The sequence below is a fragment of the Rhinatrema bivittatum genome, chromosome 1, assembly GCF_901001135.1.
Source record: "Rhinatrema bivittatum chromosome 1, aRhiBiv1.1, whole genome shotgun sequence".
Classification (NCBI taxonomy): Eukaryota; Metazoa; Chordata; class Amphibia; order Gymnophiona; family Rhinatrematidae; genus Rhinatrema; species Rhinatrema bivittatum.
Window position 1 is genome coordinate 132389085 of NC_042615.1, and position 1153433 is coordinate 133542517.

Below are 1153433 nucleotides of genomic sequence, written 5' to 3' on the forward strand. Positions count from 1 at the left end.
CTATCAGCTTTCTGCCACTCTGCCTTGCTGCCATACACCAGACGACTCACTTAACTCCTTGTGGTGTTCTTGCTACTATCATGGTTCCTCAGTATGTTGGTGCTAGTCTTTCTGCTTGCTATGTTCCCCCTTCATTGTGCTGTAGGATGTCAATGCCACTTGTATTGCCGCTTTGCTTGTCGTGCTGCCTTTGAGTGTTCATGTATCTGTTATCGGTGCTCTCTTTTGAAGCTGTGGTGTGTTTTTGACACTCTCGCTGCTGCTTTGTGCCTCTGTTAAAGCACTCTTGCCACTTCTGGTACCCCTTTGCACCTTTACAGTACCTTAGGCTATTCATGCCACTTTGCCACAGTCTAAGTACCTTGGAGCTCTTTTGTTGTTCTGATGATTGCTCCCCAGAAGTTTCATCAAAATTGATAATAAAACCCCAATTCTGCAGCCAAAACTAGGCTGGAAATCCTTCCCCCATTGACTTTAATGGGAACCGGAAAACAAATTCACGTATTAATGTATCGGGGCGCCATATGTCCGAATGCAACAGAAATGACCCCCGACGAAAACGTATCACGAATGCAATGAAAATTTTCTGGCTGCACATCCCTAGTAAAGTCTAATGTATCAGTTCAAATATAAAAGATCACCTTGTATGTACTCTAGGGAAATGCATTCCTTTTTAACAAATGTATAAAGTGAAAAAGAAATGAGGCCATGTTTGCTTTGTTCTAAATGGAACAAATGGAAATTAGTCTCCTACAAAAACACATAAAAATATTTTAATGTTTTCATATTTGTTGCATTTTTCTAATAACTTCAGGCATCTTTTGGGACTTGGTCCTATTGCAGAGACCTAGGCTTAGGCCTGTCTTCAGTGCCAGGCAGAGGCCAGTCCCATCACTGAGACTTAGGCCTAAGATTGAACCCAGAGCCCAGTCCAGAGGCATGGCCCCATCACCGCAGCCTAGGCTTGATGCCAGTTCCTAGCCTGGGGGCCTGGTCCTGATGCTGAAGACTAGGGCTAGGTCTGATGGTGGGGCCTGACCTGAAGGCCTGGACCCCTCACTAAGGACTAAGCTTATGCCTGATGCCAGGGCCCAGACAAGATGCCTTGTTATGTTGTAAAGTCCTAGCCGAGACCCAACATGGATTCTGGCCCTGGGACCTGGTTCTGTTGTGAGGCAATGGGCTAGGCCTAATGCTGGGGCCTACTCTGGAGGGCTGATCTTGTCACCGAGACCTAGGCCTTACACCAGAGCATAGCTCTAAGGCATGATTCCATCACCAAGGCCTAAGCCTCAGCCTAGAGCTTACTCTGGGACCCAGCTCAAAGACCTGGTCCTATTGATGAGGCCTAAGCCAACACTAAGGCCCAGTCCAAAGGCCTGGCCCAATCATCTAGATCTAAGTCTGACATCAGAGCACTGCCTAGAGGCCTAGGTCCAGGCCTCTGGATACTTTCTCCTGTCCATGTTCTTCACAAAATCATGTCATCCTCTTGGAAGATATGAGTGATATCATTTTTGCACTTTCTTCCGGAATGGACAGTGCCACGTTGATTGCCGACCATGCATTTAAATGGGTGTACATCAAAGTAGTACCATCTACTCTGGAGCTAGCCATCATCCTGGTTCAGTCTTCAAGGAGACCTCATAATTTTAGGAAGACCTCAAACAGAAGATGATGTTAGGATATCTGCTTCTAGGCCTCAAGGCTGAGCCCTAATGTTTGGCCTACGTCTAGGCCTAGAACTTAGCAATAGATCAGTGGTTCAAGCCTTAGTGCTGAGCTATATTGATTACTGTAATGGCTTATTTGTGGGTCTACCTGAGAAGGTCTCTCGAGTTTTGCAAATGTTGAAAAACGCTGCTGCTAATGTAATGTTGGACAATAGATGTGAGCACAGGACTTCAGTGCTTATGGAAGTACACTGGCTCCCCATAAACCAATGGGCCAAATGTAAAATGATAGTACTAGTGCATAGATTCTACATTCAGAAAATAAGTGCAAAGTTGCTAATAAGTTATAGCAGTATGAGCCAAGGAGATCTTTGTGATCACAAGGCACAGGACTGTTGGCATTACCTGATAATCAGGGATATCATCTACAGATTACTAGGAAAAGGGATTTTCCCTTTTCAGCGCCAATGATGTGGAACGAAGTACCAGAGATATTATGGAGAAAGTGAGATGTAAAGGTTTTTAGAAAAGCAGCTGAAAATGTTACATCAGCATGGTTTTAATGATTGATCTGACTGTAATATTTTATATGTATGTTGTACATTATAACCCACCCTGGACTACTGTATAGGAAGTGGCAGGATATAAAATGTAAATAAATAAATATGCATGTTCAGATCTGTCCCCATTATGCTTTACAATGAAAACAACTAGATGTGGTCTCCAGAACTGTACATGGTAGTTATTTATTTATTTATTTAGTGATTTTTTTATATACCGCGGCACGTTAAAAAACATCACCTCGGTTTACAAAGAACAATAAATCAGCAACAGGCTTTACAATCAAATGAAATTAAAATGAAACATTACTTATATCAAATAAAACCAGAAGACAAATGATAATCATATCATACAATTGAGACATGCCTAACAAGGGAAGGGAAAATCAGTGAAAATTATATGTAACTTAGCAATAAGCGATTCACTGGTTTAGTATAGATCCATGGATCAGAAAACAGTCTTTACAAGGAGTGAGTGTAGAGCAAACATTTAGAAACATGAGAGGAGATGGAGTTATTGAATAATATCTATTTGAAGAATGATAATGTATTGTATGTGTAACATATGTTCAGCATTTCTGTAAAGGAGATGATCATTGAGTATAAGCTTGTTTGAAGTGAGTATTCCAAGTGAGGTTCACCAGCGACTTATATAAGGATAATATCATCTTTCTTCTGCTGAGCATTCTCTCTCTATATACCCAAGCATCTTTATGGCTTTTGCCATCACCTTTTTCACCACTATGAGAATATCAGATACAATCACTCCCAAATTCGACTATTGTTTCATGCATTGAAGCATTTTGGCCCTAGACTATTTCACTCTCTTGTGTTTTTGCAACTAAAAATGCATGATTGCATTTTATAGCATTAATTCTTAGCTGCCAGACCCTAGGCCACTCATCAGACTTTACTAAATCCCTCCACATATTTTCCACATCTTCCTAGATGTCTACCCTGTTCCAAATTTTGGTGTCATCTGCAAAAAGACAAACTTTTCCTCATAGTCCTTCCACAATATTGCTTACAAAAATGTAGAAAAGAGACAATTCAAAGACTAATTCCTGCAGTTCACCACCAGTAATGCCTTTCTCCTTGGAGTAAACTCCATTTACCACTCTATTTTGCTGTCTCCCAGTCTACCAGTTTTTAACCCATTCAATCTCTTTAGCGCCCATCCCAAGGGTGCTCAATTTATTTATGTCAAAGGCTTTACTGAAATTCAAGTACACTACATCTAACATTGTCCCCTGATCCAACTCTTATTACCCAGTCAAAGAAATTTATTAGATTCAACTGACAAGACCTAACTCTGGTAAAACTATGCTGCCTCAGATCTTGTAATCTATTGGATTCCAGAAACTTCACTATCCTCTGTTTCTGCAGTGATTCCATTAATGCACTCACGAGAAGACTTCATATTTTTTTAGTCATTCAGTTTTTCAACAACACTGTTCAGAGTAACTCCTAGTACAGAGAAATCTGGGCCTTGGATCCAGAGAAGATGCCATCAGCATAGCTGAACTTCTGTGATGGGGTTTGTGGCAAGTCCATCAGTCTATCTTTCCAATATACTTGCCTTCTCATTCAGGTGCACCCTAAAACATCTGTTGCACAGGGACAGTTTTACATCCATCATCCACCCAGGCCAGCAGGATTTTTATCTTTACAAGCAGTCTGGAATTTCAAATAATGTTGTACATGGCTATGAGTTTAAGGAAAACAGTGCCTGTCAGAAGGAGGTCAATTTTCAAAGCCATTTACCTGAATAAATAGAAAGTTATATGACTCAAACAGCATGCCCATTGGAGTGAAAACCATTGCATGACATCTGTGTGATTAGTGGAGATAGCACAGGGATTTATTGAGAAGTTTGCAGAATTTGATGTGCAAAGGGGGATCATTAGTTTCCCTGGTGTTGACCAGGTACTGACGGTTGTTGTGATATGAATGTTGATCTATTGCCAATTGAGAAGAAAGGCATCAGCAGAAAGAGAAAACAGGGGATGTAAGGTGGCACTGCAAGCCAGTAAGGTCTGTTGAAAAGACTAACTTTATAAAATATGGACACTCCATTGTATGCATTAAAGACATTGTTTAATCTTTTTTTTTTTTTATAAATATATATTGTAAGTTCTTTAGAAATGGATCTTATAAACTGCAGGGTATAATTACATGTGTTAGCAGCAATCCTCTTAAAGCATCTGTATTTATATTATAACATTGCTACCACATATCCAAAAGAACCATCATACTTTGATCTCTATATGCATTTTTAATTACCATAGCACAGTTTTTTCCTCTCCCACAGGGATACAAAACTATATTTTAATTTTGACAATAGTGACCATACAATTAAACCCAGACATCAAAATGAAGCAGAATATAGCAAACAAGTAATGGACATTTAAATACAGAGAAGAGTTTTAGGTATTTACAATGTAGGAAACATCAAATGGGCTTCTGTAGCATTACTTACAACTTTTCCACAGCTATGTCTTTCTACAATATTTACAGCAGTTAACATAGGGCTAGATTCATCAAACTATCACATGTGATAGGAAGAGAGGTGAGTTTTATGGCAATAGCCTATTTATTGCAATGTGTATTATCTTAGCACTTCACAGAGGTATTACTGCAAAGTGCATTAACACCACAATTATTGCATTTCCTACCTGCAACTACTGGAGGGAGGGAGGGAGGGAGGGAGAGAGAGAGAGAGAGAGAGAGAGAGAGAGAGAGAGAATGAATCTACAAGGCCCTTTATCTATTTATGCTACTGTAGGAGGCCCACTTAGTAACTCGAGGTGAGGATTAGGTAGTAGTGTAGGGTTTAGGGACCACTTTCACATGCAGAGTAAGACGTATGAACAGAACAGTACACTCTTGTGAAGATTTGATGTCCTTCAGAGTGCGGAAAACTCACACAATGATGAGATTTGTACAATGTTCTCTCAACCTAGCTTGATGGATCAACCTAGCTTGATGGATCAGGCATTTTTTGCATGCGAAAACACCTTAACGCATGCAAAAACACCATAACGTGAGTTGGAAAATAACCCCATAGTTTGTTTAATAGATGCCATACAATGCAGATATACTACTGTAATCAATTATCTGGTAATTTGGTCCTCTGAAATACCTGAATTACTCTACATATATGGGTAAATAATGAAAACTGGGTGCCTAGGTATAAACTCTGTGGGTACATTTTACTCATGAACTTTGCATCAGTTTTCAATGCAAAAGTATGGTGCCATTGTCCTTCACATGCATTTGTATATACCTGAACTTGGAAAAAGACTAATTTGCATATCTTAGTTACTCTATAAACTAGACCTGTTTGTAGCCGTCAAGAATATCTGTTCTGTACTATGACTGTTATTTAACAGTCATTCAGATAGATTTGGAAACTTTTCCATGTGAGCTTTAAAAGCAGGTATGACAATAAATTTCAAAACTGATTTAGAGTACATTTCAAAGTGATTTGAGGAAAAATACAATAGAGGAGCAGGACCAGATCTAAGTATATGACATAGTTGGGCTGTCAGTACAAATGCTTGGCCTGTTGATCATCAGCAAAGAAAGGGCCACTTTACTCTGCAAATATCTTAAGTTACTGTTTCTTCAGGTTCTTCAGTGTATCTGGTGCCAAGGAAAGGAGGAAACTTACTGGGCTCCAATGTAAATTAACATAAAAACATAATAGCAGAAAAATGCTAGACTACCTATCTAGTGTGTTCATCCATCGTAACTATGCATCATTACAGTCCCTACCACTCCCTCAGAGATCCTTTGTGTTTATTCCATGCTTCCTTGAATCCAAATACTGCCCTGGTTTCCATCACCTCCATGGGAAGGCTGTTCTATGCTTCCACTACCCCTTCTGCAAAAAAATATTTCCTTAATTACTCCTGAGGGTAACCTCTTTCACTCGCATCCCATGACCCATCATTCTACAGCCTCCTTTCATTTGAAAGAGGTCTGCTTCATGTGCATGGAAACCTTGGAGGTACTTAAATGTGTCTATCATATCTCCCTTTTCCCGTCTTTCCTCTAGGGTATACATGTTTAGATATTTAAGTCCATCCCTAGATGCTTTAGAAAGAAGACCAACCATTCCTCTCTTTATACAACCAAGCATCCTTATGGCTTTTGTCTTTCCCTTATCTACCTGCTTTGCATTAGGATAATCAGATATGATCATCCCCAGATCCTAATCTTTTGTGCTTAGAATAATTTCACCCCCTATATTGTACCTCTCCCTTGGATTTTGCATCCTAAATGCATAACTCTGTAATTTTTAGCATTCAGCGCCAGACCCTAAACTGACCCTTGAGCTTTAACAGATCCCTCAATGTGTTTTCCACACCTTCCTGGCTGTCTTCCCTGTTGCTGATTTTGGTATCATCAGCAAAAGACAAACATTTCCTTTTGCAATATCGCTCATAAAAATGTTGAAAAATACCAGTCCAAGGACGGATTTCTATGGCACCCCATTAATAGCATACTTCTCCTCACCCTATACTCCATTTATCACTACTCTTCACTGCTGGTAGAATCCAGCCACCTTCAGGGACTCCTTGGTGGTGGATGTTCCCTGTGTGACAGGGAGCCGCCATTGGCGCTCTGACAATTGTGATACTAGGACCCAGTGAAGAGATGCTTAGGGCATGTGTGTGCATTGGTGTACACAATTCGGTGCACATTGGTGGGAGAGTTGGGGATCTGCCCCGATGATGATGTCACACACTCATGAATACTTAGCCTTCCTGGACTTGTTTTTTTTGCCTCAGCAAGAAGGTCTCCTGGTTCCTGCTCCTCCTGTTCTGTCTTGCTCAAGCCCTCCAGCCTGATTCTGTTTACTCAGCCTTCAGCTTTGCTTCAGTATTTGCCTGTGCCTCTGCTGCAATCTTCTGCTCTGCTTCAGCCTCAGCTTTGTCTTGCCTTGCTTTAGCTGTAGCCTGGTCTATGTCTAGACTTTTGTACTCAGACATAGTTTGGCCCGTACCAAGACTTGCTTACCAGCTACTGGTGTGGGTCTCACGACTTTACCTACAAGGCTGTATCATGGCAAGAGGAGCTCACACATAAGCAGTTGCTTACAGTTAGCTGAGACCATGAGCTCAGTGAATTTGTCCTTGTAACAGGCCATCACTGCCTTGATCACCCAGATGCAGGAGCAAAAAACAAAATTGATTGGTCTCCTGCACCAGGGTATGCAACAGGTCCAGCAGCAACTCGATCAAGTAAAAGAGTCATTATGGACCTTATCACAGCATTTAGATGTAATATAGATCCAACATCCAGCTTCAGTCTCAGTTCCAGTTCTGAAAAACCTCGCACCGGCAGCTATATGGACTGGTGAGTACTTGATTCAACTACTGCCGCCTTCAAGGTATAGGGGTGATCCTAAAGCATGCAGAGGATTCCTTAACATGTGCAAGATGCAATTTGAATTAAAATCAAAATCACGTATATACTCTCCTTGTTGGATATTCCAGCTGTCGTTTGGACCTCTCCCTTTTGGAAACAAGATGATTTGCTTCTGAGGAATTTGGACAATTTCATTCAGCAATTCTTTCTGATCTTTGATCAACATGGGAATGTCATGTCTGCTGCCACAGAGTTCCTTTGTATTCATCAGGGCAATCGTTCAGTTGGTGAATATGCAGTAGAATCCTGTACCTTAGCTTCTGAAAACAGTTGGGCAAAGATAGCCAAACTGCCATTTTTTGGCATGGTTTATCTGAGAAGAACTTACAGGCTGGGACCTTCCTCCTCAAAGCACTCATTGCCTTGGCTATTCATATTGACCTGAGATTCCAGGAACAGGCTTGTGAAAAGAAGAACTCTCAGTGGTCCTCTCTCATGGTTCCCAGACCTCGAAATCTTTTGCAGCCATTCCTGTAACCACCAAAGATGGCTGCCTTTGAAGAACCCAGCAATTGAGTAATACTCAACTTTTGCTTGTTGAGAAACAAAGGCAAAGATCGCAAAATCGTTGTCTCTACTGTGCCGCACAAGATCATTTTGTCCATTAGTGCCCTCTGAGACCAGAAAACTCTACAAAAAGAAGTCTCATTGGGAAGATAGACTTATAGACAATTAAGTCTAAGAAGGATAGTTTCCTCATGTCAGACTGAAAAGTAAATTGAAAATTGGAGTCCCTTGAGTTTAATCATACTGTAAATTCATCAAACATAGTCTGGGACCCCATCTAAATAAAAAAAATATCAGCAATAACGTATGCCCACATTTTTATATATTTCCAAAAAGGAGAAGGGTGCACATGTGATTCTTCAAATGCTGACACATACAAGCATGCAACTGAGGGGGACATATTCTGAAAGGTGAAAAACAATTTGTCAAAGCGCAATGTGCGAATTCACAGATGAATTCTTGATTTCAAAAAACCTACAGATTTTAAAACTTTATTGATGAACCCCAGTGCTGACTCCTGAGGGACATTAGTATATGATTAGTTAATATCAGCTATAACCAGTAAGCATCCCTCAACACACTATGGAAGTGAAGTCTGTAAAACGTGAAGAAAGTGGGTCAAATATCTGACATATAATCTTGTCTGAGAAACTAAGGGACTGATATAAAAATCTATATATTTGGATAATGGTTCTAAGAAAAACCCTATACCTGCTACTTTTGTTCTACCTGTATTTTTGGCACAAGGTAAAACTTTGGCATTACAGGATGTTTTTCCAACAATTCATATTCTTTAGATCTGTGGTTCCCAACCCTGTCCTGGGGACCCCCCAGCCAGTCGGGTTTTCAGGATATCCACAATGAATATGCATGAGAAAAAGTTTCCATGTTATGGAGGCAGAGCATGCACATTTTCTGTCACGCATATTCATTGTGGATATCCTGAAAACCTTACAGGCTGGGGAGATCCCCAAGTCAGGGTTGTGAACCACTGCTTTAGATGATATGAGACCCTGTGCTTTACCTCTGTCAAGGGTTTCTCTGATCTCCCACGATAATTCTGTTGAGGAGTCAAAAGTTTGTAAATTGAACCTCACCAAGATTATGAAGGGCTTTGCTACCATATTTAGTCTTATCTAAAATCACCACCCTACCCCCTTTATCAGCAGGGCGAATTATAATCATAGAATCTCTTCTTAAAGAATCACATGCCGAGGAGGTCACGTGATGTGATGAGCTGAGAAGACGTGTCTTCCTGAGCTCTGGGCATCAGCCACCTTTAATCTGCCTGAATCACAGCCATCCGGGACAATACTACTTGGATTTTCTAAAATAAATACTTTGCATGTGCCATAGACAAATATATGCCCAAATCACCACCTGTAATAGCTCTTAAAAGAGGAAAGAAAGGCAAAGAAAAATTGAGGCCTGCTCCAGAGAGGCCTGTTGTGGAGGATGGAGAACCAGGTGAAGCATCCCCCTCAACAGCTACACTGGAAGCTGTCACAGAAAAAGTTACAGTGGCGGTAGTGGCTGCTCTGGATACTAAACTGGATAATATCTCGTCCCAGATATCAGGGTTACAAAACTCGATGGAAGAATTTGCACCGAGAATAGATGCCATAGAGGGCCGAGTCTCTGTCCTAGAAGATGACTCAAACACGGTTGTGAGGCAAATAGCAATGCTGGAAACACAAGTTAAATCATACTGCGACATAATTGATGATCTAGAAAACAGATTCTGGCAGACCAGATTTACTGGTCTGCCAGAATCTATTGCTGAAACGAACCTAATTGAAGTGCTGGAAAAATGGCTACCTGAAGCTCTGGAAATAGAGCCGCATGGCACACCTATACAAATAGAGAGCGAGCACACCGGCTGGGCACTAAAAGGCTAGAAGATCCTTGACCCTGAGTTGTTATAGCCCGATTCTTAAATGGAGCCCATAAACAAGATATTTTAAAATCCTATCATCAGCGGCGTGAGCTCAAATACCAAGGCAATCAGGTGAGGCTTTTTCAAGTTTATTCAACCTCGGTCTCTCAGAGTCGTAAACTATTTTCTCCCATCTGCTCTGCCTTGGTGGTAAAACAGGTCAGATTTGCGCTTCAATTTCCAGCGAAATTAAAGGTATGGCACACTAATTCCATTCATTTTTTTGAGGACCCTGCACAAGCAAAACATTTTTGGAAGGCCTGGCCTGACGACCATGGGACTTGGATGGGATATTGGCAAGCTACAACAGGTTTAAAAATTAAGTTGTATTAAAGTTGTTTGGTCTTTTATATTGCACAGCAGTAATAAATAAAGTTTTTTGCACCCTCCACTGACATCAACATCGCCACGGATATGTGCACTGCAGATGCTATCATAAACCCGGAAATGAGACATGGGAATTTCACTTGCTTACCTAAGTATCATCGGAGCCGGGAACTCTTCAAAAGGTCTCCATCTCAACTGGTTTAAAAGAGGTCGTGGGCTCTACTAAGTATCAACATGCCTCACCATATATCGCTTCAGGTTAAGAGGATCCTGATCTCTGAACACCCACAGCACGGCGCAAAAGCACTGCCCAAAAAAAAAAGATCCACGAAGTCCGGATGCCTAGGGAAATCGTGGCGATGGTTTGCAGGAAAGGACACTCTCCTCTAAGGTGATGGCAGTAAACTATACTAATTGCCGCAATGCAGCATCACTTCATTAATAGACCATCAGGGATATTTGGCTGTTCGACGGTGTCATAACCCCACGTGATCGATGGCAGACTGCATGCCCAGACGAGAAGCATAGACCTTGAAATTCACATACCCCTAAGACGCTGGGTAGGGTCGTGATCGACAGTGAGACTGGGTCCATTTTGGGGACTGTTTCTATTTGGCCATGTTGCACTAATTTCAAAGCAAAAAAAAAAAACTGACATCAGGCAATGAAATTATGGAGTAAGGTTTAATTTCATAGGTGGGTTGGTGCCCACACATCGAAAATGAGCCTCCCCCTTCTATGGGTAATTTACAGCCCATAGAGAAGTGGTTCAAACGGGCGAGGAGGGGAATGGGGAGAGGGGGAGGAGGGAGGAGGGGGTAGTGGAGCAGGGGGGAGGGAGGGAGGGTGGGCAAAGCTCCAGACAACTGGCGTTTTCACTATGGTTCAGAAAAAGATACTCCTATACAGTTTGGTTACATCTTGTTATTCAATATTACTTCTCATGATCTTTCTTCCTTCAACTATGGGTTCTATATACCCCTGAGTTCAGGGTGGGAAACTCAGGGTTGGGAATGTCTAAGCTATATAAGCAGTCCATCGACCTTGACAATTGAAACTGGGTAACTACCTACAAATGGTATCCCTGAATGTTAATGGCCTAGGAACCCCAATTAAAAGAGCAAAAATCTTCTAGTTTCTGAAGAGACAAAAAGCACAATTGGTTTGCCTTCAGGAAACTCACCTCTCAGAAGTGGAACACAGGAAACTAAAAAGGGATTGAGTGGGTTATTGTTACTTTTCGTATGCACAGGTTAAAAAGGCAGGAGTGTCCATCCTTATCCATAAATCCCTCTCATTTACATTGTCCAAAGAAGTCAAGGACCCGATGGGCCATTTTATTATTCTGGTGGGAACCATTAATGGTCAAAGGATTACTGTGTGTAATGTATAGAGTCCGAACAACTATCAACATGATTTTTTTGAAAACCTAGCTCAAACAATTTTATCTCACCAGCAGGGATTGCTATTCTTAGCAGGAGATTTTAACTATGTTGCAGATCCATCAATGGACAGGCTACCAGCACAGAATATCCCACACTCAGCCAGTCCTCTTAGAGGCTTAGGTATTCTATGTGAACAACTCCAGGTACTCGATTATTGGAGGAGTCTCCACCCCACATCTAAGGACTTCACACATACATCCAGGGCTCACAACACATTGTCTAGAATTGACTACATACTCGGATCAAGAAATTTATTTTCCCAAGTGGTTAAAGCGGAGATAGGCCCGAGGGCCATTTCAAACCACTCTCTTATATGGGTTGATCTCCTTTTCTCAGACAACACCAAAATGTTTAGAATCTGGAGATTCCCAGCCTCATTATAAGCTGATAAAGTTTTTAAACAGTTTCTGACAGATAAATGGGAAGCTTATGTCCACCATAATAATATACATGCATCTAACCCCTCATTATTTTGGGTTGCCAGTAAAGTAGTTCTAAGAGGGGAAGTTATTGCCTATGTGAAAGCTAGGAATAAAAAAATTCTACAAAGCCATCCTAGTCTGGAATTGGAACTGAGAGAAGACAAACTCAAAATGATCAGAGTATTAAATCCAGATACCAAGCTGGCTTACTTTAATACTCTTACCTCTTTAAATACCTACCTTCACCAAAGAACGCAGCTTAATTTAAGACACTATGAGCACCGGTTTTTCAGAAACAAGGCTGGCAAACCTTTAGAAAATGCTGTCAGGATCGTCAAGGGGAAGTCATATATTGAGAAGCTAAAAACACTGCAAGGAAGCTGGTTCACACAGCCCAAAGATATCTGCAACTCTTTCAAGGATTTTTACACTACTCTATATAGGGAGGACAGGCTAGGTTCCGCAGCAGAGGAGGATGCTTTCTTTTATAATCTATTCCTTCTGCATATCTCTTCACAGCAATCTGAATTTCTAAACAGACCCATCCAAACACATGAAATCTTATGTGCGATGAAAGATAGCAATTCAGGGAAAGCACCGGGCCCAGATGGATTCTCCTTTGATTATTATAAAATCTTAAAAGAAAAAAAAGAAAAATCTTAAAAGAAAAACTTACAAGCCTTCTACCAGCAGACTCTCTAAAATGGGAGTTTCCCTGAAAACTTTACCGATGCCTACATTACCATCCTACCAAAACCTGGGAAGGACACCACTCTACCTGCTTCATATCGCCCAATTTCTTTATTAAACTGCGACCTTAAAATCTTTGCCAAAGTATTAGCCAATTGTTTAAATCTCATGCTCCCTCTATCATTTCACACCACCAGGTAGGCTTTGTCAAAGGTCGATCAGCTAGGTCCCATATCATTAAACTTATCAGAGCCATATAATACTCTATAAAAAATAGGCATCCTGGCCTTGGTGGTTAGTTTCGACTTGGAGAAAGCCTTTGATAGAGTTTCATGGTCTTATATGTTCTCAGTTCTTGGCAGGTTTGGCCTTTCGGGAGACTTCGTTAACAGCATTGCTCTTTTATATAATTCCCCCAAATCATATATTCTAGCTAATGGAGGTAGATTAGATCCATTCCCGGTGGGTCACGGGGTTAGACAAGGATGCCCATTGTCCCTTCTTTTTTATATTCTTTCCTTTAATCCGCTTCTTCGGAAGATAGCAGAAGATGTTTCCATTCATGGACTGGAATTACAGGCCACATCCTTTAAGGTCACTGCTTTTGCCAGTGACATCCTCGTATAGTTTACGAATCCCACCTGCTCCCTAAAATAAATCTTAAACCATCAATCATTCTTTGGAAGTATTGCAGGTCTTAAAATCAACCAGGAAAAGTCAGAAGCGTTAGATGTTACAGGGCAACTTTTTCAAACCTGGTCGGGCCTCTTTCCTCTAAAATGGGTTTCTTCAACAATGAAATACTTAGGTATTCACATCCCCACGCACCCTGCCCAATTTTATAAAGCAAATGTAGAACCGCTATACAAAGCCCTACAAAATAACATTCAAAAATAAATGAACCTACCACTCTCTCTAATAGGCAGAATCCATCTATTAAAAATGGTCAAACTCCCTAAATGGCTCTACCTACTCCAAATGGCTCCTATATGGCTCTTTGGAAAGATATTCAGGCTATTGAGAGGGAATTCTCGAGATTCTTATGGAGAGAGAAGAAAGCCAGACTCCCAATCCATGTACTCCAAGCCTTTTGGTCTAAAGTAGGTCTAAGATGCCTGGACTTGCGCCACTTTAATCTTGTTTGCATGTTGTGTATTATTCATGACTGGCTTTTTAAATTGTCCACTTTCTCCCCACATGACCACATCAGAGCCTGGTTAGGAGGTTTCTCCCTTTTGGCTTTACTCCAATGCTCAGACAAATCTATATCTTCTCTCTCTTTAACCTTCATCATCCTACATGCCTGCCGAAAGGCATGGGCAGCATTATGCACAAAACTAGGTCTCAATACAAAAAATACTAACCTCATGGAAATATGTGAAAATCCTGATTTTCCTACCAGGTGCTCCCAGGGAGTTTTCTTATGATGGAAGCGCTTAGGCCTGGCCCATTTGCATCAACTCTTTGGGCCTAATCCCAATGCCATGTTTAGCTTCGAAGAGTTGCAAAATCTGTACCAAATCCCCCATTCTGATTTCTTTGCATACTTGCAGTTACGCCATTATATTACCAACTTACTAGCAGAAAACCCGAATTTGGGAGAAAATGGGGCTCTTTCTTCCTTTTTCCATTTCATTAATGTCCAAAAGTCCTCCTGTGCTTCTCTTGCTAGAAGGCTATCAGAGATTTCCCACCCTCGTACATGTCATTGGTTATTGCACGTTGGTCCAGGTGGACCAATTCAGAATTATCGCCCTCTGAGATTCAAAAGTTGTTTTTACAAATTCCAAAAGAATCCAAGAATATCCTACTATGGGAACTACAATATAAATTTATTTGGCAACTTTACAAATCGCAGGCCATAGCGTCCAAATGGAATAAAAGCATATCTCCAATATGTGATAAGTGCACCCTATCTACTAATGATTACCTACACAGTTTCTGGGCTTGTCCACAAATACAGAACTTTTGGCAATCCATGTATCAGAAACTTACTACTATCATTTTGACTACAATTCCCCTAGATGTACACTTCTGGCTATTTGGAAGGGCCTGGGTAGATGCCCCAGATTGGCCCGTGGTTTCAAAACTGCTAGTAGCCAAAGCTAGACTAGCAGCAAAACAATCTATTCTTGCGTGTTGGATAGGCTCAACTCCTCCTTCATATGCAGCATGGGAAAAGAAAATGATTAAGCAATTAACCATGGAATATATGTCAGCTACTATATCTTCTGTTAAACAGAAAGAGAAAATATATTTAACCTGGCTCCCCTTTCAAACTGCTCTACCGGATGAACTTATAAAAGGCCTTCCTCAACTTTGAGTTTGACAGGTAGCTTGCACTTAATTATAATTATATCTTATGTTTGATGTAATCCCAAACAACCTGGGGGATGACATTAACCGGGATTAAAACTCATGTTATTAGGGTAAGATGCAGAAGGGATTAATCCTCATTTGAGCAACAGCTTCTTAGCACTCACACCAATGGGTTGCACCACAACTGCCCACTGAGTTGATAAGTGGGAGTGCAAGTAGAGGTCTTTTTACAGTAAATTTACAAATAGCAGGGAATCTAGAGGCTAGTTGGGAAGGTTTCACATATGGTTTAAGGGCTGCCACCACCAGTGTAACCTCCTTCTTACTTAATCAGGTACACACTAAATTCTTAACACTTTTCATGCCTGGATTAGCACAAACTCAACACCCTTCCACCATTTACATTATTCACTAAAAATTAAGTCTCAAAATCAAGCATGCTAATGTTATCGATACACAGTATGGATATAATTTTGTAAGTCTATACAAAGGACAAATCAACAAAGCAACAAATCAACAAATTAACACACCCCCCTGCACCTTCTCCTCCCTTCCCCTATCTAACCCACCCCCCAGCCCTAACTAAACCTCCCCTGACCTTTATTGAAGAAGTTACGCCTGCCTCTGGGCAGTCATAACTTGCGCACGCCGGCTCTCCATCCCCTGGCCCGGTAGCTGTTCCGGAGGCCTCGGTCCCGCCCCCGGAATGCCCCCGGGCTGGCGCCCCACCCACGGCCCGCCCCCAGAACACCCATTTTTTCAAGCCCCGGGACTTATGCGCTTCCCAGGACTTGTGCGCGCCACCGAGCCTATGCAAGATAAGCTTGGCATGTGCAGGGGGAGACAGGGGTAGGTTTTGCATGCGTATCTTAAGTGTGTAATCCTTTGAAAATCTACTCCATTGTGTTCTCTTTTTTAAAGAAAGGAAGCAAACCAAGAACTGACTTTGCCTTCAATACCATTTCCCTTAAGTGGGCTTGCAAAGTCTCATGATTTATGGTGTTGAAGGCAGCCAAGAGATCTAATGAGATTGATTACACTACACAATCTTGCCCTATATCAAGGCTTCTAGTGTTGTTATTTATTAAGTCCAATAAAGCTGTCTTTGTACTATAATCGGAATGAAAACTAGTTTGCCCTGGTGCTAGAACATCAAAATTCTACGGATGATCAAAAAGCTGCAAACATACTGTCTTTTCATAAATAGACAATGCAATTATAGGCTACTATACAGAAACAGACATGGGCTCCCATTGTATTTGTTGCATCATTTTAGCAATTAGCCCTTATATTTCATTTACTTAATTCACTTCTTTTATCAAAGGGCTCCAGGGGCGATCCGGGAAACTACAGACCGGTTAGCCTGACTTCAGTGCCAGGAAAAATAGTGGAAAGTGTTCTAAACATAAAAATCACAGAACATATAGAAAGACATGGTTTAATGGAACAAAGTCAGCATGGCTTTACCCAGGGCAAGTCTTGCCTCACAAATCTGCTTCACTTTTTTGAAGGAGTTAATAAACATGTGGATAAAGGTGAACCGGTAGATATAGTATACTTGGATTTTCAGAAGGCGTTTGACAAAGTTCCTCATGAGAGGCTTCTAGGAAAAGGAAAAAGTCATGGGATAGGTGGCGATGTCCTTTCGTGGATTGCAAACTGGCTAAAGGACAGGAAACAGAGAGTAGGATTGAATGGGCAATTTTCTCAGTGGAGGGGAGTGGACAGTGGAGTGCCTCAGGGATCTGTATTGGGACCCTTACTGTTCAATATATTTATAAATGATCTGGAAAGAAATACGACGAGTGAGATAATCAAATTTGCAGATGACACAAAATTGTTCAGAGTAGTTAAATCACAAGCAGATTGTGATGAATTGCAGGAGGACCTTGTGAGACTGGAAAATTGGGCATCCAAATGGCAGATGAAATTTAATGTGGATAAGTGCAAGGTGATGCATATAGGGAAAAATAACCCATGCTATAATTACACGATGTTGGGTTCCATATTAGGTGCTACAACCCAAGAAAGAGATCTAGGTGTCATAGTGGATAACACATTGAAATTGTCGGTTCAGTGTGCTGCGGCAGTCAAAAAAGCAAACAGAATGTTGGGAATTATTAGAAAAGGAATGATGAATAAAACGGAGAATGTCATAATGCCTCTGTATCGCTCCATGGTGAGACCGCACCTTGAATACTGTGTACAATTCTGGTCGCCGCATCTCAAAAAAGATATAATTGCGATGGAGAAGGTACAGAGAAGGGCTACCAAAATGATAAGGGGAATGGAACAGCTCCCCTATGAGGAAATACTAAAGAGGTTAGGACTTTTCAGCTTGGAGAAGAGACGACTGAGGGGGGATATGATAGAGGTGTTTAAAATCATGAGAGGTCTAGAATGGGTAGATGTGAATCGGTTATTTACTCTTTCGAATAGTAGAAAGACTAGGGGACACTCCATGAAGTTAGCATGGGGCACATTTAAAACTAATCAGAGAAAATTCTTTTTTACTCAACGCACAATTAAACTCTGGAATTTGTTGCCAGAGAATGTGGTTTGTGCAGTTAGTATAGCTGTGTTTAAAAAAGGATTGGATAAGTTCTTGGAGGAGAAGTCCATTACCTGCTATTAAGTTCACTTAGAGAATAGCCACTGCCATTTGCAATGGTTACATGGAATAGACTTAGTTTTTGGGTACTTGCCAGGTTCTTATGGCCTGGATTGGCCACTGTTGGAAACAGGATGCTGGACTTGATGGACCCTTGGTCTGACCCAGTATGGCATTTTCTTATGTTCTTATGTTCTTAGAGAAGCAGCCAAAATAATGTTGATCTGTGGGCATTTTTTGGGGCTCGCCTAAGGGCATTTCCTGGATCCATGGGAGAATGCCTTGAACTTCCCATGAAAGGAAGTACTCTGCAGTAGATGGAGAGATGTGGAATGAGAAGGGACCCACTAATGTCAGTGCTGGTTCTTTGCAAGAGATTGTATGTACTGCCCCATATGACCATCCTTCATCTTAACATGAGAACATAAAAAATGGCATACTGGATCAGACCAGAGGTCCATCAAGGCCAGTATCTTGTCTCTAACAGTAGCCAATCTAGGTCACAAGTATCCAGCAGGATCCAAAAGAATAGATCCAATCCTTTTTACTTATAAACAGAGATAAGCTGAGGCTTTCCCAAGTCTACATAGCTAACTATGCTTTATGAACCTTTCCTCCAGAAACTTGTCTTAATCTTTTTAACTTTTTTTAAACCCAGCTATGCTAACTGCTTTTAATGCATGTTCCAGAAACAAATTCCACTGTTTAATTGTGTGCTGGGTATAGAAATACTTTGTCTAATTTGTTTTAATGTGCTACCTATTTACTTCATGAGTGCCCCATAGTCCTAGTACTATTTGAAAGGGTAAAAAATGTCCTTTTTACTCATTCTACCTGTTATGGATCTGAAGCTATGAGTTGTTAGAGTTTGCAGTTTGTTCTAGATCTGATGCCTGATGGGCGGAGCAATCAGATAGGAGTAGCAATCTGTTAGGAATCTGATGTTATTTAGACTGCAGGCTCCTGAAAAGGGAGGAGTTAGCAATCTTGTTAGGAAAGCTCTGTGTAGAGCTGAGAGTAGCAATCTGTAATTCTGATATAGTAGTGGGTGGATCCCTGGGCCGCTGGCAGATGACCACACCCCCGGGAGGATATCCCGAGAGGGACCACCGGCTAGGCTTGAGTATGGAGTCAAACACACATTAGTTCTTTTATTAAACGGGTTTTTGAAACCACCAGTGGTGGCAGTAGTGAGCTGATATGCCTGGCAGGGCTGTAGTCCCTCAGGTACTGGAACAGTGATCCAGGATGGCTGAGCTGTTGAGAAACTGTAGAAAGTGAGTAGGCAGAGTAGGCAGAGTTCATGAACAGCACTAGATGACAAACCTCACGTAAGGTCTCAAGGAAGCTCAGGAGCTGGAAAGGTTTGTGAGCATGGGCTCTTATCTGTTATCTGAAAGTAAAGAAAAGAGCGAGGCCCCTGAGGAGCGGGTACCTCTGGTAAGTCCGAGGAGGCAGAGTAGCTTGGATAGCCAAAGAGAGTCCTTAGTGAATCCTTGCTAACTCAGTTAGTTAGCGATAACAGAGACCTTTAAATATTGGAAGCGGATGATGTCATCTCAGGGGGACGCCTGAGATGACAGTACCAGCAAGAGCGCCTTGCTGGTACTTCAATCAGAGCACGCGCTCGCGCGCGTCCTAAGTCTTCAGGCATCATGGCGGATCTGCAACGTTGAGCCTGTCCGGGGACCCCGGAGGGAGACGGCACGGAGACGCCGCGGCAGCCAGCCGTCCATCAGACCCAGAGGGAGTCGCCACAGAGGTAAAGAGGGTAGAGTGAGGGCGTTGAGCAGCGACATTCACAATAGTACCCCCCTTAAAAGGGCAATTTCCTCTTCGGGTACCAGGCTTAGGTTTGGAAGGATGCACGAGGTGGAACTGATGAAGCATCTCTTTGTCCAAGATATTGGTCTGAGGCCCCCAAGAGATTAAATTGGGGCCAAAGTCTTCCCAAATCAGAAGGTATTCAAAAGTCTTGCCTCTGTTACGAACATCCAGAATCTCTTTGATCTTAATTTCTAATTCGTCTTCTGTATCGATGACAGGTGGATCTTGAGATTTGGAAGAATCTTGCAGAGTGTTATTGATGATATCAGCAGCAATGGATTGAGCTGCTGTGGACATCACTGAAGGTTTCAGTGGAAGTGATGATGTTAGTTTACGTCCAAGATCCACTTCTAAAGATGACTCTCCAGTAGAAGTTGCTGGATGAGAGATGAAATAGAATTCAGCAGTAATAAGTAGCTGCTATGGACATCACTGAGACTTCAGCGGAAGTGGTGATGTTAGGTTACGTCCAAAATCCACTTCTATAGAAGGTGGCATTACCAGCGGAAACAGACTAGCTGGTTGCCAGAGATATCTTCTTCGGAACTATATGCTGTGGCTCATCAGACACATCCTCCAAATGGCTGGAACGTGACAGATATCTCTAAGTTGTTAATCCATGAATGCAGATAGATGTTGAACACCTTTGAGCCAAGGTGAACTTAGAAGGCGCTATGAATATCAGCAGCCATGAGCTGAACTGCCGTGGACGTCACTGAAATCTTCAGGAGAAGAGGCGATGTTGGGGTACATCCAAAATCCACTTCTAATTGTGATGTAATAATGGATCTTCTAATTTGACAAAGGTACTCCTCAGGTCTTCCACTAGACGTCTGAGAATAAGGTTGCCTCCTGCCCCTGAGTCCATCACTGGAAGAGACTGGAAGAGAGAGCGGAGGAGAAAATGCAGTATGGCCCAAGAACAGTCCTCTCACGGGACTTAGGCCCGTCCGTTTCCCGGATGAATGGGGCATGTAGGGACATCATGGCCGGGCTGACCACAGTACATGCACAGGCCGCGTTTCTTCCAAAATCTTCTCTCCTTGGAGGTCAAGTGTCCATGACCAAGTTGCATTGGTTCATCTTTATCATCAGCAGAAGTTACTGAGACCATCCGAGGTGCAGTGGTAGTACTAGCCTGTTTCAACCCAGGTAACCCCTTAGGCCGGAATTCCTTAACCTTGTCTCGGAGCCGGTGATCAATCCAAGTGGCCAAGGCTTTTAATTAGTCCAGCAAGTCAGGTGTCTGGTGAGCGGCCAGCTCATTCTTTAAGTGGTATCCAGGCCTCTGCAGAAGAGAGTCTTAAGACAATTGGGGTCCCAGCGAAGTTCTGCTCCAAGGGTCTTGAATTCTATGGCGAATTCAGCCAGCGATCTGTTGCCTTGCTTCAAGTCCACCAAAGCAAAACCAGAAACAGAAATAGGAACAGGGTGATCAAAGATCGATTTAAACAAATCCATAAATCCTTCTACGTCCTGCAAAATAGGGTCCTTGCATTCCCACAAGGTAGATGACCACGACAAAGCTCTCCCATCCAAGTATGACAGGATGTAGGTGGTCTTCGAAGGAGCTGTGGGAAATAAAGTTGACTGCAAGGTAAAGTGCATGCAGCACTGGTTCAGAAAGCATCAGATCTTCTGGATTTCTCCGGAAAAGCATATAGATGCCGCCAGTGGTGCAGCAGTCTTTAAAGTTACCTCCTGTAACTGACCTTCTTGGTTAGAAGCTGTGCCTTGTATCTTAAGTGTGTGTAGCTGATGAAATGCTGCAGTAAGTTTCTCCAAAGTTTCTTGCTTCTCTGATATGCGTTGAGCCAGGCCTGGTATAGCCTGCAAGGCAGAGAGATGTGCTGGATCCATGGGGTTAACAACATCCCAAAGTTGAAGCCAGATCCACTGGAGTTAACAACATCCCATAATTAAGCCGGATCCACTGGATCTGAAGCTACAAGTTGCTAGAGTTAGCAGTCTGTTGTAGATCTGATGCTTGATGGGCAGAGCAATCAGATAGGAATAGTAATCTGTTAGGAATCTGATGTTAGTTAGACTGCGGACTCCTGAAGAGGGAGGAGTTCGCAATCTTGTTAGGAAAGCTCTGTGTAGAGCTGAGAGTAGCAATCTGTAATTCTGATATAGTAGTGGGTGGATCCCTGGGCCGGTGGCAGATGACCACGCCCCCAGGAAGATATCCCGAGAGGGACCACCGGCTAGGCTTAAGTATGGAGACACGCATTAGTTCTTTTATTAAACAGGTTTTTGAAACCACCAGAGGTGGCAGTAGTGAGCTGATATGCCCGGCAGGGCTGTAGTCCCTCAGGTACTGGAACAGCGATCCAGGATGGCTGAGCTGTTGAAAAACTGTAGAAAGTGAGTAGGCAGAGTAGGCAGAGTTCATGAACAGCACTAGATGACAAAACTCATGTAAGGTCTCAAGGAAGCTCAGGATCTGGAAAGGTTTGTGAGCATGGGCTCTTATCTGTAATCTGAAAGTAAAGAAAAGAGCGAGGCCCCTGAGGAGCGAGTACCTCTGGTAAGTCCGAGGAGGCAGAGTAGCTTGGATAGCCAAAGCAAGTCCTTAGTGTATCCTTGCTAACTCAGTTAGTTAGCGATAACAGAGACCTTTAAATATTGGAAGCGGATGACGTCATCTCAGGGGGACGCCCCTGAGGTTCGCGCTCTTGCTGGTACTTCAATCAGAGCATGCAAGCGTGCGCGTCCTAAGTCTTCAGGCAACATGGCAGATCTGCAATGTCGAGCCTGTCTGGGGACACCAGAGGGAGACAGCACGGAGACGCCACGGCAGCCAGCCGTCCATCAGACCCAGAGGGAGTCGCCACAGGGGTAAAGAAGGTGGAATGAGGGCATTGAGCAGCGACAATCGCAACACCACCCCATTATGATTTTATAGACCTCTTTCATATCTCATCTTAGTCATCTCCAGACTGAAGAGTCCTAGCCAGTTGCCTCATTAACCTTTCCTCATAAGGGAGCTGTTCCATTCTCTTTACCATTTTGACACCCTTCTCTGTAATTTTTCTATTTCATCTATATCTTTTCTGAGAAAGGATGTCCAGAACTGCATGCAATACTCAAAAATTGATTACACCATGGATCAATACAGAAGCATTATGATATTCTTATCTTTATTTTCCAAACCTTTCCTAATAATAATACTTAACATTCATTTTTAACCTCTGCCTCGCCCTGGCCAAGAATTTCAAAGTATTGCCTATAATGATTCCAAGATTCTTTTCCAGGGTGGTAGTGCCCAATATGGAAACCAACATTATGTACCTATAATTTGGATTATTCTTCCCTATATGCATCACTTTGCACTTGTGCACGTTAAATTTTATCTGCTATTCAGACGCCCAATCCCACAGTCTCCCAAGGTCCTCTTGCAATTCCACACAGATGGCTAGTGATCTAACAATGCATAATAATTGTGTGTCATCTGCAAATTTGAACACTTCACTCAGCACTCCCTTTTCCAAATCATTAATAAATATATTATAAAGTTCTGGTCCCAATACACATCCCTGAAGCACTCAACTATTAATCTGACTCCATTAAGAGAAATAACCATTCAGTCCTACTCTGTTTCCTGTTTTTTAACCAGTTACCAATCCACAGTAGGATACTGCCTCACATTCCATGAATTTTTAATTTCCTGATGAGCCTCTCATTAGGGACTCTTTCAAATGCCGAAAATCCAGATAAACTATATCAATTGGATCAACCTTGTCCACATGTTTGTTGCTTCCTTTCAAAAAAAATCAATTCTGTAAGGCAAGACTTCTCTTTGCTAAATCTATGTTAGCTCAGTCACATTAGTTTTGTCTGTCCAGAAGGCCAGTGATTTTGTTTTTTAGAATAGCTTCTAAAGTTTTCTAGGGGCGTACAGGTCAAATAATAACATTTTGTGTTATTTTGTTTCAGTGGGGGTTTGTCATCAGAATTTCATTTTGTTGAGTGTTTTTTTCCTGTTTTTTCTTTTTAAAATTTCAGAAAATGTACCTATTTTGAAATCATGTGCATATTTGCAAATAGTAAAGTGAATTTTAAAAGCCCGTCATACGCCAATACTGGGAGATATGTGCACTTTGGACTGGTGAATGCCGAGAGGATTTAAAAAACTGCTTGGATATGGGTGTACTTGCTGCTACGTGCACAAAAGTTCCAAAAAAGGAAGGGGTATGGATATAGTCTAGAAGAGGCATGGGAGTCCTGGATTTCACTATGAAATCTGAGTATAAATACTTATGCATACAGGCATGCGATTGCGTACCCTGATGCATAATTTTAATTCTGCTATGGATGACGTGCAAGTAATAAAATAAAGACAAATAGATCAGCGGGGAGGAAAAGGGAGGCTATTAAACTAAGGGGGTTTGGAAGTCCAATTCTTACCTGGGTGAATGGGGAACAAACTGGTAATGAGTTGGTAATGAGTTGGTAATGAGCTGATAATGAGTTGGCATACTTGTATTTTAAAATTCCCCCACTTACTTGGTAGAAGCGGCATTTGCGTGCATATGTGGATAATACTTTAAAATCGTCAGCTCAGTGTGCTGCAGCAGTCAAAAAAGCAAATAGAATGTTAGGAATTATTAGAAAGGGAATGGTTAATAGAATGGAAAATGTCATAATGCCTCTATATCGCTCCATGGTGAGACCGCACCTTGAATACTGTGTACAATTCTGGTCGCCGCATCTCAAAAAATGTATAGTTGCGATGGAGAAGGTACAGAGAAGGGCAACCAAAATGATAAAGGGGATGGAACAGCTTCCCTACGAGGAAAGGCTGAAGAGATTAGGGCTGTTCAGCTTGGAGAAGAGACGGCTGAGGGGGGATATGATAGAGGTCTTTGAGATCATGAGAGGTCTTGAACGAGTAGATGTGACTCGGTTATTTTCACTTTCAAATAATAGAAGGACTAGGGGGCATTCCATGAAGTTAGCAAGTAGCACATTTAAGACTAATCGGAGAAAATTCTTTTTCACTCAACGCACAATAAAGCTCTGAAATTTGTTGCCAGAAGATGTGGTTAGTGCAGTTAGTGTAGCTGGGTTCAAAAAAGGTTTGGATAAGTTCTTGGAGGAGAAGTCCATTAATGGCTATTAATCAATTTTACTTAGGGAATAGCCACTGCTATTAATTGCATCAGTAGCATGGGATCTTCTTAGTGTTTGGGTAATTGCCAGGTTCTTGTGGCCTGGTTTTGGCCTCTGTTGGAAACAGGTTACTGGGCTTGATGGATCCATGCTCTGACCCATCATGGCAATTTCTTATGTTCTTATGTGTGCATACACTTATAATTGCACACAGATGTACACTTGGTCAGGCTATTTTATAACATGCATGCAAGTACACATGTATGTTATATAAAGACCTTGCTCCTGGGAGCGGGCCAAAGAATGCATGCACATGTGTGCCCACACGCTTGTTGCAAATACTGCACACTACTGCAAATATGGTGCACTATTTGAAAATAATGTGTACTATTCCTAAAAAGCATGCAAAATTTGTAAATAGTGGACACTATTTAGAAATAATGCACACTGTAAATAACAGAAAATAAAAAAAAACCTAAATTCTGTGTTTTTTTTTCTATAGTTTCTTTTTAAAAACAATATGAAGTTATGTAGATAATACTGTTGACATTTTTGTGGTTTCAAACAAAAACACATTCCTACCATTTTCCGGGCTTGGTGGAAAATAACCAGTACTTTTCTTCCAACCTTTCAGAAAAGCCAAAATAGCCAGGAAAATCAACCATCCCTTTGCATACTACCCTGTAGAATAGCCAGAATAGCCTCCACCTTGGAGAAAAATAATCTTGTTTATACCCACACTGTGAGTTTGTACAAAAGATGGAAAAGAATTGTATATCACTTTCAACATGTTTCTGCTCAGAATTAGGGGTAGATTTTTTAAAAAAGCGCAATCGCGTACTTTTGTTTGCGCAGCAGGCGCAAACAAAAGTACGCTGGATTTTATAAGATACGCGCATAGCCGCGCGTATCCTCTAAAATCCTGGATCAGCGTGCGCAAGGCTGCCGATTTTGGGCAGCCGGCACGCGCCGAGCCGCGCAGCCTGCCTCCGTTCCCTCCGAGGCCGCTCCGAAATCGGAGCGGCCTCGGAGGGAACTCTCTTTCACCCTCCCCTCACCATCCCCTCCCTTTCCCTACCTAACCCACCCCCCCCCCCGGCCCTATCTAAACCTCCCCCCTACCTTTATCCACGGATTTACGCGTCCCGGAGGGAGACGTAAATCCACGCGCGCCAGCAGGCTGCTGGCGCGCCAAGACCCGACCCGGGGGCGGTTCCGGAGGGCGCGGCCACGCCCCGGAACGCCCCGGCCCGAAACCACGCCCCCGGGCCCACCCCCGAAATGCCGTGTCCCGCCCCCAAAATGTCATGTCGTTCGGCCCTGCCCCTGACACGCCCCCGACACGCCCCCTTCGAAAAACCCCAGGACCTACGCGCGTCCCGGGGCTCTGTGCGTGCCGGCGGCCTATGGAAAATAGGCGCGCCGGTGCGCAAGGCCCTGCTCGCATAAATCCGGGCGGATTTACGTGAGCAGGGCTTTTAAAATCCGCCCCTTATTGTCTGATCCCATGTCATTCCTAGGTAAATATGATGGGTGGCAGCATTCAATTGTACGGTAGACAGAGTAAGAAAAAAGAAACATCAATAGATGTATACATTTATATGCAATATAGGTTAACTGCTCTGGACTATACAGGCCTGACAGTGTTTATCTATTTAAAATTGAGATGGATATTTTTAATAGAAGACTATTGGGGGACCTGATGTATAGGCATGGCCATATCAATGTGTTAAATGTCTCTAGTAAATGAGGATTCAATGTCAGAGCACTTAAAGAGCACAAGGCACAACTTACACACTGGGCAGCAGTTATGTCACTTCCTGTTTCCATTCCCCTTTTTCTGGTGGAAAATTAGTAAATGTTAAGGGAAGTGGGAGGGTAGATAGAGTATCTAGCCATATTTTAGCTTCTATGGCAAGGATGATTCCTGCTATGAATAAGTATATAATGATGAGATATGACCACTCCCGATTTTCAGTGGGTGGAGTGGGACTTCCACCAACTTACATTATAATTCGCCAACTGAGAGGGCAAGCACAGTGGTGTCAACAGTGGAAGAGTAACTTTATCTTTAAAGCAACTCATTGGAGGATTGGCTTTTAAGACTCCCCCTGCAACGGAACAGAGACAAAGTTCATTGGTGACAATAATTTGCCAACAGGTTTCAAAGGTGTTGCTATGTTCACTTGAAGTCTGCTCTTAATGCTGAGTTTGTTGAGTTATTACTATGTGTCTTGTTAGGACATGCTAAATGTTAATTGCACATTTTGGCAACTATGTACAACATAAATGCTTCTCTTTCCAAGATTGCATTGAACATGCTTTTTGGTACTGTGGAATGGGGCAGTAGAGTGGAAAAGGGTGGGGATTGCTGAAATTTGGGTGGCAGACCACATGAATATTTATATTATTGCATGTTGACATCTATATGATTATGCTGATGTATTAAAGGATAGGGGTGTGCATTCGGATTGACCGCATTAGTAAAACGCAACTCATATTTTTTTTTTACTTAAAAAATTGATTCGACATAAACGATCGGATTTCCCACATATCGAACATAGATATGTTCGATATGTGGGAAATCGCGATTGTTGAGCCAAAATAAAAATATAAACCCCCTCACCCTCCTTAATCCCCCCCCCCCCCGACTTACCACAACTCCCTGGTGATGGAGCGAGGAGTGAGGACGCCATTTCTGCAATCCTTGGCGAGAAGCATGTGACGTCGGCGGCACGTCGAGTGACGCGGCGCCACGTGATTCCCGGCGAGTTCGCGCCGGACGGCTCGTTCGGCCCAAAAAGAACTTTTGGCCAGCTTGGGGGGGTCAGGAGGCCCCCCCAAGCTGGCCAAAAGTTCTTTTTGGGCCGAACGAGCCGTCCGGCGCGAACGAGCCGGGAATCACGTGACGCCGCGTCACTCGACGTGCCACCGACGTCACATGCTTCTCGCCAAGGATTGCAGAAATGACGTCCTCACTCCTCGCTCGATCACCAGGGAGTTGTGGTAAGTCTGGGGGGGGGATTAAGGAGGGTGAGGGGGTTTAAATTTTTTTTTTGCACATATGTACATATACCCAACTCATTGGATTTTTTTTATGTCCATATTGGCCGCAAGTGGGACCCCCTTTCGGACATAAAAAATATGAACATAAAATTTTGCTCTGCACATCCCTATTAAAGGATATTTTATGATGATGTATTTATTAACATTATTGTTTAGAGGTAATTGTATTATGCTCATTTTTTTATTCATCACTGTGAACACCTCTTATGATGAGGCAAGTTATAAATTGCTAAATAAATAGTGTTTCCCCTTGTAGCTGATTACAAGTTATCTTTTTTTTTTCTAGATGACACGAGAACAATACATATTAGCAACACAGCAGAACAATCTTCCAAGGACAGAACATTCTCAATTTTATCCAGTAGGAATTTATGGATGGCGAAAGAGGTGCTTATACTTCTTTGTCCTTCTGCTGTTGGTTACCATGATTGTTAACTTAGCAATGACAATATGGATTTTGAAGGTTATGAATTTTACAGTGGTAAGTACCACGGTGGCTTTCTCTCTCTTGCTGTTTATATAATGAGCTTTCTGCTGTATATTTTCACTTTGCAAAGTTTGTAAATAATGTATAGCAGTTTAGGTATCCCAATATTTGAAGTTTTATATGCTTAACTTGACCCATGTTATTGACCTTTTTAAACATTTCATGTAATAGATTTACTTTGAATGACTAAGATATTTTTATTCAGAAGCGCCGCATGTATTATATCATTCCCTTCAACTTTTAGCAATTAATTTCAGTTCACATATCAGAGATACATATTGATACTTGTCTAGCTTTGTTTTCTATTGATATCTATATCCAGTTTTATGGTTCATAGGACGAATATGATATTTCTTTGTAATTGATCCTTCAATTTGCCTCTTCTCTATTGTATATTTTAGTGGCTTATTTATTATGTTTGTCTATGTACTTGGAAGATTTTTTTTTAAATATGTGGTGTTTTCAATTTTATGTAGATGATTCTGAATACTGTGCATACACTGTACAGGCAACCCAGGCTAAAAGGAAAGCATGTTGGAATTATGATCAAGATACATATCTGTTAGTTGAAAGATATTTTGAAAATCTTGAGAGGTCTTTAGTATTCATGTCTTTATGATACATTACACCATGCTAAGATTAGGTCAAAGGGGCTATCTATATGAAATAATTGAAACAGCAACCTTTGCACAAGAAATGCAATTGGACCTGAGAATTTCCATCAACCAAGGAGTTTCCTGACAGTAAATTAGTTGAAATTCATAGGTCAAACTACAATATAAACTGTGACTTCTAGTTGAGGGAAAAATGACATTTTAAAAATAGACTTATTTGCCAGTTCAGAAAATGTTGCTCAGCAAGTCAACCGTGATGAAATATAAAATCAAATCTCAAATGTAGTGAGTAAAGCAAATATATCTGTTTCACTGAATCTGCTTACCTTCTAGTGGATTGAAGTCCTTGCTTCAGTAGCTTGAGATGCATGCATTTGGCTGAAGTAATTATAGAACTTCAAGCTTAATGATTTCACAAAGATAACATTTGAAGTGTAATGCATTTTATACGTAAATTCATTCTTTCATGTCTTGACTGCTTATAGCAATTCAGAAATCACTTAGCTTTTGTGGATTTTTAGCAGACTTTCAACATTAGGAATCCATTTAGATTATTCATTTAACAAGTGAGAATGAATTTTTAATCTTCTTTCAGAGCTCAAATTTTTTTTGCAACATGTTTTTAATTGTAGCGAAACATCTGTGTAAACAAATGAGAGAAAAAAAACAAGCATTAAAAAGAATAAATCACCATATCGTGGTATTAAAGAACAGATAGCAATATGTATTTTGCTCAAGGAGCACTATTGATCAAGTAGAATATTTCATTATTAATCCCATAAGTATAAACTCCTAGCTGTTAACTTTCCTACTCAACCAAGACTTATGGGCATCAAAATGTTCTGAAGGACTGACAAAATCATTTCATTTAATGGTTACAATAGCAGATGATTTTGATTAGAATGAGAAATAGAACTTTGAAACTGACACCATATTACTAACTTTTCTTCCTAGTATTGTGAAATTGAAAAGGTCTAATTCACTTTCCTCCATTGTTTACGAGAATACAGTTGTGAATTCAGGCCAAAATGGGTTTAATCAATCAAATATATTATGGAGATTGTCACTTTCTCATACCAAATATTCTCAGATTGTTGTATAGAATGAGGTGCACTTTCTAGTAGGGGTGTGCATTCGTTTTGAACTTAAATGGAAAACGCAACTTATTTATTTTTTTTAACTTAAAAAAAAGATGAGGCTTAAACGATCGGATTTCCAACTTATTCAACATAGCTATGTTGAATACGTTGGAAATCGCGATTGTTGATCTAAATAAAAATTTAAACCCCTCACCCTCCTTAATCCCCCCCCCCCAAGACTTACCAAAGCTGGCCAAAAGTTCCGTGAGGGTCCGGGAGCGGACGCGTGGGGAATCACGTGACGTCCGCGTCACGTGATTCCCCTCGGGTTCGCTCCCGGACCCCTTGTTGGGCCCAAAAGGCACTTTGGCCAGCTTGGGGGGGTCAGGAGGCCCCCCCAAGCTGGCCAAAAGTTCCTTTTGGGCCCAACGAGGGGTCCGGGAGCGAACCCGAGGGGAATCACGTGACGCCGCGTCACTCCGACGTGGCGCCGACGTCACGTGCTCCTTGCAAAGGAGTTCAGGAATGGCGTCCTGACCCCGCTGGACCACCAGGGAGTTTTGGTAAGTCTTGGGGGGGGGGATTAAGGCGGGTGAGGGGTTTAAATTTTTATTTGCACATATGGACATAGACTCAACTTATGGAATTCTCCATATGTTCATATTGACCGCAAATGGGACCCCCTTTCGACTTATGGACTTATGAACTTAAACTTTTGGTCTGCACATCCCTACTTTCTAGTGAATATTTTAAAGTGAAGAACAGTAGATTTCTAAATGTGATGCAGCATTTTATGATCATAAATTACCAATGTTCTGAATTATAATATTTATCAGGTATGTTCAGTATCACAAATTACAAGTTGTTGAGTTTTTTTAAATACTGTACGGACCATTAAAATATAAAGGATTCTTTGAAAATTGTGAGAAGATTTTTTGGGAAATGTGAGCATTTTGTAGGAAGATCCATGTATTAAAACAATGGCACATCCTATATATACCTGATTTTTACCTAACTAGATTGCCCTGATTAAAAATTGTCACTTTCAGAGTAGCCGAAACCTATGCATCAGTTTTCACAATGAATATACTTCTAGTGCTTTGAAAATATTTGTTCTTGGGGAGGGGGCAAAGAGTGGGGGATGGTGACTAGGTCAGAGGTCTAACCAATGTCTATAGATTTGAATATTCAAATGTAAGTGCCACTCAAAGAAATAGGAAGTGCAAAGTGTGCATGCACTTTTATCCTCAAATACACTATAGGCAATTTTCAAAGGGAAACTACCCTTGTTGTATCTATAAGGTACTGTATATGAATGTAAACATACCTGTGTCCTTTTACCCAAGAGCTCTGTGTTATCAGACACAAGTAAGATGAGATCCACCCTTTTACATGGATCATATCCCTTTTTATCTTCCTTTTTCATTGAAGTCTTGTGTTTACTGTTAGAGAAAATCAGAACAAGTTTAAGAATTCAGTGGCATGTGATCTTGAGCCATCTATTATTGTCTACCAACAAATTTCTCAAGATATACAGGAGTTCAGAAAGGATGAATGGATTATCTTATTTCTTTTTCATTTCTGGTATAAATATCTGTTGTTTATTTGGGCATACACTGAAAGAATACAAATCCATAGAAACATAGACATGATGGCAGATAAGGACCAATGGTCCATCCAGTCCGCCCAGTAAACCTCCCTTGGCAGTATCTACTGCACTGTGCATGTTACCCCCATGTATCTGTCAGTTTTGCTTAACATGCTTTGTTTATGGTTTTGGCTGTAGAAGCAAGAAGTAAGAAAGTCATGGCTTTTTGGTTAAGGATAGTAATCCCATGCCTTCTGTTAAAGGTAGTAACTGCTGCCCTGTACTAGTCATCCCCCATGCTTATAAATTCTGCAGATTGTAAAAGTTGGGGCCTTCATTGGTTACTGTCTAAATCAAATTTCTCCTTTCCCCTTCTATTGAAGCAGAGAGCAGAGTTGGAGTTGAATCAAAATTGTAAAGGCTTATTGGTTAAGACTAGTAACATAGGGAAGCAAGACATGCGGCTCGCTTCAGCTTCCCCTCCTTCAATACAAAAGACAGTACACCTTTATGGCTTATAAAATAAGGCCACAGTTTATTGCATAACAGAACCCGAACCCACAAATATTAATATACAATCAATGCAAAACACCCCCTCCCCCCACCTCCCTATTCAAAGTCACTTACCACCACATCCTAGTGGAAAGGATAAGCCATCTCTCCCCTATCGCTTACCCTGCCATGTCCCAGCGAGGGTAAGTGCACAGCCTGAGCATCAATCCCCCCTGCTCATTGGCCATCTCATGTAGCAGCCCCAAACTACATAAGATTGTCCCCCTCCTCCTCCAATATCATGTTACAATACAATACTAACACTTAACAAATTTGGGCTTGAGTTTCCACCACAAACAAGGGTAACCTTGGTTTCCTTTGATCCCCCACTGCGGCCTCCTAAGGTCCATTAACCAATTCTTCTAATCCTTCCTGCAAGGCATTGTTAAACAAATCTATGCCTACATCAGAAAGGTGCACACATCCGCACGGAATAAACCTTCCAAAGCATGCCAGGACCAATCATGTCTCACCCAAAAACCACCTTGCTTGAGCATCCACTTACCTTACTGCCGATTAATTTTTTTGACACCCTGTTTCCACAAAGGTTTGTTCATATGCTGAATTTAAACACTTATGTCCGACCATCCCACTCTTGTATTTGGCATCCCATTCATGATGCAGGCAAAGTCTTTCCTCACTTACGCCACCAATTCCCAACAAGAAAAACTCCAAAATGAATAATAAGAATCCGTGGGATGCCCCAACTTTTAACAAGCTCCTGTAGGAATGATAACAACTCCTCCCATTTCATTCCTCTCCTGCTAAACCATTGAATTGTCCAGTTCTTGGTGTTCAATGTCAAATGCTCTCCGTATGGTTACTTCACTGCCCGTCACTGAGCCCAGTGAATGAAGGAATGGCCCATGACCCAGGCACATTCCCGAATGCTAGGAACCCCCCACATTTCTGCAAAAGAAAAGTAGGCCATTAAACTCTTGCAACAATCTCCTCTGCCCTCCCCCCCCTTTTGATCCTCATTTCCTAACGTATGAATTGAATGCATTTGATCTCCATCGCCTTATGGATTGAATCATCTGTACCGGTATCCATAATTATGTGGCTGTAGTAGCAGTTCCTATACGGAAAGAGTGAGATACATAACATTCTGCTTCCCAACCTAATCCTGCTACCACCAACTTCAAAATCTTAGAAAACTGAAAACGGGTCAAAGGCGTGCCATGAGCATTCACTAAGAATGAGCCAGAAACTTCAGGCCTCATCTGAACGAATGTTTGCATAGCCCGTACTGGGCAAACCAACGCATCGCGTGCTGGCACTAGGGTAATCCAACGACCTCTACTCCATTGATCCACCTTTGATTTATGAATGCACAATAAAAACATGCCCTCATACACCCACACATGTTTGGCTAGCAGTACTGCCCCAGATACATTCACCTTGGAGCTTGCCACGAGTTTGCTAATTTTCATTGCTCCAAAGAATGCAAGTGCAAAATCCGCTCTAAACAACAATACCTCATACCGTGACCAACAAACCATTGCCACCTGTTCTGCAGTCAGCAATAAATCTGCATATTGAATGGGTTGCCTTTTGTCCAGCACTCTACCCTGATATTGCCCTCATCCCCTTAACACCCTTTTGACAATAAAGCTGATGGCAGGGTTTCCCCAGTCACTCAGTTTTTGAAAAAATGAAAAATCTGCCAAATGGGAGCATACCAACGATAAGAAATAGCTGGTGTGCCTGGCCCACATGATGAATTGAACAATGTCATATTCTACACCCAACTGCCTGCATGAAGCGCGCCACTGCTCCTCTGCCCACCAAATACAACGTCCATGTGGCCAGTGCCAAGGATGTCTGGATTAATCGCCATGTTTCCGACTGCCGAGATGCCACAGATGCTCCGGGAATGGCTCTCCCATCAAATTTGCTTGCGGCGCCAATGCCATGAAGACATTCCATTTGAAACGAGAAAGAGCATCAGCAATCAAATTCTGATTTCCTGGCATATGCTTAGCCATAACAGTAATATTCCAATGCAAACAAAGGAATACTAACTCCCACAGCAAAGCTGACACCTGCAAACATTTGGCAGACTGCCTATTAATCACTTGAACCACTCCCAGGTTATCGCACCAAAATACCACTCTTTTGTTTCGGAGCTTATTCCCCCAGATAACCAATGCCACTATTATAGGAAACAACTCTAAAAAAGTGATATTCTTGGTGGGACCCTCCTCCCCCCATGCCTCTGGTGCACCAATGCCCTTGAAAATAAACCCCAAAATCAAAAGCCCCTGCTGCATCCGATAAGTTCATGATTCGACATCTCCCCATCTTGCATTATACACACACCATTGAAAGACTCTAAAAAATCTTCCCATACCCCCAGCTCTTCTTTCACTGTGCATCACTCGGATAAAATGATGGCTTGCCCTCACTCCGACGGTTCACACCGAATGAAAGCCCAACCCATTGGAATCACACGACATGCGAAATTAAGAGAACCAATTAATGACTGCATTTGCCTTAACGTTACCTTGGTCGCCCGATGAACAAACTGCACTAACTCCCTTAACTTTATCACTTTCTCTAAAGGCAAATGCAACACCATACTGACCACACCTAACTCTATACCTAAGAAGGTAAGCGTAGTAGTCGGCCCTTCAGTTTTGTCCTGCGCAATAGGAATCCCTAAGGAGCAAACTACCTTTTAGAAAACCATCTAACAGAGCCTGACATACTCCTGACTGTCTAGATAGTGCAATATGCTTTCACACCCTGTATATTGTTTATTTATTTATTTATTTTGAACTTTTATATACGACATTCATGTAGAAAATATATATCACATTGGTTTACAATGAAACGGTTGTTGCATAAAAGCATTACATAGAACAGGGGTTACAAAGAACTGGGAACTAGGAAGATAAATACCTGAGGTTAAGTAGAAACTGTTAATATATAATTCAAATAAAGTATAAACATTAAATTAAAAATAAAGAACAAATAAATAATTAAAATTGAAAGAGCATACATTAAATGGAGCCGAAATCGAACTGAAATGATAACAACTTATGAGATAAGCTCAGAGTTATTTCAGATCTAGTGAGGATCTTGTGTGAGCTGAAGTGTGGGGGAATTATTATTGCCGAGTAACCCACTGTATAAAAGTATTGAAAGCTTCGAAGAATGCTTATGAAACCTGAAGTGTGGGGGAATTATTATTGCCGAGTAACCCACTGTATAAAAGTATTGAAAGCTTCGAAGAATGCTTATGGAACCGTGCAACCCATGGGCAAACAGTGATCCACGAAATAATGCCCTTCGAAAAAGAAACCCAACAAAAGAAAACTCTCGGAGTGAATGGGTAACAACTGAAAAGCTGATTCTATGTCAGCTTTGCCCACACCAAGCACTAATGCAACTGCTGCATCGAATGAAGCATACCACACCAAACAAACCCACCTAGGAATAAAATCATTCACTGACGCCCCCGGCGAATAAGTTAAATTTAGAATCAGCCAAAACTTGCCTGGGGACTTTTATGGTATAACCGCAAGCGGGGACAAATGCATCCTTTCAAACAGTGGCGCAACGAACGGACCTGCAACCCGCCCCAATTTGATTTCTGAAAGCAATTTCTCCCTTGCAATGTCCGCTAACTGTGACGCCGACCTAGCAATCTTTGCTCCACCCCCAAAATCTGGACTTTTATAAGGGATACTAAAACCTACCCTAAAACCAACATACAGGAAAGTAGCTAATTTCACATCCGGATAACACCACAACCATTCCCTTAACTCAGATAAAACAATCAGTGAATCCATCTTTTGCCTTAGCACCTCAGAGTCCCCCCCCCCCCCCCCCACATGGGAGGCAGTACCGTGACCCTGGGTACACTTCATTGCCGGGTGCGCTCCTCCACATGTGGCACATGCATGCCGGAACTTGCACTCTGGGAAAAAACAGGTGAGCTTATTGAACCTCCAACAGACATCTGACCTTCCCACTGCTGGCTTGCTCCCCACCTCGGACTTCCTAAAATTCCCGGGCACTTGGAAGGAACCCCCTTTCCCACTGCCTGTCCCAGGATTAACTACACTGCCATTGCCACCTCCCCCTGCCCCTATGCTTTTGGCTGTAGGAACACCCTTATTGGTCATTGGCATTAACCATAGGTGAATATCCTGAGAACCCCAAGACATGAAACTGTTGCCTGCCATTTTATCATGAAACTTCTCATCATAGTTGAGCCAAGCCAAGCCCAACCTTCATAATCCTTAAAAGCTCCCAAAATGCTGTCCGCATAAGACAACAAAGTACCATACTGCGTCGGAGCGAAATGCCCTACCGTACTTGCTAATCGCAGGAAACCTCTAACCCCATTAACTATGTTTTTGGAAATCTTGGGCACCAAGCTGCTCCATTTACCCTTCTTCTTGGCTGTTTTCTTGTCCTTCCTGCTCCCCCCCCCCCCCTTCTTCCCTCTAACAATTTGAAAATATTAACATATTTATGTTTGCGAATGCACCTGGCGAGGCGCTTGGGAACTTCCTCCCACAACTCAGTCAAGGATACCAAAGCCAGATGTCCCATGTCCTGCCTAGGACCCTCAGCTAAAATGGTACGCTGTACTGGCCCCCAAGCCCCTAGATATGGACGATGACAGATCTAGTTCTCTTTTTCCTTTTCCCGAGGGCCTGACCTCCCTGCTGTGATTCGCTTCTTTTTTTTACCTGCATCCGGACATATTGCGCCGCTGCCCAAGGCCTCTGATGCATGAACTGCCACGATGTCCTTCTCGGCAATTGCCCATCCTCGTTGGGTGTAAACGCCTTGTCTTGCCAAGCCTCTTGCTGCGACATCCCCGGGAACACCGCATCTGCTGGATCTGGAAGAGAAAAGACACCGCTGCTTGAACCACTCCCCACCTTGACACCCTTCCTTCCTCTAGCCGTGCATTGTCCTCCTTTTGTCGCCAGTGTAGTTGGAGGGGCACTTGCCCCCCCTCCCCATCTTTCCTGAGCCACCAAACTGAATACCAAAACCCTGGCAGAAAGGTACCTTCTGCTGCCTCTTCCCCATACCAAGAAGGCAGCTCCTGAAACCCCCCCATCCCCAAGGACCTTTACCCACAGCTGGCAAAGAGGCCGCCTGCCCAGTGCAGGTGCCCTCAAAGTAATCTAACATATCTGCAAAGTGGTTCACCATGGGAATGCCCCCTACCCCGTATTACCCCATAACGGTTGTAACCTGACCTGTGCCTACTTGTAAAATGAACACCACTGCTGCTCAACTGCCTAGCCACAGAGCCCTGCCCCAGGAGGGAGTTTTCCTTTTCAAACTCGTTTGGCTGACCTTTGTGCCCCCTAGCTGTGAGTGGGGGCTGGGAGCACTGGAATGATAGGGCAGCACAGCTGAACCTGACACAGGACCTGCACACTGGGATTTAGCCTGTCATCTAGGCAACGGGGCTTTCCCTTTGAGTCCACAGCTGGACACAGCTTTCCCACCTCGCACCACAGACCCCCCCCCCCCCCCCGGCTAGAAGGAGGTAGGCTGCCTGGGCCATGGGTAAGGTCAGGGAGACCCTTCCTAGCTGGGGCAGTGGATGGTGGATGGTCGTGGGAGGAGCAGGGCCTTCACCCAGAATGTGAAAGGACACAAACGCTCCTCCTGAAGCATTTAAAGACATTTCCTCCACAGACCCAGAGGTATCCTCACTGGGAAGGAAAGGGATGGGGAGGGGACATTGGGAGCAAAAACCTGCACCTCCGCTGATTCTGGGCCGCTCCCCCCCGAGTCGGAAACCCAAGGTGAAGGAGGAGCATAGGCAGGAGAGCCCTGCTGGGAGGTAGGAGGGGTCGGTAGAGGCTGTCCCTGCAAAAAAGCCAGCATTTGGGAAAGAACACTCGCTGCACTCACCAATGGGGGCCGAGATGATGTCGCAGCACGTCTCCATGAAGCCTGCCTGCCTGCTGCCTGAGGTACCCAGGATGCAGCGGCAGGAAGGGGTGGAACACTACAGTCCTTAGCGCGCCTCATGCTCCTAACCCAACAGGAAAAAGAGGGGTCAACTACCGCAACAAACCCAGCGAAATGCCTCGAAAAATCCCAGAGAAAAAAGCCGCTTGTGCCTCGCTCCCACTGCTAACGTGCCGACTGAAGGACACAGTCATGCCGCTCCTGTCGCTCCCGCCACAGTAAGCTAACCAATAGCAAAGCAGCAATTCAAAATTGTTGCCATCACTGTTGGTTAGCTCTCTGCTCCCCGCACTTTCCCCTTGTTACAGGCGGCGGCGCGGGACAAGCCTGCACTGCCTTAATTAATCACTGCACCAGCAAGTTACCCCCAAGCATGCTTTCATCGTTTCCTTTAGGACTTGGCCGCAGAAGCAGAACTATGCTTTTTCCCTTATGTTCGTATAACAGTATTCCAGACATTGGAAGTCGGGGTCCTCGGTTGTTGTCTGAATCCAATTACTCTTATCCCCCTGCCGTCTAAGCGAGGAGCAATGTTGCAGTTGCATTACATTGAAAATGAGAGACCAATCAAAAGGAAAATCAAGATGATCCAGTGTGCACAAATAATGTTTAAATAATGGTGATTACTGTGCTTAAGATCCAAGGATAAAAATAAAATGAACCATATCTTATGAAATAAACAGTGTCTGAAAACAGATAAGAACATAAGAACATAAGAAAATGCCATACTGGGTCAGACCAAGGGTCCATCAAGCCCAGCATCCTGTTTCCAACAGTGGCCAATCCAGGCCATAAGAACCTGGCAAGTACCCAAAAACTAAGTCTATTCCATGTAACCATTGCTAATGGCAGTGGCTATTCTCTAAGTGAACTTAATAGCAGGTAATGGACTTCTCCTCCAAGAACTTATCCAATCCTTTTTTAAACACAGCTATACTAACTGCACGAACCACATTCTCTGGCAACAAATTCCAGAGTTTAATTGTGCGTTGAGTAAAAAAGAACTTTCTCCGATTAGTTTTAAATGTGCCCCATGCTAACTTCATGGAGTGTCCCCTAGTCCTTCTACTATCCGAAAGAGTAAATAACCGATTCACATCTACCCGTTCTAGACCTCTCATGATTTTAAACACCTCTATCATATCCCCCCTCAGTCGTCTCTTCTCCAAGCTGAAAAGTCCTAACCTCTTTAGTCTTTCCTCATAGGGGAGTTGTTCCATTCCCCTTACCAATTTAAATGTCTCTTTACGTAAGGAGAATAAATCTTCAGATGCCAACCCTTGGGCAAATTGCCTTGTGGGTTGGTGACAGTGGCAAAATCATTAGAAAACCCCCATAATCACTGTATTTTCTGCAATATGTTTCAATATCTTAAAAATTTGATTATTTTTTTGTTTTTTAATTTTTTGATGAACGAGATTTCAACTAATAATGCTGTATACCATCTTTATATTCATTGTATTGCAAGCATAATCAAATAAGATGCACTTAGCTCAATGTATGCAATTGCGGTCCTCAGAGGTCTGACTTTATGGTCCTCTAAGGACTAACTTTCTGAGGTTGAGCATTTCAACCAAGTGGGCTGCCTCAGGGGATGGTCCTCACAGAGAATAATTTATCAAAATATAGCCAGTGTCATCTGGCAATGAAATAAAAAATAGCATATGAATTGCAGCTTGAATGTATCACAAAGAACATACAAAGAATCGTGACAATGCAAACTTTGAAGCGTGACTGGTCCAGTCTAACAGCTTGTGCTTCAAAAATGGCTGACGTCCACAAGCCTCTTCAGTTTCAAACTTAAATGCTAAAAAAGCACCAATTACAATTTGCCATGTGGATGGCCATAATTGATCATGCTATATGATCTATCCTCTCAGGATAAACATCTATCTCCTTTTTCTTACTCGATATTCCTCTCTCTATGCAGCCCAGCATTCTTCTGACTTTAGCTATTGCCTTTTCACATTGCTTCATTATCTTCAGATCCCTAGACACTATCAACACAAGATCCCTTTCTTGGTCTGTGCACATCACTTTCAACCTCCTCTCTCCTTACCCCGATGACCTTTAAGGTAAGGAGACAGAGCAACAGATACCTAGTGTTAATAGATGTAAATAGTCCCTAATGTTTATTTATTCCAAAACATGGAAAATCTACTGAAGACCACAATTTCCAGAAATGTATTGACCAAGTCATCTAACATACTAGGATGGAAACTTATGCTGTAGTTGATAGCTTTTTATATTCTTCTGAAGAAATTTGTTAAATTACAATTTCAATTAATGCAATTTGTTAACTGTCCTTTCTCTGAAGTCCCTCACTTGCCCACCTTTGTCTTTTATTAATGATTTTATCCTTTTAGTCTTTCTTATATTTAATTTACTAGAAAATGCATGTTACTCATTGTGCTATGCTCTTGTGTAAATATTGACTTTGTTATCAGTAATCTGCATTTTGTGTCTCAAAATGTAAACCCTTCAGCCTGGATCTTATGGCATCTTTTTCATCAGTTATGCAAAGTGTGTTTGTTCATCAGCTCATCTCAGACTTCTCTAGATATAAATTGGGCTCCACTTGGCACATTTCTCTTAGGGATATATAAATTTACTGATGGAGGTTCTTGTGCAGTAGCAAATTTTAGCACAAAACATATACACCAATCCTAGCCCATCATATCACATTTTTGTCATAGAATCAGTGAGGTCTCTAAAGTGAATAATTCATAAACCATCAGATATTTTCTGTCATCCCTTCTCTTTCACTTCCTGTGTGAGTATATAGTGTATGCATATATAATGTATATTATTGAACTACTCATCAGATGCTAGTCTGTGTCCCAAACAATACAGAGCCTGCCAGTCCTGGGCTAGTTTTGTCTTTTTTTCTGCCATTAATTACAATTTTACCATCTCACACTTCTCAGTTTACACACAGTCTGTCTTTCTTTTAAAAGGCATTTATACTTACCGCTGCTGCCTACAAGCTTTCTCACACATATTGTTACCTAGAATCTGTTTCTAATAACTTAAGAGACAAAAAAGCCTGAAATAAAACCAGCAGTCAAAATTCTACTAAACTTCCTACAGTTTTATAAAAAAAAGGATGGGTGGATTTCAATCAATTCTTTAACTATTATTCTTCCCTAACTCCAACAGTATCACTTAAATAATTATTATGACTAATATACTAAGGGGGTCATTTTCCAAGTGGATCGCACGTGATAAGGGACGTTTCACACGCGAAAAGTCTCTTATCGTGTGCGATACCAAGATCGGGGCGGAGTCGGGTTGGCGTCAGCCCCAGAAGAAGAGGAGTCGGGGTGGCACTGGGGTTGACGCCGCAAAGACTTTGCCGACAGTGAAAGGTACGCTGCATTTTCGCTACCAGTTTCACGACAAATAACTACACCTTTAATGGTGTAGTTATTTGGCGTGACACCGGCAGCAACGTTGGTAAATCTAGGCTTAAGTGTCATTGAGAATGTTTTTCACATATAGTAATCTCCTCATATTTAATCATAGGTCATTTCTTCATTTTTTGATTGAATTTTTTGTGCAAATCAAATGTCTCAATCAAGCTTGTGGTAGTCAACATTGCATCTTCATCCAATTTAATACCGAAATTTTTACTCAACACAGCACCCTCTAAGTCTGACACGGGTCCATATTTCAGACTCATAAATCCTTCATCAGATTTTGTTGGTCACAATATTGGTGACACCATTTCCAGTATAAACTCACATCTAAAATGAAAACGCCGATAAAAATATTCTGACGTGGCTCTTCATAAGTGACTTATAAATAAACTGAGCTCATTATTATGGGCCCTGAAGTGATTGAGGGACTGGTTGAGTGGGAGTTGAAAAAGGGTAATGGTAATGGTAAATGGAATTCACTTTGAAGAGAGGGGCATTACTAGTGATGTCCTGCAGAGATCGGTCCTTGGGCCATTGGACTAGTTTTTTCAATATTTTAGTAAGCAATATTGTGGAAGGACTATGAAAGGTTTGGTTATTTTGTGGATGATACCAAAATCTTCAACAAGTAGACACTCAGAAAGATGTGGAAAACATGATGAGAGATCTATTAAAGCTTGAGGAGTGGACTAGAGTCCAGGAACTAAGATTTAATGCTAAAATAATGCATAGTCAAGTATTTTTGGCTGAAAATATTCAAGGGATTGGTAGTGATGAGTGAATGAAATTCTTATATGCATGAATCAAGTGTGAAATCTGGGGCCAATCATATATAGAAATGAACATCGGGTGCCCGATCATTTCCGCTTTCGGGTTCATGTGGCTGCGGGAAAATCTTGTATTCCCGTGGATTGGCATTTTTTTTCATGAAAAATCGTTTTTAGACATAGAGAGCACTAACACCTGTTAACGCGCACTAACAACTAACAAAAAGTGTGCCAAAAAATGATTTTTAACGAAAATTTGGTGAAAGTGCAATCATTTTATTGTTTTCCCGATCCATGATGATTTAGGAAATATCATTCGAATTTCCTAATTGTCAAAAAATGATTGCACATCCCTAATCATATCTGATAATTTTAAGATAGTGTTACAAGTGTGAAATGCTATTGCTTGCTTGAGGGAGATGAAGCCCTTGAACCATGTTACAACCCCAGGGCAAGGCTCCAAGGTACGTACCGTGGGAAACAAGCATATTGAATCATGGGCTGGACTTGACACATGGTTTGGACTTGGAATGAAGCTCACTCAGGCCTCTTTGGAACCTGATTGCACCAAGAATGAGACCCAACAATGCCATGCAGGTCTCTGGGGTGGCTCTCTAGATACTCAAAATCCCTTTCAGACCTGCCGCTTGATAATGGTGAATGCATCAGTACAGACAGAGTTCAAGGATGGAAGAGGATTCTGAAGATAAGAACTAGGTGAAGGTATGAGGACTTGGCACAGAAGGCTTGGAACGTAGATGAAGACTCAGGTACAGGTTCAGGTTCAGGCTCGGACTCAGGTTCAGGTTAAGGTACAGACTCAGGTTCATGTTCAGGTTCAGGATTCAAACTCAGTTAGAGCCCTTCAGTGCAGCATACCCTATATAGTCCGTAGGATAGTCGCAGACCACACTGAATGCAAAACAAACTCCAGGCTTGGAACATAATGAAATCTTGGCACTGGAAACATGATGAAGACTTGGGGAGAGTCCTGGGCCATTGCATGCCATACATAACCCAAAGGCTGGCCACGGACCACATCAAATGTGATGCACACTCTGGACATGAGACTTGGACAAGGATGGAAACTGGAACTCCAGACCAGGAACAGGATTCAGGGACTCAGGGACTCATGAACTCAGAACCAGGGACAGAACCCAGGTGTTTAAAACAAGGGACTTCCAGAGACTTAACTGGCAAAGAAGGCAGGCCTTGTGTAATGAAGCGACCTACACAACCCACCATGGGCTGGTCATAGACCATAATGCTGGCATGCCTAGAGGAGAGAAGAGAGAACACCTGGACAGTAGGAAAAGGCGAAGTTGGACATCAGGCTTGACTAGGGGCTTTGAAAGATGAGACACAGGAACTGAAGAGAGACCAGGAATGAGGAACATGGAACAGAAGACCTTGAAGAAGTGAGACATGAACTCCAAAGACTCCTGGGTCGCAAGCTGAAACAGGACTCTAGCAGCAGGACAACTCCTTGCAAAGGCGACTGAAGAGCCCTTTTATAGGGCAAGAAGGCTGATGTCATTAGGAAGGGCCACAGGGCTTTTCCCGCCATGGGCCCTTTAAATCTGCAGAAGAGATAGGTGTGTGCGCCTAGGAAGGTCCCATGCAGGAGATGGGTGTCAGTGACATTGGAGCAGAGTCAGTAACCCGGGCTGCAAAGAACAAAGAGGTGGCATCATGGCTGGCAGCTTGGAGCGGTGGCTTGAGTCTGCAAAGGGAGGTAAGGGAGCCGCCTACGGGTCTGACCCCCAGTGGTATTCATAACAGGTAGCTGAACAGGTGGAAAAGGTGATGGCAAAAGTCAGAAAGATGCTTAGGTGCATAGGAAGAGGAATAGTAAGCAGAAAAAAGGAAGTGAAATTGCCTCTATATAAGTCCCTGGTGAGATCTTATTTGGAGTATTGTGTTCAATACTGGAACTGCATCTTCAAAAAAGATAAACTAGATGGAGTCATTCTAAAAGGTGACTAAGATGGTCAGTGGGCTACATTACAAAGCATATGAAGACAGATATAAAGATCTAAACATGTATACCCTAGAGGAAAAGTGGAATAGTGGAGATATGATGGAAACATTTAATTATCTCCAACATGTCAATGCACAAGAGGCAGGCCTCTTTCAACAGAAAGGAGACTTTGGAGTGAGGGATCATGGGATGTGGATGAAAGAGAGTAAACCAATAAGTAATCTGAGGCAATATTTATTTACAGAAAGGGTGTGAACAGATGGAACCCCCTTCCATTGGAAGTGGTGGAAACAAGGACTGTATCTGAATTCAGTAATGCATGGGACTAACACATGGGCTTTCTAAAGGAATGCTAGGGATTGTAGAGCTGATCAGTAGGGGTGAGTGTGCAGACAAGGTAGGCCATCTAGGTTTTTTTTTCCTGCCATCATGTTTCTCTATCTCTTTGTTTCTATTATTTTCTAGGGAAACAATAAATATTTTTAAACAAATAATTAAATATAATCTCCAAATAGGCATGTTCCTTTTATTTTGGTTTTCTTGCAGCTAAGTCTTAATTCCTTGCAGCAGAATGGATTCTATTGACCACTATTCATTTGAGTCCTATTGATTAATTAATATTTCATTAATTGTATAGGTTTTTCAATTCCCAGAGAGAATTGCTTATGCTTATTCACCAGTTACCTTTATGGAAGAGTATCAAAGGCCTGATTGAAATCCAAATAGGCCACTCCTACTTCACCCCTTTGATCTATCAGCTTTGCCACTTCAAAGAATTCAATCAAATGTGTTTGGCAAGATTTCTTTCTTGTGAAAGCATGTTGCCTAGGATCCTGTAACCCACTGGCTTCCAGGTATTGCAGTGTTCTATTATTCAGTAGTGTTTCTATTACGGATGTAAACCCCAAAATTTTCAGTTTGATATTTTTTTTATCTGGTTTATTTCATATTTTCTTGGGTTTTTTTTTCCTCAATTTGATATTTTCATATTTTTCATGGGTTTTTTCCCTTAATTTGATAGTCTCTAAACCAAAAAAAGAGAGAAACATAAAACAAGAAAACAAAAGAAAACAAAAAAAACCCTGAACTGATATTATAAAATGGGCCTCCAATGGTTCTGGATGGGTCTTTCCAGACCAAAAATATGCCTGGGCCCAGCATCAAGGCCTAGGCTCAGACTGAGCCTGGCTCTGAGGCCTGGGTCATACCAGGTACTGAGGTCTAAGCCTGGGCCAGGAATGGTTCCAAGGCCTTGGCGAAGACGGGAGGTCAGGGCCCTCCATCCTTTTAAGATTGCTGTGCCTGAGAAGCTCTCACCTTGACCTCCACTTATCTCCTTCCCAAGTCTATATGTAAATGGGCAGGAGTAAGGCCCATTCATTCCTGCCCTTGTCCCAATGCTTTAAAAATGGCATGTCTGACCATAGGAAGGTGGCAAATTGATGCCTGCCGCACCAGGGAATGCTGCCAAAGTGACCCCTAAGGTTTCTCAAGTCAAGCCAGAATAGCTTCTTGCTTTCTTTGTTCTTTAATTTTTTTGTGTGTGTTTCTAACACTAACACTCTTCTAACACTTTTACTAACACTTTTCTAACATTTGTACCTTCACTGTCTTTTCTGAAAAGAATATATCCTACTATGATCAAGTCCCAACACTTAGAGCTGATAATCATCACTGAACCATAATCAGCTGTAACCTCATCAAGATCTTCTTCAACCAGGTTGACTTTTAAATCAATGATTTTTCAGACTATGAGGTAAATTTTAAAAGGAACGCACAGGCGCCCATAAACGCACATATATCAATGCAAGCAAAAATATGCCTCATTTTATAAAGCACGCATGCACTTCCTTGGCCTTTACACGTATATCTTAAAGGGAGGGAGAGGGAGAGGGGAAGGCTGACATTCTCTATATATGTACCACTCTAGAGGGGTACTTTGAATCAGAGTGGGTTTTTTGGGAGAAGGGTCGGGGTTGGAGGGGTGTTGTTACAGACACATTTAGAAGAGTTGATTTGCACACCGCAGTGCTAGCTGCATTGAACACATCTACTCCTTTTCATCACTTATAAGGACTATACTGAATGTCACTTTTACTATGAATACCTCTGAATGGGTCTGTAATACACATACAGAGTTTCTCTCTCTCTCTATACCCTCTCTTTCTCTCTCTCTCAGCAAAGTTGTGCAGGCAACATACCCATATTGCCTGTGTAATATTTGTGGTTACATGCATCAGTCTTGGACCCGCTGCATGCATGCCCTTCCTGGCTTCTTAAAAGTTGCATGAAAGTGGATGTTTTTGGATCGAACAATGCTTTTACAATCTACCTCTATATGTATTTTCAAATATGACTTAACAATTTGTTTTACTTTCTCCTTTTCTTGTATTTCCCATATGCTCCTTTCTTTTCATTCTATAAACTGATCACTATAACTCTTACCTTTCACTCCATTTTATTCCCTTAAGATGGAATATGCTGCCATATGTCTCTGTCCTGCAGGTGAAATTGATCCATTCCCTTCACCACTACATGGCTGATCTATTTGCTTTCCCCAATCCATAATATTTCAACATTTATCTAGTATTTTAAAAGATCACACATTCATTATTACTTCTGTGTACTGACCTGAAAATAAAGGACTCTATATCTCCAGATAACTGTGAATTATATATCTCTTGCTTATCTGTGGGTTTTTGTTTAAAGTCCTCTTCACTAACAGGTCGATACAGTAAAGTGTGCTCCGTCGGAGCGCACTGTCAGCCTGCTCTGGACCTCCGACTTAATATCATAGCGATATTAAGTCGGAGGTCCCCAAAAGTAAAAAAAAGTAAAAAAAAAAAAAAAAATTGAATTCGGCCCGCGGCTGTCGGGCCGAAAACCGGACGCTCAATTTTGCCGGCATCCGGTTTCCGAGCCCGTGGCTGTCAGTGGGCTCGAGAACCGACGCCGGCAAAATTGAGCGTCGGCTGTCAAACCCGCTGACAGCCGCCGCTCCAGGCCAAAAGGAGGCGCTAGGGACGTGCTAGTGTCCCTAGCGCCTCCTTTCCCTCGTTTGCACCGCGTCGCCTAATTTGCATGCTGGAGCATACTGGATAGCTCGCACCGGCGAAGGGCTGGTGCGTGCGCCGGGAGAGCGGGCGTTCGTCCGCTCTCCCGCAGTTTTACAGTATCGGGCTGTTAGTCGGCAAGTCTATAAGAAAATATACTCGTATCATTCATTGTAAGGTATATTCCATGTGTACTTTTTCTTGGAATACTACACCTATGATTTTTTCCTTAGAATGTGTATATATATAATACAGGTGCTCTCCCATTTTCATAATGACCTTGGATATGCACTATCATTGAAATGATTAATTTTCCCCATGTTTATCTGAAGATCCAGAATCTTGTCCTGTACTCACTGAGATTCATATTTATTTACTGGCCAAATTGTAAAGTTAACCAGATAAACATATCTGACTAACTATGGAGGTATATTCAGTGGAATCTGGCTAACTGAATATTAGAGTTAACTAAATAACTCACAAAGAAACATAGAAATGAAGGTAGAAAAGGAGCAAATGATCCACCTAATCGACCTAGCAAGCTTATGCCAGTATCTGCTGCACTGTACAGGTTACCCCCATTCTTATCAGTTTACCAGACTGTAAAAGTCAGAGCCCTCAGATGCTGTTTGAATCCAATTTCCATTAACTGTTGCCATGAAAACAAAGAGCATTGTTGCAGTTGCATCAAAAGTATCAGGCTTTGTGATTTTGGGGTCTATTTTAAAAGGAGCGCGCTCACAGTTCCTGGCACGTGCACATGGACACAATCATTTCATTTTATAACATGCGCATGTCGGAGCATGCATGTTATAAAATATGATATCCACACACACGTGTGCCCTATTTAAACGTCCATGTGTACATGCGTGGGCGGCCTGCGACTTGCTCATGCAGGGGGCAATTTTCTACAGTCCATGCAGCTACGAGATCGGGTCTTTGCCCAGTTCCATCCCAGTCCTCTTCAATTAAGGAGTGGACTGGGAGGGAACTTTCTTTTACCCCTACCTACCGTTCCTCCCTTTTCCCCTCTCTTCTCCGACCCCAAAAATAATCCTAACTAACCCCTTTTTTAAATTTCAATACTTACTTCTCCTCTGGAGCAGAAGTATCTTCCACGCACCGACCGGCTGCCGGTGTGCACTTCCCCAGGCAGCGTCTAATGGCACTGTCCAGGTCCACCTTGCCCTGCTCCTTTCCACCCAGACCACACCCCAGGCTGCCCCTTTCAGACAGGCTGGCACTTCAGTGCTTATCAGAGGATATGCGTGTAGCTGGGCCAGTTCTAAAATGCACACAGTGGGGCAGATTTTAAAAGGGTTATGAGCATATATTATGCTTGTAACCGCAAATCCCCACTCCTGCGCGGGCTGAGCCTATTTTGCATAGCCCGGCGACGCGCACAAGCCCCGGGACATGCATATGTCCCGGGGCTTGAAAAAAGGGCTGAGGCGGGGGCAGGGCCGGAGCCTCCAGGCACTGCGGCCATTTACCGCTGTGCCTGGGATCGTGGGCCGGCCATTGGCTGGCACGCACAACCTATGCCTGCCCGGAGGTGGGCACAAGATAAGATAAAGGTAAGAGGGGGGGATTTATTTATTTTATGTATTTATTTAAGGTTTTTATATACCGGCAATCATGAGCACATATCTTGCTGGTTTACATGAAACGGGAGTGCATTAAATACATCAACTAGAACTGTGGTGATCGAAGGAGCAGTTACAAATAACAAGGGTAGCAGTTACAATAACAAGGGTAGCAGAACTACCCTTTAGGTAGGGCTGGGGGGTGGGTTAGGTAGGGGAAGGTGGGGAAGCGGAAGGAAAGTTCCCTCTGAGGCCGCTTCAATTTCAGAGCGGCCTCGGAGGAATGGAGGAAGGCTGCGCGGCTTGGTAGATGTAAGTTGCACAATTGTGCACCCCCTTGTGCGTGCCGACCCTGGATTTTATAATATGCGCGCATGTTATAAAATCAGGCATACAATTGTGCACGCCAGGTTGCGCGCACAAATGTACGCCCACGCGTACCTCTTAAAATCTGGCCCAGTGCGCGCAAGGCCCAGCCATGCATGTAACCCTCGAAATTTACGCTTGAGGCCCTTTTAAAATTTGGATGTTTGAGAAGTAAGCTCTGCATCAACTAGTTACCCCCATGTTTATTTGTTCCCCAAACCATAAAAGCTGGGGCCCTATTGGTTGCTGTCTGAATCCAATTCCTCTTTGCTCACTGCTGTTGAAGCAGAGAACAGTGATAGAGTTGCATTAACATTTATCCAGTGGTAAATATTTCTGCTCCGGAGGAGAAGAAAGAATTAAAATTAAAAAAAAGGGTTTAATAGGATTAGTTTAGGGGTCTGGGTGGAGAGGGGAAAAGGGGAAAAGGGAGGGAAGGGAGGGAAAGGTAGGTAGGGGTAAAGGAAAGTTACCTCTGAGTCTGCTTCTTAATTGTAGCAGACTCAGAGGGAACTGGGCAAATGCTTAATTGTTAAGGGTAGCAACTGCCACACCAGTAAGTTACCCCCATGCACTCTTTTCTTTATTTCCAATCTCTAGTCTTTAGGGATCCACAGTGTTTATCCCATGCCCTTTGAATTCCTTGACTGTTTTGATCTTCACCACCTCTACCAGAAGGGCATTCAAGGCATTTACCACCCTCTCCGTGAAGAAATATTTCCTGACATTGTTTCTGAGCTGTCCTCCCTGGAGTATCATTTCATTTCATTTTTGTTCTATTGATTTCTTTCAATGGAAAAGATTTGATGATTATGCATCCTTAAATCCTTTCAGATATCTGAAGGTCTGTATCATATCTCCCCTGTACTTCCTTTCTTCCAGGGTGTACATATTCAGATCTTTCAGCCTCTCTTCATAAGTCTTCTAAATCTGACCCCTCAGCATTTTGGTTGCTCTTCTTTGGACCGTCTATCCTGACTTTATCCTTTTTGAGATACGGGCACCAGTGAGGCCTCACCAAGGACCTGTACAAGGGCTTTATCACCTCTTTATTCTTACTGGTTATTCCTTTCTCTATACAACCAACATTCTTCTGGCTTTAGCTATCGCCTTGTCACCTTGCTTCGCCATCTTCTGATCATCAGACACTTATTATACCAAGGTCCCTCTTCCAGTCCATGCACATTAGTCTTTCACTGCCTATCACATAAAGCTCTTTTGGATTGCCGCATCCCAGATGCATGACTCTGCACTTCTTGGCATTGAATCTCAGCTGCCAAATCTTTGACCACTCTCCAAGTTCTCTTAAATCACTTTTCATTCTCTCTACTCCTTCAGATGTGTCCACTCTGTTACAGATCTTCGTATCATCCACAAATAGACAAACTTTACCTGGCTTCTATCCCTTCCACCAGGTCGCTAACAAAGATATTGAACAGAATCGGACCCAAAACTAGTCCCTGGGGCACTCCACCAAACACCATTCTTTCTTCAGAGTAAATTCCATTTACCATTACGCGCTGTCTCCTGTCAGTCAACCAGTTTGCAATCCACACTACTACTTTGGCACCTACTCCCAAAACCTTTACTAAAATCCAAGTAAATCACATTGTACGCTCCTTACTGATCCAATTTTCTAGTTACCTATTCAAAAAAATCAGATTTGACTGACAGGATCCTCCCTTGGTGATTCCATGCTGCCTCAAGCTGAGCAACCCACCAGATTGTAGATAGTTCACTACCCTTTCCTTCAGCAGGTTCTCCAATAATTTTCTCACCACTGAGGTAAGACTAACCAGCCTGTAGTATCCTCTCTACTCCCACTCTTGTGAAGCAGGACCACCACTGCACCTCCAATCTTGTGGCATCACTCCTATTTCCAGGGATCTTTTAAGCAGCTCCTTCAGCAGACCTATCAGAACATCTCTGAGTTCCCTCCGTATCCTGGGATGTATCTCATCCGACCCCATGGCCTTGTCTACTTTCAGTTTTCCTAACTCTTCTCATATATTCTCTTCTGTAAACGGAGATTCAACTACTTCACCCCAATCCATAGTCTTGTTAACTAGCGACTGTCCTTCTCCAGGGTCTTTTTAGTGAACACTGAACTGAAGAATGTGTTTAATATTTTTGCCATTTCTTTGTCTTTCTCCACACATTGATCTTTGACACCTTTCAGTTTCACTATACCTCTTTGGACCTTTCTCCTTTCTCTGATGTATTTGAAAAATGTTTTGTCACCTCACTTTACCTCTTTGCAAGTCTTTCTTCTGCTTGACTTTTTGCTTTCTTGATTGCTTTCTTCATCTCCCTCAGTTTCACCAGATATTCTTCCCTGTGTACCTTTTGGAGATCCTTTATATTTCTTGAACATATTCTTTTTGCTTTTATTTTATCAGCCATCTCCTTTGAGAACCAGATAGGTTTCTTATTTCTCTTACTTTTGTTTACTTTTCTAACATGTAGATTTGTTGCCTTTGTTATTGCTCCTTTTAAGTTGGCCCACTTTTGTTCCACCTCTCTCATTTTCTCCCAGTTTCTAGATCTACTTCCAGGTATGTCCCCATTTCAAAATAGTCCATATATTTTAAATTTAAAACTCAGGTCTTCGTGTGACTTCTCTGTATCATGTTTGTGATATCAAATCATTGTATTTGATGATCACTGGTACTGAGGTGGGCACCCACCCAATTCTTAGAGACTTTTTCCCCATTAGTGAGCATTAGGGATGTGCATTCGGATTGACCGCATATGGAAAACGCAACTCAAATTTTTTTTTTTACTTAAAAAAAAGATGGGGCGTATACGAGCAGATTTCCGACATAAATGAACATAGATATGTCGGATACGGCGAATCGCCATGCGTGCGCTTTCTCGCCGCCATTACCTGCGACTCGAGCTCGGAGCCCCGGATTACCTGAAAATGGCGGCGCCCCTGCGGTAACCATGCCAACCTGTCTGACCCTGTCCTGTGAGTCTCAGTGACTCACAGGAAAGGGTGGGACAGGTCGGCATGGATACCGGAACGCAGCGAATCTGCGTTCACCTTTTCAGAGAAGCACTGAATGCAGCGAATCGCGCTGTCATTCCGTGCTTCTCTGAGGATTTCCTGACGAGCCAGCAGCACTATAAAAGCAGCAGCAGCATGAGGACTGACGGACATTTTCAGCGATTCAGTGGGGAGGTGGGATCGGGATCGTGCAGGGTGGGCTTAGGCAGGCTGAGGCAGAGAAGATAGCAGAACCCGATTTGATAGACAACACAGAACAGAACCAGATTTGATAGACAACACAGAACAGATTCTTTGTTAGGGAAAAAAAAAAAAGAACATTCTTATTGAGTGAGTCTGTACATTTTATCCTGGGCAGTGCCAGGCAGGGCTGGCAGTACTCTGCCTCATATTTGCTATTTTTAAACAGACTTAAAATCATTCTCCTTGAGTGGTTCAGTGCTGGCTGGGCAGCAGTTCCAGGGCTGGGAGTACTCTGCCTCATATCTACTTTAGTTCTATGTGCACTGCAGTGCACACAGACAGACACATTCCGTGCATTGCCAGGCAGACAGTGAGGCAGTGGGCATTGTAAACAGAGTGAACATTGCCCTTCAGCAAGTCTGTTACATTTGCTATTTTTAAACAGACTTAAAAGCATTCTCCTTGAGTGGTTCAGTGCTGGGTGGGCACTGGGCAGCAGTTCCAAGGCTGGGAATACCCTGCCTCATATATACTTTAGTTCTATGTGCACTGCAGTGCACACAGACAGACACATTCCGTGCATTGCCAGGCAGACAGTGAGGCAGTGGGCATTGTAAACAGAGTGAACATTGCCCTTCAGCGAGTCTGTTACATTTGCTATTTTTAAACAGACTTAAAAGCATTCTCCTTGAGTGGTTCAGTGCTGGGTGGGCACTGGGCAGCAGTTCCAGGGCTGGGAATACCCTGCCTCATATATACTTTAGTTCTATGTGCACTGCAGTGCACACAGACAGACACATTCCGTGCATTGCCAGGCAGGCAGTGAGGCAGTGGGCATTGTAAACAGAGTGAACATTGCCCTTCAGCGAGTCTGTTACATTTGCTATTTTTAAACAGACTTAAAAGCATTCTCCTTGAGTGGTTCAGTGCTGGCTGGGCAGCAGTTCCAGGGCTGGGAGTACTCTGCCTCATATCTACTGAAAAGGAAGCTTGTTCTCTGTGCACTCACTGCACACACACAGACACATTCCGTGCATTGCCAGGCAGGCAGTGAGGCAGTGGGCATTGTAAACAGAGTGAACACATTCTCCTTCAGTGGTTCAGTGCTGGGTGGGCAGCAGTTCCAGTGCTGGGAGTACCCTGCCTCATATCTACTTTAGTTCTATGTGCACTGCAGTGCACACAGACAGACACATTCCGTGCATTGCCAGGCAGGCAGTGAGGCAGTGGGCATTGTAAACAGAGTGAACATTGCCCTTCAGCGAGTCTGTTACATTTGCTATTTTTAAACAGACTTAAAAGCATTCTCCTTGAGTGGTTCAGTGCTGGGTGGGCAGTGCCAGGGCTGGCACTGGCAGTACTCTGCCTCATATCTACTGAAAAGGAAGCTTGTTCTCTGTGCACTCACTGCACACACACAGACACATTCCGTGCATTGCCAGGCAGGCAGTGAGGCAGTGGGCATTGTAAACAGAGTGAACATTGCCCTTCAGCGAGTCTGTTACATTTGCTATTTTTAAACAGACTTAAAAGCATTCTCCTTGAGTGGTTCAGTGCTGGGTGGGCAGCAGTTCCAGGGCTGGGAGTACCCTGCCTCATATCTACTGAAAAGGAAGCTTGTTCTCTGTGCACTCACTGCACACACACAGACAGACACATTCCGTGCATTGCCAGGCAGGCAGTGAGGCAGTGGGCATTGTAAACAGAGTGAACATTGCCCTTCAGCGAGTCTGTTACATTTGCTATTTTTAAACAGACTTAAAAGCATTCTCCTTGAGTGGTTCAGTGCTGGGTGGGCAGCAGTTCCAGGGCTGGGAGTACCCTGCCTCATATCTACTGAAAAGGAAGCTTGTTCTCTGTGCACTCACTGCACACACACAGACAGACACATTCCGTGCATTGCCAGGCAGGCAGTGAGGCAGTGGGCATTGTAAACAGAGTGAACATTGCCCTTCAGCGAGTCTGTTACATTTGCTATTTTTAAACAGACTTAAAAGCATTCTCCTTGAGTGGTTCAGTGCTGGGTGGGCAGCAGTTCCAGGGCTGGGAGTACCCTGCCTCATATCTACTGAAAAGGAAGCTTGTTCTCTGTGCACTCACTGCACACACACAGACAGACACATTCCGTGCATTGCCAGGCAGGCAGTGAGGCAGTGGGCATTGTAAACAGAGTGAACATTGCCCTTCAGCGAGTCTGTTACATTTGCTATTTTTAAACAGACTTAAAAGCATTCTCCTTGAGTGGTTCAGTGCTGGGTGGGCAGCAGTTCCAGGGCTGGGAGTACCCTGCCTCATATCTACTGAAAAGGAAGCTTGTTCTCTGTGCACTCACTGCACACACACAGACAGACACATTCCGTGCATTGCCAGGCAGGCAGTGAGGCAGTGGGCATTGTAAACAGAGTGAACATTGCCCTTCAGCGAGTCTGTTACATTTGCTATTTTTAAACAGACTTAAAAGCATTCTCCTTGAGTGGTTCAGTGCTGGGTGGGCAGCAGTTCCAGGGCTGGGAGTACCCTGCCTCATATCTACTGAAAAGGAAGCTTGTTCTCTGTGCACTCACTGCACACACACAGACAGACACATTCCGTGCATTGCCAGGCAGGCAGTGGGCATAAACAGAGTGAACATTGCCCTTCAGCGAGTCTGTTACATTTGCTATTTTTAAACAGACTTAACCGCATTGTCCTTGAGTGGTTCAGTGCTGGGTGGGCAGCAGTTCCAGGGCTGGGAGTACCCTGCCTCATATCTACTGAAAAGGAAGCTTGTTCTCTGTGCACTCACTGCACACACACAGACAGACACATTCCGTGCATTGCCAGGCAGGCAGTGAGGCAGTGGGCATTGTAAACAGAGTGAAGATTGGCCTTCAGCGAGTCTGTTCAATCTGCTATTTTTAAACAGACTTAACCGCATTGTCCTTGAGTGGTTCAGTGCTGGGTGGGCAGCAGTTCCAGGGCTGGGAGTACCCTGCCTCATATCTACTGAAAAGGAAGCTTGTTCTCTGTGCACTCACTGCACACACACAGACAGACACATTCCGTGCATTGCCAGGCAGGCAGTGAGGCAGTGGGCATTGTAAACAGAGTGAAGATTGGCCTTCAGCGAGTCTGTTCAATCTGCTATTTTTAAACAGACTTAACCGCATTGTCCTTGACTTGGTCCGTTCATTTTGTTATTTTAAACAGACTGAGCATTCTTCTTGAGTGGGTCTGTTAATTTAGTTATTTTAAACTGACCGAACATTATTATTGTGGGACAGTGGGCAGTGTTACCACTAGTACTCATTGACATTAAATCCATAATGTCAGGGAAAGGGAGATGCAAGCGACTTAGTGGGAATGGCAGCGGAGGCACCGCAAAAGACACCAGCGCAACACCACCAGTACAGGTAAAAAGGCAACTGTCGCAATCAAACGTCTTTGTAGGGGATGGCAGTTCCATGGCAAAAAAAAAGAAATCAGACCATGAAACTTTGCAATCGCCAGCACCTGTTTCTGGCACTGTAGTTTTGGAGGAGAGTGAAGAGGAGGCAGAGTCTAGCCAGACAAAAGTTACACACCCAAGAGCAGCCAGGGGACAGAAGTGTCCTGCAAAACTTTGCGGTGACAAGGTAGCGCTGGCACTGTTAGCTTCTGATTCAGAAGAAGAATCTTCTTGGATGGGATTCTCATCAGAAACGGAAGATGTTATACCTGAGCAATCTTCGGTAGAATTGTCAGTTAGTCCTGTTTTAGCCTCCACCTCCAGAAATCTGCGGCAGGGGAGACATTCCACTGATATCGAGGAGGAGGAAGAGCTGTCAGAAGGGAGACAGAGGGTGACTGTTGCCCCCGCTGGCATTGCTTCGCCGGGTGCAGTGGGTGCACCACCCACACCCAGTAGTACCTCAACTCCAGTGCCACCATCCACCCCCAGGGCGGGAAAGAGAGGAGGATCACAAAAGAAATCTGCGATCTGGGCACATTTTAAAGTGACAGAAGACCCGCGTTATGCTCGGTGTAATTACTGTGCCAGGGATATTAGCAGAGGCAATCAACTGGGACATCTGTCAAATTTTGGCATGGAGTATCATGTTAAGAGGCAACACCCAACAAGATTACTGCCATCTGGGGATGGTAGCATTTTCCGTCAGGGGACCCCTTCCCCTTCCAACCAGGGTGCAGTGGTAGGAAAGCAGCAGAGTCAGCCCACGCCCTCATACCCTTCTAGCAGTCAGGCGGCAGGCCAGAAACCCACTGACATGTGGGAGAAGCGACAATGCACCATGGAGGAAATGGGGTGGAGTGCGGTAACGCTATCCCGGGGTAGGAGGCAGGCAGCCGCAAAAGTAGTAACCAGGAGCATTGGGGAAATGATTGCCCTTGATGACCAGCCCCTGCAGTTAGTTGAGAATGTGGGTTTCAAACGTTTCTTGAAGGTCGTACTTCCAAATTACAAAGTCCCCTCCAGAACCACATTTAGTAGAAAGGTCATCCCCAGCCTGTACAAGCACTGTGTCAGTCGCGTGCAAGCACTGCTAGGTAAGGCAGACGGAAGAGTGCATTTCACCTGCGATATCTGGACCGCCATGAATGCTGCACACTCTTACCTCTCTCTGACAGCACACTGGTGGGACATGGCAGAGGCAGGGGCAGCCAGCAGCTCTATTACTGAACAAGCATCAGGGTGGAGGTGGGCTTTACTGAACACCCACCTGACGGACCATGCTCATACCGCTGCCAATATTCTAGCATGCATCAGAAAGATGCTGGCGAGCTGGAAAGTACACCAGCGAGACAGTAAAACGCGGGCAGGCTTTTTTGTCACAGACAACGGTGCAAACATGGTTAAGGCAATAAGCGATGGGCGGTTTAAGAACATCCGATGTTTTGCACACACTCTGCATCTGGTAGTGAAGTCAGGTTTGGGCTTGGAGTCCAAGGACAAGGAGACTGAATACCTGCGTAGGTTAATACAGAAGTGCAGGAACATAGCAGCACACTTCCACAGAAGTGTCAGGGCGGGGCAGGTTCTCCGAGAAAATCAGACTGCTTTGGATATGCCCGAGAAGCGTCTCATTCAAGACGTTCCCACCCGGTGGAATTCCACCTTTATGATGCTGGAGAGGTTATTGGAGCTGCAGACACCCCTTCATGAACTTTCTGGTACAATAGACATAGGTGTACAGAATCCCCTAGGGCATCACGATTGGTTAGTCATGAGTCAGCTGGTAAAAATCCTGCAGCCCTTCAAGGACGTCACGGAGGAGCTGAGTTCCAGAAGTTCCACCTTGGCTGACATCATCCCTATAGTGAAATTCCTGGATGACCATTTGGAAGGCATTAAACAGCAAGAGGGAATGACTGCTGAGGTGCTGCAGTGTGTGGACGTTTTGCAGCAGCAGGTGAAAGACAGATTAAGGCCTTTAACAGAGGACAGCACATACATGCTCGCCTCTGTCTGTGATCCCCGTGTGAAAGGTAAAATCGCCCTACAGACCAATTGTCTGTCATTTGTGAAGGAGCTGTTGTTAGCACAGGTCCGTGAACAGGAGCACCATAGGCGGAGACAGATTAGGCTTGAAGCACAGGTGGAAACAGCAGGCACGTCACAGAGTTGTGCTGCTGCTATCCCTGGCAGGAGAAGGACTGTGTCAGTGACAGATACTATTACTAGTGCCTCCACCTCAACGTCAGAACGCCCAAGGCATGTTGGCCATAAAGATACATCAGTAGTGCAACAGGCGAGAGAGAAAGTAACTGGATTGAGTGACTCTCAGCCCTCCCAAGCACAGGAGGAGACAGCAGCAGAGCTGTCAGTGAAACGGTATCTCTCAGAGCCGATAGAGAATACGCAGACAGATCCGCTGGCATATTGGGCACACAAGTCCACTGTCTGGCCACACCTAGCCAAAGTGGCTGAAGGATATCTGTCATGTCCACCAACAAGTGTGCCCAGTGAACGTGTTTTTTCAATGACAGGGGATATCATGAGCCCTCACCGCTCAAGGCTTTCACCGGTCTTGATGGAAATGCTAGTGTTTTTGAAAGTAAACCTGCCAGTGCTTGGCTTTCCCGATTTTCCTTGTGAATGGCAAGATGAATAAAAGCTATTGAAAGGAGCCTTGCAGCAGTTCCAATTGCCTCCTATGCTCAAGATAATGTAAGCAGTAAGCACTGCAGCACATGTTCTTGACATGAATCGCTGTGTCTGACCGGCATCTACTGTGCAGCCCTAGTGTTCCCACAAGTGTTTTAACTCCGTTGCTGTTCCTGCCTGTACCTCCAGGCCTTGTGTCCCTAGCTGGGCAGTTCCATTTTGTTATTTTAAACAGACTGAGCATTGTCCTTCAGAGTGGGTCTGTTGATATTGCTATTTTAAACAGACTGAGCATTGACCTTCAGAGTGGGTCCGTTAATTTTCTTATTTTAAACAGACTGAGCTTTCTTCTTCAAGGCCGAAGTGGAGAAGGGTTCCATGTGAACAGCAGTTCAACATGGGTCAGCCGGACCTAACAGATAGGCGAGCGCCGTTCGGAAGGGACGGGCGATGGCCTCCGTCGTCCTCGGCCGATCGAAAGGGAGTCGGGTTCAGATCCACGAACCCGGAGTGGTGGAGAATCGGCGCTGGGCTCTTCCCTCTTCACTCGCCGTTACTGAGGGAATCCTGGTCAGTTTCTTTTCCTATGCGACTTGTGTCCCTAGCTGGGATTGACCTCTGTCCTCCAATGATGTGCCTGTTCCTCCAGGCCTTGTGTTCCCACAAGTGTTTTAACTCCGTTGCTGTTCCTGCCTGTACCTCCAGCCATTGTGTTTCTACTGGTGTTTTAACTCCATTGCTGTGCCTGCCTGTCCCTCCAGGCCTTGTGTCCCTAGCCGGGATTGACCTCTGTCCACCAATGATGTGCCTGTTCCTCCAGGCCTTGTGTTCCCACAAGTGTTTTAACTCCGTTGCTGTTCCTGCCTGTACCTCCAGCCATTGTGTTTCTACTGGTGTTTTAACTCCATTGCTGTGCCTGCCTGTCCCTCCAGGCCTTGTGTCCCTAGCCGGGATTGACCTCTGTCCACCAATGATGTGCCTGTTCCTCCAGGCCTTGTGTTCCCACAAGTGTTTTAACTCCGTTGCTGTTCCTGCCTGTACCTCCAGCCATTGTGTTTCTACTGGTGTTTTAACTCCATTGCTGTGCCTGCCTGTCCCTCCAGGCCTTGTGTCCCTAGCCGGGATTGACCTCTGTCCACCAATGATGTGCCTGTTCCTCCAGGCCTTGTGTTCCCACAAGTGTTTTAACTCCGTTGCTGTTCCTGCCTGTACCTCCAGCCATTGTGTTTCTACTGGTGTTTTAACTCCATTGCTGTGCCTGCCTGTCCCTCCAGGCCTTGTGTCCCTAGCCGGGATTGACCTCTGTCCACCAATGATGTGCCTGTTCCTCCAGGCCTTGTGTCCCTAGCTGGGCAGTTCCATTTTGTTATTTTAAACAGACTGAGCATTGTCCTTCAGAGTGGGTCTGTTGATATTGCTATTTTAAACAGACTGAGCATTGACCTTCAGAGTGGGTCCGTTAATTGTGTTCTTTTAAACAGACTGAGCATAGTCCTTGAGTGGGTCCGTTAATTTTGTTCTTTTAAACAGACTGAGCATTGACCTTCAGAGTGGGTCCGTTAATTTTCTTATTTTAAACAGACTGAGCATATTCCTTGAGTGGGTCCGTTAATTTTGTTCTTTTAAACAGACTGAGCATTCTTCTTCAAGGCCGAAGTGGAGAAGGGTTCCATGTGAACAGCAGTTCAACATGGGTCAGCCGGTCCTAACAGATAGGCGAGCGCCGTTCGGAAGGGACGGGCGATGGCCTCCGTCGTCCTCGGCCGATCGAAAGGGAGTCGGGTTCAGATCCCCGAACCCGGAGTGGCGGAGATTCGGCGCTGGGCTCTTCCCTCTTCACTCGCCGTTACTGAGGGAATCCTGGTTAGTTTCTTTTCCTACGCTGCTTGTGTCCCTAGCTGGGATTGACATCTGTCCTCAAATGATGTGCCTGTTCATCCAGACCTTGTGTTCCCACGCGTATTCTTATTTCTGAGAGATTTTCCGATTCCTTTGTCATCAGCTAAAGTGCATAAGATGCGTTGATGAATAGTTTTGAAGATGACACATATGGCTTTATAGATGATACGGAAGTGGACGGGTAGCCAATGTAACTCTTTCAGAATGGGAGATATGTGGTCTCTCTTTCTTGCGCCTGTTAGTAATCGGGCTGCTGAATTTTGAACCATCTGTAGTGGTTTGGAATAGGATGAGGGCAGACCTAGCAATAGGGAACTGCAGTAGTCTAATTTCGCAAAAATGACTGCTTGGATGATCGTTCTGAAGTCTTGAGCATGGAAAAGAGGTCTTATCCTCTTCCGAACCTGGAGTTTATAGAAGCAGTCTTTGGTTGTTTTGTTGATATGTGCCTTGAAGTTTAGCCAGTTGTCTATTATCACTCCTAAGTCTGTAACTTGTGTGGTAGGTAGGTTGGTGGGAAGAGTAGTGTTGGAGATATTGTTTTCAGGAGAGATGAGTAGGATTTCTGTCTTGGATGAGTTTAAGATGAGGTGTAGGTTGTTTACTACTTGTTTGATTTTCTGGTGGCATGTTTCCCAGTAGTCAAGAGTTTTAGAGTATGTGTCTTTGATATGGATGATGATTTCAATATCATCTGCGTAAAGGAAGTACTTTAGATTGAGGTCGGTAAGAAGTTGGCAGAGAGGAAGAAGATAGATATTAAATAGGGTCGGAGATAATCAAGAACCTTGAGGGACTCCTATGACAGAGTCAAATCTTGAGGATTCCTTGTTTTGGAGTTTAACTTTGTAACCTCTGTTATCGAGAAACGTTTTGAACCAGGATCGGACGGTGCCGCTGATTCCTATGGACGAAAGCTGGTTTAGGAGGATGGCGTGGTTGACCGTGTCGAACGCTGCAGAAAGGTCTAACAAGATCAATAGGAAAGAGTTTCCTTTGTCGAGGCCCATTAAGATATAATATTATATCTTACAGTTGTGGTTTGGATCATATTCTTTAGGTCAAGACGGTTGTCTATAATTACTCCCAGGTCTCTCACATGGTTGTGGGTGAGAAGGTGTTTGTGATGGATCTGAGATGGGAGGTTTTCTTGCTTGTAGGAAATGAAGAGGAGTTTAGTTTTAGAGGCATTGAGGACCAGGTTTAGACTGTTGAGGAGATTAGTGGTGGCTTCGGCTTGTAAGCTGTTGTTCCAAAGTGCGATGGCTTTCTTAATAGATTCTGTTATGGGAATAAGAATCTGAACATCGTCTGCATAGATGTAGTGAATGAGATTAAGACTACTTAACAGTTGGCAAAGGGGAAGGAGGAAACGGCGGGGGTAACGGCAAAGCTGCTGCCAGGGGGGGCTATAACACGCGCCGCCGGAGCGGCGGCCCACCTGCCCCCCCTGGGCCTTCCCAGCCGACACGGAGCCGGTTGCGGCGCTCCGCCGCGGAGGAAATGCGCCCTGCGGCCGTCCGGGAGGCGTTCCCCGCCCCCCCCCGCGAAAGGGGTGGGGGATGCGCCGAAAGCCCCCCCGGTCCCACCGAACCCGCCGCCGGGTTGAATCCTCCAGGCGGACTGCACGCACCCCACCCGTTTACCTCTTAACGGTTTCCCGCCCTTTTGAACTCGCTCTTGAAAGTTGTTTTCAACTTTCCCTTACGTACTTATTGATTTTACTGCTTTACTTTATTTTTTTTATTCCTGGACGGGGCCGGGGCCGTCCGGGAGGCGTTCCCCGCCCCCCCCGCGAAAGGGGTGGGGGATGCGCCGAAACCACCCCCGGTCCCACCGAACCCGCCGGGTTCAATCCTCCAGGTGGACTGCACGCACCTCACCCGTTTACCTCTTAACGGTTTCCCGCCCTTTTGAACTCGCTCTTGAAAGTTGTTTTCAACTCCCTTACGTACTTATTGATTTTATATATTTACTTTATTTTTTTATTCCTGGACGGGGCCGGGGCCGCGGACTGCACGCACCTCACCCGTTTAACTCTTAACGGTTTCCCGCCCTTTTGAACTCGCTCTTGAAAGTTGTTTTCAACTTTCCCTTACGTACTTATTGATTTTACTGCTTTACTTTATTTTTTTTATTCCTGGACGGGGCCGGGGCCGTCCGGGAGGCGTTCCCCGCCCCCCCGCGAAAGGGGTGGGGGATGTGCCGAAACCACCCCCGGTCCCACCGAACCCGCCGCCGGGTTGAATCCTCCAGGCGGACTGCACGCACCCCACCCGTTTACCTCTTAACGGTTTCCCGCCCTTTTGAACTCGCTCTTGAAAGTTGTTTTCAACTTTCCCTTACGTACTTATTGATTTTACTGCTTTACTTTTTTTTTTTATTCCTGGACGGGGCCGGGCCGTCCGGGAGGCGTTCCCCGCCCCCCCGCGAAAGGGGTGGGGGATGCGCCGAAACCACCCCCCGGTCCCACCGAACCCGCCGGGTTGAATCCTCCAGGCGGACTGCACGCACCCCACCCGTTTACCTCTTAACGGTTTCCCGCCCTTTTGAACTCGCTCTTGAAAGTTGTTTTCAACTTTCCCTTACGTACTTATTGATTTTATATCTTTACTTTATTTTTTTATTCCTGGACGGGGCCGGGGCCGCGGACTGCACGCACCTCACCCGTTTAACTCTTAACGGTTTCCCGCCCTTTTGAACTCGCTCTTGAAAGTTGTTTTCAACTTTCCCTTACGTACTTATTGATTTTATATATTTACTTTATTTTTTTATTCCTGGACGGGGCCGGGGCCGCGGACTGCACGCACCTCACCCGTTTAACTCTTAACGGTTTCCCGCCCTTTTGAACTCGCTCTTGAAAGTTGTTTTCAACTTTCCCTTACGTACTTATTGATTTTACTGCTTTACTTTATTTTTTTTATTCCTGGACGGGGCCGGGGCCGTCTGGGAGGCGTTCCCCGCCCCCCCGCGAAAGGGGTGGGGGATGCGCCGAAACCACCCCCGGTCCCACCGAACCCGCCGCCGGGTTCAATCCTCCAGGCGGACTGCACGCACCTCACCCGTTTAACTCTTAACGGTTTCCCGCCCTTTTGAACTCGCTCTTGAAAGTTGTTTTCAACTTTCCCTTACGTACTTATTGATTTTATATATTTACTTTATTTTTTTATTCCTGGACGGGGCCGGGGCCGTCCGGGAGGCGTTCCCCGCCCCCCCGCGAAAGGGGTGGGGGATGCGCCTAAACCACCCCCGGTCCCACCGAACCCGCCGGGTTCAATCCTCCAGGTGGACTGCACGCACCTCACCCGTTTAACTCTTAACGGTTTCCCGCCCTTTTGAACTCGCTCTTGAAAGTTGTTTTCAACTTTCCCTTACGTACTTATTGATTTATTGATTTACTTTATTTATTTATACCGGCATTGCATCCGCTGTAGGCTTCCCTGGTCGGTCTTGTGCATTTGAATAAACGGAGAGGAATTTGTAGGTCGATAATGGTGTGTTGGTGAATGATTTTTTATATCAAGGTGATGGATTTGTAAATGACTCTGAACTGAATTGGTAACCAGTGGAGGTCTTTTAGGACTGGGGAAATGTGGCCTCCTTTCCTAGTGTTTGTTAGTAGACGGGCTGCTGCGTTTTCAACCATTTGGAGTGGTTTCGTGTATGAGGAAGGGAGTCCAAGTAATGTAGAGTTGCAGTAGTAGAAAATGAGGGCTTGGAGGATGGTTCTGAAGTGTTTGGCGTGGAAGAGTGGTCTTATCCTTTTTTAAACTTGCAGTTTATAGAAGCAGTCTTTGGTGGTTTTATTGGGGGGCCACTACCGGCCTAACACCGTCCGCCGGCTGATCCTCCATCAGAAGGACTTGGGCCCCCGAGCGGCGCTGGGGAGCCGGTCTTCCGTATGCCACATTTCCCGCGCCCGCCGGACAGGCGGGGATTCGGCGCTGGGCTCTTCCCTCTTCACTCGCCGTTACTGAGGGAATCCTGGTTAGTTTCTTTTCCTCCACAGCTTGTGTCCCTAGGTGGACCCTGCGGGTCGGTACGGCAAGAGCGGTATTCAAACAGCAAGCAATGGGGTATGAAAATACAGACCCCTGTGTACTTACTTGGTATAGGTTTTGCTAGGAGTAAGAATTTGTTGAGGATAATGTCAGTTTCTTAATAAGATCTCATGCTTTGACTGTTGAGGAGATTAGTGATGGCTTGTAAGCTGTTGTTCCAAAGTGCGATGGCTTTGTTAATAGATTCTGTTATGGGAATAAGAATCTGAACATCGTCTGCATAGATGTAGTGAATGAGGTTGACTACTTAACAGTTGGCAAAGGGGAAGGAGGAAACGGCGGGGGGAAACGGCGAAGCTGCTGCCGGGGGGGGGGGGGGGGGCAATAACACGCGCCGGAAATGGTATTTAACCTTAGATGGAGTTTACCACCCACTTTGGCCTGCATTCCCAAACAAACAGACTACGAGAAAACCCGGTCCCGGAGCGCCTGGGGCCGCTACCGGCCTAACACCGTCCGCGGGCTGAGGCTTGATGAGAAGGACTTGGGGCCCCGAGCGGCGCCAGAGAGGCGATCTTCCGTACGCCACATTTCCCGCGCCCGCCGGACGAGCAAGGATTCGGCGCTGGGCTCTTCCCTCTTCACTCGCCGTTACGGAGGGAATCCTGGTTAGTTTCTTTTCCTCCGCGGCTTGTGTCCATAGGTGGGATTGACCTCTGTCCTAGAATGATGTGCCTCTTCATCCAGGCCTAGTGTTCCTACTGGTGTTTTAAGTCCATTGCTGTGCCTGCCTGTTCATCCAGACCTTGTGTTCCCACACGTATTATTATTTCTGAGAGATCTTCCAATTCCTTTGTCATTTTCTGAAGTGCATAAGTAGGGTAGCTAAATGAGGAGAATATTGGAGGGGCGAAGTTCCATATTGAAAGCTGAGTAGCTTTACTTATCTAGTGAAAGTTTGAAGGATCAGGGAAGGCTTGTAAGAATAGCCAAGTTTGTTAATAGATTCTGTTATGGGAATAAGAATCTGAACATCGTCTGCATAGATGTAGTGAATGAGGTTAAGACAAGTTAACAGTTGCCAAAGGGGAAGGAGGGAAACGCCGGGAGGGGGGGCTATAACACGCGCCGCTGGAGCAGCGGGCCACCTGCCCCCCCTGGGCCTTCCCAGCCGAACCGTAGCCGGTCGCGGCACACCGCCGCAGAGGAAATGCGCCCTGCGGGGGCCGGGGCCTTCCGGGAGGCGTTCCCCGCCCCTCCCCCACCCCCCGCGAAAGGGGTGGGGGTGGGGGATCCGCCGAAACCCCGGTCCGACCGAACCCGCCGGGTTGAATCCTGCGGGCGGACTGCACGGACCCCACCCATTTACCTCTTTACAATTTCACGCCCTCTTGAACTCCCTCTTCAAAGTTGTTTTCAACTTTCCCTTGCGGTACTTACTTATTTATTTTATTTATTTAAGGTTTTTTTATACCGGCATTCATGAAATCGTTCACATGATGTCGCTTTACAGAAAACAGGGGTGCAAAGAAAACAACCTATAACATAAATACACGTGGTGAAGAGATGCAGTTACAATTAACTGGGGCTATGAACTGGGAGTGTAAGAAATAAAGAGGGATAGAGGAGGTTAATTATATACATGTGTAGAATATAAAAATATACAAGAGTACATTACAAATATGGCGTCCAATATATACAGCTTCTGAGCTGAGAATTTATTGATGGTGTGTGTTAGGTGCAGTTCGGGAAGGCTTGCCTGAAAAGCCATGTCTTGAGTCTTTTCCGAAAGGTTAGGAGGCAAGGTTCATTTCTGAGATCTGGGGGGATGGAGTTCCATAACGGTGGACCTGCTGTGGAAAGGGCTCAATCTCTAAAGGTGCTGTGATAAGTGGTTTTGGAGGGTGGAACAAGGAGGCATCCTCTGTAGGCTTCCCTGGTCGGTCTTGTGCATTTGTATAAACGGAGAGGAATTTGTAGGTCGATTATGGTGTGTTGGTGAAAGATTTTGTATATCAAGGTGATGGATTTGTAAATGACTCTGAACTGAATTGGTAACCAGTGGAGGTCTTTTAGGACTGGGGAAATGTGGTCTCTTTTCCTAGTGTTTGTTAGTAGACGGGCTGCTGCGTTTTGAACCATTTGGAGTGGTTTTGTGTATGAGGAAGGGAGTCCAAGAAATGTAGAGTTGCAGTAGTCTAATTTGGAGAAAATGAGGGCTTGGAGGATCCTGGTTAGTGTCTTTTCCTCCGCGGCTTGTGTCCCTAGCTGTGATTGATCTCTGTCCTCGAATGATGTGCCTCTTCATCCAGGCCTTGTGTCCCTAGCTGGGATCGACCTCTGTGCTCGACTGCTGCGCCTCTTCATCCCGGCCTTGTGTTCCCACAGGTGTTTTAACTCAGTTGCTGTACCCATTCTTCCGGGCCTTGTGTTCCCACAGGTGTTTTAACTCAGTGGCGGTGCCTGTTCATCCAGGCCTTGTGTTCCCACAGGTGTTTTAACTCAGTGGCTGTGCCTGTTCATCCAGGCCTTGTGTTCCCACAAGTGTTTTAACCTGGTTGCTGTGCCTGTTCATGCAGGCCTTGTGTCCCTAGCTGGAATTGACCTCTGTCCTCGAATGATGTACCTGTTCATCCAGGCCTTGTGTTCCCACACGTATTCTTATTTGTGAGAGATCCTAGGCTCCAATTCGTTTGTCATCAGCTGAAGTGCGTAAGTACAGTCTGAATTCACTAGACGCCAATGGAATTCACTAGACGCCAACGATATTCACTGGACGCCAATGTAAACACCGGGTACACACAACTCTAGGGGTGGACCCGTTCCAGGGAGTCCTTCCCTGAACAAGCATGAGGGTGGAGGTGGGCTTTACTGCACACCCACCTGACGGACCATGCCCATACCGCTGCCAATATTCTAGCATGCATCAGAAAGATGCTGGCGAGCTACCAGTGTTTTAACCTAGTTCCTGTGCCTGTTCATGCAGGCCTTGTGTCCCTAGCTGGGATTGACCTCTGTCCTCGAATGAAGTGCCTGTTCATCCAGGCCTTGTGTTCCTACTGCTGTTTTAACTCCATTGCTGTGCCTGCCTGTTCATCCAGACCTTGTATTCCCACACGTATTCTTATTTCTGAGAGATCCTCCAATTCCTTTGTCATCTGCTGAAGTGCGTAAGTACCGTCTGAATTCACTAGACGCCAACGGAATTCACTAGACGCCAACGATATTCACTGGACGCCAATGTAACACCGGGTACACACAACTCTAGGGGTGGACCCTTTCCAGGGAGTACTTCCCTGCACAAAGGAAAGGGAACTCTCTCCTGGGCCAATTGATAAGAAAACCACAATTCTGCAGCCAAAAATAGGCTGGAAATCCTTCCCCCATTGACTTTAATGGGCGACATATGTACATATACCCAACTCATTAGATTTTTTTTATGTCCATATTGGCCGCAAGTGGGACCCACTTTCGGACATAAGAAATATGAACATAAAATTTTGCTCTGCACATCCCTAGTGAGCATTAGGTTGAGTATAACTCCCTCCCTCATAGATTCCATTACCATTTATTTGAACAGAGCCCCTTCTAGGGCATCTACTGTCTCTCTACTTCTGGTAGTTACTGCAGAAGGGATTCTCCAGTAGAGGTGTGCATTCATTTTCGACGTATGTCACATAGTGAGGGAAAAGGTAGCACTGGTGCCTTTTTGAATATTGGCAATATGGCCTGAGTGCAGGAGGTCACTCCCGGACCCCCGCTGGACTTTTGGCAAGTCTTGTGGGGGTCAGGAGGCCCCCCAAGCTGGCCAAAAGTCCCTGGGGGTCCAGCAGGGGTCTGGGAGCGATCTCCTGCACTCGTGCCGTCGGGTGCCAGGAACCAAAATGGCGCTGATAGCCTTGCCCTTACTATATCACAGGGGCTACCGGTGCCATTGGTCATCCCCTGTCACATGGTAGGAGCACAAGATGGTGCCGGCCAATCAGTGCTCCTACCATGTGACAGGATCCGGCCAATGGCACGGATACCCTGTCACAAGGTAAGGGCAAAGGACGGCCTGGTAGCCGGAGGAGGGCCCGGAGCAGGAGATCGCTCCCGGGACCCCCTCTGGACTACCAGGTACATGTAAAAAGGTTTCAGGAGGGGGGGAAGCTAAGGGGTTACTTTTAAAGAGTCGGTGTGGGTTTTTTGTTTATCGGCTGGGCAGCCGATAAACAAAATGCGATTGGGCCCGATGGGAAAAACCCCACATGTGAATCTGAACCGGAATCCGAACCAATTCCGGTTCCGATTCACATCTCTATTATGGAATTGCCAGAGAACTCCATCTTATTCAAGACATCAAATTATTTTGAAAGCAGGTGAAGGCCTTTTATTTTAACAATGTTTTTTTTAATGATGTTATTATTTGCCAGAATGTAATTTTTAATGTGCTGAGATCATTAAATTGTTTTTGCGTTATTTATGGATGTTTTACTTGTATTGCATGTCGATCACAAGATAGATAATAAATTACAAAACAGCCATATGTCTAAGGAAATAATTGGTTGCCAACTGTAAGACCTCATATAATTTAGGGCAATACAAATCACTTATATGACTTTTTTCATGACAAAGTGAATATCACTGCAAGTGAAGTAATTACCCGTAATATTTTCTAATCATTGGTCTTTTTACAAAATGATTTTTCTTTTTTCTTTTTTGTAACTTTGCTTTTCTTATTTTTATATATTAATATTTTGAAAAGACAATAAATACATTTATCTTAATTTTCATAAGAACACCATATTATCATACTCAATGAGACACCCGTTTAAGGATGTCTTGCCTTCACCCATGGAGCACCCATTTGAAAATGTCCTGCCTTCACCCTCGCCTGACATGGCTCGTTTTTCGAAGAGGATCTTCTTCCTCAGAGGAGCATTATCAGCATTATCACTAGAATATAGTACTTTAAATCAAAAAACATACCCATATTAAAGACATAGACATTCAGTATTAAGCCTTCTAACATACGTGTCTTAAATAAAAAAGCCTTTTCCTTGTCACATTGAGGAAAGGGAATAGCTTCAGTGTTTTTCCTATATGATCCACCATTTTATTATGCCAATTTAAAGCCTAAGGGCTGGATTTTCTTTCTTCGCAGGGCTTTCTGAATTTGGCGGTAATGGGGGGCGGGGAGGGGGTGGGCCTGCAAAAGCCAGCAGTGATCGCACCACCACGGTGTTATCACTGCCGACTTTCGCACCCAATAGCACCATCTTAAAAGGTGGTGCTATTGGGCGTGCTACTGGCGGCGATAAGGGGCCTTACCTTTTCGCCATCAACAAAGTTTCCGTGGCGTCCACCCCAACGCCGCGCTGACTCCTCCTCTTCCAGTGTTGACGCTGCCTCGACTGTGCCCGATCTAGGTATCATACGCAAAAAGACCCACGCCCCCGACACGCCCCCTGAAAATCATGCCGCCCACCCGGCATGCCCCAGACACGCCCCCCCCCCCTTGTGAAGCCCCGGGACTTACGCGTGTCCCGGGGCTTGCGCGCGCTGCCGACCCTATGCAAAATAGGCTCGGCACGCACAGGGGAGGTTTTAAAAGGGTTTCACGCATAACTTATGCGCTTAACCCTTTTGAAATCCGGCCGTTAATGTCAAGTTCCATGTCTTCCGAGTCTTCTGAGTCTTCATCTGAGTTCCCTGTCATGCCATGCCTGTCCTCGGCCTTTGTCTTCCTGACGCATAAGCTGTTCCCAAGTGGCAGGTCTGAAAGGGCTATTGAGTGGCCGGAAGGCTATCCCTGAGACCAGCATTGAGTTGTTGGGTCTCACTTTGTGCATTCAGGGTCAGTAGAGGTCCAAAGAGATTCATTCCAAGATCCAAGTTATGTTCCAAGACTCAGCTATGTTCCAAGACCTAAGCTATGTTCCAAGTTTCAAGTCCAGCCCATGTCCAAACCTCTCACCTCCCACAGTGCCTTCCTTGGAGTCTCACTTGGGTTCTTGCCGTGTTTCTAGGGCTCACTCTCCTCAAGCAAGCAACTGTATCCCATTCAATTATTACACACATAGTACAAGGAAAACAGGAGAAGAAACATAAATTCAATAATCTCTCTTTACAATTTTCCAACACATGCAAAAAAACATTAATCATAGCAATTAATAAGGATCTCACCTCTGCATGGCACACACTTGTAGGTGAATTTTAAAAGCCTGGCACGCAAGTCGGGCTCCTGCATGTCCATTGAATTTAAAAGCTGCCCAGATGCATGAGTATCTTCTGCAAGGTTCACAACTCAAAAGTTTCCCAAAAGGGGCATGGGTGTGGGTGTGGTCTGGGTGGAACATTAGGGCTTTGGGGCTGAAAGATGTCTGTGTAAATACATTTGCACCTGGGCACGTGCCCAAATCCTCTGCAGTTTGCTTCTGCTAAGGATAAGGTGTAAGATAAAAAAAATAAAAATAAAGAGCCATTTCTCAGAGGTTTAAAAGGTCTGGGGGGAATGCAGACTATCAAATTGGGGGGGGGGGGGGGGGTTGGAGGATCTATCACTTAACTGGACAAGTTGATGGTTCAACTGGTAAAACTGGCGTGGACATGTTCCCATTTTAAAATTCCCCAATTAATATGGTAGAGGCGGGATTTATGCATTTAGGCACGCACCCACTTATGATTGGGCATACCTATGTGTGTAGTCAAGCTATTTTATAACATTTACATATATACACGCACAAGTAATAAAATGGTCATGTCCCTGGGCATGGGCTGACATATGCACACCAATGTGCACCCGCGCGCTGGTTTTTCATGATAAAAGAAAAAAATTAAACATGACAAAAGAAGTAATAGCCAATATCAAAACTACAATGTAAAAACAATTTAAAAAAACACTTGATACATACTATCTGACGCTGTGCCTCCACCAAACTGAAAGGAAGAGTAATGATTGTGTGAATCTCTTTAATGTTCACACACAAACTACAAAATAAAAGAAATTACTCAAAATGTACTTAATCCATCAAAAACTAAAATCACCCAAAAAGTTAAAAAATCAAAATAAAATAAGTATTAAACAATATTAAGAATACATAAATAAATTAATTAATTATAGATAACCAGGGAAAGAAAGGGGAAAAGGAGGAGGGGAAAGGAAAAGGAAAGAAAAAAAGAAAAGGGAAAAGATAAGGGATAAGAGGAAGCAGGGGGAGAGGAGAAACTAAAACAGTGATAAAAATGGGGCATGAAGGAAACTGGTGGTAAGGGGGAAAGAAAAATGAAGGGAAGAAAGAATAACAAAAAAAGAGGTTAATGGGGATAAAATGTGGAAAAGGGTATAATAGAAAAATGAAAAAAGAGGGGAAGGGGGAAGTGGAAGGAAGAGGGGCAACAAATAACTATTTTTCCTTTTTCCCTTTTTCTGTTCTTTTTATTCCCCTCTTTTTCCTTTCCTCCCTTTCCCCAGTTTCCTTCTTTTCACTTTTTATCCATTTTTTCCTTTCTCTTTTCACTATTCTTCCTCTGATTGGAAGGACATCAGCGCCACTTGCTCAAGATGCCAGGTATAGCTTAGTGAAGAAAATGCTTCACCTTGATTGGTCCTCCATCTTATCTACTTGCCTATTTTTTTTTCCTCAGCTCCATTCAGATTACTATTTCACAAGCATTTCTTGGTTGCTTTAGTTACTTATCTTACTGCAACGCTTTTTCATGGGCCATAGATATGAATGGGAAACATAAATGAATGAAACCATTTTTTAATATATTCCTGGGTACCATCCATTCAATTTGTAGGGTCACAAATAAAATGAAAATGTCTCATTTATTATATTTCACTCATTTGTTTCAACAGTCTACACATCCTTAATAATAACCTGTATTGAGAGGAATATGACTGAGACCCATTATTTCAGGGATCAGCATTTGGAAGCAGATTCATCAGATCATATGATGAAATGTGAGATGTTTTCCCAGGTCACTGTATGTCTATCAGAATAGACAAGATGATGGATTTGATATGAAGAAAGAATGAATACTAAAGGAACAATACATGTATAAAGAGAGATCTAATAGGTGGATTTACTAAGCCACGGTAAGGCAATATCGCAAGTTAAACAGCATGTAACGCGATTTAAATGCTGTTTATTGCGTGATATCATCATATTTGTTAATATTGTGCAATAGTACCCAAGATTTCCTACCCCTATGCAAATAAGGGGGTCCATTTCAGCAGCTGTGTGATTTGGATAGTTAGCCAGATAAACACATCCGACTAACAAGCAGGATATATTCTGCAGTATGGTAGTATCTCTGAATATAGCCGGCTATCTTAAAGTTAGCTGGTTTTGTCTAACCAGATAACTTTAGAACAGCCCTATGGCTCGACCATAGTTAGCCACTTAACTTATGCGGCTAACTCTGCTCCTCCTATGCCTCTTGCCCACCCGTGGAACGTCCTCTTCTTATCTGGCTAAATTCTAGCCGGGTAGCTACCCAGCTAGAGTTTATCCAGATATGGGGCAATTATAGCGGGTAACACTGTTTAATAGATAGCTATTATGTTATCCATCTAAATGGCTTTTGAATATGGACCTCAAGATGTTTTGCATACATTTGCATGCATAAAATTGCCTAATGCATTCAAAGCAGCTTAGACATAGACAATCCTTTGATAATAAAATAATGCAGCTGACTTAGAAAAATGTCAGCCCCATTATTTTAGCATGTAGGAGGGAGGTATAGTTATTTTCCTGAGGGAGCATAGGGGTGCTATCTCGGGTCCCTGATAGTCCAATGAGAAAATTAAACGGTCAATGTGTCCAAAACACGCTCCTCAAGCCAGAAAAAAATTAACCCCAGAGGTCATTATAGACCCCTGATAATCCCTCCCGCTGTCTTCCAAGACAACTCTGGACATCCTGAAATAAATAAAAAATAATGAGGTTATCACTGATGATGGCCCCCTCCCTTCCCCTTATGAATGAAAAAGGCCCCTTAGTGTCAAGATTCCCCTCCCCCCTAAATAAAATACAATCCATGGTGTCTGATGAACTCCCAACCTAAAAAAATAACCCTGGTGGTCTGGGGAGGAGGAATGTTGACCCCAATCCCCAATCCCCACCCCCAGACACCCATACCTCTATAATAGATGTTCAATAGTCAGGAGGGGGCAAGGAGTGCCCCCTAGCACTGATGATGACATTTTTCAAAATGGTGCTTACCTGACTTTGCCCCTATCATGTGATCTATTTTAAATATTGGGGGGTGGGGTTGAGATCTGCCTGTCCCCCCTAGACCATCAGGCTCACTTTTGGGAGCTAGAGGTTGTGGTATCCTACACACAAAGGACTGTATTTTAGTTGGAGTGGGGGAGAGGGATGGGCTGAGGTGGGGGGGAATATTGACACTAAGACTTTTTTTCACTAATAAGGAGAGGAGATTTATTTTATTTATTTATTTTGAAGCTTTTATATACCGGTATTAGTGTGAAACATCATATCGGTTTTCATCAAAAATGAAGATTGAAAATTACATAGAACAGGGTAGGGGAATAACAGTTAAACAGAGATGGGGAAGGGCCATCGCCGCATGATTTTCTATATTATTTTTTATGTATTTTGGATGGGACCACAGCTGCCTCAGCATGTGGCAGGGAGGGAGGCAGGCAGGGATGTACAATGTCCCTCAGGGTGACTTTGGTCTTTGGGGAAGTGTGCTTTATTGGGCCTCTGGCTCATTAAGCAAAGGTGGCCTTCGCTGAGGTGGGACACCATTGAGCGGGAAGGCCCCATACCGTACTGTGATTTTTTTGTCATGCATTTGTGCTGCAATAATAAATTTGTACTGCTGAATTCCTTGATAGTTTATCAGGGAGGGGCACACTGTCGCAGGAATACTCTCCCTCCACTCCCCCCTCCTTGATATTTGGCTTTTCCCATGATAAGCTACCATGGCTTAATAAATCTCCCTATAAGTTTAAGGTTGAAACAGAACTTGCAAATGTTTTTATTATTATTATTATTTTTATATGATGTCTCCCCTTTGTAATCACATCTGTTCTTTGGGAAGTACCATATGTTACACTATGGGCTGGATTTTAAGAATTAAGCGTGGGCGTAGATTTGTGCGCGCAAACCGGCGCGCACAAATCTACACCCGATTTTATAACATACGCGTGCAGCCGCGTGCATGATATAAAATCCAGGATCGGCGCGCGCAAGGTGCACACTTGTGCACCTTGCGCGTGCCGAGCCCTAGGGGAGCCTCGATGGCTTTCCCTGTTCCCTCTGAGGCCACTCCGAAATCGGAGCGGCCTCGGAGGGAACTTTCCTTCCGCCCCCCCACACCTTCCCCTCCCTTCCCCTATCTAACCCACCCCCCAGTCCTACATAAATACCCCTCCTACCTTTATTTTTTTATTTACGTCTGCCTTTGGGTAGGCGTAGGTTGCGTGCACCGGCCAAGTGCCGGTGCGCGATCCCCCGGCATGGTCACTGTGTCGTAGGCTTCGGTCCCGCCCCACCCCCGGGCCGCCCTGCCCCACCCCTTTTTTCAAGCCCCGGGACATACGTGCATCCCGGGGCTTGCGTGCATCGCCGAGCCTATGCAAAATAGGCTTGGCGCACAGGAACAGGTTTTAAAGGGTTATGCGCGTATATTATGCGTGTAACCCTTTTAAAATCTGCCCCATGTGTAAGATCTAGGGACAATGGTGTTTTAAGGATTGACATTATGAAGCACTTTTGGCCAAGGTGGAAATTTTGAAGATTATTGGGCACTTTTTAGGAGCTGTCCACTTTCAAGTGACTATATTTAGCCATTCTTCAGGGGAAAACTTCAAGCCCCAGTGACTGAACTGCTAACTCTATAATTAACCAGCTAAATCCTGCTGAAAACCTGTCCCAATTTGCTAGCTAGGGTTTATGCATGTGCCAAAGACTCCTGCCATCATAGAGTCTCTCTCTACTGGCTTGCACACAATTTGTGCTACAGCACAACCCTGATTGGAAAATCTTGTCATTCTGAACCCGAGAAGGACTCTATGCACATTTTACAATTCCTATATGCAAAGCCACACTTAAAAAAATCTACGAAAATATATCAGCTATAACTTATGTGTTAGACTTGATTTCTATGCATGATTTTCAAAGCCTAATGTGCAAAATATGCTGTATATGGTACATTATTCTTACGTAACCCAAATCATATAGTTTATAAAAGTTTCCTTTATTTCTAGAAATGAATATTTAAACTGCAAAACAGACTATTAATTTCCATATTAAAAAAAAATAACTGTACTGAATAAACACCAGGATGATTGTAAATTGCATAGCCTCAAAGTTGCAAAGCAGACATGAATTATTTATTTTTATATCTTCATCTTTGTTTACTTATTTTTTTTTAAATGTATTGCCAGAAAAATATTTGTTGTGCATCAGTAGTGTGATGGATACATCAGAGCAATCCAGGGCAATTGTGTCATACTGCAACAGCCTGTTTTCCATTCTCAATTTGAATAGTGGCTAGAAATGCATTTTCTAATTAGTAGCACCTGTAGCTTATTGGAGACCTCAAATTTTCAATATTCAGCTAGAAAAGAGCTCCTAATTGAATCTATCTAGCAACCGTCATAAATAGCCTCAAAGAATGTGTGGCTTATGAATAAAGCCTGTAATACTTAAGGCTTGGTATAATCATAGGTTGCAGATAGATTTGTTTATGCACCTACCGGTGTGATAAGGCTGGAGCACAATCACTGTATGCTTAAAGTCACTAGTTAGTGCACTTATCTTAAAAATGCCACGTAGAGAGAGTTGGCTTGCACTGTCCTGAAGTTGCCTCCGACACTAAAGTGTTTCGGAGTGTTGTACTCCTTCCTCAGGGATCTCCAGGTAAGAACGAGCCATCTACATGGATTCCATGATGCCTGGTCAGTACTTAGCTTAAGAGCGGCAAATGCTTATGCGGTGCTTATTGGAGACCAGCATTAAATCATGGGTGGATGGCAAAAAGAGCAGTTGAGCAGGGAGCTATTCCCAGAAATCTGTGGAAGAGGGCTACAAGAAGGTTGGTAATGTTAGGGTCTCTCTGTTGCTGGTAGTAGGTTACTGCAGTGGCTGTATATCATGTTGAGTCTGTACTATGGAGCAAGACAGAAGCAAGGCTTGGACATAAAAGTAAGGCTGGAGCAAGGCTTAGACAGGATGGTAAGGCTGGAGCAAGGCTTGGATGGACTGGTAAGGCTGGAGTAAGGTTTGGGCAGGCTGGTAAGGCTGGAGCAAGGCTTGAACAGGCTGGAAAGGCTGGAGATAGGTACTGGCAGGAGGCTTACACATGGAGTGCAGGCAAGGCTTGGACACAGAGTGTAGGCGAGGCTTGGATACTGAATGCAGGCAAGGCAAGATAGTGGGCAGGACCTGGGACTAGACAAAGACACTGACTAAGGCAAGGCAAGGCAATGACAGGACACAAGTACAGGCAAGGGCTAGACAAGGCAAGAATACAAGGGCTTGTCTGGGCAGGGCATGACAAATCTGGACAAGAACAAGACAGACCTGGATAGGACCAGACAAGGACTAGACCAGACAACACTGAACAAATAATATAGAAGCCCAAAGGCAATAGTATAGTAGGCCCATAGGCTACTAAGCAAGGGACACAGATGCCGCTATACAAGATATGAGATGGATAGGCCGTAAGGAAAGGCTCAAGGTACAAGAAGGCTCAGAAACCTTAAGATAAGGGAAGGCCTGTGTAGGACACAAGGCAAGGCACACATAGCAAGAAGGCCCAGAGGCTACAAGACAAGGCATGGCCTAGGCTGAAAGACACCAAGGTGCAGGGAGCAAGAAGGCCTGGAGGCCACAAGGCAAGAATCAATGTAGGAATGGCCAATTCAGAGAGCCAAGAAGAGACATGGAGCAATAGGCAGGGCTGGGTTACATAGGACTGATGGTTGGATGTGGCAAGAGCAACAAGGAACAGTTTGGCAAGGTTGGAAACAGAGTTAACTGAGGACTCCTGGTGGAGCAGAGGCTGCAATACAGGCTCAGCCAGATGGTCATTGATGAGCTGGCTCCAGTGGCTGGAAGCAGACTCACTAGAGGCCTCTGCTGGTGGGGAGGCATCATTGCAGGAGGTAGCAGATTAGGATGAGGCTGTATAGCAGGTGAAATCCTAACAGGTAAATCCTGAATAGTTTTGAGAGAGGAAACAAGGAAGTTTACCTGCCTTACCTCTTAGTCCAAAAGGGAACATGTTTATATATAGTTCAGTACCCAGTGAAGGTTATATTTTTGTTCTATATCATCATTGTTAAAAGGGCAAGAAGCATACTATGTTTCCATAGTGGAATAATACATTTTGCAAAATATCTCAGCCTAACATATATTGTTTGGACATTTGAGACCTACAAAGCAGTATACAGGAAGACCCTTGTAGAAAACTGAGGAGATAGAAAGAGAAAGATTTTAAATACTTTGTACTACTTTTAAATTGTCACATAAAAAAAGGGGAGCAAGCAGGAGATAGTAAACTGCAAATCCATTAGTCTAAGTTCAACAATAGATAACAAAATTAAAAATATTACAGGAATTTAGCCAATATGGAAGATCCCATCAGACAAATTTGATTGGATTCTTTAATGAGATGTCAAAAGTAGTGGATCAGAGAGATAATGCAAATCTAGATTTTAGAAACCTTTTGATACTGAAGGTTAGTAAACAAGCTGCACATCATGGAGCAGAATATAAATTTGTAAATTGGTTGAAGAACTGATTAAGAAACAGACTACCCAATGGCTTGGAGAAAAACTGTGGTATCTCACCAAGCAGGGACCTTTATTACTAAATACTGGGTGACCAACATGAGAAAGGGAGTGAAACAATTCCCTGTGAAGAAAGACTAAAGGGGTTAGGAGTCTTCAGCTTGGAGAAAAGACGGCTGAGGGGAGATATGATAGAGGTCTATAAAATAATGAGTGGAATGGAATGAGTAAATGTTAATCAGTTGTACAAAGATCAGGAGACACATAATGAAATTATTAGGTAATACATTTAAAATTAATAAGAGAAAATATTTTTTTATTCAATGCATAATTAGCTCTGGAATTTATTGCCAGAGGATGTGGTGATCGCTATTAGTGTAGCTGCATTTAAAAAAGGTTTGGACAAGTTCCTAGAGGAAAAGTCCATTAACCAATATAAGGTAGAATTGCACTATTCCTTCTTAGGATAAGCAACTTGGAATCTATCTACCCCTTGGGATCCTGCCAGGTACTTATGACCTGGCTTAGTCACTGTTGGAAACAGGATGTTGGGCTTGATGGACCTTTGGTCTGACCGAATAAGGCAAATCTTATGTTCTTATAATATCAAAGGCAAGTAATAATGAGGTCAATATTCAAAAGCCATTTATTTTTTTTAATTTTTTAATTTTTTTTAATTTTTTATTTCTTGGATTTTATTTCAAATTACAATTGAAACATTTTACATAAAGAAAAAAGGAAAACAATAAGAAAACAAAAAATTTTGGAAATTATTCCACATTTCTTTCTAGGTTATTACTAGACATTAATTGTTTTCCAAGTTATAAGCAAAAGAGGAGATCCTAGGGATTAAAGTGGTATAATAGGAAATTTAAACACATCTAATAAGATATAAACACAAGGTTATTTGCAGATATTTCCTTTTAAATGCCTACCCTTCTTTACCTATCCAGAGTGAGAGTCCAGGTATGTGCGTAGTTGATCTAACTCAGTAAATATATACCTGTTATTATTGTATACCAAAATACATCGACATGGGTATTTCAGATTAAACTTAGCCCCTCTAGATACAACTTCACTTCTCAAATTCAGGAAAGCTTTTCTTTTCTCTTGAGTTCTTCTTGTAATGTCCGGGAATACTCTTACTTGAAAACCATAAAATAATGCTGTTTAATTCTTAAAGGATCTTCTCAGTACTTCATCTCTATCCAATATTTGTTGAAAAGACAGAAAAACAGTTGCACACTCCTCTATCTTAGCCTCAAACGATTTCTCAATAAAGTCAGTCAAATTATCAGGAGAGTTATCTTTATCATTTAACTCTTGTTCCCGAAGCTCTCTATCTTCACCTTTCTTTCCTGGAGTATAGTAAAACCTCGTCACAGAAGGCAGATTTTCTTCTGAGTATGCCAAAATATTCATAAAGTAACTCTTGATTAAATCTTTTAAAGGCATCCATTTTGTTTTCGGGAAGTTAAGAATTCTCAGATTACTTCTTCGCATCTGATTTTCTAGAAAGTCCAATTTACCGTTCACATATGAATCCGACTTTATGAGATTAACCTGCACTTCTTTAATATTATTAATATCTTTATCCAAATCCTCAATTTTGGTTTCCATTATCTGAACTCTTTTATCCAAACCATTAAATTTCTCTAAGCTCGATTTCACAGCATTTGTTAAGTCCACTATTGCTTTATTCATTACTGTTAACGCTTTCCAAATTTCTTCAGAGGTTACCTTATCTGGAGCACTCAGTGGATGTTTTAACACTACTCAAATCCCTTCTTCTTCACCTCTTTTGTTCAGAAGGCCTTCCTCATCTCGTTCCACACGCTCCACTCCAGACTCGCTTTCCCTGGAGCCTGTACTTCCCAGGCTCACCGAAGCTGGCGTAGAATCTATGCCGCTTCTCTGAGGATATTCCGTTGTTCCTGTGAGTTGGTTTGGAGCGATTGCCTGCTGTTGACCCAAATCCCCTAATATCGAGGGTTTGCAGGAGAGAGAGGGAGTTGTAGGCAGGCTGGGACTGAGAAATCTCATCGGCCAAGGCTTGTGGCATCCTCCCAAAGCCATCAGAGCCAGCGGCTCCCCTCACCGGCTCAAACTGCAAACCAGGAAACGCTTCATTGATCCATATTTGACGAAGTAATGGTTCAGGAGTCGAGGCCAAATCCTCTCTTATCCTTGCCTTACGTTTGGTGTGAGGCATTGCCAGAAGAATTGTTCTTGAGGAAATATTTGCAAGGTAAGAAAAATCAAAAACGCGGAGCTAGCTCGTTTCGATGTTCACCTTGTGGTGGCCATCTTGGATCTCCTCATTCAAAAGCCATTTAGATTGATAACTCAAAGTTAAATAGTATCTTAGCAATATTCCGCCACTTATCCAGCTATATTTTAGCCAGATATGTACTTATCCATCTATCATTTAGTCAGATAAAAAATAGGCATTCCAGGGGATTACCAGGGAGAGGTTTACTTATCTGACTAACTTAGCCAAATTTCAGATATATCTGCCTACATTAGCTGGAGACATTTAGATTTGCTTCAGAGCAGGTTGAAAATTATCCTGCCTTGTGCAGCCCAATAACCAGCTATTTATCTGGATAGCCTCAAAAGATATCTGGATAAATAGCACTATCAAAAAAAAAAAAGAAGAAGAAGAAAAGGTAAAGGGCCTGTGGCCTTGTGGGCAAGGTATAAATCAGGCTGCAGGCCCTTTAATTTTTCTTCTTCTTTTTTTTTTTTGACAGCACCTCTTATCCAGTAAGAAGCCAGTTATTCGGCCACATAACACCAGATAACTAAAACATCTAAACGATTATATTCAAACATAGCCAGTTTGATTTCTTACTTAGCTTCTGTCAAGTATATTCAGCAAGAAGTTTATCCTGCTGAATATATGGGACAAGTTATCTGGCTATCTTTAGCCATATAATTTGTACATTACCTGCCCTACTCAGTCTGACCCCCATTGTGTTCTAATGAAAGGCACACATGCTATAGGATGAACAATTGTTTTAGGGTAAACAGTGGTTCAGCTGCAATAATCTACACTCCCATTCAAGCAGACCCTATTTCAAATCCCAACAATCTTGAAGTCCTAGCTGGTCTGTCTAGCAGGCTATGCATAGTACCTAGGACACATTTTAGCAATGACAGTTATTTAGATCAGGATGTGATTATAGCGTCAAACTAGCTGTTGAGTGTTGTTGCTGGCATCATGTAATCTAATAACTGGAAGACCTAATGGAAATGCAGGCACTCACGTAGCTAGTAGGGATGTGAATCGTGTCCTCGATCGTCTTAACGATCGATTTCGGCTGGGAGGGGGAGGGAATCGTATTGTTGCCGTTTGGGGGGTAAAATATCGTGAAAAATCGTGAAAAATCGTGAAAAATCTAAAAATCTAAAAATCGCAAAACCGGCACATTAAAACCCCCTAAAACCCACCCCCGACCCTTTAAATTAAATCCCCCACCCTCCCGAACCCCCCCCCAAATGACTTAAATAACCTGCGGGTCCAGCGGCGGTCCGGAACGGCAGCGGTCCGGAACGGGCTCCTGCTCCTGAATCTTGTTGTCTTCAGCCGGCGCCATTTTCCAAAATGGCGCCGAAAAATGGCGGCGGCCATAGACGAACACGATTGGACGGCAGGAGGTCCTTCCGGACCCCCGCTGGACTTTTGGCAAGTCTCGTGGGGGTCAGGAGGCCCCCCACAAGCTGGCCAAAAGTTCCTGGAGGTCCAGCGGGGGTCAGGGAGCGATTTCCCGCCGCGAATCGTTTCCGTACGGAAAATGGCGCCGGCAGGAGATCGACTGCAGGAGGTCGTTCAGCGAGGGTTCCGGCGCCTCGCTGAACAACCTCCTGCAGTCGATCTCCTGCCGGCGCCATTTTCCGTACGAAAACGATTCGCGGCGGGAAAATCGCTCCCTGACCCCCGCTGGACCTCCAGGAACTTTTGGCCAGCTTGTGGGGGGCCTCCTGACCCCCACGAGACTTGCCAAAAGTCCAGCGGGGGTCCGGAAGGACCTCCTGCCGTCCAATCGTGTTCGTCTATGGCCGCCGCCATTTTTCGGCGCCATTTTGGAAATGGCGCCGGCTGAAGACAACAAGATTCAGGAGCAGGAGCCGTTCCGGACCGCTGCCGTTCCGGACCGCCGCTGGACCCGCAGGTTATTTAAGTCATTTGGGGGGGGTTCGGGAGGGTGGGGGATTTAATTTAAAGGGTCGAGGGTGGGTTTTAGGGGGTTTTAGTGTGCCGGCTCACGATTCTAACGATTTATAACGATAAATCGTTAGAATCTCTATTGTATTGTGTTCCATAACGGTTTAAGACGATATTAAAATTATCGGACGATAATTTTAATCGTCCTAAAACGATTCACATCCCTAGTAGCTAGGTTTGTCTGAAAGACTATACGTGGGACCATGTTTGGGTAACAACTATGCTAGTATTGCTCGCTATTTACATTATTACAGAGCTTTGTACTTAGACATAGAATGGTGGAGCTAAGAGTGGCTCTTGTATGCTTATCTACTAAAGATGGAGGAGAAAGACAAAAAAATATTCTCCAAGATAAAGAGAAATATTTTGCAAGTGGTCACACTCTGCGACTGACAGCTGAGATGTATCCTAGCAGTATAGACAGAATAACTGGGGGATCATATAGTCTTTTCTGCTGTAATCTACTGTGTTGTTTTTGTACTACAATGAAATGCCCTCAATTATTTCAATACAGAAAACAAAATCAAGACATGCACCTTTATTGTGGAAAATTGAGAATTTTTGTTCTTGAAGATCTTCAGTCACAGCACATAAAAGGAGGACATTTTATTAATGAAAAAGTAACTGAGAAATATGAAAGCAGGTTTTGGATTGTTCTATCCAAAAAGGATCAAAGTCACTATGAATAATAAGACTAAATCATTTGGGGATCTTGAAGAACTACAAGGTGTTATTGATTTTCTTTCAGAAAACAAAATGGAGACTCAGTGATTCATATTGCAGAAGGAGACAAACAGAGAATGCCAGGGTGAGACAGTAAGTTTAATGTCCTATACTTCTGGCTAAGAAACTATGTGCTGAATTTTTATTTTCACTCTTACTATAGATTTTTCATTATAACTAGCCTAACTGTCAAAAATCTGTGAGTATATGAGAGACAGAGAAAGAATTCTGTGAGTTGGTTCATATGGAGCTTTTGTAGTTTGAAGATTTCAGGTCTGCAGGCACGTTTGTTACTGTGAAGTCTGGCTGTGAGAAACAATTTACTGTAAAAACAAAACAGAATCTTATAGCGCCTTATGCAAGGTGAAAATATTCCATTGTTATCCAGAGAAATGTAATGGGCATGCAGGTAGTAATTCAGGCCTGCACGGAAATCATACAGATATTTACTGATACAGCTTAAAATGTGACAAATGAGTTTGCAAAAAAACTAAGAAGTGAATTTTTTAAGAAATTGCACATGTAAAATTATTAAAAGTTGCATATACATGTGTAAGTAGATTATAGTCATGTACATTCTATTATCTAAACATCTAAAAGATGCGCTTATTTTCAGTTTCATGCACACATTTACCTATGCAAAAATGGAGCGGTCCAGGGACCTTCCAGGTCAGGGCAAAGAGGAAAGGGCTTTTTCTAAGAGTATTAGGTGCCATTAGACACTCTCCTGGGGAAGCGTGCATCGGCAGCCAGCTGGCACGCGGAGTTTACTTCTGTTCCAGAGGAGCAGTAAGTATTAACATTAAAAATTTGGGGATAGCTAGGGTAGGTTTAGGGGTCCGGAAGGAGAGGGGAAAAGGTAGGAAGGGTAGGGTTGGGTTAGGGAACTTCCCTCCCAGTCTACTCCTTAATTGGAACGGTCTAGGAGAGAACTGGTTTAGGCCCGATCACGTCGCCACGCGTATCATTCTAAAATGTTCCCCCCTGCACGCGAAGCAGGCCACCCACCTGCAAATGTGTGCCCAGACATTAAAATCTGGTGCATATGTGCAAGTGGAAAATGTATTTTACAAGATGTGCGTGCCGATGCACTTTTTAAAATCGACTCCTATGTGTATGTTATGATGATATGATTTGTGCATTTGTTACTATTGGTGAATATATGATATATATGTTAATCTAACTATGAAAACAAGAAAAAGACCCATTTGATTTATTTGTACATGTAAATACTTCCAGAGATTTCTTGAGAAATGCAGCAAACATATGGAGCAAAACTATTTTGTGCAATTCTTGGTTAGCATATCTCTTGACTTTAAATGTGACTCAAAGAGCTTTTTTTTTATTCGACAACTTTGGAATTTTGGAAGAGAAGGCTTAAAAATGCATTATCTAATAGGATAGTATATGAATATGGGAGTCTCTTCTGTGTTTTAAAGATTGTAAAAATGCATGCTTGGATGTTAAAAGATAAAATGAGCATGCATGAGTGGGAAGATGGAGCTTAGCATTGTGGAGTCTGCAAGCTCATTTTGGAAATTTTTGATGGCACATAAGGAAAATCCTTATTACATCGGCTCCAAAGAATTCTACATCTTCTCAAATTAACTTTATAAAGCTTAGAAACAAAAATATTATTTAGTAGTATTCCTAATAATGGATCTTCTATGTTTTCTGGGGTCCATATTCAGCAGCATTTAGCCAGAAAATTGTGAGTTATCTGTCTAAATATGACTTTTGAATATTTTTACTACTTATCAGTCTAATGTTAACATAATAATTCTTTATCCAGCTAAAATTTTTGCCAGATTACTCCATGGAGTGTTTTTGGGCAGAGTTAAATTAGCCAGATAAGCTAAAATTTATTGCTGGATAATTTATCCATCTGACGTTCATATTCAGAGTTTTTCATGCTGTAAAGTACTCATAAAGTTAGTCAGTTAGTCTGATCTTTGTGGTGAACAAATTAATAGAGATGTGAATCGGAACCGGAATCGGTTCGGTTCCGGTTCCGATTCAAATCTTATAATTTTTATCGTCCAGCTCGATTGGTTTTTTGTTTATCGGCTGCACCCAATCCGATAAACAAAAAAACACCCTGACCCTTTAAAACTGACCACTTAGCCTCCCCCAACCTCCCGACCCCCCCCAAAGCGTTTTAAAATTACCTGGTGGTCCAGTGGGGGCGCGAGGAGCAATCTCCCGCTCTCGGGCCGTCGGCTGAGCTAATAAAAATGGAGCTGATGGCCCTTTTTCCTTTCCATGTGACAGTGTATCCGTGCCATTGGTTGGCCCCTGTCACATGGTAGGACATGTGATGGCCGGCGCCATCTTTAAAAATAGCACGGGCATGGCCGGCACCATCTTTAAAGATGGTGCCGGCCATCCAGTGCACCTACCATGTGACAGGGGCCGGCCAATGGCACGGATACCCTGTCACATGGTAAGGGCAAAGGGCCATCGGCGCCATTTTTATTAGTGGCAGCCGACGGCCCGAGAGCAGGAGATCGCTCCCTGCACCCCCACTGGACCACCAGGTAATTTTAAAACATTTTGGGGGGGGGGGTCGGGAGGGTGGGGGAGGCTAAACGGTCAGTTTTAAAGGGTCGGGGTGGTTTTTTTTTTATCGGGCCATCGGCGCCATTTTTATTCGTGGCAGCCGACGGTCCGAGAGCGGGCGATCGGTCCCGGGGCTTCCACTGGACCACCAGGTGATTTTAAAACATTTTGGGAGGATTTGGGAGGGTGGGGGAAGGTAAGGGATTAGTTTTAAATGGTCGGGGTGGGTTTAGGGGTTGTTTTGGTGTGCCAGTTTTCCCGCCCTCCCCCCAAATAATTCCCGTTAGTGGACACAAACCCGATTAACAATTTTTCACGATAAATCGGGGGAATTTCTATTGTATCACACTCTTTAATGATTTTTGATGATTTAAAAAATATCAGACGATATTTTAAATCGTCAAAAAACCATTCACATCCCTACAAATTAATAAAATTGCTGCTAAATCTGAGGATAGTGCACTTTCTAGAATCCAGTGGATTAGAAGATGTGAGACAGCATGGTTTTACCAGTGGTAGGTTCTTGTCAGATTAATCTGATCAATTTATTTGAGTGAACAGAGAGTTGGAGCTGGTGAGAGCACTTGATATAATATATGTTGATTTCCCTATAACTAGGGATGTGCACTGATTTGTTTTCATGTTGTTTTAACTTTGGGTTGTTATTTGTTTGATTTAGTTTTTAAAATGGTTCGGGGTGTTTATTTTGGGTTTTCCTAATTTTGGAATTAGCGCTCGCTAATAGGATTTAGTGAATGCTAATTGAAAATGTTAGCACTAAGTTAGAAAGTGTCAGTTGGGAAGCAGTTCGTTAGCTAGAGGTATGTTTCTATATTCACATTGGCTATCTCCTTAGTTACTGGTTTGTGCTGCCAAGATTGCAAGGTGGTGTTTGTGGGGGGACTTGCATATGCAATGCATACAAATCTTTCTCATGCATAATTCATTGAAGATATCCTGAAAATCTGGCCAGTTTGTGGCACTCGAAGACTGAAATTCATCATCCATGGTCCAGGGTCTGCCAGCTAAGATTTAATGCTAAAAAATGCACAGTTATGCATTGAAAGGCTAATTTTAAAATGAGTGCATGTGACCCATGTAGGTGCATATCAGTGCCTAAGTGGAGATTCGTAGAATTTTAAATCATGAACGCACATACATTCATATGATTTTAAAATATACCTACCATGTGAAAGCATGCTCCTTATTTTAAGAGGTTACTGAAACAAACTAAATAGGGTCATTTATCAAAATGATGCATGATAACGTATGGTGCAATGCAAATCTGAAAAAGAGGAGGAGTTAGGGGCTGGGTTTACCATTTTGTGAAATTCTATTGCATGGCTTTAATGCTGATTTTAGTGACACCTTTTTCAGTAGTGTTAAGGTTTCATTGCATTTAGTTCTCAAAGGCTGGTTTTACTAGATTTGAATCTTCCAGAGCACCAGCCTAGTGAGAGAGAGAGAAAGAGAGAGAACCTAGCCATGATGCCCTCCCTCAGATAGGTATTTATATCTCTATGGGAGGCCCACCTAGTAACTCGAGGTGAGGTTTAGTTATTAGTGTAGGGGGTTATGGGCCACTTTTACATTCAATGTGAGCCGTACGAACAGAACAGTGCTCTCTTGTGAACATTTGATGACCCTCTGAGTGAGGAAACACACCCAAAGACGAGATTTGTGCAATGTTCTCTCAACCTAGCTTGATGGACTCTCTACTGGGTAATATCAAGCTAGGTTGAGAGAACATTGCACAAATCTCATCTTTGGGTGAGTTTCTTCACGCTGAGGGTCATCAAATGTTCACAAGAGAGCACTGTTCTGTTCGTACGTCTCACATTGGATGTCAAAGTGGCCCATAACCCCCTACACTAATAACTAAACCTCACCTCAAGTTACTATATTGTAAACATGGTCCCCCCAGTGGTTGTATATAGGAAATACCACATTCTGGCACTTCTCGCAGGTAATATTATGGGGCGGATTTTAAAACAATACGCGCGCCGGTACTTTTGTTCGCGCCGGTGGCGCGAACAAAAGTACACCAGATTTTATAAGATACGCGCGTAGCCGCGCGTATCTTATAAAATCCAGGGTCAGTGCGTGCAAGGGGGTGCACATTTGTGCAACCTGCGCACGCCGAGCCCAGCGTGGCCTGCCTGTTCCCTCCGAGGCCGCTCCAATTTCGGAGCGGCCTCGGAGGGAACTTTTCTTCGCCCTCCCCCCACCTTCCCCTCCCTTCCCCTACCTAAGCCATCCCCCCAGCCCTATCTAAAACCCCCCCTTACCTTTGTCGGCAAAGCAGGCGTAACTTTGCGCGCGTCGCCGGCAGCCCCGCTCCGTCCTCTGGTCCCGGGGGCGTGGTCCAGAGGCCTTGACCACGCCCCCGGGCCGGCGCCATGCCCCGGGCCCACCCCCGAAACGCCACGTCGTTTCGGAAACGCCCCCAGACACGCCCCCTCCCTCCCCGTTTCGAAAGCCCCGGGACTTACGCGCATCCCGGGGCTTTACGCGTCCCGGCGGCCTATGCAAAATAGGTGTGCCGGGGCGCGAGGGCCCCGCGCGCGTAAATTCTGCTGGATTTACGCGAGCAGGGGTTTAAAATCCGCCCCTTAGTGTACTTTGATAAATCCAGGCCTTAATTCACATATCTTCCATAGGACTTTGCTGGCTTTAACATGCATATGTAAGTGGATTTTAAAATATGCTCACTCAAGAGGCAGTCCCAGTTTTTTCAATTAGTCCACCAGTTATCCCAGTCAATCTTGAGGTCATGAAGACCCCTCTGTTTCTTCATCCTGCTCAGCCCCCAGTTGACCTGCACATGTCACCCTTTCATGTATGCCCTATAACACAATTTATGCAGACTTACTCTTCATCAGTAGCAGCAGTAAATATACAGTAAGCAATTAACAAGCTGCCATGTGATGCAGCCTCCTGTTTTAAAATATGGAGTTATGCATAATATTTGTCTGTGCCCTGGAATGCCCATGCCTTGTCAATACTCACTCCTTCTTTGCCTCCCTTATTTTCTTCTCATGCACACTTATATGGGCATGTTTGCATGAGCATCGCTTTTAAAATTGATCCCTTATGCTATAAAAATCCCAGAGAAAGGTACAGTATAGGGATTGAAATTCTTAACATGAAAGAAAAGCGGGATTCGGGGGATGATCATATTTGATGAGTTAAAGGTGACAGCAAAAGCTAGAAAGATGCTTGGCTGCATAGAGAGGAATAGACAGTGCCTGCCTTGGAGGTTTATCTACCACCTCTTCTGCTTTGTTCCCCCTTCATGTTGACTTAGGATGCTAATGCCACTTTCATTGCCAGTTTGCCACTAAAAATGACATCAAGGGTTCATGGCACTGTTACGGGTAATTGGCAACCTCTTTTAGAAACTTGGAGTGTTCCTTCCACACTTGATCTCTTCTTGGTGAGCTATACTGTGATGTTTTGTCCTCAGCACAAACGTTTGAAAAAAGTCAATAAAAGGCAGACACAGGTCTCACTACTGGATATGAAAGCATCTGTTCATTTGATAGGTCTTTCTTTCCTCAAAATTCTCAGCTGGTTCTCCTACCCTGTTGTATGTTTGATTAAACTGGTGTAGTTTATCCAACAAAACCCTCAAAGGAAGAACTGCTGAAACAAGACAAAATATGATCTAGAGAAACCATTTACCGAACTGAATACCATAAAGGGTTAAAGTAGAAAAGGAAGAGAACACATGCAAAACCAACAAACGAGGAAGTGCCTATTTGACAGCATTCAGTGCAGGATATGGGAAGATTATTTTTGACTAAAAAAAAGCCTTCATTCTGAAGGAGAAAAAAACTGGCACATGAAAAAAGATGCTTATGCTTAACCATTTCACTGTGCTGAATGTTATAACACTTAGGGCCGAATTTTAAAAAGCCTACATGCGTAAATCTATTTGATTTATGTGCGTAGGTGGGGTAACGCTCACCAGGCCTATTTTAGAAAGGCCCAGTGACGCGCGTAAAGCCTCGGGATGCGCGTATCTCCTGGGGCTTCGAAAAAGGGGCGGGGAGCGGGCGGTGTGGTGGTCCGGGGGCGGGGAGAGGCCAGAGGCCTCCAGCACAGCAGCCATTTGCCGCTGTGTTGGAGGATTGCGTGCCGGCAGGCTGCGGGTGTGCGCAAATTGAGCCTGCCCTGAGGCAGGTGCAACAGGTAAAATAAAGGTCGGGGAGGGGGGTTAGGATAGGGCTAGGGGGCGGGAGGGTTAGGAGAAGGGGAAGGGAGGTAAGGTTAGGGGGTTGGAAAGTTCCCTCCGAAGCCGCTCTGAAATCTGAGTGGCCTGGGAGGGAATGGGGGAAGGCCGCGGGCGTCAGCGGGTGCAAATTGCACAATTGTGCACCCCATTGCACGTGCCGACCCTTGGTTTTATAAAATGCGCACACCTGTGCACGCATATTATAAAATCAGGCGTCTATGTGCACACACCGGGTAGCGCATGCACATGGACATGCACGCGCAACCTTTTCAGATCTACCCCTTAGACTAGTGCCAGTGATTTCATACAAAACTAGAAAATCATGACATGGGGTCAGGCTGAGGGCAGCTCAGTGATGTGGGAAATGGTCTCTAAATAAAGAAGATCTCACTACTTTCATGGAAAAACACCCCACACTGATTGGAGAAAACACTGTGATGTATTAATTGGATAAGAATCTTTACATTTGGCAAACCCATTCTACAAGAAAATCTAAATGACACACTGCATCTTGTAGGTCTTTGTGCCACTCAGCCTTGCTTCAATGTCCAGATCTTACACCTTGGAGTTTCCTTTGCCTCCGTGCCTTGCTGTCATACCCCAGAACTAACACCTTGCATTGCACCCCTCACAGTGCATTTGGAGCCTTGTGCTGCTTCAAGGCTCTTCAGTGCCTGCCTTGGAGGTTTTGGCGCCACCTTTTATTCTTTGTTCTCCTTCAGGCTGCCTTAGGATGCTAATGTTACTTCCAGTGCCAGTTTGCCTTGTGAGATGCCATCAAGTGTTCTGTTCATGGCACTGTTGTTGCTGCCCACTTTTGGAAATTTGCAGTGTCTTTCCCACTTTTTCTGCTTCTGTGCTCCTCTTACAGGGCCTGATGAAATCCAGCCAATGCGATACCCCGTTGCCCCTCTTTGAAGTTTGACTATCGGTCTTGTGCCTGTATTTAGCCTTAGATGGAGTTTACCACCCACTTTGGGCTGCATTCCCAAACAACCCGACTCCGAGAAGACCCGGTCCTGGCGCGCCGGGGGCCGCTACCGGCCTAACACCGTCAAGTTGTAGGCTATTCAAGTCTCCTATGTTTTTCTAGGTTTAAGACAATTGATTGTAAAACCTTATTCTGGAGCCCAATATAGGCTGAAAATTACCTGTAATGCTTCCCCCATTGATTTTAATGACAAACAAAAGTGAACCAAACTAAAAAAACAATTGTTTTTTTGTTTTGAAACTAAAGAAACAAATTAGCTTTACACAAAATGAATTTTAAAGCAAATTATTTTTTTTCCTGCTGTACATGCCTAACAGACTTAAAGATTTAAACATGTATATTTCAGAGGAAAGGGAAATAGGAGAGATATGATAGAGATATTTAAATACCTCCAAGGTTTCCATGCACAGGAGGCAGGCTTCTTTCAGTAGAAAGTAGGCTCTAGAACAAGATGTCATGGAATGAGGGTGAAAGGGAGTAGATTCAGAGTAATTGAAGGAAATATTTTCTTTACAGAGACATTAGTGGATACGTGGAACAACTTCCCTGTGGTGGTGGTGGAGACAAGAACATTACCTCAATTCAAGAAATCATGGGATACGCTGAGAGAGTGATAAGGATTGTAAAGCTGAATACTTCTTGTTGATACTCAGACTAGACAGGCCGTATGGTATTTTTCTGCCATCACGTTTCTAAGAAAATATAGTTTTCACATTGGAGTCCCATATGCTTATCCAGAACTGTTTGTCATAGCAATAATTTAAGTTGTTGATTAGCTGATGAATAATGAAGTGTTTATTTTCGGAAATAACAAGATGTTCTCCAAATATTAATTGCTCGAACATGCAGTCCGTTTGATTGGAAACATACAGAGATCCTTCCATGAAATTGTTTATTAATGAACTGATAGAATACTGCATTAGAAAAGGAGCTTTTAGAACAAACTTGAATTACAAATAGTACTTGAAAATGATTATGAGCATTTAAGAAAGCCAGCCTGGCTCTCCTCTCACTATGGAACGTGAAACAACTTAAGTAAACAGATTTAGAATCCTCCTGCAGCGCAATTTCCCTTTCTTGCACGTGATGAAAGTAGATTTGTCTGAATTTATTTATATTCAGGTAAATAGCAATTTTATATCCCAATCTTTTCAAATGTGTTTTTTCACATTTTTTTTCTGTCAGTTTCTTAGTTTAGCCTTGAGAACTGTTAGATATTTTTATCCTAGTTGTAAGTAGGTATTTATATTAAAATGTGCATCTGTTCTGTTCTGCTCTGTAACTTCCAGGTTATACATACTAGGGATGTGAATCGTTTTAGGACGATTAAAATTATCGTCCGATAATTTTAATATCCTCTTAAACCGTTATGGAACACAATACAATAGAGATTCTAACGATTTATCGTTATAAATCGTTAGAATCGTGAGCCAGCACACTAAAACCCCCTAAAACCCACCCCCGACCCTTTAAATTAAATCCCCCACCCTCCCGAACCCCCCCCCAAATGAGTTAAATAACCTGCGGGTCCAGTGGCGGTCCGGAACGGCAGCGGTCCGGAACGGGCTCCTGCTCCTGAATCTTGTTGTCTTCAGCCGGCGCCATTTTCCAAAATGGAGCCGAAAAATGGCGGCGGCCATAGACGAACACGATTGGACGGCAGGAGGTCCTTCCGGACCCCCGCTGGACTTTTGGCAAGTCTCGTGGGGGTCAGGAGGCCCCCCCACAAGCTGGCCAAAAGTTCCTGGAGGTCCAGCGGGGGTCAGGGAGTGATTTCCCGCCGCAAATCGTTTTCGTACGGAAAATGGCGCTGGCAGGAGATCGACTGCAGGAGGTTGTTCAGCGAGGCGCCGGAACCCTCGCTGAACGACCTCCTGCAGTCGATCTCCTGCCGGCGCCATTTTCCGTACGAAAACGATTCGCGGCGGGGAAATCGCTCCCTGACCCCCGCTGGACCTCCAGGAACTTTTGGCCAGCTTGTGGGGGGCCTCCTGACCCCCACGAGACTTGCCAAAAGTCCAGCGGGGGTCCGGAAGGACCTCCTGCCGTCCAATCGTGTTCGTCTATGGCCGCCGCCATTTTTCGGCGCCATTTTGGAAATGGCGCCGGCTGAAGACAACAAGATTCAGGAGCAGGAGCCCGTTCCGGACCGCTGCCGTTCCGGACCGCCGCTGGACCCGCAGGTTATTTAACTCATTTGGGGGGGGGGTTCGGGAGGGTGGGGGATTTAATTTAAAGGGTCGGGGGTGGGTTTTAGGGGGTTTTAATGTGCCGGTTTTGCGATTTTTAGATTTTTAGATTTTTCACGATTTTTCACGATATTTTACCCCCCCAAACGGCAACAATACGATTCCCTCCCCCTCCCAGCCGAAATCGATCGTTAAGACGATCGAGGACACGATTCACATCCCTAAGACATACTTGTTTCACTAAATGCAATGCAGGGATGTATAGGTAAAAAAAAAATGTTGTTTTGGAGGGTTTTGTTTTATTTGAGGGGGAAGTTCTTGTCCAAATTCTGTTTTGTTGGGAGGTTTTGTTTTTTTTTGGAGGGGAGTTTTTGTTTGTTTCAGTGAATAGTGCACACAATTCAGAAATAATGCACTTTACTTGAAAATAGTGAGCACTATTCAGAAAAAGTGTACACTCAAAACAAAAGAAGAAAAAAAATGTTATTGTTGTGCTCGGAGTTAGACCCTTGTTCTGGGGCAGTGGAGGAACACCTCCTGATAGGGATCAGGAGGGAACTGCCCCCAGGGGATGGAGCACTGGAGGAGACTGAGGCTAGGATGAGCTTCACCACTGGAAGCCCGAGGTCTTCCCGGTAGGAGCCCATAGGGACCCGGGCCGCTTGGACTTAGGTGGGCCTCGTAGGGTCACCTGAGAGAGTAAAAGTCAGGCGTGCCCACAGATAGAAGGGGAGCGTGGTCAGGTTCGAGACTGGAGTTCAGATGGAACAAGGAGGACCAGAATAGCATAGATGATGACAAGGCTAGGAACAGAGCCAGAATCTAGGGACGAGATCAGGCGAGCAAATGTCAGAGTCCACAGGTCAGTCCGTGGGATGGTCAACAAGGCAGAGGTCAGGTACCGGAGATCAGATGAGGTCATAGGCAGGCTGAAGTCAGGAGGCAGGCAGCAGGCAGATGGGCAGGTCAAGGAACAAGCTAAGGTCTTGAGGCAGGCAGGCAGGTCAAGGAACAAGCTGAGGTCTTGAGGCAGGCAGCAGGCAGGTAGGCAGGTCAAGGAACAACCCGAGGTCAGTACTGGATAGACAATTCAGAGGTACTACCTGAGGAGATGTACAGATGAACACAGGAACAAGACAAGCAGGAACTAGGATGCAGGAACAAGGCAGGAACAGAACTGGAACAGAAGGATCCTGGAAAGAGACTAAGAACAAGACAAGCGCAGGAACAACGCAGAGGCAATCTCACATACAAGCCAACCCAATTGCCAAGGCAAGGAAGCACTATCAGGGACTTCTTTCTATCGGGGGATCAATCAGGGTGCGTCACGGAGCTGAGGCCCGCCCCTGACCCTACAATAGGCCGGGTGGTCCGCGCGTGCATGTAGGGGCGTGGCTTTCATTGGTGAGGTTGCCGAATCTCGTCGTGAGGCCTGGCATGCAGTGGAAGGCCTGGCGACCGCCGCCGCAGGATGCCGGGGCCTAGAGGAGCTAGCAACCACAACTAAGGAAGCTGACCCGGGATATGCCATGGGACCATGAAGGTGAACAGGCCCGTGTGTGGGATGGTGCAGACGGGGCGCGTAACAGTTATGATTTTACTGTGTTTAAAAAATGTCTATATGACATGAAACAATGCAAACTAGGCCATTGACATTATCTAAGTCAGTTAAATGAAAGCATATCCTTAATACTTAGTCACTGCCTATCAAAAAACGTATATGGTTCATACATGGAGCAGGTCTTGGAGCTGTGCAGATAAGGGGGTTTAATGACTGGTCCCTATTGAACGACTGGACTTATGTAAGAAACCCTTTATTTTGTGTTATTTTGTTAAATATAACTGCAAACTGACACAATTAATAACTGTTAGAAAGTGTCTTCAGTTCACCCTAGTGGACAAAGGAACCTGTTAGAATCATCTATAGATAGAACATGTATTAGAGATTTGCATTCATTTTTCAAGAATTAGACAATGTCAATGATATTGACTAATTCGTCATGGGTCGGTAGCACCAATATATGAAGCAAATTTTGCATACATTTCGGCAAAATTCGTATTTCGTGTTAGTGCGCACTAACAGAGTTACTGCACACTATATATCTCATAGTGAGTAGTAATACTGATTAGTGCACACTGTTTCATAAGTGCATAGTACTCAGTAATGTCTATTTGTGCGCACTGATCTGGATATTACTGCGCACTAATGGGAATTAGTGCGCAGTATGCTTATGAAATATACTGCGCACTAACTCTGTGGTAGTGCACAATAATAGCTGCTAGTGCGTAGTAACACTGATTAGTGCTCATTTTTTCATAAGTGCATTATGCGCAGTGATGTCCTTTAGTGCGCACTGATTCAGCCATTACTGTGCACTAACGGAAATTAACGCACAGTATACATAGGAAATATACTGCGCTCTAACTCTGTGCTAGTGCGCACTAACTCTATGGCAGTGCGCACAACAGGTGTTAGTGTGCAGTAAGAGAAAATGATACTAAATTGACACTTTTTAGTCAGTTTAGGAATGAATATGTATTCCTGTTGGCTGTCTTCTTGTTATTTATTCATAAGAACATAAGAACATAAGAAAATGCCATACTGGGGTCAGACCAAGGGTCCATAAAGCCCAGCATCCTGTTTCCAACAGTGGCCAATCCAGGCCATAAGAACCTGGCAAGTACCCAAAAACTAAGTCTATTCCATGTAACCATTGCTAATGGTGGTGGCTATTCTCTAAGTGAACTTAATAGCAGGTAATGGACTTCTCCTCCAAGAACTTATCCAATCCTTTTCTAAACACAGCTATATTAACTGCACTAACCACATCCTCTGGCAAACAAATTCCAGAGTTTAATTGTGCGTTGAGTAAAAAAGAACTTTCTCCGATTAGTTTTAAATGTGGCCCCATGCTAACTTCATGGAGTGCCCCCTAGTCTTTCTACTATCCGAAAGAGTAAATAACCGATTCACATCTACCCGTTCTAGACCTTTCATGATTTTAAAACACCTCTATCATATCCCCCCTCAGTCGTCTCTTCTCCAAGCTGAAAAGTCCTAACCTCTTTAGTCTTTCCTCATAGGGGAGTTGTTCCATTCCCCTTATCATTTTGGTAGCCCTTCTCTGTACCTTCTCCATTGCAATTATATCTTTTTTGAGATGCGGCGACCAGAATTGTACACAGTATTCAAGGTGCGGTCTCACCATGGAGCGATACAGAGGCATTATGACATTTTCCGTTTTATTCACCATTCCCTTTCTAATAATTCCCAACATTCTGTTGTTTCAGCACACTGAACCGACGATTTCAATGTGTTATCCACTATGACACCTAGATCTCTTTCTTGGGTTGTAGCACCTCATTCAGGTTACCAAGGTGTTTTATATGGGGAGATGGGGATTGAGAATGGGGGGATAGCTTGACAAAAAGTTCTAGTCCTACTGCAAACCTTGAGAGTAGTGTGGGCAATTGAGGGGGGGGGGGGGAAGTTTCAGGAGACCTCCCAGGGTGAATATCTAAATTTTGAGGGGTCTGGCCCACTTATGGCAACCCCATGAGAAGTAGCCACCATTGCACATTTCTTAATACTCTGCCATATAATTTTTTCTCTCAGAATTTTTCTGTGAGATAAAATAATTGGAGGATACTGCAGGAAGAATGCAATATAACAATGATGTCCCCTCATGATATTTGACCTCTCTCAATACAAAATATCACAGCTCAATAATTCTCCCTATAAAGTTGCAAAAAATGAGTCTGTATCTAATTTGGCAGGCATTGAGCCTGGATCTGGCATATAATCAGGATCTGGCTTGGCTGGCTTGAAGTCTGAATCTGGCCTGGAGTCAGTATCAGGATTCAGCCTGGTGTCAGGATTAGGAGCAAACTGGCAAGGCATGGAGTCATGATCACTGTCCAGCTCAGCAAGCATAGGCTTTAAGACATCTGCATTATGCCTCATGAGCATAGGTTCTAGTACAGCTTTAGTTATAATTTAGCTTTAGTTTTAGCTTTAGCTTTAGTATAATTTTTGACTCTGTAAACTTCATGTTCTTAAAGTTATAATGTTACAAATATATCTGCCTCTTCCCTCCTACTCCCTGTTATAATTCCATATGTTGTTCATCATATGTTCTCCCCAGTTATCCTCCTATGTAATGTATTTTCCGCCTGTTTCTTGAAAACCGATGTGATGTCCTTCTAACATCAGAATAGAAAAAGCCACAAATAAATAAACAAATAAATACCTCCTTCCCCCTCATGCATAGGTCAAATGCTGAGGTTAATTCCTCTGGAGCATAACTGTTAGGGCATAAATAGAATCAGGTTCCCTCATTGCAGAGACTGGAGCAGAGACTGCTTCTTGCTTCATCTCTAAGGGGGAAGCAGTGTTTCAACTGCATCACCAGAAGATCTAGCAATTCATCAATAGTTTGTTTTTTTCACTCTATGGAGAACAGTTCAGCACATACCTTCTCAAAGTGTTGCGCTTGGGGGTGGACCCCTGTCCTCTGGCAGTATGGAAACTGGCCACAGGGAGTGGAGCATGGAAAGAGACAGAGGCAGTGTAGGTCTTCACCACTGGAAGCCCGAGGTCTCCCTGGGAGGAGCCCTTAGGGACCCAGGCTACTGGGACATAGGTGGGCCTCACAGGGTCTCCTGGGAGAGTCAGAGTCCAGCGTGCCCACAAACACTGGAAGAGCGCTATCAGGTTCAAAGCTGGAGAAAGGTTGGAAGAGAGAGAACCAGAATAGAGTTGGTGAAGACAAGGCTAGGGACAGAGCCAGAATCAAACAAGGTCAGGCGAGCAAGGTCAAAGTCCAAGAATCAGTCCGAGGAGTGGTCATCAAAGCAAGGGTCAAGATCCAGAGGTCAGGCAAGGTCGAAGAGCAGGCTGATGTCTTTGGCAGGTGGCAGGCAGGACAGGAACAAGCTGAGGTATTTGGCAGGTGGCAGGCAGACAGGTCAGGAACAAGCTGATGTCTTTGGCAAGTGGCAGGCAGGCAGGCAGGTCAGAAACAAGCTGAGGTCTTTACCAGAAAGTCAGTCAGAGGTGAGACCAGGGAGACGAACAATTAAGACAGGAACAAGCAGGCAAGAAGCAGGTACGAGCAGGAACAGAACTGGAACAGAAGGATCCTGGAATGAGACTAGGAACAAGCAAGCAGGGACACGAATAAGGGCAATCTTAGGAACAAACCGGCCCGATTGCCAAGGCAGGAAGTGAGGCCAGGAACTTCCTTTTAACAAGAGTTCAATCAGGGTGCGCCGCGGAACTAGGCCCCTTCCTGGAACCTACATCATGCGGGCATAGGGGCATGGCTAGCTGCTGAGACGCTGAGGCCTGGCGTGAGGCTCGGCGCGCAACTTAAGGCCCGGCGACCACTGTCGCGGGATGCTGTGGCCTAGCTGGACTTGCAAGGGCCGCGAGGGAGACAGGACCAGGACCAGCTGTTTGACCCTGAAGGTGAGTGGTCCCATGCGTGGGACAACCATGGATGTGGCGCGTAACACAAGGCAAATAGAAATAGGTTACAAGGCAACAGAATGCCCAGGTTTCCATATTTGCACACTGAGGAAAGAGGTGATATTGAACCTAGTACTTAAGAGAAAGTATTAATATTGCATAAGTAGAATCCCTTTTCATTGAAAAGAAATTTCTAGAACAAGATGGCAGGTACTAATTTGGCCATAGGCACCTGGCAGACCAGGGATCTCAAAAAGTATGTAATCATACCCGATTTTACCAAAGGCAGAACATCAGTGAGTTTCAGAATAAGATCCAGGCAGAGGTTGAAAGCCAGAAGATTATTCCAAGGAACAGTCAATCAGGAAAGCTGGAACAACACAGGAACAGAGCTAGAATTCAGAAAACCAGGAGCAAGTTGAAAGAGAGTTAAGGAAATAGGTTCATTGAGTTTTTTGTATCAACAGAGTGCTAGGACTGCAGAAAGGTTTTAATAGGGCATCCAGTCGGGACTGTCCCCCTTTCTGGGCCAAGATGGGCTAACAGGAATAACATTCTGCAACAGGCAGAAAGGGTAAGCATCAATCCCAGCATCCTGTTTCCAACAGTGGCCAATCCAGGCTACGAGTATCCGGCAAGTACCCAATAATTAAATATAGCCCATGCTACTGATGCTGGTAATAGCAATCGATATTTTCTAGGTCAACTTGATTAATAGCAGTTAATGGACTTCTCCTCCAAGAACTTAGCAAAAATCGATTCGCGGCAGCAGATTGCTCCCGGACCCCCAGGGACTTTTGGGCAGCTTAGGGAAGGGCTCCTGACCCCCACAAGACTTGCAAAAAGTCCAGCGGGGGGTCCGGAATGACCTCCTGCAGTCGATCTCCTGCCGGCGCCATTTTCCGTACGGAAAAACGATTCGCGGCAGGAGATCACTCCTGGACCCCCGCTGGACCCCCAGGGACTTTTGGCCAGCTTGGGGGGCCTCCTGACCCCCACAAGACTTGCCAAAAGTCCAGCTGGGGTCCGGAACGACCTCCTGCAGTCGAATCGTGTTGGTCTATGGCCGGCGCCATTTTGCGCCGCCATTTTGCAAAATGTTGATTTAGAAATTAGCCATTGGTATTACTAGCAATGGTAACATGGAATAGACTTAGTTTTTGGGCACTTGCCAGGTTCTTATGGCCTGGATTGGCCATTGTTGGAAACAGGATGCTGGGCTTGATGGACCCTTGGTCTGACCCAGTATGGCATGTTCTTATGTTCTTCTTATTTGTATAAATGATAGGATAGGATCATAAAAAACAAACAAACAAACAAAAAACACACACATTGCAGTCAAATCTTAGAAAAGTTTGCAGTCAAAAGATATTTATTGTATCTATTTAACTAGGTTTGCTTTCACTAGGTAGCAAGATTTAGCTGTTCAGTGTAGTAACATTTTTCTCAAGGCATATAATCTCAGTTCTCTGTAATGCTGGACTTGTAGAGGCCCTTTCACCATCCTTAGCTTCCTCCTCAGTTTCTCTTCCTGAACAGTTTCCTTCCCTTGCTGGGCAAGATTCTAATGGACATAAATTTTGTGTTACATATATAGGTGAATTTTAAAAGTATTGATAATGTAGAGAGGCCCATATACATGAGTATACAGGCTGAATGTGCATAACTCTTATTTTAAATGCGGCAAATTATGTGCATATATGAGTGTATGTGAGCAACAGAATGCATAGAAAAAAGGGTGGGATTTGGGGCAGGGTGGGAAGTCCTGGGGTAGGGCCAACATTTTCACACATAAATCCCAATTTTAAACCGGTGAATGGAGTATGCATAGAGCTGCTACCTGCACATATTTACTTCTGCTTTTTATCAGGTGTAAGTATGAATAAAACTCCTTATAGCCAAAAATTGATTGGTTGAGAGGTCTTGATAAATTGGGGAAGAGCGCATGCTGAAGAACCAGATGGTCTTGATGACCTCGTTAGACTGGGCAAAATGGTAGACTACTTGGTCAAACTGGTAATTTCCTTCACACAAACATATTTTAATATGTGCTCTCTTGCACATATAGAAGCCAAGTCCTATGTAATATAATGTTTCCCTCGTGTAACTGCTTAAAAATAGGAGCACACATACGTGCACTAGGTGTATTTTATATTATATGTGCTCACTTACATGGGTGCACGCACAATCATTTAAAAGTTATTGTCAGTATGAGCACTTGACAGACTTTTACATTGTTAGGACTACTTCATTATGCTTAACCAACTGAAAATGGCGTTATGTTCCCTTTAAGTGTGAGTACCCTATTTTCCAGGAGCATTTCACACAATCATGTTCTCATTTTGGTCAGATTAGTAGTAATTTTCTGGGGCTGAGAGTGTGTGGCATTAACACACGAGGCTAAGATAGATAGGAAGCTGCTGAAAGTAAAAATGAATTTAAAAAGTATGCACTATTTATCTTGCTATATAATCAAGTATGGACAAATCAGTTTTGCTTTTCCAGTTTTCTTTTTTACAATCTTATACATCAGTGGCGTAGCCACGGGTGGGCCTGGGTGGGCAGGTGCCCACCCAACTTAGACCCAGGCCCACCCAACTGGCACCGGAACTGCAAGGCTGTCGCAGGATCCCATCCCCGCGACAGCGAACAAGAGAACCCACGCCTCGCGCGCCATCACGGCACACATGGGGAAGCGCTGCTGCGGCCGTTTGGCCAACCGGTCTTCCTGTTCGGGGGGGGGGAGCGGAAGCACCGCGCGCAGCTTCCGCTTCCTCCCCCCAATGCAGGAAGATTAGCTGCCTCTCCTGCTGCCACCCGTTCTCCTGCTATCTTTGGACCAAACGGCCCGCCGAACTTCCTGTTTGGGGGAGCGGAAGCGCTGCGCACAGCTTCCGCTTTCTCCCCCAAAGCAGGAAGATCAGCTGCCTCTCCTGCTGCCACCCGTTCTCCTGCTATCTTCGGGTCAAACGGCCCGCCGAACTTCCTGTTTGGGGGAGCGGAAGCGCCGCGCACAGCTTCCGCTTTCTCCCCCAGAGCAGGAAGATCAGCTGCCTCTCCTGCTGCCACCGGCCTCCTGCTACCTTCGGGCGTCGGGCCGTATGCACCGCCGAACTTCCTGTCGGGGGGGGGGGGGGGAAGATCAGCTGCCTCTCCTGCTGCCACCGGCCTCCTGCTATCTTCGGGCGTCGGGCCGTATGCCCCGCCGATCTTCCTGCTCGGGGTGGGAGGGAGGAAGCGGACGTTGTGCGCTGCGCTTCCGCTCCCCCCCCCCGACAGGAAGTTCGGCGGGGCATACGGCCTGACGCCCGAAGATAGCAGGAGGCCGGTGGCAGCAGGAGAGGCAGCTGATCTTCCTGCTCTGGGGGAGAAAGCGGAAGCTGTGCACGTGCTTGAATGTGTATGTGTGGATGAGAATGGGAGTGTGTGTGGGTGAGACTGGGAGCATGGGTTTGTATGTGGGTGAGAATGGAAGCTTGAATATGTGGGTGAATGGGAGCTCGAATGTGTGTATGTGTGGTTGAGAATGGGAGCCTGGGTTTGTGGGTGGGTGAGAATGGGAGCTTGAATGTGTGTATATATGGGTGAGAATGAGAGCCTGGGTTTGTGTGGGTGGGTGAGAATGGAAACTTGAATATGTGGATAAGAATGGGTGCTTGAATGTGTGTATGTGTGGGTGAGAATAGTACCTTAAATGTGTATATGTATGGATGAGAATGGGAGCTTGAATATGTGTGGGTGAGACTGGGAGCATGGGTTTGTGGGTGAGAATGGGAGTCTGGGTTTATGTGTGTGGGTGAGAATGGGTGCCTGGATGTGCGTCTGTGTGTGCATAAGAATATAAGCCTGGGGAGGGGTGAGAAAGTGAGAACTTGAATGTGAGCTTGTGGGGGGGGGGGGGGGAGAGCATATGAGAGTGACAGCTTGAGTGTGTGAGAGGGAGTCTGTGAGAGAAAGCGTGTACGTGTGTGTGTGTGTGTGTGGAAGGGAAGAAGACAGTAATAGAAGAAAGACACTGAAAAGGAATTAGGAAATGAGCTATAAGGGAAAAAATGGGGAAAAAGAGACCAGGACCAACTGATTAGAAAAATACAAAGATCAGACAACAAAGGTAAAAATATATATCTATATTTTGAGATGTTAGCAATTTAAATATAAGCAACACAACCGCTCTCTCAAAATTTATGGACAGGTAGGAGCCGTGTATAAAATCGTAATAATAAGAAGGCTAAAGTACCACAAATCACCGTGAATTATGTTTGTATCATTAAGTAAACCTCATACTTAGGTGTAGATGTGAATGCTATGCTGCATAATTTGGCATTATTTATCAGTAAAAAAACATCTAGTAGACCTGCATGCCTACAGCCCACCCATGTTAACCTTGTGCCCACCCAAAAAATCAATTCTGGCTACGCCACTGTTATACATCAATGACAAAGTGAACATCATATAACATGTGTAAGCATTGTGAGTTATGATTAGGGGCATGATCTTTTACCTAGATGCTAAAATATTTGTTTTGTTCTCAAAAGTCAATTTAGGAAATATATTTGCTTTGATAACATCCTCTCACCTTCATTTAACACAGTATAGGAGCTTGCATTAGATTTTTTTCGTCTGTTGTGAAATAAAGTAGCTATAAAAAGGAACTTGGAACATTTCTCTAGGGTTGGTAGGACAAAACTGAACTTCCTATGCAATGCTGATACAAAGGAAATACTAACCTTTAAATACACAGAATAAATGACAAAAATAATAATAATAAAAATAATATTTCATTTATTTATTTATTTATTTATTTATTTATTTGCTTTTATATATCGGTGTTCGATTTACACATCACATCGGTCTAGTTAATGAATCCCTTATCAAAGTATTTTATGACTATATAAAGGATTAAATCAACATTTCCTAACATTTCTCTGTAGAATATTTCAATAGATAATCTGTAAAAAATATGTAAAGTACTGAAAATACAACTGTTCGAAGAGTCAGCAAATAACTTGTTAAATATATTCTGATACATTTATTATATATTTTTATTCATTTCATATTTGCAGTAAATGAGCAAATTTTATTGTGATTTAAACAATAATTAAAGATTGTGCAACTCTAAGGTAAAAAGATTACTCATTAATACAGTAATAGGTATTGAATTTGAGACACTTGGGCAAGAACACCCTTTTTACTTACTGTATGGAACTATTATAGGTAGCCAGTTACAAAGACTTAATGATGTCTAATAATATTAGTGAAATTTGAAAAAATGCTACAATGAAATAATTTTATAGCATTTGTTGTTTCATTGTCTATTTTATATTTTTATTTTTTATTTTTTAATTTTTTATTTTTAACTTATATTATGAACTTTTACTGTTTTTGTAATCTGAGGACAATAAAACTGCTTAAATATTATTGTGAAAGTGAACTGCATTAGCAAGCCAGTCGGCGTCGGACCAAGAATTTTTATGGTGAGCGCCCGGTCTTCTCAATCATTTGCAGTCACTTGTATAGCTACATTTCATCATTGTGTTTAAGCAAATAAAGTTTCAAACTGATGCAAACACTTCTGAAAGACGACGGTGAATATCAATGAATGTCTATGAGAACGGCTCAACTGCGGCCGAAGTTTCGCTGTAAGAACAGCTTCATCAGGAGCCAAATTTAAACACAATTTTTCACAGGTTCCGTCTCTGAAAGAACAGCTGATGTTGCGTCTTCATGAAAAAGTGTTTAAATGTAAGGACTGCAAGGTCTCTTTACTGCACTTCTGTATCCATAACTTCAATATTATCACTAAATGAAAAGACAAAAGAATATAAGACTAAAGAGTTTCTCTTATACTTATCTTAACACGGAGCAGGTAATCGTATCCTTACTCTGGATGCACTGGTCTCACCCTTGATTTCAAAATGGACAGAACGCTATCACTGATTTCTTCACCACTGTTATAGGGCCACTTAGCCCTTACATTACCAATGAAAACTCAATGATGTCATTACGTGCTGAATCGAAATTCACAGAGAGTCTGACGTCATTGTGGACTGAATTTAAAGAAACACCTGTAAGTCTGAACTTGCGTTTAACCCTTTGGGCTGTAAAGTGTCCAAACGGTGTATCCAGCGTTGTTCTGACTGGAGGAGATGGCGATCATAATCACCTCCTCGCCAAGACGGGCTTATTGATTCCAAAACACAACCCGTAGTTGATCAAACGTATGTGTAAAATCAAGACAATGACTCACCATTGGTGCAGTTATTCGAGCATGTGTTAAACAGGAGCGATGCTCTATTAGACGTGTTTTTAAACGTTGTTTTGTCTTGCCCACGTAGACCTTTTCACAAGGGCATTGGACCATATATATGACTCCCGAAGAATTACAGGTAGTAATGGATCTAAGAGTCAACGTAAAATGAATTGAAGCAAGGTGTAGAACAGTGACATTCATCATAATATGGCATACCGAGCATTGTCCACATGCGCGATGCGAACCCTCCTCAGTAATTGACAACCGCGGGGAAGAGTCTGTATAAACCAATTGATCCTTTAAATTGGCTCCGCGAGTGTAGGTGCATAAAGGCATCTGTGTAAATACTTCATGACAACGTAAAATATGCCAATTTATGGTTTTAACTGTGGAAGACATTGAAGAGAAGGGAATCACACAGGTCAAAGTGTCCGACTTCGTTATACTGTCTGATCGGGGTAAAAACAGCCATTCACGATGTGTATATTTTGCACGGGTGTAAGCTCGCCTTATGCATCTTGTCGGATATCCACGATCCGAAAAACGTTGTGTGAGTACTTTAGATTGATTTTTAAAATCTTCCATAGTTGTACACAGGCGACGTGCTCTAAAAAATTGGCTGGTAGGCAAATTTTCTTTTAGATGTCTCGGGTGGGCGCTGGTAAAATGCAGCAAGGTGTTACTACTTACCGGTTTCCTGTATAACTGTGTAGTGAAACCATTAGCCTTTTTTGTTATAAGTATGTCAAGAAACACAATCTGTTGCTCCTGAAAATTTGCTGTAAATTTGAGATGAGGATTCAACGAGTTAAGCCAATTAAAGAAAGACTCAAAATTAATTTTAGTACCTTGCCACAAGATGAACACGTCATCTATATAACGGTGCCAGGATCTTATATACTGTAAAAATGGATTGTTGTTATTGATCCATGTCTTTTCGAACTGACCCATGTAAAGGTTAGCCAGATCAGGTGCCATGGTAGCCCCCATGGCGGTACCCCGTATTTGTTGAAAAAATTTTCCTTCAACAGCAAAATAGTTTTTCTGTAAGGCCATTTGTACCAAAGACAAAAGAAAAGTAGAAGGTATCCGGTGTGGACGAGGTCGCAATTCAAAACAATCAAAAGCAATGTCTATAGCCTCTGTCTGGGGTATGCTCGTGTAAAGGGATTCCACGTCTAATGTAACCAAAAAATTTTTTGTCATATCACAATGAATGTGTTCCAGTAGCGAAATCATTTGCTGGGAGTCCCGAACGTAAGAAGGTAATTTAGGGACAAACGGGGCAAGAAAAAAATCAATAAACTGAGAAAGTGGTTCAAGAGCTGAATCTCTTCCTGAAACAATTGGTCTGCCCGGTGGGTTGTGCAGATCTTTGTGTATTTTTGGCAGCACGTAGAATAGAGGTACTTTCGGATGTGGGCGCATCAAAAATGCCGCTTCTTTATTAGTCAAAAAACCGAGTTGACTTCCACTGAACCGTGACCAAAAAGATTACACTACGGGCTACGTATACCCCTGGATGTGTGAGGAGAAAGTTAAAACATATAACCGCAAAGTAACTTTTGACACAAATAGTGACAAATCTTCCGGCGATGAACTAACTAAAAAATCAGGCACCGCCTCAGCTACACAATCTACTTCAGGAGAGAATCGTTTTTTAGAGAATCGTGGCCGCGGGGGTCGGAGACCACGCAGAACCAGAGGGGGCAACAAATCTTGGTCCGACCGTCCATACAACACTCGACAGAATCGTCCATAAAACAACAGGGATCCCTGATTCTAAATCTTTCAAGTTTTACATTAACGACTTGTCAGGTCAAGTTTTAGAAAAGGTCTGTCCTTTATACCAACCCCGAAAGCGAATTTATTTGATTTGGAGGTTGCCATCTTCAAATTTGTTAGAAAACTGTATTTGAAACAATTTTCAAAGATTCCATTAATATGGACATGTCAATATTAAAAAATTGATCCACGTGGTGCCCTCCGGGTATACCGGACCCTGTCATTTATACGTTCCATCAGGTTATATTAAATCAAATACGTAATAATTTTTCCACACATCACAACTATTCAAATATGACAAAAGATGAATACACTGCCATTCAACAATTACGGAACAACACAGACTTAATCATAAAGTCCGCAGATAAGGGAGGCAAAATTGTACTAATGGACCGTTCACAATACACACGAGAGGTTCAACGTCAGCTACAAGATTCTCGTTTTTACCTTCCCTTGACTCAAGACCCAACAGAACAGATTATGCAAGAAATTGAAGCTATAGTTACATGTGGAAGTCAACTCGGTTTTTTGACTAATAAAGAAGCGGCATTTTTGATGCGCCCACATCCGAAAGTACCTCTATTCTACGTGCTGCCAAAAATACACAAAGACCTGCACAACCCACCGGGCAGACCAATTGTTTCAGGAAGAGATTCAGCTCTTGAACCACTTTCTCAGTTTATTGATTTTTTTCTTGCCCCGTTTGTCCCTAAATTACCTTCTTACATTCGGGACTCCCAGCAAATGATTTCGCTACTGGAACACATTCATTGTGATATGACAAAAATTTTTTTGGTTACATTAGACGTGGAATCCCTTTACACGAGCATACCCCAGACAGAGGCTATAGACATTGCTTTTGATTATTTTGAATTGCGACCTCGTCCACACCGGATACCTTCTACTTTTCTTTTGTCTTTGGTACAAATGGCCTTACAGAAAAACTATTTTGCTGTTGAAGGAAAATTTTTTCAACAAATACGGGGTACCGCCATGGGGGCTACCATGGCACCTGATCTGGCTAACCTTTACATGGGTCAGTTCGAAAAGACATGGATCAAGAACAATAATCCATTTTTACAGTATATAAGATCCTGGCACCGTTATATAGATGACGTGTTCATCTTGTGGCAAGGTACTAAAATTAATTTTGAGTCTTTCTTTAATTGGCTTAACTCGTTGAATCCTCATCTCAAATTTACAGCAAATTTTCAGGAGCAACAGATTGTGTTTCTTGACATACTTATAACAAAAAGGCTAATGGTTTCACTACACAGTTATACAGGAAAACCGGTAAGTAGTAACACCTTGCTGCATTTTACCAGCGCCCACCCGAGACATCTAAAAGAAAATTTGCCTACCAGCCAATTTTTTAGAGCACGTCGCCTGTGTACAACTATGGAAGATTTTAAAAATCAATCTAAAGTACTCACACAACGTTTTTCGGATCGTGGATATCCGACAAGATGCATAAGGCGAGCTTACACCCGTGCAAAATATACACATCGTGAATGGCTGTTTTTACCCCGATCAGACAGTATAACGAAGTCGGACACTTTGACCTGTGTGATTCCCTTCTCTTCAATGTCTTCCACAGTTAAAACCATAATTTTGGAAAATTGGCATATTTTACGTTGTCATGAAGTATTTACACAGATGCCTTTATGCACCTACACTCGCGGAGCCAATTTAAAGGATCAATTGGTTTATACAGACTCTTCCCCGCGGTTGTCAATTACTGAGGAGGGTTCGCATTGCGCATGTGGACAATGCTCGGTATGCCATATTATGATGAATGTCACTGTTCTACACCTTGCTTCAATTCATTTTACATTGACTCTTAGATCCATTACTACCTGTAATTCTTCGGGAGTCATATATATGGTCCAATGCCCTTGTGAAAAGGTCTACGTGGGCAAGACAAAACAACCTTTAAAAACACGTCTAATAGAGCATCGCTCCTGTTTAACACATGCTCGAATAACTGCACCAATGGTGAGTCATTGTCTTGATTTTACACATACGTTTGATCAACTACGGGTTTGTGTTTTGGAATCAATAAGCCCGTCTTGGCGAGGAGGTGATTATGATCGCCATCTCCTCCAGTCAGAACAACGCTGGATACACCGTTTGGACACTTTACAGCCCAAAGGGTTAAATGCAAGTTCAGACTTACAGGTGTTTCTTTAAATTCAGTCCACAATGACGTCAGACTCTCTGTGAATTTCGATTCAGCACGTAATGACATCATTGAGTTTTCATTGGTAACGTAAGGGCTAAGTGGCCCTATAACAGTGGTGAAGAAATCAGTGATAGCGTTCTGTCCATTTTGAAATCAAGGGTGAGACCAGTGCATCCAGAGTAAGGATACGATTACCTGCTCCGTGTTAAGATAAGTATAAGAGAAAACTCTTTAGTCTTATATTCTTTTGTCTTTTCATTTAGTGATAATATTGAAGTTATGGATACAGAAGTGGAATAAAGAGACCTTGCGGTCCTTACATTTAAACACTTTTTCATGAAGACGCAACATCAGCTGTTCTTTCAGAGACGGAACCTGTGAAAAATTGTGTTTAAATTTGGCTCCTGATGAAGCTGTTCTTACAGCAAAACTTCAGCCGCAGTTGAGCCGTTCTCAAAGACATTCATTGATATTCACCGTCGTCTTTCAGAAGTGTTTGCATCAGTTTGAAACTTTATTTGCTTAAACACAATGATGAAATGTAGCTATACAAGTGACTGCAAATGATTGAGAAGACCGGGCGCTCACCATAAAAATTCTTGGTCCGACGCCGACTGGCTTGCTGATGCAGTTCACTTTCACAATAATATTTCAGCAGTTTTATTGTCCTCAGATTACAAAAACAGTAAAAGTTCATAATATAAGTTAAAAATAAAAAAATAAAAAAATAAAAAATAAAAATATAAAATAGACAATGAAACAACAAATGCTATAAAATTATTTCATTGGAGCATTTTTTCAAATTACAATAATATTTCGATCTTTTTCTACGACTAGCGTATTTTTTGACGGAATTCTTGAGCTCTTTTTTATGAGTTTTAATAATATTAGTGCACATGATGATCATTATACCAGAGACAAATGTGTTTTACTATAACATGATTAAATAGAAATCTTTTGAAAGCTATGAATTATATGTAATAAGAGATGAATTATTGTTTTATTAATATTAATGACTCACTATAACCCCCCCCCTTTTTTTTTTACCCTATTTATCCTAGGTACTCTCACTTTTACTCCTTCCCTACCCCCCTACCCCATATTTATTTATTTATTTATTTATTTAACACTTTCTTATACCGACCTTCTTAGTAATAATCATATCGGATCGGTTTACATAGAACAAGGGTATAACTGAAGCGATAACTAAAGTAATTAACAATAGAGGTGAATAAGGCAAAGTTACATTTAACAAGGAGTAAAAAAACTTGGAAGCTTAAATAGCTGGAAAGGAGGTAAAGGCCGGAAGTAATTGTAACATAATACAATAGAGAATATGGTTTAAAGCTTAAAGTGCTTTAACCTGGAAGTGCCAGAGTCCATCATTCGAGAGGATAAACGACCATTCGTCCAGGTGAGAATAATGGCGACTAGTGATTGTCTGGAGGATCAGAAAAGGCTTGGTGAAAGAGCCACGTCTTGAGTTTTTTTCTGAACGTTAAGAGGCAGGGTTCCAATCTGAGGCTTGAGGGGATGTTATTCCAAATAGATGGTCCTGCTATTGAAAACGCTCGGTCTTTGGTCGAGGAAAGGTGTGTGGCTTTAGTTGGGGGGAAATTTAGAGTACCTTTGTGAATATCTCTAATTGGTCTGTTGGAGGAGTGTAGTTTGAAGGGGATTTCGAGGTCGAGTTGGAGTTGATGATGGATGGATTTGTGTATTAGGGTGATTGCTTTGTAAAGGATTCTAAAATTCACTGGTAACCAATGTAGGTTACTGAGGATGGGTGAAATGTGTTCTCCACGGCTGGTGTTGGTCAGTAATCTCGCTGTGACATTTTGTATCATCTGCAGTGGTTTGGTGGTAGATTTGGGGAGGCCTAGGAAGAGGGCACTGCAGTAGTCTATCTTGGCAAATAGCAACGCTTGGAGGACTGTCCTGAAGTCTTGGAAAAATAGTAGTGGTTTGAGTCATTTTAGGACCTGGAGTCTGTAGAAGCAGTCTTTGGATGTGGAGTTGACCATTTTCTTTAGGTTTAGTCCATATGACTCTATGTGTCCTAATGATCCTCTTGTATAACCCAGGTATGTCCAGTCTGTCCTCAGTAGATCCCAGTCTGTCCCTGGTACACTTCTTTCTATCCTCTAGCCTGTTCCTTTGTCCATTCAACCAGACAAGCCAACCCGCAAAACTCTAAGTCAAAAATCCAAAGGAAAGTTTGCACTTGTGTGCATAAATGATCAGTAGTAAATGGGCACATATAAGTTAGATAAAGTTTGCATATATATCACTCTTAAAATATCTCATTACGTACGTACATGAAAATCCCGCACCACAACACCCCTAATGTATCCCTTTTTTGTGCATGTACTTTTGCTTATGCATATATATTTATGTGTATATGTCCACTTTTAAAAATATGCATTACACATTAGGGATGTGAATCGTTTTTCAATGATTAAAATTATCATCCGATAATTTTAAAATCGTCTTAAATCGTTAAAGAACATGATACAATAGGAATTCTAACGATTTATCATTAAAAAAATGTTAATCGGGTTAGTGCACACTAACGAGAGTTAGTGCGCACTAACCAGGAGTTAGTGCGCACTAACAGAAAATGATACAAATTGACACTTTTCAGGTCAGTTAGGAATGAATATGTATTCCTATTGGCTGGCTGCCCTCTTATTTATTGATGTTACCAAGGTTCCCACTGAGGTGATGGTTGGGGGGATAGGAAATGGAAACGGTTGGTAGCTTGACAAAAAAAGTAATGTGATCAGTCAATGTGACTAGAACTTGTGCCTATCCCTGATACTGGGAGTGTTGTGATCTTCCTGCACACAGTTCCCTAACCCTGATACCGGGAGTGTTGTGATCTTCCTGCACGCAGTGCCCTAACCCTGATAACGGAAGTGTTGTGATCTTCCTGCATGCAGTGCCCTATCCCTGATACCGGGGGTGTTGTGATCTTCCTGCACTGAGCAGGGATACGGCACTGCATGCAGGAAGATCACAACACTCCCAGTATCAGAGTTAGGGCACTGTGTGCGGGAAGATAACAACACCCCCGGTATCAGGGATAGGGCACTGCATGCAGGAAGATCACAACACTCCCGGTATCAGGGTTAGGGCACTAGTGTGTGTAGGAAGATCACATCACTCCCAGTATCAGGGATATGGCACTGAGTGCAGGAAGATCACAACACCCCTGATATCAGGGATAGGGCACTGTGTGCAGGAAGATCACAACACTCCTGGTATCAGGGTTAGGGCACTACTGTGTGTGCAGGAAGATCACAACACTCCCAGTATCTGGGATATGGCACTGAGTGCAGGAAGATCACAACACCCCTGGTATCAGGGATAGGGCACTGCGTGCAGGAAGATCACAACACTCCCGGTATCAGGGTTAGGGCACTGCATGCAGGAAGATCACAACACCCCTGGTATCAGGGATAGGGCACTGTGTGCAGGAAGATCACAACACTCCCAGTATCAGGGATACGGTACTGCATGCAGGAAGATCACAACACTCCCGGTGTCAGGGATAGGGCAAAAGTTCTAGTCACATTGACTGATCACATTACATTTTTTGTCAAGCTACCAGATGTTTCCATTTCCCATCCCCCATATATTGTCAGTGGGAACCTTGGTAACATGAATAAATAAGAGGGCAGCCAATAGGAATACATATTCATTCCTAAACTGACCTTAACTGACCTGAAAAGTGTCAAATTGTATCATTTTCTGTTAGTGCACGCTAACTTCCTGTTAGCACGCACTAACTCCCGTTAGTGCGCACTAATCAGAAAAAACAATTTTTTAACTAAAAAATCATGCCAAACACGATTTTCTTCTCCTGCCAGATGATTTTGATCATTAAGACGATCGGGCACACGATTCACATCCCTATTACACATGATCAGGTTTCATATATGCATATATGGCCTTTTTTACATGAGTATGCCTTTGAAAATTTATATGGGCAATGTCTTATCTGGATACAATTACTTATCTGAATACTCAATGCTTATTTGAATATAAGAGTTAAAAATTTTCCACTATCCTGAAACCAATAGCAAAAGAAACTGATAGAAACTAAAGTCCAAATTTGCTCGATAACTTTATCCAGCTAACTGTAGGACTGCTGTCCAGTTCTAGCATTGGTTAAATTCACTGACATCATGTTTAAAATCCTCTTATCACGAGTCTGAGATTGTTTTTTTAGATCTCCTAATTATTAAACAAGCCAATTTTCTCAAGACAAGCATATACTGTAAACCTACGGAGCACAACAACTTACTCCGCTTTGACAGCGCTCATCCTACATCTTTAAAACGCAACCTTCCAATAGGTCAATTTCTTCGCCTATGATGAATCTGTTTAGATAGAGATGACTTTAAGATTCGAGCTAAAGATATGGCCATTCGATTTTTGGAAAAGGGCTACCCCTCTTCCTGTATTCGATTAGCTTATCAGAGAGCATTGTACAACCACTGCGAAAATGTGCTCCTGAAGTCGATACCCTCTGGGGATTCAACCATCAGACTTTGGTTCTGCGACATTCACCACTGGCTGCATTTATCAGCCAAGCCATCAGGAAACACTGGCAGACTCTACAAAGTGTTCATCCCATATTTTCTTCTCATTTACACATAGCCTATTCTCAAGGTCATAACATCAGAGACCAAGTAGTGTGATCTAGTTACTTTGATCCAAATGTGATCTCTGTTGAAAATTATGACTGCATTTGTAACATATGTCAATTGAAACTCTCAGATGTGGATCACTACATCTTTCATGGCTATAATCTATTGTCATCTAAGGAATTTTCATGTAAATCAACATTTGTGGTTTACTGCATTGTAAGCCCATGTAATCTGATGTATGTGGGGAAGAAACAACCATCATTTAAAATCAGGATGACAGAACAAGTCGCAATTGAGGAAAAAAGGAGGAAGCTCCTCTTGTGGAACTCTTTCTCAAAAACAATCATAGTTTTTTGGATTGCAGATGGACAATTTTGGAAAAAGTGGAGGCTCATTGGAGAGGCAGTGATAGAGCTCTATCCAACAAGAACAAAAATGGATTTATAGACTACATAATGTAATCCCGTTGGATCTTAATAAGGAAATAGAGTGGGCAGTCTTCAAGTAAACAAACAAATTACACTTGTGTAAGTACGCAATGTACATGGGTCTGCGTATCATCACATGAATGGTTTAAAAGTCTAATTACTTTACAGTTCATTTGGTTCAGCATCTTTGAATTCAGTGTGATGACGTAGAATCTCTCCAAGTTCTCTACTCCTGATTTAATTTGGTTAAAATGGCATTATCAGACTTTAATGTGTGTTGTTATTTTTCTAGAAAATTATTGCGGGACCAAATAATTCAACGTAGAAAATCTGCTGTTTAGCCCCTGATGCAGCTCCTGCGAAACATAAAATCATGTTGGGTTTGAAAAGATTACAAATCTATGCAACAAAAAAAGGGGACGTAATTGATTTTTTCACTTTCCAACTATTTGGGGTTTAATAATTTAGAAATGCATTTTTATATATAAACAAAAAAAGTATGGACCAATGATTAAATATAACCCTGTCAATCTATTGATGGAACATAGTTCATGTTCTAAGAGACGAAAAAGGGTAATATGATGGTCCCAGATTTTTAAAACATTGGTTTATGAAAAAATTCTTTATTTTTTGGGCAATACGTGCTTTGTTACAGTAGACTTTTTTGTTGTTGCTGTGTATTGAGCTTTTTTGTGTGATTGCAGTTCTAGCATTAGCCAGAAAACTTCACTTTATTTCGCTAACAGTCTGCTCTTTAGTCTTAGATTTAGCCAGTTAACTTTAAATGGAAAGCTTGACTCCACCCTGAGATACTTTCAGAATGCCTCCAAGTTATCTGGCTAACTTGGAGGAGATCAGAGCATGGGTATTTTGAAAATCCCTGTGTCAGTCTAATGCCTGGATTCTAGGGATGTGAATCGTTTTTTGAAGATTTAAAATATCGTCCGATATATTTTAAATCGTCAAAAATCATTAGGGCCACGATACAATACCAATTCCCCCGATTTATCGTCAAAAAATCGTAAATCGGGGGAAGGGGGAGGGCAGGAAAACCGGCACACTAAAACCCCCTAAAACCCACCCCCGACCCTTTAAATTAAATCCCCCACCCTCCCGAACCCCCCCCCCAAATGCCTTAAATTACCTGGGGGTCCAGCGGCACACTAAAACCCACTAAAACCCACCCCCGGCACACTAAAACCCCCTAAAACCCACCCCGACCCTTTAAATTAAATCCCCCACCCCAAATGCCTTAAATTACCTGGGGGTCCGTAGCGGCGGTCCGTAGCTTAAATTACCCCCGGGTCCATAGCTAAATCGGGGGAAGGGGAAGAGCAGAAAATCCGGCACACCAAATCGTGGTGTCTTCAGCCGGTGCCATTTTGCAAAATGGCCGCCGCAAAATGGCGGCGGCCATAGACCAATACGATTCGACGCAGGAGGTCGTTCTGGACCCCCGCTGGACTTTTGGCAAGTCTTGGGGGGGTCAGGAGGCCCCCCCAAGCTGGCCAAAAGTTCCTGGGGGTCCAGCGGGGGCCCTGGAGCGATCTCCTGCCGCGAATCGTTTCTGTACGGAAAATGGCGCCGGCAGGAGATCGACTGCAGGAGGTCGTTCAGCGGGGGTCCGGAACCCTCGCTGAACGACCTCCTGCAGTCGATCTCCTGCCGGCGCCATTTTCCGTACGGAAACGATTTGCGGCAGGAGATCGCTCCAGGGCCCCCGCTGGACCCCCAGGAACTTTTGGCCAGCTTGGGGGGGCCTCCTGACCCCCACAAGACTTGCCAAAAGTCCAGCGGGGGTCCAGAACGACCTCCTGCGTCGAATCGTATTGGTCTATGGCCGCCGCCATTTTGCGGTGGCCATTTTGCAAAATGGCGCCGGCTGAAGACACCACGATTTGGTGTGCCAGATTTCCTGCTCTCCCCCTTCCCCCGATTTAGCTACGGACCCGGGGGTAATTTAAGCTACGGACCGCCGCTACGGACCCCCAGGTAATTTAAGGCATTTGGGGTGGGGGATTTAATTTAAAGGGTCGGGCTGGGTTTTAGTGTGCCGGGGGTGGGTTTTAGGGGGTTTTAGTGTGCCGCTGGACCCCCAGGTAATTTAAGGCATTTGGGGAGGGTGGGGGATTTAATTTAAAGGGTCCGGGGTGGGTTTCAGGGGGTTTTAGTGTGCCGGTTCACGATTTTAACGATTTTAACGATACTCTAAACACCCAAACGGCGATGATACGATTCCCTCCCCCTCCCAGCCGAAATCGATCGTTAAGACGATCGAGGACACGATTCACATCTCTACTGGATTCACTAATGCTGCAAGGTTTAGTGAATCCCGGCGATAATGGTGGGTGGGGGGCGTTCCAGAGCTAGCCGGCAGTGATCGCACCTCTGCGGTGTGATTGCTGCCGGCGTCGTGCCAAATAACTACACTATAAAAGGTGCAGTTATTCGGCGCGAAATAGGCAGCGAAAAGGATCCTTACCTTTTCGCTGTCTGCACCGTCTTCGCGGAGTCGGGCCCGGTGATGCCCCGACTCCTCCTCTTCCTGGGTCGACTCCACCTCGATGTCCCCTTCGCAGGCGTGTGCTACAATTTCTAGCTATGGCACGCTTGCGCTGGTAGCGCAAGCATGCGATAGCCTTAGACAATAAGGCCCTAAGTCCCGAATTTAGCTGGACAGACCATTTGAATGTTGACCTCCTTTATTTCTTGTTTATCATAGCACAATGTAGAAACTTACTCCGAATAAAGTTTTTGAAATGGAAAGCAGTTTTATTTGTTACATGTTTTTCTTACAGCACGCTTGCTAATTCTAAGTTCCATCCACTCTACTTTAGTGTAAATCCTTAGCCCACTGTATATACTTGTGTTATTTCTGTATTTATACTTGTTATTCCTGTGTTTATAAGCAGAATTACTTGGTATACCCTCCAACTATATAATCCTGCTCAAGCATTGTTACACATATCTGCTATAGTTTGCAAACTGCAATCTTCTGATAAGCAGGTAACCCTGATCCTTATCATTGAACCATAATTGGATTTAACACACTTTAAACTCTCAAGTTGGAGATGAAGATGATTATGATGTTGATGATAAATGCCTGCAGGAAAAAATATTACTTTTTATGAATTCACAAATGTCATGATGTTCTGAAGCAAAAAGCATTTGTCTTTTATTTTTGTTCTCTCTATTCCTCTTTTATTTGTTGGTCACCTCTGTTTTTCATGGGGTTTTTTTTTTTTGCTTTTTGTTTCTGTTTTCAATCTGTAATGCAGAAATTTACTAGTGCGTAATTCCTTTCATAGTGCCATCTTTTGAATATAAATATTTACTTCAACTTCTTTCATTTTAAAAACAAAAAGTAGTCACTGGTATCTAAATTCACTTCCAAATAAAACCAGGAACGAAACAGCAAATTCACATGTTAATGAAACTGCATGAACTTACTTTAGGTTCCAGTTTCAAGATCAGATCTGGTGAAAAGACAATCATTTCAACGAGTGTTGTTGTGGAGGCTACTTCCTCTCTTTCATCTTAGCTGTTTGGCTCTCTGCTCTTCCTTTCATTAGCCACTCAGGGAAATAGTGTTATCTAAATACATTTTTGGCAAAAGCTTAAATAAAGTAGAAATACAGAGAAATACTTCAGAAACCCTATGCAGATCAAAATCTAACACAGGAATGGCTAAGGAAAGGTGAGCTTAAATTTAAAAATAAGAGAGTGATAACTGCAGCACAGAACTGTAAACTATGGATAAGATGGTTCACAAACAGCATAAAAAAATGCCGAAACAGATAAATGCAGATTCTACAAAAGAGAGCTAGAAATAGTTACACATCTCATCGCTGAGTGTGACATTCTGATGTTGTTGGGAAAACCCATTTTGGAATATTTCTTCCTCTCCTGGGCTACTTCCTAAGTACAAACCTGTAGAGATGTGAATCAGAACCGGAATCGGTTCGGATTCCGGTTCCGATTCACATGTGGGTTTTTTTTCATTGGACCTGATCGTGGTTTTGTTTATCGGCTGCGCTTGCCCCGATAAACAAAAAACCCACCCCGACCCTTTAAAACTAATCCCTTTGCTTCCCCCACCCTCTCGACCCCCCCAAAAACATTTTACAGGTACCTGGTTGTACAGTGGAGGTCCCAGGAGCGATCTCCCGCTCCTGGGCCGTCGGCTGCCACTAATCAAAATGGCGCCGAAGGCCCTTTGCCCTTACCATGTGACAGGGTATCCGTGCCATTGGCTGGCTCCTGCCACATGGTAGGAGAACTGGATGGCCCGTGCCATTTTTAAAGATGGTGCGGGCCATCCAGTGCTCCCTCCATTTGACAGGGGCCGGCCCCTGCGCCGGCGCAGCCGATAAACAAAACCGCGATCGGGTCCAATGAAAAAAAACCCACATGTGAATCGGAACCGGAATCCGAACCGATTCCGGTTCTGATTCACATCTCTACAGGTTTGTACTTAGGAAGTAGCCCAGGAGAGGAAGAACTATTCCAAAATGGCAAAGGCCATCGGCACCATTTTGATTAGTGGCAGCCGACGGCCCAGGAGCAGGAGATCGCTCCCGGGACCTCCACTGGACCACCAGGTACCTGTAAAATGTTTTTTGGGGGGTCGGGAGGGTGGGGGAAGCAAAGGGATTAGTTTTAAACGGTCGGGGTGGGTTTATGGGTTATTTTTGTGTGCCATTTTTCCCGCCCTCCCCCAAAACGATAAGAGAACCCCCACGATCAATATCGTGGGGTTTTCCTATCGTTTCGGGGGAGCCCCCGATTTCTGACGATTTTGAAAATATTGACGATATTTTCAATTTTCCGAAGCCTGATTCACATCCCTACAAACCTGTCTAGGGCACAAGATAGGAATTCACCCAAAATGTATTAACAAAACTTATCACCTTCATTTCTTTCCTCTGAAGCTGGTTAGGTATCACTCAACAGAAATATCTGATGCCTATCTAGGATTTATACCACCTAACATTAATCTGTTTTAAAAATCATGACCCAACTGAGTTCTTTATCGGGAACATCTCTGTGATGTCTTCTGTTCTCAACACTTCCTGTTTCCTTTTACAATCTCCTGCTGGACTTGCAATGCTCATAGCTTTATCTTTCAAAATTAAGGTTATTCACTCATGACATGTTGGAAAATGCCTGAAGCATGAGTGACTGATGTCAGGTTACTGAGCTTCTCCCATTGGTTAGCAAGTTCAAAGATATCTGATTGTATATGACTGAGTTGCTGTCATAATTTGATTGAAATCTTACCTTGCTTATGTCAGAGCTCATTTTCAGGCCCTATTTGAACAGAATCCATCATGACCCGATTAGAAGAGGGTCAATGGCAGTTTCTTTAGTTCTATATCTGTAGTTAGTGGTTCAGATGTCTTTCTGTGATGTATTGAGTTCTATCTGGAGATCGGTGTATAAGAAAGACCTTCCTTATATACCAGTCTCCACTTTGTTTACTGCTACACAGCAGTCTTGGATTGGCTTCTGATTTGTTTTTTGAGTTCTATCTGGTACAGATCCAGTGTTTCTTGATCACCTCCTGTTGGTAACTCATGTTTCTTTGTAACAGCCTGCTTTAATACAGTCCTTAATTCTGCATCTGTGGTTAGTGGTTCAGATGTCTTCCTGTGATGTGCTGAGTTCTGTATGCTTTTCGCATTTATCTCATGATGATGACTCATGTCTCATTGTGATAGCCTGCTGTGAATCAGCAACCTGCATTGCTGATTCAACTGGACATATCTATGGATTTTGATTACTATCTCATGAATTAATGATTTCATAATTGAGGTTCATCAGTATGAAGGATAACATATTTACATGATTCACACTGTTTTTAGATAACAGAATGCAGCAAGTAAAAATAGGTAAAATGTCTGATTGGAAGTTATTAAAAACAGGGGTCCCTCAAGGCTTGGCATTTTATATGTGCTTTAGAATCTATATATCCAAACGCTTGGAAGGATTTTTTTTATCCTTGGAGCTTGCATATTAGTTATGTGCATTTGTGTAAAATGCAACAAATGAGGCCATTTGCTGTTTGCTCTGAATGGAACAAGCAGATAATAGTCTCCTACAAAAATAACTAAAAAATTGGAGTATTTTCATATTCATGCATGAAAAAAATAGATCTCTGGCAGGGCCAGAACTAAGCAGGTCCCATTGCCAAGGCCTAGACCCAGTTCTGAGGCCTGACTCAAGACCTGTTGTATTGCCTAGGCCTGGTGCCAGGGCCCAGCCCAAGCCTGATCCCATTGCAAAGGCCTAGACCCAGTTCTGGGACCTGAACTGTTGCATTTCCAAGGTGTAATCCTGGTGCAAGGGCCCCACCCAAGGCCTGATTCTGTTGCTGAGGACTAGGCCCAAAACCAGGCTCCAGGCCAAGACATGATCCCATTTCTGAGACCTAGGCCTTCTGCAGTCTTCCACTTGAAGGATGCACCACAGTAATGGTGCATCTTCCTCTGGAGAGGACAGTTACATATATCAAAATGGTGCAGTCTGCTTTGGAGGAAGGTGCTGCGGTGACATTACTGTGGCATTTCCTTCAAGCAGGCAGTGTCATTTCTGGAAAGTCCTGAAAGGATGAATATATTAGGAGGTAGTCCTAGGCCTTTAGCCCAGGTCTTGACCTTAGGCTAGGCCCCAGCACTAGGTCTAGACCTTGGCAATGGGACCAGGCCTAGGGCTGGATCCCAGTACCAGGTTTAGGCCTTGGCATGGGACCAGGCATTAAACTTTGCCTCAGCACCAGGCCTGGACCTTGGTAATGCTATCAGGCTTTGGTCTGGGCCTCAGTGCTAAGCCTAAACTTAGATGCTGGGACCAGGTCTCATGCTAGGGATCAGGACTTGGCCAGGCATTAATGCTAAGCCTGAGCCTCAGCAATGGGACCACGCCTTGGGTCAGGTCCCGTGCTATGAACAGGCCTCAGATTGAGCCTTGCTGATGGATCTAGGCCTCGAGTCAGTCCCCGATGTTGAGTCATGATCCTGCCAGCGGCCCATTTTTTTACATTTTTTGTGGTTTGTTTTACTTGTTTTGGGGTTTTTTCCTTAATTTTTATTTGGGAGGGGTTTTGCCGAACTAACCAAACCAATAAAAATTAAATGTACCAAATCTTAATGAAAAAAATACCCCTAATGAAAAAATGAACCAAACTAAAAATGTTCATGCTGCACATCTCTATTGTGTATTTTATTTAAATTGATGATGTACAATTCATTTTATCATGTGACCTCATTGAAGGACTTTTGAAGCAACATTTTAAAATACATCTAGATATGATGAGTTCTTGGATGTGTAAAAATAGATTGGCTCTGAATTTGCAAAAATCTGTGATTTGTAGGTAAGGAAAATGGTGCCTAGGAATTTGCCAGTGTTAAATGTAAATTATATAACTTTTCCAATAGTGCATCTTCTGCTGCCATTGTAAGAGGTGAATTTTAGAAGCCTGGCGCGTTCCAAAATCAGGAGATATGCGTACAAGTTGGGCTCGCATGCACTCACCAAGTTTTAAAAGCTCTCCAGATGTATGCATATCTTCTGCTGTATGTACTGTACACATCTCTAAAGTTTTAGAAAGGGGCAGGATGTGGGCATTGTCTGGGTGAGGCATGGATGTTTTGGGGCATGGCCAAGAAATGTGCAATTAAATATTTATGGGCCTGGGCATGTGCCCAGATCCCCTGCTATGTTAAGTTTACTTCTGTTAGACAAAGAGTAAGCTTAAAAAAAATAAAACTGAAGTGACTTAAGGGTCTGGAATAACTGGGGGGAGTAAAGGCTATTAAACTATGGAGTTTAGAGGTGGTGGATGAGCTAGTTAAAATGGCAAGGGTGTGGGTACGTGCCCCTTTAAAATTCACACGACTTACTCGGTAGATGTGGGATTTACGTGTATAGGCACACGCCCACTTAAAACGGGGCTCACATAAAAGTGCGGTCAGTCTATTTTATCACATGCACGCATAGATACATGCAAATTATAAAAAGGCTGTGCATCTGAGCACGTGCTGACGCATATGTACCAAAGAGTACCTGCACATCTGTTTGAAAGTTAACGTGTACATGTATATATGTTTCCTTATTATGATGCATCCTGATCTTATTTGGTGATATTGCACATCTTAGATTTTCTGCATGATTTGAAGCTTTCTTTTTTATTATTTTATATTATTTGAATGTTGTTGAACTCTGAATCTGTCATGTTGCTCTCTCTCTCTTTCTTTTTTTTTTTTTTATTTAATTTGTATTGAGTTATAACATTTAAACACAAATGTAATAATCCAAGAATTTCCAGAAAACAATTACCAATTTCAGACTTCAATACATAATACATTTATACTCTAGCCCACATCTAGGAGGAAAAGAGAGTTCCTTTCTACTGGGTGTCTTCTTATTTATGCAACCCTTTCACCTAAACAACACCACTATTTCTGAGATTTGTCCTTTAAGAATCGCTCCAAGTGTATAGGGTCTGTGAAAATAAAATTATTATTCTGAAACATTATATGACATTTGCAGGGAAATTTTAAGAAGAAGCTAGCTCCTATATCAAGAGCCTGTTTCTTAAAGGAAAGAAATTGTTTCCTGCGCACTTGTGTTGGGCGGGAAACATCTGGAAATACTTAAAAAATTTTCCCACAAAATATAAAATCCTTATTTTGAAAATACTTTGAGAAAAATAAGTCTTTATCCTTTTTCAAAGAAGGAGACCAATAATGTAGCTCTAGTTTGAATTTTGTCCATAGAGTCCTCCAAGAAAGTGGAGACTCCAGGACTATTCAGACTATCTATACCACCCTCTTGAGCTTGGAGCAATTTTTTTGTAGGTAAATAATATAACTTTGATAAAACAGGAATTTTTTCAATCTCAAAGGACAATATCTCCACAACATATTTATTAAATAATTCAATAGCAGACATTAATCTAGATTTAGGAAAATTCAATAATCTTAAATTGAACGACCTTAATTCTTTCTCAAGTGTTTCAATTTGATTATATAACATCAGATTATCTTTAATAAATGTGGTATTAGTGGCATACATAGCGTTAACGTGGGGATTTAACACTGCAACTGCTTGCTCAAGTTTTACAGTTCTACTTTCTAGGTCTTCAAATTTAGCTCTTACTTGCACAGAGAAATCGTGCACTTGTAGTACAGACCTAGATAGTTTTTTATCAGTTTTAGCAGATACCCTCCATACATCTAATAGAGTTACATTTTCTGGTTCAACATCATTTCCTTCCCCCTATTTGTTAACTCAGCAACTATCATAGGGCATGGTACCATTTTATTATTAGCAGATGCATTATCCCCTTGCAATACATTTAAATGTCTATTCCCTTCTGTAGTAAGCTCATTTCCTGCTTGGGACTGAGTCACTAACAGAGGGTTTTCAACACTATTAACTACACTAATACTCTCCCTAAATAGTTGTAAGGGGGGGGTTGCGTGGACCTGGGGCTTAAGGAAACCCCCAGCTGGGAATTTCCTTCTATATCTTCCCCCACCACGGACTCAGCCATATGTTTTATATGGTTGTCCATGGGTCCATGTATCCTCGACAAAGGGGTGGTTGGTGAGGAAGTCCATGTCTTAGATTTACGTTTCCTTCCCATAGTAAATAAAAAGAAAAAATTTACCAGGGGCACGCCCCTTTGGTGCGCGGCTTCGACTGCGCGCCGGCGGCTGCACGCCACAGAGCCCTCTCTTTATGCTGTCCTGGGGCACCTGTTGATGACATCACTAGGGGCCATCCTCCCGGTCTGGACTTTCCTTCTCCCTCGACCAAGTACTAAGCAGGTCTTTTTGCTCTCTCTCACAACGCTTCAAGCGTCTGGTCTCGGGGCTCCCAGCAGGAAAGCCGTTCTCTCCTTCTCCTCAGCTTCCTTGCCGCAGGGCCTTCTCTTTTATGCTGTCCCGGGGCACCTGTTGATGATGTCACAAGGGGCCGTCCTCCCGGCCCGGCCTTCCCTTCTCCCTCAACCAGGTACTAAGCAGGTCTTTTTGCTCTCTCTCACAACGCCTCAAGTGTCTGGTCTCGGGGATCCCAGCAGGCAAGCCGTTCTCGCCTTCTCCTCCGCTCTCTCTCTCTTTCTATCAGTGTTCTCTCACCTCTTCCTTTTGGTCCGTTGACTCAAAGCAATCTGGGATTGTCTAACTTCCTGCTAGGTTTCAGTTAGATGCAGACCCTTGCAATCTACAGCTCTCCTGCTTCTTTTTCAAGCTCCTAGAAAGCCATCATCCAATCACCTCTCTCTAAATATCTATTTCCCAACCACAGCTAGTTTACCCTATTTACTAGTAGCCATAACTTCTACTTCAGCTACAGTTGCCTTTATCAGAGACTCAAAACACCTAACCAGGCTGTCTGTACAGTGATTCTTCTCACCTTGCAAGTCAATATGGGGCAAATCTTTAATTGCACGCGCTGGCTCTCCATCCCCCGGCATGGCGGCAGTGCCAGAGGCCTCGGTCCCGCCCATGGCCCCACCCCCGTAACACCCCTTTTTGCAAGCCCCGGGATTTATGCATGTCCCAGGGCTTGTGCGTGCTGCCAAGCCTATGCAATGTAGGCTCGGCATGCGCAGGGGAGGCAGGGGTAGGTTTTTGGGGGTTGCGCGCGTAAGATACGCGCGCAACCCTTTGAAAATCTACCCCATGTGTATTGAACTGTTTCTTCTTTGTAATAAACACTGGCATTTAAGAACTGAATTCTCTGATATTTGGAAGTTGGGAAAAATAAGGTTTAGCTGACTGTCTAGGAATTTAAACTGGAGCGAAAACTCCAAAGGCAGGAAAGTTCAAGATACAAATTATTTATAGTATTTAGACTCTAGATGGACAATGAAATCCTATATTATGATAGTTGCAAAATCTTTTTATAAATTGTATCTGTCAAGGCAATTAAGAAATTTAATTTAAAGGAGGATTATAGAACTGTATTGCAGGCAATGGTCCTCAGCAGATTTGATCGTTGCAACTCACTATTCATGGGCCTTCTTTATAGATTATTAAGGGTACTGCAACTAGAGAAAAATGAAGAGATAAGAGTAATTGCAGAACATAGGAATAGGGTATCATTATAGACTTACTACTCAGTTTAAAGAGTTGCATAGGCGTCTAATTAGATTATGAAAACAAATTAAGGTTTTAAATATTATGCATAGAATTATATACTCTGAAGAGGTTTATTGTCTATTCCAGTTAGCAACTGCTTATTTGCCAAGGTGTTTGCTTATTTATTTATTTATTTACTTATGTATTTATTTATTTTTGCATATCTTGCTTTTTGGCACTTCAAAGAGGATGTCGACTGATTAGAATTTGTTTTCAAGTTCCTCATTCTGCAAATTTCAACCTCAAGAAACAAAAACAATGGCCTTTTCCATTGTGGGCCCTGTACTGTGAAACATCTTACTTAGGCCTAGATTCATCATTATGCTGTAAAATTGTGAAAAATAGCACCCGTGATAAAAGGGGCATCATTAGGGTAATTGAACATTGCTTAGCTGAGAGAGAGAGAGAGAGAAAGAGAGAGAAAGAGACTCATTATAAGGCTCTCATAGTAGTCAACTATTTATTCTACTATAAGAGAGGCCATTAGTAACTCGGGGTGAGGTTTTGGTGGTGACCTAGGCTTTCGGGGACAGGTTTGCATGCACAGTCAGAGGTGCAAACAGCACAGTATACATCAGTGAAAATTTTATGTGATTTGGTGTGATGAAAGGTACACAAAGATGAAATTTGTACTCTTGACCTAGCTTGATAGCTGCTAAATTGAGAGTGCCTGAAGCTAGGTCAAGAGTACAATGTACAAATCTCATCTTTTTATACTTTTCATCACTCTAAATCATATAAAATCTTCACCGATATCTACTGTGCTGTTCATACTTCTGACTGTGCATGTAAAACTGCCCCCCCCCTCCCAAAACCTAGGCCACTACCAAAACCTCACCCGGAGTTCAGAATGGCCCCTCTTACAGTGGTATAAAAAGTTGCCTATTATATATGTCTCCCCAGAGGCTCTCTCTCCCCCTCTCTCTTTCCCTCTCCCTCCCTCCCCCCTCCCTCCCCAAAACAGGATTTGCAATATTCATCATAAATCCCATTTCAGGCATAACACACACAGCATAAAACCAGAAAACAAAGGTGTAGTTATTTCCAGTATTAAATCCCACAATAGCTTGCATTACACTAGCACACACAACATTAAGCACCCCTCATTTTCATAAATTCCACCCAAACTCCTCCCATTTGACTAAATTTTTAAAATTTGAATACATATCTCATGATGCGTTATTTATTACATGTGTTACGATATTATCATGGGTGTTAGGTCCCTAACACCTGCGATAAGACTCTAACACAATTTGATGAATGACTCATTTAATGACTTACAAGAAAGTGCTGATTACATGCATTTTAGAAAGAAATTTAAAGCATTTTATTTTAAGCAAGTTTATGGCTAAATATGACTGAATACTTGTTTTCAAGTTTTTATTAAGAATATTTTATTTTGGTTGTTATTTAAAGTATAGAGTGGTTATGCTTTATATTGTGTTAGATTTTGTGACTGTATTTCTGTAAGCCACAAAGATCAATTTGAATTTGATTTGTTCGATAAAAAACCATGCAAATAAATAAAATAAATAAACACAAAACTAACCCTTTTCTATTCATTTAATCCCCATTCCATCAGGATTTCTTGACCTAACTTTGATTTCTGTGCAAGGATCAAGGACAGGAAATGCCCATTTCTATTAGAAACAAACAAAAAAAAAGGTTTTGTGTTTTCAGTTCTCTATAAATTTGACTAAGTTCTGCATATATAAAATATTTAAGACTGACTACTACTGAACACTAGCCAATTAGAAGGCTTGTATACAGAAAGCAGGATAACTTTAAACAAGAAAACTATGCTAAAATAAGGAAATTAGAACAACAAAAATGATTAATTGAAAAGGTTAGAAGATTGCATGAGGTATGATGCTGTTTAAAAACACCATTTTGAATAGGGATGTGAATCGTTTTAGGACGATTAAAATTATCGTCCGATAATTTTAATATCGTCTTAAACCGTTATGGAACACAATACAATAGAGATTCTAACGATTTATCGTTATAAATCGTTAGAATCGTGAGCCGGCACACTAAAACCCCCTAAAACCCACCCCCGACCCTTTAAATTAAATCCCCCACCCTCCCGAACCCCCCCCCAAATGACTTAAATACCTGCGGGTCCAGCGGCGGTCCGGAACGGCAGCGGTCCGGAACGGGCTCCTGCTACTGAATCTTGTTGTCTTCGGCCGGCGCCATTTTCCAAAATGGCGCCGAAAAATGGCGGCGGCCATAGACGAACACGATTGGACGGCAGGAGGTCCTTCCGACCCCCGCTGGACTTTTGGCAAGTCTTGTGGGGGTCAGGAGGCCCCCCCCAAGCTGGCCAAAAGTTCCTGGAGGTCCAGCGGGGGTCAGGGAGCGATTTCCCGCCGCGAATCGTTTTCGTACAGAAAATGGCGCCGGCAGGAGATCGACTGCAGGAGGTCGTTCAGCGAGGGTTCCGGCGCCTCGCTGAACGACCTCCTGCAGTCGATCTCCTGCCGGCGCCATTTTCCGTACGGAAAATGGCGCCAGCCATACGCGTATGGCCGGCGCCATTTTCCGTACGAAAATGATTTGCGGCGGGAAATCGCTCCCTGACCCCCGCTGGACCTCCAGGAACTTTTGGCCAGCTTGGGGGGGGCCTCCTGACCCCCACAAGACTTGCCAAAAGTCCAGCGGGGGTCCGGAAGGACCTCCTGCCGTCCAATCGTGTTCGTCTATGGCCGCTGCCATTTTTCGGCGCCATTTTGGAAAATGGCGCCAGCCGAAGACAACAAGATTCAGTAGCAGGAGCCCGTTCCGGACCGCTGCCGTTCCGGACCGCCGCTGGACCCGCAGGTTATTTAAGTCATTTGGGGGGGGTTCGGGAGGGTGGGTGATTTAATTTAAAGGGTCGGGGGTGGGTTTTAGGGGGTTTTAATGTGCCGGTTTTGCGATTTTACGTTTTTTCGATTTTTTACGATTTTTCACGATATTTTACCCCCCCAAACGGCAACAATACGATTCCCTCCCCCTCCCAGCCGAAATCGATTGTTAAGACGATCGAGGACACGATTCACATCTCTAATTTTGAATGGCCCAGGAAGATGTACTCCATGTATTACAAAAGATAGAAAGGTGACCAAATGACTTCCAGCATGGTTAAATGGTGAGGTGAAAGAGAATAGTAAAGACAAAAAGACATCTTTGAAAAACTGGAAAGTGGAGAAAAATAAAGAAAACGTATAAGAGCAAAAGCACTGGCAAGATAGAGGCAAAGCTTAAAAAGGCAAGCCAAAAGAGAATGTGATAAGGTTGCTAGAAAAGAAAAAAACCCCCAAATACAAACTTTTTTCAAATATATTTATAGCAAGAAACATGTGAAGGAGTCAGATAAACTGCTAGATGACCAAGGGAAAAAAGGGAGATTCAGGGAAGACAGGACCATAGTAGATAGACTAAATTAATTATTTTCTTCAGTCTTTACTGAGAAGGGCATGGAAGAAATATCTATACTAGACACATTCTTTGAGGAGGAGAATTTAGAAGAACTGAAACAAATCACGGTGAACTGCAAAGATATAACAGAGAAAACTGACAAACTAAAGAGTGGTAAATCTCCAGAACTGGATGGTATCATTCCAGAGTTCTAAAAGAATGGTCTTTTTCTCAATGGATAAAGGTAAAAAGTGGCATGTCCCAGGGATCTGTACAGAGTCTGGTGTTCTTTAACAAGAAATTGATCTACTTTTTGCGGATACTAAAAAGAGTCAGGCATGTTGACAAGTATGACCATCAAAAAGAGGAGATATATGTAGAGAGTTGACTAATGATATCAGAGATGTGATTCGGCCGTACCTTTCGGTTCAGCCTTCGTTATTGGCCAGCCACGGGAAATTTTGTTTTCCCGCAGTTTGGGCCGATTTTTTTTGGCTGCCCCAAAACGAAAAACCCAAACCCACCCCAACCCTTCAAATTTAATTTACAACCTTCCCTCCACCATCTCGACCCCCAAAAAACTTTCCGAAAGTCCCTGGTGGTCCAGCAGGGGTCCTGTGAATGATCTTCCACTCTCGGGCCGCCAGCTGCCAGTAATCAAAATGGCACCAATGGCCCTATGCCCTTACCATGTGACAGGGGCTATTGGTGCTATTGGCCGGCCTCTGTGACATGGTAGGAGCAATGGACAGCTGGCGCCATCTTAAAAAATGGCACGGGCCATCCATTGCTCCTACCATGTGATAGGGGCTGACCAATGGCACCGGTAGCCCCTGTCACATGGTAAGGGTAAAGAGCCACCGGCACCATTTAGATTAGTGGCAGCCGACGGCCCGAGAGGTGGAGATCGCTCCCGGGACCCCCGCTGGATCATCAGGGACTTTTGGCAAGTTTTAGGGGGGTTGTAATTCATTAAATTTGAAGGGTTGGGGTGGCTTTGGGGTTTTTTTTTTAATGTGCCTTCTCCCCCCCAAAAAAAAATAATGATAAGAAAACCATACAAAAGTTTGTGGATTTCCCTATTGTTTTGTCAGCCCCCCTGAAACGCAACAAAATAGGAAATATCGTCTTTATTTTCTATTTCATTGCAAATGTATGCACATCCCTAAATGATATTATTTATTCCTTTTGCCACATTTTGGAAGAGGCCAGTAACCATATAAAGCAGAGGAATCATCACTTTTACTTCAACATACAAGCTGTGAGTATGACCTTTATAGAAGGTCAAATACCCGTCCAACTTCTCACAGAAATGGGGCATGAGTGCTCTGGTCAGCCTGAATCTGCATAGGCATACTTTGCTTCTTTCTCTCTCTTTTCTATGGAAAAATGATTTATCTTAATTACACCTAATTTATATTTTCTAACTAACAAAACTGACAGCAAAGTCGGTGAAGAAAAATGCAGAGATCAAAGAGCAGCACACCAGGAGATCTTATCACTCAGACAAAATGATTCTGAGTACAATGCTTTATGCAGTAAAACCATTATTTTGAATTGAACCAGTAGTGTACCAAGTTGCAGGGCAATGCCCCTAGATGCAGGGCCTTAGTGGAGTGCTGATGGATGAAACAGGAAGTCCCGTATGACCATCCCCCTGATAGCTGAAAAACAGGAAGAGGCTACTGATGAACCTCATCCTACCATTGGCCAATAAACAAGGTGAGAGGCCATGTGGCCACCAGTGGACCTTATCTTACTGGTGACTGAGCAGAAATGTGCATCCTTCCTATCATCTGGGCCAGCCCGCAGTATAAAAAACTTGTGAAGGCAGCACTTTTTCTATGCTGATCTCATGATGCACATGAACAGCATGGATACAGTGCTAGCCCTGCAAAAGTTTTAATACCATGGGGCTTGCGTAGAGGAAGCAGGGTTCAATAGCAGTGATTGTCTCAGCTCTTCCCCAACATGCACATAGCAGCAGTGACAGAGGCAGCAAAGAACTGAGAGATGCTCTGAGGCTGCTGGGAAAAGAAAGAGATGGAGACCTGCCTTCTGTGTGTGTATATGTGTGAATGAATGGATGCCTGCCTAGGGGTCTTTCTTTGTGTGTGTGTGTGTGTGTGTGTGTGTGAGAATAAATGGAAGCCTTCCTGGGGGTGGAGAAGCAGTGTCAGAAATAATGGGAACCTGCCTGGGGTCTGAGTTTCAGTGTATGTGTGTATGTGTGCGTGTGCGTGTGTGTGTGAATGATTGGGAACCTGCCTTGGATCTCTGTATGTGTAATAAAGAATGGGAGCTTGCCTGTGTGTGTGTGTGTGTGTGTGTGTGTGTGTGTGTGTGTGAGAATGAATGGGTGCCAGCCTGGGGCTTTGTATTTGTGTGTGTGTGTGTGTGTGAATGAATTGAAGCCTGCCTGGGGATGGGGGGTGGGGAAACAGTGTGAGAATGAATAGGAGCCTGCTTGGGATCTCTGTGTGTGTGAGAATGAATGTGAGCCCCTGCCTGGGAGTCTATGTATGTGAGACTGAATAGGAGCTTGTCTGAATATGTGTATGTGTGTGTGAAGGAGCTAGTGAGAGTGAGTACATGTTTGTGTGTTTGAGGGAGCCAATGAAAGAGTGCATTTTTGTTTATGTGTATATGTGAAGGAGCCAGTGAGAGTGAATGAATGAATGAGTGAGTGTGTGTGTGTGAGGGAGCCAGTGAGAGTGAATGCATCTGTATGTATGTGAGGGAATGCATCTGCATGAACATGAGGGAGCCAGGGAAAATGAGTATGTGTGTGTATGTGAGGGAGCCAGTGAGAGTCAATGCATGTGTGTGTGTGTGTGTGTTTGTGTTTGTGTGTGTGTGTGAGTGAGGGAGCCAGTGAGTGAGAACCTGTTTGTATATGAGGAAATTTGTGGGAATAAGAGCTTGTATGAACATGGTGAAGGGTTGGGAGAAACAGAGGATTGAAAGTCTGTGTATGAGAGTGTATGTGTGTCTAAGAGAGAGAGAGGTTATACATGTGTGTGAGAGCATTAGAGTATGTAGCAGTGTGTGTATGAGAGAGAATGAACATGCGAGTAAGAGCGATAGAAAAAGGATAAACTTTGCGTGTCACCCTTGCCCCCTAATCCTTGACAATCTCAGGGTGACTGGAAATCAAGAGGTCCCAGGTATTAGTTTTAATTTTTGAGTGTTATTTGATGTGTTGTTGTTTTGAAATATTTTATTGGTGCTTGGGAAATTTTTAAAAAATGGATAAGACTTTAAGTAATAGATATTATTCTATTCATCCGTAGTTTTGAAATAATTATTCTTTTATTAGTATGGTTTTACTATTATAATTAATGTTGTATGTTTATTGATTTTAATGTTCATTTTATCAGGAATGGTGATTCTGTTTTTGCATTGTTACACTGTAGATATCCCTGGCTTCTTGGGGTTTTCCATTTCAGTTTTCATCTGCATGTTGCTTGTTCTAATATTTGATCTATTATTCTGTATTTGGTGAGTGTCTGCCTCTGTTCTGTACATGTGACCAAAGTGAGAGATTCTGTTAGTATGTAGTATCTGTATAGGGATCTATAGCAAACTGGTTTGTTTTGCTTCCCCAGTATGTAGTGAATTGGTATTTTAGTGTAACATTTATAGTGATACTTTTTCTCAAAACAAAAGCGACAGACTTTAGAGAGGGAAATAGTATTTCAACTATTACCACAAAGAAATTTAGAATAGACTAGAGACAATATCATCAGCGTGTGCTCGAGGAAAGATTTAATCTGCTGTCTCTCGCCCTCAATGGGCCTCAGGCAGTAGTCAGCCTTATGAGCAAAGATTATTTAATCATTTATTGTCTCATGTCTTTCTAAGTTGTATTTATCAAGTAACTATTGTAATTATAGATTTATTAAATTCAAACCAATTTTAATATAAAGCATCTATTAGAAAATTCTGAACCGGCTTATTACCAAAATTTAAATAATAGAGAATACTTAGCCAATTGGAGGTCATTCAATACCCAACCCGACATAGGCCATGTTTCGACTCTAAAAAGTCTTTTTCAAGGGGAACAGATGTATAGATTCTCTTTACTATTGGCAAAATATTCAAAACTCCCGGATGAAAATTCAAGTATCTCCAGCTCCAAACTCCTCCCATTTGACTAAGAGAGCTGGAGATACTTGAATTTTCATCCGGGAGTTTTGAATATTTTGCCAGTAGTAAAGAGAATCTATACATCTGTTCCCCTTGAAAAAGACTTTTTAGAGTCGAAACATGGCCTATGTCGGGTTGGGTATTGAATGACCTCCAATTGGCTAAGTATTCTCTATTATTTAAATTTTGGTAATAAGCCGGTTCAGAATTTTCTAATAGATGCTTTATATTAAAATTGGTTTGAATTTAATAAATCTATAATTACAATAGTTACTTGATAAATACAACTTAGAAAGACATGAGACAATAAATGATTAAATAATCTTTGCTCATAAGGCTGACTACTGCCTGAGGCCCATTGAGGGCGAGAGACAGCAGATTAAATCTTTCCTCGAGCACACGCTGATGATATTGTCTCTAGTCTATTCTAAATTTCTTTGTGGTAATAGTTGAAATACTATTTCCCTCTCTAAAGTCTGTCGCTTTTGTTTTGAGTGATTAACTGAGAGGTGTTTGCTTCTGTTTAGTGATACTTTTATACAGGTAGGGTTGTTGTTGTTTGAGCCCTTGGCATTACTACTATTATGTTTTGATAGATTTGATTTTGTTTTCAGTTTGTTTTCAGGAGCCTTTTCCCTACAAATTTTGATTCATTTAATGTTTGATTTGATTATTTTGTCAAAAAAAAGTGAATCTACTTCCAGAAATATTGCTTAGTGTAGCAAAACAAAGACAGCATGGTAATAGTCAATATTTAGGATCCTGCTGCATCAGCATTCCTATTCTTAAATAAGTCACATTAACTGCACATTGCTTATTGGGGAAGTTGGAACCATGAGATGATTGCAATATCTGCACTAGTATATCCTCCAAAGATATTAGAAAGCAGTTTAGTTTGCAAAAATATATTTAAAAAAAATAGGTTGGGTATATTGTGTTAGTAGCAAACTCTATGAAATTATACTTCAGGTAGAAAATGTTAAGGACATCATCATCCCCTTTGTATTGGGCAGGTCAGCTTGTTCTTTATTTCCTTGTCAATAAAATTAAAGGTTATCTCTGAAGCTATTTTTCCCTGGATCTTTTCAGTAATCCTCAAACATGCTGGAGGCAGAATAGCCCTTGACAGTCGCTTTGTCTTTTTCAGTATCCTGTAAGCCTGCTCAAACAGTGACTTCGAAATCAAAATGTGATATTTTCTTTTCATGGCCAAAGGTGCCATCTTGAAGCTCAGTTTAAGTTATGGGCTAGACAGAAAGAAGCAGCATTAGTTGTTCCATTTCTGCAGACATTTGTGAAAAAGAAAGGTATACCTCTAGTGAAAAAAGTCATGGGGACTTATTCAATACAGGTGTTTCCCATAAGGTAAAGCCTTTTTCTTGGATAATGTCCATTGTATAAAAATGAGACAATCAGATTTCATTTTCATTAAGAACTGCTAGTTACAGAGAAGAAAATCAGTCTCCATGAGTTGCTGCAAAGCCCGAAAAAAATTTAACCTGCAGGTTTTGCAAAGATAAACAATGAAAACCATGCAAGTAGTTTTGCTTTCCTTATTACCTAAGGAAAAATTACTTTCAGGGATTTGCACCTGCTTTCTCTGCAGTAATTCTTCCATCAGAAATGATGAGTGTAGTGTAGTTTTGAATAATCAAATCTACACTGTTCCAATCTCCATTCTATCTCTGCCTCTGTGACCATCTCTTCAGCTGAGATGTTTTTGGGTAAAATACCTTTTTCTTTTTTTTGGAAAGTGCTGTAAATATTAGCCCCATAGTTACTAAGGGCCTGATTCAGTAAGGGGTGTACCAGTCTCTGTCTGCTAAGGATGCACAGACCACATTATTTTGTTTCAGTTTGTTATTTCATTTTGTTAGTTTTTCATTTGTGTTGCTTTTTTTTTAATGTTTATTTTGGTTTGGTTTGAATCCAGAACTAAAATAAACATTAAAAAAAACCCCCAAGAAATAATGCAAAACTAAACAAATCTGGGCCTCTCTGAAATATTCCACCCCTCAAAAGAAAACCAAAAGACCTGGGCTTACCACCTCAAATAATTTTCCGGGGCTGGGGTCCTCCCGGTGCCTATTTACCCTTTCCATGAGGATCCCCCTAGATGAATGGGACAGGAATAATGCCCATTTGACCTATCCCAAATTGTGATCCTTTGAAAATGGCACTGGTGGCCTTTAGGATGAGGAACTTGGAATTTAGGTGGAAATGGATGGGAAGAATAGGAGTTAGATGGTCATAATGATACTAAAGGAAGATAAGATATGTAGTCAAATGCTGAATAGATTGAAGTGGAGAAAAATAGTTCAGTTGAAGGCCCACAAAGAACAAGTTGCAGTAGTCTAAAGGAGAGATGATAAGAGAGTGGATAAGTCTTGTTTGCAGGTTCAGAATGGAAGGGATATATATTAGTGATGTTAAAGAGGAAGAAATGGCATGCTTTAGCAGTAGGAATGTTTATTTGTTTGATTTATTTTCATGTTTTATTCCCCAAGAATAAAGGAAAGGGAAGATAGTTTCAGGAAGAAGGAAATCCAGAAATCAAAATTAGCAAGGGAGAAGAAAAGGGACTAGTCAGAGGGTTGATAAAGGATAGCCACCCCCAGAGTGAAAGTGGCATGAAAACAAGGAGTGCACTTGAATTGGATGAAGGTACTGCAGGAGGAGGAGAAAAGCAGTCAAATACCAACACCATTGTTTACTGAGCATGCTGAATGGAAGAAACGATAAATTCCATCAGCATCAGCTGAAGCAGAGTCCTCAAGGAAATGTCAAGTCTCAGTAATGCAAGAAGATGGAGGGATTGAGAAAGAGAATATGAAGGTAGGCAAACTTACTGGAATACGGGAGTATGCCACAGAAAACATGAGAAAGGGAAAGAAACGACAGGAAGGAGAGAGATAGGTATAAGGTTGGAGTGGTGACAGATTCAAGCATTCAGATATGTTGACAGTTTCCTTGGAAAGCGAAGATGGGAACTGATGGCTCTGGTTGAAAGGAGAAGGATAAGAGTGTGGAGAGAAGCAGAGGTGTAGTGACAGCAAGGAGCATAAGGTTTTATCAGGGAGAGAGTTGAAGGTTGGATTAGTTAGAATATTTTTAAACTCAACGGCATTAGACATGGCAAAAGGCAGAGTATCTGAGGAGGTAGAAAATGTAGACAGTAGACTTTAGGTTTCTAATGGTTTTTAATGGGGAATAGGATTAAGGAGGTAAACATTTGGAAGAGAAAGAATATTGAAACCAAACAGGGTAATTTTAAAAAAGAACGCGGAATGCGCATGTGCCCAAAAACGCAATACACTGCAATTTTAAATCATGTGTTAAAATACCCTTCCCACACGTTTGTGTGTGCATAATCTTAAGAGGTTGCTCAAGTAAATGTCATCAGGTATTTCCACTAGGGCTTTAGCAGCTTTTACGTGCGTACGCTGGTGGATTTGAAATCATTCTCGTATGAGGGGAAAAACAGTTTTTTCAAGTAGTCTACTAGTTTGCCCAGTTCATATCAAGATCTTCAAAATACCTCTGGGTCTTCATCCTGTAAGCCCCCTATTTGAATCTGAATGCTCGCTCTGTGATAAAAGCCCTAAAACTCAAGATCTCCAGACTTACTTCTCATCAGGACCAGCAATAAAGTTTCTAGAAGAACAAGCTGATGCGCGCTATAGTCCACCTTTTTAAAATACAACCTTATACTCTTGGCCCCTCCCCAGAGCATCTATTCCCCACCCCTTTTCCCCACCCTTATTCTTGACATGTGCACAGGTATGTACTTTGTGGCTTCTTAAAATCCACATTGCTCGAATGTGGCTCACATATATGCATATGTGGGCAGTTTTGCATGAGCAACACTTGTAAAATCTACCTGATAGGAAGAAGGGAGAAGGAAAAAATATGATGCTGACCTGAGGTAGTCCTATGGCATGTGTTGAGAGGTACTGGCTGTTATGGTCTACTTGTTGAAGGAGTGTGGGGTGCAGATGCCAAACCTTAGGAGATTATGGTATCCTATAGGCTTAAAAATTGTTTTGCTGTATGTTAAATTATTATACTTGTGTTTGGGCAAATATAATAAATAGGAAATAAAATAGTAAAGGAGGTTTGTAGGCCTACAGTAAGCAAGTCTATTAAAGAATAATAGAAACCTGGGATGGCTGGGTGAGGAATGCAAGAACATAAGAAAATAAGAAATTGCCATACTGGGTCAGACTGAGGGTCCACCAAGTCCAGCATCCTGTTTCCAACAGTGGCCAATCCAGGTTATAAGTACCTGACAAGTACCCAAATATTAAATAGATCCCATGCTACTACTAAATAAGCAGTGGCTATTTACTATGTCAACTTGATTAATAGCAGTTTATGGAACTCTCCTCTAGGAGTTTGGCCAAACCTTTTTTAACCAGCTAACCCCCTCATTTATCAAAATGCATTAAGGTGTTTTTGTATGTGTTAAGGGCTTATCGCATGCAAAAAGCCCTGTTAACGCATGCGATAAACCCTTAACGCATGCAAAAATACGTTTAATGCATGCGATAGCACCATTTTGTATGGGGTGATGCAAATCTGAAAAAGAGGAGGAGTGGGCTTACTGTTTGCAAAGTCCTATTGCATGGCTTTAACACTGATTCTAGCTACAAGGTTTTCTGTGATAGCTTGTGTTATGGCTGTATCACCCATTGTGATGTTTTTTGAAGATGCTGGTTTTGGTAGTTTGAAGCTCCCAGATCATCCACCAAGTTATGAGAGAGAGAGAGAGAGAGAGAGAGAGAGTGAGAAAGAGTGCCTAGTCATGATGTGCTGACCCTAGATAGGTATTTATACCTCTATGGGAGACCCACCTAGTAGCTCGAGGTGAGGTTTAGGTATTAGTGTAGGGGTTAGGGGCCACTTTGACATTCAATGTGAGATGTACGAACAGCACAGTGCTCTCATGTGAACATTTCATGACCCTCGGATTGAGGAAATGCACATCAAATGTTCAAGTCTCACAATGAATGTCAAAATGGCCCCTAACCCCTACACTAATACCTAAACCTCACCTCGAGTTACTAGGTGGTCCTAAATACCTATCTAGGGTCAGCACATCATGGCTAGTCTCTCTCTCTCTCTCTCTCTCTTTCTCTCTTTCTCTCTTTCTCTCTTTCTCTCTCTCACACACACACTCAACATGGTCCCCCCAGTGGTTGTATGTAGCAAATACCACATTCTGGCACTTTGAGATAAGTGCAAAAAATGATCACAATTTACAGTAACTTAGCTCTTCACATAGGTATTAGCACAAATTACAATAAACTCCCTATTACCATAAAACACTCCCCTTTTCCCATCGCATGCAATATTTACCACATTTTGACAAATCCAGGCCTAAGCAAACTGCTTTTAGTACATCCTCTGGCAATGAATTCCAGAGCTTAATTTTCCATTGAGTGAAATAGAATTTTCTCTGATTAAATGTGCTACTTGCTAACTTCATGGTGTTCCCCCTAATCCTTGTATTATCTGAAAGAGTAAATAACTGAGTCACATTTACCTGTTCTAGTCCTCTCAAGATTTTATAGACCTCTATCATATCACCCCTTAGCAGTCTCTTTTCCAAGCTGAACAGCCCTAACCTCTTCAGGCTTTCCTCAAAGGGGGAACTGTTCCATCCCCTTTATCATTTTGCTTGCCAACTGCAAATGGCTTAGCACAGTCCTTGGCTTTTTGCACTTGCTATTCCCCTCTCCAATAAAGTACAGTAATGGAAGGTGAAGTGATTTGCCAAAGGTCACAAGGAGTATCAGCAGGATTTAAACCCTGGTGAGCCTGGATTTCAGCCTGCTGCTGCAACTACTTGACTAATCATTCCCTCCTCATGGCCTGCAATGTTTTGATATAATGCTTTGCTTTATCCAAAGAGAAATTTACTAGCACTCATTTCAAATATGTATAAATCAAAATCCCTTTGGCATGTATTCATTTCAAGAAAACTGGGTCTCATTTTTGAACAGCTGATGAAAAAACAGGTTTTTCTTAATATCTTCTGTTGTAAAAAAAAAAGAAAAAAAAAAGATATTCAATCTCTATTTAGTGTGATTTCAAACTTCCAAAATATATTATGCTACCTAAAGAAAAAGATATTATGGATATGCAGAGGCAACATTTTCATTTTGGTTTCTTTATTTGTTTTATATGTCACCTCTATTTGTTTTATTCATTTCAAATAAAAAAAAATGTTTCTTCATTTCCTTTCTTTTTCTGTTTCCCATTAAAATCAAAATGTTTTTTTTTAAACAACTGTAATAAAACTTTTGGGTAGAATATAACATAAGGGGGGAGAGAACCCCAAGGCACCAAGACTGTGACAAAGTATCACCAAAAGTGGAATGAGTACCCTAAGGCATCATAAAAGGGCAAAAGGGTAACAGCAGTGGCAGGAGGTCTCAAAGACATCATCAGAGGAGCAAATGAGAATGAAGAGTGTCAAGAACAAATCAGGCTTTCAAAAGAGGATACTCATATCAGTGGCATAAAACCTTAATGACAGCACAGGAGGGGTAAAGTGGCATCAATAATGACATCAGTCTTCTAAAGCAATTTAAAAGGGGAATAAATCAGCAAAGTTGGCAGGAAAAAAGCCAGGCACTAATAGAGGGACAAAGTATCACTAAGAGTGGCAAAAATACTCCAAGACACCATAAGAGGTGCAAAGCAGTTACCCACAGTGGCACCAGACTGGAACAATGAGGGCTCACAATGTCTCCTGCAATTGAGAAAACATGTTTGCTGGCCACACTGATTGGTGGGCAGAAAAGATAATACTGAGACACCTTGGCTAAATGTGGTCAGATTGTGGATTTGTATGCCTAATATGCCAGTGCATTTGTGTCCATAACCTTGATGTGCTCTGTGAGATATCATGTCATATAGATTTCTACTGCAGTTTCCCTTGCTGGGTTATGACAAGTGTATAAACTTGCCAGCTGGTTTAGCTTTGGCCTGAGTCAGGAGAGATGGTTCTGTATAGGGATGTGCAAACATTTTTCCCGAATTAGGCAATTTCAACGAAATTGCCTAACTCTTAATGGTTCCGGAGAACCGAAAAACGATTGAATTTTTTCCGAAATTTAGAAAAAATTCATTTTCGGGTTAGTGCGCACTGACCCAAAAATCAGGGCCCTCCCCCCCCAAAAAAAACCCCCGAACCACGGTAAAAATTAAATTCCGGGGGGGGCCCTCTGAAATGAAGCCCGACATGAAATTGAAACCCGAAACATATCTCTAGTTCTGTATAGGCAACATGACTTTGGAGTATTTAAGTGGGGGAAAGAAAAGTAGCTGATAGGGTACTACACTACTCTCGGGTATGGCCACACTTTCCTGTGATATATCCCCACAGTTCCTCTGCCACTGGCTCTCCTGTTGATACACCATATGTTGCGTGTCCTATCTGCGCTCAGCCCGCGCACGGGCCTGCTCACCTTCCCAGCACCTCGGCAGGTCCCAGGTCGGCCTCTCCCGCAGCTGCAGCTAGCTCCTCTAGGCCTCAGCATCCTTCAGCCGCGGTCACTGGGCCTTCCTCAACATACCAGGCCTCACGACAGAGCTCAGCATCCTCCGTGGCATCGGTCCCACCACTAGGTGCATGCGTGTGGACCGCCTGGCCTCTTAAAGGGCCATGGGCAGGACCAGGCTCCGTGGCGCGCCCTGATTGAGCACAGCATATAAGGAAGTTCCTGCCTGCATGTCCTTGCTTTGACAATCAGGTCGACACCGTGTGTGTACTAGTTTGCCTCAGTGTCTCATTATAGGTGGCCTAATATGGTACAAGAATCCCACAACTACATAGACTCACCTGTGCCCAACAAAAACCCCCTTCAGAGCGACCATGGAGTCTCCTCCAACCGCTTCCAGCTCCTTCAGAACCTTGTTCAAGCATATTGATGGATTTCATCATGGACTTACCATCATCACAGAATAATACAGTGATCTGGTTCATCATTGACCGGTTTTCCAAGATGTGTCACTTTATTCCCCTACCTGGCCTTCCTTTGCTCCAGAATTGACCAAACTGTTCCTCTACATCTTTCGTCTACATGGCCTCCCTAAGGAGATCATATCAGACCGAGGACCACAATTCTCCACAAGATACTGGCGGTCCTTATGTAAGAAATTTAATATAACCTTGAACTTCACGTCGGCCGATCACCCTCAGGCCAATGGCCAAGCAAACTAATCGGACCCTGAAAGCCTTCCTTTGCTCGTATGTGAACAATCAGCAGGACAACTGGTCAGACCTACTACCCTGGGCCAAACTCTTACATAATACCCACGCTGCCACTGCCACCAATGTATCACCGTTCTCCATGGTATTTGGTTGACAACCATGTTTACCAATACCAGTACCTCTCTCCGTTCCATCACCAGTCACCCAGGTTATGGATCACACCATTCTTCAGGTGTGGAATCAAGTCAAAGAACACCTTGACCAAACTGCTGAACGCTCCAAACATACATCCGATGCTCACTGACGCCCCGCTCCCCTCTTCCATCCTGGCCAAAATGTGTGACTAAGCACTCAACACATAAGATTACAACTTCCCTCACATCGCTTAGCACCAAAGTATATTGGTCCATTTCCTGTCCTCAGAAGAGTGGGAGTTGTCTCATACCAGCTACAGTTACCTCGTGCGATGGGTATCCATAACACGTTCCACGTCTCCTTGTTTAAACTACTCATGCTCTCTTGGCCTTCCCACAGAGATCCTCCAACTCCTCAGGTCTCCACTGAAATTGACTCCAATCTTCAGGTAAGAGAGGTCCTCGACATCTGTCAGCATCGAGGCCGCTGGGACTCCTTGCCTGGGAAGGATATGGGACTGAAGAAAATTCCCTGGAACCCTCGCACAACATCTTAGATAAGGAGCTCCTCAGAGCCTTCCACAGGGCTCATCCTGAGAAACCTCGCCCGCATAGGGGGAGGCCTAGAAGGGGGGGTACTGTTAATCGTCCCATCCGCGCTTGGCCCACGCACGGCCTGCTCACCTTCCCAACTCCTCAGCAGGTCCCCGGTCGGCCTCTCCCATGGCTACAGCTAGCTCCTCTAGGCCTCGGCGTCTCGCGGCGGCGCTCGCCGGGTCTTCTTCAACATTCCAAGCCTCATGACGGAGATCTGTGTCCTCCGTGGCATCGTCCCCGCTGCTAGGTGCACGCGCGCGAACCGCCCGGCCTCTTAAAGGGCTGGGGCGGGACCAGGCTGCATGGCATGCCCTGATTGAGCACAGTATATCAGGAAGTTCCTGCCTGCACTTCCTTACCTTGGCAAACAAGTCAACACCGTGTGTGTACTAGATTGCCTCAGTGTCTCATCACTTGTTCCAGTCCTGTTCCAGTCTTGTTCCAGTCTTGTTCCAACATCCTTCTGTTCCAGCGTCTGTCTGTTCCTGCATCCCCTCAGGTAGTACCTCTTGGACTGACTCTCTGGTACTGACCTCTGCCTGTTCCTTGACTATGCTGACTGCTGCCCAGATACTGACCTCTGCCTGCTCCTTGACCATGTCTAACCTGTGGAACCTGAACTCTGCATTGGCTGACTTCTCTCAGATTGACCTTTGGAACTTGTTCTCTGCTTTGGCTAACTACTCTCGGAATGACCTTTGGAACCTGTCCCTCGCTATCACTGACCATGCTTCCTTGAGCCTGGCCCTGCTCCTAGCCTTGTCATCGCAGACACTGTTCTGGCCTTCCATGATTCCCCAAGCCTCCAGTCTCAACATCGACCATGGACCCTTGATCTTGGTGGGCACACCTCTCCACTTCCTTTCCGGGAGACCCTGTGAGGCCCACCTAAGTCCAAGGGCTCCACCTGGGGGGACCTCGGGCTTCCAGTGGTGAAGCTCCAGCTAGCCTCTGTCTCCTCATGTGCTCCACCACCTGGTGGCAGGTGCTTCCTGGGTCCATCCAGGAAGCTGCTCCTCACTGCCTCAGGACAAGGGTCCACCTCCAGGTGCAACACCATACCTGGCAATATCTCCTTCTGTATGTGAAATGCTGGGACTGGTGGGTGAGATTCCTTTTCACTCTTGGATCACAAAGGGTGTTAAACTTATTTGTATTGTTCTTTGTCATAGGTTTCAGTCTCACTTGCACCTGCTGCTGCAAGGAGTCCACAAACTGCAACACCTCTGCTCTATTCTCTCTTGCTCATAGAAATCCTCTAACTTTCCTCCAGAATATTTAATATAGGGATGACCCCATATAGGGTAGCACTTCTGGAGCTCAGATCCTCTACGGCATCCTTGAAGAACTTCAGGATTTCTATCAGCTTTCTAATCACTTCCCATTGTGATGCCCAGGGATTGATTATGAAGAGGAGTCTGTTGCTTCACTAACCTCTGCATCAGATAAGTGGAATTCCAGTGTATGCTAACATCTTAAATCAGATGTTTACAAAGCACCTCAAATTCCTTCTGTTCTCATTGAGAAGCTGAACTCCACTTCATGCTTCAATGGAAATATCCACCATTTTCCTGAACCTCTCTATCAGGTTCTTCAATAATATATTTCTGTGATCCTCAGACCCAGGCATCTCTTACAGCTAGGTGCAGCAACTGTGCAAATCAACGGATCCACCAAAAGCCCACATCTTCCATTGCCTTTATAATATTTGCACTACTGATTGTTACAAAGAAACCTGCCATTGTTTTCTAGTTACCAACCCTCCAGCATCTTTCTAATGGCCAATAGAATATTGCATAAAGTATGATGGCTATCCATCACCTGGGGGTGCAGCACAGCCCACATAACCCTGATGCTTGGTCCCCAGTATAGTATGTGTGCTCGTCCAGTTATCAATTGTGAAATGCATGCCATTCCCCTTTGCCTTAACCAGCTGTGCTTGTATGTGACATCGGCACTGGCTGTTAGGGATGTGAATCGTTTTAGGACGATTAAAATTATCGTCCGATAATTTTAATATCGTCTTAAACCGTTATGGAACACAATACAATACAGATTCTAACGATTTATCGTTATAAATCGTTAGAATCGTGAGCCGGCACACTAAAACCCCCTAAAACCCACCCCCGACCCTTTAAATTAAATCCCCCACCCTCCCGAACCCCCCCCAAATAACTTAAATAACCTGCGGGTCCAGCGGCGGTCCGGAACGGCAGCGGTCTGGAACGGGCTCCTGCTCCTGCATCTTGTCGTCTTCGGCCGGCGCCATTTTCCAAAATGGCGCCGAAAAATGGCGGCGGCCATAGACGAAAAAGATTGGACGGCAGGAGGTCCTTCCGGACCCCCGCTGGACTTTTGGCAAGTCTCGTGGGGGTCAGGAGGCCCCCCACAAGCTGGCCAAAAGTTCCTGGAGGTCCAGCGGGGGTCAGGGAGCGATTTCCCGCCGCGAATCGTTTTCGTACGGAAAATGGCGCCGGCAGGAGATCGACTGCAGGAGGTCGTTCAGCGAGGGTTCCGGCGCCTCGCTGAATGACCTCCTGCAGTCGATCTCCTGCCGGCGCCATTTTCCGTACGAAAACGATTCGCGGCGGGAAATCGCTCCCTGACCCCCGCTGGACCTCCAGGAACTTTTGGCCAGCTTGTGGGGGGCCTCCTGACCCCCACGAGACTTGCCAAAAGTCCAGCGGGGGTCCGGAAGGACCTCCTGCCGTCCAATCTTTTTCGTCTATGGCCGCCGCCATTTTTCGGCGCCATTTTGGAAAATGGCGCCGGCCGAAGACGACAAGATGCAGGAGCAGGAGCCCGTTCCGGACCGCTGCCGTTCCGGACCGCCGCTGGACCCGCAGGTTATTTAAGTTATTTGGGGGGGGGTTCGGGAGGGTGGGGGATTTAATTTAAAGGGTCGGGGGTGGGTTTTAGGGGGTTTTAATGTGCCGGTTTTTCGATTTTTCGATTTTTTAACGATTTTTAACGATTTTTCACGATATTTTACCCCCCCAAACGGCAACAATACGATTCCCTCCCCCTCCCAGCCGAAATCGATCGTTAAGACGATCGAGGACACGATTCACATCCCTACTGGCTGTATAGGGAGAGAATGACCTTCCTATTAAATGTAGCCCTGGAGGGGGTCTTTGCAATTTGAGGCTTACAAATTCAGCAGATCCTTAAAGCCCATGTTCTCTACTATCTGTAGGGACTGTTCATCCAGAGCAATCATTCCCCCCAATGGACCTCATTACTACTTTTGATTCTGCCTGTTTTTTGCCTTAGGGCAGTGATATGGAACATCCACCTTATTTCCTCTATGATGAGTTTCCACTGCAAACACATGGCAGGGAGCTGCTGGACTTCCCCCTGACTTTCAGAAGGGGCTATGTTGGGATTTTACTTAGAGTGGCAGAAGGGAACCCCCAGGCTACTGCTGCCACTGTCCGTCCCCTGATGTCAATGCTAGCAGATTGTGCTTCTGCAGGTGATTTTGTGTAACATAATTTTTCAGTTGCCCTACTTGATTCTCTTGACTAATGTCCTTACTTCAGTGAATACAGGACCAGAAAAATGCAGGTCCTCTCTCACTTTAAAGTACCTCCAAACCAAAGATGTCTTATGTGATGTCTTCTCTGCATCTTTGGTGGTTGATACTGGTGCTGGAGTTGAAGTTGATAGTGCTCCCTGAGGAAAAGCTCTGGGGCATTGCTCACTCTCTCTTCCTGTATTGTCTGCTCTTCCTGGTGGTGATCTCAACAATGTCAGGATCATCAGTCTCTCCATTATCTCACTGGAGGCTAAGATGCTATTGATTAAACCTTCCAAATTTTCTTCAGCTGCTAGCTATTCAATTTATGATTCATGGAATTCCAGAAAAGACTCTTCCTCAGAATTAGTTGTTTTAAGTATTGCCTCCAGTTCATAAGAAGCTGTAAACATTGAGGTTGAAATATGTGCTGCTGTTGGTTGTACTTCTGTTGCCCATGTCCATGACCCTGTTCTGCTAAAGACAGTATTGAATGGCTCTCCCATCTTTTTCTTCTGCTCAAAAACAAGAAGTAAAGGAACAAGGGGTGTTGGCAAATGCTCTCTAATTTTCAATTTATTCTGCCTTATGCTGGCTTCCAGTCCTGCCATTCTGCAACTAAAATGTCTCTTTTCAGTTTAGGGCCAGGTCTGCCTTTTTTCTCACTGTTGCTTTTAATAGGCTGGATTGTCTCTGCTGTAAATCATTTCTCAATGTCATTCCCTGCTCTGCTTTTTTCCCTCTGTGGCATAATGGATTTTGAAATGACTATTGGGGAGTTTGATATCATAATGGAATTTAATTTATTTATACTGTACTGCCTCTCAGTTCCATGCAAATGTGTGCAAAAATTGCAGTCATATACACCCCCCCCACTCAAACAGATTCAGTGTGTGTGTGTGTGTGTGTGTGTGTGTGTGTGTGTGACTGCACTGCTGACTCCACTCACAAAAAGTTGCAAAGAGAACCAAGAAGGCTGGCAGCCTCACAAGACTCTTCTTCATATCAATGTCTCTGCTAACCTCACTGCACTGCACTGTATTTGTCATGGTTTTGAGGTGTTTGAGTGGATTCTTGGGTACTGTGGAGATGACCACACCGATGGGAAGGAGCCCCGTGAGGAACCACAGTACTAGGTTAGACTCGAGACATGCAAACACGGAGATTTGTCTTTTATTATACAGCTGAGATATACCACCAGAGGTGGCAATAGTGAGGTGATCCAGAGATAGCAGTCCAGGGACCCTCGGCAGAGGAGACCCTTCTCACTGAGATAGTATAGGGAGATCCGGATGCAGGTTCCCAGTGCAGCAGAGCTGTAGATGAGACAGACTGACAATGTTAGATTACTCACTAAGGAGGTCATTTATCAAAATGCGCTAAGGCGTTTTCATATGTGTTAAGGGCTTATCGCATGTGAAAGCAGTAGCACCATATCATATGGTGCGATGCAAATTTGAAAAAGAGGAGGAGTTAGGGGCAGGCTGCAAAGTGCTATTGCATAGGCTTAACATTGATTGTAATTACACCTTTTTCAGTAGGGTTAAGCCATGTGATAGCTTGCATTATAGGGTGGTAAAGTTTTATTGCATTTTGTAATGTCTCCTGAAAGGCCTGTTTTAGTAGATTTGAAGCTCCTGGTGCACCAACCTAGCCATCTGGGGAAGGGAAGGGAAGGGAGAGAGAGAGAGAGAGAGAGAGAGAGAGAGAGAGAGAGAGAGAGAGAGAGAGAGAGAGAGAGAGAGAGAGAGAGACTAGCTGTAATGTTCTCTCCCTAGATAGGTATTTGTATCCCTATGGAAGGCCCACCAAGTAGCTCAAGGTGAGGTTTAGGTATTAGTGTAGGGGGTTAGGGGCCACTTTGACATTCAACTTGAGACGTACAAACAGAACAGTGCTCTCTTGTGAAGATTTGATGACTATGGAGAGAGGAAACTCACCCAAAGATGAGAGTTGGGCAATGTTCTCTCCACCTAGCTTGATGTTACCCAGGTAGAGAGTCCATCAAGCTAGGTTGAGAGAACCTTGCCCAAATATCATCTTGGAGTGAGTTTCCTCACTCGTAGGTCATCAAATCTTCACAAGAGACCACTGCTCTGTTCGTACGTCTCACATTGAATGTCAAAGCGGCCCCTAACCCCCCTACACTAATACCTAAACCTCACCTCGAGTTACTAGGTGGGCCTACCATAGGGATACAAATACCTATCTAGAGAGAGGATGCTATGGCTAGTCTCTTTCTTTCTCTTTCTCTCTCTCTCTTTCTTCCCCCCCCCCCCTTCCCCAGTGGTTGAATGCAGGAAATACAACAGGTATGACACTTATCACAAAGTCTGAAAATGTTATAACAATTTGTGCTAACTTAGCTCTTTGCATAGGTAATTAGCACAAATTGTGATAAACTGTATATTAGCATAAAACACACCCCTTTTACTATCACATGTGATACTTATCGCTTTTTGATAAATCCAGGCCTAAGTTGGTAGCTGTATACGTGGAGATCCCAGCAGGCAGAAGTAGTTATATACAGGCATCGAGCCAGGGAGAGCAGGCCCTCGAGGAGTGAGTACCTTATCCCAGTTAGGCACCTGAAAGAAAGTAAAGGGCCCCTGAGGAGTGGGTACCCAAGTTAGAGAAATACCCCAAAGGGCAGAGAGAACTTCCAGTGGCAGCAAGGAAGTGGCAGAGTAGCTCAGACCAGAGGCTTTCCATCCAGTCTCGATCCTTGCTAACTCAATTAGCTAGCAAACAAAGGGCAGGCTAAATACCCAGATGGTGCGACGTCACTCGAGGGGGATGCCCCCGAGGTTCCCGCTATGATGCGTATAAAGATGTGGGTGGAGTGCGCACGCGCGCACCCTAGGAGGCCCTCAGGAGAAACATTGTAGAGGTTTTGCCATTGTCATTCCAGGGACGCCGGAGAGAGTGGCATGCAGACGCGGTGGTAGCCATCTTCCCGAGGCTAGCGGGGAGAGCAGAGAGAAAGGTGAGGCACAAAGGTCGAAGCCATCTGAAACCGACGGACGCAACAGTACTATGTCAGAAAAAAAAATCAATCTCTGCTCTACTCTTACCCTCCCCCAGTGAACAGAGAAAGCAAGCAGTGCCACTGTCTCTCTCTTTCTGTCAATGTGAGTGAGACTTATAAAGCAGAGAAGATCAGGAATAGCCCTTTATCAGTTCATAAGGCAATTTTTTCAAAGCATTTTTTCAACTCTGAGAGAGCTTCTTAAAAACAGATTCTTCTCTACCAACTGCTAGAGAGGAAATAAAGAGTTTCTTGCACATTCTCAGGCCTTTCTTTGGGAGGATGTCAGCATCACTTGATCGTGAAGGCAACTACAGGCTTGTTAAAAAGATGCTTCACTGTGATTTGTCCTCTGTCTGGTCTTCTTGCCAGCTTGCCTTGCTTCAGCACCCAGGATTCTGTCATGTCACACAATCAAGGTTGGTTGCTATAATTACTACTTGTTTATTTCTTCAGCAGTGCACAGCCATAGATTTGAATGTGCCTTGAATCTGAATTGAAAACATAAATTAATGAGACAAAAATAATTTGTTCATATTCATTGGAACCCTCCATCTGTTTTTGGGGTCCACATATCAAAAACTGACTCATTTGTTGCATTTTATCCTTTTGTTTTAAACAAATGCATATCCCTATTGAATTCAGATGATACTGAAAACATGAAAGAGATGTTCTACACCAGTTTAGGGTTATTAGCATTAGTTCAAGAAGCTCTTAACTTATAATTTGATATTTTGTTGGATAGACATCAGGCAACAAAACACAGCTGCCTCCTTATTTCATAGTGTACATGGAATTAGTATAATACAAGTACAATCTGTTTCCGAACATATTGCGATGCAGCTGCAGATATCTAAATAATTAGGTGCTTGATGGGGTGTTACATTTCTTTCCTTCAGAATTACATTGATTTATTTAAGCAAAGAAAAGTAATAATGCATTGTGCTTTGAACTTTTGACTATGATCAAAATGGCCTTCAGAACAGTTAATTAGTGAGTTAATCAACAAATGTAATTATTTCAAGGTTAAGATTTTTGTGTAGTCCTTAAATTAATGATGCTTGAATAGGCTTTTAAAAAAGATTTGATAAAGTATGCAGTGTGTTCTGCTTTACTAATTTGTCTTAGTTACTGCATGGGAGTCCCATGGTTGCTTTAGATTGTCCAAAACAGATGCTATAGTAATGGATTTTGATTAAGTCTGATAGTGGAACTTACGGGAAGGATAAGCTAATAAATTCTATAAAAATATACCTACAATTTTATTTGTATTTATTTATTTATTTACTTATTTATTTATGTGATTTGTATCCTGCTGATCCGCAAATCTCATCTGATTCAAAGGTACTCAAGTGTAAGTAAACCTAAGTTTATTAAAAATATAAAAACAGAAATTGTTCTCAATACAAAATAAAAATAAACTGAATGCATAAAGCCCAAAATATTTTTGACATTTTAGAATAGGATCATTGATATATCCTAATTATTCACTTGTATCACCTAAGTAGTATTTTTCAAGCAGGACTCCCTAGCCAGTCTGGTTCTCAGACTATCCATTATAATCATGAATGAAACATTTGTTTTCAATGAAGGCAATGCATATAAACATCTTTTATGCATATTCATTCTGGATATCCTGATAACCAAAATGACTAGCATATTCCATGCCCTACATGAGAAACATTGATCTAGAAAAAAATAATTGCATGATATAAAGCCATTTGTCCTTGATACCTGTTGAACTAATCTTGGAATTCCTCCTTGTTTATTGAATATTCTGAAGTAGAACAGGCAACCATTAATTCTAATGAAGTTTTGACTGTAAAAAGTGAAACCTACAGATGCATAATAACGATGTACTAATATAATAACTAACAAGTGAATTCTTAATTATAGATCTTAGGCTAGTGACTTTGAATGAACACAAAAGGTCTTTGGTCATAAATCAACTCAAGAGGTAGCCCTTATTAAAAAGTCTTCTATATACAGAATATGCTTTTAGGTAACTTAAAAGTGCTGATGTACACATTAAAATCTTATTGAGTAGATAATCTTTAACATCATGAAGAAAGCTCACATATGTATGGATGTATGCAATATTTTATTGTGCATAGATCAAAAATCTCTAGGGGCGGATTTTCAAAGGGTTACGCGCGTAACCTCGAAAACCTGCTCCTGCGCGCGCCGAGCCTGTTTTGCATAGGCTCAGCGACGCGCGCAAGCCCCGGGATGTGCGTATGTCCCAGGGTTTGAAAAAGGGACGGGGTCAGGGTCAGAGCCTCCAGGCATAGCGGCCATTTGCCGCCGTGCCCGGGATTGCAGGCCGGCCGTTGGCCGGCGCACAATATACGCCTGCCCAGAGGCAGGTGCACCTTATAGGAGAAAGGTAAGGGGGGGGGGGGGGGGGGGGGGGTAGGTAGGGTTGGGGGGTGGGGAAGTGAGGGGAAGGTGGGGGGGCCGGAAGAAAAGTTCCCAATTTCAGAGCAGCCTCGGAGGCAACGGAGGAAGGCTGCGCAGCTCGGCGCACGTAAGTTGTACAATTGTGCACCCCCTTGCGCGTGCAGACCCTGGATTTTATAACTTGTGCGCGGCTGCGCATGCATGTTATAAAATTGGGCATAGATTTATGCACGCCAGGTTGCGCGCACAAATCTACGCCTGCGCATAGTTTTTAAAATCTGGCCCTTTGTGTTTAAAAGAATACATTAATGTAACAGATATGTACTGTATATTTCCAATCTGTTTTTCTTATCAAAATAGCTATGAGATGCTGATTGTTTCATGAGGATTTTGTACCATGAAAATGTCGCTTTAGTTGTTACATTATTTTTTCCTTTTTGAGGGAAGGCAGGTAGTGACATAATCCAGATAGTCCAATGCAGAGTTTCTCAAATGTAGTCCTTGCGACTCTTCAACCATGTCTTGTTTTTAGGATATTCACAATAATTATGCATGGTTAATTTGCATATCTTGGTTATCTAAAGATCTTGCTTGGGTCAGAGAACCAAGGGCAAATCTTGTGTAATCTCAAACAGATACATCTTTTTCACAAAATGTTAAGGATTTTTAGCATCTTCTGAAAGGGGAAAAAATTCCACAGAAAAAAATTGTGGAAGTAAATCTTAGGATCTTTTTCCCTAAAGGAAAATCAACCTAAAGGTGATTTTTTGAATAAGGTTCTGCATGCAGCGTTTGAGGTTGACATTTAAATGCCATATCACAGCTAAAGACCTGGTTATCTTTATCTGGATATTCAGATATTCTGGCTAAATCCTCCAGAACACATTTTAGATTTAGAGCAGCTATTTGTGTGAATAGGCTCAGGGCTGGTGCTTCCATTAGGCAAACTAGGAGGTCACCTAGAGTGCCAAAATCTCAGCATCCTGAGGCTTAGAAGTAGAAACCCAATACTGCTACACAAGAGAGTGCTGTGTTGGAGCTGCCGCCAATAGATAAATTGGGGTAGGGGTGCATGACCAAAGGTTTGCCTAAGGTGCCAAATACTTTTGCACTGGCCCTGTGTAATCCTGTTTTGGAGGATTGTAGCTCCTAGGGCATAAAACTAACTTATCTCTTCTGGAGCTGATCCAGATAACCCTTCCATCCCTCTCTGACTCTTAATTCCTGGGGGGGGGGGGGGGGGGGGACTGTTTATGGAGGGAAGCTCTCACTTATGGTCCAGATGATGAGAAAGGGTCATCAGTGTGTATGCAGTCATTTTGTACTTCCCAAGGGGTGAGAGGCTGTAAAAATTCAGGCAGGACCAGGTTTGGGTATTAAAATACTGATTATTACTCATAAATTAAAGTCTATAATCCAGAAGTGTGAATTTACATCTGACAGATAGTGCAGGTATAATTCTGGGTAGGTAGGATTCCTTTTACCAGACCTCTGGGAAGAGCCCATGGTGATTTTAATTGTACAAACTCTCCCAGTAGCTATGCAGGAAGCCCAGTGAAGGTGTCTCCAACTTCACTCCAAAAATTCTACCTTTGAGCATCTTTTTCTCAGACACCCAACTCATCCTGGTCCTTCAGTTGTGGAGATCTGGATGGGGCCTCCCGCTCTTATTCTTTCTTCTTTAAAGATTCTTTCATCCTTATACTCTGATATTTCTCTTGGAGAAAAGTTAGTGGGATCGGACAAGTTCTCCACTCTGAAATCATAGTAGGGAAGGGGGATCCAAAACCTCCCCACTCTTCTTAAGTCCAACAAATACTTTAAAGATTAAACTGGATATCTCTTCTGCCTTCACTGTCTCATGCAGCAGGATCCATCACTGGTGCTTGCCCACCCAGGGTTTAGAGAAGACTAACAGGTCTTTGGTCCCCTGGTGAGAGCCCTTTTGCCCCTAAAGTGTATCAGGCTTAAAGGTCTATCTCTCTGTAAATTAATAGAAGGACCCTCAGGCAGGGAGTGCACTGGCAGGTGTCACTTCTAAAATAAACTCCTTTGGGTGAAGCTGGGAGGCCCCATCAGAGTGTGGAAAAAACACATCTTTGCTCCTTGACTGCTTCCTCAAACCTAGCCCCAAGGTGTATTAACATGGCTGGGCTAAATAATCTTCAGGCATCCAATCCAGAACCTCCAGATGGGAAGGACTGAGGGGTATGGATGGCTTTTTACACCGTGTGTTCTAATGACTGGGGCAGTGATATCTCGTGGCTAGATCAGGAGGGTCTGTCACAACTGGATGGTCTAATGGAGTTATTCATACAAATTTAGCAGTGTAGCACAGAATATTGCATTACCCAGAAAAAAAAAAAATAAAACTTCCTTACCTGACAATATTTTAAAAGGCTTATCCAGAAATTATCTGACCCAGCCACTTCATAGGACTGGTGCTTCCATTAACTAAACAAGGCGATTGCCTAGAGCACCACACCATGGATGGTGTCAAAATGATGGGAAGAGGAAGTGGAACTCATCCATCCAGGAGCTGCCACCAGTGGTTGGAAGACTGATTATTTACCGATGGTTGTCCAGGCACCTAATACCCTTGCACCAGCCCTGTCTTTTCATACCCAGCTAAATGGTCGTGTCCTTGGTCATAGGCTGAAGAAAGTAGAGATGTGGTTCGTTTTTCGCCCGAATTAGGAAATTGCACGAAATTTCCTAATTCGTTGTTGATTCGGAGTCCCCGAAACCCGAAATGAATTTTCCCCGAATTTCAGGGAAATTTCGTTTTTCGGGTTTGCCTGGGGAGAGGGGCACAAATTTTTTTTTTTAATTAAAAAACCACCCCAAACCATCCCAAACATTTAAATTAACTATAATACACCACCCCCCCCCCCCTGATCCCGATCCCTCCCTAAGACTTACGAAGATCCCTGGTGGTCCAGCGGGGTCCCGGGTTCCATTTGCCCTCCGTGCCCGGTGTGCTACTGCAAGCCGTGCCCCTCAAAATGGTGCCGAATAGCCTGAACTACCATGTCACAGGGGCTTTCGGCGCCATTGGTCAGCCCCTGTCACATGGCCATTGGCGCCATCTTGTGCTCCTATCATGTGACAGGAGCTGACCAATGGCGCCGAAAGCCTCTGTGACATAGTATGGGCAAAGGCTATCGGCGCCATTTTGGTTACTGGCAGCCGACAACGAAATCGCTCCCGGACCCCTGCTGGACCCCCAGGGATTATTGGCAAGCCTTGGGGGGGTCAGGAGCCGGTATTCAAAATTGCGCCGGCGCTACCTTTGCCCTCACTATGTCACAGGGGCCAACCATCGGCCGACCGTTGGCCCCTATGACATAGTGAGGGCAAAAAGTTAGGGGCCACTTTGACATTCAACGTGAGACGTACGAACAGAACAGTGATCTCTTGTGAAGATTTGATGACCCTCGGAGTGAGGAAACTCACTCCAAGATGAGATTTGTGCAATGTTCTCTCAACCTAGCTTGATGGACTCTCTACCTGGGTAACAACAAGCTAGGTTGAGAGAACATTGCACAAATCTCATCTTGGAGTGAGTTTCCTCACTCCGTAGGTCATCAAATCTTCACAAGAGACCACTGTTCTGTTCGTATGTCTCACACTGAATGTCAAAGTGGCCCCAACCCCCTACACTAATACTTAAACCTAACCTCGAGTTACTAGGTGGGCCTCCCATAGGGATACAAATACCTGTCTAGGGAGGAAGCACTATGGCAAGTCTCTCTCTCTTTCCCTTTCCCCCCCCCCCCCCCCCCATGGCAGGCTGTTAACAAAGGTTTAGCCAAATGACATCTCTATTATATGGGTGCAAGCACAAGTCTATTAAAAGTGTTGCTCATGTTAAAAGGCCCATATACATGAGCATATGGGCTGCATGTGAAGAACTTATATTTCAAAAACTGCAGATAATGTGCATGCATGAGTAAACAAACAAGGGGTGAAGTTGGGATTGGTCTGGGGCATTCTGGACAGGCCCAACATTTATGAGTATAAATCTAAATTTTAAATCCAGCGTTTGTAGTGTGCAGAAGGCTTTTAGCTGTGCATATTTACTTTTGCACTTCAAGAGGTGTAATTCAGCATAAATTTCTGTTTAGGTCTAAAACAAATGTGTGAGGGGTCTGGGTCAACTGGGGGGAGTACAGGTGAAAAACCAGAGGAGTCTAGATGACCTTGAGATCGATTGGGCAAACTGCTAGACTAATTTTTAAAACTGCTAATGTCCTTCATGCGAGCATGTTTTAAAATCTGCTTATTTGTGCACATTAAAGCTAACAAAGTCCCAAGAAAGATAACTCAAAATACGTTTTGGGTAACCGCTTAAAAGTAGGAGCACACATACATGTGGTAGGCATACTTTATATCATATGCGCATAACTGCATGCACGATTTAAAATTCCAGTGTATGGATGCCCGCGTGTCCATTTTAAAGCTACTGTCCAAGCAAGTGAATGAGCTTAAGAAAATTGAAATGATATATGCTACTTTTAAGTGTGTAAATCATTTAAAAATTACCCATTTCTTCATTATGTTTCCTCAGTCTTTCAATCTAGACTTGATACAAAATTCATTTAATTATATTTATGCTTAAAACAGCCATCCTGATAAAAAAAAATCCATACTGCAAAAAAAACCCCAATTATTTAGGCACTAAGATGAGAGACAGTAGAAAGACCTTATCTAGTATAACTATTGATGTCATTCTGTGAAAGAGTTGTAATAAGTCCTAATGAATTTTTATTGTGCTGTAATTGAACATGTAAAACAAATGTGTTCAATTCTTTCAACTGAATAGATCTGACTAATAAATCACAGAATAGACTCAAGTAAGCAACGTAAAGGTCTCAGTTTTATCAACCTGCTTTTATCATCAAAGAACTATTGTACAGGTTTTGCCTCAAAAAAGGTTTTGCTGTGAAAATTGCTATCTTCCATGTCATAGACTTTTAAAATGCTTACATTTGCACTTCGTACCCAAAATTATATTAAAATTCCATCAAACTGAGCACAAATCTATGTACAATCTACACAAGTAAAATGTGATCTGTTTTCATTGATGCATCCTGAGGCCATAATTATATAAAATGTGTTGCTGCTGTATAAAATGTAAAATAAACCCAAGAAACTAATTTCCTAAAGGAAAGAGGAAAAAGTCTTCTCATTATCCACTACAGTAAATTAAGAAGGCAAACGAGGAGTAAGAAGTAATAGGACTGCAATAAAAATGTTTGGTATTTTGCCCTAATTTTCAAATTACATGTATTATTAATTTATATATTAAATTTATATATAATCTCCCATGTGAAAGAGCTAAATAGCTAAAATCAATTCAAATTATCTCTTTATTAAAAATTATTTCACAATTACAGAAAAGGCATTACAGATTAAAATTTGAGCCTTATTTATTAAGGCTTCTCTCAAATTCTATGGGAAAAAAATTACAGGTAGATTTTAAAAGTGTTTTTTCTGGAAAAATGCCCTCATATACACATGTGTGGGCTGCGAATGAGCAGTGTGGATTTTAAAAAGCCGTGAAATATGTGTGTATGTACCCATGCAATTGTTAGGAATAAGGGGGGGGGGGAGGGGCAGGGCATGGGCTTTCTGGGGTGCGGCCAAGACTTGCATGCATATCTCTGTATTTTAAAACTGAAAACTGCAGCATGCCTACGTTAGATATCTGCAAAACTCTACTGCTGCTCCTGATAAGGACAAAGTCTGTAGATCTTGAGTTCTAGAACTTATAGAACAGGGTGAGGGGGTCCAGGTCAACTGGGCAGAGCTCAGGATGAAGAACCAGAGGAGTCTGAAATACCTCAATATTAACTGGACAAACTGGTGGACTAATTAGAAAACTGTGAATGTGCCTCTCACAAGCATGTTTTAAAATTTTCTGACATACACACGTAAAAGCCGGCTAAGTCCTGTGGAAGATACACACACGCTACTGTGCTTGAGTAGCCTCTTAAACAGAGTAGCATACTTATGTGCAGTTGGTGTATTTTACAACATATGCACAAAAATACAAATTCCAGTGTATCTTTGCTTGCGCACCAATACATGTATGTATGGGTGTATGCGCGCATTTTAAAATTACCATCTTATTGAATCAGGGCCTAAGAAAGAAGATATAGAGAATCATAAATTAATGGCAAAATTGCAAAAATAAAATGTACATTGTTGTCAATCAGAGAGAGGTCATCAAAGTCTAGAATCTATCAAACATTATTGTAATTTATTAACATGAGTGAATCGCATACAACAGAACAATACAAATGAAACATACTTAGTAGATTCTCTCCTTTAACAACATGTATACACACGTCAATAAAGTTTTCTGAATTTCTTTAAAGCATAAATACCTCTACAATTTAAAAGACCATAGAAAGATAAGATAGGAAAATTAAAATAATAGAAAATGTCAAGGAGTGAGTTAAAAGAGCTTAAAATTAAATTCAAAATTTTATTCAATATAGCACTATCCCAGTTTTCTAAAGCAGAATTTTTCAAAACTTTTCAGCCTTTATCTGGCTAATTTGTATAATTTTGCTTAAAGTTTTACATCTCTCATGCTGCAAAAGAAGTCAGTTTTTATTGAAAACGATTCATATTGAATTTAAACAATATTTAAACAATATAAGGTGAATTTTAAAAGTCAGGCGTGTTCCAAAATTGGGAGATGCACTCACAAGTCAGGCTCATGCCTGTCCACCAAATTTGAAAAGCTGCCCAGATGTCTGCATATCTCTTGCTATGCACAAGTCTCAAAAGTTTTTTAAAAGGTCGCGGGGGTGTGGGCATGGTCTGGGTGGGGTATGGGTGCTTCAGGGTGTGGCCAAGAGATGTGCGTATAAATACTTACAAGCCTGGACACGCGCCCAGATCCCTTGCCACATAAGTTTCCTTCTGCTAGGGACGAGGTGTAAGTTAAAAGATTAAAAGCAAGAGGTTTCAAGGGTCTGAGGTAACTGGGGAGAGTGCAGACTATAAAACCAATGGAGGTTTTTAGGATCTAGCTGCTAACTCAGCGAACTGGTGGGTGAACTGGTGAAACTGTCAATGGTGTGGATGTGCGCCCCTTTTAAAATTCCCTGACTTACATGGTAGAAACAGAACTTACCCGCATAGGTGTGTGCCAACTTTAAAGTGGGCACACTTATGCACACAGTCAGGCTATTTTATAACATTCACACATATATGTGCGCATGTAAATAAAATGACTGAATCTGGACGTGCTCCGATGCCAAAGAGCGCCTGCCTGCTGGTTTGAAAGTTAACATCTAAATGAATGCAAAATTAGCAATGTGAAAAATTTTATATTTATGACATGTAGATTTATGTTACAATATTTTAACTGGGAAATATTACTTTTGTTTTGAACTGAATATTGTAAATCTTGGCAAGAGTGTTTATGTCCTTGCCACTCAGCATCTATTCTGCTGTTGCTGTGCTGTCCTACCTCTCCCCAGCTTCCTACTGCTTCTCATGCTGCAGGCACTTTTTCAGTGGAAAGACATGGTTATTGGTTAGTTGTACTAATGAGTACCTGAACAATATTTTGAAAGGAGAATTTTTGTTTGAGAATGATTTTTATTACATCTGATTTTACAAATTGGACTGAAAGAGGTCAGTTAATTCAAAGATCAATTAGAATGGAATTACATTTGGATAATCCAACCTGGGGGTGCATTCATAGCCCCTGTTGGGAGAGGGGGAGGAATCCTAGTCATTGCATAAAGGTGTCACCTAGTTGCCAGAGTTAGCTAGTAATGATAATCAGTCAGCTGTTGGTGACAAAATATGCCAGATGTAGCCCCTGGGTGGGAAAACCCTGATACTGTCCCCAACAGGTCACATCTCAGGTTTAGACCCTATCTTGCATAGGCTTGGCAGTGCGCACAAGCCCCGGGACGCGCGTATGTCCCGGGGCTTGCAAAAAGGGGTGGGGCATGGGCGGCCCGGGGTCTGGCCTGAGCCTCCAGGCACAGCGGCCATTTGCCGCTGTGCCCGGGATTGCGGGCCGGCCATCGGCCAGCGCGTGTAACTTCTTCAACAAAGGTAAGGGGGGGTTCTAGGTAGGGCTGGGGGGCGGGTTAGGTAGGGGAAGGGAGGGGAAGGTGCGGGGGGGGCAGAAGGAAAGTTCCCTCCGATTTCAGAGCGGCCTCAGAGGGAACGGAGGCAGGCTGCGTGGCTCGGCATGCGCAAGTTGCACAATTGTGCACCCCCTTGCGCGCCGACCCTGGATTTTATAACATGTGCGCAAACAAAAGTGCACCGGATTTTATAAGATATGCGCATAGCCACGCGTATCTTATAAAATCCGGGATTGGCGCGCGCAGAGCCGCGCAGCCTGCCTCCGTTCCCTCCGAGTCCCCCCACCTTCCCCTCCCTTCCCCTATCTAACCCACCCCCCAGCCCTAATTAAATCCCCCCTACCTTTGTTGTGCAAGTTACGCCTGCCGCCTCGCCATCCCCCGGCACAGGCCACAGTGCCGGGGGACTCGGGACCGCCCTCCTGGCCCACCCCCGAACCATTGCCACGCCCCCTGACCCACCTCAGAGCACCCCCTGACCCCAGACATGCCCCCGGACACACCCCAGTTCTTCGACATGCCCCCTCCCCCCCCTTTTACGAAGCCCCGGGACTTACGCGCGTCCTGGTGCTTTGCGCGCGCAGGCATCCTATGCAAAATACGTGCACCGGTGCGCGAGTGCCCTGCGCACGTAAATCCGGCAGGATTTACACGCGCAGGGCTTTTAAAATCTACCCCACTACATCTTTCTTTGGATGTAGATGCAGAAATCTGCATTCTCAAGTTAAAGACAACTGTTCTTTAATTTTCATTTCATTAAATTCCTTCATGGAATGATACCAGGTTTCTGTTTTGGTTCAGTCCTTCTGGTAAGGAAACCAGGAATGGTAATAGCCTGGCTGCATGCACCAAATTTTAAGTGAGTGCACTAATCTTGCTTCTACCACGTAAATCGGGGGATTTTAGAAGGGGCGCATGCCGACGCTATTCTTAGTTTTACCAATTCATCCCCAGTTCATCCAGTTAAGGGATAGGTACTCCAAACCCTCCCAGTTTAATAGCCTTTACTTCCCCCAGTTAGCCCTGACCCTTAAAACCCTGCCAGGTTGCGTAAGTATTTCCATGCACATCTCAGCTTCACACCCCAAATGTCTAGGCCCTGCCCCTTTTTCTGGGAGATACACGTGTATCTGGGTGGGTTTTTAAAATCCACTTGGTGCGCACAAACCCCACTTATTCACGCATTCCCTAATTAATGCATGTGCTGGGCTTTTAAAAGTCAACTTAAACGTTCTTTACATGGGATAAGAAGTTATCCTGCAGCGAATGATTTAATTCCTTGCCGTACCTTTCACATCATAATTTCCAGGGTTTTACTAATATATTGTTCTTTTAACATATTAGCACACTAGAGTACAACATCCGCAAATTATAGCCAGGTACAGGAAACAGTTTGTCTATGGATGAAAAACTTCCTTGAATTCTGCAGACAGAAATTTCAGTGAATCCTATCAGAGCTTCACAACCTCACCTCACATTTTGTGATACAATTTAAGGTTAGAGTTTTGATTTTTTATTCTTGCAAGTCATTGTCACAAACACCCCAGGATAATTTAATCCCTAAAATTAGACATTCGTACTGGAGAGATATCTCACTATGGATGAAACACTGCTTGTTTTACAGTTGAAAATTTAGCATAACTCTATATGGGAATTTCTTATCGTTCTCACACATTTCATGCCATAACTCCAATGTAGGAATGAGCATCTGGAAAATATTAGTTTTTATTTTCATTTCATTTTATTTTCATTGTTTGTATTGTTTCTATTTTTGTTTCTTTTTTGTTTTTTTGCACACTAAATAGAATTAATGCTCATATCTATATGAACTAATTTGATATAAAGGTGAATTTACAAAACCTTTTGCACATACTAAATAAATAGTATATGCAAGTATGTAGCTTCTATTCATGAATTCTGTACTTTATATAAGCAGAAAATATGGGCCTGATTTTTAAAAGCATATAAATGCTTAAAACTGGGTTTTACATGTGTAAATGCACTATATGAGTATAAGTAGGCTTTTGAAAATTCTTGCAATATATGCCATAAGTTTATTCAAGCATGTATAGGTCTTACATGAATAAATACACTTATACGAGTAAATGGCTTTTGAAAATTGCTATGACAGTATGCTATATTTAAATGCATCTCTCCTTTGAAAATTAATCTGCATGCACATATGTTTATTTTCGTGTGTTCATATATGCATGTAAAAAAGAGGCAATCTAGGGGCATTCTGAGGCGGGGTTAACAGTTAAGCACCTAAGTTGCTATTTTAAAAGAATACATTTTTTCAACGTACTTGCAAATGTTTACACCTGATAATTATCTGGTGTAACTAATATTAAATGTGCTTATTGTGTAGTACTGACAGGTTGGGAGATCTGGGTGGATGGGGAAGAGTTCAGCCCAATGAACCAGGAAGGGTCTCAATTGCCTGGAGAAGGACTGGCCAAATCGGTGGACCATTTGGTAAACTGGTTAATTTCCTTGACATGCACATGTTTTAAAATTGTCTAACTTACACATGTAAATCATAACTTAAGCAATTAAGTGCTAGTTTACTTTGATGTTTAACATATGCACATATACATATTTAAAATAGGTGGGTAAAGAATGCATGTTCAATCCATTGATATATGTAGATTATATGCAATTCAGGTATTCACGCGTAACCTTATGTACATGTATATGTTGCCTGGTGGAATTATAGTTTTTTTTATGAAATGTGCACTTATCATATGCCCGTATTATATAATACTATAGAAAATATGTGTGTAGCCACTAAGAATGGGCATTCAGGAGAAATGAAATAGGAAATGAGAAGAAATTTCCTATTTTGTTTGGATAATTTTAAAAAAGGAACAAGTTAAATTCCAACAAAATTTTATTGGAACCTGATTTTGTTTTGAAAACCTATTTAAAAAAAATTCACCAGTCGGGCCTAAGCCTGAGGCCAGGATCTCACTTAAGAAGTAGGCTGAGACTCACAGCAGGGATCCCAGCCAAAGCCTTAAAGTGATTCTTGTGCCTCGGTCTATGCCTAGGTCTGAAGGCTGGGCCTCTCCTAGGCATAGGCCAAGATCCTATGAAGGGACTACAGCCTACCCCCAAGCACGATGCGGTAGCCCAGCCCAGAGGCCAGGGTCCTGATGCTGGGCTGAGGCCCAGACCCAGACCTGATGCCAGGTCTTGATGCCTGGGCCTAGGCTAGGTCCTCACAAGGACTTGGCCCAGCTCCAAGGCCTTGGATATCCTATTTGACATGGTCTTTCTTCATCTTTTCTTTACCAACTAACAGATAACTCAACTGCATTATATAAAAAAGGTGCTTTCCACTGGGGATGATACACCGGAGTTCATCAACTCTCCTGCAACTATTTCAGTGAACAGTGTTTGTTGGTAAAGGAAAGCAAAAGAGAGAAGGCACCAGATTGGAGCTCAGGACCTTGCCCTGGCATCAAGCCTAGGTGCCGACTGAGGTCCAGCCATTGGACCTGGGTCTGGGCATTGGCCCTGGCATCAGAACCCGGCTTCTTGGCTGGGCAATGGTGTTTGGCCTGGGTTCTGTCCCTAAACTAGTTCGAGACTCAGGTGTCAGGACCCAGCTTTCGGGCTGGGCGTCAGCATTGGGTCTGGGTCTGGGCCGAGGTCCCAGCATTGGAACCTGGCCTCTGGGCCTGGGTTCAGGTCAAGGCCTCGGAATTGAAATCGGGATCCTGCCTCCAGGCTTAGCCATGGCCCAGGTACTGGCCTAGGCCCAGGCTAAAGCCTTGGGTCCAGGCCTGCAAATCTGAGCTATACGTAGAACAAAGGCTGAGATTGCAGTGATCTTAATCTAGACTCCAGTGGGAACACTGAGAGGAGAGGATCACCTTGCTGGTGGCTGAAAGGAATCAGTAAGTTTTTGCTTCGGACATTGTCTTTTTTAAAAGTATTGGGGCAAAGTTAACTATTTGGGAATATTATTTAGTGTGTTTGTGTGTTTGTGCCTTTAATAGTCAGAAAGGCAGTGAATAAACAAGTTAGACTGTTTATATTTTTAAATAGTCAGTCAATAAGGTAGCTAGTAAGCAGTAGGTAGTGTGTTTATTTTTAAAAGCCTGCAGAACTGAGTGTTCTGCAGACTTTTAAAGAACTGAGTGTTTGTATTTAATACAAACTGAGTGTTTGTATTGAAAAAAAAAACCACACAAAAAAAAAAAAGTAGCCAGAAGATAGAAATAAGCTAGGAGCAGTGTATACCTAAGTAAAAAAGTTGAATAGCTCAGCTCAGTTACTCACCTTGGAAAGGTGTTGAGGTAGTGTGATTGGGTTTGAAGAGGGACCAACATTTGTTAATCAAGAGAGCAGTGAGTCACTCTGGCTGACTAACTGAAGTTAGACTGTTTGTATTTCCCAACCCTCCCACCCCTTGCCCACCCACCCCTAGCTCATCCCTTAATTTATAGGCAGGTGCCACTTTCACAAAAAAAAAAAAAAAAAAATCAACAAAAACTTTACTGAGAATTCGATCAGACCCCGGTAGGCTAATACCAGACACATAGTGAATTCACTAATACATTTAAAGGATGTTAGACATATTCCTGCTCCCATAGCAACCTAAAACTTAACTAGGAACTGATCAAAATTGAGATGAAGGCAGCAGTCCAGCAGCAAGAGGGGGACATCCCAGTCTTTTCATAGTGTCACATGTATGATTTTTTTACCCACCGGTGGGAAGTTGTACATGTGTATGCGATGCAAAGAGCTCCTGGCTCTCAGAGAATGAGTCCGATCTCTGGAGGCTAGAGTGGTAGACCTGGAGGAGCTGAGGCAGACAGAGAGGTATATAGATGAGACCTTCAGGGACATAGTAGTCAAGTCCCAGCTTCAGACTGGCAGCCCTGGTGCTGCCTTAGAGGAAGAAGGTCTCATGATGGGAGAGCACTAACCAGGTGCAGAAGGAAAGGATCCTTTAGCAAGGACCTGCTCTCTAGGCGATGCATTGTCCTTTCGCACTGAGGATATCTCCCCAAGGCCTACTGCCCAGGAGGGAAGGGTTAGGTTGGCCATCATAGTTGGTGATTCGATTATTAGGAATGTAGATAGCTGGGTGGCTGGTGGGCGTGAGGATCTCCTGGTAACATGCCTACCTGGTGCGAAGGTGGCGGACCTCACGCATCACCTAGATAGGATTTTAGACAGTGCTGGGGAGGAGCTGGCTGTCATGGTACATGTGGGCACCAACGACATAGGAAAATGTGGGAGGGAGGTTCTGGAAGCCAAATTTAGGCTCTTAGGTAGAAAGCTTAAATCCAGAACCTCCAGGGTAGCATTCTTTGAAATGCTCCCTGTTCCACGCGCAGGTCCCCAGAGGCAGGCAGAGCTCCGGAGTCTCAATGCGTGGATGAGACGATGGTGCAAGGAAGAGTGATTCAGTTTTGTTAGGAACTGGGGAACCTTTTGGGGAAGGGGGAGTCTCTTCCGAAGGGATGGGCTCCACCTTAACCAGGGTGGAACCAGACTGCTGGCGCTAAGCTTTAAAAAGGAGATAGAGCAGCTTTTAAACTAGAACAAAGGGGAAAGCCGACAGTCGCTCAGCAGCGCATGGTTCGGAGAGAGGTATCTTCAAAGGATACTAATGATGCATTAGAATTAGGGCATCCCAACAGTGAGGTTCCAATAATTAGAAAAATAGTCCAAATGCCTGTAACTAAAAACTAACCTGAGCTAAAAAATTCTAACTTATCCCTATCAATTAAAAAGCAGAATGAAAATACAAACAAAAAACAAACTTTGAAATGTTTGTATGCTAATGCCAGAAGTCTAAGAAGTAAGATGGGAGAATTAGAATGTATAGCAGTGAATGATGACATAGACTTAATTGGCATCTCAGAGACATGGTGGAAAGAGGATAACCAATTGGACAGTGCTATACCGGGGTACAAATCATATCGCAATGACAGAGAGGAGCACCCGGGAGGAGGTGTGGCGCTTTATGTCCAGGATGGCATAGAGTCCAACAGCATAAACATCCTGCATGAGACTAAATACAAAATTGAATCTTTATGGGTAGAAATCCCTTGTGTGTCGGGGAAGACTATAGTGATAGGGGTATACTACCATCCACCTGGTTAAGATGGTGAGACGGACAGTGAAATGCTAAGAGAAATTAGGGAAGCTAACCAAATTGGTAGTGCGGTAAAAATGGGAGACTTCAATTACCCCAATATTGACTGGGTAAATGTATCATTGGGACACGCTAGAGTAGAGAGATAACGTTCCTGGATGGAATAAATGATAGCTTTATGGAGCAATTGGTTCAGGAACCGACGAGAGAGGGAGCAATTTTAGATCTAATTCTCAGTGGAGCACAGGACTTGGTGAGAGAGGTAACGGTGGTGGAGCCGCTTGGCAATAGTGATCATAATATGATCAAATTTGATTTAATGACTGGAAGAGGAACATTGTGCAAATCCAAGGCTCTCGTGCTAAACTTTCACAAGGGAAATTTTGATAAAATGAGAAAAATTGTTAGAAAAAAACTGAAAGGAGCAAGTACAAAATTAAAAAATGTCCAAGAGGCGTGGTCATTGTTAAAAAATACCATTCTAGAAGCACAGTCAAGATGTATTCCACACATTAAGAAAGGTGGAAAGAAGGCAAAATGATTACCGGCATGGTTAAAAGGGGAGGTGAAAGAAGCTATTTTAGCCAAAAGATCTTAATTCAAAAATTGGAAGAAGGATCCAATAGAAGAAAATAGGATGAAGCATAAATGTTGGCAAGTTAAATGTAAGACATTGATAAGACAGGCTTAGAGAGAATTTGAAAAGAAGTTGGCTGTAGAGGCAAACACTCACAGTAAAAACTTTTTTAAATATATCCGAAGCAGAAAGCCTGTGAGGGAGTCAGTTGGACCATTAGATGATCAAGGGGTTAAAGGGGCACTTAGAGAAGATAAGGCCATCGCAGAAAGTTTAAATGATTTCTTTGCTTCGGGGTTTACTGAAGAGGATGTTGGGGAGGTACCCGTAATGGAGAAGGTTTTCATGGGTAATGATTCAGATGGAATGAAACAAATCACGGTGAACCTAGAAGATGTGGTAGGCCTGATTGACAAACTGAAGAGTAGTAAATCATCTGGACCGGATGGTACACCCTAGTGTTCTGAAGGAACTAAAAAATGAAATTTCAGACCTATTTGTAAAATCATCCATTGTACCTGAAGACTGGAGGATAGCAAATGTAACCCCAATATTTAAAAAGGGCACCAGGGGTGATCCGGGAAACTACAGACCGGTTAGCCAGACTTCACTGCCAGGAAAAATAGTGGAAAGTGTTCTAAACATCAAAATCACAGCACATATAGAAAGACATGGTTTAATGGAACAAAGTCAGCATGGCTTTACCCAGGGCAAGTCTAGCCTCACAAATCTGCTTCACTTTTTTGAAGGAGTTAATAAACATGTAGATAAAGGTGAACCGGTAGATGTAGTATACTTGGATTTTCAGAAGGCGTTGGACAAAGTTCCTCATGAGAGGCTTCTAGGAAAAGTAAAAAGTTATGAGATAGGTGGTGATGTCCTTTTGTGGATTACAAACTGGCTAAAAGACAGGAAACAGAGAGTAGGATTAAATGGACAATTTTCTCAGTGGAAGGGAGTGGACAGTGGAGTGCCTCAGGGATCTGTATTGGGACCCTTACTTTTTAATATATTTATAAATGATCTGGAAAGAAATACGACGAGTGAGATAATCAAATTTGCAGATGACACAAAATTGTTCAGAGTAGTTAAATCACAAGCAGATTGTGATAAATTGCAGGAAGACCTTGTGAGACTGGAAATTTGGGCATCCAAATGGCAGATGAAATTTAATGTGGATAAGTGCAAGGTGATGCATATAGGGAAAAATAACCCATGCTATAATTACACAATGTTGGGTTCTATATTAGGTGCTACAACCCAAGAAAGAGATCTAGGCGTCATAGTGGATAACATATTGAAATCGTTGGTTCAGTGTGCTGCGGCAGTCAAAAAAGCAAACAGAATGTTGGGAATTATTAGAAAGGGAATCGTGAATAAAACGTAAAATGTCATAATGCCTCTGTATCGCTCCATGGTGAGACCGCACCTTGAATACTGTGTACAATTCTGGTCGCCGCATCTCAAAAAAGATATAATTGCGAAGGAGAAGGTACAGAGAAGGGCTACCAAAATGATAATGGGAATGGAACAGCTCCCCTATGAGGAAAGACTAAAGAGGTTAGGACTTTTCAGCTTGGAGAAGAGACGGCTGAGGGGGGATATGATAGAGATGGAAAAATGGAACAAACTCAGCTCAAATTTATCCCACTTACTATCTCAATTATCACTATGCCTCAACCAAGCCAAAACAGAAATCCTTCACATCCACGATGACCGTCCCTCTTCTCCCCTCAAGTGCACCCCCGCTAACTACCCAGGAAGCTCAATCAACCCGGGAGTGCCACAAATCTCTCAAATCTCTCTCACGCCATCCACAAGAAACCTAGGCGTAACAATCGACAGCCAACTCAACTTTAAACGACACATCTCCAATACAATTAAGGATGGATTCTTCAAACTTCAAACACTGAAAAAACTCAAACCCCTTCTCCAAGCGCACGATTTCCGAACAGTCCTTCAATCAATTATCCTATCAAAACTCGACTACTGCAACGCCCTTCTCATCGGCCTACCAGAAATCCACATCAAACCCCTCCAAGTTCTACAAAATGCCGCCGCCAGAATCATCACTAACAACAAAAAATCCTCCCACATCACACCAACTCTCAAAGAACTCCACTGGCTACCCATCACACAAAGAATCCAGTAGAAAACCCTCACCCTCATGCACAAAAAAATAAACAACAACAAAATGAACTGGCTAAACAACGCAATACATCCATATCCCACACAAAGAACTCTCAGATCCACCAACACTGGCCTTCTAGCCGTCCACGATCTCAAATCTGCACACCTCAACGCAACCCGCAAACGAGTCATAACAATAGCGGGCCCTACCCTATGGAACTCCCTCCCCACCTGTCTCAGAAATGAACCTTCATTGCAAGTCTTCAAAAAACATCTCAAAATATGGCTGTTTTTAAAAGCCTTCCCACCTTACCCTTAACCTGCCCGAACGCAACACACCACACCCCCTACACAGACATCTCGCCCCCATGCATCCCTCCCTGACACTACCTTCCTCCAACCAAACCCTCCCCTCCTCCCTCCCCTCACCCTCCCTCTACCCTTAATCCTAAATTATTTTTATCAACAAGTCATTTATGTACATATGTTATATACTATAACCTTTTGTTCCATGTATTTCTGTTATAATCTGTTATAATTGTTACATTTGTTACCATGTTATACTGTAAAATAGGGCTGATATCGCCCTATTCTTTTAGTTATCTGGAAACTGATGTGATATCTCGATTGAATGTCGGTATATAAAAGAAATAAATAATAATAATAATAATGTTTAAAATTATGAGAGGTCTAGAACGGGTAGATGGAATTGGTTATTTACTCTTTCGGATAGTAGAAAGACTTGGGGGCACTCAATGAAGTTAGCATGGGGCACATTTAAAACTAATCGGAGAAAGTTCTTTTTTACTCAATGCACAATTAAACTCTTGAAATTGTTGCCAGAGGATGTGGTTAGTGCAGTTAGTATAGCTGTGTTTAAAAAAGGATTGGATAAGTTCTTGGAGGAGAAGTCCATTACCTGCTATTAAGATCACTGTGGGGCGGATTTTCAGAGCCCTGCTCGCGTAAATCCTCCCAAAACCGGGCGGATTTACGCGAGCAGGGCCCTGCGCGCCGGGAAGCCTATTTTACATAGGCCTCCCGGCGCGCGCAGAGCCCCGGGACTCGCGTAAGTCCCGGGGTTCTCGGAGGGGGGCATGTCGGGGGGCGGGCCCGGTCGTCGCGGCGTTTCGGGGGCGTGTCGGCAGCGTTTTGGGGGCGGGTACGGGGGCGTGGCTACGGCCCGGGGGCGTGGTCGCGCCCTCCGTACCCGCCCCCAGGTCGCGGCCCGGCGCGCAGGAGGCCCGCTGGCGCGCGGGGATTTACGCCTCCCTCTGGGAGGCGTAAATCCCCCGACAAAGGTAAGGAGGGGGTTTAGAAAGGGCCGGGCGGGTGGGTTAGGTAGGGGAAGGGAGGGTAAGGTGAGGGGAGGGCAAAGGAAAGTTCCCTCCGAGGCCGCTCCGATTTCAGAGCGGCCTTGGAGGGAACGGGGGGAGGCAGCGCGGCTCGGCGCGCGCAGGCTATACAAAATCGATAGCCTTGCGCGCGCCGATCCAGGATTTTAGTGGATACGCGCGGCTCCGCGCGTATCTACTAAAATCCAGCGTACTTTTGCTTGAGTCTGATGCGCAAGCAAAAGTAGGCTGATCGCGCTTCTTTTAAAATCTACCCCTTAGAGAATAGCCACTGCCATTAGCAATGGTAACATGGAAGGACTTAGTTTTTGGGTACTTGCCAGGTTCTTATGGCCTGGATTGGCCACTGTTGGAAACAGGATGCTGGGCTTGATGGACTCTTGGTCTGACCCAGTATGGCATTTTCTTATGTTTTTTCTTATGTTAGACTCCATGCAAGACCTTATCTGTGGACACCCTCAGACCAGATAAGTGAGGGCTGGGGAAGATCCTGACCCCGGCATTTTTCTAGATGGTTTAGATATGTAAGGGACACTATTTTTATTCAATGATTTTTTTTTTACTTTTTTTAAGATAAAGAAACAAAATAAACATTATACAAAATGAAATTCATGTGGAAAATGCCTCCCAAAAATGAAACAAAAAACAAAACATAATCTTCTCCTTTCCCACCCCTAGCGACCATATACATGTGTATATGCAATTACCAGAGTTGTTTGAAAGTTATCCTCCCTGGGGTACATTTTAAAAAGCAGCGCGCACGCGCACTTTTGTTTGCACACCAGGCGCAAACAAAAGTATGCTGGATTTTATAAGATACGCGCATAGCTGCGCGTATCTTATAAAATCTGGGGTTGGCGCACGCAAGGGGGTGCATATTTGTGCACTTTGCGCGCACTGAGCCCTGCGCACGCTGCCCATTCCTTCCACCCCCCCACACCTTCCCCTCCCTTCCCTCCCTACCCCCCCCCGGCCCTATCTAAACCCCCTTACTGTTGTTGTAAAAGTTACGCCTGCCTATGGCCTATGGCAGGCGTAACTCGCGCACGCCAGTGGGCTGCTGGCGCGCCACCTTCCGACCCAGGGGCTGTTCCGAAGGCCTCGACGAGTGAGATAATCAAATTTGCAGATGACACAAAATTGTTCAGAGTAGTTAAATCACAAGCAGATTGTGATAAATTGCAGGAAGACCTTGTGAGACTGGAAATTTGGGCATCCAAATGGCAGATGAAATTTAATGTGGATAAGTGCAAGGTGATGCATATAGGGAAAAATAACCCATGCTATAATTACACAATGTTGGGTTCTATATTAGGTGCTACAACCCAAGAAAGAGATCTAGGCGTCATAGTGGATAACATATTGAAATTGTTGGTTCAGTGTGCTGCGGCAGTCAAAAAAAGCAAACAGAATGTTGGGAATTATTAGAAAGGGAATCGTGAATAAAACGTAAAATGTCATAATGCCTCTGTATCGCTCCATGGTGAGACCGCACCTTGAATACTGTGTACAATTCTGGTCGCCGCATCTCAAAAAAGATATAATTGCGAAGGAGAAGGTACAGAGAAGGGCTACCAAAATGATAAGGGGAATGGAACAGCTCCCCTATGAGGAAAGACTAAAGAGGTTAGGACTTTTCAGCTTGGAGAAGAGACGGCTGAGGGGGGATATGATAGAGATGGAAAAATGGAACAAACTCAGCTCAAATTTATCCCACTTACTATCTCAATTATCACTATGCCTCAACCAAGCCAAAACAGAAATCCTTCACATCCACGATGACCGTCCCTCTTCTCCCCTCAAGTGCACCCCCGCTAACTACCCAGGAAGCTCAATCAACCCGGGAGTGCCACAAATCTCTCAAATCTCTCTCACGCCATCCACAAGAAACCTAGGCGTAACAATCGACAGCCAACTCAACTTTAAACGACACATCTCCAATACAATTAAGGATGGATTCTTCAAACTTCAAACACTGAAAAAACTCAAACCCCTTCTCCAAGCGCACGATGAAGGAGCTTAAAGTATCATTCAACTTAAAAAATTGAACATCTCTATGTACAATTCTTCAAAATTCCCAGATTGAACATTCTCCTTATTTACCAACCTTCCCCAGTTACTAGCACTCAATTGTATGACCTAATCATGTTCATTAATGAATCTTCACTAAGTAGTTCATAGCTGCTGCTTCTTGGTAATTTTAATTTGCATGCCAATGAGCCCAATAAATCACTTGAATCAAGGCTTTTACAGCCATGACTGATTTGTCTCTTACCCAATGGATCCATCAGCCTACTTATAAAGAGGGTCACACAGTTGTTTTAATTTTCACATCAGATAAAGTAGTGCTTCCCAGCTGTGCTATCAATTTTTTCCAGCAAATCTGGATGGATCATGTTCTCATTATTTTCTCTTTGTATTATCAATTAACCACTGCTAAACCTCCCAGAACAATAATATTACTGAGAAAATCTAAGGATACTGATCTTGATGAGCTTCCCTCTAAGCTGAATTTACCACTAGATTTTCCAGACCTACCACTAAGTGATAAGATATTAGTCTGGAATCAAAGACTTTCATAAGTGTATGACCATATAGCACCTCTCCATGATAAAACACTCAGTCAAACTAATATTTTTCCATGGCATCACTCTGGCCTTAAAATTCTAAAGCAGCAAACTCGGCACCTAGAAAGAATTATTAAGGAAATCTTAAATCTCCAGGGATGAAATTTTGCTTAAGAAGACACTATAGGCATTTTTTGGAGGTAAAGTCAGCTAAAAATATTTTTGCAAATCAGTGCCGATTACCGCAGTTAACAGCTCTGTGCTACATTTTAAACTTATTCAACACTCTTCTGGAGGCAATTTAAATATGGATATTCCCTCAGCAAAGCTATATCCAGAGGATTTTGCCATGAGCTTTGAATTCATGGTAAAAAACCATTAAGTGAAATTCATGAGAGATCCCACCTATGACACCACTATTCCTATTTCATTACTCTAATCCCCAGAGTCATTTCATATGGCCACAAGTACATTTTCAGCATTTAATATTTTCATCCCCATTAGTCTAGAATTGCTGTTTAAACAGATGAGAATGTCATTTTCTATTCTTCAACCTCTCCTTTTTTGTTACTACATAATCCATACTTAGATTTTTTTTCCACCATTAGCTGACATTATTAATGGCAGCCTCATATCTACTTCCCTTCCTGATAGACAGCATTCAGCCAATGTTAAAAGAGATCCCATCTTATCTCTAACAGACTAGAAAGTTAAAACTCATCTCCAACTTGCCTATCTTGGCCAAACTTAAGGGATCTTTTATCAAAGGCTTATCACACGCGAAAAGACCCTTTTCGTGTACGATAGCATGGAAATTAGGGAGAGGGGAGGAGTCAGGGCGGGGAGGGGGCAGAATCGACGGTGTCTTAACTGCCAGCGATAACGTTACCAACTTTATCATCGGCAGTAGCGTGCCGAATAGCACCACCTTTTACAGTGGCGGTATTCAGTGCGAAAGCTGGCAGCTTGAATGATGAATCCAGGCCTTATTGAGAAGGTCATACATGGACAGCTCTCATCCTTTCTGGACAAAAAACTGGCCTTGCATCCAAAACAATCCAGATATTGGAAAGGTGACAGCATAGAAACAGCTCTCCTATCATTATTACAGACATCAATCTCAGTCTGGATAAGGGTAAAGTCTTTTAGACATGAGTGTCACAATTGGCATTATTGATCATTAGTTGTTGCTCAATTGACTTTTTGACATAGGGGATTGTGACATACTTCTTCTCCGATTTAAATTTTTTTAGAAAATAGATCCTATCAAGAACACCTGAACTCTTCTGTATCTAAATCTCATCAATTAGTTCGAGGTATTCTGCAAAGTTCTGACCTTTATCTCACCCTCTTTTATCTATAGTTTTCTTCCTCAGCAACACTTATATAGTCTCTTATTTTTTGCAGTTATTTTTATGAAGATGATATACAGGTGGTCACAAGTCTTGATTTTACTGCCAATGATCCCCTATGCAGTTTCAATAAATGTCTTACAGAGATTGTCAATTGGCTAAACATGTCCAAATTGAAATTAAACCCAGATAAATATGAGGCAATGTAGGATTCTCAAGATCTTTCATTACCTGTCATGGTTGGTTCTCCCTTGCGGCTCCAAAGTGCCATCACCACCTTAGGAATTCGGCTTGACCTGCAGCTCAGTTTTTCATAACACATTCCTAACTTAGGTCTAGATTTATCAAAATGCTATAAATATTGTGGAAATAGCACCTGTGATAAAAAGGGGCGTGGTTAGGCTAATTACTCTGCTCCTTCATCACATAGGCAATTTCCACAAAGTGCAATAAATTTTCACTTCGCATGCTGATTAATACACCAGAGAGTGAGAGATAATTCCTATGTTGCTGTATTGCATTGAGTACTACCGACCCTCGTTTCCATTAATTCTGACCAAACTCCTCCCACTGGAATACTCAGTGTTGAATTTGCATACACATTTGCATTGCATTATTTATCACATGCGTTAGGGCATTATCATGAGTGTTAAGGCATTATCACACGTGTTAAGGCCCTAACACAAATTGATAAATGACCCAGTTAATTTGTTCCTCCTACTACTTTATGCATTTTATATAATGACTGAAACCATTCCTGGGTACTGATGTTTTTAAAACCTTAAATCATTCACTTGTTCTAAGTCAGCTTGATTATTGCAATGCCCTCTACAATAGTCTTTTTTGTAACCTTATTTGATTACTACAGACAGAGCAGAATACAGCTGCCAAGCTAATATTTGGCAATAAATGATCCTTCCATGTTACTCCATTGCACTGGTTACCTATATCACGGTTTAAGATTGGCTGTCTTACTTTAAAGCTTTCTGGTAGGGCATCCCTCAGTATCTTTCTCACTTTTTAGTTTCTTATCAGACCTCTGCTCCTCTCAACAGGAGCTATTAACCCTACCTTCTCCGAAGGCAATAAGATTGGAACATACCGAGAGATTGCCATTTCCTATTTTGCCCCAAACATTTGGAACTCTTAGGACTGTGGCTAGAAAAAGATTATGCAAAATTTACAATAAACAGAGAAATACGCTGGATAAGCGCTTGACAGGAAACGTGACTAAAACAATAGCAAACATCAATATTAAAATGAAATACCAAATAGGCTTCAAACATGAACAACAATGAAATGCAAAACAAAATAGGCTATATATATATACAATTTACCAAATGACTAGAGTTAAGTTACCTGTTAGTTACATGACTAAGGCTAAGTTACATGGAATAGGTTACAGTTAATGAGTTAGAGGGGTAGCAGTGAAGGGAAGGTGGGGGTGCTTAAGGGGAGGAGGATATTGTACAAATGGAGGGAGGGGAGATATTGGGTAATTGGAGGGAGGATAGATATGATGGGTGTATACAGAGGGGGAGGCTAAGTGGTTGGGAGGCTATAGCGCGGACGAGGGAGCTTAGGTGTAAGCCTGAGTGATCAGCCACGTTTTAAATTTTTGCTTGAAGATCTTTGGGCAAGGTTCCAGACGTAGATTTACAGGCATTGAGTTCCATAGGACTGGGCCGGCAATGGAGAGCGCACGTGCTTTAGATGTTACAAGATTGGTGAGTTTGGGGGAGGGTGTACGTATAGTGGCAAGGTATTGGTTTCTGGTCGGCCTAGGGGGGAATGGAAAAGCAGAGAGTCATTGAACTATCTCATATTGGTGTTGTGAAGTGCCTTATGTATGATAAAGAGGGTTTTGTACTGATACGGGAGGTGATAGGGAGCCAGTGTAAATCCTTTAAGATAGGGGAAATGTGTTCATTTCTGCATGTGTTGGTAAGGATCCAGGTGGCAGTATTTTGCAGAATTTCAAGTGGGTGGATGGAGTTTCTGGGTAAACCTAGGAGGAGAGAGTTTCAGTGATCAATTTTAGAAAGAATGGTGGTTTGTAGGACTGTGCGAAAGTCAGAGAGATGGAGCAAGGGTTTTAGTTTTTTTAGGGTGTGTATCTTGAAGAAGCCCTCTTTCAATGTTGAATTAATGAATTTTTTAAAGTTAATTTGATGGTCTAGGGTAACCCCTAAATCTCGTACTTGTTGGGAGAAAGAAATATGGGATGATAGTGAGTAGTGAAGATGTGGGGTGTTAGAGTGACTAGTTGGTGAGATGAGCATTAGTTCAGTTTTTGTGGTGTTAAAGGCAAGATGGATGTTAGGAGTTTGTTGATTGCAAGCAGAGTGGACTCCCATATATTAATGGCTTTAGAGAGGGTGTCTGTAATAGGGATAAGAATTTGCACATCATCTGCGTAAATATAGTGTGGGAGGTTGAGATCAGCTAAGAGGTGACAGGGCAGTAGGAGGTAAATGTTGAATAGGGTGGATGATAGAGAGGAGCCTTGCAGTACACCTTGGTCGAGGGGAATAGCTTTAAACTCATGGTTTCCAATTTTGACTTTGAAATTTCTATTGCTGAGATAGGATTTAAACCAACTGTGGGCAAAGCCAGTTATTCCAATTTCCTTGAGGCACTGAAGGAGGATGTCGTGACTAATGGTGTCGAAGGCTGCAGAGATGTCTAAGATAGCTAGAATATACGCTTGATCTTTGTCAAGGCCTTTAATGAGATGGTCTGTCAGTGTTAGGAGGAGGGTCTCTGTACTATGATGTTTGCGAAAGCCGTATTGAAAGGAAGAGAGGAGTTGATGGTCATCGAGGTAATCTGAAAGTTGCCTATTGATCACTTTTCAAGGATCTTTGAGATGAATGGAAGGTTTGAAATCGGGCGGTAATTGGCCAGTTCAGTGGGGTCAAGCTTGGTTCTTTTTTAGTATAGGCTTGACTATTGCTTGTTTGAGGGGGTTGGGTACTAAGCCTAGGGTGATGGAGGCATTTATAATGTTGGCAATGGGTTGGACTATTATGTTGGGGATGGAAAGGAGCAGTTTCGTGGGAATTGTGTCTGAGGGGTGGGGGTATGGTCTAGCTTTCTTCAGTATTGATTCGATTTCTAGAGCAGTGGTGGTTTCAAAGGAGTTTAAGCCTGAGTGGGGGGTCTATGGGGCAGGCGAGATGGGGTTTTTGCATGCTGAGAGTGGGCATGGATGAAGATGGGAAACATGTTAGTAGTTTATTGATTTTGTCTTGAAAGAATGAAGCGAGTTCCTCACATTTGATTTTAGCTTCTTCTTCAGGTATAGCAGGAGGAGTAGATTTAGTTAAAGTGGCAACGTATTCAAAGAGGGCTCGTGGGTTAAATTGAAATTGGTGTATTTTGGTGGCATAGAAGTCCTTTTTTACCTTGTTTAGCATTTCTCTGTAGGAGTGTAATGAGGATCTGTATCTGGAAAGGAGGGTGGGGGTTGGGTTCTTGCGCCAATCCCTTTCAGTTTTTCTAAGGTGGTGTTTCATATCTTTTAGCTCCTTTGTATACCAAGGTTTTTTTGTATTATCATGGGATATTATTTGTCTTGATTGCAGGGGGAAGACGTTATTTGCCACAGTATTTGTGAGGTTATGCCATAATGAGAGCGTGGCATCTGTATTAGATAGATCTAAGTTGTCGAGCGTGTTAGAGAGGGCCAACATAAGGTCATCCCTTTTGCAGATTTTTCTGAAGTGTATGGTACTAATTGGGTTTGCGTGGGATGGGGGCTTCCTTATGGAACAAGAGGTTCTTATTAGGTAGTGGTATGACCAAGGGATGGGCGTGCATGTAGGAGGGTCTGCTTGTATAAGGGAGTTAGTGAAGATTAGGTCGAGTGAGTGACCAGCTTTATGTGTTGGATGGCTAATGATCTGTTGAAAGCCTAAGGCCTTCATTGCTTCGAGGGTGGTAATGCAAGAGGCGGTACATTGTGTACTGTCAACATGAAGGTTGAGATCCCCTAGGATGATGGCTGGAGTATCTGTCTTTGGCTATGTATTCAATAAAGGGGGAGGGGTTATTTTCCAAAATTCCTGGTGGGGAGTATATTAGGCAAATTTGCAAGGAAGGGGATTTGAAGTAGCCAATTTTGATTTTGGGTGGCGAGGTGATGGGTTGGTATATTATATTAAGTTCCTTTTTTACTGCTAGTAGAATTCCTCCGCCTTTTTTGGGGGGCCTCGGGAGGGAGAAAATATTGTAGCAGTTGGTAGGGAGCTGATTAAGAAGTACTGAGTCGGTGTCCTTAAGCCAAGTTTCTGTTATGGCACAGATGTCTGGGTTCTCAAGGAGGATGTCATTAAGGACAGGCATTTTCTTAGTTAATGACTGAGCATTAACAAGGATGAGAGAAAGTGCAGTGATGCCGAGTATTTGGGTGAGGGGAGGTGCAATCATGGTTGGCAGGAATGTTTTAAGATGTGAGAAGAGTTGGGGAGAGTAGGGGATGGTGAGTCGCTGTTTGCTGTGTCGGAGAATGGGAATGTTGTAGTTTAGCATATCGGTGATATGGCTACTTTAGGGAAGTATGGTGTGTGTGCGGCTAAAGAGAGTGGATGCAAATATTTGCAGAGTATTGAGGTGGAGGGATTGCTTTTGAGTATTGAATCCCGTCTTGGATGTGGGGTGCATGTGAAGAGGACAGAGACAGGGTTATTGCAGGAGTTGGGGGGTTGAAGGATGGAGGGGTTCATGGAGGAGAATGTAAGTATGTAGGAGAATTGAGGAGGAATGTCACAGAAGGTTAGAGGGTCAAAAAATTGAGGGAGGTTAGCTGGAGGTGATAAAGAGAGTGTTGAAGGCAGCACAAAGGGGCACACTAAGGGGCGTGCTCCTTAGATGCGTTTCTTTGGTGCACGAGACGCCTGGCGTGAGACGCCAGGGGAATCCTCGTTAAGGAGCCGCAGGGGCGGATGTAAGGGTATGTGGGACCGGAAGTGAGGTCGCGGTCACGTCGGTAGGCTTCACCTCTCATTCGTGGTCAGGCTTGGACCCCGATAGGTCACCCGCGCCGGTTGCGCCGAGCTGTGGGTGGTGCGAGGGAAGTGAATCACTGGGTCTTGGTCGCAGGAATGCAGGGTTGGATCGACGGGCTGTCGTGGTTGCAGGTCGGGTCGGCCGGATGGCAGCATGCGAAGAGAATGGCAAGAGGCTTGGCTCAGCCCTTTAAACGGCCCGCAGGGACCAGAAGTGAGGTCACAGTCGCGTCGGGAGGTCTCACCTCTCGTTCGTGGTCGGACTCGGACCATGATGGGTCGCCTGCGCCGGTCGCACCAAGCTGTGGGTGGTGTGAGGGAGGTGAATCACTGGGCCTTGGTGGCAGGAACGCAGGGTCGGATCGATGGGCCACCGCAGTTGCAGGTTGGGTCGGCCAGACAGCAGCGTGTGGACGGCAAGAGGCTTGGCTCAGCCCTTTAAAGGGCCCGCGGGACCAAATAAAAGGTCGCGGTCGCGTCGGTAGGTCTCACCTCTCGTTCGTGGTCAGACTCGGACCACGATGGGTCGCCCGCGCTGGTTGCGCCGAGCTGTGGGTGGTGCAAGGGAGGTGAATCGCTGGGCCTTGGTTGCAGGAACACAGGGTCAGATCGATGGGCCGCCGCGGTTGCAGGTCGGGTCGGCCGGACGGCAGCCAATTGATTTCAATGAAATGGAAGGCTTTTAGTTTGGAAGAAAGTATTGTGTTGAAAAATAATACTTAAGGACTTGGAATTTCCAAGTTTTAACATAAAGTCAGAACATTTTCTAAATTCTGTGAATTATGGCATCAAAAAGGGTAAGCAGCAAAATGGAGGTAGAGACGCTAGAGAATTAACCCACAATAATCATCCAAAGGAGGAGGAAAAAACAATACAGTCCCAAAATTATTATGAGAAACAAGTGAATATGTTTTAATAATGTTAAATGGCATAGTAAGCAAGTGCTTAAAATGCAGAGAATAAAACATGAATCCTGACACAAACCATTGGGGTCATTGACATTTACTAAGCTTTTTTCCATAGACACAAAATGGGAGAAAACCTTTAGCAAATGGCCTCCCATGTTTGCAAAGAGCTGTATCGAGAGATAACAAACATCTGAAACAAACAGGAAAATCATAAATAAGTGATGGATAAAAATGGGAACAAAAAAGGCACAACAACCAAATATATAAAGGGAACTTATACTGAGGCATTCAGCGACATAAATGCAGTCTTTAATGGTCACAAACTAAACACAAAAGCAGATTTAAAGCATTAAAGAGCACCAAAAATAGAACCCATGATTAGAGCAGCCAATGAAAATTCACAATTCAAGGAGCAAATAGAAAAGCAGTGCACCAGTTATTATTATGAAGTTACTTTTATACTGCACATAGTAGAAATTTTATAGTTGCTATATCTTTAGTGGGCTGACATTGGGACTCCCACATTTTTTGAATATTATTTGGGACTTTGACTCTCTGATACATTTTTTACAGTTTTGGGTTTGTGAGATGTTATATGTTTATAGTGACACTTTTGCATGAAATATTTGTTTTTAAAGATTATTTTGTAATATAGAATTTTAATGTTTTATTGGAAAAGTGATTATATGAACATCATTTATGTATTTTGTATATTTGTATAGTTTATGTCTTTTGTAAATTTTTATTTTAGATTGAATGCTAGTGCATCATGTTAAATTTGATTACTTTTTGAATTAGTGATTGTGCAATTTCTTAGCTGATTAATTTAACCCTTTTACAAAGGACATTTTGTATATTGTAGTAAGATGGTAAACCCATTTGATAAAGCACCCCATAGGAGGTTGCCACAATGGATCATTCCTGCAGGATAAGGATACCCCTAGATTGTTCTAGAAGCAGGGAGCAGTGAAGAGCTGAAGTTAGGCTGCAAAGAAGAGGGAACATTTTTTTTCTTCTCTAATCTACAGAGATCTGCATGAGAGACAAAGATGGTATTTCATCTGTGGGGTCTCCTGAAAGTGGCTAAAAGATCATAGGAAAGGGCTTGTGAGATATCTCTCTTTTACTTTTTGGAGGCAAAAGCTGTAGGGAAGAAGTTGCTGAAATTGTCTGTCCCTGGGCTGCATGTCTAATACATAAGATCTGGGACTAGTGAAGGTGTAAGAATGATGAATAATGACAAAGTGGACTCTTTTCCCCAAAAGGTTCTGTCTCAATAAATCTATCATATGTATAAGATGACATCTGCCTCTGTTGTTCTTGCTATTGCAGACTAACTTGATTAACCCTCTGGAAATTATATATAGGCTTGAACTTAATAACAAATAGGATTTCCCATTAACATTGGAACTAAAGGGGAGAACTAAGATGGTGTTGCCTATATAGATGCATGTGTCTCCTTTGACATTTCCCAGTCTTCGGTTCTTCTTACCTTAAAGCATTGTTTCTTCTTGTTATGGGGAAAAGAAAAGGAGTTGTTAGAAATGGGAAGCAGGATACAATACGTGCTATTTTCTGCCAAACCACTTTTCCGGAGTGCATGCTTACCGCTGTTCCAACAGCGATGCCTGACTTGGGAGACCTTGGGGCAATCAGCCCGCCAGTGGCTGAGCTGTCACTCAGCCCCGACTGTCGCTCCATGCTGTGGTTTCCAGGCAGTGCTGCCTCCTTTGCCGAGAAACACCGGAGTTCATGGAGAGGTCTGTTGTCCCCTCAGAATCATCGGGCCATGCCTCCCTTCTTCATCCAGTAGAGAATGTTCAGCTGAGTGTGTTGGGAAAGGTCCATCGTTCCAGGTAACTGCAGGAGAAAACTGAGGCAGTTTGAGAACAGCTAATTTCATCAGCTGGAAGATCCAAAGTAAGTACCAGCACTCCCTCATGGTACCCCAGCAATGTTATCTCTGGTCTCATGAGAAACCTGCTCAGATAACTTTGGAGAGTTTTTGGACTGTTATGATGGCTATTGAGATATTGGTTTCTTCTCTTGTAACTCTGATTGTTGATTTACATTCTAAATTTCAATTTAAAGAACAGCGTCTTTCATTTTGAGAAAAAAAGGCTTTCTGATGTGGAAACATCTGTTACTCAAATCAGAAAGTTCAGGTTAACATGATCAAAAATTTATCTTTGTCTTCTCAGAGGATTGAGAATAAGGAAAACTCTATTTAATCTTTGAATTTAGGTATATTAAACTTTCCTTATGTGCCTAATTTATTCTTCTGAGCTTTGTAAGTATTATATAAAGGAGGTCTTGCAAATTCCTGAAGCTTCATTAGCTCCTTTTGGGAACATTTTCTATTTAACTATTCCTAAGGAAGCTATTGGAGGTCTTTCAACAGAAATGTCAATGGATTTATCAAACCACTTGGAAAACTCCAGTGATGAAACTGTGGCTAGAGCTACATTGCTTGTGATATTTGTTTTCTTACAATATTTTTTATTTCACTTTTCACCACAAGGATATTCTAATTAAAGGACAAAAAAATCTGGATTTTTCCTGACCTTGCTAAAACAACACAAGCATATAGAAAGAGGTTATCGGCCATGAGACTAGAGGTTCCGTCCTTCGGAGCATCATGCTTTGTTAGACATCCTTGTAAATGTGTAATAATTCTTGATGCTATTCAATTTATTTTTTATGATCCTTTGCAGTTGAGTAAATTTATTGATGTTAGACATAATGCTGCTTCTTGATATGGCCTTGTCTCAGTATGATTTAGAGAATTGAGGGTATAGTTTTGTATAGGCATATTCCTTCCTATTTTTGGATTAATTAACCTGTATTGGCCTTGTCTCATGGCTTTTTCTGTTCCCCCCTCTTGATATTGGGGTCTAATGTGATACATACAAAGTTCATGTATTATTATGATATCTTTTTTTCTTTTAATATGATTGCTATGATATATGTTTCCTATTTGTCTTTCAAATATGTTTATATTTGATTGTTTGAAATATTACAAATACAAAGTAAAAAAAATAATTGGGACTGCAAAGGTAAAATTGGATAACATAAAATCAATCTGGCTGTGGCTGGAACTGCCTGATGTAAGATAATACTGCCTTAGCCTCCAAATGCTTCTTTACCTTTAAATCTCCATGTGAATGTAGGTGGGGATTATGAATGCACATCATAGAACCATGTCCCCATGCAGTTTGAGTCACGTGGAAGGTGAATGTTTCCTTCTGATAGGTTGTTAATCCTGTGGGAAGCTGGGAAAAATGTAATCCTTCAGTGAGAATAAAGAGGAGGAACATTAAGAAGTCCCTATTCAGAGTCTGGATAGCAAAAGTAGCCAGATAAACTTATCCTGCTAACTTGGAGGTGTATTCAGTAGTACAGCCAGCTAACTTTAGGACAGCTCTTTCACCCAGTCAGACTTAATTGACTAAATCATCCAGCTAACTTTGAATATCGGAGTTTGCCAGTTAACTTAGGCCTGGATTTTCTAAAATCAGCGATGTCTTCGCCGCGTCCGCCCCGGTTCCGCCCCGACTCCTCCCCTTCCGGTGATGACTCCACCCCGATCTAGCTATTGCATGCGAAAGCTATAGAAAATGACCCCCTAAGCTGGCTATCTCAATTCCTCCCAGTTACTCCCCCAGAATGCCCCTAACTTATCTGACTAAATTCTAGCCTCCTAATGTATTATCTAGGTAGAATTTAGCCGGATATGTTCCAAAATATTCATTTAGTTGGCTAACTTCTGAATTAATGTATAAATCAACACCACAAAATCAGTGATCTAATAATTAAATGAACATCTAAAGAACAGTGTTTGCTGTTCTATCACTGTAAATTGTAAAAGCTGTTTTTAACCGAGCTTGTTACCCTAATATTTTGTGCATTTCACCTTTGTTCTCAATGCCTACACAATTAATGGAAATATTTTTTTTCAATTTTTTATCCCATCTAAAACCACAAATTATTTTGGAGTAGGTAGAAGGTTTCATACAAGTGTGTAGGCGTCCCTGCACTGTTAATGTAATATAATCATTAACCTCCTACCACCTCCGTGAGAAATTTTATGCTCTATTTTTTGAAAATTTAAAGTCCCAAAACTTTCACGACATCCATGGCATTATTGGCTGGATGTTACCTTCGTTGATGTTTGAACTTGTAACATGATGATTTTCCCAGCGAATGCCTTCCAACCTCCTGTGTGCTGTCTGACTTGAAGTTGAACCTCAATCCCGACACGCTCGTGTTTCAGACTTTGCGTCTTTCTTCCACGGCATCATGTTGGACAGTATGGAGAGAAGAAATTATTTTCAATATTGGCAGCTTGAATAAAAATGCAGTGAGGCAATAATCCTGCCTGTTGGAGCTTCACTTTACAGAGAGATTCCCCAGAAGAAAGATGCAAAGTCTAAAACACGAGCGTGTCGGGATTGAGGTTCAACTTCAAGTCAGACAGCACACAGGAGGTTGGAAGGCATTCACTTGGAAAATCATCAAGTTGCAAGGTCATCGAGACCTTTGTACATAAAGGGGCAGATTTTAAAAGCCCTACGCACATAAATCCAGCTGAATTTACGCGCGTAGGAGGGTTACGCATGCCAAGACTATTTTGCATAGACCCGGCGACGAGCGCAAGTCCCGGGATGCGTGTATGTCCCGGGGCTTTGTGAAAGGGGTGGGGTAGGGGTGGGGCGGGGCAGGAGTGGGACAGCAGTCGTACCGGGGGATCGCGTGCCAGCACTTAGCCGGCAGGTGCAACTTTTTAAACAAAGGTGAGGGGGTTTAGGTAGGGCTATGGGGCGGGTTAGGTAGGGGAAGAGAGGGGAAGGTGGGGGGGGGGGGGGGCAGAAGGAAAGTTCCCTCTGAGGCCGCTCTGAAATCAGAGCGGCCTCGGAGGGAACAGGGAAAGCCATCGGGGCTCCCCCAGGGCGGGCAGGAGTACCAACCTACGACCTTTAAACTTCCTAGTATGGACTGACGGATGTGGGGAGGGGGGAGGACGGGAGGGAGACGGGTAGGGTTGGGGGTATTAACAGTTCAATGTTACAGACTGTTCAGAATTGAGTGTTTGTATTATAACGCAAAAACTTCAATAAAGAAATTATACAAAAAAAAAAAAGACTTCACGCAAATATTTTAGTCATTTTTAGTCATGAGTAATTGCTCTGAACTGGAGAAAAATGTAACTTTGATTGTAGTTCTAGAAAACTTTAAACATTTAATTTGTGTTCCTTTTTGGCATCAACATGGACAGAGGTAGACAATTCCCATGTGCGAGATCTCCTGGGTGCCTAAAATGGGACCAATTTCTAAACTGACATTTGCATCAATATAAAAGCTATTTAAGTGGGAAATAAATCAATAAATAAATAAATAAATAAATAAATGATGTACAAAGACAAATAAGAAATACTTGTAAACAACTAAAATGGTCACATTTTAGGGGTGAAACCTAAATAATCTTATTATAACTGAGAAGTGCAAAACAAATACAAAGAGGTTGATATTCAGACACTTGATAGCCAGATAAGTAGGACTTATCTGGTTAGCTTGTGGCTGCTGAATATCCGGTTATATTCAGTGGCTGCTAGATTTCCAGATGTCACATTTCCAGCTATCTAGTTAGCCAGATAAGTTTGGGCGGGCAATGGACAGATCAAGGCAGCATTACTTAGCTAGATAAGTTAAGATAAGTTATTCAGCTAATTAGCTATATTCAGCCTTAGACAAATAACTTATCCTGTTAAAGCCTAGATTCATCAAATTGCTATAAATATAGTATTAATACCACCCATGATAGAAAAATGGGTGTGGTTAGGCTAATTTCTCTTCTACCACATCATGAAGGCAAATTTTGTGTCACGTGATATGTTACCATGTCGCACATAACAAAAGTAGATTGCACAACATTTTATGCAGCGCAGGTAGATTTATGTGTGGCACATTATTTTTCTAGTTTATATATACCAGTTTCCTGCAGCTGCCTCTTTGAGGGTGTGTCAAGTGTTTGGAGAGAGGAGAAGAGAGTAGGTGAGTGGTCTAGTGGTTTAGTGGGAGTAGCTTTTTTCTGATTACATGAATGAGTAGGGATGTGAATCGTTTTTCAACGATTAAAATTATCGTCCGATAATGTTTATATCGTCTTAAATCGTTATAGAACACGATACAATAGAAATTCTAACGATTTATCGTTAAAAATCGTTAAATCGTGTTAGTGCGCACTAACTCGAGTTAGTGCGCACTAACTCCCCGTTAGTGCGCACTAACTCGATTTAGTGCGCACTAACTGAAAATGATACAAATAAACACTTTCCAGGTCACTGAAGGTCAGTTAGGAATGAATATGTGTTCCTATTGGCTGGCTGCCCTCTTATCTATTGATGTTACCAAGGTTACCACTGAGGTGATGGTTGGGGGGATGGGAAATGGAACTGGAAACTAACGAACACCAACAGAAAATGAAACAAAGTGTTCACACTTCCCAGGTCAGTAAAGGTCACTTAGGAATGAATATGTATGTATGTATTCCTATTGGCTGGCTGTGCTCTTATCTATTGATGTTACCAATATGGTTGGGGGGATGTGAAATGGAAACAGTTGGAAGCTTGACAAAAAAAGTAATGTAATGATCAGCACTCACCTGACTAGAACTTGTTTGTTTATTATTTTTGTTAGCAGGCACCTGAAATGCTAGTGCATGTTGAATTTGCCAATCACTGTGCATTTTAGAAAGGTGGTCCTGGCTGGAACTGTACACAGTTCAAATATATGTAATTGATTGTTGGTAAGTGTATTTTTTAAGTAGCCACACTGGCACCAGTATGTTTACTTTTCCTCCTACTTAACTCACTAGCTCAGCTTTGTAAGAAGGGCTTCTCTGCTTGTGTGTTGTTTTTGTTTGGTGTGAGGAGAGCAGAAACATCAGATCTTTATTCAATCTACTACAGTCATCTCTTACAGTGCCCTATCCCTATTAATACCAGGAGTGTTGTGATCTTCCTGCACACAGTGCCCTAACCCTGATACCAGTCTGAGACAGCTCCCTCCCTGCATTACTAGTGAGAGGCTGGCTTCACAGACAGGGGGGAGCTGCCTGACCCTCACTCCTGACTTCCCCCATGTCCCAGCTAGTGAATGGTGTGTGGGTGAGGGGGGGGGGGGGAGGATGGTGAAGTCTGAGACAGCTCCCTCCCTGCATTACTAGTGAGAGGCTGGCTTCACAGACAGGGGGGAGCTGCCTGACCCTCACTCCTGACTTCCCCCATGTCCCAGCTAGTGAATGGTGTGTGGGTGAGGGGGGGGGGGGGGGAGGATGGTGAAGTCTGAGACAGCTCCCTCCCTGCATTACTAGTGAGAGGCTGGCTTCACAGACAGGGGGGAGCTGCCTGACCCTCACTCCTGACTTCCCCCATGTCCCAGCTAGTGAATGGTGTGTGGGTGAGGGGGGGGGAGGATGGTGAAGTCTGAGACAGCTCCCTCCCTGCATTACTAGTGAGAGGCTGGCTTCACAGACAGGGGGGAGCTGCCTGACCCTCACTCCTGACTTCCCCCATGTCCCAGCTAGTGAATGGTGTGTGGGTGAGGGGGGGGGAGGATGGTGAAGTCTGAGACAGCTCCCTCCCTGCATTACTAGTGAGAGGCTGGCTTCACAGACAGGGGGGAGCTGCCTGACCCTCACTCCTGACTTCCCCCATGTCCCAGCTAGTGAATGGTGTGTGGGTGAGGGGGGGGGGGAGGATGGTGAAGTCTGAGACAGCTCCCTCCCTGCATTACTAGTGAGAGGCTGGCTTCACAGACAGGGGGGAGCTGCCTGACCCTCACTCCTCCGGGGTATTGTGATCTTCCTGCACACAGTGCCCTATCCCTGATACCAGGGGTGTTGTGATCTTCCTGCATGCAGTGCCCTATCCCTATTAATACCAGGAGTGTTGTGATCTTCCTGCATGCAGTGCCCTATCCCTAATAATACCAGGAGTGTTGTGATCTTCCTGCATGCAGTGCCCTATCCCTGATACCGGGATGTGTGCAAGAAGATCACAACACCCCCGGTATCAGGAATAGGGCACTGTGTGCAGGAAGATCACAACACCCCCAGTATCAGGAATAGGGCACTGTGTGCAGGAAGATCACAACACCCCTGGTATTAGGGATAGGGCACTGTGTGCAGGAAGATCACAATACCCCTGGTATCAGGGTTAGGGCACAAGTTCTAGTCACATTGACTGATCACATTACTTGTTTTGTCAAGCTACCAACTGTTTCCATTTCCCATCCCCCATATACTGTCAGTAGGAAACTTGGTAACATGAATAAATAAGAGGGCAGCCAATAGGAATACATATTCATTCCTAAACTGACCTTAACTGACCTGAAAAGTGTCAAATTGTATCATTTTCAGTTAGTGCGCACTAACTCCCAGTTAGTGCGCACTAACTCCCGTTAGTGCGCACTAATCGGAAAAAACGATTTTTAACGATTTTTTAAATAAAAAATCGTGCCTAAGACGATTTTCTTGCCCTGCCACACGATTTCTATCGTTAAGACGATATGGAAAACGATTCACATCCCTATGAATGAGTTGTCTGGTCTTCTGTTGTTCTCTATTTTACTTTTCCTTGGTCTTTTGTCTTTATTGGAGAGAAAGCTTTTGTTAGTTTGCAGCTTTTTGTCCATCTGTCTTGGTGTTTGTGTTTTGAGAAATCATGGTGGTGAGGTGGAGGAAGAGTGGTAAGGCATGGTGGTGTTGAGGAGTGGAGGAGATGGAGCGTGAAAAGCATGGAGAGAGAGAAGAGGTTTCAGAAGAGGAGAGGGAGGAGAGAGGAAAGATAGAGGGTGAACTAGGGCAGAAATGCTAGGTGGAGGATGTTGCGAGAGGGCATGAGGCCTGATATCCAGGGAGAGCATGAGCCCTTGGACCATGGCACAACCCCAGGGTGAGGCTCCAAGGTATGTGCCACAAAAGAAAAAACATATTTGAGCATGAGCTGGACAGAAGCTCGGAAGCACTTGGAGACTAGGAACACTTGGAGACTTCGCTGAACCTGCACGCACAGGAGAGATATGCAACAAAGCAATGCTGGTCTCTAGGGTAGCCCTCTAGCTACTTGATAGTCTTTTCAGACCTACTTCTTGGGAACGGCGTCAAGACAGATGAAGTGACTCAGAAATCACTGACATGACTTGGAACTTAGACAAAGGCACTGAAGACTTGAAAATCACTTGGATTGAGGAGCATCACTTGGAACATCACTTGAAAAAGGAACATCACTTGGAATGAGGAACAAGGAGATCTGCAGAATAGACAAACTCCATGAGACCAGAACTAGGAACAAGGCTAGGAACTGGGAATTCGTAACTTTAAAACAAGGATGGGCTCTGAGGACTTGTCTCAGAGAAGACAGACTTGAATGCAGGCCTTGTGCTCTGAGGCACCCTACACAACCCGCCGTGGGTTTGTCATGGCCCACAACATTAACACACTTGCAGGAACTTGGATTCAGAATTTGTGCTGTGACACACCCTACACAGTCACCATGTCTGGTCATGGACCATACTCTGGCACACGAGGAAACTCAGGGACTTGACTAGATGAAGATGTGGGATACCTGGCCCCAGAACAAGGGCAGCAATGCAACCTATACATCCTGCCATGGGCTGGACATGGTCCCAGCCTGCAGTATTTATTTATTTATTTATTTATTTATTTATTTATTTAAAATCTTTTCTATACCGTCGCTAAGTTATATACCATCGCAACGGTTTACATGTAGGCACATATTTAATGTAGGTAAAAGTGTACTATAGTACATTCTAACAGGTGCCGTCAAAGGTTCGGTTACAATATATCATTAGACAAAATAATTTTTAGAGAAGTGGGTCATGACCGCGTGTACTGAAAGTACTTTTACGGGTAAGTTTATCATACATAGTGTTATCAATATGCTAGTTGGGTTGTGGGGTTCATAGACTACTCTACTGTATCGTCCTAAGTACTGTGTGTCGGTGCTTATCTGCTTATTCCTGAATAATTTCTATTCTCCCGTCTCCTTGTAAAATGCCTGTTTAAAAAGCCATGTTTTTAAACTTTTCTTAAATGCCTTGAGATCACTTTGTAATCTGATCTCTGGAGGCATTGTGTTCCAAATTGTGGGTCCTGCTAATGATAAGACCTTTTCCTTCACTTGGGTTAGTCTTGCTGTTTTAACTGAAGGGATGGTTAGGAGTGCTTTATTTGCTAATCGCAGATTTCTGTGAGGGACGTGTACCCGTAATGCTGTGTTTAGCCAGTCTGATTTCTCATCATGAATTAGTTTATGGATGGTACATAGGGTTTTGTATTTAATTCTGTGTTCAATCGGTAACCAATGTAGTTCCTCTAGGGTTTCGGTTATGTGGTCCCTCCTCCTTTTTCCGGTTAGTATTCTAGCTGCTGTGTTCTGAAGTATTTGAAGTGGTCTTAACGTAGTATTTGGTAGTCCTAGCAGCAGGGCATTACAGTAATCTGTGCTGGAGAAAATTAGTGCCTGTAGAAATGTTCGGAAATCATTTTGAGTTAGTAGTGGTTTTAGTTTTCTGAGTACCATGAGTTTTGCGTATCCTTCCTTTACTTTTAGTGATATGTGCTGTTTTAGATTGATTTCAGTGTCCATTATTATTCCAAGGTTACGTACTTTTCCAGCTAGTTCAATTTTCTGGTTGTCTTTGAGGATTATTGAGGTTTGGCTGATTTCAGTATTTTTCCTTTCTAGGTGTAGGAATTCTGTTTTATCAATATTAATAACAAGTTCCATTTGTGTCAGTAGTTGTTTTATAATGCTTAGGTACATGTTAGCTAGATTTAATGTTTTCTCTATTGTGTCATCTATCGGTAGAATTAGTTGGATATTGTCAGCATAAGTGTAATGTATAATTCCTAGTCCTGCCAGTAAGTGGCATAATGGCAGCATGTATATGTTAAAAAGGGTCGCAGACAGGGCTGATCCCTGCGGAACCCCTGTTTTGAGGTTGATTTTTTCTGATAATGTGTTATTGATCTGAACTTGGAAAAACCTGTTTTTTAGATATGAGCTGAACCAGTTTCATGTTTTTCCTTGTAGTCCGATTTCTTCTAGTCTATTTAGTAGTATTTTGTGGTTAACTGTGTAGGAGCCAATTGAGCCAGCTCATCCTCTCTTGAGCATACACATCACCAGCTTGAGGCAGCAGGTGCTCAGCAGTGGCAGCTCACTAGCCCCCTCATTCCACTATTGGAGGCCCAAACATCACCTTGTACCATGACCAGCGCAGTAGCAGCACCAGCACCAGCACCAGCTCTGGCACTAGCACTGGTACTAGCACCAGAACTATCATTGATACCAGCACCAAAAGAGATCTTAATGCATGAGCAGCTGGACCAGCTGGAAAGGAGGTATTGGGGTACACCTCCACCACATACAGCAGGGCTAGTGCACCTAAGGAGTACTGTCAACAATCAAACCCAAGCACCTGCAGGATCATATGGCAGCACACTCACAAGCTCTAACAATGATGACAACATCAGTCACCAACATGACCAGCATGTTAATTCAGATCTTGCCTGAGCCTCTGCCTGTGCCTTTCCCAGCATCCCAGGACTCCACACCTTGCAGCAGACCCAGACCCAAGAGACAACCCAGGAATAGGCCCCCCAAAGACATTCCATCCCCAAGTGGCAAGCCACATTATGATAAAGGACCATGAAGCAGAAGAACTGCTGGAATTTTATGCCAACTAATAAGACTTGTCCAAGGAAGCCTAGCTGGGCTTCTGTACAGACTCCTTTTCTGGCTAGATGGAAGAAGTCTGCTGGGCCCACCCTGACAACAGAGTTCCTGTGCTGGCTTGCTGATGGTATTAGTATACTGTCTGCCAGTGTTGTCCTGCTGTCTACTTCTAAAGCCCTCCTCAATGCTCTGACTGTACTCCAGCCTTTTTTATATGGTTTCCAGTCATGATACAGCTGCAGTCTCTTCTCATCATGTCTGAGCTCCTGGTCCTGATGTTGATAACTTAGGCTATCCCTTTGAGTGCACCCTTTCAACATGGACTGTCTGGGGCCTTCCTCTTGAACTCTGCTGCCTTGGCTCTTAGCTGTCCCCTTGAGTGTACTCTTTCAACATGGACTTGTTCACAAAGGAGAAACATAAAGGATCCCAAAAAGAGGAACACAGGGAAGAATATATGGTTAAACTGAGAGAGATGAAGAAAGTAATCAGGAAAGCAAAAAGTCTAGCAGAAGAAAGGATTGCCAAAGAGGTAAAGAGAGGTGACAAAACGTTTTTCAGATACATCATAGAAAGGAGAAAGGTCTAAAGTGGTATAGTGAAACTGAAAGGTGAAAAGGATCAATGTGTGGAAGAAGACAAAGAAAAGGCAGAACTATTAAACAAATACTTTAGTTCAGTGTTCACTAAGGAAGACCTTGGAGAAGGACTGTCGCTAGTTAACAAGGCTGTGGATGGGGGTGGATTTTACGAAACCCCATTTACGAAGATAATGTATGGAAAGAGCTAGGAAAACTGAAAGTGGACAAAGCCATGGGCCTGATAAGATTCATCCAAGAATACTAAGGGAGCTCAGAGATGTGCTGGGGGTTCTGCTGAGTGACCTGTTCAATAGATCCCTGGAAACTGGAGTGGTGCTGAGTGACTGGAGAAGAGCGGTAGTGATCCCGTTTCACAAGAGTGTGAGTAGAGAGAAGGCTGGAAATTACAGACCAATTAGCCTCACCTCGGTGGTGGGAAAATTAAAAGAGACTCTGCTGAAAGAAAGGATAGTGAATTACCTATAAGCTGGTGGCTTGCTTGATCCATAACAGCACCGATTCACCAGGGGAAAGTTCTGTCAGATGAATCTGATTGATTTCTTTGATTGGGTGACTAGAGAATTGGGTCAGGGAAGAAAGCTCGACGTGATTTACTTGGATTTTATTAAAGCCTTTGATATGGACCCACATAGAAGACTCGTGAACAAAATGAGAAGCTTGGAAGTGAGCGCCAAGGTTTTGGCATGGATTACACACTGGTTGATAGATGGAAGACATTGAGTGATGGCAAATGGAACTTACTCTGAAGAGAGAACAGTGTTAAGTGGAGTGCCACAGGGATTAGTGTTGGGATCGGTTCTGATCAACATCTTTATGAGTGACAATGCGGAAGGAATAGAAAGTCAAGTTTGTCCATTTGCAGATGATACTATGATCTGCAACAGAGTGGACATACTGGAAGGAGTGGAGAAAATGAGATGTGATTTAAGGAAAATTGAAGAATGGTCGAAGATATGGCATCTGGGATTTAATGCAAAGAAATGTAGAGTCATTCATCTAGGATGTGGTAATCCGAAGGAACTGTATGTGATGGGGGGTGAAGCGCTGCTGTGCACGGAACAGGAGAGAGACCTTCAGATGATAGTGGCTAGTGATCTAAAGATGGTGAAGCATTGTGATAAGGTGATAGCTAAAGCTAGTAGAATGCTGGGCTGCATAGAGAGAATGAATATCTAGTAAGAAAAAGGAAGTGATAATTCCCTTTTACACATCCTTGGTGAGGCCTCACCTGGAATACTGTGTTCAGTTCTGGAGATCGTATCTCAAAAGGGACAGAGACAGGTTGGAGGTGGTCCAGAGAAGGGTGACCAAAATGGTGGGAGGTCTCCATCTAATGACTTATGAGGAGAGGTTGAAAGACCTAAATATGTATACCCTGGAGGAGAGGAAGAGGAGAGGAGATACGATACAGACCTTCAGATACTTGAAAGGTTTTAATGATGCACGATCAACAACAAACCTTTTCTGCTGGAAAGAATCAAATAGAACTAGGGTCACAAATTGAAACTCTGGGGAAGATGACTCAGAATCAACGTCAGGAAATATGTTTTCATGGCAAGGGATGTGGATGCCTGGAATTCTCTGCTGGAGAAGGTGGTGAAGACAAAAATGGTGCAAGATTTAAAAAGGGCATGGGATAAACACTGTGGATCCCTAAAGGCAAGAGGGAGGGGAATGATATAAGAGGCATGGGGATAACTTGCTTCTGTGGAGGATACTAGCCTTAGCCTTCATACCATGATGCAACTCCATCATCACTCACTGATTCAACAGCAGGGGGAAAAGAGGTAAGAGGAATCAGATTCAGACAACAACCAACAAGGACATTGAACTATACAGTCTGGGAGAACAAATAAGCATGGGGGTAACTTGCTTGATACTACACTAAACAAAAAAGCCAGATACTAAACTTCTGATGCAACTACAATATTGCTCTCTGCTTCAACTGCAGGGGGGGGGGGGGGTAAGGAAATTGAACTCAAACAGTAACCACAAGAACATGGGGGTAACTTGCTTGATGTGGCAGTTACTATCCTTAACCAAAAAGCCTGATACTACACTTCTGATGCAACTCCAACATTGCTCACTGCTTCAATGGTGGGGGAAGGGAAATTGGACTCAAACAGTATCCAACAAGAGCCCTGACCTTGGTGGTCTGAGAAACTGATAAGTATGGGAAATAATAACTATGGGAACTTTCTGCATAGACCGGATGGGCCATAAGGTCCTTATCTGCCATCACTTCTGTATTTATATATGTTTCTATGACTGTCTGGGACCATCTTGTTAACATCACGTAGTTATGCTGCTATCAGCTCTAACACTAAAGCTGTACTGTAGCTATTGGAGTGCAACTTCCACTTTCTATGTTCTTAGCTGTAATCATGATTATGAAAAAGGATAAGATGGTAAGATTGTATATGTAATGTTCCTTTTTGGAACAATGTATGTACAGGTCTACACTCAATGTGCCTTTCATTTCAGTTACAATGCATGTTCAATTTCAGATCTTGTCCTTGCAGAATGTGATTACCAAAGATGTTGACTTGCCTTCAATCTGTTGGTAACATTTACTATGTAATAAAGTGATCACAGGTTAGAAAAAAAACATTTTCTGGTTGTCTGTTTTCATTGTGTGCTTTTTGTCTTAAGGATTGACTAGATCAAAGGTTTGGGTTCCTCATAACCTGCATGCTAGACTGCCATTTTCCATTCCAACTAAAACATTTTCTGGCAGGCAAGGCCATATGGCCTAGGGCCTACAACCAAAATCTAATTTTATGCTCCTAAGGAAGGCAGCAAGAGCTTAACATGAAGTTCCTTACTGTGGAGCTTCACTATTGGCTCCAGTTGCCTTCTGCAGTCACTGAGTCAGCATACTCTTAGCTAACTCTTGGAAACATGGCCATGTTTGTAAGATGGGCACTAATTAGCTAGTGTTCACCTCTACACACAGTCCAGTAGGTATAGAAATGTTTGACTAGAAGTGCAGTAGTTATGTCTTCACTCTGTTAGGGATCAATAAGTTGTATAGCAATGGGAGGGTCATAGTGCAGCTATAACAAACCATTGGCCTCTTCCATTGTAAAGATATATTGCTTCTGTCTGACCAAATAATGGACCTTCTCTCTGGCTCTGGCACCAAATGTTATCATGATATAAGTCTTTAATCAGAGAGCTACTTGACAATTACATAAAGCCCTAGGTATGTTTCATCTCTAGGAAGCATAAATGTACAACTTCAGGTTCCGTGACCAGAGAGTACATAGTGTAGAAGTAAAGCTTGTGTGGTGTTAAGGGGAAGTTACACTAATCACCCCACAAGACTTAACCTTGGGTCCCACTTGTGTCCTCACCCCACTTAAAAGGCAATCGGAGAAAAACATTTTTAGGTTTCACACTAAAATAAATGTCTTTTACTTGCAGGCTGCTCTAACTCTGTGTCAGCAGCTGTCTGACAACTGAGGAGTGAGGGATTTATGTAGGTTAGAGAATCGCCACAGCAGATAGCTATGTGGCTTGCTGTTGCTTTGGACCAGGCAGACCACTGCAGACTAGCTGCCATCCTTGTACTGGCCTGGCTTGTGTACCTGGATAATAACTGATTGCTAAGTATAAACATTAGCAAATACGTATTAACCAGATCCACATGACAGGCTAGTGTGTGGAGGTCTGCCTGATCCCAAGCAACAGTAGGTCTCATAACTATTTGCTCTTGGGATGTGGGGATTCTCTAACCTACACAACTCCCTCACTCCTCCTCAACTGTCACACAGCTGCTGATATGGTGTTAGAGCAGCCTGCAAGTATACAGAGGTGCCTAATGCAAAGGTTGTATAGTGGACAAGTAATGTGGCGATAGTTTGCAGCTAAACCTGGCCCCCAAAATCAACAGCAGAAATGTGCCACCACTTCTATGTATATATAAAACATAGCGAGCTACATATGGAAGAATATTTGGAGGCCTAACCTGCCAGCTTAGATATATGGCAGTGTAAGTCTCAAATTATGCAGCCTCTATGTCGTGTATGCAGCATATGTTCTACCGAGAGGAGGGTAAGTAGGCCATTGTCTCGAAAAAGGGAACCTCTAAAAGGAGTGCTGGCAGGCCTCAGCCCTCCCCCCCCCAACACACACACAAAATAGCTAACCCTTCCTGGCAGCCACAGCTCTTGGAACCATGTACACCCCTAAATAACAGGACAATTAGGCCCACTCCAGGTATTAAGTGTAAGAGCCTCAGGGTCCATGGGGGGGGGGGGGGGGGATAGAAGGTGTACACTTCAGGCAAATTTGTACTCATCCAGAAATGTGACATACCATATCTGAGGTCTGATGCTGCCAACTTTCACAACCCCCTCCCCCCCTCTTGATGCAAAGAATGAACTGTGTGAGCCCTAGGTGGAAGGTTATTTGACTGTCAAGCTATTTTCTCTCCATCCAATGGAATCATATTTCTGAAGTACCCTTTTTAAAGAATGGAAGCACAGGATCTCTGATGTCCAAAGGCAGTATGTGCAAAATGGAAGTGCGCACATTGCATGATCTGGGGTATGCATAAATATGGTAATGAGGGAACAACGAGGCCAACATCACACCCAGACACAGATCTAGACAGAGGCTGACACAGCAAGTGACTCACCCAGATATACACACTGACACATATCTGTTGGCCCATAGTTGAGTACAGACTACTTCCTGCATTTTGGGCACATACACATGACCAATGTGTATTTTCCTGCTCTGTTCCTAATCAACCATTATTGATGTCTGTGGGTACCTGGTCCATAACTAGTAATAAGGGATTCAGAGTCCTAACTACACACAGAAGATTATAGATACCTGCCAGCATAACATAAATCTATGAGAAGCATATATGATAAGCACTTTGTCAGAGGAACTGACATAGGCCTCTGAAGCTTTCAGGGTCTTGCAAGAGACCAACATAGAAATTCAATAAGCCATCATGCCAACCACATGAGACCTCTGGAAGCAGTTATCCTATACATTCAGCACAGTGGCATGCTTCAGAATGAGACAGGATATAGACTCCTGAGGTCATCAGCTGACATCACCTTCCATAGCCTTTATATTGTGTACTAGGGATGTGAATCGTTTTTTGACGATTTTAAAAAATCGTCAGATATTTTTTAAATTGTCAAGAGTCGCGATACAATAGAAATTCCCCCCGATTTATCGTGAAAAATCGTAAATCGGGGGACGGGGGGAGGGCGGGGAAAACCGGCACACCAAAACAACCCCTAAACCCACCCCGACCCTATAAAACTAATTCCTTACCTTCTCCCACCCTCCCGAACCCCCCCCAAAAAACTTTTTACTAGTACCTGGTGGTCCAGTGGGGGCGCGGGGACCGATCTCCCTCTCTCGGTCCATCGTCGCCATTTTGGCTGCCACTCAAAAATGGCACCGATAGCCCGATAAAAAAAACCCCCACCCGACCCTTTAAAAATGACCCCTTAACTTCCCCCACCCTCCCAATCCCCCCAAAACATTTTAAAATTACCTGGTGTTCTAGTGGTGGTCCTGGAGTGATCTCCCATTCTCAGGCCGTCGGCTGCCACTCATAAAGATGGCGCCGATGGCCCTTTGCCCTTACCATATGACAGGGTATCCGTGCCATTGGCCGGCCCCTGTCACATGGTAGGAGCACTGGCTGGCCGGCGCCATCTTTAAAAATGGCCACCGCCGTCATAAAGATGGCCGCCACCATCTTTAAAGATGGCGCCAGCCATCCAGTGCTCCTACCATGTGACAGGAGCTGGCCAATGGCACGGATACCCTGTCACATGGTAAGGGCAAAGGGCCATCGGCGCCATCTTTATGAGTGGCAGCCGACGGCCCGAGAATGGGAGATCGCTCCTGGGACCATCACTAAAACACCAGGTAATTTTAAAATGTTTTGGGGGGCTCGGGAGGGTGGGGGAAGCTAAGGGGTCGTTTTTAAAGGGTCGGGTGGTTTTTTTTTTATTGGGCCATCGGCGCCATTTTTGAGTGGCAGCCAAAATGGCGCCGATGGCCTGAGAGCGGGAGATCGGTCCCCGCGCCCCCACTGGACCACCAGGTAATCGTAAAAAGTTTTGGGGGGGTTCGGGAGGGTGGGGGAAGGTAAGGGGTCAATTTTAAAGGGTCGGGCCTCACTAAAAAAAAAATAACGATGTGAATCGGAACTGATTCCGATTCACATCACCACCTATCAGTTTTTTTCCCCCTCTAGCCGAACCCAATTGTTAAGACGATCGGGCACACGATTCACATCCCTATTGTGTACAGAGCTGATTGAGAGTCTCTCAGCACATGTGCCTTGCTGACTACAAACTGTAAAATTGACAAATACCACATGAGACACAGCCTATAAGGATAACAACTCTTCCATGTTGGCCACAAATCATGTCAGTCATATGGTACAGCAAGGACCTCCAATCATAAAACACTGGAAAGGTAGTGCCTTACCTTGGAAACTATTCTGCAAGCTGTTCTCCCCAGGAATCCTCAGCCTATGCTTTAAGGGTGGCCACATATAGCATAAGGAGTGTAATTGATATTAGCTATTACTTTGCATATTTTCTAGGTACATACATTCAGCAGCATCACATCATTAGCCCTGAGCTGCACTGGCAAAGGTCCTTGCAGCATCATGACATCTCCATATTTGAGAAAGGCTACCTGTGATGATGATTTAGACAAGTCAAATAGGTACTAACACAGGCTCAATGAGGTGAACCTTTTCTTAGGAGAGATGTGGGAGCTATTAGAGTCATTAAAAAGTAGATTCAGACCTTCACATTTCAGAAGTGACTTTCAAATACAAGTGAAGGCATGACATAGTCTGATTCCTAATCCTGCCTTCTCACATTCTGACCAGCATCCTGCCTACCAGAGAAGCTAACATAACAAACATGACATCCCAATGGCCAAGGCCCTCACCATCTGTACATGATAGCTGACATTTTGCCTAGGTAGGTGTAGCAGGGTTCATCTGTGTGTGGGTGCATGCAAACACAAACAGGTATTCTAGCTTGCAATGATCTGTGATCATTGCAGGAGTTCCACAATCTTTGACAGAACTTTATTATATCTTGTAACTGAAGGCCTGCTAGGTGAGCACTCTGATGTCAGCACTGGCTCTGGAACAGCTGAGGTCATGCTGTCAGCAATGTTTTTTGCAGGCCCATATGACACAAAGCATCCCAAGAACAGACACATTATTTCAGATACACATGGAAGTCAGCTATGAGATGAGGCTGTAAAACAGAAGCTCTGTGACTGATGCTTTTAACTGTCAACTGTAGATTTAGGCTGTGCCTTTAAGCTTCAGAGTTACTTGTGATTTATAGGATCTCTAGAGCAGTTGGTCTCCATGTTCAAGGCCCTGCTGCAGTTCCATCAGACTTATGACACTATCTCATTCACAAGTGAGGACTAGGACAGGGTCCAAGGGGTAGGCCCACTAAGCAAAATGCTGCTCGCTAGGCCAAGCTATGTATACTGTGTTGGCAGTTCTACATGAACTCTTGTGACAGATGCCTCTTTTAGACTCACTGTCAGAAAACATTAGGCCAGCCACATGTACTTGGTGTTATCTTTATTTTGACTACACTTTTTCAACTACAGTCTAGTGTTCCATTGTCAAGATGAAGCCTAACTAGGCATAGGTGATTGTTGTTACACACTGACCCAGACAGAGGACCAGTGACTAAAAGAAAGATGATAGAGAGGTGATCAGCTGGAAATACTCTACTGGGCACCCTTCCATGGAAGGAGAAGGGATATTTGAATCCTAACAGGCAAAGTAGCATTCTATGAGGCTTTGCCGAAGCTGGCTACCACTCAGCATGGTGTCCTCAGCTTCTGTGGGTGCACATGGGAGATCCTGTGGTAGGTCAGGAAACATCTCTATTGGTAGCCCATGGCATACAGCAAGATTATTAGAGATGTGAATCGTTTTCCATATCGTCTTAACGATAGAAATCGTGTGGCAGGAGAAGAAAATCGTGTTTGGCACAATTATTTCGTTGAAAAATTGTTAAAAATCGTTTTTTCCGATTAGTGCGCACTAACTCGAGTTAGTGCGCACTAACTCCCCATTAGTGCGCACTAACTCGAGTTAGTGCGCACTAACTGAAAATGATACAAATAGACACTTTCCAGGTCACTGAAGGTCAGTTAGGAATGAATATGTGTTCCTATTGGCTGGCAGCCCTCTTATCTATTGATGTTACCAAGGTTACCACTGAGGTGATGGTTGGGGGGGATGGGAAATGGAACTGGAAACTCACGAACACCAACAGAAAATGAAACAAAGTGTTCACACTTCCCAGGTCAGTAAAGGTCACTTAGGAATGAATATGTATTCCTATTGGCTGGCTGTGCTTTTATCTATTGATGTTACCAAGGTTACCACTGAGGTAATGGTTGGGGGGATGTGAAATGGAAACAGTTGGAAGCTTGACATGTGATGATCAGCACTCACGTGACTAGAACTTCTTTGTTTATTATTTTTGTTAGCAGACACGTGCATGTTGAATTTGCCAATCACTGTGCATTTTACAAAGGTGGTCCTGGCTGGAACTGTACACAGTTCCAATATATGTAATTGATTGTTGGTAAGTGTATTTTTTAAGTAGCCACACTGGCACCAGTATGTTTACTTTTCCTCCTACTTAACTCACTAGCTCAGCTTTGTAAGAAGGGCTTCTCTGCTTGTGTATTCCTTTTGTTTGGTGTGAGGAGAGCAGAAACATCAGATCTTTATTCAATCTACTACAGTCATCTCTTATATTAACCTACTCAATTTTTTTTAAATGATTCGTTATATCACTGAATTAATAATTCATTATTATTAGGTGGTGGTGAATGTCTGACTAAGCTACTTGCCTAGTGTAACTGGTGAGGCTAGTGGCAGTTTAGCAGAATTATAATTTATTTGTATTAGTACTGCAGCATTAATATATTCAAGCCTAGGTAGGCAGCCAGTGCACTACTCCTGCAGTCACCTCATTGCTTCCTGTGCATTGCATTATAATATGCGCACACACTGACTCCAGCTTGGGTGGGGACAAGGCAGGTCTCCTTTACTGCACACACTGACTCCAGTTTGGTGATAAGGCAGGTCTCTAGAGATGGGGGAAGTCAGGAGTGAGGGTCAGGCAGCTCCCCCCTGTCTGTGAAACCAGCCTCTCACTAGTAATGCAGGGAGGGAGCTGTCTCAGACTTCACCATCCTCCCCCCCCCCTCACCCACACACCATTCACTAGCTGGGACATGGGGGAAGTCAGGAGTGAGGGTCAGGCAGCTCCCCCCTGTCTGTGAAGCCAGCCTCTCACTAGTAATGCAGGGAGGGAGCTGTCTCAGACTTCACCATCCTCCCCCCCCCCCTCCCCCCACACACCATTCACTAGCTGGGACATGGGGGAAGTCAGGAGTGAGGGTCAAGCAGCTCCCCCCTGTCTGTGAAGCCAGCCTCTCACTAGTAATGCAGGGAGGGAGCTGTCTCAGACTTCACCATCCTCCCCCCCCCCCCCTCACCCACACACAATTCACTAGCTGGGACATGGGGGAAGTCAGGAGTGAGGGTCAGGCAGCTCCCCCCTGTCTGTGAAGCCAGCCTCTCACTAGTAATGCAGGGAGGGAGCTGTCTCAGACTTCACCATCCTCCTCCCCCCCCCCCCCTCACCCACACACCATTCACTAGCTGGGACATGGGGGAAGTCAGGAGTGAGGGTCAGGCAGCTCCCCCCTGTCTGTGAAGCCAGCCTCTCACTAGTAATGCAGGGAGGGAGCTGCCTCAGACTTCACCATCCTCCTCCCCCCCCCCCCTCACCCACACACCATTCACTAGCTGGGACATGGGGGAAGTCAGGAGTGAGGGTCAGGCAGCTCCCCCCTGTCTGTGAAGCCAGCCTCTCACTAGTAATGCAGGGAGGGAGCTGTCTCAGACTTCACCATCCCCCCCCCCTCACCCACACACCATTCACTAGCTGGGACATGGGGGAAGTCAGGAGTGAGGGTCAGGCAGCTCCCCCCTGACTGTGAAGCCAGCCTCTCACTAGTAATGCAGGGAGGGAGCTGTCTCAGACTGGTATCAGGGTTAGGGCACTGTGTGCAGGAAGATCACAACACCCCTGGTGCCAGAGTTAGGGCACTGTGTGTGCAGGAAGATCACAACACTCCTGGTATTAATAGGGATAGGGCACTGTGTGCAGGAAGATCACAACACCCCTGGTGCCAGGGTTAGGGCACGGTGTGCAGGAAAATCACAACACCCCTGGTGCCAGGGTTAGGGCACTGTGTGTGCAGGAAGATCACAACACCCCTGGTGCCAGGGTTAGGGCACTGTGTGTGCAGGAAGATCACAACACCCCTGGTGCCAGGGTTAGGGCACTGTGTGCAGGAAGATCACAACAGTCCTGGTATTAATAGGGTTAGGGCACTGTGTGCAGGAAGATCACAACACCCCTGGTGCCAGGGTTAGGGCACTGTGTGCAGGAAAATCACAACACCCCTGGTGCCAGGGTTAGGGCACTGTGTGTGCAGGAAGATCACAACACCCCTGGTGCCAGGGTTAGGGCACTGTGTGCAGGAAGATCACAACAGTCCTGGTATTAATAGGGTTAGGGCACTGTGTGCAGGAAGATCACAACACCCCTGGTGCCAGGGTTAGGGCACTGTGTGTGCAGGAAGATCACAACACTCCTGGTATTAATAGGGATAGGGCACTGTGTGCAGGAAGATCACACCACCCCTGGTGCCAGGGTTAGGGCACTGTGTGCAGGAAAATCACAACACCCCTGGTGCCAGGGTTAGGGCACTGTGTGTGCAGGAAGATCACAATACCCCTGGTGCCAGGGTTAGGGCACTGTGTGCAGGAAAATCACAACACCCCTGGTGCCAGGGTTAGGGCACTGTGTGTGCAGGAAGATCACAACACTCCTGGTATTAATAGGGATAGGGCACTGTAAGAGATGACTGTAGTAGATTGAATAAAGATCTGATGTTTCTGCTCTCCTCACACCAAACAAAAGCAACACACAAGCAGAGAAGCCCTTCTTACAAAGCTGAGCTAGTGAGTTAAGTAGGAGGAAAAGTAAACATACTGGTGCCAGTGTGGCTACTTAAAAAATAAACTTACCAACAATCAATTACATATATTTGAACTGTGTACAGTTCCAGCCAGGACCACCTTTCTAAAATGCACAGTGATTGGCAAATTCAACATGCACTAGCATTTCAGGTGCCTGCTAACAAAAATAATAAACAAACAAGTTCTAGTCACGTGAGTGCTGATCATTACATTACTTTTTTTGTCAAGCTTCCAACTGTTTCCATTTCACATCCCCCCAACCATTACCTCAGTGTTAGCCTTGGTAACATCAATAGATAAGAGCACAGCCAGCCAATAGGAATACATACATATTCATTCCTAAGTGACATTTACTGACCTGGGAAGTGTGAACACTTTGTTTCATTTTCTGTTGGTGTTCGTTAGTTTCCAGTTCCATTTCCCATCCCCCCAACCATCACCTCAGTGGTAACCTTGGTAACATCAATAGATAAGAGGGCAGCCAGCCAATAGGAACACATATTCATTCCTAACTGACCTTCAGTGACCTGGAAAGTGTTTATTTGTATCATTTTCAGTTAGTGCGCACTAAATCGAGTTAGTGCGCACTAACACGATTTAACGATTTTTAACGATAAATCGTTAGAATTTCTATTGTATCGTGTTCTATAACGATTTAAGACGATATTAACATTATCGGACGATAATTTTAATCGTTGAAAAACGATTCACATCCCTAAAGATTATAGAATACACAGCAGAGCAGCACTATGTCTGCTACTCTGAGTGGGGCATACATTAAAGCTCCCCCCATTTTATCCAAACTGTGAAATCTATTTTTGAGAACTCCAGAGTTGCATTCTATGACACAGTGGGTAAAACATAAGGCCTCATTGTATCTCATCTCTGTCGGCATATTAAGAATAGCAACAGAGGTATGAAGCCAGGTTCTGCAACAAAGATAGAATTGGTGCATCATTCACACCACCATGACTTTGAGATATAACTGGCAACTTCCAGCATACTTTAAGAGAGTAGAAGCTTAGAGAGGCCTGTGGGAAACAATGAAGGTTGTAGAGTGAAATGTAAGCTGCACTGGTTCAAGACGCCCTGAGTCTTTTGGAGTTCTCCAGAGAATCGAATAGGCGCAGCCAGTGGAACAGCTGATTTCAAAGTTACCTCTGGTTACAGTCCTTCTTGTATAGAAGCTGTGCCTTGAGCCTTCTATGTGTGAAGTTTGTGGAAAGCTGCAGTAAGTTTCTCCAAGGTTTCTTGCTGTTCTGAGAGGCATTGAGCCAGGCCCGGAATAGCCTGCAAGGCAGAAAGGTGAGCTGGGTCCATGGGCTACAGACATCAAATACCTTTAGCTGAATCCCAGGAGTACTGCTTCTCCAAATACATTTCTTGAAAGCTGAATTCACTGTAGTTAGTGTTCTTCAATTCTTTAGCCAGATTCACTGGAGTTACTGTTTCTCCAATTCTTCTCCAATACTTTTAGCCAGATTCACAGAGTTAGCAATTTGTTGTAGATCTGCTCCTCCAGAGGGGAGGAGTTGGCTATCTGTTATAATTTTGCTGCTCGGAGTTAGCAATCTGTTATCAAACTCCTCCTGTAGGGGGAGGAGTTAGCAGTCTGTTATGGATCTCCTCCTGGAGAGGGAGGAGTTAACAATCTGTTATCAATCCCTGCTGCTAGGAGTGACAATCTGCTATAAGTCCGCCAGAGGGTTAGCAATCTGTTATGGATCACCCTGCCAAGGGGAAGAGCTAACAATTGTAATACTCCGTAGGCAGAGTTAATGATCTGTGGTGGATTGACTTCCCACAGAGTGGCAGTCGTATAATACCGCTCTAGTAGTGTAAGGGATGACACTTGAGGTAAATAGTGAATTCCTGGGCCGATGGCAGATGACAGCGCCCCCAGGAGGATATCCTGAGAGGGACCACCGGCTAGGCTGGAGTATGGAGACAAATACAGATAGTTCTTTATTAGACAGGAAGTAGAACCACCAGAGGTGGCAGTAGTGAGTTGATGTGCCCGGCAGGGCTGAAGTCCCTTCGATATTGGAATTGCGGTCTCTGGGTTATTGAGCCTAGTAGAGAGAGATTACAGGTAGTGAGTAGACAGGGTATGCTGGACACATAACCAGTAGTAGATGATACACTCACAATTGTAGATATCTGTAATGGCTTCTATGCAGTATATTCAGGAGCAGGAGCTGTAGGTGAGTGCTGGTTCCTATATGCAGTCTGGAATGAGAACTCACAATATCTGTTAGGGGTGTGCATTCGTTTTGAACGCATATGTAAAACGCAACTTATATTTTTAAAAGAGAAAAAAAAGGTTTGATGCACAACGCATCGCGACTTCCAACTTATTCAACATAGCTATGTTGAATACGTTGAACCTAAATAAACACTTAAACCCCCCCACCCTCCTGACCCCCCCAAGACTTACCAAAACTCCCTGGTGGTCCAGCGGGGAGTCAGGAAGCCATCACTGCACTCCTTTGCGATTTCCTCACGGCGCCGATAGCCTGTGTCACAGGGGCTGCCGGTGTCATTGGTCAGCCCCGGTCACATGGTCACCGGCGCCATCTTGTGCTCCTACCACGTGACAGGTAGGTCATGTGGCAGGAGGTCACTCCGGGACCCCCGTTGGACCCAACCGGAACTTTTGGCCAGCTGGGGGGGCCTCCTGACCCCCCCAAGCTGGCCAAAAGTTCCGGTTGGGTCCAACGGGGGTCCCGGAGCGGAGGCGCGGAGGAGCACGTGACGCTGGCCAAAAGTTCCGGTTCGGTCCAACGGGGGTCCGGGAGCGGAGGAGCATGTGACGCCGGAGCGGAGTAGCACGTGACGCCGGAGTGGAGTGACGCCAGCGTCACGTGCTCCTCCGCGCCTCCGCTCCGGGACCCCCGTTGGACCCAACCGAAACTTTTGGCCAGCTTGGGGGGGTCAGGAGGCCCCCCCAGCTGGCCAAAAGTTCCGGTTGGGTCCAACGGGGGTCCCTGAGTGACCTCCTGCCACATGACCTACCTGTCACTTGGTAGGAGCACAAGATGGCTCCAGTGACCATGTGACCGGGGCTGACCAATGACACCGGCAGGCCCTGTGACACAGGCTATCGGCGCCGTGAGGAAATTGCAAAGGATTGCAGGGATGGCTTTCTGACTCCCCGCTGGACCACCAGGGAGTTTTAGTAAGTCTTGGGGGGGGATTAAGGAGGGTGGGGGGTTTAAATTTTTATTTAGGGAACCAGGAAAAGTATGAACAGATCCTCAACTTATGGAATTCTCCATAAGTCAATATTGAACGAAATCGACACCCCACGAAAACTTATCAATGATTCAACGAAAACTTTTTGTCTGCACATCCCTAATATCTGTGTATGAGATGGCTTATAGAATAGAAGAGAGTCTTTGGAGAGTTTTAGGAACATAGGCCCTCATGGAGCGAGTACCGGTTCCTAGGGATGTGCAGAGCAAAATTTTATGTTCATATTTTTTATGTCCGAAAGGGGGTCCCACTTGCGGCCAATATGGACATAAAAAAAATCCAATGAGTTGGGTATATGTACATATGTGCAAAAAAAAAATTTAAACCCCCTCACCCTCCTTAATCCCCCCCCCAGACTTACCACAACTCCCTGGTGATCGAGCGAGGAGTGAGGACGTCATTTCTGCAATCCTTGGCGAGAAGCATGTGACGTCGGCGGCACGTCGAGTGACGCGGCGTCACGTGATTCCCGGCTCGTTCGCGCCGGACGGCTCGTTCGGCCCAAAAAGAACTTTTGGCCAGCTTGGGGGGGCCTCCTGACCCCCCCAAGCTGGCCAAAAGTTCTTTTTGGGCCGAACGAGCCGTCCGGCGCGAACTCGCCGGGAATCACGTGGCGCCGCGTCACTCAGACGCGACGTCACGTGATTCCCGGCAAGTTCGCGCCGGACGGCTCGTTCGGCCCAAAAAGAACTTTTGGCCAGCTTGAGGGGGTCAGGAGGCCCCCCCAAGCTGGCCAAAAGTTCTTTTTGGGCCGAACGAGCCGTCCGGCGCGAACTCGCCGGGAATCACGTGGCGCCGCGTCACTGAGACGCGGCGTCACGTGATTCCCGGCAAGTTCGCGCCGGACGGCTCGTTCGGCCCAAAAAGAACTTTTGGCCAGCTTGGGGGGGTCAGGAGGCCCCCCCAAGCTGGCCAAAAGTTCTTTTTGGGCCGAACGAGCCGTCCGGCGCGAACGAGCCGGGAATCACGTGACGCCGGCGTCACTCGACGTGCCGCCGACGTCACATGCTTCTCGCCAAGGATTGCAGAAATGGCGTCCTCACTCCTCACTCCATCACCAGGGAGTTGTGGTAAGTCGGGGGGGGGATTAAGGAGGGTGAGGGGGTTTATATTTTTATTTTGGCTCAACAATCACGATTTCCCACATATCGAACATATCTATGTTCGATATGTGGGAAATCTGATCGTTTATGTTGAATCAATTTTTTAAGTAAAAAAAAAAATATGAGTTGCGTTTTACTAATGCGGTCAATCCGAATGCACACCCCTACCGGTTCCTATCTGCAATCTATAATAGTAATGTACCAGATAAAGGAATATAATAACCTGATATAGAAGAGAGTTGAGAAGGGATTTAGGAACATGGGCCCTCATGGAGTGAGTACCGGTTCCTATCTGCAATCTACAATAATGACTCACGATCTCCATACCTGCGATAACGTCCTAGACAGAAGGGAGTCTTCGGAGATTAGGAACATAGGCTGGTTCCTATCTGTAATAGAACTCACTGTGTTCACGTCTGCGATCGCTTCCAGGTAGTAAGGAATCTTCTGAGCATTCAAGGACATAGGCCCTCGTGGAGCGAGTACCGTATCCCGTCTTAGCAATCTGAAATCAAGAAGAGAGGGCGGGGCCCCCGAGGAATGGGTACCCCTGGGTAAGGTGGTGGAAGCAGAGCAGCGGAGAAAGAATTCCCTGAGTGCAATTAGTCTTGAACAGCTGAAGCTAGTCCAGCAGAGTCCTTGCTAACTCGATTTGTAGTAGCAAGCAAAGACCTTTTAAGGTGGAAGCGGATGATGTCACTACGGGGGGATGCCCCCGAGGTTCGCGTCCTTGCCAGTACAAACTCTGGAGCGCGCACGCGCTCCCTTACGTCATCAGGAACATGGCGGATCTGCAGCATCAGGCTAGCCTGGGGATTCCAGGAAGGAGGAGAAGCCGCGGCAGCATCTGTCCGTCAGACCCGAAGGGAGTCGCCACTAAGGTAGAGAGGGTGGAGCGAGGGCGAGAACAGGTACGAACGCAACACACACATATATTTTATAACACATCCGCAAATGTCTGTATATGTTATAAAATAGCCGCGACCCTAGGTGCGCACTGACAGACACATGTCAATGTACATCCATTCGTCCCTTTGAAAGTTACCGTTTCTTGTTCTGTATGCACTTAAATTTACTCAAACTGAACAGAGGCATTCCTGGGAGTGGAACTGTGGAGGGACATATGTGCAGATGCTGGACAAGTGTACGCCATGCAGATTTGAAAAGGCACCTGTGTATATGCGTATCTCTTGGTATGCACACAATATTTTTATGAAAAATGGGCAGGCATGAGCGTGGTCTAGATGGGGCAATGGCATTCCAGGATTTAAGAATGAAACCAGTATGTAAATACTTACACAAGAGAATGTTAGTGTCCCCTAATGTGTAACTTTACTTCTGCCATGGATGGCGTCTAAGTCCTAAAACAAAAAAATCTAGGCTAGTCAGCACAGTTTTAAGGGTAAGAGCTGACAGGGTAAAAGGGAGGCTAATTAACTAGGGAGTTAGGAAGTCCTTTCCTTTACCTGGGAGAACTGGGATCGACCTGGGGAAACTGGTAATTGCATCAGCACGCGTGTCTACTAAAATCCCCCCATTTATGCGGTAGAGGTGGCGTTGCGCTCACATGCGTGCGTCCATATAAAATTTGCACACATGTAAATATGTACAGCCTATTTTATACCAAGCATGCATATATAAGTGTATGTTATAAAATGGCTACGTCCTTTGGCGCCAGCTGGCATACGCACGTACATGTGCGCCTGTGCACTGGTATCAAAATTACTGTTCTTATTCATTGTTTAATTACAGATTTTGTAGGATTATTTTCAGAAAGAATTTGCATACATAATTTTGAAAACTGCTGCATGATTTTGCCATCTAATTTATACTAACTGTTATGGATGTATAGAAATAACTTTGCAAGATCACCTTCAGGGATCTTTTAACTTTCTAACCAGGTAGACTTTAGCCTGGTTTGTGTTCCACAAAATTAATGAAACTTTTTGAGTTCCACTGCAGAAAAATAGGGTGTAATAGGGGTGTGCATTCGTATTGAACATAAATGTAAAACGCTACTTATTTTTTTTTTTTAACTTAAAAAAGTGATAAGACATAAACGATCGGATTTCCAACTTATTCAACATAGCTATGTTGAATAAGTTGGAAATCGCGATTGTTGATCCAAAATAAAAATTTAAACCCCTCACCTTCCTTAATCCCCCCCCAAAGACTTACCACAACTCCCTGGTGATCCAGCGAGGAGTGAGGACGCCATTTCTGAAAGCCTTTCCAAGGAGCAAGTGACGTCGGCGCCACGTCGGAGTGACGCGGCGTCACATGATTCCCCGCGGGTTCACGCCGGAACGCTCGTTCGGCCCAAAAGGAACTTTTGGCCAGCTTGGGGGGGTCCCCCAAGCTGGCCAAAAGTTCCTTTTGGGCTGAACGAGGGTGCCGGAGGGAACTCGTGGGGAATCACGTGACGCCGCGTCACGCCGACGTCACGTGATTCCCCACGGGGTCGCTTCCGGGATCCTCGTTCGGCCCAAAAGGAACTTTTGGCCAGCTTGGGGGGGCCTCCTGACACCCCCAAGCTGGCCAAAAGTTCCTTTTGGGCCGAACGAGGATCCCGGAAGCGACCCCGCGGGGAATCACGTGATGTCGGCGCCACGTCGCAGTGACGCGGCGTCACATGATTCCCCGCGAGTTCCCTCCGGCACCCTCGTTCGGCCCAAAAGGAACTTTTGGCCAGCTTGGGGGTGTCAGGAGGCCCCCCCAAGCTGGCCAAAAGTTCCTTTTGGGCCGAACGAGCGTTCTGGCGCGAACCCGCGGGGAATCACGTGACGCCGCGTCACTCCGACGTGACGCCGACGTCACGTGCTCCTTGCAAAGTTGGTCAGAAATGGCGTCCTGACCCCGCTGGACCACCAGGGAGTTGTGGTAAGTCTTGGGGGGGGGGGGGGATTAAGGAGGGTGAGGGGTTTAAATTTTTATTTGCACATATGGACATATACTCAACTCATTGAATTCTGTTTATGTCCATATTGACCGCAAATGGGACCCCCTTTGGACATATGGACATATGAACTTAAACTTTTGCTCTGCACATTCCTAGGGTGTAATCAAACTATGGAAATCCAGGTTGGATTTGCATTGATCTGCATCAGATTTCTACTCAATCTTTATGGATTTCACTAGCAATAGGTTTTGCACCTTAAAAGAGATACAGTGAAATCAATATGAATAAGGACAGTATTTTTCCAACAGATGCATCGAGCTAGTTTGGAAAATTCTTTTAAAGAAGTTAACAAAATGTATCACCTTGCTCGATGCCAATTTATGTTATTTATAAATGTATGTATTCTAGGGATGTGAATCGTTTTTTGACGATTTAAAATATCGTCCGATATATTTTAAATCGTCAAAAATCGTTAGAGGCGATATTTAATAGGAATTCCCCCGATTTATCCTCAAAAATCGTAAATCGGGGGAAGGGGGAGGGGAAGGGGGAGGGCGGGAAAACCGGCACATTAAAACATCCCTAAAACCCACCCTGACCCTTTAACATAAATCCCCCACCCTCCCGAACCCCCCCAAAATGTCTTAAATTACCTGGGGTCCAGTGGGAGGGTCCCGTTGTGATCTTCCACTCTCGGGCGTCGGGCGCGTTGATAGAAAATGGCGCCGGCGCTACCTTTGCCCTGTCATATGACAGGGCAAAGGTAGCGCCGGCACCATTTTGGTTCGTGTTCCCCGACGTCACGAGCGTAGAAGATCGCTCCCGGACCCCCGCTGGACCCCCAGGGACTTTTGGCCAGCTTGGGGGGGCCTCCTGACCCCCACAAGACTTGCCAAAAGTCCAGCGGGGGTCCGGGAATGACCTCCTGCTCTCGAATCGTTTTGCCGTACGGCCGGCGCCATTTTGCTGTACGGCAAAGCAAAATGGCGCCGGCCGTACGGCAACACGAGCTGAGCGCAGGAGGTCGTTCCCGGACCCCCGCTGGACTTTTGGCAAGTCTTGTGGGGGTCAGGAGGCCCCCCCAAGCTGGCCAAAAGTGCCTGGGGGTCCAGCGGGGGTCCGGGAGCGATCTTCTACGCTCGTGACGTCGGGGAACACGAACCAAAATGGCGCCGGCATTACCTTTGCCCTGTCATATGACAGGGCAAAGGTAGCGCTGGCGCCATTTTCTATCAACGCACCCGACGCCCGAGAGTGGAAGATCACAACGGGACCCCCCCACTGGACCCCAGGTAATTTAAGACATTTTGGGGGGGGTTCTGGAGGGTGGGGGATTTATTTTAAAGGGTCGGGGTGGGTTTCAGGGATGTTTTAATGTGCCGGTTTTCCTGCCCTCCCCCGATTCACGATTTACACGATATTTAGAAAAACAAAACCGCGACGATCAGATTCCCTCCCCCCCCAGCCGAAATCGATCTTTAAGACGATCGATCACACGATACACATCTCTAATGTGTTCCATTATATGTTAATAAAATATAACAATGAGATCCATATTCAGACACAGTCTGAATTGCAAAGTTAGGCCTGGATTCTCTAAGGTCTGCGACCTCAGGGAATCCAGCGGTAAAAGGGGGCTGGGGGCCGAAGTGGTGGGGCGGTCCTGCGATAGCCGACAGCGATCGCACCTCCACGGTGTGATCGCTGCCGGCTTTCGCACCGAATAACTACACCATAATTAGCCGGATACGTTTATCTGGCTTGGGGTGTCATTCTCTAACGCTAACACAACATAAAAGGTGTAGTTATTTGGCGCGAAACTGGCGGCGATAAGGATTCTTACCTTTCGCCAACAGCGATGTGCCTGCAGCGTCGGTCCTGGTGCCTCCCCGAATCCTCCTCTTCCGGGGACGACTCCGCCCTGAGCTAGCTATCGCACGCGAAAAGGGACTTTTCACGTGGGATAGCATTAGAGACTGACACCCCAAGTCAGATAAACGTATCCGGCTAACCTTTGAGGTATATATTGAAATTAGCTAGTTAATTATAGTTGGCTAACTTTAGAACAGGTCTTTGGCCCGACTAGACTTAGAAGGCTAAGTCATGCAGATAACTCTGAATATCAGAATTAGCTGGTTAGCTTACAAGTCATTCTTTAAAATGGGATGGGACATTATCGCATGCGTTAGGGCATTATCGCACACGATAATGCCATAATGCACACAATAATAGGCTCATTGAAGTGTTAAAATTTAAATTAGGGAAGGGGTGGAGTTAGGGAGGAGTATGGGCAGGGATAAAGCTAATGAGGTGGCAGCACCACTGCAGATGATAATGTTTGGAAAATAGTTCCACCTTTTGCCATGGCGCTATGGGGGCTATAGTGTGTGGTACAGCCGCACATGTTACAGCGCATGGTACAGCTCGCACATGTTATAAAATCGGGTGTACATTTGTGCATGCCGGGTAGTGCGCACAAATGTATCCCACGCGCACTCCTTTACAAATCTGAACCTAAGGGGTAGATTTTCAAACATACTTGCGCGCACATGGACGCGCCGATTTTATAACATGTGCGCGCATCCGTTGGCCGTGCGCACATGCGCGCCGGATTTTATAATCCACACACGCTTGTACAAGCTGTGCACACAAGGGGGGGAGTGAATTTTTGCAAAGTCTGCACGGCGACGCAATCAGGCCTTCCCCAGTTCCCTCCCAGTTCACTCCAATTAAGAAGCGGACAGGGAGGAAACTTCCTTTCCCCTTCCCCTCTCCTCCCCACCCCCTAAAGCTAACCTACCTTGCCTGAATTTTTTTATTTTATTACGTGCAGCTCCTCGGGAGCAGAAGTTATTTACGTGTGCCGTCCGGTTACCAGTGTGCACTTCCCCGGGAGTGCATCTAATGGCCACTGTTCTAGCCGGCCTCCGTTCCGCCCCATCTCACTCCTCCCCACCCAGAGCACGCCTCCCAGCCCACCCCTTTCTCAGGGCCTGGCACTTGTGCATCTATCACCACTTATGCGCATCGCCGGGCTCTTTTGAAAATGTGCACTACACACCCAGGACCCAGCCACACGCTTAAGTGGTGATTTTTACTTGTATGGCCGATTTAAAATTCAGCCGTTAGTTGACTAACTTCTGAGTTAGATGGCTAAATGCTTTTAAACATTTTTAAGGAGAATATCTAAAATAATTTTTTTTTTAACAAAATGAAAAGAAGAAAATGAAATTTCTGTTACAATGCATGTCTAGAATGTTTGAAATTGTGCTGTTACATGCACTTTGAGGTCACCATTTGGAAGTTTTCTTTAAAAACAAAATTGGATATTCTTTCAAGTGTACACACTGGAGAAGAACACAAAATCAATATATTATGGAAGGATAAAAATAGATCTGCTTGCACAGTAAAATTAAATGCACTTATAATTCTTTTCTTCTAACGGACAGACTGCAAGAAGATTCTCTTGTGGTCCAATCATGTCTGCACAGTCACTTCAACTAATTGCAGCTTTCTATGGATGAGGCTTTGTTTATTATCATGTGTTGCTAGGATATCACAACAAATGTTCCATAACCTTTTGTTACAAGCTGCATATATCTGCAGCATGTAATATGCCTCATGAAAAGAAAAGAAATGTCATGTTTCTAAGTAATTTTAGTTTTGTTCCATGATTTTCTTCTGTCATCTAGAGAACAAAGAATGATGTTGCTCTGATAAAGAGAATGTTTGCTATACTGAGGGGTTTTTTTTTATTACAAGTAACTCTGCCTTTGAAAAAGCAAAAGCATTCAAATATTTTTTTATAAGATATTCTTTGAGAAAATTGTATATAGTTACTTAATTACCTTATTATTCTTGCTCCTTTCAGTTTAATATCAGTATGATTCCCATGTTGCTGGAGCCCCATGGACCTCACAAAAGCACTACAAAAAAAAAAAAAAAAGCACTTAGAAAATTCACTGCACTTTCAAACCACACATTTGAATCTGTACTGCTGTTCACTGAAATAAAAAAACAAAATGATTTCAACAGCCTCATGGAGTTACTTGAAATAAAGTAAAGAACAAAATATCCAATGCTCCTAGGTCACGATTAGGTTACTGAACAGGAGACATTCACTACACCCAGAATGAAAGAGATGCCGCCATCACTCAAGTGCGCATCACCACTGGGTTCTATAGTGGTTCTTAACCCATAATTGCCTTTGTGATGAATGGTTTAGGAAGCAGTGGGGGTTAGAAATGGGTGAAGTCTCATGACTTGATTGTCCCAAGATTTATTTAGAAAACGTGGGTGAAGTCAAAACTTTTAGGAGAAAGGGTAAAAAATTACTTTTCCATATCACCTTTTGTTTTTGTCTCATTCTTTTCTTTTGTCTATTTTTTTCGATGTTTATTCAACCTTTTCGCTCTAATTTTTAGAATTTTTTTCAGCTTTGCTTGTTGTTATGTGTATTTTTAGCTTTTACTTTTTTGTTTGTCCTTCAAAATTTTTCTTTCATTTTTTTCTAATATTTTTTATTATTTTTCTGGCTTATTTTAATTTTTGCCTTTCCCCCTCCATGCAGCCTCTATTCTCAATAGCAGGTCTAACTTAACCCTAGATTCATCAAGCCACAGTAAATATAGCAGAAATATAGCATGTTAGAATCCCGCAATAAAAAGATGGGCGTGGTTAGGTAAATTAACAAAATACCGTATGTAGTATCTTGTCACACAATGCACTAATATGTCACACGCAGGGACAGATTTAGGTTTTTGTCACTCCTTGCATTGTTGGTGGTATCACCCTACCCCTGCCCCCACCTAGGTAGGACATTACCAATGAAATTAACACTGACCAACTCAAGACAGAAATAAAGTAATAAATATAAATAACTTTAAGAAAATCTACAATTTACTGCTACAAATTATATAAACAATTTATTTATCCTACTGGTAGCCCATGTCTAAAATTTCTTGTGTCGTGCTTTCTGCTCAGCGAAGCAGTTAATGATACAATCATATGGTAAAGAATATGAAAATACAACACCAGAAATATTACACCACGTCCTAAAATACCTCTTATACGGAAAATAAACAGGCCAAGCTGCTATAGACCCCTATACAGAATCTAAACACTAACAGAATACTTCACCATGTTCACACTTGCAGAATACAGACATGCTTTTATCAGATACAGAATAAAGACCCATTAAGTATAAATAGAAATATGCAGGCAAAAACTGAACTTGAAACTACAAGAAGCTAGATCCTGTATACAGTACTACAATGGAAAAACATTACCATTCCTCATAGAACAATATTAAAATCAAGAAATATAAATATCAATCATAAAAAAATAACTATGGTAATAAGCTGACAAATTGAATAATAATCAAAAACTCATAAAAATATTTAAAAATTTCACAAACATAAATAACATTTCAAAACAGCAAACATATCAAGTAATACCCAATAATTAAAATGAATAAGGATTAAAAAATCCCCCACTCTCCTTGCCTGGATTTTAGATTCCAGTCATGCTGAGATTATCGTGATTTGATTATTTAGGGCTTGATGGTGTGCATAGACTTTATCCTCTGACTCTCTCATATACTTACATGCTCTCTAACATACACATATTCATTCTAACTCATATGCTCACTAACTCTCTCATACACATGCTCACTCAAGGCTTGCCAGGCAAAAATTCAGGGTGCCCTTCTACCTGTAGATACACTCAAACCTCACCATTTCCTGCAGACTGCACAGGTCACTTCCCTTAACCCCATACCCACATCTGATGTGCATGTGAGCTGAATACATGGGACACCACAAGAAGAGGATGGTTCACTGATTCACACGTACTTACTCACTCACACACACACACACACACACACACACACATACTGACTTGCACACATGTTCACTTTCATACACACACATGCTGACTCACACAGAAGCTCACTCTCACACAAACATATGCTAACTCAATCACGCATGTGTGCATGCTCACAATGAGATTCTCACTGTTACCCTTTAAAAAATTGGTAGGCAGACTTTGGTCTTTTTCTACCAATATTCACTATGGTCCTTACACACACACACACACACACACACACACACACACACACACACACACACTAACATAAATGCATACTCATGCTGACTCTCACACATGCTCACTGACATAAATATGGTCAAACTCATACTTACTGAGTCATATACACACATTCTCATGCCTGGTAACACACATGCACACTCACTAACTCACATAAGTGAAAAAAGATTTTAACTTACTATGGTGGTTAGGGAATGGATCCAGGCAATGTTATGGTTTTGAGGTATTGGAGTGGATTCTTGGATACTGTGGTGATGATCATTCCCACGGGGAGGAGCCCCGTGAGGAACCGCAGTACTAGGCTAGACTCAATACATGCAAACACAGAAGATTTGTCTTTATTATACAGCTGAATGATACCACCAGAGTGAGGTGATCCAGTAGTAGCAGTCCAGGGGCCCTCGGCAAAGGAGACCCATCCCACCAAGTTAGATGTTAGAAGGACACGGTAGTATAGGGAGTTCCAGATGTAGGTTCCCAGTGCTGTAGATGAGAGAGACTGACAGAAGTTAGATTACTCACTAACAGGTCGATCCAGTAAAGTTCAGTTGAAGATTTCTCGTCTGTAACGAGCTTGCTGCGCACAATTCGGACGCGTAAGGCAAACCAGCGATACAGTCTCCAGTTTTGCGCATCCGTAGTGCTTCTTAAAACAGACGCGTAACCCTTCCCGCACCCGGCATGTAAATGAACAAATTAGCTGTATAATGAAGGAATTAGCTATTCCCCTCCGATACCGTAACGCGCGCTCAGGTTCTCTCATTAGTAACGCACTGTTTTGCCGCGGCCGTAACGTGTTAGTTTACCGCCTCCCCCTAGTAGGAGTTAGGACTGAGTCTAGTAACAAATCCATCGACACCGCTTAAGATACTCAAAAACAATAAAACACAATTTAAAAAAAAAGCGATACAGAGATGATCGAGAAAATGTAATGATGTGGGACACATAAAACCTGTCAGAAGAAAAAATAAAAATTTTTAAATACCTGTCGGAGGGCCGCGTGGGTCCAGGCGGCCGGCGGCGGTGGGAGCCGGGTGGTCGCGTGTTAAATCTAGGCCGCGGGCGGGTGGGCGCCTGTTCCGGGCGGCGGCGGCGGCAGGGGGACACGCGTTAGTTCGAGACGGCCGGCGGGCGGCGGGTGGTCGCGTGTTAAATCTAGGCCGGGTCCGCACAGGCGCGCATTCACTGCCGGTGGGGGCTGCCTCTCCCGGCAGCCCCCACCGGCAGTGAATGAATTCATTCATCCAGGCGGAGGAGCCGGCTGCTTTCGCCACCGGCTCCTCCGCCTGGATGAATGAATGAATGCGCGCCTGTGCGACCCCTGCGATTCGGCGCTCAAGGCAGTCACATGCCGTGACGTCACGCCTTGAGCGCCGAATTGCAGGGGTCGCACAGGCGCGCATTCATTCATCCAGGCGGAGGAGCCGGTGGCGAAAGCAGCCGGCTCCTCCGCCTGGATGAATGAATTCATTCACTGCCGGTGGGGGCTGCCTCTCCGGCAGCCCCCACCGGCAGTGAATGAATGAATGTGCGCCTGTGCGACCCCTGCGATTCGGCGCTCAAGGCAGTCACATGCCGTGACGTCACGCCTTGAGCGCCGAATCGCAGGGGTCGCACAGGCGCGCATTCATTCACTGCCGGTGGGGGACCCCACCGGCAGTGAATGAATGCGCGCCTGTGCGGACCCGGCCTAGATTTAACACGCGACCACCCGCCGCCCGCCGGCCGTCTCGAACTAACGTGTGTCCCCCCGCCGCCGCTGCCGCCGCCGCCCGGAACAGGCACCCACCCACCCGCGGCCTAGATTTAACACGCGACCACCCGGCCCCCGCCGCCGCCGGCCGCCTGGACCCACGCGGCCGTCTGAAACTAACGCGCGTCCACCCCCCGCCGCCCGGAACAGGCCCCCACCCGCCCGCGGCCTAGATTTAAACACGCGACCACCGGCCCCCCGGATCCCGCCGGCCGCCTGGACCCACGCGGCCCTCCGACAGGTATTTAAAAATTTTGATTTTTACACTTCCTGGTACCTGTCATTTCAAATGTCATTTGAAATGACAGGTACCAGCGCACCCTGGTTACTGTATAGGCGCTGTATTAAGCGCCTATACAGTAAAATGGGTTACGCGGCCATAACCCTCCCCTACCGCTTTAAAGCCGCGGCATGCATTTGCATGCGATTAGAGGAGAGTATCGGGGAGTTAGTGAAGAGAACTGTGTGTGCGGGGAGGAAGGGTGCGCCTGACACTACCGCACTGTTTCTACCGCGGCCTTACTGGATCGACCTGTTAGTTGGTAGCTGTATAGATGGAGATCCCGACAGGCAGAAGTAGTTGGATTACAGGCACCAAGTGTTAGGAGTTAGTAATCTGTTAGGAGCTGCTATCTGTTGGGACTTGCAATCAGATAGGAGTTAGCAATCTGTTGTTATTTAGGAGAGTTATGGGTGGATCCTTTGGCTGGTGGCAGATGACCACGCCCCGGGGGAAGATCCCGAGAGGGACCACCGGTCAGGCTCAGAGTTAGGAGACAGACACACACTAGTTCTTTTATTAGACAGTATACTGAACCACCAGAGGTCGCAGTAGTGAGCTGGAATGCCCGATTGGGCTGTAGTCCCTCAGATATTGGAACAGCTATCTCTGGAGGCTGAGCTGTAGAGAAACTGAAATATAGTGAGTAGGCAGGGTATGCAGAGTTCATGTACTGAACCTGATGGTAAAACTCACACAATGTCTCATAGAATCCCAGGAGCTGGAATGTATAGGCCCTCGAGGAGCGAGTACCTGGTTCCAGGGAAAGCTCTGCGAGAGCGATGGTAACTCACTGATGTAGTTGGCAGTGATGACTTCCAGGCAGAAGAGAATAAGGAGAAAGTCTGGGAACGAGGGCCCTCGAGGAGCGAGTACCGGTTCCAGACTGTCACCTGAAAAACAAAGGAGAGAGTGAGGCCACCGAGGAGCGGGTACCCCTGGTAAGTCCGAAGAGGCAGAGTAGCTTATGTAGTGTAACCCCTTGCTGACTCGATCTGTTAGAAAATTCTAAGACCTTATATATCCGTCGCGGGTGATGTCATCTCAGGGGGACACCTCTGAGGTTCGCGCCATTGCCGGTACTTCAATCGGGGCTGCGCTGCGCATACGCCCCTAGGCCTCCAGGAAACATGGCGGGTTGCAGCGTCTAGCCAGTCCGGGGACACCGGAGGACTTCGGCAGAAGGACACTGCGGCAGCCAATCTTCCTGCGGGCGAAGAGGGAGGAGCCAAAGAGGTAAGGAGGGCGGAGAGAGGGCATCGGGTACCGATGGACACAACACCAAGGCAGGGAGAGCAGGCCCTCGAGGAGTGAGTACCCGGTATCCCAGATAGGAACCTGAAAGAAAGCAAAGGGCCCCCGAGGAGCGGGTACCTAGGTTAGATGATTAACCCTGAAGGGCAGAGAGAGCTTCCAGCGGCAGCACGGAAGCGGCAGAGTAGCTTAGACCGGAGGCATTCTAATCCTTGCTAACGTGAGTTTTTAGCAAATGAAGGGCAGGCTAAATACCCGTATGGCGTGATGTCGCTTGAAGGTGATGTCCCCGAGGTTCCCGCCATGATGTGGATAAAGATGTGGATGGCATGTGCGCGCACCCTAGGAGGCCCTCAGGAGAAACATGGCGGATAGCCTTGCCATTGCCGTTCCGGGGATGCCGGAGAGGGCAGCATGAAGACACAGCAGTAGCCATTTTCCCAAGGCTAGAGGAGAGAGCAGGAAGAAAGGTGATGATGAAGCCATCTGAGAACGACGGACGCAACAGGCAAGGGCTAGGGCCTCAGGAGAATAGGGTCTGGGTGGTGGGGCCTTTGATGATCTGGAAGAGTTAGATGATATTTTCCTTGGTCTGGGGAAACAGGCAGGTTGCAAGGCCCAACTGCTGTTCATTTTTTTGTCACAGTTCAACCTTGCGGGGGCCAAAGGCCAATCAGTAGCACAGGAAAGCCTCACAGCAGTGGCAGGAAAAGCAGCAAAGCCAGTGAATGGAGGTGAGCCATGTGTTTTCCTCTGCCAATGAAGGTGGGGGCAGGAAATGAGCATGATTATGGCACCTCAGATGAATTTCTGCTTGTTCTGAAAGGGAGGACAGCCACTGCTCCTAAAAATGTGGGCTTGTCTTTGTGAGAGGAACCACTGATGGTAGAAATTGTGTCAGAGGAGTGGCTGCCACTGAAACAGGCTGGTGTGAGAGAATTTACTGCTGCTGTGGAAAACAATCTGCAAGTATGAAGAATTGCTATAGGGCCTGACATATTAAAGGGGTGGCAGAGGCTTTTTTACTACTGGAGGAAGGAATTTTTTATATCTGCCACCCTAGGCACAGGCCTACTGTGCCTAGTGACAAATTCAGGCCTGGTTCTGTGTCATTTTACGTGTTATGTGTCATTTTACATATGGTGCTTTGTTGTCTTTATTTATATATGCCAGTTTTCAGAAGCTGCCTCTTTGAGGGTGTATCAGGAGTTGGAGAAAGAAGAGAGCTTGCTGTAGTTTACTTGGTGGTTAATTGGAGGTTTGGAGGAAATTTCTATTGATTACCTGAGTGAGTTGTCCTATTTATTGTTTCTCATATCTTTACCTTTACTTTTATATTTTGTGTTTACCTGTGTCTGAAAGAAGAGTGTTAATTTTGAGCATTTGTCTTACACAGAAACTTAGAAATGACGGCAGAAGAAGACATAAAGGCCCATCCAGTCTGCCCAGCAAGCTTTCACACTTATTTTTTCTCATACTTATCTGTTACTCTTGGCTCTTATTAGTAACTTTTTGGTTCTAGTTTCCTTCCACCCCCACCACTGATGTAGAGAGCAGTGCTGGAGCTGCATCTAAGTGAAGTATCAAGCTTAATTGGTTAGGGGTAGTAACCGCTACAATAAGCAAGCTACACCCACACTTATTTGTTTACCCAGACTATGCAATTCAGTCCTTGTTGGGTGTTGTCTGAATGTAAGTCTTCTTATCTTCATTCCCCCCTGCTGTTGAAGCAGAGAGCTATGTTATATATGTAGGCGTTAATTTCGTCTGGGCCGGGGAAGTGTACAGAAAAGCTGAAAAAAATGCTTTTCTGTACACCCTCCGACTTAATATATAGCGATATTAAGTCAGAAGCCCCCCCCAAAAAATTTTAAATAAAAAAAAAATGTTTAAATCTGCCCATGGCCTGCGGGTTGGAAAATGGACGCTCAATTATGCCGGCGTCCGTTTTCAGAATCCATGGCTGTCAGCGGGTTCGAGAACCGACGCCGGTAAAATTGAGCGTTGGCTGTCAAACTCGCTGATAGCCACCACTTCTGTCAAAAAGGAGGCGCTAGGGACGCGCTAGTGTCCCTAGCGCCTCCTTTTACCACGGGCCCTCATTTGCATTTTTTGCTTTTCTGAATCGCGCGTAAGTCTGCTGTGTGAAACTTAGAAGTCATAGAGTTATGAAAGATTGAGGGTCCTCACTACCTGAGAGCAGAAAGTGATGAGACCTGCTGTTACTTGTGACCAGGTGGACCAGACCCTCAGAAACCAGGGAGTTGTCACAAAGCCCACAGGCAGACAGGCAAAGTGAGTAGCACATACCATACAAACAGGCCAGTGCAGAGTAGGGATGTGCAGGGAAAAAAACTTTTATTTTTGTTTCATTTCATTTTGGGGAAGTTTTTTTCCCACAAATTTTGGTTCATGGATTGTTTGATTCATTTCATTTGTAAGAAAAAAAAACAAATCAAACAATATAAAAACCAATGGCCAATAAACAAAAATTAGGCCTCTCAGGGCCTTCAGCCTGCCTGCTGGAATAATGCCGGGGCCAGGATCCCCCCGGCCCCCACTTACCGGGTCCAGTATGGATACTCTGGCAAAGCATAGACCTAAGCCAAGCCTAGTCTGAGGGAGCCATATCTTGCAGCGACCTCGGCCTACACAAGACCGATGCCTCGGCCAGACCCAGACCCAAAGCTTGTGCCTTGGCCGAAGCACAGACCCAGATCTGATGACACAACCTGGTCTGGAGGCCAGGTACCAATGCTGGGGCTTCAGCCTAGCCTGATGCAATGACCCAGCCCAGAGGCTGGGTGCTGATACCTGTCTTCGCATGACATCTGAGACTATGAATCCGATATAAATGTGGATATATTCAGACACACATAGGTGTCTTCTAACAAATCTGGTTGTAACATATATTTATTATTTATTTATTTATTTAAAATCTACATATGTGGATTATATTCAGATACATATAGATGTCATCTAGAGAATCTGGTTGTAACATATATTTATTATTTATTTATTTAAAATCATTTGTATACCATTTAAGGCTGACTATTCATTTAAAATATGTAACATAAGCAGAAAATTTAGTTGATGCATGATGTATTGAACGCAATGGACCATAAATATGTTGTTAGGTTTTTTTTAGTTTTTTTCTAAATTCTTTGGGGTTCGTCAATTCCAGAGAGATGGTCCTGCTATTGAAAATGCTTGTTTCCTTGTTAGGTAAAGCCTGGCTATTTTAACTGTTGGAATCTCAAGGAGATTTTATCAGCTGACTGTAGTTTGTGCAGAAGTTGGTATAAGTGTAAGGAGGTGCATAATCAGATGGCAGGAGGGTTATGGATTAAGTTGAAAATTAATGTTAATATTTTATGTGGATATGTTGTCAGATTGTGAGCCAATGGAGATCAAGTAGAACTAAGGTAATGTATTCTCTGGTTTTGAAATTTGTTAGAAGATGGGCTGCAGCATTTTGAATTAGTTGTAGCAGGTGAATTGATGTATATGGAAGGCCTATGTATAACAAGTTGCAGTAGTCTAGTCCCGAAAGTATAAGGGCTTGTAAAACAGTTCTAAAATCAACAGGGTATAGTATAGGTTTTAATCTTTTGAGAAGACTGAGCTTATAGAAGGATGTTTTGACAACTTTGGCTATATTGATGGACATGGACAAGTTGGAGTCAAGAATGACTCCTAAGTTGCAGGCATGATTAGTAATGGGCATGATATGACTGACAAACCTGAGTCATGGCAGTGGAAGGCAAGAGGAGTAGGATTGCTGGTTTAGCAGCATTCAGTTTTAAATGATTTTGTGTTAGCCAGGTTTTAATGGTCTCTAAATATAGTGTAATTAAAGAGAATGTGTGAGCCCAAGATGTGATGTAGGGTATGTATGTCATCTGCATATGTTTTAAAGTAATTGATTGATCATTGTAGCTGTCAACTTGTAGCTTCAGGCAAGGCCTTCAATCAGCTGAGCTACTTATAATTTATTGTACAAATAGAGCATTTGGATTCATGTCCTAGGCCCTGCTGGACTTCCATCAGACATATGCAACTATCTTACCAACATGTGAGGGCTAGGACAGGGTCAAAGGCTAAGCTGAGGCTAGCAAGCAGGCACTAGCTATGCCATGCAAATCACAGTGATTTGGCATTCCTACACAAATGCAATGGCGAGAAGTGACTCTTTCTTTCTGACATTCTATATGAATATATAAGGACAGTCACTTCTGTTTGTTGTTAGGTTTATTTTGTGTCAACTTTGTATACGATTGTCAATTGTAGATAATGATCTATTTTCATGATGGTTGCCTAACTATGCCTAAGTGGTTTCTGTTACACACTGATCCAGACAGAGGATCAATGAGTAAAAGAAAGATACAGATGTGAGAAGCCAGAAGCACTCTGCTGGGTTGTCTTCTATGTAATGGGAAGGTCTAAATGATGACTAACAGGCAAAGTAGCATTGTATAACACTTTGCTGAAGCTTTCTGCCAATCTGTATGGTTTCCCTTGTGCAGGAGGAAATAGGGAAACCGCAGGTAGATCTGGTCAATAGGAATGCCAGAACGTAGAGAAAGATTATGAAATACATAGCAAAACTGAGTGTCCGTTTTCCTAACCTAGTGACAGCCACCTCTCCTGGGTGCCTGATGCTGAAGAGGATAAAGGGGTGCAAAATTTTCCCTAGCTCATCCTTTTTACCTCGGCAGTCAATTTAAATATTAAATTGGGCACCTGGAAGAAGTGGATCAGCAGGCTTTTTCCATTTTCAGTTTGCCTAGCTCTTCTCATACATTCTGTTCCATAAATGGAGTTTTGTCTGCCCCATCTACAATCTTGTCTATGAACAATGGTCCTTCTCCAGGGTCGTCTTTAGTGTACACCAAACTGAAGTATTTGTTTAATATTGCTGCCATTTCTTTGTCTGTCTCCACACATTGGGGCGGATTTTCAGAGCCCTGCTCGCGTAAATCCGCCCAAAACCGGGCGGATTTACGCGAGCAGGGCCCTGCGCGCCGGGAAGCCTATTTTACATAGGCCTCCCGGCGCGCGCAGAGCCCCGGGACTCGCGTAAGTCCCGGGGTTCTCGGAGGGGGGCGTGTCGGGGGGCGGGCCCGGTCGTCGCGGCGTTCCGGGGGCGTGCCGGCAGCGTTTTGGGGGCAGGTACGGGGGCGTGGCTACGGCCCGGGGGCGTGGCCACGCCCTCCGTACCCGCCCCCAGGTCGCAGCCCGGCGCGCAGCAGGCCCGCTGGCGCGCGGGGATTTACGTCTCCCTCCGGGAGGCGTAAATCCCCCGACAAAGGTAAGGGGGGGGTGTAGACAGGGCCGGGTGGGTGGGTTAGGTAGGGGAAGGGAGGGTAAGGTGAGGGGAGGGCAAAGGAAAGTTCCCTCCGAGGCCGCTCCGATTTTGGAGCGGCCTTGGAGGGAACGGGGGGAGGCAGCGCGGCTCGGCGCGCGCAGGCTATACAAAATCGATAGCCTTGCGCGCGCCGATCCAGGATTTTAGTGGATACGCGCGGCTCCGCGCGTATCTACTAAAATCCAGCGTACTTTTGCTTGAGTCTGATGCGCAAGCAAAAGTAGGCTGATCGCGCTTCTTTTAAAATCTACCCCATTGTTCCTTGTCATTTTGTGTAATGTACAGCTGAACCCAATTTAAACCTATGGAAATATCCTTTTCAGTGCTTCTATTTAGTTCCACAAGTAATGAATGATAATTTGAACCAATTCTGGGTTTGTTGTTTCTCCATTTTCTCTGTATTCTGGGACTTCACTTGATTTTGACAGTTCTCTTGAAACAGAACTGTCTTATATCATCAGTCACAATTTATAATTAGCAGTTCTACCTTTCTTTCTATATTTTTGTAGGCAGAGAGAGAACTATGACCATAAATCTTAATGTAAAGATGGGATTCTGATTCCTAAGGCTCCTTATAAACATCCCCATATAAATATGTACTGTTGCTTGACCCTTTAGCTCATGCTTTCCTGCCTTTCTACATTCACCAACTCCATTCCAGAAAATTGTTTTATATAAGTGAGAGGCTGTCAAGCCCAGTATTGGCAGCCATAATTAATATAGTGCAGAGCCTGGCCTGTACCCTTCTCCATGATTTTGAGATGGGGTAAAAAGTGATGAGGGAAAGAAGGAGAGGATATAGACTGGTTATGGTCTGGGAGAGGTGGGCATAATTGGTTTGCAGGGAGTCCCAGAGAAGTGGGGGTTAAGGTTAAAATTTCCTCTAAAAGAGTTAGGCACTTCCTCTTTACTTGGTTCATCAGGCATAAGGCAAGTGCCCTTACCTGGCAGCATGGTGGGCCTTCAGCAAGGGGAATGGATCACAAAGGCCTGATGCTTAGTTGAAGAGCAGTATCTGGCTCTCTTTTGTTTTGGATGGTGCCTGGGATCATTTCAGTGCCCGAAGGTTTTGGGATTGGGATTCCAGGTGTGCTGAGGCAGTCTAGGAACCACCTTTTCTCATAGTTGTTTAGAGGTATAGAAAGGTCTTGAGTCTGATCATTTGGGCAGAGCTGAGTGGTTGTCTCAAGTGGGGTGGCCAGTGTAGAAGAGAGAATGAGGAAGGCATGGAAGCATATGTTGCCATTCCCTGAGGCAATCCGGCATTGGGGATGTCAGGCTGGTCCATGGAGAGAGCAGTGGAAGTGCTGGGAGGGAGAAATGCAGCAGTGGGACAGAGATTTATGGAGGTGCCTGGGCAGAGGAGCACAGCGTTGAGGTGATGGATTTGTCATATGGCGGTGCAGAAAGATAACTGAGGGACTCATGGGGGAGTCGTTGTGTGGATAGGGCATTAGGGACAAAGAATAAAGGAGTGGGCCAGATGAGCAGGTGCATTGTTTGAACTCAGGGGAAGCAGGGCCAGCCCTTACATAGCTTTGGGCACTTGGGCTTCTGCACATGCCATGTGCAGCTAAAAGGTAAACAGTGTGCAACAGGCATGGACACTGTATAAAAATACCATCTTAGAAGTGCAGTCAAGATGTATTCCACACATTAAGAAAGGTGGATGGAAGGCCAAACGATTACCAACATAGTTAAAACGTGAGGTAAATGAGGCTATTTTAGCCACAAGACCCTTGGTCTGACCTATAATAACATAAGACATAAAAAAACAGAAAATATGCCATACTGGGTCAGACCAAGGGTCCATCAAGTCCAGCATCCTGTGTCCAACAGTGGCCAACCACCTGGCAAGTACCCAAACATTAAATGAATAGATCCCAAGCTTCTAATCCTCATTGATTAATAGCAGTTTATGGACTTCTGCTCTAGGAACTTATCCAAACCTTTTTTAAACCCAGCTACACTAACTGCCATAACCATATCCCCTGTCAATAAATTCCAGAGCTTAATTGTGCATTGAGTGAAAATGAATTTTCTCTGATTTATTTCACATGAGCTGCTTGGAAAATTCATGGAGTTCCCCCTAGTCCTTGTATTGTCTGAAAAAGTAAATAACTGATTCACATTTAACCATTCATGATATTGTAGACCTCTATCTTATCCCCCCCCCCCCCCTTAGCTGTCTCTGCTCCAAGCTAAACAGGCCTAACCTCTTTAGCCTTTCCTCATAGGGGCCCTGTTCCATCCCCTTTATCATATTGGTTACCCTTCTCTGTACTTTCTCCAGTGCAGCTATATCTTTTTTGAGATGTGGCAACCAGAAAATTATTTTTCACTCAAGGTTTGGATAAGTTCTTGGAGGAGAAGTCTATTAATGGCTATTAATTTTACTTAGGGAATAGCCACTGCTATTAATTGCATCAGTAGCATGGGATCTTCTTAGTGTTTGGGTAATTGCCAGGTTCATGTGGCCTGGTTTGGCCTCTGTTGGAAACAGGATGCTGGGCTTGATGGACCCTTGGTCTGACCCAGCATGACAATTTCTTATGTTCTTATATTCTAATGTTATAAGTGACTATTTTATGATATTACTAACAACTGTATTCTAGAAGAAGGAAACACATACACAGGTGAGGATGTTTTCTTATTATCCAATGAGCATCAACCAAGAGAAAGGAAGGGAAATAAAAAACAACACAGAAGGGCAAGAAAATGAACCAAACATGGACTCCTTACTGAAATTGCCAGGTTCTTGTGGCCTGGTTTTTGCCTCTGTTGGAAACAGGATGCTGGGCTTGATGGACCCTTGGTCTGACCCAGCATGGCAAGTTCTTATGTTCTTATGATCCTGCATAAACGGTAATAACTACTGCCACACGGCAGTAGTTATTACCGTTTAACTGTGAACCGGAGTGATATGTATTGTATACAGGAACTCCCGGTATATAAATCCATAAATAAATAAATAAATAAATAAATAAATGCCCAAAAATTCTAGCTAATTTGCAGCTGAAGTTTGAATATTTGTAATAGATATGCAAACAGACAATGCACACATTTTTACCAGAAGATGCCAAGTTGGTATATTGTAAGGGAGGTGGACCCTTGAGCCAAGACAAGGTTGTTGCCATCACCAAGTAGAGGCCCTTAGTGGTCTTCATTGTCAGGAGGCAGTTCAGAGGGAGAGAGTCCAAACAGGACCTTCACCTATACCAGCCCATGTTCCCCGCGGGTTCAGCCTTTGGGTGTCGGGGTCGGCAGGACTTAGGTGCAGGCCTCTCAGATGGCAGGCAGAGGACAGTTCAGGCGTGCCAAGGGTCAAGACTGGCAGCAGGCTACAGGTGATGGAAGCCAGGCTGAGGTCTGGGCAGGCAGTGGATAAGCAGGAATGGCGAGCCAGACTGAAGATCAGGGCAGGCAGCAGACAAGTGGGAATCAGTGAGACAAGCATGCTCAGAGACAGTAGATCAATCTGAGGGAGCAGGAACAATGAGGAGCTGGAGTAGGACTAGGGCAGGAGCAGGAGCAGGATCCGGAGCAGGAGTCAGAAGTATCACAGGAACGCGGGGTCAGGATGCAGATAACGCACACTCACCAGGAGCTGGACCTGTTCCGAGTCAGAGAGGAAGTGGCAAGGCAGGGTATTTATACCTGCCTTGCCTGACATCATCACCCCGGGCCACGGGGAACTTTCCCGTCTTTGGCCCTTTAAATTGAGTTCATGGACATATGCGTGCCTAGGGAGTCCAGGGATGCAATGACATTGGGGCACCGCGAGCAGGCCACAATGGCAGAGAAACGTGCCAGGACACCGGCAGAGGGGTGCTGGAGCGGGCTTCCTGCCCGCACAGGTGAGGAGACCCGGCCCGACTCCCCGAAGGCCAGGGTGCCTAACATATATAAGTACTATCAACAAGTAGGTTTATAAAACTACCTTCCAAAACTGATAAAACTAGTAAAAGTATGTAGCACAAACTGTAAATGTTTTCTTTCTCTCCCCAGGGTAGTAAAACACCAGATGGTTGTCCCCAGTGATATTTGCTTTCCTTTGCTCATGGTTAGCAGATCTTTAGGATGATTATAGTTCTTACACACTCTCTTTCTTTACTTTCTCTGGATCCCTGATGGGAAGGATCACATTGTATCAAACAGCTCTCTTGCTTTTGACAGAAAGGAAGGGCAGCCAAAACTTCCTCCTGGATCTTCTAACAAAATGCTTTCTTTTCTCCAAAATGATATTAACACTGGAGTCCCTCCTCACAGTGGGTCACCACTACTTCAGGGGCAGGTCTTCCCTATCCCTGGGCATCCCAGTCACAGTGCTCCCTAATTCCTGTGCTCAACAAATGCCCAGGTGTCCAGTGAGGCTCCTACCATGAAAAACCTCAAATGCCTGAAAATAACCCAGAGCGTTATTCCAACCACCTAATGAATAGACTAGAAGGGAAACCTTCCTGACCATGATTTAATCTTAGGCTGGGTTAGGTTGCTTCCACTGACTGGGTCTTAAAAAAATAACAAAGGCAAAAGCTCCTCTACACCTCCTAACTCTCAGCAAACTTAAAGGGACTGCCTCCTGAGCTCTCTGTGGAGAGCTGCTAGATAGACTCTCAAGGGGTCTGCCATGTCAGACTCCTTAAAGGGAGGGGCTGCATTTGAATGGTACCTCCCCCTTACACTAACCTGCACTGTTACAGACTAAACTAAAGGGTCACCCAAGTCATACTGGTGACATGACCGTAGTGTCCGCCACAATTAGAAAACAGCATAAATGAAGTTTAACAGGTTAACTATGGTTTCCTTATAGTGATAACAACTGAGCACCTGATTTGGAGCATTTTTTATCTTTTGTATAGTGGTTTCTTCAGATAAATGTTTCCTGCTGCATTTTGAGGTTTGGGGTCAGATACTAGCAACCACAAAATGATTTATTTGAAAGAAATTGGATTGTATTTATTTATTTAAAAGATTTAATTGCTCTACCTACCACAAGAGTGCCCTGGGCAAGATATATTAAAAACAATTTGTCAAAAAACACAAGCAGTCATAAATTACATAGACTTCAACAATAAGCAGCAAAATAACCAATATAAAGGAAATTTACAGCAATATATTAACTCAAAGTAATTTAAATAAAGTATTTGCAGTAATATTCAATCTTCTCTCACTAGAATAACATTATCAGGATCTAAGCTAACTAAAATAAGAATAAAAAGAGGAGTGTACTGTGCAAGGCAGTAAAAGACTACCTCGTCCCACCTTCTGGGACACAGAAATGTTTTCCAAACATACAAATGAATTTTCAAAAGCTTACACTCGCAAAAAAGCACTAATATGGGCATATATGTTGCATCCACGTGTAAGCTATACTTTATAAACATGTACCATACACGTGTAAAGCCATATATAAGCCTTTGTGAAAAACAGTATGGGGCGGATTTTAAAAGGAGCGTGAATAGGCCTACTTTTGTTTGCGCTCAGGCGCAAACAAAAGTACACTGGATTTTAGTAGATACGCGCGGAGCCGCGCATATCTACTAAAAAACCTGGATCGGCGCGCGCAAGGCTATGGATTTTGTATAGCCGGCGCGCGCCGAGCCGCGCAGCCTACCCCCGTTCCCACCGAGGCCGCTCCGAAATCGGAGCGGCCTCGGAGGGAATCCTCTAACACCCTCCCCTCCCCTTCCCCTCCCTTCCTCTACCTAACCCACCCGCCCGGCCCTGTCTATACCCCCCCCTTACCTTTGTTGGGGGATTTACGCCTCCCAGAGGGAGGCGTAAATCCCCGCGCGCCAGCGGGCCTCCTGCGTACCGGGCCGCGACCTGGGGGCGGGTACGGAGGGCGCGGCCACGCACCCGGGCTGCCCCGGGCCGTAGCCACGCCCCCGTACCCGCCCCCAAAACACTGCCGACACGCCCCGAAAACGCCGTGACGACCGGGACCACCCCCGACACGCCCCCTCCGAAAACCCCGGGACTTACGCGTGTCCCGGGGCTCTGCGCGCGCCGGTAGGCCTATGTAAAATAGGCTTACCGGCGCGCAGGGCCCTGCTCGCGTAAATCCGCCCGGTTTTGGGCGGATTTACGCGAGCAGGGCTCTGAAAATCCGCCCCTATGTGTGTAAAAAGGGGGAATGCTGGGGCATGGTTAACACTTATTTGCATAATGAACTATTTTTGTTAAGGTGACATGCATGAATGTCATCAAATCTACACAAGTATATTTACTACTGCTCATTTACACACATTTGCCATTTGCTGGTTGGCTTTTTCAGGAGAATGAACATGGCAGCAGACTAGGTGATGACAGCAGTGGCGTAGTCACGGGTGGGCCTGGGTGGGCAGCTGCCCACCCAACTTAGACCCAGGCCCACCCAATTGGCACCGGAACTGCAAAGCTGTCGCGGGATCCCATTCCCACGACAGCGAACAAGAGAACCCACGCCTCGCGCGCCATCTCTGCACACATGATGAAGCGCTGCTGCGGCCGTATGGCCAACCGATCTTCCTGTTTGGGGGGGGACAGAAGCACCATGTACAGCTTCCGCTTCCTCCCCCCAAAGCAGGAAGATCAGCTGGCCTCGCCTGCTGCCACCGTCCTACTGCTATCTTTGGGCCATACGGCCCACCAAACTTCCTATTGGGGGGGGGAGCGGAAGCACAGCACACAACTTCCGCTTTCTCTCCCTCCCCCCTCAAGCAGCAAGATCGGGAGGCCGTACGGCCTGACGCCCGAAGGTAGCAGGAGGCCGGGGGCAGCAGGAGAGGCCAGCTGATCTTCCTGCTTTGGGGGAAGGAAGCAGAAGCTGTGCACGTGCTTGAATGTGTATGTGTGGATGAGAATGGGAGTCTGAGTGTGTGTGTGGGGGTGAAAATGGGAGCCTGGGTTTGTGTGTGGGTGAGAATGGGAGTCTGGGTTTGTGTGGGTGGGTGAGAATGGAAGCTTGAATATGTGGGTAAGAATGGGTGCTTGAATGTGTGTATGTATGGGTGAGAATGGGACCTTAAATGTGTGTATGTATGGGTGAGAATGAGAGTTTGAATATGTGTATGTGTGGGTGAGAATGGGAGCTTGAATATGTGTATGTGTGGGTGAGACTGGGAGCATGGGTTTGTGGGTGAGAATGGGAGTCTGGGTTTATGTTTGTGGGTGAGAATGGGAGCCTGGATGTGCGTCTGTGTGTGCAAAAGAATATAAACCTGGGGAGGGGTGAGAAAGTGAGAGCTTGTATGTGTGTCTGCAGAGAATGTGAGCTTGTGTGTGTGGGGGGGAGAGCATATGAGCGTGAGTGTGTGAGGGGGAGTCTGTGAGAGAAAACGTGTATGTGTGTGTGTGTCGAAGGGAAGAAGACAGTATTAGAAGAAAGACACTGAAAAGGAATTAGGAAATGAGTGACAAGGGAAAAAAATGGGAAAAAGAGACCAGGACCAACTGATTAGAAAAATACAAAGATCAGACAACAAAGGTAAAAAAAAAAATTATTTTGAGATGTTAGCAATTTAAATATAAGCAACACAACTGCTCTCTCAAAATTTATAGACAGGTAGTAGCCGTGTATAAAATCGTAATAATAAGAAGGCTAAAGTACCACAAATCACCGTGAATTATGTTTGTATCATTAAGTAGACCTCATACTTAGGCGTAGATGTGAATGCTATTCTGCATAACGTTTTACACCAGTAGTATAATCATGGGTCAGAAAAGAATGTTATATGCTTAGTGAGTCCATTGTTGCAGAATTTCTTAACTCATCATAGTATTGACAACATTCAATTTCTTAAGATAATGTAGCTACTTAGCTTTTTTTGCATGTGAAGAAATGCCTGAGAGTTAAAGATGTTACAAGGCTCGAGGTGTATAAACCCTGTTTCGGCGTCTGCCTTCATCAAGGAGCCAAATGTATATGAGATGATTTTCGTGGCATTTTCACCAACATGGAAGTAATGTGTTTCTTCACATTCCTACATTATCTTAAGAAATTGAATGTTGTCATTACTATGATGCGTTAAGTAATTCTGCAACATTGAATACAATGAGAAATGTCATGCTACATCAACTTTGAATTCTTTTCACTTTGGACTCACTAAGCATATAAAATTCATTTCTGACCCATGATTATACTACTGGTGTAAAACGTTATGCTGAATAGCATTCACATCTATGCCTATGTATGAGGTCTACTTAATAATACAAAAAAATGTAATTCACTGTGATTTGTTTTGTTGATAATCTGTTGTACTTTAGCCTTATTATTATGAGCAATTTAAATATGTCATCTTTGGGAATGTATATTTCTTATATTTTTGTATTTTGCTCTTTCTTAAATATTTCACTGTTCAGAAATTTTAGTTTCTCAGGCTTTCTATTTTGGTTTTATCTGCATGTTTCTTTTTCTAATTTATAGTCTCTTATTTCTATATTAGATAAGGGTCAGTCTCAGTTTTGCCTGTGTGTGACAGAAATGCAGTATTTCTGCTAGTGTGTAGTTTCTCTGTAGTAGTAGTCCAGCTTGTTCTGTTATTCCCTTAAGTGATGTATTAATGTTCTAGGGCCTGGTGTAGTATTTGCATTGCTGCTTTTTCATAAGGTTGCTGTTATTTGAATCCTGAGAGTCAGTGCTGTGACTGTATGGCAAGGTTGCAAGAGTTTGTGTTACTTCACAAAATAGCAGTGGAGGGTTATTTTTTGCTGAGGTGACACCAGAATTTGAATTTTTTTTTCATGTTAGTTGTAATGTGAATTGCCCTAGCTATGTGCTGCACCTGTTCTGATTATTAATTATTATTTTATTGTATTTATGAAGATTTCTGGTTTTCTGCAAAGATGGTTCATGAAAGAATACATTAATTTCTGTTTTATTACATGATTGGATCTGATTGTTTTCTATACTTGTGCATTTATAAACTGCAATAAATATAAAATATAAAATGCCTTTTCCCCTCCCGCACCCCCATCCCCCTCCCATTCCCCCTACCCCTACCCTCCCTCCCTCCCCTTGACCCGCCCCACCCACCCTCCCCATCCCCCCTCCTTCCCCTCTTCTATTATTCCTCTTTTGTTATTGCTCCTTTTTTGGTTCTTTTTGTACTCTGAATTTTGATTCTGTTATTAATGTTATATTGTTATATTGTTATATTGTTTTATTGTATTTTCCGCCTGAGTTCTTTGTAAACCGGTATGATGTGTTTCACGAATGTCGGTAAATAAAAGTTAATAAATAAATAAATAAATAAATAAATAAATAAATAAAATAAATTCTGATTTATGCTGGTAAGTGCTAGAAATAATTGAAGTAAATTATTTTAAAGTTTCATACATGATGCATAATGGCTGTTGCAAATTACTTAGAAAGTCATTCTAGGGTGCAGTATATGGCATTATTTATCAGTAAAAAAACAACTAGTAGACCTGCATGCCTACAGCCCACCCATGTTAACCTTGTGCCCACCCAAAAACTCAATTCTGGCTATGCCACTGGATGACAGTGAGTGTACCTGAGACAGAAAAGGCTATAAGGGGTTAACTGAGACAGACTAGGTTAAACTGGGGGGTGGCAGTCAGTGTTAGAGAGTCTGTATTCAAAATGATTCTAATGGGCTTATGGATACTAATGTTATAAGGGATGAGAAGGGAGAGACCTCAGAGGAGAAAAAGGAGGAGGAAGAAAAGGAGGAAGTACACTTACAGAGAATATACAGGTTAGGACACAGTATTTGGATCTTTCAGAGGAGTAAGTGTTGCACAGGTTCAGATTTAACAAGGAAACCATACAGGCCTCTGCATCTTTCCTTCCTCAGAAGCCATGCCTTACCAGTACACATCAAGGTCACTACCTCCCTGGCATTTTTGGCTAATGGCACCTTCTAGACACCTCTAGGGGTCACAGCTGGAATATGTATAGAGCTTATGTATAGAACAGTTTCTCAGGAAAACTCACCAATATATATATTTTCTTGGAGGAGACAGCAACAATAACAAATAACTGATTTCTATAACATAGCACACTTCCCTCTTCCAGACTATCAATTGCACTCACATCCATATAATGTCACCAGGGTGAGACAAGTCACCTATTACAACTGCAAGGGCTTCCATTCCCACAATATGCAGATGGTCTGCAATGCCAAAGGCATCATCTTGGACATCATGCCCAGGTATCCAGGATCCAGTCATGATACTTATATCCTCTCGCAGTCAGAAATTCATGACTCCTTCCAAATAGGCCACATCACTGGGAGCTGGCTTTTAGGTAGGAGTGTACTTACCATGACCACCACTCTGCAACTATCCTCTTTATTTGGTCTCCCACATATCTAGGTGGACTTACAATACTGGCCTGAAGAACCGCCTCCACCTCAACCTGGGAACTAAAACTCTGTCCAACATTAAAAGATATCTAACTCTAATCTTCTCTATGATATCCCCTAAAAGTGATAGAGGATATCCATTCAAAACCTGGCTTATGATCCTGCTATCTAATCCACAGACCACTGCAGAGGTTAACTATAACATGGCCCACTGGCAGACCAGAGCAGTCATTGTGAGAACCTTCGGCCTATTCAAAATTCATTTCTGATGCCTGGACAGATATGGGGGAATCCATCACTACAAACTCCTAAGAACTGTGAAATATTTCTAGCCTGTTGTATGATTCATAAAGTGGCCATAGCAGAGGCCTGCCTCCTCCAGAGGAATTACATGATCATCTAAATTAAGAGAAGGAGTATGAGGAGGCCCATGATCTGAGTCAGGAGAAATTGCAGGAGATTCATTGCCAAACTCAAAGGCAGACAATACAAGAAACATTCCCATATAAAGACATTATAGATAGTGAAGGTGCATTTATTTACATGGAGTACTCAATGCAATGCTGAATAAATTCAAAGATTTCTGGGCTTTCTTGGTTGGCCACTTTTTTGGAGTCAGGGATGCTCTGTTACCTTGGTCTGTCCAGGTTTTGTGCTCCTCTGCAGCAGGGTTCTATTGCAGCTTATGCTGCCCTTGGAGGGCCCGGGATCTGGGAGCAGCGACTCATCAAGATAGCTGCTGGAGGGGCTTGGAGGGCTCTGAGGCAGCAATGAGGATGGGCTCACAGCAGTAGTGGTCCTATCCTCCTCTGCCACCTGTGGCCTCAAAGAGGGGGAATCATCTCTCTCTGGTGGTGGTGGTTGAGGTTGTGGTATTGGTGATGCTTCTGGCTTTGTCTCTGCAGCTGTGGTGGCAGAAGTGGAGATTCAACCTCTAAGTGCAGCGGAGGATGAATAAATGGAGCAGCCCAGAGGGCAATAGGAACTCCAGCCTGGGGAGGCACCATCCAGGGTGGTTGTGCTGCCATGGCTGGTGGGGGTTGCATCCATGGAGGCAGTATGTAGTATACAGCTGATAGGGTCTGCAGCTGACAGGGGGCATCCTCTGAAACATATCCTTCCACATCTCTGCTGGGCCTTCATCTGTTTGTGAATGCCCCTTAGCTCCTGCCGCATACCCAGAATCTCCTGCCTCATACCCTGCATCTCTTCTTTAACCACATCCCACAGGCCCTGCAGATCATGCCTGAAACCACCAATCTCCTGCACCACTCAAGCAGTCAGGTCAATTTCATGCTTCTCTGCTGGAATAGCCTGCATCTTATCTTTCCTCTGAGAGCCGAGGTGCTTCTCAGCTGAGTTTCCCTCCTCCAGCCCAGCTCCATGCCACCAGAGCTCTGGCATGTGTGACAGAGTGAGGATATGTTGGTTCTCCTCCTACTCTTCCTCCATGTGTCCATGCAATGTCACTTGTTGCTCCTCTGCTGCTCCCTCTCTCTTCCTCCTGTTGTCCAGGCTGTGTTGTTGGGTGTTCCCTTGCAGCTCACTTGTCTTCCTTAGTGTCCTATTCTGGGTTAGGAGGCAGGAGCTGAGAGCTCCATCTTGTCCTTTGGAGGCCATTGTGTTTCAAAGCATCAGTGTCATCATCTGGCTAGTCTCCTGAAAAAAGGAAGAGTGTACAGAATGTGATTATATATGTTAGGTGGCTTATTTTCTTCACTCTCACCAGACCTTTCTTTCTTCCATACTGAACATCTCCATGGGCCTTACACTATCACCACCAGGAACAGCACTAACTAAATAGAAAGTATTCCAATGGTTCCAATAACTACCCTAGATACATTTGTGCAGCACCAGTAGCTGAGGACAGAGAGATGACTCAAGATTTGATGTGTCTCTTCATTACAATTGATAACTGGCACAAGATTTTCAGGACAGCTGATTCAACCCTTCGTTTATTCAATTGCATTCTGGGACATATAGTTCTGACTTCCCTATTGTTGTCTTAAAAAAACAAACTATAATACATGTTAGTGCATACTGCCCAGATTTTATAGATCCACCTGGTTAAACTTCTTTTCGGTATTCTCCAAGTCTGACTTGTGCACCATTTCATATTTCTAAGCAGTAATATATCTATATGTAAAATGGGGGGAGGGGGACATTTGTGACCCTTTAAATGTGTCCCATCCCTTTATTTTTATCTGGTATGTACCATAGGCTGATCAGAGTGCCCCCAGTATGATAGAGAATGATATCACTACACCTATCCTATCTTATGTCAGCTTTGTGTCAGATATATTGGTGATGCATCATTCCCGCAATAGATGGGGTCTCTTCACTAAGTGCCAGGATAGAGGCCATGTCTTCACACCGAAGGCTCAGAGGAGATTTCAGGAGATGATTTCAAGGAAAGAACTTCATGGAAATTTAGAAAATACAAAAAAGAAAGAGTTTGCCACTAGCTGAGGACTAATATACAGAGAGGTGCTACAGGTAGGGCATGCTGCCAAGGAATGGTCAACACCAATCCAAAAATCCATGGATGGGGGTAACTAAACCAAGTAACATCAAACAACCCACATCAAATGTTTTCCTATGTTTTTTCTTTCTTCATGTCCTTTAAACCATTGAAAAAATTCCCAAAAACTGGGTAATCAATGTTTTAATTCTTCATTGAAAACAAGAATCCCTTTTCACCAAAACTTTCTTTTCACCACAAATTTAATTAAGAGGAAAGTGATTGTTTCATAAATTTTTCAAGGAACCATCAGGTTATCCTCATCATTGTTTTTAATCATGAACAAACCACCGTCCCCCTATATTTAATTTATTATTTATCACAAAAAAAAATTTTTGTTATATTATTTTTTATATAAAAATGTTTGTGAAAAGTAAATCCTTGTCAAACATGTGAGAACAGTTCGCCAACAAAATATACTTCTTATGTTTTCATTGTCTTAATAGACCGGCAAAAAGTACTTAGCTTAATGTAGACGCTGAGACCTCAATCCGCAGATGCGTTTTTACCCAACGAGGCCAAGTTTCAAATAAATTCTTCATCAGGGGAAATCGCTTTCCCGCCGCACATCTCAGCTCTCCAAAGTTGTGTCTCTATAATTATATACTCGCATTTCAAGATTTCAAAGTGTTTGCAGTGCACTGCCTATATCTTCCATGCAAAATGGTGAACCTAAGTTCCCATTCTCAGCGTCCTCATTTAAAGGGACCCCATCATGTGACATGTTGCTGACATCAATGAAAAGCAGCCTGTCCTTTAAACCAGTCTTCAGAAATGAAACCAGTCTTCAAATTAGAGCAGATTAGGACCCCGGCTAATTGCAAACATAAGCAACTCTTTAAACACACTGAATAACTCTAACACATGCCATTGTTATCCTAATATTTGGGATAAGGTTGTCCAGGCAAAACTGGTTAACAAAGCCAATAGTCTGAAGTAGTTGGGGGACATCACAAATATGGTTCCTGTTCGGTGTGTGAAAACACTATTGAAGGAGAGTGTTGGGTGGATTGCCATTAAGGATATGTAGTGAGATGCAAGTGCTGGGCAGACTGAACTATGAGTAATGTAGTTTTTGCAATTGTGTGTGGCTGTCCTAAAGTTTATGTGGGATGAACAAGAGCCATTAAGTTGCATTTGATGGAGCATAGGTCTAGAATAAACAATAGAGTATTATCGGCACCACTGGTGGGACACTGTATTGACCAGGGACGTGCTTTTGTTGACCTTGAGTGGACCATGATTGATAAAGTGGAGAGCAGTGCACCATTTGGAGATCTAGTATCTTTGTTGAACTATACGGAGCAATTTTGGATCTATAAATTAAAATCTGAAGCCCCTGCAGGATTAAATGACCAGGTTGACTGGTTTTCATTGCTCTAATCTGAAGACAGCTTTTCGTTTCTGAAGACTGGTTTAAAGGACAGGCTGCTTTTTATTGACGTCACCAATGTGTCACATGATGGGGTTCCTTTAAATGAGGATGCCAAGAATGGGAACTTAGGTTTGCCATTTTGCATGGAAGATGTAGGCAGCATGCTGCGAGCACTTTGAAATCTTGAAATGCGAGTATATAATTATAGAGACACGACTTTGGAGAGTTGAGATGTGCAGCGGGGAAGCAATTTCCCCTGATGAAGAATGTATTCGAAACTTGGCCTCGTTGGGTAAAAACACATCTGTGGATTGAGGTCTCAGCGTCTACATTAAGCTAAGTACTTTTTGTCGGTCTATTAAGACAATGAAAACATAAGAAGTATATTTTGTTGGTGAACTGTTCTCACATGTTTGACAAGGATTTACTTGTCACAAACATTTTTATAAAAAAATTTAATTATTTATTTATTTATTTATTTATTTATTTATTTAAAACTTTTCTATACCGTCGTTTAGTAGTACACCATCACAACGGTTTACAGTTAGGCACAAATATGTGGTTTCTCAATTATCCATAGGGTGCCATTATTATACGGTTACATGGTTCAATAATATACTCTAAATGGGGAATGGGTGTGGTTACCATTTATGATTAACTGTCTTTCTAATTTAATACTTAATTGTGAGAAAATAATAAAAAATAAGCAACTTTGCTTTTCCTTGGTGACTTCCTGCTTTGTGTATGTGTTGTTATTCCGCTACCTCACTGTGAAATGCTTTTTTGAAGAGCCATATTTTTAAGCCTTTTTTAAAGAGTTTTAAGTACTTCATTAGTCTTAATTCCAGTGGTAATGTGTTCAATAATAATGGTCCTGCCAAAGATAGTGCTCTCTCTCTAACTTGGGTTAACTTTGCTGTTTTGACTGAGGGTATGGTTAGCAGAGCTTTATTGACTGATCTGAGATTTCTTTGAGGGACATGTAATCGTAATGCGATGTTTAGCCAGTCAGAATTTTCATCATTAATTAGCTTATGAACTGTGCATAGTGTTTTAAATTGAACTCTCTGTTCTATTGGGAGCCAGTGTAGATCTGCAAGTGTTTGGGTGATATGATCTCTTCTGCCTTTACCAGTAAGTATTCTGGCAGCCGAGTTCTGTAGTATTTGCAGTGGTCTGATAGTGGTGTAGGAAAAGTGTGTTACAGTAGTCCGTGCTGGCAAATATTAATGCTTGTAGTACTGTACGAAAGTGTTCCTGATTTAATAGCGGTTAATATAACAAAAATGTTTTTGTGATAAATAATAAATTATATATAGGGGGGACGGTGGTTTGTTCATGATTAAAAACAATAACGAGGATAACCTGGATGGTTCCTTGAAAAATTTATGAAACAACCACTTTCCTCAATTAAATTTTTGGTGGAAAGAAAGTTTTGGTGAAAAGGGATTCTTGTTTTCAATGAAGAATTTAAACATTGGTTACCCAGTTTTGGGGAATATTTTCAATGGTTTAAAGGACATGAAGAAAGAAAAAACATAGGAAAACATTTGATGTGGGTTGTTTGATGTTACAAGGAATGGTCAACAGCATTTGAGTCAGATTCTGCTACAAGCAGCCCTAGACAATAATGACAGACAACATAACTTAGGTGTTAAAGATTTCAGATATCGTTCATCTACTGGGGGAGGGGTGCAGGGTGGAAGTGGTACCTGTTCCAAAGTCATGTCCAGTACAGTTGGTCTCGAAGTGAAAAGAAACTGCGTTCTAACAGTTTCAGTGTGAATACAGATATTGTGGAAATAGTATACAGATAAGTGTACTGATGGCACTTTAAATTCCCAAGATGAAAGAAAAAAACCCAATCAATGAAAAAAGGTTAAAGCACCAAAATGAAATGTCACCCAAAGAAGCAAGGCAAAGCAAATATTCAAATATTTGCTAAAAAGGACCTCATACAATAGGGCACTTAAACTGCAACATTAACTGTGGTGTGTATGAATGAAATGAGTGCCTGTATATTTATAATCTTTGGCCCAGGATAGATTCAATTTCCAAATATCCTGAGAAAATATGTTTTTTTTTTTATTTTAAATATTGCAAATAAAATGTCCTTGACTGCAAATCAATATGATAGTCAAACCTGCATCTTATCTTGAGAGCTCAAGAAGACAAATTTAATCTGAGCTAATGAACAGTACTCTGGATCCACAGGAACTGATCACGTATTTGAGCACTGTCTTGTAAGTCACCCGATGCAGCAGCCTTTCAAATTCCTCTTCGTCATGGGTCAGAATTAGCAAATGGAGGAGGACCTGAGTGAAAGCTCTGATTGTGACTGTTTAAAGTCCATAATAATTTTCATAAGAGCAGCGCTCGTTCTCATGGCGTTTTCATTGAACAAATATTGGGGCGGATTTTCAGAGCCCTGCTCGCCGGTGAGCCTATTTTACATAGGCCTACCGGCGTGCGCAGAGCCCCGGGACTCGCGTAAGTCCCGGGGTTCTCTGAGGGGGGCGTGTTGGGGGCGTGTCGGGGGCGGGCCCGGTCGTTGCGGCGTTTCGGGGGCGTGTCGGCAGCGTTTTGGGGGCGGGTACGGGGGCGTGGCTACGGCCCAGGGCGGTCCGGGGGCACCTGGAGCGCAAACAAAAGTAGGCCTATTCGCGGAGTCTGAAAATCCGCCCCATTGCATTTTATTTGCATATTTAAAATTTAAAAGAAATACATAAGACACCTCAGTTAATGGTGCAGTTTAAGTACCCTATTATATGAGGTCCTTTTTAGCAAATCTTTGAATATTTACTTTGCCTTGCAACTTTGGGTGAAATTTCATTTTGGTACTTTAAATTCCAGGCATCATTCTGTAAAGCATCACATTTTCTAGCATAGCACAAATGTACAGAATATGTTAATGGACAAGCTTCAGTGATTGCTACTGTATTATGGTTAATACATTTCTCTGGATTTCCCTCTATGCAGGAAGCCTGGCAGGTCATGAAGTCTTGAATGGTGCAATGGCCCTCCTTGTGTAGTCATATCCCCAGGACCTTCACTGGAATGGGACCACTTATATAACTGTATGGTTCAATACATTATAATAATTACATATAAACAAGCATTTGTGAGATGTCCAAGATTCTCACACCTCCAACAGCTGCCTCTGAAATGATGCTAAGCAGCATCCATTCTGCTGCGGTGAAAGATATTTGTCTGGCTGGCCCCTCAGGTCTAATCTAGGCCTGCTTCTGTTTGACAAGATGTGGATGGTCCTCTCACTTGTGGCTCAGATCTTTCATACTCTGGTTGTTGTGAAAGACCATTTTGAACCCATGGTGGATCTTCTCTCATGTCCTCTCCTTTCTGTATAAGCCCATTCTCCTGGACTCGGGGCCATACAAGACATGCTGGACCTTCATCACTTCATGGTAAAGAAAGTTCACCTCCCTTGGTAGAAAATTAGGCTTCCTCAGTAGCACTACACTCCTTCCAGACATGGTGCAAGTAGGAAGACAAACACTGCAAACATCCCTTTATACCCCCATATGCACATACATTACAAATATTTGCATGTATAACAGGTGGGATTTACATATTTAAAATTACATTCATATATTATTAAAATACTACTGTAGTGTGACTTAAGATGCACAGCAGTATACAAACATACAAAAAATAGTCTCTTCTCAATAGAGTTTACAATCCAATACTATAAATATACAAGAGAAGACACTTGCATATATATGTGTAACTTACATTCACATCTTCTTTTTCATATTTTCACTTATAAGTGAATAATTGTTCTATATAAGGGATAACAGCTGGAGCCATCTCAGAGACTTTCAGATCTGTCTCTCTATAGTTTCCAATGTGGGTAAGACCTGGACCAGATCTGCCTGTCCCTGATGCTATAGATGCTGCTACTATTTTGCCTCCCTAAGATACATCAAGGATGTGGATGTATGGATGAATAATTTATACATTGGGCTTGGTCTTTTTGCCTGTGAAAACAGTATTTTTCTCCATATGGAACAGAATCTTATTTTTGCCACTATATATCTCATAGTTATTTATAGTATATGTGTCCTGTGTCTTACTATATATCAGGCCAATAATTTCTAATGGGTCTCTGTTGCTTCATCAAGCCTACTAAGCATATGTCCTGTAATTAAATTCTGGATGGGAAACAGTTGATGAAAATAACAGGTATGAACTAGCTTCAAGTGATAGTCAAGCTCTGATGATTGGCTAACAGGGTCATTTATCATTTTGTGTTAGGACCTTACCTAGCTTGACACATGCTCTACCTAGCTGCAATCAAGCTAAGTAGAGAGTACAATGTACAAATCAACTCTTCTTTTACCTTACATCACTCAAAATGACAGAAAATCTTCACTGATGTCAACTGTGCTGTTCATACCTCTGACAGTGCATGTCAAACTGTCCCCCAAAACCTACCCCATCCCCCATGCCTTGCCCCATGTTAATACTGCCCCCTCTTACAGTGGTAGACATAGTAAACTTATTTGTGAGCCTCAATAGAGGCTCTCTTTCTCTCTCTCAACCGTGATAAAAACCTTTTCAGTCGGTAAATGCGCACTGCAGGGAATTACTCAGTGTGCAATGTGGGTGCAATAAATGTATCGTGTGTTGTGGAAAATACCAATGTGATGCAGTAGCAGGGAAATCAGCCTAACCACACCCACTTTTTATCGTGGGTGCTATTTCTGCAATATTTATAGCATTTTGATGAATCTAGGTCTAAAATAAGTATATTCTGAGGGTGCTTAGGGGTTATTGGTGATGGAGATGATTGAGGGGGTGAGGCCAAAGGAATACCAAAATGTCCCAATTCATAACTGGGACCTTTTGATTAAGAATCCTCAAATAGCACATGATCCTACATGATAAGTCAATGCAGTTTTCTTGTTGACAGATCTGCTTTTAAAGGTAGGTTTTTGAGATATTGAAGTGTGGTTAACTCAATGAAGAAATTGGCAGATGGGCCCAGGGAGTCTTCTGGGAAAAAGCAGGTTCCTAGCTGCAAGGATAGCCAGTATGAGCAATGGAGAAGGGTAGGTTTGGTGTTGTACATATATCAGACAATGGTATGAATGCAAGTTGGCTTTCGTAGTGTAAGAAACATTACAGTTCTTTCCTGTGACATTTGAAGTTTATGGGACATCAAGGTGATTTAGTAGACCTTGCAGCAGTAGCCAGCTTTTGGTAAATTTAGCTCTTCCCTGGACATCTATATGATAAGAACATAAGAACATAAGAAATTGCCATGCTGGATCAGACCAAAGGTCCATCAAGCCCAGCATCCTGTTTCCAACAGAGGCCAAACCAGGCCTCAAGAACCTGGCAAATATATAAAATAAATAAATAAATAAATAAATAAAACAAACAATGAGTTATGGTTATTTACTATGAAGGTCAGTATATATAAAACTGTTAAATAAATAAATATCTGACTAAAGTTTAGGTGAATACATGCCCAAAATATTCAGAAGTCAGCATTTAGCTGGATACTTATGAATTATTCTGCTAAATGACTCTGAATATATTTAAATAAACCTATCTATTGTTTGATTGTAAAGGCTGTTAAAGATATATTTAAATTTTCTAGGTGTCTTATCAACTCCTTTACGGCTTGCGCTGTTTTTCATTTTATGTTTTAAATGTTTTACATAGTGTGCTTTCTTTTTATAATAATCATATTTCTTGAATACATTTCTAATTATTGTTGGAGAGGAGTAGTGTGCTATTGTCAATTTCTAATCAGTCTGTCATAATTTTGATTCCGCATCATATATTTCAGACCTCTGTGAGGGTTTATGAATATATGTAAAATATTTTTGCTCCTCGTAAGAACCCCCTTATCTCCCCCTGGACTCTTCATTATCATGGTGATTATGGTTAGTATCCACCGACGTTCATTAAGTTTGTGGATTTGTACTCTAGCTCATTATTATACAAAGACTGTTTCTATAACTATAATTTGGATTCAGTTATGATTCATAACTTTTTATATCATTTTTGGAAACTTAGATAATTTTATAATAATTGAGGAAAGGTTGCAGTCAGTGCAGTCAGAAAGCAGTAGCATTATATAACAATCTGATTACAAGTGTTTCTGTAAATTCATTTAGTGCTACTTTTTTCTTTACCCATGCAGGAATCTGTGCTTTTTTATGCCATGTATTTGATCATTTTTCTCTGAGTGTTGCACCTCGCTTCCTTGGCTGCTTATGCACTTTAACTCTGTTTGCAGTAGTATTCCCAGAGCCTCACTTCTCTCTGAATAACGATACCAAAGGTCCTTCCTTTGCTGCTCTACAAAAAGGAGTGAGCTATGGAAGCTAAGACCAGCAACAGCAGCATACTATGAATATGTGCTGGGAATGGTTTTTTTTATTTAGAAAGCGACATTAATTAATGTCCAACTGCTCCATCAGATCAGTCAATTCAGAAACAGAAATCACAAAACCATGGCAGATAAAAGCAAAGCAACAAAACCGAGTAACAGTAAAAGCTACATTACAGGCACATTGTTATTTTGAAGTATCTACTTGGAACTGTAGCTCTAGTGGATTGTAGATAAATAACCTGCAGCCTACTCATACTTCCCTCCTCCTCTTTCCACATGGAGTTCCCCATTTTCCATACATGCATAGATTAGTGGTTATAGTACCTCTTCTTTTTAGATAAATGTGTTGGATCAGAAAAGGCCACTTCATGTGTGCTTCTTGTCTTCCTCTACAGTGCTTTTTGTTAAAGGAAGTACTTAAAATAATTTTCCCTGTATACAATAAATCCCTGTTTGTGGGTTGGCTTCATTCAGATCTGTAGCTCTTAGGGGAAGGAAGTGGTAAATGTAGACTTATACCTCTCTCTTATAAATTGGTCTTTCAGGGATACAGGATATAGACTGATGAATGAAAAAAAAAACCAAACAAACATAGTTTTAAGGGAAGAGAAGAGGAGGACAACAAATAGTGGACTAACCTGCGTTGCAAGCAACATGCAGCATAGCTATGAGTCAGTCAGAGTTTTGGTAGTAGGATGTCCTTAGAGAAACTTTATTGTTGTAGGAAATAAATCCTAGTGTGCACTGCAGCACATAACAGAGACACACATCAAAACTGAATTATAAAAACAACTTTTATAAAATAATTAAAACTTTTTAAAATATTAGCAAACTATAACAAATGTATAACAAAATATAGGACAGTTTGGAACAAACTAGGGAAAAAATATTTACAGAACCACAAATTTGCCCTGGGATCTGGGGAGGCCAAGTTATGAAGGCCTAGGCAGCTACTAGTGGTGGTGGTGGCCTCATACCCATCAGTTCAAGAGCATCTGTGCAGCTCTCTTGAGCCTTGGCTAGTTGCTCCACTACGGTCAGCCTCTTGAGATTAGCTCTGACCCCTTGCAACTTCTTTACCATTATTCACATTCCAGATATAAAAGACTCCTTCAAGCCTGGACCATGTCATAGAGCAGGTGTTCCAGTCACTGAGAAAGACTCTGCATCTCTTGACAGCTCAACAGATGATAGTGGAAGGGTCTGGGATGGGGGGGGGGTGTCATTACTTCCTTTGGCTAGAAAGGACTGGTCATCCTGAGAACCTCCATGCTTAAGTCTTGGGGCATTATGGGAAAAAAATCTACTGGGATGGGTAGAGGGACATCAGCAATGGGTAGAGGGACATCAGCAATTGTATGTTATTTTGTGTTATTTTGTGTTCTCATATGCTCCAGAGTATGATGTGCAGGATCATCCATGCAGATAGAGGGCATTCCTTTTTTTGGGAGGAGTGTAGGCAAAGGGAAGTGATCCTAGCTTTAGGACACCTATAGGTGTGGCAAGGTGATATATTAGTTTCTTGAGCTACTGAAGCTTCGGTGAAACACTATTTTACTACATGGTGCCAAGCTAGTGATACCGGCTCTGAGGTAGATTCTGTGTCAGGGTAATTACAGTTGGGGTGTAGGCTACATAGAAAGGCATCAAGGGCCATGAAGCAGCACCTAGTGAATGGGTGTTTCTAGGATAGGGATCATATATTTCACCTGTTAATAATTTTAGGAGTGGGTTGTAACATCTTCAAGAGTTTCATACTAGGCCTGAGGGCATATTACAAGTCATGCTTCATGACCATGCTGCCTGTGACCCAAAGAAATGCCAACTTCAACATTTTTTGGCATGAGATTTTATTGAAGCTTATGGCAGAGACAGGGTCTTGCAGAGTGGCAGGCAATTAGTGGGGTAAGTGAAGGAAGCAGTACATAGACAGGCCATGTTCTAAGCTACCTCTGATGTTTTCTGTGCAGCTATTGGACCTTCTTCTTCAGATTCTCAATCTATAGAGAAAAATAGAAATACTGGGCCAATATTCAGATGCTGGATAGCAGGATAAATAGGACTTATCCGGCTATCTAGTAGCCACTGAATATCCAGTTATGTTCATTGGCCATTAGATAGCCAAAGAAGTCACTTATCCTGCTATCCGGCTATTCAACTAACTTGGAGCAAGCAGTAAGAGGATCAGGATGGAACTACTTACCCAGATCATTTTTTAGATTAAGTAGCAATATTAAAACTTAGCTGGATAAGTTTTCTGTCTAAGTTAGACCTCCTCAATAGCAGGTCTAAACTTAGATGTATAAGACATATTCATATAAGTAGTAGAGATATGAATTTGTTTATCACGAATTAGGCCAAAAGTCCTAGGCGAGCCTTCTCCAAGGGAGAAGGCTCGCCTAGGGCACCTTATTCCCTTGCACCGGCCCTGCATACTGGTATGTTTCTATGTTTTCATCAAAATCTGGAGTTAGTTGCATGACTTTTTGCACTCCCTTAATTCACCTAGAAGTTGTGTCCTGCCGCCAGGCTCAAAAGAACACCAGAACATTTCATGAAGGAACTAGCTGGCCAGTCCAGCCAGTTTGAATATCCTTTTCAGATAAATAATAATGTATAAGCAGGGCAGGTGCAAGGGTATATTAGGTGCCCTAGGTGAACCTTGCGCCTCTCGCTGCCCCCCATGTCTCAGCACCAACTCCTACCTCATTCATGCCTGCCAAGTGTGTGCTTCTCTGGGCCATGAGTAGTTTAGGTGCCACTAGCGGCCTGCTAAATCTCTATTCCTCTTTGCCATGAGTGGGATAGGCTATGCTTGCAGCCCCACCTGACTGCTCTTCGATGCCCCCTAATAGTTGGTACCCTAGGCGACCACCTAGTTTGCTTAATGAGATGCACTGGCCCTTTTTATAAGGAATAACTCTGGAACTACAGAAGGCACACAGCTTTAAGGAGTAATTGAAACTGTATCACAGGGCCACATATCTCCCTTCTGGAAGAAAGACAATGGCTTACTCAGCTCTAAGGGCAACCATTAAATCTATGTTCCAGAGGAAGTTGTATTTCATAATTGGATCTTTACTATAGTTGTGTCTACTAGTTAAAGTAATCCCTTGTTATCCTTAACAGCTATGTTACGCTTGTATTATATAAATTTTGAAACACATTGATCATGCCATTAATGGAATCTACATCTATTACATTATCCATACATACCTATTTCCTCTTGCCCTACCTGTAAGTCACATTGGGCCCCCCAGTGAACAACCCTGAACGATGTTTACAGATCTCACCCCCATCTCTACACCTCTAATGCCCCCCCTGACACCCCCTGCACACTGTTTGCAGTCCTCATCCCATCCCAACATCCATAGTACCTTCTATTGACCCTTACACACTCTTTACAGTCCCTACCCCCATTCTCATCCCCATAGTGTCCCTACACACCCTTTGCAGAATCCACCCCATCCCCTCACCTCTAGTGACCACCTCAAATGACCCTATTGCATACCCCAATCAATCCATACTCCTATTACCTCCAATTTACTTACCCCATATGAATAAGATGTTCCGTAATTAAAATCACTTTACAGGCCTTTCCAGTCTGCCTTATGGTCCAGAGGTTTCTTCATTGTCCACTTATGGGGAAGAGCAGATACTCATTTATCACCACCAGAGACACCAGTCAGGACCCTTCCCTGGTGGTGAAATTGGGCTGGCACGCTAGTGGAGGCATTGATGAAGAAACCTAGCCCAGAAGAACTAGAAGCTATGCATTGTGGAAAAATGTGTGCATATACGTTAGTTTCATGTGCAAATGTATGTACAACATACTTGCATAAATTATACATTCAACTTATGTGTATTTTTTATTTTACATGCATTAAATTCCTACACATGTGTGTGCAAGCCCATAGGTGTGCACCTATGAGCTTGTGGACTATGCTTTGAAAGTTATCATCATTGTCTCTAGAGGTTCAATAAAACAACTCAGGTCTCCAAATCCATACAGGACTAGCTTGATAAGTGGACATATACCTTAAACATGTATTGGCATCTATGTAAAGAAGATTCACTTTGTAATCTGCATAGCATGAGTTTGATATATGCAGAATAAATACCTGGCTAAAATCCAGGTTTCTGATAACTTGCAAATAGGTAGTAGTTCCTTTATGAGCCTAAGCTTCTTCAGATGATAGTTCTAAAGGATGGGTGCAAAACAACGCAGAACATTGTGTTGTAGGTCATGATGAATTTGACCTTTTGGCATGATGAAATGACTGACTACTAGCAATTTATCATCTTGTAATCTCAAGAACTGGGCTGGGATGTACCAATGGAGCTGGTCCCTGAAATAACTGGGACTTAGTCCATTCAGGGTCTTAAAAATTAAACACAATGCTTGGCTAGCTGTAGCTGCTCCAGAGAAGGGGAAATATGTTCTCTCAGTCTACGTAAAATCAGCATGAAGGACCACATTCTGGACTAACTTCAATTGCCTCAACGTCTTAGTGGACAACATCACAAATTAGGTATTGCAGTAGGCCAGACACAACATTACACAGGTACAGGCTGAGCAGCCAACTTTGACGTTTTGAAATAAGGCTTCAGCTTTTCAATCAACCTGAGCTGCCAGAATGCAATTCTCAAAACTCTGGCATTGCGTGATATTTTATTTTGAAAGTCAGAATTTCATATTGTTAGCTGGGGAGAGGAGATCGGTAGTAGGCTCTTAGGTAGCTGCCTGTTCTTTTGCATATATCACTGCACAAAGGAAGTTTCAGAAAGTCAGATAAGGGTGAATATTCCCCATGCATCTTTGCTGTAGTTAGTATGAATTATCTTTCCGGTATGAACATTACTATACCCCTTTCTAGGCTGTAGTCAACCCTATTTGCCTATATTACAGAGTTGATAAAGAAAACTTACAGAGGCACATCTTAAGTACTATAACTGATGAACTGTAGTATCTGCCAGACTGCTGGATGCTTTCCCATTTGCTCCTCTTTGAACTACTGCACAAATCTGAGCCATCTATTAGCAATCTGACATCAGATTGAAAGTTAATACCTTTTAACATCACTGATCTGTCACTTTACATTATTAAAACCAGTTGTTGGATTACAAATTGCCATAGTATGATGCACTAGAATGCCATGTATCAGATATTTCTTGAAACAGCCTTTATAACTGGTTATTGAGTATAACATTTACAATGTTTTCACATGAGTGACACCCTGGGTGGATTTCTATATATATTAGAAATCAGTTTATGTTGCACTTCACTGTCTTCACATTCCATATAAGTCTTACCCATTCTTGAAACTATAAATGGTAAATTTTCAATAGTATATCTAATGACAAAAGTATGTACATACTTTTCAAACCATATATATGCAACATCTCTAAATACCCCGGCACGACCAATCCTCTCTTCCTACCCCCCCTCCCCCCCTCTTTCCCTCTACTTTAAGTTTTTGCCGTTTAAATTACTTAGCTATTCTCACTGTTAGTTATTTATGTATTAGTTCATAATTATTAACTTGTTATATGTACAACGTTACTTCTTCCCTTATTTATATACTATAAGAACATAAGAAAATGCCATACTGGGTCAGACCAAGGGTCCATCAAGCCCAGCATCCTGTTTCCAACAGTGGCCAATCCAGGCCATAAGAACCTGGCAAGTACCCAAAAACTAAGTCTATTCCATGTAACCATTGCTAATGGCAGTGGCTATTCTCTAAGTGAACTTAATAGCAGGTAATGGACTTCTCCTCCAAGAACTTATCCAATCCTTTTTTAAACACAGCTATATTAACTGCACTAACCACATCCTCCGGCAACAAATTCCAGAGTCTAATTGTGCGTTGAGTAAAAAAGAACTTTCTCAGATTAGTTTTATGTAGTTTTATGTAGTTCATAATTATTACTACCTTGTTCTATGTACAACACTGACGTTTTGTTTTGTTTTCCTGTAAACCGACGCGATATCCTAGGATGAACGGCGGTATATAAAAACCAATAAATAAAATAAAAAATAAATATAAACTCAGCTGATTTTCGAACCCAAGGTACCAAGTAGATTGTGGTATAATCTAGGCTTCTTTTGAGATTAAAAGTATATGTGTATTTATACGGTGTTGAATGATGATAAAAAGCACACTTAGTGGCATTAAGTGTGTACATTTTTATATTTAAATGTACCTACAGTTTCTAACTATGCTACCAAATGCCCCAGAATACCTCTTTCTAAAGCAGTTAAAAATACACAAATGGGAACTTATTCAAAAAAACTGCTGATGAAAAAATGTTTAGTGTCTAGGTGCTAAAAAAAAAGTTAATATGCATCTTCACATGTCATGTATTTTTGCTTTCATTATTGCTATAAATCCAATGGGTTTTGAAGGACCACAATCAGATTGATAATATTGCTGCCTCTGTGGTTGATATTTAATGCATTAGATGAACAGGGACATGATTAGATGTCTTCCCTGTCAGGCCCTTAGAACAGCTCAGGATACAGGTCTGGTACCACCTTCTTTTAGGGAAGTGAAGTTACTCTCACCCAGAAAACACACTTTATTATGCGTGACTCCAGGTATGTGGAACACGATGCCCAAATGTCCTAAACTGCAGAATGACCCTATTGTTTTTTGCTGTGATTTAAAGACATTCACTCAAGTGTTTACTTCATCATAGCTTGAGATATTGTGTAAGCAAGTTTAGGGGTGCAGGGATGTGTCTGCTACAAGACACTGCCAGCTGCTTTCCCACCTTACTTGTGATCTTAAGTCAGGAAAAGACAAAGTATATTCTCCTCAGAAATAGACTTTTATTTATCAGATTTGGCAGGACACAGCATTTAGAAAATAACAACAATTCCTGTCTCTAACGTCCTGGCCACTAAGCATCAGTTTTCCCTAAAGAAAGTTCTATATTATGGTTGGGGACAGACATGCCATAAACCATAGTCTGCTTAATATTTTAACACTTATGGCTAACTTACCCCTGATTCCAACTTCAGGTGGTATTTCTGTTCACCTCTGAAGCAGGCTCCGGCTGGAGAGCTGGAGAGTGTGAGCAGGGGAGAGGCTTGCTTCTTGAGATTGGTACTGGCAGAGCAGGCAGGCGGTTCAGGAAGGAGACTTGCTTCTGGCTCTGGTACTTGCCAGTTGTCTGGGCTTGCTCTCTCACCCCTCACCATCTATGGCTCTGTGCCACTCTCTGCACCTGAGCAGGGGTCTCCTCTCTCCGATCACTTGGCTACACCTAGTCTTCCCCCTTCTCAATAGCAAGGAGTGCTGGTCTGCTTCTGGCTCTCCTCTCACTTTTTCAGGAATCACTCTCTGGGTTTTCTACCAGGGTTTGTGCTCTCTTTCTCCCTTCCTTTTTCAGGGGGTCCTTGCTTCAGCCTTTCTCTTCCTTTTTGTTTCAGGGTCACTCTCCCTTTTTCCTTGTTTGCTACCCATCTTATACTTTCCAGCTGATGAATATGCATAATCTTATGCACAACCTCGTGGTGGGTGGAGGGTCTTTTTCCGTATTGCAGGTCTTCCACCTCCCCATTTCTTTGGGGGGAGAATTGCCATGTCTCTGTATGCCAAGCTTTCTGTCAGTATCAGCATTTTTCTCTGTCTCCGATTGCCCCTCCCCGCGGGGGTATTTCTGGCCTAGGGATTCATCCTGACTCATCCCTGACACTTGCTTAGGAGCTTAAGTCATTTTTTCTCTGTCTGATTTGCTCCTATTGCACAGAACATGCAAACAGGCAGCTCTGATAAGGTATCCTTCAGTGTACCAAGACAAAAGTCTTTGCTTTTCCACTGAGACAGTGCTATTTTAGAGTTCACATGGGTAAAATTCTTTCTCTTTCTTGCTATGACAGCATCTTGGGCCTGTCACTACACTGACCTGTAAGTTTCTTGGCTATTATGATTCATAATTGGTGAATCAGTGGTAAAACATGAGATATCTTCCTACAATATAATATTCACTTTCAGGTGAATTCTAAAGGAGCTACACATTTAAATGCAACATACTATTGTAGCAATTATCAAAAGTCATTTACCCAAATAAGTACACTTAACGTGAGTAAAACCTATAGACAATTCAATGGTATATATTGTACCACTTTTCAAAACCCTGCTTACATGGGTAAAGTACATTTACACATGTAAACCCCAATTTTAAGCATTTAAATGCTTATTAAGTTCAGGCACTTTATGTTTGGTTTTATTTTGATATACTAGAGAGGTAGGAAGGTATGCAAATGTAGAGGATATAATTGAGATGGAGATGGTAGAGTGAGGAGATTCTTTACTTTTGGTTTTAAGAAAGAGGGGAGGATTTGGGTGATGTTTTGGATTATGTGTTTGTATAATTATTTTGTTGTATAGGGTTTATGTTTTTGAGTCTTGTTATTCTATATTTTAAGGTAAACTTACCATATGTATTTTGTTGTAACAGATTTAGAGGTCAATTTTAAAATGAGCATGTGTGCACCCATAAATGTGTGTTATCGGTGCACAAATGTGGATATGCTAGAATTTTTAATCGTGCATGCATATATTTAAAAATTCAACAACACTATATATTTAAAAATGCAACAACCATGTGTAAGTATGCTCCTAATTTTAAGAAGTTACTTGAGCATAGCTAGCATGTGTGTATCTTCAATAGGACCATGTTGGCTTTTACACACATATTTTAACTAATTTTAAAACATGCTTGTATCAAGCACATTCCCAGTTTTCCATTTAATCCACCAGTTTGTCCAGTTAATAGTGAGGTCTTTCAGACCCCTCTGGTTCTTTATTCTAATTGCCACCTAGATGACCCAGGCCCCTCAGTCTGTCCTCTAAGCCCTAAAACTCGAGATCTACAGATGTGTTCCTCATGAGGAACAGCAGTAAAGTTACATGTATATCTCCTCTATGCGTGCTCTGGGCTTCATTTTTAAAATTCTGAGTTAATCACTTATACAGTAAATTTCAAACCAGTGCATGGGCACACATGTACTCTCATGCATCAGCCTGCACCCAGGGATAGTGCTATTTTATAACTTGCACACGTATATGCATTTATGTTATAAAATAGCCTGGCCATGTGCACGTGTGCACCGAATTTTAACTGGGTGCTCACATGTGTGCACAAATCCCACTTCTACCATGTAAATCTTTGAATTTTAAGAGGCATATGGTGACACCATATCCAGTTTTACCAGTTCATTGCCAGTTTGCCCAGTTAAGATATAGGTCCAACAACCTCCCCTGGTTTGATAGCCTTCATTCCCCCCCCCTGTTAGCCCCAACCCTTAAAACCCTGCTGATCTGCCTAGTTTTCTTTAATTTGTAACTTTCACAGCATTCATTGCAGAAGTAAAATTACGTAGCAGGGGGCTTCAGTGCGCACCAGGTCACACAAGTATTTATGTGCACATCTCAGATTCATGCTCTGAAATGCCCATGCTCTGCCAGACCATGCCCATGCCCCACCCCTTTCAGAAAACTTTGTGGCCGTGGAAAAATCTCATTTTCCCACGGATCGGCATTTTTTTTTTTTTTTTAGTAAAAAGTAACAAAAAATAACAAAAATAAACAGTTTTTAGTTAGTGCGTGCTAACGGAAGTTAACACTCACTTCACGTTTTAACCGATATATAACAAATTAAGAAATTTTGTACGATAATATTGTAAGCAGGGATGGTAACTTTCAAAGGGACACGGGAAGTACACATTGCCACATATTCATTGGCGTGTGCCCAAGAATGCAACAATTTTATAACATACATGCACATAGGGGTAGATTTTAAAAGGTGTGCAGGGCAAAATAGGTTTTTCTGGCTAAGCTGAGCTGCACAGCAGCTCAATATGTACCTCCATATGTCTCTTACAGTGCTGCATACATTTGGTATGCACTATACAAATGATGATGGAAATAATAGGAAATATTGTATTTTTTAATTATTTGTATTAAATAATGGGGGTGGGCATTCATTTGCAATGAAATAGGAAATACCAACGATGTTTCCTCTTTTGTTTCATTTCGGGAATTGCCATTGGGCAGCCCTTGTCACATGGTAGAGGCAAAGCTGGTGCCATTTTGACTAATGGCAGCTGCTGGCCCATGATCAGGAGGTCACTCCCATTCCTCTCACTAGACCCCCATGGATTTTTGGTGATTCCTACAGGGGTCAGGAGGATGGGCTAGGATGGACAGTGGGCTCAATGTGTGGTGGGGCTCTGTATTTTAATAAATAGAAAGAATAGGGATGGGTTTTGTAATTTTTTTAAAAATGAAAATGGCTAAACAACAACAACAAAAAAAAAAGATCAGTGGGTGGACCCAAATTAGCCCATCCCCGGTCCGAAAATGAAACCCCCAACATTTTTTTTTTTAAAGATTCCACCCCTATTAAATAATACTAGCTATGTGAGAAAGAAAATGTTTGTTTTGAAGATGTGATGAATTATCAAATCCAGTTCTGTTAAAGTATCTTAAAGAGAGAGCAAGAGAGAGAGCGATGCCTATTTCTAGGTATTTTAGATATTTCCTATTATAAATAAAATATAATGTACCATAATGTAATAAATAAAATATAAATCTACCACAACGTAACATAATTCCAAACTGAATATACTTCTCCAACTTACTGTATTCAGAGCCATCTGATAGAAGCAGTTTTGAAAGTAATGATACATTCTAGTCTTCTTTCTTTCTTTCTTTATTTACTTACAAAATCTTAATATTCCTCACTCTTACCCAACAAGTTGTTTAGGGTGGATTACAATATCAAAACTGTACAATATAAATTAAAACAATAATAAAAACATCTTCTTACATCAAAAGCACAACAATACACATTAGAAAAGCATATCTAAAATAATACAATTCAACCCTTAAAAGCTTCCTTAAACAGATAGGGCTGGATTTTCAAAAGGTTACGCACGTAAATCCAGGGCTGAAGTAAGTTTAACAACAACAACAAAAAAGAAAAAGGTAGGGGGGAAAGGGCGGGGAAGGTAGGGGAAGGGAAGGTGGGCGGTAGGGAACAGGGAAAGGCAGCACAACTCGGCACGGGCTCGGTGCGCACAAGGTGTACAGTTGTGCACCCCCTTGGGCGTGCCGACCCCCGATTTTATAACATGTGCGTGCATGTTATAAAATTGGGTGTACATGTGTGCGCGCCGGGTAGCGCTCGCACATGTATGCCTGCATGTACCTCTTAAAATCTACCCCATAAGTTTTTAGCACTTCCCTAAAACTTTTATAATCACTTAACAAATGCATTTCTAAAGGGATATTAATCTATAGTGTTGGTGCTATGCAAGAAAACCTCATTTCAAAGTTTGCAGCAGACATACCTCATTAACACTTGGAGTCATCAACATTGCAGAGACATTTGAGGGTGATATATGCTTTCAATAAACAGAATCTTACCATAAATCAAGTGATGAAGTAAAGTTAAATCTTACATGTATCCGAAACTCAACTGGAAGCCAGTGTAAATCTTGCAAAATTGGCGAAATATGGGCAGAAAGAGGACATCCCAAAACCACTTGAACTGCAACATTTATTAATATTTGCAATGCCTCCACATAGCATTTAGGCAACCCTATATACATGATATTGCAATAACCTAAACAAGTTAAAATGAATGCACCACTGCCGGCGATAATGTTTTGAACATTATCGTCGGCAGTAGAGTGGGGAATAGCACCTCCTTTTATGGTGGCACTATGCCCGTGATAGCCTGCGGCCGGCTGCAGGCTATCCTGGCCTATGTCTGTAATTTCTATGTAGTATATAGCTGACATTTTTGAGAGGGATATGTTGCATTGAGGATATTGGTTGGTAGGAAGGCATGGTTTAAACTAAAGGAAGCAGTAAATATGTGGCAGGAAGGTGAAATACCTGACCACAATATTCATTAAAAATTTGTTCATCATAAGGTTTGAAGTGGTTCACTATATACACGCTGGCGTTCAGTTTGGCTTGTTGTAGTTTCATTTGTATTCTGTTAGATATTGACACAGGGGATTCCATGTCAATAGATCAATTGTCTAGCTCCTAATCTGTTACACAATATATAATTATTTATTTATGTATGATTTTTATATACTGATGTTCAATAAGAGATATCACATCGGTTTACAATAAGGTACATTAGATATTTCCCTATCCCCTAAAGGGCTTACAATCTAAGTTTTTGTACCTGAGGCTATGGAGGATAAAGTGACTACAAAATAAAAACCATCATAATAATCATAAAATTATGCATTTCCTTTGTCAAATACATTAAACATTTATAATATGTTAGCAGGGGATAAAAAGGAAGGGGAATGGTTAACACTACAGGACGCACGAAGGGGTGCACAAAGGGGAGTGCATATATATATATTGTTACGCATCGACCACGAACATGTAAGTCTCACCAAGGTACAGGAATGCTCCTTCTGAAGAATTATAGTCTTCGGTGTTTCTCCTGCCTCGTTTTCTCAATTGTTTCCCCCTGAGGAAACTGGCATCAGTGAATCAAAAACCTTGTCGGGGATTTTTCATCACTGCTAAGAGACACAGGGGCAGATTTTATAAATCTGCGCACACGCGTACTTTTGTTTGCGTACCAGGTGCGAACAAGAGTACGCGGGATTTCAATAGATACGCGTATATCCATTAAAATTCGGGGTCAGCACGCGCAAGGCTGCCCAAAATTGGCAGCCTGCATGTGCCGAGCCGCGCAGCCTGCCTCCAAAATTGGAGCGGCCTTGGAGGGAACTTTCCTTCGCCCTCTCCCCACCTTCCCCTCCCTTCCTCTACCTAACCCCCCCCCCCCCCCCGGCCCTATCTAAACACCCCCTACCTCTATCACGAAAGTTACGCCTGCTTGAAGCAGCCATAACTGCGCGTGCTGGGCCAGCTGCCCCCCTCCATGTTCCGGTCTGGGGGCTGGTCCGGAGGCGCGGCCACGTTCCTGGAATGCCCCCGGGCTGAAACCACACCCGCGGCGCTGCCCCCAGATGACGTGCTGACCGCATCACGCCCCCTCAGCATGCCCCCCGATGACGCGCAGATCGCAGCACGCCCCCCCGACACCCCCCCCCCCGAAAAGCCCCGAGACTTACGCGCATCCCGGGGCTTTGTGCGCGCCAGAAGCCTATGCAACATAGGCTCGGCACGCGCAGGGGGTGTTTGGGCCAGGTTTTCGGGGGGTACGTGCGTATCTTACGCACGTACCTCCCGAAAACCTGGCCCACAGTGCACAACTTTGTTTTGTAAGAATCGAGTACTTAAAGAGACACAACATACCCTCTCAAAAATATCAGCTACATACTAAATTGAAATTACAGACTAACCCCTAATCAATTTGGATTTATATAGTTCCATACTGTAAACATGTCTTCAAAATTCTTTACAATTTAATTGATCATAGAATTGTCATAATTTACTAATTATCATTGGTAATTAATTATCAATGAGACAAATATATATATATATATATATATATATATATATATATATATATATATATAAAGGCAATTTTAAAAGCAATTTCTGTAACTAAAACAATGCATTACCCACTGAAACTACGTGATATGAAATTATCCAGCCGATATGCAGATGAAACTTTTTCACTTACATGTAGATTTTAAAAGCTTGGTGTGCACCAAAATTGGGGTATGTGTGCGAATATAGGACATACACACACCAAGCAGATTTTAAAAGCCACCTACGTGCATGTGCAATGCATGTGCATCTACCATGGCATGCATATCTCACTCCAGTTCAAACCACTCCAGTTCAAACTTCCCAAACCACTCCCATGATATGGGTGTGCTTTGGGAAGGGGATGGGATTTCCGGGAAGGGGCCAAGAGATGTGCATGCAAATAGTTACATGCCTTTGCATGCACCCAGGTCCAGTGCCATGTAACTTTACATCTGCTATGGAGGAGGTGTAACTTAAAAAATATATACCCTGCCATTTCTGAAGGATTTAAAGGGTCTGGAGTAACTGGGAGGGCTGCACGCTATTAATGGAAGCACTACTAAAGCAAACACATCATAGAGTATCTTGAATCCAGTCAATTCAAGATCAAAGCAGCATAATTTTACCAAAGGAAAATCACATCAAACTAATTTGATTGCTTTCCTGATTTGAGATAGATTAGGAGAAATGGTATATTTGGATTTTAGTACAGTTTGCTTCCTATGTTCAATATAGGAAACTACACACACAAAAAAAACCTGAGCAGTGCTTCAGTTAGAAACTGGTTGACTAGGTTGAAAAAAAATGATGTTAGTAAGTAGCCCATCCAACGGCGAACCCACCGCGAGGGACCACTGCGAAGGCACCCAGCACCCATAAAAGAGAAAAAAAGGGAAAAGTAAGAAAAAGAGAAGGGCAGGAGCCCCAACGGGAGACCCGGAGGCCTACTGCCCGACGTCATCAGCACAGGCCCTGACCCAATAGAGAGACCCGACCAGCAGGAGGCGCCCGTCCAATGGCGAATCCACCACGAGGGACCACAGCAGAAGGTGCCCAGTGCCCACAAAAGAGAAAAAAAGGGAAAAGTAAGAAAAATAGAAGGGCAGGAGCCCCAACAAGCTCTTCCATAAAACACCATTCTCCAAACAGAAACCTCAGATCAGCAAATAAAGGACTACTAAAGATTCCTCCTGCTCGTTCTAAACAACACACCTCAACTCAAAAGAGAGCAATCTCATTAGGAAGCCCTAAACTCTGGAACACCCTCCCAACTGAACTACGAACACAAGAAAATTTAAAAACTTTCAAAAAAGATCTAAAAACCTGGATGTTTACCAAAGCCTACCAACTCACCCAATGACTCTAAATCTCCACCCCCCTCCCATTGACACTATGCAATAAAAAATATATATATTTGAACCAATGTAAGAAAAATAACATAACAATTAACCGAAACATGTATAATCTATCCTACAAATTAAGGGCCTTATTTTCTAAACGTATCGCACACGGTAAGGGACTTTTCCACGCGAAATGTCCCTTTTCTCGTGCGATACCAAAATGGGGGTGGAGTTGGCCCCATAAGAGGAGGAGTCGGGGCATCACCGGGGCCAACTCCACGAAGACGCCGCGGACAACGAAAAGGTAAGGCCCTTTTCGCGTCCGAGTTCGCTCCTAATAGCTACACCTCCTATGGTGGCGCTATTGGGAGGGAAACTGGCAGTGATCGCACCAAGATGGTGCGATCACTGCCGGCTAGCGCAGGCCCGCCCCCCCCATTTCGGCCCCCCGCCCTCATTCCCTAAAGTATCGCAGGCCTGCGATACTTTAGAAAATGAGGCCCTAAGTTCATAAAACATTAACAACTCTGTAAAACTATAATTCTATGTTAACCATTTAAATGAACCTTTTTTGAAAAACTCTGTTAAACTTTGAAACTTTGTAAATCGTTGTGATGACGAAACCAAACGACGGTATATAAAACTCGACAAATAAAATAAATAATAAATAATAGAATTCACCCCAAGGAAGAATAAGTTGCCAGTGGGGTCGATTTGGTTCAATGTTTTCATAAGTAATATTACAGAGGTGTTAGTAGAAAAGATTTGTTTTTATGCAGATGATCTGCAACAAGGTGGATACTTCTGAGGGAGTAGAGAAAATGATGTACAATTTTAAAAAGTTTGAGTGGTCAATACTTGCCAGCTAAGATTAAATGCAAAAATAAAATGTGTCATGCATTTGGGGGCACAAAAATTCAAAGGAACAGTACACAATGGGGAGTAAGAAAATGATGTGAACCAAACAAGTATGAGAATTTGGGGTTATAATATCTCATGATTTCAAGGTTACAGAATGGAGTGATGGAGAGATAGACCACTAGACAGCGGAGGCAGTAATACCTCTGTGCACATCATTAGTGAAACTGTATCAGGATTATTATGTACAGTTCTGGAGATCATTATTCTAAAAGCATATAGAACGACGAGTAAAGGCAGCTCAGAGAATGGCTATCAACTTGGTGCAAATTTGAACCAAAGAGTCTATAAAACAAGAGTTATGAATATGCATATCCCAGAGGAGAAGAGAGAGAATGGGATGATATGATAAAGATATTTAATATTGAAAGTATAAATAATACATAAGAAGCAACTATTTTTCAGTGGAAAAGTAGTTTTGTAACAATTGGTCATGGTATGAGGTTAAAAAGGGATAGAGTCAAGAAAGAAATGACAGAATATTTCTTCATTCAAAAGGTGATGGATTCACAAAATAGAATCCCAGTGGCAGTGATGCAGATAGAAATAATAATAGGAGTATGTCAGGCCAGGCTAGGGTGGCAGCTGTTCAGTAACTGCTGTCATTAGCAGCTAAAACATTTTTTTTACTGGTCTAGTTCAGTGGCTTCTCTTTATCTTTTCTGATGGCAAAGAAGAAAATCAAAACCCCAGCCTGCAAGATTCTCCCTGCTGGACATCCCTGTGGATCAATTGTTCTTCACATAGCATGACCACAGCTCAAAAATTCCCAGGTATGCTCCTCCCAGGTACTTACTAGGATGCGCGCGCGCAACCCACGTCTTTGTACCACTCTTGGCGCGAACCTTGAGGGCGTTTCCTCTTGCTGACGTCATGCCATCTGGGTATATTACCTTCGCTAGTTTGCTAGCTCATGGAGTTAGCAAGGACTCAAATTTGTTCTTGTCTTCGCTACTCAGCCGCTTCCATTCTGCCACTGGAAGCTCTCTCTCTCTGCCCTTTGGGGTAACTGCTAACCTGGGTACCCATTCCTCGGGGGCACTCTGCTTTATTTCAGGTGCCTTACAGGGAATATGGCCTGCTCTCCCTACCTCGGTGCCTGTACCTTCTTCAACATACCTGGTGGAATTGCATACCAACAGCTAACACCTAGTGAGTACTCTAATTCTCAGTCTATCTCATCCACAGTATCTCCTAGCTGGGGAACCTGCTGTGGAACCTCCTATCATCATCAAGGAGAGAAGGGCTCCCTCTGCCAAGGTCCCTGAGACTGCAACTACCAGACTGCCTCACTACTGCCACCTCTGGTGGCTCTCTTCAAGCTGTTTAATAAAATAACTTACTGTGTTTTGTGCATTAGGAGTTTAGCCCAGTGCTGTGGCTCCTCACGGATCTCCTCTCCATGGGCATGGTCAACTCCCACAGCACCCAAGGATCCACCAAAACACACTAACCATAACATTTCCCCTACACCCATCTTAGTGAACCCTGCTCATCAGTCAAGTCACTCCTATCTGTGCCCTTCTCCTCTACTGCCAACTTCCAATTCCATGCTTTCCACCTGGTTGTACCATATTCTTGGAACAGACTTCCTGAACTGGTGCATCATACTCCCTCTCTTGACTTATCCACATCTGATCTAAAAACCAAACTTTTTGGGGCTGCATTTAAATCTTAACCCTGATTAATCCACTTACAACCTTATTGATTTTAACCATTTTCATGTTGATCCTGATTAGATTATAAGCTCTACAAAGCAAGGGCTGTCTCTTATATGTTTTTGTTCAATGCTCTGTATGATGAGCAGTGCTATAGAAGTAATAAGTAATAGTAATAGTAGAAGGTGTCTAATTTACAGGAAAGTAATTTGTCTATAATGAAAGATAATGTGGGTTTGTATTTGTATAGTAAAACTGAAAGTCTCAAAAATGCTGTGAAGAAACAGAACTTATGGTTTATAAACTTCAAGGAGGTTTATGAATCATGTCTTCTGCTGTAGCTCCTTGTGACCTTGGGCAAGTCGCTTTACCCTCGATTGCCTCAGGTAGAAACTTATAGGGTCATTTATCAAAATGCTATAAGACATGTTCGCTTGCGTTAAGGACATCGCATGCGAAAAGTGTCGTTAATGCATGCGATAAGCCCTTAACGCATGCGATAGCATATGGTGCGATGCAAATCTGAAAAAGAGGAGGAGTTGGGGCAGGAGTGGGCTGGGTTTACCAAAGCCCTATCGCACGGCTTTAACTACACCTTTTTCAGTAGCGTTAAGCCATGCGATAGCTTGCGTTAAGACTTTATCGCAATTTGCGACGTGTTCTCAAATGCTTGTTTTAGTCGTTTGGAGGCATTTGAGAACGCATCGCAACATGTGATAAAGCCTTAATGAAAGCTATTGCATGGCTTAACGCTACTGAAAAAGGTGTAGTTAAAGCCGTGCGATAGGGCTTCATAAAATGGTAAACCCAGCCCACTCCTGACTCTAACTCCTCCTCTTTTTCGGATTTGCATCGCACCATATGATATGGTGCTATCGCATGGGTTAAGGGCTTATCGCATGCAAAAACTCTTTATAGCATTTTGATAAATGATCCTATACATTTCCTATCTGGTCTCTGTCTGAATATAGACCTCTTGATGTTTATGTCAATTCAATAAATTGAATGAACAGAAATAAACATTAAACAAACTAAAATACAAATTTAAAAAAGCAACCCCAAAGAAAAAACAATACTAAACTAAAACATTTTACCACACACCCCAGAGGAAAGGTCTCAGGATGCTCAGTTATTTTGTAATAACCTTGATATTTCCATTTTATTGCAAAAAATTGGACAGCAAAATAGTCTTGTGTTTAATAGTGGTATTACATTTATAAAGGAGCCAGATCATAACTGTATCCTCAAGATTTTGTGTTAAAACTGTACTAAAATCAAAGTATATAATGCAATTCCTTGGTTATTCAATCAATGAAAGCAATCAGATATGTCTAACATGATCTTCCTGTGGGTAAAGAATGCTGCCTTGAATCCAGAATCCCCTGGATTTAAGAAACTCCACTTTCATCAATTTATGCCCCACTAAGTTCAGCGTAACTGACCTGTACTCCTCAACCTACTCTTTATTTACCCTTTTATGAACAGGGATTGCATCTGCCCTTCTCCAGTCCTCTGGAACTTCTGTCTCTAAAAAGTGATTAAACCAAACTGTCAAGTGAGACTGCAAATCCTCTCTGAGCTCCCTTAATATCATAGGATGTATCTCATCTGACCCAATTGCCTTGTCCTCTTTCTGAGGCAGCAAATTAATGTATTTCCTGAGCTGGGAAAGTGCACACAAAAATGAAAGAAAATCTTTCTTACGAGCAGTGTAAAGGTGGAATGAATAGAGATACCCAATCTTTTTTTTATACTCTGTACCTAAGCAAATGTTTAATTTGGTTTCACGGCGTTCACTATGCTTTCCATGATGTAAACCCTTTTTGAGGGATAAAGCACCCACATGTATTATGTCCTGTATCATCTGGCTAGCTGTGCTTTGCATTACTAACACATCTTATTATTACCTTGAATGTGTCTGGGTTGTGAAAGTTGCTAACAGGCCCTTTTTATTTCTAGATAATTATTTTGCCCTTTTAAAATGTTTTATTTATTTTCTTTCCCTGCATATTAGCTCCCCCTGAACATCTTTTCAGGTGTTTTCTGCTCCTTTTTATGTAATTTCTCTGTTTAAATGATATATTTCACATACAAGAGTTTTACTGAACTTTGTAATATTGAAGTTTCTATTAAATATAAAATTTGAAAAAAAAACAAACCCAAGAATAGCAGAATTCAGGAAAATATGACATAAGCATAAAAATCATTCATTCTATGACATTGTAACAGCAAGGAAATTGGGCAGACTAAATAGGCCTATAGTCTTCATCAATCATCACATTCTATGTGTTCCTCGATTTTGTACATAAAGTTGTAAACTTTCTACTTTTTCCACAGAAATAAACTTTATTATAGATCTGGCTTATTTATGTAAAGAAGAAAAGGAAAGGAACATTTAATTGGCTGTCAAGCATTATTTCAAAGGACTAGATTCACAGTATGGATCACACCTGCTGATACCAAGCAAATTCAATGAGTGAGATTCTTCAACTGGGCTACAAAGGAAGATGTTCATGTCATTAGCTTTTTCTAAAACCTTGTGCATAGAACTGTGACAAATATAGGCACTCAAAAGATTGTTTCCCTCAGTTGGTTGGACCTATTACATATTTCAAAATAATGTTATTTCAGATTGGGAAGGAAATACACATTGTATATGAAGGTTTGGAGATAGACACTGACTGCCTGATATTCAGCCAGCAGATAGCCAGATAAGTAGGTCTTATCCTGCTAATATAGTGGCCGCTGAATATCCCGTTATATGTTATCCGGCTAAGTAGCGATCTTCAGCCTTAGACGGATAACTTTTCGGCCTAAGTTAAACCTGCTCAATAGCAGGTCTAAACTTAGATGGATGATACTTTTTCAAGTAGTGATTTGTTGGAGGATATTCAGAAGCACAGCTGTGCTGCTGAATATCCCATCTAAGTTAGCCGAATGTCTATCTACTTAACTTAGATAAACAGACTAGTTTTTGCATATTGACCCCCTGAAAGAATGGGGGCTATTAATTGTAAGAGATATATATGCTCATACAAAAAGGTGTGACAACATTGAAAATGTGAATATCTTTCTTCACTGTGCTGATTTTTCTGTTGTATACTGCATCCAGATCTTTTGTATCAACTGGAGATAAAGGGAGAAGAAAGATTCCATAGTCACTGCATGCTGACTCTTGCTGTCTGCATGAAACCTTTGCATGCTGCCATGAAAAGTACAAGAAAAGCATGCTGTTCTATAAGTGACAGATTAACAGAGATTTCTGCTAATAGCAAAAGGAGGGTAGAAGTAAATGGAATTTACTCTGAAGAGAGAAATGTGATAAGTGCTAGGGATGTGCAGAGTCAAAATGTTCGTTTTGCTAAATGTATTATTTAATTTTATTATTTATTTTGTAAGCCACCTCCATTCATTTGGGTCATTTCAAATGAAAAAAAAAACAAAAAAACAGTTCATTTATTTGTACCAATCATTTTTTCATTTTCCATTAAAGTCAAAAGGGGAAGCAATGCAGACAATTTTGAGCTCCAAAATTGGGGTTTTCTAATGAATTCTAATGAAACTTGGGGTTGACATTATCAGAAATGGGAAGAGCCACCAATACTGTGGCAAAGTGGCACCAAAAGTAGAATGAACAGGGGAGCATGGCCCTATTGGATCTTCGGGCATGAGTCAGAGGGCCGGTCACATTGACCACATGGCCTCTCTTTGAAGTGTCCCCAGCCCTCTGGTGAGCATTGAAAGAAGGATCTAGAGGAGTCAGAGGTAGCTAAAGAAAGAGGAGAGGCTGCAGGCCACAAGCAGCCCCCAAAAAAGAAGAGAGACCATGGACCACTGCTGGAGCAGTGTGTGTGTGTGTGTGTGTGTGTGTGGGAGGAAGCCAGTTTGTGAATATGTGTAAGGCAATCAGCTTATATGTGTATATTTGTATGTGTGTGTGTGTATGTGGTAGTCAGCTTGTGTCTGTGTGTGATAGTGAGAAGCAGCCAGCTTGTGTGTGTGTGGTGGTCAGTTTATGTTTGTGTGTGATAATGAGAGGCAGCCAGCTTGTATGTATATGAGAGAGAGCCTGCTTGTTTGTGTGTGTGTGTTTATGTGAGAGAAAGAGATATCCAGCTTGTGTATGTGTGTGTAAGAAAGATAGGCAGGCTACGTGTATGTGTGAGAGAGGCAGCCAGAGTTGTGTGTATGTTTGTATGTGAGAGAGAGATAGGGAGGCAATCTGATTTTGTGTGTGTGTGTGTATGTGTGTGTGTGTGAATGAGAGAGAGGAAAGACTAAAGAGGTTAGGACTTTTCAGCTTGGAGAAGAGACGACTGAGGAGGGATATGATAGAGATGTTTAAAATCATGAGAAGTCTAGAACGGGTAGATGTGAATCGGTTATTTACTCTTTAGGAAAGTAGAAAAACTAGGGGCACTCCATGAAGTAAGCATTGGGCACATTTAAAACTAATCGGAGAAAGTTCTTTTTTACTCAACGCACAATTAAACTCTGGAATTTCTTGCCAGAGGATGTGGTTAGTGCAGTTAGTATAGCTGTGTTTAAAAAAGGATTGGATAAGTTCTTGGAGGAGAAGTCCATTACCTGCTATTAAGTTCACTTAGGGGCGGATTTTAAAAGGCGCGCGAATAGCCTACTTTTGTTTGCGCTCCAGGCGCAAACAAAAGTACGCTGGATTTTAGTAGATACGCGCGCAAGGCATTTTCAGTAGATCGGCGCGTGCAAGGCTATCGATTTTGTATAGCCGGCGCGCGCCGAGCCGCGCAGCCTACCCCCGTTCCCTCCAAGGCCGCTCCGAAATCGGAGTGGCCTTGGAGGGAATCCTCTAACGCCCTCCCCTCACCTTCCCCTCCCTTCCTCTACCTAACCCACCCCCCCCGGCCCTGTCTACACCCCCCCTTACCTTTCTCCGGAGATTTACGCCTCCCGGAGGGAGAAGTAAATCCCCGCGCGCGAGCGGGCCTCCTGCGCGCCGGGCCGCAACCTAGGGGCGGGTACGGAGGGCGTGGCCATGCCCCCGGACCGCCCCGGGCCATAGCCACGCCCCCATACCCGCCCCCAAAACGCTGCCGACACGCCCCCGAAACGCCTCGACGACCGGGCCCGCCCCCCGACACGCCCCCGACACGCCCCCCATGGAGAACCCCGGGACTTACGCGAGTCCCGGGGCTCTGCGCGTGCCGGGAGGCCTATGTAAAATAGGCTTCCCGGCGCGCAGGGCCCTGCTCGCGTAAATCCGCCCGGTTTTGGGCGGATTTACGCGAGCAGGGCTCTGAAAATCCGCCCCTTAGAGAATAGCCACTGCCATTAGCAATGGTAACATGGAATAGACTTAGTTTTTGGGTACTTGCAAGGTTCTTATGGCCTGGATTGGCCACTGTTGGAAACAGGATACTGGGCTTGATGGACCCTTGGTCTGACCCAGTATGGCATTTTCTCATGTTCTCATGTTCTCAGAAAGAGAGAGAAAGCTTGTGTGTGTGTCTGTGAGAAAGGCAGCCAGCTTGTGTGTTTGTGTATGTGTGAGAGAGAGGTGGGCTGATTGTTTGTGTGAGAGAGGCAGCCAGCTTGTATGTGTGTGTGTGTGATAAAGAGACAGCCTGCTCTTATGTGTGTGTATGTGTGTGTGTGTGTGTGTGTCTGTATAGAGAGAGACCAAGGTGAGGTATTCTGTTAGCGTATAGTTTCTGAGTAGGAATATATAGCAGTCTGGCTTGTTGTACTTTCCTAATAAGAGGTGTATTGATGTTTTAGGGCTTGGTGTATTTGTAGCAACTTGAGCAATAGCAGCTTGGAAAACAACCAGAAGTAATAAGGAGGCAGAATCTGGCTGTTTCCTGTATGTGCAATTTATTTACAGTGAAAAGCAATATCAAACAATGAATACCACTCAACTTAAGTTTAGGTAGCACACAGACATCAAATTTAGAAGGTCTTTGAATAGAGTAGAGATGTGAATCGGAACCGGAATCTGATCGGTTCCGGTTCCGATCCAAATCTTTAAATTTTTATCGCCCAGCCCGATTTGAGTTTTGATTATCAGCTGCGCCCAATCCGATAATCAAAAAACCCTCCTCCACCCTCCTGAACCCCCAAAAAAGGTTTTAAAATTACCTGGTGGTCCAGCGGGAGCGCGGGGAGCGATCTCCCACTCTCAGGCCATCGGCTGCGTTAATAAAAATGGCGCCGATGGCCCTTTGCCCTTACATGTGACAGGGCAAAGGTAGCGCCGGCGCCATTTTGAATACTGGCAATACGGCCTGAGTGCAGGAGATCGCTCCAGGACCCCCGCTGGACCCCCAGGGACTTTTGGCCAGCTTGGGGGGGGGGCCTCCTGACCCCCATAAGACTTGCCAAAAGTCCAGCGGGGGTCCGGGAGCGACCTCTTGCACTCAGGCCGTATTGCCAGTATTCAAAATGGCGCCGGCACTACCTTTGCCCTCACTATGTCATAGGAGCCGACGGTCGGCCCCTGTGACATAGTGAGGGCAAAGGCTAGCGCCGGCACCATTTTCAGTACTGGCAGCCGCTAGCCTTTGCCCTCACCATGTCACAGGGGCCGGCCATCGGCCCCTGTGACATAGTGAGTGCAAAGGTAGCGTGGGCACCATTTTGAATACTGGCAATATGGCCCGAGTGCAGGAGGTCGCTCCTGGACCCCCGCTGGAATTTTGGCAAGTCTTGTGGGGGTCAGGAGGCCCCCCCCCAAGCTGGCCAAAAGTCCCTGGGGGTCCAGCGCCGGCCATCCAGTGCTCCTACCATGTGACAGGGGCCAGCCAATGGCATGGATACCCTGTCACATGGTAAGGGCAAAGGGCCATTGGCGCCATTTTTATTAGTGGCAGCCAAAATGGCGCCGATGGCCCAAGAGCGGGAGATCGCGCTGGGACCCCCCCACTGGACCACCAGGTAATTTAAAACATTTTGGGGGGACTCGGGAGGGTGGGGGATTTGTTTTAAAGGGTTGGGGTGGGTTTAGGGGTTGTTTTGGTGTGCCGGTTTTCCCGCCCTTCCCCCTCCCCCGATTTACGATTTTTCACGATAAATCGACGGAATTTCTATTATATCGCGATTCTAACGATTTTTGATGATTTAAAAAACATCTGACGATTTTTTTAAATCATCAAAAAACGATTCACATCCCTAGTATAGAGTATAGAGTGGGTTCCTGCCTGCTCCCTGTGGCCTCTCTAACTCTTCTAGGCCCTGAGTTCTTATACTCTGGTGAGGGTTTCCTCCATTCACCCAGGATTCTTTGTGGGTCTAGATCTTAAGGAGCACCTGTACAACAGCTGTGCTCGGTCCCTTAAGGTAGTCTGAGAGAGTTTCCAATAGACTCCCTCACAGTAACGTTTGCATTGTTGCATTTTCATGAGTAGGGTTGTTACTGTATGAATGCTGGCAGTTAGTGCTGTTTTAATATGGGAGGTTTACTTGTAATTTAGTTTAGTCATGGCCAAGCCCACACCTGTGCATATTGTAATTACCCTAATACCAAATAAGTTCCAATCTTTTTTTATTTTTTGCAGGGTTTTCTGGTTGATACCATAGCAATGCCTATAAAAAGAGTATACATGTCATGATATATTTACTTAATAAGATAATGCTTTGAACATCCTTTTTTTCATGCAAAATCTTATTACAAATGCATAATTTTTAATTGTATAGGAGATTTGGGAAGATGCAAGACTGTAAGGTTTGCCTAGGGTGCCTAATACCCTTGTACCAGCCCTGGCTGCATTGGTTACATATGAGAAAGCAGAAGTCCATCTGGAGTTGTACTGCTATGGGCTAGGCTCTCTCTAGTCCCAGCAGAAGTAGTGATGCATATACTTTTGGCCATGGTTTAACTTTCTTTTTCTTAAATCCTGGAGGAAGCAGGCAGTAGGGATCACTTCTGGTCCTCTCTCCCTAGGAGTAGGTAGGCAGAGGAGAGTCTAGGGAACTATAAAATAACAGACTGTGTAGAAGTAGGAGGAAACCCTAAGAAGGTGGAGGCAAGCTATTGTCATAGAATGGGAAGGGATGAGTCAAAGGAGGTCCCTCTGCAGCATTAATGAGGCTTCTGCCTGAGGTAGCTGGGCTGAGCTTTGAGAAGGGCAGCTAGCTGGAGAGTGAGGGCACCAAGAAGTGCTGGTAATAGAAAAGGGAGGGGCTGCTGCAGGTTGAGGAAGTGCTGGGATCAGGGGAACACTCACTGAATATGCACAAAAGAAGCAGCACAACACCAAATGTCTGTGTGTGTTTGAGCCACTGGCTGGCAGTGTGGTAGTCTTATTACTTGGCAACTGGTTCAGGAGCTGATTTGTTGGCAAGGAACTAACACCAGAATAGGAATCCAGAATATAAGAGAGATGTAACCAGGTTTTTTTGGTGTCCAACCAATTTTCTGGATGGAAGGGGAACTGCAGCTTAGTTTGCTCACCTCTGGTTTAGTATGTGCTCTACTTGATTTGTTGGTAAAAATGTGAACTTTATATTAGAGATTTTTGTCTCAATTCTGCTAGGCTCCAGGTCACATGATGTACCTTTCAATGATTAGCTTAGTATGCTTTGGGGAACTGTTAAAGTAAGTGCCACACAGAGTGCACAAGTGAGTCACACGTACCCCCATTGGACAGTTTTGGAAAAAGTCCTCAGGGCTGATATTTCCTAAAATCTGCTGTTGGGCATGAATAGCCTAAAGCACCATAAAGGGTCAAAAGGGCACCAGCAGTGGCAGGAATTCTCCAAGACACTGTCAAAGGAGCAAAACAGTAACAAGAGTCGCTAGACTATCCCAAGGCTTCAAAAAAGAGCACCAATAACAGTGGCATGAATCCCCAAAGGCAGCACAAGAGAGGCAAAGAGACACCAAGAGTGGTGTGAGCAACTTAAGGCATTATAAAGGAAGAAAAAAGCAGTAAAGGTGGTAGGAAAAACTCCAAAGAGACAAAGCAGCACAAAGAGTGGCATGAAGACCCCCAAAGCACAATGAGAGCTGCAAAGCAGCTACTCATAGTGGCAAGAACATCTCAAGCTGTAGTCTTGGGTATGGAAGCAAGGTAAAATGGCATAAAGACCCAAAGGTATAATGTCTGGAGTATGGTAGCAAGACTCCCAAGAAGGTACATCAGGAAAATGTCAACAAGGTAGCCATTTTTAAAGATGGTGCCCACCGTCCATTACTCCTACCATGTGACAGGGGCCGGCCAATGGCATGGATAACCTATCACATGCTAAGGCAAAGGGCCGTTGGCGTTATTTTGTTTACTGGCAGATGACGGCCCGAGAGTGGGAGATCGCTCCCGGGACCCCCACTGGAGCACCAGGTACTTTTTAAAAGTTTTTGGGGGGTTGGAAAGGTGGGGGAAGCTAAAGGATGTGTTTTAAAGGGTCAGAGTAGGTTTAGGGGTTGTTTTTGTGTGCCATTTTTCCCGCTGTCCCCCAAAACGATAAGAGAACCCCACGATCAATTTTGTGGGGTTTTCCTATTGGTTTCGGGGAGCCCCCGATTTCTGACGAGTTTGAAAATATTGTACGGTATTTTCAATCGTCAGAAAAACAATTCACATCCCTACTAGCTACTACCTCACTCAGGAGTTTCCTGATCACTATACTTACGAATCTCACTGCAGCACTTTTCAATGAATTTCAATGAAATTAAAATGTTTGTTTCATGCATGGGCCTCCTCCATTTGTTTCAGTGGTCCATGACTGAAATGAAAATTATATCATAAGCTGCATTTTACCCATTTATTTCAAACAAATGCACATCCCCAATAAGTACAATGTTTCAGGATTTGTACAAGAGTCACTTCTTAATTTTGAGAGTACAGTTGTGCAGGAGTTAAAAAGAAAAGTTTGCCTTTTGGCAGTAATACTAATATCTTCCACAGAGTGGATACTCATGAGGTAGCAGACAGAATGAGTAGCAATCTAATAAGTGCTTGGTTCATCAAGGCATTTTCTCATAGACACAGAATGAGAGAAATGCCTTAGTGAATCAGGCTCTAAGACACCTCAAAAAATAATTGAGTGTTTGGCAGTTAATATTTAGTGCAAAAAAGTATAGAGTCAAGCATCTGGGGTGAAGAAATAGTCAATTTGAAACTGAAGTACGCTGTTCACGAGACAGGCCTCAGAGTGATTGCATCTGATGAACTCATAGTAGAAAAACAGTGTGAGTAGTCAATGGCCAGAGTTTGATGGATGCTAGAGGATACAGGGATAGGCTTAACTCATAGAGAACATACAGTTTTAATGATGATGAACATATGTAAATATGACAAGATCAAACCCATCTTAAAGATTCTCCACTAGCTCTCAATGATCTACTGTGCCAAATTCAAAATCCTGATTCTAGCATTCAAGACCCAAAGGCAATGTATCACACTACCTTAACAGCTATTTTGCTTCTTATGAGCCTTCCCACCCTCTATGCTTGCTGTCACAAGTTGTGCCAGCCCTTAAAGAACTTTGTCTCATAAGCACTACAAAGAGGACCTTCCAAGGTTCAATCCCAATCCTATACTTTAAGTGGTAGTGAGTGACCCACTACCACAGGTGGAAAACCCTCGCCAAGGATAGTCAGGAACTTCACCCGTAAACAACCATCTTCCCTTGAGTGCTGATGGCTGGCAGGGCTTAGACTGGTCCCTGGGGTAGAAGCAGGTCTGGTAAGCAGGCGAATGGTCAGGCAGGTGGCAGAAAGCAAGTCCAGTAAACAGGCAAACAGTCAAAGCAGGTGGCAAACAGAAGATCCAATAGGGAGGCAAGAGGTCCAGGCAGGCGACAGGCATCAGATCCAAGGAAGACAAGTTTGGAACCAAAACTGAAGGCAGAAGCAAGAACAAGGACTCCAGGAACACATGGCACAAGGGAGAACCACATGGCATGGAAAGTGAGTAAACAGAAGACAGTAGCAGCAAGGTAGGGACTACAGCACTGAAACTACAAGAGCAGCAGAGAAGAGCCGACTTTCAAGAAGCCCATTGCCAAGGTAAAAAGCAGCAGGAGGAACCTCCCTTTAAGAGCCGCTGATGTCATTCTTCAGGACTTCCAGTAACAGCGCATAAGGTGTGAGTCAGCAGCGTGAATGAGTTGGCGTGCAGATAGGGAGGAAGCTGCTGCTACTATCAGTGGTGGCATTGGAGCAGTGAGGGAGCATCAGGGCCGGGTAAGTCCCATGTCAGGAATGTGATCTAACATTACCTCCCTGCAAGGTCCCCTTTCCTGTCTCCTGGGTCTGGGTTTTTATGGAAAACATGGGTGAAATGTGTGGATAAGTTGAGGGGGTTGAATATTGCTGGCAGGCTCCCAAGAATTATCCTCAGGGTTATAACCTTTCCAGGAAATGATATATTAAAATTTTTTCCTTACTCTCTTGGCATCTAGGATCTCAGCCACCTCATACTGTGTGTCATCTATGAAAATCATGGGTTGAGGTCATGGTGGCTGTCTAGATGGCCAAGATAAAATAGCAGTTTTGAGGAGAGATTCATGGAATATGTCATGGTTTTGTCGTCCAAAAACTAGGTAGAAAGGCGAGGCCCCCGTAGCTTGGTTAAAGTGATTATTGTGGCATGTCTCAGCCCAAGAAAGCAAGGAGGACCAGTTGACCTGACGGTTCATGTAGCATCGCAGAAAGCTTTCGAGTAACTGGTTAATGCATTCTGCTAGTCCATTTGATTGGGAGTGGTATGCCGAGGAGAAATCAAGGTGGATTCCAAACTTCTTATATAAGCCCTTCCAGTAACGGGCGATAAACTGAACCCCATGGTCAGACAGAATGTGGCGAGGAAGACCGTGTAAACAGAACACATGTTGGACAAACAATTGTGCTAACTCTGGGGTGGAAGCTAGTCCAAATAGAGCAATGAAATGGGCCATTTTTGAAAACTGGTCTACAATACCCTAATAATATTGTTCCTTTAGAATGAGGAAGGTCCATAATAAAATTGGTGGCCATGTGGGTCCAGGGTTCCTTAGGGGCTGGTAAGTGTTGAAGTAGACCCCAGGGTAGAGCCCAAGAGCTCTTATTAGCCACACAGTTAGAGCAAGATTCCACATATCTTTTGGTGTCTTTTTCCCACTGAGGCCACCAATAGTGACAGAGAAGGAGCTCCTTGGTATGTTGGAGCCCTGAGTGAACAGCAATACATGAGTTGTAAGCCCATTGGAGGACCCATTCTCGCAAACACTTGGGAAATATCATCTTCCACACAGGGACTGTCAAAGTGGTGGCAATTATGATTCTGGCTGGATAGATGATCTGATGTTGTAGGTCGGGAGATTCGTTTTAATCAAAACTTCTGGATAGAGCATCAGCCCGCCGATTTTTCTCTGCCAGGTGAAAATGCAGATTGAAGTAAAAGTGACTAAAAATTAAGGTACATCAGGGTTGTCATGGATTCAGCTGTTGAGCAAGTGATAGGTTTGCCAAACTGTTATGATCAGAATAAATAGTTATTGTGTGTCTGGCTCCCTCTAGAAGATGGCACCATTCTTCCAGTGCTAATTTGATTGTGAGAAGTTCTCGGTCTCCTATGGAGTAATTATTTTCTGGAGATGAAAACTTCTTAGAGAAATATGCACAGGTAACCAACGTCTCATTGGTGTCTGATTGCAGGAGGACTGCTCCTAGTTGCAGAGGTGGACCCTTGGCCTGAGGTGGTGTTAGCATCACCCGTGGGGGAAGCCCCCACAGGTCCCCACTGTCAGGAGGTGAGGCCAAATGGAAAGCGGAGGTCAACTGGAGTTTTGCCAATACCAGCCCTCATTCGCCACAGGTTGAGCTCTTGGGTACCAGGGCCGGCTGGACTTAGATGGTCCTCCGCGTGGTTGATCCCAGGGTGAGTGCCCAAGGTGGGGTGCCAGGAAGCAGCGGAGAGGCAGGATTCAAAGGCTGAACTGACTGGAGCAGAGGCAAGTCCGGACTGCAAGTCAGGCAGAGCTGAAGACTAGGCCGGGTTCCAAAGTCCAGACAGACTGAAGCAGGAAGCACAATTAGGAACAAGGTTAAGTCTGGACTGTAAGTTAGGCAGAAGCCTAAGACAGGGCCAAGTCCAAGCAAGGATAAGGACAGGCAGCTGAAGACAAGGTCAGGTTCAAGCAGAAGTCAGGTCAGGTGGCTAGAGACAAGGTCATGTTGAAGCAGAAGTCAGGGCAGGCAGCTGGAGACAAGGTCATGTCCAAGAAAGGGTCAAAGCCAGGGAGATCCATCTGTAGGGTAGAAGGAGCAGGAAGCTGGAAGCTGGAACAGGTACTGGAGCAAGGAACAAGTACTGAAATGCTGGAACAGGTACTGGAACAAGAAACAGGTACTAGAACGCTGGAACAGGTACTGGAATGCTGGAACAGGGACTGGAACAAACAGCAATCAAGCACACGACAGGAAGCATGGAGATCTGTTGCCAAGGCAAAGTCTAAGTGGCAGGGACCACCTTATATACGGAGGCTGAGTGGCGTCATCATCATCCGGGGCCACAGAAGGCTTTCCCGCCACGATCTCTTTAAAGCCAGGGAAGGTGCACCTAAGATGGACAGGCTGGAACTAAGAGGCGGCAGCATCTCCCTGTGATGCATGTGGGGAGACCCGGCCGGGACCGGAGGAGACCGCAGCAACACCAGAGGGGACAGGGAGCACAGGCGGAGCACGAGTGCATAGGTGGCTGCCTACCGCTGCCAGGGAAGATGGGCCAGGTCCAGGACCTGGGCATTGGGGGTGAGTGAAGCCGGCTGCGGGTCTGCCATGACCAGGAAACGCAACACTCCTACTCCTAAGGAAGAGGCATCTACCTCGATGATGAATGGTCAGGTGGGATCCGGGTGCCGCAAGCAAGGATCATTGATGAATTCTTCCTTTAACTGTTGAAGAGCCCAAACTACTTCTTGGGTCCAGTTGAGGGCATCCACACCCTTTCGGGTTAAAGCTGTGAGAGGGGCCGCCAGTGAGGAGTATCAGTGCATGAACTTGTGGTTATAGCTAGAGAATCCCAAAAACCATTGTAATGCCTTGAGGCTCACCGGCTGCGGCCATTCCAAGATGGCCCTGAGTTTTTTCAGATCCATACTTAGACCTGCTCAAGAGATTATATAATGAAGAAAGGGCAATTCCTCTTGGTGGAAAGGCATTTCTCAAGTTTGGCATAAAGTTGGTGCTCATGTAAACGTAGCAGGACCTGTCGCATGTGAACCTGATGGTGGTCCAGTGTCTTAGAAAAAATGAGAATATCATCCAAGTACACCACAACATGTGAAGATAAAGGGCACTGAAATATTTTGTTCACTATAGCTTGAAACACTGCTGGAGCATTACATAACCGAATGGCATAACTAAATACTCATAGGGGCGGATTTTAAGAGCCCTGCTCGCCTAAATCCGCCCAAATCCGGGCGGATTTAGGCGAGCAGGGCCCTGCGCGCCGGTGAGCCTATTTTACATAGGCCTACCGGCGCGCGCAGAGCCCCGGGACTCGCGTAAGTCCCGGGGTTCTCTGAGGGGGGTGTGTCGGGGGTGGGCCCAGTCATCGCGGCGTTTAGGGGGCGTGTCGGCAGCGTTTTGGGGGCGGGTACGGGGGCATGGTTACGGCCCGGGGCGGTCCGGGGGCGTGGCCGCACCCTCCACACCCGCCCCCAGGTCGCGTCCTGGCGCGCTAGCGGCCCGCTGGCGCGCGGGGATTTACTTCTCCCTCCGGGAGGCGTAAATCCCCCGACAAAGGTAAGGATGGGGTTTAGACAAGGCCGGATGGGTGGGTTAGGTAGAGGAAGGGAGGGAAAGGTGAGGGGAGGGCGTTAGAGGATTCCCTCCGAGGCCGCTCCGATTTCGGAGCGGCCTCGGAGGGAACGGGGGTAGGCTGCGCGGCTCAGCGTGCGCCGGCTATACAGAATTGATAGCCTTGCGTGCGCCGATCCCGGATTTTAGCGGATACGCGCGGCTACGCGCGTATCTACTAAAATCCCTCGTACTTTTGCTTGCGCCTGATGCGCCAGCAAAAGTACGCCTATTCGCGCTGTTTGTAAATCTACCCCATAATGGCCGTCTCATATATTGAAGGCTGTTTTCCACTTGTCGAATCAAAATGAAGGTCTCCCATATATCCAACTTTGCAGAAATCCGAGCTCCCTTGAACTGATCAAAGAGCTCTGTGATAAGTGGCAGAGGATATCAATTCTTTTTTGTAATGGTGTTAAGCCCTCAATAGTCAATGCAGGGCCATAGAGATCCACCCTTTTTTTTTCCCATGAAGAAGAACTCGGCTCCCGCATGGGAAGAAGATGGTCTGATAAAGCCTCAGGCCAGGTTGTCTTCGATATAATGGGTCGTAGTTTCTGTTTCCTAGGCTGACAGTGGGTACATCCTTTCACGAGGAGACATCTTTTCAGGAATCAGCTCAATGGGACTTGTTTGTTGTTCACTTTTACTGGGGCTACCATAGAACAACATTGAACACAGACTGGGAAAGCTTATTTTCCTTTTCTACCTTTTTACTTATCTCTAATTACTTTCAGAGTTCTTCAGGACATGGGACTTGGTATTTTGCACAGTGATACAATATCTGTACGCACAGCATCATTAATGTTTTCTGTTTTTATGGATGTAGTAGTTAGGGGTTGCCTAACATTTATCCATGTTTCAGTAAAGAATGTTCTGAATTATTCAAACTCAGTATTTATTTTTGCTGAGTACCTTATCTATATCGTGAGTTGCTTTGTACAGAGGTGGCAAAAATTATCCAGGAGTGCTCTTACTCCCCAAAAGAGAAATAAAACTGCACTCCTTTTACCCATTTTTGGGGTACCAGAGGCAGTTATTATTTTGTTTAATTCCACCCCCTCCATTGGCACAATGACTATAGAAATGACATAGAAACATAGAAACATAGAAATGACGGCAGAAAAAGACCAATCAGCCCATCTAGTCTACCCAGCAAGCTCCCACACTTATTTTCCCATACTTATCTGTTTCATTATTTTCCCATACTTATCTGTTTCATCAACCACCAAGTTCAGGGCCCTTGTTGGTAACTGATTCAAATTTCCTGCCACCCCTGTCACTGATGCAGAGAGTAATGTTGGAGTTGCATCAAAGGTGAGCATAAGGCTTAATGGTTAAGGGTAGTAACCGCCGCATCAAGCAAGTTACCCCGATGCTTGGTTACCCAGACTGCACAGATGAATGCCTTGTTGGATGTTGTCTGAATGTAAATCCTGTTTTCTACATTTCCCCCTACCGTTGAAGCAAAGAGCAGTGCTGAATCTGATTTTAAAGTGATGTATCAGGCTTAATTGATTTAGGGTAGTAACCACCGTAATAAGCAAGCTACCCTGTCCCCCACACATTTGTTTACCCAGATTGTGAAGTTCAGTCCTTATTGGTTGTTGTCTGAATGCAATTTCTGTTTTCCACATTTCCCCCTGCCATAGAAGCAGAGAGCAAATCTGTTTATGCATTCAAAGTGATGTATCAGGCTTAATTGGTTTAGGGTAGTAACTGCAGTAATAAGCAAGCTACCCCCATGCTTATTTGTTTACCCAGATTGTGAAGTTCAGTCCTTGTTGGTTGTTATCTGAATGCAAATCCTCTTTTCCACATTTCCCCTTGCCGTTGAAGCAGAGAATAATGTTGGAGTTGCATTAAACGTGTTAAGGCTTATTGAGTAAGGATAGTAATCATCAGATAGTAGCCCCCATGGCTCTTCTCTTCATTCCCATCCTCTAGCCTTTATGGATCCACAGTGTTTATCCAATGCCCCTTTGAAATCCTTCACAGTTTTCATCTTCACCACTTCTTCCGGAAGGGCATTCCAGGCATCCACCACCCTCTCTGTGAAGAAATACTTCCTGACATTGGTTCTGAGTCTTCCTCCATGGAGCTTCAAATCGTGACCCCTTGTTCTACTGATTTTTTTCCAACGTGAAAGGTTTGTTGTTGACCATGGATCATTAAAACCTTTCAAGTATCTGAAAGTCAGTATCATATCACCCCTGCTCCTCTCCTCCAGGGGGTACATATTTAGGTTCTTCAATCTCTCCTCATATGTCATTTTATGAAGACCATCCATCTTTTTGGTCGCCAATTTTGGACTATCTACCTGTGTATGTGTGCATGTGTGGGGAGGGAGAGAATTAGACTTGTACAAACCCAGTTTGAAAAATTTAACGTCCATCCATCCAGAAGGTAGAAGTGCACAGACTGTGAACAGTGCAAGTACATAAAAAGATGTGAAGATGGGCAGCAGGAGCGAGGCCAGAGAAGGAAGATTATGCACATGGCTCTCTATTTGAAAGTCACATATGTACTTGTGATGGACATATTTGCACCCACGTCAAAACAGGTATAAATGTGCATGCCAAACATGGAACCTCTTTTCTGAGGCTGGTGCATTTTCAAAGAGAAATCCCTTCCCCAAGGGACTACAAGCTTCATGCAGAGATTCAAATTCACCACCTTGGTATTCTTTTTTTCACTGGATTATTATTTATTACTATCAGGGGTGGTTCTATATTAAAGCAGGGTGAGGCGGCTGCTTTAGGCAGTAGAATTTTGAGGCGGCAAAAAATGCCCCTTTCAGAATGGCACTGTGGTGTCTGTCTCACACTGCCTGCCCCTACTGCGGCTGCCAAACCAAGCTGGTGGTGGCTGAAGAGAGGAGTGACACTGTGGGCTGCCTCCAGAAGACAGGAGTGACACTGCAAGCCGTCGCCAGAAGCAAAGAGAAGAGTGATGCTGAGGGTCACTGCAGGAGGCCAGGCCAGCGGCAGCTGAAGAGAGGAAGGATACTGCTGTGGGCTGCTGCTGGAGGCCAGGCCAGCAGCAGCTTAAGAACATAAGAACATGCCATACTGGGTCAGACCAAGGGTCCATCAAGCCCAGCATCCTGTTTCCAACAGTGGCCAATCCAGGCCATAAGAACCTGGCAAGTACCCAAAAACTAAGTCTATTCCATGTTACAGTTGCTAGTAATAGCGGTGGTTATTATCTAAGTCAACTTAATTAATAGCAGGTAATGGACTTCTCCTCCAAGAACGTATCCAATCCTTTTTTAAACACAGCTATACTAACTGCACTAACCATAACTTCTGGCAACAAATTCCAGAGTTTAATTGTGCGTTGAGTGAAAAAGAACTTTCTCCGATTAGTTTTAAATGTACCACATGCTAACTTCATGGAGTGCCCCCTAGTCTTTCTATTATCCGAAAGAGTAAATAACCGATTCACATCTACCCATTCTAGACCTCTAATGATTATAAACACCTCTATCATATCCCCCTTCACCGTCTCTTCTCCAACCTGAAAAAGTCCTAACCTCTTTAGTCTTTCCTCATAGGGGAGCTGTTCCATTCCCCTTATAATTTTGGTCACCCTTCTCTGTACCTTCTCCATCGCAATTATATCTTTTCTTTTTTTTTTTTTAATTTTTTATTTCTGAATTTTCAATAAAGAACATACATTAATAATATGTTAAGGGGCAGATCTTCAAAGGCCCGCGCGCGCTAGCGCGCCTATTTTGCATAGGCCGCCGGCGCGCGTAAAGCCCCGGGACGCGCGTAAGTCCCAGGGCTTTTGTAAGGGGGCATTTCGGGGGCATGTCGGGGGCGGGGCCTACTGACGTGGCGTTTCGGGGGCGGGCCGTGGCGGTTCGGGGGCGGGCCCGGGGGCGTGGCGCCGGCCCGGGGGCATGGTCGAAGCCTCCGGGCCAGCCCCCGGGACCGGAGGACGGAGCGGGGCTGCTGCGCGAACAAAAGTACACGCTCACGCAACTTTTTAAAATCTGCCCCATAGTGCATACAGATCATGATATTCCATAAAGTTGTTATTATAAATATTACTGAGGTAATAATATTTCTCATTCACTGTTTTTCCTCAAGGCATTTCCAGGGAAAAGGAATTTTACATGAGCGATACTAAGAAATCACAACATTATAGAGAAATGTTTACACTTTTCACATCACATTGAGAGATTAACAACTTAAACCTTAGTTAATGCCCTATTAACCATTTCCCATATTTGGGGGGTGGGCTTCCAGGAAAGATTGCAATTGAGATATCTCATGAAACACATATTTCTGTTCCAGATATTTTAGCTCACATCTGCAAGGATATTTCAATATAAATGTAGCCCCCCTTAATATAATTTCTGATTTTAACTTTAGAAATTATTTCCTTTTTAACTGAGTGACCCTTGAAAGATCAGGGTAGATCCAAACTTGTTGTCCGTGAAACCTCTCAAGACGATGCCTGAGAAATAACCGGAGAACAGTATCTCTCTCTGTTGAAAACAAGAAGGATACAATAAGTGTACACCTGGTGGATATGTCAGTATCAATAGAAGTTTCTATCACCTCAGTTAAATTTATTGGCTCCTCTAATTGTAAATTGCCCCCTGATCTTTTCTATTTCTTAAGGGTATATAATAAGCCTCTGCCCCTGGGAGATGTCACGCTCAGTCCCAGGGCTCCAACTACCCCCCCCCCCCCCCCACCCGGAGACGCCGTCAACGTTGCCTACCCAGGCCCTAGACGAGGACGGATGGCGTCCTCAGAATTGAGCCCTGTCGGAGAGGGAGCAACAGGAGGGACGGCGATAATAGAAGACCAGGAGGTTTTCTTTCTTACCTCCTCTCCCCGGGTAGAGGAAAATGGCGGTGAAAGTTGGGCAGGGACCGGTGAAAAAGAAGCTGGACCAGCCAAGGAAATGGCCACGACCCCGAGGAAACAAGAAAATCAAGGTATTCTTATGCCTCAAGTTTTAAATCTGTCTCCTCTTCTATCATTGGAAAAACCTAAAGTTGTCACCAATGAATCTATATGGCAGGCAATAATGACTGCAAAAAGTTATGCTAAATCTATCCTCAAATATAAAAGATATGCAAACTTCCCTGTATAATTTAACTCCAGAAATTAACCAACACTCTACTAATATGACCAAAGTAGAGGAAGAAATAAGCCAGATTAAGAAGGTGCAACTAGCAATAATAAAAGGAGAAAACTTGCTTGAAAAGAAAGTGGAAAGCATTGAAAACTCGTTGAGATATAACAATTTACGAATAATAAACTTTCCCAAATATAAAATGACTTCTCCAAAGGAGCAATTGAAAAACTACTTCCAAGAGATACTTTCAATAACTGCAGAAAAAACACCCTTAATCCAAAAAGCTTATTTTCTTTTGAGAAAAGGAGAGAAACTTCCACAAGGAAATATACCATCAGAAGGAGCTTCATTGAACGTGACGGAGTTAATAGAAGCCTCGTACAGCTCTCAACTAGAGATGCGTGGGACTTTATTAGTTAAATTTAAATATTTGGAAGATAGAGATAATGTCCTTAAAATATTCTTAACTAAAAGATCTATGTTGTAGGGATGTGAATCGTTTTTTGACGATTTAAAATATCGTCCGATATATTTTAAATCGTCAAAAATCGTTAGGGCCACGATACAATACCAATTCCCCCGATTTATCGTTAAAAAATCGTAAATCGGGGGAAGGGGGAGGGCAGGAAAACCGGCACACTAAAACCCCCTAAAACCCACCCCCGACCCTTTAAATTAAATCCCCCACCCTCCCGAACCCCCCCAAATGCTTTAAATTACCTGGGGATCCAGCGGTGGTCCAGAACGGCGGCGGTCCGGAACGGCCCCCTCAATTGAATCCTTTTGTCTTCAGCCGGTGCCATTTTTCAAAATGGCCGCCGCAAAATGGCGGCCATAGACAAAAACGATTCGACGCAGGAGGTCATTCCGGACCCCTGCTGGACTTTTGGCAAGTCTTGTGGGGGTCAGGAGGCCCCCCCAAGCTGGCCAAAAGTTTCTGGGAGTCCAGCGGGGTTCAGGAAGCGATTTCTTGCCGCGAATCGTTTTCCGTATGGAAAATGGCGCCGGCAGGAGATCGACTGCAGGAGGTCATTCAGCGGCGGTCCAGAACCCCCGCATATATTCCTTAAACATTTCAACAGCTGATGTTAAATTTCGATAAGGAAAATTCAATACCCTAAGATTAGAATATCTCAGTGAGTTTTCAATAAATTCTAATTTTTTTTCGTTAACCAGTTCAGATTTCACTATTGTGTTTTGTATCTTTTCCATTTTCCCCACCCTATCTATGCCGCCACTGCTAAGAACGCAAGGAGGAGAGGCCTGCACGTTCGGCGACCACACCAGTTGGGGCGCTCCCACCTCCCATCTCCTTCTCAAATGTACCGCAGAGCATACCCAAAGTTGAATATCATTGAAAGGAAGTCCTAATAATTTGTTGCGGGAGGGAACCGAAGGCCAAATTAATAAAGAATTCACTGAGGAGAGAAACGGAAAAACTCATCACGCTGCATCCAGCACTCGTCTCCCGATTCAATACAGCAACATAGCTTCTACTTTATCTAGCTCTTCTCTTCTAGACTTCATCCAGACCTCATTCAACCTCAATCAACATCTAGCACTCCTCTACCTGACATCAGTCATCCATAATTAACATCCAGCACTCCTCTACCTGACATCAGTCATCCTCAATCATCAACCAGCACTCCTCTACCTGACATCAGTCATCCTCAGTCAACATCCAGCACTCCTCTACCTGACATCAGTCATCCTCAGTCAACATCCAGCACTCCTCTACCTGACATCAGTCATCCTCAATCAACATCCAGCACTCCTCTACCTGACATCAGTCATCCTCAATTAACATCCAGCACCTCTCGACCTGACATCAGTCATCCTCTGTCAACATCCAGCACTCCTCTACCTGACATCAGTCATCCTCAATCAACATCCAGCACTCCTCTACCTGACATCAGTTATCCTCAATCATCATCCAGCATTCAACACCGATCTCGCGCAACATCTAACACAAGCACTCATAAGATGGAGAAACCATCTAACCTTCAACACCACAACTGTCACAAGCACCTAATTAACATCCCACTTGTGAAAAACAACAAGAACTTACTCTGCCTCACCTTTCTTCTCATTAATGCACAATCATTAACCAAAAAATTCATGCTAATATCTGACATACTACAAGAAAAAAACCCTGACTTCATCGCCATAACTGAATCCTGGTTCAAAAACACCGATCAAGTCATTTTGAACCAACTTGACAACAATGCCTATGACACTTTCTCAATCCCTCGCAATTACCGAAGAGGAGGTGGCCTTCTCCTACATATCAAAAAACATTTCTCAATGAAAATGATCCCACATAACCTCCCAAAACAATTCGAAGTTGCACTCTTCGACTCACCAAATCTACAAATCTGCCTTGTCTATTGCCCACCCAAGCTTCTCGAAAGTAACATCTCTCCGCTGCTCGAGTTCCTTATTACCTACATTAGTTTGAAAAAACCTACAATCATTCTTGGTGACTTCAACCTTCATATAGATGTCATCCCAAGATCTCTAAATTGTCAAACCCTCATTGACATGCTTTCAAGCTTAAACTGCCTCCTTCAAGTACATGACCCCACTCACAAAGCAGGTCATACTTTAGACCTAATCTTCACTAATAACTACTTCTCCAATACCACAATTCTCCATAGTCCAGTTCCATGGTCTGACCACCATCTTCTACTATGCAAGACTCAAATAAACTTCAACAATCCAACCTACACTAAGGATACACAAAATTTCTTCAAATATCGACCACCATTTCAATCTGATCTTCTCCTACAAGAACTGGGGCACTAGCTTTCTAATCTCGACCTTTCTAACATAAATAACGCCATCCAATCCTGGTTTCATATTACTGATGAAACTGCTAACAACATTAACCCAGAGAAAATCAAACGTCTAAGGAACAAAAAAGAACACAAAAACCCCTGGTATAACACTACTCTTAAAAATATGAAAATGGCTCTCAGGAAAATCAAAAAAGAGTGGCAAAAAAAACAAAACTGCCATTATTACAGCAGAAATACCGCACTCATCTAGCTGCCTACAAAAAAACCATCCAGAACACAAAACGTGATTACTACAGTAAAAAAATAAATAACGCTACCAACAAAGCTAAATCACTGTTCAACATAGTAAACAACCTCATCGTCGAAAACAACAATCCCTCTACCACTGAAACAATAAATTTGAGCCAAGAATTAGCCATCTTCTTTAAGAACAAAATTTCAAAAATCACGGATGCCTTCAACTCCCCATCAATCATAGAAAAACAACCTTTATCAAACATAAGTCCCTGGCTTGAATTTGATCCTATCTCCAACTTGTAAACAGAGAAAATGTTGAAAAAAATAAACCCTGCGCGCCATGACATGGACACCATCCCAACCCGAGCTTTAAAGGAATCGCTCATCCCTTAGCCCCAACAATAGCAGCAATCATCAACAAATCTCTTACTGAGGGTGAGCTTCCTACCAAATTAAAAATCGCTACAATCACACCACTACTGAAGAAAAAAAACCTCAACCCAAAAGATTTAAACTACCGCCCAATATCAAACCTTCCCCTTTTTGCTAAATTGACAGAAAAGGCGGTTCTGAAACAACTAAACGAACACCTGGACGACCACAAAATTCTATTTCCCACACAACACGGTTTTAGAAAAAACCTTAGTACAGAAACCCTACTACTCAATCTTTCTGACACCTTATTAAGAGGCTTCGATAACAAACTAGATCACCTTCTGATCCTCCTCGATTTGTCAGCAGCCTTTGACACTGTGGACCACAAAAGGCTTATTTTTAGCCTGGAATCCATCTGGCTCGCTGGAAAAACCCTCAACTGGTTTTCCTCTTTCCTTAAAAACAGATTTTTCAAAGTTTTCTACAACAACTTTTCATCTGAGGCCATCCCTATGGATACTGGAGTTCCTCAAGGGTCGGCTTTATCACCGATTCTCTTTAATATCTACCTTCTTCCTTTATGCCATCTTTTAACAAGCCTTAACATCAATTTCTACATGTATGCTGATGACATACAACTTCTCATTCCCATTACTTCGTCTTTAGAAGAAACAATGTCAAAAGCAGCCTCACACCTGAAAGCAATACAAAATTTGCTGAACAATCTAAAATTATGCTTAAATATGAGCAAAACAGAATGTATATTAATTACAAGAAAAAACTTTGGTATAACTTCCACTCCACCCTTCCAATTTGACAACATTCAAATTCAACTCAAAGACAACATTAAAGACCTGGGTTTCTGGCTAGATAATGAGCTAAATTTTAAAAAGCACATCACAACAAAAACAAGAGAAGGCTTTTACAAAATTCAAATACTCAAACACCTAAAACCGCTGCTTCATCCCCATGACTTCAGAACCGTTCTTCAAGCCCTCATCTTCTCCAGTTTGGACTACTGCAACTCCCTTCTGATAGGCCTCCCTAATTCAACATTAAGACCTCTGCAGTTACTCCAAAACACAGCTGCCAGAGTCCTGTCTGGTAAAAGAAAATCCGACCATATATCCCCAGTACTTTACAACTTACAATGGCTACCAGTTAAAAAAAGAATAGAGTACAAAGTACTCACAATCCTACACAAATCAATTCACAAAGCTGACTTCTCTGCCCTGGACAATATTATACATCTACACAAATCTTCACGTACAACAAGATCTACATATAAAGTTCAGCTGGATGTCCCTTCTTTACCTCAAGCCAAATTATCCTCCACTAGAAATAGAGCCATTTCTATCATCGGCCCAAAACTATGGAACGCACTACCTCAACACCTCAATTCGCAAGAAAACTTTAAATCTTTTAAAAAAGATCTTAAAGATTGGCTACTCTCACAATCGTACAATGGCTGCTCACCCAATGACAACTGAACATAATCTTTTTCACATCCACCTTCACATTCCTTTTTTATGCCAGTAATCCCCTCCTTCTGTCTTTCGTCCTGTCTTGCAGAAACCTCTCTTCTCTCTAACGGTTTCAACCGGCTACTTCAAGTGTTGCTTACACTCATAACTTTTGTTCTATGAATGGTTCAATGTATTTATTGACTTTAAGTTAATGTTCTGATTCATTCTCTGTCACACTGTTATGAAGTTAAATGTAACTGGTTTGTTATAATGTAAACTGGAGTGAAGGCTATGTCAGCTGTACCTCGGTATATAAACAAATGCTAAATAAATAAATAAATAAATAAAATCTTCAAATATGGCTACTTTATTATTACAGATGGTAACAGAATTCTCAATATTTAATACTCTCTGTTGGAAATTATTAATATACACAGTTAATTTTACTATAGCCTGTTCCAAAGCCTTAATTGCATCCCATAAAGTGTCCATGGTAACCTCTGAAGATTTTTGATGTAAAATAATCTCCATCTCTTTCCTGGTTTCTTCCTTCCCCCCTATGGGAAGGTCTCCACTCCTCAGAAGCTTTTCCATATTTTTACTTGTATCTACAGCACTCTCATCCAACTTGAGAGGGCCAGTAAGATTTTCTATATTAATACCAGGTGGGGAGGGAGTCATAGGTGCGCCGGGACTTAAAGAGATGGCTTCTGCCTGTAGGCTTGCTTCTCGCTCTGAAGCTCCGTCTATTGCAGCTCCTTCCACCGGCATATCAGTTGTTGCCATGAAAAAGGAGGAAATTTGAGGCTGAGATGGAATGGTTGAGGGAGCTGACGTTTGATTCTCCCTTAACCGTGCCTTTCTTTTTGTGTGAGGCATAACTTAACAATAGCTAATTAGTCCAAATTCTCCTTTTTCATGTCTCTCTATATGATTTCCAAATCCCTGAATTAGTGGGGGCTTGAGGAGAGAGTGATATAGATAAATTTTACTTACACAACCTTCGCTAATCGGGGAGATCTTCCAGTCCCAAAATCGGCAAAAGTTCAAATAAAGCTGCGCGCCCCTTTGGCGCACGCGGCTCCAGTGCGCGCTGCAGGAGGGGCCTCTTTTATAGGTCTTTTGGGGCCTTAAGATGACATCACCCGCACGGCTCCAATTCGCTGCCTCGGAGTTGGGGCAGCGCTGTCTCTCCAAATATCAAAGGTAAAAAGGATTCAGGCAATTACCATTCCAGCAGCTGCGCAAACTACCTCTCTCCTCTCCCCGAGGATTAATCACAGGAGAGGCCTCTTTTATAGGTCTTCCAGGGCCTTAAGATGACGTCAACTGCATGGCTCCAATTCACCGCCTCGGAGTCGGGGCAGCACTGTCTCTCCAAATATCAAAGGTAAAAAGGATTCAGGCAATTACCATTCCAGCAGCTGCATGAACTACCTCTCTTCTCTCCCCGCAATTATATCTTTTTTGAGATGCGGCGACCAGAATTGTACACAGTATTCAAGGTGCGGTCTCACCATGGAGGGATACAGAGGCATTATGACATTTTCTGTTTTATTCACCATTCCCTTTTTAATAATTCCCAATATTCTGTTTGCTTTTTTGACTGCCGCCGCACACTGAACCGAGGATTTCAATGTGTTATCCACTATGACGCCTAGATCTCTTTCTTGGGTGGTAGGATCTAATATGGAACCTAGCATTGTTTAACTATAGCATGGGTTATTTTTCCCTATATGCATCACCTTGCACTTATCCACATTAAATTTCATCTGCCATTTCAATGCCCAATTTTCCAGTCTCACAAGGTCTTCCTGCAATTTATCACAATCTGCTTATGATTTAACTACTCTGAACAATTTTGTATCATCTGCAAATTTGATTACTTCACTCGTTGTATTTCTTTCCAGATCATTTATAAATATATAGAAAAGTAAGGGTCCCAATACAGATCCCTGAGGCACTCCATTGCCCACACCCTTCCACTGAGAAAATTTTCCATTTAATCCTACTCTCTGTTTCCTGTCTTTTAGCCAGTTTGTAATCCACGAAAGGACATCGCCACATATCCAATGACTTTTTACTTTGTCAAACACCTTCTGAAAATCCAAGTACACTACATCTACAGGTTCACCTTTATCCACCTGTTTATTAACTCCTTCAAAAAAGTGAAGATTTGTGAGGCAAGACTTGCCTTGGGTAAAGCCATGACTTTGTTCCATTAAACCATGTCTTTCTATATGTTCTGTGATTTTGATGTTTAGAACCCTTTCCACTATTTTTCCTGGCACTGAAGCCTGTAGTTTCCCGAATCGCCCCTGGAGCCCTTTTTAAATATTGGGGTTATATTAGCTATCCTCCAGTCTTCAGATACAATAGATGATTTTCATGATAGGTTACAAATTTTTACTAATAGGTCTGAAATTTCATTTTTTAGTTCCTTTAGAACTCTGGGGTGTATACCATCCGGTACAGGTGATTTACTACTCTTCAGTTTGTCAATCAGGCCTACCACATCTTCTAGGTTCACCGTTATTTGGTTCAGTCCATCTGAATCATTACCCATGAAAACCTTCTCCAGTACGGGTATCTCCTCAATATCCTCTTCAGTAAACACCGAAGCAAAGAAATCATTTAATCTTTCCATGATGGCCTTATCTTCTCTAAGTGCCCCTTTAACCCCTCGATCATCTAACGGTCCAACTGACTCCCTAACAGGCTTTCTGCTTTGGATATATTTAAAAAAGTTTTTACTGTGAGTTTTTACCTCTACGGCCAACTTCTTTTCAAATTCTTTCTTAGCCTGTCTTATCAATGTCTTACATTTATCTTGCCAACGCTTATGCATTATCCTATTTTCTTCTGTTGGATTCTTCTAATTTTTGAATGAAGATCTTTGAAGATCTTTGAAGAGAGGAGGGACTCTGTGGAGTTACTGGAACAAAGAATGTGCAGAGGCTCCACATGAAAGAGGAAACTTGTATGTGTGTGTGGCAGCTAGCTTTGGGTGCAGGGATGCACCTTGTGAGTGTGTATGAGAGGGTGCATGTATGCATATGAGAGGGTGTGTGTGTGTGTGTGTGTGTGTGTGTGTATCATGTATGTATGGAAGAGGAAGAGAAGTGAATGAGTGTATATGTGTGTATGCATGTATGGCTGTGTGTGGAAAGGGAGAGGGGTAGGGTGAGAGGGGGCAGGGGTGGGATTAGAGTGGGGCAGGGGGATGGGGGACACCATCTCATCCCTCGCTTCAGGCAGCAGATTGCCTTGAGCTGCCCCTGATTATAATTTATTTCACCAGATTATTTATGTGGACAATTTGTTTGTTTGGTCCTGCATGGTCACCAGATTGCCAAAATCTGTTTGGAATTTTCATTAAATTATCTCATCAGCTAAGTATCTCTATAGCAGAAGAAAAAAAATGAAAAACCCAGAGCTGAGTTAGTCTTGCTGGATATTAATCTTGATTCAGAGAAAATGGTCTCCAGGTTGCCTCATGAAAAATACAAACATCTGTGAGGGAATCCAGTAAGATCTGAGTGTGAAGAAAGTAACAGCATTGACTGATCAACACTTCCAGAGTTATCACTATGGGACATGTTTTATAAGGAAGGCTGGCTTTAATGATGATTGGGCAATTTTCAAAAGCTATATAACTGTGCAAGTACCAATTTATGGATTAAAAAGTCTTCTTAAAATTGCCCACCTTTAACTTGGCTAGAAGTACACTCAGTTTTTCACATCCTCTACACTTGAAGCCGCATTATAAGGAGGCATTCCCCGATGCATGTTTAGATGGGGGTAAGAATGCATATGGATCTATGTGATTTATTTTCCATTGGAAAAGATACCTACAGAAAAAGCAGCGACATGTCTTCCTGTACTTTGCGCCTCTGGCAAATTTCAAAGAGAAAGGGGTCGATGCAATACAGTGTGCTCAGCCGAGCACACTGTATACCCCACAGTTGGACGTGGGTTGTAGAGGTGCTAACTAATCCCCTTATACAATAAGGGGATCAGCGCCTCTACAACATGCGTCCAATGCGGAGTGAATGAGGCTATTAGGTATTAACTCCAATGAAAAAATAAAACAAAATGAACATCTAGGTTGCATATTTAGCGATCAGATATTTACGCCTGCCTAGAGGTTGTTGTCAGCTGGGCAGGCATGCAGTCTGCTAGCAAACACATTTGCAATTAGACTGTATGGACATTAGATCATTGCATTAGTTAAACCTGGTAAGGTAATCTTTGTTGTGATGCATATTTTGGATTATTTGAATGAGCTTACTATAGCTATGGATATTTTGTTTCCAGTATACCTGCTTCCAGTCTGCTAATTGTGTGTAGGTTAGGGATGTGAATCGTGTCCTCGATCGTCTTAACGATCGATTTCGGCTGGGAGGGGGAGGGAATCGTATTGTTGCCGTTTGGGGGGGTAAAATATCGTGAAAAATCGTGAAAAATCGTGAAAAATCAAAAAAACGTAAAATCGCAAAACCGGCACATTAAAACCCCCTAAAACCCACCCCCAACCCTTTAAATTAAATCCCCCACCCTCCCGAACCCCCCCCCAAATGACTTAAATAACCTGCGGGTCCAGCGGCGGTCCAGAACGGCAGCGGTCCGGAACGGGCTCCTGCTACTGAATCTTGTTGTCTTCAAGCCGGCGCCATTTTCCAAAATGGCGCCGAAAAATGGCGGCGGCCATAGACGAACACGATTGGACGGCAGGAGGTCCTTCCGGACCCCCGCTGGACTTTTGGCAAGTCTTGTGGGGGTCAGGAGGCCCCCCCAAGCTGGCCAAAAGTTCCTGGAGGTCCAGCGGGGGTCAGGGAGCGATTTCCCGCCGCGAATCATTTTCGTACGGAAAATGGCGCCGGCAGGAGATCAACTGCAGGAGGTCGTTCAGCGAGGCGCCGGAACCCTCGCTGAACGACCTCCTGCAGTCGATCTCCTGCCGGCGCCATTTTCCGTACGAAAACGATTCGCGGCGGGAAATCGCTCCCTGACCCCCGCTGGACCTCCAGGAACTTTTGGCCAGCTTGGGGGGGGCCTCCTGACCCCCACAAGACTTGCCAAAAGTCCAGCGGGGGTCCAGAAGGACCTCCTGCCGTCCAATCGTGTTCGTCTATGGCTGCCGCCATTTTTCGGCGCCATTTTGGAAAATGGCGCCGGCTGAAGACAACAAGATTCAGTAGCAGGAGCCCGTTCCGGACCGCTGCCGTTCCGGACCGCCGCTGGACCCGCAGGTTATTTAAGTCATTGGGGGGGGGTTCGGGAGGGTGGGGGATTTAATTTAAAGGGTCGGGGGTGGGTTTTAGGGGGTTTTAGTGTGCCGGCTCACGATTCTAACGATTTATAACGATAAATCGTTAGAATCTCTATTGTATTGTGTTCCATAACGGTTTAAGACGATATTAAAATTATCGGACGATAATTTTAATCGTCCTAAAACGATTCACATCCCTAGTGTAGGTGCTACGAGTAGGAGGTAGCAGAGGAGAAGGATGATCATGTGAATTGGATAAGGCTAGCCAGCAGTATCTCTGTTATGCAATATTTAAACAGAAGAATACCAGCAATGGGTGCAGTTCAATTGATTCCTATTGAGAATACCAAGGAGACTCAATCTAACTATCATTTTCCAGTATCTGAAATTATATTTGTATCTTTAGAAGTGCTATGCAATATACTTGTACTTTACAGATCTTGGATTTAAAAAAAAATCTAATTGGTTGATCAATCTAGCATGTATTGATAACCTTATTTTGTGAAAATGTGAACATATTAAAAACATACAAGTAGATTTTTAAAACCCTACACGCAGCCAAACCAGGAGATACGTGCATGCTATGAAGCACACGAGTTGTGTGGATTCTAAAAGGCCCGCGGCCCCGCGTGTATCTCCCGGTATGCACATTACAAAGGTCTTGAGCAAAAGGGATGAAATGTGAGTGGGGTATGGGTGGGGCATGAGCAGACAAGGACAGTGCCATGAAGTCAGTGTCATGCACAAGCACGTGCCAGGATCCCACAACTGTGTAACTTGCTTCTGCGACGGACTGCATGTAAGTACAGAAATAAAAAAAAGTAAGATAGTCAGTGGGGTTTTAGGGGTCGGAGATAGTAGGGTAAAAGGGAGGCGGGTTAGGTAGGGGGGTTAGGAACTCCGTTATGGGGCAAACTGGGAGGGAGTAGGGAAATAGGCCCTAATGCAGTGCTGCGCGCATCGACTAAAATCATCCGACTTACGCGAGATGGCATTGACACTCACATACACGCATCGATATAAAATTGTGCGCGCATGTACTCATGGATAGCTGATTTTATAATATGCACGCATAAACATGTGCATGTTATAAAACCGGTGCCCATGTGCGTGTGCCGGCAAACGAGCACACATGTGCACATGCACAAGGGTATTAAAATTCACCTCATAATTTCTAAATTTGCATGTCCTATTTTCAAAAGTACAAAACATAAAAATGTTCTTGAGCAATTAGCCAAATTAGAAACTTCTTTTGGACATATGAGTGTAGCGCCCCCCTCAGGTTTCTTTCTGCTGCCAAGGGAGAGGGGCTGCACAAGAAGAATCCCTCCAAATGCACCAGTGTGTAAGAGGGTCAGAGTGGGGGGTTTGCGGGTTACGTTAGCACCTTTGGGATAATTGATCCAAATGCCGCAATCCTCTCTTCTATGGGTTTCTGTGGTTCCCACCCCACCCCTGGGAACAGTGTACAACGCAGAAATCACCACTCCACTGTAAACATTCAGTTCTTTTTCGATTAACAGGTACGTAAAACACAACAGAAAGTTTAAAGCAAACGGAGGGAAAATAAATATTAATAGCATGCATCCAAAAGCATAGAAATCACAAATTGGCCAAATACTTGTCTAGTAAATTAAGCAACCTGCCCAGTCAACCAGGACTATGAACAACTTGAATTATCAGTAGCAGTCTGGATTCTCCTGCTCAGACTGCCCTCTGGCAAACTTTATGGTTACCCAAGACCTTAAGGGTAGATGTCCTACCAGTGCACAACAAAAAGGTTCTACAGTTACTTTTATTAGTCCCCAGTCCAAGGAGTGTATACATCCAAAAAAAAAGGAAAATATCCCAAAAACATTGGGTATGAGAAGAAGTAAGAAAAATGGTTGTTAAATCATCTCAATGCAGGCTGTAAAGTTTAAAAGAAATGGCTCTCTCTCTGGGGAGATTCCAGGCTTATCGAAGGCTCCAAACAGGGGAAACAAGCTGGTTCCCTGCCCTGATGCAGGGATTTAGAGATTCGGGGTAGGCCTCTACGTGGTTAGTAGCAAACAGCAGGGGTTTATCTTGCAGCTCACTGATGCAACAGTCTGAGCCCTGGAAAGACAATAGGAATTGCTGTATGGCTGCTGAGCAAAGTAGGATTTATTTAGCTTAACAAATTCCTGCAGGAGGAGGACATAAACTTTCAGCTCCTGGACCCTCCTTCTGCTGTGCTCTGTCTCCTGGACGCCATGGGTGAAGGGCAAGGAGGGATCCTAGCCCAAGCAAAGCTCTCTGCTTTCCCTCCTCTACTCTCTCCCCGCTGGTCTCCCATCCAGCATGCAGTCCTCATGCCTTTTCTAGCTTGCTTCTCACTGATTGGTCTGACGTTCTCTCCTCTCTCTGGGTAGTAAGCTGGCTCCCCATTGGCTCATTTTAGTAACTGAACCCCCTGTGCCTCTTGTAATCTGACACGCTGCTTTTTTGCAACAGGACAAGTCTCATGCTGTATTTAAACTCAAACAGTTGTATTATGACATCTCTGTGCCAGGTAAGATCTGGGGGGCAGGGACCCAAATTAGGCAGTCCGGCCACATGAGCATTTGTTTTTGATTCATAAGTAGTATCTAAGTTGAAACCCCTATCAGTACTGCCCTGTGATAATTTATTAGATTTCAGAAGCAAGGCCAGGCTTGGATAATATCTGATGGCAGATCACCAAGGAAGACCAGGTGTTAATCATACTACATTGCAGTATCGTGCATGAAGTGTCACAGTCACTGTGTTGTGTCCATGGTTGCCCAAATCAGTAACAGACAAAATACTTACCACCTCCACCACCTAAATTCAAAAAGACACATGAATTAATAAAATTGCATATTTAGTGTGAATGGCTGAGCTAAATGCAAGATTTGACCAACTGATTAAGCATTTGTTTTGTTATCTCTTGGTAATAGAGCCCATAATGTGCTTATTTCTGGCTTCAACCATGAAGTTTAATCAGGCTCTCCCTGTCAGATATAGTCTACTGGAACTATAGCTGATTAGTGGGTGAGAAGATTACATTTTTTGAAATGTCAGTTAAAATATATCTAAAATAATACTTTGTGATTGCTAGGATCACTCCTATGCATAGATTTTTCACACTTCTGAATTTTTCAGATTACTGGCATCAAATCATAGACACTCATTTTGCATATTTTTTTCAGAATCCTTAGAAAGCAGGAATGCATTCATCATTTGCCTAAATTCAATCTTTCTCCACCAACTCTTATTGCAAGCAAATGTTTTAAAATTTCTTTTAAAGATTTAACACTTTCAGTTTCAAAGTGATTTCAGCATTCGTCCTTGCAGTGATTTTACGGAGAGTTTTTAGATAAAATGTTTAAACCACACTAATGCATTCTTTCTGTCTTTCTTCCTGTGTACCTAGCTATACCAAGATCTTTTTCCAAGAAAACAATAACTTTCCATTGAAATTCATTTTTTAAAACTAGCCATATTTACCTATATTCCCACTTCAATTGTATATATGTGGAACTACAGTAATTTCCAGTAATGCTCCAGTTCAAAATGATTATGAGTAATAAATTATACAGTTCAATTCTGTTCCAGAAGCGATGGGTAAACAAATCACTGTGTCAAACAGACATCATATTTTTCTGCATTCAGTTGTAATGGTTGAACCTGGATAGTAGTTCCATAGACCTTATCTCAAATCACAGTTTTAAACAGTTCATTTGCTGATGGTTGAAGATATTATTGTAGGATTCTCTGAGTGGGGGGAAATATCTCTTTCAAGGCCCTTTGCAGTGCAACTCTTAATTCCTAATTCAAAGTTTTTGTATGCCATAGTGATGATCACAACATAAATAAATGCTAATGTCATTAACCAAGGAAACATTCTGGATGCTTTAATGGTTTTCAACAATACTTTTACTGATAGTTTGTAAGCTGACGAATAAAGTTCTTTACAGCTGATTGATTCACTTTACATGTACAATGCTTCTAAATAATTTGTGACTTTTCACGGTCTTGTTTAAAGTTTAAGATGATAAAGCAGATTGATTTAGACTTTCAGTTGATGATTTCTTCCCTCTCATTGGTATAAGGCAAATGGATTGCTTCCTTTGCAATGCAGGGGAAGTATCAAAGATGGACTTCATATTACACAGTCATTTATCTCCTCCCTTCTCCATGCTGTCTTTTCATACTTTAAAATCCCTTCACAGTACTTGAATGGCATAAGCCTTTATCCTCCTTTCTCTTTCAGTAAGAAGATGATACATATAGATACTCTTCTCCAAATCTCCAGTAGATGTTCCTGTAGGTCCATAAACTCCTTTGCTCCCTTCTCTCCTTCTCACCAGGATGGCTGAAAGTCATTTGTATCTTGATGATCTCAGATTCCTCTTACATGAAGAAAACCTTTCCTATTGATGTTAGAGCAGAAATTAAAATAAATACATTGAGTATCTATTTAACGAGTATTCCAAACTTAAATAAATCAATTTAAGGATACACAATGGATAGGGAGGATGGAAAGAAACTCCCATCCAAATAAAACTCGCCATGGAAGCATCAACTCAATAGAAAAGATCAGCCAAAGCATGCTACCACTACAAAATAAAACAGGGAATCCACACAGTAAGATGGTGTCAATGCTCTAAGTACCAGAGGAGCTTACCATTTGCCAGCTTCCACATGGGGGAGCTATACACCCACAAGACTACTATTATGTCTCCTCCCCACACTAAGGGGTAGATTTTCAAAGGGTTACACGCATAGGTTACATGTGTAACCCCCGAAAACCTACCCCAAAACCCCCATGCATGCACCGAGCCTATCTTGCATAGGCTGCCGGCACGCGCAAAGCCTCGGGACGCACGTAAGTCCTGGGGCTTTCGTCATGGCTGGAGCATCATCGAGGGCGTGTCGGGGGCGTGTCACGGCATCGCTTCATCGGGGGTGTTCCGGGGACGTGGCCGCAGCCTCCGGACCAGCCCCCGCACCAGACCATGGCGCACCGGCAGCCGGCCCAGCGTGCACAAGTTACGCCTGCCTCAGGCAGGCGTAACTTGTGCAACAAAGGTAGGGGGGGTTTAGATAGGGCCAGGGGGTGGGTTAGGTAGGGGAAGGGAGGGGAAGGTGCAGGGGGTGGAGGGATCGGAGGAGGGCCGCGTGGCTCGGCGTGCGCAGGTGACGATTTTGGGCAGCCTTGCGCCCGCCGACCCCGGATTTTAACAGATATGCGCGGCTACTCACATATCTATTGAAATCCGGCGTACTTTTGTTTGCGCCTGGTGCGCGAACAAAAGTACGCGCGCACGTAGTTTTATAAAATCTGCCCCTAATGGTATATCCTGACTGATTCCTAGTAAGGGACTAACAGGATTTCTCCATTAGTTTAATTTCTGAAAATTTAACTTAGAGTATAATTTGTATTTGCAAAGAAAAAAATTAAAAATATAACGTAAATGAAATAAACATGAACAAATAAGTATAGCAGCTTGCTAAACCATCACTTAAATCAAAGCTGATTTTAGTATAGATAGGAAAAAGAGGGCTGGGTCCAAGATTATGCTGGAAAAATCTTAGACCCTATTCCCTGATTTCCCTGTGAGAATAAGGCATTATTCTCATAGTGAGGGCAAAGGTAGCGCCGGCGCCATTTTGAATATTGGCAATACGGCCCGAGTGCAGGAGGTCACTCCCGGACCCCCGCTGGACTTTTGGCAAGTCTTGTGGGGGTCAGGAGGCCCCCCCAAGCTGGCCAAAAGTTCCTGGGGGTCCAGCAGGGGTCCGGGAGCGATCTCCTGCACTCGTAACATCAGGTGACAGGAACCAAAATGGCGCCGGCGCTACCTTTGCCCTGTCATATGGTAAGGGCAAAGGGCCACCGGCGCCATTTCTATTAACGCAGCCATGGCCCGAGAGCGGGAGATCACGCCGGGACCCCCCCCCCCCCACTGGACCCCAGGTAATTTAAAACATTTTGGGGGGGTTCGGCAGGGTGGGGGATTTGTTTTAAAGGGTCGGGTGGGTTTTAGGGTTGTTTTGGTGTGCCGGTTTTCCCGCTGATTTCCAATTTGACGATTTTTTAACAAAAAAAAAATGACGATCAGATTTCCCTCCCCCCCATCCAAAATCGATCGTTAAGACGATCGATCTCACGATTCACATCCCTAATAAATATGCATAAATCAACTGAACATGTATGCGGCATGTTTTTTAAACATAGCTACATACATTTTGACTTATCTGCTAAGGCCTGGATTTATCAAAATGCACTAAATATTGCATGCAATAAGAAAAGGGGTGTGCTTTATGGTAATAGGCACTTTTACCTATTTGAAGTGCAAATTGTGATAACCTTTTTACAGTAAGTTCCAGAATTAATGTATTTCCTACATACAACCACTGGGAGGGAGGGAGAGAGAGAGAACATAAGAACATGCCATACTGGGTCAGACCAAGGGTCCATCAAGCCCAGCATCCTGTTTCCAACAGTGGCCAATCCAGGCCGTAAGAACCTGGCAAGTACCCAAAAACTAAGTCTATTCCATGTTACCGTTGCTAGTAATAGCGGTGGTTATTATCTACGGTAAGTCAATTTAATTAATAGGAGGTAATGGACTTCTCCAAGAACTTATCCAATCCTTTTTTAAACACAGCTATACTAACTGCACTAACCACATCTTCTAGCAACAAATTCCAGAGTTTAATTGTGCGTTGAGTGAAAAAGAATTTTATCCGATTAGTTTTAAATGTGCCATATGCTAACTTCATGGAGTGCCCCCTAGTCTTTCTATTATCTGAAAGAGTAAAAAACGGAATCACATCTACCCGTTCTAGACCTCTCATGATTTTAAACACCTCTATCATATCGCCCCTCAGCCGTCTCTTCTCCAAGCTGAAAAGTCCTAACCTCTTTAGTCTTCCCTCATAGGGGAGCTGTTCCATTCCCCTTACCATTTTGGTAGCCCTTCTCTGTAAATTCTTCATCGCAATTATATCTTTTTTGAGATGCAGCGACCATAATTGTACACAGTATTCAAGGTGCGGTCTCACCATGGAGCGATACAGAGGCATTATGACATTTTCCGTTTTATTCAACATTTCCTTTCTAATAATTCCCAACATTCTGTTTGCTTTTTTGACTGCTGCAGCACACTGAACCAACGATTTCAATGTGTTATCCACTATGACGCCTAGATCTCTTTCTTCGGTAGTAGCACCTAATATGGAACCTAACATTGTGTAACTATAGCATGGGTTACTTTTCCCTATATGCATCACTTTGCACTTATCCACATTACATTTCATCTGACATTTTGATGCCCAATTTTCCAGCCTCACAAGGTCTTCCTGCAATTTATCAGAATCTGCTTGTGATTTAACTACTCTGAACAGTTTTATATCATCCGTAAATTTGAATACCTCACTTGTCATATTTCTTTCCAGACCATTTATAAATATACTGAAAAGTAAGGATCCCAGTACAGATCCCTGAGGCACTCCACTGTCCACTCCCTTCCACTGAGAAAATTGTCCATTTAATCCTACTCTCTGTTTCCTGTCAGTTAGCCAGTTTATAATCCACGAAAGGACATCGCCACCTATCCCATGACTTTTTATTTTTCCTAGAAACCTCTCATGAGGAACTTTTTCAAATGCCTTCTTAAAATCCAAGTACACTACATCTGCCAGTTCACCATTATCCACATGTTTATTAACTCCTTCAGAAAAGTGAAGCAGATTTGTGAGGCAAGACTTGGCTTGGGTAAAGCCATGCTGACTTTGTTCCATTAAACCATGTCTTTCTATATGTTCTGTGATTTTGATGTTTAGAACCCTTTCCACTATTTTTCCTGGCACTGAAGTCAGGCTAACTGGTCTGTAGTTTCCCGGATCGCCCCTGGAGCCCTTTTTAAATATGGGGGTTACATTAGCTATCCTCTAGTCTTCAGGTACAATGGATGATTTTAATGATAGGATACAAATTTTTACTAATAGGTCTGAAATTTCATTTTTTAGTTCCTTCAGAACTCTGGGGTGTATACCATCCAGTCCAGGTGATTTACTATTCTTGTCAGTTAGGTCTACCACATCTTCTAGGTTCACTGTGATTTGGTTCAGTCCATCTGAATCATTACCCATGAAAACCTTCTCCAGTATGGGTACCTCCCCAACATCCTCTTCAGTAAACACCAAAGCAAAGAAATCATTTAATCTTTCCACGATGGCCTTATCTTCTCTAAGTGCCCCTTTAACCCCTTGATCATCTAACGGTCCAACTGACTCCCTCACAGGCTTTCTGCTTCGGATATATTTTAAAAAGTTTTTACTGTGAGTTTTTGCCTCTACGGCCACCTTCTTTTCAAATTCTCTCTTAGCCTGTCTTATCAATGTCTTACATTTAACTTGCCAACGTTTTTGTTCTTGTATGTTTGTGGTATATAAAATAGCAGTTACACAAATATGTGCTATTTGTGCATGCATCTTCATTTTCACGCATGCAACCTTTTTAAAATTCATCTTAAAATCATTTAAATATTGACTTCTTAGATTACTTTGTCGTAAGGCTTTAGGGTAACTGCATGGAGTGGCAGTTACTAATTTAAAAAAAAAACATGGTGCTATCCTGCATAGAGTGGCAGATAATACCATAAGAAGTTTGCTGGCCAGACTGGATGGACCATCTGCTCCTTTTCTGCCATCATTACTATGTAAAGCCTTGTGATTAGACATTGGAAGGACAGGACGCTGGATGCAAAGGGAATCTTGCATGTTTATTTGCTACTTCACAAACAAATCAAGTTACTGCAACAGATGCATCGTTTCAAGGATGGGGAGCTCATTTAGAAAATATCTGTTCTTATGTGACATGGGAAACCTGAGAGTCTGCCTCATATATTAACCTATAGGAACTGAGGGCAATTTTCAAATCCCTTCAACTATTCAAAGCATGAATAAAGAATACAGAGATACAAATTCAAACCAACAATCAAGTAGCTAAGCTTTGCATAAACAAGGAGAAATAAGAGTATCTGCAGAGAAACTGAGATTATGGGACTGGGCAGTCTTAGGAAACATATCTTTAATGGCAATATACCTATCAGGCAAGGACAATGTAATAATGGATACGCTTAGGCAATGGCTGCAAACACACAAATGATCCCTTGTAACTGCTTTTATTATATCATGAAAGGCAGTATATTAAACCAAATAAACTAAACTAATGCATATCCTTCTCCTGCTGACTTATGCAGGTACTTTTTGAGATTGGGGGTGAAATCGGGGTGGGGGGAGGGCAGGGAGTTGCTTGTCACTTCTATAATGAACATCAGAAGATCGAGAGAGAGGAGGCCCTCCCCTAAACCATTTTTTTCTTCTGGGAGTGGAGAGAGGGGAAATGGATCAGGGACTCCTGGGTACGATTGTTTTGTGGTAGTTGTGGTTATTTAAAGCCAAGGGCTGTTACTTGTCAATTTTAGCCAAGTATATTCAGTGAGAGATTTGTCCCACTGAATATTGGCTAAAGTTATTTGGGTAACTTTACTGGGAAAACTTTCCTGCTGGCAAGCTTACCGAAAATTAACCTCTTAGTCAATAAAGCCATTTCTATTAACGCAGCCGTGCCCGAGAGCGGGAGATCGCGCCGGGACCCCCCCCCCCTCCCCCACTGGACCCCAGGTAATTTAAAACGGGGGGGGTTCGGGAGGGTGGGGGATTTGTTTTAAAGGGTCAGGGTGGGTTTTAGGGTTGTTTTGGTGTGCCGATTTTCCCGCCCTCCCCCTCCCCCGATTTACGATTTTTTGACGATAAATTGGGGGAATTGCTATTGTATCGCGGCTCTAACGATTTTTGACGATTTAAAATATATCTGACGATTGTTTTAAATCGTCAAAAAACGATTCACATCCCTAATATTTATATAGTGTGTGTGCATGATATAAAATATGTACCATGCGCATGCATCCATATAACTGCGTATATGGGTACACTTACAAATTTTTTTAAAGTTATCCTCCCTGGTATGGAACTGGAGTTAGGCATACAAAAAAGGAGTTGCAAATATTTCACCCAGCCAAACACATATATTTTGTGTGCACCTATGTTCTGTGCATAAACTTTTATGAATCTTGAGTGTAGGTTATTTAAGCCCCAAATAATCTGATTAAAAGTTTTATTTAAGCATACCAAATTTTGATGACATTGTTGAGAAGAGATAATTTGGGCTCTAATTTGAGGTCCAATGGAGTTTTCATTATATCTATATCTATACAAAATGGGTCAGCTTCTATTCTTCTGTAGCAAGTATCATAATAAGTCAATCTTTTTCATCCAGAATGTTTATATTTTGCTATGGCAATCAACCATTTGCCATGTACATACTATACCAAGTTAGCAGGACCTAGCACGTCCTTGGTAAGTGGTGTATCTTTTTATATATTGAAACTCTTTTTTTTTCTTTCAGCTGAATGCCTAAATGTTTTCAGAAAAACACATTGCATTGTCTTTCAGAGGAAAGTTTTCTCCAAAAGAATTCCTCCAAAGAAATTGTCACATAAAGTTCATTTTATTTTTCCAATGTCTTTATTCTGTCAATTTGTGCTGGAAAATAAATTGTGCATTCCTATGCCATCTCATTTATTGTGCCCGAGTTTCAGGGCCAATACAAGTGATCAGTCACAAGATGTACTTGGCAGTTAGATCATACAGATGGTAAACCCAGAAATATATTCTTGAAAAGCAGCATCATCTACTTCTGCGGATGTTTTCCTTATTGTACCTTTGTGTACCTTTCCTCACTCCAAATCACGTCAAATCTTCACTGATGTGTACTGTGCTGTACGTACCTCTGACTATTCAAGTAAAACTACCCCACAAAGCCTAGACAACAACCAGAACCTCACCTCAAGTTACTAGTTGCACCTTCTATGGTGGTATAAAAGCTGACTAATATGTGTGCCTCTCGAGTCTCTTTCATTCTCTCTCTCTCTCTCTCTCTCGTCTGAAATGGGATTTGTGATTTTTAGGGCAAATCCCATTTCGGGCATATGGCACAGTGCATCACCATGAAAAAAAGTTATAGGGCCCACGATAAGGCCCTAGCGCAATTTGATAAATGACTCTGTCAGTTTGATCCTTTAATGTCTATGTAGCAAGCAAAATTATGCTTTCTCTCTAATGGCCTGATTTACAAAAGCATTTATGCACGAAAAAATGGATTTTACCCATGTAAATGCACTTTACCTGTGTAAGTGAACTTTTGAAATTTGCTATAATATATGCCATTGAATTGTCCAAAGGATTTACTCACATAAGAGCTCTTTATAAGCGTGGGAGTAGCTTGCTTGTTGTGGCGGTTACTACCCCGAACCAATTAAGCCTGTTACTTCACTTGGAAAGCATATCCAGCACAGCTCACTGCTTCAATGGCAGGGGAATGAAGAAAAGAGGATTTATATTCAGACAACAACCAACAAGGACTGAATTGCACAGTCAGGGTAAATAAATAAGCATGGGTGTAGCTTGCTTATTGCGGCAGTTACTACCCCTAATAAATTAAGCCTAATACTTCACTTTGAATACATATCCAGCACAGCTCACCTCTTCAACAGCAGGGAGAAATGAAGAAATAGGATTTACATCCAGACAACATCTAACAAGGCATTGATCTGAGCAGTATGAGTATACAAACATCAGGGTAACTTGCTTGATATGATGGTTACTACCCTCAAATATTAAGCCTTATACTTCATTTTGATGCAGTTCCAACACTGCTCTCTGCATCAATGGCTGGGTTGGAAGGCAATTAGAATCAAAAAAGTTACCAATAAGGGCCCTGAACTCAGCGATCAGAGTAACAGATAAGTTTGAGAAAATAAGTGTGAAAGATTTCTGGGCAGACTGGATGGGACTATTGGACTTCTTCTGCAATCATTTCTATGTTTCTATAAATAGCTTTTGAAAATAGCTACAATAGTAGATACATTTAAACTTATAAATCCTTTTGAAAATTACCCCCAAAGGCCTGAATTTGAAAATCATTTGAACATGAAATAGTGGGTTTTACACGTATAAATGCATGTTACTCTTGTGAGATTTTCAAAATAGCTACAATATATGCCATTGAATTGTCCATATGATTTACCTATGTTAGTGCCATTTAAATGTGTAAACGGCTTTTGAAAATTGCTACAATAGTATGCTACATTTAAGTGGGTTACTCCTATGAATATTCACCTGTATGCTTTTAAGTAAGGAGATTCAGAACCTCCGTCTTGTCTCTCTGATATCTAACTGAGGAATGACTTTACAAAATGGTCACTAATATTAGCCTTTCCTGAGCATTGATATGCTTTCTTTGTGCCTTCACAAATACTTTTTTCTCAGATTCTAAAAGTCAGAGTGTGCTAGGAGGACAATGTTGAGGAAAATGGGTAATGCGTAAAATATTCAGTTGATTAAGTTCAATTATGGGATTAATGATCAAAGGATGTTTACCTCCTTGTTTAATTTTCTTGTTGCATTTTCTTAAGGTGCTCCTCACCATTTCTTTGAATCCCCTTCATTATTGTGGAATAAAGAAGGTAATGGGGGTTTATATATTTCTTTGAAAATTATTAGTGTTGGTTCAATATTTTTGTTTAATCCCCATTTAGCCATTTATTCTGGTCACGATTATGTTGGTGTATGTTATTTTTGAAATGTAGTTAAAAAATATGGTCAATGCACAAAGTGCTCTTAGTTTCACCTTCACCTTAAAAAGAATATTGAAGACATGACATGCAGCTGCCAGTGGTAAAAGAATGATTGATAAAGCACTATGCATGATTAATCCTTCCTTGTCCCAACTCCAACTTACTCTGCTCTGTCTTGCTTCAAGTACACCAAAGGAAATTATTAGAAAACAGAAGACATCCAAAAGATGGGAAAGAAGGGAGACATGTTGCTTATTGGAGACATTAATCTGCTGGTTGGTAATTAGAATATCCCCTCTGCAGAATTTACAAGGAGAGAGATAGTGGATGTCCTTCAAGGGGCTCTGCTCAGACAAATGGTAATAGAGCTCATGAGGGAGGGTGTGACACTTGACCTAGTGCTCACAAAGGGGGAAAATGTCTCTAATGTCTGGGCAGATGCCCTTCGGAGCAACAGTGATCATCAGACATAGTTTGGTATTGCAAATAAGATACAGAGAATTCACACGAAGACCAGAGTTTTGAAGAATTTTAAAAATACAAACTTTGTCAAAATGGGGATGTTGGTGGAGGAAGAACTAAAAAAACTGGGAGATAGTTGAGGTAGAAGAACAGTGGCACAAATTAAGAGGAACTACTATAAAGAAAACAAATATATATGTTAAAAAAGTAAACAAAGGAAAATGAAAAAGAAACTGATCTGATTCTCAAAGGAGGTGGCTGAAAACATAAAGGAAAAAAGAACAGCTTTCAATAAATATAAAGGATCCCAAAAATGAAAAACACAGGGAAGAAGACCTGAAATAGGCAAAGAAAGAAATCAGGAAAGCAAAAGATCAAATGGAAGAAAAGATTGCCAAAGAGGTAAAGTGAGGTGACAAAACATTTTTCAGATATACCAGAGAAAGAAGGAGGCCCAAATTGGTATTGCAAAATTGAAAGGTGACAAGGAGCAATGTGTAGAGAGAGATGAAGAAAAGGAGAAATAGTAAACATATACTTCAATTTGGTATTTACTAAAGACGACCCTGGAGAAGGACTGTTGTTGGTTGACAAGACTGTAGATGGGAATGGAATAGATGAAACTCCATTTACAGATGAAAATGTATGGGAAGAGCTAGGAAAACTGAAAGTGGACTAGCCATGGATGTCAGATTAGAATCATCCCAGGATACTAAGGGAGCTCAGAGATATTCTAGCAGGTCCAATGAATGATTCTCTGGAATCTGGATGGTAAGATGTAACTGGAGTACAGCAGTGGTGGTCCCACTTCACAAGAGTGGTAGCAGAGAAGAGGCTGGAAACTACAGGCTGGTTAGCCTCACTTTGATGGTGGAAAATCAATGGAGACTCTGCTGAAGGATAGGATAGTAAACTATCTACAATCTGGTGGGTTGCTGGATTTGAGGCAGCATGGATTCACCAGGAGAAGGTCCTAACAAACACATTTGATTGATTTTTTTGATTGGGTGATTAGAGAATGAGATCAAGGAAGAGTACTCAATGTGATTTACTTGGAATTCAGCAATGCTTTAGATATAGTCCCATATAGGAGGCTCGTGAATAAAATGAGAAGCTTGGGAGACAGCACCAAGATGGTGGCGTGGTTTACCATCTGGTTGACTGAGAGGAGATAGCGAGTAATGGTAAATAGAACTTACTGAACTTACTGAAGATCACTGAAGATTTTCTGCTGTTTATATCAATGAAAGATACAAGAGGAGTTGATTTGTACAATGTATTCTCTACCTAACTTGTTTGAAGCTAGGTAGAGAATATATTCTCTTGTACCTTTCATCAATTGAAATGATGATAATCTTCAGTGATGTGTACTTTCCTGTTCATACCTCCTACTGTGTATGTAAAACCGCCCCCTCAAACCTACCCCGCCCCCATCCAAACCCCACACCAAGTTGAAAGTGCCCCTCTTACAGTGGTATAAATAGTAAAGTGACATATTGGACATTTTTCTCTCTCTTTCACATAAATTATCCTAACCATGCCCCTTTTTTATTGCAGGTGCTATTTCTGCTATAAATGTAGCACTTTGAGAAATCTGGGGTTAATGAGACAAGAGCAAAGTGAAGCATGTAGGGAACAACAACCCAAATTATTATAGCTACACAATGCATGGTTCCACATTAGGAGTCATCACCCTGGAAAAGGATCTAGGCATCATAGTGCATAATATATTAATCCTTTGCTCAGTGTGTGGTAGTAGCCAAGAAAGCAGAAAGCTAGGAATTAAGAAAAGAGTGGAGAATAAAACAGAGAATATTATAATGCCTCTGAATCGCTCTTTGGTGCCACCACAACTTGAGTATTGTTTGCAGTTTTGTTCACCTCATCCCAAAAAATATATAGCAGAATTAGAAAAGGTACAGAAAAGAGTGATCAAAATGAAAAAGGGAATGGAATGAGTCCTTTATGAAGAAGGATAAAGAGGTTAGGGCTCTTAAGCTTGAGGGGAGATATGATAGAGATGTATAAAATAATGAGTGAACTGGAAAGGATATATGCAAATATGTTGTTTACTCTTTCAAAGAGTACAAAGACTAGGGGACATTCAATGAAGTTACTAGGTGATATATTTATGACAAACAGGAGAAAATATTTTTTTTACTCAATGCATAATTTAACTCTGAAATTCATTGCCAGAGGATGTGGTGAAAGCTGTTATTGTAGCTCAGTTTAAAAGTGGTTTGGACAAGTTCCTGGAGGAAAAGTCCATAAACCATTATTAAGGTGGACTTTAAAATAAATCACCCCACCCTCCCGAACCCCCCCCAAAATGTCTTAAATTACCTGGGGTCCAGTGGGAGGGCGGGAAAAACCGGCACACTAAAACATCCCTAAAACCCACCCCGACCCTTTAAAATAAATCCCCCACCCTCCCGAACCCCCCCAAAATGTCTTAAATTACCTGGGGTCCAGTGGGGGGGTCCCGTTGTGATCTTCCACTCTCGGGCCACGGGTGCGTTGATAGAAATGGCGCCGGCGCTACCTTTGCCCTGTCATATGACAGGGCAAAGGTAGCGCCGGCGCCATTTTGGTTCCTGTCCCCCGACGTCACGAGCGTAGGAGATCGCTCCCAGACCCCCGCTGGACCCCCAGGGACTTTTGGCCAGCTTGGGGGGGCCTCCTGACCCCCACAAGAATTGCCAAAAGTCCAGCGGGGGTCCGGGAACGACCTCCTGCACTCGAATCGTGTTGCCATAATGAAAAATGGCGCTGGCCGTACGGGTCAGGAGGCCCCCCCATGCTGGCCAAAAGTTCTGGTTCGGTTTAGCGGGGGTCCCGGAGCGACCTCCTGCCACATGACCTACCTGTCACGTGGTAGAAGCATAAGATGGCGCCGTGACCATGTGACAAGGGCTGACCAATGGCACGGGCAGCCCCTGTGACACAGGCTATCGGTGCCGTGAGGAAATCGCAAAGGAATGCAGGGATGGCTTCCTGACTCCCCGCTGGACCACCAGGGAGTTTTGGTAAGTCTTGGGGGGGTCAGGAGGATAGGGGGTTTAAGTGTTTATTTAGGTTCAACGTATTCAACATAGCTATGTTGAATAAGTTGGAAGTCGCGATGCGTTGCGCATCAAACCTTTTTTTTCTCTTTTAAAAATATAAGTTGCGTTTTACATATGCGTTCAAAACGAATGCACACCCCTACTGAACATAATACATTTAAAATGTCAGATTATTCTGTGTAAATTGTATACTTGTGTGTTGAAACTTGTCAAGGATACTGTGGGGGAATACAATCTACAGAATTTCTGAAATGCTTACATCTCAGAATTTACAACCCACATCATCAGATAACTGGACCTTTCCAAATTTATCTTGGTTCATTAGAGTTTTATTGTGGCAGGAAATAGCTTACAACAGTTACATATTACATTAATCATTGCTTTAAGTTTGTTGTTTGACATATAAAAGCAGTTCTCTGTCCAAGAGTCATAAAATACCATATGTCAACTTAAATCACAACTTGGACTTTTTAGATATATTGCTATCTGAATACCCAGCAAAAAAAATATTATGTTAGCCCAGTTTTACTTGTAAAAATCTGAGCAGTCTCTCCTTGATGTTTTCTGATCCAAGTTCTGCTTTTGAGACCATTAACATGAAAGTAGTCCAGCAGCACCAGTGTCTGGCAAGAGACAGATGCCCAGTATCCATGTGGTCCAGAGATATCTTGTAACACGGACAGCATGCAAAAAGATGCTGCACACAGGCTCGGAGAGATTTTTGCTGGCAGGCTCCCATTCCTTTTTCCCGGGTCCCTTCTTAAGACTTCCATGCACCTCATTGTCTTCTCCTCCTTGCAAATGCTTAGGATCCAAAAGTTAGCGAATGTGATTGGATATACCATGCTCCATTGGTATAGGTTTGGTGAATAGAAGTTGCTTTCTTCTGTATAGGCAGATATGGCAAGGAATAGCTGCTGGCAGAGAAAACTTGTTAGGAATGGGGGAAATAATGTGTTTCTAGTTAGGAGGCCACAGAAGCACATAAGTAGCTTACTGTTGTGTTTTTATGTTGTATGTTTTAACACTGTGAATGTTTAGGATACACTCGGCATTGAACTAATAGAAACTGTGGAATAGAAATGGAATGAATAAATAAATAAGTTTGTGTCTAACTGTATCAGCTAGTTTCAGCTGTACAATACAATGTCCCTCCTATTATGTAATAACAGTTTTAGTCTCAGTATATCTTGGCAGTATCCACCTTGCTGGGCTCTAACTCCAGGTAGCATTTAGCGCCTTTAATGATGACTTGAGTTAGCTTCCACAATACAAAGTATCCTCAGACATGTGTATCTGATTTTTCTGCAGGAACTTTTTCATGGAAAATAATGTATGTAGAGTTGAAAAATGCAATCTACATGAGTTATTTCCCTCCCCTAACTTAAAAATACACACACCTGGGAGAGCATCCTCTCAATGTGGCTTAACTTTATGTGAAACTTTTAGCTACATTCAAAGAGGACAATTTTCAGATAGCTGATTAATGTGGAGAAAATGTTCTCTACCTTCTTAAAACACTGAAAATTGTCCTCTGTCGGGGCAGTCTTCAAACTGACTGCAGTGATGCAAAATTCATAGCTTCTTTTTACCCCTATATATTAAAGGGGTAAAAATATTAAAGGGAAAGTATGCTCATACCTTCCCTTTGAAAATCAGTGCAGGTACAAAGTATCTGCAAACTTATGCATCTACTTTTTTGAGTAGGTGAAATATTCATGGACAAGTATGCACATAGATTTAAAACTATCATCTACAGTATATTCATACTTTTTCTCCCACAGCATAACCATGCCCCCAGGAACACCACCACTCAGGGAGGGTAAAAGTATTTATATTGTAGAACAGCATGCATATTATTACCTGAATTGAAGGGGCAATCTTCAGTCAGCCGTTTTACCAAGGCAAATTAGTACTTTTGAAAAGCTCCCTCCCCATGTATGAGCTAGCCTTCACTTTAAATGTGTTGGGGTTCTCATCTATTCAGTAGATTGTACTGATTAAACTATTTCATAAATCATCACAATGCAAATGAATGAAAACAAGATAATATTTGTATGAGCTGTATGCAGATCATTACAGATTCTTTAAAATTATTGTGCACTAATAATGGTGGTCTATTTAAATTGACAGTGGAACAATATTAAGTGTCTTATGGTCCTCTGAAACATAGAGAGAAATTATAGCCATTTAAAAGTATATAGATCCCTTAAGATTTGTGCAATACTATAGTTTATGGTTAGTGCTGTTTTTAAAGCACCCACTTGAACCATAGAAGAAGCATATTCTGTACAATAGATGTTCTATATCTTATTAATGTTTGAAATCAATAAACTATAGGGCACTATTATCATTAAAATATGCTACTTTTTAATGGACACCAACAGTGTGAGATATTATCATTTCCAGATGCTATTGTTGGTTTCTTTATAAAGATAAATCTAATCAGCAAAAAAAGAACCCCAAAAACAAAACAAATGTAAACCCTGAAAAAGGATGTATTTTGAAATCTTTTCACATTAATAGGAATAAAAATATTTATATTTTCCTTATATACACCTCGCTTACAGTAATCAAGGAGAGAGGAGGCTCTCCCAGGGGTGTGTGTGTGTTTAGTTTTTATTAATCCTGTTTCAGTGTATGTTAATGGTTGACTTAACCAGTGAAAGAGGATTGTGGTAAGAAAATGGAAAACTATAAGGTAAAGTTACCTTTGAAAAAATGTTTACATGTAAGTTCAGAGCAAGAGAATGAACCCTAACCTCATTTGCTGCTCTAATAAATTATAAGGATTTTGCCAAACTTTCTGTATTGGGTCAAGGACCACAAATACATTTTAGCCACAGCCTTTGTGCCACTTCTCAAAGTAAAAATCCCCATGTGCTTTGTTCTTTGAAAATTGCAGCCGGTGGAAAGTATACATGGTCTCTTATACCTGCTTTTTTTGCTGCTAGCATTTTGCGTGAAAAGTACAAGCATGCATTTGAAAATACAACCTGCACCTGTACTTTTCCTCCGCTCACCTTAACTACCCCTCCCAGAAATGCAACCTCTCAATGCTGAGCCTCATTAAAGGCAAGCAATTTTCATAAATTCAATATATGGGGGAAAACACTTTGGGGCGGATTTTAAAAAGGTTACGCGCATAATATATGCATGTAACACTTTTAAACCCCTCCTGGGCTGCAGATTTCTTTTGATTAACTGGAGGCGAATTTACTTCTCTCACCTGATTTCTCTGCGAGGCCTGGACATTGGGGGCGGAGCTGAACGAGACGCCTACAAAAGCGGCATCCTACAACTCCCAACTCGCTGCAGATTTCCTTTGATTGCCTGGTGGTGAATTTACTTCTCTCACCTGATTTCTCTGCGAGGCCTGGACATCGGGGGTGGAGCTGAACGAGACACCTACAAAGGCAGCGTCCTACAACTCCCAACTCGCTGCAGATTTCCTTTGATTGCCTGGCGGCGAATTTACTTCTCTCACCTGATTTCTCTGCGAGGCCTGGACATCGGGGGTGGAGCTGAATGAGATGCTTACAAAAGCGACATCCTACCAGTGCCCCGCAGCCGCCGGCGTGCCACCAAACCGCGCGCACCTAAGGGGCGCGCGGCTTTGCTTGGCTTAGCTTGGCGTGATTGGCTTTACTAGAAAATCTTGATTAAATAGATCTGCAGCCACGAGTCTATGGAGAGGTAATAAGTAGGGATGTGAATCGTGTCCTCGATCGTCTTAACGATCGATTTCGGCTGGGAGGGAGAGGGAATCGTATTGTTGCCGTTTGGGGGGGTAAAATATCGTGAAAAATCGTGAAAAATCGTGAAAATCTAAAAATCTAAAAATCGCAAAACCGGCACATTAAAACCCCCTAAAACCCACCCCCGACCCTTTAAATTAAATCCCCCCCCCTCCCGAACCCCCCCCCAAATGACTTAAATAACCTGCGGGTCCAGCGGCGGTCCGGAACGGCAGCGGTCCGGAACGGGCTCCTGCTCCTGAATCTTGTTGTCTTCAGCCGGAGCCATTTTCCAAAATGGCGCCGAAAAATGGTGGCGGCCATAGACGAACACGATTGGACAGCAGGAGGTCGACTGCAGGAGGTCGTTCAGCGAGGGTTCCGGCGCCTCGCTGAACAACCTCCTGCAGTCGATCTCCTGCCGGCGCCATTTTCCGTACGAAAACGATTCGCGGCGGGAAATCGCTCCCTGACCCCCGCTGGACCTCCAGGAACTTTTGGCCAGCTTGTGGGGGGCCTCCTGACCCCCACGAGACTTGCCAAAAGTCCAGCGGGGGTCCGGAAGGACCTCCTGCCGTCCAATCGTGTTCGTCTATGGCCGCCGCCATTTTTCGGCGCCATTTTGGAAAATGGCGCCGGCTGAAGACAACAAGATTCAGGAGCCGGAGCCCGTTCCGGACCGCTGCCGTTCCGGACCGCCGCTGGACCCGCAGGTTATTTAAGTCATTTGGGGGGGGTTCGGGAGGGTGGGGGATTTAATTTAAAGGGTCGGGGGTGGGTTTTAGGGGGTTTTAGTGTGCCGGCTCACGATTCTAACGATTTATAACGTTAAATCGTTAGAATCTCTATTGTATTGTGTTCCATAACGGTTTAAGACGATATTAAAATTATCGGACGATAATTTTAATCGTCCTAAAACGATTCACATCCCTAGTAATAAGGCCTTTATATATTGTCAACGGCAAAGGATCCTAGGTAAGACTTTCTTCTGTTGTTTTTCTTTTCAATTTTGATTTATAATATTGGGTTCGGCTAAGCTTCCTCTTTGTAATGCTGCACACAAAGAGGAAGGCAAAGCTGAGAGAATTGTCTTCTACACCTGTGACTGCTAATCAACCCAAAATAGAGGATTGCTTTGCAAGGACTCCCATAGATATACCAGGAGGAGGAGTTGCAGGAGGATCAAACCGAGAGCAGGGGATGATTCTCCAGACTCAAGAGACATCTTTAACCCCTGGTGCACCAGCGACACCAGAGCCGCCATCTGGGAATAGAGAAGGGATCTTTTTCTTGGAAGATTCAAAACTTAAATTGGATTTTATGCCATTGCGAGACTAGAGAGAAGCAGATAGTTTAATCTGCTCCTCAGAGAGTCCAGAGTTGTACTTCAGGGAACAAAATGGTATTTCTTCTTTGCAGCCTGTACCCAGGCAGGCTCCAATAGAGGGAGGAAGTGGAGGTATCCATGGTGGGTCTTTAACTGGAATATCTATAATTACTCCAAGGAATTTTACCCTTGAAGAAATTGGGACCATAGTCACAATACAATAATCCATAAACAACATTTTTAATACATTACAGGAAGTTTTGAATAAGAATTTGGTTCTACAGACTAAGATTGATAAAGTAGAAGGTTTTGTGAATTCTTTGGAGGTAAAAGTGAAGGATAAAGTTCAAATAAACCTAATTAGGTCTGAGAAAATGCATTTTGATAAATTGGAAGTTATAGAAAATCAAATTAGGAAGAATAATTTAAGGATACTGAATTTTCCTAAAATTCATTTAATATCTGCATTAGACCTGTTTAGAAGTTATTTGGTTAATGTGTTAAAGTATACTAATGATGCAATACCAGCAATTGCAAGAATTTATTATATACCTAAAAATCAGGAAATAGAAAATCAAAAACAAGATAACCAAGTTGATTTGAATGTATCCGACTTATTGAAAAAGTCTTTTGAGATTAATATAAGTACTAGAGCTACCCTCATTGTGCAACTTTCCTTTCTATCTGAAAGAGATTCATTACTGAGATTATATTTCAGAAATCAGAATGTTAAGTTTTATGGTCAGAATATAAGGATTTTTCCGGATATCTCACGTGAGACACAAACCAGAAGAAAGGAATTTCTATTAATGAGGGGGGAAGCCCAACAAAAAGGGGCCAAATTCATATTGAGATTCCCATGTAGCTGTATTATTACATATCAGGGGAAGAAGTATGTTTTTAATCAACCTAACCAGTTAAGATCATACTTGGATTCCCAAACCTAAGAACCTCTATTGTGCTGGTAAATAGAGTAAAATGGTGAGCGTTGACATAATTTACATTTAGAGATTTAGAGATTTTCTTTATTAAAGCTTCTTGAGTCTTAGGTGCCTCTCTATATTCTCAATTGTCCTTATGATTGTTATTGCTAAGATAATATTCACAGATATAGAATAAGATGTTTGGTTTGAAGTTTTCCATGTATTGTTATTGCTTTTTGCTGTGAAATGTATCTTAAATATTAAAAAACTCAATAAATAAAAAATTAAAAAACCCTCTTGCACGTGCTGATCCTATTTTGCATAGTCCCGGCAACGCGCGCAAGCCCTGGGACACGCATATGTCCCGGGGCTTGAAAAAGGGGTGAGGAGTAGGCGGGGCGGTCCGGGGACAGGGTGGGGGTGGGACCGAGGCCTCTGGCACAGCGGCTGTGCTGGGGGATCGCGCGCCAGCCTTGGCCGGTGCACGCAACCTATGCCTGCCCAGAGGCAGGCGTAAATAAAAAAATAAAGGTGGGGGGGATTTTGGTAAGGCTGGGGGGCGGGTTAGATAGGGGAAGGGAGGGGAAAGTGGGGGGATGGAAGGAAATTTCCCTCCGAGGCCGCTCCGATTTCGGAGCGGCTTCGGAGGGAACAGGGAAAGCCATCGGGGCTACCCTAGTGCTCGGCATGTGCAATGTGCACAAGTGTGCACCCTTGCGTGAGCCGTCCTAGATTTTATAACATGCACGCAGCTGCGCGCACATGTTATAAAATCGGGAGTAGATTTGTGCATGCAAGGTTGTGCGCACAAATCTATGCCCGCTCGTAGATATGAAAATCTGGCCCTATATGTATATATCGTAAAGGCTGTGCTGAGCCTGGTTCCCTGGAGGCAATGAGAAGGAATGCACTGCTTCATAGGAGGGACAGCCAGGGCATTACATCTTCCTCTTAGTGGAGAAGGATGAAGGGGCAGTGTATGGAAATGAGTCCAGTTTCTGCCCAGTATACTGGGAGAAACTCCTGCTGACTGTGTAGCTGGGCCTTGCCGCTCTAGTGGCTGCCATGAGCCTCAGACCAGGCTGGCAACCTTAACGTGGAATGAATCCCTAGTATGCTCTGACTGATAGTCTCGACTTCATACTTAGACCTGGATTTATCAAAATGAACTCAATATTGCATGTGATAGGATAGGGTGTGTTGTATGGTAATAGGCAGTTTATGCAAAGTGTGATAACTTTTTCACACTATGTGATAAGTGCCAGAATTGTTGTATTTCCTACATACAGCTGGAGAGAGAGAGAGAGAGAGAGAATAACCATAATGTAGTCATCCTAGGTAGTATTTATATCTCTGTAGGAAGCCCACCTAGTAACTCGAGGTGAGGTTTAGGTATTAGTATAGGGGGTTAGGTGCCACTTTGACATTCAAAATGAGACGTACGAACAGAACGGTGCTCCCTTGTGAAAATTTGATGACCTGCAGAGTGAGGAAACTCACCCAAAGATGAGATTTATGGAATGTTCTCTCAGCCTAACTTGATGTTACCCAGGTAGAGAGTCCATCAAGCTTTATATTATATATAAAAAGACAAACTTTTCCTATTAATCCCTCTTCAATATTAATTATAAAATTATTGAACGGAACTGGTTCCAGATTGATTTTTGAGGCATTCCACTTATGTGCCTTTCCTTGGAGTGAATTCCATTTACCACTGCCTTATGTTGCCTATTAAGCCTGTATTGCATTTCCAAAGATTTTCTGATGTAACCTCCCTTTTCTCTGGGGGTCATCTTCGGTAACTACAGGAGTTGAGATCTACTTGTCTGCAGCCCCAGGAACAGTCCAAGTCACCCAGAGATCGCCAAAGTGGACCACAATATCTCTGGGAGACCCAAGGGAATATTTACCAATAGCCACAAAGTCCACTGCCCACACCAGAATTTGGTTACAAAATCAAATGTTTATTTGTAATTCAAAATAACAGTAACTTATTTTCAGCAAAAATCAACTATCAGAGAACTGGATTCAGTCCAAAATGAACAAAAATCAGAAATCTCCAGTCTTCCAATCAGCAACTTAACACTTAGCCCCAAGGCAGTGTGTTGTTAAAGAAAATAATCCTTTTTTTTTTCCTGGAGATTCCACAGATGAGGAAAAAGCACCCCTTTTCCTACAATGTCTTAGCCCTCTGGATGGCAAACAGGAATCTTATTCAGAATCCTTGTTGCAAACATTTCTTAAGCCTCAGAAATCTGTTCAACCTTAGACTCCCAAGACTGTCCAGTCTCTACCCCTAGGTGCTCGTGGAAATAAATAACTCTAACTCATCCTCTTTGGGGTAGTAAACCACCTACCAATATAAACTTATCTCAGCACATCACTGAAGCTTAGATGACACTCACCAAATCCTCCCTTTCACTCATCTTTACAGGACAAATGCATGCAAACTGCAAGAGCTCTGCACTAACACAGAGCTAACTGACCTCTCATTGACCCTAGAGATCAGGAACACTCCAGAAGCCTTCTAGAAACTCATTAGTGACCCTAGGTAGGGTTACACTGAAATCCACCACCAACAAGTTTAATGCTGTTCTGAACCATCATCTAAACTCGTGAAATGTTTATGAAGTGGCTATATTTCATGAATCCTCTTCAGATACAAGAAGGCACATGAAGCAATAGTTCTACAATGTATATGTTTCATATGTTGTATCATTTTACTTTGTGCTGCAATTTTTTTTATTCTGCATTATTTTACACATGTCAAATGTTGATACATCTCAGTATAGATACCTTATAATTTAGACATAAAAATGTAATTTCAAAATAGTATATATACAGTAAATTAATACCATTTCCAGTCGGAATACCCTACGTGCACTTTGCTATCCTTTTTTGTTGTTAACCCCTACACATTTATTTTTGCACATACCCTTCCATCCATACTCACTCAACCTCATCCAAAACCCTACATCCTAATTCAACTTCTACACCACACATACATCCAGCATTTATATTCCAATCCTTACAGCCTCATAGATGTATCAGAAACCTTACCCTTCCAAACTATAGAGGAAGACCCAACAGATAAACCCATCACCATTCAATTTCATATTCCTGTTCAGTCATAGATTTTACCATCTCTGCAGGCAAATGGTCAAAGAACATCTTTCATACAATCGCATATTCTTCTGTTACCCTTTGCTTAGTGTGTTGCACATCTAACCATTCCAATATCATATAATCAATCATTCTGCACATCAGAGATCTAAAGTGGGTGGGATCTTCTCTGTCCACTTTAGTAGCACACATTTATATGCATTCATCAGAGTAAGAGAAAAAAAAGGGTCCACATCCTTCTTCATGCTTTGAATTGTTGCCACATCTCCTAGCACCAAAATGTTTCTCTGCTTCAGAAGTAGCACCCCAGCACAGACATGAATCACATTTAAAACCTGTCCCTAAAAAGAGACCACCTTACAACATTTAAAAGCACTTGATACATAATGGGGTATCTACTAGAGATGTGCATTCGTTTTTTCCGAATTGGAAAATTTCAATGAAATTGTCCAATTCGGCATGTTTCGGGGACCCCGAAAAATGATTCGGATTTTCCTGTTTTTTCACAAAAATTTGATTTTTGGATTAGTGCGCACTAACAAAAACTAACAAAAAGCAACAAAAAATAACAAAATAAAGGTTTTTGTTAGTGCGCACTAACTGGGAGTTAGCGCACATTAACTAAAAAAGTGATTTTTCGTGAAAAAAAAGCCCAAAATGCAAAAAAACGACATTTTCAGTGGCAGCCGAAAAATGAAGAATGACACGAACACAAAAACGATTCACATCTCTAGTATCTACTAACTTCATATGATAATGCGTGACATCATCATTGTAAGCATGGTGTAATGTTTTAACCATTTCTCCCTCTGGGACATGTCAGTAAAGGCTTTCTGCATATATTGACAATAGTCTTGTATTATCTTTGGGAACACAGACACATCAAATTCTTTGTTAGAGTTTCCACTTAATATTTTTGGATCATCCTTGGATATCTGTTGTTTAAAAATCACAAGCTGGGAGGTTTGCTGATGTCACCAATCTTAATGACTGCCTGAGACAGAGCTCCCATTTCTAGAATGCCTTTTTGAAGCATTATTGCAGCACTCCATGGAGTTTTTGCCCCATCTCCAGAAGGAAGCTAAAAAAGTAGGCATGACTGCCAAGAAGAAAGCTGTGGATTTAAAACAGTTTTCCTTTTTGAAGGCTGGGGAAGATTTTTGCGGTGATGATGGCGTCTCGGGGCCTATGAGCAAGTCTGACTTAACTGCAGAGGAAAATTTCACTGTTGTATCTCCTTCGCATGCAGCTTCAGACCTACCTTCTCAAGCCAAATTTCACAAATGGTTTTGCAATATCTGCAAAGACATTATAACAAATAAATCCATGATGATTGCCCTGATGTCAGAGCTGAGGGAATTGCTCCTGGAAATTGGTTGCCACACTGACAAGCATGGCTCAACTTTGGATACAATGCTCTTCAGATCGAAGAATTACAAAATCAGTATGCCACATTGAGGACCAAAAACAACATTCTCGCTCACAAACTGGAGGATATGGAGAATCGATCCTGGCATTGCAACCTTCACTTTCGGAACATTGTGAAAGACGCGGAAAATTCTGATTGCAGAGCTCTGATCCTGCAATTTTGTGCCTTTCTACAAGACTCTGAGGAGACTTTGACCTACCTTTAGCTCTCTGATGTTGCCATAGAAAAGGCCCACTGTGCCTTGGGCCAGCATGATGGTGAACGCCCCGGGATATAATTGTATGCTTCCACTCTTTTGCGGCAAAGGATCAGATCTTTAACATAGGGCGGAGAAAGAAAGTTTGTGCCTGGAGCTGACATCGTGTCCGTTTTTGTGGACCTATTCTCTGTCACCATGTGCAAGCAATTTGAGATGTGGTCTGTAATCTTGCTGTTGCACAAAGAAAATTGCTGGTATCCGTGTCTTTATCCCTTTGGTTTGGTGTTCACAATGCAAGGAACTAACCACAAAGTTAAATCTTTGGGGGATGCAGAGGCCATTTTGGCAAAACTGGGTTTTACATGTCCCTGCACGCTCAGTGATGACCTGGTGTGCTGGGAAGTTCAACCTCACTGGCAGCATGTGGAGAAAGGAGGTCAACAACTTCAACGGCAGTGAGGTGGACTTAATTCTAAATAGGACTTGATATCTTGACTATGTTCTTGCTATTGGTATTAGCTCAGTTTGTCTCTGCTTTTCTGCAGACTAGCGATCTTAGTTATCATGTTGTGCTGTTTATTTGAGTTCTGCATTTTTCATTTGTATGACAGTTTCTATTAAGCTTAGTCTTCTGGGGGGGTCTTGGGGCCCTATGATTATCCCCCATAGATATCTCCTGCTCAGAGTATAAGCAGTCTCTTATTAAAGGGAGGGGGCAGGGGGAGGGGTGTTTGAGTACAGGGTTTCTTTGCTGAAAGCACTTTCAGGGTGTACTGGAGAGGCAGAATACTAGTGGGCCATGAGTCAGGGCGTCAGGAGTGTAGTGGTGGGGCAGTCTCTATTTATGTTCCTATGCTTATGCCGGGATTGGAAGGGAACTTGTTGGGAGACCACACTGCTATCATATTAGGACCATCATAATGGCTTTGATAAAAATATTCTCCTTGAATGGGAAGAGTCTTAATAACTATAAGAAGAGGAAACTATTATATGTGGCCTTGGTAGACAAGAGAGTTGCTATAGCCTTCATCCAAGAGATGCATTTAAAGAGGAGGCATGAGTATCTAATGGCCTCATCCTCCTATCCACAGAGATTCTTTGCGGCAGCTTCCCGAGGACACAAATATGTAGGAGTGGGCATTCTTTTTTCCGCCCAGTTTGTGTGTCAAATAAAAAAGAACTATGGTGATCTCCTGGGAATACGCATTCTTCTTGTCATTGATTTGGGGGGTGAATGCTTAACTCTGGTCAATGTGTATGCACCCAACAATGACAAACCCTTTTTTTGAGAACTTAACTGAGTCACTTGATAAATGGGTTGAGGGGGAATTGATTATAGTAGCAATTTTAATCTGTCTATAGCCACAGTTAGATAACTCTTCTGAGGTAGATCAAATGCCAAGGGGACCTAGATGTCATTTTAAATGGATAATGAATACATGGTCCATGGTGGATATTTGGAGACAATGTAAGTGAACAAAAGGCACCTCTTTTTTATGTAATAATAGTGTGGTTCGAAACCAATATCTAAAAAAATGCTGTTGTATACGAACTCATAAAGAAGCACTTTTTCTTTTATGGATACCGCATCAGCAAGCCTGTCAACGTGTTTAATCTAATGGAATTGAACCGTTCGGTCTACACATCATCTGCAGCTCGGTGGCTATGTATCACCAGTGTTAGAGATGAATTTGTAAGCCTTAAATTCATATCCTCTCAGGTAGTTGTTACAGATATTGGGGTCATAACATGGTCCGATCATGCCTCAGTTTGGATGGTTTTATTTCTCACAAAATTGGATGAGGGGCGCTAGTTTTGGAGACTCAGTGATTCCCTACTAGCTGATGAACTGTTTTGTACCACATTACAAGGGGTGATCAAGAAATATATTTTCTTTAATAATGTGGAAGGTATGTCCCCTATTGTTCTCTGGGAGTGTCTTAAAATTGTCCTGTGGGGATGTTTCATTTCACAGGGGTCTTTTCAGAAGAAGGAGAAAGCTCACTTAAGGAATGTGCTGCTTTCTAAACTTTCTAAACTTGAACAGCTACACAAATAGTATCCTAAGAATTCAATTTATGCCCAGATCCAATCTCTTAGCATTTGCAGGCACTGGATGTTGATCTTATTGCACATCAGTTAAATTTGACCAACCAGACACACTTTGAATAAATATTGGGAGCATATATATTACATAATACTACCTTCTGTCCATACAACTGTCCCTATAGCAGTGCAAATCTGCCCTCCTCATCTGTAAACTGGTGATCTAATGCAAATGAGATGTGTATATTTATTTATTTATGTTTTTTTATTTATTTATTTAAGTATTTTTTATTACAACATTCATGAAAACATATCATATCGGTTTATGTAACAAGATAGCCACCCCTCTTTGTCGCTGTGAATAGGATGAAAAATAACATTGCCTGACCCATTCCTTTTTTAATTTGAGATGTTCTGCATCAGATAAATATGTTTCTAGTATCATTACTACATGGTCTTTTATATGGAAAACATTGTCATGAATTTTTCCGTTAGATTGGGGAGCATATACCATCCACATTTAAAGTGCAAACATTCACTCTAACCATTATCCCATTTGAAAAATGAGAAGACCACACAGTCTACCTTAGCAGGCTGGTCAGGTTCCACAAAGCCGCCCTTGATGCCGCTCAGCCTCAGCATCCAGGCATTGAGAATAGCAAAGAGACAGAACATATACCAAAAACAAGTTATAGGTGATCATAAAGGCAACTGCAGCCTCAGGATATCTCCTCTTAAGGTTGGACATTCACTCTTCCATACATACCAACACACATACCCAACATCCATACAAATACCTCTGTCATTCACACCAAAATCTTCCCTCCTCTGCCCCACAAAAAGACCACAAACCCCATTTTGGCTATCACACATTCTGGGATGTGTCCATATTAGTTTGCCATAGATCCGATAGTATAAACTGCACAATAATATGCACACACATAACACATCTCTGTGCATTTATTCACCAGACAAAGATCAAAGCCACAAGAATATGTGGGTAAGAAAAACACAGTGTTAAAAAGTAATATATAGCCAAAAGCAATGTGATTAGATAAACCTTAATTCAGTGATGTTATAAGCTGCACATCCAATAGCTTTCACTTTGAAGCCAAAAAATGTCCGATCTTGTACCCAGCACTATGTTGACATAGTGAGGGCAAAGGTAGCGCCGGCGCCATTTTGAATATTGGCAATACGGCCCGAGTGCAGAAGGTCGCTACCGGACCCCCGCTGGACTTTTGGCAAGTCTTGTGGGGGTCAGGAAGCCCCCCCAAGCTGGCCAATAGTCCCTGGGGGTCCAGCGGGGGTCCGGGAGCGATCTCCTGCACTCGTGATGTCGGGTCACAGGAACCAAAATGGTGCCGGCGCCGGCGCTACCTTTGCCCTGTCATATGGTAAGGGCAAAGGGCCACCGGCGCCATTTCTCTTAATGCAGCCGTGGCCCGAGAGTGTGAGATCACACCGGGACCCCCCCACTGGAACCCAGGTAATTTAAAACATTTTGGGGGGGTTCGGGAGGGTGGGGGATTTCTTTTAAAGGGTCGGGGTGGGTTTTAGGGTTGTTTTGGTGTGCCGGATTTCCCACCCTCCCCCCCTCCCCCGATTTATGATTTTTGACGAAAAATCGGGGGAATTGTTATTGTATCGTGGCTCTAACGATTTTTGACGATTTAAAATATATCTGACGATTGTTTTAAATCGTCAAAAAACGATTCACATCAAGAAATGGCATCTGTGGATACCATTTTACATAGGAAAGGTCTTAAGTTTGCCCTGTTATATCCTGCTAAGTTGAAGATATTTCATAATGGCAGTATGAGAGTCTTCATGGATGAGAAGGAGGCTGCGGCATTTGATGATAGCTTGAATGGAACAGAGGGGTGAATTGGGTACAAGATCAGACATTTTTTGGCTTCAAAGTGAAAGCTATTGGATGTGCAGCTTATAACATCACTGAATTAAGGTTTATCTAATCACATTGCTTTTGGCTACCCTCACTATGTCGACATAGTGAGGGCAAAGGTAGCGCCGGCGCCATTTTGAATATTGGCAATAAGGCCCGAGTGCAGAAGGTCGCTCCGGGACCCCCGCTGGACTTTTGGCAAGTCTTGTGGGGGTCAGGAGGCCCCCCCAAGCTGGCCAATAGTCCCTGGGAGTCCAGTGGGGGTCCGGGAGCGATCTCCTGCTCTCGTGACATCTGGTCACAGGAACCAAAATGGCGCCGGCGCTACCTTTGCCCTGTCATATGATAAGGGCAAAGGGCCACCGGTGCCATTTCTCTTAATGCAGCCGTGGCCAGAGAGCGGGACATCGCGCTGGGACCCCCCCACTGGACCCCAGGTAATTTAAAACATTTTGGGGGGGTTCAGGAGGATGGAGGATTTATTTTAAAGGGTCGGGGTGGGTTTTAGGGTTGTTTTGGTGTGCTGGTTTTCCTGTCCTCCCCCCTCCCCCGATAAAATGATTTTTTAACCTAAAAAACTAAGACGATCAGATTCCCCCCCCTCCCTCAGCCAAAATCGATCGTTAAGACGATCGATCACACAATTCACATCCCTAATACCATGTGCATAGAAAAATCATTGAATAGGAGAAGCTTATGTCTGTTGTAATTCACACATTCTTTTTTCCAGGAAGCCTGGAGAAATTTCATTTTGTGAGCCCAATTAAGGATTTTCGCTATGACAGGTTGTGTCTTTCCTGTCTTCTCTTGGCAAAAGCCAACACTATGGACCCTCTCACACACCAGAAAAAACTCCTCCTCAGCACGGCCTAATGCATGAGGAAGCCATTTTTCCACAAGGACCAGCAGCTCTGCATCAGTCACAGATTCATGCAAGCCTATGATCTGCAAGTTATTTTGAGGAAGGAAGGAAGTGGTGAAGACTAAAACTGTAAAGGATTTCAAAGGGGCATGGGATAAACACTGTGGATCCCAAAAAGGCTTGAGGATGTGAATAAATAAAAAAGCTTAACCGGCACAGAGTGGCAGTTACTACCCTTAAGAGAAACATGGGGGGTAACCTGCATGGAGCGGCAGTTATTACCTTGGGAAGCTTGCTGGGCAGACTAGATGGGCCATTTTGGTCTTTTTCTGCCATTACTATGTTACTATGACTATTGCGGTTCTCCTGGTCATCGACCTGCTCTGCCAGATGCTTATTTTTAACTTGCAATAGGACAATTTTTTGCTCAGCCTGAACCAAACAATCCTCTTGCCCTGATATTCATTGCTCCGTGGCCTCCATTCTCCTTGCATACATGTCCAGACTTTCTTTTATGTTTTTCATAGTGGTTTGTAACTTGGTTAAATGCTCATCCAAAGTAGTCAAGACTCCTTTAGTAATCTGCTGTAGCTTATCTTCCGTCATTGCAGACAATTTTTTTTTCCCCCGATATCTACTACAGCCTGCTGCAGCTCGCTGGCCTTTGATGTTTCTCTGAAGCCTCGTTGTGATTTCATGCTTATACCTTTATTTTTCTGGGAGGTAAGTCATCAAACTTCTTCCCAAAAATATCAACGGCCAAATTTTAGAAGTCATGTTTGCTTTTTAAAAAAGACTCTATGGAGAACCCATTGGGAGGTTCGTCCCCCTGTGTATGTTCAGCTCTCAGCCATAACCATAAATCTGTGATGCAATGCTTTGCTGTTTTCAAACATTTTAAATTGTCTTATCTTTTTTCACAGCCCATTTAAAAACATTTGTGCTAATCTTTAAAGCTTTAGCATTCAAATTTCTTAGGGGGTTATTTATTAACCTGTGTTAGGGCTCTATCTTGCATATAGATCATGCACAGTTTTTCAAATATCAAGTGTTCTTCCATGACCTCAAAAAAAATGGTGCAATGAAGTATCAAAATGAGCTGATCCGCATATAGGCCCCTGCAATCAGCTCATCACGAGTAGATCCTATGCAAATCAAAAAATGTGGCTTGCCTCAAAATTCACTAGCCATATTATTTGATTAAGAGTTAGCAATGCACATGAGGTGTAGCCAATATTTCCCCAGGAGCATCGGGACAACAAAAGTCCTAATGTCCTTGGGTCTCATCTTAAAAGTCCCAAGCATCCTGCATAAAGCTCCACCTCCTCAGGCTAGAGCAAAATCCCCTGGGGAGTCTGTTGATAAACCCCCATCCCACCGCACCCCCTCAACCCGCCATCACCCCTTGAGGAAGCCAAAGAGAACATGCAAAAGAAAAAAAGGTTCAAGTTTCCAGGCCAGCATAGATCCCTCCCATGATCAAATCCTGCCCCCTCTTAGTAGAAAGCCTCCTACCATCCCTATGGCCCAACTGACCCCCTCCTTGGTACTTATACTTAGTTCTCAGTGATCTAGTAGAGCCTAGAGTGCCCCCTAGATCTCCAGGCCCTGGATCAAAATTTTAAAATCTGGTATCAGACTGCTGCATACATACATATGTCCTTATCACATGATGGGGCAAAACTGGGTACACCACCATCTGGCACCATTTTTAAAATGGTGACACTGGGCCCAGAGCCCTAAGAGGTGTGTTGGGCTCCATTGGACCACTGGGGACAAATAGTTACTAAGAGAAGGCTAGGGGGCTACAGAGGTGTGGGGGTTGACTTTTTGCATTTAAAGGGGGTAAAGTTTGGACATGGGGGGCCCAGGCTAGGCCAAAAACTAGAAAGTTAAACTTTTTAAATCTTTTTTTTATCTTTGGCCCTCAAGAGATGTGGCAGGGTGGTAAGATGTCTTAATAGAACCTAGTGGTTTTTACTTTACTGGGGGAGGACAGTATGAAGGGAACTTGGGTCCTTTTTAATAGATGGTGGTCTCAGGGACTGCCATCATGTGGGGCACTTTGTTGCAGTATTTTACCATCAGAAAAATACCACACGATTGATAAAGTTGCGGGACAAATATCACAGTTTTGTCAATCCCCTGGTATTTTTCCATCCCTTAGAGCATTTTCCTATTTACATTTTATACTTATGTAGGTTTGTCTCATTTAAAACATCTTTATAATAAATTTGCAAGATTTAAATAACTGTTGTGCACCCAGAAAAAATTAAGCAAACTGGAATGCCTCTGTGGTTTTCTTGCTTTTTCTCCATTCACTACTGTCATTTTAGAACAGGCAAGATGCAATTTCTGAAGGACATTCCCTACATTAAAGCTGAGGAGATTGGATTATAATTTAGAAGTGCTGTGAATTTTGGAAATCCAGGTCTTGACAGCTGGATTTTTGAGATTTAGATTTAAAGTCTGATTCACTGGCAAGGTTTAGGCTGGCCCATGCATGAGCTTATAATAAGCCAGACTGTACTGAAATTATGTGTGGTATAACTCTTAAGAAAGAACAGGCTTCTGATTTTATAACAAAGGGAATTCTCATCAAAGACTTGTAGTCACTGATTGCCAATTACCTGTAACAGCAGGCATGCCAGTAAAGCATCTCTTTAATTAAGGCGATATAAAAGAAAATGCCCTTGGGAATCAGAAAAAGCACAAATGTAACTGAAAAGTTTTGCTTTATGTAGCCTTCATTACAAAAAGGATCTGAGTTAGTTCATGATCAGCCAAAAATCAGCAACTGCTTTTAATAGAAAACATCATAATAAACCCCATGCAAATAATCTGATAGTCATTAGAAAAGAACTATAAAATGTTTAATTATTAGCTAACCATACAGTTTGCATGAATACTACAGAGGGTAATTTTGTAAAATCACAGGTAATTTATGCAGTAGCTACACATAAAAGTAATACCAATTTCCAAAGCAAACTTAGGCCTGGATTCTCTAATGCCACCGGGCTCTTTGAATCGCGTAGTACAGGGGGGCGGGGGATGGTGGGGAGGCGAAGCGGAGGGCGGGCCTGCAAAAGCCGGCAGCGATCGCACCTCTGCGGTGCTATCGCTGCCGGCCTTCTCACCCAATAGTGCCATCATAAAAGGTGGTGCTATTGGGCGCAAAATTGGCAGCGAAAAGGGTTCTTACCCCGACTTCTCCTGTTCCGGTCTTGACGCCGCCCTGACTCCGCCCCCATTTAGTCCCTTTTTGCGTTTGATTGCTTTGAAAAATGACTCCCTTAGGCACTTAAATTCACTTTGAAAATTATGCAAAAGAACAAGCAGAAACTCACCCATATAAAATGACACCTGCTCTTTGCAAAATGTATCTTAAGCGTGTGAATTTAAATATATAGTTTTTAAAATAAAAAGTGTGTATGTGGTTGTTTGGGTGTAAATCTTATCTGCACCTCAACGCCACACCCCAGAATGTTTCTTTTTCTTCAGCATAAAGTATGCACAAAATCTGCACAAACCCTTGGCAATTTTATAAAAAGCCATTTACATGCATAATCCTTTGTTTTATATATATGTGTGTGCATTTGAAAATTCACTCCATTATGTTATTGGTTAAGCTAAATGAGTCTCAGAGGACAGTTTGGTTGAGATTTATAAAGTAGGCATTTCTTCAAGATTTTATACTCCTAGGACTCTTAATTCTTGCTAGGTTAACTTTAAAAAACTTTTCAGACTAATTATAAATTATAAGGAGTCTAAGATCCGAAGTCCTTAAAAATTAGATAGGGAGACTAATTCTATGATCAATAAACTAGTGCTGTACATGCCATGATTTATTGAACTGTACCAGGATAAAACAGTAATGAAAGTAGATTGGCAGCAGACTATATGGGTTCTGAAGTACTCTCCATTAGCTCTCTGTATCAGATTATACTGACATCAGACTGGAATCTTCCACAACTCAGTATTGAAGGCCACATCATTACACCTTTAATGTTTGTGATGACCATTCTGTACTGTAAGATAGGGATGACATTTGTTTGAAATTAATGGGTAAAATGAAGTGAATGAGTCCATTTTCTTTTCATTCATGGATTCAAAAAACAAATGGAGGCTGTCACAGATTTAAACAAAAATTTTGGTCTCTTTCATTAATGTTTCCCATTCAAGTCTATGGGAATGGTGAATAAAACGGAAAATGTCATAATGCCTCTGTATCGCTCCGTGGTGAGACCGCACCTTGAATACTGTGTACAATTCTGGTTGCCGCATCTCAAAAAAGATATTATTGCGATGGAGAAGGTACAGAGAAGGGCAACCAAAATGATAAAGGGAATGGAACAGCTCCCCTATGAGGAAAGACTAAAGAGGTTAGGACTTTTCAGCTTGGAGAAGAAACAGTTGAAGGGGGATATGATAGAGGTGTTTAAAAACATGAGAGGTCTAGAATGGGTAGATGTGAATCGGTTTTTTACTCTTTCGGATAATAGAAAGACTAGGGGTACTCCATGAAGTTAGCATGTGTACATTTAAAACTAATCGGAGAAAGTTCTTTTTCACTCAACGCACAATTAAACTCTGGAATTTGTTGCCAGAAGATATGGTTAGTGCAGTTAGTATAGCTGTGTTTAAAAAAGGATTGGATAAGTTCTTGGATGAGAAGTCCATTACCTGCTATTAATTAAGTTGACTTAGATAATAACCACCGCTATTACTAGCAACGGTAACATGGAATAGACTTAGTTTTTGGGTACTTGCCAGGTTCTTATGGCCTGGATTGGCCACTGTTGGAAACAGGATGCTGGGCTTGATGGACCCTTGGTCTGACCCAGTATGGCATGTTCTTATGTTCTTAAAGGCCAAGAACAGGACTCAGGCTCAGATTCAGACACGGACTCAGGCTTAACTCAGGATGGTCATCTGGAGGAGAAATTCAGGCAGAAGAGACAAGGCTGGGATTCCCTGAACCAGCAACTAGAGGATCATGGACCAACTGGATACAGGAACAAAAGAGACTGGGACAACTGGGAACAGGAACTGAAGATGATTGGAACACCCGAAGACAGGAACATCTGAAGATGGGAACATCTGAAGACAGGAACATCAGGACATGGGACAGAAGAGGATGCAGGAGACCAGGAACAATGGATGAAATAAGGGAGCTCCTATGATGAACAGAGGACCTTGAAGAAGCAACACTGGACCTCGGAAGCTTTCTGGAATGAAGATCTGGAAACCAGGAATCCAGGAGTAGACAGGCTCCTTGTGAAAGTGACAAGGATATGCTGAAGAGCCCTTTTTTAGGGCTGAAGAGGAGATGCCAAGTGACATCATCAAACAGGGCCGAGGTGCTTTTCCCACCATGGGCCCTTAAATACTGTTAAGAGGTGCGGTCGCACAGCTATGGAGACCTGGGGCCAAAAAGCAGCAGCGACGGCATCCTTGCTTTGAGGCAAGCAGGGTTATCAGCGACCTTCAGGCCATGAAGGGAAAGCAGCACGACAGTGGCTCCATGCCGGGGAAGAGACTGGGTCATGGTGGCTCCGCCCTTTGTGGATAGAAGACAGTGGCAGCGCTCCCATCACATGAAGGACAGTGGCAATTGTGGTGGTATTCGGGTCGCGGGAAGCAGCAGTGTCAGGCTGCAGGACCGGAAAGAAGTGAGAGGCTGCTAGAAGTTGGGGCCTGCGAGCAGCATCGTAACAGCACCCCCTCCTCAAAGACCCCTCCTCAAGCCTCCTTTCTTCAGCTTGGAAGGGTCAAAAGTATAATGTCTATACCATCAGGGGGAGATCGAGGTTCCAGGAACTGGAGCTGAAATTCCTTGGTGAGGGACTGGAGCAATAGAAATATTCAAGGCTGAAGACGTGGAACAAATGTAGTCAAAGGTACAGATGAAAACATCCACAGAACATCACTGAAGGCGCAGATCACAGATCACAATGGATTTCAGAGAAGCTGGACTGCATCTGGGAATTCTTACTAGAATATCTCTTCACTCCAAATATCTACTACCACAAATGTAAGAGATTTGGGAGTAACTATAGACAATCTGCTGAATTTAAAAAAATTCGTCAACAACACAACAAAAGAATGCTTCCATAAATTACGCATTCTAAAAAATCTGAAACCTCTCCTTCACATGCAGGACTTCCGAACAGTTCTCCAAGCCATCTTATTCTCAAAAATAGATTACTGCAATGCCCTTCTAATTGGCCTCCCAGCTATCACCACCAAACCATTGCAAATGCTACAAAATTCTGCAGCAAGAATATTAACCAACACCAGTAGAGGAGATCACATCACTCCCGTCCTTATCTATTTACATTGGCTCCCTATCAAATACAGAATTCAGTATAAAGTGCTAACCATAATCCACGAAACTATTCACTCTCTAACCTCCCTCGAACTATCCTTCCCTCTGCAACATCACTCAACCTCCAGACCAATGAGAACAACATACCTAGGTACCCTCTATGTTCCCCCCGCCAAGTCAGCTCTCAAAAAACGAGCATTCTCTATTGCTGGACCATTACAATGGAACAATCTGCCCTCGGAACTCTGAACAGAACCCTGCCTGCGGACGTTCAAAAAAAAACTGAAGACCTGGCTCTTCTCAAGAGCATTTACTTAAAGTTCCTTACCTGACCCTACTTTATAGAACTTAGGTTCAAACGTGTCTAACTGATCGAAATGTCCCCGTAACCTTTATAATGTACTCCCTGTGCTGACTATCATGTTTTTCCTTTTTTGATTTTCCCCATATTCCACTCGTTATGCTTGTTCAACTATAACTCTATTCGTGTACAATTTTGTTAATTATGTTCATATAGTTTGCTGAACAATTTTTTGTTAAATTAAGTTCATATTGTTTGATGTAATTTCCAAATGTTGGTTCACTGTAAACCGAACCGATATGTACTTGTACATGATCTTTGGTATAGAAAAGTATTTAAATAAATAAATAAATAAATAAATCAAGATCGTAGGAAGAGTATTGTCCATATACTGTCTTGGAAATGGCAGAGTGATTAGTTTTCAAAGAATCATTTCTTGTATCTTCCAAGACTGAAGTGGTTTTTGAAAAGATAAGGAATTGATCCACAGGGTTAAAAGCTAAGTTGAAGGATCCCAGGAAAGGATAGCACTCCAAAGATTCCACTGCGGAAGTAACTGTGGACAAGGAGTCTAGATGACAAACTAGGGCGTATCAAAAATAGCCTTGGCATTTCTAGAAGGCTGGAAACATTCCAATGGTTGTCTGAGTCTGGGTTGAGCATGGAGTGGCTGTAAAGCATTTGAAACTAGTCAGTGGTTCAAGAACAAGGCTTAGAGATTCCAATGGCCGGGTGACCAGGTAGTCTTTTAAAAGATATGTGTTAGGGCAAGCATGAATTCCTTTGCTTGTGGTATTCCAATGATAATAAGCTGAATAAGGTAGCTATTTCCAGGTGGTCAAAAAGCAGACTTTACTCCCGGCAGCAGACTTAACATGAAAGTCCTCTTTGCTGGAATTTGATCTTCATTCAGCACTAACAAAGTGTTAGTTGACTCACTCTCGTCGAAGGTACAATTCCATGAGGATGAAGTGTTTACTTAGAAGTAGAACAGGAACTGTTGTGGGTGCAGCCTTCCTTGCAGTTTGCCTTGAAGGCCAAACCCTTAGGTGAAGCTAGGACTCAAGGTTTTCTTGGTTTTAAAGTCAATACTGACTTTTGTTTAGTCCTTAACTGACAGTAGAATTTGCCAGGTGCCATTTAGCAGGCCAGGACTTGGCAGAAGGAGGACCATCTGATTAAAGCTGATTGAATAATAGGTAGCGTGATATCTCCTGGATACTTGAAAACAATGCCAGGGATAGTTGTGCTAGGAGATACATGTAGACATATGAACATACTAGGCTGATGAGGCAAGCTCGAAGCTCTTTTGAGACTGGACAGCAATCAACTGTTATGGCAGCCAGCTGCGGCTGCCAGCTCAACTCACTTCATGTCATGCTTGGTTCACTACCTCCAGTACACTCGAGGCAGTGGCCAGCCACTGCTGCCGCTTTCCTCCTGGCTTCCTGTGCTCCACGTGGTGGCTGGGATGGCGCTGACCAGCGTTCTGACCCTGGCAGCTTTGTAACAAGAATATATGTATTCAGTTTAGAACTAGAATAGTCCATGCATTGTTTTTTGCCAGAGCAGGAGCATTGTACCTATGATCCATACTGAGTCATAAAGTCATTCAAAAACACATTTTGAAATAGAAAGGACAGTGTGCATGAATGATGAGTGAATGTGTATTCTAATTTATAAGTTCCAATCATGGTAAGGCATACAGTAGTGCAGAGTATAGTGACATGCAGATGTACCACGGACATTATAAACAGCTTTTATAAAAGAGTAGAAGTGAATGTGAATGAAGACTGAATTGGGAAAAGAAGGTATTAGGGCCGATGCAATACACCGAGAGCACAGTTTAACCCGCAGTTGGATGCGGGTTGTGTAGATGTTACCTAATCCCCTTATGCAATAAGGGAATTAGCGCCTTCACAATGAGCATCTAACACATGCAAATGCCTGTTGATGAAGCTATTAGGGAATCACCTGCAATGCAAAAAAAGTAAAAAGTGCATCTAAAACACACATTTTTAAGCTAAAAAATTAACACCTGCCTAGAGCAGGTGAGATATTAAGTAGGAGGAACAAAAACTTTAAAAAGTTTAAAAAAAAGTTTTAAAAAGTGCCAGCAGTCAGGTTTGGGGAATGGAAGCTCAGTTAACAAGCGTCTGTTTCCCCTACCCCTGGCTGGGCACCCGATTAGGAAAACAGATGTCGATAAATTTGGCATCCATTTTCTAAACTGGTGGACAGCTCACGTGCTCCTACTATCAAGGAGGTGCTAGGGGCATTCAAGCACCCTAGTGCCTCCTTGACAAAGCAACCCCTGATTTAAATACTGTATGGCACCCCTAATGTGCCTCGGGGTGCATTAGGAAAGTGGCGCTGAACCCTTAGCACTCACTTTCAGTGCATTTGAATTGCATCGGCCCCATTGAGTTTTGATAAGAAACTGATTTCCATAGCACACTCTCAAAAGCTTCTCCACTTTGAAGAAATGTTACTGAAAGTATCAGAGAGAAAAAGTTAATTCTCTTGGGTAATTATAAATATTTTATTTTTTTATTTATTTGTTTTTATATACCGACGTTCATGTGGTATATCACATCGGTTCACAATAAATAAAAACCAATAACATAGGATCACAATCTAAGAAAACATCAAATAATAAAAATACCATTAAATATCGTAAACTACCATTAAATATTATGACACAATAAAATTTGAGTTATAAGAATAGAAATAAAATATCCTAAAATACAATTAAGTGCTGTATATATTTCTAGTTGTTCTAGTAAAAAATAAATAAATAGCTGTGTTATGAATAAAATGAGTAAAAGGTTATATGTTTCCAGTGTTATGAGAAGGCTTGTTGGAAGAGCCAGGTTTTAATGGCCTTTTTAAACATTCTGCTGTTAGGTTCCAGTCTTATTTCTTAAGGCAATGAGTTCCATAGCTGAGGGCCTGCAATTGATATGGCTCTTTGCCTTAAGGCATTTAAGTGCTGTTTTGGGAGAAGGACCGGGTAATTTCCCATTATCCGCGGAACGAGTAATTCTCTGAGGGATGTGAAAATATAGTGCTGCAGTGAGCCATTCCATTTTATCATGGTATAGTGTTTTGTGGATTAATGAAAGTGTTTTATACTGAGAGCAATATGTAATTGGGAGTCAATGTAAGTCTTTTAGAATTTGGGTTATATGTTTGGAACTTTTTGAGTTTGTTAGAATTCTGGCGGCCAAGTTTTGCAGCAGTTGAAGGGGTCTAGTGGTGGATGCAGGAAGTCCCAGAAGTAAAGCGTTGCAATAATCTAGCTTTGAAGAAAGGAGAGCTTGAAGAACTGTTCTAAAATCCTGGTTATGGAGAAGCATTTTTAATTTTTTAAAAACATGTAATTTAAAATAGCCGTCTTTAATTATGTTCTTTATCCAGGTTTTACAGGTTAGTTCACTCTCAAGAAAGACTCCAAGGTATTTAGCTTCATAGGAGATTGGGCAGTTATTGACTGCTATTGTTACATTAGATACAATTGAATTATGGAGTTTGGGGCAGAGTATGAGAAGCTCTGCTTTGGCTGGGTTGAGAGATAAGCTCATTTGAGTTAAAAGTCGTTTGATGGAGGTAAGGTAAATTTTCCAATAATTTTAGAACCGCATTGATAGTATCTGTGACTGGAATTAAAATCTGGACATTGTCCGCATAAATATAGTGAGTCAATCCAAGGCCTGATAAAAACTTACAAAGGGGAAGCATATAAAGGTTAAAGAGAGTTGATGACAATAAGGATCCTTGTGGAACGCCATGAATAATCTTTACTTGCTCGGATTCATGAGTGTTTATTTTAACTCTATATGATCTGTTGCTTAGATATGATTCAAACCATTTATAAGTGGTATCTGTTAGACCTATTTCTTTTAGTCTGTTTAGTAGGATTTTGTGGCTAACAGTGTCAAAAGCTGCGGATATGTCTAACATTATGAGGAGATATGGACCGTGTCCATGAGAGAAACTAGTAGAGTCTCAGTACTAAACAATTTTCAGAAACCGAATTGAGAAAGGTAGAGGATGCTATGATTCTTGAGATGTTCTGAGAGTTTTTGATTAACTACTTTTTTAGCAATTTTTGATAAAAAGAGCAGGTTGGAAATAGGTCTAAAATTAGCTGACAATTTTACATGAGCAGTGAATATACAGTATGTCTGCCTAGTTCACAGAGCGCAGTTGGCTCAGGAAAAACTTAAGAGAGTTATATTGTGCTAGTACAGAAATGTTTAGCTCAGTTAAAGTCCAGGTCAGTGGAATTTGAGCAAAATTATAGAAAATTGTCAATTTTGTTCATATCTAGTGAATTATAAATTCCTCTAAAGAGTTGGGGGTAGATTTTCATACAGGGCGCCCTCGCGTACTTTTGTAGGCGCATCAGGCGCAAACAAAAGTACGCTGGATTTTAGTAGAAAACCCCGGGACTTACGCGAGTCCCGGGGCTCTGCGCGCGCCGGTAGGCCTATGTAAAATAGGCTCACCGGCGCGCAGGGCCCTGCTCGCCTAAATCCGCCCAGATTTGGGCGGATTTAGGTGAGCAGGGCTCTTAAAATCCGCCCCAAAATTTAGAGGATCATATCTACACCACTTTTACACCAATCTTTATTTAGAGAGTTGAGAGAAAAAAAGGGTCTGCAAAGACAATGTCAGACATTGTTTAGTTAAGTTCTTCACATGTTCAACATTTGCAAAGAACACTAGGAGACAAAGAAAACTAATAAAAACCAGCATGTTTACTTCTGAGAAACAACCTTAAAGGAGAGAGTGAGGAGTATCTGTCATAAATATTAACCATCATTGTCCTTCATTCTAAAGTAAGGACTTTCTCTTATTCTTTTCTTTCAAATAACTAGCTTTCTCAGTCCATCGAGCCATCAAAAACACATACCTAGGCAACACAGTAGATGCATAAACAATCTCAGTGAAAGGGAACTAATTTCTTCCTTTGAATGGTTTAAAGAGAAGGTTGATAGCAAAAATAACAGTGGAAGGATCCTCATGGACAATAATTCCAAACACTGATCACCAGGTACGACCCTGAGCAATGTTCACTAGCAACTGAGATAGCAAACTCAATTGAGAAAAAGTGACCAATGCATATAAGCTCTGGTTTCAAGCCATGCACATGAGTAATGTCATCTTTTAGAATCATCTAGTTAAGTGTGTGCACAGCAACACAAAGAGAGAAAGGCCTAATGAGACAGAAACAGAGAGTGACATACAAATAAAAAGAGAGAAAGACAAAGGAAAGGAAAGAAAGAAAATGAGTAAACAAAAGACAGAGGAAAATAAAACTTAGAAAGAAATATTAGACTTACATATACTTATCTATGAAGAAATTTCTGGTACATCCATGCTCCAGAGAATACACAAAAAATCAATTCCAGAGGTTAACAATGCAATTACCGAAACATTCAGTAAGAAGTAGCTATATTTAAGGTTATTTTTATCTGAAACCTGTCTGATAAACTCTAAGTTATTCAGGGGACCAGGTCCATAATTCTAGAATCCTAAAGAAAGCAAGAAAATTGAATTGTATGGTATTAATGCACATTTATATGAAAAATGCATTGCTTTTAACAGAAAGTAATTATTAACAAAATTGTTGTCCTAAATAATATCATCTTAATTAGTTATACTCAAAAGGAGAGTTTAATCCTGTACTTTTATCCCTGCTTCTCCTCCAAACCTGTAGGAAACATTGTTGGGGGGGTTCTAGACTCCTTTCCTTTATGGGAGACCCAGTTGAGGAGAGGGCATCATCCTGCACACCTTGTGAGACAAAACCTGAAGATCTTGTAACATCAAAGCCACATCTAACATCTTACTTAAAGGAAAATGAAACCAAACACAAACAAAATTTTGTTTATTTTTCTTTCATTTCATTTTCCAAACAGAGTAAAACAAAACAGGATTTTTTTTTTTAGCAAATTTCCATTTCATTTCAAAGGAAATCACTTCCTTGACTCTCCCGATACTCACCCACCCACATCCATCCACACTGCAACACACATCCTCACATCCTCCTTACACACCACAGCACTCCTATTTGCTCCCTCACATGCTCTAAACCCATATGCTCCCACACACCCTCACATACTACCACTCTCCACACACATTTAAATGGTCTCCATATTCACACACCTTGCCAGGCACACCTTCATATGCATCTACCAAATACACACATACGCACCCGCACTCACACATATACTCATATGCTTCCCATAAACATGCACACCCATATATAGCCACATATCTGTTTCTGCTCCCAGCACACCCACATCTATGTATCCCACAGAGACATACAAAATAAATGATACAGTTTCATAATTCACCACACACACACACACCTATGTACTAGGTTTGCCACCTGGTTCTTTGTCATGTGGAACAGGCTATTCCAGTACCATTGATTTACCTGGGCAATCAGAGCTACAAGTTCCTAAATGTAATAGGGTAAGTCCAGGACTGGATTAGCCTCTTCCTTGTGACATAGAGCCAGGTGACAATCCTACCTTGTACACATATACACATACCCCACTTTCACATTTGTTCTAACTAGATCTTCAAACCCTTGAAACCACACACCCTTACCTACACACACATCCATACTCCCAAAAAATCCTGCAGTCCACAACTCCTCTTGCACATACAGCCCTCCACACATTACCCCTCCACAGAAGCTCTGCACCAAAAACACACCCAACCCTCAATACCTATATATATCCTCTTACACCTTCCCCCCACACATAAACATACACACCTATACCCTCAGACACCTCCTTGTACACAGATTCTCCATACACAATCAACTACACACAATACCCACCCTTCTCACAATCATATCCATTACCTATAAATACACAGGTATATGCCCCAAAATACTCTACAGGCCCATGCCACAACCTATCCCCAAACCCTTCTACCCACACATTCCCTACTCACCCCAAAATACACAAACCCAACATATCCATCCTCCAAGTTTTTCCACCATACACATGCCCACATCTATATAGCCCTATGCCCACCACCTACCCATACCCACATCCCCATACATATTTATACCACCTGTACCCAACTACCTACCCACCCAATTCACACACACACACACTCACACACTCACACACACACACACACAAACATATATACCACCTATCCCCCATAGACACCCACACACTCACACAGCCAAACCCAAAACTCACACGAACCCTTTCTAAAAATCTATGAGGAAAAACATTCCAAAGTCATGTATCTGGATGATTTCCTATTTATTGTTCTTTACCCAATTTTTTCCTGATACCTCTTGGGCTATTAGCTCAATCAAAACCAGCTCCTCTTCATTCAAAACTATGCAGGAAATTTTCCCCATTTTATAACACCCCTTCCTGTTATCTGCTTCCTTAAGCAGGGTCATGGACTGAAGCTCCTTCCTGAACCTGGGAAGAACATAAGAACATAAGAAATTGCCATGCTGGGTCAGACCAAGGGTCCATCAAGCCCAGCATCCTGTTTCCAACAGAGGCCAAACCAAGCCACAAGAACCTGGCAATTACCCAAACACTAAGAAGATCCCATGCTACTGATGCTATTAATAGCAGTGGCTATTCCCTAAGTAAACTTGATTAATAGCCATTAATGGACTTCTCCTCCAAGAACTTATCCAACCTTTTTTGAACCTAGCTACACTAACTGCACCAACCAAATGGCAACAAATTCCAGAGCTTTATTGTACGCTGAGCGGAAAAGAATTTTCTCCGATTAGTCTTAAATGTGTTACTTGCTAACTTCATGGAATGCCCCCTATTCCTTCTATTATTCGAAAGTGTAAATAACTGATTCACATCTACTCGTTCAAGACCTCTCATGATCTTAAAGACGTCTATCATATCCCCCCCCTCAGCCGTCTCTTCTCCAAGCTGAACAGCCCTAACCTCTTCAGCCTTTCCTCATAGGGGAGCTGTTCCATCCCCTTTATCATTTTGGTTGCCCTTCTCTGTCCATTCTCCATCACAACTATATCTTTTTTGAGATGCGGCGACCAGAATTGTACACAGTATTCAAGGTGCAGTCTCACTATGGAGCAATATAGAGGCATTATGACATTTTCCATTTTATTAACCATTCCCTTCCTAATAATTCCTAACATTCTGTTTGCTTTTTTGACTGCTGCAGCACACTGAGCTGACAATTTTAAAGTATTATCCACTATGATGCTTAGATCTTTTTCCTGGGTGGTAGTTCCTAAGATAGAACCTAACATCGTGTAACTACACCAACACCTTGCACTTGTCCACATTAAATTTCATCTGCCATTTCGATGCCCAATCTTCCAGTCTTGCAAGGTCCTCCTGTAATGTATCACAATCTGCTTGTGATTTAACTACTCTGAATAATTTTGTATCATCCACAAATTTGATAACCTCACTTGTCGTATTCCTTTCCAGATCATTTATATATATATTGAAAAGCTCTGGTCCAAGTACAGATCCCTGAGGCACTCCACTGTTTACCATTTTCCACTGAAAAATTTACTATTTAATCCTACTCTCTGTTTCCTTTATTTTAACAAGTTGTAATCCATGAAAGGACATCACCTCCAATCCCATGACTTTTTAGTTTTCTTAGAATTCTGTATCTTGTTCAAAAAGTGAATGCTGCTTCTGCAAAGTATCTAGCCCCAGATAGTTCAAGGAGATAAAGCTGGAATTGGGAATTGAAGTCACGTCTGCCACTGAGTCAGTGGACTGGATCCACCCCACTTTCTTTGAAGACCAATATCATCTATGCATGTGCTTTTGTTTTGTGTTCTTGTGTTTCTATGTGCACATACATTTTTGACATGCATACATTTTTATTTACCTGCATAAAAATTATTTTTTGCAAGTAAACACAACTTTACAAAGTAAAGTAATAAAATGAAAAATACAATTTAAAAAAACCAGAAAAATGAAATGAACCAAATAAAATTGTTATCATGTACACTCCTAGAAAACAGATAATGAGATTCATGCATAATGTAATGATGAGGTGATACTTCTGTATAAGTTACTGGTAAGATCTGACCTGGAGTATTATGTCCAGTTCTGGAAAGATGGTCCAGAGTATGGCTATCAAATTATTCTTTTTCTTTCAAATGGCATAATAAAAGCAACTGAAATGTCCAAGTCCAAAGTTCTCAACTAGGAAATATCTTTTAATTTGGCCAAGTTCAATAACCTTAGGCCTGGATTTATCAAAATGCAGTAAATATCACATGCAATGGGAAAAGGGGGTGTGTTTTATGGTAATAGGGAGTTATTTGCACTAATACCTATGCAAAGAGCTGAGTTACCAAAAATTGCAATAATTTTTTCACACTTTGAGATAAGCACCAGAATGTGGTATTTCCTACATACAACTACTTGGGGGGACCATGTTTACTGAGAGAGAGAGAGAGAGAGAGAGAGAGAGAGAGAGAGAGAGAGAGAGAGAGAGAGAGAGAGAGAGAGCACCCAGCACCAAACCATGATGCCTGACCCTAGATAGGTTATTATATCTCTATGGGAGGCTCACCTAGTAACTCGAGGTGAGGTTTAGGTATTAGTGTAGGGGTTAGGGGCCACTTTGACATTCAATGTGAGATGTACGAACAGAAGAGTGCTCTCTTGTGAACATTGCCCTCTCTCACTCTCTCTCTCTCACTCTCTCTCTCTCCTCTGATAGCTAGGTGGACACTCTGAGAGCTTCAAACTACCAAAAAAAGCATCACAACAAGCCCACACCTCCTCTTTTTCAGATTTGCATCGCACCATACAATATGGTGCTATCGCATGCGTTTTCGCATGCGATAAGCCCTTAACGCATGCAAAAATGCCTTAACACATTTTGATAAATGAGGGGGTCAGTTTGTTTTTAAATTCATGTATTGGTCAATGGCCAGTGCTTTGATCTTTATGATCTTTGCCACAAGCAAAGCTGTCTTTAAGCTTCCATTTAGGAAGACTGTTGACCATCCTGTCCTGGATAATGATTTTCTCTTCAAGTTGTTTATGCAAGTTTTATTGCAAAGACCCCAGTATGTAAATCTTTACAAAACAATACATATTGTTAGCATTACTTTAAAATTACTAAATATATATTAAATTTCAATGTTTTATGAGATCAATGTTCTCGAGCTTTGGAACAGATGAAAGGTAACTATTACTGCAGGTACAATGCTGCTAAACAAGCAACAATGTTGAAGGATTCTATTTGGAAGATTTAACATTTAGCCATAGACGAGCAAGGAAACTTGTCCTAGGTAATGAGGAAAGGGGAAGCAGCCTTGAAAAACTTTTGGAGTGGGAAACCAACATAATAATTAAGGTGGTCATTTATCAAAGGCTTATTGCACGCAATATGGCCGTATCACATGCGATAAGCCTTTATTGCATGCGAAAAGGGCCTTTTTGCATGTGATAGAATGCAAATTAGGGGAAGGGAGGAGTCGGGGAGGGGAGGAGTTGGGGCAGGGAGGGGGCAGAGTCAGCGGTGTCTTCGCAGCTGGCGATAATGTTACTAACATTATTGTTGGCAGTAGCGTGACGAATAGCACCACCTTTCACAGTGGCGCTATTCGGTGCGAAATCCAGCAGCTGGTGCACCGCCGTGGTGCGAAGGCTGCTGGCATACCGCCATGGTGCGCAGGCCTGCCCCCCCTTCTCCCCCCTGCTCCCCATTTTCGCAGGATTCATCATTCTGTGAGGAATGTTGAATCCTGGCCTAAGTATGGCATTCAAATCTTTTGTGTATAACAATCATATCTTGGTTTTTCAAAACATTTTATATCTTTTTATTATTTATAGTCTGATCTCATATAATGAAATATTGAATGTCTATGATAGTCTACATTTATAATTGTGCAGATGATTATATAAACTTTAACAGGGCATCTAGCCTAATGTATTGGCAAAGCTGGTTTTCATTATTCAAAGTCCATGGCTTAGAATGTCAAATACCTAACAAAACTGAGCCATTTTAATTAAAATCATGTTCTTGTATTCTATACAGAGAATTCTGATGTTCTGTCACCTTTGTTCAAACAGGATTTTCATCATCAGGACAGATGCAAATGTAATGCTTTAAACTCTGCAAATGATTTCCCCATAGCTTGTCATAATTTTGGATTAAATAAATATCATGGGAAATGGAGTAGACCACTGTAGACATCTAAATTTAATGCAGAACACATGCTTTAAAGTAATAATCAGATTATTTGTAATGCTGTAAAAAAAGGCATCAAGAACAGTTTTTACCATGGTAAAGTTATTTATTATGAACTTTTTTAACTTTGAAAGATACTTGAGATCTTCATAGCAGTAACTGTATATTTCCTTTATTTGTTTAAATATTTAATTGGCTTGCTCAGAACACATGTACAGAGTAGAATTTGCAAAATACAAAATCTGTGGTACTCTGAACAGCACATGTCCTTGCAGATTTAAGTGCTATGCTGGAGTAATTTAATTTCTGAAACAGGAACTAATAACACATAGCAGGTTTTGCAAATATATAATACTGACATGCATGTACTTGTGTACTTGAGATGAACACGCCACATTCAGGAATCACATATTGGAAATGGAAGCTTTACTCCCTACAATCTACCTAGTTCAATAGTGATCATAGATGCCGAATTCTGCATTTATTTGGATTAAAGCACAGTTGACATTGACAAACCCTTTATTATACTTTTCAATGGAAGGAAAAGTACAGATTTTCTCCCCAGAATATAATGGGAGCTGAATTCCAAAAGGGAGGCTTAAAACATGTACGCTTGTGCTAAGTAAGAGTGATAAATAAAGAAAACTTGTATAAGCATTCAGGTATATAATTCTTTTTGGCGCAATTCATGATGGAGGTCCTTAATGGAGCATCTACGGTGGCTCCTAAATATTTTTGTCAGTCCCATTATTTCAACTAAAAGGGTATTTTTTGACAGTTGATACTGTATTTGGGAAAACCCAAATAGCTGCTACTTGTCAACCAAGGGATGAGAAGAACTACATAGATGAATCAGCTTCAAAATCTGTACTTCAAACTTTCAAAAGGTACCTAAAATGCCCCATTTGAAAAACAAATCCAAGATATTATCCTATGGCTTAATAATATTAACATGGGGTTATAAATCACAAAACACAAACATGTTTTTTCAGAAATGTCATCTCATGTCATTGCCCCCAAATTATCTGTTATCAAGATATTTGTTTATTAATATGCAAACAATATAGGGGGTAATTTTCAAAAGGAGTTACGCGCATAAATGTAACTACTATTGTAGCAATTTTCAAACGCTATTTACTCACGTAAAGTGCATTTATGTGAGTAAATCCTATGGACAATTCAATGGCATATATTGTAGCAATTTTCAAAAACCCACTTACTCGAGTAAAGTGCATTTACTCGAATAAAGCCCAGTTTTACTCAAGTAAATGCTTTTAAAAATCAGGCCCATAATATAGAGTTGATACATTAAAAGTCTAGCATTACTTGTTTAAACTTAAGAAACAGCAAAACAGTTCATAACTTTTGTCTCATTATTTCACTTTGGTTTTAAATCAGAATACAAGCTAGTTTTTACATACCATCTTTCCTTCTTATATATGCTGAGATTTAAATCAATCAAATACAGCAGTGTCTCTTCAGTGCAATCTCTTGAGTAATAGTATGGATCCAGGGTGGTTATAATGTCATTATCCCATGATCCAGATAGGGATAATGAGCAACAGAAGCTTATCCAGGCTGTAAAATGGAAAAACCTTATACATCAATTAACTTAGCAGCTTAATATTGTTCCTTTAACTAGCTTGTCAGAATTATATTGACTTGCTTTTAGAAGTTGTCTAATTGAGATCATTCTAGAGCTTGCACTTAATGCCTATACTCTTTCCTGTTCTGCAATTCTTTCATATTCTGTCAGTTATTTCACATTTATCTTTTTTGCCTCTCATTGATTTGTCTGTTTATTTTGTTCTATATTTGCTTTTGTTCAAAAACTTTTATTTTCTCAAAATAGACTATTGTCTCTTCAGTTCAGCCATAAAATATCATTAGAGAAGTTTTCTACAGTTTACTGATGCTAATGAATTTTTATGTAACCATTGTTTTTGTAGTCATGGAACATTATACAGTAAAAAATCTGTTCAAGACTAATGGTCCATCTAAATGCTAAATAGAAAATTTCAATCTTAACTGGCTATTTTTTCATATATAAAGAGTACTCTATGATTTCAGAAAGATTAACTATAGATTTCACAAATTAATCTTAAATGTTGCTAAATATAAATATTACTCTTGACGACATCTATTTATTAAACTGTGTTAAAACTGGGTATAAAGTCTCATTTTTAATGAAAGATAATTCCCACAGTATCCCTAACCTACAGCAATTATGTAACATAGTTTAGTGAAAACGATGATAGTAGTACAGAGGATATAGCCAGTGGCAGTCTCAGCTTCTTCTTGCTGGTAATGGTTAAAGAAGCATGAAGCCCCAACTTTCATTCACCTCTGGCACAGAATCCCATCCCCTCATATCAAATTGCTCTCTCCAAAATAATTCCCCCACCCCATGAACTCCTGTCCCCACATGAGGAAAAAAGTGCAGCCTTAGGTCAGCTAGATTAGCCTGCAGATTCTTGCGGAGCTAGTTAAGTACACCACTTGAAGTTTAGCTATCTACCACAGCTTAATGTGGACAGTGACATTTATTGCAATCTACATTATGCCATTTGTGTTTCTTTGCATGCAATGGAGCTAATTAATTTTGGCATGCATTGGATCTGACTTTTCTCTGCATTATCAGTAACTCAGAAATACATGTTTCAGATTACACACATTAATATGCTTTTCATGCACATTGAGCTCCATTTTCAACATTTAACATGTATTAATGCATTATTGCAGCTTAGTAAATAAACTCCAGTATTATCTAAATAAACTGTATCTTGCTAAAAGTAAGGATGCTACAGATCCCAAAAAATTATAACCTGGTAAAAACAAAAACAATCGAGATGGCAGAAAAGAACCACTTGTTCAACCCAGTCTGCCCAGTTGTATCTTCCTACTGTACTGTCACAGGTCTTACTTGATCTGTGGTCTTCTTCTTCCATTCCTTTGTGTCTATACCTTGCATGCTTAAATTATGCCATTTTTGGCTCCTATAACCTACTGCTGAAAGTCTATTCCTCCCCCCACCAACACCTTCAACTTCATATGATGACCCCCTTGCCCTTTAACTTTTTATTCTATCTCAAATAGTTCCTTTTGGTACTTTGTTGATTTCTGCTCAATATTTGAGAGTGTGAATTATTTCTCTGTTTTCCCTTCTTTTTTCTGTTTTTATTGTTTATAGTGCAGTCCATGACTTTATTAGTGGGTCTCCTTTTAAATTGTCTCTATCTTGTCAATGTGATTTGTGGATATGGTTTTCAAAAATGAACAAAGATCTCAAGGTAGGGTTTCACTATACAGAAAAGTGTACTTCCCCCTTTCTAATAGTGATATCTTGCTTTCTGCATCCAATTAATATTACCTTTTCTAATTGTTTTGCCACATTGACTGGCTACTAGAGATATGTATTCATTTGTAACAACTGCCAAAAAGCAACAAGTGAGGCCATTCTCAGTTTGTTCTGAATGGAATGAACTAAAAAGCCTCCAAGGCAACCCCAACACCCCAAAGTGTAAAACAAAATGCTTGAAGTCCTTGTGCCCCACCCTATTTTCCAACAACAGACAGGCTGTGACCAGCCCCGGCCTCAATAGAACCCCCAAATCCTTGAGTTTATAGTGCCCTCTTCCCTCCCTCCCCCCAAGCTCCCAAATGTATTAAAAAATACATTGCTAATTCTATGGGACACCCCCCCCCACCTGGCAAACCTTCTCCCATACCCCATACCCCAAACCCCAAAAACCTATCCAAGATACTGTGATGGGGCCTAGAGTGGCCTCTTGTCCCAGACCTGGTCAGCGCCATTTTGATTGGGACAAGGTCTAGTGATTGGACTTTAGCCACGTGGCCTAAGTTTGATCACCATACCTTTCCCCTGTCATGTGACTGGGGCAAGATCAGGTCAGTGCGATTTTGAAAAATGGGACTAACCAGGCCTGGATGCCCCAGGCCCCATCCCAGAATCCAGAGACATTTTTGGGATTTGAGGGAATAGGAAGAGGTTGGAGGGGGGGGGGTCCCACAGGACCACCAATGTTGGAAAGGGGCACTGTACCCCAATGATTTGGGGGTTCTATTGGGATGGGACAGTCACAGACCATATGGTTTTGGAAAGGGGGGTGGGGGGTCTGGGAAGGCTGTATACTTCCAAGATTTATTACCTAAGTAATGCTGGAAGTGACCAGGATCGCTGAGCACAGCAATCCCGGCTGGACAATGGGACCCTGTTTAAAGGGAGGGTTTCATTCTGGGGTAGAGGTGGGAGGTTGGCTGTAAGGGTGGGGAGGATGCTAGAAGGCCCACAACCTTTTTTGGAAGGAATGCTACTCACGAGGCTGGATAATTTTAAGTCTAACTGGCCATATTCAACCAGTGGCTAGTTAGATTTAAAGTTATCCGGCTATGTGTACCCAGAGAACTTTATCCTGATGAATATGTTGGATAAGTTATCTGGATATACCTCTTTCCCTTTCCTTCCTGACCCCTAACCCTGATGTAGCTAGCCAACATCTATTTGTTTTTTAAACTTGCTGCTCCTTTTGAGCAGAAGTAACTTCCGCGGCTCCAGCAGCTGTCCCAGCCGGCTCCTGCCCTGCCTCTTCCTGCCCAGACCCCACCCCCTGGCCTTCCCCTTTTGGATGGCCTGGCACTTCTGCATGTACCAGAAGATATACATGTGGCTGGGCCATTTCTAAAATGCACTCAGCGCGCACACAGCCCAGCCACATGCATTTAAAATTAGGGCTTTAATTCTTAAATCTTCCTACTGAAGGTGGCTAGAATGTATACAGTGCCAATATTTAATCAGAATGTAGTCCCAGATTTAATTTTTTCCAAGAAATCCAGAAGGGTATTTTACTTTCTTTCTTGATTCTTTTAACTCCTTAGGCAGTGCGTGGTAGGCACTTCTCTGGTCTTATGTAAAACTTCCCTCAATAGATGCAAAGTTTTGTTACCTTTATGTTGCCTCTTCTTTCTTTCTCCTGGTAGTGCACTTTACTGGGATCCCTTGCTTTAGATGGAATTTGTAAGTCCTCTGTATCTTTCTGAATGAAAGACTTCCCTCTTCCAAAGTTTTGGTATATTGACTCCCAGGTCATGGGTTATCAGCTCTAAGGGTCTGATTTTAAAAAGCATTTACATGCGTAAATCTGGGTTTTACGCATGTAAATGAACTTTACTCGAGCAAGTGGGCTTTTGAAAATTGCTACAATATATGCCATTGAATCATCCATAGGATTTATTCGCATAAGTGCACTTTACGTGAGTAAATGGCTTTTGAAAATTGCTACAATAGTAGTTACATTTATGCGCGTAACTCCTTTGAAAATTACCCACTAAGTGTGCAAAAATATTAGCTGAATGAAAAAAGGGGGCAAATTAAGCAAGAAGCAGGAAAGGAGGAATAAAACCTCCCTGCCTCCAAATGGAAGAGATAGTTCAAAAGACAGTTAATGCAAAAATATTCATCCTTTGTACCAGGTAACTGTCAGTCTATATCCTAAAGGAGATAAAGTTCCTGAATGGAATAAATGATAGCTTTATGGAGCAATTGGTTCAGGAACCGACGAGAGAGGGATACATTTTAGATCTAATTCTCAGAGGAGCACAAGATTTGGTGAGAGAGGTAACGGTGATGGGGCCACTTGGCAATAGTGGTCATAATATGATCAAATTTGAATTAATGACTGGAAGGGGGACAGTCAGCAAATCCACGGCTCTCGTGCTAAACTTTCAAAAGGGAAACTTTGATAAAATGAGAAAAATAGTTAGAAAAAAACTAAAAGGAGCAGCTACAAAAGTAAAAAGTGTGCAAAAGGTGTGGTCATAGTTAAAAAATACCATCCTAGAAGCACAATCCAGATGTATTCCACACATTAAGAAAGGTGGAAAGCAGGCAAAACGATTACCGGCATGGTTAAAAGGGGAGGTGAAAGAAGCTATTTTAGCCAAAAGATCTTCATTCAAAAATTGGAAGAAGGATCCAACAGAGGAAAATAGGAAAATGCATAAAAGTTGGCAAGTTAAATGTAAGACATTGATAAGACAAGCTAAGAGAGAATTTGAAAAGAAGTTGGCCATAGAGGCAAAAACTCACAGTAAAAACTTTTTAAAATATATCTGAAGCAGAAAGCTTGTGAGGGAGTCAGTTGGACCCTTAGATGATCGAGGGGTTAAAGGGGCACTTGGAGAAGTTAAGGCCATCGCGGAAAGATTAAATGAGTTCTTTTCTTCGATATCTACTGAAGAGAATGTTGAGGAGGTACCTGTACTGGAGAAGGTTTTCATGGGTAATGATTCAGATGGAACAAAATCACGGTGAACCTAGAAGATGTGGTAGACCTGATTGATAAACTGAAGAGTAGTAAATCACCTGGACCGGATGGTATACACCCCAAAGTTCTGAAGGAACTAAAAAATGAAATTTCAGACCTATTAGTAAAAATTTGTAACTTATCATTAAAATCAAACATTGTACCTGAAGACTGGAGAATAGCTAATGTAACCCCCATATTTAAAAAGGGCTCCAGGGGAGATCCAGGAAATTACAGACCAGTTAGCCTGACTTCAGTGCCAGAAAAAATAGAGGAAAGTGTTCTAAACATCAATATCACAGAACATATAGAAAGACATGGTTTAATGGAACAAAGTCAGCATGGCTTTACCCAAGGCAAGTCTTGCCTCACAAATCTGCTTCACTTTTTTGAAGGAGTTAATAGACATGTGGATAATGGTGTAGTGTACTTCGATTTTTAGAAGGCATTTGACAAAGTTCCTCATGAGAGGCTTCTAGGAAAAGTAAAAAATCATGGGACAGGTGGCGATGTCCTTTCATGGATTAAACTGGCTAAAAGATAGGAAACAGAGTAGGATTAAATGGACAATTTTCTCAGTGGAAGGGAGTGGGCAGAGGAGTGCCTCATGGATCTGTACTGGGACCCTTACTTTTCAATATATTTATAAGTGATCTGGAAAGAAATACGATGAGTGAGGTAATCAAATTTGCAGATGATACAAAATTGTTCAGAGTAGTTAAATCACAAGCAGATTGTGATAAATTGCAGGAAGACCTTGTGAAGCTGGAAAATTGGGCATCTAAATGGCAGATGAAATTTAATGTGGACAAGTGCAAGGTGATGCATATTAGAGATGTGAATCGTTTTCCATATCGTCTTAACGATAGAAATTGTGTGGCAGGGCAAGAAAATCGTGTTAGGCACGATTTTTTAGTTAAAAAATCGTTAAAAATCGTTTTTTCCGATTAGTGCGCACTAACTGGGAGTTAGTGCGCACTAACTGAAAATGATACAATTTGACACTTTTCAGGTCAGTTAAGGTCAGTTTAGGAATGAATATGTATTCCTATTGGCTGCCCTCTTATTTATTCATGTTACCAAGCTTCCCACTGACAGTATATGGGGGTTGGGAAATGGAAACAGTTGGTAGCTTGACAAAACAAGTAATGTGATCAGTCAATGTGACTAGAACTTGTGCCCTAACCCTGATACCAGGGGTATTGTGATCTTCCTGCACAGAGTGCCCTATCCCTATTAATACCAGGAGTGTTGTGATCTTCCTGCACACAGTGCCCTAACCCTGGCACCAGGGGTGTTGTGATCTTCCTGCACACAGTGCCCTATCCCTATTAATACCAGGAGTGTTGTGATCTTCCTGCACACAGTGCCCTATCCCTATTAATACCAGGAGTGTTGTGATCTTCCTGCACACAGTGCCCTATCCCTATTAATACCAGCAGTGTTGTGATCTTCCTGCACACAGTGCCCTAACTCTGGCACCAGGGGTGTTGTGATCTTCCTGCACACAGTGCCCTATCCCTATTAATACCAGGAGTGTTGTGATCTTCCTGCACACAGTGCCCTAACCCTGGCACCAGGGGTGTTGTGATCTTCCTGCACACAGTGCCCTATCCCTATTAATACCAGGAGTGTTGTGATCTTCCTGCACACAGTGCCCTAACCCTGGCACCAGGGGTGTTGTGATCTTCCTGCACACAGTGCCCTATCCCTATTAATACCAGGAGTGTTGTGATCTTCCTGCACACGGTGCCCTAACCCTGGCACCAGGGGTGTTGTGATCTTCCTGCACACAGTGCCCTATCCCTATTAATACCAGGAGTGTTGTGATCTTCCTGCACACAGTGCCCATCCCTATTAATACCAGGAGTGTTGTGATCTTCCTGCACACAGTGCCCTATCCCTATTAATACCAGGAGTGTTGTGATCTTCCTGCACACAGTGCCCTAACCCTGGCACCAGGGGTGTTGTGATCTTCCTGCACACAGTGCCCTATCCCTATTAATACCAGGAGTGTTGTGATCTTCCTGCACACAGTGCCCTAACCCTGGCACCAGGGGTGTTGTGATCTTCCTGCACACAGTGCCCTATCCCTATTAATACCAGGAGTGTTCTGATCTTCCTGCACACAGTGCCCTAACCCTGGCACCAGGGTTGTTGTGATCTTCCTGCACACAGTGCCCTATCCCTATTAATACCAGGAGTGTTGTGATCTTCCTGCACACAGTGCCCTAACCCTGGCACCAGGGGTGTTGTGATCTTCCTGCACACAGTGCCCTATCGCTATTAATACCAGGAGTGTTGTGATCTTCCTGCACACAGTGCCCTAACCCTGGCACAAGGGGTGTTGTGATCTTCCTGCACACAGTGCCCTATCCCTATTAATACCAGGAGTGTTGTGATCTTCCTGCACACAGTGCCCTATCCCTAATACCAGGGGTGTTGTGATCTTCCTGCACACAGTGCCCTATTCCTGATACCGGGGGTGTTGGGATCTTCTTGCACACATCCTGGTATCAGGGATAGGGCACTGCATGCAGGAAGATCACAACACTCCTGGTATCAGGAATAGGGCACTGTGTGCAGGAAGATCACAACACCCCTGGTATTAGGGATAGGGCACTGCGTGCAGGAAGATCACAACACTCCTGTAATTAATAGGGATAGGGTACTGCATGCAGGAAGATCACAACACCCCTGGTATCAGGGATAGGGCACTGTGTGCAGGAAGATCACAATACCCCGGAGGAGTGAGGGTCAGGCAGCTCCCCCCTGTCTGTGAAGCCAGCCTCTCACTAGTAATGCAGGGAGGGAGCTGTCTCAGACTTCACCATCCTCCCACCCCTCACCCACACACCATTCACTAGCTGGGACATGGGGGAAGTCAGGAGTGAGGGTCAGGCAGCTCCCCCCTGTCTGTGAAGCCAGCCTCTCACTAGTAATGCAGGGAGGGAGCTGTCTCAGACTTCACCATCCTCCCCCCCCCCCCCCTCACCCACACACCATTCACTAGCTGGGACATGGGGGAAGTCAGGAGTGAGGGTCAGGCAGCTCCCCCCTGTCTGTGAAGCCAGCCTCTCACTAGTAATGCAGGGAGGGAGCTGTCTCAGACTTCACCATCCTCCCCCCCCCCCCCTCACCCACACACCATTCACTAGCTGGGACATGGGGGAAGTCAGGAGTGAGGGTCAGGCAGCTCCCCCCTGTCTGTGAAGCCAGCCTCTCACTAGTAATGCAGGGAGGGAGCTGTCTCAGACTTCACCATCCTCCCCCCCCTCACCCACACACCATTCACTAGCTGGGACATGGGGGAAGTCAGGAGTGAGGGTCAGGCAGCTCCCCCCTGTCTGTGAAGCCAGCCTCTCACTAGTAATGCAGGGAGGGAGCTGTCTCAGACTGGTATCAGGGATAGGGCACTGAGTGCAGGAAGATCACAACACCCCTGGTTTCAGGAATAGGGCACAGGTTCTAGTCATATTGACTGATCACATTACTTTTTTTGTCAACTACCAACAATTTTCATTTTCCATCCCCCCAACCATCACCTCAGTTGGAACCTTGGTAACATCAATAGATAAGAGGGCAGCCAGCCAATAGGAATACATATTCATTCCTAACTGACCTTTACTGACCTGGATAGTGTCAATAATTTGTATCATTTTCTGTTAGTGTTCCTGAGTTTCCATTTGCATTTCCCATCCCCCCAACCATCACCTCAGTGGGAACCTGGTTAACATCAATAGATAAGAGGGCAGCCAGCCAATAGGAACACATATTCATTCCTAACTGACCTTTACTGACCTGGAAAGTGTCAATTTGTATCATTTTCAGTTAGTGCGCACTAACTCGGAGTTAGTGCGCACTAACGGGAGTTAGTGCGCACTAACACGATTTAACGATTTTTAACGATAAATCGTTAGAATTTCTATTGTATCGTGTTCTATAACAATTTAAGACGATATTAAAATTATCGGACGATAATTTTAATCGTTAAAAAACGATTCACATCCCTAAGCATATAGGGAAAAATAACCCATGCTATAGTTACACAATGTTAGGTTCCATATTAGGTGCTACTACCCAAGAAAGAGATCTAGTCGTCATGGTGGATAACACATTAAAATAATCGGTTCAGTGTGCTGTGGCAGTCAAAAAAGCAAACAGAATGTTGGGAATTATTAGAAAGGGAATGGTGAATAAAACGGAAAATATCATAATGCCTCTGTATCGCTCCATGGTGAGACCACACCTTGAATATTGTGTACAATTTTGGTCACTGCAGCTCAAAAAAGATATAATTGCAATAGAGAATGTACAGAGAAGGGCTACCAAAATGATAAAGGGAATGGAACAGCTCCCCTATGAGGAAAGCTAAAGAGGTTAGGACTTTTCAGCTTGGAGAAGAGACAGCTGAGGAGGAATATGATAGAGGTGTTTAAAATCATGAGAGGTCTAGAACGGGTAGATGTGAATCGTTTTTTTACTCTTTCGGATAATAGAAAGACTAGGGGGCACTCCATGAAGTTAGCATGTGGCACATTTAAAACTAATCGAAGAAAGTTCTTTTTCTCTCAATGCACAATTAAACTCTGGAATTTGTTGCCAGAGGATGTGGTTAGTGCAGTTAGTATAGCTGTGTTTAAAAAAGGATTGGATAAGTTCTTGGACGAGAAGTCCATTACCTACTATTAATTAAGTTGACTTAGATAATAACCACCGCTATTACTAGCAACGGTAACATGGAATAGACTTAGTTTTTGGGTACTTGCCAGGTTCTAATGGCCTGGATCGGCCACTATTGGAAACAGGATGCTGGGCTTGATGGACCCTTGGTCTGACCCAGTATGGCATGTTCTTATGTTCTTAGTATACTGAAGGTCTTCCTTACCCCCAAATCCAACCTTGAATACAGGGATGCCCCAATCCTCTGCAATAAGGGAGATTGGCTCTTACAGGGAATTCTCAATAATTGGCTTAAAAAAGTTCAAAACATAGTCAAGTCAACTGGTGGCTGGCTCTTATATAGGGACTCTTCCAGACTCCTGTCCCATAACTTAGAAAACAATATTCAGCAGGAGACAACAAGCACTTTACTGCTTTAAAGTCTAAATGAAAATCCACAAGGAAAGACTGTGCTGTGGGATGATAAACAGCTAGGACATACCAACTTCATGTTCCCTCAAGGAGGAGGAAAACCCAAACCTCTCTCACTTATTTTCTCATTGAACTTCTCCAGCTTAATGGTACACTCCTTTAGTAAGGGGAAACCAAAGGTCTCTTATACATAATTACCTCCTAGATTCATCAAAATGCTATAATATCACATACATAATGCCTGTAGTAAGAGAAGGGGCATGTTTAGAATTACTGCACCACAGCACTTTGCATAGGTAGTATTGTGTGGTGAACGTTTTTAACAGGGGTACCATCAAGCTAGGGTGAGAGAACATAGAAATCTCAACTTTTGAGACTTTCCTTACTCCAAATTAGGGATGTGAATTGCTTATCTGATGGATGAAAATATCGTACAATATTTTCTTATCCGTCATATATCAGGGAGTCCCTGAAAGCGATAGGAAAACCCCACAAACTTTTCGTGCAGTTTTCTTATTGTTTTTGGGGAGGGGGTGGGAAGAAAGGGCACACAGACAAACAACCCCCAAACCAACCCCGACCCTTTAAATCGAATTATTTAAAATCCCCCACCCTCCCGACCCCCCCCCCCAAATTTTTTTTTCTAAATTACCTGGTGGTCCAGCAGGGGTCCTGGGAGCGATCTCCCGCTCTCGGGCCATCAGCTGCCACTAATCAAAATGGTGCCTTTGGCCCTTTGCCCTTACCATGTGACAGGGGCTATTGGTGACATTGGCTGGTCCCTGTCACATGGTAGGAGCAATGGATGGCCCACACCATTTTTTAAGATGATGGGGGATTCTAAATAATTAAATTTAAAGGGTCGGGTGGGTTTTTTTTTCCTTCAGCTCGGGACAGCCAAACAAAAGTGCTCAGAACCACAGACATTGAAGGTTTCCCACAGTGGTTCTACAAACAAGATACCGGAAATGAGTCCGGTACCAATTCACATCCCTGCTCCAAATGATGTCAAATCTTCAACAAGGTGTAATGTGCTGTTCGTACGTCTAAATCTGCATGTAAAACTGGCCCCTAAACCCTAAACCACCACAACACCTCACCACAAGCTACTTATCTGGCTCTCCTACAGGCATATAAATAGTTGAATATAGTGAAGGTTTCTTTCTCTCTCACACACACTAATGCGGTCATTCATCAACATGCCTTATGGCGTTATTGCATGTGTTAGCATCATAACGCATGCATTATGAACAATAACACATGGCACGAATGCACATTTTTTGGAAAGGTGGGATCAGGGAGGAGTTTGGGTGAGATTTAGTTAAATGATGGCAATATCACACTGTGCGATTGCATAACACATGCTATTGCACGCTTTTAATGCTGGAAATAACTACATCTTTTTTCCTGGTGTTAGACTGTGTGATAATTTGTAATTTGTGATAATTTGTGATAATTTTTTTGAATTGTATTTTGGCTATTTCTGGGCTTGAAAAGAAAAGAAGTAGAAAGAAGAAAAGTGAGGGGAGTAGGGTAGAGTAGAGGGAGAAAGAGATCTTCTGGGGAAGTTCTCACTAGGGATGTGAATCGTTTTTTGACGATTTAAAATATCGTCCGATATATTTTAAATCGTCAAAAACAGTAAGGGCCACGATACAATACCAATTCTCCCGATTTATCGTCAAAAAATCGTAAATCGGGGGAAGGGGGAGGGCAGGAAAACCGGCACATTAAAACCCCCTAAAACCCACCCCCGACCCTTTAAATTAAATCCCCCACCCTCCCAAACCCCCCCCCCCCAAATGCCTTAAATTACCCTGGGGTCCAGCGGCGGTCCGTAGCTAAATCGGGGGAAGGGGGAGGGCAGGAAAACCGGCACACTAAAACCCCCTAAAACCCACCCCCGACCCTTTAAATTAAATCCCCCACCCTCCCGAACCCCCCCAAATGCCTTAAATTACCCTGGGGTAGAGCGGCGGTCTGAAACGGCCTCCTGCTATTGAATCGCGTCATCTTCAGCCGGCGCCATTTTGCAAAATGGCCACCGCAAAATGGCGGCGGCCATAGACCAACACGATTCGACTGCTGGAGGTCGTTCTGGACCCCCGCTGGACTTTTGGCAAGTCTTGTGGGGGTCAGGAGGCCCCCCCAAGCTGGCCAAAAGTTCCTGGGGGTCCAGCGGGGGTCCGTGAGCGATTTCCTGCCGCGAATCGTTTTCCGTATGGATAATGGCGCCGGCAGGAGATCGACTGCAGGAGGTCGTTCAGCGAGGGTTCCTGACCCCCGCTGAACGACCTCCTGCAGTCGATCTTCTGCCGGCGCCATTTTCCGTATAGAAAATGGCGCCGGCCATACGCGTATGGCCGGCGCCATTATCCGTACGGAAAATGATTTGCGGCAGGAAATCGCTCATGGACCCCCGCTGGACCCCCAGGAACTTTTGGCCAGCTTGGGGGGGCCTCCTGACCCCCACAAGACTTGCCAAAAGTCCAGCGGGGGTCCGGAACGACCTCCAGCAGTCGAATCGTGTTGGTCTATGGCTGCCGCCATTTTGCGGCGGCCATTTTGCAAAATGGCGCCGGCTGAAGACGACGCGATTCAATAGCAAGAGGCCGTTTCGGACCGCCGCTCTACCCCAGGGTAATTTAAGGCATTTGGGGGGGGGATTTCCTATATTTAATCAGTTACAAATTAGTTGGCTACAAATGGGGCATTCAGGAGGACTGCATTAACTTAACTGGCTAGGACTGAAAATCAGTGCTAGCTCACTAAATCCTCCACTAAGCCAGCAACCCTTTCTGACACTAGAATATTCATAAAGCTTTGGGACAGTGGGATTCTGTCTCTCTCCCATGTATATTAATAAGAGAGCACCCAGGCTCTCCCTCTCTTCATTGTTCATTATTTTATAAAGCCTTCCAGCAGCAGAACTCCCCATTGCTCAGTAGTTTATATATTTAAAAAATAGCCTTCCAGCGGCAGACGTCCCCCTGGCACCCTCTCTCCCTCCCTTCCATTTACATAAAGCATTTTTTAAAAGCCTCTCAGTTGCTATAGTCCACCAACCCCCCTCCCTCACCTTTCCACTGTAATTCTAAAAACAAAAGTACAGCCAATGAATTTTGAGAGCCTCCACCAGGTACCATTTAAGAACATCTGTAGCAGACTCCAGCAGAACTTTTGGCAAATTCAAAAATCATAGTTTCTCTTTGCAAATAAGTTCCCAAAGTTTCTAATTTGGTAAAGACCACTTGATTGCTGGTAACATGTAATTTTACATCTATTTGAATTTTATCAGATGCTCTCCCTCTGACACCTAATATATATTACTTGCCTTCTGTTAAGAAGAGGGAAAATGGGGGTTATGGGAAGATCCAGGTCGATTAAGTCTTATCAGACACCATAAACTTATCAAGGATATAAGAAGAACCTGATAAGTGATTTGCCATCTAGAGCTACTTTGACAGTCAATTTTATTTTAGAGCTAGATAGAGAATAGTTGTTAAAAATGCATTTTTGCCACATGAATGGTTTCTGAATATGTCATTTCATTTATTCCCTGATGGCTCATGAGTGACACAAAGTAAAAGAAAACATTTTTTTGAGGATTTGAAGCCCAGTCTTAGAGCTAGGGAGGCTTTTTTAGTTTTTATAGATTCCCTTAAAAGTGCCTCATGCTATACCAGAGTAACAATCGTGATTTGTTTGGTTTTTTTCACTAGAACAATGAGAAGCATTTTTTTCCAGGACAAGCCTATATTGAGAATGTTTTTTTTTTCTTTTTCCTTCTCTCCTTCAGGAGTTTAGTAATGCAAAATAAATGTATTTGGCTGTATTCCTTCCTTCACAGTTTTGCTTGTGTTAGGTACTATTAAGTTTTCCTTTAGTCTGTGGTGCTCCCTCCCCCCGGGTTTCTTATTGTGGAACTTACTTTATACAGAATTCAAGTTTGCTCTAAAAGATATTTTGGATAATGTATTGCAATTTTTTTTCATTCAATTTATTCTAAATCAAGCTGGAAGTGAAATACTGTACATACTTTAGTTCATCCACCTTTCATTTTTCAGCTGACAACTAGTATTATAGAGCATACTGATACTGACAACATTCATTCGGTTATATTATTACCTGTTTGGTTAGAAATAAAGATAGACAAATTAATAATATAATAAATCAGTATGTAATAGATTTCATATTCATTACCGAATCTTGGCATCATGACTGTGATCAATTCTTATTAAAACAACTCTGTCCAATGGCCTACAGCTAATGTCGAACAAGCTCAACCTGTAAGGAAAGGTGCTGATAATTTATTAATAGGCACTCCATTTGAGGAAGGAGGAAGTCCATAAAATCTCTCAGTGTGAAATTGTAGCAATCACAGTGTCCAGTTGGACAGAAAGGGCTAGATTTTTAAACCTGTTCGAAAATTGGCACGTAAATCCCGGTACATGAGTAAATGCCGGGTTTTTAAAATCCACCCGAAAGTGTGCTTTATTGCCTTCCTGGAATAGAAACAGCCATCTTTAGGCAAATTCTAGATCACATAGATGATCTTCCAGTATGATTCTCCAAATTGATTGGATTGAGAGATTTCAATATTAGGCCTGGATTTATCAAAATGCAGTAAGTACCGCATGCGATAGCAAAAGGGGTGTGTTTTATGCTACTATAGCATTTATCACAATTTGCACTAATTACCTGTGTGAAGAGCTAAGTTAGTGCAAATTGCAATACCATTTTCAGATTCTGTTATAAGTGCCAGATCTGTTGTATTTCCTACATTCAACCACTGTTAATAGTCCCAGACATATGAAAGAGAGAGAAAGAGAGAGAGAGAGAGAGAGAGAGAGAGAGAGAGAGAGAGAGAGAGACTGACCATAATATCATGGCTCATAGGTAGGTTATTTGTATCCCTATGGTAGGCCCACCTAGTAACTTGAGGTGGGGTTTAGGTAAGAGTGTAGGGGGTTAGGGGCCACTTTGACATTCTACGTGACACCTACGAACAGAACAGTGGTCTCATGAAGATTTGATGACCTTTGGAGTGAGGAAACTCACTTCAAGATGAGATTTGGGCATGGTTCTCTCAACCTAGTTTGATGGACTCTCTACCTGGTTAACATCAAGGGCTCAACCTGTGGAGAATGAGGCTGTTAAAGCAACATTTCAGTTAGTCTCTGCATTGTTGTTTGCCAGTTGGTTTGGACCAACTGGACTTCCCAGTAGGTAGTGTCAACCTCACTCCAACACAAGGGTCCAGAACCCTAACAAAATCACCACTGGTTCACAAAGAAGTATTATCAGTTTGATCAGTTATGTTGTTGCATAATTGGTTGTCTTTGCTCAATCCCAAGTTGGTAATCAAAATAGGCAGCTGATCCAACAAAAGCAACGCTAGATTCACCGACTGGTTTCTCTGCAACCGAATGGTTTAAACCTTTCAGTAGAATGGGTACATTTTTTACAGTAGCTGAGTTTTTATATTGATTAATTGACTATGTGGAACTTGACATTTCACAGTTACAGCAGTATGAATGACTGTTAACATTAAAGGGTGTCCATTTGAATAGAGTTGCTTCCAGGAGATTGTTGAGTGAATAGGAACTGTGAGAGATAATTGATTTGTCAAAATGCAATCATCTGATTTTTGTTTCCCTTGCATGATTGGCTGATGGCTGGCTCTGTAAAAATTATTGAAAAGTCTGATGCTCTTTTACTTTATAGATAAAAATTGGCTACTGCAAGGCAATGAATGACTATGCTCAAGTGCATTTTTCAACATTGTTCTCAATACACACCCTGAAGCAGCCTGAAGGAAAATGAAACATATCCACGTCGGTGTAGTTGATATAAATACAATAATTTGTCAAACACAGTAAAGTATAATGCGAGCATAGAACTGAAGTGGACTGCAAGGTTAGGGGTAAAACAATAAGGGGTAGATTTTAAAAGGAGCACGTAGGCATACATGTGCGCGCGCTACCCGGCGCACACACATGAATGCCTGATTTTATAACTTGCGCACGCAGACGCACAAGTTATAAAATCAGGGGTCGGCGCACGCAAGGGGGTGCACAATTGTGCACCTTGCGCATGCTGAGCTGTGCTGCCTTCCCCCATTCCCTCCCTGGCAGCTCTGAAATTGGAACGGCCTGTGAGGGAAATTCGCTTCCCCCTAGCCTAACCTTCCCACCCCTTCTCCTAACCTTTCCACCCCTAGCCCTACTCTAACACCCCCCTGACTTTTATTTTACCTTTTGCGCCTGCCGGCACACAATTCTCTATCACAGCGGCAATGGCCGCTGGGTCGGAGGCCTCTGGCCCCACCCCTGTCCCGCTCCTGGACCACCCCTTTTTTCAAGCACCAGGACGTACACGTGTCCCAGGGCTTTACACGCGTTGCCGGGCCTTTTTAAAATAGGCCCAGCGCGCGTAACCCCGCCTACATACATAATTCCTCTGGATTTACGCACATAGGGCTTTTAAAATCTAGCCCTATATGATCATATTTCTCGCTTTGAAAGTTTCACTGTTATCGGAAGAATTAAATGAAAAAAAATTGGTAGAAAGAAAAATTAAAAGCTAGAAAGGTTAAGTTTAACCTCCATTTTGAAAAACTAGACTGAAAGGGTTTTTAGCAGTAGAATAGAGACAGGTTAAGTGCCAGAAGAAAAACAAAAAATATCTTGGACCTGTGCTGTCTGAGGTTCTCCCTTTCTGTAATAACAACAGTCGAAGCAGTTATAGTCCAAACATTTTTTTTCTGGTGTACAGAAATAATTTTGGGTAAAACAATTGCGCAATTTAAAAAAAAAATGAAATTACAATAATTAAGACTACTGGTAAGAATTTTTCACATATGTGGTTTTGAGATTTTTGTGTTGAACACTGGAAAAATTGTTGGTATTTTGTAGGCTGATTTTTCAGAAGATAACCAACATAAGGATATATGATGTTGTTTGGTCTGATCACAATCTTATTATTTGTAAGGTTGCCTGAACCACTGAAAAGTGTTTAAACCTCCTTTCAAAAAGTAGGATTCAATCTCCAGTTGAAATTGCATGCAGTATTTGAAGAAGATTGTAAAACTAGAATAGCTAATTTTATATGGAACATTAGTTCCACAGAGGAGGCAGCAAATAATTGGAATGTCTGTTTGAAAGCTACCTATGATGAGATAGCAACATCAGGAGAAAAATGTATAAGAAGTAATCCTAATTGTCAGTTGGACCACAAGATGATCAAGGGGTTAAAGGAGCACTTAGAGAAGATAAGACCATCGTGGAAAGATTACATGATTTCTTAGCTTCAGTGTTTACTGAAGATGATGTTGGGGAGATACCTGTTCCAGAGAAGGTTTTCATGGGTAATGATTCAGATGGACTGAACTAAATCACAGTGAACCTAGAAGATGTGGTAGGCCTGATTGACAAACTGAAGAGTATTAAATCACCTGGACCTGATGGTATATACCCCAGGGTTCTGAAAGAACTAAAAAATGAAATTTCAGATTTATTAGTAAACATTTGTAACATATCATTAAAATCATCCATTGTACCTGAAGATTGGAGGGTGGCTAATGTAACCCCAATATTTAAAATGGGCTCCAGGGGTGATTCGGGAAACTACAGATGAGTTAGCCTGACGTCTGTGCAAAGAAAATTAGAGAAAAGTGTTCTAAAGATCAAAATCAGAGAACATAAAGAAAGGAATGGTTTAATGGAACAAAGTCAGCATGGCTTTACCCAAGGCAAGTCTTGCCTCACAACTCTTCTTCACTTTTTTGAAGAGGTTAATAAACATGTGGATAAAGGTGAACCAGTAGATGTAGTGTATTTGGATTTTCAGAAGGCTTTTGACAAAGTTCCTCATGAGAGGCTTCTAGGAAAAGTAAAAAGTCATGGGATAGGTGCTGATGTCCTTTCGTGGATTACAAACTGGTTAAAAGACAGGAAACAGAGTAGGATTATTTTCTGTTACCCGCTCCGTCTGCTCCCGTCCCGCGCACGGGCCTGCTAACTGTCATGGATCCACGGCAGGTCCCGGGTCGGCCTCCCTAGCGGCAGCTGCCAGTACTTCCAGGTCCCACAGCGGCGGTCACCAGGCCTTCTACTGCAAACCAGGCCTCACACCGGAGCTCGGAGTCTTCGGCGCTGTTGCCACACCCCTATGCACGCATGTGCAGACCGCACAGCTTCTTGTAGGGCCAAGGGTGGATCTTAGCTCCGCAGTGTGCCCTGATTGATTCTCCATTATAAGGAAGTCCCTGCCAGCACTTCCTTGCCTTGACAATCGGGTCGGTTGCTTGATTGTCTCCGCGCTTGTACCTGTTCCTATCTTGTTCCAAGTCTCGTTCCAGGATCCTTCTGTTCCAGTTCTGTTCCTGCCTTGTTCCTGCTTTCTAGTTCCAGCGTCCTCCTGTTCCTGTTCATTTTTTCGTCTCCCCAGGTAGTACCTCCGGACTGTCTCTCTGGTACTGACCTTGGTTTGCTACTTGACCTGTCTGCTTGTCTGCCTTCCTTCTGAACCCGGTCTGTTCCTTGACCTGCCTGCCTACTGCCTGCCTTCTGACTCCAGTTTGTCCCTCGACCTGTCCGTCTGCCTCCTGCCTCCTGACTCCAGCCTATTACTCAATTCATCTTCCTGCTGCCTGCCTCTTGACCTCAGCCTGCTTATGACCTCATCTGACCTCCGGTACCTGACCTCAGCTTTGTTTACCATTCCTCAGACTGACTCCTGGACACTTACCGCTGCCTGCTTGACCACGCCTCCAGATTCTGGCTTTGTTCCCAGCCTTGTCATCTCCTATGCTGTTCTGGTCCTCCTTGCTCCATCTGACCTCCAGTCTAGAACCTGACCGTGCTCTCCTTCTGTCTGTGGGCACGCCAGACTTCCACTCTCTCAGGAGACCCTTTGAGGCCTACCTAAGTCCAAGTGGCCCAGGTCTCTACGGGCTCCTCCCGGGGGGACCTTGGGCTTCCAGTGGTGAAGCTCTCTCTAGCCTCTGTCTCCTCCTGTGCTCCGCCCCCAAGGGGCAGTTGCCTTCTGGTTCCTACCAGGAGGTGCCTCTCCACTGCCACAGGACAAGAGTCCATCCCTGAGTGCAACATTTTTTCAGTGAAGGGGAGTGAGCAGTGGAGTGCCTCAGGGATCTGTACTGGGACCCGTGATTTTCAATATATTTATAAATGATCTGGAAAAGAATACAACAAATGAGGTAATCAAATTTGCAGATGATAAAAAATGATTCAGAGTTTGGGGCAGGTTTTCCGGGGGTATGCGTGTATCTTACACGCGTACCCCTTTAAAAATCTGCCCCTCTGTATTTATTTATTTATTTATTTTATTTGAAAGTTTTCATTTACTGCAGTTCTCCAAAAGTTCAGGGTGGGGTATGTACAAATACATACATAATAAAATCTAGCGAATTGTGAAAAATTGCAGGAGGACCTTGTAAGACTTGAAAATTGGGTATCCAAATGGCAGATGAAATTTAATGTGGATAAGTGCAAGGTGATGCATATAGGGAAAAATAACCCATGCTATAGTTACACAATGTTGGGTTCCATATTAGGATCTATCACCCAGGAAAGAGATCTAGTCATCGTAGTGGATATTACATTGAAATAATCAGCTCAGAGTGCTGCAGCAGTCAAAAAAGCAAACAGAATATTGGGAATTATTAGAAAGGGAATATTTAACAAAACAGAAAATGTCATAATGCCTCTGTATCATTCCATGGTGAGGACCCACAAAACAGTACGGTAAGCGGTCTAGAAAAGCCACAGATGTGAAAAAACAAAGCAAGACTGAGCCTCGGAAAGAGCCCAACTCTGGCCAAAGTTTTGCATTTTATGGCTGCATGAGGGGCTCTTGATTAAAGTAAAATACAGAGTATATGTCTGGGCATGGTGAGACTGCACCTTGGATACTGTGTACAATTCTGGTCGCCGCATCTCAAAAAAGATATAATTGCGATGGAGAAGGTACAGAGAAGGGCTATCAAAATGATAAGGGGAATGGAACAGCTCCCCTATGAGGAAAGACTAAAGAGGTTAGGACTTTTCAGCTTGGAGGAGAGACGGCTGAGGGGGGATATGATAGAGGTGTTTAAAATCATGAGAGGTCTAGATTGGGTAAATGTGAATTTGTTATTTATGTTTTCAGATAGTAGAAGGACTAGGGGGCACTCCATGATATTATCATGTAGCATATTTAAAATAAATCAGAGAAAGTTATTTTTTACTCAACACACAATTAAACTCTGGAATTTGTTGCCAAAGGATGCAGTTAGTGTAGCTGTGTTTAAAGAAGTTTTGGATAAGTTCTTGGAGGAGAAGTCCATTACCTACTATTAATCAAGTTGACTTAAAAATATCCTCTGCTATTACTAGCATCAGTAACATGGGATAGACTAGTTTTTTTGTACTTGCCAGGTACTTATAGCCTGGATGGGTCAGTGTTGGAAACACGATGCTGCGCTTAATGGACTTGGTCTGACACTGTATTGCATTTTCTTATGTTCTTATCTCCCTATATGCACATTGGAAGGACTACCTGATTAAGGGATGGGCCATAGGCAGGGTCTGGGTGGAGTCTGGGCAGGACGTGAGCCAGCTGGAACAGCACCATTAGACACTGTTCTGCTGAAGTGCACGTCAGGATCCCACGAGCTCATGCAATCTGCTACTGCTCTGGAGAGCAGGGAAGTTGTAAAACAAAAAAAAGAAGGGTAGTTAGCGATGTTGTGGGGGTTGGGGCTAGTCGGGGAAAAGGGAGGCAGGTTAGGTAGGCGGTTAGGATGTTTCCTCCTTTACTGGAGCAGACTGGGAGGGAACAAGGAATAGGGCCTATCATGTCACCACGTGAATCTACTGAAATCCCCCTCACTCATGCGATTGGGCACTCGTGCGCATGTGCGACTGGCCCCACCCTGCCCCCTCCCTGGGGCTTTATGCGCATCACCGGGCCTTTTTAAAATAGGCCCGGCACGTGTAAGTCCTCAGGATTTACGCGCATACGGGCGGATTTTAAAAGCCCTGCTCACGTAAATCCGCCCGGATTTACACGAGCAGGGCCTTGCGCGCCGGCACGCCTATTTTCCATAGGCCGCCGGCGCGCGTAGAACCCCGGGACACGTGTAGGTCCCAGGGTTTTTGGACGGGGGCGTGCCGGGGGCGTGACAGGGCGGGGCCGAACGACAAGGCATTTTGGGGGCGGGATGCGGCATTTCGGGGGGCGGGCCCGGGGGCGTGGTTTCGGGCTGGGGCATTCCGGGGGCGTGGCCGCGCCCTCCGGAACCGCCCCCGGGTTGGGTCTAGGCGCGCCAGCAGGCCGCTGGCGCACGTGGATTTACGTCTCCCTCCGGGAGGCGTAAATCCATGGATAAAGGTAGGGGGGGGGTTTAGATAGGGCCGGGGGGGTGGGTTAGGTAGAGGAAGGGAGGGGAAGGTGAGGGGAGGGCGAAAGAGAGTTCCCTCCGAGGAGGGAACGGAGGCAGGCTGTGCGGCTCGGCGCGCTGGCTGCCCAAAATTGGCAGCCTTGCGCGTGCCGATCCAGGATTTTAGAGGATACGCACGGCTATGCGCGTATCTTATAAAATCCAGCGTACTTTTGTTTGCGCCTGCTGCGCAAACAAAAGTACGCGATCGCGCAGTTTTTAAAAATCTACCCCATAAAGTTTTGAAAATCTGGCCCATAGTTTTTTAAGGCTAATATTTGTTACTGTGTGTTGTTTTTTTTAGAGATAATAGACTTTGGATTTATTGTGTGAGCTGGTAAAATTTAATACTTGTTTGAAAATCTGAAAAAGATTTTAATGGTGGAAATTCTGAGCAACTAAAACAAATGTAATAGATCAGATTGACAAGATAATGAGAAACACATCAAGGGGACTTGACATCCACCCCAGATTTCTAAAAGAACTATAACATGAAATTGCTAACCTCTTACTAGTAATCTGTAATCTATCAATTAAAACAGCCATGATTCCTGAAGACTGGAAGGTGGCTGATGTGACACTAATTTTTAAAAAGGGCTCCAGGAGTGATTTGGAAAACTATAGACTGGTGAGCCTGATGTTGGTGCCAAGTAAAATGGTAAAAGCCATTCTTAAAAACAAAATCACTGGCTGTTTAGATTGACATGGCTTAATGGGGAAGAGTCAACATGGTTTCAGCAAAGGGAAGTCTTGTCTTATCGATCTTTTAGAATTTTTTGTAGGTATAAATAAAGATGTAGATAAAGATGTGCCAGTTGATATAATGTATTTGGACTTTCAGAAGACATTTGATAAAGTTCCCCATGAAGGACTCCTCATGGGATAGGAAGCAGTGTTTTGTTGTGAGTTGGTAACTAGTTAAAAGGCTGGAAACAGAGGGTAAGACTAAATGGCCAGTTTTTCAACTAGAGAAAGGTTATTATAGGAGTACCATAGATATTGATAATAGAACCTGGGCTACTGAACATATTCATAAATGATTTAGAAAAAGGGATAAAATTTGCATATGATGTAAAATTATTCAAAATTTGTTAAAACATCTGTGAACTGCAAGGAACTGCAGAAGGATACTGTGAGAGATGTAGACAGAGCAACTGAATGGCTGATGAAATGTAATGTGGAAAAGTGTAAAGTGATGCACATAAGAAAAAATAATCCCAGCTACAGGTGCACAATTCTGGGTTTTGTATGGGGAGTCACTAGCCAAGAAAAACACTTTGGAGTCCTTGTGGAAAATACGTTGAAATCCTCAGCTCATTGTATGGTGGTGGTTAAAAAAGCAAATAAAATGTTATGAATGATCCAAAAACAATAGAGAATAAGACAGAAAATATCATATTGTCTCTTTATTGAGCCATGGTACAACTGTACCTTGAGTACTGTGTGCAGTTCTGGTAGTCCCATCTCCAGAAAGACATAATGGAACTAGAAAAGGTGCAGAGGAGGTGACAAAAATGATAAAGGGGATGGAACATCTCTCCTATGATGAGAGACCGTGCAGGCCTGGAGTTTTCAGCTTGGAAAAGAGATGGCTGAGAAAGGACATGATAGACGTTTTCAAAAGTCATGAGCGACTTGGAACAGATAAATAAAGAATGGATATTTACCCTTTCAAATAATATTAAAGCAAAGGGACACTCCATGAAACTAACAACCAGCAGATTAAAAACAAATTATAAAAGTTAGTTTTTCCCTCGGTGCAGGGCTGTCTACCTGGGTTACATCATGCTAGTTTGAGAGAACATTGTACAAATCTCATCTTTGTGTGAGTTTCCTAACTTCGAAGGACATCAAATCTTCACAAGAGTGCACTGTTATGTTTGTACATCTCATTCTGCATGTAAAAGTAGTCCCTAGGCCCGACACTACTATCTAAACCTCACCTCGAGTTACTAGCTGGGCCTCCTATAGTAGCATAAATAGCTGCTTACTATGGTGCCCCCCCCAGAGGCTCTCTCTCCCTCTCCCTCTGTCCCCTCACATATATATATCTCAGACCCATCCCCAGCCTAAAAATGCCCAAAACAGAATTTGCAAAAAAAACCACAAATTGCATTAGGGGCATGATATTGCAAAGCTTAACACAATTGAAAAAGTGTAGTTGTTTTTGGCATTAAAACTGTGCAATATCGTGCGTTATTTATTTATTTATTTGTACAGTTTTTCTATACCATTGTACAGAAATGAGTTTCTATCACTACGGTGTACATATTAACTAAGAAATAAAAACCTAAAAATATAATAATTAGAATAAAATTACATAAACAATCTTAATAAAAATAAATAAGACTAAAAGATAACTGCGTTCATTACTAAAAGAATCCTAAGAAAAGCAAAATTACAAGTCTATGCAGGTAATGGCGCACATGTACACCCGATTTTATAACTTGCACGCCATAACACATGCGATAATAATGCTATTGCATGGCGCAAATGCTAATTTCAGGAAGGGGTGGGATTAGGGAGGAGTTTGGGTGGGAATTATTAAAATGAGGGGCACTATTGCACAATGTGATAGCATAATATCACACAGTTTACACCTTTTTTTCCTGGCATTAAGCTATGCGATGTGCTCGAAACAGCTGTAACACAATTTGGGGTAGATTTTAAAAGGTTGTGCGTGGGCGTACATGTGCGTGTGCTACCCTGTGCACACATGTACACCCAATTTTATAATTGTGTGCAGAGGTGCGCGCAAGTTATAAAATCAGGGGTCGGCACACACAAGGGGATGAACAATTGTGCACCTTGTGCGTGATGAGCCGTGCTGCCTTCCCCCTTTCCCTCCCCCCTAACCTGACCTTCCCACGCCTTCCCATAACCTGTCCCCCCAGCCCTACTCTAACTCCCCCTATAATTTGGCAGGCGCAAGTTGCGCACGCCGGCCGACTGCTGGCATGTGATCCTCGACACAGCAGCAAATGGCCACTGGGCCAGGAGCCGCTGACCCCGCCCCCACCCCGCCCCAGACTGCCCATGCCCCGCCCCCTCCCCACCCATTTTTGCAAGCCCCAGGACTTATGCACCTCCCGGGGCTTTACGCGCAACGCCAGGCCTTTCCAAAATAGGCCCGGCACGCGTAACCCTTTTAAAATCCGGCCCTTTGTGTTAAATAAATTTTTAGAATTGCATATGAGAGAGAGCGAGAGAGAGAGAGAGACTGGGCAAAGGCCTGACCGTGTTGCCAATTGTAGATTACAAATTCTCCCCCTGCACATGTGAGTCACAGCCCGCCGCACATGCATGCGCAGATGTTAAAATCTGGCACGCATGTTCGCTCGGATATCATATTTTATAACATGCGCGCATGGGTCTTTAAGTCAACCCTTATGTTTCCAGTGTTAAGAAAATACAAGATATAATACTTGGTGGTGGGTGATGAGGATGGGCACAAATGCACTAAAGCTTTGTGTGAATGCTCAGGCCATTTAGCATACAGAAAACGTAGCATGCAATGTGTGCTAAACTGGTCTTCGGACAGATTTAGTAACAACATTCAAAAGTAACACTTTTAATCTTAAAATAATTTTTTTAATTGCATAGTGCTGTCTTTAAATTAGTTAAACATGTGTATTGAATGAAAGCCAAAAATCATGTGAGCTGAACAACGTATAGTATTTGCTCATCAAAATTGCCTTAGAAGTTCAAATTTCAATTAGTAGTATTCATATTAGATGCTAATGAAAATGTGCAATTTCCATATAGAATAATCTTGAAAATGAACTTCAAATGTCAAAGTCAAATCCACACATAAAAAATTTCTCATCATCCTTCACAGAATTTAATTTAATGGATGTCAAAGGAATCTGTTATCATCTTCTTCATCTACCCCATAACTAATCATATTTAGAAGTGATTTTCAATGGGTTTCTTTTACAGGTATAAGGTTATTTGCAGAGATTAGAATGCTCCTTTGAAAATTGCCCCTTCTCCCTGCCAGCAAAAGAATGTATGCTTTCCCTCATAGGTACCAGAGGTGAGATTAGACTTGCCCTAACCCCACTTCTGGTACAATTGAGGAAACATGAAATCCCTGCACATTGTTTACCCTTCATTCTTTGCACTTTCAAGGTATTGAAAAAATCCCCAGCACAAGGCCTGCCACGGGATTTTCAAAGGGAAACACTGTAAGGAGACAGAAAATTGACCTATTAAAACTCTTCTTCTCATGCTTTCCAGCTTTGACGACACATTGATGGAAATATAAACAAAGCTGGCAACATCAGATACTGACTGCAAAACTAATAAATAAACAAAATCATATTCCGATGCCAATAAAATAATCAATTCAGTAAAATTAAGGCAAACTATGTTAATGTTTGTATTAAGGGCATGCAAGTGAAACTTGTTTTCATTTTGCTTTTGATTTATTTTTGCACTTTTTAATTGTGTTTCGTTTTGTTATTTTCACATGTAAAATATGTTATTACACAACTATTTTTATGCATGTATATAAAATCAGTTTCATGCATCCAAATATGATTTTATGCACAAAAAAATGTATGTACATGTGGAAATAAACCAAAACAAAACAAATGCACCTCCCTAGTTTTATCATGAGTTGTGGGACAGGAGGCGGTAGGGGAATTGTTCAGTTTCATGCTATTGTTTGTAATTTTAATGAAGTTTATAAATGTTTATAATTACCTCTGTAGTGCAATAAAAATATATGTATAACTATGTTTCAAGGAAACTTCTATATAAAAATTGATAGTTAAAGCAATATACCAACATTTTACAAACGTTAACTCAACTTTTTTATTTTAAAAGCTATTTTTACTGTATTCTATAATTATGAAAAAATGTAAGTTGGGGTAATTATGTAACTGTCTGCATAAAGTGTAAATCAAATAAATGCATATGTTACACCAATTTTCAAAAGGAAAATATGAGCATATAGGGGTAGATTTTAAAACCTCTGCGTGCGTAAATCCTCCCAGATTTACGCACGCAGGGCACTGGCGCACCTATTTTGCATAGGCCACCGGCGCGTGCAAAGCCCCTGGACGACCGTAAGTCCCGGGGCTTCCTAAAAGGGGCAGGAGGGGGTGTGTCCAGGGGCAGGGGGCGGTCTGGGGTGGGTCCGGGGGCATGGTGATGGTTCGGGGGCAGGCCAGGAGGGCGGTCCCGAGTCCCCTGGCACTGCGGCCTGTGCCGGGGATGCCGGGGCAGCGCCCGCAAGTTACACCTGCTTCAAGCAGGTGTAACTTGCCCAACAAAGGTAGGGGGGGATTTAGGTAGGGCTGGGGGGTGGGGTAGATAGGGGAAGGGAGGGGAAGGTGGGGGGACGTGGAAGGAAAGTTCCCTCCGAGGCCGCTCCGATTTCGGAGCGGCCTCGGAGGGAACGGAGGCAGGCTGTGTGGCTCGGCACGCGCAGGCTGCTGATTTTGCACAGCCTTTCGCGCCCCGACCCCATTTGAAACCCTGGAGTGTTAGCTACAGTCCACAGTCACTGCAGTTAAACAGCGCCTCCTTCTCAGAAAAGTTCAACAAAAAGAAATAACAATAAGCCCACTATGAGTCTGTAAAGCTTTAGTCTATCTCCATCTTCCATTAATCTGATAATTCTGCTGCTCTTCTAGCTCATTTTTAAATAGTAAAGCACCTGAATATATCAGCACTATTCTTAAAATATACAGGTCTGTGAGAAATTTAAGATCATTAGGAAGGTAACATAGAAACATAGAAATGACAGCAGAAAAAGACCAATCGGGCCATCCAGTCTGCCCAGCAAGCTCCCACACTTATTTTCCCATATTTATCTGTTTCACCGACCACCAGGTTCAGGGCCCTTGTTGGTAACTGTTTGATTCAAATTTCCTGCCACCCCCTGCCACTGATGCAGAGAGTAATGTTGGAGTTGCATCAAAGGCGAGCATAAGGCTTAATGGTTAAGAGTAGTAACTGCAACATCAAGCAAGTTACCCCGATGCTTGTTTACCCAGACTGCACAGATCAATGCCTTGTTGGATGTTGTCTGAATGTAAATCCCCATTTCCCCATTTCCCCCTGCCGTTGAAGCAGAGAGCAACACTGTATATGCATTCAAGATGATGTATCAGGCTTAATTGGTTTAGGGTAGTAACTGCCACAATAAGCAAGCTACTCCCACGATTATTTGTTTACCCAGACTGTGTAGTTCAGTCCTTGTTGGTTGTTGTTTGAATGCAAATACTCTTTTCCACATTTCCCATTGCCATTGAAGCAGAGAGCAATGTTGGAGTTGCACTATCCGTGTGAAGGCTTATTGAGTAAGGATAGTAATCATCAGGTAGTAGCCTCCATTCCAGCAAACCACCCCCATGGATCTTCTCTTCATTCCCATCCTCTAGCTTTTATGGATCCACAGGGGCGTATTTTCAAAGGGTTACGCACGCCGAGCCTGTTTTGCATAGGCTTGGTGACACTTGCAAGCCCCGGGACATGCATATGTCCTGGGCCTTGATAAAAGGGGCGGGACCAGAGGCTTCCGAAGGACTTCTAGACCAGGGAATTGTGCGCCGGCTCTCGGCCAGCACGCGCAACCTACGCCTGCCCAGAGGCAGGCACAACTTAAATAATAATGATAAGAGGGGGATTTAGGTAGGGCTGTGGTGCGGATTAGATAGGAGAAGGGAGGGGAAGGTGCAGGGGGGGGGGAAAGAAAAGTTCCCTCCAAGGCCGCTCCGATTTCGGAGTAGTCTCGGAGGAAACGGGGAAAGCCATCGAGGCTCCCCTAGGGCTCGGCGCGCGCAAGGTGCACAAGTGTGCACCCCTTTGCATGCGCCGACCCCGGATTTTATAATATGCACGTGGCTACATGTGCATGTTATAAAATCAGGTGTAGATTTGTGTGCGCCAGGTTGCGCGAACAAATCTACGCCCACGCATAGGTTAAAAAATCTGGCCCACAGTTTTTATTCCATGCCCCTTTGAAATCCTTCATAGTTTTCATCGGCACATGTAATGAGATTAGCAGAGATATTTCACGAAAAGCTTTGTTTCAAGAAGTTCATATTGGCTCTATAAAATCATTTGTTTTAAGCAGCATTTAAAGGAATATTGTAATGTCCCATTTCAGGTCGAGAAAGTCTGAGTTTATGAATTTAGATCATTTCAAGGAACCTGTTTGTTTTATGTGTAATTGTTTTTAATGCATTTGTTACTCATTTTGGGCAGATTTTAAAAGCCCTAGGTGCGTAAATCCAGGAGGATTTACGCACGCTGGGCCTATTTTCAAAAGGCCCGGTGGTGCGCAGGACGCGTGTAAGTACCGGGGTTTGAAAAAATGGGCGGTCTAGGGGTAGGGCAGGGGCATGGCCAGAGTCCTCTGCAAGGCCGCAGGGTCGGGGGATCGCACGCTGGCAGTCGACTGGCATGTGCAAGTTATGCCTGCCTCTGGCAGGCGTAAAATAAAGGTACGAGGGGTTTTTTTTCGGGCTGGGGGTGGGACAAGTAGGGGAAGGGAGGGGAAGGTGGGGGGGGAAGGAAAGTTCCCTCTGAGGCTGCCTAGGAGGGAATGGGGAAAGCCAGCTGGTCTCCCTGAGGGCTCGGCGCGCGCAAGGTGCACTAATGTGCACCCCCTTGCGCGCCAGCCCCTGATTTTATAACATGTGTGCGTGCATGTTATAAAATCGGGCGTATATTTGTGCGTGCCGGGTAGCGCGCGCAAATGTACGCCGCGCGCAAACATTTTAAAATCTGCCCCAAACCTTTTTCAGTTCTCATAAATTTGTGATTTGAGTTGTACTGTCCTGGGACAGCCAGCACAATGTGCCCTTTTTCCTTCAGCAAGTGAGGTGGATACTAGGATAATGTAGTCTAGTGCGATCAATGCAGTTCTGTTTGGCCTGGTCAGATTATTTTGTATTTTGTAGTTCTTTTTTGATCAGATCACTAGTCAACTGCTCTCCTAGCTGAATATGGAATAGGTGTTGTATTTTTTTAGGTAATCTGCAGTTGCATGCCATAAGATTTGTAATCCAAATAAAAAAGCTAGCAACTACATAGCTTTGTAATTGGCAACCTGTTTATTGTGCATTTGCAAATAATCATAGGTACTAAATGATCCAGGTTGTCTACCATACCTTTGGTTTTCTTATACTCCATAGTAAGTGATTTTATTTCCTTTCTACTATTGTCATGCCATAGTGCATTGTTGATATCATCATTACTGCTTTAGAATTTGTGCCACCTATGAAACTGAAGTGAGACACCCCCCCCCCCCCCATCAAAAGTAAGGGCGTATAAGAAGTTCTCATTGGGATCATGTCATTTGGAATATCAGTCTTGTTTCTCCTGATGGTGCCCAGGAAGGCACGTTTTCACTTAGCAATGTTTTTGCTAGGTTTCTGCAGATAAAAAAGTTATCACCCACAACATTCCTTTCTTGTTTGTACCAGCACTGAATGGTTTTGTAATTTGTACAACGTCTACCTGTGCTAATACTCTTCAGATTGTTTGCCCAAGTAGATATCCCCATCCCAGTGCTACAATATTGCTGCATCAGAGCACCCCTTAATCATGATGCCATATTTTCAGTTTTTGCTGAGTATATACTGTCAAAAGGCAGAGTGACCCTTGAAAACTACCTGCTGCTTGTACTCAGTTAAGTCTGTCCTTGGCACATCCCATTTTTTAAGTTTCTTCACAGTGTCCACACATTATGGAAGGCAGCATATGTGTCCACAGTTTCTCTCTTCCTGAATATCTTTATTATCAAAATGCATGTGCACTGCTATTAGTTTGAATTTTTCCAAGGACATCCTGTGTATGGAGACCATTCAAAATTAGGAGGCCTATGCATGCCTTCAGGTCAATGTCATCAAACTGTATTCATGTTTTAATGTTATCAGGATGACTTTGTTCCAGCCCTTGAACTTATGATTTGCCTTCCTGTTTGATTCTCTCACAATTATTGACAAAATATTGTAGAAATAAAAATGGCAAATGTTTCTGAGATAATGTTCCTCTGGCTTGCTCATGTTGACCCATCTCAATCATGTATAATGTCTTTGGCTGCCATTTTTCTATAATCTTGCTATAGAGCTTTCTGCTACAGTCTGCCATTTCTGCCTCTCATTGTGGCAGCATACAGGATGTGCTTGGGGGTGGTGACTGTGGTTCCCTAGACTGTGAAGCCCTGGGTCTACCTCTACCATGCCGAACATGCAATACTCCTCTTCCCTGTACCACTGGAGGGCTTGACATCTTGGCTGCTGGCACTGACTCTTCCCCATTCCTGCTGGGTAAATTTTCAGGGGAAATGTAATCTTCAAATTCAGAGCTGTCATGAGCCATGAAGAAAGTCTGGATCACTACCACTTCAATATCCCCCAAATGATGAATCACTGCTATCATCATTGAAAAATTTGATAATTTTTTTTCAGACATGCAGCTCTACTTCCTCGATTCTCTGGACAGTGGACTGTAGAAAAAATAACATAATAATGTAACCAAGTGCCAGGGAAGTACTAGTTAGTGGATGAGGGGAGAACTCTGGTTGAGGGAAAGACTATTAAGTTAGACATCCAGGAGGAAGATTGTTGGCTGCCCCCTTCCTACCTGCAGTGGAACAGGGTAAGAGGACCTGAATCCAGGGATCCCTCTCAGGGATCCAGAGGAGTGTCAGAGACTGAATTAAATCTAAAGAAATGGAGGAACTTGCTAGTCATAACAGAACTGTAAAGATTCTAGAGGAATCTCATCAGGAGTCTTTAGCCCCTGGGGAGTGAGACATGTCTACTCTCTGTGCGAGGGCAGGATTTTTGGCCATCCGTGAAAGGGATTTTCCTGACCAGATAAAAGGTTACTCTGCCCATTGGGACCTCCATTTCACCTAATCCAGGTGGGTGGTAGGCTCCCTTGCCTATTGAAAGATTTGTGCACTGTTAGAGATGAATACTGTAAACAAAGGAAGAAAGACTGTGGTGCTGGAAGTATATTTATTGTGCCATCCACAACTATCTTATTCAGTACATTTAAGTTTGGACACTAACCCAGTGCTTCAGCATCTTTATTGGGGCAAGCAGCACCCATGAAACAGAGATATTACCCCTCTCCAAGGAATACCTAAAAGGATGTTAGCCACTTCTTCATTGAGGCTTGAAAAGAACCCTTGCACCCTAATCCGAAAGATGCACACCCCGGGGAAAGGGGCACAGAAAAGAGCTAGGCAGGGTTCTCGCCTCCAAGAACCTACAAACACTTTTATGGCCCCACCAGTGCAGGGCACACACACTAGGTTGAATACAATGAAATGTAAGAAATCTGGTACCATTGTCCTCCCCCCCTTCTCTGCCCCCCTCACCGGCCCCCTGAAAAATACCAGGATGGCATAGATTTGTCAAGCCAGACATAGGACACATTCCCTGGAAAGTCTAGGCAGAAAAAAATGTCAACATTATCCATTTTATCCCATGGCAAAGAAGTATATGTTAAGTTACCATATAGAAGATATGTCTTGCTTAGGGCAGGTGTAACTTTGTACATGGACAATTCTGCGTGTTGCTTGTCAGTTAAGGAAAGATTTTCAAACTGAACTTTTGTGCATTGGTTCACTTTGAAAATCCTGGGTAAAGCCTGCATATGTATTGCACAAGCAGACTTTACCACTATGCTGGGAAATATAAAATTGCCTTTCTTAAGCAGAAGAGAAGTCTTTAGACACAAGAGCTTATAACGCATCTAAACGTGTGCCGCCAGTGATTAAAGCTATAGCAGAAGGACACAAAGCTCAAGACTGTTCCCTCAGGATATCACAGCCTAATGATACCAGTTCTTGAAGGAATCATTCTTAGCTTTATAATCATTTTAATGTACATTCGCAAATGGGACCAAATGCGTAAAAATGTATTTTAAATCTTTAACACTGGGCAGATATGGCATGAAGTAATATAAAAGTCATGCATAAATTAACTAAAATTCTAATTTTCACAAATAGGCTTATAACCAGAGGGTCCATTTCAAAGGTTTAAATCAACGGATCTAATGAAATACAAATATAACAGTAGATTTTTTTTCTAATTACATCCTCCTCTTTTTTTTTCCATTTATGTTGATTTTATCAAAATAATTAGCTTTTCCTTTTTCCTAAAGCATGTTTCAACACTTGCAGTAGTACGTAATTTGATTCTTCTACCTTTTCATAACCGACAAGCTAGTTATGATTTAAAGTAGACTAGTTATAATAGCACTAGCATAGTTACTTAATACTTCCCATTGTGGCACCATTTGGTGATATGCAGAATTTTTCATGAAGACAGATCAAATGAGAGTTTTCCTGATTATGTGGAATGAGAGAAACAGGCGTGTGAAATCTCAGAATACTTTGAGAATCCTCTTGCATACAAGTACCCCATATTCAGAATGGGGCAGATTTTCAAAGACCTACACGCGTAAATCGAGGAGGATTTACGTGCATAGGGGGGTTACGTGCGCCGGGCCTATTTTCAAAAGGTCTGGCGGCGCGCATAAAGCCCTGAGACGCGTGTAAGTCCCAGGGCTTGCAAAAAGGGGCGGGGTGTAGGTGGGGCATGGGCGTGGGTGGGGCGAGGTGGTCCAGGGACAGGGCGTGGCCAGAGGCCTCCACACGGCCTCTGTGCCGGGGGATCACACGCCGGCAATCAGCCGACGCGCGCAAGTTACGCCTGCCACTGGCAGGCATAACTTGTGAGATTAAAGATAAGTTTTGGGTTTTTTTTTTGGGCTGGGGGGCAGGACAGGTAGGGGAAGGGAGGGGAAGGTGGAGGGGGAAAGGAAAGTTCCCTCCGCGGCCGCTACGATTTCAGAGCGGCATCGGAGGGAATGGGGAAAGCCAGCCCTTGCGTGCGCCAACCCCTGATTTTATAACATGCGTGTGGCTGCGCTCGCATGTTATAAAATCGGGCATACATTTGTGCGAGCCGGGTAGCACGCACAAATGTACGCCGCGCGCGTACTTTTAAAATCTGCCCCAATGGTTTCTTTCCTTTGATTAATTAATTAATTAATTAATTAATTAATTAATTAATATTTTTGCTTATGGCATGAAGTGCTCATAAACTATGCCTGATTATAGTAAGGTAACATTGTAAATGACAATAGAAATAGACACAAGTGGTCCATGCAATCTTTTTTTTTTTTTTTTTTAAGTAATAACTGCTGCTCCATTGAGGTTACCCCAGTTAACACATGTTGCCTCTTTGCTTCATTTCCTTCCTTCAGCCAGTAGGGAAACCTCTATGTTTATCCAATGCCCTTCTGATTTCCACTACTGTTTGTGTCTTCACAACCTTCTAGGAGAATATTCTATGCATTCATCCCTCTTTCTATGAAAAAAAACTATTTCCTGATGTTGTTCCTCAGTCTGCCCCTTTGGAATTTCATATCAAAATCCCTAGTTCTACAAACTTCTTTCCATTGGAAAAGGTTTTATTCTTGTGTATCGTTAATACCTTTCAAGTATTTAAAAGTCTGTATCAATTCTCCCGTCTCTTCTCTCCTCTAGGGTATATATATTCAGACACTTTCATTTCATCTCATATGGCTTTTGATATAGACCCCACACCATTTTGCTTGCCTTTCTCTGGACCACTTCCGTCCTGTCTCTATCCCTTTTACGATATGGTCTCCAGAACTGAAAACATTACTTCATGTGAGGCCTCACTAATGGCCCACACAAGGGCATTACCTCCTCCTTTTTCCTGCTGGTTATTTCTCTCTCTATGCAGCCTAGGGATGTGCAGACCAAAAGTTTAAGTTCATAAGTCCATAAGTTGAAAGGGGGTCCCATTTGCGGTCAATATGGACATATGGAGAATTCCATAAGTTGAGTCTATGTCCATATGTGCAAATAAAAATTTAAACCCCTCACCCGCCTTAATCCCGCCCCCCCCCAAGACTTACCAAAACTCCCTGGTGGTCCAGCGGGGTCAGGATGCCATTCCTGAACTCCTTTGCAAGGAGCACGTGACGTCGGCGTCACGTCGGAGTGACGCGGCGTCACGTGATTCCCCTCGGGTTCGCTCCCGGACCCCTCGTTGGGCCCAAAAGGCACTTTTGGCCAGCTTGGAGGGGCCCAAAAGGCACTTTTGGCCAGCTTGGGGGGGTCAGGAGGCCCCTCCAAGCTGGCCAAAAGTGCCATTTGGGTCCAACGAGGGGTCCGGGAGCGAACCCGAGGGGAATCACGTGACGCCGCGTCACTCCGACGTGACGCCGACGTCACGTGCTCCTTGCAAAGGAGTTCAGGACCACGTGACGTCGGCGTCACGTCGGAGTGACGCGGACGTCACGTGATTCCCCACGCGTCCGCTCCCGGACCCTCACGGAACTTTTGGCCAGCTTGGGGAGTTTTGGTAAGTCTTGGGGGGGGGGATTAAGGAGGGTGAGGGGTTTAAATTTTTATTTAGATCAACAATCGCGATTTCCAACGTATTCAACATAGCTATGTTGAATAAGTTGGAAATCCGATCGTTTACGCCTCATCATTTTTTTAAGTTAAAAAAAAAAAAAAGTTGCGTTTTCCATTTAAGTTCAAAACGAATGCACACCCCTAATGCAGCCCAGAATTCCTCTGGCCTTAGCCTCTGCCTTGTCACATTGCTTTCATCATACACTGTTCGCCCAGCTTCTTTCCTGATCCTTTTGCCCATCATATACAACTGCTTTTGATTTCTGCACCCCAGATGCATGACTCTGCACTTCTTGGCATTGAATCCCACCTGCCAAACTTTTGACCACTCCTCGAGCTTCCTTAGATTGCTTCTCATTCTCTCTACTCCTCGTGTTGCAAATATTTGTGTTATCTGCAAAAAGACTAACTTTTCTTCTTCTAACCCTTCTGCAAGATGTATGTTTTATTTTTCTGTGTATAATAATCCTCAGCACTAATGTGTAAGTACTATTTTAAGCTGCTGTGAGGGTGAACTGTTTTTAATTTGTATGCACATGGGGTTAGGAAAGCAGCTTCAAGATTAAATCAAGCTTTGTTCCAAGAGCTCTCAGATACATTTTATTTTAATTACAATTTCTGCTAATTGAATTCTGGATTGCTTGTCTTACTGTTTCAGATGTTTCTATCTGATTAGAATAGATTATTTATTCTTTCTGTATTTTTCCATTCATTTCTTTTATCTAAGACTTTTTTCATATTTCAATTCTGAAATGTAAAGATAGACTATGACAACAGATAAAGTCTAACAGGTTCCAGGTAGTGTATCCATTTTTTTCTGTCTACTCTCAGACCTCAGATCCTACTTGATCACAGGCTTGAACCTTACTGTTTCTGTTTCTTTCCCATAGATTTTTTAAATATATTTTATTGGTATCTCACACAGGTATACCCTGGAAAACTACATTAAAGATTACAATTGTTGGAGTAATATTTTTCTAAATATAAATTTAGCGATGAAACATCACTAAAAATAAAGAAGACATTCATATATAGCTGACCCATTTAGAGCAATTTGTAGAGCTCTTACATTGTAATGGTCACAGATTTATTATAATCCTAGCCTTTATTCTCCTCCTCTTGCCACCAACCCTCCCCAATAGCTACCCAAAAAGACTCCCCATGTATATAGGGTTACTAGTTGGCTCCAGATTTTCAGGTCAGATTGATCCATTCCTGGTTTTACCCATTGCATGTTGGGACTTATTCTGATTTCCCTATTGCATCCCCTAAGAAAATGAAGACTATAAGGGGAGTAAAACCAGGACTGGATCACTTGTCCTGAAAATCTGGAACCAGTTGGCAACCCTACATGTACAGCATGTAACCACCTCCTGCTTTCTAAGCATTTCACTATATATCTTCAATTTACCCACCATTGTTCTCTCTTTTCACAAAGAAGGATGGAGATGTAGAGGAGGAAGAAGAAGAAGAGGACAAGATAGAACTACCACTCCTCCCTGCAGCTTCAGCCATGCCAGCTGCATATATCACCCCCCTCATCAATTCCCACCACACAAGGCAGCCCTGGGCCAGGCCTGGTGCCACACTTGCCTCCATTCTTCAGATGGTCCCTGCCAGGAGAGGAGGTTTCCCTCTTCATTTCCTCCACCTCTGCTGTAGGAGCACACTCCTGTGCTCCCCTGGGACCAGAGGATGCAGGTTCTTCTGGAGTCTCCTCTTTGCAGGGGGAGAAAAGTCAGTCCACAACCACCTGTGACAGACACCCCATAGCTCCTGTGGCTCCTTACATGCCTAAAGTAGAGCAGGCCCAGGAAACAGGAGGAAGTGACCTTGGCCAGCCTGCTATAGGCCCTGGGTATTATTTTGCTCTGTAAATAGTTGGATCCCTTGATTTTGCTTCCCACTCCCATTTATAATGTTTTACTTTAAATTTATATTGTGCTAAATTAAATTTAAAAAAAAGTTTTAAAACACTTGTTAATTCTGCTGTGCATTGCATTTTCATTGCATGCATGCTACAAATTCACCCCTCAATCTTGCCCCTTTCAGGGCCCAATGCCACCCACAAACTGAGAAATAAAAATTCTTGCTTCCATATGGTAGAACTTCATTCCTCATACTTTTATTACAACATTCCTTTTCCCCATTGGGATAAGGTGGAAGGAGGCTAGTCTACATGGCAGGTGGAGTAGGTCTTGGGGCTGATCTCAAGTTCCCAGATAATCCTGGTTTATTGTCTCTTGCAGGTGTCTCCCAGGCCCTTGGCCTAGTTGATCCCTAAAAGGGAGATCCCATAGTGGCAGGAGAGGAACTTCTATCAGTTGCCTCCTTGCTTCTCTTCTCCTCTATATCTCCCTTTTCTCTCTACTTGTGGTAAAAGCATCAAAGTTAGGGAGAAGAGTGCCTCTACAGCCACTGGGCAGGCTACTTCCCGGAGCAGATGAGTGCTAATCTGCCACCAGGTTGGGGCAGCTTAGCACTCATCTTGGTGCAGAAGTCCTTTTTATGGGGCTAAGAAACTAAGATGTGAGGTTGTGAGGACATCAGAGGTGGGAAAACGCCTCACAATGAGGTTTGGTGGGGCCATTCCAAAGTAGTTCTAGTGGGTGGTCTCCCTCAGCAGTTCTACAGAAATTGAACTCACATCACATCAAACCAGTGGATCCTAGACATTACTGAGGTTTCTTTCATTCCTATACCTGGCAGAAGCCTATTTTCATATTCCCATTTGAAAATAGCATCAGAGTTTTCTTCAGTTTTGCTTACTGGGGCAACACTTTCAGTGCAAGGCTCTAACTTTTGGACTTGCTATGGCTCCAAAGACCTTTCCGAAGATCACAGTTGTAGTCACAACCTCTCTCCATAGGGTAGTCATTATGGTGCATTCATAACTGGATGACTGGCTCATCAAGGCTAAATCATTGCAGGAGAATTAAATTATATCAGCTGAAGTTGACAATGACCTAGAATGGTTGGATTAAGTGATAAAGTACTTAAAGAATAGACTGAATCCTTACCGGTTCTTGGTGTTTCTAGTTACCCATTTTGACACCAAAATCAAACATGGATTTATAACCCAGAAAAAGGTAGACCAACTAGTGTTACAGGTATGAGAGTACTCCAGTTAGAAGACTATCTGTAACTCCTACAGTTTATGATAGCTACCTTGACCCTTCTCATTGGCTAAAGCTCACATGTTAACTCTACAGTTGTCTTTGTGTTTTGTGGCCCTCAAAGTCTCAGAACTATGAAATTCAGCTATCTCTGCCATCTCAGATAAAGGGCAGCTTTGTTTGTGGGTGACACCATCAAATATATTAAAGAGAATATAATTTTCCATCTGGATAATAGTAACCTCAGACATGAGTATAATGGTTTGGGCTGTTCATTGTTGCAATCAGGTGGCTCATGTCCTTTGGACTAAGGTATAAGTGCTATGATCCATAAACAGACAAGAAACCAGAGGTATCTGGCTAGCCCTGGCACAGTCCTTTCTGTTAGTGAGAGAAGGTTAGTCTTGGTGCTAACAAACACCACACCAGTGGCATATGTGAACAAGCAAGGGGATGGCATAGGAGACAAGTGGGAAGAGCAGAATTTGCTTTACCTGACTGTGACCCATATCATGGCAGTCAAGAATTTGAAGGTTGACTGTCTCAGCAGGAACAGTTTATACCCCAGGAAGTATAAGCACAGCCGGGAGGGTTTCCAGTTAATAATAGATCAGTAAGGAGTCCTGTTCGTGGATCTGATAGCAACCCTCAGGAATTTCAAGGCATGACATGTTCTTCAATCATCAGAAGGAATGGGGCTCCAGAGGAAAAGCTGCCTTGATCCTGCCCTGGTCAAGGACACACTTCTTTGCTTTTTCTTGCCCTGGCCCCTCATAGACAGGATACTGAAAATGTTTAACTACAACTTCTCCATGGTGATCATGGTGGCTCCAAATTGCCAAGAAAACTCTGGTATGCAGACTTGGTCAGATTACTGATGCAGGCTTGGACAGATTATTGACCAGACCCCCTCTTCATTTACCCAAGTGATGCAGGCTATTACGGCAAGGCCCAGTGACAATGGAAGATCCCGTTCCATTTTTTCTTTCAGCCTGTACCTTCAGAGGACTCGTTTACATAAGAATAAAAACTCAACCTCCTTGGCGTATGTTTGAGTGTGCTGCTTGCTTGTTGAGATTCTCTGTGAAGAGCTTTCAATATGCTGCTGGGAGGCTGACATAGTTCCTATTTTGGCCTTTCTTCAGAGAGACTTGGACAGGGATCTGGTACTTAATTCTCTAAAGGTTCAGATTGCAGATATTTCTTGCATCAGGGGTCAGGTTAGAGGAATCTAGGTAGCAGCACATTGATAAGTAACTCGCTTCATCCTAGGCATTAGGCATTTTTCCCCTTTTTCTGGACCTTAATTTAGTCCTTAAGAATCATGGATACTGGGAAAAATAGAAGTCCCTGGTCATTGTTTTACAACCTATTCCTGTAGTAAAGTACTTAACAAATCCCAATAGTATCTTGAAGGATATTTTTGTTAATTAAAATTAGCATTGCATCATCAGTTTTTAAACATATAGAGCAATATTAACTAAAATGATTCTTCACTATTTATTGTTATTTACAATTTGATAAATAGTCCATTATTGCATGAACAGTCTCAGGTTCAGTCTCTTACCTGTCACTTATGACACTATTTGTGTGTACGGCAATAATGACAAGGCTCATTTAAGAACTCCACTATTTGTTTGTTCAGCAATAAAATATAGCTTATATTAGATCCATTAAGACTAAAAGTATAGATATAAGGTCTTTCAGTCCAATAAAAGATGCTGCCAATGTTTCACTACTGCTAGAAAGACATAAATTGTATCATATCATGACATAATTATGGCAAAACATCTGTGTCTAGATTATAAACCAACAAACTCTACATGCATTTTGCTGATCAATAAATACGCCATAAATGTTGGTAAAGCTGACAACATAAATTACACACAATGATAATATATTTGGGCTCAAGGACAGCATTAGGACAAACACTCTTCCTTGCAACACTGAAAGGACTAGGAACTGCAAATTGATTTAGAAGAAATGTACTCATAAAAGCTTTTAAAATTCTCCTTTATTGACAAGATTGGCATTATGTCTGATATGTTTACTGCTGAGAAACTCATTTCAGAAAACAAATCCAAACTTGTCCATCCTAGATGCATTTGTCTGGAAAAAATTATTATTAAAGTCTTTTATTTGAAAAGTTGCACCATAAGCATAAATGGATGAAACCAATAGGAAAACAAATTTTACATTACTTAGTTTAATGCAATACTGAGGGCAATTTTCAAACATCCTGCATTTTGACAAAGTAGGTTAGTGCACTAGTAACAGCTCACATGCTGCAAAGAAAGTCTGCTGACTTCTTCTATCACCTTTAATGGTGACAAAAAATGACTTTGTATTCACTGGTCCAAGGTAAACTAGAAGGGCAGGACCATAGTAATTTGCATGGCAACTGCCTCTAGTTGCCATTTCTGGTTCACCAGGATTTTTCCCCATACATTGGTTCCAATTCAGCACAGTGGTTAGGTGGTCCCTAGAAGTGAAGGACTGCAGATGAATTGAACAATAAACATTCAGAACTGAAAACTTCAAGCACTATAGCATCTGACCTACTGGTTGATATTATATAGCTTATGGGAAAAGGACACACACAAGCCTTTGGACCAGATCTTAAAATCTACGCACGGGCATAAATTTGTTTGCATAACCCGGCGCGAACAAATCTACGCCCGATTTTTTAACATGTTATAAAATCCAGACTTGGCGCGCACAAGGGGGTGCACACATGTGCACCTTGCGCGTGCCGAGCCCGAGGAGAGCCCCGATGGCTTTCCCTGTTCCCTCCAAGGCCGCTCCGAAATCAGAGCAGCCTCGGAGGGAACTTTTTTCGGCCACCCCCCACCTTCCTCTCCCTTCCCCTATCTAACCCACCCCCCAGCCCTAACTAAATTGTCCCCCAGACCTGTATTTCAAAAGTTAAGCCTGCCTGAGGTAGGCGTAACTTGTGCGCACCTGCTCGCCATCCCCCAGCACAGGCCGCTGTGCCGAGGGATTCGTCCCCGCCCTCGGACCAGCCCCGAACCGCCGCCATGCCCCCGGACCTGCCCCTTCCCACCCCTTTTTCGAAGCCCCGGGACATACGCGCGTACCGGGGCTCGCATGCGCCGCCGAGCCTATGCAAAATAGGCTCGGTGCGCGCAGAGGCAGATTTTCTCAGGTTACGCGCGTATGTTACACATGTAGCCTTTGAAAATCTGCCCCTATGTGTCCTATCTTAGAAGCATAGACATTACCTCCAGTAGAGTATTTAACTTATTCCCCCTTCTCTTGTTGTGTCCAGACTCTTAGAAAAGATAATGGATTTTAGGGGAGGGAAGAAGTACACATTTTGTTTTGGTTTTCATTTTGGTTTTCGGGGGAGAAGGGAGGTTCCCCTACAAATTGTATTTCAGAAACCGCGGTCCCGGAGGACACCCAAGACACCAAACCCTGTCAAATGGCAATGATTGCCGTGACTTCTCACCAGGGATGAGGCCAGACAATGGTTCATGGATCTCAGAGAGGACCATAAACAGCATAAAATGGACATAATGGCGTCCGTCGCTGACCTCAAAGAAGACATGGCTGCACTGGGAAATTGCGTGGATGAAGAGGGGAACCGTGTCAACAGCCAAGGTGATGCTATAAATCAGCTAAATACTCAGTACTTAACTTCGAGCCCCGAAATCCAGGCCTTACAAGAAAAGGTTGAGGACTTGGAAAATAGGAGCAGATGGAGCAATCTGCGCCTCAGAGGCATTCCGGGCACACCGGAGTTCGCTGACGCATCGGCAGCAGCCCTACAAATATGCAACTACATTCTCACCCTGGAAAGTAGGACCACAGCAGACACCAAGGCAACTACAACTGAGGTTCATTTTGAACAGATGCACCGGGCCTTGGGCCCCAGAAGAGATCAGAGGCCTAGAAACATAGTGCTTTGTTTTCATAGCTATGTTCTGAAAGAACACATTTATGCAATCTCTAGGAAGACAAAGGGCATTAAATGGCACAATCACATTATTTCAGTGTTCCAGGACCTCGCTCCTACTATGTTAAAGAAAAGATATGAACTGCGCAAAGTCACAGCAAACTTAAGGGCTCATGATTTAAAATACCGCTGGACATATCCATTTGGTCTATCATTTCAGGTTCAGGGAGTGACATACCATATCAAAACCCTCGCTGAGGCTTATGAGGTGTTTACTAAAGCTCAACCCTCAACCTCCTTTTAAGCTCCTAAGATGGCGCCTGTGACATCAAAACTAGATTCAGCTCCACGCTGGCACAGAGCAGACAAAGGAGGGAAGAGACTACGGTGACAACCCAAAAATCTTCGCCCTCAGATGACTGACCAAGGGTGAAGTGCCAGGAACAGTGACACACTTGCTAGAGTGGTATACAGTCGGGAACTGCCAAAGTTTGTTATTTACTAAGAGGACGGTCAGCCTAATAACATGACATTCTCTTGTTGTCTTCATAATCTAACAATTCTTTTGCTTGCTATTCTCTTCATTTTCTCTGGCTTTATTGGAATGTTATGCCTATATTTGTCTTTCCCAGGTTGGGGTTATGGCATACACATATACTCCAATAGTTTCTTATATGGGGCTTGGGGGGAAAGGAGGTGGGGGGAGGATGTTCTTGCAGCATGGGGTGGCAGTGACCCCCTTATGCACAGTATCCCACCAGGGGTCAGTGGGATGCTTTAGGACCTATAGGGGTTGCAACAGGATACATAGTTCTTATTCTATGAACCAGGATGAGAAAGGGTATCATAGGCGGAGAGGGTTGAGTAAAGGCCGGCTGGTAGGGAAGGTCTTATGCCGGGTAACCATTTGGGCAAGGGTTCGCTACCATTAGCCACTCAGTCTTAGAACTTACAGTTGATCATTATGGCAATTGGTAATCCGCAACATATAGGGCCATATTCGTTGTATTCGTTGGGAAACGAAATGTATCGCGATTCCCCACGAATAGAACAAATCTTCACCGAATTATTCACTGGTCCAAGGTAAACCAGAAGGGCAGGACCATAGTAATCTGCTTGGCAACTGCCTCTAGTTGCCATTTCTGGTTCACCGGGATTTTCCCCATACATTGGTTCCAATTCAGCACAGTGGTTAGGTGGTCCCTGGAAGTGAAGGACTGCAGAAGAATTGAACAATAAACATTCAGAACTGAATACTTCAAGCACTATAGCATCTGACTTACTGGTTGATATTATATAGCTTATGGGAAAAGGACACACACAAGTCTATGGGCCAGATCTTAAAATCTACGTGCGGACGTAGATTTGTTCGCGTAACCCGGCGTGAACAAATGTATGCCTGATTTTATAACATGTTATAAAATCCGGGCTCGGCACGCACCAGCCATCCATTGCTCCTACCATGTGACAGGAGCAGACCAATGGCACCGGTAGCCCCTGTGACATAGTAAGGTCAAAGGCAATCAGCGCCATTTTGAATACCGGCAACCGAGGGTGTGAGTGCAGGAGATGGCTCCCAGACCCACCGCTGGACCACCAGGGAGTTTTGGTAAGTCTTGGGGGGGTCATGAGGGTGGGGGGTTGTAGTTAATTCAATTTTAGCTGGGAAATGAATAAGAATTAACGCATGAACGTATCGGGGGCCCCCCTTGCCGAATGCAACGTATCTGCCCCCGACGAATACAAATCCAGAATGCAATGTATGGCATCCCTCTGCACATCCCTAGTGACTAAGATAATCTCACTTAATGTCAAAGGTTTAAACACCCCTAGAAAATGTTTGCTTCTTAAACGGGAAATGCAAAGGCAAAGTGCGGGGATTGTGTTTATACAAGAGACACATGTCCGTAGACATCATGAATGACTTCTGTGTCTCCCTCAATATCTGGTACAGTACTGGGCGGCTAGTACTAAACAAAATTGCTATGCCGGGATGGGCATATTGTTTTCACCTAATTTTGTATGTGAGGAACTATTTAATGTCCAAGATCCACATGGCAGGTACATACTCCTACAAGTTAGAGTGGGTTAGTGTGTTCTAACACTCTTAAATGTGTATTTCCCCAACACTCACCAAAACGCATTTCTCCACACATAGAAACATAGATAGAAACATAGAAATGATGGCAGAAGAAGACCATACGGCCCATCCAGTCTGCCCAGCAAGCTTCGCACTTTTTTTTTCTCATACTTATCTGTTACTCTTGGCTCTTAGTAATCCTTTGGTTCTATTTCCCTTCCACCCCACCATTAATGCAAAGAGCAGTGTTGGAGCTGCATCTAAGTGAAATATCTAGCTTAGTTAGGGGTAGTAACCGCCGCAATAAGCAAGCTACACCCATGCTTATTTGTTTACCCAGACTATGTGATTCAGTCCTTGTTGGTTGTTGCCTGTATATAGATCCACTTTTCTTCATCCCCCCTGCCATTGAAGCAGAGAGCTATGCTGGATATGCACGAAGTATCAGACTTTCTCCCCTGCCGTTGAAGCAGAGAGCTATGCTGGTTATGCATTGAAAGTGAAGTATCAGGCTTATTTTGGTTTGGGGTAGTAACCGCCGTAACAAGCAAGCTACTCCCCGTTTTTTGGGAATGCAAATCTTTTTCCATATTTCCTCTTGCCGTTGAAGCTTGGAGCAATGTTGGAGTCGCATTAACCATGTGTATGTTTATTGAATAAGGGTATTATCTCCAGGCAGTAACTGTCATTCCCGCGAGCCACCCACTCTTCATTCACGTCCTCTAGACTTTATGGATCCATAGTGTTTATCCCACGCCCCTTTGAAGTCCTTCACAGTTCTGGTCTTCACCACTTCCTCTGGAAAGGCATTCCAGGCATTCACCACCCTCTCCGTGAAGAAATACTTCCTGACATTAGTTCTGATTCTTCCTCCCTGGAGCTTCAAATCGTGTCCCCTGGTTCTGCTGATTTTTTTCCGACGGAAAAGGTTTGTCGTTGTCTTTAGATCGTTAAAACCTTTCAAGTATCTGAAAGTCTGTATCATATCACCTCTGCTCCTCCTTTCCTCCAGGGTGTACATATTTAGATTCTTCAATCTCTCCTCATAAGTCATTCGATGAAGACCCTCCACCCTTTTGGTCGCCCTTCTCTGGACTGCCTACTAGTGCCTACTTTTTGACTTCCTTCCTACTGCATGAAAGCAGGAGTCGAACCTGCAGCTTCCTAACACAGAGATCACTGCTATTTTCCCTGAGCCACCACAGGGCTGCTTCAGCCCTGTGGTGGCTCTGTGACCAGTTACTTCAGCAACATCTTGAGGGAGACCTTATCCTAGGGGGTGACGTCAATGCCATATTGGATCCACACATTGACTAATAGAGGTGTGAATCGTGTAATCGATCATCTTAACAATCGATTTTGGCTGGGGGGGGGAGTGAAATCTGATCGTCGAGTTTTTTTTTTTCTAAAAATCGTTAAAAATCGTAAATCGGGGGAGGGCGGGAAAACCGGCACACCAAAAAAACCCTAAAACCCACCCGAACCTTTAAAACAAATCCCCCACCCTCCCGAACCCCCCCCAAAAATGTTTTAAATTACCTGGGGTCCAGTGGGGGGGTCCCGACGCGATCTCCTCCCATTCTCTGGCCACCGCTGCGTTGAGAAATGGCGCCAGTGGCCCTTTGCCCTTATCATGTGACAGGGCAAAGGTAGCGCCAGCGCCATTTTGAAGATTGGCAATACGGCCCGCGTGCAGGAGGTCGTCCCGGACCCCCGCTGGACTTTTGGCAAGTCTTGTGGGGGTCAGGAGGCCCCCCCCAAGCTGGCCAAAAGTCCCTGGGAGTCCAGCAGGGGTCCGGGGGCGATCTCCCGCATGCGTGATGTCGGGAGCCAGGAAACAAAATGGCGCCGGCGCTACCTTTGCCCTGTCACATGATAAGGGCAAAGGGCCACCGGCACCATTTCTCAACGCAGCGGTGGCCAGAGAGCAGGAGGAGATCGCGTCGGGACCCCCCCACTGGACCCCAGGTAATTTAAAACATTTTGGGGGGGGGGGGGTTCAGGAGGGTGGAGGATTTGTTTTAAAGGTTCGGGTGGGTTTTAGGGTTTTTTTGGTGTGCCGGTTTTCCCGCGCCCTATTTAACGATACAATACAAATGCCCCTGACGATAAATCGGGGGCATTTGTATTGTATCGCGTATCTAACGATTTTGGACGATTTTAAAATTATCTGATGATAATTTTAATCATTTAAAAACGATTCACATCCCTATTGACTAATTCTCGCAAGGTAGCGCCCTCAGGTTTTAGACAGCCATGGCGTACCTTTCTGGAAAAGTGGAGTGTTATTGATATATGGAAGCAAAGGTACCTTCATTCTCGCTCATATACTTTTTACTCCAACCCCCATGGTACCTATACTAGAATAGATTATTTCTTTTTATCTGCACTACTTCAACTTCAGGTTCAAAGAGTAGGAATCGATAATATCACCTGGTCTGATCACGCCCTGATTTGGGTGGCCTTTAACCTCAGAGACTCAGACATAGGTTACCACCCGTGGCGCCTTAACGACAGCCTCTTAAAAGATACTGATTTCACTACCCAGTTGGAGACCCAAATGTCACATTATTTTAGGGAGAATCAAATAGAAGGTATGTCCCCCTTAACTATTTGGGACTGTTCAAATGAGGATTATGCATTGCCCAGGCTACACATTGCAATAAAGAAAGAGAGAAACAGCATAATTCTCTGCTACAGGAGTTAGCATCCTTAACACAGCAGCACAGCATCTCCCACTCAGGTACCATATACCAAAAATTGTTGCAGATTAAAGATCAAATCCGATCACTGGAGGACACTGCCATTAGCCATCATCTTACCATGTTAAAACAATCCTTCTTTGAAGGGGGCAATAAAGCTGGGAGTTTTTTAGCCCAGAGATTGCGTGCCACTCGGGCACAAACAGTAGTGGCCAAAATTCGCAACACTAAAGGACCATTAACAACCACTTCTGCAGGTATACGTGAATCCTTTACTGACTTTTAATCCCAGCTATAATCCCAGGACACCTCAGTAACAAATGAGGCTATTGATGACTACCTGAGATCTGTCACACTACCCACTCTCACCAATTCACAAAGGGAATTCTTGGACAAGCCTATTGAGCACACAGAAGTGATCACTTATATAAAAAATCTTAAGCCCGGGAAAGCACTAGGAATGGATGGGTTCATTGGCACTTACTATAGACAGTTTGTTAAGACTGTGGTGGGCCCCTTAACTGATATGTTTAATCCTTTATTAAATGGTGCCGCTCTTTCCCTAGATTCTAACATGGCTGGTATTACAGTCTTGGCTAAACCAGTCAGGGATCCAACCAACTGTGGCTCATACAGGCCAATCTCACTAATTAATATTGATTTAAAGATCTTGGCCAAGGTCTTGGCCGCAAGACTCAATGGGGTGTTATCAGGTCTAGTATATAATGATCAGGTTGGCTTTGTTCCAGGTCAGATGGCAGCGAATAATGTTAGGAGGATAGTTGACATTATTGACGTGGTCCATATGTTGCGATCCCCCCTGTTGCTGCGCTACAGGAGGTATCTTACATTCCTCCAGATGCCGCTTTGAAGCCAGGGCCTCGCCTGTGTTCCATCCGGGACTTGCTCCAGGGCCTGAGAGGCCTAGCTGTTCCTGTGGCGTCGTGCCTGTGTTTGGACTTCCTGCTTCCAGCCATGCCCGTTTCTCTAGGGGCTGGCCCACAGCTCTCTTCCCCAGTTATAGGGCCAGCAAGGGGCGGTCCTGTCTAACTCCTCCCAGGGAGTTGCCTACAACCTCCAGTATATAAGGACTTGCTTGTTAGTTCCTGTTTGCCTTCGGATTGGGTTACACAGTTGTCTGTGGCCTCTCCTGATCCAGGTCCTCCGTGGTCTGCCGTGTCTAGATGGTACCTTGTCTCGATGTCTGTTTCTGACCGTGCCTAGATGTCTGTTCCTGTTCCTGCCAGCCGTAAGGGCTTCGGATGTCAGTATCCCAGCATCGGAGTTCCTGTTCGCCTGGAGTTTCCCTGCACCCTCCTTTCCTCAGCGTGGTCCGCGACCAGCCTTCCTGGGCTGGGCTGTGTAGGGCGCGTCTGGCCAAAAGTTTCTGGGAGTCCAGCGGGGTTCAGGAAGCGATTTCTTGCCGCGAATCGTTTTCCGTACGGAAAATGGCGCCGGCAGGAGATCGACTGCAGGAGGTCGTTCAGTGGCGGTCCGGAACCCCCGCTGGACTCCCAGAAACTTTTGGCCAGCTTGGGGGGGCCTTCTGACCCCCACAAGACTTGCCAAAAGTCCAGCGGGGGTCCGGAACGACCTCCTGCGTCGAATCGTTTTTGTCTATGGCCGCCGCCATTTTGCGGCGGCCATTTTGCAAAATGGCGCCAGCTGAAGTCAACAGGATTCAATTGAGGGGGCCGTTCCGGACCGCCGCCGTTCTGGACCACTGCTGGATCCCCAGGTAATTTAAAGCATTTGGGGGGGGTTCGGGAGGGTGGGGGATTTAATTTAAAGGGTCGGGGGTGGGTTTTAGGGGGTTTTAGTGTGCCGGTTTTCCTGCCCTCCCCCTTCCCCCGATTTACGATTTTTTAACGATAAATCGGGGGAATTGGTATTGTATCGTGGCCCTAACGATTTTTGACGATTTAAAATATATCAGACGATATTTTAAATCGTCAAAAAATGATTCACATCCCTAGTGGTCCGTTACCAGTCTAGCTGTGCTGGCTGAGTAGGGCGCCCTGTTGGACAGTGCCATGTTTCCGTCCAGCCTTGTCTGCAATGTCTGCACCTGCCTTGTCTACGATTGTCTTGCTTCAGCCCTTGCCCTGATGTCTTCGTGTCTCTGCCTTGACCTACGTCCTCGTCTGGTTCCTGAGCCTTCTGTCCTGTTGGGCCCTGGAGTGGCCAAAAGGAGGGATCCGTCCCACGGGCTCTTGAGCTTCTGCCAGCCGTAGGGCTTCGGATGTCAGTATCCCAGCATCGGAGTTCCTGCTCGCCTGGATCTTTCCTATGTCTCGCTTCAGCCCTTGCCCTGATGTCTCAAACGTTTTGCTTCAGCCTCTCTTGGATGTCTGCTTCAGCCCTCGTCTCTCGTCCTCAGTGAAAGGACTCTGTCTGTCCTCGCCTCTGTCCGGCCTGCTGCCCATTGCCGTTCCCAGCGGCAGGTCCGAAAGGGCCGGGAACAGTCGGAGGACCGTTCATTAGTCAACTTCCCGGTGTTGGCTACCATGGGCATGCAGGTCCGGCTGAGGGTCGGACTCCCTGCTTCTGTTCCTGCCTGCCTGGCTCACCATGCCTGCTCAGCTCACCTCCCACGGTGTGGCTTGGGGCTCCTCCTTGAGTCCTGCCGTGGCCCAAGGGCTCACCACCCGCTTACGACGACCGCGCCCGCGCGCGCTCGTAACACCATAGTGACAATACCCCTGCTGTTCTTTTGTCACTTGATGCTGAAAAAGCATTTGACCTGGTGCATTGGCCCTTCCTATTTAAGACCTTGAAAAATATGTCCTTTTGAGTCCCTTTCTTGACCTGGCTTGGAAAGCTATATGATCAACCCTTGGCTAGGGTCAAGGCGAATGGTAGTTATGGTGAACCATTTGCTATTAAATGAGGAACACGACAGGGATGTCCTTTATCCCCTTTGTTATTTGCCCTTTTTCTCGAACCTTTTACCATAAGGGTCCGGGAAGCACCATATATTCAGGGGATAAGAAGGGGGAATCACCATTTTAAAATCTCACTTTTCACAGATGACGTCATGCTTACACTTACAGACCCAGACCTTTACTTACAGGGGGTTATGCGGGAATTGATTGGGTTGACTTCGGTTTCTGGTATGAAGGTCAATTATGATAAGTCGGAGTTACTCAACTTGATGCTGCCTCCGCTTACTGTCCAAGCACTGAGTCATAAATTTCCATTCAAATGGGTGAAATCATCTCTGAAATACTTGGGGGTACATTTGGGTTCTCATAATAAGCAGCTATTTATGTTAAATTATACTCCACTTCTCAATTCTATCCAGGCGGACTTAACCAAATGGCATCAACAACATCATTCTTGGCTGGGGAGGATGGCTATAATCAAAATAAACATATTGCCCCGCTTTCTTTACTTGTTTACTACCATCCCTATTTGTAACCTACCCCTATGCTCAAAAAGTGGCAACAAATAATATACAGTTTTATTTGGCATAAACGGCCACCATGGGTCGTTCGGACCATGCTGTATCAATCTAAGGACAGAGGTGGATTGCAACTTCCTAATTTGCATTGGTACCTCTGTGCTGCACAACTCAGAGCACTAGTGGTACTACATTGGACAGTTGACATACCGCAATGGGTGCTGCTAGAGCAGTCATTATTTGGGACCTTCCCATTAGAGGCCTTACCCTGGCAACCCACCAAGACTTGGGCACACACACAATATTTTCCCTTTGCTTTCCAGACCACTATCAACATGTGGCACCAGTGGAAATCTGTCTTGGTGGGGGTGGAACCTTACTCCCATCTGACCAATCTGTTCTATAACACTGTGTTTCCCACTTCTGCTCTATCCAAGACCTTGAGGCAATGGATTGAGGCTGGTATTACTAGACTGGAACATGTGCTTTCCCAGGGCACTCTCGTGTCTAGTGCTCAAATATGTGACAAGTATCCCCTGGCGGATATGGATTTTTTGTATTATGCTACACTTTATCACTTTGTACAAAGAGGACTTAGACAGAAAACCATTAAAATGACTGGAACACTCTTTGGAAATTTTTGCAAAAATGCGGCAACACTTAAGAGTGTGATATCTAAAATATATAATCTTTTCAATTTAAATCAACCCTCTCGGATCATTGCTGGAGGGGATGTGGCCAACTTGGTACTTATTATCACATATGGTAGAAGTGCCCTAAAATAGCACAATATTGGCAAATTCTCCTAGAGTGGCTATCACAAGTGCTACAGGTGCAGGTGGACGTCAAGCCTTTGCACATACTGTTGGGCCTTCCTTTACAGGGGCATAAAAAAGAAGTACAACAATTCTTGCTTCAAGTTTTTATTGTAGCCAGATCAGAAGTTGCATTACATTGGAAATCCTCAGTCATTCCAAGCCTAGCAAAAATACAAAATAGATTATATACTTACTACCAATTAGGCAGACTTACTGCTGACCACCATGACAGACTTAGATGGTTTCTCAATACATGATGTTTATATATTAAATGGCTGGACGCACAACTTTTTAGAGATATCTCAACTTATTTTTCCTTTCCTATTTGATCCGGTTGCATAGGCCGGCCTGGATTATTATTATTTACCCTCAGCCTCAGTTCATGGATGGTTTGACGTCTAAACCCATTTCCTTCGTCTTTGGTTAATATACACACTTATAGACATGCCACCAGTGAATAACTTGGTGTATTCCACTAACTAACACTCCCAGTTATCCTTTTCCTAGATCAACTTCAGGATCGGATTAAGGAGATGTGCACATTACAAATTCCTTAATGGTGCACATTTTACAAATATTGATTACCACAACTTGATAAGACAAAAAAGTGACCGATGATTAAACTGGTTATTGTGCTTTAAGGCTTCATTTATAAGCCATGAGCACCAATAGTTACCAGGTTGTTGAGCTAGAAAGACTATACTAAATGAGTCTTGCAGCATCATACACTGTGGGCCGGATTTTAAAAGGGTTACGCGCATAAGGTATGCTCGTAACCCTTTTAAATCCCCCCTGTGTGCGCCGAGCCTATTTTGCATAGGCTCGGCGGCGCGTGCAAGCCCCGGGATGCGCGCAAGTCCCGGGGCTTGCAAAAAGGGGCGGTCGGGGGCGTGGCCAGAGGGAGCGGTTTAGGATTGGAGCGTGTTCAGGGGCATGTGGGTGGTCCGGGGCATGGCCGACTGCCCCGACACAACGGCCTTTGTCGGGGCCTGGCGCGCGCAGGTTACTACTGCCCGGAGGCAGTAGTAACTTTTAAGATAAAGGTAGGGAGGGGGTTTAGATAGGGCCAGGGGGGTGGGTTAGGTAGGGGAAGGGATGGGAAGGTGCGGAGGGGTGAATGGAAAGTTCCCTCCGAGGCCGCTCCGATTTCGGAGCGGCCTCGGAGGGAACGGGCAGCGCGCGCCGACCCGGGATTTTATAAGATACGCGCGGCCACATGCGTATCTTATAAAATCCCGCGTACTTTTGTTCATGCCTGGTGCGCGAACAAAAGTACACGCGCACGTAGATTTGTAAAATCTACACCTATATGATGGTCACTTTTAATTTCTATTAAGAGATACAACTAGAGCCTTCTTTACAGCAGAATATTTATTTTTTTTTGTATCAGAATTTTGTGCCAGAGGCAGTTGGCTACATTGCCTATACCTATTTTATCTGGGTAACTGAGGAGTTATCTGGGCAAATTACTTTGAAAATTGAACTCAGAATGACCAGTTTTAATTACAATATAAAGGAGCTCTCATAGCAGTGCAAATTATTTTAATTTGACATTTTCAAAGCCATATACCTGCAGAAATCACTTGTTATAAAATTGCCTCTCTGACATAATAGTACACTTATGTGTATAAGACTTGTATGTGTGTAATTTTACCTGAGCTGAGTGGACACATTCCCAGAGGTGGTACTGGAGATGGCTTTTAACGTATGTGCATTATTTAGGATTTTCAAATGTATGTGCATACATTTTTTGGAAACATTTCTGAAGGAACTTGCCAGAGGTAAATGTATGCAAGTGGCTTTGGTGGGATAATTTTCGAAGTGAGCATGCATGCATAAATTAGCTTTAAAAATGAGTGTAGCTTATGTGTATATTTGCTGATTTCTTTATGCAGTCTGTTACAAAATTGCCCCCAAATAAGAAATAAATATTGATTAGTTAAGTATATTAAGCACTGTCTCAACCTTTCTACAGCTTCAGTAAGAACACTAGATTTGCTCAATTTTTTGAACAAAAGCTTTTCTAGTTTATGTGGTCCTGGAGTCATACAAAGCTGTGATACCCTTTTAAAAGACCAATAAAAAAGATACACTAGTGCATGAGCTTTTGAGTACCCGCAGGCCTCTTTGTCACATGATGGCTGATATAAATGTATGTAATTATGTTTATTAGTTTATATTTATTGAAATGAAATTGGGATGGAGTGTTGTTTTATATTGGGTGTTGTGCCCTATCCCTTCCCTACTGACGATGACGGCTGGGTAGGGCTACATTTGGAACTATGTTGTACTGATGTATTTTATCTCATATGATGAAAACTGCTTTCAGTCCCCTGGTGGGGGAATGAGGTGGTTTATAAACCTAAGAATAGAATAGAATTTGTCACATTATTTGATAATATGGGCAGCCCGGACATATGACTACTCCTCACACATGCTCTCTTAACAAACAATGTCACCACCAATCCCATCAGAACCAAGGCCACAGCTTTTATTAGAGGAACATAATCAACATGTCACCAAGCATAACAAATCCAACCTAGCAGCCACTACACTTCCTCGATGGGCCTCTGCCACTCCCCAGCAGAACGCGCCGCCCCAGGCCACCCAGCCCGTAGGCATGCAGCAATGCCCGCTGCCTCCCTATGAGACCCCTACCACATTGCAGAAGATGTAACTACCATGCACACTATACCCACAGGGTTCCTTGAAGCCAATTGAAAGTGGCCCCCCTCCCCAACCCCCCACCCCAGCCAGGCACCCAGCCCATAACATGCTTGGATATTCCACTCCTACCACCAAGCTGCTACAAACTAAAACAACTTGAGGGCAGGTTGGAGGGAAGCAGCTCACAAGCAAACAAAAGGCAGGAGATCTCAAATTGTCCTACCCTTTGTATGCCTTGCCTCTCTTCAGTGTCCCAACGGAGGCATGAGGCCCCATATTATCCTGGGCATCCAGTGACCTGGCCCCAAAATGGCTCTAGATGGCATATATAGACATTAAAAATGTCATGATTATAAATAAAAATAAACAGAATAATAATGAACCATATGCTTATAGGGGTAGATTTTAAAAAGCATTTACTCGAGCAAAACTGGTTTTTGCTCGAGTAAATACACTTTACTCAAGTAAGTGGGCTTTTCAAAATTGCTACAATATATGCCATTGAATTGTTCAAAGGATTTACTCAAGTAAGTGCACTTTACTCGAGTAAATAGCTTTTGAAAATTGCTACGATAGTATGTCACTTTTACATGCGTAACTCCTTTGAAAATGACCCTCTTAGTGTCAATTTTCAAAGTACCACTGAGCCAATAATATCATGTTAGCTGGTCAACTTTAGGAACATTTTCAGCAAAACATAACAGGTTAGATTTTCAGTTGAAAATTTTTCTGTATATAGCTAGTCAGTCATCTATTTGCGAGGCTGACATTGTACATCTAAACTTATCTGATTAGCACTGGATAAATCATAACCTCATCTCAGGGATACCCCTGGGGTGGTCCCTTTTTGGTCCAGCTAAATTTTGCCACCTTGCTAATTTTGGTGATTAAGTTTAGCTGTTCACTGAAGAAATGTTTTTAAACATGATGATTTAAATGACTAACTACTGAAATTACTGGTTAAACCTTTCAAAAAGTGATCCTTATCTAGTATCTAGTGCACTTTCATAGCAGTAGACCATGTTCTGGGAGTCTTTTTTTAATGGATATTTTATTTACATAGTAACATAGTAAAGACGGCAGATAATTTATTTATTTATTTATTTATTTAACACTTTTTTATACCGACCTTCATAGTAATAACCATATCGGATTGGTTTACATTTAACAAGGGTATAACTGGCGCATAACTAAAGTAAGTTAAACAATAGAGGTGAATAAGGCAAAGTTACATTCAACAAGGAGAAAGAACTTGGAAGCTTATGCAGCTGGAAGGAAGTAGAAAGTGGTGATAATCAAAAATACAATAGAGGATACGGGTTAAAGCTTAAGGTGCTTTAACCTAGAAGTGCCATAATCCATTGTTCATGAATATCAAATGCCATCGTCCCGGTAAGAGAAGGGCAACTAGTGATTGTCTGGGGGATCCCCGAAGGCTTGGTGAAAGAGCCACGTCTTGAGTTTTTTTCTGAAAGTTAAAAGGCAGGGTTCCAGCCTGAGGTCTGAAGGGATATTATTCCAGATAGATGGTCCTGCGACCGAAAACGCTCGGTCTTTGGTCGAGGAGAGGCGTGTGGCTTTAGTCGGGGGAAATTTCAGAGTTCCTTTGTGAATATCTCTAATTGGTCTGTTGGAGGAGTGTAGGTTGAAGGGGAATTCGAGATTGAGTTGAAGTTGATGGTGGATGAATTTGTGTATTAGGGTGATTGATTTGTATAATATTCTAAAATTCACTGGTAACCAATGTAGGTTTCTGAGAATGGGAGAGATGTGTTCCCCACGGCTGGTGTTGGTCAGCAATCTCGCTGCGGCATTTTGTATCATCTGCAGTGGTTTGGTGGTAGATTTGGGGAGGCCTAAGAGGAGGGCACTGCAGTAGTCGATCTTAGCGAATAGCAGTGCTTGGAGGACTGTCCTGAAGTCATAGAAAAATAGGAGTGGTTTGAGGCGTTTTAGAACCTGTAGTCTGTAGAAGCAGTCTTTGGATGTGGTGTTGACCATTTTCTTTAGGTTTAGTCGATTATCTAGAATTACCCCAAGGTCTCTGACATGTGTATGGGTGATGTGGGAATTGTGTGCGGATGAAGGGGGGAAGTTTTCTTCATTTGATGAGATGAGGAGGAGCTCTGTTTTTCAGGCATTGAGGACCAAGTTTAGACTGTTGAGAAGACTGGTAATAGATAGGAGGCAGTTATTCCAATGGGAGAGAGCTTTTGAGATAGAGTCTGTTATTGGGATTAAAATCTGTACGTCGTCTGCGTACAGATAATGAATTCGATTGAGATCTGTTAGTAATTGGCAAAGGGGGAGGAGGTAGATGTTAAAGAAGGTTGGGGATAAGGAGGATCCTTGTGGTACACCAAGAGTGGACTTTGTTAAAGGTGACTCTTTATTATTGATTTTGACTTTAAAGGTTCTATTGCAGAGGAAGGACTTGAACCAACTGTGGGCTGATCCAGAGATACCGATATCTGTTAGGCGATCCAGAAGGATGGAATGGTTGACGGTGTCAAATGCCGCCGAGATGTCTAGCAGGACTAATAAAAAGGAGTAGCCTTTGTCTAAACCCATTATAATATGGTCTGTAAGAGAAATGAGAAGGGTTTCCGTGTTGCGTGATTTGCGGAAACCATATTGCGAAGGGTATAGGATGTTGTGATCTTCTAGATACTCTGAAAGCTGAGTGTTTACCAGTTTCTCCATTAGTTTGGCTAAGAATGGGAGATTAGAGATGGGTCTGAAATTGGCTGGATCATTAGGGTCTAGATTGTGTTTCTTAAGGAGGGGTTTGAGTGAGGCGGTTTTTAGTTTGTCTGGGTATATCCCTAGAGTTAGAAAGCAGTTTATGATACTTGTCAGAGGTCTTGCGATCGTGTCTGGGATGAGCAGCAAGAGTTTCGACAGGATATTATCTGCTGGGTGGCTGGATGGTTTCTGTCTTTTTAGGAGGGATTCAATCTCTTTGGTGGAGATTGAGTCAAAATTGTCAAACTTGGCTCTCGAGGAAGAATGAGGATTCTCGCCTGATGTGAGAGGTGTTGTAGTTGGAGGTAGGAGGGCAAGCGTATTTGAGATCTTCTGTTGAAAAAATGTAGCAAGCTCATTGGCCTTGGATAGTGCTTGTTTGTCTGGAATAGACGGAGGGGTTGATTTAGTGATTTGTGTTACGTATGAGAATAGTGCTTGGGCATTATATTGGAGATGGTGTATTTTGTTGGAGTAGAATTCCCTTTTTGTTAATAGAATAGAAGTCCTGTAGTGATGTAGAAATCCTTTGTAAGCTGAAAGGGTAGATGTGTTAGGGGTTTTGCGCCATCTGTTTTCCTTGTGACGTAGGTCTTGTTTCATTTGTTTTAGTTCAGGGGTGAACCAAGGTTGATTTCCTATTTTGGTGGGATTGATTGTTTTGGAGGCAATTGGGCACAATTTGTTTGCAACTGTTTCCGTAATCTTATGCCAGGAGGAAAGGGCTGAATCAGGATTGGATAGGTCTAGGTTAGTGAGTTCCTTGGAGAGTTGATCACTAAGTATGTCGGATGGGCATGATTTCCTGAACTGAATGGTAGAAAGGTGAGGTGAGGTGTGTGTCTGTTTGTATGTGGAGAAGGAGGATTCTATCAGAAAATGATCTGACCAGGGGATTGGGGTACAAGAGGGTTCTATTGTTGGAGAGAAAGTGGAATTGATGAATATTAGATCCAGAGTGTGTCCAGCTTTATGAGTAGGGCTGTTGATGGTCTGGGTGAATCCCATTGCACTGAGAGTGATGAGGAGGGCTTCACAATTCGAGGAGCGAGGAACAACGTCAGTATGGAGGTTAAAGTCACCCATGATCATAGTTGGGAGGTCTGAATTGATATGTTTCACGATGGATTCTATGAGGGGTGAAGGGTCCGTTTCAAGAACTCCGGGCGGAGCGTAAACTAACAATAGTTGTAGTTGTTTTGATTTGACTAGACCCAGTTCTAATTTGGACTCAGTCTTGATTGTATGTGCAGTTAGCCTGAGTTCTTTCTTGGTAGCTAGAAGAAGACCACCTCCTCTTTTTTTGTGTCTGTGAAAGGTGAAGATGTCATATATATGAGTAGGTAGTTGGTTGATTAGAGCAATGTCCGAATTTTTTAACCAGGTTTCTGTGATTGCACAGATGTCTGGGTTGGTATCTAGGAGGTAGTCATTGAGGATGTGTGTCTTTTTAGTTAGGGATTGCGCATTGATAAGGGTTACTGAGAGTAGCGTGAGGCCTAGTAGTTGGTTCAATGGTGAAGTCATGATTGGAATAATTCTTTTTTGTATGACGTTGGAGAAGTTATTTATGGAGTTTCTCCTTTGTTTGTGAATGATTGGGATATTGTAAGTAAGCATGAGAATAGGTGTTCTGGAAGAAGTGTAGTCTGAAAGACGATCAGTGGGGTCTGTGTGTAGGCGGGTGTGGGTCTGCGGGAATGCTAGAGATGTCTGAGAGGGTGATGGCGTTGTCTGTCCGAAACAGGAGAGGTCTGGATGGTTGCTATATGATTGATCGCTGGATGATTGATTGCTGGATGGGCGCTGGGTGAAGATGAGTGCTGGATGAGCGCTGGGTGAGTGTTAGTTGAGTGAGCGCTGGAGGAGCGCTTGATGATTGATTGCTGGATGGGTGCTGGGTGAAGAATTGCTGGATGAGCGCTGGATGATGATGAGCGCTGGATGAGAGTTAGTTGAGTGAGCACTGGAGGAGCGCTTGATGATTGATTGCTGGCTGGGAGCTGGATGAGTGTTAGTTGAGTGAGCGCTGGAGGAGCGCTTGATGATTGCTTGCTGGATTGGTGCTGGATGATGATGAGCGCTGGATGAGTGTTAGTTGAGTGAGCGCTGGAGGAGCGCTTGATGATTGCTTGCTGGATGGGCGCTGGATAGATCGTCTCTGGATGAGTGTTAGTTGAGTGAGCGCTGGAGGAGCGCTTGATGATTGCTTGCTGGATGGGCACTGGATGAGTGTTAGTTGAGTGAGCGCTGGAGGCGCGCTTGATGATTGCTTGCTAGATGGGCGCTGGATGATGATGAGCGCTGGATGAGTGTTAGTTGAGTGAGCGCTGGAGGAGCGCTTGATGATTGCTTGCTGGATGGGCGCTGGATGAGTGTTAGTTGAGTGAGCGCTGGAGGAGCGCTTGATGATTGCTTGCTGGATGGGCGCTGGATGAGTGTTAGTTGAGTGAGCGCTGGAGGCGCGCTTGATGATTGCTTGCTAGATGGGCGCTGGATGATGATGAGCGCTGGATGAGTGTTAGTTGAGTGAGCGCTGGAGGAGCGCTTGATGATTGCTTGCTGGATGGGCGCTGGATGATGATGAGTGCTAGGTGACCGCTGGATGAGTGCGGGTGTGTTAGATTTAGATGGTGTGAGCTTCTGCGGTGGCAAGTCTGAGTTGTGGAGGGAGGAGATTTTGTTGGATCCTCGCACTAATCTCACAATGCGGCTTACAAAGGGGCGCACTAAGGGGCAAGCCCCTTAGGTCGCGCTCCTTTGGGCGCGTGACGCCCGGTGCGCGACACCGCCGGGAGTGTCTTTAATTTAAAGTCTAGGATGGCGCCCTCTGATAGGTCGGGTGCCTGTCGGGGGCGCGGCAAACACTCACCGCGGGAGGAGTTGTGGGTCGCTTTCTTCTTAGATTTTTCTTCTTTTTTTTATTTTTTGAATTTATTTGGCTTCCGCCTCCTCTGCACGGCTCGCTGAACAGATGGTCCATCTAGTCTGTTCAGCAATTTGCTTATGGTAGTAACTGCCACTCCATGCAGGTTACCCCCATGCATTCTGTTAAAGGTAGTAACTGTCTCTCCATGCAGGTTACTCTTATGTGTTCTCTAAAGGGTAGTAGCTGCTGCTCCATGCAGGTTACCTTTACTGTTAAGGGTAGTAACTGCCGCTCCATGCAATTTACCCCATGCAGAAAAGTTATACCATCCATTTCTTCAGGTCTTTAGGGATCCGCAGTGTTTGTTCCATTCCTTTTGGAATTCATTAACTGTTCTTGCCACTACCTCTTCTGGGAGTGCATTCCAGACATCCACCACCCTCTTCATGAAGAAATATTTCCTGATATTGGTTTTGAGTGTCGTTCCCCCCCCCCCCCCCCCCCCGGGGGCTTTCATATCATGACCCCTAGTTCTACTGTTTCCTTTTATTTATACAGTTCTGAACTTCTCTAATATATGTCTGAGTTGGTTCATAATTCAGGTAGGTAGAAGACTTTATCCAAAAACTGCAATAGCCCTATTTTTTAATAAATGTATGAGAGCTATAATTTCACTTCTTGCAGTTTACTGTATTGTTCTTCTTTCTATTGAATGTAAACTGAGATGATTTTTATGTCTTTTTTTACCATCTGGAAATTCATTGTTGCTATATGGATGCAGTCTTGAATATCTGTAAGTAGAGTTAAGGCAAATTTTCCTTCGTTATTACTAATATACTTTTACTTTGTGTAAATTATCATACATTGTCCTGATACTATGATAAAAGGAAAACTGCCCAGTGATTACCTCATATTCATTTTTTTTCTCTAGCAAGGCAGAAAGGAAGTCTAACAGTCTCTTAAAAGTACAGAAATGTCTGCAGGTGGTAAATCTGGATTAATAGATGATATTGTCTCTCAGTGTATTATTACCTGAGATTACTTCTTCAGTGCAATAGTATTATTCTCTATTTGAACTGTTGAGGTGGAGATGGTGCAGACAATTCACTTCAAGTTTGTTATGGGTGTGTGGGGAGGGAGGGGAATTGCTTTCACAAATAGTCTTATTTGTTCCCTCTTAAGTACCTTCATGAAGGCTTAAATGTTTTCTTCTTTCTCTAGTTTATATGGAGTGAATTTTATAGAACTTAGCTTAGCTTTTGGTTGGCAAATTAACTTCATTTGCAATGATACAGCTACAAATCTATTGAAAACAGGCTAGAGGATAAGGAAAAATAATAGAACCAGGATAAGTGAGGAAAAATGCTAAAACATATGAAAATAGTTTTTAAAGTTAGATATTAGAGGTGTGAATCGTGTGATCGATCGTCTTAACGATCAATTTTGGCTGGGGGGGGGAGGGAAATCTTATTGTCGTGTTTTTTTTTTGTTTTTTTTTTAATTGTTAAAAATCGTAAATCGGGGGAGGGCAGGAAAACCGGCACACCAAAAAAACCCTAAAACCCACCCCGAACCTTTAAAACAAATCCCCCACCCTTCCGAAACCCCCAAAATGTTTTAAATTACCTGGGGTCCAGTGGGGGGGTCCCGACGCGATCTCCCTCTCTCTCTGACCACGGCAGCGTTGAGAAATGGTGCCGGTGGCCCTTTGCCCTTATCATGTGACAGGGCAAAGGTAGCGCCGGCGCCATTTTAGTTCCTGGCTCCCGACGTCACGCGTGCAGGAGATCGCCCCCGGACCCCCGCTGGACACCCAGGGACTTTTGAACAGCTTGGGGGGGGGCCTCCTGACCCCCACAAGACTTGCCAAAAGTCCAGCGGGGGTCCGGGAGCAACCTCCTGCACGTGGGCCAATTTGCCAATTTTCAAAATGGCGCCGGCGCTACCTTTGCCCTCACTATGTCATACGGGTGACCGTGGCCAGAGAGAGAGGGAGATCACGTCGGGACTCCCCCACTGGACCCCAGGTAATTTAAAACATTTTGGGGGGGTTAGGGAGGGTGGGGGATTTGTTTTAAAGGTTCGGGGTGGGTTTTGGGTTTTTTTTGGTGTGCCGGTTTTCTTGCGCCCTATTTAACGATACAATACAAGTGCCCCTGACGATAAATCGGGGGCATTTGTATTTTATCATGCACTCTAACGATTTTTGACGATTTTAAAATTATCTGACGATAATTTTAATCGTTCAAAAACGATTCACATCCCTATTAGATATACAAGTTGTATTACTCTGATCTGTTTGGTGCTATGTATGTAAGTGATACAATAACCAAGTAATTCAAGCTGCCTTGGCCATATGAACACAAAGGTAAACAATCTGTAACATGGATATCTGTGACTACCTGGCCTCCCTTCACCCTTGACACACAAGATAACTAAATACCAAGGCACAAACAATGAGTGAAAAATGAAAAGCTGCGGTTTTATTTAGTAGCTTAACAGTGGAATCTAAGCTAGGTACCCAAGCCCTTCCTAAATATACCACATTCCTCTTCCCCATCCCCCCCCCCACACACACACACACACACACAGACACACACAACCTAGATTGGTAGAAGCCAAACTAATAGTACAGTGGAGTAGGAAAGGGCAAGCCTTTTTGAATCAAACATGACCAGTCTTCTCAGGGAATCTGTCTATTGCTGGACATCACTAAACATCCTGACGTGCTCAAAACATGGCTGCAAACCAACATCTACAGACTACAACAGTAATGGGGACCAGCCAAGACCTGGTGATAGCTGCAGCCCAGTCATGCCAGAGGAATCATTAGTCAGGGGCCTCAGAGTGATTAGAGCTCTGCTTCTAATGCCGCTCAGGATTCCTTGTCTAACAGCCCCTCAGACCAGTCAAATGTGACAATAATGAGAGGTAATTATTCAAATCAAATTATTGTAACCAAACAAGCCTTAGTGATTCAATAAATATAAAATAGCATGATAATAATCTATTACAGTCAATCACTAGTAATTCAATTAACAATATGATTTAAATTAACAAACAACAGTCAATCAATCAGAGGTAAATTAGTTAACACAATAAAAACCAAATTGATTACAAGCTATGTATGACCAAAATATGTTAAATTAGTTAACAGTGTTAAATTAGTTAACAGTGTAAATAATGAAATTACAGAGTTTCCCCCTCCCCTATTTAGGGAATGTAGATGGGACTTTCTGTGGCACCACAGAATGCAGGGGCTAGGGCATTGGACAAGCTGTCTTCTTTTAAACCCATACCCATAGCCATACCTCCAGACACCTACCATCTGCATATGAATCAACATGACTGTCAACAGGACAGACATGTACAGGCTACCAAGAGTGTAAATACATGCTGGTAGGTTGTGCATTTAGAAGAAGCACTGCCATGTGCTAATTGGACATATCAGCTAGGGCCAAGTCTGTAAAATAGGAAGACCACTAGGACAACTCAACATGCAAAACAGATAAAGCATACATGTTTTTATCTTCAGTCCTGTGCTGCACAATTTTTATTGTATATTCAACATAGACTTTATGAGTAGGATAAGTCTTACCCCTGGCTGAAAATGATGGTGGCACCAAAGGATCATTTTATAATCACCAGGACACATCCAAATTATCTGTTTTCTGTCTGAAGAACTCATCATAGTTCAACTAAGCAAAGCCTTCATAATCTCTATAAACGCCTAGGATAGTGGCCATGTAGGATGACATGGTGATACACTGTGAGGGATTCACCCTTCCAACAGTAATGGTCAATCTATAGAATTTCCCAACCCAGTTAACATCTTGCTGTACTCTTTTCTCAGTGCCAGGCATCATCCTGCTTTTTTTTACTTTTCCCTTGCTTCCTAATTTCTCTGCTCCATCATCATCTAACTAGGCACTCCATTTTGATGACCATCTAATTTTATGATGTATTTTATAAATGCTTTATTATTGATTAAAAATCTGCCGTGATTATGTGTGCAAAAGAGTATGCATCTTAATTGGTAGGGGGCTACATAAGCTTTTCTGGAGATGTGTGAGGCTGAATTTTGGGGACTACAAAGGCCAAAACTAAGCCATGTATGCAGCAGGTGATGCTAAACAATGCAGGGATTACTAACACCCTTTAGTAGATAGACCTCAAATGTATTAATACAAGTACATAGTCAAATGATGGGCTGTTCAGTAAAATAGCAAAAAAAATAATGGATTTAGACATTTGGATAAGTATCCTGTACTAGTTTGAACATTAATGCTAATATCCATTGTATGAGCATTCACCATGGAAGGTGAATGTGTTAGGTAGCCCTTACTAGAGATGTGAATCGGAACTGATATCGGATCCGATTCTGGTTCCGATTCACATCTATAGAGATGTGAATCGGAACTGATATCGGATCCGATTCTGGTTCCGATTCACATCTCTAGCCCTTACTGCTCTGATAGGAATAACTGAAGATCCTCAGATTGCCTTTGGTCACTGAGTTGACCTAGACCAGGTTATCAAAAGCTAGGGCTTATGTTGAATTTATGTGGCTAAGAAATGTAGGCAAATAAATAAATAAATAGCAACGCAATGGACTTTCATGCTTCTTAGGTCAATATTAGTATTGATTTTGATGCCCTTAGCGATATAGCATTGCTATAAATGTTGAAAGCAAAAATTACTGCTTGTGTCTGCAGGGATGTTGTATTGTTGCCAGGATCCATATTGATGTAGATTATGGTTGGCCACAATGAAAAAAAAAAGAATCAAAGTCTCCTGTTTGCAATCCTACAAAACAATCTAGAAGAGAGAGAACAAAGAGAAAACAATCTACAAATCACTTTGTTGTATTAGATTGTTATGTGACAAATATGTGAAAATGTGTGAGTAAGAGAGGAATGCCTGTGATTGCATATATATATCTATGCTTACCCCTTTCAATACAATGAGGTAACTAAGAATTAGGCGATAATTGTAGCAATCTATTATAAATAGAACTGTAATATATAATAATAACACAACTGCAAAACATTTAAAAAGTTATAAATGTGAAAATATGAAAAGCAAGTCTGTGAGTTGAAGATTTCTGAACTATTTATTAGCTAGGCAGTGCCAAGAAGTCTTACTACCATTTCAGGTTGAATGCTTAAATTATTTGCATTCATGTATCTCATTGCCCATTGATGTCTTTTTTCTGAAATCCAGCACAATGACAGGGATTAGGATTGACAATACTTTTCTAATTGTGAAAAAAAAGAGGCTTTTCTCAGAGAAATCATGAGTGTTTGAAAACTGTGATTTAATACAAAAGAGATGTTCCAACAATAAGCCATGTGGTACTAATAAACCCAACAAGAACCTTATTTTAAAAAGCAATTTGCTGAGGAAACTAAATGTGACAAATCCTTTAAACAATAAGGCTCTACATTTTTAGCTGTTGGTACCAGTCTAAATTGAAGTAGCAGTATACAGCCACCTTGGGAATTAATGCTCATTTTAGTTCTTTTGCCATTTCAGAATCTTCTTTAATTATATGTGTGACTTAAAAAGAATTACCCAATTGATGAAATAATAAATTGTTGATGTTAAAAATCATAAAGTAGCTGTTTAAGATGTCAACAAAATTAAAATTTGCCAAATTTAGGGGGTCATTTTGTAAGCGCATCGCATGCGAAAAGGGACATTTCGCCCGCGAAATGTCCCTTTTCGCGTGCAATAGCTAAACAGGGGTGGAGCTGGGGTGGTGTAGGCACCGGAAGAGGAGGAGCCGGGGCGTCATCGGAGTGGACGCTGTGGAAACTTTGCTGGCAGCGATAAGGTAAGCCACGTTATCGCCGCCAGTAGTGCGCCCAATAGCGCCACCTTTCATGGTGGCACTATTGGGTGCGAAAGCCGGCAGCGATAACACCGCGGTGGTGCGATCGCTGCTGGCTTTTGCAGGCCTGCCTCCCGCTTCACCTCCTGCCCCCCATTGCTGTGAAATTCCGAGAGCTCTGCGTCTTTGGAAAATCCAGCCCTTCATTTTGTATATCAATATTTAAGTCAAGGGTGTTCTCATACAGAAGATGGTAGAGGTTCAGTTGTGCCTTTTGAAATATTTGGCATCAAACTATGACCTTAACTTCAGATGCGAGGATGTAGTGCCTGCCTTTACAGAAACTGGTACCAGAATATAGCTTTTTGAATCCATTTTGCATTCTTGCCAAAATGTCGCTTCTCCTGATTAGCAAAATCTGAGCATGGTCTGGAGAACGATATGATTGCTTTTTGTATTGCATTATTCTATGTTGTCTCAGGTTCTGCATTCAGTTATTATATTAAAACATATATTAGGAATAAAAGTCAGCAAACAAAACTGTAGGCATTACCTTTTACTGGACAAACAATGAATTTATCACTAGCACTGACCTGATTAAAAGCATAGGTCTTAAATTCTAGTCACAAAGGAGGCAATTTTCAAAAACTATGCAGATTATTGCAAAGTCTGCAGCTACTTTTTCCTGTGAACTTTCATCTAATTTTCAAAGAACAGTACATAAAAAATTTCCTTAGAAGCTTACATAGGGAAAAGTATCCACAGAAATGTGTACCTTCTTTGTTGCAGATAATTTTCCCTCTAAAACAATGCATTAAAGACGTAATTTTCAGGTTTATCAAAACTGTTTTTATGCATATTTATGCTACCCGGCGCGCACAAATATACACCCAATTTTATAACATGCGCACCCTGCTGCGCGCATGTTATAAAATCCAGGGTCGGCGCAAACAAGGAGTTGCACACTTGTGCACCTTGCACGCGCCGAGCCCTAGGGGAGCCCCAATGGCTTTCCCTGTTCCCTCCAAGGCCGCTCCAAAATCGGAGCGGCCTCGGAGGGAACTTTTCTTCCGCTCCCCCCACCTTCTCCTCCCTTATCTAACCCATCCCCCAGCCCTACCTAAATTCTCCCTACTTTATTTTAAGTATTTGGGCCTGCATCTGGCAGGCGTATCTTGCGTGCACCGGCCGGCTGCTGGCGCGCCATCCCCCGGCACAGCCGCTGTGCCGGAGGCCTCAATCCCACCTCCAGACCGCCCCCGGATTGGCACCACACCCACAACCCCATCCCCTTCCCGCCCCTTTTTCAAAGCCCCGGGACATACGCGCGTCCCAGGGCTTGCTCAAGCCGCCGAGCCTATGAAAAATAGGCTTGGCGCGTACAGAAGCAGGTTTTCGTGGTTATGTGTGTAAGTTACGCGCATAACACTTTGAAAATCTACCCTTAACTCCTTTGAAATTTCAATAAATTTCCAAAAAGTGCTATGTGTTGAAATGGACTTTATGGGGCGGATTTTAAAAGCCCTGCTCGCGTAAATCCGCCCGGATTTACGCGAGCAGGGCCTTGCGCGCCGGCGCGCCTATTTTCCATAGGCCTGCCGGCGCGCACAGAGCCCCGGGAATCGCGTAAGTCCCGGGGTTTTTTGTCGGGGGCGTGTCGGGGGCGGGGCCGATCGACGTGGCATTTTGGGGGCAGGACGCGGCATTTCGGGGGCGGGCCCGGGGGCGTGGTTTTGGCCCGGGGCGGTCCGGGGGCATGGCCTCGCCCTCCGGAACCGCCCCCGGGTCGCATCTCGGCGCGCCAGCGGCCCGCTGGCACGCGTGGATTTACGCCTCCCTTTGGGAGGCGTAACTCCATGGACAAAGGTAGGGGGGGGTTTAGATAGGGCCAGGGGGGTGGGTTAGGTAGAGGAAGGGAGAGGAAGGTGAGGGGAGGGCGAAAGAGAGTTCCCTCTGAGGCTGCTCCGATTTCGGAGCGGCCTCGGAGGGAACGGAGGCAGGCTGCGCGACTCGGCGCGCGCCAGCTGCCCAAAATCGGCAGCCTTGCGCGCCGATCCTGGATTTTAGCAGATACGTACGGCTACGTGCGTATCTACTAAAATCCAGCGTACTTTTGTTTGCGACTGGTGCGCCAACAAAAGTACGCGAACGCGCATTTTTTAAAAATCTACCCCTATGCACATAAATGTGATTTTTAAAATTGTTATGATGTATGCTACTTTTATTTGTGAAAATCCTTTTCAAAATTACCTCCATAGTTTTGAAAATCCATAACTATTTGCTTTGTTGCCTCCCCAGATTTTGGTCTGCCTCTGATCTTATTTACTTTTCCCCCACATGTAAAGTAGGTACATTTGTTGATTGTCACAAATATAGGGGTAGATTTTAAAAGAAGCGCGCGTGTCCTACATTTGCGGGTGCTACCCCGCATGCGCACATCTATGTCCAATTTTATAACGTGCGCGCACGCACGTTATAAAATCCTGGGTCGGCGCGTGCAAGGGGGTACACAATTGTGCACCTTGTGCATGCCGAGCCGTGCTGCCTTCCTCCGTTTCCTCCCAGACCGCTCCAAAATCGAAGTGGCCTGGAAGGGAACTTCCCTTCCCCCTAACCTAACCTTCCCAACCCTTCCCCTAACCTTTCCCCTCCTAGCCCTACTCTAAACCCCCCCTGACTCTTGCCTTACCTTTCGCGTGCGCCGGCAGCCTGCCAGCACGCGATCCTCCAACACAGCAGCAATGGCCGCTATGTCAGAGGCTTCTGGCCACACCCCCGCTCCACCCCTGGAACGCCCCATCCCACCCATGCCCCACCCCGGACCGCCCCTTTTGTAAAGCCCTGGGACTTACACGTGTCCCGGGGTTTTACACGCGTCGACGGGCCTTTTTAAAATAGGCCCAGCGCGTGTAAGGCCAGTTATGCACATAAATCCTCCGAATTTACGTGCGTAACCCTTTTAAAATCCAGCCCATATTTACCAATATATGGTGAAGGCAATTTCCAGACATTTGAGTGGGAAAATAGCTTTTGAAATTTGCCTTCAAATGTATTGTTACTCTTTTTAAAGATATCACCTTCAACTTGTTTGTTGACCTTTCTTTCTAATATCCAAATGAACTATCATGGCACCCATACTACTTTAATCAAGATGAGTCCTTTGCGACACTGCAAGCAATCTAGTCATGGGATTATATATCAAATCTGAACTCAGATAATGAAAGTCAGCGTGGCAGGTGTAGGAACATATGATACATGGAGATAATCTGAATGATGCACTATTTTCACACTAGATTAAGGCCCTAATTTGTTAAGAGTTTTCTGTTATTCTGTGTCTTTAGCAGGAGAAGGTAACTCTAGTCCTTGAATGCTACAAACAGATCTGATTTTCAGGATATCCACAATGAATATGCATGAAATAGATTTGCATTCAGTGGAGGCAGTGCATACAAATCTCTCTCATGCATATTCATTGTGCATATCCTGAAAAACCCAACCTGTTTGCAGCATTCAAGGACCAGAATTGTCCACACCTGAGCTACATACCCTAGTCTTAGGATGAAAAGCTTAGGGGTCATTTTTAAATAAGCTGTTGAATGTAAAAAATAACCAGTTGATTGTACTTGGGTGAATTAACCTGATTTTTTAGAAATAACCAGTTAATTTTACATGACTATATTTATCTGAAATTTTAGCTAAACCTAACAAGTTAACAGGGAAATTTATTAAGATGTGATAGTTTTTCATGGGAGGGGCCAACAATTGCGGGGGAGCATCCCTGTGACATTTGGCCCCAACCCAAAAAATTAGCCCAGCTGTACCACGGCGTGATTTTTATCGTGACAAAAAATGTGCAACAATGTGCAAAAAAAACACACACCACAGTACTTTTCCTTCCTATGCAGTGATGACTTTCCCTTATAATTGCAAAGTGCCCCTATATGCTCCCTACCCCCCCCCCCACTTCCACCCCACTCATCAGATCCCCACTTCTAAATTTAAAAAAATCCTGCTATTTAGTGGCCTCTCCTATTCCCCCCACCCCTACCCCTAAAAGTAGGAGGATGGTAGTCTGGGAGGGACTGGTACACTCTACCCTTCTTCCTAAGTCCACTATTTTGGCAAATGATCATCAATAGCTCGCTGGGGGTCCTAAGGTGTCACCTAGCCCTGGGCCTACTCAGTGCCATTTTTCAAAATGGCACCAACCCGACCTTGCCCCATCACATGGTAGGGGCAAAGTCGGGTCAGAATTTTTTAAACAATGGCGACGACCAAGCCCGTGGCTATTGGTTGCCCCATGCCCCCAGTGAGCTATTGATCACCATTTGCCAAGGTAATGTGCTTAGAGGGAGGAGTGGGAAGCCCCCTCAGACTACCAGGGTCCAACTTTAGGAATAGGAAAGGGGGAAATAGGGGGGGGGGACGGGCACTAGACACCAGGGTTTTCTTAAATTTGGAAGTGGGGTTCTGATGTGGTGGGGGTGGGGATCTTATCCTGGCACTTTACAATTCAAAGGGGAAGGAGAGGAAACTAAATTCCATTGCCACACAGGAAGGGCTATTTTTATTTATATGGGGAGGCAGTGACAGGGGGTGGGGGTGCTGAAGGGGTTGAAATCGAACCCCAGGCTCATTCTTGATGCCTTTGGGGTGGTGTATTGGGCAACTTGACCCTTTAATTTTCCAAGGAAGCATCAGAGACCTGTGTTAGCAGTCCGATGCTCTTCAGAGAAATTTATCTACACCTTCCTCCATAGCGACAAAATAACAGGGCCAATTTATTTCTAAATCAGTTGAATTATTTTATTTGCATTGGATTGCCTATGCATAAGCTGCTTTGCATGCATTAGGAAATTTAATGCATGCTAATTTAAGCAAAGCAGATTATTTCCAAAAGAAGAGGAAATCTGTGTTTATAGTGCCACAATATGGAAATATTGCATGATAAATGGCATTTAACTCGCGTCAAATGCCATTTACCTCGTCATACAGCATCTTATTGCAGATTAGTAAATAAGTTTGTGGCTAAAAACTTACCTGGACAGATTTAAGTCATCTATTTGTGTGACTGGAATTGTTCAACTAATTATGGCTGGCTAACACTGAAAATCCTTTATATAGGAATATATGAAGTTGCCATACTGAGTCAGACAAAGGGTCCATCGGAGACCAATCCAAGTCACAAGCACCTGGCAAGTACGCAGTTGAAAATCAACTCAATTGAAAATCAGCCCAGCAAATGCTTCTAGTCACCCTTTTTATGACTGGCTGAAAGGGTATTCCCTATTAATTTGGGAACAAATTTAGATGTCCAACAAGGAAATATTTTTAAAGTCTGATTTACCTGGCTACTTGACGGTAGCCTGAGAAACTGTTTCAAAACTGACCCATTAGTAAATCAGCCCCTAAGTTTGTAATAAAGTTATCTTAGTGTAGTACATGAAATATATGCTTTACCATTTGTAGGATGGAATGGGAAATCTACGAGTTACCAAAAATGGGATCCGACTTGAAGGTATATCTGAGTTTCTCCTACCATTGTATGTGAAAGAAATTCATTCACGAAAGGTAAGTTTTGATGGTTTACCATCAATTATACTTCCTGTACTTATTGTTTTAACATCTTCTTGTCAGTCTCAGACTGGAAAATTTCCAGGAACCATTTACTGTAAGGGATTTAAGTTACTGCATGGTGGGCAATTAATTCCAGTCCTTGAGAGCCATCAACCAGTCAGGATTTCTGGATATCCCTAATGAATATGCATGATAGATATGCATGCACACAGCTTCAATTGTAAGTAAATATATAATATCTCAGGCATACTCATTAGAGATATTCTGAAAACCTGACTTGCGGCCCTCAAGGACTGGAATTGCCCACTCCTGAGATACTGTCTAAATCTTGACAACCACCTTCAGATTGCTTTTGCTGTTACATGAGACTATGCATTTGCTTTGGTGCAGAAAGGGTCATTCTTTGCACTTAAGAGGAAAAATAATAAAATACATTTTAGTGGATGGTTAAATGTTTTTTTTACAGTTGCTATGAACTCAGCACTGATGTTCTAGTCCTTCCAGCAGAAGTCACTAGCTTAATAAATGCAAAATGATAGTTGTTCAGCTCATCTATAGACACTTTCCTGTTGTTTTAGAGCATTTTGTTACAATAGAAATAACCTGCTATTCTACAACATCCAAAGTACACTTGCTGCTTGAATGTAATTTAGCCCCTTATATAGCAGCAGGTATTTCTGTGAACTCAGCTAAACTGATTTTATAATGATCACAGTACTCCAAATGAAAACAATATTTAAAACAAAAATGTCTGCTCTTCCGTATCATGTCTTCATCTGAAAATTCTAAATATGTCTGACAATCCTGGGTTTAGCTATGCTCTCTTTAATTTTCATCATTGTTCTGGTTTACTTGGGAAGTTTTATGGCTGTGATTGAAGCTTATGATTGGGGAGAGGTTAGAATTTTTAGTTTTGGGGTAGGTTTGCATTATAATTTGTAAGTTTTACATTTGTACATTTAATTCTGTTTTGTTTAGGACTGTGTATACATGTTAATCTAATGGTCAGCTATTTCATCTTCTGTTTGTTTTCACTCTGTTAATTTATATTTTAACTGCTGTTGTAACTTGTCTTTTGCACATATATAAGTGCACATGCTAAACAAATATCTGTGCGTATGTATGTTAAATGATATGTTAAAATACTGGATGCAGAATTTGATGAAAGTACCCTACAAACTATAGACAATATATCAAAAACATAAACTTTCAGGCAGCATCAAGGATGTAGCTGTCTCAGCATACTAACATGTAGCCAGGATACAGATATGCCCAAAATATTGAAATTGTTATAGCTATTTATACCAATTTCTACTTGTATACTGGAACGTATTGCAATAATAACTTCATGTTACATATATCCATTTTTTCATGCATAATATTGCCAAACATTTATGAATCACCAAAACACAGAGTCAAAAACATGAGCACAAAACTGTGAAGACAAAGCCAAGGAATGTAGAAGCAAAAATGTACATTTATATATCTATATATATATATATCCAGTGTTCAAAATTTCAAGTGTATTAGCTGATATACAATATTCAAGACACAGTCCTTCAACCCAGCACCATTCTGCTGTCAAGCAAAGGGAAGTAATTTTCCAATTTTTTTATTTGCAAAGTAAAAATCTAAAAAAAGTGAACTTTTTGGATCAATGGTTAGACATGACACATTGACAATTAAGTCCAATTAAGGAGTTGACTGGGAGGGAACTTCCCTAACCCCCTACCTAACCTTCCTTCCCCTTCCCCTCTCCTCCCCACCCCCTAAAGCTAACCTACCTTGGCTCCATTTTTTTATTTTATTACTTCCTGCTCCTTGGGAGCAGATGAAATGTACACGCGCCAGCCAGCTGCCAGTGCGCGCTTCCCCGGGACCCTGGCTAATGGCTGCTGCCCTGGCCGGCCTCCATCCCACCCCTTGGCCTGCCCCTTTGAAGAGAGCTGGCACTTGTGCATGTACTGGGGTTTATGCGTGTGGATGAGTCCCTTTGAAAATTTGCCTGGCGCGTGCAAGACCCAGCCATGTGTGTCAACCCCGGGATTTACGTGCACTGGCCTTTTAAAATCCAGGAGTAAGAGCACTATTTTTACAATTCATTATTGTTGAATGGTTGGACTGGTAGCTCTGTCCTACCTCAGAGATGAGGGAGGTTGAACTGGGCCCTAGCAATTAATACTTATTATATTTCATTGCTACTGATTTTCAAGTTGAATTTTTATGATATATTAGATATTGTATGATGTATTTTTATGATGGACTCTTGTATAATGTACTATTTAAAAATTTTGCAGAGCATTTTGGATTGGATTGTTATCCAACGATTGTGGAATAGAAACTGTAACATAACATAAAATCTTTTCCTTTGAAAACTGAGTCAGTAAAAATGTGTGCAAAGACTTGTTCCTGCTGTTTCAGTGTTTCCAGTGAAATTACATGAATACACAGACATGTATATGTGTAACTGTGTGTGTGTACCTATGTAATTGCTATTCCCTCCCTGACTCTGACCCCAGGAACTGTTCCTCCCTTGGAGGAAAAAAGACCTTATGCACTGGCACTATACATGTAATTTTATGCATAGAGAGAGGACAGTTAATTTTCAAAGCTATTTTCCACATGTAAAGCACTGTTATACTCATAGAAATGCCTTTGAAAATTACTCTCTATATTCAGAAATGAATACATGAAAATAGCCTCAATCTTAGTAAATATCATAGCATTATTTTTTCTTAATATTTCAACATCTCTGTATAATTGCAAACTCTCTAAGGCATTAATGATATAAAATGCATGACCTGTAGACATTTTCTCATATTTGTAAATAGATATTTGGTAGAACATTTTTGTTAAGCTATAAAACAGATATGCAAAGTAGACTTCCTCATTCAAATCTTCATTACTGTTTCATGAAGCTTTAATCTTTTGCATAATTTTTTGCATATCTTTCAGTATCACATAATAGTTTTAATGGATAAACTGTAGCAAAATATTGTATGCATGCTGGATTTGTTTGTACTTATTGAAAGGTTTAGTGTACTTAAAAATACATTTTTGAAAGTTGCACACATAAATATGAATTTTATAACCCCAACACACGCTGAAAATAGGGGATGACAAATATGTCAGGCTCGCACACACCAAGTGGATTTTTAAAGCTGCCTGGATACATGCGTAAATGCTGCTGTACATATCGGAACTTCTCAAATGGGGTGGGTTGTGGGTGTGGTATGGGCGGGGCATGGGTGATACATGGGCGATTTGGGACTTTCACCAGAAATTTGCAATTAAATACTTATGTGGCCCCCTGCCACATAACTTTACTTCTGCTATGGATGACATGTAAGTAAAAAAAAAAATAGAGGCATTTTAGAGGGGTTTAAAGAGTCTGGGGTAACTGGGGGGTGTACAGGCTATCAAACTAGAAAGACCTATCTGTTAACTGGGTGAACTGGGATCAAACTGGTAAAACTGGTAAATGTGTCAGTGCACGTCCTTTTTAAAATTCCCCCATTTACTCGGTAGAAGCAGGATTTGCATGCACAGGTGCGCACCCACTTAAAATTCAACGTGCATGTGGCCAGACTATTTCTATCCATAAGGATTCCACAGGTTTACCATTTTGCATAATATGTGAACATTTTTAAATATATAAATTTGGAAACCCAGATAAAATGTATTCCATGCATTAAAAAAGATCAAAGGAAGAGCAATGACTACTAGCAAGATTTAATGGTGACATAAAGGAGGCAATAAAGCTAAAAGGGCATAATTTAAAAAGTAGAAAGCAGTCCCAAATGATGAAAATAGACCTTCAAAATAATTCCTTCAGGCCCCTTCAATTGTTGCAAAATACCGCTGCCCATGTGCTAAACGGAGGAACACAATTTGATCATATCACTCCGGTATTGATGGATTTGTATTGGTTACCCATCAAGTTTAGAATAGATTATAAAGTGTTTGCCTTATTTATAAGTCAATATATAATCAATCAGTTGAATGGCTAAATTCAGCATTGCAAATTCATACGCCCCAATGAAATTTGAGATTGGCTAATAAATATTTGTTATCTATTTCATCGGTTAAATTGGCACACTTATCCAAAGTAAGAGATAGAGCATTACTGATAGCTGGACCCAAATTATGGAAGTCAATTCCAATAGAACTAAGGATGCAGGAAAATTATCAGATATTTAAAAAGGACTTGAAAACTTGGTTATTTCAGCAGGCGTTTGGAGATGCAGCACAATAATTAACACCATGACATAATGTTGATTACAATGTGTTGATCTTAATTTTTTAGTAATGTGAGTCTAATGTTATTTTATTGATTGTATTTAGATTGAATTTATTTATTTATTTGTTTAATTATGTATGTTTTATTCTGTTTGTATTTTATTATTTTTATAATCAAAGCCAGGATTTCGTTCAAAGTACTCATGATGATACATAAAGACATTCATAACATCGCCCCTCTCAAACTGAGCCATCAATTCCGGGCTCATACCTCTGAAAGACCAATCAGAAGAACTTACAAAGGCTCTCTGCATGCCCCCCCCCCCCCCCCACTAAATCTTCTCTAAGCAAAAGAGCGTTATCTACATCTGGGCCGACTCTTTGGAACACTCTCCCTCCTGACCTCCGTCAAGAACATTGTCTCCTAACCTTCAAGAAAGACTTAAAAACTTGGCTGTTCAATCAAACTTTCCCTGAAAACCCAAGTTCTCTTTGATGCAGGTCCTAGAACATGACTCCAAGACCTATGCTAACAGTTATTGGACTTACTGAACTATCTTTTCACAGTCCCTCTAGGATCCATCCTAGTTTTAAATAAAGTATTTTATTTATTTTATTTTATTTATTTATTTATTATTATTTTATTTTATTTATCCACAATTTTATTTTATTTTTTGGTTTTTGTTCTCGGTTTATGGTTTGTCATGGTTCCCTGTTTCCAAATGTTTTTATGAATGTTTTTCTGAATGTTCCAATTGCTAAGTTCATTGTTTAATGTATCGCCTCCCAGCGAAAGTTCTGTTCCATTGTAAACCGGTGTGATCTATATTCTTTATAGGAATATCGGTATATAAAAATTCTAAATAAATAAATAAATAAATAAATAAATAAATAAATAATTTTGTTTTATTGTAAACCAGTATTAAATGTTTTAAATAAATAAGAGTATCAGCACTGGTAATTTTGATTTACACAGAAGTAAGATAGGCCAAGAGATAACTTGAAAAAAAGTTTGCCAGAAAGGCAAAAACTAATAATACAATTTTTTTTCAATTACATTCAAAGCAAAAAAAAGCCAGTGAGGAAATAAGTTGGGCTGCTTTATGTCTGAGGGGCAAAAGAATTTTGCAAGCAGAATAAGGAATTAAGCAGAAAAACTGAATTAATTCTTTGCCTCAGACCTTACTGAGAAGGATGTTGGGAACATATCCACATCTGAAACATTCTTTAATGATGGAGTTTCTAAGCAACTAATACACATTTCTGTGATAATAGAGGAAATAATAGATCAGAATGACAAACTAAAGAGTAGCAAATCATGACAGGTGGTATCTACCCCAGAGTTCTAAAAGAATTCAAACAGGAAATTGCAAACCTCTTACTTGTAATCTGTAACCAATCGTTTAAAATAGCCACAATACCTAAAGACTGGAGATGGTCAAGGTTACACAGATTTTTAAAAAGGGCTCCTGGAAATTAAATGCAAGTGAGCCTGACGTTCATGCTGGGCAAAGTAGTAGAAGCAATTCGTAAAAACAAAATCAAAGACCAAGGCTTAATTGGGAAGAGTCAACATGTTTTAAGCAAAGGGAAGTCTTGCCTTACCAATCCATTAGATTATTTGAAAGTGTAAATAAACATACAGGTGAGCTGGTTGATATAGTGTATTTTAGGGATGTGCATCGTTTTTTTGACGAATTAAAATATCGTACAATATTTCCTAATTCGTCATGTCTCGGCACAACTGATAAACAATCACATTTTCCATGAATTTTCGGGGAAAATCGTTTTTTGGTTTAGTGCATGCTAACAGGTTTATGATAGTGTGCGCTAAACCGAAAACGATTCGATACGAAAAAAAAATGCCCATCAGTGGGAATACAAACTTTTCCCGTGGCTACATGAAAATGAAAGCGGAAACGATCGGGCATCCAATGCACATCTCTTGTGTATTTGGTATTTCAGAAGGCATTTGACAAAGTACCCCATGAGAGACTCATCAGGAATCAGTGTCTTGCTGTGGTTTAGTTAAACCATAGGAAACAGAGGGTAGGACTTAATGGTCAGTTTTTCAAATGGAGAAATGTCATTAGAGTAGTACCACAAGGTTCAGTAATTTAACCTGTGCTGTTTAACATATTTATAAATGATCTAGTAAAGGAAATACTGAGTGAAGTGATCAAATTTGCTGATGACACAAAATTATTCAAAGTTGTTAAAACATGGTGAAGAACTGAAGAAGGACCTTGGGAGACTAGGAGAATGGGCATCTGAATGGCAGATGAAATGTAATGTAGAAAAGTGCAAAGTGATGCACATAGTGAAAATTAATCCCAATTACAGATACACAATGCTGGGATCATTATTGGGTCACCATGCTGGAAAAAGACCTTGGATTTCTTGTGGACAATATATTGAAAATGTTGGGAATCCCGGCCTCAGACGGGTCCCCACTTACTGTTGGGCTTGCCTCCTGCTCCGCGGCCTGCTCCGTCCCAGCTCGGGTCGTGTCGGAGCGTTCTCATGGCGTTCTCCCCACGAGGGAGATGCCGCCGGTATCTTCGGGCGGCTCTGCCTCTTAGGCACGTGCTCGTGTGTCTGGCCGGGATTTAAAGGGGCCGCGGCAGGAAACTTCGGCCCGGCCCCAAATCCCACGTCATCACCTGAGGCCTATAAACAGGTTGCCCCAGACCTCCTTGCCTTGCCTTGGCAACAGTTCATCTCCTGAAGAATCTAGTTGCTTGTTCCTGACTCCGTTCCAGTATCCTGCTTGTTTCTGACTCTGTTCCAGTATCCTGCATGTTCCTGACTCCGTTCCTGCCTTCCTGCCTGCTCTAGCTCCTCTCCTGCTCCTGAGTTCCAGTTTCCACTTGCTTGCTTCTTCGGTTTGACTTCGGCTTGGTACCTGGTTTCATTTACCTGATGCCCATTCTGACCCTTGGCTTGCTCTCTGGCTTTGTCTGTCTTCAGCCGGCACTGACCACTGGTCTGCCTTCTTGCCTTGCACCTCTGCTGCCTGCCTTGACAGCCTGGACCGTCTCCGTATTCCCACGTCTTCAGCCTGCTTCGACTCATACTATTCTCTGAACTCCTCTTTGCCAGGAGACCTTCTCCTAAATCCTGCTGGCCCCAGCACCCAAGGACTCAACATGTGGGGAATGAGGGCTGGTATAGGTAAAGTTCCTGTATGGTTTCCTGGTCCTGATCTGCCTCCCGGCTATGAGTACCACTGCAGGCCTTACTTCAGTGTGTCCACCATACACTCTAGCCAGCCCAAGGGTCCACGTTCATAACTGCTTGCCAAGGCCATGGACCCGGCGGACCTTTCTGGCCTCTAGGCTATTCCAGGCCTGGCTCAATGACTGCTGCAGCAGTAGCACTGCTTGGACGTCTTGGCAGCTACCGTCGCGGGATTGGCCAACCGCCTGGATTCAGCAGCTCCGGTGGCAGTACCGCCTCCAGTTCCTGCTCTGGCTCCTGGATTGGCCATGTCTCTGCACCTATCAGCACCACCCCGCGATGCTGGGGACCCTAAGCATTTTTGTGGGTTCCTCAACCACTGCTTTATGCGGTTCACCCTCCAACCAACACAGTTCCCATCCAACCATCAGTAGCATTGGTTCTTCTTAGTGATTGGGTAATTGCCAGGTTCTTGTGGCATGGTTTTGGCCTCTGTTGGAAACAGGATGCTGGGCTTGATGGACCCTTGGTCTGACCCAGCATGGCAATTTCTTATGTTTCTAATGTAAACCACCTACATGCTATCCCTATTGGATGGCAAAGCACTGGTGTGGGCCTCTCCATTGTGGGAACAGAGCGATTTGCTGCTCGAAGATCTCCAACAATTCATGCACACCTTCAGGTAGGTATTTGATGAGCCTGCCCGGCGTCTACCATTGCTACTGAACTCCTGCATCTGCGCCAAGGCTCTCAGACGTTGGTCGACTACACTTTCAAATTCCGCACCTTGGCATCGGAGTTGGGTTGGCGGGAAGACAGCCTATGCAGTGTCTACCTGGAGGGCCTATCCACTTGCATTAAGGACGAACTCGCAGCTAGGGACCTCCCAGATGATCTCAAAGCCCTGATCGATCTCTCAGGAAGGATAGATCATAGACTTCAGCAATGGGCCCGAGAGGTTAAGTCCGCCCGGAGACCAGTCCCACTGGCCCCATCCTTCTCCCATCCAATAGCTCTACTTCCTGAACACCAGCCTAATTGAGGTGATGAACCATGCAACTCAGTCGCAGCCCTCTTACTCCGGAGGAGAGGAAGCACCGCCATTCCTTAGGCTTGTGCCTTTACTGCGGTGGCAAGGGTCACATACTGGCACAGTGCAGGGAATGGCTGGAAAACTCCCAAGCCTAGGCGTTACTGGGGAGCTAACCCTAGGCTATGTGAACCCTACTCTCCAATGCATGGTTAGAATACCCCGGTGGGTCTTTTTCTAAATTGGCCTTTATAGACTCCAGGGCTGGAGGAAACTTCATCCTAGCAGACCTGGTCCAACAGCTGAAACTTCCCAGGCTCTCCCGTATGCCGCCGTTATGAATATCTTTTATTCGTGGCACACCTCTGCCAAGCTACATCTCTGCCACAATGGCTCCAGTGACCCTCCGTACCGGGATTCTCCATGAGGAGGAGATCTCCTTCTATATTCTGGACAAATCTATCCATCCCATAGTTGTGGGACTAACCTGGCTTCAGAAGCACTCTCCACTCATTAGTTGGGATTCCCTGCAAATTGCGGCCTGTAGTCCGAAGTGCTTTACAACTTGCCTGCCTCGGCCTAGTATTCCTTTGTCTGCTACCTCTCTGTCACTACCGTCACAGTACGTGGAATATGCTGATATCTTCTCCAAGGAAAAGGCTGAGCTCCTGTCCTTTGACTGTGCCATTGACTTACTACCTGGTGCGATACCCCCCCAGGGGCATGTTTACCCTTTGTCCCTACAGAAGACTCAAGCAATGTCCCAGTACATCCAAGAAAATCTGGACAAGGGGTTTATCCGACCCTCAACTTCTCCAGCAGGGGCCGGGTTATTTTTTGTCACCAAGAAAGACGGTTCCCTCAGACCCTGTATAGATTATCGGGACCTCAATGCTATTACACGCCGGAATATATATCCTCTCCTGCTCATCCAAGAATTCTTGGACTGTCTTCATGGAGCTAGAGTCTTTACCAAGCTTGACCTCCGAGGTGCACACAATCTTGTATGGATCAAACCAGGCGATGAGTGGAAAACTGCATTCAACACTTGTGATGGGCAGAGATGTGAATTGTTTTTTGTGTTCATGTCATTCTTCGTTTTTCGGCCGCTGCAGGAAATGTTGTTTTTTTGCGGTTTGGGTCTTTTTTTTCACAAAAAATCATTTTTTGAGTTAGTGCGCGCTAACTCCCCATTAGTGCACGCTAACTCCCATTAGTGCACGCTAACTCCCCGTTAATATGCGCTAACTCCCCGTTAGTGCACACTAACAAAAACCGTTAAATTTTGTTACTTCTTTTTAGTTTGTGTTAGTGTGCACTAACGGGAGTTATCGTGCACTAACAGAGAGTTAGCATGCACTAACTCCTGTTAGTGCGCACTAATCCGAAAAACAAATTTTCGCGAAAAAATGGGAAAATCCCGATCATTTTTCGGGCTCCCCGAAACATGTCGAATTGGACAATTTCATTGAAATTTTCCAATTTGGCAAAAACAAATGCACATCTCTAATTATGAGTACTTAGTCATGTTTTTTGGGTTGTGTAATGCCCCAGCGGTTTTTCAAAACCTCATGAATGACGTCTTCCAGGACATACTCCACTCTTCAGTGGTTGTATTCCTCAATGATGTGCTTGTATACTCTGAAGACATCACCACTCACCGACAATAAGTACGTCAAGTGCTGCAGTGACTTCATGAGTTGGGACCTGGCTTCTGGGCTAGAACCCAGCATCAGAACCCAGCCTCTGGGTTGTGCTCCAGCATCAGACATAAGCCTGTGTTTTGGCCTAGGCTGAGGTCCAGGCATCAGGACCCAGTCTCTGTGCTGGGATGCAGCATCATGTCTGGTCCTGGGTCTAGGCATCTGTGCTTGGCAATAGAGTCAGACTCCTGACAGACACAGTAGGTGGGATCCAGGATTTTCCTGACCTTGGCAAATTTGTTTGGGCCTGGGTCTTTGCTCAAATCTCTGCCAAGGCCCTGACATCAAGCCCGGGCCTAGGCTGGGACCCCGGCATCATGCCTGGTTGTAGACTGCAGTCCCTGTGTCAGAACATATCTAATCCCTAGGTGAGTCTCCAGCCTCAGGCCAGGGCATAGGCCTGATGGGTGACTTTTTTTTTTCAAAATGAAATGTGAAAACCAATGAAATTTCATCGTATTTTCAATCATTTCAATTTGAAAATGAAATGAAATAGGAAATATCGTTGTCATTTCCTATTTCATTCTAACAAATGCACATCCTTAAAATATATTGCCTTTCTATCCTTGCAAGGTGCGACTCTACCTTGAGTAGTGCATCTCAAAAAAGACATAGCAAAACCTGTACAGAACAGACTGCCAAAAATGATATAGAAAATGAAATGTTTCTCTATCATGAGAGATTATGCAGGTTAAGTCCCTTCAGCTTGGAAAAGAGACAGATGAGATGAGACATGCGAGAAGTTCATAAAATCATGAGTGGGGTGGAAAATAAAGGATGGTTATTTAACTTTTCAAATAATACTAAAACAAAGGGACACTCCATGCAACTAACAGCCAGCATATTTAAAACATTTTGTAGAAAGTACTTTTTTACTTGTTTGCCAGAGGACATAGTCATTAGCATCTAGCATAAAAAGGTTTAAAAGAGGTTTTGACAAGTTCCTGGAGGAAAAGTCCATAAAACATTAATAGCCAGATAGATTAAAGAAAGCTACTGCTATTCCAGGGAATGAGTAACAGGAAATAGCTCTACTTCATGGGTTCTTCTGGGTACTTGTAACCCAGACTGGTTACTGTCAGAGACAGGATAATGGGCTCAGTGGATCTTGGTATGAGCCAGCATGGTATTTCTTATGCTAGCAGTAAATAAATAAAAATAATGTACAGCATTGTATAGAGGAGACTAGCATACAGACTTCATGAGTAAATTATGAAATGTGTATTCTTTACTGTTCACTCACTTAACACAATTGCTTGACTCCAGGAACCATTGTTCTTAATTGTGTTATTGTGGCAAATAAAGCACAAAAGCAAGTAGAGCTCCTTTCATCTTTTCTAAAACTAACTATAGTTTATGGAGAGATAAAATAGAAATTCAAATGTATAAGTCAATATATAATTGGGGAAAGAAAGCTGGTAGGTCCAGCAGACAGCATGTCCAAGTTTTATAGCCTTCCACCTCTTCAACCTGCTATCCTAAATAACTATCAAAGAAAAGAAAAAAACACATTACACACTGGAGGCACCCAACAATAGAAATAATCTAGACCTTAATGATTTTTTCTGTCACCTCTGCTTACTGAATCAGTTGCTGAGGAAGTGGTTTTTGTATTGGAGGAAGTGTCAGCTGCCACAGAACTCATTAAATTATTAGTAACAAATATAAAGTTGAACCTCTTATTCCCATGACAAGCTATCTACAGGCAGTTACTGCCTGACAGCAGAAACCAGACACTACCTACCCATAAGTATTCTGATGCAATAACCAGCCTTATGAAAAGGTGATACATCTGTAACAGCAAGCGCTTTAAAAAAGAAGATAACATGAATAACTTGGAAAAAAACCATATAAGAATAAATGTTATAGATACTGCATAAGGTATCCCAGAAAAATCACACCAAGATGACATACTAAGTTTCACTCAGATACTATTTGCAGTTATTCTGCTTTTAAAGGCAACTCAGATGCTCAAAATTGACAGTGTGTATATGATGCTTTGGCCTCCACCTTCTTCTGGTTCTCAAGCAATAGACACTGATGCACAAATCCACCATTTTACAGATACAAATGACCTTGAGGGGCACAAAGTTGACCTTGGCAATGGTCTATTTATGCACATGCTCTTGAAAAAGTGTAAAGCAAAACAAAGAATCCCAGTTCGAAAAAGAAAATCATACACTACCAAAAGGAGTACCCTTTGTGCTTCATTTATTCTATTAGATGACAAGGAGTTCAGGTCAGTACAGCTCCAGAAGGTTGGATAATTTTGTTTCTATCCCAGAGGATAATAGAAAATAGATCACAAAACTCAAAAGAGACCCCAAGGTTGCAGAAAGTTGCCTTGTGAAGAAAATAGCTGGAAAGACAACAACTAAGCTTTATCTCTGTATCCAAAGAGGTAAAATAAATGCAAGACTGATAGAAACAGATATGAACATAAATCTACTGGAATAAACATATTATTCCTTGATACTTTGAAAGTAAATGTTTTTATTTTTTGTGACAAATATTTCACAGAGAAGCATTATATTTTTCCTGAACTGCCTAGTCCATTCTTTGTCAATGTTAGTCACCATTTTGAACAGTTACATGCCTATTTATTTTAATTACATTTTAAGTTGAGTGTCATGTTGTCAGGACTCTGAAAAAGCATAGATCACCATCTTTGGTTAAGGTTTATTTTTATTTTTATGCATTCTGAATGCTGCTATGCCTAGCAAGTAGAGTTACTTCAACAAATAGGCTTCTTCTTTCCTTTAATCTTTTTCTTTGAAAAGTTTTGCAGCATACATTTGCTTTTATTGTAAAATAATCAAACACATAAAAGTATAATGTAAAACAAAGGCAAAAGCCTCTAGTCATACATTGAAGGCATTTATCCCCTCTGGGCTGGATTTTCAAAGGGTTACACGTGTAAATGGACATAAGCGCGCCGGGCCTATTTTCAAAAGGCCCGGCGATGAGCTTAAAGCCCCGGAATGCGTGTAAGTCCCGGGGCTTGCAAAAATGGGCGGTCCAGGGGTGGGGAGGGGGTGGGGTGGGGCGGTCCAGAGGCCTCCACATGACCACTGTGCCGGGGATCACGTGCCGGCAGTTGGCCCCAGTGCTGGTTGGCCCCAGGGCTGAAGTAAACAAAGGAAAAGGTAGGGGGGGAAAGGGCAGGGGAGGTAGGGAAAGGGAAGGTGGGGTGGGTGGGTGGGTGGGTAGGGAATGGAGGAAGGCAGTGTGGCTCGGTGCAGGCTCGGCACGCACAACGTGCACAATTGTGCACCCCGTTTTATGCGCCGACCCCAGATTTTATAACATGCGCTGCGCCTGCGCACGCATGTTATAAAATTGGGCATGCATGTGTGCGCCCCGATAGTGCACGCATATGTACACCTGCGCGCAGGTTTGAAAATCTACCCCTATAGATCTCTCCCCAGCCCTTTCCCTTCACTGTCGTTGCAATGCACTTTGTGATTCACTTGCATTTTCTGGAAGCAGCCACTTTTTCCTCATGCTGTTTGGACCTGAGCTGGGGAGTGCTAGCTCCCAAATCGTAGTCAAGAAATATTATTCAATTGTTCCAAGGAAAAGATGCCATCTTATATTATTTTTTGGTTTGTTAAACTTTAATTCCATGCTTCCAAGTGGATTAGCACGATAACCACATTACTTTATTTGCATGTAAGAGAAACATACCCAAGCTCCTGTATCTTCCTTATACAAAGCCTCAGTAACTGCCTCCATCAGCCAGATTTCCAAACTTCCATTTTATTTTTCCATTGAAGCAGAGGGCATAATTGTCGTGGTGACAGATTTCGATTTTTGACACCCCTAGGCACTGCTAATCCTGTTACACCTCCCCCTGCTTCTCTTCCACCCCACCCCACCCTTGGTAATGTTGGACAACGGGGAGCAGAAGATCTAAGGCACAGCTCCACAGCTTCCTGCACCAATCCAACCTAAATTATATGGGAAAAGTTCAAAAATTCTGATGGACATTGGTAAACATTTCCATCTTTTACATTATATTATAAAAAATAGTTTCCCAATATTATTGAGTCTGCATAAGTTATTTTTGTTTTTATTAGGTGAGGAAAAGAGATCTCAAGTTTCAGTAGAGAAAGGAGTTCTTAGGGATAGGAAAAGGAGAAAAAGAAGGTGAGAAGACCAGGGATGGGCAAAGGAGGAGGAGAACCAAGAATGGGATGAGAAGGTGAGGGGACTGATGATGAGAAAAGGAGAATGAGAGAAAGAGAGAAAGAGAGAAAGAGAGAGAGGATTAGGGATAAGAAGTTGGAATATGGGGAAGGGGGATACTGTAATATGGAGATGATCTGGAATTTGGAACAGGGGTAGAGGAGAGATTCTAAGATTCAGGAAGGGGAGGAGAGAGTAGGAAGGAGATCAGAGGCAGGATCTTAGATCAAGAGTTTTGTATGTGTGTATTTTTTTTTTTGGGGGGGGAGGTTCTGTCTTTCCATGATCTATGGAGAAAGGAGAGATAGAAAGGAAGGGAGATTCCATAATAAATGTGAGAAAGGGAAAATCTGAATTACAGGGGGTAGTGGGATTGGTCCTATAGTGCTCCAGTCCAGCTTCCCCTTGTATCCCTATCACCTCTCTAACCTTCTACCCAAGCTGACACACACACATACACACACACACACACACACACACACTCACACTCACACTCACATACACCTCTCACACACACCTCTCACATACATAAACACTGCCTCTCCCCATTCTCCTCTTTCTCATACACAGATTCTCTACATGCCCCTGACCAATCCCCTCTCATCACCTCCCAATGATCTTGCTCTCAGCCCATTCTAGCCTTTTCAAAATAATCTGCCTTTGCTCTGCCTCCTCCAGGCTCACCCCTGCCGTCTCTGAATAACAAGAGGGAAGGGGCTGGATTAGGGAGCTGAGTGGCTTTTCTTTGCTGTTCTAAGTCTATTCCATTCTTTTCCCTTCCCTTTACTTCCCTGCAGGCTGCCTGGGAGGGGAGGAGTTGGAGCAGGAAGCAATTGGCTGTTCTCTAATTGAGAGAGATTCAGAGCAGCTGAAGGGCAGCGCATTTTTAGCAATCCTGCTGCCACTTAGATTGTTTCCTTTCTAGACACAGGCCTAGTGAACCCATTGGCAAATGCTGGCCTGGATTGTAGCTCACATTTCCTTAATATAGGGCTGCAAGCTCCCCGATTTGCAGGAAGGAGACTTTTGGCCAGTCTTGGTTTTAGAACGAAAGCATTGTAGCATTATTGTTGTCCCTGCTTCTATCATTCAAAATCAGTGCTGTAGGTGCCATAATGCCTCAGGATGGGGTTGATAGAAATCCAGGATTGGCTTGAAATCTCCCTCCTGAAACTGGGTAACCTGGCAGCTCTGCTAACAAAAGCTTGGATCAATCTGCATGCAGACAATGGGATACAATATTGCATTATCCGATTGGAAACTACAGACTGGTTAGCCTGACTTCAGTGCCAGGAAAAATAGTGGAAACTGTTCTAAACATCAAAATCACAGAACATATAGAAAGACATGGTTTAATGGAACAAAGTCAGCATGGCTTTACCCAGGGCAAGTCTTGCCTCACAAATCTGCTTCACTTTTTTGAAGGAGTTAATAAACATGTGGATAAAGGTGAACCGGTAGATATAGTATACTTGGATTTTCAGAAGGTGTTTGACAAAGTTCCTCATGAGAGGCTTCTAGGAAAAGTAAAAAGTCATGGGATAGGTGGCGATGTCCTTTCATGGATTGCAAACTGGCTAAAAGACAGGAAACAGAGAGTAGGATTAAATGGACAATTTTCTCAGTGGAAGGGAGTGGACAGTGGAGTGCCTCAGGGATCTGTATTGGGACACTTTTCAATATATTTATAAATGATCTGGAAAGAAATACGACGAGTGAGATAATCAAATTTGCAGATGACACAAAATTGTTGAGTAGTTAAATCACAAGCAGATTGTGATAAATTGCAGGAAGACCTTGTGAGACTGGAAAATTGGGCATCCAAATGGCAGATGAAATTTAATGTGGATAAGTGCAAGGTGATGCACATAGGGAAAAATAACCCATGCTATAGTTACACAATGTTAGGTTCCATATTAGGTGCTACCACCCAAGAAAGAGATCTAGGTGTCATAGTGGCTAACACATTGAAATCGTCGGTTCAGTGTGCTGCGGCAGTCAAAAAAGCAAACAGAATGTTGGGAATTATTAGAAAGGAAATGGTGAATAAAATGGAAAATGTCATAATGCCTCTGTATCGCTCCATGTTGAGACCGCACCTTGAATACTGTGCACAATTCTGGTCGCCGCATCTCAAAAAAGATATAATTGCGATGGAGAAGGTACAGAGAAGGGCTACCAAAATGATAAGGGGAATGGAACAACTCCCCTATGAGGAAAGACTAAAGAGGTTAGGACTTTTCAGCTTGGAGAAGAGATTACTGAGGGGGGATATGATAGAGGTGTTTAAAATCATGAGAGGTCTAGAACGGGTAGATGTGAATCGGTTATTTACTCTTTCGGATAGTAGAAAGACTAGGGGGTACTCCATGAAGTTAGCATGGGCACATTTAAAACTAATCGGAGAAAGTTCTTTTTAACTCAACGCACAATTAAAGTCTGGAATTTATTGCCAGAGGATGTGGTTAGTGCAGTTAGTATAGCTGTGTTTAAAAAAGGATTGGATAAGTTCTTGGAGGAGAAGTCCATTACCTGCTATTAAGTTCACTTAGAGAATAGCCACTGCCATTAGCAATGATAACATGGAATAGACAGGTTTTGGGTACTTGCCAAGTTCTTATGGCCTGGATTGGCCACTGTTGGAAACAGGATGCTGGGCTTGATGGACCCTTGGTCTGACCCAGTATGGCATTTTCTTATGTTCTTATGATTGCTGTCTCAATGGCTATCACCCAGATTCATCGATCCATTTCCCATCCTTCGACGCATAGGAGCAGTCATCTACCAGCTACAACTCCCAGCCTCCATGGGAATTCACAACACTTTTCACGTGACCCTACTTAAGCCTTTAGTTTTGTCTTGGCCTTCCCGAAAGCCTACTCCATCTACTCAACATTAGAGATGTGGTTCGTTTTTTTCTGCCGGGTTGTTTTTTGACTCGGATACCTCGTGGTAATTTTCGGGCCAAAAAACGAAACGGCAAAGGAAGCTTAAAAAAAACCCACCCCAAGCATTTAAAATCAGTTTTCTACATAAATACAAACTACCCCCCCATCCCGATCCCTCCCCAAGACTTACGAAGTACATCCCTGGTGGTCCTGTCCAGCGGGGTCCCGGGTTCCATTTGCCGCCAGTGCTACTGCAAGCAAGCCGTGCTCTTGCTTGCAGTAGCACTGCAAGCAAGAGCACGGCTACTGCAAGCAAGCCGTGCTCTTGCTTGCAGTAGCAATGGTGCTGAATAGCCTCTGAACTACCATGTCACAGGGGCTACCGGCGCCTGTGACATGGTAGTTCACATGGCCATCGGCGCCATCTTGTGCTCCTGTCATGTGACTGGAGCTGACCAATGGCGCCGAAAGCCTCTGTGACATAGTATGGGCAAAGGCTATCGGCGCCATTTTGATTACTGGCAGCCGACAACGAAATCGCTTTCGGACCCCCGCTGGACCCCCAGGGATTATTGGCAAGCCTTGGGGGGGTCAGGAGGGGGCTCTATCATATCCCCCCTCAGCCGTATCTTCTCCAAGCTGAACAGCCCTAACCTCTTCAGCCTTTCCTCATAGGGGAGCTGTTCCATTCCTTTATCATTTTGGTTGCCCTTCTCTGTACCTTCTCCATCGCAACTATATCTTTTTTGAGATGTGGTGACCAGAACTGTACACAGTATTCAAGGTGTGGTCTCACCATGGAGCGATACAGAGGCATTATGTCATTTTCCATTTTATTAATCATTCCCTTCCTAATAATTCCTAACATTCTGTTTGCCTTTTTGACTGCTGCAGCACTCTGAGCCGACAATTTTAAAGTATTATCCACTATGATGCCTGGGTGGTAGCTCCTAATATGAAACCTAACATCGTGTAACTACAGCAAGGGCTATTTTTCCCTATATGCAACACCTTGCACTTGTACACATTAAATTTCATCTGCCATTTGGATGCCCAATCTTCCAGTCTTGCAAAGTCCTCCTGTAATGTATCACAATCCGCTTGTGATTTAACTACTCTGAATAATTTTGTATCATCTGCAAATTTGATAACCTCATTTGTCGTGTTCCTTTCCAGATCATTTTTATATATATTGAAAAGCACCGGTCCTAGTACAGATCCCTGAGGCACTGCACTGTTTACCCATTTCCACTGAGAAAATTGACCATTTAATCCTACTCTCTGTTTCCTTCTTTTAACAAGTTTGTAATCCACGAAAGGACATTGCCTCCTATCCCATGACTTTTTAGTTTTCTTAGAAGCCTCTTATGAGGGACTTTGTAAAACGCCTTCTGAAAATCCAAATACACTACATCTACCGGTTCACCTTTATCCACATGTTTATTAACCCCTTCAAAAAAATGAAGCAGATTTGTTAGGCAAGACTTCCCTTGAATAAATCCATGTTGACTGTGTTCCATTAAACCATGTCTTTCTATGTGCTCTACGATTTTGATCTTTAGAATAGTTTCCACTATTTTTCCCAGCATTGAAGTCAGGCTCACTGGTCTATAGTTACCCTGTTCACCCCTGGAGCCCTTTTTAAATATTGGGGCTACATTGGGCCCCCTCCAGTCTTCAGGTATAATGGATAATTTTAATGATAGGTTACAAAGTTTAACTAATAGATCAGAAATTTCATTTGTTAGTTCCTTCAGTACCCTAGGATGCATACCATCTGGTCCAGGTGATTTACTATTCTTTAGTTTGTCAATCTGGCCTACTACATCTTCCCATTTCACAGTGATTTGGTTTAGTTCATCTGACTCATCACCCTTGAAAACCATCTCCGGGACTGGTATCTCCCCAGCATCCTCATTTGTAAACACGGAAGCAAAGAATTAATTTAGTCTTTCTGCAATGGCCTTTTCTTCCCTAAGAGCCCCTTTAACTCCTCCCCTGTGAGGGAGTCGGTTTGACCATCTAATGGTCAAACCGACTCCCTCACAGGTTTCTTGATTCGGATATATTTAAAAAAGTTTTTCTTATAAGTTTTTTCCTCTATGGCCAACTTCATTTCAAATTCTCTCTTCGCCTGTCTTATCAATGTTTTACACTTAACTTGACAATGCTTATGTTTTATCATTTTTCTTCAGATGGATCCTTCTTCCAATTTTTGAAGGATATTTTTTTTGGCTAAAATAGCCTTTTTCACCTCACCTTTTAACCATGATGGTAATCGTTTTGCCTTCCTTCCACCTATCTTAATGCGTGGAATATATCTGGACTGTGCCTCTAGGATTGTATTTGTAAACAATGTCCATGCCTGTTGAACACTTTTAACCTTTTCAGCTGCACCTTTCAGTTTTTTGCTATTTTCCTCATTTTATCAAAGTTTGCCTTTTGAAAGTTTAGTGTTAGAGCTGTAGATTTACTTATTGTCCCCCTTCCATTTATTAGTTTAAATTTGATCATGTTGTGATCACTATTGCCAAGAGGCCCCACCACCATTACCTCTCTCACCAAATCATGTGTTCCACTAAGAATTAAATCTAAAATATCTCCCTTTCTTGTTGGTTCCTGAACCAATTGCTCCATGAAGCAGTCATTTTTTACATCCAGGAACTTTATGTCTCTAGCAAGTCCTGATGTTACATTTACCCATTTACAATTACCCAGTCAATATTGGGGTAATTGAAATCTCCCATTATTATTGCACTGCCAAATTGGTTAGCTTCCCTGATTTCTCTTAGCATTTCATCATTTGTCTGACCATTGTGTCCAGGCAGATGATAGTATACTCCTATCACTATACCCTTACCCAACACACATGGGATTTCTAGCCATATAGATTCTACTGAGCATTTAGTCTCTTGTATGATCTTTATCCTGTTGGACTCTATACCCTCTATACGCTCCCGGACATAAAGTGCCACATCCCCACCAAGTTGATCCTCCCTATCATTGCGATATAATTTGTACCCTGATATAGCACTGTCCCATTGGTTATCCTCCTTCCACCAAGTCTCTTTGATGCCAATTATGTCAATCTCATCATTTACTGCTATACACTCTAACTCTCCCATCTTACTTCTTAGTCTTCTGGCATTGGCCGTATGACATAGTGAGGGCAAAGGTAGCGCCGGCGCCATTTTGAATATTGGCAATACGGCCCGCATACAGGAGGTCGCTCCCGGACCCCCGCTGGACTTTTGGCAAGTCTTGTGGAGGTCAGGAGCCCCCCCCCAAGCTGGCCAAAAGTCCCTGGGGGTCCAGCGGGGGTCTGGGAGCGATCTGCACTCGTGACGTCGGGAGCCAGGAACCAAAATGGCACCGGCGCTACCTTTGCCCTGTCATATGATAAGGGCAAAGGGCCACTGGCGCCATTTCTATTAACACAGCCGTGGCCAGAGAGCGGGAGATCGTGCCGGGACCCCCCCACTGGACCCCAGGTAATTTAAAACATTTTTGGGGGGTTCGGGAGGGTGGAGGATTTATTTTAAAGGGTCGGGTGGGTTTTAGGGTTGTTTTGGTGTGCCGGTTTTCCCGCCCTCCTCCCTCCCCCGATAAAACGATTTTTTAACCAAAAAAACTGATGATCAGATTATCCCCCCTCACAGCCAAATTTGATCGTTAAGACGATCGATCACACAATTCACATCCCTACTAATTACCTGTGCGAAGAGCTAAGTTAGCACAAATTGCGATACCATTTTTAGATTCTGCGATAAGTGCCTGACCTGTTGTATTTCCTGCATTCAGCCATTGGGGGACCATTGTTAATGGTGAGAGAGAGAGAGAGAGAGTGAGAGAGAGAGAGAGAGCGTGAGCCTGACCATAGTATCATGGCCCATAGGTAGGTATTTGTATCCGTATGGTAGGCCCACCTATCGAGGTGGGTTTTAGGTAAGAGTATAGGGGGTTAGGGGCCACTTTGACATTCTACGTGACACCTACGAACAGAACAGTGGTCTCTTGTGAAGATTTGATGGCCTTTGGAGTGAGGAAACTCACTCCAAGATGAGATTTGGGCAAGGTTCTCTCAACCTAGCTTGATGTTACCCAGGTAGAGACTCCATCAAGCTAGGTTGAGAGAACCTTGCCCAAATCTCATCTTGGAGTGAGTTTCCTCACTCCAAAGGCCATCAAATCTTCACAAGAGACCACTGTTCTGTTCGCTGGTGTCACGTAGAATGTCAAAGTGGCCCCTAACCCCCTACACTCTTACCTAAACCCCACCTCGAGTTACTAGGTGGGCCTACCATAGGGATACAAATACCTACCTATGGGCCATGATATTATGGTCAGTCTCTCTCTCTCTCTCTCTCTCTCTCTCTCTCTCTCTCTCTCTCTCTCTCTCTCTCTCTCTCCCCCCCAAGGCTCTGGACCTGTCAATTCACCTGAAATAGGCCTTACAGGAGACATCACAAAGGGAAAGGAAACCTTACCGCACAGGCTAACCCAGCCCACTCTCTGCACCTAACTCCTCCTATCTTTGGAATTTGCATCGCACCATATGATATGGTGCTATCGCATTTTGATAAATAACCCCCGAAGTTTGTAATGCTGTTTTCTTTGTTTTTTTTCGTATAAAGTTCTCTATAGCATTTGTAAATTCTGGAGATATCCCTATTCATAATTGCACTACATGCAACACTGGAGTCATTTTCCTCAAACAGGGATACCATGGATTCCAAATGATGAAAAGTCTCTGCCAGCACCTGAGTTGTCAATAATTTAAGAGTCATATTTTCTTCAACAGTATGTCCTGTATAGTCTGCTACTTTTGCTTTTCCAATTTAATGAGGTCCTCGTTAGTTAATTCTTCTGAATGTGATGCTCATGAACATCCTCTGATTTTAACATCTATGTTGAGTTCTTTGCTCCCCTTCCCTCCCCTCTCAGTTATTATCCCCTTTCCTCCCTTCTCAGTCAGTCACTCACTCTCCTACTCAAATGGTAAATTAAATGTCTCCCTAAACAAATGAACTTTCAGGTTCTTGCTGAAAGTCTTACAACAGTATTTGCTTCCACTATGTTGGACACATAACAGAGAATATTTTTTTTTCTAGATTTTGCTAGTTTTATCACAAGATGGGTTGGTATGTCTAATAAATATTGACTAGCAGATCTTATAATTCATATGGGCTGATAAATCTTAAGAAAGGATTTAATGCATGTGGGTGCCTCAATGCTCATAGCTTTATGGACCTCTGTGAGAATTTTAAATTGGACTTTTTTCTTTTTCCTGAATTAAGCCTAGACTTACGGGAACACAGAGAAACAACAGTTTCTCATTCTGTGTAATAGGGTGTTTGCATTTTTAACCCTTCACATATTCTTGAATCCGTAGCTTGCTTTTTAAGATGGTCACTACCATCATTCTGGGGATTTCCAATGCTCTGCAGATTTTAGTTGCTGGCTTACCTGATTCAGAATATTTGGTGATTTCCAGTTTGAATTCTAACTTGTTTTGTTTTACTTTTCTTATAAGAAGAGTTAACTTCATTTTTCCTGGAGCTTCATATTTCAGGAAATATTTCACAGGAGAGACACAACTTTTACAAAAGAATTTTCACAGGAGGCAGTCTGGAAGGGCTTAAAGAGAGACACAGGCTTGAGAGAATTTTAATAGGAGACAGACTAGCTAGAGCACCATGTTTCATTCAGCCCACCTATCTCTTTAAAATGTACATTATATGCAGCCTGCACTGTGCATCAGGTATATAGGCCAGAGCACACACTGGTGGGTAGAGGACCTATCCTGCACTGCAGCACTGTGGAGTGATATGCCGATGGGGTTCCCACCCCCTACCAGCAAGAAAAGGCCCTGCACAGTGGTGAACCTGGAAAAAGACAATGATGATGCTGGCAGGAAGGATACGTCCCATGGGGGAAGGGAAGGAAAGGAGATATGAATAAAGGAAAGAAAGGAGGCAGGGTGGAAATTACTGAGTCGGGAGAAACAAGAAGGGAGTGAAAGGGGGAGGAAGAGAGAAGGGAACATAATGAATAGGAGTAGGGAGAAGGGGTGTGAGACTGAGAGGGCTAGTTTCTCATAATATAAAGAACATATAATACAACTTTATATAGAGCCAAAAAACCAAAGACCTCAAAGAGAGGAGAGGGCTCAATGTAAACATATGTATTCCTAAATATATTAATTACAGATTTGGTAGAATATCTTAAGGAAAAAATACCCCCAAGCCATGTAACAGCATCTCTAAGTTAGAGAAAAACCTTTCTTTACCCTTATGTCTGCTTACAGACATCTGGAAAGACCCAAAATCTTATGTCCCATTAAGAGATTATTCCTATTAGAGAAAAACAATCACAAAATTATATTTTTCCCTGATTCAGATGAAATGTAACAAGTAAGATAACACAGTCATCAATAACTTCAGTTGACTATTCCAGTAAGTTTGTCAGTTTAAACCATCAGATGCTACTGGGCCATCAGACTCTCCACTCACACCATTTTTCTTAAAGGGCAAATAGTAAGCTTTAAGAATAGAAGGAAGGGACTCCACCATAATAGAGAGCCCCAAAGGAGATATGAGTAGGGATCTTGGAAAATTAAGAAGATGAAGATTTAATATTCTAGATCTATATATCAAAAATCTCAAGTCTTCTATGAATAGACAAACTGTCTTTGATTGAAGCAACCTTAAATTCTTGAAATGCAATATTTTGAGATTCTACAATTTCAATTCTCTGATTGTGATTGATTGAAGTGAACTGAACAATGTCCAGTTGTCCTCTTGTAGCTTCAAGTAAAGAGGACAAATCTGTAAGTTGCTTACTCACAGTATTCTTGAGACCAACTATGGCTTTCCAGATGTCTTCCAAAGTTATAGAAGCAGATTTACTCAGGGTGGGCTTCCAAGAATCATGAGAAGAAAAATCTGAAAATGGTAATCCTAAGATATCTGTACCATCATTAGTAGCCTGAAGTCCAATATCTCCAAACCAAAGAACCAAAAGAGGTGGAAGGCAATAGTCAGGGGTCTATGATGTTTTTAACTCTGGTAAATAAACTGCTGTCTCTCTAGTAGAATCTATAAGGGTACTGGCCCTGACGAACATTCCTCTATCGCTCCAAAAACACTAGGAATAGTTGGTTGAGAAGAAGAAGAGGGAAGAGAATGATGCATCAAACCTTTCTTCTTAACCATGCCAAAAAAGAAAGGAGCCAGGAGAGAGAGTTTCTTGAACAAACAATGCAGCAAACCTGCTACGGAGTATTTCCTCACCTAGGGATGTGCCCCTTTGTGTGTGGCTTAGGTGTTTCAGTGGCAGTGTGGCACAGGGCACCTCCTTTAACCAGCAGCTTCAGACTTTCCCACTGACATCAGATGCAGCGGCCAGGCAGATGATCCGGGGTATCAGAGCGGGAACAGATAGTGACTCCCCTCTCCTCCACACACAGCCACAGGGCACCTCCTTTTACTGGCAGCTCCGTCCTATCTATTGACATCAGACATAGCAGCCAGGGGAACCTCAAACCAGGAAGGTGATCTGGGGCAATGGAGCAGGAACAGATGGTGACTACCCCCTCCTCCAACATTGGTCTTTTTCCCATTCAAATGTAATTTATTAGAACATAACCAGGATCAAATCATAGTCTAAAAACTATTTAATTCCCATATTGTTCCAACATCATTAACTTTCAGTGAAATATTCAGCTGAATTTTGTCATCATAAAATTGATAACAAAAACATGAAACTTCTGAATTTCAGCAGCTAATGGGGCTAAGTAAATATTTAAAAGTATCAGGGACAATATAACCCTTTGTGACATCACAAACCCTAAATACTAGGAAGTGAACAGTTGAGTACCAACATCACAACATGTGATCTGTGCCTTAAATATGATTGTTTCCAATGTAAAACCTAATCTCCAATACCCAGATTACCTATCCACCTCAACAGGTTATTGTGATTTACAGTTGAAAACAAAGAACAAGTGAGATGGGGGTGGTAGTATATGATCAAGTAGAGCAGATATATTGATGGTTTCTTCAATAAACAACTGAAAACATAACTAATATCAGTACATTCACCCATTAAGTATGCATATTCTTTCAGTTAATTTAGGTCACTTGGCTGTCTCTTCTCCAATTGTCAGGCACAATCCCAGAAGAACATCACAACAGAGGAGCATATGCTGCAGTTGTGTTTGTATGGAACCATTGACTTCTGCAGGATCTGGAGGGGACAGGCTAGAATAGGGACAGGGGGACAACAGTACTGAGGTGTGGTCATGTATTTAATTTTCCATTGTTGCACTGTCTTCTTGGGGTTTCCATTTCAGCCTTTTCTGCACATTTTTATTTATAATTAATAATCCATTATTATGTATTTACTGTGGTCTGTTTATTTTACCTGTATGTGACCAAAGTGAGATTTTCTGCTAAACCATAGTTTCTGAGTAAGGATATATAGCCCTCTGGATCTCTCCCTGCCCTTTGCTCTACCAAGGGCATCAAATAAGGTATGAGAGAGGACAGCTGATAATAGACCATTACCACTTGTCAGATTCAGAGGGGTTCCACACCCCACTGTTCAGGGCTTAAATTCCTTGTAGTAGACAGATTAAAATGGCAGATGGCTAAAAATCTCCTGGCTATTATTTATTTAGGAATATTTATTAATCACCTTACAGATCATAATAAATCTCTCAAAGTACTGTACATCATAAAGAATGCTAGACATTGAATAAGTAGAACAACTGAACAAAAAGAAAACAGTAGGAACAAGGACAATAAACAGAATACTTAATGTAGTTATGTAGTACAGACCAATTTCAGTTGGCACTATGAAGACTGGTGGTCACCTGAATTCTGAAGCCTTTATTCATATTCAATAGGTCAGAATCCTCAAATCCAGGGCAGGGCATCAGGCTGACTACTTTGTATTCTGTTGATGCTTATTAATATCCTAATATCCTTATTTTATCTACTTTTCAAAACATTTACTATGGCCTTTGCATGATTGATTGTAAACTTTTGCTTGTTGTTTGTACTTGATTGATGTGAGTAAGTGTTTTGCATTTTGTTCAGGTTCCTTTTATATATCACGTATTGCCTCTTGGAAGAGGCAATCAATAAATTTGAAATAGTAATAAATCATAAAATTAAACCTTCCTCTCCCATCTACAATTCATCTAGTTTAGTTCCCTCCGACTAAACCTCCTCAGTTGTCTTGGCCTTGCTCAGTTTACTCAAAGCCTCTTATTAGTTTTTGTTGTATATCTTGTCTGTCTTAAATAAATAGTCCCTAATCCTTTGATCTTGAAATCTTTATGTATTTCTCTACAATGCTAAGTGCATCTACTATGTGTGATCCACATGGTTAATAAAAATAATGTTATGATATGAGTCGCTTGCATATGAAAGAAAGTAATGGGGAAATATAAAGGCATGAAAAGCAGATTTTGTTTAATAACAGAATCACTGCCAGGGTGAGGAATAACATTATGGTAAGCACTTGGCTTCTGGCTCTATGGAACAGCTGAGATTAATTGAAGATATTTACAGGATTACTGTGAAAGGGGAGGTACTGCTGCTAGGAGATTTTAATCTTACAGATGTTGAGTGTGACAACCCAACTGGAATATCCGCTAGAAATAAGGAGATCCTGGATTCTCTGTAAGAACTGCTCTGTCAACTAATGACAGAACCCACATGGGAGGGGGTGATAGTGGACCTGGTGCTTACTAATGGGGACAGTATTTTTGATGTTGCAGTGGATGATTACCTGGGTACCAATGACCACCAAATGGTGGTGTTCACTATTAAGATGCAAGAAATAAAGGTTCATTCTAAGGAAAAGGTACTATTAGACTTCAGGAAAATTTTCTCAAAATAGGGAAGTACCCCAAGGAATCATTAACTGGATGGGAAAATCTAGGGGAAGTAGAAAGGCAGTGGGCAAAATTAAAAGGAGATATAACGGCAACTAATCTTTTTGTTAGGAACGTAAATAAATGGAAGAGGAAAAAGAGAACATAATCTTTTTCTAAAGAAGTAGCTGAAAATGTATGGGAGAAACATTTAGCATTCATAAACTACAAGAAATTGCAGAAAGAAGAAAACAGGCAACAATATCTAGAAAAATTAAGAGAAGCTGGGAAAGTAGTCAGGGATGTGAAACTTCCAATAGAAGAAATGGCAATTACAGTAAAATGGGGGACAAGTCTTTTTTTTTAATGTTAGTGAGAGAAGGCATTTCAAACGTGGCTTTGTGAGACTCACAAATGAAGGGAAAGAATATGTAGAGAATGATGAGGAAAAAGGAAAATTGTTTAACAAATATTTCTGTTTGGTGTGGAAGGGTATGGAGAAGGACCACATAAAATAAACACAAATATGATTGCAAGCGAGGTAAACCTCAGTTGATTTTCAAAACAGTGCATTCATGAGGAGCTAACTAACCTTAAAATAGATAAGGAGATGGAGCCAGATGGGATACATCAGAGTGTTCTAAGGGAACTTAAAGATGTCCTGGCAGCTTTGCTGCCTGACCTTTTCAATTCTTCTTTAGAGTCAGAAGTAGTTCCGGAGGACTGGAAAAAGGTGGAAGTAATTCCTATCCATTAAAGTGGAAGTAAGGAGGAGCTGAGAACTAAAGCCAGTTAGTCTGACCTCTGTTTTGAGCAAACTAATGGAATTGCTGCTAAAACAGAGGATAGTGCAAGTTTTTTAATCCAATGGATTTAAATATCTGAGCCAGCATGGTTTTACCAGAGATACATTTTGTCAGACAAATCTAATCAATTTATTTGATTGGGTAATCAGAGAGTTAGATAAAAGGAGAGCGCTAGACATATTGCATTTGGATTTCAGTAAGGCCTTTGACAGTTCAGCACAGAAGATTTATAAATAAATTATGTGCCATATGGATGCTAGAGTAACTGGGTTAGAAACTGGCTGAGCCAGAGGCAACAAAGGGTAATTGTAAATGGAGTGTTCACTGAGGTAGGGGTTGTTACTTGCTGTGTGGCTCCGGGATCAGTCCTTGGACCTGTTCTTTTCAATATTTTTATGAGCGATTTAATGGAAGGGTTGCTGGGAAATGCTTGTCTTTCTGCCAACGATATGCAAATCTGTAACAGGGTGGACAGCCAGGGAGGAGTGCAAAACATGAGAAGTGATCTAGCAAAACTCATGCCATGGTCTAAGGTATCAAACCCCCAACAAAAAAAACCACCAATGCAGGTGATACCTGAAACAAACAAAACCACAACCCACATATACCAAAAAATGTTATTTTTCTTTTTTTTGTTTTATCATGTGAAATGTAATCACATTCAATAAGTACTACAGATTAAACACAGAAAAAAATGTTTAAGATGGTGGTCGTTTCATAAATGAGCACAGGTCCCATCCAGGTTAACCCAACTCTTATTTTTAATCATGAATGGCCCACTGTCCACCCACTTATTTATATCTCTTTAATCAAAACCTTCGAAAATTCTGAAAAACTTCAAAAAATCATCCTTTAAAAATATTACATAATAAGGACAGCTCGCCGCCACTCAATTTCAAACACACAGTTCTGTTACAAGTGGAAAAATGTTTTTTTTTTTCATCTTCAACACGACGTGAAAGGAAACACTTAATTGTATCAGTTGAGCACAAGCTATCATAGCTATAGAGAATGGACTAAGATATAGCAGTTAAGATTTAATGCTAAAAAATGCAGAGTAATGCATTTAGGAAAAACTCAAGTGAAAGGTACAATATTGGAGGTGAATTTATTCTTAGCATAAAAAAAGAGATGAATTTGGTGTAATTGTATCTGATGATCTTAAGGTGGCTAAACAGGTGGATAAAGTGATGGTGAAAGCCAGAAAGATGCTTGGCTGCATAGGGAGAGGAATGGTCAGCAGAAAATGGGAGGTGATATTGTCCCTGTATAGGTCCTTGGTAAGACCTCACTTGGAATACTGTGTACAATTCTGGAGACCGCACCTTCAAAAGGATATAAACAGGATGGAGTCAGACCAGAGGGTGGCTACTAAAATGGTCAGTGGTCTTTGTTCTAAAGCATATGTGGATATACTTAAAAATCTAGACATGTACAGAGAAAATGTGAGATAGGGGATATATGATAGACATTGAAATATTTCCGTTTTCCATGCACAGGAGGTGAGCCTTTTTCAATGGAAAAGAAGCTCTAGAATGAGGGTCATGAGATGAGGTTGAAAGGGGGAAGTCAAAGGATTAATCTTAGGAAATATTTATTTGCAGAGATGGTGGTGGATGTGTAGAACAACCTCCCAGTGGAAGTGGTGAAGACAAAACAATATCTTAATTCTAGAAAGCATGGGTTAAATACAGGGGATGTCTAAGGAAGTGATGAGAATTATAATGCTAAATTAGCTGGACAGATGAGCAGACAGGATGGACCATATGGTCTTTTTCTGCTGTCATGTTTCCATATCTATGTCTATGTCTAGCCAGTACAGGGACTCATCAGCCAGAAAAGGTCTGGCTTAATGAGCACTTCAGCACTCGCTGTAGTGAAGGCCTTTACATGGTGCATCTTCAAGAGCTTTTGTCATACATTGCTTTTTGCTGAGTGGTGGAATTTTCTCACAACTACAGCTCCTGGCCTGTCCTGAGAAATATGGACTGCTTTGGGGAGTTATGGATGTCTGGGCAGAAGATGAAGGACTCGGGGCTGGCTGTTACAAAGATGGACTTATCTGGACCAGCATGGCATTTAGATTATTAAGGTCTGCTGACATTAAGCTAAAGTCTTGAAAGTCAGGAAGGTTCAACTGCTGTGTGACCTGTGTCTGCTTCCTCTGGGACCTCCTCAAGCATATTAGCTCTCCCTGTATATTCCTTTTGAGGACATTATTTCTTCTTTCATTTTGTTCCACCAGTCCTTGTTTTCCACTTAGGCCACTGCCTGCTGTGCTCTTGCATGTAGAGCTGGAGGGGGAAAAATTGGCCTCTGCACTCCATGCACTGCTGGCATGCGGCTTTTCTGTTGGCGGAGAGACATTCTGAAGTAGCATAATGGGAGTGCTGGACCCATTTGCTGGCTCATGTGTCTCTACAACTACCCAAGTGATGACACTATCATCAATAAAGATGGACAGGGTTAAGATGGTATCTAGGAGAAGGGGGTTCTCCAGCACCTCCTCCTCCTCCTCCTCTTCCTCCTGCTGCTACTGCTGTTGAGTTAAAGGCCCCTCCTCCTCCATGTACTGTGTCTGGGCATTAGACACATGGTGCTCTCCCTCCTTAGATGGTGAACTTGCTGTAACATCCTTTTGGTGTGGCTGTGATCTGGGCCTGACTACTGGGACTTATGGAAACAAAGAACAGAACATAAGTATCAAGGATAAAAGTACTAAGTTAACAGTTTAGCATATGATGTTCACAAATATTCAACTGAATGTGACCATTCTAGGCAAAAGGTCTTAGCACCTGTAGCATACATTTGGATATTTATTTGTCTTGATTACTTGCATTTGCTCTGCTAGTGTCCAGGGCCTCTTCCTTCCATGCCCTCAAAGATATCAGGTCCCATCTGTTCTATCAAGCGCTGCTCCATTGCTTTCAACATTATAGGGTGCAGAGCTCCTCTTCAGTCTCCCTCATGTACCTCCCTCTGCTTGCCACCTTGTTCTTGAGTAGAGCCTCTAGGTCTGTGGTACTTGCTCACTGCTCCTCATTTGCTCACTGCTCTTCTTTATTCCACTATGTCTTGAGATCCCCTGCACTATTGTCTTCCAAATCACTCCCTTTGCTGCCTTGGAGGTCTTAGCTGCCTGGATCCCAAACAACATGGAGTAATTTTCTAGACTGCCCTGCATCAGCAGCTCATTCTATTCTGTGCTAAATTTGAAAGCTCTAAGCCACTACCTACTCAGTGCCTGGATTGTCACTTCCGGAGAAGTAGTATCACTCCCTTTCTCACTCTAACTTTCACTTTCAGCTCTCTGCTTTTCCTCCTCCCCTACCTGCTCCTCTTCTGGCCACTGCTACACCCTCTGTGCTCTCTTTCTAGATCTTCCCTGCTGAGCTCCTCCCTCTAGAGATTCCTGCCTATGCCCCACTACCTCCCTCCTTCTCCTATCTCTTCCCTCCTCCCTCTCTATTACCAATCTCCCCTCTAGCAGTCCTGCTATCCTGCTAGCACTTGACCCCGCCCCCGGACTGTCACCACACCTCCGGCCCCGCCCATGGACCACCGCCATGCCCCCGGCCCATCACCATGCCCCTGGCCACTCCCCCGGTCAGCCCCTTATTCGAAGCCCTGGGACATACGCGCGTCCCAGGGCTTGCGCGAGCTGCCGAGCCTATGCAAGATAGGCTCGGCGCGTACAGGGGGAGCGCGTATCCCTTTGAAAATCGGCCCCTAAGTCATACCTCAATTTGACATTATCCTAGGTGCTGCCTATGTTTTGTAGACTTTGAACCTCCATTGTGCATCATCTCATAGGGGCCATAGTTGTTTTGAATTATCCCTATAAATATATGATTAAATATCATGGTTTAAAGTATATGTTTTTCTATCCCCCCTCAGCTCACTGCCTTCATATCTTCAAAGATGAGTTCTGATGTGGACCTTTTGAGGCCTTCTTCCCCTAAAGAATATGTTGATTTGATGGTATCTTTGCAATGTTTAGACAGGCTGTTCTCTCATTTGTCTTCCTTTTTCTTAATTTGTTTTCTTGATCATTATGGTTGTTAGATATTCCCTCTTTTGTGGACTGTTATTGGACAGCAAGTTTTCCTTTTCCTTCTTTATCTGTTTTCTAATTTTTGTATTTCTTAATTGATGTCCATTGTATATCAAGATTTTCTTGACTTGTGTGCTTTATAAAACTATAAATAAATGGTAAAAAAAAAAAAATGCCTTACAGTGTATCTGTGGTTTATTTTTACAGAAGTAGTTAAATGGTGCTTTTCTAATATTTTCTTTTACAAATTAAGGGGCCAATGTACTAAGACATATTCAAATCATCCATTAATGGATGTTAAATATGGGCATTATCTTCCAAAAAATACTATGTTACATACCCAATATAGTATCGGGTGTTAAATTTGGTGTTTTATGGCAGATAACACATGGTGGTAAACGTGTACGTAAGATTGGCTAGTACCCTTTTAATGTCAGAACCAATGTGACAACAGTGAGTGCTGCAAAAGTGTGGATGATGTAGGCAAGGCATTTCACATGTGGGGGAAGTAAGGGGGCCATGGGTGGCATTCAGGCAGCCTGGAAGGATACATTTTGGCATTCCAAGTGGATACAATGATATAATGGCCCACCTCTAGCAATGCAAAAACTTAATTATATCTTGAGGAGGCATAGTTAAAATGTTTTGCAACCGAATGGTTAACACAAATCTCGTTGCTTAATGTATATTTGTTTTAACCCAGTTTTAATATTAATGATATTATGTGCATGGATTTGCATGTGATGCATCTAATTAATATTTTAATTTTATTAGACCACATTAACCTGGATTAACATACAAATGTGTTAGGACTAAAGTAGCATTAACAAGCATTAAACATATATTAATACACATTAATTCATGTTTAACATCTATTAACTCTGTAATAGCCTAAATTAAGTTTAGTGCACTGACCTCTAAAATAGTTTAAGCAACTCAATTGAAATGTATGTAGTTTTTAAATGTTAACTAAGAGAACTTACATTACAGAATAGGTTAGTTTAAGTGAAACAATTGACATAAAATACCTACAGCCTAATGCTTGCAATGACACAGGCTTACTCTACTTGAATATACATATATGTTGTATCACTTTTCTTAATTGTCTATTTAAGTTATATTCAGGTTTATTAACACAAAAATAATTATGCTGATTTTACATATGATGCTGCACATTTACTTTATTTCTTTAAAATATTTCCTCATGCACCCTCCAAAGTTCTGGAAGGGAGATACAGTAACATACACAACAATAAAACATAGAGGGGTAGATTTTCAGACCGCGCGAATAGGCGTACTTTTGCTGGCGCATCAGGCGCAAGCAAAAGTACGCGGGATTTTAGTAGATACGCGCGTAGCCGCTAAAATCCTGGATCAGCGCGCGCAAGGCTATCGATTCTGTATAGCCGGCGCGCGCCGAGCCGCACAGCCTACCCCCGTTCCCTCCGAGGCCGCTCCGAAATCGGAGCGGCCTCGGAGGAAATCCTCTAACGCCCTCCCCTCACCTTCCCCTCCCTTCCTCTACCTAACCCACCCGCCCGGCCCTGTCTAAACCCCCTCCTTACCTTTGTCGGTGGATTTACGCCTCCCAGAGGGAGGCGTAAATCCCCTTGCGCCAGCGGGCCGCTAGCGCGCCGGGACGCGACCTGGGGGCGGGTCCGGAGGGCGCGGCCATGCCCCCGGACCGCCCCGGGCCGTAACCACGCCCCTGGGCCCGCCCCCAAAACGCTGCCGGCACGCCCCCAAAATGCCGCGTGGCTCAGGCCCGCCCCCCGACACGCCCCCTCGGAAAACCCCGGGACTTACGCGAGTCCCGGGGTCTGCGCGCTGGTGCGCCTATTGAACATAGGCGCACCAGCGCGCAGGGCCCTGCTCGCCTAAATCCGCCCGGATTTAGGCGGATTTAGGCGAGCAGGGCTCTGAAAATCCGCCCCAGAATGTACAATTTTACAAAGCAGATCTCATAGTAGTCATTGAACAAAACATAAGACAAAGCATAAAACAGTGCTGCAGAGGAATCGTTATAGCTCCTCACTCTCAAACAGACATCTAGATCACAAGTTTTCTTTAACAGGAGGGTTTTCAATAATTTCTTAAAAGTTTTAGTCTCTTGAATATTGGAAACAGAAACAGGGGGAGAGTTCCAAAGTATAAGTCCAACAAAGGAGAAATCCCTTTTGCATGTTTCAGTCAAATGTACTGTTTCTCTGATCTAGGATAAAATAGGAGAGAAGAGATGGGACGATTTTTGTGAAAATCCTTTGCGTTAACAGATGCTTTCTATAGCATCTGTTACTAGGAAAGGTAACAATGCAGGAGTAAACAATGCCAGGTTGACAATTTTGGCAGTAATTTTCAAAGTGTCCTCCCGAATGAGCTTTGACAGCACAGTAAAGCATGGGGTAAGAGGCCACCGGGAGTTATTTAATCTTTTTATGATTTCTAGCATTTCTGACGGGGAAACTGAAGTAAATTCATCCCATTTTGTCTCTACCATGTTATTGACCCCCAGAGTCCAGGAAACTCACCTGGGGAGCGGCATGCTATGGCAAGGCAGAACTTGGAGCAACAAAAGGGCCAGCCAGCCCTCTCCCCCTCATGTTGAGCCCTTGAGTTCTGGGGACCTGTAGGTCTCTGTGGCAACAGTAGATCATAGTGGTGAGTCCACACAGGCAAGACTTAGACAAGACAGGCTAAAGGCAAGCAGTACAAGGCAAGCTGGAGACGGGGTTTGGATGAGGCAGGCTGGAGATAAGAAGGACAAGGAAAACTGGAGACAAGGCTTGGACAAGGCAGGCTGGAGATTGTGACTGAAAACAAGGCAGGGCTGGCTTGGCAAGTGGGCACAAAGCAGGCAGGCTGGCAAACAGGACAAGGCAGGTGCTGACTATAAGCAGGACCTGGACCTAGACAAGGTACAGTTAAGGCAAGGCAAGGACAAGACTCTGGTGCAGGCAAGACTGGACAGGACACTGGAACAGAAAGGACAAGACTAACAAGGCAGACTAGGGCAGGAGTCAGACAAGGCAGACAAAGGAAACACCAAATGAAGAACACATAAACCCCTAGGGAGCAAGGCAACAAACAGAGTAGGCCCGAAGGCCTCAAGGCAAGGCACAAGGCAGAAGGCCCATAGGCCACAAGCCAAGGTTAGAACAAGGCAGAAGGCCCATAGTCAACAACACAAGGCTAGAAAAAGAGTCAGGTCCTGAATCCAGAAGTAACACCATGGGAAGACAGGGAGCTTCTGACAAGGCAGGTTTAGTTAGGCTGAGACTTGAGTATGGCAAGGGCAGTGAGGCTGAGCCTGGCAAGGCTAGTAGAGAGGCTTTCTGAGGTCCTCTGCTGATGGGGAGGTAGGAAGGTAGGATACGGCTGTGAAACAAGCAAAATCCTAACATTCCATCATGGGAGCAGCAGCGGATAGATTTATATTGTCAGGAATTATGGCATACTTTAGAAAAGAATGTCACAAAGGTGTCACAAACTTAGGTTATTGCTTGCAATAGGAAATACAATAAAACTTTTGGGACTCATGAGCCACTGTAAAAGCAAACAGCTCAGATATAAGAATTGTTTTGCTATATTTGTGGCCAGCCTATATTGATTTAATTAACTTTATAGGCGTTGAGAGAATCCTGAGTTGAATTCTTTCACCAGTGTGTTTCTAGCCTAAGTAAAATGTGTTTTGGGGTTTGGAGTTCATGTGTTTAAACCAAGAAGCAATCTTTTTTCATTTTGGTACTGTCGCATCAGTGAGGCTCGCTCATCAGCCACAGTCTCAAGTGAGCTATGCCAAGAATCAACCAGTCCAGAAAGTCTAGTATCAGAAATATTGGCAATTAATTGGGCTAGTTTTTGCTTGAATTCCTCACTATAAATATGGCCTCATCTGATTTGAGGCTGCGGAGCCAGTGATGCTGATACGGTCCCATTAGGTTTTCCAGTTGTAATGGTATTTGGATTTTTTGGATTTTGATATTCCACTTTATGGTACTTCAAAATAAATTACATTCAGGTACTATAGGTAAGCAAAAAATAATCAGACTGGTGTACTTTTAATGCCACAAACTAAATGCCCAGAAAATACTTATTCCAGTGACTTAAGAATTGTAAACCACATATCAAACAAAAAAAGCACACTGGTATATACTTATCAAAAAATTTTAACCTGTTGAACCACAAACGACAGACAAGTCCTTCTTGAACAATCATATATTTGTAGGACCTCTGAACCATATGAGAATGTTGTGTCATACAAACTCACTTTAAGTGTTACAGGTCCAAATTTGATTTAATGGCGGTCGGAGATGCCGATCGCTGGACAAAGGATAAAGATTGAATTGAACCTGTAAATTGTTGGGAGACCCTGGATTTCATTTGGATTGACCATTGCCCCTGAGGGACATTGAGGACTTTCTAAAAGATGAATATACCTGTGGGACTTGTGATTGCTGGAAACTTGTAAAATACGATCCAAAGGATAATCAATTAGTTTCCTTTTTGAAAGATTTATCCAATATTCAATGGTGATACTCTGAATTAATTTGAAGAGATAGGGTCTTGTTATGTTTTTAAATTTATTAAAAAACATACAAAAAATTGTTTTCTATTAATAAATCAAATTTGGACCTGTAACACTTAAAGTGAGTTTGTATGACCCAACATTCTCATATGGTTCAGAGGTCCTACAAATATATGATTGTTCAAGAAGGACTTGTCTGTCGTTTGTGGTTCAACAGGTTAAACATTTTTGATAAGTATATACCAGTGTGCTTTTTTTGTTTGATATGTACTTTTAATGCCTACATATTTTTTAAATTAAAAGTGGAGAGGGGTTTATAAAAAAATAAAAGGTCCAGGTTATGACCTGCCATGTGGGTATGACAATTAATGATTTTGTCCCATTCAAGGCAGACATTGCACCAAGAAAGTTTTCACATACAGTTGAGAGAGGCTTCTGGTCAATGTATTTTATAAAATCCCCTAGCATGGTTTTCACGAAACCAACATTAGCATTTACAATGGTAAGAAATTGTAGGAAAGAAACCCAGGGGATAATATTCAAGGGAAAAATCTATTTTTGTGTGAGACCAAAAGTAGCATTTCATATGAGCAAGGAGAAGACAATGTAGACTTGACTAGGTTTAATTATTCTTTAAATATGACAAGTAAGCCTCTGCCTGTGCACATATAGCTATAGGTTGGGAGATAAAAGTATAACTTGGTGGACAGCATTGATTTAGAGGCTTCAAGCACTACTGAGTTAGCCAAGTTGAGTGAAGGCGCAGCAGTCTGGTCTTTGATGATGCAAAAAATAGTGCCCCTCTCTGGATCACAGAGAAATTTGCTGCCAAAATAGAGGGGGCTAGGACAGAAGAACCTCATCAGGCACTGTAGGCAAAGGAGAAACCAGAGGGAGGTTATGAGTCAAGTCCTGTGCCCAGCCAAATCCACTGTTCCCCGTTCACCCCTTCTTCCAGGAGCAGGGTACCAGACGAAAACACTCAACTAAAGGTTTTATGATTTACTGATATCTTTCTGACTCTTTTGGAAACAAATAACTGGATAGGAACAATTATATTAAAGCAGTAAAGAAAAGGCAAAGGTGTTAGTAGCAAACAATAACAAAAAACATCCAGTATTAGCAAAGTTAAGGAACAGTCAAGTAGTGATTTCTCTGGAACTAAAATGTTTAGTCAGCAGTGACTACAAACAATTGATATAATACAGGCTATCTAGAAGAGCCTGCTAAGAGAAAACTATACACTTAACCCAAGTCCTTATGGGTCATTTCCACACTAGAAACCCCAAAAATGAGTTCCCCTTTTTCCCAATAATCCCCAGTCCAACAGGTGTGTACAGACATAAATAAATAAATATATATATATATATATATATATATATAGATATATAAAGCTGAGGCCTGACTGGAGGTAGAAGATGGTTGCAATATACAAAACAAATGGTGCAGCTGTAAATTGTTTAGTGTTGAACTCCCAGGGAAATTACACTTTTTGCTATTCATAAACTCTGCTGGTACACATGTAGAGTTGCAATACAGCTGGCTAGTATTAGCAAAATCCCATGGTTTCTCTAATCAAATTATTGTTTGTAACATTGGGAAACAGGCTGCGATGCTGCTGTTGGCTGTGACACAGCTAGGTGTCTAGAAGGTTTACACAGGACGTGTAGAGGGTGGTGGGTTTTTTTTAGTTATATAAACAGTTTATTCTCTTTCACGCTATTTTCTGAACACAGGATTTTACTTATCTGTTCTGTCTCCTCAGAGGTTTCCTCAAAAGTGATTGGGTAGTGTTTCCTGGAGTGAACCTACAATAGGGCAAGCTGGCTTTCCTCTCTGGCTGGCTGATTCCTCCTGTTTTTTCCACATCTAGAAGGAAAGTGTTTTTCTCTTGCTGACCTCTCCTCACATGAGACTCCCAGCTCCCAGCCCAGCAACTTCTGTCTCCATCAATCAGTTCTCTCAGGATCACTCTCAGACACTCTCTGTTCCAACCAGCCGGGGGGAGAGAGAAAAAGTGCCTCTACTTCCTTATATGGAGAAGCTCACAAAAGTCACTGTGCTTCCTGCTCTGTGTTGGTTCAGCCACGTTATCATGGGAGGAGGGGGGGGCGCGTTATTTCTTTCTCCTGGTGGTTAATCCGATAGCTGATATTTTCTGCAGCAGCACAAGTCCTCAGATTGATTTTAATTTTAATAGCTTTTTTTTTTTTTAACATATCTCTGCACACAGAGAGGAAGTAAACATTGTCCAGCAGTTCCCCTGCTGCAACTTGGAGTGAAGTTGTTATCAGTCCAGCTTTTATTCATTGTCCTGGGATTAACTATATAGTCCCAGCATAAGGTAATTTCATGAGGCAGGGATCCAAATTAGGGAACCTGGCCACAGTATCATAAATTATTGCTATTTTTTAGCCATAGATTGAGTATAAATTCATAGAATAATGAAAGCAGAGGATACAGTTAGCAGCCTTACAGGTTGGATAAGTATGTTAACAAAAGTTGACCTTGTTGAAGCAGGCTTCCAATGATGATGGAAGGAGAGCATGAGCCATAGTTGACAAAATCGCACTCTAATATTTATGGTGCTATATGCGAAGTAGGCATGCATGAAGGGGCGCACAAAGGAGCAAGCTCCAGTGCACAGTGTCTTTGGTGTCCTTAGGCCGTTTAAAACTCGACACCCCTTGATGATGTCAGTAAGGGATGGACTTACTGGCGATCAAGGGCAGGCTTAGAAAAATCTGTCTGGGCCGTGGTTGTCATGAGTAACCAGGGCAAGTTTCCATGTGATGGCCACAAAGTCTCCATGACAGAGACTTCCTCCTTACAAAGACTATCAATTCATTTCATGAGACACTCATCAACCCCCAAGGGCTTTAGTCTAATTTCTATATTTAACATCTTTTATCCTTCCTCTACTGAGGCCTGCATTGCTCTATTTATACGTATTTCTGTTCTAACCTTACTTTTTAACACTTCAAACAATCAAATCCACCAGACATGCTGTGCCACAAGACAAGAGATCACAAATACTCTACCTCTTTTCTGCTTCTTCCAAATGCACTTATGCTTATGAATTCTGTGATTATTGTAAAGTAAGAACTATTTGCAATTGTATTAACTTTGTATTCTGCCTTGCATTCTGCCTTGTGAATTTTGGTAAAAAATCAGAATATCAAATATCTATAAATAAAATAAAAAATAAAGAGGTCCATATTCAGACACAGTCCAGATAGCAAAGTTAATTTTAGAGGCATATTCAATAGTACAGCCACTTATTAGTGCTGCTGTACCCCTCTCACAGGGCCTTGGGTTGATGATGCCTCAGTTTGGACTACTTAGCCCCATTATGATGCCAATTTGATACATCTTGGTGTCTTGGAGCACTCTTCCCTCTTCTGATTATGTCTATCCGCACTATAGAATATAGCCGGCTATCTTGAAGTTAGCCAACTAGCTTTAAGATAGCCAGCAGAATGTGAGGAAAAGGGTAAAACACAAACAATCCTTTTTTTCTTGAGGCATAACTGTTTTCTATAAAATAAGATCCCTGTTGGCCCATCTCACTCTTTTGTAGGCTTTGCTGATGATGTGGGATGGGTATCCACGTCGAAGGAAACATATTTCCATGTCTCTAGCACGTATCTGGAATTCTATAAGAGAGGAACATAGTCTGCACAGCGCAGAAATTGTCCTACTGGTAGATTGTCTCTAAGATGTTTTGGGTGAAAACTGGATTAATGTAGCAATGTATTCCGATCTGAAAGCTTTTGAAAGATGGTAGATTCACAACCTGTTATGATGAGTGTAATGGTGATATCTAAAACAGACACACTTTCTCTACTGGAACTAAACATAAATGTTAAGTGAGGGTTGCAAGAGTTAAGCCTACTAGTAAAACTTGAGAGCTGTTGTTCTGTGCCATGCCATATCATGAAGATATCATCAATATAACATTTCCACAAAAAAATATGGGCCTTGAATGGACAGGTGGGGAGACATTGTTGTTCAAAAGCTGCAACGTATAGATTAGCCAAAACAGGTGCCATCATGGTACCCATGGCTATTCCCTTGATTTGTTGAAAAAACTGCCCATGAAACATGAAAATTTTTTTTGTTAATGCTATAGTCGCCAATTGGACTATGAAGTATGCAGGAACCCTACTTTGATGTGTAGAAAGTGCCTGATCGATTACATCAAGTGCTTCTTGTTGAGGAATGTTGGTATATAAGGCTGCTATGTCGATGGTAACCAATAAGACCTCACCTCCTGGGTTCTGATAATCTTGGAGAATTGTAATCATGTGCTAGAATCTCAAATGTAAGAAGAAATTCCAGGAATGTGATGTCTTAAAAATGTGGCCACAAATTGAAATAAAGGTTCCAGAAGAGAACCTTGTGTAGAAACTATAGGACATCCTGGGGGGGGGGGGGGGGGGGGGCGTCAAGGATTTATGTACCTTTGGAACCAAATAAAATACTGGACAAATTGGGTGGGGTGATAAAGCAAGAGGGAAGGCTGTCTAAAAAAGCCATTTAGGCAATAATGTGGATTAGACGCCAAATATAGTCCAAGTCTAAGCTTTATTTGGATGGAGACAAAAGTTCAACATCATCACTACAGCCCAGGAAAAAGAGTTTCTTACTGTACCCCACCCAATTTGTAAGCTTTATTTGGATGGAGACAAAAGTTCAACATTTGCCCGACTCTGGCTGAGTTTAACTTTCGCCCCACCTGGGGCTGCCTCAGGGGCTGTTAAAATTGAGTCGCTCTGTATATATCAAACAAATATCTTGTAATATATACACTAATTACATAAGTGTTCTAGTGGTTTTGATGTCAATACGAACCGTATTGACATCAAAACCAGGTGGGGCGAAACTCGGCCAGAGTCGGGCAAATGTTGAACTTTTGTCTCCATCCAAATAAAGATTACAAATTGGATGGGGGACAGTAAGAAACTCTTTTTCCTGGGCTGTAGTGATGATATCGTCGCTAGTTGCTTTCAACTGAGGGGTTGGGTCTTCTGTAAGTCGCTGATAAAAGGTGTTGTCATTAAGTTGCCTAGATGCTTCTGTGATGTAATTATCTAAACTTTGAATAACGACTGAGCCCCCTTTGTCTGCCAGTTTGATGATCCATGAATGATCTGCACTCAGCTCTCAAAGAGCTTGTCCTTCTTCTCTGGATATATTGTAGTGAATTTTAGATTTAGAAGCTTGTAAATTATGCCAATCCTTCTTAACCAATTTGGCAAAAGTATAGATAACAGCATCAATGTGGCCTGGAGGGACCCATTTAGATGACTGGGATACTCTAGATATATCTACCAAAGCACTAGGTTGTAGGGAAAAAAATAATCTAAGACACAGTTGTCTATTAAACCTTTGGAGAGCCTTCTCACATTCAAAAGAAGAAAGGATACAGGTAGGTGCAAAAGATAAACCTTTGTTTAATAATGATTCCTGTGCAAATGTGAGAGGAGATGAAGATAGGTTAATGACCGCTGATTCAATTTCTTTATCACGATGTGTCAACAATTCCGTGATCTTGTTTTTTGGAAAGGTCTACTTCTTGTTTCTGGTGTTGCGCGTAACTAAAAAAGGATGAATTGGATGTGTTTTGTCATCTTCCTCTTTTAAATTATCTTGAGTGAATCTCACAGAGCCTTCCCCTGAGGAGTCATCTGAGGAGCCAGCAAAAGTGTTGAGCTTCCCGGCTGTGCTGGTGCTGCGACCAGGCCTGCTCACCTGGCGCGACCGTCTACCATCTCCTCCCTCAATCCCAGCTCTGCTCGACCGCGGCATCCACGAGCGACCCCAGGCCCATCGGGGCCTTCCTCCTCACAGCGCTCCTCGTGCTGGGGCTTGGCATCCTCCTCGGCATTGGCCCCGCCCCCTAGCACGCGTGCATGGAACTCTAGCGAACTTAAAGGGCCAAGTGCAGGAAACCCTCGGGTGGCACCCGATTCTGACGTCACCTGAGCCCTGTATAAATGCAGGGCTCAGACTCTAGCACAGTGCTTTGACAATTGGGCTGTTCCATGGCTGTCTGTTCAGTGGTTTGTTGGGACCCACTCCCAGTTGACCACATCCTGGGACGACCGTTCCGTCCAGAATCCGTTTCCGCGGTGGCCGGGGCCTAGGTCTGATGAGCACCTAATTCGGGTTGTACACTCCGGTGTTCTCTAGTTTGCCTGTTCCAGTGACTCCTGATCCAGTGTCTCCTGTTCCAGTGTCTTCTGTGTCTCCTGTTCCAGCGTCTCCTGTTCCTTCGTCTCTCCATTCCTGGTATTACCCTTCAGACTGATCTCATGGTACTGACCTTTGCTTGCTCTTGACCTCGTCTGACTGCTGCCTGGATCCGACCTCTGCCTGTTCACTGACTACTCCTGATTGCTGCATGGAACCGACCTCTGCCTGTTCACTGACTACTCCTGATCGCTGCCTGAAACATGACCTCTACCTGACCTGACTTCTCCCGGATTGACTACAGTTACTGACCCCTGCTTTGGCTGACTTTACTAGACTGGCCTTGATCCTCACTATCTACTTGGACACTCTCTTCTGGCCTCCTGCAACCTCTGGACATTCTTGCTTGGACATCGACCACGCACCCTTGTTCGTGGTGGGCACTCCCCTGTGCTTCCTTTCTTGGAGACCCTGTGAGGCCCACCTAAGACCAGGCAGCCCAGGTAACCAAGGGTTCAACCTGACAGAACCCAGGGTTGCTATTGGCGAAGCTCCAGCTAGCCTCTGTCTCCTCCTGTGCTCTGCCTCCAGGTGGCAGGCGCTCTCCGGGTCCGACCGGAGGGCCGTACCAATCCTGCACCAGGCCAAGGGTCCACCTCCACCGCAACAGGTTACCAAGGCCATGGATTTGGTGGAGTCTCCCGCCTTGCAGGCCATCCCTGGCCTAGCTGCTCATGTCTGAGAACAACAGCGAACCATGGAAGCATTGGCTTCATCTGTGGAGATACTATGGTCTCAACTTGAGGATTCTGTTATGGCCAACTCAGGGAGTTTTGCTCAAACCCTGCCCCCACGGGCATCATTGGCCCTCCCGGCTCCACCCCATTTCAATGGGGATCCTTACCTCTGCCGAGGCTTCATCAACCAATGTTTTATGCAATTTGCACTACAGCCTGTGCTATTTCGAAGTGAAACCACCAAGATGACCTTCATCCTCTCATGCCTTGAGTGGAAAGCACTGGCATGGGCTTCCCCACATTGGGAGCATTCTGATGACATCCTCTGTCACCTCTCCCACTTTATCTCTGTGTTCAAGTGGATCTTCGAAGATCCCGGCCGACAGTCAATTGCGGGTCATCATCTTCTCCACCTCCGTCAAGGCTCGCATTCGCTCATCGAATTCACGGTGGAATTTAGAACATTAGCCACAGAACTGGGATGGCAAGAAGACTGCCTGTGGGCAATCTATCTAGAGGGCCTGTCTCTGGCTCTCAAGGGTGAGCTGGCTGCTTGAGAGATTCCCACATCTCTCAAAGACCTGATTTCCCTGGTTGGCAAGATTGATCATCGCCTACGACAGCAACACCAGGAGGTAAAACTTCCTACGGCCTTCTGCCTCATGCCCAGCTCGTGCTGCAAACCCCCAGTTGAAGGCCTTACCAGCACCTCCTCCATAACCAGAGGAACTGATGCAAATTAACCGCGGATGCCTGTCTCCTGAAGAATGTCTCCAACATAAGAAACTAGGCCTTTGCCTTTATTGTGGTGGTTCCGGACACCTCCTGCAGTCTTGCCCCATATATCCAAGAAACTGCAAAGCCTGAGCCCGGCAGGAATCCCGAGCTTGGGCGCTACTGTTACTGTCCCCCAATTATTACTCCCTGTGTCCCTCTTCAGGGAATCATGCTCCTTTGCCACTACCATACTCATGGTCACAGGGGCGAGTGGCAGTTTTATTCTGGACGACATCGACACGCTACTTCAGATACAACTTCAATCTCTGGAAGTACCTATCTGCATTGCATCAATCCAGGGAGAGCACCTCCCTGGATGCATTTCTGATCGCACCGTGGCCTTCCACCTTACCGTGGGAATCCTTCATGAAGAGGAAATATCACTGTACGTCCTGAAATGTTCCATGCATCTGGTAATCCTAGGACTTCCCTGGCTCCAAGTACATGGACCCCATTTCGACTGGCAATCCTTGCAGTTAATTCAGTAGGAACCCCAGTGCCAGAACTGCTGTCTGCGACAGGTGTCTTCAGCAGTTACCGTTCTGAACTCTACAACCCTTACCGGGTTACCTGCACCATATTCTGACTTCAAAGATGTGTTCTCCAAACAAAAGTCTGACATCCTGCCTCCACTCTGAGAATTCAGTTGTCCCATCGAGCTCCTACCAGGGACTATGCCTCCCAAGGGCAGTACCTACCCTCTCTCGCTACCGGAAACTCAAGCAATGTCTGAGTACATTAAAGAAAATCTGGAAAAAGGATTCATAAGACCCTCCAATTCCCTGGCAGGAGCTGGATTCTTCTTCATGAAGAAAAAAGATGGCAGTTTACATCCTTGCATTGACTACCCTGGGCTAAACACTGTAACTCACAAGGATTGTTACCCTCTGCCACTCATTAGCAAACTATTTGATCGCCTACAAGTTAGATCTCCGAGGTGCATACAACCTTGTATGAATCCAGCCAGAGGATATCTGGAAGACCACTTTCAATACAAGGGATGACCACTATAAGTACGTAGTAATGCCTTTCGGACTTTGTAACGCCCCTATGGTCTTTCAGTGTTTGATGAATGATATCTTCCGGGACCTACTATACTCATTTCTCGTGGTATATCTGGACAATATACTGATCTTTTCTAAAGATCTGAAGTCCCACCGCTCACATGTTCAAACAGTCCTCCAACGCCTCAGAGTCAATCGTCTCTATGCAAAATTAGAGAAGTGTATCTTCGAATAGACTCATCTTCCATTTCTGGGCTACGTTATCTCCAATCGTGGTTTTACCATGGACCCTGAGAAACTCCAAGGAATCCGAGATTGACCCCAGCCCGTAGGCCTCCGTGCCTTACAAAGATTCCTTGGATTTACAAATTATTACAGGAATTTCATCACAAACTACTCCACGCTAGCTGCTCCACTTACGGCCATGACTAGGAAAGGTAGTAACCTTCAAGTTTGGAGCCCCAATGCTCAATCTGCTTTTCACTCCTTGAAAGAGGCCTTCTGCACCGGACCCTGTCTACGTCATCCAGATCCTAACTGCCCCTTCGTCATTGAAGTAGACGCCTCCGCCATTGGAGCAGGGGCTGTCCTGAGCCAATATTCCTCCAAGGGGGTCTTAGTAGCCTACTCCTTCTACTCACACAAATTTTCTCCCACAGAGCAAAACTACACGATTGGGGAACGTGAACTCTTAGCTGTAAAATTGGCTCTTTAGGAATGGTGCCCCTGGTTAGAAGGAGCACAGCATAAGTTCACAATCTTTACAGACCGCAAGAACCTCAAACACTTAAAGGAAGCACAGCTATTGAATCCCAGACAGGCCCGCTGGGTGCCGTTCTTTGAAAGTTTTAACTTTGAACTCCATTACCGTCTAGCTGCAAAGAACACCTGAGTGGATGCTCTCTTTCGCTCTCTTTCGCTTGAAGATACGTCCGAAACTCCTAGACACATCATCGACCCAGCTTGCATAAAGTGTGAGCTGAGAAGACAGTGGTCCCACGCCATCTCCGAGAACCCATCCTATGCTGGGCCAATGAAGTTGGCTAGCCATCCTAGCCAGGCTCGGACCCTTGAGATGTTAAGAAGATATTACTGGTGGCCTAGAATGGTTAAAGACTCCTGCAGTTATGTGGAATCCTGCCCCATCTATGCACAGCAAAAACCTCCAACTGGCCATCCTTTGGAACTCCTCCAACCTCTTCCAGCTCCCACTGAACCCTGGTCAAGCAACTCTACTGACTTCATCGTCGATCTGCCCCCATCAAAGGGCAACACGGTCATTTGGGTTATCATCGACCGCTTTTCAAAAATGGCCCACTTCGTTCCACTACAGAACCTCCCTCTGGCTCCTGAATTGGCAAAACTCTTCCTTAACAATGTATTCTGCTTTCATGGATTACCCAAAGAGATTGTTTCTGATTGAGGGCCACAATTCACTGCCAAGTACTAGAAGTCCTTGTGTAAAATGTTTGATATTACCCTGAATCTGACTTCGGCCTACCACCCTCAAGCGAATGGCCAGGCCAAGAGGACAAACTGCTCCCTGAAGACATTCCTAAGATCCTACGTCAATGACCAGGAGGATAACTGGTCCGACCTCTTGCTGTGGGCCGAGTTATCCCACAATACCCACGTTGCCTCTGCCACTGATGTCTCTCCCTTCTCTGTAGTATTCGGTTGCCAGCCACGCCTGCCTCTACCATTGCCACTTTCCGTACCCTCGCCTGCAGCCCAGTCTACGGCACAGACGATCCGCTGTCTCTAGAACCAGGTCAAGGAAAGACTGGGTCAGGCTGCTGAGAGAACCAAACGCTTCACGGACGCTCATCATCGCACTGCACCCCTGTTCCGGCCCGGCCAGAAGGTCTGGCTGAGTACTAAACACATCAAACTATGTCTTCCTTCACAATGTCTGGCTCCCAGATTCATAGGACCATTTCTGATCACCCGACGCATAGGTGTGTCTTTAATAAAGCCATTCATCTTATCCTGGCCCTCTCGAAGACTTCCTGAGCCTACACAACTTGCTGCTGAACCTGAAGACATCCTCCAAGTAAAAGAGGTCCTGGATGTCCAGTGCCATAGAGGCCATTGGGAATATCTCCTGTCGTGGGAGGGCTTTGGGCCGGAGGAAAACTCCTGGGAGCCCTCCCACCACATCTTCGACAAGGATCTCCTCGCTGAATTCCACCGGACCCATCCTGAGAAGCCCAGGCCGGTAAGGGGGAGGCCTAGAAGGGGGATACAGTTGCGCTTCCCAGCCGCACTAGTGCCGCGACTGGGCCTGCTCACCTGGCGTGACCGTCTACCAGCTCCTTCCTCAATCCCAGCTCTGCTCGACCGCGGCATCCACAAGCATCCCCAGGCCCATCAGGGCCTTCCTCCTGGCAGCGCTCCTCACACCGGGGCTTAGTGCCCTCCTCGGCATCACCCCTGCCACCTAGCATGCACGCGCGTGGAACTCTAGCAAACTTAAAGGGCCAAGTGTGGGAATCCCTCGGGTGGCACCCGATTCTGACATTACCTGAGCCCTGTATAAATGCAGGGCTCAGACTCTAGCTCAGTGCCTTGACAATCGGGCCATTCCATGGCTGCCTATTCAGTGGCTCATCGGGACCCACTCCCAGTTGATGGCATCCTGGGACCACTGTTCCGTCCGGCGTCTGTTTTCACGGTGGCCGAGGCCCAGGTCCAACGAGCACCTCGTTTGGGTCATACACTCCGGTGTTCTCTAGTTTGCCTATTCTAGCATCTCCTGTTCCAGCATCTCCTGTGTCTCCTGTTCCAGCGCCTCCTGTTCTTTCATCTCTCCATTCCTGTTAGTACCCTTCAGACTGATCTCACGGTACCGACCTTTGCTTGCTCTTGACCTTATCTGACTGCTGCCTGGAACCGACCTCTGCCTGTCCACTGACTACTCCTGATCGCTGCCTGGAACTTGACCTCTGCCTGACCTGACTACTCCCAGATTGACTACAGGTACTGACCCCTGCTTTGGCTGACCTTTCTGGACTGATACTCTGGCCTTGATCCTCGCTATACACTCAGACACTCTCTTCTGGCTTCCTGCGACCTCTGGACATTCTTGCTTGGACATCGACCGCGCACCCTTGTTCATGGTGGGCACTCCCCTGTGCGTCCTCTAGGAGACCCTGCGAGGCCCACCTAAGACCAGGTGGCCCAAGTAACCAAGGGCTCAATCTGAGGGAACCCCAGGTTGCTATTGGCGAAGCTCCAGCTAGCCTCTGTCTCCTCCTGTGCTCTGCCTCCAGGTGGCAGGCACTCTCTGGTCCGTCCAGTGGGCCATACCAATCCTGCACCAGGCCAAGGGTTCACCTCCAGTGCAACAAAAAGTAACATGGTTCCTTTTTGATGTTGAGATACTGTCCATGTATAAATGTTACTTCGTTTGTAATCTAGCTCATAGAGTAAAAATTTCTGTAATTTGAACTGCCTAATGTTTTCTCTGAATTTATGCATTTGTTCTTCTAAAACTGCAAGAGATTTTTGGTATTGATTTGCTGTTTCATGATCTTGGATAGTTTTCAAAGCTCCTTCTACTTTTCATTTAACTGGACTGCTACTGTTTGTGCTTTCTCTATTATCAAGATCATTAGATCCAATGAACATTTATTAAGAATTTTGTTCCAATTCTGGATGAATTCAGAGTCTTCCCCATATAGCCGTGGTTCCTTCTGTAATCTGAGACCCCGGGGTGTTCTCTGGAAGTGGCAATATTCAATGAGTCTGCCAGCAGAAAGGTCTGTGCGAATTAACTTTTTATGAGTCGCAACTTCTGATCTTGTTTGCTGCCATCTTTATTTTCAAAAATGGAAGGTCTATTTAAGAGTGCTTGTAATCTGGCCTCCAAAAAGGAGAGAATATGGACCCAGGTGAACAAGTCTGTCATCTTGATGAGGTAAATTACAGTATTAACCAAAAAATACACATCTCAAAATATAATTCCCCTCTTTTTCAACAAAAAAACAAACAAAATACGGGGAAAATGCAAATCTTTATGGGTAGACTTTTATTGTCCAGTAACTTTAAGGGTAACACCCGACGGAGTACCTCAATGTAGTATGTACCGTTTTTGCTTTAAATTTTATGAGTGAACTTTAATGCTCATGTTTGTGCTTCATTGTATGTTATATATTTTGTCTTATTTAAAGAATTAGAAGTCTTCTAGGGAAAGTTATTACACAAAATATGAGTGAAGCTACCCATTCTGGGACAGCTAATATCATCAGCTTGACTGCTTTTCACCGTGTTGATAATAAAAACCTTGAACGTTTGAAACCAATTTCTCTTGGCACTGTGAAGCCGCCCGACACTGGCAGTGTTTTGGCAAAGAAAGCCTGCTTCAGGGGCTGGAGAGGATACTGTTAATAAGAAAAAAATAAATCTCAATAATGACATCAAGTCTCTAGCCCATATAGTAGTTTAAACTTACTGTGAGTTCATGCCGGCAGGTGTGAGTTAGCCAGCAAAATACTTCTGTATATGGACCTCAAAATACTTATTGCTCATCTAATTGAAAAATAAATAGTTGAACAAGCAAGATGACATGAATGCCATAGAAATCAAGCATGGGCAATATAGAGAACAAAAAACAAACAAAAATAAACCTGAGCAAAATTTTTTCACGATGATCATGACAATCCCCAAAACTTTGCAGGAGCCAAGACTACTGGAATTGTTCATCAAAAGAAAGGTAAAAAAAAAAAGTCATCCCCCCCTCATCAATCTTCCCCCACTCTCTCACCACAACACCAGCACTCTTTTCACCCCACTATTGATGCCATGAGGACTGCACACCTCAATTTTCAGGTTGCCTTTGAGTGTTTTAGCCATTCTGAGGGTTGCTTTCCCCCTCTCTTGGTACCTTAGGCTATTCATGCCATTCTTGGTACTTCTTCTACATTCAGACAACAACTAACAAGGACTGAACTTCACAATCTGGGTTAACAAATAAGCATGGGGGTAGCTTGCTTATTATGGCGGTTACTACTCTAAACCAATTAAGCCTGAAACATCACTTTGAATGCATATACAGCGTTGCTCTCTGCTAAAACGGCAAGGATGAATATGGAAAAGAGGATGTACGTTAAGACAACATCCAAAAAGGCATTGATCTGTGCAGTCTGAGTAAACAAGCATCGGGGTAACTTGCTTGATGCGGCAGTTACTACCCTTAACCATTAAACCTTATGTTCACCTTTGATGCAACTCCAACATTACTCTCTGAATCAATGGCAGGGGATGGCAGGAAATTTGAATCAAACAGTTACCAACAAGGGCCCTGAAATTGGTGGTTGGTGAAACAGATAAGTTTGGGAAAATAAATGTGGGAGCTTGCTGGGCAGACTGAATGGGCCGATTGGTCTTTTTCTGCCATCATTTTTATATTTCTATGTTTCTTTGCTCCTCCTTTTGTGCATGGGGCTTTCATGTTATTGTTGTTGATGCCCTTTGCCCATCTTTAGGAGTCTTTTCTTGTTGTTTCCTCTTATTGGTGCTGCTGTGCTTCTCTCACAGGACCTTGTGGTGATGATGCCTCAGTTTGGACCACTTAGCCCCATTATGATGCTCTATGTATTTTATGCCACATTTGTGCCAATTTGACACATCTTGGTATCTTGAAGCCCGCTTCCGTCTTCTGATTATGTCTATCTGCAAGTTTCAGTAGAATAGAAACCCCAGTTTTGGAACCCAAAATAGGATACATTGCTTCCTTCATTAACTTTAATGTGAAACAAATTGCACCATTTTTTTAAACAAACAAAAATAATTATGGAGGCATATATAATGAATTAAACAAAACAAAAAAAATGTTTCCCATGCACAACCCAATTGACCATATTAAATGTTTTATTCTCTGCAAAACAAGTAGTACAAGAAGTGCTATTAGTGACTTTAGATTTTGATCGAGTTTTGCTAAATGTTAAATATCTTTCTTTAAATTCAAAGATTGCCTTTACTCTTTTTATTTTGCTGAAGTCAATTAATTTCCAGTCTTCAGAGAAAAGGGAGTCTCTAATACTTATGTCATCACCTTTAATAAACTGTGAAAGTTCTAGAAAGCCAATTAGATTTTCTGATTACCTGAACTAGAAAACTGACAGAACCAGTTAATCTGCAGAATGCAGCTGTTATGCCTTCATAGCTATAAGACTGGTTCATGAATAGTACTATTAGTGTGCATGCTACTGTGTTTATAATTTGCAAGGTAATATAGTGGACTTGTTACTCATGGGCATATTTTCAATAAGGCATCTAATAAACAAAGCATTCATGTCCATTTCGACCTGCACAAACAAAGCTGATCTTCAAAAACACACAGGGGAAGAATTTAAAAGGGTGCGCGTGCGCATGCGTCCATGTGCACATGCTACCCGGCACACGCACATGGACACGCAATTTTATAACATGCATGCGCATGTTATAAAATTGGGGGTTAGCGCTCGAAAGGGGGTGTACAATTGTTCACCTTACCCACGCTGAGCCGCACTGCCTTCCCCCTTTCCCTTCCCCCTAGCCTGACCGTCCTACCCCTTCCCCTAACTTTTCCCCCCCTAGCCCTATTCTAATCCCCCCTGACTTTTATTTTACCTTTTGCGTGCCGGCAGCCTGCCGGCATGTGATCCTCTGACACAGCGGTAATGGCCTCTGTGTCGGAGTCCTCTGGCCCCACCCCCGGACTGCCCCTTTAGTAAAGTCCCAGGACTTACACCTGTCCTGCGGCTTTACGCGTGTTACCAGGCCTTTTTAAAATAGGCCCAGTGCACTTAAGGCCTGTTATGCGCGTAAATCCTCTGGATTTACACGCGTAACATTTTGAAAATTCGGCCCCTTATTTGTTTGAAGATCAAGCTTCTAGGTGGATAAAAAGAACACAAGTATTTAAATTGTCTTAAATGAGGATAGAAAGTATGCACATTGAAAATGTATGTACCTTCTTGAAACATTAAAGAACATGTGTTTTCTTCCTTAAACAAGTTATGCTTCCAGGATGCCTCTTTTTTACTACAGCTAGAAGAATGCATGTTATAAAAATACATGCACAAACACAAATGGAGCAATCGACTGCATCAGGAAATCAGCACATCAAACGCAACAGATGCAGCTCAAAGTAAATCCTTGCACTTTAGTGTTCCATATAATTCTTTAATGAAAACTGCAACTCCACTGTGGTAACAAGGTTTAACTTAGTAAGCGAGTCTCCAGACACGCTCCTGTATTTCACAAAAAGGCTGCATCGGGAGGGACGAGAGAACAAAACTTTATAATCTAAAATAAAGAAAAACATTTTTAAGAACCAAGGATAGAAAACAGGGTAAAAGTCACTTCAAAATATACAATAAACTTACCTTACATGTTGTTCTAAGCAATGTACAGGGAGGGCAAGCAGTACAAACAAAGATCAACATTTAAAGCCGCTTCAAGGTGCGAAAAAAGAGGAGCCAATCGACTGACGGCACCTCAGAGGAGTGAACATATAAGAAATGTCTAAATATTTTCAGTATAACAAAGAAACATCTTTAGGTGAAATAACTCCATTCTATTTCATTGTTTAAACCCTGAGGTGATAAGCTGTTCAAGAAATAAATCCACCTCTGTTCTTTATGAATAAGCATTTCAGAGACATTCCTGCCTGGTGAATGATTATGAAATTGTGATTAAACCTCCCAGTTTGTTGATCATTTTTACAGCCTTTTGTTCCAAGGAACCATTCTTCTGTGCGAGATTCTGGACATCTCCTCACCATTCTGTGAGATTTACCCATGCCAACACAATCATTTTTCCTAGTCTCTCTGGATATTATCTCTCTATATACTAATATTCCCCAGGACGAGGCTCTTGATTTGGTGGAACAGATCCTTGATCGTCAGAGGGATGTGAATCGGGCTTCGGACGATTGAAAATATCGTACGATATTTTCAAAATCGTCAGAAATTGGGGGCGCCCCCAAAACGATAGTAAAACTCTACGAAATTGTTCATGGGGGTTCTCTTATCGTTTTGGGGGAGGGCGGGAAAAATGGCACACAAAAATAACCCCTAAACCCACCCCGACCCTTTAAAACTAATCCCTTAGCTTCCCCCACCCTCCCGACCCCCTCAAAAACTTTTTACAGGTACTTGGTGGTCCAGTGGGGGTTCCGGGAGCGATCTCCCGCTCCCGGGATGTCGGCTGCCACTAATCAAAATGGCGCCGATGGCCCTTTGCCCTTACCATGTGACAGGGTATCCATGCCATTGGCTGGCCCCTGTCACATGGAGGGAGCACTGGATGGCTGGCGCCATCTTTAAAAATGGCAAAGGGCCATTGGCGCCATTTTGATTAGTGGCAGCCGATGGCCTGGGAGCGGGAGATCGCTCCCGGGACTCCCACTGGACCACCAGGTACCTGTAAAAAGTTTTTGGGGGTGTCGGGAGGGTGGGGGAAGCTAAGGGATTAGTTTTAAAGGGTCAGGGTGGTTTTTTTTTTTATCGGCTCGGGCGCAGCCGATAAACAAAACCGTGATCGGGCCGGACGAAAAAAAAACCCCACAATGTGAATCGGAACCAGAATCAGACGAATAATCATCAGACGAATAATCTCCGGGTTCCCACTTCTTTTTTACTTGAGCTCACTAGGCTTGCACTTACAAAAAATATGTTTAAATTTGATTCTACTTTTTACCAACAAGTGAAAGACACTTCCATGGGTGCCACTATGGCACCCAGCTTGGTCTTTTTATTTATTTATTTATTTAAAGGCTTTTATATACCGATGTTCATGTAATAGTACATATCGCGTCGGTTTATAGAGAACTAAAGTTAGAAATTACATCGAACATGTGTAATACAAATAACAAGGCGAGCATAATAAGAATTATAGATATTATTGATAAACCAAAAACTTAGAATTACATCAAATGTATTAAACATGTGTGATACATATAACAGGGCGTACGTAGTAAGAATTATAGATAAACCAAAAACTTAGTATTACATCAAACGTAATAAACACAGTTGTATGAACAATGTGAGCACATAAGCATATACCTGAAGAACAGATGAACAAAAGGGTATTTGCCCCAGAGATTTTTCTAACCCAGGACCATGGTCTGGGAGAAGACTAGCCCAGGATAAGGTGAAGAATGAGGAAAAAGAACGGCCAGTCTAAGCTGAGGTGTAGGGAAGGATTATTGAAGCCTTTAAGTGAAGGCTTTAGTGAAAAGCCAAGTCTTAAGCTTTTTCTTAAACGTTTGCTTGCAAGGTTCTAGTCAAAGGTCCGTGGGGAGGGTGTTCCAATGTGTGGGCCCAGTGGTCGAGAATGCACGTTTCTTGAGCAATGACTTGGCTGGATGTGCATAGAGTGTGCCTAAATAATTGGTTCTGATCGGTCTAGATGATGAGTGATGACGAAGAGGGCAGATTAGTTCTAGCGAAGTTTGGGAGTGAATGGTCTTGAGGGTTATGGTTAGGACTTTATACAAAATTCTGGATTTAATGGGGAGCCAATGTAGGTCCTTAAGGATAGGCGAGATGTGTTCTCCTCTACTGGAATTGGTTAAGATTCTGGCCACTGAGTTCTGTAACATTTGTAGTGGTTTGGTGGTGATAGCTGGAAGGCCGATTAGCAGGGAGTTGCAGTAATCTATTTTTGAGAATAATATTGCTTGGAGAACTGTTCGAAAGTCCTGAAAATGGAGGAGAGGTTTCAGCTTTTTTAGTATGTGAAGTTTATAAAAACATTCTTTTGTTGTCTTTGATCACCCTTTGCATTTTACATTTCATCATGGCAAGAATTTGAGAGACTCTTTGGTTCACTCCAAGTTAACGTTTCTTCCTTCGGCTCCATTAACAACTGTTGGTCATCATCCCTGCGGGCATTGCTCGGTTTGCTCCCTTTCTTTATCCTTATCAACGTTTGAACATCCCATTTCACATAAACAATACTATTTAAATTTTTCAACTACATGTCAGACAGCTGGAGTTGTGTATGTGATATTGTGCCCCTGCCAAAAAATTAATGTTGGAAAAACCACATGTCCAGTTAAAACTCATATCATCAAACATCAGTCCAGTATTAGTAACCATTGAGACAGCGCTCCTCTGGTTCCCCATTGAACTCTGCTGTCTCATTCCCTGGATGATCTTAGATTGTGATTGATGCAGTACCTCCCCCTTCTAGAGGTGGGAATGTCTCTGAAATGCTTATCCATAAAGAACAGAGGTGATTTATTTCTTGAACAGCTTATCCCCTCAGGGTTTAAACAACGAAATAGAATGGAGTTATTTCACCTAAAGATGTTTCATTGTTATACTGATAATGTTTGGACATTTCTTATTGGTTTAGTCCTCTGAGGTGCCATCATTCAATTGGCTCCTCTTTTTTCGCACCTTGACAGCGGCTTTAAATGTCGATCTTTGTTTGTACTGCTTGCCTTCCCTGTACATTGCTTAGAACAATGTGTAATGTATGTTTATTGTATATTTCGAAGTGACTTTTTCCCTGTTTTTTATTATTGGTTCTTAAAAATGTTTTTCTTTATTTTAGATTATAAAGTTTTGTTCTCTCGTCCCTCCTGACGTAGCCTTTGGGTGAAACATGGATCTGTGTTGGGGGACTTGCTTACTAAGCTAAATCTTGTTACCACATTGGAGTTGCCATTTTCATTAAAGAATTATGGAACACTGAAGTGCAAAGATTTACTTTGAGCTGCATCTGTTGTGTTTGATATGCTAAAAATGCATGCATACATTTAGCCAGATGAAAATCAACTTAGATGGTTTAAGCCATTCTACCCACATAAATCCATCCTAAACCTTTAAAAATTTAACCCATAGGCTTAGCATACACAAAGTATCATGCTGTATCATACACATGCTAAAATGTAGTATCTATGTGCATGCTAATAGGAAAAATGGTATGCAAATGAGGTATAATGAGCTGTCTTAGAGTTATCATTGTAATGACTAAGTGGATAATTTTGAAAAACATTTCTGAATCTATTGTTGTAAGATAGTGAATAAAAGTGACTGTTCAGTTTAGAAAACATATCTAAAATGATTATTTGTTTATTTTTTTATATTCAAAGGATAATTTTTAAGGGCACTTATGAAGGTAAAACAGTGGTTTATCCAGGGAAATCACTTGTTATAAAACTATTTTCCTGATATGTGGGTAAACAAGGAATGTTGCTAAGAATTTCAAAGGTTTGGGGCATAGGCCTATAGATTGTCTCCTTCTATCCTCTCCCCCCCCCCCCCCCAAAGTTGCCAAATTTTCCAGAGACCAAGACTGGACACTTGATGACTAGGGGGAGGGGAGAGACATCTTGCCTTTCCCTCACATGCATAAATTTGCATAAATATGCCACTATTGTCCCTGAATATGCCTTCCCTCTATTCTTTCTATTCTAGCATCCCCAGGACAGTGGCAATGGACAATCTACCAATGGATTAAAAGAACCAACAGGGCTATCAGTTATGAGTGATACACCGACACTCATGAATCTATTTGAAACATCATAAGAATAATGGAGTACAAACAACATAGATGCATGTATTCCATTAATTGTGTACACACATCTTTATTATGATGCTTAGCTCATTTTTCTCAATGTTACAAAATATTAAGAGTGCATCAATTATCCACACCCTTTACTCATCTCTTCTTAAGATATACACCATGCTGGCTAAGGGACTTAAACACAGCATAGTACTCAGCCACTTACATGCAGGCTTTGAGTTACAGTATTGTAGAAATTTAAAAATTGTGCTATTTTTAATTTGATGTTGAAAATAAATTGATAATGAATCCTATGACAAAAGTGAATTACAATTACAATATAATAAACCTTCCATACCAAAACAACACTAAATGCCTGCACTCAAATAGTAACAGCCCTATCTATGAAAAGGCACCACTACATATATTATACCAGTCCCTAAAACACCAGTACACCTTCTATCAGGAAAATAGAGCAAGCCAAGTTGCCAAGATAGAAACTATGGAAACTACACACTAGCAAAATACTTTGTCTTGGTCACACAGGCAGAACACAGACAAACCCTCATCAAACATGGATTAAAGAGACTATAAAATATAAATAGAAACTTGCAGACAAACTGAGGGGGTTATTTTCTAAGGACTTGTCGCGTGCGTTAGGGCCTTTTCATGGCGGTAACATTAAAATTAGGGGTCGGGGCAGAGTTAGGGAGGAGTTGGCGGGGGCACCGCTGCCGGTAATAATATTTCAAACCTTATCGCCAGCAGTAGCACGGGGAATAGTGCCAACTTTTACAGTGGCATAAGCCCGTGATAGCCTGCAGCTGGCTGCATCACGGCAGACAAAATCGCACTGCCGTGGTGCGATCAGCTGTGGGCTACCGCCTGTCCACCCCCTCCTTCGCCCCCCCCCCACCCCCCCACCCCTGTAGCACAGGCTTCATCATTCTGCATGGAATGATGACTCCTGGCCTGAATTTGAAATTACAACAAGCCAGACACAGTGCAACAATGAAAAAACAAAAATCATGATTCCACATATCAAACAATAAAATCAAGAAAAATAAAATATCATTATAGTAAATCCATACTCATACAAATAATAAATATTTCAAAACAGCTGACAAAAAGAAATTCCAATAATTAAAACTCATATAAAAATTTTATAAAATGTCCCGGTATGGCCTGCAAGACCTTGAGCTGTGCCAGATCCATGGAGTTAGCAATCTGTGATAGTTTTGGGTGGATCCTTGGGCCGGTGGCAGATGACAACGCCCCCGGGGGAAGATCCCGAGAGGGACCACTGGTCAGGCTCAGAGTTGGGAGACAGACACACACTAGTTCTTTTATTAAACTGTTTTAGTGAACCACCAGAGGTGGCAGTAGTGAGCTGGAAGAGCCCGGCTGGGCTGTGGTCCCTCAGTCCCTCAGTCTCTCAGGCACTGGAACAGCGATCCCAAGATGGCTGAGCTGTAGAGAAACTGAATAGAGTGAGTAGGCAGAGTATGCAGAGTTCAGAAACAAAACCTTGATGGTAACACTCACACAATAATCTCTTGAAGCAGCCCAGAGGCTAGAATGAAGTAGGCCCTCGAGGAGCGAGTACCTGGTTCCAGGGAAAGCTCTGAGAGAGAGATAGTAACTCACTGGTGTTGTAGGCAGTAGTGACTTCCTGGCAGAAGTTGTATTCTGTGGCAGGTCTGGGAAAGTAGGCCCTCGAGGAGTGAGTACAAGTTCCAGACTGCGACCTGAAAAACAAGAGAGAGTGCGAAGCCCCCGAGTAGTGGGTACCCCTGGTAAGTCTGAGGAGGCAGAGTAGCAAGGTATGCAGAGAGCAAATCCCATCCGCAACGATACCTGGAGGAAGCCCTTGCTAACTCGAATAGCAAGCAAAAACGAAGACCTTAAGTATCCGGTGAGGATGACGTCATCTCAGGGGGACACCCCTGAGGTTCGCGCCACAGCTGGTACTTGAGTCAGGGTTGCGCTGCGCTCGCGCCTTTAAGCCTCAGGAGAACATGGCAGAAGGCAGCTTCTAGCTGGTCCGGGGACGCCGGAGGAGGTCGGCAAGATGATGCCACGGCAGCCAAACTTCCATCAACCAAAGAGGGAGTTGCCAACAAGGTAAGGTGGGCAGAGTGGAGACATTGGGCAGCAACGGTCACAACAGTGTGCTGTGGCAGTCAAAAAAGCAAACAGAATATTAGGAATTATTAAGAAGGGAATGGTGAATAAAACGGAAAGTCTCATAATGCCTCTTTATTGCGTCATGGTGAAACAGCAACTTGAGTATTGCATACAATTCTGGTCACTGCATCTCAAAAAAGATATAATTGCTCTTGACAAGTTACAGTGAATGGTGATCAAAATGATAAAGGGAATGGAACAGCTCCCTTATGAAGAAAGGCTAAAGATGTTAGGCTTAGTGAAGCAGATTTGTTAGGCAAGACTTGCCTTGGATAAATCATGTCTTTCTATATGTTCTGTTATTTTGACTTTTTGAACACTTTCCAATACTTTCCCTGTCACTGAAGACAGGCTAACTGGACTGTAGTTTCCTGTATCGCCCTTGGAGCTCTTTTTAAATATTGTGGATAGATTAGCCACCCTCCAATCTTCAGGTACAATGGATGATTTTAATGATAGGTTACACATTTTTACTAATAGATCTTAAATTTCATTTTTTAGTTCCTTCAGAACCCTGGGGTGTATACCAACAGGTCCAAGAGATTTACTACTCTTCAGTTAGTCAATCAGGACCTCCACATCTTTTAGTTTCACCATGATTTGTTTCAGTTCATCTGACTCATCACCCTTGAAAACCATCTCCAGAATGGGTATCTCCCCAACATCCTCTTCAGTAAACACCGAAGCAAAGAAATAATTTAATCTTTTTGCGATGGCCTTATCTTCTCTAAGTGGTCCTTTAACCCCTCGATCATCTAACGGTCCAACTGACTCCCTCACAGGCTTTCTGCTTCAAATATATTTTTTAAAGTTTTTACTGTGAGTTTTTGCCTCTTTGGCCAACTTCTTTTCAAATTCTCTCTTAACTTGTCATATTAATGACTTACATTTAACTTGCCACTGCTTATGCTTCATCCTATTTTCTTCTGTTGGTTCCTTCTTCCAATTTTTTAATGAAGATCATTTGACTAAAATAGCCTCTTTCACCTCACTTTTTAACCATGCCAGTAATCATTTTGCTTCCTTCCACTTTTCTTAATGAGTGGAATACATCTGGACTGTGCTTCTAGGATGGTATTTTATAATAATGTCCATGCCTCTTGCACACTGTTTACCTTTGTAGCTGCTCCTTTCACTGTTTTTCTAACTATTTTTCTCATTTTATCAAAGTTTCCCTTTTGAAAGTTTAGCACTAAAGCCGTGGATTTACCTACTGTCCCCCTTCCAGTCATTAATTCAAATTTGATCATATTATGATCACTATTGCAAAGCAGCCCCACCACTGTTACCTCTTTCACCAAATCCTGTGCTCCACTGAGAATTAGATCTAAAATTGCTCCCTCTCTCATCAGTTCCTGAACCATTGCTCAAGAAAACTGTCATTTATGCCATCCAGGAACTTTATCTCTCTAGCATGTCCTGATGTTAGATTTACCTAGTTAATATTGGGGTAATTGAAATCTCCCATTATTACTGCACTACCAACTTGGTTAGCTTCCCTAATTTCTCTTAGCATTTCATTGTCTGTCTTACCACCTTGGCCAGGTGGATGGTAGTATACTCCTATCACTATACTCTTCCCCAACACACAAGATTTCTATCCATAAAGATTTGATTGTGCATTTAGTCTCATGCAGGATCTTTATCCTGAAGGATGCTATGCCATCCCGGACATAAAGTGCCATCCTGCCTCCCAGATGATCCTCTCTGTCACCATGATATAATTTGTACCCCGGTATAGCACTGTCCCATTGGGAATATCCTCCTTCTACCATGTCTCTAAGATTCCAATTAGGTCTATGTCATCATTCACTGCTATACATTCTAATTCTCCCATCTTACTTCTTAGACTTCTGGCATTAGATAAACATTTCAAAGTGTGTTTTTTGTTTGTATTTTCATTCTGCTTTTTAATTGATAGGGATACATTGAAATCTTTTTGCTCAGGTGAGTTTTTGATTACAGGCATTTGGACCACTTTTCTTATTATTGGAACATTACTGTTGGGATGCCCTAATTCTAATGCATTAGTATCATTTGAGGATACCTCCCTCCGAACCATGCACTGCTGAACAACTGTTGCCTTTCCCCTTTGTTCTAGTTTAAAATCTGCTCTATCTCCTTTTTAAAGGATAGCATCAGCAGCCTGGTTCCACCCTGTTTAAGGTGGTGTCCATACCATCAGAAAAGACTCCCTCTTCCCAAAAATGTTCCCCAGTTTCTTACAAAACTGAAACCCTCTTCTTTGCACCATCATCTCATCCATGCATTGAGATTCCAGAGTTCTGCCTGCCTCTGGGGACATGTGCGTGGAACAGGGAACATCTCAGAGAATGCTACCCTGGAGGTTCTGGATTTAAGCTTTCTAACTAAGAGCCTAAATTTGGCTTCCAGAGCCTCCCTCCCACATTTTCCTATGTCATTGATGCTCACATGTACCATGACAGTTGTCTCCTCCCCAGCACTGTCTAAAATCCTATCTATGTAATGTGTGAGGTCCACCACCTTCGCACTAGACTGGCATGTTACCAGGTGATCCTACACTCACCAGCCAGCCAGCTGTCTACATTCCTAATAAATGAATCACCAACTATGTCGGCTGACCTAACCCTTCCCTCCTGGCCAGTAGCCCTGGGAGACACATCTCAGTGTGAGAGGACAATACAGCACCTGGTAAGCAGATCTTTGCTACAGGATCCTTTCCTGCATACCAGGTTGATGCTCTATGATCATGCGAACTTCTTCCTCCAAGGCACCAGGGTTGCCAGTCTGAAGTTGGGACTTGGCTACTATGTCCCTGAAGGTCTCATCTATATACCTCTCTGTCTGCCTCAGTTCCTCCAGGTCTGCTACTCTAGCCTCCAGAAATTGGATTCATTCTCTGAGAGACAGGAGCTCTTTGCATTGGATACAACTTCTCACTAGTGGGTAAAAAACACTTCATGTGACACTCGATGCAAAAGACTGGGAGACCCCCACTGCTCCCCTCATCTCAAATGTGCTCAGTGCCTAGTTAAGTTTTAAGTTGTTATGGGAGTAGGAATGTGTCAAATTAGGGCCCTTTATATGTATTTGTGTATTCACTATATAAGTGATAGTGGCCTACAAGGAAATGATGAAACTCTCAATAGGGTGTGGGGAATTTTTGAAGTGAAGTTAAAAGGCTTAATTTTTTTTTTAGTGTGAAAGTGGCACTTGCCTATAAATTAAAGGATGAGTTAGGGATGGGTGGGAGGGTTGGGAAATACAAACATGCTAACTTCTGTTTATTAGGTACCTTAGTGACTATTTAAAACACAAGTACACTAACTTCTGTTTATTAGCTGACTTACTGACTATTTAAAACTCAAACACATTGTTATGTTTATTAACTGCCTTACTGACTATTTAAAACAAAAAATACACTAACTTCTATTTATTGGCTGCCTTTCTGAATACCTAAAACACAAACACATTAAATAATATATCCCAATAGTTTAATTCTCCCCAATACTTTAAAAGATTTCCCAAGCAGAACTTACTGATTCCATTCAGCCACCAGCAAGGTGATCCTCTCCTCTCAGTGCTCTCACTGGATTGTAGGTTACTGAGTTCTTCCCTTGTAATACATCTTGTGCTTCTAAGGTAAACTAGTACAAAGCAATCCCTTTGGAGATTTACACTACAGCAGTGAGTCTCCTGAGAGATTCACTGTTGTTCTTATTAACAAAGTATGGTACCTAATCAAATCAATCAGACAACCTTAACAATTGTGCTTCTAAGGTAAATTAGTACAAAATAATCCCTTTGGAGATTTGCACTTCAGTTAGTCATCCTGAGTGACTCACTGCTGTCCTGATTAAGAAATGTTAGAACCAAAACAAACTGAATCACACTACCTTAACTCCTTTCCAAGGTGAGTAACTAAACTTTTCAGCCTTTTTACTTAGGTGTACACTGCTCCTATTTATTTCTAGCTTCTGGCTACCTTTTTATTTTTATAATACAAACACACTAACCTCTGCTTATTATCTGCCTTACTGACTATTTAAAACATAAATACACTAACCTGATTATTGATTGCCTTACTATTTAAAACAGAAACACACAAACATACTAAATAATGTACCCAATAGTTTACTTCTTCCCAATACTTTTAAAAACATTTCCCAAGCAGAACTTACTGATTCCGTTCAGCCTCCAGCAAGGTGATCCTCTCCTTTCATTGCCAAATGGGCAAACTAATACCAGCAATGGAAGGAGTTCTCTAAGGCACCATCAGAGGACCAAACAGCAGTAAGACTGGTCCAGTCACCCAAAAGGCTGCGAAAGTGGGGCAAAGGGTCAAAAAAAGGGGCATGAACACACCAAGGCTGTAAGATAGAAACAAAGAGACACCGAATGTGACATGACTAGCTTAACACATCATTAAAAGGGGAGAAAAGCACAATACGAGACAGAAAGTCCCCCATGGCAATGACAGAGGTGACCCTAGAACATCATGAAAGGTACAAAGCAGCCACCCAGAGTTTCAAGAACACCCCAAGGCTCCAAATGAGGGGAAAATGACACCAACCAAAGTGATAGAAAGCCATGGGCAGATATTAGCCAAAAGAAATCCCTGAAATAGATTTATGTCATGTCTTAAGGAGCTAGCTTTTTGAGCTTGGAGTTGGTCTTCCCTGGAAGCATAGTCCTACTAACTAGAGGCACCAAATTCTATTTTGCCACTAACTGTTTCATATCCTGTGATTCAGGGAATCCAGGACATAATTCTTCTTCTAAATCAGTTTTTGTAAATACTGATTCTACTACCTCAGAAGCAGTAATCATGGTGTAGCACAGTTCTGATTCTGGATGCTGCACTTTTTTAGACATTTCCCTTTGATGTTATATAATCAATCAAAGGTTAAATAATGGATGAGACCAATAATTGCAAGAAATGTAAGGGAACAGAGTTTGAAGAAAGTGTCTAATAGAGCATGAAACCATTAAAGATAACTGGGTGCATAAAGCCTGTATAAAGCATCAGACACCAAATGGCAAGAGCAATAGTTTCTAATTGCTGTAGAGGACGGGGAATTACATAGCACCAAGAAGACAGCCAGAGCAGCAGAGGAAGCACCATATGGTACAAAAACTGGATTGGAGTGGTAGCAGCAGCAGTAGTGCTGAAAATTTTACAAAACTGAAAAGACAGGAGCAAAGCAATATAGTGAAAAAAGTAGCCATAAAACCACCAAGGTGTATCTCAAGGGATGAGGTGAGGAAGGAATGGTATCAAAAGCCTGAGTAGTAATGCAGCAGCCATGCAAAGCAATGGATGGCCAGGGCAAGAGAAAGAATCAGCAAGTACCATAGGGGATATGTCAGGAAGCTCATAGACAGATGGAGAAATTATGAAAACATCCTAAGATACCTAGACTGGCTTGGAGCAGCAGCAGTAGCAATGGTGCTGGTGATTATTAACAACTGAAATGACAAAAGGAGAGCAACACACTGAGAAGAATAGCCATAAAACATCCAAAGTGTATGTTGAGGGCTGAGGCAGAGAAACAATAGTATCAAAATCCTGATGAGTGATGCAGCTGGCATACAAGGAAATGGATGACCAGGTGAAGACAATGAGTTGGCAAGTACTGATAGGGAAGAGAATTTGGATGGAAGCTCATAGGCAGCCAGTGCATGGAATGCATATTTCAGTAGGAAGAATGTGTTTGATTCTACCAGTGGATTAGCATATGCTTTTGTCAAACTGTAAAGATTAAGCTATGGACAAACTATGTATATGTAGCCAGTACAGTGAAATTGTAAATGGCTCATTATATCAGTTATGGTTCCATATTTTACTTGCATAATTGGTAATTATAGAGTGAATACATGTCAATGAGTGCTGACACTAAAGACATAGTGTGGGGGATTGAATACAGTATAAAGGCATCAAAGACCCAAAGTGTACAGTATGGGAAGTTCTAATCAGCACAATGGTGTCAAGGCCCATGATGCGTACAGTACTAGGGATGTGAATCGTGTCCTCGATCGTCTTAACGATCGATTTCGGCTGGGAGGGGGAGGGAATCGTATTGTTGCCGTTTGGGGGGGTAAAATATTGTGAAAAATCGTGAAAAATCGTGAAAAATCTAAAAATCTAAAAATCGCAAAACCGGCACATTAAAACCCCCTAAAACCCACCCCCGACCCTTTAAATTAAATCCCCCACCCTCCCGAACCCCCCCCAAATGAGTTAAATAACCTGCGGGTCCAGCGGCGGTCCGGAACGGCAGCGGTCCGGAACGGGCTCCTGCTCCTGAATCTTGTTGTCTTCAGCCGGCGCCATTTTCCAAAATGGCGCCGAAAAATGGCGGCGGCCATAGACGAACACGATTGGACGGCAGGAGGTCCTTCCGGACCCCCGCTGGACTTTTGGCAAGTCTCGTGGGGGTCAGGAGGCCCCCCACAAGCTGGCCAAAAGTTCCTGGAGGTCCAGCGGGGGTCAGGGAGCGATTTCCCGCCGCGAATCGTTTTCGTACGGAAAATGGCGCCGGCAGGAGATCGACTGCAGGAGGTCATTCAGCGAGGGTTCCGGCGCCTCGCTGAACAACCTCCTGCAGTCGATCTCCTGCCGGCGCCATTTTCCGTACGAAAACGATTCGCGGCGGGAAATCGCTCCCTGACCCCCGCTGGACCTCCAGGAACTTTTGGCCAGCTTGTAGGGGGCCTCCTGACCCCCACGAGACTTGCCAAAAGTCCAGCGGGGGTCCGGAAGGACCTCCTGCCATCCAATCGTGTTCGTCTATGGCCGCCGCCATTTTTCGGCGCCATTTTGGAAAATGGCGCCGGCTGAAGACAACAAGATTCAGGAGCAGGAGCCCGTTCCGGACCGCTGCCGTTCCGGACCGCCGCTGGACCCGCAGGTTATTTAACTCATTTGGGGGGGGTTCGGGAGGGTGGGGGATTTAATTTAAAGGGTCGGGGGTGGGTTTTAGGGGGTTTTAGTGTGCCGGCTCACGATTCTAATGATTTATAACGATAAATCGTTAGAATCTCTATTGTATTGTGTTCCATAACGGTTTAAGACGATATTAAAATTATCGGACGATAATTTTAATCGTCCTAAAACGATTCACATCCCTATACAGTACAAGGAATATCAAACAGCAAAAAGTCATCAACATTCCTAACAGAGAAGGTGCCCTCTTCATGCTTTGATGGAAATGCACTAATTTCTGCACCTCTCTATCAGGTCCTTCAGTCCCTGTACCAAGGTCCCTCACTACCAGCTACAGCAAGTATGAAAAGGAACATATACTCCAACAACCTTTGATAACATGGAAACTTTATTGTTCTTGAATTGAGACACCATCCATCATGACTTTGACAGTGCAACTTACTATATGCTAGTGCTGTTAGATCTCACTGCAGTATTTGATACCATTGAACATCCTGTCTTAATCCATCAGCTAAATGAGATTGGAATGTCTTGCTTGGTACTTTTCTAGTTCATTTCTTACTTGCAGAACATGCTCATCAAGTTAAGACTGACACATTTTCTTCATCTTGGCACCTGTTAACATCAGGAGTACTAGAGGGCTCAGTGCTATCCATTGTCTTGTTAAATATATAACGTATTCCCTTATTTCACTTACTTGCTTAGCTAGGGGTATATACAGATGATATCCAGTTTGTTTTTCTCACTTAAATCAACATGGTACTCACTTCACAATTTCTCTTTCTCTGTCAGTTCCATAAGAAGTTGGTTATATTCTAATAACCTCACACTTAAATAAACAAGACTGAAATTATTATATTAGGTGAACCCTGTCCATATATCATTCCAATATCCATTATTTGTGTTGGTAATGCAATTCCTATATATATTTATATATTTATTTAATTATGTATTTATTTATCGAGTTTTATATACCATCATTCGTTTTCGCCATCACAACGGTTTACAAGTTTCGATGGATAAGATGTTAAGAGATTAGGATGGGGATTAACATCGTATGCATATTGATTAACACGTTTTTTATGGATAAAGTGTTAGAAGGTTAGTAGATGCATTGACGTACATAGAGCGTTCATTTATACATACAGCGTTCATTTATACATATAGGGGCAGATTTTAAAAGCCCTGCGTGCGTAAATCCAGCCAGATTTACGCACGCAGGGGACTTGTGTACTGGCGCGCCTATGTTACATAGGCCTCCGACGCGCACAAAGCCCCGGGATGCGCGTAAGTCCCGGGGCTTTGTTTGGGGGACGTGTCGGGGGGGGGGATGTCGGAAGCAGCGCCGCATTTGGGGGCATTCCGGTGGCAGGGAGTGGGCAAGGTGCCACCCCAGGGGATTCCAGGGGCGTGGCTGAGGCCTCCAAACCAGCCCTCTGGCCAGGGAATGGCGCGCTGGCAGCTGGCCGGCACATGCAAGTTACGCCTGCCTCGGGCAGGCGTAACTTTCTGAGCAAAGGTAGGGGGGGATTTAGTTAGGCTGGCGGGTGGGTTAGGGAGGGGAAGGAAGGGGCAGGTTGCACAATTGTGCATCTCCCTGCGCGCACCGGCCCTGGATTTTATAACATGCGCACGGCAGAAAAGATGGACCATTTGGTCTTTTTCTGCCATCAATATAATGTTACTATGTAATATAAGAATGCTATGATTATACATAATTTGCTTCACAACATTTTTTCCCACTGGATAGAGTCTACTTTATAAATCCACAATCTGGTACACCCTTTATGCTCAGAAAGCCAATTTCTCTTAGATGTCCCTTCTCCAAAAATGGCCCATCTGTCAATTACCTGTGAACAGTTCTTCTCAATGTATAGCCCTATTATATGGAATTCCCTTTCCAGTTATATCTGACTTACAGGGTCATCTATCAAATCGCATTACGGTGTTCTCGCATGTGAAAGCACCATAACGTATGGTGCGATGCAAATCAGAAAAACAGAAGGAGTTAGAATTCACTGTTTTGTGAAGCCCTAATGCATGGCTTTAATGATGATTTTAACTACACTTTTTTTTCAGTAGTGTTTATTGTGATGTTTTTTAGTTGTTTTGAAGGACAGAGAGCGAGAGAGAGGCCATAATGCCCCAACACTAGATAGGTATTTATATCTCTATGGGAAATCCACCTAGTAACTCGAGGTAAGGTTTAGGTATTAGTGTAGGGATTAGGGGGCCACTTTGACATTCAAAGTGAGATGTAAGAACAGCACAGTTCTTTCTTGTGAAGACTTGAGGACCTTTGGAGTGAGGAAATTCACCCAAGAATGAGATTTGTGCAATGTTCACTCAACCTAGCTTGATGTTACCCAGGTAGAGAGTCCATCAAGCTAGGTTGAGAGAACATTGCACAAACCTCATATTTGGGTGAGTTTCCTCACTCCGAAGGTCCTCAAATCTTCACAAGAGAGCACAGTGAAGATCCAACCTTAGAAGCACAAACCAATTAAATAATATGCGGGAGGAACTTTCCTCTGAACAGGGGAAGCACCAGGTTCCCCTACTCCTATCTGCTGGAGTCAGAGATATACTGAGCACTTGCAGAGGGTGCACTGGTTAATATGACAGCACCCTCCAAAGCCTTGTCTGACTCCATCTGCTGGACGGGGACATAACCCACCATCTGGACTGATCCTGGTATGTACAGGGAATTTAAGAAACTCCTGAAAACATATGCTTACCCTTGCTTTTGCTGATATCACTTAAGAATGTACTAGTTTCCTGGTGGCTCCTCCTTCCCTTTGTGGATTGATCTGATTGATTTCTTTGCAATCTTGTTTTTATTTAATTTGTCTATTTTATTTTAACAAATTCTGGTTTCCTGTGGAGCAGAGGTTTAAATTTAAGATTCTAACCCTAGTGTTCAAATCAGTGCAAGATAATACCCTGTTTTCTTTATCCAATCTTTTTAAGACCTATGTCCCGAAGAAAAGTTACATTCGGTCAATAGAAAGTATCTTGAGATGCTACCAGTAAAAGCTGTACATTTCCAAGATACTGCTTACTGTCTATTGGAGGAACCATGCTTTAGAACAGCTAAACAGATTAGATTCAAGGACTATCCAATTACAAATTGTTTCAGAAGGCAAAAAAAACCTTTTATTCAATGAAGATTTCAGCAAATGAAGTCTGTTTAATAATATTAATGTTCATTTGTTTGTGATTTGTTTCATGTACCTTATTGTTTTTCTATTTGCTTTGTAATCTGCTTAGCAGGACCTAGTCAATATAGGCAGAGTATAAATATTTTATTAAATAAATAAATATACAGGTAAATTTTTTTAAGTAAATAAACAATCCTCTATCTTTTTTACCATATTTCCACTATTTTATGACACAAAAAATTCCTGCCTGAAGACTCCTGCTTCTCCAGTTTAGCTGCCAACCCTCCAGCATTTTTCACATGGCTAATAGCATTTTACATGAGATATAGGGCGGATTTTAAAACCCCTGCGCGCGTAAATCCTCCCGGATTTATGTGCGCAGGGCCCTCACCCACCGGCGCGCCTATTTTGCATAGGCCGCCGGCATGCGCAGAGCCCCGGGATGCGCGTAAGTCCCGGGGCTTCCTTCGGGGGCGTGTCGGGGGTGTGCCGTAATGCCGCAGCGTTTCGGGGGCGGCGACGTGGGGGTGGTTTCGGCCCGGGGGCATTCTGGGGGCATGGCCGCGGCCTCCGGAACAGCCCCCGGGACCGGAACATGGAGCGGGGCAGCCAGCCGGCGCACGCAAAGTTAAGGGGGGGTTTAGATAGGGCCGGGGGGGGGGGGGTGGGTTAGGTAGGGGAAGGGAGGGCGAAGGAAAGTTCCCTCCGAGGCCGCTCCGAAATCTGAGCGGCCTCGGAGGGAACGGAGGCAGGCTGCGCGGCTCGGCGTGCGCAGGCTGCCGATTTTGGGCAGCCTTGCGCATGCCGACCCCGGATTTTATATGATATGCGCGGCTACATGCGTATCTTATAAAATCTGGTGTACTTTTGTTCGCGCCACCGGCGCGAATAAAAGTACGCGATCGCGTAAGTTTTGAAGATCTACCTCAGCGGATGTATCCATCAATTGGGTACGCAGCAAAGTCCACCTGCATCTCTATGATCCTTGCAACTTAAGAACATAAGAATTTGCCATACTGGATTAGACTGAGGGTCCCTGAAACCCAGCATCTTGGGGCCAATATTTAAATATAGCTGGATATGTAAATTAGCCAGACAAAACTTATCCAACTAACTTAGATACATAGGATATTCAGTGGCATGACAATGCCATTGCATATTGCAGTACAAGTATTAATGTTAGCTGTATAAGTGCTGGATAAGCAGCACCACCCAGTTATGCCTACTGCACAACCATTGAGTATCCAGAAAACTATTTAGCTGGATATAATTTCTGAGATGCACTAACCAGAACTGCACACAATACTCAAGGTGCGGCCTCACCATGGAGCAATACAGAGGCATTATGACATTCATCATTTTATTCTCCAATCCTTTCCTAATAATTCCTAACATTCTGTTTGCTTTTTTGAACACCATTGCACACTGTACCAAGTATTTCAAAGCACTGTCCTCTATGGTGTCATGTCTTTTTCCTGGTTGGTAACTCCTGATAAGGAATTTAACATCATGTATCTACAGTGTCAGTTATGTTTCCCCATGTGCATCAATTGCACTTGACCACATGAAATTTCATCTGCCATTTAAATACCCAGTCTCACAAGATCCTCCTGCAATTTTTCACAATCCACTTGTCATTTGCAGAACACAAATTCTTGTAAATAAATAAATAAAAATAAATAAATAAATGGACCAATCAGTATTCAGGGATAAGGCAAGACCACCAATCGATAGAAGGGGGGGGGGGGTTATATCAATGAAAACCAATCAATGCTTTCATTCAGCCCCCTTGGTGAGACAGTATCCAATCAAAAGATTAATTGATGCTCTTTAATGTTGAATAGTGAGGCCATGTCCCCACCTTATCATGATGTGGGCACCAGCAAAGATCTTCAAGGCATCCTCTTTCTGTGTATTCATTGCTCCTGAATGGGATTCTTAATGGGATAGCACATTCTCCCCATATAAAGTAAGGGCAATCACATTGAATAAAGTAAATGACATTTCTGAGTTACAATTCGTGAAGGTATTTCTTTTTAACTGAACGTGGGTATTAGGGTGTTCCCAGATAATTCCTGAAAACGTAGTATCACATAGTTTGCATTCATTACATGGGCAATGGCCAATTGTCATAGAGTTCAATGTTACTGTTGGTTGATTTTCATTGGTTTCATTGGTTGGTTGGTTGATTTTCATTGATCTAGCCCTCCCCTCTTTTTGATTGGTAGTCTTGCTTCATCCCTGCATTCTGCTTGGTTCATTTATTTGTTTATTTTTATGTATTTATTTATTTACAAGCATTTGTATTCTGCAATTCATTACCATTAAAATGTTTGAAGTGGATCACAACAATAATAAAACTACAATCATAAAACAATCTTCATACAGTTATTGTGAATAACATTGCATACAATTATCATAAAACAAACATCATTTAAAAGCAGTTTTAAACAAAAAGGCTTTCAATTTATTTCTAAAACATTGATAATCAGTAATTAATAGTATATCTATTAAAACAGAATTCCAAAGTACCAGCACTATCTGAGAAAAAGCATGACAAGAGGTTTGCTACAAGTGCACCTCTTTAGCACCAGAAATCATTAATAACTGTTGACTGACAGAACATAAACTTTAATGTGGACAATATCTTTGTACTAAGGCTTTCAAATAGCTAAGTCACTCACCATATAATATCCAATGTGCTAATGTTAAAATTTTAAAATGAATATGTGACTCAATAGGAAGACAATGTAGCTCTTTTAAAATTGGAGAAATGTGAGCAGACATTGGACAATCAACAATTAACCGAGTAGTAGCATTCATTATCTGCAATGCCTGTAAAGACTGCACTTTGGAAGTCCTGTATAAATGTCTTTGCAGTAGTCTAAACAAGATAACACAAAAGCTTGCATCACTGGCCTGAAATAATTCCTATCAAGCACATATTTTAATTACTAGAGTTTTCTTAATTTAAAGAAACCCAGATTTTAGCAATACTCCTAAATCCTGAACTGATTCCACTACTTCAAGTTAAAGTTCCTTCAACTTGAAGAGTATGAAAACTCATTTTTGCAATATGTGTGAATGGTATCCATTCTGTTTATAACCAATAAACCATTCTTTTTTTTTTTTTAAATTTATACTTTATTCAGTTTTTCAATAATGACAAAGCATACACTTTGTAAGGAAACATGGTATCATGTAAACATCATTTAAACATTTTTTAACATTGGCAATTCTATTTTCAAAGCTTACCCATTAGGCCACCATATTGGGGGGAGTGGAAAAAGAAAAAAGAGGAGAAAATAAATACATTTAAAGACTTACCAGATACCTGCCTATTCTATATTCAATGAACTCTAAATGCTCTGAAGCTGTAACAAAGCTCTCTTAGATTGTACAAAATCTTTTAATTGCTCTGGCTGGAAAAAAAATATAGCTGTCCCTATTATATTTAACAGCACATTCGCATGGAAACCTTAACCAAGAAACCATTCTGATTCATCCTTTGCTTATCAATATTTATAATGCTGATAATCTTTTGAAGCCTATCTTTTAAACTACCAGTAACAGTGAATAGCAACTGTAAATCATCTGCATCAAGATGAAATTTATTTTTTTTTTGTAATAAAACACATAAGGGAAAAAGATAAATGTTGAACAATGTTGATGACAAACAAAACCCTTGTGGAACACCCCATTGTAATGGCAACCAATCTGATACATCCTGATACACAATTACTTGATAAGATCAATCCTTCAAGAAAGATGCATACCTCTCATCCAAAGCAAGAAACCTGAGAGGGAGTCGGTTGGACCATTAGATGACAGAGGGGTTAAAGGGGCTCTTAGGGAAGATAAGGCCATTGCAGAAAGACTAAATTAATTCTTTGCCTCCATGTTTACAAATGAGGATGTTGGGGAGATACCAGTTCCGGAGATGGTTTTCAGGGGTGATGAGTCAGACGAACTGAACGAAATCACTGTGAACCTGGAAGATGTAGTAGGCCAGATTGACAAACTAAAGAGTAGCAAATCACCTGGACCAGATGGTATGCATCCTAGGGTTCTGAAGGAACTAAAAAATGACATTTCTGATCTATTAGTTAAAATTTTTAACCTATCATTAAAATTATCCATTGTACCTGAAGACTGGAGGGTGGCCAATGTAACCCCAATATTTAAAAAAGTCTCCAGGGGCGATCCAGGTAACTATAGACCAGTGAGCCTGACTTCAGTGCCGGGAAAAATAGTGGAAACTATTCTCAAGAACAAAATTGTAAAGCATATGGAAAGACATGATTTAATGGAACATAGTCAACATGGATTTACCCAAGGGAAGTCTTGCCTAACAAATCTGCTTCATTTTTTTGAAGGGGTTAATAAACATGTGGATAAAGGGGAACCGGTAGATGTAGTGTATTTGGATTTTCAGAAGGCGTTTGACAAAGTCCCTCATGAGAGGCTTCTACGAAAACTAAAAAGTCATGGGCTAGGAGGCAATGTCCTTTCGTGGATTACAAGCTGGTTAAAAGACAGGAAACAGAAAGTAGGATTAAATGGTCAATTTTCTCAGTGGAAAAGGGTAAACAGTGGAGTGCCTCAGGGATCTGTACTTGGACCAGTGCTTTTCAATATATATATAAATGATCTGGAAAGGAATACGACGAGTGAGGTTATCAAATTTGCAGATGATACAAAATTATTCAGAGTAGTTAAATCACAAGAAGACTGTGATACATTGCAGGAGGACCTTGCAAGACTTGAAGATTGGGCATCCAAATGGCAGATGAAATTTAATGTGGACAAGTGCAAGGTGTTGCATATAGGGAAAAATAACCATTGCTATAGTTACACGATGTTAGGTTTCATATTAGGAGCTACCACCCAGAAAAAAGATCTAGGCATCATAGTGGATAATACTTTATAATCGTCAGCTCAGTGTGCTGCAGCAGTCAAAAAAGCAAATAGAATGTTAGGAATTATTAGGAAGGGAATGGTTAATAGAACGGAAAATGTCATAATGACTCTATATCGCTCCATGGTGAGACCACACCTTGAATACTGTGTACAATTCTGGTCGCCGCATCTCAAAAAAGATATAGTTGCGATGGAGAAGGTACAGAGAAGGGCAACCAAAATGATAAAGGGGATGGAACAGCTTCCCTATGAGGAAAGGCTGAAGAGATTAGGGCTGTTCAGCTTGGAGAAGAGACGGCTGAGGGGGGATATGATAGAGGTCTTTAAGATCATGAGAGGTCTTGAACAAGTAGATGTGACTCGGTTATTTTCACTTTCGAATAATAGAAGGACTAGGGGGCATTCCATGAAGTTAGCAAGTAGCACATTTAAGACTAATCGGAGAAAATTATTTTTCACTCAACGCACAATAAAGCTCTGGAATTTGTTGCCAGAGGATGTGGTTAGTGCAGTTAGTGTAGCTGGGTTCAAAAAAGGTTTGGATAAGTTCTTGGAGGAGAAGTCCATTAATGGCTATTAATCAAATTTACTTAGGGAATAGCCACTGCTATCAATTGCATCAATAGCATGGGATCTTCTTAGTGTTTGGGTAATTGCCAGGTTCTTGTGGCCTGGTTTTGGCCTCTGTTGGAATCAGGATGCTGGGCTTGATGGACCCTTGGTCTGACCCAGCATGGCAATTTCTTATGTTCTTATGTCTCTCTCCCATTTAATCTTCAATCCCAATTTCCATACAGCTCATCAATAATATATAATGTGAGAATGACCCAAATGCAGCCAATAATTCCAAGAAAACTGCCAGCACCTGATGATTCTTGTCTAACTCCCCGAGTGCAAAGTCTGCAATAGAATTTAACACAGTCCCCGTTCTGTGGCCTCACAGAAACCCACAGTGACATAGGTATAAAATGTTTTTGTCTTCTATAAAGGATTTAAACTGATTCAAAGCTATCTTGTCAATGATCTTTTTTATTGATGGAAGAACAGAGATAGAACAATAATTTACTGGATCACATTGATCCAACCCATTACTTTTCCCTTTCAGCAATCTGGAAAATAGCTCTCACCCAACGAGAGTTTTACTAATTTAGACAATGGAGCTAAAAATGAATCTCTCAGAGAATACAGTATCCATAAAGGACACAGATCTAGGGGGCAACTAGATACTTTCAATTCCATCACTGCAACTTCAATCTCAGTAGAAGCTACTAATTCAAAGGAAGACCATTTAATATATTAAAGAGCACCAAAATTGGGGCTAGTAGCATCCAGAATTCCTGTTGTGGTAGCGGATACAATCTTTTATACTTTCTCTTCCTATAATTGAGCTACTTTAGTGCAATTGATCTTCTCCCATAGTATTCTCTGGGATGCTAGTCAATCAATTCATGATAGTGAACAACTCACAAGGGCGATTTAAAGAAACTTGTAGCTTTACAGTATAGTATGTTTTCTTTTCCCTCATAAATTCCACCCTATTAAAACAGTCCTACAGGTCTTAAATACCTCAATAGTGTCTAAGGTACAATTGTTTCTACAAACTCGTTCTGTCCTCCTCATCTGTCTTTTATAATTGAACTAAATTAGTAGAAAACTAAGGTACTCAATGTCTTACTGCAAAACATCTAACAATCTTCATTGGTGCCACTTCAACAATTACTTCAGTTATTAACTCCTGTAAAGAGCTTGCCATAATATCTGAGGAAATGTTTCTTAAGCCTGGATTTATCAAAATGCATTAAATACCGCATGCAATAGAAAAAGGGGCATGTTTTATGGTAATAGGCAGTTTATCACAATTTGCACTAATACCTATGCAAGGAGCTGCGTTATGGCAAATTGTGACAACTTTTTCACACTTTGAGATAATTGTGGTATTTCCTACATACAACCACTGGGGGGACCATGGAGGGGAGGGGAGGGGAGAGGGAGAAAGAGAAAAAGAAAGAGAGAGAGAGAGAGAAAAGCAATAATATCCCAACACTAGATAGATATGTATATCTCTATGGGAGGCCCACCTAGTAACTCGAGGTGAGGTTTAGGTATTAGTATAGGGTTAGGGGCCACTTTGACATTCAAAGTGAGACATATGAACAGAACAGTGCTCTCTTGTGAAGATTTGATGACCCTCGGAGTGAGGAAACTCACTCAAAGATGAGATTTGTGCAATGTTCTCTCAACCTAGCTTAATGTTGATGAGATTTGTGCAATGTTCTCTCAACCTAGCTTGATGTTACCCAGGTAGAGAGTCCATCAAGCTAGGTTGAGACAACATTGCACAAATATCATCTTTGAGTGAGTTTCCTCACTCCGATGGTCATCACATCTTCACAAGAGAGAACTATTCTGTTCGTACGTCTCACTTTGAATGTCAAAGTGGCCCCTAATCCCTACACTAATACCTAAACCTCACCTCGAATTACTAGGTGGGCCTCCCTTAGAGATATACATACCTATCTAGTGTTGGGATATTATTGCTATTCTGTTTCTCTCTCTCTCTCTCACACTCACTCACTCTCTCACTCTCACTCTCACACACACACATTACTGAAAAAGATGTAGTTAGAATTTTTCAAAATGTTAAACCCACTTCTCCTCTTTTTCTGATTTGCATCGCACCATATGTTATGGTGCTATCACATACATTTTCGCAATAAGCTCTTAACGCATGCAAAAATGCCTTATAGCATTTTCATAAATGACCCTATTAGTTTCTTGCCATCTACAAGCAAACTTGAGTACATCAATTTCCCCTCAAGACTGTCATATAAAATCAGAATTCCCTCTTCTACAGAGGGTAACATAGGTCTAAAACAGAAAGACATTAAAAAATGATCAGACTGGGCAACCTCTGTTAAACATAGACATGCAATCACATTCTCCTCTATTAAAACAGTAGGTAGGAGAACTAGATTTAAAATGTGCCAAGCTCAATGGGTTGGGTCTTTAACTACCTCCAACAGCCCAAGTGCTGAAAACAGTGTTAAAATATTTTGTGAAAAGTTATCTGCACTGTCAATCTGGATGTTAAAATCTCCAATTAGCAACAGTAATTGATAACATGTAGTCAACGATGAACAAAAATCTAACAACTTATCTAATGATTCCCTATGTTTACCCGCTGGGCAATATATTACCCCAATAGCCCAGTGCCCATATGCGACTAACAAACTATCATTCCTCTCACCTATGATGGGTAAGTAAAATAGGCAAGTATAATCTATAAATAATCACCTCCACACCACCTCTCCAACCACCCCTTGCATGCTGTCAGATTAAATAGCCAGAGGGACATAACTGGCTTACAATAGTAAAGCATCAGCATCAGAATGCCATGATTTAGTAATAAAGAAATCCACCTGATGTTGTAAAATTAATGTAAAAATCAAATCAAATGTTTTGCCAATGGAACAGGTATTACTATAAATAGGGATGTGAATCATTTTTTGACGATTTAAAATATCGTCCGATATATTTTAAATCATCAAAAATCGTTAGAGGCGATATTTATTTATTTATTTATTTATTTATTTATTTATGGTTTTTATATACCGGAGCTCCTGTATACAATACATATCGCTCCGGTTCACAGAGAACAGTAATAATTGCTGCCGGGTGGCAGTTTACATGGAACAGTTTACAAGGAACAGTTTACAAGGAACAGTTAACATGGCCATTTACATGGAACAAATCAATCTAAGTAATAAGAAGACAGAAACTAATTAGTCTCAACTTTAAACATATAAATAAGGCAATTTATAATCTTGGATAAATAAGGCAGTACATTAGAACCAAAGGGCAGGGGTTGTTATATCTTCTAGTTCTTAGCTCTCTGGGAATGCTTGCAGGAAGAGCCAAGTCTTTAGTTTCGCCTTAAAAGTAGTGTGGCACGGCTCAAGGCGGAGGTCTGGTGGTAGGGAATTCCAGAGGGACGGGCCCGCAGTTGATAGAGCGCGTTTTCTTAGGGAGGAATTTAATAGGAATTCCCCCGATTTATTGTCAAAAATCGTAAATCGGGGGAAGGGGCAGGGCAAAGGTAGCGCCGGAGCCATTTTGGTTCCTGTCCCCGACGTCACGAGCATAGAAGATCGCTCCCGGACCCCCGCTGGACCCCCAGGGACTTTTGGCCAGCTTGGGGGGGCCTCCTGACCCCCAAAAGACTTGCCAAAAGTCCAGCGGGGGTCCGGGAACGACCTCCTGCACTCGAATCGTGTTGCCGTACGGCCGGCGCCATTTTGCAAAATGGCGCCGGCCATATGGCCATATTGCAAAATGGCGCCGGCCATATGGCCATATTGCCGTACAGCCTTTTTCTTGACAACTAGCCATGAATGCAGTTATGTGATGGTCTTTCCCTTTAAATTGGGGATGCTAACAAGGAATGAATGGGTTCGCCATCTTTTTGGAGATGGAAACGGAGGGAGCAGCGCTTGGGCGAGCTCGCCAATGAATTTAAAAAGGCTAAAACATTATACCATTTTGGACATTATTTGAGTGGCTTCTCCTGAAGAAGATTTTTCAAAACTTGGCCTGGTTGGGGCAAGTGCCGCTGTTAAGACGGATTCCAAGGACTTTGATTGTAACAGCACCATAAGCTAAGTAACGTTTGCTCTTTAATGAATGGCGACCTCACTTCCTTGTTGCACATCGAGTGTTTCAAATACATGCTTTTGCCTACCTTTTCTGATGAAACATTAAGATCTATTAGGTCAACATCAAGACACAATATGAAAATAGGTTAGGCGAAACTCTTTTTTAAAATAATCACAAAATGAGGAGTTTTCTAATAAATTATTTATAAAAAACAAAAAAAAGATTTAAGTGGTGGAGGGTGGTGCTCATGATTATATCACAAAATTGAGTCAGACACCACAGTTGGGTGTTCTGTCCATTATATGAAGCATCACCTAACACTTACATAATATTTAAAATAAAATAATAAGAATATATTTATGAACTTTTTAGGTTTGGGACACGTAGGTGTGTTTTAACAAAATTTACTAAAACAAAAACTTTTTTCAAAATAATTTAAAGGGATTCCTTAAATTAAAATAACAATTTTGTAGTTGTGTGGGTTATTAGATTAATGTTATATGGGTTACCCCCACAGTTTGTGGATAGATAGTGATAGGCTGTCATATGACAGGGCAAAGGTAGCGCCGGCGCCATTTTCTATCAACGCACTCATGGCCCGAGAGTGGAAGATCACAACAGGACCCCCCCACTGGACCCCAGGTAATTTAAGACATTTTGGGGGGGTTCGGGAGGGTGGGGGATTTATTTTAAAGGGTCGGGGTGGGTTTTAGGGATGTTTTAGTGTGCCGGTTTTCCCGCCCTCCCCCAATTTACGATTTACACGATATTTTAAAAAACAAAACTGCGATGATCCGATTCCCTCCCCTCCCCAGCCGAAATCGATCGTTAAGACGATCGATCACAAGATACACATCTCTACTATATAACACTGATAAAGAAACTAAATATTTTACCGACGATGACTGTCTGACAGATGCTAAATTATTCAGGTCTATATTACCACACAGTTTCTTCCCCACTCCTTGCATCCCAAAATGACTGGTCAAACATAATTATAAAACACAAGATGAAATAAGAATAATCCCAGGCTAACCAATTTGCAGAAGTCCAAAAGCATAGCGAAGTCATCAGCAAAGGGACCAGCAAAGGGGCAGGCCCTTTGCCAGCAGCCCTTTGTTGGTAGCTCACTGCGGTGAGTCTGCCGGCAGACTGGCCCTTTTCATAGACTACATATTACTCTCTAGGATGTTACCATTGTGTGGAGTAGGCTTAGCAAGCCTCAGGAGCAGTATTTGAAACTTCAATGTTTGAGAATGATGGTGTATGGCATCATGTTCAGAATGTTAGTGAGCTGCAGAACATTTTGACGAGTGGTTTTCATGGATCATGTGAAAGTACTGTAAGTGTGAGAGTTTATTTTAAATTACAGTATAATGCAGAAGCTTCATGATACTTTCATCTTTTGTAGAAAGTTGAGGGTTTCCATCTCACATTAACATTGCCACCCCTGAAGAAGAAATGAAACACTCTGTATGTTGGGCATTGGATTTCAGTGTTTCTTTGATTAAGGAAACTACTTTCACCATTTCATTCAGATAACATCTATAAACAGCTGAAGTAAGATAAGTGCTGTGTGCTCTTGTTCCATGTAATATTTTAAATGCAGTGTATTTTAAAAAACAGCTTAAAAATTGGCTAAGGGACTTAATACTGTATGAGACCAATGATTAAACTGTATGAGCAATTTCTAATACTTTGTGTTCCAGTTCAGAAATGAAAATGTTTTTGAAACAATGTTAAGTGAACATATATAGCTCAAATATATGAAGGTCTCACTTATATCTTCTTGTCATCTGTGCTAATTCCGTGGTTTAAGATTGTTTTGGGTTTATATTCACCATTGGGACATTTTTTGTTTGATTTGTGTGATTGTTACATTTACCCAGTCAATATTACAGTATTTGAAATCTCCATTATTACTATGCTGCCAAATTTGTTAGCTTCCCTAATCTCTGTTAACATTTCATCATCTGTCTATTCATTTTGGCCAGGTAAATGGCAGATACCCCCACTGCTATACTATTTTACATCACATATGGAATTTCCACCCATAAAGATTCTACTGTGCATTTAGTCTCCTGCATGATCATTAATCTATTGGACTCTATGCTAGAACTGCTTCCTGCCTCTTCCTCACCATTGTCCCAACAGTAGGGATGTGAATCGGGCTTCGGTCTTCAAAAGAAAATATCGGACGATATTTTAAAAATCGTCAGAAATCGGGGGCTCCCCCAAAACGATAGGAAAACCCCACGATATTGATCGTGGGGATTCTCTTAACATTTTGGGGGAGGGCGGGGAAAACGGCACACAAAAATAACCCCTAAACCCACCTCAACCCTTTAAAACTAATCCCTTAGCTTCCCCCACCCTCCCGACCCCCCAAAAACTTTTTACAAGTCCTGGTGGTCCAGGGTATCTGTGCCATTGGCAGGACCCTGTTATATGGTAGGAGCACTGGATGGCCGGCGCCATCATGTGCTCCTACCATGTGACACGGGCTGACCAATGACACCGGTAGCCCCTGTGACATAGTAAGGGCAAAGGCTATCGGCGCCATTTTGAATACTGGCAGCCGACGGTCCGAGTGCAGGAGGTTGCTCCCAGACCCCCGCTGGACTTTTGGAAAGACTTGTGGGGGACAGGAGGGTCCCCCAAGACTTGCCAAAAGCCCCTGGTGGTCCAGCGGGGGTCCGGGAGCGATCTCCCGTACTCGGGCCATCAGCTGCCAGTAATCAAAATGGTGCCGATAGCCTTTGCCCTTACTATGTCATAAGGGCTACCGGTGCCATTGGTCAGCCCCTGTCACATGGTAGGAGCACAAGATGGCATGGGCCACCCAGTGCTCCTACCATGTGACAGGGTCCAGCCAATGGCACGGATACCCTGTCACATGGTAAGGGCAAAGGGCCATCGGCACCATTTTGATTAGTGGCAGCCGATAGCCCAGGAGAGGGAGATTGTTCCAGGGACCCCCACTGGACCACCAGGTACCTGTAAAAAGTTTTTTGGGGGGTCAGGAGGGTGGGGGAAGCTAAGGGATTAGTTTTAAAGGGTCAGGGTGGGTTTTTTGTTTTTCGGCTTGGGCGCAGCTGATAAACAAAACCGCGATCGGGCCCGATGAAAAAAAACCTACATGTGAATCGGAACCGGAATCCAAACCGATTCCGGTTCCGTTTCACATCTCTACCCAACAGTGTATCATCAAGGAATGATAAGCATGCTTAGACTGTAACTTTTAAACTGGTGAGGAATTACATGTATGCCTGTTTGTTGCCCTGTGCCCAGGGATTTGGCCATTTTATAACATGCGTGTATTTATGTGCACATCTTATAAAATAGTCTGACTGTGCACACATGTGCATGCCATTTTAAGTGGACGTGTGATTGTGTGCACAAATACCACTTCTACAATGTAAATGGGGGAATTTTTAAAGAAAATGCATGCTGATGGCTTTGGCCATTTTCCCAGTTCATCCCCAGTTCACCCAGTTAAGGGATATGATTTCCAAACACCCCTAGTTTAAAGAGCCTCCTTTCCCCTCTGTTAGCCCCCTACCTTTAAAAACCCTCTGATCTGCCTATATTTTTTTTTGTTTTACAACTTACATGCCATCTATAGCAGAAGGAAAGTTGCATGGCAGGGTACCCTGGTGCGTGCCAGTGCAAGGAGGTATTTATGTGCAAATTTAAAGTTTAAATCCTGGCACACCCATGCCCCATCCTGTCCAGACCACTCCCACACCCGCCCCTTTTGGAAACTTTTAATTTGAGCACACAGTGGCATTTACGCACGTATTCTGGCAGTTCTTACAATCCACTTGGCACATGCAAGCCCGATATATTCGTGCATCTCCTAATTTCAACATGTGTTGGGCTTTAAAAATTCACCTTATATAGTTCATGCTGGTCCACATATCAATTCTAAAATGCATTCTACTCTCCTCTTTCTTAGCCAGCTGCTTCAGTATGCTACTTTGACACTAGTTGTACAGGTTGTGGATAACATTCATACTAAGTGTAGTCCTGGTGGGGAGTTTGTAGTTGGGGGCTTACACATTTATTTATTTATTAACTTACTTGTTTATTTATTTATTTATTTATTTATTTATTTGTTTTTTTTCTGTATTCGATCCTGGCAGTTCACAACATAATTAAAAGACTCAAAAAAAATAAATATACTAATTAACAACATATATAATACAAGTTATGTTAGTTCATGTTATCTTAGACCCTTCTGTTCCTCAGCCTATCAATACAGAAGAAAACAAATCTTCTATCTATCAAAAATTACTGCTACCATATGCCAGTTTGAAGAGCCAGGTCTTAATTTCTTTTTTAAACAACTTCAAATCTTTCAGCAATACTCTGGCTTTCAGCATTTTACCCCAGTGCGCTGCTTCAGGGATTAAAACTCACTGCACAATCTTTACTAAAAAAAATTACAAATCAAATAACAGCATTAGAGAAACAATAGCTAAAATTACTAGCATGCAAACTCAAGAGAATAATTTTACCAATGAGACACAAATGTCTATCCAGCTTCAATAAAAGATGGCTGTTAACTGCCAGCAGTTTTATGTTGGTTCTTAATTAAATGATTCATGTAATGAGATTTCAATACGTAATAATGTTTCATAGGATTAGAAAAATACGTGATGATGATAGATCCTTATATAAATGATCATATTGCATACTATCTATAATACACTAATGCCAATAATGGACAGGTTGATCTCACAGCAAAATATTACAAAAAATTGCAAAAAGAAAAACAGAAAAAGCCTGAAGAAACTGGAAAAAATCAGAAAAATCCTCCTTTATCAAGGATCTTGCATCATTAGTATTAAGAGAGAATCATTTCATCTTTCAAGGAGATTTGTATGTTCAAGTGTGCGGATCAGCTATGGGAGCTACGTTCCTTCTCTTACTAACCTATTCATGTATGAGTATGAGAAAGAATGGATTGATAATTCCCCCTATTGCACGAACATTGTTATGTGGTAAAGTTATATAGATAATGTTTTCCTAGTACAAAGAGGGATGCCACAGGAACTTTTAAATTTGTATGTTTGCTGAACACATGGAATGAGCACATACTATTTTCTATGCAATATGATGCAATGTCCTTCACCTTCCTGGATGTCATAGTGCAGTTGGATGAAACTAAAAAACTAAACACAAAGGTATATAGAAAGCCAATGGATCATAACAAATAACGTTATTACACCATCCAGTAAGTTTGTGGGACAATCTACCAATCTCTCAGATCCTATGAATTAAGAAAATTTGTTCAACTATGGCATCTTTCAAAGAAAAATCAAAGATGATGGCTAAGGATTTTTTCAATAGAGAATATCCCTATATTGTGATATGCAAAGCTTACAAGAGAATGCTTTATTATCCACATGAAGAACTAGTGTTGAGCCACCAGTGGGACCAAAAACAAGAGGATGCTTTCCCAATTGTATTACCTTATACAAGTTCTTTTCCACAGGTCTATAATTTCAGCAAGAAACATTGGGACATTTTATAACTTAATCCAACCATTAGAAATAAAAGATTACAGTTTGCCTTCTCAAGAGGCATAAATCTAAAGGAAAGAATTAGGCTAGTTTTTTTGGACACAGACCATCTGGTTATTAAAAGGAAACTGGGCCATTACAATTGTGGCACCTGTCATTCATGTGCTGTCAGTTTATCCCTTCGAGAATTTGTTCATCCCACAAACGGTTAAGTTTATCCACTACAATACTACTCAGATTGCCCATCTACATTTGTTGTTTATGTAGCCCTATGCCATGCAATATAATATATGTTGAGAAAACAAAAAGGACTTTGAAAACAAGAATATTGGAACATAGGAGTTGCTTTAAACATCGTAGAATTAAAGCACCTCTTGTGGGACATTGTTTAGGTTTGAATCATCAGTTTTATCAAATGAGATTTTTTGTCATAGACTTGGTTACTAAACATCCTATGGATAAAAATGTGTTTAAAAAAAGTACAACGATGAATTTATAGACTGGGAAGCATAGAACTGGCCAGAATGAACGCCGTTATTGAATGGGGCATTTTTTCTGATTTCTTCAGAATTTTTATGTTTTTCTTTTGACTCTTTTTTGCCATTTTTTGTGATGTTTTGTTATAAGATCAACCTGTCCGTTTTTTGGTATCAATGTATTATAGATAATATGCAATATGATCATTGCATAAGTATCTGTCATCATCACGTGTTTTTCTAATTCTATGAGATATTATGACGTATTGAGATCCTATTGCACAAATCATTTATTTAAGAACCAATGTAACACTGCTGGCAGTTAGTGGCCATCTTTTATTGAAGCTGGATAGACATTTGTGTCTCATTGGTAAAATTGTTCTCTTGAGTTTGCATGCTGGTAATTTTAGCTATTGCCTCTCTAATGCTGTTATTTGATTTGTATTTTTTCTAGTAATGATTGTGCAGCAAGATTTACTCCCTGAAGCAGCCTGTTGGGGTGAAACACTGAGCATCAGAGTATTATTCAGAGCAGCAGCTCCCTTTCAAGTCTGCACCTTTGGAGTATCACCCAGAGCAGTTGCTCCTTTCAAGTTCTCACCTTAGAGCATATGAATCTTTCAGAGGCCTATTTATGAAGCTAAGTTAAAAATTTCAAACATTTATCATATATTTTTTGAATGCTTATATGGTGAACAATTTTTCAAATTAATTCTTGGATTTTTTTGAAAGGTATTTGAGGGATTTCTCAGGAATATTTACATATTATAAAGTATACATGTTTTTGAGAAGCACCACTAATAGTTTAGATTTCCCTCTTTTAATATGAAAGTTTTTTATGATGAATGATTTTGCCCTTTGAACCAGTTTACAAGGTGTTCTGCCTGAGAAGTGGCATCTGAAATCTTTTTCCTCCCTATTAAAATTTAAATTAAAGCTCCTCAAACTGTGTCTTAACAACTCAAAAACCAAGATTTAAAGTTTAACTGTTCACACTGAATATATTTTTCTAAAGCATTGTGCATTTCAAAATCTTTACAAAAACATTCATATAAAAAAATGTTCAACTGGGTATCCCCTGTTGTTTTGTTTTCTATAGTCTTACCTGGCAACCTCCCCCTTTTTTGCAATAATTATGTTAGATAAAATAAAAGAATAGCAATGAAAGCAGGAATGAAGATGGGGAGGCTACAGTGAGTATGCAGGAGTATGCAGGCCGGCATTGAGCTGCCGGCCTGCAGTACCAGCTACGAGCATGCTTGAGGAATGAGAAGAGGAATATACTACCTTATCCCTTTGCACAGGGAAAGCTTTTCTTCACCATGAAGTGTGGCTCTGCTGCTCAGCCTCATGCCGAGGCTTAATTCTTAAGGTCTTAAACCCACTTAGTGTTAGCTCTCTAGCCTTGGACTTCATCAACTTTGACATTTTTCTTCCTTTTTATACCAAGAAATTAAAATATCTGTGGTAGAGGCTGCCAAGGCAGCAGTGAAAAATGGTAGCAATGAGGCAGAGAAAAAAAACAAGGAGGTGCTAGGCCTCAACAGATAGAAAAACTTTTGAGAGAGAATGGGACATGCCTGGGTGGTAGCTGAGAGAAAGAAAGACTGAGGTGCTCAGAAGGCAGCAGGTGCATGCAGGAATTCTCAAGCATGTTCAGTAAAAATTTACTGTGCTTTGAGAGATGGGTCCATTTCATTGCCGTTGGATATCATCACCCCATATATAATGGCTAATACATGCCTGCTTGTCAACGGAAAATCCAAGTAACCCGTAGCACCAGTGGAGCTGTTATCCAAACATCCAGCCTCCTGGGTCCATGAAGCATTTCCAGACAGCCATTAGAGATGTTCCATTAATGCTTTCTGATATATACATTGTCCAGACCTCAAAGGTTAATTCATCACATATATATATACACCAAGCATATTTTTCACATCATGAACCTCTCAAACCAGAAACTAATTATTCATTTCTGGAGCTCTGCTGGAGTAATATAACTCCAATTACAGTCAAAGATGATGCTTTTGTAACTTTTTAATTTTTTTTCTGTCCTGGCAAATATAGAAAACCTGCTTGAAAGAAGTCCTGTTGCTTTGATCTATTGCAAGCCATCAGAAGTAAATATTAGATAACCTTCAGCTATTTAAAAAGCACTTGCTTTACTGTCTAATGGCCAAAACTATTTTTAAAATGACAATACTGTTTTCTCTTTAAACAATCGTGGAACTAGCCTTTTGAAAATTGCTTGGTTAGGTCTTACGTTCTATATAACAAGCTTTACAAAGTTACCTGCATACTATTATACTGGTGTGGAAGCACTAATATTTGCTAGCACCGACTACTGTAATGCCCTTCTCCTAGGATTACCATACACAACAATAAGACCACTCCAAAAACTGCAAAACTCTGCCACAAGAATACTTACTGGCAAACGAAATACTTACCGGCAAACGAAAAAATGATCACATTACGGAAAATCTAGCAGAACTACACTGGCTACCCATCGAATACAGAGTTCAATACAAAACACTTTGCACAATACATAAATTAATACACGATGAAAAAGCAGAATGGCTGAACACAGCACTACGTGTTCATGTCCCACATAGAAACCTCAGATCTGCCAACAAAGCACTCCTAACCATCCCTTCGGTTAAAACAGCAAGACTGACCAAAGTTAGAGAACGGGCTCTATCCTTAGCCAGGCCAATACTGTGGAATACCATGCCCTTAGAAATTAGACTACAGAGAGATTTTAAACTATTCAAAAAGAATGTAAAAACCTGGCTTTTCAAGCAAGCATTTTACAAAGAGAGCGTGGATAGTGGAATATGAAATCTGGCAGCAGAACATCAGAACGCAGCACCTTTTTGCTCAATAAGAGTGTTTTATTAATACAAATCATACATTCTGACAGAGTTATGTATGCAATTAAAACTGTGAAACGTAGAAAAAGGACAAGATCTTTAACTTTTGCAAATAGTCTTTATTATGAAACTATGTTACCGGACCTCAATGGCACTTCCTATAGATAGTATTAACTTATACATTTTCCAAAGATGTATATATGTGCCTCACTGTTAACCTCACTGTTAACCATTAATTAATTAATAAATAGATAGACTCCAAGATATTGACATAATTGTCAGGATCATTGCTATCTTTCCTTAGTTTAGTCTGTCCAGTGAATGCAGCTGTCATTTAAATGTCTAGTCATAGTAGTCTTTATTGTGGGGGGCCCAGCCTGGCTCATCAAAGTCAAGAAGCCTCCTTCTGGGGAAAAATGGGGCTTACTCTCATGGACGTGTGACTATCCAGTGGGCCTTCCCAGTTATTTCTCTAAACATATACATAGAAATATTTTACAGAACACCAGGGAGAGGTGGGAGAGGGAGAGAATGACAGAGGAATTGCACGAGGTGACAGAAGGACACACTGACACTCAGTTGAATACTTTGGAAGTAATTTTTAAATGAGTTACATGCATAAATATAACATACTTCATAGCATTTTTCAAAAGGCATTTACTCACATAAAGTGAACTTTCATGAGTAAATCCTATAAACAATTCAATGGCATATATTGTAGCTATTTTTAAAAGCCTACTTACATGATTAAAGTGTATTTACTCAAGTAAAGCTCAATTTTATGTGTGTAAATGTTTTTTTTAAAGTCAGGTCTTATAAATCCACTTATTTACACAAGGTAAATGTATTTTCAAACAATAGATTAAAGTCAAAGTCTTTGATGTCAATGGCACTGTTAGTGCAACCAAAGACCATCGTAGACATTCAGATGCTTGAGGATGAATAGCAGCCTGAGTCTCAAAACCTCTCTCTAGCTGACCATTTGTTTTCATTTGAGTACAGAACTCATTTCTGTGAAATATAAGGCAATTAAATTAGACCGTTAGATAATAAATTGATATTCAGAATCTTCAGGGTTGCTGAAATGCTCTCCATTCCATAAGCAGGACACCAGAGGCAAGTTGAGCTGCAGAATCTCAAAGAGTAGATGAGACAATGGAGCAGGGAAGAAGGGCTTTAGATTTCTTCAGAAATGGGAAAAATTCTATTCTGATGGGATGAGTTCCACCTTAACTACAATGGAACCAGGCTCCTCATTTTTTGAAGCAAGGACGTTTTTCCCACCTTTCCTGTCTCTTGTTTATTTTCCCTATTTTGAAGCAAAAAACTACTTTTTTTTTTTTTCACCAGAAACTTGACAGCTAGTTTGAGAGAACACTGCACAAATCTCATCTTTGGGTGGGTGTCCTCACTCCGAGGGTCATCAAATCTTCACTAGAGAGCACTGTTCTGTTCGTACGTCTCACTTTGAATGTCAACGTGGCCCCAAACCCCTATACCAATTAGAGATGTGAATCGGAACCGGAATCGGTTCGGTTCCGGTTCCGATTCAAATTGTGCATTTTTTTTAGTAAGGCCCGATCGTTTTTTTTTTTTATATCCGCTGCACCCGATCCGATAAACAAAAAACCCACCCCGACCCTTTAAAACTGCTCCCTTAGCCTCCACCGCCCTCCCAAACCCCCCCCAAAAAAAGTTTTAAAATTACCTGGTGGTCCAGCGGGGGTCCCGGGAGTGTTCTCTCGAGCTCGGGCTGTCGGCTGATAAACAAAAAACCCACCACGACCCTTTAAAACCTCTCCCTTAGCCTCCACCACCCTCCCGACCCCCCAAAAAACGTTTTAAAATTACCTGGTGGTCCAGTGGGCCCTGGGAGCGATCTCCCGCTCTCGGGCCATCGGCTGCCACTAATAAAAATGGCGCCGATGGCCCTTTGCCCTTACCATGTGACAGGGTAACCGTGCCATTGGCCGGCCCCTGTCACATGATAGGAGCACTGGATGGCCGGTGCCATCTTTAAAGATGGCGTCAGCCAGCCAGTGCTCCTACCATGTGACAGGGGCCGGCCAATGGCACGGATACCCTGTCACATCTTTACGATGGTGGTGGCCATCTTTAAAGATGGCGCCAGCCAGCCAGTGCTCCTACCATGTGACAGGGGCCGGCCAATGGCACGGATACCCTGTCACATGGTAAGGGCAAAGGGCCATCGGCGCCATATTTATGATTGGCAGCCAATGGCCCGAGAACGGGAGATCACTCCCGGGACCATCACTAGACCACCAAGTAATTTAAAAATGTTTTGGGGGGATCGGGAGGGTGGGAGAAGCTAAGGGGTCATCCTTAAAGGGTCGGGTGGGGTTTTTTTTAATCGGGCCATTGGCGCAAGTTTTGAGTGGCAGTCAAAATGGCGCCGATGGCCCGAGAGCGGGAGATCGGTCCCCGCGTGTCCACTGGACCACCAGGTACTTGTAAAAAGTTTTGGAGGGGTTCGGGGGGTGGGGGAAGGTAAGGGGTCAATTTTAAAGTTCAGGCCTCACTAAAAAAAAATTAAAGATGTGAATCGGAACCGATTCCGATTCACATCTCCAGCAATCAGATTTTTTTCTCCCTCCAGCCGAACCCGATCGTTAAGACGATCGGTCACATGATTCAAATCTCTATTTCCTACTAATGATCTGCATTGTTTGGCATCTTTTGAAGAATTTGGAGTTTAACTGTGATAGAAAATGCCAAGGGCCCCAGAAGAGAAATCTTCTTCCCTGTCTGTATCTGAACCCAGACCTGTAGCACTCCTAGTCTGGACTAAAGCACTAAAACGGGGGAACGCTAAATTTGGAAGGGGGCAAGAAGGGCCAGGGGATGTGATATGAGAGAGGAGCAGATTTTTTGTAGTTTTAGCAGAGGGGAGTGGGGAAGGCAGCAGGTAGTCACTACACATGTGGAATTTTGTTTTTAATTCAGGGGGCCAGTGCCACCTTGATAGGTGGCGGGGGGGGGGGGGGGGCAGCAGGGCTTGCTAGTGATCTCTAGGGTGATTTGGGGTAGGTCCATTTTTCTGATTGCTAGCCCTTTAAGCAATGGCAGCCTCAGCCATGGTGGGCCATCATCACACTGTGCCATGGCCCTTGCCACCTTGTTTTGTTTTATGGTCTTTTACTGCCGCAATATTTTGTCATATAAAGGACAAATATAGCCGGGATGCCCCCTCCCAAAGATATTTGCCCCCTTTCATGATAAACTATCACAGCTTAATGAATCTTCCTCTTAGTTGGATAAGTCTAGTCATGGTGGAGAGCATGTCTAAGGTTATGCAAGTAAACCTACCCAGATACCGTTAAACCTAATTAGGTAAATCCAGTTGAATTTGTTTCCCACTGAATATTTTGGCTAGTTACTTGAGGAAGCTTACCCCATCAATGAATATGGAGATCTATATCTCTTTTTTCTATAGATCAAATGAGAGAAAACCTTTAGTACCTAGAACCCAATATGCTAGCATAAAATGTTATCATTTCAAAGACGTTAAGACCCTCCAGTACACATTCCCAAGATTTTACCATGTTTGGAGGATATTTTATTTTATTTATTTTTTATGATTTAGCTTATGCCTTTTCATTAGTAGTTTAAAGTGAGTTACATTTAGATACAGTAGGTTTTTTGGATATCTGTGAAATAGACTGGTGCATAGACTGTCAAAAGCAACAGTAGCAATATATTGATAAACAACGAAAAGGGTTACTGTAAGGAGATTTCCCTGATCCTTTGAAATGAAAAAATCTAAATCACGATAGACTTCATCTTCTAGTGCTACCATTGCCACAACAGATGGGATGGTTACATCTTTAATACAAATGATGGGAAATGAAGTTTTAAGACCTGGGGCAATGAGGAAATGTAATTTCAGATGCTATCAGGTGGAATTTGCTCAGACTCAATAGCTTGTTTACAAAGAAGAGATACAGAGTATAAACTGAGGTTGATAACACAGACCTATAGGGCAGACCAGAACATGGAAACTCGGTCAGTTATTAACTATATCTTTTACAACTGATATTATCACTACAACTATATCCATGAGCTACCTGGTCAAGGGTTTGCATCTGCTAACATTAGTAAAGCACTTTCCAGAACGGAGTTAATAATGCCTGTTCTAAATGAAATCTCAGTCACTGTGTCCTAGTTTTTATTCTTTCCAAGGCATAACCTGCACTTTCTCACATAAAATCATCTTTTCCCTCTAACAATTCATTGGCAACTTATCTGAACATCAGAAAATTAATGGTCACATTACCTTGTAAAATTAATCTTGTGCATAGCAAGCATACTGATCAAGTCCAATTGACAAAAAATGTCTCCTGTATGTCACTAAGAAATATTGCTCCAAGCCACCATATTAATTAACATTAACACAAATCTAAAACAAAAATGATCCGAGATGGCACTGCAAGCTCACTTTACATCCTTTCATCAGCAGTGCCAGTGTTTTCATTATGCCAGAAATTAAAAGTTCCTAAAATAAACCAAAGATTTGAAAAGAACATGATATAGATGCAAAATAAGTATGGCAATGTTCCAGGAGGCATATATGTCTTCAGAAATAAGTATGCCTCAACAAATAACTATGGGAAAACAAGTTTGCTTGCACTGTAGCAAACCTGAGAATTGGAATAAAAATGCCCTAGGGCTACACAAGCCAGTCCTTTACTGAATTGGAAATTTTTGTGCAGTCATTAGTTTTCATATGAATGATTAAGGAATCTGTTTTTACCTCTGGCAGATAATTAGTTTTTTATGGCTCTGAATCCTTATGGGAATCCATATCCCTATTATTCTAGTCTGGAATCCCACTGCATACGTGTGGAAAGACTAAAAGCTTTTGACGAGTAAACACACGTTGTGCACTAAAATGCTCACAAAAAAGTGTTTGAAGCATGCATTTTATAGATTTTAGCGATCATGCTAAAACACCATTTAACATGCAATGTACTAAATTTATGTGCCAATGCAATCTGCTCAGTTATTCTGTCCACATTGCTAAGGATAAATCCCAGCTGCCAAAAATGGTACAACCATCACCAACATTTTGCCTTATCCAGAACAGCCTTTTTTTGTTTTCCTCCTTTGTTTTCCAAGTGAGGTTTCACCAGGGATCTATACAGGGACAATATCACTTCCCTTTTTCTGCAAACCATTCCTCTCCCTATGTAGCCAAACATCTTTCTGGCTTTTACTGTTGCTTTACCCACCTGCTTGGCCACCTTAATATGTATACCTTGGAAGAGAGGAGGTGCAGGGGAGATATGATACAGACCTTCAAATATTTGAAAGGGTTTAATGATGTACAAACTTTGAACTTTTTCTGATGGAAAGTAAACAGTAGAACTAGGAGTCACAAAAAAAAACAAAACTCCAGAGGGGACAACTCAGAAGCAACGTCAGGAAATATTTCTTTACAGAGAGGGTGATGGATGCTTGGAATGCCCTTCTGGGGCATTCCAAGGGGCATGAAATAAACACTAGGGATGTGCAGCAGGGACGGATTCGTCCCATTCGGTATTCATATTCGTCGGGACCCAAATCCATTGTATCCATTCTCGGGGGACCCCCAATCCGTTCATTAGTTACATATGTATTTGTTTCCCCCCAAAAAACCATCCCAACCCTTTACATTTAATTTACTACAACCCCCCACCCTCCTGACCCCCCAAGACTTGCCAAAAGTCCCTGGTGGTCCAGCAGGGGTACTGGAGCATTTTCCTGCAATCGGGCCATCGGCTGCTGGTATTCAAAATAGCGCCGATAGCCTTTGTCCTTACTATGTCACAGGGGCTACCGGTGCCATTGGTCGGCCCCTGTCACATGGTAGGAGAAATGGACAGCTGGTGCCATCTTGTGCTCTTACCATGTGACAGGGGCTGACCAATGGCACCGGTAGCCCCTGTGACATAGTAAGGGTAAAGGCAATCGGCACCATTTTGAATACTGGCAGCTGACGGCCCGAGTGAAGGAGATCGCTCCAGGACCACCGCTGGACCACCAGGGACTTTTGGCAAGTCTTGGGAAGGTCAGGAGTCCCCCCCCCCTCCAAGACTTGCCAAAAGTCCCTGGTGGTCTAGCAGGGGTCCTGGCATGATTGCCAGGTCTTTGGGGGGGGGGGGCATGATTGGCAAGTCTTGGGGGGGGGTCAGGAGGGTGGGGGTTTATTCGTTAGTGATACATTGCATTCATTGCATTCGTGGGCGTTCCCCATATGTTTTGTGACCCCCACGAATACAATGGATAAAGGCATATACGTTGTGGATTGCCAATACATTGCAAACAAATGCACACCCCTAATAAACACTGTGAATCCCTAAAGACTAAAGAAAAGGGTGCAAGAGGTAACTTGCTGATACAGCGGTTACTACCCTTAAGCCATAGTTCTTGATGCTTTTGATGCAACTGCAACATTGTTCTCTGCTTCAATGGCAGGGAGAAAAAGGTAATTGGATTTAGACAACAACCAGCGAGGGCCCCAACTTTTATGTTCCAGGGAACTGATAAGCATGGGGTAACCTGCAGGGAGCAGCAGTTATCACTCTTACAGAAGCCATGGAATTACCACTCTTTACCAATATGCCTTGATGCTTTTCACACAACTGCAACACTGCTCTCAGCTTTGATGGTGGGGAGAGAAGAGGAATTGGATTCAGCCGACAACCAATATGGGCCCTGTCTTTTATGGTCTGGGGTACTGATCCACACGTACGCAGTTATAAGGGAAAAAGCACCGAACTGCTCCTACAGCCAAGTTCATAAGAAAAGCATGTTAAGCAGCACTGTCTGAATATTCAAGAAGGCTCATCACCCAGTAGAAATGTTGCTAGTAGTAAATTGTTTATGGATTATTATAAGGCTTCAGGATAACTTCACAGAGTGGCAGTTGCTACCCTTAAGAGATCCATGAGGGTAACCTGCACAGAATGGTAGATACTACCATAAGCTTGCTGGGGGGACTGAATGAACCATTTGGTCCTTTTCTGCCATCATTACTATCGGGCCAATACAGTAAAAATCGCGGGAGAGCGCCCGCTTTCCTGTGCGCACAATACAGTAATTTAATTTATTTAAATGAGGGCCAGCGGTAAAAAGAGGCACTAGGGACACTAGCGCATCCCTAGCACCTCTTTTGGACAGGAGCGGTGGCTGTCAGCGGGTTTGACAGCCGACGCTCAATTTTGCCAGCATCGGTTCTCGAGCCCGCTGATAGCCACGGGTTTGGAAACTGGACGCCGGCAAAATTGAGCGTCTGGTTTTTAACCCATGAGCCGTGGGCCTATGTCAAATTTTTTTTTCTTTTTTTTCTTTTTACTTTTTTTAACTTTTGGGACCTCTGACTTAATATCGCCATGATATTAAGTCGGAGGGTGCACAGAAAAGCAGTTTTTACTGCTTTTCTGTGCACTTCCCCGGTGCTGAGAGAAATTAACGCCTACCTTTGGGTAGGTGCTAATTTCTTAAAGTAAAATGTGTGGCTTGGCTGCACATTTTACTTACTGAATCGCGCAGGAATACCTAATATGGCCATCAACATGCATTTGCATGTTGCGGGCGCTATTAGGTTCAGGGGGTTTGGACACGCGTTTTCGACGTGCTATTACCCCTTACTGAATAACCTCATCCTATGGGCAGCATGATTATTCCTATTTGCTTTAGAGAATGTGGAAGATTAATGTCTAAGAGAATATTTTTCCCCCATGAGGAATTCTGGAAAAAGTTGGAGTTATTGGATTGTATAGAAAGGGGTACATTTTATAAAAAAGCACTAGCGCATTCTTTTGTTCGCGCACCAGGCGCAAACAAAAGTACGCCACGCCCCCTCCCCACCCATTTTGTAAATCCCCAGGACTTACACACGTCCCGGGGCTTTACGTGGGGTGGGGGGTAGGGAAGTTCTGTCCGAGGCCGCTCCGATGGAGCGCACTGTTAATCCGTGGTTGGATGCGTGTTTTCAATGTGCTATTACCCCTTACTGAATAAGGGGTAAAGCTAGCGTGTTGAAAACATGCGTCCAATCGCGGGTTAACAGTGCGCTCCGCCGGAGCGGCCTCGGACAGAACTTCCCTAGAAGGTCTTCAAACTGAAAATGAGTGATCCGATTCCTACCTGGCAGATCCTCTTGGGAGGATGGTTCAGATCCCCGCTACTAAAGCAGGACTAGGCAAAGTGAAAGGAAGAGATCCTGTTTTCCACTGAAAACACCCAGACCATCTCCATTCCACATGCACCATGAAACTGTACTGCCCCTTATTGTTTTATGCCCCCAGAGAACAACACAAACAATGCATGCCCTGGGAAGATGCATGGATACAAAGTCCCCTTCACTTATAATCAAAATCTTGCCCCATTTGGGTGGGAGCACCTAGTTTTCAGCTAGCAATTGAAGAATGCATTCTTCTCTGTCCTATGACCATCACCCCACCTGCCATCTCTAAGTGCCTCTCGTGTGTAGCCCCAGGGCATGGTTTTGCCAGTCTCCTCTTCCTCATGCTGTTCTATTTTCTTTTTTAATTGTATCCCATATCCACCTGCTAGCCAGTTTTGTTATGTATTCATTATTGAGAAGGAGGATGTTGCTCCCTTTAAGAGAAGTCCACACCCACAGATAGCATTGGTGCAGTTCTTAGGTGCTCTGGGAGAAAGATTGCATCAAGTGACAGAGATGGAAAATAGGGAGGCCAGACCAGAGGCATCTGTGGGAGCACCAACCCAAGAATGGTCTGGGGCATGAACAATGAGGCAGCGTAAACTGCATCAGGTGGTCATGATCATCAGATGTAGTGCCGGGGGGGAGGAAAGAGCCTGAATGTTCATGGGTTTGAAGTTGACCTGCTTCTCATGAAGCACTAACAGTTCCACTTTACCCTGTACAAATTACTTTCTACATTACCACTGATTATAGCCTTTTCCCTGACATCCTGCTCTTTGATGTTGCCCACCATCATCTACAGAGCTTTCCTATCTTGTGGATCCTCTGACCAGTCCCTTCCTGTGCAAATTAGCTGGCCAATGTCACTTTAAACTGTGAGCAGCAACTCAAGTGCCAGCTGATGATATAATTGGCAAAGTTTTGTAGCTTGAATCCACTATTACAGCAGCACACCAGAGGTTGGCGACAATTATCTGAGTGAGTGGGATGCCTGGCAATGAAGGCTGTAGGTTGGCTTCAGTGGGCAGAGGGTCCTTGCAGCATGATGGAAGGCATACAGCATCAGCAATAAAAGAGGTCTTGGACAATGACAAACTAGAATGCAGCTAAGAAACCACCATTGATCCATCAGTTGGTAATACATTAAGACATAATTGTGGAAGACACGACAGTAAGGGTCAAATGAGTTCAGGACAAGGACTTCATCTGCAGCAGAGGTACGATGGAACTAGAATCCTGCAATGGACTGAGTGAGTCAGGTCATGAGGGCTGTCTGATGAGAGGCAGAATAGCAGGAAAGGAGGTTGATCTGCATTGCCCAAATATGGCTGCGGGCCACAGTGATGCTTAAATTGTCCTAATTTATTCTGCCTTGAATTTTCAGCATTCTCTCTGACCCTGCAAGCCTCATCAGTCAAGCTGTTATGATTCTTAATTGTATATTTTATTCTTTGATTTTTTTTTGTTTTATTGTTGCAGAAACTTTTCCATTCTCACTGTTTTTCAGGGGTTTTAGCAATGTTTTTGAAGGAATGTTATATTTTTAATGGAATGTTTTATTTATTGTAGTCTTTTAACTGTTAATTTTTATTCTTTGAAGATTTAACTACTAATTTTTTTAAATACTTTTGTTCTCACTTTTGTTTGAGGTAGAAACCACAAACTTGTGGTTTGTAGCCCATCTAGAGCACTCTTTTGTGATAAGGTGGGTAATAAATGGCAAATAAATAGGTTATTCTGACGGAGACTTGATTTACAGCCTGAGGCAGAGGAGAGGAAAGAATGCAATGAAGATGAGAGAAGGAAGAGGAAATGCCAAAAGTACATTGTCATATTATGGTATGGCTCTGTGCACTTAGGCAGCGGTCTTTTGCTTATCTAGAAAGTACTATAAAATTATGTTCAACAATCTGTTGCTTTTTTAGGAACAACAGACATATTCGGCAATGGCGTCAATCCTTATGTGCCTTAATAAAACATTAGAACTCTCAGTTCCAATATCAAAAGAAATGGAATCAGATTTTGCAGATACCCCTGTCTTTTCTCAATACAGTATACCATAAGAAAGCTATTAAGATTATGATCCAGATAAAGAAAGAATACAATTGACCAGATTTCTGTTGACAAGTAATTATCTTGACTGTTTTACTGATAACAGGATGGAAAGCCTATATATAATTCACAGAAGAATCATATTAATCTTTTTGAACTATAAAATGTAACTGAAAAATATAGTTTCTCCAAATGACTTAACTTTAACTGGATCCCTCAATCCAAGGTTTGAAACAATCTCATTGTTCTATAAGGAGAACAGTGAAATATTCATAACTACTAAGATACCATCAACTAAAACAAGAAGTGCCCAGTCTTATTTGTCCTTTTTATCTACTTTTATTCCAGTCCCAGGCCATATGAATTTTTAATACCTAACTCAGAAGGGGGAGAGATGCCATTTTTTTTTTCAGACTTGATGCAGAACAGCGGGGGAGTTCTACTTCAAATGCTTTCCTCCAGGCAGCCTGCAGGGAAGAGGAGAAGACAGGAAGAACCTGGAGCAAATAGAGCAAACAACAGCCACTCTGTTCCCTTATCCAGTCCCTCCTGTCCTGTTGTGCTGAAAGGAGATCTGGCTTGCCTCCTCAGGCCTTTTGACCTGATATGTTTTTAAAACATTTTGGGGAGTTTGGGAGAGTGGGTGGGGAGCGTGGACCCAGAGGCCCAAAGCTGAAATTAACTTGGGGGGGGGGCATGGCTACCAGGCCTGACCTCGGGGGGGGGGGGGGATTATTAGTTTGTCTGCCCATAACTGTTCGCACATTTTCCAGCTTAATGCCATTAAATATTGCTCTCTATATACAAAATATGTGACCAAAGTCTAACAATGCCCATGGTCAAAACACTTTTGTCATAGACACAAAAATTCAGGTAACTTCATCTGTTGCCTTGACCTGCTCATTTTTTTTTGTCCCTTATAAAGGAAATAAATATCTTGTCTATCTCATGGGAACTGTATTAAGTTAGTCAAAAGAAAATGTATCACCTTATCTATTATATATAAAGAGGTGGTCTTGTCAAAGAGTATGAATCACAAACAACATCCTGAAGAATTGGCACTGTGACATAATGCATTTTTTTTATGTATCAAATTTTCATGAGTCATCAATATAGCATAATCGCTTCCCCCGAACAAGCCATTTTGGTGAAACAAATGCCTTTGTCGGGGAACGGGGTGGTCCTTCCTGTTTAAATTAATGTCTTTTTGATCAGACCTTGATACCCATCATATCCTCTACATTGTGAATTTGTTAGGATATTATGAAGAAGCTCTTCATCATTTTTGTTTGGACGTATAAGATTAAACATGTACATCATATGGTAATATGGACTCTTGTGATACATGAATCCTCCCTTTTCATATATGAACTTTCCAAATGTTATCTCCGTAAACAGTTGAAAGTGGTTCTTATCAGGTACCGATCTTCACTAGCTAATGTGAATTAACTAGTATGTGCATACAATTTTATTACAGTATTAATGCAGGTTTAAATACATTGTTTTTTTAATAAGGTGTTTGGTAATATATATAGATATATATAGATATAGATCTATCTATCTATCTATCTTATTAAGTATTGATTTTGTTAGGTTGTATTTTCTTTATATATGAACTGGAATAGTAACTTCAACCTAACAAAATCAATACTTATCAGTTTTATATTGAAAGAATCCTGTTGCCACATATTTTTGGCACGTTTATAATGTTTTAGCTATCCTAATAAATTTCTATTACTATATGTGCCTTTATGTAAACTGTTATGATGGTTAATTTACTGAAAAGTTTTTTAATAAATAAATAATTAGATCGTACCAAATTACTGTCCTTTATTTCTGCACATAATAGGAGAAAATCATTTAAAGCTAGGGCCATAAAATGTAAAATACTCATTAATTCAGGGCTCAATTTATTCAAATTATTTCTGTATTTAGAGCATCAATAATGGAAAGTCTCTGAACAGCAGCTGTCATAGAAACAGTAATTTCAGAAAGATTTCTCAAAAAGAAAAAAATAAATTGTCACAACCTAAAATATATATTTTGAACTTTCAAGAAGGAATCACTACAGGCACTTGATTAAACTCACCCACTCTGATATGCCCAGAAATAACCATTCACCTAAATACAAAGCAACCTTGTATTTATTTACCTTTGCTAGTCCTCAGACTTCAATGTATTTATTTCTGTATGAAATAGATATAAACCTGGGTTGGAGCACTGCAGTGCAGATCCCATTACTTTTTATGATTTCACACTTGTAAGATTTTTACACAGGGAAAAATAAGAAGTCTACCTTGAACAAAACCTCTTTTTTCCCCTATCAGATAACAAATACACACAATTTTAACAACCATATCCATTTTTCTCTAACTTTCTTTACTGAAACATTTTATTAAAAAAAAAATACAGAAATAAGAACAGAGGGTAAAGTGACAAGCATGAACATCATATCAAAGAGAAACTTATTAAAACCAAGAAATGAAAAATCAAACAAAATAATCCCAAAAGTCAACATGCTATCAGTCACACAGAGGTCAATATTTAAAAGGGTTTGTCTTGCTATACCTGGGATTTAGCCAGACAAACTGGGTTTTAAATATGTGTCCCCCCACCTCTGCTGACTGTACAAGTGTTACCTGAGTTCCCAGTGGCTTCCTACATTGCTCTGACAGCCAACGCAAGTAATGTATTTAACCAATGCTGATGTCAGAATCTTATCTGACAGCAATATTAGCTGCATTCATTGCTAGCATTGTTGTCAAGCAACATAGGATGCTGCTGGGAGAACGATTATGCTCTACTGCGCTCCTGGAGCATCCTTTAGCATTGGGGGCAGGGCCAAATGAGCCTCAAGGGTGGGGATAGGGACTGGCAGTGTTTGGGGATAGTGGGGAGGATGCAGTGGCAGGTAAGGAGGAATTTGGAGGCAGCCTATTTTCTTCAAATATTGTGGGGGGCAGAGGTCTTTGTGTCACTATGGCCACAATTTTTTTTTATTTATTTAATTTTTTATTTTGGGAGGTTGTTGGGGGGCATTTGTTGCTAGGCTCTACCATATTTTTTTAAAGATTTATTTGGGGGGCTGGGGGCTAGAGGGCTGGATTTGTTATCCTGGAGTGTGCTTATATGTTTGTTTTTTCAAATCTAAATTGGCTATATTCAGCATACAACCGATTATGTTTAAAATGATATGAATAAATGTTCCTAGATAAATTTAGCAATTTATCCAACGAACTTATAACTTTGACCAAATATATTCAGTGAGGTACCTGTCCTGCTGAAAACCAGTCATAAGTTACATGGCTAACTTTAACTGCATAACTTGTCCATTAACCAGGGCCAATGCAAGGGTATTAGGTAGGGAAGTGCATTCATTTAAAACAAACAGGTAAAATGCAAGCAAGCAATGAGACCATTTGTGTTTCATTTGTGGAATTTAAACAAAAATTTTCCTTCATTTTTCCTTCATTTTTCCCATTCAAGTCTATCGCCCATTGAAAAATGCTTCAGTGAGATTAGTAACTATGACATGAGGTAGCAGAAAGGCTCAAGTCGATCAGGGAGAAGTAAGTAAGTAGACAGTAAAGAGAGCCAATGAAGTTGAGGCATTTTTTTTTAACTGGACTATACCTGGCATCTGGATCAAGTTGCAAGGACAACCTCCCATTGAAAGGTCTGAGCATGTGCAACAATACTCCATTCTCTGTTGGCTTTCATAGGTAAAGCTTGTCTTTTCAGAAGCTCTTTTGTAGTCAAAGAAAAGCTTTAAGAAGAAGGAGAATAATGTTGGCATTGGTAGATGCCTTTTTCTTATCTTCGTTGCTGCAGTCACAGGGGCTCACTATGGCAGTAGTAGCTGTAGCAAAAGGATTGTAAAGGAGAAGACTTTTCTCCAAGCTGCCCCACTACTCATTGGCCTCATCCACAGTGAGATGGAAGGCCAGCATACCCCTGAATGCTGGCCTTCTGCTGCTGCAGATGCAGATGCAGATGCAGCAGGTATGCTGCAGATGCAGCATACCTGCTGCATCTGCAGCAGCAAACAACCATAGAGGAAACGGAATAATGTACAATATCACTATCCCAAGGCAAGAAGCAGAAAGCAACCAATGTAGTGACAGGTGCATTGGGGAAGTGACCAGCCCCAGCAGAGAGCGGAGAACCTGAGCTTTAATTACCTGTTGCACCTCTTAGTTTCCAATTTAAAAAAATACCCTCCAGGGCTACATTCAGTAAGGCAGGTTATCCCCATCCTGAACCATGAGTACTGTAGTTGTATGCAGGCACAGATGGTACAGAGGGAAGCAGCATGCACTTCACCAGCGACATCTAAACCAGCCAGCACAAAATTGCATTCCTACCTCTACCTAGCACACTGATGGAAACTGGCTGAGGCAGAGGCAGGAAATAGCAGGCGCAGGTGGACTGTGCTACGCATCCAGGTTATGGATACCACCCATAGCTTGTACAATATCCTAACAGCTTTAAGAAAGTTGCTGGAGGGCTTCAGCTAGAATGATGAGGTAGGAGTGTTCATGCTGGTTTTGGTTTTTTTTTGTGACAGACAGTGGTGCACATACGATAACACACTGCAAGATGGGGGCTATCAGAGGATCCATTGTTTTGCACATTTGTTGTACCTGGCAATGAAGGATGTCCTGGGGCTGGGGCCAAGGAGCATAGGATTCCAGTCCAAAAGGACCTGATAAAGAAGTGCAGCAAAATAACAGGGCATTTTCATTGTTGTGTGAATGGGCAGCTTCTCCTTGAGAAGCAGGAGGAATTTCAGGATGCCTCATACGCAGTTGATTCAAGATATTTTTACACACTGAAATTCCACCTATCTGATGCTGCAGAGGTACGTGGAGCAGCAGACACCCCTTCATGGCCTGCCTTTGGGAACAGAGATAGGTATGGATCACCCTCTGAGATATCAAGATTGCATAGTCATGAGGCAACTCATACAAGTCCTGAAGCTCTTCAAAGATGCCATGGAGAATCTGAGTTCTAGAAGCACCACCCTGGCAAGGTCATTACCATAGTAAATATTATGGAGGAAAAGATGGAGGGCTTCTGTGAGCAAGGATTAAGGAAAGCAAAGATGTTGAGGTTTGTGCACTCTTAGCAGCAGTAGGTGCAAGTGAGGCTGAAACCTTTGATAGAACACAATACTTACATGTTTGTCATTATTTGTGATTCACAGGTGAAAGGGAGTCTTGCCTTACAGTCTCTGCATCTTACTTACATGAAGGAGAAAATGGTGGCTAAAATGTGTGAACAGTAGTGTCAGAGGCAGAGGTATAGTGGGGATATAGCACAGGAAAGAGTGATCATCCCAGGGGCATAGTGGGGATATAGCACAGGAAAGAGTGATCACCCCAGAAAGTAGTATAAGCATGAGCAGCACCCTATCAGCTACCACTTCCTCATCCACTTCAATATGCCACAGCCATATTTTCCAACACAATTTCTCCTGACACCAGCTGTAACTAAAGCAGCTGCAACAGAGACCTTCAACTCACCCCAGTAAAGGAGATACCAGCAGAAACCTTTGTGATATGCTATTTGACAAAGTCTATCATGGACATGGCCACAGATCCACACTGGCATATTGGACTCTCAAGTCCATGATCTGGCCAGAACTGGCCAAGGTGGCTCACCATAATCAGATACCTCCTAGAGAAGCAGCATGTAAGAACAGCTAAGAAGATTGCAGATCCACTCTGACAGTGATCACTTCATCAGGCAGGTGAGGTCACCACACAAAGCTCCTTCTGCTCCCAACTTAGCATCCTCCATTCCCCTCCCAAGTTCAACCCTAAACATCAAGACACATTCTGTGCCAGTCAATCCACCTCCAAGTCAAATCTTTAAGCTGGTGAAAACTAAGAGAGTAACAAAATTCAAGAACGCCTGAGGTTAACATAGAGATGTGAGAATGTGGGGCTAAAACCTCACATAAGCAGCGAGTATTCTTAGATATAGGGAGTGAGGGAAAAATGTGTAAACAAGCAGGCTCAAGAGTTTCTGTCCCTTCTTCTTACCGCCCACATCCCCTCAAGAAATGTTTCATCCTCCCAAAGATCCCTTCTCTCCTCTCACTTTAAGAAATGTGAAACTTGCCTGCACTAGACTGCACACTTTCAGCTGCTATTCATCCAAAGTCTGGAATGAACTACCATTACACCATCATCTAGCGTCATCCTATCTAACTTTCCAGAAAAAAGCAAAGGCATGGCTGTTCAACCAGAGCTTTCTCCAACCTGCTACAGTTACTATGTCTAGACTGCATTCAACCCGTTAATGTATGTTATTCCAACTTTACCTATTAGCTACTATAATTCAATTGTAATCTGCCTTGAGGCCAATTTTGAAAAAGGCAGAATATGAAATGTGTATCCCCTGGAAGGGGTAGAGCACTGATCCTATCCCCAAAGACACATAGAAATAAAATAGACCATATCTGTAATAGGGATGTGAATCAAGCTTCGGACGATTGAAAATATAGTCGATATTTTCAAAATTGTCAGAAATCGAGGGCTCCCCAGAAATGATAGGAAAATCCCATGATATTGATCATGGGGGTTCTCTTATCGTTTTGGGGGAGGGCAGGAAAAACGGCACACAAAAATAACCCTTAAACCCACCCCGACCCTTTAAAACTAATCCCTTTGCTTCCCCCACCCTCCCAACTCCCCAAAAAACATTTTACAGGTACCTGGTGGTCCAGTGTGGGGTCCAGGAGCCATCTCCTGCACTCACACCGTTGGCTGCCGATATTCAAAATTGCGCCGATAGCCTTTGCCCTCACTATGTCACAGGGGCCGACCAATGGCACCGGTAGCCCCTGTGACATAGTAAGGTCAAAGGCTATCGGTGCCATTTTGATTACTGGCAGCTGACGGCCCGAGTGCAGGAGATCACTCCCAGACCCCCGCTGGACCACCAGGAACTTTTGGCAAGTCTTGGGGGACCCTCCTGATCCAGTGTAGGAACACAAGATGGTGCCGGCCATCAATGGTAGCCTCTCTCACCACACCTTTCAATCATGCCGGAAATCATTTAGCCTTCTTTCCACCTTTTCCAATGTGTGGAATACTTCAGTTCTTGGCTTTCAAGATGGTTTTTGAAAGTTAAATGCTGTCATAGTAGATTTGTTTTTGCATTCCCTTCAGTTATTAAGTCAAATTTGATAATGTTGTGATTACTATTGACAAATGTCTCCAACACATAAGAACATAAGAATTTGCAATACTGATGATAAAGATATACCATCTATTCAAAAATATATTATTTTACATCATGATCCAATAAGAAATCAGAATTTATTGAGGAAAATACCATTGGCATCTCAACCTTTTTTTAGAGGAGTCAATGGATATTATATATAGTAGGACAACACTTTTTGTATCATTCAATTTAGAGAGAGAAAAACAGTTATTAGAAAAGTTCTTTAGGAATAGAGATCTGCAATTTTGTGGCCAAAAGGTGTTTATTTTCCCAGATGTCTCAAGATCTACACAGGTCCGAAGGAGACAGTTTCTGGCATTAAGAAATAAGACCCAGGAAATTGGTGTGACATTTTATTTGAAGTTTCCGTCAAAATGTCATGTTAATTTTCAGGGTAAAAAGTTTATTTTTAATGAGCCACATCATTTAGATAATTTCCTAAAGGATAAAATGAGTCTAAGAAATCACCAGGATATATCATTAGTAGTGGCCCGAGAAAATGAGAAAGATAGTGTCCCTTATCAAGGAGATTGATTAATATGAAATATTGAGTTAATAAGGTCCCGCCACATTATAAATTCTTAGAAATATTTGAATGATGTTATTGGAAAATAATTTAGAATGAGATATTATGCATTTTCTAAGATTACTTATGTTATGTATTGGATAACGATTTATGGTTTATAATATTGAAAAGATTAATAAAGAGATAATTGAAAAAAAAAAAGAATTTGCAATACTGGGTCAGACCAAGAGTCCATCAAGTGCAGCATCCTGTTTCTAACAGTGGTCAATCCAGTCTACAAGTACCTGGCAAGTTCCAAAACACTAAGTAAATCCCATGCTACTGTTTCCAGTAATAGCAGTGTCTGTTCTCTAAGACAACTTGATTAATAGCAGATAATGGACTTCTCCTACAAGAACTTATCCAATCCTTTTTTAAACCCAGCTACACTAATTGCACTAACCACATCCTCTGGCAACAAATTCCAGAGCTTAATTGTACGCTGAGTGAAAAAGAATTTTCTCCAATTAGTTTTAAATGTGCTACTTGCTAACTTCATGGAGTGCCCCCTAGTCCATCTTGCACCAAATACCATGTTCCTTTAAAGCAAGGCCTAAAATAGTTTCCACCCTTGTTGGTTCTTGTGTCACCTACTCCATGAAGCAGTCATTTATTTCATCTAGGAACTTTACTTCTCTAGAATGTCCTGATGTAGCACTCACCCAGTCAATACAGGAGTAATTGAAATCACCCATTATTACTATACTGCTCATTTTGTTAGCTTCCCTAATTTCTTTTAGCATTTTATTGTCGGTTAATTCATTCTGGCCAGGTGGACGGTAATACACCCCCATTATTTTATTCCCTTTTTCACCTGGAATTTCTATCCATAAAGATTCCACATTGCATTTTGTTTTATCATGTTTGACGCAGTGCTCTCTAACTTATAGTGTCACTCCTCCACCAATTTGATCCATCCTATCATTTCAATATAATTTGTACCCTTGTATCACAGTGTCCCATTGGTTATCTTCTTCCACCAGGTCTCTGAGATGCCAATTATATCTACTTCTTCATCCAGTGCTATTCACACTCTCATCTTACTTTTTTGACTTCTAGCATTTGTATATATTCATTTCAAAGTATGTTTCTTGTTTGTATTAACAATTGCTCATCAGTTGACAGGGGTAATTTGGAATCCTTCTGCACTTTACTTAAAGGCACTTGGCTGCCAGTAGGACCTCCATGCCATAGGAACTTGAAGGACTGAGATTGCATGGAACATAACCCACTGAGGGCCCCTGCTGGTGGAAGGACAGCATTTGCACTTGGCTGCCAGCAGGACCTCCATGCCATAGGAAGGAACTTGAAGGACTGAGACAGCATGGAACATAACCCACTGAGGGCCCCTGCTGGTGGAAGGACAGCATTGCAGATGGACATTGGTAATGTTTCTAAATGGGTTTGTTTTGTGCATACTATTGTAAACTACTAGGGAAGAAACCCTGGTGAATTGTCCTAAATTCAGCCCCCCAAATTTATGAAACCCAAGGATTTTTATCACTTTCCAGTATAATCTCTAGAAGGAGATTTCTCTGATTATCTAATTTCACTATGACAAGCTGAACCTCACTTGTAAGCCAAGGAATGATGGATATGATCTCAATCTTTAAACTTTTTTGCTAATTGTCATCTTCATACTTAAATTGTGCTGAAAAGAACTTACAGGGTGTAATATGTACAGACAATACACTTAGAAGCTATTTTCACTCAGGCCAGTGGTGCCCACTAAAATTAGCACTATTTCTGTATCATTCTGATACATTTTCCTGGTCCATAATATCATGTATTTATTTATTTGCAATCATTTATTTACTGCACATAATTGCATCAAGCTTTTCATCTATTCAAATGGGAAAGTCCCATTTGATTACAACTTTTTCTGCCCTAGTGGGCATTATTATGTCGACACACTTTTTAGCAAGGTAAAGGATTATTCTTGGGAACTGGAATAGTAAACAACCACCACCAGTGAATGAATAGTATGCAGGAGTGGGCGTTTTGGTGTCTCAGAAAAGGCTAAATACCTATGGGAACTGGTAACACCATATCTGGCAAAGTGGGATTAGGTACACTAGAACTTGCAAAAGGAGTAGGGTAGAATTCACCTTGGGAGCTTGTGGGAGTAGGGTAGAGATGTGGAGCATGGGAGTTAGATAGGGAGCAGGGCTTCACAAACTTTGGGTCAGGACCCCAAATGGGGTCACAAAACCTTCAGCTGGGGTCACAGGTTCCTCAAACGGCAATGCTCTTCAAGTACCAGTAACATTAATAGTGGAAGTTAACATGAGGCCTGTGAGCCAGCACACACTAACAGGCCCTTTAGTGATTCCCACCCTCCCATGAGTTTCCATGGTAACAGGAAAGGCCTGCTCGAGGAGGGATCAGAGCCTGTAAATTTGCACTGGCTCAGGTCTTGTGCTGATTTTCATTACTAAAGCTGCTGCCACCTGCAGATCACTAGGGATGTGAATCGTGTGCCCTATCGTCTTAATGATTGAAATCGTCTGGCAGGAGAAGAAAATCGTGTTTGGCACGATTTTTTAGTTAAAAAATTGTTTTTTCCGATTAGTGTGCACTAACTCCCGTTAGTGCGCACTAACAGAAAATGATACAATTTGACACTGTTCAGGTCAGTTAAGGTCAGTTTAGGAATGAATATGTATTCCTATTGGCTGCCCTCTTATTTATTCATGTTACCAAGGTTCCCACTGACAATATATGGAGGATGGGAAATGGAAACAGTTGGTAGCTTGACAAAAAAAGTAATGTGATCAGTCAATGTAACTAGAACTTGTGCCCTAACCCTGATACAAGGGGTGTTGTGATCTTCCTGCACACAGTGCCCTAACCCTGACACCAGGGGTGTTGTGATCTTCCTGCACACAGTGCCCTATCCCTATTAATACCAGGAGTGTTGTGATCTTCCTGCACACAGTGCCCTAACCCTGACACCAGGGGTGTTGTTATCTTCCTGCACACAGTGCCCTAACCCTGATACCAGGGGTGTTGTGATCTTCCTGCACACAGTGCCCTAACCCTGACACCAGGGGTGTTGTGATCTTCCTGCACACAGTGCCCTATCCCTATTAATACCAGGAGTGTTGTGATCTTCCTGCACACAGTGCCCTATCCCTATTAATACCAGGAGTGTTGTGATCTTCCTGCACACAGTGCCCTAACCCTGACACCAGGGGTGTTGTGATCTTCCTGCACACAGTGCCCTATCCCTCTTAATACAGGAGTGTTGTGATCTTCCTGCACACAGTGCCCTAACCCTGATACCAGGGGTGTTGTGATCTTCCTGCACACAGTGCCCTAACCCTGACACCAGGGGTGTTGTGATCTTCCTGCACACAGTGCCCTATCCCTATTAATACCAGGAGTGTTGTGATCTTCCTGCACACAGTGCCCTAACCCTGACACCAGGGCTGTTGTGATCTTCCTGCATTCAGTGCCCTATCCTGCCTGCATTACCAGTGAGAGGCTGGCTTCACAGACAGGAGGGAGCTGCCTGACCCTCACTCCTCCCTTCCCCCATGTCCCAGCCAGTGAATGGTGTGTGGGTGAGGGGGGGGGGGGGGGGAAGGATGGTGAAGGCTGAGACAGCTCCCTCCCTGCATTACTAGTGAGAGGCTGGCTTCACAGACAGGGGGGAGCTGCCTGACCCTCACTCCTCCCTTCCCCCAAGTCCCAGCAAGTGAATGGTGTGTGGGTGAGGGGTGGGGAGGATGGTGAAGGGTGAGACAGCTCCCTCCCTGCATTACTAGTGAGAGGCTGGCTTCACAGACAGGGGGGAGCTTCCTGACCCTCACTCCTCCCCTCCCCCATGTCCCAGCCAGTGAATGGTGTGTGGGTGAGTGGGGGGTGGGAGGATGGTGAAGGCGGAGACAGCTCCCTCCCTGCATTATTAGTGAGAGGCTGGCTTCACAGACAGGTGGGAGCTGCCTGTCCCTCACTCCTCCCTTCCCCCTAGTCCCAGCAAGGGAATGGTGTGTGGGTGAGGGGGGGGAGGAGGATGGTGAAGGGTGAGACAGCTCCCTCCCTGCATTACTAGTGAGAGGCTGGCTTCACAGACAGGAGGGAGCTGCCTGACCCTCACTCCTCCCCTCCCCATGTCCAAGCCAGTGAATGGTGTGTGGGTGAGGGGGGAGGGGAGGATGGTGAAGGCTGAGACAGCTCCCTCCCTGCATTACTAGTGAGAGGCTGGCTTCACAGACAGGGGGGAGCTGCCTGACCCTCACTCCTCCGGACTGTTGTGATCTGCCTGCACACAGTGCCCTATCCCTGATACCAGGAGTGTTGTGATCTTCCTGCATGCAGTGTCCTAGTCCTGATACCAGGAGTGTTGTGATCTTCCTGCATGCAGTGCCCTATCCCTGATACCAGGGGTGATGTGATCTTCCTGCACACAGTGCCCTATTCCTGATACCAGGAGTGTTGTGATCTTCCTGCATGCAGTGCCCTATCCCGGTTACCAGGGGTGTCACATCCCGGTATCAGGGTTAGGGCACTGTGTGCAGGAAGATCACAACACTCCTGGTATTAATAGGGATAGGGCACTGCATGCAGGAAGATCACAACACCCCTGGTATCAGGGATAGGGCACTGTGTGCAGGAATATCACAACACCCCGGAGGAGTGAGGGTCAGGCAGCTCCCCCCTGTCTGTGAAGCCAGCCTCTCACTAGTAATGCAGGGAGGGAGCTGTCTCACCCTTCACTATCCTCCTCCCCCCTCTCACCCACACACCATTCATTTGCTGGGACATGGGGGAGGGGAGGAGCGAGGGTCAGGCAGCTCCCCCCCTGTCTGTGAAGCCAGCCTCTCACTAGTAATGCAGGGAAGGAGCTGTCTCAGACTTCACCATCCTCCCCCCCCCCCCCTCACCCACACACCATTCACTGGCTGGGACATGGGGGAGGGGAGGAGTGAGGGTCAGGAAGCTCCCCCCTGTCTGTGAAGCCAGCCTCTCACTAGTAATGCAGGGAGGGAGCTGTCTCAGACTTCACCATCCTCCCCCCCCCCCCTCACCCACACACCATTCACAGGCTGGGACATGGGGGAAGTCAGAAGTGAGGGTCAGGCAGCTCCCTCCTGTCTGTGAAGCCAGCCTCTCTCTAGGAATGCAGGGAGGGAGCTGTCTCAGACTTCACCATCCTCCCCCCCCCCTCACCCACACACCATTCACTGGCTGGGACATGGGGGAAGTCAGGGGTGAGGATCAGGCAGCTCCCCCCTGTCTGTGAAGCCAGCCTCTCACTAGTAATGCAGGCGGGATAGGGCACAGCATGCAGGAAGATCACAACACTCCTGGTATCAGGGTTAGGGCACTGTGTGCAGGAAGATCACAACACCCCTGGTATCAGGGTTAGGGCACTGTGTGCAGGAAGATCACAACACTCCTGGTATTAAGAGGGATAGGGCACTGTGTGCAGGAAGATCACAACACTCCTGGTATTAATAGGGATAGGGCACTGTGTGCAGGAAGATCACAGCACCCCTGGTGTCAGGGTTAGGGCACTGTGTGCAGGAAGATCACAACACTCCTGGTATTAATAGGGATAGGGCACTGTGTGCAGGAAGATCACAACACCCCTGGTGTCAGGGTTAGGGCACTGTATGCAGGAAGATCACAATACCCCTGGTATCAGGGATAGGGCACTGAGTGCAGGAAGATCACAACACCCCTGGTATCAGGAATAGGGCACAAGTTCTAGTCATATTGACTGATCACATTACTTTTTTTTGTCAACTACCAACAGTTTCCATTTCCCATCCCCCCAACCATCACCCTCAGTTGGAACCTTGGTAACATCAATAGATAAGAGGGCAGCCAGCCAATAGGAATACATATTCATTCCTAACTGACCTTTACTGACCTGGAAAAGGTCAATTTGTATCATTTTCTGTTAGTGCGCACTAACACGATTTAACGATTTTTAACGATAAATCGTTAGAATTTCTATTGTATTGTGTTCTATTACAATTTAAGATGATGTTAAAATTATCGGACGATAATTTTAATCGTTGAAAAACGATTCACATCCCTACAGATCACCATTGGGCTTTGGAGCAGCCATGAGGCAGGACTGAGTGTACAACTAACATAGGCCAGTGGAGACTGCCACTGCTCCTCTTTTTCTGCATAGCACAACAACTGAACTTACTCAATAGAAAAATGTTGCCCCTTTCTACTGCCTGCCCTTGTTTCCCATCAGTTGTTATCCAACTGTGGCCCAGGGCCAAAGGAAAATGTTGCTGCTGATCCTGGCAGGGAGGCTGTTTGGAGAAGGGGCTGCTTGAAGGGATGAATCAGATGTAGGAGAGTTTTGAGGGTTCAATCAGCTAGAGAGGAATTAGTAATGGAGGATGAGAGAAGAGGAATATCAGAAGATCAACCGAGAAAGAGGAGTTGGGGATGAGAGAAGGACTGGAAATGAGGCTGGGAGATGAGACTGAGGAGGGAATGGGAGATAGGGCAAGAGAGAGGGGATGACAGAGGATCAGAAGGAGGTTAAAAAGGACTTGGGGATGAGAGGGAAGCACCTAGAGGGATATGAAAATGGCTGGAGAGGGTGAGAGATGGGCTGGGGAGGTGAAAGAAGCTAGGAGATGTAAGAGTCACTGAGGTTGAAAAAGGGGTTCTGCTGGAGGGGAGGAGGTTAAAGCCCTCTGGAAGGGGTGGGGATTAAGAGAATGGATCAATTGGTGAGGGTGGAGGTTGAGAGGCAGAATCAGCTGGAGTGCAGGGAAGGTGGAATGACCATTGGAGGGGGACTGTATTCTTACTCATTTGTTTTGGTCATTTTCAGGGGTCATATGAATTTTCAAGTGGGGTCATATTGGCTAAAGGTTTGGGAAATCCTGGCATAGGGAGTTTGGATGGTAAGGTATTTGTTGGGTGTGGTGATATCAAGTAACTTGCAGTGGCTTGTTGAGGTTGTGCTTCTGAAGCAGTGTGAATGTAGACCACAAAATGTAATTATGTTGGACTATCAACTGGAAGCTAGCTTTTCTTTAAAGTGCTTGAAAAGGAAAGCAGTGACTGTGTTTATGTGCATTTCGGAATGATAAAATGATACAGTAATGTGCAAATAATTGACATTCTCATAATATGTGTTGACTTATTGTTTCTGACCAAAAAAAAATAGAGCTTTCAGCTTGATGTTGAAAACATTCTCCTGCAGCTAGTATTATGACAGTCCCCTTTTACATTGTAAAGTGATTTGTATTTGAAAAGTTCTACAATTGGTAGAAATTATATGATATTTTGATTGCTCTATTGACATTGGTTTTCATTCTGCATTCTTGGTTTGACTCCTTTAATTGAGGTGATTCAGTTATATTACAAATAGACCATAGCAATAATCCCAAATTAATCCTAACAAAAACATTAAAACCATCAGTCCATTGACATCATATACCCACAAAATCATTTTAACACATCATGGTTATTAATTCTTAAAGTATTTTTCCACAACCACCTTACTAAATATCCAACCTAATCATTTACAGTAGTATAAATATAATAAACTCCAGCCCCCTCTCCACCAATAAGTCTATATTAAGCAGTACAGCAAGCAGGAAGTAACCTGGGGAAAATTGCCTAAGTAACTTTAGCTGGGATATTGAGCAGAGCTTACTTGGGAAGTCTGCCACTGAATATACCTAGGTAACGTTAGGACTGTGATTTACCTAACCAAACTCATCCGCCTAAACTTATCCAGATAGCCCTGCATCCTGCCCCTCTTTATCCGGCTAAATTGTACCCATGAAAAACGTTACTTGGGTAAATTTTGCCAGCTGGAAGGGAGGAAAAATGAAACCTTGGGATTTGTCTTGGTGACTTTTACCAGCACAAACCCTTTTCAATGTCAACCTCCTTCAGTTTGTTCAGAATCAAACTGTAAAAAAAAAAAAAAAAAAAAAGAGAAAGAAAGAAAAGTTGCAATGCCAGTCCCTCAGAGGCAATTCTATTTTCTACAAATGTCTTAATATCTTGTCAGGACCTCAGGTTCTCTGCAGTGTTATACTCAGAACATTATTGATTTATCTTAAATATTAATGGTATTGAGTTGACCCAGGTTTAAGGTGAATGCGTGCATGTTATCCTTCTTTTCCTCAGGTGTAAACATTCACTAGTACAAGAACTCTTGTTGCAAACCTCTCTTCAAAAATATAGGTATCCAACCCAAATGCCTGGACTCTGCTGATACTATTACTAGTTCTGTATTATCATGTGCTCTTGCTATATCAAAACTTCAGTCAAAATAAAAGTTGAACATATGGTGTTCCCTGTATTGCAAGGTATACTGGTGAATGAAAATAAAATATAATGATAAACTTATGTATGAGGAAGACATTTAAATCAGCCTACATGCTAGGTTAAAAACTGTTTAAAATAATGCAGGAAAAAATACATTCAATAAGGTCCTTTTGTTACCTGACAGAAGGGGAGCATGATTTATTCAGCCTTGTACGCTATCACCCATATACATACATATGGCATAATAAAAATACATATTCTGATACAGCACCATTTTAAGGGAATCAGAAAAATAAGTCCCCTGAGCAAACAATATTTTTTATTATCCTCAATTGTTTATTGATTTTAACAAATATTCTTTAGAGTGATATAATAAATCTCAAAGGTAACATTAAGGTAGGAGAGATCAAAATTGTTTTCTTAAATTAATGTTCTATCATTTGTTTTTTGAGAAAAAAGCAAATGCTATTATATGGGAAATAGGTAACTGTTTTTAAACTTTTCTTGATGACTCAGATATTGATGATTAAATTTATGGTAGCTATATACCCTAAGCTCTGTGTCTTCAAGAAAGCTGACAGCTGGCCTTGTAATAAAGGCTGACTTTGCATTATGAAAGAATGCTTGAAAGTGATTTATTGGCCAAAGTAATTTTCTACTAGATTATGGCAATTAGAATAAATATGAATTGTCAGAATGCCAGCCAATTTTTCTTGACCTTTTGATAGCCATGTGCAAATAGGCATATAGAACATTTGGAGCAAAGGCAGCTCAGGGACAAAGATACTATAGGTAACATGATTCATATCGTCTCACTTTTTCAAGCTAAACTGAAATTTAGTAATACAAAATTAGTTGTGTAGGCATCAGCACTTCAGATATATGACAATTTATGAATGCCATCCACATTCAGGCAGACCTGAATGCAGATTCTGCAAAACTGTCAACAGTTCATATAAAAACAGATGCCTCATTTAGATTCCGTAGGGAAACAAATATTATAAGATTCAACTATGATTCACTCATGGTTAAACACAGGAAAACTGGACAGAAGAGTTCAATACCCCAGACAAAGATGTCGATCAGTGAATTAAAACTAATATTTACACTGAATATGTTACCATAATAAAATAGACAATATTTCATACTGACAGAAACATGGGACTGAGGAGATAAGTAGAGCAGTTTGTCACATATCAAATGTAGTTTTAAACCAGAAATATACCTGATTAATCCAAAATTTCTGTCTGAATAAATGTCATTAAGATGTAAGTTTAAAGAGTCAGTTGACAAATTTGCATCATTGCCACAATGTGTGTTAATTCAAGTTAGCAAATATATTAACGGTCACACTAATCACTGATGACTTACCATAGATAGTTGGATTTAGATAGTTGGATTTAGATCAGGTCTTAGATATAGAGCTGTTGCGCTCGGGGGTGGACCCTTGTCCTGGGGTAAGGATGGAATGGCTCCTGAAAGGGAACAGGAGGTAACAGGCCCCAGGGGGTGGAGCACTGGAGGAGACAGAGGCTAGGTAGAGCTTCACCACTGGAAGCCCGAGGTCCCCCCCCGGGAGGAGCCCATAGAGACCCGGGCTGCTTGGACTTAGGTGGGCCTCGCAGGATCTCCTGGAAGTCTGACTTGCCCACAGACACAGAAGGAGTGCGGTTGGGTTCGAGCTGGAGCAGGGAGAACCAGAACAGAGTTGGTGATGACAAGGCGAGAAACAGAGCAAGAATCTGGAGACGAGGTCAGGCAGGCAAAAGGTCAGTGTCCATAGGTCAGTCCAAGGAGTGGTCAATGAGGCAAGGGTCAGATACCAGAGACAAGCAGAGGTCTAGAGGCAGGTGGTGGATAGGTGAGCAGGTGTGGAACAGGCTGAGATCCTTGAAGCAGGCGGCAGACAGGTGAACAGGTCTGGAAGAGGCTGAGGTCTTTGAGGCAGGCGGCAGACAGGCAGATACGTCAGGAACTAGCTGAGGTCATAGACAGGCGGCAGACAGGCAGATGAGTCAGGAACTAGCTGGGGACATAGACAGGCAGCAAACAGGAAGGCAGGTCAGGAACAAGCCGAGGTCAGAACCAGAAGTCAGTCTGAGGGTACTACCTGGGAAGGCAGATAGACAAACACAGGAACAGGCAGGACTCAGAAACGAGGATGCAGGAACAAGTCAGGAACGGAACTGGAACAGAAGGATCCTGGAAAGAGACTAGGAACAAGCAGGATTAAGCGCGGAGACAATCTAGCATACAAGCCGACCCAATTGCCAAGGCAAGGAAGTGAAGTCAGGAACTTCCTTATATTGCAGATCAATCAGGGCGCGCTGCAGATCCCAGGCTCGCCCTCGGCCCTACAAGTATCAGGGCAGGCCGCACATGCATGCGTATGGGTGTGGCTAGCATGGAGAAAGACGCCGAACCTCAGCGTGAGGCCTGGCGTGCAGTGGAAGGTTCGGCGACCGCCACCGCAGGATGCCGGGGCCTAGCTGGGCTAGCAACTACCGCGAGGGAGGTTGTCCCGGGACCCGCTGAGAAACTATGCAGGTGTGCGTTCCTGTGCGCGGGACGGCCTCGGGCAGGGCGCGTAACATAGAGCTGCAGCTGTGCTATCCAGAAAAGGATGAGGCCCTGTATGTGCAAGGCCACCACCTAGGATTTTTATTTGGGCTATCTGTGTTAGGGATGTGAATCGTTTTAGGACGATTAAAATTATCGTCCGATAATTTTAATATCGTCTTAAACCGTTATGGAACACAATACAATAGAGATTCTAACGATTTATCGTTATAAATCGTTAGAATCGTGAGCCGGCACACTAAAACCCCCTAAAACCCACCCCCGACCCTTTAAATTAAATCCCCCACCCTCCCGAACCCCCCCCCAAATGAGTTAAATAACCTGCGGGTCCAGCGGCGGTCCGGAACGGCAGCGGTCCGGAACGGGCTCCTGCTCCTGAATCTTGTTGTCTTCAGCCGGCGCCATTTTCCAAAATGGCGCCGAAAAATGGCGGCGGCCATAGACGAACACGATTGGACGGCAGGAGGTCCTTCCGGACCCCCGCTGGACTTTTGGCAATTCTCGTGGGGGTCAGGAGGCCCCCCACAAGCTGGCCAAAAGTTCCTGGAGGTCCAGCGGGGGTCAGGGAGCGATTTCCCGCCGCGAATCTTTTTCGTACGGAAAATGGCGCCGGCAGGAGATCGACTGCAGGAGGTTGTTCAGCGAGGCGCCGGAACCCTCGCTGAACGACCTCCTGCAGTCGATCTCCTGCCGGCGCCATTTTCCGTACGAAAACGATTCGCGGCGGGAAATCGCTCCCTGACCCCCGCTGGACCTCCAGGAACTTTTGGCCAGCTTGTGGGGGGCCTCCTGACCCCCACGAGACTTGCCAAAAGTCCAGCGGGGGTCCGGAAGGACCTCCTGCCGTCCAATCGTGTTCGTCTATGGCCGCCGCCATTTTTCGGCGCCATTTTGGAAAATGGCGCCGGCTGAAGACAACAAGATTCAGGAGCAGGAGCCCGTTCCGGACCGCTGCCGTTCCGGACCGCCGCTGGACCCGCAGGTTATTTAACTCATTTGGGGGGGGTTCGGGAGGGTGGGGGATTTAATTTAAAGGGTCGGGGGTGGGTTTTAGGGGGTTTTAATGTGCCGGTTTTGCGATTTTTAGATTTTTCACGATTTTTCACGATTTTTCACGATTTTTCACGATATTTTACCCCCCCAAACGGCAACAATACGATTCCCTCCCCCTCCCAGCCGAAATCGATCGTTAAGACGATCGAGGACACGATTCACATCCCTAATCTGTGTAGACACAGATAAAGGTAAAATGAGTGATATACAGAATACAGATGTGGTCTGCATATCATTAACATGGTAAATTGGATACATTTAAATGCAGATATTAAGGTCTAGATTCATCATTATGCTATAAATATAGCAGACTGATGAACCGTGCTAAAAAAAAAAGGGATGGGGAGCAAAATTGTGCAGCCAGCTTCATCGCAGTGGTATGTTTTCACCCGCTGCGGTTGCAGCCAGGCCACACAATTTCGCTCCCATAGCACCATGGGAAAAGGTGTAGTTATTTCATGTGGTGTTGCCAGCAATAATGTGTAAAACATTATCGCCCACAGCGCTGCCGGGATATAACTCCTCCCAAACCCTGCCCACACTCCTTCCCTTCCCCTAATTTGAATTGTAACACTGCAATGCATCTGGTATAGCATGTGGTAGGGCATTATCATACGAGATAAAGCCCTAATGCACCTGATAAGGCCACATCATGGTTTGATGAATAATACTGTAAGTTTATTGCTCATTGTAACAACTATTACACATTCTCAATAGCCGGCCCTTTTCATTGGAACAATATACCATCAGACCTTCGCCTAGAACCATGCCTGTGGACATTCAAGAAAAAATTGAAGACCTGGCTCTTCACGGAGCCTTCACTTAACGTGAAAGAAAAGTCCTATATTACCTTAACTGTATAATACACATATTTAATGTTCTACATGCATAATACTTCCAATGTAATCCATGTTCAATGTATACCCTGTTTATCGCTTGTTCACTGTTTATTGTATTGTTTTTATTGATGGTTTTTTGTTCCATGTACACCATGTCTATGGTAATTCCAATGCTGGTTATCTGTAAACCAAAGCGATATGTACTAGTACATGATCTTCGGTATATAAAAGCCTTTAAATAAATAAATAAATAATGGGGATCATTTTCAAAAAAATGTGTGAAAATTCCACATTGTGTGCATAAATCTCCTTTTCATAATTATCCTAGGAAATATACATGGAACACAATGTTAAATATACTTTACTATAGGGGTGTGCATTCGTTTCCAATGTATTGGTAATCTGCAACGTATATGGCCATATTCGTTGTATTTGTGGGGAAGCGAAACGTATCGCAATTCCCCACGAATACAACAAATCTTTGCCAAATTATTCGGCCGTCTAAAGGAGCGAATTTAAAAAAAAACCCCACCCTCTTTAACCCCCAAGACTTACCAAAACTCCCTGGTGGTCCAGCGGGGGGTTCGGGAGCCATCTCCTGTACTCACACCCTCGGTTGCCGGTATTCAAAATGGTGCCGATAGCCTTTGACCTTACTATGTCACAGGGGCTACCGGTGCCATTGGTCGGCCCCTGTCAGATGGTAGGAGCAATGGATGGCCGGCGCCATCTTGTGCTCCTACCATGTGACAGGGGCTGACCAATGGCACCGGTAGCCCCTGTGACATAGTAAGGGCAAAGTCTATCAGCGCCATTTTGGTTACTGGCAGCCGATGGCCCAAGTGCAGGAGATGGCTCCTGGACCCCCCGCTGGACCACCAGGGACTTTTGGCAAGTCTTGGGGGACCCTCCTGACCCCCGAAATTGGAGCGGCATCGGAGGGAAGTTTCCTTCTGCCCTCCCCACCTTCCCCTCCCTTCCCCTACCTAACCTGCCCTCCCTCCAGCCCTACCTAAACCCCCCCCCTTACCTTTGTTGTATAAGTTTCACCTGCCTCTGGGCAGGCGTAGATTGCGCACGCCGGCCAATGGCCGGCCCGTGATCCCGGGCACAGCAGCAAATGACCTCTGTGCCTGGAGGCTCCGTCCCTTCCCCTGCCCCGCCCCCGGACTGCCCCTTTTTCAAAGTCCCGGGACATATGCGCGTCCCAGGGCTTGCGCGCGTCACCGAGCCTATGCAAAATAGGCTTGGCACGCACAGGAGCAGGTTTTCAGGGTTTTGCACGTAATGTACGCACGGAACCCTTTGAAAATCCACCCCATGGGTACTTTGTACTCACATTCGATTGCCTATCATGATCTGTTGAAAATGACTCTATTATTTATTAATCACTTGGCCTCTCAACTTATAATTTAGTTATTATAAGGGACCCAATTTCAAATTGAACAAAAACTAGACAATAGAATTGTCTCTAGACTATTTGCAGCCTGTAAGCTTCAAGAATGTTCAATATGTAACAGTAACTTAGTAAATGCATTAAAAATATAGGAAGACATGGATAAAGGCACTGTTGCTGAGTGTAGTAACTGGTTCCCCTTTTAGTCTTGACATATGGTGTGGCCTTGGTATTGTGATAAAAATATATCAAAATCAAAAATAGCATGTGGACATCCAAAAATAGTTAATACTGAGAACTTACTAAGGGCCTTATTTTCTAAATGTATTGCACGCGGTAAGGGACGTTTCGCAAGCGAAATGTCCCATTTCGCGTGCGATATCAAAATGGGGGCGGAGTCGGCCCCGGAAGAGGAGGAGTCGGGGCGTCACCGGGGCCTACTCAGCGAAGCTGCCGCGGACGACGAAAAGGTAAGGCCATTTTCGCATCCTATTTCGCTCCCAATAGCTACACCTCCTATGGTGGCGCTATTGGGTGCGAAACCGGCAGCGCAGGCCCACCCCCCATTTTAGTCCCCCACCCCTCATTTCCTAAAGTATCGCAGGTCTGCAATACTTTAGAAAATGAGGCCCATAGTGACTTGAATCACAACCCTAAATATTGTCATTTGGCCGAATCAAATCTCTATTATTTATTCTTTGGGATAATAGAAGGTCAAGCGAGCACTTCATGAAGTTAGAAAGTAGCACATTTAAAACTAATCTGAGAAAAATCTTTTTTCACTCAACATACAATTAAGCTCTGGAATTTGTTGTCAGAGGATGTGGTTAGTGAAGTTAGTGTAGCTGAGTTTAAAAAAGGTTTGGATAAGTTCTTGGAGGAGATGTCCATCAATTGCTATTAATCAAGTTGACTTAAGTATTGGCCACTGCTATTACAGGCATCAGTAACATGGGATCTACTTAGTGTTTGGGTACTTGCCAGGTACTTGTAGCCTGGATTGGCCACTGTGGAAACAAGTTGCTGGACTACTTGATGGACCCTTGCTCTGACCCAGTATGTCAGTTTCTTATGTTCTTATGTTCAATGACTGGTGGAGATACGAAAGCAGGATGGACATTTAATATGTCCATGTCTGGGAAAGGTCCTCTGAATCTGTGCTGTGGACTTTTTATGTTCCTTTTCCAAACTCTAGTACAGTCTATCAACAAGCACTGCCACTCCTCAAATAAGCAAATGTCTAGACTTGGATCTGGCTGTACAAGCAAAAGAACATTTACTGAAACTGATCCATCTTCAGTTCATAAAAATAAAAGATAGAAAAAGAAGGAAGAAAATTACATTTCACATCAAGAGTTGTCAGGCAGGATATTTCTTTGGAAATTCCTTCACACTTTCTCTCTTTCTAGATTGCCTGCTTCTGGTGTTGGAAGAAGCCTCAGACTCCTTTGCTCTCGGGGGGGGGAGACGACACTGCTCTCCCATTCAAGTGCCAGCTTTTTAGCCAGCCTATCTCACATACCTCTTCTAGTTCACTGGTTCACTGAATCTGTGGTGAAGAAGACTCCCGACAGCACATTCTCTACATATTTCAGACCAGGTGCTCCCTGCCTTGGCTGCAGTCCTAGCATTCCCAGTTACTGGTGGCAGGGAAAAGGACCCCCATTCCACCCATTACACACTACACAGGGTTTTCTATTCTGACAATAATGACATCTCCCACTGTTGTGCTATCACTGAACCTTCACAGCACCACACTGCTTCATTTTCCTGACAGAGACCTTTAGAAACAGAGACCTGGAATGCCCCTGCACATACAGGGGCAGATTTTTAAAGGGTTACGCATGTAGGTTACGTGAGTAACCCCCGAAAACCTACCCCAAACCTCCCCTGCGCGCACCGAGCCTATCTTGCATAGGCTCGGCAGCGCGCAAGCCCCGCGACGTGTGTAAGTCCCGGGGCTTTCCTGGGGGCGTGTCGCGGCGGTGCATCATCCGGGGGCATTCCGGGGGCGGGGCCGTGGGTGTGGTTCCGGCCCGGGGCATTCCGGGGGGTGTGGCTGCGGCCTCCGGACCAGCCCCTGGACCGGAACATGGTGCGCCGGCAGCCGGCCTGCGCACGCAAGTTACGCCTGCCTCGAGCAGGCGTAACTTCTTGAATAAAGGTAGGGGGGTAGATAAGACTGGGAGGGTGGGTTAGGTACGGGAAGGTGGAGGGAGGCAGAAAGAAAGTTCCCTCCGAGGCCGCTCCGATTTCGGAGCGGCCTCGGAGGGAACGGAGGTCGGCTGCGTGACTCGGCACGAGCAGGCTGCCGATTTTGCTCAGCCTTGCGTGCGCCGATCCCAGATTTTAACAGATATGCGTGGCTACGCGCGTATCTATTAAAATCCTGCATACTCTTGTTTGCGCCTGGTGTGCTAACAAAAGTACGCTGTGCGTAATTTTGTAAAATCTTCCCCACAGTGTTCAGTTCTGGAGACCCTATCAGAAAAAGTAAAGACACAAGATGGGAGCAGTCCGGGGAAAGGCAAGCAAAATGGCAAGAGGTCTGCACAGGAAGCTTTATGTGGTGAGCCTGAAGGACCTAAATATGTACACCTTGGATGTCAGGAGAGACAGGGGAGATATGCAGACCTTTAAATTCCTGAAAGGTGTTAATGATGAACAAGAATCAAATCCTTTCCAATGGAAAGAAAGCTGTAGAACTAGGGGTCATAATATGAAACTCCATGGGGGCAGGAACAACATCAGGAAATATTTTTTCACAGAAAGGGTGGTGGATACAAGAATGGTAATGTGGGATAAAAACAGAGGATCTCTAGTGGCTAAAGGACAGAAATGAGGAAAAGAGGTGACCTGTGGTAACCTGCACAGAGCAGCATAAGGCATGTAGAGTAGTCTGTACAGAGTGGCAGTTACTACCCTAAAAGAAGAAGTAAAAAAAATCTTGCTGGGCAGACTGGATGGACCGCTGAACTCTTTTTCTGTCGTCCTCTGTAACCGCTCTAGTGAATGGGGAAATTTTGTTAGCCCCTTACATGGACATTGAAGGGGACCTCGGTGTTGGATTTAAAGCTGATTTTGTGATTATCATAGAGGAATATGACAAGGTGTGCCATGGTAAAGGCAGGTGCTTGAACACATTCTGGGCACGCTTGGGACTCATAAGGAGGGCAGTGGTGGGAAAGGGACTGAAAATTCTGGTAAAAGACATAAGGGGTGGCTTCAGTATGGGAATTTATATGCTCATCTATACAAAGTACAAGTGTAGCAACTTGGATGGCCCAACTTGTGTTTTTTTCTTATGCCATCATTTACTATGTTATTATGTATGGTAGCACCTAATCCCAAATATTTAACATGAGAAAGCCACTAAGATTTGATTTGATTGACAGAATGTTAAAAAAAAAAAAAATTCTATGACAGAAATACAGATGGAGATCACTGAAATGGGAACTGAGATTGCCACTGTTAATTGACAAACTGAAATAAATAAAGCAGTGATTGTAACTCTGATTAAGGAAAATAACGTATTGCAATGAAACAATGAGACATTGATTAACACAACCAGAGCCAGAAATCTGTGCTTTATTAGTTTACCAGCAAACACAGAAATTGAAATTTCAGGATCTACTAGATTAAAAAAATCACTACCTTTCTGGCCCAAATTTTGTTTCTCATATTTGAAAGCCTCCTGAAGATACTGTGCATTGTTACTGAATTGTTGTTTTCATAATCTATGGAAGACAGGATTATTGTATAGACGCAGCATTTAAATTTAGGATTTATTAAATATATATTACTCTGCATAATTTTATAGAGATCTATTGTTTTAAAGACCGTCTTTATCTCTTCTGTCTCAAGAAAGCAACATTTGAAGAACGTGAAATCACAGCCCCTGCTGCTCCCAAACAAATTAACTATTGAGAGAGACTTTCATATTGCAATTAGAAAAAAGTTTATTTAATTAAATATTTTCAGAATGGACGTTTTGGGAGCAATTTTGAGACTGCCCATGGGGCCTGGAGGACAATGTGGACAATGTCTCCCAAGCCTGCAAGCCTATTTTCAAAGTGAAACCCATGAAAATCAGGCTGGCCACATTTACATCTGATTTGAAGCAGATGGCAACATATGCAGCCAAAATATGAGCGAAGAGAGCTTTCAAAATGAAAGTCCTGCACATACCTTTCCTCTCCTGACCTCCCGCTGCACTTCTCTGCCCTGTTTTGCGGATGGATAAAAGTAAGTATGCAGTGAACAGCACAAATAATTTTACTTGCAGAGAGAGAGGGGCAATTTTCAATGGGGCTTTTTTTTTTTCACTTAGGCCTGGATTTTCTAAAATTGCAGGCCTTAGTGAATTGCGTGGTACCGGGGGGCAGGGGGGGGAGCGAAGCAGGGGGTGGGCTTGCAAAAGCCGGCAGCGATTGCACCACTGCGGTGTGATTGCTGCCGGCTTTCACAAACCAATAGCGCCACCGTGAAAGGTGGTGCTATTGGGTGCGTTACTGGCGGCGATAAGGGGCCTTACCTTTTCGCCGTCAGCGATGTCTTCGCTGCGTCCACCCCGACTCCTCCCCTTCCGGTGCCGACTCCTCCCCGACTCCGCCCCGATCTAGCTATCGCATGCAAAAGCTATAGAAAATGACCCCCTTAGTTAAAAAGCTGTTTCCCTGGGTAAAATACTTTCAAATTACCCTCTTTATCTTGTTTCTTGCAGAATACTGGAATCATCCGTTGCTAAACAGATATTAAATATTTTAGCTAGACAATGCAAACAGGAAATAAACAACTCATAGAGATTGATAAGACTGATTTTGAAAAAGATGGCCTCAGTTCTAGGCTCAAGGGAAGGAACATGAAGGTTTTTAACCAAACCTTAGCTCAGTTACTTCTGTTTCTTCTTATCCTTTAGGAAGTTACAGAGAATGCAAAATAAGAAGGTTGGGAATGATCACATGCCAAACAATAAAGAATCTTTTCTTGTATATGCAGTTTATACTGCTTGGTTATGAATCATTGGTTTCTCCAGCCAGTTGGCTGTCTGGTATTCCCTAATTGTCCTGCATCCAGTTAATTATCAGGTCTGACCCTGCTTAGCCACGTACTCACAAGAATCATGCCATGAATGCTAATCCAAATGATCCCCAGAAAGGACCTCATTCACACTACATAATTTACATTACTCTCTATCACAGCAGCAGTACAGTACATAAAGGAGGGTCATTACCTCCGTAAATTACTAAATCTCTGCTTTCTACTTTCCATGGCTTCATTCACTACTACAAACCACCTAGGACAGCAGTAGTACAATTGGAATAGTTTCCATCTGGATAGAATACTATAGTCTGCCATTTTTAGGCATACATCTCACTAAGGAAATGATCAATCACACAGAAACACAATACCACTTCTTTATTATGTAAATATAGCCATAGCCCCTGCATCAGGATTTGCTGTTTGTGATGGACGCATGGGAAACTAGGGGATTGGCTGCAAGATGAAGAAAAAGGAAGCTGAGTTTGGGGTGTACATGCATGTAGAGTTTCTTCCTCTTCCACACACATGGGTACTCACTGTGCCCCTACCATGTTGGTCCTACCCTTCCTCCCTCTCACTAGCATTAGGAAGCAAGCACTAGCACTTCAAGTCAGATCTGCCTGCATCTCTCACCCAGCTCAGTCTTTAGGTTTGAACCCTGGGACACTGCACATTTTATATATATGAATCTATATAGAATGTACAATTCAAACCATGAGTCTGTGCCAGGAGGCAGATGTGACTAGAAGCACCATGACTCTCCTCTTCCTCCCAGTGAGAGAAAGTGAGGATAAGACTAGAATAAGGGTGTGGGAGGTTGATTTAAGAGATTAAAAAAAGGAAAGGGGAAAGAGAATGGGAGGAGAGGACTGGATTGGAGAGAGAGAGAGATGGAGAGAGAATCAGAGTTGGGAAACAATGGAAGAGGAAGAGAAGTCTGGAGATGATAGATAAGACCCCTGGGAGGATTTAAAAGTTTTGTGGGGTCTTACTTTTTGCTTCATTTCACTGTAACTACCAAAGAAAAGAAAGAAATATAAACATTTCATTTTTTGAGTTTTGTGTTAATGTGCACTAACTTAGCGTGTTTTGTGTTAATGTGCACTAACCATGAAAATTAGGGAAATACAAAAACCCCCAAATTTTAGAAACTAAAGCAAATGAAAAATTACACGAAACAAAACCATACAACCCTCCAAAAAAAAAAAAAATACTGCACACCCCTAATACCTAGTGACTAGATTTAAGGTCCATGATTGTAGTGTTCCAGAGAAAGCCCTGGAGAGTAACCCCTAGTTGAAGATCATCACTGTAAAGAGTAGACTAAAGTAAGCTGGAATGGTGTATAAACCAGGGGGAATAAGTCACCAGGTAGTTGGAAAAAAAGACACCTTGCAGCGGATCTCAGCCATGATTCCTATTTGCTGAGCTGGAAGCACAAAAGAGCAGAAGGAAACTGCTAGGTCAAAAGAGAAAATTCCCATAACCCAATGTCTTTTATCAGTTAGGAGATAAAGTACCAAATGGTTAATTGCAATCCTTGTATTATTGTTCCAAATGTATGCCAAATGTTTTCAGTCTGCAAAATACAGCAGATTCAGCAGGATTTGTTGAAGTCCTTAATGCTAGGCTGTACAAAATGTACTTCAATTCAGAAAATAACTCAGACTCTGAGATCTAGAAACAAGCTCATTCTTGTAAAGTCATTTAAAATGTATTCAGCATGAAGCTTACTAGTAATAATGTGAAGAAGGAGTGTGGATTTCCATCGGTGCTGCAGTTTAGATATTGAGATTTGTGCTTGACAGTTGGGTTGCTTTGTGCATCTTTGTAGTTAGGCGTACTACTCAACTCAAGAGCTAGACTAATAAACTATTTTAACCAAATAACTAATCAAAGTAATTAGAAGGCATCAATAAGCTAAGAATATGATGTAATAATAAAAGAATGGTGAATAAACTGGTATAGTACATCACATTTTGTATCATTTTATGTGAAAAGTTTTACTTCTTGTAAAGGGAGAAACTGTTCATTCATCATTTACCATTTAAAACAACACTTGGTGGTCACTATATATAATGTACAGGGTTCGTTAATAGGGATATGTTCCTTCCAAAGGACCGCATATTGAGATTAGAAGAATAGTGAGTGAATTGAACCATTTCTGTTGCAGCCTTCCCATAGGAGTGGGCTAGATGGTACAATCTAGTACTTCATACAGTGACTCTAGGGAACTGAACATTGGAGTAGAAAAGGAAGAAACCTATCTCCTGTCAAAGAGCAGTGGATAGCAGATAACCGCATTAGATGTCTCCCTCTGGAGCTACACCTGGCAGCCTATGCAGACGGAAGTCATTTTTTGTGGTGTAATATAAAAAGATGAAGAAGAAGAGAACGAGCCCAACTAATACACCAAAGGTACCAATTTGGCGCCAAGCATTAGAAAGGAGTAGAGAGAGAGAGAACGTGCCACCTATCTGATGCTTATCTAAGGAAAAAGGAGAGTGCAACTAGGAGCACACATTGGAACTAAAGTTGCAACAGGATGTACTAAGGAGAGAGAACCCACCACCAGTCCAAAGGAAACCTAATTTCCAACATTAAAAGGAGGGAGAACAAGGAGAGTGGTGAAATTAGTGAAATTCACTATGGGGTAGATTTTAAAAATTTGCGCGATCGCGTACTTTTGTTCGCACACCAGGCGCGAACAAAAGTACGCTGGATTTTATAAGATACACGCGTAGCCGCGCGTATCTTATAAAATCCGGGGTCGGCGCGCGCAAGGGGGTGCACATTGGTGCAACCTGCGCGCGCCGAGCCCAGCGCGCGCTGCCTGTTCCCTCCGAGGCCGCTCCAATTTCGGAGCGGCCTCAGAGGGAACTTTCCTTCGCCCTTCCCCCCACCTTCCCCTCCCTTCCCCTACCTAACCCACCCCCCCAGCCCTATCTAAACCCCCCTTACCTTTGTTGGCAGATTTACGCCTGCTAAAAGCAGGCGTAAATCTGCGTGCACCAGCGGGCTGCTGGCGCGCCATCACCCGACCCGGGGGCTGGTCCGGAGGCCTCGACCACGCCCCCGGGCAGGCACCACGCCCCCTGGGCCCGCCCCCGAAACGCCACGTCACGCCCCCGAAACGCCGCGTCATTTCGGGAAAACCCCCAACACGCACCCTCCCCGCCCCTTTTATGAAGCCCCGGGACGTACGCGCGTCCCGGGGCTCTGCGCGCGCCGGCGGCCTATGCAAAATAGGCGCGCCGGCGAGCGAGAGCCCTGCGCATGTAAATCCGGCCGGCTTTACGCACGCAGGGCATTTAAAATCCACCCCTATATTCTTGATGCAACAAGGTGACAATATACCATGTACCAGATTACTTGTATTGAAGAAGTCGTACAATAGTTGAAGAAGTTATTGCAGTAAAATGTTTTATTTTGGAACAGTATAAACCATGTGGAGACTCTTCACTGGATTTTTGAAGCTCAGAGATGAATTTTAAAAACATTGCTTGCATTAAAAGGCCCATATACATGAGTATTTGGGCCGCATGTGAGCAACTTGCTATTCTGATATTCCATCCCTCAACTGTCCCTTGAATTATATCCATAAATGAAACTCTAACAAAATTTATACAGATCTTAGAAGAATATTGTGGTGGTTTTATTGTTACAATTTCCAAAACATGCAAAAGCAGAATATGTACAGCAAGTTCCCTGTCTGAGGCAAAATGAGCCTTGATACTTGCCATAGTTTATTTTGAGAGGACTTATCCACCACCACCCTGGTCCTCTATCTGGATTGCCTCCTAGAATCTAGGTTAGTCTTTCCATTTCACAGAATTCCTGGATGCCCAAAATATCTGTTTCGTTTCCCCATAAAACTAGAGGCTTCTCTGGTACAAGACACAAAGCTTGTTCTTTCACATTTTCTAGGATTTTCAGTTTCTTAGCAAATCGCAGATGACTTTACCCTACTTTATCCTTCAAAACAAGCCGTTAAGCCCGTTAAAACGGGCTACATCCCTCTGTCTCTCACCTCCCCCTCATTCTCTCTCTCCCCTCACTCTTCACCACCCCCCTACCTCCCTCCCTCCCTCCCTCACCCACTCCTCCCCACCCTCCCTCTCCTCTCACTCAGTCCCTCCCTCCCACTCAGTCTCACTCACTCCCTCCCCCCTCTCTCCCTCCCTCACACTCACTCAGTCCCACTCACTCTCACTCAGTCCCACTCCCTCTGTCCTCTCCCTCAGTCCCACTCCCTCCCTCCCTCTCTCTCCCTCAGTCCCACTCACTCCCTCTCACTCAGTCCCCCCTCCCTCTCACTCAGTCCCTCCCCCCAGTCCCTCCCCCTCACTCCCTCTCCCTCACTCAATCCCTCCCTCCCACTCAGTCCCTCCCTCTCACTCAGTCACTCCCTCCCCCCTCTCTCCCTCCCTCTCACTCACTCAGTCCCACTCACTCTCCCTCAGTCCCACTCCCTCCCTCTCTCTCCCAGTCCCACTCCCTCCCTCAGTCCCACTCCCTCTCACTCAGTCCCCCCTCTCCCTCTCACTCAGTCCCACTCTCTCCCTCTCACTCAGTCCCTCCCTCCCACTCAGTCCCTCCCTCTCACTCAGTCACTCCCTCCCACTCTCTCTCTCCGTCCCTCCCTCCCACTCAGTCCGTCCCTCCCTCTCTCTCTCTTCTCCTCCCTCGCTACTGGCCGCTACCGCCACCCGCTACCGCCGTCGCCGCCTGCTGCTGCCACTGGACGCCGCCCGCTACCGCCGCCGCCGCCCGCTACCGCCGTCGCCGCCGCTCGCTACCGCCCGCTGCCGGTACCGCCGCCGCTCGCTACCGCCGTCGCCACCCGCTGCTGCCACTGGACGCCGCCATTTTTTTTCTTTCTGACGCTGGCTCAGACCGACGTGCTCGCCCGCACATGCGCGGTAGAGCTGGTCTCTACTGCGCATTTGCGGCACGTCGGTCAAGCTTCGTTTATCTAGTAAGATGGGAAAGCTGTTCTTGTTTACCCTCTAAGCCAGTGTCTTGAAAGCGGGGAAAATAAGGTCATGGATTCTGAAGACAGCTAATACTGGGCCCCAACTTTTAGAGTCCGGTGTACGGATACACTGACATTGGGGATAAAGCTTCTACAGTCAAGTCCAAAAGCAAAGAACATAAAAGCAGCATTGTCTGAAATATGGGTTTGACAGTTGCTTGGTCTTGCTTGTATCTATACTATTCATAATATAAGGCATGCGGTAACCTGCACTGAGCAGCAGTTACTGCCCTTAACAGACACATGGGGTAACTTGCACAGAGCAGCAGTTACTGCCCTTTAGGGATGTGAATCGTTTTAGGACGATTAAAATTATCGTCAGATAATTTTAATATCGTCTTAAACCGTTATGGAACACAATACAATACAGATTCTAACGATTTATCGTTATAAATCGTTAGAATCGTGAGCCGGCACATTAAAACCCCCTAAAACCCACCCCCGACCCTTTAAATTAAATCCCCCACCCTCCCGAACCCCCCCCCAAATAACTTAAATAACCTGCGGGTCCAGCGGCGGTCCGGAACGGCAGCGGTCCGGAACGGGCTCCTGCTCCTGCATCTTGTCGTCTTCAGCCGGCGCCATTTTCCAAAATGGCGCCGAAAAATGGCGGCGGCCATAGACGAAAAAGATTGGACGGCAGGAGGTCCTTCCGGACCCCCGCTGGACTTTTGGCAAGTCTCGTGGGGGTCAGGAGGCCCCCCACAAGCTGGCCAAAAGTTCCTGGAGGTCCAGCGGGGGTCAGGGAGCGATTTCCCGCCGCGAATCGTTTTCGTACGGAAAATGGCGCCGGCAGGAGATCGACTGCAGGAGGTCGTTCAGCGAGGCGCCGGAACCCTCACTGAACGACCTCCTGCAGTCGATCTCCTGCCGGCGCCATTTTCCGTACGAAAACGATTCGCGGCGGGAAATCGCTCCCTGACCCCCGCTGGACCTCCAGGAACTTTTGGCCAGCTTGTGGGGGGCCTCCTGACCCCCACGAGACTTGCCAAAAGTCCAGCAGGGGTCCGGAAGGACCTCCTGCCGTCCAATCTTTTTCGTCTATGGCCGCCGCCATTTTCGGCGCCATTTTGGAAAATGGCGCCGGCTGAAGACGACAAGATGCAGGAGCAGGAGCCCGTTCCGGACCGCTGCCGTTCCGGACCGCCGCTGGACCCGCAGGTTATTTAAGTTATTTGGGGGGGGGTTCGGGAGGGTGGGGGATTTAATTTAAAGGGTCGGGGGTGGGTTTTAGGGGGTTTTAGTGTGCCGGTTTTTCGATTTTTCGATTTTTAACGATTTTTCACGATTTTTCACGATATTTTACCCCCCCAAACGGCAACAATACGATTCCCTCCCCCTCCCAGCCGAAATCGATCGTTAAGACGATCGAGGACACGATTCACATCCCTACTGCCCTTAACAGACACATGGGGTAACCTGCACAGAGCAGCAGTTACTGCCCTTAACAGACACATGGGGTAACTTGCACAGAGCAGCAGTTACTGCCCTTAACAGACACATGAGATAACCTGCACAGAGCGGCAGTTGTTCTCTTGGAAAACTTACTGGGCAGACTAGGTAGACCATTTGATCTTTTTCTGCTAATACTATGTTACTATGTTTTTTTAAAACTAGAGATTGAGTCAGCAATTGCATTCTGCATGTCAAGAACATGTGGTATCCTCACTGTCATGCTCTTAAATGAAGGCTTGATATGACCACTTCTTTATTTAAATCATTAAGAGATGTTTTTCCAACTGCTTCTTAATGGCTTGCACAACATCCATACTGACAGACAGGAACACAACTTCCTAACTCTTTACTAACTCAGAATGCCCATATTACCACAGCTAAATACAAAAAAATACTTTACTAAATTTGTTACCAAAGTAACACATAGAAAGATAAATTTACATCTCTAATATGTTTTTATTGAAAAAAGGGGTAGAAACCCCTCACTTTAACACCAAATAAAATAAAAATATATGAAAACTGCAGACCATTCAAAACCAAACTTCCAAATTCACATGTTGCAGTCTTTCAAAACATCAAAAGTCCTTATCTTCACATAAAAATAGTCTCTTCAGAAGTTATAATCTTCGTATTTATGCTGTCCTTTCCAAACAAAAGACGCACTTAACTTTGTATAAACTGAAGTGCTGAAACTGCAGTCAATTTGGTGACCAGAAGTCTTCCGTAAGGCAAGTTCCAATATCCTTTCGTTTCGGGCTTCGTTTTTGTCCCACCACGGTTTGGGCCTTTGAAATTTGGGGGGACCCAAAAACAAATTTTTCCCGAAATTTCGGTAAAAATCTGTTTGGGTTTTGGGGTCACCGAACCAGGATGAATTAGGCAATTTCATTGAATTTGCCGAATTCGTCCTGAACGAATGCACATCCCTAATAATTACCATAGGTAGAAAATCTGAGTGATGTGTATGTTAAGATGTTATCATTTAAATGTCAATGAATAAGCTTTTGTTTGGCTTCAGAAAACACCTGTTTCTGTGTGACCAGTTATTTGGAAAGGACAGCATAAATATGAAGATTATAACTGCTACAGAGCCTTTTTTTATGTGAAAATACAGATTATTACATTATTGGTTTGAAGGATTATGACATGTACTTGGAAGTTTGGATTTTGAATGGACTGCAATTTCCATATATTTCTAAAATTGACTTGATGTTAAAGTGTTAGCTTTCTCCTTCTTTCTTTCTTGTTTTGTTTTTTTTTAAAAATAAAAAAACACATTAAAGTTATAAAATTATCTTCCTCTGTGGGGCTTTGGTTAAAAAATTAGCAAAGTATTTGTTGATTTATTTCCTTCACTTACATATTTTTTGTTTGGTTGACATTACTGTTGCCACCAAAATGGGTAACAGTTCAAGAGATGTTAAACTGCTTGTGATCCCCCTTAAAAACCAGACTGCCAGCCATAGCTCAGCATAGCATTTCCTCTGGAAATAAAGGTTAAAGCCTTTCTCTACAGAAATATTAAACAACAAATCTATGTGTTTGAAGCCACATTAAAGTCTGCATTAATTCTAAGCTGCATTAAAATCAGCTGTGAACATGGGTTAATGAGCCAATTTTAACTTGGATGTTAACACTAGGCTTAATGCCCAATTAGCTAAACTTTATTATGCAAAGAAAGGTTTTGGATCTGTAATGTGCACACATTATGGGCTTAATGTGAGTATTGTGTGTTATAAGGCCCCAACAAAGTTTTGTGCATTAACAATTCCCCTAGTCAAATGCATGTGGCTTCCTTGGTCTAATATTCCTCAGTGAAACACATGAGGCCCTATTCTTTCATTCTGCTAGGGTGAAACATGTCACTTCTGAGGCCTAATCCTGTTAAACATGCTAAGCAATTCATTTACCTGTTTTCCACATTAGGCCACATTATTTGCATGTTATCACTAATATAGACCAATGCAGATTAACATAAAGATTCATATTAAATAATGCAGGCACTGAATGTATGTTAATGTCTGCATTAGGCCTAACAAAGTTTAGTAAATAGACTTCCTAGGGCCCAATTAGAAAGTGCTGATTGCAAGCTTGCAACCCCATTAAAATCAGTTAGAAAGTTGAACCAAACATGCAAGTCTTCTTTCCTTGGCCTATTGATCTTGATTTAATGATGCTTGTATTTGATACCTTGCATTGGGATGATTTTACAAGCAAAATTGTACACAGTGCCTTTTTACTGGGATAAATTTAAAAGGAAAATTAAAGTAATGTATCAAGGACTGTGTTGGCTTAGGATTACTGTCTTTGGCTGGCACGTGCTGGTTACTTTCTCTCTTAGGCTGGCTTCTTTTTCTCCAGGAAATCTGGGCACCATTACAACAGAGTCCAGATTGATTCTCTGGAATGATATTAATTGCTAAGAACCCAGTGACTTTCCTGGTGCCAAAGCAATTCCAAAATTCCTTGATATCTACTTGAATGACTGAAGTAACATGGCACCGTCATGTATGCACTGGACCCAAAAACAGAAAGTCATTCACATAGGTACAGCATTCATGGTTCCTGAAACCTGCTTTTTTACCCAGTGCACAAATCTAGTAAGCATTTCTATGTGGACAAATATGTAACATCCTATGGGCATGCACCTATCAAAATAGTATTTCCTTAGAAATTTAATGGGATGAACTGGGAGAAGGCAAATGGCAGACTCAGTATCAGCTTTTGCCATGATTGTTCTTGACCCATAATACTTTAACAGGACATAAACTGATTATAGGAGGTATAGCACACTGCACAAAACTCAGGTGGTAGAAATTCATTTACAGCCAGGTCCATGGAATTGGCTAAGTTATGGATCAAACTAAATTTCATAGCCACCTACTTCAGTACAATTCCCAGAGTAAAATTATACTGATATATTTTCAATTAAATTAACCGGAACTTATATGCATAAAATAAAGAATTTAAGGAGGCCAATAATTACATTTCCTGCACTGGTGCAAACTTGACTGATAGTTTTAACCCACAGGTTTGCACCAATATTCAAACTATGCAAATAGTTGTTTTGATTATTTTCATGGGTAAAAGTGCCCATAGAGATGTGTGCCTGCTCTTCCTGTGGGCACTTTTTCTAGGTAAAACAAAGTGGGTATCTTTGAAAATCCAAAACATGAATTATTGCCTCTCCTACCCTAATCCCACCTGCAGGAATGCTTCTGGGGGGTTCACATAAAAATGTGTGCATTGTTGAATAACGTGCATATTTGCCCCTGACAAAGGATGGACAATTTTTAAAAAAAACCCATTTCCATAGGTAAAACACTGTTTTAACCTCATAAATGGCTGCAGTATTTGCTTTCCCCATGTCTACATGAGCTGAATGCATTTAAGTGAATTTTTAGACCCCTACTGGAGGGCAATTTTTTGAAACATTTCCACAGGCACAACAGAGTTTTTACCCACAAAAAATGGGCTTTTTGAAAATTGCCAGTTGTTCCGCTACTTGTGGGAACCAATGGAATAGGAAGGTGCAGGAGTAAATTTAGGGAATAAATTTAGGCTTTAAGAAACTGAAACCCAGCACCAGGGTCTTAATGCATGGACCCTTGGTGCAAGGAAGAGAGCTTTAGATTTGAAAGTAGTTGGGGAATATTCTGGGGATTAGAAAGCTTATTCTGACAGGAAGGGCTCTAGTTTACGCAGGAGAGAATCAGGCTCCTGGTGCTGTCATTAAAAAGAAGATAGTGCAGCTTTAAAATGAGACCATGGGGAAAAGTCAAGAGTCAATCACAAGCACATGGTTCAGAGCGAGGTAGCCTCAAATGATACTGGCAAACTAGAGAAGTTATAATATCCCGATATTGAACTTGTATTAAAGGTTGAAGTAACCCAGATGGATTTAAATGAAGATTGCACAGATATGAATGACTCCAAACTGTATCATCTGCAAATAAGCCCCTGTCATGTGATGGGGCAAAGGAGTGCATGACGCTGGCCAGCACCACATCCACAATAGTGCCAGTGTACCCAAATGCCTAGGAGGCACTCCAAAAACTCCTGATGGCCCACTAGGGCCAAGAAGTAATGGGGCAGAGGGAGAGGGGGCAGTGGGTAATTTGATCATTTTTATTACCAAGATGAGGGGGTTTTAGGACTGGGGATGTGCTAATGAAACACTTTTTTAAAACTTTTGAAAGTCTGACAAGGTATGGGTACGTGTGTGTGTGTGGGGGGGGGGGGGGTATCTCAGACACCCCCCCCCCCCCACACACACACACAGGGAGTACTGTGAGCCACATAACCCTTTTAAGGCCTGAGCCCAGTAGCATCGAGACATGAATTAGCAATTAGCATCTCGATGCTACCAGGGAAAATTAACTACACTTCTTGAGGTGTAGCTTTCTTTCAATCAAACATACGAATGTAAGAATGCCATACTAGGTCAAACCATGGGTCCATCAAGCCCAGTTTCTTATATCCAATAGTGGTCAATCCAGGTCACAAGCAATTCGCAAGATTCCAAACAGTATATAGATCTCATTCTGCTAATGCCCAGGAATAAGAAGTAGCTTTTCCCAAGTCTATCTAGTTAATAACAAGAACTTGTCCAAACCTTTTTTTAAACCCATCTATGCTAGCTGCCTTTACCACATTATCTGGATATAAATGGCAGAGCTTAATTGTGCACTGAGTGAAAAATAATTTTCACCAATTTGTTTTAAATGTGCTACTTGCTAACTTCATTGAGTATCCCCTAATTTTTGTAATATTTGAAAGATTAAATAACCAATTCACATTTACCCATTCTATTCTACTTGTGATTTTATAGATCTCTACTATACCCCCCTCAGCTATCTCTTCTCCAACTAAACAACCCTAACCTCTTTAGTCTTTCCATCCTCTTTATCATAAGAATATAAGAACTTGCCATACTGGGTCAGACCAAGGGTCCATTAAGCCCAGCATCCTGTTTCCAACAGTGGCCAATCCAGCCCATAAGAACCTGGCAGGCACCCAAAAACTATGTCTATTCCATGCTACTGTTGCTAGTAATAGCAGTGGCTATTTTCTAAGTCAACTTAATTAATAGCAGGTAATGGACTTATCCTCCAAGAACATATCCAATCCTTTTTTAAACACAGCTATACTAACTGCACTAACCACATACTCTGGCAACAAATTCCAGAGTTTAATTGTGCATTGAGTGAAAAAGAACTTTCTCTGATTAGTTTTAAATGTGCCACATGCTAACTTCATGGAGTACCCTGTAGTCTTTCTATTATCCGAAAGAGTAAATAACTGATTCACATTAACCTGCTCTAGACCTCTCATGATTTTAAACACCTCTATCATATCCCCCCTCAGCCGTCTCTTCTCCAAGCTGAAGTCCTAACCTCTTTAGTCTTTCCTCATAGGGGAGTTGTTCCATTCCCTTTATCATTTTGCTCACCCTTCTCTATACTTTTTCCAGTTCAGCTCTAACTTTTTTGAGATGTGGCAACAAGAACTGCCCACAGTACACTAGATGTGGTCTCAGCATTGAATGATACAGAGACATTATGACATTTTCCATTTTATATTCCATGCCTTTCCTAATAATTCCTAACCATCTGTTTGTTTTCTTGACCACTAAAGTCATATTGCCCTTATAAAACACATTTTTTATTATTTGAAGATAGGATTCACAGTCCATCCAATCCAGATCAGGTTACACAAATCAAAACACCATCTCCATCTGGTTCTGGATCCCCCTTCTTAGGCAAAGCATACTTGTTCTATTATTACAATCATGTGCAGAAAAACAAACAAGAAAACCAGAGAAAGGTCTCAGTCCAAAAACAAGAGCTGAACTCAAAATGTAGTTCTTGGCAGCATACAAGCAAACATAATTTTCCCTGATTTGGTTCCATCTTATCTCTTTACAGAACAGATCTTTGCTATAGGAAAAAAATCTCACAGCCTATAACCCTTTCATTCTGTAAAGAGAAGGAGCAGTGCTGAAACCTATGCTCTGACAGCTATCCCTCCTTATTTTGAGTGGTCACTCCTCTCATCAAAGTAAGACCTTTCTCACTTCTTTGCCAAAACAAACATAAAAAAAAAATCCCCACTCATAGCTTTAACTGCCTTGAAACAACCTAAAGTGGTTAAAGCAAGAGATTGGTAGTTAGGAAGTCCTCTGGAACTCCATGGGCGAGTTAATGGTTTCATAACAAGGAGTAGCTAACTTGGCTTATTCTTATTCTTTTCCAAATTAAAAGAACCCTTAACAGGAAACTACAATCCTTTACCTTTCTTTCTGTGCAGGGACTAAGCAAACATCTAGTAACTATCACGAGTTGCTTCTTTTGTTTGGCTGTATTTCTCAATAAAAGTATTTTATATTAAATATTTGTTTCCCTTTGGGAGAGAGGGGGAGTAGTGCTCACTGGGGTAGACTGGGAGACAGGAACTAATGCACTGGGTAGGGGGGAGGCAAACAGGGACTTATCTAATGTTTGCATCAAGTGCTGGGAGGGAAAAAGGAAGAGGTGTGATTGGCATTTGAGGACTTTTTTTTAAAGCAAGCTTAGGGAGGGTAGCAGGCTGGAAGGCTCATTACTGTTTGCCTTCCTTTTGTCTTATGTATGCATACTGAAGTGCTAGAGTGTGCAAATGTATCTGTTGGTTTTTCCATTTCATTAATATTTTTTCTTAGGAGTGCTAGACTTAAATGGGGTACATATTCAGCCGCTATGTGGCTAGTTAAGTTAGCAGGATACTCATACCCGGCTAACTTAACCAGGATATTCAACAACGCAGCCGCACCAGTGAATATACACAGATAAGTTACAGTTAGCCGGATATGTGGTATCCAGCTAACTTTAGACTTGTTTTATGGCACATCTAGAGTTAGCCGGTTAAGTTAACTGGCTAACTCAGCTTCTCCCCGCATCACTTTTGAATATGTACCCCCAAATGTGTGGTGTGAGGATGGAACATAGAAGAGTTTAATCATCTGAGCATAAGAATGTGCATGAAAGGTATATGAGTGGGGAAGTGGCAGAGAACAGGAGAGGAGAGAAGGAGAGAGAAGAGTAGACAAGGAGAGATTGTGGTGGAAGGAGGAAATGATATGAAGGGAGAAATATTGTTCAGCGTCCTAAGCCATTGAATGTGGATGTGGTATCACATGCAGTGAGTGGATTCAGGAAACCCCAATCCAAACCCAGGATTCATAACATAATTTGGTATAGAATGAATGACTCTCTTCTTAACATGAAGTACTAATTAGTAACTACTATTACTAATCTTTGGGAAGAGACCAACAAAAGGTCCATGATAGCAAATGACAAGTTATAGAAGAAAATTGCCTAGGCTATAAGCAATTTAGAGGTGCCTGAATATAGCATACTGCAGAAAGAAGTACTGGGATAACAAGAGAGTATTCCATGAGAGAACGTGATAAGGGAGCCAAGCACTATCTTCCTTGAGTACCATATTCAGAATATTCATGCATGCATCCAAACCACTTGCAAATTCAGGAAAAGAATGTGTTTCCAATTTTGATAGGCAGCTTTCCCTTCACAAGAATAATGAGCAAATTAGGCATTTTGCAGGTATTTACTAAAGCACAAAGAGAATGCCTAATCCATTCCTCATTTTTTCTTTGCATGGCCATTACCATATTTGGCTTGCCTAGATAACCATGATAAATGTTAGCAGTACTGCAAGGTGGATATCAAGTGGTAACCACTTAGCATGTTTTAGTGTCTCTATCTCCATTATTATATACAATAAATGGTTAGTACCTAGGACAAGGTGTTTATTATGCAGTAACATCTTTTTGCATGTTACTCAGGTACCCTCATATGTCAAACCACAGTGGTAGACTTCACATTCTTAACTTTGTCACTTCCTTAAAGGTTCCCAATTGACCAGTTGAAACCTTACAAAAAGTCCTCTGGAAGGATGGCGGCCTACCATCTTGCTGTAAAAATCTTGCCACTTTTTTAATTTTCTTAACTTGAATAGGGGAGTTGGCCTTGTCAGAAAAACAAACATTGCTAAAACATTTTGCACAGGTGAGGGTCTTATTGTTACTCTCTTAGAAACCTAGTGGCCAGATGAGTAGGCCCGTATCAGGTGAACACTGCTTGGTCTTACATACTTAACACAATATACATATGCATAGCAGGCTGCAGTGGCTGTAATGGCTCCTTTAGTGTGGTGCTCGAATACCTTACCTCAGCCACATGTGGTTGATGTAGCCATGTCAGATGTGGCTGGGAAGCCGTACTGTCACCAGCACTTCGAAAGGGCATAACTCAGCCCACATATTTGGGATTCAGTCTTTAGTGGCAAGGTCTAGCTCAGTAGCTTGTTTGGAAAAATATTATTTCAAGGCTGCATATATATAACATTCACCCATAATTGAGCTGGCCCATCTGGTAAATGTAGGTGTTGCATAATAGAGCTGCCATTTATAGCCATTACTGTAGGAAAAATGAGTGAAGTGAATACCCAAAACTGGGAGCCTACTAGAAAACGAGAAACTGCTGAGAGGCACCTCTGTCTGTCCTTAACTTTGCAACCCCATCTCTCCAAACCATAATCTTTGGAAGAAATGGTTCATATAGGAAGCATTCAAAAATAGAGGTGCAAATCAATGCTTGTTCATAGACATTGCAACCAATAAGTGGTGATAAAGTCAATCCCGAAAATTAAAACCGGTAGAATCGTGACTGGGATAACTATCATCCTATATCAAATTTGTTTTTTCTCTCAAAAGTACTTGAAAAAGTTGTGTTATCCCAACTAGTTAATCATCTGGAAGACCAAGGCATTCTTTTTTCAAATCAATGTGGACTTAGGAAATATCATTCAACTGAGATTCTACTCCTCTCTTTAATGGACTCTGTTTTACGAGGATTTGATTCTGGTGATACTGTGGATCATACACTATTATGTCAGCAGTTGATCAACATTGCCCCATTAGTGTGCACAAAAATTGTGCCCTTCCCCCCCCAAAAAAAAAAAACAACCCAAACCACGGGAAATACAAAATTTCCTGCAGGGGGCCCCAAAACGAAGCTCGAGACGATAGGGCTTAACGAAGCACATCTCTAATCCCAATGGCCAAGGCCTTTACCATCTGTACATGAAAGTTGAAATTTTGCCTAGGTAGATGTAGCAGAGTGCATCTATGTATGGGTGCATGCAATCACAAAGGGTATGTTAGCTTGGAATGACCTGTAAGTATTGTGGGAATGCCACAATGTTGCACAGGCTTTTTACTGAAGGCTAGAACTAAAGGCCTGCTAGATGAGCACTCCCATGACTGCACTGGCTCTGAAACAGCTGAGGCAATGCTATCAGCAGTGTCTTTGCAAGCCCATATGACACAAAGCATTTAAGTACAGGTGCACATGGTTGTCAGCTATGGGATGAGGCTGTAAAATGGCAACACTGTGATTGATACCTTAAACTGTCTACATGTAGCTTTAGGCTATGCATTTAAGCTTCAGAGCTATTTGTGATTTATGGAATTTGTAGAACTGTTGCTCTCCATGTTCAAGGCCCAGCTGGAGTTCCATCACAATTATAACACTATGTCACCCACATGTGAGGGCTAGGACAGGGTCCTAGTGGTAGGCCCGCCAAGCAAAACACCACAAGCAAGGCCAAGCTCTGTACACTGTGCTGGTAGTCCTACACAAACTCTCTTGTGACACTTGCCTCTTTTAGATTCACTATCAGTAAGAAAACATTGGGCCAGCCACATGTTTTTGTTGTTATCTTTACTTTGACTACAATTTTTCAAGTACAGTCTACTGCTCCATTGTCAAGATGAAACCTAAGTAGACATATGTGGTTTCTTTTTACACTGACCCAGAGGAGCAGTGAAAGAAAGTTGATAAAGATAAGAGCAGCTGCAAACACTCTACTGGCCTCCCTTCCATGGAAGGGGAAATTGTAGTTGAGGCCTATCAGGCAATGTAGTGTTCTAAGAGGTTTGTAGAAGCTGGCTGCAACTCAGCATGGTGTCTTCGGCTTATGCAGGTGCACATGGGGGATCCAGAAGTAAATATGGAAGTATCTCCATTAGTATCCCTTGGTGTAGAGTGAGGTTATGGAATACACACAGAGCAGGACTATATCTCCTACTTTGGGTGGGGCATACATCAAAGCTCCAGCCATTTTGTCCAAACAGCGAAATGTACTTTAGAGAACTCCAATAGTGTGCTCTATGACATAGTGAGTAGAACATAAGGCCCCATTGAACCTCTTCTCTGCTGGCATGTTGGGAATAGCAATGGGGTGAGAAACCAGGTCCTGCAACCGTATCCTGAATCTCCTGTGGCAAAGACAGAATGGGGAAATCATTCACACCACAGTCACTTTGAGATCTGGCTGCCAAACCACAGCATGCTATGGGACAGTAGAAGCTAACTTCTAGCTTAGCATGAGCCTTAGAGCCAATTTTATTACCCTAAGTGCATGTCACCTTTTTCTGTGACACTATATGACCAGTATAGCAGTAGCTGAATCCAGGTCAGGTCTTCCAGACTAGTAAACTGCATCTGGGGATTCCACCAAATTGTGTGGCAGCCCCTCACAACCAAACTAAGGCTACTTGTTCGTAGCAGTCATCAAATTCTGAAGCAGTACATCAGAGCTGCCATACTTGTTAAAGAAGAAAAACCTCTACCTCATGGTCTGAATGTGCAAGTCCCTGGCTGTTCTCAGTATGTCCTCAGGAGATACAAATTTGTCAACCCTGACACAGGAAATATGCTAGGCCCAAAAATGCAGAGGCCACTGCTTCTGGTTTACCTGTGCCTGACATACTGCTGACCCATCAGTAACAGGGCACACCTGATCTGCGAGTACCAGCAGTGTGGAATTTTAGGTGTGGTTAACCAGTGAGATTTCAACTGCTCCAAATGGGAAGAATGGAAAAGGCTACTGTTTAAAGTGAATCCATAGAAAATGTATAGTGTCTGCTCATGTACCAAGCTTTATGGTGAGATTGCGATGGAGAAGGTTCAGAGAAGGGCAACCAAAATGATAAAGGGGATGGAACAGTTCCCCTATGAGGAAAGGCTGAAGAGGTTAGGGCTGTTCAGCTTTGAGAAGAGACAGCTGAGGGGGGATATGATAGAGGTCTTTAAGATCATGAGAGGTCTTGAACGAGTAGATGTGAACTGGTTATTTACACTTTCAAATAATAGAAGGACTAGGGGGCATTTCATGAAGTTAGCAAGTAGCACATTTAAGACTAATCGGAGAAAATTCTTTTTCACTCAAGACACAATAATGCTCTGGAATTTGTTGCCAGAGGATAAGGTTAGTGCAGTTAGTGTAGCTGGGTTCAAAAAAGGTTTGGATAAGTTCTTGGAGGAGAAGTCCATTAACTGCTATTAATCAAGTTTACTTAGGGGCGGATTTTCAGAGCCCTGCTCGCCTAAATCCGCCTAAATCCGGGCGGATTTAGGCGAGCAGGGCCCTGCGCGCCGGTGCGCCTATGTTCAATAGGCCTACTGGCGTGCGCAGAGCCCGGGACTCGCATAAGTCCTGGGGTTTTCCGAGGGGGGCGTGTTGGGGGCGTGTCGGGGGCAGGCCCGATCCGCGCTGCGTTTTGGGGGCGTGTCGGCAGCGTTTTGGGGGCGGGCCCGGGGGCATGGTTATGGCCCGGGGCGGTCCAGGGGCATGGCCGCGCCCTCCGTATCCGCCCCCGGGTTGTGACTAGGTGCGCCAGTGGCCCGCTGGCGCGCGGGGATTTACTTCTCCCTCTGGGAGGCGTAAATTCCCCAACAAAGGTAGGGGGGGGTTTAGACAGGGCCGGGGGGGTGGGTTAGGTAGAGGAAGGGAGGGGAAGGTGAGGGGAGGGCGTTAGAGGATTCCCTCCGAGGCCGCTCCGATTTCGGAGCGGCCTCGGAGGGAACGGGGGTAGGCTGCGCGGCTCAGCGCACGCCGGCTATACGGAATCGATAGCCTTGCGCGCGCCGATCCAGGATTTTAGCGGCTTTTAGCATACTTTTGCTGGCGCCTGATGCGCCAGCAAAAGTACGCCAAATCGCGCGGTTTGAAAATCTACCCCTTAGGGAATAGCCACTGCTATTAATTGCATCAGTAGCATGGGATCTTCTTAGTGTTTGGGTAATTGCCAGGTTCTTGTGGCCTGGTTTGGTCTCTGTTAGAAACAGGATGCTGGGCTTGATGGACCCTTGGTCTGACCCAGCATGGCAATTTCTTATGTTCTTATGGCATATGCATTGTTTGGCAGGCCTCACAAGATTGGCAGGCCTCTTGAGCTTGTGGAGAGAAATCTAGGCCCTGGTGCAATGGCATGCAGACCTAACTTGTACAAGCCATTTGTCATGTCAGTGATGCTGTTACATCCTCCACAGCCCCTCCCCCCCACCCCACCCATATCCTTGCCATTTGCTGCTAACACATAGCCAGAGATGGAAAGAAGCATCTCTCTTACCTATGAGTAACTGTCACCGTAGAGGCATTCTCAAAATTGTGATACGGGCCCGATTGCCTAAGTATAAAGGAATCATGCATGGCTCCCAGGAACCTGGTCCCAGGTTGAGGATGCGTATTCAGGCATCACTAACCACTTGTACTTTGAGGGAGTGGATGAGCTTTCTGTTGCAGAAGATCTCGTTTCTGTCACTGGGCTGGATGATGACTATGTGAGTGCAGTCTATAGCTCCCAGAACATTGGGAAAGTTAGTAATGGTATAAAAGCCTCTCTTCAATTCCATCGAGTCCTGCCTGTCCCAAAGAAATGCTATGTAGCGATTCATGCAGTCAGATACAGCTGTTATAACCTGGTCCAGACAGCGGGGAAAAAGTGGTTTGAGACATTCCCTACTACTGTCATTTGGAAGGAGCTGGTTGCCATAAAATGCAGGGTGGCCAATAGTTTGGTGAGGCCAGGTACAGTGTGGGACCTTTCCATGACCAGATTCAGATCCCTTTGGATTTCTTTATATAATTCCAGGATAGCCTGAGAGCTGAGGTGATACCTGCTAACCACATAATCCTCTGGCATGCCAAACAATGAGACTCGTGGAGGAAGGATGTGCTCCCTGTAGCTCCTCTGCCATGCCCACCTTCTTGTCAAGCAGTGTCATGGGCCCCAACCCTCTTCTTGCAGGGCCTGTAGCTTGACCTCCAGTACAGAAGGGGTTAGAACCTCTCTTACCTGTTCTTGTGGTTGTTGTCTGCAGCGAGCCTCCTGAAGCATCCAGTATACCCCAACAAGTAAACTTGCCACAAACAGTAGGGGGTGGATTTTAAAAGCCCTGCTCGCGTAAATCCGCCTGAGTTTACGCGAGCAGGGCCTTGCGCGCCGGCGCGCCTATTTTCCATAGGCCTGCCGGCGCGCGCAGAGCCCCGGGACTCGCGTAAGTCATGGGGTTTTTTGTCCGGGGCGTTTCGGGGGGCGGGGCCGATCGACGCAGCATTTTGGGGCGGGCCCAGGAGCGTGGTTTCGGCCCAGGGCGGTCCGGGGGCGTGGCTGCACCCTTCGGAACCGCCCCCGGGTTGCATCTAGGCGCGCCTGGAGCGCAAACAAAAGTACGCGAACGCGCCGTTTTTAAAAATCTACCCCTAGGGGTTTAGGAAGACAGGCCAGGTAAGGCAAGAGTCTTTATTATCCCAGGCGGGCCTGATAGGTGAGTCTGATAGAATTCCTCTTTTTTTATCACACACGATAGCAGACGTGATCCACAATAACAGCCGCGGAGACGTGATAAAAGCTTTTTTCCCCTGTACTGTAAAAAAAAAAAAAAAAGGTGTAATTATTTCTGATATTAAATCCTGCAGTTGTGTGCATTAAGCTATCGTGGAATGTGGTAGGGTACCTTAATTTGTATTAACTCCTCCCACATGCGTACTAAATTTAAAATTTACCTGCTAGCTTACATTGCACTATTTATTATGCATACAATGCACTTTAGACCACATTTAACACACATTCAGTCCCTAATATACTATGATGAATGACCCTATAAGCTTGTACCTGAGGCAATAGAAGAATATGTGATTTGCCCAACATCACCATGAGCAGCAGCAGGATTTGAACCATGGTTTCCCTGGTTTGCAACCCACTGCTCTAACTACTAGGTTATTCCCCTACTCATTTTATGCTCTGTATGTGAAGTTTTGTCTCATACTCCCACACACAGGGACAGGCAGGTAAAGACACTCACACATAGACAAGCACAAGCTAATACAAATGCATACATATGCACAGTCAGAGACAGACAGACATATACAGGCACAGGCCACGCCCCCCCCTTACACACACACACACACACAGGCACTGTGCCTCCCCCTCCCCGACACACACACACATAGGTACAGGTGCACACACACACATATAGGTATAAGCACAGACAGGCAGAGGTCCGCACACATATAGGCACATACTCCAACTCCTATAGGCACAGATGCACATTTACCCATACAGGCTGTTACAGAGCACACTGCCCAAGCAATATCGAGCACTTTTCACTAGTCTTTATTAATAATACTTACACACTGGCAGTAAAAGAAGTTTTCTGAGCTTCAGCTTTATAGTCAAGGAAATCTACCATAGGATGTTTTTCTTCATTGGAAAAAAGAGACAATAATCATAGGCTGTAACACATTTTCCTTGGTTATTTCACAAATCATTAACTTAGATTATTCTTATATTTTCAGGTGTTCTGGTATAATAAGCAGATATTGATTTCTGTTATACACAATAGCAAGTTTTATTGACCTGTATAGTTTTGATAAAACAGCAGTGTTTTGTATATTTTCTACAGTGCAATACTATCCAATACTTGTTTTTTTTTCCAGTGCTTTTTTGAAATGCTCTTTTATTAGTAATGTGACGAAAAGAGAATAATGTCATCAGTTATAATAAAATACTGCTCCCAGCATCCCCCGGGAGAGGAGTCCAGAGGTCACCGCAAGCGATCCAGGGATTGACTTCAACAGCCCCAGCTTCCAGAGGCCCCGCACGGTTTGCAGTAGAGGAGGACCGGAAGGCTCATCTGCATACTGCTCCCAGCATCCCCCGGGAGAGGAGTCCAGAGGTCACCGCAAGCGATCCAGGGATTGACTTCCACAGCCCCAGCTTCCAGAGGCCCCGCACGGTTTGCAGTAGAAGAGGACCGGAAGGCTCATCTGCATACTGCTCCCAGCATCCCCCGGGAGAGGAGTCCAGAGGTCACTGCAAGTGATCCAGGGATTGACTTCCACAGCCCCAGCTTCCAGAGGCCCCACACGATTTGCAGTAGAGGAGGACCGGAAGGCTTATCTGCATACTGCTCCCAGCATCCCCCGGGAGAGGAGTCCAGCGGTCACTGCAAGCGATCCAGGGATTGACTTCCACAGCCCCAGCTTCCAGAGGCCCCGCATGGTTTGCAGTAGAGGAGGACCGGAAGGCTCATCTGCATACTGCTCCCAGCATCACCCGGGAGAGGAGTCCAGAAGTCACCGCAAGCGAGCCAGGGATTGACTTCCAGAGCCTCAGCTTCCAGAGGCCCCGCATGGTTTGCAGTAGAGGAGGACCAGAAGGCTCATCTGCATATTGCTCCCAGCATCCCCCGGGCGAGGAGTCCAGAGGTCCCCACAAGCGATCCATGGATTGACTTCCACAGCCCCAGCTTCTAGAGGCCCCGCACGGTTTGCAGTAGAGGAGGACCGGAAGCGCATGCCTAACGGCGCACGAATCTCAAATCCTTCCATTGACTGAGTGAAGATTAATTTAACCGAGGTTTAAGAGGATTGGTAAGTATAGTTTTCAGAAATTTTTGGGCTTATAAAAGTTTGGTGAAAGGTGAAATTAAGGGATATATTCTTTAGAGTTTGTGTGTGTCTGAGGTAATAAGCAAGCCAGAGATAGTTAATTCAAGTGTCTGTTTTTCCCACCCACTCAACCTCTGATTTTTAGGCACAAGACACTTTCTCATTAAAAATCAATCAGGGTCTTATCTAAAATATTATATTGTACCAGCCCTTATTGAAAGTTTAATCATCCCCTTGTAGTACACTAGCTGATTAATTACTAAATTCACCTGTAAATTTAAAGTACTCTCATTCCAACTCCCTTAGTATCCTAAACTTAACTAGGAACTCAATAAAACTAAGATGACGGCAGCAGTCCAGCAGCAAGAGGGGGACTTTCCAGTCTTTTTCATTGAGTGTCACATGTATGATTTTTTACCCGCTGGTGAGAGATTGTATGTGTGCACTCGGTGCAAAGAGCTCCTGGCTCTCAGGGAACAAGTCCGATCTCTGGAGGCTAGAATAGCAGACTTGGAGGAGCTGAGGGAGACAGAGAGGTACATTGATGAGACCTTCAGGGACATAGTAGCCAAGTCCCAAATCCATTCTGGCAGTCCCAGTGCTGCCTTGGATCAGAAAGGTCTCCCAGTAGGAGAACATCACCCTGGTGTAGCAGGAAGTGATCCTGTAGCAAGGACCTGCTCTCCAGGTGATGTATTGTCCTCTCACACGGAGGACAAATCTCCCAGGGCTACTGCCCAGGAGGGAAGGGTTAGGCCGGCCATCATAGTTGGTGATTTGATTATTAGAAATGTAGATAGCAGGGTGGCTGGTGGACATGAGGACCGCCTGGTAACTTGCCTGCCTGGTGCGAAGGTGGCAGACCTCACGCGTCACCTAGATAGGATTATAGACAGTGCTGGGGAAGAGCCAGCTGTCATGGTACATGTGGGCACCAACGACATAGGAAAATGTGGGAGAGAGGTTCTGGAAGCCAAATTTAGGATTTTAGGTAGGAAGCTGAAATCCAGAACCTCCAGTGTGGCATTCTCTGAAATGCTTCCTGTTCCACGTGCAGGACCCCAGAGGCAGGCAGAGTTTCAATGCGTGGATGAGACGATGGTGCAAGGAAGAGGGATTCAGCTTTGTAAGGAACTGGGGAAACATTTGGGGAAAGGGGAGACTTTTCCAAAAGGATGGGCTCCACATTAACCAGAGTGGAACCAAGCTGCTGTCACTAACATTCAAAAAGGAGATAGAACAGCTTTTAAACTAGAACAAGGGGGAAAGCCGACAGTCACTCAGCAGTGCATGGTTCGTAGAAATGTATCCTTGAAGGATACTAATGAAACAGGAGAGTTAGGGCATCCCAACAGAGAGGTTCCATTAAAAGCAAACATAATTCATATGCCTATATGTAAAAAATCACCAAAGCTAATGAGTTCCGAATTATCCCAAACAACTGAAAAGCAGGTTGTTAAAACAAGCAAAACCCACACTTTGAAATGTCTGTATGCCAATGCCAGAAGTCTAAGAAGTAAGATGGGAGAGTTAGAGTGTATAGCAGCAAATGATGAGATTGGCATAATTGGCATCACAGAGACTTGGTGGAAGGAGGATAACCAATGGGACAGTGCTATATCAGGGTTCACATTATATCGCAAAGATAGGGAGGATCAACTTGGTGGGGGTGTGGCACTTTATGTCTGGGAGGGTATAGAGTCCAACAGGATAAAGATCATACAAGAGAGTAAATGCTCAGTAGAATCTATATGGGTAGAAATCCCATGTGTGTTGGGTAAGAGTATAGTGATAGGAGCATACTACTGTCCACCTGGACAAAAAGGTCAGACAGATAATGAAATGCTAAGAGAAATCAGGGAAGCAAACCAATTTGGCAGTGCAATAATAATGGGAGATTTCAATTACCCCAATATTAACTGGGTAAATGTAACATCAGAACTTGCTAGAAACATAAAGTTCCTGGATGTAATAAATGATTGCTTCATGGAGCAATTGGTTCAGGAGCCAACAAGAGAGGGAGCTATTTTAGATTTAATTCTTAGTGGAACGCAAGATTTGGTGAGAGAAGTAACGGTGGTGGGGCCACTTGGCAACAGTGATCATATCATGATCACATTTAAACTAATAACTGGAAGGGGGACAATAAGTAAATCTGCAGCTCTAACACTAAATTTTAAAAAGGGAAACTTTGATAAAATGAGGAAAATAGAAAAAAACTAAAAGGTGTAGCTGCAAAGGTTAAAAGTGTTCAACAGGCTTGGACATTGTTTAAAAATACTATCCTAGAGGCGCAGTCCATATATATCCCGCGCATTAAGAAAGGTGGAAGGAAGGCAAAACAATTACAGTCATGGTTAAAAGGTGAGGTAAAAGAGGCTATTTTAGCCAAAAAAACATTCTTCAAAAATTGGAAGAAAGATCCATCTGAAGAAAATAGGATAAAACATAAGCATTGTCAAGGTAAGTGTAAAACATTGATAAGACAGGCAAAGAGAGAATTTCAAATGAAGTTGGCCATAGAGGCAAAAACTCATAATAAAAACCTTTTTAAATATATCCAAAGCAAAAACCTGTGAGGGAGTCGGTTGGACCATTAGATGACAGAGGGGTTAAAGGGGGTCTTAGGGAAGATAAGGCCATTGCAGAAAGACTAAATGAATTCTTTGCCTCCGTGTTTACTAATGAGGATGTTGGGGAGATACCAGTTCCAGAGATGGTTTTCAGGGGTGATGAGTCAGACAAACTGAACGAAATCACTGTGAACCTGGAAGATGTAGTAGGCCAGATTGACAAACTAAAGAGTAGCAAATCATCTGGACCGGATGGTATGCATCCTAGGGTTCTGAAGGATCTAAAAAATGAAATTTCTGATCTATTAGTTAAAATTTGTAACCTATCATTAAAATCATCTATTGTACCTGAAGACTGGAGGGTGGCAAATGTAAAAAAGGCTCCAGGGGCGATCCGGGTAACTACAGACCAGTCAGGCTGACTTCAGTGCCGGGAAAAATAGTGGAAACTATTCACAAGATCAAAATCATAGAGTATATAGAAAGACATGATTTAATGGGACACAGTCAACATAGATTTACCCAAGGGAAGTCTTGCCTAACAAATCTGCTTCATTTTTTGGAAGGGGTTAATAAACATGTGGATAAATGTGAACAGGTAGATGTAGTGTATTTGGATTTTCAGAAGGCGTTTGACAAAGTCCCTCATGAGAGGCTTCTATGAAAACTAAAAAGTCATGGGATAGGAGGCGATTTCCTTTCATGGATTACAAACTGGTTAAAAGACAGGAAACAGAGAGTAGGATTAAATGGTCAATTTTCTCAGTGTAAAAGGGTAAACAGTGGAGTGCCACAGGGATCTGTACTTGGACCGGTGCTTTTGAATATATATATAAATGATCTGGAAAGGAATACGACGAGTGAGGTTATCAAATTTGTGGATGATACAAAATTATTGAGAGTAGTTAAATCACAAGCAGACTGTGATACATTACAGGATGACCTTGCAAGACTGGAAGATTGGGCATCCAAATGGTAGATGAAATTTAATGTGGACAAGTGCAAGGTGTTGCATATAGGGAAAAATAACCCTCGCTGTAGTTAAACAATGGTAGGTTCCATATTAGGAACTACCACCCAGGAAAAAGATCTAGGCATCATAGTGGATAATACTTTAAAATCATAGGCTCAGTGTGCTGCAGCAGTCAAAAAAGCAAATAAAATGTTAGGAATTATTAGGAAGGGAATGTTTAATAGAATGGAAAATGTCATAATGCCTCTGTATCGCTCCATGGTGAGACCGCACCTTGATACTGTGTACAATTCTGGTTGCTACATCTCAAGTGTGGCATTGGAGATCAGGAGCTCTTGGCCATCAAACTGGCTCTTGAAGAATGGTGTCATCTTCATGAAGGGGCTCCATGTCATAATTTACAGGGACCACAAAAACCTTGAAAACCTACATCAAGCTCAGCAATTTAATGCTCGACAGACCCGTTGGTCTTTGTTCTTTGCTCACTTTGATTTTGAATTACAATATCGTCCAGCACTCAAGAATCAATGAGCAGATGCTCTCTCTTGCTCTTTTCAGACTGAAGATGTTCCCAAACCTCCAAGACACATCATCGACCCCACTAAGATACTCCTGGCCATTATAGTACCCGACCCTCTAGAGAAGATGGTCATAACTTCCAGATTGCATGAGAAGGTGTTAAAATGGGCACATGATTTGGGCGGGCATGAACCCTTGAGTTGCATCAATGGCATTATTGATCCCCCAAGACATCAAGGCCTATGTCAATGCATGTGCCACTTGCATACAGGAAAAAGCGCTTCATGGTTGACCCTGGGGGCTGTTACATCCACACTACCACAAGGGAAATCTGGACCCACTTGTCCATGGACTTTATCATGGACCCCCCTATCTCTAACGGCACCACCATAATATGAGTGGTGATTGATTGTTTCTCCAAGATGGTATACTTATTGGGCCTTCCTTCTGCTCCAGAACAGGCAAGTATCTTCACTCTCCATGTATTTTGCCTATATGGACTACTGAAACATATATTCTTGAATAGAAGAGTGCAGTTCTATTTTCCAGGTTTATCCTTAAACCAATCACTTTACAGGTCAAACTTGAGAGGGATGTGGGAGAATAGAAATTAAGGGAGAATTTTACTTTTAATACTACTAAACAGTAAGGGCAATACAAGACTGGATATGCGTATTATTTCATTTACTTATGTTATGACAATGGGGATTTTAGTTACAACTTCTATTATATTGATTTAGTTTTCTTAAACCAATATTTTGGCATATGTTTTTCTTGTTTAAATTGAATTACATGATGTTAATTTTAAAAAATGATAAATAAACTATTACAAAAAGAAGAGTGCAGTTCACCATGCAGTACTGGTGTTCTCTTTGCAAAAAGTTTGGCATCACCTTGACTATACAATGGCCTATCACCCACAAGGCAACGGGAAAGCAGAACAAACCAACTGTACTCTAAAAGCCTTCCTTTGCTCATATATCAATGAATGCCAGGGCAACTGGACCAACCTTCTACCTCAAACTGAATTTCCCATAATAACCATGTCTACGTAGCCACCAGCTCCTACTCCTACCAGTTTGTTTATGGTATACAGCCATTGCCTGTGACAATTCCATCACAATAGCTCAGTTCTCCTCCCAGGATTTGCATTAACTATAGGATTAGACCAATCAGCTGATTGAGAAAGCTGCCGCTTGAGCCAAGAGAATGGCAGTTACCCATAGGTGGCCAGCTCCCCAGTCAAAGATAGGAGAGATGGTCTGGCTCAGTACTCACCACTTATGTCTACAACTTCCATCAATGCGCTTGGCACCATGTTTTATTGGGCCTTTTAAGGAGTGAATTTTCTAATGGGTTTTGCATATAAACAGGAAGACTGTAAAAGTGTTGCTTGTGCAAAAACAGCCCCATACACGCATATGTGGGCTGCGCATGAGCAACACAAATTTTAAGAAGCCGGGAATTACGTGCATGCATACCTGTGCACGTGTCAAGGGGAAGGGGCCAAAATTTATGCACATAACCCCCAAACTTTTCCTGAAGAAGTACAAGTCTGGAGGTTTTGAGCCAGAGGGATCCTGAACACCAGGGGGGGGGGGGGGGGGGAAGAAAGAAAGAAAGAGAGGAAGAAAGAGAGAATCTGACACTCTCTATATAACTCCCACTGTAAGAGGTGCACTATTAAATTCAAGGTTGGTTTTGGGGGGATGGTGTTACACTGGGCACACCGCTCCCCCCCCACCCCCACTCTCATGTGCGTTTATGGGCATGCGCTCCTTTTAAAAGTTACTTGAAAGGAAGCATATATGCACTAAAGTAGCATGTATGCGCATATATACTATTTTATAAAACTTGACAGTATGCGTGTACTTGCAGCCTGGCACATACATTTTATTAGGGGCCTGATGTAATAAGACCTGTGGCAAAACAGGCTCTCGTTATGTGCACGGGTTTTCATCACCACACACAGCTGAAGCTGCCGCTTCCGCGGGATGTAAAAAAAATAAATTATGCAAATGATTTGTGCGCAGAAATCTGCACACGTACGGAAAAATGCACATACCTAAGCGTGGTACAGGGCCTATGTAATAAGCGGCCACATCCGCGCTCAAAACCCCCGCTCATAATCCGCACATAAAAGCAAGTGAGCGAGAGAGCGGGTCTCCCTATTAAGTGAAAGTATGACCCTGGAAAGTATTTTTTATATTTCCAATAACTGTGCTGCACAACAATCTTGCCACTCTTCTGGCCATGTATCTGTCCATCCAGGGAAGCACCTACCTCAGATGCTGTGAAAAGCACTTTGCTAAGCTGGCCACTCTGAAGTCGAGATAGACGTTCAGCCAGGCGCTTATCAGGCTGCTTGTACTCTTCTCTTCGTAGCAGAAACATCTGCGTGATCGGGCGCCCATAAAGGTGCCTAGCTTACCTTTCTGTTTGGACGCTGAGCTAGGCGCTTAGTTGTTCGCAAATCTGCATGATCTGGTGCTCAGAAAAGCACCTAGCTAATCTTGCCATTTGGTTGCTGAGCTAGGCGCTTATCAGGCCACTCGTGCTCTGTTCGTGGCAGAAAAATCTATATGATCAGACGCCCAGAAAGGCGTCTAGCTAATCTTGCTGCTCAGGCGCTCTTCTGGCTATGTATCTGGCCGCTCAGGCACTGACCTAGGTGCTCAGCTCAGCTTAGCGCTTAGGGAAGCACCTAGCTAAGCTTGCCACAAAGACACTGAGATAGGCGCTCAGCAAGGTGGTTTTCAGGACGCTTGGACACCGACATAGGGCTCCCCAGTTGGCGCTGACACTTAACTCGTGCCCTGACCTTGGCGGTAAAACACCCACATTAAAAAACCCACACTAGCATTAGTGTGGTTCCCTGCATTGTCTATGATTAGCTAATTGCCTCCTTTGCATGCCATTAGCAAGTATTCATGCAGGAAAAACCGCAGGTCTGCAAGCACGTTCGTACGCGCTTTTTTTCCCGAGCACAAAACCCTTATTACATCCCCATATAGGGCTTTGTGCGGGAGAATGCGCGTACAAACATGTGTACATCCGCGCACAAACCCACGGCAGCTGCAGCACTCCTTATTACATTGGTCCCTAGGGAAAAAAAGGAGCGATCTAGGGATGTTCCAGAGCAAGCTTCAGAAGTACATGTGCAAGTTGCTATTTTGTTAGAGATATGTGTTATAAATTGCTGAACTTGCCCAAACATTTTTCTACTGCCTAACAGACTTGCATAATTGAAATTGGACTTGTCTTTTGTCTGCAGTTTTGAGTAAGGTATGGATAATTTGTTGGGGTTCAGGGTGATGGTGGCATTTGAGGATCTATGTGAACTAGAGAAGGATTGTGTGACTTGGTGGAGGTATCACCAAACTGGGCAGTCCTAGTACATGCGCAAGTAAGTATTTTCAGAACAGTTTTGTGTGCCTAATACTTTATAAAATGCCAGTGTCCGTATTTAAATCATGGACCTTAGGCAGACATGCTACATATTTTTATAAACCTAAAATATCAGCATGTGCCTTTATAAAATGGATATAGAATGTATGCATTTTCTGGCATTGAAAATAAATACATTTATTACAACATATGAGCAGGGCAGAAATATGTTGTGTTTTGTTAACCATGAAGCTCCCACCACAGTTTATAAAATTTCTGTATGACCACTTACATGTACAAATTGAGTACCATGGGCAGTTTTGAAAGTTGGGCTCTCTATGTATGAACACAATTCTCAGATCTTAGTTCATCTTAAAGAGAATTCCATAAAGTTGGACCTGCTACTGCAAAAGTTCTTGCTTGCATTTCAGATAAGTGAAGTAATCATGGAGATGGGATATCAGCAAATTGCTATCAGTTGATCTTAGTGCATGGGTGACCTAAAGATCTTTCATACTTCATTAATACAAATTGCAACATCACCATTCAAGAATTTTTGAAAAAGAAAATGTTAATCTTAATTCGCCATTGAATTGACAGTCAGTGAAGGGACTGTAAAATAAGTGGATAACTGGATATATAATCTGTACATTGAGCTCCAGTTAGTACTCGAGTGGCGGTATTCTGTACAACCTGTAGCACTTCAGTGTGTTGACAGTTAATCATTACTTCCAATATTACTACCTTTGCCTTGCGATGCAGCACACATCAGTGTCCACAAGAAATTTTCTCCTTGAGGATTCATAATGCCAGTTTCATCATTATATTTTTTTCATTCTCAGACTATTAAGATTATTAAATTACCAATACATCTGGGTCTCCTATATGTAAATCTACAAACTGCAGTAAAAAGTCACCAAAGTCCTGTTTTATCATATTTCAGTGGTATAATTGGTATAAGATGTGACTCAATCTTTCACCAATTTGTTTTATTTTAGAATAAGAAATAATTTTAGATGTGTAACTAATGTTGAGATTACTACCTGATAATCTCCTTTTCCTTAGTGTAGACAGATGGACTCAGAACGAATGGGATAGTATCCGCGTGCTAGCAGTTGGAGATGGATCTGACGTCAGCACGGGGTTATATATATCCCCACAGGAAGCGTAGCAACTCAGTAATCTTCCTTGCAAAAGCTGTTATGGAAATGTGTACTGACACTCAGTGAAAAGTGAAAACAGGATTCCCCTGACCGATTGATAGTAGCTGGAGACCGCCAGCATTCACAACCGGAAGGCGTTAACACCTGGTGGAGTGTACGCTCTTATGGAACAGAAGACATGGCTTACCTTGAATCGGTGAAACCCATGTACACAGGCAGCTGGGCGGGATGCTGAGTCCATCTGTCTACACTAAGGAAAAGGAGATTATCAGGTAGTAATCTCAACATTTCCTGGCGTGTAGCCAGATGGACTCAGAACGAATGGGATGTACAAAAACTTTACTCCCAGCCTGGGCGGGAGGCTGCCTGAGGCCCATGTAGTACCGCCCTCGCAAATGCTGAGTCCTCCCTGGCCTGGACATCCAGACGGTAGAACCTGGAGAAGGTATGGAGGGAGGACCACGTCGCTACTTTACAGATTTCTGCAGGCGACAGCATCCTGGATTCAGCCCAGGATGTCGCTTGTGCTCTGGTAGAATGAGCCTTGACTTGTAGAGGCGGAGACTTCCCGGCTTCTACGTAAGCTGCTCTGATAACTTCCTTAATCCAGCGGGCGATGGTGGGCCGCGAGGCCGCTTCACCTTGCTTCTTTCCGCTGTGCAGGACGAACAGATGGTCCGTCTTTCGTAGGTGTTGTGTCACTTCCAAATATCTGGGCAGCAATCTGCCAATGTCGAGATGGCGTAATAAACGCCCTTCTTCAGATTTCTTCAGACCCGCCGTGGTCGGCAGGGATATGGTTTGGTTAAGATGGAACTGTGAAACCACTTTCGGTAGAAAGGAGGGGACCGTCCGAAGATGGATAGCCTCCGGAGTGAGTCTGAGAAATGGATCACGGCAGGACAGTGCTTGTAGCTCTGAGATGCGGCGGGCTGAACATACAGCCAGCAAGAACACCATCTTCAAGGTTAGAGAACGGAGAGATAGGCCCCGAAGGGGTCTGAAGGCAGACCCCGCGAGGAAATCCAAAACAAGGTTGAGGTTCCACAAAGGCACAGGCCACTTCAGTGGCGGACGAATATGCTTGACTAGTTGCAGGAAGCGAGAAACATCTGGGTGCTTGGCGATGGTCTTGCCATCCCTCCTGGGACCATAGCAAGACAGCACAGCCACCTGAACCTTGATGGAGCTGAGGGAGAGACCCTTCTGAAGTCCATCCTGCAGGAAATCCAACACAATAGGGATTGTGGTCGCATGGGGATTGGTGCCATGAGTGTCGCACCATGCTTCGAATACTCTCCAGATGCGAATGTAGGTAAGGGATGTGGAAAACTTGCGAGCTCGGAGGAGTGTATCAATCACAGGTTCCGAGTAACCTCGTTTCTTCAGTCTAGCCCTCTCAAGGGCCAGACCGTAAGAGAGAATTGAGCCGGATCCTCGTGGAGGATGGGACCCTGATGTAGAAGGTCCCGGAGAGGAGGCAGGGGGAGAGGCTCCCATTGCCAGAAGTCTTCGCATGTCCGCGTACCAGGGTCTTCTTGGCCAGTCTGGTGCCACTAGAAGAACTAGGCCCTGGTGTGTCTGAATCTTGTGGATGATGGCACCTAGCAGAGGCCACGGAGGAAAGGCGTATAGCAGAGTCCCCGGAGGCCACGGCTGAACCAGGGCATCGATTCCGTGTGAGAACAGGTCGCGCTTGCGGCTGAAGTATCTGGGTACTTGAGCATTGGACTTGTCCGCCAGTAAATCCATGTCCGGAATCCCCCAGTGATCCACAATCGTCTGGAAGGCTGTGGGTGACAGCTGCCACTCTCCCGGATTTAGGCTTTCTCTGCTGAGGAAGTCTGCTGTGGTATTGTCCTTCCCGGCAATGTGGACGGCGGAGATGTCCTGCAGATTCGCCTCTGCCCAAGCCATCAGTGGGACGATCTCCAGAGATACTTGTCTGCTTCTGGTTCCACCCTGACGGTTGATGTATGCCACTGTGGTGGCATTGTCGGACATCACTCTGACTGCTCTGTTCTTCAGTCTGTGAGCAAATGGAAGGAATGCCAATCGAACTGCCCGGGCCTCTAGACGGTTGATGTTCCACGCTGACTCTTCTCTGTTCCACCGCCCTTGTTCGGTGAGTTCTTTGCAGTGTGCTCCCCAGCCGATCAGGCTGGCATCTGTGGTGAGCAAAGTCCACATGGGTGAAGACATCTTCGACCCCCTGCTCATGTGGTTGGACTGCAACCACCACCGCAACTGGGTCCGCACTCTGGCTGGCAGATGCAGGTGCGTGGAATAGTTCCGTAGACGGGGGCTCCAGCGAGAGAGCAGGGAGTGTTGTAGAGGCCTCATATGGGCCCTCGCCCAAGGCACCACTTCCAGGGTGGATGCCATGAGACCAAGAACCTGCAGATAATCCCAGGCTATGGGCCGACTGGCTCCCATCAAATACTGGATACGCTGCTGAAGTTTCAACTTTCTCTTGGCAGTGAGACTGACTGTGTCTGCTCGGGTGTCGAACTGTACTCCCAGGTATTCCAAAGACTGGGAAGGCTGTAGGCAGCTCTTGCTGAGGTTGATTACCCAGCCCAAGCTTTCCAGAAGGGCGATTACTCTGTCGGTCGTCCGAAGGCTCTCCTCTCGTGATTTCGCCCGGATCAGCCAGTCGTCTAGGTAGGGATGGACCAGGATTCCTTCCCTCCTGAGTGCCGCTGCTACCACTACGACGACCTTGGTGAATGTCCGTGGTGACGTGGCCAACCCGAATGGCAGAGCCCGGAATTGGAAGTGGCGTCCCAGAACCTTGAAGCGTAGGTAGCGCTGATGATCTGGATGGATCGGGATATGCAGGTATGCCTCTGACAGGTCTAATGCCGTGAGGAATTCCCCTGGCTGTACTGCAGCCTTGATGGAGTGCAGAGTCTCCATGTGAAACCTCGGTACCCGCAAGTATCGATTGACTGACTTGAGGTCCAGCACAGGCCGAAAGGTGCCCCCTTTCTTGGGTACCATGAAATAAATGGAATAGTGTCCAGAATTCACTTCCCAGGCAGGTACTGGGATGATGGCTTTCAAGGACAGGAGCCTCACCAGGGTAGCTTCCAATGCTGCCTTCTTGTGTGTGGGACAGGAAGATTCCACAAACTTGTCCGGAGGGAGATGATGAAAGTCCAGATAATATCCCTCCCGGATAATGGCGAGGACCCACTGGTCCGACATAATCTCGACCCATCTGGGGTAGAAGAGGGTTAACCTGCCCCCTATGGCTCCGTCCCCCAGATGAATCGGCGGACTCTCATTGGGAGGCGCGGCCGGGACCCGAGCCTGGGCCCGCTCCCCTCTTGTGCTGCTTGGTCCGAAAAGACTGATTCCTGGCCTGAGGGCGCGGTGCCTGATAGCGACCCCTGTAAGGAGCAAAGTGCTGGGAACTCCTGCCCCTGGAGGGCCTTGGAAAGGCGCATTGGCCCCTTCTGAACAAATCTTCTGGTAGTCTGGGCACTGGAGAGGCACCCCATGTACTGGCCAGTTTATCAAGGTCGCTGCCAAATAGGAAAGAGCCCTTAAAGGGCAATCTGGTGAGGCGTGTCTTGGAAGGCGCATCAGCTGACCATTTCCGGATCCAGAGCTGCCTCCTGGCAGCTACGGAGGATGAAATCCCCTTGGCTGTTGTCCGGACCAGGTCAGATGCAGCATCCGTGAGGAACGAAAGAGCTGACTCCATGTCTGCCGCTGGACCGTTGTTTCTAACTTGTGACAAACAGGCACGCGTCAACACTGTGCAGCAAGTTGCGATCCGCAAACATAGAGCTGCCACCTCAAAGGTCTGTTTCAGAATGGCGACCAGTCGCCGGTCATGAGGATCCCTGAGGGCCATCCCCCCTTCAACTGGAATTGTAGTGTGCTTGATCACGGCGCTAATCAAGGCGTCCACCTGAGGGCACGCCAGCAGGTCCTGGATAGCCGGTGCCAATGGGTACATGCTCGTCAGAGCCCGGCCCACTTTGAAGGAAGCCGCTGGTGCCGCCCATTCTAAATCTATCAGTTGTTGTGCCGCTTTTTTGACTGTCACTATACACTGAACCAAAGATTTCAAGTGTTGTCCACAAGGGTTCTGAGCTTCTTTTTCTGCTTGGTGATTCCTAACATGGAACCCAGCATTCTGTACCTGTAGTTGGGATAATTTTCCCCTATGTGCAACACTTTGCACTTATCCACATTAAATTGTATCTGCCATTTAGAAACCCAGATGAGGTCTCACCAGAAACCTGTACAATGGCATGATTAGCTCTTTTTTTTTTTCTACCACTTAAGTCCCTCTTTATTCAACTTAGCCTTTCTCTTGCTCTGGCCTTGCCACATTATTTTTCTACCTTGAAATCATTAGATCTCTTTTCAGCTTCATGGATTAGGGATGTGAATCATTTTTTGACGATTTAAAACAATCATCAGATATATTTTAAATCGTCAAAAATCGTTAGAGCCGTGATACAATAGCAATTCCCCCGATTTATCATCAAAAAATTGTAAATCGGGGGAGGGGGGAGGGCAGGAAAACCAGCACACCAAAACAACCCTAAAACCCACCCCGACCCTTTAAAACAAATCCCCCACCCTCCCGAACCCCCCCAAAATGTTTTAAATTACCTGGGGTCCAGTGGGGGGTCCCGGCGCGATCTCCCGCTCTCGGGCCATGGCTGCGTTAATAGAAATGGCACCGGTGGCCCTTTGCCCTTACCATGTGACAGGGCAAAGGTAGCGCCAGCGCCATTTTGGTTCCTGGCACCCGACGTCACGAGTGCAGGAGATCACTCCTGGACCCCCGCTGGACCCCCAGGGACTTTTGGCCAGCTTGGGGGCCTCCTGACCCCCACAAGACTTGCCAAAAGTCCAGCGGGGGTCCAGGAGCGACCTCCTGCATGCGGGCCGTATTGCCAATATTCAAAATGGCGCCGGCGCTACCTTTGCCCTCACTATGTCATACGGGCGAGAGCGGGAGATCGCGCTGGGACCCCCCCACTGGACCCCAGGTAATTTAAAACATTTTGGGGGGGTTCAGGAGGGTGGGGGATTTGTTTTAAAGGGTCGGGGTGGGTTTTAGGGTTGTTTTGGTGTGCCGGTTTTCCCACCCTTCCCCCTCCCCCGATAAAATGATTTTTGTAACCAAAAAAACCATGACGATCAGATTTCCCCCCCCCCCCCCTCGGCCAAAATCGATCGTTAAGACGATTGATCACACGATTCACATCCTTATCATGGTTGTCAATGTCTCAGCCTGTATCATGTACTACTGCCTTGGATTTCTGAATCCAAAAATGAATAACTTTTTCTTTTCCCATATTGAAGCTTAGCTGCCCAACTATTGACCACTCTTCAAACTTTCTTAAACCCTCCTCATTGCATTTTCTCCTTCAGGCCTGTCCACTACATTGTGATTTTTGCATCATCTGGGGATAGAGAAATACCTACAATACCTGAATGTAAACCGGTGTGATATCTTGATTGAGATCGAATGTTGGTATATAAAAATAATAAATAAAATAAAAATAAAATCTTCAAAAAGACAAAATTTGCCTCCTTATATGTCTGCAATATTGTTCTTAAAGATATTGAATAGGTTTGGTCCTAGGACTGATCCATGAGACACACCACTAATCTACTATCTTTTTCAGAGGGAATTCCATTTACCATTACCCTCTATTGTGTCTATCACTAGCCACTTTCTAATGCAGACACAATAAAAGAGAGAGAGAGAGAGAGATTCGCTAGCTTCATGCCCTCTCAGGGCTGTGCAGAGTTTTGTTTCCTCACAGCCTTGATGTCTCATGTTACAAAATATGACTTTTGGTAAGATTTCTTATGATTTATAGACATGTTTCCCAGAAGAAACCATTAGAGGGTTTCAAACAACAAAGGTCATACCCCTCCCCCCACAAAAATTAAGAACGTATCCAAAGTTTCCGCATGTAAAAGTGTCTGAATGGTAATTTTTCCTATCCTATCCAAAGTTGTATCTATTGAAACTACAGAAAGTAAAAATGTCAGTTTTGGGAACACTTGCTTCCTCTCAGATCTTTTTGTTTTGCTCATCATTTCTTGTGAAATGGAACACTATTGTCTCACTTTCCACATTTCCATGAATGTGATTCAATTATAGATAACAAAGTTTTGCAGGGACACAATATTTCAACTATTCTCAGATCATCATTTTATCTGTTTTCAGGAAATGTACCTTGGATCCTAGACAGGTACAGTTTGTTGCAGACTATTCTAAAGTGTTTTTTTAGTGATTAAAGAAGCTGAAAAAATAAACCTGTCAGGTACTTGCTGCATGAAGCTTCTCCGATGTTCTAGGTCACACTGTGCCAGCAGTTTAAAAATGTTCACATCTGCTTGGCCTCACAGGTTACTCCATTAACTTCAATAGAGCTGCAGTATATCCACAAGTCATTTTTAAACAAGTAGAAATGTGTGTGATCTGTGGGCTTCATCAATCACTTTCTTCTGTGTTCTGTTATTAAGTAGTAACAAATTATCATGACTTTGGACTGTTTGATGAGTCTCTTAACATTATTAGACATTAATGACAGCTGTTATCCTGAAACTTGAATTCCTTAACAGTTATTTATTTCACATACTGGCTGCTATAAAACAGTTTACGTAAGATCTATCCCTTCTTTCCCCTGTGGAAACAATATATTTATTTATTTTTATTTATATATATATATATATATATATATATATATATATATATATATATATGTACTAAATAATAGGTCATTGCTTTCTTTGTGCAAGGCAGTCTTTTATCACCTGAGATTTACCATTTGAGCTCACACACTTACATTTATAATTTTATTTAAAGGTTGCATATGTAAAGCAACAAAATGCCATCATATACATATGTATAAACACTCCACAGGCATTGAACAATGTGAATAAAACTAAATCTGAAATAAATTCAACTAAACTATTAGGGGTAGATTTTTAAAGAAGCACGCGCGGGGTACATTTGTGCACGCTACCCAGCGCACAGAAATGTACACCTGATTTTATAACACGCAAGCGCTGCCACATGCATGTTATAAAATCCGGGTTTGGCGTGCGCAAGGGGGTGCACACTTGTACACCTTGCACGCACCGAGCCCTAGGGGAGCCCCAATGGCTTTCCCCGTTCCCTCCAAGGCCGCTCCGAAAATCAGAGCGGCCTTGGAGGGAATGAAATCGGAGAGGCCTTGAAGGGAACTTTTCTTCCGCTCCCCCCCCCACCTTCCCCTCCCTTCCCCTACTTGTATGGGAATACTGTAAAAATGATTGTATTGAAGATATGTGAGCAGCAGAAAAAAAAATTTATGCTCTCCTGAAGAAGCCTGTGGAAAGGCGAAACATGTTGGGAAGGATTAAGAAAATATAGAAAGCTCGGGAGGATGAGAGTATAAAAATACCATAAGTGTCTACAGAAGAAAGAGGATGTGATTGTTGGCAGTAATGAAAATTTACAGCATAAAAAGAATTTTTCTGCTTCTGAAAAACTGGTGTGGATAAGAAAAAATATCTGAAAAAATATCTGTATAACTTCAATATATAGGAAAAGATTTGGGAAATGTTTTTAGTGAATAGATGTGTGAAAGGAAGTATGAATGGTTTGTAAGTATGGGTCGGGATTTTTAGGTTGGAATTCCTTACTGGGGGGTTGTGTTTGAAATAAGAAATTTTAAAAGAAGGGTGTTCTTTAGAATATTGTTGGAAAAACAAATAAAGATTATAATATATTATATGTCACTATATGATTTTTTTGTTTGTTAATTTTTGTGATATATTATTGATTTGCCAGTGTATTTGTATCATTCTGATAAAGCATGTGAAGTGTGCTGCAGAGTGTGCATTGGCTCCTGTTTAAATATTAGGTGGAGTTTATTTATTTATTTATTTATTTATTTATTTATTTAAAAACTTTTATATACCGATCTTCTTGCATGGGATACAAATCAAACCGGTTTACAGTGAAACAATAACCTCGCATGAGAGCGTTACATAGAACATGAAACACCGAATAAACTTTGAAATAAAATGAAATAACATTAAACAGTTGGGGCTTGATTGAGCCAAAGGATGAACAGTTAATAAACGAGATACATAAAGACTTAATAAATGAGATACAACGACATGGGGCAAGACCTGAAGAGATATGCAACATTAATCAAGAGGGTTAATGAATGGTAACATGAGGAGTTTTTGAAGTTTTGAAACAATTTTGTGCACTGTGTTGTGAGACGGTTACACTGTTTCTTGTTTTGTAGCGATTGTCTTAAAACAGCTTTAACAGTTTAAGTTTAAGTTTAAGGTCCTTTTATTTGCATTTAAGATATTGCATGGTTTATCACCTATATTTCTTTTGTCTGTATTAGCACCTTATCATAGGAAATAGTCGCTGTGATCTGCATTGCAATTATTATTGAAAATTCCTGTTCTTTAAATAATTCACATCAAAGGAATCACGAGTACATCATCTTGGTCGCTATTCATAATGAGAGGATTATCTCCTTATTTCTTTCCTGGAACAAATAATTTCTCTCTCTTTCTCAGGAATATCTCCTGCTCTCACCTCTTTATTTTATTAATGTATTTCAAAGTCCTTTTACACTACCCATACAAAGCTTTAAGTAGTTTACAAAATGAAAACATTCATAATCATAACATAAACATAATAATAAGTAATAACATGAACAAAATGCAAATAGAAACCAGCCAACCTGGGACTCAGCATTCAACTATTCAGTATAATATCAAGTATTAAAAGCCAACTCAGACAAGTATTTTTTTAATAACTTAATAATGCTCCAGAGTAATTGTCTGGATAGCAAAGTTAGGGGGTCATTTATTAAATGTGCTAAGGAATTTTCACATGTGTTAAGGGCTTATCGCATGCGAAAAGCCCCGTTAATGCATGCAATAAGCCCTTAACGCATGCGAAAACGCCTTTAACACATGCCATAGCTCCATATCGTATGGTGCGATGCAAAACCAAAAAAGAGGAGGAGTTAGGGGTTGGAATGGGCTGGGTTTGCCAGTTTGCGAAGTCCTATCGCACAGACTTATCGCATTTTGATAAATCCAGGTCTTAGCCAGATAAACTTATCCAGCTATCATTGGAGGTACATTCAATAGTGCAGCTGCACTATTGAATATAGTAAGCTATCTTAAAGATAGCCGGCTAACTTTAGGACAGATTTTGGGTCTAATCAGACTTAGGTAGCTGGCTAACTTTGAATATTGGAGTTAGAGAGATAATTTAGCTAGCAAACTGAGTCCTCCCAGTTATTTCCCTTCGGAATGCCCTAACATAGCTGGCTAACTTATCTGACTGGAATTTAGCTGAATAAATTGCCAGATCTTCATTTAGTTGAATAAATATTTTTGAATATGGACCTCTCCAAGTCCTTGGTACAAGAGGAAAACCTTAACAATATAGACAAAGGGTTTCAAATTTTCAGGCCTACCATGGAAAAAGTGTTCTCCCAAACCTTAGCCAGTATTTCGCAACTTATTGTTATGCCTTGCCGTTGAGCAATGTTTGAGTTGCATCAAAGTATCAGTCTTATTGCTTAAGGGTAGTAACTGCTGCATCAGCAAGTTACCCTCATATTTGTTTCCCTAGACCATATAAGTTGCTCTTGGTTGCCTAATTCCCCTTATTCCCCATTGTTGAAGCAGAGAGCAATGATGGAGTTGCGTCAACAGTATCAAAGCTTATTGGTTAAGGGTAATAATTGCCACACCATCAAGTTTCTCCATTCTTGAGCCTTTAGGGTTACACTGTATTTATCCCATGCCCTTTTGAATTCTTTCACTCCTCATAAGGGCATTTCAGGCATCCACCAACTCTCTGTGAAGAAATATTTTCTGATGTTGGTTCTGAGGCATCCTCCTTGAAGTTTCATTTTGTGACCCCTAGTTCTACTGATTTATTTCCAACAGAAAAGTTTTGATGTTTGCACATCATTAAAACCTTTTAGGTATCTGAAGGTCTGTATCATATCACCCCTGAACCTCCTCTCTTCCAGGGTATACATATTCATTCCCTTCAGCCTCTCCTCATAGGTTTTCTGATATTGACCCCACACCATTTTGGTAGCCCTTCACTGGACTGCCTCCATCCTGTCTCTATCCCTTTTGAGATAAGGACTCCAGAACTGAACAAAATACTTCATGTAAGGCCTCACCAATGATCTGTACAAGGACATCACCACCTCCATTTTCTTACTAGTTTTTCCTCTCTCTAGGCATCCCAGCATTCTTCTGGCTTTAGCTATTACATTGTCACATTGCATTGACATCTTCAAATCACCAGAAAATATCACCTCAGGTCCCGCGTTTGGTTTATGCACATCAGCCTCCTCCCCCCCCCCCCCCCCCCCCCCCCATTTTCATACTGCTCTTTTTTTATTATCGTATCCCAGATGCATGACTCTGCACTTCTTGGCACTGAATTCCAGCTGCCAAATCTTCAACCACTCTTCAAGCCTTCATAAATCTCTTTTCATTCTCTCCACCCCTTCAGGCATGCCCACTCTGATTAAGATCTTAGTATCATCCACAAATAGACAAACTTTACTTCTATCCATTCCCCAATGTCGCTCACAAAGATATTGAACAGAACCAGTCCCAATACCAATCCCTGTGACACTCCACTTAACATGGCTGTCTCTTCAGAGTAGGTTCCATTTTACATTTTACACTGTCTCCTGTCAGTCAACCATTTTGTAATCTACTCCATCACCTTGACGCTCACTCTGAAGCTTCTCATTTTGTTCACAAGTCTCCTATATGGAACGGTATCAGAAGCTTTGCTGAAATCCAAATAGATGATATTGAGTGCTTTTCCTCAGTCCAAATCTCTAGGCACCCAATCAAAAAAAATCAATCAGATTTGTCTGACAGGACCTTTCTTTGGTGAATCCATGCTGCATCAGGTCCAGCAACTTACTGGATTGTAGATAATTTAGTATCCTTTCTTTCAGCAGTGTCTCCATTAATTGTCCCACCACTGATGTGAAGCTAACTGGACTGTAGTTTCCAGCCTCCTCTCTGCTACCACTCTTATGAAGTAGGACCACAATCGCTTTTCTCCAATCTTGCAGCACCACTCCTGTTTCCTGGGATCTATTGAACAGGTCACTTAGCGGACCTGCCAGAACATCTCTGATTTCTCGTAGTATCCTGGGATGTAACTCATCCAGCCCCATGGACTTGTCCACATTCAGTTTTCCTAGCTCTTGCCATACATACTCTTCTATAAAAGGAGTTGTGTCTAGCACAGTCCCTTCTAAGATCTTGTAAACCAGTAACAGTCCTTCTCCAAGGTCTTCTTAAGTGAACACAGAACTGAAGAATTTGTTTAATATTTCTGCCATTTCCTTATCTGTCTCGGCACATGGTGCCTCATCACCTTTCAATTTCACTATACCACTTCGGGCTTTTCTCATATATCTGAAAAATGTTTTGTTACCTCTTTTTATCTCTTGGCCAATCCTTTCTTCCACTTGACTTTTTGCTTTTCTGATTTCTTTCTTCATCTCCCTCATTTTTACCAGGTATTGATCCCTGTGTTGCCTTTTTTTGGTATTCTTAAACTTCCTGAATGCTGATCATTTTGTCTTTATTTTTGCAGCCACTTCCTTTGAGAACCAAATTGGTTTCTTTTTTCTTGAACTATTGTTTACTTTTCTAACATAAGGGCCGATACAGTACAGTGCGCTCCGCCATTGGACGCGCATTTTCGACACGCCAGCGTTACCCCTTATTCAATAAGGGGCCAAAAACGCGCGTCCAATCTCCCGAACCTAATAGTGCCCGCAACATGCAAATGCATGTTGTTGGCCCTATTAGGTATTCCCGCGCGATTCAGAAAACAAAATGTGCAGCCAAGCCGAACATTTTGCTTTCAGAAATTAGCGCCTACCCAAAGGTAGGCGCTAATTTCTTCGGGCACTGGGAAAGTGCACAGAAAAGCAGTAAAAACTGCTTTTCTGTGCACCCTCCGACTTAATATCATGGCGATATTAAGTTGGAGGTCCCGAAGGGTAAAAAAAGTAAAAAAAAAAAAAATTTTGAAGTCGGCCCGCGGCTGTCGGGTCAAAAACCAGACACTCAATTTTGCCGGCGTCTGGTTTGCCGGCGTCTGGTTTCCGAGCCCGTGGCTATCAGCGGGCTCGAGAACCGATGCTGGCAAAATTGAGCATCGGCTGTCAAACCCGCTGACAGCCACCACTCCGGTCCAAAAAGGGGTGCTAGGGACACGCTACAGGATTTTAATGGGCTGGTCTAGTGAGGCGTATTTGACTGAACATAATTGTGGGTCAATACTGTCATTTATCGAGCCTCCAGCTGGGAATGAAAGGTTGTGTATTAACCTGAATTTACCTGGTTCTTTTTTTGGTATCAGGCCCATTGGGGAAATAAATACGTTATGAAAAGGGGGGTCTTCAAATGGGCCCCCTATCCTACCTAATGCTAGTTCTAGTTTTATTTTCTCCCATGCTACCGCCTCGTGCTGTTTTATCGATACGGCACTGGCGTGGTGATATGGTCTGTCGGTGGGTCCTCCCTACAGGGAATTGGATACCTTCAGTAAATCCTTGCATTATTTTGACTGCTTGGGTGCTGTGAGGATAACGCTCCAATCAAGGGGTCATTGCTTTAATGTTGACTGGGGATGAGGCCAGCTCCATCCCTATTGCGTTGGTATGGTGGCGGTTGTCGTCTGTCTTTTGTCGCTTTACAGTGTGCTGCAAGGTGTGCCCCTCTGCAACTAGCACATGCGTGTCTAAACTTACAGTTGAGGTCAGTGGGCCAAATGCCAGTGACCACAGCCCAGAGAACAGAGGCCAAGCCACAAGAAGAAGGACAAACAGAAGCCTTGAATATTAAAATCTCATATTAAGGGCAAAGCAGACAGTGAGACTTTGTCAGATTAATGACAAAATTCCACAGCAGTTAGTTTAAGACCTCACTGCTACTAATCTCTGCTGCACTAATGTTGTACCTTGCAGGCTTAGTACCTCCCAAGAATGACACAAACTAAATCATATCAATCACCAATTATTAATACAATGACGATTAATTTGCAATCTCAATAAATGAATTAAATCCTATCTCTCTCAAAAGAACAAAGAGTGATGCTGTCTCCTCAATTCACTCAAAGCAAAGCAGCAGACAAGCAGAGTACCTCTTTATATATCTGTACTTGTCAAATTAGCTAAAAAATAAAAATAAAACCAAATACTGGTAGAATCAACATATACTTTTATCAATTACCATATAACAAATGAAGTAGGATTGGATGATTCAAAGTATGCATAATCCAAAATGCTAGTCTCTTTCCCACAATGAACATGGATTGGCAAATTCAAAGAACACACTTGTATGCTTATGCTGACCAGAATTTAATGCTATTATTACTTGTTTGTTTATACTCATAACCAGCCAGGTGGCATCTTACCCCATTCACAACCTTGCAACTTTGGCAACACAAGCAAGTAACTAAAGAAATAACCAATTGGAATGCAGAACCATCGCTGTAGCTAATGAACTGCTCCCCCATTTGACACTTTTAAGCAAATCTGTAACATGTAGCCATGTTAGTCTTGGGTAGCAAAAAAGACAGACTAACTAATGTAATAATAAAGCATGAGCTTTCAAGGACAGATTCCACTTCATCAGATGCATGAAGTGATATATACAAGAGATGGGTAAAATATATAAAGAACAGAGAGAAGGCATTGGATTAGGTGTGGAGAGAGTGCTAATAACATTATAGCATAGCCTACTGATTACTGAAATAAGTGTGAACAGACAGAATGATCGGGTAATAGTTAAGTTCATAAATAGTTGCAGTAAGTCACGAAGCCATTGTCTCTGTTCACACCTTGGGTGATGTTGTTAATTTTATTAATGAGTTCCAATTTAGCAGTTTCATGCTGGAGTGTTCCTTTGAAGTTTTTCTGTGGGAGTATGGTAAACTGGAAGGGTTAATCTTATAGATTAACCTATAAGTCCTATGTAGACAACAGAAGGACAATGCTGGCAGGTGATGGCATATATTACATTGGAAGAAGAGCAAGTGAATGAGCCCTGGATGTTATAGTTGATATTGTTGAGTACAGGGATGGTGTTGTCTGGGTTAATATGTGGTCAGAGTTGGCATCTGGGTTTCTGGCAGAGTCGGTTCCTGAGTTGGTGTCATTGCTGTACAATTTGTGGTTTCTGGTGAGTATCCGCTTGAGGTTGGCAGGCTGCCGGTAAGCCAGGATAGGCTTGCCACCCATGGCCTGTGAGAAAGTGGTATCATTGTCCAGGATAGGGGTGTGCATTTGTTTCCAACGTATTGGGAATCCGCAACGTATAGGGCCATATTTGTTGTATTCATGGGGAAGCGAAACGTATCGCGATTCCCCATGAATACAACAAATCTTCACTGAATTATTTGGCCGTCTAAAGGAGCGAATTTAAACAAACCCCCCACCCTCCTGACCCCCGCAAGACTTACCAAAACTCCATGGTGGTCCAGCAGGGGGTCCGGGAGCCATCTCCTGCACTCGGGCCGTTGGCTGCCAGTAATAAAAATGGAGCCGATAGCCTTTGCCCTCACTATGTCACAGGGGCCAACCAATGGCACCGGTAGCCCCTGTGACATAGTAAGGTCAAAGGCTATCGGCGCCATTTTGAATACCGGCAGCCAATGGTGTGATTGCAGGAAATGGCTCCCGGGACCCCCCCCCCCCGCTGGACCACCAGGGAGTTTTGGTAAGTCTTGGGGGGGGGGTCAGGAGGGTGGGGTGTTGTAGTTAATTCAATTTTAGCCGACAAATGAATAAGAATGAACGCATGAACATATTGGTGGCCCCACTTGCCGAATGCAACGTATCTGCCCCCCCCCCCCCAATAAATACGAATTACGAATGCAACGCATGCCGTCACTCTGCACATCCCTAGTCCAGGATGGTTTGCAGATCCTTGATAATATGTTTCGATGGTTTCAACTATGAGCTATAGGTAACAAGCAGAGGTGTTCTGTTATTTTCTTTTAGGGGTTGATCTTGTAGCAGAGTATGCCTGGGTATTTGTCTGGCTTTGTTGATTTACTTCCTCACCTCATTGGTTGGGTACGCATGTGATCCGGCATTCAGTGAGGCCTCCTGCAGCGGAATTTTAGTTCTGCTATGGATTCTGTGTAAGTTATAAAATAAAGATAAGTAGGCAGATCATCAGGGTTTTAAGGCTTGGGGATAACTTGGGGGGGGGGGGGGGATGTGTGATGGCTTTTAACCTAGGGGGGTCTGGAGAACCTATCTCTTAAGTGTTGAACTGGGGATGAACTGGTAAAACTGGAAATGGCATTGGTGTGTGCCCCTTTAAAAATCCTCTGATTTACGTGGTAAAAGCAGCATTTGCATGCCCTTCAGCATGCCTACTTAAAATTTGGTGCACATGTGTGTTGCAGCCAGGCAACTTTATAACATGTGCAAGTTATAAAATAGCCTGGGCCAACGAACTTGCGCACCAGATTGAAAGTTACCATCATAGTGCCATTAACACAAAACTAAAAAAAATGACATTTTATCATTTTTTCTTTTGCCTTGCAGTATCAACAAAATCAAATAAACTAGACTATGTCATTGGCATTGTGTATTTATTTAAAAAAAAAATGCATATCCATATTTAAGAAAATAGCATTTTAGATAATTTCAAGGTTAAACATAAAAGACCAATTTTAAAAAGCTGCTGAGCAGCAAAAACAAAAAATTAATTTCCAAAATGTAGCCACTCTGAATTTAGCCAGGCTAAATTTAGACCTGATATTTTTTAACTGGGTTGAATGACTAAATATAGGATGTTATTGCTAAAAATAAATGAAAACTGGCTAAGTCATAAGCCTGCCCCAGGAATACCTCTGGTGCCACCCTTTTTGCCAGCATATTCTTTGTACTTTGTGAAATAAGATGGTTAAATTTAGCTGGTCAGTGGGAGAAAACTTTTAAAAGCAGAGTTTTAACTAGATAAATCCCAAAATTAACCTCTTAAACAGTTTTCTAATTTCATTATTTGAACAATACACTTTGTACTTTTACCCATAGTTAGTTCTGAAGGAACTAAAAAATGAAATTTCTGATCTATTAGTTAAAATTTGTAACCTATCATTAAAATCATCCATTGTACATGAAGACTGGAGGGTGGCCAATGTAACCCCAATATTTAAGAAAGGCTCCAGGGGCGATCCGGGTAACTATAGACCAGTGAGCCTGACTTCAGTGCCGGGAAAAATAGTGGAAACTATTCTCAAGATCAAAATCGTAGAGCATATAGAAAGACATGATTTAATGGGACACAGTCAACATGGATTTACCCAAGGGAAGTCTTGCCTAACAAATCTGCTTCATTTTTTTGAAGGGGTTAATAAACATGTGGATAAAGGTGAACCGGTAGATGTAGTGTATTTGGATTTTCAGAAGGCATTTGACAAAGTCCCTCATGAGAGGCTTCTACGAAAACTAAAATGTCATGGGATAGGAGGCGATGTCCTTTCGTGGATTACAAACTGGTTAAAAGACAGGAAACAGAGAGTAGGATTAAATGGTCAATTTTCTCAGTGGAAAAGGGTAAACAGTGGAGTGCCTCAGGGATCTGTACTTGGACCGGTGCTTTTCAATATATATATAAATGATTGATTTGATATATATATATATATATATATATATATATATATATATATATATATATCAAGAAAGGCGGTATATAAAAACCCTAAATAAATAAATAAATAAATAAATGATCTGGACAGGAATACGATGAGTGAGGTTATCAAATTTGCGGATGATACAAAATTATTCAGAGTAGTTAAATCACAAGCAGACTGTGATACATTACAGGAGGACCTTGCAAGACTGGGCATCCAAATGGTAGATGAAATGTAATGTGGACAAGTGCAAGGTGTTGCATATAGGGAAAAATAACCCTTGCTGTAGTTACACGATGTTAGGTTCGATATTAGGAGCTACCACCCAGGAAAAAGATCTAGGCATCTTGGTGGATAATACTTTAAAATTGTCAGCTCAGTGTGCTGCAGCAGTCAAAAAAGCAAACAGAATGTTAGGAATTATTAGGAAGGGAATGGTTAATAGAACGGAAAATGTCATAATGCCTCTGTATCGCTCCATGGTGAGACCGCACCTTGAATACTGTGTACAATTCTGGTCGCTGCATCTCAAAAAAGATATAGTTGTGATGGAGAAAGTACAGAGAAGGGCAACCAAAATTATAAAGGGGATGGAACAGCAACCCTATGAGGAAAGGCAGAAGAGATTAGGGCTGTTCAGCTTGGAGAAGAGACGGCTGAGGGGGGATATGATAGAGGTCTTTAAGATCATGAGAGGTCTTGAATGAGTAGATGTGACTCAGTTATTTACACTTTCAAATAATAGAAGGACTAGGGGCATTCCATGAAGTTAGAAAGTAGCACATTTAAGACTAATCGGAGAAAATTCTTTTTCACTCAATGCACAACAAAGCTCTGGAATTTCTTGCCAGAGGATGTGGTTAGTGCAGTTAGTTTAGCTGGGTTCAAAAAAGGTTTGGATAAGTTCTTGGAGAAGTCCATTAATGGCTATTAATCAATTATACTTAGGGAATAGCCACTGCTATTAATTGCATCAGTAGCATGGGTTCTTCTTAGTGATTGGGTAATTGTCAGGTTCTTGTGGCCTGGTTTTGGCCTCTGTTGGAAACAGGATGCTGGGCTTGATGATGGACCTTTGGTCTGACCCAGCATGGCAATTTCTTATGTTCTTATGTTATCTTTTATATGGAGATTTTTAATGAGCTATTCTTTATAATATAAGAGGTCAATTTTGAAACAAGTGCGCATGCACACACATGCATGCTTATGTGAGCACATGCAAGAAAGCAACTAAAATTTTTAGTGGTGCACCAAAGTGCGTGCATATTTTACAAAATGTGTACAGCACATAAATGTATGCGTAACTTGCACTCATAGACGTGAGCACAACATATGTTGCACGCACATTTGTGAGTGCAGATGGTACGCTTACTTGAGCACCACAACCCTTCCGAATCTGCAGGGGTGTACATTTAAATATCCCTCGCCCTGCCCACCAGACCAATTTTTTCACCAGGGATATGCAGTGTCTAACGTCCCTGGTGGTGGCTGATGAGGCCAACTTGTTTTTTGTGCCAGGAGTGCATCGGACATCTTGTGTAAGAAAACTGTAATGATTCAAGTAGGGCCAGTCCAAGGGTATTAGGCACTCTAGGTACCTTCTGCCTTGTGGCCCTCCCTCCCCCCCCCCCGTTCATGCCACACCCCACCCCAATCACGCCCTCACCCCTATTGGGGGCTCAAGCATGTGGGGCTGCGAGCGACGGCGCTGTGGTGGCAAAGTGGAGTGGAGATTGCTGAATCTCCACTTTTCTTTGGTGCTGCTGCTCATGGACCCACATGGCTCGCACCCCCTAATGGTTGGTGCCCTAGGCGCAGGCCTAGTTTGCCTAGTGGTCCCACCGGTCCTGGATGCAGGTCTGCACCACTTTTAATCATGGTGCCTCCTACCCACATGGTGTAAGTTGAATGGGGCTAATGGTATGGAGAGAATCATGCCATGCATGAGGGGGCTAGTAGGGGTATCCAAAAGGGGTATCCAAAATGGGCTGTAGGCATGGGTGGTGAAGGCCAGACCATGCATGGGAAGAATGGCATTGAGTGTGATATAGCTACTCACATCTGAAGGCTAACAATCAGTACTAACAGCAACCATGCACTAATAATATGCCTCATATTTTGTTATCCTATAGAATGTGGACTTGAAGAAGTCCCGGAAGCTGTACCTGAAGTGAAAGCAGGATGGGGCTGGAGGTAAGATATTCCTCAAGCCAGCTTGGTTTGGTTAAGCAGCTCCATCTATGTCCTCTTTGAGTCAAGTACCACATTAATTGCCCCCTTCTCTGCCACACTTAGTCTCACCCTTCATCTTAAACTAATCCTCCTTCATATATCTCTGTGTCACAGGTTCCATTCTCCTGAAAATGTTTAGGAAAGACACCCTATAGTCTAGCTGGCATGCTTTCAGGGACATTACTCCCACTCTAAAATGGATTTCCCTGTAACCAGTATGGCTCCGGTCCAATATAACAATGTGTATCATCACAACTCGACATATCTTGCTACACACACCTCTTCCAGTGATTTGAACACCTGTTACACATTTATATCCCTCAACCCCTAGCACATAGTAGCCTCCAACTATATACATCATGTTTCCATCAATGAGCAGGATGTACAATCACCTACCAAAATGGAAGGCAGCACCTATATGACTGGGTAGTTCCATACCTAGCAACGCTTCCCATTACCTTTACCTTTCCTCCAAAGTCAAATCCTGTAGGTGCTTCAGTCCTCCTTTGCATCATACTCTGCAGCATGTGAGCACACAACATGAGACACACTTGCTTTTGTCTTCACAGATACCAATGGCTTGTCATTGTCGTCCTCCTCCTTGGATGAAAAGGAAGACGATGGAGAAGACATAGGTGACAAGGCCTGAACCGCACACCCTGCGGAAGCAGCAGCAATCACCACTTGTTGGTGGGAGGATACTTCTCCTCCATCCAGTCCACTATGAAGGAAACCAGTTCTGGTGTTCCACTGCACCTGCCTCCAGAGGACAAATCCCGGCCTTGAACAGCCGTTTGGCCCAGGGAGGTAGGGATGCTGCAACACAGACTGGCCAGCCTTTGCTGGCGAGGGAGGCCTGCATCCGAATCTGCTGCCTCTGTTATCATCCACATCCCTTAGGCCAGAAAGAGGCTCTTCAACTAGAGCACCCGGTCCCAACAAAGAGTCTCTTTCTAAGCAACAATTTGAAGCCTTGGTGCAGGTGATGGCAGAGCAGCAGAGGAGAATGCAGGCATCCCTTTTGGAGTCTGCTCAGGATGGTGCACCACCATGGTCATGCCCTGTGGAAGCTGGGCGTGGCCCTATGACTTCTGGGCAACCAACAGCCATCCTGAACAGTTGCCTAAATCTGTATTTGTGGTTGTTCCTAAGTCTCTGGCGATGTTTGTTTGTGTAATACTTTCCTTCCTAGTTAGCCCTTCCCTATCCCATTTTATTTTTCTAGGTTTTTTATTACATATTCAGAAAATCTTGTTTATAAACAATTAATAAATATTTTTTACATGAGAAAAACCTTTGTTTGAGTTAACTTGTACTGATAGTTTCCATAAGATAAATAATGCAAAGTAAACATTTGCATTGATATCTTGTGACTTATCCCTCTAAATGGCTTTGAATACTGACGTCTATGACTTTTTTTGCTGTGAGAATAGTCATGATGGCAATTCACACACTTTAATTTCATGCATAAAAGGTAGAGTCTTTCAGCACTTCCTTCAAGTTCCCCCTTCTCACAATTTCTTATACTGCGTAATTGGGCCAAGAAGAGGAAAGTGGTTAGGAATGTTTCAAATGACAAAGGATAGATGATAGACATCAAGAAATAACTTTCACCTTACTCTGCAACTTTGGAGGAAGTTACTACACCTAAAGCTTCCTCCACCTTCCTCCACCTACACCTGAAGTTACTACACACCTCAGCTTCAGCTAATCCTGGATGTGTGGCCTGTTTTTGAAGCTAGCATACCAGACCATGTTCCCAATGTTGCTGGTGACCATGAGGTTGAGAGTGAAAAAATAAGGATAATACATCTGGGGAAGGGGGTGGGGAAAACAGATAAGGCATCACAGGGAAATGTGAAGAAGAACACCAGGTAGGGTTATTTCTATGCTTTAGGTCATGGGAGTGATTAGAAGGAACCAGACTGAGTGTAGTGGTGAAGTGTGAAGTAGACAGATTAGGTAAAGAAGGAAAAGCATGGCCCTGCAGTCCAGGAATATCGGACCACACTTAGGAGCTGTAGATCAACAACAGAAAAGGTGGAAATATGAGGCAGGGCCAGTTATACATGATGAGGGCTGGATAATCAGATGCATGCTCAAGAGGTATTAGAGTAGGACAAGTGGTAGAATACATACAACTTTCTCATTATTGGCTGTCTCTCCATGAACTAACACATTCAGCATTCCGATGCACCCACAGTCTTACAGTATTGTCTGTGTCAGAATCTTAATAATGTTATATACAGTTCAGTCAGTGTCCCATGAGTGACACATTTGACAAGCAATCCATGCAATTATTTAATTTCCAATCATTAGCTAGGCCTATTGGCCATAAAGAAACATTATGCATATACCTCTCTCCTGTCTCACAAGGGCTTGCCTTTCAGCAAAGGCATAACTCTAGAGCAGACAAATAACAACAAGACATCCCTTACAAGAGCAACTCTAACCAAAGAAGCAAAAAAACTACCATTCCAGGTCCACCTGTACCATACTGGAAGAGCAGGCTATGCGGCCTTCAGAACTTGTGCCATCTTGTTTCATCTTGTGATCTGAACTAGGGATGTGTATTCGTTTTGGACGAATTAGACAATTTCAATGAAATTGTCTAATTCATCCTGGTTCGGAGGACCTGAAAAATGACAGTAATTTTTCTGAAATTTCAGAAAAATTTGTTTTTCTGGTTAGCGTGCACTAACGGGAGCACTAACCCAAAAATCGGGGTCCCCCGAAAAAAATAGCCTGAACTGCGGGAAAAATTTAATTTCCCGCAGCGGGCGAAAACAAATGCCGAACCGAATGTACTTACCACTGCACATCTCTGGTTTGCACACCTGAAGCTCTTCCATATATGGGTGAATGCAAGGAGGGGCTAAGTTTCATGATTACACCCAATCCTGACAGAAGCCATTACACCTGCAGGTTATTGTGATGTGTAATTGGCAGCATCTCTTTGAAATCCTTATGACCCAGAGAGAAATAGGGAGGAGGGAGGTTGAACAGAGAGGACTTCTTAAATTCCATCACTACATAGGCAGACTGGTAATACAGGTAAGAATGTGCAATAACATGAGCAACCATATACATGCGTTACTATGCTTTCTATTTTAATTAGTTATCTGCCTAACCTTTACCCACAAATTTCCCGACCACTCATATATACACACTAATTACGCTCCTGTGCATGTAGGAATATGTCATGCTATGCTCATGTGTGGAGTAATAAGCATACTATGTGTCTTTGCGGAGATAAAAGCAGGAGCAGGTTGTTTTTTCTTGCCACCATGACTCAGGAGCATGCAGCCCACGTGCACAAACCCAAATTTCTTCCTAGGGAAGTTGATATGCTAATGAAGAAGGTGATGAGAGTGCAACATGTTCTCTATGGGGCAGCAGCAAAAAGAATGGGTTCATATAAGAAAGAGCAGATATGGGAATGCATTCATGGTAAGATCAACACTGTGTTCAAAAACAGTAGAAGTGTGGGAGAATTGTGCCACAAGTGGCATGACTTGCAGCGTGTCGTGAAAAGGAAGTAAGCCAGGTTGTGAGCTAAGGGGTCAGACAGCCAAGTAACCTTCACAGTGGTGGAGCGCCTGATGTTGTCCACTATAGCAGAGTCCACTGTGAATGAGGAAGTGGAGCTGGAAACTTCCCAGCAAGAGCAGCAGCATGGTAAAACTGTCTATAAAATATGTGGTCTTGTCTATGCATAGCATATAGTTTTTCTGCCTACAGCAGGTTCTTCTAGACTCATGATGGAGGGCACATGTGCCCACAGAGAAGAGGTCAATTTATCTCTTGGCTACAGAGCACCAGGTCTGTAGTAGGGGTGTGCATTTGTTTCCTAGTATTGGTAATCTGCAACTTATACGGCCATATTCATTGTATTCGTGGGGAAGCAAAACGTATTGCGATTCCCCACGAATACAACGAATCTTCGCCAAATTATTCGGCCATCTAAAGGAGCAAATTTAAAGAAACTCCTCACCCTCCTGACCCCCCCCTTCCCCCAAGATTTACCAAAATACCCTGGTGGTCCAGCCACTACCGCACCATTAAGTGAGGAACCCTCATTGGTGTACCCCGCGCTGCGGACCACTACAGTGTCATCTCTTCTGAGGAACCCTCACTGGTGTGCCCTGCTCCATGGATCATCTACCATATCATCTCTACTAGGAGCCTCATCGGTGTACCCCGCTCCACGGACCATTGCCGTATCTTCACTACAGAGGTGTTCCCCTTGCGTATACCCCACTGCACAGACTCTGTGTCTTTCTCCTGCACTCCCCGCTTCCAGGGCAGTGCCTCTCTATCTCTCTAATAAAGACTCTATTCCACAACTGTGTCTGACGTCTGCTGAGATTTGCCTCCCGACGGTGAGGCTCACAGGGCTCCTCCCTGTGGGTGGTACCATCTCTCACCTATGCCCAGGGCCCAGATACCTACAAATCCTAACAAATTGCCAAGTCCATGGACCCGGCACATATTTTGGCGATTCAGGCCATCCCTGGCCTGGCCCAGTGAATTACAGAGCAGCAAAAGGTATTAGAGACTTTGACTAACACTATAAATCAACTGAGTACTCATCTGGATTCTGTCCCAATCCCTGTCAAGCCATGCCTTGATTCATATGCATCACCATTTCAGCCTCCAGTGCCCCTGCAGGCACCTCCTCATTTTGCAGGTGACCCCTTGTTGTGCAGGGGATTCTTGAATAAGTGCCGCATGCACTTTTCCTTACAACCTGCATATTTCCCCAATGTAGTTTCCAAAACTATGTATATCTTGTCCCTCCTGGACGGAAAAGCCTTGGCCAGGGCGTCACCTCTTTGGGAGCTAACGGATCCGATCCTCAACGACTTGCCAGGTTTCCTCTCCCTATTTCACTCCATATTTGATGACCCTGGCTGCAAGACCATCGCCGGATCTATGCTCCTGCATCTGCAACAAGGTGCCAGGTCATTGACCAATTATGTCATTGAGTTTAGGACTCTCTCCTCGGAATTATACTGGGATCTGGGCTGCCTGCGTGCCATATTCCAAGAAAGTCTAAGCTCACGCATCAAGGACGAATTAACAGCATGAGAATTCCCTGAGGCATTGGATTCTCTCATTGACCTCGTCAGTCGCATTGATCGCTGTCTGCATGAGCGATCGCACGAGGCTAGGGGATCCAAGGAGATGTCTTCAGGTGTCCCACGCATGCGCCCAACAACTTTCATCCAGACCACTTCTACATCAAGCACCGAGGAGGAGGAACCGATGCAAATGGGTCACAGCTATCTATCCACAAAGGAGAAGCGTCATCGGCAAAGATCAGGTCTTTGCATGTATTGTGGCCAACCAGGTCATGTGGTACCCTCCTGTCCACTCTGTCCAGGAAACTCCCAGGCCTAGGATCTGCCAGAGGACTCCTCTTAGGTCTGACCACACCCTCACCTCCGCTGACACTGCCTGTCTCAATTAATTTGGATGCTCTGGAATTTCACACCCTGGCATTGGTGTACTCCGGGGCCGGTGGAAATTTTATACTCAGACAACTCGTGGAACACCTTCTGATCCCCACTGTCTGGACACCTATGCCACTGCTACTTTCTTCTATTCATGGTGAGCCATTACCAGGCGAAGTTACCTTCTCCACGGTCCCATTCAACTTCGCACCAGGTCACTGCACACGGAGACCATTTCTTTCTTGAAACTGGACAAGGCTATACACCCTGTGGTTCTTGTTCTGCCATGGTTACAACTGCACACACCACAATTCGACTGGAGCACCATACAATTGTCCCACTGGGGCAACTCCTGCTATGGAAAGTACTTGGAGGCCGTGTCCCTGATTCCTTGCCTAGCTAAAACAACATCCATTCTGGGTCTTTCGCAGCAGTACTCCTTTAAAGATGTGTTCTCCAAGAAAGCCGTGGACACTTTACCACCTCACCGCTCATTTGATTGTGCTATAAACTTGTTATCCAACACTGAGCCTCCCCGAGGAAGGGTCTACCCACTTTCTCTAACTGAGACAAAGGCCAAATCTGAATATATACAAGAGAATTTGGCGAAAGGCTTCATTCGGTCTTCTAACTCGCCCACTGGAGCCAGGTTCTTTTTTGTGGAAAAAAGGACAGCTCCCTCCGGTGGTGCATAGATTACCGTGGCTTAAGTGAGATTACCCAGAAGGATTGCTACCCCTTGCCATTAATCTCTGAACTTTTTGACAGGCTCCAAGGAACCAAGATATTTACCAAATTGGAACTCAGAGAAGCATATAACTTGGTCAGGATATGCTGGGGCGACAAATGGAAAACCGCATTTAACACCCGCGACGGCCAATTTGAATATTTGGTAATGCCATTTGGCCTCTGCAAAGCCCCGGTGGTATTTCAGAATATGATGAACAAAATCTTCAGAGACATGCTCTACAGTTGTGTCTTGGTTTATCTGGATGACATCCTAGTATTTTCACAAGACCTTCAGAGCCACCACTTGGATGTCGCCAACATTCTACAACACTTAAGGGATAACCAGTTATATGCTAAACTGGAGAAATGCTCCTTTCACCAGGAATCTGTCCCTTTTCTGGGCTATGTGGTCTCGAGCCAGGGGTTCTAGATGGATCAACAAAAGACTAAGAGTATTCGGGATTGGCACAACTGTAGAGCATGTCTCTGAAGATCTTTGCTTCGAAGATTCCTGAGTTTTACTAACTTTTACAGGTTGTTCATCACCATTATTCAACACTGACTGCCCCACTCACAGCTATGACTCGAAAGGGAGCCAATACCTCCCAGTGGTCATCCACAGCCGTGACCACCTTCCAAGAACTCAAGGAGGTGTTCCTACGAGAACCATGCTTATGTCACCCAGATCCCCAACGATTCCCCGCTTCCCGGGCAGTGCCTCTCTATCTCTCTAATAAAGACTGTATTCCACAGCTGTGTCTGACATCCCCTGAGACCTCGCCTCCCACGGTGAGGCTCACAGGGCTCCTCCCTGTGGGCGGTACCATCTCTCACCTCGGCCGAGGGCCCACATATATACAAATCCTAACAGATATGTATCCTGTAACTAGCATGCTACTATATTTGGCCCTCTGTTGTTTACATATCTGTATGGATACATGACCTAGTGATGTCTACTTTCCTCTCTACTCCTGCCCCAAGTAATTGGACTGTTCCTAACCATATGACTAGAATGTGAGAGATAAGCTTGCAAGGTGCTACATCTAGAAGCAAGAAGCCACCCTTGTAAATAGTGTATTCAGATAGTTGCCTTCCTCAGCAGCTAGGATGGATCAATAACTGGGGGGGAAGATATATTTGGAGGAGATACATGTTAGATATTTTCACTCTAGAATCTGAGAGGCTGAAAGAGGCCTTAAGGACCTATTCTGATTGTTCACATGGAAATCCCTGAGATACATATGTACCAACTAAAACAGGTACCATTTTCCCTGTTGCAGTTGGTCACCAGGAAGAAAAGCCACGGCCAAGCTGGCTGCAACAGTCTCGCGCCTCATATGCCAGCTCCCTGACACAGCATCTTCCTCTAAGGAGGTACAGATGAAGGACAGACCAGGCCAGCTGAGTGCCTCCTGATTAACATTAATGCCCGTAACCTGGAGGAGGTGGTGGCCTTGCAGCCAGAGCTCCATGGCTTGCAGGTGGTAATGCATGAGAAGGGAGAGGTTCTCAGGCAGGAAATGGATGGCATTAGAGAGGAACTTCATGAGCAGGCAGCCATCTGGAAGGAGCTGCTCTGAAGATTTCCACCTTGCCAACTACAGTCACCTCTAGCTGCACCTTCTCAACTTGATAGACCCTCCTGCAGCCAGCTCCACAGGAGCCTGGTCCAGCGCTCTCTGAGGGATCTGAACTGAGGAACAGTTTGAGAGAAGGGCCGCCAAAAGCCCCTATAGGCTCAGAAAAACCAAAAAGGAAGAAAGAAGCATTAAGCTTATACTTTCTGTACTCAGGTACACACATATAAATAAAAGCACTGTCATCACCAATGAAAATATCTTTGTATCAGAGTGTTCCTTTCCTCTATAGCCTGTCTTTGACTGTGGAAATGTATAATTTGCAATTCCTCCTGACTGAGCTCTTGTTCCTCCTCCTCTTCATCTGTTTTCTCAGGCAGTGCCTCTGGAAGAGGCATGCATCTGATTTTGGCCAAGTTATGTAGCATAGAGCAGGCTAGGAAGATCTGACAGACTTTAGGTGGGTTGTAGAGGAGACATCCCCCAGATCTTTCCAGATAATGGAAGAATGTTTTGAGTAGGTTGTCTTGATGACTGCTTTGGTCATCCATTGGGCCCTGTTATATCACACCTCCACTGCACTCTGTGGGGTGGCCTCAGGGATCATGAGCAAGGTTTTGAGGCGATAGTCTTTATTACCTGTAAGGGAGAAACCAGAGCAGAACAGTTATATAGGCTTTTGAGGTTGGACTGGTGGACATTAGGAGATAAGGCTGGGTCAGAGCTCTCCTCTGGGCAGGCAGGCCATCTAGAGATGTGGGACACCCACAGAGGAGGCTGGTTGTTATATGCTGTAATCAATGGGTTGTTTCCTACCTAGTAGCCAGCTCCCTGTGATGTGTCCTTCCTGGAAATGGTCATGAATACCTGACTGTGAAAGGTTGTAGGCACCATGAGTGGATCCAAGAAACTTCAGTACAACATCCAGGATGAGGCCCTTAGCATCACAGACCACCTGCATATTGAGAGAATGGAAGCCCTTGCATTTGCGATATGTGGCCTCATTTTCCCCTGGTGCCCTTGTAGCAATTGAACACCTCCAGGTCAGAGGGGAAAGTGTGCCACCGAATAAAATCTTGCATGATTTGTTTTTGCTGCCATCTGCTCTGAGGGAAGGATATATACTGGCGTATTCTTCTTAGCAATTGGCCAGCACCTGATCAATTCACGTGGATGTGGTGGACTGGCTTATGCCGGCCATGACCCCAACAGGAATTTGTAAGGTGCCAATAGCAAAAAATGCTAGGGCAGTGGTGATCTTAAGATGTGTGGGCAAGGCATGCCCCTCTGGCTGTTGAGTTGTAGGTCTTCCTCTAACTGCTGTGATGTGTCCTTCTTTCCAGGAAGGACACATCATAGGGGGCTGGCTCCTAGGTAGGAAGCAATCCATTGATAACAGCATTTAACAAACAGCCTCCACTCTGGGTGTCCCACATCTCTAGGTGGCCTGCCTGCCCCTGAGGAGAGCTTTGATCCAACCTTATCTCCTAATGTCCAGTCCAACCTGAAAGCTTAAATAATTGTTCTGCTCTGGTTTATCCCTTACAGGTAACAGAGGCTATCCCTTCAAAACCTGGCTCATGATACTGTATGGTTTGCTTATCAAACCTGAACGAACACATGACTTCCTCCTGTGACAGATCTAAAAACTGTGCCCTTGTTTTGTAGACCCTGTATGCAGGGTTTCTTCAACTCCTCCTTTCTTCTCTCTTTCTTCTGCACCTTAAAGCCATGAATACCCATACAGTGATTCCAGTCATTTTGCTAGGAAAGTGTGTCTCCGTCTCTCAAACCCCTCACTATGTGACTGCTACTCCCCCTCAAACCTCCCCCCCCCCCCCAATGGCCCACAAGTCCCCTGTTTGATGTTGTTTGGTCCTGTAAGGTACAGTCAATTTCTAGAAGCTGCAAGTATCTATCTGAGTGGCCCATGCATCCCTGATACCCTGAGGGTATTCCCATGGGAAGCTGCCTGTCCCTGTTCCCACAATGAAGGGCAAAACTTTCCCCCAGTGGGTCCCAGTAGACAGTGGAGAACATACCTCCCCTCCACTGGCAGTTCCTGCTTCCACTTGTCAACAGAAGGTGGCCTGGCAAATGGCAAGAGGCTAATCGAAAGTCTCTCTGACACTGTGCACGTAAACCCCTTTGTAGCAAGTTTGTGTAAGTGCGCACATGTCAGTCAGCACGTAAGTCGGTTTTAACACAGGTCATTACATGCATGCGTATAGTCACGCCCAGACCGTGCCCCTAATATACCCCTTTTCTATGCACAGACTGTTATATGAGAATGGGTATATAAGTACATTCATTGTGGCTTTTAAAATGTGCACTCCTCCCGCATGGCCCACATAAATGCATATGTGACCGTTTTTGTGTGAGCAATGCTTTTAAAATTGACTTGTAAGAGTTTTGATAAGTGAATTAATATATCCAAGATAGATTTTTAAAACATATTTCAGACAAGGCTGGAAAAGACTCTCTCTTGAATGGCTAGAAACAGTAAATGTTTTTGTATAATTTATTTTGTTACTATTGTTTTATTTTCTAATAAAACAATACAAAAAAAAAAAACCAAAACAAAACTGTGCAGTACTCTGTATGTAATGCCTATCATTTTCAAGCTATGAACTGAAAAATAATTGCAATCTGAAGAAAAAAAACAAAGTATAAGTTAAAATGATCATCTTTTATTTTATGTTCTTAATTCATCATTTAAAATTGTTATACAGCTTTTACACTTTAATGTTGTTACTCCTGTTTAGTTTAATGTTTTTACTCCTATTCTTTTCTCCTTTTTATTTTCTTGTTTGAAACATGTCGCAGGAAAGCCCACTGGTCTTACAGTCTGACAGGAATGTAACCGTGAATGCAAGGAATCACAAGGGGCAGTTAACTGGACAACTGACAGTAGGTGAGTGTTGTGCTGTGATAATTTATTGAATTCTGTCCTCTTCACTTTACAATTATTTCATAACCCACCATTTTGTAAAGCCACTACTTATAAACAGATAGTAAGTAATAAAACGGATTTTTTGTAAAAGTACTTTCTGTCCTTTAATATTTATATGCTCCTTTGGTCCATTCAGTGCCAGCATATGATCCATGTAATAAACTTCAAAATCCAAGAAAAAAAATGAACCTCTTTCCACAACAGTGGCAACAAATGTTCATTATATGACCAATTTAATGCTATTATTGGTGAACTTAAAATGTTGGTACAGTGAAGTTAGGTTATATATATTTTGTGTAAAACAGAAATAGTAATAATATGCATCTATAATTCATTGTGTCAAACTGAAAAGTATGATATGTCAATAGCTTTTTATATGGTTTTAGTAATTTATACATTTATTTATTTATTAGCTTTTATATACCGACATTCGTGGGTACATCATGCCGGTTTACAATATAACTGAAGGAGGAAAATACAAAAAAAACCAGGGTGGGGGAGGGGAGCAGTTAGGAAGAAAGAAGGGGCGAAAGAAGAGGGGGGAAAAGAGGAAGAAGAGAATAGGAACAGTACCTGATGGAAGAACAACCAAAGAACATAATATGTAACATTGCAAATTATACACTCAAAAAGAGACTGTGTATATCCTTATACACTGTGGATAACCTTATACACTATGGGGCAGATTTTAAAAGCCCTGCTCGTGTAAATCCGCCCGGATTTACGCGAGCAGGGCCTTGCGCGCCGGCGCGCCTATTTTCCATAGGCCTGCCGGCGCGCGCGGAGCCCCGGGACTCGCGTAAATCCCGGGGGTTTTTGTCGGGGGCGTGTTGGGGGCATGTCGGGGACGGGGCCAATCGACACAGCATTTTGGGGGCGGGACGCGGCGTTTCGGGGGCGGGCCCGGGGGTGTGGTTTCGGCCCGGGGCGGTCCGGGGGCGTGGCCGCACCCTCCGGAACCGCCCCCGGGTTGCGTCTCGGCACGCTAGCGGCCCACTGGCGTGCGGGGATTTACTTCTCCCTCCGGGAGGCGTAAATCCCCGGACAAAGGTAGGGGGGGGTTTAGATAGGGCCGGGGGGGTGGGTTAGATAGAGGAAGGGAGGGGAAGGTGAGGGGAGGGCGAAAGCGAGTTCCCTCCGAGGCCGCTCCGATTTCGGAGCGGCCTTGGAGGGAACGGAGGCAGGCTGCGCGGCTCGGCGCGCGCTGGCTGCCCAAAATTGGCAGCCTTGCGCGCGCCGATCCTGGATTTTAGCAGATACGTGCGGCTACGCGCGTATCTACTAAAATCCAGCGTACTTTTGTTTGCGACTGGTGCGCCAACAAAAGTACGCGAACACGCATTTTTTGAAAATCTACCCCTATATATAAATTATACACTCCAAAAAGCATGTTTAATTAAATAAAAATCTTGATTGAGAAAAATAAACCAATGGTAAAATATGTTAGTTTGTTATCCCTGGAGACTGTTCAAAAGTGCACAGAATTTCACAAAGACTACTTCACACTCTGAACGGGCAAATAATGCATGTTAAATGGAATAACATGCATTTTTTGCCTATTTAGCATATATAACTTAACTTTACAAACTTTCATGCAATTCTTAGCTAATAAGGAACTGCAATGCAAATGTAGCCCCTCTTCTAGATCTAGCTGAGAAGGAAGGGATCACACTCCATCCTGGGACTAAGTCCTTACACAGTCCTACAACCCTGGGGGATGGATTCTCCAGTAGAGGGAGGATAACTTCCAGGGTCCAAGGTGTGGGGGTGGGAAATCCCCACTGAGTGTTCTCAGTCTCTTTGGAATTCTCCTATTCCAGTGCCAAATATTGAAGCTGGACACGGGGACAGAGTATTTTAAAATACAAATTGACTATGACACTTCTTCAGTGACATCAAACACACTAACTCTTAGTTTTCTATGATTAATCCAAAATCTCATCTCTGCTTGTCTGTATAAGTGCTCCTCAATATATTCAAATCCTAGAAAATATTTCCTTTTAGGGTAAGAGAAGTAAGTTTCCCAGGGTGGAATGGGGTGGAATGTAAATATGTAAATATGTAAATGTAAATATGTAAATGTAAATATGTAAATATGTAAATGTGTAAACCGCTTAGACAGACACGTAAGTGATCCCATGTGCGGTATATAAAAAACTTTTAAATAAATAAATAAATAAATACCTTAACCAAACTTGGCTCTCCCTTCCACAAAACAGAAAAAATACCTGAACTCCACAGACTCAAATTATCTACTCCTAGCAGAAAATGACCATCTTCCTCCCGATTCTGCCCAAAACTAAAAAGACAAAGCACTCACAAATCTCCAAAAGCTTCACCAAAAAAGGCAAACTTAGAATCTTCCAACCACAAACATAGGTTTTCTCTCTTTCTAGCTTTTCCCAGATCAAGGGACTTCCTTCCCTGAGCAGGATAGAGAATCTAGGAAACAAATCACAAGAATAATTGTCCAAAACTCTTAAACAATTAGAAAACACTGAGACACACTGACTAGGGATGTGCATTCGTTCAGGACGAATTAGGCAGTTTCAATGAAATTTCAATGAAATTGCCTAATTCGTCCTGTTTTGGGAACAACAAATCCCGAATTAATTTTTCCCTAAATTTTGGGAAAAATTACTTATCAGGTTAGAGCGCACTAATGGGAGTTAGTGTGCACTAACTCACTGTTCGGGCTTTGAACATCACTAACACTATCTAGCCAGGATGTGGACTTGAAAAGTGCAATCTTACTTCCTATTCTGTATAGCCTGAAGTGTAAGGCTCAATCACATTGGAACAGGAACAAAGCATAAGATCTTTCTCCTTCAAAAAACAAACTAAAATGCTGCATTGATTTCTAGCCACACCTGCTCCTGAGGAGATCACCAATGCAGCAGTCTCACAGGGGATGCTATAGAAAATGATATTCTCTACTAGAGATGTGAATCGTGTCCTCGATCGTCTTAACGATCGATTTTGGCTGGGAGGGGGAGGGAATCGTACTGTTGCCGTTTGGGTGTTTGAAGTATCGTGAAAATCGTGAAAATCGTGAGCCGGCACACTAAAACCCCCTAAAACCCACCCCCGACCCTTTAAATTAAATCCCCCACCCTCCCAAACCCCCCCAAATGCCTTAAATTACCTGGGGGTCCAGCGGCGGTCCGGAACGGCAGCGGTCCGGAACGGCCTCCTGCAATTGAATTGTGTTGTCTTCAGCCGGCGCCATTTTTCAAAATGGCGGCGCAAAATGGCGGCGGCCATAGACCAACACGATTCGACTGCAGGAGGTCGTTTTGGACCCCCGCTGGACTTTTGGCAAGTCTTGTGGGGGTCAGGCAGCGGGGGTCCGGAAAACGATCTCCTGCCGCGAATCGTTTTCCGTACGGAAAATGGCGCCGGCAGGAGATCGACTGCAGGAGGTCGTTCAGCGGCGGTCCGGAATCCCCGCTGAACGACCTCCTGCAGTCGATCTCCTGCCGGCGCCATTTTCCGTACGGAAAACGATTTGCGGCAGGAGATCGTTTTCCGGACCCCCGCTGGACCCCCAGGGACTTTTGGCCAGCTTGGGGGGGGCCTCCTGACCCCCACAAGACTTGCCAAAAGTCCAGCGGGGGTCCGGAACGACCTCCTGCAGTCGAATCGTGTTGGTCTATGGCCGCCGCCATTTTGCGCCGCCATTTTAAAAAATGGCGCCGGCTGAAGACAACACAATTCAATTGCAGGAGGCCGTTCCGGACCGCTGCCGTTCCGGACCGCCGCTGGACTCCCAGGTAATTTAAGGCATTTGGGGGGGGGGGGTTCGGGAGGGTGGGGGATTTAATTTAAAGGGTCGGGGGTGGGTTTTAGGTGGTTTTAGTGTGCCGGTTTTCCTGCCCTCCCCCTTCCCCCGATTTACGATTTTTTGACGATAAATCGGGGGAATTGGTATTGTATCGTGGCCCTAAAGATTTTTGACGATTTAAAATATATCGGACGATATTTTAAATCGTCAAAAAACGATTCACATCCCTATTCTCTACTCCAATTTTCCCATAGATCCTATACTAGGGTCCAGTCCTAGTTGAGATACCAGTCCTAATAGAGATCCCCAAAATATGCAAAGTGCTACATTAGCTATGAACATACAGTTAAATTGTGAGCTATAAAAAACATTTGCAAACACAAGGACAGTAACTTTCAAATGGGCACATGGGTGTACATATACATGTGAATATGAACATATAGCCAGATATGTGGCAATATTATATCCTACGTGCACATATGCACCCATGCTATAAAATAGCCCTGGCGCATGTATGTGTGCCCCTAATTTTAAGCTTATGCGTACACAGCAGTGTAAGTTGGCCTTGGAAATCCCAAGTGAGGGATTTTTATAACAGATGCGTGTCCAATCCATGAACGGTTTCACCAGTTCATCTACCAGTTTCCCAAGTCTAGAGTTGGGTCATCCAAACCCCTCTGGTTCTTTAGTCTGCATTCCCCTCAGTTAACCCAGGCTACCTTAAACACTTGAGGAATCCATGAAAACAGTTTTATAAAGCTTATACCATGCTCTTCTGGTGATGCAACAGGCAGGACCAGATGCAGGGGGATGAGGCTCCTGCAGCGCTTCACCTAAACTAACTTTCCTGAAAAAGTTCCTGACAATATCAGGAAGAAAATAAAGAGCCCTGCATGCGATGACCACTAAAACTCTGAGAGCAACACGAGACAAAACAAAGTCTGTGGAGCACAAAATGGTGGTGAATGGGTATGGTGGCAAGCTGGGGGCTATATTATTTGATGACATACTGCAACAAATTTCAGAAACGGTAACTTTCAAAGTGGTGCGTGTACATATTTGTACACATATGTCGGCCTATACCCAGGTACGTGGCCATTTTATAACATACGCACACATATGCGTACATGTTTTAAAATGCCATGGCCGCCGGCATATGTGCAACAAATTTTAAGTGGGCGCATGCATGTAAGCACAAATCCTGCTTCTACCGCGTGCATCAGAGGATTGTAAAAGAGGCGCATGCTGATGCCATTCCCAGTTTTACCAGTTCATTACCAGTTTGTTCAATTAAGAATTAAGTTTTGAAAAATTTTGAGATGTATGCACTATGGAAGATATGCTTGTAACTGGGTGGCTTTTAAAATCTGCTTGGTGTGCACAAGCCTGACTTCTTTGCGCATCCCCTAATTAATGCATGCGTCGGGCTTTTAAAATTCACCTCTAAGAGCATGTCGGCAGCACTAGATTACCTGCTGAAAAAATTGCAGTCAGCTATGGAAGAGCTCAAAGAAAGCCTTGATAACCATACATGGAGATTAGATGAAGTGGAACAATGTGTTGTGCAAGAGAATGAGATGGAGCAGGCAAATCGACAGCTCGCCATACTGCAGCAGATGGCTTCATGCCTGGCTGAGAAAGTCAACAATCTGGAAAACAGGAGCAGGAGAAACAAACATCCGAATCTTGGGGATCCCCGAATTGAAGAAGGATGAAGGCATTCATGGAGATATGGCTCCCTGAAAAACTGTGCCTCCAACCATGTGGCGATCTGCTCTACTGCAAGATGGTACACAGAGTGGGTACTCGGAGAAAGGAAAAAGACAAGCCAAGGTCAGACATTGCCAAAATTCTGAGCTGGGCACATAAAATTGATCTCCTAGGGCATACTGGAAAATACAAATGCTGGAGTACAAGGGGATAAGATTTCAATCTTTAATGATTTCTAGGGGTGTGCATTCGTTTGCAATGTATTGGCAATCCGCAATGTATATGCCATATTCGTTGTATTCGTGGGGGTCACAAAACGTATAGTGAACCCCCACGAATACAACGTATCCCTAATGAATAAACCCCCACCCTCCTGACCCCCCCAAGACTTGCCAAATGTCCATGGTGGTCCAGCAGGGTTCCTGGAGCGATCTCGTGCACTCGGGCTGTCGGCTGCCGGTATTCAAAATTGCGCCGATAGCCTTTGCACTTACTATGTCACAGGGGCTACCGGTGCCATTGGTCGGCCCCTGTCACATGGTAGGAGCAATGAACAGCCGGTGCCATCTTGTGCTCCTACCATGTGACAGGGGCCGACCAATGGCACCGATAGCCCCTGTGGCATTGTAAGGGAAAAGGCTACCGGCACCATTTTGAATACCGGCAGCCAACAGCCCGAGTGCAGGAGATCGCTCCAGGACTCCCGCTGGACCACCAAGGACTTTTGGCAAATCTTGGGGGGTGGGGGGTTGTAAATTAAATTTAAAGGGTTGGGATGGGGTTTTTTTGGGAAATGAATACATATGTAACTAATGAACGGATCGGGGTCCCCCGAGAATGGATGCAACGGATTTGGGTCCCGACAAATACGAATACTGAATGGGACAAATCCGTCCCTGCTGCACATCCCTAATGATTACTCCCTGGGAGTTGTGACCCAAAGAAAAACAATGGTCCTACGTGTATGGAGGAGCCATTGTATTGCAGGAGAATGAAATTAATTACCGGTGAAACTGAAAGTCTTCCACCAAGGACGGAATTTGTTTTTCTCCTTGCAGATGGAGATTAAAACTTTTCTGGAAAAGAACAAGGTGATAAATGTAGAATAAGCTGCTGGAGAATAGAGCTGAGCTAGCATATTGCTGAGATGGTCTTTTCCAGGTCCTGCGAAACAAGGACTGCAGTTTTCTTCTCTTCTTATGATTGTTTGCAGCTGCATAGGTCTCTGAGATGATACTCACTGCAAGAAACAAAATGACCTTAGAGGTGCAGTTGTGCATTTTTGTCATTGCAGAAGAGCTGTTTGATCTTGCTATGTTGGTCTTGTCTCTTGGTTGGAAACAGAGATAACTGTTCTTTTTAAAGCAATGCAGGTCTTCATATAAACTTTGCTCAGTCTGGAAATGAGGAACTGGCTGGATTGTCAGCAATATAGGTCTCCCCATAACCTGAGGAAAATCAGCAAGGGGAAGCAGGACAGTCCTCTTCTTCTATGATATTGTTACTTAGAGGGAGTCCTGTTCTTATTTCTTTTTTGTGGTTTCTTTTTTTGCTGTTTTTTTGTCTTTCCTTTTTTCTTCAGATATAGACATAATAGACGTATTTGCTGCCAGGTTTAACAGAAATAGCCTATGCATGTTACTGTTGGTTATAAAATTATTCACAATGTTAATTGGTTTTCTTTCCGGAAAGCAAATGCTTTGATTCAGGCACAGTGGAAGGTGAGCTGCTGCCTGGGCACTTCACAGCTAAATGTGGAGTAGATGCTCGGGTATGTGGTCCCTTGGGGCAAACCATGGGATGATGAATGGGGAGGGAATGAGTATGTGTGTGGTGTATTAGTTGTATGATTGTGAGGATGAATGTGAGGTGGTTCAACGGGGAATTCACAGTTTGGATAGGTAATTTGGGCAAGAAATGTCTTATTATCTGTTCTATATGATGAATAAGGATGGAGCGTTGGCCACTTGGGGATAGGGGTGGCTGGCATCACATGGACAAAGGTGTTTAATTGCAAGAGGTACTGATTCAGGATTTTGCTATGGGTAAGATGATGGTGGTCACTTTGAATGTAGATGGATTAAACTCCCCAATCAAACACAAAAAACTTTAAGGCAGATTTTAAGAGCTGCACACGGGTGCACATGTGTGCGCATTTGCCGGTACATGCACATGGATGTGCCAATTTTATAACATGAATTTATATATGTGGCACATTATAAAATATGTTACTTATGCGCACATGCATGCATGATTTTATATCGATGCACGCATGTGCTGGGAAAAAGACTTTACTTTTTATTCCCACTTGCATAAATCTTATTCTCAATTGGACTTTTTTTTATGCCAGAGATATTGTTTTACCTCAGTCACAGATACAAAAATTGGAGTAATCTCAGTATCAGTCATGCACCACTTAGTGTTGTGTTAGAACTGGCATATATATTTTCAAGGGATTGGAGTTGAAGAATAAATCCAGATTTGTTGAACAATTTAATGTTTCGAGAATCAAAGAGTCATGTTCTTTTACTACGGGGCTTAGAGATGGGACTAGGAAAATTTGTAACTATATCAAAACCATTTACCCACTTTTTCAAATAGCTGTACAAACACAAAGAAGATTACACACAAATAAAAAACTCCTTGCTTTCTGGACTCCAGATATGCAATTAGAAATGTTAAGTGCAAATATTTCTGAATTAGAGTTTTAGTCCAAAGACTAAACAATGGAAAAGCACCTGGTCTAGATGACCTAGGATCTGAATACTACACGTTTCTGAAATTTTCACTTCTCCCTACTTTAAATAATTTTTATGGTCACATTGCAGAAAGGTTTGCTATCTGCCAAGATGAATCAGTCTCTGATAATTGTTTTACATAAAAAGGGGCATGATTTAAATAAGTAATTTCACATTTACAAGGAAATTTCAAAAGCATTCTCCCCCCCTTAGCAATGGCATAGCGAGGGGTGGGCGGGGTGGGCAGCCGCCCCGGGCGCCGGGTCTAAGGGTGCGCCAAAACGCGTGAGGGATATGCTCTAGGAATCACAAAGCTCCTGTTATGCTCTCCGACCAACTTTTTCCATTCCCACGCGCACCGCCTCGTGGCAGCAGTTTACCATAGCTCGTCGTGCACAACTGGAAGGAACCCCAATCGTTCCTGTCGCCGGCACGCGCAGACTGTAGCCGAGAAAAACTGGCCGCGAAGCCTCCCCAACCTCGCTCGCACGTGTCCCCTATTGGCGGCAGTCTCTCATCTGTCTTCGCTGCTGCTGCCCTCTGATTGGCGGAGCCGGCCGGCAGTCAGAGGTGTTTCCCGGGAGACGGCGAGTGGACTTGCTTGGAGTAGACCGTGGCGGGCGGAAGCTCATTCGAGCTTGGTTTCTGTTTTGACTGAGGTGGTGGTGGCGCCGCCTTTCTTTTGGGAGCTTTCCCTGTTAGTCAAACGAGAGGAGTCCAGCAGCGTTGTTGCAGAACTGCACTCCTCTTTGTAGCGGCCAAAAGGAAAGGGGGGTGGTACAGGAAGAAGGCATGTGGCCATGGAGGGCCCCTGCAGCACCGCGTACTGAGTGCAGGTCAGACACTGAATGTTGTGTGTTAGCCGCCGGCAGCGGGGAAAATCAGTATATCTGTGAACTGAGCTGGACTGGGATCTTGGAGACTTCCACGGTGATCACATGCGCCACTATCGTGTTTCTCTTATCTTTCAGAAGGTCTAATGGGGGTGGGGTGATGCTGCTATCTGACAGGTCAATGTAATAAGACTGCTGATTTTTCTGCGTGGATTTGTTTTGTGCGCATCCTGCAAAAACTTGTGGAAGTACGGGATGTAATAACAGCCATATATGCTAATTAGACACTGTATAAACTCCATGCACACTGAGCATATGTGCCACAGTGGCGTAGCGAGGGGTGGGCGCGGGGTGGGCGCCTGGCTCTGCAGAAAAATAGCACCGATTTCAATGCAAATCTTTGATGGAGGGAGGGGGCGCCGAAGAAGTCTCTTGCTCCGGGCGCCAAATTGTCTAGCTAAGCCACTGCCCCTTAGCTTCTACCTCTGGTCTTATTTCCAAAAATCTTTTTCTCCTCAGGGATCTGTATTGGGACCCTTAATTTTCAATATATTTATAAATGATCTGGAAAGAAATATGATGAGTGAAGTAATCAAATTTGCAGATGATACAAAATTGTTCAGAGTAGTTAAATCACAAGCAGATTGTGATATATGGCAGGAAGACCTTGCGAGACTGGAAAATTGGGCATCAAAATAGCAGATGAAATTTAATGTGGATAAGTGCAAGGTAATGCATATAGGGAAAAATAACCCATGCTATAGTTACACAATGATAGGTTCCATATTAGGAGCTACCACCCAAGAAAGAGATCTAGGTGTCACAGTGGATAACACTTTAAATCATCAGTTCAATGTGCTGCGGCAGTCAAAAAAGCAAACAGAATGTTGGGAATTATTAGAAAGGGAATGGTGAATAAAACAGAAAATGTCATAATGCCTCTGTATTGCTCCATGGTGAGACTGCACCTTGAATACTGTGTACAATTCTGGTCGCCGCATCTCAAAAAAGATATAGTTGCGATGGAGAAGGTACAGAGAAGGGTGACCAAAATGATAAAGGGAATGGAACAGCTCCCCTATGAAGAAAGACTAAAGAGGTTAGGACTTTTTAGCTTGGAGATGAGGCGGCTGAGGGAGGGGAGATATGAAAGAGGTGGTTAAAATCATGAGAGGTCTAGAACAGGTTAATGTGAATCAGTTATTTACTCTTTCGGATAATAGAAAGACTAGGGGGCACTCCATGACGTTAGCATGTGGCACATTTAAAATTAATCGTGGCACCCTTAAAACTAATCAGAGAAAGTTCTTTTTCACTCAAAGCACAATTAAACTCTGGAATTTGTTGCCAGAGGATGTGTTTAGTAGAGATGTGAATCGGAACTGGAATCGGTTTGGTTCCGGTTCCGATTCAAATCTTATAATTTTTATCGTCCGGCCCGATTGGCGTGGGCATGGCCGGCGCCATCTTTAAAAATGGCACGGGCATGGCCGGCGCCATCTTTAAAGATGGCGCCGGCCATCCAGTGCTCCTACCATGTGACAGGGGCCGGCCAATGGCACGGATATCCTGTCACATGGTAAGGGCAAAGGGCCATTGGCGCCATTTTTGTTAGTGGTAGCCGACAGCCCGAGAGTGGGAGATCACTCCCGGTGCCCCCACTGGACCACCAGGTAATTTTAAAATGTATTTTGGGGGGGTCGGGAGGGTGGGGGAGGCTAAAGGGTCAGTTTTAAAGGGTCGGGGTGGGGTTTTTTTAATCGGGTCATCAGCACCATTTTTATTAGTGGCAGCCGACGGCCCGAGAGAGGGTGATCGGTCCCGGGGCTTCCACTGGACCACCAGGTGATTTTAAAACATTTTGGGGGGGTTTGGGAGGGTGGGGTAAGGTAAGGGATTAGTTTTAAAGGGTCGGGCTGGGTTTAGGGGCTGTTTTGGTGTGCCGGTTTTCCTGCCCTCCCGTTAGTGGACACAAACCCGATTAACGATTTTTCATGATAAATCGGGGGAATTTCTATTGTATCGCACTCTTTAACGATTTTTGACGATTTAGAAAATATCGGACGATATTTTAAATCGTCAAAAAACGATTCACATCCCTAGTGTTTAGTGCAGTTAGTGTAGCTGTGTTTAAAAAAGGATTGGATAAGTTCTTGGAGGAGAAGTCCATTACCTCCTATTAATTAAATTGACTTAGATAATAACCACTGCTATTATTAGCAACGGTAACATGGAATAGACTTAGTTTTTGGGTACTTGCCAGGTTCTTATGGCCTGGATTGGTCACTGTTGGAAACAGGATGCTGGGCTTGATGGACCCATTTATATAATTTTTTGTTTATCTGTGCAGTTACTTATTCTGGCATTTATTCATCATCTTAAATCAAGATGCAATATAAAAAATAAAATAAGAATAGAACAAAAATAAGAATAATTTAGGCACTCTCCTAGCTGGTGCAATGACTGAATAAGAAAATAAATAGAACATTATTTGTAAGCTGACTTGCTAACACTGTTTCTATTAACCAAAGAAAATTTTTGTGAGAGGGTCGGGGTTTCTGTAACAAACTGCAGCCAATGGTAAAGAAGCAGTGCAAAGATTTATTCTGCTTTTTATGCTCCTAGCTCTGTTCCTCCCACATTCTTCCCATGTTGCCATTGTAGAGTACCAGTGGCAAGAAACGTTCTTGCTGGCCAGAAGGAAAAAACAAAGCTGATACCGGTGGGCAGGCGCACATGTAGGCGCTTATGCTGGCTCACGCCAAAGGACACAGCCTTTTTATAACATACACGCGTAAACTTATGCATGGTAGAAAATAGGTGAATATAGATGCATGTGCGCAAAATTTTATATGGACATGTGCATGTGCACACAAATGCTGCTTTTACTGTGTAAGTAGGGGAATTTTATAAGGAATGTGCGCCGACACCATTATTAGTTTGCCCAGTTTGCCCAGTCAAGGGATAGGACTTCCAAACAGCCCTAGATTATTAGCCTCCCTTTCCCCCATTTAACCTCAACCCTTAAACTCTGCTGACTAGCCTAGTTTTTTTTATTTCATAACATACATGCCCTCCATGGCAGTAGGAAAGTATTGCAGCAGGAGAACCTGGAGTGCACTTATGCATGTAAATACCTACGCACACATTCCATGTTAAAGCTCTAGAATGCCCATGTCCCACCCGTGCCCTGCCCAGACTATGCCCATGCCTTTCTCCTTTTTTGGGGGTTTCTCATTTGTGCACGTACCAGGAGGTATGTGCATACATGAGAGGCTTTTAAAAACCACTCAGTGAGTGCCAGCTGGACATACTTGCAAAGCTTCTGTTTTGGTACGTGCCTGGCTTTTAAAATTCACTTAGGGTGAAGGGCTACCTCCTACCTGCAGCCTCTGCTCCTGCACCCAGAACGTTGCCATCTGCCTCCTCCCCAGCTGCAGGTTGACATCATTGGGAAGCACATTTCAAACAGTTAGAAAAAGAGGCCCCTTGTGGAGTAGCAGTGGGTGAAGGACTTCTGTGGGCACATCCCCATAAGAACCAATACTCAGGACCACAAATAGATCAATATATTGGATCTTTATTGATACATTCATTTCAATAGTACAGAGAGTATCAGGAAGGAAACAGCAAGTAGCTCAGAAGGAATGAGTCAGATTGCCTGTGGTACCTCCTTTTCTGAACAACTGCCAAACCTTTTCTTATATACTTTTTCTTTGCTATTAGCTTAGGGGTAGATTTTAAAAGGCGCACACGGGCGTACATGTGTACGCTTCCCAGTGCGCACCCATGTATGCCCGATTTTATAACATGCGAACGCAGGTGCGCGCATGTTATAAAATCGGGAGTCGGCGCACGCAAGGGGGTGCATAATTGTGCAACTTGCGCGCGCCGACCCATGCTGCCTTCCCCCGTCTTCTCCCCCTAGCCTGATCTTCCCACACCTTCCCCTAACCTTTCCCCCCCCCCAGCACTACTCTAACCCCCCCTGACCTTTGTCTTACATTTTGTGCCTACCTCTGGGCAGGCGCAAGTTGCGCGCACCAGCAGCCTGCCGGCACGCGATCCTTTGACACAGTGGCAATGGCCGCTGTGTCAGAGGCCTCTGACCCCACCCCAGACAGCCCCACCCTGCCCTGGACCGCCCCACCCCACCCATGCCCCGTCCCTGGACCACCCTTTTTTGCAACCCCCGGGACTTACACGCACAAAGGGCTTTTAAAATCTGGCCCTTAATGCTCTCAGACCATTTTTGGCCCTTCTGTCAAGCATCATCTAACCCCTTGTAATTTTCCTGTTTCTGGGCTAAAAATATTAGCATTCAAGTTACTTCTTCCTTTCCCAGCATATGATTCCCTTTCTTACAACCCACACACTTGCCAGCTATGGGAACTTCTGCTTTTACCCCAGCACCTTTGGAAATGCTTTATGTTATCTGCTGTTAATAGAACTGCTGGTTCCTCTTTCTTTTACTAAGCTGCAGGTCTCCATTGCCCACACAGATTTCCACACACTGGGTCTCTGGACACAGGATTATTCTGTCTGATCTTAGGTTTTGATTATTAAGCAGAATTATATACTTCCTCCTACCTGCGACCTCTGCTCATACACCTGGAACATCACTATATGCCTGCTCCCCGGCTGCAGCTTGACATTATTAGGAGGTGTCTTTTGAGTGGTTAAAGAGAAGCGTCTTGTGAAGTAGCAGCAGGTGAAGGACTTCCTTCTACCTGTGGCCTCTACTTCTGCACCCAGAACATCATTGTCTGCATGCTTCTGGCTGCAGCTTGACGTCATTGGGAGGTGCCTTTCTAGCAGTTAAAGAGAGGTGCTTTGCTTCATGCCACAACCAGCATATGCAGCCAAAGCAGCACGCCAAAGGGATGTGCTTCTGGGTTTGATTTTGTGGAGACCGCTGTAACTGACTGCTTCCTTCTGTCCTTTGAGATATTTCCTTTCTTTTCTTTGGTATAGGTAAAAGGCGAAGTCAGGTTCATACCTTCCCTTCCCTTTATGAGCAATCTACCATACCTCAGATGTTCGCAGAAAACCAGATATCTTCAGCTTAGGTGACCTTCTCATTGATGGCAGTGTTAATGGGACTATGCAGGGTCAGCTAGAGATGGAGACATCTCTATGCCCTGAGCTCCACATCTCTCCTCCTGCTCTGGGGTTTGATAGGGTTTCTCAGTCTTTTAGTGGGTCTGCTATTAAGTCTAAGAGGGACATTCTCCTTGGACTTTCATCACCTTGTCAGACTGTGAAAACCCCTCAGAGCCTATTTTGCAGAGGCCAGCAAATATTGGGCTTGAGGATTTGTTGTGGGCTTTAGTGCTTTTAGAAAGTGCTGTGACTAAGAAAATGGACTATTTTTTATCTTTGTTGGATTCTTTGAAGAGACAGTTTGTAGTTTCCAAATAATTTCTGTAGAACATGATAAAAGGTTGAAGAACCTTGAAGCTCATGATCTATGCAATCAGGAAGCTAAATCAGCCTTAATTAGTGATTGTTTGTTATGAACTAGCGCTGCCCGCGGGTCCCCCCGCAAGCAGGCCACTTACCCTCACTATGTTTCTTTTCCCGATGCGGCAGGACACCGCCATCGGGCCTCGTGCGCGGCTGGAGCCGTGGTCTTCCCTGCCCACGCGGTCCGGAGGCCACCCACATCTTTCTCCTTTGTTGCGGCTGGAGCCGCGGTCTCCCCCAAGGCTGGGAGTGCCTCCGATGTCATCACCATCTTCGCGGCGCACAGGCCGCAGCCCTGGGCTGGACTAGCGGCAGGAGCCACTCCCGGGGCCTCCCGCAGCGGCTGGAGCCGCTGCCGACGTTGGAGCCTGCGCTCAGGCTCAGCCCTGCCTCTGCCGACATCCTATGCACAGACGCTGTGCAGGCTGCTGCTTCCTGCTACTGGGCGCGCGGCCGCGTCTTCTCTCTATGCCTGCCAGAGCCTGTGTAAGGTCTTCTTCTCATCTTGTGGAGCTCCTCACAGTGATGTCATCTTGTCTCGTCATGCTTTGCCATGCCATGTCATGTCTCCATGCCTGAGGTCCATGTCCAGGTATCTTCGTGATCTCCTTTGTCCTGGTGTTCCTGCCTTCCTGGATGTTCTTCCCTATGCCATGCCTTGTCTTCGCTCTCGAGCCTTCTGGTACCCGTAGGGCCGGGGGTCCCTCAGATGCGTACTCCTGGGTGAACTGCCTGCCGGTGGATGGTTGTCCTGCGCTCCTGAGCCATCAAGTCCTGATGTGTGTTCCTGTGCTGTCCCGCTCCCGTCGTGGTCTGTGACCAGTCTGCAAGGGCTGTGTAGGGCGCGTAACGGACAGGGTGGTCCGCGACTCAGTCCCGTGGGTGGCCTGAGTAGGGCGCCCTGAGACACAGTGCCAATGTCCATGCCTTGTGTTGCCTCTTTGGATGTCTTTTCGAGGATGCCGTTGCATCAGCCATTTGTCTTCGTGCATGGATGCCGTCGCATCAGCCATTTGTCTTCATGCCATGGATGCCGTCGCATCACCCCTAGTCTTCATGCCATGGATGCCGTCGCATCACCCCTAGTCTTCGTGCCATGGATCCGTCGCATCAACCCAAGTCTTCGTGCTATGTGATGCCATTGCATCAATCTTCATGTCTTCATGTCAAGGCCCGTCTGCCCTCAACCTCAGGCCAGGCCTGCTGCTCCATGCTGCTCGCAGCAGGTCCGAAAGGGCCCGAAATGGTCGGAGGACCATTCACCTTCCAACATTCTCGGATGTTTGGCCATGGGAGCTTGCCGGCCTGGTGGAGGGTAGACCGTCAGCCATGCAGGACCACCGTCAACCCTTGGCTTGGCCTAGAAGGTCTGGGTCGGGCTGAGGCCCATGGGCACACAAAACCACTGAAACATAAAATTGTTCTATTAATAAATGTCTTGAGTTATTTGAGGTCTTTTAATCTTCATCTGCTTAATTTTCCTTGTTCCCCTCTGACTGGTCCTAAAGTGCTAGTTTAAAAATATTTAAAGGCGATTCTAGGTATGTCTGAAGATCATTCACCTATCTTTACTGAGATATATCATGTTTCTGCTAAAAGAGGGAAAGAATATGTAGCAAATAGTAATTCTGATATGTTTAAAATTTCTTCAGGCTCTGTAAACTTGACTCATTTTTTAGAACAAACTGAGGAAGTGATTCATAAACAGACAACATTGTTGATTTTCTGTTCCGCCTTATTAGAAAAAAAATTTGATTTTGAGATTGTCTTTCACTAACAAGAATGCCCTGTTCATGGGTCAAAAACATTTGGATTTTCAAGATTTTCAAGACAGGCTCATAACCAGTTGAGATAAACTGTTCTTGGTCTCAGGGCAGAATTCCTTTTGCGTTATTCCTCAAAGTGTCTAATTAAATTAGATTGAAACCGATACTCTTTTTTTGAACCCAATCAACTAAACTCCTTATTGTATAGTAAGATTATTGTAAACCCCACATCTACTCCTTAACTTCAAGATTGCTGAAATATGGAATTGGTAAGTATTTCTTTTGCAAGCTTTTCTTGATTGTTTTTTACTTTTAGGAGATAATGTCCCATTGGGTCCTTCATCCCATTATTTTCATGGTAATGTATTTATGTATTATGGATCAGCTCCATGTACCACTGGCCTGGACCTCCCAAGTGAATGTGATAACAAGGAGACCCTTGAATAGAGAAACAGTTTTATTAATACCAGCTGTATTGCTGGATATATCAGTTTATAATGTAAATTGAACTGAAACCACTGACTCATTTCACAGCTTTCCTATGGTAATACAAAGGTGCTTGAAACCTGTGTCAGTTCAATTACTCATCCATGCCTTAAAAACTTTTTTCTTTTAGTTCATATGTAGGCTGATAACAGAAAAAGATATTGTAGTTTCTATACAACTTTTTTTTCATAAACTCTTCATAAACTCAGTATAGGAAAATCTGGTTTTCAGTTTTATTTTTATAATCAAACTCAAGTAAATGGCCCTTCAATGTGGCAGAATGCATTTGTCTAAACATTTTTTCTGCATTGCACTGGAAGCTGCATTATTACTGCAGCAGGTTATTTAGATTCTTTAGTTTATTTTTGGCACAAGAAGCTCAACATCATTCTGAATTTCCAGTGGCATTTTCTTTAAATGCTTTGAACTTGTCCTTGCATTCATAAGGAAAATTTTGATGTATTACAAATTAGTAATCAGACATGAAGCCAGGCTGAGTCAGTCTAAATAGTGTATTTATAAATCACAATATGTGCTACTATTCATTGCATCTAATTTGCAAAATAAAAGCTCATGCAATTGGCAGAGTTTCTTTTTTTGTTTGGCCAGTTGTTCTCTTTCTTTGGCAAATGCAAAGTATTTGTTTTTGCTTTTAAACAAGACAAATTAAATGAGCAACATGATATCATGCACTTGTGAAAAGCAGTAACTTGGGCAAGTGAAACACCTGATTCAACTGATCTTCATTACATTATACCCAACATACAAATAAAACTCAGACAGTATCTTGGATAATAATGGCTGCAGCTGTTTATTAGATACCTAACAAAGACATTTTAAATGGGTGCTCAAGCCTGACTAAACTGTCCTAAGTCCATGGGAGGAGCCATTGGACTCTCTGCAACCATCATTTGCTAGTTACCCAAGGACCCATCACTGCTCTCGTGGTGGTGCCTTACTTATCCACAAGTATTTTAAGGAGAGGCCCCCAACTAGTCAGATGGCTACAACAAGCCTGCCAGCCTCTTCTCTGTTATTGATGACCACCAGACTTGCCGAGTATCTTCCTAGCCCTGGCTCTGAACCCATCATCCATTGCACATTCCAAGGACACAACCCTAGTCATGCCTTGCATGAGCCCTCTGGCCCCTCTCCTAAGTTAAATTCCACTCCCATCTTACTTCCATGCTTGCACACCCTGACAAAAGGGAGAGTCCAGCAGGCCCAGGTATCCCACAATGGCAGGCCAAAGGCTAGCGGAGAGTCCTTCCCTCAATCAAAAGCCTACAGCATTTCCTTCAAAAGAGAGTACTAGTCTCAGTCCCTGCAGAAACAAATTGAGATCCATATCTGATAGTTGTACCCCATCCAAAGAGAAGAGGTCTGGGCAAAGCACTTTTGCCCATTCATATCTAAGGTAGAAACACCCCTTGGTGGCATAAAGCCTTGCTAACTTTGTTCACTTTTGCCCGGTGCCTTCCCTACAACTTATTCTCAGCCGACGAAACACAGAGGATAATATCAGATTAGCTGATGCATGTGTCACCAGTTAGTGTCACCAGTTAGTGAGTTCTTGTCATCCCTGATGACATTTATCAGCATTAAGCATTTTATTTATCCTAGGTCGTTACCTTCCAAGTGGATAATAAGATGTTCTGGTGGGCCTCTTCCCGCTTTTGCCATGTAAAGGGGCAAAAGTTGCTTCCAGCATATACTCCTTTCCCAATCCACTGGACATACAAACCCCTGTTGGCTAAATTCAGGTCCTGTCTGAAGCTACTACAAATGGCCTTCTGCTCTGCATGGGCTGTGAAATCATGTCAGACTATCCAGAGTAGTCACCATCATTGGACAGTATCTGTGAGAGAAATTTGTGAGGCTGTTAGTCATAATTATACTCTTTGCTAGGTGAACACGGGAGAACCATTGTTGTACCTGACGTAGAATTTGAATGTGACCTACTATATGCAGGTTAGCGGTGGCAGTAGAAGAAGCATCAGTAATGCAGAAGGAGTAAGTGCTGTAGCTCCTGCTCTGAAGGCCAGATAATGTAAGGCCATGCTTGAAAATGGCAGTGAGTTAGTACTGGCTTAGTGACAATGCATCCTGATGCACCAGGACTATATCTAGTCAGTGAGTGAATGCTCATATAAGCTTAAGCTTGCACTGTTTGGACAGGGCACATTACTAAACCTGGCACTAGAAATAGGCATCTGGTCACCATGCCATTCAGGAGCAAGGAGAAAGGAGGGTATTATATTATAGCCCTGCACATAGATGTTTCAGGTTGCAGAAGTGAGTGATTAACATGCGAGGGACTTTACTATCTCTACTTTGCATTGACTGGATCATAGGGAACTATATATGAAGGGTGTCAATTCAAAGGAGTTATCATATGCACTCAGGATGGGGGAGAGTAACCCTGGAAAAGTTAAATAATCCCAATTTGAAATTGTCTTGAGTTTGACCGGGGGCACGGACAGGTGATAGAGGGGAAGGTACTCTCTGGCTTAGGGATCCCCACCTTGACTCTACCCTCTGTTAAAAAAGAGAAAGAAAAAGTCCCATTTCAGGGTGGGAAAGGAAAATAGGTAACCCGAGTAGGAGCAGGAGCTTGACCTGAGAAGATTAAGCTGTTGGGGAGGGTATGCAAAGGAGTGTATATCAAGATCTCCTTAAAATACCCCTGACCCACCTTAAGATTGCCCTGAATGTAATTTTGACCCCAGAGCATTTCTTTAAGCAGGAAAATAAAAGAGTAAACTCAAGAGGCAACAGACAGGCCCTTAGGATGAGGAGAAGGCAGCTCCTACTACAAGACTGTCTATTTCTGTAACTTTTGATTTAGAAATGCTGAGGTAAGCAAACCTCTCTACCTGTTTTCTGTTATGCTGTAAATAATAAAGCTTATACTGTGGAGAATAGGCTGGAGTCCAGACTATTCTGCCCTTCAGCTCCCTTACAAAGCCAAAGACCATTCACAAGCACACAGGTTCTCACACAGGCACACACATAGGCTGTTACACAATCACACACATACACAGACACACACACACGCACATAAGATCTCACACAGAAACACACACATACACACACAAACAGCTTCTCAGACACACACAGGCTCTCACTCATTCACACATACATACATGATGTCCAGTTATCATTGGACCATGGTGAGATGAGCTCCACCACAGTCCTGTGGGCCTCCTGCTCTCTTCAGGCCATGGTGGGATGGCCCACTGATCTTCTTGCTGGAGAGGAGGGAGCGGAAGCATGACCATACCCGGAAGTTGGGCCTCTCCTTCTGTTGCCAGCGCTTTCTTCAGCCGCCAGCTGGTTAAGTTCTGCTGGCAGCCCGCAGCCTCTCCTGCTAGCACCGGCCAGCCAGCTCCCCAAGTGTGCCGCTCCATGCAAATGCACAGTATGCACACCTGGTTGCACCTGGCCTGACTATGCCAGGAAGAAGGGGAGCCACCACTTATCAAGCACACTTCCCCATGTGGCTAGCGCTATGCCTGAAGTGTGCCACTGGCAGCCACAAAGTACACTGAAGTCTTCCTCCTATTTATCCAACTGATTTAACAGGGGATTGTGAGTGCAGGCGGCCTCACTTCCACAGGTGTATGGGTGCCCTATTAATGGTGGCACAAACGCATTCTCCCTGTGAGGGCTGTCCATGAGTTTGGAGGTACTTTACATCAATTAGCATTGAAGATTCAGTTAAAATTTGTTTCAACGTAATTTTCTTCCAGAACATATGCAAACCTTTTCTCAAATTCAAGGTATTATCTCACTTCTAGCTGTACTTTTTGTATCTTCAAAATGTGCATGCCATTATTATTTTGTCATCCAAAAACAAGAAAATACTTTCAAAATGGGATCCAGCAGAATATTTTGCTCTCCAGACTTTAACATGTTATTGAATTCTCAAGAGAACTGTCTTTGAATCATTTCTTAAGCATATCATACACAAAATAGAAAATAGACAATATGCAGGATTTTTTGTAACTTGCTTCATAAAAAGTGAATCTAAAAATAAAGCAAATACATAAACATGCAAGTTCAGATATTGCTGGCATAAAAGAACGCCAAAAGAGAAAAGTATTTTAATAAAAATCAAATAACTATTTATGAAATAAATTTGTAGGAAAAGTATGTAGAGGCATAGCCATGGGAATGCTTCTCAATATAGATTTGCTGTAGGGATGAGCTTTCATTTTCAAATGACATGAAAACATTAATACCATTTTATAATATAGTTCGAACATTAGAAATCATCCGGATAGTGAAAAATACCTATAATTAAATTTCTCACTACCCGTTCTATAAAAGTTGCCACATTAAATATGCAATTATTTGAGCCATCATATAGAAGAGCTTGTTTTTCAAAACCATGCATTGGTCTGTTTTATTAGCACCTAGTTATAATCATGGGTCCAAACAATGTTTAGAAGCATTTTTTCTTTGATATAAAGCTGCATGTGCATTTAACAAATATGTAAACACTCTAGTCACTATGGGCCAGATTTTCAAAAGCATTTACACACTTAAAACTGGGATTTACATGTGTAAATGCACTTTACTCATCTAAGTAGGCTTTTGAAAATTGGCACAATTGTATGTCATTGAATTGTCAATAGGTTTTACCTGCGTTAAGTGCTCTTAACTTGGATAAATGGCTTTTGAAAATTGCTACAATAGTATGCTACATTTAAAGGCATAACTCCTTTGAAAATTCACCTGTTAGCTTTTATCCAGATGCCCCAATACAAGTCCATTTTTTGAAGTCAGCAATAAGTTTCTTGTGCTTCAAGGGGATTCAACTCATGCTTCAAGAGAAATCAAGCCTAATTAATTGTAGTATCTGCAAACTGACAAATGACACAGCGTTATTTAAACTTCAACCTCAAGAGATTTATCCAATCCCATAGGCACGCAGCCTGTGTCATGCTGAGCCAGTCATAGCTACTGTAAATCACAAAAGTAACTCAAAACTATGAATACCACTCAATTTCTGCATTAAATATAGAGAGCAACAAAGCAACAAACATGCCAAACTACCTTCCTGTTGCAATATCATATTTTCTGACCTCACTGCATGTGGAATAACTAAACGCTAATGAAGCTTCATATATGAAGACAGACAGTGCTTACTCAGGCTCTGGGAGACAAAGAAATGTGAGTGGTGCAGCACTCTTAATGCAGATATTCTGTCTGAAATGGAGAATTTTCTCCCAGAGAAAATAAATTTCCCCACAATGCTCTGTGGTTTCTAGATGTGACCAGTTGGAATAAAGATCACTTCCTGAGTTAGAAAAAATAAATCAAAGAGGGATCTATTACAGCACAGAAAATCTCCCATGATGCAACATTCATGACCTATTGGGATAGAAGTTCAAGCTATTCTAGATTAAGGATACACAGATTAATCAACTCAGCACTAGGTGGCAGTGCATCACAAAGTATATAAAATATGTTTTGTGTACAGAACTGTATAATTCATCTTGATCTCTTCATTTCTTTCCCTTAATTTCTTCATAACTAATTATCCTTTTTGCTTTTCCCACACTTTCTTATTATCTTCTGTTACTAGTTTGCAATCCACCAGCTCCATTGAAAGGCAGTTCCATTTATTCACCTTTTTGTTACTCCCAATTCTGTTCATTTTAAACCTTAAGTCATGGCTTTGTTATCTAGAATTTCCTTTCTAGTACCAAATCTTACTTTTTGAGCACTTTATACATTTTCAGTATATGTATTTTATATCCCCTCCTTCTCTCCCCTACATATTTATTGTAGATCCTAATTTATCATTTTATAGGGCTTATGCTATAAACCTGAAAGCATATTTGTAATCCTTCCATGGATTGTGTCTAGTCTGTTTGTATCCTTTTGGAGGTATGGCCTCCAAAACTGGACAAAAACGTTCAGATGAGGTCTTACGAATGACGTGTACAAAGTCATTATCATTAACTACTGGTTATACATCTTCCTATGTGCCTTATTATTCCTCTAACTCTGGCCACTGCCTTGTACAACTTTTTTGAAACCTTGAGATAATCAGATATGATCAGTCCAAAATCTCTCTTCTGCTTTTTGTACATCAGTATCTCACCTGACATCGTGTTCTGCTCCCTTGAATTTTTATATCTCAAATGCAAGACTCCATACTGTTTTGCATTATCTGCCATGCACTTTATCGAATCTCAAATTTTTTAAGATCACTCCTCATTTTGTCAAATCCATCAAGACTGCGACACTGTTGTGGATCTTAGGGTTATCTCCTAGTGTTTTCTGCTGCCAACTGGGCAAGACAGATACAAAATGCCCTGAACCCAGAAATGGTCCGGCTATCTCTATTCCATACAAGATGTAGCATAAAAAGCAAGCATAAATTATAACTCTACAGCAAAAGATAATAAGAAGGTAGATGGAAGAATTACTTATTACAGTTTGAATGGTAAAGGAGGGAGAACATTGTGCTATCCCTACTTTAATCTCCATCCATCCTTCCCATGCATGGCAAACAGCTCACTATGTGCATCCTTGTTTTCATCTCAAATGTATACTGACTATAAAATGGTAGACACAATTTCTTATATGAAATCCAGAAGAACTTCAAAATGTTGTCATAAACAGAAAACAGAGAGCAGTTCTCATTGCACTAAGAAAAAACTAAATTGTGATTCCTACTGTTTTTAGAGAAATGATACAATTAGCTCATGATAAACCATTTTGACAAGTTAAAACTAAGCTTGTTTGTGAGAAAATCTGGTTTCCAAATGAAGGGGCCCCTTGGTCTCCCACTAGCTGGCCCTAAATCCCTGCCTGGTACGTAACAGCTAGGAGGGACAGACCATTCCTTGCAGAACTATCCCCTGAGGATGCCTGCAATGGTTCAGTCCTTGCCCAGAAGTGGAGGGGGGGGGGGGGAGGGGGGGCCAGATCTTTAGTGTGTTTGATCAGTTGAGTTTGGGTTTTGATTAGGAGCTGTTTTACTCCTGTCCTGGCTTTGGATTGGAAGATTGCTCTTTTTCCAGTACATCCTTTTCCTGGAAGAGGCTATCCCTTCCAGAGAGTAAAAAGGAATTTTGTAAGAATTTTTTTCAAAATTTGGTTGTACCCAGGTGTAATCCTGTTTCTGCTGGTGAGGCAACGCCCCTGTAACTGAAGGACAGGAGGAAGAAGACCTGGTTATTCCTTTCCATCCAGTGAGAGGACTACAGTAACTCATCATCCAGTGGGGAAGTTTTGTATTTTTGAGATTTGTGTTTTAATAAGGAAGTTATTTGTCCCACCCCTCCTCACTGTGACTGGACTGTAAAAGGCCTGCTGGTATCCAGAAAAGGAGGTCAAATATACAAGGAGTCCAGAAGATTTCAAGATCAAATTGGAGACCCCAACCGGATCTCCACCCCGGGGAACACAAGACACAAGCTGGGAACATCTGTGACTCTGATAGACTGCAGGTACAAGAATGTTTTGGAATTTAGGGGACTCCCCTCAATAGATTTCCCTTCCTGGCTGGGACCCTTGCCCCACAAACAAGAAAAGGGGGTGAGCTGCTCCCAGAAAGTAGTGCTAAGAACATCTGCACAGAGTGAAGAAGAGAGATTTCCCAATGTATGACCCAGATTGAACACAGATGTGAAGTATGACAAGTAACACAGCAATTGGACTTTAATTTCTACAAATCAAAGTCAAATACCCATATCATGTCCTGCATGAACATCACCAAAGGAACTATAACACACCTCAAGGAGGATTCACATTCACTGCCTGGGCCTTAAAGGTTAAGCCTTTCTCCCTAGAAAGAATCCATTCCTTGGGACTTGGTAAAAGTAGGGAGGAGGCAAAAGAAGATATCCCCAAAATAAATTATTTTGTGTGCCCTCTGGACTACCATTAAATCCAGAAAAAGTGTTCAACAAACATAGATGTGAAAGGGATCCTAGAACAGTGCCTGAACTGAACTCTTTTCTGAGGGGAATGCACTTGGCCTTTACTTTTGGGGTTGAGTGATGTACTTGATCACAGATGTTTATACCTGTGCCCAGACTGGTCACTGTCAGAGTCAGAAAGCTGGGCTCAATTGGCCTTGGTCTGACCCAGCATGCACATCTTAGGTTCTTATAAGCTTGTTGATTGTCAGGAATACATTTTTGCTTGTGGATTGTTTTAGCAAAGTGCTTCTGTGATGGCTTTGAGGTGTCACCTGCATTCTATACTGTCAATTTGTGAGAAATACTTCCACCATTTTTATTCCAGTTTTCTCCTGGTTTAATTTAATTTAATTTTCATTTATTACAATTTTATAAACCACCTGTAAAAACATTTTATCAAGGCAAGTACAAATAAAAACAAGCATAATGCTAATTAAGATTAAAGATAATACATAATTCAATAAACATATCTAATTATTAAAAGGAAATAAAATCTATAAATACATGACAAACTAGTGTAAATAGGTAAAAATAATACTAATAAAACTGTTCCATATCAAATGAACTAAAAGTCAAAGCTTGCATTTAAGAGTTAGACTCAATCCAAGTCACCGAAGGCCTGATGGAAAAACCATGCTTTTAAAGCATGCAATCCAGGAGTGAACCAGAGTAGGTTTTGGGTTTGTGATACAGAAGATTTTCACTAGGACATTTATAGCTGATTTGAGATCTGTGTTCCATGTATGCACCAGAAAGGAGAGTGAGGTGGCAGGAGTCACTTTTTTGAAAGAAGGTTTCTGGGGACAGGTGAACAGTTAGTTTGATCTGCTTAATGGTTTCTTCTGGTCTGGTTTGAAAGATGGGGGTGTGTGGAAGTTGGATAGTACCATATGATGATCTGATCAGGACAAACCAGTGGTCCATATTTTTCTGATTGAAAATTATGGAAAAGTTGGTGCAATGGCAATATTAGGTCTAGTGCAGGGGTGGCCAACTCTGGTCCTCGAAAACCACAAATAGGTCAGGTTTTCAGTATATCCTCAATGAAAATGCATAAGATAGATTTTCAGAAAATGAAGAAAGTGCATGCAAATCTCTCTCATGCATATTAATTGTGAATATCGTGAAAACATGGCCTGTATGTGGCTCTCAAGGACCATAGTTGGCTTCTCCTGGTCTAGCATGTGGCATGCCATGTGTTTACTGGCTGTTTAGTGGGTTATACCTAGGGATTCTAGTGAGTTCAGGAAGTTTGGGGTTTGGTTCATCAACAGAGTACATGAGTAGTCTACACATTAGAGTTGTGGACTAAAAACCAGAGTTCAAATCCCACTACTGTTTTTTAGGACTTTGGGCAAGTCATTTCACCATCTTAAGGTATAAACTTAGGGCCTGATTTACTAAAGCTTTTCTTCCACTCTGTGTCCATAGGAAAAATGAGGCCCTTAGATTGTAAGCCTTTTCAGGATAAGGAAATGCCTACAGTACCTGAATGTAATCCATTTTGAAATGCTTGAAAAAGCAGAAAATACATTAAAATAAATTAAACATGGATTTTGAGGCCTCCTAGTATGTGTTCTCAGATACTCCGATGTAAGATCTGCAATTAGTTTAAGGAGGTTCTTTAGAGCTTCATTTGCATATAATGTTGAGTGATATAAGAGGAAATATCCTTTTCTCTGATCCCTCTCCGCTTCACCACTTTAGCTTTTGAACCCACATAGAAACTGGGTCTCAGCTCACAAACAGGCATCAGACTCTCTATCATTTTATGAACCTCAAAAGGGAGTTACATAGAAACACATTCTGAGCATATGATTCTCAACTGTGTCTAAGGTAAGGCCATTAGTGATTTTAGACAAATAAGTACAAATTTACCCTAATCAAAATTATAGGAAATAGTAGGTCTATTAGATATCATACCGAGTAAGTTCATAGATTAGGATAAATTACTAGTCCTCAATTAGAAAAAGTACTACTTTGTACCAGGAAGGGGAATGATGGCAAATGATTTGGGTCATTTTATGTCATCTTCAAATAGAACAAATTAAGTAAATTATAGCTTATACAAGCACTGGATCTAATTTTTACTGATAATATGGTTCCTTCCTGTGTCAAACAAGACAGTGGGCCTCAATGCCTGTGACATAAGAATACAAGAAATGCCAGGCTTGACAACATCCTCGGGCAGCAATTTCCATAATGTTATTGTATATTGACTGAAACAAGGTTTGTACATGTTTCTAGAGGACAGATCCATTAACAATTATCAACCACAGTTCAATGGACTATTGGACCAGCCCAGAATGACATTTCTTATGTCCTTATGTCCTTCTACTCTGGAATCTGGTAAAGGTAAATATAGACTAAATAAGACAAACTGCTGCTTGAATGTATTTTGCTTATTGCCAAGTCTTTTCTATAATTTCACTTTTTATCATTTTATACAATATCAAAAATTGGTAATGGTGTATGCTTAATAACAAAATAATATGAAATTAAATTTCAAAATAAATATTTCACATTACTTGTAACTGATCTTGTAACATTATGGGGTTTATTGTGAAAGCCATATATGTACGGAAAACCCAGTTTTATGTGTGTGGTTGTTCTAAAAATGAAATTGACTCGGTGCAAGCAAAAGTATGAGTGTAACACAGTTTTGCATGCACTTTTATATTCAATGAGTGGAGGCATTCCAAGGAGTAGTTGTGGGGCATATTTTGGCAATTGCTTGCATACTTTTTGATTTGAAAAAGTATGCATGTAAGTATAAATACATAAATTACGCCCTCTAAAGAGGAGGTATAACTTTACATGACTGAATGTGTACATGTAATGGGCCAATTATGTGCATAGGTTTGCTTTGAAAATACTCAGCATATGCAGTCTACTGCAATGTGGGCTGTTTGAAAATTACCCTCCATAAGCATAAATAGGTAAAAGTTATTTTTGGTGTGCTCATTAATCATGTTAATTATACTTATCTCTACTAAATTGTTTTGCTTCCATTAGAAACAGCATGGAATGCTGTCATCTCAGCCTCTTGATAATGCTGAGTGGTAGATTGGCAGACTTCCATAAGCATAGTGCCAGACAAAAGAGTTTACAATGCCTATGCAAAATATAGCTCTCAACTATAAGTATAAATGTTATATAAATATTATAAATAATGTAGAGTCAATGTTTTTACACAATATTTTACCTGGTGGTTTGATATGTTAACATAATCTTGATCCTAAGCAGAAGGTCAAGAACTGAATTCACTAGCTGATAGTGAGGATATTTAATTGATTGCAGTCTTATAGAATACTCATAGTCATGAAATAGCTATAATGATAGTAAAATACTTATGCTGGATGTGTGAATCTTCCGTTAAAGTTTTGTCTAAATTATAGGCTGTAGAAGCACAACTCAGATGCTGTTTGTCACCCTTCAAAATGACTAGAATTAATTGAGAACATCTATTATTAAGATAAGAGACCTAACCCACCATTTTCTCCTTAATAAAGCATTGTAAATTACAGCTAGATGCTACATTTCTTTTTTTCTGTAGGTGGAAATCAAGTTAAATTGTGTTTTCTTAAGCAAAGAATATTAGAACAAAATTGTCAATTAAATTCAGCCCTTGTAATTATGTTTTGCTCATTTAGCCAGAGGCCATGTCTTAACAACAGCTAAATCATTTTAATTGGTCATTTCCTTCTTAGGCCCTTGTAAGTTGGTTTACTGCTATACTGAGCCTAGTAACCACAGCAAGTTTTATCTGGAAGTATCCTAAGATACTGAATTGGTTGATAAAGGAGATAGCAAATGTTGCTTACCTGATGTAACAGGTGTTCTCACAGGACAGCAGGATGTTAGTCCTCACAAATGGGTGACATCGAGGATGGAGCCCTGTACGGAAAACTTTTCTGTCAAAGTTTCAACAAGCTTTGACTGACACTGGCACACTGGGTGCACTGAGCATGCCCAGCCTGCAATTATCCCTGTGAGCCACAGGTGTCTCCCTCAGTCTCGTCTTATAGCTAAAAAGCGCAAGCGAAACTAAAATAAAAGTATACAGACCCAACTCCGCGGGGTGGCGGGCGGGTTTTGTGAGGACTAACATCCTGCTGTCCTGTGAGAACACCTGTTACATCAGGTAAGCAACATTTGCTTTCTCACAGGACAAGCAGGATGGTAGTCCTCACAAATGGGTGAGTACCGAGCTGAGGATGCCCGGGAATGCACCAGATACACCGCAGATGCGCAAAGGCGTAACGACTGAGGTGGAAATGGGAACGGAGGGCATCCGCAACACCATAATGGGTTCGTGGAAGGATGTTGGGTAGTGAATTGAAAAAAGTAAGAGTAGGCGGACTGGCCAAACATGGAGCATGCCGGCTAGTCAAATGTAAGCAATAATAGGCTGCGAAGGTATGGAGAGGACTCCAGGCTGCAACCTGATAAAAAAGTACAAGCAGCAGTAACCAAAGGGAAGCTGTTAAGGCTAAGACGGACACAACAGTATGTGGATACCCACAGTGTTGTAGTGAAATGTCTGCTTGTTGGTAGGAAAGGAAATATAGACCACTTAATCAGAAGGATTAGGTCTGTGTGGCCACTGGAAGTAGCAGCTTGACCCTTGCATGAAGGAAAGAGTCAAGTGGAATTCACATGGAATGCAGTGCAATGTAGATAGAATGTAAGCGCAGCATTACTGTCCAGGAATGTGGAAAACCCAGTCTCTCCCTAGGGCGAGAGAGAGAGGTTAGGAAAAATTAATAGAGTATTTCCTGAGGAAAGGAGATACAACATCTACCTGAAAAGGATAGAAAGTTGAATGCGTAGAACTACTCAGTGGCAGAGGAACGGAGTCAGGTGAGTATGGAAAGAGTGCATAACTCACGGACCCTGCTGGCAGGAATGACATAAAGAGGGAAAGAAGTTCCCTTGCCAAACTGTGGAAGAGAGGAATGGAAAGGCTCAAATGTAGAATGTATGAGACTTATAAGGAGAATATATATGTTCATTCCGTGATTAGAGAAATAGAGGCGGCTTGATCAGTGGATAATCCATGGTAAGCCGACTCAGAGAGGATTACCGAAAACGGGAACCCAACTCCCAAAACGATACACCTCCTAAGAGAAAGGTGTATCTATGTGGAGGATGTCTGGAGAACAGAATCCGAGGGAGTAAGAAAAAATGGTGGAAAAGTAAAAGGGGTAATACCTCTTTTTTTTTTTTTTTTTTTTTAGAGTCAGGAGGTAAAGCCTGCCATATTAAACGGCAAGATTTATGTTTAGAAGGTTTTGTGACGCTACCAGAACCTAAGAACATCAGTAAGTCTATGATTTGGGACTGACTGGTGAGGGAATAAAAGGTTACTGATATGATGGATTGAGAAGTATGGGAAGCATACTGATCTCAGTCAGGGAGTGGGGAAAAGAATACTGAACCCCATCCCAGTTCAACATTAGAAGAATGCTGGCTACGAGAGGCAGCAGAAGAGATATATTGAAGAGGCCTTTGATGGAAGAAAAGGCATCTAAGGGAACGCATAGGAAACATGTGCAGGGAGCAGAACCTGTGCATCGTATGGAATGATGCAGACGCCGAGGAAAGTTTAGTTAAACTCAGCGTTAAAAGATTTGCCCTGTACACATGTAATTGAGACCATTCGAGAGGATAGAACCTACGTGGAGAAGGTCAGATAGAGCGTTCATTAAATCTCTTAGATATGTGGCCCAAGGACACATGAAGTGAACAAGGGCCAAGGGTAGAGCTGCGCAGCTGTCTAGCAGAGCAGCTAAGAGGTAATGCGTGCTTATGAGTTGGAAAGCACATTGTCCCTATGCTGTCTGTCTGTATGCACAAAGAATTGTTGCAAAAGCAGTATTGGAAGGCATAAGGGCATAACTCATGGGTGCAACGTCCAGGAAGTTTATGAGAAACTATGCTGGAGTGCAATAGATGCATAATGGGTTGACAGCTTTCAGGAGAAACTTTATAACCCTAAGGAATTGCGAGCATGAGTCGAAGGAGACTAGGTCCTAGTTCGAACTGGGATAAGAATCAGGGACGAAAGCAATGAAACCACTTAGGTCCATTGAGTATAGAATGTCACTAAATGTAACCCATAGCAGTTTTGAATTATGAGAAAAATGAATAGTGGGAAGAAACCCCATAGCCCAACCATGAAAAGTTGAAAGGCTGAGGTTATGGAAAATATGCGCAGGGACATATAACAATGTATCAGAATGTCTGTGCGCATGCTGGACAAGAGGGTGTTAAGACTGTGGTGTCCAGAAGTGTTACAGAAGGGATTTATGGCAGTGACAGTAATCCCAGTTAGTAAATGTATAGTGAGTCCTGAAAAAAGTGAGAGCTCCTTGCATGTACTGAAAGTGGTTAGCAGTAGTCTATGCAAGGAAATTGAATGATGTTACACTCCGCAGAGAAAACAGCATTCACCAACAGTGATGCAAGAGACAGTTCACTTAACGAAGCTGGTGCCAGCGGCAGAGCTTGGGGTTGTAATGTTGACTCACCATAAAGCACATAGAAACATTAAAATAATGTACTTACTGCAGTATGGAGTGATGGTAACCAAAGATACCATTGTACCTGTGACGTCTAAAGAAAGTTGGATTTTCTTAGGTCCAGGATGTGCGGAGAGTAACTATTTTCTGTTAAAAGAAAGAATAGTGCAATTAAAACTTCCCAAACCCCCTCCCTTCTCCCCTCTGCACTTCGTAGCGCCTGGGGGAGTGTACCGGGACTTTGGTACAAGGTGGGGTGGCCGCTCTGATATCTGACCAGATGGGAGACCAGGAGGTGTCCCAATGGAGGATATCATGTAGGCTCCTGCAGGTGTGTGAGCGGTAAGTGGTACCCGCATTTCTGTATGCTGTACAAGGAGACACTGAGACCTGTGGCCAGGCCTCAAGGTGGACTTGTACATGGGGCAATGGTTGCTGAATCTCATGTTTAGCAGATCAGCCAATGCAGCTGGACCTTGGTTGGGAGGGAACCAAGAGTCAGAGCATTGGTCGGCACAGGGACTTGTTACTGACAAGAGAAGAAGCCCTGCTGCAATCCCAAGAAGATAGAGGGGTTCTCCTGATATTGTGGCTAACATAGCTAACATAGCGATATGTGACACTAATACAGTTCTAAAAGGCACATGACCCAGAACTTTTCGAACCACGGTCCGAATGGGAGAACACAACTCTATGGGAATGCCGCCGAAGCGGGTACTTACCATCCGACGTGGATCGCCGCAAGACGAGCAGGTGAAGATTGTTGACTCCGACGGTCTCTGGAGTCCTCGAGGGTAAGGCCGGGGACGTAAACGTCCATCTCGCTCTGAAACCCGGTATGGTGGCACAGGTACAGAGGAGACAGGCCAGGCGTGAATGGCGTTTAGACTGCTAAGTGTAACAGATGGCCATAGTCCCACACCACTTGACGGTGGGGCACGCCAGGAACAGAGGAGCCCTAACGGAACTCATGTTCCCTTCCCTCGTCACAGCGGCTCGATGTGTCGTGACGCCAATGCAGAAGCTGTCGGACCTGGATCCGGAAGTTCTGGATCACCAAGGACTGCCAAAACTGTAGGAACAGTGCTGATGGCAGTGGTGATGTCGCTCTGCCCGAGCGTTGTCCAGCCTGGAGAAGGATGGCACCGATGTGCTGGATGGCGTCAGCGGCGGACGATCACGATGTCGGCGATGATGGGTGCCACGGTGCTCGGCCCGGTCTTTCCCCAGCGCCGAGATGGAAGCCCTCGTCGTCCTGGAAGGCGATCGATGACGAACTGTCAGCACGCCTGCTCTGTTCCTGACACAATGGAGTGTCTTAAGCTAATACGGGGCTTAAAAAAGAACCCAAAGCGTGGAGCAATGTGAGGAGGCGAGGGTATTATGTGGTGGTGCTATGTCGGTATTGACGATATTGAAGGCAACCTAAGGGGCTTCGAGGATATCATCAAAATGGGTATGAAAAATTGTCGATGACTGGCCAGGAGAATGATGACAGTGACGGGCACTGACAGCAGTGGCATAGGTATCTTTGAAACGATGTGGAATCGAATAATCGAAAAACATTGCCGTTATTGAAAACGATACCGGCATCGACTGAGTCGAAGTCGAATCAATAGGGCGTCAAGGACACCGAAGGAAAACGGAGGTGTCGAGGGCATCGATGCATGGAGGCGGGCATTTATGCCGTTTGTGGCATGGCCACGGGCATCAACTATAGGGCCACAGACGTTGACGGTATCGATTTGGACAGACTCAGATTTCCAAGTGTACATGGCATCGGTGCCCCAGACACGTGTGTCGGTGGCATCGATATGGACACGTATGGAATCGATGGCATGGATCTCCCAGTCGATGAATTCCATCCCGGCATCAACGCCAGTCCTGGAATCGGCATGGGCATCGATGCCAGCCATAAGGCTGGCATTGGCATCAACGCCCATCCACGGAATCGAGCCGGCATGGATACCCACCGATGGGACCCACCTGGGCATCGAATTTCACCGATGGGAGCAGCCTGGCATCGACTGCCCTCGATGGATGCATTCTAACATAGATGCCCATGGATGAAACACCTGGGCATCGGTGTCCATCGATGCAAAAGGACCTGGCACCGATGCCATCGACGGACGGCCATCCGGCACCAATGCCATCGACGGACAAGCCATCCGGCACCGATGTCCATCGATGGGGACCATCCGGCACCGATGTCCACCGATGGGGACCATCCGGCATCGATGCCCACCGACGAATCGATGTGGCACGGATGCCCACCGATGGAAAAGGGCTGGACATCGGTGGGGAGGATGGGGCATCGATGGCATCCCCAAAAGGGGGGGTGGCATCGATGAAGTGACCCTGGGATCGTTAAAAAGTGTCTCGGGCAGCGGTGGCGGCGACCCGAGTATGCATGGCAGTGACTAACAGCGTGTGCGTCAATGGCATGCATCCGGGTAGGGACGGCACCGAGGAAGCCCAAGGAAAAAAACAGTGCGTAGGAGGAAAAAGCCTGGTAGCACTGAAAAGCAAAAAACATGGATAAAGGCATCAGGGCACCGTGGGGGGAGGGGCGCTGATGACATATAAAAGCCCAGGGCGGTTTAGGAGGGTCCCGGTGTAGCGATAGGGTATCGACTGCGTGAGGGTACCAGGGAACGAAGGACTTGAAGCTACAGAGGTCCTAAAGTTAAGGAAAAAATCCCTACCCCACTAGCATAAGCAAGCAGAGTGTCACAGAGATACTCGCAAGCTGTTTAAAGCTAACTGAAAAATGGGGGAAGGGAAGGCTTCAGTCAGTTAACAGCCTTAAGATAGTGACAGGAACCGACCGAAAAATAAGAATTAGTACTCACCGAGCGTCGTAAAAACGTACGCGGAGGGAGACCTGTGCAGGGAAAAGTGTTTTTTGAAGTGAAGAGTTAAGTGTTTCCATGAGGTAATTAGTTAAAAAATCCTCACAGAGCTCCAACCGCTATGCTGACTGCAGAGCGGAAAAAAGAAGACTGAGGGAGACACCTGTGGCTCACAGGGATAATTGCAGGCTGGGCATGCTCAGTGCACCCAGTGTGCCAGTGTCAGTCAAAGCTTGTTGAAACTTTGACAGAAAAGTTTTCCGTACAGGGCTCCATCCTCGATGTCACCCATTTGTGAGGACTACCATCCTGCTTGTCCTGTGAGAAAACTTTTAGCTGGGAAATGTCTTGACATTTCATACGGGTGTTTAAAGAGAAAATATCTTCTCCCTTTTCACAAAATTATTTGCTTGTCAAGAACTGCCACTTACTCAATGTGTAAGCATATACAAAATTGAAGGCAATATGCTTTAATAATAATCTAAAGGAAAATTATAGTTATAATGTAAATGCGTTAATACAGCACCATTTTGCATTGTCATTACATCACAAATGACAAAAATTATAAGAAAAATAGGTTAGAATTATTTCCTTTACACTGAAACATAGACATGACAGCAGAAAAGGACCAAATGGTCCATCCTTTCTACTCAGTAAGCCTGGACCCTGTAGGTTACCCCACGCTTATATGTTTCCCAGACCTTAAAATTCAGGGCCCTTGTTAGTTGCTGTTTGAATCCAAGTCCACGTTACCCTTCCCCCCACCCCATGCTTATCAGTTTCCTACATTAGCCCTTGTTGATTGCTGTTGAATCCAATTCCCTGTGATGCCTTGCTTTTGAAGCAAAGAGCAGTGTTTGAGTTGAGTCACAGTAACAGTCTTGTTGTTTAAGGGTAGTAACAGCCACATCAGCAAGTTACCCCCATACTTGTTCCCCAGTCCATAAAAGTTGGACCCTCAGTTGCTGAACAAATCCAATTCCCCTTCTCCCAGTGATGTTGAAACAAAGAGCAATGATGGAGTAATGCATCTATTGTATCAAGGGTTACTGGTTAATAACCGCTGCATCATCAAGTTGCTTTTCTTCATTTCCATCCTTTAGCCTTTAGGGTTCCATAGTATTTATCCCATGCCCTTTTGAATTCCTTCACTGTTTTGGTTTTCACCACCTCATCTAGAAGGGCATTCCAGGCATCTACTACCCTCTCCATGAAGAAATATTTTCTGATGTTGGTTCTGAGGCGTCCTCCTTAGAGTTTTCATTTTGTGACCCCTAGTTCTACTGATTTCTTTCCAATGGAAAAGGTTTGACATGGGCGCATCATTAAAACCTTTTAGGTATCTGAAGATCTGTATCATTTCACCCCTGCACCTCCTCTCTGCCAGTGTATATATATTAAGAACATAAGAAAATGCCATACTGGGTCAGACCAAGGGTCTATCAAGCCCAGCATCCTGTTTCCAACAGTGGCCAATCCAGGCCATAAGAACCTGGCAAGTACCCAAAAACTAAGTCTAGTCCATGTTACCATTGCTAATGGCAGTGGCTATTCTCTAAGGGGTAGATTTTGAAAAACTGCGCGATCGCGTACTTTTGTTTGCGCAGCAGGCGCAAACAAAAGTACGCTGGATTTTATAAGATACGTGCGTAGCCGCGCGTATCTTCTAAAATCCTGGATCGGCGCGCGCAAGGCTGCCGATTTTGGGCAGCCGGCGTGCGCCGAGCTGCGCAGCCTGCCTCCGTTCCCTCCGAGGCTGCTCCGAAATCGGAGCGTCCTCGGAGGGAACTCTCTTTCACTCTCCCCTCTCCTTCCCCTTCCTTCCTCTACCTAACCCACTCCCCCCCGGCCCTATCTAACCCCCCCACCTACCTTTATCCATGGATTTACGCCTCCCGGAGGGAGACGTAAATCCACGCGCGCCAGCGGCCTGCTGGCGCGCCAAGACCCGACCCGGGGGCGGTTCCGGAGGGCGCGGCCACGCCCCCGGAACGCCCCGGCCCGAAACCATGCCCCCGGGCCCACCCCCGAAATGCCGCAGCCCGCCCCCAAAAAGCCGCGTCGTTCGGCCCCGCCCCCGACACGCCCCCTTTCAAAAACCCCGGGACCTAAGCGTGTCCCGGGGTTCTGCGCGCGCCGGCGGCCTATGGAAAATAGGCGCACCGGTGCGCAAGGCCCTGCTCGCGTAAATCCGGGTGGATTTACGCGAGCAGGGCTTTTAAAATCCACCCGTAAGTAAACTTAATAGCAGGTAATGGACTTCTCCTCCAAGAACTTATCCAATACTTTTTTCAACACAGCTATACTAACTGCACTAACCACATCCTCTGGCAACAAATTCCAGAGTTTAATTGTGCATTGAGTAAAAAAGAACTTTCTCCGATTAATTTTAAATGTGCCCCATGCTAACTTCATGGAGTGCCCCCTAGTCTTTCTACTATCCGAAAGAGTAAATAACCGATTCACATCTACTCGTTCTAGACCTCTCATGATTTTAAACACCTCTATCATATCCCCCCTCAGTCGACTCTTCTCCAAGCTGAAAAGTCCTAACCTCTTTAGTCTTTCCTCATAGGGGAGTTGATCCATTCCCCTTATCATTTTGGTAGCCCTTCTCTGTACCTTCTCCATCGCAATTATATCTTTTTTGAGATGCGGCGACCAGAATTGTACACAGTACTCAAGATGCGGTCTCACCATGGAGCAATACAGAGGCATTATGACATTTTCCATTTTATTCACCATTCCCTTTCTAATAATTCCCAACATTCTGTTTGCTTTTTTGACTGCCGCAGCACACCAAACCGACGATTTCAATGTGTTATCCACTATGACACCTAGATCTCTTTCTTGGGTTGTAGCACCTAATATGGAACCCAACATTGTGTAATTATAGCATAGGTTATTTTTCCCTATATGCATCACCTTGCACTTATCCACATTAAATTTCATCTGCCATTTGGATGCCCAATTTTCCAGTCTCACAAGGTCTTCCTGCAATTTATCACAATCTGCTTGTGATTTAACTACTCTGAACAATTTTGTGTCATCTGCAAATTTGATTATCTCACTTGTCGTATTTCTTTCCAGATCATTTATAAATATATTGAAAAGTAAGGGTCCCAATACAGATCCCTGAGGCACGCCACTGTCCACTCCCTTCCACTGAGAAAATTGTCCATTTAATCCTACTCTCTGTTTCCTGTCTTTTAGCCAGTTTGCAATCCACGAAAGGACATCGCCACCTATCCCATGACTTTTTACTTTTCCTAGAAGCCTCTCATGATGAACTTTGTCAAACGCCTTCTGAAAATCCAAGTATACTATATCTACCGGTTCACCTTTATCCACATGTTTATTAACTCCTTCAAAAAAGTGAAGCAGATTTGTGAGGCAAGATTTGCCCTGGGTAAAGCCATGCTGACTTTGATCCATTAAACCATGTCTTTCTATATGTTCTGTGATTTTGATGTTTAGAACACTTTCCACTATTTTTCCCTGCACTGAAGTCAGGCTAACCGGTCTGTAGTTTCCTGGATCGCCCCTGGAGCCCTTTTTAAATATTGGGGTTACATTTGCTATCCACCAGTCTTCAGGTACAATGGATGATTTTAATGATAAGTTACAAATTTTTACTAATAGGTCTGAAATTTCATTTTTAGTTCCTTCAGAACTCTGGGGTGTATACCATCCGGTCTGGGTGATTTACTACTCTTCAGTTTGTCAATCAGGCCTACCACATCTTCTAGGTTCACCGTGATTTGATTCAGTCCATCTGAATCATTACCCATGAAAACCCTCTCCATTACGGGTACCTCCCCAACATCCTCTTCAGTAAACACTGAAGCAAAGAAATCATTTAATCTTTCCGCGATGGCCTTATCTTCTCTAAGTGCCCCTTTAACCCCTCAATCATCTAACGGTCCAACTGACTCCCTCACAGGCTTTCTGCTACGGATATATTTAAAATTTTTTACTGTGAGTTTTTGCCTCTACAGCCAACTTCTTTTCAAATTCTCTCTTAGCCTGTCTTATCAATGTCTTACATTTAACTTGCCAATGTTTATGCTTTATCCTATTTTCTTCTGTTGGATCCTTCTTCCAATTTTTGAATGAAGATCTTTTGGCTAAAATAGCTTCTTTCACCTCCCCTTTTAACCATGCCGGTAATCGTTTTGCCTTCTTTCCACCTTTCTTAATATGTGGAATACATCTGGACTATGCTTCTAGAATGGTATTTTTTAACAATGACCATGCCTCTTGGACATTTTTTACTTTTGTAGCTGCTCCTTTCAGTTTTTTCTAACAATTTTTCTTATTTTATCAAAGTTTCCCTTTTGAAAGTTTAGCACGAGAGCCTTGGATTTGCACACTGTTCCTCTTCCAGTCATTAAATCAAATTTGATCATATTATGATCACTATTGCCAAGTGGCCCACCACCGTTACCTCTCTCACCAAGTCCTGTTTCTCCTCATAGATTTTCTGATATTTATTTATTTATTTATTTATTTATTTATTTATTTAATTACGTTTTTTTAATATACCGATGCTCAAGACCAAGTCTTATCATACCGGTTTACAATGGAACAAGGGGAAGCCATTAAACAACTGTATCGAAGATAAAGTTACATTAAATAGGGAGCAAAAACATGGGCTTTGGAAGACAGGAAAGATATCAAAATATTATAACTGGAGAGTACTGAAAGTAGTTATCAACAAGAACAATTAAGTAGCGAGACTAATAAAGGTTAACAAAAGGTTAAAGAATTTGGCTGGTGATTTATCATAGGCAATTATTAGGAAAGATTTTCCTGTAAAAGATAGATGGCATTGTTCCTGACGTATATCTGGGGGGAGAGAATTCCAGTGTAGCGGACCCGCTGTCGAAAGTGCTCATTTATGGATGGAGTTGTGGACCAAGAATTTGCTTGGGGGAGCCTGGAGAGAGCCTTTGTATGCGAATCTGATCAGCCTTGTGGAAGCATGACGTTCGAGGGGGATGGAGAGTTAGAGAGGGGATTGTTGGTAGACAGATTTGTGAATGATAGTGAGAGTCTTGAAGAGTATTCTATAGTGGACTGGTAGCCAGTGTAGGATTTTAAGAATTGGTGTGATGTGGTCTTTACGACGCGAGTTGGTAAGAATCCTGGCTGCTGCATTTTGCAGCATCTGTAGAGGTTTAGTAGAAGAGGTGGGTAGACCAAGTAGTAATGCGTTGCAGTAGTCAATCTTTTAAAACAGTATGACTTGAAGAACTGAACGGAAATCATGGAAGTGAAGGAGTGGTCTTAGTTGTTTTAGGACCTGTAGCTTAAAGAAACATTCTTTTGTTGTAGTATTGATGAACTTTTTGAAGTTCAATCTGGAGTCTAGGGTGGCTCCAAGGTTTCTCACCTGGCTGGCTAGTGGTATAGTTGTGTTGTTGGCTACGGGGTTATTGTCGCTGGGGGAGATGACGAGGAGTTCTGTTTTGGACGTATTGAGAACCAGGTTGAGACTCGATAGGAGGAGGTTGATGGAATGAAGACAATTTTTCCAAAAGTTTAGTGTCTTGGAGATGGGGTCCGAGATTGGGATTACTATCTGCACATCATCAGCATATATGTAGTGGGTGAGGTTGAGAGTATTGAGTAATTGGCATAACGGAAGTAGATAAATATTAAACAGGGTAGGAGAGAGTGATGAGCCTTGTGGTACTCCTTGATTAGAAGGGACTGGGTGGGATTCTTTGTCATTTATTTTAACTTTGTAGTGCCTGTTGGAAAGAAAGGATTTGAACCAGAGAAGTGCAGAGCTGAAAATGCCTATTTCCTTTAGACGGTTGATGAGAATTGAATGATTTACTGTGTCAAACGCAGCTGAGATGTCGAGGAGAGCTAGAAGGTAAGATTGGCCTTTGTCAAGGCCCATCAGGATGTTGTCTGTTAATGAGAGAAGGAGAGATTCTGTGTTTAGGCGTTTCCTGAATCCGAATTGAGAAGGGTAGAGAATATTGTGAGAGTCAAGGTAGTCTGTGAGTCTGATGTTAACTAGCTTTTCCATTAGCTTGGCTATGAAAGGTAAGTTTGCAATGGGGCGGAAATTTCCGGGGTTGACTGGGTCCAGGTTGGGTTTCTTCAGTAGAGGCTTCAGGGAAGCAATTTTTAATGAGTCAGGGACAGTACCTTGAATGAGGGAGCAATTAATGATGCTGGCCAGAGGTTTAGCAATGGTATTGGGAACGGTAAGAAGGAGTTTGGTAGGTATTTGGTCCAATGGGTGTGATGAAGGCTTCATATTCTTGATTATCGATTCGATTTCCAAGGATGATGTGGGTTTGAAGAATTTTAGTTTCTGTATGTGGATAGTAGGGGAGTAATTAATGGTAGGTGGTAGAAGGGTATTTGAAGAAGGGATGGAAGATGCCAGTGGAGCCAGTAAATTTTTGATTTTGTTATCGAAAAAGGTTGCCAGTTCTGTTGATTTGTTTTGGGCTTCCTCTTCCGGGATGGAGGGGGGAGCAGGGGTAGTAAGAGCTGCAACGTATGAGAAAAGAGTTTTTGGGTCGTAAAGGAAGCCGTGTATTTTTTTGGCGTAGAAGTCCCGTTTAGTGCGGAGAATGGCGGTCCTATAATAGTTCATAGTGGTTTTGTAGGAAGCAAGTGAGAAGGGCTACCATTTTGGTAGCCCTTCTCTGGACCGCCTCCATCCTGTATCTATCCTTTTTGAGATAAAGGCTCCAGAACTGAACACAGTACTTCAGGTGAGGCCTCACCAAGGACCTGTACAAGAGCATCACCACCTCCTTTTTCTTACTGGTTATTCTTCTCTCTATGCAGCCCAGCATTTTTCTGGCATTAGCTATCGCCTTGTCACACTGCATCACCATTTTCAGATCACCAGAAGCTATCACCCAGAGATCCCACTCTTGGTCCATGCACATCAGCCTTCCCCCCACCCCCCATCTCATACCTGCCCTGAGGAAGACCTCTATTCCCAAGCCCAAGCCCAGCCTCTGCTTCCTTGGCTGCCTGGGTTGGGATTGCTGCCAAAGTAGCATTCACAACCCCTGGAGCAAGAGGTGTGTGTATTGGGGGGGGGGACCCCAGCCATTCTACAATAGTGACACCTAGTGTCCAAACTCAGGATGTATACATATGGGATTCCAAAGGAAGATAGGCTTTGTCCTAGACCCAAGGACCTTCACTAACATGGTTAGGATAGAAAATGGAATTGTGGGGCGATAGGTTTATAAAACTAGGGAAAAACCCTGAGGCTAGTTCTGATTCATTTGGAAGCCAACTGAGCAGAAGGAAACAACTCCCCACCCCATGTGCCACCCCTGCCAACAGAAAGAAGCAACATCAGGGAATTTTCTATAACAGCTTAAAGCAGCTTGCAGACATATCTTGTGCATCTTCAAAGATGGAGAGTGCAGCCTTTCTGAAAAGAATAGACACAAACACATTTTAAAAAATTAGGCTGGTAATAGAAAAACAAGGGAATGGTCACATGACATACACATAAAACTAAAAAGAAATTTAAATCAACGAGAACCATTCCACTTCTTCATTTAACCCAACTAATCAAATTGTGTTGAAATGAAAAATCCATAATTGCTCCTCAAAATTTAAGTGAGCCAAAAAAGTCTCCTACTCTAACCAATGGAAGCACTTGCTCTAAAATAGTTTAAGTCCATATTCAGTCATTGTTAAGATAGCAAAGTTAGCCAGATAAATTCCCTCAAGTTTTCTTTGATTGCTCTTTCTAATCGCTGCTCTTTCAAGCAAGTACACTCTGTTTCAGAATTTACAAGTTAATTTTAAAAGCCTAGTATGCGTCAAAACCAATAGATTTATGCACAAGTCAGGCTGGCATGTGCCTAGTGGATTTTAAAAGCCACCTGAGTACACACATATCTCCCACTGCACGTACAAATGAAAATTTCCAAAAAAAAGGGCAGGGTGTGGGCATAGTATAGGTGAGACATGGCATTCCTGGATTTCAACTTAAAATTAGCGCGTAAATACTTACGAGCTCTGGCGTGTGCCGGTGTCCCCTAGCACGTAACTTTACTTCTGCTATGGATGACATGTAAGTTGTAAAACAAAAACTTCTAGGTAGATCAGTGGGATTATAAATGTCAGGGCTAAAAGGGAGAAGGGAGGTTATTAAACTAGGGGATTTGGAAGTCCTATCCCTTACCTGGGTGAACTGGGAATGAACTGGAAAAATGGTAATGGCATCGGCCCGCATGTCTATTAAAATCCCCCCATTTACAAGGTAGAAGCGGCATTTGCAAGCATAGGCGCATGTTCATTTATAATTACATGCACATGTGTGCGCAGTCAGACTGGTTTATAACATGTGCATATATGTGCTCATATTACAAAATGACCGCATTCCTGGGTGCAGGCTGACAAATGCATGCACAAGTGCACCCGTGCACTGTTTAAAAATTAGTGTCCCTATGTCATATGCAAAAAGACAAACTTTTCCTTCAAACTCTTCCATTATTACTCACAAAGATATTGAAAAGAACTGGTCCCAGAACCAATCCCTTAGACCTCCACTTATCATTCTTCACTCTTCAGAGTAGGTTTGATATATGATTACTCGCTTTTGTCTGTCAGTCAACCAATTTTTGATCCGTTCCACCACCATGGGACCCATTCCCAGGGTTTTCAATTTGCTCATGAGCCTCCGTTGCGGGACCGTATCAAAACTTTGCTGAAATCCAGATAAATCACATCAAGTGCTCTTCCTGAACTAATTCTCTAGCCACCCAATCAAAAAAGTCAATCAGATTTGTCTGGCATCATCTTCTTCTGGTAAAACAATTGTTGCACGTCCCGGCCGCGTTGGTGCCGCAGTCGGCCCTGCTCCCCTCGCACTGCCCTCTACCAGCTCCGGCCTTGCCGCAGCCACCAGCTCCCAACATCCCCGATGATCTCCCCAGGCGTCCTCAGTCTCTTCCAAGCCACAGGCCTCTCAGCGGAGCTCCTGTAGGGGCTCCGCGTCTTCCATCTCTTCGGCCACGCCCCTAGGCGCACGTGTGGTCGACGTCTCTACTTTTAAAGGTTCAAGCATGAGAAACCCGGCTTGGCCGCATCCTGATGACATCACACAGCCCTAGTATAAAAGGCGAGGCTCTGTCCCCAGAACCTCGCCTTGGCAATCGGGTCAAAACTCGGTGTACTAGTTTGCCTGTTCCTTGTATCTGATCCTGCGTTCCAGTGTCTCCTTGTTGCAGTGTCTCCTTGTTCCAGCATCTCCATGTTCTAGAGTCTCCATGTTCCAGTGTTCCCGTGGTCCTCCATGTCTTCCAGCATCTGTCTTTTTCCTGTTCCACGTTCCCTGGTAGTACCCTTCACACTGATTCTTGGTACTGACCCCTGCTTGCCTGACTATGACTGACCACTAGGGATGTGAATCGTTTTTTGACGATTTAAAATATCGTCCGATATATTTTAAATCGTCAAAAATCGTTAGGGCCACGATACAATACCAATTCCCCCGATTTATCGTTAAAAAATCGTAAATCAGGGGAAGGGGGAGGGCAGGAAAACCGGCACACTAAAACCCCCTAAAACCCACCCCGACCCTTTAAATTAAATCCCCCACCCTCCCGACCCCCCCCCCAAATGCTTTAAATTACCTGGGGATCCAGCGGTGGTCCAGAACGGCGGCGGTCCGGAACGGCCCCCTCAATTGAATCCTTTTGTCTTCAGCCGGCGCCATTTTGCAAAATGGCCACCGCAAAATGGCGGCGGCCATAGACAAAAACGATTCGACGCAGGAGGTCGTTCCGGACCCCCGCTGGACTTTTGGCAAGTCTTGTGGGGGTCAGGAGGCCCCCCCAAGCTGGCCAAAAGTTTCTGGGAGTCCAGCAGGGTTCAGGAAGCGATTTCTTGCCGCGAATCGTTTTCCGTACGGAAAATGGCGCCGGCAGGAGATCGACTGCAGGAGGTCGTTCAGCGGGGGTTCCGGACCGCCGCTGAACGACCTCCTGCAGTCGATCTCCTGCCGGCGCCATTTTCCGTACGGAAAACGATTCGCGGCAAGAAATCGCTTCCTGAACCCCGCTGGACTCCCAGAAACTTTTGGCCAGCTTGGGGGGCCTCCTTTCCCCCACAAGACTTGCCAAAAGTCCAGCGGGGGTCCGGAACGACCTCCTGCGTCGAATCGTTTTTGTCTATGGCCGCCGCCATTTTGCGGTGGCCATTTTGCAAAATGGCGCCGGCTGAAGACAAAAGGATTCAATTGAGGGGGCCGTTCCGGACCGCCGCCGTTCTGGACCACCGCTGGATCCCCAGGTAATTTAAAGCATTTGGGGGGGGGGGGTTCGGGAGGGTGGGGGATTTAATTTAAAGGGTCGGGGGTGGGTTTTAGGGGGTTGGCTCACGATTTTAACGATTTTTCACGATATTTTTAAAACCCAAACGGCAACAATATGATTCCCTCCCCCTCCCAGCCGAAATCGATCGTTAAGACGATCGAGGACATGATTCACATCTCTATCGACCACTGCCTGGACCCGACCTTTGCCTGCCTTTTGACGAAGTTGACTGCTGCCTGGAACTGACCTCTGCCTGCCTAACCACGTTGACTGCCACCTGGAATTGACCCTCGGACTGACCTTGGACTTGACCCTTGCTTTGGCTAATCACTTCTGGATGGATACCCTGGCTTTGACCCTTGTGCTTCAATCGGACACCCTCTTCTTGTCTTCTGTGACCACCAGACTGACCTGGTTGGACTCTGCCCGTGGCCTTCCTCCGACCAGACCCATAGGCACTGCCTGTTCTGCCCGGAGAGCCTTCCTGAACTGTTACCTCCCTAAGACCTCCGGAGTCTCCAGTTCAGATCTGGGCCATCCTCTCTGCATCAGCCGCGCACCCTTACTCATGGTGGGCACACTTTTCTGTTACCTCTCCGGGAGACCCTCTGAGGCCCACCTAGTCCAGGCAGTCTGGATACCCAAGGGCTCAACCTGCGGAAACCCCGGACTGTTATTGACTGCTATTTACGAAGCTCCAGCTAGCCTCTGTCTCCTCATGTGCTTCGCCTCCTGGTGGCAGGAGCTCTCTGGGTCCGACCAGAGGGCCGTCCCAATCCTGCACCAGGCTAAGGGTCCACCTTCAGCACAACAGGTTGCCAAGGCCATGGACTCAGCGGAGTCTCTGGCCTTGCAGGCCATCCCCGGTCTGGTCACTCATGTCTGAGAACAACAACAGATCATGGAAGCATTGGCCTTCTCCATGGAAAAGATGCATCCTCAATTGGAGGAATCAGCCATGGACAACCCAGGGGCTCTTGCCCATTCCTTGTCCTCATGGGCACCGCTGGCCCTCCCATCTCCACCCCATTTCAATGGGGATCCTCGTCTCTGTCGAGGTTTTATTAATCAATGCTACATGCAGTTCTCACTGCAGCCTTCGCTCTTCCCAGATGAAGTGACAAAGATCACGTTCATCCTCTTGTGTCTTGAGGGGAAGGCCCTGGCATGGTCTTCCCAGCTCTGAGAGTGCTCCAACGCAATTCTACGTCAGCTCCCTGAGTTTATCTCTGTCTTCTGATGCACCTTTGAGGACCCAGGCCGACAGCCGGTCGCTGGCCACCACCTACTCCACCTCTGTCAAGGTTCACACCTGCTAGCCGAATATAGGGTGGAGTTACAAACTCTGGCAACAAAGTTGGGATGGCAGTAGGACTGCCTGAGGGCACTCTACATCGAAGGACCGTCTCCTGTCCTTAAAGATGAGCTGGCTGCCCGGGAGATCCCTGCATCTCTGGAAGACCTGATTTCTCTAGTCGGAAGGATCGACCACCATTTTCAGCAACGGGATCAGGAGGTAAGGGTTCTTTGACCCTGCGACCACCACGTTCTGCGAGCCCCCGGTTGAAGGACTTATCAGCAGCCCCTCAACCTCCTGAGGAACCAATGCAGATCAACCATGGCTGCCTGGCTCCGGAAGAACATCTCTGATGAAGAAAATCTGGTCTCTGCCTGTATTGTGGTGTCTCCGGCCATCTTCTCCAGACTTGTCCAGTGCATCTGGGAAACTCCAAAGCCTGAGCCCGGCGGGGGTCCCGAGCTTGGGTGCTACAGTTTCTGGCCCTCAATTGTTCCTGCTGGTCTTCCTCCTCAGGGAGTCCCATTCGTTTGATGCCACCGCCCTCATGAACATTGGGGCAAGTGGAAATTTCATTTTAAAAGACATTGTCACACTCCTTCAGATACCAGTTCAACCATTGGATGTGCCACTACATATTGCCTCAATTCAGGGGGAACCTCTCCCTGATCGTATCATGCACCGTACCCTGGCCATCCGCCTCACCGTTGGGACTATCCATGACGAGGAGATCTCCCCCCTGATCCTGAAACGATCAACACACCCCGTAGTCCTTGGACTTCCTTGGCTCCAGTTACATGCACCCCATTTTGACTGGCAATCCCTGCAACTCATCCATTGGGGCCCTTGATGCCAGACCCAGTGTTTACTGCAAGTGACTCCATCTATATCAGTCTTAAGTTCTACAACCCTTCCCGGGTTACCTGCTCCATACCTGGAATTTAAAGATGTGTTCTCCAAACAGAACGTCGATATCCTGCCTCCGCTTCGGAAGTTCAACTACCCCATAGAACTCCTACCTAGTGCCATGCCTCCCAAGGGCAGAACATACCCTCTTTCACTCCCAGAGACTCAAGCGATGTCGTCATACATCAAAGAAAATTTAGCCAAATGGTTCATAAGACCCTCTACCTCCCCAGCCGGTGCCGGGTTCTTCTTTGAAAAGAAAAAGGATGGCAGTCTAAGATCATGCATAATCTACAGATGTTTGAACGCAGTAACACATAAGGACCGGTACCCACTACCACTTATCATTAAACTTTCCGACCGCCTGCAGGGTGCACAAATCTTTACTAAACTAGATCTACGTGGGGCATATAACCTAGTACGGATTCAACCTGAAGGCATCTGGAAGACCACCTTCAACACAAGAGTTGAACACTACGAGTATGTAGTAATGACCTTCAGGCTATGCAATGCCCCTGCAGCCTTCCAGCGGCTAATGAACGAGATTTTCCGGGATCTTTTGTACTCATCCATCATAGTGTATCTGGACGATATACCAATCTTCTCTAAAGATACAAAGTCTCACCATTCCCACGTTCAAACAGTCCTCCAGCGTCTCACAGACTACCATCTCTATGCTAAATTGAAGAAGTGTCTTTTTGCGCAACCCAGTCTGCCATTCCTGGGCTACATCATCTCTAGCCACAGGTTCTCCATGGACCCCGACAAACTGCAGGGTATTCGAAATTGGCCTCAACCAGTGGGTCTCCGAGCCCTACAAAGATTCCTTGGCTTTACAAATTACTATCGAAACTACATCGCCAATTACTCCACGCTGGCCGCTCCACTCACCGCCATGACAAGGAAGGGATGTGATCCTCGAGTGTGGAGCCCCAAGGCCCCATCATAATTCCATGCCTTGAAAGAGGTCTTCTGCACCGGTCCGTGTCTACTTCACCTGGATCCAAACCGCCCCCTTCATAATCGAAGTCGATGCATCTGCTATTGGAGCAGGAGCGGTCTTGAGTCAATACTCCAACAAGGGAACCCTGGTTCCATGTTCCTTTTAGTTGCACAAGTTCTCTCCTACAGAACAAAATTATACCATAGGGAACCATGAACTCCTAGCAGTTAAACTTGCCCTCCACGAGTGGCGTCCTTGGCTTGAAGGGGAGCAACACAGGATCACGATATATACCGACCTTAAAAACCTGGAGCACCTAAAAGAGGCTCAGTTACTCAACCCGAGACAAGCCCGCTGGCTCTATTCTTTGCATGCTTCAACTTTGAGCTCTGCTATCACCCAGAGGCAAAAAATCTTCATGCAGACGTGCTTTCTTGCTCCGTCAAGCCAGAAGACACACCCAAGACCCCTACGCATATTATTGATCTAGCTTGCATATCAATTACAGCTACTACCGCGGTGCCTGCCAGGAAGAAGGTGGTCCCCCGCCATCTCTGTGAATGTGTACTTCATTGGGCTCATGACTCCAAGCTGGCCGGGCATCCTGGCCGAGCCTGAATTCTCGAGATGCTCCGAAGGCACTATTGGTGGCCTGGTATGACTAAGGACTCCCGAGATTATGTGGACACCTGTCTGGTTTGCGCACAGCAAAAGCCCCCAACTGGCCGTCCATGGGGGCTTCTTCAACCACTTCCTACACCCACCGAGCCTTGGACTAGTCTTTCGACAGACTTCGTCGTTGATCTGCCTCCTTCAAAAGGGAATATTGTGATCTGGGTCATAATAGACTGTTTCTCAAAGATGGTCTACTTTATCCCCTTACCTGGACTCCCATCGGCTCCAGAACTAGCTCACCTCTTCTTAATCCACGTATTTCATTTACATGGACTATCACAAGAAATCATCTCTGACCGTGGCCCTCAATTTATCACTAAATATTGAACGTCTCTCTGTAAGATGAACATCCACATATCACCCACAAGCAAATGGCCAGGCTGAAAGGACTAATCAGTCTTTGAAAACCTTCCTGCAATCATATGTCAACAACCCACAAGATAACTGTGCTGACCTCTTGCCATGGGCAGAACAATCCCATAACACCCATATCGCCTCTGCCACAGAAGTTTCTCCTTTCACCGTAGTTTTTGGCCATCAACCTCGCTTACCACTGCCAGTTCCATTCAGTGTGCTCTCACCTGCAGCCCATTCCACAGCACAAAACATTTGCCGCCTCTGGAATCAAGTAAGGAAGCGACTCTGACAAGCAGCTGACCGGGCTAAGTGTGTCACAGATGCCCATCTTCGGGCTGCACCCACATTCCTACCTGGACAAAGAGTCTGGCTTAGCACTAAGCACATCCGGCTATGCTTGCCTTCCCAACGGCTAGCTCCCAAATTCGTAGGTCCATTCCCTATTAGGGATGTGCAGAGGGACTGCATAATTTGCATTCGGCATTCGTATTCGTCGGGGGCAGATACGTTGCATTCCACAAGGGGGGACCCCGATACGTTCATGCATTCATTCTTATTCGTTTCCCAGCTAAAATTTAATTAACTACAACCCCCCAACCTCCTGACCCCCCCCCCCCCCCCCCAAGACTTACCAAAACTCCCTGGTGGTCCAGCGGGGGGGTCCGGGAGCCATCTCCTCCACTCACGCCACTGGCTGCCAGTATTCAAAATGGCGCTGATAGCTGACCTTACTATGCCACAGGGGCTACCGGTGCCATTGGTCGACCCCTGTGACATAGTGAGGGCAAAGACTATTGGCGCCATTTTGAATACCGGCAGCCGATAGCCTGAGTACAAGAGGTCGTTCCCGGATCCCCGCTGGACCACCAGGGACTTTTGGCAAGTCTTGGGTGACCCTCCTGACCCCCACAAGACTTGCCAAAAGTCCCTGGTGGTCCAGGGGAGGTCCGGGAGCGACCTCCTGCACTCGGGCCGTTGGCTGCCGGTATTCAAAACGGCGCCGATAGCCTTTGCCCTCACTATGTCACAGGGGCCGACAAATGGCACCGGTAGCCCCTGTGACTTGTCTTCCAGCATCTGTCTTGTTCCAGCTCCACATTCCCTGGTAGTATCCTTCGGACTCATTCTTAGTACTTACCCCTGCTTGCCTGACTACGACTGACCGCTGCCTGTATCTAACCTTTGCCTGCCTTCTGACCACGTTGATCGCTGCCTGGAACTGACCCTCGCTTGCTTTGACTATGCTTGGACTGAACTTGGACTTGACCCTTGCTTTGGCTGACCACTTCTGAATGGACCCTTGTGCTTCACTTGGACACCCTCTTATAAGAACATAAGAACATAAGAACTTGCCATGCTGGGTCAGACCAAGGGTCCATCAAGCCCAGCATCCTGTTACCAACAGAGACCAAACCAGGCCACAAAAACCTGGCAATTACCCAAACACTAAGAAGATCCCATGCTACTGATGCAATTAATAGCAGTGGCTATTCCCTAAGTAAACTTGATTATTAGCCGTTAATGGACTTCTCCTCCAAGAACGTATCCAAACCTTTTTTGAACCCAGCTACACTAACTGCACTAACCACATCCTCTGGCAACAAATTCTAGAGCTTTATTGTGCGTTGAGTGAAAAAGAATTTTCTCTGATTAGTCTTAAATGTGGTACTTGCTAACTTCATGGAATGTCCCCTAGTCCTTCTATTATTTGAAAGTGTAAATAACCGATTCACATCTACTCATTCAAGACCTCTCATGACCTTAAAGACCTCTATCATATCCTCCCTCAACCATCTCTTCTCCAAGCTGAACCACCAAACCGACCTGTTTGGACTCTGCCCGCGGCCTTCCTCTGACCAGACTCACAGGTACTGCTTGTTCCACCTGAAGAGCCTTCCTTAACTGTTACCTCCCTGAGGCCTCCAAAGTCTCCAATTCATATCTGGTCCATCCTCTCTGCATCAGCCGTGCACCCTTACTTGTGGTGGGCACACCTCTCCGCTACCTCTCTGCGAGACCATCTGAGGCCTCCTAAGTCCAGGCAGTCTTGGTACCCAAGGGCTCAACCTGCGGAAATCCCGGACTGTTATTGGCGAAACTCCAACTAGCATCTGTCTCCTCATGTGCTCCACCTCCTGGTGGCAGGCGCTCTTTGTATCTAACCAGAGGGCCGTACCAATCCTGTACCAGGCCAAGGATCCACCTCCAGCGCAACAGCAATGTTGTGTCAGATCATGCAACCCAGTGTATTGCAGATAGTTTGATATCATTCCCTTCAGAAGTGTCTCCATTAGTTTTCCATCACTAAGGTAAGGCTAACTGGCTTGTATTTTTCAGGATCCTCCCTGATATCATTTTTGTGAAACAGCACCACAATCGCCCTTCTCTAATCTTGCGGTACCACTTCCGTTTTCAGTGATCTATTAAACAGGTCTTTCAGCGGACCAGCCAGCATCCAGTCCCATGACTTTGTCCATTTTCATTTTCATTAGTTCCACCTAAACACTCTCCTTCATAAATGGAGTGATTTCTACCCCACTCCTATCCATGATCTTACCAACCAGCAATGGTCCTTCCCCAAGGTCTTCTGTAGTGATCTCTGAAATGAAGTATTTGTGTAATGTTTCTGTTTTTTGACTCATATTTCTCCATTTTGATGACCCTTGTCTTTGGGCTTCCTTCTGTCTCTGATATATCTGAAAAAACTTTTGTCACTTCACTTTATCTCTTTGGAGATCCTTTATTCCGTTCGAGCTTTCACAATTCTGATTTCTTTTCTTGTCTCTTTCAGCTTCACCATATTTTCTTTCCTGTGTGCATCTTTTTGAGCTCCTTCGTACTTTATGAATGTTGATCTTTTTGTCGTTATGTTTTTTCTGCCACTTCTTTAGAATAATTCATTGATAAATGAATAATTATTAATCCATTCTGAAAATAAATTAGTTCACTGTCAGATGAAGCTGTACTTGTTTTCATTACTGATATTTGAAATACAATATGCCAAGAGACAGAGAGATACATATTCAGCCTCAGGTTGGCTCAGCTAGTTAGCTGGATATATTTATCAGGGTATTTGGCCAAATATTTAAAACACATCACTTACAGAGTCATTTACCAAATCGCATTATGGTGTTTTTTGCATGCATTAAGGTGATTTCGCATGCAAAAAATGCCTTAATGCATGCAATAAGCACCATAACGCATGGTGCAATGCAAATGTTTAAAAGGGGAAGGATTTGTTGCGTGCTGCATCCGCGTCTGGCCCGCGCATGGGTCTGCTCACCTTGTTAGCTCCTCTGCAGGTCATGGGTCAGCCTCCCCAGCGGCAGCCGCGAGCACCTCCAGGCCTTGGCGTCCCGCGGCGGCAGTTGTTGGGCCTTCCACTGCGCACCAGGCCTCACGCAGGAGTTCGGCGTCCTCATTGGTGTTCGCCACGCCCCTACATGCGTGTGCGCAGACCGCCCAACCTCTTGTAGGGCCAGGGACGTGTCCTAGCTCTGCGGCGTGTCCTGATTAAACGTACGATATAAGGAAGTCCCTGCCTGCACTTCCTTGCCTTGGCACTCGGGTCGACACTGTAAGTGTACTAGTTTGCCTCCGCGTTCACAGTCTTGTTCCAGTCTTGTTCCAGCGTTCTACTGTTCCAGCATCCTACTGTTCCAGCTTTGTCCAGCATCCTTCTGTTCCAATGTCCGTTTGTTCCAGCGTCTGTCTCCTGTCTCCCCAGGTAGTACCCTCGGACTGTCTCTCTGGTACTGACCTCGGCCTGTTCCTTGACCATTCTGCTCGCTGCCTGGATCCTGACCACTGCCTGGCTTGTGACCTCATATGACCTCTGGAACCTGACCCTTGCTTCGTTGACTACTCCTCGGACTCTGACCCCGACTGCCATTGACCATGTCTCCTGATTGTGGCTTTGTCCCCTGCCTTGTCATTGTCTATGCTGTACTGGTCTTCCTTGGTTCTCCAGACGTACAGCCTCTGTCTCCTCCATGGCTCTGCCCTCTGGGGGCAGGTGCTTCCTGGTCCCTAACAGGGAGCCGATCCACCCTGCTCCAGGACAAGGGTCCACCTCCAAGCGCAAAAGGATTGGGGAGGAGTTGGGGCAGGATTTAAGAAAAAGTGGTCTGGCTTTGTGAAGCCATAATGTGCAATATAACTGATATCCTGCCCATAATGCAATTTGTGATTTTTTTCACAAATTCTGTTTTGGGCATTTTTAATGGTGGGGAAGGGCCAGAGATGTGGGGGGAGGGGAAGAGAAAGAGGGAGAGGGAGAGCCTCTAGGAGTAACATTATAGTAAGCAGCTATTTATGCTACTATAGGAAGCCCACCTAGTAACTCAAGGTGAGGTTTAGGTAGTAGTGTAGGGGTTAGGGTCCACTTTGACTTGCAGAGTGAGATGTATGAACAGAACAGTGCACTCTTGTGAAGATTTTATGTCCTTTGGAGTGTGGAAACTCACACAACGATGAGACTTGTACAATGTTCTCTCAAGCTAGCTTGATATTACCCAGGTAGAGAGTCTATCAAGCCTCTGTTAGAGATATACATAGCTAACTACTGCAAGGGCCTTGATATAGTCAGTCTCTCTCTCTCTCTCTCAGAAAATGGTTTTCTATCACATGCAATATTTCAGCAGATTGATAAATCTAGGTCTTAACTGGATAAGTCAAAACTTATTCAGCTAAATAGCCTTATTATTTGCATTTCATATCCCAAAATATAAATTAAGCAAGGATTTCAAAATAAAAAAAATTCATGAATTATCAAGTATGAGATTCAAGCATATAACTGTCATTCAATCTAGCATTATGTGGCAGTAGAAATAAAATAATCAATGACCACAGGAGAAGATTTTAAAAAGGATAATAGAACCTTCATGGAGGATAACACTAATACAAAAGAAATGAGAGGCTATGTGACTAGGATTTTTTTTTTATTAAAGTACAGTGCATGATTCATTAAACACATTCCCTTTCTCTTATTCAGAAATCTTTGTGTTTTGTGCTATTGAACAGAATCTTCAACAACAAATCCAATCAACTGTAATGAAATAAGTATGTGGCTTTTGATGATAAATGATGACCCTATTAAAATGTACTTACTAATTAATAATGCTGCTTGCATAAGTCCAGCATAGAGTCATTGAAAACTTTTTAACAGTTAATAAAGATCAAGTGCTCATACTCCATGAAACAGTTCTGGCAAATGGGCCTCTCAGAATACAAAAATAATGTCTTCTTACAAAAGAAAGAGCTAATTAGAAAGCTAGCTTTATCAGATTATTAATGAGACAGACAGAGTATGTGTTCAGGCAGATGTATATGCTATTAAAATACTTATAATCTATGGCTTTTCTCATTTCCCTTTTTGTTCAGCTCTACTTGATGTTATCTTCAGTTTCAAGGTTGTCCTCAGTTTCGTGTACTAAGTTGGTTAGTATGATGATTTACAAGTCATCATACTAACCAAAGAACAAGGACCCAACAATCTAACTGGGAAAATGTGAACATGATGGAAATAGCAAAGCTATCCTGAACATCTTTCAATAATCACATTTTCTCTTTCATCATACATTGTACAATCTTCACATTCTTTTCCTTCAGAAGAGTTTCCATTAATTGTTCCACTACTGAGGTCAAGCTAATTGGCCCATAGTTTCCAATATCTTCTCTGTTACTACATTTAATGTAGTAACAGAGAAGCTTCCTTGTTTAATGTAATGCCTTGTTAGCGCAGGTTTTATGGTTTAATGTAAACCGAATTGATTTGTAACTTGTTACAAGAATATCGGTATATAAGAGCCCTAAATAAATAAATAAATATATAAATTTATGAAGAGGAACCATATCCACTCTTCTCCAGTCATGTTGGACTCCTCCCATATCCAATCATTGATTTAACAGTGTACCTGCCAGAGCCTCTCTGAGGTCCCTTAATATCCTAGATGGGATCATATTACTTTATGGCTTTGCCTGCTTTCAGTTTTACTAATTTCTCAGAAATTAGTAAAGCTGTAAAAGTTGTGGTATCTGCTCCTCCCCCACATAAATCTTTGTCAACCTTTAGAGGACCTTTTCCAATCTAATCTTCACTGGACAGCTAACAGAAGTATATGTTAAGCATTTCTGCTATTTTCTCATCTCCTCTCAGTCACACAATTCCACCTTTGTTCTTTCTCCTTTCACTGACACACATGAAAAACATTTTGCAGCCTCACTTAACTTTTGTAGCTATTTTTTCCTTTCATTAGTGCTTTTGCCATCCTGTCTTCTCTCCACAAATTAAGAAAGGTGGAAAGAAGGCAAAACGATTACCGGCATGGTTAAAAGGGGAGGTGAAAGAAGCTATTTTAGCCAAAAAATCTTAATTCAAAAATTGGAAGAAGATTCCAACAGAACAAAATAGGATAACGCATAAACGTTGGCAAGTTAAATGTAAGACATTGATAAGACAGGCTAAGAGATAATTTGAAAAGAAGTTGGCCGTAGAGGCAAAAACTCACAGTAAAAATGTTTTTAAATATATCCGAAGCAGAAAGCCTGTGAGGGAGTCAGTTGCACCGTTAGATGATTGAGGGGTTAAAGGGGCACTTAGAGAAGATAAGGCCATCGCAGAAAGATTAAATGATTTCTTTGCTTCGGTGTTTACTGAAGAGGATGTTGGGGAGGTACCCGTACTGGAGAAGGTTTTCATGGGTAATGATTAAGATGGACTGAATCAAATCACAGTGAAACTAGAAGATGTGTTAGACCTGACTGACAAACTGAAGAGTAGTAAATCACCTGGAATACGCCCCAGAGTTCTGAAGGAACTAAAAAATGCAATTTCAGGCCTATTAGTAAAAATTTGTAACCTATCATTAAAATCATCCATTGTACCTGAAGACTGGGGGATATCAAATGTAACCCCAATATTTAAAAAGGGCTCCAGGGGCGATCTGGGAAACTACAGACCTGTTAGCCTGACTTCAGTGCCAGGAAAAATAGTGGAAAGTGTTCTAAACATCAAAATCACAGAACAAATAGAAAGACATGGTTTAATGGAATAAAGTCAGAATGGCTTTACCCAAGGCAAGTCTTGCCTCACAAATCTGCTTCACTTTTTTGAAGGAGTTAATAAACATGTGGACAAAGGTGAACCGGTAAATGTAGTATACTTGGATTTTCAGAAGGCATTTGACAAAGTTCCTCATGAGAGGCTTCTAGGAAAAGTAAAAAGTCATGGGATAGGTGGCGATGTCCTTTCATGGATTGCAAACTGGCTAAAAGACAGGAAACAGAGTAGGATTAAATGGACAATTTTCTCAGTGGAAGGGAGTGGGCAGTGGAGTGACTCAGGGATCTGTATTGGGACTCTTACTTTTCAATATATTTATAAATGATCTGGAAAGAAATACGACAAGTGAGATAATCAAATTTGCAGAGGATACAAAATTGCTCAAAGTAGTTAAATCACAAGCAGATTATGATAAATTGCAGGAAGACCTTGTGAGACTGGAAGATTGGGCATCAAAATGGCAGATGAAATTTAATGTGGATAAGTGCAAGGTGATGCATATAGGGAAAAATAACCCATGTTATAATTACACAATGTTGGGTTCCATATTAGGTGCTACAACCCAAGAAAGAGATCTAGGCGTCATAGTGGATAACATATTGAAATTGTCAGTTCAGTGTTCTGCAGCAGTCAAAAAAGCAAACAGAATGTTGGGAATTATTAGACAGGGAATGGTGAATAAAACGGAAAATGTCATAATGCCTCTGTATTGCTCCATGGTGAGACCGCACCTTGAATACTGTGTACAATTCTGGTCGCCACATCTCAAAAAAAATATAATTGCAATGGAGAAAGTACAGAGAAGGGCTACCAAAATGATAAGGGGAATGGAACAGCTCCCCTATGAGGAAAGACTAAAGATGTTAGGACTTTTCAGCTTGGAGAAGAGACGGCTGAGGGGGGATATGATAGAGGTGTTTAAAATCATGAGAGGTTTAGAACGGGTGGATGTGAATCGGTTATTTACTCTTTCGGATAATAGAAAGACTAGGGGGCACTCCATGAAGTTAGCATGTGGCACATTTAAAACTAATCGGAGAAAATTTTTTTACTCAATGCACAATTAAACTCTGGAATTTGTTGCCAGAGGATGTGGTTAGTGCAGTTAGTATAGCTGTGTTTAAAAAAGCATTGGATAAGTTCTTGGAGGAGAAGTCCATTACCTTATATTAATTAAGTTGACTTAGAAAATAGCCACTGCTATTACTAGCAACATAACATGGAATAGACTTAGTTTTTGGGTACTTGTCAGGTTTTTATGGACTGGATTGGCCACTGTTGGAAACAGGATGCTGGGCTTGATGGACCCTTGGTCTGACCCAGTATGGAATGTTCTTATGTTCTTATATTCTTATGTTCTCTGTTGTTCTTTTAGAGATCCTTTGTACTTTTCAAATACTATTCTTTTTGTTTTTACATTTTCAGTCACTTCTTTCGAAAACCAAATACATTTTCCTCTTACTTTAATTTATGTTACGATGCTGCTTGCTGCTAGGCCACAAGCAGCTTCTCACCTTGTTCGCAGCCTGGAGGCCACCGCCATTGCTGCTGCCGCCACAGTCCGCGCGGGTAAGCCGCCCCCAGCTTCCTCGCTGCGCCTTCTTGCGGTGGGCTGAACCGCCACCATTGGATCTTCTTGCAGCAGAGAGTTGCTGCTGTCGACGCTCCTCTTTGTGGCCTGGAGGCTGCCACCGTTCCTGTCCATGTGGCAGGGAGCTGCTGCTGACCAGGCCTTCCATGTGGCCTGGAAGCCGCTGTCGTCCTCTTCATGCGGCCTGCAGGCCGCCACCGAACACCGTAATCTCTTCGCGGCTAGGCCACCGCTAGCTCTCCTCTTCAGGAGACTGGAGGCCGCCCCAAAGCTCCCCTTCCACAGCCCAGAGGCCACCATCGCTCGGGTCCTCTTCCGCGGCCTAGAGACCACTCTGGAGCTCCTCTTCATGTGGCAGGGAGCCACCATCATTCTTCTTTCTTCGCGGCAGGGAGCTGCCGTCATCAGGGCCTGCTTCCTCCTGTGCGGCAGGATGCCGCTCTCCAAGGTCCTGCCCTCCCCCTAGGCATGTGGCCGCGCCTCTCTGTTCCAGTTAAAGGGCCAGCAGTGGGCTGTCTTCCTGGGCTCCTCCTGCTGATGCCCTCTAGGCGTTTCCTCTTCAGCTCTATAAAGGCCTTCCTTCATTCCCTCGTTGCCTTCGCAAGGAGTTGGTCTTGGAGTCAGACTGCTCCTGGATCTTCAGTTCCAGCTCTTCATTCCAGGAATCCTCCATGATCCTTCTTCACTTCTTCAAGGCACTATTTTCCTTGTTGGTACTCCTTGACTTCGTCCATGGTTCCTGAACATCGTCTTCATCTTCATTTCATGTTCTGGTCTCTCATCGGATCCCGTCCTCTCATCTCCATATGTCCAGATGTCTCCTTGTCTCCTTATGTCCATTTGTCCCCTTGTCTTCAGATGTTTTCGCCCTCATGTTCCAGACGTCCTTGAGGTCCTCCTCTCTAGAGGTCTCTGATGTCCATATGCCATAGATGTCCAGGCGCCTAGATGTCCTGATGTCCCGAGGTACCGGTATCCTTTCATATCCAATGTCCTACATTCCAGCCCTGATGTTCCGAATCCTGATCCTGAAGCACCATCAGTCCCTAGCTCCAAGCTCAGCTTTGCCTCACCAAATGACCTTCCTAGGAGCAAATCGTATCTATCTGTTGTCTGAGTTTGGTGGCTGGAGCCCTCTTCTGGTTGGATCTGTCTTTGAGCACTGTCCGGATTTCTCCTTCATCTTGAGCCTCAGCCCTGCGCTTGTTCTGCTCTCCGTGTGTTCTCCAACCAGCCTCTTCAGGTTTTGTAGGGCACGCAGTGGGACAGGGTGGTCCATGACCAGCCCATGCCGGCTGTGTAGGGCACCCTGAGGGGCAGTGCCTGTCTAAGTCTCCAAGTATCCTAAGACATTGTCCTCATCCCTTCCAAGTGCCAAGTGGTCTTGTCCAAGTTCCAAGTTCCATGAATCCTTGTTTCGTCTCATCCGAGTTCTAAGTTCCAAGTCCTCATCTGAGTCCTTCCAAATTCCAAATCCTCATCTGAGTCCTTCCAAGTTCCAAATCATTGTCTCAGTCCTTCCAAGTTCCAAGAGCCCTCGTCTGAATCCTTCCAAGTTCCAAGAGTCCTTGTCTGAGTAACCGGAATCCTCTCCTTAGCTTATGTCTGATTTCCTTCCATGTCTGAGCATCTTGCGTATGAGTTCCAAGTTCCAAGCGTCCTCTTCTCATCTGAGTTCCAAGTTCCGAGTTCCAAGATCCAATTTCCAAGCGTCCTCATCTCGTCTGTGTTCCAAGTTCCAAGTAACCTCGCCTTGTCAAGTCTTTGAGCCTAGTCCAAGTTCAAGGTCCCGTCTTGTTCCTAGTTCCAGTACCGTCTTGTTCCTATTTCCAGTACCATTGTCTGTCCTTGACCTCTGTCCATCTTGCTGCATCTGCCGCTCCCTAGTGGCAGGTCCGAAAGGGCTATCGAGTGGCCGAAGGGCTACCCCAGAGACCGGTGTGTGCAGGTTCATCAGAGATTAGGGCTCAGTAGTCAGCCTGTTCCTCCCATGCTTGGACATGTCTTACTTGCCACACTGCTTCCACAGTGCTCCTCTCTGCAGTCGCATCATGGTCCAAGGGCGCACAACTCCCCGGAATCGGGATCACTCCCTAGTGCTCCCGCAATAATTTACTTTCCTGACATATCAATCTGTTGACCTTACTATAACTCTTTCTAGTTTAACCCACTCTTCTTCCACTTCTCCTACCTCCACCCACTCTGCCAGCACTTCCTTTAGATACTTTCCCATTTTACTAAAATATGTATATTTTAAAATCCAGGGCTTTGATCTTTGTGTGACTCTTCTCTGATTTGGCCTTTTTCTCAAACCTGGGGCCTAGATTCATCATTCTGCTATAAATATAGCTGCACAAAAAAAGGGGCAGGGGTGAAATTGTGCAGCTGGCCACATCGCGGAGGTGCATTTTCACCTGCTGCGGTTGTGGCCGGGCCACACAATTTCACAACCATAGCGTCATGAGAAAATGTGTAGTTATTTCCAACAGTGCTTCTGGCAATAATGTAGAAAACATTATCACCTGTAGCACTCTTGTTGAGATTCGGGCCATGGGGTGCCACAGCTGGGCTCCTACCTTCCTCCAATCTGGCTCCGGAGTGTCTCCCGGCATTCTCCCGCTCCTCGTGGCCTGCAGCCTGGCTCCTTTGCGGCAGTGTCTCCCTCTGGCACTTCCTGCTTCGGGACTTCTTGCTTTGGCCAGGGCTCCGCCCCCTAGGTGCACGCGCACGCAGGGGCTGCAAATTTAAAGGGACCAGCCAGGGAAAAACCAACTCCTCCTCTGAGCTGATGTCAGACGCTGTCAACTATTTAAATCCTGCTCAGGCTCTTCTTCTTTGCCTTGCAACGAGGTTCCACTCTCCTGAGCTCCTTAGTTGCTGTCTTTTCTTCATTCCTGCATCTTCCTGGCTTTAGACCCCGGCTTGTCTCCTGACTGATTTCGGATCGTCTTCCTGGTTCCTGACTTTGGCTCATCCTTGGCTTTGTACTGTCCGCCACCTGCCCTGACTTTTGGCCAGACCCTGCTTCTGGCATCTTGCAGCCTGTCTTGATTTGGAATACTTCTCTCTCTTCATCCTTCGGAGACCGCTCCTATGTCTAAGCGGCTCGGTCCTCACGGGCTCCTCCTGGGAGGACTATGGGCTTCCAGTGGTGAACTTCCTGTTGGTCTCCCGGCTCCAACTTCTTCTTCGCGCCTAAGTCCAAGCAGCTCGGGTCCTCACGGGCTCCTCCTGGGGGGATCGTGGGCTGCTAGTGGTGAACATACCCTTGGATCTCTACTTCAACTCTTGAATCTCTACTGCAAGTCCACCTCCCGGCTATGACTCCGCTGTGGATCCCCCCAGCGCTGCATCATCACTTTCTAGCCGGCCCAAGGGTCCACGATCATAACACTGATGGGACATAACTCCACCCAAATCCCACCCGCACTCCTCCCCTTCCCCTAATTGCATTGTACCACATGCGATAAGGTCCTAACGCACGCAATACTGGCACATCACAGATGAATGACCCGACTAAGGAGGTAACTTTCAAAAGAATTATATGCATAAAGGTAGCATATATCATAGTAATTTTCAAAAGCACATTTACATGCGTAAAGTCCATTTACACAAGAAAAACATTATGACAATTCAGCCCTATAGAGTGATTTTTCAAACGAGTTACCAGCATAAAAGTAGCAGTTTTTAAAAGCAAATTTATGTATGTAAAGTCCATTTACATGCATAAAACCCAGTTTTTTGTGCATTAATCCTTTTGAAAATTGCCTTCATACTATTTGATGATCACTGGTCCTTAAGTGCATAGTATAGTTGAAGGTGAGTAAGTGGTGGATTTTATACGCATCAACCTGACATAGAAACACTTTGGGGACAGTATTCAGCCACTGAGCCACTTGGCTAGTTATCTGGATAATCATATCTCTCTAACTAGCAAGGTATATTCAGCGGTGCAGTCATGCCACTGAATATAACCGGCTATTTTAAAGTTATCCAGTTATGCATCACCATCCTACTTTAGATGGTCCTACAGCCTGACCAGAGTTAGGCACATAAGTTAACTGGCTAACTCCGAGTATCAGAATTAGCCTTTAACTTATGCAGCTAACTATGATCCTCACTTGAACACCTCCTGCCCACCCTCAGAATGCCCCCAACTTTTCTAGCTAAATTAATTTAATTATGTTTTATTTCTATGTTTGTTTTGTTTACTTTTATTGTATATGTTGCTCTGTATCCCACCCTGAACATAGGAATTGCAGGTAGTGCAGTTAATGTAGCTGGGTTCGAAAAGGTTTGGATAAGTTCTTGGAGGAGAAGTCCATTAACGGCTATTAATCAAGTTTACTTAGGGAATAGCCATTGCTATTAATTGCATCAGTAGCATAGGATCTTCTTAGTGTTTGGGTAATTGCCAGGTTCTTGTGGCCTGGTTTGGCCTCTGTTTGAAAAAGGATGCTGGGCTTGATGGACCCTTGGCCTGACCCAGCATGGCAATTTCTTATGTTCTTATGTAACAAATATTTTAAAATAAAATAGAATAAACAAACTATTATTTTATCAGTCTAAATGGTGTTTGAATATGGACCTCTTTGATTCTTAAATTATTTTAGGAGTTAGAAAAAAAATGATTTCTTCCTGCTTGTCTGAGGTATTTTATTTTCAGAGTTGATTTGTTTTAGTAAGGATCAATTACACTAATATACAAATTTTTAGAAGTCATCTGCATTTTACATTTTTTGTCTATGTTTATTGTGTAGTTAGTATGTAGATAGTAGAGTTTTAATCATACATTTTAAACATATGTCTTATGTATTTATGGTTGCATAATATTTTATCTGTTCTGTTTATATAAAAATTTAAAAATTAAATCTGAAAGAGGATTATAGAAATAACATTTACTATGAAACAAAAAAATTAAAAACTATTTCTGATATATACCATTTTTGTTGCTAATGATGTAAGCATGAGCCCCTCTTGCTGTGGTGCAATTGTCATATCTTCATGGGTAAAACCCGAAGGTTTGCACTGATGGTGGACGAGTCTTTGCATGGGCCAGGCTATGACAAAGTCCAGGAGATTGTGACTACGGTCACATCCGAAGACCAGGCTGAAGATGGACATGGAACAAGGCTGAGGCTGAAGCTGAAGACAGGCATGGAGCAAGGCTGAGGCTGAAGCTGAAGACAGGCATGGAGCAAGGCTGAGGCTGAAGCTGAAGACAGATATGGAGTAAGGCTGAATCTAAAGATGGATGTTGAGCAAGACTGAGGCTCAAGTTGAAGAGAGAGATGAGGAACAAATCTGAGGCTGAAGATGGATGTGGAGCAAGGCTAAAGCTGAAGATGGATGTGGAGCAAGGCTGAGGCTGAAGCTGAAGACAGCTATGGGCCTAGGCTTAGACAAAGTTAAGGCTGTAAGACTTGTAGTCTTGAAAACTGGAACATGGAAGACAGGTGACAGGTAAAGAAAAGATGTCCAGAGAGCCCTTATAGAGAGGAAAAAGTCATGATGTCATCTGAGGGTGCCGCAGATTTTCCTGCCCTGGGCCCTTTAAGACAGCTGACTTCTGGTGCACACACGCCTAAAGGAAAGTCGTGGAGCGGTGACCATGGTGACATCCTGCCACATGTACAGTTTGACAGTATTTTGTCATAGCAAGGCCTTCCAGCCAGTAGGTGAGTGCAGCCACTTGTGCTCCTCGAGCAGCAAAACATTACAGAGACCCTGTCTGAATAGTGATGGCAAAATGGCCGTGGTCAATAGCCTGGGTAGCGGTTCTCCATATCTTGAAAACTAAAGCCAATCAACAATTTTAAGAAACATTTTCATTCTCAGTGGCCCAGATTTAGTAAAGGTTAACTCCATTCATTTTGGAAGCATTTTGGCTGTAGACCAATGTTATTATGTTTAGAACCAGATATAAGCTTTGAGTGAAAAAGTACAAAATGTCTACAAATTAGTCTGCTAGCACAATATTGAAATGGAAAATCTTTTGCCGAAGGATTTAATTTTCTGTAAGTTAGAACAGGGAAAAAGTTACACGGAAAAATACTGTGCAAACAAAACTTTTGTACAAGGCAGAATGAAAGTTTTGCCTGATTCTTAAATTTAATCTCTAATCCAGTGCTTTTAATGCAAGACTTTGCTTACATGATATTTTATTTGCATTTTTTCCTTCCAGAAGTTGCAGAAAATAAAGTCTTTGCTGAAAAAAAAGTACTATTTCAAAATTGTGCTTGAAAACTCAGTGGTGTACCTGAAGTATTTGGCTCCTGGGGTGAATATTTCCTTTGGCACCCCAGATTCACTTCTCCATCCCTCATCCCCCCAATCACTTCTCCGTCCCTCCTTCCCTCCTTCCCCCCTCCACCCAGTGATCTCCTGTTCCCCCCTCCCTCACCCAGGCTCTCTCTCTCTCTTGCACACACACTTTCACACACCCCTATACATAGGCTCCCTCCATTTCTCTCTCTCATACATACACACCCTCTCTCACACACAAACGTGCACCTCACTCCCATACACACACACACACAAACAGGCATAGTCTAACATAGACATAGACACAAATACACTCTCTCTCACTCCCTACCCTGCTCCCCTTCAGAAGCACAGCAGCAGTTTCCTCCTTCAGTCCCCGCAACAGACGGGGACTCTTCATTTTTCTTGAGGAAGCACTGGGACTGTACGGCGCGACCTCCTGCATCTGCGGTGGGGAGGGTGGGGGATAGCACTATTGCTCTTCCTCCTGCTTCAGGTCATGACTGCATGACCTTTCCTTCTTCCCACCCCCACGAACCCACCACTTCCTCTTTCGGGCCGTGGTGGTGGGAAGAAAAAAAAGGCTATGCAATTGCCGACTCCAGACCCTCGGTGCTCTAGGCGGCTGCACAGTGCTCACACCGCTCATGGCCCGGAGGCCTCACTCTTCTTCTAGCGCAAGCAGGATGGGCTGCGCTCACAGCCGCTGACCTCTCAGCTGTCACCCGGGGTGGACCGCACCCCTGCACCCCTCCTTAGTACTCCACTGTGTAAACTCATTTTCAAGCTTTGGGCATTCTGTTCATGTGTTTCCCTCAAACTTAAATTGAGCCCTAAGTTTTTTTTCCATTTGATACTACCTTTCTCCAAGGGATTAATTCACAATGTTTTTTTTCAAATTCTTTATCTTTGGGAAAATATGTTGCTAAGCAGACAATTTTTTACAAGGCAATTTTCAAGAGTAATTTAGTTGGGAAAATAGGCTATTTTAGAATTGCCCTCCCATTTAGGTTGATGCAATACTGTGCACTGGCTGCAGTGCATGGCTCAACTCGCGATTGGAGGTGTGTTTTGAATACGTATCTATAACCCTCGATGTAAAACGGGTTTAGCGTGTCCAAAACACGCGTCCAATCATGCACATATGTAATAGCGCAAATGCATGCTGATGAGGCTATTATCTATTCCCCCCATTCAAAAAAAATGTGTGCCCAACATGAACATTTTTACTCACTAAAATTAATGCCTGCCCTGAGTCTGTGGCTGTGCACAGGTTAGGAAAACGGACGCTCTAAAATTGAGCATTCAGTTTCCTAACTGGCGGACAGCCACCTCTGCCAGGCTCCTGCTGCTGAGGAGGCACTGGGGCGCACAATTTCCCCTAGCATCTCCTTTTTACCATGGCACCTAAATTAAATATTTAATCTGGCGCCCAGGAGAGGTGGATCAGCGTGCGTTTAATGCGTGCCGATACTACATCAGCCTGATTATGTGGGTAAAATTCCATGAGGGCATAAACAATGCACCTACTTTTATTTGACAGTATCTTTAACAACTTCTCAGCATAGAGTGTATATCATGTGACCATTACTTCATTTGATGATCCAGTCTGAATTTTCAATTTTTTAGTGTTCATCAGGGTTAGAGATCACCAACATTCACATTCCATCATTAATCCTATTAATTGTTGTACTAATACGCGAAACAACATTAACTTTATATTTAATCTCCCCTTACTCTTACCTTACCTTTATCAGGAACCTACCCTTATACATTCACTCATTCACTCAATCATCCCTACTAGTGTGAATGTTCTTTCATTACTTATTTATGCTTTATACTACTTTTTATGGGCCTAGAAGTCAGAGGACCTCGACAGCACCTCTGCTTACTTAGACTTCTGGCTCTCAACTGTCTGTATTCAATAACTGCTTTTTCTTTTTCTGAGCTCAGCAGATCCCTACTTTTGCTGATGTCACCTTATTAAATAGTACTATACGTTATATACTAGCCATTTCTATTTTGTATTATCAATAGAATTTTTAGCTGGGATTATTTTCATCTTTATAAAATTTTTGGTACATCTTTTATTAATCAAATTGCCTATTTCTCTTTTTAATCATGCGCTATGGCTTAACTGTATATACCTGCGCTCACCTGTTCACTGGTTTCTAGGGAAGCCGTTGTCAAGGCTTCATGTTTACCTTCTGTTTTTTGTTTTTTTTTTATGCTGTGGAATGCACCATCCCAACCAGGGATGTATGGATCATACCAATAGTCTTTTTAATTAATTTTCTTAGCTTTTACAAACTTTCACATATTATTTCATATATTATTTATATTTATTTTTCACTTTCTCTACATTTCTCTCTCTTTAAACACCTACACAATATGAGCAGTCAGCACAAATATGTGTCTCAGTTAAACTACAAATCAAAAATTATTTTTAATAATTAAACTTAAGCTCTAAAGTTTCAATAACCCTTTTCCTATATTTAAAAAAAACTTTTCCCTGAGTTTCACAGGTTATTTTATTCTCAAATGAACAGTGCTTCTAACTGGGCAATTTCTTTGTTTAAAACTGTTCCTGGGACTGTGGAGTTGGTTCCAGTCAGGAAGTCAGGGTCACTTTTCTTAAACACTACTGCCATTTACTTTTAAAAGTGTATCATTTTATTTATTTTATCACAAATTGGTAGCCTTCCCCACTTAAACACAGGCTCCTGATTATGTCATTGATGACCTCATTTAAACTGTCAGAGCCTAGGCCTGCACCGGAACCCCTGCCCAGCCACACCAGGCCAGAACCCTTTCTAATTGTTTCCCTCATCAACAACTCACCCAGCAAAGCAGCTTTGGTGTTCTGCACATGGAAAAGGACAGCCATCAGCAGTGACTGTGATTGTAATCAGCGGATCCTTTACATGCTGCTTTCCTTTCCTCACTCCTGTGCCACTCTGAACTGCAGCACTGCCCAAGACAGCACAGCTCTTCTCTCACTGTTTACTTCCTGATTGCATCTTGCTCAGGGCTCATCTCTGTGGTCTGCCTCTCTGTATCAGACCTGACTCAGCACTATCACAACAGAGAGAATAGTTGGGAGAGAGAATAGTTGGGAGAGAGGGTGCTGTCAGCACCCTCTCTCCCAACTATTCTGCTTACCTTCAGATCGCATCGCTGGCCAAAACACTGATTCCCATTGTTTCCTGCTTTCAGGTAACTTTATTTATTTACATTATTTACACCTTCAACTGGGGACTCGAGGCACGTACTGGGCGTGGGGCTGAAGGCCGGGAGAACTTTACTTCATGGTGTTGCTGATGTAGGCGATGATCGATCTTACCCACCAGGGAAATCAGGTCATCTAAAGATGTGGGGATCTCACGAGCAGCCAGCTCGCCCTTGAGGGCAGGAGACAAGCCATCCAGATAGATTGCCCATAGGCAGTCCTCTTGCCACCCCAGTTTCGTGGCTGATATCCTGAATTCCACTGTGAATTTGGTGAGCGAATGCGAACATTGATGAAGGTGGAGAAGCTGCTGACCCCCAACCACCTTTTGGCCGGGGTCCTCGAAGGTCCATTTGAAGACGGAGATGAAATGGGAGAGGTGATGGAGGATATCATCAGAACGCTCCCAAAGTGGGGAAGCCCATGCCAGGGCTTTCCCCTCAAGGCATGAGCGGATGAAGGTGATCTTGGTGGTTTCATTTGGAAAGAAAGCAGGCTGTAGTGCGAATTGCATAAAACATTGGTTGAAGAAGCCTTGGCAGAGGCGCAGACCCCCTTTAAAATGGATTGGAGCTGGAAGGGCCAAAGTTGCCCATGGAGATGGGGTTTGAGTCCAACTCCTTGAGTTGGCCATAACAGAATTCTCAAATTGAGACCATAGTCTCACCACAGATGAAGTCAAATCTTCCAAGGCTTGTTGCTGTTCTCGGACTTGAGCAGCTAGGCCAGGGATGGCCTGCAAGGTGGAGGACTCCGCCGAGTCCATGGCCTTGGCAACTTGTTGCGCTGGAGGTGGACCCTTGGCCTGGTGCAGGAGTGGTATGGCCCTCCGGTTGGACAAGGAGAACGCCTGCCACTAGGAGGCGGAGGACAGGAGGAGACAGAGGCTAGCTGGAGCTTCGCCAATAGAAACCCGTGGTTCCCTCAGGTTGAGCCCTTGGTTACCCAGGCCGCCTGGTCTTAGGTGGGCCTCACAGGGTCTCCTAGAGAGGAAGCGTAGAGAAGTGCCCACCACGAACAAGGGTGTGTGGTCGAAGTCAGAGCAAGAATGTCTGGAGGTCGCAGGAGGCCAGAAGAGAGTGTCCGAGTGGATAGCGAGGATCAAGGCCAGAGTAACAGTTGAGTGGTCAGCTGAAGCAGGGGTCAGTACCTGTAGTCAATCTGGAAGTAGTCAGGTCAGGCAGAGGTCAGGTTCCAGGCAGCAATCATGAGTAGTCAGTGGACAGGCAGAGGTTGGTTCCAGGCAGCGGTCAAAGATGTCAGTGGACAGGCAGAGGTCGGTTCCAGGCAGCGATCAAGAGTAGTCAGTGAATAGACAGAGGTCAGGTCCGGGCAGCAATCAGGAGTAGTCAGTGAACAGGCAAAGGTCAGTACCGTGAGATCAGTCCGAAGGGTACTATCAGGGATGAAGAGATGAAGGTACAGAAGATGTTGGAACAGGAGACACAGGAGACGCTGGAATAGGAGACACTGGAATGAGAGACTCAGGAGCAGGCAAACTAGAGACACCGGAGTGTACGTCCCGATTGCCAAGGCACTGTTCAGGGGATCGGACCTTGCCTTGTATACTTGGGTTGCATGATGTCATCAGGGAGCACCGGGTTTGGGTTTCTCGTGCTTGGTCTTTAAATATGGTGACGTTGGCCACGCGTGCACCTAGGGGCGGGGCAGAGGAGCAGGAAGATGTGGAACCCCTACGGGAGCTCCGCTGTGAGGCCAGCATTGGCGATGGTGAGCAGGGGAGCCGGGGACACCGTTAACTAGCTGAGGTTTCGGCAGAGGGAAGCCCAGAGCTCGTAGACGGGACAGCGAGGTGAGAAGGCCTGGCCACGGAGCGGACGCAGCCGGGAAGTGCAACACTGCTGGTTGACCTTTTCAATGCCACTTTCAGTCTGGAATAGTCCCGGAGTACTGGAACAGGCAGATGTGGTTCCTATGCATAAAAACAGAAGTAAGGAGGAGGCTGTGAACTACTGTCTGACCTCGGTGGTGAGAAAACTAATGGAATTGTTATTAAAAAAGAGGATAGTCTGATTTTTGGAATCCAATGGATTGCAAGATCCGAGGCACCATGGTTTTACTAGAGGTAAATCTTGTCAGGCAAATCTGATCAATTTCTTTGGTTAGGTGACTAGAGAGTTGGATCAAAGGAGAGAGCTAGACATAGAATACTTGGATTTCAGCAAGGCCTTTGACCCGTTTCTGCACAGAAAATTTATAAATAAATTGAGCATTCTAGGTATAGAACCTACAGAGACTGAGTTAGAAACTGGTTGAGCGGGAGTTGGCAAAAAATAGTGGTAAATGGCATTTTATTTGAGAAAGGGGTATTAGTAGCAGTGTGCCTCAGGGATCAGTCCTTGGACTGATCCTTTTCAACATTTTTGTGAGCGACATAACAGAAGGATTGTCAGGAAAGGTTTGTCTTTTTGACAATCATACCAAAATTTGTAACAAAGTAGACAGCAAGGAAGATGTGGGAAATATGAGAAGGGATCTCGCGAAGCTTTAGGAATGGTCTAGGTTCTGGCAGCTAAGATTTAATACTGAACAATGCTTTTAGGATGCAATAACCCAAGGGAAAGCTACAGTAATGGAGGCGAAATTCTTCCAAACACAAAGGAAGAGCATCAGGATCTGGGGGTGACTGTATTTGATGATCTTAAGGTGGCCAAACCGATGGATAAAGTTATGGTAAAAGCCATAAAGATGCTTGGCTGCATAGGGAGAGGAATGGTCAGTAGAAAAAGGGAGATAATATTGCCCTGTATAGGGCCCTGGTGAGACCTCACTTGGAATACTGTGTATAATTCTGGAGACCACACCTTCAAAAGGATATAAACAAGATGAAGTCAATCCAGAGAGTGGCTACTAAAGTGGCCAGTGATCATCATTCTAAAGCATATAGAGATAGACCAAAAGATCTAAACATGTACAATCTGGAGGAAAGGCAAGATAGGGAAAATATAATGGATACATTCAAATATTTCAAAGGATTCCATGTTCAGGAGGGGAGCCTCTTTCAACAGAAAGAATGATCTAGAATGAGGGGTCATGCAATAATGTTGAAAGGGGTAGTTCTAGGAGTAATCTTAGGAAATATTTCTTTACAGATAGTGTGGTGAATGTATAGAAAACCTTCCCAGCGTTAGAGACAAAAACAGTATCTGAACTCAAGAAAGCAAGGGATTTGTAAGGATGTGATGGGAATTATAATGCTAAATAATTTGGGTGGTTGGGCAGACTATATGGGTCTCATGGTCCTTTTCTGCCATCATATTTCTATGGCTAACTGCCTAGAAACACCATGTGAACATGTCTACGTAATCCAGATAATAAAATAAGGTCTCCTCTCTGTACCTCTGCCAGCCTCCAGATCTGCCACACTTGCATGCAGAGATTGGACTCATTCTCAAATTGAGAACTTCTTTGCACTGGGTGCACACATACATACAACCTCTCATATCAAATGGTAGATAATCATACTTGTGACTCCTGCTGCCAAACACTAGATTGCCCCATCTCACCGGACTACTGACTGCATCTTAATATTATTGAGTTGTTTGTTATTTTAAGGTTGCTAAGGGAGAACATATGCTTAATCTAATGTAAAGTCTCTAAAATGTATTTGGTGTATTTTATGTTTCTTTGACAATTACTAGCCAGGGATCTGCATTTAAACTGTCCATAAAAGCAGGGTTATGCCCTTCTTTTGTCTACATCTCTAATTGATGCTTGCTGCGGCCCAGATTTAAGCATAGGCAACTTAGGCAATTGCCTAGGGCACCAAATTTTGAAGGTGCCAAATACCCAGGCAAAACAGGAGTGCAAATGTGCCAAGGAAGAGCCTGCTCTAGCAATCCAAGTTAAAGAGGCACTGCCATGGCGCTCTAGGACTCTGGAGTTGAGTGAAGGAAGAGGGACTTAACCCACTGTCTGATCTTCAGGTCTCCCACCTCGCACTCCCCAATCCTGCCTTTGGTGCCTAAATCTTAAATCCATCCCTGTTCTTGCTGTGAAAAAGTTCCCTTTTGTCTATAAATCAAGGAATGTGCTTGGGGTGGATAAGAATCAGGGAGAGAGGATAGGAGCAAAAGGCACAGAAATAATTTTTAAAGGCTTTCACACTCAGAAGTAAGCTATTTAGCTTTTAACTATGCAGTACGTTATAAACGGTGCAGCTCCTGCCACACACTTTATAAAATACTAGCCTACATCTCTGGAGGCAGACTTGCATGCCTATTTGGTGGCTTACATAGAAGTGAAAACTGGACTCATACCATTTATAATTGCAACAGAGATTCCATGTAAGTTTTGCACCCACTGGATTTGAAAACAGAATTTAAATCATTTTAAACTGCATAAATTAATTAATCTTGGATTACATTTTATACAAGTTGGAAACACATTGCGAAAAGAAAAAAAGGTGATAGATACTTTTATTTTCTTTTGAATTTTGGTCAATGCATTTACTTTGAATACTCCAAAGCTAAGTTTACTTGTTTGCATATCAGATAGTTATTTCCTGTATGCATCATTTCCTTAATGAAAAGTATGTGCTATGTATACTAAGCATTTTTCCTTCATAGATTTGATTTGTGTATCGAGAATGTTGGTATATAAAAATTATAAATAAATAAATAAATAAATCTGGCCCTGGAATGAACCCTGTAAGCAGATTTACATGATGTTCTGAATATATTAAACCTAGGTACAAAGATGCTAAACCGAGACATGGAATTCAAGATCCATTACTTTCTTAATTAGAAATAAAGTATTGCTTGTCTTTATTTCACCAGATTTATTTTCACTTTTAAGATCTTTCTTATCTTTTTATTGGTTGCAGGAGCTGATGCTGTGGAAGCCCAGTGTAAAAGGTTTGAAGTAAGAGGAAGTGAAGATGACAGTGTGTTGTTCTCTGCAGATGAAGATGAGATCATTATTGGAGCTAACAGATTGAGAGTAACAGGTACAATTATACTTCTGAACTACCCTCAGAAGCCCAGGGAGGGAGCTATGCAATGTTGCTTTGGGTTCGTGTCCCTTCTACACAGCAGTCAGTTCTGATAAAGCTCTATAGGCAGTGCTAACAACCCAAAGAGGACAATTTTAAAACTCCCAGCAGGTTATCTAATTTTCAAAGGGGATGGATACGCATATGTTCCCTTTGAAAATTGTTTCATAAAGTACCTAAGGACTTTGCATCTGTTTTTTTGTGAGGGTGAAATCACCATGAAAAATAATGTGCATAGATTTGAAATTCCATTCTACTTGCACTACTTTCTCCCCTGACCTAAACACTCCTCTGGGAACACTTGCTGAATGTGCACTAGGGAAGGCTGTATGCATGCATATGGATATATAGATAGACAGAGGTTTCTTTGAGTGTATATCAATTTATTGCAGCTAAAATAAAAAAAAAATATTGTAAATCATACATAAGCATACATAAGGGCCATGTTCCAAACACATTGTAATCTGTGATGCCTGCCAAAGGAAAATCACTGAAATTACAGGGCTGTAGAGGGAGGGGGTAAAAGGATGAGAGAAATCCCCAGTTAACAAGTAATAGTTTACAAAATGGTTCATGGTCATGATTGAAGACACTTGTGAAATTTTTTTTAATTTTTGCATGAATGCAAAATGTATCATAGTCAAGGGATTATGAAAAATATACATTCTTATGGAATATTTTTCTTCTGACCTATGGGTCTTCATTCATATGTTTTCAACTTTTTACCTGTTTTTCCATTTTATTCAGTTTAGGGTGATTGTGAGCGTAGCATAACAAGAAACACATAATGATATCCATACTTTAGGCATCCAAGCTTCCCACTCTGCTACATTGAGGTCTTTTCTTCCTGCGTTAGACAAAATCTTCCAGGAATTTGTTGTAGAAAGCATTCTCCTATGTATGAAATGAATGCTATCTGGATGCATAACATCAAATATGTATGGGGAAAATATGTATGCAAGGTAAAAGAAACATTTCTAAAAATGTTCTCAAGTTAAATCAGGAAAGAACACATTTCCATTACCATATCAAATTATATATGACATATATTCATCTTGATAGATGGTATTTGTACCATTTAATAACATGATGGCTGTGTTTCAGTAAATTTGGGAGGTGTGCTGTGCAACATTCATTTCAATAACTTTATAGACAAAAAATCTTGTACGAACTGGGAGCTGACATTCTACTTATACTAAATGCTAATTAGATTATAGGGCCTATTTATTAAACTGCAATAACCTTCTTTTTGCTCAAAAGGCAATTTTCATGCAGCATATGTATTGCTATATTTTATAAGCCATTATTGAATAGAATCTCAAAAAGGCTATTTTTGTAGCTCAGAAAGTGCTTTTGGCTAAAAATAAATCATGCACTATGAACATTTCCATAATACTATGTGCTATTCAGTATGCTAACTTCAGAAAACAAAAGCCACTGAAGTAATGAAAAGATTTTTTACATTTGTTCCAACCTTGCGGTACAGCCTCCTTAACATTCCTTATAAAGCATAAAGGTAAGGACTTCATTTTCATTTTTATTTTGTTTTTAGGAATTTCAATGTTATTTAAAAAAAATCTGTGGAAAAATGACTTTTCCACTAATTTTTCTCCTGTGTGTTAGAACAGTCATTTTCCCACCGATTTTTTTTTTTTGTTATAACATTGAAATTCCTAGGAAGAATAAAATTAAAACTGAAAACTAAGGTCCTTACATATACAGTACATAACATTCATTTCTGTTATGGTTCAATGACATGGTTGCTGCACTTCAGTAGACTAATAAGAATCAGAGAAGAGAGATACAAACAGAAAAAAAGCACATGAGAAAGCATGAAAAACATTTTTATGCTTTACTTTCTAATTTAAGAAAAGATTCCAGAATGTTAAAATATAAACCACAATTTTGTGAGTCTTAGGGATCCGTTTTCATCCACTGTCCAGCCAATGCACAGGCTGTTGGCTGCATGTTGATGGCCCTATTAGTCACTCCCGCGCGATACAGAAAGCAAAATGTGCAGCAAAGCCGCACATTTTACTTTCAGAAATTAGCACCTACCCAAAGGTAGGTGTTAATTTCTGCCGGCACCAGGAAACTGCACAGAAAAGCAGTAAAAACTGATTTTCTGTGCACCCTCCGACTTAATATCATGGCGATATTAAGTCGGAGGTCCCAAAAGTTAAAAATAATTTTAAAAAAATTTAAAATCAGCCCGCGGATCGAGGGTTGAAAACCGTACGCTCAATTTTGCTGGCATCCGGTTTCCGAACCGGTGACTGTCAGCGGGTTTGAGAACCGACGCCGGCAAAATTAAGTGTCGGCTGTCAAACTTGCTGACAGCCGCCGCTCCTATCAAAAAAGAGGCACTAGGGATGCGCTAGTGTCCCTAGCGCCTCATTTTACCGCGGGCCCTAATTTGAATAATTTTTTTTTCTGAATTGCACGCACAGGAGAGTGGCTTGTGCGCACGCCGGGAGAGCGGGTGCTTGCCTGCTCTCCTGCGGTTTTTACTGTATTGGCCTGAAAGTTAGCCAGATAAACTTACCAGCCAACTTTGTCAACACCACTGAATATACATGCTAACTTAAAGTTAGCCAGATAAGTTTATATGGCTAAGTTTAGCACTACTATTGGGCAGACCTAATGTTATTCAACTATGTTTTCTGGATAATGCTGAAAATCAAGATTTACCTGGCTAACCTAGCCAGATAACCTGCTCTTTCCCCACCCTGCCCCCAAGCTAGCCGGATAAATTTTGCCAAATAATGTGTTATCTGTCTATCTTGGGTCTGATCAGCTGACATGATTTTCAAATCTAAGGTAAAGAAAGTGTTTGCAATGTGAGTCTTTGCATTTCAATACTACTACAACTGATTTTGGGCCGGATTTTAAAAGGGTTACGCATGCCGGGTCTATTTTTAAAAGGCTGGGTGCCGCACGTAAAGCTCCGGGATGCATGTAAGTCCCAGAGCTTGCAAAAAGGGGCGGGAAGGGGCAGGGAGTGGGTGGAGAGGGGCGGTCCAGGGGCGGGGAGGGGTCAGGCTCCTGGCCCAGTGGCCATATTTGCCAGGGCTGAAGTAAGTTTTGCAACAAGACCCAAAAAAAGAAAAACGTAGGGGGAAAAGGGTGGGGGAGATAGGAGAAGGGAAGGGAAGGGAAGGTGGGTCGGTAGGGAAGGGGGAAGGCAGCGTGGCTCGGCGCGTGCAAGGTGCACAATTGTGCAACTCCTTGCATGAGCTGACCCCTGATTTTATAACATGCGCACACCTGCGCGCACATGTTATAAAATCAGGCATACATGCGCATGTGCCTGGTAGTATGCGCACATGTACGCCGCATGCGCTTCTTTTAAAATCTACCCCTTAGTGTTTAGAAAAGAGAACCATCATACCAACCTGCGATATTTGAACTTTAGTTATGGTCAATGCTTTTACCTGCAAGGGTCACTTATATTTATTTATTTTATTTATTTTTTTTAAAGTTCTTATATACTGCACCCTCCATAGTTCGGGCCTGTTTACAATAAGACATGCATAATAAATAATATTAAATAATTTAAATACAAAATAAGATATATATCGACATAATAATAAAAAAAAAACAACTAAATCAGATAGTCTCAGATAAAATAAGGAACACAAAATAAAGAAAAGAGGGAAAAATGAGAAAGGAGCAAAAGACATGAAAAATGAAGAGATTACACTGGTAAACAAATTTCTGGGAACATTTTGTTTCCGCCACAATCTTTGGTGAAACAAGTAGATTTTAACAAGCTGAACACAAATATGCATTTATTATGTCTGTATTATGTCCCATTTGCCAGAAAAGTGCGATATACATTAAGCATTGTTACGTGTCTGTAGCATTTTATTTTCTTATTTTCTATTTTCCAGAGAATTCCTAAATTAAAATCTTTTCTAAGAATTGTTTAGATTTTTTTTAATTGCTTATAAAAACGTATGCTTCCCCTTCAAAAATTTAATTTAAAAAAGCCTGACTCGATATCATGTTTCATAATAACTGCATCAGGGGCTCTTTATTTTTTCTTTGCTGGTGCGGAGGATGACAGTCACAATTCTCACTGACTTTAATTTAGGAATTCTCTGGAAAATAGAAAATAAGAAAATAAAATGCCATATCACACAGAAGGCAATATCCATATCACTGAGAAAGCACTTACTAGATGCCATAAAGTCTCAAAAGCGTCGGTTATCATTCCATAAACACTTGCTCTGTGTTCGTTTTATGCACGCATGCATGATGTACGTCACTTATACGTGGGTGACATAATTGGATGACATGAAACAATGAAATCACATAGGACAGGCTACAAAAAACACTCCACTCAATTTCTTTATTCAAACCTAGCAGGATGACTGTTTGAAATTGGAAAATCCATCTCTACTCTTGTTGGACAAGTTTCAAGAATTGTGACCGCCGTCCTCCTCACCAGCAAAGAATAAATCAAGAGCCCCTGAAGTAGTTATTACAAAACATGATATTGTGTTGGGCTTTCTTGAATTGGACTTGTTGAAGGTGAAGTTTATGTTTTTATAAACATTTTAACAAATATAAAAGTGTCCTCATCTTAGGATCGATGATTGTAAGTGCCTTTGCATGTAAATGCATTGAACATAACTAAAGTTCATATATCGCAGGATGGTATGATGGGCCTCTTTTCCAAACACTAAATAAACTGTGGTAGTATTGAAATACAAAGATTCACATTACAAACGTTTTATTTACCTTACTATTTTTTCGTATACATTATTGTTGTTCTTGTAGATGAATTTCAAATCTACCATTTGACTATCCAAATGTAGATGAATAAACTGCATTGAATATCTGCCTATTAATCTCCTTGTAAAAAGTTGCACACGTCTAATTTGTCTTTTGTAACCCAAGGCTCTTAGCTATAATATTCATCGTAATGTGTTCTGCAAAATAATTCCAAAAACGTCTCCTTATTGATGCTGATTGCAACCTCTAAATTCCAACCACTTTGAAGTTTTTTAATCAGCCATTATGAAAATCTATGGTGTTCAGGGACCTTAACTTAAAAAAACATGGAATAAACAAATACATTTAGAAATTTTAAAAATTATTAATTAGCCTTTCTTGTGATTATATCATGATAATTTATAAATAAATTATTTTTTTTATGGGGAAGGTTCCATCAGTTTCCTCCTGATCCTTTGGGCTTCCAATTAAATTAGAAGTGGGCTGGAATTGTTATGAACTCTGCTACCCGTGGGTTTCCCCTTGAGCAGGCTCACTCACCATGCCGGCTTTCTTCACCCGACGTGGCAGGACGCCGCCGTCGGGCCTCCAATGTGGCTGGAGCCGCGGTCTCGTCTACCCCACGCGGCCCGGTGGCCGCCCCGGATCTTCATCTTCGCCGTGGTCGGAGCCGCAGCCTTTTTGCCCCTCCCCACAGGGCCGGGGCTGCCCCCGATGTCATTTCCATCTTCGCGGCACTAAGGCCGCATCCCCGGGCTAGTCCGGCAGCTGGAGGCGCCCCCAGGGCTCCCCACAGCGGCTAGAGCTGCTGCCGACGTCAGGGCCTGCTCCTCAGGCCCTGCTTGCGTCTATATGCACAGATGTCGGTGCAGGCTGCTGTCTGCGGTCCTCCACAGCTCCCTGCTGCTTGCTTCTTAGGCGCCAGCGCGCGCCTCTCTACCTGATTTAAAGGGCCAGGCACAGGAAGTGTGCTGGCCCCACCTGTAAGTGGACTTCCTGCTTGAGCCCTATAAGAGGGCTATCTTCTCAGTCTGCTGTGGCCTTGCATCGAAGTACCATCCCCTCTGGAGGCTCCTGCCTGCCAGAGTCTTGTAAGGTCTTCTGTTCGTGGAGCTCCTCGTCTCGTCTGCCTTCTACCACATCTTCATGTCTTGGTGTTCTGCCTGAGGTCCCGGTCCATGTTTTGATGTCTCGTCATGATCTTCCTCATCCTGATGTGCCTGCCTTTCCAGATGTTCTTCCCTGCATCTTCAACTGGTGCTCCTGAGCCTTCCGTGAGCCATGGTTCTCGGAGGATGTCGTGCCCGAGAATGGAGTGGCCTGCAGGTGGGATTCGTCCCTGTGCTCCTGAGCCTCTGTTCCCGCCAGCCATAGAGGGAGCTTCGGATGACACCGGCTTCGTCATTGGAGTTCCTCTTTGCCTGGATCTTCCCCGCGCTTGTCCCGCTCTCCTCTTGGTCCGTGGACAGCCTCAAAGGCTGTGTAGGGCGCGCAGTGGGACAGGGTGGTCCGCGACCAGTCCATTGGGTCTGCCCGTGAAGGTGGGCTGAGTAGGGCGCCCTGAGAGACAGTGCAAAGGTCCTCCCTCCCAGCTGTTGCCAAGTACCAAGTGTCTGCGTCAGTGATGCCGTCGCATCAACCAAGTGTCTTCGTCAGTGGTGCCGTCGCATCAACTGTGTTTTGTCTGCGATGCTGTCGCATCGACCATAGTCCTGTCTACGTGTCAAGGCCTGTCTGCCCTCAACTTTAGGCCAGGCCTGCTGCTCCATGCTGTTCCTTGCAGCAGGTCCGAAAGGGCTCGGAATGGTCGGAGGACCATTCAACTTCCAACATCCTTGCGTGCTGGCCTTGGAAGTTTGCAGCCCTGGCAGAGGGTCAGCCCGTCAGCCATCGTGGGACACACCATTAACCCTCGGCCCGGCCCTGAAGGTCTGGGTTCGGTCTGAGGCCCAAGGGCACACTAAATCATCAGAGTGTAACAGGAATGTGAATGAAACCAATTGGGGTGCTTCACCTCTATCATGTGGTCAAAAATGCAGAGGGAAGGGCCCTGCATGCCTCCTGCCCATGAACAGATAGGACCACTGGAATGGTAAGCCTTTATTCCTGAGGGGTGCAGGAGAGTTATGCTGTCACTATGGTAGTACGGTTAGTCGAGATGGAGAGGGGAGCAAGGAATCCTTCTGTTAACTGGCCTTTTCACTTTTGGGTCAGTTAGCACAGGGGATTAGCTGAGGCTGGCATGTGCACTATGTATGATTTGGGGTTAACTTACTTCAATGCATCTACTATGGACACGCTGTGTCTGCAATTTTTTTTAGCATGGATGATGGAGTCACTAAAATTTAGTGCATAGTACATTAGCTATTGCTCCACCATGCACATTAAGCAGCAATTTTCAATTAGCTTCTGAGGTTGCATGCATAACATGCATACTTTACCTGAATTTTCAAAGGGAAACCACACTGGCACTTTCCCTTTGAAGATTTGGGTAAAATATGTGCACTAAAACCACAGGCCTAGTCTTCACCTACTCTTTTGTGTGAGTTGCCGAGAATGGAAAATCATGCACAGACTTTTGAAAATGTCATGTATGCATGCTGTTTTCCTTCTCTGACATGGCCAAAGGAAAGTCTCTTTTTAATGTGCCTAAAAGTACACATGTTGATAACCCCATACATTCTTTTTAGCTGCTCTGAGGGCGACAGTTTACATAAAACTGTACTGCTACAATTAAACAGTTATATATTTATTACAACAACAATTAACCATTTACAAACATAAAAATAGGAACTTTTATCTGTATAAGGAACTATGGTAAAACAAAATTCAGACTGAAGAAAAATGTGTATGTTCTTAAAGCATCTTTCTACAATCAAGGCTTTACTATTTCTTTCAGTAGAAAAGAGTGAAGTGGATGCTAAAGAGAAACTAATAGTTTCTATTTCTTAATTCATTTAAATTTTAATTGCTTCTGTAGTACTTACACCAGTTCCAGGTGTTCAGTTTGTTCACTATTGATCTACTACTGAATCTCTCCTTATCTCTCTTACCGATTCTATTCTATCTAATATGGACAAAAAACAACCACATCTTTTGATACTACTAGATCTCTCTGCAGCCTTTGACACTGTCAACCATTCATCTCTATTAAAATGTCTGGCAGATATAGGCATTAAAGGAACAGTCTTCAGCTGGTTCAAATCCTTCCTAGCAAATAGACAATTCAAAGTAAAGATTAACAACAAAGAATCACAACCGATCCCTTCCAACCGGGGGGTCCCTCAGGGTTCCTCCCTTTCCCCTACCCTCTTCAACATTTACCTCTTACCTCTATGTCATCTACTTACTAAACTAAACCTAACTCACTATCTCTACGCGGATGACATGCAGATACTCATCCCAATCTCAGAATCCTTACAAAAAACCTTGGCTCACTGGAACAATTGTTTGCAACAGATCAATCATCTTCTCTCCAGCCTTTGCCTCATTCTTAACAACAACAAAACTGAGATCCTAATCATCAATCAAGACATCAACATCAAACTTCTAAACCCAGCTGACCTACTCAACTCATCCACTCCCATATTAAATCACTCACCACATGTTCGAGATCTAGGTATCATGCTAGACAATCAGCTCAATTTTAAAAAATTCATAAGCACAACCACCAAAGACTGTTTTTATAAGTTACAAGTCTTAAAAAAATTGAAGCCTCTTCTTTATTTCAACGATTTTCGGATGGTCCTACAAGCCATTATTCTATCAAAAGTCGACTATTGCAATTCGCTTCTCTTTGGCCTTCCATATTCATCCATCAAACCCCTCCAAATGCTACAGAACTCTGCAGCCAGAATCCTTACCAATACGAATAAAAGAGATCACATCACCCCCATTCTCAAGCTCCTCCACTGGCTGCCTATAAAGCAAAGGATCCTATATAAAGTACTCACCGTAATTCATAAATCCATTCACAATATCTCTCCTCTTCAATTATGTAACCAACTACGCCCTCACTCCTCCTCTAGACCCATCAGAGGAGCATATAAAGGCACACTCTATGTACCTTCAACAAAATCCTCGCATCATAAACGTGCCATATCTACAGCAGGCCCCATTCAATGGAATGCGCTCCCACCAGACATTCGGCTTGAGTTCTGCCACTCTTCATTCAAAAAAAAACTTAAAACCTGGCTCTTTAGCCAAGCTTTTCCAGGACCATGATCATCATTTTTTCCCCTCCAACCAGCAAGAACATATCTTCTTCACAAACCCCCATTTTCCATACCACTACCTACTTCGGTATCTAATCTCTTGCTGCAGGACACTTGAGACGTTCTCACTTATATGTTATAATTTTTATGCTCAATAAGACCTGTCAACTTAATTGTTTAAGTCTTTTTTTTTTTTTTTTCTCCTTTATCTTTTGGTCATCAATGTTACAACGTTATCATTAAATTTTGAACTTATGTACACTGTTCCAAGTTTCATAACCTTGTTCTATGTAATGCCTTTTGGCAATTTTCATGTTCTGTTTCAATGTAAACCGATGTGATCTTTATTTCATATAGGAACACCGGTATATAAAAATCTAAAAATAAATAAATAAATAAATAAATTAGCAATCTGACATACAAAAAAAAAAAATCCATTTCAATAGAAATAATTTTCCACTATGAGTTTGGTATAAGTGCGATAAAAGAAAATTCCAATCTACTTTGGTTCTATTAATGTGGGTTGTGGAAAGTAAAAGTCACATAAATGACATATGCAGACTTTGAAAACATCTTTAGATAACTCTAAGGAAAGACCAGATGCTATGGCATTGGCAGTGTTCACTGGATAAGATCTGATAGCAACTTTTATTCAATATAACTGGTCACATGGAAAATTGACATGATTAAGCTTTTTTTCAGATCAGTTCAATATAATTTCATTGGATAATATATTTTCCCACAAGTTAGTACAGGAAATGAAGAGAAGACTGTGGTGTACTAACGTATTTTAATTTCCTGTGTATAATAAGGGACTATATTATAGATATCACAATCCTATATATAAATACATGTAGAGAATGAGAGAGAGAATATGCAATATCTTAAAGCATCAGTATTTATATTGCAGCTTGTTTATTACCTACATTATTTGGAAGATAACTTGCTATGATTGGAATACCTTGTTTCAGTGCTAGATCCAATGGCCCATGATGACTTTTATAGACATATTTCATAATGCCTAAAAGTTCTACAAGTTTTGGTAGTCTATCTGCCCATAGCCTCATAAGTGTCACTCTCTGATTCAATTGATTTATATCCAGTTTTGTAAGATAAACTATTAAGGAAGTAGAAAACCAAAAGAGACCATTCCTATTCAGAAAATCAATGAAAAATTATTTTTCTGATTTTTTCTGGATATAGGGAGGCTAATTTTCCCAAGGCATTTACATAGGTAAAACCCATACTTTACCTGAGGAAATGGTATGTTATACAATTGCCCACCTGTTACACAGGTAAACATATGCCTGTATAACTGCTTTTCATAAGTTTAACTTTAGAACATAAGAACATAAGAAAATGCCATACTGGGTCAGACCAAGGGTCCATCAAGCCCAGCATCCTGTTTCCAACAGTGGCCAATCCAGGCCATAAGAACCTGGCAAGTACCCAAAAACTAAGTCTATTCTATGTAACCATTGCTAATGGCAGTGGCTAAGTGAACGGGGTGAGCAAACTAGAAGGGGTGAGCAAACTAGAAGGCGGGCCCCTCAGGGGAACTTGAACACTCCTGAAGGGAGGGGGGCACACTGACTGCTGTTACGATTTAAGGGTATGTGGACCCTTGGCCTGAGGTGTGAGTTGTTACCAGCTGTGGGGAGGAGACCCACAGGCCCACACCATTGGGAGGTGAGGGCAGGTACGGCAGAGAGCTCTGGGTGACACTGTGGAGAGGTCCCAAGGAGTCAGGAGGAATTCTCCAGTAGTCAAGCAGGCTGAGAATAATATCTGAACTGAGACCCCCGAGGGGGAAGGCGCCAGGCAGGCCGCAGAGCCAGAAGGATTGAGACTGGCATGCAGGAGGTATACCGGAGAGACACCCCCAAGGGGTGGAGCTGTGAAGCAAGGGCAGTGCAACTGTAGTGAAGTAGGCCAACCCGCAGAACAGGGAAGCCTGAGTCAGGTCTCCAATGATGACGCACGTTGAAACCCGAGGAGCGGGGAGCACAGACAGTCTCTGTATAATGGAGAAGCACAACCCAGAGGAGCAGGGAAGTGCTGGCAGTCATTAGTAGCATGTAAGTGCGCCCCGAGGAGCGGAGAGCCACATACAGTCAAGAGTAGCATGAGAGCACTGCCCCGAGGAGTGGGACGGTGCTGAGAGTCTCTTGTAAAGTATGAGGGCGCAGCCCTGAGGAGCAGGGAAGTGCTGACAGTCCAACACAGCACATAGGCACAACTCCGAGGAGCGGGGTAGCACTAAAGTAAACTCCCAAGTGGTAACGGTGTTCCAGGGGGCAGCCCCAAGGAGCGGAGAGCCTAGTCGAGTAGGACTTTGGGAAGTGCAGGGCCAGCCCGAGGAGCATGGGAGGCCATAGAGAGCACCCACTGGCCCCCAAGGAGCAGGTACCAGATAGAGTCCAAAGTCCAACAGAGTCCAATAGCGTAGCCACAGGAACACGGAGCAGGAGCTAGTAGAGACGAATGGAACTTGTTGCCAAGTCGGCTAGCTGAGGGCCAAGGTGGAGCTTAAGTTCCTTGATCTGATGATATCATCAAGCCAGGACGCCCCCGAGGTTCCCACCGAAGATGCTTCAAAGGAGGGCCTGGTGGCGCGCACGCACACCTAGGAAGGCAAAGAGACAACATGGATGGTGGAGGCATCTTGGCCGCCACGAGGAGCCATGGGGAGCGCAGTGGTAGAGATTAGCCTGTGCTGCGAGCAGACCCAGGGAGGTCTGAAGAACGGTGCAGGATGTAACAGCAGTTGCAGCCATCTGTGACCGACGGGCATAACAGTACCCCCCCCCCCCCCCCTTAAGGCCCCTCTCCTGGGGTTTGGGTTTGCAAGGATGCTTATCGTGAAAATGCCGAAGAAGATCCATGTCAGGATATTGGCCATGGGTTCCCAGCTGTTCTCCTCAGGTCCAAAGCCCTCCCATGAGAGGAAAAAAGTCAGCATGGCTTTCCCCAAGGCAGGTCTTGCCTCACAAATCTGCTTCACTATTTTGAAGGAGTTAATAAACATGTGGATAAAGGTATAATGATAGATGTAGTGTACTTGGATTTTCAGAAGGCGTTTTACAAAGTTCTTCATGAGAGGCTTCTAGGAAAACTAAAATGTCATGGGATAGGTGGTGATGTCCTTTTGTGGATTACAAACTGGCTAAAAGACAGGAAACAGAGAGTAGGATTAAATGGACAATTTTCTCAGTAGAAGGGCGTGGGCCTCTGGGATCTGTATTGGGACCCTTACTTTTCAATATATTTATAAATGATCTGGAAAGAAATATGATGAGTGAGGTAATCAAATTAAAAAAAACATTCATCAACCGCACCACAAAGGACGGCTTCTACAAATTACAGATATTGAAAAGAATAAAACCACTTCTTCATTTTCAAGACTTCAGAACAGTCCTACAAGCCATAATTTTCTCCAAGATAGACTACTGTAACTCTATCTTGCTAGGTCTCCCTTCCTCTTCCTTAAAACCACTCCAGATGCTGCAAAACGCTACTGCCAGGATTTTAACAAACACCAGAAGAAGAGATCACATCTCCCCCATTCTCAAAAAATTACACTGGCTCCCAATTCACTTCAGAATACTCCACAAGGCCATCTCCATCATCCATAAAACCATCTACTCTCAAGCCCCACTCAATCTTCAAATCCCACTCAGACTATACTCCTCGTGAAGACCAATCAGAGAAGCATATAGAGGATCCCTACACGTTCCACAAACAAAAGTTACACACCATCAAACATTCAGAGAAGGGGCCTTTTCCACCGCTGGACCATCATTATGGAATACCATCCCCCCTGACCTCAGACAGGAACCTTGCTTACCAACACTCCGAAAAAGGCTAAAGACATGGTTGTTTAGGCAAGCCTTTCCTGATCACATCTGACAATCACAATGGACTCTCATAACTTTCTCCAGAAATACTACATCCACCTGTAAATTTTCCCATTAACACTATGTAATTAATCTGAACACTATGTAATTAATTAATTTAATTGTTATTGACTAAATCATTCCAGCTACTCTTCTACTTCTCCAAGTTCTAATTTCCCTTGTTTTATTGTAACTTTCTTCTCTACCTATCATCACCAGTTTTTGTTCAATGTTATCACTCCCCTGTTTCCTGTAAACCGGCATGATATGATTTTATCATGAATGCCGGTATAAAAAAAGCTTTAATTAAATAAATAAATAAATCAATAAATAAATAAATAAATAAATGATACAAAATTGTTCAGAGTAGTTAAATCACAAGCAGATTGTGATAAATTGCAGGAAGACCTTGTGAGACTGGAAAATTGGGCATCCAAATGGCAGATGAAATTTAATGCGGATAAGTGCAAGATGATGCATGTAGGGAAAAATAACCCATGCTATAGTTACACAATGTTAGGTTCCATATTAGGTGCTACCACCCAAGAAAGATATCTAGGCGTCATAGTGGATAACGCATTGAAATTGTCAGTTCAGTGTGCTGCGGTTGTCAAAAAAGCAAACAGAATGTTGGGAATTATTAGAAAGGGAATGGTGAATAAAACGGAAAATGTCATAATGCTTCTGTATTGCTCCATGGTGAGACCGCACCTTGAATACTGTGTACAATTCTGTTCGACGCATCTCAAAAAAAATATAGTTGTGATGGAGAAGGTACAGAGAAGGACGACCAAAATGATAAGGGGAATGGAACAGCTCCCCTATGAGAAAAGACTAAAGAGGTTAGGACTTTTCAGCTTGGAGAAGAGACGGCTGAGGGGGGATATGATAGAGGTGTTTAATATCATGAGAGGTCTAGAACAGGTAGATATGAATTGGTTATTTACTCTTTCAGATAATAGAAAGACTAGGGAGTACTCCATGAAGTTAGCATGTGGCACATTTAAAAATAATCGGAGAAAGCTCTTTTTCACTCAACACACAATTAAACTCTGGAATTTGTTGCCAGAGGATGTGGTTAGTGCAGTTAGTGTAGCTGTGTTTAAAAATGGATTGGATAAGTTCTTGGAGGAGAAGTCCATTACCTGCTATTAATTAAGTTGACTTAGAAAATAGCCACTGCTATTACTAGCAACAGTAACAAGGAATAGACTTAGTTTTTGGGTACTTTCTAGGTTCTTATGGCCTGGATTAGCTACTGTTGGAAACAGGATGCTGGGCTTGATGGACCCTCGGTCTGACCCAGTATGGCAAGTTCTTATGTTCTTAGGTATTCCCATCTTCTTCCATGTTTCCTAATGTCCAGGACATCTCGGACTCGATAGGTGACATCTGCTTTTGAGGTTAGTGGTAAGGGATCCGGTGGTTTCTTAGACAATCTTGAGAGAATCAGAGGCTTGAGGAGAGAAACGTGAAAGGCATTTTGAATCTTGAGCAAGGAAGGCAGCTGGAATTGGTAGGTAATGGGACCTAGATGGTGAAGCACCAGAAAGGGGCCAATGTACTTAGGAGCAAAGTGGGTTGAAAGCAGCTTGAGCCAAATAAATTTGGTACTGAGCCATATCTTATCCCCAGGCTGAAACTGGGGTGCTGCACGATTGTGGGCATCAAAGGCCTTCTTCGATCTCTGGGCAGTTTGCTTAAGCAGCTGTTGGGTATTTTGCCACAATTGATGCAATTCTTGTGCAGTAGCTTGCACTGCTGGGGATGCCACTGAGTGCGGGAGCTGGAATGGAGGCAAAGGTTGGCGTCCATAGACCACCTGGAAGGGTGACATGCCAGGACAGATGGGAATTCAAAGCAAACTCTACCCAATGGAGGAGGTTGTCCCAGTTGACCTGCCACAAACTCTCGTAGGCTCACAAGAATTTCTTTATTCTACTGGTCCTCTCTGTTTGGCCATTGGCTTGAGGGTGGAAAGCCATGGTGAAATCCAATGAAATATTAAACTTCTTGCACAGATTTTTCCAGAAGCATGTGGTGAATTGAACCCCACGATGCGAGAGAATATGCTTGGGAAGAATGAGGAGTTGGAACACAGGCTGAAAAAACAATTTGGCCAGCTGGGGCGCCATGGGAAGACTGGGCAGAGCCACAAAGTGTGCCATCTTAGAGAAGTGATTGACAGTGACCCATATGGTGTTTTTCCCCTTGGAGATGGGCAAATCCACAATAAAGTCCATTGCAAAATGGGTCCAGGGTTCACGTGGAATGGGAAGTGGCTGCAAGATTTCCCATGGTCTTCCTGCTGGAGGCACGTAGGGCAGGATTCTACTTAAGCCTGGGTATCCTTCCGAATTGTAGGCCACCAGTAGTACCGCTGAAGTGTGGAGAGAGTCCTGGACTGACTCGAATGTCTGGAGGTCAAAGAGTCGTGAGCCCATCACAAAACCTTTTGTCTGAGCGGGCGAGGGACCACTGTCTTCCCCGGTGGTACTGGGAAGGTAGCAGACAAAATGACCTTAGCAGGGTCTATTATATGCCAAGGGGTATCAGGAACATCCTCAGTGACGAAAGACCTGGAGAGGGCGTCGGCATGACCATTCTTATTGTCTGGGCGATAACGCAGTATAAAATTGAATCGAGTAAAGAAGAGGAACTAGTGGGCCTGGCGAAAGTTTAAACGCTGAGCATGATGGAGATATTCGAGATTCTTATGATCCATGTATATGGTAATCTGGTGTGCACCTTCGAGCCAGGTTTGCCATTCCTCAAAGGCCAGCTTGATGGCCAACAATTCTTTATCCTCAATTGTGTAATTATGTTCCACTGGCGAGAAGCATTGGGAAAAAAAAGAACAGGGGTGCAGAATGTGAGTAGCAGAGTATTGACTCAGTATAGCTCCTACTCCAACTTCGGAGGTGTTGAACTTGACCACAAACTGGCGCATAGGGTACGGATGGTGGAGACAAGGATCATTAAGGAAGGCAGACTTGAGGTCCTAAAAGGTGGTCATAGCTTCGGGTGACCACTGAGAGGGGTTGGCCCCCTTGTGGTCATGGCCGTGAGTGGTGCGGTCAGCATGGAATAATGGTGAATAAAAGAGCGATAGTAATTGGTGAAGCCAAGGAATCTCTGGAGAGCCTTGAGGCCTGTGGGCTGAGGCCAATCACGGATGCTCTTTAATTTTTGAGTATCCATTCAAAACCCCTGGCTAGATACCACGAAGCCCAGGAAAGAAATGGTCTCTTGTTTGAAGGAGCACTTTTCAAGTTTGGTGAAAAGTTGATTATCTCGCAGCTGCTGGAGGACTCGAGAGACATCCTGGTGATGGCTAGGAAGGTCTTGAGAGAAGACAAGAATATCGTCAAGGTATACAACTATGCACTGGTAAAGTATATCTCTGAAAACCTCATTCATCAGGTTTTGAAATACCGCAGGCACATTGAAAAGCACAAACAACATCACAAGATATTCAAAGTGACCGTCACACGTGTTAAGGTGGTTCTTCCACTTGTCGCCATCTTGGATCTGGACCAAATTATAGGCTCCATGAAGGTCTAGTTTCGAAAAGATATTTGCTCCTTGAAGCCTGTCAAAAAGCTTGGAGATGAGTGGCAGTGGGTAGCGATCCTTGAGAGTAATTTCATTTAGGCCACAGTAGTTGATGCAGGGAAGGAGGGAGCCATCTTTTTTCCCTACAAAGAAAAACCCTGCTCCAGCAGGGGACTTGGAGGGCCAAATAAACCCTTTGGCCAGGTTCTCACAAATACATTCTGACAAGGCTTGGGTCTCCATCTGCGAGAGAAGGTAAATCCTACCCTGAGGAGGCTCCGTTTTGAGCTGTGCAGTCTGGATAAACAAGCATCGGGGAAACTTACTTGATGCAGCGGTTACTACCTTAACCATTAAGCCTTATGCTCACCTTTGATGCAACTCCAACATTACTCTCTGCATCAATGGCAGGGGATGGCAAGAAATTTCAATCAAACAGTTACCAACAAGGGCCCTGAACTTGGTGGTTGGAGAAACAAATAAATTTGGGAAAATATATGTGGGAGCTTGCTAGGCAGACTGGAACGGCCGATTGGTCTTTTTCTGCCATCATTTCTATGTTTCTATGTTTCTCCTGTACTTGAGCCATCGGCTGCCAGTAATCAAAATGGTGCCGACGGCCCTTTGCCCTTACATAGTAAGGGCAAAGGGCCTTTCCCCTTTCCCCTTACTATGCCCTTTGCCCTTAGGGCAAAGGGCATAGTAAGGGGAAAGGGCCGTTGTTACCATTTTGATTACTGGCAGCCAACAGCCCAAGTGCAGGAGATCATTCCCGGACCCCCGCTGGACCACCAGGGACTTTTGGCAGGTCCTAGAGGGTCAGGAGGGTGGGGGGTTGTAGTTAATTAAATTTAAAGGGTTGGGGGGATTTGTTTTTTTTTCCCCATAGAAAGAGAACGATAAAAGTTTTCTGATCCGGGGAGTGGACCGAAATGGCCCTCCCCAGACCCGAAAACGAAATGGGGACCAAAAGAAATTTTATGCACTCCCCTAATTTGCTCCAGAAGATGCACAGACGCCCGGGAACAGAGCCGGTTTAGTACACCATTTTTTTTTAATTTTCCCCCTCTGAATCCTGGGTGCATCTTATGGTCAGGTGCATCTTATGGAGCAAAAAATACAGTACATCAAACGTATATATGTGCATATATTATAAAATGGCTGCATTTCTGGGCGTAAACCAGCATACAAACTTACATGTACACCCATGTGGCTTTTTGAAAGTTATCCTTTATGAGGGAACTTTCAAATGGATGCACAGGGGCACATAGAAATGTGTGCATCATTGTGCACCTGGAGATGTGGCCATTTTATAACACACGCGCACATATGTGCACGTTATAAAATAGCCTAGGTACGTGTATGTTTTTGCCTAATTTTAAGCTTGTGCGCACCCAGAAGCGTAAATCAGCTTACAGATGTGCAACTGCCTGCAATTTAAAACAGATGTGCATACAGCTGGGGACCGGTTTCACCAGTTTATTCACCAGTTTGTCCAATGTTCTCCTAGATCCTCTTAAATCCTCTGGTTATACAGCCTACTCGCCTCCCAGTTAACCCAGACCCCTCAAACCCCTAACAGATGCCTGCATTTTTTAAAAATTTACACCTCCTCCTCCCTAGCAGAAGTAAAGTTACATAACACTGGACCTGGACGCGCATACTGGCTCATAGGTTCTTGTGCACACCTCTCTTGCCCTGTCCCGGATCGCCCAGGTTCCATCCACATCATGCCCCTTTTTCTTCCGATGCAATATACGTGCCCATCGGCATTTATGTGTGCAACTGCCTGCTTTATAAAATAGGGTGGACACACCCTAGTGCTAGATGTTCTCCCATCTTCTGATTTGATGCACGTTCAGCCTTTAAACTTCACCTCTATATGCAAGCTAATGAGTTTCCTTAATGTATCTATCAAAGTAAAGAGGGAGCATTTGTAAATTGATACCTTATCCTTACCATTACCTGGAGAGAAATTTCAGTGGGAATCAATTTCTGCATTTTGTAGATTCTAATAATAATTCTAGTTTCAATCCATTAATTTTAGGAACAGAAGGGGCTGTGTTTGAACATTCTGTGGAAACACCCCACATCAGAGCAGAACCATCTCGAGACCTCAGGTATGTTTTTTTCCACTTACCTGTATACGTAAGATAAACTTTACTTTTTGACAATTTTATAGGATTATCTATGATGCAATTTTGCACAAGAAATACTTTTTAAACAATAATCTAGAAGCTTTGATATATGGTATTTTCCAGCAAACCATTAAAAATCATACAATAGGACTAGCTGGAAAGCAGGAAACATCATGGAATGCGGTTTTATTCTGAACCAGTGCATTCACAAAATGTATTTTCTACATAGTGCATTGCTATTTTCATTTTATTGTACTAAAATATGCAAATGATGGACAATTCCAGTTCTTGAGGGTTTCAGCCTGTTCTGGTTCTCAGGATATGCGCAATGAATGTGCATGATATACATCTGAATACAAATCCAAGACCAAATGGGTTTGTATTAAACACTTCTAAATTGCCCAAACTGGTAACAGCATCAATTTATAACATAAATAAAGTTAAAATAGAACACAATAAAATAAAATAGGCAGTCATTATTCAATATACAGTAAACATGTAAATATATAGAAAACAAAATAAAACATACATGCACAACAGAACCCAACAGACCATGCCCACAGTCTGGGTAAAAAGCACAATTAACCAACAAAGAAAGATTGGGAAAGAGCTAAACCTTCATACTTTTCCTAAAGCATAAATAGTCATTCATAAGAAATATTGAGTTGGAAGGACTATTGCAGAGCTGTGGAGCTATGCTGTAAAAAGACCCTGCATCTAGTATTATTTAGCTTTGCTTCTGTGGGAAAAGCCCAATGGCCTTTCTCTACAGACCTATTAGTGCCTGCTAATATATCTCATGCATATTTGTTGCGGAAACTTGACTGATTTGCAGCTCTCAAGAATCAAATTGCCTACCCTGTGCTGTATAGCCCAGACGTTGACCAGTGACAACCTGGTTATTGCTCTCTTAAACCAAAGCAAAAAAGAAAAGAATATTTTGTGTGTATGGAGAGAAAATTAATATTTTCATTGTATTTTGGACATTGGACCATATTCTTAAAATCTATTTTACCTCATGGTATGGGCTATTCTCTTAAAAAATTGTTTACAATTATTGAGCATAACATTCAAACGAATGCGCCCGGTGGCATATGTTCACATATATGGCTTCAAGCAGATATATGCAAGTATTTTATAATCAGTGCATATGATGAATATGCATTTTATGAAATACTTATATCTCTTTTCTGCAATATACATGTTTGCAGACTTATGTGCAAATAGATAAAGTCCATTGAAACCACGCATATTAATGCATTGAACACGTGCACTTTTCCTGCCTATTTTTAGAAAAGACATACATTTATTTTACATGTAAAATAAGATTTACTTGCATAAGTTGACCTATTTTGAAACGTATCTGAATTTAACCTGTTTACCAAATAGTCCATCAGTTCACCGAGTCCTTCTCCTGGTCATCGACACCTTCCTGGTTCTTCAGCCTAAACTCCCCCAGTTCACCCAGACCTCCCACCCAGTCAGTACTATACAATAAACACGTTTAATAGCACTTACGCCAGATAATTAGCAGATATAAAAATAAGCAAGTAAGTTGACAAATGTATACAAATAAGTGTCTTGCAAAATAGCAACTTATGCATGTAAGTGTTGACCCTGCCTTTGAGCTCCTCTAGATCTACCCTTTTTTACATACATATACTATATGTGCACATGAAAATAAAAATACACATGTATTTTCAACTTTTATAAAATATGTAGATGGTACTTATGTGTGCATATGCTATTTTCTATGCACGTGGGGTGAATTTTAAAAGCCCGTTACATGCATAAGTGTGGTCTGGGTAGAGCATGGACATTCCAGAATTTATGAATGAAACCAGCGCATTAATACTTACATGCACAAGAACGTGCTGGGGTCTCCTACTGTGTAACTTTACTACGAATGGCATGTAAGTTCTAAAACAAAAAAAAACCTATGTAGTCAATAGAGTTTTAAGGGTAGGGGTTAACATGGTAAAAGAGAGGCTAATTAACAAGGAGGGTTAAGAAGTCCTGTCCTTTATCTGGGAGAACTGGGAACAAACTGGGGAAACTGGTAATTGTGTAGCATGCGTGTCTACTAAAATCCCCCTACTTACGCTGTAGAGGCGGCATTTGCACGCACATACGCACAACCATATAAAATTGTGCACACATGTACACTCGTAAATACTATTTCATACCATGCATACATATACATGCATATGTTATAAAATAGCCATGTCCTTTGGTGCAAGCCAGCACATGCACATACAAATGCACTGCACACTGGTATCAAAGTTACCGGCACTATGTTGTGAAAATTCATCCCATTGTATTTTATTTCATCTTAGAATGGATTAATAAATATTCCATTATATAACTGTATTGTAATATCTGATGATTCACAACAATATGCAGAAATAAGAAACATTTTGTTTTCTCTGCTTTATTATTAATGTTTGAGTTTACATTTGTAGTCAAAGGACAGACATGATGGGTCTTTCTTATTCTCTATTTGTCAGCGATACCTATGTACTGCTTTCAGAGGTTCAGAACTGCAGCACAACAGGAAAAGGCTACTAAGGCAAAACTTGTTGACAGATATTGGATTCCTAAAGCCTTACATTTGAAATAATTTAATTCAGTTGAGCATATAATTCAATATCTAAACACAACATATAACTAGAAACATGGAATTATGATTCATATAATGATGGTATCACAGTTCAATTTTAACACGGTTCAGCTTAAATGAGGAGTTCTGTTAATATTTTGTAATGACTAGTTATCTTGTTTGAACAGCAATATGCTTGTGACCAGGGGTGTGCACAGAAAAAAATTATATTTCAGTTTATTAATTTTTTTATGCCTCCATAATTTGTTGCATTTGTTTCATATGAAAAACAAATTGTCATTTATTCATGTCATTCATTTATTCATTTCCCATTAAAATTAATAGGGAAAACAATGCATCCTATTTTGTGCTACAAAATTGTGATTTTATAATTAATTCTAATGAATCTTGTGGGTAGACAACATCATAATAGGGAAGAACATTCTAAAACAGCAAGATTGTGTCAAAGTGGCAGCAAAGTGACATGAATAGCGCAAGGCATCATGACAGGACAAAATAGCCCAAAGGCATCCGTAACCCAAGGAACTGTGAGAGGAGCAAAGCAGCATCAAGTGGTAAGAACACCCTAAGGCTCCAAAAGAGGGATAATGGGCACCGACAACAGTGAAATAAAAACCACAAATTACTAAAAGAGGTGCAACTCAGTGCCAAGAGTGGTATGAATAGCCCAAAGCACCATGAGAGAGGGAATAACTTGCTAAAAGTGTCAAAAAATACTCCAAGGCACCAATAGAATGTCAAAGCAGCAGAAACGGTGCTGGCATTATCAGCCCAAAGCACCATGAGACAAATAAAGCAGCTGCCCACAGAGACAAGAATATTCCAAGTCTTTGGGAGTTGTGCAAAGCATTTACAACAGTGAGCAGAAGCCAAAGGAAAATGAGAAGGAGATCGGTAGGGTCCTGTCATAGAGAGATTGTTTACAGCATCATTGGTGGAGTGAAGAGAGTGAAGGGGTTGGGTTGGGTTGACAAAATGAGGAAAAAGTGCTGAGGAAAGCCTTTTGTACCCCACTTTTTTGATAGGCAATTTCAGTTGTCCTGGTACCTGAAAACTCTTGGGATTTTTCAACTTGAGAAAGACATTTGCTCATGTTTTTTACCCTTGCTCTCTACTCATACAGGTCTTCAATGGCATATTTGTTATCTTGCTAGTTTAGCTTTTTTTTTTTTTTTATAATTAGGTGACCAATGAATATAACTATTAACTATTTACTAAATAACCATAAAAATATAAGATTAAAGATTTGTCTTGCTGGCTCAGGACAAGATTCATCGAGGCAAGCATCCTATTTACAACAGTGGCCTATCTGCATCATAGGTATTCATCATTCTGGCAGATGTCATAAAGGAGCTTAAATAGCTGGAAAGAAGGTAAAGGTAGGTAGTAATTATAAAGTGATACAATAGAGAATATGGGTTAAAGCTTAAAGTGCTTTAACCTGGAAGTGCCAGAGTCCATCGTTCATGAAGATAAAAGACCATCGTCCAGGTAAGAATAAGGGCAACTAGTGGTTGTCTGGCGGATCAGAGAAGGCTTGGTGAAAGAACCACGTCTTGAGTTTTTTTCTGAATGTTAAAAGGCAGGGTTCCAATCTGAGGTCTGATGGGATGTTATTCCAGATAGATGGGCCTGCTATCGAAAACGCTCGGTCTTTGGTCGAGGAGAGGCGTGTGGCTTTAGTAGGGGGAAATTTCAGAGTTCCTTTGTGAATATCTCTAGTTGGTCTGTTGGAGGAGTGTAGTTTGAAGGGGATTTCCAGGTCGAGTTGAAGTTGATGATGGATGGTTTTGTGTATTAGGGTGATTGATTTGTATAGGATTCTAAAATTCACTGGTAACCAATGTAGGTTTCTGAGGATGGGTGAGATGTGTTCAACACGGCTGGTGTTGGTCAGCAATCTTGCTGCAGCATTTTGTATCATCTGCAGTGGTTTGGTGGTAGATTTGGGGAGGCCTAGGAAGAGGGCACTGCAGTAGTCTATTTTGGCGAATAGCAACGCTTGGAGGACTGTCCTGAAGTCATCGAAAAATAAGAGTGGTTTGAGTCATTTTAGAACCTGTAGTCTGTAGAAGCAGTCTTTGGATGTGGTGTTGACCATTTTCTTTAGGTTTAGTTGATTATCTAGAATTACCCCAAGGTCTCTAACATGCTTATGGGTGATGTGAGTGTTACATTTAATCTTGAGGGGATATAGACTAAGTACTGGGGTGAAGAACGTGTTAGAGTTGGGCTGGAGGTGAGATGCTAGCAAGCTGGCAATAAAATCTGCATGGACAATCAACATATGTTTCATACACCTCTTTTTCTCTTTCAAGTTTGATGTCATGCATAGAGTAATAACATGAAGAAACATAAGACATTAGAGAACTTCCATACTGGGTCAGGCCAAAAGTCCATCAAGTCCAGTATCCTGTTTCCAACAGTGAACAATCCAGATTACGGTTTCTTGGCAGGATCCCAAATAATAGATTCCATGCTGCTTACATCCAAGGATATGCACTGGTTTTTCCCAGTTCTTCTTAGGGGTTGATTTGAAGACCCGGGTGCATGCGTCTATGTGCGCGTGGTTCCCGGCGTGTGCACGTGGCCACGCCAGCCGTGCACACATTTGGGCGGCCCGCGACTCGCATGTGCAGGGGGATTTTAGCAAAATAAGCACAGGGACGCAATCAAGCCTTTCCCAGTTCCCTCCCAGTCCACTCCAATTAAGGAGTGGACTGGGAGGGAACTGGGAAAGGCTTGAATTAAGGAGTGGCCTGGGAGGAAACTAACCCTACTCTTCCTACATCTTCCCCTCTCCTTCCCAACCCCTAAGCTAACCCTACCTATCCCTAATTTTTTAAATTTTAATACTTTCTGCTCCCTGGGAGCAGAAGTAATCTCTGTGCCGGCCTGCTGCTGGTGCACACTTCCCAGGGAAAGTGGCTAATGGTGCTGTCCCGGCCCACCCCCCAGCCTACCCTGCCCAGACCTCGTCCCCCCTGCCCCTTTTGCAGGGGCTGGCACTTCAGTGCATAACAGGAGTTACACACCTGGCCGGGCCTGTTCTAAAATACGCACGATGCATGCAAGGCCTGGCCACATGTGTAACCCCCGTTTTTTATGCATGTGGCCCTTTTAAAATTGTGTCTTTAGTCAATAACTGTTTATGGACTTTTCCTCCAGGAACTTGTCCAAACATTTTTTAAACCCAACTGTGCTGCTAAATTGTAGAAATTGCACAAGATGGATTTTAAGTTGTACATTTCTGGCTAATCCTTTTTTTTTTGTCAAAGCATGACAGATTCTTTCAAGCGACATAAGATGGTCTACCCCATATATATCAAGATAGATTTACAGCTGTTAGAACAAACACTGTACAACTCAGGTCTACATGAGATGAAGCACCATCTACAACACCTCGAATGCTAAAACTGATTCTTCAGCCCAAAGAAAGCGATTATTGCCAGCTAGTTCAATAAAGTTATAAAGGAGCACTCTCATTTAAAAGTATAAAGAAGAGTAGCATTGATGCACCTGCGATGGTAGCAAGTTAGGGTTTTTTTAGTCTAACAATACACTAAGGGGTAGATTTTATAAATTTATGCGAGCGTGTACTTTTGTTCGCGCACCAGGTTGGTTTTGTGCTGCAGGGAGGAGCCGTGAAAGGCCAGCTAAACGAGAAGAATCCCCTAAGCAGGCGAGATGAGCCGCCGAAATATTGCAATGTCGGGAGGTCGGAGTTTTTAACAGTCACAAAAGAGCGGGTTGTTGAATTGCCTTTTAGGCAGGCAACTTGAAGTCACGGGAGGTGTTGGAAGAAGCTTTTTCACGGAATGGTGTTAAAAATTAGAGCGGTTTTTAAAACGAACACAGAAAGATAAGTAACATTAAATTGTATAAACATATAAAAATAGAATTAAATAAAAATTATTATTTCATGGGAATTGGTAAATGAAGTGAAAACTGAGTGCTATTGTTACCATGAAAATGGTTGTAGCCCTGTATAGGGCAAGAGCCTGAACGACTGAGCACATATTCTGATACTAATTCCCTGGGTTTAGAAAAATAGATTAAATTTATGTGACAAGTAGTAGTCCTCATGGTTTTGATTAGTGTGTATAGATATACAGTGTGAGGATATTAGCCCTGGAACCTAGATCTATCAACTCTTGCCAGGTACTTGTGATCTAGATTGGCCACTGTTGAAAACGGGTTACTGAGCTTGATGGATTTTTGGTCTGACCCAGTATGGCAAATCTTATGTTCTAACTGCAAAAGTTCAATAACATCAGATAGTGCATTTACTTCCCTAGGGTTAAAACAGCTGGCCTTTTTCGCTATAGGAAACTAAGGACTAGATTAATTAAACTGTCACATACAATAGTTAGAGGGTCATGTTTTATGGTAATAGCCTATTTATCACAATGTGTACTATCTTGGCACAGGTATTACCACAGAGTTCAATAACTTTTTCATACTTTGCAGTAACACCACAATGAGAGAGAGAGAGAGAGAGAGAGAGTGAGAGAGCGGTCCCACCAATAACCTTGTAATCACGGGCCCTGAATCTGGCCACTAGAAGTCACTCTTAAGCAATGACCATGATAGATCTATTAACACTGTCTCTATAGCATCCCTAGCCCCAGCTGTCTCGGGAACTGAAAACCAGACTCTGAGATCGAACTAGGAGCCTTCCTCATGGTAGTGTACAGCACTGCCATTGAGTCAGCAGGCTGGCCCAAAATTTTAATTAACTTAACTAATTTGTATTATTTTCTCTTTCTCTTCTTAGAATACATCATAACTTCTATTCCAATCTGGCTTACTCCACTCTAAAATACAATCATTTATTTATTTTATTTTATTTAACACTTTTTTATACCGACCTTCATAGTAATAACCATATCGGATCGGTTTACATTTAACAAGGGTATAACTGAAGCGACAACTAAAGTAAATTAAACAATAGATGTGAATAAGGCAAAGTTACAATCAACAAGGAGTAAAGAACTTGGAAGCTTAAATAGCTGGAAAGAAGGTAAAGGTAGGTAGTAATTATAAAGTGATACAATAGAGAATATGGGTTAAAGCTTAAAGTGCTTTAACCTGGAAGTGCCAGAGTCCATCGTTCATGAAGATAAAAGACCATCGTCCAGGTAAGAATAAGGGCAACTAGTGGTTGTCTGGCGGATCAGAGAAGGCTTGGTGAAAGAACCACGTCTTGAGTTTTTTTCTGAATGTTAAAAGGCAGGGTTCCAATCTGAGGTCTGATGGGATGTTATTCCAGATAGATGGGCCTGCTATCGAAAACGCTCGGTCTTTGGTCGAGGAGAGGCGTGTGGCTTTAGTAGGGGGAAATTTCAGAGTTCCTTTGTGAATATCTCTAGTTGGTCTGTTGGAGGAGTGTAGTTTGAAGGGGATTTCCAGGTCGAGTTGAAGTTGATGATGGATGGTTTTGTGTATTAGGGTGATTGATTTGTATAGGATTCTAAAATTCACTGGTAACCAATGTAGGTTTCTGAGGATGGGTGAGATGTGTTCAACACGGCTGGTGTTGGTCAGCAATCTTGCTGCAGCATTTTGTATCATCTGCAGTGGTTTGGTGGTAGATTTGGGGAGGCCTAGGAAGAGGGCACTGCAGTAGTCTATTTTGGCGAATAGCAACGCTTGGAGGACTGTCCTGAAGTCATCGAAAAATAAGAGTGGTTTGAGTCATTTTAGAACCTGTAGTCTGTAGAAGCAGTCTTTGGATGTGGTGTTGACCATTTTCTTTAGGTTTAGTTGATTATCTAGAATTACCCCAAGGTCTCTAACATGCTTATGGGTGATGTGGGAGTTGTGTGGTGATGGTGGGGGGATATTGTTTTCATTTGAAGAGATGAGGAGCAGCTCCGTCTTTGAGGCATTGAGAACCAAGTTTAAGCTGTTGAGAAGACTGGTGATAGATAGAAGGTAGTTATTCCAGTGGGTGAGAGCTTTTGAGATAGATTCTGTTATAGGGATTAGAATCTGCACGTTGTCTGCGTACAGATAATGAATTAGATTAAGATCGGTTAACAATTGGCAGAGGGGGAGGAGGTAGATGTTAAAGAGGGTTGGAGATAAGGAGGATCCTTGTGGTACACCAAGAGTGGACTTTGTTAACTGTGACTCTTTATTATTGATTTTGACTTTGAAAGTTCTATTGCCGAGGAAGGACTTGAACCAACTGTGGGCTGATCCGGAGATACCGATATCTGCTAGGCGATCCAGAAGGATGGAGTGGTTGACGGTGTCAAATGCCGCCGAGATGTCTAGCAGGACTAATAAAAAGGAGTAGCCTTTGTCTAAACCCATTATAATATGGTCTGTAAGTGAAATGAGGAGGGTTTCCGTGTTGCGTGATTTGCGGAAACCATATTGTGAAGGGTATAGGATATTGTGATCTTCTAGATCAGAGCTTTCCAAACTTTTCATGTTAGTGACACACTTTTTAGACAAACATAATTTCGTGACACAGTAATTCAGTCTACCAGCAAACCAGAAGTTAAAGGTTAAACGAACAAAATGTATTTCAACAATTTATGTATGTTTCCTTAAATATATACATAAAATGTTTCACAACACAACCTCTCATAATAAATATTTGCAGGCTTCCACTTCCTCCATGCTGATCTCGTACATTGTGAGATCGGCATAGAGAGTGCTACTCTTGCACATTCCCAAAGATTACATGTGCCAATCACTAAAAAGTAATTTTTTTTTTTTACGTTTGCTGTCTGATCTTAGTTTTCTAATCGGTTGGTCACAGGCTTTTTTTTCCACCTTTCCTTTCTTGTTTTTTTTGCCAATTCCTTTTACAGGGTCTTTTTTTCTATTTCTTTTCTCTCCATCTGTCTTCTTCCCTCAAACACACAATCAGGTTCTCATTCTCACACGCTGTCTATCTCACACATTCTCACACACACAGGCTCTCACTCACATGCAATCTCACACATCCACAGCTCTCACTCTCACATGCCTCTCTCTCATACATACATATTGTCTCTCTCGTGCACATGCTGTCTCACTCTCACCGGTAACGTTTTTCTTCTGGGGCTGCACAGGCAGGAAGGAGGAGGAGGAGTGAACGTGACCCTCTTCTTCGGGCCGTGGTGATGTAAGCTCCATCACTGCCTGCCGATCTTCCTGCTATAGTTCCCTGCTTCTGCCGGCCCTGTGGACCGGGCGACACACCTCCACACTACAGGCGACACACTAATGTGTCCCGACACACACTTTGGAAAGCTCTGTTCTAGATACTCTGAAAGCTGGGTGCTTACCAGTTTCTCCGTTAGTTTGGCTACGAATGGGAGATTAGAGATGGGTCTGAAGTTAGCTGGTTCATTAGGGTCTAAATTGTGTTTCTTAAGGAGGGGTTTGAGTGAAGCGGTTTTTAGACTGTCTGGGTAAATCCCTTGAGTTAGAAGGCAGTTTATGATACTTGTCAGAGGTCCTGAGATCGTTTTTGGGATGAGAAGCAAGAGTTTCGACGAGATTTATTTATTTATTTATTTATTTATTTAGAGGTTTCTTATATACCGAGGCACGTTTGCAAAACATCACCTCGGTTCACAATGTAACATAAATTAGCAACAGGCTTTACAATAATAACATTAACAGGTAGGGATTAACAAGGGCAGGGGAGAATAATACGAGAAATATATACAAATGTACAAGTTGATATTAACAAGTTATTATCTGCAGGGTGGCTAGATGGTTTCTGTCTTTTTAGGAGGGATTCGATCTCTTTGGTGGAGATTGATTCGAAACTGTCAAGCTTGGCTCTCATAAGGGAATTGGGATTCTCGCCTGAAGTGAGAGGTGTCGTAATTGGAGGTAGGAGGGCGAGCGTATTCGAAATCTTCTGTTGAAAAAATGAAGCGAGCTCATTAGCCTTGGATAGTGCTTGTTCGTCTGGAATAGACGGAGGGGTTGATTTAGTGATTTGTGTTACGTATGCAAATAGGGCCTGGGCATCATACTGGAGATGGTGTATTTTGTTGGCATAGTATTCCTTTTTTTTTTTGTAGAATAGAGGTCCTGTAGTGATGTAAGAATCCCTTGTAAGTTGAAAGGGTAGATGTGTTGGGGGTTTTGCGCCATCTATTTTCTTTATGACGTAAGTCCTGTTTCATCTGTTTTAGTTCTGTGCTGAACCAGGGTTGATTTCCCTTTTTTGTTGGATTGATTGTTTTGGAGACTATTGGGCACAATTTGTTTGCGACTGCTTCCGTAATCTTGTGCCAGGAGGATAGGGCTGAGTCAGGATTTGATAGGTCTAGGTTAGAGAGTTCCTTGGAGAGCTGATCACTAAGTATATCGGATGGGCATGCTTTCCTGAATTGAATGGTAGAAAGGTGAGGTGAGGTGTGTGTCTGTTTGTATGTGGAGAAGGAAGATTCTATCAGGAAATGATCTGACCTGGGGATTGGGGTACAAGAGGGTTCTATTGTGCAAGAGAAGTTAGAGTTGATGAAAATTAGATCCAGAGTGTGTCCAGCTTTATGTGTAGGGCTGTTGATGGTCTGAGTGAATCCCATTGCACTGAGGGTGGTGAGGAGGGCTTCACAATTCACGGAGCGAGGTATAGCGTCAGTATGGAGGTTGAAGTCACCCATAATCATAGTTGGGAGGTCTGAGTTGATATGTTTCACAATGGATTCTATGAGGGGCGAGGGTTCCGTTTCTAGAACTCCAGGAGGAGCGTAGACTAACAGTAGTTGTAGTTGTAGTTGTTTTGATTTGACTAGACCCAATTCCAATTTGGACTCAGTCTTGATTGTATGTGCGGTTAGCCTGAGTTCTTTCTTGGTAGCTAGAAGAAGACCACCTCCTCTTTTTTTGTGTCTTTGGAAGGTGAAGATGTCATATGTATGAATAGGTAGTTGGTTGGTTAGAGCAATGTCCGAGTTTTTTAACCAGGTTTCTGTGATGGCACAGATGTCTGGGTTGGAATCCAGGAGGTAGTCATTGAGGATGTGTGTCTTTTTAGCTAGGGATTGCGCATGAGCACTATTAGATGACAACTCATTGTGGTTTACATCCTGATATTCTAGCAAGTGAAGTCCAATAGGACAGGGTAAAAGACAGAAAATAGAAAATATAGAAAGATAAGACAGTGTTTGGCTTCCTTTTTGAGAACTTTTTGTTCTTTTCCTGTTTCCCTTACATCAGTGTTGCTCAAACCAACTTGGGCCACCTGGGGATTTCCAGCCCCAGGTGGCCCAGGTTTCAAGACATTCCTAAGAAATATGAATGATATATATTTGTAAAGCTCTGTTTCTTAAAGCCTATGGCCTAGATTCATCAAAATGCTATAATTATCGTATGAATAGTGCCCGTGATAAAGAAAAGGGGTGCGTATATTCAAATCGCTGGCCTGCCGTATCGCATAGGTAAATAACACATGTGGCGTTGCGTTATTGTGCGCTGCATTGCATCATCATATGCCGCAGTGCATCATCATGGCACGAGATATTTGTCCCCCACTACAAAAGCAGGCTTCCTGTACATGTCTGTTTGAGGGTGTGTCAGGAGTTTGGTCAGAGGTGAGTTGGTGAGTGTATTGGTGGTAGTTTAAGATTCTAGATAGTGATTTTCTGAATGCATTGTCTTGTTATCTGTTCTCATCTGTTTCCCTTCACCTTGGTCTTTTGTCATCTTTGTTGGAGTGAAAGTTTTGTCAGTTTGTCCTGTTTGTCTGTCTGTTTTTCGTCTGGAAGAGTAGAGGTAGTATGAGGGAGTGGAGGTGGTGTGGAAGAGTGTTGGGGGGAGCGGAGGTGGTGAGGAGCTGTATGTGTGTTGAGGAGGTTTGTGTGTGTGAGTGTGTATGTGTGTGTGTGTGTGTGTATAGAGGAGGTGTGTGTGTGCATAGAGGAGGTGTGTGTGTGAAAGAGGTTTGTTTGGAGGTTGTGGAGAGGATGGAGTGTGAAAGGTGTGGGGAGAGAGGAGAAGAGTGGCGTGAGGAGAGGAGAGGGAGGAAACAAGGAGGGAGGATGAGGGGTGGAGTGCTAGGGGAAGGAGTTGGAGTAGGGAGAAGCACAGCAGCAGAGAGGCAGTAAGGAAAGGATAGGAGGGTGCAGGAGGGTGTGGGTGGATGAAGGGGGTTAGTGAGGCAAATTTGGAGTGAGGAGATAGGGATAGGAATAGACAGAGAAAGCAGAGGGAAGGGAGTTGATAGGGCAGGGGCAGGAGTGGGGGTGGAAGGGAATGGAGAGGGGAGTGGAATAGAGAGTGAGGAGAGTGAGGAAAGTGAGGACACCTCTCTGGAAGAGAACGTGCACCCCTTCAGGCAGACAAGGCAGCACCAAGTGCTTGTATCAGAGCCATTAAGTTCAGCACGCAGGAGAATGACCTAATCATCGCAGGGGTACTCCACAATCATCCCCATCTGTTTGACAACCGGGCAGTCAAGACCTCTAAGGCAGTGAAGGGGCAGATATGGAGAAATATCGCCCGGTCCATCACCAGGTGGAGTGGCATTGGAAGAAGTGCAGAGCAGGTTGTCCATCGATAGCAGGACTTTAAAGCCCAGCTCAAGACCAAGGTGGCAGTGAGAATGAAATACAGCCGGACGACAGGAGGAGGAGCGCCCTGTCCAATACAGCTGATGCAGATGGAGGAGCGACTAATGAAGAGGCTGGGATTGGAAGTGTTTGAGGACATGGCTGAGCAGCTGGACAAGATGCAAGCTGCAGCTGGTAAGTTCACCTCACCCTTAAATGGGCAGGCAGCAAAAGGTGTACACATTATTTGTCATAAGATGCTCACTATGCAAAGAAGCAAAGTTGACCTCTCATGCCAAATATAAAAATGATACTGGCATATGTACTTATGTCTTCTTTTTTGTTTCTTCTCTTTGTTTCCACAGATCTTGAGCAGCAAGTTGCCAGTCCCAGACAGGAACACCCAGGACCGAGTTGGGAAGCCCCAGCAACCAGCCTGGATGCCCCCAGGACCAGCCACCCACTACCAATGCTAACGAGGCCCTTACAGATGGATGCCAAGATTCAGTGGAGAGAGGAAGAGGAGGAGGAGCAGCAGGCATAGCAATCACAGTCAATGTTCTTAAGAACATAAGAACATGCCATACTGGGTCAGACCAAGGGTCCATCAAGCCCAGCATCCTGTTTCCAGAAGTGGCCAATCCAGGCCATAAGAACCTGGCAAGTACCCAAAAACTAAGTCTATTCCATGTTACCGTTGCTAGTAATAGCGGTGGTTATTATCTAAGTCAACTTAATTGATAGCAGGTAATGGACACCTAGCGTCAAGAAGCCTACAAGAAGACCAACATCTACCAAGAGCCACCACACCACACCAGCCTGTGGACTCACCATCACCAGGCCACGTGGGGGGCACCAGCCCACCTATGCTCATCTTGCACCCTCAGATACCACCAGTGCCTTCAGCACTGGCACTGACCCCGCCACCATCATGGAAACTGGCAGCAGCACTAACTGCTGCAAGCATGTCTGCAGATGAAGTGCGGCACTTGCAGGGAGAGATATGAGTCCTGAGAAGATCAGTGGACTGGCAGAACAGGATCCTGCAACAAAGTATGATTGCCAGCACCCAAAATGCAAACACTGTTGTTGCTGCTATCAGTAACCTTACCAATATGCTCACGCAAATTCTTCACCTCATGCCGGAGCAGCCTTCGGAGTCCTCAGCTCCATCCCTAGAATCAATACCCTGCAGCAGTCCTGGACATTCAAAATGCTACAGGGTAGGACCCAAAAAGATATGCCCCCCACCCTGCACCCCAAGTGGGAAGTCATGATGTGGCAAGGGGCCTTGAAAGAATTGTGAAACTGCCCAGTAAGGGCCAAGAAGACAAATTTACAAAAAAGACTGGACCAACCTCTTCACAGAGTTGCTGTGCCATCTAGATGGAAGGAACCTGCTCAGCATTTCTTCATAAGAGTTGCTGAACCATCTAGATGGAAGGATCCTGCTCAGCGTGTCCTCACAAGTGTGTTGCTGTGCCACCTAGATGGAAGGAACCTTCTCAGAGTGTCTTCAGTACAGAGTTGCTATTCTGTCTAGATGGAAGGAACCTGCTCAGTGTGCCCTCACAACAGAGTTGCTTTTCTGTCTAGATGGAAGGAAACTGCTCAGCATGTCCTCACTACAGAGATACTGTGCCACCATGCACAATGGATGGTGTTCTCTGAAGCATTTTCATGCTGCTGGGTTTCCTCTTTTCTCATTTCCTGCAAGTTCTGCCTCTATGCTCCAGGGTGTCCTCTCTTCTCATCTCCTGCAAGTGCTGCCTCCATATTGCTGGGTGTCCTCTCTTCTCATCTCCTGCAAATGCTGCCTCCATGCTGCTGTGTCTGCTCCTGGGCCTCCTGCCTCCATGCTGCTGGGTCTCCTCCTGAGCCTCCTGCCTCCATGCTGCTTGGATTTCCTCCTGGGCCTACTTCCTGCATGCTGCTGGTTCTCATCTGGGGCTTCCTGCCTCCATGCTGCTGGGTCTCCTCCTAGGCCTCTTTTCTCCCTGCTGCTGAGTCTCTTCCTGGGACCCCTGCCTCCATGCTGCTGGGTATCCTCCTGGGCCTCCTGCTTCCATGCTGCTGGGTATCTTCCTGGGCCTCCTGCCTTTATCCTGCTGGTTCTCATCTGGGGCATCCTGCCTCCATGCTTCTGGGTTTCCTCCTGGGCTTCCTGCCTTTATGCGGCTGGGTTTCCTCCTGGGCCTCCTGTCACCATGCTGCTTGGATTTCCTCCTGGGCCTCCTGCCTTTATGCTGCTGGTTCTCATCTGGAGCCTCCTGCCTCCATGCTGCTGGGTCTCCTCCTGGGATTCCTGCCTCCATGCTGCTTGATCTCTTCCTGGGCCTCTTGTCTCCATGCTGCTGGGTCTCCTCCTGTGTCTCTTGTCTCCATATAGCTGGGTCTCCTCCTGCCTCCATACTGCTGGGTCTCCTCCTAGGCCTCTTATCTCCATGCTGCTCCTCCGGAGCCTCCTGCCTCCATGCTGCTTGGTCTTGTGCTGCTCCTGCTGCAGTGATGCTATAAGAACATAAGAACATGCCATAGTGGGTCAGACCAAGGGTCCATCAAGCCCAGCATCTTGTTCCCAACAGTGGCCAATCCAAGCCATAAGAACCTGGCAAGTACCCAAAAACTAAGTCTATTTCATGTTACTCTTGCTAGTAATAGCAGTGGCTATTTTCTAAGTCAACTTAATTAATAGCAGGTAATGGACTTCTCCTCCAAGAACTTATCCAATCCTTTTTTAAACACAGCTATACTAACTGAACTGACCACGTCCTCTGGCAACAAATTCCAGAGTTTAATTGTGCATTGAGTGAAGAAGAACTTTCTCCAATTAGTTTTAAATGTGCCACATGCTAACTTCATGGAGTGCTCCCTAGTCTTTCTATTATCTGAAAGACTAAATAACCAATTCACATCTACCCGTTCTAGACCTCTATTGATTTTAAACACCTCTATCATATCCCCCCTCAGCCGTCTCTTCTCCAAGCTGAAAAGTCCTAACCTCTTTAGTCTTTCCTCATAGGGGAGCTGTTCCATTCCCCTTATCATTTTGGTCGCCCATCTCTGTACCTTCTCCAAAGCAATTATATCTTTTTTGAGATGCGGCGACCAGAATTGTACACAGTATTCAAGGTGGGGTCTCACCATGGAGCGATACAGTGGCATTATGACATTTTCCGTTTTATTCACCATTCCCTTCCTAATAATTCCCAACATTCTAAGAACATAAGAACATAAGAAAATGCCATACTGGGTCAGACCAAGGGTCCATCAAGCCCAGCATCCTGTTTCCAAAAGTGGCCAATCCAGGCCATAAGAACCTGGCAAGTACCCAAAAACTAAGTCTGTTTGCTTTTTGACTGCCGTAGCACACTTAACCAACGATAGTTAACTTTGACCCAATACTTTTAAAAAAGACAATGTCCCAAGCAAACCCTTACTGATTCCTTTCAGCCACCAGCAAGGTGATCCTCTCCTCTCAGTGCTCCCACTGGATATACTTTGCAGTCCTACTCCTAGTGCCTACATACTGAACTGTTTGGTCGTACTCCTGTTCCCTTCATGCTGAACTTTGCTGCCTTGACCCTTAGGCTGTCCCCTTTGAGTGCTGCATGTAGCTGTAACTTTACAGCATTACTTTAGGTTTGGGGGTACTACTTCCTCTTTCTATATTCTTAGTTGTAATCATGATTATGCCTAAAGGATAAGATTCAATGCCTGTATATGTATTAATGCTATTTCAATATATTAATGTCCCGGTGTACACTGAATGTGCTATTCATGATGAGATGTACGTAGTTATTTTGATATTTGCTATCTTGTCCTTGCAGAAATTGATTACCTAAGACATTACCTTTATTTCAAACAGTGCACTACATGTGTTTGCTAGTAAAGTGGTCACTGTTTGGAAACATAAACTTTCTGGTGGTCTCCTTTCATTGTGTGCTTTTTGTGTTTATGGTACCAAAGGTTAAAGTTTGCTCTCCACATGACCTTGCATGCTACAATACTCTACCTCATTCCAATTTTGCAGTTATTGTGCATGAAAGACCATATGGGCTATCGCATTACAATGAAAGATGCATGCTGTTAAGCAAGACAGCCAGAGGTAAAGAAGAAACTCCTTATTGTGCCCATTCACTATTGCCTCTTGTGGCCTTGTCCACATACCATACTGTTATATGTGCTCTGCTCTATACCTTCATGGTTAATACATTATATAGTGTGCATGTACAGCTTGAGTGGTGTAAAGGGTGACATTGGAGTCATCATGACCCCACTGTTTATTTTCTGCCCCTTACTTCTGTCAGGAGTGCAAGGGTATATGACCACATACATTTATAGCTTACACTGTAAATCAAATACAATGTGTACTTACTGAGTATTGGTACACACTCTCAGCTACTGGCTCACAAGTAGGGATGATGAGTGAGGCAGTACCATCTGCTCTACAATGACCATGGGCAACCACCAGAGGGCCTAGAAGGGTGTTGCTGGTGCTGAGGACCAGACTGCCTTCCACACTGTGGCTTCCCACTCCTGTACTGGCATGGCTTGGGGGTTTGTATAATACATGTAAGGTAAGGCTGACCTTACAGGTAGCATCCAGATCCCAAAGAGAGGCCACTGCCACATTAACAGTAGCCTCCTTGAAAACATAAAAACCGAATACACACAAATCCCATGGTCAGACCACTTCCTCATTAACTCCTGGATAAAGCACAAAGGACCAATAAAAAAACAAAACATGGAACCAGCTGAATTCTCATACCGCCCCCCTTACAACACAGAAATTCTTAAAGACAATCTATCCGAAGAAATAACACACATCTACTATGTAGATAGCCACAACACTACAACTGACTGGCTAAACAGAATCACTTCTTTAGCTAACGAACTAAATCCTCTCAAAACAGCTCGCCTGAAAGAACCAAAGTTAAACAATCCATGGTATAGTGAACAAATCAAAGAAGGGAAATGGATACTTAGAAAAAAAGAAAAAGAATGGAAAAACAACAAATCAACTGAAAATCTAAGTACAGAAAACAACTAGCATACTACAAAAAAACAATCTTAGACACCAAAAAGAAATACTACAGCTAAAAAATAGAAAAATTTGCAAACAACGCCAGAACCCTATTTAATATAGTAAACAACCTAACATGCGACAATACAAACAATCACCTAACCCTACAAGAAAATCAATGCAATGATGTAGCCCAATTCTTTAAAGACAAAATTGAGAATCTAAGGAAAAAAATCCCCTAACTACAAAACAAGAGATTAAGATGCCCACGAGAGACGTCAGTATCTGGTCAGAATTTGAGGAGGTATCACACACTGAAGTAGAAAAAATGATTAAGCAATTAAACCCTGCTACCTACATAATCAACACCTTACCCATTACAGAATTAAAAAAAATATCCGACACAATAATCCCAACCTTAACTAAAATCATCAACCTCTCACTAGATGAAGGAGTAATGCCGGATACCTTGAAAGGAGCCGTATTAAAACCAATTATTAAGAAAAAGAACCTTGACCCCTTAAATCTTAGCAACTACAGACCAGTCTCCAACTTACCCCTAATAGCCAAACTAATCGAAAAATCAGTTCAAAAACAACTATCAAACCACCTCGAAAATAGCAACATATTATACCCAGCACAACATGGATTCCGCAAACACTACAGTACAGAAACGTTGCTATTAGCTCTATCAGACAATATCTTAAGAGGATTCGATACAGGAACACACTACATTCTGGTTCTTTTAGATCTCTCTGCAGCATTTGACACTGTAAATCACAGAATACTAATCAATAGACTGAAAGAAATAGGACTCACTAATAAAACAATAAAATGGTTCGCGTCATTCTTAAACAATAGATGTTTCCAGGTACAAATCAAAAATACACTTTCAGACAAAGTCACACTGCTAACTGGTGTCCCACAGGGATCAGTCCTATCTGCAACACTCTTTAACATTTACCTCCTCCCAGTATGTCATTTACTAGCAGGACTGGGAATCATACACTACATTTATGCATTTACTGTTACCCATTCCAAACACCATCGAAGAAACAATGAAACTAGCCAATATGTATCTAGAAATAATCAAACAGTTCCTAAACCAGATGGAACTGGTAATAAACATTGACAAAACTGAATTCTTACACCTTGAACGTAAAAACACACACCACACACAATCAACATTCACAATCAAAAATATTCAAACCGCTGAGTTAGCAATAAAAGTTAGGAATCTAGGAGTAATAATTGACCCTGAGCTAAACATGAAACAACACATCTCACAGAAAATAAAAGAAGGTCACGCAAAAATAATGATCCTGAGAAGACTAAAACCTCTACTAACGATTAACAATTTTTGCACAGTTCTACAAGCAATGATATTCGCAAGCCCAGATTATTGTAACTCCCTGCTTTTAGGATTACCTCAATCTACAATTCGGCCTCTGCAAATATTGCAAAATTCCGCTGCCAGAATTTTGACTGGCAATAAAAAGAGTGACCACATTACAGGAACACTTGCTGAACTCCACTGGCTTCCAATTGAACAAAGAATACAATATAAGGCACTTTGTATAATCCATAAACTAATCCACGATGAAAAAACCGACTGGCTTAACACGGCACTGCGCGTGCATGTACCACAAAAAACCTGAGATCTGCAAATAAAGCTCTACTAACTGTCCCCGCTGTCAAATCAGCACATCTCATGCAAGAAAGGGAAAGAGCACTGTCACTGGCTGGTCCTGTACTATGGAATACCATGCCACTCGAAATAAGACTACAGAGAAATTTGAAATTATTCAAAACTAATCTGAAAACCTGGCTTTTTAAACAAGCATTTTATAAAGATAAAGAGAAGGAGAAAAATAGTTGATAGATAAGGATGCACCAAGCTACAAGTTGTTATTAGTAACCTACAAAAGCATATTAATGTTAAAATCAAACTGCCTAATTTGTTCCTAACAATCAAGATTTAATTACCCACTAACGGGCGGATTTTAAATGCCGGCGTGCGCAGAGCCCCAGGACGCGTGTAAGTCCCGGGGCTTTCTAAAAGGGGCGGGGAGGGGGCGTGTCGGGGGCATTCCCGAAACGACGTGGCGTTTCGGGGGCGTGCCGTGGCATTTTGGGGGCGGGCCCGGGGGCGTGGCGCTGGCCTGGGGGCGTGGGTGAGGCCTCCGGACCAGCCCCCGGGTTGGGTGACGGCGCGCCAGTAGCCCGCTGGCGCGCGCAGATTTACATCTGCTTTTAGCAGGGGTAAATCTGCCAACAAAGGTAAGGGGGGGGGGGTTTTAGATAGGGCCAAAATCGGAGCGGCCTCGGAGGGAACAGGCAGCGCACGCTGGGCTTGGTGCGCGCAGGTTGCACAAATGTGCACCCCCTTGCGCGCGCCGACCCAGGATTTTATAAGATACGCGCGCAATTTTTTAAAATCTACCCCAAAGTTTATTATTTTAAATTGTTACCGTACTATGATGGCACATGATTAATTTGTAATCTATACCACCCATATTTCTCTTTATTGTGCCCTTCTGTAAACCGTTGTGATGGTTATTTAACTTAACGACCATATAGAAACGTTTTAAAATAAATAAATAAATAAACTACAGGCATGCAGGCAGTCTGAGGAAGTCTGCCTGGTCCACAGTACCAGCATCACCCCCCTATGTTCTGTGCTCTGCACTTGTACAGATTTTGTACCATACAATACTCTTGCAGTCCTCCTCCCTGCTTGTCACACAGCAGCCGACACTGTAAAGCAAAAGCCACCAAGTACACAGTGTAGTGGAACTGAATGGTTACTGTACAAGTGAAGCTCCTACAGTGCTTAGAAAACAGTGGCCCCTCCCTTTGTAGGCAGATATAGGCACACCACATCTAGCTTTGCACAGAAAATGAATTGTTGTTCATATGAGTGAAATATGGTAGGTGTAACGTTTCTGTGTACTGAGGGAGTAAGAAAAAAAGTGGGCTGGTATGGCAACCTCTATGTGAACTGTGCATGATATCAGATACGGAAAGATGATAAATGAGAACAGTGACAGAAAAAATGAACTCTGCAATAGGATGTTCCCAATGCCAGTGTGATGTTACTAGCCAAGAACCTGCCTCCACACCCCCACTCACACACAAACCCATGCACCAGGTTTTTCAATACATGCAGTGTGTAAAGTTGCATGATGGTAAGCAATTATCTGAAGTGGCTATATAGGCATAGCATTACATACTCCTTTACAGGGTCTGTTGCATGCATCAATGTATTCCCACATTCACTGAGCAGTTTCTTAAGCAGCACAACCTCCCTCCATTACTTTCCAAGAGTCTGCGCCAGGCCTAGTTATGGTGATTAAAAACAATGGCAATTATATAAAAGATATATCACATACTCTAACACAACATATCATATATAGTGACATATAAGTTCATTAGAAAAAATTTGTATTGTAATATACAAAACATTTTATCAAAAACTTCAAAAACATTCAATTTTTATTCATCATTGGACACATAGAGTAAAAAACAAATTTTCCCCATAAAAAACTCATTCATACACACATTCATACTATTTTAAAAAATTGTTCTTTTGAAGAATCTGTAAAACAATACAATTATTCCACTCCCTCTTTACAGCATTATATTTCCTTTTATACTTCTATTTCACAACTTCATACTCCCAACATGTTTTGGCATTTGATAGGCTTCTTCATGGGAGCATAGTACCCAAGTCTTCAACCACCTCCTCCACCAATTCAACCAAATGTATTAGGGATGTGCATCCGTTTTCCACGTATTTGAAATCCGCAACTTATTTTTTGCTATCTGTTAAATACGTGGGGAAGCGAAACGCATCGCGACTCCCCACGTATTCAACAGATTTCTGTTTAATTCGGCCTAAATAAAAATTTAAACCCCCCCACCCTCCTGACCCCCCCAAGACTCACCAAAACTCCCTGGTGGTCCAGCGGTGGGGTCCGGGAACTCACTCAGACCCTCGGTGCTAGTTTCATCATGGCGCCGATAGCCTTTGTCACAGGGGCTACCGGTGCCATTGGTCAGCCCCTGTCACATGGCCATCGGCGCCATCTTGTGCTCCTACCATGTGACAGGGGCTGACCAATGGCACCGGTAGCCCCTGTGACATAATATGGGCAAAGGCTATCGGCGCCATTTTGAGTCCTGGCCTGGCGTCGGACGGCAGGTCGTTCCGGGACCCCTGTTGGACCCACAGGGACTTTTGGCCAGCTTGGGGGGGCCTCCTGACCCCCACAAGACTTGCCAAAAGTCCAGCGGGGGTCCGGGAGTGACCTCCTTTCACGCCGGCTGCCCGATCCCAATACTCAAAATGGCGCCGATCGCCTTTGCCCTTACTATGACGGCGATCGGCGCCATTTTGAGACTCAAAATCGCCGTCCCGCCAATACTCAAAATGGCGCCGATCGCCGTCATAGTGAGGGCAAAGGCGATCGGCGCCATTTTGAGTATTGGCGGGACGGCGATTTTGAGTCTCAAAATGGCGGCGATCGGCGCCATTTTGAGTATTGGGATTGGGCGGCTGGCGTGAAAGGAGGTTGCTCCCGGACCCCCGCTGGACTTTTGGCAAGTCTTGTGGGGGTCAGGAGGCCCCCCCAAGCTGCCCAAAAGTCCCTGTGGGTCCAACGGGGGTCCCGGAGCGACCTGCCATCCGACGCCAGGCCAGTACTCAAAATGGCGCCGAAAGCCTTTGCCCATACTATGTCACAGGGGCTACCGGTGCCATTGGTCAGCCCCTGTCACATGGTAGGAGCACAAGATGGCGCCGATGGCCATGTCACAGGAGCTGACCAATGGCACCGGTAGCCCCTGTGACAAAAGCTATCGGCGCCACGATGAAACTAGCACCGAGGGTGTGAGTGAGTTCCCGGACCCCACCGCTGGACCACCAGGGAGTTTTGGTAAGTCTTGGGGGGGTCAGGGTGGGGGGCTGTAGTTAATTTAGTAGTACGTATTTACATATCGACAACTTATTGAATTCTCCATACTTCCGCATGAAACGGAATTGACCCCCCACGAATACTGATCGTGTACGCAACGAAACTTTTTGCCTGCACACCTCTAAAATGTATACACTAGGGATGTGCATTCGTTTTGAAAGAATGCGCAATCCGCAACGTATAGGTCCCTATTCATTGCATTCGTGGGTCCGCGAAACATATGGCGAACCCCCATGAATGCAACATATCATTAACGAATAAAATCCCCACCCTCCTGAAACCCCCCCCCCAAGACTTTCCAAAAGTCCCTGGTGGTCAGCGGGGGTCCTAGAGTGATCTCCTACACTCGTGCCGTCGGCTGCCGGTATTCAAAATGGCGCCGATAGCCCTTACTATGTCACAGGGGCTACCAGTTCCATTGGTCGGCCCCTGTCGCATGGTAGGGGCACAAGATGGTGCCGGCCGTACATTGCTCATACCACATTCAGCTGACCACATTAGGTCAACACAGAATCATGAGAGGTCTAGAACGGGTAGATGTGAATCGGTTATTTACTCTTTCGGATAGTAGAAAGACTAGGGGGCACTCCATGAAGTTAGCATGGGGCACATTTAAAACTAATCGGAGAAAGTTCTTTTTTACTCAACGCACAATTAAACTCTGGAATTTGTTGCCAGAGGATGTGGTTAGTGCAGTTAGTATAGCTGTGTTTAAAAAAGGATTGGATAAGTTCTTGGAGGAGAAGTCCATTACCTGCTATTAAGTTCACTTAGAGAATAGCCACTGCCATTAGCAATGGTTACATGGAATAGACTTAGTTTTTGGGTACTTGCCAAGTTCTTATGGCCTGGATTGGCCATTGTTGGAAACAGGATGCTGGGCTTGATGGACCCTTGGTCTGACCCAGTATGGCATTTTCTTATGTTCTTATGTTCTTATGCTATTTCCAGAGGACTACATGTACTGTGTAGAACCAGAGCAGGCAGCGCCAGCCTGATATCCCCACTGCACCTACTGCTATGATAAGTGTAACTTTACTGCCCTTAAAGTTGACCACACTAAAAGATGAAAAAGTTTTTAAAAAAAGAAAAAAATCGTAAAACCAGTACCAGAGAAACCAATGATTATACCATAGTGACGGTCTGTTATTAGATTGGTGACCGCACAATCATCTCAGTGGCTGTCAGGGCTATCAAAGTTAAAGCCCGCCATCTTGTATGAGGTTTACTCTGGTTATTTCCATGAGACTACATGGTATCAGCGTTTTACAAACATGATGTTGTTTTGAATTTAATAACATAGTGTAATGGCACACACATGAAGATGTTGTGCTGGCAGTATGGACAGTGCAAGCTTCGGATTCACCTGAGACATTTTAACAGCTCCCAAGGGGAGGATAGGAATGAGGTCTTTTAGGTAATAAAGGCGTGCAATGTGTATTGTGGCTCCTCAATCTGCAGCCTTTAGGTCCTGGGCATTGTTTACTCATACTAATTTGGCTGGCCTCTGAAACATGAGCAGAAAAAGGCATGACCTTGGACAATTACCTGCAAACACGACCACACAAGGCAGTTATCATGTCACCGATCGTGACCTCCACCATAGTACCCCCCCTCCCCCATTTGCGAGCCATTAGCCTCATCCCATAGGCAGAGATGGAATTGAGAAAGAAAAGTGTATCTTACCTATGAGTGAAGCATCACAATATAGGCTGGCCTCAGAATTGCCAAAGAGGCCTGATTGCCTAAGTATAAAGGAATAGTGCGTGGCTCCCAGGTACCTGGCCACCACATCGATGAGGTACATTCGAGTGTCGCAAACCACTTGCACGTTGATAGAGTGGAAGAGCTTTCTGTTGCAGTATATCTCCTCCCTCTGACATGGTGGAATGATGGCCACATGAGTGCAGTCGATAGCTCAGACAACATTGGGAAAGTCTGTTAAGGCATAGAAACTTCTCTTCAAGTCCATCAAGTTCTGCATATCATGAGGAAGTTTTATGTATTGATTTATGCGGTCAGTAACTTCTTTGATGACCTGGTCCAGACAGCATGAGAAAGTGGTTTGGGACATTCCCCCCACGAACCTCCAGGCACAACAGCCATTTGCCGCTGTGCTCGGGATCGCAGGCCGGCCATTGGCTGGCACGCTTAATCTACGCCTGTCCGGAGACAGGCGCAACTTAGAAGTTAAAGGTAAGGGGGGTTTAGGTAGGGCTGGGGGGTGGGTTATGTAGGGGAAGGGAGGGGAAGGTGGGGGGTGGAAGGAAAGTTCCCTCCGAGGCCGCTCCGATTTCGGAGCGCCCTCGGAAGGAACGGAGAAAGGCTGCGCGGCTCGGCGCCCGCAAGTTGCACAATAGTGCACCCTTTTGCTCGCGCCGACCTTATATTTTATAACATGCGCGCGGGCTGTGCGCTCATGTTATAAAATCGGGCATAGATTTGTGCGCGCCGGGTTGTGCGCACAAATTTACGCCCGCGCACAATTCTTAAAATCCGGCCCAGTATTTTTAATTTTTTGAAAAATTATAATGTAACTAATAACTCATTTTTAAAAATTGTGAATGGTCGGTATCAATGTGGGACAAAAGATAGGATTCACTGATTCCACAATTTAGAAGGAATTTATTGGTAGTTCCAACCATTTAGACAGTGCGATTGTAGGAGATGCAGGCTAAAATTTTTTTGTTGCAGGACCAAAATTATAACATGCCTTACCTGAGACCCTATGGGCTTGTAGCAATATTTAATTATTTTGAAAACAACTAAAGACACAGCTGTTTAGACAGGCTTTCGATCCCTAATGCTAAGGGAGTGTATTTTTATAGTGATTAAGTCAGGAAACTACTTGTTTTTATATTTATTTTATTGATTTAGTATTGAATGTATTTATAAATGTTATGAATTGTGTTTGCCATTGTAATCTGCCTAGTATGCATTGATCAATATAGGCAGAATAGAAATAAATAAAATCAATTTTCCAACCATAGAATCCATTTTTTTTTAGTCAAGAGGTGCCACCATGTACCTCTTTGTGAAATAAATTGTTTCTGTGTAACAACTAAATAATGCTTTTTAAAAATATTAAAATATTTCTCGTTAACATTGTTATTAAATCAACAATTTGTGTCGTACTGATATCCACATCACTTAAATAATATAAAATGCCCCATTTCACTTGACCTATCACATTTTTTTCATATGAGTGAAAAATGTAGGTTCACAAGGGTCCATGCTGGCTGAAAGATTGTATCTAGTCCATTGAACTTGTCCCATTTGCCAAGGTTTAGGTATTCTCACTGTGTCAGTTTCTGCAAATCCCTCCAAAAATAATATCACATAGAATCAGCTTTATATTGCATTTTAAGGCATTATGAAATCTTCCCTTTGTTTCTGCATGATTTCTTCAAACCCAATAGTTGTTATTCATGGGCTTTCCAACTTAAACGCTTACATCACTCTTGTCCCACATATACTGGGGGACAACAGTGATGCTGGGGGTGGGGCTGGATAAAATAAGCATGGAAATTTCATTTTGAAATCCCTGTCCCTACAAAGTATTTGGTGTAAAGATTCTCTAACTGCACTGGCCATCATTGCATCTTTTTATGTTAGTATGTGACCCTTAGGGGCATATTTTAAAAGCCCTGTGCGCGTAAATCTGGCTGGATTTACACGTGCAGGGGGTTTACGCGTGCCAAGCCTGTTTTGCATAGGCTCAGAAATGCGCACAAGCCCCGGGACGAGCGTATGTCCTGAGGCTTGAAAAAAGGGGCGGGGCATGCTCAGTCCGGGGCAGGATGGGGGCATGGCCATAGGCCTCCGAAGGCCTGATAGGCTGGGGGATTGCGCGCCAGCCTAGTGGCGGCGCGCACAACCTATGCTTGCCCGGAGGCAGGCGCAACTTAAATAATAAAGGTTAGGGGGGGTTTTAGGTAGGGCTGGGGGGCGGGTTAGCCAGGGAAAGGGAGGGGAAGATGGGGGGGCAGAAGGAAAGTTCCCTCCGATTTCGGAGCGGCCTCGGAGAGAACAGGGAAAGCCATCGGGACTCCCCTAGGGCTCGGAGCATGCAAGGTGCACAAGTGTGCACCCCCTTGCACGCGCTGACCCCGGATTTTATAACATGCGTGCGGCTGCGCGCATATGTTATAAAATCGGGCATAGATCTTAAAATCCGGCCCTTAAAAGGTTTAAGAGAGCTAAAGAGAAAAGGTGCTTTATCCCTTTCTTCCCTGCATTAGAGCTGCAGGTTGAATACCTTGGTATTAGATCCTTGATGTTCTTGATGACTGCTAACCCTTTGCTAGGGGTTGGTGAGTTCTTTTTTTTCCATTATTATTTTAAAAGAAAGATCATTCAACCTTTTCCATGGTAGTGAAAGAGGAAAGAAACCGCCCTAAAATGGTTGAAAGTCTAAGTTCCTCAAGGGTCTTATCCCTTTCAGAAGGGAATCTGATAGCTGAAACTGGAAGAAAGGAACTTGTTTTTTTGTGAGTGGGAGCTGTCCTGTGTGTTTGAAGACCTTGCTGTTCACCTTTGTGTCCCTCAGCCCGAGATACTCAATTCCAACCTGGTAGAAATCTTGTTGGAGAAGTGGATGCCATTTCAAAGCCCCTTGAGAGAAGAATAAGAGAGAGCTTCCCACTTGGTGCTTACCTAGATTTGACAGTGGAATCAGTGTCAACATGGTATATTGATGAGGAGAAGAGTGGCGCCAACAATCAAGAAGAAGGAATGGGCTCAAGTACAAAAGAAAATCTTGTGAAGAATTGAGGAAATTCATCATCTAGCCGAAGGGGCACTCTAAAATCTAAGAAGAAAAAGAGGGCACCCCAGGGAGAACTGATTTACTTTTGAATGTTTCAATGTACAGTATGGAAGCCACACCAAAGAAATGTGCCAGATGTTGTTAGATTTCTTGAAAACAATTCTCAATAAAGTTTATGTAGGGATTTTCATTTTCATTTTTTAGTTTATTTTTTTTCTGGGAACTTATCAGTGCTTATTGTAGCAAAACATGGGAGGAAATCAGTAGGAGAAAACAAGTCATTTATCAATTTATCACAACTCACCTAGTTCCAACACTGCTTACCTGGTTTCCTGCTTTGGCTAAGTCTAATTGAAAATAACTTTATTCTGCATTTTCCCAATATAGATACATAGAAATGATGGCAGAAAAAGACCAAATGATCCACCCAGTCTGCCCAGGAAGTTTATGCCAGTATCTTCTGCACTGTACAGGTTACCCCTATGCTTATCAGTTTACCAGACTGTAAAGTCAGGGACCTCAGATGCTGTTTGAATCCAATTTCCCTTAACCGTTGCCACGAAAGCAGAGAGCAAAGTTTGAGTTGCATCAAAAGTATCAGGCTTAGTGATTAGGGTAATAAGTGCTGCAACAGCTAGTTACCCCATGGCATTCACCACCTTCTCCATGAAGAAATATTTCCTGACATTGGTTCTGAGTCAACCTCCCTGGAGTTTCATTTCATGACCCATAGGTCTACTGATTTCTTTCCAACAGAAAAGGTTTGGCAATTGCCCATCATTAAAACCTTTCAGATATCTGAAGGTCTGTATCATATCTCCCCTGCATCTCCTTTCTTCCAGGGTATGCATATTCAGATTCTTCAGCCTCTCCTCATAAGTCTTCCAATGCTGACCCCTCAAGATTTTTTCACTCTTCTTTGGACTGCCTCTATCCTGACTTTATCCTTTTTGAAATACGGGCATCAGTATTGAACACAGTACTCCATGTGAGGCCTCACCAAGGACATGTACAAGAGCATATTGCCTCTTTTACTTACTGGTTATTTCTCTTTCTGTGCAGCCCAGCATTTTTCTGGTTTTAGCCATCGTCTTGCCATATTGCTTTGCCATCTTCAGATAATCAGATGCTAGCACACTAAGGTCCCTTGCTCAGTCTATACGCATTAGTCTTTCATCACCCATCACATACTGCTCTTCTGGATAGCCTCACCCCAGATGCATGATTCTGCACTTCTTGGCATTGAATCCCAGCTGCCAAATCTTTGACCATTCTTCAAGTTTTATTAAATCTTTTCATTCTCTCTACTCCTTCAGAAGTGTCCACTCTGTTGCAGAGCTTAGTAATATCTGCAAATAGGCAAATTTTACCTTCTGTCTCTTTTACCAGGTTGCTCACAAGGATATTGAACAGAATCGGTACCAAACCTGATCCCTATGGCACTCCACTTAACACTGTTCTTCCTTCAGAGTAGGTTCCATTTACCATTACATGCTGTATCCTATCAGTCAACCAGTTTGCAATCCATGTTACTACCTTGGCACCCACTCCCAAGCTTCTTATTTTGTTCACAAGTCTTCTTTGTGGGACTGTATCAAAAGCTTTACTAAAATCCAAGTAAAACACATCAGTGTTCTTCCCTGATCCAATTCTCTAGTCACCCAATCAAAAAAATTTAATTAGAGTTGTCTGACAGGACCTCCCGTTTCCAAGGATTTATTGGAAAGGTCCTTCAGTGGACTCATCAGCTCATCCCTGAGCTCCCTCAATATCCTGAGATGTACCTCATCTGCTTGTTCACTTTCAGTTTTCCTAGCTCTTCCCATGCATTCTCTTCTATTAATGGAGTTTTGTCTACTCCACCCCATCCACAGTCTTGTTAACTAGTGATGATCGTTCTCCAGGGTATTTGTTTAATATTTTGGCCATTTCTTCATCTCTCTCCACACATTGATCTTTGTGTCCTTTCAATTTCACTATACCACTTCGGACCTTTCTCCTTTCTCTGATATGTCTGAAAAATGTTTTGTCACTTTGCTTTACCTCTTTGGCAATCCTTTCTTCCACCTCACTTTTTGCTTACTTAATTTCTTTCTCTGTCTCACTCAGTTTCACCACATATTCTTCCCTGTGTTCTTCTTTTTTGATCCTTTATATTTCTTGAGCACTGTTCTTTTTGTTTTTATTTTATCCAGCACCATCTTAGAAAACCAGATCAGTTTCTTATTTCTCTTATTTTTGTTTACTTTTCTAACATATAGATTTGTTGCCTTTGTAATTGTTCCTTTTAGTTTGGTCCACTTTTGTTCCACTGCTCTCATTTTCTCCCTATCTTCTAGCTCTACCTCCATGTTTTTCAACAAAGTCTGTATTTTTGAAATTCTACATTCAGGTCTTAATGTGACCTCTCTGTATCCAATTTGCAAAATCAAACCATACTATTTGATCTTCATGGTGCTGAGGTGGGCACCCATCTGGACATTATAGACATTATCCCCATTAGTCAGCACTAGGTCGAGAATAACTCCCTTCCTTGTGTGCTCCATTACTATATTTATTTGAACAGAGCCCCTTGGAGGGCATCCACTATCTCTTTACTTCTGGTAGATTTTGCAGAAGTGATCCTGCAGTCTACGTCCGGCAGATTAAAATCTCCAGCAATCAACAATTCTCCCTTCTTTCCCACCTTTTGGATGTCTTCGACCAGATGTCTAGTTCTTCAGTTTGAGGCAGAGGCCTGCAAACACTCCAGTAAAAATGGATGCACCATCATCTTTTTTAGAACAGCCCATGATGTTTCTTCTCTACCCCACATTCCTTGCAGTTCAGTTGCTTGGACATTGTTTTTGACATAAAGAGCTACTGCTCCCCCTTTCCTGTCCTCTATATCCTTCCTTAACAATTATAGCCCAGTATAACCGTATCCCAATAATGAGAATCTATGAATCATGTCTCTGTAACAGCCACAAGTCCGCCTCTACCATTAGGGCCTGCAGGTCTGGGTTTTATTGCCAAAACTACGAGCATTTGTAGTCAAAGCTTACCAATTTTTCTCCCTTGATTTGTTGCACTTCCTGAATACCTTTTCTGCTTTTTGAGATGATTGATTTTATTTTCTCCTCCCACTTCCTGTATTGCTTGGGGGTGACATGTACATTTAATTGGCCCATCTCCTACCACCCCCATTCTTTAGTTTAAATGTCTGCTAATATATGATCTGACCTTCTCACTTAGCATTCTGAATATAGTTTGCTGTATCTCTGTTGTTTAGAATCTGTTCTTGTGGTTGGCAGGATTATTGTTTTCCAATAAACATTGCTTAATTCTCCTGTTCTGCTTCTGTCTTGTGTTTAGCTGAACAATAGAACACAAAAAAAAAAATCTCCTATAGATAGTGCTCTTATTTCTGCAGGTTCTTACTCTTTCTGGTGTGTTGTGGTATTTTGGTAGTCATTGTTAAAAATCCCTATATGTTTTTAAAAGAGGAACACAGGACTCTACCTACTAGTCTTTCTGGGTGTGTTATAATCAGTTGTACAGTCAGGGGTAATCAAGTCAAGTATTACAAAAGTCTAATTACACATAAAATTCTAGCACAGCTCACCTGGTTCCAGTACAGCTTACCTGGTTTCCTGCTTTGGTTAAGTCTAATTCATTATAAATGTATTCTGTATTTTCCCAATATAGTTTGCTTTATCTTTGCTGTTTAAACTAGGGAGTGGGGTGGCAGGAGGTGGCCAGTGAATCTGGCATGTCACCCCCAAGCAAAATAGAAAGAGGAAAGAGTAAGTAACAAAATCAATCAATTCAAAAAATCAGAAAAGTTGAATACAAAGAGCATCTGGAAAGCTATGACTACAAAAGCACGTAGTCTGAGCAACATAAGCCTAGACCTGCAGACCCTAATGGAGGAGGTGAACTTGGACATTGTTGCTGTTATGGAGACCTGATTGACTGATTCTCATGATTGGGATACTGCCATCCCAAGCTATAACTTGCTAATAAAGAACAGAGAGGACAGAAAAGGGGAAGGAGTAGCTCTTTATGTCAAAAACAATATCCAAGCAACTGAATTGCAAGAGACGTAGGGTAGAGAAGAAGCATTGTGGACCATCCTAAAAAAAAAAAGAAGATGGTGCTTCCATTTTTACTGGTGTTATCTAAAGGCCACTGATTCAAACAGAAGAACTTGACAGAAAACTTATTGAAGATATCTAAAAGGTGGGAAAAAAGTGCAATGTGTTGCTTGTTGGAGATTTTAATCTGACAGATGTGGATTGGAGTATCCCTTCTGTGGAACTTACGAGAAGTAGAGAGATAGTGGATACCCTTCAAGAGGTTCTACTCAAACAAATGGTAATGGGACTTATGAGAGAGGGTGTAATACTCGATCTGGTGCTCACTCATAGTGATATTGTCTCTAATTTTTGGGTAGGGGATCTCCTGAGCACAAGTGATCATCAGACAGCATGGTTCGATTTTGCGAATAGGACACAGACAAGTCACACAAAGACCCGAGTTTTGAATTTCAAAAATATGGACTTTGTCAAAATAGAGATGTACCTGGAGGAAGAATTGGAAGACTGGGAGAAAATGGATGAGGTAGAACAACAGTGAGCCAAGTTAAAAGGAGCTATTACAGAGGCAACAAATCTTATTGAAGACATCTAAAAGGTGGGAAAGAAGGGCAAAGTGTTGCTTGTTGGAAATTTTAATCTGACAGATGTGGATTGGAGTATCCTTTCTGTGGAATTTATGAGAAGTAGAGAGATAGTACATACCCTTCAAGATGCTCTATGGGACCTATGAGAGAGGGTGTAATACTCGATCTGGTGCTCACTCATAGTGATGTTGTCTCTAATTTTCAGGTAGGGGATCTCCTGAGCACAAGTGATCATCAGACAGCATGGTTCAATTTTGCGAATAGGACACAGACAAGTCGCACAAAGATCCGAGTTTTGAATTTCAAAAATATGGACTTTGTCAAAATAGAGATGTACCTGGAGGAATAACTGGAAGACTGGGAGAAAATGGATGAGGTAGAACAACAGTGAGCCAAGTTAAAAGGAGCTATTTCCTAGCGTGTAGCCAGATGGACTCAGAACGAATGGGTATAGTATGCTCGTGCTAGCAGTTGGAGACGGATCTGACGTCAGCATGGGTATATATACCCCCACAGGAAGCGTAGCAACTCAGTAATTTCCGTCTCCAAAGCAGTTTAGAGAGCCTGCACGCTCGCAGAGCGTGTTTTCCAATACTACTTTCTATTTTCTACTTTCTCTATTCTACTTACTAAATTTTCTCCAGGAACATCGAGCTCCGCACTCCTGCGGTGATACCCTAAGGTCCCTCCCCCAGTTGAGTTTCCCGGGGTGATTTCCGCGATCCCTCGGAGGTCTAGGCCTCGGTCCGGTGGCCGAATCGCGGCAGGGATCTAGCCCCCGAGCGTGAAGAGCTCGGGTCGGGCTGAGAGGCGCCTCGGTCCCGGCGTGGACTTAGCCCCGAGCGAGACGAGTTCGGCGGCTCAGAGGCAGTGGGTGAAATTCCTCAAGCGCGGCGGTGAAGGTACTTGCCCTCTCCCCCCGCAGCCGGAGACCGCCCGGGTTACAGCCGGGAAGCGCCGAGGATCAGGTAAGGCGTACATCGATTACTTTTTGGTCTCCGAGGGACGAGGATCGGCGGCGTGACCTGTAGGCGGCACACCGTGGAGGGCGCCATTTTGTTGGCCTTGTTCAGGTATTGAGCGCCCATGATAGGCGCCTGTCTATGACTAAGCGCATATTGTATATTACTAATGAGCGCATATTGGATGTCATTGAGCGTATATTGCTGACCGCATATTAATGAGCGCATATGGATATCATTGAGCGTATATTGCTGACCGCATATTAATGAGCGCATATGGATATCATTGAGCGTATATTGCTGACCGCATATTAATGAGCGCATATTGGATATCAGTGAGCGTATATTGCTGACCGCATATTAATGAGCGCCTGTTGTATTAAGCATATATTGCTACAGCATATTGTTAAGCGCTTGTTGTATTAAGCACATATTGCTGCCGCATATTGTTAAGCGCCTGTTTCTATTAAGCGCATATTGCTGCCGCATATTATTGAGCGCATATTGTATCAAGCCGCGATGGAACAGAACGCCTCAGCGTCTTCAGCGGCGGCGCCTCCTGATTCCGGCATTAAAGCCCTCGGCCTCTGCTCAGCATGCCAGCTTAGAGCCACGCATAGCGAGGAGCCAGACTCCCTTTGTGCCCAATGTGAGGAGGCAGTGGGAGCCTCGGGCCAGGACCAGTCTCAACTGAGGTTTGCTGACAGTTCACCAGGGGCCACCCCGGATCTAGCGGGCAGTCTCGAACAACCTGGAATCCCGGGGGACCTGGTACCCTGATGACTAGAGACTGCTTCCATTTCCTGGGTGGATCTCTTTAAGGGGATTCATGGTTTTTGGACAGATGCAATCAGCTTCCCGTCCAGGCCCTGCTGCTGCGGCCGCTGCTGTTGTTACTCCAGCTGATCCTGCCCCTGGACCTTCGCGCCCTTATTTTGGGAACCCGCCTCCGAGCAGTCCGGTTCAGGCGGACCCTGATGTCTCGGAGGACGAGTCCGAACCCCCGGAGGAGGGGGAACTTCCCTCAGGGATTGAGCCGTATCGAACCATGAGGCAGTTCTTCCCTAAGGAGGATCTCTCCGACCTGGTATCTCAGTGCCTGGCGGAGTTGGCTATTACAGGTCCCAGCACTACGGTGCCCTCTACGCAGAACCCCCTGCTGGAAGGTCTTCGTCCTACAGCCCGCCATTTTCCTTTCTTGCAAGCAGCATAGCAACTGATAGATTTGGAATGGGCTGCACCAGCGGCCTCATTCAAAGGGGGTCGGGCCCTGATGGGCAGGTACCCCCTGGAACCAGCAATCAAGGAGATGTTGGCGTGCCCTCAGGTGGACGCCTTGGTTAGCGCTGTGGTCAAGCGCACTACCATTCCAGTTGAAGGGGGGGCGGCCCTCAAGGAGCCTCATGACCGGCGTCTGGACGCCGTTCTGAAACAGACTTTTGAGGTGGCAGCTCTATCTTTGCAGATCGCAACCTGCTGCACGGTGGTGACGCGTTCCTGTTTGTCACAGGTCAGGAACAATGCTCCGGCAACAGACATGGAGTCAGCTCTCTCGTTCCTCACGGATGCTACATCAGACCTAGTCCGTACAACAGCCAAGGGGGTCTCATCCTCCGTAGCCACCAGGAGGCAGCTCTGGATACGGAATTGGTCAGCCGATGCTCCTTCGAAGACACGCCTCACCAGAATGCCCTTTAAGGGTTCTTTCCTGTTCGGCAACGACCTTGATAAAATGGCCAGCACATGGGGCACCTCTCCAGTACCTCGACTGCCAGAAGATCGGTTCAGAAGGAACCAGCGCGCCTTTCCGAGGCCCTCCAGAGGTAGAAGCTCCCAGTGCTTCACTCCCTATAGGAGTCGCTACCAGGCGCCTCGTCCTCAGGCCAGGAACCAGTCCTTTTGGACCAAGCAGCGCAAGAGGGGAGCCGGCTCGGGTTCAGGTCCCGGCCGTGCCTCACAATGAGAATCAGCCGATCCATCCGGGGAATGGAGCCATATGGGGCAGGGTAACCCTCTTCTACCCCAGATGGATCGAGATTACGTCGGACCAGTGGGTCCTCGCCATCATCCGAGAGGGGTATTATCTGGACTTTCATCATCTCCCTCCGGACAAGTTTGTGGAATCTTCGTGTCCCATACACAAGAAAGGCAGCATTGGAAGCTACCCTGGCGAGGCTCCTGTCCTTGAAAGCCATCATCCCAATACCTGCATGGGAAATGAATTCTGGACACTATTCCATTTATTTCATGGTACCCAAGAAAGAGGGCACTTTCCGGCCCGTATTGGACCTCAAATCAGTCAATCGATACTTAAGGGTCCCGAGGTTTCGCATGGAAACTCTGCGCTCAGTCAAGACCGCAGTACAGCCAGGAGAATTCCTCACGGCCTTAGACTTGCCAGAAGCCTACCTGCATATCCCGATCCATCCGGATCATCAGCGCTACCTACGCTTCAAGGTTCTGGGACGCCACTTCCAATTCCTGGCTCTGCCCTTCGGGTTAGCCACAGCGCTGCGGACCTTCACCAAGGTGGTCATACTGGTAGCAGCGGTGCTCAGACGGGAAGGAATCCTTGTCCATCCCTACCTAGACGATTGGCTGATCAGGGCGAAATCACGAGAGGAGAGCCATCGGGCAACCGACAGAGTGATCGCCCTTATGGAAAGCCTGGGATGGGTAGTCAACCTCAACAAGAGTTGCCTACAACCTTCCCAATCACTGGAATACCTGGGAGTCCAGTTCGACACCCAGGCAGACAAAGTCAGTCTCACTACCAAGAGGAGGTTAAAGCTTCAGATGCGTCTCCGGTCCTTGATGGGAGCCAGTCGGCCCATAGCTTGGGATTATCTGCAGGTTCTCGGCCTCATGGCCTCCACCCTGGAAGTGGTACCCTGGGCAAGGGCCCATATGAGACCTCTACAATTCTCCCTGCTCTCTCGCTGGAGCCCCCGCTTCCGGAATTATTCCAAGCACCTACCTCTGCCAGCCAGAATGCGGACCCAGTTACGGTGGTGGTTGCAGTCCAACCACACGAGCAGGGGGTCGAAGATGTCCTCCACCACGTGGACTCTGCTCACCACAGATGCCAGCCTGAGCGGCTGGGGAGCACACTGCGAAGAACTCACAGCACAAGGGCGGTGGAACAGAGAAGAGTCAGGTTGGAACTTCAACTGTCTAGAGGCACAAGCATTCCGGTTAGCCTGCCTGCAATTTGTTCACAGACTGCGGAACTGAGCAGTCAGAGTGATGTCCGACAACGCCACCATAGTGGCATACATCAACTGTCAGGGCGGAACCAGAAGCCGACAGATATCTCTAGAGATAGCCCCGCTGATGGCTTGGGCAGAGGTGAATCTTCAGGACATCTCCGCCGTCCACATTGCCGGGAAGAACAACACCACGGCAGACTTCCTCAGCAGAGAAAGCCTAAATCCGGGGGAATGGCAGCTGTCACCCACAGCCTTCCAGATGATTGTGGATCATTGGGGGATTCTGGACATGGACTTACTAGCGGACAAGTCCAATGCTCAAGTACCCAGATACTTCAGCCGCAAGCGAGATCCATTCTCATACGGGATCGACGCCCTGGTTCAGCCATAGCCTCCAGGGACTCTGCTATACGCTTTTCCTCCGTGGCCTCTGCTGGTCGCCATCATTCACAAGATTCAGAAGCACCTGGGCCTAGTTCTTCTAGTGGCACCAGACTGGCCAAGAAGACCCTGGTACGCGGACATGAGAAGACTACTGGCAGGGGAGCCCCTTCCCCTGCTTCCTCTCAGGGACATGCTTCGTCAAGGTCCCATCCTCCACGAGGATCCGGCTCAATTCTCTCTTACGGTCTGGCCATTGAGAGGGCTAGACTGAAGAAAAGAGGTTACTCGGAGCCCGTGATAGATACACTCCTACGAGCTCGCAAGTTTTCCACATCCCTTACCTACATAAGGATCTGGAGAGTGTTTGAAGCCTGGTGCGACACTCATGGCACCAATCCACATGCGACCACAATTCCTATTGTTCTGGATTTTCTACAGGATGGGCTTCAGAAGGGTCTCTCCCTAAGCTCCATCAAGGTTCAGGTGGCTGCACTGTCTTGCTACGGTCCCAGGAGGGATGGCAAGACCATTGCCACGCATCCAGATGTTTCTCGCTTCCTGAAAGGAGTCAAGCACATTCGTCCGCCACTGAAGTGGCCAGTGCCCCTGTGGAACCTCAACATAGTTTTGGATTTCCTCGCGGGATCCACCTTCAGACCCCTTCGGGGCCTGTCTCTCCATTCTCTAACCCTGAAGATGGTGTTTCTGCTGGCAGTATGTTCAGCACGCCGCATCTCACAGCTACAAGCACTATCCTGCCGTGATCCCTTTCTCAGAATCACTCCTGAGGCGATCCATCTTCGCACGGTTCCCTCCTTTCTACCTAAAGTGGTCTCACAATTTCACCTCAACCAAACCATATCTTTGCCTACCACAGCAGGTTTGAAGAAATCAGAAGAAGAGCGTTTACTATGCCATCTCGACATCGGCAGATTGCTGCCCAGATATCTGGAATTGACACAAGAAGTACGAAAGACGGACCATCTGTTCGTCCTGCACAGCGGAAAGAAACCAGGTGAAGCGGCCTCTCGGCCCACCATCGCCCGCTGGATTAAAGAAGTTATCAGAGCAGCTTACGTAGAGGCTGGGAAGCCACCGCCTCTACAAGTCAAGGCTCATTCTACCAGAGCCCAAGCAGCATCTTGGGCAGAATCCAGGATGCTGTCGCCTGCAGAAATATGTAAAGCGGCGACATGGTCCTCTCTCCATACCTTCTCCAGGTTCTACCATCTGGATGTCCAGGCCAGGGAGGACACAGCATTTGCGAGGGCAGTCCTACGTGGTCCTCAGGCAGCCTCCCACCCAGGCTGGGAGTAAAGCTTTTGTACATCCCATTCGTTCTGAGTCCATCTGGCTACACGCTAGGAAATGTTGAGATTACTTACCTGATAATCTCCTTTTCCTTAGTGTAGACAGATGGACTCAGCATCCCGCCCAGGCTGCCAGTATACATGGGTTTCACCGATTCAAGGTAGGCCATGTCATTTTCTTACTTAAGAGCGTCCCCTTTGCCAGGTGTTGACGCCTTCCGGTTGTGAATGCTGGCGGTCTCCAGCTCCTATCAATCGGTCAGGGGAATCCTGTTTCACTATTTCATTGAGCATCAGTACACACATCCATAACAGCTTTTGCAAGGAAGATTACTGAGTTGCTACGCTTCCTGTGGGGGTATATATACCCGTGCTGACGTCAGATCCGTCTCCAACTGCTAGCACGAGCATACTATACCCATTCGTTCTGAGTCCATCTGACTACACTAAGGAAAAGGAGATTATCAGGTAAGTAATCTCAACATTATAGAGGCAACAAATCTATATGTTAGAAAAGTAAACAAGAGTAAGAGGAAAAAGAAACTGATTTGGTTCTCTAAGAAGGTAGCTGAAAAAATGAAGGCAAAAGAATAGTGTTCAAGCAAAAAAAGGAACACATGAAGAATATCTGTTAAAACTGAGGGAGACAAAGAAAGAAATAAGGAAAGCAAAAAGTCAAATGGAAGAAAGGTTGGCCAAAGAGGTACAGTGAGGAGACATAACATTTTTAGATATATCAGTGAAAGAAGGGAGGTCAGAAGTAGCATAGTAAAATTAAATAGTGACAAAGAGTAATGTGTAGAGAGTAACAAAGTAATGGCCAAAATATTAAACAAATAATTCAGTTTGGTATTCACTAAAGAAGACCATGGAGAAGAACCATTGCTGGTGAACAAGACCATAAATGGGGATGGAGTAGATGAAACTCCATTTACAGAAGAGAATGTATGGGAGGAACTAGGCAAACTGAAAGTGGACAAGGCCATGTGGCCAGATGAGATACATCCCAGGATGCTGAGAGAGCACAGAGATGTGCTGGTGGGTCCGCTAAAGGACCTATTCAATAGATCCCTGGAAACAGGAATGGTGCCGCAAGATTGGAGAAGAGCGGTGGTAATCCTGTTTCACAAGAGTGAGAGTAGAGAGGAGGCTGGAAACTACAGGCTGGTTAGACTCACCTTGGTGGTGGGATAATTAATGGAGACTCTGCTGAAGGAAAGGACAGTGAACTATCTTTAAATCTGGTGGGTTGCTCGACCTGAGGCAGCATGGATTCACCTTGGGAATGTCCTATCAGATAAATCTGATTGATTTTTTTTTTGTTTGGTTGACTAGAGAATTGGATCAGGGAAGAGCGCTGATGTCATTTACTTGGATTTTAGTAAACTTTTGATATGGTCGCTCATAGAATAAACAAAATGAGAAGCTTGGGAATGGTGGCCAAGGTAGTAGCATGGATTACAAACTGGTTGACTGATAGGAGAAAATGTGTAATGGAAAATGGAACCTACTCTGAAGAAAGAATGGTGTTAAGTGCTACAGGGTTCAATTTTAGGACTGGATCTGATCAATATCTTTGTGAGCGCCATTGCAGAAGGGATGGAAGGTAAAATTAGACTATTTTTGGATGATACTGAGATCTTCAATAGAATGGACATGCCTTAAGGAATAAAGAGAATGAAAAGAGATTTAAGAAATCTAGAAGATTGGTCGAAGATTTGGTAACTGGGGTTCAATGCCAAGAAATGCAGATTCATGCATCTGGGGTTCGGTAATCCAAAAGAGCTGTTTGAGATGGGGGGGGGGGGGGGGGGGGGGGGGTGAAAGACTGATGTGTACAATCCAAGAGAGGGATCTTCCCCCTTCCCCCTGAAAATGGCACTCTTCCCCCTGAAAATGGACACTAGCATTTCTGGGTTAAAGCATAAGCTGTTACGCTTGGGCTCCGGTCAGTAGTCGTGAACACCACCCAGCAGGGTGGCTCCAGGTGGAGAGAGACAGGAAGCTAGAAACAGTGTCTGGTTCCAGGCTGGGTCAGGGCAGGCAGCAAGTAGCAGTGTCTGGGTTCAGGCTGGGTCAGGGCAGGCGGCAAGTAGCAGTGTCTGGGTTCAGGCTGGGTCAGGGCAGGCGGCAAGTAGCAGTGTCTGGGTCTAGGCTGGGTCAGGGCAGGCGGCAAGTAGCAGTGTCTGGGTTCAGGCTGGGTCAGGGCAGGCGGCAAGTAGCAGTGTCTGGGTTCAGGCTGGGTCAGGGCAGGCGGCAAGTAGCAGTGTCTGGGTTCAGGCTGGGTCAGGGCAAGGCAGGTCAGAAGGCCCGTAGGCCACACACACACACACAGAAGGCCCGTAGGCCACACACAGTAAGCAAGGCAAGGCAGAGAAGGCCCGTAGGCCACACACACACAGAAGGCCCGTAGGCCACACACCGTAAGCAGGGCAAGGCAGGTCAGAAGGCCCGTAGGCCAAACACACACAGAAGGCCCGTAGGCCACACACCGTAAGCAGGGCAAGGCAGAGAAGGCCCGTAGGCCACACACACACACAGAAGGCCCGTAGGCCACACACCGTAAGCAGGACAAGGCAGGTCAGAAGGCCCGTAGGCCACACACACACAGAAGGCCCGTAGGCCACACACCGTAAGCAGGGCAAGGCAGGTCAGAAGGCCCGTAGGCCACACACCGTAAGCATGGCAAGGCAGGTCAGAAGGCCCGAAGGCCACACACACACAGAAGGCCCGTAGGCCACACACCGTAAGCAGGGCAAGGCAGGTCAGAAGGCCCGTAGGCCACACACACACAGAAGGCCTGTAGGCCACACAAGGCAAGGCAAGACAAGGCAAGGAATAAGGCCCGAAGGCCGCGCAAGGCAAGGCAAGGAATAAGGCCCGAAGGCCGCGCAAGGCAAGGGAAGGTCCAGGGACCAAATGCACAGCAAGCAAGGAAGGCTAGAGCAGGGAGCCCAGGCGAGCTCGATGCCGAAGCACTGAGGGAACTGTCAGGCAGGGTTATAAGGGACAGCCCAGAACATAGAGAGGAGAAGGGAGATGGACTGGGCCTGTCAGGAGATCCAGCTCTAGAGGGACCCCTGGTGGTGAGGCGGTTGCACAGCAGCCATAGCCGTAACAGTAACCCCCCTCAAGGCCTCCCCCTCTTCCTGGATCCCATCTGTGCAGGAGGTAATCAATAATAACGTGAGACCACTCCGGGGGTGATGCGGCAGGTTCAACTCCTTCCCGAGGCAGTAAGGCAGTCCATACCCCCACCTGGGGTGATAAGGCGGCAGGGTTAGACCCCTCCTGGGGTAGCAGAGGCGGTGCAGATTTCCATAACCCCTCCTGGGGTGACAAGGGGAACACAAACCCCACCTGGGGCAGAGAAATAGTCCGTAACCCTTCTTGAGGCGACAGTAGGGCCGGTCCGGACCCTTCCAAGGTCGGCATCAGGACCGGTACAGACCCCTCCAAGGGCGGCAGCTGGACCAGTACAGCAGGCTCAGATAGTTGAGTAACAAAGTCAGTTGGCAGGCCCGGTTCGGACCCCTCCGGGGGCAGCAGCAGGACCGGTACAGACCCCTCCAGGGGCAGCAGCAGGCCCGGTACGGACTCCTCTCGGGGAGGCAGCTGGACCGGTACGGACCCCTCCAGGGGCGGCAGCTGGACCGGTACAGCAGGCTCAGATAGTTGAGTAACAAAGTCAGTTGGCAGGCCCGGTTCGGACCCCTCCGGGGGCAGCAGCAAGACCGGTACGGACCCCTCCGGGGGCAGCAGCAAGACCGGTACGGACCCCTCTCGGGGAGGCAGCTGGACCGGTATGGACCCCTCCAGGGGCGGCAGCTGGACCGGTACAGCAGGCTCAGATAGTTGAGTAACAAAGTCTGTTGGCAGGCCCGGTTCGGACCCCTCCGGGGGCGGCAGCAGGGCCGGTATGGACCCCTCCAGGGGTGGCAGCAGGACCGGTTCAACAGACTCAGATGGCTGAGTCAGGAAGTCTGTCAATAGGACTGGTTTGGACACCTCCGGGGACGGCAGCAGGCCCGGTTCGGACCCCTCCAGGGACGACAGCAGGACGGGCTCGAGCCCTTCCGGGGGCGGCAGCAGGACCGGCTCGGACCCCTCCGAGGACGGCAGCAGGACCGGCTCGGACCCCTCCGAGGACGGCAGCAGGACCGGCTCGGCAGGCTCAGATGGCTGAGTCAGAAAGTCTGTCAGTAGGACCAGTTCGGACCCCTCCAGGGGCGGCAGCAGGACCGGTTCGAGCCCCTCCAGGGGCGGCAGCAGGGCCGGTTCGGACCCCTCCGGGGATGACAGCAGGACCGGTTCAGCAGACTCAGGCTCTTCTCGGGGTAGTGCAGGAGACTCGGACCCCTCTTGGGGCGAAACAGCAGACCCAGACTCTTCTTGGGGTTGTGCAGCAGGTTCAGATGGCAGAGTAGCAAGGTTAGAAGTAGTGTGCATGGAAGACACAGATTGTACTGCCGTGGGCTTGATACCTCGAGCCAAAGTCTGACGCTCCTGATTTTGTTTCTGGAGGAACAGTTTAGAGAAGGCACAGGCAGTTCTAGGACGTCTAGGGAAGGTGCTCGTTAGTGTCCACTTGGCAGCTGTGGGAAGCAGAGCCCTGCTAGAGTTAATTACTTCCCTCTGCTTCTGTTTCTGGTGCTCTAGCGTGGAAGTTATCGAAGGCTTCTTAACCCGGTGAGTTCTGAGATTTTCAGAGCAAGTTTTTTCCAAAGTGTCCAGAGATGAAGTGCTAGAATGCTTAATCCATAAACTGTTACATGAAATAATGTTGTTAACTGGGCCAGAAGCTGAACGCACGGTAGTAGAGCTGACTGTTCTCCCTAATGAAGCAGCTGGTCCTGTAGCTGAACAACAGGGGCACGGTTTGCCTGGTGGTAATAGGCTGGGAATACATGAACATTTCCACCATCCTGGCTTTGGAGTAGAACAGTTTAAACACTCTTGGTAGACAGAGACATTTCTCTTATTGCAGTTACTGCATGTCCAGTGTTCCTGACCAGCAAGTTGACAGGCTAGGCAGTTCTGATAGCTTGGGTAATTCAAGGTCTGACAGGAATTGCAGGTATAAAACTTTGAAGAAGGAGGCATCTTGTAATAGTGAAAAAGTTGATTCACCGGTTTAGCACACAGACCTATCTCTTCCCCTGGAAATTTGGTGGCTTCGGCATACTGTTACGCTTGGGCTCCGGTCAGTAGTCGTGAACACCACCCAGCAGGGTGGCTCCAGGTGGAGAGAGACAGGAAGCTAGAAACAGTGTCTGGTTCCAGGCTGGGTCAGGGCAGGCAGCAAGTAGCAGTGTCTGGGTTCAGGCTGGGTCAGGGCAGGCGGCAAGTAGCAGTGTCTGGGTTCAGGCTGGGTCAGGGCAGGCGGCAAGTAGCAGTGTCTGGGTCTAGGCTGGGTCAGGGCAGGCGGCAAGTAGCAGTGTCTGGGTTCAGGCTGGGTCAGGGCAGGCGGCAAGTAGCAGTGTCTGGGTTCAGGCTGGGTCAGGGCAAGGCAGGTCAGAAGGCCCGTAGGCCACACACACACAGAAGGCCCGTAGGCCACACACAGTAAGCAAGGCAAGGCAGAGAAGGCCCGTAGGCCACACACACACAGAAGGCCCGTAGGCCACACACCGTAAGCAGGGCAAGGCAGGTCAGAAGGCCCATAGGCCACACACACACAGAAGGCCCGTAGGCCACACACCGTAAGCAGGGCAAGGCAGAGAAGGCCCGTAGGCCACACACACACACAGAAGGCCCGTAGGCCACACACCATAAGCAAGGCAAGGCAGAGAAGGCCCGTAGGCCACACACACACAGAAGGCCCGTAGGCCACACACCATAAGCAGGACAAGGCAGGTCAGAAGGCCCGTAGGCCACACACACACAGAAGGCCCGTAGGCCACACACCGTAAGCAGGGCAAGGCAGGTCAGAAGGCCCGTAGGCCACACACCGTAAGCAAGGCAAGGCAGGTCAGAAGGCCCGTAGGCCACACACACACAGAAGGCCCGTAGGCCACACACCGTAAGCAGGGCAAGGCAGGTCAGAAGGCCCGTAGGCCACACACCGTAAGCAAGGCAAGGCAGGTCAGAAGGCCCGTAGGCCACACACACACAGAAGGCCCGTAGGCCACACACCGTAAGCAGGGCAAGGCAGGTCAGAAGGCCCGTAGGCCACACACACACAGAAGGCCTGTAGGCCACACAAGGCAAGGCAAGACAAGGCAAGGAATAAGGCCCAAAGGCCGCGCAAGGCAAGGCAAGGAATAAGGCCCGAAGACCGCGCAAGGCAAGGCAAGGAATAAGGCCCGAAGGCCGCGCAAGGCAAGGCAAGGCAAGGCAAGGAATAAGGCCCGAAGGCCGCGCAAGGCAAGGCAAGGCAAGGAATAAGGCCCGAAGGCCGCGCAAGGCAAGGGAAGGTCCAGGGACCAAATGCACAGCAAGCAAGGAAGGCTAGAGCAGGGAGCCCAGGCGAGCTCAATGCCGAAGCACTGAGGGAACTGACAGGCAGGGTTATAAGGGACAGCCCAGAACATAGAGAGGAGAAGGGAGATGGACTGGGCCTGTCAGGAGATCCAGCTCTAGAGGGACCCCTGGTGGTGAGGCGGTTGCACAGCAGCCATAGCCGTAACATAAGCGTTAACCCGTTAAACTAATCGTATCACTTTATATTTATTCTAGCTGCCTTCATCTTCCTTCCAGCTTGTTCTAAGCTTCCAAGTTTATTCTATTCCTTGTTGATTGTAACTTTGACTTATTCCTTTTTCCATTGTTATCTATTGTTTACCAGAATTGTTACCTCAGTTTACCCTTGTTAAATGTAAACCGATCCGATATGGTTATTTACCATGAAGGTCGGTATATAAAACTGTTTAAAAAAAAAAAAATCTTGGGGTAATAGTGTCTGCAGATCTGAAGATGATGAAACAATGTCACAATGTGATAGCTAAAGCCAGAAGAATGATTGGCTGCATAGAAAGAGGAATAACCAGTAAGAAAAAGGAGGTGATAATTCCCTTGTATAGGTCCTTAGTGAGGCCTTATTTGGAGTACTGTATTCAGTTCTAGAGTCCATATCTCAAAAGATACAAAGATAGGATGGAGGCAATCCAGAGAATAGAGACCAAAAAGTTGTGGGATCTGTATGAAAAGACCTATGAGGAGAAGCTAAAGGATCTGAATATGTATACCCTGGAAGAGAAGAGGTGCAGGGGAGATCAAATATATACCTTCAGATACATGAAAGGTTATAATGATGCACATTTGACAAACTTTTCCATTGGAAAGAAATCAGTAGAACCAGGGGTCATGAAATTAAACTCCAAGAAGAACGACACAGAACCAATTACAGGAAATATTTCTTCAAGGAGAGGGTGATGAATGCCTGGAATTCCCTTCCGGAGAAGGTAGTGAAGACGAAAGCAGTGAAATAATTCAAAGGGGATGGGATAAACCCTGTGGATCCCTAAAGGGTAGAGGATGGAAATGAAGAAAAGAAAGCAGTGAGGTAACTTGCTGATGCGGCGGTTAATATCCTAACCAATAAGTCTTCATACTGTTGATGCAACATCAACTCAATCATGGCTCTCTGCTTCAATGGCAGGGGGAAAAGTAGAATTGGATTGGACAGCAACCAATGAGGCCTCCAATTTTTACGGGCTGGGAAAACAAGCATGGGGTTAACTTGCTGATGCAGCAGTTACTGTAATTGGACCTGTGCTTTTTAATATATTTATAAATGATCTGGAAATGGATATGATGAGGAGGTGATCAAATTTGTGTAAGAAACAAAATTATTCAGAGTAGTTAAATCTCAAGCAGATTGTGATAAATTGTGGGACGATCTTGGGCTTCCAAATGGCAGATAAAATTTAATGTGGACACGTGCAAAGTGATGCATATAGGGAAAAATAATCCTTGCTCTAGTTACACAATGTTAGGTTCTATTTTAGGAGTTACCACCCATGAAAAAGATATAGGCATCATAGTGGATAATACATTGAAATCATCAGCTCAGTGTTCTATGGCAATCAAAATAGCAAACAGAATGTTAGGAATTATTAGGAAGGGAATGACAAATAAAACAATGGATGTCATAATGCACCTGTATTTTTCCATGGCGAGACCGCATCTTGAATGCCATGGGCAATTCTGATCACCGCATCTCAAAAAAGATATAGTTACACTGGAAAAAGTGCAGAGAAGAGCGACCAAAATGATAAGGGGCATGGAACGGCTGCCCTATGAGGAAAGGCTAAGGAAGCTAGGGCTGTTCAGTTTGGAGAAGAGACGATTGAGGAGTGATATTATACAGTTCTACAAAATCATGAAAGGACTTGAACAAGTTATGTTAATCGGTTATTTACTTTCTCAGATAATAGAAGGAGTATGGGGCACTCCATGAAATTAGCAAGTAGCTCATTTAAAACAAATCAAAGAAAATTCTTTTTTACTCGGTGCATAGTTAAGCTCTGGAATTCATTGGTAGAGGAAATGGTTACAACAGTTAGTTTAACTGGGTTTAAAAAAGATTTGAATAGGTTCCTAAAGGAAAAATCCATAAACTGCTGTTAATTAATAAGCAATAGTAGTTTGAGATTTATTTAATGTTTGGGATCTTGTCAGGTACTTGTAACCTGGATTGGTCACTGTTGGAAAAAGGATACTGGGCTTGATGGACCCTTGGTCTGACCCAGTATGGCATATCTTATTTCTTATGTAAACAATAAGCCTGATACTTTGATGCAACTCTAACATTGTTCTCTACTTCAACAGCAAGGGGTAGAAAGGAATTGGACTCAAACAGCAACCAACGAGTGCCCTGACTTTTACGATCTGGGAAACTAATAGGCATGGGGCTAATGGGGATTTGGATTCAAAAAGCAACCAACGAGAGCCCTGATGCTTATAGTCAGGGAAACTGATAAGCATGGGGTAGTAGAGATATGGGGTAGTAGAGATGTGAATCGGGCTTCGGACGATTGAAAATATCGGACGATATTTTCAAAATCGTCAGAAATCGGGGGCTCCCCCAAAACGATAGGAAAACCCCACGATATTGAATGTGGGGGTTCTCTTATCATTTTGGGGGAGGGCGGGAAAAATGGCACACAAAAATAACCCCTAAACCCACCCCGACCATTTAAAACTAATCCCTTAGCTTCCTCCACCCTCCCGACCCCCCAAAAAAACTTTTTACAGGTACCTGGTGGTCCAGTGAGGTTTCCTGGAGTGATCTCCCGCTCCTGGGCCATCGGCTGCCACTAATCAAAATGGCACCGATGGCCCTTTGCCCTTACCATTAGCCGGACCCTGGTGCCATTGGCAGGACCCTATCACATAGTAGGAGCACTGGATGGCCGGCGCCATCTTGTGCTTCTACCATGTGACAGGGGCTGACCAATGGCACCGATAGCCCCTGTGACATAGTAAGGGCAAAGGCTATCGGCGCCATTTTGAATACTGGCAGCCAACGGTCCGAGTGCAGGAGGCTGCTCCTGGACCCCCGCTGGACTTTTGGCAAGTCTTGTAGGGGTTCAGGAGGGTCCCCAAGACTTGCCAAAAGCCCCTGGTGGTCCAGCGGAGGTCCAGGAGCGATCTCCTGCACTCGCGCCATCGGTGAGCAGTAATCAAAATGGCGCCGATAGCCTTTGCCCTTACTATGTCACAGGGGCTACCGGTGCCATTGGACAGCCCCTGTCACCTGGTAGGAGCACAAGATGGTGCGGGCCATTCAGTGCTCTTACCATGTGACAGGGTCTGGCCAATGGCATGGATATCCTGTCACATGGTAAGGGCAAAGGGCCATCGGTGCCATTTTGATTAGTGGCAGCCGATGGCCCGGGAGCGGGAGATCACTCCAGGGACCCCCACTGGACCACCAGGTACCTGTAAAAAGTTTTTGGGGGGGTCGGGAGGGTGGGGGAAGCTAATGTATTAGTTTTAAAGGGTCGGGGTGGGTTTTTTGTTTATCGGCTCGGGCGCAGCCGATAAACAAAACCACGATTGGGCCCGATGAAAAAAAAAAACACATGTGAATCGGAACCGGAATGTGAACCGATTCCGGTTCCGATTCACATCTCTATGGGGTAGCCTGCATGTCGTGGCAGATGCTACTGTGGACTTGCTGGGGAGAATGGATGGTCCATCTGGTCCTTTTCTGCCGTCATTTCTATGTTTCTATAATAAATATTGATACATTTATGGGAAAAATAAAAATTGAAAGTGAAGGTCTCTAAGTTTATGTTGTATTGGAACGCCATAACTATATGAGGGTTCCTTATTGGTAAACTCTGAGTTTGTCAAATCCTAAAGGCCTGAAGCAGAAGCTTCCTCTCCAAATGCAAGAACCCTGTGGTATAGTGAGTTGTGTCGGACTTCAGCCACCCCTGTAGTGAATTCTTTCACCACAGGAAGGACCAGAAGGAGGGTTATATATAATTGTCAGAATTCGTTTTTCTTCTTTTTTTTCTGAGGAATAACCAAGGTAAAATACATAAAAACTGACTTGCTCATAGAGCTGACTCACTGAATCATTGTTTCAAAAGTACATAAAGAGGGTGAAATCCAGATTAAATTTTATTTAAATATTTGGTCTAGTAAAATTGCACCAGAAAAAGTTCCTTGTATTCATTACACCACTGATTTGCATAGATCTGCCTTAAAATTATTAAGCATTAGAAAATTCTACAAAATCTGTAAGTCAGGTTGAGCAGTTAGAAATAGTGCTGGGTTTTTCTTTTTGCATGAATTTGATACAAGCAAAAATATATACAAAAAAGAGAACTGTACAAGCTAAACGTTGCACAAAAAACATTGCAGGACTTTTAGCCAAATCCATAAAATCTAGTGTTATGGCCTATGATAAACTTCTCAACAGCTTCAACCTTTGTCTCTGCACAGCTCAACTAACCAGAAAATGAGGCAAATTCCCCCTCAATATCAACAATGATTAATCAACTACCGGCTCTCTGTTCATGTGGCATGAGAATCCAATTTATCTATGCCACTGGGAAACTGCCCAGGAATACAGAAAATTGTACAAATCTGACAAAAGCAAAGCAGAGAGGATTCCAGGACCCAGGCACTCTATTGCAAACACTTCATTTTTTGCCCTTTTCCCTTCAACTCTTTGGATTTCTTAGCTACTAGCAGTTTTTTTTAACATTTGGTCTGATGTCGCAGGGCAGCATAGCTGTGAGAGAGATCAGGGAAGGGAATGTGCCTTTTGTTTTTATGTCAACGACATTGCTTATATTGTTTCATGTTTTTTCAAAATTGAAATAGTTATTTTCATGAAATTGTGTGGGTTATTTATCATTTTAGTGTGCACTATTTCCATTTATTGCATACTATATTCATTTAGTGTGCACTATTGCAACTCAAATAATGCACACTAAATGGAAATATACACTAAAACAAAAACAAAAAAAAAGAAACCCTCATGAATTTAAAAAAACAAAAACAGGCACCTAACAAAATGAATCAAACCCAAAACAAAAATATTATTGATGCACACCTAATCAGGGATCAGTTCCTGTATCTTATTTCTGATCTCATACTGGCTGAGGCTGAAAATACTACAATAGGGACATTCTTAATTCTAGAAAGGGAGAGATTCCTAGCCATTGCACAACAGAAACACCTACTGGCCAGACTAAGGGGTAGATTTTAAAAGATGCACACATGCTACCCGGCATGCACACATGGACACCCGATTTTATAACATGCATGTGTAGGTGTGCACATGTTATAAAATCGGGGGTCGGCGCGTGCAAGGGGGTGCCTTCCTCAGTTTCCTCCCAGTATGCTCCAATTTTGGAGTGGACTGGGAGGGAACTTCCCAACCCCCTATACTAACCTCCCTTCCCCTTCCCCTAACCTACCCATCCTCTAGCCCTAACCTAGCTCCCCCCAAAATCTTTATTTTCCTTTTGTGCCTGCCTTGGGGCAGATGCAGGTTGCGCGCGCTGGCACCCTGCCGGCACACGATCCCCCAGCACAGCAGCTTTACGCGCATGGCAGGGCCTTTGAACATAGGCTCGGAGCGTGTAAGGTTTTCAAAATATGCATGGTTTCTTGGTTCCTAAGGGAACTGTTGTCTGTGACTCCACGTTGAGTACTGGCACTGCCATGGAAAGGGGTGAAAAATGGGAGATAAGTCTCAAGTAGTTACAAATTAACAGGGTCATTCATCAAAATATGTTATGGTGTTAATGCATGCGAAAACGCATTAATGCCATAATGCATGTGATGATACATTTATCGCATGGTGCGAATGCAAATTTTTAGAAGGGGTGGGATTAATTAAAATGAGGGGCAATATCACACCATATGATAGCATAATACATGCTATTGCAGGGGTGATGAACTCTAGTCCTCGAGGGCTATAAACAGGCCAAGTTTTCATAATAACCAAATGAATATGCATGAGATAGTTTTACATACATTGGAGGCAGAGCATGCAGATCTATTCATGTATATTTATTGTGGATATCCTGAAAACCTGGCCTGTTTGTGGCCCTTGAGGACCTGACTTTGCCACCTGTGTGCTATTGCATGGTTTTAACACTGGAAATAACTACACCTTTTTTTGTGGTATTAAGCTGTGTGATATGCTGGAAATGGCTGTAATGCAATTTGTGGTAAAGATTGCAAGTTGCATTTTTGGCTATTGGGGGGGGGGTGGAGGGGGAGGGAGAGAGCCTCTAGGGGTGACATCACAGTAGTCAACTATGTATATGCCTATAGGAGGGCCAGCTAATTGCTTGAGGTGAGGTGTCGGTGGTGGTTAGGGTTTAGGGGCCAGTTTTACATGCAGAGTGAAACATACAAACTGCACAGTGCACCTTGGTGAAGATTTGACATCATTTGGAGTGAGGAAAGTCTCATAAAGATGATATTTCTTGCCCTAGCTTGATGGAATCTATAACAGGGTACTATCAAACTAGGGCAAGATAACATTGTAGAAACCTCATCTTTGTGAGACTTTCCTCACTCCAAATGATATCAAATCTTCACCAAGGTGTACTGTGCAGTTTGTACGTCTCACTCTGCATGTAAAACTGGCCCCTAAACTCTAAACCACCACAACACCTCACCACAAGCTACTATCTGGCCCTCCTATAGGCATATAAATAGTTGAATACTATAAAGGCCTTGTAAATAATCTCTCTCTCTCTCACTCACATGGTGTTATCCATGCAATATTATAGCATTTCTAGGGGTCTTTTACATAACATTATTACTTCAGTACAGGTACTACAGGCTGGATCTGATTGAGCTGGAAATTAAAAGAAACAGGCAGAACTAAATTCACAGTTTTCACTAAGCTACCAGAATCTTGACTCAGCATTACAAGACCTGCATTGCAATATATGTCATCATTGGGTGTATTATAACCAGAGATAATGCAAACAATTAATAGAAACTAGGGATGTGAATCGTTTTTCAACGATTAAAATTATCGTCCGATAATGTTTATATCATCTTAAATCGTTATAGAACACGATACAATAGAAATTCTAACGATTTATCGTTAAAAATCGTTAAATCGTGTTAGTGCGCACTAACTCGAGTTAGTGCGCACTAACTCCCCGTTAGTGCGCACTAACTCGATTTAGTGCGCACTAACTGAAAATGATACAAATAAACACTTTCCAGGTCACTGAAGGTCAGTTAGGAATGAATATGTGTTCCTATTGGCTGGCTGCCCTCTTATCTATTGATATTACCAAGGTTACCACTGAGGTGATGGTTGGGGGGATGGGAAATGGAACTGGAAACTAACGAACACCAACAGAAAATGAAACAGAGTGTTCACACTTCCCAGGTCAGTAAAGGTCACTTAGGAATGAATATGTATGTATGTATTCCTATTGGCTGGCTGTGCTCTTATCTATTGATGTTACCAATATGGTTGGGGGGATGTGAAATGGAAACAGTTGGAAGCTTGACAAAAAAAGTAATGTAATGATCAGCACTCACGTGACTAGAACTTGTTTGTTTATTATTTTTGTTAGCAGGCACCTGAAATGCTAGTGCATGTTGAATTTGCCAATCACTGTGCATTTTAGAAAGGTGGTCCTGGCTGGAACTGTACACAGTTCAAATATATGTAATTGATTGTTGGTAAGTGTATTTTTTAAGTAGCCACACTGGCACCAGTATGTTTACTTTTCCTCCTACTTAACTCACTAGCTCAGCTTTGTAAGAAGGGCTTCTCTGCTTGTGTGTTGTTTTTGTTTGGTGTGAGGAGAGCAGAAACATCAGATCTTTATTCAATCTACTACAGTCATCTCTTACAGTGCCCTATCCCTATTAATACCAGGAGTGTTGTGATCTTCCTGCACACAGTGCCCTAACCCTGATACCAGTCTGAGACAGCTCCCTCCCTGCATTACTAGTGAGAGGCTGGCTTCACAGACAGGGGGGAGCTGCCTGACCATTACTCCTGACTTCCCCCATGTCCCAGCTAGTGAATGGTGTGTGGGTGAGGGGGGGGGGGGGGGGGGAGGATGGTGAAGTCTGAGACAGCTCCCTCCCTGCATTACTAGTGAGAGGCTGGCTTCACAGACAGGGGGGAGCTGCCTGACCATTACTCCTGACTTCCCCCATGTCCCAGCTAGTGAATGGTGTGTGGGTGAGGGGGGGGGGGGGAGGATGGTGAAGTCTGAGACAGCTCCCTCCCTGCATTACTAGTGAGAGGCTGGCTTCACAGACAGGGGGGAGCTGCCTGACCCTCACTCCTGACTTCCCCCATGTCCCAGCTAGTGAATGGTGTGTGGGTGAGGGGGGGGGGGGGAGGATGGTGAAGTCTGAGACAGCTCCCTCCCTGCATTACTAGTGAGAGGCTGGCTTCACAGACAGGGGGGAGCTGCCTGTCCCTCACTCCTGACTTCCCCCATGTCCCAGCTAGTGAATGGTGTGTGGGTGAGGGGGGGGGGTGGATGGTGAAGTCTGAGACAGCTCCCTCCCTGCATTACTAGTGAGAGGCTGGCTTCACAGACAGGGGGGAGCTGCCTGACCCTCACTCCTGACTTCCCCCATGTCCCAGCTAGTGAATGGTGTGTGGGTAAGGGGGGGGGGGGAGGATGGTGAAGTCTGAGACAGCTCCCTCCCTGCATTACTAGTGAGAGGCTGGCTTCACAGACAGGGGGGAGCTGCCTGACCCTCACTCCTCCGGGGTATTGTGATCTTCCTGCACACAGTGCCCTATCCCTGATACCAGGGGTGTTGTGATCTTCCTGCATGCAGTGCCCTATCCCTATTAATACCAGGAGTGTTGTGATCTTCCTGCATGCAGTGCCCTATCCCTATTAATACCAGGAGTGTTGTGATCTTCCTGCATGCAGTGCCCTATCCCTGATATCGGGATGTGTGCAAGAAGATCACAACACCCCCGGTATCAGGAATAGGGCACTGTGTGCAGGAAGATCACAACACCCCCAGTATCAGGAATAGGGCACTGTGTGCAGGAAGATCACAACACCCCTGGTATTAGGGATAGGGCACTGTGTGCAGGAAGATCACAACACTCCTGGTATTAATAGGGATAGGGCACTGTGTGCAGGAAGATCACAATACCCCTGGTATCAGGGTTAGGGCAGAAGTTCTAGTCACATTGACTGATCACATTACTTGTTTTGTCAAGCTACCAACTGTTTCCATTTCCCATCCCCCATATACTGTCAGTAGGAAACTTGGTAACATGAATAAATAAGAGGGCAGCCAATAGGAATACATATTCATTCCTAAACTGACCTTAACTGACCTGAAAAGTGTCAAATTGTATCATTTTCAGTTAGTGCGCACTAACTCCCAGTTAGTGCGCACTAACTCGAGTTAGTGCGCACTAATCGGAAAAAACGATTTTTAACGATTTTTTAACTAAAAAATCGTGCCTAAGACGATTTTCTTGCCCTGCCACACGATTTCTATCGTTAAGACGATATGGAAAACGATTCACATCCCTAATAGAAACATAGAAACATAGAAATGACGGCAGAAGAAGACCAAACGGCCCATCCAGTCTGCCCAGCAAGCTACGCAGTTTATCCATTTTTTTTTTAATCTCCCCCCCCCCCCCCTTTTTTCTCCCCCTCCCCCGTCACTATTGGCTTCCAGCACCCTCCGGCCCCAATTCCCTTCCACCCCTCCACCAATGCAGAGAGCAGTGCCGTATCCGCATCCCAATGAACATCCAGCTCAATCAGGGGTAGCAACTGCCGCAATAAACGGCCACACCCCTGCCCCATACTCTTACCCACCTCTGTTTTGTTTGTTTTTTGTTTTTTTGTTTTTGTTTTTTTGTTTTTTGTTTTTTTGGAGATGGCAGCCCTCCAACCTTCCGCTCCATGAAGGTGGAAAACAAACCACTGGCATCCCGCTCCGTGAATGCCTCTGTGGCTACTGCCGCTCCGTGCAGTATTTTGCTGCCTGAAGGTGGAACAACTACTGGCCACTGGCATCCCGCTCCGTGAATACCTCTGTGGCTACTGCCGCTCTGTGCAGTGTTTTACCACCTCCTCTATATTTACGCCCACTAGACTTGATGGATCCACAGTGTTTATCCCACGCCCCTTTGAAGTCTTTCACAGTTTTAGACTTCACCACTTCCTCCGGAAGGGCATTCCAGGCATCCACCACCCTTTCCGTGAAGAAATACTTCCTGACATTGGTTCTTAGTCTTCCTCCCCGGAGCCTCAGCTCGTGACCTCTGGTTCTGCTGATTTTTTTCCGTCTGAAAAGGTTTGTCGTTGTCTTTGGATCATTAATGTTTTTCATGTATCTGAAAGTCTGAATCATATCACCCCTGCTCCTCCTTTCCTCCAGGGTGTACATATTTAGATTCTTCAATCTCTCCTCGTACGTCATCCGATGAAGATCCTCCACCTTCTTGGTCGCCCTTCTCTGTACCGCTTCCATCTTGTCTTTGTCTCTTTGTAGATACGGTCTCCAGAACTGAACACAGTACTCCAGGTGAGGCCTCACCAAGGACCTGTACAAGGGAATAATCACTTCCCTTTTCTTACTCGATATTCCTCTCTCTATGCAGCCCAGCATCCTTCTGGCTTTTGCTATCGCCTTGTCACATTGTTTCGCAGACTTCCTATCATTAGACACTATCACCCCAAGGTCCCTCTCCTGCTCCGTGCACATCAGCCTTTCCCCCCCCCCCATCGAATACAGTTCATTCGGAAAATTCAAAGTCAAACTTACATTAACTAATCTGGTTTGAATTCCAGGAAATATTTATGCTTTCTACATGTAAGGGGACCCTCAAATTTGATCATTATTAGTGTTGGAGCTCTGTGGTTTACAGTCAGTGGTCTCAACAGATCCTGATTCTGTGAATGAGGTTGGGTTAGGTGGGAGTATTAAAGGAGTGACTTTCCCTGTGGGAGCTGTCATGGGTAAGGGCAAAGAGCCACCGGCGCCATTGCTCTTGAACACAAAGGCACACTCATCGAGAGAGAGATAGAAAGAGAGAGAGAGAGAGAGAGTGTGTGTGTGTGTGTGTGTCTGTGTCTGAACAGGACACACACACACATTCTGAACAGGTTACCTCATTACTTGGCAAAAGGTTCAAGAGTTAATTGGTTGGCAAGAGACTTTAACACCAAACCAGCAATCCAGGATCTTTCTATATCTATCTATCCATAAATATATAAGAACATAGGAACATAAAACTTGCCATATTGGGTCAGACCAAAGGTCAAAGTACCTGGCAGGATCCCAAGGAGTAGATAGATTCCAAGCTGCTTATAAGAAGAATAAGCAGTGGATTTCTGAAACTCTACTTTAATTTTATAATTAGGTCTTTCAAAGGTTGTAAAATATTGGATTCCCCATGGGCTATCATTACCTCAGCATCTGTGAAAAATTTGAGCCGTAGGTATTTCAAGCCATGTGCCACTTTTTGAATAGGATATTGTGTGAGATCAATTATAGATGTGGCATAATTCAAGGGATGGAGCTCAGTTTTATGCCAGTTAATCTTATAGCCAGATAAGAAAGAATAAGCTGAGATAAGGTCAAATAAATGCAGAAGTGACTGAGAAGGATCCCCTAGGAACAGAAGGACATCATCGGCATAGGTGGACAATTTAAAGGTTTCAAGGCCAATTTTTATACCTTGGATTGCAGCATTTGAATAGCCGAGAGCAATGATTCCAAAGCCAGATTAAAGAGGAGTGGAGAAAGGGGGCAGCCTTGGTGGGTGCCCCTGTATAATTGGAAAGGCTGGGATGCCTGTTGATTAATAAAGAGAAAAGCAGTGGGAGTGGTATATAAAAATTGTATCCAAGCTAGAAAATTCGGACCGAGGCCATACCATTGAAGGATAGCAAATAGAGAAGGCCATTCAACTCAGTTGAAAGCCTTTTCCGCATCCAAAGAAACTGCAACTGCCGGAGTTGGGGCAGAAAAAACAGCCTGTTGGATATGCAAAAAGAGATGGGTGTTATTGGCTATAAGGCGATGTTTGATGAACCCAGATTGATCCGGATTAATCAACAAACCCAAGACTCAAGAGAGTCTAGTAGCCAAGATTTTAGTGAATATCTTATAATCAGTATTTAGTAAAGAAATTGGTCTATAATTAGTGGGATGCGTCTCATCTCTACCTGGCTTTGGAAGCACAACTATGCAAGCTTGTGTGAAGGAAGAAGGATAAGCATTTTGAGAAAGAAAAGAAGAAAAAGGAATGTAAATGAGAAACCAGGGTCTTCTTGAATGCCGGATAAAAGTCTGAGGTGAAGCCGTCAAGTTCAGGTGCTTTCTTAGGAGCAAGAGAAGAGATAGCAGTTGCAATTTCCCCCAAGAAAATTGGTACATCCAACTCTGCTATCTGTTCAAGTGTCAAAGTAGGATGATCTATGGTTGAGAAAAAGTCTTGCAACAATGCTTGTGAGAGAGAAACTTCCAACTTATATAAAGTAGCATAAAAGTCTCTAAATGTGAGCAGAATGTCGGCCTCTTTAATCAGTATCTCATTTGAAGGAAACATGATCTTAACAATGCATTTTTTCTCAGATTTCTTCTTAAGATAAGAGGATAGTAGATGATTGCATTTATTGTTGCCAGCATAGTATTGTGCTTTAGAGTGAAAGGCATGGAGATAAACTTGAGAGCTAAGAAGTTGGTTATATTGATAGTGGGCTTTGACCAAGGCAGACAGAGAAGAGGAAGAAGGAGATTTGTGTGCTCCTGTTCAATAGAAGTGACAGTTTGTTGGAGAGTATGCAATTCCTTTTTGTGAAGTTTATGTCATCGAATTGAATAACTAATTATCTCCCCTCTTATTGTGGCCTTGAAAGTGTCCCATAGAGAATTAGCTGATACATCAGCGATGGAGTTAAATTGAAAGTATTCTGCAACCTTTTGTTCGATCATGGTGGTAAATTCAGATTCCTCCAGAAGCGTTGGGTTGAATCGCCATTGTCTATTAACACTAATTGAATGGGTGAGATGGCAGGTAAAGGTGATAGCTGCATGATCCGATATTAGAATGGGGCAAATTGTTGCTGAAGTAATCTTAGGAATTAGAGAGTTGGAAGTTAAAAAGAAATCAATGCACAAATATGAAGAGTGTGGCAATGAATAAAAGGTATAGTCTTTCCCTGTGGGATTTAGCAAGCGCCAAGGATCTGAGAGACCAATCGTAGTAGTAAGATGTTGTAAGGGATGAGTAAATTTGGAGATAGTTAGATGAGCTTCCGTTTTTTTAATCTAAGACCGGGTCCAAAGGTTGATTGAAGTCTCCTCCAACAATACTTTGAGAAGAATCCAATTCTAGTAGTCATGCAAATACATCGTGGAAAAAGTATGGATTGTCCATATTTGGTGCATAAAGGTTGAGAATAGTGAAAGGTTCATTGTGGATGGAAAGTTGTATGATGTTCCATCTGCCATCAATATCAGCAGAGTGATGCGATATCATAGCATTTAGGTTTTTATGAATCAGAATGGCCGTGACTCTTTTTTTGTGCACTGCTGGACTGAAAAATATTTGTCCAACCCAATGCTGCCAGAGCTTGAGGGTTTCAGAAGGAGAAAGATGTGTCTCCTGTATAAGCACAATGTCTGCATGTACAGTGTGTAAATAATTGAGAACCTTTTTGCATTTAATAGGGTGTGAGAAATAATTGACATTTAAGGATACGATCTTGAATGAAGTGATGCTGGACGTCATGAGGAAAAGGAAAAAAATTCTACTTTAATATTGGTTAATGGACTTTTCCTCCAGAAACTTGTCCAAACTTTTTTTTTAATCCAACTACACTAATAGCTTTCACCACATCCTCTGGCAACAACTTCCAGAGCTTAATTATGCATTGAGTAAAAAAAAAATTCTCTTATTAGTTTTAAATGTATTACCTGGTAACTTCATTGTGTATCCCCTGGTCTTTGTACTTTTCGAAAGAGTAAAAAACTGATTAACATTTACTCATTCCATTTCACTCATTATTTTATAGACCTCTACCTTATCTCCCCTCAGCCATCTCTTTTCCAAACTTAAGAGTCCTAAACTCTTTAGCCTTTCTTCAGTGGGAAATTGTTCCATCCCCTTTATTATTTTGTTTGCCCTTCTCTGTACCTTTTCTAATTCTGCTATATCTTTTTTGAGATGTGGCAACCAGAACTGCACACAATACTCAAGATGAGGTTGTACTTGAAGCAATACAGAGGCATTATGGTATTCTCTTTTTTATTCTTCATTTCTTTCCTAATAGTCCCTAGCATTCTATTTGCTTTCTTGGCTGCTGTTCAACACTGAACAGATGATTCCAATGTATTTTCAGCCATGACACTTAGCTTCTTTTCCTGAGTGGTGACTCCTAATGTGGAACCTTACAATATGTAGCTATAATTTGGGTTACTCTTCCCTAAGTGCAACAGTTTGCACTTCTTCACATTAAATTTAATTTGCATTTGCATGCCCAGCCTCCCAGTTTTGCAATGTCCTCTTGCAATTTCTCACAATCCTCTTGCTATTTTTTAACAACTTTGAATAATTTTGAGTCATTGGCAAATTTGATCACCTCCCTTGTTGTTCCTATTTCTAGTTCATTTATAAATATACTGCAGTGGTCCCAGAACAGATCCCTAGAGCACTCCACTATTCATTTTTTTTCCATTGGGAAAATTTACCATTTAGCCCTACTCTCCATTTTCTATCTTTTAACCAGATGACAATCCACAATAGGACATTGCCCTCATCCCATGACTTTTTAATTTCTTAAGAAGTATCTCACGAGGGACTTTGTCAAATGCTTTCTGGAAATCCAGATACACTATATCAACTGGCTCACCTTTATCCACATATTTATTTATGCCCTCAAAAATATGTAGCAAATTTCTTAGGCAAGACTTCCCTTGGCTAAATCCATGTTGGGTTTGTCCCATAAAACTATGCTTATCTATATGTTCAGCAATTTTGTTCTTTATGATAGTTTCTACCATTTTGCCTGGCAAAGACATCAGACTCACTGGTCTGTAGTTCCCTAGATTATCCTTTGATCCCTTTTTAAAGATTGATGTTACATTGGCAACCCTCTAAACTTCAGGTATCATAGATAATGCTACTAATAGCAAATTTTCCAATAGCAGGTCTGCAATTTCGTTTCGCAGTTCTTTCAGCACTCTGGGATATATATACCATCTGGTCCAGGTGATTTGCTACTCTTTAATTTGTCAATCTGCCCTAGCACATCTTCCAGGTTCACTGAGATTTGTTTCATTTCTTCTGAATCATTACTTCTGAATATCATTTCTGGCATGGATATTTCTCTAAATGAAAACCAATAATTCTATTTTTAGAGCTATTCTCCTCACAATGTATACCTATACTGAATACTCAAATGTACATGAGGACTACCACACGGCTCGGAGACGCCGTTTGTTTTTTGTGCTGCAGGGAGGAGCCGTGTAAGGCCAACTAAATGAGAAGAATCCCCTGAAGCAGGCGAGATGAGCCGCTGAAACATTGCTATGTCGTGCAATTTTTAAAAAGTTGAAAAATAAAAATCGTGTTTTAGTGGGAATTGGTAAATGAGGTGAAAAATCAAGTGTTACTGTTGCCTTGAAAATGGTTGTAGCCCTGTAAGGGCAAGAGGCTAAACGATTGAGCACAAATATTCTGATACTAATTCCCTGGGTTTTGAAATATGTTAGGTTAAAATAAAATGATGTGTGGTAGTCCTCAGTATTCAGTATGGATATTTCTCTTACATCTTCCTCAGTGAATACAGAAACAAAGAATTAATTTAGTCTCTATGCTATGGCTTTGTCAAAGCTAAGTGCCCCTTTTATCCTTTGATCATCTAATGGTCTAACTGATTCTCTTGCAGGCTTTTTAACTTGAATGTACCTGAAAATGTTTTTATTATGAGTTTTTACTTCCACAGGAATCTTCTTTTCAAATTCTTTCTTTGCCTTCCTTATCAATGCTTTGCATCTGACTTGCTAGTGCTTATGCTGTTTCCTGTTTTTTTCATTTGGATCCCTTTTTACATTTCTAAAAAGATATTCTTTTAGATATTATAGCCTCTCTCAACTCACCTTTTAAGCATGCTGGTAGTCGTTTAGCCTTCCTTCCACCTTTCCTAATGTGAGAATACATCTGGTCTGGGCTTCCAAGATGGTATTTTTAAACAACGTCCATACCTGAGCTAAATTCTTAACCTTGCAGTTGTTCCTTTCACATTTTTCCTAACCATTTTCCTCATTTTAGCATACTCACCTTTTTGAAAATTAAATGCAGTCACAGCAGATTTATTTTTTGCACTCCCTCCAGTTATTAAGTCAAATTTGATAATGTTGTGATCACTATTGCCAAGTGGCTCCAACACTGTTAAGCCTCGCACCAAATCCTGTGTTACAAAGTATCCCCTCTTGTTGGTTCTTGTACCAGCTGCTCCATGAAGCAGTCATTTATTTCATCTAAGAACTTTACTCCTCTAGAATGTCCTGATGTAACATTCACCCAGTCAATACTGGGGCAATTCAAGTCACCCATTATTACTGTGCTGCTGATTTTGTTAACTTCCCTCGTTTCTTTTAGCATTTCATTGTCAGTTAGTTAATTCTGGCCAGGTGGACGGTACTACAACCCCACTACTATTTTATTCCCCTTTTCACCTGGAATTTCTATCCATAAAGATTTAACATTGCATTCTGTTTCCTGCAGAACTTTTATCCTGTTTGACTTAATGCTCTCTTTAACATATTGTACCACCCCTCCACCAATTTGATCCATTCTATCATGTTGATATAATTTGTACCCTGGTATCACAGTGTCCTATTGGTTATCTTCCATCCACCAGGTCTCTGAGATGCCAATTATATCTACCTAATCATCCAGTGCTATGCACTCTAACTCTACCAACTTCTTTCTAGACTTATAGCATTTGTATACAGACATTTCAAAGTATTTGTAGGGGTAATTTGGAATCTTTCTGCACTTTACTTAAAGATATCTGGTCCACTTTACTGGTCCACTTTACTTAAAGATATCTGGTTCACTTTGGCCTTACTTTCCCTGTTCTCTTAGTATCCTTCAAAGATACATCATTCTTAACCATGTGCTTCTGGGAGACTGTCAGCTTTCCTCCCATCATCTAGTTTACAATCTGCACTAGCTCCTTTTTAAATCAGATAGACAGATATAGAGATGACCGTTTAAGAGCAGGTAAACCTGTGGGGTAGATTTTTTAAAAAAGCGCGTTCGCGTACTTTTGTTGGCGCACCAGGCGCCAACAAAAGTACGCTGGATTTTAGCGGGGGTCCTGGAGCGATCTCCTGCACTCGGGCCGTCGGCTGCCAGTATTCAAAATGGCACCGATAGCCTTTTCCCTTACTATGTCACAGAGGCTACCAGTGCCATTGGTCGGCCCCTGTCACATGGTAGGAGCAAGGGACGGCCGGCGCCATCTTGTGCTCTTACCATGTGACAGGGGCCGACCAATGGCACCGATAGCCCCTGTGACATAGTAAGGGCAAAGGCTGCTGGCGCCATTTTGAATACTGGCAGCCGACGGCCCGAGTGCAGGATCGCTCCAGGACCCCCGCTGGACCACCAGGGACTTTTGGCAAGTCTTGGGGGGGTCATGAGGGTGGGGGTTTTATTCATTAATGATATGTTGCATTCGTGGGGGTTCTCCATATGTTTCATGGACCCACGAATGCAATGAATAGGGACCTATACATTGCGGATTGTGCATTCGTTCAAACGAATGCACATCCCTAATATCCAGGGATCAATCAGGGTGCACCGCGGAGCTAAGACCCACCCTTGGCCCTACATAAGTCCGGGCAGTCCGCGTGCACGCGCATATGGGCGTGGCTAACATGGCCAAGGATGCTGAGCCTCAGCGTGAGGCCTGGCGCACAGTGGAAGCCCGGTGACCGCCACCACTGGACGTCGGGTCCTGGCAAGACTAGCTACTACCACGAGGGAGGTTGTCCTGGGACCTGCTGTGGAACCATGAAGTTGAGCAGGCCCGCACGTGGGACGGCCACGGGCGGGGCGCATAACAGTTTCTGTGTAGGGATCAATAGCAGCCTGGCTTGTTCATTTTTCCTAATAGCAGTTGTATTGGTGTTTTACGGTGTGGTGTAATCTCTGCAGTGCTACCTTTCATAGGTAGGGTTGCTACTGTTTGAGGGCTGATAGTTAGTGTTGTTTTGGAATGGGAGGAATTATTATATTGTAATTGTATTTTAATTTGGTCATGGCTTTCTGAAGACCAAGCCCACACCCAATATGCATTACAATAATCCTAATAGAGATGTTCAAAGCCCGAACCTTTTGGTTAGAGCTTTGTTTTCGGTCCGCCGTAGGAAATTTTGTATTTCCCGCGGTTCGGGCCCTTTCAATTTGGGGAACCCGAATTTCGGTTTAGTGTGCGCTAACTCCCGTCAATGTGCGCTAACATTTTTACGTTAGCGCGCACTAATGGGAGTTAGTGCACACTGACCCAAAAACAAATTTTTCCCAAAAGTTTGGGAAAAACCCTTTTGGGATTCAGGCTCCCTGAACCAGGACGAATGCACATCCCTAAATCCTAACACCATATGTTCCCAGTGTCTTTTTGGCTTTTATGCAGGGTTTTCTAGTTGATACCACAGCAGTGCTGTAAAAATAATACATGTGTTGAGATATTTTTACTTCAAAAGACGGTATGAGTATCCTTTTTCATGAAAAATCTTGTATTATAAATGCTTAATTTTAAATTGGGTGTGGAGAGGGCTGAGTTGAGGGGCACAAAGCTGTAAGATTTACTTAGGATGCCTAATACCTTTGCACTAGCCCTGATTAGAAAAAGATTAAAAATTAAACATGAAAAAAAAAGAAACAGTATGAGCAGGGGCCAGCATGGTAATTGTTTACACAAGGCAGCAGAAAAGCTAGCACTGGCCCTGCACAGCAGCGCTCTGTGGTGATGTGCTGGAGGGGTTCCCATCCCTTCCCAGTCAGAAGAGACCCTGCATGGTACTGAGTAGGAGGGATGTGTTGAGCGACTGAGAAGGAAGGGGCGAGTTTTGAGAGGGAACAGGTGAGTGGGAGGTAGGGGGTGAGTGACTGAGAGGGAAGGGAAGGAGCCAGAGTGTGTGTGTACCTGAGACAGAGGGAAGGAGTAGGAGGGAGGGGTGAGTGACAGGGAGGGAAGGGAAGGGTTGAATGGGAGGTAGAGGGTGACTGAATGACTGTGAGTGAAGGGGTGAGAGAGTGACAGGGAAGAGGGAATGAGAAAGTAGAAGAGGGGAATAAGAAGAAGAGAAGGTAGAAGGATTTGTGAGAGAGGAGAAAGTTTGTTCCCCTTCTCCACTAATCCATGAAAATCTCAGAGTGACTGAAAAAAAAAGGTCCCAGGTGTTACTTCAAAATGTTTCTAGCAGTGAAAGGGGTTTCTATGGCTGTTAATGAAGTGATAACAAAATTAGAATTTTCATTTGTATGGTGAGATGATGTGGGTTGTCTCTTGGAAAGTGTATCCCTTTTGGGTACCTTAGCAAGGACTGCAGCAGGGGCATCTCATCCTATCCTATCCCTCTACTCAAGCAGCAGATTGCCATGAGCGGTTCCTAACTGCCAGCATCAGTTACCGATAAAGTAAAGCTCTGCTCCTGCTCTGGCTGCCAATACTCTGAACTAACTTTCACAGTCTGACATCATCAACAAAGGCCAGCTCAATGTCGCATGTCAAAGGAGACATTTTCAGCCTGGCCTTTTTTTATGATGTTAGGCTGGGGAAGCAGCTCAGAGAGTTGATTACATGGCAAAAGCAAATTTTCTGATCCACCACCAATTTCAGCTGTCACCCTATGCCCCTGCGTAAAACCTTGGGCTAGGGTCCAGATTGGTGCAGGACTACACATGGATTTACTATGGCTAACTGTTAGATTTTTACATGTGAATTTGAGGAAAATTCAGAAGAAATTTAAATCGGAAATAGATTCACAAGCTAATGAAGTCTACTTCAAAAGTTTTGAAAATCCAGAGCAAATTTTTCAAATCAACCTTGGCTTTATTCTTTTTAAGTCTGACAAATCAATTTGACAACCTTTTAAAAATGTTCTGTGTTCACTGAAATGTTTGACATACCTATTTTAAAGATGGTTTCATACCTCTACCTGTCACTGTACAGTAATAGCATGTATGGCCATATTTTTCACACAACATGGCCTGTCACATCATTTTCCTTTAGAACAGCTTACCTGAAATCATGGAAATTACATTTTTAAAATGTAGTCTTTTACAACTCAGATATGAATCCTGAAAGCCATCTGCTGCAATCATTTTCTAATCTGAGAGAGAAGTAAATTAAAAGTACAATTTAATACTGAACAATCAATAAGAAGGACAGAATATGTCTGGTTCAGAGTTATTAATAGATGTCCAAACTGATATGCCAGCCTAGAACAAATATTCTGAAGGTTGTCCTTCTCCAAACAATGCAATATTTTTTAGTAGCAGTCTGATTTGCAGAATAAACTCCAAGCCACTTCCAAGTTGTTGCTTGTTTACACAGACTTGCATACCAGTAAATAGCAAAGGTCAAAGCCTTCAAAAGAGTGGTTTAGACTGAAAGTTTTTTTCAGAAAGTTTTCATATTATTGCACTAGTCGGAACAAATCAATTACACTAATGAAAGAGAAAAATTAAACAAAAAAAGATTGGCTTTAGTAAAGAAAACCCTCAGAGGTGGATACTCAGCTACATTTGGCTCAGATTATTAGCCAGATAAACATATCCAGTTAACTTTAGACCAGCTCAATAGCAGGTCTATCTGTCTGGATAAGGATAAATACTGCCATTTATCCAGGTAATTTAGCCACAATAATAGCCATGCCTCTGTCCTGACACCCCCCTACTGCATGCAATAGCAAAAGGGGTGTGTTTTATGCTAATATAGCATTTATTGCAATTTGTACTAATTACCTGTGTGAAGAGCTAAGTTAGCACAAATTGCAGTACCAGACCTGTTGTATTTCTGTCATTCAACCACCAGGGGACCATTGTTATGGATAGAGGGAGAGGGAGAGGGAGAGGGAGAGAGAGAGAGAGAGAGAGAGAGAGGGAGAGGGAGAGGGAGAGGGAGAGAGAGAGAGAAAGCCTGGTCACAATATCATGGCCCATAGGTAGCTATTTGTATCCCTATGGTAGGCCCACCTAGTAACTTGAGGTGAGGTTTAGTTTAGGTATGAGTGTAGGGGGTTAGGGGCCACTTTGACATTCTACGTGACACCTACAAACAGAACAGTGGTCTTTTGTGAAGATTTGCTGGCCTTCGGAGTGAAGATTTCCTCACTCCGAAGGCCAGGAGCAGGGTGTCCACCGGCACCTTTACGGTGGCGCTGCCCCAGCGAGGACGCTGCCAAACAGGCCGCAAGCCAGGACTCCGGAGACGGGAGCAGGTCCGGGAATCAAGAGGTAAGGGCCTGGCCGCACGCTCCTGGCCGCGTGCCAAGAAGTGGCCCTTCTGGCCACAATATAAACACAACTTCAATGAACGGCGACTTTGTCTTTCTTCAAGAGAAAGCGGGGCCCGTCCCAGCTGCATGGGTTCACTGGTAGGGACGTCTGGACGAGAGCTCTTAGAAGAGGGCACAGGTCTCGGCCCACGAGCCGGACTATGGCGAGAAGAGCGCTGCTCCTTGGCCTGTTGCTGTAGGCGGCGGTCTTTGCAAGCAGCCATCTCGATCAAGGCGTTGAGGTCCTCTGGCAAATCTCGAGCCACAATCTCATCCTTAATGCGTCCGAAGAGGCCTTCCAGGAAGATGGCCTTAAGACTACCATCCTGCCAACCTACTTCCTGGGCTAAAGTCCGAAACTCCATTGCATAGTCTGCCAAGGAGCGAGCCCCCTGACGAAGTTGCAGCAGATCAAACGTAGCCGTGGCTACTCGGGCGGGCTCATCAAAGGCCTGGCGAAAGTTCATAATGAACAATTGTAAATCTGTTAATGAAGAATCTATATATGAATCAGGCCCTTAGTCAGATAAATGTCAATTTTCAATCTTATCCAGCTAAGCTGACCGGATAAGTTTAAGAGGACTTCTATTCACTTTGCCTAACTTTAAAATAGCTGAGTGTATTCTACAGTGTGGCTGCATCCCAGAATATCTCAGCCAAGTTAGCTGTATATGGATCTCCTGGTCCTTAAAATAGTCCTTTCTTATATGATAATTCCATATACTTGATATAATAAAAATAATATTAGATTTCTAAAAGGCCAGGAGAATGATATTAGTTGTGCAATGAGGCATTTATCAGACATGCCACATGGAGGCTACCATCATCATATTGTTTTAAAACCTCAGTTAAACATTGCACACATCTTCTCCACAAACCAATCAATCACATCACAAAGAATTGTGTACAGGCTGGACTCTATAAATCATATTACTGAAGCTATCCAGTGATTTACAGATCAGACTTTGAGCAGCAAATTTACGCATAATTGCAATACATGAATAAAACTGTTTATCGGGGTAAAGATTATATCTTCTTTCAATTTAATAAATTGTGTATATTTTTGGAAGGCAAGATAGCAACTTGTAGGGCTGGTATTGACAAAGCCTCTGTACAAATATCATTATCTTATGAATGGATTGGTTTTGGTTAAATCACATGGTTTGAAATTTTGTAGATATGCCAATACTTTCTGTTATCTGAGATTAATACTTTGTATTTTTCTTTCTTAATATTTTACTTTTGATGATTTTTTCATCTTTTTTTCAAGTAGAAGATATTCTGAATTCTTAAATTCTATATTATTGAAGACTTGAGAGTTTTAAGATTTTTTTTTCTTTCTTCTGAGGATCTAAAGACATTCTGAGTATTAGTATTTTTAGTATTTTCTTTCTGTGATTTGTTTAAAATAATATTTCTGAATGATGACCATTTCTATTTCTAGTGTATATTTCTTGAAATGTAAATTAAATAATTTATTAATTTATAAAGTTAAAAATTAAGGCAAAACAAAAAATACAAAATAATGACTGAAAAAAAATGAAGGAAGAACAATCAAAAATTAATACTGGAATCTTAATGATATGCATAATTTTGATTTCATGTTGATACATCCACTTTTGGATAGCAAAGTACACGTAATGAAAAGTAACATTCAAACAGCATTTTAATTAAAAGTCAATTTTCAGCCCTTGTTACTATTTCAAATGAAATCCTGTCATGCTTTTTGCTTTTAAATGTTTATGCTTTTAGATAAATAAAATTTTATAAAGGTATAATTTTGATTCAAAAAATAGGAAAAAAGATAAATTAATAGAAATATTAAATATAATCATATTTTAAAATACTTACAGGAACATACAAATACTAATTATTAAGTTGTTTTACATGTTTTAATTGTGCATGTTCACATGTATTCAATGCATGTGTCTGCTTAAATGCTCTCATGCAGGTCGGTATGAAAACTAATATGCTCTTTTAGATCAAGTCTCTTGCCTTTAAATTAATTGAATCTGACTTCCACTAACTGAAATGGGCATCTTAAAAGAATCATGCATCAAAATCAGTCATTTGAGTTATATCTTCATAATTTAATCTGCTGTTTTTCTTGACAATTTTTCCTTAAAGTTTGAAATCAATAAAACTGAATCTGTCAAGCTTATAGTGTTTTTAATGATAATGCATTAAAACATTTGCATGGCACTAATAGCTAATATCTATGCAGATAAGAGCCAGACAGTGGTTTTCTGCTGAAAGTTCTTCCCTCAGTCACCTTGTTAATAAAGAGGTAAATTACTTTTTCATTTTATTTTACTCTTGGGGCCTTAGGGAGACTGAAAAGATCACATTTTAATAGCATATTTTCTTTCATGTCAAGGCTAGTATTTCATTGACTATCAGCTGATCCTGAAAGCTAACGCAAAGCATAATGAGATGGAAATTGATCAAGCAGCACAGAAGTGTCAGAAAACTGTTGAAATCCCAATTTCTCTTAGACTGGTATTAAAGAAAGATACAAAAATAGTAAGCAGTAGTTTTCTGCTTTCCACAAAACCTTGGTTAAATAATTAGAATTAAAGCATCTTTATGTCAACAACCTTTGGGAAATATTTGTCCCCTCTTTATTTTAAGCTTAAACTCATTGGGGCAGATTTTAAAAGCCCAATGCGCGTAAATCCAGGAGGATTTACGCGCGTAGTGGGTTACGCTCGCTGGGCCTATTTTCAAAAGGCCCGGCGGCGTGCATAAAGCCCCAGCACGCGTGTATGTCCCGGAGCTTGAAAAAAGGGGTGGGGAGTGAGCGGTCCAGGGAGTGGCGGGGGCATGACCAGAGGCCTCCATACTGCCACTGGGCTGGGGGATCGTGCTCCGGAACTCGGCCGGCTCGCGCAACCTATGCTCGCCCAGAGGTAGGTGCAACTTATTAAATAAAGGTTGGGAGGGTTTTAGGTAGGGCTGGGGGACAGGTTAAGTAGGGGAAGGGAGAGGAAGGTGGGGGGCAGAAGGAAAGTTTCCTCCGAGGACACTCAGATTTCGGAGTGGCCTTGGAGGGAATGGGTAAAGCCAGCAGGGCTCCCCAAGGGCTCAGCACACGCAAGGGGCACTATTGTGCACCCCCTTGCGCGCGCCGACCCCGGCTGCACGCACATGTTATAAAATCAGGTATACATTTGTGCGTGCCGGGTTGTGCGCACAAATGTATGCCCGTGCGTAGGTATTAAAATCCGGCCCATTGTTCTTTTTTTTTTTTTTTATTATTTAAATTTTTTATTAATTATTAAATCGAATACATCGAAATAACATAAGAAATCCAAAGAAAATACAACATAACATTCCATTTAAACAATTCATCAATTCAGGATACCTAGCCCACATCTAGGAGGGGAGAAGGAAGCATGTTGGTCATGCCCATATCTATTTTAGCACCCTAATACCAAAACATCACATATTAATCATGTATCGGAGTCTTATCCCTTAGGAAACGTTCTAAATGTAAAGGATCTATAAATATAAACTTATTATTTTGAAACATTATCTGGCACTTGCAGGGGAATTTCAAGAAAAAACTTGCCCCTATATCTAGAGCAGCTTGCCTATGTACCAAAAACTGTTTACTACGTGCCTGGGTTGCCCTCGACACATCGGGAAAGACCTGAATTTTTTGTCCACAAAAATTCATATCTTTCACTTGGAAATATTTAGAAAAAAATTGATCCTTCTCTTGTTTTAAAGAAAATTGTATAAGCAATGTTGCTCTAGATAAAATATTATCCATTGAGTCCTCTAAAAAAGTTGAGACTCCCGGACTTTCCAATATATCTATACCCCCCGGTTGTGTTAACAATGTTTTCCCTTTAGGTAGGTAATATATCTTCGATAACAATGGGATTTTCTCAGCATCAAAGGATAATATCTCAACAGCATATTTCTTATATAACTCATAGGACGACAGTAATCTTGATATAGGAAAATTCAATAGCCTAAGATTGGCAGAGCGAATTTCATTTTCCAATATCTCAATCCTATTATGCTGAATAATACTATCCTTAATGAAGGCTAAATTTGAAGCTTGCAAATTATTAACTGATGGGTTCAGATTCATCACCACTTGTTCAATTTTATTTGTTCTACTTTCCAAATCCACAAACTTCTCTCTCGTCTCAACCGAGAAGGTGTGGATTTTGGAAATAGAACTAGATAATTTCTTATCAATTTTAACATTCAATTTCCATAAATCTAATAAAGATACATTCACTGGTTCCACTTCTGTGTTTTTTTCTTCATTAACTGCGTCAAAAATCACAGCTGGACATTTAACTTTTCTAATATTAGTGGCGGTCACATTTCCCATATTATTCACATTAGAATTTATATTCCCCTCGGCAATATTCTCCCCTCCTGAAATATTTGGGGGGGTAATTACAGAGGGATCTATAATTACATTCACTTCATTAATACCTTCCTGTGGTTGTTCTGGGGGTTGCGAGGACCTGGGACTTAAGCTAACTCCCAAGGGGGAACTAACTTCTAAATTGTCCCTTACAATGGACTCACCAATGTGTATTAAATGGGAGTCCATGGGTCCAATCCTTCTCTGTGTTGGAGTAACTGGCGATGAGGTATAGTTTTTTGCCTTACGTTTTCTTCCCATATTAAAAAAAAGGAAAAAAAAAGAAAATTACCCAGGGGCACGCCCCTTTGGCGCGCGGCTTTGGCTGCGCGCCGCTGGGACTAGATTTTATACAGTTCCTGGGGGCGAGTACCGATGACGTCACTGGGGGCGTCGCCTACCCGGTCCGAGCCTCGTCGCACCTCGGTCAGGAGTCAGGTCTTTTTTCTCTCAGCTTAGTCAGCACTGATACCGGGGGCCTCCAGGCACTGCAACCGCTTCCTCCTCTCCTCGATTGCAGCACCGCTGGGGCTAGATTTTATACAGTTCCTGGGGGCGAGTACCGATGACGTCACTGGGGGCGTCGCCTACCCGGTCCGAGCCTCGTCGCACCTCGGTCAGGAGTCAGGTCTTTTTTTCTCTCAGCTTAGTCAGCACTGATACCGGGGGCCTCCAGGCACTGCAACCGCTTCCTCCTCTCCTCGATTGCAGCACCGCTGGGGCTAGATTTTATACAGTTCCTGGGGGCGAGTACCGATGACGTCACTGGGGGCGTCGCCTACCCGGTCCGAGCCTCGTCGCACCTCGGTCAGGAGTCAGGTCTTTTTTCTCTCAGCTTAGTCAGCACTGATACCGGGGGCCTCCAGGCACTGCAACCGCTTCCTCCTCTCCTCGATTGCAGCACCGCTGGGGCTAGATTTTATACAGTTCCTGGGGGCGAGTACCGATGACGTCACTGGGAGCGTCGCCTACCCGGTCCGAGCCTCGTCGCACCTCGGTCAGGAGTCAGGTCTTTTTTCTCTCAGCTTAGTCAGCACTGATACCGGGGGCCTCCAGGCACTGCAACCGCTTCCTCCTCTCCTCCCGGCCCATTGTTCTTTACTGAAATATTACTCTCAGTTACTCTCTAGCTTCTTTTGAGCATTATGGGGCAGATTTTAAAAAAGTACGCGCGCGCATACTTTTGTTCGTGCAACCAGCACAAACAAAAGTACACTGGATTTTAAAAGATACGCGCATAGCCACGCATATCTTTTAAAATCCGGGGTCAGCGCATGCAAGGTTGCACAAAAACGGCAGCCTGCGCGCACCGAGCCACGCAGCCTGCCTCCGTTCCCTCCAAGGCTGCTCCAGAATCAAAGCGGCCTCGGAGAGAACTTTTTTTTTGCCCCCCCCCCCACCTTTTCCTTCCTTCCCCTATCTAACCCACCCCCCAGCCCTAACTAAATCCCCCTCCCCTACCTTATTTCATTGAGTTACATCTGCCTCTGGCATAACCTGCCTCAGGCGTAACTTGCACGCGTCGCTGGCTCCCTGCCCCAGCACAGGCCGCTGTGCCGGAGCACTCGGCCCGCCCCCAGACCGCCGCCACGCCTCTGGACATGCCCCAGACACGCCCCAAATGCCGCGCCACCCCCGGCACGCCCCCCGACATACCCCTGGCACGCCCCCCAAGCAAAGCCCCAGGACTTACGCGCGTCCCGGGGCTTTGTGCACATTGGTGGCCTATGCAAAATAGGCACGCCAGCGTGCAAGTGCCCTGCGCTCGAAAATCCGGCAGGATTTACGTGCACAGGGCTTTTAAAATCCACCCCTATATTTTCCAATGAATTTTTTAAAAATTGCCATACTGGGTCAGACTGAGGGTCTATGAAGCCCAGCATCCTGTTTCTAACAATGGCCAATTCAGGTTACAAATACCTGACAAGAACCCAAACATAAATAGATCCCATGCTACTAATGCAAGTGATAGCAGTGGCTATTCACTAAGGGGGTCATTTTCTATAGCTTTTGCACGTGATACCTAGATCGGGGTGGAGTCAGGGCGGAGTCAGCACCGGAATGGGAGGAGTTCGGGTGGGACCAGGGCGGATGCAGTGAAGAAATTGCTGATGGCAAAAAGGTAAGGCCCCTTATCGTCGTCAGTAACACGCCAAATAGCACCACCTTTCAAGACTCTCTTTTGTAGATGCCTGGATACCTGTTTAAAGGACGAGCTGGCTGCTCGCGAAACACCTGACTCGCTGGACGAATTAGTAGCCTTGGCCACTCAGATTGATCACCGGCTCTGGAACAAGGTGAAGGAACTCTGGCCTAAGGTATTACCTGGGTTGAAACAGGCTAGTGCTGCATCTGCACCTCAGATGGTTCCAGTAATCCTTGCTGCTGATAAAGATGAACCGATGCAACTTGGTCATGGATGTTTGACTTCCAAAGAGAAAAGGCTTCGGAAGAAGCACGGCCTTTGCATGTACTGTGGTCAGCCCGGCCATGATGTCTCTACATGCTCCATTCGTCTGGAAAACGGACTGGCCTAAGTCCTGTAGGAGTACTGTTCTTAGGCCATCGTGTGCCCTCTCCTCCGCTCTCTCTCCCAATCTCCTTGACCTACAGACCGGTCACGGTTCAGACTCCTGTCCTAGTGGTCTCAGGGGCAGGAGGCAACTTCATTCTCAGATGTCTAGTGGAAGACTTGAGGAGTCCCCTCATAAAGTTGAAAGATCCACTACTGAGTCACCATTTGAAGTGGGTTTTGGATGTTCCCCAGCACCGCCACTTCCAATGAAGCTCGGTGACGTCCCCAGCAGCTCAATCCACTGCTGCTGATATTTATAATGCTTTCTATGTTTCAAGCCTGAAACCGCTCATACTCAGCGAATTCTCTTCCAAATCTCAAGACCCACCTGTCATCAATGCAGAAGACGACTTAGAATTCAAAGTTGAAGAGATTCTGGATGTTCGTAAAAGAGGCAATACTTTTGAATACCTTCTGAAATGGGAAGGTTTTGGCCCCAAAGAAAACTCTTGGGAGCCTCAGACCAATATCCTGGACAAGAAGATGCTTCATCAGTTCCACATCGTGCATCCTTCAAAACCCAAGCCTGGTACCCGAAGAGAAGATTGCCCTTTGGAGGGGGGTACTGTTGCAACCATCGCTGCCCGACTTCTCCACCCCACCCACCTTACTTCTGTGGTGATTCCCTCTTTGCTTGTTGGATGTTTGGCTGCCGTGGCATCATCTTGCCACCCTCCTCCGGCATCCCCGGACCGGCAAGACCCTGCACTCTGCCGTGTTTCCCAGAAGCCTAAGGGCGCTCGCGTGGCGCGGCCCCGACTCAAGTACCAGCAGCGGCGCAAACCTCAGGGCGTCCCCCTGAGATGACGCCATCCACACCGGATATTTAAAGTCACTGAATTCGCTAACTAATGGAGTTAGCAAGGAAAGGTTTCTTACGCTCCTAGCTACTCTGCCTCCTCGGACTTACCAGGGGTACCCGCTCCTCGGGGGTCTCGTTTCTCTTTGGCCTTTCAGGTTGCAGTCTGGAACCGGTACTCGCTCCTTGAGGGCCCATGTTTTCGGACCTGCTTCTGAATACCACTTCTGCCAGGAAATCATCGCTGCCTACAACACCAGTGAGTTACCATCTTTCTCTCAGAGCTTTCCCTGGAACCAGGTACTCGCTCGATGGCCTGATCCATTCCAGCTCCTGGGCTGCTTCAAGAGACTATTGTATGAGTGTTACCATCAAGATTCTATTCCTGAACTCTGTATACCCTGCCTACTCACTATACTTATTTTCTCTACATCTCTGCCATCCTAGGATTGCTGTTCAAGTATCTGAGTGACTATAGCCCAGCTGGGCGCTTCCAGCTCACTACTGCCACCTCTGGTGGTTCAATATACTGTTTAATGTCGGTATATAAAAATAATAATAAATAAAAATAAATAAATAAATAATAAAAGAACTAGTGCGTGTCTGTCTCCAAACTCTGAGCCTGACCGGTGGTCCCTCTCTGGATCTTCCCCTGGGGGCGTGGTCATCTGCCACCGGCCCAAGGATCTACCCACAACTATCCCAAACAATAGCAGGAGCACAAGTCAGGGAGCAGGGAATCATTTATAGGGAGGGTGAGGAGGTAAATATGGATGTACATCTAGAAAAAATATATATATATTTGTTTTGTTGTACTTTTTTTTCAGTTTGTTTTCATTTTAGTGCTCACTAAATCAAGTTAGTGAGCACTAAATTGCATTAGTGTATAATAATTTGATATGGCACACACTAAAAACAAAAATAAAAAAAATGAATGCTTATCACTAGAAGTAAGTGCTGAAAGAAGGAAAATTTAAAGTGGAGTTGAATGCTCTAGGGTGGATGATTCAACAATGTCCAGCCTGGGTCATAAATTCAGTAGATCTACCTCTTGTTACTCTCGGAGGGCCTGATGTAATAAGGTGTGGGTTAAAACTGTTTGCTGAAACTCTGCTCACAGTTTGTTAATGTGCCAGTTAAAAAGATGTTTGCTGAAATTAAAGCTTGAAAGCTTCATTTTAAATCGTTATAATTCATATATTTAGGTACTTGTTTTCTGGGGTAACATGGATCCCCTTTTAAATCTGAGCTGCTGAGCTGAGCTGAGCTGCTGAGTTACAAAACAGCAATCACAGCTGACCAGCTGTTACTGGGGGGTAGAGAAACCAAAAAAGAATCAGTACTGCAAGGCTGTGAGCACTACATCAGCAGTGCCCTGCAGTTTGGGGCTGGAGTGTGATTGTTGCAATAGGATCAAGGCAGCAGGACAATTAATAATGCAGAAGATTTTCAATAAAATACTTACAAAGAGAACCAGAGAGCAACACTGAATCTTCCTGAGAGAGGCTGCTTTTCTGCTGGGAGTTATGACTGTGTGGGACATTGGGGGTTCTGTTGCTGTCATTTTATGGTGGTCATCTGGAGATTTTGTATTGTGCTAAAAGAAACCTAAAAATATTTTAATTGGCTATGGCTTGTTAATCATTATTAGATTAATAATATACAGAATAAAACTGAGCATTCCTTGTTTTTTTGAAACAAAACCACTCCTTCTGTTTTCAGTGGGAGAGATCTGTACTGGAAAAAATTGAAACCCATCTTGTCTGAGTACTGTTGTGTGACTTATTGGTACAAAGTTATCTAGCTCTGCCTAGGGATCACCAGCCTAATACTGGTCTCTGTGTCCTCGCTCAGAGAGGCAGAACTTGGTAGGTTTCTTTCAATGGGATCTGTCCCCATTACCTTTTATCCAATCTTTTCTTTTCATATTCCAGTCTTCATTCCCAATTTCTGGGGACCAGTAGCAGGATAGAATTTTTCAAGTTTTGTTGATCAGCTGGAGTGTTATGGGAGTCTCTGTTTAGTGGACCCTGGGGCTGACCTGCTGGAGACTGGGAAAGGTGGTCAATGTCTCTAGTGAATAGCAGGCCGGGAGGCAGATGTTCAGGCAGGATGTAGATGCTTTTCACCCTGGAAGCTGGTACTCCCCCGGGAGGAGCCCAACCGCTGGGACTTAGGCGGGTTGTGGACCAGGACAGGTAACTGGAACCAGACTAGGACAGTAGCAATACTGTAATTGGGTTCGGGTTATGGAACCAGGCAGGAACTGTAGCAAGTCTCGGGTACTGGAACCAGGCAGGAACTGTAGCAGGCAGGCTGGGACTGTAGCAGGCAGGCAGGAACCAACGGGTTATGTAGCAGGCAGGCAGGAACCAACCAGGTACTGTAGCAGGCAGGCAGGAACCAGGCAGGTACTGTAGCAAGCAGGCAGGAACCAAGCAGGTACTGTAGCAGGAATGGAGCAATGAAGCAAAGCGAGTCACTCCGGGGCACAGCGCAACAGGAAACTGGGAGGCAAACCCGTTGCAAGGCCAAGACTAGATGGCCGCGGCCGGCTTATCTAGGCCGCGGCGTCTGACGTCAGGAGTTGGGTGGAGTCACCACTGGTGGGAAACAGCCTAGAAAAGCGCCCAAGTGGCACGCGCGCGCCTAGGAGCCGGGCGTCCATGGGAGGGCTCGCAGCGGTGCAGCCCCAGCGGGGACGCTGCCAACCAGGCCGCAAACCAGGCCCCTGGAAGCGGGAGCAGGCCTGGCCGCGGTGCTCGCGGCCAGAACCGCAACAGTACCTCCCCTCTTACGCACCATCTTAGTCGGTCCGGGTTTACTTGGGTGATCCAGATGGAACTGCCGTAATAAGTCCTTGTCGAGGATGTATTGGGCCGGTTCCCAAGAATTATCCTCGGGTCCAGAACCCTCCCAGGCAAGCAAGTATTCCCATCGGCGTTGATGAAACCGGACATCCAAAACTTCACGCACTTGATACGTAACCTCGTCCGGTACAGAAGGATCCGATGGTTCATGAGTCCGGGATTGGTACCTGGATAAAACAAGAGGCTTCAGCAATGACACATGGAAGACGTCATGTATGCGCATGGAGGAGGGTAGGCGCAGACGGTTAGAGACTGCTCCCACACATTCGGTGACTCGAAAAGGCCCACAGAATTTTGGTGCTAGTCATCTGGACGGGATTCGTAGCTGTAGATTTCTGGTGCTAATCCAGACACGGTTTCCTGGAAGGAAGATGGGTGCTGGCTGACGATGCCTATCTGCCCACTTCTTAGCAGACAGGGCGGCCTTACGGATCTTTTCCTTGGTAGAGATCCACAAGGAACGAAGCTGGCGAGCTGAGAGTTGCACTGCCAGGAGTGCACTAGGTTCAGGTGAAGGTAAGGGCAGACGAAGTTGCTTCCCATAAACAACGAGGACCAGCGAACTTCCAGTGGCAGCATGTGTGTGATTATTATACGAAAACTCCGCCCACGGGAGTAATTTAGCCCAATTATCTTGACGTTTGTTCACAAAGGCACGAAGGAAAGTCTTCAAAGTTCAATTGGTTCGTTCTGTTTGCCCATTACTTTGAGGATGGAACGCTGACGAAAGACTAAGTTGCACATTGAAGTGTTTGCATTAGGCTTTCCAATAACGAGCTGAAAATTGGGGTCCTCGATCGGAGACTATATCTTGCTGGAGACTGTGAAGTCTAAAGATATGCTGGGCGAACAGGCCGGCCAGGTCAGGTGCAGAAAGTAGCTTAGGCAAAGGGACAAAGTGCGCCATCTTGGAAAATCGGTCCACGGTTACCCAAATGACCGAATTACCTCCTGAGGCAGGAAGGTCCACGATGAAATCAGTGGAGATGTGTGTCCACGGCTCCACCGGGATGGGCAAAGGTTGCAAGAGACCCCTAGGCTTCCCGATGGGCGGCTTTTGAACAGCACAAGTAGGGCATGAGCCCACAAAAGCTTGGACGTCCTGTCTCACCATTGGCCACCAGTAGAAATGGTTTAACAAGTCTAAAGTCCCTTTCCATCCCACATGGCTCCCAGTGAGGGATTCATGGGCCCAAGTGAGAACTGCTCTCCGAGAGCAACGTGGAATGACGGTCTTCCCTTGGGTGGACACTGAGGTTGCAGCAAGACTTATTTTCTTAGGGTCCAAGATATATTGGGGTGTATCAGGAGTCTCTTCGACCTCAGAAGAGCGCGAGAGCGCATCAGCTCGAACGTTCTTCGAGCCAGGTCGATAGCGTAACGTAAAGTCAAACCAGTCAAAAAACAGCGACCACCGGGCTTATCTTGGATTCAGGCGTTGGGCTTGCTTAAAAAATGCTAGGTTCTTGTGATCGGTGTAAATCGTAACCGGATGGTTGGCTCCTTCCAACCACTGTCTCCATTCCTCCAGGGCAAGTTTCACGGCTAGCAACTCTTTATCCCCAACACAGTAGTTGCTCTCTGCCGGGGAGAATTTCCTTGAGAAATATGAACAGGGCAACAGCTGTCTGGAATCAGAGTACTGACTCAGTACGACCCCCACGGCCACATTGGAGGCATCAACTTCCACCATGAAGGGCCGGCTGGGATCCGAATGGTGAAGGCAAGAGTCTAACAAGAAGGCTTCTTTAAGGGTCTCAAAAGCTTGACAGGCTGAAGCAGGCCAATCCACCGCGTTAGCCCCCTTTCGGGTGAGGGCAGTTAACGGTGCCACAATACGAGAGTAATTGGGAATAAAGTGACGGTAGAAATTAGAAAAGCCGATGAAGCGTTGCAACGCTTTAAGACCCCTTGGCCGGGGCCAATTCTTAATAGCCGCCACTTTCTCAGGACCCATTCGAAAGCCAGCTGCAGAGACTATATAGCCTAGGAACGGCAGGGAAGTCTTCTCAAAGCTACATTTTTCCAGCTTCACGTACAGACCATGCTCCCTAAGTATCTGAAGCACTTGTCGGACATGGTGACGGTGCGACGACAGATCCTGGGAGTAGATTAACACATCGAGGAGGTAAACAATTATGCAGGTGTTCAGAAGGTCCCGCAACACCTCATTGATCAGGTGCTGGAACACCGCCGGGGCATTACATAAGCCGAAATGCATCACAAGGTACTCGTAATGCCCGTCTCTGGTATTAAATGCGGTTTTCCACTCATCCCCGGGACGGATTCTGATTAAATTGTACGCGCCTCGCAGGTCCAACTTTGTGAAAATCTTCGCTCCTTGAAGCTGATCAAGGAGCTCCGGGATTAATGGGAGCAGATAGCGGTCTCGCTTGATAATAGAATTTAGGCCTCGATAGTCTATGCACGGCCTCAGTGAGCCGTCTTTCTTGCTGACGAAAAAGAAACCTGCCCCTGCAGGTGACTTGGATGGGCGGATAAAGCCCTTGGCCAGATTCTCCTCTATGTACTTGGACATGCCCCGAGTCTCAAGTACGGATAAGGGATAAACCCTTCCTCGGGGGGGCATAGTTCCAGGTAGCAAGTCTTTAGCCCAGTCATAGGGACGATGCTGCGGAAGGATCTCCGCTTTGGTCTTGGAGAATACATCCGTAAAGTCCTCATAAGGTGCCGGAGGCACCATGGCAGAGTGCATCAAGAGAAGTACGGGAGTCTTAGGCACTTTCATACAATTAGCTAGGCAGAAAGGACTCCATTTGACAATCTGTAGCGTATCCCACTGAATCGTGGGCGAGTGTTTCTGCAACCACGGCAACCCGAGCACCACAGGGTGGACAGCCTTCTCCAACACTAGGAAGGCTATCTCCTCCGAATGGATCACCCCGGTGCGGACCATAATGGGTGCTGTGGACATCTGGACAGGTCCGGGAAAAAGCGTCCCCTGGATAGAGGTAATTCGTAACCGGACCTCCCGTCTATGCATAGGGATTCGCAACTGGGAGACTAAGTCCTGCAGGATGAAATTACCTCCGGGTCCGGAATCCAGGAACGCCATCGTCTCAAAAGAGCCTCCGGGATATTCCAAGGTAACAGGGACAGTGCATTGAGGAGCTATAGTACAACCTAGGAGGAGCTCCTCCCGACCTTCTAGGCTTTGGCGTTTTTCCACACGCTCCTGGCAGCGTGCCAAGAAGTGGCCCTTCTGGCCACAATACAGGCACAACCTCAACGAACGCCGATGTTGCCTTTCTTCAGCAGACAGCGGGGCCCGTCCCAGCTGCATAGGTTCGCAGGTGGGAGCATCTGGACGAGAACTCTTGGGCGAGGGCAAAGGTCTCGGCCCTCGAGCCAGACTATGGCGAGAGGAGCGTTGCTCCTTGGCTCGTTGTTGTAGGCGGCGGTCGATGCGGGCAGCCATCTCGATCAAGGCGTTAAGGTCCTCCGGCAGATCTCGAGCAGCAATTTCATCCTTTATGCGTCCGGAGAGGCCTTCCAGGAAGATGGCCTTAAGACTACCATCTTGCCAACCTACTTCCTGGGCTAAAGTCCAAAACTCCATTGCATAATCTGCCAAGGAGCGAGCCCCCTGACTAAGTTGCAGCAGGTCAGACATAGCTGTGGCTACTCGGGCGGGCTCATCAAAGGCCTGGCGGAAGTTCGTGATGAACAATTGTAAGTTCGTTAATGAGGAATCATTGTTTTCCCAGAGGGGAGAATCCCAAACTAAGGCTTTCACATCAAGTAGGGACAGGATATATGCCATTTTCACCGCATCTGAGGGGAACTGCTGGGGCAACAAGGAGAACAGTACAAAACATTGGTTCAAGAAGCTGCAGCAGGTCCTTAAATCACCAGCATAATGAGAGGGTGCTGGTAACTGAGTCAGAGGAGCTGTGACCCTTGGGGACCCCGCCAGTGGAAGCCAAGGACTCCAGGCGTGAGGATAGCCGTTCCACCATGGCTGCCAATGTATCTATGCAGCTCTGGTGCTGTAGCATCCTCCAGGCCATCCTGGGCAGATCCGGGGGAGCGGGTGCATCCGCCGAGTCCATGGCCTTGCAATCTGTTATGGGAGTCTCTGTTTAGTGGACCCTTGGGCCGACCTGCTGGAGACTGGGAAAGGTGGTCAATGTCTCTAGTGAATAGCAGGCCAGAAGGCAGATGTTCAGGCAGGACGTAGATGCTCTTCACCCTGGAAGCTGGTACTCCCCCGGGAGGAGCCTGTAGGAGCCCAACCACTGGGACTTAGGTGGCTTCACCCTTGAAAGCCGAAGCCCCTCCGGGAGAACCCCATAGGGGCCCGACCGCTGGGACTTAGGCGGGTTGTGGACCAGGACAGGTAACTGGAACCAGACTAGGATAGTAGCAATACTGTAACTGGGTTCGGATACTGGAACCAGGCAGGAACTATAGCAGGATTCGGGTACTGGAACCAGGCAGGAACTGTAGCAGGCAGTCTGGGACTGTAGCAGGCAGGCAGGAACCAGGCAGGTACTGTAGCAGGAACGGAGCGACGAAGCAAAGCGAGTCACTCCAGGGAACAGCGCAACAGGAAACCAGGAGGCAAACCCGTTGCAAGGCCAAGACTGGATGGCCACGGCCGGCTTACCTAGGCCGCGGCATCTGACGTCAGGAGTTGGGAGGAGTCACCACTGGCAGGAAACGGCCTAGAAAAGCGCCCAAGTGGCACACACGCGCACCTAGGAGCCAGACATCCATGGGAGGGCTCGCAGCGGCGCAGCCCCAGCGGGGACGCCACCAACCAGGCCACAAACCAGGCCCCTGGATGCGGGAGCAGGTCCGGGAACCCAGAGGTAAGGGCCTGGCCGCGGTGCTCACGGCCAGAACCGCTACATGGAGGGTGAGAATTTCTTTGTGTACCTCTATTGGGTGACCATCCAGTGAAGTCAGTCTTTGGTATAGTAATGCAAGGGAGCCCCTTTTCTGATCATTAGCCCTGTCATGCTTTTGGCTGTTTATAATAGCCTGTCACTTCATTTCTTTTCTGGGGTTTGATTTAATTAGTGTGCCTTTCTGTAACTTTACAGTAGCCCGTATTATTGGTGACAATGGACATACAAGCATTGTATACAAATATTTCACAGCATGCAGCGCTAGATGTGGTGACATGATTGTGTCACAGTGGTCAGTTCCCCAATGCATTCTGACAGATTTTATACTGGAGTTAGCATGGGTGGTATTGTTTCCAACTATTTTATTTTTGGCTCAGATTATTACCATCAAATACATGAAATACCAATGGGGTCATCTATGCCACCTTCTGTGATGAATTTATTTGTAACTGCTTTTGAAAAATAAAAAAACATATATTTCACAATGGTGGCAGTATATAATTAAATGGTGTCGGTACATAGACGACATTTTCATGATCTAGGCGGCAACAGAGATAGAACTTCCGATGTTCATACAATGGATCAGTACGTTGGATATAAACTTACAATTTACTGTAGAGTGAAATAGATCAACTATAACATTTTTAGTCATTTTGATCCAATTACAAAAGGGACATATTCACACCACCATGAATACAGATAGGAATAATCTCCTGCAATTTCATTGTCATCATGCAAGATCTATCAAATTGGAGTTGCCAGTGAGTCAATTTTTTTGTATTAGATGAATTGGCTCCAATTTAGAGAAATATGATTGTCAGGCAGTTGTATTGGTGGCAAGATTTAGAGGAAGAGGATATCCACAGAAAGCAATAAGACAGGCCTACAAGCAAGTTAGATTTTCTGATTGTCAAGATCTTTTACAATATAAACCCCGGAAGAACAATACTAGATTGATCTATGTATTGAAACACACAATAATGTCATCAACAATAGTGGCATCTATAAGAAAACACTGGCATGTGCTAGCTTTACATGAGATCTTCAGTGAGCCACTATTAATTGTGTTTTCTCAGGGTATGAATATACATGATCAAATTATGCATTTGCTATTTGTGGAGAGTCTCCCAAATGATACAAGAGGTGAACATCGTAGGTGTGATAAGTGTAATTTTTGTAACAGCACAATATTGGGGGCAGAATAGGAGGATCCATTGACTGGTTATCATGTGAAGAGAAGAGAAATGACCAATTGCTGTTTGAATAATGTAGTATATGCTCTGATTTGCCTGTGTCCCAAAGTGTATGTTGGCTGAATGAGCCACCCGGTTAAAACGAATTAGCAGAACATTGTTCAAGATTGCAAACAGGAACTGAGAGTGCTCCAATTGTACAACATTTTATTGAGCAGCTACAATGGAAAATATTAGAAGAAGTTGGTATATCACTGACAGGTGATGATTTAAATGCTCATTTAAGATAGGAACAATTTTGGATATATACCCTCAAGACAGTAGTCCCTGAAGGGATGAATAAGGAATTGGATTGGTCATCATTACTATGACGTACTTCCTAAGATAGGAGGATCCCATCATCAAGCCTAGGACATTTCAGAAGTAGCAAGGATTGATTGGTTGATTCCAGATCACATGGTTATGTTTAAATGGACACCATTAGATAGTTGGTATTTATGTTGAGCAGCAGTACAGCAGAGGCAGCTGCCGAAAAGTTGTATGATACTGACCCACCTGAGGACAGTGACTCGTAGCCCCTGATGAAGGATTCATTTTTTTAATGTAGCACATTGGGATTTACCAAATCAAGCCAGACAGTGCATAAGCAGGAATGACAAATATTTTTTGTAGTCATTTGACAAATATTCAAGATGGTGGTTTGTTGGTTTTAATATGCAATTTAAAAACAATTCTTGTAAAAAATATATATATAAGTTTTTGTAAAAATTAATTGTTTGAATACAAGGTGGTTGGTTGGTAGTTAATGATTAAGGTGAAGACATGGTAACCTGGATGATACCTAGGCCAGGATTCATCATTCTTCGCAGAATGATGAATCCTGCGAAAATGGAGTGGGGGGTGGTGAAGGGGGGTGGGCCTGCGAAAGCCCGCAGCCTTCACTCCATGGCGGTATGCCAGCTGCCAGCTTTCGCACCGATTAGCGCCACCGTGAAAGGTGGTGCTATTCGGCGCGCTACTGCCGACGATAATGTTAGTAACATTATCGCTGGCAGCAAAGACACCGCCGATTCCGTGTGCGATAGAGGCATGCAATAGAGGCTTATCGCACGCGATACGGCTGTATCGTGTGCGATAAGCCCTTAGAAAATAACCCCCCTGGTTTGCTATGTATGAAACTACTTCTCCCACCTAAAAATATTTTTCAAATGGTTAATTGTTTAAGTTAAGTGTGAGAGGAGTGGAGTATTTGTTTAGATGATATTATAATTATACTCCTTTGTGTGGAGATTCTAAGGTTTCTGTAACTTTAAGTATTTCTATGAGAAGGACTGGGGAAGAAGGAAGATGAGAGCGGATTAGGTGGCACAAATGCAAGCATTGGCACCTGAGTACTGGAGACCCATCGGCAATCCTCCCAGGCCCCTCTGATGCTCCACTCATCCCCTGGTCCAAATTCTGGGGCTGGGAAGGTCCCCAGCCCCCACTTATCCCATCTTGGGGACTCCAAGTGCTCTAAAGGGCAGGAGCAATCCACCCTTACTCCTGCTCTGGTTAGCAGTAGCTTTAAAAATGGTGCCAGTCACAATGTTGCTAATATCAAAATGATGTCAAATTGGTGCTTCCCTCAGTTGCAGCTTGTGTTGTATGTTGTACAATAGATTTGTACAGCTATAGATTTGCGTGGCCTATCACATGATAAGGGGATAAGTACAAACCTTTCCAGCTGGTCAGCATCATTTTTATTTGGATGTTGCAGGGCCTGAAGCCTAGCAGGCACTCTGGATCCCTCTAGCCCACCATGGAGTTTAAGGTACAACCAGGGAAGGTTGGGGAGATGGCAGGGCTAGAGATGGTGGACTGGGGGTTTGGAAGCCTGGGAGAAGGTCATCCATTGCTACTATCTATTTTTTTTTTTAATTTTACTTTTGTGTTGATTGTACGGGCAGCAGGAGTGTGTGTGTGTGTGTGTGTGTCTGTGTGTGTGTGTGTGTGGGGGGGTTTGTCAAGGTGGTCTTACAAGACTCCTAGGGTTTTTGAATACTTGGGAGGCTACTAACCTGAGATATTTTCCCACCTGGGGAAAATACCGCAGCTTAGTAAATGACTCCCTTAACTTGTAAGCCCCATTGGGACAGGAAATACCTACAGTACCTGAATGTAAGTCACCTTGATCTACGAATGAAAAGGCATGAGCTATATAAATTAATTCAATTATATATTCCATTCTGTCTACCATTTTAGGCAAGTAGCAGAGAACCATACATAATTTAAAACATATAGACCACGAACAAAATAAAACTCTCATCAACTTCACAAATAATATATGGCACTACCTTCTGCTGTTTTTGGGTCAGATATACACTGCGCCCTAGACCATGACTTGATGGAATGATAAGTACTTTGATTAGGAAAATAAGGCTATTTTAAAATATCTAAAAGTGTGAATATTAACATAAACATCAAATAACTAGTAAAAATATCAAGAGGTGAACAACAGAATGAAGTAAAACACAACTTCTAAACAACTATCCCTGCAATTCCCCTTTGAAACTGCAACCTGCAAGATCGCAGGTACAAGCAAATCCCATGGACTTTGCACTTGCTATTTATGTAGAGTGGGTCTGTGGGGAAAAAGTATATATGGGGATGTAAAATCAAATCCTTGTAAATGTGTTCCCGTTCACAATTTTCCTTCCCAACCCCTGTCCTGTCCTCTTTAATGCCCCTTTTCCTTGTGACTAAAAGTATGTGCTATGAAAGCACATGCATACTTTTAGTAGCTGAAGGGAGGCACATATTTTTAGCTTCAGGGTTTTACCTGGGGTAACTCCTTTGAGGGAAATTTTCAGACTTTCAACACTGAGACAAAATCCATGATTTTTTTCACCCACAAACTTTGCCCCAGTTCTCAGAAAAATTGTCAGAAATATTCCTGGATGTTGCTGGTCAAGAAAGGCATTGGAGCAAAGGTAAGTAGGCCACACCCTAACAAAGGATTGAATGCAATCCAGAGGGTAGCCTATTTATTTATTTATTTAAAATACTTTTATACCGCACCCTCCAAAGTAAGATCACATAAAAACAATACAGTAAAAAAATATAATAATAACATGATAGAGAATAAGTAAAGTAAAAAAAAAAAAGGAAAAGAATAAAATATACTTAAAAAGGAAGAAGAAGCGGGACTGGAGAGGAGAAGGTGAGAGGAGAGACTGGTGCCTTCTGGGAGAGCTTACCAGCATGTGCCTCCGACAGAGCTGCAGCCGGGGAGTGTTTGAACGTCCTGACATCATCGGGGTGAGACACCGTGAGAGCCTACAAAACCAGTCCTACTGCTGCACACCAATCAGGACTGGAGAGGAGAAGGTGAGAGAAGAGACCGGTGCCTCCTGGGAGAGCTTACCAGCGTATTCCTCTGACGGAGCTGCAGCTGGGGAGTGTTTGAACGTCCTGACATCATCAGGATGAGATGCCGGCGCCATCTTTAAAAATGGCGCGGGCATGGCCAGCGCTATCTTTAAAGATGGCGCTGGCCATCCAGTGCTCCTACCATGTGACAGGGGCCGGCCAATGGCACGGATACCCTGTTACATGGTAAGGGCAAAGGGCCATCAGCGCCATTTTTATTAGTGGCAGCCGACGGCCCGAGAGTGGGAGATCACTCCCGGCACCCCCACTGGACCACCAGGTAATTTTAAAACATTTTTGGGGGGTCGGGAGGGTGGTGGAGGCTAAGGGGTCAGTTTTATAAAGTCGGGTGGGTTTTATTTTATCGGGCCATCGGCGCCATTTTTATTAGTGGCAGCCGACGGCCCGAGAGCGGGCGATCAGTCCCAGGGCTTCCACTGGACCACCAGGTGATTTTAAAACATTTTGGGGGGGGGGGGTTGGGGTTGGGAGGGGGGGGGAAGGTAAGGGATTAGTTTTAAAGGGTCGGGGTGGGTTTAGGGGTTGTTTTGGTGTACGGTTTTCCCGCCCTCCCCCCAAATAACTCCCATTAGTGGCACAAACCCGATTAAGGATTTTTCACGATAAATCGTGGGAATTTCTATTGAATCGCACTCTTTAACGATTTTTGACGATTTAAAAAATATCGGACGATATTTTAAATCGTCAAAAATGATTCACATCCCTAGAGAGAAGTATGTCATGTTTAATGGTGTCAAACACGGCTGAAAGATCTAAAAAGATATAAATATAGGAGGTTCCAGAATTGAATCCATGGTGTAGAATATCAGTGCATGAGAGGAGGAGAGTTTCAGTACTATGACAAGGTCTAAATCCAAATTGATATTGATTTAATAAGGAATGTTGGTCAAAGTATTCGGAAACTACAGATTCAATGATTTTGGCAATGAATGGGAGTGAAGAAATTGGACAAAAATTGGTAAATTCTGGCGTGGTAGTGATCTGATTTTTGGAGATGGGAGAAATCACAGCCTGTTTCAAAGAACTAGGGAATGAGCCAGTAGATAAGGAGGAATTGACAATATTAGCAATAGGAAGTGAGATTTCTTTTTTGATGGCTTTAAGAAGGGTAGTGTAGCAAGGGGAAAGAGGGTGGGTAGAAGGGCTCATTTTTTTAAATAATCTGAATTATTGCAGTGCACTGCTGGCAACCATTTCAAATGTTTCCCATTGTTGAGATGGTATTGAAGCTTTTGATACGGTCCCGCACAGGAGACTGGTGAATAAAATGAGAAGCTTAGGAGTGAGTGCAGAGGTGATGGCCTGGATTGCAAACTGGTTGATGGACAGAAGACAATGTGTGATGGTAAATGGAACTCTCTCTGAAGAGAGAGCGGTATTAAGCGGTGTACCGCAAGGATCGGTGTTGGGACCGGTCCTGTTCAATATCTTTGTGAGCAACATTGCGGACGGGATAGAAGGTAAGGTTTGTCTTTTTGTGGACAACACAAAGATATGCAACAGAGTGGACAAGCCGGAAGGAGTGGAGAGAATGAGACGGGATTTAAGGAAGCTGGAAGAGTGGTCAAAGATATGGAAGCTGAGATTCAATGCCAAGAAGTGCAGTCATGCATATGGGGAGTGGAAATCCGAATGAACTGTATTCGATGGGGGGAGAAAGGCTGATGTGCACGGAGCAGGAGAGAGACATTGGGGTGATAGTGTCTAATGATATGAAGTCGGCGAAACAATGTGACAAGGCGATAGCTAAAGCCAGAAGAATGCTGGGCTGCATAGAGAGAGGAATATCGAGTAAGAAAAGGAAAGTGATTATCCCCTTGTACAGGTCCTCAGTGAGGCCTCACCTGGAGTACTGTGTTCAGTTCTGGAGACTGTATCTCCAAAGAGACAGAGACATGTAGGCGGTCCAGAGAAGGGCGACCAAAAAGGTAGAAGGTCTTCATCGAATGACTTATGAGGAGAGATTGAAGAATCTAAATATGTACACCCTGGAGGAAAGGAGGAGGTGATATGATTCAGACTTTTAGATACTTGAAAGGTTCTAGTGATCCAAAGACAACGACAAACCATTTCCATCAGAAAAAAAATCAGCAGAACCAGGGATCACGATTTGAAGCTCCAGGGAGGAAGACTCAGAACCAATGTCAGGAAGTATTTCTTCACGGAGATGGTGGTGGATGCCTGGAATGTCCTTCCAGAGGAAGTGGTGAAGACCAAAACTGTGAAGGACTTCAAAGGGGCGTGGGATAAACACTGTGGATCCATAAAGTCTAGAGGACGTGAATGAATGTGGAAAAAAGGATTTGCATTCACAAAAAAGCAGGGAGTAGCTTGCTTGTTACGGTGGTTACTAGGGATGTGAATCGGGTGATCGATCGTCTTAACGATCGATTTTGGCTGGGGGGGAGGGAAATCTGATCGTCATGGTTTTTGTTTTTTTTAAATCGTAAAAAATCATAAATCGGGGGAGGGCGGGAAAACCGGCACCCTAAAACCCACCCCGACCCTTTAAAATAAATCCCCCACCTCCCGAAGCCCCCCAAAATGTTTTAAATTACCTGGGGTCCAGTGGGGGGGGTCCTGGCATGATCTCCCACTCTCGGGCCACGGCTGCGTTAAAAGAAATGGCGCCGGTGGCCCTTTGCCCTTACCATATGACAGGGCAAAGGTAGCACCGGCGCCATTTTGGTTCCTGTCACCAGATGTCACGAATGCAGGAGATCGCTCCCGGACCCCCGCTGGACCCCCAGGGACTTTTGGCCAGCTTGGGGGGGCCTCCTGACCCCCACAAGCTGCTTTTGCCCTCACTATGTCGACATAGTGAGGGCAAAAGTAGCGCCGGCGCCATTTTGAATATTGGCAATACGGCCCGCGTGCAGGAGGTCGCTCCCGGACCCCCGCTGGACTTTTGGCAAGTCTTGTGGGGGTCAGGAGGCCCCCCCAAGCTGGCAAAAAGTCCCTGGGGGTCCAATGGGGGTCCGGGAGTGATCTCCTGCACTCGTGACGTTGGGTGACAGGAACCAAAATGGCGCCGGAGCTACCTTTGCCCTGTCATATGGTAAGGGCAAAGGGCCACCGGGGCCATTTCTTTTAACGCAGCCGTGACCCGAGAGCGGGAGATCGCGCCGGGACCCCGACACTGGACCCCAGGTAATTTAAAACATTTTGGGGGGCTTCGGGAGGGTGGGGGATTTATTTTAAAGGGTCAGGGTGGGTTTTAGGGCGCCGGTTTTCCCGCCCTCCCCGATTTACGATTTTTTGACGATAAATCGGGGGAATTGTTATTGTATCATGGCTCTAACGATTTTTGACGATTTAAAATATAATCTGACGATTGTTTTAAATCGTCAAAAAACGATTCACATTCCTAGTGGTTACTACCCCAAACCAAATAAGCCTGATACTTCACTTTCAATGCATATCCAGCACAGCTCTCTGCTTCAATGGCAGGGGAGAAAGTCTGATACTTCACTTTCAATGCATATTCAGCGTGACTCTCTGCTTCAGCGGCAGGGGGGGATGAAGAAAGGTGGATCTATATACAGACAACAACCAACAAGGACTGAATTACATAGTCTGGGTAAACAAATAAGCATGGGTGTGGCTTGCTTGTTGCGGTGGTTACTACCCCTGACTAAGCTAGATGTTTCACTTAGATGCAGCTCCAACACTGCTCACTGCATTAATGATGGGGGTGGAAGGGAAATAGTACCAAAAGGTTACTAAGAGCCAAGAGTAACAGATAAGTATGGGGAAAAAAAAAAGGTGGAGCTTGCTGGGCAGACTGGATGGGCCGTTTGGTCTTCTTCTGCCGTCATTTCTATGTTTCTATGTATTAGGAAATGTTTTAATAATCAAGTCAATTTTATTTTGAAATACATTTTTAAATGAATCACTTAACCTAAGGTTGGGAGAGGTTTGGGATATTGACAGTTTGGATTAAATTGTTTGGTTAGCATTTTGATGGTATTAAACAAAATCTTGAGATTGTTATTGGCCTGAAAGATTTGTCTGGAGTAGTAAGTTTTTTGCTGCATTAACTGGAGTGTGGTAATTAGATAGTTCAATTAGATAGGAAGTCAAATTATTTGTGGATTTATTATTTCTCCATTTAGTTTCTAATCTGCAGAGATTTCCTTTTTAACATGAGCAAAGATTGAGAGAACCAAGGGGCATATGAAGATCTAAAATGGGAGGATTTGGAGACAGACTGGATTGCCAGACGCAGTAGAGAGGGCATGGTTCCAGGTGTTAACCATGCTTTCGGTATTGTCTTTAGGAAGATTAAGAATTAGTGGCAGCAAGGTATGTTTAAAGAATTGAGGATCAATGGATTTTCTTTTTAGACAAGAAAGTGTGTTATTATTTGAAGAAGCAGATCTATCGGTAGTAGAAATATAACAGTTGAATTTGCAGTGAATGAAGCAGTGATCTGACCAAAGGACTGGGGTTATGGATATAGTCGAAGCTGGGAAAATAACAGCCGGAATGCTAATTAATAGATCTAGAGTGTGTCCAGCACAGTGAGTAGGTACAGTGATGTATTGCTGTAAATCAAGAGCATTTATTGCACTGAGAAAGTTTGTCATGGTATTGGATGGGGAGTATCGATCAATGTGTAAATTGAAATCACTTAGAATAATGGTTTTATCTGGGCATGGTAAGGACAGAGCAAAAAATATAATAAGTGGAGAGAGCTTGTGAGAGAGAAGGCAAGGGGAACAATATAGTAGGCAGATGTCTATCTTGTCAGAAGATAGGTGAAGTAATTTGAAGGGATTAGGCAAGCTAAGAAGACAAAAAGAAAAGGATAATAGCCTAGTGAGAAAATGGTACTGGAGAGAGTACAGAGCCTGAGACCCACCTTGATCCCAAGGTCCTCAGCACAAGTTCCTAGCAGGGCAGCCCCCATTGCCCTGCCTCGGTCACCTCCCACAATGGGTGAAGGGGGCAACAGGGCATATGAAGCTCTCACTCTCACACAGCACCGAGCACTCACATGTTGAAAATCACAGCTATAGCTGCAGCATGGCCTGACATTTGATTTTCAGCAGAAGCCAGTTGCTGGCTGGTTGGTTGTAACAGCAGCATTACAACTACCCATCTACTGCCTGGACACCACTGCTACTACCTGATAGTTCTGATCATAGAGCCTGACAGCACTGTTGACTGCATTAGAAGAAAAGCAGAGAGATTGTCCCTGGGAGCCAGCAGAAGCAGGAGAGGCTATAAACATGAGGGGTAAATACTACTTCTGCAGCAGAGGTAGCAGATCACTGGGGGGGTGGGGAGAGAAAGGAAAAGTGAAATGTAGTAGGAGTGTGCATTCGTATTGGCGATCCGCAACGTATATTGCACTATTCGTAGTATTCGTGGGGAAGTGAAACGTATCGCGATTCCCCACGAATACACGAATCTTCCCCGAATTATACGGCCACCTAAATAAAAATTTAAACAACCCCCCCACCCTCCTGAACCCCCCCAAGACTTACCAAAACTCCCTGGTTGTCCAGCGGGGGGTCCGGGAACCATCCCCTGCACTCACACCCTCGAGCCGGTTTCATCATGGCGCCGATAGCCTTTGTCACAGGGGCTACCGGTGCCATTGGTCAGCCCCTGTCACATGGCCATCGGCGCCATCTTGTGCTCCTACCATGTGACAGGGGCTGATCAATGGCACCGGTAGCCCCTGTGACATAGTATGGGCAAAGGCTATCGGCGCCATTTTGAGTACTGGCATTGGACGGCCGGCGTGCAGGAGGTAACGTATCTGCTCCCCAACGAATCCGAATCACGAATGCAACGTATGGCGTCCCTCTGCACATCTCTAAAATGTAGTACAGAGATGATGGAAAAGCAGGATGCAAGAGGCCAAAGCACTGCCCAGCCCTCTCCTTAAGTCCCCTACTCACCACTCATCCTTAATGTGTCCTCCTCTCCCACAGTCGGCCAACGGTGGCATGGCCTGCCCTGACATGGTCCAGCTGTGAGAGTGCACATGCAAGCCAAAAGGTACCATGCAGCTTGCCAGGAGAAAAGACCCTTGCAAAGCAGTGCTAGCCATATGGCTACCAGGCAGGTTGTGTCAGGTCACACAACCACAGCGAGAACCCCTGTCAGACTAACTTGTGTGTGCTGCAGGCCATTTGGGTGCACAGATACCATGTTACACATAGTGTTTGTGCGACGTGCATGGTGCTGTGCTTATTCTACAAAGACAAAGACATTATTACAAAAAAAACTGTAATCTCTATTCAAGTTGCTAAATTGCTTCAAGAATTCTTTATCTTTGTTTTATAAAACTGTTTTGATTTAAGTATACTGATTTAAAATGTAGTTAAAATGTAAAAAAAATAAAAAAAAGGTCTTTACCCAACAATGTAAGCCGCTTAAATCAAAAGCAGAAATATATAAATCCCAATGAGCATTCACTATTATTTTCTTCTGTTCTTTCTATATTGTGATAATCACACACAACTGTACCAAATAATATATTTAAAGAAGGACCATCATAATACCTGTGTACAGGTTGCATATAGTAAATGTATTCAACTTGCAATGCTATGGGGTCATATGTAACCATTGGTCCATATTGTCGATTAAATATATTTTTTTTCATTAACTTTTTTCAGCTTCTAAATAAAAAGTGAAATGTTACTTCATTTCATTAAATGTCATGATGTTGTGTGTGATTGTCACAATACAAGAAACAAAGAAATAGTCAATATTAGCATTAGGGGAAGACAATCAAACTGGAGATTTGCAGAAAAAAAATTGTATGCCAGCACATAGGTTAGCTCTGACAGTTCATATAAAAGAAACACATTTTAAAATCTTACACAGAGCCTTGGATTTACAAAATGGAAATTCTCCAATCTCCCTTGTGCTTGAAATGGAGATCATCTGAGGGATCACTGTGGTATTTGTGGAACAGATTATTGGGAGCTAAATATAAAGGGGAAGAGGCAGGGAATTTAAGAAAAGGATTTTACATGATAAACCAGTGTTTACCTGAGGAGAAGGCCCTTTGGAAATTGCTGTACCCACTCTGTGTAGAAAAGGCGCAGCACTGGGGGCAAGCCCGCAGCCAAACTGGTAACATACATGGATGTAGTTCATGTTTAACTCTCTGCATGTACTTCCCAGTGGGGAGTTTGTGCTTGCCAACTCTGCGGATATATATGTATTGACCTATGGGGCCCCCCAGGAAAGGAATTTTCAAAGGGAAGTCATGCGGGGAGTTTCCCTGTTGAAAACCAGCTTGAAGGCCAGTGAGTATCCCTGGATCTGCACACTCTGCCCTGAGGCAGAAAATTGATTTCTGTATGTAATCAGAATTTATAATCATCGGCCTCATTATTTCTGCTAGAGGAGATGAGTTAAATGACAACTGTAAGACTTGGCAAGAGTGGATCTGAGCTTTCTACTTATTAAATGGCTAGAAGATAAGCTGCCTGATATATATCATGGCATAAATTCATGTGTAGTACAATGGAGACTGACAAAATAGCAGAAGTTAATACTGAAAAAAGAACAGATAAATGCTTACCTGGCACGACCCTCTACCAGCGCTGCCTCGAGTTCCTGCTCTGTCCAACCCCGACCGCGTCCTCCACGGGCGTCCCTGGCTCCCTCACGGCCTTCGGCATAGCAGCTCTCCTCACGTAGGGGCTCAGCCCTTCCCCATTAGCATGTGCACGCGGAGCCCAGATTAATTTAAAGAACCAAGCGCGGGAAGACCTCACGAATCTGACGTCACTCATGCAAGGTATATATACCTCAACCTGGCCCCTAGCTCGGGGCCTTGGCAATCGGGTCGTACACTCCTGTGTCTCTAGTTTGCCTGCCTGCGTTCCAGTGTCTTGCTCCTGTGTCTCCTGTTCCAGTCTCTCTGTTCCAGCGTCTCCTGTTCCAGTGTCTCCTGTGTCTCCTGTTCCAGTGTCTCCTGTGTTTCCTGTTCCAACATCTCCAGTGTCAACGTCAGGTGTCTCCTGCAGTCACTGTGCTGAACTCTACATCCCTAACTGGGTTGCCTGCTCCGTATATGGATTTCCAAGATGTATTCTATAAACAGAATGCGTACATCCTACCCCCACTCAGGGAGTATAATTGTCCCATCGAGCTCCTACCAAGTACCACATCTCCCAAAGGCAGGACATACCCTCTCTCGCTACCAAAAATTAAAGCAATGTCTGAATACATTAAAGACAATCTGGACAAGGGATTCATATGACCCTCTGACTCCCTGGCAGGAGCCAGCTTCTTCTTCGTGAAGAAAAAAGATGGCAGTCTCCACCCTTATATTGACTACCGTGGATTAAATGCTGTAACCCGCAAGGATTGTTATCCTCTGTTACTCATCAGCGAACTCTTTGATCATCTCCAAGAAGCCCAGAACTTTACAAAGCTAGATCTCCAAAGGGCATAAAATCTCGTAAGGATCCAGTCAGAGGACATTTGGAAGACCGCTTTCAATACCAGGGACGGCCACTACGAGTACGTAGTGATGCCCTTCGGACTTTGTAATGCCCCTGTGGTTTTTCAACGCTTGATGAATTAGATCTTCAGGGATCTTTTATGCTCGTTTGTCGTCGTATATCTAGACGATATACTGATCTTTTCCAAAGATCTGAAATCCCACCGTTCACATGTTCAGACAGTTCTTCAATGTCTCAGGGACAACTATCTCTATGTGAAACTAGAGAAGTATATCTTCGAGAAGACTCATCTTCCGTTTCTGGGGTATATTATTTCCAATCGTGGTTTTACCATGGACCCTGAAAATCTTCAAGGAATCCGAGATTGGCCTCAGCCTGTAGGCCTCCACACCCTAAAAGGTTCCTTGAATTTACAAACTATTACAGGAACTTCATCGACAATTACTCCACACTAACTGCTCCACTCACTGCCATGACCAGGAAAGGTAGTAACCACAAAGAGTGGAGTCTCAAGGCCCAAGCCACCATCTATGCCTTAAAAGAGGCATTCTGCACTGGACCCTGTCTACGTCACCCAGATCCTAACCGCCCTTTTGTCATCGAAGTCGACACCTCCGCCATTGGGGCAGGGACAGTCTTGAGCCAGTTTTCCTCCAAGGGAGCATTAGTACCCTGTTCCTTATACTGCTTGTCCCACAAGTAAAATCAGCATTGAGCAAACGAGCATTATCTTCAGCTGGACCCCACCAGTGGAACGCTCTCCCCCCAGATCTAAGACTAGAACCCAGTCATCAAGAGTTCAAAAAAAGACTGAAGACCTGGCTTTTCCAACAAGCCTTCCCAGATTCTCAATGATACTTAGACAGGAGGACTTCCTAAATACTAGGTATCCCTAAATTATCGACACCTCACCAATTCCTACTATCAGGACTCCACAACTGCTCAATCAATTTTTGAATCCATAAGTTCACTATATTATTCTTATTGTATCTATATGGTAGATTTGACAGGTCATCTCTACTACGTTAAATAGTTAAATTGTATATACATATTATATTATATTTATTATTACTATGTTAAATTGACATCCGGTTTTATTGTTCCTTATGTTCTACAGTTCTATGTAAAGCCCCCATCCGCTGTTGGGCAGTTCATCGTTTTATGTAAACCGGAGTGATTTGTAATTCCCACAAGAACTTCGGTATATAAAAATTAAAAATAAATAAATAAATAAATAAATATTCGCACAAATTTTCCCCTGTAGAGCAAAATTATATGATCGGGGATCGCGAGCTCCTAGCAGTGAAGTTAGCGCTCCAAGAGTGGCATCCCTGGTTAGAAGGAGCACAGCATAAATTCACGATCTTCACAGATCACAAAACTCTCAAGCACATAAAGGAAGCCCAATTGTTGAATCCCAGACAGGCCCGCTAGGCATTGTTTTTGTTTTTTGAACCTTGTTACTGTCCTGCAGCCAAGAACACTTGAGCGGATGCTCTCTCCTGCTCTCTTGAACCAGAGTATATGCTTGACACCTCTAGGCATATCATCGACCCAGCCTGCATAACCCTTGCAGTCACTGACACTGTGTCAGCGGGGAAGACGGTGGTCCCACGCAGTCTCCACGAACACATCCTTCACTGGACTCATGACTCAAAGTTGGCCAGCCATTCCGGTCAGGCTCGAACCCTTGAAATGCTAAGGAGATACTATTGGTGGCCTAACATGGTCAAGGACTCCCACAACTATGTGGTCTCCTGTCCCATATGTGCGCAACAGAAACCCCCAACTGGCCATCCATAGGGCCTCCTCCAACCTCTCCCGGCACCAACAGAACCATGGTCGAGCATCTCCTCCAACTTCATCAAAGATCTACCTCCATCCAAATGCCACAGGTCATCTGGGTCAATATTGACCGATTCTCGAAAATGGGTCACTTCATTCCACTACATAAACTCCCCTCATCTCCTGAACTGACCAAACTCTTCCTCAAACACATCTTTCACCTCCATGGACTGCCCAAGGAGATCATCTCAGACCTAGGTCTGTATCAAATATTGGAAATCCTTGTGCAAGAAATTTGAAATCATTCTGACTTCAGCTTATCACCCCCAGGCAAACTGCCAAGCAGTGAGAAAAAACAGATCCTTAAAAACCTTGTTACGTTCTTATGTTAATGACCAGCAGTTTGACTGGGCCGACTTATTATCCTGGGCTGAGTTATCCCACAATACTCATGTCACCTCCGCCACTGATGTGTCACCCTTCTCCGTGGTATTCGGTCGCCAGCCATGTCTACCTTTACCAGTACCACTCTCAGTGCCTTCTCCTGCTGCCCAATCGATGGCCCAGATGATTAGACGTTTATGGAACCAAGTCAAGGAAAGGCTGGGCCATGCCGCTGAGCGAGCTAAGCACTCTGCCGATGCTCATCGTCATACCGCACCTTTATTTCGGCCAGGCCAAAAGGTCTGGTTAAGCACCAAGCACATCAGACTCCCTTCTCAGCGACTTGCCCCCAGGTTTATTGGACCGTTTCTAATACTTCGACGCATTGGTGCCATGACCTATCAACTGCAACTCCCTGCATCCATGGGCATCCACAACACCTTCCACATCTCCCTGCTAAAGCCATAGGTGTTGTCTTGGTCCTCACGAAGGGCTCCCGCTCCCACGCAACTTGAGGCTGAACCTGATGATGTGCTTCAAGTCAAGGAGGTCCTGGACATCCGCCAATACAGAGGCCATTGGGAGTACCTCCTGTCATGGGAGGGCTTCGGACTGGAGGAGAACTCCTGGGAACCCTCCCATCACATCTACAACAAGAATCTCCTTACGGAGTTCCAACGCCTACACCCTGAAAAGTCAAAGCCGGTAAGGGGGAGGCCTAGAAGAGGGGGTGCTGTTGTGCTTTCCGGCTGCTTTGGCTCCGCGACCGGGCCTGCTTACCTGGTACGACCCTCTACCAGCGCTGCCTCGAGTTCCTGCTCTGTCCAACCCCGACCGCATCCTTCACGGGCGTCCCAGGCTCCCTCACAGCCTTCAGCATTGCAGCTTTCCTTGTGCCGGGGCTTGGTGTCCTCCTCGATGTTGGCCCTGCCCCCTTAGTGCGTGCATGTGGACCCAGAGTAATTTAAAGAGCCAAGTGCAGGAAGACCTAGGGTGGCACCCGATTCTGACGTCACTCATGCAAGGTATATATACGTCAGCCCGGCCCCTAGCTCGGGGCCTTGGCAATCGGGTCGTACACTCCGGTGTCTCTATTTTGCCTTCCTGTGTTCCAGTGCCTTGCTCCTGTGTCTTCTGTTCCAGTCTCTCTGTTCCAGTGTCTCCCATTCCAGTGTCTCCTGTGTCTCCTGTTCAGCGTCTCCTGCTCCTTCGTCTCTCCATTCCTGGTAGTACCCTTCGGACTGATCTCACGGTACTGACCTTTGCCTGTCTCTGACTACTCTTTGATTGCTGCCTGACCTGATTTCTGCCTGGAACTCTGACTACTCTTGATTGCCGCCTGACCTGACCTCTGTCTGGAACTCCGATTACTCATGACTGCCATTTGGAACTTGACCTTCTGCTTGACCTGACCATACCCGGATTGACCTCTGTTACTGACCCTGTCTTGCTGACCATTCTGGACTGATACTCTGGCCTTGATTCTCACTATACACTCGGACATTCTCTTCCGGCCTCCTGTGACCTCTGGACTTCCCTGTCTGATCACCGACCACACACCCTTGTTCGTGGTGGGCACCCCCTTGAACTTTCTCTCTCAGAGACCCTGCAAGGCCCACCTAAGACCAGGCAGCCCAGGTAACCAAGGGCTCAACCTGAGGGAACCCTGGGTTGCTATTGTCGAAGCTCCAGCTAGCCTCTGACTCCTCCTGTTCTCTGCCTCCTGGTGGCAGGCGCTCTTCGGGTCTGACCGGAGGGCTGTACCAATCCTGCACCAGACCAAGGGCCCACTCCCAGCGCAACATCAGGTACACAAGTCTAGATGACTAATGGATGTGGTAAATTTGCAGTATCAGTTTTTTTCTCATCCCTATTGTAATTAAAATTGCAATAAATGTAAAGCTTGTGGAGTGTTAGACTGTCAGAATGCCACAACCAAATTTTATTTTACTAATACAAATCTTATGATTGAGTCAATATATCATCAGAGCAGACGGTGGGGTTCTTAACATTATTGTGAGCTGACAGAATTAGAATTGGAACTTGGCTGCTCTCTGCTCTGCCATCTGAGAAACATTGCTTGTCTGTCTCTGTATCTTGTGGCTCTGCAGTGCAGTTCCATAAACAGTCCTGTATCCCTTCAGTAAGGTCCAACTATTTTGATTTATTTTGGACTTGACATGTACCACCAGAGGCTGTAGGTAGCAGAGAGTGTAATTACTGATGATACTGTAGATAAGATCTAAAATAGCATATATAAATAAATTAAATACAAAAGTTTACCTGTGTCTGAAAATGGAGCAGAGCTTCAGAGGTGTTAAGTTTTCTTTTAGGGAAAAGAATAGAGCTGTGTCTTGCTTACAGTGGCTGTTGCACTTGTTAATAAAGAGAAAAAAGAAACAAAACTAAACAAAACAGGAGAGCAGTGCTGGTCTCAGTTTAAACTGAGTCATGTTTGGATTGTTTGTTTTTTCAGCAGGGTGGCATCTGCATTAGTGCAGACAACAGAGATTTTCTTTTCTGGTTTGTTTACGTTTGTCACTGCCTCAGGCCTGATGAGAGTGGGGGCAGGGAGCATAGTCAAGCCCAGAGCAGGCTGCCAGGACAGAAAATAGGAGTGAAGAGAGAGAGATTATGGGCAGTTCAGGGGGGCTGCTGCTGCTGACAGCCTTCAGGATGGCTCAGGAGCGGAGGAGAGTTGACAGAGACCGGCACAGGAGGGATCGGCTGAGCAGGGTCACTGTCTCTGCCCATGGCCTTTCCCTCCTGTGTGAGAAGCATCAGAGCTGACAGGAAAGACCAGCTTCTGGAGTCAGGAGGGTCAGAGAGCTCTTAGGTGAGTGGGGTTTTTTTTATGAAGGGAGGAATTCTGTCCAGCTTAGCTGGGCTGAAGTTCTGATGAAGGCCGAAGAAAAGACAGTTTACGTGATGTCATTAATGATGTCATCAGGGACCCGATCTTAAGTGGGGGGAGCATATTAATTTTAAGTAAAAGAAAGAAAATTAAGAATTTATTAAAATTAATGATACTGGTAGCCTGAAATAGAGGTTTAAGCCACTTGAAGGAGATAAGTCCAGGATAACAGAAACATGGATAAAAGAAATATGTATACTTATAATGTTTGGGTGAAGGGTGAAAGTGTAAGAAGGAATTAAAATACTAGGGAGGTAAAGAGAAAATATGTAAAATATTTTTATTACAGTTAGGAAAGTTATAATAGTCTGATAAAGTAAAATGAATACATTAATAGTCTAATTGGAATAGTCTGAACACCCCTATGTAGGATAGTATCATCTAAAACAACTTTGAAAAATAAGGGGGTAACTAAGTAGTGATGTCACTACACAAAACTTTGATTCACTGGAATAATTGCTTGCAACTAATCAATCATCTTCTCTCCAGCCTCAGCCTCATTCTTAACAACAACAAAACCGAGATCTTAATTATCAATCATGACGTTAATAATAATCTAATATACCCAGCTGGCCCACTCATTTCTACCACTCCTATAATTAATCATTCACCATATGTACGAGATTTAGGCGTCATGATTGATAATCAGCTTAACCTCAAAAAATGTATAAGTACCACCACTAAAGACTGTTTCTACAAACTTCTTGTCATAAGAAAGTTGAAACCACTTCTCCACTTCAATGATTTTCGGATGGTTCTACAAGCCATTATACTAACAAAAATCAACTATTGCAACTCGCTCCTTTTTGGCCTTCCAACCTCATCTATCAAACCCCTCCAAATGATTCAAAATTCTGCAGCCAGAATCCTTACCAATACGAATAAAAGAGACCACATAACCCCCATACTAAAACTCCTCCACTGGCTGCCTATTAAGCAAAGGATTCTCTATAAAGTATATACAGCAATTCATAAATCTATTTACAACATATCCCCACTCCACTTAAGCACCCAACTACGTTTTCACTCTTCAACCAGACCTATCAGAGGAGCTTATAAAGGCACACTCTATGTACCTTCAACAATATCCTTACATCAGAAACGTGCCATTTCTTTAGCAGGACCCGTCCAATGGAACATGCTCCCGCCAGACATCCGTCTTGAGATCTGCTATGCTTCCTTCAAAAAGAAAATTAAAACCTAGCTCTTTAGCCAAGCTTTTCCAGAACTATGATCATTTTTTCTTCACCTCCAGCTATTAAGATTTTCTCACCATCGCAATATTCATGTTCTTTTATATTACAGCACACGAGTAGGATCGTTGTTTGCTCCTTGTGAGTAAGGCTTTTATATTACTTGACATTGATTCAAATCCCTTCTGCAGATCACATTTAACTTTTACAGTTACACCTTATTTTATGATTTGGATATTCAAAGAGACTTTACAATTTTCTCAATGTTAATTTTTGAATCTAGTTTCCCTGTTTTCCAAGTTCTATAACCTTGTTATATGTACCGCCTCTCGGCGTAACTTTTATGTTTCAATGTAAACCGATGTGATCTGTATTTTTATACAGGAACACCGGTATATAAAAATCTAAAAATAAATAAATAAAATAAATGTCAGTAGCTTCCTTGGTTACAAGTAACAAGGTGTGCACAAGTACACTAGTTTGAGCCTTAGCACTGAATTAAAGTAGCAAATAAGAAGGGATTTTATTAATAAACAATCTATTAAAATGTTTCTGATATTGAAATTAATAAACCCAAGTAGAAATGAATATGAGGGGAAAGACAGAACATATATAGTGAGCAGTGCTGTGTGCTATTTAGAGCAATGACATCAGCAGGAGAATGAATCTTAGGATCTAAGAAAAGAAAGAGACAGTTAGAGAAACAGTTAGTTGAGAGGTAGAAGTGTAATAGTACAGAGGTGCTGTCATGATTCTCTGTACTTTAGGCCTAGTTTTCAGTATAAAACATCGTGAAATAATGAAAGAACATGCACTATAAATAGAATGTATGAAAGTATGTATGTGTTTGTATGAGGGTTCCTGTTAAGATAAGGTAGGCAAAATAAACTATTATTAAGTAATTAAAAATTGCAGTATCGCACTCTAAAACAGCATTTAATAGGCTAAATATACTGTTTGAGTGAATAGAATTTTTTTTATAAGAATGAACTCATAAGTGTGGAAGAATATAAAAAAAGAGAGTTGTATGAAAGTATTTATAGTGGAATTGTTCTTTTAATTATAAAAGAGAAAGAAGAAGAAGAAGAAAAGATAGGGAATACCAATTATCTTTTGATTTAATTTAGATAGATAAACAGTAACAAGTAGCTCTGTCAAAGACAGAATACACAGGTTGACATATACATATATATATATATTTATTTACGGAAGATCCCGGATCTGGCCAGCAACGAAAAGAAGAAGAAAAAAACAGATAAGTTTAATAATAGAACTTAAAACTTCTATTGCCAGGCCTGAGCATATTGTTTTACATGTGCACTTGAGAACAATTACAAACAATAAGTAAGAAAAGACATTAAATACAAAAGGAAAGTAAAAGACTATAAGAAAAAAAAATAAAGTTTACTTATCTGAATACAACAAGGAGAAGATATACTGGACTTAAATAAGAGAAAGAAAAGAGAATACAAAGAATCAATTTTCTTTTATTTAAACAAAATGATATAAGAAATATTAAAGTTAATATTCAAGAAAGAATAAGGACTGAAATATTTATCTGAGAAATAGATGAGTTGAAAGTAGCTGGAATATATTATTTTATTATTGCTTGTTTGTTTACAGCTATTAATCTGTGATAGGGAAAAGAAAAAGAAATATTTTTTAAGGTTTGTTAAGAGAATTGTTATTTAATATTCACAGTAGTATTAAGAAATAGTACAATTTCATTAAAAGAGTATTTTTAAATAAAATTATTAAAAAAAAAATATATACAATATCTTATTTATCCTTGCCTCCCCTCTTAACCGGCAAGAGACTGCACTGGGTGGGTAGTAGCAATTAGAATCCCTACTGAACCCCCTTCTAAAAAGAGACCCAGTAGGGAGGAAGGCCTTAAACAGCACCCCTGTAGGGCAACACCTGAGAGCTTGCTGCCTTGTACATATTTCACGACTACATTACTGATACCATCAACCTCGGTCACGACAGCAATCTTCAACCCTGCAGGGGCGGCGGTTTATAATACTTTAACAGGTATTAGCTTCTGAATTGTTTGATTCCACTTGATAAATAGCACTTAATTCCCATGCAGTTTAATTCTCCCACTTTCGCTACTAAATTATCCATTGGTGCATTGATTAAACCCACAGTATTGAATTAAAAATATTGCAGCTAGGCCTCCAGTCTGGAGGTTCCAACCAGGACTGATGTCATGATCTACCTGGGGGCTGATGCAATACAGTGCGCTCAGCCGCGCGCACTGTATAACCTGCACTCAGACACGGGTTGAATAGTCGCTAATGAATCCCCTAATGCAATAAGGAGATTAACATCTATTTAATGCGTGTCGGACACGGACTGAGTCTGATAGCGCTAATCACATGCAAATGCATGTGATTGAGGCTATTAGCATTTACTCCATATGCAAAAAAAAAAAATGTGCGTCTAAGATGCACATCTAGCGCTCAGTAATTAACGCCTGCCTGGAGCAGGCATTAATTGCTGAGTGCTCCTTAAACTTCTTTTGTGTACTGCCTCTTACTTAATATTGTTGCGATATTAAGTAGGAGGAAAGTGAAACTAAATAAAGTTAAAAAATAGAGAAAAAAAAACCACACTGGCAGTCGGGTGCAGGAAACAGATGCTCGAATGACAAGCGTCTGTTTCCTGAACCCCCTGACTGTGTGGCTGTGCAGCGTTTAGGAAAACTGACGCCGATAAACCCGGAGTCGGTTTCCCTAACCGGCGGACCACCGATGCTGATTGGGTTCACGTTAGCAAGGAGGCGCTAGGAGCGCGCAAGCAACCCTAGCGCTTCCTTACTAACGCTACCCCCTAATTTAAATATTGCACGGCGCCCCCATTGGGGGGCACCTGGGGTGCGTTAAGAAAGCGGACGCTGACTGTTCAGCGCCCGCTTTCTACACAAATTTATTGCATCGGCCCCCCTGGAGTTTAAACACTTGCTGTACAGGGAGCTGATTCTCTGGGCTGGTTTCATACCAGATAGCTGTGCCAAATGTCCATTTCCTGCAAAACTCAGCCAAGAACTCTCAGAAGAGAAAAGCTGTCACTTCTTGGCAGTGATAATTTTCTCCTAAAAAAACCCCAAAACAACAACCCTAAAAAAAGACCATCAAAATGTACTGGACTAGGCCATTAGACCCCACTTTATCCCAATATGAAAAAGGAACCAAGTTGAAAAAAGGTTCCAGGCGAATGACTTAGCAAGGTCTGGCAGAAAGCCAGCATTGGCTACTGGCATATCCTCAGAACAGACCTGGCAAGACCATTACTGCCATCTGCACAGGCTGACGGCAATAAACTAATTCAATAGTGGGTTTCATTGTGACCCTCCCCATCACATCCCCAAAAAAACCCAACTTGTTCACCTACTTGGTTGGTATACATAAATAATAGAAACACATTTTTGTATGGGTGAGGATTATTTATTCCAATTTCTGCAGTAACATAATTGTAGATATGCTTAAGAGCTTAAATCAAATTATTATTATTTATAACACATAATACGAAAAATAAAGTTCATGCCTCAAACCCTCTGGTACAGACAGAAACTCACCCTCTTTTTCATTGTATATCTAAGAAGAAGAATAAACACACTATTTTCTACTTTTTGTGACATATTTCACAATCCTTGGAACTTGACTTTAATTTCCTAATATGTAAACAATTGAGAAAGCTCTGGGTGTTGAACATTCCCATTTTGCTGATGGAAAGATCAGAAATATATTCAATTATTGGGTAATGTATTTAAGGTATTTTCTGACTTGGGAAACTGTTTGATAGCCAATATTTAGTTATTCTAGCACCTTACCAGGAATTTCTATCCAATCTGACATTCATTAGAATGCCATTGCCATCATATTCCTGGCACGGATTGTCAGGACTAGGAAATAATAGACATAACCAGATTGCTAAAACCTATTCTTCATTCTGATATAGGGAATGAAGAACTACCAAACAAATAATACCATTTTTTCATTATTAATTCCTGCTCCTGTCCTTTGCAGGAAACAATAACTCTTTCAAAAATGCTGCAAAAGAAACAAATTAATACACGTAATAGAGACAAATCAAATAGTCAGAGCTCGCCTTTTACAATTGTTTTATATTGTAACAAGAAAATATTAACTGTCTTCCAACTGGGAAGAAAATTAATTTATAACCTTCTCCTTCATTAATCATGCAGATTAGTCTAAGGATAATCACTTAGGCAATAAGAAGTATCCTGGACTGACTAATAGTCATTGAAACATCTGGATAGAGATTTGCAGCTGAGAGTCTAAGCACTTATCCAAAATCAAACAGATCCACCTCTGAGGAGGCTTCAGGCAACAGTCCCATCTCCAGCTACACCTTGGCCCCTCTGCTGTTTCACCTTCATCACAGGTCGTACTTGAAAAACAACAAGAAGCCATATTTAGTTTAATGGACTTGTGCCCAACTGTGGAGTCTAACTTTTTGCCAGGTACCCCGTCCCTCCACTGTGCAAGTGGTCTAAGTAAACAGGATTCAAAACATGAATAAATCAGGAATGGATGAACCGGCACCAACTGGTGAATAAGCAGCTAAATAATCATTCTGATCAACTACCCTATAGCAGCCACTGCTGCTTATGCACCCTGTAAATATTGACTACAGTCCACCATTTTACCAGAATCTGTTCATGGCAGATTATTCAGAGCCACTCTGGGGGCAGATTTCTCAACCATCAACTCATCCTTGAACCTGCCTGGTGATAATCATAAACTTCTTGCTGCCACTTGTCTGGGTGTCCTCTGACTTCTCTTCCATGAGAACCGATGGTTGTGGTCTCCTTGCTGCAGCTGCTTTACTCTCTAAGTCACTATATAGCATGCCATTTGATGTTTAGCTGGGATTACCTCCAACCCAGTTTGATCATTCAGCTCAGTGCTTTCCAAGAAAGGCTCTGGCACCAACCCAACATATGTCTACTCACAGGGCCAGATCTAGGGCAAATGGTGCCCTGGTTGAAAAGTGTCCGTCAGTCGTCCCCCCCGCCCCCCCCAAACTGATGGTGTGCCCACCCTGGTCTCTTCAGCCGCAGTGGGATGGGATCTTCTGTGACCTTGCTGGGCCTCTCCTTCATCGCCGTGGTGCTCCAGGTACCCCTCAGTTGACGGTGTTATGGGCGACTGCCTGGCTCGCCCACCCCAAAAACCAGCCATGTCCACTCATCAAGTATAATAGCAACTTGCTGGGGATATAATCCATTCTTCATTACACACACTATCCTTTGCTAGATAGCTCATCTCCAGTTCTTTGCTCCATTCATGTCAGGGTGCACATAGAACCTCTGATGCCTTACACTGCTCACACTTTTGTTTTCCTTCCATGTTGAAATATTCACAGAGTTTGCTACAGTTTTGTAGCCAGTGAGCTGATGTGGCAATGGGCTGATGTGACAAAACACAATGGGGCGGATTTTCAGAGCCCTGCTCGCGTAAATCCGCCCAAAACCGGGCGGATTTACGCGAGCAGGGCCCTGCGCACCGGGAAGCCTATTTTACATAGGCCTCCCGGCGCGCGCAGAGCCGCGGGACTCGCGTAAGTCCCGGGGTTCTCCGAGGGGGGCGTGTCGGGGGCGCGCCGGGGGGCGGGCCCGGTCGTCGCGGCGTTTCGGGGGCGTGTCGGCAGCGTTTTGGGGGCGGGTACGGGGGCGTGGCTACGGCCCGGGGCGGTCCGGGGGCATGGCCGCGCCCTCCGTACCCGCCCCCAGGTCGCGGCCCGGCGCGCAGGAGGCCCGCTCGCGCGCGGGGATTTACGCCTCCCTCTGGGAGGCGTAAATCCCCCGACAAAGGTAAGGGGGGGTTTTAGACAGGGCCGGGTGGGTGGGTTAGGTAGGGGAAGGGAGGGGAAGGTGAGGGGAGGGCAAAGGAAAGTTCCCTCCAAGGCCGCTCCGATTTCGGAGCGGCCTTGGAGGGAACGGGGGTAGGCTGCGCGGCTCGGCGCGCGCCGGCTATACAAAATCTATAGCCTTGCGCGCGCCGATCCAGGATTTTAGCGGATACGCGCGGCTCCGCGCATATCTACTAAAATCCAGCGTACTTTTGTTTGCGCCTGGAGCGCAAACAAAAGTAGGCTATTCGCGCTCGTTTTAAAATCCGCCCCAATATGCATTGTGAGATTTAAAGGAGTGCTATTCTAAATTATTCTGTCTGCACAGAGGGGCGGATTTTAAAACGAGCGCGAATAGCCTACTTTTGTTTGCGCTCCAGGTGCAAACAAAAGTACGCTGGATTTTAGTAGATACGTGCGGAGCCGCGCGTATCCGCTAAAATCCTGGATCGGCGCGCGCAAGGCTATCGATTTCGTATAGCCGGCGCTCGCCGAGCCGCGCAGCCTACCCCCGTTCCCTCCAAGGCCGCTCCGAAATCGGAGCGGCCTCGGAGGGAACTTTCCTTTGCCCTCCCCTCACCTTCCCCTCCCTTCCCCTACCTAACCCACCCGCCCGGCCCTGTCTAAACCCCCCCCTTACCTTTGTTGGGGGATTTACGCCTCCCGGAGGGAGGCGTAAATCCCCGCGCGTCAGCGGGCCTCCTGCGCGCCGGGACGTGACCTGGGGGCGGGTCCGGAGGGCGCGGCCACGCCCCCGGGCTGCCCCGGGCCGTAGCCACGCCCCCGGGCCCACCCCTGGAACGCTCCCGACACGCCCCGAAAACGCCGCGCGGTTCGGGCCCGCCCCCGACACGCCCCCCGACACGCCCCCTCCGAAAACCCCGGGACTTACGCGAGTCCCGGGGCTCTGCGCGCGCCGGTAGGCCTATGTAAAATAGGCTTACCGGCGCGCAGGGCCCTGCTCGCGTAAATCCGCCCGGTTTTGGGCGGATTTACGCGAGCAGGGCTCTGAAAATCCGCCCCACATTGTATAGGCCCTTCTTCAAAGCTTTGTTCATGTCTTCTTACTCTGCTAGAATCACAATGGCAGGAACTGTGGCCATCTTAGATCTGGCATGCTGAATTGTAGCGGAAGTACTGGGAGTCAGAAAGTGAAAAAAACCAAAACATCCAGAAATCAGTTTAAGTTACTTGATGACCTACCATTTTGTGTCATTTTGTAAATAATGAAACCGGTATTGAGTTCTTAGAGGGTGACTGGAATAAACCAGTTTAACCTATAACTGTGAGATACAAGTGTATCAACAAAATAATTTCTGAAAAAATATTAAAGGAACAGAGAAAAATAATGAGTTGACTGTTTTGTATGCTTATGATAATACTACTAAGCAGTATAAACAGTTATTTTCTGTACAGGAATTTTTTTCTAAAATATCTAAAATGAATCCTGTAATTAAAAAAAAACACACTAGAAAGACAGTAACAATTGTAATGTAATTCTGAATTGTATTAATCCATTCTATTGGTAAATCAGTGCTCATTGCATACTGTTGCGTCGGTCGGTCATCGACGGCTTCGCCCCGTTTGCCGCACCTTATTCACGGCTCCTCCCACTTACCTGGGCAAGATGACTACCACTGCATCTTCAAGCCGACCTCTCTGGCATCCCCGGAACGGCTATGGTGCAGCCTCCTGCCATTGTTCCTCCCAGGTACCTTCTAGGGTGCGCGCGCGTGCACAACCCACGTCTTCGTACCACCCTTGGCGCAAACCTCGAGAGCGTTCCCTCATGCTGACGTCATGCCATCCGGGTATATTACCTTCACTCATTTGCTAGCTCCCCGAGTTAGCAAGGACTCAAATCTGTTCTTGTCTACGCTACTATGCCACTTCCATGCTGCTGCAGGAAGCTCTCTCTCTCTGCCCTTCGGTGTATATGCTAACCTGGGTACCCGCTCCTCGGGGCCCTCTGCTTTATTTCAGGTGCCTTGCAGGGAACAGGTACTCACTCCTCGAGGGCCTGCTCTCCCTGCCTTGGTGCCTCTACCTTCTACAATGACCTGGTGGAATTGCATAAGTTAGAGTACTCATTAGTTTGATATGCGGTTCCGCAGCAGGTCTCCTCGCTGGGAGACCTGCTGCGGAACCTCCTGATGTCATCTAGGAGAGAAGGGCTCCCTCTGCCGAGGTCCCTGAGACTGCAACTACGAGACTGCCTCACTACTGTCACCTCTGGTGGTTCTATTCAAGCTGTTAAATAAAAGAACTCTTGTGTTTGTGTAGTATGAATCTAGCCCAGTGTTGTGGCTCCTCATGGGGCTCCTCCCTATGGGTGTGGTCACCTCCACAGCATCTAAGGATCCACAAACCCACATAATTACAACACATACTACAATACATGGAGTTAACATAATAAAATAGCACATCAATAAATGCATAATAAAATTGTATATGTCTGTGCCTAGTGTGGCAAAACTCTGGGGAGCAGCAAATCTGTTGAAGACTTGCTGCCTCCCAATTGTGCTGAATCACACTCAGCTGAGAACAATCTTCTGCCTCCTGAACCAGCCCCTCCTCTCCCAATGCATGGAATAGAAGGGGATGGGTGAGGTTGGAAGGGACAGAGCAAAGAAAAGCTGCTCTACTTCCTATTCCAGCTCCTCCCACCTATTCTGTACAGGGAACAAGAGGAGGGATTGAGGGCAAAGCACACAGCAAGGAGCAAAGAAACGCCACTCTGTTCCCTATTTCAGCCTGAGAAGGAGATGAGTCCAGAGCTGACAGAGCAGAGCAAAGAAGGTTGTTCCTATTCTGGAGGATGAGAGGGCAGTGCAACAATATCAATAGTGCTTAGCGGTGGCAAAATCCTAAATCTGTCATTGAATAAAACAAATTATTAAATGCATTGCAATACCATTTCAAATTAATCAAAAAAAGAACAATATATTTACAATATATGTAACAATACAATATCAAATTAAATCAGCATAACTTAAGTGTAACTACAAAATGAAATATAATCAAAATATTGCTCCTGTAATATTTATACTATTGTGAACATCATTTAGTGCTTATTTACAGAACAACTTTGCTAGTGGGACAAACAAGAGACAACATTTAAAAATAAGGTCTGAAATGTTTGTCTTACTGTTTCTTAAAAGTAAAATTCTTTTTTCCCCATTTTTTGCAATTTACCCTGTTAGCAATGTTTGATGTGTTTTTTTTATACACATACAACCCATAATCATATGCGTTGCTATCTAGATTTGTAACTGAATGGTACTTATGCATAGAATTTAATTTTAAATAATGGAAGCACATCTCTTCTCCAATCATGGATGCATGCATGACAGACTTTCAGATTTAACATAAAGTGGTATATTAATTAACTGCTTCTTTGGCAATTTCCACTTACATTTTCAATAATTAAAATGATCACATTAAATAAAATGCATTTAACTCACTGATCTAAACCATGCTATGTGCCTGTTATAATTGCACAGAAAAGCCTATTTAAAAAATTTCATCAAGTCAAAATATAATTTGGTTTGTTAGCATTGGCTAGGGGAGATATCTTGCATTCATTTTCCCTTACCAAGAGGATTTAATTTAATTTAATTTATGGATTTATAAGTAACTTTCTCATGTTAAAACATTTCTATAAAACAATATACAATATAGAGGTTATTTTCATGTGTTACTTGCGTAAATGTAACATACTATCGTAGCAATATTCAAAACCCTATTTATTTTATTTATTTAAAATAATTTATTTTCTGCTTATAAAAAAATTAGATGAAAGTGTATTTATGCATGTAAAACCTATTGACAATTCAATGGTGTGCAGCATAACAAGCATTTACACATGTTTTACAGTTTTAATATGTAAATCCTTTTGAAAATGACTCCCTAAGTGTACGGTCTCCCAGAATTCCACTGCCTTGGGATGGGCTGCAAATTTCAGTCCTTTGTGTGGAATTCCTTCTTTTCTATGGATTTGCTGTGGAAGACCAAGCAGCCAGTAGATTTTTCTTCCCAAATGTGCACCAGTCTTGGCTTCCTTAAACTGTTGCACAGCAGCAGTAACACAATGCTTCAAGCTGCTTCTTCTTCATGTGCAGTGCAAGGCCAGAGTGTTGCAATTTAAGCAAAGTGGCACTACGTATGTCCCTATAGTTTAACGTGCAACACTCTGGCTCTGGGCCACACTGGAAGAGGTGCAGCCTGATTTGCTACATTGCTGTTATTAGACAATAGTCTAAGGCATGCTTGCAAATTTTCAAAGTGGATTTAGGCATGTAAATCTCTTTTGAAAATTCTGTCTAAAGTCTGCAGACAAAAAGTCCAGACAATAGCCAATGTTGACTGCTTGAAATTTACCCTCAATAGGATATTTGAACATAGATCATACCTGAATTCTCATATAGAGTGCTCACAGCATACTGTAATAATGTTTGTCCTGTATGCTGATGTAGGGTTTTGGGGCCAGTTTTACATGTAGTATGACAGGTATTGAGGCAATGCTAACCGCTCATCTTCATTGACTGGTCATGTTGTGCTCTGGAAAACACCCATATTCTCAAATGTTCTCATTGGACTGTTGGCAAATCAGCAATAATCAATAGGCAGATATAAAAGGCATAATGAAAGTTTTAGAACCCATATGATGCCATGCAATATGGAGAATTCTGGCTTCGATTCAGCTGTAGAACAAACAAGACAATGGTATCAGATTTACCACATATATACCCTAGAGGAAAGAAGAAAAAGGGGCGATAGGAAAGCGACATTTAAATATCTCCAAGGAAAAAATGGAAAGGAGATGGTTTCTTTCAATGGAAAGGAGGCTCCCTGTGGAGTTGGTGGAGACAAGGACAGTATCATAAAGCAAGAGAAAACGGGACAAGCCCAGAAGATCCCTGACCAAGAGGAAAGAATATAAAGCTGAGCAGGAGATGTGGATGGGCAGACTGGATGGGCCATGTGGTCTTTGTCTGCCAGCATGTTTTTTGTTTCTCTGTTTACCAGTTTGAACAGAATCACATCTCATCACTGTTGGAGAAAAGTGAGCACCACAAAGCAGCTATGTATCCATCTAGTCCTTTATTTTAATGTGATCTCTGCGGAAGACTGTACAGCTCAGGAATTAGCCTATATTCACATTATGGTACCATCACAGATGAGATCAGTCGATCAACTGCTCAGTCCAAGTAGTTGTCCCGGAGGTAACGATCAGAGCTTCTCTTCTGCTTGCTTTCTTAGTGGCTCCACATTTGCTCATTAGTCCATCATATATTGTCCAGTTGTCTCAGAAAACCAGATGTTCTGGCAGAGTCTCAGAAATGATTGATGGAATGAGAAGCAAGTCCTATCATCAATATGCCTAACATGTCCTCTTATATCTTTTTCCCTACACACGCTATGAGGATCTTACCTCCTGGGTTCCTTGTTCTTCTTTCTCCATTTTTCTCAGGGGGTTGCTAAATACCTATCCTCCTGAAACAGTTTTGTTGGGTATTTGAAATTAGATGACAAATACCTTGAAAGGCATTTTGACTGCTGGAAAAATGTGTAAATTGTTTCCTGTTTATCTGGATTTTAAGCCTGAGCATAGAAAAAAAAACTGGTTTGGTTCAGTTGACATTTATTTGTTTCATTTGTTTTCGTTCCCAAGTTATCTTATTTGATTTGTTTATATTAAAGTCAATGGTGGAAGCAATCCATACTATTTTGGGCTCTAACACTTGGATTTTCTATTCAAGTTTAATTAAACTTACAGGCTTATACCAGTAGCACTGGGAACAGCAATCCAAGATACCAAGAGTGGAAAAAAGTGGCACCATGGCATTAACAGACCAAGGCACCATGACAGGGCAAAGCATTACAAACATTGGTTCAAACACATCAAGGCACCATGAGAGGAACACAGGGAACCACCAACAGTGAAATCCTCAAATTACCAAAACTGAGACAAAGAGCACCACTAACAGTGGCATGAACAGCACATGGCACCAAAAGAGGAGCAAAACTGCATAAAAAGTGGCACGGAGAAACATATTTATTTATTTATTTATTTAGGTTTTTTTTATACCGGCATTCATGAACTCGTTCACATCATGTCGGTTTACAGAAAACAGGGGTGCGAATAATACAACCAACCAACCATATATTTGATTGAAACCCTTTTTGTGATTAAGTTTAAGATCCACTACAGTGGAATGAACAGCCCAAGGCAGCAAAGGAGAAGCAAAACGGCAAAAATAGAGGCATGAACACCCAAGGCAGTGAGAGAGGAACAAAGCAGCATCAATAGATGCAAGGAACACCTCAAGGCACTGTGAGAAAGGCAAAGCAGCACCAGTGGTAGCAGGAAAACCCCAAGTTGCACAAAAGAAAAGCAGTACAGTATTATGAACAGTAGGGATGTGCATTCATTTGAAATGAATGGGTAAAATGCATACATTTTGTCTGTGCCAAGCAAAATGTATTTATTTATGTATTTATTTTGTAGTTTTTATATACCATTGTTAAGTTAATAACCATCATGATGGTTTACAAATAAGGCACACAAAAATAACATTAATTATCTAAAAATTACTAAAAGTTAGAATGTGCCAATCAATTAAAATTTGGTAACAAAAGATAGTTTCAAATATCAAAAATGTAAATGCATATGAAACAGCTAAAAACTAAACCCATTTCTCAAATTTCTATTGCATTTAAAAAATTAAAACTATTTTAAAATGGATATATAAAATAACATAAAATATATAAAATATATAAAACAGCCATCATACTATACAATACAAATTCATTCAAGGTGCTTAACATCAAATAGTCTGCCTTGTCATATGCACAGCCTTTCTTTACTTCTTTACTTCTCATCAATCTCACTTTGAAAAGCCTGTTTAAAGAGCCAAGTTTTTAAAATGCGATCATAAAGAACATAATTGCTGAACATATAGATAGGCATAATTTAATGGGACAAAACCAAGGGAAGTCTTGCCTCACCAATCTGCTATATTTTTTGATGGTTTTAATAAATATGCAGATAAGTGTGAGACAATTGATATAGTGTATCAGGCTTTCCAGAACGCATTTGGCAAAATCCCTCATGAGATACTTCTTAGGAAATTAAAAAGTCATGGAACAGGAGGCAGTGCCCTACTGGCTAAAAGTCAGAAAACAGAAAGTAGGGCTAAATGGTAAATTTTTCCAATGGGAAAAGGAGAATAGTGGAGTTCCCCAGAGATTTGTTCTGGGACCACTGCTTTTTAATATGGAAAAGGGAACAACAAGTGAGGTGATCAAATTTGCCGAGGTCACAAAATTATTCAAGAGGATTGTGAAAAATTGAAAGAGGACCTTGCAAAATTGGGAGACTTGGCATGTAAATGGCAAATAAAATTTAATGTGGACAAATGCAAAGTGATACATTTAGGGAAGACTAGCCCACATTTTAGCTATACAATGCAAGGTTCTACATTAGGAGTCACCATTCAGGAAAAAGATCTTGGTATCATTGATGATAATACATTGAAATCCTCTGCTCAATGTGCAGCAGCAGACAAGAAAACAAATAAGCTGCTGGGAATTGTTTGGAAAGGAATGGAGAATAAAACAGAGAATATCAGAATGCCTGGGGTAGATTTTTAAAAAAAGCGCGATCGCATACTTTTGTTTGCACAGCAGGCGCAAACAAAAGTACGCTGGATTTTATAAGATACGCGCATAGCCGCGCGTATCCTCTAAAATCCTGGATCGGCGCGCGCAAGGCTGCCGATTTTGGGCAGCCTGCGTGCGCCGAGCCGCGCAGCCTGCCTCCGTTCCCTCGGAGGGAACTTCCTTTCACCCTCCCCTCACCTTCCCCTCCCTTCCCCTACCCAACCCACCCACCCGGCCCTATCTAAACCCCCCCTTACCTTTGTTCCTAGATTTACGCCTGCGAGAAGCAGACGTAAATCTACGCGTGCCAGCGGACTGCTGGCGCGCCGTCTTCCGACCCGGGGGCTGGTCCGGAGGCCTGGACCACACCCCCGGGCGGCGCCACGCCCTGGTCCTGCCCCCGAAACGCCACGTCCCGCCCCAAAACGCAGCGTCATCGGGTCCCGCCCCCGACACGCCCCCTTCAAAAACCCCGGGACCTATGCGCGTCCCAGGGCTCTGCGCGCGCCGGCAGCCTTTGGAAAATAGGCGCGCCGGCGCGCAAGGCCCTGCTTGCGTAAATCTGGGCGGATTTATGTGAGCAGGGCTTTTAAAATCCGCCCGCCTCTGTATTGCTCTATTGTGCAACCTCATCTTGAGTCTTATGTGCAGTTCTGGTCATCACATCTCAAAAAAGATACAGCAGAATTAGAAAAGATACAGAGGAGAAGAAGTTATATTACCATCCAGTATAGCCGCTTAGGAGCAAAGCTCCCTGCCGATATCATAAGAACATAAGAAATTGCCATGCTGGGTCAGACCAAGGGTCCATCAATCCCAGTATTCTGTTTTCAACAGAGGCCAAACCAGGCCACAAGAACCTGGCAATTATCCAAATACTCAGAAGATCCCATGCTACTGATGCAATTAATTCACCAACTCAAGCTACAAGGGAATCCTTGTGTGGTGGTAATCTTGTACGGAGGTTATCGATGAGGATAACCGATTTTGCAGTTATTCTTTCTTTTACCTCCGTCTATTATTCTTTTATTAAGGTCAAAAGTATTTCTTAAAGGTGCTTTTTTGTGTGATTTTTCTTAAAATCCCTTCTCCCCTGCTGCTTTTCCGACCCACTGCTAGTCTTATGTCATATCATCGCCTTTATTGATGTCTCATGGGTACGGAGCTGCTTGTCCGACACGGGCCATGTTTCGGCACGGTGTGCCTGCTTCAGGGACTGTGGGAGAGTGTGCTGTGTCCTGTGTAGGGTTCACAGCATTCTAAAGTCTTGTCGACACGGGCCATGTTTCGGCATGGTGTGCCTGCTTCAGGGACTGTGGGAGAGTGTGCTGTGTCCTGTGTAGGGTTCACAGCATTCTAAAGTCCTTCAATATATAAAAATATTTAATTAAACATCAAAACTTTATATCACATTCATTATAACTCTCTAATTCTCACCCACCTTTTCTTGAAAAACTTACTTGTCAAAAACTTCTGCTGTCTAAAGTTTTGATGTTTAATTAAATATTTTTATATATTGAAGGACTTTAGAATGCTGTGAACCCTACACAGGACACAGCACACTCTCCCACAGTCCCTGAAGCAGGCACACCGTGCCGAAACATGGCCCGTGCCGACAAGACTTTAGAATGCTGTGAACCCTACACAGGACACAGCACACTCTCCCACAGTCCCTGAAGCAGGCACACCGTGCCGAAACATGGCCCGTGTCGGACAAGCAGCTCCGTACCCATGAGACATCAATAAAGGCGATGACCTTGATAAGTATGACATAAGACTAGCAGTGGGTCGGAAAAGCAGCAGGGGAGAAGGGATTTTAAGAAAAATCACACAAAAAAGCACCTTTAAGAAATACTTTTGACCTTAATAAAAGAATAATAGACGGAGGTAAAAGAAAGGATAACTGCAAAATCGGTTATCCTCATCGATAACCTCCGTACAAGATTACCACCACACAAGGATTCCCTTGTAGCTTGAGTTGGTGAATTGTTGAAGAGGGAAAGAGGTTGGTTACTGATGCAATTAATAGCAGTGGCTATTCCCTAAACTTGATTAATAACAATTAATGGACTTCTCCTCCAAGAACTTATCCAAATCTTTTTTGAACCCAGTTACTCTAACTGCACTAACCACATACTCTGGCAACAAATTCCAGAGCTATATTATGTGCTGAGTGAAAAAGTTTTCTTCGATTAGTCTTAAATGTACTACTTGCTAACTTCATAGAATGCCCCCTAGTCCTTCTATTATTCAAAAGTGTAAATAATCGATTCACATCTACTCGTTCAAGACCTCTCATGATCTTAAAGACCTCTATCATATCCCCCCTTAGCTGTCTCTTCTCCAAACTGAACAGCCCTAACCTCTTCAGCCTTTCCTCATAAGGGAGCTGTTCCATCCCCTTTATCATTTTGGTTGCCCTTCTTTGTACGTTCTCTATCGCAACTGTATCTTTTTTGAGATGCGGCGACCAGAATTGTACACAGTATTCAAGGTGCGGTCTCACCATGGAGCGATATAGAGGCATTATCACATTTTCCGTTTTATTAACCATTCCCTTCCTAATAATTCCTAATATTCTGTTTGCTTTTTTGACTGCTGTAGCACACTGAGCCGACGATTTTAAAGTATTATCCACTATGATGCCTAGCATTTTTAAATAAGAATCACTACTAGTAACAGCTCATTTTTAGGGCATACTGTCAGAGGAAGTTACATGGCATGTCTTTAAAAAAAAAATGGTGGACTTGAGTCACTATTCATACGATGCTGGGGGATTGCCTATGGAGGAGTCTGGCAGCATTGCCAAGTGCTCAGAGAAAGAGCCATTAGCAGTGGAATTGGTCATGAGCTTGGCTTTGTATGGTAAAAGTAAGAGGACGCTCTGACAAAAGAGGATATTAGCGCATGATTCCAGGAAATTCAAGCATACATCAAGTTGATTAAGGCAGAGATACTGGAGACTGTGTCTGAATTCTGTAAGGAGCTCATCAATTTTGGGCAGAGGGTGGAGGATGTGGAAGCACACTCAGATGATGAGCAGGCCTCCAATATTTCTCAACTCCAGAAAGCCATCATGGAGTTAAGTCAAAGTAACACAGACATATCTAATAAATTGGAGCACTTGGAAAATAGATCGAGGCACTCAAATATCAGAATCAGAGGCTTACCAGACTTGGAAGCCTATGAAAGCTTCCTTGAGTGCTTAATATGCCAGGCTGTGTTGATTACAATGGCCGCTAGTGGTGAGGGTATATATAGGGAATCTAAACACTTTTTACCCAAATATATTCAATAAAGAATAAGACATTTTTCAGTAGTATAAATTTACATCATGATATATCATACTTTATCTTTTTTATTCAAAAATACAATATCAAAAATACAGATTTATTCAGTAGTACAATGTACTACTGAAAAATTTCTTATTCTTTATTGTATATATTTGGGTAAAAAGTGTTTAGATTCCCTATATATACCCTCACCACATACGTTCAGTTGGCAAAGGATTAGGGAATCTGTGCTCTCTCCATATCTGAATACCATATCCGCTAGTGGTGAGGAACAAGAAAAGCCTGAGATTAAAAGAGAAAGAGCAAATCATGTGCTAGGATCTGCTCTCTGCAATGCTCCCCAAGATATTATTGCATGCCTGCATGGTTATGCTATGAAGGAAAAGATGATGAATCAGGCCCGCAAGCTATGAGAAATAAAAAAGAAAAGAACTGAGTTTGGTGACAACGCTTTTGAGAAAAGAGAAAATATTCGCTATTGCTGGCTTGCGGCCTGAAGTTTACAATCAGAAGCGATAGTGATTCTAAAGGCAGCTGGGATCACGTCTCCTGTGATGTTGTGCCTCCCATTGAGCCCAGTTGTTGTGCATCCCGGCCGCGTGGGTACACCGACCGGGCATGCTCACCTCGCGCCTCCCTCCTCAAGAGCTGGGCTGGCTGCTGCCACTAACCCCCGGCATCCCCGTTGCTTACCACGACCTTCCTCAGTGTCCTCATCAATGCAGGCCTCGCAGTGGAGCTCCCGATGGGGATCCACGTCTTCGGCCATCTCGGCCCCGCCCCTAGGCACGAGCGCGGCCGACATCCATTCTTTTAAAGGGACAAGCGTGGGAAACCCAAAGGAGGCTTTCTTGGATGACATCACCAGAGCCCTGTATATAAGGCTGGGCTCAAACCCCTGATCCCTGACTTGGCAATCGGCTCGACACCATTGGTGCTCTAGTTTGCTTCGTGTGTTCCAGTGCCTCCTGTTCCAGTGTCTCCTGTTCCCTGTGTCTCCATGTGTTCCTGTAGCCTTCTCAGGTAGTACCTCTTCGGACTGACCTCTGCCTGCTGCCTGTCTGCTGCCTGCCTGCTGCCTGCTGCCTGGATCTGACCACTGCCTGCCTGACCATTCTTCTGTCTGCCGCCTAGAACTGACCTCTGCCTGCCTGACCATTCTCCCGTCTGCCTCTGGAACTGATCCTGGTATTGACCCTTGCTTTGGCTGACTATTCCTGGACTGATACTCTGGCTCTCTCCCTTGCGCTTCACTCAGACAGTCTCTTCTGGCCTACTGTGACTACCAGACCAACCTGCTTGGAAACTCACCGTGGCTTCCACTTGACTAGACCTGCAGGTGCTGCCTGTCTCGCCCGGAGAACCTCCCTGGACTGCTACCTCCCTGAGGTTTTTGGAGCTTCCAGTTTGGGTCTAGCAGTCCGGGGTCAACCTGCGGAAACTCCGGACTGTTATTGATGAAGCTCCAGTTAGCCTCTGTCTCCTTGTGTGGGTCTGACCAGAGGGCCGTACCAATCCTGCACCAGGCCAAGGGTCCACCTCCAGTACAACACCAGTTGCTTCAGATAAACCTAAGTTTCAGAGAGTGGGGAAGAGCAGTAGGAGACTTTGGTATAACTCCGAGAATGCTGCTACCCCACAACAAGGAGAAACTTGAGAAATTGCTGGGTCTATAATATGGGTATTTGCATTTGAATCATAATTCTGTACAAGTCACAGTTTCAATTTTTGATATTAAGCTACAAGTGATCTCTGTACTGTATATGTATTAAAAATTCATAACAAATATGGGAATGAAATGTGGGTTCCTCTGGAAAGATGAGTCTATTCAGGTGTGAACAGAGAGAGGTGGGATGGGGGAAGGGGTTGATGATTTTATTGTGGAGACACAGAGTAAAGGGGCACAGAGGCCCTATGTTGGTAATTATGGTAAGGAAAGAATACAAAGAAAGGTAAATGGCAGGAAGGGTAAGGTATGTCCATATAGAGATTGTAATTTATATAAGTCACTGATCCGGTTTTCCTAGAGTCATCTTACTCATGAAAATTTCCATGGGTACTATAGGTCTAGTGACTCTTAATGTTAAGGGGCTTAACTCCCCATTCAAATGACAAATGCTGTTTTGTGAAAGACTATACTTGAAAGCTTCTATTGTGTTTAATAAGATCATAAGAACATGCCATACTGGGTCAGACCAAGAGTCCATCAAGCCAAGCATCCTGTCTCCAACAGTGGCCAATCCAGGCCATAAGAACCTGGCAAGTTCCCAAAAACTAAGGGCCTCATTTTCTAAAGTAGGCCTGCGATACTTTAGGTAATGAGGGGCGGGAGGTTTACCCGGAGGGTGGTCCTGTGCTAGCCGGCAGCGATGGCACCGCCGCGGTGCCATCGCTGCCGGTTTCGCACCCAATAGAGCCACCATAGAAGGTGCAGCTATTGGGCGCGAACTCGGACGTGAAAAGGCCCTTACCTTTTCATCACCTGCGGCGTCTTCGCGGAGTTGGCCCCGGTGACGCCCCGACTCCTCCTCTTCCGGGGCTGACTCCGCCCCCATCCTGGTATTGTACGCGATAAGGGACTTTCCGCATGCGAGCCACTTGGAAAATGAGGCCCTAAGTCTATCCCATATTACTGTTGCTAGTAATAGCAGTGGCTATTTTCTAAGTCAACTTAATTAATAGCAGGTAATTGACTTCTTCTCCAAGAACTTATCCAATCCTTTTTTTAAAAATAGCTAAACTAACTGCACTAACCACACCCCCTGGCAACAAATTCCAGAGTTTGTGAGTTGAGTGAAAAATAATTTTTTCTGATTAGTTTTAAATGTGCCAATGCTAACTTCATGGAGTGCCTCCTAGTCCTTCTATTATCCGAAAGAGTAAATAACCAATTCACATCTACCCATTCTAGACCTCTCATGATTTTTAAACACATCTATCATATCCCCCCTCAGCTGTTTCTTCTCCAAGTGGAACACACCTAACCTCTTTAGTCTTTCCTCATAGGGGAGCTGTTCCATCCCCTTTATCATTTTGGTCGCCCTTCTCTGTACCTTCTCCATCGCAACTATATCTTTTTTAAGATGCAGTGACCAGAATTGTACACAGTATTCAAGATACGGTCTCACCATGGAATGATACAGAGGCATTATGACATTTTCCGTTTTATTCACCATTCCCTTTCTAATAATTCTCAATATCCTCTTTGCTTTTTTGTCTGCTGCAGCACACTGAACTGATTATTTCAATATGCCTAGATCTCTTTCTTGGGTAGTAGCTCCTAATATGGAACCTAACATCGTGTAACTATTGCATGGGTTATTTTTCCCTATATGCATCACCTAGCACTTATCTACATTAAATTTTAACTGCTATTTGGATGCCCAATTTTCCAGTCTCACAAGATCTTCCTGCAATTTATCACAATCCGCTTGTGATTTAACTACTCTGAATAATTTTGTATCATCTGCAAATTTGATTACCTCACTCATCGTATTCCTTTCCAGATAATTTATAAATATATTGAAAAGTATGGGTCCCAATACAGATCCCTGAGGCACTCCACTGCCCACTCCGTTCCACTGAGAAAATTGTCCATTTAATCCTACTCTCTGTTTCCTGTCTTTTTGTAATCCACGAAAGGACTTCACCACATATCCCATGACTTTTTACTTTTCCTGAGGAACTTTGTCAAACGCCTTCTGAAAATCCAAATATGCTATATCTACCGGTTCATCTTTATCTACATGTTTATTAACTCCTTCAAAAAAGTGAAGCAAGTTTGGGAGGCAAAACTTGCCTTGGATAAAGCCATGCTGACTTTGCTCCATTAAACCATGTCTTTCTACATGTTCTGTGATTTTGATATTTAGAACACTTTCCACTATTTTTCCTGGCACTGAATTCAGGCTAACTGGTCTGTAGTTTCCAGGATCGCTCCTGGAGCCCATTTTAAATATTGGGGTTACATTAGCCACCCTCCAGTCATCAGGTACAATGGATGTTTTTAATGATAGGTTACAAATGTTTACTAATAGGTCTGAAATTTCATTTTTTAGTTCCTTCAGAACCCTGGGGTCTATACCATCTGGTCCAGGTTATATACTACTCCTCAGTTTGTCAATCAGGCCTACCACATCTTCTAGGTTCACCGTGATTTGGTTCAGTGCATCTGAATCATTACCCATGAAAACCTTCTCCGGAACGGGTAACTCCCCAACATCCTGTTCAGTAAACACCAAAGCAAAACAATTGTTTAATCTTTCTGTTTCATCCAGGAAACAGAAGGAAGGTTTATTATCTTCCAAACATTATTTTGATATTTTCTGGCATCCTGTACATCTCAGAATAAATATGGGGTATGGGGATCTTTGTAGTGAAGCAGCTTCATGCTAGAACTGAAGTGCTGAATAGATACATAGAGGGTAGGTATGAAATAGAGTCATTGGAGGTAAATAATATTACTTTTATATTAGTAAGTATGTATTGCCCAAATATAAATCACAAAAACATTTGATACATTGGATGATCTCTTGTTAACATGTCTTGCAGGATAATTAATTAATAATTATTGGCAGGGATTTTAATATGACAAGGGCACCAGCTCTGGATAATTCTACTGGGGTTGGTGTTATCTTTAAATTGCATAGAGATAGCTTTAAGTGCCTGATGGAAAAGTGGAATCTAATAGATATATGGAGAATATTGCACCCTTTAGAATGTAAGTATCCATTTTATTCAAAGCCACATAAATCATATACCAGGATAGATTTCTTTTTGGTTGAAAAATCTCTCTCATCCAGAAAGGGCAACATGAATTATAAGATCTATTACCCAGTCTGAACATTCTCCTGTATGGTGGGACATTAAAGAGTGTTCAAATAATGGATGGAGACGCTTTTAGCATTTAAATGCCAGTTTATTCAATGAAGAAAAGGTTAGCAAAAAATTCACACTGAGATTCTAGATTATTTACATATTAATGATATTGCAGAAACTATGCCAGTCCTTCTTTGGGACTGCCTTAAGGTGGTGATTTGGATCAGAATGATAGTGTGGATATCCTACAAGAAAAAGCAAAAAGTTGAGAAGTAACAATCATTAAGACATGCTTTATATTAATTAGAAACAAAGCACAAACAAAACCCAACCCAAAAACTACTAAATGAGCTGGAAGAGGTAAAGAACAAACTTCAAATGTTATCTGTATAGGACGTAGCTGTTCAGTTCAATATTGTCAAACAGAATTTCTATGAGTCTGGCAATAAAGGTTCTCATTTCTTGCTCAGAAATTGAAAAATAAATGTTCTCAAAATCAGAATGTAAAAATCAAAGATTTGGAGGGGACTTTTGCGGTAGATAATGTTAAAATAAGGCAATGCTTTATACAGTTTTATGAGGAGTTATATGCAGCTGACGATATGATCAGATCAGCCAATATTGATGACTATCTAGCTGGAGTTAACTTCATGTCCTAAGTGGTGAATAGGAATGTAATTTAGGAAAATCTATTACTGTACTAGAGGTACTCTGACCATCAAGGGCTTACAATCAGGAAAAGCACCTGGTCTAGATGGATTTACTCCCAAGTTGTTATTTTTTTTAATTTTTCAGGATGTTATAGTAGACCCACTAGTGAACATGTTTAATTATCTGAGGGAGGGTGGAGACTTGCTGAAGTCTGCTAACATTGATGGGATCATGATTTTAGCTAAGGAAGGAAAGGACACCACACTTTGCAGCTCTTACCATCCAATTTCCCTTGTAAATATAGATTTAAAGATCCTAGCTAAGTTACTAGCCCATTGTTTGGGTGCAGTAACACATTTACTTATACACAAAGATCAGGCTGGGTTCATCTCAGGTAGAATGCCTGTGGATAATGCATAAAAGATCTTACATATAGGGGCGGATTTTAAGAGCCCTTCTCGCCTAAATCCACCCAAAACCGGGCGGATTTAGGCGAGCAGGGCCCTGCGCGCCGGTGAGCCTATTTTACATAGGCCTACCGGCGCGCGCAGAGCCCCGGGCCCGGGGTTCTCCGAGGGGGGCGTGTCGGGGTGTGTCGGGGGGGCGGGCCCGGTCGTCGCGGCGTTTCTGGGGCGTGTCGGCAGCGTTTTGGGGGCGGGTACGGGGGCGTGGCTACGGCCCGGGGCGGTCTGGGGGCGTGGCCGCACCCTCCGTACCCACCCCCAGGTCACGGCCCGGCGCTCAAGAGGCCCGCTGGTGCGCGGGGATTTACGCCTCCCTCTGGGAGGCGTAAATCCCCCGACAAAGGTAAGGGGGGGGTTTAGACAGGGCCGGGCGGGTGGGTTAGGTAGGGGAAGGGAGAGGAAGGTGAGGGGAGGGCAAAGGAAAGTTCCCTCCGAGGCCGCTCCGATTTCGGAGCGGCCTTGGAGGGAACGGGGGTAGGCTGCGCGGCTCGGCGCGCGCCGGCTATACAAAATCCATAGCCTTGCGCGCGCTGATCCAGGTTTTTAGCAGATACGTGCGGCTCCGCGCATATCTACTAAAATCCAGCGTACTTTTGTTTGCGCCTGGAGCGCAAACAAAAGTAGGCTATTTGCGCTCCTTTTAAAATCCGCCCCTTAGTGCATTATGCTAGAAGTAAACACAACTCCCCTCTCTCTTATTGGCAGTAGATGCTGAAAAAGCATTTGACAGGGAACCTTGGACCTTTTCTTTTCAAGGTGATGGAGAAGATGGGAATGGGGAATCATTTCTTAGGGTGGGTTTGTATGCTATATAAGGTCCTGAAGCAAGTATAGAAATTAATGGGGATTATTCTGACAATTTCCCAGTGAGATGGGGCACTAGGCAGAGGTGCCCATTGTCTATATTGTTATTCCCCTTAAGTATTGAGTCATTTACAGAACCGATTAGACAACAAGGAAATATAGAAGGTATTAGGATTTAAAAAAACCATTACAAAATATCTCTATATGTAGAAGATATAATATTTATTTTGTGTAAGCCAGCCACATCTCCGATAACATTAATGTCAGAAATAGAAAAATACGGGGGCAGTCTCAGGCTTCAAAGTAAACATGGACAAAACTGAAATTCTTAATCTTTATCTCCTGGTACGCCAGGTCCAGCAATTAAAAACCCAGTTCCCATGTAAATGAGCGAAAGATCTTTTGTGCTACCTGGACATGAAAGTGAAAGCTGACTTTGATGATTTATTCCAAACCAATTTTGAGCCTTTGCTACAGTCTATTACAAAAGACCTAAATACCTGGGAAAGGCATATCTGTCCTCATTGGGGAGGGTGGCAACCATAAAAATGAATACATTGCCTAAATTGTGTTATTTATTTCAGACATTGCCCTGACCAGCCTTGGATAAGTTACTTAAAACCTGTTTTTTATTTTATTTGGAAATGAAAACCACTAAGAGAGGCAACATTTGTGTTATATTAATCTAAAATGGATGGGGGTCTGGGGGTTCCAAACGTTAAGAAATATCATCTAGCTTCTCATCTTAAAGCGGTTAGTGATTGTCATGATTATAGATGGCAAACAGTGTGTACAGGTTGAAGAGGCTGGGTTGGAGACACATCCTCTCTAAGTGTTGTTTTGGTTACCCAGTAAATAAAGGTGAGGAATTGCTTTACCATCTCCGTTCACATCATTGACCCTGCTGCAACAGGATAGGTGGCAGGATTTCCTCATGGACCCTAGGGGGTATTATTATAAGACACCTATTAGAGATAACACAGATTTCCCAGTGGGGAATGAATGTCAGCTGTTTCAAGTGTGGGGAAGACTCGGGCAGGAACCATCTGAAACAATTTGGGATTAACCAGAAATGACTGTTTTGAGGAGCTTGTAGAAAAAAAATACCGGGAGCCTTCCAAAGCAAAACTATTTTGTGTTTGTACAACTAATGCACTTCATGAACTCAGCTCCAGTGAAGAAGGATTTATTGCATGGAATAACCATATTCAAAGGGTATTGTGACAAGACTAATACTCTCATGGGTGTCATTTTCAAACTATATTTTAAGTCAAATGAAGTATTATTGACTAAACCTTGCAGCCCTTGTGAAACATGGTCCGTGTCGGGGGACTGACATTTCAATAAAGATTTGGCATTTTGGAATTATTGACCTTTTCCTGTTTAAATTGTTTTTTCTGGTTTGTTTTACATGGACCTTTGCAACTAATTTTGCTACACACCTGTTGGATTGTATTGATTAAACCTAAACATTTGGAGGCGTGGGAAGAGGATTTTGGGGCAGAACTGGCAGAGGGTATGTGGTACTAATTTTTTGATTGGTTGGTCAAAATTCAATGTCCTCGGCATTGATGGAAAATGGATACGAACTTCTCTATAGTTGGTAGCTGATCCCAGAATGTTTAAAGAAAATATATCCAAATACGAGTGGGATGTGTTGGTGTCATTGTAGGGCTCATGGAACTTTCTTTCACATTTGTTGGCTTTGCCCCTTTGTTCAAAAGTTTTGGGACTGCATTATTGCTTTTGTTGCTGATATGCTGAGTTACAGTTTACCTAAAGAACCAAACTTATTTCTCCTAAATATTTCCACGTTGGACCTTTTGCCCTCTGGTCAATGATTGGTTAAGCAGATTATAATTGCATCTAGTTGTACTCTTGCGGCCTGGTAGAAGAAACCTGATACTCCAACTCTCAGAATCATCAGTCAATGATTACAAACTGAATGGTACATGGGGAAATCAACAGTATTGAGATATGATACTCTTTCTACATTCTATAATATCTGGGAATCCTTTTCCATTTGGTTGTTTGGTTGGAAAAAGAAAAAATGTAACATATGGTAGTGCTACTCTGTCTGGTTTACTTTTGGATTATTGCTACACATATGCTAACCGTTCTTGGAAGCTTATGTATTGTACCTATAGATGCGAAAGGGGGAGGGGGTGGGGTATGGGTGGATTTGGAGAAAGGTGAGAGTAGGGAATGGCAATCAGGATATAATGTAAGTTAAAAAGAATTCATATTGCTTTACTAACGGTTGGATTTTATATACTTATCTGTTGAAAAAAGACTTAATTATAATACACAAAAGGAAAGGTACAGAGAAGGGAGACCAAATTAATAAAGGGAATAGAACGATTCCCTTATGAAGAAAGGCTTAAGTTGTTAGCTGTCTCTTCTCCAGGCTGAAGAGTCCTGAGTGAAGATATGATAGAGGTCTATAAAATAATGAGTAGAGTAGAACAGGTAAACATGAATTGGTTGTTTACTCTTTCAAAAGTAAACAACACACAATGAAGTTATTAAGTTGTAGATTTAAAATTAATAAGAGAAAATACTTTTTTACTTAGCATATAAATCAACTCTGGAGTTCATTTGCAGAGGATGTGGTGAAAGCTATTAGTGTAGCTGTTATTAAAAAAGTTTGGAGAAGTTCGTGGAGGAAATGTCCATAAACCATTATTAAGGTGGAGTTGCAGAAATCCACTGCTTAACTCTGGGATAAGCAGCATGGAATCTATCTACCCCTTTGAGATCCTGCCAGGTATTTCTGATCTGTATTGGCCATTGATGGAAACAGGATACTGGACTTGATGGACTTTTGGAGTAACCCAGTGTGTCAAGTCTTTTATTCTTAAGCATTTTTTAACTAGCTTATAGCTAATACTGGGCTAAAGTAACTCTGACATCCTCTGAGAATGTGCAGAGAAACTCCATTGTTTCTGTTGGATTTCAGAGGAATAGATTGTTGGAAGTGCTCTTAGGGTTAAAAAAAAAAGGTTTAAAAAAGGAGACAAAACAATTTTGGAATTTGCACAGGAATCTCAGTGTGTGAAATAGACAGAGGCGCTCCTTTCTGTCTGTTCACTGGGGCAGGGCAGTGGACTGGAGATAGAGAAGCAGTGAACAAATAGCAGATTTTTTTTTTCTGTCTCACTCTACACAGTGCAATTTTTATCTGCTAGTCTTCTTAGTCTTGTCAGTTTCTTCTCTTTCTGAAAAGTTTTATTTTACATATGCAAAAGAAGTCAGTCATCAATATACACACATATACTGTGTAGTGTGTGTGTGTGTGTGTGTGTCTGAAAGATGCATAGATTGACATTTTTGCACATGTTGTGAGGGATAGTCAGACAGAAGACCGAGTTTGTGCCACTGGCAACTTGCTAACTCTGGACAATTGGTAGTGTTTGCTAAGCATTGAAGTAAACTCAGTCTGTCAGCTTGAGTGCGAATAACAGATACTTAGTCAGTATTAGAGCAGTACTGGTAAGCAGAGATGGGCATGAGGGAAAAACAAAATAGGAAATTAGATGAAATTTCCTATTTCATTTCAAATCGTTTTCAAAATGGAACAAGTTAAAATCCAATGAGATTTCATCAGAATCTTGTTTTGTTTTGAAATCCTATTTAAAAATATGTCTCCAGTCAGGTCTAGACCTAGGTCTAAGGTCGGGGACTTGCCTAGGGAGTAGGTCAAGACCCAACGCAGAGGACCCAGCCTATGCTAGAGCATGACTCTAGTGCCTTGGCCTAAGCCTAGTCCTAAAGCCTTGGTCTCAAGTAGGCATAGGCCATGACCCAATGAAGGGGCCATAGTCTATGCCCAAGTGCAATGCTGGGGTCTCGACCTAGGCTCTGGCCTGATTTTGGGATCTAGGCCAAGACCTGAACAAAGTCCCAGGCCCAAGAAATTTCCCAGTACCCCTACCCATATTTACCAAATCCGACACTGCCTCCTGGCCCAGTCTCTATGCTGGGGCCTTAGCCCAGACCCAGACCTGATGCTGGGGCCTGGCACAGAGGGGGCCAATCTATCTATTTGTTTATTAATTAAAATCTTATTCCGCAAATTCTTTTCACAAAATGTTCAGTGTTGTCTCCCCAGCATGGCCCCCCTTCTCTCCCCTCCCAACATCCGCCAGTGCATCACCACACAGCACCACCACGCGAGGCTTTTCACTCGGGAGGGAAGGGAACCCTGCCAACGCATCATCACATGGCCCCACCATGCAGAGCTAGTGTTAACTTTTCTGTAGCCCTGTGCAAACAATTACTGGGCTAGCCCCTCCTCATTCTGTTTTTTTTAACATTTAATTTGTATTCTTTTACTAATCAGGGTCAGTGCAAGGGTATTAGGCACTCTAAGTGAATCTTACAGCTTTCTGCCCAGCCTGTCCCCTACCACGGCCCTCTCCACACACAATTTCAAATTATGCATTTATAAGAAAATATTTTTTCATGAAGAAACACACTCAAAGTACAGCCTTTTGAAGTAAAAATATCACCACAATGTGTATATTATGTTTACATGCACTGCTGTGGTGTCAACCAGAAAACCCTGCATATAAGCCAAAAAGACCCTTGTAAAACATATGGTATTAGTACTATTGTAACACATGTTGGGTGTGGTTTTGGTCTTCAGAAAGCTATGAGCAAACTAAATTACAATTACAATATAATAAACCTCCCATTACAAAACAGCACTAACAGTCAGCACTCAAATAGTTATAACCCTATAAAAAGGTGACCCTGAAAACATCACACTATGCCCTAAAACACCAATATACATCTTGTTATGAAAATAGAACAAACCAAGCTTCTATAGATCCCTACATAGAAATGACACAGTAGCAGAATATTTAACCTTAGTTACACATGCAGAACACAGACAGACTCTCACCAAATACAGAATAAAGGATCTCAAATTAGAACCAGCAATATGCAGACAAAAACTGAAATACAAACCCCAACAAGCCAGACTCTGTGTGTAACAATGGAAAAAAAGAACCACAATTCCTCATAAAATAAATAAAAATCAAGAAACATAAAGCATCAATTTTAATAGTTAAATCATATTAACAAAAATATATTTTAAAACTACTGACAAATAGAATAACTTCTATCAATTGAAGTCATATGCATTTAACATTTCTCAAGCACCAATAAAATATTTCAAAACAGCACACACATCAAATAACACCCAATAATTAAAACTAAGAAGGATTAAAAAAAAATAGCCACTCCTGCCCATACCTCTTGATTTCCAGTCACCCTGAGATTGTTAAGGATTAAGGGGATGGAGGATACACAAATTTTATCCACTCCCTCTCACATACACTCAGATGTTCATTCTCTCTCACACATGCACTGTCACTTACAGCTACCTACATGCTCTCATACATATGCACACACTCTCATACACAGGCTCTAAGACCCTCTCCTCCCCCCCCCCCCGACACAAAAGTTCTTACTCCATCAGACCCCCTCATATACACACAGGCTCTCACCCACACAGACCCCCGGGCAGACACCCATACAGATCTCCAAGAAGGCACCCATTCATTCTCACACACATACACATAGACAGACCCTCAGCAGGCATTCATTCATTCTCACACATATACACACACAGACAGGACCCCCCCCCCCCCAAGCAGGCATGCATTATCTCTCTTTCTCTCACACACACACACACACACACACACACACACACACCCACATAGCCCTCCAGGTGGGCACCCATTCTCTCTCTCTTACATGCACACACACAGACAGCCCCCAGGCAGGCACCCATTCATCTCCCCTACACTGACAGATTCCCCAGGCAGGCACCCATTCTTCTCTCACACTGATAGATCCCCAAGCAGGCAATCTCTCTCACACAGAGACACAGACTCCCAGGCAGGCACCCATTCTCTCTCACACACAGACAGGCACCTATTCATTCACACAGACAGACAGAACCCTAGGCAGGTACCAATTCATTCACAAACACTCACAAGCTCCCATTCATACACATACACACTGAAGGTAGGCCCCCCTGTCTTTGTTTTGCTGGCACTCTCAGAGTTTCTCTCTCCTCTGCTGCTGCTGTTGCTGTCTTCATTGTTGCTGCTTCTGCTTCCTCTGTGCAGGGCCCGCGATATTAAAAATTTGCGGGGCTAGCACATCCTCCATGCTGATCTCGTGCATTGTGAGATCAGCATAGAGAACGTGCTATTCTCGTGAATTCTTTTTTTTTATTTATTTTTATAAATTTCAAAAATTACAAGCAAGATATAACCTTACTTTGAAAACAATAATGGTGTATCAAAAGAAAAATTTCAAATTATACAAATTAAGAAAACAAATTCAGAAATATTTCATTTATTCTTAAAGAAATTCTCTTAAAGAGGGCCAGAAAATAAAGGGAGATTCAGGAAAACTCAAAATAGAAACAGGCATTAACGTGTTACAGCAGAACATATTCAATAGATCACTGGACCTAACTTTCCCCAGGAAGATTAGGTGATATAGACCTGGAATTAATAAAAGATTTTAGCTGCTCTGGAAGAAAAAAAACAAAACATTCATTCGATGAATGAATAGCACATTTGCAGGAGTATCTTAATACAAATGAAAACCTAATGAAACAATCAGGGATCTTAATGCCCAGAAATCTCGCCTTCTTTGTTCGGTGGGTCTAGCAAAGTCAAGATAAATGCATACTAACTGACCATGAAATGGAGTAGAGATGTGCTTGAAGTACCTCTTCATGACTTCACTTAATTCTTGTTTGGATATAAATGAAACAAGGAGTGTTGATTAATCATAGATTTCAGCAGTAGAATCCTCAAGAAACTGAGTTAAATTCACTATAGGGTCAGTTTGTCCGTCTCTGGGAGGTAACTTTAGTTCTGGGAAGAAAAAATAATTTATTAATTGAGAGAACTTTATCCGCTTCAAATTTCAAAATTTCTAGGAAAACTTTTCTCAAAGTGGAATAGGGATCTTCCGCTAACACGTTTTGAAAGTTCAAAATGCGGAGATTTAAGTGTCTTATATGGTTCTCCAGGAATTCCAATCTACGAGATCAAATGCTGTAATCTTTAAGCAATTTAAGGGGCCAATGCAATAAATTTGCGTAGAAAGTGGGCACTGAACAGTCAGTGCCCACTCTCTTAATGTGCCCCAGGTGTCCCCAAGGGGGACGCCATGCAATATTTAAATTAGGGGTCGCGTTAGCAAGGAGGCGCTAGGGTTGCTTGTGCGACCCTAGCACATCCTTGCTAACGAGAACCCAATCGGTTATCGTGATTCGGCCGTCTGCCGGCAAGGAAAACCGATGCTGAGATTATCGGCATTGGTTTTCCTTACCAGTGGATGGCCGAGTCATGAAAACCTATGCCGAGTTTATCAGCGTTGGTTTTCCTGACTGGCGGACGGCCATCATTTTATTTTTTTATTTATTTAAACACTTTTTTATACCGGCATTCGTAGGACACATCATGTCGGTTTACAAGTAACTAAAAAAGGAAATTACAATGAATGAGGAAAGGGGGCTAACTGGATAATATACAAGAGTACAAGAGAAGAGAGTCAATGAGCAGAGTTACAACATTTTGCAATCATGTTAGGATTAGATATGCAGGTGAACTTATAAACAATGTTAAGGAGGAATGTGCACTTAAGAACTTAGCATATGAAACATATTTACAGGATAAAGGAGGCAAGTGCACTTACAGTTAAATGCTGGTGCAGAAGGAAGGGAGTAGAGAGGGAGGGAGTGAAAAGGGGGAAGGAGCGGTGGTGGTAGAGGGAAAAGGGGGTACATTAAAGCACGGGTACTTTCAAGGAGCGGTTGATAGGGGGTGAAAGGGCGGGGGTAGGGGAGGCTAAGGGGCGCTAGGAGGAGGGAGCAGGGGGGGGTACTGGTATGGTAAAAGGAAGGTAAGGGAGAGGGTATATAGGCTGAGTGGGAGCTGGGATGGTTCAAGGGGGACAATGACTAGGATTGAGAGGAATTGGGGTATGCCTGTTTAAAGAGCCATGTCTTGATTCCTTTTTTGAAATGGCTCAGGGACGGTTCTAAGCGGAGTTTGGCGGGAAGGGAATTCCAGAGGGTGGGGCCCGCAATGGAGAAGGCTCTATCCCTGGTGGTGGTAAGGTGCCCAATTTTAAGTGAGGGGGTTTGGAGAGTGCCAGCAAGGGAGTTTCTGGTGGGGCGATTAGCTTGCCGGAATTGTGGCATATCTTCAAGCCAGGGTGAATTGTTATTGTATAGTGTGTTATGGAGGATGGTAAGTGTTTTGTATTGGGAACAGAAGGTGATGGGGAGCCAATGGAGATCTTGGAGTATGGGAGAGATATGGTCAGATTTCCTGGTGTTTGTTAAGATTCTTGCCATAGTATTTTGAAGGATTTGAAGGGGTTTGATGGTGGAGGCTGGGAGGCCTAAGAGAAGGGAGTTGCAATAGTCGAGTTTAGATAGTATGGTGGTTTGCATAACAGTGCGGAAGTCATGGGCGTGGAGGAGGGGCTTCAGTTTTTTGAGGATTTGAAGTTTATAGAAGCCCCCTTTTAGAAGTGATTTAATGTGGGGTTTGAAGCTTAGTTGATTGTCTAGGGAGATTCCTAGGTCTCTGACACTGGGCAGTAGTGTGTGAGCTTGTGAAACGTTTTGAATCATTTGGTGGATTGCGTCAATTGGTTGATTTGCTAGAATGAGGATTTCAGTTTTCGAGGCGTTGAGTGCTAGGTGTAGATTGGAGAGGAGAGAATTGATGGATGTCAGACATATTTCCCAGTACTGAAGGGTTTCATTGATAGATTTCTGAATGGGAATAAGTATTTGTACGTCGTCTGCATATAAGAAGAATTTTAGTCCTAGTTTAGAGAGTAGGTGGCAGAGTGGGAGTAAGTATATATTGAAGAGGGTGGACGATAAAGAGGAGCCTTGGGGTACGCCTTGCGTGAGTGGAATGTGAGCGGATTCAAAATTATCAAGCTTAAGTACTTTCGGTGGTCAAGGTATGAGGAGAACCAGGATAGGGCTGTGTTTGAGATGCCTATCTCCGCTAAGCGTGATATTAGGATTTGATGGTTTACGGTATCAAAGGCGGCTGAGATATCAAGAAGGGCAAGTATATAAGATTGGCCATGGTCCATGCCTTTAAGGATGGTATCCGTTATTGCAAATAGGAGTTTTTCAGTGCTTCGGTCTTTACGAAAGCCATATTGAGCGGGGTGTAAAATATTGTTTTCTTCTAGGAAGTCAGTGAAAACCATCATGAAAACCAACACCAATAGACCCGGTGTCGGTTTTCCTTACCGGCGGACGGCAGTCACAAAAATCAACGCAGGTTTATCGGCATCGGTTTTTGTGACTCGACTGCCCACTGGTAAGGAAAACCGACATCGATAAACTCGCCATCAGTTTTTGTGATGGCTGTCTGGCGGTAAGGAAAACCGATGCCGAGGGTTCAGGAAGCGAACGCTTGTCTGTCGAGCGCCGTTTCCTGATATTATGTAGGAGGTAGTACAGAAAAGCAGTTTTTTCTGCTTTTCTGTACTTGTTTTTGATGCACTCAGCTATTAACGCCTGCTCCAGGCAAGCGTTAATAGATGACAGTTAAATGTGCGTCCGAGACGCACATTTTTTTTTTTTTTGCATTGGGAGTGAATGCCTAATATCCTCATTCACATGTATTTGCATGTGATGAGCACTATTAGATTCACTCCACATTGGATGCACGTTGAATATGCGCTAATCACCTTATTGCATGCATTAGGGGATTGATTAGCTCCTATTCTACCCACTTCCGACTGTGTTAACAGTGTGCTCAGCTGAGCACTGTATTGCATCAGCCCCTAAAATTGCAGGACTGAATTTGAGAGTCAGACACCTCTGTAGCTGATACTTGATTCTTAAGACCCTGAATTTGATCATTGATTTCATTCTCTGTGGCATTCACCTTTGTAGTAAGAGTCTCGATCCTATTTTGACAATCTTTCAGAGAGCCTCCATATCCTACAATTAAGTCCCATAAGGCATCAAGAGTAACTATGGCTGGTTTGGGTGGTGGATGGTAAAACTCACCCAAAAATCCAGGAGAAACTGCTCCTGGAACACCACTCACTGTTGCTGTATTGATCCTCTCACAATCCACCTGAGCAACCTCTGGAGAAAGGGGAGCATAGAAGGTGCCATATCTGATGGAAACAAAGCCTCTGGCAGCCTCAGAGAGCGTAGGGAGGATGCAGACAGAGCTCCACTCCGCCCCCCGCAGATGCCAGGATTACGTCATCTCCATGTGCTGCAGGTCTGAGAGAGAGATCGGTGATGGTCAGTGCCAGCGGGAGCTGAGGATCCAGGGGACTTAGTGTGACTTCCCCAAGTGATACCAGTGCTCCCTCACCATTCATCGCAGTGGGGCTCGTTATCCCCTCACTTACTGCTGAGCCAGATGAGTAGGATATCATCAATCGCTGTCCTCTAGGAAGAGAGGTGTCCGGAGGAAAAACATGAACTCTCCCCTTTCATTTGGATGGCATTTCTGAGGTAATTGTTAGAAGCAGGAGAGCGTTTGAACCTTGTCTCGTTCACGCTGCCATCTTTGCTCACAAATTCTAATACCGCGGGCCTGCACAAACAACGGGAAAGGTGTTCTCTGCTAAGCTGCTGTTCAATTAGTTTCACTGGCAGCTGCACAGCTCTCTCCCAGTTCTTCGGCTGCCAGTGGAATCGGGTCACTGGCTGCCATATGCATCTTCCCCCACAGTAAGGAACGTCCTGGTTCACTGCTGCTGATGGCCACCTGGAAGCTCGTTCATCCTCTAGGCGGCCGTGAGCCTCCTTCTGCTGGGTGGAATAGGCTTCACCGATGACTGTGGGCCTCCACTTCTGCTGCTGCCGGGTGGGATGGGCTCCCCCAGCAGCCGCAGGCCTCCTCTTCTTCCTGGATGAAATGGGATCCCCTGCCCCCAGGTGTCCCCTATAGCCTGGCGCCTGGGGGTATTGGTCCTCCTGCCCACCCCCTCGCTATGCCACTGGAGTTGGTCACCCCTGCAATGAAGTTCTGAGTTCCAGAATTGCCACTCTGGGTGGGATCATCTCCATACTAAATATTCTGGAGAAGAAGTTAAAGGGTTTCCTTGAGTAAGAGGGAATGAAAGTAAAAGTGATGAAGTGTGTGGACTCCTTGAAATAGCAGGTGCAAGGTAGACTGAAACCTTTGAAATAGAATAGTAGTTACATGCATGCCATGGTTTGTGACTCATTGGTGAAAGGGAGTCTCCCCCTCCAGCCCCAGTGTCTCACTTACGTGAAGGAAATGCTAGCAGTTAGGGTGCATGAACAGGAGCAGCAGAGGAAGAGGAGTAGTGGGGGTGTAGTGCAGGAAAGATTGGCCACTCCAATGACTGGTGTGAGCATGAGGAGCACTTTGTCAGATACCACTTCCTCTCCCATCTCATTACAACACAGCCATGTTCCCCCACAGAGCCACAATCTTCATGCAGGCCATAGCTAGAGCATCTGATGACAGAGACTCTTGATCTACTTCAAAGGAGATCCCAGCAGAAATTTCTGTGACATGCTGTCTGACAGATTATCAAGGACATGGCCACAGAGCCACTGGCATATTGAGCACACAAGTTTACAGTCTGGCCAGATCTGGCCAATGTGGTTCAACATTATCTTCCCTACCCACCTACCAGCCCACACAGTAAATGTGCCTTTCCAATGGCAGGACACATTGTGAGCCCTCATCATTGAAGGTTAGTACCAGAGTTGTTTGAAAATTTGATCTACTTGAAAGTCAATCTGCCTTTGCCGGGTTTCCCAGAATTTCAATGTGAGTGGCAGGATGACTGAAAGTACCATGGGGGGTCTTGCTTTCACTCTGCATTAGTGCCCTGCTCCTGATCCTACACTTTGGTGGTGCTATTGCCATTCTGCCTTGCTGCCCTGCTTCTAACGCTATAACTTGCTAATGCTGCTGCCACTCTGCCTTGCTGCCATATCTCCGATGCTACACCTTGTAGGTTTTAATGCCTTTGTGTTTGCCACTTGGACATAAGAACATAGAAAATGCCATACTGGGTCAGACCAAGGGTCCATCAAGCCCAGCACCCTGTTTCCAACAGTGGCCAATCCAGGCCATAAGAACCTGGCAAGTACCCAAAAACTAAGTCTATTCCATGTTATCATTGCTAATGGCAGTGGCTATTCTCTAAGTGAACTTAATAGCAGGTAATGACTTCTCCTCCAGAACTTATCCAATCCTTTTTCAATTCCATTCCCCTTATCATTTTGGTAGCCCTTCTCTGTACCTTCTCCATCGCAATTATATCTTTTTTGAGATGCGGCAACCAGAATTGTACACAGTATTCAGACTAATTCTCCCACCCTGCTCCTGTCTTGGTTATACTGGGGTGTTTTATCCTCAAAATAAAATGTAAAAAAAAAAGAAAAAAGGGAGGAAACAAGATGGCGGCATGACTATGGGTGAGATAACCTGATCAGCATTCTGTTACCTGTTAATCTGAATGACTTCGAATGATGCATCCCAAATGTAAGGGGAAAGTCAAGGTCTTCCTGCCATACTCTCTCCTACTTCCCTTACATCAATGGATCTCTTTTCCAACTTCCCAGGACTCTGTTTTACAAAGGAAAGAATTCCCTGTAGTCAGCATTTGTGAGGGAGTGCCATTGCTTTTAGGGGAGGATGTCTCCCTTAGTCCTCTTGACCATTGCCTACGTCCGGCAGAGAGAGGGGAATCTCCCAGTCTACCTAACTCATCAGCACTTAATGACTTCACTGCAGAGCTAGCTTGGGAGGGAATAGCTGTGTCTTTAGCATCCTCAGCTAGCTTGCAGCTAGGTGGATTGTGTACCTCTGGCGAGCCGACCTAGAAACTGTGCATGTCCACATATGCAGTGGATGTGATAGTAGCTTTGAGGTCTTCTGCAGCCAGAAAAGAGGAGTTGGCTCTATGGGATGAATCTTCCCTTTTGCCAACCAAACCGGAGACAGTTACATTAGATTCTCTTTGGGAACTGATGATGCGTTTTGGACTTTCATTTCATACATACTTTTCCCCATGTAGAAAAGTGTGTGTGTATGTGTTGGAGAGTGCGGGGGGGGGGGGGGGGGGGGGGGGGGGGGGGGGGCGGGCGGGTTGGGTTTGGTGGAATTTTCCACAGGTAAACTCCTGTTTAACCTTGGAAATCCCTTTGAAACATAATCCCCATTAGGAATATTTAAGAAGCAGATGGATGATATGCTTTGAAAGTGAACGTAAGAGATATGATCATATGATGATATCATAATATGCTGTAAGTACCACACTGATCACAGTAGAGACATTAGAAGAGGATTCAAAATAATTATTTCTTGATTGTTGCCAAGAACTGAGATGCCAGATTTGTGAACAGTAAGAAACTGCACCAAAATTGCTTGTTTGATACTGAAAAATCAGAATGTTTTTGTTGGAAAAGCAATGACAAATGAATGAAACTAAATTAACATATACTAGTTAGAAGTGTAAATAACTTCTCCCACCTGCAGAGGGTGCAATAACCCACCATGACATATTAGGTAGTCGATCTTTTTTGTTGTGTTGTTTCTCTTCCTTTTTCTTCAATTGTTTAATGCTGTGTTGTATCACTTAATTAGTTTGAATGTTACCTGTTAATGCAAATTATTGTATGGGTTTATCTCATTTCACAAGATAATATGTTTAAGTGTAAGCAACCATAGAAAGAACTTCAGTTGGACAGAGGTGAAAGGGGAGTCAGAATTGAATATGTGAGTCTTCTGTAAATATACTTGAGTCTGAAGATTCTGGGTTGTCAGTAGAAAAAGTGCACTTTTATTTTGGATGAAAAAATCTTTGTGGACAGGATGGTGGGAGGACTTGAGGGAAATAAAGGGGTGTTTATGATTACCTCTCCTCCTGCAAGGCCTAAATATCTTTACTCAGGGTGTGCTGAATATTGTTTCTGTCACATATTAGGCAGCTATCTCCTTTGACTTTTATGATAGTTTATATTCAGCAATTTCCTGATTTTTGCCCATCAGAGATCAAACTAATTTGGAAGAATCAAGTCCCATGTGAATACATTTTACACTGTGATCACTAGTGGCATGATATACAAATTATGATTAACTTCACAAAAATGCATCATTTAAATAGTGCTTAGATTGAGGATTACAATAGCAAAGATAGCTAATTAAAAAAAATAAGATACTACCAGTTTGCAGATGTAATATCGTTCCTTGCTATCCTACTCTTAAATCTCACTTTATTTTATCTAGACATCTTGACAAGCTTTTAGATCCCCTGCCTGCCATTTTGATCTCCATGCTTGACTAACCATTCTCTCTCTCTCTCCTCCCACCCAAACTTGGAACTTTGAGTTTGTCATTTCTGTCTTCCCTTTGCCATTTTATTCTGGATTTTGATTTGTCACAGACAATGCAACAAGTAGAGTAATGGCAACAGACAATGGGGCTTCCAGGGCATCTGTTGTTTTGCACACTTGCAGCACCTGGCAGTGAAAGATGCCCTGGGGTTGGGGGTCCAAGGAACACAGGAATGGATTCTTGTAGGAGCTGATAGAAAAGTGCAGGAAAACAGCAGAGGACTTCCATAGAAGCGTGAAGGTGGGGGACCTTCTTCGAAAAAAAATCAGGAAGAATTGAGGATGCCTCACAAATGTCTCATTCAAAATGTTGATACCCACAACAATTCCACCTATATGATGTAGCCGATGTTAATGGAGCAGCAGCAACCCCCTTCATGATCTGTCTCAGGAAATGTATTTATTTAATATTCTTATAGTATACTACATCCAATTACAATTGATCAGAGTAGCTCACACAACGTACACACATAATACATATAGAGATAGATATGCAGAACCTCCCAGGGCATCATGATTAGGCAGTCATGAGACAACTGGTAGAAATCTTGAAGCCCTGCAAGGATGCCACAAGGATCTGAGTTCCAGAAACATCACCCTGGGCGTAGTCATTTCTATAATAAACATCCTGGAGGAAAAGTTGGAAGGCTTCTATTGGTACAAGTGAATGAGAGCTGAGGTGTTACTGTTTCTGGACTCCTTGTAGCAGCAAGTGGAAGAGAGTGAGACAGCTCACGGAACATACATGCTTGATACACTTTGTAATCCACAGATGAATGGAAGTCTTGCCCTCCAGTCCCAGCATCTCACATTCATGAAGGAGGTGCTGGTAGAGAAGGTCTGTCAAGAAGATTAACATAGGCAGAGACAGAGTAAGGCTGTGGCACAGGAAACAGTGGCTTCAGAAAGTAGTGCAAACAGAAGCAGCAGTCTATCAGTTACCATTTCCTTCTCTACCTCAAAACGCCAAAGCCATGTTACCCACAAAGAACCATTTCTCCTGGTACAGGTCATATCTAAAGCACTGGAAAGACTCTTGGCCTACTGTATCAAAGGAAAGCCCATGTTATCTCGCAGAACCTATTGAATGCATAGAAACAGATGCACTGGCACATTGGGCTCACAAGTCCACCATCTGGCCAGACCTAGATAAAGTGGATCAATGCTTTCTTCCCTGCCCACAAATAAGTGTTCCCAGTGAATGTGTTTTCTCAATAACAGGGGACATCATGAGTTCTCATCACTCAAGGCTGGCACTACAATTGATGGAAAAGTTGGTATTTTTGAAAGTCAATCTGCCTTTGCTTGGGTTTCCAGATTTAATAGACCACCTTAGAGGTCTTATTGTTACCGCTCTGTCTGCCTACCATACCCCATATACCACCACAGAGGTCTTATTGTTACTGCTTTGCCTATCTGCCTGCCATTCTTTCTACACCACCTTAGGGGTCTTGCTGCTGCCACTCTGCCAAGCTCATTTTACCACCACAGGGATCTTACAGTTACTGTACTACCTGCCATGCCCCAGTGTATTAAGCAGGAGCTTCAGGGCATATTCTTAGTAGGGATGTGCAATCATTTTTTGACAATTAGGAAATTTGTACAATATTTCCTAAATCATCATGGATCGGGAAAACGATAAAACAATCACATTTTCCCCAAATTTTCGTTCAAAAATCGTTTTTCGGCTTAGTGCGCGCACTAACAAAAAACTGTTAATTTTTGTTACTTTTTGTCATTTTTTGATATTTTTGTTAGTGCGCCCTCCCGTTAGTGCACGCTAACCCCCATTAGTGCGCAATAAGCCGAAAAATGATTTTTGATGAAAAACAAAATGCTGATCCGTGGGAAAATCTCCCGCGGCCACACGAACCCAAAAGTGAAAATGATCGGGCACCCAATGCACATCTCTAATTCTTAGTACTACAAGATTTGACCTACAGGGTAATCTTTGAGAGAAAGCTGGCACTGTGACAGCATGGACAAGTTGTTACCAAAAAGAAAAAAAAAGGGGTTACATTAGGACGCCTTACTTAGGACACATTGCTCATGATCCTGCTCAAAACATGAACCGATTAGGCTCAAGGCTGACCCTGGAGTTACTTCTGAACATGGATCAAATGTCCTAAGGGCACTCAGTTCCTCAAGAGCCTCTTTCTTCAGTATTAGTCCATGGAATTGAGCTTTAATCTATAGCCATTCTAATCCTACAGAGACCGAGCATTTTTTTATGTCTAATCTTTTTTTTTTTTGGAAAGTCAAAACACAGCAGGGCTTTCAATAACAGCAGCTTTTATTGGTAGGGGGTTTGCCCATAAGCACCTTTTCACTTCAGCAGATTCATATCATTTTTCAAAGAGAACAAAGTTCTCAAGACAGCAATTGTAATATACTTTGCAATGCTCAGCAAAACAAACTGTAGTATCCCAACAGACTGTGGCAGTTCCACTCTACAGAATTAACCCAAGACAGCTGATATTCAATTAGTGCTTGCTGCAGTGTCTCAGTATCTCTTGAAGTCCCTTACACTTACTCAATCACTTTCCAAGAGGGCAATAACAAACAAGGTTCCACTACTACTGGGCTTTAGCTTAGTATCATTTCAGCTTTTATCTTTTTTATTTTTTTGTGTGTTCGAATATTTTTACTGCAGAATTACAAAAGCAACATATCAATAAACCACAACAGAGAACTAGTAAAAACAAAACAACAACAAAAAAAAAAACAAAACACCTGAAGGTGACATATATTGAGACATGCAGGTCTCAATATATTTACTCTGTATTATCATGTGTTTAGCTCTATATGGCTTCCGACAGGACATCTAGGGAGCCTTTCCATTATTATTCCTCATAACAAAAAATAATCCTGAAGCTTAAAGATACAAACTTTCCCTCTATTACCCAGGTAGAGAGTCTATCAAGCCATCAAGCTAGGTTAGGAGAACATTGTACAAATGTCATCATTATGTGAGTTTCCTCACGCGGAAGGGCATCACAAGATCACTGTTCTATTCGTATGTCTCACTTTGCATGTAAAAGTGGCCCCTAATCCCTACACTACGACCTAAACCTCACCTCGAGTTACTAGGTGGGCCTCCTATGATAGCATAAATAGCTAACTATTTTAAGGACCTTGTAGATAGTCTCTCCCTTTCTCTGTCTCTGTGGTAAGACATTGCAATAAATAGGCTATTATCATAAAACACACCCCTTTTCCTATCACATGCAATATTTACTGCATTTTGATAAATCTGGGCCTAAGTTTGTACCTGAGGCAATGGAGGGTAAATTGACTTGCCCAAGGTCACAAGGAGCGACAGTGGGACTCGAACGCTGGTCTCCTGATTAGAGTACCAGAGTTTTGGGAGTGTTGCAGCAGTAACAGGGTTGCAGCAATTGCTCTTCCTTGTTCATCCTGCCTATGCAGGCCCGTAAAAAGTTGTTGTGTGGACCTGTGCAATTGGGAAGGAGGTGGCACAATCACTGCAGCCAGAAGGAATTGCAGCAGTGGTCCATGTGTCTGGAAGAAAGGAGATGAAATAGTGACAGCTCATGTTCCGGAAGGAAAGTGGAGGCATCCCACTGGGTTGAGGTGAAGGTTACTGCTGCTTGTGTGATCTGGAGAAGAGTGAGTGAGAATGAACATGTGTATGTATGTGTGTTAATGTATGTGTCTATGAGAGAGGACAAGGTTTGGTGCTGCCCTCCTCCCTCATCTTTTCCCTTGCACTAATCCACTGCAATCTCAGGGATTGAAAATTAAAAGTTCCCAGATATTTGTATCCTTAGTAGTATTAAATATTGCTTGTTATTTGCTGTATCTGGTATTTTGAAATTTTGGATTGGGTTTTTGGAAATTTTTACACATTTTATAAATTTGCAAATTATTGAATATTCTGCTATTCGTCACAGCAGTTTTGAAATATTATTTTTATTAGGGCAATTTACTATTATGATTGTTGCTTTATATTTCTTCATTTTATTGTTTGTTTTATGAGGTGTTTAAAATCATGAGACGTCTAGAACGGGTAGATGTGAATCGGTTATTTACTCTTTCGGATAGTAGAAAGACTAGGGGACACTCCATGAAGTTAGCATGGGGCACATTTAAAACTAATGGGAGAAAGTTCTTTTTTACTCAACGCACAATTAAACTCTGGAATTTGTTGCCAGAGAATGTGGTTCGTGCAGTTAGTATAGCTGTGTTTAAAAAAGGATTGGATAAGTTCTTGGAGGAGAAGTCCATTACCTGCTATTAAGTTCACTTAGAGAATAGCCACTGCCATTAGCAATGGTTACATGGAATAGACTTAGTTTTTGGGTACTTGCCAGGTTCTTATGGCCTGGATTGGCCACTGTTGGAAACAGGATGCTGGGCTCGATGGACCCTTGGTCTGACCCAGTATGGCATTTTCTTATGTTCTTATGAGGAATGGTGATGTCTCTGGTTTTTTTTCATTGTTGCAATGATTATAAAATCTGGCTTGTGGTTTCCAGTCCAGTTTTTGTCTGCATGTTTCCATTTACATTTTTTTGTCTTATTTTTTATTCTGTATTTGGTGAGGGTCTACCTGTGTTCTGCATGTGTGATCAAGGTGAGGTATTCTGTTAGCATGTAGTTTCTGTGTAGGGATCTATAAAAACCTGGCTTGTTCTGTTTTCCTAATTGGAAGGGAATTGGTGTTTTAGGGCAATGTTTCTTTTTCATAGGTAGGGTTGCTAATGTTTGAGTGCTGGCAGTTATAGTCTAGATGGTTTATTATATTGTAGTTTTAGTTCAATGTATTCATGGTTTTCTGTGGGCCAAGCTAACATCCAATGCACTTTACAGTAGACCTAATACCATATGGGTCCCAAATGTCTTTTTTGCATTGCACATAAATGTAATATACATGTTGTACTGTAGTAAGGGATATTTTTACCTCAGAAGACTATACTATGAATGTCCCTTTTCCATGTAAAATCTCCCTTTTTGGGTTAGAGAAGTGGTTAATAAGAAATTTTAAAATGAAAGAAATGCATTATTTTTAATTGTGTTGGGGGGAGGGATGGGAGTTGAAAGGCTGTAAGGTTCACCAAAGGCACCTAATACCCTTGTACTGGACCTAAGAAAGTATGACACAGAGTCCCACCATTCATCCTTCTTCCACATCACCAGAGTAGATACTGGGGAAGGGTGAGAAGCAAGTAGTAGGGTTCCCAGGATTGTGCCAGGGTTGCCTGCTTCCTAGAAATATTAACACTGTTACACTATCTGTCACTTCTTTGAGAACCCTAACCCTTGCCTCCTCCCAAGGGCCATATTCCAAGGGAATCCCCTTTCCCCAAAACCCTATTGGTGATTACACCTGTGCATTACCTTGGGGAAGGGGATAGCATTTCATTCCTTACCTCAAGCAAAATATTGCCTTGAGCTACCTCTGTGAGAGGGGCATAGTATTTTGGAACTCTCACAAAGTTTATAATAAAAGCTCTTTGGCTGCTTCTAATTTAGACTGTGCTGAACTGGTCTCACTTACTGTGCCTAGCCCTGCCTCACACCCCTGCCCTAGGAACCCAGCCTTTAGAGCCAATCCTTATTCCAAAGTCATGGATCTGAGCAGAGTGGTGCAGCGGGAATGTACTGAGCCCATAACCCAGAAGTTGATGGATCAAAATCATTATCTGCTAGCCTAGTGGTACAATGTGGACAAGTGCAAGGTGTTGCACATAGGGAAAAATAACCCTTGCTGTAGTTACACAATGTTAGGTTCCATGTTAGGAGCTACCACCCAGGAAAAAGATCTAGGTATCATAGTGGATAATACTTTAAAATCGTCGGCTCAGTGTGCTGCAGCAGTCAAAAAAGCAAATAGAATGTTAGGAATTATTAGGAAGGGAATGGTTAATAGAACGGAAAATGTCATAATGCCTCTGTATCGCTCCATGATGAGACCGCACCTTGAATACTGTGTACAATTCTGGTCGCCGCATCTCAAAAAAGATATAGTTGCGATGGAGAAGGTACAGAGAAGGGCAACGAAAATGATAAAGGGGATGGAACAGCACCCCTATGAGGAAAGGCTGAAGAGGTTAGGGCTGTTCAGCTTGGAGAAGAGATGGCTGAGGGGGGATATGATAGAGGTCTTTAAGATCATGAGAGGTCTTGAACGAGTAGAAGGACTAGGGGGCATTCCATGAAGTTAGCAAGTAACACATTTAAGACTAATCGGAGAAAATTCTTTTTCACTCAACGCACAATAAGGCTCTGGAATTTGTTGCCAGAGAAGGTAGTTAGTGCAGTTAGTGTAGCTGGGTTCAAAAAAGGTTTGGATAAGTTCTTGGAGGAGAAGTCCATTAATGGCTATTAATCAATTATACTTAGGGAATAGCCACTGCTATTAATTGCATCAGTAGCATGGGTTCTTCTTAGTGTTTGGGTAATTGCCAGGTTCTTGTGGCCTGGTTTTTGGCCTCTGTTGGAAACAGGATGCTGGGCTTGATGGACCCTTGGGCTGTCCCAGCATGGCAATTTCTTATGTTCTTATGGTAAGGGCAATGGGCACTAAACCAGGGAAAGCAGTTTCAGGTCCCACTCGGAGATTGCTTAGGCAAATTACCTCTCCCTCTAGAACAAATAAACATGGGAATAATCTTTTTGGGAACCTTCCAGGTAGTTGTGAGCTGGCTTGCCCACTGTTGGAAACAGGATACTGGGCTTGATGGACTCTTGGTATGACCCAGTATGTCAAGTCCTATGTTCTTATGACTTACAAACTTCCCTTCCCTGCCTGAAGCTGTTCACCATGAAGACTTGCTGTGGATATTGAAACAGCCTGGTATGAGATTTACATTCACTCCCCTGGATTTTCAAGGACCATTGAGAGCTCACCAGAACCAGATGACACCAGAGCTTTTCCAAAGATTGAGCCCCTCTCTCAGGGCACCTTGTACAACACAAGGAAAGAGATTTTTCCATGCCAGCACGCCAATCATCTTACCCATTTAAAGTTTGAGACTAGGTTGAGATCATTTCAGACACAAGACACCTAATCATTTGCTTTACCAGATAAAAATGAAGATGGCCTGAACACCAGCTATCCTGAGGGAAACTTTGGAGAGATCCAACTACTATATGGTTTGATTAGTCTATTGCCCCTTTTCCAAGCCACATGACTGATTTGCATGTCAGGACCACTATGGGCCTCCACCAGAGTTTTCTCTGACTACATCTTGCCCAGGCATAATTCACCATCTTCTGGATCAAAGCATGCACTCATGCTCCACTTTTTCAATGGGGCAGGTGAGATGGTCCAAAGTTGCACCCACCACAAGATGTGGTGTGATCCCATCTCATCCGGCATGTGCCGGCCCTCATCTTCATTTTGCCATAGGGTTTTGGGAGGCCCTTCAAATAACACATTTGTTAGACTCTGAGGTCAGTGTTTCTAGACAAGTTGGGTAAGTCACTGACATCACCAAAGACCCCTGGCACCCAGCATGGGCCTTCTTGACCAATAGCATGATGTGATTGGGGTGCACAGAAAACAGTCTGCTCCAGTTGACAGTTGCATTGGGAGAGGTGGGCCCCATCTCTCTTAACCCCTCACAAGAGAAGGAGAGTTCTAGAGGAAGATGTAGTGGCAGACATGTCCCTCTGCCATAGGAAATATGTTGATACTGCTGCACCAGACCTCAGACTTTTGATATCATTCTTCCTGCACCTCCACCTTCCTGCATCTCTTGCTGCATTGCTGTGTTCCTACAATTTTAGTTTTTAATAATCACCAATACTAATGCTACAGCTGCTGCTACCACTCCAAGCCAGTCTTTGTACCTTAGGGTGCTTCTTCCCCTGCTACAGCTGTCTTCAATGTTCTTTTCAAATCCCCTTCCACTACAGTACTTGCCAACTTTTGGTTTTCCCTGGCCATACATTACTTTGCATGTTTGCCACTCCACTTCTCTTGCTTTTGATGTGGTACTAGTCTTCCTCTATGGTATTGCCGACTCTTGCTCTTGGGTCCTTCATGTCACTCCATATCCCATTTGACCTTTACTATTTAATAGAAATACTACTGGTAGATCAACCAGGTTGCCATAGCTCCAACTGGGACAGGCATTCTCCACCTATAATCTCTCTATGTGGTTCCTTTCTATTACTAATCACCTTCTACTATGGTACTTGTGTCTCTTGCTCATGCCCTGGCCATCCGTTGCTTTGCACAGTTGCCACACCACCTCATAGAACCATAATTGCTTTCATGAACCATTTGAAGTTTCACTATGCCAGCTGTGTGTATTTATAAAATGCATGACTTACTATTTTACACAGGCATATGCTACTGGTCTGGTAGATCCACCAGGTATAGCCATAGATCTGAGTGGGAGAAGCATCCCCCACTCCAGTTGTCTACAAAGTTTCTTCCCATTCCCGAATGCCTTCCCCTATGGTACTTACTAATTTATGGTCTTGCACTGGCAAGACCATACATGCGTGGTGCACCACTACATGCGTGGTGCACCACTCGTTGGTCCCGTCATATCATTTCAGATACTGCTCAATCTTTACTATTTGTTAGAAGCATATAATATTGGTAGATGTAACAGTTATAGTCATAGTTCTGCATAGGAGAGGCAACCCCCACACCGGCTGTCTATGAGATTCTTTCTTAGTCACAATTCCCTTTCCATACAGTACTTGCTGACTGTTGCTCTTGCCCTGGCTATCTGTTGCTCTGCATGCTTAGTGCAGCTCTCCTTTGGGTCCTTAATGCCACTCCAGATGCTTTGTGATCTTTCTATTTTATAGAAGCATATGCTACTGGAAGGATCAGCCACATAATTCCTTTGACTGGCAAATGCATCCCTCACTTCCGATGTCTATGAGGTTCCTTCCAAATTTCCTTTGCCATCTCATGCTCTTGCCTTAACCATTGCTTTATACTCATTTATTTGTAACAGTTTCATGCTCCCTTGGGGTCTGGGAGCCATCTCCTGCACTCACACCCTCGGCTGCCGGTATTGAAAATGGCGCCAATAGCCACTGTGACATAGTAAGGGCAAAGGCTATCGGCGCCATTTTGATTACTGGCAGCCGATGGCCCGAGTGCAGGAGATCACTCCCAGACCCCTGCTGGACCACCAGGGACTTTTGGCAAGTCTTGGGGGACCCTCCTGACCCCCAAAGACTTGCCAAAAGTCCAGTGGGGGTCCGGGAGCAACCTCCTGCACTCCGGCCGTCGACTGCCAGTATTCAAAATGGCACCGATAGCCTTTGCCCTCACTATGTCACAGGGGCTACCGGTGCCATTGGTCAGCCCCTGTCACATGGTAGGAGCACAAGATGGTGCTGGCCATCCATTGCTCCTACCATGTGACAGGGGCTGACCAATGGCACCGGTAGCCCCTGTGACATAGTAGGTCAAAGGCTATCAGTGCCATTTTGAATACCGGCAGCCGAGGGTGTGAGTGCAGGAGATGGCTCCGGGACCCCCCGCTGGACCACCAGGGAGTTTTGGTAAGTCTTGGGGGGGGTCAGGAGGGTGAGGGGTTGTAGTTAATTTAATTTTAGCCGGGAAACAAATAAGAATTAATGTATAAATGTATCGGGGGGCCCGCTTGCCAAATACAACGATTCTGCCCCCCGACGAATACGAATCCCGAATGCAACATATGGCATCCCTCTGCACATCCCTAGTAGCTGGTAGGATCCCAAAGAATAGGTCCAATCCTTCTTGCTCATAATCAGGGATAAGCTGTGACTTTCCCAAGTCTACATTTCTAATATTGGTTTACGCACTTTTCCTCCAGGAATGTTTCCAAACCCTTTTTAAACTAGCTATGCTCACTGCTTCCACCATGTGTGCTGAGTGAAATACTTTCTCCAGTTTGTTTTTAAAAGTGTTAGCTATTATCTTCATGGAGAGTCCCTTAGTCCTAATATTATTTGAAAGTGTAAAAAAACATTCTATATTTACCCATTCCGCCCCACTCATGATTTTATAGATGTTTATCATATCTCCTCTGAGTCTTCTCTTCTCCAGGCTGAAAATCCCTAACCTGTTTATCCTGTTTAAGTAGTCATTCCTGCATCTGTGTTTAGGCAACACAGGCCCCCCTGTCATAAAGTGGTATTCATTAGAAATAGTGACTCTAATACTTCCTGTATCCTCTGGTCAGTCAAAGCAAATGGGTAAAGGAAGAGGCCTATGTCAAGGTTTGATACCCAGAAGCACTCAAAAACCATTGCAAAAATTAAAATGGCAATTTTCACACTGCCCTCAGGATTGTAAGCTGATTTTCATAGGAAAACTTCCCATAGAATTTATCTTTGAAAATGAGGGCAAGCAGTAGAATGTGCATACTTTTGTACTCATATACTTTGTGCCTGCTTTGAAGCAGAAATATATGCACATACTTTTCCTCCCCAATATTAATTCTGCTACTTTTTACCTGCACAAAAAGAGGGCAGTTTTGAAACCACATTTTTATGTGAGTATACGTGTTTACATGAGAAAACGTTTTGAATATTGTTCCTTAAGGGTCTGTATGCACATTTTTGTAGGTCAATAGTTCTCAAACCTGTACTGGAGGACACCAATCTGATCAGGTTTTCAGGACATCCACAATGAATGTGCATGAAATAGATCTGCATGCAATGGAGAGAGTGCATGCAAATATCTCTCATGTATATTAATTTCAGTTATCCTGAAAACTTACTGGATGAATATTCCCCAGGATAGATTTAGGAATCACTGTTCTAAGCCATCACAAATCATCTTGGGTTATATATGTATGAAAAATTGTATGCTACAATTGTGCTTAGTTGTAAAATTGCTTGTCTTTATTTGTTTCATTACAGGCTTAATTATAATTTAGCACAGTAATTTTTAGTATGGTATTTTGACTTGTGAGTATCTTGTGATGAATAAAATATTTGTATCAAATTGTCCTCAGGTGAAAGATGTAAAATTGATTCACAGACAAATTTAGTCTTATGCTTTTATGTATTGTGGAACTAATATGTACAAAACGGTTTTCTGACTTTACATATCTGATTATATCTGAAGATATTTAAAAGACTGAAGTAATGGGGTGTGTAGTTCAATTAGCATTTAACTTAGATTCCAGTGAGTTGAATTCTGGGTTAATGAGACTTTTATGAGCTGTATTATGGTGACAATGATTACTCTAAAGTCACTGATAGAAATTAGATACGTTCTCTCGGTCTGTAGCAGGTTGTATATTTTGTTAGGAAATACTCTATAAGAGCCCAGCTTTCAAAAGTGTCTGCAGTATACCATTTGTGTGCATAAGTGGGCCCATGGAGAATTATGCTCATATTTTATATACTATAGGGTGGAAGCCACACAGTTTATATGCCCCAAAAGCATGCACATATATTTATGCTGCAGGAACATGAATGCATTGTCTATCCATTTGAAAAAAATAATTTGTAATAATTTGTGAGTAGTAACCTAGAATTAAATATGGAGGCAGGTATTTTCTAAAGTATGCACATACTTCTGAATGAACTTGGAATCATCAGTGTTTGCCTACAACTCCACCAGTTCACCCAGACCTTCACTCAGACTATCCAGCACTTCATCCAGTCATGTGTGGGCCCGTGCCAAATGCCCGGCTCATGTGCACGGCCCGGCTGTGTGGGGCCGGGCCGTGCACATGGCCCCACACAGCCATCACCTTTTTCTTTTGGTAGCACTTGGACGAGGGGGGGGGGGGGCACCAGCTCAGTGCAGCCTCTTTTTGGCAGGCTTCTGCTGACATGACACCGGGAGGGGCCGGCCCTCCGGCTGCTACTGATGACGTGTCTGTGGAATTTAAAGGGCTCAGCGTCGATTGTGGTTGGCCATTTTGACCATGTGGTAGGTAACTCAACCTCCTTTTCTTCTCCCTGTGACTTGCACCAGCCTCAGTCAGCAGTGTTTCCTCACCTCCTGATGCAAGGTTTTAACTGCCTCTGCCTTTTAACCCATTCCATGGCACTTTAAAAAAAAAAAAAGAGGAAGCACGATTTTGCTCTCGGGGTGGTCAGCACAGTGGTCAGCTACTCCCATCATATACATGGGGGGAGCAGCAAAGGGGGGGGGGGGTGGACTCTTTCTTTCTTTTTCCAGATTTGAATTAAAAGAAAAAAGATGATAAGTAGAGAGAAGAGGAGGGAGAAGGAGAAAAGAAGAGCAAAGCAGGCAGAAAAGAGTCCTGCCATGAGGAGAGGTTGACATCTTCAAAACATGTTGGGGGGATGGCAGAGAGGTTCCTGATCCAGTGAGTGATGGGGTTTGAAAGGGGCTCGAGGGGGAGGTTGTTCCATCACAGGGGGAGGGTGGTCCGATGGAACATGGTTGGCATAATTGATCAGAGGCCCAGTGGGACCAGTTGCAGACATCCCAAAGCAGGGGGAAGAGTAGGGCTCAGAAGGGGGAGAGCTGGTGCAAGACATACCACTTGACACAGGAGATAGATGAGCAAGAGGGATCCTTGCTGCTCGAGCCTACCAACGAAGACAACCTGCAAGAGACTCTCTGCGCGCCAGTCGTAACATTCCTGCAAGAGCAGAAGCAGCCACAGCCACAGCCACAAGTGGAATCAGAACATCCTCCAGATCCAGCACATCCTGTAATGCTCAGATGGGAGAATTCTGCGTCACCAGCACGGCAGCAAGGCAATCACACAAGTGGATACATGCCGACCTTCCCTCAGCTGTATGTTCCCCCCACCCCCGTCATGGCCCCCCCTTTCAGCACGACTTCCCCCACACTGCTAGTTTCTCCTCCGGAGTAGGACTTCCTAGTGCATGGCCATGCAGGCCATGTATTCAGCCCAGTAATTGCAGGATCAACCTGCACATTTACAGTGCTATGTCTCAGTGGTCCCCGGTGGGCTTCCCGGGGGGGGCACAGTGTACACCATACCATTGGGTGCAATGGCCAGGAAAACAAGAGGGGAATTCTGTTCAGGTCAGGAGAGATCTGCTGGTACCCTAGTGGCGAACATTAGCGGTGTGACACCAGTGCAACAAGTTGGTGGAGAAGCTAGCATCAATCAGCATATGGAATTTGAGGTTCAGCCTCGAGAAAGTACCACCGCTATCAACACCTAGGGTGAATGTCCAGACGACATCCTGAGTATGGCAAGGGTGGCACCTTCAGAAGCAGAAGCTGTGGCAGAAGAGTCAAGAGCAACAAAAGGGTGAGTTGTCGGGCTCCTCTTCACTGTTTCCTGGGGTGGGAAGGTGGTAGTACAAGGAGCAAAAAGAAAGAGGAAGATGAAATGTAAGTGCAGAGACAGTTCTAGTTCCAGTAGTCCTAGTTCGACTTCCGGTTCTGAGAATTCAGACGAGGACAACGCAGCGAAGGCGTGTACATCCTGGGAAGAGGCAGCTATAGGTTCTCCGGCACTGACGAGTCTATCCCAGTTGTGGAACAGCGTGCCTAGGTCACTGCACAGGAAGATAAGGAAACAGTGATACATCGACATCTTCAGGCTTATGGAAGGAAGATGGAGGCTACGCGACAAGAGGAAGGCCAAGAACGATGATACTTCACCAGACAACAACACGAAGGTTGCACAGAACATTATAAATTGGGTGTGAGCATTTCTGAGAATGATGAGTGTGGTGACCCCAGGCAATCCATCACAATGTGGCCTTATGCTCAGTTATGCTGACACCATTTTGAGGCATACAGGCAATACGAAGGATGGGCCTGGCTGAATTACAATGAGCACTTCTGGGACTTGATGGAGAAAAATTGATTCATGTCCTGGGGGACTCAGGATATAAGTCTCTGGTTGAAGCAAATGGCAAATAAGGCAGTCGATGCTGGTGGCCAGAGTCGAATGTCAAAGAAACCTGCTCCCTCAACAGTGGCCCCGGTAGGGTTTGCGAATACTCCAAGCAATTCTTGCTCGCGCTTTAACAAATCTTGCTCCTTCAAGGATTGCAAGTTCAAGCACGTTTGCTTGATTTGCTCAGCCCCTCATCCAGCAATTGCCCCAGGGCAATGACATTCAGGGATTTCAGAAAGCTCCCTCACCAATCAGACTGGACTGAATTCTGGCTTGTTCTATACCCCAGACAAGACGAGGCGACAAGGATTGAGTAGGGCTTCCAGGATGGATTTAGAATTCTCTAACAAGGCCGTATTTTTAACTCAGTGGCTAACAATACCTCCTCTACAACGCATCACTCCGAGATCATCCAGGACAAATTGAACACGGAACTCGCTTTGGGCAGAATGGTGGGTCCTTTCTCCACTCCTCCTTTCCACGAAATGGTGTTATCGCCTCTGGCAGTGGTTGCAAAAAAAGAGCAGGGAAAATACACTTATCCAGAACCTTTCAAAGCATGTGGGGCTCTCTATTAATGACCATCTGCCTCAAGAGGAATGCTCTGTTGAATATGCTTCATTCGACAGTGCCATATCCCTTCTGAGGAAATGCAGAAGGATAGCAATGATGGCAAAAACCAACATCGAGTTGGCATTCCATTTGTTACCAGTTCATTCATCAAGCTTCCTGCTGCTGGGATTCAAGTTCCGTGGGCAATTCTACTTTGACAAGTGTATGCCCATGAGATGCTCTCTGTCCTGTATGCCCATGAGATGCTCTCTGTCCTGCTCCTATTTTGAGTCGTTCAGTTCCTTCTTGCACTGGGTGGCCGGGATAGTGGTGGGCTTAGACAACATCATCCACTACCTTGATGACTTCCTGTTCATTGATCTGGCCAGAACTGAGCCCGCCAGCGGGGGGTCTGGGAACCATCCCCTGCACTCACACCCTCGGTGCCGGTTTCATCATGGCGCCGATAGCCTTTGCCACAGGGGCTACCGGTGCCATTGGTCAGCCCCTGTCACATGGCCATCGGCGCCATCTTGTGCTCCTACCATGTGACAGGGGCTGACCAATGGCACCGGTAGCCCCTGTGACATAGTATGGGCAAAGGCTATCGGCGCCATTTTGAATAGTGGCATCGAACGGCCGGTTCATGCAAATCATGCAAAACACAGTGGCCAGAATCCTAACAGACACAAAAAAATGAGAACACATAACACCCATCCTTATATACCTTCACTGGCTACCAATCAAATACCGAATAGAATGCAAGACACTGACCATCACACACAAAATAATACATAATGACCAAAAAAATGGGTCAAACACAAACCTTATTCCTCAGACGCCTCAACAAAACTTACAATCAAGCAACAAGGGCCTTCTGAAAATTCCCCCTGTCCGAACAGCACAACTAACAACAACCCGAGAAAGATCATTCTCCATCGCCAGTCCCAAATTATGGAACGTTCTCCCAGCGGAACTAAGAATGCAACCCAACTTAAAAACATTCAAAAAAAACTTGAAAACTTGGCTGTTCCTCTAAGCTTACAAAGACACCCAAGATTACCCAACAACCCACCTGCAACAGAACACCTAAATGAACACAAACATGATCAGCTCCCAAAGACAACAAAACACTGTGTCATCTACAGCTCTACTTAATGACCACATACTAACAATGTGTTTCAAGCTGCTACCATTGTCATTCTATATTAACTGTTTTTCTATTGTTATCCCGAAGTTCTAATGTTAATCGCTGTTATAGTTGCTCCTCTGATTTTAATGTACACCGTTGTTATAAATGTAAACCGGAGTGAAGGCCAACACCAATACTTCGGTATATAAAAACTTACAAATAAACATAACCGTTCCCATTGTTTGTTAACTGCCACCTTATCACATCATTGCTGTGTACCGCTACCTCCTGCAACTCTTACCTGACTGTAACTACTGTACTCTTACCCGATTGTACCTGTACCCATCCCTCCCTGTACAATCTCCTGTCAATGATGATCACCTTTGTACTATCCATCTAATGTAGGTAAGTGTGACATTCTCTACCTAAAGCCTCCCCCGTCCACTACTAAACAATCTTAAAACAAGCTGCAGCTTTGCTAACACAATATCCATTAATTATACAATGCATATCTCACACTGAACCAAGTGCTATTCATATAATTGGCTGCTTGCTGTAATCTAACTAGGCATCCTGTGCACACCACCATGCCTGCCATGGAAAAAGTTAAGTTGGTATCAAGTCACCTGCCATGATATAAGCAAGGGGCTTCATATTGTCAGCATGGCTACTCCCACCATGGTCCCTACAATGTCCTGAGTTCAGACAGTGTGCAACAGGCCACCTGCTTGATGAGTCATGCAGCACTATCTAAATTGCAACCCAGTGTCCAAATGGCATGCCCACTTTCTCAGAAACCTAGAAACCTACAAAGAATCCTACGCTCCAACACAGGATTCCTAAACATCCCCACCTTAAGAGACGCTCATCTTTCAACTACGCGAGAAAGAGCATTTTCCATTGCTTCCCCCAAAACTTGGAACACCCTACCCATAGAACTGAGGACCCAGCACATCCAAAAAACATTTAAAAAAGACCTAAAAAAATTTGTATTCCGCAAACTCTATTCTAACTATCTGACACCTGATCATCCCAGCACTCAACTCACAAGCATAATCCTCCTCCTTCATGCTCTCCTGATGTACCCTCCTTTTCTACCCCTCCCTGCTCACTCCCTTGATCCGTTAAGTTCTTTGAAAATGTTCTCCGCAATATTCTGTTATTCAACGACTAAGAAAATATGTTGATTGTTCACAAAACCCTACTGTTCCCAACTACTATGTTAACTCCATTTGATTGTAAGATAATTGCATATGTTGGATGATAATTGCAGATTTGTAAACCATTATGATGGCTCTACTGAATAACGGTATATAAAATCCTACAAATAAATAAATAAATATGTATGCCCTCTCCCCCCCCCCCCTCCCCATGCCTACCTTGGCAAGGAGAGGAGAACCCTATAACTCCCCAGCCAAATATTGCTAGGTATAGCTATTTTCCTTGGCTCTCATTCCTTTGTTTGGCTACACCCTCCATGGATATAGGATAGTTAGAGACTTTCCTCAGATTCTCCCTGTTATGGCCTGGTCTGGCAAAATACCATTCAAACACTTCTTGAATAGTGTTATAAAATGACTGAACTAAATGCAGAGGTCACAGGAATGTGAGGAAGGCTTCACAAAACTCAAGGGGTAGCTGTGTTATGGGCCTGTCTTGATTGGTGTTGATTTCCACCCTGACTTCATCTTGAAGACAGATGCTTTGGATAGGATCTACTACTGATTTAATTGGAAGAGGGGAACATGTTTTGTGTATTTAAATTTGTTGCCTCCCTCCTCTTAAACAGCCTCTTTCTCTCTTTCCTCCGCCCTCCCCCCCCCCTTTATTAATTATCTGCTTCTGCCACCAGGCATCACTCCTCTCTGATTAGCTGTCACTGACATGCTTCCTTCCTCCCCTCAGTCAGCAAAAACAGAGCGTGTTTACCTGTATCTGCCTTCTCCATTAGCCAACTTTATTCTGTTTGTTTAAACCATGCATGTACCCATGGTCTTGAGAGAGGTGACTCATCTACAATTTGCTTCAGCCTGACAGACAGGTTCTGACAGGGCTCACATAGATCCCTACTAATCAAAAAATGCCTCAAGAACTATCCCCTGTGCGGATAACATAAATAACAAAAGAGAGGACATCATTAAAATGTATTGGTAAAAACTATTGTCCGGTAAAGTGAACCAGCAGTAGTGCTACTGCTGGATATGTATATACCAGACAATAGTTTTTTAATGGTATCCTCTCTTTTGTTATTTAAGGGCTCACATAGATACAATGTCGAAAGAACCAGTTTTATTTGGAATTATGTAAGGCATTTTCCAAGAAATATAATAAAGCTGGAGAATCATCATGTTAGGGTTTTCAACAAATGCGACTTTTCAAAGTTCACTGGAGGATTGGAATTCCTTTCATTTAACAGCTTTATTCAAAAAGTACCATTGCCCATTTTGTAAGGCGAGGAGGTTTAAGAGATTTTTGCTGGGTTGTGGAGGGAACAAATTGCAGGGTATGGGGAAAGGCCTGGAGAGACGTGGCAGAGTGGAAGGCAGTTTTGGATAGGGAAGGCCAGAAATGCAGTAACGAGAGGATGAGAGATGGAAAGGGCTAGTTTGAGAAGGTAATATAAGTGTGACCAAATTCTATGTTCTTATTGAAATTTTAAACAGGTAATTCTAAAGAATAAATATAGGAATATAGCAATATCTGTAATCTACTGCTGTCAGAATTTAGAAAGCAATTTTCACAAAGTTTTATACAATATGTGTTTAGGTGTTTTGAATCTGACAGAAAAGAACTCAGAAAATATTCATGAAAGAAAGAACACTTATTTTTGCTAAGATGTAATTTAAAAAAATATCCCATAATAGTAACATAATAAAAGCTCAGTTGATGCTAGCTTTTAGATAGAAAAAGGTTTTTTGGGGTTAAGCAATCACAGCCCTACTGTTATGCATATGTTCTTTTCTTGGCAGAATACATTAGAAGTTTGCCATAGATTTTTACAGCCCACAGCACCTGGCCCATGCCGACGGTCCACCAGCCAAGCAGGAGCCGAACTTAAACCTGCTTAGTTTCCAAGATTTAATTAATTTAGGTTCTCTCAGGCCAACATTGGTGGGGAGACAAGAAACTTTAGACCATCCAAACTCAATTGCATATAATTCAGTCAAAACAGAAAATATTGGTAGACCATAGAAAGAACCAGAATAAGTGTCAATTAGCATAAGGAATTAAGTTGCAAAAGTTAAATGCATATATGCGTAACCATGAATATAATGAAAGGTAAAGGAAATCTGAAAACAAGTTAACTTGCTTCAATCGGTCTAGAATGAGAAAATGTCACTAATATTTCTCTTCTATAATATTTTGCAAATCTTGTGCATGTAAAGTGTAATATAAGTTTCAAATATTATAGGTTTGAATTAAACGAGGATATGTGCCAGAGCCATTCAGAGCTGAAGTGGTTTGCCAGTTCTTCCAGCTGTGCATTAATTAGTCAGCAGCTGGGCGGGGTATCCAGCATTAAAATACTACTTCAAGTAGATCAGGGAGCCTCAGAAAAGGTGATAGGGTACTTGGAAGGAAATCTCTTCAGTGGGGAATAAAGCTGTGAATGAATACTTTCAAGAAGGACTGGAAGGATCCCAGAGGCAGAAAAAGGAAACATACTTCATGATCTGTAAAAAATAGATATGCCAAGATTCTTGAACTTTGCATGTGTTTCAGGCCTAAGTAGGCTGCTTTGACGTGCCCATTATATGGCATGAATTCTATAGCTGCCATTTTCCAAGATGACTGACGTGCAAATGTGAATATGCAGTAACAAAAACATGCAGAAAACACATTTTGGTGGCAAAGTATAGATTTTTAAGATAAGATATCTAGTAGTGGAAAGGAGGGTATCATGGCTCATGGGTGAGGGATTACCATCTGGTATCAAGGATTGCTGCCAAGAAGTGTTCGCAAAAGCCTCTCGCTGGAGAGAGGAGAAAAAGGGGTAAGCGCAGGCTCGCTGATGTTTTAATAGCCGCCCTGACTTCACTTCATTCTCTGCCTCCCTTCCCTATTGGTTGATATAACATTTTATTACTGTGTTTTCTTAGTGGTCTCCCCCTCCCTCTCTCCCTCCTGATTCTCCCGATTCTCCCACTCTCCCTTCCTCTTTACTCCCCCCTTCTCCCGCACCTTCCAGCCTTGCTAAAACGAGACACCGGAACTTGGCACAAGTTGTGGCCTCGCTCCTCTTGATAGTACGGGCACATCTTCGTTTCTCCATTTTCTAGATAATAAGTTGAATATCACTGTTGCCATGCAGATCTTTGGGCATGCCACTATTTATCAATCCTCACTAGGATATTGCCTCCTATTCCATGACTTTTTAATTTCCTGTGGCGTCCGTCATAAGGGACTTTATCAGATGTATTCTGAAAATCCAGGTACTCTATATTGACTGGCTTGTCTTTATCCACATACTTATTTATACCTTCAAATAATAGATTAGTAAGAAATGTCTTCTTTTTACTAAAGCTGACTTTTTGCCATTAAGTTATACTTATTAGTATGCCCAGTAACGTTTTTCTTTGACCAATTTTTTTGTATGACAAATTTTACACAATTTATACCAAACAAAGGTTCCACTTAATAAATATACCTTCCCTCTAAAACATCTCAAAGCAAACCCTGGTATCTTATACTTCTTGAAAACAGCATCAGACCTCTTGTGGCATGCTATTAGAACAATCTACCTTCTCTTGACATGCAATTGGTTACAAACAATGTTAGAAGACAGCACCATGTTTTCATTAATTTGCTGGTTAAAAAATTATTCCATATGCTGTTCTATATGAAACACTTCCAACTGCTAATATATATGCAAGCCATATCTCAAAAAAAATCAATCAACTGCAGTCCAATGGTTGAAAAAGCTGTGCGCAATGCAACCCGAAATAGGACTATGTTTTGGCGTGCAAATGTCTAGCTCAGGGAATCAAATTACCTACAAAATAAAGTCAAATTTAAACAAAAACGCACCAAAAATACAATAATGAGTGTACTTTTTTTTTTTTTATTGAAAACAGTCAAATATATTTGTGCCATATCTCACATTCAGCTTCACTATAAGCTTCAAAAGATGGTGTCTAGCTCAATGGCCAAGATAATGGACGTTGCTCTTTAAAGTCTACACCAATTTCAAACTGCTCAAGAAAGAGATCTCCTTAACTCAACCATTATCCAATCACAATCCTGCATACATAAAACCCACCTATGGGTAGGGGTACATAACCATTTGTCAACCCCACTCAATGGCCAATCAAGATGGCTCCTTAACATTCAAAGAAATCAACATGCTGCCCAGTCTATCTCCTTGTTTAAGCCATTTGGCTGCATGGTGTTAAGCTAATGTATCTGCCATTATACCTTTGTTTGTTATAAATTGTGTGATATTGAGGTTCTTGCTCTTTTATCTTTTATGCATTTCACCTGTAAATTTTAAATTTCATACATGTAATTTTCTGCTGGGTTTTATAGCACTCACCAGGGGAGGAAATTTCTCTATAATATAAAATTAGAAATACCTACATTAACTTACAAAGAAATACAATACAGGTCCAGAGCCTTCGGTTCACACACTGTCCTCATTGTAAAGTGTTTATGGACTCACAGCAACTGTTAAGACACTCAAGGTTCCCTGCAGTGCACAACCAGCAGTTCAGCACAGAAAGATATAGAATTCACTCTAAGGTTACATTCTTAAACTTTTATTCAGCAGGAATAATTAGATTATTCATATACAGGAAGTAACAGTTATATAAATAAAACACATTAAATATATTAAAGTAAACAAAAAACTTGGACACAAAAATGAGGTATGCAAGCAGACAAAAAGGTGGTCACAATCCTACAGGTTGATTTTAAAAGTGTTGCTCATGCAAAAATGTCCATATATGTGTGCATGTGGGCTATGCGCAAGCAGTGCAGATTTTTAAAAGCTGAAAAATATGCGTTTATTTACTCATGTGTGCATGAGAAATAAGGGGCATGGCATAGGTGCTTTAGGGCAGGGCCAAGGCTTATTAGGGATGTACAGAGGGACTGCATACATTACATTTGTTATTCATATTTGTCGGGGGGCAGATACGTTGCATTCGGCAAGGGGGACCCCTGATCCGTTCATGTGTTCCATTCTTATTCGTTTCCCAGCTAAAATTTAATTAACTACAACCCCCCACCCTCCTGACCCCCACAAGACTTGCCAAAACTCCCTGGTGGTCCAGCGGGGGTCCGGCAGCCATCTACTGCACTCACGCCTTCGGCTGCAGGTATTCAAAATGGCTCCGATATCCTTTGACCTTACTATGTCACAGGGGCTACCAGTGCCATTGGTCGGCCCCTGTCACATGGTAGGAGCAATGGACGGCAGGTACCATCTTGTGCTCCTACCATGTGACAGGGGCCAACCAATGGCACCAGTAGCCCCTGTGATATAGTAAGGGCAAAGGCTATCGGCGCCATTTTGAATACCAGCAGCTGACGGCCCGAGTGCAGGACATGGATCCAGGACCTCCGTTGGACCACCAGGGACTTTTGGCAAGTCTTGGGGAGGTCAAGTCTTGGCAAAAAGTGCAGATTTTAAAAAGCTGAAAAATATGCGTATATTTACCAATGTGTGCATGAGAAATAAGGGGCATGGCATAAGTGCTTTAGGGTAGGGCCAAGGCTTATTAAAAAGCTGAGAAATATGCATATATTTACCCATGTGGGCATGAGAAATAAGGGGCATGGCATAGGTGCTTTAGGGTAGGGCCAAGGCTTATTAGGGATATGCAGAGGGACCGCATACGTTACATTAAGTATTTGTATTCATCGGGGGGGCAGATACATTGCATTCGGCAAGGGGGGGCCCCCGATCCGTCCATGCTATTCTATATGGAACACTTCCAACTAATAATATATATGCAACACGTATCTCAAAAAAATCAATCAACTGCAGTCCAATGGTTGAAAAAGCTGTGCGCAATGCAACCTGAAATAGGACTATGTTTTGGCATGCAAATGCCTAGCTCAGGGAATCAAATTACCTACAAAATAAAGTCACATTTAAACAAAAACTCACCAAAAATACAATAATACCTTTTACCTTACTATGTCAAATGGGCTACCGGTGCCATTGGTCGGCCCCTGTGACATAGTAAGGGCAAAGGCTATTGGTGCCATTTTGAATACTGGCAGCTGACGGCCTGAGTGCAGAAGATAGCTCCAGGACCCCCGTTGGACCACCAGGGACTTTTGGCAAGTCTATTGGGGGGTCAGAAAGGTCACCCAAGACATGCCAAAAGTCCCTGATTGTCCAGCAGAGGTCCGGGAGCGATCTCCTGCACTCGGACCATCGGCTGCCAGTAACCAAAATGGCACCGATAGCCTTTGCACTTACTATGTCACAGGGGCTACCGGTGCCATTGGTCGGCCCCTGTCACATGGTAGGAGCACAAGATGGCGCCGGCCGTCCATTGCTCGGCGGTGCAAACAAAAGTACGCCGGATTTTATAAGATGCGCGCGTAGCTGTGCATATCTTATAAAATCTGGGGTCGGCACGCGCAAGGCTGCGCAAAATCGGTAGCCTGCGCGCGCCGAGCCACGCAGCCTGCCTCCATTCCCTCCGAGGCCGTTCCGAAATCGGAGCAGCCTCGGAGGGAACTTTCCTTCTGCGTCCCCCCACCTTCCCCTCCCTTCCCCTACCTAACCCACACCCCGGCCCTACCTAAATTCCCCCCTACCTTTGTTGGGCAAGTTACGCCTGCTTGAAGCAGGTGTAAGTTACGCGCAAGCAGGTGCGCGCAAGCAGGTGCGCAAGCCCAAGCAGGCGCGCGCAAGTTACGCCTGCTTGAAGCAGGCGTAACTTGCGCGTGCCGCCTCGCATCCCCCGGCACAGGCCGCAGTGCCGGGGGACTTGGGACCGCCCTCCCGGCACGCCCCCGAACCGTCACCATACCCCCGGACATGCCCCCTCCCGCCCCTTTTATGAAGCCCCGGGAATTACGCGCGTCCCGGGGCTTTGCGCGTGCCGGTGCGCGAGTGTCCTGCACACGTAAATCCGGGAGGATTTACGCGTGCAGGGCTTTTAAAATCTAGCCCACAACGAATATGGCCCTATACATTGCGGATTGCCAAATGTTGCAAACGAATGCACACCCCTAAGGCTTATGCATGTAACTCCGAATTTTAAAAACAAAACCCACAGCGAACGTACACTAGATATCTGCATAACTTTACTGCTGCTCCTGATGAGGATCAAGTCTGTAGATATCAAGTTTTAGGACTTATAGGGTGAGGGAATGTGCCTCACATGAGCATTTTAAGCTTCAGTGACATATGTGTGTAAAAGCCGACATGGTCCTATTGAAGACATACGCACGCCAGCTGTGCTCATGCAACATCTGAAAATTAGGAGCATACTTATGTGCAGTTGGTGTATTTTAAAACATACACATGTAAGTGTGCACATGATTAAAAATTGTAATGTATCCTCTCTCACACACCGATACGTGCATTTATGGGTGTACAAGAGCGTGTTTTAAAATCAACCTCCTAGTGTATATTGAAATCAGCTGATTCTGACTATCTAATGCTCTGGCTTGTTTAGAACATTTAATTTCAGTATTAAACAATAGTGTGACTACCCCTTCTGCTCTGAGTTATGCAGTCACTTGTTGGTGTGCAGCATCGCTGCTCTGTCTCCAAATAGGATACATTTTACTAGTCAGTGATTTTTTTTCTCTGAATCAGTCCCACACAGTTTGTGAGTGTATGGCAGAGACATTATTCACAGAATGACCATTAGCTTAGCGTTCAGGTTACTACTTCTCCAAATTGCTATTTTCCAGCTTTCTAAACTCCCAAGCAGTAGGAGGAAACATCTTTTTATCTGTATTGAGGTAATTTATTGGAAGTGTGAGGGAGTATATAATAAACTCCATCAAACCATATGTATCTGGTCTAGTCTTCCTTAAGGACCAACACTGCAAGGGATTCTGGTCCAGGAAAGTCCCCTGTAGCCTAAGTTAAGTTGGCAGGGCTGAGAACGGTTAGAGGGGATAGAGAGGGTTACTGTTTGTAAGGATCTGCTAAATTTAAGAACTGCATTGTATCTGAAGTAAAGTCACATGCATATCTCCCAGCTTTAGTGCACTTAGGGCTTTTAAAATCTGCCATCTAGTCTTCCTGGTGAGGATAAGAAAGTGTTAAAGCTTATTTTGTGCCCCCACCTAAGAAGTAGTTTTGGGAAAGAAAAAAAGTTGCTCTAGGGGCAGTGTACTGAAGTTTGAAACATAGATGGAAGTCCACAGTTACTGCAGAAAAGGAAAAAAAAAAAAAGCATAGAGTTTATTTTTCTCTCTCTGGGGTTCTCTCTGTTCTATTCGTGCAGTGGAACTGAACAAGCCATGGGGGGTAGCTCCACCTGAGTAGTCAGGGATCAAGCAATGAGTCAGGGCTGGACAGATCAGCAGGGTTTTTTGTTTTCCCTCTCCTCTATAGAGATACCCAGTCTGCAGTTGCCTGAGGGAACAAAAAGGGTGGAGCAAGTGATCCAGATCCTGGCTGCAGAGCAGCAACAATTACAGTATGCTATGCAATCGCAAATTGATGGGCAGCAGACACTGCAAGAACAGTTAACACAGCAAAGCACAGTGCTGACTCAGCTAGCAGAAGCCATGCAGACTGCTGACCAGCCGTCTTCGTTCCCTCACATCCCGTTTAAAATGAAGGCTGGTAAGGGCCCAGAGGTCTTCCTGAAAAACTTTGAGAGGACTGCCCGCCTGTTGGCTTGGCCTGAAGCCAGCTGGACAACCTATTTGGCTAACTTGCTCACTGGCAGGAATCAAGCAGCTTTCCAAGCAGCCAACCCAGATGTGAGAGCTACCTATGTGGAAGTCAAGGCTGCTATCCTGGAGAGAACTGGGTACACCTCAGAAACCTACTGGTAGCAGTTCTGGCAGGATTCCCTGCAGCCTAAGGAGAGACCCCAAAATCTGTACATCACCAAAAGGATGCTGGTTGGAAGTGGGTGCAACCAGAGGCAAAGACTGGATTTGAAGTAGCCCAACAAGAACTGCTGGAACAGTTCCTAGATGGGCTTGACCAACCCTTGTGGAATTGAGTCTGCCAACATACAGGCCTCCCATTGGAATGAGCCCTAGAAGTGGTGGAAGCCTTCCACCAGGTGAAATTAATGCCCAATGGCATAAGAAGACTAGAAAGGCAGTCCACACAAACCCCCTGGCAAACCTCAGAGAATAGATGTCCCCAGTAGTGTCCCACAGAGACGGTTAGCTCTTCCTCCATTCCAAGAACCCAAGCTACAGTCTCTTCCACAATGCTTTAACTGTGGGAAGAGAGGTCACTTGGCAAGGGACTGCCGATATAAGGGAAATGAAGTTATGGACATCAGCCTAGTGACCTAGCCAACACTAGAGGCTAAAATACACATGCCTGATCCACTTCCTCCATGCTTCAGGTCTAATTGCGGAGCTCCCGTCGGGGCTCCGCATCTTCGGCCGCCTCGGTCCCACCCCTAGGCGTGTGCGTGGTCGCCGTGCTCCAATTTAAAGGGCCAAGCATGGGTACACCGACGGGAGTGCAGATTGATGACATCACTTTAAGCTCTATATATGGCGAGGCCATGTCCCCAGGACCTCGCCTTGACAATCGGGTCGACACTGTGGTGTAGTAAGCTTACCTAACCCTGCTTCCAAGTGTCTTCTTGTTCCAGTGTCTCCTTGTTCCAGCGTCACCGTGTTCCAGCATCTCCATGTGTCTGTACTGACCTCAGCCATGTCTCTGGTACTGACCTCGGCCTGTCAGACTACTCTCTTGTCTGCTGCCTGGACCTGACCACTGCCTGCCTGACCATGCCCTTCATCTGCTGCCTGGAACCGACCCTCGCTTGCCTTGACTATGATCGGATTGACCTTGGTATTTGACCCCTGCTTTGGCTGACCACTGACCCTTGCTCTTCACTCAGACACTCTCTTCTGGCCTACTGAGGCTACCAGACCAACCTGCTTGGAGTCCACCCATGGCCTTTACCTGACTAGACCCGCAGGCACTGCCTGCCTCACCCGGAGAACCTTCCTGAACTGTTACCTCCCAGAGGTCTCCGGAGTTTCCAGTTCAGGTCTGATCCATCATCATCTCTACATCAGCTGCGCAACCTTGCTCGTGGTGGGTACACCCCTCTGCTACCTCTCTGGGAGACCATCCGAGGCCCACCTAAATCCAGGCGGTCCGGGTACCCAAGGGCTCAACCTGCGGAAACCCCGGACTGTTATTGGTGAAGCTCCAGCTAGCCTTTGTTTCCTCGTGTGCTCCGCCTCCTGGTGGCAGGCGCTCTCTGGGTCCAACCAGAGGGCTGTACCAATCCTGCACCAGGCCAAGGGTCCACCTCCAGTGCAACAATAAACACAGTACTTACTGATGCATTCTTTTTTCTCAGTGGAGGAAATTAAAACTGACTGAAATCCATAGCCATTTCACAAGGAAATACAACAGTATTTAGTAAATTACCATAAATTTGAAGTTACTGCTACTATAATATTTTTGAAATATGTTATAAAATTTTCAGTGTTCAATTATTTTCTATCTTGAGATTAATTCAGCTTTTATTAGAGACATTGTCTAACAAATTTGTGGAATATTTTCATGTCGAATAGTAGTGGAACCCCACATTCAGGAGTGATCCATGCTCTAGTGGGTCCATAAAAGATTATAAGTCTCTTCGGGGCTGGAAGCTCAGGCTTGCTTTCTCATGATCTCTATCCCACAGGGCCTGGATATTTTTTCTACAAGGGGAAAGATTGATTCTTTCAGGGCCTTGATGCTAAGGGTGATTTGGACACACATGTCTATTCTTCCCTGGGGAATAGTGTTTCTTATTCCCTAGGTGGGTGTATTTTATGCCCAATAAACACACTGGAGTCACTGAGTTAGTGTCCAGAATGAAAATCTTTACTAATGGGTAATCAGGATGTAGAATGGCAACAATAAAATCCTCTGTACCACAATTGTCTCTCTTTTCTCTTATAGTTTTCCCCTCTATCTGTGCATTGCTCTCAATAGCAGGACAAGGGAAGCATCCAACCTCCAGGGCGTGGATAAGTGGCATTCCTCAGTAGGGAGGATATCTTTAAGCTGAGTGGAAAAACTCGTTCAAATTGGTAAAAATCTCTTGCACAGAGAGTCAAATCATCTCCCTCCCCCGGGGGTGAAGACTCCAGATGGGTGTCCTCAGTAATCTCTACTTTGCTCTTACTCACAGTTAGGTGATATTCTGGTTATTTCTCTGGTTTTTCTCTCTCTCGTTTCTTGTTCCCAGTTGTGAGAGATCACCTGTAAACAGGAAGGAAGGGGGCAGTCAAAAATCTTCCTGGATCTCAAACAGAAATCCTTTCCTTGTCAACAAACTTTAACACTAGAGTACCTCCTTGCAGCAGGTCACCACCACCTCCATGCTCATTGAGGGTATAGAGCTCAGGTCTTCACTAACCTGGGCAACCCCAAGCACAGGGCTCCCCATGCTGTGAATCCAGGTGGTACCCAGGTTCTCACAAGGCTCCTACCCTGAAAAAGTGTCACCACCCAAAAAAATCAACCCAGAGGGAAACCCCAACCAGCCAGTGAGTAGACTGGAAGGAATACCCTCCCGATCCTGATCAGGATCCCCAGGCAGAATGTGTCTGATTCCTCTGTTTGGACTTGAAAAACCCATCACAGAAAAAATTTGTCACTCCCTCCTAATTGCTAGCAAACCATAAAGGACTGCCCACAGTCTCTCGGGAGAGAGCTGCTTAAGAAACCTTTCTCAGGGGGATGGCCATTCCATAACCCTCAAAGGGAGGGACTGAACAGAATGGTAACCTCCTTACTCTTTAATCTGACCTGCACTAGCTGAACTAGGAATTTCCCAAGCTTACTAGTAAAGTGATTGGAGGGTCTGTTACATACGCATATGCATTTACGCAACAAATAATCACAATGCAATCATTTTCTTCACAATTCTTAAAAAAATAACCTACTAGTCTTAATAATAAATATAAATACTATTATATGTAGGAATCCTGTTACTCCCTTACTAATACTGAATAAGGAGTATAACATAAGGTATGAGAAGAGATTGATTGGTAGTTTGGTTGGGTTTGCAGCTCCCCATGTTGGAACTAGCAATGATACTATCCTAGTGTTTTCCTAGAGAGATCACCATTTTACCCTTGTAGATCCTTCTTGCTTTCAAGGAGGCAGCTTGTCTTAAACTGTGCTCTCATTTTTCTAATTCTTAACTTTAAGCCCCATGGAGACTTTTGTTTGGATGAGAGTTTCTTTCCACCCTCTCATGCCACCTTTAATTTATATGAGTTTGGTGTGCCAAATCCTTTTGGACTCAAGCTATTTTGCATTTTCTCTTCTAACTAATGAAAGAAGTTCACTTCATGCAAGAGTGTCTTGAGGTCATCAGAATCCAAGGAGAGGGTAACACCCAGCCATCCTGAAGAAAGAAATGAGAAAAGGGGAGGAGATGGACCACATCCATGGCCCATGAGTATCTGCTGATGATTGGGAGAAAGAGGAGAAAAAAGGTATCACGCTTGGTACTACAAGAGGAGGTAGGAGATAAAAGACTCAACACTTTGAAATTACAATTTTGATACTTCATCTACGCTGGCAGGGAAGTAGTACAACTTGCCCTGTATTCCAATGGGAGGGAAGTAATAAAGTAACTGAAAGAAAAAATTAAATTGGAATAACATGAAAGACTTTAAGAAGACATAAACTTACTAAAAGAACTTGTACCATCCTAAAAATTAAGTGCACAGCTGTAAAGACATTAATTCATCATGGCACCTTGTCAGTAAAAGAGAAATGTTGGAAAACACCAAACAACTCTAGTGTGTCTTATTGAGTAGTGACTTCATTATTCTCTACTGCTGAGATTATCAGTGCTGTCTGCAAGAGAATTAACTATGAGAAAAGTTAAGAGCAATGTGAGGGCCTTGAAAGGAAACTTTCCCCCTGCACAGAAAACCCTGGAAATTGTCAGAAGTGTGAGATATGGACTCTGGAACTGTTATCGAGGTTCAACCATCATAGAGAATATACATGTATATATACTCAGAGCAAACTTAGTAGTGAATATCAAAATGTCACGTACTAAAATGTCAATATAAGGAGAAAAAAAGAAGAAAGTAGATGCCCACAGTAAGTTTTTCCTCTATTACATCAAAATTAATATACTGTGTCAAGCTAAGAACAATAAATTAGGCACTACCAGGGTAAAAATGTCTTTGATGCCTTACTTATAATCATCGTCTAACAAAGCTAAACATATTTTTAAGTTATTTTTTCATTGCAGATAAAATTATCCTTTGTGTTCATTAAAGTTTTATGACAAATAGTTTAGCTCTAGTTATGATTTTACATTTTTACAGAAAAGATTGACTTATCTATATAAATCATATACGTGCCAATACAGTACAGTGCGCTCTGATGGAGCGCACTGTTAACCCGCCATTGGACGCGCATTTTCCCTTACCCCTTATTCAGTAAGGGGCCGAAAACGCGTGTCCAACCTGCCGAACCTAATAGCACCCTCAACATGCAAATGCATGTTGATGGTCCTATTAGGTATTCCCGCGCGATTCAGAAAACAAAATGTGCAGCCAAGCTGCACATTTTGCTTTCAGAAATTAGCGCCTACCTTAATTTCTTCGGGCACCAGGAAAGTGCACAAAAAAGCAGTAAAAACTGCTTTTCTGTGCACCCTCTGACTTAAAATCATGGCGATATTAAGTCAGAGGTCAGGTCAGACTACAGATGAGGGCAGACGAAGGCTCTGGAAGATAGAGACTCTAGACATAGACGAGGAACTTGGAGGTACAGATGAAGACTCACTTGGGTGCGCAGACGAAGGCTCGTGCAAGGACTTTGGACAAAGGTTCAGAAGCAAGGTACTGCAGGCAAAGGTATTCAGGAGCAAGATCAAGTACTGGGTTGAGACTGCGACACAGCGTGCCCTACACAGCCACTACCCAAGGGCTGGTCGCGGACCATGCTTGAATGCGAAGCAGGCTCTAGATGAGATGTGGAATAGATGAAAACTGGAACATGGCAAAGATTCAGTAGAAGCCTGTACCAAGGCACGCCCTACACAACCCATCCTAGGCTGTTCGCGGACCACGCTGGAATGGCACAGGTTCAGTCAGAGTCTTAGGCATGGATGGACACAATGCAAGGAACTCCAAAGTCCGGGAAGGAAGCAAGCAAGGGTTCAAAGACAACTCAGGACTGAAGCAGAAGTCTTCCAGAGGCTTCTCCTGTGCAGGTGAAGATGGCCTTGTACCATGAGCGCCCTACACAGCCACTAACAATGGGCTGGTCACAGACCATGACATGGCATGCCAGGAAAGGAGGCAATGAGGAAACTGGAGTACAGGACATCAGGAACAGGCGATGAACATCAGGACAGGATCACTGACATCAAGATGAGACATGGAGCTCCAACGAAGAACGAAGGCCTGACGGAGCGCTGGGAAATGAGACTTCCAGGAGCAAGTAACTCCAATGCAAGCCAAAGCAGAACTGAAAGAGAAGTCCTTTTATAGAGCAGGAAGCAGGCAACTCCCTGGGAGGAGTTTAGCTGGGCCACACCCGGCTGGCCCTATAACTAAAGAGAAGAGCTGCGGGCCAACTCCTTAGGAAGAAGGGGAGAGGCCCAAACCAGAATGTCAAGGAGGAAACACAGCAGTCCTCAGGTAGGCCCAGATGGCAACGGCGGCCTCCCTAGGCCATGAAGCAAAACTAGGATAGACTGTCCAGGCAAGGCCCCGGCTTCAGTGCGGCCTCCAGAGAAAAGGTGAGAGGCCTCTCATGGCACAGCTACAAGAGGAATCGTAACAATATCAATTAACCTCAGATATTTATACCAAAGAAACACAGTTTAAATTGATCCACAGGGCTTTCCTTGATAGAAGTAGAGGACAATGATTTTTTAATACAGATCTCTGTCATAAATGTCATAGGGACCCTGGTACTTTAATATTTACATATGTTTGTTTGTTGTACGAAGCTGTGGACTTTCTGGCAAGGGATTCAGACTAGACAGGAAAGGTCTGTGGAGAAACCTATATAGTTAATCATCTTTGGATTTACTTTAGAAGATGACATATATACTACTGTAGAAATCCATTTTTTATTTTTGGCTATTTTACTGAGTAAAATAGCTATACTGACACACTGGGTGAGTGATTCTCCATCTAGTGTTTCGCTATGGGATTAGTAATGGTGAATTATTTTTATAATGATTTTTTACATTTGAGATGGAGAAAGTCTGTCAAAACGAAGGGATCTTTACAGTTCTATACTAAGTTTTGCACTACATTATCAACAAATACTCAAACTTCTGCTCAATTGTTTCAGGCTATGTATCATTGAATGATTTTGGGACATCATGCAAGGATGACCAGTTTGTAAGTGAGTGTGAAAGCATATGGGGTGGTGGAAAGGGATTTATTGCTGTAAGGGTGTAATAGGTATATATTTACAAGTCAAGAGACATGATTACTTCTGTACTGTTTTATTTCTTCTTTAATTTCTGCATTGTTGCTATTTGTTTTTATTTTGTAGAGATACTGTTTCTAGAATAAAAAATGTCATCAAAAAATAAAATATTTTTTTCCTGAATAGATCATCTGTTTATGACTTTGATTGGCAGGAGTAATTATATTGTTTGTCATGCTTTTAATTATGTTTTATTAATATTTGCTTTCTATGCTTTTATTGTTTCCTGCCTAGCACCTAGGCATGGCGGTATACAAGTTAATAAAATAAATAAATAAATAAAAATACTCTACTCTGACATCACTCACAGGGCAGGCTTCGTTGAGATCACTGACTGTACACTATCAAGTGGCAAATTTGGGGTCCCTTATATTTGTGAAGATGCAAGTAATTTATTTCACTTCTAAGCTCAAGAGGTATAGAATTTCAATGTTCAGGGGCAAAGCAGATAAAAGCCCTTTGTCTTATTGAAACTCATTTTGTCATGGTCAAATCTGGAGATATAAGTAGTAGCTGTTGCAATGACAATGCCCCTGTAGGTTCATAGTGAACCAGATCTGCCAAATGTTCAGGCATTTATGGATTAGCACAAATATTTTAGATCTTATTCTTGTAGCTATGTAGGTCAGCTAGAATTGGGGTAATATAGTCATACTTTTTTCTCCAAAAAGCAGCCTGGCTGCGGTATTTTCTAAAAATTACTTTTGCCAAGTCTTCCTTTTCTAAATAGGGATGTAGCTGGTAAATTTGCTACAGATTCAGCAAAGTGGTTCATACAGTACTATCGTCAATACTTACAATGACATGGCCAGTTTGGAATCCAACCTAATACCTACACTATGTACCAGTAGGGATGTGAATCGTTTTTTGACGATTTAAAATATCGTCCGATATATTTTAAATCGTCAAAAATCCTTAGAGGCGATATTTAATAGGAATTCCCCCGATTTATCGTCAAAAATCATAAATCAGGGGAAGGGGGAGGGGAAGGGGGAGGGCGGTAAAACCGGCACACTAAAACAACCCTAAAACCCACCCCGACCCTTTAAAATAAATCACCCACCCTCCCGAACCCCCCCTCAAATGCCTTAAATTACCTGGGGTCCAGTGGGGGGGGTCCCGGTGTGATCTTTTACTCTCGGGCCTCCGGTGCATTGTAGAAATGGCACCAGCGCTACCTTTGCCCTGTCATATGACAGGGCAAATGTAGCGCCGGCGCCATTTTGTTTTTTGTCCCCCGACGTCAGGAGCGTAGGAGATCGCTCCTGGACCCCCGCTGGACCCCCAGGGACTTTTGGCCAGCTTGGGGGGGTCTCCTGACCACTTTTGGCCAGCTTGGGGGGGTCTCCTGACCCCCCCAAGCTGGCCAAAAGTCCCTGGGGGTCCAGCGGGGGTCCAGGAGCGATCTCCTCCGCTCCTGACGTCGTTTTGCCGTACAAAATGATTCGAGTGCAGGAGGTCGCTCCTGGACCCCCGCTGGACTTTTGGCAAGTCTTGTGGGGGTCAGGAGGCCCCCCCAAGCTGGCCAAAAGTCCCTGGGGGTCCAGCGGGGGTCCGGGAGCGATCTCCTACGCTCCTGACGTCGGGGGACAAAAAACAATGCACCGGAGGCCCGAGAGTAAAAGATCACACCGGGACCCCCCCCCCCACTGGACCCCACTGGACCCCAGGTAATTTAAGGCATTTGAGGGGGGGGGTCAGGAGGGTGGGGGATTTATTTTAAAGGGTCAGGGTGGGTTTTAGGGATGTTTTAGTGTGCCGGCGCCGGCGCCATTTCTACAATGCACCGGAGGCCCGAGAGTAAAAGATCACACCGAGACCCCCCCTCTGGACCCCAGGTAATTTAAGGCATTTTTGGGGGGGTTCGGGAGGGTGGAGGATTTATTTTAAAGGGTCGGGGTGGGTTTTAGGGATGTTTTAGTGTGCCGGTTTTCCCGCCCTCCCCCGATTTACGATTTTCACGATATTTAAAAAAACAAAACCGCGACGATCCGATTCCCTCCCCCACCCAGCCGAAATCGATCGTTAAGACGATCGATCACACGATTCACATCTCTATGTACCAGTTCAGTAGGTTTTTTTTTCTAGGCCTCCCACCAAGAACAAGGACTCCCAGCATGAGACAGAGGTGGAAAGGACCCTCTCTCTCATGCTGATCCATAATGCCTCTGTTTTTTTCAGGTTGTAACCTGAGTTCATGCAATCAAGCCATTTAGAAATTGCATGCAACCACTTGATCAGTTTGGCAGCTGCTGATTCTCCGTCATTATCAATAAAAGTAATCAGATGGATTTCATTGACAAACAAATGGCATTTAATACCAAAGCTCCTGTCCTTTAATGAAGACATTAAATATATATTGAAAAGAACAGATGGCAAAATTGAGTCCTGTGAAACATGACAATCTAGTACCTGGAGTTACAGAAAATTTACTGTCCCAATACATTGTGTTTTGCAGGCGAAAAGGAGCTAAACTGGTCTAACACTAATTTTTGCCAACCATAGCAAAAGGCACCCATAATCAAGGCTGACAAAAGTGGCAGAAAGGTCTTGCAGAACTATAAGACAGTTTCTCCTCCTCTGACTGCCTGATTTTATGTCATCCAAAATATATGTATATACTTAGGAAACTAGAAAGCATGATAAACTGCTGTCATGAAAGGTTAACACTGCTGAAAACATAATACAACACCTTTTCTCATCTATACACTCTACCTTTTCCTTAACCGAATTATAGTTGGCAAAGAACATCTGTCCCTTACATAAATAAATCATCTCTCAACTCCTCCAGATCTGACAACATAGCAAGGAAAGGTAAGGAAAATGGAAAAAGCAGCTTCATAGGGCCCATACAAGACTTTCATCTCTGCCACATATACCCAGCAGGATTCCCCAGCTGTCTTGTACAGGGTGCTCTGCTTTCATATATGCTAGTAGTCCTGGAACATCAGAAATATGACAACTCCATCCATTACCTAAACTGGATACATGTTTTTGTATGCAACCATGGTATGCAGAAAAAACTTGAAACATCTGGAGGCAAAAGTGTGAATTCTGTGATTCACTTTTCCTGCATTTCTGATAAAAGCAGTTCTTCACTGGAAAAATATAAGGCAATATATCTTCCTACAGTGTGACCTTTGCTAAAACACACATGGGCCCTTTTTGTGGGTATTTTATAAAAAAAAAACAACACATTAGTTAGTCTATGGATACTTTTTATCAGCAGACTTTATTTTGAGTCAAAGCAGATTTATGTGCATAAATCTGCTTTGAAAATGTCTGGGTGTGCATGGAACCCAACCCCTATGGCATACATGTGTAACCCCTAGTATGAGTTTCCTGCATTAGAGGTTAATAAAATGCTGAGGTCCCTTAAAGAATTTACTAAAGTTTGCAGTATCTTCCACAGGATTTTTTTCTAATATCTAGTCAGTTAGAGCTCAGAGGTCTTATGTGCTGCAGTAGATCTCTTAAAATGATATAGTTTGAAAAGAGAAGCTAATGGGTTGATGTTAAATGCCCAGCACGTACAAATACCGGGAGATACGCCGCTCGTGTGCCAAGCGCATTTTCAGAGTGGCCCAGCCACACGCTCGGTATGCATGCAAGAGCCAGGATTCTGAAAAGGGGCGAGCCGGGAGCAGGGTCTGGGCAGGGGCCATTAGCTGCTGTCCCAAGTGAAGCGCATGCCGGCAGCCGGCCAGCACACAGAACTTACTTCTGCTGGTCAGAGCAGGTAAGTTTTAAAACAAAAAAAAATCAGGGTAGGTAGGTGGGGTTTAGGGGTCAGGTTAAAGAGGGGAAAAGGGAGGAAGCGTAGCTAGGGGGTTAGGGAAGTTCCCTCCCAGTCCACTCCTTTATTGGAGCGGACTGGGAAGGAACTAGAGAAGGCCAAATCGCATCGGCGCACGTTTATTAAAAAATCCCCCCTTCGCGAGCGAGAGATAGCACCCGTGTGCACATGCGCATGCCGATATAAAATCGGGCACGCATGTGCGCATGGATATCGAATTTTATAACGTGTGCGTCGCCGCATGCTTGTTATAAAATTGGCATGGCCCTTTTAAAATTTACCACTTATTCTTTAATTTTGTTTCAAAAGTAAGCAATATGCTTTTGTGTCCTGTTGCAAACTGCTGGATTAACAGAAGTTGCTTTTTAATAATATAAGTAGTTTTGCCATGTAAAATCTTTAGTGAATGAAAGAGGAATTTTCCGCTTGTGCTCTTTCAAAAGTGAGGAAATCCACTGCTTTCTTTGAGGTAAGCAGCATGGAATACATTGACCTTTTGGAATTCTGCCAGGTACCTGTAACCTGGATTGGCCGCTGGATACAGGATACTGGGCTTGATGGACCTTTAGTTTGTCCCAGCACTGCAAATCTTATGTTCTTACTGTAACAACTACATTTGTGTTAAATAATATTTGGCAAGCGCATACCAGTGTTATAATTTCAATTTATTGTACTACAATAATGAAACAATAAAAACAAAATGTGTAATCTTGATTATTTTAACATGCATGGTATATGAGGATACAGAAGCTTAAATACTGTTCTGTTTGGTGAATGGTTTAGTGTCTAGGCATAGGCAATTGGAGCTCAGGGACTGGAGGTGGTGTATCGGATTTTTCAATGTGGTATTGGGAACCTAATTCTGGATTTTTGTTGTAAAGACTGCAGCAGCGACGCTGGAAATTTGGAAGGAAAATCTGCAAGCTGGAGGAGTTACCATCTCCCGCTAGAGTCTGAGAGTCTGGAGGATCTTCACTAAAGATTCACAGTATGATCTCTCACTGGCAAAGTTGTTTACATTGAACTGAGCTGTCTGAAAAATGTTTTTTGTGGATATACAGAGTTGAGCAGTTGTCTATTTTCTACTTTGTTAATCAGACTTACCTTCAGTTGATATTTTTTCTTGCTGCTCTGTTTACATCATATCATTGCTAGTTTGCCTGTGTAGGTAAATTGTATTTCTACATATAGGTGTGTGTGCAAAGATTCAAAATTGTATTTTGCTATTTCAGTAAACTACTTTATTGACTCTATAACTGAGTCAGTGTCATTGCTGCTGAGTATAAAAAACAGTTTGTTTAGTTGTTGTCTCTCTTTCACAATGGAACATTTGCAGTCAAGTCAAACCATGAAGAATGCAAAGAAATGTAGTGTTGTTGAAGGTTTGTGTTTTTCCCCACTGACCCCTCTCCCATATTGAGAGCTAGCTGGGAAGGATGAGGTGGTAACACACATAGAAAGTTACACATGCTCTAAAAAAGGTATAATTTTCTGCATGTGGATTTACATGTTTACTTGTATAAATGTATATATGTAAATCCTGATCCTGCCCCAGCCACCCCCTAGAATGCCTATTAGTATGCACTTAATAGTGTATGCAAAATCATGTTACAGTATGTGCATATATCTATGAGCATACCAGCCAGGGTGATTTTAAAAGAACTATTTATGTTCATAAAACCAGGTTTTATGCACATAAGTGTCTGTAAAAATTCCCCCCTAAATGACTTCCTAGGACTGCTTCTTTTGGATGCACTACTGCTATGGTAATTACTACTGATTATTTCTATAGTATTACCATATGTTAGGGATGAGAAGAAAAAAAAATTGTGCAATTTTGTTTTGGAAGGGGGGTATTCCCATCAATTTTGTTTCATTTAATGTTTATTTTGTTTATTTAGTTTAAAAAAAAATGAAATCAACATAAAAAAATTAAACGGGAGTCTTGAGAGCTCTCATGCCCCCCATTCAGCCCTCCCACCCAAAAATCTGGTGGGGTCAGGATCCTCCCCCAGCCTCCACTTATCGGGTCCATTGGGGATCAGTTGCTGAGGCCTAGGACCAGGCTGAAGCCTCAGCCTTGCCTAGGGCCTAGTACAAGGTCACGGCAATCTACCATGGCCTAGGCCAAGGCAAAGTCGAGGCTTCAGCCTGAGCCTAGGTGTCAAAGGCTGATCTGATGCCTAGGCCCAGTTTAAATGAATTGCCATACAACAAAATGACGACCTCCACTGAAGAAGACGCCAGAGTTAATTACGGCATGTCCCCAGCAGACACAGTCATTTTACAGATGAAGAAATAAGAGGATGTCACAAGAGGCCTGGGCTCTTACTTACAGGCTAGGACCAGGGCCTAGGCCGAGACCCATGCATTGGCCTTGGCCCTCTGCCTGGGCCATGACGTTAGCCTTGGGCCTTTGCCTGGGCCACAAGGCTGGATCTCTGATGGAGCAGGTAAGTTTGTTCAATTTTTGGGATCTCAGCTGAAGCCGCAGTGTCCTTGTCTGATACCCCAGCAACACACCTGGGCCTTGTCTGTGGGTCTTGCATCAAGCCACTGTCCTTGGGCATAGACCCAGCCTTGGCCCTGAGGTAACACTACAATTTAGTCAAAGGCCCCTGCTTTGGGCCTCAGCCAATTCCCTATGTAAGGCCCTGGCTTTGGGCCTAGGCCCGACATATCACTGTTTTTGTTTTTAAAATGAAATGTGAAACCAATGAAATTTCATCGGATTTTCAATCGTTTTGCTTTAAAAATGAAAAGAAACAAAATAGGAAATTTTATCTCATTTCCTATTTAATTTCTTCCAAATGCCCATCCCTACTAGATATATGCCCATCCCTACTAGATATAAGCACCAAGGAGCAATGCATGCTCCTTGTCATAGGACCAGTGTCATAGCACCAAATCCCTCTTTTTCTTCACAATCATTTCCTGTGACATACTCTGAAGGGCCTCCCTTACAACTGTAGTAAAAATAAATATTTTACATGTTTCTTAAATTGTGTGTGAATTTTTGGTAATGTACACATTTATGATGTGTCTAATGTGTGCTGAAAGGTGAGAGTGAACAGTTGTAATGGAATTAAGGCTAAGTGCTAAACAGTTCTGGGGTGTATACTAAAAGGTATTTTCTCCTTTATGTTTTGCAAGTTTACCCAGGACCCCTGACTATCATTGTCCTACTCTGGAGCGACAACTATGGAATCCTCTCTCTTGTATCCCAAGAAAGAGATTTGCGTGTTCATCTCAATGATTGGGGAATGTTCAGGATGGATGTACCAAGCAAGGTTACCAGATGTAAAAGGTGATCTTGAACTACTTCTTGAGTATATTCGTTTTATTCTGTTTTATTTTCTTGTGTACTGGCTTCTTCTGTTTTAATAGCTGAAAGTGTACTTTTATATGCTGCTACTGTAAGGCAATAAAGGCATGCTAGTGTGGCAGATGCTATTTTTGTGGGAGTTTTTGTGTGTGCCATGGTCTGGTTTCATAATCATGCATGTCAACTACTAGCATTTCTGTCCTTTGTGTCTGTGTGCATATGCTTTGTCATTTCTTGGTTCTGTCTTTTAGTCCCAATTTCCTGTTTCATGAAATGGAAAATCACATAAGGTCTATGTGCAGAATGAATGTCACTTCTGATAGTACCACAGCCTATACTTTCTCTTGTTACATTGTCTTTCTTTTGCCTTGTGTGGATTCTGCTTTTGAAGTGCTGTATATGTTCATAGGTGTATCTGTCTATCTTCAGTGTACTTTTGTTTTATATTGCTCTTTGTGAGTGTATACAGACCATGCAGCTGCCTTCCTCATGTCCAAGTTTTCATCAGTGGATACATATATGCAATGCATACACTGGGGTATTCTCTAGAATAGAATAGACATCTCTTTTGGATTGGCATTCTCTTGCTTTTCATTTTCTGCATTACATTTTGTTTTATGATAGAAATCAATGTAGCAGTTTTTCTGATTTACTTTTTTTTTTTCCTTTCAGCTTCATTATGACTTGTTGATTCTCTGGACCAGCACTAAAGGGGGAAGAAAAGAGATACCTCCATATCCCTCCAAGAGATAGAGAGTCTCACTACTTCCTAAAAGAAGACAGAACATAATGAAGGTTTTAGTTTTTCAATGAAAATTTTTAGTATTTATTTTTATAACTAGAGCTAGAGCTAGTGACACCACACACTATTTGTCTCACATATTTTTAACTCAAACTTCAGAGAAAACCAAATATTCTTCCTTCATGTACCAAGAGAGGGGGTAACTGGCACACAAGAAACCCACTGGATCTCTCTATAAATTAAAGACCCAGTGGTTTGCAGGTTCGTGATCAGCAGATGATTATATGATGCGACTCTACCCATATTTCATCAATCTGGGGTACCCTTTGATTTTCTTTAGATTCCACCCACATGGTACCAAGGCTCTACTGTATTTAGAAAATAACACTTGAACTGTAAAAATAGACTTTTACTTAAAATGGTAATTAGGGAAAATAAAAGCAAAAGATAGCATAAATCAGAATAAATGTCATAAAAAGAACATTGGCATTTGACTTTATATAATAAAGACAGTGGGGTCCATATTCAAACATGGAAAAGTTGGACTTATCCATGTGTCCTAGATCTGATCCCTGGCCCTTTCTCCAGTCACATGACTGGGGCAAGGATAGCTCAGCACCATTTGGAGCCATAGCAGATTTTTGAAGGTTTGGGGGTACAGGAGAGGGGTGAGGGCAATGGGGATACATGAGGGTATGGGGGTGGGTGGGTATGGGTGGTTCTACTCAACCCCAATGATGTTTCTTTTTTACATTTGGGGGATAGGTGAAGGGAGAGTGGGCACTATACCCCCAACATTTTTGGTTCCCTATAGGGGTGGGGCCAGTGACAGTACTGAAGGATTTGGAAAGAGGTGACCCCACAGTTTATTTCTCAATGACAGGGTTGGAAGTTGGGAGGAGCCATTGCTACACATGGAATTACTTGAAACTTCCGATTTTAGATTTGTTGTGCAAAACTTACTTTTGCAAAGTCTGAACTACTGTAATTCCCTACTTCTGGACCTCCCAGATTCAACTATGTGGCAGTTACAGCTATTGCAGAATGCAGCTCCCCAGCTGTTGGTAGGCTGGAATAAATTTGACCATATAAACCCAGTTGTTGCAAAACTGCATTGGCTTCCAATATGTTCACAGATTGACTAAAAGGTACTTATGCTGATTCATAAGCTTTTGACTCAATCTAGCACGCCCTGACTTGGTTCCACATTGAGAGTATATATTCCTGCAAGAAACCTTAGGTCGCAGAACAAGGGGCTCTTTGAGATTCCTTCAATAAAATTGACACATCTTGGTGAAAACTGAGAACGAGTGTTCTCTCTGGGTGGCCCAATACTATGGAATGATATACTGGAGAAATTAAGAACTGAAACAATGACCTCCACATTTAAAAAAATCACTAAATACATGGCTGTTCCAAAGATAGTTTTGGGAAAATAGATCCAGATAATTTGTAGGCATGTTCAACCACAGAGTGCACAGTCAGTATAGTTACTACAGCGATATCTGTGTCGTATTGTTAGTTCTAATGATTTTTATGTATGTAGCTACAATGTAAACCACATTGACCTTTCATACTACAGTATAGACATGTTTGTTAAATAAATAAATAGAATAAATCTGTTTTTGTAATTTTCGGTGTCTGGGTCGCCTCATGTGGCAGCCCTGGGTTGAGCTGGGGATCAGCCCGGACTCCACTCAACTTCTTCATTTTGCCCTGGGACTATTTTGTTCATTTCCATGGCTCCTGCATTACATTTAACGAATCTCCAGGAGGTATTGTTATTTTATCGTGGATGACCATTTTCATGTTCAGCCTCAATAAAATATTAATATGAAATTGACTAGTAAAGAGCTACTTTTCATGGATTAGCATTATTCATGCATGAAAATTGTATGCAAAGCAGCTCATTTTATTCAGGGAGGGAACCTGGGCATGACCATGCAAAATCTCACATATATGGTTCATTTGTTTGTGACAAAATAGGAAATAGAGACGATATTTCCTGTTTCATCGCATTTCGGGAGGGTGATGAAATGATAAGAAAACCCACAAAATTTTGTGTGGTTTTCTTATCGTTTTCAGGGGGGGGAGGAAAGGGCACATTAAAAAAAAAAAAAACACCCCAACCCTTCAAATTTAATTAATTGCAACCCCCCACCCTCCCGACCCCCCCAGACTTACCAAAAGTCCCTGGTGGTCCAGCAGGGTCCTGGGAGCGATCTCCCCCTCTAGGGGGTGCTGGCCGTCCATTGCTCCTATCATGTGACAGGGGCCGACCAATGGCACCAATAGCCCCTGTCACATGGTAAGGGCAAAGGGCCATCGGTACCATTTTGATTACTGGCAGCCGACGACCTGAGAGAGGGAGATCACTCCCGGGACTCCTGCTGGATTACCAGCGGATTTTCGGAGCGGCCTCAGAGGGAACTTTTCTTCGCCCTCCCCCCACCTTCCCCTCCCTTCCCCTACCTAACCCACCCCCCCCCCGGCCCTATCTAAACCCCCCCCTACCTTTGTCGGCAAAGTTATGCCTGCTCAAAGCAGGCGTAACTTTGCGCGCGTCGGCCAGCAGCCCCGCTCCGTCCTCCAGTGCCGGGGGCTGGTCCGGAGGCCTCAACCACGCCCCCGGCCCAGCGCCACACCCCCAGGCCCGCCCCTGAAATGCCGCGCCACGCCCCCAAAACGCCGCGTCGTTTTGGGAACGCCCCTGGACACGCCCCCTCCCTCCCCTTTTCGAAAGCCCCGGGACTTACGCGCGTCCAGGGGCTTTACGCACGCCGGCAGCCTATGCAAAATAGGCGCGCCGGCGCGCGAGGGCCCTGCGCACGTAAATCCTTCCGGATTTACGGGTGCGGGCCTTTTAAAATCCACCCCTAAGGGGCAGATTTTTAAAAAATATGCGAGCGCGTACTTTTGTTCACGCACCAGGCGCGAACAAAAGTACGCTGGATTTTATAAGATATGCGCGTAGCCGCGCATATCTTATAAAATCCAGGGTCGGCGCGTGCAAGGGGGTGCACATTTGTACAACCTGCGCGCACCAAGACCAGCGCGGCCTGCCTGTTCCCTCCGAGGCCGCTCCGATTTCGGAAGGATTTACACGCGTGGGCCTTTTAAAATCCGCCCCTAAGGTTTTACAAAAGGAGGTTTTACAAAAGGAGGATGTCACATACCATGGCGAATAAGTATTCCTCAGTAAATTGACAGCGTTTATGTTACCAAATGCTTCCCATGATATTCTATAATGTAAACTCTTTAAAGGTAATGTGCCAAAAATGTGTTGTCAATCAAAAGAACCACATGGTCTGTATTAGCCTATCAGAAAGGAGAATTTCTCTTAACCAAATGAATATGGAAACTGATATGAGCAAGAAGGGATTTTATTCGAAAAAACAGGACCATTCTATTTCCAAATTTAGACCTAAAGGAGCCAATGTATGTAGTTCAAATATACATTTTGTTCTCTCCGGGGCAGGGAGACTGAAAAATTGCAACCCCAATCTGAAGGTAAAAGGGTCTCAATTATGCAAAATTTTAAATCAGAAATCTGGTGGCCACTGGCATGCCAATGATCAACTAGAGGGGCTTTCTGATGCCCCTGGCATAGGCAAGAGCAATGTTCAATGATGCAAGTTCTCAGCATATGTGTAGTTTTGCCCATGTACAACTAGTAGTAAGGGTATTGAATGATGTATATTACCCCAGTGGAAAAACAATTTGAGAAAGATCTAAGTGAGTAAGTTTTGCCTGTAGTGGGATGAATAAAAACCGTGATTGATAGTGAGTGTGTACATACTGAACAGTTCTCACATGGTAAATGACCTAGGGTGGTGTATTTATCATGGGTGATATTGGTTTAAGTTCAGATGAAACCAGGAGATCCCTTAGGTTTTTCCCCCATTTAAAGGTGAACTGGGGTGGTTCACAGATGATAGAATGTGATTTAAGTATTGATCAGTGGTGTTTAATAATTGAGGTAACCTGAGTGATTTTTCCTGAAAAAGGAAGAGATTGCATTCAAAATCTCTATCTTCTCCACCTCCGGTTCATTCATAAAGAATTACCAGAGCCACTTAAACTTCAGCCCTGTCCTGCCAGGCACTCTCATCACTAAACTGTTCTTCAGTCTCAGTGTGCCCAGAATAAATTTGGGCAAAAGAAGCTGTTTCCAACTGCTGCTCATTAGAAGGCAGAGAGGTGACCAATTGGGATAGGAGCACTGATTACCTTGCTCTAAGATGCTGGGAGCAATTCCCTCTCCTGTTACATTCAATCCAAAGCAATCTGCTCTATCTCTTCTTCCTTGAGCTCTACAGCATCTTAGCCAGAACCCACCTGCTTACTGGCCAGTTCACAAGGATTCAGTGCAGGGGAAATTCAATTGCAAGTGTTCTCCTCCCTGAAATTGATTCTGTCAAACTCCTCCAGACTGTGATATTTGGCTCATAAGAACAAGCCATACTGGATCAGACCAAGGGTCCATCAAGCCCAGCATCCTTTTTCCAACAGTGGCCAATCCAAGCCATAAGAACCTGGCAAGTACCTAAAAACTAAATCTATCCCATGTTTCTGTTGCTAGCAATAGCAGTGGCTATTTTCTAAGTCAACTTAATTAATAGCAGGTAATGGACTTCTCCTCCAAGAACTTATCCAATCCTTTTTTTAAACACAGCTACACTTTGGGGTAGATTTTCAAATAGCGCGATTTGGCGTACTTTTGTTGGCGCATCAGGCGCAAACAAAAGTATGCTGGATTTTAGTAGATACGCGCGTATCCGCTAAAATCCGGGATCGGCGCGCGCAAGGCTATCGATTCCGTATAGCCAGCGCGCGCCGAGCCGCGCAGCCTACCTCCGTTCCCTCCGAGGCTGCTCCGAAATCGGAGCTGCCTCGGAGGGAACTTTCTTTTGCCCTCCCCTCACCTTCCCCTCCCTTCCCCTACCTAACCTACCCACCCGGCCCTGTCTAAACCCCCCCCTTACCTTTGTCGGGGGATATACGCCTCCCGGAGGGAGACGTAAATCCCCGCATGCCAGCGGGCCGCTAGCGCGCCGGGACGCAACCTGGGGGCGGGTCCGGAGGGCGCGGCCACGCCCCTGGACCGCCCCGGGCCGTAACCACGCCCCCGGGCCCGCCCCCGAAACACTACGGCCCGCCCCGAAAACGCCGCGCGGATCGGGCCCGCCCCCTCGACACACCCCCGACACGCCCCCCTCAGAAAACCCCGGGACTTACGCGAGTCCCGGAGTCTGCGCGCGCCGGTAGGCCTATTGAACATAGGCGCACCGGCGCGCAGGGCCCTGCTCGCCTAAATCCGCCCGGATTTAGGCGAGCAGGACTCTGAATATCCGCCCCTAACTGCACTAACCACATCCTCTGGCATCAAATTCCAGAGTTTAATTGTGCGTTGAATGAAAAAGAATTTTCTCCAGTTAGTTTTAAATGTGCCACATACTAACTTCATGGAGTGCCCCCTAGTCTTTCTATTATCCGAAAGAGTAAAAAACCGATTCACATCTACCCATTCTAGACCTCTCATGATTTTAAACACATTCATCATATCCCCTCTCAGCTGTCTCTTCTCCAAGCTGAAAAATCCTAACCTCTTTAGTCTTTCCTCATAGGAGAGCTGTTCCATCCCCTTTATCATTTTGGACACCCTTCTCTGTAACTTCTCCATCGCAACTATATCTTTTTTGAGATGTAGCAACCAGAATTGTACACAGTATTCAAGGTGTGGTCTCACCATGGAGTGATACAGAGGCATTATGACATTTTCCGTTTTATTCACCCTCCCTTTCTAATAACTCCCAACATTCTGTTTGCTTTTTTGACTGCCGCAGCACACTGAACCGACGATTTCAATGTGTTATCCACTATGATGCCTAGATCTCTTTCTTGAGTGGTAGATCCTAATATGGAACCTAACATGGGTTATTTTCCCTTATATTCATCACCTTGCAATTATCCACATTAAATTTCATCTGCCATTTGGATGCCCAATTTTCCAGTCTCACAAGGTCTTCCTGCAATTTATCACAATCTGCTTGTGATTTAACTACTCTGAATAATTTTGTATCATCTGTAAATTTGATTACCTCACTTGTCATATTTCTTTCCAGATCATTTATAAATATATTGAAAAGTACGGGTCCCAATACAGATCCCTGAGGTACTCCACTGCCCACTCCCTTCCATTGAGAAAATTGTCCATTTTATCCTACTCTCTGTTTCCTGTCTTTTAACCAGTTTGTAATCCACGAAAGGACATAGTCACCTATCCCATGACTTTTTACTGTTCCTTGAAGCCTCTCATGAGTAACTTTGTCAAAAGCCTTCTGAAAATTCAAATATACTACCATCTACCAGTTCACCTTTATCTACATGTTTATTAACTCCTTCAAAAAGTGAAGCAGATTTGTGAAGCAAGACTTGCCTTGGATAAAGCCATGCTGACTTTGTTCCATTAAACCATGTCTTTCTATATGTTCTGTGATTTTGATATTTAGAACACTTTCCACTATTTTTCCTGGCACTGAAGTTGGGCTAACTGGTCTGTAGTTTCCCAGATCACCCCGGAGCCCTTTTTAAATATTGGGGTTACATTAGCCCCCCTCCAGCCTTCAGGTACAATGGATGATTTTAATGATAGGTTACAAATTTGTACTAATAGATCTGAAATTTCATTTTTGAGTTCCTTCAGAACCCTTGGGTATATACCATCTGGTCCAGGTGATTTACTACTCTTCAGTTTGTCAATCAGGCCTACCACATCATCTAGGTTAACCGTGATTTGATTCAGTCCATCTGAATCATTACCCATGAAAAACTTCTCCAGAATGGGTATCTCACTAGATTATCTCACCATTTTTCCCTCTTTTTCTCCCAAGTTGACCACTCTGGTTGCAATCATCCACTTGTCCAGCTCCCCATACAGTTCAGTCTCTCTATATATTCAGGTCTGCATTACACTGCTTTCCAATTTCTCAGCTTTATGGCAGCAAAATCCTTGACTTTTGGGGGGAAATCCAAACAGTGTAAGGAGTTCATTCTGATTGGCTTATATCTCTCTATCTTCTAGCTTGGGATAGAAAGGAAAACTGGCTTTCTGCATAGACTATGTATAGATAATGTATACATAGCATAGATAATGTATATTACTGTATATAATACTTTTTGTTATTATTGTATATAATACTTTTTTGGAGTGTATAATTTATATAAGGTTATCCACAGTGTATATGGTTATACACAGTTCCTTACTGAGTGTATAATTTGCAATGCTACTTATTATGTTCTTCTGTTGTTTTCCATCAGGCTCTGTTCCTTTTCTCCTCTTCCTGTTTTTCCCTCTCTTCTCTAACCCCTTCTCTCTTCCTATCTGCTCCCTCTCCCCCCACCCTGGTTTTTTGTAATTTCCTCCTTCAGTTATATTGTAAACCAGCATGATGTACCCACGAATGTCAATATATAAAAGCTAATAAATAAATAAATATATAAATACATAAATACATAAATAAATAGACTATAAGATCTTCTTTTAATAAGTACTGGTCTCAGTGATTCTTCACTGAGCAGAAAGAACTGATACTCTACCTATTTCGAGGACCACATCTATAGTCTCAAAAGTATCTGTTTTATTTGTTTGATACCTGTTTTTGTGTGTTTTTACTATTATTTTATTTTATTCTGAATGTAGCATTGTAATCTGACATGAGCATTTATGTAATCATGGAATATAAATTTTAAATAAATGAAATGAAAATAAAATAAGGAAACATACTGTGAAAGTCCAACTGCATTCAACAAGATGAAGATTTCTTGCCTCATGCTGACAACCTATTAGGGGCTGTGTTTTGAAAGGCAGTCTAATAGTGCCTAGAAAAATCACTATTCAGCAGACTTTAGAATTTCCCTTTCAGCTGTTACAACTGTAACCCCTGGACTGAAATCCTCATTGAGAAATTCAAGAGCCAACTTCAATTCCAAGGACTTAAAGTATCCACATTTTCTATACCTTTCATAAACCCACTACTTTCCAGGATTCCCTTTTGAGTGGGAGGTGGAGGGGGAGAATAATCTCAAAGGCTCTGAGCATTGTCGTAATGATCTTTAAGATATATAATAATAATCATCACACTAAACAGTAACTGCAGTTCCAACATAAATTTACTGAAAATTGATTGTAAGGTGAAAAGAAAAATGATTTACAAGTCTTTGCCAAATACAGTCCATTACATTCTCATTTTCCAATAAACCTGTGACTGTTTTGATGGTTTAATCTAATCTTTTATTTTCACATACCATCCCAATTTCACGGGCAGCTTTGGAGCTTTCTCTCAAATTGGTGGATATGATACTTGAATTAGTCTTTATGGCATAATTCAAAGTGCCATATCTCATTCAGATATCATAAATAGGCTTCTTACTTTTAATCCTATGTCTTCCCAGAATATCCTGATGATATTCAAGTGGTGAACATTGGATGGGTGCCACAATTCCCTGATTCCTCTTCGCCTTTAAGGAACATTCCTTTTATGACCTTGAAGAGTCACTGGATCTCTCAGGGAGAGAGACTCATCTGAAAATTCCATTGCCTAAGAAAATTTAAGTGGACAGTAAAATTCAAACCTGTTGCATAATACACAAATAAAAAGGGAGCAAAGGGTGGACTAAAGCTTCTTTCAAAATAATTCCAAAAGAAAGAAAATAATATTCCATAAAAGTTGGAAAGAAGATATCCTTTTTTACCTTTCTAAGCCAAACTTTAGTCTATAAAGCCCAAAACTCTTCTCGTCCCAAAACAAAAAGAACAAAAACAGGAGCAGGAGCCTTCTAAACTTTCCTGTGGTAATATATCCCATTGGCATATCCCTTTAACTCATTCTTTTCTGTGCCATGCGTCTCACCAAGCAGAACAAAATGATGAATGGAACATGAAGAACATGTCTGAGCACTCTTTCTTTCAGACCCATAGGTGGATTATTTCAGACAAGGCTCAACTGTAATATTCTGCCTGAAACAGTGTACTGTCACTACACAGTTATTGAAATGTTTTCTCACAGCAATGAACCAGAACACTCACTGTTCCTTGGGAAAATTACAGTTAGTAATGTTCCATATGTTTAACACTGTTGCGCGTTCCGTCCAGGCTCGGCCCGAGCCTGGGCCTGCTCACCTCACTAAGGGCCTCATTTTCTAAAGTATTGCAGGCCTGTGATACTTTAGGGAATGAGGGGGGTGGGGGGCTGAAACAGGGGGCAGGCCTGCGAGAGCCGGCAGCGATCGCACCGTCGCGGTGCGATCGCTGCCGGTTTCTCACCCAATAGCACCACCATAGAAGGTGAAGCTATTGGGCGCGAACTCGGATGCGAAAAGGGCCTTACCTTTTTGTCGTCCGCGGCGTCTTCGCGGAGTTGGCCCCGGTGTCGCCCCGACTCCTCCTCTTCCGGGGCCGACTCTGCCCCCATTTTGATATCGCACGCGATAAGGGACATTTCGCGTGCGAAACGTCCCTTATCGCGTGCGATCTGTTTAGAAAATGAGGCCCTAAGTCCTCCATGGGTCCCGAGTTGTCCTCCCCAGCTGCAGCAGCAAGGACGGCCAGGCCTCGGCGTCCCGTGGCGGTGGTCGCTGTTGAAACCTATCCCTGTCTGGACTCTTCCCCAGATAGGGCACAAAGCCAAAGATGGGACTGCTTTTCAGTTTCAAAACATAACATTTATTAAGTAGCTTAGAGATCTATAAGAGCTGGCAGGATTGTTTATTTCATGCATGCATACAAAGTTAAAATAGAGGAAACTATAAGGAAATCAAGATTGTGTTCCCTTAAGGGAATAAACGGAGACAGGTATCACAGAATTTAACTGTTCACCAGGCAGTGCCAGTCTACTCATCGTTTTAAATTTGCCTTTGTCTTTTAAGCACTGCTAGCATGGCTTGCACATTCCCCTCTTTCTCATCCCTACATTTGCTGGTAATTTTCCTTCATGTGCCCCTCAGATGTTACATATTTTGCTTATTCAGTAGTTCTTTGTTCTTGCAGCTTCTTATTTTGGCACCTTCTTATCTCACATTCGCTCTGATTATGCCATTCTTTTTCACACTTTCACACAGCCTTTGTTTCTTTTTTTTCTGTTTCTGGGCTGACCATGACCTTTTTATTTCAGTTATTAGTCAACATGGGGCAGTTTTCTTAAAGCAGCAATTAACAATTAACCTAAATCCTCATTGCCGAGCCTTCCACCTCCAGCCAGGCCTCACGGAGGGGCTTGGCATCCTCCGTGGCATCCGGTAGCCCCTGTCACATGGTAAGGGCAAAGGGCCATCAGCGCCATTTTGTTTACTGGCAACCGATGGCTCGAGAGTGGGAGATTGCTCCCAGGACCCCCGCTGGACCACCAGGGACTTCAGGCAAGTTTTGGGGAGGTCGGGAGGGTGGGGGGGCGGTTGTAAATAACTAAATTTGAAGGTTTGGGGTGGGTTTGGGGGGGGTTTTTTAAATAAATTTTCCCCTCCCCCCCGTGCTAACCTGAAAACAAATTTTTCCTGAAGTTCAGGGAAAATCCATCTCGGGATTCGGGTCCTCCGACCCATGCTGAATTGGACTATTTCTTTGAAATTTTCCAATTCAGCAAAAACGATTGCACATCATTAATGTGTATGTTATAATCTCTACATGGACCTGATACACGCAGGTTATAAAATACTGTAGTAGATCTCCACATGGCTAGTTGCATGCAGGATCACATGGAGTTGTCTGAAAGTTATCTGCATGGCTAGCATGTTTTCAGACTGTATATAAAATGTAAATAAATAAATAAATAATCAATCTCTGGCTTCAAACGGTATCATCATTAGCTTTGTCAGAACTGCCAATTAACTGCCAGGAAACTTGAGCTTCACTTTAAGCCATTCTATTTGTAAAATTCTTTTCTGCTAAGCATTCTAGTATTTCTTCCGTTCTGCCAATAGAAATGCTACAGGAAGGGAAGAAACATGCTGCTCATGACTTGGAGTGATCTCGTAGCTTTGCACATTGAATTCTTTTATGCCAGATTAGGATTTTTTTCCTCAGCTCCTGTTCATTAAAACACTTTAGAATTGTTGACAGTAGTTGCCTTTGAATTTTGAGGAAGATAACAGCAAGACTGATAACACAAATATCAGTCTCTGACTTCTTATGATATGAAAGAATTATTTTGCTTTTCACATTTGATAATATGCTGGACCTTTCTGTATTATTAAAGTATTGCTTTTTCTAAAAAAAAAATATAAAAAATAAAAATTCTGAAGCCAAAGTTTTGCCTACTTGAATTTTCTTTTGAAGATTAGTTTATATATAATGTAACTTAGAAAACTGCATTTCTCAGTCTCAAAGGCTGACCTCTTTTATTTTTATTGTTTCATTTTGATTTTTCCTGAATTGCCTTGCACCCCTGTTAGTAGGGATGTGCAAAAGGAAAAAAATTCGCCGGGACCGAAATTCATTGCATTTGTTTCATAGGGGAAAAACCAATTCGTTGATTAGTTTTATTCGTTTTCCATTTGCCATTAAAGTCAATGGAGGAAGTATTTGCAGCCTATTTTTGGCTGCAGAATTGGGGTTTTCTTATCAATTCTGATGAAACTTCTGGGGAGCAATCATCGGAATGAGAAAAGAGCTCCAAGGTACTTAGACTGTGTGCAAAGTGGCACCAAAGTGGCATGAATAGCCTAAGGCACTGTAAAGGGGCAAAGGGGTATCAGGAGTGACAAGAGTGCTTTAACAGAGGTGCAAAGCAGCAGAGAGAATATAAAAAATACACCACAGCTTCAAAAGAGAGCACTGATAACAGTTACATGAACCCTCAAAGGCAGCACAACAGGCAAAGTGGCAAGACATGGCATCAACATCCTACAGCTGTTGCAATCCCGGTCGCAACACCCGCGACCGGGCTCTTACCTCCGCAGCTGTCCTCAGGAACAGGCAGGTCTCTCTGATCCCATGCGAGGCCTATACAGGCCTTTCCCCGCCACGGCGTCTCCATGAGGGAGACGCTGTCGAGCTCTCCAGCTTGGCCCCTCCAACAGTGTACGTGCGCGCACAAGGAGGCAGCTCTTGAAGCTGCAGGGATGGGAGCCCCTGAATGACGTCAGACACCGCAGGGGATTTAAACTCAGTTCCTGCTCCAGATGATCGCCTTGCAATGAGGTCACTCTCTGTGAGTATCTAGTTGCTGTTCCATTCCTGCTCCAGCTTGTTCCTGCTTTAGTTTATGTTCCAGCTTGTTCCTGCTTCAGTTCTTGTTCCAGCTTGTTTCTGCTTCAGTTCCTGTTCCAGCTTGTTCCAGTCTCCGCTCCTGATCCAGCCTCCGCTCCTGATCCAGCCTCCGCTCCTGATCCTACCCAGCTTGCCTTCAGATTGTCTGCCTGGCTTTTGACCCTGGTCCGTACCTGCTACTTTTCTGTCTGCCGCCAGTCCTGAACTGTGTCTGTCTTCCTGGCTGTTGAGATTGCCTTCCGAGGGATCCTCATAAGTCCCAGCGGTCCGGGTCCTCACGGGCTCCTCCCGGGGGGGCCTCAGGCTTCCAGAGTGAAGCTACCGTCTGGTCTCCTGGCTTGGTGCTGCCTCCCGGCCTTTCCATCTCTGCAGAGTATCTCTCACGTGCTGACGTCACTCCGCACGGCCGGCCCCAGGGTCTACTATACCAGTCATAACAGTTTGCAAGGCTATGAACCCGGCGGACATTTCTGGTCTACAGACCATTCCAGGAATGGCACAACATTTGCAACAACAGGAGCACTGCCTGGATGTTCTGGCAGCGACCGTGGAATGGCTAGCTAACCGCCTGGATTCCCAGCCTTTCGAGACTCCACCGATACTTCCAGTGACTTACACTCCAGACTCGGTAGTTCCTCCACACTTGCCACTACCGCCACGCTACACTGGCGAGGCCAAACTCTGTCGTGGATTCTTGAACCAGTGCTACATCAGGTTCGCATTACTACCAAAACAGTTTCTTACGGACTCAGTGAAGGTTGCATACATCCTCTCCTTGCTGGAGGGGAAGGCCCTAGCCTGGGCATCGCCATTATGGGAGTGCAACGATCCCATGCTGGGTAGCTTCCAACAGTTCATCCTCAACTTCAAACAAATCTTTGATGAACCAGCATGTCACTCCACTGCGACTACGGAGCTACTACAGTTGCGTCAAGGGTCCCGCACTTTGGCAGACTATGCCATTGAGTTTCGAACACTGGCTTCTGAGGTAGGCTGGCAAGAAGACAGCTTAAGAGGCATATTTTTGGAGGGCCTGGCATCCTGGATAAAGGATGAACTAGCCACTAGGGATCTCCCGGAGGACTTGAATAACTTAATTGATATAGCGGAGAGAATCGACCGCCGGCTACAACAACGCTCCCGGGAGTTCCGCCTGGCTAAGAGGCAGGTCTCGCTGGCTCCTGCATTCTCGAAATCTCTAGTGCCTTCTGCCGTGTCGGCAAGACCACAGGCGGATTCCTCTGGGGAGGAACCGATGCAGCTGGGACGCAGCATTCTAACTCCAGAGGAGAGAAGGAGACGCAGAACTATGGGACTCTGTCTGTACTGTGGAGGGGAAGGGACACTTTTTGGCCCAGTGCAAAGAAAGGTTGGAAAACGCCAAAGCCTAGGCGCCACAGGGGAGCTGTCCCTAGGCTGTGTAGCTTCTGCTCCTCAATTTACAGTTCTGATAACCCTGGAATATCCCAGAGGACCCTTTGCCACTACTGCCTTCATTGATTCAGGGGCAGGTGGGAACTTTATCCGCTGGGATTTGGTACAACAGCTTCAGCTTCCTGTACGTCCTCGAAACTCTCCGCTCTGGATTACGTCCATCTGAAGCACGGTAATCCCCGGACGCATTGCATCTACCACCAAGCCGTTGACACTTCGAACGGGTGTCATGCACACTGAACAAATATTCTTCTTGGTATTGGAGAGGTCGGTTCATCCCATAGTACTGGGGCTACCATGGCTCCGGAAGCACTCTCCGGTCATTCATTGGGACACGCTTCAAGTGGCAGCTTGGGGTCAAGACTGCTTTAATACTTGCCTACCTGCTTGGCCTCACCCTAGTCTTACTCTAATGGCAGCATCCCTAGCCATACCCTCCCAGTACGAGGACATTGTGGATGTATTCTCTAAGGAGCAGGCAGAGTTGTTACCCCAACATCGTCCCTTCGACTGCGCCATTGATTTGCTGCCTGGTATCACGCCACCCTGTGGACGGGTATATCCACTCTCCCTTCCAGAGACACAAGCCATGTTTAAATACATTTCGGAGGGTTCATTCGTCCTTCTAAGTCTCCGGCCGGAGCTGGGTTCTTCTTTGTAGGGAAGAAGGATGGATCCCTGCGCCCATGCATCGACTATAGAGGGCTAAACGCCATTACCAGGCGTGATCGGTACCCGCTGCCGCTGATTCCTGAGCTTCTGGACCGTCTGCAAGAAGCAAAGGTGTTTACCAAACTCGATCTTCATGGAGCATACAATCTGGTGCGCATCATTCCTGGGGATGAATGGAAGTCGGCTTTCAACACCCGGGACAGACACTATGAGTTCTTGGTAATGCCGTTTGGGCTTTGTAACGCGCCCGCAGTATTCCAACACCTCATGAACGAGGTATTGAGAGAGATCCTTCATTCATCTATCATTGTCTACCTGGACAATGTACTGATCTATTTCAAAGATCTGTCAACTCATCGTCAACACATGCGACAAGTTCTACAGATTCTGAGGGAGAATAAGCTGTTCGCGAAGTTCGAGAAATGTCTCTTCGAGCAAGAATCACTAGCGATGAACTTTGTTTTTTACTTCCAGGTCATTTTTTGAGTCGGACGCTTCGGGGTAAAGTTCAGTTTTTCTCGGTTAGTTTTTTGGAAAAACTAAATGGAGAACACCGAAACCGGCCCAAAAAACGACGCAGGAAAATGAAGCTAAAAAAAACCCACCCCAAGCATTAAAATTTACTACAAAACATTAAATACAACCTCCCCCCCACCCCCACCATCCCAATCCCTCCCCAAGACTTACCAACATCCCTGGCGGTCCAGCGGGGTCCCACGAGCGATTTGTCCCGGCATGTCTGCCTCGCTCAAAATAGTGCCGATAGCCTCTGACCTACTATGTCACAGGGGCTACCAATGCCATTGGTCAGCCCTTGTCACATAGCCATCGGTGCCATATTGTGCTCCTTCTATGTGACAGGGGCTGACCAATGGCGCCAGTAGTCCCTGTGACATAGTATGGGCAAAGGCTATCGGCACATTTTGATTACTGGCAGCCAACGACGAGATCGCTCCCAGACCCCCGCTAGACCCCAGGGACTTTTGGCCAGCTTGGGAGGGCCTCCTGACCTCCTCAAGACTTGGGGGTCTTGGGGGGCCTCCTAACACCCCTAAGACTTGCCAAAGGTCCCTGGGGGTCCAGCAGGGGTCCCGGAGCGATCTCCTGCCCTCGGGCCGTCTCCATGAGGGAGACGCTGTCGAGCTCTCCAGCTTGGCCACGCCCACAGTGTACGCCTGCCCGCACGCGCAAGGAGGCAGCTCTTGAAGCTGCAGGGACGGGAGACCTCAGCCGGCCCCCGGAATGATGTCAGATGGCAGCAGGGGATTTAAACCCAGTTCCTGCTCCAGATGACCGCCTTGCAACGAGGTCACTCTCTGTGAGTATCTAGTTGCTGTTCCATTCCTGTTCTAGCTTGTTCCTGCTTTACTTTATGTTCCAGCTTGTTCCTGCTTCAGTTCTTGTTCCAGCTTGTTCCTGCTTCAGGTCCTGTTCCAGCTTGTTCCAGCCTCCACTCCTGATCCAGTCTCTGCTCTTGATCCAGCTCCACTCCTGATCCTACCCAGCTTGCCTTCGGATTGTCTGCCTGGTTTTTGACCCTGCTCCGTACCTGCTACTTTTCTGTCTGTCTTCCTGGCTGTTGAGATTGCCTTCCGAGGGATCCTCCTAAGTCCCAGTGTCTTGAATGAGACGCTTGTGAGGCATCTACAAATCAGTCTGCTTTTGTCGGAGAACCTGCTCTGCCTTCACAAGTCTGTGGAAGTGCGCTGCTATGCTCCTGCACTTGTGTATTAATGTATGCAGGTATTCATTCTCTTGGTGATTGGACTCCAACCCCAGAGCTGACTTCACTAACAGGTGCAGAGTGTGCAAAACATCAGATGTTCTGAAAGTGCCCGTCACATATTGCCTTTACCATGTTTGCACCATTGTCTGTGACAAAGAACCTTGCCTGAGGATTCCTGTCTTTTTGGTGTAGCTGCCAGCCTGCCAGCATCTGTTTGAATCATGCTAGAATATTGGCTAAGGTATGGGCCTCGTCCATTAGGTAGATGTGCAGTAAAGCCCACTTCCACCCTGATACTTGTTCACTAATAGAGCTGCTGCCTGCCCCTGCCTCAGCCAGTATTAGGGACGTGGACCCTTGAGTCGGCTGAGACAGATGATGATGCACTGTGGGAACCCCCAGTGGATGTCGCAGCTAGGAGGCAGTGCTGAGGAGAAGTCCCTGGAAGACTTCACCCTTGGAAGCCCGCGGTCCTCCTGGGAGCAGCCCGTGAGGACCCGAGCCGCTGGGACTTAGGTGAGATCCTCTGCGACCGAGGACCTGAGGAGATAGGCCTGGGAAGCAGCCAGCACCAGGAGGTTAATGAAGATTTCACCCTTGGAAGCCTGCAGTCCTCCCTCCGGGAGGAGCTCATGAGGACCCAAGCCACTGGGACTTAGGCGAGGCCTCCTGGTGGGCGAAGAACTGGATACCTGTAGATGGAGAAAAGCCAGAAGCCGGTGTCCAACCGGGGACAGAAGCTGAAACCAGAGTCAGTGGACGGACCAAGGTTGGAAGCCAGAAGTCAGAAGCAGAAGTCAAAGCCAAGGACGGAGGCAGAATTGGAAGTCCAGGAATGGAGCCGGAGTCAAAAACCAGAATTCAGAAACTGGAGAGACGATCAGGGATCCGATGCAGCAACTAGCAACTCTATCCCAGAGTGAAGCTCGTTGAAAGGCAAGGTAAGTGCCTAGCTGCAGGGTTTAAATCCCCCTGCAGCATCTGACATCATCTGGAGGCTGTCCTGCATCTTCCCACGCTGGTCCCTTTAAATCTCAAGCCCCTGTGCGCACGTGCGCCTAGGGGGTGGGGCCAGACACGTTGGATTGCTGGCATCTCCCTCGATGAGGGAGTACCGCAGCAGAGGCCAGGATGGGCCTAGCAGGAGGGAGAGGAGTTCCAGCGGCCCGGGCCGGCCCCGAGGTAGGTGGAGAGACCAGGTCATGGCCCGGGACCGTAACAGCCAGGTCCCACCAGTGTGCTGTCAGGGAGAGGTAAGAGTGTGCAGCATTCATGGTGGTCCAGATATCACAGGTGAAATGCACACTCCCCTGTGCCTTAGCTAGCAGTGCCTGGATACGACTGCGACACTGGTTGTACAGTCTGGGGATGACCTTTCTGCTAAATGTGGTTCTGGAGGTGATTTTGTAATTCGGAACTAAGACCTTCAGCAAATGCTTGAAACCCACATTCTCCACTACCTGCAAGGGCTGGTCATCAAGGGCAATCATTTCCCCGATGCTCCTGGTTACAACTTTTGAGGCTGCATGCCTCCTTCCCCGGGATAGCGTTACCGAACACACCCCATTTCCTCCATGGTGGGTTGTTGGCTCTGACACATGGCAGGGGGCTGCTTGCCTGCCACCTGAATAGTATAAGGGGCTGAGGGCATGGGGTTACTCTGCTCCTTTTCAACCACTTTACGCTGCCTGGAAAAAGGGGTCCCCTGACTGGTAGTGCCACCATCCCCATATGGCTGCACTGTTGAGTGTTGCTTCTGCATATGATGCATCATGCCAAAATTAGTTAGATGACCCATTTGCTTGCCTCTGCTAAAAGCCCTGGCACAGTAATTACAGTGAGCAAAACGTGGGTCCTCCATCACTTTATAGTGGCTCCAGATCACAGATTTCTTTCATGATCCCTTCTCTATAGCCTTCGGGGTGGATGCTGGCACTGGAGTAGAAGCAGTGGGTGCACCCTGGGAAGCAATGCCAGGGGCATCAGTCACACTCTGTGCCTGCGCTGACTGCTCTTCCTCCTCCTCATCATCATCAATTTCATCTCTCCCCTGCAACACTCAAGTGGAGGCTAAGACAGAACCAATTAATTCTCCTAAACCTTCTTCAGCTATTACTTCTTCCATTTCTAATAATGAGAATCCCACACAAGATGAGTCTTCATCGGAATCAGAAGCAAACAGTGCCTGTACTACATTTTCAACGCTAAATCAAGTCTGCTGTCTCACTGCTGCTTTTGGGTATTGCCCTTTTGTCTTGCATGACCCAGCCTCCCCCTTCCCTCACCTCCAAAACTACAGGGTCAGAAACAGGTAGTGGCACTTTAATGGGGGACTGGCACTGCCTTTTGAAGTGCCTGTCTCAATCACTCATCTACCTTTCCCTGACATCATGGATTTAATGGCACTGCCTACTAGGGATTTCAATTAAAAGAATTATTTCTTTATTGGTGAATGAACACCTCTATACCAATATATGTGAGTCTGGAAAACTGCCCACAGACGCACAGTGCAGTGCCTTGATGTACACTACAACTGAGACTGCTGTAGGTGCACATGAGTCTGGAAAATTGCCCACAGATGCACAGTACAGTGCCTTGATATACACTACAACTGAGACCTCTGTATATACACACAACAAACTTTTAACTCCAAAAGAGGCCTACTAGGGTTTTGGCTTAAAAGAGCACTGCTGTACCAATATCTGCGAGTCTGGAAAACTGCCCACAGATGCTCAGTGCAGTGCCTTGATGTACACTACAACTGAGACTGCTCTGTGTGCCCCAAAAAATGAAACAGTAGAGAAAAGCCTTGCCTGGAAGCCTGAGCTAGCTCAATTCCTAGTGATTTTGCTTCTTGTTTGAAAATACCAACTCATACCATCTTCCACCCACACCCTGCCTGTGCCTGCACCAACCTACCCCAGGGGGGTAAGATAAGCAGCAAAATGCCACTGTTGGCAGCTTGTCTCAGTGGGAAAGACAGTCTGAATTCAATAAAATGTCTGAATTCAATAAAATTCAATAAAATGTCCAAGAGGCGTGGTCATTGTTAAAAAATACCATTCTAGAAGCACAGTCCAGATGTATTCCACACATTAAGAAATTTGGAAAGAAGGCAAAACGATTACCAGCATGGATAAAAGGGGAGGTGAAAGAAGCTATTTTAGCCAAAAGATCTTCATTCAAAAATTGGAAGAAGGATCCAACAGAAGAAAATAGGATAAAGCATAAACATTGGCAAGTTAAATGTAAGACATTGATAAGACAGGCTAAGAGAGAATTTGAAAAGAAGTTGGCTGTAGAGGCAAAAACTCACAGTAAAAACTTTTTTAAATATATCCGAAGCAGAAAGCCTGTGAGGGAGTCAGTTGGACCGTTAGATGATCGAGGGGTTAAAGGGGCACTTAGAGAAGATAAGGCCATCGTGGAAAGATTAAATGATTTCTTTGCTTCGGTGTTTACTGAAGAGGATGTTGGGGAGGTACCCGTAATGGAGAAGGTTTTCATGGGTAATGATTCAGATGGACTGAATCAAATCACGGTGAACCTAGAAGATGTGGTAGGCCTGATTGACAAACTGAAGAGTAGTAAATCACCTGGATCGGATGGTATACACCCCAGAGTTCTGAAGGAACTAAAAAATGAAATCTCAGACCTATTAGTAAAAATTTGTAACTTATCATTAAAATCATCCATTGTACCTGAAGACTGGAGGATAGCAAATGTAACCCCAATATTTAAAAAGGGCTCCAGGGGCGATCCGGGAAACTACAGACCGTTTAGCCTGACTTCAGTGCCAGGAAAAATAGTAGAAAGTGTTCTAAACATCAAAATCACAGAACATATAGAAAGACATGGTTTAATGGAACAAAGTCAGCATGGCTTTACCCAGGGCAAGTCTTGCCTCACAAATCTGCTTCACTTTTTTGAAGGAGTTAATAAACATGTGGATAAAGGTGAACCGGTAGATATAGTATACTTGGATTTTCAGAAGGCGTTTGACAAAGTTCCTCATGAGAGGCTTCTAGGAAAAGTAAAAAGTCATGGGATAGGTGGCGATGTCCTTTCGTGGATTGCAAAGTGGCTAAAAGACAGGAAACAGAGAGTAGGATTAAATGGGCAATTTTCTCAGTGGAAGGGAGTGGACAGTGGAGTGCTTCAGGGATCTGTATTGGGACCCTTACTGTTCAATATATTTATAAATGATAATGGAAAGAAATACGACGAGTGAGATAATCAAATTTGCAGATGACACAAAATTGTTCAGAGTAGTTAAATCACAAGCAGATTGTGATAAATTGCAGGAAGACCTTGTGAGACTGGAAAATTGGGCATCCAAATGGCAGATGAAATTTAATGTGGATAAGTGCAAGGTGATGCATATAGGGAAAAATAACCCATGCTATAATTACACGATGTTGGGTTCCATATTAGGTGCTACAACCCAAGAAAGAGATCTAGGTGTCATAGTGGATAACACATTGAAATCGTCGGTTCAGTGTGCTGCGGCAGTCAAAAAAGCAAACAGAATGTTGGGAATTATTAGAAAAGGAATGATGAATAAAACGGAAAATGTCATAATGCCTCTGTATCGCTCCATGGTGAGACCGCACCTTGAATACTGTGTACAATTCTGGTCGCCGCATCTCAAAAAAGATATAATTACGATGGAGAAGGTACAGAGAAGGGCTACCAAAATGATAAGGGGAATGGAACAACTCCCCTATGAGGAAAGACTAAAGAGATTAGGACTTTTCAGCTTGGAGAAGAGACGACTGAGGGGGGATATGATAGAGGTGTTTAAAATCATGAGAGGTCTAGAACAGGTAGATGTGAATCGGTTATTTACTCTTTCGGATAGTAGAAAGACTAGAGGACACTCCATGAAGTTAGCATGGGGCACATTTAAAACTAATCGGAGAAAATTCTTTTTTACTCAATGCACAATTAAACTCTGGAATTTGTTGCCAGAGAATGTGGTTCGTGCAGTTAGTATAGCTGTGTTTAAAAAAGGATTGGATAAGTTCTTGGAGGAGAAGTCCATTACCTGCTATTAAGTTCACTTAGAGAATAGCCACTGCCATTAGCAATGGTTACATGGAATAGACTTAGTTTTTGGGTACTTGCCAGGTTCTTATGGCCTGGATTGGCCACTGTTGGAAACAGGATGCTGGGCTTGATGGACCCTTGGTCTGACCCAGTATGGCATTTTCTTATGTTCTTATGTTCTTAAGTACAGTCAAAAAAAGCCTGGCTGGCACAGCAGCAAAAGTGAACAAATATCTTTTTCAATGGAAAATTCTATCAAAGTAGCTAGCAATTGAATACAGATTTGAGACACTCAGACCAGCTCTGAGTAAAGCCACCTCCCCGGACAACACCCGAAAAGAAAGAACATGGTACACCACATGCTTAAGGTGTAAATAGTACAGCTTCATCAGGGACAGCGTCGCAGAGCACTGAGTGAGAGCAGCGATTGGCTACATTAGAAAAATGCTTAGCTCTGATAGGTTGCATTCTTGTCTGCTTGCCAACCTGTCTGACCCAGTCTATGACAGTGCTTTGAGGTCACTTATGACTCACAGGAAAGGGCTGTTTTTTGCTATTGATACTCCCACATGGCCTTCTCCTCTTTCAAACGGCCACTAAGAAATCACTGCGAACCAAAAGAATGAAACTAATATGATATGTTTTATTCATGGGGGATTGCCATGCATTTCGCGAACTCACAAATCAAGCGAACAGGGACTTATGCATTGCGTATTGCACATTCATTGAAAACGAATGCACATCCCTACCTGTTAGAGTATGGGAAATTCAAAACAAATATTTCTGTAATTCAGTTTGGAGGTGATGGAAATATGTTCCATGGGGCTACTTTTTCTACTCTTTCATAACAAAGCTAGCTTCCAAATGGCATTAGAAACACTTTAAAACCGACAGTGGACTGACAATAGAGAGCAATGCTAAAAACCATGTAGTAGGGACACATAATTCATGACACACTTAACTACACTGTTCTGTTTGTTTTTTCTGTTTTTATAGTTGCCATAATTGATAAATATACTCCTTAGACTTATTGTAGCAGACAGGAAGTTGTCTATTTCCCACATAATTTTTGTTTTTTGATTATTATGGTTTCATGAGATGCAACATGATTGCATAACACCTAAAAAGCAATTCTACCCAGGTGACTTGTACAGATATTTGGTCTGTCCTCCTTTGAATTCACAGAGTATGATGTGCTCTGTCATGTCTAGCATGATGAAAGAAATATAATTTAATTATCACATTTTATGAACCATAAGCTACACTGTGATAAATATGATTTTGAGAGGCTATATAATCAATAATTTGAAAGGAAAGCAATTTTAGACTTTTAAACAGGAACCTTAATTGCTATTTATACAGCTTACTTATCCTTAAGACATGGCTATTGCATCAGGGGAGATGATGATAGATATTTTTATTGCAGTAATAAACTCAGCAAGACAACAAGAAAAAGGTAAATTCTATTCTGACTCAACAGTAATTTAAAATAATCAATCATCTTGGCTAGTCTCTTAAAATTGAGAAGCTATTAACAAAATATTTGAAAGATTTTATTATTCTATGTGTAAAAGGGGATATAAAACAATAAAGAAATATATGCGTCTTAGGGAAGGATTGTAGGGCCCTGAATGGTGGTCTGAGATCCCTGGAAATGATGATGGCAGCCTAGATTTCAATGGAGAAAGAATGGTGTCTTTTTATAATAGTAAGAGTGGCATGGAGTTTCCTGAGCTTGGATTGGGTGTGGAGCTGGGGACCAGCATGGTTGGAGACAGCATAGAGCTGCTCCAACACCAATTCAGGTGTTCTGCTATGAGCCAGAGAAGAGCATATTTTGAGGCCCTGAAGCAGGAGAGAAAGGCCTGTCTGAGATGCCTAGAGAGATGGTCCAGAGGAGAAACAAATCTGGTTGTGAGGAGACTGTTGGCAGCACGGAGGTGCTGCTTCTGATGGTGGAAAGCCCCGGGTGAGAGAGACCTTGGGAGCCAGTGATATGCTTTCCATGGCATGGTGGGCTACAGTGTTGACTGTGGGAGCTGGGAAGAGTTCCATGGCACAGGAAGACCATGTTGGAGAGAGAAAGTTGCTGAGAGGAGAGGAGCTGAAGCAGACAGCTGAGCATTGAACTGCTGCCAGCCCTCCCTTTGTGAATTCAGCCACAGTGGTGAGTAGGGAAGCTTTGTGCTGGCATGGAAAGATGACATAGTTCAGTGTCAAGGGCCTTGGGAAGCCCCCAGTGCAGCAATCACGTTAGACCACAGTCTCGCTGAGATCAGTGATGATGTCTGCAGGCTCCTGTGAATCAGAAGCAGAGACTACAAAAATTAGATGAAAATAAGCCTAGAAAGTAAAAATAATAAAAAATGAATATATAGTGCAGGTGGGTAGACTGTGGGGACCCTGGGAATGACCCAAAAATGTACCCTAAAAGTGAAAAAACCACCCCATTTGGAGTCCTGACATTTCCCGTGAATAAATTCCAATAAAAATGATTTTAAAAAGCATAGTTTGGCATGTGAGTATCAGAAACAGTGTATGAAGATCATTATTTAATGTTTATTTTGGTTGTAAAGGATATATTTTGGTACTGATGGGTATAAATTTCAGTGGGTGGTTTCATGGGTATAATGGGTATTTGTGGACATATGAGCTGATGGGAGTCTGTGTGAGATATTTTTGGGAACTGAGGAACGTGTTTTGAATGTTTTGGGGGATAAAATTAAAACTGAATGTAAAGTTAACTCCAATCCAGTAACTTTGAGATAGTTCAGTCTGAGTTTTACTATAGCAAACAGCATAGTACAAGTCACAAGATTGCTACATTCTGAAACCATCACTCCAGCAACGCAGAGACTTTAGGGCAATGAAGACAGCATAACAACACCAAATAGACAATGCACAATTTTGTTTGACCTAGCAAACCACTTTAAGAAAGTATTCAAGTCTCTTTAAATTCTTTAATTAACATAACAAAAAGGAAGAAAAGGAAAAAAATATGCAATCAAGATTCTTTATGAGCTGTACAGATTGACTAAGAACTATTTAAGTATGCATCAGCACTGGCACCAGGAACTGTAGATGCAGGAACATTTCTGACAGTTTTGGAACGTGAAGGGAGCTGCTCTGGAAATTGAACTGAGAGGACTAGTAAAGATTAAAAAACACTAGAAAACAGCAAAGACTGAATAGCCAAACACATTGGGGATGATTGTGTGAATGAATGAACATTGTTTGGCACAGAAATAAAATGGATGCAGGTAGGGTATAAGTTAGTCAGTGTTAAGTTATTAACAGCTGACCTGCGGTGCGATAACTATCAGCATTTGAAGAATAATGTTTTGAATGGATGTTGAATGACAGAAAAGAGAAAACATGAAATAGGAATAAGGCATTCTGGGCAGAGATATTGTAGGGCGCTACACTGTGAAAGAACTTAATCCCCAGTTTAGAGGAGTGATTTTCCTGCTGGGAGATCAATTTATTAGCTCACTCAAGAAGTGAGATAAGAGGAGTTAAACCAAGACTTTAACTCCAGGATAAAAAACAAAGTAGCACATGTTTCAGCCCTTGCTGAGTTGTGGCTCAGGGACCCCAGAAAAAAAACAGAAGAGAAGTTGTTTCCTTATTAGTAGATACAATCGGCCAAATTTTAAAATGGCCTCGTGCACATATATAGCCTTTAAGGGTAGATTTTAAAAGGTGCGCGCACGCGTCCATGAGCACGCGATTCCCGGCATGTGCATGTCATAAAATCCATGGGCTGCGAGCACATGCATGCCAGATTTTATAATCCAGCGCATATGTGTGGGCAGCATTCGTGGGGGGGGGGGGGGGGGGATTTTACTAAATTACACACAGCGACGCAATTGGGCCTCCCCCAGTTCCCTTCCAGTCTGCTCCAATTAAGGGCAGACTGGGAGGGAACTTCCCTATCCCCCTGCCTATCCATCCTACCCTTTCCCCTTTCCACACTGACCCCTACCCCCTACCTAAGTAAAATAATTTTTAATATTTTTTTACTTACTGGTCCATTGGATCAGAAGCAACTTGCATGTGCAGACGAACTGCCAGCACCAACTTCCCCAGAACAGCAGAAATTGCCGACTTCCATCCCCAAAGTGCTGTATTAGAAAGCATGTGCTTTTTCTATCTACCCTATGGATTTCTCTGTGCTGACTAGGTATGTGAAGGGGGGAAAAATGTTGTTTTGTTTTTTGTCTTGTTTTTGGGGGGATTTTTCCCCACAACTTACATTTCATATAATGTTTATTTTGTTTCATTAATTAAAAAATCCTAAATAAACATTGCAACCCCCACAAAACAAACAAAAAAAAGAAACAGGACTTCCCAGGGCCTCCCACCCAAAAAATGCCAGGGCCAGGATACTCCCGGGCCTCCACTTACCCGGTCTAAGGAGGATCCGCAGCCAGGGCTTTGTGTGAGGCCTAGGACAAGGTTACAGTGACCTACTATGGCCTAAGCCTATGCTTGGCTGAGACTTTGAGCCAGCTGGTCCTGATGTCTGGGCCCAGGCTGAAGTCATGGCATTGTGTAGGCCTAGGGTATGGTAGGTTGCCACAACCTCGGCTTAGGTCATATGCAAAGCCAAGCCTTGGAGGCCTGGACTCAATACCTGGGCTTTGGCCTTGGCCAGGGCCCAGACCCAGGCCTGATGGTGCGGCCCGGTCTGAAGGATAGGTCCTGATGCAACGACCTTGGTCTGGACCCAGGCCCAAGGCTGGATCTCAACACCTGTGCCTTGGCTTAGGCCAGAGCCAGGACCAAGGACTGACACAGTGACATGGCCAGGAGGCCAGGTCCTGATGCTGGAGGCTCAGCTTGGATCCAGGTCCAATGTCGGGGTTTGGCCTAGGAGACGGATCCAGATGTCTGGACCCAAGCCTGATGCCACAGCTCGGCCCAGAGGCTGGGTCATAATGCCAGGGTTGAGGCCCAGATTCAAGCCTGATGCCGGGTCCCAGCACCTGGGCCTCAGGCTAGGGTCAGGCCCAGGCTCGGCGCACAGGCCTCACAGGTCTTTTTTCTTCAGTCTTCTTTCTTCTTTGTCAAAATGACTGCCATACATCAAAATGGCACCTTCCGCTGGAGTGGATTTGTTGGAGTTAAATAACTCTGGCACCTTCCAAGCAGATGGCATCATTTCATTGAAGAAGAAAGTAGAAAGAAGACAAAAGAAAGAAGACTTCTAAGGCCTGAATCTGGGCCAACGCCTCAGTGTTGGTCCTGGGTCTGGGCTGCAGCCCTGGTGTCAGGACCTGGACTCCAGGCCAGGCCGCAGCATCATATTTGGGCCTGGGGCCTGGCCTAGGCTGAGTCCCAGACATTGGGACCGGGCCAGGACGTGGCTTTGAATTTGGTTAGTATTGGGGGGGGGGGGTGATTGAGGCCAGCAACTTTAAAAAAAAATAGGATTTCAAAACAAAATGAGATTCTGACAAAATTTCAGTGAAATTTAACTCATTCTGTTTTGAAAATGATCTAAAATCAAATAGGAAATTTTGTTTGATTTCCAGTTTGTTTCTTCCAAATACCCATCTGTATTGTCTACTATTAGTTGGTGAGAGGTCTAGGTGAATTTGGGGAAGTTCAGAGTGAAGAACCAGGAGGGTTTCTGTGATCTGGAGAAGAACTGGTTGAACTGGTGGAGGTATCAGCAAGCTTTAATTCAATTATGCAAGTCTGTTTTAAAATATACCAATTTTCACCCATAAAACAGGGTTTTAAGTGAGCAAGTCACAATTTTTTTTTTGTGCATAGGGATGGTAACTTTCAGACCAGCACAAACGTGCACATTGGCACGTGTGCGCTGGTACTGCCCAGGGACACAGCAATGTTATAACTTGCATGCACATATGCACGCATGTTATAAAGTAGCCTGGATGCATGCACATGTGCGCCTAACTTTAAATAGACTCACATCTAGGTGCACAAGTCGAAGGATTTAAAAAAAAGGGGCGCATGCCATTGCCAGTTTTACCAGTTCATCCTCCAGCATCAAGAGCTAGATCCCCCAAAACCCCTTGGTTGAATAGCTTATACTCCCCCCAGTAACCACAGACCCTTAAAATCCTCAGATATGGCTTTTTTATTTTTTTAAACTTATACCTCGTCCCTAGCAAAAGTAAACGTACACAGCACTGGACCTGGGCATGAGTCCAGGTGCGTAAGAATGTAAGAATGCATCTTTGGCCGCACCCCAAAATGCCCATGGACAAGCCAAACCACACCCATATCATGCCCCTTTTTGAATTGGAGTGATATTTGTACCCACGGGAGATACGTATACATCTAGAAGGCTTTTAAAATATGGTGGATGCATGCCTGCCTGACTGATGCATGCATCTCCCAATTTTGGCTTTTAAAATTCACCCTAAAATAAAAGTGCACATAGCGGGAGATATGCACATACTTGGGTAGCTTTGAAAACCCATTCTGCGTGTACTGGCCCGACTTATGCATGTACCTCTCAATTTGGATGTGCAATGCTCTAATGCATCACACACTACAATACTGCATCCTGCAACATAAAAAATTATTGCAGATTACAATTTTTTTACTATGTGATGTGGAATGTCAAAAATTGGCATAAGCACACCCCTTTTTTTAGCACGGCCACTAACGTGCCACATCTAGGCCTAAGTTAGCCAGGAGTGAGTTATCTTGCTACCTTACAAGGGATATTCAGCAGCATGGCTATGTTGCTGAATATCCCCATATAAATCATCATTTAGCTGGATAACTCATATCTAGCTAAGTTTAGTCTTGAAACTGAACAGGTCTAATTTATCCATCAATCATAGATTGATACGTCCAAATATCAGCACTTATCCAGCTGTGATAGACGGATAAGTAGCTCCTCCCAATCCACCCATTGCCCACCATTTAGATATCCGGCTACCTACGTAGCCAGGTATTCAGCGTCTGCCACTGTGGGGGCCATTTTTCAAAATGCAGTAAGGCATTTTTGCATGTGATCGTACCATATCGTATGGTGCGATGCAAATTCCAAAAATAGGATGTCTATGAAGAGCTATTGCACAGCCATAACTACACCTCTTTCAAATGCATTAGCAGCTATGACCATGCAGTGATGTTTCCTGTAAGACTTATTTCAAGGGGGGGGGGGGGGGGGGAGAGAGAGAGAGAGAGAGAGAGAGAGAGAGAGAGAGAGAGAGAGAGAGAGAGAGAGAGAGAGAGAGACCATAACAGCATAGCCCATAGGTAGGTATTTGTATCCCTATGATAGGCCCACCTAGTAACTCAAGGTGGGGATTAGGTAAGAGTGTAGGGGGTTAGGGGCCACTTTGACATTCTATGTGATACCTACGAACAGAACAGTGGTCTCACTCGTAGGTGTCACGTAGAATGTCAAAGTGGCCCCTAACCCCCTACACTCTTACCTAATCCCCACCTCGAGTTACTAGGTGGGCTTATCATAGGGATACAACAGGTCTGGCACTTATCACAGAATCTGAAATGATGTTAGCATAAAACACACCCCTTTTGCTATCACATGCAGTACTTACCGCATTTTGATAAATCCACCACTAAGATGGTTAAGTCACTACTTATCCAGATAAATAGCACTGAATATTGGCTTCCTTGTGATCCATATTCAAAGCTCGTTCAGTGCTATTTATCCACTAGCTTATGTGGTTAATATATGCCTACTTTCAGCAGCCGCCATGTAGCCATAGAATTCACGTATATCGGTAAAAAGCCACTAAGTTGTGAGCATGTAGTGGGCGATCGAGGTGGAGAAGTTAGCCATATAACTTATGCGGCTAACTAGCAATATTCAGTCTTGGCTACAAAAGTTAATTGGCTAAATTAGACATGCCATAAAACAGGTCTAAACTTAGCCAATTATAACTTATATGGCTAAACACAAATATATAAGCATATATTTAGCAACATAGCCGTAACTCTGAAAATACCTTGTAACTTTGCTGGATAAGTTATATTCGGCCAAGTTACTTAAATGGCCAGCTTTGATTATTGACCTTCTTATGTTTTATTATGGTCATGTAAATGTTTCTATTCCCCATAATTTTCTGGAAATATTTTAATGCTGATCAATATCTATTTAAAAATAAAATGTTTTATTTTGCTTATGAGTAACTTTCACTTTTGCTTGCAGAATTTTATGATTTTTTAATTGCAGTTTTTGTTCATTGATAAATACTTTTTCAGACTTGAGTCTCCTACAAGGTCTTTGACAATGGAAGCCCCTAAGGGAGTACATATTAGTGCTATTGCTGGAGACTTCAAAGCCACGTGTAGAAAAGAGCTACTGTTACAGTCCACAGATGGTGAGGTAAGTGAATGCAAAAACAATTGTTTTTCAAAAGAAAAAAAAGCAGTAGTTCAATTTATTCTAAACAGAATTAGTCTGTATTTTATTTAATGGTGTTATATGAGGTCAAGCAGAAATCTATCATTTGGTACCTATAAACATTCATCATTATTTTGAAAGGGTTTGTAAAATTTCCTTAACCTTGTTATATGCATGTAGTACTGAAGTCAGCACCAGGCTGAAAGATGACAGCAGATAAAAGCGCTGAATTTATTTAGCTAACTTTTGCACCTGCACGGAAATATGGAAGAACATAAACTATAATGCATTAGGGGTGTGCAGGCTCAAAAATGTAATTTAGTGTAGTGTCATTTGAGGATCAATTTTCGTTGTCTTTAAGGCTTTCTTTTTGTTCATTTTTTACATTTCAGTAAAAGTAAGCACTATTTCTGAATAGTGTACATTATTTAGAAACAGTGTGCACTATTTACAATTAACGTGCACTATTCAGAAATAGTGTGCACTAAAAACTATAGAAGAAAAACACAAAATTATGTGTTTTTCTTCTACCATTTCATTTTCAAAATGACAAGAAATGACATAAAAATGTTATTGACATTGTCTATGTTATTTCAAACAAATGCACATCCCTATAATGTATATATGCAACTTTGAACATATTGTGATATACATGTATATTTATATTTATACTTTAGCTGGATGTTTGAGGGTTCATTAATGAATGAGTAAATGTACCTTTCCATTTTTTACTCTTCACTGTTGCTTTTTCATTCTCCCTCAAACCAGAGCATATTCAGGGCCATATGCTTTAAACATTTTTCCCAAAAACTCAGTAAGGGTAATTTTCAAATAACCCACATAGAAAAGTCAGGAAAAACACCTAAGTTACACTAATTTTCAAAGTGGACTTACAGGTATAATTTCGCTTAGAAAATTATCCCACTAAAACCATCCTGCACAATTACACTTGCTATTTGGTGCACACAAATTTTTCCTGAAACTTACACTCATATCACTGGATTTTCTAAATTATGCACCTAAGTTCAAACCCCTACCTAACTATATCTTCTGTTTAGTCTGGGTAAACTTACATGCTAACATGATATATGCACAGAAGCTTATCTGCATACCAGGCAGGCAATTTTATAAAAGGCCTCTTCTGCATGTAAAACAATTATTTTGGTATTCTTTGTATATATTAGAAGCATTGGCCTGGATTCACCATTCTAACGCAGAATGGTGAATCCAGTGAAAACGGGGGGCGGGGGGCAAATGGGGGTGCGGGCCTGAGAAAGCCGGCAGCCATCGCACCACCGCGGTGTTATCGCTGCTGGCATTTGCACCCAATAGCGCCACCATGAAAGGTGGTGCTATTGAGCGCACTACTGGTGACGATAACAGTGCTTACCTTATTGCCGCTAGCAAAGACATCGCAGCGTCTGCCTCCTCGCCGCCCCAACTCCTCCCCTCGCTGCCCCGACTCCTCCCCGACTCTGCCCTCCACCACCATCTGTGGAAGAGACTTTTCGCGTGCGATAGCCACTTATCGCACTCGGTAAGCAATAGAAAATGATCCCCATTGTTTGCTGTTTGGTGTCTCTGCTTTTTGTTCTTTGTAGATCCTTGATTAAATCTCCCTGACCTATTTTTTGCTTTTGTTGATTGTTGATTTTCTGGGTCTCTGTCCCTCCTGATGCAGCCCATGTGGCGAAACACGGACCGTGTCGGGGGACCGAAACCTTCTTCCAACTACACATGAATAAAAGGTGGAAATGTTTAATTTTATGTGTTTCTCTTTGCTTCATTTTCTCGACTAATCCAGTATAAGGATCTGTGAACTCTTAGCGCTATACCATCTGTAATTGTGGTTTCTATGATTGCATATACTGCTCATCATCTCCACTTCCTATTTGCTGTTGCTGTATCAAACATCATTAACATAACAGAGGCAATCTGCACATTTTGCACAAACAGATGAATTACATCGTGATAATAAATGTGATGCAGATCATCATAGATGTGTGGCTGCCAAAAATCGCAAAGGTAATAGAAAAATACAAAAAAGCATGTAACTGGTTGCATACGTTTACTCATAGAAGACTGAGTCATTGAAAAATAAAAAAACATTTAGATGTGGGCTTTTCATCAATGCTAGAGAAAAAACTCTGCAGCTTACAGGAATTTTTGCAATAGAAAAATGAGAAAGGAAAAACTGTACTGAATACCAAAACCAAAGAGCCATCCTTCATTGCTTGCATCATTGAAATGGATAGCATTTGCAAACAATATGGAAGTTGTTGTGTTTGAGGCATTGTGGACCCCTGGTTGCAATGGATATGACTCCGCCCATGGGGAGGAGCCCCGTGAGGAACCACTGTGATTGGCTGACACAGATAGCAGACACAGAATGGATAGAGTCTTTATTGTACTGCTGTAAATAGATGGTGAAGCAGGAAGGTAAGGCACAGATAGACGAGGTGCCAATACGCTCAACAGGCTCAGAAGTATAGTCTCACCCAGATGTTCACGATAAGCAGGAGCCCGCAATGCGGGTAATGTCATGGCTGGTGGGTGGAGTTGGAGCGCCGGATCGTAGAGGTACTCACAGAGTGAAGGTGTCTTCCTGATGGTAGAATGGTGGGACCGAAGGTCTGTGGTGCAGTATATGAAGTTGATAGGCCCTCGAGCAGCGAGTACCCAGTGGTCCAATATCCTGGAAATGAATAGAAAGAAAAGACCCCCGAGGAGCAATTGTCTTGGTTAATGAGGACCCCGAAGGGAAGTAGGAAACAAGAGACCCCAGAAGAGCGGGTGTCTAGAGCTTCTGCTGGAGCGAGGCCCTAAATGAGAAAAGTGGCGTCTAAGTGTACAGCTTAGAGCAGGCAGAGTAGCGAAGTGAAGTCTTTGATAACTCAAATTGGTAGCAGAAGTGGAGGCTAGATATATCCGGAGGTAGTGATGTCATGCGGTGGGGCCGCCCCCGAGGTTCCCGCCATGACGTGTATTTGAGCATCTGAGATGTGCGCGCTTGCACCCTAGGAGGCCACGGGAGTGAGCATGGTGGATGGGGATGCCCATGCTGGTCTGGAAACATCAAGGCCCTCGGCACTCGACACGAGAGACAGCCATCTTGTCCAAATAGAGAGAAAGGGGAGAAAAAGAGGTAAGGCAAAGCAGTCACAGCCGTCTGCGACCGACGGACACAACAGTACCCCCCTTCCAAGGGCCCCTTCCAAGACCTCTTCCAGGTGGTCTGGGTTTGCGTGGGTGTGCCAGGTGGAATTGGCATAGCATCTCCTTGTCTGTAATATTGGCCAGTAGTTCCCATGTGTTTTCCTCTGGGCCATAGTTCTCCCAAGAGATGAGGTACTCCCATGTCTTGCCTCTTCTACGTTCATCGAGGATGTCATCTACGGCATATTCAATGTCATCTTCTGTGTCCAGGCTAGTAGGCTCTGGTTCTTTTCTGGAGAACTCGGAGAGCATCACTAGCTTTAGTATTGATACATGAAATGCATTGTGTATCTTCATTGATGGAGGCAGTTTGAGACTGTAAGTTAAGTTACCTAATCGGCGAAGGATGGCAAAAGGTCCCACAAAGCAAGGAGCAAATCTTGCAGAAGGGAGCTTGAGTCAGAGGTATTTTGTGCTTAACCAAACCTTGTCTCCAGGCTGGAACTGGGGTGCCTTTTGATGATGAGCATCATGTCCTCTTTGCCTTTTGTCCTGCTTTAAGAAGGAAAAAAAAAAAAGAAGGAGCTCCTTCATCTGTCTCCAAAGCTGGGATACTTCTGCTGCAGTAGCCTGGGCAGCAGGAGAGGCTATTGTCAATGGAATAGGCAGCAGAGGTAAAGGTTGTCTCCCGTAGACAAGTTGGAAAGCAGAAGACCCTGTTGAAGAAGCAGTTGGTGAATTGATGGCAAATTCTGCCCAAGGCAGTAATTCAGCCCAGTCGTTGTGTCTGGAGTTGACATACGATCGCAGAAATTGTTTGTGTCCTATTCATCCTCTCAGTCTGACCATTAGACTGAGGATGGTAGGCAGAGGTTAAATCCAAGGCGATGTCGAATTTTTGACATAATGCTCTCAAAAACTTTGCAGTAAATTGTACTCCTCTGTCAGATAGGATATGTTTGGGCATCCCATGAAGACAGAAGATGTGTTTAATGAAAAGTTTTGCTAACTCAGTAGCAGAAGGTAATCCTGGTAATGCTACAAATTGTACCATTTTAGAGAAACGGTCGACCGTAACCCATATGGTGTTATTGCCGCTGGATGATGGCAGGTCCACTATGAAATCGGTAGTGATATGGGTCCATGGTTCATCCGGTGATGGTAGAGGTTGTAATAACCCCAAGGTCACCCGGGTGGTGGTTTTTGCTTGGCACAGACAGCGCAGGAACCCATGTACGCTTGCATGTCCTTCTTCATGGTTGGCCACCAATAGTATCTTTGCAACATTGCTAAGGTATGACTGTCCAGGATGGCCTGCCAGATGGGAATCATGAGCCCATTTCATCAGTCTTTTCCTTAAACCTCGGGCCACCACCATCTTCTTAGCAGGTACCATGTGGGTGGCTGTGAGAACTATTCTTGCGGGAACGATAATATGATGGGATTCATCTGGCATGTTCTGTGGTGAGAATGAGTGCGATAGGCCATCAGCCGGGTGTTCTTCTCTCCTGGACAGTATTTCAGAAGGAAATCAAACCTGTTGAAAAATAGAGACCATCTTGCCTGATGGTGGTTGAGTCGTTGAGCATGTCGAAGGTACTCTAGATTCTTGTGATCGGTGTATACTACCATTTGGTGCTGTGCACCTTCTTGCCAGGGACACCACTTTTCAAAAGCCAGTTTGATCGTGAGAAGCTCCTTGTCTCCTATCCCATAATTTATCTCAGCAGAACTGCCCCCACACCAACGTCGGATGCGTCAACCTCCACAATGAAAGAATGGTGTGGATCAGGGTGGCGGAGATACGGCTTCTTTTGAAAAGCCTCTTTGAGCGTCATGAAGATTGAGATGGCTTCAGAAGACCAATTGGCAGGGTTGGCTCCCTTCTTGGTCATAGCAGTTAGAGGGACTGTCAATGATGAGTAGTTTTTAATAAATGATCGGTAGTAATTAGTGAATCCCAAGAAGTGACGCAGTGCCTTCAGGCCTGTGGGTTGAGGCCAGTCCCAGATACTCTCAAGTTTCTTGGGGTTCATTTGAAACCCATTCTTCAAAATGATATATCCCAGGAAGGGTACAGCTTCTTTGTGAAATTCGCACTTCTCAAACTTTGCGTAAAGGTGGTACTCACACAGGCATCTTAGGACTTTCTTGACATCCTCCTAATGACTTTGCAGATCCTGAGAAAAGATCAGTATATCATCAAGATATACTACTACGCATTGATACAATAAGTCCCGTAAAATGTCGTTCATCATATTTTGAAGGCTGTGGTTGCGTTGCTTAAACCGAAAGGCATGACAAGATATTCAAAGTGTCTATCACGAGTGTTAAAAGCTGTCTTCCATTCATCTCCGTCTCGAATACGCACCAAGTTGTAAGCTCCTTTTAGGTCCAATTTGGAGAATATTTTGGCCCCTTGGAGTCTATCAAACAGATCAGATATTAAGGGCAGGGGGTACCTGTCCTTGATGGTAATCTCATTCAGACCCCTGTAGTCGATGCAGGGGTGTAGGGTGCCATCTTTTTCCTACAAAAAAGAAGCCTGCACCAGCAGGGGATTTGGAAGGTCTGATAAATCCCTTTTATAGATTTTCTTGTATGTAGGTAGACATAGTTTTGGTCTCAGCTACAGAAAGAGAGTAGACTCTTATTTATTTATTTATTTATTTATTTATTTAGAGTTTTTCTATACTGGCATTCGTGATTAGAAATCACATCATGCTGGTTTACATATAACAAGGGGGGTGTGAAACGCAGAAACGAAACATTAACAAGTGCAAAGAGGTCATAAAGTTACATTACAACAAGGTATATATAACTGGGGAGAAGAATTAGAGCAAGATAATTGAGCAGTTAGGAATAACTATTTACATTATATTGTGAAGTCTCTTAAAAAATGATGCTGTCATTCAATTGGGATCTGGGAAGGCTTGCTTAAAAAGCCAAGTCTTAAGTCTTTTTCTGAATGTAGTTAGGCATGGTTCTTGTCTCAGATCCGGGGGAATAGAATTCCATAGTGAAGGTCCGGCTGTGGAGAAGGCTCGGTCTCTGAGCGTTAAATGATGTGTGGTTTTGGTTTGGGGAACGAGGAGTGATCCTCTGTAGGCTTCTCTTATGGGTCTAGTGGATGTGTGTCGTTTGAGTGGGATTTGTAGGTCGAGCATAGCATGGTGATGGATAGCTTTATAGATGATGGTGATTGATTTGTGGATAATTCTAAAGTGTATCGGCAGCCAGTGTAAGTTCTTGAGAGTGGGAGAGATGTGATCTCTTCTCCTGGTATTAGTCAGAATTCTCGCAGCAGAGTTCTGGAGCATCTGGAGGGGTTTAATGGATGCGGAAGGGAGTCCAAGTAAGATAGAGTTACAATAGTCTATCTTAGAAAAGATAACTGCTTGAAGGACCGTTCTGAAGTCTCGCACGTGAAGGAGAGGTTTGATTCTTTTCAGAACCTGTAGTTTATAGAAGCCGTCTTTTGTTTGTTTGATGAAGGATTTTAAGTTAAGACGGTTGTTGATAATTATTCCTAAGTCCCTTGTATGGGTGGTGAGTGGGTTGGTTGGAAGACACGGAGAGGGGTTACTATTTTCTGGAGAGATGATAAGAAGTTCCGTCTTAGCCGTATTTAATATCAGATTTAGAGTAGTGAGAAGGAGATTAATTTCTCGAAGGCAAATTTCCCAATATTCAAGGGTTTTGGAGATGGTTTCTTTAATGGGGATCAAGATTTGCACATCGTCGGCGTATAGGAAGTGAGTTAGTTTCAAGTGGGTTAGCAGTTGGCAAAGCGGAAGAAGGTATATATTAAAGAGAGTAGGGGATAGGGAGGAGCCCTGTGGAACTCCTAGAGATGAAGTAGAGTGGGAGGATTCTTTATTGTGGATTTTGACCTTATAGCCTCTATTGCTGAGGAAAGTATTGAACCATGATAGTGCAGTTCCAGAAATTCCTGTTTGCCATTTGATTGAGGAGGATGGAGTGGTTAACGGTGTCAAATGCGGCTGAAAGATCTAAGAGAATGTTGAAAGGATTGGCCTTTGTCTAGACCCATGATGATATGGTCTGTCAGGGATATGAGTAGAGTTTCCGTGCTTAAGGCTTTACGGAATCCATATTGAGAGGGGAACAGTATTTTGTGATCTTCAATGTAGTTAGAGAGTTGAGTGTTGACAAGCTTTTCCATGATCTTGGCAATAAATGGAAGATTGGAAATCGGGCGGAAGTTGTTGGGGTCCTTGGGGTCTAGATTAGGTTTCTTTAAGAGCGGTTTTAAAGAAGCTAGTTTAAGGTCATCTGGAAATAGTCCCCGGGACAAAGAACAGTTGATGATATCCGCCAGTGTTTTGGCAATTGTTTCCGGTATTAGTAGGAGGAGCTTTGAAGGTATTTGGTCAAAGGGGTGGGAGGAAGGTTTCATTTTCTTAAGTAACAGAAGGACCTCAGAGGCTGTGATGGGATCGAATGATTCAAAGGAGGTTCCTTTGTTTAGTAGTTGAAGAGCATTATTGAGAGCAGTGTTACTGGGGGTCAAACGCTTTAGCAGGTTGGATATTTTGTCTTGGAAGAAAATAGCCAATTCCTCTGCTTTGGATTGAGCTAGGTCTATGGGAATATCTGGAGTGCTGATATGTGTCAGGTTAGATACGTAAGCAAAACGGCTTTTGCGTCAAATACAAGGTCATGGATCTTGCTAGCATAGTAATCCCTTTTAGATCTTAGAGTGGAGTTCCTGTAGTGATGGAGAGCTAGTTTGTAGGCGGCTAGGGTGCTGGGGCAGGGGGCCTTACGCCATTTGCTTTCTTTCTGCCTTAGACTCTGTTTGAGTTTACAAAGGTTATTTGTGAACCACGGTTGTCTTTTTGCTGGGTTCAGGTTTAGTTTTTTTGTTGAGAGAGGACATAGTTTGTTTGCTACTGCCTCAGTGATGTTGCTCCAGGAAAGGATAGCTGAGTTAGGATCAGAGAGGTTAATGTGAGGAAGCTCTGAAGCGAGCTGGTTGTGAGGTCGTCGGAAGAGCAGGGTCTTCTGTAAAAAACTGAGGATTTCGAGGGGAGAGTTTTCCTGGTTTCTGTCAGGGAGAACGTGGTGGTGATTAGTGAGTGATCTGACCACGGGACCAGAGTGCAAGAAGGGGGGGAGGTATAATTGATCCCATCATTTACAAAGATGAGGTCGAATGTGTGGCCAGCTTTGTGGGTGGGCTTGTTGACGATCTGCTTAAAGCCCATGGCTGAGAGAGCAGTGAGTAACGCCTCGCAGTTAGTGGAGAGCATAGGGTTGTCGACATGTAAATTAAAATCTCCTAAAATTATAGCTGGGGATTCCAGATTCAAGTCTGTTGTAATTGTTTCTACGATGGGGGAGGCATCTGAATCAAGAAGGCCCGGAGGGGCATAGACGAGTAGGACTTGGAGTTGGGCTGTTTTGAAAAGTCCTATTTCTAGTTTTGAATCCGATTTTGCTGAAAGTTGGGAAAATCTCAGATCGTTTTTGGCTGCCAAAAGAATCCCCTCTCCCCTCTTTTTGAGACGAGGGAGGGATAAGAAATCATAGAGGTGGGTGGGGAGTTGATTTATTATTGCAATATCCGTAGGTTTGAGCCAGGTTTCTGTTATGGCACAAATGTCAAGATTGGCATCTATGAGATAGTCATTGAGAATCAGGGATTTTTTAGTGAGAGATTGTGCGTTGAATAACGTAAGGGAGAATAGTGTTAGGCCTAGTAATTGGGTAAGAGGTGAAATCATAATTAGGATGAGGGCTGTGTAGTTGCGAGATCTGTGTAGTGTAGTGGCTTTTCCTGTGGTGAGGAGGTTGTGTTGAAGAATAGGGATCGGAAATCTCGGTGTCATTCTGAACTGTTGTGTTAGAGCAAGTTGGTTGAGAGTTCGAGTGAGTTAGATGATTGCGAGGGGAGGTATGATGAACGCTGGGATGGCTGACTACTGCAGAATCACGCTGGGTGAGTGCTGGGAAGATGAGTGCTGAGAAGGATGATTGCTGGATCACGTTGGGTGAGTGCTGAGAAGGATGATTGCTGGATCACGCTGGGTGAGTGCTGGGAAGATGAGTGCTGAGAAGGATGATTGCTGGATCACGCTGGGTGAGTGTTGAGAAGGATGATTGCTGGATCACGCTGGGTGAGTGCTGGGAAGATGAGTGCTGAGAAGGATGATTGCTGGATCACGCTGGGTGAGTGCTGGGAAGATGAGTGCTGAGAAGGATGATTGCTGGATCACGCTGGGTGAGTGCTGAGAAGGATGATTGCTGGATCACGCTGGGTGAGTACTGAGAAGGATGATTGCTAGATCACGCTGGAGATACTCGAACAAGCTCAGGATTGCTGAGATGTGAGGACTGGCGAGGTTGTCTGGATGATTTTGAAGAGGGGTATGATGATTTGAAGGAAGAGTGGTTAGCTTAATTGCCTGAAGAGATGTGGGGTAAGAGAGATAGGGAGACGGTGAGGTACAAACTGCGTGTAGCGGTGTGAGCCCTGGGTCCTGGGGTCACAAAGGGGCGCACTAAGGGGCAGGCCCCTTAGGTCGCGCTTCTTTGGGCGCACGACGCCCAGCGCGCAACGCTGTCGGAGTTGCTGCTGATTTAAAGGGACCTCAGTCGGCTCCTGATAGGCCGGCTGAGGAGAGAGGGGCGCGGCAAGACTCACTGCTGGTTTTCAGCCTTTTCCTTTATTTTATTTCTTTGTTGACTGCTCTGCTCTGCGCGGCACACCCTTGGGGGTGAGCGGGCTCTTGCCCCGAATGGGCCGCGCCGACCGGGCGAGCCCCGGCAGAGAGAGAGACGAGGGAGCGGCAAAGATGGAGGCCGTCGGCGTTGCTGCTGATTTAAGGGACCTCAGTCGGCTCCTGATAGGCCGGCTGAGGAGAGAGGGGCGCAGCAAGACTCACCGCTGGTTTTCAGCCTTTTCCTTTATTTTATTTCTTTGTTGACTGCTCTGCTCTGCGCGGCACACCCTCGGGGGTGAGCGGGCTCTTGCCCCGAATGGGCCGCGCTGACTGCGCGAGCCCCGGTAGAGAGAGAGACGAGGGAGCGGCAAAGAGGGAGGCCGTCAGCGTTGCTGCTGATTTAAAGGGACCTCAGTCGGCTCCTGATAGGCTGGCTGAGGAGAGAGGGGCACGGCAAGACTCACCGCAGGTTTTCAGCCTTTTCCTTTATTTTATTTCTTTGTTGACTGCTCTGCGTGGCACACCCTCGGGTGTAGTATAATAGGGGCTGTTGAGTAAAGCTGGCCGGCGCCATCTTTAAAGATGGCGCTGGCCATCCAGTGCTCCTACCATGTGACAGGGGCCGGCCAATGGCACGGATATCCTGTCACATGGTAAGGGCAAAGGGGCATCTGCGCCATTTTTTTTTTTTTAGAACAGGTGATGCCTGGGAACTGGAAATCTTTCCCCGAGGCCCCCCTGGATCTCTCCTCTCCCCGAGGCCCCCCTGGATCTCTCTCTGAGGCCCCCCGAGGCCCCCCCTGGACCACCAGGTAACTTTAAAAGGTTTTGGGGGGGTCGATTTAAAGGGTCGGGTGGATGGGTTTTTTTTAGCGGTGCAAAACTTTTTTTTTTTTTTAGCAGTGCAAAAAAAAATTAGCGATGTGAATTGGAATCGGAAATGATTCCAATTCACATATCTTAATGATCAGATTCCCCCCCCCCCCCCCCCCCCCCCCAGCCGAATCTTATCGTTAAGACGATCTGGCACACGATTCACATCTCTATTATACAGTGCACTCAGCTGAAAATGATTGGGTTTCAGGCCATTCACATGAACCATAATATCTCAGTTAGTATATAAACTCTATCCATTTTAGGAAATTCTCACCTTAGAGAAAGGTCCAAAGAGCAAATTTCAAAAATACTGTTTCTACCCTATCAAAGGCCTTTTTGCTTTTAGAAATATAAATAGAGAATTTTCTTCTAGCAGTTTAGTGATTTATATTAAGAAGGATAATTTTGTAACTGTCTGCATTAGTGTAAAGATTGCTGGTACATTTTATCCCACCAAAACTATCTGTACACATTTACACCTCTAATATGTGCACATAATTTTTCAGTAAAAATTACACACACAGGATAACTTTAAATTCTGCATGTGGAAGTGTACTAATCTGTTTTATAAAATATGCACAAATATGCACTTAAACATGAGTGTGAATGTAAAAACAACATACCAAATTCAGAGTTTTCCTGGTTTAAACTTCTTAGTAGCAACAATGCCCCTAGTTAACTGGAGAAGTCTTAAAAGTGCTACTTGTATGTATAAGTAGAGCTTTTCAATCAAAAGCACTACTTAGGGCCTCGTTTACCAATATTGCATTAAGGGGCATTTCCCATGGAAATGAGGCTTTTTTTGTGCATGTAGAGAGAGAGAGAGAGAGAACCTTGCTATAGTGTTTCTTCCCTAGACAGGTATTTGTATCCCTATGAGAGGCCCACCTAGTAACTCGAGGTGGGGATTAGGTATTAGTGTAGGGGGTTGGGGGCCACTTTCACATTCAACGTGAGACTTATGAACAGAACAGTGGTCTCTTGTGAAGATTTGATGGCCTTCGGAGTGGGGAAACTCACTCCAAGATGAGATTTGGACAGTGTTCTCTCCACCTAGCTTGTTGTTGCCCAGGTAGAGAGTCCATCAAGCTAGGTGGAGAGAACATTGCCCAAATCTCATCTTGGAGTGAGTTTCCTCACTCCAAAGGCCAGCAAATCTTCACAAGAGACCACTGTTCTGTTCGTACGTCTCACGTTGAATGTGAAAGTGGCCCCCAACCCCCTACACTAATACCTAATCCCCACCTCGAGTTACTAGGTGGGCCTCTCATAGGGATACAAATACCTGTCTAGGGAAGAGATACCATAACCGTGATAAACCTCTCTTGGATACTGACAAAATATTGTGCACTGCGACGATTCTTTGGGTGTTTTATCGCGCACCGGGGAAACTTGGTAAATGAGGCCCTTAGCTGGATAGGTGTGCATAAATGATATACTTGTGTATTTTTACTTCAAATTTTAAAGTGCTCTGTGAGTAGATTTTAAATGTGTTACTTAGATGCATTTATTCCTTTAAGTCGTATTTTACATGTGAAATTCAGGGGATTTTTTAACATGCAAGCTATACTTAGTTTACCAGTTCACTCAGTCCATCTGTAGGTCATTGAAATGCTCCTGGCTTTTCTATCAGAAGTCTCCCCATTTCACCTAAGTCCTCTACTCAGTCTTTTTTTTACTTTTAAGATATTTATGATCATTTACTCCAGATATCAAGCAGGAGTAAATATACGTGAGTAAGCTGCCAAATTTACATGTGTAAATTGCTGATAAAATAGCAACTTACTCGCATAAATGTTGGCCCCCACCCCGGAATGCCCTTGGCCTGACCCTTTTTCATATGTGCAAATGTACTCGTGGACCATGTGTTTATGCTATTTTATATGCCTAAGTGCAAGTCTTGACACACATATCTTTTGAAAATTCACCTTATAATTTTGAAAATTCAAAAGTTATGAGCATAAGTGCAAACACTGTCCCAGCCATGTCCCCAGAAATACCTGTGCTCAGTGAGAGCAGACATAGGCACATATAGTCCATCCATTCATAAGTTTAACCACATATTGGACAAGCAATTTTGTAAAAGCTCATTTCCATGGGTAAAACACTGCTTTACCTGAAGAAATTGCTGTGAAAATTACCTTCCAAATAAATAGCTCTTATATTATCTGCACCCTGGCATCTCTTAATAAATCCAGTTTGATTTTTATGGTACCTATTAGAGAGAAAACATTGCAAGCACGAAGCTGGTACCATTAGCTAGAATCGTTATATCATGATTAAAAAGTAAATTGGGTAGCAAGAGCTGCATTTACTTGCCCAGAGATCTGGCTGGAGGGGCAGTTTTATGAAAGTGAATAATAAATAAATACATAATACATTCTTATGGTTCCTTGGCTGGCTTGTTTATGAATAAAATAAGATGCCATGATACAGACATAGTGAGATTTTCCTTCCTTTAGAATACCTTGGCTAATTTGGGAGTTAAAATACCTGTATTAAAATACCTGTAAATAGTTTGAGTAAAGCTATTCCCCCCCTGCACTTTTCCTAATGGACATAGGGGCGGATTTTCAGAGCCCTGCTCGCCTAAATCCGCCCAAATCCGGGCGGATTTAGGCGAGCAGGGCCCTGCGCGCCGGTGAGCCTATTTTACATAGGCCTACCGGCGCGCGCAGAGCCCCGGGACTCGCGTAAGTCCCGGGGTTCTCCGAGGGGGGCGTGTCGGGGGCGTGTCGGGGGCGGGCCCGGTCATCGCGGTGTTTAGGGGGCGTGTCGGCAGCGTTTTGGGGGCGGGTACGGGGCGTAGCTACGGCCCGGGGCGATCCGGGGGCGTGGCCGCGCCCTCCATACCCGTCCCCAGGTCGCGTCCCGGTGCGCAAGAGGCCCGCTGGTGCGCGGGGATTTACGCCTCCCTCTGGGAGGCGTAAATCCCCCGACAAAGGTAAGGGGGGGGCTTAGACAGGGCCGGGCGGGTGGGTTAGGTAGGGGAAGGGAGGGGAAGGTGAGGGGAGGGCAAAAGGAAGTTCCCTCCGAGGCCGCTCCGATTTCGGAGCGGCCTCGGAGGGAACGGGGGTAAGCTGCGCGGCTTGGCGCGCGCCGGCTATACAAAATCAATAGCCTTGCGCGCGCCGATCCAGGTTTTTAGCAGATACGCGTGGCTCCGCGCGTATGTACTAAAATCCAGCTTACTTTTGCTTGCGCCTGATGTGCCAGCAAAAGTAGGCCAATTTGCGCTATTTGAAAATCTACCCCATAGGGTTTATGCTATCTATGATTTCCTGTCCTGAAATCTCCCTAGGAATAAATCCACGTGCCTCTTTTAAAATGCTTTATGTAAGAATTCTGCAAAGATTATCATCTATCCAACTTTTGGCTCCTGTTAATTCAGATGAACAAAGATTAGAATAAAATTATTTGAAAACTTCAGAAATCTTCCTGGGGTTTGTGGTACTCATATCATGCAACCGATTCAATAATGCCTCTATCTTTCAACATCTTTAATTTATGAGCTAATAACCGGTCAGCTTTATTACATTTATCATTAAATATTTGCCTTGTTCACCAAAGGCTCTTTTCAAATTTGATATCAATTAAATAATTTTAAAATGTCCATTTTTGTCTAATAGTCTTGAGAACTCTTCAATTATATGTATTATTTAGATTTTCCAGATTTAGCAAATTTCCATGAGTCCTTTGTTCAGTCACCTTCTTGATTTTCCTTTGAGTAGAGCTCAGCAGTACAGCAACTTCTAATGACCAACTTAGCTACAATTTCACATTATCCAGGGCTCCATTACATCATTCTCATTTAGTCACAGTATTCACAGATGCACTGGAAAATAGATTTCTTTTGCCATATCTTTTAAACAAATGTTAATTAATATACCTGTAACTCCATCATCAAGGAGTGCACTGTATTAAGGGGGGGGGGGGAGGGCACACAGTTCCCAGGGCAAATCCTCGATATCCTGGACCTCTCTTCCTATCACCCACTGTCCATGCCAGGCTCTTGGAATAATGGGGTCATCCGGCAGGGGGGAGGTTCAGCCTCCTGCGACCCTGGGGCATTAGTGGGTCATGCGGTCATAGTCAAGCAATCACAGCCCAGATCTCTCATTCTCTGTTAACTGGTCGGTAGATACTCTTGAATAAAGCCAAGAGTCCAAGGATGGTGTTAAACTGAAATTTACTTTGACGCAAAAAGAATGATCCAAGCTAGGATTGCGAAAATCATGAACAGCAAAATAAAAATCAGAACAGCAAAAGCAGTGGTCTCCTTGTCCTTAACACCTTCTCTATTCACTCTTCTTTCTCCAACCAAATCAGTATCCAAAATCCTTCCTCATGGAGGGCAAGAAAAATCTCTTCAGCAACCCAAATAAGGCAAAGGGATAGGATGGAAAAATTCCCCTTGTTCCAAAAAATAGATGTCTCAAAAATGTCCTCCAAGTAGTCCTCCCCAAAATCAGCAGACTCACCCACTGTTTACTGGTTGTGGTATGAAACAGCCAACTTCCAGCTATTACAGCAAGCAAGGTGATACTGGCCTTACTGCAAAACTGGTAACAAAAATCTTTACGTCACTCTCTTCACTCCTAGAGTTTATGCCTTGCTGTTTAATGGGCACAGGCAAAAAAAAACTCAGATCGCTTGTAGTTCTTCTAGAGAGGAGGTAAATAGCTCTCCTAGCACAGCCTGGCCAAAACTGTCAAAAGATCTTCAAAAACTCCTTTCAAAAAGTCAGACCTATCTGGTTCTACCAGGGAACGGAAAGATCTCCTAATCAATCTCTGAAGCAGATGCTCAGGGGGAATTTACACCCCTATGAACCATCCCAAAAACAAGAGAAGGACAAAGGAGGACCCCAAAATGCAAGAATCCCATACTAGTTGTAAAAATAGGGATAATACTGGTGGCAGTAGCAGTGTCCTACTCCGTACCATTTTTTGAAACTAAATACCACGTCACTGAGATACCGTATACAGAAAAGGCAGCTGCATGATCAGATGATGTTGTCATCCCAGTTTTGGCTTTAGAAACTACTTGCACTACATTTTTATTCTTAAAAGATGAGCTCTCTTCTGGCTTATGAAGCAATGAAGCATAAAAGTAATCATTCTTAGGGTTAATAACTGTTCAAATATCAGATAAGACCATTAATCTGTTAAGAGTGGAAGCCATCATTTTTAACAGAGAGGTTAACCTTGTTTACCTTGTTAAGAAATTAATCCATAATCAAATTAAAATCACATAAAATGTTATTCACAGTAAATAAATTCAGCTCTGATGTGAGGCAAAAACCTAGCTTATCTTTACTTCACAGTATACAAATTATAAAGTAATGGGATAACCAGCAATCTTTTTGTAAAATAAGATGTATCTTCCTTCTATATATTTTAAAATATTTTCCATATATGTTAACTTCCTTCTTCATTACTAATCTCCAATTAGCTTACTCCTCGGTGAAAACTCTCTGCTTTTGGTTAATGAGTTACATGAATAAAATACATTGAGAATTTCAGTCTAAATATTTCCTGATATAATTTCAATTAGCTGATGAGTTCAATCACTTAAAATGCAGGGAGTCACAAGCAAACATCCTTATAGGCCCAAGATTCTGTAAAAATATATATACATTAACAAAGGCACATTTCTGAAAATAAACATATCATAGAACACATGAAACAAGACAGCAGAAAAAGACCATCTATTTAGTTTCCACATCTGATTCCATGCCAGACTATATTCTTTTTTCAGATAATAGAAAACCTATACTGAGAACATTTGAGCAAATGTCAAGAAAATTACATTAGCTTTAGCTGGCTTACGGATGTGGAACTGCCTGTACTTTAAAATAGACGCGCGTCCAGCCGAGGACCAGTTTTACCAGTTCATCCACCATTTCTCCTAGGTCCTCCCAAAATCCCCCAGTTATGCAGCCTGCACTCTCCCCAGTTACCCCAACCTCCTTAAACCCCTCACAGTTGCCTATATATATATATATTTTTTTTTTTTAAATATGCACCTCCTCTATTGCAGAAGTAAAATTACACAGCACTAGACCTGGGTGCGCCCAGGCACATAGGTACTTCCACGTACATCTCTCGGTCTCGCCCCAGAATGCCCACGATCCACCCTCACCACACCCTTTTTTCTATGATGTGAGATATGCACGCATCAGCACTTGTGCGTGCATCTGCCCACTTTATAAAATAAGGTGGACACGCAGTAGTGCTAAATGCGTGCCCATCTCCCAATTTCAGCACATGTCCAGCTTTTAAAATTCACTTCTAAATAGACTTCATGTACTTCTTCCACTCTATTTCAGATGTTGCTAATGTGAGAAGTGCAGATTTGTGTATCTAAAAGAAGAATAATGGACCTCATACTGTAAAGAATCTGTAACCGAGGCATGTGTGATGCCCACTCAGTCTTCTCTCACCTCCCAGAATACATGCAACACATTAAAAAATCAGTGGCTGCATCCATTTATTAGAAACCTGACAAGAAAATCTAATTAGGATGCTAGAACCTGATTACACCTATCCTCATTTCTTGGGAAGGTGCTGTCAGATCTCTCTGCAACTGTTCCATGCTGGTTGCCCAAGGCCTTGCCTCCACTCTTGTGGTGCATTGCTGGATCAATGTCGTCTCAAAGGAGGGTCTTAATCACTCAGGCAGGCCACTACACAGCAAGCTTGACGGCCTCCTTTCCTCTTGCAGGAAAGCAGACCTGTCGGGTGTCTTCCTGGCCCAAAACCCCTGGGCTCATCCTGTATCATATCCCTGGATCATAACGCTTCTCTAAACTGATTCCCTGCTCTCCCAGTACTATGCTTAAGCACCATGTTGTGATAGGCTTAGCATAGATAATCAACATGGATATAACAGTCTTAATAACATCATTGGTTATAGCCAACACCAAAATATGGATTAAGATGAAAACCTTGGGTCACTAGTAGGCAGGAAAAGAGGGGCAGCAGCGAGAGCAGGATGACTTTAAATCTAACAGCAGCTTTGCTCCACCCCCCCCCCCCCCAACATCGCACCCAAGCCCCACTTCCAATCGTGATAGCTGTGCAAACCAACAATGGAGCCACACTCCATGGCAGCCTATCACAAGATACTACATCATTAGCCCAAGCCAATCAGCCATGCAGTTGGTACAATTATGAAATGGGGGGAAACCATGACAGCCTCCTTCCCCAGGAATCTGGAGGGTGATTGGTGAATTTGGGTGGCCTCACAGCAGACCCACAGTCACCCAGTTACAGACGGAAACCACACATTCATTCCAGGGAGGGCAATGCTCATATAGGAGTCAATTTTAAAAGGCGTGCATGAGCATCCATGTGCATGCAGTTTCCAGAGAATACACATGGACGCACCGATTTTATAACATTTATTTATTTATTTATTTGTTTGTTTGTTTATTTAACATCTTTTCTATACCATCGTTGATAAATACCATCACAACGGTTTACAATAATGTATGGAATCATGTAATCTAAACAGGTGCCATAAAGGTTCGGTTACATAAAATTATAATAAATACTATTTGGTGAATGTGATAAATCGTGTCCTTTTATACTTGAAACATTTTTAAATACAAGTATAGTTTTATAACTGTATCTATCCATTAGTGGTGAGATAAAATAATTGGGTTAAGTGCTGTGTGTGGCTGTTCTACTATCTGTACCCTACTCCTTTTCTATTCTCCATTCTCTTTGTGATAAGCTTGTTCAAAAAGCCAGGTTTTTAAACTTATTTTTTTTTTAATTTTGATGTCTCTTTGTAATCTGATCTCTAGAGGCATGGTGTTCCATAGTATTAGACCTGCTAATGATAGTGCCCTCTCTCTCACTTGGGTTAGTCTAGCTGTTTTGATGGAAGGGTCAGTTAGTAGTGCTTTGTTGGCTGACCTCAGGTTTCTATGAGGGACATGTACACGTAGTGCTGTGTTCAGCCATTCTACTTTTTTGTTATGTATTAATTTGTGTATAGTGCATAGTGTTTTGTACTGTATTCTGTGCTCAATGGGAAACCAGTGTAATTCAGCTAGGGTATCAGTAATGTGGTCTCTTTTCTTTTACCCATCAAAATTCTTGCTGCGATATTTTGTAGTATTTGTAGTGGTCTTAGCATTGTGTATGGTAATCCTAGTAGTAGGGCATCACAGTAATCAGTGCTAGCAAATATTAAAGCTTCTAACACTGATTGAAAGTTAGAAGTTGTTAGTAATGGTTTTAGTCTCCTGAGAATCATGAGTTTGGTGTATCCTTCCTTTACCTTTAAAGATATATGTTGTTTCATGCTTAGTTCCATGTCAATTATTACTCCAAGGTTCCGTACTTTCTCTGCTAATTCTATTTTCTGGTTGTTTTTGAGCATAATTGGGTTTTGAATTATCTCTATATTGTTTCGTTCTAAATGTAGGAATTCTGTTTTTTTCGATGTTAATAACTAGTTCCATTTGGTTTAGTAGCTGTTTGATAATATCTAGGTATATGTTAGCTAGGTTTAATGTTTTTTCGATTGTGTCATCAATGGGTAGGACGAATTGAATGTCATCAGCATATATGTAATGTATAATGCCCAGACCTGCCAGAAGGTGACATAAAGGCATCAAGTATATGTTAAAGAGTGTTGCGGACAAGGCTGATCCTTGTGGTACTCCTGTTTGAAGGTTTATTTTTTCTAATAGTACGTCTTTGATCTATTCTTGAAAGTATCTGTTGTTTAGATATGATCTAAACCAGTTGATTGTTTTGTTGTATAATCCTATTCCAGTCTTTTTAATAGTATGTTATGATTTACTGTGTCAAAGGCTGCTGACAGGTCTAGCATCACTAGAATTTAATGTTTTCCACTATCGAAACCTCTCGGGTTATTTGCAAACTTCTCTATTTTAGAGCTGAAGTATTGTTTTTATGCATCAAGAATAATTTGTTTGTAGTAGGCTAGGTGTTTTCTATATTTAGTTAGGTTTTCGGTTGTTTTGTCTTTTCTCCATAAAATTTATACGCATCAAAGAACCCAAACAAACTAATCCCTGGCAGAGTGAAAAGATAAAGGAAGTCAAAAGAAATCTTAGGAAACTAACAATATACAAATATGCCTCATATGATGTCCACCAAGCCTCCTAGAACTAAACATCTCCCCACTAATTGAATTCCTAACAACACACCTAAATACTTGAAAACCCACCATTTTGTGATTCCTTGGAGGTGTTATTGGGATTAGTTTACTTTTGAATTTCTTTTCAATTATTAGGAATAAGCCCTCTCCTCTTTTATTTATTCTGGGGATAGAAAAGACATCATAGTTTCTATGTGCTATTTGATTTTTAAAAACTGTGTCTGATTTTTTTAACCATGATTCTGTGACTGCAATGAAGCTTTGTTTTGTGTCATATAATAGATCCATAATTATAGGGAATTTCTTTGTGATTGATTGTGCATTTACTAGCAGGAAGGTTATCATTAACAAATTACTTGCAATTGCGTTGGTTGTGATTTTGGTCTTTTTTATTTGTATGAGGTTAGAAGATTTTGTTTTCTTGGTTTCATTTGCTGTTTATCTGTTTCTGTGTTTCTTTGAGTAGTTATCTCCATATTTACCTTTTTTTAGGCAGGTTTTGATCATTTGCATTCCCAGTTCATTTCTTTCATTGTCCATGTTCAGTGTTGTCCATTCTGGATTTGTAATCTGTTCGTCTTATGTTCTTGGGTTTCTCAGGGGTGTACAATGGGGCGTACAAAGGGGCATGCTCCTTTGTTGCGCTCCTTCAGAGTGCGACGCCAGCACGCGGCGCTTCTGGGTCACGATCCGATTTAAATCCCCCCTCTTGGCACGCTTTTTCCGACGTCAGTGAGAGGGGCACTGGTCAGTTTCCAGAGCCAAGGGTGACAGCACCTGTGGGGAGAGAGAGAGAGAGAGAATGGAGATAGAGAACCAGGTTAGTAGGGCCTTGATCGTGCAGTTAGGTAGGGCGGCAGTCATATTTCTTTCTCCGGGTTCCGATCCGATTTCAATCCCTCCTTTTGGCACGCTTTTTCCGACGTCAGTGAGAAGGGCACGGGTCAGCTTCCGGGGCCGAGGGTAACAGCACCTGTGGGGAGAGAGAAGAGAGAAAAAAAACACGGAGAGAGAGAAAGAGAATGGAGAGAGAGAACCAGGTTACTAGGGCCTTGATCGTGCATTTACTCAGGGCGGCAGTCGCACTTCTTCCTCCGATTTAAATTCCCCCTCTTGGCGTGCTTTTTCTGACATCAGTGATGTCAGCGTCAGCCAAGGGGCAGGGGCACAGGTCAGGTTCCGGGGCTGAGGGTAATAGCGCCTGTGGGGAGAGAGAAGAGAGAAAAAAACATGGAGAGAGAGAGAGAGAATGGAGAGAGAGAACCAGGTTAGTAGGGCCTTGATCATGCAGTTAGGCAGGGCAGCAGTCAGCACTTTCATATTATAAAATACAGTCCCCACGCACACTTGTGCGCTGGATTTTTATGTCCACAGGTGCATGTGCAGGCGGGTGGCCTCCTACGCATGTGGGGTGGGGGGGGGGGGAATTTTAGAAAATACGCACAGTGATGCAATGGGGCCTATACAGTTCCCCAGTTCCCTCCCAGTTCACTCAAATTAAGGAGGACTAGGAGGCAACTTCCCTAACCCTAATACTATCATTCCTTCCTCTTCCCCTCTCCTCCTTACCTCCTAAACCTACCCTAGCTATCCCAAAACTGTTTGTTTTTCTACTGACTGCTCCTCTGGAACAGAAGTAAACTTGACTGTCCTGGCCTGCGCCCCACCATGCCTCATCCCACCCAGACCCCGTCCTCCAGCCTGCCCCTTTTCAATCTCCTGGCACTTCTGTGCAAACCAGGGGTTATGTGCATGGCCGGGCCCTTTCGAAAATGCACTTGGTGCATGCAGGGCCCAGCCACACTCATATCCCCCGGTTTTTATGTATGCAGGGCTTTTAAAATACTGGCTTTTAAGTGCACCGGGGTTTGAAAATTTGGGTTTTAATGTATTTTGTTCCAGAAAGTGGGAGCTGCATAAAGAAGGATTATTTAGAATTATCCAGCTGCAAGGGCCTCTTGGCAAACATTCTATTTTTCAAATATAGGATACAATTCATTTTATGGTAGTTTTCGAGTAATCATATTTCATAGCAAGTTTCTAAAATTAAATAGGACATAGTTAATCATTTATCTGAATGAATGTTCTGATGTACAAATGAGTCACTAGCTACTGAGTTCTTCCTTGTTAAGCTACTTAAAAGTGAAATAGGAATAAGATGTTCCTGCGGAGAATAGTCTAAGTCTAAGATATACCCGTAGAATAAAGTCTGTTCCATTAACCTTAAATTTAGTGCTTCAGGTGGCCTTTGCTATGCAAAAAAACTTATATTAGCTTAAAATTTTCCCTTTGGTGCATATACTTCAATGTTGGTGAAATCACCCCCGTATCTCTAATTAGGATTAACCTCTACTAATAAAATACGTTTTCAGCAGCTGCATAATTGAATACAGATTTTTATCATTTGTAAATAATACAGAGAGTTGCCTGGGGTAGTGAAAATAATAGAATATACTTTACAACCAGTTCGTGTTTTGACAGAAATAAAGTACAGAACAAATAACATTCTGTGAATTAATTGCTTGTTATAGATTGAATCAATCGTGCTCATGATATGACTAATGACTTTTAAGATTGAAGACCTCCAATATTCAACTAATGAATAGGATTTGAGACTGCAGTCAGATATGAATTCTGAAATTATTGAAAACAGATCCAGAAAGTAATAGGACTATAAATATAAGCACATATTTAGCTGCCCCTCAGATAGTAGGAGAAGGTATACTTTTCAGTTACTTAGAAAACCACACAGATAGTGCCCAGGTACTACATAGGGAGGGTAATTTTATAATCGGCAGGCATTTTATCCTACACACTTTAGCCCAAATTGTCAAAGCAGACTGATGCATCTGAGTCTATTCCTGAGCAGGTGCAACTTCTTGAGTGTACATTTACATGCATATTTTGGGGAATCTTGCCTTAACTTAGTAATAGTGACCATTAACATGATCAAATTTGACTTGATAAATTGAGGGAGGACACTGAAGAAATCTATTGTTATAGAATTTAACTTTCGAAATTGAGACTATAATAAAATGGGGGAAATGGTTAGGAAATATCAGAAAGGAGCAACTGAAAAGGTTCAAAGGTGAATTTTCAAAACAAAATTAGCCTAAGTAGTCTCTTCATGTGTATTCCATGTTTTATAAAGTCGAACATATGCATGCATAAGTGCTTTTAGAAGCACATATACATGTATAAAAAAAAAAGGGCAGGATAGGGACATTCAGGGGTGGGGCCAAAACATACATACAAAAGTTACTATAGTAAATACACATATGATTTGCATACTCACTTGCATAAATTACACCTGTTAATTATCTGACATAAGTAAAAATAAATGTGTTTATTGTATACTAGTGGCTGGTTTGGAGGTCTAGGTGAACTGGGGGGAGTTCAGGCTGAAGAACCAGGAGGGACTCGATGAGCTAGGGAAGGATTGGATGAACTGTTGGATTAATTAACTTTTTGAAGGGATTAATAAACATGTGGATAAAGGTGAACTAGTAGATGTAGTGTACTTGGATTTTCAGAAGGCTTTTGACAAAGTCTCACATGAGAGGCTCCTAAGAAAACTAAAAAGTCATGAGATAGAAGGCAATGTCCTTCTGTTGATTGTAAACTAGTTAAAGGTCAGGAAACAGAAAATAGAATTAAATGATCAGTTCTCTCAACAGAAAATGGTAAACAGTGGAGTGCCTCAGGGATCAGTTGTTTTTGTAATATTGCATGTATATTCTGTGACATCTGAAGTCCATGGGATTACAAGAAAATTGTATTGTTAAACTTGTTCAGCAACAATTTCTTCACCCTCTGTATATAATGGATGAACATAGGTAGCTAAAGATCTGCTGAAGGCTGGGAATGCAGGATCACAGTGGAAAACTGTAGATAGCTGATAGTGACTATGGGGTTCTTGCACTCCAACTGCCCCCTCCTCTTTGCTGTGGTGATGCAGAAATAAAATGACATCCTTAGCCCACTCCTTAATTACAAAGTGTTTTGGGGTACTCTCTTCCCTCTTCACCCTGTGGGTAATAAAAACTCTATGTGTAATCACCCTACCCCTGGTGAATCTGGAGTAGTTCCTCTCCCAGCCACATAACTTTGTACTTCTGTTTCAAGATAAATATTTAGGGAAACAACTCAGAGTGGCTTTCTAGGACCCAAGGAAGTGGACTACAGCAAGCAGTATACACTAGTTCTGCCTTCCCCTACTTTCCTGCACAAACGGATTAGAACACTGATAAGTTTTGGTTGCCCAGGGAAGGCACAGCAGAGCTGAGGGTGTTAGAGCAGCTTACCCAGAGACAGGATAGCCACATGGCCCAGAACTGGGTGTTATGTGTTATCAAAATTGGGAAGGCCATAAAGTCTAATGGGCAAGCCTAAAGAGACATAAGTCGATTTCTTGTTTGTCCCACTACATCAGGCACTACTATGCGTGTCAATTTCTTGGTCAAGTTGCTGCTTAGCGTACTGGCTTCCCACACTCCCCCCACCACCTCTGGTGACCATATAGGTGAAGGGGGAAGGTTCAAGAGAGTAAATGAGGGGATGATCAGGGGAAACAGGGCTGCATTAAACAAACAAAAAACAAGAAAAGTAACAAAAAAATGAAACAACATTTTTACTTCTTCCCACCCCTACTTCTTAGACTTATGGCATTGGCAAACAGACATTTAAAGTACATTTTTTATTTGTATTAACAACCTGCTTTTCAGTTGATGGGCATTATTTGAAATCTTTAACTCAGGTGGTTCTTCACATACAGGCACATGGACTACTTTTACTTTCATTGGAGCCTTTCTGTTGGGATGCTCTAACTTTCCTGTTTCATTAGTTTATTTCAAAGATACCTCCCTCCAAACTATGCATTACTGAGCAAATGTCAGCTTTCCCCCTTGTTCTAGTTTAAAAGCTGTTCTACCTCATTTTTAAAGTTAGCACCAGCAGCCTGGTTTCACCCTGGTTAAGGTGGAGCCTGTCCTTTCTGAAAAGATTCCCCCTTCCTCAAAAGTTGCCCAATTCCTTACAAAACTACATCCCTCTTCCCTGCACAGACTCATTCACATGTTGAAATTCCAGAGCTCTGCTTGCCTCTGGGGACATCTGCATAGAATTGTGAGCATTTCAGATAATGCTACTCTGGAGGTTCTGGATTTCAGTTTTCCACCTAAAAGCCTAAATTTTGCTTCTAAAACCTCCCTCTCACATTTTCCTATGTCGCTGGTGCCCACATGTACCATGACAGTCTTCTCCTCCCCAGCAGTGTATAAAATCCTTTCTAGGTGACATGTGAAGTCCACCAGGCAGGCAAGTTACTAGATGATCCTCTTGTCCAGCAGCCACCTAGTTATCTACATTCCTAATTTTTGAATCACCAACTGTGATGACTGATCTAACCCTTCCCTCCTGGTTAGTAACTCTGGGAGATTCATCTTGTGTGTGAGAGGACAGTGCATCAACTGGAGAGAAGATCTTTGCTACAGGATCACTTTATGCTACACCAGGGAGATGTTCTCTGACAAGGTGATCTTCCTTCTCCAAGGCAGCACCAGGGCTGCCAGGCTGGAGTAGGAACTTGGCTACTATGTTCATTAGAGATGTGAATCGGAACCGGAATCAGTTCGGATTCCGGTTCCGATTCACATGCAGTTTTTTTTTCATCGGGCCCGATCGCGGTTTTGTTTATCGGCTGCGCCCGAGCCGATAAACAAAAAACCCACCCCGACCTTTCATCGGGCCATCCACTGCTCCTACCATGTGACAGGGAGCACTGGATGGCTGGCGCCATCTTTAAAAATGGTGCGGGCCATCCAGTGCTCCTACCATGTGACAGGGGCCGGCCAATGGCACGGATACCCTGTCACATGGTAAGGGCAAAGGGCCATCGGCGCCATTTTTATTAGTGGCAGCCGACGGCCCAGGAGTGGGAGATCACTTCCGGGACCCCCACTGGACCACCAGGTACCTGTAAAATGTTTTTGGGAGGGTCGGGAGGGTAGGGGAAGCAAAGGGATTAGTTTTAAAGGGTTGGGGTGGGTTTAGGGGTTATTTTTGTGTGCCGTTTTTCCCGTCCTCCCCCAAAACGATAAGAGAACCCCCACGATCAATATCGTGGGGTTTTCCTATCGTTTCTGGGGAGCCCCCGATTTCTGACGATTTTGAAAATATTGACAATATTTTCAATCGTTCGAAGCCCGATTCACATCCCTAATGTTCATAAAGGTCTCCTCTCTGCCTCAGCTCCTCCAGGGCTGCCACTCTAGCCTCTAGAGATTGGACTGATTTTCTGAGAGCCAGGAGTTCTTTCCACTGGGTGCACACTTACAATCTCTCACCATGTAAAAAATCATACACGTGACACTAGAAGCAAAAGACTGCAACACCCTCTCTCCCCCACCCCACCCCCTTTGCTGATGGATTGCTGACTTCATCTTAATTTTGTTGAGCTTTATGTTAAGATTAGGTTGCTTAGGCAGAAGGAATGCGTAAATTAGTGTCCTTTAGATTTATTGACGTATTCACTATTAATTTGGTAGTGATCTGCAAGTAGATAATTAAACTCTTAAAAGGGCTGGAAAAATCCTGTGTTTTAGATAAAAAGCTGATTGATTTTTAATGAGAATGTGTCTTTTACCTATAAATCAAAGGATGAGCTAGGTGTAAGTGGGAGTTAAGAACATAAGAAGTTGCCATATTGGGTCAGACCAAGGGTCTATCAAGTCCAGCATCCTGTTTCCAACAGTGGCTAATCCAGGTTACAAGACCTGGCAAGTACCCAAACATTAAGTACATTGCATGCTACTAATGTCAATAATACCGGTAGCAGTGGCTATTCCCTAAGAGGTGAATCTTAAGAGCCGCACGTGGACACACATGTGCGTGGTGATTTTATAACAGGTGCATTAAGTGAAAAGGAATTTTCACTGATTTGTTGTAAATGTGGTACTTCTAACTTCATGGAATGTCCCCTAGTCCTTCTGGTAAAGAGTAAATAACCGATTCACATTTACCTGTTCTAGTCCTGTCGTGATTTTATAGACCTCTTTCATATTTATTTATTTATTTATTTAAGGTTTTTCTATACCGGCATTCATGATAAGATCATATCATGCCGGTTTACATATAACAGGGGGTGCAAAAACTGTTCTTTTAACAAGTGCAACGGAAGCAAAAGTTACAATAAAACAAGGTTGTAGAACTGGGAGAGGAAGGAAATAAGGATAGTAGCGTAAAAATTTACAGAGGTAACTTATTTACATTGTGCAGTGATGTCTCTTTATGGATATTAACATTGTGCAGTGAGGTCTCTCAATGGATATTTGACTCCGGAAAGGCTTGCCTGAATAGCCAAGTCTTAAGTTTTTTTTTGAATGTTGGTAAGCAGGGTTCAAGTCTAAGGTCCGGTGGTAAGGTATTCCAAAGAGAGGGGCCCGCTGTAGAAAAGGCCCGGTCTCTGAGTGCCTTATGGAGTGTAGATTTAGTTGGAGGAACGGTCAGGGAGCCTTTGTAGGCGTCTCTGATAGGTCTGGATGATGAGTGCATTCTGAGGGGGATTTGGAGGTTGAGAGGGGCCTGTGAGTGGATGGATTTGTGGATGATGGTGATGGACTTGTGTAGGATTCTGTAGTGTATTGGCAGCCAGTATAGTATTGTAGGATTCTGTAGTGTATTGGCAGCCATATCTCCCCTCAGCTATCTCTTCCTCAAGCTGAACAGCCCTAACCACTTTAGCCTTTCCTCATAGGTGAGTCATTCCATCACCTTTACTATTTTGGTCGCCCTTCTCTGTACCTTTTATAGTGCAACTATATATTTTCTGAGACTGAATGACCAAACGGCGCACAGTACTCAAGGTGTGATCTCACTTTGGAGCGATGCATAGGCATTATAACATTTTCCATGTTATTCACCATTCCTTTCTTAATAATTCCTAACATTCTGTTTGCTTTTTTGACTGCTGCAGCACACTGAGCCGACGATTTCAATGTGTTATCCACTATGATGCCTAGATCTTTTTCCTGGGTGGTAGCTTCTAATATGGAACCTGAGATCATGTAATAATAGCATGGGTTATTTTTCCCTATATGTATCATCTTCTACTTGTCTATATTAAGTTTTATCTGCCAGTTGCATGCTCAATCTTCCAGTCTCGCAAAGTCCTCCTGCAATTTATCACAATCCACTTATGATTTAACTACTCTGAATAATTATGTGTCATCTGCAAATTTGTTCATCTCACTTGTATCCTTTTCCAGATTATTTATAGATATATTGAAAATCACAGGTCCAAGTACAGATCCCTGAGGCACTCCACTGTTTACCTTTCTCCACTGAGAGAACTGACCATTCAATCCAATTCTCTGCTTCCTGTCTTTTAACCAGTTTGCAATCCATGAAAGGACATCACCTCCTATCCCATGACTTTTTAGTTTTCTTAAAAGTCTCTCATGAGAGACTTTGTCAAACACCTTCTGAAAATCTAAAAACATTACATCTACTGATTCACCTTTATCCTCATGTTTATTAACCCCTTCAAAAAAAATGTAGCAGATTTGTAAGGCAAGACTTCCCTTGGGTAAATCCATGCTGGCTGTGTTCCTTTCAACCATGTCCTCATAAAATGCCTGTAAAAAAAAGCTATTAAAATGTGAAAGAAAAATATTTTAATTTGAATTGAAAGTAATTATAAAGTTTTCTTTCAAATGTAAAGCCTAAAACAAGTTGGATATTAGAGTGCAGTTACCTGTTCTCGGGAGTTAGTCACTCCTGGCGGTTTGTAGTAAATTTTTAGAGTTTACTGAACATGCTCAGTCGATGTTTGTTTTTAAAGATTTTATTGGTTATTGCATCTATCTTTATATTCACTCTAAAAACATTTCCTATTAACAAACCAAAGCCCTGCAATGAGTTCCTTTCTTTTAAGTCATATGATTCTAAAAGTAACCACTGTCACAGACTGTACCACAAAAACTTTGAACTAAATAGGCAAAATACAGAATTCTTGGGTTTACATATTATCAATTCATACACCAAAATCATTTGTTTTCTTTAAATTACTGAGCAGAAAACATAGCAGCATATTTTCGTGCCGGAAGCTATTCTAGCATGTTCACATCACTGGCTGTTCTTCAGATAGTAAATGTTTTAAAACTGTGCACGTATAATAAAATCTAAAAATGTACTGCAAACCGCCAGGAGTGGCTAACTCCCTAGAACAGCTGCCGTCACAAAAATATGGAACTATGTTTTAGGCTTTATATTTGAAAGAAAACTCAAGAATTACTTACAATATCAATTAAAATATCTTTCTTGTCTTATTTATTATAGAGCATTAATTCATACACCAAAATAATTTATTTTCTTTCAATTAAAAATCCTAAAACATAGAGACATAAAAACATGCTGGCAGCAGATCTAGGGTTTTAGCCACTCCTGGTGGTTATAGTGTTAAAACTTAATAAAAGTCGCAGGCCTGGGTCACAAAACAGATGAGTGTAATTTAAGCCTAGATATGAAGAATTTGGAAATCATCACAAGAATCCATTTTCTAGAATCTGTTGTAGAGTTGAAAAGTTGCCTAACGATGGTATGTGATTTGGGCAGATGTTTACCAGACTTTGCAGATCTGCTGTACTCTTAAAACAAACATCTGAAAGTAGCCTGCTTGGTATTGGAGTCTAAACAAGAAGATATGTTCACAAAAATAAAACAGTTCTTAGCAATGCTCAATGCTCTATTGTCATTCAGTCACTCGTAAGTCCTGATGCCAGCCGCTATGGACTTGGGAGAATGCTATTTCAAGATCATACGTGTTGCCCCTTCACCAAGGACTCATGGGGAGGATCATAGCCTAGAGCAAGCTCCATTATTTCCTTGGGTTTTTGCACTGGGGGGGGGGGGAGATTGAACTTTTCAAGGCCTTTCCAGTAAAGAAAACTAAGTTTTCTGGCTCTGAATGGCAAGTAAAATATAGTTGAAATGATAAAACATTATTGGCTAGTGCATGCAACAGCAAACAAAAGTCTAAAGCAAAATAAAAATTAAATCTCAGTCACATTCTGCAGAAATGCCCTCCCCATCAGGTCAGCTCTTGGAATAGGAACCCTCCAGCCCTTCTAGTACCTACTTTGGAAGCTGCTCTTCTCCTGTATCACAACAACTATTCCCAGCCAGACAGCCAGAGTTTCTGGCTGTCTCTTTTTCCAACCCCCAACTCCTTAGGACATTTTTCTGCAATGGGCAGCTCTTCTCTTTGCCTAAACCTTCACCAAGTACCAAATTCCTACTCATTGAACAGTTCTCCTGTCTTCTCTCACACGGGTAAATAAATTTCAACACATCTGATCTCTGGTAATCTCTTTTCTTTAAGTCCCTAAGGGTTGTTCCTGTTGCAAACCCTAGGACATTTTCTCCTTCCTCTAAGTACTTGGTATCCCTACCTTGGGTCTCAGTCCCCTTTCAGTGGAAAGGAAATCCTCTCCTCCAGACTCTTCTCAGTTGTGAGAAAGTCCTATTTCAACTACTTTCCCTATGTAAGACAAAACCCCGATCACACCACTCCATGGAGAGGTGGCACTCTCAGACCTTGATGAAGAGACTGACTTCAACACCAAAATCTTACACATCACATAGGTTCAAGAGTTTATTAAAACAATGACACCCTCCCCTCCCTCCCCCTAGGCTGTGTCAAGCCTCTAACACACACACACCTACACTGACCTCATTAACAGAGCAGGGTATATTGAGACCACTGATCCTAAGTATTGGCACACTAGGTCTGTTGAAACCATTGTGGCCATAACAGTTAAGAGCAACTCCATTAATGAGGGGCAAACTATATGGTCCCCTTATATAAAATAAAGGAAAAATAATATGATATTAATCTAGAATCTTGACAGATTCCAAAACCTCATGCTCAAATTGAGAAAGAGCATCTAACAATTTGGCTACGTAAGAGGTTTTGGTTTTGTTTTTTTAACAAGATCTGTATGGGCTAGATTTTTGTAAACCCTACACAAATCATAAATCCTTGATATTCTTGATAAACTACAAAGATCTGGGTCATGTACGACTGAGGTGTCAAAGGCTTATTCTTCACATGATGCACTAGAACTCTTAAATGGAGAATAGACCTGGCAAGATACTTGTGACAAATACATGTTATGAACTGGTATATTAGTGGACCCTGGATCATGGTGAGAGCTGACTCCACCCACAGGGAGGAGCCCTGTGGGGACTCACCATGATAGGCGAGGCCTCAGCTGAGATGGACTCAATAGCAAAGGGACTTTATTATACTGGAAATGTAGAGGAATTCCACCAAGTGGGAAGAGAGACACAGTCTAGAGTAAAAGGTAGCTCAATGGTGATATTCCCGGTAGTGGCCCGCGGGGCAGGGTACGCTGGGGAATGTCTCCGCTGATGGAACTTCTCTAGTAAATCTGATAGTGGCCCGCAGTGCGGGGTATGCCGAGAATCACAGGAGAATGCTTGAGAGTAGTGCAGGAAGTCCACAGATCTGAAGGAATGATGGTACTCAAGTGTGCAATGAAGGTTGCTGAGGTGATCATGGTAGTGGCCCAAGGTACGGGGTACACCGGAGGTTTCATCAGCAGAAGGAAGAAGAAATGCGTACTCACAATTGGAAGTCCCAGGATAGCTCTGAGGGAGTGGGTCGGCAGAATCACAACAGGAAGGCCCTCCGAGGAGCGGATAGCCAGGAGCGAGAAAAGCCCCCGAGGAGCGGGTACTCAGAGTTCCAAAGTCCCAAGGGGAAGCTGAACAGGAAGTCCAAATTTAGCGTGGAATTAGGTAGGAAGGAAATCCTTGCTAACTCACTGAAGAGGAAGCAGAGAGGATTTAAATAGCCCATCTTGCGGTGACATCATCAGGAGGGCTGACCCAGGGTTCCCGCCCTGGGCCCTTTAAATCTTCCCCCAAAAGCACGCACGCATGCTATGGAGCATCAGGGGGTGGAGCTTGAAGGCGGCGGCAGTGATCCTCTCGAGTAGCGAGGTCTTCCGCCTGCGAGACAGGCCGCGAGGAGCAGCGACGTGCTTCGGGCGTTTCCCTTCGCCCCGGAGCAGAGCTGGGGCAGGCTGGAAGGAGAAGTGAGCATGGTCAGCTGCGTCCTTCGTGGCTGACCGACGTAACAATATTTTCAAAAGCATCTTCTGCAACCTGTAGATCCGGATTTTATTCAGTTGGTTGAGAAATTAAAAACTTTGAAGTAATTGTACAAACTCCAAAGCCAATATCAAGCTTTCTGTTTTAGCAAATTCATGGTACAAGTTTTCTTTATATCTGTTCCAAGCATTCTTACATTCTGTTACTGTGCTAGCCTTCACCATCTCTGCTAGCAGGCTATTTTAGGCTTTGTCACCTTCCTTTTTTGTTCCTTCTAATTTTTAGAATAAGATACTTTATTCTCTTTAGATTTTTATTAGTTCTTCAGATTTCCCTTTCTTATTAATATATTTAAGAGCATTAAGGTAACCAAAACTATGCCCCATATCCTGGATGGGTCTTGCCAAAGTCATACACAATGTTAAGTTTTATGTCCATTTCTCCGTGGTTGATCATGCACTTCCTGTGCTTGAGAGGGCTTAATGCCTTGCTAAATACTGGTTTAACTCTGTAATTATTTTAGTTAATTTAATTGAACTATTAAATCATTTTTTCTGACATATTACTGACATATCATTACTATTTTCTACCCGAATCTATAAATTGCTAATATAATCATAGCAAAATAATGCTGGAAGTACTGCTATTTGGAAAGACTCTCATTATCCCTATAGTGCCAGTTATAATTCACTGTCCTATATCATTTCAAAGGTTTGTCTAACCTTATTTTAAAAACCTTCAATTATGGCGATTCTATACCCCACCCTCAGGTAACTTGTGTCAGTGATTATTGCTATTTCAGTTAGAAAATTCTTCCTGTCTATCCTAAATCTCTCCATTATTTCTTGTACTGTCCTCAGTAGAGACTGAGAACAATTGATCACCCTGCATATTGTAATCTCTCTCCACATATTGGTATTTGAAAACGCTATCAAAACACTGCTCAATATTCTATCTACGGCGCTTCTTATATCTAGAAGTTCTATAGAAATTATAAGTAGTCATATTTTCTAGGCTAAATAATAGTCGTAATAGTAGTAGTACTTTCTAGGCTAAATAAAACAAATCATGGCCATGTTATGTGGTGGGCTTATAGGAATGCTTGTTTTTAAACAGGCGTGTGGGCACACATGTGCACATGTTCATTTGCTCATGTCCAGGGATGTGGCTGTTGTGCCCGTCGGTCGCAGATGGCTGCGACCTTTGCTGCTCACCTCATTTTGCCCTATAGCTCTGATTCTGGCTAAGATGGCCACCTCTGCCTCTGCACACCGACCTCCCTGGTGTTCTCGGGATGGCGTGGGCAATCCCGGTCGCCATCTTGAATCTGGTGTAACTTAGGGCACGCGTGCGCACCTGCCTCCGTCTTATCCACATCATGGCAGGAACCTCAGGGGCGTCCCCTCCGCATGACGTCACTGCCTACATGTACTTAAGCCTACCAGACCTTCCAACCAACGAGTTAGCAAGGATTCCATCTTGCTCAATTATTTTCTCAGAGACGCTCGCCTCACTGTTCCTGCATTCCAAACTGAGTGACTCAGGTACCCACTCCTCAGGGGCCTTGCTGTACTCAAGGCTATCCGCTCCTCGGAGAGCCTTCTCTGCGAGTCTCACCTTTACCAGCTTAGTGAGTACCTCTCGCTACTTCTACAGACAACCCTTCAGTGTTCCTGCTCCAGGACTCTGCTGCTGCCACAACATCTCTACTGCAACACTACAGAGGGAGTACTAGACCTGATACTGCAACTCTGCCTCTCTCTCTTGCTGTGCAGATCCTCGGGTTACCCCGCCTGCTGCCAACTTCTATCTCCAGCCTAACCCTCGCTGAGGACCACTACCGGAGCTACCATGCACAAGAACTACCAAGAGAGAAGTATTACCCGGGTTACCCTGCTCTGTGGACCACTACCGGAGAATCCATCTCAGGTCTTCCTACTCAAGGACTGAGTTTACTAACCCGCTCCTCGGGTTTCTCTTGCTGTATAATAAATATTTCTCTGACTCCTGTGTCCATCACTGCTGAGACCCCACCTGTCATGGAAAGTCCCCACAGGGCTCCTCCCTCTGGGTGGAGTCAACTCTTTCCACGACCCTAGGGCCCACAAACCAAGTTCAAGTATAACAGTGGCCATTTTATATCATACACGCGTATATGTGCATATGTTATAAATAGCCTAAACATATGCACATGGGCATGCAATTTAAGTGGATGCGCGCCTACGCATGCAAATGCCACTTCTACCACATACATGTGGGGATTTTAAAAGACACACATAGCAACACCATTACCAGTTTTATCAGTTCATTCCCAGTTTGCCCAGGTAAGGAATAGGGCTTACAAATCCACGTAGTTTAATAGCCATCCTTCTCTGTTGTTAGCCCCAACCCTTAACCCCCCCCCCCCCCCCCCCCCCCAGATGTGTTTAGTTGTTTTTGTTTTATGACTTACATGCCATCCATAGCAGAAGTAAAGTTATGCAGCAGAGGAACCGTGTGTATGTATTTATGTGAAAATCTCAAGGTAAAATCCAGGAACACCATGCCCCATCACACTCATGCCCCATCCATTTTTCAGAACTTTTCATTTGTGCAAGCAGCAGCAAGTATGCTTGTACACAAATGGCTTTTAAAATCCACTCGGCACACGCCGGCCCAACTTGTGTGCATATCTCCCAGTTTTGGCATGCACTGGGCTTTTAAAATTTACCTTTAATTCACAAATTTTTTAGTTCCAGGAGCTGCCTCCTCTTTTTTTGCAACATTTACAATATTTACCTCAATTAACTACATTGCTTTTGACAACAATCGATACATGAAAATTGAGGTAATGAATGGACAACTTTGTTGAGCACAACAGAGAAATTATGTCAGTAAGAACAACAAAGAAAGATAAGGAGAAGAGTAAACCCACTGTACCTAAAATGGCCGACAATGCTGAAAATGCTGCGTCAGAGAACTTAGATTCGACACTGACTGTGAAATTAACCGAAGTAGTAGTAAGTGCTCTGGAAAGTAAATTTACTCACATATCTACATATTTACTACATATTTACTCACATATTTACTCACATATCACATATCTACATATTTACTCACATATCACATAACAACAGACACATACCATCAGCCACATCTAGATAAGATCATGACTCTCTTGCACTTAGTTCTTCCTCGTTGTAATTAGTTCATGAGTTATCTGTCCCCCTCTATGCTCCTACTTCCCAGTTACATACCATAGTTTTATTGTAACTTTAAACTTCCACTAGTTAAGGTTATGTTATTTCTTTGTTCCTTGTAAACCGATATGATATGATATTTTTTCATGAATGTCGGTGTATATAAAAATGTTAAATAAATAAATATCTTTGCAAACTGAGGAGGTAAAGAGTTCTACATTGGAAATGGAACCAGATTGGATCATTCAGAAGGCCAGATCTCACAAGTTGAAGATGATTTTGTAGAACTGGAAAGTCACATGCAAAATCAGAGAAAGCTATGGCGGAGAAAGAGGAAAAGATTGTTGATCTTGAGAATCAAGCTCGCCCAATGAATCTGCAATCTGTGGGGATCCCTGCTTTATATCTCTCAAAATTAATGGAAAAATGGCTAATACCTGAGCCAGGCCTAATAAACCTTCAAGTTAAATTGATTTTTGAGAGAGTTCATAGACTGGAGCCAAAGGTAATGGGGAGAACAAGGCTAAAATCATCATCGCTAAAATTTTTCACATTCAGTATAAGGGAATCATACTCCAAGCATTCTATAAAAAGAAAATGTCGTAATACAAAAACCAAAAAGGACTCACATTCCAAGACTTCTCTAATTGCATTATGCTAAAGCACAGGGAATTCTCACCATTTTGGTGCAGAAAAACATTGAATTCGCACTGCAATACTCTGGTCATTTGTGAATCTGACGTCAAGGAAAGAGGTATGATTTTCAAGCAGCTGAAAAGGCAAAGAGTTTTATCATCCAGCTTTCTGATATTTATTCATGAATGATTCCTTTGGTGATGGATCTTTGAGCGATTCCTATCTCGTTGTCACTTTCTTCTTTTTTGCACTATCCTGGTGATGCATATGCAACCAGTTGCAAGTACTGTTACACAGCTTTCCCGTTGATCCTGAAAAATCTTATCAGTTGTTGATTTATGGTTTACAAGACTTTAATAGTTCCAAGCTGGATGCCTTAATTTATACTGATAATCATCATGATTTTTGATAATCTTACAGACAGAAATACTGATTTTTTATGATAACATGTATGAGCTAAGAAATTCACAGCACCAGTGCCTTTCACATAAATCTATATTTGATATTGCTTTTAGTTTGCAAAATCACTTCAATTCATGGCTTGTGGCTTTATTCATTTACATAGTATAGCGATGCCAGTACTATGTTATTTTTAGTTCTCTTTTGACTGCTCTTGCAATTTTCTGAACAATGGTAGTCTAGTCATTCTTATGACTTTCTTGTTAAAAGATCAGCATTGCAGTACATGTTGATGAAGACCAAATCTGAAGTCAATTTCAGTTATATTTTTGAATAGATGAGGAACCATATGGAAGTCTTTTCTATATATCTATTTTATGATACTCATTCTGCTGTAGCGTGAATAAGCATCAATTGGTGAAGCTGGATATTAATATGCATATATTTCTTTTCAATCCTTATATTGTCTAACAATGCCTGCCTAAAAGTATTGTTTTCCCCAGCTAGTGCTTTTTATATTGCTTTGCATGTATTTTCATTAGGTATTTACTAGCAGTAATGGTTCAATGGGAGATTTTGATTTTGATTTATTTAACAGGAGGATATGACACCAAGGAATACTGAACAGACCTCTAGCCTAACTTTAGACAATGAATGTTCTGGATGATAAGTGAAGGGAGGAGGTGATGGAGGGGAAGGGATGGGGAAGGGGGAGGGGTGTTGTTCTTGGAGATATATAGTAATTAGGCTCAATATCAGTACTTTATCCTTCATTATGACTGGCACTTATATCCTTAGGGTTAGATTTTAAGAAATTGTGCACAGGCGTCCATGTGCGCGCACTACCCGGTGCGCACACATGGATGCCTGATTTTATAACATACACGTGCTACACACATACATCCATCACTGTATCCTCAAACATCATAGTATTGAGATCTCTCATAATTTTTGTGGCATTCTCTTCGACTTTAATTTCTTCGTGAAATGCAGAATCTAGAACTGGGCACAGTAGTTCAAGAATGATCATGTCAATGTTGAGTAGGGGTGTGCATTCGTTTTCACCGTATTGGCGATCCGCAACGTATAATCACTATTTGTAGTATTCGTAGTATGTCATCGTATGACATAGTGGCAAAAGTAGCGCCGGCGCCATTTTGAATATTGGCAATACGGCGTGAGTGCAGGAGGTCGCTCCCGGACCCCCGCTGCACTTTTGGCAAGTCTTGTGGGGGTCAGAAGCCCCCCCAAGCTGGCCAAAAGTCCCTGGGGGTCCAGCGGGGGTCCGGGAGCGATCTCCTGCACTAGTGACACCGGGTGACAGGAACCAAAATGGCGCCGGCGCTACCTTTGCCCTGTCATATGGTAAGGGCAAAGGGCCACCGGTGCCATTTCTATTAACGCAGCCGTGGCCCGAGAGCGGGAGATCGCGGGAGATCGCGCTGGGACCCCCCCACTGGACCCCAGGTAATTTAAAACATTTTGGGGGGGGGTTCGGGAGGGTGGGGGATTTGTTTTAAAGGGTCGGGGTGGGTTTTAGGGTTGTTTTGGTGTGCCGGTTTTCCCGCCCTCCCCCGATTTACGATTTTTTACGATTTTTAAAAAAAACCAAACCATGACGATCAGATTTCCCTCCCCCCCCAGCCAAAATTGATCGTTAAGACGATCGATCACACGATTCACATCCCTAGTCAGTATAGTATGATCATTTCTATGTGCTTTATTTCTACTTATAAATGTTATATTATGACAGCAGTTTTTCTTCACTAATGATTGCTTAAATAATGTAAGCATGAACTATAACAATTCTAGCCAATAAAATAATTAAAGGGTCGATAGCATATACTTGTAAAAATAAGAAGGGTATTCTTTCTATTCTTTCCACGAGACAGTGAGATTAACTGCTGAGAAATGGGAAAGTTCAGGATAACAATTTATCTTTTCCAATAAATAAATAAACTCAACCTCCTTTTGTTCAGACACTTGTAAATATAGAAAACAACATTAGATACATAAGAAATTGATGGCAATTTGGCATAAAAACATTATTAAACAGTCTAAGCAATTTCAAATCTTGTGTTTAATTTGATACTGTTGAAGTATATCTTAACAGTTTATTGCTTTCAAGTTCAGCAGGATCCTTCTTGATGGTCTTACCTCTTGCACATTTTGTAATTGTACGTTGCCAAATGGCTAGACTGATTAGGCCTTCAAATGTCAAAAGTCAGGGGGGTTATAACATGAAATATTTTGGTGATGATAGCAATACAGAATTTGACCTTATTGAAGGAGTGAGATGTCATATGTTAAAAGTTTTAAAGATGTTGTTACATTTGGTGGTTCATGGGAGGGTCCTGCATGCCGCCTTACCCCCGACATGGCCAGACCCATCCCACGGTCAGCGCACAGCCTCCTGCTCCGACCGCCACCCAGCACAGCCCGAGAATCCAGCAACTGCTGCTCCCACCACTGTCCCTTATATGTGTGTGCATACATATGTGAATATTATTCAGGTACTGTGGTAGGAGACACTTAGCGGTGCCCTCTGATGACGTCAGACTGACCACCTTACTTAAGCAAGGGCTTCACAGTACTACCTCGCCTCAGTAATGAGTCCCCTGCCTAAGGAGTGAGTGTTGCCTTTTAATTCCTAGTTCATGTGTCCTGCATTCCTGATACTTCATCCAGCCTTGTCTCTCCAGCCTTGCTTTATCCAGCCTTGTCTCTTCAGAATTGTTTCATCCAACAGTCTTTGTCCAGCCTTGATATGTATTGCCCGTCTCATCCAGTGTCTTCTGTGTGTCCTCTTCCACAATTGGCCTGCCTTCTGGATTTCACCTCTTGCCTGGATCTGATCATGATTGCCTGTATCCTGGACCTGAACTTTTGCTTGGACCTGACCACAATTCCCTACCACCTTGATCTGACCTCTTGCCTGGATCTGACCACTTTGTCTGCCATCTGCCCTGACCTTGACCTGTCTCCAGCTCCATTAGTCTGCTGCCTACCTTGAACCAGTGTTCCATTGTACTCTTGCTCTAGCCACTGCTCTAAGCCTCCCTGGGCACTAGAAGTCTAGGGCTCAACTGCAGGAAAGGCAGCTCGAATAGTTGAAGATCCAGTCTTCCTGCTGTGTTTGCCAGCTGCTGGCATAGGCTTTGTAGGTTTGCCTACAAGGCTATGTCAACTGTGCCACAGCACAAAGGGCTCACACCCACGCTACTCTTCATAGATTGCTGAGGCCATGAGCTTGGCAGACTCGCCTCAGACCTTTGCTATCACCGGGCTAGTGAATCAGTTACAGCAGCAGCAGCAGCAGCAGGATCAGTTGAATACCATGGCTGGGTACCTCCAAGATGTAGTGGCCTGGACTGGCTTTCGCTCCAGCACCTGTGGTATGGCCTACTTCTTCCTATATTTCAAGTGTATCCATCACCAAGGTACAATGAAGATCCATTGAAATGTAGAGGCTCCCTAAATCAATATTGGATACAGTTCAACATATAGGCACCATCATTCCCCATTGATCGAATCAAGATGACATATTCTATCCTTGCTAGGCAGCCTCACCCTAGCATAGGCCTCGCCTCTCTGAGAAAGAGATAGCCTGCTCCTGGGAGACTTGAACTGCTTCTTGCAAGAATTCTGGCAGATCTGTGATGAGTCTAGTTACATGGCTTCCAAGGCATCTTAACAACTACAGATCAGTCAAGGTGCTCAATCTGTTGGGGGTGGGGGGGGGGGGTGTAAGCAGTGCACTTTCACACCCAGGCTTCTGAACCTCAGTGGGACAATGACAGTCTGACTGCAGTCTTCAGACAAGGGTTCTCAGCGCACATCAAGGATGAGCTTACTGCTAGTAATCCAATGAAGACATTTGAATCTCTAATCAATCTAGCCATTTAGCAAGACCTACGGTTCCAAGGACAGGCCTGGGAAATGGTCTTGGTCTGCCATCCTGTCTGTTTCACTCCAAATTTTCAGTGGCCAGTGACTTCTCATTTACCTCCTGAGCCAGAACTGGCACCAGTAGAGGCCATGCAGATTGATCACTTTAAAGTGTCTGCAGTGGAGAAGCAAAGGTGCCACAATATCAACCTGTGCTTGCATTCTGCTGCATGAGGGCACTTCACAAGTCACTGCCTGAATAAGCCAGGAAACTCAAGGACATAGGCTTGGTGGGAGAGGCCACCTTAGGTCAGCCCTGCACATCTCCACTATTGTTTCACCACACATGGGATGGTCCCATGAGCATCTGCACTTATTTCAAGGCTGGCAGGTCTTGCTGTGGCAGGATGCTGCCAAGTTGCATGACACAGTAGGACACCTTCTGTTACTTGGATTACCCTTGCTTAGTCTCCATTAACCATCCATTGACTGGAATACCTTACAGATCAACCACTGGATTCCATTCTGCTGGATCATTGTGCTGTATCATCTCTGGATGCTCTGTTCCGGACCACCTTGCCTGAAGTACAGGAGCTGCCACTTCTGTATACATCCTGTTCTGGCTTATGTTAAAAGAGATATACAAGAGCCCTAGCACACCATTCCAAATCTTCAAAGTCCATCGACATGAAAATAGAAGCCACTGCTAAGACAGCAGGGGCTATCCTCATATGACATGATGATTGTGCAACCTACAAGTCATGACTTTGTTCCTCCGAAGGATACTTGTCTGTAGTACAGGATCAACCAGCATCATACTGAAACTACAAGTCCCCAGATGGTAAAGATGTACCTTTAATGTTTCCTCAGAAGCCAAAGATAAAAGGCTTGAGGAGGGGGCTTAGAGGAGGGGGTTCTGTTAAGTTTTCTTACTCATGGGACAGCCCCATTAGTGGCTGCACTTACTTCAAGGCTGGCAGGCCTTGCCATTGTAGGAAGTTGCTGAATAGCATGAAGCTGCAGGATGCCACCAGGATCATCTCCAACTCACCTCTTCTAGGCATGCACAAACCTAAAGTCACAGCTCTTAAAGGGCCCGCAGCAGAAAAAGCTGTGGCACCCTTGGATCACGCAGGTTTCTTTGCCCTATAAAAGAACCCTTCTGATGTTCCATCATCACCTCAGCGAGCAGGTCCTTCACTTAGTATTTGTCTTCAGCTTCAGCCTTGTCTTCATCCAAGCCTTCAGCCTTGCCTTTGTCCAAGCTTTTAGCCTTGCTCCATGTCTGTCTTCAGCTTCAGCCTCAGCCTTGTCTGATATTTACACCTGTCTGGTTCTTCAGAGCTGACCGTAGTTGTAGCCTTTTGGACTTTGTCATAGCCTAGCTCATGCCAAGATTTGTTCATCTGCTGTCAGTGCAAATCTTAGGGCCCTCCTCCTGAGGTTGTATCAATTGCGCCATGGCAAGAGGGGCTCTTGCTCTCATCACTCACAACATCCACAACTTCTAGTACCAGTACATCTCTCTCTTGGGGACATTTTTGTGGATGCTCTTACCTTCTTGGATAGTAGCACTGGCAGCAGCTTCATCCTTGAGGCTTTGATCCATCTCTACTGGATCCTAATAGTCCCTTTGGATATTCCATTCTCAATCTCATCTGTATACAGACAACCTTTGCCTGGATATGTTACTAGAGCCCACCGTACCTCTCACCATGCACACAGGGATTCTTCATGATGAACAAATCAGTCTTTATGTGTTACCCAAAGCAGGCCACAGACGAGAGTTTCCCCCCCATAAAAATAATCCTCCCCAGGGATCAGAAGCTTGGAATGGAATCAGCGAGCCAGAGTAGCCCTGAAGGTTATAAATTATATGTGTGCCCTGAGGGAATCACCACTCCCAAAAAAGGGGTTACAAGAGCAAATAGAAAAAGGAAGTATGTAGTAGGTTGGGTTACACATATCCAATATTAGCAGTAATTACAGTTCATTAAAGTTTGTGGGATGGTCATTTATTATAACTTTTCAAAACTATCTTAGATTAAGGTATGTAAAATAAAATACTGGAATAATCAATCCATCAAGAAACATATTCAGTGTCCCAATAGTTTATCAATATCATAATAAAACTCACTATTTAGTCAATTTCTAAGATTCCATGCTATATAAAGAAAATATTTAAGCCAATTTGAATTTTGCATCCCTCTGATTAGTATATTAATAACTTAGGAAAATATTTATTCACAGACTAGTAGATTGCAAGTTATTTATAATCTTGAAAGAATCCTTGTCATTCTATTATTAGATTGATAAAGTGCAAGTAAAAAACATGCGTCCAAATTGGGCACCCGTTTTTAAGGATGCACACATCCACCTCTCCTGAGCACCCAATGCAATATGTAAATGACCTACTACACTAAAATGTATGCACTAGGGATAAACTGTGTGTCCCTAGGGCATCCTTGGTATTGGGCACCCAGGAGATGTGGCTCTGTGTGTTTTGTCCTGCGGCAGCGAATTTATCGGTACAATATATATATAAACACTATACACAGTCTGTAGTTTGTATATTGTGCGTGTGTATTGTGTGCTCAGAAACCTTTTTTTCCCTCCAGCATTTTTTTTCAGGATGTTGCTTTCTACTGTTCCTACTACTTGTATCGCGACGATCCTAGATAGGAAGAACCATGGAAAAGTAGTATTTTTTGTTTTTAAATAGACCCCATGATTTATTTATTTATTTATTTAGCACTTTTTCTATACCAACATTCATGACTGGACATATCACATCGGTTTACATCAAACCAAGGTTAAACAAATTATTGTTGTTACATCAAACAAGGGATACATCAAACAAGGATAACTTCAACAAGGATAATATCGAACGAGGATAATATCAACATCAATAAAGGGTGTAGTAAACACTAGAGAATGAAGTTAGCCGACTGTTCTTTAGGGGAATGCTTGTTTGAATAAGCACGTCTTTAGCTTTTTCCTGAACGTCCGTGGGCAAGGTTCCTGGCAGATGTCTGACGGAATGGCATTCCATTGGGAGGACCAGCTGTGGAGAAGGCACGTTTCCTTAGTGAGAACTTGGCAGGCAGAGCGTACAGCGTGCCTTTGTAAACTGCTCTGATTGGTCTAGAGGAGGTGTGGTGGCGTAGGGGGATATTGAGCTGAAGAGAGGACTGGTTGTGAATGGCCTTGTGTATGATTTTATACCTGTTCCAGGGCAGGCATAAAATTTGATGGGTTAAAAAGTGCGCCTTGGGTGCATGACGATTTTTTGCATCACGGGGTAATAGCTAACAGCCTCATCTACATGGCATTTACATGTAATGAGTGCTATTAGCTATGCCTTTATTTGAGCACAGGTTTTGGAGGAGCTGATCCACTTATTGCATTGGGGGTTATTGATTCGCGTCCAAAACGTGCATCCAATTGCTTGTTAAACTGTGTTCTAGGCTAAGCAGGCTTTATTGCATTGGCTTCTATGTGTATCTCTTTGTTGAAATGCTAGTATATAAAATAAATGGATGGAATGATTATTATCAGCCATACTGTTAGGGAGCGCTAGGAGAGCGGTCCCATTTCCAAGGGGATTGTGTACCCTTGGGCCACGGCACGACCCCAGAGAGCTCCAAGGTGGTACCAAGGCTGGTGAGACGTGTCGTGGCCCAAAGGCACACAATCCCCTTGGAAATGGGACTGCTCTCCTAGCGCTCTCTAACAGAATGTGAAGGTCATGTGCCCGGTGGGACTGTTCTTGTCTCGAGTTTTTGTTCTTGGACTGTTATCTGGACCCAAACATTTTTTGGGGGGACTTTTTTTTGTTTTCCTATGACCTGCTGGAGGTGCCAGCTCTTCTGGAAAATCTTCTTGACCAGCTGACTTGATTCTATGACCTGCAGGAGGTGCCTGCATTCAGACTTTCATCTCCTCTGCGATGCCAGGTTGGGTTCCACGACCTGCAGGAAACGCCTGCCCCTACCTGGCTACATCTTGGCTTTCCAACTCAGATCCTGCTTGCCTTGTTTTGGATCTGCCTGGGACCATTTTCTACCTAGATCCTATCATTGCCAGGGCAAGCTGATCCCACCCTTGGATTCCCTCCCGGGTCTTCCAAAATGCCTTCCGTGATGACTATCAAGAGTTTGCTATACGCATTCATCAGAGCTTACTTCAGTGACATTTTTGATGTTCCAATGTTCCCTTGTTTGTTCCATTGTTTGTTCCTTGTTCCCTTGTTTGTTCCATTGTTCCCTTGCTTGTTCCATTGTTTCTTGTTCTCTTGTTCCTTCCTTTGTTCCTTGTTTCATTGGTTTGTTCCATTGTTTTTTGTTCTGTTGTTCCTTGTTTTGTTCTTGCGTTATTTGCTTGTTCCACTGTTCTTGCATGTTCTGCTGTTTTTGTTTGTTCTGCTGTTTTTGCTTGTCCTGCTGTTTTTCCTTGTTCCACTGTTCTTTGCTTGTTTCATTGTTTTTTGCCTGTTTCCGTATTTTTTGCCTTGTTTTGTTTCAGGATTATTTTTGCCTTGCCTTGTTCCAGTGTTTCTACTATGGGCCTCCACCTTTGGAATTTCAAAAGCCCTTGTTTTCAAGAACTTTCCATTCCGGGTTCATACGATCTGCAGGAGGTAGGGATGTGCAGGGAAAAAGTTTTCGTTGCGTACGTGATACGTATTCGTGGGGGGTCAATTCTGTTTCATGCGGAAGTATGGAGAATTCCATAAGTTGTCGATATTAAATACGTTACTACGGCGAGTTAAATTATTGTCCCAGCTAAAATTAACTACAACCCCCCACCCTCCTGACCCCCCCAAGACTTACCAAAACTCCCTGGTGGTCCAGCGGTGGGGTCCGGGAACTCACTCTCACCCTCGGTACTAGTTTCATCATGGCGCCGATAGCCTTTGTCACAGGGGCTACCGGTGCCATTGGTCAGCCCCTGTCACATGGTCATCGGCGCCATCTTGTGCTCCTACCATGTGACAGGGGCTGACCAATGGCACCGGTAGCCCCTGTGACATAGTATGGGCAAAGGCTATCGGCGCCATTTTGAGTCCTGGCATCGGACAGCAGGTCGCTCCGGGACACCCGTTGGACCCACAGGGACTTTTGGCCAGCTTGGGGGGGCCTCCTGACCCCAACAAGACTTGCCAAAAGTCCAGCAGGGGTCCGGGAGCGACCTCCTTGCACGCCGGCCGTCTGATACCAATACTCAAAATGGCCGCCGATCGCCTTTGCCCTCACTATGATGGCGATCAGCGCCATTTTGAGTATTGGTATCGGGTGGCGATTTTGAGTCTCAAAATGGCGCCGATCGCCGTCATAGTGAGGGCAAAGGCAATTGGCGCCATTTTGAGTATTGGTATCAGATGGCTGGCGTGCAAGGAGGTCGCTCCCAGACCCCCGCTGGATTTTTGGCAAGTCTTGTGGGGGTCAGGAGGCCCCCCCAAGCTGGCCAAAAGTCCCTGTGGGTCCAACGGGGGTCCCAGAGCGACCTGCCGTCCGATGCCAGGACTCAAAATGGCGCCGATAGCCTTTGCCCATCCTATGTCACTGGGGCTACCGGTGCCATTGGTCAGCCCCTGTCACATGGTAGGAGCACAAGATGGCGCCGATGGCCATGTGACAGGGGCTGACCAATGGCACCGGTAGCCACTGTGACAAAGGCTATCGGCACCATGATGAAACTAGCACCGAGGGTGTGAGTGAGTTCCCGGACCCCACCACTGGACCACCAGGGAGTTTTGGTAAGTTTTGGGGGGGTCAGGAGGGTGGGTGGTTTAAAATTTTATTTAGGCCGAATAAAACAGAAATCTGTTTAATACGTGGGGAGTTGCGATGCGTTTCGCCTCCCCACGTATTTAACAGATAGCAAAAAATAAGTTGCGGATTACAAATCCGTGGAAAACGGATGCACACCTCTAGCAGGAGGTGCCTGCACCCGGAGTTCATTTCCAGTGCTCAGATTCTGTGTTTCCAAGTTCTATGTTCCAATGGGTTTCCTTACGACCTGCAGGAGGCGCCTGCACCCATTGATGTTCCTCTTCTAGATGTTTTTTCTGCCTGGTTTTCGTCCTCCCAATGGCGAGGAGGGGACCCCCTTTGAGGGGGGTACTGTTACAATTCCTCCCACGTCCAGAGCCACAGAAGGCCTCTTACCTCTCCTTGAGCCAGTCAGCCCCGATGCTTTCTCCTCCGCGGCTCGGACCCGCCGCCATTTTTCCCACGGTCTGCGGCATGGAGCCGCCACTGCTTCCTTATGTGTGGCCCGGAGGCCGCAGTAGCTGGGGCCTTTCCTGCGGCATAGAGGCCGCCATTGATGTCCTGCAGTGGAAGCTGCCATGACCCGGCCCTCTTTATCTTCGTGGCTTAGGAGGCCGAGTCGCTGCTTCTTCGTGGCAGGGAGAGCTGTCTCTGTGTTTCCTCCTCGGCAGGAGCCGCTCCGATGCCTCAGGACCTTCTTTCTCCTGGGTGGCAGCATGGCTGCTGTCCAAGATCCTACCCCTTCCTCCTAAGGGGTGAGGCCAATTCTCTCTTGGATATTTAAAGGGCCCATGGCCGGATATGCCCCAGGCCCCACTTGGATTCCTCCCTGGGCATCTCCTCATCTTTAGCCCTATTTAAGGGCCCTGTTTCCACTCTGTCCTGGCCTTCGCAAGGGGTTAGTCCTCCCTAGGACATCTTGTCTTCTCTCCTGCATGGCATTCTTTGTTCTTCATTGGATCCCTCATTGTTTTGTTTCTGGTCTCTGCTGATGTTCCGTGTTCCAGTTTTGATGTTCCTGATGTCTTGCTCCTGATGTCTTTATCTTCGCCTCTGCAACCCATTCCCAGGTTCCTGCATCCATCTTTCCTGGCGTGCCACCGTCTTGGTCCATGACCAGCCCCGTGGGTGGGCTGTGTAGGGCACTTCGTAGTACAAGGCCTTCTTCTTGTCTGCAGCACAAGCCTCCTGAGGGTCATCCTTGCCTGAAGCCAAGTCCCGTCTTGGTCCCTTGTCCTGAATCTCGTTCCGGCCCTCGTATTCCTTTGTGTCTGCTTCCATTCATGATCAAGACTCTGCCAGAATCTGCCCCTCTCCAGTGTGGTCCGTGACCAGCCATAGGTGGCTGTGTAGGACATGTACCAGTGCAGGCCTCTACTGAATCTTCAACATGTTCCAGTCTCAAGTTCCACTTCTTCTCCTGGAGTCTGCTTCGCTCTCAGCATGGTCCATGACCAGCCATGGGCGGCTGTATAGGGCGCGCTGCATCTCAGTTCTCATCCAGTACTTTCATCTGAATCCTGAATCCTTGTTCTGAGTCCTTCCAAGTTCCAAGTCTTGTCTGAGTCCTTTCAAATTCAAAGACTCGTCTGAGTCCTTCCAAGTTCCATCTGAGTCCTTCCAAGTTCCTCGTCTGAGTCTTCATGTTCCAGCATCTTCGTCCGTCCTTGTCTCCTGCCCGGCCTGCAGGTCAGAAAGAACTAAGAGTGGTCGGAGGACCACTCAGAGACCAACCTTGCATGGTTAGCCTCACTGAGGCTGTGCAGGTCAGCAGGGGCCTGGTCTACAGTCTTCTCCCATGCTCGGTCATGTCTCGCCAGCCTTGGTACCACCTTGGAGGTCTCTGGGGTTGTGCCGTGGCCCAAGGGCACACTATCCCCGTGGATATGGGACCGCTCTCCTAGTGCTCCCTAACACACACTAAGTAACATCAAATGAACAGAAATCTTACACAGTATTCAGAGTGCTACAACTTTTGAATACTGAGAGAAAAATAAAAAACATGGAGTAGACTTGAGGATTTCTCTTTTCCAGCAATTACCGGTATCATATGCTTCCTACACAAAGAGAGAAGCACAATGCAGGGTTAGAAATATCTGAGCAATATGTCATTAGCTCCTTAATTGAATAGCATGAGTTGTTTTACACTTGAAACCAATACAAGATCTTCTTCATGCTTCTGTATGTGCCAACAGAAAAATAAGACAAAATTGCAGCACAACAACCCAAAAACCCTTATAGTGGGTGTATATTAATGAAAGTAAAGCAATTCCCACATGAAACAATATGATGTGAGTATTTTTTCTTCCAAAGTTTCTCAGCTAATGATCTCTATGAGCTTTCTAACTCATTTCAACTGCATTCAGTGTACAAATATTATACAAACATGCAGTGGACAAAAATGTGTGTGTGTGTGTGTGTGTGTGTGTGTGTGAGTGAATGGCAGCCTGCCTTGGGGAGTTGGATGTGCTTATGTGAGAGTGAATGGGAACCTGCCTGGAGAGGATAGTGTTGCAACCGTCCCTTCCCGACGGCTTCACTCTGCCTACCTTTCTTTCTTTGCACCTCCTCTCACTATGGATGGACATCTGCCTGCTGTCCTCTCCAGAGTACCCGGACCGGCTTGGGCGCTGCCTCCTGCCATTCTCCATTGGAACCTTAGGGCGCGCCCGCTGCGCGGCCCTCACTCTTATTTCCTACTTGGCACGAACCTCAGGGGCATCCCCCTGTGATGACATCACACTGCCCGGATATTTAAAGCCTACGTTGTTTGCTAGCCTTTGAGTTAGCAAGGGGTATTCTTAAGGATGGTTCGCTCTTGGTACCCAGTTACTCTGCCTCTCCAATCTTCCATTGGACGCTTAACACTAACGGGGTACCTGCTCCTCGGGGGCCTCACTTGCTTTTCAGGTCGCTATCAGGAAACCGGTACTCGCTCCTCGAGGGCCCATGTTCCCTGACATGCTGTCTGCTCCTACCTTCTCTTCTGCTAGAAGGTTTCACTATCTTCAACACCAGTGAGTACTACCATTTTCACCTCAGAGCTGTTACCTGGAACCAGGTACTCGCTCCTCGAGGGCCTGCCTCCGTTCCAGCCCTAGTGCCATCTCCTACATGGAACCGCTGTGTGAGTACATTACCTTCAAGCCTCTCAGCTCTCAGGGATCAGGTACTCGCTCCTCGAGGGCCTGCTCTCCCTATACTGGGATTCTCCTTACTGGGGCTTTGTGCATATTCCACTGTACTCATTATTCTCAGTTCTTTCCACTACAGCACTGCTACTGTTGGAGTCGCGTTCCAGCGCCTGAGGGATACTAGCCCAGCCGGGCTATTTCTGCTGCTCACCACTGCCACCTCTGGTCGCTTCACCACATTGTCTAATAAAAGATCAATCTCTGTGTTTGTGTGTCCTAAGCTGAGCCTGACCTGTGGCCCCTCACGGACTTCCCCCCGTGGGCATGGTCAGCTGCCACAGTGTCCAAGGGCCCACCAAACCTCACTAATTAAAACAGATGGGTGCATGCGTGAGTGTTTGTGTGTGTGTGTGTGTGTGTGTGTGTGAGAGAGGGTGAGCGAACGACAGCCTGCCTTGGGGAGTTGGATGCACATTCGTGAGAGTGAATGAGAGCCTGCCTGGGGGGATGGGTGTGTATGTGTGTGTGTGTGTGTGTGTGTGTGTGTGAAAGGGAGCCTGCCTGGGGAAGATGGCTGTGTGTATGCGTGAGTGTGAATGGGAGCCTGTTTGGGGAGGGATGGCTAGTATGTGTGTGTGTGAGAATGGGAGCCTGCCTGCCAGGGATGGGTATGTGTGGCTAATGGGAACCTGCCGGGGCGAGGGGTAGGGATGTGTGTATGAATGGGAGACAGCATAGTGGTATGTGTGTGTGTGAATGGGAGCCTGCTCTGGGGGAGAGGTTTATGCCACCGCTGCCAACCTACAACAAGCGCAGGGTAACTGGAAATCTTGTTTTAATTATTGGGTGTTTTATATATCTGCTATTTTGAAATATTTTAAAGCTGGAAATTTTTTAAACTTTTTATATGAGTTCTTAATTATTGGATGTTATTCTGTTTGTCATCTGTTTTGTAATATTCTTTTTATTAGTTTGATTTATTATGGTTGATGTTGTGATATGGGGGGATTGTTATGGTCCCGGTTGCGTGTGCCGCGACCAGGCCCTTACCTCCATGTTCCTGGTCCCGCTCCCGGTTCAGCTGGCGGAGTTTGCGGCCTGTGTGGTGGCGTCCCTGTGGGGGCGACACCGGTGGGAGATCTTCAGTGGACACCCTGTCCCTAGGCACGCGCGCGTGCAAGAAGGACACTTTTGTAGGCCTGTTCCCGCCATTCAAAGCTCCGCCCGCTTCCTGACGTCATACGCCGCGGCCTATGTAAGCCAGCCGCGGACCCTCAGTCTTTGCCTTGCAACGGGGTTACCTTGCGGTTCCCAGTTGCTCCATGCCCCGGAGTGTGTTACTACTTGTCAGTTGTTGCTCCGTTCCAGCCTGGTTCCTGCTTCAGACTTGCTTACGTTCCAGCCTGGTTCCTGCTTCAGACTTTGCTTCAGTTCCTGCCTGGTTCCAGTACCCATGTCTTGCTTCAGTTCCTGCCTGGTTCCAGTACCTGTGCCTTGCTTCAGTTCCTGCCTGGTTCCAGTACCCGTGTTTTGCTTCAGTTCCTGCCTGGTTCCAGTACCCGTGCCTTGCGTCAGTTCCTGCCTGGTTCCAGTACTCGAGTTTTGCTCCAGTTCCCTACCTGGTTCCAGTTCCCAAGCCTGCTTGTTCCTGATCCAGCTACAGTACTCGCCTAAGTCCCAGCGGCCGGGCTCCTAAGGGCTTCTCCCGGGGGAGCTAGGGCTTCCAGGGTGAAGTCTCACCACCGATCACCTAGGTCCCAGCGGCTGGGCTCCTCCCGGGGTAGCACCGGCTTCCAGGGTGAAGATCATCGTTCGCATCCTGCCTGATATTTGCCTCCCAGCCTGCTTGTACACTGAGACTATAGTCCACCTCTCCCCAGTCTCCTGCAGGCTGGCCCAAGGGTCCACTAAAACCGTTAATCCATAACAGATTGCAAGGCCATGGACTCGGCGGATAGGCTGGGCCCCCCGGACCTCCCGGGGTTGGCCCAGCAATTGCAGTATCAACAGCAGTATCTTGATGTCCTCACTGGTTCTGTGGGGGAACTAACTGCCCGCCTGGATGCTAGAACCACGCACCCTTGGCCCGCCTCAGGGTCAGCACCCGAAGGACAAGCTACTTCGGAGACTCAGCTACCTGCACCCTCTCACTACGCTGGGGATGCAAAGACCTGTTGCGGATTTCTGAACCAATGTTTCATACGGTTCTCCCTGTTGCCCCGACAGTTCCCCACCGACATGATAAAGGTAGCCTACATCCTGTCCCTGCTTGACGGGAAGGCCTTGGTGTGGGCCTACCCCCTTTGGGAACATAATGATTATTCATTAGTGGATTTACAGCAGTTCATCTCGAACTTCTGACAGGCTTTTGATGAGCCGGCCTGATTAGCCACAGCTATATCCGAACTGCTACAACTCCGTCAGGGGGTTCGCTCCTTGGCAGACTATGCTATGGGGTTCCAGACTCTTGCCCAAGAGGTGGCCTGGCAAGATGGCAGCCTCAAAGCCATCTTTCTGGAGGGACTATCCGGACGTATCAAAGATGAGATTGCCCCCGTGATCTTCCAGAGGACCTCAACGCTCTTATAGAGATGGCCGCCTGCATTGACCACCGCTTACAACAAAGGGCCAGGGAGTTGCGGCCGACCAGACACAGTCCAGCTTCTGTTCCTACGAGACCAGTGTCTTCTCCTAAGACTTCTCGCCCAGACGTCCCCACCTGCAAACCCATGCAGCTGGGACGTGCCCCGCTCTCTGCTGAAGAGAGACAACGTTGTCGCTCAATGTGCCTGTATTTTGGGCAGAAGGGCCACTACTTGGCACGCTGCCAGGAGCGTGCGGAAAACGCCAGAACCTAGGAAGTCGAGAGGAGCTCCTCATAGGTTGCACTACAGCTCCTCAATGTACTGTGCCTATTACTCTGGAGTACCCTGGAGGGTCTCTAGAAACACTCACATTCTTGGATTTAGGAGCAGGGGGTAATTTTATCCTGCAGGACTTAGTCTCCCAGTTGCGGATTCCCACACAAAGATGGGAGGTTCCGTTATGAATTACCTCCATCCAGGGGACGCTCCTTCCAGGACCTATCATGACGTCCACAGCACTCATCACTGTCCGCACCGGGGCAATCCATTTGGAGGAGATAGCCTTCCTAGTCTTGGAGAAGGCTGTCCACCCCGTGGTGCTAGGGTTGCCGTGGCTATAAAAACACTTGCCTACGATCCAGTGGGATACTCTACAAATTACCAAATGGAGCCCGTTCTGTCTTGCTAATTGTATGAAGGTACCCAAGGCTCCAGGACTTCCGTTACTGCACTCCGCCCTCAGTCTTCCGGCACCTTATGAGGATTTCACAGATGTCTTCTCCAAGATGAAGGCGGAGATCCTTCTGCAGCACCGTCCGTATGACTCAGCCATTGACCTGTTACCCAGAACCATGCCCCCTCGAGGTAGGGTATATCCTTTGTCATTACCCGAAACCCGGGCCATGTCCGAATACATATCAAAGAACTTGTCCAAGGGGTTTATCCGCCCATCCAAATCACCTGCTGGGGTGGGCTTCTTCTTTGTTAACAAGAAGGACGGCTTGCTGAGGCCGTGCATTGACTATTGAGGGCTTAATTCCATTACTAAGCATGATCGCTATCCACTCCTGCTAATCCCGGAGCTCCTCGATAGGCTTCAAGGAGCAAAGATTTTTACAAAATTGGACTTACGGGGTGCCTACAACTTGGTCAGAATTCGTCCCAGAGACGAGTGGAAAACCGCTTTTAATACCAGAGACGGGCATTACGAGTATCTTGTAATGCCCTTCGGCTTGTGTAATGCCCCGGCGGTTTTTCAGCACCTGATGAACAAGGTGCTACGAGACCTACTGAACACCTGCGTAATCGTCTATCTCGATGATGTTCTAATCTACTCCCGAGATTTGCCTACACACCGTCAGCATGTCCGTCAAGTGCTCCAGATAGTCAGGGAGCATAGCTTGTACGCGAAACTGGAGAAATGTAGCTTCGAGAAGTCTTCCCTGCTGTTCCTGGGCTACATTGTCTCAGCAGCCGGCTTTCAAATGGATCCCGAGAAAGTGGCTGCAATTAAGAACTGGCCTCAGCTGAGGGGCCTTAAAGCATTGCAACACTTCCTCGGCTTCGCAAACTTCTACAGGCATTTCATCCCAAATTACTCTCGCGTTGTGGCGCCTTTAACTGCACTTACCCGGAAGGGAGCCAATGCGGTGAACTGGCCTGATTCCGCCTGCCAAGTCTTTGAGGACCTTAAGAAGTCCTTTTTGCAAGATTCCTGCCTTCATCATCCTGACCCTAGCCGACCATTCGTGGTGGAAGTTGATGCTTCCAATGTGGCGGTTGGGGCCGTACTTAGTCAGCACTCCGATACAGGACAACTACTACCGTGCTCATACTTCTCAAGAAAATTCTCACCGGCGGAAAGCAACTATTGTATTGGCGATAAAGAGTTGCTGGCCGTGAAACTTGCCTTGGAAGAATGGAGACAGTGGTTGGAGGGAGCCAACCATTCAGTTACTGTATACACCGACCACAAGAACCTGGCATTCTTGAGCCAAGCCCAATGCCTGAACCCGAGGCAGGCTTGGTGGTTCCTGTTCTTCGACCGTTTTAACTTTATCTTGAGTTATCGCCTGGGCTCTAAAAATGTCCAAGATGACGCCCTGTCGCTTTCCACCGAAGTCGAGGAAACTCCAGAGACTCCACAATATATCCTGGACCCCATGAAGGTGTGCCTCTCGGAGACTTCTGTGTCCTCCCAAGGGAAAACCGTCATCCCTCGCCACTCTCGTAGAGCAGTCCTTGCCTGGGCCCATGACTCCCTCACTGGGGGCCACACCGGCCGCGAAGGAACCCTTGGTCTGCTGAACCGGTATTACTGGTGGCCGACGGTGAGACAGGACATTCGTGCATTTGTGGGCTCCTGCCCTACTTGCGCCTTACAGAAGCCACTCACTGGGAAGCCTAGGGGCTTATTACAACTGTTGCCCATTCCAGTGGAGCCCTGGACACATATCTCCACAGACTTTGTGGTGGATCTCCCAGCTTCAGAAGGAAACACGGTCATTTCGGTGACCGTAGACCGGTTCTCCAAAATGGCTCATTTTGTTCCTCTGCCAGAGTTACCCTCAGCACCTGACTTGGCCAACCTTTTTGCTCAGCACATTTTTAGACTCCATGGCCTCCCTCAGGACATAGTGTCAGATTGAGGCCCGCAGTTCACCGCTCGATATTGGAAGGCACTATGTAAGCGTTTCAACGTGCAACTCAGTCTCTCGTCTGCGTTCCACCCCCAGAGCAATGGGCAGACGGAACGGACCAACCGGACATTAAAGACTTTTCTTCGGTCATTCGTTAACAAACGACAAGACAATTGGGCCAAGTTACTCCTGTGGGTGGAATTTTCGTATAATAATCATGCGCATGCCACTACTGGAAGTTCACCTTTCCTCGTTGTGTATGGGAAACAACTTCGCCCGCCTCTGCCCTCGCCAAATCCCAGTGCACTCCCAGCAATGCAGCTTTCAGCCCGTCAGTTACTTACTTTATGGACTTCTATCCAGGGGAAGTTGCATAAAGCCGCCAGGACCTCCAAGAAATGGGCAGATAAGCATCATCAGCCAGCGCCTATCTTCCTCCCAGGAGACTGCGTCTGGCTTAGTACTAAGAATCTACAGCTACGGATCCCATCTCGAAGACTAGCCCCGAGATTTTGTGGACCGTTCCGTATCGCCGAACGACTGGGAGCAGTATCGTATCGGTTATGCCTACCCTTGTCCATGCATATACATAATGTCTTCCACGTGTCATTGTTGAAGCCTCTTGTTCTTTCTAGATATCACCCTCGGGCTCTTGACTCTCTGGATCCTTCTGTGCCAGATGACACCACATACCAAGTCCGGGAAATCCTTGATGTGCGCTTCCATCAACGACACTGGGAGTACCTGCTCGCTTGGGAGGGTTGTGGTCCCGAGGATAACTCGTGGGAGCCTGCCCGCAACATCCTTGACAAGGACTTACTAAGGCAGTTCCATCAGGACCACCCAGGTAAACCCAGGCCTGCTAAGAGGGGGCGTAAGAGGGGAGGTACTGTTATGGTCCCAGTCGCGTGTGCCGTGACCAGGCCCTTACCTCCATGTTCCTGGTCCCGCTCCCGGTTCAGCTGGCGGAGTTTGCGGCCTGTGTGGTGGCATCCCCGCGGGGGCGACGCCGGTGGGAGATCTTCGGTAGACACCCTGTCCCTAGGCACGCGCGCGCGCAATAAGGACGCTTTTGTAGACCTGTTCTCACCATTCAAAGCTCGCCCGCTTCCTGACGTCAGACGCCACGGCCTATGTAAGCCGGCCGCGGACCCTCAGTCTTTGCCTTGCAACGGGGTTATCTTGTGCTTCCCAGTTGCTCCGTGCCCCGGAGTGTGTTACTACTTGCCGGTAGTTGCTCCGTTCAGCCTGGTTCCTGCTTCAGACTTTGCTTACGTTCCAGCCTTGTTCCTGCTTCAGACTTTGCTTCAGTTCCTGCCTGGTTCCAGTACCCGTGCCTTGCTTGCTCCAGTTCCCTGCCTGGTTCCAGTTCCCAAGCCTGCTTGTTCCTAATCCAGCTACAGTACTCGCCTAAGTCCCAGCGGCTGGGCTCCTACGGGCTCCTCCCGGGGGAGCTCAAGCTTCTAGGGTGAAGTCTCACCACCGATCACCTAAGTCCCAGCGGCTGGGCTCCTACGGGCTCCTCCCGGGGGAGCAATGGCTTCCAGGGTGAAGATTATCGTTTGCATCCTGCCTGATATCCGCCTCCCGGCCTGCTTGTACACTGAGACTTTAGTCCACCTCTCCCCAGTCTCCTGCAGGCCGGCCCAAGGGTCCACTAAAACCGTTAATCCATAACAGGGATTTCACTATATTGCTGTCATTCCATTTACTCGGCTGTCCAAGGGCCAAACCCACACCTAACACATGTTACAATAGGCCTAATACTATATATGGTTCCAAGTACCTTTTCTGCAGGGTTTTCTGTGTGGCACCACAGTAGTCATGTTTTTCTGTTCAATAAACTGGTGCCAGCTACAGGGCCCTACCAGCACCAATTTTATGTACCGGTAGGTGGGACAGGAACACCCGGGGGTCATTCCTGAACAATTTAGAAATTTTGGACTTGTTGATGGGGTAAAATAGGTTCATGGGAGTGTGTCAATTTTGAGAGTTTGGATAGCTGGAGAAAGCAAGGCTTTTTTTCAGCAGTGAAAGGGGACCTGGGACACAGTGTGAGACTGACAGTTTCTATAGTGTGTTTGTTATTAGGGACAACAATAAAAAAAATTGTGTTAAAAATAAAACTTAATGGGGGGATGTGAGCAGCACCGCAATTTCTTGATTTTTCACACAGAGCAGCAAAATTGTTATCACCTGTTATGAATCCTCCTGTAGCTGTGCTACAGGAGGCTTCTCACCTCTTTCCTGGAGGCCGCTCTGAAGCCTGGGTCTCGCCTACAAACTATCCAGGATTTTCTCCAGGGCCTGGGAGGCCTTCAATGCCTTTGCGGTCTGCCTGAGGCTTGCTTAGGTCTGCATGGACTTCCTGGTTTGGGCTACGCCCTTCTCCCTAGGGGCCAGCCTGCAGCACTTCTCCTCAGTTATAGGGCCAGTTAGGTGTGGCCCATCCAAAACTCCTACCAGGGAATTGCCTGTCTTCAGCCCTTTAAAAGGACTTCAACTTCCAGTCAGCTTTGCCTTTGCAATGAGCCAGTCATCTGAGGAGCTTCTCCTTGGACTCCATGTTCCTGCTCTTGCTTGGTGTTCTAGTATTACAAGGGATCCCTCTTTGTTTCGTCTCTGCTGTTCCTGATCCCGGTCTCTGATGTCCTAATATTCCTGATGTCCTTCGTCTCTGCCCTTCTGATGTCCTGACATCCTCCGTCTCTGCCTTCCTGATGTTCCTGACGTCCTTTGTCTCTGCCCTCCTGATGTTCCAGAAGGCCTGACATCCTCGATGGCTGGAGGTCCTTATGTACTTGATCTTCCTGATGTCTGTTCCTGCAATGTTCCAGCTCTCCGAGTTCTCCATGTGGCCACCCTGAGGGTAAATCCATTCCGTCGGTTCCTGTTTCTGGTCATTGGAGTCTCTGCCAGTTGGATTCCTTTCCTGAGCCTGACGTCCTCCTTCTCTGCCCTCCTGATGTTCCAGAAGGCCTGACGTCCTTGATTACTAGAGGTCCCTATATACCTGATCTTCCTGATGTCTGTCCCTGCTATGTTCCAGCTCTATGAGTCCTCCAGGTGGCCACCACGAGGGTAAATCCATTCCGTCGGTTCCTGTTTCCGGTCACTGGAGCCTCTGCCAGTTGGATTCCTTTCCTGAGCCTGCCCCACTCCCGCGTGGTCCATGACCAGCCTCCTGGTGTAGAGGACAGGATGGTCTGTGACCAGCCCATTGGGTCCACCCTGAGTAGTGGGCTGTGTAGGGCGCCCTGAGGAATAGTGCCTACTCATCTTCATCTAAGTCTTCCAAGTCCTTTTTGTCTTGTCTGGATTTCCCAAGGTCTGTAAGAGTCATCCTTGCCTCGGACATTTCTGTTGCCTTGAGACTCCACCTACTCTTGTCTCAGATGCCTTCTATGACTGGAGCTTCCATCTGCTCGCCTTCTAGATGTCGATGCCTTGTGTTCTTCTCCTGAGTCCTGAAGCCTTTGTCTCAGCCTTCAAGCTTCAGCCCTTATCCGCCCTCGTCTCTTGTCCGGCCTGCCGCCTGTGCTGCTCCCTGCAGCAGGTCCAAAAGGGCTGGTAGTAGTCGGAGGACCACTCAGAGACCAACCTTATGTGGTTGGCCTCATCCAGGCATGCAGGTCGGCAGGGGCCTGGTCACCTCCAACCCTAGATGAGGTCCATCTTTCCGCAAGGGGCACACATCTCACCCCTAGAGCTCCCAGCCACCGGAGCGCAACAGATTGTGAAGGCCTCTCAAGGCCTCCCGCTTACATAACAGATTGTGAAGGCCTCTCAAGGCCTCCCATTACGCAACAGCACCAGCCCTGGATGAGAGAATGTCGAAAGGAGGCAAGGCTAAAGTTCCAGCTATAGGAAGAGCAGAATGCTCCTAAACAAACTGTCTTTGCCTGTCTTTCAGTGATAAATTTAACTGAAAATCATATTGGTACCATAGACTTTGATCCAAAAAGAGCTATAATATCCCCATAGCACAGGATATTTGGCATAGATTTTATAAGAAGATAATTCATAAATGACCTCTGTAATTACAACAGGATCAAAGAAACCCTCACTTGGCTAATATGAAGATTTTGATTTCTTATTCATCCATTCTCCTATCTTTTGTGTTTCACTAGCTAAAGCTTTCCAATAGTTCAGCTGAATCATTTTGTTAGGAGTTGTTAGGAGAATCTTTCATTCTCTCGTTTTATTTATTCTTCATGATTTGATTATTATATTTTGTCCTTCTTGTCTTTGTGGCTCTGTGTGTTCTGATGTTTTTAAGTTAAATTGTTTGCATTTTTGAATAGCCATGTTTTTAATTTGCATTTAAATTCCTTTCTATCTGGTAAAATCTGTAACATCTCAGACAAAGAATTCCAGAGCTTTAGACCCGCTATGGAAAACACACAATCTCTTATTTGCGTCAGAAGTGTGCTCCTTATTGTGGGGAAAGTCAATAGTCCTTTATTTTGAGATCTTACTGTTCACTGAGGATTGTAAGGTTGTAATGTCTCCCCTAATAAGCCAGTGTTATTGTAATGAATGATGTTGAATATTATCATTAGTACTTTATTGTAGATTCTGGATTGTATTGGCAACCAGTGCAGTGCCATCAGCAAAGTTGTAATGTGATCATATTTCCTGGATCCTAATAATATTCTTGCTACAGCATCTTGTAATAATTGTAGTGCTGGAAGACCTAGTAGTAAGGAGTTACAATAGTCAGAATTTGAGAAGATTAGTTTGTAATCCAATTCGAAATCCTCAAAAGTTAATAATGGTTTTAACCAATGTAATATTCGCAACTTGGCGTAATCTGTCTTAATTCATTTACTGATGTGCATTTTCATTGTGAGGTTCTCTTCTATCTGTACTCCTAAATTCTGTACTTGATTTGTGGGGTTAATTTGAAAATTACCCAGTTCTAGGGCAGGTGGTTTAAATATCAATGTGTTTCTACTCAGCCAAATGATTTCAGTCTTTTTAGGGTTTAGTGTCAGTTAAAGTTGTTATAATTCTCCTGCTGTCTCAATGCAGCAGAACCATATGTGTACTCACTCCAGTAAGGAATTTCCATTTCCCTAACTAAAAATGAACTGACCCTAATTTACAGAACATATTTTTATCCCAGGACAAGCAGGATGCTAGTCCTCACATATGGGTGACATCAGTAATGGAGCCCTATGTACGGAAAACTTCTTTCAAAGTTTCTATGAAACTTTTGAATGGCACCGGAGTGCGTACTGAGCATGCCCAGCATGCTATGATATTCCCTGCCACAGGGGTCTCTCTTCAGTCTTCTTTTTTCCGCAAAGCGGTTAGCCTCGCGGTTTGATTGGAGTCTGAGGTGAAATTTCATCTCCAAAAAAATCGGAACATTTCGACAAAAATTATATTCACCGAGGGGTTTTTCCCATTTGTTACCGGCTGGTAACTTTTTTCTTTTTCGATTCCCGGCTGGGAACGATAAAATTCGGGTTTCGCCGTCGACGGCCGTCCGGCGCCATGGCCTCCGGTTTTAAAAAATGCCCGAATTGTAATAGAACAATGTCTATTACTGATCCGCATGGTGAGTGTGTTCTTTGCCTTGGCAAGGATCACAACATCCAGGCGTGTTCATCCTGTGCTGAAATGACCACAAAGGGTCGGCGCCTAAGGGCCGAAAGGATGGAGCAGCTTTTTTCAGTCCAGCTGCTGCCAAGACCGTCAACTTCGGCTCAGTCTTCGCCATCGGCCTCGGTTCGGCAACTACTTTTAAAAAAGAAACTTCCGGCTGCGGGGGACGCTTCCACTCCATCCCCGTCGATTTCATCGAAGGCATCCACTTCAGGAAGCGACAAACAGCCTGAGAAGCATCGCCATCGAAATCGACGACGGCGGGAGTCGGTGTCCGGAGACACTACCACAGGTACGGCCTCTCCGGCGAAGAAAACCCGGACGGAAGCAGAGGCTCCAAGGCCTACTGACGGGCGATCCCCACCGATATTGGTGCCGGGTTCCGAACCTCCTCAGGGCCCTGAGGAGGAATCGGCATCGCCAACACCGCCTCCCTCCACAGCTGCTCTGTTTTCACCAGCTGTGCGAGTGGAACTTGACACGCTCATTCATCAAGCGGTGCAACAGGCCCTCCGAGACGCAATACCGCCATCGATGCCGATTCCACAACCATCGATGCCCATCTCTGCACCAACGATTCCGGGGTCATCGACGATGCCGCGGGAACCGACATCGATTCCAACCCCGGTGAATTCACCGTTACCTCGTACGCCTCCTCCGATTCCGTCTTCGGTGCCACCGATCCCCATGCCGGTGCCCTCACCAGGAATGCCGATTCCAACACCGGTTCCTCGGGAGGATATTCCCATTTTGCACCCAGTTTTCAGCAAATTGGACACACTACTGGGAATCCTGACAAGGCAAGCACCGCAGGATCCACTTCCAGGCCCTTCAGGGGTGCCAAGGCCCCCTAGGCCACACTCACCTGTAGGACCGTCAGTGCCTTATCCCAAGCCACAGCAGGAATCGGATGATTCACATTCAGAATACTCTTCGGAAGAAGATTTATTCTCAGAACCATCTCCAACTGAGGATCACAGGAAGTCTCCACCAGAGGATCTTTCCTTCACAAACTTTGTTAGGGAAATGGCGGATACCATTCCATTCCCTATACAAACAGAGGTGGATCAGAGACAAAAGACTTTAGAAGTCTTACAGTTCGTAGACCCTCCAAAGGAGATGTTGGCAATCCCAGTTCATGAAGTCTTACAGGAACTTCAACACAGAATCTGGGAGCATCCAAGTTCTGTCTCACCGGTTAACAAAAGAGCTGAAGCCATGTACTTGGTACAACCAACTCCAGGATTCCAAAGAACACAACTGCCCCACCAATCAGTGGTGGTAGAATCCGCCCAAAAGAAGGCGAAGAGACAGAAATCTCATGCTTCAGTGCCGCCTGGGAAGGACAGTAGGTTGTTAGACAACCTAGGCAGGAAAGTTTTCCAGGGTTCCATGCTGGTATCGAAAATTACATCTTACCAGCTGTACATGAACCAATACCAAAGGAACCTCTGGAAGCAGGTGCAGGAACTTTCTCTGACCCTACCAGATCAATACCAAGAGGCCTTTCAAGCACTGGTACATAAAGGCCTTGACTCGGGGAAACACGAAGTCAGGGCCACTTACGACTGTTTTGAGACAGCAGCAAGGTTGTCCGCATCAGCTATAGCTGCACGACGATGGGCATGGCTGAAGGCATCGGATCTTCGCCCAGAGGTCCAAGATCATCTCTCTGATCTACCATGCTTGGGGGATAATCTCTTCGGAGACAAGATAAAGGAAGCGGTAGCGACACTTAAGGACCACTCAGAGACTTTAAAGCAATTGTCGTCTCAGCCTCAGGAGTCGCAGGCCTCTTCTAGAAAGTTTCCAAGAAGAGACACTCGAAGGCCTTACTATCGCCAACGAAGATACTACCCCCCAGCAGGTAGACAGAGGCCTAGCCGCCCAGCACAGCGCCAGCAGCCTAGGCAAAGGCAGCAGAGGCCTCAGCCGCCTCCACAAACAACGGCCACGTCGGGTTTCTGAATATCCCCAGAGAGCAGCAGCATAAATCCGTTCCCCGAAACACCTGTAGGAGGCCGCATTCAACATTTTCTCAGCAATTGGGCCTCCATCACCACCGACCAGTGGGTGTTATCCATCACGACCCACGGTTACAGGTTGGATTTCTCAACTACCCCTATGGAGAATCCACCACTTCACTCTCATTCAATAAATCAACACTCCATAATTCTTCAAACAGAATTATCCACCCTTCTGAGAACCAGGGCCATAGAACCAGTTCCTGGTCCTCAAAAGGTCAGAGGATTCTACTCTCGATATTTCCTCATTCCAAAGAAAACAGGAGGCCTTCGTCCTATCCTAGACCTCAGGAATCTCAACAAATTTCTCAAGAAAGAAAAATTCAGAATGGTATCCCTAGGCTCCATTCTGCCTCTTCTTCAAAGGGGAGATTGGCTCTGCTCTCTGGATCTTCAAGATGCCTACGCTCACATCCCCATCTACCCTCCTCATCGCCAGTACCTGCGGTTTCGAGTACTAGATCAACACTTTCAATACAGAGTGCTGCCATTCGGACTCGCATCAGCACCCAGAGTATTCACAAAATGCATGGCTGCAGCAGTGGCACACCTACACAAACAAAAGGTGCACGTGTTCCCTTATCTAGACGATTGGCTCATCAGAAGTCATTCAAAAGAAGGTGCCGTCGCGTCCCTCAAGCTCACCATCCAAGTCCTTCATTCCTTGGGATTTCTCATCAACTACCAGAAATCCCATCTGTCACCAACTCATCTACTACAGTTCATAGGTGCAGAGCTAAACACTACGCTAGCGACCGCTTTTCTACCAAAAGACCGTGCTCAGACACTTGTCCTCTTAACTCACGATCTCCGCAACCGATTCAAGGTGACGGCTCACCAGTGCCTCACTCTTCTAGGGCACATGGCTTCCACGGTTCATGTAACTCCCATGGCCAGACTGACCATGCGACTTCTACAATGGACACTCAAAACACAGTGGATACAAGCCACTCAACCAATGTCCACTCCTATTTACATCACACCAGAGCTCAAAACCGCACTTCTCTGGTGGACGCTAATGCCCAACCTGCTCAAAGGTCTACCTTTTCAGCAACCAGTGCCACAAGTGACATTGACTACAGATGCATCCACCTTAGGGTGGGGAGCACATATTGGTCATCTAAAAACGCAGGGCAAGTGGACACGACTCGAAGCTACTTTTCAGATAAACTTCCTAGAGCTTCGAGCTATACATTATGCGCTGCATGCATTCAAAGACTGCCTATCACACAAGACTGTCTTAATCCAGACGGACAACACAGTAGCAATGTGGTACATCAACAAACAAGGAGGAACGGGATCGTACCTCCTTTGTCAAGAGGCAGCGCAAATCTGGGACTGGGCCCTGACACATACAATTCTTCTACGGGCCACCTACCTAGCGGGCATCCACAACACAGTGGCGGATCGTCTTAGTCGTCAGTTCCAACCGCACGAGTGGTCCTTGGATCCAACAATAGCGTCCAAGATCTTCCAGCGCTGGGGGCAACCGACGATAGATCTCTTTGCATCCCAGCTCAACTACAAAGTGAACAATTACTGCTCTCTACTCCGACAGCAGAGCAGCCTACCGAAGGACGCATTTGCTCGCCATTGGAGCTCAGGCCTGTTATACGCGTATCCTCCGATACCACTCATAACCAAAACACTAGTGAAGCTACAACAGGACAAGGGGACTATGATACTCATAGCCCCATACTGGCCTCGACAAGTATGGTTCCCCACACTGCTAGATCTCTCAGTCAGGGATCCCATTCGCCTGGGAGTAGCTCCCAATCTCATAACTCAGGAACAGGGTCAGTTGCGCCATCCCAACCTTCAATCCCTGTCCCTGACAGCATGGATGTTGAAAGCTTGATCTTACAGCAATTCAACCTTCCATCCGCTATATCTCAGGTACTTAGAGCTGCACGTAAACCTTCCACTAGAAAGAATTATTCCTACAAATGGAAACGGTTTACGCTGTGGTGCACTCAGCAGGATTTAGATCCTTTCACTTGCCCCACTACATCACTACTAGATTACCTTTACCTTCTTTCAGACTCTGGTCTTAAGACATCATCTGTAAGGGTACACTTAAGTGCAATCTCAGCTTACCATAATAAGCTGGACGACGCTCCTATCTCCACACAGCCTCTCGTCAGTAAATTCATGAGAGGCTTAGCTCACATTAAACCTCCAGTTCATTCCCCAAGCATACAATGGGATCTGAACGTAGTACTCACTAGACTTATGCGTTCTCCTTTTGAGCCCATAAGTACCTGTGACCTTAAATACCTTACTTGGAAAACGGTTTTTCTCATAGCCATCACTTCGGCCAGAAGGGTCAGTGAGTTGCAGGCACTAGTCACATACGAACCTTTTACAAAGTTCTTACATGACAGGGTAGTCCTCCGGACACATCCAAAGTTCCTTCCTAAGGTTGTCACGGAATTTCACTTAAATCAATCAATAGTTTTACCTACATTCTTTCCTAGGCCTCATTCCCACCAAGGTGAAAGAGCCCTACATACCTTGGACTGTAAGCGTGCACTCTCCTTCTATTTAAATCGCACTACAGCCCAAAGAAAATCCAGTCAGCTGTTTGTATCCTATGATCCAAACAAGCCAGGTAAAGCAGTGGGTAAGCATACTCTGTCAAACTGGCTAGCAGATTGCATACAATTTTGTTATGAAAAAGCAGGCCTTACTCTTCAAGGGCGAGTAAAAGCACATTCAGTAAGAGCGATGTCAACTTCAGTAGCACACCTTCGCTCTGTACCTATTCTGGACATTTGTAAAGCAGCAACATGGAGTTCTCTTCACACCTTTGCAGCTCACTACTGCTTAGACAAAGAGGGAAGACAAGATTCAGCCTATGGACAATCCGTCTTAAAGAACTTGTTTCCAGTGTAATCCCAACTCCTTCTACATCCAACCTGCTGTGATTTCGGCTGCTTCATTTCAATAACAATACCTTACGGTTACTTCAGCACAAAATGAATCAGCCTCTAGCTTGCTAATCACCCATATGTGAGGACTAGCATCCTGCTTGTCCTGGGATAAAGCAAAATTGCTTACCTTGTAATAGGTGTTATCCCAGGACAGCAGGATGTAGTCCTCACGAAACCCACCCGCCACCCCGCGGAGTTGGGCCTCATACGTTTTATTATTTTATTTTTGGCTAACGCTCATTGCTACAAAACAAGACTGAAGAGAGACCCCTGTGGCAGGGAATATCATAGCATGCTGGGCATGCTCAGTACGCACTCCGGTGCCATTCAAAAGTTTCATAGAAACTTTGAAAGAAGTTTTCCGTACATAGGGCTCCATTACTGATGTCACCCATATGTGAGGACTACATCCTGCTGTCCTGGGATAACACCTATTACAAGGTAAGCAATTTTGCTTTCTCTTATCATTCTAAAGTTTTTCTCACCAGCACTTTTGGTCAATATAATCATTAACTTAAATTTATAAAAACTATTAAATCTGTTACTGCTTCAAAAAACAATCCATTAATTCACTCACTGATATGCAGCATTACATATTACCGAGAAAAAGTCACCATTTTAAACTCATTCACACTAATAAGCACTGCAATTGTCTGTTTTCAATCAAAAAACATACCCTTGCACATATAAGGATATGCAGGTACTTGCCACTGTGTGCAGAAATGAAAAGTTCACAGAAGGGGCGGGGAATGGGCATGGTCTGGGCATTCCTGATTTTAAACTTGAAATTAGCACATAAATACTTACATAGATCCTCGCGCGTGCTGAAGTCCCATGCCACGTAACTTTACTTCTGCTATGGATGATATGTAACTTGTAAAACAACAAAATCTACACAGATCAGCAGGGTTTTAAGGTCTGGTCTAAAGGAGGGGAAGGAAGGGTATTAGAGTAGGGGTTTTGGAGGTCCTAACCCATAACTGAGTGAACTGGGAACAAACTGGGAAAACTGGAAATGGCATCGGCATGTGTGCCTTTTCAAATCCCCTACTTACACAGTAGAGGAAGCATTTGTGCTCATAGGCACATGACCACTTAAAAATGAATACACATGTGTGCATGGTCAGGCTATTTTATAACATGTGCACATATACGTATGCATGTTATAAAATGGCAGCATACCTGATCGTGGGCCGACTAACACATGCACATGTGTACCCACATACTGCTATGAAAGTTGCCATCTAATTGTTATATGCCTAAGTCTTTGAAAATTCTCCCTTTGAGCATATATCATTCTTAAAATACTTACTTGCATGTATACTTGGAAGTTTGCCAATACCACCACTAGTTCACCCAGTCCTTCTCCAGTTCACCTAAATCCTCTAATCCCCATCAATTCACCCAGGCATCTCATTTAAAAACCATAGACAAAAAGACAAGTCAGATTTCAATTGTGCATGTCAATTTGCAGGTTTAAAAATGTTCAGACAAGTTCTGTAATGTATGTGCATATACTTCTTACAAATATCAGCTAGTGCATGCACTTCTCAACCCTGCCCAGGAATGCATCTAGACCCCCTCTATTTCCCTTGTGCCATATTGCAAGAATTATAAAACCTTGCAATATGGCATCCAGGCTAAGGATCAGGGCTTCCGCTTCTGGCAGAGAGCTAAGCACTGCCAATAGGTGGCGCACATTCCGAACGCCCTGCCTGCCCTTAACAAAACCTGTCTGATCCCCATGAATAAGTGATGGCAATATATTATTATGCCGGGACGCCAAAACAGCTGCTAAGATTTTGACATCAGTGTTTAACAATGAGATGGGGCGATATGAACCCACCTCCAAAGGGTCTTTCCCTGGTTTGGGAAGTACCACAATAACAGAACGATTGGAAAGCTCAGATGTGATAGGAGGTCAACAGCGCAGTATAATAAGCGATATGGTAGGTTTAATGGGTCATAATTATTGATTGGAGGTCAACAGCGCAGTATAATAATCTTAATATATTATAAGCTATATGGTAGGTATAATGGGTCATAATTATGTAAAGTACAGAAGAAAATTGAAATTCATCATGAAAATTTCACAATTAAGATATAATGCAAAGATATAATCTAATAGATTTCATGGTGTTTTATGTAATATAATTTATGCATGTTTACTAATTTAAAAAATGAACAAATTAGCTGTCAATATAATTTGTGAAATTGACCAGGCATGATAGTAAACTAAAATAAATATTTGGTGCATAAACAACTGCTGTTCATTGTCCATCATATGCAAGTACTGTATATCTATGGCATTGTCTTCTAAGGAGTGGAAATGCATGCATTCGGTAATTTAAATTTAAATGCATTGCAAACATTTTGTCTCTGTTCGGTGTTAAAAACAAGCGGGAGACATTTCGATCCCCAGTTGGTCTCTTTATTTAAGTTCAATGGAGACTATTTGTCCCTTGCAGAAGATTTAAACAATAGGCTCCTGATGAAGTTTTCACAGTGAAACCTTGGCCGTTGTTGAGTCTTTTTGAAGTTTGTCATTATACAGCCTTTTTGAAGGTTTGCCATTGCACAGTTTGTTGTAATATACCTGCACAGCGAGCACACTGGATAATTTGATTTGACAAATTGTTTTTCTACTCCTTGAGAATCTCTCTTCTTGAGAAGACCGAGCGATCTCACTCATTGCAGGAGATACGCTGCCTGGCTTGCTGATGCGGTTCATACTAAACTCACATGTTTTGTAGAAAATTCTTTTTTTGATATGAAATGGTTTTGAAATACTCCTTTTTGAGCTTGTTGGCTTATGTGTGAGCAACAACCTTTTGAGTTGGTCATATTGGTTTCCCTTTTTTGTGATACTGTTTACTTATTTTGGGATTCATCTGCTCTTTTTTGTTGAAACATTTTTGTAGGACATCTTTGGCACTATATTGTAAATATGTTAACAAGAAAGTTTGAATTCAGCTGAGAATGACAGAAGTAAACCACTATCTTGTTTCTTTTGTTTTCTAGATATTTCTAAATGCTGATACAATCCGACTAGGGAATCTACCACAGGGTTCCTTTTCATCATCTGCGCCTGGCTCTGCCAATCCTCGACAGACTGTCTATGAGCTTTGTGTCTGTCCCAATGGCAAACTCTACCTTTCTCCTGCAGGAGCAGGCTCCACGTGTCAATCCAGCAGCAATGTCTGTTTATGGAGTTGAAAAGACTTGGAGATCTCTCACACCAGAATAGCCTTTTGTTACTGTCCTTCTGCTTCACAGTCCTGCTTGGTTTCCCTTGTGATAAATCAGAAACTTCAAATAGCCATGCAAGACCACTTCTTCCAGTGCAAGCAGGAATACCATGCTGCAAACTCATGTGGCGTACGTGACCACCTAGCACAGAGATGGAATAGATTTCCAGAAATAAATGAAGACTTCATCAAGAAATGTGGCTCATGCTATTATCTTTCATTCAAAAGGGAGAATAACATAGGTGCCTTTGCTACTTGAAGTGAAGCACATGGTTTTAAACATTTTGCAGGAACTGGCCAAGGACTGCACATCTATATACTGCATTCACTTATACTAATCTTGCCCAGTTTCCAATGGGAAGATGAATTATCAAACTCTGTGTGATAAATAACCATTGTTTGAAAGCACAATTTTCCATTCAATGTTTTGGATGTAAGCTTTTATCCCCAAATTTTAACAATTTTGAAGCATTATGTGATGCTTGCTTTATTAAAGAATTGAATTCACATTACCATTTTTAACAAACAAAAGGACACAAATCCCGTTCTGATTTTTACTTTGTTTCTTTAAATCAAACATTGGTACGTTTTGTTATCAGATTCAGGGTATTGCACTTTAGGACATTTTTGGCCTATGCACTAAAGTTTATTGTGCATGGTAAGGACCTATAGCACACTAAAGAGATAGCATGCTATACATTAGCAGCCTAGTATTCACAAACCTTAATGGGAGTGCAGTAAAATTAGCACATACCCGCATGGAAATTAGGTTCTATCATAAGCAAGTTTGGCAGACGTGCCTAAACTAGAATGGTATGCTGCCCTCCAGATTCCATTTTGCATGTGCATGCTAAGGCCTTAACACCTGCATCAAAGCAAGTAATTTATTAGTATGCACATAGTCTTCAGATTCCCCATGCTAACCAGTCAGAAGTGAAAGGACTGGTAAGCATGGGGGATTTCAGCCTCCAACCCAGCAAGGTCAGACCCCTGCCTCCACCCCCTTCCCAACAAGGCTGAAAATCTCTGATCTAAACCCATGTTGATCAATCTCTGAGTCCCCCTATCAAGCCCCACTCTCCACCCCTGTGCCAGACTCAAATCCATCTTGAAACTGACTCAGACCTCCTCATGGAAGATCCTTTTCTCCCAAGACGAACCCAAACCGCACTCAAGAAAGACCACTACTAACTGTTTGCCCTGTTTGCGACCCTCTAATCCCCACCACCCCTCCAGAATGATTATCTACAGTTCTAAAGGATCCTGATCTTTATTGACAGGATGATTGTGAGAACTGTCCTGTTGACTCTGCTACAGTCTCTGAATGATGCTACTATATGGCACTTCACTTCTATCATGGCCTCTGAGGGTCTTTCTTAAGGGGTCCACCAAGTTAGTCATTGGGAGATCTTCCATGTAGGGAATTGATCAAGGATTTGGGTCTTGATAAGTCGGAGTGGGGCTTGATCAGGGGGAATGGTCATCACACTAAGATGGTACCATTTAAACAGGCATGTGGGTGCACATGTATGCACACTCGCTGGTTCATGCCCTGGGACGCATTTATTTTACAACATATGTGCACGTTATACAAAACCCTGAACATGTATGTAAGTGCTCAATTTTAAATGGACACACGCATGTGCATGCAAATCTCTTATCTACCATGTAAGTGGGGACATTTTACAATGGATGCACACTAAAGCCATTTGCTATTTTCCCAGTTCACCCAGTTAAGGGATAGGACTTCCAATCTCCCCTCGTTTAATAGCCTCCCTTCCCCCCATTAGCCCCAATCCTTAAAACCCCGGAGACTTGCCTACATTTTTTTGTTTTAAAACTTGCACATCCTCCATAGCAGAATTAAAGTTATGCAGCAGGGGACCCCAGTTAGCACCAGGGTTTGTAAGTATTTACACACTCATCTCTTGCCAGGCCCTGATCATGCCCTTGCCCCATCCCTTTTTGTTAAATTGTTGTTTGTGCACACAGCAGGAGATACGCACGTACACAGGTGGCTTATACAATCCACTTGGCGCATGCCAGCCTGATTTAGGCACATATCTCCCAGTTTTGGCACATGCAGAGCTTTTAAAATGTCCCTCTATATTGGGGGATCAGCCTTATTGGCGGGGTAGAGGCCTGACGTTGATCAAGGTATTTATTGGATGAAATCCTCCATGTTAACAGGTCCTTTCACTTCAGGCCACTTAGCAAGAGGGATTTCAATATGCACTGCATTCACACTACACTCTTTAATGTGAATTTTAAAAGCTCGATGCGCGCCAAAATTAGGAGATGCATAAATGTATTGTGCCGGTGCACAAAGGAATTTTAAAAGCCACCCAGATATGCGCATACTGCGCACAGAAATGAAAAGTTTTAAAAAAGGGGCGGCGTGGGCATGGGCATTCCTGGATTGAAATTTGCGTGTAAATATTTATGCACACTGGTGTGCACCAGGGTCCCCTGCTGCGTAATTTTACTTCTGCTATGGATGAGGTAGAACTTATAAAACATGAAAATCTAGACAGATCAGAGGGGTTTTAACAGTGGGGAGGAAGGGTATTTAAACTAGAGGGGTTTGGAAGTCCTATCTCTTACCTGGGCGAACTGGGAACAAAATAGGAAAACTTGCATTGGCATCGGCGTGCATGTTTTTTTTTTTTAAATCCTCTTACTTATGTGATAGAAGTGGCAATTGCGCACACAAGCATGTGTCCACTTAAAATTGCATGCACATGTGCATGTGGTCAGACAATTGTATGACATGTGCACATATATGTGTACATGTTATAAAATGGCTGCGTCCCTAGGCTTGGGCCGAAAAACGCATGCACATGTGAGCCTGCACGCGCTTTGAAAATTGCCATCACTGTGTTAGCATGCACACCTAGTGAAGAGGCTTTTTTTTTTTAACAGGGGAACAGAACATTAGTGTACCTTATGTTAAGTGGGCTTTCAGCATGCATACTACATTTTTACTGGGTGCATGCTAAAGCAAATGTTAGCACAAGTTTTAGTGCATAGGCCCCTCTGTGAATTGTCTACTACATTTTCTTGCTTAGTTTCACATTAGCATTTTTCCTTTACTATTACAATATTTGCCATTGCTTTCCCTACATGATTTTAATGTATTACCTTATCGATGTCACCTTAAACAATCACTACAAATATTTTCTGCTGCATTCCAATTTAGAGATGACTGCACTTTCGGTGGTGGTACTTAAGGAGCGCGTTGAGACCAGGTGTGTGCAAGTTGTTAGGGAAGCGCAAAAAAATCAGTATTATCACTGTTTTATTTTTAACACAAGTCCTGTGATTTGTCCAACTAAATTGGGCTTGTGCAATTGACTACTGTATAGCACAGATCGACAGCATAAGAAAAAATATATTAATGATGTGTGAATGGCTGATCAAATCGTTATATTCCTAGGTACAGTACAGTAATTAATTACTTGATTCAAGAAAGCCAGCAAAAGTGCATCATTCACATTTTACTTTAAAGTCTTTTTTAATGGGTCATATTGCAGAACACAAAATATGGTAGAATTAGTGTATAATATGGAAAGCCTGAAAACTGAAATTGCAGCTTCTGATTTTGTTATCCATTTCTTTTACCATCATTTGGTAAGGACTAATAACGATAACAGGAGGTGCATTCAAATTGTTTTGACTCTATCCTTTAAAATGTTTAACAAGCATGGTTTAAGTGTAAAGAATTAATTCACTGTTGTACCTAGCATTTAGTGTTCACATTATTAGCTTATATATGTTGTTTGGTTTTAGAAATTCCAGTTTATTCTTGTTTTTTATACATTATTTAATTATTTTTTTTTGTACACATTCCTGATAAAATATACTAGTCACTCAATTACTGCTTTAAAAATCTGGTCCGAACTACTTAGCATGAGTATCCAGAAACTTGCACACAAATGTTTCATGCTATATGAAGATGTCTTGATTGCTAGAAAGTATGGCTTTATCTTTTTAAATGTCAACATACCTTTAATTTTCTGGTCATAATTGCTTCTTCCAATTGTAGACTGAGATAACAGGAAGAAAATGGGTGGCATGTGAAGGTGCATTTTAGAGAAGCGAGGATAGTACCATAGTGGTATCTATCTATTTGTGTACTGTAGGCAATACTGTCAAGGTTTCAGATACTGTATCATAAGTTCTTCTCTAGAAAGAAGTAAATCAATTGTTTCATGTAGTAGCATACTAGCTGTTACAATAATTATTGACATTGTTAGCTAGTTTTCCTCAAATTCTTCCATCTGTAAAAGAGTAAAAAAAATGTTAATGTCACTGATGCATGGTACACTACAATGGTTTCTTGTTTCTACTGGGTTACAATTTTGAAATACAGGGTGAAAAATATCATTAATTTTCCTTTTTTGTGTTTGTACACTGAAGATAAGGCAATGGCATTCTAAATGAGGCAGAATACCATGCAAAACCAGACAAGTTAATAAATTTAATTCATGCTGCAGGATTTTCCCTCCAAAATTGAAAAGTAAACAAACAATTATTATGACATGCCAAATACCTAGCAATCTGCATACTTAAAAAAAAAGTTGCAAAATACTTTGAGGAACCTGCAACAGGTTTAATTTAATTTAATTTAATTTAATTCAGGAATTTGAATTCTGTTATACTTAACCATAATGGACAGAGATGTGCATTCACTTTTAAAGAAAATGAAAACGACAACAGAATAACTGCATTTCATTTTGTTTAAAAATGAAACAAAACACGCCACTGAGGTTACTTTTTTTCACCTAACTTTTGTTTTGGAAAGTCAATAATAACTTAAAACAAAAAAACTGAGAAAAGAATGAAATTACCAGCTCTGATGTAGGCAGCACTTTCTTTTACGGCCAAATGCTGTACAGCCATAGAAAATGGTGCCGGCCTCAGGATTAATCAGGGCCATTTTCAAACCAGTAAACGAAATGAACAAAACTAAACATTAAGCAAACCGAAACATAAATTTAAAGAAAAAGAACTTATCTGAAATTAAAAGAAATTTACCTGCATTCCCCTATCAATGGAGAATTAAAGGTCAATTAACATAATCATAAAATAACATATATGAGATGTATAATAAAACAATAATTGTGCAGTCGTATTGGATTCAATTCCAATGCAAATTCTTATTCCATAACAGAGTACTAAACAGACAATAAATTCATGAGTGACACTAAAATAAATGCAGTCATAAAATGTTTGCAGGTTCATTGAAGTAGTTTGTTGAACTTTAAAAAAATTCAATTTATGTTAATCAAACTGGTGAATCTGCTTGGGAGTTCAACATATTTGTCTAGTTTATGATGTTTGCAGCCAGAAGCTTTGACTTGGATTCCTGAGAATCAGTGAATCAACAATGAATTTGGTTAAATTTTTACCAGATTTCCAATATTTCCCAGTAAATCTGGGGAAAATGTGAAACATCCATCATATATAAACCAAGCTGAAATTAAATCTCAAATTCTATATACATCTCTACATGCACCATTTGTAAAATGTTTTCTATCAGCTCATTTTAGACTTTTCTGACCTGTGTATATCTTTAATGTAAAAGGAATTTATAACAGAAAAGCTGAATAGAATACTTGTTTATGATAAAACTCCTCTATTAAGAATTCCTGATACCCAGAAAGCTACATTTTAATAGGTGGAATCTGGTTAAAACATAGTTTAAAATTATAGTACTGATTTTACCAGCTAATATATTATTGCCAATAAACACTTTTATTTTTTCTGTTTCAATTAAATTCATGTTGTCTTTTTTGTAATTGATTTTGCTCACAAGGATCAAAGTAAGCCTTGTTGTTCAAAGATATATGATATAGTCATTTCCAAAGAGCGATATCAAAGGATTACTCTGGAGTACTTTCCTTGAAGACTGAATTAAAATATAAAGAAACCAACCATGCTGTTGGTTGTAGTCACTATGCATATGTAATGAAGCACAGTATGAAGTATAAAAAGCTCATAGTCTAAATCTGTGTCTTTGTAATTGTAAATTGAAATGAGATTTTCTAAAATGTGCATAGTGCTGTATTAATATACTTATAAGTATGTATGATGAATTTTGACATATCTACCTATTGGAAATATTCATGTTAGCAAAGATGTTACTGAATGAAGTAATGCAGTCACGCCATGATATACTTACATATTGGAGATATGATTCATTTGGTTTAACTGGAATATAAATGGATAGGTGCAAATAAAGGTGAATTTTAAAATCTGGACGTGAGCCAAAATCAGGAGATGGGCATGCATCTGGCACCTGCGCGTGTCCACCCGATTTTATAAGGCAAGCATATACGCGCATATCTTGCATCAGCCAAAAAAAGGGGCATGTTGTGGGCATTCTGGGGCAGAGCCAAGAGATGTGCGCACACGCCTGAACGTGCGCCCATATCTAGTGCCGCATAACTTTACTTCTGCTGTGGAGGTGTAAGGTTAAAAACAAAAAAGTTAAAGAAAAGTAATACAATTTGATCTAAGGAGATTAAAATTCCTGTGAAGAGAAATATGACTAGCATTTAGTTTGCCAAAATAACAAATAAATAAATAAATAAATGGAGCCGAATGTAAGCTAAAATCAATAATTGTCAACATTTGAGGGAAAACACAAACAAATTAAAGAACAATTTGTTTAGCAGGAAAGAGCCTCATTTTCCAAGGAGTTATTGTGATTTGCAAATTTTGTATTCAGGGGGGTGGAGCATATGTAAAGTGGGACACGGGTGAGAGAGAGAGAGACTTCCCATAATGCCTATGCCCTAGACAAGTATTTGTATCCCTATGGGAGGGCCACCTAGTAACTCGAGGTGGGGATTAGGTATGAACGTAGGGGGTTGGGGGCCACTTTCGCATTCAACATGAGACCTACGGAAAGAACAGTGGTCTCTAGTGAAGATTTGCTGGCCGTCGGAGTGAGGAAACTCACTCCAAGAAGAGATTTGGGCAACGTTCTCTCAACCTAGCTTGTTGTTGCCCAGGTAGAGTGTCCATCAAGCTAGGTTGAGAGAACGTTGCCCAAATCTTTTCTTGGAGTGAGTGTCCTCACTCCGACGGCCAGCAAATCTTCACTAGGGACCACTGTTCTTTCCGTAGGTCTCATGTTGAATGCGAAAGTGGCCCCCAACCCCCTACGCTCATACCTAATCCCCACCTCGAGTTACTAGGTGGCCCTCCCATAGGGATACAAATACTTGTCTAGGGCATAGGCATTATAGGAAGTCTCTCTCTCTCTCTCTCCAGAACACTTTCACAAATGCCTTATTTGCAGAGGACACACCCCCTCATGCATTACCACTGTGATATTGGAAAATGAAGCCCTGACATTTTTTGCAAGCCTGTTGCTGTGTCCTGCAAATCCAAGTATGGACCACCTGGTCAGTTTGATCATTCACCTTGAAAAATATAGATGCAAATTAAAAAATAGACAGCAACTGTCTTAATTCAAGATTTTAAAGAAGCCTGACACCACCGGTGTTTCACAACCAATGCTTTCTCAACGAAAGCACAATCAGACTGCAGCTGTTCTTCATCCAGATCCTAAGCCATGTCCTCCACAGCTCCAAAGAGAACTCCAGGAACCGATATCCTCCTCATCTGGCTTTGCCTAGCAGCCCTGCAGCACCCATGGCTCAGTACTGCTGCAGTGTCTTCCTCCCTGTGGTTTACGCCAACCTCCAGCATAGCCGGAAGCTCTCTATGGCATGCTGTAGCCTCTCTCCCTGTCTTCAGCCCAAGTGACTCCACCTGCGCAAGCAGCGCTAATGCCAGCAGCAATGCATACTTCTGCCCATCGGTGGTGGCTTTGCACTGGCATGCCCAGCTCACACTGCGCCATGCTGCCCCTTGCACTTTTAACTTCAAGGATCAGAGCTGGTGGTAGTGGTGGAATGCACTCCTGCTGCCACCTTTGCAGGTCAGATCAAGTTCCTTCTGTCATTGTTGCTGCAGGCTGGATAAAACTATTTCTGCCGTTGCTGCCAGGGGATAGGTGGAATTCAGCCAAGGGCTGCATCCGGCCCTCAGGACATAGTCTGTGGTCCCCTGCACTACAGTAATGATATTGGAATAAAATGATGACAAGTAATTAACATTAAACAAAAACAGATTTGATCTTTTCAGCTTTTTCAGGTATGGATTATTCTCAATTGTGTTCTGTTTTACCGGGGGGCTGTTATTATCATGGAATTCTGGAATGGATAATGGAATCTCTAAATATTCCTGATGTGACCAGAAGAGGAAAGAATATGTATTACAAGATGTGCCAAACAAAATCTCTGTTTTCATCAATTGCATTTCACATTGTTCTACTTGCACAGTGCTTTGATTGAATAATACAATTCACTTTAGACCAATTTAGAAACTGAGAACTATTAAGTATTGATTGAAGTTACAGCTCTGGCAATTGCAGAAAGCCAATTAGGGATGCTAAGGATACTAAGATGCAAGAACCTATAATTCTTTTAGGATTTTGCTTTCTAAATCATTGTCTGAGTGGTATAATGAATGCAGTGGAGAAGTTAGAAGCCTTGTCAGCTGACTCACTGTTAATGCAGATGAGTCTCAGATCAAAGTTTGTATCTAGGCCATATTGTTAATATAGCTGTTCAGACTAGTCTTGCTGCAAGTCAAACTTGACTTTGTTTAAAGTTTAGGAATAATTTTCTTATGTTTACTGGTATGCAATAAGTTTTTTGGGGGGGGGTTTTAAGTACAAAACAGAACTTTGCAAATTTCAAAATTGCACAGCTATGGTTTTAGTACTTTATTTTGCTTTATATAAAACAAACTTTTTTTTTCTACTGGATTGTCTATCTGTAGATAATATTTTCATTTAATAATAATAATGAAAATAATAATATTAATAATACACAATCTTTTTTTATTTCAGTGATGTAATGAAAAGGTATTAGAAGATAACTATTGTCGTGTTTTTTTCTGAAAAGTTATTACTTCAGAAGTATGAAATGAACTCAGATTAGAAATTCCTGCTGTACTTGTGTTTTGCACATTATATTTTCATCTGTATTCCAATAGCTAATGTAATAGACAAGTAAACAAATATTAATTACATCTTGTTATGTCTTGCTAAATGATGACTTGTAGTGGAGAGGGGTGAGCAGAAATGGGACCATTAATGAAGGTGCAATATTCCCCAGTATTTTCCATTGATAGCTTTTATCTGTCTGTAACTGATATTGCTTTTTTTAAATCATTTTTTGCTCTTTATTAATTATTATTCTAGGATGTGATGACATGACTTTTCTTATAAACAACTTAGTAACTGCAAGCAGAAAACTCCAAGTAGACCTGGTTAAACGTAAAATAAATAAGTAGTTCCTCTCTCAATTAAATACAAAAAAATAGCTGTTGTTATCAGTCTCACAACCCATTGTGCATGCTGCAGGCATTATCTTTGCTCAGTGAAAACAGAACATAACTAAATACAGTGTACAGAAGCTTCTTGGCTGACTGGTACTGGCAATGACTGTGAAATGGTAAGTACCATTTTAATGAACATTTTAAGTATAAATGCATTATCATTTTATATACTCTATGATTTTCATTACTACTAATTCTTCTTCACTTAAAGGAACAAAGAAGCCAGGAGAAGTTAGAAAACATGAATTTCAGATACAGAGACCATGCTATTCTCAAGAAAATATTCAAATAAAATATCCAAATAAATAAAGAACCAATGACCACTTATAGACATTTTTATTGTTTAACCATGATTTGAGTAAAAGAAATGTTGGTCTCTTAAATTTCAGTGGTGCTAAAACTGCACTTAATCAAGCAAGATTGAATGAGCAGGCCTTAGCAAAGATGAAATTTTGGAGAGTCCTCTTTTCAATTTTCTTTAAATTAATTGAAGTTCATGAGGTCAATATTCAAAGGAATATAGCCAGATAATTGACAAGTTATCTGGATAAATGATGACTTTTCAAAATCACCAGCACTTATCTAAATGAGGCCAGATAACTTAAACCTAACCATCAATATTCTAAAGATAGCCAGCTAGTTTTAAAGTTATCCAGCTAAAGGGTGCAGGACAACTTTAACCTTCATCCTACCAACTGGGGTCCAATTGAACTAATGTGCTTCTGCTTTATAAACACCAGAAATTATCTTCAGCCACCATTTTAGGAATTTGTCACTTAGCCCACAGTAAGTCTGATTCAAATGTTATTCTAAACTATTCTACTTTATTCTTCCTACAGCAGCTATTTATTATTTGGGGGTCCAAAAAGACCCCAACATTTGCAACTTTCAATTAAGCAAGTTTTAAAATGTACAACTACTGATTCTTTGCATTTTCAATGATTCTTTGCATTTTCAGTCAGTAAAAATGTCTACAAGAGGGTCTTCTAGGCAGAAATATGCTCAGTATTCTACTGCAGATGTTCTTAAAGCAATTTTTGAGGATAACAATGACTCTTATTTTGAAGATACAGACAACTCTGATGATGAGGTTGATCACATATCAGAGCAATCGGAACATAGGGCCTTATTTTCTAAACGTATTGCACGCGGTAAGGGATGTTTCGCACGCGAAATGTCCCTTTTCGCGTACGATACCAAAATGGGGGCGGAGTCAGCCCCAGAAGAGGAGGAGTTGGGGCATCACTGGGGCCGACTCTGCGAAGACGCCACGGACAACGAAAAGGTAAGGCCCTTTTCGCGTCCGAGTTCGCCCCCAATAGCTACACCTCCTATGGTGGCGCTATTGGGTGCGAAACCGGCAGTGATTGCACTGCGACGGTGCGATTGCTGCCAGCTAGCACAGGCCCACCCCCCATTTCGGCCCCCCACCCCTCATTCCCTAAAGTATCGCAGGCCTGCAATACTTTAGAAAATGAGGCCCATAGTCACCGAATCCGGTTTTCCATTTTGAAATAAATAATAAGGCATGTTCAATGCCAATGATTTTCAAGGTCAATCAAAAAAACTGCATGGGGTCCATTTGGACCCCAGTTGGTAAGATTGTGATGGAAAATATGTTGATAGGATGACGGCTATGTGGGGATATTCAGCAGTATTTTTATCCTACTGAATATCTGGGATTGCTTATCCAGCTAACTTATCCATTGGAGGTTGCTTTTTTAAATATTGGCCTCCATGTATACAAACTGCCTAGAAATTATCTACAAATAAAAAAAATTGCCAAAAGTTTGAAACCAATTATATTAATTCTATAGCTTTATTTCACTGGGCAACAATGAAAGTGTTACTGACCTAAAAAGGTCCTACTCTGTAGTATCTTGATATGCTGAACACGAATATGACCATGAAAAGTTTTTATTGGCTCTCATTTTGAAGATATTTAATATAGTTCACTTTCTATGTTTAGTCATGTAAATTTATCCAGTAGTACTGTAAATAAGCCTAGAATGATGTAATATTGCATCATATTGCATAATACCATCATGCACACATCATCCAGAGTTTATTACATCATTTTCTGATGCAATGCAGTTCTACTGCCATGCTGCTGCTGAGTAAGCTGACGTCAGCAGTGTACTATATGAAGCCCAGTCAGAAAGGGTGAGCATTTGAAATATTCATGCTGGCTGACTACAGCTGGACACTCCGCAGAGATGCTCCCGAACAGCTGTACAAGAGACAAGCAAAGAAATCTAAGACGTAGTCTATGACTTCATTTTTCAAACGGTATTAACCGTAGGTCTCCTACTATTGGCATGCAGTTCAAGATGTAATTATATTATTGCATATTACAAAAAACCTAGAGCCAATTTTGCATTTTCACAGTCACATTCATGTTTAGCACATGGACATTTATAAGAATTGACTAATTTCATTTCCGTAACATGACTTTTGTGAAAATTTGTTGCTCAGTGTTTCTATAAAATTGTATTTATTAAGTAAGGCACTTAAATTACAGTACAATCGTATAGAAAACTATTACATCAGGTAGGTTCAAAAGAGAAAATCAATAGGAGATAATAAACTTTTTATTCTTCAACTCTTACTCTGCACCAAGCCCAATACAGAGACCAGATAGCATTATAAGTGTCACTCAGTTCCAAAATGGCAATGTCAGGTACTTCAGTTTCCCAACATACAACAATGGATGTGCTCTAGTAAGATGGGCAGCATGATGTACATGATAGTCAGTTTTCTAATCCTTCTCAAACAAATCCTATCCTTCTTGAACCAAAGAAGACATATACCTACCTGGTAGTGTTATGTAAAGTTTTGGGGGGGAGATTAATTAATTGATAGGAAAGATATAGGAAGACAGGGAAGCCCTGAGGTGTCTTATTTTGTACCAAAAACCCCCCTAAAAATGCTGGACCTTTTTTTTAAGGTCTCTATCTCTCTCTAAAGACTGTTTATCTTCTTTGGGACTTTCCATGTCAGAGACAATGTTGCAAGGATTCTGATTTTTTTATTTTTAATTTGCAACAGTTTGCTGAAGGAGGACATTTACACCAAAAAGCAAACACATGTGCTGGAACAAGACAGATAGCCAGGGCTGGAGCCATGGATGAATTAATTGCCAGATATTGATCAGCTGGTGAATCTGCAAAAACTGCTGCTAATAAGAGACATTACTGTCAATAAATCCAATCAGAAAAAGTAACTCATATGGAAACATTGTGATACACCTCAAGATATGGGATGAAAAACAGCAAACATGCAATGTTATAATGAACTCTTTAGTCTCTGTTGACCAAAGTAAGCTTGCCACCGTGATATTTCAGGGAGTGTAGATTTGTTTTCACGTTCCAACCAATGGAACAAGAGACACGTATTCCTTGCTATTCAATGCAGAAAAAACATATATAAAGATGAGGGCTGAGGCCTGGTGTTATTGGGCGCCAACAGTTAGCCCCAACATTCCAGACCAGAGGAGCAGGCAATGCAGAAGGGAGGAGGAGGGACCCCAGTATCGGCGAGGCATCTGAGGGGCCTTGGACCACTGGCCATGGTACAAGACACCTCATTTTGTAACTAGGTAATGGGAAGAACCTGGGCAGATAGATGCTAGCTTGGCATATACCCTAAGTTGCGGGAAACTAAACCTGAGAATATATATATTCATCAGGATTATACATCTATATATATATATTTACTATCAATAAATTATATTATATACATTATCTCTGAGTCCTTAGATCTGTGCCAGATTGAGTGTCAGAATGAATGTATGTAGCATCTACAAGAGTATATATTATACATATATATTAAGTACTCAGAAATTCTACCATTAAAACTTCCTTAATAGTTCTATTGGGGGAATCTGGCCACACAGTTCATTGATTAAATCTATAATTTGTTCTCAAAACCCGCTCACAACAGCACTTTCATACCACATGTGGATATCCTCCCCATCATCTGCAGCCTTGCCAACACAGGGCTGGTAGCATTGAATTTTGAAAAAAAAAATATAGGAGTACAGTATGTATCAAAAATAGAAGTGCGGTACGTATCAACTTGAACAAAAGTTCTCAACTCTTTGTGCAGAAGATCACCCTGAATGCATGCCAAATTTGTCTCTAGTCTCTCCAATCAAAGTCAGATTGTAAATCCTCATTCCTTACCGAAATGAGACCTGATGACATCCCTTCAGGGCAAATCAAATTTCCAATACATAAATATAATTTTGTGATCATGCAACTTCCTCCCGCCGTACAACAAAGCAGATCCTCCACCATCACACTCTTTGACCACTGCATCCACCCCCTGAAATTTACCTATATCCCTTTGTAACTGTAATATAAAAAAAAACTTTAAATGGTTTGGAATCTCATGCTTCATTAATAAATCTGTGAAAGTTTTGAATTGCTGTTCCTAGTAAAGCTGTCCCAAAAATCTGATATCCTTCCTCCACCCCTCCATCATATCAGGAAAGAAAGTAGCTATTGACAGCCTTAAGTTCCTTACTAGACAAATCATATAGGAAAAGGCAGAATGTGAGATACCTACTCATTTGTTAACTGTGTGCAATACGGTGATCATATGAGAGAGCTTAAGGATGCAGCGACACACAGTCCTGCTAAAAAGAGAGGTTGAGGGCTTATGTAATAAAGCAGCCAAGCTACTGCTTGCAACATAACCCTCCTTTAGGGGTATCCAAAGCTATGGCAGGTCTGTACCAAACCAGATACACAGGCATGACAATATAGCCTCCCAGTAATACATTTAAAAATCTGGAAGAGCCACTTCATTCATAGTGCCTAGGTTTAAGCAACTTTGTTTGCTTTAGTCTAGCTGGTCAACCACTCCATAAAAAGGTGCGAACAACACCACTTTTAAGTGCAGAAAAAGTAGAGTTCGGGACATTACAGGGTATGTGAGAAAACTAATAGAGCAATCTAGGTAGGATACCCTTATACAAGATGTATTCTGCCTAACCAGGATATAGTTAAGAGATTGCCACTTCTCCAAATCAGATTTGATTTTGTCCACAAGAGGGATATTATTGGCGACATAGAGTATGATCAAACTTTTGGGAACCCATATCCCCAGTTTTAAGTCCCTGCTCTGTCAATTTGAATCTGTGCAAATCAGGTGGAATATGTTTATGAGGACCTACTAATTTCTGATTTAAAATAATAAGATATCTTGATAGATGACTGTACTGATGGAACATAGACATAAGAGCTGGAACAGGCCTTTCTGACTAGGTCATTTATCAAAGTGTGTTATTGCCCGAACACTCATTAAATGGAGTCTATCACATGTTGTGCGCACAATAAACAGCGCAATGCAAGTTAGCATGCAAATTTTAAATTTAGTATGCATGTGGGAGGAGTTAATGCAAATTAAGGCAGTCTTCTCCATTTTGCAATAACTTAACACACACTAACATGAGATTTAATGTCAGAAATAACTACACCCTTTTTTGTGGTACAAGGCGAAAAAACTTTTTATTGCGTGCCCATGGCTGTTATCGCAGATTACAGTTATTATCACGCATCATAAAAGAGATCTTCAATCAGACACACCTTCCAGCTGTCCTGGGCCGATAAAAACACCTGTTCTTACCTGACCTATCTTCTTAAACCCATAATGTTTGTGGCAAGTTTACTTGTTGGGGTAAATTGAATGCTTCAAGAGGCTCGCTGCAGACAACAACAAGAGGAACAACAGCAACCACAAGAACAGTTAAGGGAAGTTCCATCTCCTCCTAGGGAAGTCCCTGCACCAGAGCCTGAACCACTGGCTTCACAGGGGGACGGTCTGTACCCATGGCAACATCTGGCATGTAGGCGAGCATAGTGGAGGAGATCCAGGGAGCACATCTTTCCTCCAAGAGCCTCATTGCTGGGCATGCAAGAGGATTATGTGGTTAGCAGGTATCACCTCAGCTCTCAGGCTATCCTGGAATTATATAAAGAAATCAGAGTGAATCTGGATCCGTTCACTGAAAGCTCCCTCGCTGTGCCGGGTCTCACCAAACTATTGGCCACCCTGCATTTCATGGCAAGCGGCTCCTTCCAAACAACAGTAGGATTCATCGGGGGAATGTACTAAACCACTTTTTTCTGCTGTCTAGACCAGGTCATAACAGCTTTATCTGAATGCATGAATCTCTACATAGCATTTCCTCAGGACAGGCAGGACTTGATGGAATTGAAGAGAGGCTTTTATGCCATAGCTAACTTTCCCAATGTTCTGTGAGCTATCGACTGCACTCATGTAGTCATCATCTCATCCTGTGACAGGGATCTTCCACAACAGAAAGATCTTCCACTTCATCAATGTGCAAGTGGTCTATGATGCTCAAATGGCCTCTACAGAGATGATTGGCCTCTACAGTGATAATAGGCTCTAATCCATCTCTAGCTATGTGTTCGCAGCAAATGGCATTGACATGGAGGGAGGGGGGAGGCTGTGGGGGATGTAACAGCATCGTTGACATGACAAGTGGCTTGTACAGTTAGGTCTGCATGCCATTGCACCAGGCCCTGACTTTCTCTCCCCATGCTCCAGAGGCCTGCTAATCTTGTAAGGCCAAAGAATGCATTTGCCAAAAAGTGTGGTGTGTCAGCAGGCACTACACTCTTTCTATGAGTTCATTTTAAACAGTGGCCTATTCCATAACTCTCATTTGGAGCCGTTAAAATCTCACTGGTTAATCACAACCTTTAAGTGTCCACATTGCTGTTAGTGTTGGGTCACTTTAAGATGTCAGACACAGTTTGTCTTGCCCATCCCACAGGTAAACCAGAATCAGTGGCCTGTGCATTTTGGGGCCTAGCATATTTTCTGTGTCAGGGCTGACAAATTTGTATCTCTGGAGTACATACTGCAGAGCAGCCAGGGACTTGCACATTCAGACCACGAGGTAGAGGTTTTTCTGCTAGTAAAGGTGTGGCAGCTCTGATGTACTACATCAGGGTTTGATGACTGCTACAAATGAGTAGCCTTAGCTTGGTTGTAAGGGGCTGCCACACATTTGGTGGAATCTCCAGATGCAGTTTACTAGTCTGGAAGATTTGACCTAGCTTTGTTTGCCCCTTAGTGCAGCCCCATAGGGCAGCCTTCTGTTCCTCTACTTAGAATCACAACCCCTATCTCCCTTCGCCCCTCCACAGACTTTGTCTACAGCCATAATTCTTTCTAAGTCCAATAGAGTGCATTCACCATTTAAAATGCACCTCTATACCATCCCCATCATCAGCCTCATTTACGCCCCCCCTGGAAAATTAGAGGGCGACCCATCTCCCATTATAGAATACATATCTAAGCACATCAACTATGACTCCCCTGCATTAATAATGGGAGACTTTAATCTACATGTTGACTTGAACAAACGCTCCTCCAACTGCGAATCGTTCCTTTCTGCACTTAAGCTCATGGGCTTCAAACAAATCATAGACAACCCTACTCATAAAGCAGGCCATACTTTGGACCTGATCTTCGTGAACGAAGGCATCTATCCATCATCCCCACCAATTTGTACGCCTGTACCCTGGTCTGACCACTTTATCATCACAACGGTCCTTAAGACAACAGAACTTCCACCACCCTCCTTCCCCAAATCCACAATTCACTTCAGGAAACCATGCTCATCAGAAACCATCTCTAATTTTCTTGACAAAGACCTGCCACAGCTCAACCTCTCCAACGTGAACTCAGCCATCACATCTTGGCATGCAATCACCAACAAAGTCGCTGACCAAACCTGCCCACTAACCACCAAGGTGATTCACAAGGCTCAAGACAACAGAAAACCTTGGTTCACACCCGAACTAAAGGCCATCAAATTAGAACTCAGAAACAAAGAACATATCTGGCGCAGAAATCCCTCTACCATGAACCAAGCAATCTACAAATCCACACTCAACAAGTACAGGAACTCCATCTTTAAAACAAAGAAAGACTTCTACGCAAAAAAAATCCATCACTTGATCTTTGACTCTAAAGCTCTATTTTCATATGTCTCAGCTCTCACCAAACCCCCTCCTCCATCTATTCCAGACGACCAGGCTCTCTCCAAAGCTAACGAACTCACATCTTTCTTCAAAGAAAAAAATCATCAAGCTCACCAAACAGTTTCACACTTCCAACCCAACCACCCTCCTCTCGCAGACCACAATATCTCAGCAGAACTCTAGGTTTGAATCCTTTGAGACCACCTCATCATTTGATTCCTTCGAGAACACCTCATCACTCGAAGTTACGAATATTCTTAAGAAACTCAAACCCTCTTCGCACCCTCTAGATACCATCCCTTCAAACATTCTCATTTCAATACCAAACTCCATAGCGAAACCCATCGCAGAAATCATCAACTGCTCATTAAATCAAGGTCACCTTCCCGACTCACTCAAGCAAGCCATCTTGAAACCTCTCCTAAAAAAACCTAATCTGTCTACAGCGGAACCAGCGAACTTTCGTCCCATTGCCAACTTACCCTTCATTTCAAAGATCATGGAAAAAATAGTCAATAAACAGCTCACAGATTACCTTGAAGAACACAAAATTCTGGCTCCATCTCAATATGGATTTCGAAAAGCACTAAACACAGAATCCCTTCTGATTTCTCTCATGGACTCAGTCTTCCTAAGCTCAGAAAAAAGACAACCTCACCTCCTCATTCTCCTCGACCTTTCTGTGGCCTTCGACACGGTCAACCACTCAATCCTCCTCGACCGACTATCTGACATTGGTATTTCAGGCACTGCCCTAGACTGGTTCCGTTCATTTCTTAACAACAGATCATTCAAGGTCAAAATCAACAACAAAGAATCACAGGCAATCAGCACAAACGTGGGAGTCCCGCAAGGTTCCTCGCTCTCACCAACCCTCTTCAACATTTATCTTCTACCTCTCTGCTTCCTCCTATCTAAGGGGAAAATCAAACATCTTGTATACGCAGATGACGTACAAATCCTCATCCCTATTAGGAAGTCACTGCAAAAATCTTTAATCTTCTGGGAATATTGCTTCCAAGAAATTAGCTCACTCCTCACCAAACTCAATTTAGTCATCAACAAGGACAAAACAGAATACCTCATTATCTCCCAGGATGACAACTTCATCCCCAGAGAAATCTCCTCCATGATCATTGATCAACCCAAAAAAGACATCATCTCTACTACCAATCCACTTACAACCATTCTAGACAACCTCAAAAATACATCCCATGTAAGAAACTTGGGCGTGCTCCTGGACAATCAGCTAAACCTCAAAAGATTTGTAAATAACACAACTAAAGAATGCTTTTTAAAATTACAAGTTCTGAAAAAGCTAAAACCCTTACTACACGCACACGATTTCCGCCTCGTCCTGCAATCAATCATTCTCACCAAAATTGACTACTGTAACGCGTTGCTACTCGGTCTACCAGCTACCACCATTAAGCCCCTTCAGATGTTACAGAACTCTGCAGCTAGGGTCCTGACCAACTCTAATAAGAGAGACCACATCTCGCCCATCCTCTACAATCTCCACTGGCTTCCGATTAAATACAGAATCCTCTACAAAATCCTGACCCTCATACACAAATCCTTAAACAATTCAGCTCCAATCGATCTTACCTATCAGATACGTACTATTAAATCAACAAGACCAATCAGAAAAGCCTACCAAGGCACCCTGTTCATCCCCCAAGCCAAAACTCCGCTAAGGAACAGGGCTTTTTCCACTGCAAGTCCTTCTCTTTGGAACTCACTTCCACCAGACCTCAGACAAGACCCATGCCATCTGTCATTCAAGAAAAAATTGAAAACTTGGCTTTTCAGCCAAGCTTTTCCCTGATCACTCACAAGCTACGTCCAACTTACAATTATGTTCTGCTTCGCACTAATTTGTATAACTCCACCACCTTAAAGCTTTAATCTTCCCTTCCCTTTAAACTCCACCCCCTTTCCCTCCCCATTAAACCCTCCATCCTCTAGACCCCCTGTTTTTCCCTCTCCTCCCTCCACCACCTTGTTCCTCCATATGCTTATCCTCCCTGCACCCTAGCACAATTTTGTTTAATACATCCACATGTAAGTTATTTATTATAAGGTTTCATCAGCCTCTCGCTAGGCTTCTGTTTAAAAGGAATATTTCTCTAATACCATGTTACTCAGTGTTCTTATATGTTATTTACTATATTTATTGTTGTACATCATTGTATATATTGATGCATATCATTGTTCTTATATATTATTTACTATATTTATTTTGTTACTTAAAGTTCTTCGTTATATGTAATGCTACCAAGCAACTTTAATTGTTCTCTGTAAACCGATTTGATTTGCATACTATGTAAGAAGATCGGTATATAAAAAAAACCAAAAATAAATAAATAAATAATAAATAGAATCAACTACTGCTATACTGGTCATGAAGTATCACAGATAAAGGTGGTATGCACTTACTATCTACCCCTCTGCCTCTGTGCCTTGCTGCCATACACCAGATGACTCATTCAACTCCTTGTGGTGTTCTGGCCACTATCATGGTTGCTCAGTGTGTTGGTGCTAGTCTTTCTGCTTGCTATGTTCCTCCTTCATTGTGCTGTAGGATATCGATGCCACTTGTCTTGCCACTTTGCCTGTAATGCTGCCTTCGAGGTTCATGAATTTCTTATTGGTGCTCTCTTTTGAAGCTGTGGTGTGTTTTTGACACTCTTGCTGCTGCTTTGCACCTCTTTTAAAGCACTCTTCTTGCCATTTCTGGTACTCCTTTGCCCCTTTAAAGTACCATAGGCTATTCATGCCACTTTGGTACCACTTTGCCACAGTCTAAGTACCTTGAAGCTGTTTTGTTTTTCTGATGATTGCTCCCCAGAAGTTTCATCAAAATTGATAATAAAACCCCAATTCTGCAGCCAAAAATAGGCTGCAAATACTTCCCCCATTGTCTTTAATGGGAACCGGAAAACAAATGCACGTATCAACGTATCGAGGCACCCTTGAACGAATGCAACGTATCTGGGCCCCGACGAATATGTATCCCGAATGCAACGGATACTTTCTGGCTGCACATCCCTACCTCTCAGCATTAAGAGCATGAGAATGCATTAAAGCACTAATAAGATTTTAAAAGTTAGACTGCGTTAAGAAAAATTCTGATAACATTCATAATAGAGCTGTGGTAGTAAAACTATAAATTAACATTTTCTGAGCGAGCACAATGCAGTGGATTAAAAAAAAACCTGATGACATCATCAGGCAGGGATTCAGAGAAGAAAAAACAGTTTTGAATCTATATAGATCTGAGGCAGCAGTGGAAGAGTACAGAAGCACAGACTTGGTGCTCTGTCTCTAAGGGCCTCAAATGTCCAAAAATAACAATATATTTTTTTTTAATTCTTTATTTATGAATTTTTAGTTACAATATAACTCCATTCATTTTTGTATTTCAATTTACATTGAAATTTTAAGGTTTCAGGGATATTAATAAATTCACAACCCCAACTTCTCTAAGATACAATAAAATTTAAATCTCTTATCTTCCTGATTCCATATTACTAAACAGTTAGGGGAGCCTAGGGCATTTCCCCAAATAAACAAGAAATCAAATCTTAATAATAATAGACAGAAAGAAAAATACAGATAATTCATTCGTTACATTACCAACTGAGCAATTTTCTGGAGTCCCTGCTCCCCCACTCTGGTTCCTACGTTCCTCCAAGAATTTTTCCAGATCGTTTGGGTCATAGTAAATATATTTCACACCATCTACATACATTATGCATTTGCTGGGAAACCTAATATGTATCTGGATACCGAATGTTCTAGCAATATTGGCTAAGCTTATAAACTTTTTCCTTCTAATTTGTGTTTCTTTCGCCACATCTGGAAACACCCATATCTTCTGGCCCAGATAAGAAGAGTCTCTATTTTGCATAAACAATTTTAAAATTTTTTCCCTATCTGAGGACTGGGCAAATTTAACCATTAAAGTCCCTCTATTCTCAATCTGGGCAGTGTATGAGGTTTCCAGTAGTTCTGTAACGTTCAGGGTGTCATTTTGTTGAGGCAAGTCAACATTCAAATTCTGATTTCTCTCTTTCAAAAAATATACATTCATAATTAAAGGGAGACTTTCAGGTGTTAATGACAGAACTTCTCTAAAGTAGTTCTTAAGTTGCTCCCTTGGGGAGATCATTCTACATTTAGGAAAGTTAACAAACCTTAAATTATTGTATCGAGTTGTATTTTCCAAATTTTCTACTTTCCTTGATAAAATATTTTCTCCCTTTATTATCGATAATTGTACTTCTCTTACTGAATTTAATTCTTCCTTAACCTTCACAAGAGACACTTCATTACTCATTACCAAAGGGTTGATATTTAACAAAGTGGTCTGCATATCTTTAATATTAATATTTAAGGACACAATATTTTTCTGTAAAGACAATATAGCTGACCATAACATTTCCAATGATACATGTTTTGGACTTCCAGCATTAGCGTTAAAAAAAGAAGAACCTTCCAAATGATCAAGAGAATCTTGTCCTGAAACTTGCCCAGAAAGGGGGGCCACAGTATTTCCTCCAGATTCCTTTAGTTGACTCTCAAGGTTATCTCTCTTCTACACCACCAATTTAAACGGAGGGAAAACTCCTTCTGTTTCCTTTGGCCTTACCACCCTATCCGCTGCCTCCTCAAATGGATTCAACCCACTAGACACAATCCGTATTATGGGTGAACCTAGGCCATTGGTAGTTGTAAGGCACATTGGTGGTGCTGGTGTTGTTGGAACCCCAGGACTTAGACTGACTTCTCCCGACAATAGGGATATATGCTCTATATCCTCCATTGTAATGGGAATCTCTGAGGTCTTTTTCTCTGTATGAGAGTAGAGATCAGTTAATGTTGTTTGCACCAGGCTCGGTTTGGCTGGGGTTGAGGCATCCTGCCTTACTTTGCCTTTTCTTTTTGTGTGCGTCATCTTTTAACTAAGAAACAATTGTAGTAACAAATTTCTGGTCTCTACTCACTTTCTGTCGCATTCAAACGGATTCAGGCTTCGGAAATGAGGAAAGATTTTCAGTCCAGAAGGAGAAGGGTCCGAGGCAGCCTCCCAGCCTTCGCCGGCCTAAGCCGGTCCAAGCCGCACGCCCCTTACGGAGTGTGCGGCTTAGGCAGCGCACCGACGGCAGCTACGCACCGTCTGCTGCTTACTTTATAGCAGCAGGCGCCCTGTGCTGATGTCACTTCCTGGCCTCGTATTCGGTCGGGTTGCGCCGCCTCGCTCTAGCTCCAGGCCAGCCAGCTGTTCCGGGACCTCTGCTGTTATAGGCACTAGAAGTGATAACAAGGTCTGGGTACTCCTCACTCCTCGACCTCCGGCTCCCAGCCAAAAATAACAATATTAAGGAAAAAAGAAGAGCAAGATACATACTATTAGTATGAATTTGTGAGTGTGTATGTGTTAATTTGAACTCGTAGTGCAAGCAAGATAAGATGGAAGAATGGGCTAATATAAGATAAATTAGATGCTGTCCCGCAATATAAAACACAGCTTAGTAATACCAAGAGCGATTGAAACAAAGTTATTTGATAATAACTTATAGAAGACTTGGTATAGAGAAAATGAATAAGTAACAAAGAAAAGAGTGTCATATATTGTCCCGTATGTTGTGAAGTTTTCTGACTCTTCTGGAGAGAGAAGAGATATGCCAGTGATCAGCAAAGCCTGTTTAAGAAAAGTCCAGAACCTAAATGAGAAGGGTTACCGAGACAAGTGAATGATTAGCTATCTTGCTTGAACATAAATGCTGTTAATGATATTTATGCCTTTATAAATGAAAGAATATAGAGAGTGAATGTGAAAAAATGGATTAAGAAAATCACTGTTCTTTTTCATGGACATAGGGCGTAAGTTTATTTTTCAAACTCTGGGGGTCATTTTCTATCCATATCGCACACAAAAAGGGACTTTTCACGTGTGATACCTTGATATGGGCGGAGTTGGGGCGGAGTCGGGACCAGAAGATGAGGAGTCAGGCAGCGTCGGGATGGATGCGGCGGTAACTTTGCTGGTGGTGATAAGACCTGTTATCGTTGCCAGTAGTGCGCCAAATAGCACTACCTTTCATGGTGGCGCTATTGAGTGCGAAAGCCAGCAGCGATAACACAGCGGTGGTGCGATCACTGCCAGCTTTCGCAGGCCCGCCCCCCATTACTGCAGGATTTACAAATCTGTGTGACAATAGAAAATGCAGCCCTTAGCTAGACACAGTTAAACGATGGAGACAAACACGTAGGGAACATGCCATATACTAGCTTGCGGAAGATGGACGGTAAAGGAGGATAGAAATCTCTTTTTGAGTTTGTTAAAGTAAAGGTAGTAGGAAGAAGACAGAAGATAGAAGATAGATGAAAAAAATAATACTGGGCAACTTAATACAGATAAGTGTGTGCACCCAACAAAGATAAAAAAGAAAATTTGAGAGGAGAAAAGGATACACAAATATTAAAAATAGAGACAAGCAACAGAAAAGAAAGGGCCGGATTTTAAGATTTAGGAGCGGGTGAAGATTAGATTTAGGTGCGGGCGCCGCACACATGTTATAAAATCCAGGGTTGGCGCGCACAAGGGGGTGTACACTTATGCACCTTGCACGCGCTGAGCCGCGCAGCCTTCCTCTGTTCCCTCCAAGGCCGCTCCAAAATCGGAACGGCCTCGGAGAGAACTTTCCTTCCACCCCCCCCCACCTTCCCCTCCCTTCCCCTACCTAACCTCCCCCCCAGCCCTACCTAAACCCCCCCCCCTTACCTTTAACTTAGAAGTTGTGCCTGCCTCTGGGCATTATCTGTCAAATTTCATTTTTATAATGGTTCGGGAGGTATTTATTTTGTATTTCCCTCATTTCAGAGTTAGTGCGCACTAACAAGTTTTCCTAATTTCAGGCTTACTGTGCACTAAGGGGACTTTGGTGAGCACTAAGCATTGGCTAGAGACAGCCAGTAGGAATGCAGAACCATACCTCTAACTAATGAACTGCTCATTGACACTTTTTAACTTACTGATAACATTTTTTGTTAGTGTGCTCTAATATCCAGTTAGTGTGCCCTAAGTCCTATAGTGTACACTAACTCTGAAATTAGAAAACTAAGTAGTGCACACTAATGGACATAATGCACCCTAACATCTAGTTATTGCGCACCAAAGTCCCGTTAGTGCACACTAAGCCTGTAAATAATAAAACTATAGTTAGTGCGCACTAACAGGACTTCATGTACACTAACACAAAATACAAATTCCACAAAATTTCATCATTTTTTTGTTTCAGGGTGCTCCCAAAACATGACGAAATAGGCAATTTCATTATCATTGTCTATTTTGTTTAAAATGAATGCACATCCCTAGTGATAAGCCTGTGTGTGTGAGAGACACCATGGGAGTAAGAAGCTTGTATGTGTATATATGAGAGAGAATATGGGTGTGAGAAGCCTGGGTGTGTGTGCATAAAATAGAGCATGGGAGTGAGAAGCCTGTCTGGGTATGTTTGAGAGATCACACGGGCGTGAGAAGCCTGTTTGTGTGTGTGTGTGTGTGTGTGTGTGTGTGTGTGGTGTGTGTGTGGTGTATGAGAGAGAGCATGGGAGTGAGAAGCCTCTGTATGTATGTATGAGTGAAAAATGTGTGTGTGTGAAAGAATGGGAGTAAGAAATGGTGTGTGTGCATGTATGCAAGACAGCATGAGAGTGAGAAGCCATTGTATGTTTATGTATGAGAAAGAGCATTGGAGTAAAAAGCCTGTGCAAGTATAGCTGTGTGTGTGTAGGGGGGGGGGGTGGGGAGCATTTGTGTGTGCATGTGTATATATGAAAGAGAGCATGAGAGTGAGAATCCTTTGTGTGTGTTATGTAAGAGAGAGCATGAGCGTAAGAAGTCTCTGTGTATATGAGAGAGAGCTTATGATTGACAAGCCTGTGTGTGTATGAGAGTGTATGGGAGTGAAAAGTCTGTCTGTGTATGTATGAGAGAGAGCATGGGAGTGGAGAGCCTGTGTGTGTATGTATGAAAGAAAGCATGTGGGTGTGAGAGACAGATGGTGTGACAGAGAGCATGTGGGAGTGGAAGCCTGCATGTGGGAGAGAGTACGTAAGAGTTAGAGCCTGTGTGTGTGAGGGGGGGGGGGGGAGGGAATAGAAACCTTCGTCTGAGAATAGGAACCTATGAATGTGTGAGAGTGGGAACCTGGGTAAAAGAGAGTGTGTGGAAGTAGGACCCTGAGTGTGTGAGACAGAGCATGCGAGAATCTGAGCCTGTGTGAGAGAAAGCCTGTGTGTGCATATGCGGCAGCGAGATTGTTGATCAGTACCAGCCGCGGCGAACACATCTCACCCATCCTCAGGAACCTACATTGGTTACCAGTGACTTTCAGAATTCTATACAAATCAATCACCTTAATTCACAAAACCATCCATCATCAACTTCAACTCAACCTGGAAATCTCATTCAAACTCCACTCCTCTAACAGACCAACTAGAGATATTCACAAAGGCACTCTGAAATTTCCCCCCACTAAAGCCTCACGCCTCTCTACGACCAAAGACAGAGCTTTTTCGATAGCAGGCCCATCTATCTGGAATAACATCCCATCAAATCTAAGATTGGAGCCTTGCCTTTTAACTTTCAGAAAAAGACTTAAAACCTGGCTCTTTCATCAAGCCTTCGCCGATCCACCAGACAATCACTAGTTGTCCTTCAATCTTACCCGGTCTGGCATTTATACTCACGAACAATGGACTCTGACACTTCCAGGTTAAAGCACCTTTTAAGCTTTTAACCCGTACGCTCTATGGTAACACTTTATATTTATTTCCTGCCTTATCTTCTTTCCAGCTTGTTGCAAGCTTCTAGGGATGTGCATTCGGATTGACCGCATATGGAAAACGCAACTCAATTTTTTTTTTTTACTTAAAAAAAAGATGGGGCGTATACAAGCAGATTTCCGACATAAATGAACATAGATATGTCGGATACGGCGAATCGCCATGCGCGCGCTTTCTCGCCGCCATTACCTGCGACTCGAGCTCGGAGCCCCGGATTACCTGAAAATGGCGGCGCCCCTGCGGTAACCATGCCAACCTGTCTGACCCTGTCCTGTGAATCTCAGTGACTCACAGGAAAGGGTGGGACAGGTCGGCATGGATACCGGAACGCAGCGAATCTGCGTTCACCTTTTCAGAGAAGCACTGAATGCAGCGAATCGCGCTGTCATTCCGTGCTTCTCTGAGGATTTCCTGACGAGCCAGCAGCACTATAAAAGCAGCAGCAGCACGAGGACTGACGGACATTGTCAGCGATTCAGTGGGGAGGTGGGATCGGGATCGTGCAGGGTGGGCTTAGGCAGGCTGAGGCAGAGAAGATAGCAGAACCCGATTTGATAGACAACACAGAACAGAACCAGATTTGATAGACAACACAGAACAGATTCTTTGTTAGGGAAAAAAAAAAAAGAACATTCTTATTGAGTGAGTCTGTACATTTTATCCTGGGCAGTGCCAGGCAGGGCTGGCAGTACTCTGCCTCATATTTGCTATTTTTACACAGACTTAAAAGCATTCTCCTTGAGTGGTTCAGTGCTGGGTGGGCACTGGGCAGCAGTTCCAAGGCTGGGAATACCCTGCCTCATATATACTTTAGTTCTATGTGCACTGCAGTGCACACAGACAGACACATTCTGTGCATTGCCAGGCAGACAGTGAGGCAGTGGGCATTGTAAACAGAGTGAACATTGCCCTTCAGCGAGTCTGTTACATTTGCTATTTTTAAACAGACTTAAAAGCATTCTCCTTGAGTGGTTCAGTGCTGGGTGGGCACTGGGCAGCAGTTCCAGGGCTGGGAGTACCCTGCCTCATATATACTTTAGTTCTATGTGCACTGCAGTGCACACAGACAGACACATTCCGTGCATTGCCAGGCAGACAGTGAGGCAGTGGGCATTGTAAACAGAGTGAACATTGCCCTTCAGCGAGTCTGTTACATTTGCTATTTTTAAACAGACTTAACCGCATTGTCCTTGAGTGGTTCAGTGCTGGGTGGGCACTGGGCAGCAGTTCCAGGGCTGGGAATACCCTGCCTCATATATACTTTAGTTCTATGTGCACTGCAGTGCACACAGACAGACACATTCCGTGCATTGCCAGGCAGGCAGTGAGGCAGTGGGCATTGCAAACAGAGTGAACATTGCCCTTCAGCGAGTCTGTTACATTTGCTATTTTTAAACAGACTTAACCGCATTGTCCTTGAGTGGTTCAGTGCTGGGTGGGCAGCAGTTCCAGGGCTGGGAGTACCCTGCCTCATATCTACTGAAAAGGAAGCTTGTTCTCTGTGCACTCACTGCACACACACAGACAGACACATTCCGTGCATTGCCAGGCAGGCAGTGAGGCAGTGGGCATTGTAAACAGAGTGAAGATTGGCCTTCAGCGAGTCTGTTCAATCTGCTATTTTTAAACAGACTTAAAAGCATTCTCCTTGAGTGGTTCAGTGCTGGGTGGGCAGCAGTTCCAGGGCTGGGAGTACCCTGCCTCATATCTACTGAAAAGGAAGCTTGTTCTCTGTGCACTCACTGCACACACACACACAGACAGACACATTCCGTGCATTGCCAGGCAGGCAGTGGGCATAAACAGAGTGAAGATTGGCCTTAAGCGAGTCTGTTCAATTTGTTATTTTTAAACAGACTTAACCGCATTGTCCTTGAGTGGTTCAGTGCTGGGTGGGCAGCAGTTCCAGGGCTGGGAGTACCCTGCCTCATATCTACTGAAAAGGAAGCTTGTTCTCTGTGCACTCACTGCACACACACAGACAGACACATTCCGTGCATTGCCAGGCAGGCAGTGAGGCAGTGGGCATTGTAAACAGAGTGAAGATTGGCCTTCAGCGAGTCTGTTCAATCTGCTATTTTTAAACAGACTTAAAAGCATTCTCCTTGAGTGGTTCAGTGCTGGCTGGGCAGCAGTTCCAGGGCTGGGAGTACTCTGCCTCATATCTACTTTAGTTCTATGTGCACTGCAGTGCACACAGACAGACACATTCCGTGCATTGCCAGGCAGACAGTGAGGCAGTGGGCATTGTAAACAGAGTGAACATTGCCCTTCAGCGAGTCTGTTACATTTGCTGTTTTTAAACAGACTTAACCGCATTGTCCTTGAGTGGTTCAGTGCTGGGTGGGCACTGGGCAGCAGTTCCAGGGCTGGGAATACCCTGCCTCATATATACTTTAGTTCTATGTGCACTGCAGTGCACACAGACAGACACATTCCGTGCATTGCCAGGCAGGCAGTGAGGCAGTGGGCATTGTAAACAGAGTGAAGATTGGCCTTAAGCGAGTCTGTTCAATTTCTTATTTTTAAACAGACTTAACCGCATTGTCCTTGAGTGGTTCAGTGCTGGGTGGGCAGCAGTTCCAGGGCTGGGAGTACCCTGCCTCATATCTACTGAAAAGGAAGCTTGTTCTCTGTGCACTCACTGCACACACACAGACAGACACATTCCGTGCATTGCCAGGCAGGCAGTGAGGCAGTGGGCATTGTAAACAGAGTGAAGATTGGCCTTCAGCGAGTCTGTTCAATCTGCTATTTTTAAACAGACTTAAAAGCATTCTCCTTGAGTGGTTCAGTGCTGGCTGGGCAGCAGTTCCAGGGCTGGGAGTACTCTGCCTCATATCTACTTTAGTTCTATGTGCACTGCAGTGCACACAGACAGACACATTCCGTGCATTGCCAGGCAGACAGTGAGGCAGTGGGCATTGTAAACAGAGTGAACATTGCCCTTCAGCGAGTCTGTTACATTTGCTATTTTTAAACAGACTTAACCGCATTGTCCTTGAGTGGTTCAGTGCTGGGTGGGCACTGGGCAGCAGTTCCAGGGCTGGGAATACCCTGCCTCATATATACTTTAGTTCTATGTGCACTGCAGTGCACACAGACAGACACATTCCGTGCATTGCCAGGCAGGCAGTGAGGCAGTGGGCATTGTAAACAGAGTGAACATTGCCCTTCAGCGAGTCTGTTACATTTGCTATTTTTAAACAGACTTAACCGCATTGTCCTTGAGTGGTTCAGTGCTGGGTGGGCAGCAGTTCCAGGGCTGGGAGTACCCTGCCTCATATCTACTGAAAAGGAAGCTTGTTCTCTGTGCACTCACTGCACACACACAGACAGACACATTCCGTGCATTGCCAGGCAGGCAGTGAGGCAGTGGGCATTGTAAACAGAGTGAACATTGCCCTTCAGCGAGTCTGTTACATTTGCTATTTTTAAACAGACTTAAAAGCATTCTCCTTGAGTGGTTCAGTGCTGGCTGGGCAGCAGTTCCAGGGCTGGGAGTACCCTGCCTCATATCTACTGAAAAGGAAGCTTGTTCTCTGTGCACTCACTGCACACACACAGTCAGACACATTCCGTGCATTGCCAGGCAGGCAGTGAGGCAGTGGGCATTGTAAACAGAGTGAAGATTGGCCTTCAGCGAGTCTGTTCAATCTGCTATTTTTAAACAGACTTAAAAGCATTCTCCTTGAGTGGTTCAGTGCTGGCTGGGCAGCAGTTCCAGGGCTGGGAGTACCCTGCCTCATATCTACTGAAAAGGAAGCTTGTTCTCTGTGCACTCACTGCACACACACACACAGACAGACACATTCCGTGCATTGCCAGGCAGACAGTGAGGCAGTGGGCATTGTAAACAGAGTGAACATTGCCCTTCAGCGAGTCTGTTACATTTGCTATTTTTAAACAGACTTAAAAGCATTCTCCTTGAGTGGTTCAGTGCTGGCTGGGCAGCAGTTCCAGGGCTGGGAGTACCCTGCCTCATATCTACTGAAAAGGAAGCTTGTTCTCTGTGCACTCACTGCACACACACAGTCAGACACATTCCGTGCATTGCCAGGCAGGCAGTGGGCATACACAGAGTGAAGATTGGCCTTCAGCGAGTCTGTTCAATCTGCTATTTTTAAACAGACTTAACCGCATTCTCCTTGACTTGGTCTGTTCATTTTGTTATTTTAAACAGACTGAGCATTCTTCTTGAGTGGGTCTGTTAATTTAGTTATTTTAAACTGACCGAACATTATTATTGTGGGACAGTGGGCAGTGTTACCACTAGTACTCATTGACATTAAATCCATAATGTCAGGGAAAGGGAGATGCAAGCGACTTAGTGGGAATGGCAGCGGAGGCACCGCAAAAGACACCAGCGCTACACCACCAGTACAGGTAAAAAGGCAACTGTCGCAATCAAACGTCTTTGTAGGGGATGGCAGTTCCATGGCAAAAAAAAAGAAATCAGACCATGAAACTTTGCAATCGCCAGCACCTGTTTCTGGCACTGTAGTTTTGGAGGAGAGTGAAGAGGAGGCAGAGTCTAGCCAGACAAAAGTTACACACCCAAGAGCAGCCAGGGGACAGAAGTGTCCTGCAAAACTTTGCGGTGACAAGGTAGCGCTGGCACTGTTAGCTTCTGATTCAGAAGAAGAATCTTCTTGGATGGGATTCTCATCAGAAACGGAAGATGTAATACCTGAGCAATCTTCGGTAGAATTGTCAGTTAGTCCTGTTTTAGCCTCCACCTCCAGAAATCTGCGGCAGGGGAGACATTCCACTGATATCGAGGAGGAGGAAGAGCTGTCAGAAGGGAGACAGAGGGTGACTGTTGCCCCCGCTGGCATTGCTTCGCCGGGTGCAGTGGGTGCACCACCCACACCCAGTAGTACCTCAACTCCAGTGCCACCATCCACCCCCAGGGCGGGAAAGAGAGGAGGATCACAAAAGAAATCTGCGATCTGGGCACATTTTAAAGTGACAGAAGACCCGCGTTATGCTCGGTGTAATTACTGTGCCAGGGATATTAGCAGAGGCAAGCAACTGGGACATCTGTCAAATTTTGGCATGGAGTATCATGTTAAGAGGCAACACCCAACAAGATTACTGCCATCTGGGGATGGTAGCATTTTCCGTCAGGGGACCCCTTCCCCTTCCAACCAGGGTGCAGTAGTAGGAAAGCAGCAGAGTCAGCCCACGCCCTCATACCCTTCTAGCAGTCAGGCGGCAGGCCAGAAACCCACTGACATGTGGGAGAAGCGACAATGCACCATGGAGGAAATGGGGTGGAGTGCGGTAACGCTATCCCGGGGTAGGAGGCAGGCAGCCGCAAAAGTAGTAACCAGGAGCATTGGGGAAATGATTGCCCTTGATGACCAGCCCCTGCAGTTAGTTGAGAATGTGGGTTTCAAACGTTTCTTGAAGGTCGTACTTCCAAATTACAAAGTCCCCTCCAGAACCACATTTAGTAGAAAGGTCATCCCCAGCCTGTACAAGCACTGTGTCAGTCGCGTGCAAGCACTGCTAGGTAAGGCAGACGGAAGAGTGCATTTCACCTGCGATATCTGGACCGCCATGAATGCTGCACACTCTTACCTCTCTCTGACAGCACACTGGTGGGACATGGCAGAGGCAGGGGCAGCCAGCAGCTCTATTACTGAACAAGCATCAGGAGGTGGGCTTTACTGAACACCCACCTGACGGACCATTCCCATACCGCTGCCAATATTCTAGCATGCATCAGAAAGATGCTGGCGAGCTGGAAAGTACACCAGCGAGACAGTAAAACGCGGGCAGGCTTTTTTGTCACAGACAACGGTGCAAACATGGTTAAGGCAATAAGCGATGGGCGGTTTAAGAACATCCGATGTTTTGCACACACTCTGCATCTGGTAGTGAAGTCAGGTTTGGGCTTGGAGTCCAAGGACAAGGAGACTGAATACCTGCGTCGGTTAATACACAAGTGCAGGAACATAGCAGCACACTTCCACAGAAGTGTCAGGGCGGGGCAGGTTCTCCGAGAAAATCAGACTGCTTTGGATATGCCCGAGAAGCGTCTCATTCAAGACGTTCCCACCCGGTGGAATTCCACCTTTATGATGCTGGAGAGGTTATTGGAGCTGCAGACACCCCTTCATGAACTTTCTGGTACAATAGACATAGGTGTACAGAATCCCCTAGGGCATCACGATTGGTTAGTCATGAGTCAGCTGTTAAAAATCCTGCAGCCCTTCAAGGACGTCACGGAGGAGCTGAGTTCCAGAAGTTCCACCTTGGCTGACATCATCCCTATAGTGAAATTCCTGGATGACCATTTGGAAGGCATTAAACGGCAAGAGGGAATGACTGCTGAGGTGCTGCAGTGTGTGGACGTTTTGCAGCAGCAGGTGAAAGACAGATTAAGGCCTTTAACAGAGGACAGCACATACATGCTCGCCTCTGTCTGTGATCCCCGTGTGAAAGGTAAAATCGCCCTACAGACCAATTGTCTGTCATTTGTGAAGGAGCTGTTGTTAGCACAGGTCCGTGAACAGGAGCACCATAGGCGGAGACAGATTAGGCTTGAAGCACAGGTGGAAACAGCAGGCACGTCACAGAGTTGTGCTGCTGCTAGCCCTGGCAGGAGAAGGACTGTGTCAGTGACAGATACTATTACTAGTGCCTCCACCTCAACGTCAGAACGCCCAAGGCATGTTGGCCATAAAGATACATCAGTAGTGCAACAGGCGAGAGAGAAAGTAACTGGATTGAGTGACTCTCAGCCCTCCCAAGCACAGGAGGAGACAGCAGCAGAGCTGTCAGTGAAACGGTATCTCTCAGAGCCGATAGAGAATACGCAGACAGATCCGCTGGCATATTGGGCACACAAGTCCACTGTCTGGCCACACCTAGCCAAAGTGGCTGAAGGATATCTGTCATGTCCACCAACAAGTGTGCCCAGTGAACGTGTTTTTTCAATGACAGGGGATATCATGAGCCCTCACCGCTCAAGGCTTTCACCGGTCTTGATGGAAATGCTAGTGTTTTTGAAAGTAAACCTGCCATTGCTTGGCTTTCCCGATTTTCCTTGTGAATGGCAAGATGAATAAAAGCTATTGAAAGGAGCCTTGCAGCAGTTCCAATTGCCTCCTATGCTCAAGATAATGTAAGCAGTAAGCACTGCAGCACATGTTCTTGACATGAATCGCTGTGTCTGACCGGCATCTACTGTGCAGCCCTAGTGTTCCCACAAGTGTTTTAACTCCGTTGCTGTTCCTGCCTGTACCTCCAGGCATTGTGTTCCTAGCTGGGCAGTTCCATTTGGTTATTTTAAACAGACTGAGCATTGTCCTTCAGAGTGGGTCTGTTGATATTGCTATTTTAAACAGACTGAGCATTGACCTTCAGAGTGGGTCCGTTAATTGTGTTCTTTTAAACAGACTGAGCATAGTCCTTGAGTGGGTCCGTTAATTTTGTTCTTTTAAACAGACTGAGCATTCTTCTTCAAGGCCGAAGTGGAGAAGGGTTCCATGTGAACAGCAGTTCAACATGGGTCAGCCGGTCCTAACAGATAGGCGAGCGCCGTTCGGAAGGGACGGGTGATGGCCTCCGTCGTCCTCGGCCGATCGAAAGGGAGTCGGGTTCAGATCCCCGAACCCGGAGTGGCGGAGATTCGGCGCTGGGCTCTTCCCTCTTCACTCGCCATTACTGAGGGAATCCTGGTTAGTTTCTTTTCCTACGCTGCTTGTGTCCCTAGCTGGGATTGACATCTGTCCTCAAATGATGTGCCTGTTCATCCAGACCTTGTGTTCCCACGCGTATTCTTATTTCTGAGAGATTTTCCGATTCCTTTGTCATCAGCTAAAGTGCATAAGATGCGTTGATGAATAGTTTTGAAGATGACACATATGGCTTTATAGATGATACGGAAGTGGACGGGTAGCCAATGTAACTCTTTCAGAATGGGAGATATGTGGTCTCTCTTTCTTGCGCCTGTTAGTAATCGGGCTGCTGAATTTTGAACCATCTGTAGTGGTTTGGAATAGGATGAGGGCAGACCTAGCAATAGGGAACTGCAGTAGTCTAATTTCGCAAAAATGACTGCTTGGATGATCGTTCTGAAGTCTTGAGCATGGAAAAGAGGTCTTATCCTCTTCCGAACCTGGAGTTTATAGAAGCAGTCTTTGGTTGTTTTGTTGATATGTGCCTTGAAGTTTAGCCGGTTGTCTATTATCACTCCTAAGTCTGTAACTTGTGTGGTAGGTAGGTTGGTGGGAAGAGTAGTGTTGGAGATATTGTTTTCAGGAGAGATGAGTAGGATTTCTGTCTTGGATGAGTTTAAGATGAGGTGTAGGTTGTTTACTACTTGTTTGATTTTCTGGTGGCATGTTTCCCAGTAGTCAAGAGTTTTAGAGTATGTGTCTTTGATATGGATGATGATTTCAATATCATCTGCGTAAAGGAAGTACTTTAGATTGAGGTCGGTAAGAAGTTGGCAGAGAGGAAGAAGATAGATATTAAATAGGGTCGGAGATAATCAAGAACCTTGAGGGACTCCTATGACAGAGTCAAATCTTGAGGATTCCTTGTTTTGGAGTTTAACTTTGTAACCTCTGTTATTGAGAAACGTTTTGAACCAGGATCGGACGGTGCCGCTGATTCCTATGGACGAAAGCTGGTTTAGGAGGATGGCGTGGTTGACCGTGTCGAACGCTGCGGAAAGGTCTAACAAGATCAATAGGAAAGAGTTTCCTTTGTCGAGGCCCATTAAGATATAATATTATATCTTACAGTTGTGGTTTGGATCATATTCTTTAGGTGAAGACGGTTGTCTATAATTACTCCCATGTCTCTCACATGATTGTGGGTGAGAAGGTGTTTGTGATGGATCTGAGATGGGAGGTTTTCTTGCTTGTAGGAAATGAAGAGGAGTTTAGTTTTAGAGGCATTGAGGACCAGGTTTAGACTGTTGAGGAGATTAGTGGTGGCTTCGGCTTGTAAGCTGTTGTTCCAAAGTGCGATGGCTTTCTTAATAGATTCTGTTATGGGAATAAGAATCTGAACATCGTCTGCATAGATGTAGTGAATGAGGTTAAGACTACTTAACAGTTGGCAAAGGGGAAGGAGGAAACGGCGGGGGAAACGGCAAAGCTGCTGCCAGGGGGGGCTATAACACGCGCCGCCGGAGCGGCGGGCCACCTGCCCCCCCTGGGCCTTCCCAGCCGACACGGAGCCGGTTGCGGCGCTCCGCCGCGGAGGAAATGCGCCCTGCGGCCGTCCGGGAGGCGTTCCCCGCCCCCCCGCGAAAGGGGTGGGGGATGCGCCGAAACCCCCCCCAGGTCCCACCGAACCCGCCGCCGGGTTGAATCCTCCAGGCGGACTGCACGCACCCCACCCGTTTAACTCTTAACGGTTTCCCGCCCTTTTGAACTCGGTCTTGAAAGTTGTTTTCAACTTTCCCTTACGTACTTATTGATTTTATTGCTTTACTTTATTTTTTTTATTCCTGGACGGGGCCGGGGCCGTCCGGGAGGCGTTCCCCGCCCCCCCCCGCGAAAGGGGTGGGGGATGCGCCTACACCACCCCCAGTCCCACCGAACCCGCCGGGTTCAATCCTCCAGGCGGACTGCACGCACCTCACCCGTTTAACTCTTAACGGTTTCCCGCCCTTTTGAACTCGCTCTTGAAAGTTGTTTTCAACTTTCCCTTACGTACTTATTGATTTTATTGCTTTACTTTATTTTTTTTATTCCTGGACGGGGCCGGGGCCGTCCGGGAGGCGTTCCCCGCCCCCCCGCGAAAGGGGTGGGGGATGCGACTAAACCACCCCCGGTCCCACCGAACCCGCCGGGTTCAATCCTCCAGGCGGACTGCACGCACCTCACCCGTTTAACTCTTAACGGTTTCCCGCCCTTTTGAACTCGCTCTTGAAAGTTGTTTTCAACTTTCCCTTACGTACTTATTGATTTTATATATTTACTTTATTTTTTTTTATTCCTGGACGGGGCCGGGGCCGTCCGGGAGGCGTTCCCCGCCCCCCCGCGAAAGGGGTGGGGGATGCGCCTAAACCACCCCCAGTCCCACCGAACCCGCCGGGTTCAATCCTCCAGGCGGACTGCACGCACCTCACCCGTTTAACTCTTAACGGTTTCCCGCCCTTTTGAACTCGCTCTTGAAAGTTGTTTTCAACTTTCCCTTACGTACTTATTGATTTTATTGCTTTACTTTATTTTTTTTATTCCTGGACGGGGCCGGGGCCGTCCGGGAGGCGTTCCCCGCCCCCCCGCGAAAGGGGTGGGGGATGCGCCGAAACCACCCCCGGTCCCACCGAACCCGCCGCCGGGTTCAATCCTCCAGGCGGACTGCACGCACCCCACCCGTTTAACTCTTAACGGTTTCCCGCCCTTTTGAACTCGGTCTTGAAAGTTGTTTTCAACTTTCCCTTACGTACTTATTGATTTTATATATTTACTTTATTTTTTTTATTCCTGGACGGGGCCGGGGCCGTCCGGGAGGCGTTCCCCGCCCCCCCGCGAAAGGGGTGGGGGATGCGCCTAAACCACCCCCAGTCCCACCGAACCCGCCGGGTTCAATCCTCCAGGCGGACTGCACGCACCTCACCCGTTTAACTCTTAACGGTTTCCCGCCCTTTTGAACTCGCTCTTGAAAGTTGTTTTCAACTTTCCCTTACGTACTTATTGATTTTATTGCTTTACTTTATTTTTTTTATTCCTGGACGGGGCCGGGGCCGTCCGGGAGGCGTTCCCCGCCCCCCCGCGAAAGGGGTGGGGGATGCGCCGAAACCACCCCCGGTCCCACCGAACCCGCCGGGTTCAATCCTCCAGGCGGACTGCACGCACCTCACCCGTTTAACTCTTAACGGTTTCCCGCCCTTTTGAACTCGCTCTTGAAAGTTGTTTTCAACTTTCCCTTACGTACTTATTGATTTTATATATTTACTTTATCTTTTTATTCCTGGACGGGGCCGGGGCCGTCCGGGAGGCGTTCCCCGCCCCCCCGCGAAAGGGGTGGGGGATGCGCCTAAACCACCCCCGGTCCCACCGAACCCGCCGGGTTCAATCCTCCAGGTGGACTGCACGCACCTCACCCGTTTAACTCTTAACGGTTTCCCGCCCTTTTGAACTCGCTCTTGAAAGTTGTTTTCAACTTTCCCTTACGTACTTATTGATTTTATTGATTTACTTTATTTTTTTATTCCTGGACGGGGCCGGGGCCGTCCGGGAGGCGTTCCCCCCCCCCCCCCCCGCGAAAGGGGTGGGGGATGCGCCGAAACCCCCCCCGGTCCCACCGAACCCGCCGCCGGGTTGAATCCTCCAGGCGGACTGCACGCACCCCACCCGTTTAACTCTTAACGGTTTCCCGCCCTTTTGAACTCGCTCTTGAAAGTTATTTTCAACTTTCCCTTACGTACTTATTGATTTTATTTATTTATTTTATTTATTTATACCAGCATTGCATCCGCTGTAGGCTTCCCTGGTCGGTCTTGTGCATTTGAATAAACGGAGAGGAATTTGTAGGTCGATAATGGTGTGTTGGTGAATGATTTTTTATATCAAGGTGATGGATTTGTAAATTACTCTGAACTGAATTGGTAACCAGTGGAGGTCTTTTAGGACTGGGGAAATGTGGCCTCCTTTCCTAGTGTTTGTTAGTAGACGGGCTGCTGCGTTTTCAACCATTTGGAGTGGTTTCGTGTATGAGGAAGAGAGTCCAAGTAATGTAGAGTTGCAGTAGTAGAAAATGAGGGCTTGGAGGATGGTTCTGAAGTGTTTGGCGTGGAAGAGTGGTCTTATCCTTTTTTAAACTTGCAGTTTATAGAAGCAGTCTTTGGTGGTTTTATTGGGGGGCCACTACCGGCCTAACACCGTCCGCCGGCTGATCCTCCATCAGAAGGACTTGGGCCCCCGAGCGGCGCTGGGGAGCCGGTCTTCCGTATGCCACATTTCCCGCGCCCGCCGGACAGGCGGGGATTCGGCGCTGGGCTCTTCCCTCTTCACTCGCCGTTACTGAGGGAATCCTGGTTAGTTTCTTTTCCTCCACAGCTTGTGTCCCTAGGTGGACCCTGCGGGTCGGTACGGCAAGAGCGGTATTCAAACAGCAAGCAATGGGGTATGAAAATACAGACCCCTGTGTACTTACTTGGTATAGGTTTTGCTAGGAGTAAGAATTTGTTGAGGATAATGTCAGTTTCTTAATAAGATCTCATGCTTTGACTGTTGAGGAGATTAGTGATGGCTTGTAAGCTGTTGTTCCAAAGTGCGATGGCTTTGTTAATAGATTCTGTTATGGGAATAAGAATCTGAACATCGTCTGCATAGATGTAGTGAATGAGGTTGACTACTTAACAGTTGGCAAAGGGGAAGGAGGAAACGGCGGGGGAAACGGCGAAGCTGCTGCCGGGGGGGGGGGGGGGCAATAACACGCGCCGGAAATGGTATTTAACCTTAGATGGAGTTTACCACCCACTTTGGCCTGCATTCCCAAACAAACAGACTACGAGAAAACCCGGTCCCGGAGCGCCGGGGGCCGCTACCGGCCTAACACCGTCCGCGGGCTGAGGCTTGATGAGAAGGACTTGGGGCCCCGAGCGGCGCCAGAGAGGCGATCTTCCGTACGCCACATTTCCCGCGCCCGCCGGACGAGCGGGGATTCGGCGCTGGGCTCTTCCCTCTTCACTCGCCGTTACGGAGGGAATCCTGGTTAGTTTCTTTTCCTCCGCGGCTTGTGTCCATAGGTGGGATTGACCTCTGTCCTAGAATGATGTGCCTCTTCATCCAGGCCTAGTGTTCCTACTGGTGTTTTAAGTCCATTGCTGTGCCTGCCTGTTCATCCAGACCTTGTGTTCCCACACGTATTATTATTTCTGAGAGATCTTCCAATTCCTTTGTCATTTTCTGAAGTGCATAAGTAGGGTAGCTAAATGAGGAGAATATTGGAGGGGCGAAGTTCCATATTGAAAGCTGAGTAGCTTTACTTATCTAGTGAAAGTTTGAAGGATCAGGGAAGGCTTGTAAGAATAGCCAAGTTTGTTAATAGATTCTGTTATGGGAATAAGAATCTGAACATCGTCTGCATAGATGTAGTGAATGAGGTTAAGACAAGTTAACAGTTGCCAAAGGGGAAGGAGGAAACGCCGGGAGGGGGGGCTATAACACGCGCCGCTGGAGCAGCGGGCCACCTGCCCCCCCTGGGCCTTCCCAGCCGAACCGTAGCCGGTCGCGGCGCACCGCCGCAGAGGAAATGTGCCCTGCGGGGGCCGGGGCCGTCCGGGAGGCGTTCCCCGCCCCTCCCCCACCCCCCGCGAAAGGGGTGGGGGTGGGGGATCCGCCGAAACCCCGGTCCGACCGAACCCGCCGGGTTGAATCCTGCGGGCGGACTGCACGGACCCCACCCATTTACCTCTTTACAATTTCACGCCCTCTTGAACTCCCTCTTCAAAGTTGTTTTCAACTTTCCCTTGCGGTACTTACTTATTTATTTTATTTATTTAAGGTTTTTTTATACCGGCATTCATGAAATCGTTCACATGATGTCGCTTTACAGAAAACAGGGGTGCAAAGAAAACAACCTATAACATAAATACACGTGGTGAAGAGATGCAGTTACAATTAACTGGGGCTATGAACTGGGAGTGTAAGAAATAAAGAGGGATAGAGGAGGTTAATTATATACATGTGTAGAATATAAAAATATACAAGAGTACATTACAAATATGGCGTCCAATATATACAGCTTCTGAGCTGAGAATTTATTGATGGTGTGTGTTAGGTGCAGTTCGGGAAGGCTTGCCTGAAAAGCCATGTCTTGAGTCTTTTCCGAAAGGTTAGGAGGCAAGGTTCATTTCTGAGATCTGGGGGGATGGAGTTCCATAACGGTGGACCTGCTGTGGAAAGGGCTCAATCTCTAAAGGTGCTGTGATAAGTGGTTTTGGAGGGTGGAACAAGGAGGCATCCTCTGTAGGCTTCCCTGGTCGGTCTTGTGCATTTGTATAAACGGAGAGGAATTTGTAGGTCGATTATGGTGTGTTGGTGAAAGATTTTGTATATCAAGGTGATGGATTTGTAAATGACTCTGAACTGAATTGGTAACCAGTGGAGGTCTTTTAGGACTGGGGAAATGTGGTCTCTTTTCCTAGTGTTTGTTAGTAGACGGGCTGCTGCGTTTTGAACCATTTGGAGTGGTTTTGTGTATGAGGAAGGGAGTCCAAGAAATGTAGAGTTGCAGTAGTCTAATTTGGAGAAAATGAGGGCTTGGAGGATCCTGGTTAGTGTCTTTTCCTCCGCGGCTTGTGTCCCTAGCTGTGATTGAACTCTGTCCTCGAATGATGTGCCTCTTCATCCAGGCCTTGTGTCCCTAGCTGGGATCGACCTCTGTGCTCGACTGCTGCGCCTCTTCATCCCGGCCTTGTGTTCCCACAGGTGTTTTAACTCAGTTGCTGTACCCATTCTTCCGGGCCTTGTGTTCCCACAGGTGTTTTAACTCAGTGGCGGTGCCTGTTCATCCAGGCCTTGTGTTCCCACAGGTGTTTTAACTCAGTGGCTGTGCCTGTTCATCCAGGCCTTGTGTTCCCACAAGTGTTTTAACCTGGTTGCTGTGCCTGTTCATGCAGGCCTTGTGTCCCTAGCTGGAATTGACCTCTGTCCTCGAATGATGTACCTGTTCATCCAGGCCTTGTGTTCCCACACGTATTCTTATTTGTGAGAGATCCTAGGCTCCAATTCGTTTGTCATCAGCTGAAGTGCGTAAGTACAGTCTGAATTCACTAGACGCCAACGGAATTCACTAGACGCCAACGATATTCACTGGACGCCAATGTAAACACCGGGTACACACAACTCTAGGGGTGGACCCGTTCCAGGGAGTCCTTCCCTGAACAAGCATGAGGGTGGAGGTGGGCTTTACTGCACACCCACCTGACGGACCATGCCCATACCGCTGCCAATATTCTAGCATGCATCAGAAAGATGCTGGCGAGCTACCAGTGTTTTAACCTAGTTCCTGTGCCTGTTCATGCAGGCCTTGTGTCCCTAGCTGGGATTGACCTCTGTCCTCGAATGAAGTGCCTGTTCATCCAGGCCTTGTGTTCCTACTGCTGTTTTAACTCCATTGCTGTGCCTGCCTGTTCATCCAGACCTTGTATTCCCACACGTATTCTTATTTCTGAGAGATCCTCCAATTCCTTTGTCATCTGCTGAAGTGCGTAAGTACCGTCTGAATTCACTAGACGCCAACGGAATTCACTAGACGCCAACGATATTCACTGGACGCCAATGTAAACACCGGGTACACACAACTCTAGGGGTGGACCCTTTCCAGGGAGTACTTCCCTGCACAAAGGAAAGGGAACTCTCTCCTGGGCCAATTGATAAGAAAACCACAATTCTGCAGCCAAAAATAGGCTGGAAATCCTTCCCCCATTGACTTTAATGGGCGACATATGTACATATACCCAACTCATTAGATTTTTTTTATGTCCATATTGGCCGCAAGTGGGACCCACTTTCGGACATAAGAAATATGAACATAAAATTTTGCTCTGCACATCCCTACAAGCTTCCAAGTTCTCTTTCCCTGTTGATTGTAACTTTGACTTATTCCTACCTATTGTTATCTATCGTTTACTTGAATTGTTACTCCAGTTATACCTTTGTTAAATGTAAACCGATCCGATATGGTTATTTACTATGAAGGTCGGTATAAAAAACTGTTAAATAAATAAATAAAATATCAGGGAGGAAGGAAAGGGCAGGAGGAGAATTAGAAATAATAAAAAAGCTCCTGAAAAAGTAATTAGGAAAAGACAGACAAGGGGAAAAAAGAGACTGGGACCAACAGATTAGAAAAATAGGGTCAGACCACAAAGGTATTTATTTGTTTGTTTATTTATTTATATATTGACTTTCATTGATTGGAATATGCCATCTTTGAGAAATATTTCTTATATATGCATTTTACATTTTCTTCAGTATTCCAGTGTTCAGAGAGATTGGTTTATTGGGCTTTCCATTTCAATCTTATCTGCATGTTTCTGTTTCTAATTTGTAGTCCCTTATTCTGTATTAAACTGGGCAACAAATTTTCACAAAAGTCATGTTACTGAAATGAAATTAGTCAATTCTTATAAATTTCCATGTGCTAAACATGAATGTGACTGTGAAAATGCAAAATTGGCTCTAGTTTTTTTGTAATATGCAATAAAATAATTACATCTTGAATTGTATGCCAAAAGTAGGAGACCTACGGTTAATACCGTTTGAAAAATGAAGTCATAGACTACGTCTTAGATTTCTTTGCTTGTCTCTTGTACACCTGTTCGGGAGCATCTCTGCGGAGTGTCCAGCAGTAGTCAGCCAGCATGAATATTTCAAATGCTCACCCTTTCTGACTGGGCTTCATATAGTACACTGCTGACGTCAGCTTATTCAGCAGCAGCATGGCAGTAGAACTGCGTTGCATCAGAAAATGATGTAATAAACTCTGGATGATGTGTGCAGGATGGTATTATGCAATATGATGCAATATTACATCATTCTAGGCTTATTTACAGTCCTACTGGATAAATTTAGATGACTAAACATAGAAAGTGAACTATATTAAATATCTTCAAAACGAGAGCCAATAAAAACTTTTCATGGTCATATTCGTGTTCAGCACATCAAGATACTACAGGGTAGGACCTTTTTAGGTCAGTAACACTTTCATTGTTGCCCAGTGTTATATAAGGGTCGGTCTGTGCTCTGTATGTGTGACAGACGTGCAGTATTTTGGCTAGCGTATAGTATTTTTGTAGGGAATTTTAGCAGTCCAGCTTGTTTTTTGCCTGGTAGATGGTATATTAGTGTTCTAGGGCCTAGTGCAATGTTTGCCTTCCTGCCTTTTCATAGATAAGGTTGCTGCTGTTTGAATCCTGAGAGCTACTGCTGTTATGGTATGGACTGGTTTGGCAAGGTCCTAGGTTGCTTTTTATTATATTTTTGTAAGGGCTTGTGTTATTTCAGTGTTTGGCAGTGGAGAAAGTTTATTTTACTGTTACAGTTTTTTGTTTAACATTTTTAAATCTCTAACTATGATTCCTCAAAATCCCCATACTTCAGTTGATAACACTGTCCTCAATCAAATAGCTCATCATTTTCAGAACACCAGCAAAATCTCCGATGAATTTTCTCATCTCCCTATCCCTAAAACTACACCTCCATCTACAATTGGTACATGGTCCTTTTTCAACTCAATAGATTCTTCCAATATAACTCATATTCTTCAGAAAATGAACATTTCTTTCTGTCCATTCAATCCTTGCCCAAGTCATTATCTAAAAGACCTAGGTGACCTTTCCAGTCCTTTACTTTGTCAAATTGTAAATCTATCCCTTGATTCCAGTATTTTTCCACATATTCTCAAACAAACCTCCATTTTCCCCTTATAAAAAAAAAACAAACTGTAGAAATTTCTGTTTTCACCAATTTGCCTCTCTCACTTCTCTTGCAAAACTGATAGATTCAGTAATATTACACCAACTGGTTGATTTCTTATCAGACAATGCAATTCTCCACCCAAATCAATACGGTTTCCAAAAAGGTCACAGTACGGAAACCCTTCTGCTATCTTCTTTTGGCACTTTATTTAAAGGTATTGATATGGACAATGATTACATTCTAGTGTTATTAGACATCTCTGCTGCTTTTGATACTCTAGATCACCAAATTCTACTTACTAGGCTGAAATCTATAGGCCTTGCGGTTACTGTTCTAACATGGTTTCAATCTTACTTAACACATTGGGCCGGATTTTAAGACCTACGCGTGGGTGTAGATTTGTGCGTGCAACCTGGCATGCACAAATCTACACCTGATTTTATAACATGTGCGCGCATGTTATAAAATCTGGGGTCTGCGCGTGCAAGGGGGTGCGCCGAGCCCTAGGGGAGCCCCAATGGCTTTCTCTGTTCCCTCCACCCCCCCATCTTCCCCTCCCTTCCCCTACCTAACCCGCCCCCCCCAGCCCTATCTAAAAAAAACCCTCACCTTTGTTAAATAAGTTGCGCCTGCCTCTGGGCAGGCGTAGGTTGCACACGCCAGCTGAGTGCCAGCGCGCGATCCCCCAGCACGGCCACTGTGCTGAAGGCCTCAGTCTCGCCCCCACCCCGCCCCCAGACCACCCCGCCCCACCCACTCCCCGCCCCTTTTTTCAAGCCCCGGGACATACGCACGTCCCGGGCTTGCAAGCATCACCAGGCCTATGCAAAATAGGCTCGGCGTGTACAGGAGTGGGTTTAAAAGGGTTACGTATGTATATTACTAAAATCTATAGGCCTTGCGTATAGGCCTTGCGTATATTACTGAAATCTATAGGCCTTGCGCGTAACCCTTTTAAAATCTGCCCCATTGTTCCTGTCAAATTAATATTGGAACTCATTCTTCTGATTGGTACACCCTTTCCTCTGGTGTCCCCCTAGGCTCATCTCTCTCTCCTTTCCTGTTTAACATTTATCTCATACCTTTATGTCACTTGTTCAACAGTCTTGGTTTACAGCTTAAAATTTATGTAGATGATATACAATTTTTTTGTGCCTTACACATCCTCCTGGTCTATCAACCTATCTACTGTCTGTTTATACATTAAAACTATTAATACATGGCTATTTCATAACTGTCTTAAACACAATACTTCAAAAACAAAAGTTCCTCATCTGTCTACAATTCCACATTTGGCTTGTGGTCCACTTTCACACCTAATTCTAGACGGTTTATCCATCTCTATCATATCAAAAGCTCGAAGTCTCAGAGTCATCCTAAACTCCGAACTATCCATGTCCAATCATATTTTTACTACAGTAAAAAACTCGTTAATACATCTCCGTCTGTTACTCTATTTAGATGATTTTCATACCGTGTTAGAAGCCTTCATATTTTCTGGTTTAGACTATTGTAATGACCTTTACCTCAGTCTACATAACAACACCCTTCATCCATTACAATTAATTCAAAACACTGAAGCATGCATATTAACAGGCACATCCAGGAAAAGATCACATTACCCCAGTTTTGCAATCTTTTCATTGGCTTCCTGTTTACTTCAGAATACAATATAAAATTATTTCTATTATACCCAACTTCATAGATAACAACCCCTCCATCTGGTTATATACGTCTCTCCGCATCTACCAGCTTAATAGACACCTAAGTTCTATAAACAAAAATCTGCTCAAAGTCCCCACCGTCCGACTCACAAGGCTTGATATAACCAGACTTGCTTTATCAGTAGCAGGCCCCCTACTTTGGAATTCCATTCCAGACCATCTAAGGCAGATTACTAACCATAAAGAATTTAAGAAAAGCCTAAAAACATACCTTTTCTCCATTGCATTTGGTCCACCTCCCACCTCTTAATCCATCCTAAAACAGTTATAGTCACATGCAAGCTGTGACCATCCATTATTCTTTGCTACACTTTGTCATACCGAGACTATTTTTACTGTTATTTTATGTTTTTATTGTCCTGATGTTAGTGAATCCTATGTTGTTTATTATGTATATTTTATTCTGTAAACCATTTTGTTCAGCATTCATTATAAAGGCGGTATATAAACAATTTTAAATAAATAAATACTGAGGTGACACCAGAATTTGAATATTTGTTTAGCATGTTGGGTTGCAATATGAACTGTTCTAGTTCTGTTGTGTATCCATTGAAAATTGTAGGTTCTTATTTTTGTTGTTTTATTGTAGTTTTGATATACTCTGCATTTTTGGAAAAAGTATTCATAACGGAATACACTTGTTGGGTTTATGGCCTAATGTGAACTCTTGGTCGAAGAGGTGATGACTCCTCCCATGGGGAGGGGCCCCATGGGGAACCACAACGATAGGCTAGACTCAATATCAAGCGGACACAGAGGAAAGGAAGCTTTATTATACTGCTGTGATGATGATGATACTTGTCCAAGGAATGGATGACGCTGAAGTCCAGCGTTATCGCAGTAAGGCTCCTGATAGTCTCAGTAGTAATGTAGTTGATGATCTCACCCAGATGTAGCAAAGGCCTGGTAGTGTTCCGCAGTGCGGGATAAGCCGTGAACATGAAGGGTGAAGTGAGGAGAGCTTGGAGCGTAGTAGTACTCACAGGGTAGTAGTGATGATAGCTTCCTTCGGTAGTCAAGTGAAGAGAAGGAGCTGTGGTCCGAGGTGCAGGATACCCAAAACAGGATAGGCCCTCGAGGAGTGAGTACCTAGGAGCACCAAGGGTACCTGGAATAAAGCAGACAAGACCCCCGAGGGGGCGGGTATCCTGATGGTTAAGCAGAATATCCCTGGAGGGCAAGTAGAAGCGATAGGCCCCTGAGGAGCGGGTACCCAGAGCTTCAGTGGGTAGCAAAGTACCCCGGAGGGTAGTGAGGAATCCAAGCGAGCAGCTTAGAAGTGGTCAGAGTAGCAAAACCGAAGTCCTTGCTAACTCGTTGAATTGGAGCAGAGCAGAGGTTTAAATACCCGAAGGTACTCATGTCATGCGGTGGGGCCGCCCCCAAGGTTCCCGCCATGACATGCTTAAGAATGTGGGCAGCGTGCGCACGCGCACCCTAGGAGGCCTCAGGAAGAAGCATGGTGGACGGGGATGCCCATGCTGGCTCGGAGACGCCGAGGGGTTCGGCAAACAGCAGCGGAGGCAGCCATCTTTCTGAAGGAGGAGGAGAAAGGTAAAAGAGAAGTGAGGCAGAGCGGTTGCAGCCGTCTGTGACTGACGGACGCAACAACACTGATATTTGTTTTATTGCATGATTGAATCTGATGTCTTTGTTTAGTGTTCTTTGTTTAATTTTTACATGATATTGTGTATTTATAAACTGCAAATATAAAATAAATTAATACAGATTAATAAGGCATTTTTAATGTTGGTAAGTGGTTGAAATAATAGAATTAAGATATTTTGAAACATCACTCATGATGCATGAAGGCTGTTGCAGACTATTCTCAGGTGCATTCTAAGGCATTATTTATCAATAAATTACATATTCTGAAAAGAATTAAACCACTTTTTCACGCTCAGGACTTTAGAACTATATTGCAAGCAATAATCTTTTCCAAACTAGATTATTGCAACTCATTGCTACTAGGCCTCCCAGCTTCCTATACCAAACCCCTACAAATGGTTCAGAACTCTGCAGCCAGAGTCCTTACAAATTCCAGGAAAATGGACCATATCTCCCCTATCCTCAAAAACCTCCACTGGTTACCAATCCACTATAGAATCATGTACAAATCCATCAACATCATATTCAAGACCATTAACCAACACACGCATCTCGATCTACAAATACCATTCAAAAAATACACCTCCACCAGACCCATCAGGGAATACTACAAAGAGTCACTCCAAATTCCAAAAGCCAAAACCTTCCAACATAAAGCCTTGAGTCTCAGAGCCTTCTCGTCAGCTGGTCCAGCGTTGTGGAACTCCATCCCTCCTGATTTGAGACAGGAGCCATGCGCTCTAACATTTAAGAAAAGACTTAAAACTTGGATTTTTAAAAAAGCATTTCCAAGCCTTGAATAAAACCCTTACTCATCTTCATAAACTTGTTTACAATAACTGGATCTAATCAAGAATCCACCTACCATAAACTTATACTCATCTTTACCTGCTGAGGACTATCGTCTTTACCTGCTGAGTATTATCATATCATTACCTTGCACTACTGTGTCTTATTTATTTATTCTCTTGGTTACTCACTACCGTTTCATTTTAGTATCATATCTTTCCAGGCACTACTGTGTCTTATTTATTCCCTTGATCACTTATTTTACCGTCTCTTATTTATGTACCATCACATGTATCCACATAGGCTTATTTATTTACTCTACTATACTATTTCATTAATTGGAAGAAATGTATATATTGCATTGTTCAATTTTCCCCCTATTCCAGCTCCAAGTTAATTTCCCTGTTTTATTGTAACTTTCTCACACACGGTATTGATACACTGTATTTAAAGTTTCACAGTTTATTGGGAATATACGTTACGCTATGCTTTACACACATTGTTAATTGTAAACCGGGTTGATGTGATATCTGTCATGAAACTCGGTATAACAAAAATAATAAATAAATAAATAAATAAATAAAATAAGATTACAACTTGTAGAGCCTAGATCTGTATGCCTTCTGGCCATCCATGTTAACCTTGGGCTCCCCAAAAATTCAGTTCTGGCTACGCCACTGCTCTGCATCGCTCAATGGTTACACCGCATATTGAACACTGTGTGTAATTCTGGTCGCCACATCTAAAAAAAAATATAGTTACACTGAAGAAATTACAGAGAAGAGTGACCAAAATGATAATGGCCATGGAACGGCTCCCCTATGAGGAAGGGCTAAAGAGGCTAAGGATGTTTAGATTGAAGTAGAGATGGCTGAGGGGGGATGTGATAGAAGTCTACAAAATTGTTAAAGAACTTAAATGGATAAATGTGAAACGGTTATTTATTCTTTCAGACAATACAAAGACTAAGGGGCACGCCATGAAATTAGCAAGTGCACATTTAAAACAAATCGGAGAAAATTCTTTTTCACTCAATGCACAATTAAGCTCTGGAATTCATTGCCAGAGGATGTGGTTAAGGCAGTAAGTGTAACTGGACTTAAAAATGGTTTGAATAAGTTCCTGAAGAAGTCCATAAGCTGCTATTAATCAATAAGGAATAGCCACTGCTTGTTGCTGGCATTAGAAGCCTAGGCTCTATTTAATGTTTGATGCTTGCCAGGTACTGTGCTTTGGACTGGCCACTGTTGGAAACAGGATACTGGGCTTGATGGACCCTTGGTCATACCCAGTATGTCATATCTTATGTTCTTAGGTTATTTTCTTATGTTATGATTGATAGCTTACATATTTGGCTATGATGATACTTTTCTGTGGCTGAGACAGAGGGCATGGCTAGGTTCAGAGGGGGCCAATAGGAAAACAGATACATTTAAGTTAGGAATTACAGATAAGGGGAAGCACCCAGCAAGATGAGAGAAAAATGATCACATGTAATTCCTATGACCTACAAGTGTCTTTCTTAGAGACCTGAGTGACCAGTATTGCCGTAGATCAGGAGATGGTAGTATGACAGAACAAAGGGATATAAAGGAGACTGGGGGCAGGAGGAAAGAGAAAGTTTGGATTCAAAGTGCACCAGGACAAAAGCCTTTTTGACCTCAAAAAGATAGAAGACAAAAAAATCTAAATAAATAAATAAGATATGTCAGACTTACTGAAATAGGCAGAAAGACATAAGAACATAAGAAATTGCCATGCTTGGTCAGACCAAGGGTCCATCAAGCCCAGCATCCTGTTTCCAAGAGAGGCCAAACCAGGCCATAAGAACCTGGCAAGTACCCAAACACTAAGAAGATCCCATGCTACTGATGTAATTAATAGCAGTGGCTATTCCCTAAGTAAACTTGACCTACCAGAGGTTCAATGGGAGAAATGTTGGCCCTGGATGCCACAATCTCATTCAAATAATGCCTGCATTTTATAACAGTGTATTGTATGTATTACTAAGCAGAATGGGTTTGACTACTATTTGGCATCCTGCCAGGTACTTGTAATCTGGATTGGTCACTATTGGAAACAGGATACTGGGCTTAATGGACAGTTCTTATGTTCTTCTGTACTATTATTTAAAAAGCCTAAGTCTGTTTGTGGTCCCTAGGATTATCTGAGAGGTAACCTGTGCTATTTGGTGATTCCAAATAGCAGGCAGACTTTAGAGAAGAGACAAGAAGAGAGAATGGTGACAGTCAATTTTGGCATCCATTTGTTTGTACATGATAAGGTTACCTTCATGACTACTAATGTGCATCCCCTTTCAAAGCACTGATAGAAGAAGGTGTGCAGGGCATCCTAGTCTAGAAGGCACCATGCCAGACAAGATTTATGATGATTAAGTTATAAAAGGTGGCATTGTTTCAGGCTGAATAAACACTTAAAGCCAGCAGTTTGAGGAGAAACGTCTTTTTAATTAAAAAGATCAAATAATATAATAAGATATATCTTATGGAGAGAACAACAGGTTACCATGCGGTGGACAGTGGACAGTCTAATCAGTGTAATTTCACAGTGCAGTAATAATAGTTCTATAGGAAAACCTTTTTAAAGCACCCTAACTGCATGGTGCTTGCATTTGTGGGATGTGTGATAGCACCCTTCTACTTGGCTAGTGGCCCGTGAATGATGTTCTTTCACAGTCAGGGCAACTGAAAGTAAAGAATGCAAAAGCTCTTCGTGCTCTACAGTTTAGTAAGTCTTTAGCAGTTTGAAGGTTTTTAAAATTATAATAAGCATTTTTTTCTATGTGTATGCATACTGGAATTTTCCTATAGAACTGGGGAGAAAAAGTATGTAACGTCTATTATGCTATTTAAAATAAAACTAGGTGCTATGGAATTCTAAAGCCTTGCACTGGTCAGTGGGTAATGAAACTGTTCAGCGGGTATAGTGAACTGGGAACATAGGTTTTTTTCTTTATTGGACAGGTAAAATTCTTCCCTTTGAGGCACTGTCTGTTACTAGTAAGAAGTGAATGGCTTCTTCTGACTAGTACAACAAAATTCTTAGCATAACAATAATGCCATCAATAGTGGCCAGTCATATTAGACACTTCCGGTAACGGGTTATACCTTCATTTGCCTTATAATTAATCATAGGCCAACGGATTCATTGTATGTTTCTCTTTTTTTAATTGCAAATAAAATGTGCATGTACTTAGCTTCCCTGCTGCAGTAGCTATAGTCCCCGACATGTAGCCATGTTTCATAGGGGTGTGCATTCGGATTGACCGCATTAGTAAAACGCAACTCATATTTTTTTTTTACTTAAAAAATTGATTCGACATAAACGATCGGATTTCCCACATATCGAACATAGATATGTTCGATATGTGGGAAATCGCGATTGTTGAGCCAAAATAAAAATATAAACCCCCTCACCCTCCTTAATCCCCCCCCCCGACTTACCACAACTCCCTGGTGATGGAGCGAGGAGTGAGGACGCCATTTCTGCAATCCTTGGCGAGAAGCATGTGACGTCGGCGGCACGTCGAGTGACGCCGGCGTCACGTGATTCCCGGCTCGTTCGCGCCGGACGGCTCGTTCGGCCCAAAAAGAACTTTTGGCCAGCTTGGGGGGGCCTCCTGACCCCCCCAAGCTGGCCAAAAGTTCTTTTTGGGCCGAACGAGCCGTCCGGCGCGAACGAGCCGGGAATCACGTGGCGCCGCGTCACTCAGACGCGACGTCACGTGATTCCCGGCAAGTTCGCGCCGGACGGCTCGTTCGGCCCAAAAAGAACTTTTGGCCAGCTTGAGGGGGTCAGGAGGCCCCCCCAAGCTGGCCAAAAGTTCTTTTTGGGCCGAACGAGCCGTCCGGCGCGAACGAGCCGGGAATCACGTGACGCCGCGTCACTCGACGTGCCACCGACGTCACATGCTTCTCGCCAAGGATTGCAGAAATGACGTCCTCACTCCTCGCTCGATCACCAGGGAGTTGTGGTAAGTCTGGGGGGGGGATTAAGGAGGGTGAGGGGGTTTAAATTTTTTTTTTGCACATATGTACATATACCCAACTCATTGGATTTTTTTTATGTCCATATTGGCCGCAAGTGGGACCCCCTTTCGGACATAAAAAATATGAACATAAAATTTTGCTCTGCACATCCCTAATGTTTCATAATCTGCATTGGGGGTACTTCTTTCACATAATCGTCATCACAAGCATGAGTCTATTACTTACAAAAAACGCCATGTTTCTGACGTGAAATTCAAACCAGGACTTTCACCAGAATCATGGTGATTTTAAATAGAACAAGTACATTTTATTGCAAATTAAAAAAAGTGAAATACAATGAGTCCTTTGGTCTATGATTAATTATAAGGCAAATGAAGGTATAATCCATTATCAGAAGTGCCTATTATGACTGGCCACTATTGATGGTATTATAGTCGTGGTAAGGACTTTGTTGTACTGTTTCTATTTATTTGAGTCCTTTGGTTCACCATTGAACAAGTCAAGTTCTTCTGACTAGTAACAGTTCACTGGCAGCCTCCACCTCAGGTGAACCCAAACCCTGGAAAACAATAGTTCAGTCCACACCTGGAATGGGTGGGTCCAAAAATGCCAAAATGTATTAAACACAAACAATATCTTTAACAACTTCTACTTCCCATAGTAAAAATAAGCAGGCAGTAACAAAACCAAAACATCCAACAAACTCCTCAGCATAAGGATTTTATTCCTGGCAATCCAAAGCAGTTTATCAGTTACAAGATCAGTCACTTACTCAATTCTTGGCAATTGAAATAAAGATGAAGTTTCCATAGGCAGGCTACTCTCATTAGTGATGTCCCTATGACCCCTCCTAATGGCTCTTCCCAAAAGAAGCTAGGCCTTAAGAATGGCGTAGCATTAACTGATTTACTGTCTACACGAGAAAAAAGAGTAGCCTACACTGATCTCTGCACCAAACAGCAAGCAATAGCAGACAAAGAGGATGTAAGAAAATGCATACGCTCTCTGTAAATCGCACCCTTTATACGACAAAATGTCACTGTATAACCTCAAAGAGACACAAAGATATAAACAGACTGTATCCACTATCCACTATAATCCATGGTTTCTATGGGTAGAGGTTAAGTATGGTTTAGCAAGATGTTAAGCATGGCCTATATGGGACTAGTGTTACAGAGGAATGATGCAAAAGTGGTATTAAATGTAAAAAAAATAAATAAAATGATGAACCTTTTATATTAACTATTCTTTTGCATATTTTCTACTATAATTTATAAGTACTGCAAAAAATGATGTAATTGCTGTAATTATTTTAATAAAACTCAGTCTATTATTCTGATGTTACTTTTTTCATTCTTAGCAAATGAAAAGCTATCCATTTGTCATTCTCAATTGAAATAGGATATGAAGAGAAAGCATGTTATCAAAGACCAGTTATCTAGCAATATTGTGCCAGATTTGCAAAGTCTAGAATAGGATTCTTGATTTTCACATTTTATTTTTGTTTAAACAGAGAAAAATATCAAAAGATCTAACTGGATGGATATTTGTATTTTCCATTGCCATCCAATATTTATACAGTTATTTCCCACAGCACTATGTAGTTGCTATGAACAGCTGGGTAATAAGCTTTAAAGTTTGGTAGGAATAGGCCATTACTTTTTTTACTTTAGTAAGGTGCTCAATTTATTTCTGGCCCACTTCCAATTCCAAATAAACCTGGCAGTATATCTATTAAGCTAAGTAAAAATAGGCATCCAGGAATTCACAAGGAGCATATGAAAAAAGAAAAGCACTCAAGGTAGAATATTCATATTTGCAGCACTGCTTCTTCCTAGCCATGAACAAGATAGATGGTGTCTCTTAATCAAATCTGATTTTACTTGCTCCGAGACTGGAAGAAAATTGAATTTATAGGTCATCTGCAGATCAGCAAGTATATGGATACTTAAATAAAAAGAAGAATTGCATATCCAGTTAAATGGAAAATGTACTCTGAGTTTGTCTTTTACATCTGGAGTGTAATTTATTGGAAAATAATACATTTTTAATATTAATGACTAAAGTTGATAATCTTCCAAATCTGAGTAATTTCATTGCATTAGAGAATGAGAGAAAGGTTTGGATGAAAACATTAAGGCATCATAAGTATAAAATGCCAGGTCTGTGATACTTTTGCTGCTGTGTCTGTCACTGCTGTCCTTGTGGGACAAGCGGGAGGTATAGGGGGAGGAGGCAGGAGTGAACAGTGGCAGAACATACCTTGAGTGAATCTTCAGTATGGACGCTCTAGGTGGGGTGCTATAGGAAAAGGCTAGCAACTAGTTCACTGTTAGAGTTTGCTAACTGGCTAACAAGTACATTTTTAAAGGGCAGCGCATAAAAAACAGGGGTTATGCGTTTGGCTGGGCATTGCGTGCACCGCACAAATTTTAGAATGGGCCCAGCCAAGTATGTATCCCCTGTTATGCACAGAAGTGCCAGGCCTGAAAAAGGGTTGGGCCAGGGGGTTTGGTCTGGGTTTGGAGGGGTGAGGTTGGGCGGGATGGAGGCTGGCCGGGACAGCAGCCATTAGCCACTATCCTGGGGAAGCTTGCTCCAGCAGTTGGCGGGCGCATGTAAATCTACTAATAAACCCAGCCAAGAAGGGCGAGTGTACATGCACCCAGAATAGGGAGGTAGGGAGAGGGAGAGAGAGAGAGAGATCCTCTGTATAGTCTGACACTCTCTCTATAGGTCTCATTCTAGAGGGGCAATTTGAATCGGGTTGGGGTTAGGGGAGGTAACACATTCAGAGGTATTCATAGTAAAATTGATGAAAAGGAATAGATTTCTACATTGCAGCTAGCACTGAAGTGTACAAATCAAATCCCCTTGTTAAACACGCACACGCAGGGGGCAATTTTGCAATCAACACACGGCGATGCAATCGGGTCTTTGCCAAATTCCCTCCCAATCTGCTCCTTAATTGGAATACCTCTGAATGTGTTTGTAACAATACTTCTCCTAACCCCAACCCACCTCCCAAAAACCCACCCTGATTCAAAGTGCCCCTCTAGAGTGGGTCCTATATAGAAAGTGTCAGACTATACAGAGGCTCTCTCTCTCTCTCTCTTTCTTCTGGTTGCATGTACACTTGCCCTTCCTGGCTGGGTTTATTAGTAGATTTATGGATGTTAAAGAAGGAACTTGGACAGGGCAAGATCTATTTCTTGATGACATCACTAAAGTAAGAATCCTCCTGACAGAAGAAAGTGAGGCCTAGTTTAAGTTAAAATCACATAAACATAGTCAGGGAATACTTACGGTATTTATGTGTATGAAAAAAGTGTTTGTGGTAAAAGATAAAAAAAAGAAAGAAAGAAACCTGAAAGGTAAAAAATGATAATCAGGATTTAGGTAGAAATTTGAAATCCAGAACCTCCAAGGTAGCATTCTCAGAAATGCTCCCCATTCAACATGCAGGACCCCAGAAAAAGGCAGAGTTCATTGGTCTCAATGCATGGATAAGACAATGGAGCAGGGAAGACGGTTCTAGGTTTGCTAGGAACTGGGCACCATTTTAGGGAAGGGAGGTCCTTTTCTGAAAGGATGGGTCCCACTTTAAGCAGAGTGGAACCAGGCTGCTGGCACTAACCTTTGAAAAGGAGATAGAACAGCTTTAAATTATATGATGGGGGAAAGGAAACAGTCATTCAGGAGCACATGGTTCAAAAATATATATCTTTGATGGAAGATACTAACTTAACATGATCAAATTTGACTTAATAACTGGAGAAAAGACAGTAAAGAAATCTACAATGCCATCATTTAATTTTCAAAAGGGTAACTATGATAAAATGAGGGAAATAGGAAAAAAATGAAAGGAACAGATGCAAAAGTTAAAAGTTTATGTTGTGACCGTAGGTCGCAGGTGCCTGCGACCTTTGCTGCTCACCTCCTTTCTCTATGCAGCTCCGAGTCTGGGAAGAATTGTGGCCTCTGCTTCCACACGCCGACCCTTATGGCGTGCCTGGGATGGCGTGGGCGGTCCCAGCAGCCATCTTACATCTGGGGTTACCTAAGGCAAGCGCGCGCCTGCCCCCTTCTTAAGCGTATCATGGTGGGAACCTCGGGGGTGTCCCCACCGCATGACATCACCCGCTTACCATACTTAAACTCAGCTGACCTCTTACAATACGAGTTAGCAAGGATTCCTGTCCTGCTATTTCTGCTACACTGGGACTCCTTCTCGCTATCCTACTGGGTGACCGAGGTACCCACTCCTTGCGGGCCTTGCCGCACTTAGGGCTACCTGCTCCTCGGAGAACCATTACTATCTGTTTCTCTGTTCCAGTGAGTTCCTGCATTGTCCTCGGACGACCCTTGCTGTTCTTGTTCAGACTTCCTCGGTGCCTCATCCTCCATCTACTTCCACAGTACTGGCATGAGTACAGAACCTGCTCTTCTACCTTTGTGGCATGGATCCTGGGGTTACCCAGCTTGCGGGCCACTACCGGATCCCTCCAGTCTTGTGTAACTTTCCATCGGCTTCTGGCCTACCCCGTGCTGCAGACCACTACCAGAGTTGCCAGCACAAGCTACATCTAGAGAAGGTATTCACCGAACTACTCCTCACTAAGGATTACTACTCGGACCAACCAGCTGTAGGTCACTCTCTCGGGACTGACTCTATTGATCTGCTCCTCGGATCACCATTGGCTGTATAATAAAGTTGTTTCTTCTGTTTCCCATTACTGCTGAGACCGTGCCTGTTGTGGTAATGGCCCCCAGGTCTCCTCCCTGTGGGCGGAGTCTTCACTCGCCATGACCCAAGGGCCCACTATTAGTTCAAGACACACAGAACGTAAAAGTTTATAGCAGGCATGGATCTTGTTTAAAAGTACCATCTTGGAAGTCCAAACCAGATGTATTCTACTCATTAGAAAAGACAGAAGAAAGGATAAGTGACTACTAGCATGGTTAAAAGATGAAATGAGAGAGGCTATAATAGCTAACAAAACATCTTTCAAGAAATGCAAAAGGGATCTGAATGAAGAAAGCAAGAAACAGAATAAGCACTGGTAACTTAGATTCAAAGCATTGATAAAGAACGTAAAGATAGAATTTGAAAAGAAGCTTGTCATGGAAGAAAAAACTCATAATAAAACCTTTTTCAGGTACATTTGAAGTAAAAAGCCTATGAGGGAGTCATTTGGACTATTAGAGCCAAGAGTAACAGATAAGTATGAGAAAAAAAAAAGTGCAAAACTTGCTGGGCAGACTGGATGGGCCGTTTGGTCTTCTTCTGCCGTCGTTTCTATGTTTCTATGTAGATGATCAAAGAGTAAAATGGGGCACTTAGGGATGATAAGGCCATAGTAGAGAGAGTAAATTAATTCTTTGCTTCAGCCTACACTGAGGAAGATATAAAGCAGATAGCCATGCCAGAAGTGATATTAAAAGGTGATGATTCAGAGGAACTGAAACAAATCTCAGAGAACCTGGAAGATGTAACAGGGCAAACTGATGAGCTAAAGAGTAGCAAATTACCTGGACCAGATGCTATACATCCCAGAGCGCTGAAGGAACTAAAAAATGAAATTGCAGACCTGCTTTTGGTAATTTTAAACTATCATTAAAATCATCTATGGTACCTAAAAACTGGAGGGTTGCCAATGTAACCCCAATTTTTAGAAAAGGATCCGAGGTGATCCAGAAAACTATAGTCTGACATCTGTGCCAGGAAAAATGGTAGAAACTATCATAAAGAACAAAATTACTGAACATATAGATAGACATAGTTTAATGGAACAATGCCAATATGGTTTTAGCCAAGGGAAGTCTTGCCTCACTAATCAGCTACAATGTTTTTGAGGATATAAATAAAATATGGATAAAGGTAAGCCAGTTTATACAGTGACGCTGGATTTCTTGAAAACTTTTGACAAAGTCCTTCATGACAGATTTCTTAAGAAATTAAAAAGTCATAAGAATATAAGAACAAAAGAACATAAGACTTGCCATACTGGGCAGACCAAGGGTCCATCAAGCCCAGTATCCTGTTTTTACAAGTATCTGGCAGGATCATTTGAGGTAGATAGATTACAAGCTACTTATCCCAAGAATAAGCAGTAGATTTCTGCAACTCTACCTTAATAATGGTTAATATACTTTTCCTCGAGGAAATTGTACAAACCATTTTTAAATGCAGCTACACTAGTTAGGGATGTGAATTGTTTTTTGACGATTTAAAATATCATCCGATATTTTTTAAATCGTCATTAATCGTTAAAGAATGTGATACAATAGAAATTCCACCGATTTATCGTGAAAAAATCATTAATCGGGTTAGTGCACACTAACGAGAGTTAGGACACAACCTATAAACTCACCCTGACCCTTTAAAACCGCTCCCTTAGCCTCCACCACCCTCCCGACCCCCCCAAAAATGTTTTAAAATTACCTGGTGGTCCAGCGGGGGGTCCCGGGAGCGTTCTCTCACGCTCAGGCTGTCGGCCGATAAACAAAAAACCCACCCTGACCCTTTAAAACTGCTTCCTTAGCCTCCACCACCCTCCTGACCCCCCCAAAAACGTTTTTAAATTACCTGGTGGTCCAATGGGCCCCGGGAGCGATCTCCCGCTCTCGGGCTGTCGGCTGCCACTAATAAAAATGGTGCCGATGGCCCTTTGCCCTTACCATGTGACAGGGTAACCGTGCCATTGGCCGGCCCCTGTCACATGATAGGAGCACTGGACGGCCGGCGCCATTTTTAAAGATTCCGATTCACATCTCTAACACTAATAACTTTCACTCTATCCTCTGGCAATATATTCCAGTGCTTAATTATTTGTTGAGTAAAAAATGGTTTCTCTTACTAGTTTTAAATGTATTACCTAGTAACTTCAATGTGTGTCCTCTGGTCTTTGTACTTTTTGAAAGAGTAAACAACTGAATAATGTTTACTCATTCCATTCCGCTCATTATTTTATGGACATCTATCATTACCTCCTTCAGCCATCTCTTCTCCAAGCTGAAGAGTCCTAACCTCTTTAGCCTTTTTTCGTATGGGAATTGTTCCATCCCCTTTTTCATCTTGGTCACTCTTCTCTACCTTTTCTAAAATTTCTATATCTTTTTTGAGATATGGTGACCAGAAATGCACACATTACTCAAGATGAGGTCACACCATGGATATGGGACAGTGTCATTTTGTGGATTAGGAACTGGTTAAAACAGAGTAGGACTAAATGGTAAATGTTGTCATTGGAGAAAGGTGAGTAGTGGATCTTTTCTGGGAGCACTGCTTTTAAATATATTTATAAATGACCTGGACATGGGAAAAAAAGAGTGAGGTGATCAAATTTGCAGATGACACAAAATTATTTAAACTTTTTAAATCTCAAGAAAATTGTGAAAAATTGCTAGAGAACCTTGCAAACTGGGAATGCAAATGGAAAATTAAATTTAATGTGGACAAGTGCAAAGTGATGTACTTAGGGAAGAGTAACCCAAATTATAGCTATACAATACAAGGTTGCACATTATGAGTCACCATTCAGGAAAAGGATTTAGGCATCATTGTTGATAACACTTTGAAATCTTCTGCTCAGTGTGCAGCATCAGCCAAGCAAGCAAATAGAATGCTAGGCATTATTAGGAATGGAATGGAGAATAAAACAGATAATATCATAATGCCTCTGTATCGCTGCATGGTGCGACCTCATCATGAGTATAATGCTCAGTTCTGGTCACCACATCTGAAAAAAGATATAGCAGAATTAGAAAAAGTACAGAGAAGGGCAACCAAAACAATAAAAGGGATGGAACAAATGCTCTATATGAAAAGAGGTTAGGATTCTTCAGTTTGAAGAAGAGATGGCTGAGGGGAGATATGACAGAGGTCTATAAACTAATGAGAAGGGAGGAACAAATAAACGTTAATTGATTTTTTTACTCTTTCAAAAAGTAGAAAGACTAGGGGACACACAATGAAGTTGTGCATTTAAAACTAATAAGAGAAAATATTTTTTTACTCAACACATAGTTAAGCTCTAGAATTTGTTGTCAGAGGATATGGCGAACGCTTTTAATGTAGCTGTATTTTAAAATGTTTGGACAACCACTATTTGCCAATTGATCCCAATTCGTCCCTGGTCTGGATTTAAATAGTTCTTAAATCCTAGAAAGAAAATTGGAGAGAATAAAAATAAATTTACCTGTTTCAAAAACTATCTGCTGTAACTGAGTAGCAGTGAAATTATTTAAAAGTAAAGCTGTTTAAAGGAAACAGATTAATTCATTTTTTGCATTGGTGAATTAAAGCAAAACCTGTTCATACGAAAAAAGAATAGATAAATCAAGGAATGAATATCTAAGAATGAGTGGGTGCATAATATGAACACAAGAAGTCTCATGTTGATATACTGTTTCAAATTATCTCGTCTCACCTTTATAATTCACAATCAGTTGTCTCTTATATCATATCTCACAGTCACAAGTCACAAGTCTCGTGGTCACACTGTGCTTTTCAACAGGGTAATTCTAATGATCCTTTGATTTCATTAGCTAGTATGCCCTGTACAATAAGTTTGTGAGACATACTCTGAGGGCTTCTTATTAGTTGGTGGTTTGAGGGTGCCTGGAGTTTGTGAAATGTCATGGTCAAGATTAGAATGCATTAGTTTCTGAATTCAATATCAAGCACTGAAATCAAACTTTGGTCACAAGCACCTAAAGCTTCTCATCCTCAGGAGTTATCTTATAATCATACCCAAACAGCACTCATGAGCTGTTTGCCACATGCTGCTGCATCAGGGGATAAGAGAGATAAATGTGCATAGAAGCAAAGCCTTGAAAAGCTATGCTTGAACAGTAAGATGTATTAGATACAAACCCAAAAGAGATAGAATAGAAAAGAAAGGAAAGTATACATACATCGAATAGAGAAACACATAAGAAAGTAGAATAAGGAACACTGAAGTACTTACCTTTAACAATCACAGTTCCTGATTCTTTTAAATTTTTCTCTGAAGTACCCAAAAACAAAATAACACAAAAATAATTCTTAAGTTTAAAATAAACAGTAATAATGATAAACTAAGAAAAGAAAAATATTTAGAAAGGTTACTTCTCTAACAATCTTTATGTTTCACTAAGGAACCAGTTCAATAGAAATAACATTACATAAAGACAAAGTGCATAGATTGTTGTTACAAAGTGCTAGTGTTAATTACATTTTTACCTGAATGCTATTAAATATTTACATTGCACTGTTTGCATAATTGACTTGCAAAGTCATTTGAATGTTTTAAATTGAAATTTCATCCACAGTGATTTCATAATCATTGCACATTGCACATTGCTTACTTAGTTGTCAGCCTGGTTTCTCAATGTCTTTTTATTGTTTATTTATCTTATTCACTGTAAATTTACCTGGGTTGGTCTTCCATTGAACTATTTTCAATTTAACATCAATTAAATGGACAACCCCAGAAGCCTGAAACTATTGACCTACAACGTGATCATGCCAGAAAATAGTTCCCTGCCCAGGTGGTTTACAGTATGCAGCACTGTACAAAAAAAACATTAAGCAATGCATGCTCTGTAGAGTTTACACTCTAATCAAAAGAAACCTACAGGGAAAAATTGGGAATTTCATTGAAAAAGGCTGTAAGCAAAGTAATGAGGGTTAAGATTTTAAAGCAGCCTCAAAAGGGCGGGAGTTTAGATTGTATTTGAATAAGGCCAAAAGGGAGCATGACAGACAATTTCAGGAAATTTATTTCAAGTATATGTTACAATAAAGCGGAGAAGGGAGTTGGCAGTAGAGGAAATGACATAGATAAAAGTGATTTGCCTAATGAGCTCAATTCATGAGAAGAGATGTAGAGAAAGATAAAAGAGGAACTGCAGACTGAAGGATCCTTTAGGTAGGAGGAGCTTGAACTCTATATGAAAATGGATACGAAGCCAAGAAAATGATTTGAGTAAATGGATCATCTGAGTGTAGTGCCTTTGGCAAAAGATAAGCTGCACACATCTGAATTTTTTGATAGCGTGTGGTGGAGAAGTGATTCACTGGCAGACCTGTGAAGACCAGGTTGTGGTAGGTGATGAGAGAGTGGATACGGGTCTGGTAGTGTGTTCAGAAGGGAAGGAATGGATTTTGATGATTTTGTAGAGAAAGAAATAACATGCTTTAGCAGTGTTTTAAATATGCATTGAGAGAGAGGAGTAATGATTACCACAAGGTATGGGCTATGGATCTAGGAGCTTGACAGTATTATCCAGAGAAATAGAGAAAGGGAAAGAGATGAAGTAGGTTTGGGGAAATGATAAGGAGTTCTGTATTGGTCATGACATTTCTGGAGAGATAGATCTAGGAATCAACAGCATAATGATGGTATTGAAAGCCATGGGGGAAGATCATAGCACCAAATGAATTACTATAGAAAGAAAAAAATTGTACAGAGAAGAGCCTTGAGGCAAACCAATTATTAGTGGAATGGAGGTAGAAGAGAATCCATTGGAAGACATTCTAAAACTGCATTGAGAGAGGTAAGAAGAGAACCAAGAAAGGATGAAGTACCAAACTCCAAGTCAGGACAGCATATCAAGGAATAGGTGATGATCCATAGTGTCAAAAGTAGTGGATAAGGAGGATAAGGATTAAGTAAAGGCCTTTGGTTTTAGCCAAATATAGGTCATTGGAGAATTTGGCAAGATTCTATGGAATGTAGAGAGCATAAAACAGACTGAAGTAAACAGAGAATGGCTTGAGATGAAAGTCAAGGTAGCAGAGGTGAACAGTACATTCAAGTAGTTTATATGTGAAAGGGAGGAGGAAAATGGAACAATAGTTAGCAGGATAGGTAGGGTCCAGTGAGGATATTTTGAAGAATGATGAGATCACAGCATTTGTGAAGGCAGTGGGGACACATGATAGTGACAAATGCCAGTTAGCACCATTTTGAAAGATGGCATTGACTGACCCAGAACCTAACGGGATATCTTCTCAAGACATGGGTGGATCCAGGAAGTTGGCTAGGGTGGGGGGCCACTAGACACCAGGATCGTATTTCAAAAAGGGGGGATTAGGGTTGAGTGGGAGGGGCCATTTGGTACCAGGGACTACTACAAATGTTGGGGAGTGATGAATAGGATACCTTGGTAGGGGTTGGAATCCAGGGGGGAATATTTATTTAAAGGGCATAGGCTTGGGAATAGGGCAAAGCATTGCCATGCAATTATTTTTTATTATTTTTTAACTTTGAACCCTGTGGAGCCATCTCGACAGGCAGTGGAAGAGTGAATAGCGGTCCTGCCAGACCCCAGCAGAACTTTATTTTTGGGTTGTGTGGCCCTTAACACAATGGTGGCCTCAGGTGAAGTGGGCCACTATTGTGCATTTTTCCTGCAATATTTTATAGTGAGTTTTTGAGGTAATAAAAAATATTGAGGGGGAGCAGATGCAATATTATACAATGGAAGTTTAGAGCTCATGGGAAAGAGCTGACAAAGCAGTTGTGTCACTATAAAAATCTAGTAATGGTGTCCACTTTCAGAAGTTCAAAACCTGTTTCAAGCATGCACTTTTCAAACATTTTGTTGGCTAAAGCATAGTTTTAATTTGCTGGAACAAATGATGTACTTGATGGGGTAGATTTTATAAATTTACGCGCGTGCGTACTTTTGTTCGTGCACCAGGCTCGAACAAAAGTACGCTGGATTTTATAAGATACGCGTGTAGCCGCGCGTATCTTATAAAATCCGGGGTCAGTGCGCGCAAGGGGGCCGGCGCGCGCTGCCTGTTCCCTCTGAGGCCGCTCCGAAATCGGAGCGGCCACGGAGGGAACTTTCCTTCCACCTCCCCTCACCTTCCCCTCCCTTCCCCTACCTAACCGACCCCCCCCTGGCCCTATCTAAACCTCCCCCTACCTTTGTTGGCAGATTTACGCCTGCCGAAAGCAGGCGTAAATCTGCGCGCGCCAGTGGGCTGCTGGCGCGCCATCACCGGCCCGGGGGCTGGTCCGAAGGCCTCGACCACGCCCCCGGGCCGGCGTCACGCCCCTGACATGCCTCCCGCCCCGCCCATAAATTTGTGCGCCCACCCGACACGCCCCCGACACGTCCCCTTTGCAAAGCCCCGGGACTTACGCGCGTCCCGGGCTTGCGTGCGCCACCGAGCCTATGCAAAATAGGCTCGGCGCATGCAGGGGGGATTTGGGGTAGGTTTTCGGGGGGTACACGCGTATCTTACGCACGTATCCCTTTGAAAATCTACCCCAGAGTGCGCTAACCTTCAGCACTGGTGGGCTCTGCTTATGTTTTCATATGTAGCACACTCCATATCATTGAACTGAGATATTTGTTGTTTCACTTACATACTTTAGTACTTGCATAAATGCCTTGTTTGCACTGAGTTTTATTTATATTATTATTCCATGTTAAAGCAATCTCTTGCTATTTTAATGGCAGCATCTTTCACTATCAAGTTTAATCATTAAATTATCCTGATCAGGAGGACCCCTAGGAACTCATGATATTGTGGAAGACCCAACAACCCTGATGAAGATAATCCTATTTGAAATGCTGCAGCATTGGGTTTGTGTGTGGAACCCCGGATTGTAAAAAGTTGATTTTCAAGGTAAGTACTTCATTTCTACAAAAAGACTCTTATGTATACAACCTTGACGTAAGAGCATGTTAATTATATGTAAAAAAAAGAAAGAAAAGACAAGGGAACTATTGCTTTTGAAAATCCATGGGCGATGATTCTAATTTTCTGAGTACTAAGACATAAGTCATAGAGAATATCTGTGCAGTCATAATGAATTATATGATGGTCAAAACATTATAATTACTACTTCTTTTGTTGCTTGTATGAGTGAGATCTTACATTTTGGCATTTTGCTTTTTTCACTCACTAGGTCCACTTCATAGTATCGCTACCCCTGGTACCAGCATAGGGAGCCTGCTACCTCATGTCTACCTGCCATATCTCTAGTACCATAATGGACAAAAACTGGAAGAAATGTGACACAATTAATCTCAAAAATCACAATGAAGTCACATGTGTACTATGGTTCTTTTCAATTAGGTATACCCTCATTTATGGGCTAATGCACACTTCCGCCTACCGGCGTTTTTTGCTTTTAGGTACAATTGCCAATTTGGCTGCCCATTTAAAATACGATCATAGGGTTGCCCGTTTTTTAAGAAAAGACCATATTTATACGTCGCTGCTTGTCTTTACCAAAGCAGATGTTTCATGAAAATTTTTTTTTCCTTTTTTTCTTTTTTACCGCCCTTTTAGACTTTTTTCTTTTTTCCTTTTTTTCAAAAAAGTCTCTTTTCCAACTTTTTTATTAAAGAGAATATATCCACTTATCTTTTCAGTGGAATAGCAGTAGTCCCAAGAGCTCAACTGCACGCCGCTTTGCTAGCTTGCCCCGCTTTGCTAGCTTGCCCGACACCGCTGGTGTTTCGAAGTAAATTCTTCGTCAGGGGCTTAAATGTGCATTAGAGGATCGGTCGAAATATGCGGCTACTATCGATCGATCCTCTAATGCACATTTAAGCCCCTGACGAAGAATTTACTTCGAAACACCAGCGGTGTCGGGCAAGCTAGCAAAGCGGCGTGCAGTTGAGCTCTTGGGACTACTGCTATTCCACTGAAAAGATAAGTGGATATATTCTCTTTAATAAAAAAGTTGGAAAAGAGACTTTTTTGAAAAAAAGGAAAAAAGAAAAAAAGAAAAAAAGACTAAAAGGGCGGTAAAAAAGAAAAAAAGGAAAAAAAAATTTTCATGAAACATCTGCTTTGGTAAAGACAAGCAGCGGCATATAAATATGGTCTTTTCTAAAAAACGGGTAACCCTATGATCGTATTTTAAATGGGCAGCCAAATTGGCAATTGTACCTAAAAGCAAAAAACGCCGGTAGGCGGAAGTGTGCATTAGCCCATAAATGAGGGTATACCTAATTGAAAAGAACCATAGTACACATGTGACTTCATTGTGATATCTCTAGTACCAGCATAGGGGATCTGCTGCCTCATGTCTCGCTAGTTCTAGCATAGGGGACCTGCTCTTTCATGTTTAGCTTCCATACCCCTAGTACCTGCAAGAAAAGTTCACCAAAAGAACTTTCTCCAATGGTGAACCTTTCTTGCATGTATATATGCTGGTGCTCACCTACTGGATTCACAGTTATTAGTATACTCCTAATGCTAGCTTAGGGTAACTGCTTCCTCATGTCTACCTGCTGTGCCCATTCTACCACCATGTGGCTCTTGTTGGCACTAGCCTACCTGCTATGCCCCTTATACTAGTATAGGAGTCTTGCCAACACACATCTACCTGCGATGCTCTTTATACTACCAATGGGCTCTTAGTGCTACTGCTCCACCTAACTGCTATGCCTATCTATTCATATATATCATGAGTATGGATATTTTGGTGCCTCTGTGTTGCTTTCTTTTCTTTTGTTTCTTTGTTGTACTGGGGTGTTTGCTTTTCACCAGAAAATGACATGAAAAATTTTGGAAAAAAAATGTCTTTTTCACTCCACCTATTTTACAGTTCTTTGCTTTGTTTTAAACCCTCAGCAATGATCCCAGCCTGATTTACACACCCCTTTTGTTGTTTTTGTTGTTGTTTCCACTGAGTTGTTTTCTCTACAAATAAAAAATGTGGAAAAAAAGACAAATGAAACAAATTTCTCCTTCCATGGACTTTTTGCCTCATATTTACCTACCTACCTAGCTGCCATACCACCATACCACCATATAGAACTTGCTGTCCTTTCCTCCAGCCTGTTGTATGGTTCATCACAGTGGGGTGGTTTTTCCCAAAAAATCCCTCATTCAGAGGAAGAACTACTGATAAGAGAAAAGATGCACAAGAGAAACCATTTCCTGTACTGAATGTCATAAGAGATTAAAGTAGTAAGAGAGAACTCATACAAAACCACTAAATCAGGAAGTGCAACAGCCAGGATTCAGTAACAGGATATGGGAAATATTTTTGTCCAAAAAGCTATCCATTACTAGGGATGTGAATCGGGTGATCGATCGTCTTAACGATCGATTTTGGCTGGGGGGGGGGAGGGAAATCTGATCGTCATGGTTTTTTGTTTTTTTAAATCGTAAAAAATCTTAAATCGGGGGAGGGCGGGATAACCGGCACCCTAAAACCCACCCCAACCCTTTAAAATAAATCCCCCACCCTCCCGAAGCCCCCCAAAATGTTTTAAATTACCTGGGGTCCAGTGGGGGGGGGGGTCCTGGCGCGATCTCCCGCTCTCAGGCCATGGCTGCGTTAAAAGAAATGGCGCCGGTGGCCCTTTGCCCTTACCATATGACAGGGCAAAGGTAGCGCCAGCGCCATTTTGGTTCCTGTCACCCGACGTCACGAGTGCAGGAGATCACTCCCGGACCCCCGCTGGACCCCAGGGACTTTTGGCCAGCTTGGGGGGGGCCTCCTGACCCCCACAAGACTTGCCAAAAGTCCAGCGGGGGTCCGGGAGCGACCTCCTGCACGCGGGCCATATTGCCAATATTCAAAATGGCACCGGCGCTACTTTTGCCCTCACTGACATAGTGAGGGCAAAAGTAGCGCCGGCGCCATTTTGACTTTTGCCCTCACAATGTCGACATAGTGAGGGCAAAAGTAGCGCCGGTTGACCCCTGCACTCAGCCTTGCTTCCATGCCCAGACCTTATACCTTAGAGTACTCTTTGCAAATGTTCCTTGCTGTTATACCCCATACATAATACTTTCCCAATCTGAGGGAGCTGCTTTGCACATCTCATAATGTTTTGGACTCTTGACGCCACTCTTTGGGGTGCTTGGTCCCTATTAGTGCCTGCCTTGGAGGATTTTCAGCTACTTTTTCTGCTTTGTTTCTCCTTCCTGCTGCCGTAGGGTAAAATGCCATTTTGGGTGCCACTTGAGATGCCTTCAAGGGCTCATGTCACGCTTGCTGGTGTGCTCTTTTGCAGCCTTGGGGGTTTCTTTCCACTTTTTATGTTTCGTTGCTGCTGTCACACTGACTTGGTGAAATACTGTCACACTGACTTGGTGAAATACTGCAAATGCTGATATTGTTTTCTCCTTTACATAGTTGTAGGCTGTTCATGCCACTTTTGGTGCCACTATCCAATCTTTCTAGGTATCTTGGATTTCTTTTCCTTTTCTATTGATTTCTTCCCACAAGTTTTAAGACAATTGATTAGAAAACCCCTATTCTGGAGCCCAATATAGGCTGTAAATTACCTGTAATGCTTCCCCCTTTGACTTTAATGAAAAAATGAAAAATCAAACTAAACAACTGATTTTTTTCCCTTTTTGGTTACCTTTTGAAAATACAGAAATTAATTAGGAAACCCTCGGAATGAATTTTGAAACAAAACAATGTTTCCCGCTGCACATGTTTACCTTTTTGCTGTTTGTGATTAATGGTACTCTAAGCCTTAGGGGTTCTGACAACTTTGTGCTATTTGTGATTGACCACACTATGGGGTAGATTTAAAAAGGAGCACGTGCGGCCTACATGTGCATGTGCTACCAGGCGCGCGCACATGTACACACGATTTTATAACTTGCACGCGCAAGTTATAAAATCCGGAGTCAGCACGCGCAAGAGGGTGCACAATTGTGCACCTTGCACATGCAGAGCCACGCAGCCTTCCCCCATTCCCTCCCAGGCCGCTCCAAAATCAGAGCGGCCTGTGAAGGAACTTCCCTTCCCGCTAACCTGACATTCCCACCTCTTCCCCTAACCTTTCCCCCCTAGTCCTACTCTAACCCCCCCAAATTTTTGTTTTACCTTTTCTGCCTGCCTCCGGGCAGGCGTAAGTTTTGCACACTGGCCAATTGCTGTGCTCCTGGCACAGCAAATGGCTGCTGTGCCAGGAGCCGCTGACCCTGCCCCCGCCCCCCCCCCCCCCAGACACCCCAGACCGCCCCAGACTGTCCATGCCCCACCCCTTCCCTGCCCCTTTTTGCAAGCCCCGGGACTTACATGTGCCCGGGGCTTTAAGCTCGCCGCCAGGCCTTTTTAAAATAGACCCGGCGCGCGTAACCTTTTTAAAATCCGGCCCTATATGCCGTGGGAGTTATGACACATTTGTACTGTTTACAACTCTTTGCACTGTACATCTTGGGGAATTTCACATTTTTATGCTGTCTGTGATTCCATGGACTGTACACCTTGTAGGTTTTGATGCCTTTATGATATTTGTTATTCCCTGCACTATATGCCTTGGTGGTTTTGACAGATTTATGCTGTTTATGATTTTGTGCACTGTACACCTTTTATGACTGTCTGTGGTTTATGATTTGCAGCATTATGAAAAATAGCCCCAGTACACACCCGTCCTCCCCAATGTAGGGTCCCTAAAACCTAAAGGTGGAAGTAGAGATGGTAATACATTAGTTGCATAATGTTTGATTTACTCAGAATTGGGATTTAGACAAATTTCCATCAGAAAGTAATTGCTACATACAGCAGAAAATAAAAATGTGTTTCCTATCATTCAATAGTGCTGCTCAGTAGGTGCATATCTTTGAACGTTTGTGTAAATAGGGTTTATAATAGACTTTTAGGATGGCCCATGCTTGGTGCTATGCATCAATACATTATCTCCCTCATTTACATTTCAATTCTTCTCATTATCCCTTTTACAGTATGCATCCCCAGATAACAACATGCACATTTTAAACAGAGAAGGAAGAAACACAATAGCAATGAACAGAATGTGATGCCAATATATAAAAAGACCATGAAGCCACATTTCTAAAAAATAAATTAATAAATCATACTTTTTGCCTATTTTATCATGGTATAGAGCAAAATAAAATGTTTGGACAGTTGTCAGCATCTAAAATGTACTTGATCTGGTTAGTACGTATCATTGGCCATACAGATCAAATATTTTCTGTGATTGGGAATGAAGTCTTCATAACTACTATGGCCATAAGGCATAGCACCAAGATAATATCTGAGGGGACAATAATAATCCATTTCTTTCAAACCAGCTCCCAGAAAAGTCTGGTGCAGCAAGTTCCATTACTTATGGTATACTGGGTGCTACATCCATCCCTGCTGTGAAAGTTTGTAATTGAAGCTGCTCCTATGCCTTGTTATCACTGAATAAATTTGTAGCTGAGGACACTCTCTTGCTGTCTGTCCACAGAAGGGAAAATCTGTGTCTGGAGTTGCACCTGCTCTCTTGCTTTGACAAAAAATAAAAGTGCAGACAGATCTGCTTTGGAATGTCCTGCTTAAAATTAATGGTTAAATATGATTTGCAAGCATAGGATGAGAAATGAAAAGGGTGGTGACAGTTGGGCCTAGAGTGAAGAATAGGGCAGGGTGCTTGAACCAGTACTTCAGCTCCCCAGCCAGTTGGGTTTTCAGGATACCTCTTATTTATCTATTTATTTATTTATTTATTTATTTATTTATTAGCTGCCTTTTTTATACCAACATTCGTGGGTACATCATGCCGGTTTACAATATAACAGAAGGAGGAAAATACAAAAAACCAGGGTAGGGGAGGGGAACAGCTAGGAAGAAAATAGGAGCGAACGAAGAGAGGGAAAAAAGGACAGATGAAAATAATATAGGAACAGTACCTGACAGAGAACAAGGTACAGAGAAGGGAGAACCATCCGATAAACACTATAAATAACATTGCAAATTATACTTTCAAAAAGCACTATATACAGCCTTGCAAATATTGCTATCAATAAAGGTAAGTGATCTAGGGGCAGGGGGGAGGGAAGGTATATACAATGCTGCAGAGTAATGAAAACATAACAGAGCACAGGTAAAAGAAGGGAAGGGAGAAGGGAGGAAAGGAGAGTAACAGGGGAAGAAGATAGGAGGCACTATATACAAGCAACCGGATTATATGGTTGGCAACATGGCGCAGGAAAGATGAGGTAAAGGAGACGGCAATAAGTACAATGATGACAGGGCTCTTTCTCTGGTGGAAGTGAGGGAGCAGGAGGACTAAGTAGGGTCCGAGTCTGGGTAAGCCAATTTAAAGAGCCATGTCTTAACCCCTTTTTTGAATTTCCGAATGCATGGTTTTAATCGGAGCTCAAGTGGCATAGTGTTCCAGAGGATGGGGTCTGCGATGGAACGGGCTCTTTCTCTGGTGGAAGTGTGGTGTGCGATTTTAAGGGTGGGGATGTAGAGGGTTCCTGTGAGTGTGGGTCTGGTGGGACAACTGGAGGAGCGGAAGCATAGCGCATCCTCAAGCCCAGGAGTGATTGTAGTTGTGCAGGGAGTTGTGAATAATGGTGAGGGTTTTGTATCTGATGCGGGAGGAGATGGTAGCCAATGGAGTTCCTTAAGAATGGGGGTGATGTGGTGGGCTTTGTGGGTATTTGTTAGGATTCTGGCCATAGCATTCTGTAACATTTGAAGGGGTTTAATAATAGAGTAGGAGAGACCTAGAAGTAGGGAGTTGCAGTAATCCATTTTTGATAGTATTGTCGCTTGTAAGACTGTACGGAAGTCTTGGGTATGGAGCAAAGGTTTAAGTTTTTTGAGGATGTGGAGCTTGAAGAAACCTCCCTTTATAATTGTGTTAATGTGATTTTTGAAATGTAGTTGGTGGTCTAGGGAGACACCAAAATCTTGCACGGAGTAGGGAAGAGCATTTGAAGGGAGGGTGAAAGTCGCAAGCGGAGGGGGGCGTATGGTCAGAGTGATTTGATATGATGAGGAGTTCAGTTTTAGAGGAGTTTAAAGCAAGGTGGAAGTTGGAGAGGGTGTTAATGGAGGCGAGGCATGTTTCCCAAAACTTGAGGGATTTGGTGAGGGATTTTTGAATAAGGATGAGGATTTGCACGTCATCAGCATATAGGAAAAACTTAAGACCAAGGTCGGAGAGGAGATGGCAGAGCGGCAACAGGTATGGAGGATAGGGAAGAGCAAAGCGTGGAGGATAGGGAAGAGCCCTGAGGGATGCCTTGGGTAAGAGGGATGTGTGAAGATTCAGAATTTGCAATTCTTACAGTGTAGTCTCTATTATTGAGGTAGGAGGAGAACCAGTGGAGGGCTGTGCCTGAGATGCCAATCTCAGTTAGGCGGGTAAGGAGGATTTTGTGGCTGATAGTGTCAAAGGCAGATGATATGTCAAGGAGGGCAAGGATAAAGGATTGTCCGTGGTCTATGCCCTTGAGGAGAGTGTCAGTGAGTGAGAGTAAGAGGATTTCTGTGATGCAAGACTTACGGAAGCCGAATTGGGAAGGGTGTAGAATATTATGGTCTTCCAAGTAGTCGGAAAGCTGGGAGTTGACTACCTTTTCCGTAATTTTAGATATGAAGGGAAGGTTAGATATAGGACAGTAGTTTGAGGGGTTGGTGGGATTGAGGGTTGGTTTTTTGAGGAGGGGCTTGACAACTGCAAGTTTGAGAGGGGTCTGGGACTTTGCCATGGGAGAGGGAGCAGTTGATTATATCGGCAAGGGGTTTTGCGATGATAGAGGGAATGGAAAGGAGTGCTTTAGTAGGGATTGTGTCGGAGGTGTGAGTAGCGGGTTTGTTTGTTTTTTAAATAGATTTGATTTCCTTGGCAGAGGTTAAATCGAGGGACCCAAAGTTGGAGGTGGGATTTTTGGGATAGCGGATTGGCTGGAGAGGGGTTAGTAAGTAAGCGTAGGAGGATGTTTGATATTTTATTTTTGAAATACAGGGCAAGCTCTTCGCATTTACTATTCGCTTGTTCATCTATGGAGGGAGAGGGAGGTAGATTTGGTGAGGTCCTCCGCATACGAGAATAGTGCTTTTGCGATGAATTGGTAGTCATGGATTTTTGCAGAATAATAGTCGCATTTGGTTTGGAGGGTGGAAAATCTGTAGGCGTGCAGTGTGGATTTGTAAATGGCTGCGTGCTTAGGGGTGGGATTTTTGCGCCAGTTTCTCTCTTTACTTCTGAGGTCATTTTTCAGATTTTTTATGTCAGTGGTGTACCGGGGTTTTTTTTTTTTTTTACTGTGTGAGTGTGGTATATTTCTTTATTGATGAGAGGGCAAATTTCATTGGCTATGGTGGTGGTGAGATTGTTCCAGGAGGAAAGAGCAGCATCTGGGTTGGTAAGGTCTAGATTGTTAATGGAATTGTCAAAGGCGGAGATCAAGTCTTCGGTGGCACAGGGTTTGCGAAAGGAGATTTTGTTACTATGAGTAGGGGTGATAGTGGAGGGGACTTTTATAGAGAGGAGTACATTGATGAGAGAATGGTCTGACCATGTGACAGGGATACTGTCAGGTGAGTCAGGAGAGTGTATACAGGAGTTGACAAAGATAAGGTCGAGAATATGACCTGCTTTATGTGTGGGGGCGGTGATAAGTTGTCTGAAACCAAGGGCAAGTAGGGAGTTAAGGAAGATCTCACATGACGAGGTAGTAGGGATGGCATACACATGAAGTCTCCTAGTATTACAGCAGGGGTGTCTATATTGAGAATGTCAGATATAAATTCAATGAGTGGGGATGGGTCGTGTTCCAATAGGCCGGGGGGGGGGGGGGGGGCATATATGAGGCAGATTTGTAACTCTTATGAATATGCATGAGAAATATTTACATACATAGTAGGTAGTACATATAAATAAATCTCATTCATATTAATTAGGATCATAAGGACCTGCTGACATTCCCCTGTTATAGGGAATTACAGTATAAACTTTATTTTTCATATTCTTCCCCTGCCTTATGCACATAGCTCAGAGGATACAGTTAGAGGGGAAAGAGGAGAATGACTGCTTTGGTGGGAAAGGGAGAGAGGGGTGATGGCAATTGAGCTGGAGGAGGGAGAGAAGATGAGAGAAGCTGGAAAGGGACATGAAAAAAGCAGTCTAGATTGATGAGGTTTTCAGTCAAAGTGGGTGAAAAAGAGGGATGATAATAGCATTTAATGGAGGAAGTGAAAGAATGGATGAGAGAAAGGTGAAAGGGTGACTTTATTTGAAAGTGTGATTTCCTTTTTACTAGAAAGAGAATGCATATATGGTGGGTGAGTGAGAAAAGGAAAGACAAAATGGTGTTCTAAAAGAGCAAGAAAAAAGTATTAAAAATGGTGTGGTGAATGGGTGAGAGCAGTACAGGCATCAAAGCAAGGAGTTATCCACCTAAATACTTTGGAATAAAAATTGCTGCAGGGACAGCAGTTAAATAATAGCCTAATACTTTCACAAAGTGGCCATATTTAGTTGATTTGTGATCCTGGGGGCATGTTCACATAGAAGAAGAGTATGTATTTAGAATTGCATTTTCAATTCTATGCATGTTGTTTCTATTCCATAACCTCAGTCACATGAATAGTAGGTGCAAAGAATGCAGATAGTTTTGTACCCATGTACCTTTAGACATGTCTTTTTATTTGCATTTCAAATGAAAAACACTTGAATTAATTGGAAGTGATTTCATAGTATTAAATTAAGATAAAAAAAGAAATAAAGCCATATTGGAAAATATGGTAAATACCCATCACCATCTCTTGCACTAGGTCCAAGAGATGGTGGGAGGATATGATATACAAAAAATTTTTTTTTCAAATAAACCTATTTAAAATAAAACAGCTGTTTAGCACTGATTACACTTCTGCAATCCCTATCTCCCTTTCAAACAGCATAGCTAGCATTAGTGTTCAGTTCACCAGATAGAACAATAAGAAAAAAAAATTAAAAAAAATATTTGACTGCAACTTTATTAAGCGTGAAATTCTCTAGATGAGAAAGATAAAAATAAATAAATGCATCCCTTTTGCACCGTATTGTGCATGTAAATTAAGAAAAAATAAAATGTCACCAATACCAACATCCTGCTGTAGCATCCTCCTAAAGGTGGCTGTCTAGGCCACATCAGAGAAAATTCAACCTTTTTTCCACAAAGAGGAATAAAGGAATGTCTCTATTTTAAAGGAACTTCTTAAGCACCATGTCTTTGTAAGGTTTGGAACTGAGTTGCCAGCAGGGTAGCTTTCTTGGGAGGCCTCTAGAAAAGCTGACAAATCCAGTTTTTTCTGCAGTAGTAATAGTAGCCACACCTTCCTCATCTGGGTTAATTTAACCCCTAGTTGAGGTTATAATACCTTTTAGATGTCAATGAAATAGTCTTAGGAATTTTCCAAATCTCCATAGGTACGTCTTAAAAGGTTCTTGCAGGGACTGCATCTGCATTTGTGAAAATTCATTTGTTGTAAATTCCTTGCCCTAGAGGAATTTTACAGAAGTTGTAATTTAATAAGCAGTATCATATTATCTTTGCTAAATGACAAAATAGAGATTTTTAACATTGAAATCTGTACTCCCATACATATCGGGGTAGATTTTTAAAAAGTGCGCCTTCGCGTACTTTTGTTGGCGCACCAGGCGCCAACAAAAGTACGCTGGATTTTAGTAGATACGTGCGTAGCCGCGCATATCTGCTAAAATCCAGGATCAGCGCGCGCAAGGCTGCCGATTTTGTGCAGCCGGCGCGCGCCAAGCCGCGCAGCTTGCCTCCGTTCCCTCCGAGGCCGCTCCAAAATCGGAGCGGCCTCGGAGGGAACTCGCTTTCGCCCTCCCCTCCCCTTCCCCTCCCTTCCTCTATCTAAACCACCCCCCTGGCCCTATCTAAACCCCCCTACCTTTGTCGGGGGATTTACGCCTCCCGGAGGGAGAAGTAAATCCCCGCGTGCCAGCGGGCTGCTAGCGTGCCGAGACGCAACCTGGGGGCGGTTCCGGAGGGCGTGGCCACGCCCCCGGACCACCCCGGGCCGAAACCATGCCCCTGGACCCGCCCCCGAAACGCCGCGTCCCACCCCCAAAACGCTGCGCCGATCAGTCCCGCCCCCGACACGCCCCCTCGAAAAACCCCGGGACTTACGCGAGTTCCGGGGCTCTGCACGCGCCGGCAGGCCTATGGAAAATAGGTGCGCCGGCGCGCAAGGCCCTGCTTGCGTAAATCCGGGCGGATTTACGCGAGCAGGGCTTTTAAAATCCGCCCCATCATGTTCCCCTCCACATCTCCCAGTTTCTTGTCCTGGCTTTGAAACTTTTGTGACTCAACAACCCATAGGAATCCTGATTTAATATTGCCTAAAACATTTTTAATGTGAATATAAAACAAAGTATTATTATCTCATAGCATCAACTTTAAATATATACTCATATTTAACAATACAATAACAAACATCAAATCATATTTTAAAAAACCAAACGCATTTACAAAATACAAAATTTTAATAAATAAAATGTTATTCCATACACTATACATCTGGTTGCAGAGATTGTGTTCTAAGGTTATGGAATATAAATAGAAAATGAGTGAATTAAGTACTAGGTTTGGAGATTGTGGGTATACAAGGAAGGTGATAAGGAGGGCTTACAAGCAAATAGAGATAATTTATTGATTGCTGGTAGAAAATCCAGGTTTGTATGGGCAACCTCGTTCTCAAACTGAGGGGGTCATTTATCAAAGTGCTATATGGTGTTTTCGCATGTGTTAAGGCATTTTTGCATGCAAAAAAATGCCTTTAACGCATGCAAAAGCACCATAACGTTTGGTGAGATGCAAATGAGAAAAAGTCAAGGGAATGTTGGCCAAGTGGGCTGGGCTCACAGTTTTGTGAAGCTGTATTGCATGGCTTTAATGTACATTGTGTATTGTGGTTGCAATGATTTTGGCCCATGCTATTTTGAGGAGAGAGAGAGAGCTGTAATGCCCTCACATTAGATTGGTATTTATATCTCTATGGAAGGCCCACCTACTCACTCGAGGTGAGGTTTAGGTATTAGTGTAGGGGTTGGGGCCACTTTGACATTCAACGTGAGACGTATGAACAGAACAGTGCTCTCTTGTGAAGATTTGATGACCTTCGGAGTGAGGAAACTCACTCAAAGATGAGATTTGTGCAATGTTCTCTTCAACCTAGCTTGATGAACTCTCTACCTGGTTAACATCAAGCTAGGTTGGCTGTGAGCAGTATGGGCTTCACTCATGGCTCCATATGGCTCCTTTTTGCCGCCCCCTAATGGTTGGCACCCTAGGCAACTGCCTAGTTTGCCTAGTGAATGCACCAGCCCTGTTCCTGGTACCCCTTGAAAGAAATGAAAAAGACCTACCAAAAACCTGCCTTTTCCTCATATGTTCTGCTACAGACATTAACCAGCCTGTTGAATCTAACTTCTTTCCATTCACTCACAATCTGTGCTTATAGTTCTCTCTGCTTGCTTACTTGTTGCTTGGAAGTATGGAGTATCTTATCTTATTCTTTCAAACTACAAAATATGGGGCAGATTTTCAAAGGCGCTATGTGTGTAAATCCAGGAGGATTTATGCGCGTAGGGGGATTATGCTCACCGGGCCTATTTTCAAAAGGCCCGGCGGTGCACGTATAGCCCTGGGATGCATGTAAGTGCTGGGGCTTGAAAAAAGGGGTGGTCCGGGGGTGGGGCGGGGGCATGGGCAGAAGCCTCTGCATGGCCGCTGGGACGGGGATCACACGCCGGCAGTCGGCCGATGGACGCAACTTACTTCCGCCCCCAGGGCGGAAGTAAGTTTTGAAATAAAAAAAGAAATCATCAAAGGTAGGGGAGAAAGGGCGGTGGAGGTAGGGGAAGGGAAGGGAAGGTGGGGTGTAAGGAAGTTCCCTGTGAGGCTGCTCTGATTTCCCTTGCATGCGCCGACCCCGGATTTAATAACATGCACGCGCCTGCACGCGCATGTTATAAAATCGGGTGAAGATATGCACGCGCCTGGTAGCGTGCGCACATGTAGGCCACGCGTGCATGTTATAATTCTATGAGGTGTGTAGTTTTGTGTTGCTGTTTTTGTAGACTCTTGTTGCTTCAGAGATAAAAGTAAACCAGATCAACTACAAATTACTGCTACAAAGATCAAATATGTTGCTACCAATCAAGCCACAAGCAATTTACTTATTTAATTTTGTTTGCAAATGACACTAAGGCTTTTCTCCCATTCTGTGTCTATGGGAATATACCTTGATGAATCAGGCCCAAAATGTCCTAAATCACTTGCTATCCCTGCCATTCCTAATACATAAAAGTATTATAAAGAATCATGTTGCTTTAGTTACTAAAGATCATATTGACTAACAATAATTACATTAAGGGGTAGATTTTTAAAAAAAGCGCATTCACGTACTTTTGTTTGCGCAGCAGGCGCCAGCGCCTGGACCGGCGCCACGCCCCGGGCACGCCCCCCAAACGCCGTGCCACACCCCCAAACGCGGCGTCACTTGGCGACGCCCCCGGCACGCCCCTTTTCAGAAACCCCGGGACTTACGCGAGTCCCGGGGTTCTGTGCGCGCCGGCGGCATATGTAAAATAGGTGCGCCGGTGCGTAAATCCGGGCGGATTTACACGAGCAGGGCTTTTAAAATCCGCCCGTAAGGATTTAGTATAGTATTACTTATTAAGCTCCCTTTAAATTTTACTTAAGTGTTCTGTTTTTGCAAATGACTAAATTTATCTAAATTACTTCCTTGTGTTTTATTGCCAACCTATGTCAGGTTTTTCTATATTCAGAATAGTGGGTTAATCTAAAAGTTAAAATAGAAGGTGGGAGTTGGAGTAAGGGGAGGGAGTCCTTTCCATTCTGCACTTTCTCTTTAAACTTAAGCAGTAATACCCAGCATAGAAACACAAAACAAATAAAATGCAAATATTCCTTTTCCAAAAAGGAAAAGAACAAAAGCAATGAAGGCAAAAATTAGCCTCCTTCAAAATAAGGCCTCATCAGTTGAAATTCAGCAAGAAAAATTACCTCTGTAAATAAGCTCCTCCAAGAATAGCAGAAACACTCACCTCACGGCCTCTGCAAATTCTTCTGTACACCTTGCCACTGATTTTTGATGAGGCAAGGAGCAGCAGAGATAAAATGCTAATGATTATTTCACTACCTCACCCAACCTTAGTTGACCTAATTTATTAAAAAAAACAAAACAAAAACACATCTTAAGTTTCATATTCCATTTTCATTGCATTGTAAATAAGTTTGGGAAAATAATGTAACAAACTAGGAAAATATTAATGAGCAACAACATATAAGTAATCCTACATTTACATTTTTTTCAAAATGATTTTTATTGCTGTAGACCTTTAATGTTTTAAAACTGAAATATGCTGGCAGAATATGTAGTAATATAACAACTACTATGAGGCATTCAAAACTTGCTGACAATCTGTCTGGCATGGAGAGATAAGCATATATCAATATATCAGCGGGGCCAAAACATGAACAATACAAGCTAGACCAAATGTGAAATAAAACAATCTGATAGAGGGATAAGGCATGCTGATTAAAAGTTCAAAGACATGGTTGTATGAGAGAAAATAAACTAATACAAATGGAGAGAGACACTCATCAGCAAGATTTTAAAGACAGAAATTTTATGAGATCGTAATATAGGGTCAAATTCAACTGCAATATAAAGATAATCCTTCCAACAAAAATTAATTCATTACTAGGTTTTTACCTTTTGCAAATTTAATATTTTTACAATATTGGATAGATATATTAGTAAAATGTCATTTAGGGGGCCTATACAATAAAATAAAATTAAAAAATAAGACTTTAATATATCTGTTATGAATGACCCTCAAACATTAGTGAGAATTCACTAAATTACCAGAAAGCATTATATGGCAATGAGGTTTTCTGGTTCCATGGACAAGACTGATTTATGCTCTTCATATCTGCTAATTTCTGTGGGCTCGGTAAAGCCCCCAAAATTTAACAATAGCCTTAAACAACTGAATTATAGATGCTTAAATAATGATCATAATTAAGACCCCTTATATCATGTGCTGAGCCCTCTTTGAATATCAGATTCACAATGAATGATGGGAAATAAAGACCAAAATAGCCCAGCAGGTCAGTCTATTTGAATTTTGTGAATTTGTGTAGATGCACATAACAGTTCACACATTCTACCCAACAGCAACTCCATCTCCCCATACTTTTTAACTGACACCATCCATGTGCTACCCTTCTATATTCTCCCAAACATATCTAAAATCTGTTACAATGATGGCTGCCATCATGTCAGTAGCCCCATTCCATGTCAAAATACATCCCATGCTAATTGAAGTGTGTGTTTGTCCATGGTCCCTCCATGCAGGCTTCACAGACTCCCTGGATGCCCAATTCAATTATACCACTGCTGCTTAGGATTGTAATTGCTGCTCTGTACAGGTTACCTGATAGGGATGTGCTACTCTAAAATTTTAGTGTTGACGGTTTTGTTTTTCATTTTGGGGGCTTCACTTTTTGATTCACTTAGGGGCAGATTTTAAAAAGTTGCGCCTGATTTTATAAGATACGCGCTTAGCCATGCGTATCTTATAAAATCTGGGGTCGGCGCGCGCAAGGCTGCGCAAAATCGGCAGCCTGCGCGCGCCGAGCAGCGCAGCCTGCCTCCGTTCCCTCCAAGGCCGCTCCGATTTCGAAGCGGCCTCGGAGGGAACTTTCCTCCCCGCACCTTCCCCTCCCTTCCCCTACCTAACCCACCCCCCCGGCCCTATCTAACCCCCCCCCCCCTTACCTTTGTCGGCAAAGTTACGCCTGCTTGAAGCAGGCGTAACTTTGCGCGTGTCGGCCGGTAGCCCCGCTCCGTCCTCCGGTCCTGGGGGCTGGTCCGGAGGCCTCGACCACGCCCCTGGGCCGGCGCCACGCCCCTGGGCCCGCCCCCGAAAAGCCACGGCCCGCCCCCGAAATGCCGTGTCAGTAGGCCCAGCCCCGGACACGCCCCCTTACAAAAGCCCCGGGACTTACGTGCGTCCCGGGGCTTTACGCGCGCCGGCGGCCTATGCAAAATAGGCGCGCCGGCGCGAGGGCCTTTGAAAATCCGCCCCTAAATGTTTATTTTGGTTATATTAATTTCCTGAATAAAAACAAAACATTAAAAAAAATCCCACCAAAACAAACAACAAAAAAATAAATAAAAATGATCTTCCAGGAGCTCCTCTAACCCTCTCTTGAAAAGGATGTGCAAAAGAAAAAATATTATTTCATATCAAAATTCATTTTATATGTGGACCCCAATTCATTTCTTAGCTTAAAAAAATAATTTGTTTTTCATTTCATGCCATTAAAATCAAAGGGGGAAGCATTGCAATTTATATTGGGCTCCAGAATAGAGGTTTTCTAATAAATTAAATTGTCATCAGACAAGGAAACATTCTCCAAAGTATCTAGAAAGACTAGAAAGTGATACCAAAAGTAGCATGAATAGTCTAAGCCTCTGTAAGTGGTCAAAGGGCTACCAGTATTGACAAGAGTTTTTTAAGTCACCATGAGAGGGGCAAAGAAGCAGCAAAATTGGTAGGAACACCCCAAGGCTCCAAAAGAGAGCAGTGCACTAGCCACAGTGACATGAACCTTCGATGGCATATCGAGTGGCAACCTGGAACCAAATGTGACATCACATCCTATGGCATCATGAAAGGAGGGCAATGCAGAAAAGGTGGCAGAAGAAACTTCAAGGTACTTAAGAGGCCAAGCAGCACAAAGGGTGACTTCAAGACACAAAAACAACAAATGAGTTGCAAAGCAGCCTCTCAGAATGGCAAGAACAACGCAAGGTGTAAGGTCTGGGGCACGACAGCAAGGCACAGAGGAAAAAAGAACGCCAAGGGGTCTGGGCATGGAAGCAAGAATGAATGAATGGGGCAAAGAACCCTAAGATGTAGCATTGAGGGATATAGCAGCAAGGCAGAGTAGTAAGAGGGATGCCAATCATTCTGAGGATGTACTCTTGCCATTTGTCAGATTCAGAACAAGAAAATGATCTGTAATAAGAAGCATTTTTTTAAAATAAGATTTTATTACGTTCCCTGCTGGAACTTGATCTAGCTGCTGGATTGAATTTTGATTTTCTTGTGAAATGGGTTTTCTGAAGGAGCCTGTTATCATATGCAGGGTATCTAAATAGTTTCTCTAATGAGCGTGATGTGATTTCCCTGGAAATTGATGATGGTTGCTTTATTTATATACCTTGTCTCATATTCCTTAGCTGACCTTGGGCTGTTCTATTCCTTGATTTTCTGGTTTTACATGATATCTCTCTCACTACTGTAACTGTTAGCACTTTCAGAACATCAAAATGTTTAGCCTTGAGCATTTCTGTTATGACTCTATTTCTTCCTTCTAAATGAGGGATTTTGTGGACAAACCTCCCCAGTATAAACAACCTGGGTGGGAGAACCAGGCTGTGATTGTGTAGGGTTAGAGAAATGGAAGAACTCTAGAAAAAGCAGGTGGTATGGTAGTAGAAACCTGTAGCTATTCTTTTTTGTTTTTTGTTTTCTAATTTTTGGTCTGGGGACAAAACACCCCAGTATAAATCAAACCAAGAAGAAGAAAGCTAGTGTGAGAAGAATATCCCTAGGTTCCAAAAGAGACCACAATGAGAGGCAAACTGGCACCAAAAGTGACATCAGTATCCTAAGGTTCATGAAGGGGCAACAAAGCAGCTATGGTGGCAGAGAAAACCACAACGCACTGATAAAGGGACCAAGCAGCTCAAAGATTGGCATCAAGCCTTCAAAGTAACATGAGAGGTACACCAGCAAGACTTAGTAGTAGAAAAAACCCCAAGGTGTAAAGACAAGTGTAAAAAATGGCAGCAAGGCTAAGTGACACAATGACTCCCAAGATATCGCATGAGGGGCATAGTAGCAAGGCAGAGTGGCATGAGGTAGGCTAGTCATTTGGTTGAAGCATACTTGTCAATTGTCAAATTCAGTAGACGAGAAAGAACTGTGCTAAGTATCATTTACCATAAACAAGCTTTGATTACATTCCCTGTTGGAACTTGAGTGAGCTGCTGGATGGAATTTTGATTTTCTTGTGAAATGGGCTTTCTGAAGGAAGCTGTTACCACATATAGAACAACTGCATATTTTCTCTAATGAGTGTGGTGTGGTTTCTGTCAAATTATGAGGATGGCTCTATTTAGAAACCTTTTCACATATTCTGTAGCAGTTCTCTGGCTCTTCCATTTCCTGATTTTCTGGCTTTCATGAGTTCTCTCTGCCACACTCATAACATGTAAATGGTTTCTCTCCTTACTCAATGGTTCTATTACAGACTATCTACTGACTGTGTTACCCAAGTATGTGAGTGCAGAAAACTATCACATGCACAGAGTCAGTTCTGACTTACTGCTGAGCTGAAATTCTCCCACTCACTTTCACCCACCCCCGAGGGAGAGAAAAACTAACAACAAAGCTACTTCCAGTGCCTGTTTGCTTCTTTCTCTGCTGACTGACTGGCAAACTAAAAAGTTGAACTCTAATACGGCTCAAAACACTGGAGTATTCCCAACACAATGACTGCAGAAGGAATGCACACTTTGCATTGTACATCTCAGACATGCAGTCCAAGATTATCATCACTTTAGGGATGTGAATCGTTTTTTGACGATTTAAAATATCGTCCGATATATTTTAAATCGTCAAAAATTGTTAGAGGCGATATATAATAGGAATTCCCCCGATTTATCGTCAAAAATCGTAAATCGGGGGAAGGGGGAGGGGAAGGGGGAGGGCAGAAAAACCGGCACACTAAAACAACCCTAAAACCCACCCCGACCCTTTAAAATAATCCCCCACTCTCCCGAACCCCCCCAAAATGCTTTAAATTACCTGGGGTCCAGTGGGGAGATCCCGGTGTGATCTTCCACTCTCGGGCCACGTCTGCGTTAATGGTGCTGGCGCTATTTCGGTTCCTGTCCCCCGACGTCAAGAGCGCAGAAGATCGCTCCCGGACCCCCGCTGGACCCCCAGGGACTTTTGGCCAGCTCGGGGGGGGGCCTCCTGACCCCCACAAGACTTGCCAAAAGTCCAGCGGGGATCCGGAACGACCTCCAGCAGTCGAATCGTGTTGCCGTACGGCCGGCGCCATTTTGTGCAAAATGGCGCCGGCCGTACGGCAACACGATTCGACTGCAGAAGGTCGTTCTGGACCCCCGCTGGACTTTTGGCAAGTCTTGTGGGGGTCAGGAGGCCCCCCCGAGCTGGCCAAAAGTCCCTGGGGGTCCAGCTGGGGTCCGGGAACGACCTCCTTCAGTCGAATCGTGTTGCCGTACGGCCAGCGCCATTTTGTGCAAAATGGCGCCGGCCGTACGGCAACATGATTCGACTGCAGAAGGTCGTTCCGGACCCCCGCTGGACTTTTGGCAAGTCTTGTGGGGGTCAGAAGGCCCCCCGAGCTGGCCAAAAGTCCCTGGGGGTCCAGCTGGGGTCCGGGAACGACTTCCTTCAGTCGAATCGTGTTGCCGTACGGCCAGCGCCATTTTGTGCAAAATGGCGCCGGCCGTACGGCAACACGATTCGACTGCAGAAGGTCATTCTGGACCCCCGCTGGACTTTTGGCAAGTCTTGTGGGGGTCAGGATGCCCCCCCAAGCTGGCCAAAAGTCCCTGGGGGTCCAGCGGGAGTCCGGGAGCGATCTCCTACGCTCCTGACGTCGGGGGACAAAAAACAAAATGGCGCCGGCGCCATTTCTACAATGCACCGGAGGCCCGAGAGTAAAAGATCACACCGGGACACCCCCCCTCTGGACCCCAGGTAATTTAAGGCATTTTGGGGGGGGTTCGGGAGGGTGGGGGATTTATTTTAAAGGGTCGGGGTGGGTTTTAGGGTTGTTTTAGTGTGCCGGTTTTCCCGGCACACTAAAACACGATTTAAACGATATTTACAAACCTAAAACCGCGACGATCCGATTCCCTCCCCCCCCAGCCAAAATCGATCGTTAAGACGATCGATGACACGATTCACATCTCTACACTGCATCCACAGAGCAGTGATAGTTTTTGAGAAAACCTCTTCACTGCAATAGGTTATCTATGTTGTCTGCTTTACAACATATCCTTCCCAAGTCTGACAAGGCAGTGATGTCATACATGACTCACAAGGCTGGCTGGCTGGCTACTATACTGTAACAATTAAAAACTGTCTATATTGCACCTGTTCTTCTGCATAGACTATATTGGCCATTGAAATGAATGGTGGTAAAAACAAATAGGATTTTTTTAATTCAGGTGTCCCCCTCAGTTCATTTTGAGGAACCTTGAAAGAAGCAAATTCTCACACTTTGTGGTTTCCAGCTGTGTCTTTATAAAACAGACCACTTGTTACGGATGTGCAGCAGGGATGGATTCGTCCCATTCGGTATTTGTATTCGTCAGGACCCAAATCCATTGCATCCATTCTTGGGGGACCCCGATCCGTTCATTAGTTACATATGTATTCGTTTCCCCCCAAAAAACCCATCTCAACCCTTTAAATTTAATTAACTTCAACCCCCCAGCCTCCTGCCCCCCCCCCCCCCCCAAGACTTACCAAAACTCTCTAGTGGTCCAGCAGGGGGGTCCGGGAGACATTTCTCTTGCACTCACGCCGTTGGCTGCCGGTATTCAAAATGGTAACGATAGCCTTTGACCTTACTATGTCACAGGGGCTACTGATGCCATTGGTCGGCCCCTGTGACATAGTGAGGGCAAAGGCTATAGGCGCCATTTTAATTACTGGTAGCCAACAGTCTGAGTGAAGGAGATCGCTCCCGGACCCTGCTGGACCACCAGGGACTTTCAGCAAGTCTTGGGGGACCCTACTGACCCTCACAAGACTTTCCAAAAGTCCCTGGTGGTCCAGCGGGGGTCCGGGAGCGACCTCTTGCACTCGGGAAGTCGGCTACCAGTATTCAAAATGGCACCGATAGCCTTTGACCTTACTATTTCCCAGGGGTTACCGGTGCCATTGGTCAGCCCCTGTGACATAGTGAGGGCAAAGGCTATCGGCACCATTTTGAATACCGGCAGCTGACAGCCCGAGTGCAGGAGATCGCTCCAGGACCCCCGCTGGACCACCAGGGACTTTGGGCAAGTCTTGGGGGGGTCAGGAGGTGGGGGATTGTAGTTTATTAAATTTAAAGGGTTGAGATGTTTTGTTTTTTTTGGGAAACGAATACATATAGAAACATAGAACATAGAAACATAGAAATGACGGCAGAAGAAGACCAAACGGCCCATCCAGTCTGCCCAGCAAGCTTCGCACTTTTTTTCATCTCATACTTATCTATTTCTTTTGGCTCTTAGTAACCTTTCGGTTCTTTTTCCCTTCCACTCCCACCATTAATGTAGAGAGCAGTGTTGGAACTGCATCTAAGTGGAATATCTGGCTTAATTAGTTAGGGATAGTAACAGCTGCAATGAGCAAGCTACACCCATGCTTATTTGTTTACCCAGACTATGTAATTCAGTCCTTGTTGGTTGTTCTCTGTATATAGATCCACTTTTTTTCATTCCCCCTGCCGTTGAAGCAGAGAGCTATGCTGGATATGCGTGAAGTATCGGTCTTCCTCCCCTGCCATTTAAGCAGAGAGCTATGCTGGATATGCGTGAAGTATCAGTCTTCTTCCCCTGCCATTGAAGCAGAGAGCTATGCGGGATATGCATTGAAAGTGAAGTATCGGTCTTCCTCCCCTGCCGTTGAAGCAGAGAGCTATGCTGGATATGCATTGAAAGTGAAGTATCGGTCTTCCTCCCCTGCCGTTGAAGCAGAGAGCTTTTCTGGATATGAGTGAAGTATCGGTCTTCTTCCCCTGCTGTTGAAGCAGAGAGCTATGCTGGATATGCATTGAAAGTGAAGTATCAAACTTATTTGGTTTGGGGTAGTAACCGCCGTAACAAGCAAGCTACTCCCCACATTTTTGTGAATGCAAATCCTTTTTTCCAAATTTCCTCTTGCTGTTGAAGCTTAGAGCAATGTTGGAGTCGCATTAACCGTGTGTATGTTTATTGAATAAGGTTATTATCTCCAGGTAGTAGCCATCATTCCCGCGAGTCACCCACTCTTCATTCACATCCTCTAGACTTTATGGATCCATAGTGTTTATCCCATGCCCCTTTGAAGTCCTTCACAGTTCTGGTCTTCACCACTTCCTTCGGAAGGGCATTCCAGGCATCCACCACCCTCTCCGTGAAGAAATACTTCCTGACATTGGCTCTATGTAATTATTATTTTTTTATTTTTTATTTATGCATTTCAAAATAATGACAAAACAAAATAACAATGAACATTGGACAGTCTGAAATTATTTCATACAACAACAAATAATACTATTATTTATCCTAATTGTTCATATGCAAAATACAAAGGTAATATCTCGTAAAGTTATTCGTATTTAGAGCAATACCAGAGGAAAAGGAACAATTGCAATATGAGTGTTTAACAGGTATATATTCTTTCTTGCCTCAGCCTACAGTCTCACTCTCTTGGGGTCGTGAATCTAAGAATGCTCTTAATTGCGATACTTCGAAGAGAATGAACTTCTGTTGTTGAAAAGTAATTTCACATTTACACGGAAACTTTAGCAACATTTCCCCCCCCCCCTCCCTTATTTTCAACCTCTGATCTTAAACCTAGAAACTTCTTCCTTCTATCCTGAGACTGCTTGGATAGATCTGGATAAATCCAGATTCTTCCTCCATGAAATAAAGTCAGTCTATTTCTCATATAGGATTTAAAGATTAAATCCCTATCTGTTGCAAAGGAAAAGGACACATAAAGAACCGATCTATTAGAAATAACAGTATCTACATTTGATTCAAGTACTCCTGTTAAATTTAAGGAGTTCTGCTCTTCACTATTAGTTTGTATAGACAACCTCTTAGGTATTACATAATATATTTTAGATACAGTTGGAATAATAGATTGTGGGATCTTTAGAATCTCTATCAAATATTTTTGAACATATCATATGGCGATATCATATCATGTTTGGGAAAATTCATTACTCGCAAGTTTAAATACTTAAATGAATTCTCCAAAAGCTCTAATTTTTTATCGTATATTATCTCAGCACGGGCAAACTTCTGTTGCCATACTTCCAAATTATCTAGCCTTTTCTCTATCTGTTGTACTTTTACATCCGTATGCGACAGCGAAGTTTCAATATTTCTAGATCTCTGATTCGAGTCCATTGTTATCTTCATCAAGTTTAACACTGATAATTTCAATGCTTTTATGGCATCCCACAATGCATCCATAGTTATTTCCATTGGTTTTGCCAGGTTTGGTAAAGAAATTTCTTGCAGTCCTGATTCTAATTTCCCCAATGAGGCTGAGTTACCTTCTCCACCTTGTTGAGAATCATTTTGCAATTTTAGGAAATCAGAGGTAATTTGGAGAGGTGGAGGAGGAGTGCTTGGGGCACCGGGACTTAAGGTGGTTTCGGTCAGGGAGGATGACAATTGCTCTCTGCCTTCTCCAGCAACCTTGTACTCTGGTTCTAAATCTGTTAATGGGGCAAAGAAAGATGGGATCCGAGGCTGTGAAGGCTCAGGTACAGGGGATGATGAAGACATCTCCCTGACTTTAGCTTTACGCTTTGTATGAGGCATTTATACAAGGTAATTTATCAGTTAGCCAGAGAGTCCTCTTCCTAGCCCAACTCAATAATATAAATGATAGCTTTACAAGAGGAGGCAGCTGGGAGAGAGATATGCAAATCTCAAGGGTTACTCACTTTTTATTCCTGATCCATTCGATCAAATAAGTTCTTTCAAAAACCAATTTGGAAAAAATAAAGCCGCGCGCCCCTTTGGCGTGCGCGGCTTTGGCGACGCGCCGATGACGTCGATGCACCGCAGTGCGTCGCTTCTTAATCTTAGCCAAGTCCCGCCTCCTCGACATCAGAATGTGGAAGTTCAACTCCACAGCTGTTTCTCCGGCTCGAAATGGCTATGTTCAAGAAGGCAATTAAATTATCGAGGAAATAAGCCCCTCCAGCAGCGATCCCTCTCACCTCTACCTCCGGCTCTATGTAATTAATGAACGGATCGGGGTCCCCCAAGAATGGATGCAACAGATTTGGGTCCCAACGAATACAAATACCAAATGGGATGAATTAGTCCCTGCTGCATATCCCTAACAAGTGGTCTGTTTTATAAAGACACAGCCGGAAACCACGAAGTAAGAGAATAGGGGCCCTGTAATACCGGTTTTACTGAAAGAGCTTTTTTTTTACAGAAGTTAACCATAAAGTAGAGCTTCTGGGACATTTACATAACGATCTGTTTTTTCAAGAAAAGCTGCTTATAATGGCATGGATATGAAAATTAAACTAACGTGGAACAAAGATACGTTCTGTTTAATGATGCCGATGAGAACTACAAACTCCTTATTTTATATGCAGTCCTCTGTAAGGAGAGTGAAAGTGGCCCCGGGAGTGTGATTGGGGCATGCAGAATAGTGGGTTAATCTTAAGGTTGGTTTGTGAGAGAAGTTTGTGAGAGAAGTTGGTTCAGCCCAGAGACAGCAGTTGATAGATGGCGCAGACCTACCTTCACTGGGTATGGTACTGGAACATGGGTGCCAATGGAACGGAGAGTAGCTGGAGGTGCTCGAGCAAAGATAGGCCGAAGCCTGATAAGTCCACGTCCAGGGAATAGGCTAGGAGAGGTATCAAAGACAGGCTTGGATGAGGGCCGGCGGCAAGCAAAGGTCGTGGCAAGCAATGTAGAATTCTGAACACGGAGAAGTCTATAGCGTAGTCAATCAAGGCGATGGTCTGATCACGGCGAAGCCAAGTGTAGTCAGGCATAGCAGAGGTCTGGGTCTGGATATAGGCTGAAACGTAGTTAAACAAAGCAAAGTCAATATCCATAAAGGCAATCCAAAAGATAGTCAGGGCAGGAACGATGAAGACAGGAACCGGGAACAATTAAGATCAGGAACAAGGAATAGAGAAGATTCTCTATCAGCAATGAGTACGAGGCATACGAGAAGTACGAGGAGACCTGTTGCAAAGGCAGTGCTATGGAGCAAGGCCTGAGCTTAAATATACTGGAGAGTCTGACGTCATCATCCGGGGCTGCGGCCAGGTTCCCGCCACGGGCTCTTTAAAAGGATTAGCAATGCGCGCATGCCAAGGGAGGGGTACAGCATGGGTGGTGGCATCTCTCCGAGGACCATGCGGAGAGGCCCGATGAGCAATGGCATCTTGACTGACAACACTGGGGACCATAGCAGAGCTGGAGGCACCGGGGGCGGACCGATGTCAGAGCCGGCAGCCCACTGCCACTAGTGAGGAGTAACCAGGAGCTGGAGTCTGTGTAAGAAGGTGAGGGGGCCGTACTGCAGGTCTTCTAGTAACAGCACATGTAATATTACCCCCCCCTTTATGCCTCCCTCTTGGAGGTCGGGGTTTGCACGGATGGGCACAATGGTAATTCAGGAGGAGAGTTTTGTCCAGGATGTTCTGAGCTGGTTCCCACGAATTTTCTTTGGGTCCGTAACCCTCCCATAAAAGGAGGTATTCCCACCGGAGGCCCTAACAGTAGACATCTAGGACTTCGTGGACCTTGTACGTTTTATCGGTTTCTGGCACCACTTGAGGTGGCTCAGGGGCTTACCGGGCAGGCCAAGATAGGATCACAGATTTTAAGAGTGATACATGGAATGTGTTATGTATTCCCAGAGTAGGAGGCAGCCAAAGCTAGTATGTAATGGGTCCAATGCGTTGGGTAACAGAGAAGGGATCAATATATCTTGGAGCGAATCTCTGAGACAGAATTCAAAGTTGGATATACCAAGTACATAACCAGACTTTCTGGCCAGGGAGGAATTCAGGACCCGAGCGATGTTGACTGTCAGCAGTTCTCTTGGGCCCAAAAAGCAAAGAGGTAGGCGATCTATAATGGTTGTCAGGAAAACAAAGAAAATAGATGCCTTGGTCTTTTTTCAAAATATTTATTAAAGTAGAGATGTAATTTTTAAAATTGCCTGACTCAGGCTGAGTTTCGCAGCTCAACAGCCGCTACGAGTAGAGACTATACACGGAATGGCCGGTGTAAGTTACTTGGCATCACTTCAAATTTGCTCATGATTCATGATTTTTCAAGCGCCTGAGGCAGTGGCTGTTGAGCTGTGAAACTCGGCCTGAGTCGGGCAATTTTAAAAATTACATCTCTACTTTAATAAATATTTTGAAAAAAGACCAAGGCGACTGTCAGCAGTTCTCTTGGCCAGGGAAGCGGCCTGACGCAAGTGGAGATTTGTCTGCTCCCATAACGTCTTAAGGGCATCCGCAGTAGCCTGTGCCATAGGGAACAGCACTGATAGAGGTATGTGCAGCGGTGGTCATGGTTGTTTCCCATAGACAACTGAGAATGGTGATGTTCCGGTAGCAGTGGCAATGTGAGAGTTGTGAGAAAACTCTGCTCAGGATAGAAGGTCTGACCAATTATCTTGTCAGTCATTGATGTAAGCGTGCAGGAAGACCTTCAAGGAGAAATTCATTTGCTCAGCTTGCCTGTTGGCTTGGGGGTGATAGGCGGTCGTTAAGCTGATGTTAATACCAAATTTTCAGCAGAGGGAGCGCCAGTACCTGGCAACAAATTGAGAACCTTGATCTAAAACAATGTCCTTCGGTAAGCCATGCAGTCTAAAGATACAGTGGAATAATAACGTGCTAGTTCTGGAGCAGATAGTAGGCCCGGTAGAGGGATGAAATGAGCCATTTTTGAAAATTGGTCTATGGTGACCTATATTACGGTGTGAGTCCACGGTTCTTTGGATGCTGGAAGTAGTTATAAAAGACCCCAAGGTCGACCGACTGGGGGCTTTTGCTATGCACAGATGTTACAGGATTCGACATATGCTTTCACGTCGGAGACCATGGTGGGCCACCAGAAGAACTTCTGGAGCAGTGCCAAGGTTCATGCTCGTCCTGGATGACCAGCAAATTTGGAATCATGTACCCAGCAGAGAACTCTTTCTCGGCATCATCGGGGCACGAACGTCTTTCCAGCAGGAACTGAATGAGTGGCAGATAAACAAGTAAGGGCCGAGTCTATTATATGAGTAGGTTCTTCCGGAGTGTCTTTGGGCTCAAAGGATCGTGATAAGGCATCTTCCTGGAGGTTTTTGTTGGCTGGGTAATAGCGGAGTTTGAAATTGAATCTTGAGAAAAACAAGGTGTTACGATCCCTCCTGTTGCTGCACTACCGGAGGCATCTCACCTTTTCCTCTGGAGGCTGCTCCGAAGCCAGGGCCTCGCCTGCGAACTATCCAGGATTTTCTCCAGGGCCTGGGAGGCCTTGCTGTTCTTGAGGCCTGCCTGTGGCTTGCTTGGCTCTGCTTGGACTTCCTAGTTCGGCCACGCCCTTCTCCCTAGGGGCCGGCCCGCAGCTCTCCACCTCAGTTATAGGGCCAGCGAGGGGCGGTCCAGGTAAACTCCTCCCAGGGAGTTGCCTGCATACAGCAGTATAAAAGGACTTTCTCTTCAGTTCCTGTTTGCCTTTGGATTGAGTTTCACAGTCGTCTGTGCTTCTTCCTCGGTCCAAGTCCTCCGTGGTCTTCGCTTGTCTTGATGGCTCCCTGTCATGTGTCTCTGCCTGTTTCCTTGATGTTGGTTCCAGATGTTCCTAGATGTTTGTTCCTGTTCCAGTTCCTGATGTTTCAACCTGCTTTAGGCTGCCAGGAGTGCAGCAACCTGCTTTAGGCTGCCAGGAGTGCAGCAACCCTCTTCAGACTGCTTGTGCAGCGCTTTACCTTTCCTGCGCTGGTCCCGCTCCTGCGGGTGTAGGACAGGGTGGTCCGTGACCTGACCAGTTATACTGGCAGCGTAGGGCACCCTGAGGGACAGTGCCATTGTTGAATCCCTCCACATTCCTGCTTGTTTCAGTGTCTATGATATCTTCGCTTCAGCCCTCGTCAATGATGTCTTCACTTTAGCCCTCGTCTATGATGTCTCCGCTTCAGCCCTCATCTATGATGTCTTCTATGTTTCAAGGACTCTGTCTGCACTTGTCCTCTGTCTGGCCTGCTGCCCTATGCTGTTACCCAGCGGCAGGTCCGAAAGGGCTTGGAACAGTCGGAGGACCATTCATCAATCAACATTGCGTTGTTGGTTGCCATGGGCGTGCAGGTCCGGCTGAGGGTCAGACCCTGTCTTACTTCAGCCTTGCCTCGTCTAGCTCTCCATGCTTGCACTGGCTCACCTCCCATGGTGTGGCTTGGGGCTCCTCCCTGAGTCTCGCCGTGGCCCAAGGGCTCACTTCACCTGCTCTAGAGGCGACCTCGCTCCCCGCGCCCACAACAGAAACCAAGGCCTCCAAACCCTCGGTTTTTCAGCAGCGTGGAGGACGCGCTCGCAAAAGAATCCGAAGGCCCTCAAGCCTTTGGTTCGTAACACAAGGCCCATCGAGCTTGACGGGCATTGAGGCATTGTGCTTGACTCAAATGTTTCAGATTCTTATGATCGGTAAACACAGTAAATGTGTGTTGTGCGCTCTCTAGCCACAGGCACCACTCTTCGAGAGCCAATTTTATGGTGAGCAGCTCACGATCCCCGATGCTGTAATTTTGTTCTGCAGATGAAAATTTGTGGGAATAAAAAGAACAAGACTGCTCCAGCCCCAATGGTGAGGCATCAACTTCAACCAGGAATGGACGATTCGGGTTGGAATGGTGCAAACAGGACCCTTTCTGGAAGGCTTCCTTCAGACGATGGAAGGCTACGACAACCTCAGAAGGCTAATTTCACGTGTCTTGAACTTTACGAGTCAAGTCTTAAATGTGTTACTTGCTAACTTCATGGAATGCCCCCTAGTCCTTCTATTATTCAAAAGTGTAAATAACCAAGTCACATCTACTCGTTCAAGACCTCTAATGATCTTAAAGACCTCTATCATATCCCCCCTCAGCCGTCTCTTCTCCAAGCTGAACAGCCCTAACCTCTTCAGCCTTTCCTCATAGGGGAGCTGTTCCATCCCCTTTATCATTTCGGTTTCCCTTCTCTGACCCTTCCCCATTGCAACTATATCTTTTTTGAGATGCGGCGACCAGAATTGTACACAGTATTCAATGTGCGGTCTTACCATGGAGCAATACAGAGGCATTATGAAATTTGCCGTTCTATTAGCTATTCCCTTCCTAATAATTCCCAACATCCTGTTTGCTTATTTGACTGCTGCAGCCCACTGAGCCGACGATTTTAAAGTATTATCCACTATGATGCCTAGATCTTTTTCCTGGTGGTAACTCCTAATATGGAACCTAACATCGTGTTACTACAGCAAGGGTTATTTTTCCCTATATGCAACACTTTGCACTTGTCCACATTAAATTTCATCTGCCATATGGATGCCCAATCTTCCAGTCTTGCAAGGTCCTCCTGTAATGTATCACAGTCTGCTTGTGATTTAACTACTCTGAATAATTTTGTTTTATCCGCAAATTTGATAACCTCACTCGTCATATTCCTTTCCAGCCATCGCAGTCATCATGGCGAATTCCATTCAAACACTTTGTAAGAATGCTGTACATGGCCACCCTTATGATTGATCTAAATGTCATTTTTTGAAAAAGGCCATGTACTGGCGGGGAATTTGGGAAATCCTATACATCCTCATTATCTTCAGGTTTGATTTTTTATTTTTATTACCTTCTGAGTCTGGTGGTTCTTTGATGTTTGAGCAAAAATAGCACAAACAGGTCGTGTTGATATCTAGTGTGTCCCCATATTCTTCTGTTTGTAAAGATCCTTCATTTTTCTATAAAAGGTAATGTAAACATTAAATTAAAAACCTCTTCCAAATAAGGTATCTAATATAGATAGTTTCCAATCCCCTAAAATGCTTAATTACAATGAAAGAGATTTTCTTACCTTACACTCAAGCTTTTCCAGCAAATAATCTGCTTCAGCATCTAATGCGGCTTGGTGCAGCTCTATATCTGCAGAGTCAATAACATTTTCATTGACAAAGGCTAGATCCTGCGAATCAAAAAGCTTTTGTCCCAATGGAAGTTCATCAAATTCTGGCTCTGTCATTTCATCTGTACGTCTCTTCCTGCAAGAGTACGATTTGTGCACTAGTGTATCAACTTCTGTTTCAACATCTTTCAGAAGGCCTCTTCACTTATGGCACCTCTTTAGTTTGGGCTGCTGTTAGCTTTCCATTTCCAGCCATTTAGGGGTCTCATACACATCCATTATTTTATTTTCAGGATCACAAAGCTAAAGCTTTTCATGAACAACTACTGCCCTTCTGTCTGGAGATTATGTTCTCACGTGACCTCTATCACGTACTTACTTCTACATCCGTTTGTGCAAGTTTGGGCATGCCCATGCAAATTACATTGCATGCAGCTCATCACCTTTTATTTCTTTTAAAATGTACCCTAGCAGGTTTGTGTAGTGAATAAGCATCTTGATCTGTAAGCCAATCAGGATTGAATCTAAAATCACTCCCAGGCTTAATACAAAAAGGCTAAGAAATAATGCTATGCCATCCGGAATTAGAAGTATGGGTAATAACCTAGAAGAGGTCTTCCTAACCTATAGCATGCATCTCCATTTTCATGGGATTCAATTTGAAACAATTAAATTTACCTAATAATGCAATTTTTTCCAAACATTAACTTATCTTAGATAATGCCTTCAGACTGACAAGTCCTATAGAAGTCACCAGCTGCAAACTACCAGCATATATATAGAAAATTCAAATCCACACTGACAGATTAACCTGCAAAATAGGCATAAATAAACATTAAATAAAAAAGATGAAAACATTGAACCTTGTGAGACACTGCAACTAGCCAATTATGCTGCCAATGTACAGTTCACTAAAACAATCCTTTGAGTTATGTCTATCAGAAATTATGTAAACCAATTGAGAACAGTCCTATTTATCCCAATTTTGAGTAAATCAGATAGTAAAATAGTGTGATCAAACACTGCACAAAAATCTAATAACATAACTAAGGAGTCAATACCCTTAACAAGAGTCAATATCCTTAACTTACAATGCATACCGGCCAATAAAACTAATATAGTAGATCTGATGCTGAATATTTCCATAAAACCCATTGATGCTAATCTAATGGAGAGTTATCATCCCATTAATTCTGTAACTGAAAGCCATAGCATTTTATATTACTTTCCCTAGAAAAAATAAATTTGATATAGGTCTAAAATTCTCTAAATCTAAGCAATCAAATGATTCTTTTTTTTTTAGCAGGTGGTATATAATTTCCTCCTTGAAAAGTATGACAACTAGTTCTGGTGATATTGATGAATTAACTATCTGGTTTAATACCCGTTTAACTGTATCCAAAATTTCCCTTAATAACCAGGAAGGGCATAGGTCTAAGAGCAGGTAGTTCAGCTCATACTCAGAGGCAAACTCGTAACGCTTTGTTCGTCCATTGCTGTCAAAATTGACTATAAGGCCTCTAAATTGAAATAATTGGAGGGTAAAAAAATTACTTACTACTTGAGATGTTAGTGAAGGAATATCATCAACTAGACAATTACTTAAGTTAGCATTTGTATTAATACAATCTGATAGTAATATGCCCACTGCGCTGATGAATGTGGTATTGATTAGAGATGTGAATCGAAACCAGAATCGGTTCCAATTCTGGGTTCGGGGACTATCGGGAAATTTTTAGCGTGCGGTCCAATCGTTTTATTTTTATCAGCTGTGCCCGAGCCGATAAACAAAAAACCCACTCCGACCCTTTAAAGCACATTCTTTAGCTTCCCCCCCCCAAAAAAAACTTTTTAAAAGTACCTGGTGGTCCAGTGGGGGTCCAGGAGCGATCTCCCACTCTCGGGCCTTCGTCTGCCACTAATCAAAATGGCGCCGATGGCCCTTTGCCCTTACCATGTGACAGGGGCTATCAGTGCCATTGGCCGGCCCCTATCACATGGTAAGAGCAATGGATGTCCCGCGCCATTTTTAAAGATGGCGCCGGCCGACCCCCCACTGAACCACCAGGTACTTTAAAAAAGTTTTGTTGGGGTCGGGAGGGTGGGGAATGCCAAAGGATGTGTTTTAAAGGGTCGGGGTGGGTTTAGGGGTTGTTTTTGTGTGCCATTTTTCCCGCCCTCCTCCAAAACGATAAGAGAACTCCGCAAACAATTTCGTGGGGTTTTCCTATTTCTGACGAGTTTGAAAATATCGTACAATATTTTCAATCATCAGAAAAGCGATTCACATCCCTAGTATTGATTGTAAAAGATAATTTTAAAAAAATTATATAAATGCCTAACATAGTTCTTGGACTCTTATAAACATTTTGAGATATATTTTCTTTTAATATCTAAAATAGTCTGTCTATAAATTACTAAGTGCTCTCTGAACTTACATTATCTTCCTCTGTGTGACTTTGACCAAACACAGTCTAGTTTTGTTCCAGCACATTTCAACAGCTTCTGTTCTTGGATATTCCAAGGTGACCATTTATTCTATGGTAAATGACAAAACCTAGCTAGAACAACCTGATCTAATATAAGCTTTAGTGTATCATATCAAATCTCTATTGCTGAAGAAACTGAAACATTAAGAAAGTCAGTGAAAAGTCCTCCTAGGCTGGTACAATTTTCTTAGAGGCCCGTTCAACTTAGATCTAATTTTTTATAAAGCTTTTATTCCATATATGTGATTGCTAAAATATTTCAGGTTAAACAGCACCAACATATCTGCAAAAAAGGTTACAAGTATAGTTGTCACTTCATATATAGTAAAAGAATCACAATAGAACTCAGATTGAAAAAGTAGGTCTAAAATATGTCTAACAGTGGGTCAGTTCATTAACCAATTGTTGAAAAGTCAACAAACAGTTGAAAAGGTCTGTTGTATACCATTAAGTTCAATAATAAATTGCATGTTAAAGTCCACTAATAGAATATAATCTGGATAATTAGAACATAAGAACTACCATACTGGCACTTTTTCCAATAGTGGGAATCTAGGTCACAAATACCTGGCAGGATCCCAACTAGCAAATAGATTCAATGTTGTATACAATCAGGAAAAAACACTGGTTTTCCTCAAGTCTACCTGGTTAATAATGATTTATAGACTTTTCCTTCAGGAACTTGTCCAAACCTTTTTTAAACTCAAATATCTACCCCCTCTCCTCATGCACAACCTGTTTTTAAATTGTACAGCTGGCCAATCTAGATTAAGCCTGATGAGGTAATCATTCAGGAAGGGTCTGCAAAATGCAAACCTACTCTAAAAGTATACTAAGGGCAATTTGATCAGTGAGAGACAGGAGCATCCCTCATATTTAAAATAGTTTCTATGATTTTTTTCAGGCATTGATATCAGGTTTACTGGTCTATGGTTTCCCGGATAACTCCTGGAACATCTTTTAGGTCAAAGAGATCTTAGAAATCACAGATAGTGAATTGTCTGAGTGTTGCCTCCTCTTCCCCACCCATATGAGACAAAACCCATGATCTCCATCATGCTTTAGTTTAACAAAATCTTTCAAAACCATCTAACTGGGACATCTGAATTCTTAAAATCACCAAATTACTGTGGTATATTAATAGCACACTAGCTGTCTTGCCTACTGATCTAGGACAGTATAAGCTGTCATATCCTCCATGTCATAGCTGTGATAGAACAATATAATTGCTGCCTTTTAAGCAAGATTATTTGATAAATAAAAGTAAATAAAAGATTCAAATAATTATCTACTATTGTATCTACAATGAACTGAATTTTTTCCTGTATCAAACTGAGTATTTAAAAGCCCAGCCCTAAGAAAATATGGAAGATAACCAAAAAAGACTCAGGTGGTTTCACATAACCATGTGGGTAAATAAGACAGTGTATCATGTAAGAGATCAATATTCAGTGAGCCGGTGAGCAGGAACATTTTCCGGTTATCCAGTGGCACTCTCCTTCCTGACTTTTATTTGGCTAAATTTTAGCCAAGTAATGACTTAACTGTTGTGTCAGAGGTGGACCCTTGGGCCGAGGTGGGGTTGACGCAACCCGTAGGTGAGGACCAATGGGTCCCTACCATTGGCAGGTGGAGTGGGCTGAAGGCAGAGGCCGCTGGAGCTTCACCTATACCAGCCCTTGTTCCCTGCAGGTTGAGCCTTTGGGTGCCGGGGCCGGCAGGACTTAGGTGCGCCTCGAGGTTGAATAGCGAGAGAGGTTGGTTCAGCCCAGACACAGCAGGTGGCATAATCCTAATCTGGACTGGGTAAGGTATTGGAACTCGGGCGCCAATGGAACAAAGGCTGACTGAGGGTGCTTGAGCAAAGATAGGACAAAGTCTAATAAGTCCATGTCCAGGGAGTAGGCTAGGAGAGGCGTCAATGACAGGCTTGGATCAGGGCCAGTGGCAATGTGGAAGTCGTGGCAAGCAATGCCAGGGTCTGATCACGGAGAAGTCAATAACGTTGGTCAATCGAAGCAATGGTCTGATCACGGAGAAGTCAATAGTGTTGTTCAATCGAAGCAATGGTCAAGGTCTGGAGATAGGCTGAAGCATAGGCATAGCAGAGGTCTGGGTCTGGAGATAGGCTGTAGCGTAGTCAAGCATAGCGGAGGTCTGGGTCTGGAGATAGGCTAAAGCATAGTCAAGCAAAGTGAAGTCGATATCCGTGTAGTCAATCCAAAGCATAGGCAGGGCAGGAACGAAAGGAACAGAAACCAGGAACAACGAGGGTCAGGAGAAGAGAGTAGAGATGAATCTCTCACAGCAATGAGTACTCGAGTAGCGAGGAGACCTGTTGTAAAGGCACCGCTATGGAGTGAGTCCTGAGCCTAAATACACTTTTACGTCATCATCTGGGGCCGCAGCCAGGTTCCCGCCGCGGGCCCTTCATAAGGATCAGCGATGCGTGCGTGCACGCCTTGGGAGGGGCGCGGAACCGGTAGTGGTGTCTCTCCGCAGGCCACGCAGAGAGGCCCGATGAGCAATGGCATCTTGACCTGAAACGCTGGGGACTATGGCGGAGCTGGAGGCACCGGGGGCAGCCCGAGGTCGGAGCTGGTGGCCCACTACCGCTAGTGAGGAGGAACCAAAAGCTGGAGTTTGTGTAAGAAGATGAGAGGGCCGTGCTGCGGGTCTGCCGCAGATGGCACGTGTAACATTACCCATGTAAAAATTTGCTAATTAGAGGGGTGGGATATTGAAATCTTGGGGTTTGTCTGCCTTACTTAAAAGTTAACAACAGCCAAAACTCATCTCACAATTGTGTGGCACTCTGTATTGTTGTGAGGTGAGTTTTGGTTGTGTTGAGTTATCTCCCTCATTCACCTCATTGTGTTTGATTTCTTACAAGTCAGCCAGACAAACCTTTTGAATATCGACCTTTCTCGTCCTGAATTAGATTTTAAAACATTCCCATACTTAACCATCCCTTGTATATATGAAATTAGAAAATCCATAGCCACAATTCTACAAATAAATTTAAATTAATAAAACCCAGCAATCATTAGAAATCATTTGAAAATGACCAAAACTTATTAATAACATAAATCATTCCAATTAAATACAATCTAAAATTAAAAAAAAAAACAGGCTGGACTTTAAGAAATGAACATTAAACACTAGAGCCTCACGGTTTGGTTTGGGATTTCTCACAGTCTTAGGGTGAAAATCTTCAAAGCCTCACTAGAGACTCACTAGGAGCTTACCAAGGAGCATGCCCCTTATTTATGTTCCTTAGCAGTATCCCTCTGCAATAGGGCTTATTGAAGAAACTACAGGCCGGACGTGATGTGGGCTGATGATGACACCAAGCTCTGCTCTATCTCTTTCCTTTACTGATCTGTTGCCCTCAGAGAGTTTCAGAGTGGGCTGGATAGAGTGTCAGATACTATCAGTTGGCTGTGAATGAGCAGAAAGGAGACTTTTCATGGGCACTAGATACAACACACCTATACACATCCTCACATTCCCACAATCACACCTCACATTCACATACTCACAAATATCCCTCCCAAACACACATACACATACACAAAAACACTCTCTCTTACCTCAAATGCACAGATAAATGCACACTCAAACACTTCCATATCAATATACATATCCCAAACCCTCACACATTTCCCCCAATACACCTCTCTCTATATATACAAACACATGCATATACCTCCCAATGCACATCTACTTCAGACACATCCTTCCACACACCCCACATCTGCCAATAACATACTTCTGTATGCATGCAACCCCAGCATGCACACAAGAAAATATCCAGATATACATACATGCCACCACCATATACTCACCAACTCCTACACTCATTTGAACCATTGGACACATACCCACACAAACACAATCAGTTTATATCCTCACACGCATACCCTCATACATATCATATACCTCTCTTTTTACACAGATCACACACCCCCATACACACAAATCACCCCTTGCTTACCCCTACATGCAAACACTCTACAACGTATATGGTCATTTATTTATTTATTTTATTTATGTTAATAAAACTGTTGATACTGCTTGCAAATCAAGTCAAGCGGGAATAAATTAAAAAGATAAAATGAGGGAAAAATAAAACAACCATGGGGTATATTAAACATAACAAACATTAAATTAAAATCTCAGTTTATTAAAAACAATTGTAATAATATAATTACATTAAAAAACAAAACCAAAATTCAATCAACAAAGATATCATGCACCCAACAAATGCATATCCCACATCCCATCACATACCTCCTCATACCTCCCACACAAGAATATTATACACACATATATTCCCAACATGCAAACACCACTTTCACATACACACAAAACAATTCCCCTCTCACACACATATACACTCACACAATATACACTTCCAGCACACACACACACAACCCAATTATGTAATCATCTTTGTCATAATACTGTTTATAAGGAAAAGTGAAGGCTCACCCCTAATGCTGTAGCAATGATATTAATGGACAGATAGCCACAGAAATTACTAGGGATGTGAATCGTGTGATCGATCGTCTTAACGATCGATTTTGGCTGAGGAGGGGGGGGCAATCTGATCGTCTTAGTTTTTTAGGTTAAAAAATCGTTTTGAGGGGGAGGGGGGAGGGCGGGAAAACCGGCACACCAAAACAACCCTAAAACCCACCCCGATCCTTTAAAATAAATCCTCCACCCTCCCGAACCCACCAAAATGTTTTAAATTACCTGGGGTCCAGTGGGGGGGGGGGGGGGGGGGGTGTCCCGCGTGATCTCCCGCTCTCTGGCCACGGCTGCGTAAAGAGAAATGGTGCCGGTGGCCCTTTGCTCATCATATGACAGGGCAAAGGTAGCGCCGGCGCCATTTTGGTTCCTTTGACCCGACGTCATGAGTGCAGGAGATCGCTCCTGGACCCCCAGAGACTTTTGGCCAGCTTGGGGGGGCCTCCTGAAACCCACAAGACTTGCCAAAAGTCCAGCGGGGGTCTGGGAGCAACCTTCTGCACTCAGGCCGTATTGCCAATATTCAAAATGGCGCCAGCGCTACCTTTGCCCTCACTATTTATTTATTTATTTATTTTTAATTTTTATATACCGACATTCTTACATCCGATGTAAATCATACCGGTTTACATTAAACATTAATACATTAAACTATGTCGACATAGTGAGGGCAAAGGTAGCGCCGGCGCCATTTTGCCCTCACTATGTCGACATAGTGAGGGCAAAGGTAGCGCCGGCGCAATTTTGCCCTCACTAAGTCGCCATTGGAAAATCGGCCCGAGTGCAGAAGGTCGCTCCCGGACCCCCGCTGGACTTTTGGCAAGTCTTGTGGGGGTCAGGAGGCCCCCCCAAACTGGCCAAAAGTCCTTGGGGGTCCAGCGGGGGTCCGGGAGCGATCTCCTGCACTCGTGACGTCAGGACACAGGAACTTAAATAGCGCCGGCACTACCTTTGCCCTGTCATATGGTAAGGGCAAAGGGCCACCGGCGCCATTTCTCTTAAAGCAGCCGTGGCCCGAGAGTGGGAGATTGTGCCGGGACCCCCCCCCCCCCACTGGACCCCAGGTAATTTAAAACATTTTGGGGGGGTTCGGGAGGGTGGGGGATTTCTTTTAAAGGGTCGGGGTGGGTTTTAGGGTTGTTTTGGTGTGCCGGTTTTCCCACCCTCCCCCCTCCCCCGATTTACGATTTTTGACGATAAATTGGGGGAAATGTTATTGTATCGCGGCTCTAACGATTTTTGACGATTTAAAATATATCTGACGATTGTTTTAAATCGTCAAAAAACGATTCACATCCCTAGAAATTACTAATATTAATAATTTCTATTTTATTCTATTCTTTGATTTCTAGAGCACCCTTTATCAGATACTTAAAGTGGTTTACAATAAAAACATAAAAAAATGCAACATATATAATATAAAAACAATAATAAGCATAATGAAAAATTACATAGTAAATACAATAAACTCATACAAGTCACATTATAAAGCTGCCTGCTCCTCTTCTTCTAACCAAACCTCCTCTCTCTCAAATGGCTTGGGTAGAAATTAAACTTACTATATTTATTACATAATCACCAAACAAAACTAACAGAAATTATCTAGGGTGGGCAGGTTGCTTTTGGGCAGACTGGATGGACCATTTTATGCTTCATTTACTATGTTACTGTGAAAAAACCATCCCATATCACCTCACATTGCTACTGAAGGAGCCATCAAAGGAGTTCCCCTTTGTTATGCCCCTTCAGTGCCAAGTAACTGGTGGAGACCTGCCACCACAAGTCAGCCTTTTATGCCTGAGTCCATCACGGGGATGACATGATCAAAATGGAGGTGGTGTCTGCATCTCCTCAAGTATTCTCAATTGTTCATTCTTATCCTGGCAAGCCTTTTATGGCCTTCCCTGTGATGGTAATGACATGAACAGGATGAGGCAGGACCTGAGAGGACTCTCAGTACGGGGTATGGGGATTGCAAGCAGTTGAGCTCCCAGTAAGTGCAGCAGCATTAGCATCTCCCTAAGTATTCTCAAGAAGCATCTTCATGCTTTCCCTGATATATATGATTTCTCCATTTTCAGTGCTAGCTCCATGCAGCATTCAAATGTTTCTTTTTAGAATCAACTGGCAAAGGTATAGCATATATTCAATATGTAATGCAAAACCTCCACCAGTCCCTTCTACAAATCTCTATTGGAAACTATTCCTGAAGTTATGCTTCTGCATACTTTTCTTACTTGTTTTTTGAGAACCAGGAATCAATTAATTCATTATTCACTCAAGTTAATGAGCATCTTTCTGTTTATCATTTTGAAAAACCTGAAATTAGGTTAATTTAACTTTCATTGAAATTCTGCTGATGGACATGATATAATAGAACAATTATTCTTTTAGATGTTCTTAATGTATGTATGTAATTATCAGAACCATACAGGTCAAAATATAAATTATCAATTATGTTTAATTTTAGCTGATTTAATATGTATTTTAAACTTTAAATCAAGATACAGAGAAAAAAATTAGTTTATTGTAAGGAGTGGAAATATTTATCTCAATAGCTACTAGGACATTCTTGTTAATGCTATAAAGAAACTTGACAAATACTTCTTTTAGGCTAGATAATGCTGATTTTAGTGTGACTGGCCAGTAACAGCTTTTCCATTTTACTTCACTCCATTTTAAATATATCCCCATTCTGCAGTACATAAAATATTAACCTATTTTACAACCTTTTTTTTGCAGATTAAGTGTTGAAAACAAAATAAAACATGGCTGAATTAATCAATAAAAGACAACTAATTGTTTTATTATGTTTGACTAGAAGTGTTCAGTACCATATTTTAGTTTAGAAACAAAATCTTTTAAGATAAAATGAAGAAAACAAGTAAATCTCTTTAAATAATGTGTGTTTTGGACAAGTACATGATGCATTCTAAGAAGTTCTATAAATATTTTTCACATCCTGTTCTATTTAATTATCCATTTATAGTTCTTCCAATAAGATCTATCACCTTCTTTATTGCTTTCCTTATTATTCTCACTACACTGTTGAAGGTCTCCCTTTACTGGTTTCCATTGAAATATAAGGTTATGCACAAACTTCAAACCCCTTCCTATATTTACATCTACAGTACGGCCTTGCCCCCTCTTACCTGTTCTCTCTATGTCAGCATTATAAATCCAGTTGCTTCTTCCATCCCCAGGCTAGAACTATAGGGGTGAATTTTCAAAGGAGTTACGCATGTAGAATTAACATATACATACACATAAGTATCTTGTATTTATTTATTTATTTTTAAATTACACTTTTCGACACTTCAGAGCAGATAACATTCAGGTAATGTTGAGTTCGGGGGTGGACCCTTGTCCTGGGGCAGAGGTGGAACATAAGAACATAAGAACATAAGAAAATGCCATACTGGGTCAGACCAAGATCCATCAAGCCCAGCATCCTGTTTCCAACAGTGGCCAATCCAGGCCATAAGAACGCCTCCTGAAAGGGAACAAGAGGTAGCTGCTCCCAGGGGGCAGAGCACTGGAGGAGACAGAGGGTAGGAAGAGCTTCACCACTGGAAGACGGAGGTCCCCCTGGGAGGAGCCAGTAGGGAACTGGGCCGCTTGGACTTAGGTGGGCCTCACAGGGTCTCCTAGGAGAGTGAAAGTCCGGCGTGCCCACGGAGACAGGGGGGGCGCGATCGGGTTCAAAGGTGGCTGCTGGTTGGAACAGGGAGAACCAGAACAGTGTTGGTGATGACAAGGGGAGGAACAGAGTCTGAATCTGGAGACGAAGTCAGACAGACAAGGTCAATGTCCAGAGGTCAGTCCAAGGAGTGGTCCTACTATGTGGCTGTGGTTTCTCAGCGTGCAATCTATGGAAGATCCTCAGAAGATCCTTATCAGGTCAGGTACTGGAGGTCAGACAAGGTCAAAGGCAGGCTGAGGTCTAGAGGCAGGCAGCAGGCAGGCGGCAGGCAGGCAGGCAAGTCAGGAACAGGCTGTGGTCTTTGAGGAAGGTGGCAGGCAGGCAGGTCAGGAACAGGCTGAGGTCAGTACCAGAAAGTCAGTCCAAGGGTACTACCTGGGTAGACAGACAGATGAACACAGGAACAAGCAGGATACAGGAACTAAGATGCAGGAACGAGTCAGGAACAAAACTGGAACAGAAGGATCCTGGAATGAGACTAGGAACACGCAGGAACAGGTACAAGTGCAGAGGCAATCTTAGAATAAACCGACCTGATTGCGAAGGTAAGGAAGCAGAGACAGGAGCTTCCTTATATCGGGGAATCAATCAGGGCGTGCTGCAGAGCTAGAACCCGCCCTTGGCCCTACATGAGTCTGGGCAGTCTGCACACTAACGTATGGGTGTGGCCAACATGGTCGAGGACGCCAAACCTCGGTGTGAGGCCCGACGTGTAGTGGAAGGCCCGGCGACCGCTGCTGTGGGATGCTGCGGGCTAGCAGGACTGGCAGCTACCGCGAGGGAGGTCATCCCAGGACCCGCTGTGGAACCATGAAGGTGAGCAGGCCCGTGTGCGGGACAGCAGCGGTCAGGGCGCGTAACAGTACCCCCCCTTCTAGGCCTCATCCTACTACGTGGCTGTGGTTTCTCAGGGTGCAATCTATGGAAGATCCTCAGAAGATCCTTATCAAGGATGTTTTGGAAGGGTTCCCACAAATTCCCCTCGGCCCCATAACCCTCCCAAGCTGAGGTAGTCCCACTTGCCTCGGCACAACCAGTCGTTAAGGACCTCTCTTACCTGGAGAGAAGTGTCAAGTTCTGCAGAGACACACAGAGCAGGAGGGTCTTTGCGTGAGGTCCAGGAGAGGATTAACGGCTTTAACAGGGACACATGGAATGTGTTGTGGATACCCAATGAACAAGGTAGCTGAAGTTGATAAGAAACAGCTCCCACTCTTCAGATCACTGGAAATGGTCCGATGTATTTTGGAGATAGATGGTGAGAGGGAAGTCTCAGACAAATGTGTCGAGCACTCAGCCACACTTTCTGGCCAGGTCAAAAGAGTGGAGCGGGTCGTCTATGAAGATCAGAAGTGCGCTTGGCACGTTCAGCAGTTCATGAAAGTCACTTTTTTACTCGGGTCCACACTTGGAGAATGGTTTGAGCAATGGCTTGAGCCGCTGGAGATGGAACCATCAGACGAACGGAAAGAGGCAGTCGGGACTGCCATCCAAAGACTACTGCAAATGGGGATGTGTCGGTGGCTGCCGCGATATGGGTATTGTGTGACAGCTCAGCCCAGGGGAGAAGATCCGACCAATTTTTTTTGCTGGTCATTTACATAAGAGCGTAAGAATGTCTTCAAGGTCCAATTGGTCCTTTTGGCCTGCCCATTAGCCTGTGGATGGTAGGCTGACATATAACTCAGAGAGATGTTGAACTTTCAACATAAGGAATGCCAATACTTGGCATAAAACTGAGGTCCCCGATCGGATACAATCTCCTTGTGGAGTCCGTGGAGACGAAAGATATTATTCAGGAAGAGCTTCACCAGTTCCGGCTGAGGGAAGACCCGGCAAAGGGATAAAATGACCCATTTTCGAGAAGCGGTCGATGACGACCCAAATCACCGTGTTATTCTGGGAAGGAGGTAGATCAGTAATAAAGTCTGTTTAAATGCTGGACCAAGGCTCAGTCGGTGCTGGAAGAGGCTGTAGCAAGCCCCAAGGCTTCCTTGGTGGCTTTTGCTGGGCACAAATGGGACATGAGTCAAAGTAGTTTCGTGAATCTTGCACCATCGTAGGCCACCAATAGTGCCTCCTCAGCATTTCCAGAGTCCTGGCATGACCAGGATGGCCTGCCAATTTAGAGTCATAAGCCCATTTTAAGATGCATTCACGTAACCATCAGGGAACGACGGTCTTCCCAACAGGGACTGTGGTAGTTGCAGCAAGGGAAATACAAGCAGGGTCGATGATGAAGCTAGGAACTTCTGGGACATCCTCAGGCTCGAATGATCTGGACAGCGCATCAGCACGCAGGTTCTTGGAACCAGGACGGAAGCACAGGTTGAAGTCAACCTTTCAAAGAATAGGACCCACCGGGCCTGTCGGGGGTTCAGAAGTTGAGCCTCTTTGAGATGTTCAAGGTTCTTGTGGTCCATGAAGATGGTAAACTTATGATGCGCCCCTTCTAACCAAGGATGCCATTCTTGAAGCGCTAATTTGACCGCAAGGAGTTCGCGGTCACCCACGGTGTAACGTTGTTTTGTGGGGGAAAACATGAGAATAGAACGAGCAAGGAGTTAGCTTGCCCATGGGGAGTGTTGGCTCAGAACGGTCCGGCGCCAATTGCTAAAGCATCGACCTCCATAACAAAGGGACGTTTGGTATCCGGATGAAAGAGACAAGGGCCGGAGCTGAAGGCTTCTTTGATCTTCTGGAAATCAGCAATTGCTTTGGTGTCCAAATTCGGGTGTTGACCCCTTTCCTAGTCATAGCAGTGAGTGGGGCAACTATGGAAGAGTAATTTGCAATGAAGCTTCGGTAGTAATTGGTGAAGCCTAGAAAATGTTGCAACGCTTGAAGGCCTACTGGCTGAGGCCAGTCACGGATTCCCTGAAGTTTCTCTGGGTCTATGGAGAATCCACGATCAGAGATGATATATCCCAAAAAGGGTAAGCGATTCCGCTCTAACAAACATTTCTCCAGTTTTGTGTACAGATGGTTCTCTCTCAGATGTTGGAGAACAATATGGACGTGTTCACGGTGGGATTCTAAGTCCTTAGAGGAGATCAGAATGTCGTTGAGGAATACGACTACAAAATTGTACAGGAGATTTTGGAAGATTTCATTCATGAGGCGTTGGAAGACGGCTGGAACATTACATAGCCCAAAAGGCATTACCATGTATTCGTAATGGCCATCTCTGGTATTAAACGCTATCTTCCAGATGTCATCAGGTTGGATGCGTACCAAGTTGTACGCACCTCTCAGGTCCAGCTTGGAGAAGATTCATGCCCCTTCAAGTCGATCGAACAGTTCACTAATGAGGTGAAGCGGGAATCGATCCTTACAAGTTATCACATTGAGGCCCCTGTAATCGATACAGGGGCGTAGTCTACTGTCCTTTTTCTTCATGAAAGAGAACACAGCTCCTGTGGGGGAATCAAATGGATAGCTAAAGCCTTTCTCTAGATTCTCTTTAATATATTCCGACATAGCCTGAGTCTCAGGCTGGTACAATGGATAGGTTCTGCTTTTGGGAGGCGTCGTGCCCAGCAGACATTCAATAGGACAGTTGAACTTGCGTAATGGAGGCAAGGTGTCCACTTTCTGCTTAGAGAACACATCACTGAAGTCAGAATATTGCGGAGGTAACCCTGGAAAGATAACTGATTTCAAGACGGGTATCACGGGGAATACCAGGTGCAGGCAAGTCTTTTGGCACTTTGGGCCCCACTGTACCTACTGCAGGGACTGCCAATCAAACTGGAGTTTGTGGATCTGGAGCCAGGGTAATCCCAGGATTACCGGATGGGTTGAGCGTTTTAGGACGTAGAAGGATGTTTCTTCCTCATGGAGGGTACCTACTGTGAGATGGATAGCCACTGTCTGGTGTGTAATGAGACCCAGAAGATGTTATCCCTGAATGGAGGCAATACGAAGACTCACCTCTAGGGGTTGGAGAAGTATCTTCAAGAGTTTGACGATGTCGTCCATAATGAAACTACCTCTCGCTCCGGTATCGATGAGAGCAGTGGTCGCAAAGGTGTGGGCCTTGATGCCCATGGATACGGGAAGCAAGATTTGAGGGCCAGAAACAGTTGCGCCCAAGCTCAGGACCCCTGCCAGGCTCAGGCATTGCAGTTTCTCAGACGGACGGGGCAAAACTGCAGACAATGTCTAGAAGTGCCACAGTAAAGGCAGAGCCCCTCCTTTCACCGACGGAGATTTTTGGTCGGAAACAATCGCCCACGATTCACCTCCATAGGTTCTACCATGAGGCAGGTGATAGTGCAAGAGTCTTCACTGGAGTGCAAGGTACACTTGTGGGGCATACAGACAAAGAGCATGGAGCCTTTAATTCTAGGCGTCTTTGCCAGAGGCGATGAACAATCCTCCCGGCAAGGGAGATCAAGCCTTCTAGAGATGTGGGAGTCTCATGGACAGAGAGTTCATCTTTCAGAGCACAGGAGAGTCCAACTAGGAAGATGGCTTGCAGATAATCTTCTTGCCACCCAAGTTTTGTGGCCAAGGTCCGAAACTCCATGGTGTACTCGGAGAGGGTCCTTGACCCTTGACGGAGGTGGAGTAAGCTATGACTAGTGATAGCCATACGACCTGAGTCTCCAAAGGTCTGCTTGAAGAGGGCAATAAAGTCAGACAGCTTGGAGAGGATGGGATCAGAATGTTCCCCTAAGGGAGAGGCCCATGCCAGGGCCTTCCCTTCCAAACAAGACAGAATGAAGGTGACTTTAGTGATCTTCAAAATCAACTGGTTAAGGAAACCATGACAGGAGTGTGGATCCCCATTATACCTGGGGGGTGCAGGAAGTGCCAGGGTTGCTTTGGGAAGCATAGTGGCCGAGAGGTCCACCGGGTTGGCCATTGCTGTATCTTATAGCTGAGAGTGCAGTTCTTCAACCAAAGAGAACAGCGTCTCTAAAGCTTGATGATGTTGCTTCACTGTGGTAGCCAGTAGGGCCCTGGAGGCGGGAGACTCCGTCAAGTCCATGGCCTTGGCAACCTGTTGCGCTCGGGGGTGGACCCTTGTCCTGGGGCAGAGGTGGAACGCCTCCTGAAAGGGAACAAGAGGTAGCAGCCCCAGAGGGTGGAGCACTGAAGGAGACAGAGGCTAGGGAGAGCTTCACCCCTGGAAGCCTGAGGTCCCCCTGGGAGGAGCCCGTAGGGACCTGGGCCGCTTCGACTTAGGTGGGCCTTGCAGAGTTTCCTAGGAGAGTGAAAGTCCAGCGTGCCCACAGAGACAGGGGGAGCATGATCGGGTTCAAAGGTGGCTGCTGGTTGGAACAGGGAGAACCAGAACAGTGTTGGTGATGACAAGGCGAGGAACAGAGCCAGAATCTGGAGTCGAGGTCAGACAGGCAAGGTCATTGTCCAGAGGTCAGTCCGAGGAGTGGTCAGCAAGCAGAGGTCAGGTACCGGAGGTTATATGAGGTCAAAGGCAGGCTGAGGTTCAGAGGCAGGCGGCAGGCAGGCAGGCAAGTCAGGAACAGGCTGTTGTCTTTGAGGCAGGGGGCATGCAGGCAGGTCAGGAACAGGCTGTGGTCTTAGAGACAGGTGGCAGGCAGGCAGGTCAAGAACAGGCTGAGGTCAGTACCAGAAAGTCAGTCCAAGGGTACTACCTGGGTTGACAGACAGACGAACACAGGAACAAGCAGGATATGAAAAAAAATTATGAAAAAAAAGAACCTCGACCCCCTAAACCTGAATAACTATAGACCGGTATCAAACTTACCTCTAATAGCAAAATTAATAGAGAAAACAGTCCAAAAACAACTTTCAAAACATCTTGAAAGTAATAACATACTATATCCGGCACAACATGGATTCCGCAAACACTATAGCACTGAAACACTACTCTTATCACTATCTGACAATATCCTAAGAGGCTTTGACACAGGAACACACTACATTCTAGTTCTATTAGATCTATCCACTGCATTCGACACAGTGAACCATGAAATACTGATCAATAGACTAATGGAAATAGGACTCCAGCATAACACAATAACCTTGTTCAAGTCATACTTAACAGATTTTTCCAAGTACAAATCAATAGCTCAATATCTGAAAAAGTAGAGTTAAAAACAGGAGTGCCACAGGGATCAGCCCTGTCTGCAACACTTTTTAAAATTTACCTCCTCCCGGTGAGCCACCTACTCGCAGGACTGGGATCATACATTTTATTTACGTGGACGACATACAACTACTGTTACCGATTGACAACACAATTTAAGAAACGATCAAACTGGCCAATATGTACCTAGACATAATCAAACAGCTATTAAACCAGATGGAGTTAGTAATAAACATTGAAAAAACAGAATTCCTACACCTTGAATGAAAAAATACAAACCCAATTCAAACACCTATATTAATAAAAAATAATCAAACTATAGAATTAGCAGTGAAAGTACCTAATCTAGGTGTGATAATAGACCCCGAACTAAACCTGAAACAACACATATCACTAAAAATAAAAGAAGGTTACGCAAAGCTAATGATTCTCTGAAAATTGAAACCATTACTAACCATGGCAAATTTCTGAACAGTTCTACAGTCAATGGTATCCGCAAGCACTGACTATTGTAACGCCCTGCTACTAGGTATACCTCAAACGACCATAAGACCGCTCCAAATACTGCAAAATTCAGCTACTAGAATATTGACAGGGAAAAAGAGAAGAGACACATTTCAGGAACAGTAGCAGAACTACACTGGCTACCTATTGAACAAAGAATACAGTATAAAGCACTGTGTGTAATACATAAATTAATCCATGATGAAAAAGTGGAGTGGCTAAACACAGCACTTCGTGTACATGTACCTCACAGAAATCTTAGATCAGCTAATAAGGCTCTATTAACTGTCCCATCCGTTAAATCAGCATGACTCACACAGGTTAGAGAGCGAGCGCTGTCACTGGCAGGACCCGTACTGTGGAACTCAATGCCATCCGAAATTAGACTACAGAGAAGCTTTAAACTCTTCAAAGTAAGTCTAAAAACCTGGCTGTATAGACAAGCCTTTTATAAGCAGAAAGATGAGAACAAATAAGAACATATGTAAGTAAGCACTAAGCATTCAACTTTATTAATTTTCTTTCTCCTAGCTCCTATTACATATTAGAAAGTTAACTTTATATAGGAACTGTGCCAGTTCTCAATGGTGCCGATAGCCTTTGCCCATACTATGTCACAGGGGCTACCGGTGCCATTGGTCAGCCCCTGTCACATGGTAGGAGCACAAGATGGCACCGATGGCCATGTGACAGGGGCTGACCAATGGCACTGGTAGCCCCTGTGACAAAGGCTATCGGCGCCATGATGAAACTGGCACCGAGGCTGTGAGTGCAGGAGATGGTTCCCGGACCCCCCGCTGGACCACCAGGGAGTTTTGGTAAGTCTTGGGGGGGTTCAGGAGGGTGGGGGTTTGTTTAAATTTTTATTTAGGTGGCCATATAATTCGGGGGAAGATTTGTGTATTCGTGGGGAATCGCGATACGTTTCGCTTCCCCACGAATACTACGAATACTGCAATATATGCAGATCGCCAATACGGCGAAAACGAATGCACACCCCTAGAAAGTATCGGAGTTTATTTTGGGTGAACAGAAGCCAGGATAATAAAACTATATGAAATAGATTCTCCCACTCACCCATACAGCAGCATCCCTATCTCTACCCCCACCCCCTGCCTAGCATGCCCCTTTCTTTCCATATACTCCTGAGAATCTCCCTCTTGCCCTCCCCACTGCAGCAGCAGTCATCCTTATTTGTGATGGCTCCAGACTTCTCCTCTCTGCTTTGGCAGCACACTTATAGAGGCTCCCATGCACTGCCACATTGCACTGCTTTAGTGTGAGGCCAGGGAGTTTGCCTTGGAGTGCTTCTGGTGAGCATGGACTGCCTCAAATGCTGCATTAGTGGCTAGAGATGTGCTTCGGGTAAAAAATTCATGTCAGGCTTTGTTTCAGGGGCCCCCCCCATGGGAATTTCATTTTTCCCGCAGTTCAGGTCTTTTTTTTCGGGGGCCCTGATTTTCGGTTTAGTGTGCACTATCGGGAGTTAGTGCGTGCTAACTCCTATTAGTGTGCACTAACCTGGCAGAGTTAGTGCACACTATCTGGAGTTAGTGTGCACTAACTAAAAAATGAACTTTTTCCGAAATTTCGGAAAAAATTCAATTGTTTTTTGGTTCTCCTGAACCATTCCAAATTAGGCAATTTCATTGATATTGCCTAATTCAGGGAAAATGATAGCACATCCCTATTAGTGGCACTAAGCCGCAGGCACTTTGCCTGAGGGGAGTGGGGAGATGGGACTTGAAATGCCACATCAGCGGCACTGGAGAGCGAGCACCTTCACTGGTGTGGGGTAGAACTTAAAATGCTGAAGGTGCTTTGGCCCGCACTGGCTGGTGGCCTTGAGACACTGTGAGCTGCTTTTAACTCAACCCAAATTTAGGGTAAAAATTGGTTTAAACTAATAATCACTTTTGGAAAAATCACAGAATTAATGGATGAAAATTGCTTTAAATTGAAAATGAAGAACCCTACTTGTAATCATGCACATGCAATTTAATCAAATGTATGCGCTTATTTTTTGTTTTGGGTGCACATTTCCCCATATAAAAATGGAGTGGTCTGGGGCAGGACCACGAGGTAGGTGCATAAGTTGCTATTTTATAAGAGATTTACATGAATACATTATGCCACTTATTTGATCAATTTTACATCTGCAAATTATCTAGTGCAGTTGATATCAGACTCATCTGTGGTCTGCTAAAGGCTGAATGAAAAGTGTGGGTGAAATGTGGAGCATTCAGGGTGAAGAACTAGAAGGGTCTTGATGATCTGGCGAAGGACTGGGTGAACTAGTGGAGGTATTGGCAAACTGGTGTTTTCAATTACATGTGCATGTTTTAAAATATACATACTTCTAGGTATAAATCAGGATTTTATGCAAGCAAATTATATTTTTGTACATAAAGTATATGTGCATATGTTTATAAAATAGGTAAAGTATGCACTTTCAATGCATTGCAGATATCCGCATATAACCAAACATACCAAACATATAACCAAACATACCAAACATTACCTTCTCCTGATTTCTCAGCTCACCTTCTCCTTTTACCCCCTATCCACCCCTCCTCCCCTCCTACACCCCCCACCCCCTCCCCATCCCCCTTCCCCTCTCTTTTAACTCTACACAATTGTATTTCCATGGCATTGCTGTATTTATGAATACTTTGTACATAGTGATACTCTATATATATTTGTAAATTTTGCTCATAAGTTTTTTTTGATTAGTTCCCTCCTTTTTTCCCCCCTCCTCATTTGTTCATATGTTAATTCGTTATATCTGTTCGATGTAAACCGCCATCCCAGGCGCCTGTTTCAGTTACACTGTAAACCGATGTGATATCCCGGATGAACGTCGGTATATAAAAATTTTAAATAAATAAATAAATAAAATACGCCTGTATGCTGGTGAAAGACGTATGCATATTTTATAACTTGCGTGTACCTGATCTGCTCTAGTAGATCTCTGTGTGGCCATATACGTGCATATATGGAGCCATGCAGAGTTCTTTGAAAGTTATCCTCTTACTCTTTAATCAACTTACCAAACAGCATGGTCCTGTTTCTAACCATTCTTGCTGTTTGGCTCTTTTAATGGAACAGATTTCTACCTGAAACCTAAGATACTAAATGTCTTTCTGTTTTCCATTCCAAAATAAAGACTCATTATCTTTATATCTTTCCATTTCCCTCCATCTGATTTTTCTATTTTATTTTTTTATAATATCTTTTATAAAGCACCCTGGTTAGCGCACCATGTTAAAAAGTGTATGAAATACATAAAATGCATTAAAGAGAAATAATAATTGCTCCAATCTATTTGAATATATGTAAGGGAAAGAGAGAAATAGAGTGAAATAGTATGTGCAAGTGAGAGATTGGATGGTACTCGCTGTCTATATTATGGGGAGGTGGCTGGATCAGATCCTGGTGACTAGATAAAACTGGCACACTGTTAGAAGAGAAAGAAATAGAGTGAAAAAGAAATAAACAAACATAGATATATACATACATGTGCATTTGCATTTGTTGTTGGACGATTCTGTGAAGGAGGGCATGCATGAGTATGAGGCCTGATATATATATATATTAACATGAGTAACCAGGGCTATCTGTATGTCTATTGTATCTATATAGATTAAAATAGACAGATAAGCAAGGTGGATCTTCAGTGCCCTATCCCAGTAATGATTTGGGTATCCACTAAAGACATGGGACAATTATAGACTTATCCATGCCTCCCACTCCCAATAAGTATGACCTTCAACATTAAGAAAGTCCAATAGGCAACTCATTTCCCATAACATATCCTAGCAGCTGGGGCCCCAGGAAGTATAATTACCAATGCCCATTGTATTTATTTCTATTTATTTATTTGTTTGTTTGTTTATGGAGGATTTTTCGACTGCTATTCTCAAGGTCACAGTCATCATCTGGTCCAATAGCCCCTTATTGCACCAAACTCTTACCAACCGCTTATTTTAACTACTGCTGGAAATATAATACAATTACACGCTAACCCATAAAAGAATGGCTCATTTCCCTGCCACAGATATCATACAACCAGTGATAAGCAAAATCAAATCATTTCAAATGGTTCTAGCTTGCTGCTGGTCAAACAAACCCTGATAAATGGATCCTCATGCACTCCCTAGTTGAACAATTACCACCTAGAAACATCTATGCACTCCAACTCATAGAACTTAGTCACTTTCAGCTGTACCCCTCCCTCATACAGATCATTCATCTTTACCATGGTATATGTACATTTCCCCCCTTGAGACACCCCATCATATCCCAGCTGATCTGCCTTCTTCCAGTTTAACTGCACTAAAGGCTACACTGGATCATCTGATACTATCTGCTGTCCACCTAACTAGCCTTAAATCAATAATGATTCAGGTTTCTTAACTTTCCCATTTTCAAGCTCTCCCTAGGACTTATCTCAGGAACTGAGGATCCATGAGGGCCATGAATGGAAGTTGGCCTTTAACACTAGAAATGGCCATTATGAGTATTTAGTGATGTCATTCGGCCTATGTAATTCCCCTGCTATCTTCCAACACATGGTTAATGAGATTTTCCGGGACCTTCTCTACTCGTATGTGGTGGTGTACCTAGATAACATTCTTATCTTCTCTCATTCCCTGGCACAACATCATCAGCACAGGTCTTGCAGAGACTTTGAGAGCACCATCTATATGCCAAGCTATAAAAATGCACTTTTGAAAAAGATGAATTGCCATTTCTGGGTTACATCATCTCCCAGAATGGGTTCTGCATAGACCCTGAAAAGCACAAGGACATTTTGTACTGGTCCCATCCTGTGGGAATCAAGGCCCTACATGCTTCCTGGGCTTTTTTAATTACTATAGGCAGTTCATTTCTGGATACTCATTTCTGGTGGCTTCTCTCACTGCCCTCATAAAGAAGGGCAAAGACTTCAGGCATTGGCCATGAAAAGGCCATCCAGGCCTTCAAACATATCAAATGAGAATTGTCCGGGACTCCTGTCTTTGCCACCCGGACCCATCAAAACCCTTTGTCTTAGAGGTAGATGCTTATGCCATCAGGATAGGGACTGTCCTCGCTCAAATGATAAACACAAAACTCTTTCTCCATGCTCTTACTTTTATAAAAAGTTTACCCTAGCAGAGAAGAACTGCACAACTGAAGATCATGCACTCCTGGCAGTTAAGATGGCATTAGATGAATGGTGCCACCTATTAGAAGGAGCCAAACACCTGATCACCATTTATACAGATAAGAAAAAATCTGGAATACCTTCCACAAGCCCAATGGCTGAATCCTTGACAAGCCCGGTGGTCCTTGTTCTTCAATCGCTTCAATTTTGAATTACACAACTGTCCAACGGAAAAGAATCAATGAGCTTATGCTCAGTTATGATCGTTCAAAACTGAAGATGCCCCGGAGACCCCTAGCCACATTATCGACCCGGCAAGAATTGTGGCTGCCACCGAGGAAAACCATCATCCCTAAATGACTCACGGAAAAGGTATTCAAATAGGCTCATGATTCCCATCTGACAGGGTACCCCGGGATCACCAGAACTTTGGAGTTAATCAATCACTACTTTTGTAACCTAAAGTGAAGCAAGGCATGACATGTTATATGGAATCCTGTCCCACCTATTCAAAGTATTGGAGCTCTCAGGCTCACCCTTGGGGACTGTTAGAGCCATTGCCAGCCCCCAAGGAACTTTAGACCTACTTGACCACTGAATTTGTCTCTGACTTTCCCTTTTCAAAAGGGCCAATCTACTACATGTGTCGTAGGGATGTGCAGACAAAAAGTAGTCGTTGAATCGGTGATACATTTTCGTGGAGGGTCGATTCCGTTGAATATGGAAGTATGGAGAAATCCATAAGTTGAGGATCTATCCATACTTTTCCCAGTTTCCTAAATAAAAATTTAAACCCCCCACCCTCCTTAATTCCCCCCCAAGACTTACCAAAACTCCCTGGTGGTCCAGCGGGAAGTCAGGAAGCCATCCCTGCACTCCTTTGCAATTTCCTCACGGCGCCGATAGCCTGTGTCACAGGGGCTGCCCGTGCCATTGGACAGCCCCTGTCACATGGTCACCGGCGCCATCTTGTGCTCCTACCATGTGACAGGTAGGTCATGTGGCAGGAGGTCGCTCCGGGAGCCCCGCCGGACCCAACCGGGACTTTTGGCCAGCTTGGGGGGGCCTCCTGACCCCCCAAGCTGGCCAAAAGTTCTGGTTGGGTCCAACGGGGGTCCCGGAGCGGAGGCACGGAGGAGCACGTGACGCCGGCGTCACTCCGCTCCGGCGTCATGTGCTACTCCGCTCCGGCGTCACATGCTTCTCTGCTCCCGGACCCCCATTGGAACCAACCGGAACTTTTGGCCAGCTTGGGGGGGGCAGGAGCCCCCCCCAAGCTGGCCAAAAGTTCCGGTTGGGTCCAACGGGGGTCCCGGAGCGACCTCCTGCCACATGACCTACCTGTCACGTGGTAGGAGCACAAGATGGCGCCGGTGACCATGTGACCGGGGCTGACCAATGACACCGGCAGCCCCTGTGACATAGGCTATCGGCGCCATGAGGAAATCGCAAAGGAGTGCAGGGATGGCTTCCTGACTCCCCACTGGACCACCAGGGAGTTTTGGTAAGTCTTGGGGGGGTCAGGAGTGTGGGGGGTTTAAGGGTTTATTTAGGTTCAACGTATTCAACATAGCTATGTTGAATAAGTTGGAAGTCGCAATGCGTTGCGCATCATCACTTTTTTTAAGTTTGAAAAAAAATAAGTTGCGGAGTGCAAATGCGTTCAAAACGAATGCACACCCCTAATGTGTCGTGGTGTGGATTGCTTTTTCAAGATAGCTCACTTCCTGGCCTGCCATCCACACCAGAGTTAGCCCGCCTCTTTGTAAAATATATCTTCCGTTTACACTGATTTCTTTCTCACATCCTCTCAGAATAAGGTATCCAGTACACTGCCCGCTTCTGGAAAGGTCTTTGTAAGAAGTTTGACATCACCCTGGACTTCACTGCCACATACCATCCACAAAGTAGTGGGCAAACAGAAAGGATCAATCAAATTCTCAAAAGTTTTCTAAAGGCATACATCAATTAGCACCTGTGGGAGGAGTTCTGCCACAACAACCATGTTGGGAGTTCTATGGGATCTTCTCCCTTCCAGATAGTATTTGGTTGCCATCCTTGGGTATCACTCCCAGTACCTGTTTCCATTCCCTGCCTAGTGTCTAACACCTTGAGTTGCAATCTCAAGGATCTGAGGTACAGAACAATTCAACTGCTCATCACAGCTGTCAGCAGTTTAAAAAGCAAGCTGACAAAAGTTGCCAACTGGCACTACAATTCAAACCTGGAGATCCGGTGTGGCAAAGCATCCTAAATCTATGTCTCAAGAGCCCTCAACTAGTATGCAGCTATGTTTATTGGACAATGTCCCATCCTGCGGCAAATGGTAGGCAGTTGCCTACCAGCTAATACTTCCTCCCATGCTGAAAATCTATAATGTATTTCACGTATCACTTGTGAAGGCCATGATAGAAGCAAAGGCTTCAAGTCCAACAGATACAATATCTGAAACAGACACTGAATTTGAGGTCCAGGAAATACTAGACTCTAGGAGGCATCGTAATTATCTAGAATACCTAATTTCTTGGAAGAACTTCGGACTCGAGAAGAACTTGTGGGAAACTGCATCCAATCTTCAAGCCCTCCAGACTATAAAGAACTTTCATCATTGGTTCCCTCAGAAAACCAAGCCCAGAGGCCTTGGGAGGGGCTTGGGGGTGGGTAGTATAACATTTTCTGGTTAAAGGGGTCATCCTGCAACTGGCAGCACTCACCCAACAGCCTCCAGAGCTGCAGGAATGCCACCAGTGTTGCCAATCTCAAGTTCCCTAGGTGCACGCGCACACAGTATGGCATCTTATGAAGACCCTATGGTGGGAAACCAGGCTGCTGGCATATAAATGACCCAGCCATGTTCCCTAGCCTTGCCTCAACAACAGGTCCTCCAGCTTGATTGCAGTGTGTGTTGCTTCTGTGCTCCTGATCCTGTCTTGGTTCCTGATCCTACCTTGGTTCCTGATCCTGCCTTGCCTCACCTCGACCAACCTACCTCACATTGTGCAACCTGCCTCACTTCATTCAACCTGACTTGCCTCATCCAACCTGCCTTGCCTCATTCATTAACTGCTATTAATCAAGTTGACTTAGGGAATAGCTACTGCTATTAATGGCATCAGTAGCATGGGATCAACTTATTGTTTGGGTACTTGCCAGGTACTTGTAGCCTTAATTGGCCACTGTTGGAAACAGGAAGCTGGGCTTGATGGATCCTTGGTCTGACCCAGTATGGCAATTTCTTATGTTCTTATGTATTGCTTCATCCAGCCAGCCCTGCTTAACCCAGTCTGTCCTGCCATGTCCCATGTCTAGCCTTTCTTCATCCCAGATCATCTCCTGTCTGCCTGGTAATGAATCCTGCTATGAATCTGCAAATGAGCAAATCTTATGCAAATTAGAGCCCCTTTAGCTTCTCAATTTAAAATAAAGTATATTTTTCAGGTAATATCAAGAAAACACAAGAAAAATTATATGTACCTTTTGAGTTGTAGACATTTATTTTTTGGACAAAATGCAAAAATGGGCAATTTTCTATGTTTATCTTTTTTTCTCCAGACACACCTACTAGCTCTGAACCAATAAAAGAAAAATGTCTTACCTAGCCAGGCTTCTTAGAGCCACAATGTTGAGAGGCCAGTAGACAGTGGTTTGGCATAGTGGATGGTTTCTCTTTCCATTCAGCGGTGCCAAGATGGAAGAGAGGCAGAGGTGCCGCCTATGCCAGTGCCTACACTGAAAGCAGATCAGCAACAGATACAGGTGGATCAGCAGGGACAATGTGTTCCATCATCTGGCAAGAGGCAAAGTAGGGTCAGCCAGGAGCATATCTTTTGTCCTTGTACTACTTTACTGAGCCTTCCAGAGAAGGAGGTGTTCACAAGAGACCATGTACTCACTAAGGCCATTATGGCTTTATAGAAGGAGTTAAAAGCAGATTTCAAGTCGATCACAGAGAGGTCCTATGCTGTACCAGGCCTTGTAAACTGTTGAGCTCCATACATTTCATGGCTTCAGGCTCCTCCCAAACTATAATTAGTGTTATAGGGGGCATATCCCAAGCCACTTTTTCCAGGAGCTTGCACCAGGTGCTGATTGCCATGCATAGCCGAGTTTCAGGCCAATGCAGTATCAATGCGAGGAAAGCAGGTACTCAATGCTGAGTGTCTGCTTTCTTAACATATGCCCAACCATCTCTCCTGGGGACCCGATGTAATATTCGATTGACCTGCAATGATAAAAAGGACGTGCTAGGGAAAAATGTACATCCCTTGCGCATCCCTAGCATCTCGGGTGCCTAGGAGACATGGCTGGGAACCCTATCTGATCTTCCCTATCTGCCTTTCACTGACAATCCAGTGGGAGCACTGAGAGGAGAGGATCACCTTGCTGGTGGCTGAAAGGAATCAGTAAGTTTTTGCTTGGGGAAATTTTATTTTTTAAAAGTATTGGGACAAAGTTAATTATTTGGGAATATTATTTAGTGTGTTTGTGTGTGTTTGTGCTTTTAATAGTCAGTAAGGCAGGGAATAAACTGAACTTAGACTATTTGTATTTTTAAATAGTCAGGAAGACAGCTAATAAGCAGTAGGTAGTGTGTTTATTTTTAATAGTCTGTAAGGCAGCTAATAAGCAGAGGTTAGAGTGTTTGTATATTTAAAAAAAAAAAAAAAGTAGCCAGAAGCTAGAAATAAGCTAGGAGCAGTGTGGGTGCATGTTTTGGATGTGCTAACCCCCATTTCACATCGGGTGTTATGGCTGCATGTCCAAAATGCATGTTCAACCTCGCGTGAGCCGTGCACTGCAGCCAGCGGCCTATACTACATCGGCCTATTTGTGCTTCCATCCATATCCCCACTCAGAGGCAGTAATTGCAGGCTCTGAAGAGGAGTTTCTATACCATGAGATAGTTCCCACATGCCCTGGGAGCAATTAACTTCAATTTTGTAGCCCTTCTCCCACCTTGTCTGAGGGAGGAGTCTTACTGCAGCTGCAAATTTTTCCACTCCCTCAATGTGCAAGTAGTATGTGATGCACAAATGTGCATCCTCATTCCTCAATGTTATGCTGAAGTACCTGTGAGCCATACACAATTCCTATATCTTGCGGCAATCAGCAGTATTTGTGTAGTTTGAGAGTGGGAAGTATGGCCACAGCTGGTAATTGGCAAGATCCCTTCTCCCCTTACAATCTTCTTTCAAGCTCTTTAATATATATGCCAGGGAGATATACATCTCTCATGCTTTGTTCTTTTAAATGTGTTTTCTCCACATACACTTCACTACCTCACCTTGTCACTCTAATTAGATAGTGGGGAGTGGAGAGAGTGCAAGAAGGCCTCAGAAATAGAGCAACAACCACTGAAGGAAGCTTGTCAAACCTGACTACTGATATTTCTCTGCCCAACAGAAAAAAAAAAAACACATTAATCTAATAGGGTTACCAACACAGCCCAGGACAATGAAGCTGGCTGATTCAATTGTGGTTATATCCCATTGCATGCAGGGAGATGTTCATAATTTCAAAGGCAACCCTAATGGCAGATTCAGAACTACAAATACATGCATGGAATGGACCAAAACTTGAACAAGATCAACCAGCTTGATGATCTGGGTTCTCTTGGCAACCTCTAGTCACTCCAAAAAGTTACAGAATCTCTGGAGCACTGCCAGTAAGTATATATTATGTGGTAAGCTGTACAGAGCATTGATGAACAAGAAAAATGGGATTTTATTAAGCAGATATTTAGGGACCTTTGTTTTCAGTGTTTATTTTATTTTGCCTGGGAATTTCAATTTTATTGAAAAAATAAGTAATTGGAAAAATGTCTTTGATATAACACACAGGAGAAAAATCAGTGTAAAAGTAATTTTTCCACTCATTTTGTTGAAACACTGAAATTCCTAGGCAAAAAGAAACCAAAACTGAAAATAAAGGTCCCTACAGATATTCCAGCTTTGCACCAAGAATTGCCAATTGACTCCTGATTTGCCCTCCAGGGTTGATCCAGACCAGGATTTACCTCTTTGCATGCAGGAAACAGTAGTTCTGATATCTCTGTTGATGTCAATAAGAAATAGACATTATATGCAATGGCACATATATGAACTGGATCAAAGCTGGAACCATTTGACAACCTTATGTGAACCTTAGATTTATTTATTATATACTAACATTAAATCTGAGATATCACATTGGTTTACATTCAGGTACTGTATATATTTCCCTATCCCCAGAGGGCTTACAATCTAACTTTTGTACCTGAGGCAATAGAGGATAAAGTGACTTGCCCAAGGTCACAAGGAGCAACAGTGGTACTTGAAGCCTGGTCTCCTGGTTCATAACCCACTGTTCTAACCACTAGGCTATTCCAGAAGTGCATGTAAGTTTAATTATTATGTACAAGTAAAGAATCCTCACATCTTCTGCTCTAGGCCACATGTTAACCCTCATTGCCAACTTTGTTCCATCTGTTTATTCTTAGCCGCCAGTGACCAAAAAAAGATCTAGTTGGCTGTTCCAAAAATGTTTGAACAAAATTAAATGTCCATCATATTAAGCATCATCAGTGTAAACTTATGATTGTTAAACCCTCTGTGCCTTGTATATTAGACTTGGGCATAGCTTTTACATTGATGGGAGAGGGAGGTGTCACCCTTTGTCTTCAGAGCATCTGAGAAATCAGGACTGGGCTCTGGATTGGAGGGTCCAAAGCCAGCCAAAAATTTCAGTACCTCTGGAGAAGTAGCTTGCTCTAATGAGCCCTCCTCCTTAGTGTCCAAGTATGAGGCTCACTTAAAAACATCAAATTCTGCTTGCACTCTTCTTAGATCTGCATGCAACAATGCACTGATTTCCTTACATTTGGCACATAGCGTATGCTCTTCATGCAACTCTTTTCCCTGGATACTGTTACTTAATTATACTTTGATGCAAGTTCTGATACTTGCTCATCTGAGTTTTTATATCAGTAATCTCTTGATACTTCTCATGCACATTTTGTTGGAAAGATGTCAAATGTGCTGTTAAAGCATCTACTTCCACTTTATAACTCTCACACAAAGATAGAGATAATTCTAATTGCTGAATCTGTTAAGTTTGGATCTTATTTGACTCTTCAAGCACCAAGAATTCATGACTTAGGTTTACATAATCTGTGTCTAGATCTGAGATTGCAGCAGTCTGCAGATTTATCATTTGGACATTTGTCTGGCACTGATCTGACAGTACTCATTGGCTCAGTCTGCTGCAGCAGTCAAAAAAGCAAACAGAATGCTAGGAATTATTAGGAAGGGAATGGTTAATAAAACAGAAAATGTCATAATGCCTCTGTATCGCTCCATGGTGAGACCACACCTTGAATACTGTGTACAATTCTGGTCGCCACATCGCAAAAAAGATAGTTGTGATGGAGAAGGTACAGAGAATGGCAACCAAAATGATAAAGGGGATGGAACAGCTCCCCTATAAGGAAAGGCTGAAGAGGTTAGGGCTGTTCATCTTGGAGAAGAGACGGCTGAGGGGGGATATGATAGAGGTCTTTAAGATCATGAGAGGTCTTGAATGAGTAGATGTGAATCAGTTATTTACACTTTTGCATAAAAGAAGGACTAGGGGCATTCCATGAAGTTAGCAAGTAGAACATTTAAGACTAATCGGAGAAAATTCTTTTTCACTCAATGCACAATTAAGCTCTGGAATTTGTTGCCAGAGTATGTGGTTAGTGCAGTTAGTATAGCTGTGTTTAAAAAAGGATTGGATAAGTTCTTGGAGGAGAAGTCCATTACCTGCTATTAATTAAGTTGACTTAGAAAATAGCCACTGCTATTACTAGCAACAGTAGCATGGAATAGACTTCGTTTTTGGGTACCTGCCAGGTTCTTATGGCCTGGATTGGCCACTGTTAGAAACAGGATGCTGGGCTTGATGGACCCTTGGTCTGACCCAGCATGGCAATTTCTTATGTTCTTACTGCGTGTCCATCCTTTCCACAACTGAATTGGGATTCCAGTCCCAGGATTGTGCATTTAACAACCCCTAAAGCATGAAAAACATGGCAGAGTCTTTTAAAGTGCTCACTGAGATTACTTTCATTTTTCTTGAGAGAAATTACCAAAACTTTGAATAGTTTGACCATTTTCACAAACTCAAACATTTTTTCCTCTTTGCATTTCATCTCTACCTGTGTTTCAGGAGAGAAATCAAAATGCCTTTGTTTTTGCTACCTCTCTTGTAGCAGCAGGTGGCATACACTCTTATAGACCCGTGGCAGGTCTGTTCCTCCCCACTTAGCAATGTCTATGTACTTTATGAAGAGAGGAGGGTCATTCTCTCATTTAAAGAGAGATGGACAATTTGCACTGGACCTTTATGGTGAACAACACAAGCCAGCAGAGATTTATCTTAACTCAGGACAGCTGATTCTACCTAGAGATCCTCTGTCTCACTCTTGAAATGTAAAGTCAGTATTAGATCATTATCAAGCAACAATGTAACAGATTGCTTTTGTGCTGCATCACTCTCCTAGACCTTGGCCAGTGGTATGCACAAGTTTTCAATTTGTACCTGAAGCAAAGATATATCATCTTTCTGTTTTTTAAATTCTTCAGCATTACATGTTTTTGAATTATAGTCTTAATTATGTCATTATTTACTTGATGTTGATGTGTCACCAAAGCAAGTTTATGTAAGATGCTTTGTAACTCATACTGAGAATCTGTAGATTCCACTCCTGGTTTTCCAGGTAACAAGGTTTGTAAGAAAATGGAACTAATTCCAAATACCATTTTTAGGATCAATTATAAACAAATCATGAGAATAGTATCTCTCTTTAACACCAAGCCATATGGCAGAGTTCCAAATTTAATCGGAACAAATCCTGACTTCACATTTAGCAAACTGTATTTAGAAAGATTTATAACTGTGTGGCAGATGGCTTTACTTTCATTTTACAATAGTAAAATCACATTCAGCCTTGAGTTTTATCCAAGCAAAGTGTCTAGCAGACATAAATTTCAGCTTGTCTAAAGCACATTCCTAAGCACTTGCTATCTCAAAGTAACTTCGGGGAGCTACCAAAATTCTGTGTGTATATGTAGCTAGGCAACTTTTAAAACCAACACTTTATTCACCTATCAGTTAGACAGGGCAATTATATAGCAAAACAATTAATACCCATGGTTTAATTAATTCTAATAACCCTTTATTGAAAGATGGAATGGCTCCAACTGTACACTGCTGTAAGAAGTCAGTGGGCACTACAACAATAAAATTGAATTCACTTGTTTCTGGTAATGATGTTCATCAGCGGATATTTGCTGAACAACATCCATGGCTAAATACAAAGTTTTCACCAAAGACATGATCACAGCTCTTATAATCCTCAGTGTTGTGAGGTGAAGACAAATGTCTGATAGGGATGAACAATTGCAGGTTCTTCTCTGTGTGATTCAAAGTCCCATATATAGTAGGGATGTGAATCGTTTTTTGACAATTTAAAATATCGTCCGATATATTTTAAATTGTCAAAAATCGTTAGGGCCACGATACAATACCAATTCCACCGATTTATCGTCAAAAAATCGTAAATCGGGGGAAGGGGGAGGGCAGGAAAACCGGCACACTAAAACCCCCTAAAACCCACCCCCGACCCTTTAAATTAAATCCCCCACCCTCCCGAACCCCCCCACCAAATGCCTTAAATTACCTGGGGGTCCAGCGGCGGTCCGGAACGGCAGTGGTCCGGAACGGCCTCCTGCAATTGAATCGTGTTGTCTTCAGCCGGCGCCATTTTGCAAAATGGTGGCGCAAAATGGCGGCGGCCATAGACCAACACGATTCGACTGCAGGAGGTCGTTCCGGACCCCCGCTGGACTTTTGGCAAGTCTTGTGGGGGTCAGGAGGCCCCCCCAAGCTGGCCAAAAGTCCCTGGGGGTCCAGCGGGGGTCCGGAAAACGATCTCCTGCCGCGAATCATTTTCCGTACGGAACGGAACGACCTCCGGAACGACCTCCTGAATGACCTCCTGCAGTCGAATCATGTTGGTCTATGGCCGCTGCCATTTTGCGCCGCCATTTTGCAAAATGGCGCCGGCTGAAGACAACACGATTCAATTGCAGGAGTCCGTTCCGGACCACTGCCGTTCCGGACCGCCACTGGACCCCCAGGTAATTTAAGGCATTTGGGGGGGGGGGTTCGGGAGGGTGGGGGATTTAATTTAAAGGGTCGGGGTGGGTTTTAGGGGGTTTTAGTGTGCTGGCTCACGATTTTCACGATTTTCACGATACTTTAAACACCCAAACGGCAACAATACGATTCCCTCCCCCTCCCAGCCGAAATCGATCGTTAAGACGATCGAGGACACGATTCACATCTCTAATATATAGTTGCCAAAATTATCACATGGCTGAAAACTCTTTGTGTTGCTGAGGCCTGCACTTCGATTCAGCCTGTGTGCATGACTGCAGGCTCAGGTTCAATTATGCAAATCCTTGTTTAGGGTCATTGGCTTTTACCCTATAGATCAGACATGCAACTTAAAATGTGAGAGCACTTTATTGACAACAAATCTTTGTACTGCAGCTATTCTTGTGCACCATTGTCAATTTATATTACAGATAAACAATGAGAAATCTGCATATATTTACTGTACACATCAAGGGTATTTTCCCTATGTCTAACAGCAACAAATATAGGCAAAAAGGGAGTAGGTGAAGAAAGGGCATAGGTGACAAGGCACACAACTCATCTTGGTCTTATACACACTATTATCACAAAGCAAAGTGCACATCTTGTGGAAGTGCCAAAACATATGAAATACTATAGTGCTAACATTAGGAATAGCAGAGACAACAAGTACTTAGACCTGTACATCATACCTGTATATAGTCCATGTAGTTGTAGGCCATAGGTGGAGGACAGGGAGCCAAGTCAGAAATACCTGTATACAATCAATGTAATTGTAGACAAGAAGTGGACAGCAGGCAGCCAAATCTGAAAGCAATGGAGACTTATTTGAATAGAAAAGTTTCATGTGGCATGAAACCCCACCAGAGACCAAAAGGGTGATAGCTGAAGACCAAGAGAACTGGACACCAGAAGGCTGGAGACCAGCAGGCTGATGACTGGAGACTGGATATAGGAGAAAGGAGTCAGGATGCTGTACAGATGGTAAATTTGAACAGAGTACTTCTACTATCACCTATTTCATGGAGGTCAGCATACTCTGAAAGATGGCTGTATGTGGCAACTATTCAGCATCCTATATGAGTCCTTCAATCATGATATGGTCTGCTTCTCTACCAGTGGGACCTCTGATTACATGGTAATGGTAATTATAATGTCATACCAATTTTCAAAAGAACTTTTCAAAATGGTGTACAATACATTACAATAAAATATCATAAAACATTATACCAATACCCACAATAACAGAACACACTTTAAAATAAGAAAATTGATAGATAAAACAAACTAAAAATAACAATGTTTGTAAAGTGTAAACAAAAGAAAATGAGTAATACAAAATAAAAAATCGCTCAGATACTTGCTAGTACAACCAAGTCATAATCATCATCCTATTGTAAAATACATACAGAAAAATAGAATAATGAATAAAAACAGAGAAAGACTATTACTCAAATACTTGCTTATACGGTCAAGTATTAGACATTTACCTAAACTTCATGAAATCACTCTCTATACAAAAATTAAAAGGTAAATCATTCCAAATCAAAGGAGCCTGATACTGAAAGGTACACTCCTTAGTACCCTCCAAAAATATTTCTTTAGGTGAGAGCAATCTCAGTAGCTCCTTTTGGGAATAATTTAAAATTCTAGCTAGCTTATAAGGCATTAATAAATTAGCAAGGTAATTAGGTTTACCCCTTGAAAGATATTTAAATGTCAGACATAGTAATTTAAATACTATCCAACAATGAACAGAAGCTCTTGGAGGTAAATAGAAACAAGATCTAATTTGGATGCCTCAAATACAATTCTTGCTGCAATATTTTGTAACAATTGAATTTGCTTTACATTAGCTTCAATAATTCCCAAGTACAATGAGTTGCAATAATCAATTAGGTATAAGATAAAGGCACTAGATAACATTTTTCAATCTGATCTAACCAGGAAAGATGTTAAGTTTACAAATTATTTGCAGATTATGAAAAAATTGACTTGGATAAACTTGTTTAGACATAGTTAAAGAGCAAACTTCAAACTTCATTCAAAGAATTTAGATTCCTTCTACTAATGGAATGAAAAAATATTCATTCATGGAATTAGCTTAACATTCTGTTTACATTTCCCAAATTAGGGATATGCATTCATTTTAAATGAATTTCAAAACTACAATGAATAAGGGCAATTTGTTTTTTTTCAGGGGGCCCCCAAATGAAATGAACCTTATTCATTGCATATGTTTACAATGAATGCTTTGGGAATAGTACTAGGCCTGAGGCCAGGGTCTCACCTAGGGCATAGGCTGAGGACCAAAGCAGAGGCCACAGCCTAGGACCGAGTATGATGCTGGGGTCTCACCCTAGGCCAGGGCCAACACCGGGTTCTCAGCTGAAACCCAAGTCCCCGATCAGTCACTTACATAATTTGTCGGGTATCTGAGGGCCAGGCTGTCCCGACACATGAACTTCAGCCCAGGCCAGATGAAGGGGCATGGCCGGAGGCTGGGTCCCAACACTGGGGCCTCGGTGTAGGCTGGATCCTGACACTGGGGCCTCGGTCTAGGCTGGAGCCTGGACCCAGCTTCTATGCCATGGCCCGGCTTGGAGACGGGGTCCTGACAGCAAGGCATTGACCTGGACCAAGGCTGGGTCCTGGTGCCTGGCTCTTACCCTAGGACAGAGCCTGGGCTTGGGTCCAGGACAACACTGTGGCCTGTCCTGAAGGCTGTGTCCTGATGCCAGGGCCTCAACCCAGACCGAAGACCAATGCCGAGGCCTGGCCCAGAGACCAGGTCCCAATGCCTAGGCCTTGGCCTGGGCTGGAGCCTGAGCCTAGGCATGATGTTGCAGCCCAGCCAGTATGTACGCTTGGCCTAGGCCAAGGCCCTGTCATTGGCCTTGCATAGGCTGAGGCTGAGGTAGCAGCCACCTACAATGGCTTCAGCTTATGCAAGGCCTTGGATTTGGCCTGGGCATTGGCCTCACAGTGGATCCCCACTGGACCATGTAAATGGGGGCTGAGGGGATCCTGGTCCAGTATTTTTCCAGCTGGGAGGGATGTGTGGTGGGGAAAGAATTGGAGGCCTTGGGAGGTTCTGTTTTCATATTTTAGGTTGTGCTTTGGGTTTGTTTGTTTTTTTTTTAATTTTTTTTGCACGAATGAAATGTATCAAAATTCATGGGGAAAACTCCTCCTGAAAACAAACTGAAAAACGAAAACAAATGTTTTATCCCTGCATATCCTTATCCCAAACCAAATAGCTTCAGAGTTTTGGAGTTTAACCTGAAGTTTATGATTATGTAACCCAATTGCTGACTTTGTCCAGGCAAAAATTTAATTTTTTTCATATTAAAGGCAGAGTCAGTTAAAGATTACAAGTACCTGAATGTCATCAGCCTAAATATTGCAGCTGAATCCTACTCTTTTAATCAGTTCTAAAAACAAATTAAAGAGCAGAGAAGATAATATAGTGTCTTGGGGGACACCAAAATCCACAACTTTCAAAGAAGAGATGTCAGTCCCCCATGTCACAAAGAATTGCCTGTCTCTAGGAATGATCTAAACCATTTTAGGACCAATCCTGTCATTCCCAGATCCTGTAGCCGAGACAAAAGTAATCGGTGATTGACCATATCGAAGGTTGCGCTGATATCAATTTTAAACTTAAAGGACATCTGTATCCTTATCAATATTCAATCTGATTTCATTGATCTTTGATTTAAAAAAAGCAATCTTCATGCTATAGCCCTTAGGTGAAGAGCATTGGTCTTCTCAGCAAACTCTTTAAATTGTGTAAATACAACTTTCTCAATTATTTTCATAATGTAAGGCAGGTTAGATATTTGCCATTAATTCTTAGGGTCAGAAGGATCAAAGGAATTCTTCTTGAGAATAGAAAGAACCAAGGATAACTTTAATATTGATGGAACAGATCCATGAATTAAAGAAATATTAACAATACTTATAAGGGGTCTAGAAAGGCCAAGCTCCTTATCTTTAACTAAAACTGAGGGCATTGGATCCAATTTAGAGGTGGAGTTACTCATAGAAGCAAGGATCTTTTTATGCCAATGATGACAACAGGCTTAAAGGTTTTCTACAGAGTTAAGCCCAATAAGCCTGCTTTACCAAATGTTCCAGCAATAGATTTCATCTACAATTTCTCTTTGATAATTTAGGTCAATAGAACTCCCTCTATAGCTATGTATGGAAAGAGAAAAACAACATGGAATATATTTCACTTTTTTAAAATATATTTTATGTATTCATTTTCAAAATTATAAGTCAAAAAAGAATCTAACATCAAAGAAGAATTCCAATGCAAATTAAGGGAACAAAATATGAAATAAGTTCCAAACATAATATTACTGGAAACCTTAGACCACAATAGGAGGGCTCATAGTAAGCAAAATAGTTTAAGGAAATAAGCCCAAAGTCTTATGCAATAGTTTTAAGCTGATTATTACTTATGCATGGAATTCCACTCACATCTGGTGGCAGCTCTCTATTGACAGGAAGCCTTCTAACTGATGGAAAACAAACTTATTGCCCCCCTCCCCCCATTTAAATGACATTTACAGGCAAAATACAAGGCAAAAGTAGCACCAAGGGAGAGAACCCTCTGGCATAAAGAGAGGAACAATTTAAGTCTATGTTGCGTGGTCTTGGCAACATCAGGAAATACAAAAGTTCTAACACCATAAAAATTAGAGGATTCAGCTCTAAAAATACATTATCAATGTAAAATCTTTATCAGATTCCAAAACAGAAACCACCAATAAAGTTTAATGAGACTAATATCCAGTTGGGAATTCTGCACAAGGGCAGTTAAATCCACCTTATCTATTGAATTTCCCACTGCAGCAGTATCGCTGCCTTCATTGTTCACTCTTTCAGGGAGACAGAACACCCTAGAAATAGGTGGAAAAGATTCCATAGGGATTTTAACTGCTTCTTGAAGAACTATTTAACAAATCAAGTGGAGATATCAAATCTATTTTGGGAAAATTAAGAAATCATAAATTCAGTCTCCTGGAATATTTATCAACATATTCAAATTGATGGTTAGCCCATTCATTATCTTTAACAAAGGAGTTTTGACATTGCAGTAAACCCTTACACTGAGATGTCAAAGTATTAACTCTCTCATCTAAAATGTTTTTTTTATCACATATTTCCCACTTGATTTTGCAATCCCTCATATTTAGAAAACATAGAGTACATTTTCCCAGACAGCAAATTTCCTAATCCCATAATTGCAGACCATAGACAGTCCATGGTTTTCACTGTTGGATTGTTTAAATTGAAGTCAGATGCCATTGATTGTACAGCAGTAGGAGTAGGTTAGTGTGCCTCTATATAAAGTGAGATGAGCAGGCTTAGTGTTGGTTGGATGTAGCTATTGCTGGGAGGTTTTCTTTGGTTGGAGTTAGATTCTCTTTGGAGAGAAATGGAGTTCCTGGTGGATCCCGCTAGGCCCCACAGCGTGTATCAGGTGGGATTTTATTCAAGCAGAGAAGCCCTGCTAGAGTTTTCAAATACCTAGATGGTTCTGTCTTGTGGAAGAGGAGAAGAACTGAGAGGATTTTTTGACTTTAAGAGAGTTGGCTGTTTTCTCACCAACTCCCAATTCAGAAGGGCAAATACCCCTGTCTTAGGGAGCCTGAATTTTGGATCTTGTGCTCTGCATCCAGCTAAAGCTGAGTCATCTGGATCCAGGTATTGCATCACTCTCCATCTGGTAAAAGTGGGGTGCATGGTGTCCCAGAGTGATTTTTGGAAAAGCTGTTTGTTGAAGATGTTTTTTCCTTTTGCTTGGTGGGAGATATTTTTCCACCATTATCTCCCTGCCATTTATTTTGAAGAGAATTTTTTCTTTCCTATCACTGGGAAGGGAAGGGACTCAGAGACTGAACATGGATAGAGAGATTGTAGCATTTGGAGTTATCAGTCTTTTTTCCTTTTGATGATTTTTGCCATTCTTGTCTAGATTTCATTTTTTAAAATGTAGTAAAATATTTTATGTTTGACCACTCCAAGTCTCTGTCTGCTTTCTTCCAACCTGAGAACCAGCCTGCTAAAACATGCTGATATCTATAAGTGGAATATTATGGAAGAGAGGGTGAGTAAATAAAGAAACTGTACAAGGTACCCATGCTCAAGAACCTAAGGCTCTGGTGGCTTGTCCTCCTCCCCACCAGTTGGACCCCAGCTTCCCAGTGGCTGACTATTGCAGAGTAAATTGTCTGGTCTTGAATAGTGGGCTTGGCCTTGAGATTGTATGATACCTGTGTCAGGGACTTCAAACCAAGAGAGGATTATATTTGCTTTCAACTAAAACCTTTGACACAATTAGAGCATGACAATGGTTTCTCATCGGTGAGGATTTCCTGGTCATCTGAGAAGCTTACTTTATTAAAAAGCTTTTCCTATATTCTATAGCTGAACACAGTCTCTTCCCTTTTTCTGATTTTCTGATTTTGCATTGGTTCTCCCTGCCTACTGAAACCTTTACTACATTCAGAACATTTAAAAGGTCTCTCTTTTGAATATTTTTTCCTTGTGCCTGTATTTCTTCCTTCTGACTCAGGGTTTTTGGGGAAAACACACCCCAGCGTATCCAAGAAAGAAAGAGGGTGAGAGAACCAGGCTAGGGTCCTAGAGATGAACAACAAAGCAATAAGGTAAAGAATCAGAAAAGAGATGGGGTAGGCATGCTATGTACACTATAGACCCAAATATAATGCAGGTGATGGGGTCCAAAAATAAGGTCCGCAATAACAAGTACAATTAAAAAAATGTGCATGTGTATCCATAAACATGCATATTGGGTATGCTCAATTTTATATCCGGTATGCAAGTGCATGCATATCATTTAAAATATCTCTACTGCATATATATGTTGGAGCCTTTATGAGAGAGATAGAGAGAAAGACTCTTTTAAAGAGACAATCTTCCATTCTATATATATCCTACTGAAAGAGGGGCACTTTCAACTCAGGGTGTGTTGTTTTTTTGTTTTTTTTTTTGGGGGGGGTGTAATAAGGGTCTACAGACCCTTGTGCCTTAGCAGATCAATGTAACACCACCACCCAAATCCTACCCTGAGTTGAAAGTTCCCCTGTTACAGTGGGATATACAGAGAGAGTGTCAGATTCTCTCTCTCTCTCCACCCCCCCCCCCCCCCCCCATGTTCAGGATCCCTCTGGCCGAAAATCTCTAGACTTGCACCTCATCATGACCAGTAATAAAGATACGCAGGTAACATGGCCGCATTGCTATAGTCAACCTTGCAAAATTCAGGAGTTATGCACATATGTCTTGGTCCTTCCCTGTCTCTTTATACTTGGCGCATGCACAGGTATGTACACGTGTACTTCCCTGCTTCTTAAAATTTATGTTGCTCGCTCTCAGCCCACATATGTATATATGGCACTGTTTTTGCATGAGCAACGCTTTGAAAATCTACCTTTAAATTAAGTGAGCTGCATTATATCGAGTTCATATATTTTGCTGTAATATATATAAGGCACATTTGATTTTCCTTACTAGGAGGAGTGTGCTAACTTCCTGGGGAGGCTCAGAGACATTGGTAAGTAGAAGTTAGGGTTTTGACTCCCCCAGTGGGAGCAGCAGATGGTATGGTCTAGTAGGGGTGTGCATTCGGATTGACCGCATTAGTAAAACGCAACTCATATTTTTTTTTTACTTAAAAAATTGATTCGACATAAACGATCGGATTTCCCACATATCGAACATATCTATGTTCGATATGTGGGAAATCGCGATTGTTGAGCCAAAATAAAAATATAAACCCCCTCACCCTCCTTAATCCCCCCCCCCCCGACTTACCACAACTCCCTGGTGATGGAGCGAGGAGTGAGGACGCCATTTCTGCAATCCTTGGCGAGAAGCATGTGACGTCGGCGGCACGTCGAGTGACGCCGGCGTCACGTGATTCCCGGCTCGTTCGCGCCGGACGGCTCGTTCGGCCCAAAAAGAACTTTTGGCCAGCTTGGGGGGGCCTCCTGACCCCCCCAAGCTGGCCAAAAGTTCTTTTTGGGCCGAACGAGCCGTCCGGCGCGAACTCGCCGGGAATCACGTGGCGCCGCGTCACTCAGACGCGACGTCACGTGATTCCCGGCAAGTTCGCGCCGGACGGCTCGTTCGGCCCAAAAAGAACTTTGGCCAGCTTGAGGGGGTCAGGAGGCCCCCCCAAGCTGGCCAAAAGTTCTTTTTGGGCCGAACGAGCCGTCCGGCGCGAACTTGCCGGGAATCACGTGACGTCGGCGTCACGTGATTCCCGGCTCGTTCGCGCCGGACGGCTCGTTCGGCCCAAAAAGAACTTTTGGCCAGCTTGGGGGGGTCAGGAGGCCCCCCCAAGCTGGCCAAAAGTTCTTTTTGGGCCGAACGAGCCGTCCGGCGCGAACGAGCCGGGAATCACGTGACGCCGCGTCACTCGACGTGCCACCGACGTCACATGCTTCTCGCCAAGGATTGCAGAAATGACGTCCTCACTCCTCGCTCGATCACCAGGGAGTTGTGGTAAGTCTGGGGGGGGGATTAAGGAGGGTGAGGGGGTTTAAATTTTTTTTTTGCACATATGTACATATACCCAACTCATTGGATTTTTTTTATGTCCATATTGGCCGCAAGTGGGACCCCCTTTCGGACATAAAAAATATGAACATAAAATTTTGCTCTGCACATCCCTATGGTCTAGGAGTATGTAAATCCCTGCTATCATTTTAAGATGTGGATTATTAGCTTCATTTTCTTCAGTTGCCCGCTGAAACAGCCCTGATTATGTAGTCTCACTTTTTGTTTGATTTTGGGGAAAAATAATTCTGAGGGACTTCTTCACAGAGACCTGGTTAATGAGAGTTAGAAACATAGTCCTGTCTTTAGTCCAGAGTTTTGGAGACATTTGCTTCTGGAGAAGAAAGTTTTTCTACACTTTCTCTCTTTTGTGTCCCCTTTTTTATTAATGGCCGATTTTTAAGAGACTTGCACGCACACACACATGGCCAGGCCTTGCACATACAGCACACATTTTACAATGGGCCCAGCCATGCGTGTAAACCCTGGTATGAGGCAAAGTGCTGGGCCTCTCCAAAGGGGTGGGCCAGAGGTCAGGGTCTGGGTGGGTAGGGGCAGCCTGGGACATTGCTATTCAACGCTGTCTCGGGGAAGTGCGTGCCAGAGATCACTTCTGCTCCGGAGGAACAGTAAATACTAAAATAAAAAACTGGGGGATAGTTAGGTTAGGTTTAGGGGGTGGAGAGGAGGGGGAAGAGGAAGGAAGGTTAGGTGGGGGGGTTAGGAAGTTCCCTTCCAGTCTGGTCCTTAATTGGAGCAGACCTGAAGGGAACTGGGGGAGGCCCGATTATGTCGCCACGCGTATTTAGTGAAAATTCCCCCCTGCTTGCGTCGCCTGAACATGCACGGATGGATTTTAAAATCCTGCACACATGTGCACGCGGCCATGCTTTTAAAATCAACCCCTAAGAGTTTTGTCTGGGGCTCAGATTTTGTTTATTCTGAGGAAAAGGTTCTTTCTTTCACCTAGAAAGAACCTGAGAAGAAGCATTAAGGTATCTTTCAAGAGTATTTTCACTACTGACTAAAGAGACAAACTTAGGAGGAGAGTGCTGACTTGGTACTGCCAGAGGGAGATATAGGAGAATGTAGAAGACTTCAGGAAAGGTATGAACATTGGGAGTTTTCATTCTTTTAAGTAAATGGGGCTAAATTTCTATGCATTACACAGTGGAAAGAATTTTCTAGTGGATTTGGGAAACTAGGAAGAAATTTACCCTTTCTTCAATCTGATTCACTGGAAAGGCGAAGAAGCTAAATTATTAAGGAATTAGCTATTACACATTCTAAAGACCTTTACTGGAAGAGTAAGATCACAAATATATTTAATTTCAACTTGTAAATCAATTGTATGTAAAAGAACGTTTCATCCACCTTATCAACAATGAATAATTTTAAGTTAGAAACCACTAATCTTCCAGCATGATTTATTAATACTATAGACTTTTTGAGATTATCAATGTTGTTTACAAGGGACTTAAAGGGCAATGTAATTATTTAACAACACAAAAGGGTACTGATATGCAGACATTAAGAAAAAAGTACAAAACTGATTCTACGGCCAAATCCAAAAGCAAAATACATTCAAGCAACAGTGTCTGAATTATCAAGAAGGCTGCTCACCCCGTAAAAATGTTGCTAGCAATAATTTTGTTATAGGTTTCACAGTTTCTTGGCTTTGATTGTAAATATTACTACTCTTAACCAAGACATGGAGTAATCTGCATGAAGTGGCTATTACTACCATAACAAACTTGCTGGGCAGAGTGGATGGACCATTTGGTCTGTTTCTACCATCGTTACTATGTTACTATGGACTTGAAACTGGTTTTCCCCCCCAAAGGGAACCTTGGAGCCTCAGATTGATTGATCACCTTGGAGAGTTTTGCAAATAGGGTCTGAATTTTTACTGAGTGCCTTTGGTTCCATTATCTGGGTTTTGCCACCCAGGGGTTACATAAATAAGAAAATATAATATACTGTATAATGTTTTGGATGCTGGAAATCAAGATTTCGTGCAAATAAAGGTCTTATTGCTAAGAACAAAAAAACTCTACTCTAAAATGATCAATTAAAAAAAGATTAAATAACAAGATATGTAGTTTAACATTTAAAAACATGGGAGCCAACCTTTGTCCTCATTATATGTGATTTTGCGTTGTGTTTTTTCAGATCTACAGAGTACGGTTTTCTTTTTCAGTTTTTTTTTTCTTGGGGCAAAACATGCCAATATAACCAACAAGAAGAAACAATGTGGGAGACTGGGATTGTAGAGGGGAACAACAAAACAAAGAACCAGAAAAGAGGTGGAAAAGGAAAAAAAACTTGGATTTTGTTTCTTTTTTAAAATTTGTATCTGGGGACAAAACACCCCAGTATAACCAACAAGAGCAAACAGAGTGGGAGAATTAGGCTGGATTCAACAGCAAACAACATGGAGGGCACCGAAACTCTCTTACTGGTACATAATAGGCATGGCAGGTAGGCAGAGCCGTAGCAGCAAAACTCCTAAGGTGGTACATAAAGGGGCATAACAAAAGACGCGGTATACCAATAAAAGCAAAAATAATATAACAATTTTTTAATCTGATATAAGAATATTTTATGTGCAATAATTAATCTCTTTGTCTCTTGCCCGTAATAGGCTTCAAACAATTCAGAATCATTGCATGATTAACGTCATTTACCTGATTACCTTTTAAAGTGATTTTATCGTGCGTCAAAAAGTATAAAAAACTGCATCCAAATAAATTATTTTGCTAATGCCAAAAGTTGGTCAAACAATGATGATCATGTGGTTCAAGAAAAGCTGGCATCACTGAATACATATAGTTGAATGAACCCCTGAGGAAGAAAATGTATTTGTCGAAAAAGGTTCATTAAAACTCAAATGTCAGGCTATTGAAAAGAATGGCATTGTGAGCATCATTGTTCTACCAACTTTTGGCATTAGCAAATTAAGGCATAATATACCTATATATTTATTAAATTATTTATTACAAAATGAAAAAATTCAATACTAATTATATCTCAAAGAATCAACTATAATCTCAAATTTGATCCTGTTATGACCATTGGTCCCAGACAGCTGAGACCGCGTGTACTTACTTCCTGCACTGCTCTCCTGCCCTCCCCGGGACTGCTCGTGGCTTGGGCCAGTTTCACCGCCACCTTCTTCCACTTCTGGCCTTCCTAGGCGCGCGTGCAAACCACCGGGCCCTCTCTTCAAGCCTCTTCGGCGGGAACCTTGGGGGTGTCTCCGGTTGATGACATCATCAGACCAGCATATATAATCTCCACCTTCACCCTCAGCTAACTGACTTGGCAAAAAGTTCTGTACTTCTTCAACTTCTATTATGTGTTCCTGGATCTACACTTGCTCTGGACTTGAACCCTGTCTGGTACCCACTCCTTGGGGGCCAGTGTATGCCCTGGGGTCTCCTCGGGCTGGCTCTGCGTCTCTTGGGTTCTAACCAGTATTGCTTTTTGTTCTTCGGGACTACCTTTGGGACACCTCAACTACTCGTGAGTTCTATGAGGGACTTCCCCACTCTTCGGGGTTGTTCCCACCTTCTGAGCAAGGACTGGTCATGTCTCCCACTCCTCGGGACCGCACTACTGTGTACCAGAGCTTCCCTGCTCCTCGGGGTTGCTCCCTCCAGCTCCATCTGGACCTGCGTGCCTCGCAGCTCCTTGGGGTCATGTCCACGAACTACATTGGGACTGCCTACACTTCCCCGCTCCTCGGGTGATGCTACTTCAACACTAGAGACTCAGTTCGGGTTTCCCTGTCCTGTGGGCAGGCCTATGGCATTTCCTCATCATTCTATGCTGTGAGGCTCCTCCCCTCGGGTTTGCCCTCTGGAGCTCCTCCTTGCTCAAGCCTCATGTCCCCCGCTCTGTGGTCTGTCTGGCATTCCTTCCCTCGGGGACTCTGACCATGTATTGCCTCGTCTACTCTCACAGGGGTCCTCTCCTAGTACCGTGAGACCTCTCCATTGCCTCACCCAGAACTCTCCGCTATCTCTGACCTCGCCTCCTGATGGTGCAGACCTGTGGGGCTCCTCCCCACAGCAGTAACAACTTGCACCTAGGGCCAAGGGCACACATACCCACAAATCATACCAGATACATAACATAATGAATATGTATTATCTATTTCTCAAAATTTAAGAACATACTCTTTATAATAACAAATATATTGAAACAATATTTCTCTCAGGAAACACTGTTTCACACAATTCATAAACCACAAACATATTTGAAACAATGTAACAAATGCATTAATTAAAAAAGTTGTATTAAAAAAATACCACAGTCCAAATGATGGTGATATATGTGAAAAATATGTCTACTCCATCCAAATGGATTCCACCTACAGCAGAAGATGCTACATGATTGATCAGCTTGTTGACAACTGGTATGATGGTGACTGTAATCTGGATTTGTAAGATTAGGGCAATGCTGGATTTATAGACTTCATACAGTGGCTCCAATGGATTAAATACCAAACTAGACTTGTGTTTTTCTGGGATTAATATGTATTTTTATTACATTTTGGATGGTCTTACATTTTTTACTCTTTTTGTTTTCACAGCTGTAGGCCTCATGTCATCATGTCCGTTGATATGTGATCTGACTTTTAAGAGAAGCTCTATTTTTCCTTCTGGTTATCCATTTTCTGAAATGACAGAGATGTTCCAAATAAGTACAAAAGTCTTTTTATGATATAATTTTTTGGAAATGCTCCAAATAAGTACAAAAATCTTTTATGACATAATTTTAGAATTGTTATTTATATTTTTATTTTTGTGCTTATATTTTAGGGAAACAATCAATTTTGCTCTCAATACTGACATTTTGGCCACTGAGGAAGCAGTGTCTGTGAAACAGCAGCATGTTGGGCTTTCAAAAGATTTGGACTGCTCTTTGTTTTGAATAATTTTATTTGCATTTAAAAAAAATTTCCCCAAAAATATATTTTAAAACAAGGTGAATGATTGATAGATCTGGGTTGTCTGTGTTATCAGATATACCATCTGGCTTGCTGACAACTTTGGGCAGATTTTAAATGCCTGGCACACATAAAGGCCAGTAAGTGGTCAAGTGCCAGGCTTCTTGGAAGGGGGGCCGTGGGGTGGGCCGGGATGGCCCGGGACAGCACCATTGTTTACTGTCCTGGAAACCTGCGCGACAGCAGCTAGCCAGTGCACACAACTTACTTCATCTCAGGAGCTGAAGAAAGTTGCTCAACAAAGGGAAAAAAAAAATTCGGATTTAGGGGTTGGGGAGAAGAGGGGAATGGGGAAAGGAGATTAGGGTAGGGGGCAGGGAAGTTCCCTCCCAGACTACTCCTTAATTGGAGCGGACGGGAGGGAACTGGGGAAGGCCGGATGTGTCGCGCATGGAGATTGCATTAATTCACCCCCCCCCTTGCTTGTGCCACCTGCATATGCACACGCATGTTATAAAATTGATGAGTCCATGTGTGCGTGCCAGGAAGCGCGTGGGCGCTTCTTTAAAAATCTACCCCCTTGTGCATATTTTGATAAATTTTGATGAATGCAAGCTTTGATTTAACACTTTTTAGTATTGTGTTCCCCTTTATTTTTGGTTGACTTAGATATGTTGAGCCACATTTGACTCTTTCTGTTTGGGTTGTGATCTACTTCATTGGTGTGTGTGTACCTCTTTTTGTATTCTTTTGTGATAGTATATAGAGGTGATCTGCTCATGTTTATATTGTATAAAGGAGCATAGCAGGTAGGAATGTAGCAGCAAGACCACTAAGGTGGTAAATCTGAATCATGGCAAATAAGTGGAGCTGTAGCAGCCAAGCCCCACACATCAAACATATGGGGCAAGGCAGGCAGGCAGGTATGGGGCAGCAAGACCCGTAAGGTGATACATGACAGGTTGGCAGAGCAACAGCAGTGACTTAAAGGTGCCTTCAGTCATCTTTCCACTTGCATGGAAATTCAGGAAACACAAGGAAAGGCAGATTGATTTTCAAAAAGACCAGTTTTTCCATCAACTCTGGTGCCAGCTTTGAGTGATGACGACTCATGAGGTCTCTAGTAGTCATTAAGAAGATTTGTTCACTTGGCACACTGGTGTTATGGTATGCAATATCCCACTTGAACTGAAACTTTATTGTTGAAAAATATTATAGTTGTACACATTTTCTTCCAATTCAGGGTATTATAGTATTAATTATGACTAAATTTACACAACACTTTTCAATCAAAACTTGATTTTAAAAAGTCTCCTTTCATTCCTGATAAAATATATTTAGTTTGCCTATGTACTTATGAAGTAATAAAACATTTCATTGCAACTCCTCCCCCCAACATGCATACATACAATTCCTGGCAAACACCTTGCCAGTGAAAGGATACCTAAAACTTAAAAATATCACCAGAGTGAAAAAACTCCAAAAAAAAAAAAAAAGACTCCAATCCAACAATGATGAATAACAAATTACCTAAATACTTAGAAAAAATATTCAGCACAAAAAGGCCCTCACTCACAAAAAGTGGACACCAGCCAATCAATATCTTTTGCAGGCACTACAAAACATCATCACTGCTTTTTTATATGTGTACCCTTTTATATATAAAAAAAAAAAAGTCCCAGTGATCTTTTCCATGTGTTATATTTTTTCTTTTTCATTCTAAGAATTAAAAAATCATCTGAATGAAATACACAATCTTAGATTGCCGAGATGGACAGTCCAATATAGTCATAGAACAGCTGTTAACACCAGCAATTTTATCTACTGTATAAACTTAACTTAATTCATGTATGCTAAAGATTGGAGTGATTTTTTGATTTAATACCTAAAACTCCCATATTATAAGATAGTGAAATCACAATTTGAAAGTGTACAATACAGAATTATTAAGAAACTATTCTATAAAAGTATTTTGAATATTATAATCTCCATTGCCCAGCTTTTCTTGTTGATCCAAGCATGAAGTGGGTAAATGGAAGATACATACTTTTATTTTTTAATCATTTTTTGTATATTTTGTATATTTTTAAGTTATTTAAATTATGAATATTTATAAGAGATGTGAGAATGGTCAGCAGATAAGACTGAATGAGGCCTTGATGACTGGCAATACAGCTCACAAGATCCAACCTTTGCTAATTCAACCTCTTTGTTGTCTATGCTATTTTAGTATCAAACATTATGAAGAATTATGCCAATATGATTAACATTTCAAAAATATTCAATAACTTGAATCTGCAACCTAGTCAGACAATTTGATATGGAAATATTTCAAATTTTAATAGTATTTCATAATGAAACTATAAATGTCCTAAAAAATCAAACTTCCTGGTATTTTTGATAAATTTCATGAAATATCCCACACTAACTCAGTCTTTCTAATTCTTTATGGAAGTTTTCTCTTCTGTACACTACTAAATGGAATTATTTTTAAAATGTTATTTTATAAATTTCAGCTGAGAAAATTTATTATGACATAATTACAGTAACACAGGTACTTAGCAGGTTTTGGAGACCTGAAATATGAGTTCTATATATCACCAATAACCAGACTATTACATTTGCATTTTTCTTAATTTATTCACTTTGCTTTTCTTTGTGTATTTTAATTATCTAGTAATTACATACATGTCAAATTCTAAGGTTCAATAAACTAATTAATATAATCTTTAATGGAAAAGGTATTTGCTTTTAGTTTTAAAGGTTCTCTATTTAATTTTGTTATCTATAACTCACAGACTTTGTTAGCACCTGGTCTCTATATGGATGCAGACTGCAGTCATATCACACATTTTTAATAACACAAGCATTATCATGCCTTACAAAAAAGGCAATTAATGCAATCACCATAACATGTTAAATAAAGAATCAAGCAATTAACCAACTACATAACAGTTTTCTACTACATCTTTGTTCTGTTTTTAATTACATTAGTCATTTTCAAATTTATAGTACTATACTATTCACATAGCTACAATATATATGGAAGAGTCCTACTCCTATTCTAACTGCCACAAGAAAAAAAAATCATAAATGCATTTCATGGTGGCCACAGTTAATTCACTAAACAGTTTAAAACTAGTTTCCAAATGGTGTATAATAGTTACTGATGATTGCACTACAAGCAAGGACCCAGATTCTATTCAGCAGCTAGACATGTGCATTTGGTGATCTGAATAAGAAATATAACCCAAATGAGTGATTTTGGTTCAGCTTGTATAATCCAAATTATGGGTGCAGTCTCTTGAAAAAATCCAAGTCTTTTCAGCTCATTTGGTTTAGTCCCAATAAAGTCTATAGGGGAAGCAGGAAGCAAAGCCAGACAGAATGTAGCCAGTGGGAGAAGGGTCAAGGAGGGAGCAGGACCAATTATTTTTTAATACTTTTTCATCTAGTCTATCCCAGCTGGTAGCTTCATGGAGTCACTTCATCTTTTTATTTTGGTAAAAGTGAAAGAAACTTAGAGAACTTTATGTATCCAGTGACCATTTTATATTTCAACAATTCGTTATTGGATCTTGGAGAGAGAAGGCATGAATGTTGAAACTCCTTGCTTCAAAGACAGAGATTAAAGAAAAAATATAAATAAAAAGCTTTAGCTTTAGAGAAGAAAGCAAGGTGTGTTCTTACAGTCACTTTCACTATGTTCTAGCTATGCTGCTAGCAGCAGGAGACACTAATCTCTCTGTGAAAAAGTTACAGTATAATTACATATCAGCAGGGTAAGACTGCATATCTCTTCTACAGCAGGCAAACAGGGTATGTTAGTGTCTATAAGAAACATGTAGAAAGAGAGATCAGTTTTCTCTTGAAAGCTTGCTTTTTCTTTGTAAGAGTCAGTAACACTGTATCTTTAATGGAAACAAATGAATCAAATGACAAAAAAAAATGAATGAGCTCTGATCTTAGCCAAATGAACTGAACAAAAAGGAAACTGAACTGAATTTTTCTCTGTACACATCCCTAAGCAGCAGATCATGGGTAGATCTGGTCACAAGGTTTAGGAAAATCTGATTCTGCAGCACATTTGTATAGATTTGCATGTAGTTTTGCATTATGAAAACTCCTGTGTCATTAAATGGATGACATATCATGAGACTGATTATCTCTCAAGATGGTTTAACATATAGGAGTAATCAATTTTATGCCACTGCAGTGCAATGGTGAAATAATTTCACAGCTACAACTTTTAAAAGCTTCTGGTTGTCTGTTGAGAACTGGGAGTCCAGCAGTTGTGAGCATGTTCATAATCTTTATTGAATATGATAATACCCGCATTTATGTATGCACTGAGAGCTGACCAGGAGGAAGGAAAAGAAGGAACAGTGAGGAGAGGATGATTTGGAAGTGCATGATGTGGGGTAATATGAAAAGGGGGTCAAGGCAGGCCAGAAAGAGATAGAAGTGGGACTAGTCAAGATAAGGAGAAAAGAAAATGGGGAGATAGGAGAAATTGGCAGTGTTAGAGATTTAAAAGAACAATTTTAGAGTGAGGTTACAGACTAAGGATAGAGGGGGAAAGGGTTAAGAGTAAAGAGATTGGGTTAGAAGTCAGTTGGGATTAGATGGAGAGGGGAAGGAAGGGATAAGAAGAAACGGAAGAAAACAGACACTATGCTCATAATCTTAAACCCTGACTCTCCTAAATTTCCTGAAGCATTTTATTTGTCTTGGATGTGTGCCTTGAAGATTTTAAGCTTCATGGAGTTCAAGTTATATCTTTAGGGCCAGATTTTAGAACCTACGTGCGGGTGTACATTTGTGCGTGCAACCCGGCGTGCACAAATCTACGCCCGATTTTATAACACGCACACGCTCCGATCCTGCCCCGCCCCGGACTACCCTGCCCTGCCCATGCCCCGCCCACTTTTTCAAGCCCCCGGGACATACTTGCATCCTGGGGCTTGTGCGCGTCGCCAGGCCTATGCAAAAAAGGCTCGGCACGCGCCTAACCCTTTTAAAATCCGCCCCACATGTTCCAAATGTCTTTTTAGTTTTTACGCAGGGTTTTTTGGTTGACACCATAGCAGTGCATTTAAATATATTATATATGTTATTATGATAGTTTTACTTCAAAAGACTGTTCTTTTACAGCTCATAGCTACAACACATTCATGTACGTTACGGGCCAGTAAAGGGTTATTGTGGTCCATGACAATTCCAAACAGCTCGAGAGAGAGAGAGAGAGAGAGAGAGAGAGAGAGAAAACCCCAGGAAATGGTTACATAAATGCATAATTTTAAACTGTGTGTGGAGAGGGCTGTGGTGGGGGGAGGCCTAGACACAAAGCTGTAAGATTTACTCAGGGTGCCTAGACTTGCACTGGCACTGATTAGAAAAAGAATACAAATTAAATGTAAAAAAACAAAACAAAACAGAATAAGGAGAGGTTAGCATGATATTTGTTCACACAGGGCTGCAAAAAAGCTAGCACTGGCCCTGATCAGTAGTGCTCTGAGGTGATGTGCTAGAGGGGTTCCCATCCCTCCCCAGTGAGAAGAGACCACACATGGTACTGAGTGGGAGGGATGGGTTGAGTGACTGAGAGGGGAGGTATGGGGTGAGTTGCAGGAAGGGATGAGAGTTGAGAGGGAAGGGGTGAGTGGAAGGGAGGAGGTGAGTGACTGCGAGGGAAGGGAAGGAGCCAGTGGGGTAGATTTTTAAAAGTACGCCAGTGCATACTTTTGTTCGCGCACCAGGCGCAAACAAAAGTATGCTGGATTTTAATAGATAAGCGCGTAGCCGCGTGAATCCTTTAAAATCCGGGGTTGGCGCGCGCAAGGCTGTGCAAAATCGGCATCCTGCATACTTCGAGCCGCGTAGCCTGCCTCTGTTCCTTCGACCCCCCACTGCATCTTCCCCTCCCCTTGGTCTGACCCAGTATGGCATTTTCTTATGTTCTTATGTTCTTATTTCCCTTCCCCTACCTAACCCACCCCCCAGCCCTATCTAAACCTCCCTCCTACCTTTGTTGGAAAATTTACGCCTGCCTGAGGCAGCTGGCCGGCTCGCGATTCCCCAGCCCGGGAGTGTTTTTGGAGGCCTCAGCCATGTACCCGAAATGTCCCCGGGCCGGAACCATGCCCGTGGCCCCGCCCCCAGATGACGCGCCTCTGCGACATGCCCCCCAGGAAAGCCCCGAGACTTATGCGCATCCCGGGGCTTGCGGCGCCGCCGAGCCTATTCAACATAGGCTCAGCCCGTGCAGAGGGAACTTGGGGCAGGTTTTCGGGTGGTATGCACGTAACTTATGTGCGTACCCCTTTGAAAATCTGCCCCAGTGTGTATATGTGCCTGAGGGGGAAGGGAGTGAATGGAGGGAGGGTGGCGTGATTGAGATGGAAGGGATGAATGGGAGAGAGGTGGTGCAGTGACTGAGAGGGAAGAGGCAATGAGGAAGTAGAGGAGTAAGAAGAAGTGAGGATAAAGTTTGTGTTCCCTGCTCCCCTGCATCTCTTCTCCACTAATCCATGGCAATCTCAGAGTGACTGAAAATAAAACGTTTCCAGGTTTTACTTCAAAATGTTTCTATGCAGTGAAAGGTTGTTTGTGTGGCTGGTTAATGAGGGTGATAACTAAATTTGAATTTTCTTTTGTATGGTGAGATGATGTGGGCTGTCTCTTGGAGAGTGCTTCCCTTTTGGGTACCTTAGCAGGGGGTGGCAGCAGAGGGGGTGGGGCATCTCATCCTATTCTATCCATCGCCTCAGGCAGCAAGATTGCCATAAGCTGTTCCTAACTGCTGGCATCCGTTACCGATAAAATAAAGCTCTGCTTCTGTTCTGGCTGCCAACGCTCTGATCTACCTCTCACAGCCTGACATAATCATCAAAGGCCGGCTCAATGTCGCATGTGTTAGCTTGTCAAAGGAGACATTTTCAGCCTGGCCTTTATTGATGATGTCAGGCTGGGGAGGCAGCTCAGAGAGTTGGTCATATGGCAGCAGTCACCCTATTTCCTGGTTTTAGGGCTCATGAATCAGCAATCCCTGGGGCTACCATTCCTGCCTCTTAACAGCCATTAACAAATGTTAAAAGGCAAAGTAGGGTGGAGGACCTCTCTCATGACCACTACCAGCATTGCTGGGAGATTAGGGCTCAGAAAGGAGTTTAGTCACCTGATTTCAACAGAGTATTGAGGGTCTATTTTAGGGCTTCCCACCACCTGTGGTAACCTCAGAGGACCTCTCTGATATGAACCAGTAATTGTTTTTACAGAATTTTATATTTTCAAAAATATCTGGGTACCCGGATTGGGCAAGGTTCACATGGGGCTCTGAAAATAAGGTAGGAGCTTCAGCACAACAGCCCACACAGATCTGCTTTTGTTTTTAAATTTTTCCACTTCAGTGAGGTTTTATTAAACTTTTAAAGTTTGCCCTGTTTAGCTGAAACCAGAAGTGCTCCTCCAGGTTGATGTCACACAGGCTACCAGTGCCGGGGATATTCTCCAGGGTCCCCAACACTCCAAATTTGTTCTCTTACAGGCCAATACAATAAAAATCGCGGGGAGAGCGGGGCGAAGCGCCCAGGCCACTCTCCTGTGCGCGCAATTCAGTAAATTAATTTATTTAAATTAGGGCCCGCGGTAAAAAGAGGTGCTAGGGACACTAGCGCGTCCTTAGCGCCCTCTTTTTGACAGGAGCGGCGGCTGTCAGCGGGTTTGACAGCCGACGCTCAATTTTGCCGGCGTCGGTTCTCAATCCCGCTGACAGCCACGGGTTCGGAAACCGGATGCCTGCAAAACTGAGCTTCCGGTTTTCAACCCACGAGCCAATTTCAAAATTTTTTTTTTAACTTTTTTTAACTTTCGAGACCTCTGACTTAATATCGCCATGATATTAAGTCGGAGGGTGCACAGAAAAGCAGTTTTTATTGCTTTTCTGTGCACTTTCCCGGTGCTGAGAGAAATTAACGCCTACCTTTGGGTAGGCGCTAATTTCTGAAAGTAAAATGTGCGGCTTGGCTGCACATTTCACTTTCTGAATCGTGCAGGCATAACTAATAGGGCCATCAACATGCATTTGCATGTTGCGGGCGCTATTAGCTTCAGGGGAGTTGGACGCGCGTTTTCAGCGCGCTGTTACCCCTTACTGAATAAGGGGTAAGCTAGCGCGTCGAAAATGTGCTTCCAAATGCGGGTTAACAGTGCACTCCGCCGGAGTGCACTGTACTGTATCGGCCCATTAGGCAGCGGTAGATTCCCCAAGGCTGCCACTGCAAAAATCAGTGACTCGGGGCACTTTTCTTTCCTGCTGTGCTCATCGCAGCTTAGTCCCATCTCCCTGTCAATCATTTCCTTGCATCCAGGGAAGAGAAACGCTGCCCAGCACTGCTCCTTCTCAGCCCCGGTCAGCTGATGGCTGATTCCGATGCAGCCATGGAGCAAGAGACCATCACAATTGACCTCTTTCACTCCCTGCCACTTTGAACAGCTGCAAGATGCCTCCCTCTCACCCGGGATTGGGACACACACTGCCTCCTCTCCTGCAGGGCTCAAAAACTTTGCAGCTGGCCTTAAGCAATTAACTCCTGCCTTCTTTTTTCTCTGCATCACCCTGCTGCTAAACGAAGCCTCTGGGATGTGAAATAACACAGGTGCCTTTGTGGCCACTCCTAAGGCTCAGTGCCATGCTAGTGTTTGCTGCTTTGTGCGATCAATTACTTTGCTTGAAACACCCTCACCCCCAAATTCAGTCTCTGTCCCTGCCCATCAAGTAAAGCCCAGATCCCTCCTGCAATCTATATTTTTAAAAACTGATAGGCCCCCACCCCCCTCACATCTGTCACATATTCAGAGCACAGAGAGACCCTGACCAAATACAGAATAAGAGATCAGAAAGGATAGACAGAAAAGTGCTGAGAAGAAACTGAACCCACAACAATCCAGCCTCTACATGCAGAGCAACAATGGAAAAACAGGAACATTAACATTCTTCATCAAACATTAAATAAAATCAAGAAATATAAAACATCAATCATAAAGTAAAATCATATTCGTAAAAAGAATAAATATTTCAAACCAGTTCATGAATAAGAGTATAAAAAATTTCCCAAACACTAATAAAATATTTCAAAACATCTGATGAATAAAAAATCCAATAATTCAAAAATGTTCTATTCCCCCCCCAATAAAATTAAATATTTCAAAAGAGCAGAAACATCAAATTACATCCAATAACTAAAACTAATAAGAATCTAAAAATCTCCTGCTCTCTAAACCTGGAATATTTTGATTTCCAGTCACCCTGACATCATCGTGAATTAGGAGAGGTAGGGCCCTACAAATTTTATCTTCTCTCTCACACACATGTACAATAACACATTCATTCTCTCACAAATTCTCTCTCTTACATACACAGATTCCTTCTCCCTCACAGATACATTATGTATGTGTGTGTGCCTGTGTGAGCCTTTATGTGACACATAGACTCTCACATGCATCCTCCTGTCTACTCCTGCCTCCACGCTTCCTTTGGCTGGCAAGAACATTCAGTTCTCTCTCCCCAGGAAAATAAGCCAACATTAACATCTCTCCCCTCCCTGTCCCCCAGACACCTCCGGTCTCACTGCCCTCTCCTCCTCCTCCCACCATCATATCCTCGGCTCAAGCTACCCTCCCTCCCGAAGCCTTTTCCTACTGGGTGGCCGGCTTGCACTGCAGTGCTCCCTGAATCGATCTCCTCTAAAACCACTGCCTCAGAAGAGCCATGTGCTGCTCACTTGCCCCGGGGGGTCCTTCTTCATGATAGCAGCCAGTAGGGATGTGAACGTTTTAGGACGATTAAAATTATCGTCCGATAATTTTAATATCATCTTAAACCGTTATGGAACACAATACAATACAGATTCTAACGATTTATCGTTATTAAATCGTTTAGAATCGTGAGCCGGCACACTAAACCCCCTAAAACCCACCCCCGACCCTTAAATTAAATCCCCCACCCCTCCCGAACCCCCCCCCAATAACTTAAATAACCTGCGGGTCCAGCGGCCGGTCCGGAACGGCAGCGGTCCGGAACGGGCTCCTGCTCCTGCATCTTGTCGTCTTCGGCCGGCGCCATTTTCCAAAATGGCGCCGAAAAATGGCGGCGGCCATAGACGAAAAAGATTGGACGGCAGGAGGTCCTTCCGGACCCCGCTGGACTTTTGGCAAGTCTCGTGGGGGTCAGGAGGCCCCCCCACAAGCTGGCCAAAAGTTCCTGGAGGTCCAGCGGGGGTCAGGAGCGATTTCCCGCTGCGAATCGTTTTCGTACGGAAAATGGCGCCGGCAGGAGATCGACTGCAGGAGGTCGTTCAGCGAGGGTTCCGGTTGCCTCGCTGAACGACCTCCTGCAGTCGATCTCCTGCCGGCGCCATTTTCCGTACGAAACGATTCGCGGCGGGAAATCGCTCCCTGACCCCCGCTGGACCTCCAGGAACTTTTGGCCAGCTTGTGGGGGGCCTCCTGACCCCCACGAGACTTGCCAAAAGTCCAGCGGGGGTCCGGAAGGACCTCTGCCGTCCAATCTTTTTCGTCTATGGCGCCGCCATTTTTCGGCGCCATTTTGGAAAATGGCGCCGGCCGAAGACGACAAGATGCAGGAGCAGGAGCCCGTCCGGACCGCTGCCGTCCGGACCGCCGCTGGACCCGCAGGTTATTTAAGTTATTTGGGGGTGGGGGATTTAATTTAAAGGGTCGGGGGTGGGTTTTTAGGGGGTTTTTTAATGTGCCGGTTTTTCGATTTTTTCGATTTTTTTAACGATTTTCACGATTTTTCACGATATTTTACCCCCCCCAAACGGCAACAATACGATTCCCTCCCCCTCCCAGCCGAAATCAATCGTTAAGACGATCGAGGACAACGATTCACATCCCTAGCAGCCAGCCATGCCCACAGCTATTCCCTGCCTCGCTGCCTGCCACAGCACTATCTGCCCTGCCTCTGTACAGCACATGCTAACACTGCACCTGTGTGGTTTGCAAGGGTCTAAGCACACCAACACAGGAAGCGCAGATAGTGTTGGAAGAAAACAGGAAGTGAAGTTATGGTAGATGGCAGCCGCGATGTGGCCAGCTATGGCGCTGTCTCTCCTTAAGCCAGAGGCGGCCTCTCTCCTTCAGTTGCCGACGGCCTTCTTCAGCTACTGGCGGGATGAGCTCCGCTGGTGGCCCCGCAGCCACCGGCAGATTTTACTCATGTTTTCACATGGATTTTTCAGCGCTAACCTTACCCGGGCATGTAATTAGAATTTTAATGTTGAAAACAATGTGCAGCAAAACCCTCGGTATGATTAGCACGGCTCATGTTAATTGCTGGGTAATAATTCTTATTAGCTATTACCCTGCAGTTAGGATTATTAGTAGTAAAAATAATTTCGAGACTGTATTCACTGATAACTGATGCCCCAGTTGCATAATTAACCTCTATTTTGACTATGTGGAGGGTTTATGTTTATTAACACATTTAAATTATGTGACTTCATATTCTTTACAGTCTGGATGTTATTTTTATATAGTCTCCTAATCTCTGAGTCAGTTCTGTGTCAAGCATATATTTTTGTGAAGCAGGGTCCTTGGTGTTCCCCCTATGACTCTTATCACTCAGTTTTGATCTAGAAATTCATGCAATATAGCCTTTTTTTTTTTTTCTAAAATGATACTCTGCCCTTTTAAATCTGCATGGAGAACATGGATGCTGTTCTCACAGCTAAAACATGAGTATGGAAGCACAGTCCCTAGGGTTGACTGCTGAGTTTCTCCAGCTGGTACCTTCCAAATGCCTTAAGGCATCCAGAAGCTTGGAACTATCACCTAGTGATATTCAATCATAGCTAGTTAAGTTTCAAAATTATATGGATAGATTTACCCCCATAACTTTGCTCACGTGCATTCAGTGGGATATTTATTCTGCTGACTATGCCTGATAATTTCTCCAGCTAACTTTGGCTGAATAAGTCAGGAGGTCGATATTCAAAATCCATTTAGATGAAAAAAGTTATCCATCTAAATGTCAAAACCAGCATATTCAGCTACTTATCTGGCTAAATTCTAGATGAATAATTGGTTATCTGGCTAGAATTTAGCTGGATAAGTGAGGATATTTCAGGGAAGAGTAGTGTTAGACCTGTCTAAAGATAGCGGGTATATTCAGCGGTGCAACCGCACCGCTGAATATACCCTGCTCGTTAGCTGGGATACATTTATCCAGTCAACTAGATGAGCCACACTGAAGCTGAAAATGGACCTCTACCTGTTTTATGGGATTTTTTTTTAATTGACCTCATTTTTTCAGTGTTTATGTTTCTATTGAATTATGGCTTGACATCATCCTAGATTCAAAAAGTTCTTGTTTTTTCTTATCTTGAGTATTTGTTTCTATGTGCTCCTGCCTCTTATTTTTGAAGGCTTAATGTTGATAGAGCTTTCTTGTTATTGTCATTGCTATTTTGGCTCTTTTTGATTTTGTTTTTGATTATAATTGCTGTGCTGATTGACTTACTACTTCTTGTCAAGTTTGTGTATTCTTGGCATAAATAGTTGAAAATATAAATAGATAACAGTAATAATAATGAAAGAATGTGTCATGGCAACCAAATCATCCTGCAAGGATGAGGTAGAATTTTGCTGGTTGTATCTAACTGCTATATACCAGCTTTTGTTAAATAATAGTGCCTGACAACTAAACAACTTTCAAAAAGGTCGCTATCTACTAATTTTTATAGGGAGCATGTCAACATTAATTATCACTTTTAAGAAAGCATTCCTGTATTGATGTGCACATTGAAGCTATGGTAGAAATCAAAAAAGCTTTATAGTATCAACTTAATTTATACAAAATATATCTAAATGAGGGTCATTTTACAACTTCCCACATAGCAGTAAAATTTGTGTATATAATGCACATGTAGGTTGTACCAAGGATTTTCAAAGTGAACTTAATTGGCTGGGAATGTGTGGAACTATGCAAGCAGAAAGTTGCATCTGCTCCAAGCAGGGCATCACTTGTGCATTAAAATACAAAAGTATGTGCATAAGTCATATCCCTGCCTGAGTGCAGCACTCTGGAATGCCTACTGCCTGTGCACATAAAAGTACAGTATGTGCATAACTGGATTATATATGCACTTTTATATGCACTGAAACCTCCCCCCCCCCCCAGTTGATTTTCAAATCAGTTTTTTATGCACATAAGTCACTTTGAAAGACAGGACCTATGAGTGTAACTATTGTAGGAGGGATACCTGAGCACTTCAGTTTCATATGCAATACTAGGTAAATGCAGAATGCAAGATGTCAAACGGTAGACAGGAAGCAAAAGCTTCAGAGATGGAATGGGAGTGGGTAGATATTAGGGATGTGCATTCGTTTTCAACGAATGTGCAATCTGCAATGCATAAGTCCCTGTTCATTTGATTCATAGGTTTGCGAAACACATGCTGATCCCCTGTGAATAAAACATATCATATTAGTTTCATTATTTTGGTTTGCAGTGATTTCTTAGCGGCCATTTGAAATAGGAGAAGGCCATGTGGGAGTATCCATAAGAAAAACCAGCCATTTCCTGTGAGTCATAAGTGACCTCACAGCCCTGTCATAGAGTGGGTCAGACAGGTTGGCAAGGAGATGAGAATGCAACCTATCAGAGCTAAATATTTTTCTAATGCAGCCAATCGCCGCTCTCACTCAGTGCTCTGTGATGCTATTCCTGATGATGCTGTACTATTTATACCTTAAGCACGCGACGTGCCAAGCTCTTTCTTGGCGGGTGGTTGCCCAGGGAGGTGGCTTACTCAGAGCTAGTCTGAGTGTCTCAAATCTGTATTCAATTGCTAGCTACTTTGATAGAATTTCCATTGAAAAAGATATTTGTTCGCTTTTGCTGCTGTACCAGCCAGGCTTTTTTTGATTGCACTTTATTTTATTGAACTCAGACTATCTCTCTGCCTCTCCAACTGAGACAAGCTGCCAGCAGTGGCATTTTGATGCTGATCTTACCCCCCTGGAGTAGGTTGGTGTTGGTGCAGGCACAGTCAGGGTTTCAGTGGTGGGGGTGGGGGATAGTGTGAGGTGGTATTTTCAAACAAGAAGCAGCATCACTAGGAATTGTGCTTGCTCAGGTTTCCAGTCAAGTCTTTTCCCTGCTGTTTCATTTTTTTTGTGCACGCAGAGCAGTCTCAGTTGTAGTATACATCAAGGCACTGCATCTTGCGTCTATGGGAAGTATTTCAGACTCACATATATATTGGGACAGCAGTACTCTTTTAAGCCAAATCCCCAGTAGGCCTCCTTTGTAGTTACAAGTTTGGTGCGTGCACATACAGCAGTCTCAGTTGTAGTGTACATCAAGGCACTGTATCATGTATCTGTGGACAGCTTTGCAGACTCACATATATTGGGACAGCAGTGCTCTTTTAAGCCAAATCCCCAGTAGACCTCTTTTGTAATTACAAGTTGGTGCGGGCAAATAGAGTGGTCTCAGTTGTAGTGTACATCAAGGCACTTCACCGTATGTCTGTGGGCAGTTTTCCAGACTCACATATATTGGGACAGATGTGTTCATTCACCAATAAAGAAATAATTATTTTAATTGAAATCCCTAGTAGGGAATGACATTAAATCCATGATGTCAGGGAAGGTAGACATGGTCGAGTCAAAGGGACTGGCAGAGGAGGCACTTCAAAAGGCAGTGCCAGTCCCCATTAAAGTTAAAAAGGGAACTGTTCCAATCTAAAATCTCTGGAGGGGCAGGCAGTTCCATCTGGAAAAAACTGAAATTTAAAGATGAGCACCACCACCACCTATTTCTGGCCCTGTAGTTTGGAGGTGAGGGAAGGGGAGAAGGAGCCATGCAAGACAAAAAGACGAGACCCAAAAGCAGCAGTGCGAAAGCAGACTCAATTTAGCATTGAAAATGTAGTGCAGGCACTGTTTGCTTCTGATTCGATGAAGAATCATCTTGTGTGGGATTCTCATCATCAGAAATGGGAAGAAGTAATAGCGAAGGTTTAGGAGGATTAGTTAGTTCTCTCTTAGCCTCCACTTCAGTGCTGCAGGGGAGAGATGAAACTGTTGATGAGGAGGAGGAAGAGCAGTCTGCACAGGCACAGAGTGTGACTGATGCCCCTGGCATTGCTTCTCAGGGTGGCACCAACTTCTTCAACTCCAGTACCAGCATCCACCCCCCAAAGGCCATAGAGAAGGGATCACAAAAGAAATCTGCGATCTGGAGCCACTTTAAAGTGATGGAGGATCCGCGTTTTGTTCAGTGTAATTACTGTGCCAGGGCTATTAGTAGAGGCAAGCAAATGGGACATCTAACTAATATTGACATGATGCATCATATGCAGAAGCAACACACAACATCTGGAGATGGTGGCAGTACCAGTCATGGGACCCCTTTTTCTAGGTAGCATAAAGTGGTTGAAAAGGAGCAGAGTCACCCCATGCCCTCAGCTCCTTCTAGCAGTCAGGTGGCAGGCCAACAGCCCCCTGCCAATTGTCAGAAGTGACAACCCACCATGGAGGAAATGGGGTGGTGTTCAGTAACTCTATCCCGGGGAAGGAGGCAGGCAGCCTGAAAAGTTGTAACAAGGAGTATCAGGGAAATGATTGCCCTTGATGAACAGCCCTTGCAGGTAGTAGAGAATGTGGGTTTCAAGCATTTGATGAAGGTCTTAGTTCAAAATTACAAAGTCCCCTCCAGAACCACATTTAGCAGTAAGGCTATTCACAGCCTGTACAAGCAGTGTCGCAGTTGCATCCAAGTGCTGCTAGATAAGGCAGATTGGAGTGTGCATTTCACCTGCGATATCTGGACCACCATGAATGCTGCACACACTTACCTCTCCCTGACAGCACACTGGTGGGACCTGGCTGAGGCAGGGGCAGGCAGCAGCTCTATTAGTGAACAAGTATCAGGGTGGAGGTGGGCTTTACTGCACACCCACCTGATGGACGATGCCCATACCTCAGCCAATATTCTAGCATGCATCAGACAGATGCTGGCAGGCTGGCAGCTACACCAGCGAGTCAGGAATCTTCAGACAGGGTTGTTTGTCACATACAATGGGGCAAACATGTTAAAGGCAATATCCGACGGGGGCTTTCAGAACATCTGATGTTTTGCATACACTCTGCACCTGGTAGTGAAGTCAGCTCTGGGGTTGGAGTCCAATCACCAAGAGAATGAATAGCTGCATACATTAATACACAATTGCAGAAACATAGCAGCACACTTCCACAGAAATGTGAAAGCGGGGCAGGTTCTCCGACAAAAGCAGATTGATTTGGAGATGCCTCACAAGCGTCTCATTCAAGACATTGTCACCCAGTGGAATTCCACCTATATGATGCTACAGAGGTTAGTGGAGCAGCAGACACCCCTTTATGAACTTTCTGTGGAAATGGGCATAGTTGTGCCGAGTCCCCTAGGGCATCATGAGTGGTTAGTCATGAGTCAGCTGGTAAAAATCCTGCAGCCCTTCAAGGATGCCATGGAGGAGCTGAGTTCCAGAAATGCCACCTTGGCTGACATCATCCCTATAGTTAATTTTCTGGAGGAAAATTTGGAGGGCTGTAAATAGAAAGAGGGGAATGACAGCAGAGGTGCTGCATTGTCTTGACGTTTTGCAGAAGCAGGTACAAGAGAGATTAAGACCTTTAACAAAAGAACACACATACATGCTCGCCACAATCTGTGATCCCCGTGTGAAAGGGAAACTCGTCCTACAATCCAATTGTCTCACATTTGGGAAGGACCTGCTGTTAGGAAATGTCTATGAACAGGAGTGCCATAGGCAGAGACAGATTAGGCATGAAGCAGAGGAGGAAACAGCGGGCACTTCAGAGAGTAGTGCAAGCCCAAGCAGGAGCAGCACTCTGTCAGTGACAGATAGTACTTCCTCCTCCACTTCAGTACGCCAAAGCCATGTTGTCCCTAAAAAAGCATCTTTTCTGGAATGGGCTAGAGTGAAAGCAGCTGGGAAGAAGGACTCTCAGCCAACCCAAACAAAGGAGACACCAGCACAAATGTCAGTGACACTGTATTTCCAAGAGCCCATAGAGGACATGCAGACAGATCCGCTGGCCTATTGGGCACACAAGTCCACTGTCTGGCCACACCTAGCCAAAGTGGCTCAGCAATATCTGTTATGTCCACCAACCAGTGTGCCCAGTGAATGTGTATTTTGAATGACAGGGGATATCTTGAGCCCTCATCGCTCAAGGCTGGCACCAGAGTTGATGTAAATGCTAGTGTTTTTGAAGATAAACATGTCTTTGCTTGGGTTTCCAGATTTTCCCTGTGAATGGCAAGATGAATAAAAGCAATTGAAAGCCTTGCAGCATCTCCTACTGCCTCCTATGCTCCAGATAATATCAGCAAATGTACCTGCCCTTAAACGCTGTGCCAGTCTGTCCTCTGTCCAGGCAGTACATCCCTACAAGGCCCTGACCTGAAATACTGTGCCTGTCTGTCCAGGCTTTACGTCCCTACAAGGCCCTGACCTGGAACACTGTGCCAGTCTGTCCACAGTCCAGGCCGTACGTCCTTACAAGGGACTGACCTCAAATGCTGTGCCTGTCCATCCAGGCCGTACATCCCTAAAAGGGCCTGACCTGAAACGCTGTGCCAGTCTGTCCACTTTCCAGGCCATACGTCCCTACAAGGGCCTGTCCTCAAATGCTGTGCCTGTCCGTCCAGGCCTTACATCCCTACAAGGACCTGAACTCAAACACTGTGCTTGTCCGTCCAGGCCTTACGTCCCCACAAGGGCTTGACCTCAAAATCTGTGCCTGTACATCCAGGCCTTACGTCCCTACAAGGGCCTGACCTCAAATGCTGTGCCTGTCCATCCAGGCCTTATATCCCTACAAGGGCCTGACCTCAAACACTGTGCCTGTCTTTTCAGGCCTTAAGTCCCTACAAGGGCTTGACCTCAAACACTGTGCCAGTCTGTCCACTGTCCAGGCCTTACGTCTCTACAAGGGCTTGACCTCAAATGCTGTGCCTGTCCATCCAGGCCTTATATCCCTACAAGGGCCTGACCTCAAATACTGTGCCTGTCTTTTCAGGCCTTAAGTCCCTACAAGGGCCTGACCTGAAACTCTATGCCAGCCTGTCCACTGTCCAGGCAGTTGTTGTGTACGTTGCTGCTCGACGCACTCACTCCGCCCTCTTTACCTCTGTGGCGACTCCCTCCAGACCTGATGGATGGTTAGCTGTCGCGGCGTCTTCTTGCCACCTCCCTCCGGCGTCCCCGGACCGGCACAACGCTGCGGATCCACCATGTTCCTGATGATGTAGGGTGCGCGCTCCAATTGCTTTACCAGCAAGGGCGCAAACCTCGGGGGCGTCCCCTGAGATGACGTCATTCACTTCCAATATAAAAGGTCTCAGTATTCACTAATGAATTGAGTTAGCAAGGGGGATTGCTTCGGCTTTACTCCCAAGTTACTCTGCCTCCTCGGACTTACAAGGGGTACCTGCTCCTCGGGGATCTCGCTCTCTTTTCTTTATTTCAGATTGCGGATCGGAACCGGTACTCGCTCCTCGAGGGCCCATGTTCCTGAACACTCTGAAGATTCTCTACTGCCTAGAAGCTATCGCAGATACAGACATTTGTGAGTTACCATCGCTCTCTCAGAGCTTTCCCTGGAACCAGGTACTCGCTCCTCGAGGGCCTAACCCTTTTCAGCTACTGAGCTTTCTTAAGACCTTATGTGAGTTTTGTCATCTAGTTCTGGCTATGAACACAGCATCTACTCACTATCTATAGTTTCTCTACAGCTCAGCAACCCTGGGATCGCTGTTCCAGTACCTGAGGGACTTCAGCCCTGCCGGGCATGTCAGCTCACTACTGCCACCTCTGTTGGTTCTACTAACCTGTCTAATAAAAGAATTATCTGTGTCTGTCTCCGTACTCAAGCCTAGCCGGTGGCTCCTCTCAGGATATCCTCCTGGGGGCACAGTTATCTGCCATCAGCCCAAGGATCCACCTATCTACATTCCTCTACAGCTGAGTGTCCTCTCCAAGCACTCCGCTGGTAACAGATTGCTACTCCATCTCCTTCAGGTGTCTTCAGCAACAGATTCATAACAGATTGCTACTCCGCAGTCTGAACCCTAACAGACTTACGCGAGTCCCGGGGCTCTGCGCGCGCCGGTAGAGCTATGTAAAATAGGCTCACCGGCGCGCAGGGCCCTGCTCGCCTAAATCCGCACGGATTTGGGCGGATTTAGGCAAGCAGGGCTCTGAAAATCCGCCCCATATTGAGAGAATTGCAGTAATGAATTGTAAAGAGTATAAATGCACTGGATAACATTTTTTAGTCATTCTTTGTTATTGAAGAAGTAATTTTGCAAATCAAATGTTGATTATATAAAAAAATGTTCTGATAATAAAGAAATTTGTTTTGACATTGAAAGTGCCTTATCCAAGTTCATACCCAGAACATTAACCATGTCCAAAGAAAGAATAATGGTGTTTTCCATAGAGGGAAATAATAATGTATTTGATTTGTACCTTCTAAACCAGATGGCTTCAGACTTTTTGGCACTGAGCAATAGTTTGTGCTCAAAGAGCCATTTGGCAATTTTATCTAATCACTGATTAAAAAATATCCATATCCTGATCAGAATCAGAATTAAAAGCCGCTAAAACCTGGATGTCATCTTTGTATATGTATTAACTGTTATGACCGCCGACTTCGGCCGCCCGCAGCACATGCTTGACTCACTACCTCTGGTACACTCGTGGTGTTGGCCAGTCACTGCCATCGTGTTCCTCCTGGCTCCCTGTGCTCCACGTGGCGGCTGGGATGCCATCAACCAGCATTCTGACCCTGAGCCCGCCATCTGTCCTCCCTTTAAAGGGCCAATGGTGGGAATTTCAGGCTCGTCTCCGGCTGATGACATCACAGGCCTGGAAGCCTTACCTCCCGCCATCACTAACCAACTTGGCAACGAGTTCCTTGGTTCCTATTGGTGCCTGTTCCTTTCCCACAGACCTGTTGATACTGCTCTTCAGATCTCTGCAGTTCCTGTCTCAGCGCTTCTCGCTCCTTGGGGCCTGGCTCAGCACTACTCCACCTGCACTCTCTCTCAGCGTTTCCTGCTCCTCTGGGCCTGGCTGAGCACTACTCCATCTGGACTCTCTCTCTGCGCTTCCCGCTCCTCAGGGCCTGGCTCAGCGCTACTTCACCTGGACTGTTTCTCAGCACTTCCTGCTCCTCGGGGCCTGGCTCAGTGCTACTACATTTGAGTCCCTACCGCAGTGCCCTCTGCTCCTCGGGACCCCCCATGGCAATCCTTCATTGGAGATATTGCTCCAGTGTTCTTACCCATCTAGACCTGGCTCAGCACTATAACTCTACAGTATTGTGTCTCGGTATCCCCACTCCTCGGGGCACTCCCCAGCGCTTCTACTACAGAAAGTCCTGTCATTGCATTGCCGTGTCTCGAGCAGTATCTCTGCGCTGCTACTCTACTGGCATCTGCTACAGCGGGTTCCCCACTCTAGCCCTTATTCATCATACCACAGTTCAAGTCTCCGCACCTGCACCTCCTCATCCTGAGGCCACTCCCACGTGGTCCTACTCTACAGTCTTCATAATTACATTGGCCTTGCATCCCTTAAGACTCTCTCTCCTTCTCCCTCTGAGAGTGCTCCTGTCTTGGACTCTGCCTAACCTCTCTGACACTCTCTGCATCCAGTCGTCTACCCTCTCTGGGACCAGTCACACAGGGGAGCTCCTAAGTCCAGTTGGCCCTGGCACCCAAGGGCTCAACCTGCAGGGAGCGAGGGCCGGGTACTGGCGAAGTCCCAGCTTGCCTCTGTTCCCAGCCAGCCTCGCCTCCCGACGGTGGGGACCTGAGGGGCCCAAACCCCTTAGGTAGCATCAACTCCACCTCGGGCTAAGAGTCCACAGTTCCTAACATCAACTAAAACCTAGAGCCTTGATTAATTTAGGGAGTGCAGATAAAAACAGATTAGAAAGTAAAGGAGATAAAGATAATGATTCATTTTAGCTCAAAACAAAAAAGAGCGATCTAAACAAATTCATAACTACATCAGGTATTCCTGGTTCTTGTAAACGGTTCAACAGAAGACTATGGTCCATCATATTAAATGCAGAACTCATGTCTATAGAGATGAGAAGAACATCTTTGCATCTATCAATGTTCATCCTAACTTCATTAATCATAGCTAATAAAGTAGTCTCAGTGCTGTAGCCTGAGTGAAAGCCTGATTGCTTGGGATACAGAGCATTAATCTTTTTGGCAAAATTGCTTAACTGAGAGAAAACAACTTTTTCTATTACTTTTGACATAAAATGTAAATTTGATAAAGGATCATAGTTTATTAAGACAGAAAGATCTGATGAGTTTTTTTTTTTTTTTAAATAGGACTTACCACAGACAGTTTCAGAAAAGGTAGAATAAAGCCTTCTGAAAGTGATGTATTCACAATAGTCATCAAATGTGTGGTCAGGCCTAGTTCCTTAACTAATGATGATGAAAGTGGATTGAGTCATGAGGTAGAATTATTTATAGAATTCATTTTATTTCCACCCCAATGATTAGTACAGGATTAAATGCTTTCCACATGGTCTGAACAGGTAAAGAATCAGGTTAGTAGAATTTGAAACACTACCAGAATTATCACTAGGCTCACATAACTGATTTAGGCGAAGGGTGCTTTCATAAGTGGACAGTTCAAGAGTGGGCCCAACTTAAGGGTTATTGGCTGTAAAAGATTATTGAGTATCAATAATCTTCTATTGAAAGTAGTATGCTAATCTTTCTGCCAAAAAAGCAGATTGTGTAAGGGATGGTGGTTAATTATATCCAGCTAGTTTACTGACAATATCAGATAGACACTTAGGTCTAATTTCTGCTGATCTTAGTTGCATATTAATATAGTCCCATTTGGCTTTGGTGATTTTAGACTTATAAAAATAAATTGTGGTTTTGCAGGCCACCAAATTGTCTTCAGATTTAATCGTTCACCATTTTCTCTTTAAATGGCGAACATGGCACTTTAATAAGGCTAAACCAGAATGACACCATGGATTGGAATGTTTATTAACTTTGACTAATTTCAAAGGTGCTAGATAAATGTCAGTAAAAATATTTCTAGATTTCTCCAAAGTTGGCAATCTTGTACACCCAAAGCAGCCTTGTTCCCTACTTCCCCCACTTCCCCAATATTTACCCTCTTGGGGAAGTCAGATGTGGGGGGATTTGAAGGTGGCTGAATGGCAAGAGAGGATGTTGATGTATTTGTAGTGCACTCTGTCTCACTCACAACCCCTATGTGATCTTTTTACCTTTCTATTTCCTTCCCCTTTTCATCCCTTTCCCCCTTCCCTTCTGCCTTTTTCCCTCCTTTTACTCCCCTTTTTGCAACATGCCAGATTTGTGGTATGAACAAAGCACCCCCCCCCCCCCCAATCTGGAGACCTTAATCCAGAAAGAGACACTCAGATTTGGTATATAGGTTATAATAATGAGGATTTCTGTACTCTGCACTCTAAAGCCTGCATCTTTAGGGAACAATATCCAAAGTCCCTTCCCCCACAGCACTGAAGATATGGGAGTGTTATTACTGTTGTGGGCTGCATCAAGCTAATTCTACCATTGCTGTAAGGAGCAAGGTGAAATTCAGGCAAGAGCCAAATCTGTCCCATGGGTCATAATTTGAGGATCCCTGGTCTAGACCTTCAAGGCCAAAAGGTTAATTTAACCACAGCTTTTCCAGGATTCCCTAGTTCCCATGGTTTTCCCTGATGGAACTCCAATTCCCTGTCACGAAGATCACCATTTTGAATCTTGTCAGTCCTGACGCAGTCATCATACATTGTGGTTGGTTTTAGCATGTGCTTCTGAAGAAACCACAATCTGTAGGCCTGTGTTAAGGACTGTTATTGTAATGTAGTCAAGGTGGCTGTAGGGAGAGCCTTAAAAAGGCAAATAATCCATGCTAATAACTGTGGTAGCCTATGCATATAATGCTAAATGAGTGACAGATTTTACAGAATTAAATCCATGAAAAAGATAGAGAAGCAACAGCCTAAATTAGAAATGAATTCTGAAGGCCAAACCTTCAGTAAACAATATGTCTTTCTTCTGAGTTGGCCTCCCAGTCATGATAACATCTCTACAAATGATGAAAAGTCTTTTGGGGTGGATTTTCAAAAACAACTTTGCAGCTACACAAACTTTCTGAAAATAGTTTTCAACTAGTATAATAAAGGAATATTGTCCCCAGCTAATTTTTCGTTGCTTGAAATATGGAAAAGCAGGGGGGCAAGAACAGGCAATCTCCCTGTCTGATCAGACCATCCTTAATCCACTCATCCACATGCTAACTAGTGGCAAAAAAGTGAGATGTCCAGATGCATGTTACTGAAAACAATTTTCTCTGCATCCACTGTTAACTGAGGTTTTCCTAGATGTTTCCCTATGATATCATACCTATATTGGCAAGAAAAATATACTCACCAAAAAAATTGTGATTTCTGATTTGTGGTCTTTTTGTCTACCTGGTTCTCCCTCTACCTCAAGTTGATTATATTTCTTTTTTTTTCCACCTCTCTGTCATTATTTCTTATTTTACATTTGCCACTCTTTTACCAAGTTATACCCTATCCTTGTTGTATTCGTTTCTTTTTTTTTTATTCTTCCTAAGCTTTTTCTGGTAACATTCTCCCCTCCTCACTTTACTTTTCCCTGTTCATTCTCTTTGTCCTGCTCCAAGACTCCCATCTCCTCCTCCATATTCTTCCTTAAACTCTCTTACACTTCCTTACTCCATCCCATCTTATATCTTACCAACCTTAGCAATATATGATCCTTTTTGTCTTCCTATTAAACTCACTTTCTGCCTCATTTTCTACAGTTCTCCATATCTCTCTACTCAGTTTTCCATTCCTTGCCTTCTGTGCCATTTCAAATAATTGTTTCTGTTTTTCAAAGCTCCTGCCCCTCCCCCTCCCCCCTCCCCCATCCACATCTGCACCTCTCCCACTCCCTCTGGAGGAGGATTACATTTACAGGGCTCCACTCACTGCTAGCACCACCAATATGTTTACTATACCTGGGAGGCCACTTCTCTCTCCAGCAGCTGATCAGCTCTGCCAGTGCTCCAACAGAGTGCTGACTTTCTAGTTTTCCTGCTTGTGCGGAGATTGAGGGACTAGTGGATGTAGGAGTTGCCATATTTGTCATGATGTAAGGTACCCTTTATGACAACAAGACCCTGTCGGTACATCTTTGCTTGAAATATATAGGTCCAACAATAGGTACTATATGGCAGGGTTTTCCAAACCTGTCCTGGTAACCCCATAGCCAGGTAGGTTTTCAGGTTATCCACCACAGATATGCACAAGATACATTTTGTATACATTGGCGACTCATGCACATGGATTGTGGATATGCATTGCATACTCCCTGTGGATATCCTGACAACCTAGCTGGTTGTGGGGCCACCAGGACAGATTTGGGAATTCCTGTTTTAGGTGTTAAGAATCATTATACAGGTCTTTTGCTTACACTTTTGCTTGCACTGTTTTTTTCTGTAAAATGTTTCCCCTTCCAGAAGTTGCTGAAAATTAAATCCTGGCACAAAAGTTATATCCTAATAGTCTTTTATGCATTTTTTATTCTATTTTTTGCCTAAAACATATCTGGCTCTTAGTCTTACATTAGGGTTTCAAATCCTTTATGTTGTATAAATACAGCAGAAACTTTGAGGGTGTTGTTGATGAATGAGGTACATGTTAATAGATTAGAAAACTAATAATGGCAATAGACAGAAGAACTGGAATGCTAGTAATATAACAGAGTGATTAATGAACAAAGCAGTAAGTTACCCCTAAGAGATTTGAGTTCTAGTGGATAAGCACCAAACATTCTTAGATGTGAGAAAGAGTTAGAAAGGGGTTGCCTAATATTTAAGTGTTCTAAATGGCTTCTCTTGTAACCAGGGGAATGTTATTTGTCATAAGCATATATCATCTTTATTTAAAGGGAAGTTAAGAAATGTTTACTTGTAGAAACATATCCATCGACATTTATTACATACTGCGGTACCTGACTCCAAGTTATGGAAATCACAGGAAAAAGTCTATTTTATTTATTTATTTAAGGAAATTTATATCCCGCACCCATCAAGGTTCTGGGTGGGTTACAATAAAACATTTGCAATATTTGAATCTAAATAAGACAAACTAAATATAAAATATGTAGCATCCATTGATTAACAAAGATTTCATAGACTTTTCCCTATGATTTTTCTTTTAGCACTTAGTTTAAAATACAATATACTCACCACAAACCTTTTTTGGCCATCTGTCTATGTGATCCTTCTTTTTTCTTTCATTTTTTCTACTTCCCATGTTTTTAAGCCCTATTGCTCACCTGGTGGATATTATATCTTTCACAATCCTTTCTGCTGGTTTTTCCAAATTTCCTGTAGCCCACCTCCAGTCTATTAAAATTTTATGTATTTATATGTATTTGTTTTATTTTTTTTTTTTTTAATTTATTGTTTATTAAACTTTTATAACTTTTAGATACATTTCACAGTACTTAGAAATAACAAAAAAAAGGAAAATACATCACTCTGTCAGTTTATCTCTTATCTGTTTTATTTATATTCAGCTTTTTCGATCTTCAAAGTAGATTAAATTCAGGTACTGTAGGTACAAGGATATATTGCTCCCTCTTCTACTATGGTACTCAGAGCAAGATACAGCATTATCGGGTGGTCTACATATGTATGATAAGGGTTACATTTTCCACCATATGGAACTCCTTGCCTCATGATATACGCATGGAGACCTCCACTCCCAAATTTAAAAAAAACCTGAAAACCTGGCTTTTCCAACAAGCCTACCCCATGACACCTCCCCTTACATAAAAATTCCCCTGTGAATCATCCACCGATTTCTGACTAAGAATGCTTTATGACCGATGATTCTTGTACATTGTTATTTACGTTATAATTGTTGTATTTATTTATTGATTTTGTTATGCCTTTTCAGTATTATCCACTCTTCCTGTTAATTGTATTCTTCGGTTACTTGTAAGGGCTCCGCCCAAAAGTTTTTGTTTTTTGTGAACCGATACGATGTGCGAACGGCTATCGGTATAGAAGAGACTTTAAATAAATAAATAAATAAAATAATAAATAAACATTTAATACAATACATTACAATTGCACATAAATCAGAACAGTATATAACACAATATGGTATATCTATACAGTACAAGTATACAGTACAATAATTTATAATTCAGAACAAAATACAACTACAGTACCTGAATGTAATCAGCTTTGAAGTGCTGAAAAAAGCTGAAAATAAATAGATAATATTGTACAGTGTGGTGCATATTAAATAACATGGTGCCAGTTAAACAGCATGTAGATAAATATGCAGCACACATTAATGATGTGGACAGAGTGGGTTGGGAGAGTAGACTTGGTTAAAAATCCAGGTTTTGAACATTTGGCGGATAGTCACTTTATTAGTTGTACATCTGGCCTCTGTTGGGAGAGAATCCCAGAGCCTAAGGAGGATTAGGGAAAAGATCTGCTTGTGGATTTGGGGAAGCCTGGATTATTTAGGAACAGGAAGGTATAGTAAAGCCTCTATTTCAGATCTTAGACTGTGAGTGGGCTTACAGGGTTACAAGCAGTCTCTTAGGTAGATAGTAGGGATGTGCAGAGCAAAATTTTATGTTCATATTTTTTATGTCCGAAAGGGGGTCCCACTTGCGGCCAATATGGACATAAAAAAAATCCAATGAGTTGGGTATATGTACATATGTGCAAAAAAAAAATTTAAACCCCCTCACCCTCCTTAATCCCCCCCCCCAGACTTACCACAACTCCCTGGTGATCGAGCGAGGAGTGAGGACGTCATTTCTGCAATCCTTGGCGAGAAGCATGTGACGTCGGTGGCACGTCGAGTGACGCGGCGTCACGTGATTCCCGGCGAGTTTGCGCCGGACGGCTCGTTCGGCCCAAAAAGAACTTTTGTCCAGCTTGGGGGGGCCTCCTGACCCCCTCAAGCTGGCCAAAAGTTCTTTTTGGGCCGAACGAGCCGTCCGGCGCGAACTTGCTGGGAATCACGTGACGTCGCGTCTGAGTGACGCGGCGCCACGTGATTCCCGGCTCGTTTGCGCCGGACGGCTCGTTCGGCCCAAAAAGAACTTTTGGCCAGCTTGGGGGGGCCTCCTGACCCCCCCAAGCTGGCCAAAAGTTCTTTTTGGGCCGAACGAGCCGTCCGGCGCGAACGAGCCGGGAATCACGTGACGCCGGCGTCACTCGACGTGCCGCCGATGTCACATGCTTCTCGCCAAGGATTGCAGAAATGGCGTCCTCACACCTCGCTCCATCACCAGGGAGTTGTGGTAAGTCGGGGGGGGGGGGATTAAGGAGGGTGGGGGGGTTTATATTTTTATTTTGGCTCAACAATCGCGATTTCCCACATATCGAACATATCTATGTTCGATATGTGGGAAATCCGATCGTTTATGTCGAATCAATTTTTTAAGTAAAAAAAAAATATGAGTTGCGTTTTACTAATGCGGTCAATCCGAATGCACACCCCTAGTAGATAGCGCCTATTCCTTTTTGCTATGGAGGCTATATATAAGACTTTGAATTGTGCCAAGTAGTGAACCAGAAACCAGAGGAGAAATGTTGGAGTAATGTATTCCCTTTAATTAGACTCAATGTTCAGTCTGCAGCATTTTGTACTAAGTGTTGGTGATGGAGGAGTTTTGTGGGAGGCCCGACAGGGTGTCATAGAAGTTCAGTCGGAAAAGTACAAATGCATAAGTTAGGGTATCCACAGGGGTGGATTGGCATATCAGTGGATCGGGCTTCCTCCGGTGGGCCGGTCTAGCTGGTCACGAGGTCTCGACCGCATGGTTCTTCCTCAGCCCCTCCCAGCCAGCCCCCACCGGAGACCAATCCAGCGGGGGCCGAAGAAATAAAAATTGAGGCCGGCAGAGGCCGAAGAAAAGAAGATCAGCCAGCCCCCGCAGGAGACCAAGCCGGCAGGGGCCAAAGAAATGAAGATGGGAGTCTCCCAGCCAGCCCCCGCCGTAGACCAAGCCGCCAGGGGCCGAATACATTAAAATCGAGGCCGGCGGTGGCGGAGGCCGAAGAAAAGAAGATGCGCGCCGCCCAGCCAGCCCCCGCTTGGTCTCCGGTGGGGGCCGAAGAAATTAAAACTGAGGCCAGCGGGGGCCGAAGAAATTAAAATCGAGGCCGGCGGGGCCCAAAGAAGAGAACACCAGTGCTGTTAACCACCGCCGGAGACCAACTGTTCAGCGGGGGCCTTAGATCAGAAGGGTGCTTCTGTGTGTGTGAGAAAGGAACGGTGCTTGTGTGTGTATATGTGTGTGTATGTGTGAATGTGAGAAAGGAATGATGCTTCTGTGTGTGTGTGTGTATGTGTGTGAATGTGTGTATGTGTAAATGTGAGAAAGGAATGATGCTTCTGTGTGTGTGTATGTGATATGTATTTGAGAAAGGAATCTGCCAGTTTAAAAAAAAAAATGAAATGTGATAATACATATACCTGAACTTTTGTGCTGGTAGCGCAACTTTTGAAAAGTTGGATGAAAGATGAAATTACTGAATTTTAAGCATCCCTCTTCTGGAAAATAAAATTTAGCAAAGTGGGTAGAGACAAATACTAAAGCAAAAAAAAATTAAACTATTTAAAATGTTCATCTCAGCAAAATCACAAATTTAAGATACTGATGTTGCGGTCGCCACCGCTTCCCCTCGCCTTGGGCTCAACCCTGCCTACCTCCGCTTCAGGAACTGCCGCGTTCCGCCGACGCTGGACCCTGGGGGCTTCTCTCACTCCACGTGGCGGCCGCCATTACGTGCCTGCTTCTCCTCAGTCTCGCGCGCGCGAGGACGCCCGTCTTGAGCGCTCAACTCCCGAAAGCCTGGCCCCGCCCGTGCTGATGTCGTCACACCCAAGTCCCGATATAACCGGCGTTCAGACTCTCTCTCATTGCCTTGCAACGAGGTTTACAACTGCCTAGTTGTTCTGAGTTGCATTCCTGTTGTTCTCTACGGTTTCCTGCCTCTGACTCCGGTTTGCCTACGACTCCGCTTCAGCCTGCTGCCTGCCTCTGATTCCGGTTTGCCTACTACTCCGCTTCAGCCTGCTGCCTGCCTCCGACCCTGGTTTGCTACAGACTTTGCTTCAGCTACAGCCTGCTCCAGCTCCGGTTTGCTACAGACTCTGCTTCAGCTACAGCCCGTTCCAGTCCTGGTTTGCTACAAACTCCGCTTCAGCTCACAGCCTGCTTCAGCCTCCGGTTTGCTACAGTTTCCGCTGCCGCCCGCTGCCCTGTCATTAGCTGGCCCTCGGCCCTGTACTGCCGGCTCCTGCTTCCCGGGTACCTTGGACTTCCTATACTTCCAGTTTACTCTGGTCCCTGTCTAAGCACACATCTGCCTCTGGACTCTCTGACTATTCCCCAAGTCCCGAGGTCCCAGGGCCCTACGGGCTCCTCCTGAGGGGCTCCTGGTTCCCGGGTGAACACCTCCTGTCTGAGGCTCCACCTCCCAGCGTACCCGTCACCCTCGGTGGGCCGGCCCAAGGGTCCACTACCTCGCCAGCAGTGTCCGACTGCAACAACTGATGCCAGGTGGGGTTTGGGTTGGGTTTTTTTTAAGCATAATTTAAGCATGAAGACTAGAATAGTTCCAATCTGAAATGGTTTTGCTATTTTTTTTAAGCCTTTAGAAAATGTATATTTTTAAATGACTAAGACTGGAATCTTCCCATTTAAAAGGGAAGTTGACTAAGGATGTCTTTTGGTTCCGTATCTCCCACCTGAATAATCATACGACTGATAGTTTGAAGAAAGACACTTGCTTTATTGCCTGAAAGCATAAAACAAGAGAAGCTGTACAGTGTGGGTGGCTGTCCCTTGGGAGGACAGAACCTGAAGGAAAGGTGTCATTTCGCCTTCTGATAGGAATGTGGTTTTCTTATTTAATGGTTGGGATCATCACTTTCACTTTTAGTAAAAGTGAAAAATGCTGCAAGTCTGAAAGCAAGGTGCTTCTGTGAGAATGTAATGTGTATGTGAGACAGGGAGAGTGCTTCTGTGTGTCAATGTGTGTGTGCAAGAGAGATGGAGCATGTTTTTGGCTGGCTTGTGGCTGTGAGAGAGGGCAAGTGTGTGATTGAGCCTGTTTGTAAGTGAGATAGAACATGTGTGTGATTGAGAACTTGTGTGTAAGTGAAATAGAACATGTTTGTGATTGAAATCCTGTGTGTAAGAGGGAGCAAGAGCATTGTGTGATTGAGAGAGACTGGCCAGAGAGGTTATGTGTGTATGTAAGAGAGAGACTGATCAGGGAGATGACTGTTATGTGTGTGCTTGTGTGTGTGTGTGTGTGTGTGTGTGAGAGAGAGAGAGAGACTGGTTGGGGAGATGATTGGTGTGTGAGAGACAGAAACTGGTCTTGAGGTTATGACTGGTGTATGTGTGTGTGTGAGAGAGAGAGAAGAGATTGGTTGTGGTCCCTAAGGAAGAGGACCGTGAGGACAGCTTCAGCAGCTACTGCTGCTTCTGGTGTGGCCTACAAGGGAAAGGAGTAGGAGAACTGCTGGAGAGGGTAAGTAAAGGTGGCTTTTTAAGTTCATTTTTCTTGATTGACCACCATTTTAATTATTGGGTAATATGTGATGTGTCTGCTGTTTGAAATATTTTACTGGTGTTTGGTAAAGGTTTCAAAATGTGCTTGAGTCTTTAATTATTGGATATTCTATTCATCAGCTGTTTTGAAATTATTTTATTAGTATGATTTTATAATTATGATTCATGATTTATATATCTTGATTTTATTGATTGTTTCATGAGGAATGGTGACATTTTTGTTTTTCCATTGTTGCACTGTATAGAGTCTGGCATGATACACTTTACAGTTTAGTTTTTGTCTGCACATTTCTATTTATACTTTATGTGGCTTTATTCTGTATTTGGTGAGAGTTTGTGTTCTGCATGGAAAAACTGAGATGAAGCATTCTTTTAGCATGAGGTTTCTCTGTAGGGATCTGTAGTAGCTTGGCCTGTTCTGTTTTCCTGATAGGAGGTGTATTGATATCTTAGATTCTGGTGTAATATTTGTGGTATTCTTTTTCATAGGTGAAGTTGTTATTCTTTGAGTTTTGGCAAATAGTACTGTGTTGATACGGGAGGACCATGCCGAAATATAGGGGTGTGTACATATATATGTAAATTATATATGTAAATTATATTGTATATGTAATTGGGTACCCATGGGCCAGTATGGAGAAAAATCTCCTTGGCCACTATCTTCCCTCAATCCGCCCCTGGGTGTTCATGTGGTCTTTTTCTAAATAATATTTTATCTGCTTAAATTGCATGAGGTAATAGTGGGTGCTTGTGGATATTTGTCAGTTCAAATGAAGTCTGGAGTCTAGGAATACACCTAGATGCCTAGATGCATCAGTTTGAGGTCAAAGAGTGGGGAAGAGGTTGTGTCTAAGACTATCACTTCAGTTTTGTTGAGGGTTTAGTTTAAGTTTGTTGGAAGTGGCCCCTTTCCATATTTCTGAGAGACAAAGGTTTATTCAGTACACTGTGGCATTTTTTTTTTTTTTACAGATCCTAGTGAGAGTAAGACTTATTATATTTATTTATTTATAAAATGTATTAATCACTTTTCAATTTTTGTAAAGCAATGTACATGTTTAACTAACAGATAAAATCATACAAACAATAAAAAAGAGCAAATATTAAAACAAATAAATAACATTTCAAATTACCATCCCTCTGTAGCAACTATAAAAGATACCTTACCAAGTCAAGCCTCACCTCACCTCAACCCCTTAAGCCTAAAGAGCAACTCCAAGATTTAATTTGGAAGCCCTGTTATCATCAACCAGGTTTTATTTTATGCTGACATCTCCAACCCCTTAAGCCCAAACAGCTTTTCCAGAGTTTAATTTATAAGCTCTGCCTTCATCAGCCATATTTTTCTTTTGCACCAAAATCTCATCAGGTCCATTTCTTCCATGACCTCCAATGGGAGACTATTCCATAGTTTGGGAACTGACATAGAAAAAGACTGGTTTGGGAGTCTTGCATGATGAAAGCTCTTAGCCGAGGGAAGTTGAAACTGTTATTCATACTGGGAGCATGTAACTCTCAGTGAGCATTTCCATGAAATCCTATTCCACAAATGAGAAGGGTCCTGTCCTCTAAGGATCCTAAATGCTAGGACCAGGACTTTAAATTTGTAGCTCAGTTTTACAGGCAGTCAATGTAATTTCTCAAGTAGGGGTGCCGCTGATTCTCATCTAGACTGTCCCAAGACTAGCCTAGCAGCCATATTTTGTACTACTTGAAGCTTCCAAATTAAATTATCTGGGAGCCCCCAGTATACAAGATTACAATAATCAATGACCACTACCACTATGCCTTCAACACCTTTATATTTTAAAAAAAATTCAGTTGTCGTAACAATCTCAATCTACTATATGCAGAACACACAATTGAATTGATTTGGTTTTCCATGGACCATTCTGAACTTCATCAGCAGGACAAAGTATTAGAGCCCAAATTTTCTAATCTTTAACCATTAGGGGTTTGAGGTAAAGGTTGAACAGGGTTCGGAGAGGATTGATTTCTGCAGGAACTTGCATAGGATAGATTTGGCGGATGAAGATAAGTCCACCATAATGACATGTGTTCTGCCTGTTACAATTGATCAGAGCCATTTTAGAGCCAGGCTCTAATGGTAGTGTTTTCAAGTCTATTAAAATGTCATGGTCATCAAACGCCACTGTGAAATTGAATAGGATTAGGACAGAAGACTTTCCTGCATCACTGGCTTTGACAAAGGTATCATTTAGAGCCAGAAGAATTGTTTAAGCCTGATTGGGAGTTTTCCAGGGAGTGAGTTCTGTGACACTTTTTAAAGCCTGACTTCCGGTTTCTCAATTTTTCAGAATTAAGCCGATTTGTTGTCTCGGGAGTGCTTTTCCTCTACTAGATTCTAGGGTTGAAGGAAGACTACTTTTTAAATGACTTTGGTTTGCAGATGAGTGTTGGAGATGGGCCTATAGTTGTCCAGAGTCCTACAATTGAGAAGGAGTTTCTCAAGGATGGGACAAACAGCTGTTTTCTTTAATGCAGTAGGTATGATACCATCAGTTATCAGAGGTTCACCAGTTGGGTGATCTAGCTGCAGAAGCTGTGTTTTGCTGCTTTGATTGCTAGATTGCTGGATTGCTGGATGAACATTTGCGTTTTACTCATCAGTTTAGCGATATTTGTATTACTTATTTAGATGTATCGGTAGCTACACAAGGACAACAATTAACTGCGACTGATAATAGGAAACACACTGATAAGAACAATTTATTGCGATACCACAGTTACCATGCTTCCTCATTTAAGAAATGACTTCTGGTTTCTTAATTTTTCAGAATTAAGCCGATTTGTTCCTCTAATGAAGAATTTGAAAAACAGGCATGTCTGTTGAGAGAGAGATTTAAAAGTCATGGTTACCCCTCTAAGATTATTAAACAAGCATATAAAAGAGCTAAATATAGTGACTGAGAACAGCTTTTGAAGTATTAGGTCCGTAAAGACCAATCTCGTTTGGTATATGTTTTACAGCAGAGTAATTCTACTTCAGCTATAATAACCTCTATTAAGAAACATTGGCATGGGCTGGCATTTCTTGATGTTTTTAAGGATTGTCCATTGTTTGTTACCATCCTGGGTTCTAACATTTGGGATAAAGTTGTAAGGACAAGTATGAAGAACAGCAGTCTGAGTTTTGCCTGTATGAGGGGGTCATCATAAATGTGGCTCTTGCAGTTTTTGTGACAATACCATTGAGGGAGAATTTTGGGTGGATCTTATTACTGGATATAAGGTCAAGCAGATATATTTGATGGATTGCACTACTACTCATGTAGTATATATTGTATTATGCCCCTGCCCTAAGGTATACGTTGGATGAACTAAAAGATTGGTTAAGCTACTGTTGTGATTGTTGGGTATAGGCTGTTTCTATTGACACCATTGTAAGGTCTCTTGATTTTGTCCCTTTAAATAAAGAGGATGACGTGAATGGGAACTGTTGTTGCCATTTACGCCTTTGTACAGTTATATGATTCGGTCCCTTTAAAAAGAGGACGCTGTGAATGGGAACTGTTGTCCGCCATTTTTGAAGGAGATTCAGCGCAGCGCTTGGCGAGCGAGAAATGGAGAATATAAAGTATTACACATGAAGTTGGCAAGATAATTTTGTGTATAGAGACATCTTTTGGTGATTTGGTGGGCTATTACCCCTGAAGAAGAATTCATTTCGAAACCTGGCCACATCAGGAAAAAGTGCTACCAAGTACTTCCATTCAGTGTCTCATTCAGTTGATTCAGCTAAGTATTCATTTTTGTTTAAATCAATGGAAACAAAGTAATTATTGAAGAATACCTCTAGTAATATTCAGCTATCATGACTTCTATACAAGGAAGGAGAGACATTTGGTTATCATGTGACTTCTGCATAAGGAAGGATTTTTAAGCCGTTTTTGGCCACGAAAGTGGTAGATTATTCCCAGTTTTGATGAAATAATATTTCATTTATAAGGATGAAGTTTTGAATTTTTGAAAAAAATAATAAAAAATCAGTAAGGCGGATGGTGGTTTGTTCGTGATTACAATAAAGAATGGGGGAAACCTGGATGGTACCCCTTTATTCTATTTTATGAAACTACCACCATTCCCTTAAAAACAATTTTTGGGATGGAGAGTTTTTTTGAATTCTTTTTGAGTAATTGAATGGTTATAATAACCTAAAGACATTTTTTTATACAATTTGGGGTTTTGTGGGTTTTTTGATGACTTGATGCTTTGATTAGTTTGGCGGGGGAGGGGTCAAGTGAACTCTTCCTGGTGATTGCTTTCCTCTTTTCTCCATTCTCTCCTTTTCACTTACTTATTTTCCCTCAACATCTCTACAGTTCCCCTCTTCCAATGCTGGATTGGGCTGTAGTAGAATAATACTAATCATTATGCCTTCTCCCCATCTACTTCAAATTTTTTTAAATGTTCACTTTGATCCTGCCTTTTCCTGTAATAGGACTCTAGCAGAGCCCCAGAATAGCAACAAAGACAAGCACTGTTCAGATCATCACCACAAATATGAGAGATGGTGGTCATGAGCAGCATATACATACATACCCTAACAGTGCTGGAATTACTGGCCTTGAGTCTGAAATCTGTTTGATACAATTCAAAATGTATTAGTTAAAAAAGTAGCTAAGGCTTATTCTATATGTATTACTTAAATTGTCAGCATACAATCTGGGAACTGATATTGATATTAATTTGTCAGTTATCAGAATATTATAGTGCCTATAAACTATATTTGGGCTGATTTTAGAACATAAGAACATAAGAATTGCCATACTGGGTCAGATCAAGGGTCCATCAAGCCCAGTATCCTGTTTCTAACAGTGACCAATCCAAGTCACAAGTACCTGGCAAGTGCCCAAACATTAAAAAAAATCTCAAGCTACTATTGCTTAATAATTAATAACAGTTTATGGATTTTTCCTCTAAGAAGTTATCCAAACTTTTTTTAAACCCAGCTACACTAACTGCAGTAACCACATCCTCTGGCAATGAATTCCAGAGCTTAAGTATGCACTGTTTTAAATGAGCTATTCACTAACATTATAGAGTGTCCTCTAGTCCTTTCATTGTTTGAGAGAGTAAATAACCAATTTACATTAACTTGTTCAAGTCCTTTCATGAATTTGTAGACCTCTATCATATCCCCCCTCAGTCGTCTCTTCAAACTGAACAGCCGTAACTTCCTTAGCCTTAGCTCATAGGGCAGCCGTCCAATGCCATTTATCATTTTGGTCACCCTTCTCTGCACTTTCTCGTGCAACTATATTTTTTTTGAGATGTGGCGACCAGAATTGCATATAGTATTCAACATGCAGTCTCACCATGAGGCACTATGACCTGTATTGTTTTATTTGCCATTCCCTTTTTAATAATTCCTAACATTCTGTTTGCTTTTTTAATCATCACAGCACACTGAGCTGACAATTTTATGTATTATCCACTATGATGCCTAGATCTCTTTCCTGGGTGTAAATACAGCAAGGGTTATTTTTCCCTATATGAACCAATTTGCACTCCACTTTCCACATTAAATTTCATCTGCCATTTGGAAGCCCAATCTTCCAATCTTGCAAGGTCCTCCTGCAATTTATCACAATCCACTTGAGAATTAACTACTCTGCACAGGGGTGGATTCCGGGTAAAGATAGGCTCGGTGATTTTCCACCCAGGCCGGCCCAGGGCCCTCCCCTGTCTGCCAACTGCGGCTCTGTCGCGGCCGCACTCGGCAGACCACGTGACCAGAGTGACTGGCCCCCCGGGGGATGCCCGATCCCCCGATAGGTCAATCTGCCCCTGAATCTGCATTATTTTGTGCCATCCGCAAATTTGATCACCTCACTCAACATACCCCATTCCAGATCATTTATAAATATATTAAAAACCACTGGTCCAAGTACAGATCCTTGAAGCACTCCACTGTTTACCTTTTTCCACTGTGAAAACAGACCATTTAATCCTACTCTCTGTTTCCTGTCTTTTAACCAGCTTGCAATCCACAAAAGGCATTACCTCCTATCCCATGACATTTTAGTTTTCTTAGAAGCCTCTCTTGCGGGACTTTGTCAAACGCTTTCTGAAAATCCAAATACAGCACAGATACCAGTTCAATTTTGTCCACATGTTTATTTACCCCTTCAAAAACATATAAGAGATTTGTGAGGCAAGACGTCCCTTGGGTAATTTCATGCTGGCTGTGTCCCAATAAACCATGACTATCTAAATGTTTTGTGATTTTATTTTTTATAATAGTTTCCACAATTCTTCCAAGCACGGAAGTCAGGCTCACCAGTCTATAATTTCCTGGATCACCCCTGGAGCCCTTTTTAAATATCGGGTTTACATTGGCAATCTTCCCAACTTCAGGAACCATGGATGATTTTAATGATAGGTTACAAATTAGCTGAAATAGGTCTGAAATTTCATCTTTTAGTTCTTTCAGAACTGTGGAGGTATATGTCATCCAATCTAGGTGATTTCCTACTCTTCAGTTTGTCAATCTGGCCTACCACATCTAGGTTCACTGTGAATTGGTTCAGTTTATCTGAATCATCACCCTTGAAAACCATCTCCGGAATGGGTATCTCCCCAACATCCTCTTCAATAAACACCAAAGCAAAGAAATTGTTTAATCCTTCTGCAACAGCCTTATCTTCCCTAAGTGCCCCTTTTGTTGCACACTTTTTATCTTTGTAGCTGCACCTTTCAATTTTTTTAAAACTAATTTTTTCATTTTATCAAATATTCCCTTTTGAAAGTTTAGTGCTTGTTATGGTTAAGCAGTATTTGGGTGGATCCTTGGGTACTGTGGCAGATATTCATGCCCATGGGGAGAAACCCCATGAGAAGCCACAGTACTGGGCTAGACTCAGAATGCACAAACACAAAGTAGTTCTTTATTATACAGCTTGAAGAGTACCACCAGAGGTGGCAGTAGTGAGGCAGTCTGGTAGTAGCAGTCTCAGGGACCTCGGCAGAGGGAGCCCTTCTCACCTCAGTAGTATAGGGAAGTTCCAAAGCAGGTTTCCCAGCAAGGTAGTACTGTGGATGAGATAGACTGAGAGTTAGAGTACTCACTAGATGTTTGCTGTAGGTATGCGATCCACCATGTTGAAGAAGATAGTGCAGGCACCGAGGCAGGGAGAGCAGGACTTTGAAGAGCGAGTACCTGTTCCCTGTAAGGCACCTGAAATAAAGCAGAGGGCCCCCAAGGAGCGGGTACCCAGGTTAGCAGTTACCCCAAAGGGCAGAGAGAGAGCTTCCAGCGGCAGCATGGAAGCGGCAGAGTAGCGTAGACAGGAATGGATTCGAGTCCTTGCTAACTCAACGAGTTAGCAAATTAAAATAGGTTATATACCCAGATGGCGTGACATCAGCAAGGGGGAACGCCCCTGAGGTTCGCGCCAAGGTTGGAATAAAGATGTGGGTGGCACGCGTACGCACACCCTAGTAGGTACCTGGGAGGATCATGGTGGGAGGCTGCACCATAGCCGTTCTGGGGACGCCGGAGAGGTCGCTTGTAGATGCGGCGGTAGCCATCTTTCCTAGGTAAGCGGGAGGAGCCGTGAACAAGATGAGGCAAACGGGGCGAAGCCATCTAGCACCGACGAACGCAACAGTGCTACAGCTGTGCACCGTTAGCCCCCCGTCTGGACACGTGTTTTCGACGTGCTATTATTATCCCTTATACAGTAAGGGGTAGTAATAGTGCTAGGAAAACGCGTGTCCAACCCCCCAAAAACTAATAGCACCCGCAACATTGCTTTTCTGTACACCCTCCGACTTAATGTCATAGCGATATTAAGTCAGAGGCCCAAAAAAAAATAAAATCGTGTAAAAAAAAAACTCAGCCCGCGGCTCACGAGTTGGAAGATGGATGCTCAGTTTTGCCGGTGTCCATTTTCTGAACCCGTGGTTGTCAGCGGGTTCGACAACCGATGTCGGAAAAATTAAAAGCCGGCTGTCAAACCCGCTGACAGCCGCCGCTTCTGCCAATAAGAAGGCGCTAGGGATGTGCTAGTGTCCCTAGTACCTCCTTATTACCGCGAGCCCTCATTTGAATACTAAATCGCACGCCCAGGAGAGTGGCCTGGCCGCACGTCGGGAGAGCAGGTGCTCGCCTCGGAGCACCAGCTCTCTCGCACATTTACTGTATCGGCCCGATTGGTTCCTGAACCAATTGCTCCATAAAACTGTCATTTATTCCATCCAGGAACTTTATCTCTCTAGCATGTTCTGATGTCCTGGGGTAATTGAAATCTCCCATTATTACTGTACTACCAATTTGGTTAGCTTCCACATATTCCCCCTGAACTCAGACAAGAACCATGCCTGTTGACATTTAGAAAAAGGCTTAAGACTTGGTTATTTAAACAAGCCTTTCCCTAAATTCACTGTTTCGCCATAGCTAAGGTCACGGATTACCACAACGAATATTATAGAACACTCACCACACTGCAAATAGTTGTCTTTATATTTATATTTGAGTTTCCTATGCTTTGTCTTCTTCTTCCTAGTTCTATCACCCCTGTTTTATTGTAACTTTTGCTTCTCTTTACTATGTTAATGTTTATGGTTATTGTACCCCCAGTTTCCTGTAAACCGACATGATATGATACTATCATGAATGCCGGTATAAAAAAGCACTAAATAAATAAATAAATAAAATAAAATTCTCTTAGTATTTCACTGTCCATCTCACCATCTTGGCCAGGTGGACAGTAGTATACTCCTTTCACTATACTCTTCCCCAACACACAAGGGATTTCTACCCATAAAGATTCTATTGTGCATTTAGTCTCATGCAGGATCTTTATCCTATTGGACTCTGTGCCATTCCGGACATAAAGAACCACCCCGCCACCAAGATGTTCCTTTCTGTCATTGCAATATAATTTGTACCCTGGTATAGCACTATCCCATTAGTTATCCTCTTTCCACCATGTCTCTGATATGCCAATTAAGCCTATGTCATCATTCACTGCTATACACTCTAATTCTCCCATCTTACTTCTTAGATTTCTGGCATTAGCATACAAACATTTCAAAATGTGTTTTTTGTTTATATTAACATTCTGCTTTTCAGTTGATAGGGCTAAATTGGAATCTTTTAGCTTAGGTGAGTTTTTAATTATAGGGCTGCTTTTCTTATTATTGTAGCCTCTCTGTTGGGAAGCCCTAACTCTAATGCTTCATTAGTATCCTTCGAAGATACCTTCCTCCGAGCCATGCACTGCTGAGCGACTGTCAGCTTTTCACTTTGATTTAGTTTAAAAGTCGCTATATCTCTTTTTTTGAAGGTTAAGATGGAGCCCATCCCTTCGGAAAAGAGTCCCTCTTCTCCAAAAGGGTGCCCAGTTCCTTACAAAGCTGAAGGTATTGATGCCTTCATTAATCTTTTTGTGCTTCAAACTTTTAAAGTATGTTGCCAATGAATTTCTGGCCAAATCTTACAGAGTTCATTTATTAAGATCATGTTACACATGGTTACTGCTTTGTGAAAATAGAATACAGAGCTCAAGAATATTTTCCAGTGCTCACATCACACAAATAACATCTGTCAGCTTTCTGATAAATTCTATAAAGAAAAATCATGTAGAATGCTTGGTCTAAGATACTGTAATTACTCAAAAATGCACATCAAGTCAAATGCACTCTTACTGTCTGAATGAGTAATTAATTTGTTGATAAAATTCAGCAGCATACAAGGAATTCTAAAGCAGTATAATACATATTTAAGTAGCTTCTTTGTTCACTTAAAGTATGAAAAACACACAGTAGAATATATTTGAACTAGTATACAAAATGCTACTAAATAATCTGCCACCTGTCATTCTATGAAATTCAACAGACATGTATCCTGGTAATCATAGATTAGAAACAAAGATATTATAGAAGAATTAGGCAGACAAGACCCTCAAGTTTCTCTTAGGGGTAGTAAATGCTAGGGATGTGAATCGTGTCCTTGATCGTCTTAACGATCGATTTCGGCTGGGAGGGGGAGAGAATCGTATTGTTGCCGTTTGGGGGGGTAAAATATCGTGAAAAATCGTGAAAAATCGAAAAAACGTAAAATCGCAAAACCGGCACATTAAAACCCCCTAAAACCCACCCCCGACCCTTTAAATTAAATCCCCCACCCTCCCGAACCCCCCCCCAAATGACTTAAATAACCTGCGGGTCCAGCGGCGGTCCGGAACGGCAGCGGTCCGGAACGGGCTCCTGCTACTGAATCTTGTTGTCTTCAGCCGGCGCCATTTTCCAAAATGGCGCCGAAAAATGGCGGCGGCCATCGACGAACAGGATTGGACGGCAGGAGGTCCTTCCGGACCCCCGCTGGACTTTTGGCAAGTCTTGTGGGGGTCAGGAGGCCCCCCCCCAAGCTGGCCAAAAGTTCCTGGAGGTCCAGCGGGGGTCAGGGAGCGATTTCCCGCCGCGAATCGTTTTCGTACGGAAAATGGCGCCGGCAGGAGATCGACTGCAGGAGGTCATTCAGCGAGGGTTCCGGCGCCTCGCTGAACGACCTCCTGCAGTCGATCTCCTGCCGGCGCCATTTTCCGTACGAAAACGATTCGCGGCGGGAAATCGCTCCCTGACCCCCGCTGGACCTCCAGGAACTTTTGGCCAGCTTGGGGGGGGGCCTCCTGACCCCCACAAGACTTGCCAAAAGTCCAGCGGGGGTCCGGAAGGACCTCCTGCCGTCCAATCGTGTTCGTCTATGGCCGCCGCCATTTTTCGGCGCCATTTTGGAAAATGGCGCCGGCTGAAGACAACAAGATTCAGTAGCAGGAGCCCGTTCCGGACCGCTGCCGTTCCGGACCGCCGCTGGACCCGCAGATTATTTAAGTCATTGGGGGGGGGGTTCGGGAGGGTGGGGGATTTAATTTAAAGGGTCGGGGGTGGGTTTTAGGGGGTTTTACTGTGCCGGCTCACGATTCTAACGATTTATAACGATAAATCGTTAGAATCTCTATTGTATTGTGTTCCATAATGGTTTAAGACGATATTAAAATTATCGGACGATAATTTTAATCGTCCTAAAACGATTCACATCCCTAGTAAATGCCACTCTGTGCAGCTATCCCCAAGCCTTATGTAAGGTTAGTAATATTTACAATCAAAGTCAAGCAACTGTCATGAGTTCCATCTAAGATTCCCCAAATAACCCAAACCACTGGCAATTGTAAGCAGCTGGAAATGCTGCCGAGAACACACTTGTGCAGCAAGATACTGTTGCATCCGTTGGTCCTCGACTGCTTTGCCCCGTTTGCCTTACCTTATTCAAGGTCCCTCCCGCTTTCCTGGTAAAGATGGCTACTGCAGTGTCGTCAAACCAACCTCTCTGGCATCCCCAGAACGGCTATGGTGCAGCCTACTGCCATTGCTCCTCCCAGGTACCTACTAGGGTGCGTGCGCACGTGCAACCCACGTCTTTGTACCACCCTTGGCGCGAGCCTCGAGGGCATTCCCTCATGCTGATGACACGCCATCCGGGGATATTACCTTCACTTATTTGCTAGCTCCCCGAGTTAGCAAGGACTCAAATCCGTTCCTGTCTACGCTACTCTGCCGTTTCCATGCTGCCGCAGGAAGCTCTCTCTCTCTCTGTCCTTCGGGGTGTATGCTAACCTGGGTACCCACTCCTCAGGGACCCTCTGCTTTATTTCAGGTGCCTTACAGGGAACAGGTACTTGCTCCTCGAGGGCCTACGTTCCTTGCCTCGGTGCCTGTACTTTCTACAACATACCTGGTGGAATCGCATACCAACAGCTAACACCTAGTGAGTACTCTAACTCAGTCTAATCTCATCCATAGTATCTCCTCGATGGGAGATCTGCTGCGGAACCTCCTGACATCATCAAAAGAGAGAAGGGCTCCCTCTGCCGAGGTCCCTGAGACTACAGCACCTGAGACTACTGCCACCTCTGGTGGAGATCTTCAAGCTGTATAATAAAGAACCTTCCTGTGTTTTGTGTGTACGAGTCTAGCCCAGTGCTGTGGCTCCTCACGGGGCTCCTCCCCATGGGCATGGTCATCTCCATAGCACCCAAAGATCCACAACACACATTATCATAACAGATACCACCATGTCCTCACTCCCAGGCTGCTCCTTAGGCATGTGGGTGCCTGATTTTGTCCTTTTTAAAGGACCCATGACAGAAACCTAGCCCCGGCACCCCATGATGCCATCAACCAGCTCCTCCTATTTAAGGCTGGTCTGGACATCAGTGCATGTTGCCCTGTCCCTGTGTTCCTGTGTTCTTGTCTTCTCATTTTATTCTGGTGTTCCTGTGTTTTAGCCTTCTTGCTTTATTTCTACCTCTTGCCTTGTTCCTGTGTTCCCACCTTCCCTTGCCTTTGCTTCACCCTTGCCTCGCCCAGCCCCTGTTCTCCTTGTTCCACCCAGTCTTGTTTTTGCTTTGTTCCATATTTCCTTGTCTTGTATTCCTAGGACTGTCTTCCTGGTCTCTGACTTTGGCCTTGGACCTTGACTATTCTCATCTGCTGCCTGGACCTGACCCCTGCTTTGGACCTGACCTTGCTTTGTCTGACACTCGCCCCAACCTCTGGCTTGTTCTCTCATATCTGTTGTCTTCTGCCCACCCTGACCTTTGCCTGGCTCTGGACTCTTCTTATTGGATCACCCTAGGGTCCCACCTAAGACCTGCTGGCCACCAGAACCTGAGGGCTCAACCTGCAAGGAAGGTGACTAGTATGGGCAAAGGTCCTACCACTGGGATCATTCACCAGCTGTCAGTTCAGGCCTACTGGGCATTCTCGCTAGACTGCACCAACTGTACCAGAAAAACAAGGAGCCACTTTCTTGATGCCATTACAAAGCACTCTTCCAATTCTCTAGTTACCCAATCAAAAAAATCAGCCAGATTTGTCTGACAGGACCTTTCCCTGGTGGATCTATGCAGCCTCGGCTCCAGCAATCCACCTGATTGTGGATAGTTCACTATCCTTTCCTTCAGCTGAGTCTCAATAATTTTCCACCACCGAGGTGAGGCTAACTGGCCTGTAGTTTCCAGCATTCTTTCTGCTACCACTCTTTTAAAGCGAGACCACAATTGCTCTTCTCCAGTCCTGTGGCACCACACCCATTTCCAGGATCTTTCAATAAGTCTTTTGGCAGACCTACCAGCACATCTCTGAGCTCCCTCAGTATCCTTGGATGTACCTCATCCAGCACCTTTGCCTTGTCCACTTTCAGCTTAACTATCTCTTCCTATACATTCTCTTTGGAGTTTCATTTACGGTCTTGTCAAGCAGCAAAGTTCCTTCTTCAGGGTCTTCTTTAGTGAAAACCGAACTGAAGCATTTGTTTATTATTTCCACCATTTCTTCATCTCTCTCCACATATTGCTCCTTGTCAACTTTCAATTTTACTATACCACTTCAGGCCTTCCTTCCTTCTCTGATATATCAGAAAAATGTTTTGTCATCTCACTTTACTTCTTTGGCAATCCTTTCTTCTTCTTGACATTTTGCTTTCTGATTTCTTTCTTCATGCTTTCCTGTCCTACCCATGTCATTTTGCTATCATATCTATACTTTGTATCAGTTCCTAACTGGCAAGATATTCCCCCGTGAAACCATGCTGCCTAGCATCATGTTACTCACTGGCTTCAAGGTATTCAATTGTTCTTTGATCAGTAGTGTTTTCATTACTTTGCCCATTGCTCCTGTGAAACTAACAGGTCTGTAGTTTTCTACTTCCTCCTTGTTCCTACCTTTTGAAGTAAAGCTGCATCTGCTCTCCACCAGTTTTTTTTAAATCTCTCCTGTTTCAACTGCTAAGTAGGGATGTGCATGCATTTAAAATGAATGGGTATCCTGAAATGAATTGGGTCCAGTTCATTGCTTTCTGGGGTCCCTGAAATAATGGAAAGGGACCCGTAAATTAAATGAATCCTATTAATTTCATTCATTTTGAGATTAATAATTTCTATGAGCTATTAAAGTCAATGGACTCATAGAAATCAATGGGAGAGCAACAGCTCTACAGTCAGAAATTGATACAAAGTATAGAGCAGCAAGTCAGCAGACATGGGGAAGACAGACATGTTGTCAAGGAGACTGCAGAGATGATGTATCACAGTGAAGCATTTTTCCAATCCAATCTATTGCTGTGCATTGGATCCATGACTCTGATTTGCTGCACATTTCTCCTGAAGGCATTGTCTGTGAGGGACACTCTTTGAGCTCTCTCTGAGCTCCTAGTTAACTTTTCCCAAACAAGATTTTGGCTGCTGCCCATTTTAGGCTGTCGCTGTGCAAGTCAGCAGAGGAAGACACCCACGCACTGCTGCAGACGTTCTGTGTCAGACTTGTGTTACTGTTTTTTCTCTCCTTTGGGGGAGGATAGAGGCACTTGCAGAGCTCTTACTGATTTTGTCTCTGTCTGCCTTGCTGCCTGTTTCAAAATGGCGCCGATAACCTTTGACTTACTATATCACAGGGGCTACCGGTGCCATTGTTCAGCCCCTGTCACATGGCCATTGGCGACATCTTGTGCTCCTACCATGTGACAGGGGCTGACCAATAGCATTGGTAGCCCCTGTGACATAGTAAGGGCAAAGGCGATTGGCGCCATTTTGAATACTGGCATCCGATGGTCGGAGTGCAGGAGGTTGCTCCCGGACCCCCGCTGGAATTTTGGCAATTCTTGTGGGGGTCAGGAGGGTCCCCCAAGACTTGCCAAAAGTCCTTGGTGGTCCAGTGGGGGTCCGGGAGCGATCTCCTGCACTCAGGCCGTCAGCTGCCACTAATCAAAATGGCGCCGATAGCCTTTGCCCTTACTATGTCACAGGGGCTACCAGTGCCATTGGTCAGCCCCTGTCACATGATAGGAGCACAAGATGGCACCGATGGCAAAGTGACATACTTGCACAAAGGAAATCCTCTATTGCTGTGCCTGTCCGTCCAGGTCTTATGTCCCTAGGTGGGATTCTCTCTGTCCTGAATTGCTGTGCCTGTTCATCCAGGCCTTATGTCCCTATGTGGGCTTGACCTCTGTCCTCGACTGCTGTGCCTGTCCATCCAGGCCTTATGTCACTACATGGGATTGACCTGTGTCCTCGAATACTGTGCCTGTCTGTCCAGGCCTTATGTCCCTACAAGGGTTTGACCTCAATTGCTGTGCCTGTCTGTCCAGGCCTTATGTTCCTATAAATGTTTGACCTCGAATGCTGTGCCTGTTCATCCAGGCCTTACATCCCAAGCTGGGATTGACTCTGTCCTGTATTGCTGTGCCTGTTCATCCAGGCCTTATGTCCCTTCAAGGGTTTGACCTCGATTGCTGTGCCTGTTCGTCCAGGCCTTATGTTCATACGTGGGCTTGACCTCTATCCTCGACTGTTGTGCCTGTCTGTCCAGGCCTTATTTCCCTACAAGGGTTTGACCTTGACTGCTGTGCCTGTCTGTCCAGGCCTTATGTCCCTACAAGGGTTTGACCTCGATTGCTGTGCCTGTCTGTCCAGGCCTTATGTTCCTACAAGTGTTTGACCACTGTCCTCAATTGCTGTGCCTGTTTGTCCAGGCCTTATGTCCCTACAAGGGTTTGACCTCGATTGCTGTACCTGTTTGTCCAGGCCTTATGTCCCTATGTGGGATTGACTCTGTCCTGTATTGCTGTGCCTGTTCGTCCAGGCCTTATGTCCCTACAAGTGTTTGACCTCGATTGCTGTGCCTGTTCGTCCAGGCCTTATGTCCATACGTTGGCTTGACCTCTGTCCTCGACTGCTGTGCCTGTTCATCCAGGCCTTATGTCCCTACAAGGGTTTGACCGCTGTCCTCGATTGCT

At 43.5% G+C, this 1153433-nt stretch overlaps 1 protein-coding gene across 2 annotated transcripts; it reads left to right on the plus strand.

The window, feature by feature from the left end:
• The first annotated feature begins 28220 nt into the window (after nucleotides 1-28220).
• Nucleotides 28221-967889, plus strand: SGCZ (sarcoglycan zeta). Of its 2 annotated transcripts, XM_029587183.1 has the most exons (7): nucleotides 28221-28415; nucleotides 413735-413836; nucleotides 598943-599030; nucleotides 670662-670784; nucleotides 689282-689354; nucleotides 897918-898041; nucleotides 965882-967889. In XM_029587183.1, exons 1-7 carry the CDS (start codon nucleotides 28221-28223, stop codon nucleotides 966074-966076), a joined length of 900 nt encoding a protein of 299 aa, XP_029443043.1. In that variant the 3' UTR covers nucleotides 966077-967889. The 2 variants fall into 2 exon arrangements, with proteins under 2 accessions (XP_029443043.1, XP_029443048.1); XM_029587188.1 differs by lacking the exon at nucleotides 670662-670784.
• Nucleotides 967890-1153433: the final 185544 nt, after the last annotated feature.

What these genes read in the sequence shown, in the direction of transcription:
- SGCZ (XM_029587183.1), top strand. Translation starts at nt 28,221, where the DNA reads ATGACACGAGAACAATACATATTAGCAACACAGCAGAACAATCTTCCA. An exon ending in AACTGGACAACTGACAGTAG is followed by an intron (nt 599,031 to 670,661) that starts GTGAGTGTTGTG and finishes TATTGGTTGCAG; the next exon opens with GAGCTGATGCTGTGGAAGCC. An exon ending in TACAGTCCACAGATGGTGAG is followed by an intron (nt 898,042 to 965,881) that starts GTAAGTGAATGC and finishes TTTGTTTTCTAG; the next exon opens with ATATTTCTAAATGCTGATAC.